Source organism: Gymnogyps californianus, chromosome 2 (assembly GCF_018139145.2).
Source record: "Gymnogyps californianus isolate 813 chromosome 2, ASM1813914v2, whole genome shotgun sequence".
Taxonomy (NCBI): Eukaryota; Metazoa; Chordata; class Aves; order Accipitriformes; family Cathartidae; genus Gymnogyps; species Gymnogyps californianus.
Genome location: NC_059472.1, coordinates 122874129 through 123992717, shown reverse-complemented (window position 1 = coordinate 123992717; position 1118589 = coordinate 122874129). Strand labels below are relative to the sequence as shown.

The window sequence follows — 1118589 nt, the reverse complement described above, 5'->3', positions numbered from 1 at the left end:
TTTTCCATGCTTAGCATATTCATTACCTTGTCTTCCTCTCAACTCTTGATTTGCATGCAAGAAATCTGTGTCAGAGAGAATGCAATCTGCAAGCCAATAAAATCCCATCCCATGGGAGGAAGGAGTCGAAGTGGTACATGTAGCTCAGACGAAGAATACGAAGTACGTACAAGAGCGTGGTCCTGCATCACATGAATAGCCCACGGTCCAAATGCAGCGTGCCAAGTAGAGAATAGCTATTGCAAGAAGCAGTGAAAGGACTCCGGCTGCAGCCACCAGGCATTGGCTTTATTGACAAAACCAGACCATGAAGCCTCCAGTTCCCTGGCGGTTGCCTGCCCACTCCTATGGCTCAGGTCTTTGCCCCCCAGGTCAGTCTGTATGAACACTTGGAAGACAGTGCTGTAAATCAAGCCTTGGGGGTAGTTCTGCTTAATAATTACTCCCCTCCCAGAAGAGCGTGTTTTTAACCCTGCTTACTTCAGTGATCAGGTTCAGCGTGCAGTCTTACCAACAGCTGCATCAGCACAATGAAGGCAACAAGCAGCGTTACAGGAACAAAACCAAAGAGCTGTGGGGTAGAAACTTCCTCCGTTGGTTTCACAGGCACCCCGTTGAACCCTCCCCGGCAGATCAGCCAGGGCAGGTTGGCCAGGTTGCTGCCTGCCGCCTGCCTGCAGCACCCAGGGCTGGGGCTCTGCGCTCAGCAGAGGTAGACCCGTGCACTGCTGGAGCACCCAGCGGTGCTCATCTGACCCAGTTTAGGCTCAGGCATGTGGTCACGTTTCTGTCAAATGGGTCCACGCGCCCGACAGAGGTTTAGCCAGCTGCAGGCGAGTAGGCAGCACCCGGTTCAGTGTAAAGGCTGCTGGTGCAGAGTGAACCTGTCACCGTGTTTTGAAGAAATCTGAGCCGGGGCGTGGGTGCACCAATCGGCAATCTGAGGCCCGCGGCCGCAGCACTTCTGATTTAGTACTAAGAATCTTAAAACCAGATTTGTTGAACTCTGGTCTGATCTGCTTGCAGCTCCTGACCCACTGTGGCATTTTAAGGCATACGGAGATAAACGATGATTCTCCTGAAAGTGCTGCACCCTCAACTCTGGCAGTTTGGCAGCTGGCCTGGCCACAGCGCAGCTCTATGTATGGCAGGGGCTGGGGCAGTAACACATCAGCCCTCCCAGCTCTAAGCAGAGCAGCAATTAGAGAGTTAAAGCAGCCAGCGCTGGTTTCTTTCTCCAGATTTGATCTGAAACACCCAGGACAGAGGCAGTTACACCTCCCTGAACCAACTCTCCGCTGCCTGCCTTCCTCTATACTCACTTGCGTAAAACCCAGAGTTACAAATCCGCCAGTTCAGAATCGTAATAGGCAGTGGCAGATCAAGCCTAGCTGCACTTTCTGTCTGTCTCACCGAAGTGTAATCTGGTGGTATCTGATATGGCTAAGAGCTAGAATAATGATTTACTATGGCTCAGTTAACATAAAGAGGCTTGGGCTGCTGCAGGTTCACAGCATTTTGCTTTGGGGCATGCCCTTTTCATCACTCCTATTCCCAGCTGTGGCCAGTTCAGCTAGGCTGGTCCAACCATTAGTGGGATCTCCGTGTCAGCCAGAAACCTAAATCAGCTCTTAAAATCCACGCTCGTAGCCCAGATCCCCACGTGGTTGTGCTAGGGGTCATACGGTGTGCTACAGGGGCCAGAACCCATGGGAGAGGAGCGAGGTGACTCCATAAATCCATATGACTGCTAAAGCACGCCTACCTGAAACCACAGACTTGTAAACTTCAGTAGCTGGACTGTGTGCCCATTATCCGAGCAAAGGCTTTGCCAGAGTTGTCTTTTAATTTGCTCCCCATTACCCATCCTCTCCTTCCAAATAAATGTTAGTCTGCCAGAGACTTCTCAGTTCTCTGCAAAGACGTGGACTCTGTACAGTGCTACTCACCTGAAATTTGCCTCAGTCTATTTATTCAGCTAGTGACAGGCCTATGTGAAAGACTTCAACTTAATGCAGCGCCTATCTTAATAAACATCAGTAGTTTTCAACTAATACATCTAACGCACCCCCAAAACTTGACTATAAAAGGTACATTCAACCACGTAGTATCTTCTGTAAAACTGCAGGAGCTCCGGTAACATTTACTTTTTTTTAAAGGAGGTTGCAGTTTCCATAGAAAATGCTTAAAGGTCCGTGAATTAGAAAATGTGCCCACCTCTGCTATAGAGAATCCGTGAAAGGCACAGGTCAACAACCTCCTAAGGAAAGAGAGGCACGTCTATTAAATCCTGATTGAATACTTGACTTGCCATAGCTTGTTGCTTTTGGAAATTCTGACTTTACAGAGCTTGCAAACAGTTATAAAAAATGAGAGATGGAAACGATGTTTGTAACAAGAAGCACTAAAAAAATTCTGAGCATAATATCATTCTAAAAAAACAAGTTAAAGAAAAAGATTATGTAAAAGTATTAGGTATAGCCAAACTGCTGTTAAGGTGGTCTGCTTTAAAGCATACACACAGGGGCATTTGAACTGTGACAGCTGGAAAAAAGTTTCACAATTACATCAACTTTGTAGGCTGAACTGTTACTACCATTCACAGGAAAACAAACCAGTGACTAAACAAAAAAAAAATTATGACATGGTTCCCCCCCATCATATTTCTCAATAGCAATGAGAACAACTCTCCCTGGTTGTGACTCACATGAAGCTGGCAGAGATTCACCGGGGCTGAAACATCTCCCATAAATTTAGCCCTCGTGTTTCCCCGCAGAGCCCCTTCCCGACGCCTCCGTCCCTCACTGGCTCAGCAGCCCCGGGGATCGTCTTCCCCCAGCACCCCAGCTACACCTTTCCCGTTTCTTATTTTTCAGCGTGGGCAAGTCTGTGGTGTAGGCATCCTTGCTATTGACTCGAGCAGCCTTGCACCAGCGCCGGTCCTTCCCAGCACCCAGGCTCAAACCCATTTCCCACCTTCCCAGGCGTGCTCTGGATCTGCGTCCTGCTGCCCCATGAGCTGCACCGTACGTGTGTCCCCACTGCACAGGGACGGCCAGGGTGGCTGCACGCTGAGACAGGCCCTAATGTCATCCCACAACTGCTGGTACCCATGAATTGCCTCATCAGCCTCTCAGCACTCCACATCCAGGGAGCTACCGGGTGCTGTTTTATCTGGCGGTGGTCCACGTCCACCTGGGTTTCCTGCAGCCAGCACCGGAGTACTCCAGGGTATACAACCAGCTTTTTACGGTCTCAACACTTTAAACTTCCACTGGAGGAAAAAGCAGAGCAGATGGTGCCTGGGCTGGGAGCAACTTACCTTTGACGTCTTCAGAAAGCGCAGCCTGGCCAAAGGCCACTAGCTGTGCTAAATAACCTGAGCACCTACGTATCTGTCCTTTCCTGCTATTACTCTGGCTCTTCTTGCACCAGCCGTATCAGGAGGGTTCTGCCACCGGTGCTGACACTCTGGAGTTGAGTATGTGTAATATTAAAAACCGATTATGTTACATCCCAGTGGACAAGTGCAGAAATAGTCCTAGGTTGAGCTTGGCTACCTTACCTGGCTTGGCTACCAAAATAATTTGTCCTTCTTATCACTGGAATAGGGACAGATCTTACTAAACACTCCATTTATAGCTAAATATGTTTTTCAGAAGTGGTACAAATGATGGCAGTTGGAATACAGCATTTTTTTTTAAAACTCGATCATGTAATTTATTTAGAAGAAAAAAAGTACAGGTTTTATTTTCCTACCTTCTCCTTAACCCCTACAGGCTGTGATATCATATGTGTAAATTCAAATTAACACTTCTCCCATCTGGATTTCTGTATATTTAAATTGGAGGCTTGGAATAACGTTTTTCTTCTTAGAATAAATGCTTTTGAGAAACTACCATGTTTGAAGAGCAATGGGTTGGGTGGCTGACCATGCTAGTGCCTGACTAGGAAAACCACAGCCAGCTCTGAAATTACTTTGTCAAATTTTTTTCACGGTTAGCCTTTATAGCCCGAGCAGAGATTGGTATCTTTGTAGGCAGGGCACATTAGCCGACAAATGTTTTTCTGCAACTTTGTGAAGTCCTTATTTTTACCATAGGCACGACCTCCTAACTCTACCTTTGCACTTTCTTCGGCCGGTCCCCTGTGCAGCCAGGTACTGCTGCCTGTTAGCAGCTTTACCTCCTACCTCTGGGGCACCCCGTCCCGTGGAGAAGCGTGGTGGCTGCTCCAGTCGCTCCTTACCGAGATCTCCTCCGTGAGGCAGGAGGGCAGGGGTGGGTACAAAGGCATGGCTGCCTCAGGGCTGAGGGGAAAAACAAAATGCCAAGAAGAAACCTCCCAGGACACCCACTGCACCCGTAACTGGGGCAGGGGAGAGCATCATCCAGGGCCCCGGGCTGCATCGCCGTGCAGATGTCCTTCTTGTGAGAGCCGGGACCTCCACCTGCCCCCTTCACCCCTGCCGATGCGGCTGAGCCTGTGTGAGAGTGTGTGATCTGCCTGCACATGCTCCAATCAGCTGCAGAAAGGCTATGGCTGTGAAGTCCTCAAAACCAAAAGCATCAGTAGGCAGCACCAGCCCGTCTCTCTCTGCCCTGCTTTTGTTTGCAGCTTCCCCCAGCTCGTCCTTCCCCCGCAGCAGGGCAGGAATCCGAGAGGAAACTCTGCTCTGCCATTTCCAAGCAGATGCCCTGCCAGAAACCCACTGACAAACAGAAACAGCTGCTCTTCGGCCTCCTCCTCACCCTCGCGGGTGCGTCGAGGAGGCTCCTCCACGCAGGCAAATGGGGAGGAAGAGTCCCCCCGGGGCTCCAGCTCCCCCATCCCCATCCCTTTCCCCCAGGTGCCGGCACAAGGGGCAGGAAGCAGCGGTCGCTCAGCAAATTTGCCTCGGCTCGCTTCGGCTGGCTCAGAGGAAGAAAAGCCTCAGAAGTCAATTGGCACAGCTTGAAAGCAAATCCTACCCCCCCACCCGCCCCAGCAGCCCTCCAGACTTGAACGCCTGTTCCCAAACCCAACAAGCCCCACGGCATTAAGCTGAGATTGCTTCTCCTCGACTTCAGCCGCTGACAGCCCCGCAGTGGACCCCTGGCCTGCCCACCCAAGGCTGAGGGGAGAGCTGGGCGTCCTGGAACTGTCCTGAAACACGGACACGAGCAGCTGGAGGAAATGCCGCTGCTTGTGCTGGGTGATCAGCGTGGGGCGCGCTGCGGTTTTAGCAAGAGGGTAGGGGGAACGTGACGGGCTGTGTTTGCTGACATGATCACAGCTTTTTAAAACAAGCTTATGCTGCAAAAGCCAAGACATCTCAGATGACGCTTTTCAGCATGCTGCTGGCTGGTGCGGCAGCTCCCAACAAGTGCAATTCAGAGCAGCTCCACAGGAAGCCATACACGCACCAGAGAGCAGCCAGAAACCCGGGGCACGATGCTGTACCCCTCTGCCCCAGAGGCGAAGCTGCGGATGATGGGGCAGGCGGCAGGATGAACCCACAGGCTTTCAAGGACTCTCCCTTCCTCCATCCCCACCTGCAGCACCCCGCACACTTCACTTCCACGCTGCAGTGTCGTTCCTTGCTCTCAGCTAACGCTTTTCCCTGACCAGAACTGGTGCCAGGTCCTCCTCGACCTGAGCCGGTGCCATTGCGCCAGTGGGAATCCTGTCTCACCTCCTCAATGCAGAATAAATCAGATCCTGCATCTATGGATGGCTGCCATTCCTCTCGCTCCCAATGCATCTGGAAAGGCTCCTTCAGCTGTTCCTCACTGGCCGGGCTATCACGCACCAATGTCACGCAGCCCACATGTCCCCATCTGCCCAGGGACAGCCACGCGCGCAGGAGGACAGCGCGGTATCCCCGTGAGCAGAGCAAACCCTCCAGCAGCTCCCGCCCCACGCTGGGTCTCAGCCGCGGCCGCACACCCGCAGAATGCAGACCTCAAGGTCTTGCCTACTTGCGTGCAATTAGGAAACAGTAATATGGACGCCACATGCAGCGGGAGAGGAGGTAGCCTTTTCATATGGGTATCACTACCTGTAGAACATATAGGTTCCAGTGTGTTTCTATATACTATGCAAGTAGCCTTTTTTCCCCCAAAACAAAGTCCCCAAAGAAGCTGAAGCTGATCAGTTTCTGCCTCTGAATGGGTGGTCCCCATGCCTCCCCCCCCCGCTTCTCCCTTTCCCTGCTTTTGGCTCGTGGCCCTCCTTCCCACCTTGAACTGTTGGTTGGTCTCAATGTTCACGTGGCCCTTCACTTTAATTCACTCAGCTGATCGAGAACCATCCACGTGATTTTCCTGTGGCCATTCACATGAAAATCATTATTTCCTCTGTATTGATATTCCACTGAGTTCAATCATAGCAGGGTTTGAGGAGCAAACTGGGCATGTGGAGAACAGGAGAGATGAGGGGAAGAGAACAGGACATCTTCCTGTTGATGGCAGGGATCAGCTCAGCTCCACCACTTCACTTCCTCTAATAAAAGAGATTTTAGAGAAGCAGCTTTGTTGCTTTTTTTTTTTTTTTTAACATTAGAAGATCAGCTTACTAGACACTTTGTCACTCTTCCTTCAGATTTGATGCTTTTCTTCAGAAAATGCTCTTGCTCAACCAGAAAGGCTGGGCTTGATGCAGGAGCGATTAAAGAAATCCTATGGCTTGTGTTGCAGAGAAGCCAGGTTAGAGGCATTAGGCAGTTATTACCAGTTTATCCAACCAAGGGCACCAGTCATGGGCATAACTCTTCTGTATGTGTTAAATACTTTGCCAAAGCCAGACCTGGGCGTCCTGCTCACGCCCCACTGCACACTCTTACTGCCAGCAGAAGCGTTTGCTGCTTTTCTTGGATTCAGATAAGTCTTTCTCTAATTAATCAAGAATATCTTGCACTTCTTGAAGGATGTGTTATTAGCAGCACTCCAGCCCTGTCAGCAGTGTATCCAGCAGGCTCCTGTCTCTGATTCAGTCTTCCATTTTTGTCAAGGGGAACTAAGACACCAAATGTTGAGCACTGAAATTATTGCTTATCAGGTGCAGTTACTGTGCTTTGTACTTGGACCAGCCTGAATCCCTGGGGTTAGAAACACTCAGAGGCACCTTTAAAAAAACCCAAAACAATCAAGCCCATCAACAATTTATCTATATGTTTGTTAATACAATGGAACTTGATCCAAAATAGGGTACAGTGAAAAGACTGTATGTCTTCAAAAGAATTTCCTTTGGACCACACACATAAGTGTCAATTTAACAGATTATTTGATTAAAGGAGTTGAGATTATGCACTTAATTTATTCCTGGCCCACTGCATGTTTCATCGCATGCAAATGTTCAATTTTTTTCTGGGGACAAAGGGAAAGGTTTTTACTGTGTTGTTCTATCCACTATCTCCTTAAGCAAGCTGAAGAATCATTTTGACTTTGCTGGGGCTTTGAATCAGGTTACACGAAACTGCTGATTTTATTGGGCAAATTGGGTGTTGCAATAATTTAAAACACCTAACAAAGTTGCTTCTTTTTGTCTTGCTACCATGGAATGCTGTTCATATGGTACATTATGGCATATGTAATGCTCGGGTGTGACCTGATGACATCGTTGCTGTAGGCACAGCATTGTTTGACTCTGGCTTTTGCTCCGGATCTGGGGAAGGCCACTGCAGTACATTCAGGAGCAGGGAACCCACGGCAGAGCTAGCTGAAAAACAAGCGGAGAGGTGGGAAGGATCAAGTTCATGACATAAGCAAATACTCTACGAATCATCAAGAGACTAACTGGATGGCCACAAAGAGATTTTTGTCAAGGGTTTTATACAGCTAAAATCAATTCATTCACTTCATCTGTTTTGAACATACTGGGGATGCAGCTAAAGATGTCACAAATGGTTAGAGTTGCCTGGAAACCTTCAAGGTGTCAATTGACCATATTTTTAGGCGCAGGAATGTTACATGGACACACCACAATTTCACCAGTGATTTCTTTAAAAAACGGATGGAGTCAGAAATCTACAAGGGAATAAAAATATCAGGAGAGTGAAGCTGAGTTGAAGCAGGGTAACTCAAAATCAATATTTTGCTTTTAAACTCTTAAGGGGAGGCCCAGGAGGGCTGCACTCATTTTGTCCTCCTTCCTTATTGTCCTCGGAGGATTGGCTGAGAAGTGACAAGGCCGCTCCATACTTACCGCAGGACATTCCTCACTAACAAGCCACTTGTTAGAGTATTCGGCTGTCGCTTCCCTGCCCAGCGCCTGGCTTTCACTGAACAGCATCAGACAATGGTCAAGCCAAACTTGAAACTAGAGATGGAAAAAGAGCTCCTTTCCTTTTGCTGTACGCACACGTTGAATGCCCCTCTGCCTGCAAGCTCAGCTCTGTACACGAAAAAAGGGTCATCAAATCTCCAGCATCCCCGGCACAACCCCCAGGGTTTGCATTCAGGGAGTAAATTCAATCTGAGGTCGCTCCAGAGACCGGGCCAGTGGTGAGGGGAAGAAGTGGCCACATAACTGTATCCTGCCCCTTTTACTTGTGGTTACTTGTCTGTGGCTTTGCCTAATACAGCTGGGGAAAAAGGAGGCAGAAACTTGTAGGTGTTTTTCTAAGCAGAGGTGGACAAAAGGCCAAGAAACTTCTGGGGTGCCATCTTCTGTAGTTCTTACAGTGTAAAAAAATATGGCCAGGAAAGGTTATAAGGTCCTTAGGTCCTTGACTCCCCAAATGGCTCCTTGGGGCCACATGCACCCAGACAAAGCACAGCCACCCTGGGGGGTGGGTTTCTCCAGGATGAGGGGTACTGACAGTTCACAGTGGTCTAAGGCAGACTTCGGTCAAGCCAAAGATGCTGCATTGAAAAATTCAGAATCCGTGCCCTCATGTGGTTGTGTTTGCTGGACTCAAGCAGCCGAGAGTGAACTACCCATCCCTGCACCAGGGTGAATGAAACAGGAGCAGATTTTTCTTTTTTCCCTTAACCAAGGAGTACTTTAGAGACCAGTGGCTGGCCAGCTGAAATTATGATGGGCCATTAAAGACTCCAGTTTACCAATATCAGCCTGTGCACTCCCCTCACCTCTGCAAGACACAAAAAGGGGCCTGTGGTCCTGCAAGCCCTGACCTTGGCATCACGAGGGGGCTGTGTCATGGCATAGCCTCTTCCCCAACCCACGAGGCAGCAAACACACCACGAGCAGCACTACTGCGGAGAATGGGGGGACAGCATGGTAACAGAGCACTTAAATCCACCAAGTGATCCAGCACCAAACTTCAAAAAACATTTTATCCAAATCCTAAGGTGATGGGAGCTCAGTGCCTCAGGACTTTCAAAGCTCTGGACCTAAATCCCCACAAAAAAGTGGGGTGAGCCCTCAGCCATCACTTTGGGCTCTTCGCAAGCCAATAAACCAGAACCAGCATAAACATAGGGTGGAAGAGTCATGGTCCTTGTCCCTGCTCTGCTTGGTCCATAGCTATGCAGGTCAGTAGAAGCTTTGCCCTGGGTTCAAGATCACCTCTTGAAGAAACATCTCCAGAAACATCTGTTGCAGGAGGTACAAACATTTGTGGACCCTGGGCCTTGAGATCAACACCAGAGCAGGGTGTGGAAGCTGGGTAGCATCTTGGGGAAGCCAAGGTTCCCATCTCCTTGCCCTGCAGGGCAAGGAAAGTTACAGATACAGCCATGGGCTTTAGTTCCTACAGACCGTCAGGCAGTGTGCGAGCTTCTTGGTACTGCCGAAGCACAGAGCTATGCAGTCTTCATCCATCCAAACCCTCCCCGGCTGTGTGTAGCTCAGTTGCCCTGCTGACAAGCGAGGCTGGGTTGCCTGACGGGAGGCCTTCAGCCAGCGCAGGCTGCAGCGCAGTGCCAGCAGTCATTTCTCACTCGCCATGTCCTGGGGATGGAGGGGTGCTGTGGGAGCTGGCTCCTGTTTGCAACAAAGAAAATTCAAATCAGAGTGAGGATTTACACTTTTTTTGAAATCAGTCCTCCTCCAGTGGTGCTGCCCACTGGAGATTTGCCAAAGGGAAAATGAAGTCCCAGTTTCCAAGGGACTGCCCAGGCAGTCCCCTCTGACCAGCGCTGCCAGCATCAGCATCTGCAGGAGGACCTCATTGCTGCCTGGTGGAAAACTTGCACCAAAACTCTGCTCCGAGCAGCACAAAGCTTTCAATTTTGCCCTGCTCTTTGTTCTTTTTCTTGCACATTTCCACTTGTTTTCTAAGTGTTGCTTCTTCCCCTGGTGGCACAGATTTGTAAAATGCCAAATCACCTCAAAGCCTATAAAGCGCTACATAAGGCTTTGGTTTGGTTTATTGCAGTTTCATGCCTCTGCCAGTGACACTAAAATGGACCATGCGTTGGACTTCAGATATCCCAGAGAGGACAGATGTGTGGGTCAGTGCCACCTCATTAAGTCGTTTGTTTAAAGCCCCCAAACAATCCACTTCCATGCAGATGGAAATCCCAGCCTCCCTCTTTTCACTTAGATGTGGATTCTCCCCCGGCAGATATGTGTTGATCTGCTCAGTTAAAAAACTTCAAACTCCTAAAATTCTGGTCTTTGACCCTACCCTAAAACTAATTTGAACTATTCTCAGCTGATCTGGAGTTGAAGGAGATGGCTTTTAACTGGAAATACCTTATCTTTAGACAAGTAATCGTTGTTAATTAAACCAGTAAAGAGACATTAGCCTCTGCTTACTTAAGTTTTAGCCTGTGGATTAAGAGGCAATCCATGGTGTCCTTTTAAATGAGGATGTTCTTCTGGAATTGGACAATCCCAGCACCAATATCCTTTTCCTGTGAGATCTGAAAAATGAACCTTGCAGCATGGACTGAGAGTAAACTCTCCTGCACAATGCACAACTCCTCCAATTCAAAAAATTATTTTAGCAGTAATAGAAAAAAATCTGTAACCAGTTGCTAATACAGAAGTTACCGTGTGGAAATAGAAGGGGTGTGTGTGTTTGTACATGGAGCCTTCCCGCACTGGCACTGCTGAAATTCATGAGTAACAGCGTGGAGGTGCTGGAATTGTAACAATGAGAGCTTGATAGAAAATGGAAAAGAAGTGGGCACAAGATTTGACAGCGCAAGAAAAAAAATATTTACAGTAAAATATTTCACATTGTCTAAAAAACTCAGCTGCCTCGCTGTTCACTTGCAGAAAGACAATGATAACTGTGATAATTGCAAAAACGGTGATAATGCATTGAGACAAATTGCTGGGGAGGTGGGAAATGGCCTGGAACAGCCCAGGTAAAATACACGCAGATGGGGCTGCCAAGCACATTCATGCAACGCAGGGAGCCCTTGAAGCACTCACTCCTTGCTTGCAGTGTGGCATGTACACCGCTGCCAAAGAGAGGATGGATGGACCGTTGGACTGATCCAGCAATGTGTACACACATGTACCTATATAAAAGTTTTTTACCCGAGGTTTGAATCCCCCAAATCATTTAGCCTTTAACTTGGGCCAGAGCCAAACACCACAAGTGAGGTGTTATGGTTACACTTACCGGTCTTCAGTGTCCACAGGCTGGATTCCCGGTGTACCGTCTTGTGTAGTGTCGTTTGCACCGGGGGAAAGTGAATGCCAGCTGCAAAATGCCAGCATTTGACACTTGTTATTTGCTATCAAAAATGTCTGTTGCATGGTGCTAGTCGATAGTGAATTGACTCCACAGAAAGTTTTCCCAGTGACTACAAACTGGAGAAAGCCCCATACAACTTAACAAATTCTGCCTGTGAAATATCATCTACAAAATCATATTTCTCTTTTTGCAAATTCATTACTCTGGTCCTAACCAATATCCCTCTGTTTTTTAGAGGTTTACTCCTTCTGTAGATTCCCCTTAAAATTAAAAAAAAAAAAAAAAAAAAAAAAATCCTTCTCTATATTTAAAATTACCATTCCTCTGCTAAATGGTTCATTTTAAAATTTTGTGAAACATGGAAAAAACATTTTGTCTGCACAGAGAATTTCTTCCTCCTCAACCACCTTTCTTTGTAATGAAGAAACATCAATGTATCATAGGCCAAGTAAAGCTGAAAATTTACTACTTTATGGAAGTTAGCAAACTTGTTGGAGCTTTTCCCATCAAGTTTTGATGGCTATGCTCTTTCCCAAAGAGTATCAGTCTTTTTTCCTCTCTCCCTCTCGCTCTCTTACATGCACACATGATTCCTGTGACTAAATCAAGTCAGCAGAGGTACAGCACATCTTCTATGCCATAACTTAGATTTAAAAAGTGGTTCTGAAATGTCACATATAGCAAAAAACCTGAATGTGATCTCCAGCTATGATGTATTCTTCAAGAATAGTCTGACTGTCATTTGAGTTACTGACAAAAGGCAAAGACGAAGAGCAGATATAAAGAGATCAAAGAAAATTTTTCCTCTGCCATTAAATTCCCTCTGTGTTTCTAGTAATGTTACTACTGACTTTGAATGTCCCATCCTAGATTTGCTAAAATAAAGCTACCAAAGGTCTTTTTTTTCCTCGTTTACCACCTTGGCTACGATGGGTGTGCATGCTTAGGGGACAGTGGGGGAGGGAAGAGCAGGGGGGAATCAAAGCTTTAAAGTGCACAGACTGGCAGCTACAGTTGAGACCTTGACCTGTCACATCACGCAGCTCCAGTCAGACGAGATGTGACAGGGAGATTGCACAGCACCCTCGCAGCGGGCACCTGCACCCAGGACCTGCCTCTCACTCTACCTAGGAGCCACTGCAGCAGCAGGGTGAGAGCTGGGGCACAATCTTAGCCCCTCAAATCCATCAAGTCCACATAGAAGAGAGAGGCATATTGGCATTTAAATGGAATCTGAAGCACGTTTGTTCATTTTGCACGTCTGGCTCAGGGAGGGCAGTAGCTGGGATGACTCTAGACAGAAAATACGGACTCTGGTGCTTGGCAGTCCCAAAGCCTTCTTCAGCAAGTGAAGTTCATAAACCTCCTGGCAGCTCCGATTATGATATCCTCACTCGTAACAAGCAATACCTTACTCCAGGGGAAATCTCTTTGATTTTTAATTTAGCCTAAAGTTGTCACATAGGTGTAAGACACCAAGACTCAAAAGTTCCTGGAGAGTTAGAGAGTACTGGCATTTGCATTGGAATCTCAGCTGCTGACTCCAAGTGTGAGGGAGGAGAGAGGGGGAACAGTCTCCTCTCTTCTTCCTACTTACACTTGCATATTTTAGTTTAGCAAGAATAAGAATTCTGCAAGAAGAACAAATGCTGGGGTAGGTCCCAATGCTTTTAAAGGCTGTCATATTAAAAACTAGCTTAAGATTTTTTAAGTTTTTTTAATTCAGGCATTTACTTCTTCAGCTGAGTGACTTCAAAGAAGTGTAGTTACAATTTGTCATGAGTTACAGAAGAGATCCCAGGTAGTTTCTGTGTCTATCAGCCAAAGCTCCTGCACAGCCATTGGTTTTTACCATTTTAGCAAGTACAACCCTCATGTTAAAGATAGGAAATGGGGGCATGTATAAAGTCTCACCACAGCCAGTAACAAAGTCAGAAATAACATCCAGAAGTCTGTCCTGACTCTGCTTCCTGCTCTACTTAACAGGCCATGCTTCTTCCTGGGATGCAGAGAGGAATTTTTGCTTTTTAAGCTTAGCACAAAACGCCAATTTTCTGTTTTAGTTCTAGCACTACATGCCTTTGCTGTTCCTTGCAGCGTGTCCTTCATTCACCCCCACTGTACCCGCGTGTCCCTGTACACACATTTTTTGTCCCCCTGTAAAACTTCCCACTGTTGAAAGGCCCGGCCAGTGACCTGGCTGCAGCGGAGCTGTACGTGGACGGGGCGTCTGTCTGGCTGCCACTGCTGCTTTGTCCCCCAGATTCACTGTGGTGGCTCTGCAGAGTTTTCTAGAGTGAATGCAAAGTGGAGAACAAGGAAATGAGTGCAGATATTGGAGACTAGTGTGATTGCATGAACGTTTAAGAGAGTGGGTTTGAATTTGGTGGCCACTTGGCCACCAAAGGAAGAGTGAGAATGAATGAACCCTGACCACACTGCATCACAGGCTGTAATAGCTGCAGATGAGAGATTGATTTATATTCCAGTTTTTCAGAGGGTAATAAGGATTCACCTGTTTGAAAAGAGATAAGCAGGCTGGACCTTCAACTCTCCCATTTGAGAGAGAAACAGCATTGCTGTTTCAAGTGAAATGTTTATTGGCCTTAATGAGGTTAATGCAAAAGGGTGTTGGGTGTTTGCATACCAATTTCTGAACCTCCAAAAGAAACAGTGGTGATGTCTGAAAGCACAGAATGACACCCAGCAGCAGGTCTCTGGTTTCGAAGTATCACTATTTAGAAAAAAAGACATATCAGATCCTTTTCTTTTTTTAAAGAAACTTTCAAAGTAATTAAGAAGCAAATAACTTAAAAACACCAAGGAGACTAGTTTTTTAGGAGTTAAAATGTTGTTCTAGCGTTCTCTGCTACAACCTACCATTACATTAAAAAAAGAATTAGACACTTAGATGGTGGCAGGCAGCTTGAGCACTTTCTTTCCTAGACAACGAGACATACCAGGACAGAAACACTTTGACATTAGAGCATAAACAAATCTGTAAATGATCAGCTAGGAAAACAAACCTAGTTGATTGTTTGAGAGTTCCTTAACCGTCCACTGCAAAGTATATGGCTATTGTCTCCTGCTGCCGGAGCAGGGTGATACAATAGCAATAATAAAGATAACAGACAGAAGACCCATTGCACTATGTGGATTGTGCACTTGGTCTTGCAAATCAATTTATGCATACCTTGTCTCATTTGCAAGTGATATCTGGAAGGTGAAGAGACAGAATAACACACATCTAAAATAAATGGAATTAATTTGGAAAATAGGCTCACTTCCATTTTTTGATCCAGTGCTTGCCTAAGAAAAAACTAGCTTCGGGTCACAATACAAATCTCAGTGTTTTACATTTGTCTATGCACAAATGCAAACAGCTTTGATTCAGTTAAGCACATGCCCAGCTTTAGACCTGCGCTTAAGTCCCGTTTATCACAATGAAACACCACTTACAGTACTTCACTGAATCAGGGGCTGGATTCAGTGTTCCCATGGATAGGCAGCCATATGCCATGCGTGCTGTGGTATACAATGCTTAATTTCCCAGGGCAAAATAAATCTTGCAGAAATTTCTCTTCATCAGGCCTTTTATTAGACACTGCTAGATGTGAGTCCCAGGAGAGCACGATTTCCTTGGCTGCAATGGCATGTGCACTCTTAGAAAATACAGAAATTGGCTGGGCACACCAGTACCAGAACTGGTACCAATTCCAACAGCCAGCTAGACCCCTGCTTGCATGTTTATTAACAAATGATCAGGAAAAATAAAAATAAAATTTAAAAAAAAGAACATAACTGCACCTGGAACAACCGTGCTGTGCCACAAGCCCACCCTTCTGGCTGCCCACCGCCCACCAGCCCCTTCCTTACCTGGCCGTGGTCGTCTCCTCATGTTGGGATGCTGCGTGGGAAGCAGCAGCTCGCTGCCCAAGCGGGGCTGGCTCCAGCGCCGCGGTGGGAACAGACCCATGCCGCCACCTTTCCCTCCCCTGCCCACCCTGACTTCTTGACACATATGCTGACCACTCACAAATGTCTCCGTGAGCCAAGGGCGACCTGGTGTGGTCCCGAGCTGGAGAAAGGGGAGTCCACACCGTACTGCTGCCAGAGCAGGTAAGCAGCAGAGCACACGAAGGGGAAATGCTCCAGGCATCGTGGGCCAGGCAGGCTCGAAAGGATGCTGCTGGGTGGCTCACCAGGTATTAGTGGAAGGAATAACAGCTTTGGCTCACCAGTGAGCCCACCGGAGGACCCCGGAGGGCAGGCTGCTGGGAAGGAAACCCGCTGCGGTTTTACGTTTCCTCCCTTGCCAGATTTGCCCCTCTCTCTCTTTCTCTCGCCTCTTCCAGTTTTAATCCACCAGATACGCTCTTAATGGCTTGGCACCTGATGGAAATCAAGGGCAAATTAACATGTTCCTTCTAATTGATGTACCAACATTTTCTAAACAACGTCCCTTTCTCTCCACCCTGGGAACACTATACTCCTGCTCAGGCATTACTATTCCTATTTTATGCAAGGAACAACAAACCCACTCTTAAAAGGACGTTGTCTCTGATCTGCTTTCCTTGAAATGCCATGCACTCCCAGGGGCACTCTCCCCTTACCACTGGTGAACAGGCGGTCGCTGCTGGTGTAGGATGATACACCGGATGGAAACTTGCAGACTGCTGAAACCTAGGTGCCTGTTCCCTCTCAACATCACCTTGCTCTTCTCTTTCATCTTCCATCATACACGTGTGGTAAGATTTTTTGAGCCAAGATTCTTCTTGTCATATTCTTGTGTAGCAGCTATGTTGGGTCATGGTGACAGATGTGCACCAGAGCCCAACGTTACCAGGGACAAAATTCAAACCAGTTTATTCCCTGATGGTTTATTTCTTACCCTGATGTTCAAAGAATGATTTGTCTTCCTGCTTTTCCACCTTCCCTTGACTTTTATCTTTTGCTCAATGCAGCAAAGTCCCTTGGGATACCCCAAGGTGAGGAAAATGAAACATGTCACAGTAGCTGTTGCTGCTTTTTCAGATACTCTGTTCCAGCATGGGACAGAAGCTGGCATTTGAAGAACATTTCTTTTACCGGCAACATTTACTTCAGCATCTCCTGTGCCACACCATCTCCCTGTTTGTGTATGGCCCCATCCATTTCTTCATCGATTTGTGGATGGAGAAACCAATTCAGCTTAAATATAACTAAGCAAAAATAAGGTAAGGATTACCCTTAAGAGTGATGGACTCCTGGGTGCCTCTCACTGCATGGCTGGCCAAAGCGCTGCTCAGTCATAACCAAGAGAGCCACTCCGGGGCAGGTACAAGCAGCCAGAGGGGAAGAAAGTGCTGCTTTAGCCCACTTTGCTGCTGGAGAGAAAAACCACCCGTGGAATCACCCCTGACTGCTTCAGTACTTTTTCAGGCTGAGACACTTCTTCCATTACCAGTTAGTTACCTTTTTAAACATAAAATAAATAAGTCCTCTCCTCTAGAGTTCCTTTAGGAGCAAATGAGGTTTGCTAGCACGAGAGCTTTCAGTGCATTTTAGCTGACCTCTGTCCATCTGGGAAGAGAGGACATCTACAGAAGAAGTAGTTGGGACCAAACACAGACTGGACTGGGGTCTGGGCAGTCTCCTGTTTACTATACACCTGGGCGTGAAGGAATTAAAGCCTGATCTGGGACATGAAACTAGTCATATATTAAGGCATCTTCAAAGGGTGAAATTTTTCTTGCATGCTCCAGGGTTAGCATAGTCAGAATCAAATCATTGATCGAATTTAGACCTAGCCCTGAAAACGGTGAACATCATCTTCTGTTGTTCCCATGCCCCGTGGGGCTGTGATTTCACGATACAAAATGTTTGGCAGCAAAACAGGCTTGCAGTACTGCTGGGGTCCCATCCATGCTCTGCCCTCCTCTTCCCTCCAACTGTGACTGCTTATCTCTGCCCCTGCACTGGGAAGAAACAACCAGGCTAGGTATAACCCAGGAATAACTTAAAGAAGGGATGCTAACAAACCCTGTATGGTAAAACCATCACCCAAGAGCACCTGTCTGCTCTTTGCTTAGTGGAAATGAGAAGGAGAATTACAAGCATAGACCAGACTGGTTTGCTTTATCATTGGGGCCAAAAATACACACAAACCAAGCTACTGAAGACACATCAAGCCACGTTAATGTGACCAGCATCTTCATGCCTAGATATTGCTTAATGCCCCAAATGATTTCTGGAGGAAGAAAGAAGTGAGGTGCATACACAAATAATATCAACACACAAAAACAACGACCCACACATTGCAAAGAAGGTCAATGTATTGGACCAAATAGCTTTCTTGCCCCATATCTCAAATGTTTCTAATCTAAGACACTATAAAAGATGAGACTGCTTCGTTTCTACCAAAACAGCTTCCTTCAAAACTGCAGAAAAAAACTGTGTAAAAAAGTAACACAAATTAAATTGTGTACAGTGCAGGAATGTATCAATCTGTATCACCAAAGGAGAAGAATAAGACAGACAAGCCATCTATGTCTAACATGCTGTAGTGAGAGAATCGTCATCGTCTTTGGGTTCTTTTATAAATAAAATAAATATAAAAAGACGAGTAATTTTCTCACCTAATTTTCCTGTAGAACTGATAATTAAGTGTTGTTGGCTGCATCACCAGCACACATTTGCGATAGTTGATATAGTGTCTCTGCATATTTAGAAGCTAAAAATCTTCTCTTTTGCTGAGTAAAAATACTTGTTTCATGGCCTTTTCTCCGCTTCAAGTAATAAGCCAGCTTTTATTTTTTAAGACTTGCCATCAATGAAAAGTCTTACATTTTTTTGAACCCTTCATGTATCTAGGACCTCACTGAAAAGCAGTTACTGTGTGTATCATAGAATGAGTCTAAATATATTAACAAAGCCATAAGGTGCTACCACATGTATTTTTAAAATGTACATTACAAAAACACTGGCTTTAACACAGGGTCAAAGTTTGGAGGGACAAACCTCTGCTTGGGGTGGAAGCCCTTACTTCAGCCGTTGGCTTTACTTCAGTGTGTGATGGTTTGCACATCCATTAATTTATCTTCTTATGTGTGAAGTGATGAAAATACAGCTAAGAATACTGGACAAGGAAAAAAATCATCACATATGAGGGAAGCATTTGTGGCTTTCTTCACAAGTGTGTACACCCTCTAAGTGCGGTTCATTCTTCACGCAGCAGCTCGGCGATATCATATTGCAGAGCCAAAGCTTCATGACTGAGAGCTGTGCAAAAGGAAGATGAACAGATTGGATACAAAAATGAGAAGATTTAATTTAAGACGCCCAAGCTGGAGATAGACAGTCAGAGTCTTTGACCAAGAGCTTTTGCATGTCCTCAGGAGTTAGGTGCAGCTAAGTGAACTCCTCTGTTCTCGGCTCTTCCTCTCTCAGTGGCTGCAGCTCTGGCTCCCGAGGACAAATCCCACGCACTGTGATGTTATGGTGTGTCTGGGACTCACCTCCAACCACAGTGATTGACAGGCTTTAATGAAAAACAACTTCTCTACGCAAATCAAGGGCCCCGATGCCCGTGCCAGGGCATCCAGTGTATTGCTTGTAGGCACACACCTTTCATTTTGTTTCACTTATTTTGGTAAAAAAAGAAAAAACAACTCCCCCAAAGAGATGACATTAAAATAAATTGTATTTAAACTGAAACCAAGTACTTGCACAGTTTTCCCCAGTATGAAACTTGTTTTAAGTTAAACCATTGAAAGTTCCCTGAGTACACGATGCTTTGAAGAGTGCGTACTTACTACCCGTGACACTGCAAATTTCGGCACTAGCCCATGGTAACTCCCACGTCATCTACACACTAGTGCAGTGTTAGCAAAATTGCTGTTGTTTACCACAGTCACCGTACCTAATCAAAGCCTGCACGCACATACAAAGGTATGGCTGATGTTTATGTCATGCCACGGGACGGTTTTTGCCACCCTGAGTTGGCAAGAGACATTAAAGGAGACATTAGAAGAGACTCCCTCAAAATGGTCATGTGAAAATAGCCACAAAGGTATAAAAATTACATCACGTGTGCAAGTTTTCTTACTAAAGTAAATAATGAGGTAGGAACAAAGTCCTAATTTAACTCTTCTAACAGGATCAATGCTGCTTCTGCAAACTGTAGTGTCTGCATACTGCACCATAAATCCTTGAGGACTTAGCTCCTGCAAGCCCCTCTGGGGTGATTTAGGAGGTTTGTTGTTGTCTGCCTTTACATGGAGGCATTAGAAGAGGTGGGAATTGTGTGCAAGCCTTCGTCACCACAATTTGCAACCTGGAAAATTAAATTGCTATTGATCCTGCCTTATGTTAATATTCCTGCCCATAGGCAATGGTATTTTGAGCAATCCAGTAATTATATATATATGGTTTTCATTTTGGCAATTAAATGTCAGGGACTGTGAATTGAAGCCCGCAGCTGCCTGCAAGGAGAGAAAGCCGTTTTGCCAGCAGTGACCAGCGCGGGCCGAGCACGGGAGCACCTTCCCGCCTGCCCAGCCTTTACCTATGTTCTTGCCTGTTTGCCACTGAGCCTGAAGTGTCGGTGCGTGCAAAGCCCTGGTAGCAACCTGATATTCATCAGTGATGCATCAAACCCCAGTATTTTCAGGGCCAACCATGCCTTCTTATAAATTCCAGATAACATTTTTAAAGGCATTTCTAATGAAAGGCTTGTTATTTTCCCAAGCAGAGATGGGCAGCCCCAGCTTTCTCCTTTCCGCGTCTTCTCCTTTTTCCTCATCGCTGTTGTGTAACAACCCACAAGAGACATGACATTTATCACAACAGTTCTCATCCCTTCACCTGACAATTAGAAATGCCCAGTGGGTGGGCTGGAGGCCTGATATTTGTGTTTGCATTTTTGGGTTTCAGCACTTCTGTAACCCTTCGTTACCATTGGTATAGCCAAAAGTCAGCGCTCACCTCACACAACAGACACATCTACATCACTAAAACACATGATCTTCTCAATAGATTGAAAAGGAGATTGAGTGTGAAGTCTTGTTTGTGTGAAGAAGCACCTCCACCAGTATTTTCTGCTCAGCTGACAAGTTACAACCAGTCGCACTTACCACCGGGAAAGGTTTGTCAACTTCTCCTTCCTCTTGGAAGAAAGACATCAGTGTGGCGCAGCGATGAAACCTGCTGTTTCTTTGCCTACGGACAGCTAAGGCCAGATCCTGCTTGCAGCAAAACCAGATTGAACTACTGTTTATGCAAACACATCCTGACTCCACTTCTAAACAAATGATAATACTCTAGCTTTTTTCATACCTGGCATAATTTTATTGATCACAACATCACCCCATTGGTAGTTGCTCATTACCATCACATATTTTGAGGTGCATTGCATGGGCACACCGGGCTCAAGTAAATCAGAATAACTAGAATTTAATTAAACAGAGTGATTTAAGGCAGAATTAAAATGAAATGACACAAATTATGATGGGCTTATGCCCAGACCTAGTGCCAACGGAGCTACTAGGATTATTACTCCTGAATCTATTTGCAGAATAAATAATTAAAAGAAAAGCAGATTCTGACTTGCTTAGACATGTCTGCAAATAACAAAACATCATTAATCGTGCAGGAAACTTGTTATATTTTGGTGTATCTGATTTTCGAATACCAGGCTTGGTTTCTTGCTTCCCATTCTCCATAGCCCTGCCATCACCACTAGTTGCAAGAGACGCATTTTCGCAGGCAGTGGCATTCCCCTGCAGAGGCTGTAAAACCACGCTGCCTGGAGGCACGGCGTGTTGATTGAAGCATGGTCTCTATGTGTCATGTGTCAAGGATGATATGTCACCAAATCATCCTTGCATCTCTACGCAAGGTGTTGAGATAACACTATCAAATCCTGGTCTCATGACTGTTTTTTAGTTTCTAATATAACAAATCATTATAAGCTCATTCCGGATTAATGTTGGTGTCATGAATGTTTACTAATGCATATCAAAGCTGGGATCAATGCAAGGAAAGGATTTCAAGTATAAGTTTACAATGAAGCAGAGACACAGAGTTGACTTCCCCCCTCCAGCACAAATTACAAGTGAGTTTACACTGCATTGTGCAAGGGCAGAGGGCAATATTTATGATACATCATTAAGAAAACAAAGCTTCCTTTCCTGCTTTCTGTGAAGGAACAACTTAATTTTGACTCTATTGGTTTGCTACTTGCAACTGTTGGATAAATCATGTTGTGAGCAAAATGTGAGCTCTGGCTTGTCAGTGGACTGGTTACACGTACTTAAAACTCACGCTGGCTGACCCGACATCATCCAATTGGACATCATCCTGTTTTTTCACTCCTTTTTTTTTCACGTTCCACAATTGGACATGTCTTCCCAGACCCTTCGAGATGGTCCATGACCGTGTCCAGCGCTAGTGCAGCAGATGTGGCAGCATGCCACCGTCCGTGCTCACAGAAACTCCCACCCTTTCCCACCAAGTTCCCCCCATGCAGCTGGTGTTTCACAGCGGCCCATGGTTCAGAAGTGAACAGCAAACAATGCAATTTGAGGGCAGCATGCTGTTACTTTCAGTTTTAATGTTTTGCCATTGCTGCTTTGAATAGCTTTGTAAGCTTGCCTTAATAGAGTGCTTTTCTTTGTTAAATGGCAATATTTATTTTAACAAAGGGGTTTGGGGCAGATAGGTTAAAGGGTGATTCCCCCACTTTTAATTCCTGTTTCCTGGAGGGACGGAGGAGATGCCTGCTTCTGTGTTGGTGCCTAACCTCTGCATGGGTCATTCCTGACCTGCTGGACATCACAACCTGCTGCACAGGGTCTTCAGGCTGCTCCTCGGCAGGCAGCAGCACTGTGGGGTGTTTCATGGGGCCAAGGCATACAAGAGAAAAAGGACAGACGCAATCCTCTTCCTCCTTCATGCACCCTCTTTGCAGCTGGGCAGTACATGCTTTTGCACTGCTGCGTGCTGGAGCTGACCCAAAGTGGCCGGGACCCCCTTGCTCAGCAGCATTTGGTGGCAGCGCCGCCGTACCACCACGCCAGCCTGCACACGGGTGAGCTGGTGCCTAAGCCTCACACGCGTCTGTAGGAAGGTGAGCATTAATGTCTCACTTCAGCCTCATCCTGGATATGTGTTTGTGCGTGTGTGTATTTTCACAGCCTTGCAAACACACAAAAAGTATGGTTCTTTCAAGCAGTGATAGTCTCACAAGAAAGTGGTAGACTTGGGACATCAACACTGCAGCTCCAGTCTGACTATCGGCCTGGCAAACCCCTACCACTTTGTATCACTATATCCAGCTGATCTCAGCAGGCACATCCCACTCTCCTCTTCACTCCTGCCAGTGGCAGCAAGGCCAGGAAGACATGTGTAAGCTGGACTGCTGGGAATTACGGACATCTGAGGCACGCTGGGGGCTGTAGGTATTACTGCCCTGCCTTTCTGCCCCCACCCCAAAAGCAGGCAGCAGGATGCTGGCTTGCACCTCACCAGCTCCCAGGTTACAGCCACCAAGGGCAGAGAAAACCAGCTTGCAGAAAGGGGCCAGACTCTGCACTGTGGCTGCAGATGCCGGTCTCGACCTAGCGCTGCTGTGGCCGAGGAGCCACCCCAAGCAGCAGAGCAGGGCAGCAGCAGCCTGTGCGACCTCACACGCGGCTGCGGGCAGCTCTCCAAGCGCCTGTCCCTCAGCCCAGTGTCAGAGCTCGGTTTGAAGCAAGCTTCAGGCAGGTTTAAAGATAGTGTAGCAAAGCCTGAAGGTCCTGGCTAGCGGTGCAACCACACACTGCTCTGAGCCATCACCCAGCCTGGCCAGGCTTCCTTGCCTGTTGCTGAATAACACGGGGTTACTCCTGCCACAGCCCCACGCCTCGGTGTCCCCATCTGCAACCCAGAGCCCACAAGACTTCCCTTCCTTCACAAGACATTGCAAAACATTTGGACCCAAAGCTCTAGCTGAGGGCCGGCATTACTGCTGTTCAGCCGATGACACTGAAGGCAAAATGGCAACAGCCCTGGACTTGGGGGAAGGAGAGAGGGAAGGAAAACCTCTTCGTGTGGACCCATGAAAGAGCACCACAGATGAATGCATAAATGAAAAAGATCTTCATTTTGGAAGGGGTGGGTGCACTAAGGCAAAGCAAAATAACCGAGCTGTGACCGATGCTCTGGCAGCCACGACTTCCCCACTCACAGCAAAGCGTCGCTCACTGAGAGGCACTGGTTGCTAAATGGCCTTGAAAGAATCCAAGAAACAACTTTTGAGCTGACGATACCCAACTGCCTTCGCTGCCAGCCAGCCAGCACCACAGGAGGAGCTGATGTCCGATGGGTGCTGGTGCTGGGTGCCTCCACACTGCAGCAAAGGGAGGGCAGTGCAGAGCCCTGCTCTGCGGGAATCTCTACGATTAGAAATGACTGCTTGTCCGAAGTATTACAATTACCACTTTAGCTGCTCCTCTCTGATATACCATGGTTTCTTTTTCCAGCACCTGAGCAAACCAAGCACAGAGAGCACCAGAGGCTGCGTGATGTTTTTATCTATTAATCTGTCTTTGCAGCACTCCTGGGTAAGTCAGAGAGAGCAACTAACCTTTTGATTTCCAACACAACCAGCAGCTTGTAATCCAAGACTGCCCAAATCAGAAGAGTACAAAACTTTAGCTTCAACCCCCCGCTTTAATTTCCTTCAGCAATTTATCACCTCTTTGCAGCTCACACATACAGAACAACCAGGAAAATTTCTTAACACCCCTTTGGCAAGCCACATGGAAGCAACTGCTGCAGTATTTTTTTATTATTTTTTTCAGGGCCTATGGCAAAGCAGACCTAAAAAAAAAAAAAGCACCCAAAACCAAACTAAACTAGGAAAAAAAATAAAAATTAAGTACCTACCTTCCACAGGCAAGAGACATGCAAAGAGCGTGAGAATCCACATGAAAGGGCAAAATAATTTTTCTTTCAAACAGAATTACCCTGGAAAACATATTGAGAACAGTGTCATCTCCAAATATATATTCACACTACCTACATACACACATGTGTTTGTATGTGCATATATTATATATTTATACAAATTATTTTAAGCACATTAGAGCAGGGTGTTGCTTGAAGTTTCACGTAGGAGCAGGAAAATGGGAAGTAAAATTCACTCTGTGCTCGAAATCCACTGGATCCATTTAATAGTTTTTCTATTCTGTTGCTCTCCTTTTCCACCAAACCCTCTAGCCTGAGCTCAGGCAGCCTGTGTAATTCCAGCACGGATGGATTTGCCCTTGTTATTTCCCATTCATACGGCAACTGAATCTCTAATGAAGTGAATACTTGGGGCTCCGTTCTTTGCTGCTCCATAGCCTGCATTCTCATTTTACAGCGGTGTGAAGTGGTGGTAAAATAATGCCTTACTAATTGGTAGTATTTTACACCCACTAACCAAACTCTTGGAAGCAGTGTTAATGATTACGCAGAGTGCAAAGCCAGAAGAATTAGACCTTAGGGATGTATGGCCAGGAGAGGTGAGAGCAAGTGCAGCTCGCCGGACTTGCAGCGCTGCAGCCTTGCCACGCAGGTGCTTGTGCAGCTCGTTTAGTGCTCTACATGACCTGCTTGTAGCCATGCAGACATGCAGCCTCCTTCGGACTAGGGCTGTAGCTATGCCTTCTCTAATTTGCAATTTCATTGACAGGTTTCGTGGCCAGGATTTTATGTCAAAGGTGATGGCTCTTACTCAAGAGTCATCTTGCCTCCCCAAGGCCAGCACAAGGGCATATTTAAGCCACATTAAATGCCAGAGACACATCCAGCCCAGATTTGAGACCACCACACGACATACATGTCACCGCCTGCCCTGGGGCTTGTAACCCTCTCGCCACTGAGATTCGTGCCCTTTGTCCCGCATGAGTGTGACCAGTTAATTAATTCCCCAGCGCTCACCCTTATCATTCTTAACTCTGTGCTTTGGCGAGATGCATTTCCACAAAGCCACAGCAAAGAGCAATAATTTCATTTCCAGCCCACACTTCTTCATTAGATGAGCAGGCAGCCAGAGCGCCGAGCAGAAACGCCCCACCGTTTCTGACTGGTTGGCGTACCTGGGTCTCTGTTCGGAGCTTCTTGTCCAGCTGTCACACTGTGAGTTCTCCAAGGCAAGGAGTGTCTTTCTGTTGGGAATCTGCCAGTCTGCTGGTATAGTGGAGTCCCGACCTGTGAGCAGGACACAGACCTATCTTTCGTGTCTCATAGAGAACATGTAGAAAAAGAGAATTCTGCCCAAACCCTTTCAACTAGTCTTCTCTGAAGTGTTTTTTTATGCTACAGGGTGAACATTTCACATGGGGCAGGTAACTGTTCCCATTACCCTTTGCTCAAGACTCTTTTTCATGCAACATGTCTACTGCAGAGGAGAAAAGCATTCGTGTAGCTGCATTTTGCTTTCACAGCCTCTCAGTAGGAGGCAAAATCTCCTCTCTTCTATCTCTGTCCTTGATGGGCTTGCAAAGCCCACTGAGAAGAGGCTGACATGCAATCCGCTAAGTGCCAGTGTCGCAGTTCCCTGCTGTGCCCTATCTCCTGCATGTGCACTAGACATTTGCCTGCTTATGGGCAGTAGTGTATCGGCACTGGGATATCAATCTGCCCTTTCAGAAATGGGAAATATAACGGTCATGTTATTTTTCTTCCTGGGACCACCTACCTATTGGTAGTCCTACAACATTGTTAATGCAGGATCCAAACACTGACAAATTTGCTTACAGAAGAGTTTTCCTCTTATGCCCTGTGTGCTTTGTACTAGATATGTATGAGCGTGTGAGTTTCTAGTGCTAATACCAGAGGCACAAGAGAGTGTACATGTGTACAGACTCATGATGCTTGTATAGTAAACCCTATGTAATCCATAATAGAATATGGTATCAGTCATCATGTCTCTTTTGATTTGCCTTTTTCTTTTCTTATACTACATATAGTGCACTTCCAGAAGGAGTTCTTCCATTGCACACAGGATTTCCTTGGAGAAGGAGGAGGATTCATCTACTTGATCTTAGGCATCTTATTGAGACTTCTAAGCTGCCTGCCCTAAGCGCTCTTCATAGCCATGGGAGAGAGGCGAGTTTTCACCCCATCACGAGAGGCATGATTTCTCTCCACTGACTGCAAAGACACTCTGAGGTATTTGGCTTTCGCTTGTCTCTAAATGTCTAAGATGCAGCTTGATGCTGCAGCTAAACTGATCCAAGAGCTGCCAAAACTCCTGCCCACATGCCCCCTCCACTCCCCATGCAGGGGACCTAGCAGTCCTGCGGCTGCTGCGGACCCCGTTCAGTGCACTCACCTAGGACTGGGTGGGGGAAAGGGGCTTTCCCTTTCAGCAGCACCCCACAGGTAGAGGTAAGGACAAACTGTGCCCCAGCACTTAGATGAAAGGAATGTTACCTTTACTTCTACTTTCCTACTCTATTTAATTATTTTTAAGTATCTCCAAGATCTGCCTTTTCTCTCTCAGTTTTCTTCTCCTGTCTCTATCATATTCCTTTATTTCCCTCTCGCCTTCCTACTCCCTTCCTGCAGTTTTTCTTCCCTCTACTTAATGTACAGTAGTGTATTAGGATGACAGACAGATAAAACATTCCTACACATGGGATAGGGCACAGCCGTTAACACAATGACACATCTCCCTGGAAACGGGCTCACAGCCGAACTCTGTAACTTTTACCTATACTGAACTCTTTAAGTCCAACTAGAATTTAAATAAATCAGAAGGCAGTTTGCTATGCTATGGCTGAAAGCAGCAAACTATCTTACTGGGATTTTTTAAAAACTGTTTAAACTTTTAAAACTGTTTCTAATTTGAACATTATAAAAGGAGACTCTAATCCAATTTTTGGACCATTTCTGAACAATCCTATACCTGTTCAAAAACAAATACCAAGGCCCTGCCTTGGGCTCAGGGATGGGGCTGAGATACAATTTGTTGAAGTTGAGGAAGTCCTCTGGGAAAGGATCAATATAGGCTTTCCCAGGTCTCATATCCTTTCCCTAGGCATCTGCTGCTGGGGAGATGGAGCTTTGGTCTGGCCCAGAATGTGTAGTATGTTATCAGCACTTCCCCGAAACACCTATACAAGCATCTCCATCAGCATCTACCATGAGTGAAAAAGTCATTCTTTGGTAAAATAAAAGAACTGAAAATTCAGCATAATGAATGTTTTGCCAGCCTTTGCAGCTAAGGCTGCATGGGCACACACTAAACGAAATGACCTAATGAAGTCAGGAATTCACACCGTTCTTTTAATTCAAATACTAATGTAGCTCAGAACTCATGTAGTAGGTCCTTCTTTATTCAATAAAGTACTCTTAACTTTGTTTACGTTTGTCTTCACTCCAGCCTGATCTCAGAATAACTATTATACCTGAGTTCAGAGTGAAAGAATCAAGCAAAGTGATTTTGCTGCAAGGCAAACTCAGAGTAACTGAACCCCCTGGGGCAGGCTTAGTGAGGGATTTGATCCTTTCCACCCAGGGAAGCGGGATACCGCCATGCAGCCGAGCGGCAGTGGCGGTGAGCTGAGGTATGGAGAGGCAGGAGGCAGTCCTCACCACCTCCCTGTGCTCAGACTATACCCATCACTGCTGTTGGCAGGGAGGGTCACTGGAATTGACACCAGTTTGGGAACAGACAACTCCTTACAACCACCCATGGAAATTCATGCAAGAATGGCTTATAATGGAAAATTCAGTAGTGCTGCAAAGAGTGGATAAATCTGTGCTGGAAGAAGAACGCCAGGCAACATTGGCTTGTGTTCCTATGCCCTCCACATGAAGAGCTGCTTCTGCCTACAGCACCAGGCTTTTGACAGTGCAGCTTACACCAATACCCCAAACTAAATAAGCTATACTGGTCAAAGCTTTTACTTTTCCCTTAGCGTAACCGCATCCACAAAGGGCTTTTGGTAGTATAGAAATGCTGTTAAAAAAAATCACACTTCTAATCAAGAGTATTTTTCTGGTAAGAGTTGCTAGAGTGTGATCTTAAAGCACTTTACACTTGTGATTCTCCTCTGTCGTGCTCATACCACACCACAGCACTGCAGGAATCAGGAGCACTCACACAACATCAGTAGGCAATCTTCCCTGATCACAGCATGTGCCCAAAGTGTATATTAAATACCCATCAATATTTGGCATGAGAAACTATTCGCCATCCCACTGTCACACAAAGACATTTCAGCCTTAAAGCTGTACCTGTACAGCTTTAAATTAAACCTGCACCTGTACAGCTTTAAATTAAACCTGCCGGGGACTGCTCCTAGCCACTGAGGCCAGCTGGCACAGTATGGCCTGCGTCTATGCTACCGGCCGCTCTTCTCTTCCAAAACCATGTGGCTGCCTCCGGTCTGGTCACTGGGAACGGCCCACGCTGGCTCCCAAGCACTGCCTGCAACCCGCTGGGAGGGCTGCTGCCTGCTTGGACCAGGTACCAGCACAGATGACCGAGTTCCCGTCCCAGGGATTTTCCCTGCCACTGTTTTTTGACTCAGATGGACGCAGACAAGACGTCTGCACACAGCACAACACACGCTGAAGATCTTCACTGAGGTTATCGTACAGAAGGATTAGGACTCTATAGGCTCAGGTCAGCAAACAGTCTTCACAAAGAACAGTTCAGCAAAGCATTTACACATATGCTTAGCTACAAATCAGCTGAAATCTGTGATAAATAAGCCCTGTTTCTGTGCTTTGCCATAGCAAAGTGGAAGACCAGTAGGAAACGCAGGTCCTCTGGATGCCTCCAGCGGCCTTGCAGCGCACGCGTGGTACATGTCATGGTGTCCACATGGCATATAACCAGAACCTGCTCCACTTTGACCATGAAGACAGTGGCCCTGCAGGTCTTTCATACCTGCCCAATGACTTGACAACTCTTCAGAGACGAGGAAATGGAGAAACCAGAGAAGAATGCAACAGCCACAGCTACTGTAAGCAAGGAAAGATCTGCAGGGACAAGTCATGATTTTTACTAGACCAATTAAGACAGCTGGCAATAACAGACTTAAAAAAATAAATTGATTTATCCAAAAGCTTATCCCTTTTTTCTGACTAGTAACAGGTATTGCCTCCCCCTTGCTATTTTCCTTAGACCAGCCCAGCTGTTACTGTTCAAATTACTCTTGCTCGCTGCAGAGATCACCTAAAAGAACCAAACCTGCTGCTTCTAAACATGACGCAACTTCTTCATACCAGTGTCAGAGCAATCTGCCTCCCTTTCCATGGCACAATCCCTGAAGCCAGAAATTGAAGACTAACCAGCACAGCTATCAAAAGACGCATGGCTAAAGCAGGGAGTAACTTCCCAAGCCATTGTGTGAGCATCATGTCTGCAGATAGCATAACAAAGTCCTACTGGTTGGACAGACATGAGATTAGATTAGATCAGATCAAATCAGATTTGATTAGATCAGAATTAATTCAAGATGGGTGCCTTATTATCTCTTGACAGGGGTTTTGCTCTCATGCTGGGATTTTAGGAAGCCCTGAAACATCTTGAATGGTTAGAAAACATAAATACATTTGTATTCTGCCCACAATTTGTGATTTTGTTATTGTTAAAGATTTAAGAGGTGACTGAGGTGTGAAACCAAATTGTAATCCTGTTCATGACAGATGTACTGTATTACCAACACTGTTGGAAGTGCTAAATGACAATGTCACATGGACAATTTTTAGCTGGGAAGGAGAGATGCACTCGCAGTTTAAGGGATAAATAAGCACTGCATGTTTAAATATTCTCACAGTAAAAAATAAATACCTTCTGAACACAATGATTCCTCTCTCAGGGTATGGTTACCTGTTTGCACCATACAAAACCAACAGCAGCATGATGTTCCCAACCCGAAATAGCTGCTACACTTCTGTTCTGAAGGTTGTTAGACATGATTTTTGCATATCCTAAAAGTCTGAATGCACCAGTGAACAACAGCTAACTTCCCCTATGTTTAGCATTGTGTGAACTAAGTGCTGAGTTCTTACTTATTCGATAACAGGATTCCTCAGCCTCCTCTTGCCCTCGTTTTTTCTGCTGAAATAAGGGCTCAAGTCCAGACACCTTAGGTTCTCAGCAGGCCTGGAGGCTCTCACTCCCCTCCATGCATGTGAGGGGAAATGCCACACTCCTGGTTTTTGCATGGGAACATTCAATGAAGAGTTGAGGGAAATGGCAAACTGATCACATTTCCTCTCATTAGGGGAAGTAGGAACACTGAGCTTTCTCAAGGAAATCTGCTTTATATACTTACACAGCTGGAAAATTTTAATTGCCATATATACACGTGTAATAGCTTCATTCTTGTGTTCTCCCTATCTCTTCATCCCTCTAAAGTTTTTCCAGAGTTAAATAGGGAATGGCTTCAAGGTTCATCCACAAACTATTGCTTGCACCAGGGGAGGTGGCCATTAGATGCATGTGCAGAAAAGTGGAATGAAGGACAGGGCTGGAAGGTCTCCCAAAGTTTCTCAGGCTCCCCACTGACTACATTGTGAGAGGGTATCACAAAATCAACTTAGGCATGACTTAAAAGGCAAAAGCAAAATAAATTCTCCAAACAACACTGATGTACAGTGGTGGAGCCATTCAATCAAGTCATCAGTGGCCTCAGGTTTATCCTGAAGGCATATCAGATCCAATCAGCTTCCTAACTACTATTGCTTTTTACAGATTTCTTACAGGAATCAGAGGAATTAGGCCATGTTGATGCTGAGACTTCTCTTCAAACAATGGAAGAGAGACACCCCCCAAAAGAAAAGTTAACTGCATGGTACAAGATGTTTCTCTGTGTTCTTGGAAACCCATGGTTACAACCACAGATTTAACTGAGTTTTAAATGCAAGGGCACATCCACATTTGTGTGCTAAGAATAATCAGTTAGACCTAATAACAGAAAAAAAATTGAGCCCAATTTAAGGTATTCTTGGGTTTCCTTCTGCTTCTGTACTTTATTTGTTTTGCTGTTTGCAGTGGTCCTTCGCCATTTATTAATATTGGAGTGCATGAGGCAGACTGCATCATCACTCAGCCACATTTGAGAGGAGAAATCACCACTGGGATGGCACACCTGAAAACATCCCTCCTTGGGCTGTCTCTTCAAATCCACCGCAGAACCACAGTTGTGGCTTTTGTGCCATTCTAAACAATTTATCCTCTCATGAAAAAGAGATGGAAGAGGGATGTGAAGGCTGACACCATTCAGGACACTACCGTACTGGGCTTGTGAGCGACATCAAGAAGCTTCCTTTGGATTCCCTCCCGATAACCTCCTGCCCTGTACAGCTTGGTTCACATCCATCAGATACAACCCGCGTACAGCTCTGTCATCCATGCCTCATTTTTACTGATGCTAGTCATACTTTTAGGAATTGGCTATTAACCACCATTTCCATGGACTTACCTTTGTCTGCAACTCTCACATTGTCTTGGATAAAAGGAGAAATATTTCTTGAGATGTATTTAACCATTTTCACATGTCCTGGCGAAATACTGCTGTCAGATGCTCCCCTCCATCTCTTCTGTGTACAGGCCCAGAGGCACTGAAGAACAGCAGCAATGACAGAAGTGCAGATACGGAGATAAAACATGGTCATCTCAAAATTTGGCATAACTATTGTCTATCAAAACCACAGAGGTTGCTTCCGGTGAGCGCGCAGAGGATTTCAGATATGACATTTAAAAAGCACAAGTGAGACGCTTTAAACTATAATGTGTTACTAACACAGCTAAAGCAGTCTGACAGCCCCTAGCAGACATGAGGCAGCCTGGGTGCTCTGTCTCAGCTGCTTTCCTTGGTCTCTGCCTGACAGCAGCAGCCCCTGAGCCTCAATAGGCACAGACACAACTTCTCCCGGGGGACGTTGTTGGGAACGGTTTTTGCTTTTATCCCTGCTTCAAGATAAACGCTTTGCCTTAAGCACCCATGGTGGCAGGAGGCAGGTTTCCCTTTATTTTGCCTCAGGTGAGGATACCAACCACCAGGTTTTGGAGGCAGCGGATCAGTGACGTGAGTCACCACAGCAGCGCTGGTTTAGGCTATTTTGTCATGACCGCGCTTTTGAACTCTCGTGGCATAGCTAAAGCACAAGAGGTGCAGCAGCCTGGCCCTAAGTAAATGAAGTGACTACGAAAGGCAAATTCATTGCCCATCAGCACTGGCAAGCTGCAATAAGACCACAGCAGAGCTAAACTCTAGACTGATGGTGCTACTTTAGGTGGTTCGCATTTAAGAAAATACATCCTGAAACTGACCCTGTGCTATGGTCTCACATAGTTTTAATAGAAGTTATTTCATGGCTGTTTGAAGCCATTTTGTTACAAGGATGCACAATCTAGGGAAAAAGAAAGCAAAACTCAATAGAAAAATGACCAGGGTCTAGAGACAGATGGTGACACATAGATCAGCAGCTGGTTCCCACACAGCTGTCCACGCAGCCAGGTCTTCTCTCAGTTCCTCTGAAGCCTGGTCTAAACCTGGAAGTAGTAACCACGCTGGAGAGGAGTCTTGTTTTTCACAGACAAATATATCAGGAAGATCTCATATGCAAATGCAGCTACAGTGATACAAACGCACCTTGCACTGTAAATGTTATTTCCCCTCCTCAACCGGAGTCACTACAAAATTTCTACCACCTTTATTCTGACCTGAGTCTTGGCAGGGAGGCGTATTACTTTTTAGCTAGACAAATTGACCTTATTATACTCAATACACTTCAGCAGCTTAAGCACCTTGTCAGCTAGATTTCTAGCAGCAGAGGGCTCTTTAATTTAGTTTGCAAAGGCACGACACCATGCTACAGCTAAGAGCTGAGGGACGGTGCTTTTGGATAATACCCACTAAACAAGAATGGACTACCAATGTCCGCTTTCACAGTATGCTTCGTTTGCTAATTTAACATAGTTTTAAGAGCCCTCTGGCCATGTGCTCCCGTCTATCCCCTGGCTAGAGTTGGGGGTGGAGGGGTCTAAATCAGATCTGCTGCCCATGGAGGAGGTTTCTATTCCAGCCCCAGCTGGTCTGGTGGAGGCAGATCCCACTGCTGCAGCAGAGGTTTCTGCTCCCTCGGTTGTGCCAAATCCTGCTTCAACCTACTGTGTGGCCACGTGCTAACCAAGGAGGTAGAAACCACTAGTGAAAGACTGGGAGAAGAAGGGACACTTAAGTCCCGTTTTGGTTTTGCTTTTTTTTTTTTTTCAGGCAATAGGCAAAATTAGTAGCTTTAATTCAGGCTAGACATATGCCCCTTGCCATAGGGAAGGTAATGAACAGAAAAACTGCTCAGTTTTTCTCCTCAAAGCTTTAAATCAAGAACATACCTGAAAAACGTGCTCTAGTTCAAACAGTTATTAGAAGCCTCCTCAAATTAATGTCCTGATGCAACATCTATTAATCTAAGGGGAACTGGCAGGTGTGGGGAAACCTTACTACTCTGGTGCTAGACCAGTTACTGCAACATTGAAAATACGTTTGTCGAAGAAGCCTTGAGAAAAGCGACAGCGAATTTGCAGGTAATGACTGAGAAGGTCCATCCTAAATCCCCGGCAGCTGATGTGAAGTGCAATGAGCCTAACGCTGCTCTAACTTGCCCCTTCAGAAGAAACTGGACAGTTGAAGTGCAACTTTCCCCACTTCAGGTCCCTCTCAGCCCCTCTGGACTAATTTCTGAACTTGACTTCTAACCCAGAGCTCAGCACAAAGCTGAAGTGTGTTTGAAGACTGGACAAAATTCCCTGCAGAGAGTTCAGAAATTGAACTACCCTGGCAATGTGTGTGGGGTGGCATGGAGGGATTTTCATACAGCAGGATTTTTCACAGGTTATGTTATTGGTTTCAGTCAAAAGGTTACGAGTGGGTGTAGAACTTAGATTTAAGAAAGTTTGTCTTTTTCCTTTTCTTTCGTTATTCGGGCTAGCAATAACCAGAAGGAATATATTGCTTTATAGAAGATTCTGAAACTTGTAAGAACTTTACATCTGTAAAAGAGTAGTAGTGGAAAAAGACCAGCAATAAAGTGGAGGCGAAACAAAAGGACAGATTTCAGCCCTCCTTTCTCTTTGAGATAACTTGCTTTGGGCTCTGCTCCAGCTCACTTCTCTGGGTAGGTCCCAGCCATTCTCCTTTGCTCCTCCTCGCCTTCCCCTCGCAACCTCTGAGCTCCCTTACAAAATAAAGCACTTTCTGACGGCATCAAGCACAGTGACGGGTTTCTACAATAGCAAGCATTTAGTTATTTCAAAAGCCATCTTTCCAGGTCCCGTGACTTCTCCTCACTGAGCTGCTTAGTAGAAGTTTCCTCAGTTATGTCTCAAAAGGTTGCTTTTGTACCAAAGTGATGTTTTCATCAAAAGAAAACATAGCTTTAATAGCATTGCAAAAGCTCTTCAGAGCTATGGATGTCTTCAATCACCAGTCCCTCCTCAAAGATACAAGGATGCTCAGAAAGCACATTCAGGCAAAATGAAACATGATGACAGACTGAAAGGATAGCAGGACTAGCATTAAACTAGAATCTGGATTCAAAAATCAGGGCTAGGAATTAGCTGTTCCTACAAGCTTTCAGACTCAAAAGGCAGTGAAACCGGTGAAGTAGTTGCCTTGGAAAACAGAAACGCAACATCAAACGATTTCAGTCAAGATGAAGCTTATATCTCCAGGAAAATTTGCAAAATTATTGGTTTGGGGTTTGGTTGTTTTTTTTTTTTTTGGTCTGCATTTAAACCAGAATCAAAACCACAGTGAAAAAAATTAGTTTGAAAGTGTTTTCAGCTCCCAGAAGCTTCAAAACATGACCCAAACAGATGTGGAAACAGAATTAAACCAGTAAAAAACCCCATTGTCAGTCTTTTTAATTTAAATTGATCCCTTGCCTAAAGGATTCTAAACCAAAGTAGATTCTTAATGTTCCTAAAGTGCTTGAAGATTTCCAAACCAGTTTGCCACTTTCTCATAGAGACAATGCTTCGAAATCCGAAGAGGTTCAGAGCACTGGTTCTCATTTTGTCTCTGTCCAGTTAAAATACAGACCATGCCAAAAGTTTGACTTTTTCCACAACAAAATTAGAAACTTAAAAGCCTCCACATATTTTTAAAGTAACTTTAAAGTGATTAGATTCTGTTGTATCTGCTAGAATATAAGATTATCAGTAATAGTATCACATATGTTTTTTTCCAAATCCATTCTGCTTTATCACCGCTTATACATCTTTTGGCTTTTTGTATGTAGAGAAAGCAAAAAAAACCCCACCACCAGAAAAAAGAAAAAAAGGCTATTGGGCTTCACATCTCTGATCCTTTCAAACTACAGGATCACTGGGAAATGAATGGAAGCAGATATACACATGAACCAAAGGGCTTAATGATTGTTTTGTGAATGAGAAATGTCATAAGAACATCATAAAGCCTGTCCTGGGTTAGACTGTATTTAGCTGATATCATGTAGACAGTTAGGAAAGTGCTTAAGAAGAGGAAAAGCATGTAGTGATATTTCCTGAGACTATTCTCCCAGCAATTTGAAGTTCAGGGAATTTGTAAGCCAGAAGATGGGGCTTTCTGTTTAACAGCCCCAATTGGGTTTATATGCTAGGAATTTGCCTATTCCCCTTTCAAACTCATGTGAAAAAGAACATCTGCCCAGGTTTGCACGCAATAAACTCTATCAGTAGTATAAACACAGGCTTACTGTGTTTGCACAATAGTCTCATCACTGAGTTACGACAACATAGCACACGATACTGTAGCGCAGGTTAACAGCTTCAAAATAATTTATGGTCAATGCAAAATACTGTGTGAAAAAAAATCTCTGAATATGGTTTGATCTGATAGTTAATATCTCACATATATTCTAATTGTTTTAAAATCATTTCATTCCATGTATTCACAACAGTTGCTATTATTCTTCTTTTACCTTTTAATTTTCTTTCTGAGTCTGTTAAAAATAAACAGAGTTAAATTACAAACCTAGTGTTAGTTGTTATCAGCTACTTCATTAACACACTCTGTGAAAGATGTAGCTTCTCTTTATCCAAAGAGTGCCTGGAGGGTTTTTAAACTTAAAAAATATATACGTAAAGGCAGGCAGTAAGGCTTCTGATTGTTTTCTGCATTCAAAATACATTTCTCTAGTCCCTGAGGCTAGAAAATTGCTAACAGGAGGCACAGGAGAAGGGAGACACCTGACTCCTGCAGACGGGACCTTAATTAGCAAGTCTACAATCTAGTATGTTTTTATTTTTAATACTTATATAGCTTTAATGCTAGATTAGCACTTTGGAGAAGGGATATCTCTCTTAGAAATGCACCAGTCTTAACACTTAAAGGTGAGAGAGATCACAGTAAAACATGCTTTTAAGTAACAACAGAGCATCCTCAGTCTTTCTACGGAGAAAAAGGCAATGGGAAAATAGGGAAAACTGCAAGTCATCTTAGTGCATCACACAGCATTGACACAGAAAGACCACGTAGCTCAGATCTTCACAGTTAATTTTTACGGGCTGGAGATTGGGGGTGGGGGTGGGGGTGGGTTTAAGAAAAAAAGAAAAGTAGTGAGATCTATGGCAGGAAAATTAAGTTCAAAAGGGATTTCCAAGTGCTGCAGATGATGGGTATCAAACCTGCTACTTCCCGATCCCTCTGAATTAGATTTGGTCTTTACGACCAAGTGATGTGAACAGGACCAGGCACGCACAGTCCCTGCATTAATAGAGTGGTACCCAAGAGCCCCTTTGACTGGCAAGGCAGCAACGCTCCTCATGCCTTTCATACAGAGTAAAAGCCACAGGGGTGGGGTGTGTGGCAGAGAGCTGTACCGTTCTGGGCCAAACAGGCAAGGCAAAAACGGGGGCGGGGAGGAAGAAAAATCATTAAGTCAAAATGCAAACCATTTATATATCAATATGTTAAAAATCCCGGCATTAAGAAGAGCAGATGGCTGATGGAAACCACATCTCTTTAAACTGGCAGCGTATCAAAATGTTTTTAAAAATAATCAGAGAGGTGCAAATCACTGAGGGGACCCTACTGCTTGCAAACGGGAAAGCAGCTCGTACTTCTCAGGACGTGACTGATTTCGACCCTCTTGCATGTCACTTCCCACACAAGCCCAAGACAGGGGCCTCTGCCAATTGATACAGCCAGGACCAGCCCCTATGGCTGCCCGATTACAACAGGATCTGCGGCGACACGCAGCAATCCAGCGTGAGCTTTCAACCACGTGGTGCCTGGCAGCCTGGCGGCTCTCCTCCTTGTCAGCGATGAGGTGATGTTCAGGGGATGGATTTTTTGAGCCCCTCACATTTCAGGCAGGGCTGGAGCGCCTCATGGGCATGCGGCGGGATCCTACGGTCCCACAGCAGGCCCAGGGCGCTGGTGCATGCCGTTTGGGCTATATGGAAGTGTTGGCTTTTCTCATGGTGCCCCTTTTCTTCCCCAAAAGTTACTCCCAGCAGGAATGTGCCCCTTCTCTGGGTATAAAGCCAGGGATGGGCAGAGCCACTGTAAAGGCTCAGCCCTGACAGGTGACCTGGAGCTGGGTCGCAGCTTCACCTCCCATAGCTGTGATTTCATGGTATGATGTGTTTGGTGGCAACACTGGGTGGTGAGCTGCAGCCTCCCTGGGCTGCTGCTCCTCTGCTGCCCTTGCAGCTCCCAGGGCAGCTCAGGCTCATCTGCACCCAGCTGGCAGGGTCCTCCCCTGCCCTTCCCCAGCGACCACCCAGCAAGGCAGTTTGGGGAGAAGAAGCCAGCCCTGTCTGCAGAGCAGCATTTTGGCAGACGGCGTGGCCAGGGCCAGCCATTGCCCCAACTCCCCTTGGTCCAGGCCCACTGCTGGGCTGCGGATGCGCTGGGCAAAGGGACCCGTGGCCGGCTTGGCCTCCCTCCGCAGGTTCCCACGCACACTAGCAAGGCCTGACGAACAACAGAGGATGCTCTGCTAGGGCTGTCAGAAACAAACAGCGCAATTACCCTCTGCAGGATTGCTTCAAGTTGCAAACAAAAGATGACAAACAAAACACACAACAGATCCCCCTCCAGGCCCCCAGGGCAATCAAGAGGAGGCTGACAATGGCAGGGCCCCTCCGGCCCTGTGCCAAGGACACTCACCCCCAAGGACAAGCATACGCTGCTGCCTCGCAGAGCCCCTGGCCGCCCGCCAGCCCTTTTGTCTAGCACGTATGGAGCCCATCCTTGCTTGCAGACCGCTCTGGCTATGCCAAAGCTGCGTCTACCACCGGCCTCCTTGCCAAGAGTTTAGTGCCTCTCCCCGCTGCAATCTCAACCCTCCAGTGCCAGCTCCTGCCCGTGCACCTCCTCCTCCTCCTTCCTGGGGAGCGGCAACGGCTGCCCAAGCTGGATGCAACACGGGGGTTAACACCCGGTACCCAGAAATGAGTCAGCAAGTCTCTTGCCCCCACAGTCACTGCCTGGTTTCCAGAAATGCTGACCGTTTCCAGATCACCACAGCGTCTGGTGAACACATCAAAAACATGACTCCGAGCCTCAAAAGCAGAAGAGCACACAGCTAAAAGTCAGCACTGTGCTCCCCAGGCCAACACCTTGGAGGGGTATGATGGAACCTGAGATCACTTTCTGTCCAACGCCAACTTGACAACCAAAGGTCTTCAGCTGGATGCTGTTACGTCTGTGCAACTGATGACACTCATTCACCGTAAACTGCTGCCATACACATACTGAAAAGTGCAATGCAAACCTCACTGTTTGCATTTGTTTCTGAGGCTTGCAGTCCCCATCCCACCTCCCTTCCCTGCTGGCACCTCTTTTTAAAAAAAGAAGCACAAGGACACTAAGTTTTTGACTTAATAGCAAAAATGTTTGCTCTTCTCTCACCTAAGACGTGATGGCCAGGGCTGATATGATTAGGAGGTTAAGGTTAGTCTGGCTGAGTGCTGGGGCACTTGGGCACTCGCCCAAAGGGCTACCCCAATCTCTCACAGCTCCTAAGCAACACATGAAGACCGAAGAAGAGAACACGATTTCTGTGAGCTGTTGCTGCGAGAGAGGCAGGAAACACCATGAGAACAGGCTTTCTCTGCATACATCAATGTTTCCACTTCCAGGCCAGGAGGAAGTCCTCCACGGAAAGGCTTTAAATTGAAATGCTCTGTCAGTGCACAAGTTCATCAACATTTTTAGGACTTCAAGGAACACAGCTAATGGCCTCTGTAGTATGGGCTTCAGACGAGGGATGCTGTGGTTTTCACTAGATTATGAAGTGTTAGAAGCAAATGTTCACATTACTATGATTTCCCAGGAATCTAAACACTGTTTTAGAGACAAATGCAAGTACTCTGATAAAGAACCTAAACGGGGAAATGAGCATTGTGGTCCATTAGGGTCTACATATCACAATCAATGCCTGCTGACTTTAAGAGTTGTCAGCCTGTACAGTTCAGCATAAGTCTCATGAATGCCTCTCCTAAAGTCCTACATCCTAAAATCATGTCGCTTGATAACAAGCTCAGGTTCTTGGCTTTTTTTTTTAGGAAGAAAAGCAAATCAAGCAGATCCACATTCACTCATGCTAATTAAACAGCCCACCCAGAATGTTTATAACACAGTGAATGTAGTGCTTGAACCTTGGCTTCTGTGACTTTTATTTTACAAAATATTATCAATAGCAAAAAGCTGAAACTGATTAGAAAAATAATTGAGATTCGGGGGGGGGAAGGAAAAGAAAAAAATCTGAAGTTGCTTTTTTTCAAAGACCTTTAACAGTCTTTCCCATTTCTCTTCATTATGTATATATTTTTAAAGTCTTTTCAAAGGAATATTGATTATTATTTACATGAAAAAAGATCGTAATATGTACAAAGAAAAGGCATGGTGCCTTTTACATGAACATAAAGGAATAATTCCTCGAAAAGCACTGTATGTTTCTATGCAAGTTCTTTACTGATTTTTTTTTAATGAACTCTTTTTGTTGTTGAATTCTTTTTTCCCCCAGTTTGTCCATTTCTCCCTGCCTACTCTCATTCCGAGAACTAGTCACCCACATTACACCTGATCGCCCGTTTAGCATAACCTGGCTTACAGCCATTCAGATTTAAATTCTGCTTATTAAAACTGATTCCAAATGATCATTTTCATTTTGGCTCATCCATTCACATAAATTTCATTTCTGCAATATTAAGTTCAAACAGTCCCTGTTTGCAGCTCGTGAGTAATTCTTAATTTACTTTTACCACCACCACAAAAAAAAAAAAAAAAAAAGCCCACCAGTTTATTCAACCAAGTCTCCATTAGTCATCATGAACCATGTAACTAACACAGTTTTCATTTCATATACTCATTGGCTGTTCAGGGTGAGGGTGGAGGTATGTGGGCTACGAGTGGGAGAAAAGAGGTTACTGAGGTTAAAAAGAGGAACATATGACTGTGTACGCCCCTGGTACCTCTGCTGCTTATTCCCTTTTTGCTTTGCATCTTATGCTGGTAGGCACACAGCCGGCACTCTTGCCCAAAGATCAGCCGCTTAGGTAGCAATTTCTTCTGCACATTTCAGCTAATGGATGTGGTTGCGCATGTGGTTTTGTTTCAGCATGTACAAGTCCAATACAACATAAAATTTGGCATATGCCTGTATTTTCCCACAATATTTATCTAACATGCTCAGCTATATAATGGATGTGTGTTACTAGAGGTTCCCCTAAATTTGTGTTGAATTCATTTATGCCTAATATACATGCACAAAGGCAAACACACCCAAACACATGCATATACCTGTATTAAAGAGATGGATCTTCCCCCCATGTTCTCCCCTGAACATTATCAGTACGGAGAGCTCTGCACAGCTGAGAAATCATGCTGACACCAGAGACTTAACACCCCAGCCTGTCTGAGCTCTGCACAGTCCGAGAACCAGCAAACAAAAGCAATGCAATTCAGGGCACGCTCAAAGTCATCCTGCCAGTTCTGTCATCTTCCTACAATAAAGTGGTCACAGTTTTCAATCTGCTGCGTGCCTCTGCCACTGTCCCAAAGCCCTGGTCTCACTTTTGTGGAAAATGTCTGGGCAAGATACTCATTGCCCTCCTGCAACCTCAGTGTCACCCACTGAAGATATTCCAGCTGTCACTAGGGACACTACAATCTGAATTCAGCGCTTTCTTCAGAGCCTTTGCATGAAGGGGCTCCATGTGATGGTGAGTGGCTCCTCTCTGCCAGGCAGATCAGACACAGCTGCATAAGCCAAGGGAGATGGCAAGTCAAGGCTGTCTCTCACAGCAGGGTCAACCAACTTGTGTAGGTTGGAGGGATGGTTTTATTCCAAGATCATCTGACATACTCACCCAGCACTATCTCTAACCAGCACTGGTAGGTGTCTCCAGGAACCGTCCCACCCCAAAACACACAGTGATGCCTACACAGGATCAGCCCAGGGACTGCTCAGCGCTCCCAGAGAAACCTGTGGGAGGCACTGAGCTGGAAGGGCTGCCCCCATGGAAATCTCCACCTCTGCTGGAAAGAAGGGGCAGTGGCTGTCTTCCTCTTCTCCCCTTCCTCATACTTTTCCTGCTCAGCTTTAGTGAATTTTGTTCATTCTCTATTTATAATTAGAAAATGGAAAGCACTTACTGCCTTCCCGGTTGTTCATACTCTAAAGCAACACTTAAAGAACGGAGAAACGGCTGAAATCTAGGCCATTTCAAAAACAAATTAAACGGCAGCCCTAGTTACTACACCTGTCCCTGAATCCCCCCTAATAATGTTTGTGGTTTTGCATCACATTTTCCTACGTTAAAAAAAAATATATTGAAATTATCTATCTCTTTTGTTGCCAGTTGAAGAACCCGCAAACAAATGGGCAAATCTGACTAACTGGTTAAGCAGAGAAAACAATGGAAATGTGTATGCACCAAAGGCTGTCAACAGTCCCACAGAAAGAATTGGAAAGACAGAAAAAAATTCTTTAAGCTCTTGTAACAACAAAATGTCAAAACCAAACAAATAACAGACAGAAGTAGGAACTAAGTGTTGACTGTGCCTCGTTAAGAGTTTAGCGAACAAAGCAGTCCCAGCCTTCCCCCAGGCTGCCCCAGTCCAGCCCTGGGACTATCCTGTGGCTTTCAGGGAGTTTGCTCCTGCAATCCACCCGCCAGCAAAGCTGCGACTGATTTCAGAAGTCTCCTGAGTAAGGTATCAGACGCTGCATGGTATTTTAGGATGGCTATTGGGAATTCTTCCTCCTGCCCCCTCCCCCCTTTAGTTGTTGTTAATACAATTTGACTAAAATTCTGTCCTGACATTCAGATACTGGTATTTGTAGTGCCTCTTTATTTTTCTTCTTCTTTTTTTTTTTTTTTTTAAATCCCCTTTTTATGTTTTTATGCTGTAACCTAGAATAGGTTATGAATATCCTGGCTTCTGTGGGTTAGGTAGGGAAGTCAGTGTTACTATTTTGATGTAGAATGCAGACATTTTTGTGGTCATACTTATCATAGCTGAGCTAAACTCGACAGGAAATGGCATTTATATTTGCCTGTTGGCTCAGTTGTGTTCTACACAACTACAGTGTAGAAATAACTGATAAACTGATGGGAAAAGGATGAAGGCCAATTTAGACAGAAGGAACTGGCAGGTGATATGCCGGTGGTCCAGGTATAAACCATACCAAGAAAATACACTGCTGCTTTGCATTCAGACATTTGTATGAAGTCAGGACCCGCTACAAATTCTTGGTTACCAAACTGGGGTTGGTTTTGTGCTCAAGGAGGGAGGGAGACGTCCACAAGGAAGCTTAGAGCTTGCCCTCTCTTTCATTTTTTTCTTCTCAAGTAACCATCACAGCTAATATTTTGTTTGTCATAGTCATTCAAAGATTTAGTTGCTGGAAATCCATGGGGAGAAGAATCCAACCTAGGGAGTCAGAAAATACCCATTTATACATTCATTTGTTTTCTGGGAAAAATCACATGTCCACATGCAGCAAGGTTTGGTACAAGACACCTGTGGGACTGCTGCAGCTCGGAAGTTGGAAAGGACAGAAGACTTCAGGTAGCACCACAGGTCTCTTCTGTGCCTCAGATCAGGAGACTGTAGCAAGGATACTAAAAAATAGCTATGGTTTGGGTGGGTATGGAGCTGGGTCTCAAGCTGCAACATTTTGAGGGGAATCTGGGGGAAATGGTGCTGCCCACCTTGCACTGAGCTCTGACCCCAGCGAGGTACTGGCCTCACCTTGCCTCCTTTAAAAGGGAATGTTTCTCTGAGTTTGTCCTCTGTGGGCTCTAGCATCATGATTAAACTCAAAGACAAATGTAATCTGACACAACATCCTGGGAGGTTTATCTCATTCTTACTCTGTTCAACCACAATTCACTTGTTCTTCCTCTGATATACTACAGTTCTGGGACCTCAGGAGCTGCCTGTCCCTCCTTGCTTGGGTAGGCAGGAGGTGCAAGGGGCATCTGGGGCTGTGGTGGAGTAATGCTCCTCGTTCGTCCCTTTCTGAGCTGAAATTCCCGTTCCTGAATTTGGAAGTCTTGTTCGGTATGAGGATCTTGGGAGGCTCCGCACAGCCCTTTTGAGGTTTTATCTGGGTTGATACCTTGTGTTGACAACGTCAAAGAACTTGCCAAGGCCGCATGCTTCCTCTGTGATCTCCACCTAAGCCGCTTGAAAAAAAGTGCCGTGAAAACGTGAAGCTCACTTTCTATCAGGCAAGTCTTTATTTATAGCAATAAAAGGCAATACTGAATATTAGCCTCAGCAGGGGTGACTGTTAGAAGCAAGGTTTCCATTTGTGCGTGCCGTGCATCTGGCAGCACTTTGTGTACCGTCAATTTCAAGTTCCCCCACCCCAGCCGCTCTGTCAGCTTTGCCCGCCATTCGTGTGGCTTCACACAGCAACAGGGAAGAGAAAAATGTATTAAAAATAGGAAAATGTGACTGTCAAACTCCCAACCTTGACAGGTGAAACTCAGAGGGTAAAAGCAATCTCTAAGACCACATATAACTCAATTTTGCAATGACTGTCTTCTAAATCTTCCTTTTCCCCATACAATCCCTCTGTTAAAGGAAACCTAGGGTATCCCAGGAGTGTTTCACGTCCTAACCAATTAGTGCGATTTGATAGCCACATCATGACCACAGTTAAAAGGACCCCCAGGGAACAGATTCCTCTCTGAGAACGATGACAGACATTGGGCAGTAAATTTAACTTGGATAGCCAGGGCTGGTTTTGTTCACAATAGTCCACTCTACACCAGTGTTTGTTGATCTCCTCAAAATACAGCCATCTGATTCACTTATGAGCTAGCTCCTGAAGCACCATTTTGGCCTATTGAAGTAGCTGCACATCAGCTTTGGTTGGCCTGAATACACTGGGTGGCACTGCTGCTAGATGAGAAAAATCAGATATTCCCGGGTAGATGCAGAAACATCCACTAGAAACACGAGGTACGTGGCTGGGAGAAGTAATTGCTTTAGGCAAAGGCTAGAAACTCAGAAATACTGCTCCATAACTCTCCTCAACCACCTGAACTAACATACTGTTTGTAAGGCAATGTGATGAACCAGACTGGGAAACTGATCCCCCAGAAAAAAATGCTGTATCGGCTGTATTGGGACCTTATCCAGGTAACTGCGTTCCTGCACACGAAGCCGTACCAGCACAATCCCAGGCACTGCACAGGAGTGGCAACGAGGTGTTGGAGGTGGGGACGGTTTCGACATCCCTGTTGCTGAAGGTGCAGGCTGCCCTTGGCAACACCGCTAGACACTGCAGCAGCTTCACTGTGATCCGTTTGCACTGCTTCAGGTCAGAAAATACAACAACATTTTAAAATCCAGAAAAAAGAGCCAGTCAGGAATTTTTTCAGAAAATGCCTCTTATCACAGGATGCCAATTTGTGGACCCTGAACTTTTCATGGAGATCTGCGGGGTTGGTGAAACTTTCTACTCTTTCATTGCTCAAAAATCTTCGGCAATTTCCATTACAAGCAGGTATATATCCATTAGCTGTAAATGAATTTAAGTTAAGCAGATTCTGCTTGCCTTATTGAAAGGATCAATCTTATTATTATTCTAACTTACCTTCTCCATTTCACCCTAGTGGTGGCCACTGTGGAAAAGTCATTAACTTTTGTGTTGGCGATTTTAAGTCTTTGATGCCATTTTGTGTCTGAAGAAAGAAATCCATCTGCTCTTTTTGATCCCGAGCTTACCTTTGTTTCTCACATTTCCTGTCTCTGTAAATCTGCTTATTAACACTTTCACTATATTGCCCTATATTCAACACTGTCTCAGTCACACTTCTGCTGAAAGTCTTATTCACACTTTTGTCTTCTCCAGGCTTGATTATTGTAATTTTCCATCTCCATGGCCTTTGCCAGGAGTTTGCTTTCTTTAGAAGGCACAAGAAGGATCATAAAATAAGAACAAATCACACTTTGTGTTGTACAGAACAGGAAGAATAAGATGATTAAGAAGTTACAAACGCAAGTCCTCAGCTTGCATTAAGGGCCCGTACCGGCAGCTCCTCAAGGCCCAGCAGTGGGCAGTGCCGCAGCCACAATAAGCAGCGTACTCTCACTTCCATTTTGAGCTACTCCCTGGAAACAGTATTTGCCCATTTCTCACTGCCCAGCTCAAACACCCGACCCTTATTCATCATTACATGCCTTTTGTGTTGATCAATATACCAATAGCAGTGGATAAGACCACGGTGCAGATGAAGCTGAAGTATTTTGATCGCTAAAATTTCTGTCTCAGAGATAGACTATAGTTCCTAATCTGCCTAAAATGATGGCAGAGGCCAGGCACTTGATACACAGTTAGCATCCTGAGCAATACAGCGCCTATGGGGATGCGGGTCCACATACAGCTGTGTACACTGTGATGCCCCAGGTTACAATGGCACGTTCCTGGCAATTCCCAGGCATCACTGTGAGCAAAATGACCAGGAATGGGTCTGTACACTGTCACAGCAAACTGTAATACACCTGCCAATCAAATAGATCAAATGTCAATTCCCACATCTACCCTAATATTCATAGGGTCTTGAAATGGTCACAGCTACACAAACAGGACCATGCTAAATCTCTGTCTTTTGCCAGCCAGAGTTGATCCAGCAGTTTAAATTTCCATGCAGTAGATGATAAGAATTTAGACTCAGTTGTGGCAGAACTGCAGAGGGGCATGGGCCAAATCCCACTCTAAAGTAAATGTACTTATGACGTCTTTTCACACGGATGTAGCCAAACTGGCTTATGCCTGTCTGCACACAGTCCTGCACTGTGCAAAAGATAGTATGAGGCTACTCGTCCAGCTGACAAGTATTTGCTATAGTTTATTTATAGATTTTAAGGCTATCGTATCACACGAACTGACTTTCTGTGTAACATTGCTCAGAGTCTCACAGTGTTACACCTAAATTGACCCCAGGAACATGCATTTGACTAAACAAACCTTCTAAAGAGACATTTGGGCTTGGTATGAAGATACCAAGAAACTGAAAGTCCACAACTGCTGCTGGTGGTTTCCACCAATCATTTGTCCTCCTCACAATTCAAACAACCAACCAACGCATCTTATTTCTAGAGTGAATGCACTTGGCTTTCCTTTTCAGTCACTGAATCTTTTTGTTTGATTGTTAGGTTAAAGACTTCTATATATACACACTATAACAAAGTAGCTCTTGATTTTTCTTTTGATAAAATATTGATTTAAAAGAGTTTCACTGGAAGGTGCTTTCTCCAGCCTCCTTTGTATTCTCCCTATGTAGGTGGCAGAATGATGTACAGTATTCTAGTGCAGGGTATGTTCATGCTGTATTTGGGGTAAAGTTGCTTCTCGTCATCTGCCACCAACCTAAAATAGCCCTTCCTTAAGGAAGGAAGCCTTTCACATCTTTTTTAACTTTGTACAGCCTTTCACATCTTTTTAACTACATCTGTTAAAATTCATATCTTGATTTAAAACAGAATAATTCCCACTGACTACAAACCTTTGATGTATGGACACATAAATAACATGTTGTTATATACCGGACATGGACATACAAAATACGGAGCCCATACTATAGTGTGGACTTAAAGCTCATCAGCTAGTCCACATTAGCTGTGTATGTCCATACCCTTACCCCATGGTAAATTCAAAAGACACCGGGGTACGTGGCATATTGATGCAAGTGCTGGCTGTGATTCCACACCGGCCACGACATGACAGACAATACCTGATCTGGCATAAAGCCTGCCAGGATGAAGTTACCTTCACCACTTTTTTGAATAAATTAAACCTTGCAGAGTGAGCACAACACGTGGATCTCATACTAGGAGCCCTGTGACTGGATTTACTGTCCTTTGGAATCAAAGTCTAATAAACACAGACTCATTAATAGGCTTTAACACAGCTCTCAAAAAAAACCCCAAAAATCCAGTTCACACTTGTCAGAGAAACCGTATCAGAAGCATACTTAGACATAACATGAACCCAGATAAATCAGCTTTACCAACAGAGGACCACAAGGAGTTGGGTTACACCATTCAGGGTCCTTGGGGACTCCAAAGGTTTTCCTCCGGGTCTTCTGTCTTTTAAATTAAGCAAAGCACTGACATGACACTCTGTTTTCAATAAATGAATCATGTGGCAATGTTTGCAGAGTAATTTTGGTTTCCCTTTTATGTTTCTCATGTCTTTAGTATAACCATTTGGATTTGCCCTTTTTGTTGCGCTATCCCGGGGGGCAGAAGATGCTTTAGGTCATTAAGGACACAATTCAGGGCTTTTGCTGGGTATTATTCACGTATTTCGGTTGCAGAACCAAACAAGTCTAGTGCTCCATTGCTGTCTCTCATGCAGCCCCATCAATGCACAGGAACCTGAGCTTAGCTGTGTTTTTGGTGTTTCCAGCTGGCGATGACACTCAAAAACTTAAAGCTTGCTTGAGTTAACAACCTGCTCACTTTGCAGTACAGCTGCCCACTGTCCCACTGGAATGCTAACAGTCCTCCAGCGTCTTCCCACGACTTTCCCCATGTGTCAACACCAGGCATGTTTTACAGCCGTTTGTTAGCAAAGTCTCCCAGAGCAGACCAGGTTCCTGCAGGGCCAAGAAGCATGGGACGAGCCCCACAGGACCAAACAGGTCCCTTGCAATACCAGGGAGGAGCAAACTGTTCGTCTGGGTTTTTTAGTGTAATTGCTCATATATAAGCAATGTTGAGCCCAGAGCCCAGATGAAGGTCACAGCTGTCCACAGTTAGCTCCATATGAAGCTACACTTGGGACAACTGGGAGATTGTTCATATATAAATGAAAAACATATTGTTTATAAACATTATCTAGAATCTGGAAAAGGGTTTTCAGTTAGTATTACCAGTAAATTACTTCCGTTAAGGATGCACTTAAAGATGCGCTGTCAAAGATGCATTCAAAGGGCTATCTCTTTTCAGCCTGTGCTGAAACAAAAATATAGGCTGCATGAAGTGCTGTTGCCTAAAGGGATTGAGAGTAGTGAAAAGTCATTGAAGCTAAGATGTTTTAGTAGTATCAATAGAGATGAGTTTGCTGTCTTATTGGCTAGTGTTCTGACTATCAGCATTTGTTAGAAAAATCTCTGTTTAATAAGAGAGAAAATTCTGTGTATTAAACATAAAATGGAATTGTGTTGGAATTGTGCTATTTTACTCACTCTTGCCTTAGCTAACACCTAAAATTACTGTCATTGGAAATATATTATACATGTAAGTATATTGAGTACTGCCCAATTTTCACTCTTCTTTTTTTTTCCCTGATTTATTTGCTTTCTGCTTTTCCTTACATTTTTTGTATAATCAGTTCACCTTTCTGAGAAACAATCTTAAAATATTTTAGGTCCCCCTCATCATGATTTTTCTCCATTTACAAGGAGCTTTCCTAATTAATGTCATTATTTCCATAGTGAGCTAATTTCTTCTTTTATTTTGCGTAGGGATCTCACACGGCAATGAAACCAGTCTGGTGGAAGATAACAATTACATCAAGGGCTACACCAAGATATAATACTGTAATATCTTTTTTTTTTTCCTTTTAATGGAGTGGCTACACACTACTGAAAGCAATCCACGTGTACCCACAGTGATTCAGAGCCATTTTTAACGCCTAGTTCAAAGTGCCACAAAGTGAAAATGAAATTTAATGCTTTTGATAGCAGATGAACTGTAGTTTAGCTAAAACCATTGTAAGAAAAAACCCAGCCAAACAAACAAGAAATGGGAATTATCGACACTAGACTACCTTGAAACCAAGAGAGCTCTACAGAACACAGTGGAGGCGAGACAGTGCATAGCATACAGCTCCATTTCTTTTTTTCCCCTTCATATTGGTAACATCAGGTCAAATCCTCTCTCTCTCACTGTTATGTTTTTCCTGTCACCCTATTTTTGTTAATGATTAATGAATTTTAAAGCAGCTTCACACAATCAACAACGTGTTTATAATTCCCAACCTGTAACAGAATATTTTAGGATGCATAGGGGGAAAAAAAGATCAAATATTTCAAGGTCTTTTCCTTCACTTGCCCAGAATCCTGAGTTCAGAATGTCTCTTGGCTGGGATTTGACAAATGACCTAAGTATAACAGTGATTTAAACTGTCAAAAAGGAAATAATACCATTGATGTCTAAGGCAAGATTGTGGCATTTAACACCACTGCTCTGTGGCAAAGAATGTTTCTGAGGAAAAAAGAATTATGCAATGAAAAACCAAATGGTATAGCAAAGTACTTACATAACTTAACTTCAAGCATCTCATGGAGGTTCTTTGTACATTCAGGCGAGAGAGACATGCTCCTCCAGTGCTGGTGATTTAGATGTTAGGGGAAATTACTCCTTCCATCATTCACAGGGAGTCCCTACTGCAACTAAGTTCCTTAGCCTTTTGTCTGAAGTTAGATGAGCTGAAGTCTACTTTTAGTGAACAAAGTAATGCACAGACTGAAGAGAGCTAGGCGCTGTTCCTGGTTTTATGCCAAGTTCCCAGGTAATTTGAGTTTGAACGTAGCCTGTGCTTCAGTTCCACCTGTTCATTAAGGGAGGATGTTGCTTTCCCTTTCTACACCTTGACAGGTGTTGTAAGGCTAAGCTGCAGCTATTACAACGATAAGGCTTGTATCGGTACCTAGAAAAAACTACTCCAGGGAGTCCAGGAGAAGCATAAATGAGCCATCCCTTGCAAAAACTGGATATATTTGCTGATTGGTTTGTAATTACACTGCCTCCTGTGTTTCCCCATCTGTTTCAGGATGGATCCCTTTCCGTGGAAGTTCTCCATTTTCATGAGAGACTGCGGGCTTGGGAGAAATGACACCATCAGGCTGTTATTAGATGATCGAAAGCAGATCTATAGCCAGAATTCTACAAAAGCACATACAAGTTTATCAAATCTCTCTAAGGATATTAGGATGTATTACTTGTAAAATAACTGTGCTTCGTGTAACAGGTACACATAGGGTGAAGAGGCAAGTCCAGGCCAGAAGAGATTTCAGTCCAAAAAAAGTGTTCCACTCTTTTGCATAAACAGGGAACTGAAGTGCAAAGATGTAAGTGACCTGCCCAAAGACAAGAAACCTCTGGGAGACCAAGAAAGTGAAGCCAGATCTTCTGAGTTGGTCCTTGTTGAGTGTTGTAACCACAAAGCTCTCCTTCCCCCCCATCTTGTTGCTCAGTCTAGTTTCTCTTTTGTTTCTTCGCAAATTTAGTCCTTCCCTCTCTTTTACAAGAAGTCATTATTTAAAAAAAGGTGAGGTGTAAAGATGTTTCTCCTCCCCTGATTGTACTCCTGCCCTCAACAAGCCATATCTACATGATTACCTACCTCTTAATTACATTTTATACCATAAAAGATGTATCTTAAATCCCTTTTCTCTGCTTTATACTTCCCTGCTCTTCCTGCTTTGTTATTAGGTTATAAACTAATGTGATAGTCTGAACGTTCCTGGAACAGCTTTTCTTCTCAGATTAGTCTAAGAAACCCGTATGTTAGTGCATGGGGAATGGCAGTTCCCCATGAGAGAAGCAATTCCTTAAAGATCACCTACACAGTGGAAACTGTTCTCGTTGCAGGACTAGCAATTGGTCATCTTTAATTCAATGAAGGTTGTGCACACAACTGAAATATAAAGAATACTAGATTCTTTCCTTAGTGTTTGGGGACCTGACTGTAACTCTTGGTCATACTGATGAATACTGAGTCACCCAAGGACCCCTTCTAGTCAAACAAGGTATTTGTTTGACTCACACAGATGCTCCCCAACATGAGTAAGGACTGGAAATTTGTACCTTAAGTGTTAACGACCAGGAACTAGTCTAAGCATGGTTTTACCATACTTCGGATCAGTCCTAAAAAACCTCATGTATGAAACTCTTATTTCAAAGCGCTTGTTCTTTTTAACTTACTTTCTTTCAAGGTCTGTGGGGGTTAAGTGAAAACATATACAGTAATAAGAAAAATCCTCCTGGGTTATTCCTCAACAACTGCTGTCATAGGTCAACTCCAACCTGTATGACAGCAGGTGGCTAATGAAACCAAGTTTCTTGGCTTGGCTGGGCCTTTTGTCCATTTGCTTTATGCTTGCAGTAAGCTGCTCTCACCGAACTGCTTTACTTCTTAAGCCCAATAGGTAAAAATATATCTTACAGTGCAGAGAAAACTGCACTGTAGATGGGGGTGAGCTTGAAAGAACATTTTCAAGTAGGAAAATAAAAGAGTTCACTTCAGCAGAGCTCATTTCAGCAGTGCAGCTACCACATTACTCAGTTCAAAGGAGAGTCACGTCAGTGGCACATGCTACAAGCTTTCACAGCCATGCCTGTGGATGCATGTGTGCTTGATTGCTTAAACTCCAGCCCATAGTCAGTCACTGTGAGCTGGAAAAATGCAAAATATGACTATAAGACCATGACAACAGCTAGCCTATTAGCAAGTTTTCTTTTGGGTTTGGTTGACATTGTCCCTATGGGAAGAGGAAGATGGGATCACCCAGTCAAGCAATCTTCTGCTGTAAGAAACCAGCTACATACAAGACCATTTGTATTTGAAGCTTGGTTTGTGTACAGTGTCAGAGGGATTAGTGGTCCCTGTACAGAATCTCGTGTATCTGCTTCATTCCTCCCCCTTCCACTTCTTTCCCCTAAAAATATTCTTGGTAACTGACACTACTTGGTTTCTCTGTTAGCAGAGTCAACAGACAAGCTGGCAATTAGATTGAATAGAATTACTTTCTGTTTACGCTAGATAAACGAGCCAGTGCTAACAACAGGTGGCTGCAGTACCTGTAGATGGGGAAAAGCTTGTGCTGGAGCACAACCCCAAGAAGCCGTGCTAAACCCCATTGTTTCAAACACGCAGCCTAGGCAGGAGCTGGCATGGTCAAATTGGCATTAGCTGAATGTGACTAACCTCAGCAGCAGCAAGACATGACTGTTCACCTGTGCTAGTCACCCTGACACAGAATGTACAAATGGTCTTACCAGCTCAGACCTAAGTCCACTGAGCCCAGTGTCCCCCCTCCACCAGTGGCAGCGGTGGTTACCTAAGGCAGCGTATAAGCATCACGAAACAGCCATCCTTTCTCCAGCAATGCGCAGTGCAGGGATCCTCTGAGCCAGAGGGCGTGTGTTTGAATTTAAGTAAAGTGCCATTTGCAGGCAGAGGTAATGCACTACATGTATTTGAATGCAAACTAAACAATTTGGGGATGCAAGCAGTGAAAAGGGCAAGCTATTGTGGTAAAAGTCTAGTATTATCATATATAGTTTCTCTCAGACAGCATCCAGATGCTAGCTTAGATGTGCTGTTTTGTAGAAATGCAGATGGACAGGCTAACTAGAAAGAGAGCACTTATGGGATAGGCAAAGTAAGTGGGGTAGAGATCTTATCTGTCCATCTGGTTATTTAAAGGCAACTAATGAATTTCAGTCTCCTAAACTGTCTACCTTGGCATTTGTAACACACTGACATTGATGGTATCTGACTACAACTCAGGGAATTCACAGGTGACAGTGCAGGTGTTATGGGCCTGGCATTTTCCTTGCTCAACACATCTTTTCCCCTCTCCACCTTAGATCCCAGTACTGCTGGGCACAGTTCAGCACTCACAAGGAGCTGCCTCAGGTTGGTCCCCAGCAAATCCACAGAGCTGGGGACTGACGAGGGCTCAGCTCCCTGACCTTGTGCTGCTTGCTATCTGTTCATGCTCAGAGTAGCATGATTCTTTTCTCCCTAACACTTTGGTGACACTTGCGTAGCTTGTCGTGCTAATAAAGCCTCATTTTAACTGAGCTGAAATCGCACTAACAAGATGCGGAGGAAGAAGTTAACAGTACCTATAGCAATGAGTCTTCGGAAGGAAAGACAGAGGAAGAAATCGACTCTTCAAAATTATACATCACACCTAATTGCATGAAAATGTTAACTACTACTTCTTGCAGGGGTACAGCTGTGATCCTAATGACAAGCGTTACGTGGGTACAAATTCAACATGAAATAAAACAAAATTAGGTCTATGGAACAAGAATTTTTAAAAAAGTAGAAAAGAGAGAAAGACTACAAGCATTGACAAAGCCAGCTGTGGACCACCCGCCTTAAGAAGCACTTGACTTGTGATTCCAGTATTTAGATAGCTTAAATTTGAAACCTGCTCCTCCATGAAGACATGCCAGGGCTTGTAGCTGTACTAATTAAATATGTTAGGTGAAGGTTTCTGATATGATAATCAACAACAAAACGGCAACTTTAGCATTTAAACCATCTTAATGAGGTGTTAGAACCGAAGCCCTTTGAGGTGAATGGGGAAAGTTTATACACACTGCTATTGTTCCAGCCCGTCTGGCTCTCCTCTCGAAACAACAGTGCATTTTACCAGTGATTACCTTAACAGCCAGGTGGATAAGAAGTTGAATTCCTGGGCTGCTTTTTTTCTTTACACGCTCTTAATTTTCAAATGCTAGGAAATGTAAAGACAATGAGAAAAATAGTCTGACATTGGAGGTACTGGAAGAGGGAAAACACTCCTTAAATCACCAATTTATGCACCTTTGGTTTTGCCTATAAGTTATTTGAAGCTTCAGTCTATTTAGACACTGGAGGAGTAAATGGATAGCGTGTTTTTAATAGCTCCTCATTACCTTTTTTTTTGTACAGAACAAAACGCTTTCTTTTCAAAACGATGGCCTGTCAGGCGCTCGTCAGTGTGATTAATCAGCTCGTATTTGCACAGGACTTTCAAGACAGAGGAGGCTGTGGAAGTGCTGCGGGTTATTACTGCCAATGTAAAACTCCCCGAATTCCACTTCCTCACTAAGCCAGTCTTGCAAACAACTGCCACCAAACAAACAATTGAAGACATAAGTACATCACTTCATTCCCCTCAAAGAAATATTAACTTCAAAGCCAAGTTAGGACCATTTAAATGCAAGTAACTCTAAAAGGAGCAGGAGGCTGAGCAGGAAGCAGTGGTATAGTCACACACGAAGGGACTGCTGTATACAAGCATCACCCAAGACACTGTGCGTAAGTTGTTTTTCCACCAGCAGCACTGCAAGCAGACTTATCTTGTCATGGAGTTCCACAGTGCTGAACACGAGGAAAGTTTCAGAGGAATAAAGATTCCCTCTTTTTTTCCATGAGATCACCTCATCCTACTCTGAAAGGCAAATGCCCAACCCTGTTTAAGGTAAAGCTGCTGCCCCTGTTCTCCAGGTGTTCTCCTGCACCACTTGTGATTGTAGCCAAAGGCCAACATCTCCACCCAAAGACTTTTAACTGTCTAGCAAATTTGGGGCCCCACCTGAAGTCCGCAGAAGATTCTGAATAACTTCATTTGCAGCCTAAGTAGAACCGATATTTGGCCTTCTTTTAGTTGTGCAATCAATTTAGTTGTGCTATTAATCTATTATTTGTTGTACAATTTGCCATCAATCAAAACACAAAGGACAATTCTGGTGTATGGCTAGCCCTCACAGAGAAACAAATGCTTTGATGTTGGACATAAATTTTGCTCAGCATTAGTAAAAAATATTTACTGGTGTCCTTTGCCCAGCCAGTGTGTAGGTGTCAGACCACGGAAAATGTTAAGGGTATCTCCCAGAATAATTGTTCCCTTTACATGTGGTGTTGTTTAGTTTTTGGGGTTGTTTTTTTGGGTTTGTTTTTTTTTTTAATGAATTGACTGACTTAAAGCAAGCAGTTGAGTACCAAAAAAGGGTTTAAGTGTTGTCCTTAGACAGGAAGAAAAGGAGCTCATACTGATTTATTTAGACCACTGAAGGCCTCAGTAAAAGACCTCTTACTTGTTTTGTGCAAGCAAGAGACCAGCCGATTCACAGGCTTACCTGTATCCTTTAGAAATTGCTCCTGGACGAAGCTTTGTTGAACCCTTTGGTCCTTATCTTATGTTTAATATTACAAAAGCAGATCTTTGTACCCATACATGGTCTAAGTGAAGTCATCAAGGCTGTACATAACCCTTTGTCAGATACAGACGACTCTGTGATCTATTTTCAGCATAAAGAATCTCCTCTCTCATCTGACCCTAATTTTAGATTTCTCTCTACAGTCACCCGTTCTGCAAGACTCAAATGAAAACAATAGTACTGGGGCTAAATCTCTCAGAAAGGCCTCCAGCAGAGTTGGAGTATTGGTTAATTCCTGAAAACAGCACAATTAATTTTCAGGCTCTGGTGAAAATACTAATACTAATAACCAGAACTGCACAATTATTTGCATAGGTTTGGTACTAATATAATTGTACTATGCCTGACTTGCTGGACAGAAAGTGGGAGAGATGAGGCTCATTATCTTTTTGTAAGCAGATATATTTAATATGACAAGTGTGAAAAAATGGAAGAAATAGGAATAACTGATATAATGTAGACAGTGAACAGTTTTACAATTGCTAACAACAATTATATATCTTTGGTTGAGGAGAGAAGGTATTTCAAAAGCATTTTCCTCTGTAATTTTCCTACCTGATAGGAATGTCAATTTGCCAGGCTGCAGCCACAGCCCTGCCAATAAACAGAGGCTGAACGCAAGAATGCCAGTCAGAGAGTGAACGCTTCAAGTCTGCCTTCCCAAAGGAAAACTTCCAGTGAGAGCAGGTGAAGGCATCTGGGTGAGTACCTCCTCAAAGAACTTGTTGCGATTGACTGGAAGGAGAGGGGAAATGGGGTGCTGTTGTCTACCCTTGCTCATGCCTCCTGGGGCAGAGATGCTGTGCCTCTGTGGCAGTTCTGCATCGCAGTTTGCTCTGCTGCCAGGCAGGACACTGGAGCTCCAGTCCCAGTTGCTGCTAACAGCAGTTGTTCCAGAAGAAGGGTTTGCTGGAGAAAGTGTGCACAGCTAAGGACATGTTACATCCCAACTGTGAGGTTTGACAGGCCCTCGGGAGGACAACATCCACCTCCTTGCACCTTTACTTCCTATCTCCTCCCTCCTTGTGGTTTTCCAGACCTCTACGGCAAAGAAAAACCTATCATGAAGTCAACTAGATAGCCATCTATCTAGCCCAGGCAATCCTAGAAGACTCCAGAAGCTGAGACTTGAGAAAATCAAAACAAAAGAAAGGAAAGGAAAGCCGTTTCCTTCAACTTTACAGATGACTTTTTTCTTTTTGGTTAAATTTGAAGAGCGTGGAAGAAAGATGAAGGATGTTTTGCTTGTTTGTTTCAATGTGACAAAATATCCCCTCATTTTTCTCCCTATTACTGGGAGAAAATGAGTGGTTAGCTCATTACACTGACACCAGAGACAATATTTTTGGTCTACTGATTTATAGCTTCCATCTTTTCTTATTTACAGGCCCTCGCTTCTAAAAAGGACTAGCTGAGGATGTAGCTATGGCCCTTTACATCACATATCTAGCTGGGGGAGTGTGAGACACAAGGCGTTCGCAGCTAGCAGGCCCAAGACCTGAAGCAAAACTGTACCTGCTCCTATTCCCACTCACCTGTACATGCGTCGGTTGAGGATGTTCAGTCAAGAGGAATATGCTTATCTAAGGAAAACATGTATTTTAACACCTTTATGGAAGCCAGTGTTGATGCTGTCAGAAGAGGCAGGAGCAGTGAGTAATTTTCAGGCTGACAAAAGCCCAAAATCGAGGCGTCAACCGCCCAGCTACTGCTGAAGGGAGCTGCCGGGGGTTGCTGGTGAGGCGAAGAGGGAGAACGTGGGAGTTTGTTCAGTTTTGACAAAGGTGGGCTTGAATTACCCTGGAAATCGTGACTCAGATGTTTTCGTGGCCCCGGCTTGCATTACTCCCAGGAAACTCTCTGATGCCGAAGTCACAGTTTAGTTACATCAGTGACTCAGAAGTGTGAAGATTCATATTTTAGCACTTGGCAATCAGAGGCAGCATTAAGCCATTTAAAAATGAATGCTGATGAAAACGAAGAACTTATGAGCGCTGCTGACCATGGGTGTGCATTAGGATCCTAAATTGAGATGAATGGTTTAATTGTTCTCTGTCACTTATTTGGGTTAATAGTTCAGGGATAAAATGAGCCTACTGCTATAAGAAAGATATTTGTTTAATCCTGTCAAGAGAACCTACATTAATTTTCACTTTGCCTTATGTGCTAGTGTATAACTGAAAGAGAAATCTTATCTGTGAACACTCCTGTACCCTGGACTGCCTTTCTTGAGCTAACAGAGAGCTCCCGGTCTTCCTTAAATGATGCCAAAGATAACATTTTCTACCTCTTTTAGGAGAATCTTTTGAAGCAGCAACAGGCCTCTTCTATATTTCTATAGCATCCAACACAAATGAGGTCTGCCCTGATTGCCTTCCAAAATGAAAATGTAAAAATTATTTGTGTTATCAGCTTTGCCAAACCTTGCAATTTTATCATAGCTCTAGTATTACTGGCTGATTTTAGAAGTTATTTGTTAAGTACCGATTTTTCAAGTCTTGTGATTGAATGGAGATTTTGGTCCTCTTTTGCTCTTTTCAATGAAATAATAACTTTTCTACCTTTTGCAAGGATAGCTTGAAAAGGTGAATGTGAAAGGCTTAAAAAAGCCCAAGGGAAACACTCCTTCTAGGTTTGTAAACATGTGTCCGTGTTTATGTGTATGGGGGGAATATGTCTGCTTATGCATTTGCAAAATGTAGTGATTTTTAACTGAATATCCTCCTTTGTTGATTATTTTTGAGCCAGTGGCTGAAAGCATTGAATAGCAATCAAAAATATTTTAACTGTTTCTTCAGTGGGTCCTTAGTGTGAACTAAGTTAAAGCAATCATCATTTATGCAGAACTATCTGTTTATCTAGTGTCTTGAAATAGATAAAGCATGATCCATAAGACTCATCTTTTTGCCTTGAGGCATTAAGATCTAACGCATTTTATTAACTGAGAGAATGTAGCACAAAGTGGCATATGGCCTTTTAGCTGGGATGATTTATGGTGACACACTCCAAAGGAGCAAAGAGAGCTTCAGGTTTCTCTGTGACTATTGTAGCTTTTCTGAATTGGGCATAGGAAGCTGAATGGAATAAACCCGTCTCTAATTTACAGTGACAGAAGCGAGATGAATTCTCAATAAAGATGGTGACACTGAACGAGAGCACCAGTTGTTCCACTGGTGGCTGTGCTGGAGTGAGAGATGAAAAAAGAACCGAAAATGCCTTTCTTTAAAATGGGAGGCATTTCCATTACCCCCTCCTAATGCTGCAGGTCCCATTAGAGATTAAAATCTCTGTACGCGCAAAACACTGGCAGCTTGTTCAGAGCCCCTCAGCATTGTGTTTTGCTTTAGTTTTGGCAAGACAAGATGCACTGAGATCAATGAGGAAGCAAGTGCAATGTGCAATGTGCAAGATGCTGCTTTACTGCCTTTATTTACCGCACTTAGCCTGCTTTCTAGTTTTCACTGTGCTATGCGGCACCACAAGTGACGAGACAAACCAGTGGTGTAAAATGAACTGCAGTCTCACTGGTAAGGATGTATATTGCCTTTTCCTTCCGGAGCTGCCTGCCTGATGCACGGGGAGGTCCGAGTGGCCCTTGCTTGGGGAGCAGGCCAGAGGGGCCATGCCCACTGCCAGGTACTTGGGTACCAGGGCAGTGAAGCCACCAAATGAGCATCCAAGTGTTGGGGAGATGAGCAAACAAAGCTCCCCTCATCTAACAGGGGCTGTGGTGGGGAGCAAGGGCTGAGGCCTCCGAGGCTATAGCATGTGTGTTTGGCCAGTGCCACTGGTGGAGCAGCCTGAACCTGCTGCTGCCTCCCTGCTCCCCTGCACTGGCTGGGGCATGTGGGGAGCCCTGTGGGGTGAGTAACTGGGGCTAGGATGACCTCTTTTCCCTACAAGTGTCCCTGCCTCTGGTGTTGCATCATACCAGAGAGATACCCTTCTGCCTACTATACAAACCTCCCTGGAGCACAGGAAGATGCTGAGCCACAAGCATCAGCGGCCAGGGCAGAGATGCTTGCCCTGGTCCCTTACTCTCCACCGGAGACAGGAGTCCCGGCTGTGGGCCCATCCGCTCCTACATGCATGAGTCTCTGTTTCAGATCCCACGCAGGTCCTCTGTTTTTCATAGTGTGAGGCTTTGCGTAGTAACTTCAGCATATGCAATGCCTGAAGCTGGGCTGCAATCCTACGAGGCAGTAGCGACCTTGCGGTGGCCATAACATGAGCGCCGTTGCTTCCAGTGGAGGTGATGCTGTGAGCCTGGCAGAAGCAGGAGCTGTACTGGGAAGGGTCTGGCAGCCTGTGGGTCCTTGAATTCACAGAAAAAGCATAGAGGAGCAATGGATCCAAGGTCCAGTTTCTCAGATTGGGTAAGATGGGCTTGCAGTTGGGGATGGCCAAGCAAGGCACCCCTATGCAGTGGTTTCCAGGGCCAGGGTTGCAAGCCCCAGAGTCAAGGAGATCACAGTGGGATTTGCAATGACAGGCTTTCCCCCGTACTGTGCAGTCTCACAAGACCCTGCCTCCCGCACAAAGCTGGTGGAAGATGATCCCACCTACATTGAACCCCACTCCTAATGATGTATCGCCACCTTCATGCCGCAGTTCACCACCTATCACACATACTTTATCACTGTTTAGGGGGCTGTGCTGCAAAATAGATCAGTAATATCATCCCGACTAAAAAAAAAAGTGTTTGGTTTGGTTTTCACTTGGATCCTAAAGGAGTGTGGCAGCACAGCAGAGGGATAACTGAAGTACAAAGATGGGAACAGGCTCTGGGAACCAGAAGGAATTGGAACTTTTAAAGCCGGTTGTGCCACCAAAAATAGCATCTTGTGAAACCACAGCCAGGATCTACACAAAGGGTCTGTATTTGCATGTTTACGAATTTCCATAACATAAGAAAGCCCTTGATGTCAGCTCTCTTATCAGCAATAACGAGTGCTCTGTGCCAGACCTGCACGTGCCACTTCAGAAATGTATGCCTAAGAAGGGAAGTTCTTAATTTGATTACTCAAGCAGGCTTGAGACTGGTTTGCAGTCTCTTGCATCAAGATCCCAAACATCTCCTGTCAGAAAAGATATCCTCGCTTATGCCCCATAGCTACTGCCAACAGGATCAGAAATGCTATTTTTAATTAAATATGTTATTTCTAAATACAGTTTGCAGTGTATATTCTTGGTGAGAAGTGCTCCTCACCTTGTGAACTTTCAGACTGCTGTACTGCTGATCAAAAGATTGCAAGTCTTTCTGTGATGTCTTGTCTACACAGGCTAAGAAAATGTGTTTGGGTTCCACTGAAAGGCTTTGCTGGTGTAGCTGTGCTGGCTCAGAGTTGAAATACCCATGCTGGCAAAAAGCTAGAAAATAAAAGGGCAGAACTCCCAACCTTTTGCCATCATAGCTTATTTAATTTAATGTGGGCAGCTACAATCACAAAGGAACTCTCTTGCAAACATTATCTACCACGACACTTCTATATTAGAAAACTGCCAGTCATACCCTGCGCTCCCAACCCCTAGTGTGCTTATAGGAGAAACCTAGTAGCACATTAATTCATGGCCTCAAATGATTTTAATCGATCAGGATGGGTCATCACTCAGGTCCCCGGACCAAACTCATTCGTACTGTTCTGTGTGTAAGACTGAACTTTTACAAAAAGGCTGTTTTGTAAAGGAACTCTTTTGCTAATATAAGCTGAGTTTCCACTGAGGGCTTTATTGTACACTTCTAGCAATTAATGCTTTCAAGGGTAGACAAGCTCAGAGTCTTGACAAAGGTCATGGCTTGGACCTAATAACAACCAGCCTGGTTTTCCCTTTCCCTGCATCTTGTAGAGTCACTTACACCTGTTACATCTGTGGGTGTGAAATGCTACCACATGACAGCAGTCCTGTCTTACACCCTCCTTCACTTAATTGTCATAGGTGTAAATAACTGTATTTGTTTCAGGACAACGGAGGTTCAGACCCAACATGCTCTGGACCAAAACACACAGATGAGGGCAGTTTGTTGTACAGCCATGTTCAAAGTACTCTTTCAAGTCCAATCAACCAAAGTTTTTCTCTATAAATTTCCCACCATTCTGCTACTTATACAGTAATCCCCCAACAGAGAAGCTGCATAAAGTGCAAAATACGGTCACCAGCATTTTTTCCCAGGTACACATCTTAGCTGCAGAATTAACTCAGGCTCGGTAATTTGGCAGGTCCCCTGCCAAGAAAGCTACTACCGTGTTACACCTGGGGTAGTTCAGTCCAGCCTCCCTGGCCTGCCTTAGGGTGCGAACTCCTGAGTGAAACCTTCAGTGAGGGGGCTCTTAACTCCCTCACTTTGCAATGATTGTGAACACAAAACCGTTCAATGTGGCCAGTAGCCCTCTGACATCTTCCGCAGCTCTCTGTAATGAGATAGGAAGGAAAGATAAATCCTTTCACAACAGACTAGGAAAGGATCACAGAGCACTTCAGTTTACCACACTCATAAATTTCAGGGGACAAGTCCTCAGAAGCCCTCACAATGCACACAGTGCCTGTGCGTGGTTTTGCACTGTGACTGCTCACCCCCTATGACAGCTTAAGCTCAGATGTTCATCCACATTAACGCTGCAGCGAATCCATTCCCATATTGACAGGCAGTAAGGCAACAGAGGCAACACTAGCTACACCATGCCTGGCTAGTCTAGCTGTCCTCTCTGGGGTCAGAGAAGAGCTGATACAACAGAGGAAAGAAAGGTTTATGTACGCAAGGCCTTAGAAAGCAAGCAAAACAAAAGCGCAACAAAGTCTTCTGATCCGTAAGAAGCTAAATCATCATAATAAAAATGGTTTCAGTGTTTGTGACTTTACTGCAACACTTGTCACATTTGGTCATTTTCTTAAAGACCACACTCAATTTTCTTCTTGAAGAAGCTGAACGAACAGCTTTCATGTAAAAAATACAAAAAAATATCCCTGTGGTTGCAGGGCAAACCGTGAGAACACAACCCACAGCAGCTAAAAAACCAGAAAGCAAATCACAACAACACATCGTTGCCTGAAAAAGCCATGCAGTATTATAATAGTCTCATGACTCTGGGAGGCAAAACTTGGTGTCTTTTGAGTGCTTGGCACTGGCACTACACTGGTTCCACTGCAATTTTGCTCAACTGTGTGAACTTGCCTGTGGTCCTTACTTCCGAGTGTGTGTGCCACCAGCAACATACAATTCCTGACATTGCCAAACACCTTTTCCCTTTTCCACAATGCTGCTTTTCTTAGCTTTTCCAGTCAGCTTGTAACTTCAAGCAGACAATAAGATGCTCACAAGCACTGTAGACCTTTCCCAAGAGCAGGCTATCAATTTGCATGAAAGCAAAAAAAGCAGAAGGACTCATCAAATTGTCATCGCATCTGTACAGAGCTTTAAAAAAAATACTAGTGGTTTTTTTTATTTTTCTTTTCCTTCTTTTTATTTTTCATGGAGGTTTTCCCTGAAGCCTCAGCTCTCAAGCACTGTTCAGCTGTTGCTGTGTTTCTGACAGAGGCCCTGTGGATTACAGGGGTCCCTTTCTTGCTGAGCCTCTCTGATACTGCTAAAAAGAGAGAAAGCTTCCAAATGTTACTGCATGCTGCATTATTTCTCTTTTTCTCATCTCTCATGTGTTTTCAGTTATGTGTGTATGTTGTTGTTTTTTTGGGACTCTTCTAAAAGCTTTTAACTTCTCAAGCTTTCAGTCAAGCGCAGAGCTGAACATTGTACAGACTCCCATTCTGACAGATCCCAAAGAAAAGGGACAGAGCCATTTGTAGCAACCGGGAGCCCACGTGCGTGGGCATGCACACAGACACACACAGGGCTATGGGAAGCTTTGCAGGAGGAAAGACTGCAGGATGGACCCACACGGGCTTAAAATTTTTGTAAATGTACAATGCCTTTCCTGCAAGTTTGGTTTCACAGTTTGTCGCTTCTAATATTAGTAAGTGACCAGAAGAAAACAGAACGGCAACCAACATGTTTGAGAAAAGAGTATTTGGATTTCTATGCACATTTCACGAGGAACTAATCCACATGAATCCCAGCCCTTTTCTATGGGAGTAGGCACTGCTGTCCATCAAATGAACTGTGGTGTATGCTTATTGTAGTATCATCGTATTTTTCTGCCAGCAGCCTGTCATTTCTTTTTCTTCCTACTTTGCAGACGGCTAGTACAGAAATCTGCAGTTCAGAGACTGTCCCAGATTCATCCATTGTGCACTGTTAAATCACACATTTGATGGAAAAAGACAGTCTAAATGTTCAGTTCGATTATGAAGACTCAAACACAAGATCCAGCTGTTTTCATGCAGCACGTTTTGAGAGATGATGCAGGCTTCAGACAAAAAATACTCCAGCTCCCAGTGCTACATTTGACTAGAAACATTTTTAAAAGCATAGCTTTTTAATTAAAGAAGTGACCCAGAATTTTAAAATATGAAACTTGCCTTGCAAGATCTGGGAAGTGTCTGCCCCTCTTCTGTAGTCCAAGGATGAACCACGTGTCCCCATCTTCTTTTGTTGCTAGCAGTAGTTTAAGATCTCATCCAAACAGCCATTTTCATGGAGCAGCTCACACTCCTCACCGTTGCAGGGAGATTGGGGCTACACTGCATATCTCAGAACTATTCTGAAATAAACACCGTGAAAATTAACAGCTCTGTAATCTTTTCTAGAGCTTATTTTCCCAAGTCGTAAATGTCTGTTTACCTTTTTCTTCTATTGCAATCAGCCACTGTTCCTCCCAAGCTACAGAAATATCGCAGGCGCAGGGAAAACAAAGTGTCCGTGCAGGCCTTGCCACTACAACTCTTGTTTCACCGGCACAAAAGATGGTACAACAAATTTCCAAATTAGAGCCTTAGTTAACCACATACATGTTTGATCTGGAATGATTCGGAAGGGGCATCCAATTAGTTTAGAAATGGCAACAAATCTTTAGTACTAAATAGCATTTTTTTTCCCCCTCTGAGTCAGTTTGGGAAGCTCCTCGAGTGAAAAGTTGCTGAAACCCTTTTACAAGCGGCATTCCCAACCTGGCAAGAAAGACCCAAACGGATGACACTGATTTGATCAATTCAGTCATTAAGGGTGTTACTGCCAGCAGGGATATTGCACCCTCACCTACCCTGACAGAATCAATAGCCAAAACAGCTCTAAGGGAGACGCCAATTAAACTCCCTCTTATCTTCCTAAGGAGTCAGAAGCTCCAGGTCCTCACTGCTGCTTTGACTCCCGGTTTCCTCTGAGTTTCTCCACTGAGTGGCTTTTAAGTTCCTATTTGCAGCACCAGCTGCAGGACCAGCCTGCTCAATAAACTGGCTGGTGCAGCAGCCTTCCAACACTGCCACGGAAGAGGTGAGCCCAAAGGAGCCTGACCCTGCCTGACAGCAAACCCCAGGAGCACTCAGTGCCATAATAAATAATGCAGGACAAGTATAGAGAAGGCATGAGATGTGGGAAATGTGATATCTCAGTTCTGAAACCCAGGTGGACCAAGTTGGCAGTCTTGGATAGAAACAGAATAAGTGTGAGAAATCACTCATCCTTAATAAATACTAGTTTCATAGGCCTTGCTGGTTGTGAGAAGCATTCAGCTTCAGCAAGTCATTGAAAACAAAATGTGCATTTTTTCACTTCAGAGGATTTAGGATTTGATTAAGTACAAAAAGAGGGAGCTCAGTGAGTAAAAGGACTAGACTCCCACTTCAGGGAATTCAGGTCAAGCCCTCTGTGAAATGAGTTCATGTCTCAGCTCGGCATCTCCAGCAGATACTAGCTCACATCACAAAACCACCGTAAAGGATTTGGCACAATATGGCATGTCTGCAGATCTCTGCTCAGAAAGGGTGGAGGGAGGGAGGAGGCTTAGCCTGCATTTAGTGCAGGACTGTATCATCCCATAGCTGCAGAAAGCAAGCCTGGGGGGGTCTGGACAGGAAGGGCTGGATCATCTTTAACCTGGACTCATATCTGCCAAGTGGAGACCATTGGAGTTTTATTTTACACTTGAAATCAAATCCTTTCCCTCCTCTCCGGAGATGGCAGCATTGAAGAGGAGGACTGAGGTGCCCTGCGCAGGGCCCTCTCAGAGCGGAGAACAGAAGGCCTACACACAAGGGAAAACAACTCAATATGGGTGAATCTGTAGCCACACTGATGTGTTGTCAGCTGTGTCCAACTAACCTCCAGCCAGTTGTGTCCAGGTCCTCCTGCTGTGATGTGGCTCAGAGACTCCTCTGCAGCTACCAGATGAGCTCCCCGGGGTTCATAAAACCTAACATACCATGGTGAACGCACAGCTACATGCAGTACTTGCAAAAGCAAAGGCAAATCAACAAAACCTGTGAAGTGAGCACACCTAAATTAAAATATATAAATGATGTAATTCTTTAGTTCTCAGGAAGAATTACAGCATAGCAAAAAAGGCCACTGTATTAGAGAGTGAGAATGTTCTCCTGACTTCCCTCAGCATCTCTATGTAGATGAATTCCAAGCGTATTCGTGGGGGACCTGGGCAAGTCTAGTTCCTCCCTTTCTCTCTCAAAGGCCATTTTCTCTCTCTCAACCCATTTGCTCCACAGTGAAAATAAGCAAACATCCATTTTTTTCATGCAATATGATTTTTCTCAAACCTTATACCTTGGTCACCTTCAGGGCTTGATATACCATCTTAAGCTTTGCTGATTAACGCATCTCAGTGTGTTCTTCTTTTCAGGACACAAAGCAGAGGGATGTGTTAAGTAAAAAAAAAATTGATACGCAGCAGGCTCTGAGCTCCAGTACCTTATAACTTTAGCTGTAAATGCTTCACTGACTTTTTTGCAGTTGTGAACAGGTTTACATTACAGTTGTGAGAATGTGTAGATGCCCTCTAGTGGTGTAGTTCTTTTAAATTTCTGCTGCTGTGCCCTAAAGATGCTCCTACATGGAAGACCATGTGCCCTCCTCTGCAGTGCTCTGCATAAGGGAGCCAAAGCACAGTGCAGCCGGAAAAGAGAGAGGATAGCATATATAACTTCAACTCTGTGTAAAGCCAGGTTGAGGCATGACATCATTGAATCAGACAGCCTTGTTCCAGACTTGCTGACCTTTCAAACCAGTAGGCCTCATGATATAAAAAGTACCTCCAACTTGACCAAATGCAACATCATCTCCAGATCTCAGAAAAGGATGCATTTTCCTGTCAATATCAGTCTTCCCTGACAAACATTCACCCTCTTCGCCCACCCATTCCCTCCCTTCCAACATTGACCTCTTTCCCCAGACAGGCTCTCCATAAGAAGCAATCATCTCCAACAATTAGCTGCCAGAGTGTGCTGACTTTGCCAAGAACTGGGAACAAGCCATTCTGCCCTGTGAAAAAGATAGGTCTCGAGAGATCTTCAGACAATGCCAACCAGCCAAAACACCATCAATGAAAAAGATGGGAGCTTGATGGAAAATTTTCAACAGGTCCTTGTTACAGGTCAGCCCCTGGGTGGGATTATTGTCTGGCCCTGTTTTCCTGTAGAGCAGCTGGAAAACGGTATAACCAAAGCTAAGTATAGGCAATGTATTTATCTGCTCCAAGCAGTAGAGAGCAGACTGTAGTTTACTGTATTTACAGTTCTAGCCACAGAAGCATATAGAGACCCATCTGATGCATTCATCCAGTGTTTAACTTGTTAACACTTCATGATAGTGGATAAAAGGCCAAAAATCCCACCGTCCTCACTTCACCTACTGCAGGCAGGTGCCACTCACCAGGGCATGTTCAGGAAGCAGCTTTTCCTCCCCTTACCGGGAAACTACTTCAGACTCTTGGAACATGTTAGTTACTAGTTTTAGCAACCACACCCAAAAACCAAGGACAAAACCACCAGTCTTTCTGTGGCTGTTTCTGATCCTGTCTTATTTACCCCAACCATAGCGAGATGTTCTCTTGCAAGTATAGCTGTAGCAGTTTAAGAAGTTACTGTGGATGGAGGCTCTTCAAATGAACCTGACTCAGCTGGCACTGCGAAACAGAAGAGGAGTGTTAATGTAGTTGCTTATTCAAATTCTGCACAGGGTTTTAAAGAAGAGATGGGGTGGTGATGTCTTATACTACATTAGGCAGCCTTGCAAGAGGACCCTTAACTATGGTCTTAGACTATAAACCTTATCAATTCTTGGAAGATACAGCTAGATTGGCAGTTTAGATTACATTTTTAGCTGAGGCTGGTTGTTCCCAATATATTTGAAAGAGCTAGACACTGCACTTTTTTCTCCCAGAACACAATAATTTCTGGAGCACTTACAGTAAATGTAAAGAGAGCCAATAACACTCGAATCCTGGAATGAGGATCAGCGGTCGGTCCAGCCTAGCATATTGTTACATTATCAGTCAATCAGCTAAGCCATTTAAACTAGGAATGTAAAATCTTTTCTAGATAAACCCTAAAGGTTTGTGCAGTGCCTAGCACAATGATTTGGGCCACTAGAGTTATCAAACTATGAATAAGAATTATAGCGGAAGGGAGCAGTCATGAGACTGTGTGTGAGGTAGTATCAATGCCCAGAGTGCGCCTCTGAGGAGCTTTGTGGGAGGGTGGGGCTGTAGGGTCAAAATAAAAAATACAAATACATTGCAAACAATGTTTCCATTGAAAACAGCATCCGAGTCCTAATGAGACCTGAAGAAATGCCGTGCTCCTGATATCCTGAAGTCTTAAATTCCATGTCCTTGGCAATTTGGTTGGAGCATACCAAAAGAAAATGGATAACATGGGGAGGGAGGGGAACCTACATGGATTTAAGAGTTGCTCTATGTCTTTCAAGGAATGAATCATTACTGATGACCAACACATGGAGGGGGGTGGCCAAGGGTCCCCAAGGTCGTCTGACACTCAAGGAACAGCGTTATGAAAGCAGACATCTTATAAATAATTATAAAAAAAATCTGTTCCATTCTTTTGCACTGACCCCAGATGGGCAAGCCAGACCCTTAAAGATGGTCTTTCTTTGCTCAGTCAAAAATGGTATGAAAATGAAGGATTTGACAAAGAATCTGTGTGCATTTGCAAAATACATTTTTCAAGCCCAACCCAAAGTAGCTGCTTGATAAAGTCTTTGTGTATCTAAGCTTCAAGCCACTTGCCAGCAATTATTATCATACAGAAAGGTCATTAGTTCTTCTTTTATATTTTGCTTTTTACAACTATTTCTGAAGTGACCAATTTTTGGGAAAGGAGCAAAAGGGAAAACCACACAGTGCTAATTACAGCAGGGCAAGAAGCTTTGCTATTAACAGACTTTTAACATTAGTTGTGACTTCTACCAAACAGGCTGTGGTGGTGTATGTCTAATGGGAAGATCCAACTTTCAGTGTTTGCGGTATAATTTCAAAAAAATGTTCAGTACATCTCTGTCTCACGGCCAAAAAGAGACATCAAGGCTATGCATTATGCAAAAGGATGAGCGTTCTCTTGGGGAAAATGGGTGTCCTGATCATCTACCTACTTGGTGTTAAAAGTACCTACTACAATGCTTTATTTTGGTATTTTGCTTAGTTTTATAAAGGTGCTTTTGCCTGTAAACCCTTTTTCTCTTCTGCATCCCTAACCAGACTTTCTCCAGCTACCTCTTGCACACCTCTTGTGCTCTTTCTGCATGTACCAGCCTCAATGAATGGAACTGAATCCAAGATAAGAAATTCTTCCCTCTTCCTGGGTCCCATGCCACTACTCATGGGGCAGTGCTGCATACCATCTAACAAATAAAAATACAGGATTTGCAACCACGGTGTGCCCTATCTTGAAGCATGAATGCAGCACTGTTTGGCTCTAGCTCCAGGGGAGCAGTCTGCAGAAAAGTGGCCTTGGGGACACAAGTCAGGGCTGGTTAATAGCAAACAGGATTTTCCCCTGCTTCAGAATAGGCTCTTGGGCTTTGAGATGAGAGAAGACACTAAACTTGCAGAAATGCAGACAAGTTATTTTAAGCAGTTCCTATTCTTTGGTCTCCCACTGGATATAGCTACAAGCAAAATGCAGGGTTATGTAGAGATAGCTGTGCTGCATTTAAACATGTTAACTCAGGCACCAGTAGCTGTGTTAAGCACAGCAGCATGCAGCTCAGTGCAGGGCTAATTTGCCCTGCTGCTTGTTTAACGCCAGCTTGTATAATTCCACAGTGATTTGCAGTAGCCATACTGAATTTCCACATCAGTTGCAGCTGGGTATAGCCTTCTCTCCTGTAATTGAGTTGCATACCCTCCTTGTGCACTTACAGCTTTAATGGCTCTGTTCTATGGTAATGGCTCAGGCTGGATGGGGAAGGGGATTAAAATTTGTGTTCTTGGGGCAGTCTAGGGACTGCCAATAAGGGAGAGATAAATCATCAATATTAATCTAATTAGCAAGTAAAACTGTTGTATGTCAGTTACCAAAGGGAAGGCCTGTGTTTAATTCTGTGTCAGTGTGTATCTATCTGCAGTATCCAGCCCTGAGACCAGAGGAGTTTAGTCCTGCACAGTGCTGTGTACCACTCCCTCACCGATCAGCAGAAGTCAGGGCACACAGCACCCACCCAGCGTTTTCTTCCTCTGGCCTTGCTAGCAATTAAAGCCTCTTCAGGAGTCAAATCCTTAAGTTTTTCTTGCCTTTCTTCCACAAAACCCCCCCCACGCCTTCAACATCCATATCCTTACTCCCGTGTGTAGTTTCTCAAAGTTCCTCAGACTTTGAAGGAGGAGCTGTAAGAATTGTGTTTTAAGTTACAAAGTGAAGGAAAAAACAAAGTAATTCTGTCTATCAGATGAGCTCAGGAACACAACACTGGGAAAGGCTGTGCCCCTCAGAAGGCTGAGTCTGCTGTTTACCGTATTGCTCTTACTGCACCCAGCTGTAGGAATAGAAAAGGCTGGGAGGGAAGGGCAATACCTCCTGAAGGGAATGGTCACTACAAAAATAATTAAGAAGTGCAAACTGACTCAGATTGAAAAGTCAAAACGAGGCAATATTCAGAAAGGCAGAGCCTCCACAGAGCCCCATCAAGCGACTAACGCAACCACATGTCAGAGCCAGAGGCAACTCCATGGTCACCAACACAACCGACCGCCTCAGGACTCATACAAGGAGCCAGATGCTCTGTCTGGGAATCACTCTTCCACAGGTCAGCATCAAGATCCCAGGACTGTCATCTTGAGAAGAGGAAGAGCAAGTACAACATGGTGACATAAAACAAAGGTTGAACTGGACTATATTTGGGGTTTTTTGTTGTTTTTTAATGCACTGAGTTATAAATAAAACACCTATTTCTGACATACTTTTGCTTTGCTGCATGACTGGCTTTGCTTATAAAAAGAAAAAGAAAAGCCTATGTCCTCTTTATGAATATTAAGAATGGGCCCCAATTACATCTTTCCCAGCACTATTGCCTCAGGGTTGGGAACCCAAGGAAACCAGTCCCACATGCTCCTTTGCAAAACAAACCCTCAGATCACAGGCTGATGAGGCAAACAAACCCCTCCCTGTCCTGCAATGGAGATAGGCCAAGAGAAGAAACATTTACCTAGCTCTCCGCCCTGCACTTCTTAGATAAGAGTCTGAGCCATTCTTGATTTCGGTAATCAAGAACTCAGCCAATAACAATTGCAAAATCAAACTCAAAGGCCATAACCATCCTTGGAGGCATATCCATCCAGGAAAAACAAACTTTGAACAACAGTCAAGTCAAAAATGCCAACTTGTTTACCACCAAACAAAAACATAACAGAATGACCAACTCCAGTTCCCTTCCCCTGATATTTTAACAGGATCACAATTGAAAGGAGAGAGCTTGAAAGTTTGACCTCACAAATGACTTATTTTCAAACAGGCATGTCCCCACAATCTTTTCTGTCTGCCATTATAAAGTGCACAACACCCGATGCACTCCCAGGGATGAAGTCTGCATCAAAAATTAGGAAATTCAGGCTACTGACAATTTAGTCTATAGATATCTAAGGTTTGATATTGGGAAGCAGCTGCAGTGTGTTGGCTTCAGCTCTTTTGGGTCATTTTTGCCTTGGTAGCTTTGTGCTGCTGCTGCTGTGGCTCAGCATTCCAGCACAGTGGGAAGAAATGCAGGATATTTTGCAAGAATGCAGGCGACATCACGTGTCTGGCATTTGGGCAACATTTATTCATGTGCCACACCTGGGTTAAAAAGAGCGCTTCCTCAATAATGGAATGACCTGGCCAACCTTCTTTGCATGAAGTAAAATGTTGCTTTCCCATAATTACACCTAGTATTTTGTTGTTTTGTGGGAACACATCTGGTGTATATAAATTATACCAGACTGTAAGTAGAAGTGCACAAAAGGGGGTTTGGGGAGATGATACCCTCCAGCAGCTTCATCCAGCAGGTGGTACAAATGGCAGCGGTCTTTGCTCCAAATCCCACAAGAGGAAAGGAGAGATCCTTGTGTCCAAAATAGAAATATTCATCCTAGAAGCAAAAAGTGCTTTTGCTTTGGTATCCCCACAAGGATCCCCTCAAGCGACTCTGTAGCAGCAGGCTGAATCAGACTAGATCAGAGCTGATGTGGCAGCAGCAACAGCGCTGCCTGCTCAGTGACTCCCGGAGCTGACTTCCCAGGGCCAGCCACGGCGGGATGGATGCTGCTGAGCTGGACTGTGTGGCTGCACATTGAAACAGGGGCTGGCATGGTTGAATGTTTTGCACAAGAGCAGACAGACAGAGGGGAAACCTCCCTGACCACCACTGAATTTATCTGGATCTGTGGGTGTGCTTGAAGGGAGTGGGGACCATCAGCTTTTCTAGACCATAACAATGACTGGACACACAGACCGGCATCTATGGGAGAGCTCATATTCCTAATAGACTGACTGGTTTTTGCTCATCTTGCTTTTTGGAAACGTTTATCATGTTGGTTTTAATTTTTTCCTCCATTTCCCTGAGACTCCTGGGGTTCCATATTCTGAAGGCCTGTGGGGTGTGTGGGGGTGCGATTCCCCCGGTGAAGAGGCTAAAAAGCTTACTGTTGAATTTCCCTGAGCCCGAGTTGGAGCGTAGCTTTACACGTAAGCTCAAGCCACTCAACACATGCCACTTCATGTCATGAGAACTTAGGGAAGGTTACATACACCCACCCACTCACACCTCTGCATGTATGTCTATCTGCGCACAGGGGATTTCTCTATGAAGGCTGTCATGTAGAAATGCCCATGACCATTTGGCCCTCTGCACAGACAAAGAAACAGAGACCTTTGCCCACATTTCTAATGACAACAATTAATTGTACAACACAGTGGTGTACTTGTCATTTTAAACATTAGACAAAACTGACAGTGTCGTTGTCCCCACTGTTATAATCTAAGTTACTGAAGACAAGGCAAATAGCATATGAACTTGGGATCAGCAAAAAGATAGGGAAGCTGCATGAAAAGAAAAATCCCAGTGAAAGTTTAGAATAGAAAATGAAGAGGGAGTTCACTGATAGACAAAATTTTTTGTTGTCATTAGAAGGTGTACAATGATATAAATACCGTGAGGTCAGGCAGGACGTGTGACTCATATTTCTTGTTATGCTGTATTATTTAGAGTAATTGCTAGTGGAGTTGTTAAGACTATTATTCTGTGTGAATGTAGCTACTTTATACTATTCAGATATAATTACAAAAGAATTCTGTTTTCTATAGATTAAAAAGTATTCATCAAATTGTTTACCTAAAGAATTAGGAAACTAAGAGACAACAGAACTGCCCTCCTGACTACAGAAAAAAGAAAATAATTTGATGTAAAATAATGAGATCTTTAAAAAGCAAACCCAAGAAAACTCAAAGCAACTACAACAGTCAAGCTGAAAAATGGTGAAAGAGAAGCAATTACTGGCAAATACTATGTGTCAATCCATCTTAACATGGAATCATTTTTATGATTATAATCACAATAAGAATGACAAAGGTAATGATTATGTTTTCTGTTGATATCCCTTGTAACGTCCTTCAAACTAATAGATCCTCCAGAACTCTTGGTATTGCAAAACCACACAATTTACCTCTCCACACAAAGACAAAGCAGGACCGTTGTGAAGTTGATCTTAACATGAACCTCTAATGAACCACCTACACAAACTCCTTCTAACATACTGTGTCCTGGTTCTTAAAAACGAAACTCCATCAGCAATTCTGGTTTAAATGTCAAATACAGCTTCAGAAACTCCAGACAGGTGCTCTGACATTTAGGGTTTTTTTCTTGTTTCACTCATCACTTTACCTACAGTAAATCTCCATGAAAACTGCATCTTTCATTGCATTCACATCCCCTTCATTTATGCGACGCCTTCAGAATATTCATACATGCTATCAAATGCATATGAAACACCATAGGACCTAGATACATGTTCTATACATACTTTTTACATGTGCATATAAAGATATTTTGAGAAGGTCTCTCTCATCCTGAGTTTAACCTACCATGTACATATGAGAATAAATGTGTGTGTATTTATTTCAAACCCATGATCCTTTCAATACTGTTTTATGCAGCACCAATAAGGTTTAAAAAGGTCATTTCAGAACAGCAAGACTGAGAAGAAATCACAGAAATAAAACATCAGTCCTGGAGTGTGGGAAGTGTCAACACACAGCCAGTAGAGGGTTGATACTAGCAAAGAAGCTGCTTTATCTGTTCTACGTTCACTATGTTAAATAGTCATATCCAATGACTCAAATCAGCTTGAACTTGTTTGTGTGGGTGTCACACACAGGACTATTTGAATACACCAATCCATAGATGCAGAGAGCTTGCCTACAACAGCATCAATTTTCCCCTGTTATGGATGTGTTGACTGATTTGTGTTTGCAGAGCGTTGGGGGAGAGAGAGTGCTCCATCTAAAGGGCAGAGGCCCAAAGGGTTTTGTTTCCATCTCCGGTGGATCAGCTACAGCAGTTATTGCACCCCATTGCCCATGTGCCTCTCCTGTCAGAAGTCACAGCCCCCCTCGCATGGGTGCCAGCAATTTGCACTGCTACTTAAGAACAGGTGCTGTAATATTTATGTAATCCCGCCTTGGTTTTGCTTTAGGTTAACGCACCAGGCTGTGAATTAGGCTGAGGAGCAAGGCCTGTTGTGCTATTCCTGCTCTGGGCCGTAATCTTCAGTGGACAGATAGGAAGGCAAAGGTAACAACACTTTCACCCACGACAACTGACTCACCTTGGGGGTGTCAATCTGGGCCTTTAGCACTATATGAGGGGCCATTTACACCACAGGAGTTTTACTGATAATGACAGTCTATTTAGGTAAGTATGTCACCTGGGGTAGCAGTTTATAAACTGCTTGTCCTGGCCTTGGTTATATTGCTGTATACAAAGATCAGCTAACCACTGGAGTTCCCCTAGCCTCAACACAGTCCAAGCAAGTGGCCACAAAGCAATACATGGGGCCCCCGGGCACCCAGTATTAACTAAGTCAGTCGGTCAGTCCTGTGTGTCCATGAATAGCATAAAGTCCACATCTTGCACTCCAGTTAATTCAACCCAAGAGTGAGAGCGCCTGAATTCAGCACTATGAGGTGATCGCTCAGCATTGATGAAGACAGAAATCCACCCTTTGCACCAAGGCTGTTAAAACATGGTTATGTATCTATGCTGGAAGTAACTGCACCACAAGCAGACACAGCTACGCTAAACAGCAGAGCATCCTGCAGCAGTGAAGCTGACAATCAGCACTGAAGCAGACACATGTCTTCTTTGAGCTTTCCTGCACAAGTGAGATTGAAGCTAGCATGATGTATACACTAATTCATTCTGCAGTCACATCTCTATTTGCTTTGTGGACATTTTGCTCAGTGAGCAAGAAGAATCTAAATCATTCCTTCAGGTTTTAAACACAAAGCTCTCCACTTTCCAGGGGTAAATGCTTCTAAGATGTCCTGGAAGTTGGGCACCTTTCATTAAGATATTTCAAGACCACAACTTGCAATTGTGAACCCTTCCTTTAACGATCAAGACTCTCAGAGTCCCCCAAATACTTTCATACTGAATCAGCCAGCAGATATATTTGAGATGTCAAGGTGGAGTTTGGTTTAAGACTCCATCATCAGAAGGAATGTGCTTAGCTGGACAGCACAGCAAATACTTACTAAAAATAAACAGAACTGGGAAAATCAAATTTGCTGTCAATTCATAAATGGTAAAAGGACTAAATTTATTACAGTAAATTATTAGGAATATTAAGCTGAGCATGATCTTCAGAAAGCCAATTCTATGAAGTACAAATCGTTCAATAATTTTAAGTTGAGCAGCATTGTCAATTCAAAGATATATTTGATTCTCCTCTTTTCTTTAAATCCCACTTTGTGTTCACTTGGTACTTTGCCAAAGTTAATTCTACTATTTTAACAGTGTTCATTTGTGCTACCTGTTATGGATTTAACACAAATCTCACTGTACCTGTGTTCTGTCTATATATCGAATTCCCAGTGTCACCTGATCATCCGAGAACCTCAGTATTCTTTTATCTGGAAAAAAAATAAAAGGAGAACATTTCCACTCTTCAACACTGTGATAAGAAAGTCTGAAACAGAAACCAAGTCTTGCCATTGCCCTAAAAAGTACTCAAGATTTACTATTACTTAAAATCTAGTGATTTGGGGACCTTCACTCATGCTTTTTGAATGCTGGAAACCATAAAAATGTACTTTACTATTTTTAACTTTTTAGATAGCCCAGAATAACTGATCCATCTCTGAGTGATGTGGATTCTCTTCTGCCTCTAGAATCATTCACAGAAGATCCATAGCTTCCTCCTTGTGTTTTCTATACAGTTATTGTGTCCCTATTCTTGTTTCCTAGGTCAAGAAGATTACCTGTCTAGGGCTCCCAGTTAACCTAATGAAGGTGATGAAGCTGGCCTTTGGAGGAAGGAGGAGTCTTTAGAGAGATTTTTTTAATACAGATGGTTAATTTTAAGAAAAAAATATTTGTTAAAGTCTTTTAGAGATATTGAAAGCTAAATTAGAACCAAAGCAGATGAAGCCATACAAGTGAAGTGGATAAAGGTCAGCTACATGCGCTTCCCCCTCCCCCCCCCGCCAAATTTATCTAAACCACTGATGCGATTTGTACCTAAAGTTATACAGGGCATGAAACCAGCCTCATTAAACTCAGTAGGAGCTTTTAGACTTCAATGGAACCAGGATTTAATCCAGAAAGTTTTACTTCTCCAACTTCACATCATTAGAGCATTCAGTTAGAACACATCCTATATGCAACAGGACATGACATAAGTCTCTCAAAATCAGGGGAGGTATCCTATAGGATTGCAGTGGGCCATGTTTAATACCCACTAGATTTGCTCTAGCCCCCAATGACTGCATTAGCTTTCATTGACTTCTCTGGATCAGAATCACACTGAAACAAGCCCAATTAATTTCTTTAAAGACTCAGCAGTCAATGAGTATGCGACATAAAACTACTAATTATTTGAGCTATTGTTCTTAATTAGCTCCCATTCCCATCCATCATTTTAAAAGGATGCTACAGCCACATCACTTAAGTATTCAACCTTGAAAACACACTTGCATTTTTCACATCTTGAATATTCTTAACTTTTAATGATGAAAGCTGGAAAATTTTCCTGTAATCACTGGGCTTAATTATGTCAATGGTGGGCTGCATCCCTGACTTGTGCCAGAATGTAACATAGCTCTCAAATCCAGGGAAAGGTATTCAATTACATGTTGGAGGTGAGCAGAAAAGAGTTTAGAAAACAAGCTGCACAGAACAGAAAATAAAATAAAGGACAAGAAGGAGACAAGTATTTTGAGCTGGAGGTGAACTGCCTGCAAACCATGGATTGGTGTTAAATCCTGAACTTTAGTGAGCAGGCGATGAGCTGGGTTCATCTAACACCAACAAACATGATATAGCTACAGGGCATTTCACCCTGGTTAAATACCAGATGAATTAAAGGCTGTTGCCAGCAGCTGTGATGAATGTCACTGGGATGCTGTCTGATTGCTCTCTGAGTTTTATGAGTGAAGTATGTCGGCTCTTTCTTTGTTAAGGTCAGCATGTATTTCTAATGGTTCATCTGCAGGGCTTTGCTGAAGGCACCAGTGAGAACACAGGTGCTGGGAAATGTCTCTTTCATGCAGCATGGACTGGAACAAGGGGGACTGAATAGTGTCAGGAGGAACTTTTGCATCAACATGTTTGCAGTGTGGAAACAAGGCTCACAGACCAGGACATAAACTGACAGGCATTTGTGGATAGGACAAACTTACTGCCAAACAACAGGCGTTTTTATTTAACTTGCATAAACAAATATTTTTCCTTGAGTTACCTGCTTCTGAAATTCAGAGAGACTTGCACAACTTTTATATAAAAGATATTTAAAAAAAATCTCAGACTGTGGAAGGACAGGTTTGCCTGTTTTCAAGGCTTGCAAGGTTTTAGCTACTGGGTTTTGAGACAGTGATTCAGAGGAGGGGTTATGAGCTTTTTAACCCTCCTCATCCATTCTGGATGATTACCTATATAAATCTCGGTGCTCCTATTCCTCTGTTCTTTTGTAGAGGATAAAGTGAAGCCTGGCTTTCACAGCAATGTGAAATTCCAGGTTACTCACTTTCCCACCCATTCTCAGCTCTTCCTCCTTCAGTCTGTGTCTACAGACTACTGGGAGAGGAATAATGCCTAAATTTTTGTTGTGGTCAACAGTTGTATAACAAAATAGGCACCCTACTGCATCTTATTGTTCCTCAACGAATAAATAGCTAGATGTTTTCCTCCCCTGGGAACTTTCATTCACTTCTTTAAAAATTATTTTTTAAAGAATATTTGATCATTATTACCAACAAGCCAAATCATCTAGCTGTCCCAATGCCAGAAAAACATGTTCCATCTAATTCGCCCAACTTGCTCACTAACTGCATCCTAAGCATCTCTTGAGGTAAGAGGATAAGACTTTGTCTATACCCAAGAGTAACTGTAATCCTGGATGTTGATAACAGGTACAGATAAATATAGTCAAACTGGAGCTTGCGTTGACTGAATGAGCTCACTCGTACCTGCCAACATCTATCATGAACAAAGTGATGGGAATCTGACCACATCCCACCAGATGACCTACTAGGCAAGCTCTGTTGATTAGCTCATTAAGACTAACACTTTTCTGGATTCACTTGGCTTTCCATGAATCAGCCTTGCTGCATGCATGCATGGACTCTGACACTCTCACACATGCTCTCCATGCTCAGATCACTCTACTCCACATGTGCTGTGAATCTCCAGTGCCTGGGACATGTTGAAAAGCCACAGATGCTTCTCTGCATGTATGCAGTGATCACTTGTCTAGCCAACTGGCAATTGATTACTGCCAGAAGTGGGCCCAACTAGCAATTGATTACTGCCAGAAGTGGGCCCTGACCTCTCTACAAGATGGTTACTGTTGCCATTTGGACATTAGAAACATCAATGTAAGTCCTTTTACCTTCCTTTCGTCTTAGCTCCAAGTCTCTCTAACATCAGGAGATCTAAGGAGGACAGAATAGATGTTTATTTGGAGCCTCTTGAGGCATAGGTAGCAAGGTTGACACAGTATCATTAACTCTCTCTTCCTGAGATGAAAGGAAAGTTGACTGACAGACACTCAGAAAAAAACCTCCCACCATTTAAAATAATTCACATATTTTCAATGATGTCTATAGGAGGACATACTCTTAGGGCTTGGTTTTACAAGTCAGGTATGACTTTGTACCAGCTATTCTGCACATCAGATCCACTCTGATGTGAGCCAGTCTAATTCACTAAAATGGAAAAAAAGATTAGGAAAAAAAACCCAGGACAGTTTTCTATTGTTTCAGTGAATTAAATTGGCTCATGGGAGAGCCCAATGACTGCTACAGCTGGAATAAGGGAAGGGGCATGGACCAAGAGAAGTAGGGAGGGAAGAGTGGGGGAGGTCTAGCTACTCTATCGTGGCAGTTGTCTGTGGCTTCAGCATCATACTGAAAAGTACCATAATGAATATGTGGCAGGAGGTGACCAGTTCAAACCAAATGAACACAGTTTGAAGTAACAATACAGAAGGTTGTTGCAAAACCTGTCTTGTCATCTTTCTACCAAACATTTATTCACTTAAAAAAAAAAAAGCTCCAATTATGAACACATTTTGTAAGCTCAAATGAGAAAAACATATAACGGAAGATATTCCACCCTGAGCAAATACATAACTAGGGAAACCTCACTTAGCATGAATACTCTCTCCCACACAATGTCTCCTGCTGCAGGTGCCCTCTTTTCCCCCTTCTCTGTTCTTCCCTCCCACCATGAAATAAAGGTGAAAGCTTCACAGCCCTGCCACTTCATCATGGTTTGCACTGCAGTAAAAACAGAATTCAAGGTAAAGATAGACAAGTCTTAACAAAAAAAATTACTGTCCTTAATTCTGCAAGATTCCCATGTGACAAATATCACCAGGGACAATCAAAGCATATTGGGATTTTTGCAGTGGTGTGAAGCTAGATATGTCCCCCAAACCAAGACTGGGCTCAAGAAGCCAGTTCCCACCTTTCCAACTCCAGTAAAACTTCCACCAAAACTCAGTGAACAGATAGTGAACCATCTGTTTCAGGAGGAGATAAAGCTCATGCCACTCAACTTGGTTTCGGGCGCTTCTCTTCCAGAACCTTTTCCGTGACAGTTTACAGTCCTGGTGAGACTCTTGCCGTGCTTCTACAGCCGTAAGGGCCAGAACCAGGGCTGACAGTCACTGCAGCAACTACCCCGCTTCCCAATCACACCAGCTTCTCCTTGCTACAAGGCTGGCAGTTACTGAATGCAATAGAAACCACCACCAAGTTGTTTCCTTACCAGTAGAGGTTGATAACACTCTAGTAGATCTGTGTGTGACTGACTCAGCTACCTTTAAAATCAAATTGTGCTGAAGCGAAAGAATAATGCTGTGTTACAGGACTTGGCCTTTCATTTAATTCTCTCTGTTAAACTGCTCATTTACACTTTGAAGAATATTGACCCTGAATGCTGAAAGAAAATTACTAAGCACACATTTTTCTTCATCTTCACAGCACAGAATTATTCTGTTTCTTTTCTGACAGATGTAGGACAGTACTGATTTAAATTACTTTCCTTCATACCTCTCACCTATCTCTCAATCTTCCCCTATTCTTTCCCATTTGCTCTCTTACCAGAAGAGGTGGGCTGGCACTCATATGCTGAAATGAGGCCCAGCAGAGCTGATGTACAAGCAAGAGCTCCTTTCTGTCACCTACAAATAGAGATACAAACTCCAGCCAAAGAGCAGAATAGGTGTTTGGGTCAATAGTGTCTTAAATCACCTTAAATAAATCCATCAGAGCCCACCTCTCAAAAGGTCTCAAGCTTTCCCCATATCCTCTCTTTTCTTAACAGCTTCACTGCCTTTAAGTTGTGCTACTTTCAATTTTTGTTTCTTAGCAAAGGCCATCACTAACAGAAAATGCAACCAATTTTTATTTTAAATGCTTGTCTGATTATGATAAGCAAATCCCTTTAGTAGTTTCTGTGACTTTGTAAACATTTGATTTCTTTTACAGTATGCAAAATGTGTTTTTCTAGTTGGCTCTGATGATAGCACACTGAAAAACATGGCATTGTCAAGGTTCACATTTTCACAAGTGATCTCTAATTTTTGATGCCTAAATTTTTGCATGCCCAGATGTGGAAATTGAGACTGGTTTCTCAAAGCTGCTCATGCACCATAGCTCTGAGAAGAACCACGAGCTACACAAATCTTGTAGTCTGGCATGTCCCACTTTCAGTCTAGACATTCACCCAAAATGAAGCCCTCAGCCTACATGTATATAACAAATATGTTATTAATACACATGCTTAAGGACAGGGCTTCTTGGATCAGCAGCAGCGTTCATTGTTTTGCAGAATCAAACTCGTGCTGTGCCAAGCTAAGCACGTGCATGCATATTTTGCAGTATAGTGTGTTCTCAAAGCAGCACTGTGAAGTGTCTGCTTTTTCTGTGCCTAAGCTGAGGGGACCCTCTAACTGTGAGTCACACAAACAAAAGGACAGCTCATGGCGCTAACTACAGGGGTACTATGAAGTACCTGAAATGATTTGGGAAGAGGGCATATGGGGTTTGTGAGCTACTAGAGATTTCTTTTAAAATGATCCAATATAAGAAACTGCAGGCTTGTCTTCCTCCTGTGAGCTCTATTTTGTACAAAAGTATTCTTGCATTAAAAGCAAACCAATGTTGCAGTGTAAAACTTGCAATCAATTTCCATCATGCTAGCTTTTCATTTATCTTTATTCCTTTGCCTTCAATGTGCAAAAAAGACGAAAAGGAATTACTGAAAGGGAAAAAAAAAGGGAAAGGAGAGAAACAATGAACTCCCGTACTATGCAAATATCTGCAAGTACCAAAGTTTTGAATTGGGTGACACCACAGTAGAATCTAAATTTAAAACATGCCAAAAACTCCTGAGAAAGCAACAGAGCTTTTTGCTTTCCCATGAGATGCCTCACTGGACTCTTTGGAATCAAATGGTGGAAGATTAAGTTCTTCCTTCTCTGAGTCAGGAACCTATACGAGTTATTTTACCATGTGTTATGCCATGCCATAGACAGAGGCTAAAGCACAAGCATGGAAGAGTAATGCAAAAACACTGGCTCTGCAAAGCAGTACAATGCTGGTGCAAGAGAGGCTGGAAAACCAAAATATATTCGAACTGGTGAAAGCAAAGAGAGGGACATTTCTTTCTGAGCTGAACACTCCCCTCACACTATAACACAACTTCACTGTCTGATAGTTGTCTCTTCCTGGAAGCAGACTGCAGAAATGGGGGTGGGAGGAGAGACACAGAAAAACAACAGTGAAAATACAAAAGATACAGCATTGGATTTTGCAGTGTACCCATTGTTGGTTTGATTTTGTCCCCCGAAGTTAATTATAAAACCTGCATTAATTCAGCAGAGCAAAGCTGTAACAGGACTGTGTACTTCTGAAAATTTGATTCTTAAAATAAATTCAACTTAGAGACTGCCAGGGCAGTAGGAGTCCCCAGTCAAACAGCAAGGAAAAACACCTTCTTTTTTTATTGCCAGTGAGGAACTTTTCTTACTTCTGAAGAGGAACTAATGCTCTGAAGTAAGTAACGGCAGCGAATCAGCACATTTGCTAGACAAGGCAAAAAAGAGGAGCTTTGCCTTTGCTGTCTGACTCTCTAAATTCTTGAGACAATTACTGCAGTTTGCTGTTTGTATAGAGAAAGTGTGGCTAGGAAGAAAAAGACTTCCTCTCCTGAGGACACCTGTTCTGAGAAGCTCTGCTAAACTGAATATGCATAGCACAGGAGAGGCACTTGCAAAGTGTTAAGTAAATCACCTAACAAGTAACACGGGAGGTGGGAAGAACGGAAGGATACAAGACAGACAGACTATAGGATAAATTAAAGCATACACAGAATGCCATAATGAATATGTACATCAATATTTAAGCTATTTGAATTTTTTTTCGCGTTAGAAGTATGTATTTCTTTCACAGTTTCCACAGCAAGTGGTGATTTTGATTAATCTTCCCACCTTTCCAACTCGATTGAAATGAGAAAATGCTCTACGTCAGCCTTAAATTTAGTTTCTATTTTAACATCAGATCACTTCATTTCAAATCCAAAATGTTTACATTTCCCACTTTTTCACATTTGTGATTTTTCAGAATTTGTTCCTTAAATTTCAGTATCTCATTCTGATTATCTTACATCCATGCAGGAGTCATTCTAAAATGGCAAGCTTTTCAGTTAAATAAAAATTCAACTTGTTGAACAACTCAAATAATATCTTTCCACTGACAGCTGCATTTGGTGCCAAAGACCTATGGAAAAGTAAGAACACCCATAATATAGCCTAGCTTTATTTTGTTATCATAAAATTTTATGCATACCTCCCTGATTTTGAGACTGATAAAATAGCATGTTGAAATAAGATTTGAGTGGAATTACATACAAGATTGCTGAAAATACGGGTGAAACTCACATCCGAGATGCTCTAATAACTTGCCATCACCCGAAAGGAGAGATCTGCTTCCCCCTTGCTCTACCAGTACCGGTACGTCCCAACCCCATATCACCTCTTCCAGCCTTACACTCCCACTCTGTGGCAGCAGCTCTGGAGCCAATTTCATTCACAAATTCAGCAATAAACTATTGAAACTTTTGCTGCATAATGTTCTGTTGGTTCAGCGAGTTCAGCCACTGCAGCATGGGATCAGAAAACACCAGAGCTGGTGCAGGGTGGAAAGGGTGCTTCACTGGTATTACATAACTTTAAAATTAGGTGCCCTTTTCAGGCTCTTGCTATATTTAATATGTGTCTTTAATATATATTTTTACTATCTTTAATTGTTAAGAGAGAACTCAGTCCTAGAGCTATTTTTCTTTTGTTCAATGTACTCAACACCTTCATCTCCCGCTAGTCTCAGTGGGAGCAGAAGGAAGTCAGCCCTGGCAAGGCTGGGCTCTCCATGATACCATACACAAAATGTCTGTCCTGACAGCTAACAGGGAAGCCACTGACAGAAGCACACTGCTCAGTGCCTTCTAAGCCCATCTACATGTTATTTGTCCCACACTTTTATACGTGTCACATTTGTTTGTTGTTTAAAAAAATAATATCCGTGCTCATCTCAAGCGTAGATATGATTTGGTTTTGTTGGTAACATGTTTGTACTTTGCTAGAGGAACCTTAGCTGAACTGAGGCTTATCGTTGACTTCTCTTAAGCACGGCAGGTAGGCCAAAATTTTCACACATAACACCTATATTTAGCACTGAATTGACATGGAGGACTACATGACAGCAGGACTGCACTAGAAACTTTTGCTGGTAAAGCAGCGTGTAGCACAGAGTTGGTTAGAGGTGTGATTTTAGTGCAGCATCGCTAATGTCAGCAAGAGGGCTAGCACAGACACAGTTAAAAAACTACTTCTTGCCTGTAAAAGCTTATTTCATTCTGGGAACTGATACAAAATGTAGCAAAAAAAAGGTGTTTCGCTGATAGACGTTTGGATGGTCATCAATAGTGATCTACAGCAAGTGGGTGCACAGCTGTGACCACATCGTATCACACAGGCATACGTCTTGGACTGGTTCATACCACAGGGGAAGGGACTGGAGGGACAAAGCATTGTTATTCCCGGTGGGAAAGCTACTCCTGGTAAAAGCGGCATCTCCCAGGGGGGAAGGCAGCAGCAGGACTACACCAGATCCAGGTTTACGCAGGAAGGTGGGCCTCAGGTTGATGTCTTGCCATCACCAGAACTCCACAGAGCTCAGGTAGTGGAGGATTTGTGAAAATTTTAGATGCTAAAATTTGAATAATTTGTGGCAAGTTTTAGGCACCCAAGCTTGACAAATATGTTCTGAATACCGAATAGCTGGAGTTCTAAGTTTGTCCAAAGAGATAGTCTGAGACACTTAAAGTATCTTCATGACATCTCAAGAAATAAATAGGATGAAGGCTGAACCCTACTCTGTGTGTGAGAGAGAGAGAGAGAGAGAGAGAGGAGAGAGAGAAAGAGATCCTTTTCCTCATAAGTGTGAAGGAAAGCTACCAACATACCACTTCACATAAACATCACGTTAAACCCTACTGCTGTCAGGGCTAATTGAAATTTACAGGATTGGTACTTGCAGTATTAACCCAGGAACTGTCAAGCTTCATTATCTCCAGTGGAGTCTGACAGTCTTGTCTTAACATTACGAAGTGTCAGTCTCTTTTCCCTTGATGACAAAGAAATAACATCTGCATTTCCCCACCCTATAAGGCTAAAAGGGTATGAAAACTATTGTTATGGTCAGTATTTCAGTGTTTTCAGGATCATGATGGTCCAGTCATGGCTTTTGTCACAAATACAAAAAAGTAACTCTGTTTACTTTATAATTGCTATCTTTCCCTGTTGAGCCGAATGAATACTACAATTTCCCCTTAGCAGAAACGGTGCTACAGTTAACACTTCTGATTAAAAGAGTATCTAGAAAAGTCCTTTCTTCCTTTGTTTACAACTGACTGAAAGGACTGAGGTTAGCAGAAGGCAGACAGAGCAAAGCAGCATTTCATCTTCAGAGATCTGTGTTCAACTAAAAACTTGGGCATGAAGCAGAGGTTGTCTGCAGTACAAGGCTTTTCTATTGTATCGGGTTCTGAAGTGTTGTCCACAGGGGTGAATTTAATGTCTTTCTTACAAAAAAAGAAAAAAAACCCCTATATTAGCATGAGCTGAAGCCTAATACAAACTTCCCCACACAGATCTTTAACCAAACTCTATTAAACCCACTACTGGTCTTTCCACCAGCATCAGTGGTACCCCTACTTTGCTGAGATGTTTCTAGGGGCACATGTTCCTTGGCAAAAAGAGGTGAAGATATATCTATATAAGCAAAAAAAGAAACAAAACAAATAGAAAACCTAGGACTACTCAAATTCAAGAACTTGCAAACTAACTTTCTGACATTTTACTCAAAATTACACTGGCAGTTAGCAGCTCCAGATGGGCTAAGCAGGGACTCTGGGGCCAGCATGGATGGACAAATCCATCTTCCCCAGAAAGAAATAATTGGAGGTAGCACTATATATTCAAACTGCCTTTATAACAGTTACCACAAAACCTTGTTACAGGAGTCGAGGAAATTTATCTAAAATTAGAGAAGTAGCAGCTGTATTTTCTCAGTTCGAATCCAAGTGCTAAGCTTTTGCTCCTAAAAGCCCATGCACAGACCTGACCCGTAGGACAGCCTTTTGAAAAAACAAAATTCCACTTCTCACCAGTGATGCATGCAACATAGAAAGCCAGAGAGTGCAGCAGTATACATAGTAACAGTGCAAACCAGTGAAGCCAAAATAAAACAAACCCTACCAAATCTGAACAAGTTGCCCTCTACAAACAGTCTGAGCCTGGCAGTTTCATCACAGATGTTTCCTTCTCTCATTTTTCTTCCTGCTGTTACTTGTCTCAGCTCCTTTTTCCCCTAATGTCAAATTACAGTTGAGTGGGTCAACCTAAAAACAGTGCAGGACTTAGATTCAGCCTAATGGAGTCAGGGTTGGTTTCAGCAAGTAATGCTTATCTGTAACTGGGCCATGACAAGGCAGTGCCAGACCCTCACAAGAGAAGAGGGGACCAAGAGACTCGGGCCTCTTGTGCTGCTTTGCACAACTGTTACAGAATGAACATGACCACCTACAGAATTATGAAACATGGAGATCTCCAATGTACCTGTCTATACATGTGTGGAAAACATTATAAACCAGTGATCAATTTACCATCATTCCATCAGATTACCTGAGATAATTGTTAGCTGCGAGCTATTCATTTTTATTGTTACTATGCTCAATGCTCCAAAGCCTAATTAAGGTATTAATTTGAATGTACATAGGCTAGCATCTATTCTCACATTCAATAGATAAGTGGCTAAAAGAATTAAAATCACTTATGTGATCATAAGTACAACAGACCTCACGTCTCTCTTCATAAACATTCAGAACTTGCATGTTTTCAAACACTCAAAACTTTCTGAACAAAAAATGGATAGAGGTTCAATGAGGACAAAAGATCATAAATAGTTCAATGAAGCTCAGAGGAAGAAAATATCTCTTGGTCCTCTCCCATCTCAGTTCTTTCAACTCAAATACAAGCACAAAAGCAAAGGTCAGTGATCACCATTCTAGCTCCTATTGACATAAACTCTCTGTAACTACAAGGCTAATTGATAAAATCCTAAGTAAAGTCTCTGATTAGAATCACAGAAACAACTATGACACACTCGCCTAATCCATTCACCCTCCTTACCTGCAGAGAGACAATATTCAGAAGTACAGGGAACTATCTATTTGACATTCAGGTCCTTGTGACTGGAGAAACCAGGAAAAGATGAAAATAAAAGTGGAAGTATATTAAAAAAATGCATGGTACAGGAAAGTTCCACTCTACAAGGAAAAGATGAACATTCATTTACATAGGAAGATATTAAAAATTCAAAAAATTCAAGGGAATTTTTTTTCCACACAAGGTCTGGCTGGACTGTAGAACTGTCGGAGGAAGCCAAGGAAGCAAGAACACAAGAAGATGCAATAGGGGATTGGACTTTATTACACAGATATCAAGAGAATCCAGATATATCATAACTAATTATAAAAATCTTGAAGGGATGGTAAACTTGGTCAACCAGAACTTAATGATTAGAGGGTAAGATACACCTTAGTGTCGTTCACTGTCAGATACTGGATGTTGTGCTCTAACTGTAGGTCTGATCTAGTAAAGCAATTTCTCTATTTCTTATTTGGCTGAAAGATTCAAGCTCATTCACACATTTTCTCATATGCGTATCCCTTTGATAATCATAAAGTAATTTACAGCATTTGAAAACCATCCATAAGTCAGGCTTTACTGGCACATACCTAATACCACGTTTGGCGTCTGTTGCAAATATTTTTCAGGATATGAATGATTAATGGTATAATCACAGATTTCATATTGGCTAATAGCTTTAATTCTGGGCAGACATTAATATTGTAGATTTAGCAGCATTTAGCAGTATTTAGCTTTGAAACAGATTGCAGTGTTATAAGTATTAGCTAATAATTTATAGCTGTTATGTTCATTGTAAACTACAGTGTTTAATAAACAAAAAAAAAAAAGAAGCAAAACCCATGATCAAACAGTATTTCCTGAATATCTTTGAGTATCTCTGTAATGCTTACCTATCATCTTTTTCTCCTATTTATATAACTTATATAAAGTTATATACCATGGTAAATGCTGATATATCAGGAGGCTATAGGAAAAAACCCCACGTTTAGGCTAGCAATTTCATTTTGTGAAAAACAAGAAGTCCAGGCAGAGGATGAAGACTATTTGCACTTGAAACAACAGAACAATTGGTTTGGAAAACAGACCTTAATGTGTGAGCTGGCAATTGTCCAAGTATCCCAGAAAGATGTTCATTTTCTTTGCTCAGATGCTTCCCAGTCTCTTCCTGAACTCCTGGTTTATTGTGACAGCTGAAAGCTGCACAATCTAACCTCTCACCAGGTTTGGTGATCCTCTGTAGGAAACAATTTTCACCTGAAGGGCCAGAAATAAAGGAATGTTGTTATGATTCCACAAAACATATTTCTTAATTGTGGGAATAAATTGGCTGTGAGATATATCTTCACGGACTGTTTCTTTGTGTACTTCCTTTCAAATGCCATTCTCCATTTTGCTTTCATCCTCTTTCTTTTTTCCCCTCATTCGAATGCCCACACTCCAATGCATCCCTGTTCTCTGACACTTGATAAGAATTTAAGCCAAACACTGTTTATAGTTTTCCTTAGCAGTGAATCTGATGGATTTCCTTCCTAATGGCTATTCCTATGATTTATACTTCATTCAATTTGTATGTTATTGACATTCTGAAATATTACTATTTGTCGTACACAAACTCATCCATTTTCTGTTCACACATCAGCCTCCAATACCACACTGATTTTTGTCCTCTTCTGAAAGCCATGCATTAAGCTGAAAAATTAACGGACATCTTCATTCTTGTGCAGCTCAACTCACAGGGAATCAGTTGCCAATAGAAGTAGAGAAAATAACTGCATAAAAGTGTTAAAGATGCTAATTGAGTTCCAGTTAACTTGGCCTGGCTGGAAGCCAATATATCTAGTATGGCACTGACAGGGAGCAAAGATCTATGTGCTGCTCATATACTGCATATGTTTTTCCTAATGACAAAAAAATGGTTTGGAAGAGGAGCAGTAGCAACGTGTGCTAAGCATTTTTTTCTCCTGTTATATCACTTTGCCTAATGCTTTATTGTCTTCTTATGATTAAATCGTTATTATCATTCAATGACCGTGATTTAAAAGGGAAGAATGAGTAGAAAAGGATGCACATAATAGGCAAGACTTTGTTGTAGCTGTGGAACTTCTTTAAGTACTATTTGCAGTCCCATACCTAAAAAAGACAGAGGAAAGTTAGAGAAAGTATGGAGAATAGCAAATAAAATGATTACGTAGAGGAGCTAGTCCTTTGTGAGAGACTGAATGGGCTGGGACTCCTCAAGTTGGACAGCAGATGGGTGAGGGCAGAAGGACGGGTTTAGAAGCTCATGATGACAATGGACAAGGTGAGTGGTTATTCAGCAAGTTCCAAACTATTTGAACTAGGGGGCACACAACAAATAGAAGACCCGCCTAAAAAGGATTTTTAAAGTACTTCTTTTGTTTTTAAACAACAGGAATGAACTTTTGGAATCTATTGCCACAGGAGGTTGCGGAGGCAGAAGGTATCAGCAGGTTCAATAAGGACTGGATAAATTCAGGGACAACAGGTCCATAAGCAGACACTAAAATAAATAGGCAGGGATGCACTCTCTAACATCCCTTACCCAGCAGCTGTGGATGGTGGGGAAATACCAGAGGAGGGGACCACAGAGAGTACCTAGAGTTGCATGCTGTTCCCAAATAGCATCTGCTGTTGTCACTGTGGGGGACAATCCATTGAATAGGAAAAGAAGATCAAAAATTGCCATGTTGGGTTAGACCATCACTAACACCATCATCGCATCCTATATGCTCCTATATGCTCATCCTATATGCTTCTATATGCTCATCCTATATCCTGATTTCTATATGCTTGTACCATTCCCAGCACAACAGGGACCTCTCTGTGCCAAAGACTCAAGGAATCAAAATAAACATTAAGAAGGTACACACAGGTCTACAGAAACTACATAACATGCTTGCTGAAGGCATGATACAGTTCCTAATTATTTGACAACATAATTTGTTCCAATTTCCTCCCCTCTTTTAAAATAAAACACCATTGCATCTAGAACTTTTAATAATGCATGTATTCTACCAATGAGGCATGTCTAGTTAGATGTGATTAGAGGTGATAATGCCCTATTAACCTCAGGTTAGACTTAAAAAGGTAAAGCAAATAGATCCCAACAGAAAACCAGTGTTCGTTTAATAACTTCCCTTTATCTTTCTCTGCTGGAAATCAATACATTGCTATGGTAATTCACCTATTTTATCCTCAAACCGTAATAACATACAGATCCAAGGAAAGAAAATTACCCTCTATATAAAAGTATAAAATTAGCAGCACATGTCCTTACTATGATAATCAGAAGTACTTAAAGTTGACCTCAAAGCAAAAGTAATTGGGTCTCCGCTCTTTTGTGTCTCTTAATTATCTCTGGAGGGGATAAAAAAAATTGTCTTTTGTTTGTTTTCTGCATTAGAAATGCAGATGTTTTCTGCCTTGGAAGACTTGAGACCTAAGACTTCACAAGAGTCAAAAACCTGGAACTGACTTGCAGAAAAGGGAAGGATTCTTATGTTTCTTTGGCCTTGAGTCTGTAAAACCAAATATACAGAGCACTAGAATAAATGGTCCTAGGAAAAAGCAGTATGCATACTTATCACTATATACAAGGTAGATATATTCACATGCTTGATATCTATAAGAAACAGATGCATTTTGGATTGTTCAACCTAGAAACGAGTGTGTTACATTTATATACATTTATCCTCAGGTAAGCCATGGACTTACCACTCACCTATGTACTCTGCAGAGTCCATAAAATTCTTCCAAATTATTTTGGTAGACCTGGCTCCTCAATTAATTCTGCTAATAATGCAAGCATCTTTATTGGCCCTTGTCACCAGATTATGGCATGTGCCACTAGAAGGCTTGCTGCTTGATGTACGTTCACGAGCATGTGTTTTTCTAGTGAACACACAGCATTCCTCAATGAAAGGAAGAAATGAAAGAAAACCATCTCACCCTTTTGAGCAGAGTTGTGCTACAGGAGCATTTCATGTTAAAAAAAAAAAAAAAAAGTGGTGTGTTTTCTGAAAGTATTGACATTTAATCCAGGAACAAATGGATGTCCCCTATCTGGTTTTTGTCTCTCTAGCATAATCTGCAGTAGATAACTACAAGCTTGTTGCATTTTTGATTGGTTGTTAGCTAGAAATTTTTATCATTTTCTGCTTTTTCCAATAGAAAAAAATGCTGTTTTCTATTATTTTCAATTATCTTGCAAATAATTGCAACATGGCCTCTAGATTCTTACACCAGGGCACCATAATACTACCTTAATGCCATTCTTTCGTCAGTGACCATTTCTTGATAAAGACCTGTGGTTTGTAACAATATCTATTGAGAAACCTACATCTAGACTTACCAAATAAAAAAATACCCAGTATTCACAAACTAGATAATTTCTGGAGATAGTTCTTCCCCAGGAATGCAAAAATCCTTTCTTCTCATCCCCAAAACAATGGAAGAATTCTATCTTTATCCAGCAAAGGATTTTCAACACAAGTTTAACCATAAGCATGAGCAGCACCTTTTAAAACAAACTCTTGAAATTTAACCGAGAACTTAGTGAGAAATGTAGGTATATTGCTATTGTACAATTCGCATTTTTAAAAAATCATGTTTCTCTCCCACCCTGCTTACGTGTCATTTTTCAGTTCTTATATTAACCTCCAACGAAATATCAGATTACACAAAGACCAGTAACACCTCTATGCCCAATCCCTTTCCAGTAGGAGATTGTTAAAACACTCCCTGAAAGATGTACTGACGTGATGTTCCCCGGCTGTCCAAACGTGACACCACGCCGGCACTGCAGCCTTGCGCTAGCGAAAGCTCCCACCAACCAACCTCAGAACAATACCTCCGTCCTATCAGGCAGGAGGCTCTGGGGTGACCGTTGAGTGCACTCTGATTTTACAAACTGTCATATGGCGAGATAGTGGTGGGTTTCAATGCCGTCACCTATTCAGTCAGCCCAGATGAACTAGAATCACCATTTCAGTTATATCGTAGCTCGGGGCGAGAACATGTCACCCTCTTTATTTCCAGCTCAGAACAAGCTGCTTAGGCAGATGCTAACTGTGGTCCTCCCTGCCATGTTCTGTAGAGTGGCCTTTGTCTGGGTTAATTGAGCCCCCACTCCATTTAATAGGCTGTTGAAGTCTTATTGAAACAGAGCTAGTGCCGCAGGTTAAATACATTGCAGTGCTCTTGTTAATCCCCTCATTAACGGAGCTGTAAAGCTTGTTGAGAGCTGTGAGTTTGCATATATTATCAGAGAGTTCTTCACTCAAGTGCTATCAATAAAATGACAAAGCCAGTTTGCAAATAGTGAAATCAACAGTGACAAAAAGCTAGATACCTTAAAAAAATAAACAAGTTAATAACTGATAAATCTAATTTTCACACTTGGAGGATAAAAAAATCCAGGTTGAAGCACCTCCTTTTTTATTGGATGAACTTAAAACATGAATTATACAAACATGATTACTTTCCTTGAGCAGAGAGAACAAGCAAGAAAAATACCACTTCTTCAACAGGGGCTTCTAGCTGAGGTTTGGCTATAGCTGTTTAGAAGTAACTTAATGAGCCATGCACAGACTAGCTGCATTTAGCAAACCCAAAGAAAACAAATGAATTCATAATGCAAAATAAGACGTGAACTTAGATATAAAATACAATGGAGCATATTGAGAAAGCCTGTATGGTCTCCAAAGGAAAGGAAAGCAGAGTAGGCCCTGGAAAAAAGAAGTGGGTGGTTGTCCTGGTTTTGGCTGGGATAGAGTTAATTCTCTTCTTAGTAGCTGGTACAGTGCTGCGTTTTGGATTTAGTGTGAAAATAATGTTGATAACATACTGATGTTTTAGTTGTTGCTAAGTAGCGCTTATCCTAAGTCAAGGACTTTTCAGTTTCCCATGCTCTGCCAGCAAGCAGGTGTGCAAGAAGCTGGGAAGGAGCATAGCCAGGACAGCTGACCCGAACTAGCCAAAGGGATATTCCATACCATAGAACGTCATGCTCAGTATATAAATTGGGCAGAGTTGGCCAGGAGGGGTGGATTGCTGCTCAGGCATCGGTCAACGGGTGGTGAGCAATTGCATTGTGCATCACTTGTCTTTTCTTGGGTTTTATTTCTCTCTATTCCTTTTCATTACAATTATTATTATTATTGTTATTATTATATTTTAGTTTAGTTTAGTTATTAAACTGTTCTTATCTCAACCCACGAGTTTTACCTTTTTTTCTGATTCTCCTCCCCATCCCACTGGGAGCAGGGAGGAGTGAGCAAGCAGCTGCGTGGTGCTTAGTTGCTGGCTGGGGTTAAACCACGACAGTGGTTAAGAGGAGCATTTAGCAAATCAGGGCTCTCTCACACCTGCCAGGAGGGGCAGCAGGAGAAAGGCCTCCCCCAACACATGCACAGTGGGATATGGCTGACTGTCAAACAGCAAAGAAATAGGAAGACAGGACTTTGTGGATGATGTTCACCAGGACACAAGAGGAGGAGTCTGAGCAGGAGAGGCAGCCACTAAAAGCAGGATGAGAGCAGAGCTGTCTGGAGGCCAAACTATCTGGTGCTGATGTCAAAGGGCATTTTGCAATGACCTGCTGGGGCCAACCAGCAGCCTCTTGAGTTTGTGTTTTTCCTAATGCTAATCTGAAGCAACAATCTTCCTTGTAATAAGGAAGACAGAACTACCTGAAAATATCTTTTTGTGCATATTCATCTTTATCTTTTATCTGCATTCTAGGCATGATCCTTGGCAGATCAGAATGCCGTAGAGAAGCCCGTAAGTAAAAATAATGACTAACACCATCAAAGGTTGTAGCTATGATGTTGATTTAGTGCTGATTGCAACTTCCCCCTCTCTATCTCTGACCAATGAATGCATTGGTTGCCCCTTATTTTCCACCTCTTGCTCTGACTTGCTGGCCTATATGAAAACATGATTTGCATTCTTAACAGCCCCACCTATATAAATAGTTATAATTCTGATCAGGGCCTTTTTTTAAACGCTGGAATAAAGCATAGGCAAAGTTTGCCCATCTGTGGTAAGAGTCTACCCTATTGCATGCACACCAGTGCCTGGACTGGACAGTAACTTTACTATAGGCAACTCTTCATGGTATAATGAGAACTGTGTCTTCTTGAGCACTTTCAAAACTTAACCCTGAATGCTTTCTTCTGAGAATGAATGCTATGCGCTTCCTGAACACTTTTTTTAGCTAAGTGAGGACTACATACTACCATTTTTTTCTACTGTGTTTTGATGTTCTTTTTTAAATTTGGAAACAACCAGAAAGTGAGTTTTTGGGTTTGGGTTTTTTTTTACTCTTTCCTTACCTGCAAGTACTGTCTCTCTAAACTGTATATAGCTTGATGTAGAAGCAAAATCTTTCTTTTCCAAATTCCCAGGATGCTACCTTTGCACAAAAAAAAGTCTGAGAAAAATTGGACATGAGCTGACAACGTGTGCTTGCAGCCCAGAAAGCCAATCGTATCCTGGGCTGCATGAAAAGGAGTGTGGCCAGCAGGTTGAGGGAGGTGATTCTCCCCCTCTACTCTGCTCTCGTGAGACCCCACCTGGAGTACTGCATCCAGCTCTGGGGTCCGCAGCACAAGAAAGACATGGACCTGTTAGAGCGGGTCCAGAGGAGGGCCACAGAAACGATCAGAGGGATGGAACACGTCTCCTGTGAAGGAAGGCTGAGAGAGTTGGGGTTGTTCTGCCTGGAAAAGAGACTGCTCTGGGGAGACCTTATTGCAGTCTTTCAATATATAAAGGGGGCTTATAAGAAAGATGGAGAGTGAATTTTACCAAGGCCTGTAGTGATAAGACAAGGGGCAACAGTTTTAAACTTAAAGAGGGTAGATTTAGATTGGACATAAGGAAGAAATGTTTAATGATGAGGGTGGTGAGACACTGGAACAGGTTGGCCAGAGAAGTTGTGGATGCCCCATCATTGGAAGTGTTCAAGGTCAGGTTGAACAGGGCTTTGAGCAACTCAATCTAGTGAAAGATGTCCCTGCCCATGGCAGGGGGCTGGACTAGATTATCTGTAAAGGTCCTTTCCAACTCAAACCATTCTATGATTCTATGATTCTAGAGAAATAATATAGAATTGGCAAAGGTTGGTCCCTTTGTTTTACCTCAGACCGTAAAAAAAAATTCATTTTCTTTGGTAATATTTTTACTTTAATCATAGTAGTAATAGAAATGGTAATTTTGTCCACCACAATTTGCTTTTTGTTAAAATTTAATTGCTGTCATCATGGGGTTTTTTGCCACATCTTAAAATTTAGACTGTAAGTTTTGTCGGACAACCTGAAGCAATTATGAGTCTTTTGAGGGCAATAATAGATAACATAAATATCTTGTTATGTGTCCCCTGTTCAGCAAGGCCTGGCAGCTGGCCAAGGTCTCATAAGCCACTTTTTAACATCAAACATATAGTGCTTATATCTTGCACTCCTTTTTTCACGAGTTAGAAGTGGTGGTGGGAGAAAAGGTAGCGGCCATGGTCAGGAAGCTCAACACAGTGCTTGAGAGTTGGCAGGTCTGCAAGTGTATCTTGCAACAAATGATGTTAGGTTTTGTGAGTCTATATGGTATTTAACATCAAGGGTGCTATATTTAACATCCAAACCACAATGACTGTTTCTTACTCGCTGAATTACTATTCACTTAACTGCAGGTAGTGCTAATCACAGCTTCAGGTTCAGCACTTCAGCTGTCTCCTTCCAAGAACATGCTGCTTGCCTTGCCATACTGGAGACTTACTGTCATTTACATGGAGACACCTTTACTAAGCTTAAGCAGCATAAAATGTATGTATGCCCATGCTCCTGCATAGACTACGGAAAAATTAGCAGAGTGCTATTGTAAACTACATTAGCCACTTATTCATTTCTGTGAGTCTGCAGACAAGAGGATCACTTCAGTACATGCACAGTATACTCACAGTAACTCACAGAATTTCTGCAGCGTTTTCCACAGCAAAAGGCATTCCTCTTCTCTACCAAGTCAGCCTGGCTGACTGTTTTTCACTAGACCTAGCAAAGTACACTTTGAAATGCTGGCATCTTTCACATACATTCTCATTATTTCTATAAATTGAAATGTTCATATACCCTCCTCTCCATTCTCTAGGTCATCTGTAAAATAAAAAAAAGGAAGTGATGACCTAAGTGGAGAAAAGGGTCCTTTGCTACCTGGCATAGTGGATGGGAGTTGCCAGTTTCCATTCCAATTTACACAACTGCTGTCAGCAGAAGGAACTCCCCTCCTTTCCATGAAAATATACAGTTTAATAGTATTTCTATTAATAATTAAAGCCTTTGGGTAGCATTAAGTGACTCCCCAGAACACTCGCCAGAACTTGCAGTTCTTGATCAAAATGGGACTGTTAGTGAATGTAAGCCAACAATTTTTAATGGAATTTCCTCTGCTTCCTCCTCTTATTTGCCTCTCATGAAAATATTCCACCAGAAACATTTTTCACTAGCTCTTTCAAATATTGAGCCTGTAGGCAGGCAGTGGCTGAATAAATATTCTACTGCTAGCAAGGGTCCAATGAATGACTGTCCATCTGTACAAAGCTTGCTTTGCTCCCCATGGATCTAAAATGGCACCTGTTAAGCAACACACAGATGGGTTTTATGTTTGCCAGTTGATCTAAATAGGGATAGTCGTCTTATTGATGGTGATCCTTGGCTGGCCATAATGCTCAAAAAAAAGGGAAAATCTTGGCGTAAGAATGCTATTAATCTAGTTTTAAAAATATTTATTTAGCTAGATTTGAGTAAAATGGCTTTTTATTTAATTTTTGCTTACTACCCGGCAAAGCAAACTGGGGTTTTATCTGAAGAGGTAAATATCTAGTATTAATCAATAACTCAGCTTGTGAGTATTTCAGAAAAATCTCTTCTACCAGTAACTTCCCTCTGAGGCTACAACAAGCAAAGAACATTGTCTGTTTGACTTTATCTAACCTACATTGTCTTTCCGGTCTACAGAAGCCCATGTGATATGATACCTCTTCAGTGTTGTGTTCTGCTGCCATACACCAATGCTTTATTGTTCAGAATCTACTCACTCACCCAGTTAACATCCAGTCTTCCATTGCACACAGTTTCCATAATCTTACAACAGGCAAACATTGTCCTCTCAATTCAGTGCTACGCTTTAGCTAGGCAACAGGGATTTGAAGGCAATGGTAACGTGATCCCTTTTCCTTTCAGTCAGTCAAAAGGAGCCTTTACTAGGAAGAATTTGACTGACAGAAGAATAAATTATTTCTTTATTTCACAGCTTTTTAGTGTAAACTTTTCTAAGTCTTTATTTAATTTCTTGTGTAGCTCCTCAATTGCTGGGAGTAAATTTTCATGGTAATAATGCAGGATATCAGTTTCATGTAGTATCCCTGCTTCACAGTACCAACCCTTATCTCTCATTATAAAAATCTTTAGGTAATACTAATGTCCTTGCTTGCTTACAACTGGAGAAGTTGCCTTTCACACTTGGACTAACCATATGCTGAAGTGTGCTAACTGGAAATAATCTTTGCAGAAGATGGGTATTTTTTGGTAAGGATTTTTTGTTTTGAGATTGCTGTAGCTAAAACTCTTTTTATTTCTACACACAGTTGAAGAAAGAGACTTGTTTAGACCACATTCAAACATATAATCCAGAGAATTAGGATTACCTTTCTGTGTAGCCTGGAGTTCCATTTGTGGATGAGCAGTTCTCCTTCATAGTTTGAGGGAGTTTTGGCCATTTTTGAAGATCACATGGTCAGAAGAGTGCTCCAAATACTTTTTGTGTGTTCTTCAGGAACACTACAAAAGCTGAGGCCATGTAATAATGAGCTTCAAACAGCTGCTTTTGCACATTAGAAAGAGAAGAATTCCCAGGTTGTACTGAACTTATATCTACCACGCATTAAAAAAAAAAAGACAGAACAGGCAAACAGCAATATTTACAGAAAATCGCCATGGAGTAATGTTCAAATGAACTAAGAAACACAGATGTTAAAATAAAGTTATTTCAGCACCTTTGTCCCTACACAGGGAAAATAACTCAGTGAACTTTTCAGAACATTGGAACACCACAGTCTCTCTGCTAAGCTCTTTCCCTCAAGGAAAAAATGTTCTGATGACATTGGCTGCATGTAGACTGCAGTTTTTAAGAAAGCCTTAAAAGTGATTTAAACAGCTACTTCCCTGTACTTGGATGTTGAATACCCTATGGGCACTTTGAAATTCCCATGCATGATGATGGATGAATTTGCCTAGACAGTCCTCAGGATTAAGTGTTTTGCTTCCAAAAGCATTTGAGTTATCTCAGATAACTCAACTGAGAAATCAACCAGTGCCTCCTGTATGATATGAAAAGAATATGTTTCTAAAAATGTGATTTTCTTTTTAAGTCTTTTCCCTCAAAAGCTTAAAGAAGGAAATCCACAAGTTAGGTTAGGAAAGCCTTTTCTGGCATAAACTCCTCAAGATCTTTCAAAAATGAAGAGGGGAAGCTCATGAGAAGAGTCATCCACTAACACACTGTACGCTTAGACCAAGGATGAGCCATCTACTAAGATACTGTGCACTCAGACCGAGAATCCCTTGCTAGTCATCTCTCCATAAAGTCAGCAAAGAGATTTCTTTGACTAAATATTTGACTGTTGAAAAAAGAACAGCTGGAAAAAACATGAAGAAAAGTGAATTAATGAAGTACCAGTTCTTCACTTTTGATATGCTAGTTGCTGGCTCTGTAATGAAATGTGTGTTGACCACTCGTACAGGAGGAGCTCACTGCAAATAATTTGTCTTGTCATATACTGTGGAAGCCATAAAATGATCCATATTAGCTGCAGCGCACAAAAATAGGGACAACAAAGTTTTAACTGTTCCTAGCCAGGTACTGCTCCAGATCTCAGGGCCCCAGCAGAGCCTTTTGCATCAGCTCAGCACAGAACATGACAAGGCCTTGACTCCTCATCTCTCCATTTCACTTGAGCAAACGTGTTAATAGATCTAATGCCATCTTATTTTCTCACTTTGGTTGGACAGAAGGTGACCAGACAACGAGTGTGAGGTCATTTTGGAAAAAGGAGGACTGCTGAGGTAAGGGTCATTGAAGAGGCAAGGTGCAAGAGTTCAGGATCTTGCCTGCTGGGAAAACTAAAGTTTGCACTCTGATTTCTACATTTTTACAAATTACTTGTCATGACTTATATCTCCACCTTATTAGCCCATTTATCTTTCTTGCTAGAGATCATCTCTCCCTAGTTTGGTGGACAGGGAGAAATGCCCAAAATTTGCAAAAGAACATGCAGTTGTGCTTAGAGAGATGTAGGTAGAACGCATCACCATTACTGCCCATAATTGTCATATATAACTGCAGTGTCTTCTTCAGAGCTAAGTTCACTTTGTTCTGTGGAATAGAGAGGCTCAAAGTTGCTGTAACCTGTGCTAACTGCTTACAGCTGCAAATCAAAGAGCTGCTGCTGCAGCTGGACAGCCATAGGGGACAATGTAAAGAGCTATGCTTCTATACAGAAGCATATTATATTACATATATAACCTTCTAGACAGAGGTTGCAATTAGAGTTGCATGGGAGATGTCACAGCAGTTGCCTCTCTGACAGGATCCTCCAGGAGGATGAATCTGCTTATTCTAGAGTCACTTTTCAACAGCAGATTTGGCTCAGTTAGTAATTTACCATCAGATCAAAACATGTAAAGCTGAACAATTCCCAGCTGTCTGCAACAAATTCTTCTTAGTTTTACTCCTTGTTTTGCTTACTGCACATTCCTGACATCTTTGCTTATTCTGAGCTCCAGTATATCTAGGCACGTGCCCCGAAGAGAAAGCTCTACAGCCTCATTTCCAGATGCAGTGGAAAAGTCAAGTTGGATTCTTTCACTGTAGTATTAACGGATACTTGTTTGATCTGAAAGGGGCAGACTAGGTCAGTGTGTGCTACCTGAGCATCCGGGACTCTCTGTTCTAAATCCAAAACAACCTTGCAGAAAAGGAAAGACTTCTGAGTGCAGCTGTCATCCTCCATGTGCAAATACTCACCATCCCAGGAGCAGCAGAGTAAGATTGGCCATTTTGTGAGAGTGCCAAAAAGACAGAAGGCCATCTGGTGCTATAGACTAATCTAACAGCACCGAAGTCAATACAGCCTGGTTGGTATACAGTACATAAGGCTCTCTTACAGACAGATTAGTCCCCATAGTCAGGACAGACTGGACATTACGTTATCTGCGCTAGAGAAGCAAACGCTGACAAGCTGTAAGAGACAAGCTGGCAATGTGGCCCTCAGAAAGAGCAGAGAGTAGGAAGCTGATCACAGATAGATTTGTTGGGATTAAGAATTCTGGAAAAGAAAGTGGCTGAATGTATTGGACTCAGCTGTGTGTAAATTCCTGCCTGGCATAACTTAAGATGTGTTATCATTTGTACAGGTAGTTTGCAAGAGTGTGAAGTTGTTATGAAGATAATACGGAAAGAAAGGGAGGAAACTGAGATTCAAATGGAAAGAGTAAAAGGTTAGTGCCAACATATGCAATCACACCAGCCAGCGTAACCCAATGTCTCAGCGGTCTGCTGTGTTCATTGCATTAAATGTGATAGTACCATGTGCTTATACAAACATACAGTACTGAAAGACAGTACACTTATACACACAATATGTCACTTTCCTGAGTGGGAGGGCAGGATCAACTACCATACTTGAGGGCTGAAGGACAGTCAGTGTTGCACATGCAGTTAGGTAAAAGTGTACGCAGTCATCCAGTGAATTGCAGACCAATACTTTATTTTCAATAGCTGGTAAATTATTTGCATTGGTGACTATAAAATACTTAGAATATAATGGGATCTATACACTATGAGTTCTGCAAAGGAGCTAATCTGTTAAAATTCTTTATGTGAGTCAGTAGTATAGTAGGTAAAAGAGAAGGCTGACATAATTTATGAAGGTCTCAAAATGCCTTTGTCCAAACCCTTCATAAAGAGCAACTAAAGAAGCTAAGTAGGCAAAGAGAAGGAGGAGGAGGAGGAGACAAAGTAGTTGCACAGATCAAAAATGGTGAAGTAATAAGAAACAAAAAGAAAGAAAATGGTTGCTACGGCATGAGGTTATCCGTGGTGTGCCACAAGGTTCCATCCTCGAGCATCTGTTGTTTATCAACTATCTGGAAAGTGTTTTGCTGACATTCCAAAATTATTTAAGTTGATCAAGACCAGAGAAACTGTGAAAAACTTTGGAGGCCTTAAGCAAGTTAAGTGAATAGAAAATATGATGGCAGACGAAACCAAATGCTGGCAAATCTCTTTAGCACACTTTAAAGGAAATCACTGGAACTGCTTACTTTCCTGGGTTCTAAACTGTCTGTATCTCAGAAAAAGACTCAACAAACACTGTACATAGACCAGAAGAGACCATTACTCATGAAGAAGTGGTGGTGGAAAAAGTAAGCAGTTACTGGGCTATGCACAAAATATAATAGTAATAGAACAGAAATATAATACTGTATGTCCATGTATTGTAATTTAGTTAACTAAATAAATCACTTGTCATCTAGAACACTGTGCACAATTTTAACTACCCGTATCAAAAAGGGGACAGAAGAATTAACTGAGATAAAAATTAGTAGAAACACACTGAAAGACTCTCCTGTGTTTGCCTTAGACAGAAGGCAAGTAAGTGGGGACACAAGAAAAGAATCACAATAATAAATAACACGCTCTCAGTACAAGAACAAGGGAGCATTCACTGAAATGGAAATTTACTGGCAATTTCAAAGGGGCAATAGGAAACTCTTTTTCACACAAAGTAAAATTATATATAATTATAATGTTAAATATTAAACAACAGATAATTATTTCAGGGACATATATCAATCAGCAATTAGAGCTTTTGGAAGCACACTCTTCTACACAGAAAACCAACTCCCTAGCAATATACTGCCAGGCTTCTTGCACTTTCTTTGACATATCTAGTGCTAGCTACTGTTCAAGGTAGGACATTATGCCCTGGATCTGATTTACTCTGGACACTTCTATGGACAATTACTAGAATAAAAATTATTAGTACTGTACAGAGTGTATATTGACATTGAAGCTATCTGTTGAATAATTTTATTTTAAAACTTCGCTGATTGATCTGTTTCCACCTATTTTTAACTGGAAATGACAAGCAAGGAAACTAGCAGCATAGAACCCTTTTCTGCCTCATTATATTTCTAATTTGTTGTAGAAGAAGTGTTGTAAATTCCCTTTTCCCTGATAGAGCTTTGAGTGGGGGAGATGCAGATCACAACGAAAATTTCTTTGACCATTAAGTTGTTATTATTGATAGCAGATAGCTATTTACGTAACACATACACTTACTCACACATGCACTCATAGTTACCAGTTGGAGTAATAGTTGGGAGACCAACTCCACTGTGTACTTGGAAGCAGAGGATCGTGCTGAAGTACCGATGGCTTCTAGGTAGTTGTTTAGAAAGTCCTTCAGGGAGTCCTTTCTTTCTTGAGGTGTGCATATAATCCTGTAGTCTTTTCATACAGCACTCACTGCCTCCCAGGATGTGGTCCAAGTTATACAACCCACTGTTGATGCCAGCGTGTGCTAGTAGCCTTGTATCAATTCAGCAGACTCAAGGTGCCCTGAGTTTATCAGTTCTTGCAAATTCAACATGGTTACTTGTCTCCAGATCTTATCCTAAGGAAACTTTCACTAAGTGCCTTCTCAGCACTTACTTTTCCCCTCCTTGGTTTGTAGATAGTTAGTATCCAGAGTTAACACAGCTTTATGAGAAGGTATTGATTCAATCAATCCTGCCTTGAATTTTGTGCCAAGGCTTATAAGTAGAGGCAGTGCAAAGACACTTCTGTTCACCAACTTCTTGTTCCTGTCCAGGGGAACTTGCTCTCCCCACATGCATTACTGAAGTGTGGATATAAGTCAGAGTAGAAAACGATCAGCTGAAATGGCAGGAGGGGATGGACCTATCATAAGCTTTTTTTCCAGAAGTGTCCAAGTTTTCTCTGGAAAGTTGTGTTCATGTCATATCTTTAAAGTCTGTGGTATTAACACTTAACAAATAGCCTGTTGTACAGCATATCCTATACCCCAGCTTCTTGTAGTCATGTCTTCAGGGCACTCTTCTGTGAAATAATGTATAAATGGATATTGGTCATACCACATACGCCCATGTAGCACATTCAACAGTTCTGGTCCTTGCTCCACAAGTGCAAAATAATAATAATAACAACAGAGATATCAAAATATACTCATACTACTAATCTTTGCCAACAGCTTGGGTTTTATGTTGTGCCCTGCTTTAAATATCACTGCATTCACTGAGACCTGCAAAGAGTGGAAAGTCTTGGTTAAATTTTACATAAAATCATGGAATAATTTAGGTTGCCTAAGGACCAACCTAAAGGTTGCCTAAAGGATCAACACTTAAATCAGACCTGACTTGTAAGTTAGACCAGGTTGCTCAGGGCTTTGACCAGTCGTGTTCTGAATATCACTAAAGATGGAGATTCCACGATCGGTCTGAGCCTCTGTTCCAGTGTTTGCCCACCCTCACTATGATCTTCTCGACAGCCTTCTACAACATATGCTTCTCTAATCATCTTTCTGACTCTTCACTGGATTTGCTCCTGCATGTCACAGAATCATAGCATGGCTGAGGTTGGAAGTGACCTCTGAAGGTCATCTGGTCCAATACTCCTGCTCAAGCAGGGGCACCTAGAGCTGATTGCCCAGGACTATGTCCAGACAGCTTTTGAATATCTCCAAGAATGGAGATACCACAACCTCTCTGGGCACCCTGTGTTAGTGGTCAGTCACCTTCACAGCAAAAAAAAGATTCCTTATGTTCAGAGGGACCCTCCTGTGTTTCCATGGGCGCCCATTGCCTCTTGTCCTGTCACCGGGTACCACTGGAAAGAGCCTGGCTCTGTTCTCTTTGCACCTTCCCTTCAGGTATTTGTATACATTGGTAAGATCCCCCATATACATTGGTAAGATGCATATCATACCAAAGCATAGACCCCCCATATGTCAATATTTTTCTAGTACCACAGCACCTCAAACTGGACATAGACTTCCAGAAGTGATCTCACAGGTACTGAACAGTGGGGAACGGTCATTTTCTTCAACCTGCTGCCCACTGTTTTACTAACGCGGTATGTGGTTAGCCTTCATCAGCACACTTGACTCATGGTTAAGGACCAGAATGTCATATGAACACTTATATATATATGACCACTTAGACACTCATAACATGGTGAGAACACCAAACACATACATCTACTGAGAAATTCCCTGGAGTTGTCAGAAAGAACTATAGCGCATATGCAAAATATGTACCCATCACACATGCCGATGAATACCAAATATAATACTTGCAGTTCTTCTCTTCTTTGGATTGCAGTGGATGACCTGCAAAAGTGACAATCATGACTCATGACAAATTCTGACAAAAGAGCCTGAAAACAGTAGTGCTTTACAATGTACTAGGATGTATTTGAGAGAAAAAAAAAAAAAATTGGCTGTGGATTAACAGACTAACCAGTGGTATCTTCTTTCAGTACTGTGTGATGTTACATGTGCTTCCGTGTGAAGTTTCCTCCTTCAGAATGAGATCCGGGCAGTATCAGTCCTTGAGTGACATGCAGGGATTTAGTGTAGAATCTGCCTTGGTCCATAAAGAAGGAAGAAGCCAGCTCTGCTGATGGTGCCCTTTAGGAAATCCTCTACAGGTAGAGTGGAGAATCAGGCCTGTAAATTTGCAAGCTGAAGAAGGATATGCTTGCTGAAGCTGCAGAAGCAGAGAGACTGAAGATAAGTCTGCAAGGAAGACAGATGGTTCCTGTGTGGTCATGCAGAAGGAGAAGGTGGCAAGACTTGTTGATGCTGCAGGAGGAGAAGATGTAAAGAGAGGAACATCTGTAAATATCCCCAATATTCGGGTTCCAGAGCAGAGACTGCCAAAAACCTGATGTTATTTCTGTGATGTACTTATTAATTGGCTTTATATGCAAATCTAGTCTACAGCAGGAAGGAGGAAAGTATAAGATGAAAATGGAGGCAAAGTCAGGATTGTGATAGGAGGGAAGGGGGAATGGTGTGACAAAAAAGAAGACACTATCAAAACAAATATATACTAAACGAATATATCCTATGCTATGTGCAAGTTTGAAGAGGTATGCAAATCAGGCAAGAAGATAAAATTTTTTTAAGGCATTCCAAGTTGTGTGTCATCTTTTGTGTAAACATGAGCCCACAGATGTACACAAAAGAATAGGACATTTCATCTCTCTGATCTTTTGCTATATTCTTTTAGCTATTAAGTCAACAGATATGTAACATCTTCTTCCAGCATGTGTTATAAACACTGGTTCCCAGTTCTTTTAATTCTTACCGGGAAACCAAAGTGCATATTTCATCATACCAGTGGTGACATTAATCAGTGGGTGCCACTGTGCACCAGACATAAGTAATAGAAACAGATAAAAAAGAACAGCAGAAAATTCAGCAACCTAGTCAAAATGCTTATCCATATTTTTAAGAGTAAAACTTTTTCTGTAACTGCTAGCAAACACAATGGTCAGCAAGATGAGATCCCCGAGTGATGATCATTTTAATTGACTTGAATCTCATTATATGTATTTTCATTTCTATTCTATATGTTTTTAATTGGATTTGCAGAAAATAAAAATACAGGCATTTGTGTGTTTTTTCCTTCACAGATTTAATACACTCCCTGTGCAGGTCACTTCAAATATGGGCAAATTCAAGGAGTGAAAAAATGTCACATTTAATTAGGACTACCGAGATAGCAGTGGTGAGGTACACTCCTCCGAAGTTGAGACAAAATTATATGCATTTGCTATTACTTAAAAAAGGCTATATTCTGAGCTGAACTGGTGTGAATCCAGAGCATTCTACTGGAGTTATGCTGGTGTAAACCTGGAGAGACTGAAATCCAGGTCTGTCCCAAAGCATGCCTTTCATTCTGTAATTTTCTGGAGAGTAGGTTCCCAAACAATATACACTGGAACAAACAAGAAAATAACTCCAACACCATCAGTAGAGTTATTTGTGATATATAACTACAGGAATGAAACCACAATCCTGTCCTCAGAATTACAAATATTCCTGCTGAGTGTTTTTTCTTGGGATGGAAACAGATGGTTGATGCATCAAGGCCAGATTTTAATCTCAGCTGCAATCATGTAAGTCTGAAGCTGTTTTGCTGAAGTCTTTGCAGGGGCTTGTTTTCACAATAGAAAGTGGTCAGTGGCTTAAGGTATTCCCAATCCCCGGCTTGTTTTCATTGGCATGCTGTCCCCTCGGGGATTTGGGTTAAAATAGAACAATTAATAAAACATGACTTTTTCAACTTGGATCAATTCCCTGATTTAATCCACAAAACTGACTCCCAACCACTTGCACCAGCACAACTTGGAGGGTGATGTCCCATGACAAACACCAGAGCAACTGGGACAGGAATACTATTTAGTCAACAAACATGAAACTGCAGCCTCAGGAGGTTACCAATGGTCAGAGAACTAACACAGTGATGTAAAGTAAGAACTCAGGCTAGGAAAGGGAGAGAACAAGTTAGAGGTTACTTTGACAAGTTAGAGGTTTCTAAATTGTATACACCTGATGAAATTTACCATGGCCTAGAGCTCATAGGGAACTGGATAAAGTAATTTAAAGCCATTAGCAATTATTTTCACAACCTCAAGGATACAAGAGGTTGTAAAAGACTGGAAATAGGTAACCACCATGCTAGTTTGCACAGGGAGAAAGAGGAGCTGATAATAATTTTCACCCAACATATGTGTACGTAGTCAATGGGCAGGGCAGTCATACTTTGTCCCACACACCTGGCCATCTGCCTAGTGTTAGCACTGGTATTTTTGCAGCTGTGCAGTAAGCCAGGTGAAGGAACTGATTTGTCTGAAAACTCTTCCCACCTCCCTCTCTACCCGTCTCTACTCCTCTCTTCCCAGCTAGGTCAGTTCTGCTGGATCAAATGTTTAATTTTACTTGGTGGGTGGCTGTGTAGACGCCAACGCCACACAAGAAAGCGGAACAAGCAAATGACATGCAAGGAGGAAAACAGCCCAGCCCAAGCTGATTTTGGTAACGTAACCACGCAATCATACCCAGCAGCTGGCCAGCCTAACTCAGCTCAACAAACAATCACATAAGATATTTATAAGTCCAGGATCTAATAAAGAGAAAAGCAACAGCTAGGATACATTTGTTAAGATTAAATCAGGTCAGGCCAACCTAATTTCTATCTATGACAAGTAACAGGCCTCTTAGCAAGGACAGAAGTAACACCAGTGCTATAATTAAACGTCACTTACATTCTGCCACTATTTTCTGTGACAATCTTGTAAGTCAGGTAGGGTAACACGGCCTGGACAACTAACTGCTAGATGGGCATGTTTAGATGTTAGTTCTCTGTGATCAAAGCTGGAACATAAAATGATGAATCTACATGTGAAATATGAACAAAGTCAAACGAAAATACCACCATCAACATAGCAGAGATAACCATTTCAATGTTATCATATGGGAGCAATATTTCAATATAGGCAGGAGCTAGAAACAACAGACTTTCTTTATACTACTTTCATTTGTGACAGAGACATAATGACTAACAAACTGACAGAGTTATACTTCCTGTGTTTGGCCAACTGGCATTTCTTTTTTCTTGGCTTATAATTCAACCATCTTAGAACCGTGCCGTTTCTGGTGTTGCTTCTCTGTGACTGGGATTGTATCAATCACATCCCAAGGGAATCCAGTAGGAAAGAACCAAAAAGAGCCAACATAGAAGTAGGACTTCTGTTTCTTCCACAATAACTTAAAGTCCATGTTTTAAGCAATAACTGAACTGACATACACACTGGAGTCTACTTCTCTTAAAAGCAGCTATATACTTGGTTATACATAAAAGTACTTACATTTTATGGTTTAAATAAGACTTTTTAACTATTTTGCTATTTTTAATTATTTCAACACATTTTGTCTTTCATACAAACAGGCAGTTTTTTTCAATTTTCATTTAAAAGAGCCATTGTGATTGCTATATTGATATGGCTGGCATGTTTCTCCACATGGAGATTTAGTTCTTATCATTACATTGCTAAAATATCTGAGGAAATTTTATATAAATGATAAATAATACCATCCACTTAAGCCTGGAGTGACTCAAAGTTTTTTCTAATCACTACATTAGAAACCTTTGTCTCTGGAAATGCAGAATATCTTCTGGACTTGACATGTATGTTCCAGATCCGTGCTATGAGTTTGATTATCTCTGCTTTTTATATTTCTCAAAGGAATGTCAAAGAACGCCTGTTCTTGTAGCACTTAATTTTCTTTCTCTCAAATAATTCTCCATAGTCTTTCTGTATCAGCATAATTAAAGCTCAGTTTATTTTTGTTTGTTTTCTTGTTAAATCATCACTTAAATTCCAATTTCTTTAACATGGGATTGGTCAATCAGTCATTTTTGTTCTGTATCTTCTGATCTATCTTGACTGTTAGGTGGCATATAGGCCATATTTGACTTCAGCACTATTTAAAGCTGTATAGCTATTTGATCTGAATAATTTGTGAGTCTGCCTACATTTAAGCATTTTGCATATTAAATACAGCTACATTTAAGGTGTTTTTTAACATAAATATCTCTACAGTAACAGTTGAATATTCTAAGTCCCACTGTACATTAAAAACCAGAGAAGATGATCTAAAACTCCCCTGAACGTCACACTTTGTTAAACCCATCAGAAGTTCAGTGTTCTAGCTACTTTCCCCCTTGGTTCCTCTGATAAATGCAGTAATCTGCAAGAGTATTACCATGACACAAAATGGTTGGGAGTAGCTATAATTACTGCTTCCACAAATGGTATAAGGATGAGCAGTTCTAATGTAAACTTACATATTAACAGCCGAATACCTGTATCCTTGTACTGTTGTGTTGGATTTGTGTTAATCTTTGAAGTGGGACAAGCTACAAGATAACAAAGGTAACTTAGCTGAAGAGATTTCCACCAGCTTTGTAAATGTGCTGCTAAGTATCTCCCAGATACATAAAAGCTTTGCAAAATAACATGTTTTTATATTGTACACATGCTATACTCAGTAGAGAGACTGTGAGTGATAGCGTATCCCATTAGTCACATGAGATGTATTCAAACTGCCTTCTCTATAAAATCAGTATGTCCCTGCCAGCTCATCATTTACCAAGCAGCCTTCTCACTGGGGTTGCTTTCTTAGGTCTGAGTCATTTGTTGTGGGTGAAGTTTTGCATACGAAAGTACCTCCAATATCAGAAAAAATGTCTCCAACATGAAACCCACAAATAAGTAATAAGTACCATTCCTTTCAAAATACCCAGTTGTTAATTTTTTACTGGTGCACACTACTCTGTGTGATATAAACCAAATTAATACAAGGCCTGGCAATTCCATAGTGATTTTGTACTGTGAAATGATACTCTCTTTCAGTTATACCAGCTATACGAAAATAGCTTTTCTTTACTATTTGATTTTGCACTGGTGTGTGTGGATGAGGAACCAAATCTTTTCTGAGTATCATTTCATATCACCTCTTTCTGCCCTGCACATACTCATGAGCTGAAACCTAAAAAAACCTTTGGAGACTAGAGCAACTACGGTAACAAAACTCCCTGTCTGTCCATGTCCACAGTGCACAGAACCTGCAACTCCTTCCTGTGGCACAGCAGTGAGTACGGTCTGCAAACCCCCTCCATCTCCATGGATCAGAATCCACACAGGAGACTCACGGGAGAGCAAGCTCTGACTTTCTCACAGCACGTGAGCTCTGTCACAGCCGCATAGCAGGGAAACTGAGAGACGACACATGGAGCTGACACAAGATGGGTGTTGATTCCAGGTAAAAAGCACAGTTCAGTGTTGATTAAATGTTCCCCAGCCAGAGCCACAACAAAGCATGATTCTCACAAAGACGCCTCAGTGCACTCACAGTGTCTACTTTTCTAAGGGCAAAAACCAGGGTGAAACCCAGCTCCTCCTGAAGTCAGCTGAGGCTTTGGCACTGACTTAACAGAATCAGCATTTCACCCTAGGACATCTTCTCTGTTGCAGGTTAGCAAGGAGGATCAGGAGCTTTAAGCCTCTGTCATCTCTCCAGACTTCATTTGGCAAGAAGTTAGACCAAGCCTCATGAACAACTGCAGCTGCAGCATGCAGCTGACACTCACGCACTGCAATTTCTCACTCTGTTCCACTGACAATCTAAGAGAGCAATTCAGTAAAACATTACTCACCAATTAAATCGGTTTCTAAGGAATTTACTTGGAAAATGCACGAACTGCACCACCACTCGGTCAAGCCACTGGCTCTTCTGCTTACAAAGCTCTCTTTTTCCCTTTACCAGTGTTGCCTCATTCTGTGTTGCATTAGTAAAAGAAAAACAATCTTCTGAACAGTTTTATAACCATGAACCTGCCTTGCATCCTTTCACTTTAACTAATGCCAGCAGAACTGGTATTTCCCACTTGCAAGGGAATATGAAGTTTACTGATAAACATTTTACCTTAAAGTATCACACAAGTCTCCCATGAAATACTGTATTTTAGCAGAGTCGTGTTTCAGAATGCCAGGATTTCTCCCCCATACTGGTTTTTTCCTGTTAACTGGCCTATACAATACAGTATTTTTTTTAATCCTGTGATTTCTGGTGTCTCCTGCAGATGAAAAGTGTGAGCACACTGCTGTTTTTATGTTGCCTGAAGCCACATCAAAATAATTAACAATTATGTTGCACTCAGCAATTATACTGCACTGTATACTTTTCAAGGGCTGTGCAACCATTAATTCAGGCTTCATGAATCTCAGTTTTTACAACTTAAATCAGGTCATGCCTGCTTAGTACTCTGAATGGAGACCTTCCCTCCTGCCTCTCCAAATCCCAGAACTTCAGAAGAGAATTATCTGAGAGATCCAATGGATGGTGCTATCCAGAAAAAGAGGAAACAGTTTCAGAATGTAAACTTTCAGAAGACTAAAACAGCTCTCATTTTCATGGAGTTATACTGAGCCTGTTTCTGTCAATGCCATTTTTAAAAGCTTCTTGAAACAGTAAGAAAATGGTGTTTTCATATGGAAAACCAACAACAAACATTAACAAACAAAATACAAACCATTTTGATTAAAATGTGTGAAAAAGAACCACCCTCCTAAAACATCAACATGGAGAGGAGGAGGGAAGGCAATTTACTTCACTGACTATTTTGTTTTTCAATCTACAGTTATTCTTGTAACAATTCATGACGGCATCACTTCCTGAGCACCACTGACAAGTTGGAGATACGCTGATACCAGCACCACCAGGTTGCCGGCCTCTTTCATGTGAAGTACAAAACCAACATCTGAACCACTATTGAGTTCCCTCAACAATTTGAATAGTGGTATCAACGGAAATAGTAATATTAATTATTAGTAGGTTTTGTTTTCCACCTGAGTTCTTCTACAATTCAAAATTATACAAACACAAGGATGGGAAAAATGCAGTGCTGTTCCTAAAAACCCACCCACAAAACCAACCCAATGGATTTAAAATAAACATATTTTTAAAGTTATCACCGGAAATTTCAGATTTTGTCTTAATTAGCAATTCAGACTGCTGGTAATTTATCTCTCCAGTTACTCATGTTTACTGCATAGAGCAACCTGTGCCAATCTCCATACACCTAATGTCATACACTTTGATCAAAAATGAAATGGTTAATAGAGTTGACAGTTAAGTTACTGTCCTTAGATCTCCAAGCTGATACTGCATTGAGATTAATGGGATATTTCTGACCTCTCAGAGATGCAACTGCAAGCTTGCAGAAGGGTAAAGGAGCTTCATTACAACACTGGCTATTTGGTTTCTGTTTGTGCCTCCAGATGACTCCATACAGCTCTAGAACTGCCCAGATTTTAAATTGATGAGGATCACATACAAACTGGAAAAGAAAAGGATGGCATTTCAGAGTTTTTCTTTGCAACTATATGATCAGGTTCTCAGTTATTCAAAGGGGTTTTAATGAGAATGAGACTGAAATCCTTACAGCTGATTTTTGCTTTAATGAAAACCTAAACTCTGGAGCACAGATGGCAGTTGAAAAAAAAAGAAGAAAAAGAAACAGCATGACAACCTACTGTAAGGCAACTCACTCCAGTCCTTGAATACAGTCATTTTAAAATGTTTTCCAATACTGCTATATATTACTAACAGTTCCATTGTACCAGGAAATGTGATGAGACTAATAAACAGCTTTTATGTGAAATGAATACTTTTCAAACTGCCCCATAGAATGAAGATTTCTGTGCAGATGCAATTTGTTATGGTTTCTGGGGTATATTGTATGGCTCATTTAATTCCATCCATATAGTTTTATATTGTCATATATTTTATTTTATTAAAAACAAAGCCGAGTTAAAACACCAGGCACATTATTTTGCCTTTTTTGAAAATCTGAAATAAAAGGTGTGAAATTCTGCCATTCTTACTCAGTTGTTACACTTTCAAACTTTCAGAATCCAGTTTTTGCTTTGCTTCAAAAGACAGACTTGTCCAAAACACTTGCAATCACAAAGTTTTCCAGACACACAGGTTGAAAAACTAAAGTGCTTTTAACAGCTGCGTCCCAAGTTCAGAATGTAGGTCTCTGCATGCTTTGTTAGCCCTGAGGAGGGAAGCAGGGACTTCAACATTTTGGCTATGTCTTCCACTGTTTGCCTTTTACTGTCACAGCGGCGGCTGCTGCTGCCGCTAAGGATGACATCTGATGTTGACATCAGACATTGGGGAGATAGAACAGACTTTCAATATCTGCGCTCAGTCACTGGGACAAAAAGCCTTGACAAGAGCCATCACAAAAGGAGATAATCTCCTCCTCCTCCTCCTCCGCCACCTTCCATCACCCTCTCCTGCAAACACTGGAAAGCTTCAGAGGAAGGCAGTCTAATGAGTCACCACTGAGCCTTACTTTTAATTCATTTATGTTCTACCTTAGGGGAATGTCTCCGCAAGCACAACTGATAATGTAAATAAATCATTTCTATTTTGCAAAAAAGTCATATTTATTGAAGTCATTCTAAATATTGTAAGCAAGCAACCACATACTGACATTTCTCATTCTTTCCGACCGAAAAGCTGCCTACATCAAAGGAAGAAAACATTAACATAAAGAGATAGTGGTAGCCCTGTAACCCACGTCAGTTTTAACAAGTTAAAGGGAGAACTACCACATGATTATCTTTACTGCCCTACACTTATTATGTGAAAATGCATTGAATACAGGACCTCCTGAGGCATAGAAGTTTTCAGAGAGCTTGATGCTGCAATCCTTATGTCTGTTACACAGAATCTACCTATGTGAGTCACCTACTTGCAATGGATCAAGTAATTTGTATCTGAGTGTTGTTCAACATAGGAGCTGCTAGAGTCTGATAAAGCTTTAATTTCTTAATTATTAAACTTAATTAAAAACTAAAAAAACAACCACTGTAAAATGGTTGAATTTGCTAATGTTAACTCTTGTTTAACCACTTCAGTGTTAATATGATACAAAGCCTATCTGAGTTGGAAGGCTTCCTAATATTTCTGTAAAATATAAAATATTAGACACTTCAGCAACATAACAATGCTTGCTCTAATAAGAATGAACTGAGTTAGGCACATGAAGGAGTAAGAAAAAGGAGTTTTTGCAGCAGTATGGTAAGCATATGCTCCATCCTCTCCAAAAAGCCATTGTGCAAGCTATTTGATGGGGCAGGCTGCTGGATTTGGTGTTGATGGCTGCAACAGATTTATTGTCTTTCAAATTTATGTCAGCTGCAGCAAAACAAAGAAGTATGTCAGTATTTTAAATTACCCATCTTTTTCCATTCTCAAAAAGTGTTTCAGCACTAGTCAAAGCTTCAAGTCCTCTGAGATTTTTTATACCTCTCAATTCATCTATCCCTCTTCAGTACTCACACATGTATTTCCAGCCAGGACAGGTACACAGTTCTGCTGCACATCATTCAGTCTAAAAATTCAACATTTGGTGATAAGCCAAAGAGACTTTTTTTTTCAGAGGGAACTCTGTAGTTTTCTTTTGAGAGAGAACAGGAATGAAAGGGGAATCCCAGAAATTCCCCTCCCATTAGCTCTGTGCTTGAAGTAATATTAACACTTTCACTTTCTCACTCTGACTCTCACCATTTGAATCTGGGTCATAACAGCATGCCTACCCTTCAGTACCCTGAGTGGGTGGTTGTTTTGGCTGGCGCTAAGGCATACTTGCTTTGTGACACAGAGTGCCCTTATGGTGACACATACCTGTCCTTTTCAGTTGCATTTTATACTTTTTTTTATCAACTCGTTTATTATAAAAGACAGACTAGAGAGTGGAATTTGTGTTATTCAGTATTCATATTGTTTTAACAATGTGTGAAAAGAAAACCCACAAAATATTTTAGTCTATTCTTTTCACAACACTGGATTATTCCCTATAGCATCTTTTCTTTTCCCTTTCCAAATACCTTTTCCTTACTAAAATACTGTAATACATGCCCTATTCTCAAATACTACAATGCATGCCTGAAGTCTTAGGTTGGGACTCTAGTACTAGAGTCTTCAAATCCCAAATGAAGAATTTGAAGAGCTAGAATTAAATTATAGTAGAAATTAAATTCATTTAGTGCTAGGCTGCCTATGTAAAGAAAGTGTCAGACCTATAAGAACTCCTGTACGAAAAGAAAAAAGGGACCAAACAAATATGTGAAAGAAGCCCGATCTTCAAATTTCCCTGTTAGCAGAACAACAAAATCAAGAGTCCAGTGCAGGAAAGGTTTAAGTGATGTGCAGCAGAATGGGAATGACACCTGTAGATTTATGTCTTTCCAAACAAGTGAAGTCTCTTATTGACTCTTTGTGTATCCAGTCGTGATGCTTCTTTCTGTCCTCTTTGAGGGGTGGAAAGAGTCTGTGAGCAAATAATTCTGGACTTTTAGAAAAGGACCAGAAAGATGAGATGCTATTTTTCCAAACTAAAACATCTACCTTTCTGAGTATGATTCTAACGAAGATAAAGAAAAGAGATTATTCTACATGGTTCTGTTCTACCTTCCCAGTTATTGTGAAATGGTCATTAACTAATTGGCAAACCTTCTAAACAGCTGCTATTTTAAAATTTCTCTAAAATCAGTACCAACAACCTGTTCAAAGTAGTTCACACCTGTTTTTTTAGCTAACATACCAAGTAGAGACAAATTATTGCTTGTGTAGTTATTATATAAAATATTAGAACATAATCCTAGAATTATATAAATACATGTATACTGTTTGCTTTCACTACTATCGTCACAAAGTAAATGCAACATTTGCAACCTGGATAATTAGCACTAGGGCTGTTCTTTCTAAATTGCAAGTGAGTATCTCTATGCCATCCTTTTTCTTTGCGTCCAATTAAGGCTAATGCATACTGCCCTACAAGAATTTGCAAGCTGTACCGAGAAATAATGCAGTGTTAGTTTTGTAATTTAGTGCACAGGGCACATTTGTGCTAAAGCTCTGTAAACTGGGCCTGTGGTCAAAAGGAGCAATTAGCACTTTGTTAGTATGCAATGATGTACTAATCTACACAGTCCCCAAAAGCAATTGTCTATTCCTTTTGCCCTCATGTACAAATTTTCTACAGTATGCACCACTCTGGCCCTAAAATAGCCCATCACAGCATAGTTGCTGTAAAACAGGTTTCCTGTGATTAGAATCTATGTATCAATTAGAATTTATTTATTGGGAAAAAATCATATTGTACCATTAATCCCTTTTTATGTGTTGAGATAGCTGCATAGTTCTCTGAAAGTGTTAAACAACTGAAACTGTTCTGTTAAAGAGTAAAAGGGGGTCAAATGTAGGTGACAGAATATTTCCATCTGAACCCCCTCTAAAGGTTGCTCCTAACTAAAAATAGACTGTTGCAAGCCGTGATCTCCAGGAAAATAAGCCTGGTGCTAAAAGTGGCCGGATGGTAAAAATCACAGAAGCTATCAATAACACTGACAACTGTCAGAAACAGTGGACTAAACCCTACTATTCAGTGAGTATTCCACATCCCCCTCTTGTGGCTGATATGTAAAGGATGTGAATCTATCACAGGTACCAGCTAAATTATCTTTTAATATAGACAGGCTTTGTGATGGTCACCAGAGATGGTCCACAGTGAGGGCTGCAAAAATCAAGGAGGAAAACAAGGCAGCATATTGCCAAGCATCTGAGAGTGACTAGTGCTTGTTGTTAAAGGCCTGATTTCAAAAGCTATTTTCCAAAAATCAGGCTCATTATAAGGTATCTCAGCTGGGGCACCCACCAGCCAAAACACCTTCAGCCACTCACCATTTTGGAAAATCTTGGCAGTGCAGTATGTACCTACCCATTAAGGGGGTACACGCTAAGCATCCTCTCCTCCCTGTATCAGTTGCCTAGAAGCAAGCTAAGACTACAGTTTCATATTTACCCAGCAAAACTTACAAGGCTGACAGCATCTACCACAGGGTTACAGTTTCCAAAAGGAGTATGGACAACTAGGGTGTTAGCTCCCTCAGAAGAAAGGTAAGGCATATTAAGGAGGCATAGCACCTCCATAATAGCAGAATGCTCCACAATTAGGATGAGTTGAACATCGCTATCCAGCTAGGTAATGTGGAGGTTCAATCCTCAAGTTAAAGGAGAAAATAAAAAAGACAGCTCTATGAACTGACAGCACAGTCAGTAACTTTAACAGAATGACCATTCATGGGGACCTCTAAATAAAAAGATATCCTTCATAGTCACTGCCCATATACCTGTCTCTGATCTTATGCAAAATTGCTCTTTGGCTCTTCACACTAGGAGAACAAGAGGCACACTCTGGGCTTTTATGGAAGAAAGGGAAGAACAATGAAAAGGAGGTTTATGTAGTTATAGGAAGCTGACAGAGCTTTTCTCCTTTCTCATTTCTTTCCTACTATATCTGTCATTGGTATGAATTCGGTTCAAAGAGCTTCTGGTTTCCATTTTCCCTTTTTGTCTTCCTTCTCTTTGTTTCCAGTGGGAAAGAAAGGGAGAAAAGATGAATATGAATGAGGAAATGATAAATCAAAAATCTCACTGCAAAAAAATGTTGTACATTTAATTTTTTGGAGGTAAAAAATTTAAAATTAACATTTTTGTGAGAAATGTCTAGTAATTCCCTCCCCCAACCCTTTGACCAGTTTAGATTGGCTATTCTCTTGATAAATATTATATTCACTTAATGGGGACACAGTCAACCATTCCATTGCTTCTGACAAGAAAACGTCACCTCCACAGAACTGGCCCCATGATATTCCTGATAAACCCGTCAATACCCACCAAGCAGCCACGGTCATCTTTAGAATGGGAGGGCAATAGGACAGTAACAGACCTGAAAGTGTGCTTGTTTCTCCAAATTTGAAGGAAACTACTGAACACAGGAACAAGGCCTGAGAGCTGTATTTTTCTCTTAATTAGGGGACCTAAATGTTAGCTTCTCAGTATTTGCCATTTTGGTATCAAAAGCAAAAGTAATTTGAAGAAGTATTATAAATATCATTACATTCACTACTTGCAACACTGTATAAACTAACATACTCCTTCTAATCTGCTCTCCCTTTAACAAATTAGGAGTCATAGTATCCCTCAGGGAGATGAAAGAAAGAAATTAGAGATGGTGGTTAAGGAGATGGAGTCTCTTGTGACTTGGGATGAGACTATTTAGATCAACTGTCAAAGTACAGAATACTCTAACATCATATAATTTATTAATGGGTCTGTTACACAGCAATATGGATCTCCTAAGGTCATATCAACTACTTGTCCTCCTCATTCACTTCCTTGTGCAAGCAGCAGTACCTGATTCATTTGATTTCCTCCATCTGTCTTTCTGTTTTCCCAGTTCATCTCTCCAGGACACCACCTTTTGCAAAGAATGCTTTAAATTTGCTCTGGAAAGAAAATATAGTTGCTTGGATGTCATCCAACGTGGCTAGGCATAGAGAAGATTTCAGAGGTTCTTTGCTTGGTTTGCATTTAAGCTGCAGAAAGGTTTATGCAGCCGTCTGAAATATTTGTAACTACTGAATTAGTTTTCAGTTAGTTCATTTAGCTTTCATTGTCAATGAGTTTTGTAACAGAGCAGTGGTAGGTGAGGAGTAGATAATACATTAACAAGAAGGCTGTTCCTGTCTCTACTTAGTGTCAGCACCTGCCATTTGGGATTCTCTCCAAAATTTGTGTTCTGTTTGTGAGAATACTGAAAAACAATGAAGAGAGTTACTGAGAATTCTAGTTCTGCTTGTCTACACTTACATTTCTGGACTTAGCAAATTAATAAAGAAAAAGAAATGAGCATACGGAACTGTAAGTTTTCAGATATGTTATGCACAGTAGACAGAAATAAGATCCTGCCAAAGATTTAGTATTTGAACAGATTGTTTAATATTCATGCAGGAAAATTTAAAAAGATTATGTTCCAAAAATATTTTTTTAAATATGACTTTGCTGAAAATTGTGAATTGCTCATCTGCTTAAGCTTTTTTTTTTTTAGAATAAAATAACATATTGTAATATATGTTGCTATCATGCTATTATAAATATCGGAAATGATTAACACTGAAAGAGTATTAAAAATTTAAACTGCTTCACCATCTGTGCTGTTTGTTTATTTTTCACATTTCATTCAACTTGGACAGTGAAAATAGATTCGTTTGTTTTTCTCTTTCACTCTTGTGCGCTAGCATAATGATTCAGTGTTTCTGCTACAAACACTGCAAGGGTACATTTATCTCCAAACTGCCATATCCAAAAATGCTGTTTTCATATAGTTAGAAAAATATATACATATATACAAAACCAAACACAAATAACTTGACTTTATTAAAATGACTACATGATTGGTCCATTGTTTCAGTTATTTATGTTGATTACTTTCCCCAACATACTACAGGCATACCTGGGCTTATATAGCTAATGTATATCTATCTGTTGTACTTGACAAAAGTCTTTTGCAAAAAGAGGTTGTTAGCTAACCAGGACAAAGGATGCCTGAAGTGTGATGGTAAGGTGCACTTGTCTTTGGTAATACACTCTGTGTTATTTTTATGTAATGAATGGAAGACAAGTGTGAATACTTTTTTATAGGCCCACCTTCATTCAGAATGTCTTGCCCACCTGACTGTCGCAATTTAAAAGCACTAGACTCTTCAGCTGCAAAATCACTGAAGATGGAAACAAGTTTCAAGATCCAGGTTTACCACAGAAAGAGAGTGGTTCCAGCTCTGCTATCCTGTTACAATTTTGCTGCTCAGTTGGTATATCTCAGGGGCATTCTTCTTCCATATAAAAATGAAGAAAAATCTGAACCAACTGAATCCTGAGTTGATGTTCCCCTTCACAAAGAGAGGTCACATCCCAAGGCCATTTAATCCCTCAGAATCTGACAGAGGAGCAACTCCCCATTGAATCACTTAAATTACAGCATGAAAACCAAAGATAAATCTGTTTGATTAGCATTAGCAGACACCTTCTTTGTTCCACGTTTGCAGGCACAATGGCTAGAGATCAGTGTCATCTCTAAGTTGGAGCAGATTCCATGCATTCCTCATAAAATATTTTCCAAATCATACCACTATCACCCCGCTTTTATTGATTCCAAGCCTGGATTCAGTGGCAAAGATGTAAGCCTGAGATCTCTGTGTTTTCTCAAAGTAAAACAAAATAAAAAGAATTTCATATAATGCAAAAACTTCACTTGAGATTGTTACCTTTCTCTACTTACCTCTTGGTTACACTTCTGGACAATTCCCAGCAACCATTCCACTGTAATCCACTCATTAGCTGCAGTGTTCTGAATTTCAAGTAAACTTTTTAAGTCTATAGTGAAAGAGGTGGATAAAACCAGAAAAGTTAAGGTTAAAACCTTTCCTAAATTAATCATGTTTTTCTTGGAAATTTGCTCTGTGTGGACCACACAGTGACCAGAGCAAAAAAAACCCCAACACCCACCCCACCCCCAATACCATCACACTGAATCAGGATAACAAGAAAGACTTAAGGAATAAAAAAAAAGAAAAAAAGAAAAATTGTGACTTAGAAGAAACATTTAAAAACCTTTACAAATGACAACTTTGTGAATGCAATATAGAAATGAAGAACAGGTATAAACAAATTGCACTTGTCTAACAAATGAACTTGACCAGATAGATAGATTTGTTTTATCCTTTCATTTGCCCTTGAATTTTGACAAGAATTCCCTTGCATGCCAATTGCCTGGGATTTGAAAGGTCTGACACACAATATTCATGGTAGTCAGCTTCACTAATAGTTCTCCACTCTCGTTTTTCAAGAAAAAAAAAATCACACTTTTTGGAGATATAATTTCTTTATTCATTTTCTCAGGGGGGATTAAAATGTTAAGTCCTTTATTCCTTACCTTTGATGAGTCTGGAATGGATTGTGAATGTGATATTGCAAAAGACTGGCAGAAAGATCTTATTTCATCTGAATTTTTGAATCAGCCTCGCTCAAAGACTCTAATCAAACCTGTCACTCTTATGAAGACTGACGTGGCCAACAAGTGTGCTGCTGAACTGCAACCTGCCAGACTTAGCAACTCCTGCCATAAACACATTTGAAAATCTGGATTTTCTATTGATCCCAACTTGGTTTTGCCATACAATGACTTCTGTATCTGGACCACATTGATATTTCTGTCAGAAAGGTTGCACTGCATGTGTTGATCATGTCCATCTTACAAAACATTGAAGTGACAATAATGAGGTTATTTGAACATTTATTGTTGAACAGTGAGAAACAATGTAGTTGCTGATGTCAAGGAAGACTCTGTATGTGCTCAGACACCAGCAAGTGCAGAAGTAATTTATCTATCCTTCCACAAGCCCTTGGGAAGGGCTTTTTCATTCTTAGCTCAAAAGAGCCTTAGGCTCAAAAATAAAGGGCAAATACTCTTTTGGAAACTGGTATTCAGAACTAAGCCATGCTTTACTACTGTGGAAATTCATACTACAAAATGAGTGATTTTTATTTCTTTCCTCTCCATAGGGATGGCTTACAAACACATATCCCCCTGTTCTCTCTCTCCTCTCTATGAACGTTGCACTTTTCCTGCTGCATTCAGCAGCATAGCTTACACTCAGGTCACAGCTGGTCATTTTAGGGCTCTGGGAAGATTCTGAATCCTCCACCCAAAACTAAAGGCAAGATTTTTAAAAGAAATAAGAGAATTAGGTAAGCAGGTGTCATTGAGTTCAGGGGGGCTTGAACAGCTAACTTGCTTCACCCCCAGTAGAAACCCAAGACTGGAATTCAGGAAATTTTCCTCAGGCAACACCCAGTAGGGAGTTTTGCCTGAATACGGATGTCAGGACTCGATCTTTACAATACCATCCTTTACCAAATCTGAATGGTATCAGACCTGTTCCAAGGGCTTGTTTGCTACATTTTATTTCCTGCATGTAAGTAAACAAGAACAAAGGAGGCTGTATAAAGTGGACAGAATAAACATGCTCAAAAAGAACAGCAAGTATCTGTGGGTATGAGGGCTATAATAATATTAAAAAGCTAAATGTTTTCAAATCAATCCAGTCAAGTGCCTATAAAAAAAAAAAAGAAAAAGCTCTCTTTTTTCCTCAGCTGTGGTGGTGCAGCACCTGCCATTAGCTGTGGTGGTTCCTATTTTCATATTGTCTGACAGTAGCAGTTGGACTGAGCCAGAGCCAGTGAGGCCGAGAGGCAGACTCCCTGCTTCCACAAAGCTGAATTTAATAAGATGAGAACAGTATGCCAAGATGGTGAACTCCCTCCCTAGCACTTATCATGACACTAGTCACTCAGCAGGGCCCTTATTGCAGCAGTAATCTGGGTGAGCCTGGCAGAGCGTCCTGCTTACAAGTTCAATATAATAGAACAGCAGGGCACTGGAGGCCTGGCAGAAAAGCTTAGCAAAGTTAAAGCCTATTACGCTATGCTTGAAAAAAATGGCTCTCAAAATATTATATGCCGAGCAAAAACCTGGACATGCCAAATGCAGTGACATACTAAGCCTCTTCCATAATGGTGCACTCATTAGTCTATAGACACAAGCAACGTGGATTTAAAAATCCATAACTTGAAGGGAAATGGATATGCAAATTCGTCCTTTTCTTCTGCTCGGTTTGAATTTAATAGGCGACACTACAGCATAATATATAGATAGCAAAAACAAAACTTGAATCTGCTCTGAGCTGCATTAAGTTGTTGAAGTTAGAAAATCTCTGCTCTGCATTTTATTTCCCTTATATTTTCATAAATAACAAAAATCAGTTGGAAGTAATAATCCATCTCACTGGCATACACTGGTATGTGAACATGAAATCTCAACCTTGACAAGACCTGTGGCAGGGAAGCTGTATCAGACACACCCTTAATATAGCAACATATGACACAAGCCCATCAGTATTTAAATTAAAGCAGAATAAAGATTTTGTTGTGAGCTGTCCACAATAATATCTTAAGTCAGACTGTTTTTCATTGGATTATTACTTATTTGGTTGAACACCTGTCCCTATTTTTAGCTTCAGTGGTGTCTATTATAGTACGGACTTGAAATTCATCAAGAATGTGCTGATCCAACCTTGAAACATGGTCCTTAGTTTGAATGGCATTTTGGAAAGAGAATTTTACTTGTTAGGAATTGCCAGAAAAGTCTTTCCATCTGATCAAAAGACCATAATGATAAACTCCCCTGAAATGAATTCTAAAATGATAAAACAGCTAAAAAGAGATGGAAAAAGAAGAGGTAGGTATATAATCCTCTGCATATACTTCACTTGTAATGGGAAAATCAATGTGTCACCTGGCCACTTTGCAAAGTCAAGCAGGCTTTCATTTGCCCAAACACAAGCCCTTAATGCCATCTGACATGCCCTTGGATTTTCCATGTAGCCTACATCCATCATTCCAGAAGAGCTAGAGTCTCTTGTGGTTTCTGCACCACGTATGTCCCACATACAATAGAATTACATATCCTTCCAGCTGGAAGGAATCTCAAGAGGTCTCCAGTTCAACACTCTGCTCAAGGGAAGACGGAAGATCAAACCGCATTCAGATGAGGTTGCTCTGGGCTTTGTCCAGTTAAGTCTTGAAAACCTCCAAGGATGAACATTCCATAATTTCTTTGGGCTCCTGTTCCAATGCTTAATTACCCTCACAGTGGAACATTTTTTTCCTTATTTCCAGCTATAACCTTCCCTGTTTCAATTTATGGCTCTTGTTCTCCCACTGTGCTCCTTAGTAAAGAAATTGGCTCTGTCTTCCTAGTAACCTCCTCTTAGGTATCAGAAAGCTGCTACTAGGCACCCCACACCTTCCCTAAACAATCTTGCTCTCTAAAGAAGCACAGTTCCCTCAGGTTCTCCTGACAGGGCATGTGCTCTAGCCTCCTGACCATCTTGGTAGCTCTGTGCTAGACTTGCTCAAGTTTACTAGCATCTTGCTTGTACTGGGGAGCCCAAAACTGAAGGCAGTATTCCAGATGCAGTCTCACAAGTGGCAAACAGAGGGGAATAATTACTCTTTGATCTACTGGCTACACTCCTGTTGATACCTCCCAGTATGCGCCAGTCTACTGACAGATCTACTGGCTACACACCTGTTGATACTTCCAGTATGCTGCCCACCAGGAACCCCAGGTCCTTTTCAGCAGAATCTCCCAGTGCGAGGGTGGTAATCCATAAGAACCAGGGTCAGTGATCTGGTGACTTCCTTGAGTTGCTTAAAGAAGACTTCATCCATTTCCTAATATTGACCACATGATCTGTAGCAGATTCCCACTACAATGTTGTTCTTACCAGCCTCTCCTCTGATCATGACCCACAAGCCCTCAGTCACCCTATCTTCTGTTCCACAAAAGAGCTCCATACATCCAGGCTGCTCCCTCACATAGATAGCACCCCCCCCTTCCTTGTCTTCCCTGCCTGTCTTTCCTAAAGAGCCTGTATGCTCTTTACAATGCAGAGCTCCTGCCACATCTCAGTTATTCTCATGATGTCTTAGTTCTGCGCCCACATACAGAGCTCTAGCTCCTCCTGTTTGCTTCCCAGACTGTGTGCATTTGTGCACAAACACTTGAGGCAAATCTTCTTTTAACCTGTCTTATCCTTCCTGAGGGCTCTCTTGCTCCTGTCACCCTGTCCCATGTATTTACTGCCCCGACTTCTGTTCCCTCACTTATCTGCAAGCTGTCATCACCATCCCCTGACGTACCTGGTTTAAAGCCTGTTGGCAAAGATCATATGTGTGGATATCTTGGATACTCTAGGGCACCTCAAATGGAAAGTACTTGCGTTTAGACAGTTAAATCCCGCCTTTAGTGTCTGAGTCCAAGACTTACAACTGCTTCTGTCTGGTCACGTCTATTTCTCATCCCATCCTTCCAGTCTGTACCATTTTATCAATCATTCAAACAGAGGACCAGACCATTATATTCCTAGGTGTTCTTTATAAATGCACAGAAGGAGTATTTTACATGCAGATTCTATGGGGTTTTTTGAGGAAAAGCCTTCCTGTGTGAAAGAAATTAACTTCTTTTAGGTATCATCCAACAGAATCTAGCTAAGAAGCACTCGAGCTACAGCACAAATGTAGCAAAACCAGCTAAAATATTCCTATCCTAGCACAAGGGTCAACAATATTTGGCAGATGTGATAAACACAGCAGGTAGAGAAATTTTAGGTAGCACATAGCACTTAGACAGGGTGCCTGAGTGCACTAATAGGCCTTAGCGGCCCTGACCTGCCTCAGCTGGGGCCTCCACCCACACCCACGGGTCCAGGAGCTCTACTTAAGCTCAGCCCTGCACATTAATTTCTTTCCTAAGCTGCTCTGGAGGAGTACTGGTTTTCAGCTCAGCTGCAGCTATGCCCCTGCCTGGCAATATGTCTGGCTGACCCTGGCCTCTGTGGACTGACTTTCCAGCTTGACCTGGGGTCTGCCTGGCAATTGCTGGACCTGACTCTGACCTGCAGACTGACTTCCTGGCTTGACCTCAGACCTGCTTCATCACCATGAACCTGCCTGGTGATTTCAACTCTTGGTTGGCCCTGGCTACTATCTCTAGGCCTGCCCTGCTCAGGTACTGTGGGGTGGCCACTGGCCGATGAGACCCCTGCCCTGCAGGCCAGGTTATTCCCCTGGGCTCTGTGCCCCTTAGGGACCCTCTGGCCCTTGCTGCTCCCTGATGAAAACTGTAAAAATGGTTAATGCATGGTGCTGAGAGCTAACTGTGTAGTTAAAGCATTACTGTGAATATAGCAGAGGCAGCGCTTTGTCCCTTTCAAATTTTTCCCTACTGTTCTAGACTGCTGACTAACCTTAATATGTACTGATCTCTCTATTACCTTTGAAAGCCTCTATTTAAGTACTAGCTTTCTTGCATCATACCCTCTCTGCAGTGCCTTGTTATATTCTGCCATGTTGTTGTGATAAGCGATAGTCCCCTAATTGAAGAATTTTAATTTTGTATTGACAGACTTGATGGTTTCCCCCTTGGAAAGGGACACCTTGTGGCTTTTGTGGAAAATGTTAATAGTTCATGTAACCCAGAGAAGAAATTTTGTATAGTAAATTACAACACATCGCTATTCCTCAGTTTTGTGGCGCTTCTGTGCTGGCAACAGAACTGAAAGTAGTTTGATTTGCTCTGCGTCCTGTCTCCCCAGTGAGCACAATGGGGAGCTGAGGACATGCATGGTGTCTTGTAACCCCTGAACACTAAAGACCAAACATGGTGCATACCCCTTCCATACCTGCAGTTCATCTGAAGGGATTCCAGGTTTAGCATAAGGTAAAAAAAAAAAAAACCCAACCAGCTTATGAAACCAACAACCTTAACTCTGCCCTGCAGTATGTTTTGGGATAACCATTAAATTAAGCTCTTTGGATATCTGTAGTTGTAAATTACATGGAATTTATTTGTAAAGGTGCTGGAGTTGGGATTTACTTTTAGATTTTTGTTTCCCACTGACATTTTGAAATATATACACTTCTGTTGTCACTAGTAAGTAAGCTTAAACTACTATGTTCTTCTGCATGTGTAAAATCCATGGGAAGTTTTTATTTGATTGATAATCCACATCAGCAGAAAAATTCCTGGCTAGCATTGAATGACTGCATGCAAATAAGCATAAGAGCCTTAGACAACAGCAGTGTCCCAGAATACTTTTCAGGGCCTGTGGGCATAACTTGCATAAACCTGAGGAGCTAAGCCTTTAATTTCAACAGAATCTCAAACAGTGAACAGGCACTGAAGGAAGCCCTTGCTTTGCTCTGTGGTAAAGCCTCTGGTGTTAGAAAGCAAGGGTCTTCCTGTGCATATCCAGAACACTGAGCAAGATGAACAGAAACAGAGCGCTGCCAAATCTTACCAAAGAAGAATTTGCTGCTATTTTAAGTCTCACTTTGGGTGATTGGTTTGTTTTATCACCTATCATCTAGTGGTGAAACATTCCCAGGCAAATGGTGTGTTCAGGACAGAGCAATATTAAATGTTCTTGGCAGATTTCAGATATCTTGTCAATATTAGGTTGTTATTCAACCATTTCAGTGTCATATGAAGGATAGATACAGCAGTAGTATCTTCAAATTATTTTGTTGCTGAAGCCAAAATTAGCAACAGTAAACTTTTTTCAAACAAACATTTAATATCATGAGACATCAGGAGTACTGCAGAAACCATTAGCAGTGCAGTTTCATGAAAAAAGAAATTCCTTTGGATATTCTAACTGATGGGACCAGTGTACTTGTCGAGAAAGGAATGAGTGAAAGGAACCCTGTAACAGAAAGTACAATGTAGGTAGTGTTATATAAAGCTGAGTGTGCCACTTGGATTGTGCTACAGCAGCTGTTACTCAAAACCACATGGGAATTTCTGAAGACAACTTTTATTCTGAACTTCCTCATCTGACTTAGCAGAGACAAATACATAGTACTGGGTATGTATACCCTTGATGAAATTCCAAGGAAAAGGTGTTCCAATATTCTGAAAGCAAAATCTTTTAATGCCTTTGCATCTTGGTAATATCTTAACTTAGATACTTAAGACAAATCAAATAAATGTTTTATTTTGTGGGACCAGATGGCTAACACCTCACAGGCTAAAATGCCAGCTGCCAATTTGTTTGTTGGTGTTTGGCTTTAAGTTACTGCACGCACTGGGAGGTAAAGAATAAACTTTTAATTTCTGTCAGGTTTATTATTTCACAATTTGAATTTTAGTTAAGTTCACATTGAGTGGAGCAACAACCTGAGGCAAATCCTTGCCCTTTTCTCTTAGGAGATATTTTCCTACATGTACTTATGCCATCATTTTGCTGTGAAAGATGGGCAGTTATGCTCAAAAGATCCAGTTCTCCTTGAGTTCCAAAGATCAATGTCAGATGAGTAGCTGATTGTGATTTGGTGATGGCTTCTGCTTTTCTTCTGTTGATACCTATTTCCAGCAACTATTCCAGTTATGCATGCAATACATTGTAACTGATCTTCAATATTCCATCAGATATGTCCGATGACATAAAAGGCCAAGACTCATTATTATTGATTTGTATTGCAATAGTCCAAAGATACTATGGTATAGCCTATGCCAACATCATGCTTGAAGAAATCTCAAAATGATTTTCTTGTCCAAGAGAAAATATATATATTCTGCTTGAACAGAATTTTGAAGTATTATGCAATGGACAGACTGGATGTGGTGCATCCTAAGCTAATAATTCCAACGGACTCCAAAATTCTTTTTTACCAGACCTTGGCATTGAAAGCTTTAAGGTATCATTGTTATCTGTATTCAAAGCTAGTTTGGATATGGGGGACTAATTCATCCTGATTTAACAAATAACTGAAGTGCTTTTTGCATGGGTTATGTAAAAATTAGCTTCTTGCTGTATATCACATGATTAAAAGCTATTCCAAAGAAATTTTCATATATTTTATAGTGTCTGATAATAATAACTACAGAACTGCTTGCACAAAAAGAATAATCTACGCTAGAATAATAGTGTATAATACAATTCAAGTAGACCACTAATAGTGAAAACAGGATAGTCAAAGTCAAATATTTTATATCCACAAAACAGATTCTGTTAATCAGGAATAAACTGATGTGCTGAACTGCACTGTTGGGTAACCAATGTGAGGAAGAAAACCAGTTGTTTGACTTGAGTGTCAAATTTAGAAAACAAACCAAAGTGTGGGTATAGGCAAAAAGGGATTTTTTTTTATTATTATTCTGTGATCATCACATATTTAAATTCCTTTTAAAACATGACAATTCAGAAAAGAAATTACTTCAAAATTGGAACATTAACAACCCCAGTTCTAAAAATGAAAAAAAAGACATTAATGGGATTTTTTTGCAGGACAAAGGGGTCTTCATTTCTTCTTGGCCAAGACTGGTTGCGAATCTGTAACTGAGGCCTTCGTAGGACAAAACCAAATTGTACAGTAGCTACACATCAGAAGTTACATATTTAATTTTTTTTAGGTTCAGTCACTGTTTTTATTCTATTTAGGAATGAAAGCTAAGTCATCAATGTTAAGTTTGCTTTTTCTCCCCATCTGGGAGACATCCATAGCTTAGTCCTGTGACTCATAAACATTACAATAATCAACAGTAGTCCTATACTGTTAGATTCCTGTAAACGAAAATATATAAATCCAGTTTTGCCAGCTGTAATGGGGCCTGGTAATATGATTCAAGGGAATTCAATTAGTACTTCTTAGGTTTTCTTTATCCCATATTATAATATTCAAACCAACACTGAGTATCATTTCTCAGTGATAGAAGCAATGCCTATTTTTCAGATTTTAGAATGTAATGAATATGTCATATGTTTTCCCTCTAGCAACGTTCTCAACAAGATATTAGACCGCTTCTAGTTCCATCTCCTGTTTTTCCTTTGGTTAGTTGGCTATTTTAAAGTCTTAATTCTGTCTTAGGAGTTAAACTGGTCCCTCCAAATATGGAAAGGCTTTTCATTGAAAGAGCTACTTAATGTTTGTTTATTCTGAAAACTAAAGGATGGCACTAAATGAAAGTGTGCATGTGTATTTATTTCCAATGTTGCACAGAGCAGATAAGTGAGACAAGTGAGCAATGTTCAAACATACACATTCTGCTGTCTGGGGGTAGTGGGATGGATCTGTATGGACTTATATAGTTAGTATAAATTACAGCTGATCTGACCTGCAGTCACTTCCATGCCTGTCTGTGCTTCGTGGTACTGAAAAGGAGCTGCTCAACTGTTGTAAGCCCTTGACCTTTCACTTGTCTAAAGTGGTAAGTGTGAAATTTGCGACCAGCTATACTTTGGTGCAATTTCAGAGCACATCAAGATCATGGCAGGAGATGGATGAATTGAACTGGATAGCGTAAGAGCCAACACTGCAGACTGAAATTCTGATATAAGATCCTTGGAGAGAGGTTCATCTTTATTTTATACAGCGTTGATATTGTTCAATGCATGCTACTATAATAAAATTATACCCATAAAGAAGATTCCACTTCCAAATGTTGCTATTTTACTCTAAAAGGAGAATTTAACAAAAAGACATTCACCAAATAAAAACAATGTACCAATTTATCCTCGCTACAACTTCCTTTGTGGTCAGGAAATTAAAATGGGTATGAACTTGTGAATGAGAGCTCAGTTTTATATATTTACAAAGATGTTAATGTCTCTGTTTATCTTCATGATTTTACATTATGAAAACAAATTGATCATAATCTCAAAGTAAGCCAATACTAAGAAAGAGTCAAATCTCCATATTAATTTTCTAGTGGGATGACACTTACTGTTTTCCACTCCTTGCTGCAGATGGATAGAAGACCACAGGTCAACAGTCTTTTGAGGATGGTATGCAAGAGTCTTTTGTTTTCTGAAAAAAAAAAAGTGTACTACTCAACAGCATTTAAAGTGTATTTTACAAGCCAATCAATAGTTGTGTATGAAAATATATTAATTCTGTACTCAGCAGCCAGAAGAGTGTGAGGCGATTATCATTGCAAGTTATTAATACCTAAGCTATTGAGGTTTGATTTAGAGGTACTGATGTTTGATCAGAAACATCTATTCCTTTACCGTATCCTGAAACTTCTCCATTCACTGTGCATCATGCCTGTCCTTTACAGATTCCAGACTCCCACAACGCATCACACCACCCTTGCTCATTACAGGCCTCCAGTGTTGCTCTCCAGCTATCTTCAACACCTTATGGTCTTCAACAGCCACTGTTGCCTGATAAATCTCCAGCTTTGCAAGTAATAGCAACAGCAAATGAGAAAGGTCAAGTATTTCTCTACCCTGATGGAGTAATGCTCAGGGTAGATGCATCAAGATAAACAGGTGAGAGGCCTGAGTAGCAAATGCAGTCTTGCTCAAGAGGAAGATATGGCTGACCAGGGGCTTAGGGGAATCTGCCTCCTGTATCTAGCTAAATTTCAGCTCATCTGAAACTGGGAGCTTCATTGTTACTTCTGTATAGGTGCACTTCAACATGTCAGGGCCCTCAGGGCACTAGTTGGACTTAATGGCCCTGACCTCCCTCAGCTGGGGCCTCCACCCTAACCCATGGCCCAGGACCTCTATTTAAGCTCAGCTTGGGGCCTTCACTCATTGCCTGAGCTTGACCTCAGACCTGCATTCTCAGCATGAACTTGTCTGGCAATCTCAACTCTTGGTTGGACCTGGCTATCATCTCTGGGTCTGCCCTGCTCCATTGCTGGGAGCAGTGGCATAGGCCTTGGCTGATGAGGCCCTTGCTTTGCTGGCCTGCGGTGCCCTGGCCACTGCTGTACCTTGACAGCTGGAACTTGGTATCATTAAAGTTTTAAAACCACAAATAAATTAATGAAAAATTAGTTAATGAGAAAACTTAATTTCTGATTCAGTGGACCAGTAGCAGGGTTTCTTAATAAATTCTAAGAGGGGGAAAGAAGTAGCCACACTAGTGTTAAAGCTTTATTGAAGACTACTTCTGTTCACATACTTTGAATTTGGAAAATGAAATTCGGCAATGAGGTAATCTGGGAGTTCACCAGGTACTTTATGCTGTACTATTAAACTTCTCTGATATACATTAAGCCTTCAAAATTCATTATGCACATCCTTGCAAAACATAGTAGAGTTGCTTATTCTAACTAGACAATGTACACGAGTTCTGAAATAAATGTAGGTGGAATTATAACCAAGTCATATCCTTGTTTAGCAGTCTTTTGCTTCAAAAATGATAATTAGCACGCTACTGACTGCTCTTAAAAGTCGCACTAGTATGATATCTGAGAGAGAATCAGAGGAAATCAGAAGGCAAATTTTCAAATTAATGCATAATACCCTCACTGAAATTAACCCCTGTGCACATAAATAAAGGTCAAGTATGACTCAAACTTAGGAATCAATATTAGTTGCCACTGTAGTGTCTTAATGTTATGATTGAGTTTTTTTACACTTCTAAATGTCTATGTTTGATTCCAGTATGAATACTGGAGTGACTGTCAGTCAACAGAATATATGAAATGTATAGATCAGACTGACCCAAACAGACAGCCAATGGCTTAGAATGATGAATGTTCATGAGTGTACTGTACTAATGCAACTGCTTGGCCTAATGTACCCATTTATTCACTCTTCTACATTATGTAAAAAGAACACTTGCATGTAAGCTCAATATAGAAAGAAAACGCTACTTAAAAATTGCCTTCCATATCGACTCAGTTTTTTATATATCAGAAGGACTGATGAGTATGAAAAGCTTAGTTTTGACAACCTGGAAAAAAACAAGGTTAAGTGCAAACCCAAATATGATTTAGCATGGAAGTTTATTACAATTGTAAAAAATATGCTTTTAAAAGGAAAAATACTGAATATTTAATACTGCAAATAAGTAGTATGTAGAATTATGCTTGAGGGCTCTTTTGCTATGTTGAGTGGATTTAATTTAATTTAGAAGGGCTGAAAAAATAGTATATAGTACACACTTTTCCAATCTACCAACTTTTTTGTTATTGTTGTAGAAAGGCAGAAAGGAAGCTGCATAACTAATCTAAAAAACACTCTAAAATCATTTAAATAGGGGCAGAGTTATACAATGTCCACCTTGTAAACAGCATAGCAGAGAAAACTGCTACGCTGGCAGTAGAAGGGAATTCACTCACAAATTTTTTTACTTACACAAGAGAGACGATATCATTATCATCAAGCTGCTCTTACTGAGGTACCTGTGAAACAAATAATATTAAAATAACTTTTCATTTAACATTGTAAGCAAATTTGAAATACTTTGCTATACTGGCAATGAACAGTCAGAATGTAGAACTGCAGACTTAAACAAAAAAACCCACCCCCCAAAATAAACAAACCCAAAACCCCTCAATGGAGAAGCTTTGTAGAAGTCGTGTTTTGGTCAAAGTTTGTCATTTCTAGTGGTCTGGTGCTTAAACTTGGTACCGGTGTTGTAATCTCCAATCTCCATGTTATCTCCATGTCAGTGGAGTATTTAAAAAAACCTCATTGGCTATAGAAAGCTGGAAACAATTTAGCAAATACCTTCTGCAAGAATCAGCACCAAAAAAACAGTGCCTTATTTACACTCTGTAGATTATTGCTTATACAGTCACATCTTCCACAAATCTAAAATGTTATGCTTATACAAACACAGAAGGCAGATCAAGTCATTTGTTGGGAATATTGAAAAAGTGCAGCTCTGAGAAGAGGTGTACCACTTTGCATTCTGACATGCATGTCCACAGCCAATCTTAATAGCTGAACTGCATCACCACTACTTATTGGTTTTACTGAAGCTTATTCTATGGAATTTATATGTTGTTAAATACATTCAACAAATAATGGCTGGTCACCCACTTAACCTGTATTTGCTTTACTCATGTAACAGAACTGGAAGGATTGGACACACCCAAAATTATATTGTGCAATAACATCTACAGCACTTTGGACATACACAAAACTATGTACATCCTTTTAATAAAGTTTGAGGGACTTCATAGAATACACAGATTTACCAGTGTATCCAGTTAATCATTTGGAATCTATATTAATAGTTATGTCTTATATTTGTTTCGCCATCATAACCAGATAAAGACGGATATTGATTATGCTCTATTTTTATCCTAGCATTCTTAGCAAGGTAATAGTAGCATTTTTCTTCAGCATGCTTTGAAAGTCAAATATTCTGACACTTCAGAAGTTCTAAAATACCTATTATTACTAAGGTATTGATTAGTTCATTGCTTCATCACATATAACTAGCTATTTGTACAATTATAGATAAACGTCTAAGTCTTGATTCATAAATAAAAGGATTATATGCATGCCAGTGAAATGCTGTATGTATCCTGCTATTGTGTAGTGTAACCCTTTGGGCATTTTCCTTTATATTCACAGTCAGATTTTGTTGTAGGTGAACTGCATATATGATTCAAATGGGCTCCAGGCAGATGCTCAGATTTTTCCTGAAAACATAGAAAGGCTTCAGGGAAACATCTTCCCTTGGCGATCATAAAAGCACCACTTGCATGTTTCCATATGGAATATCCTTAGAACCTTGTTCACAAACACAGAGAGAACTGAGAAGCAAAGCTGAGTGGTTCTGGCACCCTAAGGATTTCTGAGATCATAACCATGAGGAGAAGGGTCTTGTGTACACAGCAATGTGTTACAAATAATGGAAGATATCTTACTATTCTTAAATGCTTGGTAGTCTTCTGCTCTGAGGCTTCACTCTGGTCCATTATAAAGCCAGATATTAATTTTGGACTTGATTGACATTTCTGTAACTCAGAATCATCTGTAATTACAAGTCATAAAGGCTTTGGGCTAAAAGCATTTATTTAGAAACAAACAAAATACTGCATATTTATTCATAAAGTAGTAGTAGTAGGTGTAATGCATGGTAGCACTTCTTAATTTGAAACAGCTTGTGATCTCATAGCTGCTTTATGGAAGAAATGCTGCACTTGGTGAAATTATACTAACAAGTTAATCTTATCATCACATCATAACCACTACTAAATAAAAGCTGGTTATGTTTATCTAAATCTTCATTTAGATAATAGTGATGGTAGGCTAAGGGTGGGAGAAAGTCCTTCTTAAACCAGTATCTAAAATCATTGGTAAATGGAGCTGCACTTAAGTATCTTTTTCTATCTAGATCCAGGGTCAGTGTAACTGGAAGTGAAACATTTCTGTATTTGTATTGCTGAAGTTCAATTTTTTTTTTTTTTTGGTAACTTTGCAGGGTGTCTCTCCTATATAATTTGGTTATACTCAGTCATCTTTTTCTGTTCATCCCCCGGCTTGTTACTTCCAGGGTGGTCTGCATTTCAGATTTTGTGACAGGATGTTATTTTGGTTTCCTTCTGTTTCCTTTTTCTCCCTCACTGCTTCTGTTCTCTTCAGAGGCAGCGAATCCATCATACTTTCATGTATTCATGTCCAAGATGCTTTACCTGTCAGTAAATTCTAGTTGAGAGGCCTAATTCAGGTCTTCATTGAGCTTTCTATCATGTTGCCCCCTATGTAGCAAAGCAATTTCAATGCCTGTAAATACATTCTAGTACCTGCGTTCACCAAGTGATGCTCAGACAACCCTTCTCTTGGAATATTACTACTTTTAAAAATGGACTTTCTTTGTTAGACTTCTTGTGTGTGTCATTTAATCATGCCTTTTCTATGACTCCTAACTGTATTGCAACAGAAGTTCTGTCTTCTGATTTTCTCTCTTAACCTTTTCTGTAGGTGTGTTACATATTTCAATCCTTAATATTATTTCCCCTTGTCTACCCATCTGCTTATTTTAGCTGCTTCTTCCTCTCTGCTGGATTCTGTACAGACTTCCCATCCCCCTGTCCACTCCTTTAAACTCTCCCCCATAGCTCTGTCTATCCTCTCAGTCGGTGCATTTGTGACCCTTCTGTTCAGATGGAACCCGTCCCACCTATATAGGCTCCATCTGTTCGAAAATGTCCCACAAACCTAAAAGGGGACGGAGGAAGTTCTCCTCTACAGAATTGACGTCACTAGGTGGAATTCTCCTGGGGTTCTGGCCCCGGAGCATCAGTAGCATTTACAAACAATAAAAAGGCTTCTTGCTGAAAGGAATTCCTGCAAACAATGTTACCACAATACCTACCTATTTGCATGTATACTTCTCAGGACCTGATCCAAAGCCTAAGTCACTGGGGATTTTCCACTGATCTCAGTGGACTTTGGATCAAGCCTTCGTTTCACAAATACAAGCGTTCAAAGGACAGGTTTAAAAAATAGCAACTTCTGCCAAGACAAGGGTGTTTAATAACTCCAAAGCAATTCTCTTTACTCAAAAAAATATGGCAACTAAGAAAATAAAATATTACAGAGATACTTCTTTGGGAAACCATCATTAACAATATCTCTATGTATACTGGGACCTAGTGAAATTAAATCTTGTAGATATGATGCAACCTTTTGTCAGTGAAGTGATTTTTTTGGTCATTCTCCAAATGTTGCTCAATATCTGCAGTATGTAAAGTATTAAAATCTCCTTGTGATCTGCTTCAAGGGACAAGAAAAGCTGGAAGCAGATAAAAGCAAAAAACTCCCTAAAATGGAAACTGCTTTCAGCACTGGTAAAATCTCTAGTGATTTTTTTCTTTATAGCCTAAGGAGAAAAGTTGTATTAGTCTATTGCGTGAAGCAAATTTTTTGCTGTTCAAAATAAATAAGGACTGAAATCTGAAATTTACATTTAAACGTCCCACTGAACAAATGTAAAAACGGGGAGGAAAGGCTGAAATTAATTCTTGGCAATTATTACTCAGTTGCTGAGATGCACTTTAAAATTGCTAAAAGACAAGAACCAGAACTGCTCTATACTTTGTTTTTGAATAAGGTTCCTTGCAATGATGGTCTCTCCCGGCTTTTTGCAAGGTACAGTAGCTGCAGCTTTGTTTATCTGGCCCCTACACAATATTGTCAGGATGCATTTCCATTTTCCAAGTGACTGCTGCCACTGTGCCACAATCTGTGCTCATTTCTCGAGCAGCTAAACCCTTTGACACTGTGGTTTTTAATTAAAATTACATTAAACTTAATCAGCCAGAAAGAGGCTGCTGTAGAAGGCAGGTTTGATTGCAACCTGCAAAGGGCGCTGGGGCTGCCAACTCGCTAAAGATGTGCCGGCAGATGCCAAGCTGCTTGTGTGAGCCCCATGGTCACAAAAATGCTATGAGAGGTCAGTTCTGTCTTCACTTTTTTCTAGCACTGTCACCAAACTATAATGCGCGACAACTCTTGATAAAGCTCAAAGAAGAGAAACAAATACGTTGCTAATACAGCCGATGTACTTTTAGTCATTTCTCAAATAATTGAGAGTCACAGAAAAGACGTATTTGACAAATGCTGTTATTTGGTGAATCCTGCAAATGATAGCCCTGTAGGTCTACTTGCATGTTTAAGAATCAAAACATGTGCAAGGGGTTATGAGATTGGGCCTTGTGATATAAATAGTCCCTCATCTCCTCAAGATTTTCCCTGGAGTTTCTTTATTTTTTGCTCTTGTTTGGCTTTGAATAGATTAATGAATGAATGAGCAGGCCTAAGAGTGTTAGATTGTCAGTACCTCTTTGCAGAGCTAAGACTGATTTCACTGCACAAATTAATAGTTTTTATCTGAAGATGAAAGTAAAGGTTAAAGTAGAGTTTTGGAAAAGCATTCATAATCTTTTTAAATGTTCTTCAGTAGCGGCCCAAAGCAACTGTAGAGTTCCTCAAGCTTGGTAAGATATTGGTATCTTCTAAACACTTCCCCACATGTGTTGGTCATTGAATGGGAATTACATATATATATTATTATTTATATTATTTTAATACTTAAGAAACTTAAGCTCTCTCTGTGATACCCCTGCCATTATCTCCATTGTTTAGATCTGAACAAATTCACAATGAACTGGAAAGGTACCAGTGATAAGACTAAGATGTGTCTCTGAAACCTATTCTTGAGTTCTGGATTTTAGACTCATAATCTAGAGGGGCATGGTGGTTATAACAATCATGTTTCATGCTTGAAACTGTCCAGTCTTAAGAGATCTTACTGCTTTGAAATCCCTTTTGCATTCTGTACAGGAAGAGCAAAAAAAAGACCAGGAGCCTTTTGGCTTCTATTATATGTTATGAAACCCACTAACAAGGCTTCTGAAAGCTTCTGGGCAAGATTTTAGTGTTTAACTCCATTTTATATTTCCTTATGTGGGCTATTTCATCCTTCTACTTACAACCAGTGATTCTGGAATCACTTGATTTTTGCTGTGAGAATTTGATTTATGTGTTCAAGGGAACAGATAACTACTGTGATCTCATGACTATACAAGCTAACCAGAATATAATGCTTCACATAGTTTTCAGTTGTGTATGCCTGGAAATGTGTCTACTGAAACCTGGAAAATCAGGAACAAATTGGGCAAAGTAATGAGAGAAATGGAGAACAGCTGGATGGGAGAGGTAATGAAATCCAAGAGTCTAGTAGATTTATAATTAGCGAAGGGAGACATCTGAAAAGAAAAGAGAAAGAGCACAGTAAGAAAGGTTTCCCAGTAACTGAAGTCGTAGGATAGCAAAGTTCTCTTCTTACTACATAATCAGACATATGAATTACAGCGGATGGCAATTACTGTGTTAAGATCTATTATAAACTCTTATCAGAAAATAAATACATTAACACTCTCATAAATTAGGAATAACACTAATTAAGTCAATGGAATCAGACTGCTCTAGGAGAAACAGGAATTTTTTTTTCCTTCAGCTGTTCACTCGATGAGAAAAGAAAACAAAAGAACAAAGCACTTCATGCTTGCTAATTACATTTGGTGTAGGAAGCAATAAAGTATATCAGAAAAATTAAACTTGTCTTGTGTGACACAAAAGCATAAAATAGAAGTGATGGAAGTAAGAAATAGTTTTTAAAAGTGTGGACTTCTTTTTTATGGATACAGGAGTTTAGGAACAAGCAAAGAATTAAGCAATGACAGTTTCATCATATTATGTCTTAAGTGACTGTGAATCCTTTTCTTCCCCCTTATTCTTGCAATCTCCACTGTATTTTCCATTTTTTCCCACATTATGTATACAGTTCTTAATTTTTTTGAGTGTTTGTTTTGTGCTTTGGAAGTATTCCTCCAACTCCAGCTTTGCTAACCATTTCCTGTGACTGAGCTTTAGCCCTGAAATGAAGAGATGAAATGTGGAAAGCATTACACAGCAAAATTCCCTCTTAATTGTTTGGGTAAATTAGGCATTAGCAGTAAACATGAACCAAACAGTTTTACGCCTTACTAAATGGTGTTTTTTCACTGTATCAACTAGACCTTGTAATGCATCAAGTGTGCCCAGTGTAGAGCAAGATGCATGGCAAGAAACACTGCTATTCTGATGTGGAGCTTGGCCAGTTACTTAAAAGGATTACACAGTGGGATCTCCACGGTTAGCAGGGACTGGACCCAGTAGTCAAATATTTCCTTCTAGTACAATGTTCTTAACAAGGAAGGATAAAAAAGCAGATGAAATATTCTTTCACATTTTAGGTCATCTTTTAAGCTACTTTCTATGTAATGAAGTCTACGGTAAAGCTGGGGATAATACTCTTTACTGATCACCCACACAGCTTTATTTGGAATAGTAAGTTATGTTACTTACACAAAAAAATAACGGGTAATTCCATGAAAAGTAGAACTGATGTCTCCTGGTTTGTCTTGGGTTTGTGTTTTATCAGTAATTAAAGCTTCTGCTGTGATAGGTCTTTCTAAATAGCTTCCCCTGTGTGGATTCTCTGGGATCTAATCTTAGTTGAATTTACACTTTGTCTTGTGGATCAGGGTCTATCACACCGCTCAGATGCCTTGTTTCAGGCAACTTGATGAACTCTACAGTTTGAGACCTCTCTGTCAGATTTGATTGAAGCTGGTCAATAGGTTCAGGGAAGGGAGATAAACATATATACATGTTTCCTGGGAAATTGTTGAAGTTTTGTTTCCTCAGAAAACAAGGCTAAAAGAGAAATGTAAAAAACAGATCTGAATATTTATAGATTGTCTATTTACCCCATTTCTTGATGTACAGTTGTAAGTTTGTGTTAACAAATTTCAAAGGAGCGATGGACAAAGAGCTCTGTAGTTAGAGCAAGGTATAGTACATGCAGACAAATTCTGCTGGCCCATGGAATGGCACAAACCTCACTACCCCCAGAGAAACGAGGGAGTTCAGAATGATGTGTACTACATGATGGGATAAAGATGGCATACATGGCAAAGGGCAATTTGATACGGGGAATTTCTACCTCTTGTATAATTGGGAAACCTTAGAGGTGTGATTGAATGAAGGCAAGGGTGATGGATACAAAAATGATGGCTTCTTAAACTAATGTGTAGAGAACCCTGCCAGGAATGGTTCATGTCTAGATCTAGTTAACCAATGATCAGGCAGTAAGAGCAAATTAGAGTTGAGCCCCTGGGGGTCAAGTGACCATAATCTGATTAAATTTATTATAATGCAGAAACCAAAACCAATTAAAACAAATATAAAAAGTATGACTTCCGACTGGCCTGCTCTGATGCCTCATGGAAGAAAGGGACCTTGGTAGTGCATGTACACTGGGGAAGGCAGAATGCAGCTCTTGGGCAGCTCTGGAGTTCAGAGTATGCAAGACAAACCTAGGATTGGTTCTATTTAAAGCTTGACATTTCAAAAGGAGAAAAATTTTATTCCTCCTAGAAAATACCCACCCTACCAGTTGTACCAGTTACATTTAAAGTGGTGATTTCTTCCTAATCAGAAAAAATACAATTTAAAGACAGGATTAATATGTATATTATTAGCACTCTAAAGACAAGATGCACCTTTTTAAGATGTTACAGTTAACATGGATATCAATATTATGATATTAATTTGCATCATTAGTATGTCTCCAAGCCGACCACTGCAAACAGCTGTATGGCAGGGAACCATGTATCCCATCAACCTGCACTTGTAAAGCAGGATCTTGTAAGCAAAACAGACAGTGAAACACAAGCACAATTATTCCCTTGTAGGTGGGATACTCAGTTTTTATTTGGTACTTGCGCTGCATTTTGTAGGAGGTGGGCACACATCTACACAATGTGGCAACTGACCTGTAGCTGGTGAGTACTCACGTGTGGATTCTCAGCTGCCACACTCCTCAGCTGTGTCCAGGCAGGCTAAAACTTCTTATGAGTGTGTATATGGAGCTATAAGACAACAAAAAGATCACAAGCAGGAAACTGGGCAGTATAGCTCCTCCAGGGTTTGGGTAAGCACTCAAAGTCCAAACTTGTCAACTGTCCACACAGGAGAAAACTTCAGGTTCATGCTGCCTTTTAGTTTGGGTCCAAGCACATATAAGCCTGAAGTGTATGTAGGTGGCACATGACAGAGGGACCTCTCCTAGAATATCACCTGCCAGATTGGTAACTAGTATTTGTAGGAAGCCTCAGCTCAGGTTGCAGTCATATAGTGTGGATGCTGGAAACAACGTGGGTGTGTAGAATCAGGTTGAGAAACAGCCTGTTCCAGCCTCAGTTAATATAGTGCCGTGTGATCAAAGGAGGACTGATTGGTGCTTTGAAAGAAGGATTTTTTAAATGAAAAGTTAAAAAGCCTCCCACACTATAGAACTGCTGATGTGCACTGCTGTGTAATGCACAGCTTGGATCTCTCTCCACAATTTTCAGTGTTCCTCTTTAAAAGACAATGCCATATCCATTACTGTACCAGCTCATGCTCAAAGGCAACATGCAAAGCCTACAATGTCTCATGACTGCGTATCTCAGGAGAACTCTTGCCTTCTAGCTCTGCTCTCTGGCCTGACCTGAAGAACCAGCACTCAGCTCTTAATAGTTCCAATGGGGTGTGTTGATTTTGATTAAGCATGTGTAACACATCTCACATCCGAGAGTCAACAACATAGCTTATGAGTTACTACTTTCTAAGTTTATCAGACTTGATGCTAAACCATGAAAAAACCTGAAACAAATTATGAAATGTAATTGGCAAATGCAATTTTTCATCCATTAATGCAACAATGTGAGGTGCCTCAAGGCAACTGAGATGGTTCCTGGTGGCCAAATATACATTATTTGTAAGACACCCATCATAAACAACAGAATTAGTCATCACACTGTAAAATACAGATAAATACCTCTATGTCGGTGAAGACAAAACCTTTGTTAAATAACTACAGCTTCCACATGGATGGATCTGCCACTGATACATCTTCTGACTGGTACCATATTACATGAGTAACTCCAGTAATGTCAGTGAAATTAGACAAGAGGTAAAGTCCTGCATAATGTAAGTACAAAGAAGATTCTAGTCTTTACTAAACTGGGAGGGCAGTACTCATCTCCCAGAATGGACAATTTTGACTTTAAACATCTTCTAAGACAACAAGAGTGAAGTCTTGAATGTCTTTTTCTGCGCACACAAATTGATACAGATCTTTACATCTTTTTACCATAGGAAAAACACTGTTTTAGAAGACAACATCTTGACAACAGAAATATTCTGCCTGGAAATTAAATGAATGATGCCACAGAAAAAAAAAGTAGAGAAAATACATCTTATAGGACTCAAAATTTTTTATGAAGTCTAACTTATTATTCATAAAGTTATCCCCACTAGACATAATAGCTTCGATATTTTTCAGTGAAATTTACTCATGTCCATGATGTGAGAATAAGTACAGGAAGGAACTAAGCTGGGGATAACTCAACACATTCACTCTTCAGGAAACTATCTAGAGAAAACAGTAAAAATCCAATAAAACAAGTGAAAAAAAAAAGCATCAACTCAATTCCAAAGCAAAATTCCTTATTTTTTTTTTCACTTTACATTGTTCTAATTTCTTTCCTGACTGCTCTTCTGCTTTATATTTTTCATGCATTTTTAAGCCATTGTAGCTGTACACTTAAAATTTTGTGTTTAACCTTTTAAATGCCCAGAGACGTCTTTCCATCCAACAAAGGAACAGACCTATGACTCATCTGGACCTATGACTGTACTTTATACATCACGGCTGATTAGGAAGTGTGAGAGTCTATCATAGCAGGCATGTCCCTGGCAGCACTGGGTCATTGCACTCAAGGGGTTAACTGATGGCATTTAATATACTTATCTGGGGGTAAAGAGGTTCAAGGCTGGAAAATACTTCCCCTCGTATTACCACTTGGTCAATTAGCAACCTTTAGGCCAGAGCTATGTGTTCATATTCTCTTGTAATCCTGTCAGGACTCCTTACTCATTCATCAGTAATAGAGTCCTGTGACTAAAACCTTTTTTGGCCAGGGTAGCTGAAAGACCAGCTTCGGATTCCTCACAGAAACTCTCCTATAGGCAATAAAACAGCAGTTATATCACAACTGCTCAAATGGCAAATATGAAGTGACTGCTCGAGTATAAGATGCTGCCTGCAAAAAAGGAGATGGGGGTAGCTCATTTGACAGAGCTGTTCACACTTTTTCTGCACAGCTGAGAGACATTAGCTTGATTTCTCAAGATTGGTGTGTTTTCCAGCACAGCGAGTTAGCAAACCCAGCAGCCTCAGAGATAAGCTGGGTCTGATCATACATGTTTCAAAGCTCAGGCACCAAAAGCCACTCCAAAAAAAAAACCCCTCACAGAAAGCTGAGTATTTTTGCAAGGTCAATAGTTCAAATAAAGTAAACAGAAAAAGAAAAAAGGCTTTAGTGAACTGTCTCTAGACCATCTTTCCCACAATGGTGCCCTATCTAGCTCAGAATTCCATACTTTCTTTTGTAGATACTTGGGCAAAATTCACCTCTTTTTGTCAAAAAAGAACAAATTGTCTATGTTCACACAGACTGGAGACAACTGGTAACAACTATCCACTTCAGTGGATTTGGGAATTAAGGCAAAGCAGGACACAGTTGGTGATAAAGGAGGAAACACGAGGCCTTTTATTTTTAGTTTTGATTGATGTCTAAAGTTAAACACCTATATTTTATACTGAACTACTCAGTCTGGCAGACTCATAGTCAACACTGCTGGTTACCCAGCAGCTTCCATTTACCTTGCCCACAGTAATCATTACTTCTAAAATATCAAATAATTTTTGGATGCCTAAATATGGATTGAGATTTTTATCTTGGGTAGCCATTTTTTCAACTTGCAGAAAAAATATATTTTACCAACCTCATTCTATCACAGTCACTGATAATCAACATTCCCATAGAAAAAGATATGTAAAACATTTTTTTTTCAGTAATATCAGAACTATTTAAAAATGTGTATTGTATTACAGTGCACTTCTTCAGTGTATTATATGGAGTTACAATAGCTCAACCTCCGTCAAAGAAAGTAGAAGTAGCAGAGGCTATTTGTCTAGAAAAGATGGAAATCTGTTCATTTTGACAGTTTGAATTTGGGATGTGAAAATGTGGGACGATTTTTATTCAATATTCCTGGGAAACCTCCTCTTTTAACTCATGGTATGGACATGGTTTGTACTGAGGGTCAATGATTTATTTAGAGTTTAAAATTTTTCCAAGCTCCTATCTCTCTGAACTGAAGCTACTCATACAGTAGCAGTTCAATATGTAGTAAAGGAAATGTGATTGAAGTTGAAAAGGCTTTCCAGAAGTATTTTGAGTTGTTGGCTGTGTATCTGATTGTGGATGCTCACTTTTAGTTCTATGTAGGCAAGCAGTCCCGTGATCCAGTCTTTCTTATGATATGACACTGTCCTGATTTGGAGGTGGAGGGGTTGTGGGTTTTGTTTTGTTCTTTCCTTTAAAGACATCTTTACCACTGGCTGCTGTAGAAATATGGATATGTCAGAGACCTGAGGATATTTTGAAATGATCTGTGGGAGCCTAATTATGGTTTATTTGTTTAAAATTCTGATTTATCAAGAGAATCTCAGGAGGCATAACAGCACCTTCACCTTCCTTCTCAGATCAACTCTATGTATGGACTAGAAAGGTATTTTGAAATTCTCTGGGTAAGGAAAGGCTCTGATGATTTCATATATATATCATACTCTGAATTCAAAGTTATATGTTTCAGTGAGCTTCCCATTATTGCAACCATTTTTCTTAGGAACAACAACAATGAAAAGATGTAACCCTTTAAACATATACGCATGATCCATTAAACTATCTAATATCTGCAAGGAGATCCTTGTAGTCTTTAATTTAAATTCAGAGGGACTGTGTCTCAGCACAAGAATACTTATCATACGGATCTCCATAGACTGATTGTACAAAAAGACATGTAACCGAGACCAGAAAGCAGATTTCCAAACAGTTTCTAAATCTAAGCTAAACTTCCAGCCCCACTGAAATAAATGATAGTGGGACATGGATTTCATCATCAGAGCTTCATTATTATATGGATAAAAATAGAGCAACAATATAAATAAATATAATATTTTTACCGACCCTGGGTAGCTTTGATATTAGTATATTCCAGTTACTGGAAATTTTTTTTTTTTAGAATTAATATAAATCATCACAATTTTATTGATTACAGGGGACCTTGTAATCTCATTTACCTCAGAGCAGAAGAAGAATGGAGAAAGCAGAAATAAAAGGGAAGAGAATGAAGCAGCAGTAGTTCCCACCTAAGCAGTACCTTCTAATTGCAGACACCTCTCTTCATTTCCATTCAGACTGCAGCTGAATGGAGCTACTTTCAGTTTTGTGTTGCTTTAACAATAGTTAGTACCATCTCGGTTTTAATCTCAAAACTTCACAATAATATAAAGCTGTATTTGTTTTAAACTATTAGGCATACTTCTCATTTTAGTTATAATGACAAAACAGAAATTATACAAGAAAAAAAAGATCAAGTTAATACAAGACAGAAGTAGATCACAGCCAAACAGATTTATGCATCAGCATACTAAATAAAATTAAAGAGATTATGCAGGTATAATCTCCCTACTATAAAATAAAAGACAAAGCAACCAACAGAAAAGTTTTCTCCTAACTCCTAAAGTTGCAGAGATAGACACTATATTTTTCAGAAAAGCATCTTCCCTTTTTTCTGCTGAGATACATTTGATCCCAAATCTTCAGTATATTTGTACAATGATTCATTGCCTCCATCAAAATGCCAAGGTGGGTTCATTCTAATCCAGGATGTCTCACTGTTTTACTCACATTTGTTTCAATCTACATTAAACACAATCAATAATAATTGATCCCTGATTATTTTAATTTGGAGTTTGAAAACCTGACACTTTAGTTCAATAAAAATACATTACCCATTGTGTTCTACATTAGTTTACAAGAAAGACGTATTTTTGAGGCAGACTTACTACAGAAGTCCTCACCAATAAATCCTCCAAACTTTTTCAGAAGAAAACAGAAGCTGATTAGATGTAAAAATTGGATACCTTACTGGAATGCTCTAAAAGACAGGTATCCAAGATGTGAAACAAAAAACTACAGAGAGTCAATATGAGACCCATACTTTGATACATGTCAGGTACTTGTTTAAAATCAGTGTTTGTCATGGTGAGAAATTCTGTGGTGAATGTCGAGACAAAAATCAGAATAACAGCGGTGATCACAGCTGGAAGTAAGTTTGAAAAAGCAACAACAATGAAAAATCCACTCTCTAAATCAATACAACTGATAATGTAGACCTATACTTTTTCATATTGACTGAAAGCTTGGAGTATGCTGACCTAGGTCTGAACCCACTGCCATGCCATCTATATGTATCATGTGCTCTGAAAACTAATTGGTTGATGGACTTACGCATGGAGGCGTGAAAAACTTTGTAATGCTCAGTCACAGCAGGATAAGACCAGAAGAAGACATTAACAGGGACTGAAGAGGAAGATGACATGGTAACAAGAGTGAAGTAATGCATGTCCTTGTAGACAGAAAGGACTAGGAAGATTAAGTAAGCAAGAGCTGTTTTTCCTTTTTCACTGTCAAGAAACAATCCTCACAGATATTTTCCTAGCTTTTGTCAAAACCAGGCTCCATTTTTTAATTTATTATATGTAATAGAGAACACAGTAATAGTTCCATATGACAGAGATGAATGCAGTATAAATGCCTAAAGTGTAGTCACTTTTCCTTCCATATTTTATTCAAATTTTCTTTTGTTTTATATTGGTTAAAGATGGAACAGAGAGTTTTGCTGTTGTTTTAAAGAACCAACAGCATGTTTTACCATCATTTTCACTTTTAACAGTGGTAACTTTACTAAATTCCATTTGCTGTCAGTTAATTTCAGCATGTGCCGAAATTCTCTCAAAAAATATCCTTTTGTTAAGATTTTATAGCTATTGCACAGTTTTCTGCTCTTACTACTACTTCTTCCATTAGCACAGTTCCTCTCATTCAGCTGGGGCATTCAGTTAAGGACGAAGTGGAATACTTCTATAGTTAATCTATTTTTTAGAGAAACATTTTATAAACATTTCTATCATAAAGAAACCACTATCTGTACAACCACACAATTTATGACTTGCATTCTGCAATTGACAAGCTTGGTATGTAGTTTAGCAAGCTAACACTAACTTTTTGCATAGCAGTTCTTTGAACAATATCTTCAGTCAGCTAGGTGACTTCTCCATCCTGCTAAACCACAATCTGCTCTCCAAAATTGCATCTGTCATGTGGTTGTTAGACTGCTAGAGCGATACTGTAAACCATGCATGACACAACCAATACAAAACACTGCAGTGCGTCTTCTCAGCAACTGTATACCAGCTGCATCAAACCTATCCTCCACCCCTTGTTCTGGTTTGCCACTGAATATCAAAAGTTAGGGCATTCATTTGGTGACACAAAGAGTATCAATACGAAAGAAGGCCTCATGCACACAGATGAAGATGATCATTGACAACAATCTTCTGCTTGGCTCAGTGGAGCTTTCAACAATCAGGAAAATCTTGTCTGCACAGAAGATGCAGATTCTGGAGTGTTTGTTCATCTCACCACTTCTTGAGGAACTACAGATCATCACAAACCTCATGTCTGCCTATTCAAGTTAGAGTATATACTTCTGAGCTTCCTAATATAACCTTTTCAAAATAAAGCCACTTTACTGAACACACTGCTGCGTCTTTGGAGTCCAAGAACAAACACGACAGACATTGGTCATCTGCACGCTGCTTAACGCACTGATGGAAGGCACATGGATACAATGGTAAAAACTATGAAGAAGAGACCAGAATACTTCAGTACAGATACAATTGACTGGAAGTGCATTAGCATTGTAGAACATAAGAACAGAGAAACTTCTGTAAAGGCTGGCTGAGTGTAAAGTACTATCAGTCATTGAAATTAAAAGCATTCATAGTTCCTGTAAAGCATGTGGTCTCAGTACTGAACCATTTTAAATACCACAGTACAATATACACTACTTTTGCAAAACAAATGTGAAGTACTTCAGAAACTGTTAAAATAATTAAAATCTGCAGCAAACGCTTTTTTTAAAATTTACATTTAAAAACAAATGAGAACTAGGACCTAGAAGATGCTACAAAATCTAAAAAATAAGTCAATAAGGATGAAATTTATTCGTGTTTTCCTACAAATTTCAAAGCCTCCTATAAGAATAGTGAATATGGAAGCTCTGGCAGTACTGAATATGGACAGCACAAACCAGAGAACTCCAAACAGGGGCAGCGGTGAAAAGAAAACACTGTAAGGCATGCAGATGGACACTGACGTTCTAGCTGATAGCCACAGTTTGCACGTATTGTAGGAACTGCTATTCCCACCTTAAATTTTTGCTTGCTAAGATAAAGGCTGTTTCTTTTACATTTTGATAAACTGGAATGTTAAATCCATTGAGCATCATATGTACCTAACTGGTTTAACCTTGAGATGGGCTGCAGGACTGCAAATCCCTAACAACAACACCTATCAGCACAGATGAGGAGGTTTACACAGGGTGGATCATCTTGCACTGTGCAGCAGTGAGTCCTGAGACTTTGAGAAATTCCCATCCAAATTCCCCTACACTAAAGAAGGCAATGGAGATCGTAGCAACATAAAAGAGGAGGGGAAATATTATGTCCTTAAAATATCAGAGGTGCAAGAAGGACATCTTCAGATACTATTGGTAAAGTGGCTGTTTCAATACTCACGAAGTTCACACTTCAGGAGGAGGGAGACAGGCACCCAAGTGGGTAGGGTAGAAGGAATGTTAAAAGACTTCCCACTGGCTCAACCATTTCCAGTTTGCAAGATGGTTTTTGTTTTGGGGTTTTTTTTTTAACACCCCAGTTCTGCTGGCAGCCATTTCAACAGCTTGTCTTTGGCTGTGGGAAAGACAGCTTCTCTTTCCATGGGATCAAAAGATATAAAAAGAACAACCAAACATACTGTAAAAATACAGCTAATACAGTATGTAACAGCCAACATACTGTAAAATAGAGCATTATTAAATTAAAACAACAACTAATCCACATAAAGTTAGGGATCCTTCCTTCCCCTATGTGAGGGAAGAAATTCCTTTTGCATTTTGTAGCTAAGTGCACTACTAGAGAAAGATATTCTTCCAAAGAAGGGGAAAAACAAATCAAATATTTACACACAGCATATAAATCCTCAATAAGCTTTTTCCTTATTTTGTTGAATGAGAAGGAGGTTGCTAAGCTTTTTTTGGTTTTGAAATGCATTTCAGTAGTTCTATCATCATTTTTATTAGCTGCAGAATAGGTTAAGAGAAGATATTTTATTTATTGTTTCTCTTTGCAGTGATGCTGCAAGATGAGAATTCCATTTCTTTTCACCCAGCTACTTCAGTATTGTTATTTTTAAAGAAATGTGGTACTGCTATCTAAAACCAGTGTGCAGAGCTTTAATTTCACAATATCAAACATAGCTTTCCAAACTAGCAAATACATCTAGGCTACCAATATCTGTGTAATTTGATATGCTGACACATTTTTATTTTCTGTCTCAGTAATGTCTCATTTCACTAACTCATTGCCACAGGCCACAAACAACTCTTACTCCCTGAAATGTCATACATAGTTAATACATGGTAAAATTTAAAAGAGAAAGTTCTTCAGACCCATTGAACAGGGCATTTCTTTCATTTTCTGTCCTACAGTATTGTGTAACGTTGGTGCCAATCATTCTATTTTCAAAGCAGCCATATTTGGATGGTCAGTGAAAATCTCCTATGCCAAGATGATGATATTTTCAAACCTTTGGTTGTATAAACATAAGCACAAAAGTTCAGCTAAATATGTTGGCCTAATTTACATGGTGATTCACTGACTACAAGTGCAACTTACATAGTATATAAATGTACATATACTTTTGGCCCTATAATGTTTGTAAACTTGTGCGCTAAACAATTTAAAAAAATCTATCCTATAAATTTTGTAAATATTTTTTGTATCTGTAGACAAATACACCACTATATACTTGGAAGATACATTTTCATTATGTAGTGCTACACCTAAGATCTATGCCTCCTGGAGTCTTCAAGCCAAATGCCATTCAGAAAACAGTTTCTGTTGCCCTTGTTTCTGTTTCACTTAGTACAAATGCTGTGTAGCTATCCATGTGATACCTTTGGTCCAACAGCATGTGTACACGGATACAGTTTTTTTCCACAAATGATGTTTACTCACATAATTATTTGCAGATTTAGCAGCATAATCAGTTAAAAGAAGTAAAGCAGTCCTAGGTCTGAAAACCTCATCACAATCAACTTTTTTCAGCAGCAGAGACTCAGCCACAATGATGACTAAAACCTTGCAATACTGGTGGAAAGAGAGCTGCACAGCCTTCCTCTTTGTTTTGCTTTGCCACTCTCAGTTTTAGCTTTGTTCCTTCATTTTTGCTTTCCTATTTCTATTTTAGCCATCAATCTGAATGCAGGTAAAGCAGTATTTATTGCAGTCCTTTAACATCAACTAAAATGTGAAACTTAGGTCTAAAAATTCTGCTTACGTTAGATAAGGGTGATCATCAAACCTGCAGGTGTCTTACCAGATAGATGCTAATGATATTATATAGGCCATACAATTTATATCATTTTAGTAATAAAAACTGGAATGAAGCAGACTCATCTCTGAATACAATTTTATAACTGTAACACACAATATACTTAGATTTTCTTTATGGCTGGACACAATGAATCTGTTCCAACATACCATTGTAAATCTGTTGCACCACCAAGAAAAAGGTGGCTAGTAATCTCACATCTTTTTCGTGCATTTTATGGACATGTCTATGTGCTTTTGGTTGCCAGGTTCAAGCTCCCAAAGCCAAATGGCTAAAGCCAATTGTGTCCACATTGTCATCCCACATTCATTCACAACTGATGCCTGTTGCATTCAACTCACTTTAACAGGCTTGTTGGGCTCATCTGCTTTCTCTCTCAGCAATGAGAGGCCTTTCCAGGATTAAACATGAAGTGATTCTTGTGCATTTCACACGTCTTATGAACTCCCAGCACACTCTGAGAGAATCTCCCTGGCACGTCAGTTCTTGATTTGCTCAGTCAGGACCGAACTCCCTGCACAAGCAAACTGCATGACAAAGCTGATGAAGTCTGGATGTGAATAAGAGGCATCAGGGTGATTTGGCTCCCCTGCCTTGAAGCTGACGTCCCTGGAATTACAGGACCCAGCATTTCTCTGCTCTTTACTCTAATCTTGCTAGGTCTAGGTACAGTCCCAGCAAGGAGGACACTTCTACATTTGTCTAGATCTAGACAGACTCCTGAGACTTGCACAATAGGCCTCAGAGGGCCTACAACAGATTTACTGAACTGCCTCTTCAAGTTTTAAGTGAACCACAAAGGTCTGAGCAACTATCACATATGCTCCGCAATCCCAGTTGAAGCTTTCTTGTCTGGGAGCCAGTTGTTTTGCACAAAAGAAGAGACTGAATGTGAGCCAACAGTGGGTACTTACGGGATCTGGAATCAAATATGTGAGCTTGCAATCTGACTTACCGTGACAGTGCAAAATGCAGTACTAAGCGTAGCCTAGTTCTTACTCTCAGAGAACTTCTCTTTCATTTCCATGACTGGGTTCCATCTACTGGGTTACAGCCAAGACTCAAACCAAGCTTCCAGCAAGGCCACTTTTGTCACTCATTTATTTAACTGTATATCACCACTTTTCCTTGTGAACACATTCAAGAAATAGTTAGGCATCCTGGTTTAAACAACCGCTTCAGCAAACATTTTAATGTCATATATCCTGCACATTTTCCACAATAAGAATTGCCACTAAAAATGCATTATAGTCCATGTAATTTTTCTACAGTTCACACATGAATTGTAAAAGCCAAAACACAGCCAGTGGCTAACTGGGGGAGACGGGCAGGGGGTAGAAGGAGCAATTTAAAGTAGCAACTAAAAGAGTCTTAATTCATTTTGTCTGTCATCAAACTTGCACTTAAGAAGACTATGTTCACTCAATTAACACAAATTCATAATATTAGACCTACCACATCCTGGCATTTACTTTTTTATATGAATACTGTTTTCCCCAAATGAGTGCCCTATTAAAATACATATCTTAATGCTTTACAGTAATTCATAAATCATTTAACTGACAATACTCTAAACATCCAGTGACATGTATCATTATGCTCAATGTTTTGAGGCTCAATGTTTCGAGTCTCAGTGTTTCACTGTTGATTCTCTCTGTGTTACTTACTGAATGGAATAAGTCAAAGGGTTTCTTTTTCACATTGTTTTTGGGAGTGATATTTCAGACTCTCAGATAGCATCATCAGTTAGATGCTTAAAGCCTCCTGATAGCCCAAGCCCAGCATGTATTCTTCTCCAGGAGAAGGTTATTAACAGAATTAACATAATAAGGTTTATAAAACGGCACTGTAAAAAACTTTTTTTTCCCCCTAGGGTGAAACAGGAGATAATCGCACCATTCTACTAATGTCTGATGATACATCTGTTTCCAGAAGTGAACTATTTTGGGAAATTATTCATTTTCTGTGACCAGTTTTTTCACTGCAGACACACATCTGACAAGTTCTACTATGTTTTCAGAAGTCCACTTCCAATTACAGAACCAATCACTTGGCATTTTAAGAGAAAGCCATTTTTCTGCTTTGAACTAGAAAAACTTGCTCTGGTTTTGACCTGGATAAAGATGATAATTTATAGTCCAGCTTCCTTATATGAATGGTTAATAAAATGAAAATTTTCCCTTGCCTTATAATAAAATGTTTACTCTCTAATAATTTATCTTATCTTCCGTCTGGATTGTCTAATAACAGAAGGCCACTTTGTGCCTCATAATCTGTATATAGTAGGAAATTCCCTCTGTGGTAGGGAACATCCCCTGGTGCTTCCTGAACCAGCTGCCCCGTACTTACTCTAAGCAGAGAAAGATGTCAGAGAGGTTCCAGCAGTCCTGACGTGGGCAGGTGTCACAACAAGGCAGCACAGTAACTGGGCTCCTTTACAAGCAGGATCTTTCACAGACCTCGCTTTCCCTCCTCATAGAAACTAGAACAGAAAACTGCTTATGCTAGGTACTACCATTCTACACCAACTCCAGCTGACATTTAGATATAGGGGAGAATGGAGGTCTATATCACAAGTTTGAAATTTCCCTGTGTGACAAGCATACAAATACACTGATTGCTGCCACCATGTTCTATCTATATATTTATTATTGCATCTAGCCAAATATTTCTTTAAAGCCAATTCAATGTATCTTTTTATTAGTTTGTTTTTCTGGTCTTCACCTTTTCAGTATTAAACAATGTGGAAACAAGAGTTAACAGAAAGCTTTCCAACCATCACAGAAGTGTTTGTCTTCAGCAAGCAGTAAGATAAAGCAAAGTGCATATTATGGCAAAATAATGGATTTTGGGCACACTAAGCAGTAAAATCTGTTTTCTAAAAGTCATGTGCAATGGGTAGGATCACACTGTCACTAAGATATATTCATAATCCAACTGGAAACACAAGCAGATCATTTCACTTACAAAAAGTTCAGAGCTGAGAATAATTCATTTCATATTTGTATGTTATTTATTGAACATAATTTGTTAGTGTTTTTTTTTTTCTCAGATATTCCCTATGCACCCTTTAGCTCACTAAATTATGATATCCAGTGCATTCACTGTGCACATAGATGCCATGCAGAGTTTCCAGTTAAGTAAGTGATGTATTTTACTGAGCTGGGCCTTTATCTAGGAAAAAGTAGTCAAATGTGCATAAGCTTGACAGTATTTTCTGCTGAAATCGCTCCTACTAATCTTAGAGTCTTAAAGTCTGAGGTGGTTTGGCATTGTTTTTCCTCAACTAGAGACTGAAAGACCATTTCACCTGAGCATACAAAAAATGTGTAAATTGTGCAGGTGAAGCAAATTTCTCAGAGTGCCAAAGATTTGAAATATAATGAAATCAACACAGCCAAGTCAGGGAAGTATCAGCTTCCCAGAATACCAAAGTAAAAGTTCAGTGTTCCAACATGTATTCAAGGAAAGGTAAAGCCTAATGAAGCTGTTCAGGATTCTATATTAGTTTGCACAAAATCATACCAACAGACCCTAAAAAGAGGTATTTCACGAGGCCAAAATAAGGCACCATTATCAAACTCACAAAGGCTAATAAACAAAAGCATATGAAATGCAATCCCATCTCCTCCTACTTTCTCTTCTGTACAGAAAAACATAAATCATAATTTAAAATGTCCTTTTTTTCCTTATTTGGGTGAAATTCCAAATGAGCATATAGACGAAACCCAAGGGAGAAGTCCTTTCAAAGAAATATAGGCACTGAGTTCTAACAATTTGAACCATGGATGACACTGCTTTACTGAGGTAGGCAGGCAACTGGGGAGGGCTGCTGAGAGTAGTCTCTTAAGATACACATGGGAAGAGTTTTGCTGAGGTAAGTAGAGATGACTATAGCTATGTTTGGCACTTTTAAGAAAGGAAATATGAATATGAAGAAGCCCCACATTTTTCAAATTAGAGATTAGTAATTAATTATGTGCAATTATTCCTGCCAAAGTTTACATAAGGCCTAAAGTGAAAGAAAACTACTATTGCCATCACAGTCAGTTGGTTTTGTTTATTTTTAGACTACCAAGTGATCACGGCTAGGAAAATAAGATTAAAAAAAAAAAATTAACAGATTATTTTTTCCTTTTTAACTTACATTGGAAGCCATCAGAAAGTAAGTTGAGTAGTTTTCCATATAAACTGAATAGTTTTGAATATTAAGTAGATAATACAATTCCAGTTGCTGCCTCTCCTTTAATGACAGCAGTCATCTAAGCAAAAACGCAGTGTGTTTTTATCTATATTTGACATGTGCTGTTATCCTGATTTACACCAGGTACTAGTAATTTGTTTGCATGAAGGAAGTGAATGAAACATGATATGACGCAATACATATAAACCTGTAAGACAACATACACCACAGTGGATAGATCACAATTATCAGTAGGCGCAACTTCTCAAAAAGCCGATTTAAAGTTGACTGAGAAATGCTCAGGTAATTGACTACATGTGTATTTCAGAATGTCCTTATTGCACAACTCACAGCTCCGTTTCCACACTTCAGAGAAGTCACGTTACTAATATACTAAAATAAATTCTTATTGAGGAAAAACAATATGTACTGGCAGAAAGATAAGAATAAATTTTTTTTTTATTCCATTACCTTAGGAAGAAAGGGTCCAAAATAATAACTGACCTCAGTCCAGCCTTCTGTAATCCCTTTTGTCAAGAAATACAGCAACAAACACTGTATTTCAACCAAAGAGAAATTTAACACAATTTGCACAAAACCCCAAATTGGGCCCACACAAATTATAAAAGGAAAATAAATGAGCAACTAAATTACTTAGTTTATTATCAACACGCCTTTTTGTCCCTTTCTTAATTCAATTACATTTAATAGAGGTACAATATTTAACAGTCTCCCCATTTAATTATTCTTCAACATCAGTCAGCATTATCCACTCAATCCACATTTTTCCCTTTTGTCTCAGACAACCAGCATTCACGTAGGGCTTCTACTATCTACAACACAACATGCATATAGATCGTTGAAGTGGGATTCAATCTCACTACATAACTTCTATAACGTCTTGATGAAAAAAAGCCAAGAGAGGGGTTTTTTTCCCCCCCATGGAAAACACAAATAATTCTTCTCTCTCAGTAGATCCATTGACTAGCTTTGGTCAAACTCATGTATGTTACAAGGAATAAGAGAAATAGCTCTGCATATACAGTTTTCATATTTCAAAAGCATCTTATGTTTAAGACACTATTTGAGTCTATGAAGTCTGCGGTTTGTGGGAATTGTGGTTATTTAGCTAATTGAACTAAAAGATATGTGAGAAAAATGTGCAAAATAGCAATAAGAGAGCATTTATACATATTTTCTCTGCTACAGTCAGTAAATATTTTTCTTAAAATGTGATAAAGAAAATTCAAGTGTCCTCTGAAGAGTTACTGTGTTATTCAGAGACTGAACTCAATCTTTAATGTGTGAAACAGAAGGATTATAATTTTGCTTTAAAAGCAAGTATCAACAGAATTTAATTATGGAATTACTTCTGATGCTTCACTGATACTGAGTGTGCCACATAAAGAAAAATAAAAGACTGTCTCACTAGTAAAGAACATTATTAATCTCTCTAGCTCGAATCTAGCACAAAAATACTCTTACCATTTCTTTTGCAGTTGTTGCTGGTTTATTAATCTTTATGCAGAAGATATTATCTGTCATAATATCTGTGCTATCAAAAACTCATAAAACATCAGTTTTATGAGTGATGGTTCAGGAAAAACCTTGATACAAGGAAAAACCCTGATACAAGGAAAATCATTGATACAAAGAAAACCACCCAACATTTATATTAATTCAGCTCCACTATTCAGTAAATCAAATTGTAAAATATAATAAGTAAAGCTGAATTATTGCAGGAGATACATCAAACCATTTGGTATTATCCTGCCATATTTGTTCATCATTGATGCAGAATTTGGGAAACGCTGCAGCAAGTGACATACAAGGGCCAATGGCTATCAGCCACACAGGTAGCCTGCTGTGAAAAGGTAGTGCCAAAAGATTACTCTCCTGTGTGTGGGACACCTGTGGGTGAATCCTCTATCACACCAAAAGCTGCTAGCTGGCAATCAAATTCAAACACCTGATCACTAGATACATGTGTATTTTGCTGGTCCATCTGCGGCACAGAACATGTGCCAGAAGTTTCACTAAAAGTGAATAAGAAAGGAACAGTGTAAAGTGTACCATATGTTTAGGAAACACTTTGTTCATAAATCTGCACTAAGTATTTTATTACTTTTCTTATTCATAATCAAAATGCACCACAGGCAGTGAAAACTTCAGATTTTCAGTTATGGCCCGAGGGATTTACAAGCTATTATTATTATTACTATATTTTGGGGACTACTGTTGTTGTACTGTAATCTTTTCTCAAAGCCCTTGAAATTTCATATTAAGAAAAACTTCTGAAAAAACAAAGTTAAAGTAAATAATTCCCTGACTGATTCATAAATCTGTTAGAACATGTTCAGAAATCAGATCACTGGTACTAAATGCAAACTTCCTGGTACACATGGGTGAAAGGAGATCTAATGTATGATGGGATAAAGAACTGCCAGTCTTGTTAAAAACGGAGATTAATCTAAACCTCACCTAAGCTAATGGGAGTTTCCATTAACTTCTACAGTCTTTGGATCAGGTCCTACAGTTTATTTTTCTCTGTCCTTTTATCTTCTCTCCCTTTCAGATTTGTTTTTCTCCTTTATGTGTTACAAGAGCATTACTGAGAGCTGAAATGGACAATGCTTAGCTGGCAGTCATTCTCTGGTAATTAGACTGAGTCTCAAACACCTGACCTGCACATCTATGGATATCAAGCACGTCTGAGTGCCCAATTACCCAGGAGTATTAAGAAATAGGTTTGGAGGATGGGCAAATGATTTGATTCTTAAACCCTTCTCTAGTTGACGCTGTACATGTACTTCTTTAGCACAGCCTAGAAGACCCAAAGAGAGACTGGAGGTCAAATCCTGTCTGAACCATCATATACTGTGAACAATTTCTTCATACTATTTAGGATCTTTGACCTTTAGAAAGTCTACAGCATTCATAATTATATCTAAAGCAGCTTTGATGGTGTCTTCCTCTATAATGGATTCACAGACATGAATAATACTCCTTAATTTTCAAGTATTTCTTTTTCAAATTAATATTTCAAAGAGAAGAACCCTTATCTTGTTAAGAAGAAGAGTTTTTAGGGTTGTAGCTCTTGCATAGGATGATACAGTTTGGTGGCCTCTCTTGTTAAAAATGTTCTAGTACCCGTCTAATGCCCACTTATTTATGGATTTTAGACTAAAAGCCCTTTTTTGCCAGTTTTCTTCACAAGCACTTATCTCAACATCCTCATTAGATGGTTTTTCTCTTTTCTTTTTTTCAAGGCCTATCCATGCCCTTGGTACTTTCTTTTGTTCCATTCTGCAAAAGGAATGGCTTTAAAGGATCTCTCTCCACCAGTTTCAACTTTTTTCCTTTGTAATTAGCCTTATTTGAGGAGCAGAAAAGTAGAAGACCAGAGAAATAGTAATAATAAAAACCCCTGGTGAACAAAGGAGATGATGTTCTTTACTTCAATCATATGCTGTATAGCCTGAGTCAAAGAACTTGCACATCTTTTTTTTTTTTTTTTAAATCTGACTCATATGGTACATGTAAGCCAGCTGAGAGAAAATTTCGAAGCTAAAGAAGAGGAATGCTTTATTCAGCTGGTTATTGTTATTACCAAGAGCTTATTTAAAAGTTATAATTAAAGAAATCTTTTGCAGACAGTAATTTGGAAAGGAAAGATATGTTTGCCATCATCTGCTGAGAAGGAATATATTGATAGTATTAATACACAAGTGTGTGAATAAGAAAGAATATATTTATGATGTTATGGGCAAGTGTATGAATATGCACATTTGAAAAATAAGCAGTGAAATAATACATCTGAACTAAAATGGAACTTGAATATGAATTACTGTAGAATAAAGTCTAGAACTACTCGTATCATAGCTAAATCTGGTGTCAGTCTTTCTTAAAAAAGTCAGGGAGAAGAATTTCTTCGGTATTCTCTTTCAAACTGAAAGAAATACCCAATACATATTTGTAGTCCTGATAAATCTTAAAAATCTAGAAGGTATTTCAGCATATACAACACCTGTTGAAATACCAAAATCTGAATTTGTAGTGGTTCTGAAACTCACTTGTGAATGATTCAGAGCTACGAACAAGAAAAAAAAAGGGTGCCTTTACTTATAAAGAAAGTGAATGGATTTTTATTCTAACTTTTTTCAAACTCTTCTTTAAAAACCAAAGAACATTTGTACCTTGAATATCAGGTCTTGACTTCCTAGGTTTTGTTTGCTCTTTTTGTCTTTTTCCCTTCTTGGTATACAGTTCTTGCAAGACTAGATATCTAAATGAAGGAACATTTACCACCTGGAACAAAAAGATATTTGAAACTTTAAAAGATAGAACTCTCCTCCAACAAAACTTCCAAGCATTTCAATTAAGAGATGTACAGAACATCTTTTACTATCAGAAGTCTACAGCTGTGAAATTCTTATTCTTTTTTTACATTTGTGAATTACGTATTTTTATTATTAATATCACTCTGAATACATACATGAAATTTACTTTGACTGCCACCAAAAAGTAGATTAGCTAACTTTTATATACTTGAAGATGACTAAATTTGTGTCTTATGTTGACTGTCTTGATTTTATGTTCACTCTAAAATAAGTTCAGCTAAAGCTAGTAGTAATTTCCACAGATAAGATTATCTAATATTTACTATAAAAGAAGCAACATACATGTAAATCCTTGATTATTTAATTTTTGTTCATATGTCTAACTTTTAATAATTTTAGAGCTATCCAAGTTAAACTAATTTTGATGGGTACTCAGTTCAGTTAAACATTTATACAATTGGAATACGTCTGTGAATTTTACTCACACTACTTCTTTTTGAATCTGCAAAACTGAAAGGAAAGACACATTCCAGCAAGATGACAGGCCATTTGTTCTGCTGCTTCCATCAGAACAACCACCTTTTTTTGCTGCTTATTCTTTTTAGTTCTAGACAGAATTCTAGTGAAAATAAAACAGTATGCGTCATTTGAGAATGATCACTATATGCTTTTGAACCTTTAAAAATTATTCAAGTTTAGTTTGAACTTTGGACAAAGAGTTCAGGCATTTGTTATCTAAATAGGATCACTCTTCCTCATTTCGCATATCATGAACCCAATCAATCTACTGACATTCTATATATCAAGATGTGTAGGTTCACACTTGCAAAATGGGGGACAATTAACCAGTTTGCATACTGCTACAAACTGCAAGTCTCAAGTGGTTAAATCTCTCATTATTTTATCTCTGTACCTAGTCAGATATCTTCCTGTGGTCTCTGCTCATTTACAAAATTGTCTCAGCTAATGCAAATTCATTAGGTAACCCATGCTCATGACGGAACTATCAGATTTAGAGTTTGTGGCCTGCATTGTTTAAAGAATTACGTCTGTTTCTGTTAGTAATTTACCATCTTGCATGCTTAAGACACCTAGATGCACTATATTTTATCAAGTAAAGCACTTTCTTTTTTGTAAAGGGAAGTGTACTTCTACTTTTTATTTCATATTGTGTATGCTTCCTTTTATATTTCCAGTTACAAGTTGACATTTTCAATCGATCCTCTAGTTGAACCCAGCTATAGCCTAGATAAGCACAGGAAAGGCAGACAAGGATCACAGACTTTCCAAAATTTATAGATGTGCAAATGCCTGCAGTGCTTCACCTGCACGAAGTTTGGCACAGAAAACATCTGTGGGAAAATTAGAAACTGATTCTTGCTCAGGCTAAGGGCAAGCGAAGAGATTTGTAGAAGGGATGCATATCTCCTTCTTTCCTTAATAACCTCAACCTAATGTGCTGAGAAGAACATAGCATGAATGAAGTTATTTTAACTACATCCTGGTGGAATAAGCATAATTGGATGCAGCTAATTTTTTCAAAATCTATTCAGTTACATTGCACAATTAAATTTCTTTTAGCAGTATGTTGCATAGATTAAATATGTTGACTACAAAGTATTTTTAATTTTTTCCTTTTCATTGGTAGGTAACTTACCTACCTATTAGTGGTAACTTTGTCTGGCAGTAGGCATTTTAAGGGCAAGTGATCACTTTCACACAGGAAATGACTCCTTCCTACTTTTAAAAGTAATCAAACAGAAACAAAAAGTCTGAGAGGTGGTTTTCTCAATCTTAACTTGTACCTATGCAAGTATTATTTAAAATGCTAATGACAGACATTAGGAAAGACTTCTTTACTAGCAGGGCAGTGTAGCTCTGGAATAGGTTACTGGGAGAAGCTATGTATCTCCATCCTTGGATGTTTTCAAGACTTAGCTTGACACCACCACAGCTGACCTGCTCTAGCATTGACAATCATTCCACTTTGAGCAGGAGGCTGGACTAGGTGACCTCCATATGTTCCTTCCAAACAACATTTCTATCATCCTGTGATTAAACTGAATGAATCCATACTTTAATTAGGCACAGTCAACTTCTGACTTCATTACTCATCCACAAAAGAGAGATTAAGTTGTTACTTAAACCTCATATTTTTCATAAAATCTTTCTTCAAATACCAGAAGCAAAAGCATCTCTGATGGTTCTGAATGCCATTTAAACAGAATGACTATGTTTTTGTTGCCTGGCCAAATATTCTTAAAGAGCAGCCTACCCCCTTGATTATGGGTTTTCATATCAAGCAGAGAAAGAAACCTGCTCTGTGCTGACAGACCTGAGGACAGTAGAATTGCTCCAGTCCTGCCATGCAGTACTTGTTCCTTTGTGAAAATGTATTTATATAGCATCACAAATGTTGTGGGTCTACCATTTAGTCAGCTCAGCTGAACTGGGATCCCCAAAACAGAAGATTTGGAATAAAACAGATGAGGTAGAATCAGAACTATAATAACTGGTAACACACAGATCTCAAAAGTGTCTTCCTATGTTACTCATGACTCATGTCAGACTCCTGCTGTTGAAGACAGCTGGGCCCTCTAATCCTGTTCATGAACTGATGAAATGTCCCCTTTAAATCAACTCAGTTTGCTCTCCCCATTAAGATTTTAAAGAGGTTGTTCCAGAGTTCACTCCTCTTAAAGTTAAAAACCTTTTAATTTCCAACGGTATGCATGCCTGGATTCAATCCCATTTCTTGTGCCAACTCAGATAGCTCTTTTGCCCCGCTCTTCCTCACAGAGATCTACTTGCTCCCAAGGGCTGGACACTGGTAAGAAAATTTGCTTCTTGATATAAGATGAAAGCAAGCTTACTTTTGTTTGCAAATAAACATGAAGTGTTTTGCCACAAGTTCTGTCTGTCCCGTGAAATATCAAAAAGACAAAACCAAACTATATTCATGGCACCTCTTCAAACCGGTAGCACCACAGTAAGGCTTTGCCCAGCACCTCTTTCTCTGGACTTAGTATGTAAAACAGGATTGTTGGGAAACACAGAGCAGCAGGAAAGAAAGAAACCTACTTCTGAGTTTTGGGTGGATCAGCTTCTACAGCACTCAGCCTCAGCCATGCATACTAGCTCCCATGTCATCAACACTAATGTTACAATGGCACTCTTAATGCTCATAGTATTGCCAGTAGCCTGAAACCATACACAGTAAACCTTACGCAGTGAAGTCTGAGATGAAGGCATCCACTGCCAATCTGTTCTCACCATACTTTACAAATCTTGCAGACACGTAAAAGGGTTATCTCAAGTCCTCCTCACAGTAAATAAAATATTCTTTAAAAGGCTTTTGGGGATCTTCAGGGCATTCCAGTATTGCCAGGAAGATGCTTTACCCTACCTAGTAGAGAAATACATAACAATGTGCTTTAAAAATTAAAAATTTAAAAGAATCTGAATAATTGCTTCCTGTCAATTTTCTAGGTTGGCATCATGTAATTCAAGAGCGAACCATCTCAACAAATTCATTTGGAAATGTCTGTCTAGCCTGTGGAAAAGCTATGATGTAAAACTGTGTACAGAGCACAATACATAATGAAGTTTACACTTGCTTTGGGTTTGTCCTGAGGAACATACAGCAGTTCTGACATGCTATCTGTCAGTGTTACTAGTTACAACGTGCAGCCTAGTAGCAGAGGAGTCTATTTCCTGTTCAAAGGTAAAACCAAAAACTTAAATAAATATTTACAAGTCAATTGCCTCAAAATATTCGCATTTGATTCTCCTTAAAAATAAGTAAGTAACTGCATTATCAGAATAAATGAAAAATAAAGTTATTATGTAGATAGTCAAACTACAGGTCAGGACAAAAAATCCATAATGAAATCAGTGTTTTTCAATCTGCTTTTTTAGGTGTGCATATGCTATAGTCTCAGACCACTCCCTTTTGACCTGATCATAAGAATCAATCAAAGAAAAATTGATCAGGGTCTTGTACTCTGATTTGCTCAAATAATTGCATTTTGTTTTCTGACATCCACCAAATGGAGCTGTGTGCATAACCAGGGGTGAACATATCCCACAGGCAGAAAGACTCCAGTTTATTTCAGTGCCATTCTGGTTCTTGGAAATAGAAATGCAGGAAAAAGTAAAATGGTAAGACATATTTGTTTAAAGTATACATCCCCTAGACGCAGACACCAACTAAAATGCCATCAGTCTTGAACAGATTTGCACACAGTAAAATCTCTGAAAATTGCAAAGTCCTGTTTGAAAACATTAAGGCAACAGAATTTCTCAGCAAAGCAGCAGTTAAGCAAACAAATACACAGTGAAAACAACATATTTTTCCCTAGTTTTTTCCAGAAAACAGATGGATTTTATTTGTTTTGCTGCTTTTTAAAAAAAGTTAGCCTCAAAGCAGACTTCAACCAGGAAGAATTTCAAACTGTATGGCTTCCTATATCTGAAAGCTAAAGGCATATCAGGCCATCCTAACTGTAAGCATATTTACACTGTGACAAGGACAGTGCACACAGCACAATGGAACTTCTGCTATGACTGTAAAATAAATAACTTTTGTATTAACCTGGATAAATGTTAAAGACTAAAGAAAGAATATTGTGTCTAAATACAATGTAGAAAAGTGAAAAATTACATATTTGAGATAGGAGTACAATTAGATACTCTCAAGAGTTAGGCATTCTTGCACATCCACTGCTGCTTCCACCAGTGTTGTCAAGGTCTCTTGATTTAGATGGGTAATGAATCTATTACAAATTATACACACATTCTACTAGTTTCATGTATTTACATACATATTTTGAAGGAATCATTCTGACTGCTGTGGCTGACTTCCTGAGCAAAGAAGACCATAGTTCCTGTTTGAGCTACAGGATATGCAGCAAGAAAATAAACATTTTGATTGGAAAAGTGACTGATACTGAATCCATTACTTGGCTTGTTAAAAACAGGACCATGCTGCTCATTTTCATTTGTCTTGCTTTCATTTCTAGCCTCTGAATCTTGTAATGTATTTCTCTAATGGGTGCATAAAGCATGAATCATTATATATTTTCTCCCAATATTCTACTGCATGCTGGTGAGGACCAATCATCATCTTAGTCCTCTTTTTCTGATAAGCTAAATACATCAAGGCATTTATAACTATCACTATAAAACAGGCATTGTTAATGTCAAATATGCATATTACTTTTAAAACTCCTTTCCAATTGTTAACACTAAGAAACACTGACAACTAAAATGGACACAAACTATTTTGATTCTCCATCACACTTCCTCTTTGCTCCCTTCCTATCTTTGACCTGGTTTCCTGTTTTTTTTTAAGCAACGCCACGAGCAATACTGTGAGTAATGCCATGAACAACAATGATGCTACCCCTGTAATAACTCAGCATTTCTCTGTGTATGTACATTATCCAGCTACTAGAATGGCCAACGGTGTTGCACTGAATAGTTATACTCAAGAATTGTGGTAGATATCCAGCTAATATATTTTAAAATTATAAAATATATAGAGGATTTAACCAAATGCACTTAAAAATACTTGGCAGATCTTGGCCTTAGCTATTAATCCTATTTGCAGTAAAACCAGGGAAATACAACTCAAGAAAATCTTTCTATCCTAGAACCCTGATAATATGTTAATATATTAAATCTATTGATTTCAAACTTTTATATTATTTAAATTCTGCCTGGCAATACTTTACCAGACAATGAGCAGGAGGAGATTTCCCAGAAGTCAGCTCAAGTCTGACTAGAGGTCAAAATTTCCCCACAGATAGTCATGCACAATCTGGCTGTACAATGTATGCCTCATTCAGAAACAAAACTTTTTAGAAGATATTCTATCTCTTAATATGCTTTGACCTAAAAATTCAGAAACAACACTTGTGAATCAGTATAAATATTATGAAGAATTTAAAAATGGGTTATAAAAATTCTTAAAATTGTAAGAGTAAAAGGTTTTGAATAAGCCATATTTTTAAAGCAATATTCAAGTCTTAACTTTGGTATCTTGGATACCACTATTTACATGACACAGATCGGTTTCAGGTAAAGAAAAGTTTAAATGAGAAGAAAGAAAACAAGGAGGAAGAGAGAACTACTCTTCACTGACCAAACCACTTTCTCTTCATTTGCAGGAAGAGGGTAGTGAAAGTTCGTGAGCACTGCCTTTAGGAGGCCATAGAGGCAAAATGTTGTTTTCGTCTTTCCCCATTGCTCTCCCAGGGCATAGCGCTCCTGGCTTCAAGGCAACATCAGCAGCATTCAATCGCAAGCCTAGCAAGAACACCCGTTAGCTATACTCAAGGCAGTATTACTGAGCCCTTTTTTTAAGTTCTATGTACTACCTCAGTTTAAAATTATAGCTCTGATTATTGACGATAGAACAAAAAATTTCCACTCAACCAGTCCTGCCAGAAAGCCAAGAGATTTCCTGCACAGAAGCACAGTCCTTCCATATGGGTAGCCCATATACTGAGGCTCCCTCTTCAGTTTTGTATCCCGACAGCTATGCCCCTGGGGTGCCTTCAGATATGCCTGAAGTACTTCTCTACCATCTATCTACTCTTTATTGGCTCTTCACCCCAACACTAGACAACAACCTCACACTGATCCTCTTCAGCTTGCCACAGAGCGTTCCCCAACTGCAAGGTGCCATGAACGCATCTTGGGATAATGGTCCATCTTTACACATTTGCAGAAAATGCTTCAGAGAAATCATGAACCCTAAATTTACAATTTTCCCCTGATCTACCTGAACCCCAACTTTAGTCAAGTTTAATGACAAAAAGCCCCCAAAGAATTATTAAGTAAGTATTAAATTTAGACTTCTAGTTCAAGAATGGAAACCCTGAACTCCTACTTATATCCTAAGCCTGGTTGCTCAGCCAGTAAGACTCTAATCTTTATATATGTAACCTCTGTCTTTTTTATATTTTGCTGTTAGTTTTGGGACACAAAAGCAAATACCCTAAGTGCTCCAGTACAGTACGGATAATTGTATCAGCGGGAACTATGGTCACACTTATATAGTGAAGACCATCTCTTACAAGGGATGCTTTTTAAACTGGAGACTACATCCACCACCAGCAATGCCAGAAAGAGATGAACTGAAATAAAGTAACAAGTAAATTTATACAAAATTTGTTTTTATGGAATACAGTATGAAACATAGGCTTAAGTATCCTCTTTGAATAACCTGAGACCCGTTGCTTTAATTTATTAGACATTTGGAATTACACACAGGGGAAAAAAAAAAAAAAAAAAAGGAGGTGATACTTCTTCCTGAGCTAACATAAAGTAAAGTTGTTAACGTCTAATTTTGAACTCTACCTTTGTGCTTTAGCAGATCTGAAGACAGAGCTTGACAAACTGGAGTATTTATCCAGACAAAAATAGCCACTCAGCTGTGCTTTAGTGCCATTTTCTGTCACACCAGCATGACAGCACTAAGTGTTTAGTTCAAATAAGTGGTTCCACGTCCTCTGATAATACAACATGGTTCCAGCATTCTGTTCACTACAATTTCAGCTCCATCAGGGGTGGCACAAGACAGCTCAGTATTCCCAGAGATTTTCAAACTGTGGTGCATGTGTTCTATTATGCACTCAACCCGTCTGGTCCATTTGGACTGGATTCACCAGGGAATACAATTAGCTGGCCATTTTATTTACACAACCCAGCCTGCCAATTTGTCTGGAGCTTCAGTTATTTTTATTTTTCTCTTTCTTGCAGTTTTGAATTATTTCTGATGTGGTAACTATCTGTAGCACAGATTCTTCTTCCACTGGGCATTAGTGTGTAAGGCAACCAACTGTTGGGGACTCATCCTGATACAGTTAGGATCTTCAAATTAGAGGCAGTAGTTATTTCCTCAAGAAACCCAATACATTGTTCTTTTAAATGAACCACTAGATAAGACTTCTTCCTAACGTGCTGCCAAACAGATCATGGAGAATATGAAGGAACAGCAACAGAAGAGCAAACACACAGCAACAAATTCGTCTCCCTACTGCATGACTAATCAGTGGTCCCAAAGCAGGGCGCTATTGTTGCACTGAAGACCAGAATTTTACACAGGCTATTCAGTATTTTAGGAAAACAGACAAACATTCAAAAAATGAGACAAGAAATGATCCTACCCAAAGGGCACAGAGCTTATGTAATTTCAGCAAGCCTCACAGAACCACCATTATCACTGTATTTTGGGTATACTTTCCAAAGTTCAGATAGAACATATAACACAAATATTTCATGTAAAAAAATAAGACCAGACATAACCAGATAAATATAAAAAGTCACTCTCATTTAAATGCAAACATCTGAAATGGTAAACCTATGAAAATGTTGTGTGCTTATTCCAACTAGGAGGTTCATATATTACTGATTTTATGATGCCAAATATTATTTTCTGCCACTGTCTTCACTATTCTTTTCTTCCTCTTTCTCTGCCTTTCTCCTCCTGTACCAAAGAAAAATCTCTCAGCCTCCTACATTTTTATCTTGAGGCAACACAAACTCAAAATGTTTCATACAATTAAAAGGAAACTTAGTAAGAAGAAAAATTGTGCCACCTTTCATCAGACACTGTTTTTTCCTGTGCTGCTACTCAACACAAATAGCTTGTCTTACTTACAATTTTCCTAATTACCCTAATTATTTTTTTTCCAAAAACATGCTACCTCTGGACAAGCCCATGAAATATGTCCTAAGCTACCCTCTTGCCAAAAGCTTTTTCCACAAGCTTTGCTAATCAGCTTCATGTAACTTATTCATTTTTGTAACAATTTATAATTAAACTTTGATAGGAAGCCCAGATACTTTGGCCATTTAACTATATAGAATTCAAATTACTAAAAATTAAAGTTATAGTATACATTGCAAACACAAAATGACTGATGAGATTACATAACATCTCTCATAACTCTGAAGGTTTCCATTACTTCAAGTCTTTCAGTGAGTAATAATGAGTCAAACTGAAACTATCACCAAAATAGGGTTAAACTAGAAAAAATTATCAGTGCATTTATGCTGAGAGACAGCCACAGCCTAAACTCACTAGAGTGCATGAAATGTTCACTCTCCTTACCAATACAGCATGTTCTTATTTACATGAAGAGGCCTGAGAGCAAAACCCAGAACCTTTATCTGAGTACTTATCTCAAGTGTCCCTTATTCCTCAGACCAGTCCACTGCCGCCTGGAATGTTTTCCCAAAGCACTGCAGGTTACTAGCCCTTTTCTCAGGGAAGTAGAAAGTCCTAAAATCATTTCTCTCCATTCTGTAACTTCATATTGCATATTTGTTTGGTGGACTGACGTAGCAGTTAGAACAAATACTCCTGTTGTTCTTGATGCGTGTTGGGTTTAGAGCATCTGTGAAGCTACAAGAGGAGAGGGGGACACATTGTCAGGACAAACGGAGTGGTTGCCTGGTCATTCTGGCAGAGCACACTGAGGTGCTGAACTGTGAAGGGGAGGTCTTAAAAGCACTGACGACATGCCACAGTCAAGCAACACATCACTTAATATTAGTTTTTGCAACTTCATCAATACACTGGCCTTGGCATGTTCTAGAGTTTCGATTAATTGCTGGTAAATTTTACAAATCTAGTGAGGGATACTAGATTTTGGGTTTCACAGGGTTTTTTTGCAAAACAAACTAAACATATCATTGCTTTCACAAAATAAGACACTTCAGCAATAAACAGGAACACTTCCAGGAGACATTTAACAGCCTACGAAAACAACTGAATGCTAATGCTTGGATCAGGACAGCAATTGTCTTTGTTCTCCCCTCCAGCTGAGTAGAAGGCCTAATAAACTGCCTTGCTAGAGTGGGATGGGTGGAAAAATCTGTGCTCCCACACCAAAAACCAGAGCTGTCTGGCCACTGTAATTACTGCTGGGGTATAGGTTCCACATGATTTCTTCAAAGTGATTGGTAGTAGGCCTTTTAGTTATCTCAAGAGCTGTGTGATATCCTGGTGAACTTATAAGTCATTTATTGCTCTTCTTCATTCCTTGCTGAACATGCCTCCTCTATTCCTCTCTTTCTTGTCCTCTAGACTCACAATTTTAAGATGATTACAGAACCCATCTTCATAGGGCCATTTTTATTTCCTGCTGAAGAAGGACAACCCCTTGGCAAATATGGAACAGCTGCATCAGAAAGATGACATAAAAAAAATGTGCAGCTATTGTTAAAAGATAATATAGCATAAAAGCAAACTATGATAAATAACTGTCCGGAATGTTCTAATTCAGATTTTCAGAAAACTCTGAAATAATCATATCTGCCCTTAAGCCACTTGCCTCAGGACAGCTGCACAGATCAAGCACAGATCAAGTGAGTATTTAGTGACACTTTTCAAGGCCTGTGACTGTGAAGAGTAGACCACTGGGTACTGTAGGTCACAGGCATGAGGCAAATAAAGTCTGACCCTGCTTAAGAGGGAATGAAAGAATCTCAAGAAGACAGCCACTAAAGCTAGGCAGAGTTTACCCTGCTGTTGGACTTTTTAAAGCAAGGATGTTGTCACAACTCCTTCCCAAGCAGGCCAGAAAGGTGCCTTAACATGACAAAAGAATCAATTCAACCACATAAAGATGGCTTACAGAGAACCTTATTGGTAACTTTATCCCATTTCTACTGGAAAAAGTGAACTCTGGGCAAGGTAAACCAGTATGGCACAAGTGGAGAAAGTTTGCTCCTATAGTCCAAAACCAGCCAATTCAAAGCCAAGCTCAGTAATTCAGTAAGAATGTGCCCATTTCTCTCCTCATACCTGAATGTAATTGTTGAAGTTGTTTCTCTTCTGCCTGAACTTCAGACTGGGAATTCAACACACTGCACCTCATATGCAGACTTCAGACAAAAACCTTGTCAGCTGAATGACCAGTTCCTAGATTGCTTACAAGGATTTCTTTTTAATTTATACATACAAGTATTAGGTTTACTTTTTCCTTTTGCTATACGTTAATTTATGCTGAGAAGAAATACTAGTTGCGTGTCCCACCAAATGCATGTGCACATTTGGAAATGCTTGGGGTTGCTTAAGTTATTCTTAGTTTTGCTTATGTTTTCAAGGACAGAAGGTTAATTTAAGAACTTATTTGAAAGGCAGTTATCTGGTCACACGGTTTCTGCTGCAGTCTCCAGACAGTGGAAGTGAAGAGGGGAAAAAAAAAAAGAGTGTCATTAATAAACATACCCACTTTATCCTGTGGTTTGTATTCCTAAGTTTCATGGGAAGGTTTGAGCAGTTTTAAGGGATCTGAATCTTCTGAGATCCCCTCCTCAAAGAGACTGCTGTTGGTCTGCACTGCTGGATGTTGCAAAATATCCAGTGCTACTTGACAGGGAGAAGATAGTTTTCCCAGCCAAAATGGCATTCAGTTTTATAAGCTTTATCAATAATTTTTCCTGGTAATATTAAAATATCATCAATTTAAATATGAAAAATATAAGATCTTTCCTTTCAAATGTGGGCCAGAACTAATTTTACCATTTACAGTAAGATCTGGACAGAAATTCATACATTTCTAGCTAACAGTTTGGCAACATTCTTCAAAGTATTCTGTATTGCAGACAAGATTATACAAACCTTACATAAAACACCATTTCATTCCTACACACCTTAATAGTTTTACATATTTCCCCATGGACGGTTTTGTCATCATTCATCATCATTTTTGCAAGAAAATAACTCACCCTCTCTTAATCTCAATTTTTTTCTCTCAGATGGGTAACACTAATATTAGCATTCCAGGAATGAGTCTAGTTCTTATAAAATAGTAAAAGAAAAAAAGAAGTAAGTTCCTTGTTGAGTTTTTGCTGGAAATGCCAAAAGAAAAAAACCCAACAAACCCAAACAATTACACAAATGAACTTTCTAAATATATTTGAACAACATTGAGATTTGTTACTTGAAAACAGGAGAGCATTTCTGGTTCTCTGGTAATTTTAATGGTAAAATGACCTAGGTGTGCCCCCATACAACCCAAATACTGGATTCTTCATCACCAATACCAACACAAGAGGAGACCTAAAACTTGACATTGACACATACAATATCTAGTAGTCCAGAAATCAATAAGAGCAGTGACCTGCTTTCAAATGAAAAGCAGGAAGAATCTCTCCCAAAGGCCCAAATGTCTATATGGCCTTCCGACTAACCACCAAAATAGAATAAAAACATAGAAGCTTCATACATGACTACGGAATGGACCGAAGTCAAAAAACACTTGTTTTAAGCAAGTATCATTCATGTTTATACACACTACAAGTTGGGTTTTTTTTACTGCAGAAGTCAGAAGTGGTCTGAAGTAAATGACAGAGGAGAGAGAAACTGAACGAAAAAGTGCGAAGAAGAGTTTATGGCAAAACCACCTTGCCAGAACAGCCCAGCACTTACAGAATTACAGTAGTCTTCTGACTGATAGTGTGTGAAAAGCTAGGAGGGTATTTCTGATGTACATCAAACACAGTAAAAGCTGGAGTGAGACCACAAAGCTCTTTCTCTTTTCTGAAACAGGATATGTATTTAAGTCTGCAGAAATGGAACTGGTGTGTACATGTCTTCTGAGGAGGGTCTTGCAGACGCTTCCTAGAAAAATTGTTGTTTTACAGTAGCACAGCTTCGTATGTTAGTGCTTGCTACTCTCCCTTCACTGCAGACTCCAGCTCCTCCCTGAGTCAGATTGAATGCACCTCTTTAAAAAAACAACTATTCTGACAATATGTTCATCCTTTCTCAGGGTTTATTGCCAATTTCCAGAGCCTAATTGCTGTTGTGAACTGTGAGGAATATACCATATCCAAACTGTGCCTGGAATGAAAACCTACCTTTTTCCCCCTTCTTTTCTCTCCATATTTCAGCAGCAGATTTTCTCCCTTGTTAATGCAAGTATCAGTTGTGGAGGATTTTTCCTTCACAATAAAACTAAAAGCATCTCTTGGTTTCCAGCATGATTGTTACAAATCAACACCGATTCTGACTTCATATTTGACATTAGCATTGCTCTTTAAAGCAAATTTGATAGTTTCTCAGCAGTAGCATCACATTTCTTTAATGCTTATTGACAGGTAGGTCAGTAGCCAGTGACTTTTTTTTTAATGACTGTATTCTTTTGTTCTCTTTGCAGTACCCACAAGGACTTGAATGACAGAAAGTTCATTTTTCTCCGAATGAACATCTGATTAGAGTAGCCCATGCTTTACCCCCCTTTGGGAGACATGCTGTCAGCCAGCAAAGCCATGGTGGTCGTGGTAACTGTCACTGCATATCCAACAGCTGCTCCGTTACACATTCCCTAACCTGGCAAGAACCGCGCTGCTGAGATTCTGCCGCTTTCCCCCATCCTGGCTCTGGGCTGCCATAGCCCCGTACCTCCAGCGGGCAGGCTGGTGAGCAGCTCTTGCTGCAGCTGCTTCTCACCCTCCTAGTGTTGGTCCACCACCAGCAGGAGGTCTCCCGAAGGTGCCTTCTACGGCCTTGACCCTGGAGACTGAGTGTCACCCCTGTCAAGGAACCAGAGGCTCCTCAGCGGGAAGCCTGCAGGGGCCTAACCTGGTTGGTACTCAGAATTTGCAGATGGTGGTACACTGTGGGGTTTTTGCTATACCAATGGAATGAAATTATGAGGAAAAAAATTATGCTGAAGTGGACATTTTGAATTCTTTAGGTTCAAAGCAGAATATGGCTTGATGAATAGAAAGTCAATAAAATGGCCAACGTATGTTCCCCTGATATCAAAAGAATTATGTCTGTGCAGTTGCCACGTTCTAGATGAGTGTTAGCTCAGGCAGAACTTGGGCTACGTAAGACAGAATTCAATGCAAATTGTATTCAATAGATGGATGTCCTAATCATCATCCGGACAGTCATTTTAGTTTAATGCTAAATTGTTCAAAATGATCTTTTAATTATACAAACCTAGGTACCGTAGTATTTTCTTTGGAACAATCCTTTATATTTCTATCTTTGTTGAAGACACGATAAGAACACAAACGGAGCTTAAACTGCCACAACTGGTTACACCTTCCTAGAGGTACTTTGCTTGCACTTATGCCGGATGGTCCTAGTTAGGATTATATTCTAAGTCTCTTACAAATGAGTAGCTCTCTCTTCCACAATGAAATCTACAACTGAAATAAATGTGAGACATTCTTAAACATCATACTATTCTAGAAGCTTAAAGATACAGCAAACTCCTTCAATTTTTGTAACTAACATATATTCGTGCTTGTGTAAACCATACATGAGCTTAAAAAAAAAAAAAAATTTAAAATTTCCCCTAATTTTTTGACTAACAAGACTTAATTTCAAGTCAACTCAAAGAATGAAAGCTGAATTACAAAAGTATTTATTTACTTTCAGTTATAGTATTAATAGCTACCATCACTGTTGTAAAAGTGCAAATGCATTTCAATACTTCAAAATGGTAGCATCCATGCATATGCAGTATTTTTAATGGTAAGAAGCAAGTTAATGTGTAAATGGCTAAGCAAGAAGCAGCTGAATATGAAGGGACTGTAAAAGTGCATCTGCAGAAACTCCAGCTCAGCCACATACCTGATTTGCATTAGTACCTCTGTCAATACTGGTACAGATCAGGTGCCACTCACCAACCAAACCCTTATGTTTAAAAAAGTAAACAAAAACTTACATGGACAACAAAGGATGGCAAGAAAAACCATTAATATGACAAATTTGGAGATGAACTGTGGTAAAAACTGAATGATATTAATGAACTGGAGGATACTGGATGACAGCATAACTGGCATACCAATGGGTTTGAAATTGGAACCATAACAAGAATATGATTTGCCAGAGATGGTAGATGAAGTTTTGCAACATACTACTTCCTCTCCTGCTAAAATTGACAAAAAGCGATCCTTATGCATTACAAAGGGCCAAGCCATCACACTTGTAATAGAGAGCTAAAGAATAAGAAATGTTTTTCTATGCATGAAATAGCAATGGAAGAAAAGATGTAACATTAAGATACTATACTTACAGTATATATTTCTGGAATGAAAAATCAAGAAGCTTAAACAAGAAGGTGTAAGAAGCACTTGTTAAGAACCCAATAAAAACATACTAAAAAAAATAAAATAAAATTATGATTCTCTAAAGGTGCTATGATTTCTCCAGCTAACTTGGCTGTCTCCATTTTGCTAAGATTTCCTAGCTGAGGAAATAAATACCAAGCTATGCAAATTTCCACATCTTAAAACCTTCTTTTCTAAACAGGGAGAAAGGTCCCTCAGAACAAACAGAACTTTTATTTCTATAGACGCTAGCAACAGTATATAGCACAGCCAAGTGAAAAAGAGTTATTCTGACATTCCAAATGCAATGTTGTTTTAGAACACAGGGGTTAAAATCTTGCTGTTACTCATAATCTGCTGTTCCATATCAGATAATGATGAAATTCAAACTTCAGCTTCCCTTTCCTATGGCTTATCCCAGCATGGGAATTGATTCATCACACTCTGCAATCAACTTTTTGGTACTTAACTGAATACAAATTATGATACTGAGGGAGATTTACATGTTTGTGTCGTAGAACACAATGCTCAAGGAAAAAAATGTTGATTTATCCTCTGCAGTGGATTTAGTTACATATCCAAATTCCTATTCAAAGTAAAACACAGAAACACTGGGAAGATGGGTGTTTTAATTGTTTTCTATGCTTTTCTACTTCTCTATGCTAATTTATGTAATTGCTAATTTTTAAAACAATCATTTTCCATTTGTTTCAAGCCTTTGACTTACCAGAAATATCAAATTTGCTCTCCCATAATTTTGTTGTAGAAGTTCTGGGAAATCTCAGAGATGTTATGAACCTTACTGAAAGTTTAAAGCACTGACTATTCTTTTCTCTAAAATGTGAATTAGTCACTGAAATTAAATAAAAGGTGTTATAAAAAGTAGGGTAAAAAAACTCCAAGAAACAATGAATTCAAAATAGCCTGACCAGAAATCCCTGCTTTTCTGAGTTGATTAACACTTAGCCCTAGTTATGTAAAAACATGACAGAAAGTTAAACCTTAGTTACGCTTTCTTTTACACATCACTGTTCAATCATGTCCTCTTTGGTGCTATGCTCCTTCCTAATTCTATAGGATAGGTAGGAAAGAGAATTAAATACCTCTATATATAATACATATACTACATTTCACACATATTACGTATGTATGATAACAGATATGCAGTAGATATGTTCATACAAAATATGACATTTGTAATGTCTTCTTGCTCTCTTTGCCCTTATTCAATTCTGCCTGTTATGTCATCTCAATTGTTTATATTATGAGATTTTTGGAACAGATATGCAGATAACGCCTGAAGAAACAGACCCCAATCCCTGATACTGATGTTAATGCACAATGATCAGACTAATGCTGGAGACAGATAGGTAAATAATATAAATATTTATGTAAAATCTATAATCCCAAATTGCAGCTTGTCAGGAAAAGTCGAGAAATATAGGACACATCTTAAACATTTAATTGGAAAACAAAGAGATTAACTATGAAATCCTGAATCACAGTATCTGTATTCAACTCCCAGTTTCAGTTTGTCCTAACTTAGAATTGTTACCATTGTCACTGAAATTTCAGAACTGTTTAGCACTTCCAAGATCTTATAAGATCTGTTTTACTAACTTTGCCAAGGGTTTCCATTATCTATTTTTGTATCCAACTTCATTATATTACATATCCTCATATACTTTTCAGTTGTGAATGAAGGTTGAACATTGGTTGTAACGCAAAGGAGATGGTTAATTAAATGCTTTGCAGCAAAGAATTTGAAAGTAGAAGTCGTCAGGCTCTTATGACCTTCTAAACACAACTGGAATCAATGGGATAAATCTTTTGAGTTTTCATTTGGATTCTATGTGTTAGAACATGTCATATTAATCTGTTCAAAAAATATCTCAGGATTCTACAGACGATACTATGGTTTGCCACATCAACTAACCCTTGCTGCACCCCCACCAACCAGCCATCAGAACTGGAGTTGCACAAAACCTGTATTACTTAAGGATGTAAATATCGCAGTAAGGTAGATAATTAGAAACATACCAGAATCACATTGCTTGGAAATACTTGTCAAGAGCTGAGTTTTCAAATCAGATCTCCCTTCCCTGCATTCAGTGCTCCCTTAACACTGAAATGAATGTCAGTAGGTGAAAGTACAGCAGCTATAAAACCATACTCAGCAACATAAAAAAGATGAGAAAGGGAGATGGGGATAGAAATCACATTTGTTTGCAGCTACAATGAGAATTTATTTCTCAGCTCAAAATTATGTGACATGATAATCTCACTGCCTTCAACAATAAGACTCCTGTACTTACAAACAGGTGAATGCTTAACTGCACAACATATAGGTAAGATACTAGAAACTAAGAAGTTGATTTCCAAAGCAATGGATGAACACAAAGAAGCATGTAAAACTTTTTTCCCCTTACTGAGCTTCAGGTTATGGAGTTTTATGACTGCCAATACTACCTCTTGATAACATCCATATCTCAGTAAGTAAAACCACAGAATCAGTGCTGGTCAGTTGAGGCTCCTTAGCAGAGTAGTGTTAAATTTAAAGTCAGATTGAATTTTCCAGCCTGGTGAATATGGAGAAGCTAAGTGTTCAGCATTATTATTGTTGCATCACTCTTCTACACCTAAAAACTAAAGGGAGGGGAAAAGCTTTTATAAAAAAAAACATGTTTTGATCATATCTGTCATGGTAGGAAAAGCATCTTCCTCTACTCACATCCTGTTTATCAGTCTTTAAGTGTCAAGTTTAAATATGAAACAAGTGAAAGTGTAGTGAATATATTTCATTATTTTAAGTTTTAAGGAACATAAATCCCAGTATCTTAGATTGTTTTTTATATTTTATGGAGAAGGAGACAAACAACCACAGACTTCTCAACAACGTAAACTACGGAGGTATGCAAATATAACATCGTAGATAATTATATAACACTATCCTACTGTAAATTTGGTACAGATGGGTATGAGGATTTACTATAAGCTAAATATTGAGAGTTTGATGCATGCAAAAAGAAGCCATCTGCTGACAGAAAGATTTTTTTAGACAGTATCAGGATCACATTCAGCAATGACATTTTTTCTCATTCGTTTCTGCATCCTTCTCTACATACATTAATAAGCAGCTTTTGTTTCATCCCCTTTGTCTTCTGCCCCAATGACTCAGATCTTACCATGTCCAATGACACCAATCCAAACGCAAAAGTATGGATTGTACTTAGACCTAATTTCCTGAACTATGAGTAGTGTTACGATCTCATGTCATCTCAATGGACTATAAATTGAGGAGCTTGATCTTCAGATCTCTACTCTACCACTAGCATTCCTCCACAATGTCAGGCAAACTGCTTAAGCTCTTTGTTCTGTTGTTTCCCTATCTATAAGGCTTTTTGAGGTTTAGAGGTGAAAGAAGCAACTACTGCAGCTGAACTCCAAGGCAGACTGGTGATCCTATGTTACAGGGTGGTGTGTCCTGTAAGAAGCAAACATTTCCAGAACTAAAGAAACAGACAGTGATTCTTAAGAGAATCAACCAGCAGTTAAGAAGATTTGGGTCTCTAAGCAGGGATTTTCTACACAAAAGGAGTATGTACAAACAAGACTAGCGCTCAAACAGGACGGACTACATAGCGTGTTTCAGTTATTAAAGGCTTACTCTGTTTCTTTTTCTATACTTCTAATGACTCTTGACATCAAGGATGGAGCTGTAACACCTGTCTACGTTAAGGAATGGATTGGAAAGTACCTTAGAACTTCAGAGCTTGCCTCCATAGATACATTCTCTACTGTGGCACAAAAACCTCAAACAAATTAAAACCAGACCAGGGAGTGATTAGGAAATGTCCAGGCTAGTACTAATGGAAAGACAGCAGGAGGGCTCTAGTTCCAGCTCACACACCTAGATGACTGCACCACACAGTGGTTACTGTGGCCTAGAAGCCGCATTGAACATAGAACCATTTCCTTTTAAACATTTATGATCAGGGACTAGCCCTTCTCTGCATGACATTTAAAAAAATGGGAAAGGATAAAGCACGAGAATGGCTAAGTAGCTTTTTAAAGAAAATCATGAACAGAAAGAAAACTTGTGACTGCACGCAGAGCCGCAAGGAGGGAAAATGAAAATCCAGTGCTTCAGTAATGGCTGAAATAAGTTTCCAAATAAAACCTTCAATGCAAGTGACAGTCTCCCAATAATTGTTGTGAATGTGTTCAGACAAGAAAACATTCTGACCATAGCCTGAAAAGTAATTGTCCTTGTAAGCAGGGTAAATGAAATGATGAAAGTTTATAGACTGGTTTGTTTTGGTGGTGGACCTTCCCTTCCTTATACATTACTGAACTACTATTATTTGAAAATCTTGATGCCGGTCAAGTCATCTGCATCTGGTATATAGTTTATAACTTTGGGGTACATCTGAATCCATTGAGATAAAAGAGGAATTTTTAAGGAAACAAAAGCCAGTGAAAGGTTGTGCTGCTGTGTGTGGACTTTGGGAAGGGAAGGGAACTGAAGTGTTTTTCACTCTGCCCATCAGATCTAGTAGTGACTGGCAAATGTAATTATTATTTGATGCAATTTTTCTACTTGAGCAGATGGCCAGCTCCCTAGATACTACTTCAGTGACGTCTTGCTAGAAAGACAACAAATAAATTATGGTAGTTACCCTGATCGGATGCTTCCAACTCCCCTGAAACATGAGTGGAAAGGCTCGGCCCACGAAGGGAAAGGTATCATTCTTGGTAAGAGACAGGCCACAGGACTTGGCCTGCCACCATAGAGCGTGCCACCTAGCAACACGCCAGCTGCAGTTCTTCTAGAGCAAGAGAGAGGCCAAGGCAACACAGCGCTAGTGCTTGCACTGGGAAGATACTGCAGAAGTCTATGTGAGTCTACCGCATCAGTTATGTGAGACTTGACAGGCTGCAGGTTCAGAGGTCTGCAAACTACTAGCATCCACTCATTAGAACAAGCAGAATTATAGATTGATAAGACAGGACAGAAATAGTTCAACATGCCTAGTGCTTCCTCTTCCTACAATAGCAGATTCTGCTGTAAAGACCTCTGATCCTTAAACCTTTAGAAAACAGACATACGGATGGGTTTAATTTATATGGGGGAATAAATATAAAATGTTGCAACTTGCACAACAAAGAGACACTACAAACTCCTCCTTCATCTTTTTCCCTCTTCTGGAAGATGTGTCTCCAGTCAGTGAAAATATCAGATGGCAATTGCAAATAAGGCCCTGAACAACTTTACAGTGGCTTCAGTAAAAGTATGCTCCCTTAAGAAGAGAAGGAAAGGTTTCTTTCATTCTAAATGTTAATTCTCATTTAAAGCTCCCCCACATCTCTCACCTATGAGTGAATGTATTTCACACGGGTAAGCTTAGCAAAGAATCACAGCCTTTTACTGGAAGTTGTATTTCATGAAACAAGACCAAAAATGTCAACAGCGAACATGTTGAAGAGGTGCCATTTGACAATATTCCTTTGAACTCATTTGACCAAGGCTATTGTTTGGAGTTTAAAAAAAAAAAAATCACACCTGTGTGCAGACAGATAGGCTCTGTTTATCTGGTAAGAACAAGGTGCGGAGACTTGTGCAATAGATAATTAATCTCTATTGCTATCTATAGTTTCATTGTTAACACTGTCTCGGTTGAAGTGTGAAAATATGTTCACACTTTTGAAAATGGGCGATTAACTAATCAAATGACAATATGAATGTTAGAAACAGAAATGACTGCAATCCAACACTACTTATGACTATATTTTTATTTTTAATTTTATAAGTAAAACATTATCTCAAGCATCCTTCAAGACTATAAAGAATAATCAGTGCAGAAATTGTGACCACCATCATCAGTCTGTTTTCACTAGAGCACCCAGTATTTTACCCTCAGGGAATTAATTGCAGGGAACATTTTCCTTTTATAGACAGGTTCCAAGAGACTGTAACAGACAGATGACATAAGCAGCACTAAATAACCAGGGGCAGATACTAGTAAGCAGTAGCCACTGTCCCATTAAGGCCCTGTTAAGTAAAAGTTGTGTATATTAAGTACTACTGGTCTTACATCAACGCCCCAGGACACGTCCCAATTAAGCAAGTTTTCTAGATAAGTATGTCAGTTAAATGAAGCATACAGTACTAACTTGTATCGAAGTGCTACACAGCAAAAGCCCCACACATTTCAGCATAACTTCACAGGGCTGCAGAACTTGTGCAAGATTCATATTAAAAAAGATTTGACTAAACACAAATTACATACTCCAGATGTCATTTCAAAACTCTCTCCTGGGATAAGATGCAAGTTAGACCTCATGTTTAAGGAAGACCCACTTTGCACTTTTTTTTCTTTTTTTAATGAAACCATCCCTCTATACTCTTGGATGCTCCTACAGGATGGAGTTCACGTAACAGGCACTTCCACATTAATGAAGGAAGTAAATCTATCTTTTCTCTCTATATAGGCTGACGATCTTATTAACATCTAGACTGCATATAAAAGCATGCAGAACATGCATTTACAAAGTGTTTAGCTTTTTTATCTATGCTACTAAAATTCTTGATACAGCTTTTAACACTTCACATCTCTAACACCGTAACCTCCTCTTTTCTGGTTGTGAAAATTGTTCTGTTTACATTCATTCAAACTGCTATAAGAAAATAATTTTCTTGTGTCACTGAGTCAGCCACTGTACCACCTCCTGGGATCACTGCACTGACTCCCAAGTCAGACACAAGCTATTTAGCGTAACTTAAAGCCCTTTGTGGACAGTTTCTGTCTTACTTATGCCATTCCTGCTCCGCATAACGTCAGTCTCATTTCTTATCTGTCAAGATAACACTTTCTCTGATACTTTTTCATTTCAACACTTCCTAATAGCCCCAAATAGCATGAGAATATTATCAGACCCACATCTGCATATGCCCTCACTCAAAAACTATTTCTGCCCCTCAAATCTCCAGAACAAAGTTTTTCTATCCATTTTTTCCTTTGTATTTGTTTTTATTTCCCCAAGATGCCTCTTACTCCCTTGCAGTTCTTAGCATTCTTCATTCTTGTCTGTCAGATGTGAAAACAAGGCTTGCAGAAACATCCTGTTTCTGCTTTCCAGGCCTGTTACTGGAAGAAGAAGCAGGAGAGGACAACTTGAGTTACAAAGTTGTTGGACTTTTCTTTTTCTATTTACTGGCTTCATCAAAGAACCAAAATATTACTTCAAAGCACAGTTCTGTCTAGCCTAGTATCCTGCCCCTGAAAACGATCAAATTAACACAACAATAGACAGAGCTGACATATAAGTTCAAAGATCTTCATCTTAAATAAAAGAAATCTTCACAGTTCTGATTCTGCAGGGCATATATGAACACCAGTAGCCAAGAGTTTAAGAGCAGCAAAAATTACTAACTTCAATTATTTCTTTTTTTTTTTTTTTAATTCAACTTACTGTTGTTAAGTATACATTCTCCTTTTTGGTTCTCATGCTGAAAGCTTCTTTTTGTATCATGTGTTTTCTTGTATTTTCTCATTGCGTATGTATAATAACTCTTTGCAGATTGGCTGGTATCTTTTTTTTTTAACACTCTCTTACATTCATTGCGGAAGTGGCATAGTCCAAAACTCCTTAATAAAACAAATACAAATAAATTGATAAGTTGCATTTTCACAGCCCTGTTCAATTAAAATTCTCAAATCAGTGTATAAACATTAACTGAAGTGGTATAGTTTAAAGTTACAGAAACCAATTGGAATATCCACATTTTACTCTAAGGAATGAGATCAAACTTGTGGACTAAAAAAAAAAAAAAAGCATGAAGACACTTAATGCTCTAGATCAGTAAGGCCAAAAGCATTCATGTGGAAGACTTTGCCTACATCACGCTCTACTAATTTCTGTGAACGTATCAGCACGAAGAACTTGGCTCTTAGTGTGGCCTCAAGTTGAAACAATCCATTTTCAAATAAAGGGACTGAATTTTCATATGGGGAAAATAATGTAAATCTGGGAAAAAACTGTGGACTTGAAACTCATACGTTTAATGAAAATTCATTTCAAGAATAAATAACTTCGTAATTGTGATCAAAATCCCTCCTACTGATTTTTTCTAGACTGCTTATTGTTATCTTCCAGATGCATACAAGGTCTGTCTGGCATTTGGGGAAGGCTCCTGGACTTCCCACTTCCCTGAGAATGTAATGTTTAAAGCTCACCTTTCCACTGAACAGGAAGTAGCAATGCAGGATAACAGAGGAAATGCTGTATTTAGAAGAATTTTTGCAGCCTCGTGTAAGACGCTACTGCATGAAATGACTAATTTTCCATACCACCTGTCAGTCTAAAATGTTGAAGATAGGAAAAGAGGGTAGGCTCTTTGAAAATTCTGGATTGTATTTGTTAAAATAAGTCCTGAGTTTCAGCTATGTCTCCTTGTTTTTAATGTCTCTTAATTTCTGGAGAATCATGTTCTCAGCTTTTTAAATGTATGGTAATTTCTCTCTGTTTTTTTTTATTCCATGTTTTGTTTCCAGAAGTGGTCAGCCTTGCCTCATGTCACTAATAACTAAAGAAAGACTGGTCAAATATACTACAGTCTCATAAATAAAAGATACCACCAGAATTACTCCTTTGCCATTAAAGTATACTTCACTTATGTCTCAATGCGTACTTACACAGGCAGACCAAAAGGACATGCAGATAAATTAGTCATTGTGCTGGTTTTGGCTGGGATAGAGTTAATTTTCTTCACAGTAGCTGGTATGGGGCTATGTTTTGGATTTGTGCTGGAAACAGTGCTGATAATTCAGGGATGTTTTAGTTACTGCTGAGCAGTGCTTACACAGAGTCAAGGCCTTTCCTGCTCCTCACCCCACCCCACCAGCGAGTAGGCTGGGGGTGCACAAGAAGCTGGGAGGGGACACAGCTGGGACAGCTGACCCCAGCTGACCAAAGGGATATTCCATACTGTAGGACATCATGCTCAGCAATATAAAGCTGGGGGAAGAAGGAGGAAGGGGGGGGGGGCATTTGGAGTGATGGCGCTTTTCTTCCCAAGTAACCGTTATGCGTGATGGAGCCCTGCTTTCCTGGAGAGGGCTGAACACCTGCCTGCCGATGGGAAGTGGTGAATAAATTCCTTGTTTTGCTTTGCTTGTGCACGGGGCTTTTGCTTTACCTATTAAACTGCCTTTATCTCAGCCCATGAGTTTTCTCACTTTTACTCTTCCAATTCTTTCCCTCATCCCACCGGGGGGGAGTGAGTGAGCAGCTGTGTGGCGCCTAGTTGCTGGCTGGGGTTAAACCACGATAGTAATTTTTAACAGTGTCAGACTTTCAGTGACTCTATCCAAAAAAGCATTTTGTATTCTTTCTATAGACCTCCTAATTTGTATAAAAGTTTTTCATGAGCAACCACACTGTTATTCAAATTTTGCCTTAAAACCTGCATCTTTTTAATAACTGGGCAGCTAATAGCCCATATTCATTCCTCTATAGCATATTAAAACCATCTGTTTGACCTTTTGATTGCTAGCATTTATTACGCAATGTTTTACATGGCAAGGTCCTTTTCTTATGTACGCAATGCTTGAAAAAAATGACAGGATGTTGACAAAATGTCAGATGGAGATACTTGAAACACTTGATGCTGAACTGCACAAATACAGGTAAAAAAATGTAAGCTGTAACTGAGGTATGGAGTAACCCAACTGCTGCATTTCACTAGGCTGACCACCATGCCAACAGAAGCTTCCGTAGTAATATTTTGCCCGAGTTTCTGGTGGGACACTAAATTTCCTGATGCCTCCATCACCTGAACACCTGTTGCAGGAACGTGGTCCCAGACACATACAGAGACAGGAGAGAAGGTCTCTTGCCCATACACTGGGAAGCCCTTTTTAAAGGGCACAAACCAACTCATCGATAAAAATGGCCACCATTGTAATTCTCCTCCACTTCAAGCCCTTGCTGTGGAAGCCTCGGACACCCCAAGGGCTCCCTCGGCCGGAGGCTGCAACACCCCGGCCTGCAGTCCTGTCAGGTGCTGCACCCACACAGAAGTCTGCCTGCGGCTCCCCGGGGAAGCTGGTGTTCTCTGTATCCGGGCCTGCGGGGACCCCTCAGTGACTCCCAGAGACTGAGCCCACCCACGCTCCCTCAGCCCCGTTCACCGCACCTTGCCCCGGCGGCGGGACCACGGTGCTCAAGTACGGAATGGCGGCTGCCGCCAGCTCCGCCATGACGCCCCACCACCGCCCACCTGCCCAACCCATCACAGGGCGCATGCGCTCAGACTTCCCCACCCCCTCCCCGCGGCGCAGCTGGCGCATGCGCCTTGACCCTCCACCCCCCTCCTCCGCTTTCCAGGCCCTTCGCCTTACGCGCGCCCGCCCCCGCTCTCTGCCCGGTGCGGGGAAGAGGGGGTGGGGCTCGGCTGCGCCGCGCCTGCGCGGCAGGGGGCAGGGGCTGGCTGCGCAGTGTGCGCAGCTGCCGCCGTAGCGTGGAGCCGCAGATGGAGCCTCCCCCTGGCGCCGCAGGTAGGGGCGGCCGCCGCACGCGCGGCGGCTCGCACGTGCCGTGAGGGGGAGGGGGAGTGGAAGGGGGAGGGGGGCGGCGGCGGCGGCGGCGGCGGCGGTGGTGGCGGCGGAACGCCCCCTCTCCTCCTCCCCCTCCCTCCCCCCCCCCCCCCCCCCCCCCGCTGCCGCCTCGGCCCGCCGCCGCCGCCCGCCTCGCCAGGGCTTCCTGTGGGAAATCCCCGTCGTTTTCCGCTGCCCCTTCTCACACGCCGGCGAGGAGAGCGGGCTGGGCTGCACCGCCGGCGGGTGCTGGGAAGGGGCTCGGTCCGCTCTCCGCGAGCCTCGGCGGGCTGGGGCTGCCCCGCCGTCCGCAGCGGGCTCCCGGCGCCCTCCTCCCTCTAGCCGCGGACGTGACCTCCAACGGCAAAGGCGCGGAGCGCGGCCCTGCGGGGCGCGGTGCCCGGCCTCGCCTCAGCGGCGGCGCGGGCTACTCCGGGGCGTCGAGGTGCCCGCGAGGCCTTGCCGCCCGGCCTGCTGTAGCCTCCCTGGCTGTGTAACAAACGTGAAGGCAAAATACCAAGGTTACGTTGTCCTCGGCTTCGTGTTACCAAGATCTTGTCTAAACAGTTACAGCCACGTATCCCTAGAGGTAAATTTAAGCCCGTGTACTTACGCCTGTGTAATGGTGACTCATCCACCCTGTTCCTGAGGCAGGTGCTTTCGGCTGGGTACGTTGGTGTTAAAAAGGCCAATCCCCCAGCAGAACGAACCCAGCGAGGCGTTGGTATGCTTCAGCTAACGCAAGGTGTTGAGACACCTGTAATTGGTGGTGAACTGCAGCGGTTGTGACTGTGCACCTTGGTCCATGCAGCCTGTGGCGGCTTCTTCAAAAGCTGAAGGGTGCCGGCCACGGCCAGGCTCTCAGTTTCTGATGGAAACCTGTCCTGGGCCTGGCTCTCCAGGCCCTGCAAACAAGGCATTTGTAGAGTCATCAAGTTCTGGTTTTGTTGATTGTATCATCTAAGCATTGATCTGTTATTAAATTAAGAAAATGTTATAAAACTTACCGCTGCATTTCAAGTGGTGGTTGTTCATCTACAGTGTAATTTTGCTTCCCAGTTGTCCTTTGGAAAAAGTCTAGGTATTACACTAGCTTAATTCAAGCTATTGTGTGTTCAGGGTATAGCAGAAAGGATGACTCCAAACAATGAAGTTCCTCAGCATTCTGCTTCCCTATTTATGTCTATAATGACATTTTATGTCCCTCCTAATCCATGTTGTAGTTGTATGTTAGCTATGGTAGGACTACTGAGGATGTACTTTGGGTACATGCTATGTGACACCAATACTGAGATTCATCTGTTGAACAGTGGCATTGCTTACTGACACTTCTCTAAATCTGCTACCTTGTTATCCAGTATCTTTTGCATACCTCCCTGCCACCATCAGTCCCTGGCTGTTACGGCTATGTTGAAAACCTCAGAACATGAACTAAAAGCGGAGATGTCTAAGTGAGGTTATAGAGAAACTGGAACAATAGCTGCAAGAGGTGTGAGCTGCCCTGTTCATATCAGTAAGGTGTTAACTCAGATACCCTGGTGCAGTAGTTTTTAATGTCATCGTTGTTAACTGCTTCTTGGCTCGCATACGAGAAAAAAGAGGGAGAATCACAGTTTAGTAAATTGTTACTGTGACTGATGCTTCGTTTTATGGTCACAAAAGACACAGATATTCTCATGGCTTTGCCAGGCAGTAGGGAGTGAATATCAAGGAGTCCTCTGAAGCTCTGAATGTAGAACCTGTGAATTATGTTGTGATTTGTATGGGAGGAGTTTTTTGACAGCCACGGTTTGGGAAGGAACTGTGGCTGTGTCATTAGGTGATTGCATCCAGTAAATAAATTGGTAGATAAATCCATTGACAAAATTTTATCTTACACTATTTAGTTTTATCCTTCTTCAGAATGAATGTGCTGCAGCCCAGCACTGAAGTTGATTTTTGTATGCAGCACTTCCAAAACTCTGTAGGGTGCTGTTTGCAGTAGTAGAGGTCATGGGTTACTAGGAAGTTCATTTTCTGTTTAATGTGCATTTGGTTATAGCTGTCATTTTCAGATGGTGATGTCTGGATCCCTAGTTGAAGATTCACAAAAGTGTAAAGAGAAAAGTAGGGTCGTTGACAGTAGCTTAGATATACCGTACAGGTTTTGGTACCTATCCTAGGCATTTTTTGGGGTCTTAAAAACAGAGGGGTTGAAGACTGATTTCATAATTTTCCTAACCTACTTAAAATGTCTATTTCTTACTGTCATGTGGAAATCTAGGTTGTTAAATACAGCAGCGGTATATCAGGGGAAGGAGACACTTGGTCTTGCAGAATGGTTGTGACTTATTTCAAAGTGTCATGGGAAGTAAGACAGAGCTAGAAGAATATACTGAAAGGAATGAAATTATAGCTTCAAAAGATAGAAAGGAAAAAATAATGGGAGATAAAGCAATGTTGAATTTAAAGGGCAAAAATATATCAGTAAAAGGGAGAACAGTTTTAGCTTTTAATTAAACTTCTTTTCGATAATCTTTGTGATGAAGAGCATAAGTTGCCACCATCAAGAAGGGAGTTGAATGATAATGACCTTTTTGATATTACTAGTGCCTTTGACCTGTATTGGGAACATGAAGGGAGAAGATAATTGTGATTTCCTGAAGTTGTTTGACACCACATTTTAAAGAACTGTTCTGGGAAAAGAACTAAAAAATAAAAGATATATTGGGATGCTCCAATGAGTTTTATAATACTGAATGGTTTGAAAGGATTCTTTAGAGTTTAAAATCCAGAATAACATCTGCATTCCTTGTGTTAATGTAACCAAAAGGCTTTCAGCCGTCTTTTCGTGTCAGAACACCTCAAGCTCTACAACCTTTGAAAACACCGGTGTGTTTTGATCATATACATGATGTTAGTTTCTAAGATCTTCGTTCATTTGTATTATATGTACTGATTGTTCTTTAAATAAATAGGTACAGAAATCAAAGGTAGGCATTGTTTTTTCTTGTCTCTTAATCCTCACTTCCAGTTAAAAAAAAAAAAAAAGCAGGAAGAATGGTATTTGGTTCTGTTATTCAAAAGCCTTTGTATTGGGTCTGGCTGAGATGGGAGTTAATTTTCCCCATAGCAGCCCTCATAGTGCTGTGCTCTGTATTGGCAGCTAGAAAGGTGTTGATAACACACCAGTGTTTTGGCTACTGCTGAGCAGCACTCACACAGCATCAAGGCTGTCTCTCCAACATTTCCCCCCCTCACCAGTAGGCTGGGGGTGGGCAGGATCTTGGGAGGGGACATAGCCAGGACAGCTGACCCAAACTGACCAAAGGGATATTCCATACCATAGGATGTCTGCTCAGCAATAAAAGCTAGGAGAAAGGCGGAGGAAGAAGGGGCATTTGTTATTTACGTTTGTCTTCTGGAGCAACTGCTACGTGTACTGAAGCCCTGCTTCCCAGGAAGTGGCCGGACATCACCTGCTGATGGGAAGTAGAGGATAAAATCTTTTGTTTTCCTTTGCTTTTGCATGCGACCTTTGCTTTTGCTTTATTAAACTGTCCTTATCTTGACCCATGAGCCTCTTGTTATATTTTCTCTCCCCTGTCCCGTTGAGGAGGGGGAGTGATAGAGCGGCTTTGGTGGGCACCTGGCATCCAGCCAGGGTCAACCCACCGCAGTCCTTTTTGGTGCCCGAACAGGGACATGAAGAATTCAAGATAAGGATAGTAATTGGGAGAGGTAACAGGCAAAACATGGACTGAATACAGCTAGAGAGTGAAGAGCAGAATGATTGTGGGGAATTTATGTTGTAATTGTGGTGAAGGGACGAGGGGTGGATTATGTGTAAATTGTCCACTTTTGTTTGGTGTTGTGATGATGGCAATTTGGTTTTGGTGTGGGGAATTCTTTTTGTTGATGTGAGTGAAGCTTGTGTGATGAATGTGGATTTTAATAATAATTCTTGAATATGTGATTCACAGAGGCAGGGGGTGGAATGTATTGGGTTTGCATGGCAGTGTTTTGGTAGCAGGGGGGCTACAGGGGTGGCTTCTGTGAGAAGCTGCTAGAAGCTTCCCTGATGTCCAATAGAGCCAATGCCAGTTGGCTCCAAGATGGACCCGCCACTGGCCAAGGCCGAGCCCGTTGGTGCCGGTGGTAGTGCCTCTGATAACATATTTAAGAAGGGGAAAAAACACTGCGCAGCAGAAACTGCAGCTGAAGAGAGGAGTGAGAATATGTGAGAGAAACAACTTTGCAGACACCAAGGTCAGTGAAGAAGGAGGAGGAGGAGCTGCTCCAGGTGCCGGAGCAGAGATTCCCCTGCAGCCCATGGAGGTCCATGGTGGAGCAGATATCCACCTGCAGCCCATGGAGGACCCCGCACTGGATTAGGTGGATACCTGAAGGAGGCTGTGACCCCGTGGGAGGGCTGCGCTGGAGCAGGCTCCTGGCAGGAACTGTGGACACACGGAGAGAGGAGCCCACTACACTCCAGCTGAAAAAGAGATACTAGCAGCATATGAGGGGGCTTGAGCCGCTTCAGAAGTTGTTGGTACAGAAGCATATCTCCTCTTAGCACTGCAATTGCCCGTGCTACGCTGGATGTTCAGCGGAAACATCCCCTCTACACATCACGCAACTAGCGCTACATGGAGTAAGTGGGTAGCGTTGATCATGCAACGAGCTTGATTGGGGAAACCCAACCACCCAGGAATCCTGGAAGACATCATGGACTGGCCAGAAGGCAGAGATTTTGGAGCACTGCCTGAGGAGGTGGCTTGTGCCCAAGAGGCACCACCATACAATGAGTTATCAGAAGATGAAAGGCACTACGCTTTGTTTACTGATGAATCCTGTCGTGTGGTAGGAAACCATTGGAAATGGAAAGCTGCTGTGTAGTCCCACACGACAAGTCATTGAGGCCAGTGAAGGAGAAGGTGAGTCAAGTCACTTTGCAGAAGTGAAAGCCATCCAACTAGCCCTAGAGATTGCTGAACGAGAAAAGTGGCCAGTACTCTGTCTCTATACTGACTCCTGGATGGTGGCTAATGCCCTATGGGGGTGGCTACAGTAGTGGAAGAAGACCAGTTGGCAGCACAGGGGTAAACCCAGCTGGGCTGCTGCATTGTGGCAGGACATTGCTGCCCGGGTAGAAAACATGGCTCTAAAGGTACGTCATGTAGATGCTCACATGCCCAAAAGCCGTGCCACCGAAGAACATCGGAACAATGAACAGGTAGACAAGGCTGCCAAAATTGAAGTAGCTCAGGTGGACCTGGACTGGGAGCGTAAGGGTGAGCTATTTGTAGCTCAATGGGCCCATGAAACATCAGGACGTCTAGGGAGAGATGCAACATACAGATGGGCTCGTGATTGAGGGGAGGACCTGACTATGGAGCCCATCACACAGGTCACTCATGAATGTGAAACGTGCTGCCATAAAGTGAGCCACTCGAGTAAAATCTCTCTGGAATAGAGGGTGGTGGCTGGGTTTTTGATATGGCGAGGCCTGGCAAATTGACTGTATTGGACCACTGCCATGAACATGCGAAGGCAAGTGCTACATACTCACCATGGTGGAAGCAACTACTGGTTGGCTAGAAGCATACCCTGTAAACCATGCCACTGCCCGAAACACCATCTTAGGCCTTGAAAGCCAAATTTTGTGGTGACATGGTACCCCAGAAAGAATTGATTCAGACAATGGGGCTCATTTCTGAAATAACCTCATAAACTCCTGGGCAAAGAAACATGGCATTGAGTGGGTGTATCATGTTCCCTGTCACCCACAAGCCTCTGGAAAGATTGAGAGATACAATGGACTGTTAAAGACTATGTTGAGAGCACTGGGCAATGGAGCATGGAAACACTGGGATACAAATTTAGCAGAAGCTGCTTGGCTGGTTAACACCAGAGGATCTGCTAACCGTCCTGGTCCTCCCCAAACAAAACCCCTACATACTGTGAGAGGAGATAAGGTCCCCATAGTGCACATAGGGAACTGGCTGGCAAAGGTGGTGTGGATTGCTCCTCCCATGGGAAAACGCAAACCCATTCGTGGGATTGTCTTTGCTCAAGGACCTGGGTGCACTTGATGGGTAATGCGGAAGGATGGAGAGACCCAGTGTGTGCCTTAAGGAGGTTTAACCTTGCGGGAAAAATAATCTGTGATGTGAGTTGTATGTTGTAGGAAGTAACGTAGCAGGAATGACCTGAACTGACGACAAGTGAGTTTCGCAAGGAACCAGACAAGTGCAACGATGACCCAAACCAAGCCGGTGTTGGTGCCCAACAATCGAACATACTGCTTCTCCTGTCCTGAACACCCATCTTGACAGATGGGGCCCAAGTCATAGACTGTGAACATCTGGAGGAGTGGAAGAAGCCCATGGAATAGGAGAGTAATATCTCTCTATTAAAGGACAGGGGATAGTAGTTAATGAGAATGTATAAATCTACGTGTTGGGTATAAAGATGGTTTAAGTGTGTAGTTTAAGTTCTAAGTGTTGGTAAGAAGGGATTTCAGTAATGACAATTAAATACAATGGAATGGTTAGAAGATAAATATATATGTGTATTAAATTATGTGGGACCTGAGCATGACGCAAATGGTATGGAATAAGGGGTGGAGATGGTATTGGGTCTGGCTGAGATGGAGTTAATTTTCCCCATAGCAGCCCTCATAGTGCTGTGCTCTGTATTGGCAGCTAGAAAGGTGTTGATAACACACCAGTGTTTTGGCTACTGCTGAGCAGCGCTCACACAGCATCAAGGCTGTCTCTCCAACATTCCCCCCCCTCACCAGTAGGCTGGGGAAGATCTTGGGAGGGGACATAGCCAGGACAGCTGACCCAAACTGACCAAAGGGATATTCCATACCATAGGACGTCTGCTCAGCAATAAAAGCTAGGAGAAAGGCGGAGGAAGAAGGGGCATTTGTTATTTACGTTTGTCTTCTGGAGCAACTGCTACGTGTACTAAAGCCCTGCTTCCCAGGAAGTGGCCGGACATCACCTGCTGATGGGAAGTAGAGAATAAAATCTTTTGTTTTCCTTTGCTTTTGCATGTGACCTTTGCTTTTGCTTTATTAAGCTGTCCTTATCTTGACCCATGAGCCTCTTGTTATATTTTCTCTCCCCTGTCCCGTTGAGGAGGGGGAGTGATAGAGCGGCTTTGGTGGGCACCTGGCATCCAGCCAGGGTCAACCCACCACAGCCTTGCTCTTAATTTGTGTGTGGTGTTAGTTATTTGGAATGAAAGGTGTTAATTTTTATCTTGAAAGGAGTGGTTAAGGAGCTAAATATTCAACCCCTCAAGGAGTTTGGGCAGTTTGAAGCTTTTATTTGTGGTTTACATTGTTTTTCTTCACCCCTTATCACACAATTCTGAAAATTAGTAAAGAGGAGTAGATAGTGCTGCAGCCACTGATTAGCATTATTGGGCATGGTGGGAAATGTTAGGTGGTTAGCATCTCCTCTGGTAATACTTGAGGGGTTTCATTGGTTGTTAGATTTTTCCCGCATCCCTTCTTCATCCAGGTGCTGGGTACTTTGCTCTTTCTATGTAGCTTTTACCTGTTACTCATCTCTTGTTTTTGATGCAAATTATTGCACAGTTCTTGGGGTCACTGCTTAGCTCTATTTTACGTGGTCTGTTTGGTTTATGTACTGAGATAGTTTGTGATTTTTGCAGGACCTTTCTCTATTTCTTACTCGAGGTGGAAGTAAGCAGTAAATTCTTGGACAACACTCACTGTTAGTTAGAAAGGGCATAGAAGAAATGGGGTTTGTACTCTTGGGACCGGTTTCAGACAAGAGGCGGTCAAAAGTTTGGGCTTCGCTTAAAAAGTGTGGAACCTTTTGTGTAGGTATCCAGTCATATCTGTGCTGTTACTATATTTTTACCGTCCCAGAAAAACCCCAAAATGTGTATTTGGTTGCTGAAATATTGCTGCATGGTGTCTTTGTTTAAGTGACAGAAAGTTGTGTTGAGGATTTTACATCAGTTACCAAATGAAGCATTCAGAAGATTTACAATGGCAGAATTAAGGCTGTCTGTGCTATTTTAGTCCTTGGCCAGTCCACGGCCCTAGTTGTTACTGACTTTGTGTTTTGTGCATTTTGCTGGAATCCTCATCTACGGTTGTGCAAAGGGTTTTGGGGTGGGGTGGGGTGTTCCCCTTATAGGTCGCTCACACCCTAAGTTTTCCTAACTGGCGGGTCTGTCATACTTGAACAATAGTTCAGGCTAGATGTTAATGAACGTGCATTATTTTCAGTAGTGAATATTAAGCCCTGATTTGTAAATAATTTTCGGGCCCTATAACTGGCTTTGCTGTGTGATCAAGAGTGTAAAAAAATCTCCCTGTGTCAAAAATCACAAGCAACTTCAGGCTTGGCTTTACTTATTACTCACTGGATGTGTGAGCATTTGCAGTCCACATGTAATTAACAAATAAGTGTGCTTTGTTGGGTCTGCTTTTCCTTTTCTTTCTAGATATTACAGACTTGCTGTAATATAGCCATTATTCATTTTTAGCAAACAGGCTTGTCAGTATTCTCGTAATCCAGTACTGCCATATTGCAAGAACATGAGCCCCAAAGCAAAATGTAAGATAACAAACTCAGCCAGTGAAAAAGGTGAAAATTGACTTTGAGGTGATGATAGAATGGTGAGAAGTTAAAGCTTTGGAAATTTTCCCTGGTGTTGTCATCCCTGTACTCTCTCTTAATTTAAAATGATGTCAGTATTAGATAGAAAGATCTCAAAATCTGTGACTTTTTAAATACAAAAAAATTTATTTATATACATTTAAAGAAGAAAAAATGGTTCTGTGTAGAGAAGCTGCACTGATCAGCCTCTTTTGCTTTTAAATCAGGGTTTCAGGATATCATGTATGTTGTTTCACTTGGATTATAACACTTCTGTCACTTCATGTTGTCCTTCTATACTTTAAAACCTTAGTAGAGAGCAAAGTACTTAAGACTCTAGTTCATATGCAGACACCTACGTACAAATGAAATTACCAAACTCAGTAGCGTTTCACGTACGCATAAAGGTCTTTGGTCCTGGTCCGTCATCAGTCAGTTCACACTGGATGTTTTTGACTGATAAAATCCATTACCTTTAACTGGATCCTGAATGTTTTTTGTGGGACTGGGGTTACAAAGCAGTGTGCTGAACCTATTTGTCACTTTGGCCCCATGAACCTCTTGGTGGTAAGGGCACAGGAGCCCCCTCACAGGCTACAGGATTGGGTACTTAAAGTATTAATTACATTGATACATAAAATTACAATTGTAGGAAAAAACCTTAGATTTTAGAAACATATATTTTTTTCCTCCCATGACTTTAATGGGTCTATCTCTAAATTAATTTGTTCCAATGTGTGACTTAGTGTTTTCGAATAGAGGTTTTAAGTAGTTCATAATGTATTCAATGATACAGACTCTTTTGATAACTGTTTTTATGATGCACATGTGCGCAAATGATTTTGCATGAATTAACGTAAGATTGGTAACTTTAAAACAAAGTGGATAAGCTAGGCAGAATAAAGGAGATGAAAGTTTTGAGTTGAATGCATTCTTTTCCTGGAGGAGTAGTAAGCTATAATTATCTTTGCCTATTCAAAACACTGTTACAAGTACACTAAAATAAATCTGAAATGGTTTTTGAAAAAATTTAGCCTCCAGAGCCAATAGTCTGATTGATGAAAGGAATTTTTGCCAATAAGCATGCAATTAACACTGTGCTGCTACTTCTGTTATTAATACAAGTGTACTTTTTCAGTGTAGTTTTATAATTAGCTCATAGGCAGGTGTTTTAAAACGAAACTTTGGGATGAAACAGAGTATTTACAGCACAGAAATAATTTTTACCAAGTCATACGAAAAGCCACTGAATCCCCCAAATTAATGCACTTACAGAACTTAGCTATAAACTTGTTATTCATTCTCCAGCCCATCTTAACTGTAAGTGTTGTTTATACTATGGGTCTGCATATGGAAAAGATGAGAGAATGGCTGGTAAACTCAAGTTTAGTAGGCTCATCACAGATGAAGGCAAGACCTTCCCTTCCAGGAAAAGATCTGTGTTATACTTTTTTAGAGTGGAGATTTTCTTTAAATGGGGTGTAAGTTAAAGAATGGGAATTCTGCATGTGTCGTCTTGTTTTTCTTCCCTTCCACTGTAATAACTATTATTTCTGCTGCTGAAGTTTTCATTAATACTTTTTCAAGTTCTATTTCTTAGCTTAAAAAAGAAAGGCATCTTAGAAATCTATTCACTGACAACTGCTTATCTTTAATGGCAGCTGGTAGGGAAAAAAAATAGTAAAGTGTATTTAAAAACAAAAATGTCCCTCCACATTTCTGAACCAAGGCCCCAAAATAATGAAAGTGATTGTTTTAAAATGTTTATATTTTGAAGAGTATTATATTTTTTAACTTGGATTCTTGAACCTTGACTGAACTTTCTACAGCATTTTTGCTAGTAAGTAACATAACTGATGTCTAAAAGTTGATGTAACTGGGACTTCAAGAAAAACATGAGGTATAACAGTTGCTAGTGAAAATGTTAAAAACTTCCTAAAACTTTCGCTGTTCTTCATATATACTGTGATTCTTACTGAAATAGCTATAATATTTAAAGTACTACTTAGAGCTTTTTTTAAAAAATGTGCATAGATAAACTGAAGCAAGAAGATCCAAATTACAGGTTGTGTAATGAAAAATGCATGTTTCAAAAACTGTTACTGGAATCGCTTGACTCGCTTCCTCTTGGATGCAGAAGGTATGAGGCTTCTGTAAATATCTGGGTAGACAAGTTTTCAAGTTTTTATCAACTTTTCTGAGTAATCTGTGTCCCTGCTACCTGAAGTCGTGAGAGATGAAAGCAGAGCTGTAAACTACCAGCAGGACATAGTGACAAAAGTGACATCCCCACAAGGAGTGGTAGCATTCTAGAATGTGCTGATCTCTCTCTTTAGGAAACATTCAGTAGTTTCACAACACAGATTCTTTGGCTGTAGCCGTATTCACATTTTCAAGGAGCTAGTGACTTAGATGCTGTAACACCTGCAAGCCTGCATTGGGTTTTAATTCTGGCTTGACTTCTGTGTGTATTTTTACAAAATACTTAGTTTTTATTGTTAATTGTATTTAGTCTGCTTTTTGTAACCTTTACTCAATCAGCTTGTGTTCATCCATCTGTCCCTTGTAATTTTTGATGGTACTAGGAAATTTCAACAGAATGTAAAGTAAAAGTAGAATCTCAGAGTATTAAGTTACTCTAACAAACATGCCCGAGTTTTGGCTGGCAGGGGGAGAGGGAAAAGCTGCTGCTAACATTTGTCTGGCCCTCTGGAAGCTGAGAGGGAGCGTGTTCTTGTTGGTTCGATTTGCGGCCAAAGGCCATGATCATCTCAAACAGCCTACCCAGAAGACCAGGCAAAGTGTGTGGAGGATGTGGGTGGGAACCAAAGGTATCAGCTTTCAAATGCAGAAGGTAAACTGTAGGAAAACATATTGCTTGCTTGTCTGGGGATAATTTTATTGATGTTTTGAAGATAAAATAGTAGTAGGTCTATTGTAATGAGATTCTTCTGTAGGGACTAGTCTGCAGCAAATCTGGGATTAGGATAAGAATTACCTTTCTTAGTGCAGAATAGTGAACTTTCAAAAGGGGAAAAAAGTACTTAGTCTAGAAACTGTAATATAGTTGAAAAAAGGCAAAAGGAATTGATGGTTTCGCATCATGGTTGTCTCATGTTTTTTGATGAAGTCTTGCTTCTGAGGTGTTGTTTCTTTGAAAGTTCTTGCCATATATGTTGCTGCAGAGCTGATTAGGTTGGATTGATGATGATCTCCTTGCAAGTGCTTATATATTGATATCAGAAATGCAGTTACTTTGCACGTAAACAAGTTTTTCTAGCTGGTATCCAGTATTGTTAATATTTGTGCCTTATTTTTCTTTAGTATTTTGTATAAATGCTAGAGATACCAACTTCAATAAAGTGTTTTAAGATCCTTGAAGGAAAATCATTGTAATTGTAATGCAATAGATAGTTTAGAATCAAGGAAGAATATTAAAATACTTGAGATGTTACAATTGAAACTCATGAGTAGATACAGTACTGCCCAAACTGAACATCTGCCTTTGAGCTATTTGGAGAGACGGTTGCACCCAGATGCCTAAAACTACCTCCTAGACATCGTAAGATGATTTGAATTGCTTGTGCTTTTCATGGTTTTAAAACTGATACTTACCAACAAACTTTCCTTTTAAAACTGTAGATGAGATTATAAGTGGTCTTTGTTCCTATTTCCTTTATACCGTTGAATTACTCTTGTAGCTTTCTTTTGATTCTTTGTACTGGACACTTCCCTGTGTCCTGATGTGCCCTCTCCTTCCTGCATTTTCAGCCTCTGCAGGTTTGACAGCATGGGACTAAAAAGAGGGAGTTTGCCTGGAGCACAGCTCTGTCATGGTTCTGGTTGAGCTGGTGTTATCACCAGTACAGCTACTTCTTGCTATCAGTCTTATACCCCTTTCCTTTTGAATAATCAAACAGAAAACTGGGTGCTTAAGCTCAGATAAAACTCGAAAATCCTTTTTGACTGTTCTGGGCTAACAGGGAGGCGTTCTCTTTTGGTTTTTTGGGTTTTTTTGTTTTGTTTTTTTTTGGAGGATGCCCTTGTCCTGTTTCCCTTCTAGCCTTCAGTTGTGTTCCTATCTGCTTCTCTTTGTCAGCAGTGGGTGGCTGATCCTTGCGTTGGAGCCCTGTGCTTTGTTGTTGTGGGAACTGTGGTCGCTTCTAGCCGCCTCAGCCAGTGGGGGAAGCCCAGCCGCCCTTCCCAGGCCCTAAAGACTTCTGTGCTATCCGCTGCATTTCCATGTATGGTGATGTATAAAAGTTAAATGAAGTAACTATTAAAACTCTGATAATTAGATCTAGTTATTCCAAAGTGTAAACCAGCTGAGGAGCACTTTTTTTGTATGTATTTGAGTTAGTTTTCTGTATTGAACTGGTCGCTCACTGTGTCGTTAGGTGCGTAATAGTGCTGATGTGATAGGGTTGGGTGACGGCAATGGGGGACTGTCAAAACTTCCCTTTTGGTGGCAGCTAGCAACCCACTTGCTCACCTGTATCCACACTCATAGATTAGCTTCGTTTCTGCTTACTCTAAGCACCAGTATAACTAATTAAAAAAAAGGGGGGAGCGGAGGGGGGAACGCCAACCAAAAGCTTAGGCTATAGTTTGAGCTAATGGTGCTCATGATAGTTGCAGTCTTCCCTGTGCTTGTTCCTGGTCTCACACAGTTCCCTCTCCTGGTCCTTTTATACTGTTATATAGTGAACTGGATTGGAGAATTTGTCTGGCTGAAAAATTGCCTGACAAGAAATTTATTTACCTTTAAACCAAATTAACTTCCCCTTTCAGTTCACCACAGGGCTGCAGAGCACATCTGTGTGGGCAGAGGGGAAAGAGCATCATAGGGATCGGGAGAAGCAGGACTGCAGTAGTGCCAGCTTGCTTTGACTGAAGTTGTGTAAAGTAGAGCTGAGGCACGTAGCATGGTGGTGCTGTTTCCTGCCATGTCATTCAGCTGAACTGGTTTGTCCCGCTTTTTAAAAAACGTGCGTAAAATTTTATGACACCTCTGTGTTGTCTGTAACATAATAAATGCTCGGTACAGAAATTGTACTGATACTCTGCAGAAAGTTAAAATGAAGGATATTTAATTGTAATTATTTTATCTCAGTCATGAAAATGAGAACGTAGAAGCAAATCTAAGTCATGAGCTATTTGTTTTTGGCATTTTTGTTGTATTTACAGAAGACACTTTGTTTTTTCTTTTGCTGTAGAAATTCCAAGTAAGAAATTTTTGAGGAGAAAGATAAGTCTTTAGTTCAGATTCTGTATATTGCTCATTGTAATCCTCTGTTTCATTACCTGATTCCCCTAGTAATATCACAGATTCAATACTGTGTAACCTCATAATGTAACCTCATAGCATTAGTAAACTTTAAAACATGATGAGTTAGAAATGGCTAGAGAAATGTTAGTCTCTGTTGCCTTTTGATCTAGAAGTAACTGCAGATGCTCTGAAAAATAGAGTGTTTGAAAGCGGTATGTAACTTAAGTTCTGCTTCTTTCCTAAATTTCAACACATCACACTTTTAATTTCTTTCATTTCATCTACATTTTTTTTATAAGCAATTTTTAAATGAAATGATTGTTACTCAACAGTGTATCTGACAGTAGAGTTTTCATGATGTGAGCATCGCAGCTGATGCTATTCTGAAGTGTAATATAAACATCAGAGGGTGAATAAATAGTGTGTTTGGGGAGGAAAACGAGGTATTTGATGTTGGACTATACAATGTTCTGAACAAATATCCTTTAAAGAGTTTTTAACTCAGAAGCTAAGAAGTAAAAAGCTGTGCTTGATAAATTCTCACCCCTTTGTTTTGAAGAAAGTGGATTTGGAAATGCAGGACTTTTTTCCTAAATGGTCTGTGTTTACTCAAAATCACTAGCTGTACTCAGAGTACTGAATTCTGTTTTGAGACAACTGAAAGCAAACTGCAACTGTACTTTTAAGCGCAGAATTCAGGCAGCAGCATTTGTTCTTGTTGAGTTGAATTTCTCAATGAAAAAACTCCTAGGTCCTCTATTTAAGAGGCTTCTTAGGTTTTTTTTAAACAACTGAAGTCTTCCACGTAGCAATACGAATTTCAGGTTGTGCTCTAATATGTGCTATATTTCTCAGCTTTATGACAGTGAGTAAAAAAGCCAGTTTGTAGAGATAATGTACAAGAAAAATACTAGTATCCTGAAATAAAAGTAATTCTTAACCTTTGTGCAGTCTGTATGCAGACCTTCTATTTAGTAAGGCAGAAATTAGAATGTGCTCCCAGAATTTTCTCCATTATTTTTGGTTCATTGTGTACATTGAGCAGAACAGAAATATTCAGCATAATGCTCATATTTGTATCTGAGCAATGTTAAATCTTGGACTTTGCTGCCTTTTGATCTGTGTGGTCCTTCCATGGTACTTTATGCTGCTAGTTTGTGACAGTTTTAGTATACGAGTGTATCTTATATAAACAATGCTATGTTATTTCTGTAGGCTGACTTTCTCTGATGTATAGATAGGAAAAAAAAAAGATTTTTTTTTAATTTTTTGTTTTTTTCACTCTTGCAGAAAATTCTAAGCTGAGACATGTAGAAAAAGATGTTTTGATTCCACAAATAATGAGGGAGCGAGCCAAGGAGCTGTGTTCAGATAAAGTGCAAGGTAAGAGTCAATTATTCATTGGGAGATCAGATGTATTCACTTTTGTGCCCTGAATGTAATCCTTGTTTTTGAAGTCAAGTAGTCAGGGAATTAATGTGTATAATCTGCATCTTATCTGTTCATTGTGAAACCAGTAGTAAAGCGTATAAATCTGCCATGTTGGCTTTCGCTGCTTGGTGATGTAGACTATTTTCCAAAATGACTTGTTCTCGAGGGCTGTGGAATTTAGTATGATTAATATTAAACTTTCCACATCTCGGTCTAGACTATGTGATGACAGCAACACAAGAGCTACTATATTCCTGTATGTAATATTTGATACTTATATAAATGGAATTTCCTCATGTGAGCCTTCAGTTACGGCCTCCTTCATTATGATAAATTTATTTAAATATTCCCAACTAACTGCATCCTTTCTCTGCCCCAATATTTTAATGATACATGTACATAAACACACACGTGTTATTAGACAGACGTTGAAATAGGGTGATGCAGTCCACTTTTGCATGTTTTCATTTTCTTTTGAAGAGTACTGGACAATAAATCTATAAAGTTGGGTATCACCACTTCTTCTGACACCCAACTGTTCATACATTCCTGGAAGAAATCTGGAACTTTTTGAAGTACCAGAAAGATAGAGCAACTTATGCACAGGTTAGCTGAGAATGTTGCTGTAAGAGGGATGTAAGAATGGAAAAAAAATTTAGGCCACAGAATTATTCTATACAAGTGGCATGCTTTCAGTAGAGGGCACTTGCCTCTTGTCGTCTAGATCTGTGCTCTCTCAACTTTTTTGATCACGCACCCCATCAGTAAAAAATTTCTGAGTGCGCAATCCCAATGTATGTATATTTATTTATAAATTATATACATGTACCACTGTACTAGTATATTATGTCCATTATAAAACAAAAAAATAGAAATGAGAAAAGGATGAGGTAAAGATGAAATAAACAGTACTTTAAAATATTTTTTATGTTATTTATCAATGGTACAAAAACCTTTTTGCTTTAAAATATTACTATTAATAACTATATTGAGAGCTATATGATTGAATATGCTTCATTATTTTTTAAAATCTTTAACACTTTGTGATACAGCGATTTGAAGGTCTGGTTCTAAGTTCAGTTTATTTCAATACTTGGTTTTAATGGGTGTCATAGCTGAAAACGATACCTCACAAAGATGCGTAGATCCCAGTGGAAGAAATGCATCATTGCTTGCACTTACTAAAATCGTGATACTCATTTTTCAGTCCAATCCGCAAGTTTTGTAAAGGTTTTGCTTGAAATTGGGCTAGTAAATGACCATCTTCTCTGATGTCAATCAGTTGTTCTTCCAAACTAATCGAGAGGTGTTGCATGTTTATATTTTTAACAAATAGGTGCAAAGCCCACTGAAGCTCTTATTTGGAAGATTTTTAAATGGGTTAGAAAATTCTGTTTCCACGTTTTTAAAGTGTACAGATATGAGAGGTTTTTATAGGTGACACACTTGCATTGTGTTCAGCAACCAAACAAAACAAAAATCACATAACAAGGGGAACATATCCAAACATCTGTTTTCAAAATGCTCTCTCCATAGCATGAGTTTCTTTTGAAAAGCAGTTACTTTCTCACTCATTGTTAAAATGTCACCTTCATCTTGAAGGGACATGTTAAGTGTGTTTATTTTTTGGAAATACCTGCTAGGTAGCAAACTACTCACAGCCACCTGTCATCACCAAAAAGGTCAGCAAATTTGGAACACTTGTCTTTTTGTAAAAGAAAAATGCAAAAAGAAAGTTTGACAACTCTTCTAAACACTTTGCCACAAGATAATCAGCGAACCTCTGCATGGTCCAAGAGATTTTCACGGTCCCTCCCCATCTCATTACAAAGTCTGGTAAAGATGCTACTATTTGAAGGACTTGTTTTTATAAAGTTAACCACATCGATGTCACCCTGTAGCACTTTGTGCACTCCTGGCTCCAACTTCTTTGCTGCAATAGCTCGCCTAGGAGTGATGCAGTGAAGGAGTTCCATGTGCGGTGCTATCTCTGTAACCTTACCCTGGAATTCCTTTTTTATTCCAGTCAGAGTAGCCGCTCCATCAGTGGTTACACTTGCACAGTTTTTCCATAAAACATTGTTTTTTATTACAGAAGCCATTTGCTGTTGAGAATATATCTTCTCCGGTACATCTCTCCTTTAGTGGCTCACAAAAAAAAAAGTTCTTCATGCATTTCATTATTGAAATGCAAATACCATAAGCTGAGAGAAGTTAGAAACATCTGTACTTTCATCCAACTATAGCAAACCTCCAACGCTGTGTAACTTGTTCTAATACTTGTTTCTTCAAGTCTTCAGCAGCGTCTTCTATGCATCTTCCAACAGTATTTACTGACAAAGGAGTGCGTCTTAGTTTGTTGCCATATTGTTTTGCATGTATTATTTCAGCGATTTTTACCATAGCAGGAAAAACAATTGTTTCCCCAATGGTATATGATTTTTTGTCTTTTGCTATTACCTAAGAAACTTCAAAGGAGGCTTCTAGACATTTATCACCAGGTTTAGAGTCAAGTCTAGTTAAAGTGGACCAGCGTATTTTCAAGCAGCTGCTTTTAGGCGTTCTCCAAAAGACGTAAAAGAGTAGTGTTATAATAATTTTGAGATGAGTAAGTGGGAAAAGAGTTGGGAATATCTGCCAAAGGAAGGAGGCATCACATTACAGGTAACTTCCAGTGCTGCCAGAAGGACTTAATACACCTTTTTTTTCATTTGAATGGTAATTGAATCTTTTTTACTTTGAACTCTATACCTGTTGAGGAAAAAAAATGAAGAGGAAAAGCAATTACAGTAATGTGGGTCATTGAAAGAGGAAGTTTACTTTGAGAGCATGCTATTTGTATAATTTTGTTTGGGTGTAGACCAAAGGGGGTATGTCTGTGTGTTTTTCTCCTCTGAACGTTCTCTGTGTAAGATGAGGACTTTGGTTTCAGCATCTTAATTTTCTGTAGCAGCAACCAATATTGGAGATTCTTGAGCTGTGAGTTGTGGACCATTATGTTGCAGCTTCTCCATGTTTTTGCCTCCATAAATTTTAAAGCAAAATGCGATCTTCTTTTTTTCTTTCTGTGATGTTAGGGAAAACTATAATTTTTTTATTCTTTCTCCTGAATAGAGTTCAATTGTGTATCTTTAGGAGAATGAGGTTTGTGGATGCATCTGCCTCCCCCTCATTCCTCTGTCACCTGTAAGCCAGCTTTGATCAAATTGTGTGGAAGTTAGAGGTGGAAACAATATTTCTGATGCAATTTTTATGATCAAATAAGACAAGCAAAACCCACATTGATATCCCTATTAAAAAAAAGGTGGTAGCATAAGTTCAGCTATTTTGTTGTACATGTTTTAATCTGGACAGGGGAGGGAGAGACCAAACCACGGGAAATAAAGCTTAAGCAGTTTTGTGAACAGGAGAATTTATCATCTCCTAAATCCATTGTGAAATTATTCCTGGCATAAATTTGTCTTGTTAGTACACAGGGATAGGTGTTAATCAGAGTAAATAGGTTATGGTTTTTATGCTGTAAACAATTACAAGCTATGAGCATAAGCTGTGTAATTGAGTAATCAAAACGCCTGTGATTCAGTTTGTGTGCTACAGAGTGTACACATGTGCACGAAATTGTGCTGTTTACACTATGTGGCATAGCTACTCATTTAACTTGCTCTCAGTGTAGGATTTTTCTGTTTTATGTTAATTTTGTTTGAACAACGCCTATTAATGCACCTTTGTTTCATTTTGTCTTTAGGAAATTGAGGTAAATGCATTGGTAATACAGGAAACAAAGCTATTCTACAAGTATGGGCCTTTACAATTTACTTGATCACGCTAGGTTTATATGTGTCCCTATGGGGAGCCCCTATACATTCAATACTGCTCTGCGTGAGCACGGGGGTCCATCTGTATACAGACCGTTACCTTAGCCTGCAGCTATACCACCTAGAGCTGTGTGCTTATCAGAGCTAATAATGCAAGTAGTGACAGCCTGTCCAGCACGTGTTCAAGAGCCATCCAGGGAAAAGAAATCCCAAAGGTTAAAAAATAAATAAAAAATAAAGGTTTTGTTAACTCGAGGTGATCGTGCTACCCTAGCACGGTTAAATGGGTGACCCATTGCTGTGCTTGGTTGTTAGCGTACCAGAGTAGCTTAGGGATTAAATAACCATGAAAATGTGTCCATCTGATAATTTTTAAGAACAAGTAAGTATTGTGTCTGGTCATATTTTATTTTACTTAGATTATTTAAATTTACTTTGAACTTTTTTCAGATTGTTCCGTTATAGTTCTTGCGTGTGCTGCATGTTTCTCAAGAATTTAGTACATCTCAGTTGCAGAATAATTTCTGTGTTCTAAGATTTTCAAGCACTTTTTCAGTGAAAATGGTTATATTAGTATTTTTGTTAAGAGGGTAAACATGCTTTCTGCAAAACACTAGTCAATTTTCCATGACCAGTATGTACATATTGCTTTATGGTGTTAATATTCAGGCACTGTATGTATGTGAAATTGTGTGCTATTACAGGAGTATCAAAAGTGTCATAAAAACCAAGCAAACAAAAAAACCCATCAACATTGTTGTACAGGAACTTTTCACTGTCTTTGTACAAGCTGTAGCATGAGTTCATCTTAAATAATATTAATTCCATGTATTTCTGTATCGGTGTGTCTTGGCATATAAAAATACATGCTTTCAAACTGAAGTAGCTAAAAGGAATATTTATTTGCCATTGCCTCATCCATTACTTTTATGAAATAATTTAAGCAAGCTGTTTTTCTATAAAATTATCAAGTTTTTGGCTTTAATTTCCAGTTATAAAATCTAAGTTTGAGTAAACATCTTTAAAGCAAAATCATAGCAAATTTCAGGAACCTGAAGTTAGGATTTTTCATCAGAAAGGTTATCTTTAGCTTATCAAGACTTCTGTAGTTTCATTTAGCTGTGCTGTGCTTTCCATGACTCCCCTCTGCCCTGAAACTAGGGACACTCACTAAAAAAACCTGCAAGAGCTTTGGTTGACCTTGATCATATCTACAGAAATGTTTGTTCCATTTCTTAAGAGCACTTACTCTGCTGTTCAGAGTTACCAATTCTGAAACTTAACTTGATGGGTTTAGGTAGAGAAGAACTGTTGAGGACAGAAACAAACTTTAAGGATTGTACACTCAATTCAGTTTGATTTTGGGTTACTTGGCTTGGAAAATAAAAACAGAAACAGCTGTCTGGCTTTGACAGGTTGTGGGTTTGGACTCTGAAGAAGTTGTCTTAAGTTGAGATCCCAAAAAGAAATTACTGGATCACAGAGTCAGTCATGAGATCATAATTTTGTATTATATTTGTTGTATATGTTTTATGTATTTGTCATATTATAAAGCAATTCTGCCCACCTTCCAAAACCTCACAATCTTTTTTTGCTGGGAGAAAAACAATCTTGCTCCAGAAACAAGGGGTTTTAGTTCTAAACTTTTTTCTTCTAAATTCTGTTGTCTACTACTGATACATGGTCTGGGTTTGGGCCTTTCAAGGTCACCAAGAGTGACTTGCAGATGTCTTCTGTAATTATGACTTGTAAGGCTCAAGGATTTAAGTAGGAAACTGAGCTACACACTTTTCAGGGTGAATACAGGGATAGATAGTTCAAATCAGCCTGGTTCTGCCATTAGGAAGGCAGTGAAGAAAGAGAAACAATTTGGATGATTGAAGACCTGATCCTGCCTGTGACTCTGCAAATAAGAATGTAGCCATTTCTTATTTGAAGCTTCTTGTGGGAGATATCCATTTGGCCAAGATGACAAGTTGTTCTGTCCTTTCATTTTTATTTTTTTTTTTTTAATGAGCGGGAGACAAAAGGGGGATGTTTCCACCTGTGCTGAGTTGAGGACCTTCCCTGGAGAAGACTGTTATGTTGGTTCTGTTGTCTGTAGGAACTGTGCAATTAGGGCAACTGGATTCACATTGCTGAAAAAACTCTTGATACTTGGCAAGGCTTTAAAAAATGGTTCGGAAAGTGTGGCTGGAAAAGGACATTTCCAAGCAGCCACCCTCCTCCCATTCTCCAGTTTCCCCATTAGCCCTCTCCTCCTCAGGGCTCATGTTGATACTTAGTGAAAATGATGGGATGCAGCACTACTGCAGGCTTCTCTACAGTTGAGCATGACCAGTGTCAACCAGAGTTTTGATAATGTGCAGCTACTCAACAGTCCTGTCACTGACATTATCTCTGTCCCCGTAGGGGCCACCTGCTCTAGACCATGACCCTTACACCTGACACATCAAGACCCATAAAACCAAAGAAATTTCTGATTGAATTACATGTGATGCTGCACATTTAAATGCCCAAGCACACCTTTAGATATTCCTTATTCAAAAAAAAGTCTTGTTATATATACTTTCTTATTAGAAATGCAGATAATGAAATGTGTGAAATACTTAGCAAATTTCAGCTTGATGTTACTCGGTGGTGTTGCTCACTTTCCTTTGTATTGCAGGCCAAGTTCTGTTAATTGATGCAAACCCTTGCCGAATGCTGGGGGAGAATTAACCTGTTGGTACCTACAGTCATGGTTCTGAGGTTCACACTGGAAGATGCTAAGACTGATAGTAGTGGGAAATTACATGACAGCTCACATTTAAAAATTTTGATGAGTCTTATTTTCTTGAAGCAAATTAAAACTAAAATCACCATTTATAACTGAACTTTGCTCATCTGCTTTGCCTCATTGTGAAAATACAGTCCTTACAATTTTTTTTTTTTAAATTCACGTATTTTAGGAGTATCTGGGAATACAGTGATCTCCTAATTGACCAAAGCAAGAAGGTGAAGTAACTGATAAAAATCAATGAGTTAACATGACAGCTCCTGGTAACTTTTTTTTAATTGAGCTTCTGTGATCAGAAATTGCTTACATGTGCTTGTGTACATATTGTTCAGAGTTTGATGGAAAGCCTGAGAGGTTACATGGGAGGAATCATAGATTTTATGACTGGAATAGCGTTCTCTTATAAGGATGAAAAAAGAATGCTGCCTTATTACCTGCAACTTCATTTTCGTGAGAGGAAGGTTAGTATAATTTGAGAACATAGTTGCAATCCAATGACAAAAAACTCCAGGTGGAGAAGGGGAGAAGAATGTTATCCTCTGTTGTATTTATTATCTGAATATTAAAGTACATTATAGTCATATTGTGTGTGACCCCATGACCCTATATGAAACTATTGAGATTGCTGTTGTACATGTTGTGCAGTTGTCAGTTATTTAAAGTATTTTAGATGTTTTGATAGTGTACAGCTATATTTAGTACTGGTGATAAATGTTTTTCACTGGCTAGCGTTTCTCAAGAGTAAGATGCTGAATTTTTATATGATGTTCTTGTTTGCGCACAATTGCTTTTATTTTGCAAAAATGATTCAGCTCTATATATTTTCAATGAATGTTTACTCTCATCACATTTAACTATGTGAATTAATACAATCTCTAGAGGGATTATGGTATATTGAGCTTTGCTCCAACAAACTGGGCAGAGAGAACAGCTATATGTAAATTACAATTTGAAGAAATGAGATCCTAGATCTCATGGTCTCTTTTTTTTAATGATACTTACAGCATTAACTACCCTAAGCTAGTTTAGGGGATTTGATAGAAAAGAAATATGAGAGCATATTGTGTTGCTTGATGATGGAAATTTAAGTATTCTAACTAGTTTAGGACTTCGAAGAAAATGTTCAGCGAGGGAACTTACCCTATTTGCTTATTTTTTTTCTTCCTCCTTCCATGTCATTTCAACCCAGCTGATGACAAGAAATGGGTCAGACTGCTAGCTTTACCACTGCAACTTAGTTGTGTGGGGTTTTTTATTTTTTTTATTAGGGAATGGAACAGCTTTTACAGGGACAAAGAGAAATGAAATCACTTTCAATGAAAGAAAGAGGCCTCATTATAGCCACCAACAGCAGTTATTGACAGCTACACTTCCTGTTAACAAGGAGCATTTAAGAGTTTGGCTGTTGGATCTTTGGACTTGATCTAATTTGCTAGCATTAATTAGTTTCTTTTGAGCACAGACACTTGGTGCTCACAGCTATAGATTTGGAGGACTAATTAGGACAGAAAATTGAACAGAATGGGGTAAGGCATTAACCTTCAACCATTACCAGCTGGGGCTCTGATAAAGACCACAGAGTCCAAATGCTCCTATTCATGCAAAGAGTACTCTAATGAATATCAATTTCAGCCAGGTTGCCATATCCTACAAGCGCCGTCTTAATTTTGATTCTCTTACCTGGTAGAGATTTTTATGTGTAGATATTAAAGTGATATTGGTAGTTCAGAGCTCGTAGGTGACAACCTCAGGAGGTTACCTACGTTTTGTCCAGTCTTTCAATTTGGTTTTCTCAAGTTAGAGATTTTATTAGTTTCCGGTTAAGATCCTGCATTTCAAATTGTTTTCCCTGTCCAGCATAAATATATTAACATAGCATAGATTAATTACATGATGTTAACAAATACTGCTTTAAATAGAGGATGCCTGTGTGTTTTTGGATTATTGTAGTACATGGTAGTAATATCCATGACAAGAGCATTGACCAAGCTAACTGCTGAAGGTTGAACAATAGGATTGCTTCTTTTGCAGCTTTTATGAGGAGATACAATTATTATATTGTGGTGTTAAGTTGGTGATCCAGTTTTAGGAGGAAAACTGTTCTTTCAGACTGTGGATTGGTAGTGTTTTAACATCTGCAGAATGGGAGTGCTTTAACTGTATAGAAAGGAGAAAAACAAGTGCCTTTGTCCTTTTGTACCATTTCTTGGATTATTGGAAGTGTTGGACTTGAAATTAAGATCCAAGATCATCAGTTGTTTCTACCCTTTAGTCATATCACTACTCCCTGACAAACTCCCCATCAAATCTGGATCCTTGCTTCTCTCTTCATGTGACTTCTGTACCTCGAAATTCCTTGCCCAGTGATGAGAAAAGTGTAAGAGTCTCTTCTTTGACATCCTTTCCTCAAACTTGTTTCTTTCAGGAAAGACGCTAGCATTAATGTATATCCTGTGATCTTTGAAGAATTGAATCTGTTTGGGTTATGTCTGGTGTTTAGCTCCTTGAGGCTAAGATTGCCTTTTACGTGCTCTAATTATTTCCAGTTCTCCACTGGTAAACTCTATACTGTTAGGTTGAATATCTGGTTCCATGTCTTAGGGTCCTGGTGAGGTCGGTTTGGCGTAAGCTGTGAAAATACAGAAATTCAAACTTGCCTGTAGCTATTGATCTTGGGGTATTTCGTGGTATTTAGATCAGTCCTTAGAGAACCACTTTTGCTGACTGAGTGTGAGGTGAGTGTCCGTAGGGCAGCAGCCAGTGGATAGGGGAGACATGGTCAAGTTCTTCTCCCAACAAAAGGGGGAGGCTAGGGTGGTTACTATTGCAGCCTCTTACTAATACCAGGTTTGTATCTTTTCCTAGATGTTATATACATTATTTGCTGATTCGCATAGTTTTCTTTCCCACTTGACACGTCATGATTCTTCTGTCAGTCACTCTTACTGCCAGCAAGTGAGGGCATACTTGGGATTCTGTAGGGTTGTTTTGTATCCATGCATTGACGGTGGTGATAACCTACAGATACCGTAGCTTACATATTAGAGTATTACAATATTGTATTACTGTGGCATAGTTGCACATAGCAATGCATTGTTAATGGTGCTACATGTGACTTATGGTAACTGTTATTTTAACTGCATGTCCTTAATGATATATTAGGTAGTTGCTTTGCAGTTTTGGATTATAAACCCCTTCTAGATACTACATTCAACAGTAACACAGTTAGCACTTTGTGTAAATGAATCTAATACTTCTAAGAGGTCATGCTATATTCCCGTTGCATGTGTATAAATATTTATATTGTATATGAATTATGAATATTACCCTGGGGTTACTTTCACACAGAAAATAGGTTATTTTTCAACTGTTGAAACCAGAATGTGTTGTGTAGATACCATTAGATTCAGCAGTGGAAAATAGAACTTAGTTTGGTCAAAAAGTAGCTACTGTGTATTCAGAAATACAATAAATAGTGAGCTTTCAGATAGCCTACAAGCAGTGTATGGACCTTGTAAAGAACGTATGATATTCAGGGTAAGGTAATAGGGGAAAACTTCTGTCCACCATTCTTTAGAAAACGCATGAAGTTGGCAAGTGTATTTGCCAAAGAAAATTGCTCATCCCAATCACAAAAATTGAAGTATTAATTCCAGTTGAGCTAAATAGGAATCAGAATAGTAGTTGCAGTTTCATCTAATACGCTCTGATTTTATGAGGCAGTGCATTATGAGAGTTGTAGTTTTGATCTCCATTATTTCCTGTAAACTGGAGAACTATACCTGTTGTACACATCTTTGTGTGGAATATTATGAGTCAGCAGAGCCAGTCAAAAAAAAGGGCAGGAATCACAGGCCTTATCAGGCAATAGGGGAATGCAAGTTAAAGTTGAAATGCAGTTTGGCAAATAAACACACTTTCAACAAGATGTGGTGGTCTAAGTGTTCTTCGTGCTTATTGGTGTTCTGGAAACATCAGAGTGTGTTTAATGACATCTCAAATTTTCATCATGTTTTGGGATAAAAACACTTTAAACTTTTTCCATGTGGAACAGTAGTTCTAAAGATTGCTTAGCTTAAATTGAGTGAGTTGTCCCTCCGGCACTTATTCTTTGATATAGAAGTTAATGGATCCTGTGGTAACACCACTGACAATGCACAACTTTTTTTTAAAGTAGAAACAACGTTGTCTGTTGCTGAGTAAAACTACGTTCTTGTACATTATTGTTTAGGTCCTTTTAATAACAGCAACAAAAAATAATCTCCCTCTTTCCCACCCCCAAATTTAGTTTTATTGCTATTGTAATTGTTTTCCAATAGTCGTCTCTGTGGTGCTGCATAGAAAAAGAGTAGGGAGATCTGCGCTCTGAAGAGTGTTCTACTTAGGAGTAAAGGCTACAGTAATAAAAGGTCATAAAACACTTGTGCTCTATTGTCATCCCTCTAAATTTTATCTTTAGTGGTTTATCACCCTCAAAAATAAGAAGAAAGGAACCTTGCAGAAAAGAGCACCTGGAACGTGTGCTGCATAAGATCAGGATAGATACCTTTACATGAAGTGTAAGCATATGAGAGAAGGCGAGAAGTATTTTGCATGAGGCATCAAGAGCTGCAGAGCTGGTCAGAGGATGCAAAAGGGGATGGACAAGGAATACTAGACCTGTACAGAGCTTTGGAGGTACAGGTGAGGCTTTAAATTTATGATCAGAGAGCAAGAAAAACAATTTAGGTGCTGTATTCTAGATTTGAGACGGATACTAGTAAAGGATTTGAAAGGAATCATGTAAGGGATGGAAGGTAATCATTCTGATGGGATAATGAGTAGGAAAGGAACTTAGATTAGGAATTTTGGAGAAGACAGTGTAGAAGAGCAGTGTATGAAAATTTCCCTTGGAGTGAACAGATTCTTCTCTTGATATCCACTGTATTGGGAAGGAGTTGAAATAGTTGTAGGGAATTTTGGACTTTAATTATGGTATTAAGGGATCTACCTTCTTACCTTTTTCCTAGAATGAGTTAAAAGAAACGTTTCTTTAATTCTGAAATGCCTTTTTTCACTTCTAATAGTCAAATTCAGGATTTTCTTGTATGAATTTTATCATATACAATGTCTTGCACTTCATAGCGTTCTTTCTTCTTATCTCTGATCCAGAATCTCTCAAGGAAGTATCTAGTCATTCTTCTTTTTCCCGCTCTTCAGTATAAACTACATATGCCCTCCAAGCCTCCAGATCAACAACATATTTTAAGGTTATTTAAATAGTCCTTTTTGAAACACTAAACCATACAGTCTGCTTATGTGTGTAAATTCATCATTACACTTGCATACCAGGCTTGATACAGGTCTTGCTTTGTTTCTTGGTGACAGAAATATCCTCTATGCTTTGCTGTAATGGGATGCTCATGAAGTTGATGAAGAAGCACTGCAAAGGTGTGGCTTGAGATGTAATCTTACCTGTGACTGTAGACTGTCAATCTAACCTTTTAAAAGTCATTTTATGGAGAAACAGCTTATGTTGGCAAAAAGGACTTCTGAATGCTATTGTTTAGTATGTGGGAAATGTATAGGAAGTGTATAATGTAGAAGCACATAGGAGACAGTTGAAAGCAGGACTTCTTGGTGAGGTCTAGACTGGTCTAACTGTGTTTTAATAGCATTAGCTTCAATTCTATAAAGAGATTGTCAAACCTGAGTGCTCTAGAAAATTACCTCCACATTGGAGGGCACATTTATCAAGTGTAAGAGGAATGCAGGGCTGGAAAGGACTTTTAGAAGACACTTTGGGCCATCATCTTCTCTTGTGGCCATATCTAGTATGCCTGTGTTTGTCCTGTAATCTGATTAATGTTGCAGCTTCTATAGGCAAGCTGTTCCAATGCTTAGTTATTTTTTACTGTTCAAGGAATGTTTTTTGGTTTTCTAAGTTTTGGGGTGTTTTTAATGTCTAAACTAACTTTTCTTTGTATATCAAGCTATTTATGTTCTCAGTCATTGGGCAGATTCCTGGTAGTGGTCTGAATAAAAGCATCACTTTGAATGGAAGAAACAGGACAATCTGTTTTATGTAAAAAAGGCAAAAAGGGGGAAAAGAAAGGGGAAAATAAAAGGCTTGTTCAGTAACCATCCTGGAAAACTGTTTCTACTTCTGAGTCCCTGAGATAGCTTAGGGAAGGCGTTGGACCCTGAGATTCCGGTTTTGTTTTCAGGAGCATGGAGAATTTAAAACAAAAAACCCCAAAAACCTTAATGTCATGATGTAAAAAATGGGAGAACTAGTGCTTTCCCGTTGAAGAAAATGATATCTACTAAACGAGTGACCACAGTCTGCAACTTCAAATACTATACTTTGTTGCCTACTACTTTTTTTTCTGCCTTTGGGGTGGTAGTTTTCTACAGTGAATCTGACAGCCCAGTCAAAAGAATTCATAAGGCCAATGATGAAAAGTACTCTTTATTTTTTCTGGTGTAAATAATCTTTGTCATTCCTCATCTGTCCTGATTTCCTCCTCTTGTTTCTGTGCTTTGTGTTTTCCGAGTGGTTTTTTTAATGCTCTTTCTTAATGCATATAAACTCTCCAACTTACAGTGTGCCTTCTGTTCATTGTTTAAGAAGCATAACAAAAGTATAGTCTAAACATTGCTGAAGAAATTGAGCTTCTAAATGTGGAAAACCTGGTGTGTTACAGGTTTTGCACAAGCATTAATTTGTCCATGATACCCATCCTGGGTATGGCTATAGAATAGTACCCTGGAGAAGATGGTGCCTGTCTTGTGTGCCAGCCTATTTCCTACCCCAACAATGCAGCTTGCAGAAAGTTTGGGCGTGCAGGCAACGTCCCTTCTATTCCTTTTCAGATTGCAGAGCACCTCAGTGAGGGAGATATTTGAAAGCAAAAGTCAACACGGTTGAAGAAACATGGCATGCTGAGTGAGACCCAGTGCAGCAGGGCAAGCACATAGACTGTCAGGGATGCAAACGGGCATATTTCCTTCTGCCTGCTGGGAATTTCAGGAAAAAATTCTGCCAGGCCATAATGTTTACATTCTTACATTATTTTAAGGCACTGTTCTGCATTATTACCTTAATGTAGGCTTTGACATGTATCTAGTTAGTGAACAGAAACTTACCATTGCTTTCCATAGAATATGGAAAAGAAGAATATAAAAGAATGTATACTGTTTGGGGTTATATAACCAAAGATTTAATTACTAATTAATTAGTAATTAACTAATTAATCTTTAACAGGGTACTAACAGAGCTCAGAGCTTCTGTGGTGTCTTCAATGACTTCTATCCAATGTCCTATGTTTAAAATATTTTATATTATCTACATCTAATGATGCTTCATTACTGTTGAGTAATAGTATTAATGGTTCTTCAGCTTTCTCTTTGTAATAGAGGTGTCCTCATCTTATACTTTTAAAAACTATTCCTGATTTAACTAGTTGGAAAATAAAAACCATATATGTGTATATGTGATGGAGTTGTTTTATTTTATACATTTAAAACAGCTTGAGAAAGTTTTAAGTCCTTTGTGGGGAGTGAGAATGGTGTGGAAAAGAATCCTCTTGCTTCAGCAAGGCTATTGTGTAAGTTCATTTTGATATGCTTCATCTGTTGAGTAACTATGAAACTTCAGCAGTTTTAAAACAGAATATTGTTTGGGGAATCTGTCCTCTTCACTCTGCCATCAAATTCATGTAAATACTAGTTACTGACTGTGCATAAACTTTTGAGAAACATTTATTGTTGGGCAGAGAATACTTAGTAAATTACAACCTCAAAAAATAATTTTTGCACTTCTGTAGAAGGAAGATATTTAACAGAGTTGGCGATTTTTGCTTTAGCTACATTCTCCCAACAGACTAGTAATTCAGATGAATAGTTCTGGTCTCATCTTTTTCTCTTCTGCTCTTGCTGTTTAAATATCAATTCAGGAAAATATGGCATCTGATTAATTTTTTTTTTTTTTCCTAAGTTAAATATGCTAGTTCCATTCTCTTCTAGATAACTACTTACATATTCAAAGATGCATTTATGTACCTGAATTTAATTAGTGTCTCATTACTGCTATTGTTAATGAAAGGTAAGATTCCGTGTTGGATTTTTAAATGCAAAAATATATTATTGTCTCTGTTGAAAACTGCTGGATAGGCATGACTACAGAATGAAGTTCTCTTCTAAATGGTAACTAGTTGAGCTTAGGAAGCCGATGCAACATTTCACAGGCAGTTCTATTAGTGCAACCTAATTCTGATCTCATGGTCTTACCCAAGGCTTGTAGTTCACAAAAGTATTTTCGCTCTGAGGCATAAGCAGTGGTCTCAGTGCAGTGCTGTTTGTTCCAGACTTGACGTTACTTATCTCCATTACCCTAGTGTTTGAGTTACAATGACCTGACTTGCCTGAAAGCTAATTCAGCTGCTCTAATGAGGAGAAAAAAATCACCTCTGTGAGTGTGTTAAAAGTACTTAAAGGTAATTTAGTGTTTGCATTACCGTATTTCAGGTCCACCGAGATACATTTCACATAAAGGGTAAATTGTAACAGTGACTATAATTGCTTTATGTGAAGCAGGTGGAATTCCCTAGTTTCTAATGTAATATAGTCAATGTCTTAAGTTTGATTACAAGGTTGGTATACTAAAGTTTAGGTTCTACAATGTACTATGGGCATCCATATGAAGAGATACGGTAGTAACCAGTGTTTTGTGTGTCCAAACCCTAACTGATTGCACAATAACTTTTTACTTGGGCAGGTTTTGTACTAACAGTTCTCCAGTGCTCAAGTCTCTAAGCCTTGGCTGAACTTATGGCAAAAAGTCAGAATGATCACTTTAAGCCTGTTATATTTCAAGCAATCAGAGGGGATTAATCTGAATAAGAAACAGTGTCTAGCCCTCGTCTTCTCCCTTCTGCAGTCTTTCAAAGCTCCAGTGGGGCAGCAGTTACCTCATACTGTTCTGCAGTGTTCAGAGAGGGGACCCTTGGCTCCTTGAACTCCTCCTTTATGATTTTTTGTTAAGTCATGTAGGATGGGAGACATTTCATCCCAGTTCTAGTCATCTGAAAGTTATGTCTAGTCTAAACCAGTCACCCTGTTTAAATGTCTTAGGTGGGACCTAACTGCATTCTGGAAGTACCTTGTGCGCTCTATCTCTCTCTGTCTCTCTCTCTGTTTTGTGTCAAGGCAGCAAGGACGACAGCAAGGTGCTTCCAGAATCAGCTTTAGGCGAGACATGTAAATTTTAGGTGGCTAAAATTAGGTAAAGTGAATTCCACTGGTAGTTGTTTTTAGTCTCTGTTCACACACGTAAACGAGGATAAGACCATATATGAAGGACAACTATCATGGTCAATGCATATGTGGCATTGCATTGGTATGCATAAAGCAAGGATGGCTATGCTCTGAATTTTTGTTAGGATATTTGATCTCCTGCAAAAGCTGTGTAGAAAGCCTTGGGCTTTGTGAGCATTTGCTAAGGATTCCTTTGAGCTGTTTTTTACTCCCTATCTCAGGTTGCTTCCACATCGCTTGGGAGTCCCGTTGATTTGTTAGTGCCTCCTCTGACATTGAACATCAATGTGTCTGCAGGTTCTGTGCAGATGTGGACTGACAGTGTAGTAAGTGCCTTTCAGCTCCCACCAAGATTTGGTGGAAAGTAGGGGAAAAGGCAGTTGATGCCTGCTACGTCATTACAAACAAGGCTCAACTGGACACTGGAGTTACCAATTTTAAAATTTGGGGAGAATACTTGGAATCAATTGAAGGTTTTTTACTTGTATGGCCCCAATTACTTCCCTTTTTTTTTTCCCTTTCACCACTAGCAGCAGGCCCAGACTCTAGTTGAAGACTGAAGAATAAATGAAACTATTTTTCATAACTAATTTGACATCTTATTTCCTGTTGCATCACTTTTTTTTGTGTCCCCAAATACTTATGATATATAAGGCTGAAATCATAGTATGTAGGGGAAAACAGGCAAGTAACCCCAACAGTATAAACTTAAATTCATAAATCTGAGACTTGCAACCAGCCTGCTGTACAAGAAAACAGATGCCATGCAATAAATTAATACTAAGCTGAATAATAAACAAGATGTATTGTTAAAGGTCTTCAATGCAAAGAAAGTGATTTCAGACTTTCATATGCTTGTTTTCTGTCTTTGTTTAAATGAGGCCCTTGCATGTGTTTTCTTTATTGTTCTCTTTTGCACACATTTGAGCTTTGTTGGGTTGAGAACTCAGTCTCTGGTCGGGCAGTGGTGATTAACTTACACTAAATAGGCAGCAGTAATGTGATTTGAGAATGAAAAGGATTCATTTCTTTTAAATGAGGGGAAAAAACCCAAGGTTGAAGAAAATAGTTTACATAATCTGTAAACTAGTTAAGGAGCTGAATATTTATGCAGGTTGAAATTGAAGCTTAGTTGCCCTCTAGGGGTTTTACATTAATACAGCATATGCTAGCTTTTGGGTGTTTTTTTTTTTTTTCTTTCAGAATAAAGGGGAGAGAAGTCTTTGGAAAAACTTCCATACTGACAAATCTGTGGTGGTGGAGGCATGTGTACATCTGCATTCAATGAGTAAAGCTCATTTAGTTCAGAACCCAGAAAATGGAGGAAAGATTTTTAGCTAGATTATGTTCTTGTAGTTTCGGTGTACTGGTGGAGAAGGTACTCACAGTTATCCAGTCATAGCACTGAGAGGTCCCAACCAGGAAGGATCCTTAGGTAGAGGTCGGGATACGCCCCAAAGGTCTTTCAGTCCTAAGGAGACATGGAAGACAAAAGGTTACACGGGGATGTAATGGTGCTGCTGAGAAGGCCGCAGTAACGGCAGCATTGAGATCTTCAGTCAGTTTCTGCTTGTGTCCTAGCCACTGAATGCTGCTTTGAATTCTTAGTGTCCTCAGCTGCCACTGGCTAATGCGCAGGGGTCTTCTGTCACATCTTGCCTTCCAGCAGCTTGAGCCCTGTTTATGGATCCTGTGACTGAACTTGTTAGAAATGAACTTTGTCTCCTTCTTTAGAAAGCAGTTGACAAAAACTGAGTAGTTCCTGTTTGTTTGAGTAGCATATGATATGTCATAGGACGTATCCTCGTGCCATGGGAAGAATGACTAAAATGGCTTCTAAACTAAAGCCACATATATATTTCTCCTCATCTAAACTTTTAATGTCTCCTTTGCCAGTTGTTTTGTAGCAGATGCATGACTAATATTTATTTGAAGAATTGCTAAATAAATTCTTTAAAGAGCAGTTGTTTTTCTAAATATGGAAGCCACATTTATGTGACTCTTTTTGCTGTTTCTTTCATAACAGTGTTGAGACTGTATTACTCTCAAATCTTTTTGCATAGAAACAAGATACTTGGAGCAGGCAGAATAGATGCACTTAAACAAGCACCTCCTGCCAAACTTGAGTACGTGTGTGCGTACAGCTTGAGGAACACAGTGTAGTCGACTGTCAGAAGTTAGAGCACTGTCCCTGAGGCTTCATTATATCAAACTAAGTCTGGATTTGTGCCAGTAAAGCCTATGGTGTTATACAGACTTTTATGCCATTTGCCCATTAAGCTTTACACTGAAGAACAGTTCCTCCTTTCTGAGGGACTTTCATAGCTGACAAAGAGTTCCTGGTGCATTTTGTTTGCGGATTTGTCAAAGCCTTGTTTGTAAATCCTCTGTCTACAAGTATTTAATTTTACTGTCTTCAAAATTATAACCTTTGCTATGGAGAAATGGCCTCATCTCTTAATTTCTCTGTAGAATCAGGTCTATTATTACAACCCCTTATACATGTATAATGCTTTGGCCTGGTACTGTTTGGTTCCGACAGCCAGTAGCATCAGAGAAGCATCTGCTTGGTTGTCTCTGCTGTATGCTTGGGCATGACATCATAGCTTCAGCTTGGCGCTTCCTTGTCAAAACCAGTGACTTTATCAGCAGAGCTCTATGTCATCAGTTCTGCCTTCTGCTCTCTGATGCTTAATGTCCATGCCCAATCTTCCTGGGCAGTAAATGATTCCTGGAAGCTGTACATCAGACCAAAAGACATGGTAGGTTAGAGGGGAGGGTGGGTTGGTTGTTTTTAGGATTTTTTTTTCCTCCCTTCCGTGATCAGTTTCCCTCCATGAGTAAAAGCACCTGAGCGGATTGCTGTCTTTATGCAAGCTTTTGGTCGAGAACGCAACTGCTCTGTAGGTAAGGTTGTAATAAGCTGCCAGTCTTGCATTGTTCCGGATAGCCTTGGCCTCATCTGTTCAGTTTAATGTCTCTGAAAAGTTTGAAGAAAATGTGTATTACTAGCTTGGGGAGGGTGTGTGGCATGGGGGAATTCCTGATCAAGGGGAGCATCGTCATCATCGTGTTCCTGCGGGGCAGCGTGCAGTGCTTACAGCTCATGGCGAGTTTGCCAGGACCCGAACAAAATACTGAGTTGTAGTGCTTTGTCATTTGAAAAAGCTTTTGTGCAACAGTTTCAAAGATACAGGAAGAGTATGGTGGCTGGATTATTTGCTGTCTGGTATTCAGTCCTTTTTAGGTACCTGGTTATCACAGTAATTTATTTAAAACAATTTACAGAAGATGGAAGATAAATGTTATACAGTTCCTACCAAATGTCCAGATCTTGCTAAGCTTTGGTAGCGTGCTTTCTTGTCACATAGTTAAAATTCATCTCTTAAAAATCATGAAATGAATAGGGAAGTCTGAAATTCTGACTGCCTACATAGTCAATGATGCACTTTCTTTTGAAAAAGTAATTATACATATTTTATCCCACTGTGGCCACCATTGCAAAAGGTCAAGTTACTCTTCAGTATATAGTTCAGAATATAGACACAGCACAATTGGTTTTTTTTTTTCTGAAAAATTGCGCCTCGTGTTCTGTCATCCTTACAAATGCTGAGTAGTACCTCATTCAGCAGGAATTCTTCCCACACCTCCACACCAGCATATGCTGAAGGCTAGTAATTTTTGAAAAAAGAGAGAGACTAAACTTACACTGCAAACTAAGGTAAGTACATGGTAGCCTGTTTTGGAGATGTTGGAATGATGGTTGGGAAGGAATATAGGATGAATTGTGACCTGTAAGGGAAAGTCACTTCCTCTTTTAAAAGAGCATAAGTGTATTAATCTTTAATATTGTATCCTTGTTTGGAGTGCCCAGAAGGCCTGAAATTTTGACCCTATTCTGTACGCCCCATCCCACCCCCACCCTCCAGCTGGAACCCTGAAATCAGTTTCACTTTTGCTTAGAGGATATTTTGTTTCATTCAGAGGAGGGAGAACTAATAATAATAATAATAATAATTTTAAAAAACCCTTCGGTATTGAAACTTTGAGTTAAAATCATACTTTTGGAAATACAGTAAATTGAACTGAGGGGGGAAAAAATATCCCTGAAACAGCATGCTGTAAATTAGAGCTGGTGTCATGGTGGAATAGCTGTGTAATTGCCCCTTCAAGAGTTACATAAATTACCTGCTCTATCTCCACCGTGTGGTAGAAGGACATTAGTGCTATTTTTGCCACTCGGTGAATCTCTGTCTTTTATAAATAGATTTTTTTTTTTTTAAACTTTGGAGTTCAGCTAAGGAGTCAGTCACTATGGGACAGAGGGAGGGGGAATGTTGTTTCTTTTAATCATCTGTTATGCTAACTTCTCAGCTGTCCCTGCGTGGCTCAGCAGCTCCCAAAGGAGGTGGGAGGATAAGCAGCAGCGAGGCTACTCTGCGCAGCTCAAGTTGGATGGACTTGCTTATATAGAAGCAGGCAGTGACAGACAGTAGCCATGGGGGAACTTGCATTTGTTCCAGTTCTGCCTCTTCCAGCGCCTGGTATGGTAACGCTTGATGTCAGGGATACTTACTGCAGGGTGGGAGGAAAATTAGATCAAGTCAGTCTTAAAGGAAGCAGTTGTTTAAAAACAGTGCAGTTTAACTAGGTGGCTGTGCTCGTTGGGCGGGCTTTACCTGAAACCGTATATAGAAGGCAGTGCTTGTACTTGACAAGAACACTCTTAAAGCAAGTATCTTTAGTAGACAGATCATGATTTACCCAAGTAAACTGTTTCACGGCAATGTGTTTACTTTGCGTAAAAGGATTTTTTTTTTTTTTTTGTAATTTCAATGGGAAGAAAAGGTCTGCTTTTCTTGACAAATCTGCCTGAATAGCCCAGCAGATTGTCATCTTTGAGCACTTAAATTTGCCTTGCATGACAAAGTACAGTCACTGTAAGACTTATATGTAATAGTTATGCCCTTGCTATTTCTCCCCTGTCTTCTGAGGACATAACCCTCTTCTTTGTACTGCTGTGCTCTGGATGTTTTGCTTACTCAGAGGCAGGAGGACTTGTCTCTTAGCTCTTAAAGAGCTGGGTTGCTGGAACTTCCTTCATAAATGTGACAGTGTACTATATTTCTGTGTGTTTGGGGCAAAATACACACACACACATATGTATGTGTATGTATGTATATATGTACACACACGTATAGATACGTGTGTATACACACACATACAAAAAATGCTGACAAATCTGGAAATCTGGGATGGGAGATCAGATCAGGTCAAGCTTGTGCGCACTACACTGAAGCTAACAAGTAGATATTTCTCTGCATCGTCTGTGCCAAAGCTCCATTTGCTGTTGAAGTCCAAGTTCTGTTGAAATTCTAGTGACTAAACGCATATTACTAATAAATTATGTCTACCACAGCATTTCATCAGCATTCAGCGATAGTCAGGAAAGTACTATCTGACATTTTAAGGTGTATGTTTTTTAAAAATCATCTTTTCTGGCTCCGTGATTACTTAGGAAAACACTTTCCCTAGTCAAATTTCATGTGTGCATTCAGAATTGTTATCAAACTGAAAACTAACTTTAATCTTTCCACCCTTCATCCTGCCAAAGTAATTTTGGTCAGATCTCATGTGTGCGGGACTGATACAGAAATGTAGAATGAGGAGAGCTGACCTGTCCTTGTCCAAGCGGCAGAACTAAGAGCTGCTGAAAGTACCGTGAGATTGCATGTGTGTTTTTTTTCAGAACTCTGTTTTTTAACTCTAATTACTTTAGTCTGGCGTATTTTTGTTAACAGTTTAAAGTATTTGTCTATTTTTTGTTAGTTGTATGGAATGGGTTGGCTTGAATTACTGTGTTCGGCTGTGTTCTTCAGTCTTTTTTTTTTTTTTAATAATGAAACAATTTTTCTCTTTCTTAAACTTGCTGCTTTTCAGTTTCATTCACTGTCACATAGTGAATGTCTCACTATTTCATAATAGTGCTTATTATGAAATTAGGAAGAAAAGGTCCAGCAATCTGCTGTGGACAAGTGTGGGTTAATTGGGTCAGACAGAAGTACTTCCTTGCTGTTGCGTGGGGTTTCTGGATATACCTCTGACAAACATCCACAATTCTCAGTCCGAATGGGAACAAATTTTAGACTGTAGAGCACGTGTAGTGAGTCCGGTGAGAGAGGTTCCCCCAGTGCGAGCCTCTGCATCGTATGGGAATGGGACTGTCTTCATCGTTCATGGCTTTCTTGGATTTATTTGTCATTCCTTGATGCTAGTTTCTTAAAAGCCTCTTTTTTTCCAGAAATTCGGTCTTTAATGATTGTTGGGTTTGAAAACAACAGAAACCCTGTTAATGTTTCTGTAATAAAAAGTAGATCAGCAGCTGAGCAATGACTTCTGTTTTGAATTAAGTGATATTGGAGAATCCCTACATGTGTTACATGTGTTTTCAGAATTGGTGTGGTATTGTGGTTTCTAAAAAAACCCAACAAACAACACAAACAAAAAACCCAATAATTTTTTATAACTTTTGAAACAGAAAGTTTAAATAAGCCATTGATTTCCTATATTCATTTGAAAAACCCCTTCTAAGCCTTAATTTCAGAAAAGAAAATCTCTTGCCAGGTGTGATCAGTTGACCAGACCCAGAAACTTGTAATATCTATGCATTTAAGAGATGAAAACTTTGAAGACTGTTGCTTCTAAGTGAAGGTAGATGGCATTTACAGAGCAAGTAACTGGATTGTTCTGAAAAAAAACCCAACCATCAACCCCCAACAAAAAACGACCCCCAAACATTTTTGATCTGTGTAGAGTGCCTTTCCTCCCTACTGCTTTGGCCTATTCTGCATTCGGCTGAGGGATACTTTGAGGCCAATTAATTTTTACAGTAGGATTTTGAAAACTTGCTAATGAAAAAGGCATCCATGGTATGACACAAATAACCACAATTGCAATAGTTGGGAATTCAGCAGATAGATGTTGAAGGAATTCAGGCTAGCCTATGCCTTTTTGGTATTGGGGTGTTTTTTTCCTCTTTCTTCCTCCTCTTCTCTTGGAGGCTTGTCAGTTCAGACCCACTGTGCAAGTGATCGTAAGGGTTTTGAAAGGCTTGTGAGGACGTCATGCTTCAAGGTATAAGCCAAGCATACCGTTGATAGGGGTTAGGAAGAAACCTCACTTGAGAAAATGTTTTTCCATAAAATAGACTTTCTGGCACCTTTTTCTGAAGCAGCTATTACTGGCTTCTGAGAAGGATGGTATACAGGACAAATGGGCCCTCTGTCTGATTCAGTATGTTATTTTCTCATCTCTAACTGTAAATGTCCTTGAAAGCAAAGTCTTCAGATTTGTTTCTAGGATATTGGTAACATGTATTCTTTACCCCAAGGCAATGTGTTTAGAGAAACAGTTTCTAGTTTTTTGGGAAATATTCCTCCTCTGCAGATGACAGTTGTGCTATCTGCCTTCCTGACGATTCTGTCCTGCTGTACGTTCACCTCTCAATCATGAGACGAGTGACTTTTCAGCGTTTCATAGAGGAGTGCAAGAGATGCTGTAGTCTACTGGAGGATCCTCTGTTTGCATTGTATACTTTAAGACAAAGCTGGTTTTCCGTGCTGATTGTGCCCTGGAAAAGATTGAGCAGGAAGAGAGATCTTTAACACGGTGAATATCCCTTCCCTAAAATTCCTGGAATCATCTCTCCTCCCCAGTCCTGTGTTGTGTGCTACTACGTATTGATCAGATGCCCCAGGACAGATGCCCCCAGCAGTATGTTGAAGCTACAAAAGCTGAAATGGAGCAGCTTTTTTGGGGGGGTGGTGATGGGCAGGAAAATGGAAAGTATATGATTATGTTATAGCAAATGAATATTTGTGGAGACAAAGTATTTGATCTGATAACAGAGGTTCACTTGAAAGAATCAAGGTTATTTTATGTCAATTTTCTCTTTGCCCTATATAACTTGCATTTAATTATTTCATGCTATCTCCCTCTATTCAAATTAATCTGTCTTGTATATATTGTTGCTCAAATTAGAATAATACTTTAATCAGCTGTGTTATGCATGCTGTAGTAGACTAGAATAGGAAGGCTACTCCTGGCATACTGACGATGCATGTATTTTATTTGTTACTGTAATTTAAAAGTAAAATCAGAAATATTGATTTCTACTTGACTGGAGAGGTGATTTAGTTTGAATATCAGACTGATCTTAATCAGGTGAGAATTAATTGAGTTGGAGGTATTAGATATTCAGTGATGTTAACTGAACCATGATCAATCTACAGAGAAGCTTTCTTTTGTACTGTGTTTGAAATATCAAATAGCTCGTACTCTACAATGTAGAACAATCTTTTCATGTTCATCCTACTACTTCTTCTGGCTCATTAAATGCACCAGTAATCTATTCTGTGCATACTGAGTAATCCTCAAAGTAACAAGCTAATAAATCACAATTTAATACAAAATTTAAAAGCATAACAACTTCGCCATAAAATGTTCCTGATAATGTTTTGTATCATTTTAATGTTTTTGTACACATTTTACAAACATAGATTTAAAAATCTTGTCCTTGTTTACATTTTAAAGGGAACAGTTTCCTCCTCCTTCCACCATCGCCCCCCAAATCCCCATTGTTACTTGGGCATCTTTTCTCCACCCAGTGGTAGAGCTCAAGGAATGACCCAAACGTTGGACAAAACTATTTCCTTTTTTGTGTAAAGGAAAAAACCTACCCCAGGAATAGAACATAAGCCTGGTCTGGATCATGATACAAGCCTTTTTTTATTTTAAGAGTGTGATAGCAGTATCATAAGTGTTGAGAAAATATAAATGGTGAGATAACACCTCTGTAGGACTTTCTCTTAAGTAGTAAAATTGTAAAGTCTTTAAATAAACTAGAGCCAGACCTGAGAGGATCAATTTATCTTGATAATGGGGAATATTTCATTTATTTTGTGTACAAGAACATCTGCAAAATAGATACATAATTATGATTCATAAAACTACAGTTCTAATGTTATATGAATTGCACAACACTTTGCAATATGAGTCAATATGAAAGTGCCAAGTATTGTTATAATCTGAATCTGAAAAAGATGAACTTCCAGACATAGCCTTCATGCTACATACAGTTCATACACTGAAAATAATAATGATGATCCCTTGGCATTGTTATATCAACACAGTTTCCATGCAGCTGGATGTCTGGAGATAAGTCCCAAACACTTTTTGTTCTTTTGCTTTGCACACGGAAAGACTTTCATGTTTGCAGAAAGAAATAATTAGGTATCTAATATTTTTAAATATTTAAGGTAAAAAAAAATTACTTTTAAAAATCCCCTACAAATATAATCTGCTTGCTGGTTGCTCCCCTTTATTAAATCACCAAAAAACCCCCTTTCTGTTTATTTGTAATGCTTGGGGCAGGGCATTACAGTTTTTTTCATAAAGTCTTTCTTTACATATATGTAACTGAAGCTTTTGCAGTCCAACACACCGATTCTGCCATTTCATTTTGAATGCAGCACAGTGAAGAGTGCAGCCTACCTCTGCTTGGGGGTGGAGGGGTGTTGTAGGCTACATAAAGAACACTTGCGTCTTAAATACGGTGCTTTGTTTTTGTTGTCCGCTGTTGGTAGGTCTGCAGACACTGAGATTAAGAATGTTAAATTTAACCTTGTCTGGTTTAATGGTGTGGAAGAAAATCATTATCTTTATGCAGCAGAGCTGTGGCTCTGTGTTATGCCAGATGTTGGTTTGTCCCTTTGAGTCAAAATCCTACAAGTTTTTATTTTCATCATACAGGAGCAAATATTTCTTGAACCTATGAATGAATATGTTGTAAGAAGATGAAAATGGCCAGTACCCTGGCTTTTTACTTCCTTTTTTCTAATTAGGAAGTGTATGTACCAGGACATCTGTTGGTGGACCGCCCCCCCCCCCCCCCCCCCCCCCCCCCCCCCCCCCCCCCCCAACTTTGTTGTAACTAACTTTCTGGCAATGTATCTGATCTTTTAAAATTTGAAAATCAACACTCTAATGTGCTGATTATTGCATATGCCTCTCTCACTGCTTGGATAGACAGGGAAATCATTTGTCCAGTCTCTATTCTGAGATCAGTGAACTGTTACCCAGTTTCACTTCGGTTTCCATCTGCTTCCCGTATTATCTTGTAGTAAAGTTATAAAACAGAGTTGGGGGAAAAAGCTATTAAAAATACTAAAGAAAAACATTCTTCTTAGATACTGATTATTTTTCTGCAAAGATTTATGTGGACTGTAAAGATCTTTGTAAACAAAGTTCTTTACTGTGTCAACCTTCTAGCTAATTATCAAAGAAATCTTAATAAAAGAGTGGTCTGTAACTTAAAGCAGTTCATAATCAACCATCAAATATACTAATAGTCAGACGTTCAAAAATAATTCTCGATACCTCCAACGTTATTTGTATAATTCTGTATCTGAACAGAATTATACAAAGACTCGGAATAGGGTTTTTATAAAAAATAAAAACATGCATGTCCAGACAGCTTTCAAAATAATTTTAGGCGGCTTTTAAAAGCTCTTTCTTCCGTTGTTCTGCGACCTTACATGTGCCAGGACCTACAAAAGCAGCTGTTTTTCCCCTTGTTCTCCATGTCCTGCTTTCTTAAGTAGGTAAGTTGAGATGGGGAGACCCAGTGAAATACTGCTCTTGGATCCTGGGCAGCTGGGAGACCTGAGGTGCTGGGGACCAAACTCAGCAGCTTCCCTGCGCTGCGCAGGGCCCGAGATGCTCCCTGCTGAAGAGTCTCAGTCCATGGAAGGGCTCACTCATCACTGACCTTGGCCACAAAGCTGTCGTGTCTGTCCCTGAAAATCGTAGGAGCTAAGTGCGTCTTCCCATCATAGGCAGATCACCTATATATGCTAGCATGCCATAGTTAGCAGGTGAGAACTGGCAAAACTGAATTGCTCTGTATTCAAATATGGTTGTTCAGCTTCTGTTCGGTTGAAAGCAGACCTTCGTCTTGGCAAAGATACCATTTGGCCTTACATGTTTGGTTGATTTAGAGAAGGTACTAAATTGCAAGTTTGCTTTAGCAGTTAAAATCTCTCTATGTGGCTGTAATGGCCAAAAAGTAATGAGACTTAAAATTCTCTGAACAGTGCCCAAAACTCATTTTGGATTTGCCTTACAGCAGAATTGCAAAGCTTTCTTCGTGAGAGAGAGGAAGACGACGAAATCTGGCCTCGAATCACTGATGGACTGTTCAGTGAACTATTTCTGAGCTGTAGCCTCGAGAAGAGTTCTTTGCTCAGTGTGCCTCCCCTTAGACACAGCCTATGCCACAGAGAAGAGCCTGTGGGGCTAACCTATGTCAGATATGATGTCATGAACCATAACTGCTGCAGGTGAAAGAGGGGTCCATAGCCAGTTTCTGTGGTAACTGGTAGGGACCTGCAGCTCGTTGACGCAGTACTGGATCTGTCCTAATCTGTGCATAGAGCATTCAGTGGCAGACGTACGTAGCTGTCCTGGCAAAGCTGCATCAGGGTTCATTTTATGGAGGGCAAGCTTTTTCCCCCCTTTCTAACAAGGCATTTTCACTCCTGTTGTGTTGAGCTCCGTCCCTCATTTTATTTAGCTTGTATTTGTAAATATTTGGGATAAACAAACAATAAAAGTTGAAACATTTCTTTCTGTTGTGTTACGATCTGCAATGAATTTGCAGACTGGCCCAAATTTACATCTAGTTTTGCTGCTGCCTGAGGTTCTGTTTCGGTAGCTTGCTGCTTGCAAGGAGAAAGAAAACATTGTATCAGCCCACGAACTTGTAAAGTCATGGAAAGCCATTTGCTGAAGTGGTAAAGATTGGATGATGCACAAGATTTCTAAAAGATCAATTCTGCTCTGAAAGAGCAATTGTTCTTTGTATCACGTGCAGTATATCAGGAAGGAGGTTCGTTTGAGTGTGAGACCGGGTTCCCTAGTGTTCTGATTACCGCTCGTAGCTGCTGAAGTGTTAAACTACAATGGGTTTGTAATCAGATCCTGTGTATCCGCTCCTTCTGTGGTATCTTGCTATGTACCCTGAAGCTTTGGTCTACAATGCAGATATTGCTTGAGTGAGGAATGAGTGGTGATTGTCAAGATTACGGAGATGGAGATTAATTCTTGGTTTGAGATGATATCTGGAACTATTGTGCACTATTTGTGAGATTATTCTCCAAACCAGTAGTTTTAGCACTCTTTGTGCTGCTCAACATTGAGACGTTTTGTTTCATGAAAGAGCTGTGAGCAAGACAGAGCATAAATAAAACAACATTCTCCAGACTCCTGTAAGGTTTCTGGTAAATGTGTATAACTAAACCTTTATAGGTTTAGTGCACCACACTCCTTACGTCATGCCAAAGGGTTTTTGAAATGCTGGAAGTAAGAGGAGAGAGGGATAATCAAGTTTTGTGTGCTCATATGAGGATGCCCAATATGCTTTAACCTGCTCCTTTTTTCCCCTCTGTTGTTAAGCATCAGCAATGTTAAAGCTAGATAGCTGGAAGCAGTTTTATCACTTTGCAGCAGTGCCTGGCCATGTACCGCAAGCGGGGCCTTCTGAAGGCAGGGAATGCTTGCAGTTGCAGTTCAGGTTTTGTTCACTGGGACATCACGCCTTTAACCAATCAAGACTGGTGAGCTAACAAGTGAGAGGGACCTCCTGTTGTCTTCAGTGGTTTTTTTACTTCACAGCTTCCAGAAGGAATGATTACTACAAAAAAACCAGCACAGCACTTAAGGAAGTGCCTGTAGAGAGTAGAAATCAAACTAGCCACTAGACAAACCATAAGCTTTCAAAGGCTTCTGATGTTTTACCCAGAAAAAACAAAGGACATTTTTAGAAATGTGACAATAGGTGTGATTTTTCTGAGATGCTGATGTAAGGACGGACATTCAGTGTAAACAGTCCAGGAAAGAAGAGAAGAAACATCAGATTCACCTTTAAAAACCAAAGAAACATTTTGATAACCTAATAACACATTTCTCGTATTGTTCTGAGCTTACACTGCTTCATAAACATTAGCTATCCAGAAGTATCCTCAAAGTTGTGCATGTGTATTTGGATGATTTTAGGTCTAAAACTAAAACACATACCAAACGAGATCTTAGAAGTTGAGTATGGTTGTTAATAAATACCTTTGAGCACAGGTTACAGTGTCTTCCCAACTGGTAATTAACTGATTAATTTAACCCCTTTTTTTTGCATACTTTCATCTGATACATTTTCAGATGGTGTGTGGTGATATCACCGGTGTATAACGTTAGGTGCTGTGTTGAAGCACGTTTTAACTGTTCATCAGTAATATGTTCCAAGTAGATAAGACGTCAATTCTTTGCAAAGTTTTGCAAAGATATATGTAAGTTTGGTAGTGTAAGGACACTTAAGACTGTCATCGACACTTTCAGCAAATACTACTTTTTTTTGTAAATTATTTTATCAAAAGCCTAATTATTATAGTCATGGGCAAGCCTGTTAGCCTCACCTAGGGGTTGCTTGCAGCTGTTGGATCTTTCTCCTTAAAGTCTTGCCAGTAGTGTCCAGGATACTAGAAGGTGGATTTTGTTCCACTGAGGTCTGCGATTGCTTAATGCCCATTTCAGGGGGCATCTGCTATGAGCAAAGGACAGGATTGCTGCTTTTATAGGCACAAACCTCGTGTTTTCTTGTTTATTTAAGTTTTGATGTAATGGAAGTTACATAATCATACAGGATCAACAGTTACGTAGTAGGGAAAGCTGAAACTTCAGCTAAATGTCTTGAAAACATACAAGGACAGGTACAGGACTATGCTACAGTTGGTATGTTTAACAGTCGTGCCTATATTTTCACATGGTCAATAACTTGTAGGTGCTTGAGGTGCCTTTTTGATGCCCAGCATGACTTCAGAAGGTGTATCTATACGGTAAGCTTAAAGAAGGGAAGTGATACAAAAATTGCTGTTTCTGTAAATATTACGTATCTGATTGCTGTGTACAAAAAGTGGAAGATTCTAGTGTGAGTACATGAAGTACAAGTTTTTGGACAAAACAGAGTAAGAGCAATGCATTGAGTATATATATACATATGATACTCAATGTGCATATAGTCAATGTATGTAAACATAGTGTACATACACACCGAGTATAAATAATGTGATTTACCCTTTGTATGATGTAGCATCATTAAGTTTTGATGTTACTGGATTAGCTGTAAGTTTTGCTAAAGATGTGTGAGAATATAACAATTTCTGTATGTTCAGCAACCCTAAATTTGCTGGATATTGAGGCACTACCAGGAGAAGCTCAGAAGAGGAGAAACGGATGGAACTCTAGAAGGGGACCCAGTAGATTTGACTTTGTTCTTGGCCTGGCTACTGGTTGATCTTGGACAATTGGCTTTCTCTTTTTTTTCCACCTGCTAAATGCAGATGATTGCTAACTCAGACCCCTTATAACAAAACAGTTTGAAATCTCCTGATAGGAATAACAGCTAATTCTTATCTAGAGTTACTATTTAGTGAAACATCTGTACAGGGTGCTGGTAACAATGAGGTATACTTTTAGTTACTCCCAGATAAAAACCACACCCTGAACCGTGACTTTGCTGTTCTCTTTCAGTATGTCACTGACTTGTTTTTAAGTCTTGAGACCCTTAAGACTGACCGGGTACTTTCACTTCCTTGAGCAAACAGATTGGGAAGAGGCAGATCGTTGTCTCTTCCCCCTTTTATATTCCCTTGTTCTTAAATGCCAGAGATCATGATCCCAGAAATGTGGATGATCATCGGTATTTTTGTGGGCAATGCTCTTTACTAGCCATTTGGACTTTGAAGAAACTCCGTATTGAAGAACAGCTACAGACCACTACACAACGCAGAGAAGATACAGAGAAGATAGCAGTCCTTCTTGGAGCACTGTAGTGCCATGGAGTACAACCTGGCACTCCCAGCTGATAAACTGCTGGCTTCCTCCTTGCACTCCCAGGAGCGATTTTTGGACGTGCCAGGAAAGAACCATGACCTCAGTTTCTTATCTCCTGTCCCACGGCAACCTTCACAGGAGGTGATCGCCAGTGGCATTTCTTTGAGAGAGTAGTTGCTGTCAACATTACTGCCCTCTTAATTTGTAGATACAAACGTGCTTCAGTAATTTCAAAAGCTGTCATTGTAGAGGAAACGCTGACAATGCTGGCTTACCTAATTGTTCATGCTTCCTTTTGTTTTGCTGTGATAGCCCTGAGTAGTCAGTATGAAAAGCAGGCACAAGAATCATGGATTTGCTGCAAGAGTAACTTCGGAAATTTGTTGGTATTAGCAACAGCAGTATGTGTGTGAACGTGTTACATGATATGAGGGGAGAATCCCAATTAAAATCTTGTTGCTAAACAAGTGACACAGACCTTGCAAACAGTATGAGACTCCAGGCCAACTATAATTATATTAATAACAATAATAATAAATCAGATTGGGCTGTGAGGTTTTTTTATATGGAATAGTATACACATAGGAGGATTTTTTTTACCAATTGTAATTTTTCCAACTTTAATTTAGTTTGTCTTTTTTTTTTCTTTTTTTCCCAGCATTTACTAAATGCTGTCAAGAAACTGGTCTTCTTATGGTGGTGAAGTGTCGGCAAGAGAACACAGCACTGAAAGACTGTCTAGTTGGCTAGTAAGTCCCTCATGAGTTTTTGGGGTTTTTTTGTTGCACGGCCTGTACTAATCTAGAAATGAGTAGAAATCTTAAATCTTCTCAAAAGGGTTATGCAAGGTTAGTGACTTTGATGTATTTTCTGAAAATTGTATCTATCTTTGCTTTATTAAAAAACTTCCTGGTCAGGGCCCTACCTGACAAGATTTTATTTCTTTAATAAAGCTGTCCGATGGCTATAAAGACTCTCTTCTTGATTTAAATGGTGACGGATCTAGATTTTCAGCCCAGATGACATGTCGTCCTGTATTCACTATGTTGAATTACATATGTGGGGATGAGGGTGAGCAGTAAAAGCACCTTCATACCCTGTTAGTGAGACAGGGTAAGTTTGTTTCAATTTTGCTTCTTGAACTGTTTTTTAAGATTTAGTCTTTGTCCTGAAAGTGTCCTGCTGTTGTGAACAGCAATAGCAGCAGCAATGGGAAACTGTTTGATATTAGAGAGGTCAACTTGATGCCGTGGTGGATCGAAATGTCTCTTTTATCCCCAGTGCCATCAGGCTGAAGTGTTAGATTCTTGAATTTCCCAGGGTGAGGGCTGGGGATTTTTTGAATTTGACTGGGGGGAGAAGGGGGTTGGTTTGTTTTTTGGTGGAATGTGTGTCCTGCCCTGTTAAACCAGAGATTAAGATTAAATGCCTTTGAAGTAGTGACAGTTATTCTCAGGTATTTGGGAATTGATGAAAAAACATGTGCAGCCAGGCAAGAGTTCAGGCCTAACTGCAGTGAGAACTTGCTGGAGTTACTCAGTTTTGTCTGTACCTTTGCCTTTTTTAAAAAACCAAAACAATACCACCCAAACAAAATACTACTGAAAAAAAATATTTAGTGCTTCAATAATTATACTTATTAAAATTATGAGAAAAATGACTTGAATTTAATGATCAAAGACCTACATGTTTACTGTTCGAGACACACACTTGAACCTGTTCCCAGTAGTTGCTTGGGTGCATAAAAAATATAAGTGTACTCCAGCAGATTCCCATGCTGAGGAAGCTAACTAACAAATTATTTAGCGGAACTGAAATAGCAAATGTCTTTCCCTTTTTCTACCTTTCCTCTTCATGACTTCACTGTAAAGGCTTGAAAAGGACTATGCCTCAAGAGAGAGCAGTATCATGAGAGAATGCAGACCAACTCAGTATTTAGAGTTTACAAAGATAACTTTAACACTTATGTACATTATAAAAAAAGGTCTTTTATTATTGAAGGCAGGCAAATTTTCTTTGGGTGTGAAAGGAAGATCAGTTATGAGTGTTATTCATGCAATATCTGTTCCATATTCCAAGGTGAAAAACAGTATTGTGCATTTGTCTGTCTTGTAGCTATTCTGATCCATTATTCTATGAAGAATGCAAAACAGAATATTTGAAGCAAAGAGAAGAATACAGAGCAACTGGAATTAAGAAAAAAAGACAGAAGCTTACTTCAAATGTGTAGTTAAAATGAACTTTTCAAATTTTATATCCAACTTTGATTTGACTTGATTTAAACAGACTTAAATCATCTGTACCCCTCTGTGTGGAATTTAACTGAAATACACAAAATGAGATGAATGGAGAATAAAATAATGTCTGAACTTAAAAGAAGTCAATTTTTTAATTTTCTGTAATTAAAGATTAAAGCATGCTGTTGCAGTTTGCAAGAGAAGTTGCAAAGGTCTGTTCCTCTGGACTTGAGATTTTGTTACCAATTTACAAATGGCCTTTTGGAATTTAAAGCTTGTGTCTAGTTATGTGTGGCAGGCTACATAAAAACTTAAGGGTGAATAATTTAAGTTGTATTAATGTATACCTAATTTGTGATCAGCTAAAACTGGTCTATTTGTCATCTGAAGCTGAGGGTGTATGGAGATGCTCTTGATGCTCTTGCTAGAAGAGAAGGGTGACGAATGCAGAGGAGAAGAGTTTCTTGAACCAATTCATGAAAATGTTGAGCCATATGGGAGCCTGATTGATAGTACTTTTGCCTACACTGTGACTCATTTTTAAGTCTACGTTGTCAGAAGAGATGGATGCTCCATGCCTGTGTGTGGCCCAGACCGACCCTTTCAACTCTAGAGGAAAAAGTCATCTGATCTAGGCCTTCCCTGAGAATGGGAGAAGGCACGCTGAAGGCAAAGTCATTGAGAGCAGTATCCTCCCCTGCTTTCCTCTTTCAGAACGAAGATGATTGTGTAAGCTTCCACACTTCAGGAGTGAGCGAGTGACCACACTTGCAAAATTATTACGGGTAGAGGTGAGTAAACAACTAAACTGGGTATGTAAGATGCAGGTCACTTCTTGCAGAAACTAAGTGTAAGCAAGTCCCTATTTAAAAAGGGGCATACAAAGGATCTTTTATATACTGATACTTGAAGCTGCTTAGTTGTAGAACTCTCAAATGCATAAATGGCTTCACTAGAGATAGTCTGTAAAACTTTATATTACTATTTTGGAGTATCTTTTGAAGCATTTTGAAATAAAAAATTTCTTTGCAAGTAAGGGAAGTCTGTACTTAGAAAACTTACTCACATGGTAACTTTAATGCCCTGATTAAAAAAATGAGTAAGTAGTAGGATTTGTTGCTTTTCCATCAGAAGATGCAAAATTTGACTTGTTTATTTTAGTACCGTTTCACTGGTTTAGTACTTATTTTAGTACTGTTTCACTGTACTGTTTTAGTACTGTTTTGCGTTTTACTGGAATAATCAATAATAATGTTGTTTCTGCTATTAGACAGCAGATTGGCTAGAGGACTAGGGAATGCTTGTGAATTAAAAACTGAAAACGTGTAGCATTCTGCCTTGTTAGGCAAACTTAAGTGGCATTCAGCTCTAAAACTAACCACCTTAAAATAGCTTCTGTGGAATAAAGTTTCCCACACATGTACTTGCTCTTGGCTCCTCAGTTCAAGCATTTTGGAAAACAAAAACATTCCAAATCAGTTAGTGGAAAATTAGTTGTTTCCCTGTATGTATTTAAAAAAGAGGAAGCTTAAGGTAGATGGTGAAATGTTTTTTAAGGACAGCAACTGGTCTGTTACCCCACTATGAAAATCTGCTACATTTTCAACCTCTCAAAAGTGAGCCTGAGTGTTTGTAATTGTTGTCAAAAGCACTTCCAAAGAGGATTTGGGCTGGATGAGCATTCTCTTCAAGGCAAGTGCTGTGTGTGCTGCCAGTGGTACGTGCCCGCACCGAGGGCTCACCTGGGTCTTACTCAGGTTCACACCACAGCTGGTGAACGCAGACAGCAGCACCAGCAATGGGTTTCTCCTTTTCTGGCTTAGCAGAAAGGATGTTCAGCAGGTGAGGGGGAACCCCAGTGCATTGACCAGTACTGCTGGGAAGGAATTAATGCCTGTAGTGGAACAAAGCCCAGTTTAACCTGCAGGTATTACTCCCGCACCATTCTATACATGCTGTATGGGAAGGACTGTAACAACTCACTTCTGTGCTGATAACCAAGCGCTACTGTCAAGCCTGAAATTGCATGTACTGAATTATCCTGTATTTTAATTGCATTTACATCTTTTATTTAAAGTTTAAATGAAAGAATGACTACTATGAAGTGACAAACTCATACTAGTAAATTGCTTTTGGTTTTGTTTTTCTCAGCTGCACCCTCTCCTTCCTACTCAGGTTAACAGGAAGCACCCCTAGATTCTAATCAATGTAAGAAAACATCAATAGTATTGACAAAGCCTTCAGCTGTGCTTCAGCAGTGAACTGGAAGTTTTTTTGCTACATGTTGAGTGTTTTTTAAAAAGCGCTCCTATTTTGTCAGAAGTTACTCATGAATGACGAGAGGGTATAGCTCTGGAAGCCTGGCTGTCCTCCCCCACCCCCCAAGCCTCTCCACCTCCCAGCAAAACAAAACATGTTAACTGCCTGTACTTACTGAGAGTAGCCAGCTGTAGGTGATTAGGAAGGGAGCTAACATCAGTGCAGACATGCCGTCCTTCATCTAGCCATCTCCATCTAAACCAGGGATTGCAACTCTAATTAATATTCCCCTAGATGTTTCTTCATATGTTTTTTTCATTTTGAAATAAATTCTGAAGGATTCTTATACATTACTATTCTGCGTAGTAGACAATTGGTGGAATTAATCTAGGTGTGTCTCCAGTGTTTTCAAGTTAGCCTATTGATATAAAAAGGTTACCTAAGTGCAGAGGCAGGGACTAACTCAAGTAGGTCAGCCAGAGTCTGAAGCACAGCAATGGCGCTAGCCCATCGTAGTTAGTATTTGTAGAAGTGCCTGATGTTTTCTAACATGTGACCTTCTTAAAAATTAAGGTGGCCCTACCAAGTGTTTACAGTTCCAATTTTAACACTGCCTGTCACAACTAGGAGCTTTCACAAAGTTGCATGGCTTTCACTGTAGCTGTACAACTAGCCTGCACCCCGTGCTTACCTCCTTTAATGGGAACCATGTGCTCAGCCACTTTAAAACCATCCACTGTGTGGCACTATTGATTGACATTGATGGAATAAGGTCTTAAAACTAGAAGACTGATTTGTCACCTAGCACCCTTGCACGGTGCAGCAAGGCGTCTGTCAGAGTTTCTGCAGCAAAGGGGCCTATCTTTGCCTCTTCATAGCACTTGGGAGAACTGGGCAAGCGCCCAGGACACCGACATTTTTCACTTGAGAGTACACTCTTTCAGTGTATTAAAGCTCTCTTCAAACTCCTGAGACGAGCCCCTTACAAATGCGAGATCTAAAACACAGGAGGAAAAAGGTGTCATATACTTATTGTAAAAGCTTGCCTTCATAGAGTAAAATGAAAACTCGGAGGAAAGCTGAGTGGCAGTTTGTAATGCACAGGGTTTTCAAAGAGGGGTGGAACTACCTACCGTTGCAGTCCGAGACATCACCCAGTAATTAATCTGTAAGCCAGAAACCCATTCTGCCTCATATTTAGTACAGCCATACTCCTCCTCAATTCCTGCAAGTAATTCCTGTGTTCTCCATTTACTCTGCTGGTCCAAAAAATGGTCAAATACAGTTGAAATGTAAGTGTTCCATCTAGTTAAAAATCAGTTCAGTAACAGTAAGCACCTGGTTATTTCTTTCATGCTTCTCCCCTAGATCAAACATCCATACTCAAACACCATCATCTTACCACTTAATTACTGTATCTTGATGTCTGAACCCCTTTGTCTCTTCCATCTTAAAATATAATGAAATGAATTCTGCTGGGCACTGATCTCAGTTCACATCACATCATTTACTACAGAGAACAGATTTTTTTTTTTTTTTTTAAATGGTTCAACTGGAACTCAATTAAAATTAGGGTTTACCTTTAGTGCTGATGATAATTAAAAAAAATGAAATACTTTTGTCCACTGTCCTATGTTCATACAATTGCAAGTAGCACACCACTCCCCCTACAGAAAGGGGCAAAAGCCTGACCCCTAAAAAAAAAAAAACCAAAAAAACCAAACAAAAAACATCCCCAAAACCCCACATGCCTTTTTGCATTCAAACTACACAAAGCAACAGAGAAACACCTTACTGCTCTGCGACCACTGTTCTTCACAAGGCCTGTCTGAAGATCAGCAGACAATACAGGCAAGTCAGTCAGGTACCGGAGCTTTTCACTCTTCCTTTACCAGGCCACAGCATCATTAAAAATACAGGTGTCTGAGCGCAGGAGTCTCAAAGTCTACTGCAAGTTGGTTTTGAAATAAAATTAAATCTGCTTTACATCACCAGTATAGTTCATATTATACTTATGTGGGCCTGTGTTAAATTACCTGGAATGGGTATTGTCTTACTGTAACTCCACCATATGTCTAGTACTGCTCGCGTCTTTTTCCAGCCGTAAAAATCTGACAGTGCATCACAGCTAATTTGGGAGTTTGCTTCCTTCAATATGGCAAGTTCACATAACAGGAAAACTAATCAGTTGTAAACCCATGAAACTGGCAGGGAGACTTAAAATGATCAAATTTTAAAAATATTTAAAATGAACAAAACAGTGGAAGTTTACATATGAGTTATTAGAAGGTTAGTCCAACTTTCCAAATATCCAAATACATATTCATCAGCTGGCCATATGCTCACTTAAATGTGCAAAGCAACAACCTCCTTCTGCCCCAAAAGCTGTCTTCCATTTCTGTTAAATGGAATTAGTGCTTGCTTAAGTTAAAAATTGTCAAATCAGTGGGTTGGGTGGAGTTTTAAAATGTTCAAAGTTTGCATTCAAGTTAATTTTTTTTGTGTGTGTCATTTAACATACTTACGTGAGGACTTTGGTCCTTCCTTTATGCAATTTTACGGTTTTATATAACAAAGGCACGTGTGCACACAAAACACCAGAACCCCTTTACTACAGCTACCTCTGCATGTAATTTGCTGTCACTGTGATGAAAAGATTTCACTTCTGAAAATGGAAACAGCACTGTAAGCCACTAGTGGCGTGGATTTAAATGACTTTTCCATCTTGAGTCAAAATTTGATTGTATGCTTCGGACCAACAGATGCTTCACAAGCCAGTTAGCTCCCAAGTGACTTCAAATCTGGGGACTTCCTTTTCAAACGTTACTGCTTGGCCACAGCAATGAGTGACTGGATTGGAAATGCTGCCTACAGCAAGCTCTCCGTCATCCTGCCCTCCTCTCTCCGGTATCAGCAGTTCTTCTGAAGTCCCTCTCGGCAAACACCGCTGCTCTTCTCCAGCACGAGAAGCAGCACAGAAGATAAACCAAGAGTCAAAGGCAAAGCCCGGAAAGTCTCAGGCACTGCACAGAGAAGCTTAATTTTAAGTTTCCCTGTCACACAGGACCGGACAGGCTGACCAGGAACCTTTTGATGCAAGTAGTCAAACCACAGGAACACGCCATAGCTTAAGGTAACTAAGTCCTTTGGGTTTCAACATCCAAGAGAATACTTTTCCCAGAATACACTGAAGCAGTCTACAGCAGATGATGTTTGTTTTTTTCCCTGAATGGAGGAGGATGAACCTCAAATTTAATTGTTTGTATTTGGAATGACATTTATACACAATCAAGAAATTAAAACTGAGTAAAAGATTTTGTGCCAAATACAGGAAGGAGATTTGTAAGTGAAACCAACTTCAAACAAAAATAAATTTATTTAAAATCTTACATAGTAGAATTCCTTCATTGCACAAATCAAAGTATTACTCATGCTGATGTCTGTTGGCTAATACATTACTTAATAAAAAACCCCTCTGTAATGTTGAGGTGGGGAACCCCAAGAAGTAAGCTACGTTAGAACTAGATACCATATAGCTTATGCAGCCACATGAGAAATGTTTTCTGCTGCTTTGTTATTACACAGGTAGTTGGTTCTATCAGCTAAAGCCTAGTGACTTGGATTTGTTTTATGCATATTGGGTTTTGTTCTATTACTTTCCAAGAGATTGTACTCCCCTGAGTCAGCTGTGTTCATTGGTCAGAATAAATTCCAGCATCTGACACCATTTCCATTAATCACAGACAAGCCAGTATACGTGAGCAAGATAATAGAAAGATAAAAACAATATCTGGTGAATGGGAAACATTATTTATGTATGCTGTTCACTAATACAGTAGAAGGTATCTGGAAGGCATTTTTTCAACTTTGACAGACAAACTGAAAGAGGAGAAGAAGATGGGCGTTATATGAAGTACTTACTCCACAGGGAAGAAAGTGTCTGGAACCACATAGATCACGTAGCACCTTGGTAACACTTTTACAGCCCACCATTACTACAGCTATGCTACAGTCATAGCTTCCCCATGTATTTGCAAGCAATTTTAAGATAATTTGCTACTTTAAGATAATTTGCTACTAAACAGCTGTGAAATTAATTTTTATTACACTGATCTTAAACTGGACCTGCGAAGTTGAATACTTCACCCACCCACCCACCTGTAAATAACATACTTAAGTATTGACTTCCCAGCCATTACAAGTTAGGTATCATGGATCTAAAATACAAAGCATTTTTCTTCAACGTATTGAGCAGTCAAGGCATTTCACTTAACCCTGTTGGATTAAGCCAGATATGAAGCAGAGCAGTTAAAAAAAAAAAAGGCATAAATTGTATTTGTCTAAAAACAGTTCTTGGCCTTAAAAGAAAAAAACCCAAACAACCAACAAACAGTACTCAGACACCCATAATCTATAAAGCAGGCAGTTGCAATTCAAATAACTCTAGTTCTCAGTGGCATACTAAAGATACCACAAAAATACTTCTTATGTGTATCAACAATGCTACAACACCTAGTCCGATTAAATTAAGGCTTTGTTTCTTTAATAAAAGTTAGTAGCCTTCACCACCACACAAATAAAAAGTCAAGGTTCTGGTGCTGTGCAAAGGAGGCACAATATGGATAACTGCACTGTGAACAGGATGATGCTGTGGCAGGCACCACTGTGCGCAGAATTAAGTCAGTTTCCTACAGCATCAACTGAGGGAAACGAGCTGAACATCCAGGATTCACAGTGTTCAGCAGCATTACTTACGATCCTTTATAATACACAATAAGGCCCAAAATAGTGCAATCTAAACAGGATAGCCTAGGAGTGATTTTTCTCTTGCCACTATCTAATAGAAATCAAGATTTTGACAAAAAAATCTCGCCTTTCTTGGTTAAAAATTACAAAAAAATGCATTTCTAAACCAGAGGACTCAGAAAGTTAATTGAAAGGAGGAAGGGAGAGATAATCCAATTCTTCATTTTATGTCTTACTCTGAAAAAAAAAACACTGTCAAAAAATAAGCTCAGAGCTGGTACAATTTTTAACACAGGATACCAAGTATTTTCTTGATAACATACAAATAGCAAACAAATACAAAACTGGATTATTTTGTTTTATTCCCAAGAACTCACTTTTCAGTGTAATTTTCTGCAAATGTATGCCATTTGCAGTACAAGACTATCTAGGCCCCATGCTAGATTTCTTTATATTTACATTATACCAGCACAACTTTAACTTCAAGGAACTTGCTCCTGATTTACAGCAGAGGAAGACTAGGCTTTCTGTTTCAGAACTAGAATTAAAGAAAGAACATTTCAGGCAATTTGGTTTCCCTCTTTAAAAGTTCAAGCGTTAAGGTGCCTATTCAGAACCATTCTAAAAATGCCTCAGTTAATTCTAAAAAATTGTTTAACTCTTGTGCAGACAGTTTTGATTACACTGATCCAGGTAACCTGCTGGACAGTTTAACAAAGTTGTTCTATTTCTCATTTCCCAAAACACATTCTCATTAGGCTTTGGAGGACTTGGGAATACCCAGGAATTATCTTCCAGAGAGCTCTTTCCATAAGAATGGTGTTCCTGAAACGTTTTGCCATCAACTGGAATGGGTCTCTCATCTGTCCATGCTTGTAGAGTCACCCTTTCAGATGGGATTTTTACATCTCTCGGCAGAGGGGGAGACACAGCATTGCAGAGTACTTTATCATTTTGTGCGAGTTTTTTATAGACTACCCCAGATGTCACATTCCGCTTGGAAATGTTCAAGTCAACGCATTGTACTGGTGCAGTAGGGGCAGCTGAAGAAAGAAGATAAAGATTTTAAAATGACATTATCTAATGCATTTTTTCATATACTCCAAATGTACTACAGTGTAGCAAGGATGTTAAACCCAGTGTTTTCAAGCTACAAATTTTCAGACCGTATTTTACTTCAGTAACTACTTAAAAGTTACAAACTGAACATACTAACCTCCTCAGTCTCATTTTGGAAGATGAACCAGAGATCCTGAAATCTCAATGTCTAAAATACACCCAACACCAAGGAAACCTCCCAGCTCCCACTTGAACACAGATAAACTGACGAATCTTTTTGACAAGACTGGAATGAATGCTGAAACAGAGAGGGTTTTCATGCACTTGGAGAAATCGACCAGATTCAGAACACTGCTTACACAGAGCATGCTTCTTCCTACTCTACTGATTCTTTTAACAAGTTGTGTTCTCAGGCTGCCAGGAACCCGCATTCTCACTGTCCATGAAGCAGTAAGAGGGAAACGCACAGTGTTCACAGGTTCTCTGTGCTCCGCTATTGTCTGACTTCTGACAGTAAAGCGACAGACTGCAACGTTCAGCCATCTGAAATTCCAGGGGAGTTTTAAACCATGCTAGGAAAGGGAGGATTTTGAAACAGAACAGCATCTACCCAAGACGAAAGAGCTGCACCTTCAACACACATCTGAACAGATGACCAATAATTTACATAAACATGTAACGAGCCCTGCAGTTCAAGAAACTCACGTCTTACAGGTAGTTTTCTAGAACAGCTGGGAATCTTGAGTACGAACTGTGATTTGTAACTTTAGTTCTTAAGGGACAGAAAGAGGAGCCAGTATCTTGATCAAAGAATACAACTTCCATTTGTCACGAAAAATTAAAAGGTGGTACCCAATTTGCAAATGTCAGCCAAAAGCACTTTCCAATAGCACAGACATCATATCTGAAAAACACGCTAAGGAACTGGATTTGGCCTCTTCATGCTGACAGGTGTAAAAAGCAATTTGAGCTCTACAGACCTTTAGAAGTTCAAGAAAAATGGAATACACTGAAAATGGATTGAAAATGTAAAAAAAACCCCCATAAGCGGACACACGTTTGTTGAAAATGCCTCCATACATAAATGACAACTAAGTAGAATCCGCATGTTAACTGATACTGTTAACATCATGCACACAGCAATAAATACATTGTGTTCTGCAGATTTTACGCACCTCTTACAGCAGCAACTAGTTTGTAAATGGTAAAATAGCTAGTACTACAGGTATAGGAGGTGGAAGTTTTAAGTCAATTCTACCCGTATTTTGCATAAGCCAAGATTTTTCTATAAATATAAGCACAGATATATCTGCATTGCATTCGTAAGAGTGGCTGACAAGCAAAGTAAACAAAAAAAGATAAATACAGTTTTCATTTCTGCTGAACCTGTCCACTCTTACATACTTCTGAAAAATTACTGAAAATAGCCGACAGAGCAAAAGGCAAAAATCCATTGTTTCCCAATCAATCAATAATGTCTTTTATAGCTGTGGATGTGCAACTGCATTAGCAACCTCAGCAAATCAGACTGTTCACCAGGTAGAAGAGAAAAATCAGTACTTTTGTAGTGGCAAGACAGATCTAACTCCAAATCAAAAATAAGGACAGAAGGATACTCCATGATCACACCAAACCTTGACAGACTTAAGGATTAAAACCTCATTCACTTCCCAGTTTCTCTGCTGAAGTTATTTGACAAACGTGTCTTAGAATTGTAGGAACACAGACTCACCTGGTAACAATATGACCAAGTCTACAAAATGTGTTGATAGTGTATCAGCCAAGTACCAGAGAGTGATCATTAATCACTGCCGGCCACAGACAATCACAGGCAGGGATTGACCTGGAGGTGAATCCCATCATTACCTCACCAAGCCAATCAAAGCTGTTTAGAAACAAAATGTCTTGATCTTGTAATGGACAGGGACATCAGAGACTGTCACCAATATATTGTAACCAAGTTCACGGTCTTTCACAGGCATCTTCTGTATTCTGAACACAGTAAATGCCACAACTGAAGTGAGCAGAAAACAAAGGAAATAAACACTGCGAGAAACAGTCAGACTGATAGTCTGGTCCCACCAGAGTGAGAACGCTCTCTCGTAAAGCATTTGGCTTGAGAGAAACGTATGTATGAAATAGAAGAACCATCTGATGAACTGCTCACAGAAATTATACATACTTGATGTGGAAATTATTTTCTCCTTAATTATTTGTAACGTAGCAGCAGAAATAAGGCAGTTTTGCAGCCCCAGGATTTTGACATTCAGAAAATGTCATCTTGCATAGCATTTTGCTAGAAAAGACAACTTTTCTGAACACCAACATAAAGAAATATGCAACCATAAGGGAATTTCAGTCTATTAAAGTCTGATTTTAAAATGTTGCCAAATTAATACTTTATGTATTCTATACTGGGAAAATAAGACTGTGTTTGCAAAAAGATTTTCCCCCCCCCAATATGAAGTAGTTGTGGTAAAAGGTCAAATACGAGTAAACTTAACACCTCAGCCTTGTGCACATAAGCAACACTTGACTGAGAAAAAAGCCACAAGGGGAACAGAATACAGTACTGAAGAAAAAACACATCAGCAACACCTTTATGTGTGAAGTTGACCAGTATGAGACAGAAGCAAAAGCAGAAAATGGGTAGGCTGGAACCATAATATAGTCTAGCTTATCAACTTCAATTGATGAGATTCTGATAAGATATGATAGCTAGTTTCTTTTTAAAATGGTACAGCTTGAATCAACGGTTTGTGTTTGTAAGGTCTGTTACTGCAAACACTGACTTGCCTTTCTTGGTCGCTGTTGGGTTTGTTTTCAGTTTTCGTAGAAGCTCAGCTTGCACGTCAGTCACTAGACGCAAATTAGACATTTCTCTCTTCAGTTCCCAATATGCTTGTTGCACACTTTCAAAATAAAGATTTTTTTTAAAGTTAAATAATTGCCACCTCTAAAGCACCCTCATGCCTATTAACATGCTTATCAAGCATTAACTGTTAATAAATTGTTTTTGCCTGACATGCACTGCCAATTTTACTACAGTACCATAATTCAAAATGAATTGAGCAGTACTGATAATTATCTTAAACTGATGGACCTTTGTATATTTTATTTGACTCTTGCATATTACAATATATAGTGTATTATATATTAACATACTAGATGATACTAATAATTTCAAGTTCCCCAAATGGAAAGAAATATGAAGCATATTCTCCAATTTCATTGTTTGAAACTAACCATCTTACCATAAAATTAGTAATCTCCAAGGAATACTTTTTACAAAATATATTAAATGGACACTAGACTGCAAACAAGGTAGAGTATTAACTTTGAATGGCTTCTGATAAATGACCACACACACCATCATATGTTACGATCCTAGTAACGTTAATTGATCATAATTTAAAATATTCAATCAAAATCAGCATTTGGGTCTTTACACCATTCATTTTACTACAATGAATTTGGACTAGATATCCAAGATCCAAACTGAGCACCCACACACAGACTAAACTAAAATATAAAACATACTGTTTCATATTCAAGTCATCTAATTTATGTTAATACACTGCCTTATCAGACAGTTTAAAAAATAGTGACCCAATTCATTCTCTGATAAGACAGCATAATATGAGAAACATATTTAGCAACAGCAGCACTGTTCCAACATTGAAGTTTCAGGTTATTAGCTGGTAAGAAAATCAAGAACAAAAAAATCAGAAAAGTCAGCATCACCATACGTTTCTTGGTAAAATTTTGAGCAAAGGCTCACTGTACACCACATTTATGTTGATTAATAATTAACTTAGTGTTCAAAGACATAAGGATGCAGTTATTTCAACTTCAACATGAAATCAATGATTTAATGTTTTTTCAATGCTTAACTTTCTACCAAAACACATTTATTGAGGACAAGTATCATGGATGAGTGTTTTCAGAATATTTCTTTCTTCCTCACTATATTCACCTAAAAGACGTTTATTTGAAAATAGTTCAGTACCTCAAACTATTGTTGAGATGACTAAGAACTATTAAGCTATGTAACAACTGTATTTTCAAACATATATCTACACAGATTTCTGTCCCTCTGAAGTAGCAATTTAGGATCACCCCTGCATGAAATTTATCAGACATGAATGTGTTCAAAAGCACTCTGAGAAACAGCTATTATTCTGTTCTGCAAGTTAATGCTAAAAGAGTTCCCTTAAAACAAAGAAATTAAACTTCTATGCACAGAAATACTTCTCTAGAATACAAAAATTCAGATTCAAAAACTCTGTTAAAGAACAGAGGAAGCTGACAGTTTAATAGGCAGTCTATTAGGTATCAGCAATTCTGATAGACAGAAAGTTAAAATTTTCAGAACTGGTATTTCAAGAAGTTCAGCTAAACCTGTGGCCTTTTTACTGCAGAATTCATTTGGCTCTTTGAACTTTTACGAGATGACAATTTTAAAATTTAGTTGATGTGGCAACCACACTTCATTTATTCATGTGGTTTAGTCTCAAAAATAAGATCAAATAAACTTCAGTTATATCAAAACAGAACTGTCCAATATTTAAAAATATTTATATATAGAAGTGGTGAATATAAGAACAGTTCAGTGTCTGCCACCAACCTGGAAGGAAAGTGCTTAGATAAATTTTGTAATGTGCATTTAGCGCTTTTAAAAGCATCTTGCAAAGGGATGCAGGTACCAGAATTCCACTTAAATCATATATAAGATATTTTAACTGTTTTTGTGGATACTGACCTAGAATCCCATTGCAAAGTCTCATTTTCACGGAATTTGCAACTGAAAACCAAGGATTCCACGTGCTTGGAAGTTTATCCTATACTGCTTTCTGACATGTAACATAAACTTTGAATATGATTGCCTATCTTAATCTACAGCAAATTAGATTTGCAAACCAAGAATTTAAAGTCAGTTTTGCAGGCTGCTAACAAATGTGAAATAATTACTTTCCAAAAAGTTAACTAACTGCAAATGCCTCCATCTCCCATAAACTTGCAACAACAAATGTTTCACATAGGAGGTTTTTCCAAGTGTTTTTCCACAGATTTTTGGATAGGCTTACATATTCAGTACACATTACACATTCATTATTTATGTCATATTACAATAAACACTATACTGTACATATACTAATTCAGATGGTTGCCACCTGAATGTCACTGTGTGGAATAAATCTGCTCTGGAAGATCAAAGAGATAACTGCTTTACCTTGATGTAACACCTTTTTTCAGGCACGTAAGACTGACTATAAAGCTCCAGCAGAAACCACAAGAAAAAGTGTTAGCTAGCTAGCTATCCAGTCAAGGTGAAAGGTGAAAGTGTAATTTGTGTATAGTGTGTATAGTATTATCATCATTACACCAGAGAACATATGAAAACAAATATCTGTGCTGTTCTCTTCTTAGTGACTGATTTCCTTTCCCATCTCTTCAATAGCCAAGTAAGCAACAAGGTATCATGCTAAACAGTCTGTCATAATGCAGGATCACTCTTCCCTCTTGTGGAAAATTGTGTAAGTACACAAATAGGCATAACTAGGTTAAGAGATGCAGTTAGTATTTCATTTCTGCAAGACAGAACATTTGGGAACTTTCATGAATTCATGAATTGTTCTTTTGCATAAAGAATTAAAGGATATATGTACTTTCTAATACAGCACACATAGTCAAGACAGGATAATATAGGAGTTTAAATCCTTAGCACAATTATTATTTGAATGGCTGCAAAATGAGAACAAATGCTTTCTGATACATTAGCATTTTTCTGGAAAATTACTATTTCTTTTTGAATAGGTCACACAATGGCTCCTCAATATTAAAAAAAAAATAAAATCCTTTAAAATGTCTTCTAGTAGAAATATTATTGCACTGCGCTAAGTAAGAATGTATGTTCCAACACTAAGCAAGAGATTTGAAGCCATAACCTACGCAAATACAGGAACATATGCACAAGGAAGATAATCTATAGCTGGGATGAGACTTGGAAATTTATCTACCATCTCAAGTCAACTAATTATTAAAAGGCTGATTTTTAAATACAAGATAATTTAACTTTCATTTTCTGTAGAACAATCTGAAGATGGAAATGTTTTCTTATCATCATCCTGGACTACCAACATAACAAAAAAAAAAAAAAGAAAAAAAAGAAAATCACAATGATCTTGCTAAATCAGTATACCTAGACTTGAAATTAGATTATATAATTGGAAATAACACATTTGAACAGGCTGCAAGAATATTTACTTGTTCAAATAACTGTCCCTCAGTAAACTAAAAATAAAACATGAAAACCACTTGATTTTCATACCTCTGGATGTCTTGCCTTTGAAGGAGGTCTCCATTTAATGGATTTTCGTCTTGAGCCTGGTTCTGCATAACAGAGTGAGGGGAAGATAGAGAAGGAATGAACGTTATGATTTCAGATCTTCTATCTGAAAATACTTCAGTGAAACTACAAGTTCGCTAATACTGAAATTCAGAAGTAAAGTAGTCTTCATTTGTGTTGGCTGCAGTGGTTTTCAGAATGGATGTAAAGACTTCTACTAAGAATTTCCACTTAAAAATGCTTAAATTACCTACTTACATGAAAGCATTGCTCAGCCACCACCATACTCTCTCCTCTTTTTTTAAAACAGCTGAGCTCTTGGAATTCGTGATTCTTTGAAAAGCAAAAATTGAGAAAGCCTTTTGACTTCCATTAAAAAAAAAAAAAAAAAAAAAAGAAAAAAGTAATCCATCTTCTCTTGTTCTTTCCCTGCCCCAGTATATAAAGACCTTTAAATTAAACTGTTTCAGTATAGATTTACTTCCACAAGTTACTTTTATGATAGAACATAATTTATCCCTTGAGTCTGAAAGACTGCTTTAAATTGTGCATACAAGCAGCCTCACTGAAGTTAACAGGACTGTTTAACAAATCAAACATTGGGCTCACTTTGTTAGTCATGTTTCTATTAGACCCTCACCTGTGATGAGTTCCCATTCATATCCTTTGTTTTCATGTTCCCTTCCTATTACCATTCCCTTTAGCCAAAGCTGTTATGAATTTGATACCTGTTACTGTGGCTTCATGATGGCCTATATACATTTCAAGCAACTTGTCAATATAATGTAAACACTGCATCAACTACGATGCAAAACCCAAATAAGAATATCTAAAAATAGAAAAAAATAGAAAGTATACTTGCCTAAGGTAGAAAACATCTGAAAATGCTAACTAATGTAATTAAAAACAGTAATAATGAAAATACCACCTGCGTTTGGAACAATGCTGACTTGTCATTGCCCATTGATCACATTTCCCTGTATTTCACCTGACAATTTTTCCCCCTCCTGAAGACTTTCCCACCAACACCCATCAGAGATTCAATTTCATAGTAAAAAAAAAAATAAACCAGTTGTGCTATATTACCCCACATTTGAAAACTTGTACCTTTTTATTTCCTGTATTAAGCAGTTACCGGGATCAAGAAGAAATGATGTTTTTAAAAAAAAAAAAAAAAAAAAAAAAAAAAAAAAAAAGCTGTTTCTTATATTTATTCTTTGCAACAAAAGCTGCTGGCATAAGCATTATTTAAACAGTGTCACGTCTAGTATTCCTTACAACTGCAATTTTAGTCTGTTCTTTCTAGCAACATTCATTCTCACAATACAATCTGCAATCATCAATTGTTTATATAGCTGTTACTCTATTCTATAGAGCTACCTGAAGACACCAGAACTGCATACAAGTTATAGCATGCCTTCAGAATTTACAAGTTATTGAGAACACCTAAAAGAATTCCAGATACAAGTGAAAACAACCACCAACAGAAACGGAAGTTAACAAAACACCTCACATGCCTTCCAGGTAACGTGCTTTATCCCCACCTAGTGGAAAAAACACAGACTAAATGCGAGACAAGAGAATCGCTGCACGTAAGCCTGTGTCCGTGTAAGCTAGGAGCGTGGTATGACAGCAGCAGATCTGTAGAGCCACATTCAGTGCTGAGAACCCAACACCCCAACTATGTATGCTTTGAGGGCAGCAGGGGAGAAGGACTTTACTTCAGGCTAGCTCTAGTCTGGTCCTTGAACGCCCAGGAGAGATTGGGGTGCATCTTCTTAGTTTCGTCCAAAAGGAATCCAGTTCCCATACTCCTGACTGCTCCATAATGCAAGGCACAGTAGGCAGTGGTGATTAGGAGATTTGCTTCAAAAGTACATTTCTGTAGTAATGTAAATATGCCCATAAGAAAAAGAGCCAAAGAAACATTTCCAAATTAAACCAAATCCTGTTTGAAGGCAGGATGATAGCCACGCCAGGATTCTATCACCGAGTCTTACATACACTGAATATTGGCTCACTCAAATATTATGTGACTCAAGATTACATAATCATAATTCTTAATGACCATAAGAAACCTAAAATAGTCTGCCTCTTCAATCACATTTAAATCTTTTAAATTTATTGTGTAACTTCAATGTGACTGTAGAGTCCTAGAGACTGCCACTGTACCTTTTATCATGTAAACCAGTAAGCATGCACTAGACATAATTTTTTTTAAACTTAATGCATTTTATTACTGTTAAGCTATCTGAATTTCCTTTTTGAGATCCTAACCACATCTATGTTACACAACGAGCCCCTCACAACAGCCACTTGCCACAGACTAAAGGAGCAAGTATAGCAAGATTCTGGAAACCTTGTTACAAAAATCCACTTTCCTGACAAGCTGCATGCAACTACCCTAAAGAAAAGGGCTAGAGGTCCTTAAAGTTCGTGGTATCTTTTAACATAAGCATTCTATTGTTTTAAAAGAAAAAAAAAAAACAAACAAACAAAAAAACCCAACAAAAAACCCAAAACAAGAAACAAAACAGGTTTTGCCCAGACTTTCTAGGAAGTCCAGCCCAAGACAAATACCAGCACAGGACACTTCGATCTGATTGGCTACTCACAAGAAATCGTAAAGCTTCATTTTCTGTTGTTATACGGACAACGGCTGGGAAATCTCACCTATGGAAGTGTACTATTTCCAAGAAACAAGCCAGTCTACGAGAATATTTAAGGTTAATTTTACTGGGGTGTTAATCTTCCACTCAATTATATACTTTATATCTCTTTGTTTACCTTTTATTTTGCTTGAACAAGGGATTTAAAATAATGCTGTAACAGTCAAACCTGTCAATACAAAAATTCCTTAAAAATAAAGGTACCTTCTGCTTGGAGTTTTGCAACTCCTTTCTGAGACTGTTGCACTCTTGCTTGAGCTGTTCCAGATCCTGTTGCAGACTATGCACTTTCAGGTCACTGCTTAGCTTCTCTATTTCCCAGCTGGACTGAGTACAATTCAGATGTTTCATCACTGTAAGAAGACAAGCAAGACAATCAGATTTCAGCCTCAGTTCAAGAAATGTAACTCAATATGTAAGGTTTCACTTTAATCAGCCCACGCCCTACAAAAAATTATCCTGTACATTCTGAAGAAACTGCAGTCTATGACAACAGAGAAATAGTAACGCTGGTAAAGTTGTTGGCAGAAAAGTAGTCTTATTTTCCGAGTTTAAAGTACGGAGCCCTACTTTTCAAGAATGCACTGGAGATTTTACATAAAGAAAAAGGAAGTAACTGCATAAAAAGGCACTGGAAATACAAAAATCTGTTAATGGCAAACACGCATGATGTATACACCAACTTGCATACTTCTTACATGCTTTGAAAACATGAGCCTTTTCCTCCCTCAGATTTATATCATTACATAATTTACCCAAAGTTTTCCCAAGTTTAATATCAAGAAGTTCCAAACAGAACTACAAAAGATACAATCAAAACAAAAGGGCAAAGTCTAGAAGTTACATAAGTCGTCTTATTAGACAGAACAAATTCACATGGTGTCTATTAAGAAGCAACCCAAGACGATCCTAGCATCAAATCAGTAGTAGGAGGCTAGTTAGACAGCAAGAAAAGAAAGAACATGACAGGAAGAAAACCCCCAAGTCTTCAACTGCACGGTACACTCACTTCCAGATTTAACAATTTAAACAAGCTTAAGTTACACTGATATTTCTTAAACAAGGTACTCAGAGCCCACTTATGAGTAAAACTGATTACTAAATAAGGCCTGAAATCACCACATTTTCAGAGCTCTCTTTATAATCTCTGCACTTCTTACCTCCTTAAACCATGATGTCCTCAACAGTGATACTACTACTACATGTGGTTTGTTCTTCTAGGTCTAAAAGCTTGTGCAACTGAAGTAGTGCATTACATGCTTGAGGTCCTCTTGGAAAGTAATCCAATTCAAGCACAGCAATACTTACAAGCACCCTTCAAATGACTGCATTTGTAAAGAATCTGAAGTCCAGTCCATATCTAACTTTACATAGATGGCATTTTCTTCTTCTCTTTTCTTGTAACAGTACATTAATAAAGATTATTTTCTTCTTCCATAGTGTTTTATTTTACATACCTATTATCGACACAGCACTCTTTACAATGGCAGTAACAGAAGCTGGATTTGGGCTTTTGGAACTGCCAGGGCACACTGTTTGTTTCTCTTTCCTCTTTTCACCAGGCTTTCTACAACCAGCATCTTTCTACCTTTCCTCACCCCCCAGCCCTTTAAATAGCTGTTGTCGACTGCAGCTATTGCTATACAACATCCTCTTGTACCTGTCATATCCCAACAGTGAAACAAAACAATATACCAGATCATCTGCAGGTACCAGAGAAAGCGGTATCAACTGCATAGTGTTTGATACTTGAACAAGTATGCCCCCACCCCACTCTAAGGAAAACGTGGTGGGGTCCAGAGATGTACATCACTAGCCTATAAACTGTCAGGTTGTGCACATTTCTCAAATTATTAGATAACCTACAGTGGAAGAACATGACACCCTCAGATCTTTACCATGGAGCTCCTTGTCTATGATAATAAAACATGCCTGTCACCAGTTGCAAGAATGAACACATACACAAGCTCAAGGTACCTCACTGCAGTATACTCCTGTCTTACCTAGCCACTATATAGGGTTAAACCTCTTCACGCCCTGAGATCATAATATAACCACTAAGACTAGTCAACATACATTAAGATGAAGTAACCAAATGCATACCTTGTTGAGTTTCCACTTCAGTTCTTAGTTGTAACAGCTCTACTTCTTTAGACTGCAACTGTTCATTCAAGGTTTTCAAGGATTCTGCACTTTCTTTCATCTATTGGGGGGGGAAGGGGGGAGGGAGGAAAGCCATTTGTGAAGCTTTTTTCTATCATATCTGACAATTCAACTTTTTTTTTCAAAACCAAAACAAAACAAGCAAACTATTGTTTTGATTTTTTTTTAGCATTAGCCTAGCCCAGTAATAAAACTGAGATACTTAAAATTGTTATTCCTACATAAAGTATCATCAATGTACTTTAAAAACCTAAAGGAGTGATAAAACAAATACCACAGATCTTCAGCAAATAAAATTCATTCTACAGTAAACATTTACTAACTATGCAGTACTTATATAACATGCATTTAAGTCATTACTTAAAAAGGCATACCATTTTATCCAGTTTGCTTTTCAGATTATCTCGGTCAATGCAGGCCTCTCGATAGGCTTGGTATGCCTTATTTACTTGCTCACGTCCAACTGAACTGCATTCCTCTTCCAGTCGGGAACCAAGCAGCTAAAAGTTTAACAGACATGAGAAATAAGAAGTTTTGTATGTTATATTGAGAACTGCAAAATTTTAGAAGTGCAATAGTACAGCCTGCAACATTAAACTAACAGCATTTTTTTTTTTTAGTTTAGAAAATAAATTAACCAAACACATTGATACAGATCAAAATTTTTTACAAAAGTACAACACAGGCCGTCTACAAATTCTGCAATCTCAAGCCATACTTAATGCTTGCTAGTTTACTGCTATGAGTATTTAAAAACCATCCACAAGTCATGATTACTCACACTGACAACCCCTCAATCATACTTTTTCCAGGCTCTGAAGATGTTCAAACTGCTTTTTGGAAAAAGTTTTAAGCATATAAAGACACAACATACAGAAATTAAGAGGAAAACGAACATAATTTTTTTAATGACTCATAATTTAAACAAAGGTATTTTTCAGTGTATTTATGTGAGAAAAGCCAAAGCAGAATTATTTTACAAGTATTAACCTCTGGGTCACCACTATCTCATTGCCTGCTACAGCAAGAGACAAGCAAGAGGGAATAAGCACTACCAACTAGATTGTCAGAAAGAGGGGAGCAGAGTTAAAATATATTCAGTATTTTTAGTAAGACAGCAAGAAGAGAAGTCTTACATCAAATTACATCTGTCCATATAGAAAGTTCTTACTTTGACCAAGTATTGCATTATCCTTTTCATTCTCCTTAGCCTGCACACTTGCTTTAAATTGTTGAGGCATTAAAACACATTGTGTTGGTTTTGGCTGGGGTATAGTTAATTTTCTTCACAGTAGCTGGTATGGGGCTATGTTTTGGATTTGTGCTGAAGACAGTGTTGATAATACAAAGATGTTTTCCTTATTGCTGAGCAGTGCTTACACAGAGTCAAGGCCTTTCCTGCTCCTCACACCACCCCACCAGCGAGTAGAGGCTGGGGGTGCAAAAGAAGCTGGGAGGAGACACAGCCGGGACAGCTGACCCCCAACTGACCAAAGGGATATTCCATACCATAGGACATCATGCTCAGCGTATAAAGCTCAGGGAAGGAGGAAGGGGGGGACATTCAGAGCAATGGCATTTGTCTTCCCAAGTAACCGTTACGCGTGATGGAACCCTGCTTTCCTGGAGATGGCTGAACACCTGCCTGCCGATGGGAAGTGGTGAATGAATTCCTTGTTCTGCTTTGCTTGCGCACGGGGCTTTTGCTTTACCTATTAAACTGTCTTTATCTCAACCCACGAGTTTTCTCACTTTTCCTCTTCCAATTCTCTCCCCCATCCCACTGCAGGGGAGTAAGCGAGCGGCTGTGTGGTGCTTGGTTGCTGGCTGGGGTTAAACCACAACACACATTCCATGTAATGTAGACATTTGCAACAGATTTATATATATTTTCTTAAAAATTCAGAGCCACATACACACAAAAAAACCAAAGAGGTGATAGAATGTATCTACCTTAAATACCTCCTCTTTTAGGTGTTCGCTGGAAAGAAAGTTCAGGAAATCAAGCCATAAAAATAGGAAGCTTCTGCCCCTTGCTTTTTATATTGACCCTCAAAGTAAGTGTACTACTCATTTTAAGTTTTGTCCCTTACATTCCGCCCCCCTCCCCAAATAAAGCCATTCAGAAAGAACATAAGTCTTACCAAACTTTCTGGAAGTTTCCATACACTTTGAAATTTAAAACTCAAAAGGGGTAACACACCATGTATTTTTTATCATACAGGTATACTAGCCATTAACAAAGACTGAAAATCAGTTCTGTTACTTAACAGTCTAGGCCTTCTCAATGCCCCTCTATCATAGAAACATTTTTATGGTATTCACATACTTAAACAAAAGTTTTCTCTATGGAAAACATAGTATCATCTCCAAGACAATTAAGCTGAACCAGGCCAAACCAGAAGACAGAAGAATAAAAGGGATTGTCAAGGTCATCAAGTCCTCTTTATTGTGATTTTGAGTAACGTAAAAGATGTTACATGCAGCATGGCTCAGAGAATATTCAGTCTAGAGCTCTATTTCTATCCCCACCCTAGGACCTTATATAAAGAAAGCACTCAGAAAGTTTTGCCTTTTGACAGAAAGTCAATTCTGTCAAACTAGTCTCCAAGAATTCCTGAATAAGTGTTTTAAAATTGTATTGAGTGTGACTCAACCCCTTCATTCCAATGCCACAAAATAATACATACTTTGTAAGCTTTTAAGAGTCAGTAGCACATACTTAGGACTAAGTTCTAACAAATGTCTCAGCTCTAACTCTAGGATCTATCTTTCTATCTTATATTAGTAAGAAAGCAACCTATCAAAGTCAAGACCTTCTGCAGTACAAATACACTCACTACTGAACGATGATATACATTTAGCAATAGCATTTTTTACTTGGGGAGAAAAGCCTGCATCATGGTCAATTTTTAGCTTTAATGAACTTCACTAGACTAAGGCCATGAGAAACTGCATATAAAACAAATTCCTAGATTCCTTTACATTTGAGAATTACTGCATAAAAAAAATAGCCAACACTTCTGTGTTAAGCATTGCAACTGTGTATTTCATGTTTGAGACTGATATTAGCTAGACCTAGCCAGATATTCTTAACAATCAATTTTTCCTTATCATTGTGGTATGCTGAGCCCAAGAGATTCTTTTGATCGACAATTCCTGTATTCTGACAGTTTATAGACTTGGCACCTCACTATTCAAGAATACTAAGTAACATGTACCCAAGTTAATAAACACCATAATGAGGCAGATGAAATACAGTAACAATCCAATGCAACTACATGTCTTTCTGAATCAAAGCTAGTGTCTTTGCAGGGCACTACTGCATTGCATCACATACATGCCCAGTAAGAATCAAAAATCCCAGTATGACGTAACTAGACTACCAGAGGAACAAACTGTGTTTCACTTCAACAAATAAAACAATTTACCAAAACTTTTTAACTTGGAAATTATTTTAAGTACATATTTTAAATACTTAACCATCTGCTCCGCCATCCAGACAGGAAGAAAAAAGTAGCTGCTACCAGAAGCTGGTAAATAGACTTTTTTCTTACCTTCTCTTCCAGAATTCTCACTCTTTTTTTTAAGAAGGAGTTCTCCTTCTCTGTCTCCTTTAGCCGTTTCTTGATATCTTCATATGCAGTGACAAGTGCGAAGTGTGAAGCAACAGACTCATCTCCACTGTAAGATGAAACAGGAATCTCCCCATCTCTCTTATGAGCGTTGTCTGCTTTTTCATGGTTCAAAATACAGATGTCATCCTCTACCAACTCCTCCATGACAGCTGTTAAAAAGACAGATATGAGTGCAAAATTTTCACAAAGACAAATTCATCAAGAGTCTTAAGTCTGAAAACCTTCCAAAATAATACTGCAGGGTGTTTCTGTCTAAGTATGACAAGACTGAATAATTAGGAAATATCTTACTCTTGCAGAAAAATCTTGAAACCCATTATACATTGAAAACACACTGCTTAGAAAAGAAGCATCTTTCACTGTTACTTGATAAAAATATTTTGAGTACGCATCAGATTTATGAACCCCCAAATTCATTTTTATCAAGGCTTAACACCATCTGAGAATTTGGCTGGTACCAAATATTTGAACTCCAAAGGAATATCGTATTAGAGTTTTTGCAAGTCAGCACTGAGCAGTAAAAGAGATTATAGTTGCAAGACATTAACTAACTACTGTGGTTCTTGAGCACAAGTGCCAAATTTCCTCCATTCTTGAATGCAAATATTTATACTTTTCCCAAACTTTAAGATGGAATCTTAAGGTACGCTTGCATTAGTCCTTAAAGAGGCTGCATGAATAGCTATTCTTTATTGGGTCACAATAGAAAACATCCTGCTGAACAACAATTACAGTAATTCTTGACTGCAAATACGGTGAGAACAAAAACATACTCAATAACATGATCTGCCTCAAGGTGCATGGAGAAAACTGACAATAACCTGACCATAAGAAAAGTATCACCCTAAAATACTAGGCAAATCCACCTGAATGACAAATGCAAAGTAACCATTAGATTCATTTTTTGTTACAACACACATCATTTAGGCACAGCAAAACATTCAATAAGAAAATAGCACCTTTAAAAAACTCCATATACTTTCTTGACCTCCAGGCCTTAACAGAAAAGCCCCAACAGCATTTTCCTTAATGTTACTAGTTATCAAGAACAAGTTCAGGGGTTTGATTTAAAAACAAACAAAGAAACAAAAACTCAAAAAAACCCAAACCCACAATCAACCAACGAAAAAAAGACACAGCTCATTCTTGTTTAGTTATGAAGCTCAAGATTCCTTGCATTTATATGCAATACTAACAAATGCTATACAGTATCTGACATTTCTCCCCCCTTTAAAAAAAATACTGATGCTACTTCTACCAAAAGTAGATTCCCCCCCCCCTTGAACAAATCCTTAGGTTCCTGATAATTAGCTAATGAACCAACAGAAATGCTGGAATGAAAGAAATGAGCATAATGAAGACAGTTGGTATTGCAGGAAAAAGCTATTTCAACAGAAAACTGACCGGACCAGCAGAACATCACAGGAAAGACAGGCATCAGTGGGGGGAAAACTCACAGCCACAATGCTGCCTCTACTGTGTATTTGCTATTTAAATTCAAACTAGATTTCCATTTGTTTAGAGATACTAAGAGGTAAAGGGATCAACTGCCCTGGAGCTTATCTATGTGGTCAAATTTCTCTCACAGTGCTAGCAATGGAAAAGCTACATGGACTGCAGCATTATGAAGAGCTGTAGCACAGCTATAGCTGAACAATGGTACTGTTAACACATTTGTCTCAATTTGCTCCAAGCCAGTTAGACAACATGATAAAAAACTGTGACAGCTCGTTTATACTAAATAGACAGCAATGGAGTCGCAACAGTGAAAAAAGACAAGAAAACTACAAACCGAAACTGAAGTCCTTTTAATGGTTATCTTCAGGAGGCGAACAGATGCCTTGTATATTGTTTGATGTATTCTAACAAAATATGTAGCCTAAGCTTCCCATGCCTGTTGCTCTGCCTCATACTTAAGTAGAAAGAGCCTTGCAAAAAAGGTTTGCCTCCTTTTCACTGTAAGAATAATATCACTCCATGCACAAGGTGACCTTGACCAAAAGCACTACATCATTCAAACTGCATTAACTGACTGAAGGAATTGCTCATTTTGTCTTCTAAGATAAGCATAACATACTAGCTTTTCCTCCCCCATTCTATCAGGGACCCTACAAGTTTCTCACCCTTTTCATCAAATTCCAAGAGTTTGCCTTCTCAAGGCAACACATCTCCTTTTCTCTGAACACTAGACTCAAATATCATTAAAGAAGTGTCACAGCTTATCATTATCTCTTGAAGAAATAGCAGATTGTGTGACTTCGTACAGAAAATACATCTTTATCCTCCCACTTCCCTATAGCTCCTAAACTTGAGCATCATACATTCCCTATTTCTTGCACACATCAGTTCCACCAGGAGATGGCAATAAGGGAAAACAGGAGACCACATCAGAAGATGAGACCATATTTATCCTGTATTTTGCTAACTAAAACTTACTGCCTTTACGAGCTTCCAAAAGAGCAAGACCTTCCAAACAAGACTCAGCATACACAAATAGTATTTTATAAATTCAGCTACACACTTAACCTGCACCTATTAAAGAGGACTAGTTACACTAACATTTTTTTACTTGAAAGATCTCGTTTAGTTTACAGGATTATTCAACTCTGGTTTTCTGATGCTGCTCTCTAAGCCAGCACTGGATGCTCTTTAGAAGATAAGCATATAATTCCACATAATTCAAAGGGGCTTGTAATACACATTTTTCTAAATTTCTACACACAAGACAACTGTTTCAGAAAGATCCAATATACACATTTTTGACCAATCTTATTGCATACTTAGTGACGACTAACTGCCTACAAAACAGAAGTCTACTTCTCCTGAGAGACAGGTGCCCAAATAAGACACCATTCTCTCGGCTCATCCCTTTAAAGAACAGATCTGATGATGTAGCACTTTGGAGGGGAAGTGGCAACACACCTTACGCAGGCTTAAATGAAGTAAGTGGGATATGCAGAAGGAATTGTGTGATTTTTAAACTTTTTGCTTCAATTATTAAAAATAAATAAAATTATCATGAAACATGCTTCTCTGTACTGGAAGCTCAACAGCCTGTCAAGAAGGGAAAACCACCACAATATTCACATTGTATATACTTTATTTTTATCTTTGATTATCTCTATTAACGTCAAGTGTTAGTATTTATCCACATACCGTATTACACTGCCACAACCACAAAAAAGTGCAGTCATTTCAGCTTTACAAGAAACACAATTCAAATTACCATTGTCATCATGCCCAACAACATGGAAACAAAACCGAGACTTCAGACAGACATCACGTTTAAATAAGTGGACAAATTTACGTAAACTGAAATTTAAATGCCACTGAACACTAATTTACTCAGAATTTTAGAGCAGCACATGAAGGAAGTATAAGAATAAAATATTTACATTAAGTTTAGCACAAGATCACTTCAAAAAGCCATAGCGTAGACAGTCAGAAAAAAGCTGTTGGTATTTTGAGATTTCCCCCTACCTCTTAAAGGACATTTCTGCTTTTGGAAAGGAGCACTACTCTTGAAACCGAAAGCACCTTTGCTTCACAAAATAAACAAGCCACTATGATTTCGAAAGAGATTTCATGATACTATTGTCAGTCAATCTGAAAGGAAAAAGTCTTTACATATTTTATTCTAAATAGCTCCCCATTTTCTCCTGTCACAATTATTCTACAAAACCACACAGTTAAGTTTAAAAAAAAAAAACCTGCAAAAATTGTAACAAATTTATAGAAGAGGAAGAAAATGAAGAAAAAATGCATTTATTAAATCTCAGGTATGAGTTGATACAAAAGAATTTTAACAGTTAACTCTATTAGTAAACATCAGTCTGTTGTCCATGCTTACTAAATATTCCTTTTACTGCACATTTCAAAAAGTTTCAGATCTCACAGTCTACAGAACTGTATGATAGACATTTCCTAAGAAAAAAAGTGCTATGACTTCTGTATTGGATAGGTGCATGACGACTCAAAAGTAAGTTATAATATACACACCACTAACCGCAGTATACATTAGATGAGCATGAGGAAAAAGTCACATTAGAAAAATTAGAGCAGTATTGCTAAATATATCTAAATAAATCAACACAACCTAAAAAAGAAAACAAAAAAACCCCTAAACAGTTTATCTCTATGCTGCAAAAAACTTTTTTAAGTACTTCCAAAGAAAAAAATAAATGCAGTTACTTCTCCAGCACCTGCTAAGCCCGTATTAAAAGGCCAATAAAAGATAGAAGCTCATACAAGAATAAAACCTGGCCGTTAAACAGTGTAAGATCAGCAGTTCTATAAAGGTCATGGTGAAATGCACGGTTCACCCAGCTCTTTGTTTTGCTGTCAGGAAAAAGAAAAAAAAAGAGAAAGCACACTCACAAATACTTCTTCCTCCATAAGAAGCTCTCATGATATTAAAGCGATAGACAGAAACCCTTAGAAGACAAAACCTTACAAAATGGGCCTGTATCTGTAAGAAATCCCCGACTACAGCTGTAGCCTTTAATTTTACTCTTTAAGGACACGAATCAAAATTTAGTTTCTCCAGTATTATATTACATCATTTTAAAAATATGAACTGTAAGCAACAATGAAAGAAGTGCTTTCTGACACAATACATGCATTAGATTATTCCACAAGTTATGACTCCTCAAATCTGGCAATCCCAGAAGGGCTTGCAGGATGGCTTACTGAGTCCAACCACAGACCTCTGCCTGAGTTTTATTCTGTTCGGCTTCTCCAATTCAAAGCTACACTTGTATGCACTGCTGCAAATGCCCCAGAGCTGTCACTCTGAAGCACCTGAGTGAATTTTGATCTCTCTGAGTTGCAACTCATGAGATAATCTGTACTAGAGTAACCAGTTAAAGTGAAAGATTTCCCACTGAAATATTTAAAGTAATATACAGACAAGTTAACGTCTATGAATACAACTGATGTCCACCTCGGCCTACTTAAAGCAAGCTTTACAATCCCACTTACCACACATCCCATCCCAAGAAAGGTCTCCCTAATACTTTTGCCTGTGACAAAGAAACATGTTAGATTTATACTTTTTTTTAGAATGATCTGCACATGGAACAGCCTATTTAAAAGGACTTTAATCTTTACTTCCAAAAATAAATACATTAAATGAATACCAGTACTACTGTTTCTATTAAATAATTAATGTTTTTAAAAAAACCACAACCAACCCAAATACACTGTTGACAGGACGTAGTATTAAGTTCTAGCAGGAGTAATTATGCCTATTTTTTATAAGCATATGAGTTTGAAGAGATGGTACCACTTAAGTTTTCTTTCACATACTGTAGAAAAGAATGGTTTCCAGAAACCACTTCTGTTGTTCATGGATGCTTAATGTAGGTTATAGAACAGCTTTAGGATTTAATATACTAAATATCTTGAGAATAAGAATGTTTTCCTATTTCTTACTAATGCTTGACAGAAATATAGCTTTTCTCTTCATAGAGCTTTACAAATATTAGTCATTAATGCCATGGGAGGTAATTAAATATAAAACACATTTTACACACGAGGAACACAGGATGCAGAGGCTCTAACAGCAAACAGACCACTGCACAAACAGATTTCTGTAGCCTGAAATGCTAATCTCATTCTCAGATCAGGAGGAGAGATAGTAAAAGCAGGATAACATTAAATTTTTCCCAGTATCGAGCAGATTCCCATTTTGTCCCATCCTTTAATTTGAAAGAGAACAGAACGGTTTTCAAAATATTTCCAAATGTCAAATGCAAATAATTTCAAGATGTTATTTTCCTGATTTTTTTTCAAGGCTACTGAGAGTCTGAACCATTTCACTTTGTTTACCTTCCACATTTGAGGGGTTTGACTTCATGATGGTAGTACGAACAGTCTCCAGCTGTTAATAATAAGAGCATAATTTTTGTACTGGTTTACCTTGCCTTACATAGAAGGGTGTATATATGCATGTAGACATAAAAATAAAACATTAAATTCAAGAAATGCCTTTGATCCACAGGAATCCTGACTGAGTGTGCTGCAGCCCTCACCTTTACTTCAGAAAAGTTGTACTACTTCTTTCTTTTTTAAAAGACGCTCCAGCACAGCAACGAAAAAAACAGAATTCCTGCAGTCAGCATCAAAAACTCCACACAGTATGTGGAGTATATGACACATGATGCTAAAACAAGCAAGACTTCCAGTCTAAGCATCTATCATTTTGCATGTCTCCCTCAGAAATCTTAGGTTCTCTTTGATTCCCGTCGTGAACAGTCTGTTCTACAGAGCGCCACTGCTTTTTACAGATACTTGCTCTGTTTTTAGAACAAAAAGTCTGCATACATGCATCTCAGTAGCTGCTAGCTTTGGCCACTGCTTGTTCTTCCATATGGACAAAGTCCACAGCCCCAAAGCACTCCCTAAGAGTCCATGCGTACAAAGGCACAGCCCTGCAGCCTCAGCATACTTGGTGCTCTTTCAGAAACACGTCAGCACATCAGCTAAATCAGACCTCCAAATCGCTTTCATTTTGCTGCCTCCAGGAAATGGAAAGTTACTGTCTCTAAGCTCACAAACCAGATCACTGTAGTTCATCTATCAGGAACATCTGGGTAAGCTAGAGGAGCCAAGCAAAATCTCCTTAGGTACAACAGGCAACTTTTTCAATCTCAAGCTTTTTACAATAAATAATCTACTCTCACAAGGGCTAGAAAAGTACTAAAAAAGCCCATTTTATGACAACGGTGCTTGATAAATTTTATGTTCTCTGAACAGTTCCATACTCCAATATCTTAATCGCTAATTTGCAAACCCTATGGATCCTCAACATAATGTATTCAATCTCCCTTTCTGTGGATGCTGTCACAACAACCACTTTCCCCCAACTATCAGAAAAGGAGAGAGGGGAAAAAAAAAAAAACCAAATTTGGAGTCAACTAAATATTGTCCTCTCAGCATCATATAATCCTGTTTATTAAACTATTAAATTTAGTCTTGAAACTAATTAGAAGCAATACCGCCAAAGAAACACAAGTAGGAGCAAGACTGCTTCTGGCTCTTAAACCTTTCTAACACCAAATATACGTACATTCAAAGGTTACTGAAAAACCCATATGTTCTCATGCTAACACTGGATATTATTTTAATAGATACCTTTTTGGTGTTCATTCCTTCCCATTTCAAAATGTTTATAAAGAACAACTATTTACGAAAGCTAAGAGGGGTTTGTTGGTTTTTTTTTAAATCTTCTTTCATAAAACAAACAGTAGGTCTTACCTCCCAGTCATAAGTTTCCTCCCACTCAATTCAACCGTCAGATTAATTAACGTTCAATACGTTCACAAGTTCAGTGATAAGTATTATGAAAGCCTTCTATAATTGCATTAATTTTTAATTCAACTGGAAACATACCTCACCCATTACAGCTATTAAAAGGCAAGTTAAACTGAGTCGCACTGATGGCCCTTGGTCATCCTGCAATTCACTAACATAATGTCTGGAGGTTTTCAAGACACAACTGGACAGGGTGCTAGATAATTTCATCTAGGTTCCCTTCTCGACAAAAGGTTGGACCAGATGACTTTTCCAGGTCCTTTCCAACCTGGGCTGTTCTACGATTCCGTGATTCTATATTCAGGTTTACATCTCATTGTTTCAGACAAACCTGGTCATTTGAACACAAGTTCCTGTTAGCAGCTTGTAAGTGGATAACTTTGAATGTTCAAGTTACTTATGCTTCACTTCCCTTCTCAAACTTCATTTCTTCTCCCCAAATGCATTGTCAAATTTTAGTAGCATCTACCATTTTATACACTAAGAACTCCACATAAAAATATTATATAATCATTTCAATAATAGTTAATTAATGCAATTACAGTATAAACATATAGCAAAAACATAAGACTGATTGCAAAGTTGATTGTGGATAAATCACATATGGAGTCTCTAAAAGTCCCCCTCAGCAGAACCCACCACTGATTTCTACCAAGCTAGTTACTAGCCTGACTCTTGTATTAATCCTATCGTTGCCATTTTAACAAACTGGATCTCATTGCCACTGCAACTATTTTACTGAGACTGTCTAGACTTCCTCTGTTTAGAAAATACCTGTGAAAGAATGAAAACATGTATCAAAAGGTAAATCCACACTGCATTTTATCCCATTTACTTCTACCTTTTCGCTTATTTTCTTCAAAATCCATTCTAAAGAAGTCAGATATCAATAGCATGTGCAGTGACAGGTCTCCACTTTTTCCAGGGTAGTTTTCACTTTCCTAAGTAGACATCCCACACTTAACATTTTCCAGTCATAATGCACAATCCCCAATACAATGCATCTATTGATACCATAAGAACAAATGTTACTGGATTTGCAACTTCATGTACAGTTTTTGCAACATTGTGAGATGAAGTTATTCTATTTCTCCACTGTGAGTATACTAAATACAGTTTGTTCATGTATTTGACCTGATAATTTTCACACTTTCCCCACCTTTTAACCGTCGTATAGAAAACTGAGACATACTGAAAACCAAATCAGAACATTTGCTGAAATTTAGGTAATCTTAAAATTATCTCTAATTTATTACCCATCTTTGCCGCACAAAGATGTCACATCATCTCCTTTGCTCTTTTAAAGAACTTTTTACTATTTAATTTTCATTTTAAAACATAACCTAGCTAGTATTCTGGCAATGGCCACTTTATACTTTCCTGAACTGTAAACTGTAGCATACGACGACTGAAAAATAATACATAGTTTTAGAAAAAAATGTGGGGTTTTGGGGGGAGGAGGTGGCTAAAATCCTCATCTAATCTGATCTAGAGTTCACTCAACCACTGTTTTCTGCCTTCTGACTTCACTCAGAGTTGTTAGCTCAAAAATTATACTTCCAATTTGGGGCAATAGTCTTCTACTTATGTTATAGTGCAATCATCTGATAAACACTTCTATCACAAGTTCTTTTATAAAATACCAATTATTCAAAGAACAAAATGTAGTAGTAATCTCAGATTTCTTTTGGTTTCTACAATAAAAATTCCAGGATACATGTGCTAACTGGTATTATTAGCAGTAGTAGCATCTGATCACACACCAATATCCAGGAAACTAAATGTTTCCCATAGTCCATAATAACACTTCTCATAAAACTCTGTGTTAGAAGAGCACCTGACCTTTGGAGCCCAGAGCAGACTTGACTGTATGAAAATAATCCTCCCCTCACTCTGCTTTTTGCAGAGCTGGCTTCCAGTATGCTGATTTTACTGCATACACACGGTGTAAGACAGCAGGCAAATTAAGGGATTCCTCAAGAAATGCAAAAGCTCCTAAAACCACTGACTAGAACAGTTTACAGCCCAACCCACTCTCACTTGTAAGTTGCTGGGGACAGATTTATTTAAGGGGATCAGAGTAATTTCCCTACCAGGTGAAACACCAGGATTTAAAGCTGTAATTTCTTAAAAGCTGAAAGCATCACTAGCATATAAACCTATCTCAACGCTCATCTGTACTCCCTTCTTCTAAACCAACATGGCCCGCAACACCTGCTTTCCAGTCTGCCCCAGTATTTCATCATGTTTCTGTTTTCACATCTTCTGCCAAGGATGCTACTTTGTTCATTCCCTTTGCCAGATTCCCCTGTACTAACGCACAAATTGCCACTCTAAGAACTCACTCAGTTTCCCAGCTTAATTAGGTGCAGCTTTTTAACTGGTTTTATTGCCTACCTGAGACCCATTCCCAACTCGTCAGCAGTACCTTTAAACTACGCTCACCGCCCCTCAACGGGGATGCCCCTCTTTACCCAGCTACACTTGGCCTCTTAAAGCAAAAGCAGGCAGGGACATCACACGCGACGCTGCCAACCTGCTCCTTCTACGAGAACGACCCTACTTTAAGAAGAGAAACTAAAGGTCGGCCAGAACCGCCCGTGCCCCCAGGGGGAACCGCTCCTGTTCCACCGGGCCACAGGGCACGAAGCTCCCCAGCAGCCCCTGGGGAGGGGGGCAGGCCGCAGGGCCCGGGCCGCCCACAGGCGACGTGCCACCGGCAGCTCCCCCGCCGGCCCCCCGCGCCCGCGCGGCGGCCTCTCCCCCGCGCCGGGACCAACCTCTCCGGGCCTTCGCTCGGGCCAGGCGGGTCACTAACGGGCGGTCACCTCGGCGGAGAGGCAGCGCCGGCCGTCGCGGTCTCCGCTCGGGCCCCCTCGGGCTCCCATCGCCTCCGCCCCGCCGGCCGGGCCGCGGTATCGGCCTCCGCCACCGCGGGAAATTCCCGGGGCGCCAGCCCCGCCCCCCGCCTTTCGAGGAAGTCAACAAACGCCTCACGTGACGCAGGCCTCGGTCCCTTCCGTCCTTCTCCCCCTCCAACGGGCGCTCGCCGCTCCCGGAAGGAGAGAGGCGCCTCCGCCGCCTGACCGGGGGCGGGCGGACTACAAATCCCGGCATGCAAGCGGGCAGGCTCCGAGCGGAGCGCCTCGGGAAGCCCGGCTCCCCCGCCGGGCGGAGCCAGGCCTCGGCTCCGACGGGAGTGACTGCCGTTGGTGCTGCTGCCGCCGGCGCCGCCTCTGAGTGGCCTCCTCCTGCCTCCTACCTGGGAGGCGACACGACGGCCGGCACGGCGGCGGCGCCCGAGGCTCGGCAGGAGGCGTGAGCAGATAGGTGCGGTGCGCGGGGCCGGCGCTTCCGTCTCTTAACGCGCCTCTCTGGCTAGGGTGCGGATCGACGGCCCGTCAAGGTCTGCTCCCCGCGGACACCTGCACGGCAGGGTACCGCCGGCATGGAAGAACTTCGCCCCGTTCAGAGGTGCACCGAATTCCTCACCCTGATTCACAGTAAGACCGTAATAGAGCAGTAACGGTCGGTGCCTTTTACTGGGGGAGCTGCCGCCCGGTCAGCAAGCACGTAGGGTGGCGGGAAAGGCGCTTCCCAGCGGACGGAGCGCACAGCTCGCTCCGAGCGTTCCTGAACAGAACGGCCTTCCCTCCTCCCCCCCCCCATTTTACATTCTTTTAAACTATTTCCAGCTTCTTGAGAAGCTTTCAGCTGTGCACAGTTGAAGAGCTAGCGAGCCACAGTGTAACATTTTACATTCATACTTTTTTTTTTTTTTTTTTTTTTTTTTTTTTTTTGCAATAAGTGTAGGTGAGCGCAAAGGCAGAGGTGAAAGGCAGTAGATGGTCCGTTGCTACACCAGCGGGACAAGATCACCGTATGTAACCTCATCTGACGGAAACACAGCTTTTTTTTTCCTCAGCCAAGTTCAAAGCAAGGCAAGAATAAATCTGAAGCACAGGTCAGGACCTCTGTTTTAGGAATAAAAACAAGCTGATTCAACAAGTCTAATGTAGATCTACAGGGGAGACCAGCTGTACTGTTCAAGACTAATTTAAAACTGACAGGAGTTTCGTTTCCCGCTAAAAAAACAAGCAGTTTGCTTTGATGTTATGAGAGCTCTCTGGCCGAGTCCCAAAGGGCCTTTTGCAACTGTGCCACAAAGTCAGCTGGAGCAAGGGAAGTGTATTAGCATGCCAAATTGATCTGTATATGGAAGACTACTGCAATATTGTGTACTCCTTAAAAACCTGAAGACCAAATGGAAACGGGACCTCACAATCTGCTGTGGGTAGGGGATTGTTCTTTGGACAAGCATCTCATCTAAAAACCAAAGCCACAAGATCTCCATTAATCATGTTCATAGACTTCAAAACAACTTTTTAAAGTTTTCAGCATACTACCATTATTAAGATTTTCACCAGAAGTTTAGGTTACATATAAACTTTGCTTTTTTTATGAGCCACAGTAGTACAGTGCTCTGTTTTCATCTGCATTAGAATCCTTCTTACCAAAAGCAGTGTCCTTCTTTAACGTCTAAAAAATACCATTTCCAAGTTAACACTTCTTTGTGGTAATTAATATGGCATGGATACAAATGTGTTTGCATGTCATTAAGTTACAGAACAGATATACAGATATACAGATTATATAACTTAGCATTGATTTGACATAGTGCCATTATGAAATCCAGAAGAAAAGCATATAAGGATTTGGGCTATCAAATATGTCAACTATTTTTGTGAATAGCATTAATAGACTAATTATCACATTTATTTTTATCCGTGTATTTAATTTGTAGTCTTTTTCCCATGAAAAATTACAGTTGGGATGATATCTGCAGAGCAGTTAAAAAAAACTAGCCCCAAGCAACGGCTAATATTGTAAAACCTGGTGGTACACCTCTAAAACCAGCTTAAAGACAATAATATTAGAATTAATGTCAGAATTTATTCCTATAGTAGAGGGCCTGGTTTTTTTCTTTGAAATGTTGACTATTTAAGTGGACAACAGTTCATGGTGTCAGTTATCTTTTCTGAAAAAACATACTTTAATATCTGAAGAGAGAAAAACTAATTTATATCACCCCATTTATACAGAAAGTACTAGAACAGGGTATGGATTAAAAAGCTAATTATACAGTGTAATAACATATATAGTTCAGCCGCCCGTGGGCACACAATGTTTCTGTTGAACAACTATGGAATTAAAAACCAAGAGAATGAAATGTACCATTAGATTGACAGATTCTTCTTAAAACACCATCATGTTGCTACATAGCTCTTTGTAAGGTGTTCAGCCTAGATCTCGCAAGCTACCAAGCATTATTATCTAACTAGCAAGACATTTCTTTGTACTTCAGTTTGACATCCTAATTCCAGCATGTTAAGCACATATAGTGAAATACATTGCCAGGCACAAGCATAAGCCTGCAGAACCAGAATACTGGACTTTTAAAACAAAACAAGAAAACCCCACCAAAACCAAATCCCAAATCTTTTCAAACTCTTGCAAATAATTCAACACAACAAATGGACACAAGGTTGTGGGCCAGAACATCCACTGTCAAAAGGTGTATCTTTAACTGAGAGTAGTAACTTCACAGTACTAAATACATTCCAGTTTGATGACCCACCAGAGAGGTATGTCCCTTAAAGAAACTGATTCCACAGCTTGCTTTTCAGATTTACGGAATGACTGTGTGTTTTACTACAAAACAGAAAAGTTAAAAATTCTATCACGGAAAAAACACTGATCGGCAATTAAATATAGTTGTTTAGTATAAGCTATATTATACCAAAACACATCAGATTTTCATCTAGAAAATTGTAAGTAGAAGATAGAAGATTCAGAAAGGTTAAGGCCCCAGACAACAATTAAATAACTGATGCATTAGAAGTATGCACCTAGAACAGCTTACTCCCTGTACTCTGTTGAATTCTCTTGACTATTCCTATTATGTGTGATTTAAATAATGTATAATTAGAATGATACAAAATTTTTATTGTATATAATTAGAATAAAATGAACTTGATATAAAAATCAGCATGCTATAAAACATATTAAGTTAGATTCACTTTGGCAGATGAAAAAGCTGTTTTAAACGCTCCTATTTATTCATTCAGATTAGCTTAGCCTCCAAAATAAATGTGAGTGATCATAGGTATTACTCTCTCCTCATACAGTGCAAACCCTTGCAAATACAAAAATAAGTCATAGTTGCTCTCCTCAGATCCTTTCTTGTACTTGACATTGTACAGAAGCAGCACAAAGATCATAAAGATGTCCTGCCCAAAGGTAATGCCTTAGCAGTCTTTACACTCTCTTTGCAATCCTTCTGGACCAGTCAAGGTAGGACACAAAGCTGCATTACAGTAAAAACTTGGAAGTACTAAATACTAATATATGCAATTAAAATCCTTGCCGTGTATTTCTCTAACTGTTGATAAAGCACAAGTAACATTTAAATACAAAGGGCATTTGCTGAGTTTTAGTTATAGGTTAACCCTTCTGTATTATATGAAGCGTAAATTCTTGTAGAAGAGTCACTCATTTCTTTTTCAAGATATATCACTCAAACTGAAGTATGGAATATAATTTTCAAAGTTACAGCATACTTTCTCTTCAAACACCCATTAGATTGAAGTTATTTATACAATATTGTTTCATCAACTCATCAAGGATTGTCAGGCTACTCACAGTAGAAATTCGTAACGAACTAAAGTCTTTCAGAGAGAAACAGCATATACACAGACCTATGCAAAACAGGAAACCACTCCATTAATCCTTCAAACACTGTAAGAATGGAAGTGCAGAATTTTCCTGTCTGCAGAGTATGTCTTACGGAGAGAGAGATGGGAACATAACTTTACACCCATTAAGTGTGGTACACAGAATCAGGACTTCAACCAGTATGGGTTTGTTCAAGGTCAGTAGCTAGCTGTAGAGGTAGAAAAAAGAAAAAAAAAAAACCCAAACCCCAAACACTTTACAACATGATTTCTGCAGTCCGTTGTTTATGGATTTCTAACAAAACCAAGGGAAAAAAGTCCATGCACTAACGCCCCCTGGAAAACTCTGGGCTATGCAAAAACATAGGAACAACACACCCCTTGCCAAAATTGCTAAACTTTGTAAGATGACTAGGCTGGTATTTTTTATCTAGCTATCTTGGCAGACAGCAGAACATGCTGGAAGGTTGTCGTGGTTTAACCCCAGCCGGCAACTAAGCACCCCACAGCCACTCGCTCACTCCCCCCCGGTGGGATGGGGGAGAGAATTGGAAGAGGAAAAGTGAGAAAACTCATGGGTTGAGATAAAGACAGTTTAGTAGGTAAAGCAAAAGCCCTGCACACAAGCAAAGCAAAACAAGGAATTCATTCACCACTTCCCATTGGCAGGCAGGTGTTCAGCCATCTCCAGGAAAGCAGGGCTCCATCACACATAACAGTTACTTGGGAAGACAAACGCCATCACTCCAAACATCCCCACCTTCCTTCTTCTTCCCCCAGCTTTATATTGCTGAGCATGACGTCCTATGGTATGGAATATCCCTTTGGTCAGCTGTCCCAGCTGTGTCTCCTCCCAACTTCTTGTGCACCCCCAGCCTACTTGCTGGTGGGGTGGTGTGAGGAGCAGGAAAGGCCTTGACTCTGTGTAAGCACTGCTCAGCAATAAGGAAAACATCTTTGTATTATCAACACTGTCTTCAGCACAAATCCAAAACATAGCCCCATACCAGCTACTGTGAAGAAAATTAACTCTATCCCAGGCAAAACCAGCACAAAGGTAAATCTATGTGTTTTTGGTGACTCAGGCAGTTGGAGCTTGTTCTGTCCTGGCTATTGTTACAGTGCCTCTTTATGAAGGATATGAAAGGAAGGATTTGATAACACACACACACACAAAAAAAAAGGTAGGTCTCTCTTAGGGAAATAATTTAGGATATGTTTATACTTCATTATTTTATTAGGATTTTTGTCAATAATTAAAATGCAGAAGCATAACTGGGTAATTTTATGACTGGCAAAGAGTAAGTGAAGACTAAGAACAAAAGAAAAGCAAAGCCCACCTTTATTTTCTTATCAAAGGTGGTACATTTCCCACAGTTAATTCTGACGTATTTTCAGTCCCCTCAGAAAACCATGACTGAAAAAAACCCCATACAAGTTCAGGACTGCATGAGGGACAGATGTGGGTGACACTTTTAATGAACGAAGCTGTGAATAAAAACGAAAAAACACTTTACAGACCCTATAGCAAAGGAGAACATCTTTCTTGTGAACCTTACAGTATGTATTAGTAATTTTATTCCTATTGCACCAGCAAATAAACTGGGAGAGCAGTTTCTAAAGGTTCAGGAAAAAAGGATTTGAGAAAGAGGTACAAAACTCATTTTTACTAGGCAGGGCTTGCTGACTTGGGCGCCAGCGGGTCCTGCGGTGGAAGAGGTTATGAAGACATGTTTCTGTCTAATAACTGTCTTACCCAGGTGCCAGCGAAGAAGATGAAGCTCGAAGTTAAAAAGATGACGAGCTCTGAGACTGCCGGCCGGATCAGCAGCCGGACCGGGCGCCGCGGGCTGCCTCACACCCGGCGCTTCCCGCTGCGTTTTCTCTCACAACCCGCCGGCGCAGCCAGCCAAGGACGGGCGCTGCCTTACGGGAGCAGCGAGCCCGCTAACAGCTGAAGAAATCCCCACAAAGCCCCGGGGGAACGCTTGAGATCTCGGCCCGTGGGGCGGACGGGGCCGGCGAGCAGAGCGGCGCTGAGGAGCCCCGCTGGCGCCGGTGGGGCGGCCGCTCAGCCGAGCACGCGCCTGCCGCGGCACTTGGCGGGAAATTCCGCCAGGAGCGCGAGGCCCGGGCGGGCGGGGGACGGCGCTGCGCCCCTTTCCCTCAGCCTGGGCTGCGCGCAGCTGAGGCGCTTGTGAAGGGCGGCTCGCTGAGGAGGCGGCGGCGGGACCGACTTGTTCAAAGGCACCGCTGGCCGCCTACGGGCGGAGGAGAGTTGGCGATGCAGGTTAGTGGTACCCGGTTTGTCTGTGAGCTAGGCGTCAGCCGCCGAAAGGGAGGGTCGCAACGCCGCGACTCGCCCACCTCCCCTCGCTTCAGACGCCTGCGGCCACGTCCGCACCCCTTTGCTGCTCGGGTGCGGTTTTCCTCGAGGTGATGGGTGCTGCTGAAATACCGCAGGTACCGCGCCAGCTTCGGTTCCCCCCTGAAACTAGCGGCTCGCCCCAGTGCGGGGCAGCCCTTAGCCGGGCAGGCAGAAAGGGGCCGGATCAGCCTGTGAGGGCAGCCCCAGCGCGGGCTCCGCCGGTCGCGCACCTCCCCGGGGCCACCTCGGGCTCCCTCCCAGCCCTGAGGGGAGCGGGCGCGCTAGCAGTTCAGAAAGGCTCTGGTTTCCTCGCGAAAACCTCCCTCCTTTTCCCTCATCCAGAACCGTAACAAGTTGCAGATAGGAGCTTAGTGGTTGGGGTTTTTTTTGCCTGTGTGTTTTTTCCTTTGTGGTCGCCCCCCCCCCCCCCCCCAGAAAGCCCTTCTGGAGGTTTACTAGCCGTGATAGCAAGCTCCTCAGAGGATCTCAGAGCTGAAGAATATTTTTAATCACAGTAGATCCATGTCTCTTGCTTAGTTCTAATGCTGCTGCCTTGGAACCCGTGTTAGTTGAAATGTTGAATCCTTGCAGAGAACAGATGCTTTGGCAGATGAAAAATTAAGTGCTATTAGGAAGAAAGTACTTTAAATAGGCTAAAAATATAAAATATTGAAGTTTAAACTTTCATCATCATCTGTAGCTTAAGTAGTTGGGTTTTTTTGGTTGAAAAATCAATGGCAAACCTTCCACTGAATTCAGCTGAGCTAAATTTCTTTTGTTGTCCCCTTAATGCCTATAGATTTTGAAATGCTAAATTGTTTTGTGCGTTAAAATTGAACATTTCTTGTTTGTGCTTAGATGAATATTATTTGTAGATATTGCTACTTTGTCCCTTCTCTATTTTGAGATTTAAAACAAAAATTGGCCCCTTTTTGCATTCAGGAAACCTCACTAACTTTTCTTTCTGTGTAGCTAAAATACTTAGGTCTGTCAGGCTTGTTCTATGTATCAAAAGAAAGAACTGTCTGTTTGAAGCTTTGTACAATTTTACAAGTGTCTTGAAAAGATTTTTAGAAGTCATATTTTTACTTTTGTTTGATGTTGCCAGGAGACAAATATGCGTGCGAATGAGAAGAGAAAGGAAACGGAAAGAGGTCTGTCCAAAACTAATTTGGTGGTAAACACTGTGCTTTAGAATGGTCAGTCATTTTTATGAAGGAAACACTGTTCTGAAAGAGGATGTAGTCAACAAAATGCATAAACTTCAAGGCACTACAGCATTGCCATTCCAAATACGGCAATTTACAAGCTCTTATTACAGTTTTTAGAGAAACAGGTTTTGGATTAGAAAGGAATCAGGGATGGGGGGAGGAAGCTTAGAGCATCACCTGAGTTTTGCCACTGGCTTAGTAAGTATGGAATCAAGTTAATTAAACATTTCTTTTTTTTAATTGACATTTAGCTATTTTTACTTTTTTCTTACCTGTTTTGTGTACGCATTCAGTTTTCTTCTGCAGTACAATTAGGATAAGGCGCAAATGGGCCAGAGGAAACACAGTCAGATATTTTCAGTATGATAAAGAAACACATGTAATTACTAGTATTATGAAATTCATAAGCTGAGTAAGTAATATTTTTATTATCAAGGTAGTAGTTAGCTCTGGCTTAATTTGTCTGTCAAATGTCTCCTAAATTAAAGCCATGGTCTGTCTACTGCTACCTTCAAGGATTACAGCAGAAGAAGGTGGTTAAGAGCTAACGATACCCTCAGAAAATTCCAGTGTGCTATGACAGCTTCCCGTAGCAAATTGTTCTTGTTGTCTGCTTGACTCCACAGTCAGAATTCTTATGGCTAATTATGTTTTCTTTCCTTGTGAAATACTTTTACTCTCTTATATAACTCTTCATTTAAATTACCATATAGGTTAATGACTTACGGATAAGTAGCCTAGCATCTTCTGTCATCTTATTCATAAGCCTTATAATAAGTCTTTACGTTGTATAAGTATTATTGTTATTTCCAGTAACAAAGTGTTACTCTGTTAAAATTACAAGGTACAAGTGTTCAGAACTTGTAGCTCTCTGAAAACATTAAATTATCTGAATTCAAAACCTACCATATCCTGAGCCGTAAGCGCTGTCTTCACTTGTGGAATGCTCTGAACTAGTTGGTGTCTAATTTGTTACTCCTTAGCAGTATGTAATCAAGGTATCTGAGCCAGAAAGATCTGTTGACTGTCAGGACAATGTGTTCTGGTAGCATTTCAGCTAAGCGAAGAGAACAGAGTCTGGTCCTGAGCACGCTAACTCATTAGTTGCAACAAGTTTGAACTTCCATATGCTAATATGATAAAAGCAGTTAATATTCTGTTACCCTTTTCTGACTAAGCTTTTTAATTTTATTTCAGTGTTAATCCCAAACTGCTCATCTTTTACTTATGAGTACTTAAATTGGAAATTTAGCTACTTTTGTAGCTAAAGGTCTTCAGAACTTGCTCAAATACAGGCTTTCCCACTGTTTCGCTGTTTCTTTATTGATTTCTTGTACAAAACTTAGTGAAATACATTAAGAAAGCATAAGAGAAGGAGAATAATTTGTGGGGTTTTTAAATAAAGATATTTAAAACATTGAAGCCATTGAAAAAGAGTTCCATTGGTTAGGGAAGACTTGAGACTACAAAGCATTTACAGTGTGTATCACTGAACTGGAGAATTATTAAGCCAGTTTCTAATTAATGTAACTATCTCAGCAGAAAATGACTCATTCTTCTTATAGTACCAAATCAGCTATTTATCACAGTACCACTTAACTTCTGGGAATAAGGCGTACAAACGTTTCCTTCCTATAGTCTTCCTCCCCACAAAACACCTCTGCCTCTCCTCCCCCCCAAAAAACCCCAAACACAAATATCTTGGCTGATTCAAGAAAACTGTTACTTCTCAGCTCAGGAAAACTGAATGACTTTCTCAGGGCCTTCTGCTGATAACATAAGCATTGTCCTACTGCTAAGGGATAGATCTCTTTCATGAACCAGGAAGGTCCTTTGGCATAATTTTTCACCTCTGTTTTATACCATTAAATACTGCCGAACCACTCAAGAGCCAAGATGACAGTTTCAAAGCCATAAGTTAGTAAGCATGAAAAGAAATGTGTAGAGATGTCCCGGTCTGCTCTGTTATGGATCTGCATCATGTTCCAGAAGGCCAAGAAAGAGAATTAATTTTGTTAATTTTGGGGGAGTAATCACAGTTGAGGATAGATTGATGTACTCCCCAGAAAAGCAGCATTTTCCTGGGGACTCTTTCTTCCACCTTTTTTGAACCATGAGAAAAGAGAGGTATAGATAGGTATACTGTAGTGAAGGTAGGCTCCATGTTCTTTACACTTCTCATCTTTTTCCTCTCTTTTCTGCTGCTGGGCTCTTGTATGAGAACGCATTTTTGAATGTCTTTCCTGGTAGTCTTGAATGTATCTGACAGAAAAAGAAGAGTCTGGACTTGATATCCTGATATCAATATACATTGTTGATTTCTGCTCCCCCCCCCCCACGTGTACCGACAATGTCATATTCTGCACTTAAAACACGTAAAACAGTCCTGGTTTTAAGTTCTGCCTAACATGCGCTCTAATCACTGCACTGACCTGGTAATGTGGGCAAGGGTCTTTGCTGTCATACTTGATCTCATTTTCAAGCACCAAAGCAATTCATTTTTAAGAGGAATCCCTTCCTCCTTTTGTGCAATATTCTGATTTAACAAAATAAAAAGCAAAAAATTTGTTAGATATAGTCATGCTTCTGTGATAAAACAGAGCTGGTTTTGTAAATTACAAAATGAGTGAAAATAGAAGGTTACATTATGATTTTGTTGTTGAAATGCTATTAATATGCATATAACTAATTATGCATCTTAAATATCTGATATTCTTTCGGATGTAAGAATTATGGAGAAATGGAGATCTCAAGAGACTGTATCGACAAATATATTTTACACGATCCTACTTTTTCTCCACAACAGTTCTTTGCCTTTTTTTTTTCTTCTACCCTCTTCATTACCTGATAGAGCAGTGAGTGGCTGAAGTAATCTGTTACATATCCACTGATTGACAGTTTGTTGGTATCCTTGTTGAGTGTTAAGATAAAATGCTTTTGGTACAAGATGTTACTTTTGGATCACAAAAAGAATTAAAAAATAACTTTACTGATAAGTAAATCTTCCTTGAAAAATATCTGTTGAACTAGTTGTTATAACAGGTTTTTTTTTTCAATTTAGAATAAATACAGTTCGACGCTTTCTTTGAAGGATTAGCAAAAATTTGACTTTCCTATGGCTGAAAGAAATGAAAATTTTATCTAGATAAAGTGTGGGATCAGAGTGAAAATGGAAAATGCTTAAAACAGGCACTGTTTTCAAGTGATGATGCTATATAAGTTTATACAAATTAGCCCTGGTATTGCAATGTGACTACTCGTTCATGATTTAGTAAGTGTTTGATTTCTGACAAGTATTTTCCTGAAGAGTCCAAGTTCCATAAAGGTAGAAGTAAGTATATCTGTCCAGAGCTTCCTCTAGGAAGTAGTTCTGGTAAAAGCGTGCAGATGGCCAAGATAAGATTACAGGTGTTTTAATTTTTTTGGTTGTCTTCTTTTTTCTTGAGATATGCACATACTTACCTTATATTATGTGCAGAAATATTTTAGATGTGCTCTTTTTCTCAAGTGTGCTTTAGTATGAAAAATAAAAATTAGTTGTGAAAAAATACAAAATTATCTCTCTCTGTTGAATCTGTGCTCAGTTATTGGGGTAAGTTGATTTATATCTAATTTTCAGCACCAGTGATATTTTTTTATTAGCTTGTACTTCATGTTGTCTCCATTGATACCTATTTAACTTTACTGACTAATGCTTTGTAAGAAGTCTTTGTTAAAGATTTCCATTTTCTAGTACCAGTTGCCTTTGAGCAAAGATGACTTTTCTGATGATCTAAGACTTGTTTTTAGGTATACAGAAACAATAGAAACATGCAAGCCAATTTTATCCTTTCAACAGACCAAAATCTGACCTCCCCACCCCATCCCTGCATTTTTCAAAGCCTTCTATTCCTTGGGGCTTTCTATTCATTTTACTCTCTTAGAAACCATACCATTATCTTGCCCACAAATGAATATGTTGAACCCTTCCAAACCTTTGTCTGATGCTCTCTAACAGACAACTGTTCTTCTGTCCATTTCTCTAGAGAACCTCACACCAAGCACTACCCTCTCTTACACAGTGCCTACAGCACTGCTTTTTATAGTGCTCACAGACAGTCATATGCCCTGGCCTACAGTTTCCAAGCCTGTTTGCATTGATTCTAAACAGCTGCAGCACTTCTTGGAGCAAAGGTTAGCTCTTGCTTGTCAATTGTAGCATTGACAGAACGCATAGACCTTTGCTGTGGAACAGGAAAACTTTCTAATTCCTTTTGTGAATTTTGCTTTTATAACAATGTTAAGAATGTAGAAATTACAAAACATGCATCTTTTATGCTATTCCAGTGGAAGTTCTTTCCATTGACGTTTTACAACCATTATTTATTTTGGGATCAGATGATATTAAGATGATCCCTAATTGAGCAAAATTGGACAACTGTGATATTTGTGTCATAGTACTGTTGGATTTTAGTATCGACAGGTCTTTCAGATCCATGGTAAGAATTTCTGAATGTCTGTAAAGACAATCACAATTGGAAATTTGATCTTTGAAGGATCTTCTAAGCTTTATGTCTGTATTTTCTGTTTTTTTAACTTACAATAAGCAAATCCATAAAGTCAAAAAATGAACAGCTAGTGTGTCCTGCCACTGCAGGAATATCAATGAAATGGGGAACTAAATTTGTTAAATGTATCAGATTGGACTTGCTCTCTGTTGATACAGAGGTTTATCACAAAATTGAGATGAAGTCAATATCGATGTTATAATTGTTCATCTTTAGAGAGCTTTCAAAGTAAGATAAGTACTTTATTTCTTCCTCCTAATGCATTCCATGCAGTAGTTGATGATAACAGAGATATGGATACATCTCCCAAATAGACTACCTGTGAAGGCGTATTTTCTTTCAGTTACTTTTTAGGGTGGCCTGACATGCTTCCAATCCTGTTAACAGACAGCGTATGGTGTATGATTTAGATGGCTTTGTTTAAAGCTATCGTGTTGAATTCCTGGTTAGTCATTGTTCCAGAGCTTGGGTTGCAGCAAAACATATTACCAGTTATTCCAAACTCCTTTAAGGTTGGGAAAATAATTACATTATACAGAAATGACTAATAGAATATTTTTGGGTATGAGTTACTGTATATATTCATGCTTAAAGGTAGTTGGAAATTTATTTTGCATATTATATAGGTATTAACAGATGTAAGAACAATATGCTAATTATTTAGAGATTTTGGAGATTTTTTTACTATCCAGTCAAAAGTTGAAAAGTTAAACCGTATTTTAGAAATGGATTAAAAGATTCTATTCAAAACTAAAATTTAAATGCAAAGTAGATTTAAAAATGAAAGTTATGCATACTTTCAGATAGACCATGTGTATATCTACAACAGTTGTATGAAAAACAAGTAGTGTAACCAAAGCTGTAGGTTCCATTTGGAAAAAAGAAGGTGCAGAAATATGACTGAAGTTTCTATAATCATGAAGGCAGTGAATAAAAGGAACGTGGAAGTGTTACTTGCCAGATCTCACAGTACTAAAACTAGATGGCACTCAATTAACGTAGTAGGAGGTGAATTTAAAACAGATAAAGCAAAGTGCTGCTTTATGCAGTGGGCATGGAACTTTTGGAATTTACTGGAGATAGTAGAGTCAGGTAGTGTAAGTAGGTTCAAAAAGGAATTGTTGCCATAAACAAAATGATGACTTGGTAAGAAAAGGAGTAGGCAAGTAAGTGCTTTCTAGCATCCCTAACCCAACATTTGTAGGTGCTGTGGGAGTGTGCTGGGAGAAACTGGCTGGACGTATGTGTTCTCCCTAAATAGCATTTCTTTTTGCTACTCTGAAGTACTGTGCTAGGTGGACCTTTTGTCTGACTTGGAAGGTTTTATATGTAAGAACTGCTATTTTTCTCCCAAAAATATTCTTCTACTAGCACTTGCTGGCAACCTCATAGGAGCTTACAACTGATATGAAAAAGGAAGAGCACTTTCTTTCTAAATTACTTGTCATTTTTTTTTGTGTGTGTTCGTTTTTGCTTTTTATAGGCGTTTGGAACATCAGTATGCATTTCTTGCCAGTGTATACTAATGAAAATGTCAGATAGTTTTATTTTATGGTAAATATCTCATGACTGTTGCTTTGACTGCTTTTGAGTGCTTGCCAGAGATTAGACTGTGGGTATAATTTTCTTTTAATAACTTCATGTTGGGTAGCCCTGCACTCTAGTTTACCCAGATTTGTGCCAGAACAAATCAAATACGAAATCTATGTCTTATTTATTTTGGAATTCTGAATGTAAAATAACTTACGGATATTTTAAGAGAGTATGTTCTGTGTGCTGTCATCAACTATAATCCTCTTCCTTCAGTTATTCAGCGTATCAGCACTTGTTCCTCAGTGGCATGCATGTTTTTCTGGAAGATGTTACTACTTACATTCCACTTACAGAAATACAAAACAGACAGCTCAAAAGTGCCATTTTTTGTTTAATATTATCTGAACCATTTTTCAGACGTCCTTAATTTTCAATAAATCAATAATGCATTGCATGCTACTTGCTATGTTACCCATAGCCAGTGCTTATTTTGTACTGATAGAAATAACAGAATGCTAATACATTTACACAGGAGTCTGTAACTCTCAATATTCACTTACATGGGCCAGAAACTGTTGAAGTACTGTCATTTTTGAGTGTTCAGGCACAGCACATCTTTATATCTGTGGATATATACCTGTGCATACCAATAAATTGGAATTTTGAATGTTGAAATTAAAAAGAAATTGTTTTTAAATAAATAAAAATAGTCCTTAGAGATATAATATTTTGTGCAGAAAGGAGTCTTGGATCATTTTTTAAAAATATTCTGTAACATTACCATGAACTTCTGTTATTTGTGTGTAACTTTACCAACCTAAGTATGAATGTCCTTTTTTAATTGTTTTTATTTAGTTTTTAGACTACCATTCTAAGAGGAAAAATCTGAAAAGGTGTATTGGGTTTGCGTGGCAAGGTTTTGGTAGCAGCAGGGGCTACAGGGGTGGCTTCTGTGAGAAGCTGCTAGAAGCTTCCCCCATGTCCAATAGAGCCAATGCCAGCCGGCTCCAAGATGGATCCACCACTGGCCAAGGCTGAGCCCATCAGTGATGGTGGTAGCACCTCTGGGATAAAGTATTTAAGAAGAAGAAAAAGACAGTGCAACAGCAATTGCAGCTGAAGAGAGGAGTGAGAATATGTGAAAGAAACAGCTCTGCAGACACCAAGGTCAGTGAAGAAGGAGGGGAGGAGGTGCTCCAGGCACCAGAGCAGAGATTCCCCTGCAGCCCGTGGTGAAGCCCATGGCGAGGCAGGCTGTCCCCCTGCCGCCCCTGGAGGTTAATGGTGGAGCAGATATCCACCTGCAGCCCATGGAGGACCCCATGCCAGAGCAGGTGGATGCCCAAAGGAGGCTGTGACCCCATGGGAAGCCCATGCTGGAGCAGGCTCCTAGCAGCACCTGTGGACCCATGGAGAGAGGAGCCCACGCTGGAGCAGATTTGCTGGCAGGACTTGTGACCCTGTGGGGGACCCACGCTGGAGCAGCCTGTTCCTGAAGGACTGCACCTCGGGGAAAGGACCCATGCTGGAGCAGTTTGTGAAGAACTGCAGCCCGTGGGAAGGACTCACGTTGGAGAAGTTCATGGAGGACTGTCTCCCGTGGGACCCCAGGCTGGAGCAGGAGAAGAGTGTGAGGAGGAGTCCTCCCCCTGAGGAGGAAGGAGCAGCAGAAATAACATGTGATGAACTGACTGCAACCCCCATTCCCTCTCCCCCTGTGCTGCTCGGGGGGAGGAGGTAGAGAAAATAAGGAGTAAAGTTAAGCCTGGGAAGAAGGGAGGGGTGGGGGAAGGTGTTTTTGAGATTTGACTTTATTTCTCATTACCCTACTCTGATTTTTTTGCTGATAAATTAAGCTAATTTCCTAGAGTTGAGTCTGTTTTGCCCATGATGGTAATTGGTGAATGATCTCTCCCTGTCCTTATCTCAACCCATGAGCCTTTTGTCATATTTTTCTCCCCCCATCCAGCTGAGGAGGGGAGTGATAGAGCGGCTTTGGTGGGCACCTGGTGTCCAGCCAGGGTCAACCCACCACAAAAGGCCATCTGTCCTTTTATGTCTCTGAGAAGTGTTTGAGTGGTTTCTTTAGGAAAGATAGCATGTTGTCACTGATCTTTAGAACCTCCAACAGATTATTAAAAAGTTAAGGTGTAGAGCGTGTACAGATATGCCCTCAAGCAGAGTTGATTATTTAAATGGTTTCCAGTTTGTCTTAGATTGGCTGAAAGAATTTTTTTGTGTGTGTGGAGACAAGCTGAACCTTTGGCCTTTATGCTGGACCAAAAGTATTTGCCAGGTGCCTGATACGACTTCTGCTTAATTCACCCAAGTCATTCATGTATTTCTTAATACACCCATTTCTGTTATTTTCAGACACTTCAGTTCTTTTTCTCAATAAAGATGTGTCCATTCTTGTAAAGAAAAAAATCTTTCTTAAAGGAATTACTGTGTTCTTGCCTTTGGCTGAAGCATATCTCACAGTTAAGATTGTGAGGAAGCTTGCTATGCCACTCTGCAAGAGAAGCAAGATTGCACCTGAGATTAATAGTCCTGTTGACTTCTTTCATAGACTTTTTCCTAACACCTGTCTGAGAAGGTGATTACCTACAGCACTGATTGGCAGCAAAATTACCTCCAAATGGGTACTATACATGAGGTCTGTGGAGCATTCCTCCAAAAGTCCTCAGAACCATCTGCTAGTGAGAACTCCAAGATTATATGCTTCAGGACTTTATTTCAATTTTCACATCCATCTGTTCTGATCATTAGACACATCTGATCTCCCTGTTGGAGAGGCTGTCTCTGACCGAGAGGGGCAGGGTGGGCGATGCAGCTTTATGTAAGTGTTCCAGAACTCTGACCCCTCTCCTTCTGTCCTCCCCTCAAAACTGAGCAAGAGGTGCGTCTTTCAGCAGCTAACACAAATAAGAAAACTGTATTTTAATGAACATAAAAGAGGATTTTTTTTTTTTCATTCTGGTAGCACTTTGAGACTGGTATCTAGCTTTTCAAGTACATCTGATGCTTGCTTTGCCAAGCAGGTGCAAAACTCTACCAGCAGGACTTAACTGCAAGTTTCAAGATTTCATGAGTGTTGGTTAGATTGTGGTATTGCACTAGGCTTGCTATTCAGGAGGTGCAATGATCTACCTGTAGATAAATTATGACCTAATGGATAGGAAGTATTCTCAGTTTTTGCTGTCAAATATAAGTGGATGGAAATTTGATCATGAATGGTTTTGTGTTGGATTTATTTTTGTGAGTTTCTGTCAATTCCAGTAGTAATCAGACAGATGCACTGTGAATCGCATGGTATCATAATGGCTGCTTCTATACAGATCTGACGGTAGTGGCATAGATGTTTTCTCACCTCTCTTACCAATATCTCCTTTCCATATGGCTAATTCAGAAAAGCTTGTCTGATCCTTATCATTACGTCGTGGCTTAGTTCATACAACACTGAGTGTAACTCACGTTGTACGTAAGTCAAGATGCTATCTGGAAATATGCATACTGTACAACATTATGCTTGGGAGAAGATACTTGCTTGTAGCAGAACAATGTAGTCCCCCTCATTCTGTATCCATCTAGTCACACTGTTTATTTATTGTGTTAGATATTTCTAGTTTCTCTGGACCTGTTTTTGGGGTACTTCTGACTTCCCTCTGAACTTACCTTATGCCTTGACTAGGAGTCTTCTGAAAGCTCTTAGTAATACTTCAATCCTTGTCATAAAAGTCATTCTGTTACATGACCTCATCCTATTGCTGAGAATTAGATTTTTCCTTCTGAAATGTTCAGAATGCTCTTTGCTTATGTTGCTGAAGACAGCATTTTTATTACTTAAAAAAAAAAAAAAAGGGGGGAGACTTTAATCCTCACATTGCTGTATTCCACAAGAATATATTTCATTCTCATCTAGGAAAAGCAGACTTGCAACTTAAATGCCAAGGGAGCATTACATATGCTCATTTTATTTAGTTAATATTAAATTCTTGTCAAGATTATAAGTTGCTTAAAAAGAAAAAGTTGATTAATGTGATTTGCAACGCTACTGAGCTCTTGTCATATATAAACATTTTTTAAGCTGTTAGACCAAATACTAGTTGAGACTTTGGGAGAAGAAAATCCCCTTGAACAAGTAACAGAAAAGTTTTGTGGGACTTTCTAAAGGTGTGAACTCTTTTGTGGTTATTATAAGTGAATAAAACAGGAGAAATTCAACAAAGCCAGACAACATGGTAGCTTCAGGAGAAAGCACATCCCAAGAATGATTGTCATGAGCAAAGCTCATATAATACTGGTTGTCCCTAAAAGGCAAGCTCCTGCTCTTCTGAAAGGAGCATTCACCACTTAAAATATAGACTGTAGAGAGTGAATGAAGGTGATTGCAAAAACCCAGCTATTCTTCCACTTGCGTGTTTCACTAAATTCCTCACATCACAAATAAATTTTTAGATAAAGAAATACGCCTTTCTTCTGACATCTTTAGCCAGAGACATCTCAGATATGAGTACACATTGGGTACATTTATGTACTTATTCTTTAGACTATCAACAATAAAGTTCTGTCATTAGTTCCATTAATGTATATTTGCATTACTTATTTTAAATAAGCTATTAATCTGTAAGGAAAGACAATTAAGCAGTTTATTTTTAACTAGAAGTGTTGGAAAGGCAGAGAATGAATTAGAGCTGAGGAACAGAAACAGCTTATTTTACTGCAAAACTTTCTTGTTCTGCTGTGCTCACTACAGAAGATAGGTATCAATATGCAAATTAAATAAAAAAGGTCTGTTAGTATTTCTACATGGAAGTAGATTTATCTAAATGATTGTAAGTAGATAAAATGGTTTTTAAAAACACATCCTGTCACTTTATTAATATTTTATTCGAGAAAGATTGTTTTTCTGATTTAATATTTCTGTTAACTAAAGTGATTTTTTTTTAGATTCATTCGAAATTTGCACTTGAATAGGTGTCTCAGTGAATGTGTTATCCAATATATTTACACTTTGAAATTCAACATTAACTATATGATAATATTTACTTTTAACATGAAATATTCAATCACTTCACAAACCTAAAAGTAGGTAAATGAAAGTATCTGTAATAGTTGAAAGCTTGTACTATAGTTGTGACAAATTCTATATACCCCTTTCTTTTAAGGTTTGCAAAATAAAATGATTAGTATTGATTTCGCTGTGCTGAGCTGAATGGCTCTTAAAAGGTGTACAGAGCCAAAACAAGGGATAGGTGGAAGCTGTGTTCCAGAAGGGTTTCCAAATAAACAGATATGTTTTGTTTCCCACGCATGGGTGTTTAATATTCCACGTGTCCTTGTGTCTGCTAGAACCATACCGTATGTATGTGCTGTCACTCAAATCCAATTCCATTCACAGCTGAAGGAGCATTATGCAAGTGGTCAGGTGGTCTATGATTTTTTTATTCAGTAGTCAGGTGGTCTATGATTTTTGGGTTCAGATTAGGCTCAAAATTTAGTTTATTTTCCTCAATAATTGAAGTTGTATTTAACAGTGTTGATGAAAGCATGTCTATTTTAAGGGTAGAACAGCATTTAAGTCAACTATTTTTTTTCTTTCATATATCACTCTAAAACTTGAGATCTAACAGGCTCTCCTAATAACCCCTCTTCTTAAGTTTTAGAAAAATAACCATATATATATATAGAATATAAGTAGTGTATATACCTGATTTTAATCCCCCCCCCCCCCCCCGCCCCATCACTGATCATGACTTCAGGGTCTCTGCTTTTAATATCGAAAGCAAAACTAAAGGTGCTCTACAGCATTGTATTTTTTAATGCATTTACACTGTCTGACCACTAGATGTCACACACCTATCTGTGAATGTGTAACATAGCTTAACACCATTGATTGTTTTTTTTAATAACCTATTTCTAAAGATTTTTTTTTTCCTCTCACCTTCCCCCCCCCCCCCGAACTCTAATATTGTCTTTGGAGAAGTGTTTGTTTCTTAATGGCAAATATTTCTGTCTTCAGCTGCCTTTATCATTTGCTCTCCATTTGCTAACTTGGTAGTCAAAATACTTCTGTTTTGTGACATTCATTTGGACTTTCTTCACAGCTTTACTATTTTACTTTCTCTTTTAAGTAATAGCTTTTCCCTTTTGTTGTTGTTGTTGTAGATGTTTATTTTTGTGAGGACATAGTAAAATAGGAAATATAAATTAAAAAAACCCATAGGAATTCTGGAAGTCTCTTGATTCTCTTTTGGTTGTGGCAAACCTCTGAAAATGCTGTCACCTTACTAATATTCCTGCCAGTAAGTGAGTTCTTCAGAGGCCTTCCACTAGTCTTCAGGCCAGGATTATCTTGCTGGACACAGAATTCTATTTTTAAACCTTTACTGTTGTAAAAAAACCTGATCCACCTCCCCCAGTGGTTCTTTTCTACTGTCAGTTTATTTTGTCACCTCTTAAAAGGTACTCCAATATATTACTCTTGTGTTTTGGGGGTTTTTTTTTGTTTTTTTCTTTCCCCATCTTGCATAATATATGAACTTTTTATTTCCTTATTCCAAAATCTTCATTTTTCTTGTCTTCATATTCTTCCTCCAAATAACTTGACATGTTCTCTTTCTGAAAGGAAACTAGGCTATGTGTACAAAACTACCAGAAAGTGTGGGTTTGGGGAAGTGGTGAAAATGAACGTAGATAACACAAAATTATAACACAAGAATAGTTCTAGCAAGTCAGACTGTTGGTCCACCTAGCCCACTATCCCTTCTCTGATCAGTCAATACAGAATGTCCAGCCAAGAGTACATGAACAATGCCAACATGTAGTAGTACTCCTCTAGGATGCTCTCTCAGCCTCCAACAGTTTGTAGCTGTAGGGCCTTCCTTTACAAGCAAAGATCTTGGTGGTTTGTTCTTTTCTTTTCCAGAAATTGTTCAGTTGCTTTTGGACCCGTATAAACTTTTATGTGATGTGGCAAGGAGTTCTTTGGTGTAACTACATATTGTATGAAGTATCTTCTTTTGTTCGTTTAGAGCCTGCAGTGCACAAAAGTTGTTTGATGCCACTTAGTTCTCATGCTAAAAAAGACAGTGGAAATCATTCCCTATTCACTTTCTCTATGCCAGTCAAGCTTTAGTAGATCTCCATTTTACCATCTTGTCAGTCATTCCTTTTCTGAGCTAAGGAATTTTACCTTATGTAGTGGCACTTGAAAGTCATTCTGTACGTTGATTCCTTGTTGCCTTTCTCTCTTTTTTTGTTCTATGTTGTTCTTGCAATTGTGGAACCAAAAGCATGCAGCTTATAAGATTTGGGAGCGTTGTGGAATCACACAATGGCATGATGATGTTTTCCTCTGTTCCATCTTTAATAATTCCTAATACTTGATTTACTTTTTTGGTTGCTACTGAGCATTGAAGTAATGTTTTCATAGAGCTGTCATAACCTCAGGGTCACATTTAAGTGTCAGTTTTCAATTCGGAGCCTGTCATGTTTGTAAAGTTAAGATTTCTCTCACATATTCCATCACTTCTTGGTTGTAATTTACACTGGATTTCATCTGCAATTTTGTTGCCCAATCAGGACTAGAAAGTTGGGTAGGGTTTTTTGTTTGGTTTTTGTTTGTTTCAGTTCCTTGTCCCTATGCCTTTCATCTTTCTGGAATAAGTTAGTATCATCATCATCAGAGGATACTCAGAGATTCATCTCAGTGTTTACTCCCCTTTCCAGATAATTTATGAACATGTTGCACAGCAAAGGCCAAGCACAGACCATTTTGGGATTCCATTAGTGAAATGCCATTACTGAGAAAACAGACCAAATATCCTTTTACCCATTTTCTTTTTTTGTCATTAGCTTAGTCATTTGAGGACCCATATTCCATGGCATTCTTACTTGTTTTAAGAGCTTATGGTAAGTAACTAAGTGCCTTTCGGAAATCCAAGAAGATTGTACTAACCTGATTTCTTTGTCCAGATACTTCCAGACTTCTTCAGGGAGTTCAAGTGGGAGTAATAATCTTTCTGTCTATATTCATCCTCTACAGTAGCTGTGATTCAGTATTGCCATTAGCCGAAGGATCTTTGAAGAACAGTGTTTTTTTGAAGAACAGTGGTTCTTCAAAGCAGCAATTCAGCAGCACTGCATACATCCGTTTTCACCATACTAGCACCATACATTCCAGCACTGTATCCTAAAACTCATCTGGTACAGCCTTTGCACTATCACTGTGGATGTTTCCTCAGCCATGGCATTATCTATCCCAGTTACACAGCTTTAGTGTTAAGAAAAAGCAAGAGAACAGGAAGATTATTCTTCGGTGCAAGTTCTTTTGAAAGAAAAAATGCCACTACTTAAACTATGATGTTATGCTGTATGCTGCCACCCTGTGGTCTTAAAATTTCAGTCTTCCGCACAGCAGAAAGTCTGCAATCAGAAAATAATCTGAGGAAAAAAGGAAGTCCATTGTCTTCTAGATAGATAGTTAGGTTGGGTTTTTGTTGTTGTTGTTTTGTTGTTTTTTGGGGTTTTTTTTGGTTTGTTTTTTTTTTTTTTTAATTTTTTTTTAGGAGCCCTGTTTGATCTCTGTGCTCTTGAACTGGTTTTTCTGGGTTTTTTTGGATGAATAGTTCACCTGATGAATTCCTGAAGTCTCATTTAGCATCAACCCATGCATCCCATTTCATTCCCCCAAAGCTTTAAAAATATCAAACTTCAAAAAATACATATTAATTACTACCTACATTATTGTCTCTGAATGCAGTGCTAATAGAATTGAGGTATCAGTCTGACTATCCTTAAGATGACATGTTGAACTCTTATAGGATAACATTCTAGCCTATTTTACTGAAAAACTTGGTGGGTTATCCAAAGATTTTCTACATACTTAACTGGTGCATCTTCATTTGTGACTCTGACTGAAGTTCCTGTCTTGAATTGGAATTATTCTAGGTACTATTGCCTTAATTGCAGATGCACAAATTAAAATATGTAGAGTAGCCATAAGAGAGTTAGTGTCTCTTCTTCAGTAGTCAGTACCTTAATCTGTAATTCTGCTTAAATGTTATGCTTTGTTTTTTGCTTAATACTTTTTCCTACGTTTAACTAGAGAACTCACACCTCCTTATATTCTGTGCAGCATTTCTGACTGTTACTGTAAAAATGTACAGAGGTCCTTGAAGAAATGTAGTTTCCTTGTTAATAATGATGGTTCTCTAAGAATTATCACCATATACACAAACTTTCTACCACTGCATCTTCTGCATCGAAGTTCACTTTGCTCAAGGTAACATCACAGTTGAAGAGATATAACTCAGTATGTGGCCACTTCACTCTCAGATATTCCCAAGTCATTTTTTATGAATGCTTTCAAGAACAGTGCCACTGGAGGAGGAATTCCCATCCTTCCCTTTGACTGCTTGTCCTTGCTCTAGCATTTGATCAATGATCAAACAAAAAAAGATTGAAATTAAACGGGCAAAAAGTGAATTTCCAGTTGGTTATGCCAGCTTACAATATACTTATATTTGGAAATAGGATTTAAGACAAACACCAGTTTCAAATGCTGATTTCAGCGGCCCTGAGATTTGTTAAGGATTTTGTAAGCTTATCATCAGAGGCTGCTAATTCCACAAACAAGAATACACAGAGGTAACTCTTAACAGTAAATTTCCTTCAGCAAGATATGCTCAAGAACCTTTATTCTCCCATTGACTTAGTCTCTCCAGTTTCAAAACTCTTTTAAGGTGCTGATTTATTTCTCATAATTCACTGTGGCAGGATGTAGTTCATTCAGAGCTCCACCCTAAAGAGTGGTATGGAGCAGAAGACATAGATTTTGTTTAGGAACCTGAGGGGACAGGTTTTGGACAACAGCAAACCATCAAAGTTTAGTCTGATAATGCTACTCTCAGAAGGCTTTAATGGAACTTGCATTAGTGTCCTACAACTGTGGATCTGGTCCAGTGTGATTAAACTATGTTCCAGTCAAGGTAAACGTCATGTTGAATAGGAACTGTCAAGTTACAATGCCATCCAAAAAATTCCAAGTATAAGGGTCCATATTTTTGAAGTAGTCTTTTCACTTCATATGAGCAGTGCTTGGGCTCTTCAGATGCAAGTCCTGGTACATGGGTATAGCAACATCCAAGAGCGCTATGAATGTGTTGAAGATTATCTCTGTTTTCAGATGTGAAAGGTTGCTTAAGTTTAGAAGCCAAAAACTTACAGGCATTCACTTTCTTTTCTTGTCAAAAGGTGGAAAGCACGATCCCAAAACCCATCTGCTCTGATCCTTCATGGAAGATTTTTCGATCAAGTTACTAAGATTCAGTTCAATGCTCTTCTGTCACTACAGAGAATTTCAGATAGGCTCCTTTAAAGCTGTGAAACCAGAAAACTCAAAAGGACATGAGATTTGAACAGAAGCCATAAAGTAGATTTTGAATCTATAGGTCTTTTATTTTTGTATGTCTGTTCAAGCAGATTGCAGGTATAGATTTTATTATTGTTTTATTAAGGTAATGTGTTATATTGAAGACTTTAATAAATGATAGTATTTGGACTTGTATCAAATTTAGAAATAGTTACTAAAAGGTTAATTTTAAATTATATTCTGTTTTGCACTTAAAATTTTTCAGATTCAAAATCACCAGTTTTCATAAGTAACATCTTACTAATTCAGAAATTGTAGGAAAATAATCTGCATTTTAGCTTAGGTAATGTCATAGCATGTAAGTCACCCTACCTGCTGAAACTTTAGAGTTAGTCAGAGGCCTAATGCTCCCTGAATGATTACATTATGCAAGTTGAACAGCATTTGTAGTGGAAGATGGAGAACAACACTGGATTTCCTGCAGATGCCCAGAGAGTATTAACGTTTCAGTAGCTATATAGAAAATTACAGCAGTGTTCAATTCAAATTGTTTTGATGGTGTTTTCAAGTAATGGCTTCTAAACATGTTCAGTATTTGGGAAAGTTTCACTTCTTGATTTATACTGTCAACTTCCACACAATATCAAACAACTGTCATCTGGAGGTAGATACTATAAATAGACAGCTGGGCTCAGTGATTGCTGCTAGACTAGAATCAAGGCTGGAAACAAAGTTAAGGTGAGCCAAAGTTGAAATAGAAATTAGAAGTAGCACAGAGAATCTTAAAAAAAAAAAAAAAAAAAAAAAAAAAAAAAAAAAAAGAAAAAAGCATACTCAGGAATTAGACTTGGAATGAGAAAGCCACAGAATCAAAATATATACTAAACTGAAGGACACGGTAAGAGTTTATTTCAAGAAGCAGTAAGCTGGCAGGCAGACTAGTCAGGAGTGGGAAGCAGAATTAAGCAGGTATTAACTGGGTCTGAGAAACAAGCCACAGGAATGTAGTTGCAACTGATCACAAATAACTGAGAGCTCACTTGGATGGCATCTGAGGGTTTGACGAAGCCAACATGCAGACACACAAGCTGGTCCTTAATTGTTCAAACTGTTCAGACTTACTAGGCCTCGCTGGGAAAATTCCTTGCCCTTCACTAGAACCCCACATTAAAAGGTGCCACCAGCAACATGACCTCTTTGTTGCTGTTGTTTATTCTCCTTGTGGTTGCTTTGCTCATACTTGCCTTCTCCAACTCGTCTGCCTTTAAAGGGGGGAAAAAGAAGACAAAACTGGAAGTTTCAACCTCTTTGTAGAGCAAGATAATTCAGTTACCTCTCTGTTCTCTTCCTTTGTTCCAGCAATTCCTGGTCCTGTTATTTAAAAAAAAAAAAAATAATAAAAAATATTATATTGGGTTTACATGGCAAGGTTTTGGTAGCAGAGGGGCTACAGAGATGGCTTCTCTGAGAAGCTGCTAGAAGCTTCCCCTATGTCTGTGTCCTGGTTTTGGCTGGGGCAGAGTTAACTCTCTTCTTAGTAGCTGGTACAGTGCTGTGTTTTGGATTTAGTGTGAGAATGATGTTGATAACACTCTGATGTTTTAGTTGTTGCTAAGTAGCGCTTATCTTAAGCCAAGGACTTTTCAGTTTCCCATGCTCTGCCAGCAAGCAGGTGTGCAAGAAGCTGGGAGGGAGCAGAGCCGGGGCAGCTGACCTGAACTAGCCAAAGGGGTATTCCATACCATGGAACATCATGCCCAGTATATAAACAGGGGGGAGTTAGCTGGGAGGTGCGGATCGCTTAAGATAAGCGCTACTTAGCAACATCTAAAACATCAGCACGTTATCAACATCATTCTCACACTAAATCCAAAACACAGCACTGTACCAGCTACTAAGAAGAGAGTTAACTCTGTCCCAGCTGAAACCAGGACAGTGGTACACGAGGTACCCTGGGGGAGGAGTGGATGTTCCACAACGCCGAGGGTTTAACAGTGGTGGCCTCACTTGCTTGTTTTAAGCATATTGCAGTTTACATGTGCCTGCTTAAGTGGATTTCTAGATTATATTACCTAGTTTTAACTACATTAACCCTCACAAAATGGACAAGTGGTTTAAAATATTCCTGCAAAGGAACCATGATTGAAGATAATACTGAGCACAAGTAAACAATAAGAAAATGGCAGAGCTGGCACTTCTCCTGTTCCTAGTACGAGCTCTTTGTCAGACACGAGATCAAAAACAATGGCAATCTGATTGGATCTGACAATAAGTTGATCAAAACCATTAAAAATTATCAAGACTGTTTGAAATATCGATTGACATCCACTGTCGTTAGTGATGAACCTTGCTTTTTTTGTTGCTGAACACAATGCAAGTGTGTCACCTATAAAACCTCTCATACCTGTACACTTTACAAATGTGGAAACAGAATTTTCTAACCTATTTAAAAATCTTCCAAATAAGAGCTTCAGTGGGTTTTGAACCTATTTGTTAAAAATATAAACATGCAACACCTCCTGATTAGTTTGGAAGAACAACTGATTGACATCAGCTAAGATGGTAATTTACTAGCCCAATTTCCAGCAAAACCTTTGCATAATTGGTGGATGGGATTAAAAATGAGTATCATGATTTTAGTAAGTGCAGGCAATGATGTACTTCTTCCATTGGGATCTACGCATCTTAGTGAGGTATCGTTTTCAGCTATGACACCCATTAAAATTTGAAATAAACTGAACTTAGAACCAGACCTTCGAATTGCTGTATCACAAAGTGTTAAACACAGATTTAAAAAAAAATAATGAAGCATATTCAATCACATAGCTCTCATTAAAAATATTATTAATATGTATTAATTTATAAATATTCATATGTGCTACTGTACTAATATGTACATTATAGAACATACACAAATTTAAAAAGGATGAGATGAAGAAAAACACACACAAATATTTTTTATTTTATGTTTTTAACTGTATGTTATTTGTTATTTATTAAAAATAATATTAATAGTAACAAAGACCACTGATCTACACATCTAGAAAGGTAGTCATTTGAAAAGCAAGTTGAAATTTTTTGCTACTATTCTTTAGTGTGACATATTAAATCAATTACAACAGCTGTATTAATATTTCAACAGGTAAGGAGTACATTTATATCATGAATACCCAGTACAACAATTTATTTTGTTTGTCAGAAGTATTTGGCTTCTGCTTATATTGGTTTTGAAATGTTTTTTGGCTGTACTAGAGGATCAAGCAGGTGATAATGATGCAGTATTGCTCAAGAGAAGAGTGAGACCTCTTATAAAATTTGTTGTAAAATATAAATTTCTAATGTTCTGATTAAAACTGATGATAAGCATGGTATTAAGTTCATATTTTTTAATTGCCATATCCATGTTTTTTGCTCTCAACCACTTTTAGACTTTGAGCTCTTAAGGTACGCTGAAAAAACAACTGGAAAAAAACCCCAAACAATTCTGGTGTTCTTTATGCCAGAATAGACTTTAACTTTTTTTTTTTTTAAAGCATATCTAGAAGACTGTAATAATGTGTTTTAAGATATGATAAAAGCAATTGTATTTGTAAATATTATTTGAGTTTTGCATTTCTTTCATATTACTATTTTTTGCATATGTTTTTCAAATTTTTCACATGCTCTTTTGTGTGTATTTTCTGTATTTTAAAAGTAGATATTTCAAGTGTACCACTGCAGAACTGTGAGGCACGAAGGGGGCATCCTTTGAGGGGGAAGAAAGCAATATCAAGTCTAAAATCTGAAAACTTGGTTAGTGTTTTTTGATGTGTTAGACATAGTTCAGGCTTATATTGTCACATATGAATGTTACTTAACAAGTGGCATTTAAATATTTTGTTTGTGTGGTTATGCCCAACAGTGTAATTCAGCTAACCCTTAAACTATATGTCTCAATTTAATTAAATTTGTTAGAATTTCTTTAAAATGGTAACAAAACATTTTTCTAGTATCTACTAATCAATCTCCACCAAGTTGTTAGAAAAATAAATCCCTAAGTCACTATTTCATTGCAAAGAATGTGAAAACAAACAAACAAAGCAATGCACATTCATTGCTCCCAGTGTGGACCTCCAAAGGAGCTGCTACAGTACGACTCATTGGTATGAAAAGTAAAAGCTTACCATGTATGGTTAAATATAAACGATTTGCTGTAGGTTGGTATGCTTCAAGACTCCATAGTTTGTCAAGTTTCTGATGCCAAATAGCGAGCTCTAACTGTGTTCAAAACTTGCAGAAAAGATTTTGGAGGGTGCCTCTTTTTTTTTCTTAACATTAAACTCTCATTTAACATATATGAAAATAGATTGCCTACATTTTGGCTTTGTTTGTTTGTTTTGTGATTTTTAAAAATTTTTTATTTTTAGCTACATATATTTATTTTTGCATACCTTGCCTTTTTGGAGTCAAATCAATGGCTTTAGAACCTAAACAGGTGGACAAATTTCCAAAAAATCAAAACCCTGAGTACCAAGCTCCCTTAAAAGTCAGGTCACAAGTATTGTAATGGGTCCCAGGGCATACAAGGCATGTCTGAAAGTCTCATACCGCATATAGGGGATTAATTCTTTGAAAAAAGCTGTCTGAGTAGTTTTGGAATTTTAGAGAAATGATACTCAGTCTGAAGTTTCTTTTAACTTTACTAGTAAATACTACTATTAGTAGCGTTTCCAGATGTCATAATATAAGTATGTAAAAGTGATATAATTTTTTAATTTATTAATTTACCAGTCTGGACTTCCTGGAAAATCAGTTGTTTTTTAAATATACTACACTCTAACACAATAAAATGTGTATCTATTATCAAAAATACATAACAATTGTTAAATAGGGGATTGAAAAAGAACTTCTGAAGTACTAGTAGATAGCCAGTTGCTCTGCTGTAAGAACTGGTTATGCTTTTGTCCCTTTAACTGGAACTACAACTGTACTTTTGTGATAGTTAAAAGCCTTTTGATTTCCAGCCTGAAGTGATTTCTGATAGATTTATAACCATTTTCTTTGAGCTTGTGTTGTCCTTATGTTTAAACAGCTATGTTCCTTCTTGGTGTTGCCATTCAATGTGTATTTACTAGCAAACAGTGATGTCTACTTGCACCGTAAATTGGCATTGCTACTCTTACCTCAGCTTCAGGCCTTATTTTCTGTGTGCCAGCATAGACTTACATGCTCAGAAAATAAAACCCATCAGGAAACTGATGATTGAAAGCTTTTTTAATGACTAATTAGTTCCTTGACCCAGTTCACTGCATAGCTACATGAGCATTTGGGTTGGTAGAAAGGTGCAGGTGGTGCTGAGGCAGAAACAAACAATGATGGAATTGAGGGTAAGGCAAAAATGTAGTGTGACGTCACTTTATGCAGGCATAAGTTCTTTTACTTGGTTCTTATAAAACAGGGGATTTTCCATTCTCTGATCATCCTAGTAACATTTCTCTGCACGTGTCCCAGTTTAAATCCATTTTTCTTTAATTTAAGTTGCCAGAATTCTGCATAGCCGTATACACAGGGGCTCATTAGTACAATGTAAAATAGCATAAAGACTTCTCTTACTCTACTGAAATAATATTTTCTGATTTAAGGTCATGTTTGCCTTGTAGTGTTGCATCACATTGGTGGCTCAATTGTCCTGAGATTGACTAATATGTTATGATCTTCATTTCCCTAATAGGTTTTCTGTGTATTAGTTTCTGAGGAACTGTCACAGAACTAGATTTAGGCATAAATAGTTGTGTATGGTGACAGACTGATGTGTCTGCAAAATCATCATGGTACAGAATTGCTCCCATAGTTCATCCTCTCTTAGCAGCTCAGGGTGCTGAGATCACACAAGCATTAATTTCATGTGGCTGCTGCTATGCTGGCTGTGTGCTCAGCCCCTTCTGCCTACACCTCTTCCCCAGCCCTGTCAACTCAGCTGCTAGAGGGGATAACAAAATAGAAAGCAGTTCATTTCAGCATGGGGGAGTAGAAGATGGATTTAAGGGCTTTAAGCTGGCCCCTACTTCTAGCAGGGCTGGGTGTTTTTAGGTTTCATAGCCACATATTACTGGGACTGGGAAGTTTTACTCAGTTGTGACTTTTCTCCCCTTCTCTTCATTTCTCCAGATTGGAGACAACATAGTGTTCTAGGAGAATTTGGCCATTGACAGAGGTGAGCACAGAGCAAACTGTGGGATCTTGGCTATCTGATGCTGGAACTGGAAGTTCTTTTGACCTGGGATGTGCCTGTTTCACCTCTCTGCCTCTGCTGGCAGCGTTCGGTTGTCCTCCTCGCGCAGGGTGCACAGACCCAGCCCTGAGCCAGAAGGGCGTTTGTGCAGAAGGCAGTGGGACTGTGGCCGTCTGTTATTGGTGGTGGGGATGTTGCTTAGCTCGGCAACACACAAACTTCCCAGGGAAGATGTTCCTGTCCTGGTTCCTCTGTCATCACCATGAAATATAGTTTTGATGCCTGTTCATGCTGAGAAAATAAGTAATTTTATCCTCTCCTTGAGGGCATCAAAATCCAATTTGGTATACACTACTAAGAAGCCTTGAGCGCCGAGCCTGTGTCCCAACCTCATACTTTGTCTTATTAAATGTCATGACACTTCTATTACTCCAGTTCCCAAGTCACCCAGTTTTTCCTTTATCATAGTTCAGTTCTCTGTATTGACGCATGGTTAGGAGGCATTGACATCACGCCTACTTTTTATGCCAGGCAGTTTTAAAAATATTTAATAAGATTGTTACCAAAGATGCTCTTTGAGGAACTCCGCTACTAACCTCACTCTAGGGCAGAGGTCTAGCACACAGGAGTTGACATCTCCTCCATAGCCACTTCCTTGCTTCTTACAACTGTAGCATTAATCCCCGTTTTATGTAAAAATTCTTTGTAGTGTATTACAGAGGTCTGGATAAATCCTATCATCCTGCTTTTTCTTTGTCCATAAAATTTGCTCCTTTATCAAAGACATCCAGTCATTCTAACAGGATTACTTTGGTAGTCACGTCATTTTATCTCATTTTCCATTTACCCTCATATATTGGTTTATTTTCTTCAGAAGTTGTTTTAGATCTTGTACTTTAGATCTTTGTACTCTTAGATCAGAGTAATGTTTTTAGGTGTGTAGATCACTTTTTTCTGTACTGTTTGCTGACATAGAAATGGTATAGCAATAGAGAAGTAGGACAACATTAGCTAACGGTATAAGCTAGCCTATTCCTGTAATATTATTTTCAGTTATGGTTGTTATATTTCAAAAAGGAGAAATTACTGAAAAAGTGTTCAGAAATAGCTATAAGAATGTTTGTGGGCTTCTTGTAATGTGAGTTATAATGAGAGGCTTAGAAAGCTCAATCTGTTCAATATGTTTGAGTGAGGATTCAGATGTAATTTGATCAGAGTCCACAAATAGGTGCATGAAAATGAGATTTCTAGTATTTGATGGCCTTAAAACAGTTAAGAATATAATAAGGTCCAGAAGCTCGAAACTGAAGGTAGACAAATTCAGACCAATAAATAAGAGGCATATCTTTTAACAATGAGGATAACTAACCTTTGGAACACATGATTTAGGTTGTCATTACTTGGAATCTTTACAAAGACGTTTAGTTTTGATTTAATAGCAGGATATTCTTTGGCCCATATAGGAAGTGTGGTCATGCTAATTTAGTCATAGTCCCTTTTGGCCTTGATATTTTTCTACTTCTCTGTTAAAATTCTGAAATATAAAACAAGTCTCTCCAAAAAGCAAAAGAAAGGAAATAACATTAACCTCTATTTTCAGTTTGCCACGTACAATGTGCATATATTCATTTTCTATACTTAGGAGGAAAAGACCTTACAGAATGAAATCTGCTTGCACTCCTGCCTTGATAATCTGCAAATGATGGCATTTTATAATCATAAACTGTTGGAAACACTATCTTATTTTATAAAACAACAAAGTTTGTCATTTAGTCAAGTTTATTTGAGCTTGAATTAATTCCTAGTCAGTCTGTTTTCAAATGAGCGTAGCTTGCTTTGTGCTGTGAGAACTATAAAAATAAAACAACATTTGTAAAAATATCGGTAGCCACTTAAAAAGGCAAAATGTTGCACTTCTGTTATATGTGGGAATTCAGTTGTAGACTACACAGGGAAGTATTGGGGGTTTTGTGGAGCCAAGTTTTATGGAGATAGACAAAAATTCACTGAGAAATATGGGGAGACAGAATAGCAGTGGTGCTGATTTTATCAGCCATACAAAGTGTAGGAGTAGATGGGCCAGTGCTCGAAGTGACTCTGGCATGAGGATCTCTGCGGTTTTTTTAATAAAAAATTTACAAGTTCTATGCTTTATACTTACCATTCAATGTAAAAAAGGAAAATTATGTAACCTTCCATATCTCTCCAGACTTCATTAATTAGTGAATAATTAAGGAAGAAATTTTTATTAAACTGTTAGAGGGAATAGGAAATAAAATGAATAAGCTTAAAAGTATTGCATCTTAAAATATTTCATTCTGTGACTTTCTTCTGTTTTCCCATGTCATATCACTTGTTTATGTGTTATTTGAACAATTTAAAAGTTATCATCACTTGAGGAAAAAGAATCATGAACGGAGAGATAAACATAGTTTTTTTAAATGTAGGAACATTCTCACTTTAAAAGCACAGAACTACTGATTATTGTGGTAACATTCCTTGACATTGTGCAAAAAGTAAGAGTCAGAAGACTGAATTAACTATGACCTTTTAAGAGAAATCTTAACCTAGATGAGAGAGTTAAAAATGGATGAGCAGTCTTTGACAGATGGATTAATAGACTGTCATCTAGTACACTTTTAATACCAAAATTGTTTAATTAGTGCTCTCTTTTGAGACAAATAAATTGACAGTGCTACTAGCAGAAAGTTGAAACTGATGCAATGTCATGAATCTGATCAAAAATCTTGAGGATCTAAGGACAGGAAATCAACTGTTTCTTATAGAACTGTATGAAGAGAATACAGTATTCTTAGGTGTTCAATAACAGTTATACTTATTTTTTGCTTGACACCTGATTCAAGAACATAAAAAATATGTTATAGAATCTTACTGGAAAAGCCTGCCTTTGCCTTCTAAGTAATGAAAGCATAAGTGGGAACTATGGTACTTAATCTTTGCCTGGAATTCTGTGATTTATTTATCTGGAGTATTTTTGGTCCAGAATACTTGTGATCATTTATTTGAACATAAATGGGGTTGAGGAAACAGTTATTTTAGAAATGTGGTGAGGCTAGACATAATAGTATACCATTACATAATTTCATTCTGTAAGGACAAAATTTGAAGCAGAAAGTACAAAGTTCATCTGGATTTGTCAATTAGAGCAGATGTCCAGGATGAATACTGAATTATTTTAGTCTTTAAACAGGAGATTTAGAAAGCTTCATGTTTTGAGTTGCACTGGAAAGAGCTATAAGAAAGAAATTTATTTTAATGCTGAAGATATCTGAGTGAGCTCTTCTGTATAATTTACATTATATAACTTTATTTTAAAATTGTAATATTCTTGCTATTCCATTCACAGCAGTTTTTATGTGGCATGTTAAATCGTGCCAAATTGGTGTTTTTTACAATGATCCACTAGAGGATACAGGGATAATATCTATTCCATTTTTAAATGTTGAACTTGCTAAATAGTAGCATGTTGCTTCGGCAGGTTTTCAGTGCACCATTTTGCCCTGTAGAAAAAAGTTTAGGGGAAATCTACAGCAGCTAGGACTAAAGCATCATGTTAGTTGATCTGAAGTATATTCTCGGTAGAGATGTTTTAAAAATAATTGGCATATTGGCATCATACTTCTTAGATAAGCTTTCTTGTTAAAAAATCACAATTTATTAGAACAAACCTCAACCCAAACATGGAATTTACTGTAGCAGTTTCTGCTGCTCTTAATTAAAAATGCTTGTTCTTCGTACAGCATCATTTTATAAAAATCACTTATTAAACAGAAGTGCAGGACTTTACATACTACTGTTTAGGCAGTCAGTCCTTGTTTGCTTGAACTTACAAAGAGTTCAAATCTACTGTGAAAAAAGAGTGTTAAAAAGGCATAAAATTAGTATCACCTTAAAATAAGTTAAACTTACATGTTGAAAACATTTAAATTGCTATTTCTTCAAACTACATGTGAACACAAAAGCTGAGGTTGTTGAATACATTATTACTGGTAAGTAAGAGGTTTGCAGATAGGCTACGCAATAGAACCTAATAGAACAATATTGTAGGACTGAGAGTACGGAGAATCAGACAAATGATAATGAGATATAAAGCACACTCTTCTAACTATATAATTGTTAGTATTATAAGGAGGGAAATAATAATTATTGTTATAACCAGTAACATTGGTGTGACTGAAGACTTGCAATAAACAGACCTCGAGAACAGTAATGCATTTTCATTTGATCGCATTTCTAAGTAGAAACTTCAGGATTTCTTGGCCTTCTAGGCATTTGAAAAACAAGTATGGTCACTACTGATTTGCTCTTGTGAGTGACTACAAATGCCCAAAGACATTTTTGACAAGGTGGGTAGGATCTGAAATTCATGAGATTCGGGGAACGAGAGAGAAAGGCTTGAGGAAGGAAAAGAAACATTACTGTCTTATGTATAAGAAAAAGGGATGAGACACAGTTAAATTGTAAGTTTTCTTAAAACTGAGACTTTCTGAGAACTACATATAATATTTATGTAAATACAGGTAAAAGTCAGAGACCATAGGTTTTTATTTGTTTGCACAGAAGTATTCACAGGGCTTACGTTAAGGTCCTAGAAACAGTGACAAAGACAAATCTTAGCTGCGCAGAGTGGTTCAAGATTTGATGTGGGCAGGAACTCCTTAAGCTGGCTTCAACGCACAGGCTGACAAATCAGGAAGTAGCTTTAGATTTCCAGTGTTAGCACAAGCAGCACTTGTTTGGTTGATTTGTGCTTCTGAACTGATTGTGAACCATTAGTATTTTTTAATGATTACTTATCTACCATTTATTGGTAATATCACAATAAATTTACCTGTTTTTCCTTAGTGTATACTAATTTAGAAAATCTTAATAAATAATAGTATATTTTTATTATATGTACTAAGTGCATCAAAATGTCTACTCCATGGGACACTGTAGAAATACACTGAAAGGTAACCCCTTCCAAATATTTCAAAATGTGTATAAATAGAGCTGACAGGTAATGAGAAGGAAGATGGAAACTCAAAGAAATGAAACATGTTACCCAATTTTTCAGAACAGGTCAGTGGCAGTGTCAGAGGTGAGACCCACATCACCAGACTGTCTTAGCCAAATGGCCAGAGTTTACTTTCCTTATAATATCATGAAACTTTAATAAGCAATTCTAAGGAAAACTGGTGATGAAGAGCAATTTATGACATTAAATAGGTTTTGTTTCCTTTGGCAATAAGTCTAATCTTTTGGTCAAATGTCCATTAACGTGGTTTTCTTTACCTTCCCTTTTTGGTATTCCTAGACAAAAACCCCCACTATGTTTCAGCCAATGTATCAAGGCTAGTGTCTTAACTGTACTAGCAAATTTCTCAAATCTTGACTTTTTACACATACATGCTTTGTGTAGCATCTCATTTACTTTTTAATTGGAAAAACTTCTATACTGATAAATTTAAATGTAGATTGAAGTTCATTTTGTAGCCAACTATATTAATATATAATGGAAATAAAAAAAGTGTTACAGCTAATGGTCACTCAAATACCAGAATTTATTGTTACTCTCTTAGGGAGAACAAACTCATAAAAACAGATACGGACTTGGACAAAAGAGAAAGTTTTGGAGTAGGCTTTTAAAAATGTTTTTATGTAATCTAATAAACGGTATAAACTAATAACTCTTCATTACTTGATAACACCGTGACTAACATGAAGAATAATTTACTAAGTTATTTCTGCATTCTTCGGCTAGTCAGTATGTATCTGTGGTTCAGGTGGATACAAGTGTGCTTTTAGTGTATTTCAGTGAGGATTGAGTAAGGACAAATAGAAACCCTGTTCTGAGATATAACCACTATTTTTTAATAGTAAATTCACAATGCTGTTGAAAGGAAGAGGCTCCCTGTGGTTGCAAGATCCCCGTAACAAAGAATTTTGAAGAAGACACAGATAAGGTAATAGTTAAAAATTTTAAGGAACCCTAAAAAGTAAATATAAAATTATTTTATTCAGAAGTTAGAAACACTCTTAAGTGAGAATTCCTTTTCGCAAATTCACATCTGCTCACCTTGCTAAATAACGTATTGCTACTTCTAATGAGTTAGTTTTTCATTGTGATTTTTATCAGGCTTTAATTTTTGGTCCAAACTATGTCAATGAAAACAACAGCAGATGCAATTCTTGTTGGGTAACAGCATAGACCATTTATACCTTGAAATGTCTCATTTATCAGTAAAATTATGTACTTAAAGATCTATATAACTTAGATTAGTTTGTGAGATATTTAGGCGGTGGAGTTTTGCCTCATTGCTCATAGACAGAAAAGCTGTTTTTCAGAATGTAGAACTGTGGAATCACTGCCCTGTTAATAAATTGCAGCAGAATAAGCTAAGTACTATAATTATTGCTAAATGGTGAAAAGAAAGAGTCTTTTTTCACAGCTGATGTCCAGCCACTAGCTCTTTTATGAAATTATAAGGCTGGAGATCGTATTTCAGCTTTTTGAAATTGTGAGTCTTACGGATATTTAATGACATTTCACAAAATGATACAATCTTTTTAAAGGAAAGGTGTGCTAAGATGCTCTGTTGAAACAGTTGTTGTGGGTATGTAAGATATATAGACATCTTTTATTTATTTATGAGGGTCGTCATCAGAAATTACTTATATACAACTAGCATACATATGAAATATTTAATAATTTCTCTAGGAGGAGAAAAAAGTTTATTTCTGATATAGCAACATTTTAGCAGGCAAGTCAGAGGTATACTTCAGGCCCAGGAAGAAGGCTTGTATGCTAGTGCTTTTTTCTCCTAGCTGTATCATTTGGCCTAAGAAAAGATTTTCTTCTTATAGAAATTGTTGGGTTTTTTTAAAAATATCCTCACATGATTGCGACTGTAATGGTACTACTATTACTACAATAAGTATATATAAATAGTATAAGGAAAAAAACCAAAATCCAAGACATCTGTTATTGCCATATCACATCTTACTTCTAATAATTTCAAGATAATGTAAATTACAGAAGCAAGTAAGCCCCTAATTTCTAGCAGCCATATTCTTATTTTTTCAGTGTAAGTAACATTTTCAGTTTGGCACTGGAAGCAGTGGCAGAACACAGGATGGCTTGCTAGTCTGCTGGCCCACCTTGTTGTCTTAATAAGCGTTGTGTAATGAAAGATTACAACATTTACTTTGTCTCAGATTGTTTATTTAGTTGAGATAGTTCTGTAGGACTAGCTTCAGTTTAAAACCAGTTGAACCAACTTGACATATAACTAAATTGTGTGATCTAGATCTTCCATAGTAGAGGGCTAGGTTCTGTGGTATTCCTATGCCACAGATTGTTTTGTGCAGCATCTTAAATGATCAGTTAATTTGTTTATAAACTGTGGAGTGAAAAGACCCCACTCAGTAAGAGCTATGAAATTACAGAGTTTTAATCTAAGTCTGTTGAAAAATTGAGGTTGAAATGGCCATGCTATAGTTCTCAGCCAAACTCATCTTCATATAAGCCGAAGAGCATTTGGAAAGCATGGGAATGGAAAAGGAGGGGCAGGGTTGAGGGAAGAGAAGCTGGACTTGCTTTGCTTTTGTCTTGGCTAGAGATATAGTTCTGTATGTTCCATATGTAGAAGGTCAAATAAGTGGAACTTAGGAAACCTGAACCTCATCTATACTGTTAATTTTAAAAGCATTTTTGAAATAAACAATAATCATAGAAGTAATTTCAGTATCAGTAAGAGGTTTTCTTTCTCCCTGTTTTGACAAGAGGAAGTATTCACAAGTTGTTTTGTCATAGTGATTCCAAGTGGAGTTCCAGCTGTTTATGCGTAAACCTTTTCAATCTCTTGTATCATTTTCTTTGGCCAGTTTTGTTTTTGCTAGCTATGCCTGTGCTTTCCAGGGAAATAGTTGACAGGCAGAAACAGGAAATTAAAACAGCTGCTTGACCAAACTCCATTCTCAAATACACTAAAAATTACTTAAAACTGCTAGACTTCACAACCAGTTTTAGAGCATGTATTTTTGAGGTCAAAAACCTTTTTAGATAAACCTATGAAGTGCCTGTGAATTACAGTAAGTAAAAGTGTAAGAAAATAAGACTAAGTGAAATAACCCTGCAGTGTAATACTACCAATATACTAGAGGCTAAATGGCAACTATTTGTTTTATTTTGCTGTTTTCTTGTCTGGCATTCCAAACAGGCTAGCTGTGGTTCAGTTTGAAAAGCCCTTGAAAATACTGTATAGAATTTCATCTAAGCACATCCACAGGTGGTATTTATGAATATATGGACCGCAGTCAATCAGACAAAAAAAAAAATTAAGTCAGGTCCCCCAAAAGAAAAAAAGACAAAACATCCTAAAATAATAAAAACAGAATTCAAAAATCCTTCCCCTTTTGCTTTTCAGATTTCTTGCTGAGCACGCTCAGTAATGACATTGAAAATGATTAATAGTATGAAGTTTTAGGATATATAATTGTTGTGTACAACTGTGTTTCCTTAGCTACAGCTTTGAGGGACACAGTTCCACAAATATTCTTAATACTCTGAAACAGCCTGAGTATAGGCTGCAATAAATGCAAAAATGTGAACTTTTGACATTTCATGTATTTTTAAAATATTTCTCCCTGTTACTTGGTATGTAAGTTTTCTTCTAAAAGAGGAATTTTTATCAATAAGGAAGAAATAAATCGTACATAAAATAATGGTTTGGTATTCTGATAGCTGATTTTCACATAAACAGCAAGAAGCTGCTGTAAATTAAATGTTTCCTGCTGATCCACTTCCTTTTAAAACACAGTAGGAGGGGCATTAGTTAACATTAAGGCAAACACAATTATCTGCTGACTACATTGTATCAAAAATAGCTAACAGCAATAATTCTTTAGCTTCTTCCATCATTGCAGGTATGTTATAAAATTAGTTCATGTAAATATGTTGGACAGCAGTAAAATACTTCTTAATGATTTCCTGTATGCCAATGTGATCCTTGGCCACAGAGGTAATGTTTAGTTGTGAAGAAACGTATTAACCATGTTTAGTATGACCAGTTTAAAATTATCTTCTTTTCAGTGGGCACAATGAAAAAGTATTTGTGGTAAACATGAAATAAACTCAATTTTTTTTACATATATACCTATATATAAATAATGTATTTTCCTCTTATCTTATACCCATGTATGGAAATATGGAAGATGGCCATGTATGGTCCTTTGTCCCCAGAATCCTGTTGTCTCTAGGCAGGCCTCCCGCAGCTACCCTAATACTGTATCTGAGAGAAAGATGAGAAAAAAACAACCAAACAAAAAATCCATAGCCCTTTCCAGAGAGTTTAACCTCAGGAACTTTACTTTCTCATCTGGTGTTTTGTAATCATTCTTCCAGAGTGTTCTGCCCAAAAAGGTGAAGATGTCTGTTTTGATTTGTGTGTATAAATAAAATGTTTGTCTTAAGTATTTGCTTTTAATGATGTTTCTACTAATGTCAGTTATGCTATTTACCCAATAATTTCATATTCAGATACAATTATCTGAATATTATTCACATTTCAAATAAGTGAAAACTCTGGGATAAGTTATGTCCTAACCTAAAGCAAAGATAGTTAATCTGTGCTCACATTGGTATCAGAGAGCTGATTTTTTTTTTTTTGGTTCTATATGCTTTGACAATGTGAACCCCATTTTTTATGTTTAAAATCATCATTTTTCTTACAAATGTCCTTCTGAACCAGTATTTTAAATGATCAAGTAATAGAAATAATATTGCATAAAAGAATAATGTATATGCTAGCTAAATTTTGCTTTTTAGTTATCTCTGAGACAGCAATTATTTTAAAAGATCTGGAACTAATTCTGAGGCATGTTGCAGAGCTGTTGTTTTAAAACAGCTTGTGAGTCATATAGAGAGAGAAGGAAGAGATACGAGGAAAAAAGGTACAAAGTATACATATTTTTGCTGATAACTGATGACTAGAGGCATTTTTGCATTTTGGAAGTATATGTATTTATAATTATAAAACATAATTTTAAAATTCCTTTGCAATTAATTAAAACTATTTCTAAAAACAAGTTATGTTGCTGAGAACTTGTAGCATTACATATATGATAAATAATTGCTCCTATGAGGAACTCCATGTATTTTCATTATTAAAATTTGCATCTCTTCTTGTTGGCCTACAGAAATTCCAGGTCTGTTAAGGGGTGCAGTACTACTCATTCTGAAGTAACTTACTTGACCCATCTGTAAAAAGGAAGCCAACTCTTGGCTCAGTGTAGTTCTTTTATATGTACTATATTAGCCAGAACTACTACTCTGTCCACATGTCCAGTTAGGTAGTTGTATTTTATTGTAACTCATTTGATCAGTGAGAATTGATTGCTTTGATCTCTCTGACACGGATCAAGTCCAGAGCGTTGCAATTCAAAAGGGCTGCATCCTGTCTGTGTTCTTTTTTGAGAAAGACTTTTTTTTTTTTTTTTTGCATCCAGTGTATCAAGGAGAGTCAGATATAGAAACTCATTGCTGCTCTTCAGACAAGGCAGGATGCACAGATTGGAGTGCTAGTGTGTTTGTTTTCTGTAAGCCTTCAAGCGGGCCATCATATTCTTAATGAAGGTCTTGGGTGTACTTCTAAGCTCAGACCTTTAGAAAAAAAGTCGGAGCTACTCCCTTTTGCCTCATTGTGTGCCGAAATATTACACCCGAGATCTGCCTTTCTGAGTCTCAACTGGATTCAATACAAGCTCTGTCTTGTGAATATGAAATTAATTTAAAGAACTGCAGAGAATAATGATAACTTATATAGTCTTACTATATATGGCGGTATGTGGAAATTATGAACTATAAGAGTCAAATGAGAATGACAATCTCACAGCAAACTTTTTTGATTACACAGACCTAGTGTTTCAATGGTAGTTACAAACTTAACAATGAGTAGCACACACTGGAATTTGAACACAAATACAACATTTGAACTGGAAAAGATAATGCCCGAGTAGGTCCCCACTTGGTGTGTGTGCTTCAACCCTTTGATTGCCAAGGAAATTTGCTATTAAATGTTGGGAATCTGTAGGGATTTGGCTGCCTTTTTTATGCAATTTATTTCTAATTGATTTTGAAGAAAGAAGTTTCCATACCTCATGAAGATGTCTCAGCCTATTGCAGCATATTTTAAAATACAGCATTATAACTCAGTATTTGTTATTATTTGCTATTCCATATACTTTCTTTTATTTGAAAAAGAAATATTTTGGATAAGATTCAAATGGCAAATTAACTTTTTTCAGAAAAATGATGCTTGTAACTTGGGACACTTTTTAGACTGTTATGCTCTGTTCCTTTCACAGCCCTTGAAAGATTAGTGGTCTGCATTGTCTTTGGACATGAGAGTACATTTCTTTTGCTGTTGCCTCCTGGGAGCAGTATCCCAGGGAAGCCCAGGGTTTGTTATATCTTACGCTAGGCTGTTTGGTTCCCGTTATACTATTTATTATAGGAAGGCCTTGCAAGAGAAATGCTTGAGCTCTCTCAGCTGTCTTCTCTTTCTTGTCTTTATTTTCTCATCATGGTTCTTTAGGTCAGACACAGTAAGGCTATGTTTATATAATCTGCATGTATTAGCATTGAAATACGTCCTCATGCGCACTGCTTGTAGAGCCTCTTGGGCATATTTTAGAAGTTACTTGTTTCACCTGTGTTGTAGGGGCCGGTTTTGAGTCAAAGTATACTATAGTGTGAAAGGGATAGGCGCTTCCCGCCACCCCACCCCACCCCCGGAAAGGGGTCATGAATTCATGTGCTTTTTTTTTTCTACAGGTCTACATCTACTTAAAAGAACGGCTGGGGAGGGCTGTACAGTGTTTAAGTATTCTGCATGATCTGAAAGCTTTGTTGATTCTTTTGACAGGGTGGCTTTGTATTTATGTGCAGAGGGAGATCAGATTGAAATTAATACCATTTATAAGGCAATGGGTCATAATCTTTGCTTTAAGAGAAACATTAGACTTGTGCATTGTCTATTAGTGCAGTGTACTTTGAGGACAACCATATTGACCTAAGGCATTTCTTCAACTGAAATTTATTATAAATCTTTTCTAAAATGCACAAACCCAAAATTTCTCTTTTGAGATATCAAATAGCACGTATTTGACTAAGTTGAACGCAATAAGTATATTTTCACATAGTTGAAGTCAGTTGTCCTGAAGGCATTTGACCCAAGGCATCATCCAGCACATAGGGACGGAACTCAGAAGAGAAAATCCAGAAGTGATTGTCTTTTAGGCTTTACCTACTCATACATTAGGTACAGAGTTTATGTTAGGATTCTGAATTTGTGACAGAGGAAAACTATAACAGTGATTGAGTTGTAATAAACTAAAATGATGGTAGTGGTGTATCCTATGTTAGTAAGGAAGAAATTTTTTTGTTCCTTCATTATTTCTCAGTATAAATAAACTGTCTCCAAATGTTAAAAGCAAAATGGGATAAAATACTAACTTTGTTATTTACTACTTACATTTTCTCCTGTGAAAAAAATTGGTTTCTTCCAGTGTTTCCTGAAAGGCCTTCTAACAATTAGAAAATTTTCATCAAATTGTCTTTGTCTTTTGGATGATTTTGCTATCGTGTTACATTCTTTAGAACATAATCTCCCAATTATTTTCTCTCTCAGTTTTTTAAAACAATTCTGGCAAGAATAATTGTACTGTAATTTGTTATTCAAAGATTCATATATCAGACTTCGATCACATTTCTTGAAAGTGAGCATGTATATGCAAAGAATTAGGGATAAATTATCTAAAATTTGTTTAGAAAAATTGACCTCTTCCCACAAACCCTTTTAAAGAAAATAGGAGGAGCAGCAGTACCAGAAGGGACTGTACTCTTATACTTGGTACCCACCTGACCACAGTCCTAATATAATCTTCAAATGAAAAATGATCTATGTAATTATCAATATAGTTTAGTGACCCTCATAAAGCACAGAATGCTGTTCACTGTCATGAGTGGGCTGCATTCACAGAGTGTTACCTCTCTTATTTCTACGCAGTTTTTGATCTCCCATTCAATAATATTTTATTTCATCATCTTCTTGCTGCAGTTCTGCAGTATCAGATCTTTATAACTACAAATGCTTTGAAAGGCTTTTATGTTTCAGGACACATCTGATATGCAGGAAAATCTGGGCAAAAACTTTGTGCTTTTGTACCATTGCATTGTTTTGCCTTTCCTAGTGGCAAAATTACTCCATCACGATAGGATTATCACAGAATCACAGAATGGTTGAGGTTGCAAGGGACCTCCGGAGATTGTCTTGTCCAACCCCCCTGCTCAAGCAGGGCCACCCAGAGCCGTTTGCCCAGGACCGTTTCCAGACAGCTTTTGAATATCTCCAAGGGTGGAGACTCCACAACCTCCCTGGGCAGCCTGTGCCAGTGCTCAGTCACCCTCACAATGAAAAAGTGTTTCCTGATGTTCAGAGGGGGCCTCCAGTATTTCATTTGGTGCCCATTGCCTCCTGTCACTGGGCTCCTGTCACTGGGCACCACTGAAAAGAGCCTGGCTCCGTCCTCTTTGCACCCTCCCTTCAGGTATTTGTATACATTGGTAAAATCCCCCTGAGCCTTCTCTTTCTTCTCTAGGCTGAACAGTCCCAGCTCTCTCAGCCTTTCCTCATAGGAGACATACTCCAGTCTCTTAACCATCTTCGTGGCCCTTCATTGGACTCTCTCCAGTGTGTCCATGTTCTCTCTTGTACTGGGGAGCCCAGAACTGGACACAGTACTCCAGGTGTGGCCTCACCAGTGCTTGAGCAGAGGGGAAGGATCACTTCCCTCGACTTGCTGGCAGTGCTTTGCCTAATGCAGCCCAGAATACCATTAGCCTTCTTTGTGATGAGGGCACATTGCTGGCTCATTATCACTAATGGGAGAACATTTTGAAGATGGAGATGCACTGAATACTGTTTCCTACCACAGTTCTCTTCAGAAGTATATGGTATATAAGCAGCTGCTTTTTTACGCTGTTTTCTTGGTACCGTTTTCAGAACCATGATACCTCAACTTTGAGGAGTACATTAGAATCTGGTAATGGGAAAAATACTGTAGAGCCACCCAGTCAGGAGAGATATAAGTAGCTGCGTTTTGAGAAACAGTTATTTTGCACAGTGCAGAACACCATTGTAGCCCTTCTTGAGCTACTTTTCAGAGGATTCTTGGTAGATGTTGGGGGGTTTTTTTGCATATAATTTTTTGTATACTAAGATGGTACCGAAATAATGACAGAATATAAGAAATGTTGCTTTATTAGGTTTATTTTTTCATAGAATCGTAGAATGGTTTGGGTTGGAAGGAACCTTTAAAGATCATCTAGTCCAGCCCCCCTGCCATGGGCAGGGACATCTTTCCCTAGACCAGGTTGCTCAAAGCCAGATCCTTTGCATTTACTTTATAACGTATCTTGGGATTCAGCCATCAAAGAACCAGTTAGGCAACCTGTATCACTACATTATCACTACTCCCCTGCTGAAGTATACTCACATATTGTCCACTTTCTCACAAACTCACTGGTTCTTAATGAGGTAGAATTGTTTGAACTATTCAAAGGAGTAATTATTTTAACTGAGCATTACATGACATGATAAAATTGCTGATAAGCTTGCTGTATGTTCAAGTTTAAGGTTGAAAACTGAAGTTGTATTTATTTTTTTCACACAATATTTTTATTGAAATTTTACAAAATTTTATATAACTGAAATATGGCTGTTCAGATAACTGTTAAAATAAAAACAGACAGGCTTCTCTGATTCTACACACATCTTCAATTCTCAATGCATTCTAGCAAAATGCTGGATCTTTATATGTTTGGAACTGATTTACGCAAATCTTTCAGCAGTTAGAAACTACATTTCAACTGTATAATCTTGACTACATTGCTTTTTTCAATATTAAACAATAATGGAGTTTCATTGTCCTTTGATCCTCATATATAATCCCTTTTGGTTAACATTAGGTTTAAGTTCAGTACCGGAAAATTCAGCCTTGCAAACTCCAAGTTGTCTCTAAGAGTTTTTTCACTTCAAAAATAGTATGTTTGTCCAGAGGAGTATTAGCAGCTACACAGCTTTTAGACATGTTAGAGAACATCCAAAGTAGGCTCATTTCACTGTCCTACAACTCAAATTATACTTAAAAAAGGAAAACCTACAAATTATAATAAAGATCAAAGCACATCTCTTTCCTCCCACCCCCAGGAGTAGGGAAGAAAAAGAGAAACAGAACAAAGTGGATAAAAATGGAATTAAGAAAGAGGCAGAAAGAGACAGATAAAATATTAATATTAAATGTGAAGGCTTTCACTTTGCTATTCTACAGGATAAATGGTCATCACCCCACACGAATTTTTCAATGAAAAGCCTTTTAAAATTATTTTATGCTATTTTTGCAATAATTAAAAATAATTCTTTTTGAGACTTTTTAAAAATAAAAGTATTACTGAAGTGATGCTCAAAACATTTCTATTTCTGACAACTGTTGTTACTGAGGTTTTTTAAAGTTTCAGATAATTACATATTAATGTTAAGAAATATTTTAAGTAATACATCACCTCATTTAGGCCAGTCGTCTTATAGTAATTTTTATGGCCTCAAGCAAACATAAGTTATCTTTGAAAATACTTCTTCTTTGCTACATTTTGCTTTTGACTAAAAGACAAAAGAACTCTAAGAGCAAAGCAGTAACATAAAATGTGAAACTATAAAATCTATACATTACTTAAAGTAAAAAAATTCTGTGTTTGAAAAGTGTCTAGCACTGTTCCCATCTTTTAAAAGGATTCGAGCATGACTACAGGTATCACAGTCTGGCAAACTTCTCTTCAGTATTAAAAAAACTGATGGAGTATAATTAAGGACAAAGTAACGAAATGCTTGGATAAATATATGCTGATAAGATCAAACCAGCCTGGTTGCCACAAGAGTAAATCATGCATTCTTGACCTGCTAAATTCTTTGAGTCAACAGTACAGTGTATAAAGGGCATCTTGAGGAATTAATTTACTTTGATTTTTCAAAAGGATTTCTGATAAAATCTTTCACAAGAAACTAGTAAGAAAAATAAAGTAGCCATGAGGTAAGGCCAAAATTCTGAGACGGATTAAAAGTGAGTAAGCCAAAATAAACAAGGTTTTAATAATAGCTTCTTTACAGACTAGGGAGGAATTCTTAACAGGCAATATGAAACACTTAAGGAAAAAAATAAGGTTTTATGGTTTTACCCAATAGCTAATAGTTTACCCTGTTTTAGTAATTATGCTACCTAGATTGGTGATTTCCAGGAAATCTCGCTTGATTTTAACCACACTGTTTTATAACATCGTAGCTTCAAAGCATCAGATTGACATTGCTGCAGTCCAGTCCTTCTGACTTTGGTGCTTTGTTTTTGTCAGTGTCACTTGGTGCAGCTCAAGTATTTGTGTCGGTTTTTAGTAAATTAGATCAGAAAACCAGTCTGGGTCAAAATTAATCCCATATCCCCTCCAGCAAAGAGTTAGTGTTTTGCCAGGTTACTTTGCTGATCCAGTTCACCATGTAGCCACATAAATATATCTGATGACATAAGAGAGGGAATAGAGCAAGGGCAGGAATCGTGGCTGCAGGGGATTCCTTCTTTTGATGACATTTCCTGTTTATGCTTGCTTCACGTTATTTTTGAAGCTGTGGCTAACTCTGAATAGAATAGGTAGTGAAATCAATTACACCCAGTTCAAACTTGAACTCTAGTAATTGCTAGCACAGATGTAAATGCCAATGGTGAGAGATTTGTGATAAATGCAATGATGAGAGATGCCCTAAAATGGCCATAATAAAGTTTGATACGTCTTTGAGCTCTACATTGATTTTCACCAGGCAGCTATACTGGGATCCATTTCACTTTACCTAAGCTTAACAAACAGTCAAATTGGTGATCGTTAAAAAAAAAAAAATTAAAAACTATTCGAGCTAGCAGAGTTTTGTCAGCATTATGATTAGAAGTACTTAAAAATGTAACCAAACTTTATAGAATGCTTGAAAGTTTACAAAACAAAATACAATCATGCATGATGTACTGTATTAAACATGCATATTAATATAATATTTCACATGTATTAAAAAAATGAATCTTCAGTCTTTTTTCCAGCTGGTTAGTAGTAATAGAGACAGGCAAAGCTGATTAGTTAGGTTAAGTGCTAGTCTGAGAGTTGTCTGTCACACAGAGGTCTAACAAAGCACTAAATCACCATTCAAATAAATAAGTGAATAAATAGCTTAACTATCTTATTTAAATTTTTGCCAAAAGAAATGTAGAGGTGAGAAAGATCTAACAGGAAATTCCCTGGTTCTTTGGTGTCTTGATTACACCTGAGCGTTTTGACCAAAGATAGTTAGTAATGGATATTGGAGAGAAGTCATCTCTGAGTTGTTCACTATTCAAGTACTCGTAGCAGGTGATTGACAGCCAAAGCATTATGAGCAGTATGGGTGTAGTACCCTTTCTGGCTACCTTGCAAGAAGATACACAGCACATCATCTTGTTTCAGCTGGCCCTTGGTGTTGGACAGAAGTAGCATGTGTAGCAGTGTTTTAGCATGCATGGAAGTGGTCTAGGTTAGAGTTAATAGATTGATTGTGGCTGGATAGGGCACAGTTTCTTCAGAGCAGTGGATTTATAAAGTCTCTAGCTACATCTACAATCCGTGAATCTTCTACTTAAATTTAATAAAACTTGAGTTTGTGAACTTTCTGAGGATAAGGTAGGAGTGTTTTTTGTTGATGGAAGATCAGAGAGGTGCCAGCTCCTCAGAACACAGTACGCTTCCTAGGCAATCTGTGCTACCATTTATTCATATCGATCTTCAGGGAAACAGATTTCTTCAGACTGCATGTTGCAAATAGTCATTGAGAATGCAGAGAAGGAAGCTGCACAATCTCTTAAACATGTCTTATTTAACACTATTATTAATAATCTGAAAGAGGGGGGTGTTAAAAAGAAGATAGCAAGTTTCACAGATGATGCTAAATTAGGAGGTGTTGCAAATAATCTCTGAAAACAGAGATAATACAGAAGAGCGAAAGGAGGTTACAAATACAGGAAGGAAATAAGTAAAACAAGGAAAGTTTTCTTAGAAAATTCAAAGCTAATTATATAGAGAAAAATAATATGAAAAAAGTTCAGTATTAGAAATATGGAAAGTAGTAACACCAAAGAAGCTACAGGGACAATAATGGAATGGCAAATTCTATATGCATGTGAACTGGAACATGGAAGAAAACAAGCAACTTGATTTGGGAGGCAAACTCCCTTCTCCAGCTCTCTGATCTGCAGAGCACATAAATAAACTGTATCATCTTTCAGGATAGTGCATCTTGTTCTCAAGTTTACCTCACCAATTTTGTGAGCTAGTTGCAAGAGAGGATGTATCACCACAATGCAGCATTTTTGTCATGCGCAACGTTAATGCACAATGTGAGCTACATTGCTATAAGCAGAGAAATTATAATCCCTCACTGTATCTTTGAGGCCAGAGGTAGATGCAGTACAGCTGTTAATGGCGGAGAGGGAGGCTGCATCCCATTTTCATTGTTTTAGGTCATTCCCTGCAGACTAGGTCATACGGTGGGGCATGCTGCCAACCTAAGAGCTGCAAAGCATATTTCTCGCACTCATATTTTCAGGTGCTGCACAGCACTGCAGTTTTCTCTCCAGCACTGGAGGAGCTAGAAAGAAACTGCAGTGCTCTGCTCAAGTCAAGACTGAACAAGTGAGTTGCTGGTGCAATGGTGGAGAACGAGAGAGGAGGTAGAACACTGTAATAATAATACTGTCAGTACTTAATATCATTATTAGCTATAAGCATCTCAGAGCTTTCTTTTCTCTGCAAGGAAGAGTTGAAATGACAAAACTTTTTGATACTGGAAGTGTTGGCTTGTGGAAAAAAGTAAAAGAACTAGGCATACGTTCATGAATATGATTATGTCTACATTGCACCTTCGGGGCTGGACCACGGAGCTCACTAAAGCTGCTGTGCCCCTTGATGTGTCTCAGTGCTTTGCATGGTCAAATATAGGACACCTGTAGCATACTGTACAAGCTCAGAAAGGCTTCTGGAGCTCAACCAACCTACAAGTCCATCTGCCTTTGTATTTCACAACATTGAGACCCTCCTAGGAAGATTTACATAGCTGACTTGTCATTGGCCATGTTATGTCACTGCAAGGCAGCTGATGCTTGGCCAATGTATAATTCAGACAGAAGCATACTCCAACTTGCTAGGACTTGATCTAAGTTTTCAGTCTGCAGCAGGCCCCAAATCTATCTCACTTAAAGTTCACAATAAACATATCATTCATATCCAAACAGTGTGGGCCTGAGACAACTATGGGCCTTAAAAAGTGGGCTTTAAACATACACTCCACAAAACCAGAGATGAAGCCTACATAGCATGTCTAAGAGATAACTGAAGAGAACTTCAAGCATTCTCTAACAAAATATATACTGTACAATAAAATGGAAATTGGCATATGAAAGAGCACCTGTACAGTTTAACATGAGTAATAGTAAATGAGAAGACAATGTTAGGATGTTAGTATGTGCTGAATCTTAAGAGACCTTGGATATGTACCCTGCATGCCAAAGCATGCTGAATGTACTGGAAATCTGCATTGCTATTGTCACTAGAATATTCTACAGTTGCATGTCATTTTGTTGTGCACATATGCCCAAACATAGAAAGTTTGCACAGCTATCATCTTCCAAGGGCACTGCCGGGTTTGAACAGCTTTATTTTATGCCATGATTGCATTCATCCTTTCCAGCTGCAGGTATCTTAGGAAATGGTAGTTCAGTCTGTCTCACACAAAAAAAAAGTTCTAAAATAGTAGAAAAATGTTAACAGTTGGCCAGCTGTTAGGGAAAAACCTTATCCAAGTTCTAAACACTAAGCTGCAAAGAAGCAAGAATCTTAATGTATCTGCAGCTGGGCAGCTGAGCATGAACACGAAATCAGTGCAAGTGGAACGTTCTCTCAGGGCAGGGCCCCATTTTATTGTCTAAGCACTAACCTGAAGCAGTGTTAATACAAATGTGGCAAATGGATGTACCTATTTTTGTCAGCCTTTCTCCAGCTAGACCAAGTAAAACCTTAGACTAATTCAGTTACTGTGAGATTGATTCTGGCAGAAGTGGAAAGTACAGTGCTATTGGTCTCCGACTATTTCCATTGGCACTTCCTTAGACATTTCTTTTTGTCCTACCTAGATTAAAAGCCTTAACTTACACAGCATGGTCTCTAATGTCAAATTTTATCTTCCTATAAAGCATTAATGCCTACTAATGCTTATACTAATGCCTAACTGCCTATTAAAATCTGCTAGCATTATTGCACCCCCCCGTCTTCTTTTTTATATTTGTTCTTTGGAGTAGGAGTCATCTTTGTTCTCTTTTTTGGTACAGCTCCTAGCACAATGGGGCCCTGATCTGAGACTGATTTTCTTAAGTAAAGACGTTCTAGAGGAGATGTATTGGGAGTAAAAGTTTCAAAATAGATCTATGCCATCTGAGCTTCTGTGCTTCACTGCATGACTCCCATTTTAAAGAGAGGGTCAGATTCAGGAGTAAAATAGTTGGAAAGATAAAGGGGGGGCTACGTGAGCCTTCTGCCAAAAATAAGATCCTCCATCCATAGTCCTGCAGTCTCTGAGACTGACCTGTCATGTTGTGAAATCATGTACCTTGTGCCAGCCTTCATTTGTGTGATGAGAAAACACAAGGACAGAAGGTTACAACTGTTTCCACCAAAAAAAGTTTAATACTAAAAATATGGAAGTGTCATGTGAAGATTTGATAATCTCTTAAATAATTATTTGATTGACTGAGGTACCGTATCATGTAGTGAACAACATTTCAATCAAAAAGAGTAAATTCCAAAAAACGTGAATCTTGTATTAGTCAGTCAGATAATATAAACTGAAAGAGTGACTATGTGAGACTGAGAAAAAATTAAGAAGAAATAGAGTTTACCAGTATTAACATAATTCTAAAATTTCATTTTTCTTGATTGTAAAAGGAATTTTTAAGGAACCTCTATTAAAGAACAGGGAAGTATTATGGAGTCGCATGAAGTATTTGCTGATAAGCAATCCCTTGAATCTTTGAAAATCTCTTTTCTTTAATAATTATACCAACTGCCCCCCCAACCACAAAGCAAAGCTTAACTGGCCCAGTGACTTGAGAAATGCAGCAGTTGTCGAGCGAGGCTAAACAACATATTATTCTGCATTTATTTTAGTAGATATTTACATGCATATACAATTTGTAAATGCACATACTTTCATACATACAAGCAAAAAGAACAAAAAGACCTCAGCAAACGATACTGTTGATGATTTAAGATTCCATAATCCCCTTTATAGCTCCATAATAGGTATTGCAGCAAAAACAAAAAAGGAAATTTTCCATTTTAACCAGGCCTCTTAATCCTGAGAAGTATTTAATCTTTTGGAAATGCCTCAGTGGCACGTTGCTGATGGCATGCAGTAAAGGTAGTTGACCTGTCCCCTGTGGAGCAAACCCAAGGCAATCTGCCTAATCTTGTCCTGGGAAACACATCCAGTATCACTGCAACTGGAGAAATCACATGGGTATTTTTTCAGATGTCTTGCAAATGCATACACAAAAATTATTAAAACAAGCTTTGTTCAGTTCACAGTTTAGCCTTTTTGAAGTATCTCCCATGCCCTTGAAGAACAAAGAAGCCAACTCTAGTTAAATTCTGTTTTTAAGATTGTCTGCAAAATGACTGTCATCCCCTTGAGAGGAAATAACTCGATCCCCACAATGCCGGGTTTCAGAGGAAATACTGGTACAGTCAAAATCTAAAATAAACACATATAATTGGCAGAATAAGAAATCCCTATATTTAAGACATTGTCTTTTCCCATTATTAAGTGTCTTAAGATACAATACAATTTTGCTAAATTTTAAATACTCAAGTTGAAGTTTTCCATGGCAGGTGTCTACCTCAGGCTGAAATGCCTGTAGTTCTTTACTTGTTGTGGAAGGCTTAAGCAAGCAGAGCACATCTATGCCTCACAATAGGTTTCATAGGAAAATATTTTTGCCCCTATGAAAAATGTTTACAATTACCAAGGAAACTGTATTATCTTCATGTTCTGGAGCAGCGGCCTAAAATTTGGCATGAGCTATCCTGTGAAAATCTGCCTACATTTGGCTTGCATTTATAACCTGCTGGGGAAAAAAAAAAAAAAAGAAAAAGCTTCCACGTTTTTAGCCATTAGGATTTGGCAGCTATCTTCTCCAAAGCTTGTCTGCACTGGATCTGCTCCTTGCCTGGACTGAAGGGGCTGAGTGGGACTTTGTGCAATTCCTCCTCTCTTTGACAAGTATTGTGGTTTGGAGAACAAAGCTTGTAGCAGGAGATTATCTCTTTTTTAGTGTCAAAGAACCCCTGCTGATGCCACAGCAATAAAAGGAAAACTGCCTAAGTGGAGCATTAGGAGCTGGATCTGAGTGTTACAAGGATGGCGACAGCGATGGAGCACAGGAGAAGAGAGAGTAACTGAAATTAGTAGCCAAAAGATGTGAAGACAGAGAAAAATGGAGTTAAAATGTAAAAATAATAGAGAGGAGTGGGAACAGTCTGGATCTCGGGAATTGTTTGACTAGGAAGGCCAGCAGGGAATCTATGACTGTAATATGGATGTAATGGAGATAGCATCAGTGGAGGATTTACATTTGGAAAATGATAGATAGGTATTACCTTTGCCTGCCCCCTAGAACTAGTCTTTTGCTCCTGCCAGGCAATAATTCTGTAGGCCAGATGAAATGCATGTCTCAACTGCCTCTTGTGGCTGATTCACAGAGAGTGACAGCTTTTCACTACTCAAATACTTTTCTAGATTGCATGTCAGAGGTCTGTGCTGCACCTAAAAACTCAAACCAGTTGAGAGTACATGCATGTGATGTAACTTCTGTTTATAATTTTTGCTTTTAAAAGCTAGGAAGTTGCACTGACTTTCCAAACAGTCTTATTGTTCTTTAGGCTTTTATGCATAACATATACTTACTTCATCGAAAATTCATAATGGCAAGTTTTTCACTGAAACCTGATATGAATCGGTCATTCTCAGAATACCCTTAAGAGTCTAGATGCTTTGTGTTTTTGTCATGACGTGTCTCTGAGGAGGGAAACTTTAAATCAGAATATCTAAGGAAAGAGAGTATTTGAGAGATATTCAAGTTCATAGAGTTTAAAAGACAGGGATATATGTATAAGCTCAAAATGCAGCTGCCTGGAAAACGTTCAGTGATGAGGAATTTGCAAGGGCTAAGGACAGAAACTCGGGAAGTTTCTTTCTGGTCATTCAGCTATGTTTCCCAAATTACTAGAGCTCTGGAGACAGAAATCGACCCATTCCCACACACCGCGTGGTGCTCTGTATTTACAAACTGATTGTGTTGGTAAGCATTGAGCGGTTTCCTTTGCCTTTGTACAGTAGCACTAACTAGGCTGTTACGCAACTTTAATACTTTTTTACTATTTATTATTTTCATTTCTTGCTTGCTGTCATTCTAAAAAGCACTGATACTTACTTCTACATAAAATTACAAATGAAGTTTTGTAATGAAATAGAAAAGAGTATTTTGACTATAGTTCTGCTAAGTACGCAATGCTTTGTCATGGTAAATGCTCCCCACAGATACCACGTCTTGTGACCACTGTTGCTTAGAATTAAGAAAAAAACAAATATCCAAGTGATAGTCTGTTGCAAGATTGGTGGAACAAACTGAAACTCCACTCTAGCTAGGAGAATTGAGTCATTGCCACGACTAAGAGAAATGAGATGACTTACTCATGAATCCCTAGCAATCTTCATCTCTCTTACAGCTGATGAATAACCATTTGTTTACAAATGGGCTGTATCATCCTCTGGTAGCTGGAAGTCTGTGAAGCTAGATCATATTTACCTCTTTCTGAAGCCTTCCAATAAAGCTTCTAAAAGGTTTCCCTTTGACTATCTTATGTCTATAAAAATTGAATCCACCTTAATCCCTTTGGATATCGTATTAGGTACAACTTTTCTCAGACTGTGCGAAAATCTTGAAATATCACTGTGAGGATTTTTTTAAGATGGTTTAATTGTAAACCAGTTTAAGTGATGTAATGTAGCTGCATTTCCTTTAGCCCTTAATTGTACTTAACTGAACAGGTTTTATCTTATCTTTTGCAGTTAGGATGAATATTTTTTCCTAAAACTTAGAGCTATCAGGCAACTGAAAAGTTTTCAAGATAATAAACAATGTTGAGTGTGTCCTGGTTATTAGAGATGTTAAATGATGAGAAGTAAAACCAAAATTTGATTACCAATGAGCACCTGAACATTAAAAGGAAACTGTTCTATCCAAATGATGGATTTCAAGATAAATTTTTAACACTTCTCTCCTCTTTGAACTATTTTGTTTTGAATTCTCTATTTTTCAGTGTAGAGCAAATGTTTATTGGTACAAAATTCCTTCTGAAGAAGAATAGGGATTTCACTCATTGAACCACCACCATCAGTCGTAAAGGCTGTCGTTTTTTACTTTGTCCCTACATCACATTCCTTTCAGTTGCCTCCTGAAGACAAAATCTCTTTAGTCAAGTATTAGTGAGATAACAGGGAGTTGTATTTTAACTAGTACAGATAACTTGATTGCTGTGCCAAAAATTCAAGTTTTCATTTTTGAAAAAGAAATTACTCCAGAGAATTTTTTTCCCCACGACTCTTAAAATACACACCAGCACTAAATCAGCACTCTTTCATGGATTCACTTGAAGACCTGAGCTGTGAAATTTCAGCTCAAGAAATTAAGAATTCTTTGTACTATGACAAGTAATACATACTAAACTTGTTACCCAGAACTGGCCAAATGAGATCTTCCAATATAACGGTATCTCTTCGTCATTTTAGTGAAATCAATACCTGTGATTTTAACTTTACAGCTTTTCTGAATTTCCACTTGAGGGCATATATGGCCAATATGGTCCTACATCCTTTCAATTTATATCTCTTCTGTCTGCTACTCATGAATCATAAACTTGTTCTTCAGCCAGTCTGCTGCATCAATTTCATTTAAACTTAGTCTTGGCTCTCTGAATCAGACTGCTATTCTTTTAATACTTTTCCATAATCAGCTACACCAATTAGTGAGTTTCTGCTCAGATTAATTTCTTTTTCCAGCATTTTAGAATTGTTTCAGCAATCAAGATTTTATTCTATTTTTTCCCCTGGAGACTGCTTTCAATTCTCCTTTGTGTTTGAAGGGAATTTTCCAATTTCCATTGATCAACACTCTTTTTTTTCTCGAGAACATTACTTTTTCCCAATGCCATAGTGTTTCTTGCTTGTAAATGCTTTTCTAGTTCATCCTGAAATATGGCAAATGGGACTGAGCTAAGAAGCAGGGATGTTTTTGTTTGCCATCTACCCTCTATTCCTTTTCACATATAGGGGTGTAGGTGTGTCTGCATGATACGGACATATATGCCTTATATATGTTTGTGCTTTATATACTGATATATACCCATATGTTTAAATGCACATCTGGTCATCTGAGTGGATTTTTTAATGAAACAGAGATTAGCTTTAATATTTTCTTGTCCTCTTTGTTTTTGTGTACGCTGCAGATATACTTGAAACATATTAAGTATTTCCTAAATAGAGAATAAGAAAGTTCTCAGCTTGGCATGCTTGAAGTTAGTTTGTTGAGAAAGAATGACCAAAAGGCAATATTATCTGCTTGTACCTATTTAACCCTCCCATCCCTCTGAATCATGTCCCAGAATACAGGTTTCTTTAGTAGGAGGCAAATCTTAAGAGCTTGAATGTTCTCCTTAAATAGATTGTTATGTTGTTATGACAGGTAAAAAAGAATAAATCAGCTATTAGATGTCACAGGACTGTAGAATCACCAGATTGTTTAGAACTTCAGTCTGACTGATAGCACTGCACTGGAAGATGCAGCTGTAGAAATCAAAATGCATATCTAAACAACACTGAGTCATTAGCCATGTTGTTTGAAAAAGTAATGTCTACTGATTTGCATTTGCTTTGCTGTACCTTATTTTGGATTTTTAAAGAGCCTTATAAGATTCTTAGAGTATTAGACCTTTATATGGGCAAAGAGAACATCAACAGTTACAGGAGTTACAGTAAGAAATGTTTTTTATACTGTAGATAAAATTTGTTATTTTTGGCATAAATTAATGACAGCGTGGTGGGAATTAAGAGGAAATGTCTAGTACAGACTAGTTATTGCATACTTATTCAATACTTTTGCCTACTTATTTTCCTTTGAAGAGCATTTGTCACTGGGCACTGTCAGGGTATTGGAGCAGGTGGCCTGTTGGTCTTATCTAGGATGTCAATTCCTAATTTCCTTCTAATTTGCTTTAGAAAAGACAGAAGTGCCTAATATAGTAAACACACAAATAATTATTCCAGAGCAGTTATTGTAGGGTTAGCAAAACAGATAACTTGACATGCTTATAAAATCTGTATAAATATAGCCAAGTGTGTAAACTGTAATGTTTCTCATTAGAAAGTAATAGAAATGCAAATTGATTTAATGGAAGGCACACAAAAGAGTTTTTTTCTGCAAAATTGTTTTGTTATTGTGAGACATCAGTGTGATAATGTCATGAGAAACAGCAGGCATCTTGCTGTTGCTTAGTTCTAAGAAGATAGGGGTTTTCCCAGTACCAGACCTGCTCAGGTTAATGTACAGCTCTATTATTTCTAATAATAGCTGTTTAGCTCTTTGACTCTTTGTCCTCCAGACAAAGCTCTTGCATTAAACCAGAAAACATTCACTAGATCTACTTCACGTAGGCTCTGTCTTCACGGACATACCCTCTAGCTCTCAAACTTGAATTCCATTTTTAAGTATACTAAATTCTGCTTTGGTGGAATACCGTTTATCTCATGCTCAGCTGTGAACTGACTTTCATGAGAACACAAGGTAATTTAAGAGCTATTACAGCTCAGGGCTTGAATCCTGACTACTTTTACATGTACGCAGAATGATGTGAGGACTCGAGTTTCACATGCTGGCACAGTGTTCCCAGAGGGCCAGAGCTTAAACTCTGGAAACTGAATTTCAGTTGAGGTAGGTACAGGTAGATCAAAGGAAAGTACCTTTTGGAGGTTGAGAATAGATTAAGCAGCTGATGAAGAAGTAAAATTATAATCTCTCAGATTGCTATTGGACTCTGACTTCAACTATTTTCTGCAGCTGAGAGTTCTCCTGGTGCTCATATGAAATGAGACGAATAGCTGAACAGGTAAGCTCACAGACTATGCGTGACTGTGATTTGTTGCGTGAGGGATAACATTGTCTCTTAGAGGCAAGTGCAAGAGTTAAACTGGACAGTGAACAGCCTAGCAGTCCAGTTCTTTTCCTTGGCAGTTGAGTCTTGTGTTTCAGAATCTAAGCATTCACTCTAAATAAATTTTCTCTAGCTCTTGCTACAATACCCTGTCAAACACAAATAAATAATGAAATAATATATTTTAAAGGCAAATAGGCAGAGCCCAATGGATCCCAGTGCATTGGGGTCCATTGAGCTGGGATAGCTGGGACTGTGCTGATGCAGAATTCAGTGAAGGACCTAGCTCAATGCTGAAGATGGCATAGGGAGACGTTAGCTGACTAACTCAGCCTCACACCTGTCCTGATCCAGGAATTTTATTTCTGGTTACATGACTGGCACCGTTGTAAAGTACAGACATGCCGTGGGTCTTCATGGCAGGATCAAACAGGAGTACTGAGTTATGAATTGTGCTTACTTGTAGCAAAGGAGTAGTAACTTCTCTGAAGTTAACTGACCCCTATCGACTCTCAAAATGATGAACTACTTCACTGTCAATTAAAGGGCACAAGAAAGGAAACAGACAAATACACTCTAACATCTACATGTTGCCTGGCATCTTGTTTGTTTGATCTTAAATTGTGTTATCTTATTTTGGTGTCATTGCTGGAAATAGATTAGATTATATCTGCAGCATTGTATTGGGTTTTTTTTACTTTTGCTGAGTACTACTCAGAACCAGATTTTCAAAATATGACATCTATTTTTTCAGGTACAATTTTGAGCACTGCTTTTTCTGCAAGCAAATGATAAAATATACAGATACGCATACAAACCTCAGCTGTATGTGCTAACTGAATACAAACTAAGCACAAATGGGCTTTTACAGATGTAAATTCTATCATTTGCTTGTACAAGTGACAGTGATAAACAACCACACATACCAGTGATTTGCATGCACAAAGTTGAAGTTTAGCCCTGAGTGCTTTTTTGAGACCTTAAGCATCATACTCTGTTGACAGCATATTTGACCTGAGAACATCAGCTTTTTAATAAAAACATTTCCTTGCAACTTCAGTTTATTTTCTTTATTTCCATTACCACGTCTATTTATTTTTAATCTGTCATCAAAACATCTATCTTTGAACGGTTAGGCTGACTGTTGTCTTTTGCTGAACTATTGCTAATATGCTGGCAGGCATTGCTATTCAAGTACGTTTGCCTAATTTTGGGTCTAATCCTACTATTTTGAAATTACTGGACATCTTTCCATTGGCTTCTTGATTGTACACTCCTTGGGGCAGAGACGTGTCTTCCATTGTTTTTTGTGAGTGCAATACCAGTGATGGTGTCCAAGAAATACAAGTAGACAATAACCTATTCTTTCAAGGAACAAAAGGATGTTTTTTGATGCATTCATCTTTCATCTCTCTTGAGTTTGCCATTCAAAGTCAGAAAACTGTTAGCAGGGTTTTTCACTTTCATCAGTTTCCTAGGTTTTTGCATCTTATAGTCTTGTCATGTATCCTCATTATCTTGCTTCACACTCAGTTGTTCAAATGTCTGTTTTTAACTCTACAATTGTGGGTAGAAAAATTAAACAAAAATAAATTTCTTATGTTGCTTTTAGAAAACGTATGATATCCCACTCAGCAAATGTTTCTTTAAAATTTTTACTATTTTTTTTCCCCTATAGCATCCTGCAAAAGCAGAAATAGTGAAAATGTGGCCTTTACAATTAAGGAGACATTGTTAGCTCCAAAGTACACATATATTGAAATTATTTATGGAATTCAAAATTATTTTGGAAAGGGAAAGTTCAGGATTTTCTGTTTCTCCTTCAAAGCCCAGTCCTTCATTCCACCTTGTAGTATTGACCTCAAAAGAGGTTTATCCTAGGGAAAGACAGCAAAGTCAGACTCTTTCCTAAGGATTAATTAAAGTGGTGAAGACTATACTGTTTAAATATATACTCTCTGACTCGCTGGATTCAGCCAGTTGCAGATTAAGACCTGAATATAGTGGACAAAACTGTAAAACCCTAAACTGAAGTCCCAGCGGTTGAATAGGAGAGTAATTGATAATGTACATACTTGTTATCAATTTTTAGTTTTAAGAAGATTTAATGAATTGTGTCTGGTCTTACTTATGCTTAAACATACTTTGTTTCTTTAATTTATGCTTAACATGCCTTTTTTTTTTTTACTCTAAGAAATTTGGTGAATTTAGATGCATTTCCAATCTGCAGAAGGAACAAGGAGAGAATGGGGCATATCTCAGCAGGGCCAGAGAGTTAGCAGAAGTTGGAAGAAGCAGTCAAATTGAGCAGTATGCATTAAGTTAAAAATTAAAAGCAGAAACTTTTTAAGAAAGTGGTTTTGTGCATATTGTTTACACAGATACTACCAAATGGATTACTCATCTATTTTCATCATCAAGAAAATTCTCCAGACTTCAGTTTTGACAGTTTTAAACAAAACCCGTCACCCCAGCTCAAAACTATATTTGCATATGTGTATAAGCAGTCTGCTACAAAAAAAAGAAGATGCTATTAGCACATTGAGCCCTTATGCTTCTCTCTACTACAAGGGACAGAAGCAGTGAGAAGAGATTGGGAGAGCAAAAAAAAAAAAAAGCAAGGAAGAAAGGGATCAGTGGAGATAAACACCTAACTTCTGGGAATTCTCCTTACCCCATGGCATGTTCCATCTCTGAGGATGTTTCTCTAGGATCCTGTCCTGGTTTCAGCTGGGATAGAGTTAATTTTCTTCTTAGTAGCTGGTACAGTGCTGCGTTTTGGATGTAGTGTGAGAATGATGTTGGTAACACTCTGATGTTTTAGTTGTTGCTAAGTAGCGCTTATCCTAAGCTAAGGACTTTTCAGTCTCCCATGCTCTGCCAGCAAGCAGGTGTGCAAGAAGCTGGGAGGGAGCACAGCTGGGGCAGCTGACCTGAAGTAGCCAAAGGGATATTCCATACCATAGAACATCATGCTCGGTGTATAAATGGGGTGGAGTTGGCCAGGAGGGGCAGATCGCAGCTCTGGCATCAGTCAGCGGGTGGTGAACAATTGCATTGTGCATCACTTGTCTTTTCTTGGGTTTTATTTCTCTCTTTTATTTGTTATATTCCTTTTCATTACTATTATTACTATTATTATTATATTTTAATTATTATTAGATAGGATTATATTTTATTTTACTTTAGTTATTAAACTGCTCTTACCTCAACCCATGAGTTTTACTTTTTTTTTTCCCTGATTCTCCTCCCCATCCCATTGGGAGGGGGGAGGGGGGAGTGGCTGTGTGGTGCTTAGTTGCTGACTGGGGTTAAACCATGACAGATCCCACCGGGCATATCAGAAATAAAGGCACACAGGAACACTCCATAGCATGGAAAATCGGACAGGAGTTAGTGCTCCTAAGACCTGCACTAGCTGCTACACAGACCTCCTCTGCACTTTACACAGCAGAGCTGTGTGCTGTGTGTGGGCTTCAGGTCAGCTGGTAAAGCAGATATGCCTGAGGGCTAAACCCATGCATATTCTTGTCATCTCTGTCTCTCCCTGTTAGTGGGACTCTGAACTTCAGTGGACCAGTCCTTGCACACCGACCCTTGGCTGCCACTGGAGAAGTTGTATCCCTTGTAGAGCATTCTCATGCCTTTGTCTGCTCCTGAAAGTTTAATCTCTGGCAATGAAGATTTGGCATCCATTAAGAAATAATATAGACCAATTCTTTTTCCCTTGCTTTAATGCATCTCCCTTTTGTTTATTTGTTTCTAAAAAATTATTATTATGACAAATTACTTTTTCCCCCATTTTCTAAGTTAAGTGAACTCAATGGAGATTTTCCTTTCCAAAAAACTGAAAACTAGGTCAAATGTTTCATTTTGGCACAGATCCAGGCTTACCACAGGAACTGAGAAGACTGCAGCATCACCCAGTGAAATACAGATGTTTTCAGATTGTGTGAAACAAATGTCTGTGTGGCTGTGCTGCCCGCCCATTTGCCTCAGAGCTGTGTTTCCTTTCTTTGAGTCTGCTAGGTTAGGCCTTCTGTCCCACCCAGTGATGTCTTGACTAACTATGAGCCCAGGCCAACTCTCAGAAAAGCCAGCAGAAACAGCTGCTTCTTTTTTCTACCTCACACAGCAATTTTGAGGGCAATAAAGCCTTCCATACACCCTGCAGAACAGATACTTACATGCTCAAATCATGACACTGCTTTGCAAAGTGAGAGCAGGGTCTGCATGGCCATTGCTCTCTTTGCAGTATCTTGCAAGGAAGGATGAAACTCTGACTATGGCGAGAATAGTTTTGTTTGTCAGTTATGTAGAATATAAACTACAAGGAGCTATGTTCATGTTTAAAAGTCATGAAGCCTATCAATTCTATTTTGATGACTTTCCAGAAAAGGAGCTGTAGGAGCTCAGGAGACCTCCCAAGGGTTACAGGATTTTTTTGTTCCAAAAAAGGAATGGAGATAAGTCTTTAAAAGGCTCAAAAAATACCACTGAAGGCTTGAGTTGTGCAGCTATTCTTTGTGGTTTCAGTACTTGTAAGCAAAAATGTTAGAATGCAGGGGAGAACTGATATTATCAAAATTGTGGGTGGAAAGCTAGAAGACAAGATGCTTTTGAAGATGCAGCTTGTAATGTATCCATTTTCATGTTGCACTGTGTAGAGAATGGTGGAATTCAAATAGTATTTTCAGCTTTTACTCTCTAAGAATATCCACAGAATGTCTTTATATCCCCGTCCAACATAATTCTTTTAGGACAGCATTTATTAAGCATATACAATTATAGACTTTCTGAGACAGAAAATACCTGCCTAGATAGATCTCGAAAGTTACAGGAGCCCCCCAGGTTACTGAATGTTTGCATACTTGCAGTAAAGCACCTTGGAGAACAGAAGCAGAGATCGATGGGTGGGAAAATGACTCAATGAACATCTGTGTTAGCGACTTTGAAATGTATAGTACAGAGGGAATTATCGATAAGGTCAGAGTCTTCATGCGAAAGCAACTCTGTTTGCAACTTTCAAGCAAGAAATGAAATAGCCTAGAATGCAAGTTGACAGATACGGTGTTGAGTGAGGCCCCAAGGAGCTTGTGTTGACAACAAGAAACCTTTGATTTGAATTGTCTAAGGGTGGTAAAAGGTCAAAATTATTCAAATGTTGAATGCAGTGGGTAGGTGAATCCTGAACCAACAGATATGTGAGGCAGCAGAAAGCCAAATGCTCCATCTCTCATACAATGATAGCTGTGTTTTTATAAAGATTACATATATCCTGCTAACTTGTAATAGCCATTTTTGTACATTTGATGTGCAACATCTTCAGTTTATCCACGTTAACATAAACATAAATGTGCTTGAGAAAAACCTGAAAATATCTTTGAACAAGAATTGTTATGTAAGTAAATATCAATAAATGATTTAGTTAGTTTCTGAGCAGTTATCTTACCTATTCATAAGAAAAAGTGACAAATTGCTAAATGAAACAAATGACCGAAAGAAGAGACCATGGAAAGGGCATAAATGTTCTGTTTAATCTGCCACTGAACTACTTTATGATCTTAGGCAAATCATTTAATTTGTGTATGTCTTCCCACCATTTCTAGCCTTATTAATTAGGACTACAGAGGATTCCCCTGCCATGTGGCTTGCACAGTATGTTGTACTATCATCTGATCATAACCAAGAATAATAATGCAAAAATGACACTGGATTCTAGAAGAAGCAATCTTTGACCCTTTCCATCAAATTGTTCCGATACTTTGCTTGTAATTAAATTCATAGTGTCATCACTCCCTAATTTTAATTTTTTGAGACATGAATAATGTAGTTGGTCTTGAAAGGTTTTCCTTTTGCATTTTAGAATGTCAGTGTCTCTGGAATCTATTGAGTCACCTACACCTGTTTTACAGCACAACCCACAACCGCAAAATATGCAGGAGCATGGAGCGTGTGTTAATGAGTTGTAGTATGGATTTCACCAGCATTATTTTAATGCCATTTCTCTTAAAAAATGAACAATAGATCTGGGCTCAGAAATTCTTGATGCATGTTGTGTATGGTAATAGACAGTCCATATTTAGTAATGTACTTTATTATTCTACACAGAAGCTAAATTATATGCTGTTTTACCACAGTGAACATGAGTGAAGGATCCATGCTAATTTTTTTCGATCTGTCGGCACATCTGGAAAGCATTCAACACAATGTTGTTTTCTTATGAACACGGCCTTCCTGGTGTGGATTGACTTGCCCTCCAGTGAGACTCCCTGGTTTCTGCTTCTCAATGCGCCATCTTCCAAGACAGTTGCCATGTGATGCAGGATTCTGGCTCGCCATTCTTCCGCCTCAGCTCCAAATACTGTTCTGTGGACTTAGTTTTGAGTTCGATGTACGTACCAAGTTAGTAGAAGGTACCGAAAACTTTTCATTAGGCAATACCAATCAACTGTTCAGCTCTGTGGCTTGTTGCATTATTACGGTCTGTAGTCCCACTCTTCTCTCAGTGCTTGCCAAGACTAATGCAGGGTGAAAGCTCATGTGCTTCTGCCTGGACCTGGGGAACATGATACTTGTGAGAAGGACCACTTATGAGACTGGAAGGAGGTCGTATTTCTTATCTCCTCAGCCTGCTGATTCAGATTTCGTTTTCCTGTCCAATTTGTTAGTGCTCCTAGATTTGTAGTTACTGTTTGCATCTCAAAGTATGTTTGGCCTAAAGAGTATTATTTCCCTCACAGAAATTTGTGGTGATTATTCAGACCTTTACCCTAGCCTGACAAAATATGTTCTACTTAGTTCTTGAAATCTATTGAATAACAGCAGCGGGGCAGAAACCTGGTTTGTGCAGAGAACAACTGGGAGCACACTGTTGTGATGAATTATTTGTATTAATTTTATTTTTGCGATAGTATTGTAAATCTTTTGCAGCACTAAAAGGAAAGATGGGGAAAAGAAGAGAAAAGAAAGAAAGGCAAATTTGAAATTCAGCAGCCAAATACAAATCTTTGTACTGACTTTCATAAAGTGTAGGGCCTGCCCTTCTCTTCTTATGTATGATCATGTTCACTCAAACCATCTAAGAAGTTTCTGTTGGTTTTGGGGGTTAAACTCTCTAGGATTAGGAGCAGAGCTTTCTGAGTCAAGGGCCCCCACCTCTGGAATTAGTTTTCCTTGGTTCTCTGCCAATGTCCAGCTCCAGTAAGCTTCAGAGCACATGGTGAAATGTTTGTATTTGGGTTAGCTTTTCTCTATTTTTAGATGGTTTGGTTTTGCTTTGAATTTTACTTTACAGATCTGGAGATGGTAGATTGGGAATTGTTATTTTCTAACAGGATTATTTAGCATTACCCACCATGGGAAGGTTTTTATGTCATTTATCAGTAATTTTGTAAGTGTGCGCTGCAGCGCCTGAATGAACAATATTTTTATTTTCACTCTTATGTTGCCATTTTCCAACCTGTGATACTGGAATTACTTTGACCCAAACTGGAAAAGCTCTTGAGCGCAGAATTTTCTTCCTTGTCTGCTTTGTTGTGTGTGGAGGGAGGTGGTGACTGCGCAGGCGGACTGACAGGGGGGTGGCTTGTCATCTGCGTGGGCTCATTGCTTTGCTCTGGGCAATTCTGCAGCAAAGTCCACCTTTGTACGTGTTCCGCAGCCATCGTGGCTGTGCAAACAGATCTCCCCCAAAGTGCCTGTCTGCAGTTAGTACTGCTTTTTGCTAATGAGGCTAAAACTATATGAGTATCCAGAATGTTTAAATCCTTTCACCCCAAAATGTAGACTATATTTAAATGACTATAAATAAATGATTGTAGGTAGTCTAAAGTATTTGATTATAAACTTTAATATTCAGGGCTTGATTGTTTTATTATTTACCTCATTTTTAAACATTGATGCTGATAGTTTCAATAGAAATGCTCCTTATTTGCACGAATCTGAGAAGACAGCAGGGCCCGCAAATACTTGACATGCTTTGAGGATCCTTAGAGATGTGTGTTTTAAAAATACAGCTTTGATGTGTGACGAAGACTTTTTTTTCTCTATTGCAAGATTGACTCTTGCCCTTTGTCCAAATATATTGTTGCAGTAAGACCTGTTCAGGTTCCCACAGTAACAATCCTGTTGGGGAATAACGGAACCCAAGGCGAGGAATAAAAGGGCATCATGTAATACCTGATAGTCACCCGCTTCCCGAAATACCCTGGGACAGGTTCTCTCCTGGTGTAAAATAGACCAGCTCCTGAGGATGTGGCCCAGTATCTCTGCAGAGCGGGTAGTTGCTATTGGAGAGGTCAGTACATGCATCAGACAGATCAGGTATAGATCAGATATGTATCTTGACACTGCAGGCTCTCAGTAGATGTTTCCAGTTAACTTTCAAAGCAGCTGCTCCTCAGGACAATGTGGTGTTATATTTAGACGTGCAGACTGGTCACCTGATGGTGTCCTGATTTAAGAACGATCGGGTCTACGCTCACCATTCATCTCTTCAAAATGAAAAGGGGAATAGCTGAAAAGTTGGCTTGGCTCCGGCGCCACTAAGGAAATTCTTGTTTTGGTATAAAACACTCTTAATGAGATTGCATTTTTCCCTACTATGTCTAACTTAAGTCTGAGAAGGAAGCTAACACAAGGAATAAAATAATCGTGTGTGCACTGTGGTCACGACTGATTTAGCAGCTTACACACGATTTTTTTCCCCCTTTCTCTTCTTCCATTTGCGTTGATAAAATCGGAGAGCTGGTGGCTGGTACTGATTTAGATTTCCAGCCTGGATTTGCTCTTGTTTTTCTCCTTACTCCAGTTCTCCTTGTGCAGTGCTGCGTGGCGCTGGCAGCCTGAGAGAGAGGGAGCTCCAGTCACACACATACACTCAGACCACGGAGAGGAGATTAACATCAAGGAGCCCACATTTGCAATAGCGGGTGGTGCTGGGGGGTGGGGGGGGGAGGCGAGGGGGAAATAAAATAAAAGCAACAATCGGGTAAATGCTCGTCTCTTCTCGCCACCAGCACCTTGCACAGGTCTGAAATCGCTCGTTTTGCTTTGCTGTATTGCGCTTGCCTGGGATGTGGAGAGGGGAGGGGGAGGGGAGGAAGGGGGAGGTTTAACTTTTACTTGACATTACCGGATTATTGTCAGTTCCCCCGTGTTAAACCCCGGTGGTTTCCCCTCGCCCCCACCCCCTCCCCGGGCTCGGCTCCCTCCAGTTAACTTTGTTCAAAGGGCTGCAGCCAGAAGGGCTTGTCCGGGCCTGGGACATAGATAGCGTAAAGTAAATAACCACCACAATTAGGCTGGGGCCGGGAGTTGATCTTGGTGGCGAGAGATCTGCTTAGTTAGCGTTTGCTGTTTCGGGGCGATTGAAGGCCATCGTACCAAGGACACGCGCGCACACGCGCGCACACACACACACACACACACGCTCACTCTTGCACACACACACACACGCACACACACACACACGCTGGATACAAAAGTCTGGAGGATCTAGGGGAGAATTGCAGCCGCCGGATCGGTGCAGCAGCGGCGGCCAGAGCCATGCGTGTCACGGCCTCCTGAGGGGGGAAAAAAGGAAGGAAGGAAGGAAAAAAAAAGGAAAGAAAGAAGGAAAAAAAGAAAAGAGGGAGAAAGGAAAGCACAGGAAAGACGCGGGGTGGTGGAAAGTGTTTGCCTGCTTTTGTCTCGCAATACAGTGAACTGGAAGATGGAGATGGATGTTAAGGGAGTTTCTCCGTGCCCGGAGCCCATCCCCCCGGCGGCGGGGTCTGGCGGCTGCCCGCACCAGCGCCCGCACCACCGCGATGGGCAGCCCGCGGAGCCGGCCCCCGCCGCCGACAGCGGCCACCCGGAGCGGAGGCACGGCAGCGAGAAAGAGGACAAAAAGGTAGGTCCGCTCCGCCGCTGGCCGGCCGGCCGGCCGGCCGGCGCCGCGCCCGCCGGAGGGGCCGGCTGCCCGGGGCCGCGCTCGGCGGGGCGGGCGGCGGCGGCGGCGGGTCCGCTCCTGCTCCCGCTCCCGCCCGGCCGCGGCCGCGCCGCCGCGGGCGGCCCCGCGCCGCCCTTTGTCAGCGCGGCGGCGGGAGGCGGGGGGCCGGCGGCGGAGGTTGTCTGAGGACACGGGGGCGGCGGGGCGGGGAGGCGCGGGGCCGCCGCCGCTGCCGCCGCCGCCGCGGGGCCCGGGGCGCCGGGCATTGTTCCGCCCGCCCTGCGGGAGCGGCGCCGCGGGCGGCGGCCCAGGTGCCGCCGCCGCGAAAGTTTACCTCACTTCGAGGGGCCAGCGCCGGCAGGGCCGCCGCTCCCCTCCCCTCGCCTCGGTTTTCACCCAGCGGCGAGGGGCCAGTCACCTGGGGGGAAGGAGCCCGGGCGCCGTGTCCCTCCAGCCCTGCTGTGTCATTGTGGACCGGGGGACGGCTGCTCGCTGCCGAGTGAAAACCTGTGGGTGACAGAGTTCAACGAGAAATGGGTCAGATCGCATCCTTTAGTGCGGATATGTCGGCTGCTGGAAGAATCGGAAAGTAGGGAGGATGGGATGGAAAAAGGTTGCCATTAAGATAATGTCAGCGGAGTGCATTGATCAGTGCTTTTGTCTGTGGGCACTGTCTTCAGTTCCATTCATTTTTCTCGGCATGGGTTTACCAAACTGAAGCCGATGAATTCTGCTGCGTCTGTAGGTCTGTAATAGGCAGAGACTGATAAATGTGTAAGTTTCATCGTAATACGGTGATTGTTGCAAGGAGTGATCCGTGTGTGCTAGACCGTAAAACAGATCCGTTTGTATTTTATTGAAATCAGAGTAATTCTCTGAATGGACAGATACCCCAAAACAGATTATAGTCCTGGCGTAAATGATGAAGAGAAATGTTGCCATGTACTGCATTTGAGCCGTGTTTCTTCAACTAGTTTTACTGTAGTTTGGTTTTGTTACAAATGTGTAAGAGAACAGTAACACAATGAAGGAATGTAAACCAGCAGTGCAATAAATTAATGCAACAACTATGTCACACCACGTATTTGCATGACTAGAGTTGCAATTATCATGAGAAATACAAGGTATTTTGGAAAAAATGATATTTCTAACTGCAGACCCCGAGTTTGTAGTGTTTACCTCCTACACTTTTAGGTTTGTTACTGTTTGGTAAAATCTGTCCTATTGTTTTAAGTAAAAGAGAGGATCAAAAACTGATCATTTGAACAGGGCCTGCACAGTTTAATAAGGTGGATACAAGGGCTCTATTTTTAAAATGATAACGGGTGGTTTACACATCGTGATAGATGAACACAGAATTTCATCTCCCTTGAGTTTATGAATATTTCATCTGTCGTGACTGCATGTTACTGTACGTAGCTAAATGATTTGTGTGTGTGTGATTGTTTCTAGGATCCCTTTCCTTGCATCATGTTACTTACTGGAACTTAAAATGCTTTTATTTCAAAATAATTAAAATGTAGAGACAAGGTTGCCATTTACACATGAGTTGGTTGTGCCAGTGCCTTGAGCATTTAAAAACCCTGCCATCAGCAGAAATCCATGCTCAGTGGTTACTTTCTGATGTGCCACACAGTCTGTCTAATGTTTTACCAATCACGGACATGAGGAAGGCAAACAAGGTATGACTGAAGGTGAATGAACACTGGAGAAGGCCTGATTCTCTGGTGTGGCTAATTAATGTGTTTAGATAACTCAGTATTGCACTGTTTTATTCTGTATTTGCCAGCATTTTCTGGACATAGAAACAGAAGTAGTACCTTTTTTTGTCCTAGTTGTAGCCATGCTAAAGTACTGTGACATATTCCTTTTTTTTTAATCCACTATCAGCTTTTCCAGGCTTGCCATTGCCAAGGTGGTTGCAATGACTAGCTCGTATTTTTGGGAAGTGCTGTGATATTTCAAACCTCCCTAAATGTATGTATCTTTTCTGGATGCTGTCCCAGGACAACCAGTACTTCTTATTAGTGCAGAAGTATTTCAGATATCTGGTAAAATAGTGGCACCAGAAATGTGATGAGAAGGGGAAAACCCATTAAAGTGATAGTAAAATCCAACACTATTGTGAAAAAAATATTCCAACCACAAAACAAAACCCAAGTATTGCTGGAAATATCATCTAAGAACTTTCTAAATGGATTGAAATAACAGTACTGTTGTTTATTTGACCCTTAAACAAATGTCAGAGGCACACTGATACATCCTAGAAGTGTAAGCACTCTACGTGGAAATTGTAAAGGACATTAGAACCTGGTTTCCTGACATGTCTATGCTTATGAATAACTAAATATTGAGATTTTACATCATCTCATGATTCCACTGTCAGGACTTGCTTTTTGGGATCATGCTTCAATTATAAAAAGTCTTATATTTTATCGTTGAGCTTCATTTCCACTGGAGGTGAAGAGTTTTGCTTCTATCTAAATGGAGCTGAGTCAAATTTACGCCCTAATAAAGCTATTTTTTGTCACTGCCTCCAAAAGAAACATTGCTGAATTAACCAAAGAAAGTATTTTCCTAATTCTATGGAATTTCAGTAGCAGGTACTACCATAGTGTCAATTATATGGATATTAGAGGTTTTTTCCAGTGCTGTATGTTCATTTTTTATTGGTCTTTGAACTTCAATAAAATTGTGAAATGTGCATAACTTCAAATATATCCCACTGTCTTCAGCTGGGATGCTGACATGCGGAAGTGTATGCTTAAGTGCTTTGTTGGAGGAAGACCTAGGTTCCCTGCCGTATATCTTTCTGTGTTGAAACCATCTCTGACCAATGTATGAGAAGAGAAATTATGAAGATTGACTTTATAATTTATTAAGTATACGGTACTTGGTGCTTTAAAGCATAGTTGCCATTTAGGTGGGAGAAAATTAAGCAGAAATAGTAGAGTGTAAGATTTAGAAGATGGTTGACTCTATAAGGATACTATTTTTTCTCTTAAAGCAAAACACATCAGAAAATATTTTTCAACACTCCTACAGTGTTTTCTGTTATTTTTGTTAAAAGCATGTAGGTCTAACCCTATATACAGCAGCATTTTGACATTCTCCAGTGTGGCAAAGTGGGTGATTGGGGGAGAGAACACCATGCAATCCTGGCTGTTTATTCCCGGCTGGAGGTGCAGCTGATGCCTGTGACAGGTTGTGTGGGTGGGTCGTCACACCGTCTTGCCACTCGTGACTTGGTGCAAAGGGATGCAGGCCCATAAATTTTACCAAGGATTCTTTCCAGCTTATATTGGAGTGAGAGCATCTTTGCAAGGATCAGTGTAGGGAGCACTTTGAGAGTTGAAGGCAGCTCTGCAATTCCTTTGCAGATTGGTGGCTATGGGTGACATTTGTCACAGCTGACATTATGACCAGAATTTTCCCAGGGGTGGTACCCCGAGTTAGGACTTTTAAGCCCTTAGCTACAGCCAGTGTGTTACAGTGTTTCCATTTTCCGAAGTACTGTGTACTCCAAAAAGTTGGTCCTAGGCATGGGTTCGGTAATGTAACGTTGCATACCCAAATAAGAGCATTTTATTTTGTTTTCCACTGAGGAAAACCTCTGTATGTCTGAGGTTTGCACAAATCATTTAGCACAAATGATTTACAAGCACAGCCAGAGCTTTCACTTTATACCTACATTCCAGATACAAAAACCCCTGTGAAATAGCTCCAAGGTGAAGAACTTTCTGTGTATTTACATGAAAATGAGCACACAAAGGTTACAGCAAAAGCCAGCCTATCTGGGCTGCGTACATTGTATTCTGGTTCAAAAACAATTTGCCAGTGTTTGATATAAGCGTTCTGAAGTGTTTTGTGGGCTTATTTGTATGTCATTTCCCAGAATTCTCGCCTGTGATATTGCTGTGCGAGAGTGGTACCCAGGTGTGAGCTTCTAGAGGGGAAAAGCTGAGTGCTTTGGGGAAAGGCACTTGGTATTAACTTGGGAATTCTGTTCTGCTGTACACGTGATCTGATCTAATTGTCAGTCTCTGAAAGCCTTCCGCTAGTGTATTTACAGGACTAGTGCTATCAACAATACGGTGGTTGTTCACTCATCCTCCACAAGAGGTAGGTCAGGAAGAGTGGAAGACTCTTCAGGCGCAATTCTTTTTTAATAATTTCTCTTATGTATTTAGTTTTGTTTGGTTTGAAAAGCCATATATTACTATGTGTTTACATTTAGAGAAGAGAAGGCCCAAGAAATGCAGTTTATGCTTGAAGCAGATGGTGGAAAGTTTCTTTTGGGGGACAGATCACTCCAGTCTCATGTCAGATGTGCTTATCTTACCTTAGGCAGTTCCACTGTGCAGAGGAGAGTAGTTGTCAACCACTGTCTTTTTCCTGGAGGTTTAGGTGTTTTTTCAGATAACCTGGACCCAGCCCATTGAGCAACTTGAAGTTAAGATCCAAAAGCTGAAACTGAAATCAGTAGTGGATAAGGGGAACAAGTCCGGAGTGTGTGGGACAAAGAAAGCAGAGTTGGACAACACTACCAGTTGCTGGTGGTAGCAGCTTCTCCTGGTAATCGTATAAAATGCAACACCTTGTATTAGCTGGAGTTTCCAAGTACTGAAGGCTTTGTGCCATGTGTATCATGGGCTGTGGTCCTGCCAAGATGTAATGCAGGCATGAATAGTCAAGGTCAGGCCATTGTTTGCCTGGATGGACAAATTCTTAGCCACCTAGAGACGGCAGAAAATTTTACTTGTGGCTGTTGCTGTTCTGAGAGTTTGATGTCAGACAGAAACTCCAGTGTACCTTTAAAGTGTGGACAGAGCTGGAGAATAATGGGTCTTTCTCTAACTCATTGCTAAGAATGTTTCAGAAATCATTCCTCAGCCCAGCAACATCTACTCTGTCTTTTTCAGGTCCACTTTTAAGCACCTATTCTTCATTCTTAAGCTGTTCCTTACCATGCTGTGGGCCATCATGATATTGGTATTGATCTGCATAGTTCAGTGTCTTCCTGATGAAATGGCCTGGAAAAAAGCTTATTCTGTGCTAGCACCCTGTTCTTCCAGAGTTCCCAGAGCCTGCTGGCTGTCTGGGTGGTGAGTCTGTCCCAAAGCCACAGACCCAGGATGTGCTGAGTCCCTCATATGCAGATGTTTGTCCTGCAGGCTCCCAGGTCACAGCTCCAGGGCAGGCTCTAATTCATGGCAGCATGGGGAGGCTCCCAGATGCGTCTACCTGGAATGGCTGCCCAGAGCCACAGTACCTGGCAGGTGCCTCTGGAAGGGAGGTTTTGGTCCTTTGTATTGCTGCTGTGGGCAGCAAAGCTATTAACTGTTAACCTGCTTTGGTGAGCAAGGCCCAAGGGCCATCTGCTTTGAGGAGAATAAATAAAAAATTCAGATTAAAAAAAATCAAAAAGAGGAAATTCACTGTGAACTGAAATCCTTGCTTTGCAGGCAGGTCTACTTCTGCATTTCCGTGCATTTGATGTACTCTGCCTCTCACAATTCTCTTGCCTTCTAGTGAGAGAATGCTTAGATGAACCTAGGATTGTGCCTTTATTACAAAAATAAGTAGATGAGAAGAAGAGAGAAACTGTTAGTACCTCAACTGAAGGCAAGACTAATAAAGTCATATTTCATTAGACATCAGAGAATCCATAAGGAGAAGAGAGATTGGGAATCAGGCCTCATAATTTTCATAGCTCCAAAATTACTTTTTATCTCATTTTCTGAGAATTCCTTTTACTGGTATGGGAAAGAATCTTACCTTAAGCGGAGTAAATACAAGTTTAAAATGTATTTATTTGCAGGTGGCATATTGAGAATCTGGAATGTGGAGAATGAGATCCAGCACTGGTTTTATGTTGGAGTTAAAGCATAAAGTTGGAGAGGGAGGAACTGACTTCTGCGCTTTGCCTGTGTCTGTACTAAAACAACATACATGATAGTGCATATGAATGATTCTTTAAAATCTTACACAATAATGAGACTTCTGAAAGAAGAATACGCTCTTTAAAATAGTTCTCCCCTTAAACAAATTACATGAGAAATGTTTTTGGCAAAGAGCAAACAGCTGTTGAAATTTTTCAACCAACTGATCAATAAGTGGATGGAGCTTGAAAAGCTGATCACACTCTAACTGGTTCCTGGGGTAAACATAGCAATATTCATTGTTGTGCAGAGATTTCGTGAAAAGTAAGTCCTACTTAGAGTTATTACAAAGTGAAATTAAGTGCATATGTAGTTGATTAGGCAACAAATCCAGGGACATAAACAATGAACATCATGGGTGGGAGCTAAACAACACTCTTGAGTCATCGGAAACACAACCACAAATTTTGTATGCAGAAAACACAGAACTGGCTCTCTGGCTAAAGGCAAATTCGTCTTGGCTGCAGAAGGGTTGCGAGGATTTCTACTTGGAGGAAGATGCAGCACTGAAAAGGGCTTTGTTATCTCCTCTTGAGCAGTTGGGACAGTGCCTTGACTCAGATGTAGTGGTATGTGTTCGTGCCTCTGTGCTGAGACTGGAAAGCAGTCCTATTCAGGACTGCACATGACAGCCCAGAGCTTGGCCAATGCATGGCATATCCGTCCCACTTATGTAGAGCTTGTTCTCAAAAGCCCAGTATTCACAGGAATTCCTGTCCAAGGGTTGAATGCCAGCTTGTAACGAATCTGAGGCTTCAAACAATGGATAATCAATGAAGCTAGAAAAGAACAATACCCGTGTTGTTGCATGCTATTCCCAGTGTTTTGCTAGATGTTCACAGTGTTTTTAGACCATCTCTATCTGTGGTAAAAGCTTACTGTGTCATACTGCTCCCTTACGGCACAGTAATTCTTACTATACTGAGATTAAGGTTTACTTAATTGCTCGGAGCTAAGAGGGAAGTATAGTTACTGATGAGTGAAGTGGTTCAGTTTTTGTTTGGTTCCATATTTGGTTGTTCTCTGCCTGGCTGTAGCCATGCTGCTCACATAGTGACTGGGATTATTTCCCAGCAGCTGTGCTAGGTGGATTTCTGTGCTGACTAGCTGCCAGTAGTAATTATCCAGTAAGGGTATAAAAAGTTGCACAGTCTCAGCAGAGTTATTAGTTTCTAACAACCTATCTCAGAAAATACCCAAATAGTAAAGAAAATGGGACTGCAGCTGTAAATAGGAAAAATGACAACAGGAGCACTGATAATAATTTCCATGAAAGTAGTGCTCAGGTCAGGTTCTAATGTGATGTTTAAACATGTAGGAGAAAAAAGGACAGATCTGAAAGATATTACAGATATTAAGTATTCTACAGTAGTTTCTTTCCTTCCTCCCTCCTCATCCTTTCTCCATGGGTCTGGAATTCTCCTCTGTCTATAAGGAAAACTTCTGTTTTGTTTCGTTTCCCCACATTGCATTCTGAGCTATAAGGGGAATATGAATTGTTCCAGGAACTATAGTAACCAGTGCATCTTAACTGGGATAAAACAAGGCACAATTTGGCTCATAGTATGGACAAGGACAGTCATGTATAAAATTTGTTAGACAGCCACGATTTACTAGAAAAAGAGTAATTCTTTCATGCCTAATGGCTTCTGCCATGTGTTTAAATACAGCTGTTATTTTCATTATACATTCTATTAGGTGAAGACCAATCTTGTTATAGAAGCAGAATAGAAGTAGTTTCCTTGACTGAAAAACAACTATTGGGTGAATAAAAATTACAGACTCAAGCCCCAAAGCTTGGTTAATATATTTACCGTTCCCGGGCTTCTGAGTTCATTCCTTTGAACACCTTGGCCTATAGTTTCAGAGTTTATTCTTTTTGAAAAGGTATTCTACAGAAGTTGTTCAAAGTGATAATGTGAGCAACAACTGAAAATACTGCAGGGAGATAAAATGGGTATTTCCCCATTTAGTTCTAGACCATCTACAAAGGATTGTTATCATCAACTGGAGAATGAAAATAAAATGGCGTGGAACCTATGCCTGTTTCGTTAGCAGAGGGTCCGTGTCGACTGATTTCAACAAGTGCCTCAAGCACCACTGACACCTCTTCTTCGCTATTAACTAATGATGGTTGTCTCACTGAGGTGATTACTGAGTCTATACTCATTTCCAGGAGCTCTTTTTGGATCCAAACTAACATGCTCAAGATAAGTCTTTGTGGAAAGGGAGTGAAAGGGCAAGTATCTACCAAAGATAATTGTTGTAGCTGTTATATTTAGTAGTAATTTGGTATTAGCTATAGTATAATAAATATGCATTGTGCTTTGCTGAGAATTCAAAAAGAGTATGTTATTGCCTTGAGGTATTTACCGTGTGAATCAGACATAACACAGGAAGGATAACTACAAGTCCTCACAGAGGGGCAGGTGAGCATGTTATGTAGGGGAAGGATGTAAATAACTTCTGCTCTTAAGGTGAATTAAGAGTGAAAGGGAGTGTCACGGAGGGCAGAGAGGGAGTCCTTGCTGGAAAGCTAATTGAAAACAGCAACTTTTGAGTAGGACTGGAAGGAAGGAGTTTGTAAGGTTTGTATTTTGAGACGAAAGAACTTTATGAAGTGTGTATTGGGTCCATGTGGAGTTAAGGAAGCACGCAACAGAATCTCGCAGAGTTTGCAAAATGCCTATCTAGGCTTCACAGACATTATACAGTGCCCTGGTTAGCCTTGTTAACTTTATTGAGTGTGCTTCGAGGACATGCAGACTTTTAAAGTATGTGAAAGCCACTTTTAATAATTAATTGGCTCACTCTCTCCCACCTATTGCTTCATATCTAATAAAAGGCAACAACAAGTCCTTGCCAAAGCCAACAGATACAATAATATTTAGGTTAGTTGGGTTTGAGATATGACAGGCTAGAAAGGATATCCCTAAGGATCTTAGAAGTGAAACAATCCCCATTTTTTGTCCTGTCTTATTTCTCCCATGACTCTCATATGATGTGCTCTTAGACTAAATTTTCCCTGATCTAGTAAGTGATTTCAGGAAAATCAGTCCACTTTCAGAGAACGAGAAGTGTGTGTGTGTGCATCTGTTTGAACTGATTTATAATTGGAAGCATGTTTCAGCTTTACTGCGTCAGCGAGACATGCTGAAATTGTCAGGTGATAAACTGACTTCTGCCTTAAGTGGAGCAGCCACTATCCACACTATTGTCTACATCCATGCACACGCAGGGTGGCACAGGAAATGACACACCATTATCAGATGGCCGTTAAGATGGATGCAGGGAAATGATGAGCTTACTGGCATGACCTCAAAGACAGACGTAGAATCATAGAATGGTTTGGGTTGGAAGGGACCTTAAAGATCATCTAGTTCCAACCCCCCTGCCATGGGCAGGGACACCTTCCACTAGACCAGCTTGCTCAAAGCCCCATCCAGCCTGGCCTTGAACGCTTCCAGGGAGGGGGCATCCACAGCTTCTCTGGGCAACCTGTTCCAGTGCCTCACTACCCTCATAGTAACGAATTTCTTCCTTATATCTAATCTAAATCTACCCTCTTTCAGTTTGAAGCCATTACACCTTGTCCTTAAGTGTGTGCAGTTAAAGTGTGCCTGTTGTGCACTTGGGGAAATTTTTGTTTAAACAGAGAACACTTAAGTTGGGAGGAGGCCATGAATATGTTTCCAGAGGGAGAAGGGAGGAAACCAGCAAGCTTAATGGGAAGGAAAGCCATATAGGTTTTCAAGAGACCAAGAGGAGCAAGGCAGTAACAAAGGGTTGGACATTCATCCTGAACCTGACTTTATCTGCCTCCCACAGTAGGGAGGTGGCTAATGCGGTGGAAGCTTACTGTCACCTGCTGTCGTGGTCTTATGCAAAGCATAGCCTTGTTAGACCTTAAAATGGGGACCGAATGTGCCACGTCTTTAACTTGTCAAGAAGACACACCCTGTGCAGAAGATAAATAAGTGATTAATCAATTCTAAGAGAAGCCATGTGGACGCTAGAGAGTCAGAGGCGATCAAGGTCAATGTGGCTCAGGGAATCTTTACAAGAAGGGTCATACCACAGGACTCTCATGAGATAATCAGCCAGATCTACATCAGAACTGGAATCACCCAGTGCTGGGAAATGTTGCTCAGGGCAGGAACAAGGCTCTGGCTTCTCTGTCTGGTCTGGTCTCTGCTGTGCATGTTCTACCTGTTGGTAAGACTCACGAACTTTCTCTCTTTAGGCAGTGTTTCATAGTCATATCCTTTTGCATGCTGTTGCATGCAGAACAGTTACTAAGGTCTTTCTTGCTAACTGGTCAAGTAGTGCAGGCAAAATTATACTTAACTGCTATTGTTTTAGAGTTAGACTTCCATCCTCACAATAGGCTATCTGTTAGATCACACTATCCCATGGACTGTGGCTTTATTCCTGGTAGCTCAGAACTATCCATAACGCCCACGTTGTCTGCAAGTACAAGCAAAGCCCATGAAAAGATGTCATTCTGCAATGCCAGTCTGCATTTCACAAGTCTCTGTGAATGTTACCTGTGATCATATCATGACACCTCTTAGTCATACATCCACATCTGATGGTAATAACCGGAAGAGACCAGAGCCATTAAAAGTAGATATCCGTAGATAACAGGCGCTTATGTATTATGTACTGTATGTTATTGTTAAGAACTAGGAAGACACAGTGATACAACAGTTAACAGGTGCCTGGAGCGTTACTCTCTTATTTGCTGCTACAGGTGACTTGTTTCTCACCTGCACAAAGGAAAATTATATGTGAATCTGTCATAGGTAAGACTTTTGCCATTTTTAAGATGCAGGTCAGAGCAGTTGCACCTGTTGACACATAGTTCTGTGGTATCAATAGTCTCAGCATGCAGCGTGGTCCTTGCTTTGTCGTACATCATGGATTCCCTTCTAATGCTGTGGCAGAGACTGTCACAGCTACCCAGAAGACTGTGAGGAGGAGTACAGGACTTCAGCAGTCAGGGTCAGGACCTCTGAAAGGTGGTGTGGAGATCGCTGCAGAGAATTTAAAAGGTGAGCTACCAAATGATAAGTACAGAAATGCACTGTGCACCGAGCCACTCTGTGCACAAACAGAAGTATATGTATCGTGCAGAGTAAAGGCAGAAAATACTAAGCTCTGCTTCCAACCAAGATTTGTTGTATTATAATGGTGCATAAAATAATGGGGAAAAAGCGTATGTGCAACAGTTAGGCAAGAATAATAAAACTCACATTTAAAAGCCAAAACAATAGAAAATGCATAAGATAAATTTTAAGTGCCAAGTTAAGGAAAAGAAGAACAAGGCAGTTTATCCATTTCCTCTGTTGTTAGCAAGTGTGAGGGAATGGGACCTGCTTGTATGGGAGGACACTGCTTGATCTGAAGTATCTGGGGGCACATTCACCATAGGTAAAATACTATTCAGGTACTCTGTCTGTCCAGGTGGTACTGGATGCCAGTGCAGTACTGGCCATAGTGGGGGACAAAGGATCACCTCTGATCTGTAGTCTGTTAGTGTCCTCTTTCCTGATCTCCTTCTAAACCAGTGCCAGCGTGTGCTGGCAATGCTCCTGTGGACTCAGGAACAGAGGACAGAGACCGCACCCTTGACATGAGTATTACCGTATCTCTCTGACAGCGGCTTAGTACTTTAGCATCAGTCATAGCTAGCAACATTTTTAAAGCTGAGATCTAATTTTTGACTTCATAGGAGGCTAAGGACAAATTTTGTATCCTACTGGCAAAGGAAGTTCACCACTTTTTCACAGGCATGTTATATTTTACCTTCTTGAAATGATTTATGACTGAGTAAAACTTACGAGTAGAAACTGTGCAGGAGGGAGTGGGGAGGTACAGATTGTTAAAAATAATTCAGAGGAAGGTGGATTAGTAGGCTCAGATGAGGTAGTCAGATGTGCGTTGCCAGTGCTCTAGCAGTTTAAAGGATTCTTATATTTACACACCTAGGAGAAGGACACGCTATAGCATGAATGGGAAATTGAAACTCACTTCTGTGCATTAGGCTCTTCAAGGTTGTAAGAAAAAGAACTGTTTTGCCCAGTATAATTTTGGGAGTAATTTTCATGTTTGGAGAAAAAGGAAGGAACACAGACAGGTCGCAGTTTGAAATAAATCTGGCGGTTTAAAGTTTGTTAAAATAACAATTTTACTGAACATGCATAGTCCAAATCTTACTTTATTCCACACAAAAGACAGAAACTCCCTTGATGAGATTTTGTTTGGGATTAGGAATTATCCTGCCTTGGAGCAGGAGAATGTTGTACATCTTCCACTTCATTCTTACGCGATTCTGTGCTGCAAAATGCTTTGACGCTTGTAAAAATGAAACTACATCTACACAGAGTTTTCAGATGCACTCAAACTCCAAAAGTTATATGAATTACCTGACAATTGTATAAAATGAATGCAACTGTAAATAAAATTACTCACTGCAGTCTCACAGTCAGGTGTACACACTTGCAGGATCAGATCTTGCAATTTCGAGCTTTTGAGGGGGAAGTACCATCTCTCTCTATGTATTTAAACATTTCTGCTACAATGAAACCTGTATACTTATGTGTTCATGTAGCACTAAGTATAATATTTCAACAGCCTAAAATTGTATTTCTTACTATATCAAAAACAGTCTTAGAGCTCAGTAAAACAAGTGTGCTGGGGATGTGATATCTAACCTGAATCTATTTTTGGTGGTAGATAGTTCATATAAAGTGCTAGTGTAATAACTGAACAATGGTTTGAAGCGCCTTAAAAAGAAAATATATTTTAAAGTTGAAACCATCAGCAAACTTGCATTTTCCTAGGGTGATATGTTTAAAGAGGTATTTCATTATGATGCAATATTTCAAATTCCAAGTAGTCTCTTTTTCCCATGTAGAAGGGATGCGTAACTATGTCAAATGTTGCTATTGATACTAGAGCCTTAGCCTGCACAACGGCTTTATAAGAGCAGAATGCTTTGTCCTCTCGCTCTTGTAGGAGCATCAGTTTGAAGAGTAACACGTCTGTAATAGATTCAGGTTGCTTTTTTATCAGCAGCCGATGGTGACACTCTTAAGAAAGGGCTGAATTCTCATACCTACAAATACATTTGTCAACAAAATATGAGCATGTGAGACAACAGTTCAGTCACATTTCACTTTCATTTTTTCTCTTTTGTGCTAACTTTTGGGCGTAACTTCCAACTGTCAGCTCTTTCAGCTGAGTGTCAGCCTTCTTATAATTGCTGCAGCATGTCAACCCCTTTAAAATTACCATATGTCAGCAGTTTACCATATCGACTGAAAGCATGCGTATTGGGTTGTTCCCCTTTGCCCTACCTATGTTGCTGTTGGTGACAGCCAGGTGATTTTTTTAGCTGACAATTCAGCCACTGGCAGGAATGCCCCAGGTGTATTTGATGTGGCTGTGCTGAGTCCGGGAAAGTCCGGCAGTCGCAGAACCAGACAGCAGGAAGAATGAGGCTGGGTGGCCGATGTGCTTGGCAGGCTGGCTAGTGAGCAGGCAGACTTACGACCTAATCCCTTCCTTCCTTGCCCGAATGTTTAGACAACCAGGAGACAATTACACTGTAGGTTGTGTGATCTCCGTGGGAATTTGCTCCTGAGAAGACCTGGCTACAGAAGCAGGAGAATCTGTTTGTCCTAGCGTCTGCCTGAGTTTTTGACTAATGCCATCACTATAGGATGTTAGCACCTTGCAAATATTTAAAAATATTGCAATAACCTTGTTTTTCCCATCCTCACTGACAAAAAGATGAATGGCAAAGGGCTTACTCATGGCAAACCTTGTCTTAATGGTAATGTGCCAGTGTGTGTCTGGTTTTGGACTGTGTCCAGTGACTGGTTCCTGACTGTGAACCGGAGCTTTTGCTGGCATTTTTCTGTGTCTGACATCCAATTTGGACCTGTACTGCAGAGGGAAACAGTAGTAAGCTAGTAACGGAGTGCCAGATAGTAAGAAGATGACAAGTCTTTTCCAGTCTTGTGTGAATGCTCTTGAATGAGCAGTCAGTGTGCTAGGGGCCAGTGAGCCAACAAATATGTTCAGCGTTCCCACAAAATAGTCTTCAGAATAGTAGGAGGTGTGATTATGAAGGGGAGGCATTTGAAAGCTATAGATAGTGGAGTTAGGCAGGGGAAGTGAGCTGGCAGGAAGGTGTTTTGAAGCTAAATGGGGCTCTGCGTAAGCCTTTCCCACAGGAGCTCTGCCCATCCAGCTAGCATGTCCCGCTGGCGTGGAGTGGCCAAGGGCAGGAGGCTGCCGGCATTTTTCCCTGTGGGAAAAGAGGAATGAAGGTTATAGGGAGGTGTTGAGGGAACACACACACATGGAGTGGACACAAAGAAGTCTAAACAAGGGGCATCTCTGCCAGGACCACAGCTGTAGCAGTGACCAGGACCGGCTGTGTGTATTTCAGCTGCTTTCACCAAGTCTCTGCATACGGTGACAGTGCAGTCTCTGAGGCTGAGTTGTCTGACATTCTCTCCTTCTGTATTAGCTGTATTATTTACCAATTTTGAAAATGATTCAGTAGGGGATAACTAGTGTTCTGAGATCATGATGGGTCTAGTCAGCTTTCCAGAGAGTACAGCAATTACCGTGTGAATAGAGGTGAACGTGACGGACAGGCTGGGTGGCTGCTCTCTCTAACCTAAGCATTGGTTTTCTTGTGTTTATGTGCACACCTCTTCTCTGTGATTAGCCTCAATGGAAACACTGTTGTGAGGGTCCTGTTGGCAGCAACAACTTCATAGGCAAAATGGAGGGGGGTAGGTGTTCTTCTTTTTCATTTTTAATTAAATAAGGCATAATACACAATAAGTGAAGTCTGATTTGCATGAAAATTTGTATGCATGTATAATAGATCTTAATGTTAACGTGGGAAATTACTTTCTTTCAACTCAGTGGCCTGTATATTTGATTTTTAGAATTATTTGCTTCTTTGTAACTTTCAGTAAGTTTCTATTGCAAAATAGTGCCTCTACATTCCTTGTGAAATACTCAAGCACTTTGTAGTCTAGCAGATAAGGACGTTGCCTTCTACTGGAAAGTACTTTTTATTAAAATCCATTGGCAGCTTTTTGATAAGTTCTTCTTTTTTTCCTCTGTCAAATGTATTATTACGAGTATAACAATGAATGCTATCATTAAGAAATACCATGCATTTAATAGCCATAATTTAAAACTTTTATTCCACAAGCAAATGTGTGTGTGTGTCTATGTGTGTAAAAGCCAGTTTTCATTGGATTTTTGAATGCAGCTAAGTCTTGGAATGAACTAGCAAATATCCTTTGTTTAAACTTAACAATGCTTGTATTTGATACTTTCAGAATTAATTTTTACAGCAGATTTCATTATATCTCTGTTGTGTTCTGGGTACAATAGGGCAGCTCACTTGCAGCTGAATTAAAATCTGTGGTTTAATAGCAGTTTGACTTGCCTAGGCGATAAACTATCTCCCGTAAATGGAGGTGCTATCAAGATAAAACATGTTAAGTTAATTCTGTAACAAATCCCTGTGTTGCTGATGGAAAATATTCCAGAAGAATTCCTCCCTGCTATGCATGTGGGCTTCATGAATTTCAGGATAATGGAGATTACCATCTCTGAGGGGTCTGCTGAAGTATACCCTTTCCCAAAGCACTGTCTGAATTCTTCTTGGAAGTCCTTGTGGATCAGAAACTGGCTATGGCCTAACTACATTTTCATTTGCTCTGCTTTAACAAAAGGTGATTTTAAACTGACTTTAGGAATTTGGTGAAAAATCCTGTGTGGATACACTTAATTCAGTTAAACCTAGCTAATACAAATTTAATATGCATGGGTAATTTATAGGTATAAGCTAAGCTAACAGAGTAAGTTTTTAACTGTTTACCTAAATCAGTTTTTAAACAGACAAGGAAAAACTTTCATATAGTACAAGATTGAGAAGATTGAGACTGTTTACCTTGGAGAGGAAATGAATCAGATGAATCAGAAGTGAGATGATAAAAGGTTACAGACAATGAAGGCGTAGGCTCTACAGAGCAAGAAATGCTATTTTACCGTCAGGGAAGAACAAGGGGCATTCAGTGAAGCTTGAAAGTGGCAAAGGCAAAAGCAAGTAAAAAGAAATGCTCTGCCATGCAGTGAACTAGTTACTGACGAAACTCATTGTCGCTGGATATCTCTGAGGGCAAGAGTTTAACAGGACTCCAGAGGAACAGAGTTATGTGCAGGGTAGGCTTAGGCTTGACTTAACTGAAGGGGGAGGTTTGAGTGAAGGAGAAGGAAAGAGCTCTGCAGCTTGATGGTGCAAGAGCATGCTGATGCTTAGAAAGCTCAGCACTAATGTATACACTCACCTGTTTATGTAGATAACAAGGCTATCAAATTGCAATGGTAGGGATTAAAAAACAAAAAGAATGGTGGAAAAGGTAAATGCCTGTTTGGTTCAAGCTGCTCTGCTATTAATGAGGCCAAAAGGACTTTTTTCCCATGTCTTTCTTATATGCAATAATGCTTATATGCTTGTGCAATCTCTTGGTTGCAGGATTCTGGCTGGGTAGATCTCCAGTAACAATTTCTTGTTCCTGTACAGATCACCACGGTTGTACCCATTTCCTTCCAAAAGCTCATCATGTCTGGTTATGCCTTAAAAGCTACAGTAAACTCTGTTGCAGTCTCATTAGGAGTTTGAATCACTGCATTTCAGTGTTTCTAAGGAGCAAGTGCTGCAAATTTGTCTGTAAAGGTGACTGTCTCTCCCACGCACTTGGGTAATAGAAAGTACCTTTGTCTGGTTACCAGAGCATGAAATAGGACAGGCCTGGAAAACTTTCAGTGTTGCTTGGTCCTTGGGAAAGGAAGTGCGTCATAGGACAAAGTGGTTTGTTCGTGGTTGTAGCTGCTAATCAAATGAACTGGGGTCCCTTTGTAAATAGCCATAGAGAAGCAATGCAGACAGAGCAGGAAAACGAAGATGACCTATTCTCATCCTGCTGCCTCACCTTGGTGACTCTAGTCTCTTAGACATACAAAGACACCTCTTGGACACAGTTTCTAGAGCTTAGAGGGGACTATATTTTGCTGATCAAAGCAGGAGAACCTGGAATTAGGCTCCTGAGTTGGATTTGTGGCAGCAAAGGGAAAGACTGCAGTGCAGAGTTGACCAGCATTTCTGGGTTGGTCTCAGTTCAGCCTGGAGAGCTGTGTGCTACATGGAAGAGAGGTCCGGAAAGTGACCTTTTTTTCATGTGAGTTCTTGCCCTTTTTTTGCTTATTGCTCTGCAGCAGACACTGAGGGTGTCTGTGCTGCCTCTTGGCTCTCCTTAGTCAGCAGCTGTTGCTTTGTTATCTGTGGAAGAAGTCTAATCATCTCCCCAGGTAGGCAGCTAGGTTGTTCTGGGACCCAGCTGCTACCTGGATCTTCTGTGTTGCTGCTGCAGACTGCACGTTGTGGCAGCCCAAGAATGTGTGCAGTGCGCTATTTCTTTTGTCTTACGTGCTCAGCTAACCCTGCCAGGTTGTTTGATCCACACACAAGTTCTCTCTCTGTTTGCTGTTTATGATGGAATGAGGTCACAAGTTAAGTCTAAGGCCATTTAATCATTCACTTTGTCCCTATCATCTACCCTCACATCCCGCTGTCCTCAGTCATGCCTACAGTATCAGCAGACTAATTGTGCTACGGTGGAAAGACCTGACATGCAAATCTGCCATTGCTCATTATTGTGGCCTGGTTTGTGTGCCAAGTCTTCTGACTGTCTCTCATGAACTGGGTGCTCTACAGGGTTACAGGCTATTGACAATGACCCAGTCATATTCAAAGGCTGAGAAGTACCCTCTATGTACAGAGGATGTATTTTTCTTTTTCTTTTTTTTTTTTTGTTATTAGTCTATTGTTCTTCATTAATGTAAGTGCCAGTCAGGCATTGGACAAGAGAGAGTCAAGATTAACTTTTTTCCTACTACTTTCTTTTCCTCCCCTCCATTTCTTTTAGTCCTTCTTTGTGGATCTCTGAGGACACAGCTTCATCAGACCTGGTGAACTGAAGGTAGAGTTGATGGTTCGATGGGGGAGGAGAGCTGATCAAAAGATTTTTCTGAAATATTTCATTGGAAACCCTTCAGATTTGATCTGATTTCAGTAAATCAAAGACAGGTTCTCACAGTCGCATCTGGACTCATGGCAGGCTGAAGGGGAGCCTGTTAGTTGAAGATATTCCTTGCAGAAAAGCCTGATACCCTTGCACTTCCACACTTGGTGGTGCAGAGCCAAGACTTTGAAAACTGTGGAAGTCCCAGCAGTAAATGATGCTTACCTCTTAGGTCCTCAGCAAAAAGCCTAGATATTTCAAAAGGTCGGCTAGCTCTGGAGAGGCAGCTGGACCAAGGGTCTGGAAGCTCTGGTTTCCCAGCCCATGGCGGTGTGACTGCCGGGAGGGTGCTTGGCCCTCCTGGAGCCCTGGCTCTGGAAGGCCTGGCAGCTGCTCGGAGAAAATGACATGTTCCTCAGGCTCATGGCTACTGCTAGCACAATTACCAGTTTCCCTCAGCCCCAGAGAAGTGGTGGGGGGCCACCGCCTTCCCAAAGCAGCAGCCTGCAGACTGTCCCAGCTATATGGCGGTGGCAGCTTTTAAAATTTTATTCTATTCGTTAAAATATTGCTTCAATCTAAAGGAAAATGAAGGCAAATAGAAAGTAATTCTTGGTGAACATGAACTGCTGTCTTCTGGCTGGCTCCAAAGGGGAGCCTGAGAGCAGCTTGCCAGCTGCACTGGGGAGCAACTTCTTCTGTTAAAGAGATACGGCAATGCATTTCTCTTCCCAGCTGGCATTCACTGCAGCTCATGTTTATGGCTCTTCCCGGTGGAAGCAGAGCTCTCCAGAGGACTCCTGGCTAATAGCACAGTCTAATGGAAGGGCCCCTGTGCTGGGTGATGCTGAGGATGGAAGCATGAGCCTTACAGCTTGCATTAAAAAGTCAGGCCCTGTAACTAAAAGCTGTAATGATTCATTTCCTTCGTGAATGGACTGTAGAGAGGCATGCGTAGCAAACAGTGATGAGTGCTAGGACGCTAGTAAAACCAATATAAAACAAAACCGTGCCAGTAAAAGGAACACTAAAAAAATGTCAGCAAAGAAATAAAACAAAGGTGATACATGGCTCATTCTACAGCCAGGAAGTTTTTGTCAGTCTTTCTTATGGGAATATCAATTGTAATTCTGAGATAAGTAACATTAATACCAAAATAAGACTTTTGTGCATGTATACAAATACAAGTTTTAGAGAGGGTGGTAGTTTTAGAAAAGCCCTTTTCTGATGCTTACCTATTGCACTTTTTTGAAATATTGTTTGCGTGCTAAAATATACTGCAAGTATGAGTGTATGTCTTGTATTTAGATCTAATGTTATGATGGCTATAAAATAACCCATTTAGAATAATATGCAATTGGACTCCGTTAATTTTGTGTGTTAGCCTAAAATTTCTGCTGTAGCAAGGTTATTTTTGTGTAAATAGAGAAGTTTGGATTGTAAAGGAAATAATTTCCATTCTGTATTCAGACACTGAACTATATTTCTTTTTGACACTTTTGCAAAATGTGTTACACAGGATTAGTGAAAAAATCACTCACTAGAGCTTTTATATTTAATTTCACATGGCTGTGGTAACTGAAAGAGGCAGTACTACGTTAGAAATACAATATTTTCTTTGTTTGGAGAGGAGGATGTTACCTATGATTTGCTTACTTGTGGTTATTGGTTGTTATTGGGAACGCTAGCATTTTGGAGCTGAAATTAATAAAGTTGAGATCCATTAAACAGAAAAAAGATGTAAAAGAAAAATGTGTGTTCCTGTGAAAAATCCCTTTGTAGGTAATAGTATAGCTGTGTGTCATTTTTTACCTACTGAAATGTAAAGTAGGTAATTGGAAAATGCCTACGTTTTCCAACTCCCTAGGATACTAATAAGCATACTTCTGATACAAACACTGCATGTAATGGTTTTACCAACTCGGCCTGCTGCTGATGTGATACTGCTACCATCAAATCACAGGCCATACCAAATGTGGTTAAGTGCTGTCACAGTAAATTTAACCCTCATCTGTTAGGGAAAGAGTCCAGGTGAAAGGTCACTTCCAGCATCAAAGTGGCCATTTAATGCTTTTATTTCCTCTAATTGGAAATGATAATCAATGAGAATCATTTATAAAACTTGTCCAGAGTAGTGATTCTCTACTTAAAATGACATCTTCTGCCTAGTGCACTGTAATTGCAATCAGCTTTATGCCATATGATCATAATGGGATTCAGAACTTAATGATGTATATGGTTAACTTGTTTGCAGTACTTGGCAAATAGACCTGAGTAGGTTATTTCTCCGATAGGAACTTCATCGCGTTTGACCTTTTGTTATCCAAGGATTTGAGTAAAGTATTACCGTCTCTGGAATTAGGTGCTTGAGTAAAACATTTCATGGGCCTGCTTAACAGTTCATCTGCGCTACAATAGCAATTAATGTCTGTGTAAGTAAACTTTCTGTTTTAAAGGTCATTAATTTTCTTTACACGATACAGCTCAGAGAGCCTGCTACTAAAATAATTGGGAGCTAGAGGTATTGATTTATGAGGGAGGATTAAAAAGACTAAAAATCTAAAGATTAGCTAAGTGATGACTAGGAAAGGGTGTGATGTAAGTCTGCCTCTTGGTGGTTTTGTTCGTATTGTGTATCTGGGTGAAGTTCTTTGGCTTTTGTTTCAAGAGAGTCAAACTAGATGTTCTAGTCATCCTTTCTGGTCTTAAAGCCCATACACCGTACTTAGATATCTAATTCTTTAAAACTTGAGGAGGAACATGGTTCTTCTTTACATGGAGAAATATTTTACCCTACAGACAAGCCAATGGGGCCAGTTCTGCTGTAAGACTTGGGGGCGTAAAGGGTGTTTGGGTGGTGATGCAGCTCCAGTAACACAGTTGTGCCACTACATTGTTTTGCTGGGTCAGGGTGGAGTCTGTGTCAGGCAGCTCTTGTTCCACGCAGAGGCTGCTTTGCAATGGCGTCACACCACTGTGTTGGGAGATCGCTTTTTGCTCTGATGGAAAACGTTCTTAGTCCTGGCTCTCCATTACGCCAGTTCTGACTCAGATTAATTTGAGTCACCTCTATGGGAGTTACTTTGGTTTTACAGCTGTAATAGGGGCAGAGTGTGTTTCATTAAATTTATGAAGACTATGCTAATGTGAACAAGGGTTTGTAGGATTGAAGCATTTCTCACTGATGAGATTGATTCAACAGTAATTCCTCTTATGGATCTGTTTTGGATTTGGCTCCTTCAGTTGGCAGCACAATTAGTTCTGTAGCATCTGGAAAATGGTTGTGCATCATACATTACCATCATAAGAATCCTTATTATAGTATATTATTTATCTGTAGCAGTGCCCACTATTTATTGGGGCTTTCCAAAACATAAGAAGATCTTTACTCTGAAGTAATCACAAACTAAATAATCAGTAGCTTACCAAAATTTAGAAACTAACCATTGTTGCCAACTAGATCCGCAGAGAATATTTGATGGCATGGCTCATAGTACATCAATTAAGAATTGCTGATGAGAATCCAACACAGTAAGTAACAAAATTAACGGAAGGGCAAGCAGTGGAGCTTCTTGCAGTATTTCAGTGTTACAAAGCTCCATTTCTAAATTAGGAGAGTGCGCGTTACCAGACTTTCAACTTGTTACTGATCCAAAACTGAATGTTGCACGTTAAACACTATGGGACAGTGTCATCTTTGTGAGAAAACCACATGACGAACTGTGCAGGAGAAAGCAACGTTTTCTTTGGCAATTTAAAAATAGGCATCTGTTTGAACCTGCGCAGAAGCTGAAGTGTGAGAAAGGCAGAGGAAAACTGGTCAAAAGTAAAGGAGAATAACCAGAGCCGAGCCTCAGTGAAAAAGGGGTGAGGACTCCAACGCCTGGCTTCTATGCCTTTACTTTGGTAGTCTTGTCAGGCTGATGTGTGTGTGTAGACATACTTAATGCAGTGAGATTGAGATCCTTAATCTGGGACTCCCAAGCAGCAACGATAGTAAATTATTTTGCATCATATTTTTCTAGAAACTAATCAGTGCTCTGAATTGTAAGAAACAAATTCACAAAGAAAATGGAGCTGCAGAATTCTATTGCTTAACCAATATTTTGCAGTATACAGGCTTTCCTTTCACTTTATTTAGGCAAAGAAGAGTTTAAAGCATCATGTGAGGCACATCTTGTGTTGGATTTGTTTTAGTTTTGCGTTTATTGTTTTAGTTTATATTTCTGTGAATGAATGTGAGTTCTCTTCCCCTTAAGACTTCTGTTGACTGGCAGAAACCATCTGTTTACATGTTTTTATGCCTGCTTAATTGATAATCAAGACTGAATCCTGTTGTTTAGCAAATCTGACTTGCCTGTTAGTAAACTCTGTTCCCACATTAAACTCTGAAGTGTGGAGTACACAGAGAAACAAATTCCTGACCTGTAATAAAACTGACAACCTGTACCTTCTGCTAGTATCTGTAAGTACAGCCTCTTTAATCATGGTCTAATTGAGGCTTTGGTATTAGAAGGGAAGAGGAGACTGTTAGAGCCTGAAGGGACAGTTCTTAAAATGCCAAGAAAACTTCCAGGGTTCCCTAGCACACAGAGTAAAATGAGTTATGTTCACCTGTCAGGAAGGGAAATTCAGCAGTTCTGCTAGACTTCGCAGTTCAAATCATGAATCAGGATCCCAATGATGAGTATGGCTTAGGACTCATGAATGATTTATGAATGACTTCTGCTTTTTCGCTTCTGGAGGAATCTTCTTTTCAAGCTTTTTCTTATGCTCTGCCCACCACCTTTCTTTAAAGGAAATTTGCAAGTGTAACAGAATACCTTGATTATTAGAACTGAAGGTTTAGGGAAAAAACCTAAATACTGTAAAAGTAGGAATTTCATCATGAGAGTTAGCAGGAATGTGCCTAAGGCTTTTTTTTTTTTTTTTTTTTTTTGCTAAGTCTGCGTGTCTCTAAAGGGTGTGTATAGTGGAAAACTCTTACTGCTCTCTCACATATGCCCTCTGTTCTCGTCGCGTTCCTAGCCTGCTCCAGGTCTAACTCATGATAACTGCAGTAGTGCTTTCTACTGGAAGAAACTGCCAGTGTCCAAATCTTGTTCTTAGTATGTTGGGCAGTAATCAAATTCAGAATTGAAAGTAGGGGAAAGACAAATTTTCTTTCTGCTGTGGACATGCCCCAGGAGTTGTAGATTGTGAGGCTTCAGGAATTTGAACACACCAGTGGCTGGTCACAGCTGTCTACAGGTGTCGTGCTACTAAAGCAGTAACTTTCAATGTAGTTTGCAGACTCCCAGGTTTCTGTTGATAGCTTGTGCAGGTGGCCATTGCCTTCTCTCTACCACAAAAGGTAACTAAAACCATGTAAAAGGCTACAAAGTTATAAGGGAGCCTGCATCTACCCTGAAAAACTTGTAGGAATCTGAAAAGGTGGAAAGGATAAGGGGTAGGTGGGTGGGTGGTTGAATAAAGTTGACCCAGAAAATTGCCAAGTAATTAAAAGAGGGATCTATGTTCTAGTCCACGGTCAGTGCAATTTTCCTGGAAATGCATCTGTACATAGAAGTATGCATGAGGGAATCCTTGCAACTGTAAGCAAAATTCAAATGATTCCCTGCATTATTTGTTTGAGGTAAGGGGTTCCTTGTACCTGCATGCAAGCTCTCCCAGACTGGGAGCTGTGATAAATAATCACACAGCTTCTTCTAGTTGTTCTGCTGCAGTCACTAAGGTTTAGATTGCAGCTAAGCATTATTCTTGCAAGGCTTAATGTTGAAAGACAGGTATTTCCAACTGCTACAGGATAAGTACCAACATTCCTGTTTGAAATGGATTACGTTTGTGCATGTAAGAATTTTATTTATGGCTGTTGTCTGAAGTGTTGCATCTTATACTCTGCCTTCACAAAGATGGTGCACGTATTTCAGGGCTGAAGCGTGTATTTGCAAGGGTGAGAATCGTTTCAGTTGCCCATGAACACACTGCATGTGGCTTGGTTGTATGGAAGGAGTTTTTGTAAAACACAACTGGGATTTGAATTTAGAGTGTAGTAGCACTGTGCCAAATGGGTGATTCTGCCCCCAGGGTGCCTCTGTAGTTTAGATGAGGTGGGAAAAGGGGATCTTAGTGAGGAGTAAGAGGGCCCAGGTGAGAGTTAATGTAGAATAGCTGTAACTTGCTCCTTCCCCAAGTAGACAAACCCTAGAGAAATTTACTCTTTAGCCATCAGGCCAACAGAGACTCTCTTTCCTTGGATTCCTCCTTATATTACAAACCCTTTGTAAATATTTCCTTTGGCTTTAAATGCAACATTTCATAGTCTTAGAATTTTTTTTTTCCCATAATGTAAATGGACGCTTTCTTGTAGCTTAAATGGAACCAGTCATGATGCTGGCTTGTTTGCTTGCTTTGTATAGGGAATTTGGTATGAGACCTTTTCCTCATTATGGTATGTTACTTTGTTTCTTTAGTATCAGATTGTTGTTTTTTTTTTTTATTTTAAAGTCAGTGAGCATGGAGCAGAATATGTTCTCCTGAAACCTTGGTAGACTTGATGAGCAGTTTTTCTACTTAATCCTCAAAGCTCTAGTGCCACTTTTCCCCCGCCTTCATGATTTCAGTCCCAGTTTGGCCCAATGCATAGCAAAAAGAAGCTCAAAGGATGCTGTAAGTTATGTTGGCATGTGTGCTCCCTTGAGAGATAATGCGCTGCTTCATGCAAGTCCCAGGGTACCCTGACACCCATCTGCCAGGGAACTCCTCATCTGCCTAATGTGGGATTAGATGCTGTATGAAGCACTTGCTTTTTCTTCCTTTTTAATACATTTTCTGAATACTAAATATCCCTTTCTACACCCACATAGCTTACCTCTTTCATGTTGTTTTATAATAAGTATCCGTTATTAGCATAATAACTGCTCAAAGTGACATCTTACATTGTATTGTCAAAGATCCATGTATTAATATTTCCACAGTTCTGATGCTATGATACACTGTAGTACTGTAATTTTACCAGAGATTATTATTTTTATGTCAAAGATCTGCCTATTCCATTTACATACCATACAGTGACACCAAAGCTACTGATAGTGGGCTGTTATGAAGCTTCTGTAAAGGAACGTGTCAAAAAAAGTATGTAAAAGCATATCAAACCTCAGAGTGCTTTGATTGCTTCTTGAATTGCTTGAAAAAGGAGAATGAGGAAATTCATTCGTGCAACATTTCCCTGTTGTGTATGTATTTGTTTATCTTAAAATTGTTTAGGCCTGCCTTATATCCTGTCTTCTAAGCAATGTGAATGGGCAAAGGCCAGCACACCAGCCTTAACTCTATTTTATTATTTATCAAAAAGCCTTTGTATAAAGGTTAACTGTGTTTGCTCTCTATTTGCTATTATTTCCCCCCACTGTTCAGTAAGTACCCCAAGCAGTTTGATAAGATGATGGAAAGGTTGTCTGGTTTCATTGTTGCTCCTCTCAGAATCTCTTGTATCCTCTGGCGAAATGTTATCTTGTACTTTGTTACAGTAATAGTCCTCAGTGATTCAAAACAGGTATTCTTTTGTCTCCTACCCTAACAATGCACGTAGGGGAGACCGTTTGTTCTCTTTCACCAGCTTGCTGCTGTTAACAAAAGCAACACTGGATCAGAAGAACGGCTGTCTTTACACCCAGTATCAATAGATCGCCCTCCTCCTTCTGCATGATGATAAGCGGAGGGGGGGCCGCCAACGAGCAAAATCATCTTGACGCTTTCCTTGCTCTGTAGGCTACAGACTTCCTTTTCCCTCTCTGCTACAAGGCATGTTTCAGTGCGTGGTTAAAGAAGATAACAGTGGTACTCATGCATACGCGTGCGGTTGCGAGGTATCCTTCTTGAGGTGCCCCAGTTCTAAGCCAGAGTCTATAAAATCATTTTTAAAATGTTTGCTTGAGGCGATGATTTCCTTTGACAATAGCATACTTACACGGTTTGCATGGGTAGAACTGCTAAATCCATACTCTCTGTTTACACATAAAATTTTGAATCTAAGAAAATATTTCATCAAGCCACTCCTTCTTTACCATTCACTGCTTCTCGAAAAAGATCTGACTGCCATCACATTTTTCAGTGTATAATGAATGCTGAATCAGTGGATAATGCTGTTTTAGCCCTCTTTGCTTCTTTTGGGGTGGCAGGGAGGAGGGGTTTGGGAGAGGAGTTTGTTCCGTTTTTTTCTGGGAAACTTGGGAGAAAACATTTTACAGAAATCACTTGTGTGTAACAAACAGACTCAGCCGTAAGGAAACCCACTTCGTCTTGAGGTTTTCTAAGGAAAACCAAAGGATTGAAGTCACAGATGGGAAGGGGAGAGAAGAAAGAAGGAAATAGTGCTCATTTCACCCCACCACTGGAGATCCCAGAGACCTGGTCTGGATTGTGCTTGGCCTTGGCTCAGATCTTCACTTTGTGCAAAACCATCTCTCTCCCCATTTTGGGAATGCTCTCACTACAGAGCTATAGGTTTTCCTGGGATGCTCTGTTATCCTGAAGCTCTTCCGTCATGGAAACAATAATGCTAAGGGTCACAGAGCCAGAAAGAGAATGAGAGTGACTTGGAAGGTTTCTGATTTTGGCTTCCATGATTGTTCTCTATAAAGTGATATAAGCCCAGGTAGAAATAGTGAAGAAAAATCTACCTCAGAATAGCTTTCAGCCTAATGATTAGGTCTGTCTCCTCAGAAATGAAAGCCCTGGGTTAATGTTCCTTCCCTACCTAAGAGCAGCAACTTACAATGAGGACTCTGTCTCTCTGTTTGTCATAAATACTAGCACCCCATAAACATGTGATTGTCCCTGTAGAAATCATAACTTATAAAGACTATATTCCAAGGTCTTTCAATATTTGAGGGGTTTGGGTTGTTTTACTGAGCCATAGTTATTTGCCAAATATTACCTGAATTTCTCATGAGCAATATTAAGATCACAGTGAATCTAAAAGGCATGCAGTAAAACCAATGTCCTCATCCCCTAAGCAGACTTTGACCCAGCCCTGATTGCAGTCTCTGCTAAGAGAGAAAAAAATTTGAAATGGTATTTTGGTGCACTGCAGCACCTACACAGTGGAGTTTGCCTTTCCATCCTCTGATCTAGTCAGGGGTGGCAGGTTCTTAGTTTAAGGACTACAAGATTCATAGAAATGAAACCCTAAATAAGAGAGAGAAGAATCTGTACGTTCTGTAGTTATTGTAATGTATTTATTTGAGCTTGTTTAGTTAAATTATTTATGGCTTTAAATATTTTGGCGTGATTTCCATCTGTATGGTGTTAATCATTTCAAAGGGTCAATGAAAAGTACAATATTTTCTGTACTTATTTCCATTCTGACTAATGAGACTTCTTGTGGTATTTAGCTATGCAACAGCATACTGCAAGACAGGAAGAGAATGTGTTCGTGAAGATCTGGAGGGACCTCCCAGACAGGCAGTTTCTCTAATATGCCTATTGGTTCTCTGGTTTCTCTGATGAGATTTTTGTTGTAATGTGCATTTATGATGGAAATTATAACTTCTGTACACCTGCAGTAACTCTAGCAAACTGCCCTGTTGAGAGTGGCTTGTTCCACAGAATTAAAATGTAAATGAGCTCATTTATATCTAATAGAATAGGTGTTGTACTCCGTAATTCTCGCAGTACCTGGCTGAACTCTTTCTTACACAGACACAACTCTTATTGATTTCTGCAGAAAGTTTGCTGGAACATCATGGACTAGGACCATGCATAGAAGTGTTCTTGTACTGACTTACCTGCTGGTGAATACTGACTCACCAATTAACTTCAAAGACAAACAAACGAACACCTTCACATTTTGTTTCTCTGCTCAATAATAAATTCAAAGTGGTAGGCTGGACCAGTGGTAGGTAGGATAGGACTGTGATACTGATGCTGGTTGTATTTATTAAGACTACGTTACGGTGTAACACAGTCAATTTATGTTTTGCCTTTAACAATTCTAAAGTGGTTGGAAACAGTAGGTTACTGTGTTCTGTTGATGTAAATCTGAGTGGCTTCAGGGAAAACTGCTTCCCTCTCATCTGTGTAGGTAACTGATTTATTTATTTGGGATTCTGGACTTGGAATTGATTTTGTTTATGTGCTTTAAGCTCCTGTGAAACAGTGACAAACATGCTGATGTCTCAGTAACTCTGCAGATCTGATTATCTGAAGTCATTGCATTACGTGACCTCTCACTTTCCAAATCTTGAATATTGCTATCTGTTCTAAGAAGGTGTCTGAGAGCAGCTCCAAAAGGAAGCTGAACTGCCCCCAAAGTGAAGTTTTGTAAGAATGTGGGGAAGGGGGAAAATATTAGTTCACTTTTTCCCTAAATGTTTGTATCTCCATCTTCGTTATACTAGCTAAAATGAGAAGGAGGTAAAAAGGCTCTGCATGCTCTTCACAACGAGCTTTGGGAAACTCTGTATTTGGTGTGCTGCTTAAGACTGTAACAGAACAAGCTAAAAAGCTGTGGAGATCAGCTTGTCCCAGGTTTACTGAAAAATACAGTTTAATGAGAATTTTTGCTTTAATAATAAATAAGGCTCTTCTTCTTGAGTCACAGACTAATCAAGTGGCATTTCCAATAGTACTGCTCCATTGGGCTTCTGATTAGTAGGAGCCTCAGTTAATGTGAAAGGATACACTACATCTTCAGATGCTCGACTGCTGTGAAGTACAGAAGTAGTACGTCTGTTTTCAGGCAGTGTTAATCGCCTATGCTTTAAGGCCATTTGTGCATGGATTAATGCAGCAAGAGCCAGGGTAGAATTGGATCATGAAAATACTTAGGCCTAATTATCTGTTTATTAATTCATGCCTTTATTGACTATCAGGGGAGTTGATTACACATACGGGCAGCTAGGATCAGGACCTAAACATGCTGGGGGACTGCATTTGGTGGTAGAGGGGAGAAACCCTATATGGAGCAGTAAAAGAGGAATGGAGCTAAGTTTTCTTCTTGAGATTGTTACTTAGAAAAAGTGAGTAAAGTTGAAAGCTACCTCAAGCGAGTTACTGCTGTCTGCCCCGCTCCTGCCCCCTCTGGAAGTGCCAGAATTGTCACAGCCAGCTCCCAGCTGGCCCTGGGGTGTGTCTCTGGAAGGACACTGTTACAGAGCTTTTTGCAAATGTTTAACACATTGTTTTTTCAATAGCTTATTATATCTAATATTTAACATTTTATTAAAGTAAATTTTATTTTGAGAAAAAATACTACGGAAGACAGGCTGTAAAACCAGATCTTTTCAGCTGTTCTTCTAGAATTTTCCCTATCTCATTAGCTCCTTACGATTCTTATGCAAAATTTTAGGGGAAAAAACCCCCAACTCATTAAGTTAGCTCACTGCCTTCCCCTATGTAGTTTAGATATGTCTTTTTGTTTTTTCTTCTTTTTTTTTCTTTTCTTTTTTCAGTATTTTATTCACAGTCTGTTCGGAGTGATCATGTCTTTGCCCTGCTTTAGTTCGGGCTGAAGGAAGCCTGAGCAGGATGACTATCAACACTTTCACAAATGCTTGCTCGCACCTGAACATGCTCTTTGCTGGGAGGTGTAGGTTGAAAACTGGGAAGGACCGAGATGAAATGGGAAAGCACCGGACTCTCTCTAGTAAATTCCCGTCCCCTTCTCTGCGAAGCTGTGAGGACTAAGCCCAGCCCCGTCTAACGCTGTTTGCTTTGGAACGTGGCTGTAGCAGGTTTCACAGTCTCGGATGCTGGCTCATGGCAGTAGACAGCTCTTTACTCCAGCCATAATCCAAGCCCCTTTTTCTTTCTGTCTACTCCTTAATAGTCAGCACATCTTCCATATGTGCCCCACCTCGCAGGTGTTTTCAATTTTGCACAATCCTTTTACTTGACCTGCTCTATATTCTGAACCTTTTTCCTCCTCTGGTAAATATTAGTTATATTGAATTTGGAGCAAACCCATTGTCTCAACGCTGTCTGTATCTCAGACTGAAATCCTGAGCTTGCTGCTTTTAAAACGGAGCCTCTAAAATGGCCATCCTAAAGGTGAAGATGGTTTTCTGGTTTGGGGGTTTAAGTCGTGTCCCCCCCCCCCCGTTTTTTTTTTCCTCCATTCCTTGAGGTGTTGGTGATCTTGAGTAACTTGTAGCTGCATAAAACTGTCTTTACAACACGGATAATTTGCTGCAATAACCTCAGCTGCTGGCTAATAGATGTGAAAGGGGTGCTTTTTAAACCCAGTGGAAATCTTTGGAGTGGTTGTGGCAGCCAGCAGACACAACCCAAACACAAATTCCTGTAATCTCAACAGACAGCAGCACTGAATCACTTCCAGCAGTCTCTTGCCAGCGTAGCACTGTGTGTTTCAGAGGCGGGGGTATCTACAGCCCCACAAATCCTCATGGCACTGGGCACTGCTGAGTAGCCTGGCATCACCTAAGCAGGGCCCCCGGCCCCTCAGCCCAGAGCGAGCCAGAAGAAGGTGGTGAATCTCGGCTGCTGCTGCTCAGTGCGTCTTTAGCAGAAAGGGAAAGGAAATGGAGAGGCCTGAGACTGAAAGAAGAAATCTCGGCATCAGGGTCACGACTGACAGTTTATACAAGGAGCCTGATCTTTGTTGACCTGGACTTTTGTAATGATCCGTGAGACCAGAGTGAGCCTGTTTCATGCCCGTGCTGCTGTAAACTAGCACAGGATAAAAGGCACAGACCAGAAATTCTCTGTGTCTTTCCACTGGCAGTGTTTTTCTGTCCATTTTACAGAGGCGTACGTGACTGCAAAGCAATGGAAAAAATTGACTTTACTACACATCATTGTAAATGTCTGCTGTCTCTGCCCAGGTTGTAGAAGAGAGGAGAAGGAGAAGATTTTAAATTTGGATTTTTTTTTTTCCAAAGAGCCTAAAAGATCAATGTTTTGTACTGTTTATATTTAGCCTACGAAAACTTCTCACACTCTTATTAGTTATTTTAAAAACCTTTCTGATTTTGAGTACCAACCAGTAGAGAACTTGCAGCTATTTTTAATAGTTGCTTTATTGTAGTTTGTCCCTGTTTGGAATCTGAAAGCCATATGTTTCAAGGTGATTTCTGTATGAACTTCTGGCTAGCATAAACATGGGTTCAGTCATTAAACTATTGTTCAGTATATTAAAGAATTCAGTCTGTACCCCTTTGCATATCTCTTAATTAATATGTACCCAACATTTTCATATTCTATTACTTGTTACATGGAGATGTCAGGCAGTGAGTTTCAAGACAGGCAGACAATAATAGCTGGATTCATGTGTTTGAGACCTGATGGGGTGGAAGTCTTGGTGGTTTCTGCATAGTGATTTGGTAGTATTGAATATAATAGTAGAGAGATTTTCTTTTTGCTAGTTCTAAACTTCCATTTCAAAGGTAGGAATCAGCAAGTAGTATCTTCTAGTCCTGTCTTCAGTGGACTTTTACATGCTGAAGGTACACCCTTAGATGTTGCTGTGGTTGAGCTGGGGTTGCTGGGCACTTCTGAAAAGTAGGCTATTTCTCCTTCCTTATTTAAAAAAAATGGTAGAAGAAAAATTTGTGTACAATGGTGATTTCAGGAAAAAATATGTAATATTTCAAATAACCTCACTGCTGTTTATATTCCTCAAACCTTCGGAGAGAATTAGCAGTAGGAGGCAGGCACTCCATGGCTTTCCTTCTGCAGAGGGTCAGGTGCTGACTGGCCAAACCCCTCAGCTCTGGCTTTCCAGTAACGCTCCTGGGCATCAGTTTCATGCTCCATATGCGTCAGTACCAATCCAAGGATAACGGTTTGTCCTTGTGGCAGAAAACATTCTCAAGAGGCTCTTCACTGCATAGGCCTTCACACTTTTGTTTTGACAGTATCTCTTCTCACACTGTCATGTTCTCAAGTCCTTCTCGGCTTCAAGACTCTTATGTAAGGAGTGTGGAACTGAAATAAATGCGGAGGGCCAAACCGGTCCCGACTTGATCAGTCACAGAAACACATCCTGGTCTTGCAAGGAAGACTTGTCTAAGAATGGCCTTTTTTGCTTCCCTGGGTAACTAAATAATGCATCTTTCTCCAACGGGGATACAAGGTTGAGTATGTCCACACCCCCTTTTGTAAACATACTGTCTGGCAGTGCTGACTGGGAGCAAGAAAAGGCCCCTGGCATATCATCTCCTGCGGTGAAGTGTCCTGGATACAGAGAAGCAGGAAGAGGAATTATTTTACAAAGGTACAAGTTATTCTGACTCTCTTGGGGCTGGGTGACTTCCCACTGCACTTGCCTTGGGGCTGTGGTGAAATGCCATAGTCTAGCCCACATGCTTTTGCTTGGAAATCTGAACCTCCAGGCGTGAATAACTTACTGGAATTAATCTTCAACTGTTGTCATCCAGTATTCAAATATTAATGTGGCTGATCAGAGTGAGGCAGTGCAACCATGGTGGTCTTGCAAAATAGCGCATCGCACCAGTGACATTTCCTAACATGAATCAATGTTTGTTCTTCTGTAAAAGGTGTTCTAACGTTTTGCTTCAAACTGCCAGGCTAAATGGCTTGTACTGGCCCAACCCCTGTGCAACAAACAGCACATCTGTGCTGAACCGCAAATATCAAGAAGTGGCATCTGAAGAGGGAAGGAGGAGTAATGGAAACGCAAGAAGATCCCCTGGAGGTGATCAAACTTCTGAGATACTACAGGTTTAGCAAGAACTGTCTTTCCCTTTGTCAGCCGTGCAACCAGCGTAGCACTGGGAAGGAAACGGCATCGGGGTCTGAATGAAGCGATCCTTCCAGGAAACAAATGACCTGGTAGTTCTCAGAGTGGCAGGTGAGGCAGGGTCATGTTTGCAGATACGCCAGATTTACTTTGGGCTTTGAACTGGAAAGTTTTGTGCAAGTTCATGAGCTATGACATTGATCAAGATCTTTTTCAACCCTTTTACTGAAGGGCAAGCGTCACCATGAACTAAATAATCTTGGATCTGGGTTTTTTGTTCCCATACAGGTGGCTCGTGCTGCAGGAGATTATGTCTTCTCTTCCAACTCACCTCCCGGGTTGCATGGGGACCTGGGGCAAATACTCTTCTCTTTTGGGGCTCTGGTTTTCTCATCTGTAATGATGCTTACAGATTTTATTTAGCAAAGTTTTTTTTAAGTAACTGACGGAAAGTGCCATGCAAAACTTGAAATCACTATGTTTTAAATAAATTTGTGAATGAATCCCGGAACAATACTGTCTGTGCTCGTTCATGAGAAGGAATGCTGTCCTAAGTCAATGAGGCTGCTCAGATCAGCTTTTACCTTAGTGCACAAGTGATAATCTGCACGATATTAGGATAAAAAATCTCTTTGCGGGGAAGGAGGCTGTTCTGTTAAATATGGCCGTAACTATTTCTTAAGCATGTAAAATATCCCTTTTCTCATCTCCTCCACAGTGCAAGGACTTTATGCAAGGACAACATACACATTTCCCAGCAAGTGAAAGACAGCAGAATTTCCTAACTCTCTGAGAGTCAAGTGAAGGTAGATGAGTACAGGGTTGAGGCACCATAGAGATGGGTCCAGCGGTAGGTAACCAAATGTAATCTTTTAAAATAAACCTACATGAATGGAGCAGGGAATGAGAGAGGCACAGGGGAAGAAGTTGCTCCATGCTAACTCACTTTTTACAAAAACCAAATTAATGATATGGTGTGAAATGTGCACCTCCATGAGTCGTTGGACAGACTGCAGCTCTTCCTGTCCACCCCACCAAGCAGGGCCGCTTGGGCTAGTGGAGTAACTGGTGGCCACCAAGCATCTTCCCCACAGACTGGCATGAAAGAGCATCAATCTGCTTTACGATTCACTTCACAGATATTTGACAGAAATCTCAATTTTTGGCTCAGCCACACGAAGTCCCCTGATCACGGGTTTTCTTCTGATCTGTCTCTGCTTGGACTTTGGTATTTTCTGCCATGTTGGTTTGTTCCCACTGAACCTCAGGCCTGAGCTCCTTTCCAAAGATACTTCAGCCAATTGGTACCCCTGGGACATAGTCTTGGCATTTCTTCTGCATCAAAGATCATCAGAGCTGTGACTCTCGCCCACTTTTCCACACCATATTGACTCCTTGCCGTGGTTTTCTTTGCCAAATTTCAGTGCCAGGCTTGTGAATGATCTCAGTCTCCCTGACTCTCAGATCCCATTTCTCATCCATTCCTACTTCAGCCTCTCCAGGCCAGTCATTAGGAGCTTAGGGAGACATTTCCCCACCTACATACTTTGTCCCCCTCTGTTTCTCCCTAAACTTTGCAAGCCCAACACTTTTGTCCCTACTACGTTTGGTTCTGAAAACATTCTCTTCCATGTTACCTGGACCAAACAGGGGATGTTGGCTGGGAAAACACTGATGGGGGAAGAGGGTATCCATGCTTTTGTTTTAGAGGTCTGGATCTGGCAGCATTCAGCACACTGGAATTGCAGTTCCAAGGAAAGTCCTGCTCAGCTCCAGGCTGGAGCAGACCTGCTGGTTTGGGAGCCTTGAGGGAACGGCTGAAATTGCCTAAGCAGCTTATCGGCTAAAACAGCTAAAAAGTGAATACATCTTTATTGACAGTTTTCGAACCGGAGTTTTTCTTTTCTGTTCTGTTTGAGGACTTACACCTTGTCCAAATTCAGGTAGGTTTTTGTTTAGACGCATTCCTGACACAAAAGGCAAATTTTTGATGTGTCATATTTATTGTCAGACCCAAAGCAGGGAGGTAGTGAGGAGCCTTTCTTGGAAAAGTGCTTTCCCCCTTCACACCTTTCTGTGTAACCTCTTTCTCAAAACTGCCTACCATATTATGTCTAGAAACCTTTTCCTCCACCCCAAATCAGGCTGCAGCACATATTCAACACATTTCCACCCCAGATTCCCACTCAAGGGGGTCAAAGTTTTGCAGACTTATTGGCAACTGAAAATGAAATTTTACGTGGGGAAGTATCAAGTAACCTTGGTCACAAGCAGAGCTGTGCCCCATGGTACGCTGAGCTGACACCCCCCACCTCCTGCCCGTGCCTTTTCTTGCTGCTTTATTTAGCTCAAGATTTCTTATGATTGAGCCAGTTCCTGCTCCCAGCTGAAGTCAGTGACAAACTTCTTGCTGGCTTTGGGGCCGAAGAGTTCATTGCTTGATAAAATAGGAGCACACTCGAGGGATCACTCAGAGGGTCACAGATCCCAGCTGGCTGAGGCCACCGCAGGATGTTATGCTGCTGAAAAATACAGAACAGAGTTGGGTATGCTGTTCTGTTTTGTTTTAACTTTCATAAACAACAGTCCATTTTAAATAGTCTGCCTTTTGGTTTTTTTTTAATTTGAAAAGAAAACTATTGCTGGAGGTGTTGTAAGCAGGAAGAAGATAAGTTGTTTGATGCTGTACATGGCACAAAGCTTGGGGTAATGAAGGAATGGGTATGTTTCGGGTCAGCGTGAGTTCAGGCAGTGAGGTCTAAATAGCTGCTGGAATGGCACAATTTGTCATTGTGTGAGAGAGAAGGTTTTGGTTGCTAGACCAGTTTGTCTATGATCTATGTACCTTTTGAAATCACAGTGCTTTATTTACCTTAGCAGAATAGAGGTTTAGATATAAACTTATTTTTTTTAGCACACTAAGAGTTTGGGAGTGTCCAGATATTATGATAATATTATCTTAAAATGTGAAGGTGTGGAAACACTGTAAAACAAGGTAAAATATCTGAGACTAAAGTAATACCTTTGTGTAATTCCTACCTGTCATTGACTATTTCCTTGTGGTGTTGGAGTGGGATATAACCGTATGGCATTCTTTCCTTGAGGCAAGACTTTTTTTAAGCTAATGTGAATTATCCTGCATTTGCCAGAGGCCAAAAAAATTTACATGTGGCCGGTTGATGTGAATCAACAGATGTGCAGCAACTGATTTGTAAGTCTAAGCCCTTACTACAGTCATATGTTGTCATATCACTGGCCACTGGCAGTGGGCTAATAAGTAAGTTTTGGATTAAAACAGTTAAAGACTGTAATTCATTGAATGTACAAAAATACGGTGAGTTGGTATACTTCAGGATACAGATTAGGTGAGCTTTTTGACAGATTTAACTATATGTAACTCTACATCTGCAAAGAAAAAGGGGGGAAAGTATAGCTATTGACATTAGACTCTAGGCTTCTTTTTGATAAGGGCTTGTGCCATGTGAAGTCGTCACAAGGTAAAATTGAAGCACTTTCCCTATCACATTTAATAGCAGAGAAATTAGAGGCGAGGGGAGGGGACTCATTAACAGCAGAATAAAGGAGGATTTAAACACAAGCAGAATACTTAACAGAAGAGAATATACTTGCATGAACAGTGATGAAAGAGGAGCGGTGCAGGGCAGAAGGTAGGAGTTAGAGTTGCACGGCTGCAGAGACAGCTGATCACGAAGAAAAGCTAGAAAAGAATGCCATTGGTAGTGGTTCTGGGGTTTGGTCTTGTTTTTAAAATGAGCTTTCAAAATAAGCTTTTAGCAATGTCACAGGATTATCTTATTGCTGTCATTTGTATGCGCTATTCAGCTGCAGCTTTCCATATGTGCTGGAACTGTGTGAGCTGGGACTGGGGATGGCACACAGGAGATTCCTGCACCGTTCAAGAGGAGAGCAGACTAGAGGTTTGAATGACTACTATGGCTGAGAAGAAGGAAAATGCATCAGCACGTTTGGGAAGAATTCCAGATGGGGGATAAAACTCTTCCCTCTGTGTCAGTATCTGCCCTATATCAAAACAGATCTGACTCAAAGGCTTGAGGCTGGAAGAGGGGACGGGGTATGCTGCTATATAACTGTGGGTGCTTATCTGAGAAATTTCTGGAAAGCTTAGAGGGTATGCCAGGTTTATTTAGTAAAAAAGACATGAGTAAGGAGGGAGGAGCCCTGCAACACAGAGAATTTTTCAAAAAGTCCATAATTTTGATTACTGAATGCCTGACCTGAAATCCTAGCCGGAGCAATATTTTGTATTGGATAATGAAGTGTGTCAAAGTTTTTAGGGGAGAAAAGACATTCTTACATTACTGTAAAAGGTAAATCAGTAAAACTACACTATATAGCAGAATTTCTAAGTTAAATCAATAACCCTACACACTAAAGTAGTGCTTTGTAAGCTAAAACTGCTCTACACATCATACTAATCCTTTGAGAGTATAGAGAGTTCAGGAGATTGGTTATAACATCTGCAATATCAGTAAAATACAGTATTAGGTTACATATGCCTACTAAGGCAGGCGTCAGTAAGTAAGTATGTGATATTAAAAATTTGACACTTCTAAGTCGTTCTTTGATAGTGGAATGTGCATATTGGTATGTTGCATTTACCTTTCTGTGTATGTGATCTGAGTGAAAATCAGTCCTTTGGTAGAGCTAACAGGCCACTTTAAGCATTTACCGGTGTGTGGATGAACCTCGAAGATTAACACTGTAATAGGAACAGGAGTTGGAGGGCTGACATTAGTTTCCAGAGGTCTCTGGGGTGACTTATCTGCAGCTAGAGAGGCTGCATTTGCCATTAATTTTTAAACGGTGAATGAGCTGGGCTGAATCCACTCCCTGCTCCTTGCTGCACTGCGTCCTAGGGAAGCAATGTGTGCTGCAGGAGGTGCAGTCCTGTCCGGGCTGGCAGGGGGTTGACTGCTCTCTTCCCACAGTGTTTATGTCCTTGAAAAGGGAAGATTGGGGTTTCCACTGGGTGCCCTGGAGAAATCTAGAGGGTGTGTGTAATGAGTAAGTGCATCCTTTAACTCTGGTGTTGACCAGTCATTGCAGTTGTCTCCAGGGAAGAGAAAGTACCAGCTACTTCTGTGCTATAAGGTTGCAATGGGCAGAGCTCTGATGGAGAAGGCAGAATCAGAATCTTACCAATATCTATGTTCTTCAGGTTTTACTTTTTTGACTCTTTATTGCTTAGAAGCAATTACTTACTGCCTCTGGTGCAGTGCCTTGGTATAGGGCCATGCAAGGCCTGAGCAGACACCTTTCCAGCCACTGCACTGCACTGCGAGGACCGTCCAGCCATGTCAGGGCTGGTGTGTGCCATGGGCCTGTACTTAATATGACAGAGGTCCTGTTCCTAAAGAAGCTCCACGTTGTAGTGCAGCCATCGCCCCATGTGTTGTCCTAGCAATCTGGGAGTTGTGCTTGGCTGAGGTTGGATTGCTGTCTGAAACTTGCAATTCTTTTGTTTTTGTACTTTGCCATACCTGTGCATTTTGTTTGCTGATTCAGGGTACCCAGCTTTATCCAAATAATTTGAATTAAAATTCTCATATTGGGTTTCTGTAGTTAAAGTGCATACATGCAATAAGAATTGCCTCCTTTATTATTCTCAAAGGTACTCACTGGCTCTAGTCCCCTGAAGGGTTATTGGCATTATATTTGAGCCAATTATTTTTATTTAGAAGATTATACTTATTCATCTACTGTAATATTAAGTAACCAGGGTTGATGTTTTTCTCTTCCTCTAGCCTATGTTTGCTGAGCTAGATCTGGGAACATATGCATCACATTCCTTTTTATTTGGTGGGCCTCAGAGTCTAAATTGGGACTTTTGAGCTACTCTTGAACACTGGGAAACCATATGTGGCATTGCGTTGTTTGAATGACATTCAAAACCAGAGGGTTTGTGTAAACATGTCATCAAAAATATAGCTCAGTCAGTGAAAGAACATGCACCATTGTTCATCCTATGCATGTGTATAAGAGGGCTGAGAATGGGAGAGAAGAGCTGCAGCTTTTTAAAAATAAGAACAGGAAAAAAGTCTTTCCAGATGGACTCTACAGAAAAGATCTGCAGAGCTGGTATATCCTACTACATACTTTGGCTTAATGGTCCTGGAAGGAATGAGGCATTTGCAGCCCGTAACTGCTGGTAATCCCAAGGGACTGGAATGGGCCCTCCTGTTTAGCAGTTCACTGTGATTAAAGAAAACATGGTGAGAAAAGCCCTCTCAAAGGTGAGGGACACATTCTCCCCAGGGGGCGGGTAGCTCCTGTGGCTGGGGAGAAGTTGTTCAATGGTATAGATATGTGTGCTGTTATTTTAAGAGGAAGCTAAAAGCTTGGTATGTGAAGGGTAAGAGTTGCTTTAAAGAAGGATTGGACAGTGGCAGAGATTTTTGAGGTTCAGAATGTTTGTGCTTGTGTTATAATCAAATAAACAAATTTTCTAAGGGTTTTTTTTTTATGTATACCTCTTCAAAAACTTTTTATGAAATCAAGCTGCCATGGGATAAGGGGCAAGGTCCTTACATGGATTAATAATCATTTCAGTTTAGGAAATAAAGGTCAGGGAAAAAGTGGCCAGCTTTTAAAAAAGGAGTGCAGTGACCAGTGAGGTCTCTCTATTGAGTCTGGTGCAGTTCAGCATGGTCCTGAAAGAGATGGAGAGTGAGACAAAGAAGCCTCCTGAGGATACCAAGTCAGGCAGGATAGCTGAGGTGAGGATGTACTAGGGGACCTCAGGAAAGCCTCACAATACAGAGTGACTGAAGGGCGATCTGGCAGTTGAAATTCAATGTTGATGAATATAGAATAGTGCAGAGGAGGAGAAACAACTCTAAATTGAAATACACAGCGACGGAATCCAAACTATCCCTTGGAAGAAACCTTGGGTTATAATAATTGTATAAAAATGTCTGCTGAATGTGCAGTAGGAATAAGAAAAGAAAAAAAAAAGAACTGAATACTAGGAATTATTGGTAAAGGAATCGTGAACAAAAAGGAAGATCTTTTTATGCTACAGTATAAATGCATGGCACATTTGAATATTGCATCCTTGCTCCCTCATTTTAGAAAGGGTGCAGGAGAACGGGGGAAGATACAGGAAATGTTGACAAAAGATGTGGAATGACTCCCATATGGAAAACAACACTTGGGGATTTTCAACCTCCTGTCTGAGCAGGAAGAAAACAAAGGTCTATCAACTCTGAAGTGGCATGGAGAAAGCAAGTAGAAAATGACTACTCACTCTCCCATACCGTGGGAGCCAAGCAGCCTCAAGTGAATGGTTAGGTGACAATTTCAAAACTAGCAAAAAGGACTTCCTATAGCTGTGAAATTGCTCTGGGATATTGTAGATGCCAAAAGTTCCTATGCAGACAGGGGTGTTTGGACATACTCCTTAAAGAAAATTCTCCCGGGGGCTATTGTATGCAAAAATGCAGTTCTGGTTCAGGGAATCACCTCGCTAGAGATTGCTGGGAGCTGGGGAGGCCGAGAGCTTGGGAAGCTAGGGGGCAGGGGGGGGGCACGGTCCTGAGGCTGTTTGCACTTGTCTGAGGAGGAAAAAGTGTAAGGTGTGAGTGTGATAGGATGCTTGACTTCCTCAGTCTCTGAGCTGATCCTGTCTGGCTGCTCCGGTGCAATTAGACCCACCTTGTGCCAGGGTATTGTTTAAACACATGACAAAAGAAGCTCCTGCCCTTAAAAGTCAATCTGAGCTTTTGTGGAGGGATTTCAGTGAGTGTCCTTGCAGAAGAGAGAGGCAGAAGAATTTAAAAAAAGAAAAGGCTGAGATGAACGAAAATATGTACTGAGTGAAGTCCTAATTTGCGAAGATACTGTAAGACTTTTGCAGGGTCTTTTTGTCTCAATAGCTATACGTAGTATGTTAGTATGTCACCCACATGTGAATACCAGTGATGTTGACATCTGGCGATAATCTCCAAATTGTGAACACCTTTGTATCCAGGCGCTTGCTGTAGCTTTTCAGAAGGACTGAAATGCAGCTGACCTGAATAAAACCTGCGTACTGAAACACCTGATTTTCGTTTCTTTGAGGGTATTGTAATGTGTGCAGTGTATGTGCTAAATACGTTGCTTTCTAGTTGGCTCTCCACATAATGTTGGATTGCAACAGACTGCTCTCTGTCACACCTGATGACTAAACCTGTCTCACTCACGCCATGGGAAAGTACTGGTGCATTGAGCCTTCTTAGAATCAAGCTTTAGGTTGTCCTCAGATTTCAAATCTCCTGTGCACTTTTTTTAATATGGCCTCTAACTCAAGATATACAAGCACAAATGGATTCCAGGCAACAATTAATCAGATAAGTATTTATTTATTTAACTCAACCTATAGAATTACGCTGGCAATAGTTTTTTCAGAGTTAGACTTTCATCGAGAAAAAGACTGTCTTTTAAAGACTCTTTTCTCTTTTTCAGGCATCTGCACTGAAATATTCTGGATTTCATTGGGCATGGTAAGAAATTCCCTCTTAATTACAGAAAAAGAGTGAGTTAAGAGCTGGCTGTTTTGTTTACCTCCTGATATGTTCAAAGTGGAAATACAGCTGTGGAAACTAGATGCATTTGATTTATGTTGTACATTTTAAAACAGGAGGGGAAGACATAACTATAGCAAACATACCTTGCAACTATGTGGGACAGTGTTTACTACTGCAATACCAAGGAGTGGGTTAGAGTTGGCTGTTACCTGGGGCTGAGGTCCCATCAAAAATTGTGGAACATCTGTCTGCGTGATGGAGAGAAATTTTTTTTTAATAAACCCCTTTTAGATCATCTTAGTGAGCATATAGTTGCATACTTGATACAGTAAAGGTTGCCCAGCAGACCCATGGTTACCAGAGTATGGGCAGGAAGCAAGACAAAGCCAGGCAATTGGGGAGGATGCACTGTGCCGTGAGGGGAAAAGCTTGTAATATAAATGTTGCTGAAATATGAAGTAGTTCAATCTCATTGAGACGAAGGCTTTAGTCTTGCTGGCACAGCTGTGTCAGGAAGGGATTTATTATATTTTTGTCGTCATTGCTATGCTAGCAAAAGCCCTAGTATATATGAAGTTACACCAGGGGAAAAAGAAGGATTTTTTTTCTCGGACAACTTAATTTGCTCATGGAAATGTTGTAAAACTCTACCTGCAAAAGGATTTTTTGCTAGTCTAAATTGTCTATGCTTGTATAACTATATCAATAAACCGTTACAAGAGTCTACAAGGGCTTGCTGAAAAGAAATAATCTATCTGAAGCTAAAGACAACAAATAATCCTTAGTATAAATTGGCTAATTCATACAACTAGACATGGTATGTAAAAAGTAAATAACAAATCTAGGGATGCCACAAGTTTTTTGGGCGTTTGTTTTTGGTTGTTTGGGGTTTTTTTTAACTATCCCTCTCAACATGCGGTCACTTTTTGCCTAAAGTTCAAGCTGAGAAAAATTCAAGACAGCATCATGCAGATGTTTTTTCCTCCTTGGGCATTTACTTTCTCAGAGGGACTAGGTTGGTAGTGGTGGAGCTTGAGACGGTGAGTCCCAGAAAGCCTTGCTTCCGGACCGTGAGAAGTACCATTTTCTTGGGCAGCACTGAGGGAGTCTGTCTTTGAAGACTTCCTCCCACATCTGTATACTGGGCTTGAAGCCAAGCCTCTCTTCTGTAAAGAAACCTTGCTAAAATTTCTCATTTCATGCCCCTTTATGGGGAGAGAGAGAGAGAGAGTGCGAGGGAGACAGAGAAGGAGGTACGTGCCAAGAGTATTGAGAGAGCGTAGCAGAGTAGGCTCTTGATTTTGTGTGTTTGGGGACAAGGGGGCAGCAAGGAAGGTGAAGGCTTTATATTAATTAGCACCATATTTGCCATCCCTCCCTCCCACCTCAAAAGTGATAAATTCTCCTCCTTCTCCTCTCTGAAACACATCTATATTTTTTTTAGACAACTGTTTATGTTTGAGTCCTTTGAACTAGCAGAGGCACTTGAAATAAATGCACTTATAAATGTGCCTCCTGCCAGCCTCTGTCTAGTCTGCATATGGACACTTAAAAGAGTTGAAGAATATGTCTTACATATCTCAGAAATATGCTAAGTTCACAGTGGTGGCACCTGAAATAGCTTTATGCTTCCCTCCCCCTTAGAGTACAGTGGAATTGCTAGTGTATTATGTGATAAACAATCACCAATTAGTCGTTCCAATCCTTGCTAATTCAGCAACTGCTCTCCAGGGCCTCCAGGCAGCTTGTATGCCAGTTCATGTGCTTGCCCCAGGTAGCTCTGAACTGAAGGAGTTCCCTTAATTGTTTTTGCTGTTGTGTCTGTTTAAAAGGTTTTACTGCTCCTTTTGGTGAGCTAGGTGGTGTATTACAAATGCACGCTCACTGTCTTACCTTTCCCCAGCGTGCCGTTAACAACGTGAGTAACATAATCCCAAAACGTAACGCTGTGTCCTTTCGGTACCTCTGCACAGGTGGGTAGAAACCCCCACTTTGCGCACCAAATGGAGGGTGGCCTTGCTGGATGTGAGCGACAGGTGTGATGCTGCTTCACTTCCTCAGTCTTTTATAGGTTTGGGTACTGATGGGTGTCTTCATGGATAGCCCTGCTGCCCTGCTGTACACCTAGATCACAGATAAATCAGATCTCATTCATCTGCTGATCATAGAGCGGTGCAGGACAGGAAGACGAATCAGTCATCCTTGATAGATGTTAAAGATTCTTGCAAATTCTGTTTGCAACAAGCTGTGGATGGGAGAAGTGTCTCTCTGCTAACACTTGTTCCTTATTCTTTTGTCTTACAGGTGCCTGTCGATGGCTACAGAATCTGCTGCTGAAGCAAATTCTAGAGGAGGTGGCAGACCCACGGTTGTGGATCCTTTGCACATATAAATGTTATTGTGTGTGTCTGTTTGACCATGGTAGGATATTTAATGTATCATAGAAACAAGTTTTGTACCTGCAGACTCAGTGTCACTCTCACCATAGATCCTGTCTTCCAAACATATTTTCCCTCATTTGAGCCTTTAAAAAAAAGAAAAAAACCCTTGAAAAAAATGTAACTTTCTATGAAAAATGTACCCTGTTGTCATCTTTGGGGGAAAAGGGAACTTTACTGTATCCGTTGTTGTTGTAAGTGAAATATGGTGTACAGCATGCTAAGTAACTGCTAAGACACAAGTCAAATGTCAGTGTGAACCCAGAAATCCTCAGTAGAGGAAGAAAATAAATATTTTTATTTTCTCTAAAAGCTTCCCTGTAAAATCCTTCTAAAGATTTTCTTCATGAGACAACACAAAACAAGCAGATGGGTGCCTCTTCACTTCTCAGCCTGGTGGCAGGGCTGTTGGGACTTTTGGCCAAGCACTCTGAAAATATTCTAAGTCTCCATAAAGATGAAGCTCACGTTGTTAACCAGGGATATGCCTCATCTGTTGTGAGCAGGAGACTTGAGTATTAGATGTTTCTATTTTAAGCCACCCTTTATTAGTACCTCCAAAGAAACTGCAAAGACAACTGATGTGAACCTTCTCTGCTCACAAGGTCTGGGCAGAAAGTTGGGCAAAGCTGTTCAGCTAAAGTAATTACTTTTTTTCTTTCCTTTCCTTTCATGTGCAGTGACATCCTGCCTTTTGAAGTATATGTCATTTTTTTCACATTACACTGCCTGTGCTTCAGCATTTTCACTCTGATTTGTATAATTTTTTTTTTAATAACACTCTTAATTTTCAAACATATTTGCTTTCTTTCAATCCTTCAAATGGGTTGTTTGGCCTCCACATACGTAATCTTCTAGACTTGTATTGAAGATTGTAGAGAAAAGCTGATACCACAGCATAGTATTTGCAGTATGGTGCGTCATCTTGTAACCAGACTAAATAGCAAGGCATTATTCACAAGGAGGTGAGGTTATATTTGCTGCTGCTAAGTTCTTAGCTGTTCGGTTTTAACACTGGATGCCTGGGTTTCTTTTTATGGAGTGCCTGTTTACTCTTGTATATTTTTATAGAGTAAAAGGGTGGTGGGCAGAATGAGGGTGTTATGTGCAGTAATGTTATAAATAATGTTGGCTCTCAGGTTATTTGCATTATATCCACTTGCCTGAATGCGTAAAGTTAAACAAAAAAAGTCTTAAAAAAAAAAAAAGGCAGAACAATGGCATGGATAAGAGGTCTAAAGGAAATGCTACAGAATATATTTATTGGGGAGTATTTCCTACCTAGCTAATAAGCCAGACAGAAAATTGCTTACTTCTCCCACAGCCTCAAACAGATCAAACAGAATATTAAAGCCTTAAAGTTGCTGGTGTAAGGAAGAAGGAGGGTTACTCAGCACCCATCACACTGATATGACAGGCAAACGGGGAGCAGGCTGGGAGCAGAGCTACATTCCCAACCCAGAGACGGTGACTCTAGGGTGGTTGACACGATGAAATGCAGCTGTGATGGAGAAGGGGAAGCACACACATAGGGTTTGTTGTTGTTCTTGTCCTTTTGCTCTGCGTGCTGTATACTTTGGGGTAAATAAATGAGAAATGCTTACTTTTGAGCTGCGTTTCAATCAGTGTGGTGGTATTTGGTTCAATAATGAGACATTCAATAACAGTGCAAACTCCTGAACAAACAAGGTGCGGGACAGGGATCCAGGGGAGAGTGTCTGCAGTTCCTCCCACTGACCGCGTGTGAACACTCGCGTGGGACAAAGATGCCAAGGTCCTAGGCCTGTGGCTGCTGAAACTGGAAAGGAGGCAGACTGATTTCAGGCAAGGAAGGACTGAGCCCCAAGGAAGCAATGCTGTCATTGTGAGGGCTGTCTGATGGATTTTAGAGTATGTCTATCCCTGTGATTTTTTCAGTGCTGGAATTTAATTTCTAAAGTGTAATAACACCAGTGCATCCTTGTAATTGTATTGCATTTTTTATCATGGCTATCATTTACAATAACCCTGCGGTCATATTGGCCTCTGGTATGGTTTCAGTAGTCTCCGACTCTCCCTCCAAGATGACGGAAGTGAAGCTGGACCATTTCATACATGCTAGGTTTTCTTTCTTCCTCTCTTTCCTTCTTCCCAAATGCTGATTGAGTCAGTGGGATTCTTCTGGCTTGTTCTTGTTTTTCCTAGCGTTCATCCTCAAAGGTACACAGCATCCGGGTGACCTTTCCTCAGAGCAGAAGGATTAAATAAAACTCCTTGACGGAGCTGCCTCCTTGGTGCAGCAGAGATCATGGAAGACACTGTGTCCTGCTCATTTTTCCTGTCCTTCCTGGATTCCCAATTCCCATCCCATATCAAAATCTTGAATTCTTGCATGGCAGCTGGACCTGGCCATTGCTTTCCTTGAAGAAGGAAATTCAAATTCTGGAGGGCTTTGAGGCAAGAGGAGGCCTTGAAGGACTTCTAGATTAGCAGGGCACGTTCTGGATCCCAGAAGTAGTACAGAAACACCAGTGAATCTGCACGGGTGCACAGCAAATCTGCAAAGGAGAGCAGGGCAGTACTGGAGCTAGCAAAGCCCTGTGAGAAGAAACAGTTTGGCTAACGGCTGTGAGCACGCACTGCAGAGTGTTCCAGCAGCAAACCTCTGCTAGACCGATTGGTCCCATATGCCAGAGGACTTTGATTTGTGGCTGGTTTTAGCAGTGATCTGAGGCTTGCGTCTCTTCTATAAATTCTGCTGAAAGCAGAGCTTCGGCTGTGAATCAGTTACAGGCGTAGTTAGTTAATTCAGTGATATATTTAAGTAACACTTTACATCTGGACTTGGCAACCAACTTGAAATCCTCATTTAAAAACAATAGTAAAGTACCAGAGAGATTATGGCATGATGTAGTCCACCAGCATTTTTTTCTACAATGAGAGCTGATGTTTCAGTGATCTCCTAGCACGGAGAACATGTTGGAGAAGTCATGAGTAATTGGAAACAAAATGCTGTGAGTGACAGGTCTTCGACAAAGCTCTGGACAAAAGATTACAGAAGCTCCAATGTTGTGGAGTGAGAGACAAAATACTGTTATGGCTGAAAGCTGGGGAGGAGAGGAAAAGCAGAGGGTTAGGCTAATCTGCTGGGGTAGAAAGAGACCAAAGTTAGGCTTTGGACATCTGCAAGTTAACTAAGATTCCTGTTGTTAACCCATTTATTGCTGGCCTTGAGAGAGGACTGGAGTCATAAAGTTGCAAAATCTGTGGTGGAAATAGTTAGTCTGTTTGGGAGCAGTAAGAACTGTGAATACCTTCAGAGAATTGTAAAGTTTTCCACCCAGTGGGCAGAACAGTGCTGGATAAAGATCAGCGGTGAATAAAGAAAGTAAGACTGAGTGTGAACAGTCAGTGCCGCCGGATCCAGAAGAGCATGAGAGATCAGTGGGGACACTTGCTCAGATTACAACCACAGTCAAAAACCGACTGTGATATTAGGTTGCATATCATTCAAGACTACTAAGAGTAACTGGGAGGGTATTATACAGCCTTTTGTATAAAGCTGTGCCTGCGGTCTCAGCTAGAACACAGTGTGCAATTTTGTCCTCCCCAACTCAAAAAGGACGTGGCTGAAAGAGGGGGATTGGGAAAAGGGTGACAAGAACATTCAAGAGCCTGGGAAAACTCCTGCTAGAAAAGGGACCAAAAATTTAGGCTTAGAAGATAGAGAAGAGGAGAAAAGATACAAGTATGGAGGACACTGATTATGTTGGAGACGAGAGGTCAGGAATTTACTCTCTTCTCATCCGATAGCGTGGGCCCACAGGGGCGCGGGATGAAACTTCACAGTTGTTCAAAAAGATACTAATTATGACTAATTGGGGAGGTGATATTAACAGTTCAGGCTTCATGTCGTAAACTCAACTTTAAGATTTTAAGAGGAGGAAAGGATAGGTGACAGCCTCAGTCCTACAAAAGCCTAACTCGTGACAAATGTGCCTCTTCAGAGGGATTGTTACTTAGTTACTTCATGCTCCAGTTTTCAAACTGTTACTTGAATTTTTCCTGGTTCATCCCCCTTCTGAAATCCTGTTTACATTCTGTAAGGGGAGTTAATAATTCAGTGTACTGTGCTCATTTACCAAAAAAAAAAAAGCCTTTGATAGCGATGTCTAGTGCTTGTGCTGTTACAGTGTCATTCAGCTACTGTGTGACTTTAAAATGTCTTTTCTAATATGTAATATCTCATGATTCTAGTTTGTCTGCTTTGGAAAAAAATGGTGCATTTAATTGCTTGATTAGCTGGCCTAAAGCCACTTACTCAGGTGTACGTGAAACAAATGTGTGTGTATGGGTGTTTGTGTGTATGCACAAATGAGTTTATAGTGAAACATGATAGGGGATTGCTCAGTAGGATGCAAATAAGAATAACATAGGTTTTTTTTTCCAGTTGCTTTCATGAGCTCCTTCTTTCAGGGTTGTACACAGATGGCTCTTTCCCCAGTGGGTCCTAGTTTCCTTCACAGTGTCAGAAGGATGGCTGCTACTTTGAGAGATTGTTCCATGAAGCAGCAGCCATCATTTTTGCCTTCCTTTCCCTTTCCCAAATATTCTGCTGCTGCTCTGGGTTCACACATTCCTTGTGCCATGGCAGTGCACGAGTTAAATTTTCCTAGAGGCATGATGCAGCTCTAAAGTAACGTGTCTGTTGATGATAAACTTGCTGGAGAGCATAGAAGCTAATGCATGGCCTTAGATATTTTTGCACTTCTTGGAACACGGATATTAATCTAAACATCCATGTGCCCTTTGTATTGATTTGAAGTATATGGAGACATTGAACAGCTGATCTCAGAAAAGATCTGTCATACAGAGCTTTCCCTCTGTTTAGCTTGCTCTGAACAGCTCTCAAGAAATTAGACATTTTTTTAAAATAGGACAAACGAAAATTCTGAAGCCTGAGTCTTCCCTCTGACAGAAAGATTTTTCTTTTTTTTCTTAAAGAAACATTAATAAATTTATTAGATTTTTAAATATAAATATTGTTAAGGACTCTCTCAGGCTTGTAAAGAGAGAAGTGTTTATTTTGGAATGGTATGTTTTTCCAGATAGAGATCAATTACTAAATTATTCATTTTTCCCCTTTTTCCACTTTATTGCAGCTTTCATTTCTAGGTGGCTGGAGTGATTAATGGGATGTGCTGGGATAATGCCTTGTGTTTGGGTACTCAAATGACAGAAGCAGCTTTGTGCAAAGCTTTTAGTGTGGGTGCAAGATTGGAAGATATTTTGAAGGCAGCGGATTGGCCATGGCACTTCCACTTCCCTCAATTTAGCCATAAATCAATTGTGAATGATTTTCCCACAGTAATTTTTCATACAGTTTGAACTTGGGTAATGAACATCCCTGTCCTGGAGTGAAATTGTGATTTTTCTAGATCTTGTTGAAAACATGGTCAAGATTTATGAAGGGTGACAAAGTAAACCCATTACATTTTCCTCTCTCTCGTTTGCCTCTCCACCTCTTCTCTTCACCCCTTCCTTCCTTCCTTCCTTCCTTCCTTCCTCCCTCCCTCCCTCCCTCCCTCCCTCCTTTCCTCCCTTCCTCCCTTCCCCCACCTCCCAACCCAAGGAGCTTTAAAATGTCCACTAGAGTACGGTTGTTGCATGACAGTGGCTCTTATTGCGTGAACAGTCATTTATCAGTGACAGATAGCAGGAAACAGCAATAACCTAGGTGGATATGAGGTGGTTCAGATTAAGTAACAGTAGGATGTGAGCAACTTCCTACAGTTCTGAACATTTTTTTTCCCTCTTAATCTATTGCATTCGCTTTTAACGTTGCTTGATATCAAAGTACAGCTCTGCTTAAAAAGGAACTTTGTAGAAATGACATTGTGGAGTCTTATATTCATTTTGTCTCCTCCTCAGTTTCTGTATCAAATGCTCAGTTTGAAAGCAAAAGGATACTTGTTTGTTTTCCTGGCAGTTCCCAAATCTTCTCTGGACTCTGAAGCTCAAGGTAGAGTAATTTCTTCCCTCTCTCCGCCTCCTTCCCCATCTTTGCCATTGACTAAAGTGAAGCTGCCAGTACTGAGTAACCTCTCTGTCTGCTAATGGTGCCCTTTGTACCAGCACGGCAAACCTACTTGACAATCACATTGGAATACTGTATTTATGTATTGTGTAATATTCTGCAATATTGTATTTCTGTCTTGCTTGGCTGGTAGCTGTAATGTTGAGTTGCGATTTATTAGCCCTGGAGCAGAAAGCCTTTCCTTGAGAAGGACCAGCTAGGTCTCTCAGAGGCATTTGGCAAGTCATATGTTAATAAGTGCTTTTGTTTTTCATCCAATAATAAATACACACGCATGCAAACTCATTTGGCTGCAGTCTGCCTGAAATTAAGTTGCAGATTGTATCTGGCCCTTGGGCCAGGAATTCCTTGTTCCTGTATTAGACAGTGTCTAATAGTAGTTGAAAAAGAAAATTTTTATAAATCATTTTGCAAGTGACTCTGGAGAGACAATGAATGTAAATCCTTGCAGACTTACAAAGACTGCAGTCAGAATACTGAGTGAAACTCAAAGTGCAACATAGCGGTTCCTCCCTACATCACAGGCTTCAAAGATTTAGTATTCAAAAGAATGTGGGAAATTGGGTCATTTCTGTACAGTTTAGAAAAGATCTGAGGTTACCAACTTTCTTGCTTTAGCCATGCAGAAACTCTGAGTCTGGATTAGCAGGAAATCTGAACAGGATTTTCCTCTGTGTTTAACATGAAAATCTAATAAATTTCATTGAACTCAGTGAGTGAAATTCTGCCACCATTGAAATGGATGTCAAAATTTCCATTGGCTTTTGTAGGAATAGGGTATCACCCTATAAACATAAAAACAAAGTAGAATCTCTAGGTCTTAAATACAGTTATTTCTCTCAGGATATACTTATTGTAAGACTTTTTGAATATCTTGTTTTAAGAAAAGCAATTTAGCTTTCTTACTCAGAAGTAAATTTTCTGCCTTTTAAAAATGGCTAAAAGTTACTTTTCAGTAAGTATCACCTATAGTGACACCTTAAAAGATCTGAAGATAACAAGGAGGCGGAGTTAATTCCCATCAAATAAATACGTATTCGCTATCCTTCCTGCAAGAAGTTTGAATTTCTATTACTCTTCTCCCCCTTTATTTTTGGTAAGTAATACAAAAGGGAGTTGCTGTAACGATTTTATAGTCCCCGAATAGTTTTCAGAGTTTATGGGACAGTATTTTATAACTACATTCTGTAAGTAGTGGTGTCTTTTGGAATGGCCATGAAATGTTATAGTAGAGATTTCAAAAAGACAGGGTCTTGGCATTGGTTTCTGCAGGGAGAAAAAATGACTTTAGGCTGGTTTTGAGCAGGTCTCATGCCAGGGATGGCCCCAGAGCTGCCTGATTTTGTAGGCTGATGGGTCTGTTTCATCAGGTGGGAATTAGTAGATGTAAGAACGGCCAGAAACAGGTCAGAGTGAAAGTCCAGGTTGCCCATGCCCATCTCCAGCACTAGGAAGTAGCGGATGTCTCGGTGAGCTTATGTTGATACCTTGTTCTTATATTTTCCTAGATTCGGGAACTTCCTAAGGTACAATTATTCCCCAGAGGGTACAATAATAGAGTAGCAGTGGAAAAAAAAACCCATAAATGCAACATCTGGTTTCTCTTTCTCCATGACAAGGCTCTGAAGGAAGTCTTCCTTTATCCATTTTTTCAAAACACCTGTGTCTCAGCAATTACCCTGCTAGAAATTAGTACAACCTGACACTATTTTTACATGGAGCATGAAAGTAGTTAATATGTAAGTTACATGCAAGAAAATCTGACTGGGAGGAGGCTGAAGGAAAAACAGAGAGTTAAGGAGGGTGTAAGATAAAGAGAAGCATGGCTTTTTACTGTATTTTATTCTTAATTACTCTTTCAGATACTTTCCCCTTCCAGCATCTCAATGTGCAAGGTAAATCTATTTTACCCTGTGTGAATGCCTAAGTTTGATGTTCATTTCTTTTCTATATACACCTGTTTCTTCAAACAACCCCAGGCCAACATTTTGTGTTAGTGTAGAATTTGCCCAAAAAAATAAAGTAAGCTTTGGCAATGAAAAAAAAAATCTAATGGTGTAGTAGCAGTGTAAGTTTAAAGGCATAAATTGATGGTTCACATAAAGATTATAAGACATTTTGGTTGCAGGCTGTTAACCATGCTACCAGTACATTACAGAAGTCTAGCTTGCAGTTGTCAGCATTCCAGAGTTTCACCCACTAAGCCATTAATTTGTTCTCATGTCTAGAAGATTTAGCATGCTACTATAGCTTCTTGCATATTAATTTTTAATATGTTTAAAAAAATTGTAACTAAAATGTTTTTTGATAATAGAACCCCCAAATACCTGAGACCCCATTTCTTCTGTTGAATGTCAAAATCAATTATAGTATTATTTGTATGTTCAGCTGGCTGAAAAGTAAAAATTAGATCCAGATTTGAAAGCCTGATGAAAAATCAGATTGAAAAATATCATATATTGAAAAATACAGGCACCTTGTTTTCTTTGCATGTCTGAAACTGAACATAAAACAAAGTATTGCTGATTGTCACGTGAAAAGATGGACTCTGCTATATTATCTCATAAAACATATTTTTCCGGTTTCTAAGAAGAACAGATTAAGACATTTGAACACCTCAGCTAGACTTCTTAGAGGTTGGCTTGAAGTTACTGAACATACGGTGTTTTGGGTAAACAGAGAGCCACTAAGAAGCTATTTGAAGTCTTTTGGAATATATACGCCAATCAAATTCCCGCTGGGATCTGACACTATTGCATGGAGCTCAGATCATGTAACCGCTGCTTAACTAGATCTAAAAAAGGAAGCAACTAGACTGAGCTAATTCTCTGGGTTCCCTCTACAGTCAAGGAGTTAAGGAGGTAAATTCATTGCACTTAATTTAGAAGCCTGTGTTGGAATTAAATGAATCTTCAGCTGCCTGTGTCCTCACTGATTATAATGGGAATTAGCTGGCTAGCCTAGGATACATGCCCTAACTCGGAAATATAAAACAAGTCAGGTGAGATGAATCCTGTCCCAAACATATTACTTTCCTGCAATGTGGTCCGGGTGGAGTTGTAGTCAAACGAACCAGTATTTGTGTTGACTGACAATTGTTACCCAGTGTAAACTGCATACAAAAATGTTCAGGACAAGGGGTGTCCAAAATACAGGATGGGGAATGGATTATGATGTTTTTTCAGGGAGCCGTGGGATTGCAGCATCTGAAAACTGCTGGAGAAGTTTGCGTGGTTAGAGCTGCCAGATAGCAATTAAGCCTAGCAACACGGGCTGTTTGCTGTCGAGACTGAAGCATATGAGTTGAGTACACCCTGTTCTAGAGGGAAGTTCAGGGGCTGGCTGTTTTGCTTTTGTTGAAAAAAAGATCCCAAGATGAAGGAAATACCCAGAGTTCGAGCTTTCCTTTCTCCTTGGCGATTGTCACTAAGGCAAGGGTTCAGAGGGACTCAGATTTCACTTGAAGTGGTGTAAGGGCAGGCTGATCTTTGCTATAAGGCTATGTCGGCAGCAGTGACTGGCGCTAGTCCTATTAAAGCAGTGCTCTCATTGACTTCAGTGGCAGCAGATTTAGGCCTGTATTGAAGTTTGCTGTTGACAGAAATTGAGACTACAGTAATGGATGTTCTGTTTGTCCGGAGTGTTCAGAGAGACAGGATTTGGGGAGGAGGAGGGAACCCGAAGTATTCTGGACAAACAGAAATTAGCAGTATTTAGCATACTTTACCCTCTCCCCCCTTCAAAACTAGCTGTTTCTAACAGTGACCTACACGCAGGAGTTCTTCAGATAGAGGGATGAGTGCTTGTGGGTTTTAAAACCCTCTGTTATCAGTAGGTTTACAGTAAAACGACGTTCTCATTTAAAACAATTGCTATGCACTGCATCCGTACAGGCACAAAGGCAATGTATCAAATGAAATTATTTTTCTATGCCCCTCTCTTTCTGTCATTTTAGACCTGTTTTAAAGGTCTGCTACATCATATTGTGAGAAAAGAAATAGGACCTTGGCTCGTTGCTTTCCTTCTGGGGTATCTGCACTGAAACTGCAGAACATGTCACCGCTCAGGCGCAAGGAGCTGCTCTGAGATGGGTTAGGTACCAATGGCCTCTGGTCAATGGTTGCTGTATGCAAGTCACCTAATTTTGGCAAGTAAGACGAAGGTCTGCAGTGTGTCCATAGCATGCTTACCTATGATCATGATGCATGATGGATCATCAAAATCTCATAGTACGCCATTTTAAGGTTTTTACGTGTATCATGCTTTTCCTGTGTCTGCCACCAAACTCATCCCTTAACCTGGGAGGAAGATAAGATGATAAATTCATAAGGACTTTCTGGTCTTCAGAATTTGATGCATATCAGCTCTTTGGAGAGGATTTATGAGAGAGGAAGAACCTGGGGAAAAAATAGCTGATATGCCTCAGATTATGAAGAGTGTCTAAAAAGTCTTTCCATTACATACGTAATGATGTAAAATATTTTTTTTCTTTTTATTTATCACCTTTCCTGAAAACACAATAATCCAATCAGCACTAAAAGTTTTTTTGATGTCATTGATTTGGCAAGCTAACACGCTGCCTAATTTCTTGTTTCTTTCTGGGATGACTGAGAAAATGGCAAAGCGCCAACCTCAGAAGCAACCTATCTCGGCCAATATGTTAGACCCTCTCAATTGGACTTTAGACCAGAATACAGCAGAGATTACTTTTGTGTTGCTGATGGATGATTTCTTAGTCATAGCTCATAGACAGATTTATTTCTGGCCTGTCTAGAATATTTGACATTGTGAATAACGCATTGCAGCTGATATGCCTTGAAGATCTTGCAAAGATGTAAGCAAATGATATGGATTCAATCCAGCTTCAGTGACTGAACTGTAATGCATAACTGTAACTTCCTCCGGTATTCTTCTTTGCAAAAAAGCCTGCAAAATGCTATCCTCTCTCCTGTCGTGGTATAAGCACTATGAGAAAATTAGCTGTACCTTAGCATGTATAAGCATCTGTCCTTTGCATCCAACTCAGAAAATACAAAACTCCTGACTATTCCTGTAACTACACTGAAAAAAAATACTTTGCTGAAAAGTTTCAGGCTAAAACCAGACTGGCAAAATAAAAGGAACAGAGAGGAAAAGCTACCATTTTGAAGACTAGATAATACATAACATCATCAGTTGCCCATGAAACTATTCCAAATATCATTTACTCTTCAAATGGGGTCTTCACTTTTTTTTTCCTCCTTAGATCATGGATAATCAATTAATGATGACTCCCAAAATGTTTCCTCCCTCCTCGTTGCAGATGTTCTGTGGACAGATAATATTTTGATAGTGTTCCAACATATCTTTAGCTCAGGTTATATGCTGTTTTCAAATTGAAAATCTGGTCTCCAGGATGTCAAACTACCTGTTTAAGTTCTCCGGGTAAAAGTTGGCCATCAATATTATGCTCTGCTCACCTTCTTGGTTTCTGTTAAATATGGCATTAGGTGGTGAATCAAGCTTTATAGGGCTTATGGTGAAGAATCTATCATTCTTTTTGTTACCAAAACCTACCATGGCATCAAGCATTCATCCACTGGGAGAAACAAATTTGGAGACAAAATATTCAGATGTCCACCTCCCAGTTGTGTAATTGTCTCTTAGAGATCAGGCTTACCGTAAATCATCTTGAAACTGATTTGAATAATCCACCTATCCTTAACAATAATTCCCCTAGTAAGAGGCCAAAGTTGTCCTTAGCCAAGGAACAGAGGAAGAAAGAGACTCGTGAAGCTGCAAGTGTGGGCTGATATGCAGATTTCTGGGACAGGTGATAAATGTTACTCCTGCAAAGACACTGCACAGGCTCTGGGTGGTATCGCTTTGCTGTCCTACGTGGCCTGTAAGGCTTTTTGTCCTGTTCTCATCCTCCTCTTTCAGAACTAGCCACTTAGCTGCATGATATTTATTGTCTTCAGAAAAAATGTCGATAACAGTATCTGGATAGGTCAGAAAAAATGTAGATAACTATCTGGATAGGGTAAAATCCCCCAAACAGCAAAATTCCCATTGACTTCACCAGAACTAAGACTGCACATGAAATCACAGCTTTACCCTATGGATCACTTTTCTTCCATTCCTTCATAACATTTCAGAAGATGGTATACTCCAAGGAACTTTGATTTACCTGTTGCCTAAATGCATTTTACACAGTAAAGGTCAAAAGAGCCTGTAAAGGCATGGTTGTAGTTTATAATGATTATTTATTAATGCTATCATTCATATTATATATTTCCTTGCCATAGAGTGATGTCATCAAAGCATAACAGATTCAACTAAGCAAACATTTTAAATACATTCGGGTGATTTTAAAAGCTAACTGCATGATTATACTCTGAACCTAAGTGAGACTGAGACTGAAACCCTTGACTGAGATTGATCAAGGTGCTTACTTTGCCCCCTCACCCCCGGTTATGTGCCCTATAGTTAAGTGTTAGGTCTAGTATAAAAAGGCAAATGTTAAAGAGTATGAAAACCCAATAAACTAGATTATGTTAATTTTAGACTATAATGGAACAAAAGCATACAAGGGATGGTTCAAAATTGTGTTAATTTTGTGAATGAGCTTAACTGGAAGGTTGGGGTTTTTTTTGCCCCCTCTGGCATGAATTCACTGTAAAAAACCAAGAGATTTACTAGGGGACTAAAATAAGATATCCGTCATGTAGCAGTGTAGCAGTTATATTTCTTTTTCACTCTTGCATGATCTTTGCCCTACATTGTTCCTCTTGTTGCAACATACCTTTCCCAGGAGCAATGTGCGAAGTTTCCCTCCTCTTGTGAAAAACTAAGCATTTTTTCAATAATCTTGAGTTATTATCCAGTGATGTACAAGGAATGATTTCTATTACCACCAAATCCTAGAAGAGATCCATTGTGAAAAGCTGTTCAAAGCCCAGGGTGAGCTTTTCAAAGGTATGTGCTTTTATAGGGAGTTGGATTCGTATCATCCCATGATGTGTCTTTGAAACTCTCCCCCATGTGACTAAGACCATGTGTGCGACTGTGTGCCTAATTTGTGAGTAGTCATAATGATCATACAGTAATAGGCATGCAACTGAGTCTGCGTTTTGTTCATAACTCCAAGTGCCTTTAGCTGAATTTTCAAAGAGGCTGAATTCTCACATCTCCTGCTACTTCAGTGGAGCTGTAGGTGCTCCGGGACTGAAAATCAAGCTACTGACATACTGCAAAATTAAAGCTGAGGTATGAATGAGTCAATCACTTATCTACTGTTCATTCGTAAGTTAGACTTACGAACTAGGTCTTTCTGAGTTTAATGGAAGCTTCTGACATAGTCTTGCAGGAGATTTTCAATTTGAGAATTTCCTCATTTTGTCACCTTATCACCCAAACTTTAGCCTTATGTAATTGGTATTTTCTGTTCACAGGCCACTGCCCCCATTTCATTTATTGGTTTAGGCATCTGGTAACTACAGAGGTCGGTGGATGTTCTATTTTTTTTTTTCTTCATACTGCATGTTTACATGCAACACTTCTGATCTAGGTTTTGGATGTTCTGTTGGCTGAGCCATAGTTACATCCTCAAGGCTGATATTCACTTTTCATACATAGAAACAAAAATGAATAAAACTTTCTATCCAGCCTGAGTCAGCAAAAAGTGCTTTTTCCAGTGATATTTGTCACATATTGTGAATATTCGTACATGTTCACACTTACGGATGTGAATAACTCCATTAACTTGTTGGGCATACTGGTATGTATGGTTAAACAGGTATCTTCATGCTTGCAGGAAAAGGCATTTTCTTTGTATTTTTTTCTCCAGTTCCAACCTTTATAAATCATGTTATACTTCAAAAACATCATGATGTGGGCTGAAAAAAAATACGGGGCTTTAAAACAAAATGTGCATTCTTTTTATTTGCCTTCTGGTTTTTGATCTTTTATCTTCAGCTTAGTGATGTCTTCAAAACTCCTCTTTTCAATTACAAAGGCGAAGAGCATCTGGGTTTTTATTTTAAAGCAAAAAATGAAATCCTTACATAAACATATCATTGAAGGAGCTGGGCTTTAAGAAAAACACCAAATCAAAAGACACAAAATAAAATTATGAGCTGGAGGTAGAGGAGCCTTAGACAGAGAGCAAATGAAAAGCATAAAAGATGATAGAGTATCTTTTTAGCAGTTGAAAGCTTAGAGGCACTGAAGTAAAGACCCTTGAAACCATGTGAGTTTTTAAGACAATGTAGTTTCAGGAGTCTCTCAGCCTTGTAATGCTTAATTTAGACCCACTATCAAACAGGTCTGAACTTCACTTGAACAAGAACTTAATGTCTGGATTCTTGCAGGCACTAAAGGATTATTGATGAGTAGGTGGAGAAATTTTGTCTGGTTTGGTTATATATGTTGGCATTTTTCACTGCAATAGCTGTAGCTGTTTGCAATGCTGTCTGCAACCACCTCACTTGAGGATGAATTTTCCTGCCCTGCATTTGCCTTTGATTCTTGTAAAGCACCCATCAACTGTGAAGAAAACAGCAGTGCTTAAGTGTAGTCTATTCAAGTATATTCAAAATACATTATTTTTAGCATTATTGTTAATATGAAATGTTCTTCCAACCAGCTGGAATTATGCAAATCCTAGCACATGCGTTCCTCACTAATCTGCACTCTTGGATGTACTCTTTACATTCATTTCGTTTTATGAATGTCTTTCCAGCATACTTCCCTACAATAGGAGACTGAAAAGCCTGCAATTTTCTTCTTGCCTGATTCTCCCATTGGGTTTTGTTAGTATTAGAAAAAATAAATTGATGTCTTTTTTTCTTAGTCCAGATTGAGGAGAAAATCAACCTGCCAGCACAGATGAGTGGGGAGAAAAGCGAAGGCTCACAAACTGCAAAAGCTGAGTTCTTTAGGCGGTTCTTTGGTGACTCACTGTTTGCAGTAGAGGTAATTAGGGCAGTCTTGGAAGGAGCTCTGAAGGTCTGAGAAGTTTTTCAATAGCTTGATCTCGAGCCAAAAGCTTGTAAACTCTGTCACCTTCACTGGTATCACCAAAATATGATGTGTTTTGGGACAATTTCTAGATGAGAGGGAAAGGAAGAAGTGATGGGTCTGCGGTGTTGGCCTGTTTTACCGGAGTCTGTGTGTGAGAGAACATAGACATGGCCTTTGTCATCATCCTCGTCACACCAATGTTCTTGCTGTGGAGATAATGCACTACCTCTCTTACACATTCCTCCTTCCTCCTAGGGGCACTTGACATGTTTTAAGAGGCTTATGTGTGTGTCCTGGTTCTCATGTGGTTTTGCATCCCTGTTGATCTACAGGAGCAGGCTTTCAGTGCCTTCTGGCGTCTTCATAGGCACGGCTGTCGGAGGGGTTTCTGTGGGGCCACGGTCCACCTGCTGCTGGAACAGTTCTCAGTTTCTTGCTCTCTAGCATTGTCCCTGGGGAGCTGGAGGATTTGTCCCAGAAGTGAGCAGCCTCGTTCACCGGTTTGAATTCCCATGGTTAAATGACATTCTAAATCTTTGTTTTATCCTCACGTTGTAAGTTGTCTGTTTTAAAGCTTTCTTAGAAAACTCATTCAATTTTAAAAACTTACTTACACCTCTAGTTCACCTTGTTTCCCTATAAAGGTCTTTTCAAAGTTGGTAACTTCAATAATTTGTTGTGTCTCTTCATTTTTGCTGAACTAGTGATTTCCAAATTGAATTGGTACAAGGTTTATTTGCCGCTGCTGTTTTAGTTTTCCACAATGGAAGATAAAACGCACAGCAAGATAGGATTTTTCAGGCTTCTTCTGACTAAAATAATAAACCAGCTCCAATTGCTGCTAATCAAAAGCTGGTGATACATTTCACATTAAGCCTCCTGGGGCAGAAGTGATCCTCCCTGTTGTGTACTCATACACTGCCTAGCACCTTCAGGTCCTACACACAAAGTCTGATGGACACTGGGGTTTTTCATTGCAAGATTCTTGCTTTGCCCGAGGCCTTTCCTTAAGCAAGAAGGGACATTCAGAGTTGTTATCACTGTGCACAAGAGGTTTCTCACTTCTCTAACAAATACAAACTTGCAGATCTGGTGGCCTAGATACACGGTCTTCCGTATTGACCTAGAGCTCCAAGAAGTGATAGGGGTTTATTTCTTAATTGCTTCAGTCAGTCCTGCCTCCTAACTGTTCTAGTTTCTGCTATTTTTTTAATGCACTTAGGACCTGATTCTGATCTATGTTTACTAACACTATTTTCTTAAACAAACGGAACTTTCATAGAGCTACTGTTTGAAGACAGCAAAAAAAAAGGCAAGATCACTCTGTTACTAGTTTGAAAACTTCCCTAAAACTGACCTTTATTTTGCTAGTCTAATATTTATCAGTCTTTTGTAAACATTAGGTATCAGCAGCTCACTCTTAGCTAATTCAAATGAGATTGTTTGATTGAGACTTACTGATAAGTTGTGTCTTGACAAGAGCACATTTGAATGCTGATTTTAAGTGTTCTGGCATTGGAACTATTTCCTCTGGTGTAATGGTTAACCATAACTGTTAACCCCATATGCTAATAATATAATACCATGATTGTTTTACAACCACAACTAATTTTTTCTATTCATTCCTTCTACCAATGAGTTTGCATAGTAAAACAATCTGTCCTGCTTCATTTGATATGGTTTCTGGCTTCCTAATGTTTTGATAGAGTTGCAAAATGTTCTTGTTTAGAATTATTGCTGTCCACATGACCTCTATTTCATACCGAATATCTCTTGATATAAGTGATGTTGCTCTGAATAACTTTCAGACTTGCCTAAACCAAGAGTTTAACTAATTATCCCCTAAATTTGTGAAGGAGGGGAGCATAATTAGGTCTATCAAACTCCTTATGAGTTGTGTGAAACAAAAAGATGTATCAGATGATTTTTGGACTGTAGGAACTTAGGCATTCAGAACAGAGTAAAGTGAATGGAAGAATGACAATTTACGTTTTGAAGAATATAAATTTGGGTTTAGATAGATTTCTAAAACACTTCTTCCTCTGTTAGGTCAATCTTCTGCTTTGGATCCCTTCATCAAATTCTGTAGGAAAGAAATAATCTTTCACCTGTATCCATTTAATGGCTGATGCAGTGGAGTCCAGATCATTGATTAGAGCTTCTATGTGGTATTGCTATGCAAACGATAAATACCTCGCACAAGCCGTGGACAAGATGTATTGGGAATAGTGTAAGACTGGCAGCAGTACCTCTTTGCTGGCATTGATGCAATATTATACATCCTCTTTTCACAAAGACACCTCCTGATAGCTGTTTTAAATAATTTTAATAGGCAACTCAAAAATCTGCAAGATTAATACCTAAGCATTGACCAATCAGGGCTTTAACTTCCCACTCAACTAGCAAGGGGTTTCCACTCAACTGGTATGGGATTTCTGGTTTTGCTGGGTGTGTTCCAGTCTTAGTGATTTCCTCTGCGAGGTTTATATCTTCCTTGTGGTAAATGCTGAGGCTCCAAAAGCATATGCTTTTCAAAATGGGAATACAGGCATGTTCAGCATAAGGCAATACGTTTATTACAATCAGGTTTCTCATGTTTCTGAATTACAAACAAGGAATTACTTTTTCCTTTGTTGTCTTGCCATGAATCATGCAAAATTGACGTCAAAGGAGTCAATCAAGGATTAATTTGATTACATACATACATGCATACAGAGAGAGAGAGAGAGAGATGTTTATCCTTAAACAGCATTTTCTATCTGCATTCACTGACAATGGGTAAAACTGGATCATTCAAACAGGAGTGGAAGACTTTTCCAAAGTAATCCTCTTTTTTGAAAAACAGAAACCTCTTCTCTGTCCAAACATAAAGTCAACATATGCTCTGAAGCAGATACATTGATTATACCTAAAAAAAATTACAAACAGTAGGTTCAGCAAGATTCCTACCTGGTATAATTTCCCTATATGGAGAAAATTCCTCCATACAGGAAAATTTTACCTTTTAAGATTTTTTTCTACAAGGTATCATTTTTTTTGTTCAACAGGTGAAATAGGTGCATAGTTCTTTGAGGAAACTCCCTGAGTTTCCAAAGAGCTGAGTTGCCACAGGCTAATTATATATCATACAAAAGTGTTTCCTATTGTCTTGTTCCATCTATAAAATGTAAGCAAAGTCTTAACAAGAATCAGCAGCACATGGTGCTCTTTAGAAGTCAAAACAGTTCCAGCAAATCTGACAATAGGACTGGAGAGATGAAATAGGTTTCTAAAACATATTTTTCTGCTGGTGAGAGCGTGTCAGAAAGTGGGGAGCGGTGGGTCAGAGTAGAACGGTGAAAAGAAATATTAAAGAGAGGAGGAAAGAAGGAGACTGAGGAGGGATCCTCTTCGAAACCTCCCACATTTCACTTTGAATAGTAATGCACACATCACTTTTCCTGATCCCCTTCTCTACGTCTGGGCTCTGAAGCAGAGGAGACTCATGGCTTTACCCTTACACACTGGCTGCAGCTTATGGGAGCTAAGGGGCTGAATTACCTCTGCGCTCTTCTGTCCCACGTGCCTTCCCCCGGAGAGCTGGCACATGCTCCAGGCCCAGGTCTCCCTCTGATGGGGAGCTGGAGGGCGCTGGGGGGATGCAGGGCTCCACGCCTCCGCAGAGCACGCACACCTTTCTGAAGGACTCGCTCTCTTTACCACAGCGTTTTTGTTGCTGCTGTTGTTGTACGTAGCACAGGTATCAAAGGCTTTAGGTGCCTTTAAAATGCAATTCAAATACTCTTTAAAAGAAAGTCTGGTACAATCGTGGAGTGGAATTGAAATCCGTTTCAATGGACAAGACTCCTGCCAACTACCGATTCGGTTTCGATACGAAGCAAATGGATGCTGAGAAGAAATTTAAAGGCAGTGAAGAAAAGCAATACAGTTTTGCCCCGGGGTCAAGTAGAAATAAAACTGTTTGCCTCTGTCTTAAGAAATGTTGACAGATTTCAACACCCCGAGGGAAGGAGTGGTAGACGATGGATATAGCACAGAAAAACTTGTCTTAAGCAATAAGTTGGAGCCCACCAAAAAGTGGTTGCCTAGTGATGGCGCTTTGTGAGATTGAACAAAATTATGCCGGGAACTTGAGAAGTGGATCTCCAAAGAGAGGAGGTTTTCAGCTGCAGGCAGCATTTTACAACATATCTGTCTGTGAGCGGACTAACATTTGGAGATGGAGGGCCAACTTCAAACCATCAGATACTCATCCAACTCCACACAGCACCAGAAGATGCGAATAACTTTTTGTTTCTAAATGGGTCTACTTTTCTGTAGAAGGTTGTTTTGACACTCATGTTTTTGATGGATCCCTGGTCCCTAGCATTTGTTATCGTCCTTTACCTGTGCAAATTAGTTCTATCTTCTCACTGCCACAGCTGTGCTGGTTGGCACAGGTTTTTATTTAGAAAGTGGGAAAATGGCAGGGTCCGTGGCTCAGCCCGCTCCTTCTGTTCCTTTATTCCCCCACACGGGAGCAGAGGCAAAGTTAAATTGCAGAGCATCGGAATTGCTGAAGAGCAAAGTGCTAAGGAAAGATTATAATTGATATAGAGCAAAGTTACCGTATGGTGGAGTGATGTTATGCCAAATATTTTTGCAGCATTTCTAAAGTGGGAGCATAACTTTTCAAACAACTAGGAAGTGCTTACAAATTGTCTGATGTGAATTGCTTTTCTTCATTTAGCAATATTTAGGAGAACTGAATGGTTTTGCTCGATTATAGCAGTTAATTTGATCTAATGCAATTGATGTAAATCATGTAGTTAGCCTGATTTATGTCAATTGTGCCAGCAAGAATTTGTTTATAAACCAAGCCCGGAGTGTCTTTCTTAACACCAAAAGTATTTTTGTGACAACTGCTGCTGTGAAGTAGAATACATATTGCCAGGCAAACAACATTTCAATTGTATTTTTGATTTCTTTATGGGTTTGGGTAGGGAAAAGACTTGAATTATTAATTACAGAAATGTGACATTTTGTGGTAATTTCTTAGCAGATTTGGGAATTTCATTTTCAGAAAAAAAAAGCTATTATGTTCAAAAGACATTTGGAGAAATAGAATGGTGTTTTCTCACTAATGCATTTCCAGTAAACATGGAGATTTAATGATTTTCAGAGATCTATAATTGTATGCTGACAGTTTCTCCACTGAGGGAAGACCACTCTACTGAGGAACAATTGTCCCACATGCGGATGAGTCAGAATTCCTTTTGCAAGGGATTTTGTGGCTTCTGTGGGCATTTATTATGGCATTTTAAAATATCATGTACCAGTCTTAAGGCAGTGACGTTCGCTGGCTGGTTATTCTCTCTCAGGATTCTCTTCCATTGAATCTGTAGCAATTTCTCAGGGATCAATGAAATTACACCAGTATAAAACTGCTGTGAGAGGAAAACCAGATTAGATGTAAACCAGATTAGGTGCATGCAGGTATTTTTACCTTATGCTTCTCTATTATCATCAGTAAAGGCACGCTGTATATTTATATGTTTTAAGTATTTAAAAAGAATGGCTGGTTTTTGATCTAGACTGCTTTGAATAATACATCTAGTAATCGTTAGTTTAAGAATCTTTGAAAACCAGCATATGAACAAACAGCTTAGGTTTCCTGTTACCTACTGCATGTATATAGGTCTTTTGAGGGGCTCCAATAGCAACAACACGCAGCGTGCTCCCAGTCACACCTCTCCTTTCCGTATGCACAAAACTGCCATATGTTTCTTCAGTTTCTCTGTCAGCTTCACTGTTCTCGTTCCTGTTAAATGCAGAGCCTGGAAGGTACATGTGAATTGCCTCCAGAGCAGGGCAGAAATAGTAAATGTGACCCTCTGGGAGGGAAATTCATTATGTGCAAATGCTGCCCAGTGGCATAAATCAGCCCCTGTGGAGTTTGGGAGGAGTGTTTCACCCTCTCAAATCTCTGCCAATGCTAGTTAAGCTGAGAGTCAGTTACAACCATGTCGTATACATGCTCTTCCTAAAGAAATGTGGGGGTTTTTTTTCCAAGTTGTCTGTGTCCCTTCCCATTGAATAGACCAAATCCCGATCCGCTATATGGACAAATTGAGTAATTTGGTTTCATGCATTCTTGAGACACTGTCTTGCTGTGCTGCCTCAGCACTGTTCTCTGGGGAGCTGTCACAAACCTCCAGCTAATGCAGGTTAGGAAAGCAAAGTTGCTGGCAGGGCTAGTTCCTGGGATTGTTACTACCCCCAAAATGTGACTCCGTCCAAAATCCTGATGATGCAGTTCATCTGGCTCAGGGCAAATACACACTTTGTTATACATAACACAGACATGATTACATTTTCCATTTGGTAAAGTCATAGCGTAGCTCCAAGTCCTCTAAAAATAGAGACATGATTCAAGTTGCAAACAAGATGGAAGCATTTCAAATGGCTGCATTACACATAGAGCAAGCAAAGTGAAATTAATAGGAAAAAGCTGGTTTGGGGACTACGGCTGTACTCTCTTTTTCTAAGCTTAGCCATGAAGCTGTGTAAATCAACAGTTCCACTGTTGCAAGTAGAAAGAGTCTGGTTTACTTAAAATGCAAGCTGTTGCAGGCTTTACCCTCCTGAAATGACAGAGCAAAGAAACAATTTTTCTTAACTCACTGACCCATTTGTTTACCTGCTGAGTTGCCAGATAGGCATTTACAAAAGATATTTGCATTGGCTAGAAAATCAGTATGTATATATACAGTATCCTCCTGCACCTTTTATTAGGAGAGACTGAGGCTATTTTAATTGCTAGTTTGGCACTTTCTGTTCCCTGTTACCCACATCAGCCTCACTGACCTCTGCAAAAGCCAATTTAAAATTTAATTGCAATTATGATTGTTTAGGCTAGGAGCAGGTTAATAGGGTGTTCTTCTCAACTCCAGGTGCAAGGGTCCACTATGCCAAATAGCATTTAATGGATAAATAGGAACTGCATCTGTCAGGCCAGGATATCAAAGCCTTTTAAAAGGACGGCGACATTAGTTTTACAGGGAGAATTATTGGGGGAGAGATGCGGCAGTTTGTCCAAGACTGCAAAACAAAGCCCGAAGCAGAACCATGAGGGGAAGTCCCAGCCTCATTAAAGGAGAAGAGATGCTCCTTAAAAACACTACGGGTTTATACGTTCAGGAGTTAGGGCAGTAGTCTCTTGGGGCTCTGGACTTCCAAATCCCATTCAGGGATCTGTCCGGGCTCCTTGCATGATCTCAGGTGAGTGAGTCATTCTGGGCCTCACATCTCTAAAACGAGGGTATTAGCAATTCCCTAGTCTAGAGGTCTGAGGAGGTTAAATTCAGGCAGGAAAGAGAAAAGAGATGTTTAGGTGTTGTTATGGAGATGAAGCCAGAACACAGGCTTGGTGGGCTGTTTGCACCAGAAAAGTCCTTACTTTCTGCATAAGGGTTTGCAGGTTTTAGACTGAACTGGCCTGAGACCTGGCATTTTCTAAGGACTGAGAAGGAGAAGGTTCCCTTCTCCTCTTACGGTCTCCAGTGTGTTGGTCTGCATCACTGTTGCCATCTCCCTTTAGGAACCGCAGATCCTGTAGAGGGAAATGATGCACTTAAAGTAAAATGCACCTTATGGAAAGAGTAGTTTGTAAAATAGCATATTTATATAGAGGTAATTAATGTATCCTATAATTAACAGCAAACATTACGCTCTCTGCATAATAAATATTTTAAAATAGCAATGTATTTCTATAGTACCGAATATTTGATTTTTCAGAAAGGTAAAATCCTATGCAAAGATTTGAAGCTTACTTCAAAATAATATTCATACATGCTGCTCTACATAAGCATTCAAATATCATCAGCGTGCTTTTTGGAGGTGTTAGGTATTTTTTTAATTTCTTCACTCAGTTCACAGTGTTTTTGGTGTTAAAACAATAAGAAAAGCAAAAATGTAAATATTCAAATTAAGATATCTGTTGTTTATTTCCTTACTGATGCACATGAATAAAAACTATATGAACAGAAAAAAAATGACAGAAAAGAAGAAAAAAAGCCCCTGAAAGCATAGAACAATGTTCTGCAGCACACACAAGGTTTCTCACTGTAACTTCAACGAGGTTTATTAGGTTTCTGATTTGTGCTGAGGCTGAGGTTATGACCAAGCCTGACTCCTTGGTGTTCCTGTGGGCCAGCACTGCTCAGTCTGCCCAGGTAATTATCCAGTTTTTTCTGTCCAACTCATCCTTGTGGCAGCTCAGCTCCTGAGAGCCCCTGAGCTACCTGGAGTGCGATGCCTTGCTCTTGTGGACTCACCTGCTTGCACAGAGGATTTCCTGAGCACGGTCAACACGGCAGAGACCACCAGACATCCCAACATGCTTGTAACACAGGCAGTCAAGAGTCAAACTAATCAACGAGCTCAGAGGTTAGACCTGGGTGTTAGTGGGTGCTGAGCCCAAGGACACCAACCGGAGCATGTAAGTGTGGGGAGTCCCACCGGTTTGAAACTGGACGTATACGGATGGGTGCCAAGAGTTCGGTGGTTTGCAGGGCTGCACTTCTTCATTCTCAAAGAACCTGCAGGAAAGCACTGTCCGTCTGCTGCCGCGGAGCCTTCGCCTTACCGTGTGCTGGTTTTGGAGTTTGAATTGCTCATTGACTTATAGGGACATTGCAAATAATCCAGATTAAAAAAACCACCAAGTGATGCTCCATTTTATCTTGTCATTTCCTGTCGCTAACAGCAGATAATGATGGAATAATTTGTTACTATGTTAGAGCTCTGGAGTATTGTAAATTCTCCTAATCTAGTTTAGCCCATAGGTAGTTCATGGGAAAAGAACAAAAATTTTCCAATAACTCTCTTTTCTCTTTTGTAAAGAATGTTGAACCTGGTTCTGTGCTTGAAAGCAATTAGTTTTGAGGCCGTTAAGAATAAATTGCTGATACCCTAGAATCCTCTTAATTGCTATCCTGATCAATGACACGCCTGCTTAATTGGGATGATTGGCAGGCAAGTAATCCTGTGCAATGCATTTCAATTACTCTAAACAATATATTAATGGCCTACCTGTGTTTAAATGGCACATCTCCTGTTGTCTTCTGCCACTGCAAGCTTTTCCTAAGAGCTATAAAGAGAGAGCTGAAAGCTTGAGGAGACATGTTGTACTTACGCAGCCCCCTGCTTTCTTCCTGGTCTCCCCCTTCTACATCACTCAAGTTTATCCCAAATATTTAACACAAAATTATTGCACATACACTTAAAGACAATTCATGAACTACGGCAGAGTATTTCCCAGCCCTATGCGTTCCCCTGGTCCCCGATACCTGGAAGGATCACTTAATTGGTTGGTTTCTGTTTACATTGGGTTCTTTGTGCTAACCCGAGTGTGCCATTACATGTAGCCTATTCCTACGGTAGCTTCACACTTTGTTTTCAAATGGTATAAAAAAGTGTAATTGGACAAGCCTGTGGTCTTACTATTAGAAAAGAATACTAATGAGGTATATTAATGTTCTCTTGTTATTAGGGGAGCTCGTTTAAAAAATGTCAGTGTTTTAATGATGAAAGAGATAGTTGTCTAGAAAAAAAAGTAAAAATGCATTTCATTTTAATTAACTCTAATTAGAAGATTAATAGATTTTAAGGACAGAAGGAGTCATTGTGATCTTTAGGGCTAGCTCCACAGGACGTAGTCACATAAAAGAAAACAGATCCAGCCTCTGATGGTACATCAGTGTCCATACAGCAGATATCTACTGCTTACTGGTCATATAGACCCATTCTTCTGTCAAGAGGGAGGATGTGATTTTCCCCTCTTAAGACATCTAAAACAGTTTAAATTGACCGTGTCCTAAGCACACCTAGACTAAAAAGATCCATAGACTAAAAAGGGAATCGGGAGTGACTAGGTCAGTATGGTGGATGTCAAAATATAGATTAGAAAAGTCCCACTGTGTCTCATATATCCCAGAAAATAGTGAAATAAGGAATCCTTCAACAGCCACTGCCTTAGCTTGGAGGTGTCTGAACTTACAAAGTATTTTGTCCCTGAGACTCCCCATGCTGCAGTTGTTTCTGGTGCAGGCAGCCAGGGCTGCTCTCATCTGACCAAGCATTTCCAGACTGAGACAGTGAAAAGCCTTCAGTGAGGGAAAGCACCCTGAGTGTGCGCAGGTCCCATGCCTGGCTGCTACAGGTCCTTCGGAGGGAAGCTGAGTGAGCCAGCGATGTGGAGTACATGCTGGTAGCTCCTCTGCTTGGGTAAACAGGAACTGGGATTATAGGGAGCACCATGAAACATTCAGACCCCGCAGGTAAGACACAGCTCCTCGACTCTTAGCTTTTGCCTAAGCCGTGTGCTCCTAAACCTCTTGTTGGCCACCACCTCGTAGGTATGCTGAGTCCCCCCAACATGTGCTAGTAGGACTCAGTCCTTCATAGAATCATAGAATGGTTTGCGTTGGAAGGGACCTTTAAAGGTCATCTAGTCCAACACCCCTGCAATGAGCAGGGACATCTTCAACTAGATCTGGTTGCTCAGAGCCCCGTCCAACCTGACCTTGAATGTTTCCAGGGATGGGGCATCTACCACCTCTCTGGGCAATCTGTTGCAGTGTTTCACCACCCTCATTGTAAAAAATTTCTTCCTTAGATCTAGTTCATCAGGAGGCAGACATGGCTGTTGTCTTTTTAACTCAACAGAGAAAGAAAGGGAGCTGTTTTCCATACAAATGCATATTGATCAGGAACTCCTTCAAACTTTTTTTTTTCAGTAGGAAAACTGAAGTCAGTTGCTGTCTCAGTCTCGGTTCGTTCAAACCCCACTGTCCTGCATCCAAGAAGACTGCCCTAATCCCAAGGCTGTTGTAAAAAAGGTTGCTGTGCAACTGGTATTTGAAAATTCATCCCTGCTTTTCTCATTCACTGGTGTTACAAATCCTGAACCACACAGTAGTTGAGTTTGTGTGAGAGAGGAAAGGTGCCCTTTCTGTTTCCCCTGCCATCCATCCAGCTCAGCAGGGGAGTCTGTCTCTGGCTCTCCCAGTTCTTATGCATTCACAGGAAGGACAGCATCAGTATCGCATCCTTCTTCTTAGCGTTGCCCAGTTGCTTGCTCTAGATATACGATCAGAGTATGGATTTTTTGGACTGCCTCCTTGAAGTGTGTATTCCTTCCCACGAACAGGGATCCTGTACATAAATCTGGTGTTTGGATTCAACCTGGCAGAAGGAAGGGGCATCAGGTTTAGGATTTGCAGATCCTAATAGGGAAGTCCTCATGTCTTCCTTCTTTTTTTTTGGTTGCATCCTTAGTCTAATATTCCATCATGATTCTTGATAAACTTGTAGCTAAATTATCTGTGCCACGCTTCCAGGTTTCGCTTACCTAACTCTGTCTTTGCTGTACAGCAATGAATTTGACATAGACCATTTTGGCTCGGTTAAACTCTGCTTTTAGAAATCTCTATCCCATGTGAGTATATACTGATGTACTATGTAAGTACATAAAGCCATGATCAGGTGACAACTTAGCTTTTCTTTGATAAGTAATAGGCCACATCCCTTAGATCTTCAGCTTTATAGTAACAGATAATAGCTTTGGTATATATTGTTAATAAATACAATTTCAAAAATTTGCAAATAGAAAAAAATAGGTCGATCCTTTATTAGAGATGTTCATTTCTGTGCATTTATTTCATGCATATTTGTTTCTGTTTATCCTCTTACTGATGCATTTCTTGAGATGTGTTGTAGTGTAATTTATGATGAACAGGCAAATGAATTGTTTTCACAGCACTTACATACATGTAAAATAGGCTCTTTTATGCTATATATTAAACCTCTGGAGAATTGTAAAGATGGACTTTAAGATTTCTACCTTTGCTACACAGCTTTGCAGCCTTCAGTCTTATTATTGTCTTTATATGTATAATCACTACCCCAGGGACAATCATCCTTCCAAGTAACAGTGTGTAGTTGCTGAATCTGTATTTTTTAAGAAATCTTTCTTTTCCTGACAGTTACTCCAGAGAGCAAAGAGAAAAGTACAAGTGTTTTCTCAGATGTTGGTTTGGTGACGAGGGCAGGAGACTGAGTAGGTTGGAGTATTAATGTACGTTTTTAGAGCAACAGAGGAGAAAAGGGAATAGTGATATGTAAGAGGAGTTCAAAAATACAGAAGGAAATTGTGTAGATGTGTAGAAGGTAGGACAAAAGGAACAGGGATGAAGATGAGTTTGCAGTGACACTGCAGGGAAGTAGACGATGGGAGCCAGTGGTGGCTTGCTTGGGGGAAGCATCGGGACACAGCAAGGGCTGGGGTCCAGGAGCAGCCAGGGCTCCTCGGGGTAGCAGGGGCCGTCCCAACCCCCTGGTCAGGAGCAGGGCAGCCGGGGAGGACTGGGGGCAGCCCCAGCCCTGGGCATCAGGCTTCTCCCCAGGGACGGGGACAGGACAAGGCTGGAACAGGATGGGCCATTCCCTGGGGTATACATGCCATACCCATAGGAGAGGCAGGGGAGTAAAGCAATCCATGTGTGAAAATGAGTTTGTCTTTTCCTGTCCGTCCTGGTGAGCTCAACAGCAGGAGAGGTGCAGCATGGCCATCGGCCAAAACCAGTGCTACGCCAGGGGATGCACAGGGACTGCAGAGCAGGTTGCTCCCAAAGTGGACGCTGGCCACTGTTGGGACAGAAGGGCACTGAGGCAAACTTCCATGCGATGGAGGAATGGGGTGATCAGGCACAAAATCTTTGGATTCACCTTTTTCCCTGTGGTGTTACAGTTGCAAAAGCAGCCATTTCTTTTGCTTGAACTGCTTCTCTGTATGAATAGCATTAGGTAGTGTGGGCTGGATATGTAAAATAAGTGTAAGCCACCAGGATTGTAATTTGTGTGCAACAGAAGATGCTCCTAGTAGGAAGGACAAGTAAAGGTGTGTAGGGAGAAGGAATGGGGGCCTGTGGACTCCTTGCATGCGTGTGTGGATGTGGCATGTCTACCTAATGCACAAGGGAGGGCAATCTTCAGCTATGTCTTTCGATATTCTTCCCTCTGAGGAATGGGACGGCGCTTCAAGTAGACTTTTGATGGCTGTCCTCATGAATAATGCTAATTTCGTCATAATACAAAAAGTTTAAAACTTTAGCTTTTGTACAGTATGAAATGAATGAACAGTGCATCAGAAACATCTGTCAGGTTATAGAATAAAGGCCTAATTAGCATTTTTGTGTGGTGTGGAATAATTCATGCTGGGACATCAAAATTTGTCTTTTCAAATGTATGGGAAAAACACATTTTCTGGTCTTTCTTGTTGCTCTCAATAGACTGGTTCAGGCTGGGGGGAGGGAGAAAACAGAGTTGTACCATGTTAGCACCAATGAAAATCTGCAGGGTGCAATGCAGTAGTATAAGCATCTTCAAAGCGCCTTACAAATAGGAATTAATACATTGATGTTGCACAGGGATTCTGTGGCCAGGATAATGCTGCAGTCCTATCGAGAGTTCAAGGGTGTGATTTTCAAAAGCACATAAATGACTTTGTAGCAGAAATTCAATTCAGTGGCACTTACGATTCTGTTACCTAAACCCTATGTTGAATTGCCGTCTATGATGGCACTGAAATAAAGATAGCAGCAAAAAGGGAAGAGATGAGGAAAGGCCCCTATGAATGATCTGGGTTCTGGAAAATCTGTCTCGCTATCACATTGCAAATTCCATGTGTTTTAATTATTACGGAGTTGTATGTATGGTTATAGAGAAAGTAGCTGCCTATTCAGTCTAGCAAATGAAGTATATTGCCAAAGACAATAGTTGGAAGGAACAGCTATCAGTAGGAGGAGGATCTCAAGCAGTTCAGAAGAGAAGTTGGGGTAGGTATTTATTCTCCTAGTCTGCTTTCAGCTCTTTCAGGCATCTTGTTTAGATGCTCTGACTCAATACGCTGGAGCTGACTGCCTGCCTCTTTTTCTTGACTAGGCAGGGAACTCAAGCCCTTCGCTTAGATCTGTTGAATCATTCCTGAGCTAGATACTTAACATGGGCATGCATATATGGTGTGAAAACCTGCCAGGATGTGTATTTTTATGAGTGAGGCTATGTTACAAAATTGGAACAAATAGCTGGAAATCCCTAAATGAAGGTTGGATACTTAAAAAGAAACTCTTCCAGAAACTGTTAGCTTTATAAAGGAATCCCTGAGTGAAATCCTATGAGCTTGTGTCATGCGAGTAGTCATATTAGAAGAACAAAATGGTCCCTTTGGCCTTAAAATGAGTAAGAAAATGATTGTAAGCTGCTCTCAAGTCTCTTTTGTTCCCTGGACAGTGCATCCTGGGCTGTAGGGTTTAAAGAACAGAATGCAGCATATTCATGCTGCGTCTTGGCTCCATTGTAGCAGAGAAGTTTAAGAAAATATAAATAATCAAGAATTTATTAACCACTTGGTCTCAGTTTTATTCTCCCTCGCCTTTATATACTGTAGACACACAGAACATTTTAATTGACTCAGTTATAAGTATGATGGGATGAGTTAATAGGATTTATATGCTTTGTATATACTTCATAAATTCTGAAGCACTATAATGCATTGGAGTTATAGATAAATTATATGAAGAAGCTGGTGAATTGAATAATAGAAAGAATAATAGGAAAACAGTAATTGAAAAACCTATAAACTCCATTAATGCATGCCCTTCCTTTATTAATTTGTAATAATAATGTAGTGGATAAATCAATCAAGGATATTACAACAATAGGTGACTTAAAATGTTCTCTTCTAACGACGTTTCTTGCAATTTTATTCTAATTCCACACACTGAGTGAATTAAGGATGGAGTCAGTTAGATACCGTTCTGTGTTACGCTGGACTGATTTTGAGTGGAGCCATATTAGTGTACTTGGGAGCAGAATTTGGCCCTGAGCTCTCATTTACCATGTGAGGAAGGAGAAGGGAGAGAGAGACACTCCCCAGATTTGCCTGTAGTTTTCTAATTTGAGACTTGCGCAGAATGAAACCCTGAACCCAAGCGCCTCTGTATCAACGGCTGCATACATAATGCATAAGCTATTAAGTGTTATGAAGAGTGCTCTGCTTGTTGGGTAGCTGCAGAATAACATGGCTAACAGATGTTGTGCTTCTAAAGCAGTTGAACTCCTGAGTGTGCTTTTATCTTCTGATCTGCAGCGTACTGTGGCTCCCTCACTAGTGCATACACAAGGCAGACAGATTAGCGTTAATTAGAGAGAGGCTTTGCTCATTTTTCATTGCCAGTTTCAATTTTGGGGAGAGAAAATGTTTCTCTCCTTCACGATTTCAAATAAGGGCGTTTTAGTATATGTATAAGGGGAGGGGTTTAGGTATTAATCAGTGATGCTTATGCTTAAATTGGCTGGTGCAGGTCTGGAAGTCAAGTATCAAAGTTCCAAAGTGGACAAAGGCTGGCGGGGAGGACGCGGGTGGCAGGGCCAGGTTTGGTGCTGGCTGTAGGACAGGGGTCCTAAAAGGAAAGCCAGAGAGGAGCCAAGGAGCCATGCCATTTTGCGGCATGGGTTCGTGAGGAGAAGCATTAGCTGATTATTCCTTCTAGGGCATTACTGAGCTTTATTAAAGCATTTTGCATTGCTGCTTGTAATGAGAAAGGAAAGGGAGCTCTCTCCACCTTCTGACCCCCCTCCCTCAAGCACCAATGCAAGGAAGGATTTATTGCTTCATTAGCAGCGTGATCACGCTTCACAATGAGTATTAAAGTATTGGCTTACTGGGTTATTTAGGGAATGACTCTTCCCCCAGCTATCCCCCCCTCCCACTGCCACCGCACCCCCACTTTATTTCATATGCTTTTGCCATTTCCCTATCATGATCAAAATATCACTGTTTCTCTTTCTGTAGCGATAGGACACTGGCAACAGAACAAATATTTTTAGGTTGACAGTATGTTACAGAATTGTAATGTGGGCAGGGTAAATTGAAATCAAAGCAAAACCAAATTCCACTCATTCTTCAGATTCCCAGGCAGACTGAGACATCTTTTGCAGTTCATTGATCTTTTAACGTGGGCTTAGAGATCATTCCCAGACAACGGGAGTAAGTTCCCAGATGGTGAAGGCTATGCTCTCTGTTCCAGTTGTACTTGGTTTTTTTTCCCCACAACTCTGTATTTCCTGTTGTGAGAATATGGCAGGGCCTCTGCAGTGCCTGCGTTTACCTACCCCCCTTCTTAATTACCCTTATACAATGGTATTTTATCAAATGGTGTAGGTTCACTTTGTCTAATGTCTTCCTGAATATATCAGTGATGGAAAAGAACTTTTGCTTTTGCAAAGCAGTAATTGTGGTAGGCTTGTGAGTGTTGCTTTCTTCTATCATTAATTTCAATTATGTCCTGTTAGATTTCTGCAGCAGCTGTCCAGCGGTGAGGCTCCGTAGGCCACCATGCCTTGGCACTTCAAATTGTGGTTATGTTTAGAAAAGTGAATTCTTATTCAGCTTGTCTACTGCCTGTGTGCTTTGAGTCATATTTGCTTACTTTACTGACACAAACACTTTTTATTACTGCTACCATTACAGTGCCAATATACCTCCAAGCTGCAGGGTGACCTGTAATCTGCTCCGTCTCGTGTAGCCTCAACAACATTGTCAGCAATGCTTTAATTGTAGATGATATTTTGGCCCTGATGCTTGGAACGGACTCAGCTTGGCCTCCATCCACAAAAAAATTTGTGACACTGTATTTTTTTCTTTATATGTTAGGAGGCAATTCACTACTTGGTACTTGTTGGTTTTGTCACAAGTGAACAGTCTTTGATACTACCAGAGCAGCAGTCAGAGAAGCTAGGGTTCAAGACATTTCTTTGATGAACCTCAGGGGTGTTCAGCAGATGCATATGCTTACTCTCTGAAGTGTCTTCAGAGGCAACATCCTTGTCGGACTTGCTCCATTTGTATGGGCTGAATACTCTGAGCCGCCTACCTGTTTCCCTGGTTTTTCTCTTGGACTTGTAAGACTGCTCTGCACACAGAATTTTACTATCAAAAGGTATGATGCTTGCTTTGGCTCTGTAGTTGATACTTGTTTTGGCTCTGTAGTAATGAATGGAATTATTTTTAGCATTAAGCCAGGCTAATTTGACAGTGCTATTGCAGTTTAACAAATTAACACTTCAATTTGTCATTTCTACCATCTCTTAGGGGAGGGGTTGTTCAGAAGGGTACTACAGTTAGCAGTGGCAGCAGGCACCACCGTCATCAGCAGCAACAGTTCCTGACTCCTTGCAATTTTTGAAATGGTGCAAGCATCAGTACTGGCATGTTTTTCATGGTATGGGAACACTTGCATTATGAGCACTCATGCCAGAATGCATTCTCGCTGTGGAGGAAGGAATAAGCAGGGCACTGCAGAACTTTTCTGCTACTAATATTTGTACTGAAGATGAGTACTGTTCTCGTCTGTATTTCACCATTGGTAACACTATGACTGCCTCTCCTTTTGTTTTTTAGGACTCCCTTTAGGCACCCAGGTCTCTACACTAAGAAATAAGTTGTGTCAAAGATTCGTTGCTGGCCTTGAAGCCAAGGAGTGTGGCATGGTGTCTGTGCACACTGCTGAACTCTCTTGCCCCTCAAAACTTGGTGACCTGATTCAAACATCCTATGGGGAACATGAGGCCAGGGACTAAGGTAACACCCAGAATGACCAATGGCATGCAAGTGCTGGAGCCCATGACTTGGCCTTGTTATTTTAGCAGCAAAGATGTAGTCCTTGAGGGCAAATAACTTGCTTGTCTCTAGTATCTTGGCCTGTATCCAGCATGTATCAAGACAGCCCTTGCTCTGAACACTAAACAGAAAACTTTAGGACCAACATGGCTGTTGCAGTGGTCTTTATTGTGTTCCTTCACTGAATCTTGATGATGCCTCTCCAACGTGTGTCCCCATTTCTTGTCCATGGTATGGTGTCTCTTGGTTCAGTGCTTTTGGGAAGCTCCAAAGAGTCTTCCAACACCTGTGTACACACATAGAAAGTCCAAGAAAGAGTTTTTCCTTTTCTCTCTTCCTTTCCCACACCAAGGCTCTCTCCAAGGGGAGAGCATCCAAATCCCTCTGTATCCTCTTGGGAAATGGTGAAAGGATCTCATGGGGCATGCTGGAGAGTCCTGGCCTGGCAGTCACAGCACAGATGGTGTTGAGTCCTGTTCTATGTAGGTACACGTGTGATTGAGCTTGTAGGGGCTGTCTGCTGCTTTGTTTGCTCCAGGGGGGCAGATACAGGCAGGGCCCTGGCAAAATGGTGGTCCTCAGGCTACATTTGCCCACCTCCTCCTCACTTCTTTAACTACAAAATTATGAAAGTTGGTGGGTTTGGGGCTGGCGTGGTTGGCCATGGGTTGGCAGATGAGCTGGGCCTGGGCTAAGTGCTAGAAGGATCTGTGGGAGCCTGTAGGATGCATATAATCAAAACACACTTGATTATCATACAATCATAATTTTTGTTGTTTCTGTGGTTGAGAACACTTAGCTTTGATTTAGCTAGGCCCCAAGCACAACTTATCATTAATAATCAGGAAACTCTTTTACTCTTTGTGTTTAGTTAAAAGGAAATTTCTCCACAATTTACCACATAGCCACATCCTTTACTGTCACAGTTTTATTTTCTGGCAATCCAAAACTTTGAGAGATGAATACCTCTGAGCTCAGGCATTGGATGGGATAAATACCCCATTTTTAGTGGCAATGGTTGGCATAGATACCCGTAATTAATATTTAGTTAAAGACATACTAGATCAGGCCTCAGAATAACTTTAACATAAAGGATGCTGTTGAATTTTGGCAAACCAGAAAGTAAGTACCTGTTGCAGGAATGAAAACAAATCAATATCAGCACATTGTCAGTAACAGTGTTTATTTTGTTCCTTTTTTTCCATAACCTTGTTTCATGGATTTTCAGGTTCTGACATTTTTTCTCACAGTGTGAATGATATGTTGGGATTAAGGCATTAACTCTAAGACAAGGCTTTCCAGTTTCTAAGATACCTCACTTGATGATGACTATACATTAAGTTTCGTATTACAGCTCTTCAATTTGCAGTCTCCTAACTTGATCCTCTTACAGAAGAGGGTTTTCCAGGGGTTTACAGTTGCATCCAGCTCTGCTTTAGTTTCTGCCTTTAACAAACATTTGAAAAACTAAGGCATGAATCTTACAGGGAAAACCAGTTGTTAAAGGCAATCCAATCACGTCCTTGCAACACATCCTCCCAAATACCAGTTTATTTTGTAGTTTGCTAGTTAATTTGTCAGGTTGAAAAATATTTTTAAAATATGTTAGGACACTAATCTGTTAGCATGTGGTAGATTTTGTCTGACCTTTGATGAATTATAATTTTGGATACATAAATTTCTTTTCATTGACACTTTATAGTAAGGATCATGATTGCTTTACATCTTTGAGGCAGAGATACTTTACTTCTTACTGGCTAAAGAAGGACGCAGGGAGTGCTCACAGGGTCTTTTAATGGTTTGTCAAGTTTTACACTGTCCAGAGCTCAATGGCAAACCTCCATTTTGATGTAAGGTCAACCTCAACTGTTCCATAGCTGTTGGGATTTGTTCACACAGCCCAATGTCATTCCTCCAGTATCTTTCCTCTCTTATGCCCAGGTGAGAAGACGACGGAGTTATCAGCAATACCTCCAGGTAAGAGGCTTTTTGGGCAATATAAAGCTTTATTATTCCCAAGAGCTGTGATAGGAAGGGCAAGAAACGGGAGCTCTGTCCTCAGTGAAGGATTTTGATTTTCCTTCCTAAGCATTCAGCAAGAAGTCTAGCTCAGGATTTGCCACTCAGTTAACACCCACATTAACTCCGTTGCAGAAAACTAACCCTGATTCCCCAGAAAGAAAACTATATCATCAAATCTGTTTTTTTCATTAATGTGAAATTGCTCTCTCTTCGTAAAGTCCAGCAAACTGCAATCCAGTAATGCATTTGTATAGACAGACAAATTTATGTTTTCCTTTTTCTTTCTTCCTTTTCGGTAGCCTGAAGGGCATGGATTTTTTTTTTTTTTTAATGTAGAAACAATCCACAGTAATCAGCTGGTTCTTGTAATCTTTGTGCCCTTTCCTGAGCCATTCCCTGATTACTACAATGTAATTTCATTTGCTTTTATTAATTACTTCTTTTTGCTTGTACTGTCAGATTAGTTCTGAAATATTTCCATTGTAGGAGCTATTTTAACCTTCCTCCTTTAGATCCATACCAGATAATCAGGGCAATTTGATTAAAATGGGAGACTGACTTTTGATTCATGTTTCTTTTTCTAAGATGAGGGAAGAAAGTTCAGGTCATCTTTGAACCACACATAATACTAGTCAAAAAACAGTATGATAATCCTGGCTCCAGTGGTCTTCATCTCAGTAGGAACTTAGTTCTATTTATCTATGTGTAATTTCTATTCAAATATGAATTAAAACAGTGCAGTTAAAAGAATTACCACTGCTCACACAAAATGCAGAGACAATCATGCTTAAGAATCTGTAGAGACATAGATCTTCTGCCAGTACAGCAGAAATAAAATGTGTCCGTAGTTCTTATTAAGAAAAGAGAATGAACAGTGAGACAGCAAAATGTGCAGAGGACGTAGCGCTATTTAGATGGAGAGAATTTCAGACGGTGCTTAAAAATTCTAGTTGGGTGATCAGCACAACGGCCAAGAAATTTTTGTCCTGAAAAATGCAGATTAAGGCATGGTCAAAGGTAGATTGCTTCTTTCTAACAGTAACCACTCGGGAAGCAGAGCTAGACATCACTGCAGGGAGTTCTGCATGCAGAAATGGTCGAAAGGCAAACAAAATACTTGCTTTGGCAGCCTTCTTCCTGTCCCTGGAACCTGGACATTTTTTCAAACTGCATTGAAGCTTTTGGGTTTTACATTTTCATAAAACTGAAGTTATTTTAAAGGACAATCAGTTCCTGCAGGTAGTAACTAGACTGATTTTTTTAATCTTCATTTATTTTCTTTAGCACATTACCAAAGCAACTGATAGACGTCTGAAAATGTGACTGACTTCTGCCTCTGAATATTTGTGCATTTGTAAAATACATTTCTTTGTTATTATTTTTAATTGTGCATGGTCCTATGTAATCAAGACAAATGATAGTAATAATAAGTACCAGTCAGCTTTTCAGAATTATGTTTATATATTCATTTTAGTTATAGTACAATTCAGAAGAGAACTACTGTGATGCTGTTTCTCTTCAGTTTCTATTCAGGAAAGATCTGCTAGCTTACCAATATATGTTGAACGTCTACCTTCACAGAAAAGGGTAGAGGATTGTTTGGGTTGTCGTAGCGTAGCATCAGATGCTGTCAGAGACTGCAAAAGGGACATTTTCCTAATTGCTATCTCTTGGCACGGAGTAGTTACCCGATAAATAGTATTTCTTGTATTTCCCATTTTCAGGAGTTTTTGAGAAGCTTTCAGTGCTCTGAGAGTGATTGACCCTATGTCCCCAGAGCAGCCCGGCACGTGGCTGTGCCTGTCCGTGTTCAGCAGAGCAGTTAAGTGCATTCTTAAGTTTAAATATGTGAGTAAAGTTAAGTATGTGCTTCACTGCTTTGTAAAAAGTTATGGCTGTCTCAATCTTGACCAGTAAAGACTAGTTTGCTGACATCTGGGCAAGTTGCAAAGGCCTGTCCAGCTGGGACTTGCCATCTTTCCTTTCTGCTCCAATTCAGAGGCGTCTTCAAGAGGTCATTGTGGTTGAGGAACTGCCTCAGAGCGCTGCAGATTACAGCTTTCCCTAGCAATGCCTGCATTTTCTCCATTACACCTGGCACAAACAATCAAATAAATGCAAACCAGAGAAGCAAAATAAATCAGACAGAAGCCTCAGAGGTAAATGAAGAACCTTTGTTTTCCATTTAAACCTGCTGGATGCAGTAGTCTGTATGCCAGACCTTGGATCTCTCAAAAATGACTTATTCCCAGCATAATTTGCCACCTACATTAGACTGAATGAAAATCCATCAGCGAATGGCTTCCAGGTAGAGACTCTGCAAGATTTGGATTTAGTTCCAAATTTCAAAGGTCATTTAGAAAATCCAGGTCAGGATTCAGAGCTGAATTTCAAATGTCCTTGAAGTTCATGTTTGTTCAGACCTAAGCCTACAGATCTGAACCAACATGATAATGCAGATTTAAAACAGGAACTTCTAGGTTTATGCAGAATCATTTATTCAAACCCTTGGTTACTTTTTTCTCTGTGGTATTATTTACCAGTCACAAGGGCATGTAAAATAACTACTTAATAATTACGAACTGCTAAAGCCACTCGTTATGCATTGAAAATGTGTGAGTGCAAATTCTCTAAATGATGTAGAAGTTGGACTGTTGGGAACATTCAGATTGTACATTATCAAAGTGTAGGCTACTCTCTAGTACATTTGTCTCATATACAAGACAATTTCATCTCAACTTGGATGAGATACAGAAGCGTAGGCTCTGTGGAATATGAAGTGGGCTTGGTGGAGCAGAGGGAAATTCATGTTATGTTCAATATGCCTAGTAAATAATGAGATATTAAATTATAATGTGTTCCAGGAGTTTTCAACTGTATTTTCTCTTTAATCATTTCATTACTCGGAGTCCTTTGTTTCTGACTTGTGTCTTTCATTAGAATTTTAGGACTCGAGTATGTGTGTGTGGAGCTCTGTGAAGGTCCCTGTGGCACCTCCACTGCATTAATTTCTTCAAATAAGAAGGAGATTTGCCCACAGTAGAATCACTTTTTGTTTCCTGAGCTACAGATTTCTACGGGCATGAGCTCCTGGGCAAGTCTGTGAAGACAGGCTTCATCCGCAGCAGCCACCATGTATAGCTGGAACTCCCTTGGACCGTATCTCACTTCCATGGCAGCATACTTCAAATGAGCAGATGTGAACCTTTCTTCAGCAAGACTTGCAGTAGAAGTGACGTAGTGTGACTGCAGGGGTGGAAGCAAAGGAAAGGACTCTTGTAGCCTTATGTGAGCGAGCGTTATCCTGCTCAGTGTTCCCGTCCCTTGGCATCGCTGTGTGAGCGTTGGACCAGCAAGCAGGATTGGTGCTTTCAAACAGATGGGCCTGAGCACAGTCTAAGCCAAGGGAAACATGTATGAGAATCACTTGTGGGTGTTAAGGGCAGGATTCCCATTTGATATTCTCAGCATTGCAGCAGGTATAAGGGTCCAAACATTTGAACAGAGTAAAGCACTTGAGCCTCTTAAAAATGCATGGTAGATAGTTAACTTCCTGTCAGCGGGAAGGGGAAGGAAGCTTCTGCAGGTAGGCTCACCAAGCAGCAGAGGATTTAGGGGTGTGCAGTCTCGTTTGTTAACAGTGAGGCAAAGAAGCCCTGGCATGTGAAATGTGGGACCAGAAAGGCAAATAGGCTTCTAATGCGTGGTCTTAGTGAAACTCAAGGACAGACTTTTCAGCTATTTCCCTTTGATTACCAGGTGCTAAAGTGTCTATTACAGGAAAGCAAGGAAAGTGCTTTAATTATGTTTCCATAAACAAGATCCTGATTTCCTGGACTGAAGCCTCAGGGAGCATTATAATGTGGCAATTGGTATGGGCCGGTGTACTGGTTGTTTTGTTTTACCTTGTGCTATTCAGAGGAGCCTAAAGGTGTTTGATCCCTGGTTGCTCATGACTTTCTTATGTTTCTTTGAAAATCTCCTCTTTAATGCTCACTGTAAAATAAACCCTGTTGACATTGGCTACGTTTATGGTACCAGACTGAAAGAGCTCTCCTTTCTGTGCTTCCCAGTCTGGGCACACAAACTAGCCATGCTTTATTTCCACATGGGGTAAGACTTGGCCGTGCAAGTATGCTGTTCTCCCAGACCTAGGGTTTTAAGGAAAGGAAACATGCCTGGGTAGGAGCAAAGACATGCTCCAAGAGACATCCTGCCGGACTAGGCGAGCAGGAATACAAGTCATACATTAATGTACCCCCACTGGTAAGTCCATACATTGACACAGATGCTACTTTGTATCTCAGTACTTTTTATACACACAGAATTTATCCAAACATGGTGCTTACTTAATACCTTGCCATATTATTTGTGAAAACACTTATTTAGGTGCACAGTTATTTCACTTGCATGCACATGCCTTTTTTTTTTTTTAATGTGAGTAAATGAACTGGCATACATGTATAGTTGTCAAAGCCACAACTGGAACAATTTAACCTAGTGTAAATAAAAAGCCAGAAAATCTTTGCAGTCTTGGATACGGTCGCACTTTCAGTGTGGGTCCAGGGTTGATGCCAATTAAACTTATATAAGGGCAGTAAGAGAACATTAAGGTTGCAAAGATCGTACTCCAGAATTGGCAATTCTGGAGCATGTGTTGGCTGAATTCTTTGGTGCATAGTGGTATTGTCTTTAACAACAATACGTAGGCACACATACACTCCTATTATCAGCTGATGGCAAATGTGCCCATAGATGGCACTCAGAAAAATGTAACAGTGTTTATGGCTTTTGCAGGATCAATAAAGTTCATTGTTGTGCAGTCCAAATAGCTCCCTTTGGCGCAGCTCTCTTTACGGCGTCTTTGAACAACAAAGCCCTTGTCGGAGGATTCTGAGAAATGGTAATGTAGTTTCAAAGATAGTCGTATAATATATATATATTTTACTAAATTGAAGCATTTGATAAATAATACAAAGCCAACACCGGAAATATTAAATGCAGTTTAATTTGGCTGCTGCTATAATACAGGGTGCTCTCAAATAAATATGCAGTTTTATTTCAGAAGATCAGTGTTGCTTTGCTTTGCTGGTAAGAAAATATGCAGTGCTGATCTGAAATGGGACTTGACACTTGAAAATATAACCTAGAATTAGCAAAAGGAGTAAAAGAAAACATGCTGGCCTGCCAACCTGTTAGCTTAGCACCTGACTTACAGATGCCCTACATTCAAAACATATGGGTTTTTTAAAATGCAGACTCATGGATGTATTTATTTCATGATTATCTCCATGTCTTCCTCCGCATTCAGTTCCTTTTGTGAACAACTGCTAACTGTGCTTTTGCACAATATAAACTGGCTTGAATCTTTCATAATACGCGCTTTCAAAACCTAATTGTATGAAGTTATCTGGGAGCACCGAAACCTTCAGAGAGGCAGTGGTATCAATCTTCTAGGGGTAAAGACTCTTCTGCTTGGTGGAGTGCATTGGTTTTTAGTGCATTGGTTGCCCTACATCCACCCCAAATCTGTAAGCTGGTGTTAGACATAGTGTGCTGTGTACAACCTGTGTAGATGGACTATATTATCCAGATTCAGTGCCCTGCTTGTATGACCCTGAATCTTTTGCAGAGAACGGGGAGGGAGTTTCCCGAAGAAGTGACGTTGATGGATGGGCTGGGCAAGTGTTAGTACCTTTTCCTTGGCCCATCAAACACAGCATGCGCTGGGCCGCATGTGCTAAGAGGAGCTGTGACGGTCACCCTTGCCTGCAGTTTCAGATGGATGACAAATTCTCTCTGAACACTTCATGCTGTAATACTCCATCTTGTTTCAATATGGCAAGGAGTCAGATTTGTACATGCTTACATCTAAATGTAAATTAATATAAATAATAGGTGAATATTTTCATTTGATATTCTGTTCAGTGAAAGAATCAGTCAATTGATTAACCTATTATTCAGTCCATTATTCAGGGTTGGATCACAATGAAGTCGCAATTATTTATGAAACTTTTGATTAATTTAAAATCTGTTCTTGGCTTTAGACTATCAATTAAACTATATGAAAAGAAGCAATTAGTCGCTTTACCTTTTAAGAATTTTTTATTTAAGTTCATAGAAAGATTTATTTCTATCTTGAAAAGACTATAGCTGTATGCGACTGTGTTTGTCTCTCTTAGGTCTGTTTTTTCACCTACTGTTTTCATTTAATTCCAAAAATTTGCTGAAAGCTGTGAGTACTCAGCACCTTCCCAAGCTGGGCTACTTCGGTTTCATCGCCTAAGTATGCATTCAGGCATTAGCTTTAGGTAGAAATGTTTTGAAATGCTGGGCAGTGGTTTCTAGCAGGAATGTTAATCTTTACGAGCACCACCACTGAGATTTCAGTCTTTGAGGGCTACCCCTTGCGGTAATGAAAAAGCCTGTGTTTCAATGATCCTATCATCTCTGCTCGCTGGAGTTTTAACTCCTGCTAGGGCCACTTAAGTCTAACAGGTCAAAGAGGCCAGATGAAATGAAGTTCACTGTTTTGCCAGACTGGCAGATGATTGATAGTTCTATAACTTATACTCATTAGCAAAACAAAGTCAAGCATCAAAAATACACTAAGGTAGTCATGCAAGCAAGGTAATGGACTCGGCAATTTTTGCAAGTCTTGATGTGAGTCATTGGTAAAGCCAGGCCTCTACGACAGTCTTTTCTGAAGTTAAGTATGTAAGTAAATTTCTAGAGTGCTACAACAATAGTTGCAATAATAAAAGTTGATAGCGGTAATGAAAGAAATGGACAAACGCAAGCCCTAAATCCTTGGAGGATGCAAACATCAGTGCTGACAAAAAGCAATTTAAAAATGAGAAAATCTGTAATATATCCAAGGATGCAAGATAGTTACTATTCAGTGAGCATAATGTTAATTCAGAAACAGCATCATCACTCATAGGCTAAGAGCCAGTTATGACTGTGGAGTTCCTCATCAGCATGCTCCAACTAACAACATTGCTAGGCCAGTATCTGCAATAATGGCAATAACAAAAGTTGAGGCAGTCAAAATATATTGGAGAAAGCAATGAGCAAGCACAATCCTTGTATTTTAGATCAGCATGAGGAAAAAATGACAATCAGTGCTCAGTGTCAGAGTTCAGAGTGAGCGGAAACCATTGTTAAATGTGGCTGTCTACAAGTCGTCGGAGTCATCCAGATGGAGTCACCGGGAATTTGTTTAATTGGTTTAACTTTTCCTAAAAGGAAATTTAGGTCAGCTCTTGAAGACATGAGATGGTATAGATGAGCTGATATTAGAAGTTACCAGATTTTTTGTTTGGTAAGACTGAAGAACAAATTCATTAGAAAAACGCACCCCTTTTATGATGAAGCAGCAAAAAGACGGAGTGACACTTTGGGATGTTTTAACTTTTTTGTCAGCGGCAGGAAAAGTGCTCTGCTCCTCTTGGAACTGGTGTAGCTGCAGTTGAAATATGGTTTTGGGAGCCAGGCTTAAGAGTAGACAGACCAGATAGACCCCAGAGGAGGGTAATAGGAAAAGAGGATTAGAAAACGTGCTTATGGAAACAAGGTGAAGGAACTGATTTGTCTAATTTAGCAAAAAGAGGCCTGAGGAGAAACTTCATCTCCCCAAACATACACGAGCGATGGGAAGGAATAGTGAGCAATTGTTCCAACACTGGGACAGTCATTCAGGGCTCCCCATTAGAGGCTTTTAAAAAGTGGTTAAAGGAAACTCTGCCAGGGATAGTGTACAACTGCTTGATCCCAACTTAATGGGGGGGGGGGGGAGGTGGGCAAAACAGCCTTGGAATTCTTTTCCAACTCTTCTCTTTTACGATCCTAAAAAAAGCATAAGGAAAAGGCTTATCAAGACACAACAAAACAAATTTCCAGTTGTACCAATGAAAAGAGTCTACGTGTGTTGAGGCCCAGATCCTGTACAAGTCAGCCCTGATGTGCCATTGTCTTTTTTGAATGATCGTATTGTAGATGCTGCAACAGCTGTTATTGATTTTCAGAAAAGTGTCTCTGAAATCTGCATAACTGAGGGACAGGAGAGAAACAAGCCAAAAAAAGCCTTAACTCCTCAGAAATACCTCTGAAAAAAGAGGCAGCAAAAAGTTGTAAAAAAAAGGACAGTGCAGTACGAGGGAACATGAGTAGACATGAAGGGAACAACAAGGTTAATTTCATCAAGAAGTTGAAACAGTTGGTTAATGAAATTGTAGTAAAGTATTCTACCAGCTCAACTACTGAACTTGATTAAGACTTTGACCATTCTGAAATTGCTATTATGGCACTTGATTTACAGGTACAGTAGAAAGATACCATAAACATTCATAAACTTGAGAAGACTTCAGGTGAATCTCAAACCACCAGGGAAATGCTTGTGAGAATGAGATGGCTGATAAACTACTGAACTCTTCAGCAGAGCAAGGAACAAGGAAAATCTCACAGAATAATGGGGAATGCAGCATTATAGCCAAAATACCAAAGAACGGAGATGTAAGCAATCATAGCAGTTAGCAAACTAAGCAACTGTGAATGTTATACTTCTTCCAGTGACAGGCAAACTCTTCCACATTGTCATATAAAACAAAATGAAACAAGTGGTTGTGCTGAAGCCTGGATTTCGACCTGGAAAATTAACCTGTCAACTGATTTTTCACACGAGGGTTAATCATTCAAGAGAACATCAAATGGCTTAAAAATAACTTCATAGTTTTTCTGAAATCACGTGACAGATTTCTTTATAAATTACTCTGAAACATCTTGATGTGTCACAGTATGCCAATAAAAATAATTTTATCAAGGTGCAGCGTGCACAGCTAAATCAATGTAAACTTGAGCGAATGATTTGATAATAGATAAATGTCAAGCATGGTTGTATTATCTCACCTCTGGTATTTGACTGGCCATTATGCTGAAAAATGTAGGTGGATACAGCACAAGCACTGTATGACTCAGAAGCCGTACGCTGGAATTAGTTAGATTTTGCTGGTTGCAGAAGTCTTCCAAATGGCAAAAATCCCCCCCCGTGTAGTTCAAGACTGTTCAGCATCATAAACATGAGCTGGTTATCAGTCAGGTGTGAGTAAACAACAGATATTGCAGCAAGAACCCCCCAGGTCTCAGCTCACACATTATTTTAGGTGGCAGAGCATACAAGTGGTAATGCGCATCCTTAGCAGTAGATTATGGGTGAGTACAGATGTATAAAAGGAAATGCTGTCAAATAGCCCAAATGTGCTTCCACTTAAAAGAGACTTGATATTCAAGGGTCTACAACTGGAAGGGTAACCGACAGGTCTTCAACTCAGAAGTTACTTCTGATAGAGAAAGAAAGTGCCTTAAAAAGGCTAGGCATTAAGTGGAACTAATTTGTAACAAATACCAGAATTCACCAGAGTTTTCAGATAATTATGCTTTATCATTAAAGCTATTCAGAAAGGAAAATGGGAAATATTTGCTGGGAGCTGTGAATCAAGGCAGGGCATCAGCCACGACAGCTCTGCCATGGGGCAGTTGGAGGAGCACAAGAAAAAGGCCCACAAAAAGAATGTCTCTAATTGAACTTTATGCAGTGTGGGAAATAGTGCAATATTTAACAATTCTGGGAATATGTAGAAAGCTGTCCAAATAAAAAAAAAAAAACTGGCAAGGCCTCATTCTGGCCCTAGGCTACTTTGGATGGCAGAGGAAAGAATCATCCTGGAGTTTAAGGATCTCTTGTGTTTCTATAGTCCTTGCAGCTATAAAAGGTTTGTGTATGGAATATAACTATTTCATCACTGAGTAATATATTACAGGGGGTAACTAGCTATTACTAGTTCATTTAAGAAAATACTTTCAAAAGGCACTGTGTGCCAAAATTGCAAGACTAAATATATTGTATTGTAAAAAAAAGGCGTTAATGATTGCTTCCTGGAGATGAGCATTATAGGTTTCAATTTGTAGCTACAAAGCAATGAAATTTTCAGTACACTCAGAAAATTGTACATTGTCTATTAAGTGAATTGAAGACTTTGAAAATGGATATGGGTGTTCAATTTTTATATCCACACAGCTGTGGAAGAACTAGGGAAATACACCTGTTTTGACTTGACTCCTGAAGGAAAATGCTGATGCAAAATTGCTAATTAAAAGCAAAAAAAAAAAAAAATCACACACATACCCCCCAAATTGCTCAAATGTGTTCAGCACAGGCTTCCTATAAGCTACCTGGATCGCTCAAGTACTTGTAAAAACGAATAGAAAACTTCACTAGCTTTAAATCAGTGCAGGCTGGGCAATCACAGGCTCCCTTATCACTTCCAAAAATGACCTGCTTAGAGTAAATTGAAGCGCTTTGATAGTTCAGATAGCTGTACTATTCACATGTTCAGAGTGGTGATCACCTTCAAATTTAAGCACTTAATTTAAGAGCTTCAATAATTTTAAATTGCTGTGTGCCACCGAGTGGCAGACAGCGACTCGAGTGCTACAGTATTTTAAAAACACGTTGGTGTTCTGCTTAATATTTTTATTTCAGGGACTTCAGAGAGGGTTTCTATAGTCAAGTGTGGAAAATGGAACAGATTTCAATACTAATGTAGAAAAGTAAGAGACTTTATGTTTTTTAAAAATCAGAGCAGAGGAGGTCTTCTCTGGGGAACGTAGAGCTCCTAAGCCTGCGCTTGCGCTTGGCCTTTTCTCTGAACTGTTTGACCAACGTCCTTGTGTGGGCTGCGGCAGAAGGTAGAAAGAGAGGTAATGGCGTTTACCAGGGCATCAAGAGACTTTTCTGTCTATTTACTCTCCCGAAAGTGCCTGCCCAGGTTAGGTTTGTTTCCATGAGGCATTTCTGCTAAACACCTACTTCCGCAGAAGCAGCTGGGAATGAAAGCCTTACTGTTATTTGAACGCTTCCCCACTTGTGGGTTCAGATATTTTTACCTGGCTGCAGGTTTGTTCATTTGTTATTTTGGTTTTACTAAGCTTCAATTTGATGTCAGGATAAATCCTTCCCGTGTGCTTTTAACTAGCCCCGTACAACATTTATTGATGAAATGCTTTGCTGAAGACTGAGCTGAACTGTAAGTGGCTACCGTGGACTTGGTCTTAGCAGGTAGAAGAGGTGCAGAGCATACCACAAAGACCCTCACAGCCCCATAACTCTGTCAGGCTCCAGATGAGGGGAGCAGGATTTTTGAGCCTAATAGGAAAGTCAGACTTCAGAGACGATTATTCATGCCCACTTGGGAGGAGGTGCAAGTGTTTGGGCTGGGAAGGTGTCGCTCCAGCCTCCTGCAGCCCGGCTGACACAGGTACCGCTCTTCAGGCTGGAAGGGGAACGGAGCAGGGAGCAGCAAACTGCAGCCTCCAGAAAGCTTGCAAATGAAACGCCAAGAATTAAATCTTACCTGGAGCCCAGGAGCAATTCACTGGAGCTGATACCTTGTGACCTCTCATTTAGCGGTACGAGACCCAAATTAGGCTCCTGAGAGGTAAATGTGAATGGTGTCTTTCACTTCCAGAAAACTAGAATCTGTCTCACAGAGATTTTATTATTGAGGGTGCCACTTAAAATGCTAATCATTATTTGCAGGCTCATTACAGCTTCAGGCTGGCCTCTTCAAAGGAATGAAGGGGTATTACATGTTCATCTACCAGCGAAATTCAAACTCCTTTGAAAATCCCAGCTTGAAGGTACAAGGACACAGGCCAAATATGAGTTCAGTGATTGTTTTGCCAAGGCCTCTTTCAATATCCGTGTCTGTGAGTACAGTCCCAGCCTATACGATGATCTTGTGTTGGCATACCTAAGTTGGACCTAAGGGGGTGTTATGAAATCTGACATCAGACCAGCTTCACACAGCTGGAAGAGAAGTGGCTATTTCTCCGAGGGAGCTGCAATAAGCTGTGCTGGCCGAGCACAGAATCATTCCCCAGTACAGTGTGCCGAAACACCCGCTGGTTAAAATGGGAATTTAGAAGTCCTGATGTTAAACTTATTAATGCAGCCAGTGTATATGCATCATACTGGATACAACTTTTATGTTATAAGGAAAGCTGGCCTGCTTCAACTGCGGATTATATTTCTACTAGCCAAGTACCCTGACGCAGGACTTGGCTTAACACGCCACTGGTATTACGCAACTGAAACTCTTCTGTACACCTGGTGAAGGACTCGTTGAGGCTCCACTGGATCTCTGCCCTTGTTTGATGATTTTTTTGGTTGAACTTAAGCAGATTGTGTAGGTTGAACTGTGGCTTTTCTGGCTGCAATCTGAACAGCCAGAGTAAATTTTAAACTAACCTCTCCCTGCCCTACTCCTGACCACTTGAATGGATTTATACTGTGTTTAAGTAAAGTAAAACTGTGTTGAGCAATTTCTTCCATTTTTAATGAATATCAGCTCACTTTCCTTCTTGTTTTTTTCCAAGAGCATACATTTTTTGTGACGCATCCCAGGAAGAACTGTTTTTCCTCTGTATTTCAGCTCTTACTGCGATATTCCAGACAACTTGTAGTTTGGGTGTATGGGTGTGAGCTTTTCTCTTCCACACGCCTGACTTCTTGAAATCCAGTGCTAAGGTGTTTAGACCTACTTGTCTTACTCAAGGGTTGCATCTGCTGACTGAAGCTTACATTTAAGGTTGTGAAGAGTTTCATACTCAGCCTTCCAAAGTGTTCAGGTGTTGAAAGCGGGCTGCGAACATTTTGTGAACGGTCATGCTGATGCTTGCAGAGAGGTCAAGTGATGCGAAAATTAACTTGGCTTTTGCATGTGGGTGAGCCTGGTGGTCAGCCTAGGTTTGTTACTTGTCTTTGACATGACAAGAAGGTGTTAGAAATCACCTAGTGCACACCTAGGGAGTTTCTGCCCAGAATAATTGCAGAGACCTGGAGATATGCTCTGAAGCATCAAGTTTTATATATTTCTATTTTTGGGGGGGTAAAATCTAAAGTAATTCTGAACAGAGGTAATGAGGTTACATCAACATGTTATTTGAGAGATTTGGGTATTTAGGGAGGGGTGTTGTTCGTTTCCCACCATTTTGTGGTTAGAAGTCTGAAGGTGAGTATCTGAGCGGACTGTGAAACTTGCGGATTTTGGAATAATGGTGTTGCTATGTTCTTGATGGCTTTTGCCTAGAAAAAGGAGACAGGCAAAATCAAACTATATTTCTTTGCGTGAATTTATCAGCCACTGCTTGGGACACAGTTAGGTTGTTTTCTTGTTTTTATTAAAGGAAAAATCAGTAATCTTTGTCTCATCCCTGAATTTACACTGGCTTCCTCTAATGTTTCAATATGAATTTGTATTTTATCCCAATACAAACTTTCATTTCTTGTGTTCTTTCTCTATTAATAAATTTCCATGTGTTCGTTTACCTGTTCAAATTCTTTTTACTGAAAGTTGCTATCTGTAGAAGAGTCCTTACTGCTCAAGTTACTTACTTTATGAAGTCCTGAATGGACTCTGTAGGCTGCCATTACAAATTGTCACTAAATGAAGTAATTTGTATAAGAATATGATATTAAGTTTTGTAAGTGGTATCAGATAGTTACTTCACAGTTCACTTTTGATGCCACATTTGTAATGCTGAAGGACAGTGGACATACCTGACTAGCCTTCTCACCAGCCTGGACCTGAAAGAAGAGGAAAGACTTTCATGTAATGGGTGAAAAGACCACTATTAAAAAAAAAAAAAAAGGCTTATAATGCATTCCACAAAAACTATTTCATCTATTATTTTTCCAAGTCCATTAGCCTTGTCTTTTACAAGAAGTATGCTGCAGCTATCTTGTAGAGCAGCCTTTTAATTTTAGGATCCTTGTTTGAGTTTCTCAATAACTCGCAACAGGTGTACAGCTGTCAGGACAGAATTGTACCTCTGTACACCCACAGCTCTCTCCTCCCACGGCTGGAAGAAGTACTTGGGGTTTTCCCAGGGATGTGACTTTGTCATGGAAACTGCACTCCTTACCAGTAAAATTGTGAGCGTTTTTAATTTCCTCATGGGAAGAAGGAGAATAAAATTAATTCCAAAGCTGAAAATGTTGAATGGCATTCCCAGACTCACCAGTGGTTTATATAACAGAATCTGTCACTTCAGAAAATTCATAACCCAATCTCTCTTCATAGTACAAGCAGTCTTATAATTTAACAGCGTAAGAAAATTCAAGAATGCCAATGTGGACACCCCTGTGTTTCACTGCAGGAAAGAATTACAGCACAGTTCTCAGGAATTCTATTGTGCAAGAACTAGCAATAGCATATAAAATGCTGATATTCAACTAATATGCCTTTCTTTTACCCTATGTCTCAATTGAAAGAAGGAGAAATACCCAAACAAAACTGTACTGTATTTTGATCATTACAAAATCATGGTTATGTTTTCCATCAAAATCATTTTAGTAAGTGTATACCACAAAATAACAGAAAATACTGCTCCTATAAATAAAGATAGCAGCACGAGAGGTGGCTGAGTCAGTGTGAAGAATAACAGGGTTTTACTGGCAAAAGGGCGATATTTTGAATACTCATAATTTATTTACTCTATCTATCTCAAAATTTCAGCCCATCAATTATACATGAAACTGAATACCATAGTATAGGAGAGGACTAAAAGGCAAGTATTCATTTCCAGCTCTAACATCTCAGTCTTTAAACAAGACCTGCTCCTTAGCATACTGGTAAGACAGATGGATAAGTGTTGGTAGATATGAGATTTATAGTTTGGCGTGATTTAGCTTCTCCATAATTTGCTTGTACTAGTGCCCTTGAGACAGATTTTTTCAGAAAGTCTGATTTTTCTACATTTATTCTAGTAATGGTATATTGAGAGTTGTTAAGGAAATTAAAGTCCCATTTCAGGCCCCAGTTCAACAAAGCATTTAAGTAATGCTTGACTTAAAGTACATCTTAAACCGAATCCTATTTAACAAAGGCAAAAAAAAAAGAGAAGCCTTCAGAGGGACTTCCCCACATGGTTAAAGTTAAGAGTGTGGGGTTTTTGTTAAAGTGAACTTAGAAATGCTGCCTCTATCGTAGGCTCAAGAGACTTTCTGTGGAAAAAGATGTTTAAAGAAGATGTTACCTGTTATCCAGAAAGCCTGTGTGATGTGGTGAAGGAGACAGGAAACTCGATTCAAATTTTGGAGCAGAATATAGAATGGACTGGATTTGTCATGCTTAGGGGAAGTACTTTGAGACCAAAAAAAAAGGTGTTTTGCAATGAAGAAGAGCCATCTCTCAGCTCACAAACTTATTGGGCAGTTAGGCATGTTCCCCCGAGACATCATGACATTGGAGGCTTTGCTGAAAAGCTAGAAAAAAGACCTTGTCTAAGGATGAATGGAGAGACTTCCATCAAGCTGGCAGTTAAATCCCTTGTGTCTTTCTGTCACTAGTAATACTTCCTCTTTTAGTAGCATTGTCTCTGCTCCCTATTCTGGAACGACTTTAGGGGGCTATATTGACAGTTAATGACTGTTTTAAAAAGTTTGCCTAGTACAGTTCCAGGTCCTGTTAAAGGACTTGAAAAACTTTGATAGATAAGTATCATCAGGTTTGGTATTGTGGAACATAATCTGTATTTCTGGTTCTCTTTGGCAGATTCCATGACACACCTTTCAGTTTTCAAAGTAAAACACCACTAAAAATATTTATGTCCACCTCACCTTCCCCAATAAATTGGAAGCTGTTATTTACAGTAGTAAACCCAGACACAGTTATTTTCTTCATACAGGTCATCTTCCTTATGAAAATTCATTCACATTCACCAGGAAAGTACCTGGTGACATTGTGTTTTGCCACCTGGTGTGATGCAAGATAAAAATGCACAATTTCACCTGTGAAGACACTCAGATGACCAATAGTGAGGAAAAGAAAAGTAACTTTCTGGCTAAGTAAGCTCAGTTTCCTAGTTGTTCATGAAAGATTTAAGGAAAAAAAATTAAAAATAGCCATCAAGTATAAAACTCCAATCATGATGACAAAAACATTTTTCCACTCACTATTTTGGATTGTTAGGGAGATCAAAATATATCTAAACCCCAAGTTTTGTTAGAGAAAAGAAGCAAGTTTATCATGTTTAATGAAAATTCCTGTGTGATAGAAATTCAGCACTGCAAAATGGGTTATTTTTCCATATGACAGTATAGGGAAAGCTCAGACTCAATAGCTTGCTTAATTAATTATGTCTCTGTATTTCAGCATATGGATGAAAGTTTAAATAGCCTTATAGAAAACGTGTAAATGGATCTGTAGTGAGTCTAAACAAACACACATTAATATGTAGCTAATGACAAGAAGCACTTTTCTTTATGTAGTACCAAATTGTTATTAAGCAGAAGAAAGTTGATATTATGTTGATATTGCACTGCATAGTTCATTTCACCACATTTTTATTTTAACTTCAAGACACTTAGAACTTCTTCTGGGTACCTTTTATTAAGTTTGTCTGAAGAGGGCAGCCTTTCCTAATGCACTTGGAATTTTCTTAATTTGGCAAGGTTACTGTACACTGAACAAATTGACAAAGGACATGCTCACGATCCCAAGTTTGCCTCTCATTATTGCCTTTGTTTTCCTTGAAGTCTCTTTCCACGTATATTTATCAACCAACTCCAAAGAATATTATTATTTTAAATATTTGACCTCTCTGCTAAAATACAGTCCAATTTCACCTACTCTCTATGCTAAATGAATGGACTTGCTGTGAGATTTCTAGAAAGAAATTTAAAGAGAGGTTATTAGGAAATTTTTGAAAATATGGGTGTTGTTTATTCATTCTACAGTCTAGAAGTAAGTGTCTTAAGTGCTACGAATGCATGTGAATAAAGCAGGGAAATATCTGTCCATTTCTGTTGACAGTTCTCCTTATCTTTCATATTTTCCATCCTGAACTCCTCTCCAGGCTTCAAAAAGAAGCATTAGCCTGAAAGTAGACAGAGTGATGTTACTTTTTTCTTTTATTTTATGCTTTAATCATGAGGAAACATTAAAAAAAAAAAATCTTACAGCAAATTCATGCATTGCAATGTTACCAGGAAAGATGAATGGCTACTCCACATTTAGCAATTAGTGTGATAGATTTAAGGGCTCTTAGAAGAATTTATTGCCGTGGTGTGCCTCGATCACGGTGCAGGGAGGGGCATTTGAAGAAGCTGGAATGATATATTTTCGCAGTTATTGCTGCTCTAGCCACTATGTCACATCTCTCCTCTTGCAGTGACAGCCAAATTTGAATGCCTGTCTCACCTTCTGTGGTGTTGGGATTTAGATTGTGTGATAGGCCTGGGGGAGAAGGAGCGCAAGCTGAACGCAGGGAGCAAGCACAGGGGTTTCGAACAAGGAGGAGAAGCTAAAGGCTCGTACTGGTAGAAGAGGAAGGTAAGTGGAGACAATAGGTGTAGGATTTCACAGCCTTTAGATAAACAAGCATACTGTTTGCAAAAGAGTATTATCTGGATTACTAGAATCTCTCTATAAAACTCACGTCCAACACATTGCTTGGGCAATAACACTGGTGGTGTGGATCCTGTGCAAAACAGTCAGCTAACTGGATTCTCAGTAATTCTCTGTAGAAATGTCTGCAACAAAATGAGAGTACTTTGTGTACCCAGGAGCCCAGCAAGTTTGCTGTGGTGGTTGACAGGTGATAAACCTTGTACCGCTTCACAGTCACAGCGGCTGTCACCCATGCTAGTTATATTATGCTGGCACTGACTACAGTCAAACTGCAGTACAATGTCACCCCTTCAGTTTGTCAGCTCCTTGTCTCAACTGATGATTAGGCAGTATCAGTGCTAATCTAGTCAAATGATCCCTTTTTTTACTTTGGTGACCTTTTAGGGTTTTTTTAGGAAAATAAGAGTATAAAGACAAATTTTCCCACTGTCACTAGGGTCAACGTAGCAAATAATTGAATTTCTTCCTCCCGCAAACTTGTACTATTATTTAATGCTGCCGGGTGTTTAAGCTACCAAACTCATTGCAACCTCATGTCATTGCCTGACAGGAAGCTTGCTCGAAATCTTATCATTACACGGCTATTTACCTGGCTTTATATTCCTTGAATTTTTCTTGCTATGTTCATTGATCTGAAAAAACCCTTCTCTTCCTACCTTGTCTTTCCTACAGCAGCCACTTGCTCAGAAGTCGAGGCAGATTGCTTCAGTTCCTTCCAACCCCAGACTCTCCCAAAGACCGGACCACTCTGAAAAGCATGGGGTTTCTTCCTCTTCCCTCCTTAGCATTGGATTGCTATGAAACAGAGCAGAAATTTCATTGTCTCCCTACTTAGAAAGCACTCAACTTTCTACACATCAGACAAACTGTTGCATGCTTGTGCTAAGGTCTTCTAAGATGTCAGATCCTCTCCCTGCAGGCCAAAGACCCACTAGCATATTCTTCTTAAATCCTCTAAGAAATTACACCTTAATTGTGTTTATATCAGCATTTTCTCTTGAGACAACATCTAACTGAAATTGATTGCTTGTTTTCATTTTTTGTGACTAATCTTGGGAGGGAACATCATGCTCTTTGCCAGACACCAATACTCGCTGTCTCTTACTGTTTCCTCTGTTTAATGAGTATATGTCTGTAAAAGGTATGGAGGATGGATTTTTGAGGTTGTAATGAGACAAAATGTACAAATAATTCTTACGTTTCCAATACATCCCTATTTTGAAATTGGAAATGTGACTTTCTCTTTCCACTCCTTGGGAATGTTTTCAAAATTAGGTTGTAAAAAATTTGACTAAGCTTATTGCGTCCTGGTCTTAATAATTTAGCAGGAATTGCCAGCATTTTTCCTGAATGTCTAATTGCCTTTTGAATACTTTAAAAATTTAATTCTTCTGAGAATGACTCATTTATCTAGAAAATAGCCTTTTGTTGTTCACTTTTATCCTGTCTCACCATTAAAGAGATCATTAGAGTACCTCCTCCACCTTTCTATGATTGCATTGTTTGCAAATAAAGATTTTTATTTTTGTACTTTCCTGAACCTTCATGATTCATGTCCTTGCCTCCCAGTACTGAAATACATGTAAAATATTCTGATTAGTACTTCTACTGTATGCCATCTTTTACTTCAATTTCTGCACTATTGTCTTTTGCATTGTCTTATCAAGGCTATTCTCTGTTCTGGTTTTATTACAATCATCAATGTATACATAATTCTGAATTCTTATTATCTTTGGTGAACGTTAATAAAAGAAGAAAAGATCCCCCCACACCTTTATGAAAGCATCCATTGTTTTTATATTTGCATTTGTTCTTCTAATGATTTTTTATACTCTCTATAGTGTATCCCTGAAGGTCTCCTACTCAGTGTCAGTCTTCTGTGTGGTCACTTTGTTATCTTTTAACACCTCAGACGTGACATTACTCAAAGATTCTGGGTCACTTTTCATATTTCTTGTCTGCTTTTTTCATGGGACAGATATCTTTCTCGGAATAGCTGCTGGAAGAGAACAGCTCTCACTGCAATGAAATTCTTTTATGTTCCTGGTGTTATTCCTTTGTCTCAAATCAACATATACCTGTTAATTCCATTTTTGCAGACCTATGCAAACTTCTGAAGAAAGCCACATCTTTCAGTCCCACAAAACTAATCCCATTCCAGTGTCTGCCATAACCAAGACCGTCTTTTTTATAGCTAGTTCCCTACACCTCCTTGTGCCCCAGCATTTCATTTACTCAGGAAAATGGTGAGAGTCCAAAGGACATAAAAGATGTCATATGTTCCAAGTTCTTCTGATAATGCATCTTATATTTCATTGTGCATTCTTTCAATAGGAGTAGATGTCCTGGTAATATCAGTACTGTTGTGTTCCCTGACTGATTAAAGTTACTGATTGTTGATAATATAACATCGCTCAACATAATACCATACTTACTTCCTACCTCGTAGTCTTTTCTCCACAAAAGCAGCTGCTAACTTTTAAAAATCCACTTTCTGACTATATTATCTCTCATGTGGCTGTCATGTGCTCCCCTACCTTCTCTGTAGTGCTTGGGAGAGTTCTTGACCTCAAAGCATCAAATGTTTCCATAATTCTCATTTCTTTTTTTCACTGAAGCTGAGATGATTTCTCCTCCTTATCTTATTGCATGTTTCCAAGTCTTGTGACTTTCTTACAATTTCTTAATTGTACGTTTTACGGGATGAGGATGCCAACTTTATGCCAACTCCATGTGGAAGACTTGAAGGTTGTTCCTTGATCTCTTTGCAGCTTATCTTCAAACTCTCTGGCTTTGGGAGAAAGTGCTGACTGCACAGCAAATTATGGTGTATGTAGCATCTGCACAGAGATGAGAAGTTCTTTCACCATATTAAAATTCCTGAGAAAGAAGTTGTTGCTTGTCACCAACAGTAACAGTTGTTCAGCTTGTTTGTGATTCAAGTATGCTGCACTTTTGTTGGCCAGTACAAATGGGAATGGAGAAGGAATTAATGGCTATGGTATTGTTGGCTAAAGCTTGACCAGCTAGTTCTGCTAAGGTAGATGTGGTTTGAGACAGGTAGCGCAATCTCTAATAGCAGTTCTTATTCGGTTTGTGAGATATAAAAGGCTTGTGGACTTCATCCCCATTTAAAGATATACTTTGACATTTCAGATACATTCATTAGGAGTTTTAACAATCAAGTAGGATATGGGAGGTCATGAAGTGAAGGGGTTTTTCTTTAACACAAAACTCCTGTTTGGTAAGCGTAAAGAGAGTTTCTGAAGAGAGAATATTTTCATCCCTGGCTTTGTCCAGAATTTTTTTTGCCTTCCAGGGTGCGAAAATATCTATAATAAATTGGTGAACAGGAGTGGACAAAGAGAAAAAAGAGGGGGAATCAGTGTCATGACAAGCCCTGCACCATGGTTCAGAGCCCATATCAAATTGCTAAACTTTCTTGAATCCACTGTTGGGGTGAGTAATAGATGAATTATACTACTTTGGCAATTTCACCTCAAAAATTATGAGTCACTATGTTGATGACCAAGAGTAGACAGTGGATATAAAATGCAAGTGAGTACTTTGAGTGAGTGCCTGAGTTCCTATAAAAATGTCTACTAAATGCATTTGCTTCATCAAAGTCCAAACCCACAGGTTCAGAGAGATGTACTCCTATGGTTGACAGCTCAGTTAATATCTCTCCTGCTCTGTCTCTTCCTGTCATAACATTGATTTGTGTAAGCTAGAGGAAGCAATCCCTGATGACATTGTGCAACAATCTTAAGGAAAGTTTGTTTTCCCACTGCGCACTTTTTAATGCACAACTTATAAATATATTTCATTTACAACTTTACAAACTTTACCTCTCATAATTCTGTTACAGTTTATGTCCTGACCACTGTCTCCAGATCAGCTGCTTTTTTAATGCTTTCTTCTTGATTTTACACTTTCATGGGACAACGTACTTGATGATTCTACTGTGTCATCTCATCACTGCAAAACAATGATGTCACTCTGACATATGCTATTCACTCAGCTGCCAAGCTAGCTGAAGAATGCATCATGTGCCCTTTGCGTGGAAGAGAAGACCATACTGTCATGCCACATACCGTCGTTCCACTGCTGTCAACACCACTACACTTCATTTTGTGTCCTAACCCCATAATCAGCAATGTTCGCCATCGAGTGTAAAAACTGCTGCATAGCTGTAATGAAATGATGTTCCTGTTATTAATCTAATTATCAACCTTTTCTGTCTTCATTTTTCTGACCAAAAAAAAAAAAAAAATGCATCTTTCTGGAATTTCATAGTGCTAGTCTCCCTAGAAAGCAGGTCATTTTCCAGGCAGTTCTGAAGGCTTTTTAACTGTGAGGAATGAGAACCTGAAAATTAATTTTACTTGTTTGGTATTGAAGAAACCATGGATCTTTAAAGTATTTGCAATTTGTTTTGTCTTATGTCCAGAGCGGCACTAGCTATGAATTTCCAGCATTGTATTGGTATTGTTGAAAAATGGGATGAGGTTTCAAAGGGAGCAAGGAATCGTGTATATTTATAGTGCAGGAGTGAAAATGGCTTCATGGGTGAGCGGCACATCTGTAATGAACAGGCTTCAGTGGGGTTTGTCTCCCCAAGGAGCCAGGTGTGATACCAGATTGGAAGCACAGAGAGACCCTTTCCACTGAGCTGACTCCTCTGATCCGTTGAGATGACGTTTGTGAGGAAGAGGCTGTGAAGGATTTAGTATCATTAAGTGTGCGAGGTCTTACCCCACACAGAGAATCAACAAGGCTTAAGAGTGTCTGGAGCCAGACCAGAGGCAGGGATGTAGGCATGAAGTCTATGTTGTTTCAAGAGATATTACTGGTTCAAATTTCAGACTCTGTAATTCCTCTAAGCACTATTTTTGATCAGATAGAATCAGATAGGCTGTCACCTTTTCTATTTAACTCGTATATAGAAATTAATAACTTGTCATTTTCTATACTGCATTGTTGTGGAATAAGCTCAATAAGTAAAAAGAAATAAAACTCAATACTTCAGAAATCAGCGCACCCAGCCCCCCACCAGTCTGCTACGGTTAATGGCAAAAGGACTTCACCCACTATTTGTTTCTGGAAAGTCATAAAGGACGTTATAGCCCTTTATAGTATAAGAGGTTAAAACTTTATTTTTCACTCGTGTTTCTCTTCATAAACTCCTGCTGTGAAATAGAATAAAATAAACAAGTGAACCCAAAAGCCTGTATCTGTCGATAAGCAGCCATTGGTTATTGTTCCTTTTTAACATAACGTTACTGGTTCCTCTTTGCAAAAGTCACAGATATACAAAACTCCATGAAAAAAAGAAAGCAAACTTCAAAGAAAGAACTTCAGTGCCGTAACTTCTTACAGTGTTGTCAGATGTCACTATTACTTTGTTCAGCAAATGAATTTTTGAATTTAAGGAAAAATCAGGGGAATTCCATAGCAAATAATAGGAAAAAAGTAATCTAGATATTGGACAGTGCAAAATATATGCTGAGTTTGATGTCAGCTTTCGCATAAAAGCTGGACTCTATATTCTTTAAACAAGCAACACCTCCAGTAAAACTGATGAGCAAGATACCTGCTGAATGCCAGCAAGATTTTAGGCCACGAAATTGAAGAGGCCAGGAATTGGTAGTATGTCATGTATATCATCTAACTATAGCTGTATTCTAAAAGAACTACAGCTATAAGTCTAAGTAGTTTTTTCTCTGAAAAAAATGGTTTTGGTATGATTAAATGTTTAGTATTATCTTCCATTTACTTTCATATTGTATTTTCTCTATTTGTAAGTAAAAATCTTTTCTCCCCTTCTTGCCCAGCAGAAAAATTCTGACTAAGTCCTGAAAGTCAAGACAATACTTCACGTCTTTACCAGCGAGCTGCATTTGAAAGATTAACACAGTTTGCAGGAGTTCACAAGGCAGTTCAAAAGTACCCCAATTACATAGCAAATTTGCTACCATAATAACCCTTTAAACCCTAGAAGAGGACAAATTGCCTAGGTCCCTTGGTAGGAAGGAGAACAGGGAGTGTGGGTAGATTTAATTTCACCTAACATTAGCCTTCCAAAGTTAGATGTCTCAACTAAACTGGCTGCTTAGCCTCTCTCTCCAGTGAGCGGATGGAAAGAGACAGGTACTTCCAGACAGTAATTCATCCCATCTTAAGATACTTTTCCAAGCTAATGGGATGAATTGCCATGCCCATCAGAAGGCTTTATAAGTTTATTTGGCTGTAGAACAAGTTATAAACTTTGGCTTTGTTATCAGAATATATACTCTTTTTTGCTTTTAGAAATATTGTCAGAGTAACGACACTTATAACTCTTTATGCTCTGCTTTTCTTTCCTAATTTGAAGTGTGGCCTTACATTGAAGCTCTCCTTGACTGAATGAGAAATTATTTATGGACTGTATATGATCTTGGCTTGTATTTTATACAGTCACTAATAGCCTTAGCCCAAGAATGAAATAGTAACATATCTTTTCATGAGCTCTCCTGTTGAGCCACACTCAGATTTCTATGTATTCTCCTAAAAGTTTTTTTCTGGCTTCTTGCTATGTTCTCTACTGTGTTCAGTAGCAGGAATTTTCTGAGAAAACAGTTTTCCTGTGAACTGCATATAAAACAGCAGCTTTGCACATACACTGCATCATTTGCTCTTCTTTTATCTGTGCCACTTTATTGCTATGAAAAGTACTTTTTTCCTGCTCTCACTGGGATTTGGAGGCAGTCTGATGTTTCATCAGCATTCCTCACGTTCACGCTTGGGTCCGGCCATGTGCTTGAAGCACGCGTTGCACCTGAATCTACATTTTCTCCTCGCATACTGACTGTCATCTGGGCAGCAGTGTGCAGACCACCAGCTCTCCTCTCTCTCTCTCCCCTGCCCCCCCCCCCAACTTCCATCTCAGCTACCAAAACCCACATGTCCAGTTGGCAGTTTTATTGCCTTCAGAAGTACAGTCTGCTGGGAAAATTGTTACACCTCTCTAAAGTTTTCAGCAGAAGTTCCTTGGTCTTTTAAAGTGACTGGTGGTCACCTGCAGCTGTGTGAGTTTAACCTCTCTTCACAGGGTGGGGGAATGAGGAGGAGGGGCAAGGACATAAGGAACAGCTTGGACAAGCAGGTGATTAGAGCAGTCAGTCCTAATTAGTTTTTAATAGTTGGGGAGGGTTTTTTTGTACCTACATATGGCTGAGAGACAGCTTGCGGGGAGCAGCAATGAGCTGGGAAGGTAGAAGGGCTAGGATATAAAATTAGCTAAGAGTGGGGGCTTGCTGGATGCTCTGGGAGAGTTGAGAGCTGCTTGGTTTAGATGTTTCAAATGATGCTGTCAGGGAGCTCTACAAGACCAGAGAGGGAGTTTATGTCCAGGGCTTGTGCTAAAGTGTTAGTTGTGCTAGAAGGAGAGTCCTTAAATGTTCTGTGTATGTGCTCCTTCTTTCTCAAAAGGAAGAGTGATGAGGAATGTGATTTTAATTGAAGAAAGGGATGTGGCTTAAGGGGCTAAATGCAGCCCATGTTCTCTCTGGTAAAATACCTAGTGAAAATGCAACACCTTGAGGTCTCCTTTGTGGTGCAAGCTGCATGCAAAAGCTATTCATCCAGCAGAGAGTGTGGTCTAGCTTGTGATCTTGGCTGCTAGATGTGAAGGGTCATACTCCTAGAGGTAGCTGGTTGTCTAATTTCTACCGATGCAGTGAAAAAGGAGTGAGAGTGTGCATCTATGTGTGTATGTTTGAAGCTTGTTCATGCGTGTTTTTTTAAGTCACCTGCCTCAAATATTTTAACTGCTGAGACAAGCAGGGGATGTGGTCTAGCCTTCAGGTTTTTTTATTGTTGCCCCTTAGAACTTGGAGAGAAGCTCAGATGGAAGTATGTTCTGGATCTTTCAGAATCTACTCCAAATGATCTGATATAGAAGCTCCTGTGTGTGAGCAGTGTAAGCCTTTGCTCTATAACGCAATATTTTGGTTGCCTTGGAACATGCAAGTCATCATACTCATTGATCTATGAATGGAGGAGAAAAAAAAGCTTGTAAAATAGTAGGATAAAAGGTCAAGATAGCATTTATTTCCGCTATTTTTACAAATTTTTTTTTTAAGTGCCTACCTCTTAAATGACTTGGAAGATGGAGGTCAATTTCTAAATACTTCTGAGGCTCTGGTCCTTTCTTGTTTGTAAAGTTAGATAAAAAATGATCTTCTGCGCTTGTCTTTGGAGGTATTTGTTTGCTGGCTGCCTGGCCTCTGTAATATTGCGGTACTGTTTCTCTGTGGGATGTCTTTCTTTGGGATGTCCTTGAAACTGAGGTGGAAGAGTTCAAAAGAGTGATTGCTGTAGAGGAAATGTACCTACTAGAGGTAACAGGTGTCGGAGTAAGTAATGAAACTAAAGACTGCTATTTATGTGTTTAGACAGGAGGAATATGCAGTTCTTATTGGACAATACTAAAGGCAGACATACATTATATATATATTAATTACAAGAGGTGTGTGGTGCTTGTGGAAAGGCATCTTGCTGGAAAACAACTTCCAGATGCTTCCAGAAAAACTCCAGCTATCTCGTTACTCAACTTGTTATTCGTAGATTGACCAGTCTTTCTTCTGAAGCAGATGGAGATAGTTTTCATAAGTTTTTTACAAAGCTGAAATCAGCATTGTGTGCAGTTTGTCTTTTCTGAGCTTTCTATCAAAAGAAAGTGTTATTCTGTTGCGTGGCATATCTGTTTATTAAAAAATGCCTATCCTTCTAAGGGTGTTTGGTAGAAGCTAAATACACTATACAGTAATGCTAATAATTAAATTTGTACAATAACTGCTTTTTGATAGACTAACACAAAAGCACAATTACAGCAGTGGCTGTTTCTCATTAGTGAGAATGACATACCAGCTTTAGAATATGTAATGATGTGTAAGCCCTAGTGGTTATAATTGGTATAGAAATGTACTATATCCTTGGGTGTTAAAAGCCATAAGCTATTTATTTTCATACTTACAAAGAACATACTACATTGTGGTATAAATCTCACATGGTTTGTCTTACTTGTATTTTTTAGCATAATTTACGTCCATATGGTTTAAATATGAATCTGTCCCCCTATTAGCATCCTGCTGGTGACATAATGTACTGACAAATTAGGATCTCATGTCTGGAAAGCCTGTTTGAATTCAGATCTCATGACTAGGTAACTCTAATCTACCTGATCTTCATGATACAGATAGCCTTGTTGTTATAACATTTCTGTAATACCCAAGCTTACACAATATAGTAGTGATATACTTGCAAGATATTTGGCTACTGACTGTGGTGTGTGGTGTTTTGGTTTTTTTTTTTTTTAGAAGCACCAAATTCACATAAGTGAAGAGTGGATTTGGAGGAGCTCAGTGTTACACTAGGCTCTAGCCTAAACTAGGGGTAAATAGCGTAGAAGTTCATGGTATAAAGTAATTTTGAAACTAGGGATAATGTGTATTAAAATAATTGGGGTGTTCTACTAGACATCACATTGCATTGATTCTTCTGCACTATCAAAGGCAGTTTGATTATAAGGTCTGTAAGTGACACACATGATATGGAAATATGATATGGTTATGAAAGTCCATGGTATGGTCTTTTTTCTTAGTGCTTCAGAAAACAAATGTAGGGAAGTGGGTGAAAGAAGTATAGGGATAAATCATAGACACTGTGTTTTTTTGTTCAAAAAGAAGTTGGTAAATAACTAATCTCTTTTATTACCTATTCCAAAAATATCCAAGTTTCATTTTTGAGTCAGGTGAAGGGATTATGAAAGAACAATTTTGCTTTATTTTCTATGAGTGAAGAACAGCTTCTATAAAACTAGTATGAAGTATGGAATGAAACATCACTATGAGTTAGGGAAAAATATAGATACAACTTCTCAGAACAGGCAGACAAACCCCTTTAATGATGCCTTTCTGGAATAAATGTGAATTTAGAGCATGTTTGCTTAATCTGAGTAAATTACCTGGCTGAAGGGTAGTGCTTTGCATCCCCAGTTTAGGTTAGGGCTCAGCATTTAAATTTGCAATCTAGATGACGTGCAGAAGTTGAGGTGAAAATTGAGGTTCTGTGGTCCAAAGCTGAACAGAGCATTGGTAGCAAATTCAGCAAACTTTCATCTCTGTGATTTTAATGCTACTGTATCGTATTTACGGTTTCTTGAGGTTTTTGTTTAGGGTTTTTTTACTATGGGAGTTTACATGGTTGAGATTGGTGAAGCTGACTGTGTGTATGACGGAGATGTTGGTGAATATTTGACATGTCTGTCTTTTATTTTGCAGAGAACTACAGCCAACAAGACTTCTGGTGCTCCTTCCTACAGCAGATGGTCCAGTTCACAGCCCCATCAGGTAATACGCCCTTGTCAAAAAGGATATGAAGCTCAGGTTGACACATGCTTCCTTTTAAAATGAATCTGTGAGGGGATCCGAGAGTGTTATCTACCTGCATTAGCCCAGCTAGGTCATGCTGATCTCTGAGGTTGTCGCAGGATATCCTGTGGCAAACTGCTAGATGCAGTTGCTGTTCATGGAGGGGCTTGTACAGCTGCGACTCCTCTAATGCAGTGGTGCCTCTCTGTGGGTTGTCAGGGATGGTTATTATGGCTGGATCCCCCTATCCTTTGCATCTTGTCACTTAAGCTAGAAGTGTGTTTGATTGGTGTTCTTTGGCAACGTATGAAGTCATGTTCTCCTATGCGAGCCCCACCCCCCCCACCCCCCCAGTATTTTTTTGCATTACTTAAAACAACTGAGTTGTGAAGTGGTTACGATGGCCAAAACTTTCAGGAAAACTTGTTATAAACCCAGACTGAAGCTGGAAAGCTGTTCAGTGATAGCCAGGAAGCAATATTATTGTTAATTATTTTTTTAATAAGAATTTGAATGGTATTCAGGGTTTCTGTTACTTTATCAAAACCAAAAGACTTTTTTGGCTATAGACAAGGACATGGCTTGCTTTGTTATCAAGAACAATGTATTTAAACTAAAGCAACTTCCTCTTTAAAAACTCTCCAAGTGTTTGTTCAGTATTGATTGTATTGACATTGCTTTCCCTCAGCCTCTACTTTTACTTCTTTCTGACCTCTTTCTACCTTCACTTCCTCTTAAAACAAACAAACAACAAAACCCCAAAACAACAAACCTCCCCCCACCTTGACACTATGAAAAATTTAAGTTATCCTGGTGAGCAAATCCTTGGTCTGATGTGCTGGATTTTTGTTTTTTCATGAAGGACATGTATATACTAAGAGAGGAAACTTCCACTAAGTTGAGATTTGGCCTCAAAAACTAAAGCCAAAGAAACTATCAATTTCATTTGTATTCAAATTAGGATGGGAAAGAAGGTAGCTAAATGCTTCATGGGCTGTTAGCTATCTATTTCACCATCCTTCCAGTCTTAATAGCTCTGGTTTCACAAAGTATTGTAAGAGTCTTGTGCCTCCTCTCCATATAAAAGTGTGTTCTTTTTGCTTGCTAAGATTTCCATGTTTTCTTTTTCTTTCATTTTTTGAACATTGAGTTTTCACTGTTGGGGGGTAAAAATGAAGAATATGTAGGCAGAAGGTTAATTCTTTTTAGTGGTTATTGCTTGCCCCATCCTAGGGGATCAGAGAGTGAGCAAGAAAAAGTTCATGGAGTATCACTAATATGTACAAGGCTGAAACAGCAATGACTGTTCCCCTCTTTCTGTGTATCTGCAGTTGCTCATTAATGTTAATGGCAGATGCATTCCTAAGTCAGGAGGAGATCATCCTAACAAATCATATGAAATGCACTTTACACTCTACACACTTGATTTCCTTTTTGAGGAGGGAGGGGAAGATAAGTACATAATAAAGATTGTTCGTAGTGTTACAACCCTGTCAAATCACTAGCAGAGTTGAGGGATTAACTACCAGGAATGTTGTTTGAAAGTATGTCTAGACCATCCAGCATCTGCAGGAAAAAAATTGTCTTACTGTATTAAAGCATGCCTGTGGTAATTTTCCTCCACCTATGTTGTATCCCACACACTTTAATCTCATCTTCCTTTGTCATTTACACTCTAATCTTTTCTTTTTCATCCTTGTTTATTGTAAGCTTTTGTCTTCTGTGTTTTGGGTTTAATAAGCTTATAAACTTGCCTCGCAGATATTACAAATACCGGTACCAACTGTGAGGATGTATACCATGCCGTGGTTCAGTTCGGGAGACCTGAATACTGCTGTGCACTCTCATGAGCTGAGTGGCAAAATATTTGTATTGGATCAGAGATTTGTATTCAGCCTTGCAACTTGCCAGCCTCTATATATAGTTTATTTAAACATTTTTTTTGAAGATGGCTTTCCAGGAAAGAAAAAGATTAAAGTTCAAATTCATATTGTCTGCATTTTCTTCAGTCTCGTGCAGTGAACCCAGTGAAGGCTTTTCCACATACATCTTACAAGAATCCACACAGAAACCTAATAGAACTACATGGCTGAGATCTTTGATGCATCTAAGAAATGTTAAAAGTTAAATTGATTTCCTCCTTCCCTCCCCCAAGTTTTCTTTTTTCATTTCCTCTATCGGTGTGAAGTTTGAAGGTCTATTGGGTGAGAGATTTGAAAGGGGGTCTGCAGGTGGGGTCAATGAGTCACTGAAAATAACACATTTTTCACTGACTTATTTTGCTTTGTGCTACCCAGCCATGCTTATATTTTGGATAAGCTGAAGCATGTTTATCTATCTCAAATACGCTATCTGGGGAAGGTTTTTAATAAGTTCCTATTAACTCATCGCTCTCATGGACATGTGGAATTTGTGTGTTCAGGTTTTTTTGATGTGAAGCTGTTCAGAGATTTTTTTTTTTTTTTTTTTCCTGCCCCTTGAGCCTGGGAAAGTGTCTTGTTGCAGGGGAGGCATCTTTAAAACTTGATTAAGAGGTTCCTTCTGACTGCCCTGGGAAAGAGGCATTACTACCTACTTCAAGCTAGCTTTTTTCAAGCACTCCACTTTCTCAATGTCAGAGTAAGAAGCCAATAGTCCAAAAGGTTGATCTTCTTTGGAGCCAAGGAATTAATCTATTTAATTAAAGGATTGGGGGGTGGGCAGGGAAGCTAAACCAAATCTCAGCTTCTGAACTGGCATCCACAGAGCTGTGTTGGACCTTACTGCCTTCAGATGCACTAAACTGGCTTGAGGGATGGAATCAAGGAGAAGATACAAACTGATGTTAATGAGCTGAAATTGCCTACACTGCTGTTCTTGGCTAGTGGCATCACTTGATGTGTGAAGAAGTCTGCAGCAATTTTGTGAGAAGCTCTGAAGTGAACTTAGTCCTTCTGTGGTTCTCTGAAGACTGTGTGTGCTTCCTGAAGTGCAACTGGCTCTTACTGCTGATCAAAATGAAGGAGGAGGTGGCACTTATCAGGCACGATGATATAGCTGATTTCTAACATGATGCTGCTTTTGCTGAGTGGGATGGCAGCCAAGGCAGTGTCTTATAGTGCTGGCATATCCATGTGTGGGACAGTCTGTCTCTCATTAGGAATCATAGGTACACAGGCAGGGTGGGACACAAGACACTCAGTATTGCAGCTCGGCTGTCCCTAGAAGCAGTTTTAACATTAACAATTCACTTATTACTAGTAATGACTTGAGAGCTAAGTTCTAGGAACTATTGGGGTGGTATAGCCAAAGTAGATGTAAAAATAAATGTCGTGGTTTAACCCCAGTCAGCAACTCAGCACCACGCAGCCGTTTCCCCCTCCCAGTGGGGTGAGGAGGAGGAAAGCAAAGGGAAAAAAAGTAAAACTCGTGGGTTGAGATAAGAACAGTTTAATAACTAAAGTAAAATATAATACTAACAATAGTAATAATGAAATATAATAATAATAGTAATGAAAAGGAATGCAACAAAAAGAAGGGGGGAAGGGAAAAAAAAAAAAAAACAGTGATGCACAATGCAATTGCTCACCACCCGCTGACCGATGCTCAGTTAGTTCCTGAGCCGCGATCCGCACCTCCTGGCCAGCTCCCCCCTGTTTATATACTGGGCATGACGTTCCATGGTATGGAATACCTCTTTGGCTAGTTCAGGTCAGCTGCCCCGGCTATGCTCCCTCCCAGCTCCTTGCACACCTGCTTGCTGGCAGAGCAGGGGAAACTGAAAAGTCCTTGGCTTAAGATAAGCGCTACTTAGCAACAGCTAAAACATCAGAGTGTTATCAACATCATTCTCACACTAAATCCAAAACACAGCACTGTACCAGCTACTAAAAAGAAAGTTAACTCTGTCCCAGCCGAAACCAGGACAATAAAGAAAAAAAAATTGATTTGTTCCTTAGAAAAACAGAAGAAATGCAGTATTTCAGATGCCAGCTGAAGGTTGAGTTATTGAAAGAAACCATAGGTAAGTGTCCTAAAAGAAAGAAGAATGGGACAACAGTCCTCTTAACTTGCTTATGTCCCTACTGTTGATGAGAGGCAAAAAGTGAGTAGCCACTCACTTTATATGCAAGCAGAAGACAGTGATACCTTCCCTCTGAATGACTGAGACAGATAAGCTGTCTTGTCTTGCTTGTGGGCACGCTAGGGAGCTGGTCAAGTCCAACAATTCATTTGATCCCCACTGTTGGCTGGCACCTTCATGACAATATTCCAGGTGTCTTGCACAAGGGTTGTTAGCAGGTGTATCTTTAGAGATGCTTAGATTATATTACTTTCTAGAAATATATGAATGCAGCTTTAGTATTAGGTGCTAAATGAGCCTGCAGAATAATTGGTGTGTCTTAAATGCCATTAAAAATAATATAGAACATTTCAGCATCTTTCCCCTCCCCATATCTATTAGCAAGACATTAGCTTATGAGCTAATGAAGTAAAAATGCAGAAAGTGAAATGGTGTCCAATGGGCCGCGGGACAGGAGGACTCAGCTAAACTTCCGTAATGTTCCTCTGTCTGGCTCCACTGCTGCTTTGTTACAGAATTATTGCTCTGGCTCTCTGGGGTTGGCAACACAAGCTTCTTGCTTTCTTGCAGATAGTCAAAGCTTTGTCCATTGCTGAACTTGGCATCAGTGCCTTAATTAAGGTCAGAATGTGTTATTTCTTCAATCTTCTGCTCTTTAAACATAGAGATAAGTACTATATTTTAGTACCCAGTGGTTAGCAGTTTTCTTAGAGGAATTAGAACAGACAGTGGATGTTGATAACTATTCAGTGTAGGATCTGAATTTTAAATAGGCCAACTCTTCTACCACTCCATGTGATAGTCTCTAATACAGCTCCTTCATGATTGAAATAATGGAAATACCAGTCAAGAAGATGGAAGCTAGGAAGGGTGATATTCCATCTTTACTGTGGCAGCTGTTCAATTGAATTCCAGATCAGAGATTTTCAGTAACTTAGCTCTCTTGCTTCCTCCCTGTTATGTGTGTGTCCCTGCTTTCCCCTTGCCTTGTTTTTGCTCTTGTATTCTTCCTGTATATGTGTTGGAGCAGTAATGTGCTGATAAGCAGATAAGTATATATAGTTGTCAGTTCAGTAGTCTCTTTCACAGTGCATGAGGTCAAAATGAACCTTGTGATCAGTCATTCAGTATGAGAGTAGAGCATTTATTTAGTTTTAAGAAGCCATTCCAGGTATGGCTGCTGGTAGTAGTTGGGATGATTCAACCAGTAGTAGCTGGGATTGTTGCAGCCTGCGTATATTCAAAATAACAGGGACCTGCAGGTGGAATTCATCACTTGTTAGAGCAGGGAGATGGGTAATGGTGAGTTTCCTTTATGGGATCTGGCATGTTACCTGAACACAAAGGTTATTGGAGCCCTTGTTAGAAATGGCTCAGAAGATCCATTCCTGTGAAGTGACTTTTCTTTTAAACTGGTGGAAGATACCTAGTTCTAAATACTATGAAGATTCCTGTATTTGGCTGTTTTGAATCTTCTTTGGGTTTTTTCCCTTCAGTGCCTCAAGTCTGACTTGGAAAAAGTCAGTATTGAGAAAGTCACTGTCTCCCTGATGACTCAGCCGTTTGTCTTTCCGCTGAGCACTGCAAACTGTGGCAGTAAACTTTAGGTTAAGTGCCTGTCCACTAGAAAATGTACTGAGAACACCAACAATTTTCCCAGAAGCCACTGAACAGCTGTCAAATGGCAACAACATTCCTTCACTGTTGACCTGGGTTTGAGCTGCACCAGCCTGCTCATCTAAATGAGAGTGACTTAGTCCAACTACTGGGGTTAAACCTTATTATAAAGGTCAAATGAGATCTGGCAACTTTCCAAAAGCAGACCAGACAACCCAAGCCACAGAAATATGTTACTGCCTCCTGGCACTTGGCGTATAACCAAAAAACTGTAGCAAAATTCAGTGGGCTTAATCGGAGTTAATGAGGGAAATTTGTCAGTTTTGCAATAAATTGAGTATAAAATCCCTAAATACCTCCTTTCCATAAAACATCTTTTCAGAACTATACATACCTCTACACCATAAATCATCATAGTTTTACAACATTTGAACTTGGTTCTTATTGCACTTTGATCCTAGTTACATTTGTTTTTAAATCATCTTTGGATAAGCACATGGAATAAAATCAAATATGGAATGAAAAAACCTGGATTCTTAAAGTTTTTTTTTTTGACATGTTGTGAAATGGACTCACTGAATTTCAACAAGCCTCTGTTAGGCTGACTTCAGATAATTCATTAAACTTGAATCTGAGGTGAGGCAGTGGCTTGCAGAAGCAAGTTTAGCTAGTTAAATACTCGTTGCAAGGCATGATGTATAAAAGAATTATTATGCTTCTAAGTTCACTGAAGGATTGGAAAAATCAAATATCTGCTGTCAGTACTCCAAGTTTGCTGCTCTTATTACATCCATAGTATATGCCATGTTATGCACATTATAGCTTTGTGGGATTTTGTCTACTATTAATAAAGACTGACCCACATAGTAGGTAGCCAAGTCAAGTACAACCCTGACTAACAGACACTGTTTTTCTTGTGTGTCTCGACTCTCGTAGCACTTGCTCCGTTCTTCTGCTAGAGGTTGCTGGTTTCTTCCAGTCAACTGGAAACCCAGTGTTAAAGGCTCTGCTTGACTCCAAAGTTTGATGCTTCCTCAGTAAAATCTGTGGGCCACTGCTTCTAGCATGATGCTTTTGGTAAGCCATCATAAGAGAAGATTGAACCTGGCATCTGTTTTAAAGCAATGGAAATCTGCAGCCTGCACTGACAAACCCGACTTCACCAAGGTCATTGGTAAGGGCAGAACAGACCTGTTAATCTCTGTGACTGCTATCCAAGTAACAAGAGAGCGTGGCACACTGGGTTGGCTACTCAGTTAAATGCATAGGTACAGCAAGATGTGTAAGCTATTTTTATTATACGAAGATAACTCAGCCAAATGAGACTCGGGAGCTGTTGTATCTGTTGCCAAGCAAAGTATAACATAAACTTAGCTTTGAAAACCTAAGGTGTTTTTAAGCAAAATAAAAAGGGAACTAAAAAAGGAAACTGATTCTTCTGGTCAGTGGCAGAATATGAGTAAATGTACATAGTGTTATTCAAAGGTTGCTCATCCAAGTATGCTACCTGTTGTGTTGGCAAAATTACCAAGCAGCCTACTGAACTGAATGCAAAGCTGTTTTGTAAGCTGCAAGCAGGATGAGACCCTGTACCTGGAGAGAAGCAATAGCAGTAGATAAGGTTTAACCCCATTCTTTCTCTTACTGCTTGTAGAGAAACACTTTGTGTCTGATAGCATCAGTAGTCTTCTGTTAGCAGTTGTGTATCTTTAGAAAGAAACTAAAACTTATATTTAAAAGCAGGGCCTATGCCCATGGGTTGGTGTAAATGACAAAATGCAGGTTAACTGTCCTCTGCAATCTATGTAACTGGTCCCTCTAGACCACTCTGCGGGTTTGAAATATACATCCCTCACCAAACGTGGGATTTGGGTATTAGTTCCCATTACACAACTACGTGAGTCTAGTATTACAATACTTGAAAGTCTGGAGAGTGCATGCTTTGCAGAAGTTATGATGACCTAAGTCTTGGTAAACAAATTATGTTAAATTTCTCCTGCTTATAGTATATAAACCTGAAACTTCAGGTGTAATGGTTATGGAAACATAAGAGGAGTCTTCTAAGACGCAGTATTGTGTTTTCTCTTCTACAAGTGTGAGAGGAAGATATAATGGGTTTCCTTTCTCATTACTCAAAGTCAGAGATACCGTTGGTATTTTGTTGCACTTTCAAGTTGAGGTTCAGAAGATTCCATCTATAGCCCAGCTAGTCTTAAAATCAGCATGCAGGGAAAAAAGCTTTTGTTCAAAATCATGTTTCTAAACAGCTGCCATAATAGGATTTTTTCTAGACCAGCTAACTTTTTTATTCTGTTCACTTTTTACATAATTACTTTTGATGACAAATACCAAATGAGTGTATTATGCTAAGTGTCTGCTCAGTGTGCTCAGGTTTGCCTAGAGAAGTGTGTGTGCTGGGGATGAAGGAAAGTAACAGCATTTGTGATGACTTCCATAGACATGAAACATTTCCAAAAAGTATCGGTCAGCTGCACTTATTTTGTCACTCAGAACTATTTTTTTCTAGAAGGAGAATTCTATAAGATTGAAAAAGACTGAAACCAATAGGGTTCTACTGATTTTGAACGAATAAAGTCAAAATTTTCCCTGTGTCACATCTTGTATTGTCACTGAAAGCTGCCCTACCTCTTTCAGAAGCCTTACTTCGAAACTGTGGAAAGTCAATTTGAGAACTTCCTGGAATGTTCCTCCCGTAACTCTTTTGCCTGTTTTTCTTAGTGAATGAAGCTTATTGATATTCTATCTGTGAATGCTGACTGCTCCCTATAACTTGTCCTATTTTGACCAAATACGGTGAAGAAAGGGAAGGGTGCAAGTTTCTTGGACCTTCCAGATGTGTGAAGTTTCTATGTGAATTGTAAGAGCACAGCAGAGGACAGAGGCTGGTAATGCCACACCAAAGCAAAGCAAGCATGAGATCACCCTTCACTAGCCATCGGACAGTTCATGGGGGAGAATGATGTTATGGATTTCCTAACAATGGGGCAAAAGACTTGGTTGTTGGTGTCTGTGTTTTTTCAAGAACGAGGCTAAACTTTCTCTCCTGTGCAGATTTTCTGGTTAAGGGATGAGCTCACCCCAGAGCTTAAGGAATAATTCAATTAAAGTCAATCAGCTGCAAGACACGTGTACATTCACTATCAGGCTTAATTAGTTTTGTTGTTCACACAGCTACACAGTTGAATTCTAACAAAATTCTATATTGGATTGATTGAATTCAGAACTCTTTAAATCTGTGAGTCTTTTAAGGAAACTATCTCCTTGCTGCATCTAGCAGCATTATTCCTGACTCTTCTCAAGGTTCAGATCTTGTCAGATAAACTTCAGATAATATTGTTTGAAGCAGCACATAATCTTACAGTAGGGTCTTTCCATTACACCGTCTGTAGTATCCCTGATGTGTGCATGTTGACTAATAGCAAAGATTGACAAAGGATTTTTACACACGAACATCTTGCCTCATGTTCTATTAAATGTGTCATTTGATATCTTCTATTGTAGACTTCTTGGTTTTGACTTTGCAATGACATCTTCTTAAAAGAAAAAGAAGCTGTCAGCAGATGATGTTTTAACACTTGTCAGCAATTCGTCATGATTCTTCTTACTTTAGATTTAATTGTTCTTGGAATGAACAGTTCATAGAGATTTTTTAAAAATTCTGCTTTCTGGTTAATGTAATCAATTTGATGCAAAAGATAATTAGTATGACAAGTTGCAGCCTACATGCGTACTACTGTGTCCCCCCCCACTTTCTTCAGTATTCCAGTGTTTTTAAAGATTGGAAGATAGGTGAGAGCAGAAGAGTTTAAGTTATTTTTAGAAGACTTTTGCCCCTCTGTCCTATTATTTAAAAGTAACAGATGGACTCTGCTCTTTGTGCCTCTCATCTTTCATACTCCTGAAGCCTTAAACCTGGAAAGGAAATGCAACCAAGAGACCATGGCTAGATCCACCATCAGCTGCACTAACAAAGGGGTTGATGATTTTCCAGAGCAAACATTAGCTGAGGGGTAGGGCTAACCTTCAGAGGAGAAACAGCTGGCATTGAGCTGTGTGCAGGGGAAGGTCTGGGGTTGGGTTGGGGACATGTCTAGGGAAGATGGTCAGATCAGGGCTGGTGGGATAGAACTGTTTCTCTGCCTTTCTAAATAAGGTCTTGACAAAAAGTTCTCTAAAACCTTTCACCTTTCCTATCTTTCATATGAAAGAGAACAAAGCTGGCTGATGGATTGTTTTAATAATCTAAATGATGATCATTCTGTTTGATAATTAACCATGTAAATCTGAAAGAAACAATTGGTGGATCAACAAAAATAGATCTGCAGGCTATGTTTGGGGGAATAGCTGAAAAAGCTAATTTGGTTATAAAGATAGGTTATGCTTTGTAATGAGAAACGACAAGGCATTTTGCTGCAACTGTCATGGCAACTTTAGAGCTTCTTTATATAGTCTAATTTAAAATGTATTTACCCCGTAGCAATGAAATTGCAGTCTATGTATGAATCATAAAAGCTGGAGATGGAAAATACCTCTTGAACATATGGACCAGTTCCTCAACAGATACAATTCCGTTTAACTCAAACTCAGAGAACAGATACTCTCTGTCTTCAAAGTCAGTCTATTTGTCCTGGGTTGTTTTTTGAATGTGGACTCTTTCTAGAGTCTATTTGTCTAATCTTGGAGCTGGTCTTGGCTAAGAATCTTTCATTAATTAGATATCTCAGTATTTCAGTTTTACTTCAGCAGTTTGTGAGCTCTGCTGTCTACTACATGGCTCTATATAAGCTTGAATAGTCATTGAACACTGGTAAAATTCAGTTATATCAGGATGCTTACTAGTCCTCATGTTTCAGGGTACAGATTAGTTGCCTACTGAGTTAAGATCTTGATTGTGTGAGTGCTCCTTTTTTTGTTCAGTCAAGCTATGTGATATTTGAAATCAAACTGTGCTTCTGTAGTGGGTTGACCCTGGCTAGATGCCAGGTGCCCACCAAAGCCGCTCTATCACTCCCCCTCCTCAACTGGACAGGGGGAGAGGAAATAAAACGAAAGGCTCGTGGGTCGAGATAAGGACAGGGAGAGCACTCAGCAGTTACCGTCACGGGCAAAACAGACTCGACTTGGGGAAAAATTAGTTTAATTTATTGCTAGTCAAATTAGAGCAGGATAATGAGAAATAAAACCAAATCTTAAAACACTTCCCCCCACCCTTCCCTTCTTCCCAGGCTTAACTTTACTCCTTATTTTCTCTACCTCCTCCCGCGAGCGGCGCAGGGGGACAGGGAGTGGGGGTTATGGTCAGTTCATCACACGTTGTTTCTGCTGCTCCCTCCTCCTCAGGGGGAGGACTCCTCACACTCTTCCCCTGCTCCAGCGTGGCGTCCCTCCCACGGGAGACAGTCCTTCACGAACTTCTCCAACGTGAGCCCTTCCCATGGGCTACAGTTCTTCACAAACTGCTCCAGCATGGGTCCCATCCACGGGGTGCAGTCCTTCAGGAACAGACTGCTCCAGCGTGGGTCCCCCGCGGGGTCACAAGCCCTGCCAGCAAACCTGCTTCAGTGTGGGCTCCTCTCTCCATGGGTCCACAGGTCCTGCCAGGAGCCTGCTCCAGCATGGGCTTCCCATGGGGTCACAGCCTCCTTCAGGCATCCACGTGCTCTGGTGTGGGGTCCTCCACGGGCTGCAGGTGGATATCTGCTCCACCGTGGACCTCCATGGGCTGCAGGGGGACAGCCTGCCTCACCATGGGCTTCACCACGGGCTGCAGGGGAATCTCTCTCTGCTCCGGCACCTGGAGCACCTCCTCCCCCTCCTTCTTCCCTGACCTTGGTGTCTGCGGAGTTGTTCCTCTCACATATTCTCACTCCTCTCTCTCACTGCAACTGCAACTCCCCTGTAACTTCTTTTCCGCTTCTTAACTATGTTATCCCAGAGGCGCTACCACTGTTACTGATTGGCTCGGCCTTGGCCAGCGGCGGGTCCGTCTTGGAACCCGCTGGCATTAACTTTATCGGACATAGGGGAAGCTTCTAGCAGCTTCTCACAGAAGCCACCCCTGTAGCCCCCCCGCCACCAAAACCTCGCCACGCAAACCCAATACAGGTTCTCAGGAAATGACAGCTTTTTTTTGCCATTCTTTATGAACAGTGAATCAGTTACTGGTTAATGCTAAGCATTGGTGGAAGTTATCTGAAACACATGAATGTTGTGCTAGAAAGAAAATGAGACTTTTAGATCGGCAATTGAATTCAATGTGAGGTTCAGGGTGATGGTTCTTTCAGCATCTCTAGAGATCCTGTGTCATCCTGATGACCAGCTTTTAGACTTAGAGGGAAATTCGAGGGAAATTCTTTGAGAATTTCTTGATGTGTTCCTAGCAGAAACTAGTTAGCTTCCCCAAATTCACCAAAGATTGCATTACTCTATCTTATCCATAGTTTGGTATCCTACTGACGAGTTCTGTTTCCAAGGTCCATGATGATTATCTTTAGTAGCCTGTGGTTCTGCCAGTGTCTGAGAACATTCTGTAGAGTGACCATCACCCTATATATGAGATGGGCTATCAGCTTTGACTGGGATTATTGTAGTAAGCACCAATGTTTCACGCATTTGGGGGATGGGATTGTTAAAAAAGCCAAGGGCCTACCAATAACTTACAGTAATACCTCAAAGTTCACTGATGTTGGAGGCCAGGACCCTAATTCCAGTCTAAATGAAATACTCAGCTCGTCTAAGAAAGAAGCTGAAATAGGGATAATGTAGGTAAAGAACTGGATAATGCAATTCTGTATAAGCTTGGCTTAAATTTTATTGTAAATCCACTGTATTTCTTGTTTCAGCTGTAGTGGATGTGAAAGATAATTATTAATGTGGCAGGGGAAAATTTGCACAGGAGTACAAACTTGAATTAAACCTTCAAAAATGAAGGAAAAGCCACTAGCAAGCTATTGAAAAGGCTGAAGTAATGAAAACAGAAATCCTATAAGCTTCAATGGAAACATAAAGTTGTGATCAACAATGTAAGAAGAACTTCACTAACAAAATGAGCAGTTTTGTTGGTTTCTTTTGCTGTTAGGTGTGAATGGTGCTCAAATGGGGAAAGCATCTGAACTGCAATGAATGAGTGACAGTGCCTCAATGGCTGAGATTGATTTGAATCCCTCTTCATGCACAGGTTAAAATGCAGATGTTAATTGGATAGTTGCAAAATTAAGAAGGGAAAACTAGAATACTGTGTGCAGGTTGGTAACCCATCCAAAACTTGTGGAGGAAGTTATAATTATAACTGGCAGAGAATGATAATCTGTCTTAGACTTAAGGCACACAAGCTTTCTTTTCATGGTTTACATTTGTGGCCAGTGAAAGTAGTAAGCAAAATCATGCTGTGTGCCTCCATAAGCATGGCTGACTGTAAGGAGTGGGGGAGGAAAAATGTTGTTAATCCTGCCAGTGACTTTTAGATGGGTCTCCAAAGACTAGACAAAACTCTAAGCCACTTAGAACAACTGAGCTCTATTGTCTCCTGCAGTACAGTGCTTGCTTATCCTGCTAAAGATCAAGCTCTGCTTGTATCCATCTAATAGGAATATATTGAATCTCGCATGGAGTGCAAGCAGGACTTTGATCAATATTGCACGCACTTTATTTGAGGACCTACAGCAGAGGCTCTACACTTAGAAAAACAATTGAAGTAGGTCTTGGGAACACTTGACAGAATACATAAACAGATGATGTTATGGTCTCAGTGGAAATCTAGCTGTATTGAACTGAAAATAGACCATACAAGGAAAAAATTGAAGAATACTTAGTCCTTGTAGTAGGACACCCTATGCAGCAGGCCAGCAAGCTCTGTTTGGATTCCTTTGGAAAATAAAACTACAACAAAACTATCTCCCTCGAAGAATGTAGTACACCTCCCCATACTACCTGTGAACTCCTGAAGGAGGAGTTTCTCTGTTTTACTGAGTGAAGCATACTATGGGTATCTGATAGTAAAAATTAAAAGCATGAATTGGCCAGAAGACATTGCAGGAGTTGCTCATGAGATCTTGCACTTCTTTAGGGGGAAGCGTGAATCCTAGGGTTAGTTTACAGTTTGGCAAAATAAACGTATTACCCCCAAGCTTCAATCACTTGTGTTCCCTGTTCTGCTGTGCAATAGGACAATGCTCATATCAAATTACTACATATTGACAAACTGTGGGTTGTGAAGCATTATCTGAGCTGGATGTCATCTAATGTTTGTTTGTGTAACTTTCGGCATGTTGATTTTTATCTAGGAATGTTGTGCCAAAACACTTATTTTGGAAAAGTAACTATGGAAAATTAAGTGAAAATAGCATTAAGTTCTGATTTAGGCCAACATAAACAGCCAGTTCAGAATGAAAGGCTTTCCAGGCCCTTTGGCTACTTGTTTTCAGTTCTAGTAACCAGGCCCAAGTCTTTTATCACAGTACAATAATCTGGCATCCTTTGATTTCAGTCTGTAATTCAAATAACTAAATTGCATTCTGAAGCAGATACTTATTTTATCTTAAGCTTTTCTCCTTTTAAAATCCAGAGTCTTCTCCTAACTTCTTCTTAGTCTTGTTTCTTCTATGATGTTATTTCCCAAATGTAGGATCTAAGAAGTTTTATAGTAACTAAGCAATAGTGGCTGTACCAGCCTTTGCAGCACAAGTATTAATATGAAATCCTGCCTATAGTAATGGTTGTAAAACTGTTGATATAGCTGCATTAAGAAGTATGAGAAATAAATCATAAAAGGCCATGTGTTTTGACTGGTATGGGAAGTGTCCATGAACTGGAGTGTTCTCATGTCACAGTTAAGTGGTTACTCTTGTGCCAGAACTGTTTCAGAGTTCCTCATGTTTAAGGTTGCAGTGATTATTTTTTGTCTTCAGTGAGAAAGTACAGCCTGTGAGTCCCTAAATAAAAGCTATTTTTTAAATTCCTTATGTACTTTGCCCCATTACAGTATAGAAGCATCTGCAGAATGAATTTTGAGTCTCTCAATCTTTCTCCCATATTGCCCTTAATATGATCTTTCTCAGGAAGCACTCCATTTTGGTCCCTGAATACAATAAAACTATCACTATTGGTTGGGCTTGCTTAAAAGCCACAGGTAAACTAAACTGAAACCACCAAACTTCCAACTCCGGCTTATAGTTTGTTACTTGTCTTGGAGATGTTGAATATGATGCCAGTCTCCCAAAGAGATGCTGGGGTCATATATATCAAACTTGCAACCAGCAAGGATACTGATTAAAAACTGTTCTGTAATTTAGAAGTGACATGAGGGCATCTTCTGAGGGAAGGTGAGCATCTGCCTGAACTCTGTCAAGGAACTGACAGACTCCTAGGTAAAAGCGCTATGGAACCTGCAATGTACTTGGGTTCCAACATTAAAACAGTCTGGCTGGAATCCTTCACTGAAGGTGCCTAAAACAAACTAAAAAACTCACTAAATCCTCGTAAGATGAGGAAAGGTCATTCTGTGGATTAATAAGATGTTGAAAGGGTAGGAAAAAATTATCTTTTTCCACAGTAGGGAAAAGTTGCCACTGTGGTGCAATTTGGATTGGTTCTTGTGCCCATGATCAGTACATTCCTAAATGATCTGAAAAAGTGGAATAATAGTGAGATGGTACAGTTCTAGCAAATAAAAAGTGCTTGGGCAGAGTAGGCTGAAAGCTCAACTGCACTGAGAAAAGTTTTAAGGGGAATATAGAATAACAGTTACGTGGAAAAAACTAATAGAGAATCCATCTTCTCTTCTCTATGACTTCTCAGGAGCCTGCAAGGCAGCAATCAGGCAATCTGTTCCAGAAGAAAAGGAATATTGTTCTCATGGAAGGAATAAATAATACAGGGGGCTCAGTGCTGTGCAGTATTGTGGATCCAGAAAGTATGGATAGGTTCAACATGATTAAACAAGACCTGACGAAAAAGTCTACTGAGGTGTATTCAGCATAATGATGCATGTCTAACTCTTGGCTCTGAAAGCTGTCGATTTAGTAGGAGTCAGAAGACAGGATTACCTGCTCTGGAGCAGTACCACTCCAGGCTTGCACTGTTTCTTGTACCTTTTCCTGAAGCAGTTGCTACTCTCAGAACTGGAGGAGTATAGGACCCGCTTGGACCTTTACTCTGAATTGCTACAGCTGTTCTGTTATTACTTAAATGCGTATTGTGTGATGTATCCCAAAAGTGAAGGCTATATTACGTTATAGAGAATAATTTTCACACGTAGGGCAGGCCAGCTCTTCCAGGTTCTGCTGCAGTGTGACAATAATCCATCACCACGGCATATTGCATTTGTGTCAATATAGCAAAAAGAGAAGTAAGCATCGCACAGACCAAGTCTCAAGCAACTTAAGGCTTTCTACCTCAAAGGCACCAATTCCCACACAATATTTATGAAGGATAAGCGAGGTAAAGTCAGCATTCAGAGAGTGCTGGAGAACTTTGGGCTCAGCTTGCTAAGGCCTCCAGATGAGTACTGGGACGCTGCTTAGCTTTGCTTTCCCTCAAGCTGGTGCCTGCAGAGATTTGCTGAACAGCCACAAACTCAGGAAGAGAGGGGGAACACCACAAACTTTCCAGTGAGTTTTTTCTTGCTTCTTTTTGTCCTGCAACTTCTTGTGGTTTCTCACTCAGTTAAAAAATTAACTGTAAGCTGCTTTCCGATGATTTTTCTAGGAGAGCCAACGCTCCTGTGTTTTCCAGAGCTGACAGAAGCATTTGCAGCTGAACTAGCTCTTCAGGGAGGCTCATTCCAGTGTCTGCCACAAGGAGGCAGAAGCATTAAATCGTAAAATACTTTTAAATCAGGTCCTTGATATGTATCTCAGTTTATTAAAACCATGCTTTGGAGTATCTATAGCTGCTTCTGATGTAGACAGATGATTGAGGAGAGGGAAATTTTGCAGGGGAGAATCCAAAGCATCAAACAAGCTTGTGCGTAGTGGGGTTTTACTTGGTGTTTTGACAAGGTGTAAAAAATTGTTATAAAAACATATCAGCAACAATTAAAACAAAGACACACACCCACACCCACACCCCCAGCAACGGTCATGTGACAGTTTCCCACCCGTTGCATTTCATAGTTATCACTTTTGGTCGCTTTTCCTTTGTAAAGGCAACTCTGAAGTCCAGATCAGTGACAGTGACACATTAACATTGCAGTAATTGTATTTTCAAACACGCCTGGCTTCCTGTTCAGCTAATATGTTGCTTACTCAGCTGCTTGCGGTAATTTAGAAACGCAGCATGGCATATTCTTGTTTCTGGACTACCTTCTTGGTGAGGATGTGGTCTGATTGCACTGTGATAATTCTCTTAGAGGAAAGCTATAGAGAATTCTAAAAAGCGTAAGTGGTTTAATTGAGTCTGATCCCTGCACGGCACTACTGAATGCGAATGAAATCCCACTTGCATCCTGGTGAACAGAGTATTGAAAGCTTGATGGTGGATTATTGTATATGTTTTTTTATGCTTGGTAATGCAGGTGAAAGAAATGGAGAAGGGGAGGCAAAATTCAAAGTGAAGGCTGGTATTTTGTCCTTAATTTGGCCTGCTTTGCTTAAGTATCAAAGCACATATGGCAGAAAGGTCACTCAGTTATCTGAAACAACTGCAGCTCAATACATACCTGGGCATAATGGAATTTGTTTAAGGACATGGTATCGTCCATAATGTCAGATGTCCTAGCTGTTACCATCTGTGTCAGAATTCTAGTTGACTGTAAATACAGATCCTCTGCTGCATGCTTTAGACTGCTAATCTCTGTTAATATAAGTTAGTTCATGTGTTGAAATCCACTTAAAAGAGAAATTTCTTCCTGACTAAAAATGTGCGTGTAAGGAAAACCTCTCCTGCCTGTAAAGGGATGTTGCAGTCTATTGTATAAAGATGTATTACAGGTTTAAATTACAGATTATGACACTTCAAAGGTGCTTTCTGATACTCTTGTAGCAATCAGACATACAGTCACGATGTTCCTGTGGCTTAGTGGCTTACAACTAAAAAGGAAGGAAAAAGGCATTTGATAGCAGATCTGCATTTCTGTAAAACAGCATATTGTTTTGCTGTCATCCTATATGCAACCACAAATGCGTATTGCTGAGAGCAGGCTTGCGCTCCCCCACTTGTGCACGAGCAGAGTAGTGGAGATCGTGGAATGCAGTGTGCTGTGCTACGTGGGGCTTGTAACCTTCATATGCTACAAGCACTGTCTTTATGATTCAGCAGCATATTGAGGGCATGTCTTTACACAGCCCAAGGCTTGAATTTGGGATCACATCATCTAGCTTCTGCTCTAATTAGTTATTAAGTACACTGGACATTTTCATGTGTTAATTAATATCCAGTGAGACTGTATACAAGGTGGTGAGTAAATAAAGCATCAATATGTTTACATTCTTTTTTAGGTTCTCTGTATATCAAGGGGTGGTTATACCTACTTTTAAGTGGGGAGATTTTTGATTTTGTTTCAAGCTTTATGGAAGCTTTGGATTGAAAATAATCACACATTTCTAGTAAAATAGCTTCAATAAAGTCCAGTTTTTGACGTAAAATTATTTTCCTCCTCTTACCTTTTCAGATTAAATGCAGCTCTTTTTTTTTTTTTGTTATTTTCATTTTATTCATTGTTAAATGTTAAAAGGGAGGTAGCCAAAACTGTTTAACATCCAGGCTCTCTCCTTTGCTTTGCACTTTCTCATGCTTTTATCAAGTGCTTCCAGAAAAAAAAAAATCTGTGCTATGTGTTGTTCTGCTATAGGCCTTACATATTGGTAAACTTGTCTCCTATGAGAGATCTCTGTCAAAAACACTATGAGGAGCATAAGATAAATGCTTTATATACATAAGCTGTTTAACGTCCTGTTAATAAGATCTACGTTGTCCTATTCATGCAAGTAATCACTTAACCTTTTTGGCAACTGACCTTTCTTCTGCTGTATTTAAGAGGGTTGTTCTTGCGCATCTCAACACTGCGCAAACTGTCGTGCATGTTTGGCAGATGGCAGAGTACACGTCTTACTGTCACGGAGGAGCTGCCTTACACTCGCTTCGTCTGGTGTTGCAGTATTTTATCAGCTTCTTCAGTTAAGAACAGCCTGCCACACGTTTTCTTTCTCATCTTGAATAGCCATAACAATTTTAACTGCTATTCACTTTTGCCATTTGACTGACTTCGGTGTTATGGAAATGATGTGCGATATGCCTGACTTCCCGTTTCCAGGTAAATCACACAAAGACAAGGGAGCCCAGTTTACTGTAATGATACTTCACATTTTCAGATATCATGGCTGAGCAAATGGTCCATTGCCTTGATTACAGTGGTCACTGAGGTAATGTCTGACAGGGTTTTTTTTTAGTTCCCAGGTGTCTAGATAACAGTCTGTGATAATGATGTTATTGTGTGCTTTTTGTAGTGAAATAGGTGATTCCTACTATGCTTGAAAATCTGCTGCGTGTTTCGGCACGGCTGTAGCCTGTTGCTTAGTCTGGATATCCCAATGCGCATCAGAGCTCTGCATCAGGTCTTGAACATTTGTGGCCCTGCTGGGGAACGCACTGTATCTTTAGAGCCTCCAGAGAAATGTTTCTATTTCGGATTGACTCCCACATACTTCTGAGAAACTTTTTTAAAGTACTTTACGGTATACAGCCAAAGTGTTTTGTCTCGCTTTGTGTAACACTGAAGTATTTTTCAAATCACCTTGAGAGTTAAAAATGTTCTTGAGTGTCAAGTTTTTTTCTGCAGTGTCTGACTATGCAAGTGGAATTGATATAAATTTTGCCTTGTATATTTCTTTTTTAATTTTTTATTTTCTAGCTGTTATCTTGAAGTGGTCTGAAACTGGTTTGGCTTAACAGTTCATGTTCTCGTTCAGATGCTATGCTTTTCAGCAATATATCCCTTGATCATTTTTTTTTCCTTGTAGTTGTGCTAGCAGTGACCTTACTTTAAAGTCTTCTCTGTCGGTGATACTTCCTATGCACAACTTCCCACTCTTGAAAATTATTTCAATGGTATGGTGCGAGTTTAACTGTTTGTCAGATTATTATTTTTTCTCCCCGTTTGGGCGATCGTTTGTTCCCTCAGCAGAAGTGACCCTGGCATGAAAGCTCTGGACACTGGGAGCTGCAGGAATGTGCACTGAAAGGTCCCTTTTTCCTCACTGAAGAATTTCAGGACTGGGATGGTTTTTTAGCACAGTTTCAGCAAGACCCAACTCTTTCTGACTACTAGATGCTGCTACTCTGCAGCACAGTTTGCAGAGTTGAAAACTTCAGAAGATGTTTTTACAGCTTATGAAGCTAAATAACCTTTGGATTTACTTAATCTTTTTAGGGAAAGATGTGTGTTGTAATGCTCATACCTCTTCAGGTAACAGTGTAATCTTTGGGTGGACAACAAGCATATGGTCCTGTATGTAGTTCTACTCTCAATCAGAGATTCGTATTGTTTTTCTTTTATCTTGTGTTTTACTTCCCTGGCTGTTTCTAGCAAAGAGGTGAAGATGTAATTCTGATCTCCCTTGCTGTCTCTGGAGCCATTTACTTGTGTTATCTATTTTGTGCCCGCTACACACAAACATGTCCTTGGTGTTTATACTAGTCTGTGATTTAAAACTGCTCTCATTCTTTTTAGTTTTGTCATATGCGTAAAATATTTCATCTTTTGGGACTGCCTGCTCTCCTGCTGCTGTGTGCTTTCCCTTGGTTTGCAACAATAGGTATAATTTTCTTGTCATAGTTATTAGCTTTGATTCCATACACAGTCTTTCCTATGAACTTTGTCGTGGCTTTTCTCTACTGTACTTACTTGTTGCCTTTCTGTTTAACTTTTTTACCTTGTATCTTGTGCAAAATTCATATTTTTCCTTCTTTTTACACTTTTCCTGTTCTACCCAGTGAATTATTTGTACGCCTGCTTCCCCAGCTTCCTGGAGTTTAGTGTGAACTTGTTTGCTGACACTTCCCATGTCTATAATTCTTGGTGGAGTGACTGTATTCTCTTCTGAGTTCTGTCTTTGCAACTATGTATCGCTTGTCCTTATTGTCAGTCAGAAATTATTTTTCCTGAAGCGTTTGTTATGATATGTTTTTACTGTGCTGTAGCTTTGCAGGAGCCCTGAAAGCCAGAAGATGCTCCTCGTAGACACTATGTATACAACCCCCTCCTACACATACTATAGGCAGTGCCTTTCTCTCTTCAGTTCCTCTCAGCCTGTGGCATAAGTCATTCAGCTGTGCTTCCTTTTCTTTGACTCTGGGTGCAGCTCTATGTCTTCTAGTAACCTCCTATATTTGGATGTCTAGGAGGTTCCCTCTTCAGAGTCCCCTCCTACCGCTCCCGGAAACAAAGCTCAATGTGTTTGTGTTTTAACTAGGCCATCATTGTATGGCTTTGGTATTCCTGGCAGACTTCTAACCTGGTGTTATGTGTCGCAGTTGCTTCTCAAATTCACATGGACGCTCTCATTGGCTCTGTTGCTTGGGAGGAGAGTGCAATTCCTGGTAGGCATTTTAATCTTGCACTAAATAAGGTTGGTAGCATTGCTTCCAGGACTGTTTCAGGAAGACCTCTAAAACCTCTTTTAAAGGCTGTCGTCCTTGGAAGGGTGATCCTTCTTCTACTTCCTACTCACCATTTGGAGGTCACCTGTCCCATCGTGACTTCAAGCAAGAGATGAGACCAGTGTGATGCCAGTTTTGGTGCTAGTGGTAGCTCTGCTGCTTGACCAAGGTGACCAGCGAGCAAGCGAAATCATATTCTAACGCTTTGTGGAAATTCCTGATTCTTGCACTCTTCACGGAAGGAAGGGAGTTCTTTAATGAAGGCACTATAATTTTTTTTTTAGACCTGCTCCTTGTGGTGACTAGAACAGAACTAAGTTTAAAATAGAGGCCAAGAGATTAGGAATTTTTTTGAGACCATGCATTGGCTCTTCTCCTGCCAGTCCTTCATTTCCTCCTTTAGACATGCTGAAATGAAGCCTCAAATTCTGACATTCAGCAACCCACCTACTCAGTCTAAACCACAGGATAAGATGAGGCTTTCTAAGCAAAGGGAACACCAGTCTTCTCTTTCTGGAGACTTTTTCTGACAGGTCCACTATATCCAAGTGGAATTATAGAAAAATTTGCAAACTGTTCCTCCACAACAGTTTGCCACTGGGGCCTCCTGGTAATCCAAAAGGCTCACAAGAGGAAGCTTGAATGGGCTGGAGTCTTAACAGTCTAATTTCTTCCCCCTGCCGCCCCCGCCTTTTCCCGCACTCCACTAGCAGTAGACATGAAAGCTCCTGCCTGCCTTGCTGTCCTCACTGGGAATTACCCATTGATAATTCTTCAGCATGCGCAAAGTTTTTATGCTTATAAAAGCTCGTGTTTCTTCCTCATAGCTCAGTTCCCTGTTAGGCACCTGCTACTGCTGACCTTGCAGAAGGGCCTGAGAACTCTTCCCCTCTCCCTCTTTCATCTTTGCCCACTACCAGTAAATCCTGCTCATGGTATGAGCTGAGCCTGAAACATGCCAGGAATAAACTGTACAAAATCCTCTCTGACCCGAACAGAGGCTGAGTCTTCAGTGGAGAAATAACGGAGCTGGTATCTGTGCTCAGATGTACTTTCTTCTGCCTCAACTTCATTAAGGCATTGCTGCTAAGCTGTGTTCCTGCCATTTGGTGGAATCTGGCTGCAGCAGCTCATCTGTGAGGAGCAATCAAGAAACGTGAGATTCTTTGAGGTGATACTATTTTTCCTTTGATCTCTTGGGCCTTTATGGTCTAATGGTAGTTTGAACTGTTGAGTGGAGGAATCAGCCAAAAAAGTGCTTTTGCTAGGGAACTGTGAGCATATGGATACCCTCTGATGAGAAATTCAACACTCTTCTGATCATATAACTTCATATCTCAAGTTGTGTGACCTTAAGTAGCGTTGGTCCCACAATATACCTACCCACTTCTCTTTTGAGGAGAGAAGGGGTCTTCCAGTTCCACTGCGATAAGTATTGTTGGCAGATACCAACTGACACTTGTGTTTCAGGCTTTCTTGTGTGATAACGTATGATGTTTGTAGACAAATACTGTTATAGTCCTTCACCTTCCCCAGGAAGTTCTAGTCCAAAATAAAAGATATTCTTTTGAGAAGAAAAATCTTCAGCATAGGTACTTGCAAGTGCTTGCACAAGTGCTCACAAAGTGCTTGCAAGGAATACCTGGGCAGAGCTTGTTCTAGTTGCAAGTGAAGATGTACCTCAAGAGGAAAAGCAGCTCTTGGCTCTGTTGCTCTCCAGGCAAGGATTGTGTTTCAGTTGGATTTGGGGAGATGAGTTTTTTTGGGGCTAATATTTGTATATGATTCCGCCATCATATGCACTTTGGAAACACGATTCCTCTGAATATCTGAGAAGGCATATATGTTGAGTGACGTACTTGCATAGGGTTTCTAGGAATTACTGGTCCTCCTCTCTACTGTTAAAATGTGCAGACGGTTCTGACAAGTTTTGACAAGCTCCTGTTATGACTAAGTGTAGGGCTACTCTTATTGTCCCTTTTATCCATCCCTTTAGCAATTTAAAAGATTTGAAGGATTTTTTTTCCTTTTCTGATCAAAAGATATTCTACTTATGAACGTATCTTCATATACATCAATCTGCTCTAACACAGACCTTGTGTGACATCAGTTGTTGTCTTGTGTTGAATGTTTGCAGCTTTTTCAGAACTCTTACTTTCTAACTTCTAGCATGCCTGTAGGAGCTGCCTTGGCTTTCCCTCCCATTTTATGTTTAACATGTGTTAGAGGCAAGACAGTGAAATGTTCTGTTTTATCTCTTCCCGTATGTGTTTTGTGGTCCCTTTTCAAATACCTTCTGAAAGTACAGTTCCTGGAAAACTGCAGTTTCCCCTGTTAAAAATCTGTTTTATCTTAATTCATGTGTTTCTGGTGATTGTAAATATAGGTCTTGGTTTTATTCTTTTTTTCTTGTTTTATTGCTTTTTTGGTCCTCTAAATACGAGGTAGTGGGCTGCATGCATGAAAGAGTGGATGTGTCTGTCTTCTGGTCTATTTCTGACGCACAAATTGTTTTGGCTTTTTTTAATATGTGAGATGTCAGCGTAGCACCCCAGCAATATGTGAATATGTGCTATATTGACCTCTCTGTGGCTGAGCTACGAAGGTCTGATCTTGCAAGTATTTAGATATATACTTAACCTTAGGGTCCTGAGCAAACTTACAGGCTTGATTGACATTACTGGCAAACATTAAAGTCAGGGCTCTTCCCTGCATATATTTCTGTTGAACACATTCTCCCACACCCCACCCTCCTCCCGCCACTGACTCAATTGCTATTTCCAAGATAGGATACATGCTAAGATACAGACCACTCACTAGTTAAACAGTCTAGCTTTTTAAAGTAGACCAATTTAACTTGAGGACCGAAATCATGGCTCTTCCATATGATTTAATTAGAAGAGTTTGCTGACTTGGAAGACAATATTTACCACACAATTTGTTATTTGTCATATAGTAACCTTGAAGTTAGTGGGGTTATGTTGATAGCTGTAGCAACAAGCAGTAAGCAGTCACAGTACCCTACACTGTTCTTTTGATATGATAGCAAGCTGCATTAGTCATAAATGCTGATACTTACAAATTAGTATTTATTCACAAGCCTCTCAGTTGCTCTTAAGTATTTACTTTTTGGGTATTATTGGCTTCAAGGAGCATTAACAAAATGATGATTATCTGTTGGTTTAAAGGCTATGAATGTTTAGTACTTCAAGCAGAAAGACTTTGATTTATACTTGAAATCACTGGTAGTAAATGGGAACATGACACTTAAAGATATGCTCTTACTGATGTTTCCCTTGGTAGCTCAGTTGGAGGCAGAATTTTTCTATGGTTGTGCATTTCTAGGGGTCTCGAGTGTAAACTACTTGCAAGGCTCCACCCAAGCTTCATGTGCACACATCAGATAGATATAATGTTTTACCAGGTTTTGTTCTTTATTGAAGATAGGTGATAATATGAAATGGCACATGTGTTTTGAATTTGGACTACTATGCAAAGAACAGAGCAGTGTGAATACCTTAAATACTGCCTTACTTCTGTTCTTCGCAGCTGCTGGCCTAGTCCATTGGACTACCATTATGAGTGTTGAATTGATACAATACAAGGAAAAAAAACCCAAAGAACTACATGTTTCTAGATCTGTTTTACAGCTGAATGACACATTTCTGGGCAGATGAAAGAAAAAAAGGGTGACTGGGGAAACAGTCAGCATGGATTTACCAAGAGTAAAGCATGCGTGACCAAGCTTTTGTGGTAAAATGACTAGGTCTGTGGATGAGGGAGGAGCAGTGGGTGTCATTTACCTTGACTTTAGCAAGACTTTTGATGTGGTCTTCTGCAATATTCTTGTGTCCAAGTTAGGGATGGGTGGTTAACTAGATGCATAAAAAAGAATATCTGTTTGGATGATCCAGCCTAGGAGCTAGGTCCCGGTAGGGCTCTACTCTGCCTAAGCTGACTCTGAGTGGAGTAGTACAGGGGTCTGTACTGGGACCGGTCCTGTTTAACATATTTATCAGTGACTTGGAGGACATGATGGAGGACACTCTCGTGTTTGCAGATGACACCAAATTGGGGAGAATGGGTCAATATGCTTGAGAGCAGGACTGCCGTCTAGAAGGACCTAGATGGGCTGGAGGAATGGCCTGGGAGGAACCTTATGAAAGTCAACAAGGGCAAATGCAAAGTCCTGCACCTGGGAAGGAAGGAGCCTTGCAATGACACTGGCTAGGGCTGCCTGGCTGGGAAGCGGCTCTGGGAAAAAGGTGCTGGTGGACATGGCAGCAGTCAGGCAGCAGAGCAGGTTGCCCAGAGAGGTTGTAGTCAGTGTCCACCCATGCATCCATGGATATTTTCAAGACCCAACTGGATAAAGCCCTGTGCAACCTGGTCTGAGCTCACAGCTGGCCCGTCTTTGAGCAGGAGTTGGACTAAAAACCTCCTGTGGTCATTCTGACCTGAATTTTCCTACAATTCCTATGACTTTTTGCAGTGAACTAAAGGTCCACATGAAATATTATTTACTTTCCTGTAGAATATTTTGGAAAATGCTCTTGTTTATTTAGGAGCCTGCTATATTTTGATTTAAGATTCAGAAAGAGTTATCTAATCTCTCCAGAGTAGTTACAGATATAAATTTCAAATGCAGTAAGCTTGAACTTTAGTATATTGATGAGTACAATAAACAGAAAAGTGAATTTAATAACCTGATAGTAATCTGGCCAGTAACACAGTAAGATGTGCGTTATAATTCATTCAGGTTCTTCCACAGTACTTGTCATCACACTGCAGACTTTACTTAAAGTGTGCACGCGAGCTCAAAGCGTCCAAGGTTACCTACTTTCTTATGAGCTTAGAAGTTGACAATCGCTTTTGCGACTTCCACTACATCTGCCAGTTATCATGTTTTGCAAAGTGGTCACTGCTGTTAGGGTTAGGTTGCTGATGGGGTGTCTTAACTGGTAACCAAGAGCATGCGTTGTCTTGGTTAATGCATTTACCTTGTCATAGATCTAGGCTTTCATGTTTTAGATCAATCCTCTTGCACATTTCACTTAAACTAGTGAAAATTAGAGACATCTCAATGAATTTGATGTGAAATAAATCAGAAATTTGCCATTTTTTAGTAGAAAGCTCCTAATATGCCATGGTAGGCGATGAAATGCAAGAGCCTCATTCTTGAAAAATGTATGGCGACCTGCTTTTCAAAGTGCAAGTTTACTGACAGTACAGTGACAAAAGCTTTAACCCCAGTATCCTCTTACAGCTTCCCTCAGAAGTGTTAACACTTGCTATCTTAGCAGTAGACCTGCTGCTAGTTATATCAGCCTTCCAGTGGACTGGTCTATTAGCCTAGCTAAGGTTCTGATGGCTAAGTCCGAGATTACTCTCAACGATGAGCATATTTTCAGGACATTACCTCATGCTGGATAATGACCAATTGGGTCTTAAGGGCATGACAGCAGTGAAGATGATATTATCAGAAGGGCATAATTCAGTTGCTCATAGCTGCTTTCCGTCTCTATGGGTGATCATACTAGTCTTATATGGCAACTTTATATAGGAAATTTTCTGTAAGCCTTAATCCTGATCCGAATATATTTACAAGGGGGTTCTGCCTCCAGCATTTCTGCCTGTCTGTCCTGGGTTAGAAATTCTACATCTCCCATGGGAAGATGCTTGCTTCTTACCCATAAACAATGTCGACCTTTTTGGTTGCCCATGCACCCCAGAAGGTACTGTACAGTATAGGAATGACAACTTACTACAGCATCAGCCTGAGTTATTAGGGGAAATAGCATTAAAATATCTTAATGTTGGAAGAGAGTTGATTATCTCCCTTAGCCACTTCGATACGTTTGTGCAAAAAATTGACAGGCTGTAGCACTAACTCATAAATTTAGAAGCAGGGATTTTTTGTTTTGGTTTGCTCACTGCATAAATCAAACGGAGCCTTTAAGGAACAAGTATAACAAATAATGACGCTCCCACTGTTATAAATTTTCTGCTGCTGAATAAAAGGAGAGAAACTCAATATGAAACCTATGAAAATACAAAATGATAAAAGCAGGTATTTGGCTCTAGAAATTGTTCCCAGTTATTCCCAGCACTGGGGATTTATTCCTAGGTTATATTTCACCCTTAAGTGTGTGGCTGCTGTTTTTCTTGAAACTGAGATCTGCCCACTGTCATCTGAGGGCTGATTCTGTCCCTCTTGGATTTTAGTAAGTGTATGATGCTCTTGTAGCTGAATTTTACATGGCTTCCTGTGATGAGCATTACAGGCTCCTGTGAGAAGAGATATCGTGAATGAGACTTGAGCCGCTGAAGTTTGGCAAGCCCCGATGGATTCTGTTAGAGATCAGAGGAGTAACCCACAAGCAAGGACATGGAGTAAACAGTGATACATCTGTCAGCAGACAGCCGATGAAATCCGTGCTCTCGGTATGGTTGGGGATGAAAGAAAATATTCGCAATGCTTTTTCACCTACCTTGCACCTCATAGCCTCTAGTAAAAGAATGGCCACACTGTTGTATATAGGCTGCTCCGTTAATGAGAGATCATGCTATGAGTGAATGTATGGTATGGATATTAGCACATTGGGTTGCTGTGTGTCTGCTTTGGCAGTCTCTGGAAGAAATGGGACTAATGCTGTCTTCATTCAATTAGGTTTTCTGTACTAGAATAAAGCCAAAGTCAAGAAATAGAATTGTTCAATGAAGAGTGCAGTAAAAGAGCTCAGTTTTCACTATTAAGGTGTTGAAACTTTTGTTTTAAAAACAAAAAGTATATAAATTGTTCTGAGAGGGTGGAAAAACACCTGATTAACATCTGTTTTCCTAACTAGTCTCACTTATTCTTTTTTATTTAAAAAATTGGCATTATGTCTGCTTTTTTAATTCTGAGCAGTGAAAATAGGAAGAGACCTGAGAGGCTTTATACATATATAATTCTTTATTTTTTTTTACAATAATATTTAGTCAAGGACCATACAGTAAATTAACAAAACTTAAGAACTGGCATTTCATTCTAGGCATTGCTTTATGTGTGAATGTAATATCTTTTTATGACAATTTCTTTAGACTAGTCTAACTCTAAGTGCTCCAAAGAGAACAGAACTGAACATGGAAAACAAGTAACTGGTCCTGCTGGTCCTCCTGCCAGCTGGAGGAAGGGAGCAGAGATCCTGGCACACAGATGCCCCTTGGTAGGCTGTACTGCTGAAAGAGGGGAGGATGCTGCTCAGTTACACTCCTACAGCCAGGGGTGCTTCTTTTCTGCTGAGCTGAGCAGACATCAAGTGCGTGCTAATTTGGTGCTTGATCCACAGGTTAATTGTTTCAGGGCTAGTTTTAACCTTCTTTGTAAATGGGGAAACTCATAAGACTGGGCCTAGAAGCATTTCTGGTGGAAACTACTTTTCCTTCTGACATTAGTCTTAAGTCTGAACTGCTTGGAAAAAGATTTCTTCCAACCACAGTTGAATGCAGAGCGTATCCCAGATTGCACCTATGTTAGCATTTTTGTTCAGAGTGGTAGTGCAGCTCTGAAGCAAGTCCGCTAAACCTCCCTGCTCACAAGGCACTGGCTTGTTTCACAGTGTGACTCTGGAGCACATGGATTAGATCCTCTTGAGGGCAAAATAAGCTTGGATGTCCACATTATGTGTTCAAGCACGCTTGCTAAAAATGTGGTGCCGCAGTTCAGCCATCGAGAACTGGAGGTGCAAATTAGTTCTGCACATAGGTATAGGGGAGTGCTTAAACCTGAGGCCTGGCTAATCTGTTTATGGAGAGCAGAAGTCATCAGATTTGCAGTTTAGTGTGACTCTTCATTCACATCTTGCTGGATCTTCAGAACATGTTGAATTTAGCTTAGTTACTCTCACCAGTGTAATGTGGTTGAGTTAGGAAAACATTTAAAAAAAGAAATAAAATAATTGAAACCTCAATCTGTGTGTGATAAGCTTTCAAACATAACTAAGAAATGTGTTGTAGTTAGAGCTGTAAACAAGATTCTATTGTTTTTACTCTGAAATATTAATGTCTGAAAAATTTCTAGAGACTAATGTTCTGCAGATATTATACATGAGATACATGGAGAAACCAAATACAATGAAGAAATTACTGAATTCTTCTGTAATGGGAAACAAGGCTATAAAGATGTTATCTTTAAGTTGATTTACATTTGCACAGCTTCTACCTTTAAATGGAGACATAGCTTGTGCAAGTGTGTAGTCTTGTAGGTAATGTGTAGACACGTGACTTCAGTCCTAGCTGCTTATGCACTGGCAAATACAATACTTACAGTAACCTTTTTTTTTTCTACATAAAAACACATTTTGAATTTTTGGTTTTGGCCTTAATTGTCCATGACTGAGATCTTCCACTTGAGGTTTTGATCTTCTCTGCTGACTGCTTTTCTCAGTTTAATCAGGAGCAACACCTGGTATGCATTACTTCACTGAGATGCCATGAAATCCAGAGTATGATGTGGACAAGGAAACCTACATTTCTTGAACGATGCTTTTCTGCAATCTAAATTCAAAAGACCTGACCGTGCACTTCACTGTCTCATACATTTGATGACATCAAAGCATGAAGGGTGGAGCCTGAGAGAAATGTTAATGAGGCTTGCACCCAGCAGTAGCCTGCTGGAGTCCAGCTCCACACAGTCATGACCAGCACATCCAGCCTTCCACCAGCCAACTGAGCAACGGGTGCACTGTGTGGGTGGGCTCTGAACATGAAGCTGGTGGTGTCAGTCGAGGCACTTTCAAAATGGATGTCTGCCTCCTAGGAAAGAAGATAAACACAGCTGGCATTAACTGAGCTTCCATTTTGGAAGTTTAATTGGAGAAAGTGCCAAATCAGCCCAGACACTGAAAAAGCTCCAAGAGATGAAACACTGGTGGGTCAGTGTGATGCAGTTAGTGGCACTGCTGTCTGTGGGGTTATGCTTCACTCTCCAGGAGTGTGAATAGAGGTTGCTGAGTTTTTAAAGGAATTCTGCAAGCATTTAGTGACGAGGAAGGTTGTTGCTGATAATGCTGATATGGGTAAGGAGTTGGCTGGTCAGGTGGCCATCTGACACTAAAAGGCAACTGCCTCTCTTTAAGAGTCCCTACGTGCCTGTAAGATAGCTGCAAAGAAGGACTGAAGATTTTGCTTTTTATAAGCCCACCTGAAACCACCTGAGAATGTCAGTGTGATGAAATTACTGATTATGTTATTTGGATACAAAGGAACTTTTTTTTTAATTAATAAAAGAAACTATGAAAAACTATCTTCTAGCACACACATAGTAATTAGTTTGCAAAGCTGGTGCAATAAGTGCAGAAAGCTGCCAGACTATGTCTGTTCAGTTAAAGAATCTTAGTATTTTGATGCAAGCTCAGTGTGTCCAAACATGGATCAGACCAGCAGGCAGAGTGAGGCTAGAGATGAATTCCCTTGCCATGAGTGTTCCCTGTCCAGAGGGCTTTTAGGAAAAAGACAGTCTTTAAGTAGCAAGGATTTCAAATTACATGGGATTTATGAGCTAAAAGTTATGCTTTGAGTTACGCTTGAAAACGAACTGATAGCCAGTGCATTTTAAGACCATGCTTTCCTCTCTGCAAAGGGCCGTGCAATGCTGACATAGCACATCCTGAAACAATTAGCTATAGCTGTACTAACTGCATTCCCGTACTGTGGGGGAACACAATACAGGAATGGAATCCCGTAAATTGTGCCCCACAATTTAAAAAGGATGTTGAGGTATTTGAACACCTCCAGAGGAGGGCAACAAAGCTGGTGAAGGGGCTGGAATGCATGTCATCTGAGGAGCGGCTGAGGACACTGGGTTTGTCTAGTTTGGAGAGAAGGAGGCTGAGGGGTGACCTCATTGCTCTCCACAGCTTTCTGAGGAGGGGAAGTGGAGAGGTACATGCTGATCTCTTCTCCCTGGGATCCAGTGCCAGGATGCATGGGAATGGCTCAAAGCAGCATCCGTCAGGGGAGGTTCAGACTTGACATGAGGAAACATTTCTTTACTGAGAGGGTGTCAAATCCCGGAACAGGCTTCGTGGAGAGGTGGTTGATGCCCCATGCCTGTCAGTGTTTAAGAGGCATTTAGACAATGCCCTTAATACCATGCTTTAACTTGTGGTCAGCCCTGAAGTGGTCAGGCAGTTGGACTAGATGATCACTGTAGGTTCCTTCCAGCTGAATTGTTCTATTCTGTTCTTATTCCTACTTCCTTCTTTCCCTAGCAGTACATGCTGAGGAAATCTCTGATGACAATTCTTCCCAGCCCTGCACTAGCAGAAGGCATTGAATGCGTATTCATGTCCCAGCCTAGGAGCTGGCTCTGTCACTTTGTGGGAAGGAGGCATACCTTCTCATGGAGGTGAGAGCCGTGGATTGTCTTTAGGTAATTTGACCATCTGCACAAATTTGCAAAAAGCATGTATGAAGTGCAGTTTTTGAAAGTCTTCTATGTTCATCCAGTTTAGCCGGGTTTCCACAGGATGGCAAAAATCCCACATCTCTGACACTAGCAAGGCTCAACGATCAAGCCCTCAGTCTGAAGCAAGAAGTGCTCCTAAACTAAATGGTTGCAAGTCTTTTTGATGTGAGCAATACCTGTTCATTTCCCCATTGACTTTTTTTTCTCCTTGTACTCATTTTTAGAAATGCCTGAGCTGTTTCCCTTGGAAAAACATAATAAAACCAAAGAGTCTGAGACCAACAGTACTCCATCAGAGCGAAGGTCCATCTTGCCCAATACTCTGTCTCCAAAATGGCCAACCATAAATGTCTAAAGGAGAGCATGTGAGCAGTGCAGATCTACTTCTGTGAGGGTCCTGTAGGCGCTTATAGGCCTCAATGGCTGGGACCAGCCTCCCCTGGGACCCCCACCTGCACCATCTCCTGCCAAGGGCCCAGGAGACATGTCTCAGCTCAGCCTGGGGCTTTCAGTCCCTGCATGAGCGATGTTTTAGGTGTGCCGGTCTCTGCCCCTGTCTCCTGGATGGGCCTGGGACTTGCACTGCAGATAGCTGCTCTCCTGGATGGACCCCTCAGGCCTAGGTTGTCACACATAACTCTAGGCATAACATAGCCATAACTATAATATTCTATTCCATTCCCTGTGTTCCCCATGAATCAAGTAACGATGACACTGTTATTTGCCTGAAATGCCAGGGATTTTTCAGCTCCGAAAACACTTTCAAGGACACATATCACAAAGGTTAAAAGTGGAAACAGGATTTAATTTTATTTTATTTTTCTGAATCTGTTTCAGAGCCGATGCTCACAAGCATTAACACAATGCGCATGTGTAGCCAGGAGCAGGCTGATGCATTCTTCAGTTTAGCTTGAAAAAACATTCTTTACAGTCTGGCAAAGGCAAGTGACAGAGCTACAGAAAGTAGCAGCAGGAACACAGGCCAAGCAATCCCTGTTTCCTGAAGAGAACGTGAAGAATGAGGATCAGGACTGACCACACACAAAAGAAGAAGAGGAGGTGTGTGGTACCATGGGGTATTTTCAAAAGTATGACCCATATCGATGACAAGCATACTTTTTGCCTTCAAAAACTTGCTCCACTGTGCTTCTTGGCCAGTGATGCATGAAAAGCACTCTCGTGCCTGGCCTACACTTGTATTGCATGCAGGGAAAGCTGAAAAGTGGCAGCTCCTGATGATGCAGCAAGCCTGAAGCCCTTCCAGGCACAGGCTGTTTTGCACAAGCAAGAACACCTGGCGAAATGGAGCCAAGGGAAGAGCAGAGCTCGCTCCGACTACAAACTTGCAATTGGAAAGAGAGCCAGGGCATGAGTGGCACCTTGAAGGTGCAAGAGCAGCAGGCAAGAATCTGGCCAAAATGGACCAGAGGAGCCCTGACATGGGGCTGTGCTCAATGCTACAGAGGAAAAGAAGCAACCCCTGGGGGCAGAGGAAGCTTCCTCCCCCCAGATGTGGGGCACAAGGGCCACCTTTGTGGAGCATGAGCAGCTGGCACCTAGCCAAAATGGCCCAAAGGAGCCCTGGCAAAGGGCTGTGCTCAGTGCTGCAGAGGAAGGCAAAAAACGTCCAGGGACCAGTGCCAATCTGCCCCAGGGGAAAAAAAGCCTTCCTCCCCTTAGCTGCAGGGCACAAGAGACCACCTTCGTCATCTTCATGATGCATGAGCATCAGGCAGTAACCTAGCCAAAATGGACCAGAGGAGCCCTGACAAGTGGTCATGCTCAATGCTGCAGAGGAAGGCAAAAAACCCCCGGGGACCAGTGCCAATCTGCCCCGGGGGAAAATTCCTTCCTGACCCCACAGCTGGCAATCGGCTATTCCCTGAGCATGTGAGCAAGACCTGCCTCCTCATCCCACAGGCTGGTCATGCCTTCCAGAAGATGCCCAAGCCCTATTCTTCCTCAACCTGGAGCCACCTCAGGGCTTCCGAGAGTGGCCACGTGCCCCTGGCCTGATCGACCTTGGGGGCAAGAATCTTTCCCGTGCCTGCCAGGACACCAGTGGGTGCTCCAAAGCACTGGGACCCCTTGCAACATCTCTGCATCCCATTTCTTATGGCTGCTGCCCCTGGCTCTGCAGGGCATGAGGACAGAGAGCTCCGCAGTGCTCCTCAAGTGCTCCCCAAGAAGACGTTCCCTTGGTCTTGCCACTGGGTTTGGTGGTTCTTCTCATCTGAGGAGCTGGTGTCTGTTCCCCAAAGGCTGAAAAAGGATTTCCATCCATCAGATGGGCTTTCAACATGGCCCCACCGAGAGCAGGCCTTGCAGCGGAGAACCTCCAGCAGCCTCGTCCAGCCTCCAGTCTTCCTCCCTCCAAGTAATTCCACTGGCTCCTCAAGGACTTCCTCTCGGATGTCTCTGGGCTGCCTGCCAGGCAGACTGGCTGTGGGACACAGGAGGATGCCCCCTTTCTCCTGTCCCGGGACATTGTGACTTCTGTGTTGCCGGGTGGTGGCACTGTGACATAGGGGTGACGGGGCCCCCCACAGTCCCACCCGCCACCCCTCCGTGGAAGAAAGTGCATGCTGTTTTCTGCCAGCACCGACCAGGACAGACCAGGCTCTAGCTGTGTGGGAGACAGAGCTGTATCTCCACAGCCTTTCCCGTCCACATTAGGGTCCTTGATCCCCAAAAAAGTAGTTAGAGAGGACTGTCTACCTTTTGAGCCTCCTCTTTTCTTTCTAGTGAGCTCTTTCAGCAACTGTGCAAGACTTAAATCACCCCATAACCCACCATAATCTTTCCTGTTTCCTTTGAAAAATGAACAGCAGGTGCCCAGCTGTGGTTTCGGATTATGGCTCCCATGATCGTGCATGCACACACCCGCACCTTCTAGCACCGGGAGAGGTTATGAAAACATCGGAGCTGATGGGAGCTGGATTTTTCCATTTCATATGAAGTTTTGGGACAAAAAAAAAATCCTCTTCCAAGCGGACTAAGAACAAAACTACAAAATCTCATATGAAAGATCTACTTCTTTTTCTCCCCCCTTCAGAAAAAAGTAAACCATTTGGTTTTGAATGTCTATTTTTTTGCTTCATATAAGACAACACAAAAGCTACAAATCCCTTTCTGAAAAGGTCAAAGTTGTTCAGCTTTACGGGCATGTTTTGTTTTGTTTTTTCCTGAATGAAATCATGTTTTCATAAGTGCCGTTTTTAACAAAGAAGAGCTTTCTCATGGAAATGTTATTTTGGAAAATGCTGCATTTATCAACAACTCATATAACTGTTACTCCCTGCCTTAAATAGTGGCCTTTTTCCCCAAATTATGTTACAAGAGTCCTTTATAATCTAGAAGTTTTACTCATTAGCAGGCTTTGCCAGCCAAAAATTAAATGCAAATCACAGGAGAAAACTAATCCATTATCTTTATTTTGGCTAAAAATATCCTTTCAACTAAGTCTAACAGGTTGTTTTGTTGTTGTGCTCTTGGGAATGATCTTCTGCTGTTGTTTGTTTTATGCTGTGGGTTTAGATAATATCAGGATAATGTACCATGTAAGTCAAGGAAATAATCTTAATCTTCTGTCTGGAATATGACAAGTGTTTCTAATTGTAATTAATAACTCATATATTAAACAGTCAAATTAGCTTTGATTGTTTAAGCTAGCAACTGGTTTCATATCAATGACATGAAATTGTTAGGCAGTCTTTCTGAGGATCGGATCATCAGATCTGCCATTAGGCTCTCATTTCTTTGGTTAGATTATTTTCACAAAATTTCTCCCTGTATGCATGATTAAATCCCACTGAATTTCTTGTCATCTTGAATTTGGTTTCTTAGGTGACATTAGAATTTTAGCAAGGTTTTAACATCGAGCTAAAATGTTTTTAAGTAGTGTTTTAATCCATTATTTCATAATACTTTCTATTGTATAGCATCAACTACATGCATTGCAGTTTCAAATATATGTGTCTGGCCTAGAACCTTGAAAGCCCTTGGTTTGCAAGTGTCTGCACTTCATCAGCTAGCACAGACTTACATCTTTGCATGCAAGTTCTCTGGTTTAAGAACAAGCAAACCCTCTGCCTTGCCTCCTGCTCCTCCCTGGGGCCGCATTGTGCAGCCGCGGTGCAGGCTGTGTCTGCAGGTAGTGCGAGTTAAATGGAGCTCAGCAGCGCCTCACCTTTTTTTTTTGGGTGGTTTAGCACAAGGCTTGCTCTTGAGCAGAAGTCTGTTCTTTTCTAAAAGGTTTAACTGATGTCTGCATCGTTTATGTGAAAATACAGTTACTGACTGGCACCCACTGTATTGAGTTTGCGTGGCGAGGTTTTGGTAGCACGGGGGCTACAGGGGTGGCTTCTGTGAGAAGCTGCTAGAAGCTTCCCCCATGTCCGATAGAGCCAACGCCAGCTGGCTCCAACACAGACCCGCCGTTGGCCAAGGCCAAGCCCATCAGCGACGGTGGTAGCACCTCTGAGATAACGTATTTAAGAAGGGGAAAAAGTTACTGCACGGCAGCAATTGCAGCTAGAGAAAGGAGTGAGAATATGTGAGAGAAAGAACTCTGCAGACACCAAGGACAGTGAAGAAGGAGGGGGAGGAGGTGCTCTAGGCGCCGGAGCAGAGATTCCGCTGCAGCCCGTGGTGAAGCCCATGGTGAGGCAGGCTGTCCCCCTGCAGCCCGTGGAGGTTAATGGTGGAGCAGATATCCACCTGCAGCCCGTGGAGGACCCCATGCCAGAGCAGGTGGATGCCTGAAGGAGTCTGTGACCCCGTGGGAAGCCCATGCTGGAGCAGGCTCCTGGCAGGACCTGTGGACCCATGGAGAGAGGAGCCCATGCAGGAGCAGTTTGTTGGCAGGACTTGTGACCCCGCGGGGAACCCACGCTGGAGCAGCCTGTTCCTGAAGGACTGCACCCCATGGAAGGGACCCACGCTGGAGCAGTTTGTGAAGAACTGCAGCCCACCCATGGGAAGGACTCATGTTGGAGAAGTTCATGGAGGACTGTCTCCTGTGGGAGGGACCCCACGCTGGAGCAGGGGAAGAGTGTGAGGAGTCCCTTCCCCCTGAGGAGGAAGGAGCAGCAGAAACAAAGTGTGATGAACTGACCCAAACCCCCATTCCCTGTCCCCCTGTGCTGCTCGGGGGGAGGAGGTAGAGAACTCGGGGGTAAAGTTAAGCCTGGGAAGAAGGGAAGGGTGGAGGGAAGGTGTTTTTAAGATTTGGTTTTATTTCTCATTATCTTACCTGATTTGACTAGTAATAAAATTAATTTTTTTTTCCCCAAGTCGAGTCTGTTTTGCCCGTGACGGTAATTGCTGAGTGATCTCCCTGTCCTTATCTCAACCCCTGAGCCTTTCATTATATTTTCTCTCCCCTGTCCAGCTAAGGAGGGGAGTGACAGAGCGGCTTTGGTGGGCACCTAGCATCCAGCCAGGGTCGACCCACCACACCCACCCTTCCAGAGAGGTGCTGTAAAGATTAAATTATGGAGCAGACTGGCAGCCCCATCTATTTTTCATTTCCTTTGTTTTGGTATGGGTGTTAGCAGCTCTTCTTGTGGAAATATTTCCTTTTCTTTCTCCGATTGCAAAATCTTGATTTATTTTAATTTTTTTTTTTTTTCAAAATATATTTATAAGTCTTTTTCTCTTCTGACCAGCTGTAGGGATGTTACTGGGAAATTTCTGAGCAGCAGCTTAGTGTTTTTCCAGTTGTATTCCACATAATGAAAGCTCCTCTACCCCCACTAAATGGCAGTGATGCTGCTGGGTCAGAATCTTCTGTGGTTGGCTGTGGATGGGCTTGTTGGATTGCACCAGAACTAGATTCATAAATGGAGATGCTCCTCTATATGCTATGGTAGACTCTGCTAATGAAGGGCTTGGGTGAGGTGTCTTCTCCTCCGTGGCTTAAGGCAACTGCTGTATGAGAAGGGGAAGCAGGAGAAAATGAGGAAAAACTTGCTGCAACTAATGTTTTGCTGTGAGCATGTTTGCAGTATTAAAGCAAATTCATTTTTATAGCCTTGTTAGTTTTAACTTTATCGCCTCCAATTCAATTCATAAACTTAGAATGTCTTATGTAAATGCAAAACTAAAAATGCCAGTAGTGAAGAATTGGCAAAATAGAGTTATCCGTATAATTTATTGAAAGAAAGTAAACAAAGATGAATGAATAGACAGACTGCTCTCATGGGGACAAGGGGAAAGCAATGTCAAAAAATGTACACTGCGTGAAGCCATGAAAAGTTAATACAGCATAATGCAACAAGGTCTGCAGAATATTGGGTGAAGCCAATTACTGCTTTTAGCCCAATGTGTTTAATAGATTCAGTCTTCTGCCCCTGTCCTCTCAACTAATTCACTTGGGACAACACAGATGGAGTCTTAAAGTAGCTACAAGATGTGACTTTCCTCAAACAATTTCTCCATGCTATTATCAGTTAAAATGTTTGCATTAAGATCCGTGAAACTTGGAACTAATGTTTAAAAAATTTCACAGAACAGATTTACTAGAGGTTGTAACTAGAGCAGAGAGAGCCTGATGCTTCAGTCGATGCCTTGGCCAAGTTTGTGTGTTTCACTTACACTTGTTTGATCCTTAGAAGTTGTGTCCACAAAAGCTATGGGGTGGAGGGATGGGGGGGATTTTTTCAGCAATTATTAATCTAATACCTGGCACTTTCCCAGCTTGCTTTGAACATGTTACTTCCCCTTGACTTACACAGAGCTGAAGCAGCACTACAATTACTTTTCTGTATCTCATCTCCTATGCTGTTAGTCCTAACACGACTGTAGTTCACGATGGAAACCCATGCTCAGAACTGAACAGGTATAGGGTCAATGCTGGTGTTTAAAAAGCACGAGTCCATGCGGTTGTAAGTGGACGAGGCTGAGCTTGTCAGGTCCCTCGCTAGCCACAGGTAAGCCAGTTGTGGGGTGGAAGTAGTTTAGCTGCACAAATGTGGTGCTATGCTATAAAATCTGCCTCTTGCTTCTGTGAGGGTTCTGCCAAGTGATCCTGCTCTCTTCAGCTTTGTGTGGTGGGCATGGGGTACGAATAGCAGGAAGAGATAGAAGACTAAGGCTTTTATGCAAGTCTTTCAATGCCAAGCTCTTCATTAAATACATTTCACACATTCTTTAATCCATCTCATGTATTTTGACTGTAATTTTCATGGCTACCTAGATAAGGTAGCATGATGATAGCATGGTAGGAAGGAATAGCTACTCTTTTCCCAGGAAAATCATTAGAAGTTGGAGGAGATGAACTCTGTCCCATAAGTTAGGGAAAAAATATAGCCAGTCTGCAGCTTTGGTTTCAGCTTACAGGCTTTATGCACTGGACTGATATAAAGACCATGTCCTTACCCCCCTTTGGTTCCCTTTGTCTGTAACATTGGTATAGGGTGTAACCATACAGCCTTCTCCTGAACTGATTTGAAAATGAACTTGGAAATAGTCTACATAGGGCTAGATACATGCTTCAGGTTGTGTGGGTTTAAAGTGTTTTGCTGGAATGACTCAAACGCTTAGTGGTTTGTAATGCTGGGGGCATTTATGGCTAAGTGCAGGACATCTCCAATATTCATGAGAGGACAGCAGCCCCATCATGGGACAGTGTAGCAATAAAATGGTTTTATTGCAGCTTTATAGCTCTCTTGAGATAAAGACCTGGTTACAGAATTTGTGACCGTTCCCTCAAGCGTGTGCACGAGGACATTTTGTTTCTGCTGTTTAATTTCAAGCACCCCTGTGAATCTTCAGTTTAGAGTATGTAAAGGTTTTCACAGACATCAGTAAATAGACAAACGCCTCTGTGTTCAGTAAAATGGGCAGCAAGTCCTACTCTTTTAACACAGACGTGTTAGAGCTTTTATGACTGCTGTAACTTTGGTAGGAAGCCTGAGGACAAAATTCCCACCAACTTCAGCATAAACTGGTTCCATAGATGCTTTCCCTAAGAGAAAGTCCACTCTGAAAGGGGATCTTTTACTACTAGATCCACAGACGCAGCGAGGTGTATAGAAACAGGATGTGTTGCAGCCAGGTGGAGGAAAACCTGTATCTGCATTTTAATGTTTTCAGCGTATGCATTGTATATAGCTCGGAATTTATACTTAGGTCACCATAAAGCTATAACTTTGTAAAGGTTAAACCTCACCGTTTAAAATGTGGAACTTATCTTTAATGACACCCAAATGAGCAATACAGCACAAGAGCCTTTGCCATAACACAATAAAACTTTTAGCAAAAATAGAAAAATAAAAAGTCAACTCAACCTCTTAGCCAATTTTGTTAAAGGATATCTTTAAAACAATGCAGATTAAAAAAAGAAAAAATTGGTGATGGGGGGAGAAGGAACTTGAATTTCAGAAGCAGCAAAGGAATATTTTTAAGTGGCAGTGGAATCCTGCCAAGGATACACACTATACATCCTGGTTGATGTAGAAATTGCCTACTAGCAAAATTTTAGGAGATAGAAGCAGAAAAATGGACAAGAAGGACATGCAACTAAATGCTCATACATGCGTAGTGTTACCTCCTGCTTCTCTAAAAACCAAAGAAAAATACTGGAGCCACTGGACTTGATATGCTTATGCAGTTTTAGATTTTTAATATGCACAGATGCAGTGGTGGGATTCTTGCAAGATAGTGTGTTCTGTATTATTCCCAGCAGTTGCTTAGCATGGAAATTAAGAGCATCTACTTAGTCAGCAAAACTGCCACAGTGGTGCAGAATGGAAATCTTGATCCTTGTGTTTCTCTTGGATGGAGAAATAACTCATTCAGTAGCCTGAATGAGTGCTGCTTGTACTGTCACTGTAATGTGGATGAACATGTGAGGACGTTGTGTTCTGTGTAGCATGTTGCCATGATCATATAGAAAGGATAATGTGGTAAGTAGCAGATGACTGATGACTTAGCAATAAAAAACAATAAATAAATAAAAAGAAGATGCTGTATAGTTTATTGCAATTTTCTCAAACAAGAGAAGATATTGAATTTCTTTCAAGAAGGATCTCAAGAGCCTTCCTTAATGCACAACCAAGGCCAAGCTCTTGAAAGCCCCGTGTATTGTATAATATGGCTAACAAAGGAAAAACTGTGCAACAAAGCAGGGGAGGGGCTCGTATTGACTGAATGTGGACAGACTGTGATTGATAGTGTTGCCTTTTTTCCCCTTTGTGTGCTGTGCACAATAATTACTGTAGGCAGAACCTCATGTTTCAATATATTGTACAATAGCCTCTCTTTTGATTGAAATTCATGTTCATTTGATCTTGACAGCAATGCAAAGTTAGTTTTTTCCGGTAACATTTTTAATAATTAAACAAGCTATTTAAAGCTTGGCATTTTCATTATATTTGCACCAGTGCTATCCATTATTCTGATGATCCAGTGATTCTTTATTAAAACAAAAAATATTACATTCAAATATTAAATGTCAGGCATAATTCATAAACGTAATGAAAGTCATATCTGGCTTGGAGATGCGCTCCCCTCATGCACCTCAGTGGCCAGAGATTGCAGCATCCTTTTATGCTGGGCCACCTGGGTGACAACGGATGCACTCCTAAACCTGGTGTCTGTTAACCCTGGCGTCCTCCTTCTGGAAAAGATTCTCTGTCGCTTTTGAAAGTATTATTTCTGTGGATGGAAACTAATCTGCAATGCTGCATCACAGTATTGTTGAAGTTGAAATATCTCAGTTGTGATAGTCTGGGCCTGTTATCCTGGAGGGGCAAAAATGAAAACTGAAGAACCTATTTAATTACACTGTGATTTAGGTGAGACTGTGATATACCTTCTGTAAAATGCCATCATTCCAAGGGTTACATGATGTAGAAATATTACAGTTTAAGTTCAGAGCTTAGACTTAGCTTAACTTTACCCACTTCATATCCTTACCCTTGGAAAACACCTAAAAACGTTTTCTATAACAAAGGTAAGGAGTCAGAGAATATTCATTTCTTATTGAGCAAGGAATATTGGTAAAATAGGCTATTCTGGCTGCTTCTCTTCTGAGCAGTAAGTGCTTTTTGTAGAAAATCTCCTGGACTGGACTCCGGCTGTAGTTCAGGAAACGTTACACCGTCCTGTGCATCTGTCTCTATGCGGCACAGTCTCTCTGACTGACATCCTGACAGCTAGTGAATTAGCAATACGGATGAGCCATGAGCCTCTTCATTGTCCTGATGTGTTCATGTGGCTGTAAAGGGTTTTGTCCAGCTGATTCACTTCAGCGCCACAATCCCAGTTTGGTATGTTTGTGACTGTTTGCCATCTTTATCCCCTGTCATTAAGGGGATGGCATACTCATTACAGCTGATCAGGGTGATGTCGCTACTCCAGCCGAATCTCCTCCTGTGCTCTCCGATTGCTTGCCCAGAGATGGGATCTGGTTGAGGAAAATATAGCATTTTCCCCTCGTTTACTTTTCACAAACACACTGCTTTTGCCTGAGTCGGACCAGTCAAAAAGAAAATGCCAAACCTTGACTTCGCTGTGAAGAAAGCCATGCTAGATGGAAGCTCACCTGGGAGGGGGGAAGGGATGACCTCGTGGGAAGGTAATACATGCTTTGCCAGCAGTGGAGGTGTCATTGCTCCTTTCCTGCTTTGTTTCTTTGCCAAGAGGAAGGAAGGGTTGGAATTGATGTGGTTTCAACCTATATGGAGTCCCAAAAGACTGGAATCGGAGCGGCGGCATCATCTGGCATTATTTACAAAGGGCAGCAGCTCTTGGGCCATTTCCTCACCTCCCCAAATTATTTAATCTCTTCTGGTCTACAGAAATGACATGAAATGGCAGCTGTCCAAAATTCCAGAGCGTAACTTAAAAGAGAGATTAGGTACTAATAGATTCTATAGGCCAACTGTACGTGTAGATTATTTAAATGATCTTTGAGAACTTAGAGCTTTTGTTCAGCAGCAATTTGTGGACCTCCTTTCCAGCCGGTTTTTCTGCAGATGGCCGGATATATCTGGAGAGAAATCTGGGGAGAATTGTGTCTAAATGCTCCGTCCGAGACACAGTGCTTCCTGGGATTCCCCAGCTCTGGTCTGGTTTTACACTCAACTGTTTGCTCAAAGCACTGCCCACAGTGGCATCCTCCCCTTTAGTATCTGGCGTGTCGGCTTGGACGCTGTGTGTGGATGTCCGTGCCGGCGGATCGGACTGCGTGCACTTCTTCAGAGTCGCAGGAAAGCTGAAACTCAGGAGTATTTCCAGAGTGGGTTTAAAAAGGGGACAAGGTTTTCTTTAGTACATGATTCTTTTTGTTGCTTTTTATTATCGTTCCGTTATTTCATTTAAAAGGACCCCCAAAGTTTTGTTATGTTTTTGTTTAATAAGGGTAAAGCCATTAAGACAGTATTCTGGGATATTATTTCAGTATCAATGTTGTTGAAGCGCATTTTTCAATTTAGTCTGACTTTGAAGCCATGGGAGCAACTTTGCATTTGAATCCAATCAAGGAACTCTTGATGTAATAAATGAAACACCAGGGAAAAATCAAGGGTAACAATTGTATTTTCCCCTTTTGACTTTGGATTTTTAATGGGAAGAATCATTTCTGAACATTTTGAGAAATATTAAGTCTTTCCAGGCGAGCGTGCTTTTGCCTATTTGTTTTTTATGTATTCTTGCCACATAACAGTGGGAGATTTTTAACATACAGCTGAGACTGAAATATAAGCTCCCCTAATGAGTAAGATATATTGTCAGTGTCAAGTCAAATACAATAAAAAATGAGTGAATAATATGTGTACAAAAATGTACCATATGCCATTTCATGATGATTTTTATTATCATATTTATTCTTAAACTGATGCCACAGGCAGGCAAGCACTTTGTACCTTGTGAGGTTTTTCTCTGAAATCTGTGTGTGTATTTTTATTTAGCTGATGCTAATCTGCTTCTAGTTGAATAACGTTTATATGTCTGTGGATGTCTATAATGGTATGTACATACATACGTGCGTGTGTTGTGAAATCCATATGACAGTATAATATCGCTTAGTGACAGTGAGTGTCTCTGTCTCTGTCTTTTTTTTCTTTTTTTTTCCTTCCAACCCATGTACTCAGGTTGAAATGCAGTCTGTAACCCAGGCACAGGCCAAAGGCTCAGTATCTTAGTGGGTGGCTATGCCAGGCTCCAAGCTCGCTAACTCACTACAGACATTTCATGCCCCTGTACTAGGAACTGAGAATTAGCGAAAGCAGCGTCTGAGCCCTTACTTGGTTTTACTGGCAAAGCTCTTATTGTCATTGATGGGAGCTGCATTATGTGTTTGAAAAAGAAATAAATTCTGATTTTGGCCTAGTTTTGTAACTTCATTAAACTTTCTGATGCTCAGAATCTCATTTCAATCATATGCAGCTTTTAGCCTGGCTTTTTCTTCAGCTAAAATCTACTGATCTTTGCTGGTTGAGTAGGGCTGTGATTTATTATCCATTTTTCCCACCTCACCTACTTCTTCCCTCTGCTCTTCTACCCTATACCACATATGCTTCTTCTCTTCAGGTCTTTATTTTTTTTCCCCGATTTGTTTATTTTCTTTCCAGGATGCTTACACGCTTTATTGACTGTTTTAGACCTTTAGAAATTTAACTGAGGGACCTTATTTGAGTGCTAAATGTAAGATGCTTTCAGAAGTTTCAGTTTTGGGAAGATATCTTGATCTTTGGAAAGGACCTCTGGAAAGACATTGTAAACAGGGTACCCCAAACTTCTAGTCACTTTAACGCCACTTTTTCAATTTAGTCACTTTTGAATTAAGTACATTAAGATACCATGACCAAAATAATTTCAAGTGATTTTTACTTATGTTGAGTTCAAAATATTGAAGAACCTCGCTCTAATACTTCCTATATTTACAACTACTGTGTGAGGTTCAGATGGAAAAAACTTCCACCCGATGAGAACTTTAAGGTTCAATAATGTATGAAAATCTGAATGGCGTGGGGGAGTTAAGCAGATATTTCTGAAATGCTTTAAAATTACTATTGGGTGGAGTGAGACTATTGCTTTTTTTTAAAATTTTAAAACCTAGGTCTGTGTTCTGCGTACATACAAAACTTAAATCAATTTCTCTTCTTTGAGTAGTGGTTTTTCAAAAGCAGGACACCTACAAAATGAGTCCTGAGTTGAAATAATGGTTAGAGCATAGTGGGTCTGGTTCCCTGTCCTGGGGTCAAATCATAATCAAATCATATTTTGTTCTCAACTTGTTCAAGGTTGTGTGATCAGCCATGGGTTTCTTTTTAAATGAAGGGATGCCTCTGTTCTAATGAGACTGGATCCAAATGAAACTCCATTTTCTACCTCAGTTATCCAAGTGACATGCTTAGGGTAGCATTCAGTGTATGTAACTAAACATAAACCTCAGGAGATATCAGAAAATTCTGTAATATGGACTTGAATAAAGCAGTAAAAAGTCATATGATGTGCATCCTCCTTCTACATATAAATAGATAATGGGTTCTGTTACCAGGCTGTGAGGCTTCATTGTGCCACAGTTATGGACTTTTTCCTGGCCGGGGGAGAATAAAAAGGATGCAGCTATAGAAAAAAAATGATGGGAACATGTGTGAATTATGTATGGAGGTTTCTAAGAGTTCTGCACTGTCCTGGGTTAGTGTAGCTGTTCCTTCCCTTCTTGTGGAAATGATGATTCATGCAGGGGCTGCAAGTTGAGAAACTAAGTCATTTTAAGTATGTTAATGGAATATTTGTAACAGTTGTGAAATACGGGAGGAAGAGTGCAAGAATGAAACAACTAACAAAATTATTAAATAAAAGTGTAAAAATATGTAATGATCTGCCACATCTACAGCATTCCCAGGGATTCTGCTCGAGTCGCTTGCTATGAGAGATCAACTGTTATGACCGTAGGGCCTGATTCTGTAAGTGTTATATTGCTGGCATAATCCCACTGACTGCACTGGCATCACTTTGTGGAAATTTTTCCAACACCTGGTGCTTAGTATCCCAATTCTGAGATGTTAAAGTAATATTAAAAAATGACTGTAAATGCTATTTAGAGTGTGTTCATGTGCATATGCGTATATATATGAGACAGAACAAGCAAGAACTATTTTGAATCCCAGGTGAGCAAGTATTTGCTCCACCAGCTTCCTCCATTGCTCTTTGCATTCATCACAAAAATCTTGTGCTGTGCATCTGCAGTTGTATAAAAATATTTATATGGTGCAAAACTTGTAAGTGATATGGCACACTGTCTGCTCGTTTCCTCATTTCCTTGCTTAGCATTTTGCTTATATTCACATTCAAGAAAACTGTTCCAGCTCCCAAGAGATGAGATTGAATCAAAACTCCTAGAAACTGTAAAGCATCAAATTTTCTGTTCTTCTTTCTTACCATATGGATTTCAAACCTTTAGGTTCATGATTTTACATGGTTCTTTGCAACCTTGAGGGCTAGAAACTTAAACCTGCTTATATGGTGTTTATGTCAAATGCTGTGAGACTTGCTGGACTTAAAAAACCGAACCAACCAACCAAAACAAAACCCCAACCCACCATAGATTCACAAGTTCATAATATTAGAAAAGAACCGGTTCAAACACAGAATGCCCTTTCTGTAGAAATGTTAAAACACCTGAACTATTTCATTCCAAACTGGAAACATCCTGGGCTTTTGGGTTGCCAACTGCTGCACTGCAGTTTTGTTTCAGTATTTAATACAGTGTCTGCTCAATCTTTTTCTTAACGAAATTTTGGAGAATGAGAGCGTTTCTGCAGGAAATCTTGATCTTTTTATTTCTGGAAAATAGCATTTCTCAAGAGGAGAAAAGTTCAGTAAGATTATGTAGAAATGAAATTAATCAGCTCTAGTACTAGGACTTTGAGGGGGTTTGGTCAGCCAGCTGGTTGACACCTCTCAAGGAGGTGAAGCTTTGTGAATTTATTTTAGCAAATAAAGATTCACTAGCCTTCAAAAAACCAACCGTCTAACTGGGAGAGGCTGAAAATGTCTGCTTAAAAGAATAACATAGCTGTAGTGGGATTTTTAATGATAAAGTCTGCATTAGAATGCAACCTGCTGTTATAATATGTTACATATTATATCATCAACACTGAAAATTTCACTATATGCTTCCTGTGATATAGAGGATAAACTGTCCTTTATATCACATACGAGGTTTGTGCATACCTCTGACCTTTTAAGACTTGCTAATCAATTCTCATCCATCAGAGTATCCACAAATTGCTTTATGACTTGCTAGAGAGGGGGAATTCTCCTCTCATTATACACAGTACAAAAGGTTTGTCTCCCCCTGAAGCATGAAGGTACTGCTGGAGGCAGGTTACTGAACCAGATGTACAAGTGGACTTGATCTGTTTTGGCATGTCCTGTAACGCCAGCGTGAAGACACCGAGAGAGTCATTGTTGGGTTCCAGCATCGCATTAGGCCACAACGAGTGGTGCCTCATTTGACAATTCTGCAACTATTGCTGTCAGAGCGGTTCTGTGCTAGGGAAATTTGTGGAAGTCAGGGGAGCTATACCAGTAAAAAGCTAGAAAAAGCCAACGGTGAATTATATCCATTTTAGAGTATTTTATTTGGCAGGGGATGAATGCCTGTCTCTAAGTGCAGGATACCTCTTGGCACCCATGGGAATGGTGGAAGTCCAGGAACTGCAATAATCCGGCTGTGGGAATCTGACCCTGCAAAGTGCTGTATGTCCCTGTAGGGTGAAGGGCACCTACATAATAGTAATGGGATGTGATGTTCGGAGAAACTCAGGATCTTACAGGAGTCTGCTTTTAATATGATGTCCATTGCGTGATACTCAGAGCTTTGACTTCAATGGCCTGTGCTGCCCTTGCGTGACATGCTTCATTTGGGAGGAAAAAAGCCTCATCCCTAAAACAAAATAACCCCCTAATCCTACAAGTTCCTAGTGCATAATCATCTGAATCCAAGTAAAAAGCAGCTTTTTTCCCCAACAAGAATTCCTAGATCTGTTCGTTCACAGTTTTTGCAGATGTTTATTTGAGTGCAAGCAACACAGTGTAATGAAACAAATGAGTTGGAAGTGTCAGAATGCCCAATTATACAACTCACTGCCTGTCTATGAGGCTGAACAATGGAAACTACTAGGCATGCTTTACTCATTTAACTTCGTTTAAACTATTCTTGGCATCCAAGTCGCATTAATGCAATAACTTCTGTGTGGCAATTAACAAACTGTAGCAATCGGAGACATTCATGCGGCCTGCTGGGGGAGGGTTGCAGGGTGGGCAGTTAGCTGTTTGGCTAATTTCCTGGTGGACCTGAAAGGAGGGAGGAAACGATTCAATTCTGATTTTCTTCTCTCAAATCTGAAAAGGAAAAAAGAAAAAATCCTCATAAAATCTGAATAGGAGTTGCTGTTGCTCCTCCCAAAAGGACCTAAATTCTTCTCTTTGCCAGTTAATTCCTTTAGCCACCATCGTAATTTTCTCTCCTTACTTGCTCTCAAGTCTTGTGTCACAAAAAAGATGGACAAGGGGAGGAGGATGCCATTGTCAGGAAAGAGGTTGGAAGTGAATGGGGGGCAGGTGAGAATCGACTAGAAAAAGGCAGAAAGACTCATTATATTTAGGAAAAGGACAGCTGGAGTAGTAACTGCAGCTGGACCATCAGGGGAATGGAGAACCTGAAGATGAAAGAGCCAGTCCTGAGCTGCACACTAAGGAATTTTTGAAAGAATAAACTTGATCTTATGCTCTGGCAGCCAGGCAGGGCCTATTTTCACAGACATTGTTCTCATTGACTTATATTTAAGTTTTCTTTGAACAGAGACCACAGATTTGAACCCATCTTGTTCAAATAGATGTATCTTTTATATATGCAAAATGTCACTTGACTGTAAATTATTTCAGTCTACGCTTTCTCCGCTGTCTAAGTGGTAGAATATAAAGTGGACTGAGACACACATTATGCAGAATTCTGTATGATTGTTAATAATAGCTGCCCGGCCACTCTCCTACAATTTTATGGCTTAAAAATAACACTCAGCTGTTCTGGAACAAGAGGCCATTGGAAAGGGGTGAGGGCAGAATCTTTCATAACCTCCGAGTGGGAACAGTAGCCACTGATCTGTTGGCACAGGAATTACCCAAGCCTATTATTATTCTATAAAAAGTAAATTGTTATTACCATATGTACAGACCTCCATTTGGCGGCGCAGAATCAGAACGGCTATTTCCTGACAGCCCGTGCTTGTTGTAGCTGTGTTGCATGTGTCATACAAATGGAGCTTCTTGGGGATGGAGGATAACAGAAACCACTCATGAAAGGATGACCACCTACCTTGCATAACTACAAGGGCTCTTCCAGGGGGTATGACCTCCAAAATTCCTATCGGCAGTAAAACAATACAGCACCTTTCTTACTTTTTTGTAGTGGAGAGCAATACATAACCATGCTGGTGGAAGCACGCTTTTAGTGGTCAAGCCCACAATCCTCACTCCTGTTTAGTAACCTGTATTCACGTAGGAAGCAAGAGCAAATGAAGAAGTACAGAGCTGAGCTCTCTCTAGACAGTTGGGGCATTTGACCTTCCTAGCTTCAGGAGAATGTCAAATGTCTTTTTCATAATAAAGCTTCGTAAGTGTGTGGTTTTGGTTAACTCGAGGCTGAAAACCCAAACCCAGGTCTGTGCTAAAGCAACAGCAGTTGTCTTCATGTAGGCTAATAGTATGACTTGGCAATTTCTGTGTCAGATCACTGAATGCTTTTTTTTGGTCAAACTGACTTCCAGAGAACAGTTTGTAGGAGTAATTACTAGTAACAAGTAAGGCTTACAAAATTGGATCTTAAGTCACCTGACAAATTCGGACTGTTTCCTCTTTGTAAACTGTGCTCAAATTTTCTAGAGGTATTTCTGGAAGCTGTGAAGTGTAATACCTGCATGGCAACTCAAAGGTAAAAGCATGCAGTGCCTGCAGTCTGCTTTTGAATAGCGTTGCAGGAATACTGGTTTGTGCAGGGGTGTCACAGCTTTCCTGCAGAATTTGTATGTCGCACTAGATCATGGATGCATAAGAGTAATTGCCTAATTCTGCAACTTGTCCTTATACTGGCATGGGGTGGGTTCGCTCCACTGGGTTCTCAAATCAAATATATTTTAAGTGTGAGGAAATGGCTCTTTATGTTCACATACTGTATGAAGTGCTTAATCATTCATAGCTGAAAATTAGCTGAGTGTGATTATTCATCAAGGTACATTAACAGCAGCTGGTCTTTTACTGCACTCCCACAAGAGACCAAAATACTGGTCCAAAATGTATGCAGAGTTTTTATAGTCTGGGTAAATACCTAGTGGAAAATGGACCAAGTCTTCCTGCTTGCACATTTACTGACAGATAACGTCTTGTTTTCAAAGCTACCGTGCTAAACTGAAGGATGAAAATGTTTCTTGGGCAGTGTGGCACAGAGGCCAGCTCCCACCCCTTCTGTGGTCTCCCTGCCTCTGGTTCTGGGCTGTGGGCTGGGATGGTGGAGGGCGAACACTGTATACCTGCTCCTTGGGGAGGGAGAGAGATTGAACTTGTCACAGTCTCCTCTTTATTCCAGAATAGAAGCTAATTATTGTTGCAAACTGTACTTGGGTCTGCCTGTGAGTTCTGCTGCACTCCTCTCTGCTGCCTTGGTCTGTGTACCAAAGCTCAGAGGTGATGCTGTGAAGACACCAAGCGCTAGTCTAGTCAGCGCTCGTAGATTTTCAAAGAGAGAGCTGGTCTGCCGGAAACTCAAACATGTTAATATTCCAATCACACTTATTTTTCATAGTTACAGTGAAAGTTGAAAGAAAAGAAAGCTGTAAAGGAGAGGTCATTCAGTCCATCCACCTGCCCCAAGACAGTACAGATACAACCGATATATTTCAGACAAATGTCTATATAGCTGTTCTTAAAAGGCTTAAATAATGACGATCACAGGATCTCTGCAGGCCAACTCTTCCAGGGCTTAACTATCCTTACCATTAGAAAGCGCTTCCTAAAGTCTAACCTCAATCTCCTTTGCTGCCGTTTCAGCCTATTTCTACACATCCTACCCTTAGCAAACATGGAAAAGGGCTTATTTCCTTTCTCTTTCTAGCAGTCTTTTTCTATATTTGAAGATTGTTATCGCGTCTCCCTTCAGACATCTTTATTTTTAGACTAAACAACTCTGCTTCTCCCCGACTTTGCTCCGAGGATAGGTTTCGAGACTTCTGGTGGTAATTCTTTTCATCTGAACTCCTTCCAGTTGGCCTGTGTTGTTCTTGCATTAGATACTGCGCCCAAACCCGGCTGCAGTACTCCAGCTGCGGGAGCCTTACCACTTCTTAGCAAAGCAGAAGGTTTACTTCAGCTGTCTTATGAGCAGCACTCCTGTTTATATATCCCCCTTTGATATTTGCTTTCTCTCAAAAGCAAAGTATTCTTGACTTGCATTCAGTTTGTGATCCATTATGATTCTCAAATCATCATCTTTTCTGAAAACTCACTGCCTCTCCAGTTGTTTCCCATCTTATGTCTTTTGTCAGCTGCACAGATGTATATATGTATATGCGGTTGGCACATTTCATAGTCTGCTACTTCATACTTGTTGAAGTGCATCCTCATTTTCTCAGGCACTTTTTCCTCTTTCTCAAGATTGCTTTGAGCCCTAAATCTCTCCTCTAAAGGATCTGTTGTACTTTCCCAGCTCGATACTCTCTTCAGACCTGGTGTTTTATCTTTCACCATACCAAATTATTAATGAAAATATTGAAAAGTCCCAGAATGAAAACAGGTTCCTGCACTTAAGTTTTCCTATTTGGCAGTGAAGCACTGCTTGTGTGATTTTTCAAATAGTCATGAACCAAACTGAGCAGTTTCACCTAAACCTTAGTTGATTGTCTTGTTTGTGATAAATTTGTGAACGAGTACCAAAATCCTTACGAAAGTCAAGACCTAGTACAGCCGCTGCTTTTTCATTCTCCATAAGACCCATCCTGTCATGGAATAAAATTGGTTTGTTGGATATGTTATGCGTGTGAGCCATTTATGTTTGTTTATAACTTTCCTACTGCTTGCAAATAATTTAATTTTGTTCGATATCTTTCTGGGATTTGAAGTTACTTTGATTAATCTGTAAGTCTACTCAAGGTATTTGAAAAAGTGAAACACATTTTATGAAGGCTTCCTTCATATGGTTATCTGGATACATATATGCATTTGTCTACCCATCTGTTTGCATTTTGTTGTGGATATGCTTGTCAGCAGCAGGATCTGTGCTTAACATGTACTTGATTTCCAGTCCCAAATTTCAAGGTACTTGTCAGCTAGCTACAAAATTTGTACTGGCTGGCTGGCCTCCATCTCTGGCCGCCTCTTGAAGCTGGTTCATTCAGGCCACAGGGAATGATTTCATTTTTCAGTCCTTTGGGATAATAGGCTTCTCCTCCTCAATTAGGCAAGAGAACTTCTGTTCAGGCTAACTAGGATAAGAAATGGTACATAGTTACAGCAAGCAGGTTTATGCTTAGGCTTGTGAATCTGTGATACATGTTCTGCCTTATTTTTGCACTTTATAAATGTATGGGAGCGACTGAATGACTGAAGCTTTTAAATCTACCTCTTGGTTTTTTCAAGGTCCCTAATGTGTCAGGATCTAGCTATGGCAGAGATTTGTTCCTGCAGCTTTGTTCTCATGGCAATATAGCTGTCACTTTGACAACACATTGACTTCTAGAATTTTTTTCACCATCTTCCTCCGGTGTCCTTAGTTGTACTAAGTGATTACATTCTGCCTTTAGTGATGAGCAGAGTTTAGATGTAATTCCTATTAAAACCCAGCCTCTGTCTCTCTGCCCTTCGCACCGCTTCAAAATCACAAGAGCAAAACAACAACACTGTAGCAAACTCGGCTTCCCAGTTCTGGTCAGGAGCAGTGCCTGTGCAAGATCAGCAGCTCTTAGTTTTAATAGATTCATTCAGAAGCTTTTCCTTTCTTTGTTGGATTTGTATATTTTTTCCAGATTAACTGATTTATCTTCTATGTTTTATAGGAGGAGTCACTAGCAGTGCCTACTTTTAAGCTGCTTAAAGCTTTCCATTGCAAAAGATGCTTGCAGCCTTTCTTTTGAGAAGTTCCTGTCTTCCTCCTGTTTGCAGTGAGTCATTGATGTGCAGTATGAAGGATGTCTTTTGGCTAAGGAAATGTCCCTTTTTGTTGTTATTTTTTCTCCTATTCCATAGAATGACATCCAGCTTGTCCTGAGATATCCAATATTAAAAATTGCCACCTCACTTTGTTGCCTTGTGTGCTCCAAGAAGTGCTGGCAGCCCACCAAAATCACAATGCAGTTTAAAGCCAGGCTCTCACTTGTGCCACAAATGCAAAGGTGGAGAAAGGACTATGTCCCAGAAAGGCAATGGATTAGTTATAGCTAAGTGGTTAAAAACAACTTCTTGCTTTCCAGGGAGCAGAGAGAAACTGTCTCTTCCTCATGCAGGTTTCAAGCAGCCTGTTGCTCATCCTCCTCCAATGTACCACTTGAGGGCCAGAGCTTCTTGAGATGTTGGTGAGAGGACCTGGCTCCTCCAACCATTCCTCATCTTTGGGAAAAACCGTACCAAGCAGGAATGTCCAAAACTTCATCACACATTCAGCCCATGCACTCTGAAAGAGAAGGTCCTGTGATGTAGTAGGCGATGGTCTGTATTGTCACAGAGGTGGCCGAATGCAAGCTGCACCGGGCCATTGTAAAGCCAGGCGCTGGAGATGTTGGACAGGCCACCTTTACAAGCTGAGTAAAAATTTCCTGAACGCAGCAGAGTAAGGAGCCTGGGTGGTTAGATGTTTTGAACCTGATCCGTGTCACTGAAGCAAATGGATCCTTGCTGCTCTCCCCAACAGGTGCTGGCTCTCTGCAACTGCTTAAAATGACCTTTTGAGTCATCTGGTGCCTCATGCGCCCCCAGAAGCCAGCCTGACCCTTCTGTGCATCACCTGCTAAGCCTAGTCTGGTGCTCCTACCTGAGCAAAAGCTGCTGCTGATTTTAACAGAGGCCCTAACTAAAACCAATTGCTGTATGATATTGCAGAGGCAGGGTTTTCTGGTGATTACTCTTGCCCTTTGATACTATCCTGTGTGCAAGGCAATAGGCACTTCACTTCCAGTACGTGTTCACATACGTAAACCTTGTGCAAGTGAGTCTCCAAGTAGTTCAACCAAAGTTCAACTCTGAATCCAACCAAGTAGTTCAACTCTGAAGATAATGGTTGCAGAATCAACTTCTTTATCATCAGGCCGTCCATTGTGTCAGGTGCAGCAAAAAAGTGTTTCTGTTTAACTTTTCCTTCCATCTGGGATGGGAAAAAACAACCCACAGTGAATTTGGTCTCCTTCCTCTCTCTCTCCATTCCCCAGGTATGTTTCCTTTTATTGTTGGAGGGAAGGAAAAAAAGCCCCAACATGTTGAAATTGCCACACTGCAAGGCAGTGTGTTTTGAGAAACTTCTGGAACCAGAGGAGCTACCACCAGTCTCCAAGCCCTGTCTCACTGCACAGCTGGAGAGGACCATCAGGGCTTAAGGAGCTGCCACCTGAGCAATTTCAGGGCAAAACAGGGCTTAAAAAATGTTAATGACATTCTTTTAAATGTCTTTACTATGGAAAACTTCAGAGCATCTGTCATTTGTAAATTTTAACAGTGGGAATATCCTGCAGAAGAAAAATCTGAGTCTTAACCTGATGTATTGGTTAAATATGGATTCTCTGGCACAAGCGACTGTTTTTCAATGTTTGCACTGCCCTGCTATGGGTTAAGAAATACAACAGCAATTAACATAGATGCACTCTGATAACTTGCTTGTGCATCAGTGCTATTAATATCCATCTATCTTTCTGGCTAGTTTCAAACAGGAGACCAAAATAATCCCCCACAAAATGCTGAGGCAATACTTTGCATCGTAAACTGCTGTAACTGTAATGAAATCAGACTTACACCACTTTATTTTATGAAATCTGTTTCGTCAAGCTCTTGACAATGGCCCTCTGTTATCGGCGGGGTACCGTGTGTCTTACAGTGTAACACAGCCGTTGCCATTTGTGTCTCAACTTGTCCAGCACTCCCATGTCTTTGAATTTCCTGGCACTTTAACTTACACGATAAATGGATCTTTCTTTTCTTCTTGAATCAGATGCAGCTATTTCCCAATGACGATAAACCTGAAGAAACATCCTAAAAGCTAGATATATACGTGTCTCTCTCACATTTATTGGGGATGTAAAATACTCTGCAAAGAATATAAGCTGCTGCCAGGCTTGTAGCCACAAGATGGGTGTTTTTCTCACATATGTATCCATTTCTTTTAATAATGAATAATGGACTTTATATTTAAAAGTGACGTTTCTATGAATGTGCTAGATTGTGCTATATTTCTTTCACATGAGTATATTCCCATCATGGCAAACTTCTCACAGAGCTTGCCTTGGGGGGTTTTGTTTAAAGTAATGTACTTTAATGAAAAAGAGCTGCTGAAATTTGTCAGCTTGTTCCAGCATGATTGCGCTTTGGTGGTAGTTTAAAAAAATCTTTACGTACTTTATGATCTTCACTCTTATTGTGAAATCCCTCTTCATTTTTAAAAGTAAAAAGATATATGTACGCACATATTACCGAAAGCCCTAAAACTGCCTTGGACCTTTTGCATGAATAGTCTCATTGAAGTCAATGAGTAACAGAGGTAGACTTTAGCTGTGTGCAATTTTCAAGCTCAGGCTGTAGGGCAGATTTCAAATATTACAAAAAATTTGCAGATACACACTTTGCGTGGAGTTTCTAAAGCCAGCAATACCTTTTAAGGACTTAATATCTAATGAGAAATGGATGCCTTTTTGACACAGTGTTGCCAGTAAATGGTTTTGGAAATTATCAGCCTTGACAATGAAGTACAGACATCTTTGTATGAATAAAGGCGAATGAATGAAGTACCCTTGTACTTGTAAGAGTAATGGCAAGTGAGTGTGCAAGTTCTTGTAGGTTTTTTGTTTCTTGTGTTTTCCTTAGGAGAAGTTAAAGTCCTCTGGCACTGGGCAGATGGGCATGGCAAACCGTATGGCCACAGTGGTCTGTGACACGCAGGTTCTTGTTTATTTGTTTTCTCTTCTCCAGGGGGCTGTAGAGGAGACTAACTCAAAAATAAAATTGATTCCTGTAAGGTCAGCTGTCCTTTACTAGAGGCAGTAAGGGGCTGGGTGGCTGCAGTGCTGAAAAGTGAGGGAATATTTAAAGAGGGCAGCTCAGGGCTGGCGTGGCTGCTGCCAAGGCAGACATAGTAAGCCCTGCTGGAGGTAAGGTGGCCTCTGGGGTGCTGCTAAGGTGTGTTGGAACTGGTCTGGGGGAGATGTACCAAACTGTGGGGCAGCAGCTGCGCTCCTGCAGCCCAGGCTGCAGAAGTGCGCTCGTACGAAGCGTTGACGAAAGGAACGGTCTGCTTGGGCAGGAGCCTGGCTCTGTGCCGAGCCAGCACCGGTGGCAAAGATGGCCTGTGGCACAGGGATGTGGGAACAGCTGGTACATAACTTACAGGTGACAAGTGCAGAGTGTGCCACACTTTGTCCTGGAAAAAGCTTCCTAGCTGCAGGCAATGTGCTGGATTTACAGACAATTGGTTTCTGCGGTTTGGAGGAGCTAGTGGACACTACCAAGTATTCAGGTCATTATCAAATCAGACTGGCTGTTCCTGTCTTCTAAGTATCTTGATGGATCCTGACAGATATAAGGTCAATAAGGTCATCAGGAATGATAATTTTTGAAAGTGTATGTTCATTTATGAACGCTGATGGAAATCTGAAAGTAGAAAGATATACACACACCCACACCTGAGAAATAGAAATGTGAAGTGAAAATATTCCCTCAGAGACTTACTGACTTACTAAGCGAAACGTTTCAGGCTGTATCAGATTGGCCCCTGCGAGAGGGTTGCTGTGTGAGCCTCGCCAGGAAGGACCTGCAGATCAAATGATCCTTCCTGGCTCAGAAGCTACAAAAATGAAGATACCAATCCTCAGCACGGCCTGACCATCTGAGCACTCACTTTTCCATACCAAAGATCAGCATCTGTTTTCGAATGGCAGGCTTTGGGTTATTGCTCAACAACTGTCTCGGTTATTTGGCAACATCATAATGTGTCCCTAATAGTTGGCTGCAAAACTGACATTTGGCCTCCCTTTCTTACCCCATACTGTTCCAGACAAGCAAGTATTTCCTCCGGAGCCTGGACTCGTTTCTCTGTAGAGATGTCCAAAATTTCAACAAGCAGCCCTATACGGTCTCAATCAAATGGTTCAGCAAGGAAACACATTTTAGAGGTTATTGGGTAAAGACGAAACCTGTAGGAACTCTGTAATCTGTGTAAATTCCTCTTCAGTAGGAGGAAAATTCTTTCAATGTAAGAGGATTTCTCCAAATCAATACTCCCCTTTTCCCTAATAAATCTTTAAGAACTTAAAAAAAAAATTAAAATCTCAAAACAAAATTTCAGCCTTTATCAGAACATGCCCTAAAAGGGTAAATGAAGTTAGAAAGGGCCAACATTTTTGTTATTGATTTGTATCAGATATTACAGTGATGGATAGCAGTAAATTAAATGGTGCATGGTTCTTCAGTGGCATCTGTGCCTCTTTCTAGTTGCTTTATGTTATTTGAGTTTGCTATTAGCTCTTCAGAAACATTCTCATCTTGTTGGGAAGATACTTTGTCATGGAGTGATTTCTTTTTTTCCTCCTGCAGTGTGATGTCTGTGCCAGCTTATTCCCCTACCAATTTTAGAGTGTTTTAAGGTGGCCAAAATTGCTGCTGTTACTCCATATGAGGACCAGTCTGGCAGATACTTGCCACACAAAACCATTTCTAGACTAGCTGGTTTTGTAACTTACATATAAATGTCTAGTAGAGCTCTCTGGAAATTTCTGAATTGCAAGTAATATACAAACTGAGTTATTTGGTAGTTGAAGTGTGACTAATAGTTGTTTTACATAGTTCAAGTTGATGGTTACAAACTTTGAAGCTTGGATGAATAGAATTTAGTACCTAATACTCTGCAGAGCTTGTTTTCATTTTACATTTAATCAATTGATTTTTCTTTTAATGGATTCTCTTTGAAATTTTATGTTTGTACCAATGCGTAGACTTCACTATTGCTATGTTGCATTACCAAGGGCAATATGAGTTTAAATCACCTTATGATAAAACTTTGCATAATCTGCTCATACAAACTAATTAAATGTCAGGTCATTGTAATACAGAGCTCATATTATCACCATGGGTCACTAGAAACAGCAATTAGCAATTCATGTGTAATCCAGTTAAATTCAAATTAAGAAAAAGAATGTCAAGTCAGAGTTTTGTTCCTAATTCCTAGGTTTTATAATTTTGTACAGGTTTATGGGGGCACCACTTAAAAACACAGCTTCAGAATTGGTTTTTAATTTAATTTAATTTGATTTATACTGCTCAAGCATGGCTCTTAGGTTGTTTTAACCAATGATCATATGAGTGACTTGTACTTAGAAATTAATTAACTTTAAGAACATGTACATATTTTGAATATGTTAATCCTTCACTAACTACATTGTTATTTTACTGATGGTTATTTAATGGTATGAAGGACCTCTGTATTCAGCTTTCACAAGCAGAAGCAAAAGAAGTGGCTGGTTTTTAGGTGAACTGTGCAATTCATACTGTAGTAAACCATAAAAAATGAAAGAATACAACAGTAGAAAGACATGGAGGTTGGTGCACCCTGCCTTGTGCTAGGTAAAGGCAAGTGAGAAGACAGGAGAGTGTTTTCTTCCACAGTTAGTTCTGCCCTGGTGGGGCAAGGGCTCTGCTGGGGAAGCACCAGCTGGTGCTTTGTCATGCGGGATGTCCAGCTCAATCCCCTGGTTTGTATCGCCTGGCGCCCGAGGGAAAATGTACCGCAGGATGTGTTGTCTTACCCTGCCATGTGTGATCCTGTTTCTGCAGCCAAGGACTTATCAGCTGCGGTCAGTGTGCCCTTACTGTAGTACTCGATCTTGCTGTAAATGTACTGCAGCCAGAGCAAAATCTCTACTGCTACAGTCCTCCTGCTATTGCATTTTCTGTTAGAGCTCCAGATAAGAAGGATGTGCTCAACATTAGGTACCATCAGCTTGCTCTCTATATAGTCTTTATAGGCTTTTTCCTTTAATTTTCCTAGATATATTTGGATTCAGGCTTCTTAGCATTTGCCTTTCTTTGGTTAAAACCTCATTAGGTTCCTATCATATTTCAAACTAAATAGAATATCCTGACTAAAATGTCAGTGACATTCTTATAATGGCTATGTCTGAAAAGCTAAAATACTGGTTGTAATTTATTTATATAGCATGCAAAGGTCATAGGTGATTTAGAGAGAAGTCTAAAGACAAACAGTCATTCTGATCATATCGTGGTATATCTCAGATTATCTCAGCTTCATCAGAAGACTTTTAGTTGGTGCGAGCAGTGTCAGAGCTGGATTAAAAGTCACAGTGTGAAGATACACACTATTCTCAGCCCTGCTCTTCAGTACTCATCAGATCTGCACAAAAATGGTCACTGGTTTCACTGGATGTCATATGAGACCTGTTGTGCATTGCTTTCTCAGTAAGGGAGTCTATTGAAATCACTTTCAAATCCATTAAAGATGAAAGGAGCAGCATATTCCAGGGCACTTTTATTTTGATGAGACTCAAATTTAAGTATCTAACTTCAGTTGCCAGGATTAAAAGAGTTGGCCTTCTTTTTTCCCTTAACAAAGTGAACATTTGAATTCTAAATCACAATCAGCCAAGCCCATCACTGCCAAATTAGGGATGACAAGTATACCCCACTGTGCGTAGTTTTGAGAGATGTTTTCAGATATGAATTTAGCTTTCAACAAAGGCATGATTTCTTTGTAACTTTCCTGTCACATTCACTTTGTAATACAGTAATCACCGAGCATTCACAAATAAGTGGTTACCCCAAAATATTGCTTGCGCTTAGTTTATTAGTCTGTGCAATACAGCTGTGTGTTGGTAACCTGTAATATTGCAAAATATTGAAAACTTGAACTGCAGAATCAAATAAACATGGAGATTAATCAAGTGCTGTGCTAATCAATTTTTCATATTTAATTAAAGAAAGTGTTTTGCTTTGGAAAGTTGCCGTGAGAGCTGCAGATTTCCATTCCCATCCCAGCAGACTGACACTGAACCCAAGAAACCTCACCCCACGTGGTATGTGGGGCTGCTGGGCATCAGAGGGAGCTGGGCAGCTGGAACAACTGAGTGTGGAACATAGAGAAGGCTGTGATATGCTTACATCTCTTCTTTTCTGAACTTAGTAAATATCACGAGGCTGCATCATTTTACATCAGCTGATATCCTGGCCTTGTATTCTGGAGAAAAAAAGGAGTGTTTTGAAAAGAGGGAGAGACAGACTTATGAAGGACCTGGAGATGGGAAGCTGGCACGCTACCAGAGCAGGCTTTGCTTAAGTGGAGCTGTATTTAAGTACTGCTGTGCTCTTTGCCATTGTTTCACAAAGGCAATTATGCTGAGTTCATTAAGACGGCATCAAAGGCAGAGAGCTCCCACCATCTATTGTACCACCACTGCAGCAAGTATGCAAGTGTGCTGTTCATATACATAGAGAAATGGTAGTGGGTATTTTGTTTTCCCACCTTACAGTCTAAATTCAACATCATTTATAAACGATGAAGTCAACGAAAAATTTGAAGTGTCTCTGAAAGTAAGCCTGCTTTAGAGTAATTATCTCTCAGTGTCGTTAAAGGTTAATTTGGACAATACAGAGTTTACAGAATCCCAAACGGAAGACTTTACTGTCTTTATGTACATTACAGATCATGGCATCAATTTCCTTCCCACTGATGTTGGCGGAAAACTCTATCTGGTTTTCAATGCTCTGGGTTTGGTTTCTAAATACAGTCTTAGATCATGCCTGCCCTGCAGCAACAGCAGGAGTTCCCATTTACCTCACCTTGTCAGCCTAGGTACTGTAGCAGTGAAGCTGCAGCCACGTGCGACTCGGCCCAGGCAGTGAAAACGGAGGTTGCCCTTCTGAGGAAAGCCCGCCACAGCAATCGGAAATCACGTGTGTCGTGGTTTAACCCCAGCCAGCAACTAAGCACCACACAGCCGCTCGCTCACTCCCACACCAGTGGGATGGGGGAGAGAATCGGAAGAGCAAAGGTGAGAAAACTCGTGGGTTGAGATAAAGACAGTTTAATAGGTAAAGCAAAAGCCCCACGCGCAAGCAAAGCAAAACAAGGAATTCATTCACCACTTCCCATCGGCAGGCAGGTGTTCAGCCATCTCCAGGAACGCAGGGCTCCATCACGCATAACGGTTACTTGGGAAGACAAACACCATCACTCCGAATGTCCCTCCTTTCCTCCTTCTTCCCCCAGCTTTATATTGCTGAGCATGATGTCCTATGGTATGGAATATCCCTTTGGTCAGTTGGGGTCAGCTGTCCCAGCTGTGTCCCCTCCCAACTTCTTGTGCACCCCCAGCCTACTCGCTGGTGGGGTGGTGTGAGAAGCAGGAAAGGCCTTGACTCTGTGTAAGCACTGCTCAGCAATAACTAAAACATCCCTGAATTATCAGCACTGTCTTCAGCACAAATCCAAAACATAGCCCCATACCAGCTACTGTGAAGAAAATTAACTCTATCCCAGCCAAAACCAGCACAATGTGGTTGTCCCCCTCCCCTCAAAATCCCACAGAGCTGTTTAATTTTAAGATAGATATATTTTATATTTGCTAGTGACTTTGAGTCATTTGGTTTTCTACTCATATGGGCTTAAATTTTAGCTTTTACTAAAAAAAAAGAGTTTTTTTTCATGCGATTGCATGATGCTGGAGTATGACGGTTCTTTAAGAAAAGACATCAAATGGTAAAAGAAGTAGGTAGAAGTTACCACTATCTAAAGTGGGCATCATCTGAAAGAAGGCATATTTTCTCATGAGCATTTAAATGTTTGGAGATCTCTACTTATGAAAGAAGTCCTGTTAAAGGATGTGTATTGAAGTGACTTGGTCTACATGAGAATGTGAATGAGGATATATTTAAAATTGAATTAGCTGTGAAACTAGGATGCTTTCATCACTGGTAATGGATGAGTCAAAATAAAGCACAAATATACTTAAGATCTGATAGGTTAAGTTTGGCTCAACCTGTAAGTGTAACAGTGCAGAAGCAGCCTTGTCGCACTTGTGTTGCACGAGCTGATGGAAATGCGAGGATTAATTGCCTGTGCACCCATATGATGACATGAAGCTGTTCATATGCACTTAGCAGACAAAAGCGACGCAGATGTTTCTTCTACAAAAGCAGTACGTATCATTGTACCATCTTACACAGCGAGAAGAACAAGGCCACTGATCTTGGTTTCTGGAGATGTTACAACAGCCACATCACCAGTGAACTCCCTCAATGTCCTCCCCAACGTGATATTTGCAAAAGCTGTATGCCATATGTTGTGGTCTATGTGGGTGCATTTAGAAAGCAAGTACTCACAACCATGCAAAAATAAAGCACAAATTGGTCTTTTCTGAGCATGTGTCTATATGAATTTACCACTCCTGACAGAATTAGCATACTGCCTTTTCAAATGTTTTTGGGGGGGAAGGTCTGTAGCTATAGATGGAGACACTAGTGAATACTAGTGTAATAACACTGATTGATAGAAATATCCATTGCCTTTTGTGGACAGCCAGAGGAGTTGCCTTTGTGCAGACCAGTACTACCTCTGTGCCCATGGAAACAGCAGCCATTGAAAAGCAAAACTGCAAAATTCTTGTGTGCATTAGCAGGAATATAGAGGGAATGAGATCGTGGTTGAAATAAATCCCTTACCTTTTTACATTCCTCCCATTCACTTCGGTAACTGCAGAACTGAGAACTCTGCATTCAACTTAATTCTACATCTGTTCCCTTCTTTCTGCCCCTGTAGCTCTGAGGCATTGGGCTCAAATGTTTCCCAGAGCTCCTGCTACAGTACTGCATTTCCAAATATGCTTTATGCAAGCTTTCTTTATAGTCACAAAATTCTGCATGTCAGCTGGTGGACTCTGGGAATGTAGACTGCCCCAGCACTGGAAACTTCAGGTTGCTCAGGTCTGAGAGGCGAAGCCATGTCATGTGCAAAAAAGATACTGAATATGCTTCCTTTCATGGCAAGCAGTGTCACTGCTTGTGTTTGCTCCTAGAAAAGCAGTTCATTTAGACTGCCCTGCTTTGTTTTCATAAATGTAATCTACAGAAGTAATGATAAGCCAAGCAAGCTCTAAGGGTCCTGGCACCGTCAGGCTCTTTAGAATTCATTGTAGCAGGGGAGAACATCTGCGGTCTGAAACCTCAGGAGTTTGGAACGAAAGACTATTCTGTGTGTTTAACCGGCAGTGAACTATTTTTAAGTGCCTCTCTTATTTGTTAACACTGAATAATGACAATAAAAAGGAAAACGTGGTCTCATATAGCTTCAGAAGAGACTAGGCCATTTCTCCAAAATTCTTGTTTCTTCAGCTATGGCTTCTTCCTTCATCCCTGAGTGAGTCTTGTTGATGACTATGACATTTCCAGTGGTCTGGATATATTCTTACACTGAGGTCCAAAGTCCTGAATGTGTGCTGAATTTGTTTGAGATTGAGATAAGCTCATCATCGTGCTGTCTGCCTTAAGTATGTGGCGGTGCGCAACCTTTCATTATATGTTCCACCAGCGAAAAATCACGCATCCCCACCCAGTGACTGACAAGAGGCAGTGAAATCTCATCGCTTTCTGCTCTCCATCACCCTGCCTCAGCCCATCAGCTAACTGACAGATGGTACACGGTCCTGATGTATATGTACTGGGAGATTAAAGAACAACTCTACAACAAAATAAACCCACAGGACACAAGTAGTTTTTAAAATGACCTCAGGAGAAGTGTCATTCAGTGCACAGTATGGGATTTTCTCAGGTAGGAATTGCATTTATGGATTGTGTGTGTTGTTTAAACTATAAAATGCCCTACTGCCAACCATTTGCCCAGCTGTTTCTTCCTGAGATGAAGGAGGGAGCTGGATCTAGGGCTCCCTGTATCCATAAACAGATTATAGATCTATGTCTACAGCTATCTATCTATCTACCTGTCTATGCCAAATGTCTCTTTTTAAAATGACACTGGCTAAGTTTTGTGTAAAGCGGAGCAGAATTCTCCTGTGATGTTGATTACAACACACACTGTGCACATTTCTTATTTCCAGGGGACAATGACTTAAAAAGTTGTTGAAGCAGAGAGAAGCACATGGGCCTTGGTATAGTTTAATGGCAAATCACATTTGTCAAAAGCGCAGATAAGGGAGCCTTGCTCCAAGCAATTTCTATAACAAAAAATGGAACAAAACTTGACCCTGGACTCTGCACATGCTGAACTCATTGTGGGAGTTTTGCTTGCAGGAGAGTGGTGGGATCAGTCCTTTAATATTAAAGGCTTTGCCACGGTCTGCCTTTCATGCCCTTCCCCCCTACCCAAGGGGGGGAATTATAGCCTAGGAGGTTTTTTTTTTTTCCTTCTGTGGAGATGAGCAGTTTGGGTTTTGTGAGCTTTTAAAAACCTGAAGCAGAAGCCCTCAGTAGCTTAGTAGTGAATTGTGCCGTGGTGAGGCACCGAACTGGTGTCTATGCAGCTTGCTGGTGTGCAGGAAACCAGCAAAGTGTTTCATGTGGACAGCCTCCTTAACTGGCATTAAATTAAGTACCTTTTCTCTTAATTTGAGGATGGCTGATTTGTTGTACCACTCAATTATATAGATATTTCAGGGGAACAAGTCTTTCACGGGACGGTTGTTTCTTTGTTCCTTACATGCAAAATTATTTGTGAGATCATGGCTCTGTGTAAGATACAGGCCTCAAGCAAGAGATGTTTGACTACATCCAATGCAGGCGAGGAGGGAGAAAAGAGTTGAAATCAATGTGTTCACAGGTGAAATCTCAGGTGTTCACAGGATATTGCACCAAGCTTATCTGTGTGCTTGGCTTAAAACCAAATAAGCACTTTGATTGCTCTGGAGTGATTTATTTTCCAGAAGAAAACCTGACTAGTTTTTCGACTATCAAAGGTAGTAAAGACTCCTTTAGAATTTCCCATTTTAAATTTGGATTTTTTTTGGTCTATTTAATTACCTGTATACTTGTAGACTGTGTAGCACAAACCAGTTGTGAATGGTGAAAGAGGAAAAGAGCTTTTGCAGCGGCTGAAGCCACTGAAGAAGTGGAGACAGACGTCTCTTTAGTTACAGCAAGAAAAGCTGGAGAAGCTCTGCTGAGAAAATTAAAAACTGGCCAAGCCCAGTGTTTCGGTCTTGATCCTTCAGTCAAAGCAGCCAGTCTTCTGGTGTCAGATCTATAAAGACCCACTGAAGCACCTCCAGGGGAACCCCACCTTCTCTGAGAGCGATGGGAGACAACCGGTTGCATCTCAGGTCACTTCATGAGAGGGGCAGTGCCTTGGCTGAGCAATGCTCGCTTGCAGCCTCCAGGCCCTTCTTGCCAAGGTGTGGCTGCCCTGGACTGTGGAGGAGAAAAGGTGTTGGGACCGGGACACCCTTATGCTGCAGTCTGGTTACGGTCTGCCTCTCCTGTGTAGGAACCAAGGCCTTGACTTTGGTCTAAGCAACACTGGCAAATTTATAAGCAACTGAAAGCACTCTGGAAAGGAAATATATGTGATTTCATCTACCATGACATGCTGTAGAGAGTTGAATTATTAAAATGCATGAGAGTTTCTCTTTTGAGCCAAATCAGGAGCTGCAACTCTTCTCTGATCTGAGGTCTGGCAGTAGGTCAGATTTTTGCTTTCAGTGTACAGTAAGTACAAGATGTTGCTCCACTTGCTTTCCCTTGGTTTTCTGAGATGAAGACTTGCCAGGTGCCTCCTCTTTGTGGCTGCCTCTAAGTGCTGTGGTCGTGCAGGCTGCAGCCTGACACAACTCTGCATGGCTCCGCAGGAGTGGTGCCCAGGGGCTGCTCTTGCTGGAAAAGTGGTTGGAAAGTAAGCTCAGGCAATTTTCATTGCAGTTCTTAGGCACGGGAAAACAGACTGAAACGTCTCCTCTTTCCCAGACTGTGCTGGCTACTAGTGAAGAGCAAATACTGCAGAAGATGACCGGTGAAGCTGCCGTGATTCCTACCACAGAGTAGAAGGTACCTTTATGGTACCCTTCAGGCTTCACCATTGTGTAAAAACATAGTTATGTCTTAAGCTAAATCAAGACCAGATCTCATCTTTTAGGAAAAGACTTGAAGAAGCTGCTCAGTGATGAAGCTGTATTTCCTGGGGTTTTCATCAGGTTCCTCTTACTAAGCAAGTGCTCTCTTGCTGAACGGGCGGGTGTTGGGTTCCAATAGAGCCATGAGGAAATGAACAAAAACCATAAGAGGGCCAAGACCACTGGCATGAAGGGCTTGTGCTCCCGGCAGGCTCAGAGATGTTTTTCCCTTATGTAAACACTCTGCTCCCCCCCAGTACTCCTCATCCCAATTTCCTGGCAGTAAAAGGCCCATAAAATCGTGCTGGTAAACAAGGCATCCTCAAGTACTGCCTTGGTGGCCATGTGTGACCATGACAGACTTCATGTGTGGTCACCACGTGAAAACATATCATTTCAAACAACTGCAAGTATAATACTTTCACTGTAGCTGGAGGTTTGACAATTTACTGGAGAGCCTCACACTTGGCTCCTGCGAGCTTGTTTGAGAAATGCCACCCCAGGCACCTCTCATTCGGCTCTTAATTTCCTCCTTGGGAGACAAGGTGCGTGTGTGTATGTGTGAGAGAAGATGTCAGGACGGCCTATTTAAAACTTCAGCGTAATCGTGAGCTGGGTGAAGCTGTCAGCAGGTTCCTGCAGAGCACATGTGGGGAAGGAGCATGAAGCGCACATAGGCGCACACGTACCCTCGGTGGGCAGAGCAGCCTCTGAGACCTGAAGGACCAGCAGAGCTTCTGGAGGCAGGAGGAGCCTGCCCAGCCCTCGGTGCTGCAGTGTGAAGCCTGCCTAGGTGGTTCTGAGAAGCTGATGCAGGTCGTGACTCCGTGCATAACTTACGCTGCATATGGAAAAGCCCCTCCCTCCAAAATTAGATGTGTGCTCTCAGGCAGCGTGGGGTGTCAGCAGGGCTTCTGTCTTCACGTTTTATTTCTGAGACATAGAAAAATAATTGGAAAGAGGGAGTTTTAAAAATCTTTAATGGCGCTTTTTTTGCCATTTTGTATTGAGGATTTTGGAACAAAACTGAAGCCTTTCCTGTCACATTGTTGTGTTCCCAGAAGTGGTGAATAGCAACCAAGATAAGTAGCTAAGGCTTTTCTGCAGAGATAGTGTTCTTGGATGCAAGGCACAGTGATTCCCATGGCAGCGCTGCCTGCTCAGTCCCTGCTGCCCAGTGCTGGAGCTGAGACACCATTTTCATTGCATCCTTCCCAGCAAATCAGAAATAGGAAGCTGGATGTTTTTATTTTGTAACTTGTATATAAGAAGTAACTTCTTCCTTCTAGCATTAAGGTATTTGCCTTTATTCAGCATAAAGCACGTCAGTGGGTTGCTGACTTACTATTAGCTCCCACTGGAGAGTACATGAAGTATATTCCTTGTGAAGCAAAGTGGTAACACGCTGTAAGCTCCAAAGCACTGATGCAATATTTATGTTGTTCCACGTTCTACTGGCAGATTTAAGCATAATATTGTAGACTGGCAGGAGGCTGTTATGATCTAAACTCCTCGGTTATGTCAGTGTTTAATTTTAAGTTCTGTTGCACACAGCAATGTATCCAGTTACATTTTTGTGTATGATTCTCCTTCTAGGAAGCAGAGCTATCAGTGGTAGTGACCTAGGCTGAAAGGCATAGAGTTTTCTTCTCACTCAGAGTAAACCATGCATGGTTTGGGCTCTATGATCTCAGTCATTTATCCAAAAGACATGTTTTTCAGTGCAACGGCAGGTGGCATATCTCTCACTGATGCTGTGTTATCTGTAAGTCCCACACTGAGGTCCCATTATCCCGTTTAATATGGAAGCATGTGCAAGTACTGTAAGGAGGATGCAAATGTAAAAGACCTTTCCTGACGATGCCTTCAGTTTTATGCCAGACTCATTTTTGATTTGCATTACGCTGGCAGAACAGAGTAGCAGCTTCCCCCCAGTTCCCTTGTCTTCCCCTTGAGAAAGGTCCATCAGAGCTAACATGCACTGCCTGTGTCAGTCCTCTCTCCTAATAATTAATTTGTTCATTTTTGTGTTTGATGCAGGGTGATCTCCACTTGGCTTCCTCAGCCCACAGTCTTAAGAGAGTACTCTAAGCTTTATGGGTGATCGGCACCTATGAAACCATTAATTTTTGTGAAGCACTCAGCTCCCACTTAAGCAAGAAAACATCTTTGATTTGAAAAGTTGTGTACCCACCATGCTTAGCAATTAGAAGGAGTTTCATGGGTAGTTTTGGTTTTACAACTGAGTTTCTTGAAAACTGTGAGGCTTACTGATCTGAGTCTTTAGGTACTACCGAAATCTGGATGTGAGCACTTGCCTGTTCCTGTTGATGGTAGCTGTGAGACTGATGGTTGTTTTGCATGCCTGAAGGTTATTTGTCTGGTATCTAAAAGTAGGTTGTCCCAAATGGTTGGCCTCATCCTATAAACTGATGGATTCCTGTAGAAGACGTTGTATCTTGGTTCCATCAGTAGAGATTGCATGTAAGAGAAGTTGGGTTGTACGTCTTTTTCCATTGTGCGTGATGCTCATGTGAGTAGCGCAGCCACAGCTTCAGTCAGAAAGTGCACTTAAGTTCTTAACTTTAAGGACAAGTAAAAATTTTTGCTTCAATTCTTAATGCTAAGAACATCCTTGAAAACTTAATTGCATTTGTGATAATGTAAGCCCACTCCATAGAAGGCATTTTATCATTTTAGTTCACTATAAACACAGATTTGTTCTTGGCAGTTAAATATTGAGGCTGAAATTTATCCCAGCGAACTGAGGAACCGTAGCTTCCCTGTGTGGCCAAGGAGGAGGAGTCTACCTAATCATGCCTTAAGTGGGCTGTAGCACCTCCACTGATTGCATCAGCTACTCTTCTAACTTAAGTGCTTCAGTCCTTAAAGTTAAGGATGAATGTAGGCCTGAGGAAGGCTCCATTTTTTGTTGATGAACAGAGGTAAAATGCTTACAGTCCAACTAAATACTTTTCATTCCTTTATTTGTTGCTGTGGCTGTCTGTGAATGTCTCTCTTCCTTTCTATTAATGAATACAGATGTGCAACTGCCTGCACCCATCTGGCTTTGTTCAATAAATGTGCAGGCACAGACGTTTAAATCAAATATTGATAAATACAGCCTTTAATATGTAAATTTATCTTGTGAACAAACCTATGTCTGCCTGGTTTTTTTCATGGAGAGGCATTTCTGCCGTGGTGATACTTTATTTGATTGCCCCTGTATTCTGTCTACAGTGGCACATGTATTGATGCTTGAGAGTCAGAGGGGTAGGAACAGTTCCTGAAATATATTTGGGGAGAGGAATAAAAAAGGTAGAAGGAATTCTTTGTCATAATAATTCTCCTTCTGTTTCAATAGCAACTTCTTCCTCTTCCAAATGTCTTGTCAGTAATCAGAGACTTAATGTGCAAGGTGCACTAGGGAAGTCCTAAATGGTCCCAAATAACATCTGCGGCAGTGCCAGACAGGAGAGTGTTAAAAGGTGCATCTATGTGTATACACGCAAAAAAAGGTGAGTAATAATAACCCGTAGCTTTCAAAATTTGTAACACTGAAAGTAGTGAACTAAGGCCCTGCTAATACGTTTGACAGGTGCTTAATGGGGTTATAAAAGACCTTAAGGTGAGTCGCAGTAGAGGAGAGCCTAGCCAAAGGTTGTGAGCAGTCATTTCTCTCTCAGGGTAGTTCGTGATCAATTATCACACTTGCTGTTAATTCTAAGATCTTCAGGACCTGTGATTTCAAGGGATTTTTTTCTTTTTTCCCCCCATTTTTTGACAAGAAGTTGTTAGTCAGAAGAAGTCTACTGGAAAAGCAGGAAGGAGTCAGCTTTGATATTTTCACAGGAGAAAGTTGCAACTAAGTATGGCTTTAAAGGAAACTACACTGTTGTATGGGTGTTCAAGGAGCTTGTGGTGAACTAACTGCATGGCCGTGCATGCCTTTCTCCCCTTCTGACTGCTCCAAACATATTTTATTTTGGCCTTTTTGGAAAATCAGGTATAAAATGCATCTTACTGTAGAGAAGTGTGCTAGTAAAAGCATATAATTTTTTTCACAAGTTCATAAACGTAATTGCATTTTTTGGTTTTCTTCAGTTTGCAAAAGTTTGTCCTGATTTGGACTGCTCAGGATGGAAAGAACTCTTTGTTATCTTGAAGTACAGGATATTTACCGTCCCCCTCCCCCGTTTCTTTGGAGTTTTTTTGCTCTGGAAGCCGGATGACAGGAATTATCAGGTCTGCAACTTGCTTCCAGATTATTTGATGTCCTTTGCTACATAGGAAAGACTTGTCCATCTAGTCTTGTTTACTGGACAATCAATTGAAATTGCAGCTTTTGTGGTACATCAAGCTGAAGATTTTAGGCACGGGAAGAGAACAAGAAGCGAGGCATTTTTTTAACTTGTGGTATAGTCTCAGCATACTCTATTTGGGGGCAAAAGGAGCAGAAGTAGCTCCTGCGTGCTCCAGCACCTCCCACCCCGTGACTTGCTGCCTGCTTTGCTGTACAGGTACTGTCGTCTGTGAAGTTGCCCTCTAAAAAGGAAGAGGCACGTCCCCGGGAACCATGACTGATGGGCTTCTGTCAGGGCCTCAGGACCAGCCCTGCCACTGTAGACATATAGCATTTATTATGCTGCTAAGGAAAGTTTTAAGAGGAATTAAAGTAGGGATGTGAAACTGTAGGGTACGTATGGTTACTCAGTGTCATAAAATGCAAACTTAAGCTATTCAGTCTGTTAAAATACTTTGGTTTCCTCATCTGACCTCAGGACTTTCTATGGAGAATACTTGCATGTCACTTATGGCTTTTTTAGTATCTCCAGAAATGTCAGAAATTCTATTAGTTTTTCCAGAGACACATATGCAGAAATAGATGGCATTATTTCAGTGGTTTATAGAAAGATTACTGGATTAAACTACCTTTTTGTCTAGACAGACTCCAGCAGTTGCACTGTGGTACAAAAGTAAAATTGGAAATGTATTAAAAATCAACATTTTATTTAATGCTGTAAATTGTACTTCAAAACAATTTAAATGACATTGCCATTATGTACGCGTATGCAAGGAGCAATGTCAGTAAGTTGGAAGCTCTGTGGGTTGTATTTTATGCTTTGTACTGCGGTAAAGGAATGTATCAAAGAAACCTCTCAAATATACACATATGTTGTAAAAAGTAACACTATAAAACATCAGGATTTGAAATGCTTGCAGTAAGTGCTCTGTGGGATTATGCTGCCTTCATAAAAAGGTTGTCAGCACAAAGAGACTAATTCCAGCCTTAAATTAACCAGCTCAGAGGAGCATGTTTTGGTACCGAGTGGCAAGGCTTGTGAATCACTCCTGGAACATTTGCCCTGTGGATGGAGGAAGAACATGGCCCATAAAGTTCACAATGGGTCTGAAAAGCAGAAATGTGTGTTGGAATCCTATTGCGCTTGTTGGCTAAACTCAGCGGTGGGGAGCCTGCGGTTCATCAGCTCTGCCTTCATTTAGAAAAAAAAGAAAAGGGAAAAGCATACAGAAAAAAACCCCCCACACATGGGGGAAGTTCCTCTCATCCTGAGCCCTTTTTTCTTCTATTTTCTCACAGGTTTTATTGTTGTCCTGGGCAGAGTCTTAAGCTTTGAATTTTACATAAATGTTTTCTAAAGAGCGGTGCCCAGATAGGACGGGATGGGGAGCGCATTTCAGTCCTCAGGTTCAATGTATTCCAGATGCCAGAGCCGGCAGCCAGTGCTCTGCAGACTCTCAGTACCTCTGGGTGGGAATGGCATCTCCTCCTTTCCTCCTCCTCCCCACCCCACACATATTATGGCTTGGTTAAACTATTCCTGAGTCCTTCAGGTCCTTCCCTCAGAAAGCACAGCTCTTGTGAAGACCTGCCGCTCCCACCAGCGCTTCCGAAAGTGCACCGTAACAACCAGAAATGTGAAACTTCCTCCCATAATACATCAGAGCTTTTTCCTAATTCCCTTAAAAAGTTAGATCACTCATGTAGGGAGTCGGAGAACAGTATCTGAGCAATGTTATTTTGTTTAAAAAAAAAAAAAAAGAAGACAAGAGACTCTCTTGGAAAGCCGTTTGCATTCTACACTTTGTCCTGGGAAATAAACACCTACCTTTACTGTGTAGTTTTAACGCTGCTTTTAACAACTTTTGCACACACATATACATATTAAGCAATACGATGCCTGTTAACTAGGTGTTCATGAGCTGTGATAGATTACTTTTAATGGCTGGCGTTTACCTACTCCATCAAACCTTCTTTGATAGGCTGCTGCTACGGGAGAGACGGAACTGAACTTTGCGGGTGTGGAAAGCCCACCGCCCGGCCTGAGGAGTTAGAGATCTTGGCCAGATTATTAAGAGCGCCGGACTCCGTGCCTCCCGTGCTTTCCGTCTCTATCTGGTTGGCCTATTGCGATTTTCGTGCCAGTCTCCATGGTAACTTCTTTCGGGATAAAAGAACAGAAATGTGAGTTAGCTGCCTGCCCACAGGAAAGCTGCCACGGTCCCGGTGCCAGAGCCCCGGCGAGACGCAGCCCCGGCGCACGCATTCCGGCGGGGTTAGGCAGGTTACAACAGCTGCTTCCAGTTAAAGGTGAAATCTCGCCTTCCCCGCTAGCCTTGCCGGGGAACGTCTCCTCAGCCCTTCTCTCTCATGTTTGGAAACATCCCCGCGTAATTCTTCCGCGGATTACTCTTCCCCTCCTGTTTGCAGGTTTGCGTGATTCATTTTACATTTTAAATGACTTTGTCAATAAAAGCTTCAGTTTTCAAATGAAACATTAGCTGGTAACTGGGGAAATGCTACAGGAAAATGTTTACTAACAGTTGTTAGTAAATTAATGAGTTTGCTGTGCCACAGTGTACATAGGAAATGGCAATATAAAAAATGATTTAGAGTGCTAGGCAGTTTATTAGGAATAAAGCACCTGAGTTCTGTCCTTCCCTTGGCTGTTTGAGTTGTTGTGTGACCTTGTGCAAAGTCACTGTCAAGTCCTGTGCCTCTCCTTTCCTAAATGTGAAAAAAGCAAATGGTTATCCACACTCTTAAATGATTCTGAAGATTGTGGGTTAACTGCTGTCTAAGTGGGGGCCACGGTGGCACCACTTGGGGTCCTCAGAAACAGATGTTCATTTTTTTGGTGCTACATTAGGAAGTGACCCGTGTTTGAGTCCCCACATACTCAGTTGTAGTGGGAAGCAGTAGAAGTAGATACTCTAGATTTTTAAAACTCTTTTTTTTTTCTACAACGTCTTGTAGATTTCTTGCAAGTGTATTGCTTGCATTACCCTTTCTTCACAAGAAGTGCCAGTAGAAATCACAACTCTGTTGTTCCAAGCTCCCTACCCAAATCTCAGGAGAGACTTCCATGAACCACTCAGTCTAATTAAATGAGACACAGGCATGTTAGGAAATGTTATTATCCCATTCTGGAATGGCCTGTATGTCACACATGAAATGTGATAGACCTGGAAGGTGAGTGTTAGGGTCCTGAGACCCTTCAACTGAAAAATAACCCCCTCTTTTGGGGTTGTTGGGAGTTGGGAGGCTGCTGGGGACAGCAAAGGTTGTCATCTTGTTTTGTTTCATATGAAATTTATGTCTTTAAAATGCCTGTTTTCTTCTTTGCATTTAGGGCTGGAATTTTCAAACAGCTACCCCTACCTCCGCCCCCAATATAAACTGAAGTTACACAGATCCTCCAGCAAAGTCAATGAATTAGGTAGCTGGTTTGAAAATGTTACTGTGTCAAGAACCTTTTGTTGTGGTATATGGAAACAATTCACAAGTGGAGGGATCTAGGCACCTTTTGTCCTACTTTCTTCAAGTGTCATATGGAAAAGAAGGCAGCGCTTGAAGTTTGCACATCCTTGGCCAGGTACCATAACCCTTGCACAGCCTGGGTGTGCAGCCTCGGCAGGCCCTGCGTCTGGCGTTGGACAAAAGGGCGTATAACAGGTTATCGTAATTCCAATCCTCATCCCCGTGCCCTTCGTAGCAGCTACTACTGAAATGAGGAAAAGAGGCAGTGAAGTGGTCCTTCATGGTCCCTCTCATATGCCTTCTTTCCCACAAGGTAGGAATCAAAACCTTTGAAGTGAGCCTGACAAATGGGAGCGTGCATAAACTCCTGTAGGGAACTTAAGGAGCCCTTCTTCCAACCGCTGTCCTCTTTTTTCTTGGGTTGCCTTCTGCTAAATCTCATCAGAACTGGAAAGTATTTCCAATAGGGATGGTATAATAAGTCTGGTGGTTTAGCAGATGCTGGCCTTACACACTCTTCCCCCTTGTGCTGAGTGGTGAGCATTTATTTAAAACATTGGTGAGGCGTATGGTATTATTTCATCTCAGTGGAATAATACATGGTATCATTAATTGTGGGTTGTTGACAAGATTTTTGTGGAAGCAGTGGAGAGCTACATTCTGCTGCGTGGAAAAATTTAATGTATAAATAGAAAACAGAGCAAGTGGAGGCTTTCATTTTGGCATTCATGCAAACAGGTGAAAACAGATTTTGAATGCAAATGTGTATAAAAATAAGGTGTTCTGAATGATAATTTAGCTTCCTGTGGGAGTGTATGAAATTGATCATTTGCTCAGCATCCTCAGTTTGGAAACTGAAGCTATGTGTTGTATCAGCCTGACAACAACATTGCATGCTCCTCTTACATTGGCGTTAAGAGGCAATTGTCGGTCAGAGATCATTAATATTCACATGTGCAGACCAAAATATAGCATTTGCTTTTTGAATTGGCTTCTTCATGGTAACTCTGGCCAGATTATCTCTGCTCGGGGTGAACCACGCAGAATGGAGTTATGGCAGGGGGAATCTCTCCATTCTCCATGTTGCCCATTAGGGAAGTCAGGTTCATTCGATAGCAAAAAGCTGGACCCACTCCCAAAGCTGCTGCTCGCCCAGAAGGGCCATCTCCCTGCCGTCACTCTGGTCCCCTGCTGTGATAGCTTAATTTTTCTTCTAAGAGGGCCCTTCCTCTTGAGCTGTACCCTGGAAATGCAGTGTGGCTCTATTCTGTCAGGTCCCTACAGAGCCCAGGCAGATGAATAACGTCTCTGGGCTTGGCCTTTCATGGCATAGTTCTCGCCGTAGCATGTCTGGACCACCAGACCACTGAGTCTTGAAGAGATCTGTTAGTTACTGACAGAAAAGTACTGATGACGTTGTAAACACAGCTGTCTCTCCACGCTCCGGGTAGGGAGTCCCTTTCTTGCAGATTTCTGAAACAGGGTGATTATTTGTTAATTTAAAAATATAAACTAAACTGATACTGCTATCAACAACGGTGATAAGAAAATAAATAAAAAACCCTGCAAAAGCTAAAAACCGTGCTATTGTCCTTCATATTAAAGACCGTTGGCCTCTTACAAACACAAAGCAGAGGTTTTTTTGTTCATTTTCTTGTTTCCTACAGAAATACACAGACATTTTTTACATCTGTGCTGAAAGTAGTAAAGCCCTCTGTTTCTCAGGGTATTTGCTTTTGATCAAGTGTACATGTTAGGCAGACAAATTTATTAATGAGCTAAGTGTTTCAGGCAGTATTAAGGTTCCTGTCTGAGCATTTTGTATCTCCCTCCTGTGCATCCTCTTTTTGCTGGAGAGAAGTGTTCCGGTGCCATCGTGTTCTGCTTCTCCAAGTATCTTCCTTGGAGGTACACTCTTGTTTCGCCTTGCCCATAATTAATGGCACGCAGTACTGTTTGCAAAATAAAAGAACTCTGAGTTCACCTTAGCAGTTATTCACTGTCACCCAGTTTCTTTACTTCATTATCCATTTTGCCAAGTAATGTCTGTGGGTGTGATCATGTGGAAAAACCTACTTGTCACCTTTTTAAGGTTGGTGTGTGAATCCCTGTGCATAATGGTCACTTGTCCTTGTTCTGCAGCTTATAAATATGCCACTGGACACAGGAGAAAAATGGGTACACCCTGTTAGGATGTCATCCCTGAGAGAAGAGCCAGTTGGTGACTGCTGCTGAAACTTTCTGCTGAATACTGCTAATCCAACTTCCATTTCTGCTTTCCTGCTGCTGATGCTTCTGCTACTATGGGAGATGTTGCTACTTTCTGCTTCTTTATACTTCAGGGCCTGCCTTACTGCCTTGGGACTATTCAAGGATACTCAGCAGCCCCCCTGCAGGCAAATAAGTAAATAAAAGGAAGAAAACCGATTCCCTTCTTCTGTGACATAGAACTGTCTGGTTAAAATAGTAGCATGTGACACCATTCTCCTCCATCATCTCCAGAGTGACTGAGGGAACTGCTGAGAAGATATTGGTGTAGAGCAGGACCTCCATTAACTTGTTTGGCTACTGTAAGTGAGAGATGAGGAGATTCAACAAAGGTCTCCGAAGACCTAAGAGGCAAATGGTAACACCACTGCATCCTATATGTAAGTGGCCAAAGGTTGCCTGGTTTATGTGTTTGTCTTCGTGCCAACTGCATAGCCTAAAGAGTAAGGCACTGGGAAGCACTGTAGTCTGAGCTTAGGTTTAGGGCCTTGGGGGTTGAGGACTAGGTCCTGTTCTCCCTCAGGGTCACACAGCTCCATAACAAGTTGCTCAAACTTGCTCTGCCCCCATTTCCCCACTGTAAAATGAGAATGGTCGGGCAAAATATAGCTCATGCTCATCAGATTTTCTGAAACTACAAAGTATCTTTGCTGAAGGTAAGCATTTCCCTTTGTATTCACATTATGGATTTTCTTAATGCATATTCAATACTTACTTAATCTTTTGAAAATAATTTCAAATAGATAGGAGCTCTACATGAAAAAGGATTTGCACACAACTCTCAAATGAAATCGCTATTGCAAATGATAGAATATGGGATTTTAGAAATGAGAGGTAGTGGAGATTTTATACCTGATTCAGTACAATAGCCTGACAGTGAGGAATATTTGTCTGCAAAACAAGTTTGCAGGGGGTGATGTGTTTTGCCTAGACTGTGGTCATTCAGTTTGCCAGTATTGTTTAATTCTTCTGCACAACCTTGATTTTGATTTTAACCCAGGTGCCTTTGGTTGAGAAGAGTCTGCATGGCACTATTTACATCCAACAGAACTTGAATAGTTTTGTAAGATTTCACAATGGCATTTGACAAATGCAGCACTAAAATTCAAATCTGTTGTGTCTGCCGAGTTCCCGTCATCACATTTTGGAGGCGGAGGGAAGAAGATCTGTCGAATATGAGAGTGATTGTTATGATTTCTTCCTCAGTGATACAGCTGCCTGGAGTTGTCAGTTATTTCCTTCATAATTTTAGGGTGGTTTTCTTCCCCTTTTCTGACTATTCTCTGCATTGTTTTATAAAGAAATTACTTTAGACTTGAAAGTGTGTGCTTCATAAATATCATCTGATTAATTATCATTTGCTTTACTTTGTTCCTTTGGCATATCCTCATGACTTTATAACCTGAGTAATCTTTGATGCATGCTCAAAACTCATTCGCTTCAGTTGACTTAAATCTAAGTAGATGCTTTAAAGGCTTTGCTGCAGCAAGATCTCAGTCACCAACAGCTTGAGAGATTCATTAGTTAAGTTCTTGAAATACCATAAAATGCATGTCAGAAAGCCTATCTGTAATCTGTGGTTTGGCTAGGAGAAGGTTTTTGCTTTCAGTTTGAGGGGATTTTTAAAATTTTCCTTTCTCCTCTTTACTTCTTTGAAAATGCTTGGTATTTCTAAATGGAGCACAGTCCTAAAAATTCTGCTGTCCTTGAAAGGAATTTTCTGAATTCCCCTGTGTTTCCATAGCATAGACGCCCCCTTTATTGCCGGTTAGGTGGCACTTCAAAGCTTTGGTTTGTGAAAATGCTGGTTGGAAGTCACACAAGAATTTTTGTTTTAAGTTAATGGGAATCAGAATCAGATTTGGTTTTTGTCAGATTTTAAAATTAAAAAACCCCACACCAGCAAGACCACAAGCACTGGTTTCATGCCAGCCTGTTTTATGATGAAGTTTCATCTTTTAGTTAGGAGTAGGAATATGATCTGCCACCCTATAAGCAGCTACGTGGTAAAATCCAAGAAACCATTATTTCCTCTCTTCAGTGCTTTGCTCTTACATCCCTAATCCCAGCACTAACTTCAACAGGAGTTTTAATGGGACAAAAGATTCGTGATTTGATTTGCTGGCTTCTTTTAGTAATATTGTTTGAAAGAGAAGTGTTGAATTCTCTCACAGCTAGGATTGTCCTGTACTTTTTATGATGAAGAATAAACTTTTTTGAACCATCTGCATAAAATTCATGTTGTGGTAGTTTTACTCATCTTAAGCAGATCTACCTTCCTCCAAAGAAAACCGTGCATTTGAATGGCTTTGTGGTCAACGGCATTAGAAAAACAGGTTGTCTTGGAAAAATACATTTGCCAGTGTTATGCACTGGAAAGTGATTTTTCCATCCTACCACTCATATTCCAGTACTGATGAAAATTACAGCTATTAAGTTAGTCTGCTTTGTCTCAGCCCAACTAGCATTCTACTGCTAGTTTGTCACTGGATCAGGATGAATACTTCTGCTCATCTTTTTTTCAAGGAAAAATACAAGTAGAATCTATTAACATTTTGCTGTAACAAGAAGCAAGGATGCTCTTCCTTTAAAAGTGATCTTTGCATGTTGCTATGCAGTCAACCATAATTTCCTCAAAAATGAACATATTTTGGAAGCCAAATATGGGTTTCCTTCTACCTCCTTGCATTGTCTGGAGAAATCACCGTTGTTGCGAGTGGGATAGAGAAACCACTGTAGCCAGGAAACCGAATCGGTCTTTATTTGGGGGGGAGGGTGTTAAGAAATGCTAGATTTCCCAGGTTTGCATAATATAACCGAGACAAAGCATGTGAAAGCAAAAGAACTGTAAGAATGTTAATATGGCTCCAATTGCTGAAACATATGGAGCCAATCATTGGCACTGCCTCAACACAACTGGGAATGGAAATTAGCATTTTTCTCTGAAAAATATGGGATATTTTTTCCTACAGTTTGTCTAATTTTGTGGCATTTTTCTTGCATAAAAGCAGGGGTATTTTCAAGAGCGAGGCAAGGTATTTTGCCTTCAATATTGATTTCTGGTCTTGTTTTTAATGCCTTAAAAATAGGATAATTATGTGCAAAGAAAGAAAAATATGAAGAGGACTTGGTATGCGGTTGAGCATGTTCTCTATCATTGACACGTTCTTGCTGATCCTACCATGGTGCACACTGAGGGAGGAACTGCTAACAGTTTTGCAAAAAAACATGCTGATATCTGTAAGGTGGTACCCGGACAAACGGCAAGCTTAAATTATATTTGGGTTGCGATGCATCTTCTTTGCTCTTTAACACAGATCTGTATTTCAGTTCAGTGAGGTGATAGGTCACTTCTAAATATAAGACTTTTTAAAAATAAGATTTAAAAGCTTTTAAAATCTTAGATTTTGACCTTAAGGATCCTTTAGTATTAACAAAACAATATGGTAACTTCAAATATAACTGTGCTCCAAAGAAGTGATTGCTTGATTTGTGCTCTGAGGTGAACTTTCCTCATTCTACCTCCTTCATTCCTTCTCTTCTGACTTTAGAAGTGTTCCAAGTGGAGAGAGGAGGGCTTTTTTCCCCTGCAGCATCTGTAATTTTTAAAGGAGACCTTTTGCTGTTTTCTTTCCCCTTTGTAAAGGACTTTTTCTAAAACTTTGTTTTTATTGCTATTATTATTATTATTCCCTAATGGATCAAACAAGTACATATTCAAGTTTATGCATAGTGACTTATACATAGAGCTTTTTGCGGGAATGGGTGTGTAAGCACCCATAGTTTAAGGACCTTTTTTTTTTTGTAAATATAGTTAGTATTTCTTGAACCCTTTGGCTTCAGTTGGCAAACTCTCTCTGTTTCTAATATAGCAGGTCATCCTTGTCGTGGCTGACAACAGCAGTGGAAATAGTACTTAAACTACTTTGTGTAAAACGATGAAAGAGAATTCATATGTGGTATATTTTCTTTCTTTTGTTGTGTTTGTTTTGCCATTGTGTCAGAGGGGAAAAGTAAGGCAAGGAAAGAGGACGACTTCAATTTTTTAGTAATTTGGATTCAATTTCTTTTAAAAATCTATTTAAATAAAGGCTGCATATTCCTTCTCATTATTTAAAATTATCAACTCAAAATGAAATGTGTTTTGGTAAACAGCAGACATAATTCAGTGCTCACCCTATACGCATCTCCTGTACACACAGCGACTCCGTGGGTGGCTTCTTTTATGAACTCTGCAGTATCTTCATTGGTTTGACTGGAACATTTCCACGTTTGAACCAGCTCAGAAGAAAATTGCCACTGGGTTCAGTTACATGGAGTGTAAGAACTGGTTGGATTTTCTTATTTATTTATTTTCCCTAGGTGGAAAGAGCCAGTTTTGTCAAAACCGAAGCGTTTATGGGAACATAACCTTTTTTGATGAAATTTAGCTGGGAAAGAGCCAGGTAGAATTTCTCATGGAAATAGAGTGCTATTACATGTACAAACTTGAACGTGTATTGAATATGAAAAGCACTAATCAAGAGCAGTCCTGCTGTGCTGCTTACTTCCCCGGTTCCTGGCAATAACAACTCTGAGATCAAGGTTGCATTCGGGCTGTTAGCCTTTGCAGTGACCACTGGATCTGTCCTCCATGATCTATTTTGAAGCTGTTTATACTTCTGGCTACCAAAGCATCTGGTGGCTGAGAGCTGCACAGCTTAACTGGGCATTTCCTGAAAAAGCTCTTTCTTCTGTTGGCTTTAAGTCTGACAAGAAGCTTCTTTGGGCAACCCCTCATCCTTGTATTCCTTGCCACTTCTCCACATCACTCATGTTTTCTTTATTAGACCTTTATTGCCCTGTTCTCCAGGTGTTGTCTCTTTCCCAAGGTGGAAGCTGTTTCACACCTCTGATCGCTTTTGTTGCCTGCTCCTGTAACTTCTCTAGTTCGCGTATGTGGTTATCATGAGATGAGGTGCCCAGACAGCGAAGCACTATTTCAGGTGCCGTTGCAGCAGAGCTTAACAGGGCCCTTTCTGTTTGTTTAATATCCTTTCTTAAATAATTTGTAAAGTTCTGTCACTCTGGAGGCCATCTCTCTTTCTAGCCCAGGGCTCAGCCCCTCCACCCTGGGGACCCCTGTGCCACTGAGCTCTGAAAGGACAGTCCCAAGGCACCGCTATTTGCCAGTGACAGAATTCTGGTTTGGCGTGAAATAGCCACCCACTTTCCCGTAGTGTCGCTTGTTAAAAACTGTAGATTTGCAATCTCACGTTCCTCACTTTTCTATGTATCCCTTACTCTAATAACCCTGATGGTAATCTGAGCCCTTCTGAAGAGTGACGTGTTGCTGATACTGATTTCTTTACTTCTGCTCCAAAACCAGACACTTCTCAACAGCACCTGGCTTTTAATGATATATAAGAAGGGAAACAATTCCCATTTAATGCCACATAAAAATGTCAGATTTTGAATAGAAAAATAGGTTTTGGTTTGGGTTTTTTTTTTTCCATTTTGTTTTGTTTAAACATGGATGATTCTGACTACTGAGGTGTGAGGAGAGTGGCTGTGTCCTGCCTCCACTTCTACGCTGTTCCTCGTACCAACAAAGTATCTGATTTTCCTGTGGGGAGATAACAGCTCCACTTATCCAAATCATTGTATCAGTCAGAGTGAAAATAAGAGAGTCAAACTTGTTGGGTTCTTCAGCATGTCTTTGCATTTTATAGCACATTAACATAAATTAAGGCAATGGTTTTGTTACCCAAAGAGTCCTCTCATGGTTCTATGAGGTTTAGATTTGACTAATTATCATTTCAGTCTATTTTTCTGCCTTTAATGAAAGTTTTTCCTCCAATCTGGTTCTATTGTTGCATTTGGTCTCTTGACAAAGTACAATGCTGAAGAAGTGTTTTCATTTTATAAAATGATTACTAAATGTGAAACATTTCTTTCCCCAAAAAATTGGCAATAAGTATAGGCAATTTTACTGAAGGAAACCCCAGAAATTAATTTGAAAATACAACCCTTTAATATTGGTAGGTTGTTCCACAAATAATGGCAGGGAAATAAGTAGAGGTAACAAAAATGAAGAAAACGAACCTCTAAATTACTGTTTAAATTCAAATTCTCAGCTTGAGTAAATCACAACTGCTGCACAGATCTATTTTCACTTAAAACTATTCATCTAAATCAGCGGAAATGGGCTATTTGCACAAGCTGGCTACCAGGGTATTACGGACATTGTCCTAAGAAAAACAGCTACCTTTTTGATTCAACAATGGGGCTTAAATACTTGAAAAATAAAATTAGTCAAATAGTAGTTGATGTTATAGTTGCCCAATTTATTCCCGCTTGCAGTGAAGAATGACAAATTGGAGAAGGACTGGCAAAATCTGGATCCAGACTTCTCCTACATTCCAGTATTTTGGCTCCAGACCTCTGGGTTGGAATGATCAGTAGTTTTCTTTCTGTTGAAAGCATGTTGAAGCTATTTCCTGCAAAAGGAGGAGAAGGATGATGGAACCCTCTGAAGTTCTCTTGCAAGTGGCATCTGACCTTCACATGGGAACTTCAGTGGGTCGGTTGTCAGTTCAAATGAAGAGGAGCTTTCCAATCTGCTGTAAATAAACAACAAAACATCAAAGGACTCGAGCTATGGCAATACAAACTGCGTGCCCTATACCTCTTGTATTGATTACATCATTCTCTAAACCTGTGGACATTTGACACCTCAATCAGCTTTCCCAAGTTGTACATCTTTTTTTTTTTTTTTTGTCATAACAACTCGACTTCCAGGATAGATGCAGTACAAATATAGAAAGATGCTTCAGCAAAAATACTAGAAAGGCTTATACAATTTACTTTGGGGGCAAGGGTCACTAACTCCTTTGATATTTTCTTTTCCTCTTTCTGCATGGTTCATTAAATTCCCTGAAAGGACGTTGTATGTTGTGCACATAAATGAAATAGCGATAACAAGGTCCCATCACTTAGGTCTAGTAACTAGTTTGAAAAAAAACAACAAACCCCAAACCCTTCCACTATTGAATGGGGCTATTTCCACACAAGTAGTGTCACAAGTGCTTTTAAGTCTTTGTAAGTCAAACCTGTAAGAATATATTGCACTAGTGAGTTGCAAAGACCTTTGTTAGATAATTAGTGTATTTATTATTAATTAATTTAATAATAATTGATAGGTAATGTAGGTCACATTGTTAGGTATTGATACATCTAGTGTTTAGTCTTGTCATTGTGTTCATGGTACAAAGTGAGCTGCAAGCAAGGAGTTTTTCTGCTCTTAAGGGACAGTTACTGCAGCTGGCAAGAAGAGGTGTTGAGGAGTAGCCTTGTGAATTCAGCATCTGTGACCCACAGTTTTTACCAAGACTACTAGTTACTATACAGTTTATAGGACATAAATTGTAAATTCACATTATCTGTGTCCACATCTCCATTCACATTATTTAATGCAAATTAATGTAAAAATACCATATTGCCAAACATTACAATAATTTCTGTTTTATAGTTTGCAACCTGCTTTTTTTTCCCGTTTTGCAGAATTTTTCATGTTTTTCACTCCAAGGACTCTCTTGATAACATTACTGTTACTATTACTAAAAATATTGAAAAGATAAATATCATTATAAATACTTAATAAAGAAGTGATCTTCTTTTCTTTTCCTGCAAAAATCCATTTTTAGAAAGAAGGCTGCTTTGTAAATAATTTTTTTCATGAAAATTTGTCACATTGAACTAATATTGATGTCATTAATAGTATACAGTTGTTTTTACACCAGCTCTCAACTAAAATGTTATGCTTTTTCAAAGTCATATTGCATTTGCCTAAAATGAGCCTTTGCTGTCTCTCCTTTCCTTGCTTCTCAGGCCTTGATGGAAGTAGGACTACCCCAGAAAGATTAGCAAGGTCACTAAATCTGAGCTTGGGAAGGATCAGAGCCAGTGCAGTCTGTGTTTATTCCTTCCCTTTAGGATTACAGATGCTCCTTTCGCAGCTAGAGTTCATAGGACAGGGGAACTGATAAAGATGGGAAAGACGGAACAATTGAGCAATCTTTGCTGCAGTAGCATAATCCCCAGTAAAATCCTTAATGATATCAATGTGCTTTAAAAACAACTTGTTTTCTCGCTGTCTGATGAGGTCCTTACGTAATATTATCATATTGAGCTCCAGCCGCTCGCTGCCTAGAAATCACAGGATGAGTCAGTGCGAGCATCAGGAAAAGTCATCGAGTCTTGTTCTCCTCTCTAGTCTTACGTGGTGATCTCTAAAATATGATCTTGGAATATATCTGAGTGTAAATAAAAGAAACTGGACTAATAATGCAAGTAATGCAAGTCCATTTTAGTTCAATTTTCCACAGTAAAAAAAGACTTTGAGGTCTGCTGCCTTGAAAAACACTTCAAGGTGAAGTAGATTATCTAGTGAAAATGCTTGACTCAAGGAAATAGCAAGAAAGGCGAGGAACTACCTAATTCAGAAGTGAAAACATTTTTTCTTGTTTTCCATTCCTGCAGTCCAAACTTATATTAATTCTGTTCCTCTTGCTGTTTCTTCCAACTAAATTTCTTCTTTCTCTTTTTAATTTTTATAAATTAAAATAAAATCTCCCTTCATTATACTCATTGTGTTTTCTTTATTGGATAACTGATAGCTAAAACAAGAGACGAGTTCAGCTGGACGAGGAATAAAAAAATAAGTGTGTGTAAGAGGGTTGAAGGAGGAAAGGCCTTCAAGCAATTTTACTAATAAATATTCATTTTTATTTGTATTGCATTCAGGGTAAAGAAAAAGGAGAACTAAAGAATTCTGCATTTGGTGTTTGCCAAGAAAAAAAAGTGTGTTCTGAGGCATCGCTTGGTATTAATGAGTGCTTAGTTTTGTCTGTCTCCTTGCATATTGATAATATTTATTAAAACAATAACATTTTCCTCATTGTCCCTCCCACTCCAAATAGTATTTTGGCCAGATGGTTAGTGTCAGTGTCGATCTGGTAGCTTTAGAAATCAGAGAAGTTATCTGCTAGTTTATTTATTGTGATATTTATATATGAATCCCTTAGTTCACACAGGTTTTATTTTGATAATGATAAATGAGTCTGGTTTTCAGCTGTTTCACTGGCTGCATAGTTCTCTGGTTGTCTTTGGTGGAGTCTGTAGGTTTGAGGTAAGCTCTCTGCGCATAGCGGATGTCTTCTGCACCCTGACGTGAACCCACAGCAGGGAGTTGCTCTCACAAGTAACTTCCCTCGAGTGCGTTTCCCTTAAATGACCGTCTGCTTGGAATCTAATGAAATGTAGAATTGATAGCCAGAATTGTTCTATATAATGCTGGCTCTGTAATCCAAGCATAATCTAATGAGCTGATTAATTAGAACTTTTTGAGCATCTCTACTGTTGAGGTGAATTGAATGAAATGGGTAAGCTCTCTGAAATGTTTGCCTTCGGAGTCCAGAGAGGTACCTGCCTTGCTCCCATGAACTTTTCTTCAGAGCAATTTTCAGATTTGAATTTCAGGCGATGTAGAACTTATGATCACTCACAAGCATCTGTACCTGAAAGAGACGGACACAGAGATACGAGCTTATTTGTTTTACTCCATTAAATGTTTCCATTACCTATTTCTTCCTGAATCACGGAGCTTCTTGCTCAGTAGCCATATGTGGCAGGTTGTTTCTGACAAACCCGGTGGCAGCCATTGAAGACTGGAAGTAGTAACATCCAAACATGCAGCCCTACGATTTGACAGAGCGAAGTCAGCAGAAGGATACCGAGGCGAGAGGTTTTAGCCACTCTGGTAAACCTTGATTCAGGGAAACCCCATTTCAGCAGAGTTAGCTGGGATATCAGGCTGCGATCACGAATAATCAAAGTACAGGTTTTCATTTGCTGCCTTGGCTACTAGTTCCTTGTTATGGTTAGTTTTCAGTCTCCGGACTTGAGCAAGCAAACAAGATCTTTTCCTGTTATAACTGTGCATGAATTCTGCTACAGATCAAGCAGGTAAGAAGACTTGTAATTATATGTTGGAGAGGAGTCATACAGAGAAGGTCCTTTCAATTTTTATTGTGTCAGCCAGTCTTAATAGAAGAGATTAAGCAGCAGGGATAGGCTAGTTATGTTGTTTAGGCTCTTGGATAGGAAATGCAGCATGGAAAATTACCAAATCTGGCTGCTTATGAACATGGACTCTGACTGGTCACATTTACCTGAAAACCAGGTACAACGGACTCTGGGGTTTTTTAAGGCACTGAGTAGAGGCTTGCACTTGATTATAAGAAGGATGTTAATAGGAAAGGATTTTTCTTTTCTTTATATAAGCATGGATAGCGATGCTCTGAAACCCATGAGACGCAAAGATACTTAATGAAGAGAGCTGAATGTGTAGAATGAACAGATGAAGTAACCAAAGATGTGCTTGCTTTATATCCATACCCTTGCTTTTTTAGGGTAGGATCTCCAATCAAGAGCTGTTTCAATTGAGGAAGGCATAATAAGAATTGTAGACTTCCTTGACAGAGATTGTATGACTCACTGAAATTGCATTTCTCCTGTGTTAAAAATAAAAAAACTATAGAGGAATACTTATGGGCTATTTTCTCTACATCTAATATCAAATAAAGGTTATATTAATAATTTTTAAGTGAAGAATAATGTGTAGTGCTCACCAAATATTTGGAATTGCGTCTGCCTGTGGAATGAAGCCAGGTTAGCCCAAGCAGTCTGGTGGTAGTGGTAAGAGTACAGTCAGTTTGCCAATACTTCTGCCAATATTCGATTATCTAGAATAATATTAGTCTGTATGATTGACAGACTTTTGAAATTTTTTTCTTTCTCAGAAGTATATTTGTATTGTTTTTCAAAAGGAATTAGGCAATTTTCCCTATTTCAAGAACTAATGGAGTGTATGAATTGTTCAAGACCCTGGCAGCCTTCAGAAGACAATCTTTTGCTAAAACTGTCCAATACAGAGCATGTGCCATTTGCATGTTACTAACAGCATTCTGATCCTTTCATTTTGAATTGCAACTTTTTTAGTAATCTATAGAATATCTAGAAAGTCTAAAACAAGTGGATTTATTGTAGTAGGAGCCACTAAGATGTGTCTTTTTTTACAAGACCTTAACATTTAGGTGCTTATGTGTACAGTTGCACATCTTACATGATGCGAGATGCATCCAAAATAATCTTCTGGTCTTACTTGAAGATGATCTTGATCTTTTTTTTCCAGGGTCCCCAAAGCTTGTTTCCTTTCTGCTCAGTCTTCAGATTTTTTTTTTTTTCTTTGCACCTCCAGTACCCTCCATTAATCTGTTTGGGTCGGGAGGCTTTACAGGTCTTTTCTGCTCAGAAAACTCAACTTTAACAATGGTTTCTGGTACTTCCTCCTTGTTTGTTCTCTGCAAATTACCTGGTGGAGAAATGAGAATCTTTTACAGTTGACCTCTTTAGTGTATTCATTATTCTGATTAGTTGGAATCATTCTATGTTAATTGTTCTTGAGATTATCGTATAAGTGCTTCCAAAAAGCGTGCATGATACATGAAATGGTCCATGTCAGCAAATGGTTGTTCAGTGCGTGGTGGGAAACAGTGGAACATTTCAATGACTTCATTCTCTACATTGCCCAGGGCAAGCCTATGTCTATTCATTGGCTCTGGTGGGAACACAGTCTCAGTAGATTAAACTCTGCTTTTGTAAATACCCCCTCAGCAGTACAGACCACTTTCATTAAATCAATCAGAATCAGTCAGTTGTGTATTGACAAGTTTCTTAAACATTTGCAAGTCAGCTTTCTCCTGTGTCTCTTAGGGGAGTCTTTATGCTCCTATTTCAAGAGGAACCGTTTCGCCATCTCCTGTGAAGTCATTGTGTAGTTTTGGCACCTTGCAGCAGTGCATGAAGCTCACTTGTTAGGAGGCTTTTTGGGGACGGAGCGGGAAATATCTCTAGTGAGGGCTTCGGAGTTCACGACATGAACCCACCCTTGCTGTTAGATATGCAGGCAGAATCCTGGTGCCTGGGAGCTGGGGTTTGGGGAAAATATCTGAAAATCCTGGTGCCTGGCCCAGCTATGGCACTTTTAATTGCTGCTTTTTCTAAATTTTTTTTTAATCAGCAGTTCTCTTATTAGAATCAGTCGGCAGCAGTTTTTCTCCTCCTCCCCCTGCTTCCCACTGCTCTGTGAAGAAATGTGTGGCTCTTAGGGATTGCAGGGAACAGCTAACAGAGCAGTCAAGAAAATTCTTTGTATTATTAAGAAATGGGATGATGGCTTTTTTGCCTGAAGGTAAAACTAAATTTGAGCAGCAGGGAGCATGGAGAGTGTTTGTGAGCATAACTGCGGGCTGAAAAGCTAATGTCTTCTCTCTTCTGCACCTTGTTTGGGAGGGCCAGAGGGGAGTTCGAAAGTCAGCTGCAAGTGTGCTGGATTGCTCTTTTCTGAATCTCCCAACTCTTGGGGGTCTGATTTTTCAATGAGAAGTGGGCAGTGCTAGGATGAAATACCCATTTGCTACCTTTTTGTGAGTCACAATGTCATGTGCTTTAAAAGAATGATTCCTATAATTATACCTCTATCCAGATGTTATTCAGACCCTTTAGCTTAGTGGCCTAGAGCTCTGCATGCAGCTCAGCCTGTGGTCTTGGGGGAAGCCAGTGCCCTTAGGAGGAGGACTCGCACCTTCTCTTACCCTCCTGCTCTCCTCTCCAGCATCCTTTTGTACTCCTAATATTTTTTTAATTGCTGTTGCTCCAGAGGCTTCTAGAAAGAATTTTAGCCCAAGAGGCTTCTGGCAGATTATTTCCTCCTTTGTCCCCCCTCCAAAGGATGGGATCCCTTAATCTCCTGACTCATCTGGAGCCAGCCTCCTTGCTGCTGAGGGAGGGATGTGAAGCTTTTCTGCCACCATCCCTTTCAGATACACTGCTGAAAGTGCCACTAATCATGAGGAAGAATTTCCCCTTCCTGCTGGCTGTTGCTCGATGCTCCTTGGTTTGCCCTGAGTTGTGCTTCTGGCTGGTATCACTGGGGCCTTTGATTTGGAGCTGTGCCTTCATTTCCTTGTGTCTAGAGGCAGTTTTGGAAATAACCCTGTTCTGCCCTGCCTCTGTTATGTTGGCAAGGCATGTGGCACAGCCTGCAGTCTGTCACCAATCTGTCTGCATCCAGAGCTCCTGGGTCTTCGTTTCTACAAACACCTGAACCACACGTTGCAAAATAGGGGACCACTGGAAGGCCCTGTACCTTCCTCTGCTTCACTGTTGGACCCTGATGTAGCTTCATCATCTGTGGGTTGCTGAAGATGTGAATCCCCGGCCCCAGGACAGTATTTTATGTATTTCTTCTCACTTCCTTTTTCTAGCCAGGATCTGAGTTCCTGAGTTTGCTCTCTAGCTATAGGAAAGCAGCAAAGCATGGTTGTGTTGTAGACATGCAACTTCAGTCACAAATATGCTGCGTGTCCCTTCGGGCTTGTGTCATGAACACAAGAGGAGAAATAACTCGGGCTTTCTCATAGAGGGCTAATACTCTGCAACCAGGTCTCTGAGGCACAGTCACGGCTCATTCTAACCCACTTGCGCCTTCGTCCTTGGAAGAAGCAGCACCTCCTGTCCTGACATCAGGCCCCAGGAAGCCCAGCTTGGGACTGTAAGCATTTTTCTTTAAGTTCAATGTGACGAGCACAACAAAGTGCTCAAATCAGTTTTGGGATATTTTTTTAGCACAAATTAATCAGTTATGTGCTTGAAATGCTGGTCTGCTGACTCCATGCACTACCCTGTAACGTCATGCAGGCATGAACGGTGGTCTGGGGAGCTGGCAGAGATGTGACTCCTCACCCTTTCTCCATTGGGCCCGGTCACCTAGGAGGAGAAACTCCATTAAAGCAGCTGGCCAGTGTGTGGTTTTTCACCCAGAATGCTCCTAGGTGTTATTACAAATATGTGCTGCGCAACTTCAGAATGGCTGCAGTGGTAAAACCAATTTTTGTCTAAGTCAGTCCTTCTGTGTGTAGTGTTGCATGTGAATGATATTAGGTAAGCAGCTACTTTAAAGTAAGTAAAGTTCAAATTTAGCAGTCTTCGTGAACATACCACGTGCAGTATTCTGGTGAGGTGGAATGAGAAGATTGGGTATTTAAATTGCACAGCAACGTCACAGCTGTTTACAGTCCCAGAGGACCAATATTCCCAGTATGATAATGAATTTTCAGTTATTCCTTGTTGCTTAGAAGTGGTGAAACAAAACAGTAATCCAAGGCTTTTCTTCTTTCCTCTATATTTTATTTCAAGGAATAGGATCATTTCAATTGCTGTGGAATTTGCTTACTCTAAGTAGTATTGAATGCAGCTAACAATTACATCATGTACTCCATGCTGTACAAAACTTTTGACACGGTTTTGTTACTGCCTTATAATCAGTAAGATTTGCTACTTACTTGAGTGTGGGAACCACAGTTTCCTTCTATTTGGCAGACTTTATTAAAATCTCTGGACTATCAGGACTATAATAAATTAAGGGTGTATACAGGGAATTTGTACAAAGATACATAACCCTACATGTTATTAACTACTAATATAACTTAATTAGTTACTTAATTAACTACTAATACAACTTTTGGATCTCCAAACTGTGATTTGTCAGTGCTGGTCAGTTTGCACAGAGCTTCAGGGTTCAGCTATAGCGAGGACTTTCAATGAGGAGTGTGAAGATATGGCACACTATGGAAAGCCCTGAAGTTACTTTGCCTCTTCGGAGCTGACCAGAGGTTTCATGGCAGCCTTCAGTGAAGCACAGGTTATTTATTACACACCCTTGCTGAGAAGTGGAATTCGGGATTTCACATCTGCTTATAGCATTGTATGGACGTACTGACATTTCAGTTAAATGTTTGGTGTAATTTTATGGTGGTCAGTGATCAGTGGTGAAGACTGTCAGTGGACCATTGGCCCAAAAGTTTGGGACTTAGTGATCTGAAAGCCATTGTGCAAAACACAGCCTTGTTCTGAATGAATGTCAGAAAAGCAGATTGCGGTGAAGGAACAGAAGATGTTGCCTAGAAGCCAATTAAATATCATGTAACTCTTCAGAATTTTTTTTTACATATTTATCCCATGAATGTACACTTCAATTCCTGTCCACTGTTGAGAATAAAAAATTGCTTGAGGCAACTCTTGAGTGAAATTTTATTTCTCAGCTTTGGAATTTCTGGAGCCTGTATGTTTAAATAAGAAACTGTGTTTCATAAAGGTATATGGTTACAATACATAGGCAAATTATGTATGATTTCCTGTCCTATGCTTGGCTTAATTTTTGTGTGTTATACCTGCAGATCTTCCTATTTTAGGATCCATTCAGAAAGAAAACTCTTTGAATTGAGAATTTCCAGTCTTTCAGGGGGGACCCAAGAGACTTACGTAAAATTGGTGTCTTTGTTGATGACGTTGTTTTTCAGGATTTACAGACAGAAGTCTGTTGTTTAACCTTACTCAAATTTAAACAAGTGCTTCCCGGCAGATTTCTAGCAGGAACTGTTGGACCACTATATCACAACAGCTGTCAGATGCTCTGTAAAGATAATTACCCCCACATACTTGGTTGACCCTGTAAATTAAATTTGTATACACCTTTGAAATATAATTGGCCACACTATAGTTAACTTTTTCTCTGGTAAAATGTCATGTTTTTGCCAGGTGCGGGGCAGGGGAGGAAGCAATAAGGGGGGTAATGGGGAGAATGGAATTGATTATAACGGGTATAAATTTCAGATGATGTAAAGCATCAGCTCTTTGCACAGGGAAACCAGTGATTAAAGACCTGGATAGTTCTACACAATTGACTTATACTCTAGAGTGGTGTTCTCCAAATTACAGAACCAATCAACCACCCTAATTGCCTTCATTCAAAACCAGTCACCAATTTGATTCTTTTACCAGCCAAATAAGACAGCATAAATCAGGCAGTATGAGTGTCGGGGAATGCACGTTTGGGACCCAGCCAGATCTTATGTAAACCTAACAATAACGTATTAAATCCATGGCCAGGAGAGACTTGCAATTCTCATTTCGGTACAGCATCTCCTTTCGGCTTTCTGTGACACAGTGAGCACAGGACTGAAATGCTCCAGGTCTGAATGCAGACTCCAGCTACGATGGTGTGACTTTACAATGGCTATGGTGTAAGGGAGGGCTGAACGGGGCCTTTACTTTGTAGTGTCTGCTTTTATTAGGATTTTTCTATAAAAGGCTCTAATGGGATTTACTTTGCTCCCATTGAATCAAACTGTTACTGACATTAGTGAGAGCAAGTTCAGGCCCTAGTCAGCTTTTCACTGTTGTTGTAAAAGCATTTGTTGGTTTCTTTTAGTGGAGTGAAGCTAATTCATTTTCGTTTTCAGCATGCATTCTCTTCGTCTTCTTTTGTGTGCATGTTCTATTTTTTGGGAAAAAAAAATCATTTCCTTATTTTAAAATCTGACCTTTTTTCAGCATGCCTGTCACCCACTAGTATAAATAGGAAATGGAGTTGTATGGCAGCTTCTGGATCTTGGACACATTGAATGACTATGGAAACAATTAAAGATTGCATTGTGCCTGAGGAGTCTTTCCTTGGAAGGAGGACTGAACTGCTCTCTAGCTATCAGTAGGACTGAATGCCCATTAAAAATTCTCCAAGCTCAATTTGACTGTCAGTTTAGGTGGTACAGTCACAGACAGGCTGTAAAAGATCTTGCTGGGCAAACAGCAGTAGTTAAAAGCAAATAGATTAACTAGATGCTTGAAGTAGAAGAATAGAGAATATGTCTGCCACTGATGGGGCCCTGTAAGAAGTCTTGTAACAAATTTTGACCACTATACACATCAATCTAAGGTGAAGAGTCTAATTGTCTAATATGAAAAAAGAGGGAAACTGAATTGTCTAATATGAAAAAAGGGGGAAAATTTCAAGAATTTAGAGAACTTGCATTTCTTTCAAATGTGAACAAGAGGACAGTATAGATGACTGACAAAATGACAGAATAAACCTGGAAAGGAGGTACAGAACATTTCACTGATACATCAAAAAATATGAAAGCCATGCTGAAGACTTGCCCTGTTCCTGTTTTTAATTCTGCCAGTAAGAAAAGAACATGGACATCTGATTTCCAATAAAATATACAGCCATTCCATAAGAATAAAGTAATACTTTATGCAGAAAATATTGAACCTGTGATACTTCTACAGGAGAATACTAGCTGTGGCCACATTATGGTTATTATGACCAGTACCTTCTGCCTTTACAAAGATTTGAATATAAAAATAATTCATTCTTAGGTTTCAAGATATAAATGTATCTGAAAAAGAATCCTCTGCTGATGAATAGCATTGCCGAGCTTTCCAGGTGTTTACTACTGATTGTTTTCCAAGTTCTCTAATAGATTACCTCTAAACTGGTGAATAGGGTGCCAGATTATAAAACAATGGCAAACATTCACCATAACTGTCTGAAAAAATACATTTCCTGTTGCTGAATGTTTTCTGAAATAGCTGGAAGATACTCTCTTTGACTTCCTTTGGCTGTTAAGTGGAGGTAAAATGCACCATTCTAAAATAGTGAAGAACTGAAGACACAAGGACACTTGCAACCAGTTTCAAGTAAGGGGACATTGTCATAACCTATTGTCGTGGTTTAACCCCAGCCGGCAGCTAAGCACCACGCAGCCGCTCGCCCACTGCCCCCCCACCCCTGGGATGGGGGAGAGAATCAGGAAAAAAAAACTCGTGAGTTGAGATAAAGACAGTTTAATAGGACAGAAAGGAATGAAAAACAATGATAATGATAATAATAATAATATGACAATAGCAATACTAAAAGAATTAAACTATACAAAGCAAGTGGTGCACAATGCAATTGCTCACCACTCGTTGACCGATGCCCAGTTAGTTCCCGAGCCGCGATCCCCCCTCCCAGTTAACTCCCCCCAGTTTATATACTGGGCATGATGTCATATGGTATGGAATAGCTCTTTGGCCAATTTGGGTCAGCTGTCCTGATGGTGTCCCCTCCCAGCTTCTTGTGCCCCTCCAGCCTTCTTGCTGGCTGGGCACGAGAAGCTGAAAAATCCTTGACTTAGTCTAAACACTACTTAGCAACAACTAAAAACATCAGTGTGTTATCAACATTCTTCTCCTACTAAATCCAAAACACAGCACTATACCAGCTACTAGGAAGAAAATTAACTCTGTCCTAGCCGAAACCAGGACACCTATGAATTCTGTTTAATTTTATGAAATTGCTGTATCATTCACAGCTTCATATCTAGAGGTATGCCATTCCTCAGCTTGGACAGGGGAGAGAAACAGAGAGGCATGCTTGTGTTGGACACGATTGCATGTGCAGGACCTGATCCAGGAGGAAGGAAGCTGGCAACAAAGCAGAGGTTATGCATGATTTGGTGGAGAAGTCAAAGGAAGGGCAATAAGGACTTTTTTAGGAAGGTCTGACCTAAGCGTAGACAACACTTGACACTGTTTAGAAAACTAAAAAAATTTCTTGGCTGTCTGTACAGTCCTTTCTCAAGCTTGTGGGCCTGCCTGCCGGCCACCAAGGAGATGAACTGCGAACAGGATAACTAAAACTTTGAGGAGGAGATATCCTCATGCTATTAGAGGATGAGCAGGAGGGAAGTTGGCCCACTGGAAGCGGGTGATGATTAGAGAATGTAGAGAGAGTGAGGTGCTACTTCTGTAAAGAAACGTAGAGCTGCTGGGCTGAAAGTGAGCTGAGGAAGCCAGGGAAGGAAACTGGAGCCTCTTCTCCCAAGGGTATCGTGAGTGCCTGCACAGAAAGCCCCTAGGGCTGGGGTCAGCTCTGCTCGAGTACAAGTATCCCATTCACGCCTGCAAGTTTCTCATCCGAAACCCAAAATGCAGTGATCTAATGGAAGAACCTGGAAAAGAGCAGTGGAGCCTGACGGGGATGAAGCAGCCCTTCCCCCACCCGCCCTCCTCCTTTGTACGCTGAGGGGAGTGTGGAGAATTTCTTCTGAAAAGTGGTATTGTAAGCTGTACAGAGGAAGGAATTGAGCGCTTCCCCACATGAAATCTAATTGCATAGTAAATACTTTTTCCTTCTCTTTTCACTTGTCCCCTTTCTGTTATTTTCCCGTCCCATCTCCTGATTTTCACTCCTTTGTAGTCTCTCACTTCTCTTCCATTCTGATTTCATCTGTCATTTCATCGTCCTGTCTTCTTTCGCTCTGATTTTGGAAACATATCAAAATCATTTTGCTAAATATACCAGTGCTCTAGTCTCTGTGCCTTTCTCCTCTAAATGACCATAGTCTGGAGCCTGTGTTCCGCCACCTGGCCCGTGTACCCCATCTAGCTGTGCAGAGGTGACTCCTTCACTCCTCACACCCCCAGAAGTGGAGAGCACTGAAGTCTGATATGTGGGGTTTAAAGAAAAAAGCCGTAGGTGCATATATTCATCTCCTTCCTGCAGCAGGCAACCGATTCTGTGGAAGCAATGTTAACATAAATAAGATCGTGGCCTGCCAAACCTTGAGACGATCTCAGCTAACTTCTCTTTTTAGAGGGAGGAACATATGCAGCGTATTGATCTTCCCTACCCCTCAGAAAAATCCCTGCATTTTTACGGTGACTGGTCTGAAAGATCTGGTTTTGCAGGATGCAAACAAAGAATCCCAGATTTCAGTCTGCAGGCAGATGGACCTTTAAACAAAACTCCCTGCACAGTAGGGACATCTGTTACAATTTGTGATCCACAAACTTTAAGGATACTCAAAATTCAGCTATGGGGCTCAATCCTTAGCTAGACCCAGCAGGAGAAGTAAAAGGCAAAGTCTGTGTGCTGTGAGATTTACTAAGAGCTGAAATAGTTCCTGCAGCAAACTGGAACTATGTGAATTTAACCTCATGTTAGCCAGGGCATGGCTTGGACATCTTTTCTTCCACTTCTTTATCCTAGAAGTCCTGACTAAGGAGGCGGGGACAGTGACAAGCAGCTTGATGGAGCCATTAGAGGGGTACTGTGCATTAGGATGGTATTTTTTAAAATAAATCATTCCTGAACCTGTGCTAATGGCAATTTTTTATTCACCCCGTGGAAGCAGGAGCCAGACCAGTTGTTTGCATTTACATTTAATACCTTCTGCATCTTCTGTTGGGAGTTAAAGGGTACCAAATAATTTTTGTCACTGGAGTCCAGTCTTGGAGACTGTAGAACTGTTTCTGCCCTACTTTAAAACAGGCTCATTAGCTGGTGAATGATATGTATTTAGGACAAACGTAATTTTCTATTAAGTACCAGGAACTCATTTATTCAATACATCTTTTCTTTAACGGTTTTCAAGGTTTTCTGGAAAAATTACATGACACTTTTCATTGCAGTGGTCACTTCTGATGGTGCTGCTAGCATTTGTGCAGACATTACATGACGTTTTAAAATGTTAATTATTAGTTTGGATTTTTGTCCATGAATGGTTAGTACTAATATGGGATAAGGGTCATTTAAGACAGGACTGAAGTACTTTGCCTTATTTGTCACTCATTAAACGTGTATGCTTTCCTTTCATCAACTTAATTCTTTTGGCAAATACTTCTTCATCTGCATTCCTTGCAAACATTAAGCGAGGGATTCAAGGAGCTTTGGTTAGATGCTCACAATGTGTTTTGCTTGGACAGATAGGACAAACATAAAATTCGTAGGACTGTGTTGCTGGCACACCACATGCTATATTTTAAAAGAATTCTATCTTTAGCTTCCCTGTTCCTGATACTTTTAGACATGAATTAGTATTATGTTTATAGAAGTTCTGAATTAATGTCTGTGAATATTTTCCCAAAAAATCCAGAAGGTGCAAACTTAAAGGCAAGCAGAGCCAAAGCAATTTCTATTTCTTCTTTCAGCAAATATTTAGGAGAAATATCTAGATATTTTAAGTTCTGCTTGACAAGTTTCCCTTAATATCTCAGACTCTGCTATCCCTAATTGCTGGTGTCACAGCTTTTCCGCAGTAGTGCTCATGCCAGCAAAGGCTTGGAAAAGCCGTCTGTAATTTAAAACTTTATTTTGAAATTCGTTTCACAGGGTATACCTGGCAAGAAGTCAAAGTGCTTCATTGTGTGATCTTTCCACTCTCTGCACTACACAACATGGCTATAGCTCTCCTAGCTCTCCTTTCAGTGGTTGCCTTCCCCCTCCAGCTCTGTCTCCACATGATCTGACCTTTTTCATTCTGGGGTAGAAATGTGGAACTACAGTGTGAATATTAATTTAGCAATTGAACTGTGTTCTCCAGTGACAACCTTCTCTCTCAGATACAACAGGCAAAAAGAATTGGTTTAGCATCTGCTCACATCAGACTGATACTTCATTGCACCCCCTCGGAAGAAAAAGTAAAAAAGTAGATCTTCTACTTAGCGCCTCCTGTTTCTCCCTAGTTTGGGGAAACATTAAAAGGAAGAAATTTGTGTATTGTTGATAACACACCCAGAGTGACTTGGCCATTTTATGACCTTTAGGGAACATTCAATAGAAGAAACTTACTGGTTTTCACGGTGACCTATAGTGGTTTTTATCTATTGAATAGTTAATGTTAGGTGGAGTGTCCCATGATTGTATAGCTCTCAGTATTGCTTAATGTTATTTGTAGATATCATTAAGCAAGAATAGTGTTTCTCTCTTTATAATCTTTGTATAACAAAGTCCCTGTGGAAGTGTTCCCAGCTGTCTTCCTGTCATTTTCAAAATTTCACCCAAGTTTAGTCATCTGTGGATTTTTTTCAGATTATCACCTCTTTCTTCACTGATACTTGAAAAACTGGTGACAAGCACATGTTGCTCTTCGTAGACTTCAAATTGTACTGGTAAGAAGGAAAACCCTAGATTGTGCATTCATCAGGAAAGTTGTCAATTATTAGGTGGAAGAAGGGCTACCCCTGGGTGTTTCTATTTGCCAAACTGCAGTAAGAAAGAGGTCTTTTTCTAAGGAAATACTAAACTCTTACAAGATGCTAATAGAGCGTGCTTACAAGAACATGTTTGAGAGTAACTAGCAGCACGTCTGGGTTTTGTAGTGACAATGAAGCATGTAATGGTGCATTGCAGATGGCTTTCTCTTTGAAACCCTTTTCACAGTGCTGCTGCTCAATTTGGGACATTAGTATGAATTCTTGTTCCCCAGTTAACTTCCCCCATCCTTCCAACCAGGACAATCTTGTGACTGTTTTGCTTTCTTTTTTAATAATAATAATAATAATAATAATAATAATAATAATAATAATAATAGGTGGTGGTGGTAGTAGTAGTGGTAGTAGTAGTAAAATGCAAAGTGAACCTTAGGGAAACTACTCTGCAACCTATACATTCAAGTTTTAGTACTAAAAAAAAAAAAAAAAAGTCCATAATCTCTCAAGAATGTTATAATTTTATGGATATCTATCTCTGTATAACTCAGTCAACCCTGAAGAGTAAAAAAAAAAGAAAAAAAAAAGAAAAACAAGAAAAGTTTATATCTTAGAATCAGTGGAGATGTCTGTGCTCCTTATTGGAGGCAATTAATAAAAGTAGATTCCTTCATGTCAGGCATTTGGGTACTGAAACTTTGTTGACCATTATAAACCTCAAACTCTTTTATTACCCATTTAATCTTGTACTTTAAATTGTTGTTTGTTTCCTGAGAGTCAGATTATAAGGGTACAAATTTTCAGGTGGGGATTCTTCATATATTGACCTAACTTTAAACTGTTAACAATATCTAAATAAAGAGAAGTGAAAAAAGTTTCACAAGAAGTGTGTGCAAATAAATGAAGAGAGGAATGGAAGAGACATGGGTACACTGAAATAGATACCCAAGATTTTAAGGAATAGCCTGAAGCTGGTCATAATTTCAAATCTAGATGCAAGTTGCCTACTTACACCTACTTTGTCTGCAAATTCTTTAATTTTTAAAGGCAAATGTAAGTGTTCAAGTACAAATTACACAACCATTTCTTTTCTGTTCGGTCACCCTTTTTCATGCAAATATGTGGATTTTTTTAAAGGTACAGTGGATGACTCATCTTTTGAACAATTTAGCCCTAATAGAAAGTAAGTAGAAGTAAAAAGAATGCTTGTGTAGAAGAATATTGAAGGAAAAAGCAAGAGAGTGAAATATTTCAATTGTTTGTTCCTGTTGTTGAGTCTTCTGTCTGTAGACCTCAGCTGCACCAATATTTCCTCCAGGAAGTAGGAGACGTAATGAATGTGTGTGTTTTTTCCAAAAATGAGTTTATTAAAAGAAAAAGGTCAATAGGTCTCCTCACAATTTACAACCCCGATACGCACAGAGGCAGTATTCTGCCAAGCACTTACAAACACTATTGACTTCCCCTAAGTTCAGAAATTTTGCATGATGGCTGTATTGATTGATTTATTTATTTTTAAGTAAGGAAATACACAAGAGAAAGAAATGAATAATCTGATGATATGTTTTAGCGATTAGCATAGTGGAATTCTCTTGTAAAGATCAAATAGGGCCGTACGCACCCTCTGGTTTTGATTGCTGTATCACAGTGATCGATGCAGCAAGGCCATATCAGACCATTAAACATCTCTTGTTCCATGAGCTATTGCTAAATGCTTCAGAACAAGGTGCAAGATATCCTGTAGATAATAAGAGTGGAATATGCTGCCCAGAGAGTATTAATCTTCCTAGCTTTCTTTTATGGCCTGCATCATGAAGATTTATATGCTTTTAAAACAAACAACAAAATCCCCCTTTCCTATCTAAGTCTCCATCTTTTTGTTCTTGCAAAGAAATAAAATTTTTGTCTTCAGCACAGGATCAATTCCATTAGATATTTAAGCCTTTCAAATGAAAATCTGTGTATGAATCTAGTACCATAACGAATCCTCTGGGCTTCAGTAGACTTCCTCCTGTGCTTACAGCTATGCATATGCGTAAGGATCGTGATGCACTGGGACATTAGCATCTAGAACAAAATTGACATCCAGCACCTGAATGGCATTTCCTAAAGTTATCAAATTTTTGCAGATGAATGGTTAGCAGAATCTTGTCAAACTGTATGATTCTGATGTTAAAGAAACAAATAAACAGTATATCTGCTGCTTCATCTAACAAGTTTGCTATCCTTTGATCAGCTAGATGTGATCCATGAAATCAAATGATTACTTAAAATTTGTCTTACCATAACTGAATTCTACTGTATTTATAGCAACTATATTTGTGTGTATTTTTTCTTAAATTTGAGGATACAATAAAATATTTATTTTTTAGAGTAAAATGTTCTGCTTTAAAAATAAGTTTTTAAAATAAAAATAGTTTTGCGTAAACTAATTAAATTGTTTTGCATTAACTAATGATTTCTCTAGAGAGTTTGTTATGAATTAAAATGTTTCTGACTCAAATCAGAATTTTAGGCAATGGCAAAAAAAATCTATGCATGTTCTATCAGTTTGATCTATCTATCTATCTAAGTTAACAATTCTTATTAGGAAAGCCTACTTAGGAAATACGCATTTTTCTGTATCATGGCCAAAAGAAAAGAGAGAGCTGTAAAAACAGTTCGTAACCTCAAATCTTGGTGTTACTAGCATCTATTCAGTGTCCATTTAATAATTTTTATTTTGTTAATAGGTTGACAATGCCATCCAATATTTCAACAGTTTATCTCTGACTATTCCATTGTGCAGCAGCATCTGCAAACAATTTGGGTATAATGACAGTCTACAACAGATATTTCTAAAATTAGAGGAGTTAGGGGCATAAATGTATTTAGTTTTTAGAATACGAGATAAATTTTTTCTTCCATATTTAAGCTGTAGAACATTATCTTTTTTCCTGTGCCTTTCTTCATCCATGTTACATAGAATCTGAGCAGCAGTCAGTTAAAAAAAAAATAAAAAAATTACCTTTTCCTCTGAAATAAATGTTTCTAGATATTTCTTTTAAAATATAAAATTTAAAAAGAATATTCAAAAACTTGTGAGAAAGTCTGTTTTTAATCTCTATGAATTACAGAATAGCTTCACAACATTTCCCCCCCACGTAATATATACATAGATGTATAAATGTAAATATACATACATAAATGAGATGGAACAAAGATCTATTGTTATGATTCAGCTCCTCAAATCTACTTTCCCCCATCTTTGCTTTTGTATGTGCTTTAGCTTTCTTAAATCCACCTAATTCATGGTTCTGCTATTAGCTTCCTTAAAAAATTACTCTGCCCGTAGTTTTAAACATCATTGGAAATATCCTCTGTATTCTGCCTATGTTCTTCTTTATTTCACTTCATTATGCTTACATATATGTATATGAATTACTGGAAGCCTCTCTGTGTCTTTTGTTGTGTTTATTCCCAACTATAGTAGCTTTCATACTCATTATATAACTGGAAATCAACCAAAAAATTGATTTGGTGATTGATTTGGTGATTTGGGACACTGCCGTTCTATATGCATGGACAAAAGATGTCATGCCATCTCCCAAAGGGTGCAAAAAAGGAAGCAGTAAAATCTCTGTTATAGAGACCAGGAAAGAGTTGTGGAAAGTTTGAGTCACATAAGAATCCTGATTCAGAGCTAATGGTGATTTTTGATCTTCCAAATAATAGTTTTCCTCTTTAGGTGAAAGACCATCCTTGTTTTCCAAGTATAGTAGGTGAGATTCTTTTCTTTTACATCTATACCCATTAACTTTTGTTCTTAGTATCTATGTAACAGTTCACTAGATACTACAGGCTGCACTTAATAATAATGAAGCTACATACAGGTGACTGGAGTTTTTAAAATATATTTTAAACTGAACAAATAATGTATGTCTAAAAATATCTTTTAGGCATCTTCAAAGATATTCCCACCAGTCATTCTGAACTGTTTTGGTAGATAATAGGGTAACTAATGTTGTGAGCTTCTGTACAAATCTTGTTAATATTACTGTTTTTTCCTGTTTCTGCTGTAAGGTTATGACACCCACACGTGTCAGGAAATACAATGTACGACTGAATATGCTATATGGCAAATTTTCCTGAAATGTATATTCTAAGCACAGAGCTGCAGAGACTATCTACTGACATAGAAATATGAAATTCAAAATATACCTTTTATAGGAATTTCTATGGTAACCATATTAGTTTAATTTGCTGTTAATCCTCTAGCATTTTTAGACCAGTGTCCTTATAGAGCAGTAAGAAATTCTATCCATCCTCAGGCTTTGGAAATGCAGTCATCAACTCTAGAAAGGATTTGACTTGAGAAGTGGAGGTTTTAAACCAAATGGGAACAATGTGACAGAAATCTCCATCTGCATTCGTTCCATGTCTTTTGAGAAGTAGGCTCAAAAACACAAAACAGAAAACATAGATGAGACAGGGTAGCATCTGTTTATCCTCGGAGCCTCCTGCTGTGGTTTCTGGTCATCTCCTCTCTTGTCCTCAGTCTCTCTTCCTCATCTCTCATCTGGTTCTTGCAGCCTGGACATGACTGCTGTACTTACATTTTAAAATCTAGATTTTAACGTTTTAACAAACATTTGGGGATAGGAAAGGGGGCTCTGGTTACAGCAGGGAGAAACACAAAAGCAGAGCTTTCCTTCATTTTTTCCCCTCTTGCCTGTCAAGTTTATGATGTTGAAGTTCAATAGGAAGGATCTGAATCTTCTTCATACCATTGGGCACTGGGGCAGAAAAATCCCTTAGGCTGAGCTGCACTGAATTATTCCCCTAGCTGTCAGTATTTCCTAAGCAAAGAAGTGCAGCTCCACATGTCAGGCTCTGAGGAGCCTCAGCTGGATTTCCTCTCTCAAGGGTCGATGACTTCTCTTATTTGAGCACCCTCCAACAGGATTCAAAAGATCTCTGCTTTCCACTTTGAGCCCCTCAATGTGTAATGTGTTGGGGTTATTTTTTCTCAGCAGTGTAATTTCATGAAAGCTGAAGCTATTTTCAGACCTGCGTGAGTTTTCCTTACTGCAGTGACCTTACTAAAATGTAAGTTATTGGCGTTTTGTTGTTGTTGTTATTTTGGTTTGTTTACCAATTCATAGAGTATAAAATGCCAATCTGAAACACTTGTGGCACGGCCAAAATGCAAGTCAGCCCATAAAACTCTTGATTGTTAGCCGATAAGAATAAGGAGTGGTTTATATTTTGAAGGAAAGGTACTAAGAGGGGAAGGTTGCTTGTTTGCATTCACATTGATACTTGAAAGTAAAAGTGGTTTTATATATTTAGAAACGTTTGATTGACATTATCTAGAGGGAAGTTTTCTTTTATGATCTGGCCGCATGATAGCACTTTATGTGCAGTAGACAATTATGCAGGAGAGAACCATGTTTAACTCAAGGAGTAGTTTCTACAAAGCTTTGTCAGGGATCTGTTTGCTTATACTCATGGTTTACTTTAAGGTCATGAGTAGCCCCATTATTTTAAATGCTGTGCTGACCAAGGCCAGAGAAGCTTTGCATGGTCAAACCTTCAGCACGTCTTACCTCATGCTGCTTTATTCCTTCATTTAAGATATTCACTGAGTTTTTCATTGACTTAATAGTATTTTTGTTTGTTGATGCCCATATCTCCTTCCCACTAGTTTAGACTACAGGATTGCTAACAATCTGCAGAATTATTTGGATTTTAATAGCCTTTCATTGCCTTTTTTTTCCCCAGGGGAATAAAACCAAAACAAAGCAAAATCCCATAAGCTCTTGTGCTTAACACACTATCTTAGGTATTTCTGTTGTCTTTCATATTGGAAATTTTAATGTCATCTTTCATTGAGATTTACTTATTTTTTAAGGAAATCTGTGATCTTGTATTGATGTATGCTGGAAAACCAGTCCTTTCTACACTGAATTCAAATAGCTTATAGTCAACTTCCTAGTCATAATTTGCTCATCCCTTTTAATAAATGAATGATCTCTCTCTCTTCTCCAGCATGAGTGCTCAAAGCTTAAGGGAAGAAAAAGCAGCTTTTCTAGGCAACTCTGTAACCCCGTGTGCATGTTCCTCTGTTCTGTATTTGATACTCAGCAGATATCTGGGGCAGTTGAAATTGATTTTGAGTACCCTGAGAGCTGGTCTTGGATACGTCTTACTTCTTATTTTCTTCTTCTCTTTGTAGTTCATTCTTTTTTCTCTTTTATTTTTCATACGTCCTACTGAAGTCACGGAATGGTTAGACTGACTATTACATTTCTAATGGATTAGTTGAGTACTGGAAAAGCCAGAGGATATTAGCCTTTTCACATTCAAATGTGTCATGTACAATATATGTGGTTCTATGAATATTTAATTTGAGTGAAAGGCCTGTCTGAGTATGATTTCACTGCGTAAGAAATCGCTTTTCATTTCTGGATTTCCTGGATATCCAGTTTGCTTCCTTGCTTTTTAAAATGTTCATTGAACATTTGCAGCCAAACTGAAACCTTTGGCGAATCCTGATCCCAGTAACAAAATTCATGTTGAGTTTTTGTTTTCATTTTAAAAGAGAATTTTGTCCGTTCAATTTATTTGACGTTTGCTTCCTCGTCCTGTGTTCCCTCAGTTGGATCTTTAGGGGCTGTGTTGTCTGTAATGTCCCTCAAGCGATCAAACATGTTGGCACTTAACAGATAATGAGAGTTCAGGTGTGATATTGGAAAAAAGTAAGCTATAATTTTCCCTATATTACTTAATTCCATAAGAAATGGTGTTGAGCTTCAGATTGTTATGCTGGAAATTATAACTCTGTGGTCAGAGAAAGCAAGCTGTTTTATTGTCAAGGGAGCAGGAGTCTGTTCCCCAATCAGCAGTAAAACAATTTATGGGAGGAGTATTTATTTCTCCAGCACAAAATAAAACCTGTTTGCAGGGTATTGTAGCTAATGACAGGATGGATAAATCATGCACCTGCAGAACTCCTGGTATACAATAGATATAACATTGCAGGAAAGAAATCATAGGTTTGATAAATGTCCTAATCCCACAGTGAGGTTTACAAAAGCATGCAGGCCCATCCACAGGAGTTAGCTGTAGAGTGGTACATTGGGTAGCTTTGCAGGATTTATAGAATTCTTCCCAGTGGCCAAATGCATTTCATAACCGCATTGCATTCAGTCAAGTAAGTCTTTTGTGGACATGAAGACTTGTAATATGCATGTGATGCTGGAATCAACATTTTGCCTACTGCAGCTGAGGAAAGAAATCTGACTTCTTCTCATTTGGTAGAATTGTAGAAGTGATGTTGTGCCACGGACATTTTTTGGTTGCTCATAAGCATGCCTCTTCCCTGGTATGTGAGTCTGGATTGCACTCACTGGTTAGTTGGAGACTCGCTTACATTGTCAGCCAGCTGTTACTCTTGGGATTGTCTAAAAAAAAGTTGTATATTGCAGATCTAGTGTGAGGAAAATCATTTTGTATCTAAGACAGTGGTTGATTTATTGTTCAGGGAGTAATTCAATATACATGTAGTAAACAGATACATCAGAAAAAACATTAAGATACTGCAGAACATAGTGAAACATACCTTTGGGTACTGTAAAAGGGGAAGGAATTCAAGTGTTAATGAAATAATTATTTTTCTCCCCGAACTATCAAAAAATAATGAGTTTCACAAAAGATCTTGGCTGTCTGTAAAAAGTTCCAATTTAGCAGAAAGGTAAATGCTAAAATCAGTCATTAATCAGTAAAGCTCCTGAACTTGTGTTTCAGTCAGCGGTACATAGGTCCACATAAAAAAATAAGATGTAGGTAAAAGTGGTTTGTTGACTTACAGCAAAACTAGTACAAGAGCCCTCTGTACCTGGGAATGTGATCCTAGGAAATGCACTTATCATGTTAAAATTTTCTTCAATTTTTGCAGCATCCCTTTGTGTCCTCTATTTTACCAAGGGAATGCTGCAAGTCCCAAATACTGGTGTGTAGTTTGCAGAAAAGACTTCAAGAGTGGCGACTGTCATATATGAGAAAGGAATTCTTAGGCCTTGTAAAAATACTACTCTGGAGATCTGCCAAGATCAGACTCAATATGATATGTTTTGTATGTAATCAACAACTTTCCTTAAGATTAGTGTTCACCATTAGACTTTCTTATCTGGCACAAATCCTCCCCTTCAAGTTCATTGCCTCTGTCAGTTGTGTGCTCAACAGCTCCTGGTGGAAGAAGATCCTTTTCTCCAGTCACTCCGTACAGATGAGCTGTATGTGCATTCATAGGACTATTGGACTGAGTGATTATTTCATATGGGTGACTTCTTTAGAAATCAGAACTATGCAGGTCATCTGTGGCAGGGTCTTAACCAGTGCTATCTTGCCAGAATTTACTGGGAACACTCAGATCATGCTCATCTTGGGTTAACATAATGCTTCACTACTTTAAACTGTAACCTGGGTGTTGTAAAAAAGGCTGGAGTAAATTTAACAGATGCCAGTGTGTTTTATTTTCAGAAAATAATTACTTAATGACCTACCATTACAAGGTCATATTCAATGTCCTTCTGAGGTTGTTATGACTTAAATTTCTCACAATAGATTGACTAAATAATATTCTGAACAGAAGAAACTTTGACATGCCCTTACTCCTTTCAAAGTGAAGCAGGTGGAGGAGGAGGGAAGAGGAGGGGAGTCAAGATATTCACTGTGTTCAAACCTAAATTAACAGTTTAAACTAGACCAATAAGAATCCCATCTAACAACATACCTTTTAATCCCAGTGTACTTTTAACAAATAACCTAACAAAGATAAACAAACAAAAAAATATCCTTTGGAAAGTCTCCTTTCACTTTCCCTTCTGTGGAAGGAAGACATACAAATGAGCAGTCCAGGAGCATGAGTGTCCCCATTCCCTATGGCTGGGTACAACACGGGTAACAAAACCAATACAAGTTTCTCTTATGCATGCAAAGTTCCTTTTCTTATTCTGGAGAAATCAGTTTGAAGCACAGGAGCATTTCTTGTGACTTTTACTTGGTCTTTGCACTGAGCTTGCCTGCTGAGATACTGGTGGTGGTAATGCTTTTCGGGAGGTGCATATGTGCAGAAATCGACTGAAACCCAGCGGTCTCTTGCCTAGAGAACCATCGGGTAACAGTAACTTTTGATTACACACAGGTCTTCTACACAGGTCGTCAAGAGACTGTCACTGGCCTGTCTCTTGTTACTAATTCTCTGCCCCTTGGCACTGACGTGGAAGATAAGATGGCAGAAAACCAGGCTCTTCATGGCCTCTTCCTCAAACTGTGAAGGCCTTCATTTTTTCAGCTCCTGTGCTCGCTCTCTGTAACTACAAGAGCGATGTTTCATACTTTGCCCAGGAAAAAAATGCTCTTAAGATTCAAGTAACAGTTAAAAGTACAACATGAATTACAGTGTTGAGTCACTGGAAACGACAGCAATTCTAACCAGAAAAGTGTGAAAAACATATATATTTTGTTTTCAAGCCATAACTCTGGGGAAAAATAACAATGAGTGGCAGACTCCTTTTCTAGAATACATTCCTCAAGAGTTATTTAGATAATTCGGGACCTATCCTAAAAAGTCTCTCAGTTTAGCATTCCTATTGGGCACCAGCTCTAAGTAATTCAGCTGCGCAGGTTGTGTCCTGCAGGCCTGGTTCCCTTCACCCTGTTCGCGGGGGGCCTGCTGAGCAAAGCTAGCCCACAGAGAGCATTCCTCTCCCACCTACCGGGACGGGGCAGATGGACTGCACACCCTGGGTTTTGGCATGATGTGGGCTAGCGCTCAGCACGCTTGGATCCACTGGATGAGCTATAGCCTTACATGTATGCCGAGATATGAAATATAGCCTCCTCATTTCTCTGCGGTTTCAGTGGAATGCTATTTCTCTCAGTTGATCCTGTTTTTCCAGGTACAGCGTATTGAGTTTCAATCCCGTGTCTGGAAAAACAATGTTTCTCTTAAATTTGGTCATGTCTCTGAAGTTTTTTCATAAAGTTGTGAGACAAACTTGATAAACTTGAAATCTGCAGTGGCCAAATATTAAGAGCTCACTTCTTACTGGAACAGATGGAATCTGGTTCTAGACTGTAAAAGATTTGCAAGCTATAGTGAAAGATTATGTTGGGAACAGTAGCAGCACAAAATTCCTCTTTCCTGCTATTAAAAAAACCCTGCAATATCTTCCATGTTTAGTTTTCATAACAACCCAAAAAGAAAAAAACACCCTCACTCTTCAATTTCATAATTACCACAATCTTTAAGGTCTCTCAGGTGGATTTTGTGATGAATTAATTTCAGATTTGGTTTGCCAGTTTCATATTTTCTCTGAGCAAGAAAACAAATGCATCATTTTAACTCATGCAATAATGTTCCAGGGCAGCTATTTTCATTTCTGACTTTTCCAGGTTATAGGAAAACTTTGATTTCTATGGGAACAGTAGTATTTTGTAAACCATCCAAACTTTTAAGAGCATAGGGCTGTGCTTTGCATCATGGTCTGATCCAAATACAGGCATATAGAGTTCCTGCAAGCAGTATCTCCAGAATGGCAGTTTCTTTACTTGGCCTTTCCCAGCTCCTGTAATCATTTTGACATCGAAAATAAGGGATGTCAAATCCCTTGAAGGGATAGGGGGAAGAGGGTGGACACCCTTTCAAACACAATTCCTTTCACAAAAAAACCAGAAGATGCAGCTGAAGACAGAACCACTGTAATCAAAATCCAAGGGACTGGAGACAGCTCAAATTGTGTGGGCTAAGAAAATGACATCATAGCTCTGGGAAGTTGCTTTTAAAAGATGAGGTAGTGGGAGGCTGAATTCAGATGTTATTTACACCTCTTTAATCCCACTTGCTTTTTTTTTTTTTTAAAAGTCAATGCAAGTATAGAGGTAACATAGAGCAGAATATTTGAGCCTCTCTCTTCTTTTGGAGTGCCAAAGCCAATAATAATCACAACATTTTGGAATAGTTGGCAGAAGGGTGTCTGATAGATGTAGTCAGTCTTGCATTTGACATGATGTAGAATTTCAGAATTAGCACATATCTTTCCTGGTAGTTTACTGCATGATGATGCTGTATTGCGAAAGAGTGGAAAGCACGGGTGTGATGACATGAAGACTAAGTCTATGTCAGAACTATTTATGTTGCTTAATGTCCTAGTCAAATGGTGTGCTTTATTCACATACAAATATGAAGGAGTGGCTGCTAGTTCTTACATCTACTATAAACTGCTTTAAAAGTTGGAAATGTTGCACCAGTCAAAAATTTTGCCACCATTTAACATTTGCACAGTGCTTTGAAGATAAAAAGTGCTCCATAAATACTATGTTCTATTTTTTCCACTGTTAGACTTCACACATCAGCTATTAAAAGAACTAAGAACTGAAAGCCGTTAAGCTCAAGAAATAGTAATAATACTAATAATACTTTGCACTTCACTCATGCTTGTGTCCAAAAATGTTCAAAACTTTTACAAGCATGAGGAAAAGGTTAGCCTAGAAGTTTTAAAGTAAGCCAGAGAAATTAAGGCACAGGAAAAAAAGGGTCCTATTTTAAAATATGCTTAGACATTCAAATTTTACTGATCTCAATTTTAGATTGCATCAGACCTTTAGGGTATGAAGGTACTGGAGTGACTTATTCAAGGAAAAGAAAATTCTCCCCTAACTTTGTAATACTTGTTGTTTCTGGCAAAACATAGCAAGGAGGGCAACACTTCTTTTTTGTTGTAATCTGATAATTTTCTGCAGAAGTTTTCTGAGGAAAGCTGATTAGGTTGTCCCAGGAGTGGCAGCAGTAGTGTACCATTGACAACCTAAGAGATATAAATAAGACAGGGTTATGGGGAGAGGTAATACCTTTTATTGGAGGAATCAATAGAGTTGGGGGAAATAGGTGCACTTTCAGATCCTGAATTAAAAGCCTGTGTGCCACAAGACCTGCTAGTTTGTGGGGGGTTTACCTTTGCTGGCTGCCAGACACCCACCCAGCTGCTCTTTCACTCCCCCTCCTCAAGAAAATGGGGGCAGAAAATAAGATGGGAAAGCTCATGGGTCAAGATAAAGACAGGGAGATCACGTAGCAATTACTGTCACAGACAAAAACAGACTCAACTTGGGGAAATTTAATTTATTGCCAGTTAAAATAAGTTTGGATAGTGAGAAGCAAGGACAAATTAAGAAAACACCTCCCCCCTGCCCCTTTTTCCCAGGCTCAGCTTTACTCCTCCATTCCTGACCCTGTGCCCGCTCCCCAGCCCTACTGGCACAGGGGGATGGGGAATAACAGCTCCTCTCTCCATGCTTTTCCTCTGCTCCAGTGTGGGCCATAGTTCCTTCAGGACATATCCACCTCCTCCAGCATGGGATCCTCCACGGATCCTGTCCCGTACCTGCTCCAGGTGGTCTGTCCAGGGGCTGCAGGGGAGCCTCCTCACCCTCCTCCTGCTCTCCCCCGGGTGCTCGCAGGGATGTTTCTCACTTTTTTCCTCACTCCCAGGCAGCATTTTGTCCTTTCTTAAATATGTTTTCCCAGAGGCACCACCATCTTGGCTGAGGGGCTCAGCTGTGCCCTGCAGTGGGTTGGTGGGAGCCAGCTGGAACTGGCTGTGTCTGGCACGGGGCAGCCCTGGACTCTCTTCACAGAGGCCACCCTGAACCCTGCACTGCCAGCACCTGGGCACCTGCCCCCAGTGCACCATTTTTCCCTCCCAGCTCTGGCAGTTGGCCCAGCTTCTTTCCCACAGGCGCCTCTGCACTGAGGTGGGAAGGCTGCAGAGATGTGCAGCATTTTGTTGTTCAGAGGACACCTTGAATTCAACATGCTGACTTTTGGGGTCCCTGATCTCACATCTTAGCTCCCCAACCACCCTAGATTAGAGCCGTGAGGTGACCAGGCTGTCCCAGGACTTCGTGACTGGCAGTGCAGATGTCTCTCTTCTCTGGATGACAATCTGGATAGCTTCAAGACTTCAAAGGCAATTATCCTGAGAGTGTCTTTGTATATTGACTTTTGTTTTGTTTTGTTTTGTTTTTTTTACTGGAGGTAAGCCAGCAGAAAGAGAGAAGCTTTTATCAGGTCAGAAATAGTAGCCCCCCTACAAAGCCATTCAGAGCAGAGGGCTCTCCTCGCAGGGACCTCCCTCCCACAGCCGCCCAGCCGCCCCGAGGGGCAGCGGGGTACATGGGGTCTTGCTTCCTGCCTCTGCATCCCAAGTGACCTGCACGGGTAGGACCTATGTCTCCCCTGAGGTGGGAGCTGCATGGAGGAGGAGAAAGGGGGCTAGCACGTCTCTCCTTACTGTAGCGGAGTTTGCTGCCATAGTGAAAATAATCAGTTAACAGTTATCACAGCTGACAATGCATCTTCACATCCCATCAGCCACAGATATTTTCCACTAGTCCATACAATGCAGACCCATCAGAAATAATAGGAAGGAGCGAAATTATTGTTAGGATACAGCAGCTCAATATTCACAGAATATTCGGCCAGTGATGAACTCCTCAAGAGGAGTTCATAAGCAGCCACAGTTGAATACCTGATGTTTATAAAGGGAAGAAATATACACGAAGTACATTATGGCTAAAAACCTACTTGATCTGTCCGAAACAAAACCTAGCCTTCATCTCTCATGTAGAAGCAAGTCTACTAGCGCCCAGAAAGAGAGATTTGTCTTTGAGGAGCGATCTGCAAGATAAGTAAAACGTCAAAGAAAAGAAAATTCTGTTTCTGCTCCTTGGGGAAAGAGGGTAAAAGGGGAAGGAAAAAAAAAAGAAAAAAAGAAAAAAAAATTAAACCCCTTCAGTTTTTTTCTAGCTGTAGCCATAGCCTCTTTCCTTTGATTTGTCGTGATTTAAATTCATACAAAAAGATTTATTTCAAATAAGCCCCTTTAACTGTAGGGGCAGATTTTTTTTTCCCTAAAGCCTTTTGTAAGAACAAAGTAACCACTTGTCACACACAGTGACTAATGAGAGTTTAGTGTGGGTTTTAGTGTTCATTCATACGCTTTGTGTTCAGCTAGTCGTAAGTTAAATCTTTAGAAATCACACCACAGGAATCCTTCGCTTAGGGGTGGGGGCGGGAGGCGAATCTGTCGAGATATTGAGAACTGGTGAGCGGAAACTGCTCTTTTCAGGCTTCCTAATCGGTGGCGCAGGAAATAAACACATGCAGGAAGTCGTTTGGCCTTTTCTTGAACTTAAAGTTTATACAGCAATTGATAACCGAGGCAAACTTTGTGTACTTAAACTTTTGAAAATTAAATGAAATAAAGAGGGCATGTTCAGCCGATGCCAGTGTGGCCTGTAGTTTCTACAGCCAGCTCATCTAAATACAGTATTAAAAATTGGAAAGATTATACAGGGTATATATTTTTATAGCTAGAATGTGTCCTTGAAACCTTTTTGTATGTCTTCTCTCCGTCCCCTTTTCCTTCCATTTCACTAATCCTCTCCCAATGAAACAGAGCTGAAGCATTGAAATGAAACTGAAAGTCATGTTTATGAAGCTGTTTTCTCTGCTTCTGCATCAGACTCTGCTCTTTCATCCTTTCCCTGACCTTCTCATTTATCTTGTAAGCACTTTGGGGTAAGGACCATGTGAAACACCTTGTTCGATGGTGGCCCATATTGATATTTGGTTAATACTACATATATCGTGTATAAAAGTTGTCTTTGAAAGGAGGGTAAAAATAAATGAAGCGTCATTCTTGAATATAGCTTTTGAAATTGATAGCATCAATTTACTAACAAGGACATTTATAAGCATTTCTAAGAAATATTATTTGTGTTCATATTTCTCAAGCTTTCACTGTATTACTAAGGTCACTGTGAATTTAATGCTTTAAAGAGAACAGTTTCAGGTTGACAATAATTACAATTAGTTGGTGTAAATTTGCATGGGATATTGAGAACACCTTTGCCAATAAAAAGCAAGCAAGCAGAACTCAAATGCAGAACAGAATATGGAGGAAAAAGTACATTTGCATGTCTTTGAAGATCAACCTAAATACCTGCTAAAAATGCATCCACTTCTAACGCATCTTCTACTCTTTTTGAAAATTGATTTTTTTTCCCTGCTCTAATAAACCACCCCTATCAGCGCAAGCATTTATTAGGAACATTTTTTATGAAACGAGGACTAGAAGCAGAAAACTGCAGTTAAAATAAAATGAGACAAAGCCAGAAAGAATGAAAGTGAATTACATATCCATAGTCTGGGTTGCTTTCAGATGAACTTATTGAATTAACTTTAAAAAAAAAAATAATTTAAGATTTTTTTTTTCCTTCTGCATTGTATGTAATTAAAAAATGCCATGAAGTTTCATAGTCTGTTTAGAAGGTTACATATTTTAAATGTAGGGGTAGCTTTGTGAAGGCTTGGCCTTACCTAGCCACTAGATGGGATTTCAAGACTTCAAGAAATATATCTAAACATTGGCTCCAAACTGCCATTTACTGTAAAATGGACATAGCTGATCAGGAGCTCAATAAATGTCAATATTTAGTTCATTATAATAAATAAATAAATATGGAAGTTTCAACTATTAATCTTGCAGGATTGCACCCTCTACACATTTTCAGAACATCCCCTTATCGCTATCACTGATCCATTGCTCATTTGATTTACATCCCAGTCTGAAGTCTAACAGTCATCAGTCTTTCTTTTGGGCATTACAGCGACATAGCTGTTTCACTGATATCTTTGGAGGAATTGATTTTTTGCTTTTCCCAGTTCCTTACAGGAAACATTCAAGTTTGCTCCAGACTGTGTGGCAGTATGTATATGCACAATGATGATATGTAGCTGCGTTGTTTGTGTTCTACCCTAAAAGCTATTTTTACGTTGCATTTCTTTCTTTTTTGATAGTCCAGCTCCACAGTGAGAACGTACCAAAACAGTAAATCGAGAGTGACCATGAGCCCTGGCTTTAGCTCCCAGTGGAATAGCAGCCAACCTGCTTGGAATACATACACCTTTCCAAGAGCAAGCTTGCACTACCAGTCTCATGCTAGCTACACCTACTGTGCTGGACATCCTGCTGTAAGTAACTATAACCTTTTCTGCAGTTACCTGAATGAGCTGTATGATTCCCCGGGAGGTGGAGGCGCTCAGGGACTGAGAGTTCAGCACATTTCGCCAGTGCTCTTTGTGTCCCACAACAGTCAGGACAGCTCATGTGTGCTAAGTCTAACTCTAGAAAATATTAGAATGAGTCTAAGACATAAGCAAATGTGAAAGTTTCATGGCTCAGTAGAAATACATATATTTTTGTACGTTCAGGAATCCTTCTCCTTGCATGAAATGAATGTTGTGTGCCTGGGTTTCAGTGTCAGGGATGTGGGCTGGAAAGCAGTATTATTGATGGCTTCTTTTCTGTTTCTAGTGAGTCTGTTAGATGAATGAATTATTCTTTCTATTTCAGAGATTTTAAATTGTATGGATGAGTCAGTGAAGGAGGGCATCTCCTCATTAGATTTGTTAATATTCACTACTTTATCATTAATGTGATCAGTAGTGAACATGCAATCTTGTTGCTAAGCAAAAACTACTGGTCTTCTGTAATTTGCATGAACTGGTGGCCAAAAAGAATGGGGAGGGGTGCTCACTGTTGTTGTGTGTTTTAATTTGACAACCATGAAAGGGTCACAACTGAAGGCTGATGGTGGTTTTTGTCGTATTGGTGTAGCAGACTGCTTATAGCAGAGCCCTTTCATTCTTTTAGTTTCTGATTCTGAAAGACTCTGAGAGAGTTAACTGGGGAAGACCTCGTTAGTGCAAGCAATCTTCCTTTTTTCCCACTCTACGCTTTGTTGTTTTAATGTTTGGATTTGAACTTAGCTTTGGATATTGTTAGAACTTCTTAAAGGACGTACTATCTTAACATCCTGTCATGTGTATGTAATGAAGTTTTGCCATCCTATAGTGAATTCCAGTAGGAAAATAGGGGAAAGTGCAGCTTTTACTCTGAGGGGAAATTGTGGTATGCAATCTTATTGCAAGATCTTTGTGATTTGATTTAGATCTGCTATCTTACCTGCCAACAGACTTTTGGCCAGAAGTTTGGGTTAGGAATTGTCTCAAGCATTAACATGGTAATTGAAATAAAGGAGGGGAATAAATTTGTAAAATCTTATCTCTTTTCTGAGGTGGTGAGATCTCAGAATGAATTAAACATCTCTATGGATTCTGCTGTTAGCTCAATTCCATTACGGTGTCATTGAAAATGATAAAAGCTGTTGTGAAGGAAAAAATGGTATTTGGCATCGGAAGAGCACAGATATTTTCCTCGTTTAGAATGATGGCTCAAAAAGAGTCCCTGTACAGCTTAATTTAACTTAAACTGTGGATATTCAAGTCATTAACTGCTCCTTAACTTTGATCATTTAGAATAAACACTACCCTCTCTGTGAGTCAAGCTTTGACTCTACTAAGCAAAAGAGCATACAAGAAGAATGCTATTTTTCCTGTAAGATGGTTTAAAAATGGAGGCGTCTTTGTATCCATATGAATTAAAATGTCAGTCAAGGCACGGGAGTCTTTTTTAGGCTAATCCCACACTTCCTCTTTCCTTTGTTTAGACTAAAGCTGATGGTACCTCAACTAGAATTGCTTTACCTGTACAATATTTGTTTTCGTTGAGCACCTTAATATGTAGTTGTTGGAAACGATACTTCAATCTGGAAGTCGATTTAGCTGATTGCTGGTAAGTTGAGATTTCAGAATAGCCAGAGTTGCATAAACCTTTGTGCAAATGAGAAATGCCAAAACCAAGTAGATAAGTACAAGATAAATAACTAAATTGTTCAGTTAGTCCTGCCCTCAGTGTCCCTGGGTTCAACTGTTTAGAAAACTTGGCACATTTCTTGGCTCCTGCTCATCTGAGGAGCTCTGCTGAAGTGCCACTCAGCAGATAACTGGACTGATTTCCTAGGCTGGTGGTAAGAAGCTCTAACAGGTTAGCTGCCATTGCAGTGCCTACCACTGTGATTGCATACTTCTTCCATACCTTCCCTACTTCTGCACGCTCTGAGGGTGAGGCCATAAGCGGGGCCCGGGCAAGGCACTCCAGCAAACTCAGCTCCTCCCTCCTGCAGCATCAGATGAGGGTCAAGTTTTCCAAGAGAAAACAATGCCTTAATATTTGCTTGAATATCTGTTGCAGAGTATATGATAAAGTTGGAATTAGTCTGGTTCCTGTTTCTAACTTAGATTTGTTTAATCTGGGCCCAAACCAACAAACACTTCTATGGCAAATGACAACAATAAAAGCTGGAAACAGAGGAGCTCCTTTATTCGTGAATCTTCCCAGTGTAACATGTTCAACTGGATATTTACTATACTTTAGAGGATTTCATTTGCCCTTATCTGACATAGGTTCACCAGAACAAGCTGTAGGTTTTATTGCTGTATGAAGCTGTTTCTGCAAAACTTCCCACATGGAATACGTCTAAAGATTGTTGTAGTTTCTTGACGCTTTGGAGGCTAACAAACTTACAAGCGCTTTGCAAGTTCACGGCAGACAAATGTCAGGGAGTTGGATCTGGCCTTGAAGTACTTAAAGATATTAGTCTCTGGAGAGAGAGCCAAGAGAAAAGCTTTGGATTTCTCTACTGTTTGGAGAAAAGCTGAAGGAGACAAAAAAGTTTCATGTTAATTGGGCCAAATGTAACTCAAAAAATCCTCTAATTCATTTTTTTTCTAAATGAAAGAAAATATATCATACAAAGTGCAATGTTAAGAGACCCTTATGACTCTGGCTGGTCCTGAGAAATATGTCTGAGCCAAAGGTGGGGTTTTTATTTCATTTTATCTGAGAGCACACTCTGCATTTCTCTTCCATAGTGCCACAATCGTTGATTAAAAGCAGTCTTTCCACCCTAGGAAAGAAAAGAACAGGAAGTTTGTTTAAACAGAGTAATTTTTCAGCTCTTGGAGTTATCTACGGGAAAAAAAGGCTGTATATCATCCCAGTCAACAGTGCAATACAGTTTTTGAACAAACAAGACAATGCTAACTTCTCCTAGCTATATGGGGAGGCAGGATACCCTGTAGGATCTGTGTATACTAATATGAGTGATAACGTAATAGATGGCCCTTACAAAGTATATGACAACTTGTTTTTGATAGTAAGGGCTAGAAATTCCCCTGGCATTCACATGCAGAGGCTTGCAGCCAGAAAAATACAGCATGTAGTGCTCAGAATAGGAGGAGACACCTAGCCATCTAACATGCTTTTCTCTTGAACTTTCTTCACACGAGGAAGATAAAAAGGAAGATAAAAAAATAGTCAAAGTAATTCTGATTATCCCCACTGGGCAGGATAGGCACAGTCCTTTGAGCACTTTCACATCTGTGTAGGTTTCCTACCCATGCTTTTTCCAGTGTCTCAAAGACTCACTTAATTTCCCTTTCTCCACATTTTGCTGGAAGGACGATAGAATTTCAGCAGATCTTAGGAAATCTTGTCCAGTGAATGAACTCTGACAAATGACTACTTAGATTGTGCTGTAATTTAAAGAAGTACATGTGTAAAGTGGGCAAACAAAACACAGATCTCATCTGCTTTTGACTATTTCAGTTGAAATTGTAAGGGAGTCTCTTATGTCTTTCTTGAATATTCATGTAGCAGTCACAGATATCTGCCACGCTCACTTATGTAGATGTCAGTCCTTACTTATGAAGGAATTTGGCAATGTGATACTCTTTGATGAAACACAGTACTGTTGCAGACTGAGTTGCCCTGCAGGGTTTGAAACCGTTGCTGTAGGCCCATGGGACAATGAATTTAGTTGCATGTATTAATTTCTTCATGTGCATACATCTCTGTAGCATATGTGATGTCTTTGCATTCCTTATCTAGATATGCAACTCAGCATATGTAAGACTTTCTGCTAGAATCTATTCTGCACTCTAACAGGATTTGGTCATGCTCCACTAGATCAGTGACAGCTTTCAAAGCATGATTGGTTAAATCTGTAAAGTTATTATTTGGAGCTCTACAGATAATGTTTACAAGCTGTTACATCTGAGATGTCATATGTGGATCAGACAATCAGTTTGCTTAGCAGTACTTCTGTGCCCATTCCAACAGTCTGTCCCCAGACTTCTTTCTGCTAACTTCTTTAAATGCGTGATTGCTTCTGAAACTATGCTGTTAGTGGGAATGTGCAAAGCAGAATTCAAAAAAAAGTGACACAAAGCTCTATGAGACGCTACTGGCCTTCTTTCACTCACTCCTCTGAGCCCTAGTAGGATCTGAAATCTTTAATCTTAGGAATCTTAAGACCCAGTAGAAGGAGCTATAACTCCTTTTACACTTTCCCGCTGACAATCCTTGGACAGAAAAGCAGAAAGGGAGCAAGGCTGTCACTGTGGACAACACTAATGGAAGTTCCCACTCACTGTCAGCATGACTATGCAGAGTCCATCGGAAAACTTTCCAGGGGCAGGTAGGTAACCCTCATTGCTGATGACAGAACTGCAGGACTGCAATATTGCACAGCTGTAATGCTTTATGTAAACTGACTATTTTGATCATTACCACACAAATTGGATTAACATCTGTACTGAGCTCTCAGTGATTGACTTTTTTAACAACTTATTTTGTATATATTTATAAAATCAGAAAACCTGCCATTTTTATGTGATTAGATAATACAATGTTTAGGGACCACCTGGGAATGTGAGACGCAATTATGAAATTGTATGTATACATATATATCTAATGGCTAAATTATTAGTTTGTGTACATATATTTATGTACACAGATCAAGTTTTTGGCTAAAATCCTTGCAGAATGACATAGAAAGGTTCTCAATGCAGGGCTGGTCTTGCATGTCAATCTCTAGTCTTCTGATGTGATCCTGTCATCTGAAATGTAAACCTAGTTAGGGAACACATTGTTGTAAGTGTGATATCCTACTCAAAATCGGTTCTATAGCACAGAAATAAGACTGACAGAAGCAATATACCGATACATGCCAAATTCTTAAGATAGACCATGAATGATGTGACCATACACTATAATGCAAAGATAATGTTTTAAGAAGCAACTTTCCTTAAATCCAGGGAGGGTTCAATATTTATAGCATGGCTGTCGTATTCAAAACAAGCCTTTATTTCTCTAGAAATATAAGTAGAACAGATCAGCACTCCAATTTATTATTTTTTTTATACCAAGATCTTTCCAGTGAATAATTCTGTTGCACCTCTTTTTAGAGAATGAGACAGTGCTAAGAGTTAAATTCTTATGCAGTATAATACTGTCCTCTATCATCACTGATTTCCAAGATATCTGTTTAAACAGAAGCTGTCACTTTCTGTTCTGGCTTGAGCCTCCTGCCTGATTCATTTTGTAATGTCACGAACAGTGGATTGTGGATTCATGGAATAGAGCTGGTCTGATTAGAGATGAAGAAACTTCCTTTTACACATGCACATCCTTATAATCAGCAATGATGGGAAAGGAAATAAATAGTACAGTAGGCATGAATTGGAAATGTCTCTCTAAGAACCTCTCAATTTCACTTGAAGTTCTGAAATCTCAGTTTTCTCTGTCCTTAACGTTAACCCATTCTTACCTTCAAGGGCCTTTCATGTGAGATTGCTCTCTACCATTCTGCAGCCAGTATTTCTTTGGTGCTACTGGCTGTTGTCATTATAATAGCCACAGGTAAAAAAAATGGAAATGGGTCCAAAGAATCATACACTGTTGAAGGACCATTGAGCAAAATGTCTGCTACATGACACTTTGGTCACAGTCTTTCAGTATATAAAGTGTAAGGGATGTATTTTGATCCTCTAAAGATGGTGATCACTTTACAGAGCACTGTCATAGCCCCAGCTTCAGAAACCCATTAGTTAATCTGGGGAAAGCTCAAGTGTGGGCTGGAGAGAGGCAGGCAAGAGAGTTCCCAACCAGGAGAAAAAAAAAAGGTTTATCACCAGAAGCTATTTTTTGTAATTGCTGATATGTTCCTTATGAAATACTGCAAGAAGAAGTGAGGGAGCAAATGAAAGAGGCAGTCATTAAAGCGAGAATGAAAAGGATGACATCTCCGTTGCTGGGTGTCACTTGTGGTATAAGAGAAAAGCTGCACCGGGTAGGAGGAAAGTAAATGAAGAATTGTGGAGAAAGGAATATTTTTAATTGACAAGATGTTGTAGCTATCAGGTGCTATGAGTAGCTTAGTGATCAAGTGCAAATCCATATGCTAACTGCTGACATAAATTATTTATTCTGTTTATCTATTACCTCCATCTACAGGAACAGAGCCTCAAAAACATGAACTTATTAGGCCGCAAACGTAAAACACATTTTCACTGTGGCTTGGCTTCTTTGGAGAAGAGAGGGTGGAAATTTCAAACCCCCAAACAAATATGTCTCTTAATTAGCTTTTCTCACCATCTGTGCTTACTTATAGCTGAGGCAAGCGGTACCAGTGACTTGTGAGATTGCTTTCAGTGCTGCCTCTTTAGGCCAGCTTTTCAAAGCAGCAATCACATGCAGTTAATTCCGATCAGATCAGCTTATCAGCTCAGTTCATTGTAGCGCTTTCATAATCATTCGCGTGTGACAGCCCATTAAAACTTGGCCAGGCCTTTAAAAAAAAAATAAATAAAAATCACAAAATCTACGAATGTGTTTTACATTCAGCCTTTGAGGTATCCAGCATATTTGTTTTGTGCATTAAGCTTTGAAATTGAACTTCTGTGAAGGGTTGTAGGGAAAAGTCGCCAGTAATATAAGACTTTAGCCAAAGTAGTTTACTGTATTTTACCTCAAAGAGTAGTTTTATTTATAAATATATATATCTGATGCTATGATAATTGTGTTAAATGCTGTCTATGGCTCTGCTTGGCTCCTGCAAAGGTACAATGCTGTGGATGCAGCCCGCCAGACCCAGGAGGGCTAATGTGGTGTGTGTGAAAGGCCACTGCCCATGCGTGGTTCAGGTTGACCAAGTGAGATTTTCCTTTCTGGAGGACTCTTGGTGGATGGCAATTACAGTTTGAAGTTGATTGCCCTGGTCAGAAATGGCAGGGCCTCTCAGAGTGGAGAGTACTGATAAGACAAAATGTTTCAACTGACTTGCAACAAATATTTTTAAAAAAGTCTGGGGAAATGGAGAAGTTCCACCTAAATTTGAGTTTGGAAGTGTTTGGTTTCAGAATTCTGATTTTTTTGTGTGAATGTTGTTTTAATGTTATTTTTTCCTGTATCCACTACTCATTCACACATCACATATATTATGTCTTGTTATTCTTTCTCAACAGATTAATTCAAGAATGTTGTGGATTGATATTTGTTGATGTCTTTTATAGATTTGTCTCTAGCTTGTCTTTTAAGAGAAAAAATTCAAATTTTCCACAAAAACCACAGGACAAAATATTTTTTTCTGAACCACTAATATTAACAAGATTGGAAAAAAATCCTCTGTATGTAACTCTTGTGCATTTATTTTCAATAAGAAAGATTTCTTTGTGGAAAATGTAATTGAAATCTTTGAAATGACAAAAAATACATATAGATATATATCCACAGTATTGGTAAAATATGTAGTGCTGAAAAGTTTCTCACCACCTCCTAGTGCTAATAAGGTCAACCGTTTTGGAGATGGGAACTTTTTGTTTACAAACAAACTCTATAGGAATTTTCTTGCTGATTCTACGTTTTTATTCTTGCGTACTGAAGTGGCAGATACATGCAGAAAGAAGGTGTTTTTGAATAGACTTGAAAAATACAAACCAGATGCTGCCTTTTTTCTTTTCTTTTTTTTTTGAAAGAAGGGAGGAAAATTCCCTAAATTTAGACTGTAAAATAGACTTGTAGGAGGCAGTAAATACAGATCTCAGTAAATGTCTATAATTTACAGCTACAGATATATATCTACCTATACATATCTCTACATGTATTTGTGTCTGCATTCATATATGTGTGTGTGTCTATATATAGATGTATATACGTGCTTCTAATGTTTATTTTCGTTTTGGTTTTCTGCTTTAATTTAGCAAATAGGAGGTCCATGGTTCTAATTTAGCTTCTCCATTACATTTTCAGTGAGCCAGACAGGTTGTCTTTGGGATTTGTTAGTAAAGGTGAGGAGTTCCTCAAGGCTCCAGAGAAAATCCTGGTATTAGGGCTTGAGAGTAGATGCTACAAACTGCCAACCTGTCACATGTTTTGGAGACACCTGACACTTTTTGAAAGACTGATTATTTCAAAAGGCCAGCAACTGTGTTGCTTTCATTTTAAATAATTAACACGCTCAGGAGACTTCCTTGTTGTATTGCAGCCCCCAAGGGTGAAGAGTTTTGGACTAGTCTGAACAAATACTGCTTCAAACAATTTTGCTGATGTAGTCTTTCTCTTCTCTCTTAATTTGAATTGGGGGTATTGATTTAATATAAACCCACCCAATTTAGGGAAGGCATAGGGGATGAAAATTTTCCTTTTGCACTTAGACCTATCTCCTTGCCTTGAGACTTTATTTACACCAGTCTTGCAAATGGGATGATATTCAACAGCACTGTCAACAGCGACTTCTGTTTACAAAGGGAGCTGGAAGAAATGCATGTCTGTGGGAAATACTGATTTGTCAAAATTGAAATGTTCTTTTGATGAAATTTCAGATTTTTTAGCCTTAACAAATTTCAAATGTTGCTTTACTGGAAACCGAAATGCTGACCAAAGATCATTGGTCCCTTGCTGTTTTCTAGCATATGTTTCACCAGCGATTTAGACACTTTGTTGAGAGCACATGATCTGAAAAAGACCAAAATCCTAGAGTTCCTTGCATGGCCACAATTAATCTGCTAAGCAATCTGAATTTTGATCTTTGTCACCTTTGTTGAAATGTTTGCTGTTGCTTTTATTAGCTGGGTTTCCTTTAAAAGAAACACCTTGGGAGATAATGTGATCTGTGTGTCTGTCTTGGGCCTGTTTTCCAGTCATTTCTCTACTTTTGGCGAGTGCCAAGATGAAAGTTACTGTGGGAGAACTTACACTACGTTGGGGAGACTGGAAGCATTGTGGAAGGTGTTCCCACAGGACACATGAAGGAGGGAGCTGTAGTTTTTGAGAGGGAAAACAGAAATCCACAAGAAACCAGGCTTTATTTTTTTCTGCTACTCAGGGAACAACTCATCACAGTGCTCTCTTGACCTTTTTCTGGATAAGGACTTTACTGACCTCAGAATTGTACCAACATACTGTAAAAGAAGGCCGCTGTCCCAAAGCACGTAACTAGATGGGACAGAAAGTAGGAAGGGAAGCAGGGGCACTGAGAGAAGGGATCCTACCCAAGGTCATGCAGCTGTTGAAGGAAGAGAATGGCAGTAGGCTTTGGTTTTCTCTAATTCCAAGTTGGTGCCTTATCTGTCAAACCAGGCTCTTTTTCTGTATTTTTCCAAGTATATAACTAGAGAGTGTTTAATTTTGTTCTAAAACCTGTAACTATAAGGCGATGGAGGTGTTTCCTGAAGACCAAAACTTCTAGCTGAAAGCAGGTATGGTTAGTTACGTTCTTTGCTTTTAACCAGTGTCTCTTCTGTGCTGTATCAGGTTCTCATTAAGGATGTTAAATACAGACATTTGTGCTTTTGGGAAAAAGAGATATGCTTCCTGCAAGGGCACCTCCCCCCAAGGCATCACTCCTTGTTTCTTTGCTGTTATTTTATTTTGGGGGCTGTCAATATTTTAGTATAGTTTTCCATGGTGTTCCTCTTTATAGCTGCAAGATGGACTGCTGGGATTTTGTGAAATAGACTACCTTTAGGTTCCACAAGGAGCAGAATATTTTCCATTTGGTCCATTCATGTGCAAATGCCTATCTTCCTTGGGTATACAGGCAGCTTCCATGCAAGAGGAAAAAATTTGAAAGGGCCTGGAAATATCACAAAGATCTTTGCGGAGATTCTCTACAGCATTTTCACTTTTCGTGCATTTTTCTCAGCTTTTTAAGCATTAGCCCTTTGGCATGGTCAGGTGCTAGGAATCTCCTGGCACCAAAGGCAAATGCTCTGTCCTTCTGCCCTGGTGACCCTTCCTTGGATGTCTGCCAGCATGGCTCTGATGAAACCAGAGCCAGTGTGGACCTCTCTGCCAAGTACTTGCAGTCAGTAAGAGCAAAATTCAGCCTTTATATTCAGCATGGTCATAAATTCTCTACGGTTGGACTCGATGATCTTAAAGGTCTTTTCCTTTAGGAACCTAAACGATTCTATGATTCTATGAAACAATGTGAAAGTTGTCAGGAGATCCAGGTTGTGGTCTGTTCCAGCATATTCACTTCTGCTCTATGCTCGGTTCTACTAGTGCATCTCTGTGTGGTCTTGGAAAAGCCGTGCGGCTTTATGTGTCCCCCCATCTTACTTTATTTCTTCATTTGTATCATGTTAATGAGAAAGTTTGCCCACAAACACTTAGATGTGCAGCTGATTTTTTTTGTATTGTCAATGATTTATTTAAAAAGTAGGCTCTTTTAAACTTCTAGAAAGCACCTCAATTTTTGCTTTGTTATCAGGGTAGTCTTTCTTTGATTGAAAACTTCCCCTTCTTCAGAAGCTGCACTAGTAGAAATCCTCATATTGTATACAGCTGGATGAAAGGTTGCATTGAGTTGTTTTCCTACCAAACTATAAAGTGATTTTCTTTTTAAATCTTCTTTTCCATTTGGCCGCTACTTAATGTCTTTCGTCTGCTTAAGGAGGACAGGTGCAATTATTCACCTTTGAGTCCTGGGAAAGAAATTGTAATGCAGCATGGTCTCATAGAAAGGAATGTAATTCACTGCCCCACATACAGTACGTTATGCAGGTCAAACAGAATTGTGAAAGCTGTAGCATCGTCAAGGAGAGCATAGGATGAACAATGTTTGGTACTAAATCAGGCTGTTTATCTTAATACTTTATTTGGGAGTAGAAAAGTAAAAGAATTAATTATAGATTGAAACTTGATAGAATTGTCTTCTCAGTCTTTTAAGGACAAAATCTCTTGGCACTGCTACGTGAGGAAAAGGATGTGTGAAGGTTCTCCAACTAGTTCATTGGGATGTAGATTATAAAGCAGTGGTAGTAGGTCCGTCATTAGTTAGATATTTAATCTTTTTTTTTTTTTTTTACCATGATGAAAATGGGGGCCAAGACTTCAAAAATGGAGCACAGAATTTGTTTCTGAAGAGAGGAAGTTCTCACCCTTTCCTTAAAGAGCAACCCTGCCCACCACTGAGTTAAGATACTCTGTCTGACTACATAGAGGTTTCAGCCCAGAGTGAATATATTCAACAGTTATTTAATAGATTAATGATGGAAGAGATCTATTTACAGAACAAAAATCTGCACTGGGTAAACTAACAGAGTATCTAGCGGTGGTCACTTACAACTGCAGAGCAGCTGTGTCCCAGCATACTTGTTGGTTGAGAATTACACAAAATGAACAGATTTAATTTAAAGATATTTAGTTCAAGTTTCAAGACCTTTTTTCTCACCTGTGGGGAAAATAAGTCAGGTTACTGTTTGTGTGTATCGTGGCTAAATCTTTTCATTGCAGTCCCTATTTTTACTTGCTGATAAGTTTATGACACTTGCACCTTTCTGGGAGAAACCTATCAGGTCTGGTCTAATCCTAAACGCAAGTTGCCACAGAATTTTGAATAGAGTCCTTTTTGCTGGTTCATATTCAAAGAAGTCAGATGCACATTTCCCACCTTTGTTGAAATAAGTAATTTAATTGTCAAATCTTTTCCTCCCCCTAAATGCAAGACAATGATTTATAGAATAGATACCAGTCTTTTCAGGCAGTTAGACATTCTTGCTTTTTTTTTTTCCTTCCCCTCCTACACATGATCAGTTAATTCAGGAGCAGAGAGATAAACTTGATGCTTTCCAGTAGAGGGTGTCTGAAGCAGATGTTTGGTCATTTTGATTTTTCTGAAATGCAAAATGGAGTAATTTTGTGATTCTCTGCCATGGCTTTTTTGTCCTCTTTTCTTGCACCAGAGGAGTTAATTTGAGGTAAAAAGGGCAACAGAAAGAGGACAAAGCATTCAATTTGTTGTTCTTACAGCCAAGTATCGTACAATAGGCAAACTGAGTATGGAAACTATATCTGCTTATGGTAAGATGTATAATTCCCTTCAGAGAAAATACAGACTGCTGTGTAGATCTAAAAAATGCTCAGAGTCTGGGAATAAACAGCTGTGCTGCTGTTCCAGGACTGAGTGTACCACATGACAATCACTTTGTTTCTCTTGAAACGTTAGTGAAGTAGAAAAAAAAAAATCACGTAACATTAATAAAAGAAAGCCAAGCATGTTAGCGCTTTTGTGAAGGCTAAGTTGCATGGCTTCATGAATAACTGCTTTTTAAAGGGCAACCAGCATTGAAATCTTGTTAACTGACTAAAAAGAAATTAATTGAAGGACTACATCTAATTTTAGTATTTTATTCTAAGATGTTCCGTGTGAACAAACCCTTTTTTCTAGTCTTGTTAACATCATTCAGGGTGTTTGTGTTGGTGGTGGTCTCTCTGGATAGAGTAACTTGCATGATTAAAAATATTTTTCCTTTTTTAAGGAAAAAAAAGAGGGGGGGAGAAAAGATTTTTTCCTCTGAAAAAGCAATGGTAAACCCACACAGAAGGAAAAGTGCTGATTAAATTATGTTTTTGGGGAAATAGCTAAACTGTCTATAAACAATATGTCAAATATAAAGAAGGAGGGAAAAAAACCCAAATATAATCTCTTTCAGCAAAAGTGAACTTAGATTGTTACCTGTAACATTCTTAAGGAATTTTGTTTTCACCATATTTAAGTTAGCCCTAAAAAACCCAATACCCTACCCCCCACCCCCCAGAAAAACCCAACAAAAAACCAGACCCAACAGAGATGTCATTCCCACTCAAGGAATGCTTTTTAAACTGACCTTATACATTTTTAAAAGTCATATGTCGAGGAATAAAAACATCTAATTTCCTGCACCCAAAGTGAAAATACTTCATTCTGATTTAAACTAAAGTGAATCAAATGTAATTCAAAAGCAGACATAAATAAGGCTAGCAATCACAAAGGGATGAGTTGCTGGTCCAAACAGGGAACTGGAGGAGAAACTTGAGTCATTCTGTGCAAATTACATAGTTGGAAGGAGAAGCCTTTTTCTTGCTTTGCACAATACTTCACTTTTGTGAGGAAGGGAAGGTTTCTTCAACAAAGTGTTTACTACAATGATGTCTAGTCATGGCTGTGGTATCAGCAGATCCGCAGCTGCATATGAGACTCCTTGCTGATATATTGGACATTTATAATGCAGCTTCCAGTCTGAAGAGGTGATGGTCTGTATCGCTGCGCGGAATGTCTCCCGCAGATATTTCCCTTTTGCTTTTCCCTCAAAAAAACCCCGAAGTATACACTTGCTCTTTCTGTGTAGAGAATACAATCAGCCGAGCTCTCAGATGACCAGAGGTGATGAAGTCCATTGGCCTCAACCAAGACATTCCTGTTTGTGTTCACTGATGGTCTGATGAGCAAAAGTAGCCGAAGGGTGTGTTTGACTCCGACAAGGACTTCTTTGTCATGTACTTAAGTTTTTATTATCTATTGTATCGATACACTGAAACAAGCCTGGTTCCTGTGGTTCTAAAAAGAGGCAAACTGGCTCTCTGAGTTTTGCCCTGACCATGTTGCTTTAATCACATATATATGCTGTTTTGTTCTATCCCCTTCTGGCTTTTCTTGAGATCATGGCAGAAAGGAAAATACGTTTTTCACATGAGGCAAAGAGTTTTTTTGGTTTTTTCCACTGTTTTCTTTCCTATGTTTTGTTCTTTCACAAGTGAAGTGAATCCCCCACCTACGTGTGGGGATTTTAAGAAAATAATCTTTTAATGTGGAAGTGTTTATGTTCTCATTAAGGGGTGAACATAACATTGATTTTCTCTACCCTCACCCAAAATGTAATTGCAAACTGTAGTGGCTGGAGATAAGTCTGCTCACCAGGTTTAATGGTGTTTTACTAGTTTAATTAGGCTTTGGGTTTAAGGTGTTTCATGAGAAGAAAAGAGCTTCTCAATAGTTGGGTTAAAAAGGCAGGGAGAAACAACAGCCATAAGGTTACTTTCCCATGTACTTGAGCATGATTAAATGTAGCAGGGGGTTCTTCCTTCACTGAGTAAATTACCTTTGTCCCATGTGTATATTGATATAAACTTTAAACATTTGGCTTTGCTATATATCTCAGGCTGCTTCTCTCGCTGCTCAGGGTCAAGAAAGAAATTCATGAATGCTGACAGGAAATCTCTTTCTAAGTATAAGGAATAGGTGTCCAGTTTCTCAGATAAACAGAAGATTAAAATTGTCAAATTCTTTGTGTGTTTGCTTTTAAACAACGCACACGGCAAATGAAGGAACCTTTTCACCAGATGTATATTAGTGATTCAGATGCCACATAATTTCTCTAGTGTCATACATACAAAATCCCTTGAAAAATCTGCCTCCCTGTACAGATTGTTTCAGCCTGGTACGGTGGTTCAGAAAAATGTTGGTTTGGGTTATTTGTTACTATTTTAGAAGCCAAAAATCTGAGCCTTCAAGAAAGTGTACCTGACATTGCCAGATGCTACTGAAGTGATAGTCGCATCAGGGTGCCACAGGGTTTTAATAGGAAGAGTGTGCATTTCTTTTACAGTGTAGGAAATGGAGAGCAGTTTATAAATGTTTTCATTTTCTCTCCTACTCTCCCATCTCTATCTATCTTAAAATATTTTTCTTCTCTGTAGCATTATGACAGATTTAAGACCAAAGCTGAAACATAAGGCATAAATAAATGAATACATGATCTTTTTAATCCAAATGTAATTTGTTAAAATCTGTTCAAAATCTTGTCAAATAGGCTAACCTATATTTTAAAATTCTTCAAATCTTATCCCTTGTATCTGGAATTACTTTAAGCCATTTGGGACTGCTAAATGTTGGATATTTATTAAATAGTGTATCAATGTATGTATATTTTTACATTTTAATTTACTAATATTGAACCAAATACAAATTTTCCTTAAAGTTTAATATTAAGATGGCAAAAACTTGTGATGTGCTTTTCAGTCAAGCTGAAGACATTTTCTTGGATCCTGTTTTTATAACAACATGACTAACAGTTAAAAAGAAAATAAAATGATTCAAACCAGGGTGTGTAAATTTTTAGGTACTAAAATCAGACCAAAACAACTCTAGCAAAACACTTCTGGATGTATTCACTCAGTCTATGCCTTAGTTACTGTGCTTCCCGTGGACTTACTCCTTCTGAATTTGTGGTACACAGCCTTCTCGATGGAGGCAAGAGCAAGGTGGGATTTAGGCCCATGAGGTTGTGCCACCTAGTGACAATTCACCCCACGGAAGTCACCGACTACCAGGGACTCTTGCCATGGCTCTCATGCCACCACCAGTCTACATTGGCTCCCGAAATATCTTCAATGATATTTGCTCAACAGCAAGCTTTTTATCTCAGTTTCTGACTGAGAAGTACTTCAGTGAATATCCTTGTTCATTAACTACGTACTAGTTTTAAACATTTGTTCCATTTTAGCCACTCTTTAAGCATGTTATTTCTAGCTCTTGCTCTGAATGCACTATTTAATAATGATGATGGGCAGAATAACTTTAGTCATATCACTAATAATCATCTTAACCAATCTATTGTGCAGCTGAACAGATCAAGTTAATGCAGAAAGCGGAGGGGTTTGGAAGCAGTTTCCCTATCGTAAAAATATAAGACCATTCACTTGTACATCGATTCAGATTTGAAAAAAGCAAATTGCTGATCTGAACAGAAATATATGCCAGTCAGAATAAATATTGGCCTCAATGAGAGTTATTTTTTTTGGAGAAAGGGATCTGATATTCAGGAGACTCTTTAGCTGTGGTAATTGTTGAGTATTGCTTATGCAGGCAGTAGAATTGTTGGGCTGAAGCAGGGAAAGTTTATTAGCCCTGCCTTGGGCATCAAACTATTAGATTTCATGTAATTTCAGCAGGTTCATAGGAAATATTTTACACCTTCATGAGTAAATGTGAAATTTTGGGCATTGGGAAACTATATGAGCATTGTATACTTTTTATACCATTTTCCAAATAGTGCTTGGTTCATTGTTTTTATTACGATAAGCATTATTTGTCCCTCTGTACTGTTGGTGCTCATTTTCTTTTTTAAGGAGAATATAAGAACGAGTGCTGATATAAGGTACTGCATAACTTTGTTTAAAAAAAAAGGGGGGGGGGGGGGGGGATGGCGGAGAGCTGCCTCAGACAGATGAAAAATGCCCAGTATGTCAAGGAAAATATATTCCCCAGTGTCATTTCATGCTCCGCAGGGGTCTGTTTTCTTGAGTCCCGTGCAAATGCATACTCTCAAGAAAGCCATTTTCTGCTTAATGTGGAAAAGAAGAATAAAGCAATTTTTTATTCCACTTTTATACAATCTTGTCAGGAAAGAGAGGTGGATGAAGAATTACAATCTTCAGAGATGCCATCAAAACTCCCTAAACACAAACCTTATCAACCCCGGTCTGTAATCATGTCAAATTTCACAAATTAAGCAAGACTGGATTCTGCTTTGGATGCCTCCAAGGAAAACCCATGATACAATAGGAACTATCATGCACAATTCCTTAAGCAGATCTCTTTTTCCTCTGAGTGAACAGTGATGAGATGAATATGGAGAAAGTATGGAAGCCCCCCCTTCCGTTCCCTGGAAGAGGTTCTCCACCACCCCTCTCATCCCCAAAAATTTAAAGCTTGCTCTGACCTATTTTCGTATTTCATATTCCCTGCACTGCATGCCGGAGAGCAGGCACAGAGCAGCACTCAGAGGTCATGCACCTGCCTGGAAAGAGAAGGAATACAATGCAAGAACAAGCTAAGACAGGGGAATTGATCTCTTCAATATCCCGGTGGCAAACATGTAGTGTTTAGTTCCTAAATGAGTCTAAACGAAAGTTTCCTGTGCCATTTGAAATGTTGTGGGGGTTATCCTTCCTTGCCTACAGCTCCGGCTCTGGAGCACCACAGGTCTCCTGTAGGTTTTGTGTGATACCTGCCAGGCCTCTGTGGTTGCGGGGGGTACTCTAAGGCATCTCAAATGGCACTAGGCAGCTATAATTAGGCAACTTAATCAAGCCCTTAGTTCCTAGGACTGCTTTGCCAACTATCTAATTTTAGCTGTCAATGATGCAATGAGTGGACATTTCAGATGCTGCAGAAAATGAGAATTGTCACCATATGACCCACCAGATCTGCCAACCCGAATGAAGTGCTCAGCAAACTGTGAAAAATTCAAAGACCAGCACCTGTAAATGGGAGTGTACACCCAAAAATGAACTTATTTTTGGCTAGTCACTTTGCTTCCATTGGATTTTATGCATCAGAGGGGAGAGTGCTGTGCAGTAGTAACAGCAAATGAACCCAAGGAGAAAAAAAAAAAAAAAAAGCCTTCCTGAGATTAAGTAGTGTAGACATTAACACCATTGAATATTTTGATGAATCCTTAAAAGACTCCAAATCTCATAAAATGAAATCCTACAAAGGATTTGCTTAAATTATAGGTCAATTTAAACCTAAAAGTTTGGAGAAAAACGTTCTTTATCTTGGTAGTATTTTATTAAATAAAGTCTATAAATAAAATTGTAACATAGCGATAATTTTCCTGGAGTACTGCATGACAATAAACTAACTTTCTAGGGTGGGTGGGGAGAGAGGTAGTAACACTATTCATTTTAACAAGCTGCCTTGATAATACTCTGCTGCATCACTTCCAGAATGCATAAGTAGTAATGTTTGGAATATTTCTGAATGCGATTAGGAAATTCACCTTTCATTTCTGTATCTGCTCTTAAATAATATGAATATAAAAATAACAGTATTCCTGCAATTGGTAAAGGAGACAAATGCATAGTCTCTAGGGAATGGCGTCTATGAGAATGCTCCCACAGAAAATCCTCACGCTCTTCCTATTGATGCAACAGTTAAAATATTTTCATGTTATATTCCATCCCCATATGGTTTTCTTCAGTGCTGTTTTCTCAGTTGATGGAGGGAAATTCCCTAGACACATTTTACATAATTGCTTGTATGGTTGCTGTTGCTTACATTTGTTCTGTCAATTGTGGATAGTTCTTATTTCCAACTATTTTGTTAGAAGTGCTCAGAATGCTTAAAAATGCTGGAATAAAGTATATTTAACACAACCACCCACTTGCAGAGCTCTACAAAGCTGGAATTCATCCCTCAACTCTTCTTCTCTCAGCACCCAGCCCTGTTTCATGGAAATACCTTTGCTGTTTTCTTTTGCTTACTTTTACACTTTTTTGAATTTATTTTTATTAATTTTTAGAAATTATTTTGGTAGTTGTGGAAGATAGGTACATTTTCACCACTGTTTTTATTTGCAAATTGCTTTTGCCCCCTTTGAGGCAATGCGGGCTGTTGAAAGAAGCCCAGGCTCTAGAGCCAGGAATTGTGAGGTTCCCCCACACTTTGATTGACGATGATTTTCAGATTAATTAATAAAAGGATTCTGTAGCATCCTACAAGTATTGGCAGTTATCCTCAGTATTCTCCCTGCAGCATTTGGGATATTTTTTCCCCAACATGTTTGATCTCTCACTTTGAAAGTCGAAGTACAAAGTCAAATGAAATCTGACCTGGTCAAGTAAAGTATTTTTTCAATAGACTTGCAGAAGCCTCCACAAATTGGACCTATGATTTAGAGAAGTTACATAGGTTTTTGGTTTTGTTTGTTTGTTTGTTTTTTTGTTTTTTAATTCCAAAAGAGTGTGCTGTTGGACATATTAGAGGTGACATGAGGGTGAACGCTTCTGAAACATATGCTCTGCAAAGACCTATTCAATACATTAATCTTTAAAACCCAAGTATCCTGTCTTGTAATAAAATAAGATGACAAATCTCATAAGGCAAGTTGCTGTATTTGGGCTTTCTTCATTTACTGAAAAATGACTCGGGAAAAACTACCTGAAAGTCAAAGCAAAAGCAATAGATTGTGCCTGTAAGAAATCATGACGTTCATTATGTACACAACGATGTGGCAAAGGAGGAGAGCTGAATTTTTAGTAGCACTGGATTAATATTAAAATAATCCTGGGTAAGTAATATGTTACAAAGTGATAGTTCGGTATGTTTGAAACTCATTTGAATTCAGCGCTGATGATAAGTGAGATCTTAACAGAGTACTTTAGAGTGGCTTTTCAAGTCTGTAATCTGTAGGACAGAAAGATTTTTATTTGATACCTGCATAAAACAAACAAAAAAAGTTTTTGGCTTTCTTTTTATAGGATGAATTTAGAATACTTGTCCAGTTTTATATGTTCCCATAATAACCCTTCACTGGGGAAATAGTCTGTCAATTATTCCTGTTTTTCATTTCAGATTTTTACATTCTGCTTTTAACACAAAGAAGGTGAGAAGTAAAACTAATTTCCCAAGTGATTTTGTTTTTCTTCATAATGAGAAATGTAATTTGTAATGTTTCAGATGATGTAGAAATCAGCTACAGATTTAAATAGCAAATTTCCACTTTCCATTAATATGACAGTTCATTCCAGCTGAAGAGCCACCTTTCCCTGTATATGTGAACATCCTGCCATCAGTCATATAAGCAGGAGGTGCTGTACTTCGGAGGGTTGTGGGTTTTTTTGGTTTGGTTTTGTTTTTTAAAGTACTTAAAATGAGCCATAGTCATCTATCAGGATTAATTTTAGGGTACAGAAGGAGAAGCACTTTCCATTTGAGCTCTATTTGCTGTAAATAAATAGCAAGCTGAGAGTGCTACATAAGCCAGCCACCAGCACAACTGTAGTTTCAAATCTAAATAAGCATATAAAGGGAATAACCCTGAGAATTTGATGATGAGTCCTGATCTGATGCCACAGGAAGTTTAGGGTATTTCTAAATGTTTCTGACAATAGTTTACCGTCTTAAAAAAGCAAGTTATCTGCCTGAATATCTATTAGACACAGGACACTTTGAAAAAATGAAGAATATTTATTTGGTGAAGGAGAGTTCAGCAAAGTAACCTTAGTTTTGCCTGCCGTTCACTAGTAATGTCATGACAGAGTAACAATTTTAACCAGTTTGTTAAATATTGTTCTCTAATATAACTCCCCAAATATGTACATTAGCATTTTTTCTAGCCTTCATTTTCATATAAGTAGTATGGATCTGCCAGTTTACGCTTCAGACTTCTTTCCGTTTTGAGGCATTTTCCCATGATGTTCTTCAAAGGACAGAGCTAAGGGCATGCGGATTTGGATTGGAAGTTTCTGCCAGCAAAGTGGCAGGAACAACTTGTTTGCCGATGAGGTGGCTTTACTTGTTATTCCCCGTGCTTGGACTCCCCAGTTCTCTTGACAAGTTTGAGGGTTGCAAAGATGACTGTGGCTGTATCTCAAAATATTACCTCAAAGATAGCCTGATTATCTGATGAGAAATTACCCTGTAGCTGCTTCTGTGTTTTGTTTTCATAAATTCAGAGCCTGGGGCCCCAGTGCATACAGCAAGCCCCTGCCAGGCTGCCTCTGAACTGGAAAAGAGCAGAAAAGGCCATGCTTGCCACAAACAAGTTATGGGCCGGCATGAGAGACAGCAAGCAGATAGAAAAAGATGGAGCAGTGCAAAGAAGCCATGCAATGGCGTTGGTCGAGGTTACAGGCAACTGGTGGCGTGGGAATGTAAGATGAGCAAAACAAAGGTCTGTCTAATTCAGTTACCTCTTTTCACCAGTGGCAACACAGATGACTAAGACATGGTATGGGAGCAGGGCAAACTCGCAGTGCCGGACACTGCTGCTCTCCCAGCCTCTGAGATCTTGCAGCTGAGGCGCTTTCTGAGCCAGAAGTGTTGGGTTTTTTTAACTGCCAACATTTTTGGAGGCATCACAGCAATTCTAACGAAAGATGGGAAGAACAATTGTTCTCAAAGATTTTTATGGAGAACTCCTCCCTTAGGCAGTTCCTGTGAGGGACAGCCTGAGGGAAACACGTAATTTTGACAATTTAATACATGTTTCGTGGGGACCAAGATTAAAATTTGAAGCAAGAGATGACTTACTGGTACAAAATGAGAAGAATACATAATTGTTGCATGTGAGAGTGAGAGTCTCCTTAGAAAGACAGATTGCTGTTGTTTCTGGTGGAAATGAAGTTACTCATTTGCCTGTATTGAAAGAGATGCCTCTCTTTCCTGTAGTGTTTGAAGCAGACGGGACACTGCCCCAAGCAGTAAGGGCTGTGATAGCCCATTACTTATACGGAAACTGAAGTCAAGCTACCATGGGCTGAAGGGTTAGGAATTGAATAGCTAAGATGGTAGAAGGACTTGAGTGCCTTCTGAGGTTTTACTTAAGCTGCTGCCAACTGACTCGATACCTCTCATCTGAACAAACACTTGAACTGAAAATATTTCTGTCTTTTCCCAGTGAAGTGTTTCATTAGTGGTCAATAACTCTTGGGTGTATGTACAACCACCTTCATGAACAAATATCCTGAAATCTGAGGAGAATTTTTTTTTTAAAAATACTGTAGAATTTAATAGTTTTCTTAAAAAACCTGCTATTCCCATGATATTTTTCTGAATAAAATTGAAATACAGCAAAGTCTTTGTTTTTAGGACAAAAAGTTAGGTTCAATTTTAATTATGTCATCAGAACCCCTGGACTGTGTTGTCAAAGTATGAAGACTATCAATACGTATGGAGCACTGTCACATTAAGTAAACATTTCCCAGTACATCTGTTATTTTCGTCCTCTTTCTTTTTGGAGTAATATAATATTCAGTGAGGCAGACAACTGTCCATGCTGGTAGGTATGCGAAGGAAAAGAATTCATTTTTTAATTTAAATATGAGGGAAAATAATTAAATAAAATGCACAATTAAAATTAGATCGAAAATAAATAATATACAAAGCGTATCTTATTATAGACTATAGTTACTCTGTATGGGCCAGATTTTGGCTAAATCACTTTGCAAAACTATCCCTATATTATGAGCTGAATTTTGGTCCTTGGCAGATAATAATCCTTCCTTCCTAGCAGGTCACCGACAGATTCCGTATTTCCATCAATTCCAAAATGTTTACTGTTTACTGCTCTATCAGTTAGCTCTCTTCTCAATTTGAAATGCGTATACCCAGACATCCTAGGGCTTCAGGAGAGAGCAAGGTCAATTCAACCATAATGTCCTGATCCAGGTGCCTTAGAGAGCGGTGGAGAGAAGTTCTTGGCCATGCCTGCGGATATGCAGGAGCACCCAGACAGGCTCAGTCCAGCCCAGAGGTCAAAGAACAGGCTGTTAATAGGACCTATGTAGTGATCTTTCCACTAATACAGTTTTCAACCTTTGGCAGTATATGACTTCCTTATCCCAGTTACATGTAAATCATAGTATTCTGTAACTGCTGACAGCCTTAAGATTTTTCAACCTTTCCATGCTTTTGGTCTATTCGCTATCTTCTAGCAATGAGTTCCATGGGTTTTTTATGCTTGCTGGGAAGAAACATTTAATTAATATTTTGGTGGGTTTAAACCTGTTGCCTGAATTGGAAATTATATATTTTGGATATCTTGCAGTGGTCTGACTGCCATTAAAATGGGAAGAGTATATGTTATCACATAGCAGAGATAACTATTTTGTCCTTTTCCACAACCAAAACTTAGGATTTCTTGTGGTAACTATGTAGTCGTGAGCTGTATCTACTCCCTCTCTAACCAGCTTTACTGGCTGGGGGTGAATCCCAGGGCCTTGGATCAGACTTTAGAAGATTTAAAAAAATATTTCATTAGAATAATAGCAGGATCATTTATTTTTAGCACAGAGTGTAGCTAGTGCATTTTATTTTGAGATGCTATTTATAGACTGTTTATTTTTTTTCTGTGAGACCCAGCTTGAATTTACACTCTTTAGCAATAATTAAAATTTGTTTTGTATAATCTTAGCTATATAATCAGCTAAAAGAAGCAATGAATTTCTATAGCTTCTGAAGTTTGCAAATGATTTCTTTTGGCTAGTGGCTGTCTGCTATTAAATCACTTCAAAGCTTTGGTATGATCCTTAGGTATGGCAAATACAGGCTATTTTTAAAAGCTGTTTGGAGAGTAGTAAGAATGTTAACTTTACAGAAATATAGCTTGGGTGAAATTTGTGCTAAAATAAAATCAATTACCCTCTTCCTCTTGAGGAAAGATGAAAACTGCATTACTCTTGGTGGTCAATTTAAATGACCATTTCTAAGGAACCTATTCTTTATTAAATTTCTTAGGGACAAGAGCAACAGGAGTAGTTGAGGAATGTGAAATGAGACCCTCTAAGAAAAATTGGTTACTTAACTAGCTAACTAGGAAGAAAGATGGAAACTATGTGTTCATTTGGTCCAATACAATTTCTGAATAACTTCTGAAGTTGATCAAGTTTCTGTGAATTTATTGGTTTAGACTGCAGAATGAGGAGATGGGGATTTACCTCAAGGAGCTTCCCCAAAATGGAAGGTAAAGTTTTTTAATCCAAATCAAAAGGACAGACGAGTTCTCAATTCTGCCATATTAATCTGAGTGTTAAGAGAATCCTTTTTTCAAGGAAATTTTTCTACAATATATCTTGCTTTACATTTGAGCAATGTCTTATCTATGCGGCAGGAGCCAGTCACTGTCAATCAGCTGGTTTGCACTTTCTTGCTGCTGTGCAAGGCAGCCGGCAGGAATTCAGCAAGATCTGGCTGCTCAGCATCCGACTTGCCCTTGCATGAGGCAGGCTTGTAGGATTTCAGTGCAGGCTCCAGCTCCTGCTGTCTCACTCAGCACTTAAAAGTGGGTTGGGAGGGAGAGGGTTTGGAAAGCAATGATCATGAGTTGGGAAATCAGGCAGGGATCTGATGGGAGAATGGACGAGGATGTACGAAGGCTTGAGTTTCTCTTTTACAGGATATAAGCATGTTGAGGTGTCCTTGAATTCAAGGTCATACTTGCCCTCTTAAAAAAGATGTGTACACATGCAAATAAATAAAAATCATGGTGTCCTTATATTTAGGTAAAAATAGTAATTTTACTTTTATATAATAATTTGAAGCAGCTCTTCTGCTTTCGATGGAGTAGCTCTATATTAACACATCTGAGTTTAGAATTTGACCCTAGCAGTAAAACGAAATGATCTTCCTGTTGAAGCACGGCAAACATCACCACCTGGAGATTCCTGACTTTCAGTGAGAAGGAAATTGGGCTAGCACTGTGCCTGCAGTGAGAGGGATGCTGGTCTGATTGACCCAAAACTGATTCAGTCTCTTCAACTTTGGCTTCTATGGTACCTTGAAATCTTTGCAGAGTTTTCAGCCTTTGTTTCCTGTTAGTAATCCTTAGGACAGCTGTTGTTATGTGCCAACTTAAGGGATAAGAAACCAAATCTAACTTCCAGGGTCTTATCTTTGCCTGCGTTCCACAAAAACTGCAGTCGTCATCCTGCAGAAAGGCATGCATGCAGAGTCATTATTTCCTCACTTGAAAGATGAACTACATATTACTGCCTGATGGAGCTTTTTTTTTTTTCTTCTTACTCTTCAGTTTACATGCACAACTTCGGTTTTGATCAGTTTGACAAGTTGAAACTCATCCTTCATGGTGGTGTTTATTGCAGATTTGACTAGAACAGAGTGCTTACGACTGGCAATATTCTCATATTACATACATATTCAAACTTTTTACCTGACTCAGGTGCTTATTGCTTTTATAGCCTTTCTGGCCAGCCATCGCAAGCGCCTGGTAATTTCATATATTCCTTTTCTACATAATTCAGGTAATCCTCCATTGCTGCACAAATGTCAGCACTTATTGATGAAGGAGACTTGGGGAAAAGTAACTTAAAATGCAATCAGAAAGGGGCTTTCTGTGGAAACAGTCGTGGTTGTAGCATTATACCTACCCCGTGATCCAATTACCTTGTCAATGAGTGAAATACACTCTGAAAAAAGAAGTGGAGATTAATATACACAGCCAACGTCTGAAGATCAATATAGTCTTGGACCCATCTCAGATTTATTAAAAGTGTGGATAGCCCTGTGGACGTAAAAGGAATTTTATAGACAGATGTATCCATATTTTCAAAACTGATAAGCAAATTTGATCCTCAGTGCTTAACAAGAGGCAATCAAAATGGGTTGATTTTCTAAAAGTGCCGAGATACCAAACATTAGAGATTTAGTCTCTTTTGGGGATTTCTACTTGAACATTTCTCCATAACAGAGGAAGAACCAAAACAAGTCAATTTTTATGTCCTAGTAAAGTTTTTGGTCTCAGGAGCTTTCACATTATATATACTATGATGTCAAGAAATAAATGAGAACTATCAGCTGAGAGTAAAGTAAAACAGACCACAAAATTGCACAATAGGGCTGTGTATTTTTGCTGGACATGTATTGGTGGTATGGAAAAGAGTCATCTAATAACAGTTGCTACCCTGACTCAGGTATCCTATCTGTATCCTGAGATAAATGAATATGAAAATATTTCAGGTGCTGACGTTGATAATACAATAGTACTACACTCTGCCTTTCACACCGTCCCTTGGTTTTTATATAGTTCAGCATAATGAAAACACCAGCAAAACAATATGTGTTGGCTGTCCAGTGCGAAAACACAGCTGACACCTTAGTCAGACACCTCACAAAGGAAAACTGGCCCCCAAGGTTTAGCAAGAATCTCAGAAGATGTCGCTGCTAATTTACACAAGGCAAAACAGCAAGAAAATGTCTTCCTCAGGGAAGATGTCCCAGTGTTGTCCCAAGACAACAGTGGAGAATCTGTTGTCTTTGAAAAACAGATGTTATGCAGGGAAGATGAAAGACAAATGGGAAAGCTGACCAGACTGAAAGATTATGCAACCATACATTGCTGCAAGATGGAAGTCAAATGCATTTGCTTTTTCTTGCTAATGGAAAAAGCTTTACAGTAAACAGGAAAGTCACAGAAAGGGGTAAGAAGCACAGGTTTCTTCTTAGTAATTCTGTGCGTTAGGCAGAGCAGACTATTCCACTGCTTGCACTGGGAAAAAGAAGGACAGCAAGGGCAGTCTAGTCACAGAAGATTGCTGATTTGTGCAGCGTTGCAAAAATAATGGCAAGTCTGAAACTGAGCTGGAATTTGTGTGGCTTGAATTCATCTCTAGTTTCAGTCAACAGGGACTGTGCCCTTCTCAGCATCATTCAGTGGCTAAGCCTGCAGTGATTCCAAATCAGTGTTATTTTCCTCTCCCTGTCATTTTAGGATTTTGCAACCATAGTTCTGTTTTGTGCTAATGTTCATTAGCCCCCCTCTTGGATAATATGAGTTCTCAAAAGGTGAAGCTTGTTATACATTTAGACGCATCCTAACTATTGATTAACACACTTGTGTACTCTAGGAAGTCTGTCTTGCATTGCAAACGTACTGCAGGCTGTATAATCTACTTTCTGACTGAGTGAGAGAAGTAATGGCTCTCTCCCCCACCCCTCTATCGTCTGCCTTTCTTATTTACCAGACATCTTAAATTTCTCTTAAGTTAAGACTGATGACTGCCCTTAGACCTGGAAGAGTGCAGGATCCTGCAAAAAGGCTAGCATGAAGAAACAGTCAGGAAAATTTGGTACATTTTCACTCTCGAGCACTTTGGGTTTTCAGTTCAACATAGACTAAAATTGAGTCAAAACCACTGCAGATCTGTCTCTTTCCAAAACAGCTCCTTGCCAACATCTCCATTTGAACCATTAAGCATTGGCTCTGTATTTCTTCCTGATCACTATCATGTTAGCTAGGGGAATTAAACACCCTTCTCCACTCAATTCGACAAACTGCTTCTTCAAAACTGCCCCTGGAAATTTTTGCCTAAGACTGTGCTTCCTCTCTTGCCTTAATAGGAAAGTAGCTGTCTTATGTTTTTATCCTTCAACATGCAACCTCTGCAATTTCTCTACAAAACTAGAATTCTTCCCCATAGTTTATTTGTGGAATTGTATCACAAAGTATAAGTTCTTCATAGTATGCTAACAAAACCAAGATAAAGTATGAAAACCTGGCATGTTTGGAAATGTTCAGTTTCTCTGAAATATTACAGAATATTGTTAATTTTTTTTTCAGCAAGTCCTAGCAGGAAGTGTCCAGTGTATTAGCTACTCCATGTTGCTGTTGGATAGGGAATGGATGCATTTCAAATCCACCTAAATGCTTGAGGTGGTTGTCATCCCCTCCCCGCCCCCAGTATGATAATTTTCACACTAAAAGCAGCAAGGTACTATATTGTTTCTAACTTCACATATTTCTGTCCTAAAGTCTGCCAACCCCTGTGTGTAATGTTACCTGGTGCTATGTAAAGCTGCTATATAATGAATAAAAGTGATGCCTCCTTGTAATTCTCTCTGAAATACTATATTTTGTATCCTGCTTATTGCAGCAATGATAGAAAGTCTGGCTGATTTAACCTCTCACTGAGAAGAAAGAAAACTGCACCCAAGTTTGAGGGCTGCTTCTACTGTTGCCTGCAGCAGCTGTAGCTCCAGCAGAGTTTACCTCTGTGGGTATCTAGGAAATACTTTGCACTGTGCCTGTGCTCTTTCAAAGAAAGCATTGAAAGAGTTTCATTGATCTCCAAACGGTTGTGCAATACTTTTTGCCATTACTATACTCATTAGAAATGTGTTGGGAAGTCAGGTAGGCTTTGGCATATAAGCGTGAAAGGGGTTAAATCAGCCAAATTAGATGCCAGAGATTAAAAAGACGTGCAGTTGCCCAAAATCTACACAGATGTACCCTGGAGTGGGTGTCCAGATGCTTTTTGAAAATCCTACTGAACCATCATGTATCTGTTTAGGAAACTGAAGACCCTTATGATTCTGGCACCAAATATACACAAATTCTCTTAGCTGGCTTAAAGTGAAGTTAGTTTACAGATGAACTAACATCTTTCCATTCAGGTGAACTATAAAAATTTTGGTAGGTTTACCAAAGCTAAGTTACCAAAGTAACCAAGTATAGTTACCAGTTTTGATAACTGTAGTCCCTCAAATTTCTTGATTTCAAGGCTGCTTTGGTTACCTGGTCTTGATTTTGTATATGATGGAGACTATGAGCACTCCTTGCAGGGGATCCTATTTAATGCAAAACCAAAGGAGTACTGTAGCTGTAACTGCGTGTGGATGAAGCCTTGCCCAATACAAGATGAATGGCACCATGATTTGTGCTGATGTTGACTGTTGTGGTATGTGTTCCAGCAGTGAGATCACAGCTGACCTCACTGAAATGTTAAGCTCAGCTTTCTCTCATTTATGCACAAGGAAATCACCTAAACCAAAAGCAAATTTAAGTCAGTTCTGTCTGGTCAGCGTCCAGAACTGTGACAAGCACAAAGAACATGCATCGCTCGTTCTTTGAGACAGGCAGGATTTCTGGAGCTCTTTGCTAGTCAGCCTAGCTATCTTTCCGGTATAATGTGGCCTCAAAATGCAAGGCAAAAAGTGGGCCTTGGGCTTCTGATGTCTGAATACAAGTGTTTCTCCTTAATATCATACAATACATGAAAGGAAGCATCAGGAAGAAAACATACCCTGTAGCATCATTCTCAAGGGAAGGTATACTTCCACAAAATGAAAATAAATGAGTTGGTATTATGATAGTCTAATACTGTGATGTTATGTACAACAGATGCATTTTTCTGCTAAGGGTTTAATCCCTTCAGGCCCATTAAGCAAGGGGAAAAGTTTAGAAGGGATGCTGTTAAAAGAAGACATTAATGCACCTTTAAAAGAAAGTAGTTGGAGCACAAATCACAGGAGGAATACAGTACAAAATAGTGAATGAAATATTTATACTTTCCACTGAAGCTGAGTTTATGCAGTTGAGGGAGAAGCCCTGTTGAGATGGGTCTTCCCCTTTGTTCTGTATCTATTTTTCCAATTGCTCAGACACAGCTGTTGGATTCACAGTCACTCTGAGGTTGATTAGATTAGAAATCACAGGCCTGCCTGCTCAGCATGGCCGATGACACACAGAAAGTTCTAAGCATGTAGTTGGGGTAAAGGAGATTTCTTTTTGTGTGCTTCAAGACATATATTGGTTCTTCAAAATTTAGTGGGACTGGATCAACTTTTCTGTCTTATTCTAAGCAGAGCAAGTTAATATGCGATATAATGCTTGTATATGTTCATGTGAAATCTCACTTAAGGGCCAAATATGTAGCTAGAAAAACTTGGCTAGGTTCACTGACCTATCAAAGGCCCATGACTCTCACATTTATATACCGTTACTTTTAATTATATTTGTTCAACATGAAGCAAACCTGCATAATAAAAAAAGCTATGAAAGCTTTTTGGGGAAGACTTTCCAAAGCAGATGGAGGAGGAAGGTGCGTGGTTTGAGAGCAAATTGGACTTTGTGCCTTTTAGAACCCTCTCTTTCTCTTTGGACTTTGACACTGAGATTGCTTATACAGGACCGTTCTCCTTTTAAAACAATTATTTATGGTTACTAGAAGAACATTATTCATTTTCAAATAGCTTCTAAAAGAAGAGCAAAATTCGAAAGCAATTTTGTGTGCCTTGTATTCTGCAGAAGGGTTCTTATGTTTTCTCTACATGGCTCATTTCTTCCTAGTGGGTATTTTCTGAACGCCGCCCTCCTATTCAGTCTCATTTATACTAGCTCCTGGCATTCAGCTACCTACATCCCTCGCCACAACTACAGCAGTTGCCTAAATGGAAAAAGTGAAGAAAAGGTGTTGTTTGGGGTTTTTTTTGGTTGGTTGGGTTTTTTTTTTAACCTTAATTTACTGCAATTTGTAAATTTGATATTTGATATAAAAGGCAAAATTATCTCGGCAAGGTGTCCCTCTTGTGTTTCAGTTTCCTGAACTGTTTTTAAGCTCACAGTTTTATGATCTGATATAACGCCTTCACCTGCCTTTTTCATAGCTTTTCATTAAAACACACAGATCTCTTGGGCATTCATATTAGCTCTTTCATACAGAACATTTAATATCTTGGTATTTTGCTTAGGAGTGGCCTTTGTTTTTCAAGTTTTTTAGATTTATTTTAATAAATAGATTTAGATTTTTTAAATTTTTAGATAAATCTGAATGTGCAGAAGTGCAAGGCATATTTCACAATCCCCGCAATGAGTAAGCATCTAAACTAATTGTCCTCAAATAAGTTTACAAGGAGTAGCAGTAACATACTTGTGCATGCCTATTTCTTAAGTATATATAAGTATATAAGACTAAGCTGGACTGGACATTAAAGAAGATAATTTGCACAGAAAGTCTTAAAATTGTAGCCCTCAGGAATGATTTGGGAACATGATCAGGGGTCCACTGAATAATGTTTTTATTTGTAGTGTCAAATCAAGAGCATATGTAACAGTGAAAACCATTCCTTGAGAACTGTCAAATCTAATCTTTCTTTGTTTTGCTGCATTAATGAGTAATCGATATATAAAGAAAGGAAATGTAGTAATTCCCCCTTGAAAAGATCTTCTGCTCACTATTTCAATAATATCGAATGCTTATAGAGCCTTTTTCTTCCTCAAAATGTGTTAAAGATGTGAACTTATTTAATCCATCCATGTTAATTTATTTAATGCATCCAACACTTCACTGAGACTGGTAGTTACATACTACTATTTCTGTCCGAGAGGGAAGAGAGGGCGGGTGACTTAGGTTGCTTCATTAACTTTTTTGTGGACAGGAAAAAGGGGCACAGTTGGATCCCATTTTAGAACTAGATTTCCTGATTTTCAGTCTTCTGTTTACACAACTGCATTGGGCTGCTCTGACTTGAACTAAGTATTCCCTGGCTTAGGGGACCGAGTTGTTGTAGATGTAATCAAGATGTCCAAGTTTGTGTATCTCCAGTAGGCACACCGGTACTTTGTTAGCTGTTACACGAAGCTTCCTGAAAATCATTTGGTGTTGTCCAAATGGATCTCATAGTCATGGATCCATTGCCTACTGGTTAATTTAGGACATTGTATTTTCTCCATAATTTTAAATCAAATTGCTGTAAGATACTGAGCTTCGGTATTTCTTTTACTGTATTGAACTGAAAGGTGTTTTAAGACATTTGCAAGCAACGCATTGTAAGGACAAAGTAGCATTTTTCTTGTTTACTTCTTTTTAGAACTTTTTCTTTTCTGATATTAAGGATGCTTTTTCAGGGTGGAACACAGGGAATTTATTGTGTAACACCTGTTAACAAAAGAGGGACTTGATTAATTTCCCACTCATGGTGCTGAGAATGTTCCCCTTTGTTGTCATTTTCTCAGGGTTATTACTCATTACCCTTATTCATTCTGCTTTGATAGAGGTAAATAGCTTTTAATTCCCCCTGCCCCCAAACCTTCTTAAAGTTTCCTTTGACAGCTTGTTGTAATTATGCCCCTCATTGAAGACACAGTCATTATTCTCTGTTGCCCTGAACAAGATTATTTAAGGCTCATTTTGGATTTACTCTGTACATGTATGTGAAATGTATTTCCCTGAAAAATAGAAAATAGCAATATAGGGGCAGTGTGAGACAGTGGTAAATGTGATACTGATCACAGCTTGTACGTAGTTGGAGGTATTTCAGTGAACATGAGCAATGCCCTTGTCATTACACTACAAAAAAAAAAAAAAAAAAAAAAAGAATGCCAAAAGGATACAAGCAAGAAACTATCCAAGCTTGCTGTAAAACCTGTTATTGAGTAATTGTTACATACAGTTTACTGTTGAGCTGTCACTGTATCCTCAGCTTTAATAAAATATGAGCCAATATTTTTTTTTTTGCTATATCAGTAGTCTTCTTTTGGAAGGTATCCGACGGCATTATGAATGTTACTCATAATGTTATAATATTGCAATGCGACATTATTACATCCTCATTTTCTCCACTTCAGCTCCCCAGACATAACTTACTTGCCAAAATTAACAAGTTCTTGGGAGTGTCAAGATTCTTGCTTTGCCATAGGCCTTATTGTTACTGAGACATCCCAGTGCCGAGGCATTTAATGAATAGTTCAGACCATTCCTGAGAGGCAAGGAAAGAGGGCACTGGTTCTTCATTTCATGTCTTCTCTCCTTTCCCTTACAAAAGGGTGCTGCTTGGTAAGGCTCTGTTCCTAATTGCTAAGGCTGTTAATTCTCCAACAGACCAGACAGCAGGGGTAGTTCCAGAAACATACCTTTGCCCTTAAATGAACTTGAATTCACTTGAGTAACTATAATACACTAGGGCTCCTGTCCAGAAAAAAAAAAGAAAACCCAACACAGTAGTTATGTGCTTGCTTTTTTTATATATATAAGTGATCACATTTGAATTATCAGCTCTTGTAGAAGCTGCAGTCACAGGTTTTCTAGCTGCATTGCATCTCATCTAAACAGATGCTTTTCATTTGGAGATAGCAGGTATCTTTTGCTTATGTCCTTAATTTTATGTTCTTGCCTGCTCTCTTTTATGTTAGGAATTGATATTTTTTTGGTATTCTAACAATCTTAGGCTATTTTGTAGTAGTCTGATTCATTAAGGTATTGGCATTTCTAGTTATTTGAAAACAGTAACATGATGCAAGGAATGCTATAGAGATTTAAGGGAAACGGTTGTTACTTTACAAATGAATAAAGAACACTAGTTCCTAGCTTATCATCAAGAGTATCTTCAGCTACACTTTCATAGTATGAAACTCTTTGCTTTATGGCAAATGTATTCCTGATGGGGTGAGTTTTCAAACACAGACGCCGTTTTGCCTGCAAATAATGCATACAGAAATGACTGCATGTGCATAGCTTTTTAACTGGATATATTAAGTTAAAAAAAAAAAAAAAAAGAAGTTTCTATAACGACATATCCCAAGTAAGGCATGTCTACCTTGGAAAGCAGGTAGCCGTATTTTCACAAAATCTGTGTTAGACATAGGTGGTAGGTGCAGACAATAGATATAGACTTACAAAATGTACTTGTATAATTTACTTATTCCTATTACTTTTTGCTTTATCTAAGCCACAGAGGGTCAACAACTGTGTAAAGATACATGCTGGGGGAGATCATTCTTGCTGAAAAGGAAGAGGCTGAATAAGGATCGAGAAACAAAACTGGGAGTACTATGGTGGTCTAACCTTGACGCAGTTTGTGTTTGCTGGCTAGTCCCAGGGTCCGTGGTGTATTGCACTTGCTGCCCACCTGATGTAGACCTGCTGTCAGCAGCAGTTGTTTACCTGGGATTTCTGGATGTCTGTAGCAGAGGCTGCCAGAGCACCAACAAACCCCCTGAAGCAGCAAAGGAGTAGCTTGCACCACAAATGGTGAAATACCACCCTAGCTAGCAGACTTGGCAGATCTGCATTTGCTCTAGGACCACCCTTGCTGTAGAAGTTTACTTGTGAACTGTATAGCTACACGCATTGTGTGTGTTGAGATGTGTAACTTCCAGATGTACATATGAGTCTGTAATTTACAGTAGACTCTGTGTGAATAATTACAACTGTTGTGCATGCACACAGCTTTTTACAGGATGTTTCCAAGAATTTTGAACAAAAAGGACACAGAGCCAGTGCATATTTCAAAGATATCATCATCTATATGTGTGTTTCTCCTTGCTTCCTACAGTCTGAGTTCCTATAATTGGGAACAATCCCAGTCTGAGAAAGAAAATAAGAAATAGTGCAAATAATGCAGACTCTTTTTTATCGTAATGGTCTGCACATGCCAAATTTAAATGTGCACACAGATGCCACTGAAATTGAGATAGATCCAAACTCATCTCATGCCTTTAGCCTAGCAAACACTTTCTCATTTCCCAAGAGAACATGAAATCCCTCACTGAATATGAAAGATTGTACCTTAAAAATTATTTCAAGTGATTATATTTATAGGCTGTTTATGAGGCTCATTACTATGTACATGAGCACATAAATGAAATTAGCCTCACAAGAGGCGTTTATCCAAGGACACACAGAGTGTCTGCAGCAGAGCCAGGAACCAGAAGATATCTTCCAAGTTTAGTCCAATATCTTAACCACAATGCTATTTTTGCTTACTTGAGTCCCACTGTATCCATTAGCGATCAGAAATCTTCAAGCAGAGAACTCCGCTCGATCTTTCTGAACAAGATCACGTGTGGCTTGTGTGTTCCTCCTCGTTATATTAAGACATCTCAACAAGAATATCCGCCTGTGTCATCAGTCAAGACCACTGCTTCTAAATGACTGTACCAAATAGCAAAAGAAAACAAAAGGCATATATAAAGTAAGATATTACAGATCTCTGTAAAAAGAGTATCTCATGCTTCTGCTATAAAGAAATACCCTATTCAGAGAAATCCATTACCCAATTTAGTATGGAGGGGATAATCTACTGTGGATGTTAATCCTTTGGAGTCTGTTTTAGCTCTCTATTTTGTAAAATTATTGCTTCATTCTCTGATAATTTTACAATTCAGTATCATTAATTTTATATATAGAAAAAGATGGATGGAACTGCTTATTGTTAAGGTTTCCCATCCTTTCCCATTAAAACTCTTTCTCTTCAGTTGCTGTAAGAGTAGGATTAAGTTTACTGAGCAAGCAAATTGAGATTAGCATGCAGGTCTGAGGCTTGGAGCAGTACCCGCCTGCCAAGGCTCAGCAGGTCTCTCTGCTGCCAGGATATCCATGGGGCTCGCTGCTGCAGTTTGGTGGGCTGACCCCACAGGGGAGGACAGGAAAGTCTTGTTACTACTGGTCACTCTGATAGCTTTGTGGCCGAGGCCTGTTTGAGAAGGATCTGCAGGCTTTAATGTTGTGGAGAAGCCGTGGCAGGGATGGCTTACCTGAAGCCCCCAGTTTACATACGAGTTGGGACCAATAAGTGTATGTCTCCTGGCGGAAGCCTGGGCTTTGAGCAGGACTGTGCTATATGATGCATAGTATTCTGAAAACGTAGGCCCTTCCTTAAAATATGCTTGGTGCAGTCACCCAGTGCTGACTTTTTAGTTAATTTTGTATGTGCCTCAGTTGCCTACCTGTTAACTGGAGATGAACATAGTTCTCTGCCTCCTCAGGTGTTAGGAAGATAAATCTACGTGTTATAAAGCACGCTGTCACTGTAGTGAAAAACACCTGCTCGAAAGTCTATGCAAACATTAATAATTCTGTCTTCAGAGCAGAGTTTGAATGCTGTACAGTAAATATGGTATGGCATTAAAAAGTGGTGAGAAAATAAAATATAAAATATTTTGTCATTCGGTTAGCAATGCCCATCCAACACTGAGAACAAGGCAAGGGGCCCTCACATTAGAATTAGATGTAATTCTGCAGATTTGATTCTAATGAAGAGGCTCAGGGGGGTAGTTAAGGTGGAATAAGCAGTCTTAATTCTGGTACTCCAGAAATTTTGGCTGTTTACTTTGCAACTTGTCTTTTAATATACCTTCTGTTGTGTTATATAAAGCAACTAAGGTGGAAATTTAGAAGTTCCATCAGGCTAATGCAGAAATCCTAGTATCATATTCCAGAAATCCCAGGCTTGGTATGACACGTCTTCCCCAGCCAAAAGGCACTGGTATTCATGCTGGCAGACGTGCAACAACCGCCAGCTCTAAGGAGGAGGCCAGAGCTGGGGACTGAGCGCTGAAGGTATACTGGAGCCACACACTGAGCAGAGCCGCAGGCGTTGTGGCTCCTAGGGGAGCTGGAGCAAGTGGCAGGGTGTGCAGCTTGCAAAGTCCGCTGCTGGAAGTTGTTTTTAATAGCTGGTTCAGGAAACAGTTGCGATGTTTAAGAGAGAGTTCTGCTGAACCGGGTCAAACTGCTTCCAGGCAGTCTTGTGGGACTGAAGTGTGCAATGGCACACTGTCATCTACCGGCCTATTTGGATCATGGGTTATGTGTGTGTAAGTGTTTGTATATAGAAAGCCGTCCATCATTTCAGTTCAGAGATGGTCCTTTTCAAAGCAGCACGTTGGAATTTAGAGTCTCTGTTTTCGTTCATCTTTATAGGAGTTATACAATTAAGTATCCATACATCACCTGATTTCTTTTTTTGCCTTGCTGGTTAATGCTGTTACAAGGCTAGCTCTTGAATTAGGTGTTATTGTGTTTCCTTCATGCAAGGAGGCAGCAACTAAATTATTGCATAAAATTAGAGATATAAATACTGTGAAGTTCATATACTACCCTTTGTAATGTTGAAGAACAAGTTAATGACTTGCTGTGACAGTGAGAGCATGGGATTTCTGTCACCTTTCTCTTATAGCCAAGAACTTAATAATAGGAAAGACCAATTCAGAGGCATGCAAAGAGAGTCTTCATTTGCCCTATTGTTCTTCACTACTGTTGCCTCCTACTTGATCTCTCACTTTACACCTAAGACATGTTTCTCTTGCTGTTTGAAGAGTGCTGAGTAGAGCTGGCTCTTATCTAATATTATTTAGTGTTAACTCCCCTTTTCCACTCAGACTGCAATGACTGCTTCAGGGTCATGTGGCTGGAAATGAGAACATGTGCTCCACAGGTAGTCGAGTCACTGAGCTGGTCCCCCAAAGTGTCTGCTCTTTACTGCAAACAGTTTTTTTCTTTTATTGCAAATAGAAATCTCAGCTGCCAAGAGAACCACCTGCATATAAGCATGCCGTTAGTGTAGTGATGGATGCTACACGGTACACATTAGGATTCCAGTCTGAATGATGCAGATGTTTAGGGACTTGCAGTGGCTTAAAGGTGACCCAGAGTTGCTAGAGTGACAAAGAGTTGGGACAGTCCTATGGGGCATTTATTAATATTATGATACTTTGGAAACAAGAGCTAAGAACTTGCTAAGAGCTGACATTTGCAGCTAAAATATGTAATGCCTGAAGAAATGCAAAAGCAACCCTTATTAATATTGGCTTTTCCTAGCAGTAAGCTTGAAATATCATGATAGTCTGTAAGAATGCAATGCTTCTTTCCAATTAAAAAAATGTGCCTAGTACCATGTCTAAGCAGGGGTCCAGCAGTGAAGGACAGCACATACAACTAAAGTAATCGGCACAGTGTCAGATGAAAAGGAATCAAGAAAATGGTTGATGCCATGCTCTTGGCCACAACCCTAACTGAACCATTAAATATTTAATTGTGTCCTGAAGCCTCATTAACTTGGGTTCAGTTGTTAGACCAATGGGCGAAGCAAACTGTAGAATCAAGAAATTTTGACAGAACTGTCATAAATGCAGAGGCTTTAAAGCAGACAAACCAAGCCCAAGAGCTTGTAGTGTGGTCCCAGCTGTTGAGATAGGAATTATGAATGTGCGGAGACGAAACAACCAAATGCATCCCTCACCATCTCCTGGCTGTTGCTCAGTGAGGTAATCACTTGCCTCTTCTCATACTCAGTATTAAAATTTGTTTGAAAGAGATCAAGGAAATATGAAGACTGCAGATAGTGTCTGGAGATTGTTATATATCATTACACAGGCAAAAACAATGTTAAAAAAGCATTAAGGTTGCAAAGTCAAGTGTTCAAAAGGTATAAAATTACAGAGTAATGGTTGTCTACGCAGTTGTAATGGGCTTGTCTGTGAACACTCATTATCTTTTTATTATTCATTATAATTATCCCATTACTCATTAACCTTAAATGTGGGTTCACATGGAATTTTCCCCCTTGTTCTTTTAATTTAATTTATGTGTGAAAAAGGTTTTAGCTTTTAAAAAAAAGAACCTGAAAATGCCATCCCATGCATATTGACAAATGGATTGTCAGCAAGGTTGAAATCTTTCAATTTATCACAGAGACATGGAGAGTCTGGCAGCATTAGATTTTAATCGTCTATGTGGACCAGTGCTAGAAGGGGCTGGATCACTTTGCAGCTGGGCGTAGATGATTTTTGTTGACAACAGAGGAGTGGCCAACATCAGGAATTTGGGGTTTATGGCCAGGATGCAGAGGGAAAGGGCTGTCCTCTTCTTTCCTCATACACGTCTCTGCCCCCTTCCATTCTCACCCATTTTTGGCTCCTCTCTTGTCCTATCTAGCCCCCCAAATCAATTCGGCTCTTCTTAACTACCTGGTTGCCATCGCTGCTGCTTTTTCATTCTTAATTTTAGTCGATTCTTAATCTCACATCCCATTTTGCACAGGTATTTCCAGCTCCCCATTTGATTCTTCTCCGCTCTAGACTGTAACACTCACTCACCCTGGGCTCCTTTTACAACACCAGTGCCTTGATGTATTGTCCTCATCTCCCCCTCTAACCTAGGCATATCCCTCTCTTACTCCTCAGTCTCCTTTTGTGCTCCCTCCTCCACAGCTCCTCATCTCAGTGAGCGATGGGCAATACTCCAACAGCACAGCAGTATCATAATTGCAAAAATAATGCAATACCCCACAGTACTACTAGAGTTAGGTGCCAGCATCTCCTATCGTATCTGCGATCCTTGCCTCTTGCTGTGCTGCTCAGGTGAGACCAGCGCTGCTCTGTGCAGCTCCTGTTTCTGTGCGCACACTTCCCCACAGCTAAGAGGGAGGTAGGTGCCGTTCCCTGTCTGTCTGCAGAGGTCTATGGGAGCTGGGAGGGAAGCAGGTATAGAAACTCCAGGGAGATATTTGCTGAGCATGCAGGGACTATGCGATTTCAAATGTTTCTCATGTGGCCAATCTGGAAAGTTTTCACAAGAAAGGCAAAAGGCACATCCCCAGCAGAAGGAGTCACCCATATGGCCAAATTTCAGGTCCCTCTTCCACATGCAGTAAGAAACCTTGCCTTCCTTTGGGCTCCTCTCAGCCACTATCCAAGAAGAAGCAGCTGGATGAGCCTGGACATTTTTGCCTACAGTTGGCACGACTTTATTCCAACACAGGAAAAAAACCTCATATCGTTCTTGGGAAACAAGAAGAGGACAAACGGTCTGACTGAAATTTCTCACTATGAATTCAAAGGGAGGATGTGTTCTACAGGATGGAAATACTCAGCTGAAATGGTAGAGATCTGACAAACCAGTAGTTCACTCAAATGGAGGTCTGATATCATGGGAAACGTCAAACCCCCATAGTGACAGAACGCTACTGGCCTTCTGATAAAACATTCAAATAAGATGACTGCACAAAGAAACATCTATTGCTAAAATACAACTCTCAAATTAAATAATTTTTTTTTTTCCTCCTACAACCTCTTCACAGTACAGAAACATCTACCATTGCTTGGTGGGAATGTACCAAATGGCCAAACCGCAAATTATCTGCAAGCTGAATTTGTGTCAGTATTTCAGCTGCAAAACTGTATCAAAAGATTATTATTTCACTCCTACTCGCTTTTAGTGTTTTCTCCTTGTCATTCTTACCCTGTTGTATTGCGAGGTGAGAAATCTTTGGCAAAGACTGTTTTTATGTATTTAAGCTGATACATTTACATTTTGCTGCCGTAGGATCCTGAAAAGACAAGCGTGTTGATGTCAGGGGTGTGCAACTCACAATCCTGAGGAGAAGGGAAGCTGTGTACATCTATACCTAGCAGAAACATCTTTAAATCCCTTTATTGAAAAGAAGTCAGTAAGAGGTGAGATTGATTGGATCCTCACTTTATGAGATTCAATTCTTCCTCTATTAATGAACTTAATATCCTCACCTTCTATTATGTTTTAAACTCCCTAACTCTGTCCACAACCCTGCTGAGGCACCTCGGCTGACATGAATTTAGATGTTTATGGCATGAAGTGCTTTCTCCTCCCATCTAGCAGGATGGATTTCCAAGTTAAAAAGAATAGCTCAGTGGTATCTTTTTTCCTCCCATGAATATTTTGGTTCTACATTCAAAGAACTGCGACATAAGTAAGAAAATATCAGTGGAGCCTAAAGCATCTGTGACTGAGGAATCAGGGCAACAAAAAAAAAAAAAAAGAGAAAAGGTTAAGAAAAGGAAAGTACTTGTGCTGGCAAGACAGGGGTTAGGTGGGGACAGGAATGAAGAGGAGACAAAACGGATGAAGGATTACAGAGTAGAAATGATTTGGGAATAGGATGTTGGGAGAGGTGAATAGGGTAGAACAATAGGGAAGAGCATTTGCTGAATGTGAATAGAAACTATTATAAAGTTTCCACCATCTCCTAATAAAAACACAGTAGCCTTGAGTCCCTGTGCTTTATTAAAAACTCCAGCTGGAATATATAAAAGGCAGCAGGCAAATTATTCTCAAAACAGATAACTTTTAGATGAAGGAGAATGTAGAGATCTGATGAGATTTTTTTGAAGGCAAAAGATATTTGACAAACAAGACTGAAGAAAAGATGCACCAGGGAGGGGAGGAAAGAAAAGAAAAAAAATGGTAGAGGAAAAAAAGAGGGAAGATTTGAGCCATAATTAGCATTTGTCTGTTTGCAGGAAATAAATGATCTCTTACACAAAGAATTTCTCTGGTACAGGAAAGTGGCAGTCCTAATTCTGTTTTTGTTAGATGTCAGGTATCACCCTCCCTTTTGTTCTGGAAAGTTGACAAGTATAGGATTGGGAGGTTAAACATTTCTACAGTGTGCTCTGTTCAGAATGGGCTTGGTACTGTTTAATGGACAATGAGCTGTATTGCAGCTGACAAAATACAGATTTCCTGAACCAAATATATTCAGTTCAATACATTTTCTTTGGTTATGATGGACAGTAATCTGGCGTGACATAGGGTTTGATTTTGCACGGCAGGTTGCATTGGTTCTGTGGTAAATGGAAGCTATCCATTACAAAAAATGCCATTATTCCTATAAAAGAGAGAACTGATTTGAAAAATGGAGAATTGGTTCGAGTCTCCAGCTTACCTGCACGTGGAACTTTTTACCCAACTCCCAGTACTGTACTTCTCCATTTGCTATGCATTTTCTCCCTATCTGGGTGAGACAGAATTTGAGAGCCGGAAATTCCCCCTCTGTTGGGAATTGTTACTTACAATCTTTTGATTCCATATTTAGTGGACACTTATAATTTTTCTTGTAATGTCACGGGGAAGCTTTACATGTTGATAACAAGGCACTAGAGGTCCTAGTAAGTGTTTTTATGTGCTTTCCACTTCACTTCCCGATTGTGTTTAGGTGAGAAGGAGAAGAATAGCATTTTGTTATGGCCAAAGATTACAGTTTCTCATAACCTGTGTTTTTTCTTTATTTATAAAATACTTTCGACTGAACAGACTCTGAATTACTGTAGGGCTTACTGGGGCAAGCTAAAGTGCAGATTGCTTTTCCCAGTCATGAATTTCAATTAAAAACAAACAACTGATGAACACATTTCCCTAGAGACTGATTTAAATAGTGGTATTTCATCTGTATAATTCCTAAACAATATTTTCCTACACGTGTAGAGAAAAAAGAGAAATTTTGCTTAAGATATTTTTGAAAACATATTAGAGACTTTTTTTTAGACTTTGATTTTTCCTTTTTCAGGCGACCAAGTAGGGAAATTTTTATTGCAGTTGGGTCAAGGCAGAATTTGCATGAAAAAATTGAAATAAAAAATCAAAATTTGAACTGAAAAAAAAGGTCATATTTTGAGATTTCATCAAAACCATAAAATTTGCAATAGTTGTAATGAAAAATTATTTTTACAAACACTTTTGAATGAAGTTTTGGGCTAAATTGCAAGGGTAGTGTCGTAATTGTGCTGCATTTTAGAAGGGGGTCTATTAGCAGATGAAATAGAAATTATTAGCAAAGGCTCCTTCAGGCCTTATTTACAGCCAGCATTAGATGAAGAGTTATTTAGTGGGCAAATAAGCCTGCCAGATATGAAAGAGACAAGAAGAAATGTGTCTTGGCATGCTGGGGAGGATAAGTATGGAGAAAGCAGAAAGTATTATATTTGATAGTGATGGAATGTAGCCTGAGATGACCCTCTGTTCTTGCCTATTGTTAACTTTTTCGCATGCAAAAAAATGCCACAGCCTGTGAGTTCTCTAACAGCAGCTGTCTGGATGGTGGAAGATCAAGCTGTTTACACACATGATTACAGATTTCTGATGATGTGTTGTTTTGGTGCCCTACCAAAATCGAGGTTCCCCTGTGGTACTGTAAAAACACAGAGATTGTTCTTGCCACAAAGAGCTTCCAGTCAAAGCTCGTGAGACAGAGCCAGAAGGGAGGGAGAAGGAGAAGTGGTTTGTCCAAGGTCATGGCGCAGGTCAGGGGCAGCACCAGCACGAAAACAGGACCCAGACCTCTAGTCTTTCTGGGCTTACGTAAATAGGGGCATTTACCAGCGTAATCACTCCCGGGTAAGAATGTCCACATGAGGCGTTACGCGGGTATAACTCGAGCTGTCGAGGATGCTGGTGCAATTACGTTAGTAAAATTTCCCAGGCAGATGAGCCCTGGAAAGCCTAGGAGCCCTGCTCCTGGGCTTTAACTGCGACAGCCCCGTTGCAAGGAGACCTTCTGCCAAGGAGTGTTGTTGGAAATTTAGCAAGAGGAAGGAAAGAAAAAACAAAACAAAACAGCCCTCACTTCAATTAGAGGAAAAGATAATTCCTTTCAAGTTGAGAGGCTCAACTCCTGCTGGCCTTTGTTCTTAAGCTTACCCTCACTGTAATTTCATAGAGCAACTTGAATAATGCCAGTTTGTTCTGTGATTACCCTCAGCTGGAGCACAAAATTAATATCTCACTAAGTAATTCAGTACATGATGGGTGAACATTTAGTTAAACATGCCCTAAAAAGCTAGGATTTTCCATGTTCGCTGCAACTCTTTCAGTGACAATTAATTGCCTGTGTTCTTACGTGTTTATGAGCCTCAGTAAACAGGCGGCATATTTACGTCTCCCCATTACCTTCAGAAATAAACTTCCTCAAGAAAAAAATCTCATGTTCCCTGATTACAATCTGATTTTAAGTAAATAGAGGGTGGGGAAAGTGACTAGTAAGCAGGACTTTAGAGCAAGGAAGGTGGGAAGTAGAGAATTTTCTCCCTCTGAAATCGTACCACATCTAATGCTGGTAGTATTAAGTTAATATGTTGCAAGAGTGAAATGGCCTTGGTTAGTCCTCTTACTGTTTGGGGTTTGTTTGCCCTTTTTATCCTAAGAGTTTAGACTCAAGAACAAACGCAATATTTACTAACTTGTGATGTGGAGCTGCTATAGAAAATATCACCTTTGAAAGGTATGTCTTCTAACCTGTGCAAAATCCTGGTGTTTTCTGAAAGCCCTGAACTATTGATGTGGGATCGATCCTATTTAAAGGTACAGCAGTGGTATGCTACAGCCAATGCTCCTCTCCCGTTTCTTCACATCATTGCATTTCTCTGCCATTGCACTGCCTTCTCTCCTCATGAACCTCCACCAGAACTGAAAGGAAGTACCAGTCCTTCTCCCCATCAGTTGTATTTGTTTCGGCCTTTACTATGCAGTGAGGGTTTGTGAGGAGAGAGGAATCCACCATTCTTTGCGACAACTGGGGCATCGCCGCTGACTGGTCATGTTACTTAATTCTCCTCCACATCACAGAATGAATTAACACTTGCAAAGCGTTCTGAGATGCATAGGAAATAGACTCTAGACAAAAGAGTAAGATAACATTATTTACTTTGGTTGTATCCATTAACATCTCCAGAAAGGACTCTAATGCCTAACTTTGGGCTGTCTGTACAACTGGCTGCTAGTTTCATTTGCTCGTGCAGGTAAGAGATTACATCAGATGGAAAACACAAACAATTTGGTATCAGTGAATGGCCACTGTTGTTCACTTTTTCCCAAAATTTTTCACTCTACTGCTGTCTGTAGATTTCCTTTAGGATTGGGCCTTTATGTAAAAGTAGACCAATGGAAATACCTGAGCCATAGTATTAAGATAGACGATGATAAAGTAAAAAATAATGAAATCTAATGATAGATAGGTGGCAAGCCTCTGCTGTTGTCCAAAATCTCATACATTAACTCTTTCAGATTTACTCTAGGCCATCTGCAGCTCTGCCTAATTCTAGACTTCATGGTGCTGTGATGGTTAGTGCTGAAGAGTGGAAAGCAAACCTGGCTGATTTTTCACGCAGGTGGGGGAGGTGCGCGTGTGTGGGGAAAGCCACCCTCAGTGGTGTTCGGTCTCTTGTGAGAGGAGGACATCTGAAAATGGTGGTGTCCCCCACCTCAGCGAGATTTTGTTGATCCCAGACACTTAATGCTGTCGTTGTTAAGCTAAGTGTTTTGTTCCTCTGTGTCTTTTTTCCCCCACCTCCTCCACGGTTATCATGTGCTTTACTGATGGTTCCACCAGGATATAGCGCTTGTTAGAAATTCAGTTAGCTATCCTTAGGCAAATCAGCTTGATAAATGAACTATTAAATAGCAAGATTCTGTGTTCATCAATATAGTTTTAAGGTACCTGGACTGAAGGAGCTGACAGGTCTAGAAATAAAATCAGTATTCTTCTTGTAACCCATTGTAAACAAGCTGTCAAGCATCACTATGGTCTGCTTTGAAATAGCTTTAATGAGTAAATACAGAGAATAAAAGCGGAGAGACAGTGTCGAAAATGTAAGCCCAAGATAATTGTTGTTCTTTTTTTTCCTTTAACCTATTATATTGCTTTAGGTGGTGGTAGCTGTATTTCTGCTGCTCAACAAGCAAATTTTCTCTAGTCCTGACTTAGACAATTTTGACATAATTTTGTCAAAAGTTAATACTTCTAGAATACGTATTGCTGCTTTTCAAGAGCAAGGAGCTAGAAAATGTTTGAATTGCTCCCTGATTCTGATACCCGTGACTTCAGACGGTTTTCATAGGATAGGTAAAAAGCTTATTTAAAAAAAAGAAAAGAAGTGTAAGTAGAATGGTATTTTAGCAAATAAGAGTCCCTGAATTACATTCTTCTACTAGGTGTCTGCTTTTTTCTCTTTTTGTGAATGAAGAAATCTGCATTTTGTGAAAGGTAAAAATACACCCAAACATATGTAATTTCTGTACTTCAGGCTGCCAGGAGAAGCATTCTCTTTTCCTGTCAGTTAACTCCGCGTTTCTTATCCACGGCTTTGGTTGTTGCCGAGTTAATATCCTTTGGCGCCTGCCTTCGAATGTATTTGGCTGTCTGGTTTACAGTCGATTTGTTCCCATTTGTTTTATTTCATTTCTAAATTTCCCGTTGAAGACATCCTTATTGTTTGCCTGTCTTGTGACTCTGCCCCCAGGTCGGCGACACCAGTGGTGGCAGCACCTTTGCAGGTGCGCTGGGACTTGGCTCGCTTGCTGGATTCCCGCGAGTGGGCCTGGCTTGGGCTTGATAATGAGCCTCCAATAGGAGGAAAAAAAGTTGTGAAGTTTGCTCGCTGTTCCTCACTGGGATCGAACAGCTTGTCTTTTCTTTTGAGGAACATTTATACTTAACACTCGGTAGGCAAACTGCTATTTCAGTTTGCAAGTGGATTCAGTTATTCAAATGCACAGGCCAGAAAATGAAGGGGATTCTATTTAAACAGTGTGCTCCCAAGTCACAGATGATCTTTTTGATGTCTGTATTTTGCAAATGGAAATTTTCCATTTTCCAGCGCTAGCATTTGTTCAGAGGCTGTGTGCTATCTAAATCTGCTTTTGTGGCTGTTCATTTGCATTTTTGCTACGCTATAGTGCCTCCCGTCTTCTCCCCTTGGCCCCCCACTCTTTTATATTGAATTCCTATTTTTGCTGCCTCTATCTTGCATCTCTGAAGGCTCAATCATGCAAGGTGCTGAGCACTCGGAACAAACAGCAGAGACTGCTCAGCACCTCGTCAGGATTACAGGTGAAAAGGGAAATCCAAGCCATCTGCATATTTAAGACTTTTGCTGGGAGAGAGCAGGAGGAAGGTGGAGCTGTTACCTGCTCAGGTAACAGTCCGGCTTCTCCTGCAGCTCCCAACCTTTTCCTAGTTGTGAGAACTGCTGGTGCTACTGGCCAGTGCATCTGATGGGAGGTGTGTGGAAATCTTGTGTTGAAATTTTATGGCATGATGTGAAATACTCACAGTAGTCAGGTGAGGTAGCCAAAATGGTCCTTCCTGGACTTAAAATAATGGCCACAGCAAACCTTGCATGTTCAGATAGATCTCTTGGTCAGAATGCGTGGTTTTCTACTTCCTTAGTATTTCCTTTTTTATTTCACCCAGTACACAGAGGTTCTTTCTTCCCCCAAATCTGGTTACATCCACTTCTACAAGCAAACCGCTTAGCAAGAAAAACTGCGTTAATATCCTGAGGGAAAAATGAGAAGGTGGGCAGAGAAGCACAACAACTTAATTCTGGCAGTTGAAAGAACAATCTGAAAGTTGTCAGGCTCAAAGTATCACGTACCATCAAGTAATCACTAGTCACTTCTGCAGATACCAACCCTCAAACAGTCTATTTCACCCTCGGGGAAAGCAGGGGGGGAGAAAAAAGAGCGTAAGCAAGAGTATCACTGGAGTATCACGCAATACCATGAGAGGCAGCGTATTTAAAGCTGAGCAGCAATATAAACCATAGGGCTGGGAGCTGGGAATTGCAGGCTTCTCCTCCCATTCCTCTCTTTCTTCTCCATTCACCTCAGCTCTGAGCTTCTGAGGGACCACATGGTCCTGGCCAGCTTGGACTTCAGTAGGAATTGAAAATACTCAACAGTTTACCCAACCTGGCCTTTCTTCTGAATCTGTTTCAGCAGGTTTGGAAGCTGGGGTGGTAGTAGCGCTCCACAGTGCTCCTCTGGATGGGCGAGAGCACCTGGTTAATGCCTGTACAGTGCTCGGGGAACAGAGCACTCGTTTTGAAAAAGTTTTTCTCCTGAAACGGGGCAAATACCTGTGTAAACATGGCATGTCGTTCCCACTGTATGGCACAGGACTGGTACCTAAATACCAGTTATTATTAATGCCTGGTGATGAAAGTACAGTGTATACTACACAGATACATAGGCAGTATTTCGAGCACGTGTATGGCTTCCTGCACTGCCCATTTCCTTCAGCTGCTTTCTTTTGCCTGTGAACTAACTGGCTATGGGGCAGTTATAGGAATCCATAACAAAACCCTCTGCTTACGAGAACAGCAAACTGCCAGAGTAAAGCGTGATATTTCCATGTTCCTGTCATGTGCAAGCACGTGCCCACAAACCAAAACACAGCTGGCAAGTCTAATTTTAGCTCTACCAGCCTTGAGAAGTGTCCCTTTAAAGAAATTCTTTTTATAATTCTTTTTTTTCTGAAGCAATTTGGTTGATAATACAGCAGCTGACAATCTTGCTGCAATACTACCGATGATTTAAATAAAAACAAAAAGAAACTGCTGCCCCACATGTTTCCCCCCCCCCCGCTGAATTTATAAATAGGCAAAGCCACTGTAGAAAGCCCAGGAATTTGATGACGTGTTAAAGGAATAAGTGATTAAAAAAAAGGAGAAACGCTGGGATTTGTGTACAAGAGGAAACATTTTGTTATTCACGCGCTTTCTCACTGGTGATTTATACTCCTGTTGCAAGACGTGCTCTTCCTTCGAGTCTTTCGGAGGATAAATATATGGGACCGCTGTGCTGACACAGGTCCAGCACGCCCGGGATTCGCGGCAAGTGCGCGGCTCCCCGCCGGGTGCGGGTGCCGCACCTGGCCCTCACCTGGGCCTGGGGTAGAGGCCGTGGGGCGTGCTGCTGCTGCGGCCGGGGGAGCCCGGACGTTTTGGGGGGAAACGGAGCCGCGGGTAACTTTTGTGGCACTGTGGTGTTTTCAGACGTTGGCTGAAGGCGCCCATAAGTCAGGCCGGGCGAGTTTCCTCTTTACCCTCTTCCTCCATTTTGTTCCAACTTTAAATAAACCAAGTCTTATATAAGCGGTCTAACAAAGTATGTATTTAATATGTCTGGCCCCGGGTCGCCTCTCCGCGAAGTGCCGGATGACGGCACGGAGTAGTTTTCTGAGGGGGGCTGGGGAGGAGAGGACGACGACTTCCCTGCTCGGCGACCAGGCTCCGTGACCTTCCCCTGCCTGTTTCTTAAAAAAAAAATAAAAAAAAAAATAAAAAAAATAAAAAATGCGTGGTGGGGCTTCTCTCCCCCCCACACGCCCCGCCCCACCGGCGTTAGGATTTCCCGAGTCCCACGGCAGCTTTTCGGCGCTCCCTGCTCCGGCGGGGCCGCGGACAGCGGGGCGCGGGCGGCCGCAAGGCCGGCAGGGCAGGGCGGAGCGGGCCGGCGGCGGCGAGGCGCGGGGAACCGCGGGCGCGGCGGAGGGGGCGGGCGGGGGCGCGGAGGCGGCCGCGCGGCCTGCGCCGGCCTCCCGGGGGAGCGGCGCGCCGAGGTCCCTCCCACCGGCGGCGCGGCGCGGAGGGGGTTTGAATGAAAGACAGGACGAGCCCTGAACACCATGTCACTCCGTGAGGGAGGCAGCGGCAACTAGGCTGGGGAAGGCTCTTCCCTCCCCCCCCTTTTTTTTCTTTTCTTTTTTTTTCTTTATTTTTCCTTTTTTTTTTTTTTTTTTTTTTTTTTTTTTTTTTTTGTTGGAAGGGGGGTGGGTGGGGAGCGAGAGGGGAGGGCTCGAGAGTGGGGCGAGCCGAGCCGAGGAGAGGACGAGGAGAGCGAGCGAGCGAGCGAGCGGCTCTGCGGAGGTTTGGAGTTGCACTGTCTTCCCGGCTCCTCTCGCAGGACGTTTCCCTCCCGAGCCGGGCAGCGGGCACCGCCGGAGGCACGCTGCTGCCAGCGGGGGAGGCGGGCTGCTCCGCCGCGGGCAGCCGGGCAGGGGGCTTCCACCCACCCAGCCCCGCGCACACACACCCCGCACCCCCCCCCCCCCCCCACCTCCACTCACCCCCCTTCCTCCTCCTCCTCACACACACACATATATGTGCGTGCGGGCGCGTTTTTGGCTGCGCTGGAAGTAGCGCGCGGTAGACGGCGAGGAAGTCTCGGCAGCCTCCTCCGTCGCCCGCGCTGTCAGGAATAGCGGCGTGAGAGGAAGAAAGGCCCTGGGGCACTGCACCCTGCCAACGAGTTCCCTGCACCAGCCAGAAGGACTCCAGCTACATGGGCAAACGCCTGGACCAGCAGCCAATGTACCCCCAGTACACCTACTACTACCCCCACTATCTCCAAACCAAGGTAGGGTACGGCGGGGCCGGGCGCTTGGCGGGTGATGGAGAGCGGAGTGGCGCAAATTGCGGGCTCGCCTCTTCTGTTTGGCGATTTTTCCGTCGCTTCCTGGGGTTTGGTGTCACGCAGAGCCGAGCTGGTAGGCAGAAATCAGGCGTGAGAGAGGCAGGAAGGTTACTGTCTGCCCTCCCCTTCATTTCTTTATTTTTATTTTTTTTTCCCCAAGGGCTGCTGGCGTCGGCTAATTCCTTTTATTGTTTGGGGAGACCGGTGCGGTTAATGCTATCATAAGACCGGGCAGGTAGTGTGTTTATTATGGCATAGGATAAAGATTGCTCTGGACAGCATCAGGCATGAAACAATGTTTTGGTGGCTCTTCCAGTGATCTCTGCAGTTTATTCGGAGCTTAAAAGCATTTTGCTGTTAGAAAAGCTGTCTGTGGCAACTCAAACTTTTAATCAGCTGAGGAGGAGATGCTGTGGAGCTCGGAGGAGAGTGAGGAGCTAACCGACTCTAAATCTGGGGGAGTTTGTTTCAGTGCATTGCACTGCTTTTAATATTTCATTAAATATTGAGGATGATAAGACTGTACTCTGTTGCATTTAGAAGGTCTAGAAATAGAGGGTAGCTACTTTTGGAGAGCGTATCCAAGCGCGGACTCGTCCTTTTTCTGTCGTCTTAATGATTTTTAAAACGCCAGCAGGCTGGAAAGCAGGCCTGCATCTCCTAAAGAGGCTGAGTGAAGTCGATGCTACCTGGCCATGAGTTAGTTAATTAAAGCTTTATTTTTCTAATGCCATTGTATAATAGTCTGCTCTCTGAAAAGATTTCCTGTGTGACCAAGGGACAGTAACAAAAGAAAGCCCTAAACCGAAAGTTTGCAAACCCTGTTAAGACACTGTATTTAAAAAAAAAAAAAAAAAAAAAAAAAGGAAAAAAAAGAAGGGAAAAAACCCAAACTGTTCTGAAGTGTGACCTCACAGCCACAGATTAACAGTTTCAGTCAATAAACGAACATCCTTTAGGGGGGGGGAAGAAATAGGCAGGGCACACACACGTGCGTATGGCACTGCATACACATACACACATCGCGCTTCTGTGGCAAATTTAACACAGGGGACATTTGACGTGTGCGTCTGTGTGTGGTGAAGTGCCACGGGGGAGGCTGACTTCTCCAGACTTTTGGTTTGAAGCACATTGATCTGGCTGCAGTTCTGAAAGGATAAGTTATATTTCCTTGTTAATAAAATTACTTTCCCGTTAACGTTTATAGCCTGACTACTGCATTATATAAATTCACTAATTGTCAAAACTGCGATTCAGGCTGGTTGGAGTTGCGATGACACCAGAACCACTCAATATGATTACAGCCTTGTAATTCATGGCAGGGTTACCTCTCGCTTCTTTGCTCTGTTGTTTCTTTCACTGTATCGTGCAGATTTTTCTTGTATAAAATTTAGCCTTTTTTAATTTTGTATTTTGGAGTGATTTTTATTGGTGGTAGTTTTTTTTTCTTCCTTTCAAGGTCGATCCAAATTGCATTTTACCTTTGTGACCATTTAGTGTGTATTGTTGCTGTTGCAGCAGCAGCCCGTCACTAGCTTGACTGCAATATTGCCTATAGCTTTAACTGTTTGGGGGATTGGGGGACGCAGACTGATGCTATTCCTCAAAACCTGGCAAGCCAAGGACATGAAACAATTGATGGTGTTTTTTTGAAAGAACAATAGCCTCGAGTATTGGAGGAGAAATATTGGACATTCCATGCCTTTTACTCACGTAGCTTACATTTTGCCAGTCGTTTTTTTTTTCCTTTCCCCTTTTTTGTTCAATTTTTTTAACTTTGTAAAATAAGCTTTTTGAGGAAATTAACTGTGTATTTGAGCTTAAAATAGTAACAATAGCTTTTCCGTACTGTGGCTTTTTTTAACCCAATGCTTTAAAAAAATAAACACACTTTTATAGCTGGTATATAAAATTATCAACCCTGTGAAAAGTCATGTGCGTCTGTCTTTGCACACATGCACTGTTACTATAAGGACAGGTAAAATTTCACATCGGTGATACATTTTATATGGCATTAATTTTTCTTATTTTCCTTGCTCGACAGTTAAGTGCATACATAAAGCCTAAATAATAAACACATATACACATGCATATATATACATATGCGTACAAGTATTTCTCTTCTATAGACCTTAAGAGTTCAGAGTAGTGCAGACAGGCAGCATCTGGATTTTGTTACCTTAAAGCTAGCCATCAGCTTCTGGGACATTTTAAAGCAGTTAGATCCATTGTATGTCTAAAGCTAATAGTCGGGTAATCAAATAACGTTGTGGTGGAGAGCTGTATCTTTTATCATGCCTATTGGAACAAGACATATTAATAAACCCCTGTATGATTCCAGCTGTCCTGTGAACTCCAGCTTTTTATTTTCCAAAACCTGCTCTTTGTACCGAGCATGGTAGGATTCAGCTCTACAGAAAGAATGTGTTTTTATGCTGATAGTCATGCACGCTGGGGGTGGGGGTGCATTCATTTGTAATTAAGAAAGAAATTCTAGGCTTTCTTATGGCTTTTGTGTACAGCTTGTGAAACACAGAGTGGCAGCATGTTCAACGGGCAAAGTTTGGAAATTCGCGTTCCCCAGCGTATTTGGGTGAGGCGCTGCTTTTGCTTGGCTTGTTTGGTGAAGTTGTCTTGGTTCTTCTTTGAGAGGTACCGCGTTACTGTACATCACGTCCTTCTCATGGGGGAGCACGGAGCTGCGCAAGATCTCAGTCTGCAGTCTGTGTTTGTGTCTTCTAACATAGCTAGCACATTGTTGTGCAGAACTGGTGTAAATGAATAGCTATATGGGTAATGGGATTATAAATAGAAAAAATGGATTCCATATGTTTGTCTGATTGCTTTAAGTTTTTAGTGTTTCGTGGCCTTTTGTGGAACATGAAGCACGCACTCTTATTATTCAATTTACTTGTGCTCCTTCATTATCAGATGCCACCACTGAAGCTAAAACTTTAATTGCAGGTTTAGACAAACCTGTTGTCATCCAAAAATGAAAAGGGGCGGGGGGAGAAGGTAACAATTGCAAGGAATTTAATATGTCTCTTAAGGACAAGCACCGAGTTTGAGGAAAGACATAACCTTATTTTTCTCGTTTTGGCATGACGCTATCTGACAACCGCAGTTTGAAAGTACAGTGTTGGAACTTTTTCAGGCAGATCCTGAGAGCGGAGCCCAGTTGTCCTAGGAGTTTATTTCAGAGTAAACATTTTTGGTTACTGTTGTAAGTGAAAGATAGTCTTGTGTTCTTGCTGCAAAGAATATTGCACAGAGGTGGTTCAGCTCATGTATATCTGATGAGAATCTATAGTAGTTTTTTATTTTATTTTGAGACATTAAGTGAATTTCCTTAGTTGCATCCTTGCTGATGGCACAACTACTCCAACAACTGGTTTACAGGAGTATGTTGTAAATTGTCACATATGAAATGATAATGATGCCAAATCTTGCATTGTGGTCTGAATTTCTTTCTTTAGTTTCTTGCTTGCCAAAGCAAATTATTTTCTCTGCTGTTTTGCACAGAGCAAAACAAAACTAAGCACCATGAAATATCATGTAATGATATGAAAAAGCAGGAAAAAAATATTAACTGAACTATTTGAATATATTTGAAAGAGTCTCTTTAATTTAGTAGATGCTGTGTTTTATCTTTGTTCTCTGCAGCTTATGATGAGACCTAGCACTGGGGTAAGCTTTCTCTGCAAACAGCCTACTGAAAAAACCTGAGTCACTTGGGTAGAAAGGAGGAGGTGCCACGGTTACCTGCTGACAGGAATTGTGTGGTTTACGATCGCTGTACCTGCATTTGGGGTAGAAATACGCCAGTTTAGCAGCTATTTCCGTGCAGTTTGCTTTCATGCATTCTCCAGATATTTCCTACCTATTAGTCATGGTTTGGATTTGGTAGTTTAACTCTCATGGTGTTGACTCTGCTACCCAGTCAGAAGGCTGAAATATGCCAAACGGAGAGGCGATGTTTACTGTACCCACAATACCTCTTCATCTCTGTGTGCCTGATGCACATGTGAACACATGCAAAAGGAAGAAGTGTGATTTCCCAACACCTACGTGAATAAAATCGTGTCTGTGTGGATGTGAAGAGTGTGCAGACTGGCCCGCAGGCAAGAGTGGCTTAATGAGCATGTCTGTGAAGTGACAGATATGTGCCCTAGCTGAGGAAAAAACAATTGGGAAATTCAAACAGGTGTACTCAGAAGAGTTTAAGCTTGATAAAGTAATTTTACAGGTACACGTTGGTGTGTGTATGTGTTTTGTTATGTTTCCTTTTTGCCGTTTTTAGGGCATCCTTTGGCACGAAGGAATTGGGGACCTCTTTCAGTTGCGCGCCACAAGCGTGCCTCCCTCCTTGCTCAATCAGCCTCTTTTAGAAAGCGTATTTTTGGAATTGCCGCAAAGCTCTTGCTTCTCTTCACCTTGTACCTACCAATCCCATGCTCTTTTGTCACTCACGTTTCTGTTTAGCGAGTTTACCGCATTCCCCACTTTTGGCCATCTGGCCATACAGAAGGCCTTGAAGAAAGTGTTCCAGATATGGAGATGCCTGACAGGGCTTCTCTGGCTGGTAGTGTTCAGATTGTGTTTGGTGCCTGGTGTGAAGCAGGGGTCAGGTGTAAGGAGTAATTCATCAACCACACACTGATTTCAGGCTGCATTTCCAACCATCTGCAGCTTGGATTGCTGCCAGAGCTCAAAAGTCTAGCTGGAGCCCATGTGATTGTGCCAAAGTAAAGGCAAACACTTGCAAATAGAGAAATGCATTTCTAGGAATGAAGTTCGTTCGAACTTAGTCCCTGTTTGATTTGGTACATCGCAGCGTTTTTTAAATGCCTCTGAGAGCTGCCCGAAAGAAATATGAATTTGTTTAAACGCTATTTAAAAATATTTAAGCCTGGCTGTAATTTTGACAGTAATATTAATTTCTAACTCTAGTATTTTGCCAGTTGCCTTAAACAATAAGGAGATAAGTTATGTTCCTCTGAAAAATGCAGAAATATATGAACTTGTTTGTTTTTCATTACTGTTTGCCATCTATCCTTACATGCCTGGATAAAAATACTTTTGTTGCTGTAAGGGACACCATGATATATATTAAAATGGTGTTGAATCTCTTGGTTGATCTTGCTTTCATGTGTTGGCTCAATGCAAGTCCGTTTAAAAAAAAAAAACCAAACAACTAAAAACCAAAACTGTGGGAAAAGAAAGTTCCAATTTTTACTCTTTCGAACATTTGTGTATTACTGTATTCTACGGAGATTTATTTTGCAAGCAGATATTTTACTTCCGTAACAAAAGATGGAAGTTATAAGCATTTGCCAGATTAGGCTACACAGATCTTGCTGTGGCAAATGCTGTGTGTTGATAGTTATAATTTAGAATGCCTTATACAAGGTGCCCCTTCAAAATAACGTACAATGCTTCAGAACTGGACTGGTTTAGTTTTTAATGCACGGGGGCCTTTCAAAGTACTCATGATGGTATATTCACACTTTAATTCAAGTACCTTGGTAAAAATCATCAGACTGTCAGGTTTTAAATTTCTATGAATTAAAAACCAGGTAAGAAAAGATGCATTCCAACTAGGATGCCTGAGTTCATTTCAGGTCTTGCTGTAAGTAGCCTGGAGAGTGTTCCCTTTGCATATAATTGCAAGCAGGGTTTTTAATTATTTTTTTTTTTTTTAGTGTGGGGGAAGTGGGTTTGTCACTGTCTATACTCCAGGCAGGGACTTTGAGTTCACTTGCAAACAAGCCCATTCTGGAGTGTCCAGGAAGAGAAGCAGATTTTAAAAAATGAGTGGGCTGTTTTTATTATTTTTTGTTTTGTTTTGTTTTGTTTTTCTTGAAGAAAAGTCTTTTAATGTTAGAAATTTTATGTAGAGGAAAATGGTTAATGTGTCTCCAGAACTTGCTTCCACTGCTGCATTAAAATTGTGTTTTGTAACAGTCTCATCAGCTACAGCTGTATGTGATTAAATAGTGTAATATCAAAAGCATGTGTAAATAAGAGCTTTTATGATATAGTTGTTCCATACCAAAGACTGCAGATGGGCAGAGAAGGGAGACGGAGAACAGTGATTTACTCGGATATTGTCACAGCCTATATTGTGAGTGTTTGTGTAGTGATGTTTCGCAATTGCTTTCCCACTCGTATGGGCAAGATTGAGTGATGGAGGGAAGTTCAGAAGCAAACACTTTTACACAGAGAGCTACTTTAAATGTGCAGGGTATCAGCCTGAGAATGATGTCTACTGATGCAGAATGACATACCAATATTTTAAGTAGCTGATTAACAATAATATTATTGAATAGAAGTTATAACGAGAGGGATCTGTTCTGCTTCCTTTGAAAAATCAATGAAAGAGCTTCAGTTGTCTTCAGGAAGGCAGAATCAGGCCCACAAAGCACATACTGTTCTCCATGGCAAAATCAGGACAGCTGAACAATATACAGGTTTAAAAAAAAAAAAAAAAATACGAATTACAAAAGAAACAAGAACTGTCTATCAAAATGATTCTACATTGTACAAGTGGGTGAGGACATACCTCATCCGATATTTAACAGCATTTTGGTTTTTCTATGGCTATAATTTCGATTTAACATTACTTATTCTGATTTATAATTTTAGAGAATGAGCAGCGAAAACCAGATGCTCTGTCTTTCTGTCTGTTTCTCTCTGCCACAGTTGAGATACAATTTATACATAGTGGAAGTCTAATTGCCATAAGAGATGTCTTGCATGGAGCCCAGTGCCTATAATGAAGATTAGCAATTTCTGTGAGAGAGTAAGTGTGGTTAATCCACAAAAAGTAAAGGATAGAGCGGAGAGCTGCTTTTGCTTTTATTTATATAATTCTTAAGATAAAAATACTGTGTAGCCTCTTTGACATTTGAAAGAAGTCAGTTTTCTGTGTAGGTCTTTTCTGAGGATACAATATTTCTAAATGGAGAAGTGAAGCAAAGGTTGCTTGTCCTATCTGTAGTTGCAGATTGGAGGCTCCTGTTGAATTCCTCAGCCATCCTGTCTTTTTGATTTTGTTGGTTTACAGCAAAGTCTAATCTCTTCTCCTAGAAGTTTGTATTAGCTGAAGGACTTTTCAGGCCTGACACTGTCAAATAAGAGAAAAAGATTATTTTTCCTACTTTTGGATGCAAAGAAATTTTTTCCTTTCTTTCTTTCTTCTTGTCTTCCTTGTTTGTTTCTGTGCTTGCTTGCTTGCAACTATGGTGAGAATAAATTCCCTCTCTGCTTATTTGTTGTAAAGTCAACTTCAGTATCAAATGTGGTTGTTTATTTTAAAAGTAAATATTTACATTTTAAGTGTTTCATTTGTGGTAAATTTATGCAGATGAAATTGTTTGGACAGATTTTCTATAAGGGTTCCTCTGTTAATTGTATTGACTTCATTCAGATGCAAATGAATGAAATAAACCACCTGACTTACATAGATCATAGTAGAAGCCGGAAGATGCATAAGATTGCATGTTTACAATGTAAAGCTCTCTGATATTTTGTTCATTGTTGGTGTCTCCATGACGCATGTTTCATGGTTGGTACCATGTGGTTGATGATGATGATTTATGGGCTGTCATGTAGTGGAAGTGATGTCACTCCTGTGTGATTCAAATTTATTCAAGAAGAACAGTTGTTGAACAGTTTTGTATCCCCATCTTCCCCCCCCCCCGTATAAATCAAGCAGCAGTTTGTTCTTATTCTGTGAGTTTGCATTAATAGACTGAATCCTAAAGCTGCACTTAAATACTCCGCTGCAGAGCGTGGCAGAGAAGAGCGGGAGAGTCTTACGGGTGGACCAACATGATGTTGTTTTATTTAACGGATTGCTCATTTGGCTTCTGTCCCGCTCTCTTCCCCACCCCCTTTCACAGCCCTTCCTCTGCCCAGCTATATTTAGAGACCAGCCAGGCTGAGCCATTCAAAGTTCAGTATCGACGCTGTGCGGGAGCCTGACCTTTCCGCATGCGGCCTCGCGCCGACGGGAGGCGGCAGGGCTGGATCCACCATTGAGTCCCGTTTGACTTGCCTCCGAGAAACACTCTGGTTATTTGAAACAACCCGCGATGCAATCTAGTTGCCTTCCTGGGTGAGAAGCTGGCAACCTTCGCCCCAGGGTTACCAGAGGGTGAGAGGCAGCTTGAAGATGCAGTAGATAGGGCAGAGGGCTGTTTTGCACGCGTGGTGCCAGAGCTGGCAAAACCTTGAGGTGGTGCATCGGTGACCTGTGAGATAAAGGGAGATTAGGGGACTTCAGATGGAGTCATTTCGCCAGAGGAGGAGATAAGGGAGCCTGGTGTACAGCTACATCACAAAAGGTTTTTAAAGCTAGGTATCCATAGTTACAGCAGGAGAGTTAATATCTGGATTTCAGGGACTCACCTGGTGTAATGTCCTCCTTGCCTTTAAAAAAGAAAGTATTTGGCAGTTCTTAAAGCTGGAATGATGTGCCTGTGTGAATTCCCTGGTGCTCGAAGAACTGCCTGTTTAAAGTTTGCTCTATTTTTCCCTCTTGTTCTAATTTTTCCGGCTGTGGAAGAGAAATGGCATTGCAATTCTTAGCCATATAAGGGACTTGTTAGTTTCTTTATGTGGTTGGGAATTGTTTCTCCTTTTGGTCTTCAAAGGCTGTTGCTGCTGAGTTTGCTTTAAAGGGAAGGAACTACTTCTTGCTTAGACAAAGCCTGCAATCCGTATTTCTTCTCTTTCTCACATCTCTCTGACCTTTTACTGAGGGACATGCATATAAATAAATTCTGCTTGTTGGTATCGTGCAAGTTGATGGATGCTCTTCCGAAGAGAGAAGCATAATGGGAAATGCAGTCTTCATTTCTGTTCTCTCATTTTATAGTGATGAATTTGGTTTGGTGCCAGTTAGTAAGTACATGACCTTTTCCCTACATCTTTTGATTCGTGACAGGGGGTGTCAGAGCTGCGTTAGTGATCTCTCATTTCAGCTTTTAACAAACTATGAAATATTAAAAATGAATTAGGTCACTTGGAGTTTGGCTAATATGTCTGTGATGCAGGATGGTGATTTCATATTAATGAAGCATAACACACAGCTTAAAATACAAAATTCAGATTTTTGTGAACACACAAACAGCAGGGACGTATCACTCGTAAGTCAGAATATTTTATCTTGAAAATGAAATATTTTATCTTTTTAAGACAAACCAAACAAGATATTTTGCAAAGATGGTGTTATCAGCAGCATTTGTTTCGTGTTCATTCCAGAAAATCGTATCTGCCTTTCAGCCTAATTAGAGCTAAGTTTTTCAGTGTATTTACTTTAAGATCAAAACTGCCGACAAGGCTTCTTTTAGTATCAGCTGAGATGTGTCTACACAGCTGTCGATGTTCTGCTTAGCTGATACACACAAACCGATAATCTACCATATGTAACTGAACGGTATAATATATACTCGTTTCGTGTGCAAATGACACTTCTGAAATTGTTCAGCGGACAGGAGACTGGTGATGAAAAGAGCTGTGAATGGTACAATAAATAAGGTAAAGAATAGGACCGATAGCTCTTACACAAGTCCCTGCCTGGTTTTGCATTCACGAAAACTACCTTTAATACCGCTCTATACCTGAAAGACATCAGAAAGAAGTCAGAGGCACTGTAGTCCTTCAGATATTTGACAAAGTGTGCAGTAGGACTTGGTAAGCTGAATGCTTTACCTAGGCTGTATTAAGACAACGTTTACTGTGTCAAGGTAGAGCTGCACTAAGTACTGTTAAACAATCCTTCGTGAAAACAAGTGTAAAGCAGACATATTGCTGTGGCCTTTAGCAAAGCAGCTGGGAGCTTTCTGCCTGGGAGAGCATTGCACTTGCTGGATTTCGTGTTTGTGCTCTTTGTATCTCTTTGGAGCTTTTGCATCATAAAGAAACACAGGGGTTGATCCAAATATTCCCAGTAAAAGTGTCCTTTTTGGTGGTGCTCTTACTATGGGTGCTGGCTGGTGGTGCAAGATGGGATAATAATAAATCTGGCTAATGTATTGTGACTCCAGGATAGCGGTAGTAGTACACGCTGATCCCACCTGTCTGTCGTTGCCTCGCAGATACAGGTGTGCAATGCACTGAGTTGTCTTGCATTTTGAGATTACGGCTGTAATTCCTGTCTCTAGAAACAGCCATGAGAAAGCTGTGGACTGCTGGCCTGCCAGGACTACTTGTTATCTGTGTGATTTAGAAGCCTCGCTGGCCACTCAGTTTCTGCTTTACATCTCTGCCATTTTACAAAATCACTGTAATTGTATACAGTTGTCCCTGCGCAACGTGCAATTTCCTGTAGTTTGAAAAGCTTTCAGCATAAGATTGTCTAAACTTAATAGCATAAACATTAATTTACTGTGTTAGATGGGTTATTGGGTATTTTTATTATGCATAAGTCTGGCAATAATTGTGCTGGACAGAAGAAATAAGTTTTGTTTCCTTCACTTTCTGCCCTGCTTTTACTTAAATGGATCCCTGGTGATGGTAATACTTAGCATGTAGCAGTCATTTCAATTTTCAGCGGGCTGTATAAACATTAACTAATCTTCAGAGCCCATTCTGAGAGGTGCCTTAAACACCTTATTTGCTCATGTAATGGTTGCATGCAAATAATGGCCTCAGTCTCCAGAAGCCTATACCGGATTATCGAGAGTTTGGGGATAGACTTGTGTAGCATCCACACCTTCTCTTTTCAGGCAGAACCTGGAGGTGGGGAATGTTGTTGCTGCTTTATGAGCAAATGCAGTGCGTGAGTAGTATAAGAGTGGAGGCAAAGCTGGGAAAATAAAGGGAAAACATTTGCAGAAGGTGGCATGTTAATCTCTGGTTATCCAGAAATGCTGAGTACCCACAACTCCAACAGATGGAGGTCTCAAAAACATTTGAAGCCAGATCCAATACGACTCCCAGATGGGGCATCCAGAATTACAGAGCACTTCGAAAAAATCACTTACCTGAAGTGAGTGCCTGAACCGGCCTAGCTGCTTCAATGTTACACCTTCCAGCCCTTGAACCTTTCTGCTGGGGAAGAGGAGAAATGCAGCAGGGTAAAAGGACGCACTTTCTGGAGGAGAAGAATTCCCCATTGTTTCAGTGTTGGGGAAGGTGGTTGTCTGCAGCCCTACTAAGGCACCCAGGTGAAAAGGACATTCGTGGTGTATGACCAGTGAGGTGAGGGGCAGATCAGGGCCCAGCTTGCACTGTTGCAGAGATTCAAACAGTGCTTGGCCCAAATTTTTACAGAAGACATTAAAAACTTAGTGGACACCTGGATAAGGATGCAAAGGACTACTTCATCCTTCCAAGTAACAGAGGGGAAAAACTCTTTCAAACAGTGCCCGCGCACAGCCCCCAGCCTCACAGGCCCTTGCGAAGCCTCCTGTTGGGCGCTGATGGGAAGGGTATTCGAAGTGATTGTCACTATTTGATCAACATCCTGTAAGGACTAGTCTGTGTTCAAGTCCTTCAGGATAATTTTTCCAATCTACAGCACCCTGTTAATCAGCAAGGAAATAGCAAAGAAGTTATTTATGGGTAGGTGTTAGCTAAATAGTAGTTGATAGATACAGATTCATCAGAGCCAACTGGCTTTGGTTTTCTAATGCCCGACGTTGCGTGTCTTGCCAGGACTTATTTTAGTTTTTTTGTTGTCATTACTTTTTTTATTCCTCTCATCTTGGCTTGTAACATTATCGTATGTGCTTCCCTTACTGTTGTGTTGGAAGTAGTCGCGTTTTTAAAAATTACAGCTTGTTTGACTCCAAAGGTACATTGTGGATGGGAGAGAAATGGATGATATTCCTGATGCTGATAACTTCTTGTGTCCCAAGAGTTACGTTTTAAATATATGAAAACACTATAAACAAGGGTGGATATTTGGTGTTTTTAAAGCAGAACAAGGAACTGTGCCAATGGCTACAAAGATGTAGATTGTGATTTTACAATGTGTGTTGAGGAATGAAGTATGACTGCCATGCTCCAACAACAGCCGATGAAGTAGACTGCATTTGTGCTTCATCTCTCCTGGTCTTTTAGCAAGGGAGTAAATTATTAGTTGTTTATTATTTCTTAACCTTCAGTGGGTGACTTCCTTTCTGTGGTAGTCAGCTATTCTAGGGTAGAGATATGTGAATTTTATTTCCTTCCTCCTCTTTCCCACATTCTCATTTGCTCTCAGGAGGGACTGTTGGATAAGTTCGTGCCGCCTTTTTAACCAGCCTGAGTGGCAAAGAGGCGATCCGACACTTAGGTGACAAGGACAGACCTTGAAAAGGCTGAGGCACGAGGTGTGGGCACCATTAGCATGAAATGAATGGAAGGAAAGCCAGAAGCCTTATTTTTATTCTATGATTTGTCCATCTTTTGTGATTTAGCAAATCTGCCTCTCTACCATTTTCTCTCAGTTTTGGGTTTTTTCCCCTTGTTTTGTTTTTTCTCATCCTTTTAAGAGCTCTTCTGGTTCTCATTTTTCTTTCACCTAATGCTTATATGTATGTCATGGTGCTTGTTCTGCCATTTGACCATCACAACTTTTTTATTTTTATATAGATATTGCAATTGTATTTCCTAAGCCAGTCATACTCTTTTTTTTTTTTTTTTTTTGATGGTGTTTTACTGTTTGCAGACCGCCTCTGACTGTGCAGTTCTGTTGTGCTGAGCTGCATACAAAACCAGGGTAAGAGAGAGTCCCTGCCTGCAAGAGTTTATGAGCAATGTAAATAAGGCAGGCTTACGAAGGTGGGTAGGAACAGAAGCAGAGAGAAGTGAAGTGCCTGGTGGGAGGTTGCATTGCAGAGCAGTGCCAGGACCTGGATGGTAGATGGTAACTAGTGTCTATTGTTTACCCATATACTGTGTGCTACTCCATCACCTTGGGAATGAGTCACTCTACCTTCCCAGTTCATGCATTGCTAATTTTTTTCATTTTCTTTCCTAATGTTTAGGGTTGCAGTTGCACGTATTCAGTTCACAACTACCTTTATGCTTCCCTGGGCTTTGTCTGAGCTTTGATTTCTCCATCTTTGCTGTCTGGTGGCCATTGTCCCATACGTTGCTGTCTGGCAGATTTCGGGTGTTGGCAGCAAAGTGAAGGAAGCTGCGGTGTGGTTCTCTGGAGGTGCCTGTGTCGGTATGCTGGCACTCCAAAAATAAAGTCTTAGCTGATGTTGCTTGCTGGCTGGCTTCACCGGGTATGAAATGGAACTGGACAAAAGAGCAAAGCAGCTGAGGTCAGTGTGAGACAGCAAGTCTGTTCCCAGCAGATGAGAGCTCTAGAAATATCATGGTGTGCAATGGCTGGGGGCTCGTGCTCGGTGAGGATTAGAGTTGGTATTTTTTCACACTTGCTTCCCATTTCGCTAGGGCTGTAATGTTGCAGGAGAGCCATGTTTCCCACAACTGTTCAGTGCTTTTAAAAAGTAAATACTGTGGGGGAAAGGGATGCATATGTCTTGCACTTCAGCAAGTTGGCTGCTGATAAGTGTTAGGCTGAAATTTCAAAGGGACAGTGCTTTGTACAGTAGCTTGGGGCCTCAGAGTCAGAAGTGCTGGTCACCTGCAGCTCCTATTAACTTCAACTAGAACCGTATGTACTTCGCACTTTTGAAGACCAGGAGCTCCTTAGGGCTTAAATGTTACCTTTTTTTTTTTTTAATAGCAGTTACAAGCTGACAGGGAAATCTTCTCTCACTTTTACTGTATTTTTCTTAGGGGGAAAAAAAGGGAGTTGGGAGACCAAGGGAAGAACTTTTTTTTTATACAGCAGTGATTGAATATATTTCCAAAAGCAAATACCTCTGTATCTCTAAACAGGTAACACTTCATATTGTTAGCAGCATGGTGTTAATGATTTAAATAACTTCATTGTTCGTTTGCCTTTGGCAGCTTAGATGGGATAATGAGGATGCCTATAATTTCTTCCCTTATATTTTTTTAATTTTTAAAAATCTTGTAGTGTTTGGGATGCAAGGGCTGTCAGGAAATGATTATTTGCTTAGATGAGGAAAAATGACAGAAGCTTCTCTAGCAGTTATGTGGAGTTTATTTTTATGAAATGTGCATTTTGAAAAATACTCACTGCTTTGGTCTGTTACAAGCTCTCATAGTTATATTAAGTGGCAGGAATTTATTATTCCTAAAGGTACTTTAGTTCAAAAGCATCTAAATTTTCAATATGTGTGTTTGTATATGTACCAATTTTTATCTCCCTCTAGATTGCAGGGAGAAGCTTGAGTGTCTAACCCAGATATACCTAAAAGGCTCAAAAGTCACACAAAAAAAAGCAGAATGCAGTCTTCTAAAAAGCTTGGGATGTAACAGCCAGCCTCACCAGGGCTCCCTAGGTTTAAGTGTGGGTTGCAGTCCTGAGTATTTCTTGAGTTTATAGACTGAGGTTTTGGGGTTAACACTCAGCTGATGATCATTGACTTTTTTTAATTAGACATGTATTTTGAAATTCTGGGTTTGTGTTTCACATTGCTGCTGAGTGCTGCTGTATCTGTTGCTTACTCAGCATTAATAGCGGGAATATCCAAAGCAGACATCTAGAGGAAAAAAAACTGTGCCTGATTTGTTTAGTTGTATTAATTTTCTTCCCATTGTTGTTGGTAGAAGTGATTTATTGGGACAGATGAGGTGCCTGTGTTGGGAGACTGATAACTTGTGAGGTGCTCTCCCTTTGGGCCCCATCCTGTGGTCTGGGTGTGCTCGCAGCTGAGCATCACCTTGTTAGCAACTCTGCTGAAACCGCAGCACAGCATACGTGATGAGGAATTATTCAGCGGGAAGAAGACTGGCAGAATTTGGCCTTTAGGAAAGAAATTGCATTTTGTGAGCATATTACAAACAATAGAGAGTTAAGAGATGAAAAACTGCCACTACATAGAAAAATAATACTGTTTCAATTTAAGCCTTGGTTTAGTAAGTTTTCGTGGAAAGAAACTTGTTCCTGAGGGCATTTTATCTATTTTTCTCTCTCTCTTAGGCTTTTATACTGCTGCCTATCACTGCAGTATCTGAATGCTTTCTATATAGAGATTGATAGCAATTTTGAAGTCCCCAGTGAACTCTGCAATCTTTGGCACATCTTTAGGGGGTGAGAAAATATGTTGGGTGGGATTTTTCAAATAAAATATTAGTCTTATTTAATTTTACATTATGTAAAGTAGTTTTTTTATATTACCGCTATGGGAGATGTTATTAAGTGTTTTTCGTTTTTCTTTCTTTTCCTTTTTATGATTTTTACCGAGGTTCTGGGGTACAAGAAGCGCCAGTGTCAAAGTCAGAATACATTACTGACTTTTAAAAATGTGTTTTCCTAAATGTCACATCAAGCAGATAAGGAACAAGTTATCAAATATCTAATGTTACAGAGATTTTCTTTTTTGTTCAATGTTATCTAGATTGTTTGAAAAACATTCAAATAATATTTACATTTTTACAGGTGATGTATACCAGCTCTGTATCAGCTCATGAGTAGTTAGATGCAGTCTTTTATCTTTTAAAATGATTCAAGTAAAAGTAAATGTTTAAATTAGTAGATAGGAATAAATTCTTAAAACTAGCAAGATTACATTGAGAGGATTTACTAACTGGTTTGGATATTCAGTTCTGAACCATTTCAATATTAGTCTTGTGTGGCTAATCTATCTATCCAGCTATGTAGTCTGTTTAAACAAGGTACTTAGCTCTTCCCAAATAATTTCAAAGAGAAATAAAAATAACATCATTGTTTTCTCTGTCTGTCTTTCCAGTCTGTCAGAGAAATACCTTGATTAGTTTATACTTAGTTTGTATGCGTGGGTGTCTTCCTTGGATGTGGACAGTAAGAAATGTTTGAAGAAACTCAAGTTGTAGCAATGAGTCCTGTGGTTAATTCAGAAGAGGACTGGTCCTGTCGTCATTTCTTTGTTGTTGTTTTTCTTTTTTAATCACATGTGATTGTGAGCTCCAGATATTAGAGCATGCTCGTAGACCTGTCCTGCTGCCAACATTTATGAGTGCCTCCAGTAGTGTCCTAGTGAAGATGGATGTCTCTGGTAACTTTTGACTGAGACATGGTGCTGGTGGTAGCTAGAGAGAGTTGAAGGTAAACCACTCAATATTAAGGCATGGATTTGAACTAGGCTCTGCGTTTAGTGGGCAGTTTGTGGAGAAGGAGGAATTCTGGTCGAGTTCAGAAGAAATGGGGAGAGCAGGGAGGATAATCTTGCGGTGAGAAGTTTCTTTTTATTTCCTCGATGGACTGATAATATTTTGTTAGAAGGGATACAGTATTAGAAGAGACCTCAAGAAGTCATCCAGACCATCCTCCCTTCCTTAGAGGTGAAATCAAGTTGGATTTACAGTATCTCTACCAGACATTTCTCAGTGGCTTGTGTTATAATGAGACACAAGGAATTCCTACCTCGTGGTGAGAGGCGTATCTGAGGAAGCTGCTGAAGCCCTCACCCACTGGTTAAAGAGGTTCTGCTACCTGCCCAGCTACCTCATCCAGTGTGCTAATAATTTTACAGTGAGGGGAGGGGGAAAGGCAAATTTGTCTGGTTCTTTCATTTTTGTCCTTCAAGGAGGGCCTGTTGTCCCTTCTCCGTAAAGACACTTCATTCTGAATAGAATATTCAGGTGGAGGTGAAGGAGCACGGTCAACTCAGGAGTGACAGCTCCATTTGAAATGTCTTTAACTATTATTTTTTACAATACCTTTTTTTTTTTTCCTGCAGCCACATACTCTTCAAAGGTGTTAAACATGTATTATCACATGCATAAGACACAGCTTTTACCAGTGGGTTCAAGAAGTCTGTATATTCTTGTTTCAAAAGCTAACTGTGTAGCCTTATCTTATTTTTCACTATTGAGTGCCCATTAGGTTTGGTGGGAGCTACTGGGTGCATAATATTTTTGGAAATCAGGCCATTGAAGTATACTTTGGTTATAAATAACTGTGAGCTAATTAGGTTTTAAAACGATAAAGATTCACAAATGAAGTGCATCTTTCTTGCCTTTCACTAGGAAAGAGACCAGGTCAACTTGGATGAATTCCTTGCTGGCGTGGATGGCGTACTCGCGTCTCAGTATGTTCTTTGAGCAAGTTTCTTTTTTGAGGACTGTGAGTCAGCAGGGTTTTGAAGTGGATGAGTCATAGACAGACTAGCTGAATGATGGTTACCAAGTGGGTGGGGGAAGCAAGGATTTTATTCTGGGAAGGTGTAAATGCAGACAGAGGCCAAGTCTGGAGGTGAAGGAGGCCATGGGATGAAAGGCATTAACTGATAGGAAGCACTGAACTGGTGTTGGACGCCGGCTCCTCTTCGTGGTTTGCTGCAGTGATGCGCTTCCTTATGGCTCTGTTTGATGCTCCTGGGAGAAGGCTGTGCCTCTCTTGGGGAGCAGATGTCCCAGATGAACAGCAGCTAATCCTGACAGATAATAGAGAAACATTAACTTTGCTGAGAGCCAGCTAGTTGCTATCCAGGAGTTAGATTTCTGACCAAAAGAGAAATCACCTAGTCTAATGCTTCAGCCCTATCATTCATACAGCGTATAAACCTTTAACATCTCTCTGGCTGGGACAGGCAGCATCAAGCTCTCCTGTGCAGAATGGGTTAGTGTGCCAACCTCTGAAATCAGAAACAACAGTGACGTATTGTCCGATGAATCTTCTTGTAGGGCTTAGAAACAAGAACCCAAACCACATGAAAACTTCCTGTTCTGGATAATCCCATTTACTGGCTGGTAGAAGACCAGAACGCCACTCCAGAACATCCCTTTGTGTGTTTCTCACGCATTTCTGCAACTCCTCAAGTTGTAATGGAATTTGAAATGAGATTTCCCTTGAGGTGGGAGGATTTTTTTATTACACAGTATTTTGTAGTTCAACAGGAAACCAGAAAATATGACTGTATATCATTGCCACCAGAGTTACTGCTGACCACATACCTCTGTATGTTAGCAGATGGTGACAAAATCTGAATTTTGGGGATACACGTAACACTTTTGTGTGTGATGGAGTGTTCGCTTAGAGTGGAATAGCAGAATAGCTGTCAGTCAGAGATCTTTGGAAGGGACTGAAGAGCGGTGGCTTAACAATGAAGCTGCTTGCAACCCTGGCTCTCTTTCACTTCCTCCGAGTATGTTCAGATAGCCCAGCAGAGAGAGTAAAGTAAACACTTCCAACTGATAGTATCGTGGAGTGTTCAGAAACTGAAGAAGGAAGCTGTGGTCACCAGATTCCAGCTGTCCTGTTTCCTCTTCCAAATGAAAAGGCTTTTATCAGGATAGCATATATAAATATTTTTCAGTGCAAGCTCAACTCACTCTAAAACTATTTTGATTACAATGTTTGTATTCTCTTGATTTCGGATCTAGAAAATGTGGGACACTGAACTGAAGGCTGAGAGGGAATCTGGTATACTGTCTCTAAGAAATACAGAAAGAAATTTATCCAGCCTGGTAGAACAAAGAAAGACCCAATGGCTGAAAGTTGAAGCCAGTAAAAGTCAAGAGATGACGCGGTGCATATTTTGAAAGGTAATGATAATTTAACGGTGGAACAGATTGTTGAGGGATGCAGCAGATTCCCCTATCACTTGAAGTCTTTAAATCAACATTGGGTGTCTTTCTCATTCATCCTCAACTTTCTGTGTTCAATCCAGGGGTTACTGGGTGATATTTGATGGCTTCTGTTGTGCAGAAGGTCAAACTGGATCATCATAATGTTCCTCCTGGCCCTAAAATGAGGGTCTGTGGGCTGTGACTGCTTGTATCGTTTGAGTAACAAATTCAATTGCTAGTGGTAATGGAGGACATGCAGAGCCAAATCTCAAATTGAATCTAAGTGGTGGGGAGAGTAGATGTGCATGTGAGAGACACCTGGCTTCCCTAGCTTCTGTGTTACATCAACTTAGATTTCCTTAGAGTCATGCTCACTTACCTACACCTTGCCTCTCACTTGACCCATTGCATCTCAGGGATTCTCGATGGCATAAATCACAGGGTGAAATGGTAAAATGAGGGAGGATTCAGGACAGATTAACGAAGAGGACAATATGTAGGAAAGCATGAGTTTAAGTGCTCTCGACTTTGGGGCCTTATAGCATTTCTGACTCTTTGGCATATAAATTACATCAATTTAGAGTCCCTCATGCATCAATAGATTGGGTAGAACAAGTTCTAAGGGAATCTGAGTGAGCGTAAGTGGGTGTAAATTACATTACCTTACAGATTGCCTCTGAATTTGGCCCAGATTCTTTCCTTTATTTTCATTATGTCAACTTTGTGCATTGGCATTATGGTCTTTTCAACAACTGGCCTGACAGCTAATGAGTTCTTTCTACCAACAGTAAATCAACCAAGTCAGACAATGCTGCTCCATGTAAATACTTCTCTTTATGTTCAGAGTATTCAGAATCCCATTAAATTTAGAACAGTGTGCTAGTAGAAATGCATGTAGAAAAGTACTGTAAAAAGTGATAATTATTCATAAGCCACCTGGTTTCTTTGGTCCCCAGCTAACCATGTTCTGAATCTTGGGGAGATTAGAAGGGGGCTAGACAACATGATAATGCTGAAATATAAACTGCTGTGTTGAAAACAATTAAGTCCAAATGGCTTTAGGAAGTTTTTTCAATTTATGCTTGTTTGTACTCCCCCAAATTCCTGCAACAAATAAGGTTAAAAGAAAAAGTCAAGAAACAAACTAGTAACACTTCAGTTCTCCAAGAATAGAAACAAAGGAAACTTAAACTGTAGTTAATTAGGAAATAGAATAGAGTTTTCCTTTTATTATTGAATGGAAGAAAAATTGTATTTGTATGTTAATTAAGTTACAGTAGAACTTGCTTTAGGAATAAATTACATACATGCTATGCAACTTATTTCATCTCTCAGTTCACAGTATATTGTGAAAAGGCTAAACTCTGTCCCAGATTGCAATGTTGATAAATATTTGTGTGCCACTTCATTATGTTTTAGAGAACTTTTTCTTTTTCTGATGTTGGCACTTCAGCATTTAAGAAGCCATGGGGTAGGTAGAACAAGGAATTCCTGACTGGTTTCTTCTGCCTTTTACCCTGCTGTATGAACTGAAGCAAAAGTTGCTATTTTGTGTCTTCCTTTTCTGATCTGAGATCAGTAAGAAGCCTATAGAATCTTACGAAAGATGTTCAGAGATACTGTTGATGTCTTTTTTTTTTTTTAATATTCTCAGGTGGTAGGAGCTATATAAATGCAAACTACCCATATTATTTCCTATAATATAAGATTTTCTATCGTGCTTCTCCTCCAGAATCCCTGTGTTCTCTTGAATGATGAAATTGCAAATGTTCCATGAATGTCAGTGCAATTTATTATCATCTTTCATTCAGAGCATTACAAAATGATTTGCAGATGCAGGTGTTGCTAATGATTTTCAGCCACCCTCCTTAAAGATTGGAGAACATAATTGTCCCTGTTTCTATAACAAGGACGAAACTCGTTAACTAAAATGAAAAGACCAGTTTTGAAGGTGAGTCTGAGTTGCTACTACATCTTCTTGTGGCTCTTTTTATACTTTCTTCTATTTTTTCAGTTATTTTTGCTTAGTGGAATCCATTGGCTGCAAAGGAGGTGGAAAATTATTTTATGCACAGAAGGATGCTTTAGATGAAAAGGAAGGGGTAAAGGAGGAAAAAAAAAAATGCTGCTTGGCAGCCCTAAAAGAGTATGTTGCAGTATTTAACTGTGGATGTTGCAGCTTTTTCTTTGTCATCTAAAGACTCTTAAACCTCTGCTTACTCCTAAAATCTACTTCAACAGCTTCACTTGCAGTATCTTACAGATTGCCTCTGATTTTGGTTCTTAAAAGTCCTTAGTTAATAGGAGGCATTATATGTGACTCTTACCATGGAAGGTTTGAAGGGGATGTGTGGGGAAACATTCCTGGCCGTATCTCAGACACTCCTTTGTTAAGCTTCCTGGTGAGGAAGTAGCCTGAGAAATCAAAGCTGTAAATGGAGGCATACTAGAGGCACTACATGTTTGAGAATATACGAATCTATAGACTTGACCCCTCAGTGAGGACACTGGATCAAAGATCCTGGTGACAGGAATGACTATATCAGTAGAAAAAGGACAAGATTCTTTCTCTCTGCAGGACTGAGCGGGTGTAGTTGGTCCTGGTTGCGTTTAGCGTTGTTTTCCCTGCAGCCTCTAATGGAGAAAGTACTGTAGAACACTAGCTGCAAATTAAAGCTTTCTTCCATTGGGAAAAACCCTTGGGGGAAGATTGGTGCAGTCATATCAGCTCTCTCTTGGGGCAGATCCTCTTAGGTGTTACTGTATGAGGGATGCAATTTGCAGCCATGTGCCAGTGGGAATAAGTCAAGTGGGATGGCTAGCGTGGCCAATGTCAAATGTATTTTAGTACAGATGTGGTTATGAGATTGTTGTTGTCTTTTAAAGTGAAGCTGTACATATTTTGCTTGTGGCAGCTCTCTGAAGGTTCACTGGCTCACTTTTTATTTTATTTTGATTAAAATCGACATTTCTGCCAGCCTTAGTGATCGTGTGAGTGAGATATCTGAGTTTGATTCCTGGATTTGATCTTTTACTGTGTTGTATGGTGCGGGGAATCCCTGCCTCCCTCTAGGAGGAAGGCAGAGTTTCAGATCTCTGTGCAGCAGCCCTGTTAGGGGTGGGGTGGCTTTGACGGGCTCCGCAGGAGGTGCCTTTTACCACTAATTGGCGGCAGATATGCACCAGGTAGGCATTCCCAGCAACCTAAGCTTCCCAAACACAGAACAGGCATGGTCAGTGCAAGTCTCCCATCCCTCCCTGATAATCCTATTTAATGTTCATATGGAAAGATCAGGTCTTGTGGAGAATAGGGTACTCTGTGTCCTAGGTGCACACAGACCTTTGTGTTTCTCCAGGGGCTGAGAGCAAGGGGTGCCAGGTAGTCCTTTTTTCCACCCAGCAGAGATGAATATAGCAGGTTGTGAAGTTGTTGTGAAATTAGGCTGGGATCTGAACAGCACATCGTTACTAAAGTATGTTCTCTATTAAGAAAGCTGAGGCAGGCTTAATGGCTTAGATAAACTATCCAAAGGTTGGGGAAGTAATTAGTAAATGTGCACTGTCAGACCAACTAATTTGTTTAATCTTGAACAGGCAATGTTTATAGATATTTAAATCATCTTAAGAAGTGGCTGTCCAGAGTCATGGCAGGATTGTGATCTATGCAGTGCTGCAGACAAACAGACCTGTTCACTTCCTTCACTGCAACACCACTGAGCTCTCTGAGCTCTGTAGAAAGCAAGCGCAGTCCTACCACGCTGCCGTCTCATGGTTATTTAATTCAGTCCTAGTGCTAGAGGTAATTCTGTCCTTGCTGCATTTGCTTTTGTGTGGCTACCAGGTGAATCAGGCTAGGGAGCAGATCTGGCTGAAAGCTAAGGCATTCTGTTTTGGTTTTTTTTGTTGTTGTTGTTTTGGGGTTTTTTTTTGGGGGGTGGTTTTTTTGTTTGTTTTGGTTTTTGGGTTGGCTTTTTTGGGTGGTGTTTTTTTTTTTTTTTTTTTTTGTCCTTGGGTTCCCAGAGCCAGCTCAGCACATGGCCAAACAAGCACTAGTGCTGGCACCCGAGAGGCAGTGGGAACACCCAGCCAAGGGAGGTGGCGAGGGCAGAGACAACTTGCACTTTGGGCAGCTTAAATTGGTTAACAAAACTACAACTTGAGTTTACATGCCTGTTTGTGTAAATTGAATAGTTTACTGATTTCTGGCAGGAGTTGTGTTTGGGTTCTCCGGGGTCCAGGGACAAAAATGTCAGAAGCTTCACTATAGTGACTGAGTCTTTCAGCTTCCTGTGCGGTTCTTTGCCAAATTAAATAGAGCCAGAAATCTCAGCACCAGCAGCTGTAGGGAGTTAATCCCACCCAGATCCAGATTAGCCATGGCACATTCTTGTAACCATAGGCACGACAGCTTAGTGTAGACAGCTGTTCTGATAAACTGATCTGGGAATCCTGCCCTCGTAGGAATGTTTGATGTGTATTGGTCTCAGAAGTTGTTTGCAAAGTTATGGTGAGACAAACTTGTAGCTTTGATAGCAGTTGCATGTTATAGTCACTGTTGTGATGGCAATACCACACGGTTACCAAAAATGACATGAACGGTTCCACTTTAGAAGTGGAATGAATTTGTATCTCTACCCGAGTTGTACAGATACAATGCTATTACTCATCTCCGTGTGTTGTGAGGGCGATGCCTATTTGCTCATACACTAGAGGCTTGACACAGAGAGACAACAGGTGTAGAGATGGACAGCTTGCTTCCTACCCCAAGCAATGTTCTTTTTGCAAAGAGGATTTTCTTCCCTGCTAGTTTTGCTCTTGTGGCCTATGTTGGCATCATTCTTGATGGTTCTGGTTGAATATTTGGTGGAATGGGAGGACAGGGATAATTGAAAATTAGGGGAATGTGGTGATTGTAGACAAGGACAACTTTAGTCTGGGTGAATGGGGGTAAAACCTTAAGATTGTTTGGAGCCGTAAAGATGGGTCAGCTTGGGTAGCTGCGTGGCTTGAGCACCAGACTTTGAATCTTAAGAGTTGGGAATTTGAGCACCATTTAAGGAAAAAAGCATGGTTAGCATCCCAATACCCTGTGGCAAAAAGCTCACCTGGGTTCAAAATGAGAATGGATAATTTCATTGCATAGAAATCCACTGAGGATGCTAAATGCTTAGGAATTGCCTCCAAAAGACTGTCCATGAAGTACCAAACCCTCAAGTTGTTGAAGGCTGGGAGTGTGCTCAAGGGTAGTATCTGTATGTTTCCTCTGTTTCTGTTCTCTTCTTTTGGCATCTGTTTCTGGTTATTGTTGAAGACAGGACTTGGGGCTAGATGGACTTCTGCTCTTGACGCAGCATAGCCATTTTTGTGACTTGAAGGGAGAATATTGTTAGAAGTAGCAGAGTCCAGTAAGTATTGTAACTGTAGGCACGACAGCTTAGTGTAGACAACTGTTCTGATAAACTGATCTGGGAATCCAGCCCTTGTAGGAGTGTTTGATGCGTATTGGTCACAGAAGTTGTTTGCAAAGTTATGGTGAGACAAACTTGTAGCTTTGATAGCCACCTTGATAGAGTAGGTAGTCTGGAAGGAAATCCTTTATTTTCTGGGCTCTGCCATTACTGTGCTGTTCAACTTGTCCCAAGTTGATTTCATCTGTTTGACTTGACTCTCCCATTCTCCTGGCATGCACCCTTTATCCGTGTTGCCATTTCAGGTGTCAGCTCTGTCAGTTGAGGACTTTCTTAGGCCATGTTTGCACAGTCGCAAGCAAGGCCGCGCATTTCAAGGACTTCCAGCAGTGCAGAGGTAAGTTCTGCCTCTCAGCTGAAATTTGGTAGCTGACTGTGAATGCTTTAATTTCATTGTGGATGTAAATTAAAGCAGGTTAAATTAAACTATCCTGAAGCATTGCCACGAAAATGGTTTACACTAACTTTGAAATTGTAATTGGCCAGGAGCACACATGTATTAGCTAAGATGGGGTAGCACCCCAGAGTGTACTAACTCACCGGCTTCCCATTGTACCAGTGTGTCCCCTGTGTTCTGCACAGTGCTTTGCTCAAAGGAGCTCTCAGTCCATTTTATGTCAATACTCACTATTCTAGTAATAATAATGATAAATCTGAATAGCAAAATGATTCTGCTCAGATGTTCAACCTCTGCTGCTCCTTTGATTAATGAAAGATTTAATGCTTTAATTTGAGACATGTTTTGTTAAAGAATAGAGGGCTTTGATTCGCATGTTTATAAAGGGGTGCACTTCCTGAGCAGAATGGAAAACATTCTTTGCTGGTGAAGGATGTTGAAAGTACAGGCACTCCCTGCAGCTGATGGATTTGTTCTGGACTCGTATTTATCAGTACATGTTAACAGAAAAGACAAATGTTGAGGTATTGTTCCACAAACAAGGTAAATTATATTTCTTCCCACCCTTTTGCTGAGATGGGTGCAAAACCTGCAACTCCATCTGAGTCATTTCTTGATGTTAGGACACCTTAGTGCCAGGATTTCTTTCTTGGGTTTTTTTTTTTTCTTGATGTTCATTCCTTCATATTTTTGTCAAGTGACTGTATCTAACTTCAGCAAGTGTTTTAGAATGGTATTTGTATGGCAAATAATACGCATCTTAAATGAAATGAAATTTTACTGTATTAGAAGATAATTTGAATTGCAAATATAAACCTTCCAAAACAAACACCAACAGACTCCCCTGATGATTTGACTTCCTGGTCTTTTTTTAAAAACTGGTGACTGATTCTGATAGCAAAGACAAAGAGATTTTTCTCCATTTTTTTTTTTTTTCTGAGGGAATAAAAGTTAAGTGCCTATTGTATAGTAGAGAAGAACATTTATTACGTAAACTGTTGGTCTTCTAGCTACAGTTTGGCATTATGATTTTATCAGCACTGTAGAGTGTCACTAATATGACCCAGAGCTTAAACTTGCTACTGTCACTGTAACATGTGTTTCTTCTAAAACTATTATTGTCAGCCAGCTACTGCAAGTCCAATTCCACATTCTAGCATCCTCTCTGAGAACAGCTAGGCTTAGCTTATCATCCTCTTGGCACAGAAAGGGATGTGGTTTTGAGCTCTGTAGGGTGCAATCAGAGCTGAGGAGCGCCGTTCTCCAGCAGCAGCACATAATAAGTACTGAGTTTCAATCTGCTTTCTCTTCAAAACCAACATGAGCATCCCTGGCTTGGCCAAAACTCCAAGATAAGAATTTTCAGAGTTCTTAAAAGTAGGAGTGAGATTGCTACAGTTTGAAAGATCTGGAGACCATTATGGCTTGAGCGAAAGAAAAGCTTTCAGTTGTCCTGTAAAAGACTGGCCATTATTGCCCCTTTTGAGAAGGTGCAGCATGCCTGTCCTTGTCCCTTGTGCAAGGCAAGTTGATTGCTACAGGAGTAACAAGCCATAACCCTCCTCAAGTGCTTTTCAGAGTCTAGCACTGGCCTACACTCCATAAATTGGAAGGCTGTGAATCCTGGCTGGCCCTGCAGAAAATATATTGTGCATTCTAGGCTCTTTGTGATCTTTTCCCCTTTGCACACCTTCACAGAGCCAGACACAATCCAGCCCATTATCTGTATGTGAGAGTTTTCACTATTATAGACTTGTAAAAGTTTCTATTAGCAATTCTGATTTGGAAAGGACAATTGGAGGCTGAAAGAATGGCAAATGCAACCCGGATATAACTTTTTGATCCCAGAACCCAATTAAATTTGTGGTTTTAAAGTGTGTGTGACTCCTGAGTTCAGCTCTAATACTAGATTTATATTATTTCCTGGAATGAAAGTCACTGCAGACAATTTCCAGAGAGCATAATAATGATCCAGTGAAAAATGAATCCAGCTTTCGATTTTTATTTTTTTCCCCAACAGAAATAAGATAGAGAACCAATTTAGTTTTATATTGGCTATTCTTTTAATGCTCAGTAACTTTCCTACCATCAGTGACTACTTTTTTTTTTTTTTCCCCAGATATCTTCTTCATTAGTGCTGCTGTTGCTACACAGTGTTAGCATGCATTTGTCTTGACATGGTTAATGCTATAGCACTACTACATATTTGAGGAGAAGAAAAAACCCAGAATATTGGTTGAAGGGAAACCTTTCTTATCAAATATCCTATTCATAAGCTGCCTTTTCATGAATAATTAGTATTCTGTGAGCCACGTGTTTCTTTTTTCATCATGTCAAGGTCCTCTGCCTAAAATGATGCTTCAGCCTGATCAGTTAAGGTAAGGGGGAACTTTAGACAGCAGTAACCGTGAATGCTCTGTGCTGAGCTGCTGTCTGGCCCAAAACAGCCTTTGTGCTTCTGAATTATTATTAGAGACACCTAAGTTTTGGACTAGCAGTACTGTATCTGTGTCTCATTCCTAGTTATATCACAGGACAACTTTTGTCTCACAAGGAGACTGTTATCTTCATTCTGCTGCTTCTTAGAGTTTGTGGCACCTTTTGCTTTTCCAGACCTCTAGGAAAAAGAGCTGAAATATGCCAAAGATGAAAGCAAGGGTCCTTGCCCTCTTCTTCACTCCCCTTACTGAGCTCTTTGCTGTGGAGCTTGGCAGGTTCTGTGGGTAGTATGAGGTTTCTGGTCTGTAAAGTGATATACTTGAGAGCTTTGGGGAAAACTGTAAGTTATTCTTAGGGAGAAAGTGGCTACAAATTCTGTTTTCCATGGAAAGAAATAAAGGTGATATGAGAAGTCTTGCTTCTATGGAATTGAGCTCTTTTTTTCCTACCTTTGCTGCCTGGCTGTTAATTTTGGGGGCACTGGCTACCTGTAACATTTATTATAATGAAATTTTTGTCCAGCAAGTCTGTGTTCTGAAAATGAGCAAGAATCAGAAGTGCAAATGTGCTCCCTTGCTGTTACTGGTGGACTTGCATGGACATGAATGAACCTGGTTTTTTCAGCTACCTGAGGTTGGAGCAGTGCAAGCCATTTGGCATCCTCTTTCTAACCCCACGTGACTGGGGAACAAGCTGAGTAAAGCTCTGTCTGGCATGTATCTAGGTAAGTTCCAAAAATAGGTGCATCTTCATATTCTGTCTTTAGTTTGAATATGAATTGCAGCTTTGTTTTCAGCCTTTGGTTGCTACCTTTTGAATGTTTTCCCAGATAAAGCTAATGTAGTTGTGAAGTAGAAGCATATTCGCTTCTTTCTGGACTTCCCCCCGCCCCGATCTGAGCTCTGTCCAGAGACAGAGTTGAGGGAAACATACATGGTAATGTAGTTCGTGGATTATCCTGGATTTGCAATAACCACGGACACAGGGGAATGAATACTGTCAAGAACAAGTTTCAGCTCAGATGAACGTTAACTGAAGATGGAAATAGCTATGAAGAAAAAGAACTGTTGCCGCAAAATCAAAACAACACATCCTTTTTGAAGCCTTTGGGAAAGCCCTTTTTGCACAAAAAATCTTCTGTGAATCAAAAAGATATCCATTAATTCCTGTTATCCCTTCCCCATTTCACATTAGAAGATACCTTGGCTATGATGATCATCATCTTTATTCTTTCTCTGCTGTCTTGACTGATACACAGTATGACTCTGATGTGGTCAGTTTGATCCTCATTTCAGATGCTGAGAGAAGAGGTGCTCATTTATGTCCAAAATCAAAAAACAAATGGTGATTCACTGAGATCTCAGAGCAATGCTTTTTCTGCGAGCAGCTAACTTACTCAAACTGATGCTGATTTACTGAGTAAACCTGTCCTGGATGATACAAAGCTTATTGTATCTCTCGGCATTGCCTAATACAGGGAAGACTCAGCAGAATGAAGACTTGACCCCTAAATCTATCTTCTTTTTCTTTTTTCTTTTTTCTTTTTTTATTTTTTTTTTTTTTTTTTTTTTTTTTTTTTCTTTTTTCCTTCTTTTCACTCTAAGCCAGTTTGGTAGCTGACCACTTTGCACCTTGGAAGACCAGTAATGTACCTTGTGGCCTCTCAATTCAGAGTGAAGCATGAATTGCAAAACTGGGCTGTATCTCTTCGTCTACTTTTTTCAGACTCTGTGGAGAACAGCGTTAAGCTATTGGTGCTGCTTTGGAGCTGAAGTTCCTATCTGGATAACGTATCCCTGGATATGGTATGTTGAGCTTGCAGAGCTGGCCTGCTGCAATGAAATCCGGGACCAGATGAGTTGAAATGGATACTTGAATGAAATCATTATTACTCTCACAGACACAGAAAAGTAGACATACAGTAATGGCTTAGACAAAATGTATTGTTTAAAGACCATGTTAAATGAATTCCTCCAGGACGGCTTGCGTTTTTATGGAGAATGCTGTCCAAGCAAGAAAGATCTGTTCTTCCTTAGTCCTACAGAGTAATTGAATATGAATTTGAAACTTCAATCTGCTTCATGTGTTACTCTCCAGGTCAAATACCTGCAAAAATAAATATAATACTACTTTTTCCATCAAGATAGACATGTTTAGAGGCCCTGTTTCTAATCAGATAGTTTTTGAAGCCTAATATTATACTCTGAAATCAGAGTAGTAGTCTTCTCAACTGATTCACAATTTTTTCCAAAATGAGAGATGTTCTTTCTTCTGTTAAACTTCAAAATGTAGTCCCGCAGAACTTTGAGGCTCTCAAGGCGGAGCAGTCGCTTTGCCTGCAGTGACATAGGCCAAATGGCCTCCAGGTTAGTGATACTGAACTTCACCCTTTATGCTTCTTTGTCATCAGTCTGCTACCAGTTCTGTAACTGTGTGTCTAAAAGTCTTCTCTGTGCATTTGGTGCTTGTTGAGAGAAAATCATATACAACTTGTCTCATTCTGGATATTTATATTCCAAGGAATACATCTCGGAGGAAGAGGTGGAAATTCTCTTTACCAAGGATCTTTGATCCCTAGGATCATGACTGATAGGAAAAAATGTGCCTGTATTTACTTTTAAATCCTCTTTCTTTGAACAAGAAGATCCACAGGCACGACTTTGCTAGAGATAAACAGATCAGGGAGGAGAGAGTCAGAAACTGACTTGGTCGCTGTTACTGGGAACGCATCCTGTGCATTTCATATATTCAGAACGTATGTTATAATAATTTAAAAAGTTGCTTATGAGTTTTTCCCCAGCTTGTACTTGGAAATTGGTGTGTATTTCTGTGTGTAGGAAATGACCAAGAAATAGAGTATCCAGTCTAAATGTTTTGTAAGCAAATAATTAACATCCTTTAATTCTGGTTTCATACAAGACGCTGAATGTTTTTCTCATTTGCACGTGCACAGACAGGCACGCATGTATTGCTTGTCAGGTTATCCATTTGTAGAGATGAAAGCTGTCTTTACAGTTTATGATGTGCCTTTAACCTCTTTATTACCAAGATGTAGTTATAAATAAGGTATCAAATTTCCTGTTTGCCGTTTTATTTTCTCGATATGTGAGCAAGTCTATATATTAGTTCTGATTTGTAGGCTTTCTTACATGTAGAAGTGATTTTTTGCAAGACTGTGTTTCTCTCCAGGGTTCTAATAATATAATAGTACATTATTTTGCATTACGCAGAAATGTTTATTTTTAATCTCTGGTTTTGCTGCTCAGAAAGTGATAGGTATTTGGTGAACTGTTTGTGCGTGAGAAGGGTATGCTCAACACACTATTTAAAGGCTTAGTTACATTTTGAGGGGTTGCAGTCTGAACAGTGGCTATGTTGCATGATACTGAAGATGTGCCTGATGTAAACCTTACTTTTCCTCTGAGAGTTGGATGCTGTTGGGTAAGTAGTGTAGCACATTAGCACAACTGCCTCTTGCCATGCTAGAGTAGTATTCCAATTTTAGCTTAGCCTTAACTGATCTTAAATCTTTACCCTGTCTTCAGTGCAAAGGTACTATATAAATAGGCACAGCTGAATGGCGTGAGGAAGGTTATGAGTTGCAGTCCCCAGCATGGTTGAATCTCACTACGATGGTTAAGAATCGTCACGTGAGTAAAAACTTGAGGTTCAAAAGGTAATATGTTTGTAGGCCTGATAAAAAATGATGCGTCATCACTGACCTGACATCTTGTTTACTAATGTCTCATTGTGCTGGAGAGGAAAGCCTTCATATCCCATTAGCCATCTCCTAAACATTGTTTTCTTCCTTCCCCTCACCCATTGCCAGTGATCGTTATGAAAAGATACAAGACTAGGTTGTGGGGGTTGGGTTTTTTTGGTGGTTTTTTTTTTTTTTTTTTCCCTCCCCATGGGATCCTAAAAGAGTATGGTATCCAACTCCTATTTAAGCCTCAGTGGAAATTGGCTGTCTGATTTCCATTCCAACATAATACATCATGAATATTAAAACTCCTAAAATATGCAGCTGTGTGTGCATTTCTGCAAGTACTACAACTCTTACAAAAGCAAAGCAGAAATTTGCTGAGCTCTAACAAAATACCTTCTTCCTTAGGAGATGTTTCAGAGCACAGGCATCGTGAACAGGTGGGGGCAAGGGTTCACCAGCTTGATATTGCCGTTGGTGATGCTGGCACTGGGAGCGGCATTCAGACATGCAGAAGAGGAGATGTTTAGGCAGCAGTTGCATACTACTCTGCAGAACCAATGCAACAGTTTGGAAAAATCTTGATTCCTTTTTGAGTAAAGATGCAGTGGTTACAAATACCCAACCGTTTGCTAAGGGCCTCTCTGCTCGTTTTGGGTGGTAAGTCGCGTTTGAGCCAAACATAGAAACCCAGCAGTTTCTGTAGAACTGCCTGTGGAGTGGGATGCCACACAAGTAGCCCCGGCAAAATCTGGCCTTCATTGCTAAGAATGGAACCAGGAACAAATGCTGAATTTTTAGTTTTCTACATGCATCTGCATCTATTAGTAAACAAAAATATAGCCGTGGAAATTTGTATGTCTTCCTTGTGAAATCTCTGCTTTTATAACTGTTTCTTCATATTGTAGAGCAAAGCTAACAAAAAAGTGGTTTTATGAGGCAAATAGTGTTTTTCCTATTTAGCTTCCTGAAAGCAAACCTGAAATAAATAGTTGTGCAGCCAGAGTATGATTTGCAAGCAGTATTAGAATAAAGATAATAAAGAAGAATGACATTTCACTATAAAAACTCAGTTTAGTTGCATCAATCTTAATGCAGTGTTACCTTTTCTGCATTTATAGAAGTAAAGGAATAAAGTGATAGTGGCCTTAAAACCTAGATATTGCAATGTAGACAGCTGCCAGCAGAATCCAGTCTTCATTAAGAAAACAACTTTTAGTATTGCAATAAATTATTTTTTAATTAAGACTTTTCTGTATCTTTATCTTTCTTGGTCCTAAGGAATTGCTAAGATAGTGGTTCTGAAATGCAGGGCATATGAATAATGCAGCTTTACAAATAAGAAATGTGTGCAAGAAGAATCATTAGATTCCAGTATCAGGCTGTTACTGAATGTTGATTTAAACGAGTGGAGGCTGTTTCATCCATTTGTTTTGAATTCCTATTGTTTTAGTTTGTAAACTTTTTGGAGCAGAGGCGTCTTATTCTGAGCTTGTGCAGGGAGCAGGGTTTTGGCTCGGACTTGTCAGTACTGCTAGAAAAAAAAAAAAAAAACAAAAATATGTTTTTGAAGGGAGGAGGAATCACCAAAAGTGTGAGAAGTAATGCAGATTAGAAGCAGAACTTGAACATACCACATTTCAAATTCTGTTTGGATTTTGGTCCATCCAGCTGAAATGGTAGGTGGAAACTATAGTGAAAAACAGCTAAGAAGAAATTTTATGAACTTTTTCCTAAACACATTATAAAGATACAAATACAATGAATATAGTAAACTAAGAGAGCATGATTTTAGAGTATATTTGTAACAAGTAATCAAATGGGATTACTCAATGGCTGGTGTTAAACAACCATTAGTATCATTCTTAACCACCTACCAGTATAATTTGATCAAGAGTTTTTTACTGTATGTGCTCATTTGATTTAATTAAAGTTGTGATATAATATCAAAATACTTGTAATTTAGGCAGGGGATTGTTCTTTTTATTGAAAAAAGATAAAATCCTATTGATTTGCTAAAGTAAACTTGGATGTTATTTTCAATCAATACCTTTTAAAGAAACTTTTAATCAATTCTTGTGGAATCTAAAAGTTCAGTAATATATATTGTTTCTCATGTTTTAGAGCCAAATTTTCCTTTCCTGACACTTCCTTGTAGAAGAAAAATAGTTAACAGAGGATGACACCTCTCCTGTGTGTTTCTGCAGCAGGAACAGAATTCCTGCCTTACCCTGGTGCGGTCTTTCCACTGCCTTCAAAGGGCTTTGGATCAGACCCATAAATCTCTGCTCACTTCCGTAGACTGTTTGAAGGCATTGCTATACAATCCAATTTCTTCCATTCCTATTCAATTCGTAGGATTCGCGGTATTTGACTGAAGAAAATATTCAGCGATACCTTCTGGCAAACTCACTCATCAGGGGGTCGTTGTCTACTTCTCATTATTAGAGAGGGCAGGGGAGGAAGAGTCGTGAGCATCAGCAGTGGTACCCAGAGCGAAGCTGTTTACACCTTTTCTGCGACTGTGGAAGGCGGTGTCGATTCCAGATGCCCTGCCCCAAGCCAGGAGCCCGTGTGCCTGTAAAAGGCAGGAATGTTTCTCTCCATCACTGCCGCATCCTTGAAACGTTGTCTCTGCCAGAGCTCCCAGCTCCATGTTAGGCATGACTAAGCTCATTGGGTCAAAGGGCAGGATTACCAAACACTTCAGTACTGAGGTCCATTTTCCAACTTTTGGAAGTTCTTTCTTTATCAGTGCCTCGTTTTTTCTTCGTGTGTTCCCTCGGTAATAGAGGACTCGTGGTCTGAAAGTGAAGGAATCTGACCCTATTCATACCAGGTTGTTTCTTCTGTCTTTTTGCTAATGGCAAAAGAGACAGGCAAGTGAGAGAGAAAAATGACTTTGCCATTGTGTGCATGGTTTTAAAATGGTTCAATAAAATTCTTTCTTAATTCTAAAAATATATTGCTGGCTCTTTACGTAATACACTGTCTTTAACCAGGATTGTTATCTGGGCCTCAAAATGTGAAGAGCTAGAGTTTCAAAATCGGAGGTGCCAGTCTGTGGCGTTCCTCACACTGGCCAGTACCTGACCACAAGTAATACCTTGTGCAACAGGTGTGTTAGATGCAGCTGCCCAGAGATACCATGGAGGTCGGAGGTGTATATGTTTAGGATTTAAGAAATGCATTAGTGCGTGGCCCAGTTGTCAGCATCTGGCTTTAATTCTCCTGTAGGAACTGTTCTGCTGTCCTAATAAAGGGGAACTAAAGGGAGAATGGAGCTAATATTTAAAAGCTGACTTTAGGTTGGCTGCTGAGTGGAAGAAATATCCATGTGTTTTTAATAAAATTTAAGGGAAACATTATCGAAGCTTTTTAAGATGACTGTACATCTTCCTCCCCTCTAACCCCATCAAACAATAATTAGGAAAGATTCTGTTTGGAGTGAATGGGGGTTACTCCACGAGAATCGGGGGGTGGAGGGGTACTTTTGCCTCCTGTAACTCTTCTCCTCTTATCACCTTCAATTATTCTTTTTGTATCTATAAAACAGTGGGAAGGGATTTTCTGTACATTAAAGTCGGGCTCTTTCTTTAACTCTTCACTCCCACTGATACTTCATCCTGTGAGGTTTTGTTTCTAACCATCAGTGGTGATGTCATGCAGTTCTTTGAGAGCATTTTGTGAGGGCTGCCTTAAAACACAGGTTGGTGCTGATAGGAAATGTTGTGGACACATGTGGTTTCGGTTATATATCACATAACTGAAGTTATAACGAGGTTTGACCATGGATAAATGAAGACTTCTGTGGTCTCTTGTAACTTGTGAATTGTCTGATCGGTGTTGCAAACATCTTACTCGTGATGGGTCTACAGCGCCGTTTAGTTAAATATTAATAGCCCTAGAAAAGAAAAATTTCATAATTTCTTCTTCCAAATATCAAACAATTTGTAAGTCTTCTGATTGGGGTATTTTTTTCTAATTTGTTTTGTGTTTTTTAAACCATGAGACTACAGAGGTGCAAGAAACTCTATTTCTATAGCTTCATTGTAAAAGCAGTTTTATTGGAAAAGAACATTACGTTCTCTAGTCAGTTTGGGGGAAAGTTTCAAGGTAGTGTGTGGGTGATAAGTGTGCAAATCACATTATTTGTTTACAGGATTATAAAAGCTGAATGAGAAATTAATTCAGTATGGCATGTTGCTTTTTCATTTGTGACTCTTGAAGCGTTGGTCTGTAACATCAGACAGCATAAAATCAGCATTCTTAAACTAATTCTAAAAGAAATGATAGAAAATGTACATGTAGTGACTCACTGGAAGAGGTAGGAGCCTTTGCCCTCCAAATTTGAATTTAATTTTCACAGTTGTGGATAATATGTAAGCTGGAGAGACCTAAAGCCTTTTCTTTTTTTTTTCTTTAACACCTTTTGATTTGAGAATGTGAAGTGCCACAATACCTGTTACCTTCCTATAATTGCTCCTTTTACACATCTAACAAATATGTCCCATCAGATTTGATTTTTTGTTTACATAGTGTGTCCTCTCTTGTGAAATTCCTTTGAGTTTAGGTATGTTACTGGGACTGCACCAGGGTAAAGGGGAAGAGAACAAAGCCCAAAGTCTCCCTGACTGATAGGTCTGACTTGAAATCTCTTTGCTTGTGGTGATTTCTGTCTTTCCTGGCAAACTGTTCTGTTCTTTGAGCTGCTGCTATTCGTATTAGAATTCCTTGATGATGAATATACTGGATGCTGAACGGAAGCTCAGTTTCCCTTGGTGATGTTTTCCTTCTTGGATGGTCTGTTACTAAAGACTTAAGCAAAGTGTATCTGTGCAGGTTGCTTGTCTCACAGCATCAAGTGGTGTCTGGATGTGAGCTGTCGGCATGTGAATAACGATGCTGTTCAGCCAGTACCACACAAATAATCAGCGACTGACTTTGTCCCCACATCCAGCCCAGCCAGAAGTTCTCCTCGCCTTGCTCGGGTCTCGGCCAGGAGGATGAGCGCTTTCTAACCCTTATTGAGTCAGAGCATGTCACACCCCAAAGCAAACAGGGTGGAGGTAGGTGATAGCTTTGCATTGCTTCATCTCAGGCCTCAGACTAATTGCAAAGGGGTTACTAAAATGCCATGCTGGGTACGATTAGCTAGGCACTCGCCACATGCGAGTGTGAGAGTGCAGCTTGAAATTCTACAGTAATACAGGGATGTCCTTAAATAGCACTGCGGAGCCTTATAAATTAAGGATTTGTTTAGTCTTTCATTGTTCTAAGGAATCTACAATTATAGCATTGGTTTGTGCATGAATGTATATTATTAAACCAGTTTTAAAAAATGCATAATGCTTGGAGAGCAGTGTTTTGCAAAGTTGAAACTTGGCATTATAAATTCATTCTTTAGCATTTGAGTGAAACATGAGGAAAGAGTGCAAGTCTGTCAGAAATTAACTCCTCGTGGTCCTTCTTTCAGCTAAGTAACTGGGTGCCCTCCTTTCCTTCTGTGATAACTTGAAGTATTTTCTTGCTTTAAAGATTTTATTAAAATTCTCAGGACACCCCTTCCAACCAATCAGTCCATCCTCAATTCCCTGCACAGCATCAAGTACAAACTCCTAACAGATCCACTTTGTGCTGAAGTGTGCAGGCACCTCATAAATGCTCAGCCTTCAGCCAGAGCCAATATGAAGTCCTCCACCTCTTGGGATTAATGAGCGCTCTTCAAGAGGGGGGGAAAAAAAGAAAGAGAAAGAAAAATGAAGCCCAGGCTACTCTTTGTTCAAGCTTGCCTCGTACACCTTTGCCTTTTGAACAGTTATTATAAGCAAATTCTTCATTTAAATTCAAGGTAAATTTTCTAGTTAGTCACGTTGTTTTTAGAAAAAAATATCCTAATCTTAGTGGAAAGGAATCTGATCCCCTAAAATGATGATAAGTAAAGTACACATTGGGTTCTTTCATTTTGCTTTGAATTTTTGAGACAGCAAGGTACATTTGGTTCCCGGTCCCAGGCTTTTATGTACAATGTGAGGGCTGGAAGTATGCTTTAGGAAGCGAAAGCTGACATTCTCAGATGATCATTTGTTTGGAGGAGCTGGGGTTTTAAATAAAACATCAAATATGAGCAAATCAGAAGAACTGTCAATATTGTCATTACCTGAATGCAGTTCAGATCAGCAGTGTTGAAAACTTGTCATCTGATGGTTAAAAGATGGCCTGTGACACAGAGCAGTTTTCTCAGACAGGTGTGTATTAGGTTGATGTAACGAAATTGGTACCTGCAGAAAGATAGGCAGGGCTGTACTTTCATTCCTCGTATTAACTTCACCTGCGATACGAGGCTAGGAGACCATGCTAATTGTGAGGGTAAGAAATACTGAGCTATTACTCTGGGGAGGAAAGAGTCTGCATGTACTGAGAACAAACCAAGCTAATAATTGCCCTGGATTTTAGCATTGTTATAAACTAAAAACACATACAAGTGTGGTTTTGCTAGAGCCTCCTTCAGAGGCTTCATTCCCCTTTCAGCCCATTACATCAGTTCCATCAGAGAATGTAACCCCAGCTTTTTTTTTAATTTATTTTTTTATTTTGCCTGTGTGCATTGGTTGGAAAAAACAAATTTGACCTGCCAGTGTGAGTCAGAAGAAGTTTTAGTGTATGCTTAGGCAGAAGGATGTCTAGCACTTGGCTGAGGCTGACTTGACAGAAGAGCTTTTAATTCCTGTGCAAGTACATGGAGACCTGGCACCCGCTTCTGAGGGCAGCTGGGGTCAGTGTTACCACACACATGCTCACAGATTGTTCCTCTCCTGTAGCACAGGAGTACTTGCAATCTGTTCAAAACTTACTGATTTCTGCTTTTAATTGGAGAATGCGCCCAGGGATGTGTATGCTCCTAAACCCCATTACTGTTGTAGGTGAGTGCCTCATAAAAGCGTAGGGAGTACAGCTAATCCTCGTTGGAAGTGACAGGTAGAGTGGGTGAAGCATCTCAAATCCCACAGTCAGCCTAGCAGAATCCTGAATTTGACCTCAAAACTCATGAGATTCAGTCCGGAGCTTCAGTCAAAGAACTGTTCTTTTCGTCTCTTGGAGTCCTTCGTTTTCAAAGATGTTCTTGTTTGAATGTGTCTTGACCATGTACAGGTGACCTGCGAGGAGCAGGAAATAATCAGAAAGCCTTGAGATGCTCTGTTATGCTTTATTTCAAAGCCCTGACCTGTGCAGGATGCCTTCTGAATGTCTCTGACTGTCTCCTCTCATTTTGGAGCCCTCTTTGGCAGATCTTTTGTCATGGGTTTCCATAAGTGAGAGCAGAGAGGCTGTTGGCAAACCTTATGCCCTTTTAATATCTGCTTGAACACATCTAAAGCAAATCAGGGAAATAATATTTATGTAGCATGGTCATGAAATCATTAGCAAGCTGGCTGGCAAATTAGAATTTTTAAAAAAGGGAAATTTAATTAAGTAATGACATAGTTGTAGTGTGGTTTCATATCCTCCTCCTAGACAAGCATTCATTATGAGCTTGAGTAAATATTAGATATTTATCGCATAGGATGTTAAATATTTAAATTTTCCTGTAACAGATATATATTCCTATCTGGTAGGCTGCTGCTCAATATTGAATTAGAAGGACAAGTTTCTTTTAAGTTGTTTTCTTGCTTGGCTGTCAACTTGCAATGTACAAGCATTGAACTCATTGAAAGTAAGATTTTTGCTATTGTAATTTCATAGTTAAGTGGCTACTCCAGGCATTTAAGGCTTTTATTTCAAAAGAATCTCCTAGCAACCTGGTCCTGAAGAGTCTGGTCAGTGGCAACCAGCACCTGCAGCTGGTACTGTAGGGTAAAGGCACGGAAATTGTTCTGTTGGCTTTCATGGGACATCTCCCATATTGGCATTTGGCATAAGGGCTTTTCTGGAGCGGGATGTTAATCAAGCATGCTGTGAGCTCTCTTTGGCTAAACCAGCCATGGTCTTTCTCATGAGTATCTGTACATCCCAGCTGCCACAGCATTACATGGCAAGCTTATGCAATGAGTACTTGGGTGACAGATGCAGGTCCAGCTCCGGTCCGGGAGTAAATTTTGCTTGCGTAAATTTTCTAAGGCTCCAAATGTGTTGTCTTTCCCTCTGTTTATGTTACATTATCCCTCTCATCATTTTCTAGTCTCTAGGGAAGAAGCTGCAGGTGGTTCCTACAGTTCTTAGCCATGAAACCGTTGCTCCAGGGGAGCTGGAGTCATCGCATTGCTCCTTGATTAGCAGATCTTGGTAGAAACTTAGGTCTAGATCTAGAGTCTTGTGACTACAAGTGTGCTTGGGACAGCAAAAGACTGTGGGGCCAGAAGAAAATTTATTATTAGACCTTGTTTCTGATTTGTAACTACCACCAGCTGGAAGGGAGTTTGAGGTATGCAGCATAAGAAATGGCTTTTGCTGAAACTAGACTGGCAAAGTAGAATTAAATGTGTTACATGTGATGTCTTCAGCAAAGGTATTCTCATGTTGTCTCCCTGTTATCTTCATTTTTTTTTTTTAATTTCAGAAGACATACACCAGTTACTTGTAATTTTGAATGCATTAGGAAGCAGTCAAAACAGTAACAGCTAGGTCAGAAAAACAGATGCGTTCCTCCATCATAATTGTGTATGATAATCCTCTCCATTGTTGTTATTTTAAAGGAAATTATACTTATTTTAAATTAGTCTTTGATTTGTCTTCTGTGTGAGAACCACAGCCAAGTTATCTTTGCCTTAGAATTGACAAAACTGCGCTGTTTGTCATTCAGTCATTTAGTGGCAACCCAGCAAATGCAATGCTGTTCTGCAACATAACTGTATAAATCAAAAACTAATATTTGCTACCACCTTTTAAAAAAGTTGCTGACATATTAGAGAGATGCTAAATGAGCCTTATTGATGTTTCATTCTAATTAAATACAAGGTAAATGCTTGGTAATTGCACCTTTCATTAAAATGTGAATGTGTGATTTGTAAGCTTCCTAGTGCTGCCCTTTAAAAATAATCTGAAAATATTTTGGTCTAGTGGCATTAAGTCACTATAGCTTAGCAATGTATTGGTAACTTAATAAGCTGCTGGCATTTGTTTTGGAGAAATTGTCCTTCGTATGCAAAGCTGTCAGACTGCTTGACTATATAATTCTTCATGTGAAATAATACGATAAAGTTCTCGGTATTGAATTGAATGCTTTACCGTGACCTGTGCTTGAGATCTTTGTGCGTGGACTGGAATTGCTTCACAGCAGAAGTATCGTTTGGTGACAAACACGCTGATTTCTTTACATCCATCTCTCTCATTTACAAGGTAGACCACCTACTTTCTGCTGTGCACTTAGGTCTGAGCAGTTGTATGTTGCGAAATGGAGCCAGCACCCCAGTTATTTTTGATGTTGTTGAAATGAATAAATGTTGAACTTGCGCTATCAATACTGCAGGTGTGTTTATGCCTCCTGTGAAAGCCCGACACGTGCCATTTTGTGAGAGGAGAAGATAGGGAAAATTTACATTCTTGCCTGCTTTAAATTAGGATCTGTATTAACGATTTAGACTATTGTGTTATGAGAGCATCGATTTCATCTGTTCCAATGATTCCTTTTAATGAAATTGTTCAAGGCTCAGCTCACCACAGAGGAGAGGCTGCTCTCTGCATTATTGGAGCCAAGTTAAGGTCACAGATCTTGGCTCCTCCATCATGAGAATCGTTCAATAGAAAACATGGACAGGCCAGAGAACAATTTTCAGCTAATTCCATGATTGCTTTGAAAGCAGTGGTGAAAAGCACAGGAGTTAATGAGTCTCTCCATTACTTACCCATTCCACTTAACTCAGCAAGCCAAATAAAAAACCCCCTGATTTTCAACTGAAGGTATTTTTTTAACTGTCCCCAAAATAGACCTGTTTCAGCTGAGGAGGAGGCCTGCCTCCAGTGAGAGGAAAGATCAAATGGTTGAAAGACTGACTCTCCTGCTTTCTGTTCTGTCTGTCAGTGGCCTTGAGGAAGTCACTTTATCTTTATTTCTGTCTTCTCATTTGAAGAGATAATATTTTCCCACTTTGTGAGGATTCTGACTTTGCAGTGTTTGAGCTGTGTGAGAAAACACAAGTACAATTAACTACAAAGTATTCCTGTTGGCTAGCACAATTAAAATACAGTGTTTCTTGTTCCTTAATGTACTTGTTATATGTTTAAAAAAAACAAAACACCACCGCCAAAACCCACCAAAAAACCAACGAACAAAAAAAAGCCAGTCCAGATCTTCTCTGTTTCTTCATATGATGTGTCTGGCATAGAGTCCTTTAAAAAGAAAGCTAGGCAGTCAGAGAAGAGCTACACAAGTACATGAGTTATATTGATAAACCAGTATCTAGAATGTTAAGGAAATAATTTTCATCCCATTATGCATATGTGTGTATTGAATTGGAAATGTGTTGCTATATACAATATAATAATTATATATGTAACATGTTTTGCTATATGTATGGATATATTTATTTAACGTAACATAATCAGTATCTATAACAACTATAAAAAAGATGTAAGCGTGTGTGCTTGTGTACTAATATATAGATAAAATTTAGTAAATAGAATAATAATTGGATAGGTACAATAATACATTTCATGTTCAGGATGCCCTTGAGCAATACTTCCCACTTCAAAGGCATTTTCATAGGTTACTGCCCCATAAGTATCTTCATGGTGGCAAACTCAGAAAGCCTGTCTGCTAGGGCGTCCTTTGTGCGTTCCCTAGATAGCATTGATAGAAAGCTAATTTCCTTGTTTTCATGTAAACAAGGAAAGCTGCAATTCAGAGTGTTTTGTCTGGCATAGAAGAGACAAATGATGGTAATAATACTTACCTCTTATATAGCACATCTCAAACCATTTGGTCTAACTATGAGTCAGGCACTATCAGGGAATACCAATTCCTTATGTGTTATCATGGCGTGAGTCCTGAATGCTCCCCAAGTCTTGGAGGACTGCTACATTGTGTTCAAGGGTGAAAACAGAGGCACCCAAAATTTGGGGCTTTCATAAGGTGGAAAAGACAAGAAAATAATCCAGGATTATATGCTTTGAGAAACATGCTTTCAGCAGATGCAACTCATTCCTGAACACACTTGTGTTCTCACTTTATTATGCTACAGACATGGGTAGAGTTTAAAGATCCCTTTCCGCATAGCACAGCTGGGCTGCAATCCTGACTCACGTCTCCAGTCACAGCCCTGGCAGGAAAACAGGCAGCGGTAGCTGTTGTGGCTCGGTGGTTGTAGCTGGGGCACCGGAGCTCAGCTGAGCTCATCCGACAGTCCTGTCTTAGCTTCTCCAAGTGTTTCTGCAGCAGCTTACTGCTTCCTTATCGTTTGATGATCTATTCTGATGAGAAGAGGGTCTCTACAAAAATTCCTCTGTGAAATATACTGAAATGTTGGGAAAGCCCAAAACAAGAAATCTGCATTTTTAAACTGTGGCTTGTGCTCAACTCTGAGGATTTGAAGTGATCATCTTACCCTTGCACACACTTCACTTTCAGGAACGTGCAGTTTTAACAGTTGCGTGGGAATGACTGGAGGGAAAAAAATGCCAGGAAGGAGGGAGAGAACTCCTGGACCAGAGTTTATATCTTAACTGCAGCGTCACTGATGTGAATGTGATTTCTAGTCTCCTCGTCTGGTCTTTGTAAGTGATGTATGACTTCTGCTTATGCTGCTCTGCATTTTTTCCCTTGATGCTTCCAGACTCTGAGATGCAAAGAGGTCAGCTCTGCAAGGAGGAGCTGACATGATGAGATGCAAGTCCTGAAAGTCCTTTTTAGTGATAGTGGACAGGAAAAAAACATTTAATCAGGGCCAAGGTGTAAGACTAGGACTAGAGTATATGGGGGTTCTGAGGGGGATTACTGAGTGTTCCTTAGCAAAGACTCAAGTGCAGTGTGGGGAAAATAAAGCTTTGCCAGTCTGGATTGCCATTCACCTCCCTACCTTAAACATGGCTTGTTGAAGTAGGGCAAAGAGACTACTTAAACTTTGTGGATGATCATACATTGCCTGGCTATGTAGTCCCATGTTTGAGTCAGCCTAAAATGTTAGCGAATGAGCCAGGCAAATATACAAAAGAACATATTTTGCAGAATTTGCAGGTAACGAAGTCTTCAGTTCTTGATGCATGGCCATACAGAGGAGCTGAATGCTGTATACTTGTCTTAATCAGACCTGCCGAACTGCAAGAAGTGATTTACTGCTCTTTAGTTTTTGAAGAAAGTTACCCTACATAATAACAGTTGTTTTCGTTATACCACGGTTTGTTAACCAACACTATGGACACATCAAAACATTCTCTAGATAACAGTGGAGATAACAGTAAAGGTGAGTGTCTGCATATGAATTTCTGTATTAAATACATACGGAACATTTTGCTTAGGATTGCTGAAAACTAAGATAAATATGACCACAGGATTCATACTTACCCTCACTGTTGGTAATTGACCGTTTAATAGTGGTAACGAGACCTATGCTAATTTACACCCTGATTCTTCAAAGTGACTCTTCCCAGTGATGCTGAACAACTGTAGCTCCCCCTAATTTAGAGAGTATCTAGAAATAATCAGTTTGGCTAACCTGGGTTCCAGGTGCACTGTGGACTTACTCTTGGTATATTGTAAATAAGTTGACTCTGAATAACCTAGATATCTACTTCAGAGATTGCCTTTTTTTTTTTTTTTTTTTTTAAAATTTGTGACTTGTATGGCATCAATCTGGCAAGTTTCATAATGCTAAATTCTCCGAGCAGAAAAATAATTACAGGACAAAGAAAGTGACCAGTGATATTGGAAATGGGGGGGGAGGGCGACCCCAAACAATGGAGTTTAAGGAGCAAGTAAAGTGTGCCTGATAATTGAGAAGTAATCTATCTCAGTAGAATTTTGCACTGTGGAAATGCATCAAGAGTTGCTTTGTTAAAAGCTAATAACTGTAACTCATTCAATTAAGCTATTACGTATACGCTTGTGTATGCACATGTGTGGATGTGATGAGAAACACAAAATGCAGTAGTCTACAGCGTGAATCTGCACACGTTTGGGACAGGACAACCATGGCTGGGCAGAAACCAATTTCTGAAAGTTTTTTCCGGTGAAGTATTTGTTTGGATCTGATTTCTCAGGTCCTATTCTTACTTAAAAGCTACTTCCAGGTGCTAGTACATGGCCACTTGGTTTTTGTACATATTTTTTTTTTTTCCTATTTATGTAAAGATTGTGGCATGCGGAGAGACTTGGAGAAAGATTTCTGAGGTGGAAATGCATTTCTAATGAAATTGGCTCTATTTTCATTTCTTTGCTTGGAAATACGAAGCTGTTCAACTTGCCCTCTGTATCTGGTACTTCTCAAGTGGGAAGGGAAACGCCTTTATATAAGTGTATAGATCTTTATTAGCTTACATTGCCTTGCTGAGACCCCAATTTTAACTAGAAATATATGAGAATTACTACAGCTTTGTAAAATAGTCAACTATTTTAGTTTTCTCTTAGTAGGCAAATATTTAATTTTTTCTAAATACATGAAAAGGTGATGTATGGGGAATGAAATCATATGAACATGAGTTACATGATCATCAAAGACAAACTTTTTTTGTTAAAATCCTGATTTATTGAAACTATCTTGCATTGAATAAACTGTTTAATGATGCATACATTTAATTCCCTTTTTCAATCTTGTATTTATTGGTTTTGCTGTGCTAGTCTGTGTTATGCTCTCAGCAATGCTGCTTGCTCATTGTACTTTTTTGGTGCTCTTCCACCAGCTCTAAAAATCATATAGTTCATCCAAAACGGTAATTAGGAAAGAAAAGGCTGTGATCAGCATTACTTGAACATGAGATGTTAAAATTAGAAACGGCACAAAAGTCTTCTGATTCATCATATCAGGTGGCTTTTTTTTTCTCCTGTTGTTGAGAGGGAGAGAGAAGTATACCCTCTTTATTTCAGTGCCCAGCCTGGCTAACTCCAGCATTTGCATGTGAAGAACATTTCAAGAAGAAACCAATCCTGGCAATTACTACAGGGGAAAAGAAAAAGGGAATAGAGGCCAATGAAACTTTGCAATAAAGGGAGGCAAAATGGAAATGGAAGGGCTATGTAGGCTGTTGCTGGAGTTTATGTTCCATAAAAGAAAGATGCAATGGCAATCCATGGTGGGAAAAGTGGTTTGATGACATAAAAAGCAAGAGTTGTTTTCTTTGAGGGGATCGTCAGCTGAGTGAAATAGATTTACCCAGAACTGCCTGATTTAAACCAGGACAGGACCTGTCCTTTGAACTTGTATCTCTAATCTTAAGGGAAAAATTATTTTCCATTACTGAAAAAAACAAACCAGAAATGTAACTATATTATGGGGAAAGTCAAAAGACTTTAATATTTTGCTGGCAAACATTTTAGCAATGTTTGTAAACTATATATAGATTCTTGAGTCATATTTCTTAAATAATTGCTAGGCACAATTTCAGTCTACAAGAACTTATAAAAGATATAAAATTGGAGTAGGGATGAATTCCTTACAGATGAAGTTGCCAAAATAATGCTTAGACCATTTTACTGTATGCATTTAAATTAAAATTCTACCTTAGAATCTTGCCGTAAAGTACAACGTAGCATCATTCATAAGATAATGTTGTTTGATGATAAGCTTTTAATAATACATCTTATAAATCTGTTGGATTACACCAGTAATGTTTATGTAGAAAATATGTTCCAATACAGCCCAGACTTTTAGGAGACAGAATTTGTCTGCATGTTACTTTGCATGGGTAGTGCTTTGACTTCATTATTAGCTGGCTGATGATACTGATGTTCTCAAACTGCTAAATAGATTTAGTGCATTATAAAATGCCTTCCTGTGGGATATTTAAAGGACTTAGATCCAGCCTTGATTATTATTTTCACTGCTTACTCTATGAATGAAAATAGGCATTGCAGATCTGTGTAAAAGTTGTAGAAATCCCTAGAGTTTGACCTTACGTGTAATTGTTTTCTCCCTTTTAGTTGCCCGGTGCCGTTCAGGTGCTAGCTGATTTTACATACCGGCATTGTCAAGCATCAGGTATTACTGTTAAATAAGTCATCAGAAATTTGGTGACAAAAATGAGCTACCTCTTGCTTTACAAACCCCAAATGCTTGATATTTTAACAAGAGAACTGCTTTCTGTACAGCAGGCTGTCCTTTCCTGCGTGTGTTATTTTTCATTCTTAAGCAGCTGTAATACGGAGCAAAAGACTGTACAATAGCAACTGGAAGCTGTTTTTTAAGCTGAGATGGGGTGGAGCTTCTTGTGTGGTTGCAAATGCCATGTTCGGTATAGAGGGCTTTCCCAGTGCCCTGGGAACCTCCAGCTTCGCCTGCCCCATGGCAGCCTAGGCAGGCAAGGGCAAATCTGCACCTAGCTCCATCAGGAATGCTAGTGTGCTGTACTCGTTGTTATTGATAGCCGATCAGCAGGAATTACCTTGAGGAATGCTCTGCCAGGGGAGTATTGCATATGGAGACCAGGAGAATAGTTAAGGCATTTAGGAAGCAGCATTTTTACAACACAACTTTCTTATGATCCAGTAGAGAGTCTAACCAATAGGGCTATAGCCCTCTTTTATATCTTCCTGTAGGATGGATACATATATTGCATTTCCAAACAGGTAATTCATGATGGTTCTACTTGCTTTCCTTTCCTTGCTTCCTGGCACCTGCCACCCTCCCAGATAAAAAGCTTCCAAGGGAGTATTTCAATAAATAAGACAACACCACCCAACTCTAATATAATAGCCTTTCCTGTAGTGAACTGCCAGTTGTTCTGGCTTTATACTTGATGACCAAAAAACTGATCTTGGTGTAAATGCTGGAGGTTGGCATGTTGGTAAGATCTAGTACTGTGCCTTGGCCCATGTGTGTGGAAACCAAGTAACCCACAGTGAGTCTCAGGGCATCTCACTGAGTAATGGTTTGTTCTGGGTGGTACTGATGAAGCACATCATTTGAGTAACATCAGCATTGCAACGGAGCAGTGATAATGACAGCATCAAATATAGGAGGGAGTGTCGTGCCTTCTCCTTCTGCTCTCTGTTGATCTTTCTGCTTCATTTTTCTCAACGTCAGCGGCAGTCGTCTTGCTTGTGCTTTGAGTGATGTGTGTGTGATACACTGCTCTGCTTCTTGCCTACCCTGTTTTGTTCTCAGGCTGAAGGACAGATGGACTAACCCCATACCAGAGACAGAGTAAAGTATATTCACTTCCACACTTCTAGTAGATGATGCTTGTTGCAGGGAAGGGCTTTGAAGGTTTGACATGTTTCTAGCAGCTTACTGTGTTGCTCCCAGCCACTTCTCCATAAGGAAGCCAAAATACCCTCCTGGGTTAGGCCAGGGGCCCCACGAGCTCAATACGCCACCTCTGATGGTGGCATGAGCATGAGCCTGGCCCGTTCCTCCTGTATTTCCCCAGCATCCACAGCTGTTGGATTCGGCATGAGAGAGGGGACATCTCTGCCCATTGCTTTTTAGTGTCTGCTTACAGATTTGTTGTCCCATAGTTTCTTATCCCTTTTACAACCTGCTCATGCTGCCTGCCACCCCAGCCTCTGGGGGCAGAGGATTCCAGGAGCTTGCCAGTGTAGTGTGAAGTTCTGTCTTACATGTTTTAAACTGATTATTTGCTAGTTTCAACTATTGTCTGCTGGTTTGTAGCATGATGGGATTTGGGGAGTAGCAGTTCTGCATTCACCTCTTCCATTGCCTGCACAGTTTTTGTAAACCTCGTTGTTATTACTGCCCACCCTCTCGCCAGCCATCCCCTCTCCAGATTCAAATGTCTCGGCCTTTTTAGCCTCTCATCATAAGGGCCAAGCTGCTTGGCCAAACTTTAGGCAAGAAGTCTGACTTAAGGCTGTTTTGTTTTAAAATGGCTGTGTAAAATGAGGCATCCCAAGCTCTGGTCCTAAGGGACTCAAATAAGTGGCCTGTTTTTCAAACTCCTAACACCCCAGTAGTTCCTGTGCAATGATTAGAAACTGCTGAATCTTCAGCAATTTTGAAAATTAGGCCAAGGATTTAGTTGCCCGAGGGTGGTTATTTTCAAAAGAGTATGGGTTAGGCCAACACAAAGTGCTTGTAAGCACCTTGCTTCAGTGGCAGATTTAAGCGTGTGACTTTACAAAAGCTAATACTTTTCTTAAAAGCATAGTTATTTAGTCACGTAGAGGGGTGGATGGCATTCACGGAAGCTGAAATAGGAAAGAAAATGCGAGGTATGCATACTTTCAGGTGCTGCATTGTTAGAAATGTTAGCTTTTGAGAAATACTTCTGAAGACGTGGAGAGTGGCCAGTCTGGGGAGTTTAATAACATGGTTTTGATCTGTAAATGTTGTTATGCCATGGTTAAAAGGTAACTATATTTTTCTTGTCCAGTAATCACTACTGGCTTAACTGCAGTGTATTTCCTTTCAGGACTGTGGTTGGTTATAGCAGAAATGAGCTATTGACTGGAATCTTATCATTTATCTAGACTTCTTTTGGTTATTTGAAATGTGCCTGAGAGGTAATAGGTGGCAATTTGCATTCTTTTGTTCTGTGAATTTTACCTGACAGTCTTGTCTACAGTCTCTTTTGTAAGGTTTAAAGGAACACGAGGGATGGGAGGAAAAAAGCTGAGCAAAATCCTGACCTTACCAGTACATATTTTTGTTATGTCAAAATTCTGCCAATTTAGAAAGGTTTCACTGAAGCAAATGTAGAAACAGGAGGGAGCACAGCTCATCACAAAGAGGAAAAAGGAAAGGAGTAAATTCTCACAGTGAGGTTTTCTGGTTGTCTTCCTTCTCTGCTATACTTCCATTTAAACCGATTTTTCCCCTGTTACTTTTATGAGAATTCGAATGAATTCTTCCTGAGACAGGACTTCCAGGAGTTTGGGGTTTTCTTTCATGTGCATATGAAAATTCAGAGTGTGTTCTTTAACTTAATTGAAGTGACTGTCTATACGAAGACCTGCCTATAATGGAATCTCCTAACATGTAGTTTAGCTGTTTAAAAGGGTATTGGGTAAAAAATGTATGGCAACAGGATCTCATTAACAGAACAGATTTGATTTGAAGCCCCGATGCAGCTGTTGACAGCATAATTAAAATGATTAATTTGGAGTAGAAGAAGTACTTTGAACTAATTTGAAAAAATGGCTATGATCTTGACCATACATCTGACCAGTGTTAGGCAGGTACATAGAAATACTAAAAGGAAAAAAAACCTGAATAAGTGTTGGAGCTGAAGAAGAGAAGGCTTTGTCTCAGATTCCTGTTTTTTCAGACATCAAATATTTTCTAACAAAAAATGAAGAAGGTAAAAAAAAAAAAAGAAACAAACCCCGACCTAATCATATGAACAAAAGCAATTACGTATGATTTCTTTCCTAAACCTCTAGGGTTTTCTGCATGTGCCATTTTGTCACAAAGAATCATATTTAAAATCATAATTAAGGCACTAAATATTCTTTGCATTTAATTCCGTCTATTTTCCTCATCTGGGATGCAATTGACTACAAGTTGTGTGATGAATATATATGTATTTTTTTATATATACACACACACATATATAAAAATTTTAAAAAAATCTGTTTGTTTTTCTTTTTCTCCCTGTCTGGATCATGGTGGGAATTTCAGTTAATGCCTGGGGCAAAGTGCCCTGCAAGGATGTTTGGAATTCCTTTGCTCCCCATAAAGGAGATCTTTGGAATCTGTAAGAGGGTTAGAAAATACGTGGTTGTTCTATAACAATTGGCTTAACTTCTATTAGTTTCTTTTATTTTCCTGTTATAAGAATTAAATATATTTGATATGCTTTGATTATATCCTAAAATAAGAGCTGGGCTGCATTTTCTAGTTCTTCAACAGGCTGAATTAGTCTGTCCCCCTGTTAATGTCAGCTATGGCACATGCTGTATTCTCACGGATGCTGTTATATATGTGCATTTAAGCTTATATATGTAAGCGTTCCTTTTGATTGGAGGTTTTATATCTCAGCATTTAATTGCTGAAAACTTTAACATGGGTAATATTAATTGTTCACACAATCTGGGTTTCGCTGTTTATGTGGTATTAACCTAGTCAAGCATTTATTTTTATACTGCTTCACACCTTTGTGTAGTCAGGGTTTATAGGGCTGTAAGGTGCAGACAGAAAATTAAAACTGGTCAGAAGTTTAGCTAGAGAGAGTGTTCAATTCCATAGTGTCTTAGTGTTTGTATATTAAAAATGCATGTATGTTTAGAGTAGATGTTTAATGTTAGAATGACAGTTTTGTTTGAAATTTGGAGCTTGAGGACTAGCTTGTCATTTTTGTTTCTCTCCTCTGGGCTTCTAGCTTCATAATTGCTTTTCCTTACTTCTTATTATGGTAAAGATAAAACGTTTTTACGGTAGGGGAACCAAATGTTTTGCTTTGTAAACACAAAATCACGCACACACTCTTCCTGCAAAAGTATTCTCGTCACCGGCGCTCGTCCCATCTGCATGGGTGTCAAGGCACGACTGGTCCATATGCGTAACATCCTTTTCTTTTAAAATGTGCGAAGAAGTTGCCAAAGTGAGTGTGTGATGCTGTGTTGCATGCTCCCGGTTTTCCTAGTCCTCCTGCCTGAAATTGACGCCCGATGTGCTATGTATGCAAGCAGTTTTCTTTGCTAAAGAATCTGCATCCTAGATCTATTGTGTGATACCGCCTTAGCAATGCTAACTCATGTATTTTCTGACAGGCTAAATGCCTGCTTAAAACATGTTAGTTTTTCTTTACGCATTTAAGAAAAAAAAAAAAGGCAAAAAGCAAAACCCCACCGACAACCAAAAAACCCAACCCCAAACCACCCAGATTTCTTGAACAAATGGTCTGCTTTTTTTAATCTTGGACTGACTTTTGGAGTTAGGCCTCTCTGTGGTGTATAAATAAGTGGTGACCAATTACTCTTGGGAAGAAGGAAGTTTGATGAATCACAGGAAATAGTAAATTATGTGGATTCCACATGATTCCCAAGGTTGAAACAACTTTTTTTTCTCTTCCCCGTCTTGCACAGGGGCCCTAAAATGTCACCGATTTGATGGGATGGTAGGCTCCGGTTACTTCTGGAGGGCATGATGGGGGGAGTGAGGAAGGGAAAGCAGAAGATTTCACAGTTTTTATCGCACTGTGTAGGTTAAATTTGCTCTCTTTGTTTCCTCCCTGGAGGGTGGAGAAAAACAATCGTGGTGTACTAAAATTGTTCAAAAGCATACCAGCTATTTGGGGACGGCAAGTGATGAAAGTGGGGCCTGTGAAGAAAAAAAAGTGTGCGAGGCATGGCTGCAGTGCTGATAACCTATTAAGTTTTAATCCGCTGGTCTCCCATGATTTAAAGTTTCAACATATCCATGAAGTGGTAGTAATATAAATAGTTAGGGTGGGGAAGGCTGCAAATACTAATAGCAAATACACTCCAGGATGTGAGAGCAAATGTGGAAACGGAGCCTTTCCTGGTCTACTCTGTCTCTGTCTCTTCGCTGCTATTCTCTCGGCTTCCTTGTCAATTAAACTAATTGGTGCTGAAGATATTTCCCTAAAGGAGATCTCATACTAGGGCATTTCAGGCAAAATCATTTGCAAGACTTTTAATCTAGTCAGGATATATTAATAGTATGCAGGTTTTTTTATGCGTGAAGGGAATGCTCTGAAATTGCTACATTGTTCATGGTCCATATAGCTAGACAAAACACTCGGCACTTACTGTCTCCAGAAAATGAAAGTTAATTTATACAGCGTAGCAACATGCTTTGTTGTGGAGCCACATTAATATAATATAGTTTGAGTCGCAGGAATTTTTACTATTTGATTTGGTCTTTTTCATAACAAAAGTAACTTTTTAGTGTAAAAGAAAGAATTTGTTTTCCATTTCCTTTCCCTCCTTTTTTCGGTTTGCTGTTTGTACATTTTACATCAGGAGGTCTGCAACCTTTATTTTACTTGAATGTGTGATATCTGCTTTGTGCCACTAAAGGTTTTCATTCCACATTTGCTCTACAGTAGAATTTATTTGTGGTGTATGGTAATAAAGTGTGTTGGACAGAGGGTGCAAGAATGGCACTAAAAGTGGTGTATCTAGCTGGAATTTAGCATACCTCTGGGAGAGTTCATTTAAAAAAGAAACAACAGACCTCTAAATTAAATTACAAGCAGTTAATTTTTTAGGTGAACCTTTGTGAAGTCTGATTTGGCACAGAATTTCATTGTTTGTGTATCCTCAAAGACATAAATGGCTGTTTTCTAATAATAGCATTAGGTTACAAATATGACTGTGCTTGCCAGAGGTGAACTCTGCTCGGAAGGGCCTCTGTGCCTAAGAGAGTGCCTCGCTGTGATCAAAGACAACTGTAGGACAAATACCATTTCTTAATTTTAAATGTTTCTTGCTATTGGTGTGTATTCCTTAGTCCCAAGGACGTATGTGAGGCTTTATAAAACAGCGAGATGGAGTCCATGTTCCGCAGAGTGTACTGTGGCTACGCTCGTGCAAAGCTGTCACGCGTTTACTGTCAGGCTTACCTATGTGAAGAGCTCCAGTAAAGGCTTTTAGCATTGACCGCGTGGTTGGAAGCTGGGTAAGTGGGTTTTAGTCACTGCGTGAGTGGTGTTGTGAGAGCATTGCAGCTTTCCACAGGGTAAATGCCTGGAACAAATGTGGTACTTGCAGTAGCCTTAAAACTGTTTTCAGTTCAGGCATCGTTGGGGCACCTTCCACAGGTCAGCTGCAAGGCTTTCATGCTACCACGTCTCTGGGATGCGGCAGAAAGGAGGTGATGTGGAGACTGGTGTCTTGGTCTAAAATGTGAAAAACACCACAGCCTTAACTCGCTCGCAGGACCTGGATTTCAGACCGTTTGAAAGTGGATCTCAGGGGAAGACTGCAATTCCCACCTGGGTGACTTCCCAGACCACTGGAGTGCTGACCTGACAACACAGCACTCTTCCTTTTAGATGAGGTACTTGGGTTAGGTGCCTCCTGGTTGAGGCAAACTGAAACTGCTCTGTCCCGGGCACTCACCCGTTGCAAGTTACCTGTCAGAAACTTGAGCAGTTGAAGTCCAGGAAACAACAGCGACGTAGGATTGCCATAATTACCCACTGGCTTTTCAGAAGCTCATTTGTACTTGAGTGCTACTACCACTTGGGGACATCCACCCCAAGCCATGTAGAAAGTGACCCAGAGGAGAGCTGGAGGACTGGGCCAAGGAGTGAGTTGCGTAACCTGCAGAGCTGGATGTATACAGGGCTTTCAAATCTGTCAATGAATTGAAAAAATTGGCTGAAAAATTGATTGGAATTGAACCAAATAAATCTAAAGCTTTCTATGTTAGTTAATTATTCTTTGTCCTTTAATGTAAGGGTGCTTAGATCAAAAAAAACCCCACCTTTTCTGCTTGGAACATCCTGTGTGTTGCTCACCTCTGGGTTTGTTTGGGTTTTTAATACTTAAATGATGTCAATTTCAAGTGAACTGTTGAAAAGTTCAGTGAAAAATGTGGAGAAAAACCTTACCATTTTATACATTAAATATTTCAGTTAATATAGCAGCTGAAACCTTCCTTTCACTGAAACTATTACCTGAGTTTAAACCATGGATAGCTTCTGTTTGTATTTCAAAATACAAAATACATTTTCCAGTGTATTTAGTATTGATTTCCTCCCCCTTCCCCAATCTAGCTGAAAGTGTTATGTGCTTATTTTTTTTTTATTTGGACTTGCAGGTACATGATCAGCTTTCTACAAACCATGACTCAACTTAATCTAAGGTCAGTTCAGTGTTCAGGCTTGCTGGGGCTCTCAGCGTACATTTAAACCAATTTTCACTGTGACTGACCACTTGGAGAGAGTTGCAGGCAAAGCTGGGCAGGAAGTTACAAAATACCTCTTCTTCCAAACTTAAGCTTTTCCCAGTCAAGTACCTACCAATTTCAACAAAACTCTTTATGTAAACATTTCTGAGGTGCATGGTGAGTTTTCAGTTGAGAGAGAGGAAGACTGTCCTCAGTGTAGTCACTAACGCCTTTTTTGGGGTAGTGACCTGCAGAGATCACAGTGCAGTTTCCAGGTGCTTTCCAAGTTGGCTGTTGGCCCTGGTTTCTGAGTTTCCCACACCCAAAACAACGTGTTTTCCATCTCTTAGATTGGTTCCGTTTTGTAGAATTAAATATAAATTCGTTCAAGAGGGACTGGCTCTCTGACGGCATGGATCAGGCACTTACTGTGGCACACACAGCAGAACGACCTCCTTTGAATCCTTCCATTCGTTTGAGGAGTCTGGAAAAGAGCTTTATTCCAGGGTGGAATGTCTGGTCGGTGACTGAAAGGGAAAAGATCTGGTGGAGGAAGGGCATGAGTTACGTTTTCATGCTAACCCCCCCCCCATACAGCCATGTATTAGCAATACCTCTTTTTTTAATGTGAATAGAAAGGATATCTATGAAATGTGAGGGAGAGAGAGACAAGAGCTGGAGGCAGAGTGGCAGGCAGCTCAGCACAGATGCCTCCCAGCCACTGCCGTGCGATGGGGCAGTCACCAGGGTACAGACCTGGCAGTGCACGCAGAGAGCTCTGAGCCGGACTTTGCTCCACTTCTGAATACTGTTGGGTACCAGCAGCTCACAAATGCTCTCCGTATGGCCATCTTCTGTTCCTCATGAAGATCTGTTGTGCTGGCCATGTGTGAGCAGCACTCATTGGTAATATTGATGAACTCTCTCTCAGGCCAGGCAGCATGTTTCTACTGAAGAGTGTTCTTGATAGCCTATTTTCTTTAAAATATAAGATTTTACCCTGCACAGGAACAAGATCAATTGTAGGAGGGAAAGTGCATGTATATACAAGTAAGGAAACTTTTCTTTTTGTTCCCCAGAAAAATATTTGCTGCAAATACTTTCCCCTGTTTCTTCATCTCTAGAGGCTGTTGTCTCATGAAACTTGAGGTTTCAGAAACCTCTCAGTAGAATGAGAGTTGGAAAAGAAATTCCTTTTATTGCATCTCCTTGTTGTAATGGGAAAATGTGTGGTTGCCAGCAGATAATTTCTTGGTGTCATCTATTCTAATCAAAATGTTCTATCATTGGGCTGCTTTCACAAGGAGTCTCATTTGGCTCCCTTTCTCCTCTTGGAGTAATGACAGCATCCTTTTATTCCCAAATGACACCCAGAAGTCCCCTGCTATTGAGAGTCAGACAGCGGTGTGATGCCTCTGACTTTCACACAATCTGATAAGTATTCATAAGTCTCAGGTTGTTTCTGCTTAGCTGGCATGTACGGAAAGTGGCCACTTATAGCGGTGAACTGACAAAATGTCTTTGTAACTAGAATCTCGCAGCCAGTTTCGATGGGGGGAAAAAATAGTGAATGTTGTTGTCAAATGGTTTAACATGATCTCTACTTCTGGGCATGCCTTGCAAAACAGAAGTCATGCGGTGAAGGGGAACAGAGCACTTCTGGCGTATGTATTATCTAGTCTTCTGCCATGGTGTGAAAAACGCTTTAGCCAGCTTGTCTGTTTACCCAGCTAAAAAGCAAATCAAGGTTACCCATAATTAGAGATGGTTGAAGAAGAAGGTGTTCAGATCTGAGTCTGGATTACAGGCAAGCTGCAGTTCATGTTTGAGGCTGAATGATCTTGTCTGGCTTCAAGGGCACTGAAACTGGAGATGTGCAGTTCTCGGGAGTATTTTGGCTTCAAATGGCAGAAACTTGTGGTGTGTTGTTTATAACTTCCTCGTGAGGAGAAGAGAAATTTTTGACTCTGAGTTAGCCCCTGGTAGCCGATCTAGAGAATTTCACACTCCTGCCCTCTCTGTGAAGCCTTTATTTAATATTCATTGCCATGATATGTGAACTCCGAGGAGGCGATGAAGTGCCCTTTATGAAAAGGAGCGGAGGGCTGTTGCACCAACCCTGATCTTTTGTTATCTATGGGGAGATCCTGTGGAAAAAAAATTACGTGGCTTAATTGGAACTCTGTTTTCTGCCACTGGCTCTCCTCATTCTCTGCTACTGGATGATTTATGTGGATCGTGGGAACATTTCTTCTCCGTTCTTGCCTCCCCAAAGAACTAGGATTTCATCAGTAAGGAGAGCAAATATAAACATCCATTTACTAGGTAAGTGTATCAGATCTCTTTACTAGATTTCCAAAAATCTAATGCTGGAATCATTAATTATGTTTGTGAGTTACCAACATCGCAGTAATGGGACAGAAGATTTGTCATGAACGTGCTGTTTAGGTCTTGAGAGTAAAGGAGAAGAGCATGAAGACTTCCTGCCTCTCCCTACCCCCTGCCCCCCAGCTATTTGAATGATTACATCTTCACATCTAAATATGTGAGCATGGTCTTGGAATGCTAAAAGTGGATTCTTTTCAGGTTTATAGATTAATCTAACAAAGAGGGGTTAACAGTCAAATAGATTTGATGGTATCTATCTAAATGCCTTTTTACATAATTTATACTTTGCTAGCTATAAAAAGATGCTTTGGAAATGATTCAGAAAGTCCTTCAGGAATAGTCCCAATCTCTGCAGCCTTATTAAATGCATACAGGCATGTCTCCCAGTGAGAATCTCAAGCTGTGAAAGTCATTAGAATAATAAATTAAACTTCTATGTATACAGGCATTTTAAACTTCAGGTGAAAATTCCTTATATGCCATGTTCTAATTTTCAACTCAAGGGCTAAAGAAACGGGACTTTGGAACTGATCGGTGATCTTCTGCAAAGTTTTACATGCATAATGAGTCACTGGGCTGCGCTGGCTCCTGAAGCATGTTGCAGAGCTTGAGATGTTAACGCTTTGAAAGGTTCTTTTCCTTTCCTGATGCCTAGCGCTGCAACAGCTAAAATCTAATTAAGGGGAATAGACTAGTTAATGGTGGAAACTACACAGCTAATAACAAAGTGCATGTTGCTATTTTGGATTGGTTCCTGTCATTGCTTTCTATTAATATTTTAGTCAATATTACATTGTAAAATGGACTCTTTGCATACATTGTGTAATCAGGATGACAAATGGAAATCATCAGGTTTTGCAACTGGAGAAACATCGCTTAGAAGAATAACTCCAAGAATCCGAAAGTCAAGGAGCCAATGGAAACAATTCTTTCACGGAAAAATCTCTGAGACTAGTGCCTGCATGAATCTGCAGTTGACACTGGATGAAAGACTAACTCTGCCTTTTAGTATCGATTTCCCAAAAACATCTTGCTCACGTTAAATTGCCTCACTTGATGAGTGTATTTGCTTAGATGTTTCAAGGTACTTATCGGCCAGTTTACGAAGTGGGAAGAACCAAAGAATATACTTCACGTTCTGTCAAAAACTGATGTCTCTAGAACCGCTAGAATTAGCTACCTGACCTGAAAAAAATTATCTTTAGCCATTCTGAATTATTTAATGCATGTGAGAGTACTCACCAATGCCGTGCATGTGAGGGAAGGGGAGGAGCACAATATGCATGAGAGAAGACAAATACGTGAGGAAAATAATAGAAGAGTTGGAGAGAGGTTTGCAAGGGGGCTATAATCTTTATCTTCCAGTTAAGAATTTGGTATATACCTTGACTAATTGGTGTGGAGTGCTTCCTCATAAATTTCACTAAAGTTACTTTGACTTCACTAGAGAGAAAAAGGTATTTGTATTTAAACAAAAGTCACAATTTCTTCCATTTCCAAAATTCTGATTTTTGTCGGAATGGGAGAATTCAATTCACAAAATTGATCATTGTGAGTTGAAGGATGCTGCCTAAAAGCTAGGGAGTGGAAAAATTAGAATTTCTTGCTTGATTGTGTGGTTTTTTAAATGTCTGGAGGTTATGATTATGGAGGATGCTGGATCCTCTGATTAGAAATTTCTTTCTTAGTTGGTACCTTAGGCTATGATTGCCAAATAAAGTAGTTTAGTCAGAAAGTCTGGCAAATGAAAATTAGGAAGGGATACAACTTTAACTGGAATCAAATGTGTCTTACTGGCTTCAACCACAGCCAGAATGATATCTTCACAATGTGAATGTGGCCTCTCGCTATGCTTGGGTTGAGAAACTTAATCAAGAACATTTTGATTCTCTCTCATAGAAACTGCAGAAACTGTTGGAAAAAAAAAATCTATATGCAGGAGAGTTGGGGGGGAATATTTAAATACTTTCCAAATAATAACATTGAATTCAACTCCTGCTCATGCTGCCGCAAAGTAGTCTGTGGCAACAGCTGCTGCTCAAACAGCTAAAAACACTGAAGCATCTATTTCAACACAAATAAAAATAGACCTAAAAATGCTTAGTCTGAACCTAATTCAGAAACTAATCCAAAACAAGTGTATTCTGGGAATTGGCTGTATTCAACAACTGGTCATTTTTAGCATTTCATCAGGCTATAGCATGAAAGAAGTATCTATCTACTATAAAACTACTGAAGAACCTAGTCAATCACAGAGCAAAGGTGCATAGAACAAATGGTAACAAGTGGTAGTGTTTCCATCAATTTTGGTGGACTCTCAACTTATTGTATGGTGACTATTTGCCCAGATTCCTGGACTTCTTTTGGCCTGGGTGAGCAATAGCAATAATGACCTTAACCTGCATTTGTTTTCCTGACGTAGCTCTTTCAGGATTTATATATGTAGCCTTTTTCACACCTTCCTCCAGTCTGGATCATAACCAGCATCAGTGGAACTCTATTCTTCTTCCCCAAAGTCCTTGGGCAGCATCCCTCTTTTAGGATACCTTCCAAGAACAATAGGGGCCACTTGCACATTGACTAATTGCACGATCAGCAATTGAACAAAAAGGCATACCTTGCTTTCAGCAGATTTCTGAGTTCCAAATGTGTACAAATCCAGTTCCTCAGTGTCGTGGTTTAACCCCAGCCAGCAACTAAGCACCACACAGCCACTTGCTCACTCCCCCCCGGTAGGATGTGGAAGAGAATCGGAAGAGTAAAAGTGAGAAAACTCATGGGCTGAGATAAAGACAGTTTAATAGGTAAAGCAAAAGCCCCACGTGCAAGTAAAGGAAAACAAGGAGCTCATTCACCACTTCGCATTGGCAGGCAGGTGTTCAGCCATCTCCAGGAACGCAGGGCTCCATCACGCATAATGGTCACTTGGGAAGACAAACGCCATCACTCTGAATGTCCCCCCCTTCCTTCTTCTTCCCTCAGCTTTACATGCTGAGCATGACGTCCTATGGTCTGGAATATCCCTTTGGTCAGCTGGGGTCAGCTGTCCCAGCTGTGTCTCCTCCCAGCTTCTTGTGCACCCCCAGCCTACTCGCTGGTGGGGTGGGGTGAGGAGCAGAAAAGGCCTTGACTCTGTGTAAGCACTGCTCAGCAATAAGGAAAACATCTTTGTATTATCAACACTGTCTTCAGCACAAATCCAAAACATAGCCCCATACCAGCTGCTGTGAAGAAAATTAACTCTATCCCAGCCAAAACCAGCACACTCAGGCTTTTCAAGGTGTAAGGGAAAACTTCTCCTTTTTTCCTCCTCCTCCTTTTTTCCTCCTGGGAAGAGGACTCGACATATTTCTCGAAGTATGCTTATTGAGTCTCCAATTAAGAATATACACAAAAGTTTCCCATAATGGAAGTGAATGCCTGTAATTGTAATGGCAGAAGAAAAACAGCATCCTATCTCACACTGCTCTTCTGATTGTATTGTGGTCTTCTGACATGAAGAGGCAGGGAGAACATTTTTCCCAGACATGCATTTCTTGAAAGATCTGCCTTGGTTATCCTCATCTGAGCCTGCAGAACTACATAGATTGCTAGCCATGAGACTACCCATCCAGTCTGAAATTCAGAGTCTAAAGGACAATTGCAAAGTCAAGGGGTGGTGCCCACGCCTTCAAACTCCATCAGCCTGGGCAAAGTTGCAGAAGGAATGAATACTGCATATTGTTTGTATTGCTTATTTTCATAGTATTTGTGTCTTGCTTGCATGTGGTTCCCTTGTTTTTTGGATGTCACGTGGCTTCAAAACGCCATTCCACAACTAATTAGAAAAGCCGCAGGGTGGCCCGTGTTGATGCTTGGTCCAAACCTGTGGGCAGTAGTTTACAGGGGGAAGGTGTCAGAAACGCTACAGTGGCTTTGAGGGCTGCGCTCAGATGCTATACTAAGCCCCACTCCTCTTCAGGTGAAAGCCTTCTCTCCCTGCCCGTCAGCTGCTCTATTTGTGAAAAAGACAGGGAAGGGAAGGAGATTTTTGTAAAGCTGTTTAACAGCATGAAATAATGTTTTCCCAAAATGACTGGAACCACTTCTTAAGTAAGAGAGAACCTGCAGGCGGAGGAAGAGCCCCTGCATTCTTTCTGTATTTCAACAAGAGGACAGAGACAGGCTTTTGACGGGTAGTAAGCAAAGTTTGATTAATTGACTTATCTATGGGCGACAGAAAGAACTGTAGCAGTCAGCAGTCTGCTGGCTTATACCTCCCTAATATAGTTCTTTGCAGAACAGAGCAGTCAAATGATGACCACATCCCCCCCCCCCCCCCGCACACACACACTTTCTAATGAGTTTTTGCTGATCCTGTAGATCTACTGGGGACATACTCCTGGTTTGATAATTGATACGCAGAGTCTAACCTTCCCTGGGATGGATTTGCAAAAAAAATGGTTTACAAGGAGGCTTAGTGTTTTCATCATATGTAGCATCCCTTTTGAATTGTGGACTCTTTATTGCTACTATTATGGTTGAGAGCTCTTCCCAGATTTCTGTCCTTTGGTTGCCTTTAGTGCACAATACGTGAATTTTAGAATCCAAGTTTAACATGTGAGTGGCCTGAAAACTTAACTGCTGCTTAATCGTGAGATAAATCTAGCTCTTCCTCTGGTATGACTAACAGATGGATGCATCCACTATGTCATGTTAAAGGAATAATTAAAAGCTTCATTCACATGCAATACGAAATGACCAGAAATGACTGCACCCTGCTTCGAGATGTGCTGTAATTTGTACTGTTACTTTGGATTGTTTTGGTTTTCTAAAAATAATAAATGACCCTCCAAATAGTGGTTGGCCAGAGGCATACAAGAAGCAATCCATAGTATATGGATTTGTTCAATGGCATTTAAAGGACCTTGATTAAAATTCAGTCCAGGCTGGAGTGATGAGAAGACTGTTTACTGAGGGCTGTTTGAAGTCGTACGTTGCACTGCAGACAGACCAGAGGGATGCACAGATTGAAACGTTTTACCTTGCTTGTCTGAATCCGGCTGTCAGGAGGTGATGGCACTCTGCGAGAGAGGTATCAACATTCTTGAGCGGTTTGACTGCTGCTGCTTACTAGTTTTAATTTTCATTGTTTTCAAGTCGGCGTCTGCATGAGCTCAGCATCAGAGATCATGGCAATAACACCAGTCTTGTTAGCTGGATCTGCGTTTTTTGTCAACTACTACAGATGCTACGTTTAGATACTGCATTTTAAAGTAGTATGCATTTGAAAGTTTGTGCTGTAAAACAGACATCACTTTTATTCCTCTTTTCCCTTAGCCCCATTCAAGCACATCTCCATGCATCTCTGAAGAAAGATGAAAGTATTAGTCTCTTGTACTTCTCTATCTCCCTCTCTGACTAGAGTACGTAAGTACTATAGACAAAAACCCCCACAAAAAAACCCCACCAGGCAAGCACTGTGTCTAGCTTCCCTATTGTTTTATATTGTGGGGTTTTTTTGGTTGTTTTGTTCGTTTTTTTCAAACGGAGAACTTGATTTTTTTTTTTTAAACCTAAAAATCTGAGTTGAACATATGATTTAAAAAAATAGATTCTTTCATTTTATTTTTTCTTGGTTCTGGCTTTTGACTAGGTTTCAGGGTAACAACTGTAAAAGGACTTTTCTTGTTCTATTTCTATATGTATGCTTTGCCACAAGCTGCGTAACCTTGGGAGAGAGAGATGCAGGTCGTACAAAAGGATTAAAAAAAAAAAAAAAAGTTGAAAAAGTTTGAAGAGTAAGGTTTCCCGTCCAGAATGAATCCTAAATAAAAGGAATGTCCACAGGGTACATCCTTCACTGTTAACACAGGCAAAATTTGCACTATCTTCAAAATACTCTCTGCAGTACTTACCCACTACATTCTTTATGAGTCCATGGAAGTGTCTGTTTGGTATATAGATGGCACTGGTTAATGGAAATGATGAGAGTCAAACCGTCATTAATAAATGAATAAAGTAGAATGCAAAGTGCTATGCTGTTCAGGGTAAAAGGAAAGAGGAAAAAAAGTATTCTAGATAATAAAGGAAATATTTTTAAATGGTGTTGATGAAGACTTTGAAACACCTTACTTTGTATTTTATCAATCAAGGTAATTCTGTTGCCCTGCGGTGCCGAGAGCCCTGCTGTTTCTGCTCCCACTCGCTGCAGCGTAAACTGACAGTTTCACTGTTGTGATCAGCTCGGAAGCCTCTGCTAGAAGTTTTCTGGAAGTTTTCCCTTTTGCAGGTTGTCAGACATTTGGATGTTTTGTCAACATCTAGAGTGTGTTATCAGGCTCTGGTTTGGCTAATCAGTTTCTGAGTGTGCTGGGACAAGTCATGTTTGATTTGGGGTATTTTTGCTGTTGTTGTTTCCTGTCTTGAATGGGTTTGTGCAGCTAACAGATGAGTGTAGGAGCAGGGAAGCCACACCAGTGTGGTCATGTGGATGTGCAACAGACAATAAATGAATTGATTAATACATGATAAATCATTATGTGATACTGATTTCTTCCAGTATCTGCTGGAATTATGTTTGGCAGACTAAGCTCAGTTATTGAAAAGGGGCAGGAGTTGCTTTTAGAAAATATGGGGCTCTGAGAGCTTATTCATCCTGGTTTGTGCGTTGCACTTAAATATAAGCAGGTATTCTGAACTAACATGGTCTCATCCATCATTAATCACCACTCCTGGGTCTAGGCTATGGAGAAAAATTTATCTGATGTATCGATATTCCTCTCTCAGCTTCAGGTGGGATCCTTGTTACAGCCTAGGCATTTTCAGTAAACTTGTAGTTGTGTGTATGTTGTGAATAATAGTGATTTACTAAAGTAAATTATGTGGGAAATGGAACACACTGAGATAATTATCTATGAAGTTGAAAAAAATAAGTAAAGCTTGGTCCCGGTTTTGAGAGAAGTCATTGGTATCAGTTTAAAACTCTTAATTGCTGCTTGTAAATGGTTATCGGTAGTTATTACCCATTTAGAAAGAGTAGGACTGCTAACATCTGAAATGGAGCAAAAAGTGGCAAGTAATTGAGCCTTGAGGGACTCCTTGTCACTTAAGGAAGCATAGTTGATGTTCATATTGCAGTTTATGGGTGCCTGCCTGTAGTGAATGCACTTATGGTTAATTATTTTTTTGTCTAACATTTGCTGAGCTATAATCAAAACTCATCCAGAAGTATAAATGATCATGAAATGCGAGGGGCTGATGAGCTAAAACGGTTCATGATGCTGCTCAACTAGTGGTGAGCATCTGAGTTGCAGTCTTGTGAGTGCTGGTCCCTACATGAGAAACCAGGTTGAGGTATTCCTTTACTGTGTAATGCAGAAAGCTTCTAGATGGAGGCTTATTTTTCAGCGACCTACTGGTGCAGCTAGCTAGTTTGATAACTTTAGTCCAAGAACTTGGCACAAGTGCAAGCAGAACTGGCTTAATGCTTTTTAAGGAAGTTGAAGCATCAGTCTCAAACAATAGTTTAGAAATTAGTGAAGCAACCAAAAAAGATAGAGGTATTCACCTGATGTCTGGAGGGGGGGGGCAGGTAGCAACACAGTTTAAAGTATTTTTGCTTTTTTTCCCCAAGGATGCAAAATTTAATGTCTTGTATTCTGTGCATCTGGTAGTTTCTTAGATGTCCTGCTTAAAATTTGAAGTATGTGCTGATAAAAATTTTTTGCTGTGTTGCTGGCGAGCTTTAAAATTTTAGTGAATTCAGTGGAACGTCAAGTGACTGCAAAGCAACGGCAGAGAACTGTTGGACAAACAGTTGAACAAATGCATTGTGCAATGTAGATTAAGAGTTCAAAAATCAACATTATTTGCACTTGGGGTGGGGGGACGGACTGACAGGGAGTGAGATGAGGAGGAAATTGAGGTAGCTGGCAAACAAGAGCAGAGTGAGCAGTTCTGGTGAAAACCAAAGCAGCTTCATCCAGTGGTGGTAGCTGTGCGGTTAGCTTTCTATGGGTTATGTGACCTAATGTACCGAGGAGCCATTTCCCAAAATGCTGTTGCAGACAATAAGGAGCACTGTGTCACTTGACAGCTAATTAGGAAGCAGAAAAATCTCCTCCTCCCTCTGATGCTCTATCTATTAAGTTCTCAGCTGTACAGTAGAAACACTTCTGAATGGTACAGATTCATGATACTTTGGCACTGCAGCATTCATGATAGTGTCAGCTGCTTGATGCTAATAAGATAAACATGGATACAATGTCTTCAGACTCTTGTAAAATGGGAATTAGCTTTCTCTAAGGTCTTCGTTAGTTCTCAGGCAAGCGTGATTTGTAAGGCCTTTGCTCATACGCTATGTCATAGAAACCTTGTAAAGAAATTTGTGCTTCATTTTTAAACATTGTACTGTTTAAACTTTTTTTTTCTACACAAAAAGAGTGAAACCAAAAGGCGTTTCCAAAAACTTGCATGTCAGATTAGTACCTTTTGCATTCCTAATCTTCAGTGCCTCAAGTGCGAAGGCCAGCAGAGATTTACTCATTCTTCCTTGTCCAGTTTCCCTCATGCTCCAGATCCCTCTGACACAATTTTTTTCGTGGCACCTCTTTCCCCTTGCATTCCCTTGACTCCCAGTTTCGTTACAAGGTCCCCATCCCCATCTCTTCCATGAGAATCAATGGCGATGTGTCTCTCTAGGTGGTTAAGGCAGCAGTACCTTTGGGCAGGTGTCTTTATTCCTTGTTGTTATGATTAATCCTTGTGAAGTTGAAGGCCATGATGTGGTCTGACTGATCATATGAGTGCATGTTAGGTGCACGTCAATGCATAGCTCCCAACAAAGCTCCAGAGCGGTAACTTGCAGGATAGTTCCTGCTCCCTGTGAGCTGGTACTGCCTTTCCTTGCTGTGAATCAGTCTACCCATTAAGTCATGTCAATGGGAGTCAAACTGCACCTACAATCTATTTGAAATGCAGCATAACTCTGTTTCACAAGGTAAAAAAAATGGATTTTTCAGGGGCAATCTGAGTAGAGGACATATACGAGTATGCTCATTGCATTCCTCTAGAAGGCTGGTAGTTAATAATGCACGCAACATCTGGCCTGCTAGGACACAATCTGCATGTTGGATGTGGCCTGTAATTTCACTTCGTAGGGTCTAATGCAACATGACTTGTATCTCCACGTGGGTACCACTAAGGTCTAGCTTAGTGTGTGGCTTCCAGTGGTATATGGAAGTCATGTTTGGCCTGAAGCAAGCAAAAATTTTCATATCCCTTTGCTAGAAAATGTATGCTAATCCTGTAAAAATTATCCTGTACTGGAGCAAGTAATTCATCTGGGGACAATATAAGAATTGTCTTATGGTGTATGATTTTGGGCAAAGGAATACATTATCTTCTGCTCTAGTTTCCATACCTGTATAGATGTTAACTTGTGTCTCTGAGATCTTGTAAAGTTTATAGAGAATGTTGAAGTAGTTGTGTAATGAGTGATTTAGTATTGAAGTTGTGCTTGCTGAGTATGTGGTCTGTGATTCAAGAGAGCTGTTGGATGAAGCTGATCAGTGCTGTGTTTGCCCTGAGTACAGATGAACACCATCTACAGTATGGCTGTCCCTCAACAAAGATAAATTTATTTTTTTTAAACTAGTGTTGTGTAAGAAATAGAAGTAGTAAATGATAAACCTTTGAGCGTGCTCCTCTTCTGTGTGTGATTTTGAAATGTAGTTTTTGAGTCTCAGATCACCCTAACCAGGGTCTCGTACGTTTGCAACAACAAAGCTGATTTCACCAGGAGAGCTGGATCAGGTCCTACAGGGTAACAGCACGGCAGAAGGTTGTTCCTGTATGTGTGACCTTACTGCCATGACGGTCTTGTAAATTGATCTGTAGAGGAGGATTCCTCTTTCTCTACAGGCAGATTTTGAAAATCAATGCAGGTTATGACTTAAATGCTCTCTGGTTCAGCACTTAAAATAAGATGTAGAGTGTGGAGACAGAGACTAACAGAGGCAGGAATGGATAACAGCTTTTAGAAAATGTGATATGGTCCTCAGTGAACCTACTGCCAAATGTAAGCTGGATGGAAAGTATGGGGGGAGGAAAAAAGCAGCTCTGCCAACGCTTCGTAAAAAGTAACAGCTTTTCACACTGGTGAGATTTACCAAAGGGAGAGTTTGTTCAGGTGCGGTTTGATCTGGCAGGATTTGGGGCAAGTGGTAAACCCCACACCCTTCAGTTGTACTCTCATCTTGCCCAGAATTATTCACCTGACAGCCAGTGTCGGTTTTTATTACGGAGTAGCCACATCCCATTGCAAGGTATGATAGTATCACTGCAGTGAGCGGCTGTATCGGTGCTGCGAGTAGGATTTTGGCTCTGTACCGGTGGCTGGAAGGAGGACGTGTGAAGGGCTGCTCCTGTCCCAGCCACTCCGAGCTCTGAAAACAATATCAAGCACTTCTTGCTGCTCCCAAGGCCACTTGGAGTGAAGCTTGTGCTCACACGTGTTGTCAGGAGTCTTCAGCACTGTTAGCAGAAAAAAAATAAAAAAAAAAAAAGGAAAGAATGGCTTTCTAGTTAGCTCAAATTACCTTGTTCTGAGTAAATGAAGATTTAAAAAAAAAAAAAAAAAGAGGGGTGGGGGGAGGAAGAAAGAAAAAAGGCTGTGTCTTCCTTGTTATGACAGGTCTGGCTGTCAAAGCCCGTTCTGTTGCAGTGCTGCCCTGCAAGGCAGCTGCAAAGTCACCCGGGTTGTTTGGCTGCTTTGCTAACAAAATAAGTATTGTGAGAGCCTTGCAGTGCTTGCTCAGGTAAGTAATGTTTCAAACAGGCCACCAGTGAGAGCAAGGACAGCAGCCCCAAATACTATACTAAAAGAGCACTCCTTTTAATATATTTTCCAGCTGTAGTACCGGAGAGGTGCGGGTAAGGGGAAGGGAGTATAGCTCTCTGGACTCCAGACAACAGCATATATAACGCTCTATAATGCATAGTTGCACTTGCTTTTAAGTCTCGGGGTGTTAGGAGGGCGAAGGCAGAGCAGGGCTTCCCAGGTGAGGCCCCGATCGTTTTGGCCATGAGAGCTGTGTTAGCGTTTCCGTGATGGGCGGTGAGGGCTGAGGGATGGTGTGTGCTTGCGGAAAGGGAGTGGGTCGGTAAGTGGAAGCACATGGTGCTGGCTGGCATTGCTGCTCCCTGTGTTTGTAGTAGGATAGAGTTTCTAAAGCATTAGATAACACGCCTGAGCTCCATGGTGTGCAGTTTTTAAACTGTGTTTACAGTTCAGGAGGTACTGTGAGTAGAGATGATTATGTCCTTTAAGTGCTGTTTTTGTTGCAGCTTCTGTGATAAAAGGAGGCTCTGGTGAAGACATTTTCGCTGGCAGATATATATTCTCTGAGCAGTGGCTGTGCAAACTTTTGGGGGATGGGAGCGACCTACAGAGATACCTCAGCACTTCCCTTTAATAAAGGCACATCATTAAGCCATTTCCTGCACATCTGAGAGGCTGTTGGAAGAGCAAGATGGTATTGAAATGAAATTAAAGAACTGCTTGATTTTTTTAAAGTATTATTTAATTTAATCTTTTTGGCGTATTACTGTTTCTGGGGAAAAATAATGTAATGAAGACAGCAGAATAACATTGGCTCTATGGTCTGAGTAACTAGAGGGAGAAATTCTAGTCTCTTCTTTGCTTTCCCATTCTGAAAATATAAAATATGGAAGGCAGTACAAATTGCAAAATTGTTTTACCATGTCAGCTATTGATATGACTGATACAATCCCTGTTTGTAATATGAAGAGGCCTTTTGCTGATGTGTGTGTTCTCTACCATGTGTGTCTATATATGTTGTATACATTATGTAGGCAGAAATATACATGTCTGTATCTATATAATGTATACATTATATTCTTACATAGTGTGCTGTAACATAGCGTAATGGAAATAAAACAGAGGAGAGGGAAACCAAGAAGCCCATTCAGGCCAAGTAAACTTCATTGGGTCCCAGACTAGTGATGGGTGCTGGGTACTGGGCAGCAGCATGTGAATGGGGCAGGCGCTGGGTGGCTGTCAGGACTGGCCTGATGGGCAGGTCGGGTGTCCCAGGGGTGTCCCAGCATGCTGCTTTCTGTATGGCCGGCTACCACCAACGACTGCGGTGGGGACGGGTGGGTAGGGGCATCTCTGATAATCAGCATGCTCCCTGGAGAAGAGCTGTCAGCAGTATCCCCTTATCTCTCCTTGTGGCAAGAACGACACCTCTGTCTCTCCACTGTGTAGCAGGGATGGTGGAGAGCTCTTCTGGCTATTTTGAGCAGAACAGCTAATATGGTTTTGATGGTAAAGATGAAACAAATAATTTAGATTTTTGGCAATGCTTGGAATTGGAAGATCTTATTCGCCACCACGGCATTTCTGTCGGTATGTGAAGAACCCAAAACTCGTGGTGGAAAGATGTGTAAAAAATAAACTCAGAAGATGCAGGCTTAGCCATACGGCTTCGAGTATTCAACTGAGTCCTTGCATGACCTTTATTCAGCAAGGAGGTGGTCTTGCAGCACTTTACTGCAATAGCTCTTTGCAGCATATTGCTCAATATCATAATGGCTGCAGAAGAGCCAAAACATCATGCTCTTTCTGTCATCTTCAATATTTTTTCCAAAGTTCTGAGCCAGCTGCATCTAGCTGGCTCTTTCTTTTTTATAAAGGAGCTGACAATCCCACTGACTTCCGTAACAATGAGTTATCCTCAGTTCGTTTGTATATGAAAACTACACAGCAAAGGCAAGTCATGTCTTTGTAAGTCAATACTGAGACATGGATGAAATGATTATTTGGCATCCTAAGGATATGAGAGGGTTTTTTTTATTGCTGGTCTTTGAATTGAAATGTTGAAAATATCTTTTTATATGTGAATGTGGACATGGTATGTGCCGGATTTTTATCTGTCACACTGCATTTTACTGCTTTCCTCAGAGAAGATGAACCTTTAAAAATGTTTCAGCTAAGAAAAGGTATTATTATTTTCTCACATAAAAGCCTTACAGTTTGAATAAATATTAATGCTTCATGTTCAAAAGTCTGTGTTAGTATATGCTGCGCTCTGTTTACAATTTATATATGTTTAACCTTCAAAATGTGAGTATTTTTTAGTCTAATTGGTAAATGCATGGCTAAGGCAAATTGCTGGAAGTATAAAATCAGAAAAAATGAGTCTGGGCTCAGTGCTCCAGTTCTTTGTCTCCCACGTACTTGTTTGGATTACAGATCAGAGCAAAGGGCTTTTTAAGTTATTGATCCCCAAGTGGCTCTGTGCTTTTGTTGGTGTTGAGCTGAAAGGATGGGTCAGAATTAGCTTGACATCATGACAGCTTTCCATCAGAGGACTGGTTTGGTTCCAGGTGCCAGATGGAGCAGACTAAAAGTTGCTGCAATTTATACCTCACTGGTGTTATCCTGCTGCTGATGCTCAGGGTTTGCTATGAGGCACCTATGTTGTCTGGCTGTGGGGAATCATAACCAAGGGGATGGTAATGTGTCTTAGCAATAAATGCTGCTTGGGAAAAGTGAGAGTGAAAGAATTCTCAAAAATAAGAAGAACCACCAGAAGACATACAGTAGTGAGAGGATTTGTCTTAACTTCATATCTTAAATTACTGACATCTCAATGTAGTCTGAAACCGTAGCTCTTGCATGAGGAAAAATGTCCCAATGCATAATCACGTTAATTTAAGTGTGTCTGCACCTTTAGAGGGAAGACCGTCATCACAGCACCACATCCCATACAAAATGTAAAGAACTCGGCAAAACCAAATCCATGTTCTTTACTGGTATATTGAATCATCTGAATTAATCTGTAGAATCGAAAGAAGTATATGTTTTAAGGGAGAACAAGTTCCTTGGCAAACACCAACTTGCTGGTAGGAATCTTCTAAAGGAGGTTTTCAGAAGTCAATGTGTTTTCCCATAGCGTAATGATTTAGTGTGTCAGGACAACTATTAAGTAAAAGGATGAAGTACATTTTGAGAAGTTTCCTGTATCTGTAATCTTTCTGGGTCAAAGAAAGCTTTACTTCTGTTTCTCTCCAATTTAAAAAATGACAGCCAGATTTGACAAGTGGTACTGGTAAAAGTCTATGCAGAAAACCAAACATAAAAGTTATCATGGGAATCTTGTTTATAGTTGTCCAATGCTTTGTAATTATTGCTGATTTTTTTAAAAAATAGATTTATTGATGGGCTGTCTTATAAATTCACCATGAAAAGTTAAGGCAAACTCTTTTTCTAGCTTGCCTTCAGTCATATAAGTAATATTCCTATTGATGATACACATGGTGAAAAAAGCCTTGCTGCTTTTCTGGTTTCAGGAATGGAAGAAAACAGTGTTTTCTAACTTGGAGTGAAACATAAGTGACTCCACAAATGCAAAATGAACAGACAACTGATGAAGCAGGTGCCATTTTTACCTATTCCCTTTTTCTTTTGGCCAAAAGAAGAGTATGTATAATGGGACCTGTATAATTGTGGTTAAAATGTTTTATAAGTGGTTCTAATATCTGAAATTAAAAAATAACTGCTGAAAAGCATACCTGCCTGTACATACAAGATTGCACATACGAAGGATGACTTGGGAGGGGAATCTCAATAAGCAAAAGCAGTTAAATAAAACCAGCAAAAGTGCCGGTTATTGGGGGCTGATCTGAAGATGCCTATTTCTGTGTTTTAGTGAAATGCGTATTATACTTTTCCCATGTTTTGTGTATTTTATCCTTTATTTGCCATATCTAAAATAGATATAATGGAATATATTTTTATAATGACACTTAGCACTTATTATTTTGGATCCCCTACTATATGACCCCTTTTTAGTTTTTAAACATAGTTTTTTCTAATGGAGCTAGATATAAAAATGCAAAAAAAAAAAAGTGAAGGTATACTCTGTGGTTCAGAAACTTCATAAGAAAGGACTGATCCTGCTCCCCCTGTTAGCTGCCATGCTGTTGATGAGTGCTGATAAAACAAAAGTGATGGGACCAAAAATGGAAACATGTGAATCTTCAATTTTAATGAAACATAAGGATTCAGATCTGTTTTAATTTGATTTCAAGTCTTTTTATAAGTAGTGAGTGTTTATTGCCTCTGCCTCAAAGAAAACCCCGGCACCTGAACTTCAGCTCCCTTCCCTCCTTGCTAAAAGTACGTTCTCTTTTCCTTTGCCCCCTTCTCCTGTTCTTTGCTTAAGGCTATGGTTACAGTAGTTAATTTTTAAAACAGGAAAATAAAGAATTAAATAGAATTAGAGAAAGACGCCTTTGTACTAGGTACTGTACAGTATAGTGTTTAAAAAGTCAGAAAACATGTTAGCAGAAAATGCCTAGACTGTAATTTAGATAACAACCCAGACAATGAGCTAGCTTGTTAATTGTAAAGGCTGGTGGAGAGCTGCCAGTTAGAGAACTCGTCTTTTTATATCCCACTGCTCCTCGTGGCTCTCCTAGCTGGCGAATGACAGGACATGAACTTTTTCAGTTTCGGCTGGGCTTTTTTTAGCATTATTCTTTTTCTTGCCTTTATTTCTACCAAAAACAATAGTCCATGTATCAGAACAGTTGTTAGCTGAACTTTTATAAGAGTAAGAAATAATCAATACTGTGAGGAAGCAGGCAGGATGGGTGGTCTGGAAAGCAGGGTAGAGAGTCCTACGGCCTGAACGTTGGTGCTGTAGACATCACTGTAAGTGCTCTTTAGACCAAGTATGCAGTTTGCAAACAGTGAATCTCGCCAAATTACTCATCTGAAAAGTGTTCCTGAAATAGCGGCCGTGAGGCATGCAAAGTTATAGGCTAACAGCCATCAGATCCTTTTTTTTTTTCAGCCGCCTTAGAGTAACTGCAGTGATGGAGAGGCAAAATAGGTGTGCCTCTTCGGTCAGGCTGCTCAACGGGTTTGTGTGTTGTCTCTGGTAGCTCCTGGTGTGAGTTTGCTTGGCGGAGATGAGCCCTGCAGCACTCCAGCCCTCCCCATCGTACTTCTCAGCAGGCACTGGATGGGAAGATGACCTGGTAGGCTGGTCCCCAACCCATTGATCCTCAGCCTGCCTCGGTGCTTTTAGATGACAGATTTTGAGGAGCAGAGGTATTAAACGTGGTGCAGAGGTATACAAAACAGTAATTTCTGAGGTCCTAGCAAAGAATTTAAGCATAACTTATCCATAAACACCCGAGTAACCCTACTGCTCCTCTGCAAAATATTAAGTATATGGTTAAAGTATTCTGTTTAATGAGGGGCAGTAAGAAAGGCGCAATAGCTCTGGTAGCGATGTGAGCTGCTCAGTTCATCTCTGAAGGGTTTTGGAGTGATTGCTTCCTGCTCATAGTTTAGGCTAGGATTTCCTAAGGAATTTGAGGGAATTAAGCACAGCACTATCGCTGCATTTTAATGGGGTTTGGGTGTCTGATGCTGCAAGGGCTAAGTTTACGCAGAATGATACTAGTCTGACTAATGGTGTGATTTCAAACTGATGTAGTTAAACTGATGCAAAAGACTGTATGCATAAGCCTAAGTCAACATTTTCTTGGCTTTATAGCAGTTTGGTTTAAATTAATTAGGACAAAGGTTTAAACTAAGGTAAAGTAAGTCACTCTTAAACTGAACTGTGAGTATATTTGATAAAATTTAGTGCAGGTGGATATACTGTAGATGCATAGATATGAGTTTGCATTTCCTGGTCAGACCAGCTTAAATTGCCTGGGTTTTCTTTGCCAGAACAGCATTAGTTCCACAGAAAACCCTCTATTTGGACGTTTCCACAAGCTGTTTAATTTATTTTGTAGTTTCCTTTAAAGATTGATAGAAGTAAATTTTGTCTTTCATTTACTGTTCAACTTAAGGAGTCCAACCATGGGGCCTAAACACACTGTAAGATAATAGACAGGACAGCCACTTTTGTCTTTAGAGAAAACTGAATTGTCGGAAGGGCTGGACCTCTGTGGTTATATTTTATTCTCTTCTTGACTCTTTGTATTAACTCATCTTAAAGTTTGGTAACACTTTCTAAAATTTACACTTACAGTTTTGGAAGGTAAGTGGAAAAGTCAAGATTTGTATGCCCCCACTGTAGTGCAGATACTCGTACAGAGTCTGTGTGTGTGTGTGCGCGCGCACGTGCTAGTGCCAGGCTGGCTACTTGTGGAATGAATTTATTTGGAAAGGGATCTCTTCAGCAGCTGGTGGTTTCCTCTTTTGACCTATGCCGCTTCCAAAGAGGACTCGAGATGGTTTAGTAGTGATGAATTGGCAGACTTGTCACTAAGCTGTAAATCTTGAACCTGCCTTGCTGTGTTGAGGTGTGAACCCAAGATCTAAAGGAGGTCAGCATTTTAGACTGCTGCTGTGTATATAAAACTCTTAAACCTTCTTTAGTGAAGGAACTACTGTTAATAATAATACTAATTTTTCCACTTTTACAGTCCCTTTGCTATTCCAAAATTACTGATTGACATCCATATTATCAAGTAAATGCAATTGAGTTAAACCATAAACAAACCACCCAAACAAAAAAAAACCAAACCAAAACCAAAAAATACTGAAGTCAAACCCTGAATAATTTTGTTCTGATATGACTTTAATTTCTGCTACTTCCAGGACAGATATAGAAGAAACAGGAAATCTCCCTTGTTTAAATGTCACTTATAAAATAATGCTAACACTGTTGAGTGTTATTCTGATGTTTCCATTAGGAAGATAGGTTTCTGCACAGACTCCAGATTTTTAGACATTTGATATTGTTGGGCTGCATATTCTTGCTACATATAAAATACCTTTTTTTTTATACTCTGTATACTTTTTCAAATTGTCCAAGGACCTCTCTACCTGGCATAATGCAATCTTAAATTAAATTACTTCAACTCACTTGAATGAGCTGCTGGGTCTGTGCTCGCTACTGCAGAGCAAGCAACTCAGGTGCAAAAAGCAGTTTAACTCTACTATTAGGCTTAGCCTTATTATGACTAAGCCTTAGCCTTACTACTTCTGGCTGTGCTATACTGGCCTTTTTGCTGCTGGTCATCCAGTCTGTGCCTAGAAAAGATGAAACGAGGAAGGGCTGAAATGCTATACTGTATTGGTTAACACGTTTTAAAAAAAGTTGTTCAACTTATTTATTATAAGGTGACCACATCATTTTCACCTAATTCGTAGAAATTAAATGATTTACACCTTCAGTAGATAATATATTTCTAATATCCTTGAAAGTCTTAAAATCAAGCAATGTGAAAAAGTATTTAAAAACCCCTGTCATTAGCTACTGAGTAGATACACGCATACTCCTATGTAATTGAACTGAATGAGGAATTTTAAATTGAAACGCTTATTCGTCACACTGAGTGTGAATCCTCTTTTCACGATAAAAGTCCAGCAGATTAACATCAGCTGGGAGAAAGGGTGGCTCTCAGCAAGTGAGAAGATTTGACAGAGTATCAGCAGAATTTCACCACAGAAGGCTTTGCTCACATGCAGTCCTGTTATTTCAATTACAATCTACTCCAGCTAAAATTAGCATATAAAATTGAATAGTGCCAAAGGCTGAAAAAATTTACACTTAAGCTCATAACATTTTTTGTAACACTAAACAAACAGAGGTATACACATAACCCAAGCAAAAACAACCTCTGGGCTTTATCCCTCTCCACCCCCTCTAATTAAACAGACTTCAGAACTGGGCCTGAGATATTATGATGACTGAAGATGCTCATCTGCAAATCCTGCAGCTTTTTAACACTTGAAGTGTTGACCTCTCTCTTTGGCCTAGATTTGCAGATAGCTGTTAGATAGCTCTTTTGTGCGCTACTCTTGGGTCTGATTTTGAATAACCGTGTAAGTGGTAGAACAGTATCAGTGACAATAATAACGTTCATTTATAGAGCTTTTCTATCCAAAGGTCTCAGAAGTGCCTAAAACCAAGTTATTGCTCTCATTTTGCTTAGAAGAAATGGAAGTACCTAGTGACAGCTTAGTCAAAATCACCCAACCAACTAATGACAAAATGAGAAATAGCACTGAGATAGCTGCTCTCCAAACCAGGACCTACCTTCTTGGTCCTCCATATGTTCTCATGATAGATATTTACTCAACATGAGCAAGGGGGTCATAAACAGATCACAGATCTGCACACCCTTCTTTGCCAAGGATCTCTAGTGTCTAGCTACATCACATATGAGTGTATTCATTCAGTATTGAAGTAGTATGGCTCAACTGGGTTAAATTCTGAGCCTTTTTGGCATGGTTTTTGTTGTTGTCAAAGATATTGTTCGGCACTTTCCAGTGTACATTTTATACTGCTGCGTGCAGAGTTTGGTTGCTAGAGCTGAAGCTTTCCTCAGGGAAGCCTCTGTTTGCATGCTTAATTTTTAATCTGACCTCTAGTAAACGTTAAAAAATGAGTTTAAACAACGGCAGACCCTCCAATGTGCATTACAGGCAAGCTGAAAGGAACAAGTCTGGAGAAGGCAGCACGGCAACAAAATTTCAAGTGATTTGAAGGGGCTGTTTTTTGTACAAGTCGCAGTTTAGCCCCAATTTTCAATCACACCTTATTGCCTGGTAGCTGAGTTATTCTAACGTGACTGAGAGCAGAATCTAGCCAGGAGGTTGTGGTGATTGCCAGGCAAATATGAAGTACGCGTGCTTTTCCCTGGAGTGAGTGAGAGCTGCAACAACTCAGGAGGTAATTCAGCCACCCTCAGGGCTTGACCTTATATTTCACATTAGGCTCTAAATTTTTGTTGCAAGTCCAATTTGAATTTTTTTTTCTTCTTGTTAATTTGTTAAGACGCAGCCATGTGTGACATGGTAGGAGATATGAAAGAAAATCTAGACTCAGGCCTGAGAAAGCTTAGCCCTTAGGCTGAGCTCTTGTACGGAGCGGCAGCAACTGGGCTCTTGTACCTGCGTGGGGCTCTAGTGGTGTTATTTTGGACTCCGTTCAGGCACAGGAATCGGCTCCACATGCTTCTGTTTGTGGGGTTGGGACCAAAATAGATCACTAATATAGGCAGCCTTTGGGAGACTCCAACAATGTTTTGCTTTAAAAAAAGAAAAGAAACTAGCTAATTATCTGGGCAGTGTTTTTGTTCTTCCATTTTGCAAGAAAACTGTCTTGTTGCTTCAGCCCATTCCCAGGAGCAGGAACTTGCTGCCTCAGAACCAGCTTCCAGCAAGGCTGCTTGTTTCTTTTTCTCTTCTTCTCTTCTTCCCCCTCACCCCCAGGGGGAAAAAAATAGCGAGCAGTAAGAAGTGATATTGTATACAAGGCTATTACACTTTTGTCTTGGCCTGCTTAATGTCCTTGACACATACCCATTTCACCCAGCAGCAGCCAGTATGCAAATTGGCTAAAAGCTCCATTAGGTTGTTCAAGGCTGGGGAAACCCATCTGTCAGTGTCTGTGACACAGCCGGGCTGGAGTCTCACATGGGAATCTGTCCTTGAGATACCCAGGCAGCTGAGTTTCCTCTAGCCTCTAGTGTTCCCAGAATCAAAGGAGATTGTTGTACACTCTTCTTCTTGCTGCAGTTTGTATTTTTATCGTTCCTTTTCTCCCTTGATCCCTTCTCAGAAAAGCACAGGCATAGACTGAGAATTAACAGGGAAAAATGTGTTTTACTTTTTTTTTTAGTTGCTTTTCCAGAAGTGAACAATTATGCACATTACTTGTGGAAAAAAAGAACAGTAGCTATTTGTTGTCCTAAAAGAACAACAGCTTTATAACCCTTTTCCATATTTTCCTGTGTGATCTGCTGATGACAGGCATGAGGTGGGTATTTAAAAAAGACTTGCTGAGGATCAGCTGTGGTTGATATGTTCTCTGTGAGTGGACCAGAAGTGCATGATAACCTAACAAAATACCAAAAAATGCACTGGTAAAAGGCTTTCATTGAGAGGATTTCAGTGTGGGGCCTGGGACTGAGAGTTGCCCCTGCAGAGGCAGAGAAGCACAGCTCCTGCACATAGGTGTGGGAGCAGGCTTGAGTCTTCTCAGCTTGGCTGAGAGTTCCCTGAGCTTGTTCCCTGAGAGTACAGGGGAAAGTCCATGACAGTGACAGCACTTACTGTACATCCATTGAGGGAAGTCACTTACTTGCTTTTTCTGCTGGATGGAGGTAAGGCTGCATAGTGGTAACTTTGCTGTTTTCTGCTTTCTTTCTGATATCTCCAAGACCCCCATTAAAAAGCTTAACCAGCGAAGCACACCAGGATGAATGGTACTGAAGTAGTTGTTGTCCTGTGAGTGCTACGGCTGGCAGTGTTACAGTGTTTTGTAATACCAGACAGTGACAGCAAAATAGTTCAGATTTTCATCACATTAGAGCAAGAAGACTAGGCATACGCCATTGAAAGTAGAGCCTTTCAAAGCGTGTAAGGTCTGTATTGACAGGCCTCACAAACTCTTGATTATTTTCTGCTGGTGTCAAGTAAGAGCCCTGAATAGAGAGTATCTGGCAAAATAGCTAGTGTAACTTCAATGCCCAGCGGTGTTCAGATGCATGGGATAATTATAGCCTCCTCCATAGCAGATGCTCTGTTCTCCAGTTTGGCACTTTCTTCTTCAGCGTGCAAATAATTTTCTCTACCTAAGCTGATGGCCATTTTGATGATACAGATATAATTTTTTTTCACCAAAAAGTCAGCAATTTGGTTTTTATGGGAATGCTTATATAGCTAAGAGAGTAGGATATCCCTTTATCATCCTGTTGAGGAAGAAGAAAAGTCCTTTTGATACTACTGTGTGGAGACTGATAACATTAAGAGTTAATGTGTTGGTATAGCCAGGATCAGAATAAACTTTGTTTTTCCAGAAATAGAAGTCAGCAATTCAGCAGTTATCCTTCATATTGCTAAGTGCAACATAGTCAAATCATGATATATTCTGCTTTTTGTGTTCCGAACCCAGTCACATAATAAGGAGGCTTTTAGATCAGCATATTAGTTTAAATTTCAGATGTACCATTTTAGTTCTCTGTCTTATGCTCCCAATACTTCTTTTTTCTCTCTTTGTCTCTTGAGGTAACATAGACCTTGCTGTAGCATTTAACTCCAACTAAAAAAATTAAAAATCAGGGTGAGAGATGGTATATGTATTTTTCTAGAAGTTAGTTGTGGCTGGATTTACGCAACCTTTGCTCTCACAGTTGAGTATATTTTTACACCGCCCCAGTTATTTCAGTGCCTGTGTGAGTAGCTCAGATTTGCCAAGGGGAGCAGAGGGCTTGCAATCTTGCTCGAAGCCATTTCTGCATTTATGTTTTCTGGCTGTCTGGTCGGACTGCCACATCCTAATGGGAGACAAAACATAATTAAGCGTTGGTGAGTTGAACAGCTTGCTTTGAAAAGGGGTGGACTCTGCTTCATGTGACAGTGAATCAGCCCTTTTAAAAAACCTAAAAATGATAGGACATAAATATTTGGCCTTGCCTGTGCGAGGGCTTCCTGTGCAGAGGCAAAGCAGAAGATGAACCAGGGTTTTCACGTGCGTTTAAGGAAATTGGATGCCCAAAGTCGTTGGGAACAAAGAACCTGCTTTGTACTTACAAAAATTTTGGGTTTAATATTAAAGTCTGGTTTGAGGAATGAATAGTCCTCAGGGCAAACTCTTCCTGAGACTGGCCCTATATGTAAGAGGGCTGAGGACACGCCACAAGGAATATCTTCTTTGGCAGAGGAGGAGGGAAATGCAGAGCTTTTCTCACAGCAGGTCCAAGGCACCAGGGCCACTGCAAAGCATAGGCTGTAACATTTTCTAAACAGATGGAGAAAATGATGGGACCATAAAAAACACCTCTGAGACTTGCTAAGTTTTTGTGGCCTATTTACGAATGCCTGAGAAATGGATTTTAATTTTAGTGAATACTCACAAGCCCGTCAGTGGAGCAGCACAGGGGGACACCGTTCTAAAATAGCTCTAGCAGATGCCACAATAATACGAGTTTTCCCTGCATCTCTCATTTATTTCTTGCTGTGTGCAGTTTCTTACTAAATCTGTTCCCTTGATAAATGCAAGGATGTTGTTGCCATTGGATAGAATAGCTAAGTGCAATTGTCACAAACACTAACTAGCTTAACCTTCTCGTTGCATAGCTACTGCTGCTGTTAAATATTTCCTGGGCTAACAGACATCTTAGAAATGAGTTTTAAAGGGTTTTCTTTTTATATACACAGACCATGGCTGTTAAACAATGGCAGCTTGAATGGAAGCTATTTTAATGATAACAACAATAGTGTCAGTTATTTGGATAAACTGTCAGCTTAGAGAGCGAGACCAGCCATCTGTGGATCACTGCAAGGGAGCGTAGAAAATAGAGAAAATTAACCTACTAGCATAAGCAATGCCACCAGATCTTCAGAAAGGATAATTATCCTGCTATCTTGCTTCACGTGCGAGTGTTAACACTGGTACTGATGTCAAGAGACCTTCTATCCTGCCAACTTTACCTTCCCTGAAGAAAGGTTCTCCTTTCATATCCTTAATTGCTTTAAATTCAAAATATGGTGAGTTGATACTGATTTATGAGGCATCCTGGTAGTCACTTATCAGCCTTGTCACATGACTGGTATTATTTATTGTCAAATTTATTAATTGATACAAAGTGCCAACTCCACCGTCCACATTCATTTCTGAGAGTCTCTGCTCCAGTGCAGAGTGAAGGATATGAAGAAGGGATCAGGTGCTGCTGCAAGGCACTGGGCGTCAGCTGAGCGATGCTGTGCTGAGATCCTGGTGGTCTGCATCCCTTTCTTGATGGGGCACTTCTGTGCATCTCTGTCTAGCATCTCACCTCTGCTTACCAGCCTCGCCTGCCCTGGGCGAGTGTGTCGGTCCTTGTGTGTTAGCGCTGTCCCTCCTTCGTGACGACGAAAGCATGACTGAGCCCTCGGACCATAACCTCGTGGGAGGGATGTCTGTCTCTTAGGGTGCATGGGATGGGGAACGGAGCTGGTCTTGTGTGTACCTCCTAACTGATGCCACCCTGTAGCTAAGAAATACAGCTAAGGCACTTTTAAGCCCTTGGCTGCTGAAGGCGAATATTGTGGGCTTAGGTTGGAGAAAGTGTTGAGAATTTTTTGATGGTGGTGGATTTTTGTTTTGTAGGGGTTTTTTTGCTTTTGTTTTTCAAGGAAGCTGAGCTCATTTTAAAAATCTGTAAATAGGAATGATAGGCTAGGATCACAGGCAGGAAAAGTAAGCTAATGTGGATGTTTGTTTGTTTGAGATCAGGTACTGCTTACGAAGATGAAAGTGGTTTGTCCTGTCCTGATTTCATTAATGAATGTTGTATATATTTAAAAAAGCTCTGATAAATAATGAAATATTTCAAGAACCACTTGAAATTCGAAGTCATGAAATTAATCGGAAACAGCCACATAATTTTGTTAGTACTTTTGTTAGTAATTTTTCAGTGCAGCGAAGAAAACCCTGGTGCCTGGATTGTTGACAAAAAAATAAATAAAAAAAACTTCAACCCATCTATTGTCTGTGAGCATTTCTTCCTTAATTTTCAACTTCCTTTTTCTTTATTGTTCTGTTTGTAAAAAAGCTGGGCCTTATTTTTGTTGCCAGTGTTTTGTTGAATGGCTTGAAAGGAATTGATGGCGATGGCCTTGTTTGCTCCTTAGCTGTTGTGGCAGGGGAGGGGGTTTTGTGTGTGTTTGTTTTTAGTTCCCTTTTGTTGGCATAAATGGTTCTTATTAAACATCAAGGTCAGTTCACAAACTTGGGATGTTGGGCAAGAACTGCTAATCCAGAGGCCTTTTTTTTTTTTTTTTTTTAAGATGTCTTTAAATTAGGACTCAAGTTTAAACTGTCAGAAATGTTATTGTGAACAAGTGAGTAGCTGATAAACAGTATTTTAGCAAGTAGGCTGCTGGCCTGTGGAGCTGCCCGCTGCCAGGGTGTCTTCAAGTGAAATGCTGTGGCTAATTTTAAAAAAGCTCAGAACATTTTAGGACCAAAAATAGCGACGTTTGTAATTAGGGATACTAAAATAGCAGTCAGATCCCTGGGGATTTGCAGAAAAATCTCTGCCTCTCCCTGCCTCAGGTCTGCTGAAATCACTGTGGCTTCAGCACATCCAGGGTGCTGCCTTGGGAATTCGTGGCCAAGCCAGAGCCTTGCTTCAGGGAGAAGTTATCCCTTTTCCTCAGCCACAGGCACGCTGCTGCAGCAAGAAGAGTAGATGAGATAGTCGAGCTGAGCTAGAACTGAGCCAGCGAGGTGATGATAAGCTTAGAAGCAGGTTGTCAGGGCATTGTGTAAGTTGAATCATATTAGCTAGATGTGCTCCTGTTGTATGCTACGTAGTGTTATGCAACGCTGTGACATATGTCTGGGTTTTGGTGTATGTGCAAAGGACTATTCTTGCTTCCCTTATGCAGGAGAAATAAAGGTCCTAAATGAGTTGATAATTTGGCTACGCTTTCTTTTTGTGTGTGGACTGTGATGCAACTTCAGCAGATTTAATTCTACCCTTTGTTGTGTTTGAATTAGCAAATTGACTTAAATACGCCTGATTTTATGTGTGTCGTCTGGACAAGGTTTTGAAAAAGAAGGGCCATGGCTGCTTTGCACGGCTGTTAAGGACTGCACAGCACTTTTTGGGGGGGGGGGGGGGGGGGCGGGGAATAACACTGGTGTTTTATCTTCCAAGTCCTGCCATCCAGCCTGCAACCGGCTCCACCTCAGTAGTGCAGGAGGGAGGGATGTGGCCTGCGAAGGAGTTTGTGATACTCCTGGGTGAAATGTAGAATAACAGTTATCAATGAGATGGATCCACTGAAAGGTTTGTGTTACCTATGCAGAAGGGTGCTAGAATAAATAGGCATCTGGTAACAGTGGTGCCTAATAAAACAATTTGTCTGTAGCATAGACATGAAGTAATTTGATTCAGGCCAGAGTGGGTTGTGAAGGAGCATATTAGAGGTGGTCGTCTTTTTTAACTATGCAGAAAGCAAATTATAATGCTAGTAACAGATGACCTATCACGAGAAGCTGCTTGTGTAAGTGTCCTTTAATTCTAAACTGTTATGGAGGTGAAAGTATTCAGACTCCACCTTTAGGAACATATTGTATTTCCCTATTTATGTTTGTTTCCTATCATGTGATGAGGTGCAAGGGAAGGTGTTGCTTGCTAATTTTAGCCTTGCAGACTGTCACTGCAGAAATCTAGCAGTTAACACTTCTGGAGGGTAGTGCTTTAAGGAAAACCAGGCTATACTGTGTGTCATCATACTTGATGGCATGGGGGGGGGGGGCGGAATATTTCAAAGTCTTGTTTTCCTGGCTTGTGTTAATGTACTAGTTAGCTTCCTGCAGAAGAATTACCGAAGACTGTAAAAAGCATTAATGAGAAAAGAAAAACTGTTTCTTTGCTGAATAAATGTATGATATGGAGACTGAGAAATGCAATGAATGCATATGTGTAACTTCATAGCCGTTGCCATATTTTTTTAGAACTATGGTACAAATTGCAGGAGTCACTGTGCATATTGACCCTCACCTGTACTTGCCTGTTTCACCATCAGAGCCTGAACAACTCCTGTCCTTCCAGATGCTCTGAGGCATCTTTATGCAGCTGCTGATGCTTAGAAGGGGGGAGGGAGAGAAAGGGAGGATGCCAGGAGGCCACTTGTGGCTCAGAAACCCTCAGTCTACAGCCCACAAAGGAACTTTTAAATTGTGGTCATCCTTGCCAGACCAGTGGATTGTCCAAAGTCTTCTGGCTACAGAGGCTCTTCCAGATGTGTTGGGAGTGGGGTGAGGTCTTGAGTGTGGGGAGCCAGAGACAGGGGCAGGGAGAGCTGGGCTCTGTATGGCAGCAGAAAGCTATGGCAGGGTCCCTCCCAGGGATGCCATGTTGCTGCATATATTTCCTCCTTTGCAGTGGAGTTTTGTCTGTTGGGGGTGGCAGGATGAGGGAATTGTAATGATAAATGGACCTCAGTGAAATATATAATAGCCTGATAACAGGTTATTTCCTTCATGGAAAGACTTTTTGCCCTGCAAGAACTACATTAGCCCAGGGTTCAGGAAAGGAAATTTAGTGGCAAGCCATTGCAAACAAAATATTAGGCATATGAGGGATAACGCAGATATTTAACACCAGTAGAGTTAAAAGAGTATGTATATATTTTTTTAGTCTAGGATTCCCTTTTTCTCTTTTTCCTTTTAAGAGGAATCCCTAAGGAGAAACATTTTTTAATATAGACATTTGTTTTTCAAGGTGTCTTAAAAACATCTGGTACTTTTAATAATCTTACTCTGTATTTTGGCACATGCATCACCATGTCAACGATGTTTCTATTTACTTGCAAAAAGATGTGATAACAATCCCTCTGACTGGGTGACTGCCACCTCCTCATGTTTTTGAGGCTTATCCATGTAAGATATGGGATACGGTGTGACAGAGTTTCACATAAAATGTTCTGAATGGTAGGAAGAAGGTGGAAAAAAAACCACTGCAAAATTTTCCTTGTAAAACAAGAATGGGGGGAAGCAGCACCAATTACATTTTTTTTGGCAGCGGATTTAAAATAAATGGATTTTTAAATTTTTTCTTTAATATAAAATTAAATTTGAAAACTGATTCCCACAAAGAGGTTTTTAGAGGACTAAAGTCTAAATGGGTCAGATCATGGAAGAGGTAGGACCTTCGGTATGTGTTAAGTTGATGGTTCACGTACAGCCTCTGGTTGGGAAGTCCCAAAATGAAAGGTGCATTAGGAATAATTACTCTCTGCTTGCATTTCTTATGCAACTCCCAAATGTAAAGCTCTCTGCTAGGTGGGCTTTTTGTTTTCCCAAATGTGGTGTTTCTTACAGAAAGTAACTGTCAGCTTCTGTTGCCAGACTCTGTTAATGATGTGAAAGGAAGTTAAGGTTATACAGTCAAGGAGTCTGAAGTGAGGAAATGTTGGACTTCTTCATGAGCCTGTGCAGTCTGAATTTGGATCCTGTGTCAGTAGTCATTACCATGTGGTCATTTAAACACTTGATTAGATACGTTCTTCTTTCCACAAGACCCCAGCCTTTGCAGAGGTATTTAGTGATACTTCAGTTCCTTGTGTTGTAAGTAGGATTCAGTCCCGCAGCTGTACTCAGACACACCTTGGAGACCTGCAGTATTTGTGCTGATGTCTTTCAGTGTACTGTTGTGGTTTTAAGATCACTGAAGAAGTTATTTTTCAAGTTTTCTTGGGCCAAATTCCCAAAAATTGAGGCTTAAGTTGCAGTTACCACTTTAGATCTATTGTGTGTGACATTTTGTCTGAGATTGAGCCTAGATACTCTGAGTAGCTGGTCTGAGTACACTGCCCGTTGGGAGCTATGCCTTGATATGATTGGGGGATTCAGATTGCCTTCCCCATTTTAAGAAGAAGGTAAAAAAATCTATTTGTTATAACTAGGGGTGCATTTAATTTAAAATCTTACCAAAATTGAACTTTGATTATCTGATGGCAGCTGGCAGTGGCATTAATTGTGTAACTTTTAGTCTGAGAGATTTCTAAAGATTTGCCAGTTTATTTCATTTCAAATGATTGAGAACCAGACTGCTTCTAAAATGGTACTGCTTTTTCTTAGACAGTGTTTCCTTAGACTACACTGTAGATCTTCACAGAAGCTGAGGAATAGGATTTTCAGCATTTCTAATTCCTTTAACCCAAGGATATTGCATTAATGTAAATACTACCGCTGCTGAAATCTGTGTGGAACACTGTTGTTTAATAATGACTTTAGCAAATGAACTAAACTTGAGGTCAAAGCATAGCAAAGGAATAAAGTTCAGATGTCTCAGTTTTAGTAAATCCTTTGTGTGCAGTTGAATTTGATCATAGGATGTATCTGCACCTGCAGAAATCACTTAGTAGATATTTGTTCTGTAAGTAAACTTGGAGGGTTTTTAACATACATAATGCGTGAGGTGAAGGAGTTTTGTGTTGGGTAGTTCTTTCTTATAGCATTGGATGTACTGAAATCAATATTTTGAGACAGCGCTTTTCTCTAGTCAGTCAGCCGCTCCCCCCCAACTTGGTGGGGGGATCTGCAATCTTGGTGAGGGTGCACTCCCTCCTGTCGTCCAGCTTGTTGGTGATGGTACCATGTTGCAAGCCTTGCTAAAGTCAAGGTAAACAACATCCACTCCTCTCCCCCGATCTGTAGAGCTGGTTGTCTCAACACAGAAGGCAAGCAAGTTGGCCAAGTGTTATTTGCCCTTGCTCATCCATGCTGGCTGCTCTGTCAGCTTGTCCCTCATGTGCTTAGACACAGCTCCCATGAGGCTTTCCTCTTTAGTTTTGCCAGGCTGTGGCCAGCCTGCTGTCCCCCAGATCCTCCCTCTTTTGAAGACAAGTGTAATGTTTGCCTTTTTTCCAGTTGTCAGGAACATCCTGATGGCCTCTAGTTGCCACAGCCTTTCAGAGATGAGCACGAGCAGCCTCTTGGTGACATTGGCCAGCTCCCTTGCGGTTGTTGTTGAGTAACCTGTAACTGGCTTCCTGGAGTAGTTTCTAACTTAATGCTCCTGTTCCAGGGCAGTACCTCTCACCCCAGGCCCTACTACTAGGCAGAGAGACCTGAGAGGCCTGGCAGCAGACCTTGCCAGTGGAGACTGAGGCAAAGAAAGCACCAAGTGCCTCCATCTGTTCCGTGTCCTTTGTCACTAGTCCCCTGTCCTATTCAGCAGTGGGCAAATGTTTTCCTTAGTCTTCCTTTTGCTGCCAATGTGCCCATAGACAACCTTATTGCCCTGATATTCCTAACCAATTTCTGCTCCAGCTGGTAACACTGTGTGTTACTGTTACAACCTGATTATTGTTTTGTTAAAGATATTGTAGTTGTCACTCTTCCCCATTCTGTTTTTTACATAAATTATTTTTCATTTTAGACTTGAATTCCTTTTTTTGCTCAACATTTATGCACAAGTCTGATAGTGGTATTAAATGGTATTAAGACTTTTAGAATATTTATACATCTCCGATTTGAAATATAAACCTTATTATTACATGCTAACGTTCTTCAAGCTTCTATTCTAAAGCTTGGTACAACATTTATTAAGGAAATGTATTAAGGAGACTTTCTTTCTTATTTTACTTATCCTGATTTAACATTTAAAATTACTTCAAATACATATTCTTTCCAGAGGAAAAAAATGCAGACTTAAAAAATAAATCGTGCGTGAATGAAGAATATTAAAAGGTCAAAAAGCCAGAAAGCTAACAGAAGAGATTGGAGGCAATGTTGCAGTGCAGAAGGAAATTTAAGCTCTTGTTTATCAAGAAATATATCATTAGGATGAAAAACATAGTAAATACAGATGAATGTGTTAGAATCTTTTTTTTTTTTAAACTTTCTGGTTTGTTTCAGGAATTTTAACATGTATCCTGTTACTCTGAATTCCTGTTGCTTGCAACAGGAGTACCTGATTATCCCAATTAGTGTTCTGTTGGATTTTACACAGATGCATAATGAAGCAGCTGAGTCCCCACTTCGCAAGGCTCTTCACCTCTGAGCTCTGAGCACGCAAGTTCAGGTTCTTTGTATTGTTACACACAGTATGGAAAAAGTGCACGGCACAAAGCCCAAAATGGTTTAGGCAAAATGTCTTCAGCTGAATCTGTGTATGTTAGCAAGATACTTGGCTCATCATCCCACAATATTTAGCAGAAAATAATGATGATTTTAGGGAACTGAGAAAAGAAAGTTGTCACGGTGAAATTAAATTTCTGCACTGATTATGAGCCATTCTAAGCATATCAGAAAAAAGAGGGTAGGTTACTTTTACCAAACTGCAGGTTAGTTTTGTATGGATATTTTAATTGAGTCAACATTTCTGAGCACATAAGTCACATGACATTTGAAACTTCGGACAAGCACAGAAGCAGAATCTGTTGTTGAAGAAATGGGAAGAGACTGAGAACTTATACCATAGTAAATTTAGATCTTGCCCCCCCACCCCTGCCGCCCCGATCTGAGAAGTGCTAAAAACCAGAGATGGTGGAAACGTTGAAGGAAGAAGTAGGAATTAGAAGGGAAAGGACTTACTGAATAATACTGGATTACAGTGTAAGAAATGATGGGTCTTTTGTATATCTAACCAGCAGGGCAGGTTTATGCATATTCAGATTCACTGATTTTGAAGCAAAATGGACATTCCGAAGTTATTTTTACTTTTCAAAAAAAGTTCATGATTTTTATTTACCTTCTAGCAAAAACAGATGTCAAAATCTCACTAGCTGCTAAGAAATAGTTGTCATCTTCCAGTGACTTTAAGTATTACAAAATTTAGGAGGAGACTTTCATCATTCAGTAGTCCTGTGGGCATTCCCAGGACCTCCAGTCTTAATAACAAAGTGTGTGCTGGGCAGTAACTGCTGTGGCATGTAGTTACCTGGGTGGTCAAATACCCCTGCGGATGGGCTGATCAGTTTGGACCTTTGCCTCAGTCTGCATTTGGTGTGAATATAGGATATATCTTGAGGGTTTAGTGCTCAGGCTTCAATTCAGCCTAAGGTACATACGATTTCCTAATAGAGTATGAATGGAAACAAAAATACGGAAATATTTTATTTCACAGATTCAAAAAGACATCAGTGTAGGGGTTTTTTACACACTCACAGCATGCTTAAGTAAATTCATCCTCAAAACCAATGTCACTTATAGAAAGTTGAATTTTAAGGAAAAAGATAGAAATGCATGTAAATAAATAGAGTGTAATTCTGAAAATTCCAAAAACAGAATAAAGAGGTTCTCTATTTTTGCATTATTTAGTTTATTTAGTAAATTTTGCCTCAGGTGGATTTGATTCATGTCTGGAAGAAAATGTAAATGTAAATTATAGTAGATGCTTGTTAAATCAAAGAAAATTAAATAGCATTTCCCATACTACCTCCCATGTCTGCCAAATGAAATCTAGAGAAAATGGAGATTTTATAAGACACCAGAGCCTACAGTAACAAAGTGGAGAGTGTTTATCTGTGTTCAACTTCATTAGCATATGAGTTTAAGCACTTAGTGACACTAGCTGAAAATGGAAGTGCTTCAATCCCAAAATGTGTCATGGCAAATCTTGCTGACCCTCCCAGGTACCTAATGTTTTGTGTGCTCCTGGGATGTTGGTAGTGTGATGCTCAAAGCTGCCTTTGACCTGATGAAGGTCTGGAATTCATCTCATTACCAAGTTCCTTTAAGGCTTGCAGAGACCTATTCCTTCACCTCAGTCTTTACGTGGGACCAAACAGTTTCCTAGCTCGTGTGTAATGGTGACTTCATTATAAAGCTCACTCTCTTACCCAGACAACTTGTTTTAAGAATGTAGAGAAGTACCTAGCATGGGACAGAGAGGTCCTTAACGTGGGGTGTCAGACCCTGCTGCCTGTGGTGAGCCCTATGCATGGCCACCTCAGCTTCCCTGCCTCCCTTAGCCTTTCATGGTACAGGCGTGGTACCGCCTTGGCCGACTATCTCCATAGGCTGACGCCTAAATCCTAACTGCTACCGTTAGATTCTTATCCCCACTGTATCAGCTTACTGTTGGAAGGCTTTCTAGCTGTCCTGTAAATGACGTTACATACATCAGTCTCATGAGGTTGGTTCTCTCCTCTTCTTCCCAAGCGAGGAATTAGGTATGAACTATAATGACTTGTATGGGCAGTTTTTTTAAAAGCTTTTTGCTATCATGAACTCGTTAGAGGAGTTTGCACTGGAAGCAAAAATGTGTTGAGGTTTGTGATGGCTCATATCTTCTGTGGGCATCCTCTGGACCCCAGTCTGGGAGCAGTGCGTTGCTGTAGCCCAAGGGGTCCCAAAGAAAACATGAACTCTGGCTAGTGTGGAATGCCCCAAATTCTGTTGTGATGGTGTCATGCTGTTATCTTTGGGACAAACCTTTCCCAAACTCTGTGTTCTGTGGATTCCTTTGGCCACAGGAGGGGAGGCACAACTCATCTTTATATAGCAGTGGGTGGAGGGGGCAGAGGTTCCCTGTACACATCTACAAAAGATTGTTGTGGTACCATGGGGAGATGATGGGGGCTGTTCCTGGGGAGCTCTGCCACCCCTGATTCCTCCATCCCACCAATGCTCAGTGGCAGATTTCCTGCTTAATTCTTCCATGAGAAAGACAAACTGAGGAAACTTGGGTTGGACTTTGATAAACCTTTTTGGTTGGGCTTTCTTTCTGCAAAACGAAAACACAACTGCTTCTGATCTCTGCTCACCAAATTCTCAAGTGGAGAGGAAAGAGATGATATTGATGTTTTGATTTTGTTCTGTGCTTTAAGTTCAGTTTTATGTGATGGGCTTTTATTATACTCAGGTTCTTGCACCAGTGTTGATGCTGTGGTATATGTGGACTGTGTGCAGAAAAGCAATGCAATAAAGCACGTGCCTCCTACATCTCATTTCCAAGATGCTTTTAGTCTGCCACATGTAAACAAATACCCAGAGAGTAAATTTAGTTTCTCAGAACCAAAAACGTGTTTGTTTTTGCAAACATTTGGAAAGTTAAGTATCAGTCTTTCGATCTGCATTTTTATTCTTAACCTTCAAATAGACCAACAACTCATCATTGTAACCCAAAAATTGGCTACATGGAAATGTAAACACAAACAATAATTTCTGCTTATATTTGTTATTTTTCACTCCATTTTTTTACCACAAAGTTGTTGTATCACAGGCAGTAATTGCTGTCATATTTTGATCTGTGCTCTAAAATATTCTTATTAGGGGAATTGCAATGTTTTATCATCCAGATTGCCCCGATTTAGTATTTTTAAGATCTAGATTCTGTTCACATTTAGTCTCAGTACATCAATAAAATATGAATGGATTGGATAATGAAGCAATAACACTAATTTATGTCAAAGAATATAGGTTATTGTTTATGAGTTTGCCAAAGTGCCAAAATACTTTATCTATAGAAAGAATTCTTCTGCCTTGCTGAGAAATAAATAATGTCACAGGAATGGTCTGCCACGGGAGCCTCTTGGCATGAAATAAATGGGAGGAGACAAGGCTGTGAAGGTTATTTTCCGCTCTGGAAAATATTTATTTGGTGACACAGCTCTTACTCCTAGTCTTTGCCTTTTTATTGCTAAGGACTAAATTGTACCCTCCTGTCCGAATGCGAGAAGCCCTAAATTCAGGGAAGCTACCATAGTTTAGTCCAGAGCGACAAGCAGATCTGTGTTTATCCACAGATAAACAGAAGATCGCTTATGAGGGATGAGTAGTTTTATCTTTGGTATAGCAACATATAGGGAGGAGAGGGCGAAGGGCTGAACTTGGCAGCTCAGCAGCTTACATGTATTTAGTGACCAAAACCCAGGGGGGCAGTGATGGCCAGGGCGTTCTCAGTCTGCAAACAGTGCTCTTCATCTCTGTGCCGTTCCCTTGTCTTGGACTGGTTTTTGCTGGGGCCTGTTCATCCTCAGGCGAGATGACCATCAGTCTCTCCTAATGATATGTACTCTAATCCACTTTATTATTTAAACTTCATCGTACTTCAAAATAAGCCACTTTCCACCTGACCAATTTGCTTTTGAGTTTCCCATTAGTAATGATGGCAAATGGAGTGATGTATGGATTGACGTGTTTCAGTCTATCTTAGAGGAAATAGAAGATATTGTGATCAGTGAGAAAATTTTCAGGCTTCTAGTGTATGTTACTCTGGCTAATGATTGCTAAACTCTCAGTGCTCTTAAAGATAGCCAAGAAGAGTGAATTGCTGTTGTTTTTTGTTTGTTTGTTTTGTTTGTTTGTTTTTAATGCAGAAAAATGTATAAAATGAGACCTACTTTGCAGGTACTGTCCAATAAAGGACTTCCTCCTCTTCCTGTGGATGCCTTGCTTCCGATGTGTTGTCTGCCTGTAAGTGCTTATAAAATGCTAAAAGCTGGGCAGTCGTGATTTGGAAGAGAAGTATTTTAGAACAGAGAAAATTGAGCCAAATTATGCCTGAGTTTATGCTTTATGGACCTCTAGTGCTTTGTGCTGTGTTCAAGGGAATTGTAAGCCCCAGGAGTATTTAGCCTACTAATTTCAACAGCTTTGTGTGTGAAACAAAGATCTCAAAGTATCTTACTGACCCATCAAATCCCAATTTTAATCTGACTGTTGAATGACTACTGTGCCTATTGGAGGACTAGGGTTGGGTTGGTTTTTTTTTTTCATAATTGTCATTTTTCAGAAGTGATTTTTTTTGCTGTGTGAAAAAAAAGGGTAAGTAAAACATAATGACACCTTTTTCCTATGGACTAAAGATATCATTTGGAATAGAATGAAAAAAAAGGTTCAATGTATACAAGAAGCATGAGCAAGATAGCACTGTGATTGAATAATTCTAAGTTTGTTCTTAAATAAAATAAAAATAATTATTTTTAATGAGAAAGCTAATTGGATTGGCATTTTATTTAAGCTTTAAAATTATTTCATTCATTCAGTTTAGATACAGGGTAGCAAAATCATTGTATGCAGAAATAATTTTTATCTGCAAAAGAATTAGGGATAGCTTTAGTTGTTAAGTTAAATTTTAAAAATATTTTCCCCATCTTTAAGTAATATTGCAGTCCTCAATAGTGTCTTTCATCCAGTAATCAGAGCATTGTATAAGCCTTGAAAAGGTAAGGAAGAACCATTACAGATTGGTAAACTGAGACATAAGGAATGTAAATGACTTGCTTGGGGTAGCACAGTGATATAGTGGCAGTACAGAGAGCATAACCCAGCAGCTCTGACTCACCGTACTTCTTGTATCCAGCAAATCACTTTTAAAGGCCTTGGAAGGAATTCAGAGAAATCAAAATCCTCTTGAGGTGTGTTCTGGTTTCTTGATTGAAAGAACTGTGATGGAACAGACTTTGAAGCTTATTGTCTGTCTTCATCTTCTGAGTTTACTTACATTTTCACATGTCATTCCTTTACAAATGGAAAAAGTTGCCAAGCGGTGGGTTGTTGCTTCTACAGAAACAGTCCAGGAAGCTTTGTCACTGTGCAGAGAGGTTAGAAAATATGTGCACTATTACATCTGTTTGTTTTCTGTTAGATGTCTAGGGGAAGACCTGACTATGTAGGGAAGCGTCCAAGAGGAGCTCTGTCTTCCTGGCCTTCGTTGGCCGGATGGGAGCTAGACAATAGTCATGGCTGGGTTCTGCAAGACCAGTGAATGCCCTACAAACTCAGGAAGAAAATTATGACTCAACCTCCCTTGACTGCAGCCTTTCTAAAGTACACGAGGTTTCTGTGTTGCCAGTTTCAATGTTCATCTGTTATTTACTTTTCTCTTCCACCTGGCTGTGGATGAGAAATACAGCTTACCTTTTGGTGCTGCTCACCGAGGAAGCCAACCGAAGGCAGAAGAGTTGCTGTGGCTTTTATCTAGTTCTTTTTATTATATTTGCCCTACCTCTGTTTTCTCTTCAACTGTGATGATTGTCTTTTGCTTAATATGAGATTTGCCATTCAGTCAGCTCCAAAATCCCATCAACAGGCCGATAAGTTGGTGGCATCCTCTCATCATTACTATAATTGGCCAGTAAGAACCCTCCAGCTCTCAAAAATTACTCCTTTGTACAGTAGAGTGTAAAGAGAACAGTGTTTTGCTAGTGTGAGCTGTAAACTGATATTTGCACAATTTATTTGTATTTACTTTGCCTTATTTTATTCTCTCAATCGGGAGCCAAGGGAATTGCGTAGCAATTGGGCTCTAAGCGAGATGAATCTAGCAGCTGGAAAACACTCTGTTCAGAGCGAAATGGATAGTGTATGTTCACAATTGCTTACATAACGCATGTTTTAATGCAGGACTGTGTGTCATACTCATTTTTTTAATATAAAATACGCACTACGATAGGAAAAGTCAACATATCGGTGTTAATGGGGAATCTTTCCAAGACCCTACTTTCAAGTGGATAAAAGAGTACAAATCTGGGATAGCCAAAGGTGAATACAAACAAATTGGCTAGTCCATTAGCATAGCTGTCCAGCTGCATCCTAGGCTCTGAGGCCACTCCAAAACCACAAGCCCGACCGCCTCAGAAGCCTGCCAAGGAGCCAGCTGCTGCTAATAAAGCAGACTCTACAACTTGGCATCTGGGGCCTGTGATTCCCATCCAAAAGGAATTGTATGTGAAAAATATTTGAAATTTGTCTTTTTAAGTAGTGTTTTGCTTTGGAAGAAAAATGCTTTAGACTAAATTTGCAACAAGTGAAAAACTACATAAGAGTACTGTGGTTGCCATGGGAAGATAAATACCATTCTTGTGTAAGGAGGTTGGATGTTGGAAGGAGGAGTGTTGTTCATTTAGTAACCAAGAGGCTTCTGGTTCAGCATTTCTGGATTATTGAGTAAGAAAGACCAAGGTATCTCATTATTCATGCTTAGCTGTGTGCACTTGCATGGGCACTTTGTTTCAGAGAGCTCAACGGTAGGGTTTAGGCACAAGGGTGTGTTCCTGAGACTGGGTAAGAATTAAGCACATTAATTTCTCACTTTTAAATAATGAAAAAGGAGAAATTTCATTCATTTTTCAAAGATGAAAACAAATCCTATTAGCCAGCCATGCTAAATTAATAAGCTGCTTGGAATGATCTACAAACCAGTTCATTCCCCCCACACTCCCCATTGAATAATGAAGCATGAGAATTGAAAAATGAGTCGGTTGCATTGGTTATTTGAAAAATTAACGGCAAAGCCAGCTCTGAATTCCAGCTCCCTTTTGAAGTAAAACATGTAGGTTTTGCCTAATGCTTTTTTCTAGTGCTGCAGGTCCTGTGCTTGGCTGTGTTGGCAAAACGTCTTTCCCAGATTTCTACAGCTGGTGTCAGGGTGTTTTGAGCCAGTCTGGAAAGCAGTGCTCCTCACGGCTCTCGTGGCAGAGAAGTTAAGTGCTTTGCCCCCAGCCACAGAGGGGGCCAACATCAGAACAAGGCACAAATTCCCTGCCATTGGGTGTGCAGGCCGCTCCCCAGGCAATGCCCCCCTTCGGCATTGTCCGCGATCCTGTAGCAAGTGGTCCATATCTGGGATCATCATCAGGGTGCCATTCATTTCTTTCACTCCAGTTATTACGTGGAGATTAACGAACCAGACCCTTTGCTCATTTGGAGGCAAAACGCATACTTCTGCCATCAGTCATACACTCATCGGCTCAGGAAACAAGAATTCAAAGCTTGCTTCTGACCTGAAGCTTTTAGTCTGGCAACCGGCCAGATGATGTCATCAGCCCTGGTACAGGCAATTTTGTAATCTTTCTGTGGATGGTATTCTGGGGTATTGGATATGCGTGGAAATTACTGTGGGCTGCAATGGCTGAGCTTTATTAGTGAAGAGGGTTTGGAGTACAGCAGTGCTTGCTGGTCTGAGAAGATCAGCATCCTCCAAAGTGGAGTGCGGCTGTCTCTCTGCCTACCCTTCAAGCATCTCCCAGGATGCTGCTGTGAACCTGGGCATCAATGCGTGCCTATTGTCTGAGCAGCTCTTGCTTGAGAGACCACCTATCCCATGGCCTAATTCTCTGAATATACCGAGGACTTTTTTTTTTTTTTATAGCTGTGGCCTTAAAATCAGTGTAAATGTAACTCATCTTCACTTCTACGTCCCCTTTCAGCTGGCCGAGAGGGATAAAATATCTTAAGCTTAAATTAGAATTAGGCCTCCAGTGCTTTCCTCTGTGTGAGGATAAAGATCTTATAATAGAATGAAAATTGCTCTTTATATTTCAAAGGTATATTTCCACTTGGTTTTTTTCTTGCTTATTAGGTTGGTGTGAGAATAGGCCATTTACTTATTATCCCCTGCTAAGACATATATAATAATAACAGTTAATAATTAAAGTACATAGGACTTCATTGGCTTACAGAAAATTCTGTCCTTGCTTTACGTCATTTACATGCATTCAGTGTGTATGGTAAACTTGGAGGTGTGTGGTAAAGCACTAAGAATTGTTACCTTGACCTTTTCTTAATTTTTTTTTTTTTTTTTTTAAGTTTACCAATGCTCAAAATGTGCAAGATTACCATGGGATATTTCCTGAGCTCTTGGTATACTAAAGCCAAACGTGCTTATACGCAGTCACATCTACCTCTACCATGGCCCTGGAGTGCCCAGAGATGTAAATATACTCTCAGCCAGGATGTTTTAAGATGCACATGTTTATGTATTTGTTGGAGGTTACTGTTGCCTGCAGTTTTACCCAGCCACACCATGGCTGTGGTGTGGAGCTGTTTTCCAGGACGTGCCCACGGCACTGGGGCTCAGTTGAGGCGATTCCCCGTGCCGGTACTCAGGGCTGCTGCCTCAGCTCTCTGTTTCTGGGAATGACATTGAAGCTTGGGTGGGTGGGGATTACCCAGTGATAAAATGTGTGCAGAGAAATATGATCCGTATGCATTAAGTGCTTTTGATTGTCAGCAAAAGTATCTATGCAGATACTTGGGGAAGGAAGCTCATTGCCCTTTCTCTTTTACTGTAGATGAGAGTAAATGTCGTTAGTTGCTAGCATGGCGATTGCACTATCTATTAAACTGATTTTTCCTTTTAATGGGTCCTACTTGAGTCCCGCTACAACCAGGCTAGATTGCAGAGGAATTCTGATGTCCTGACACTTGATGGTGTGTTCCCACTCTCCTGGTTTAAATGGGAGAAACTAGGAAGGAGAAGGCAGCAGAAAAGGCATCGCTGCAAGTGTGGTGCTTTGTGTATTTCATCAAAGCCTCTGAGCTTCACCTATCACTGATGGTCCCTTTATGTTCTCTAACTTTTTTTGATTCTTCTAAGTAAAGGGACTTGGTTGAAAGAGTTTAGAGCTACTAATTTAAAAATATTCATCTACTGAGGCTCTGATTTAGTGTGTGCATAATTATAAGCACTAAAGTAGGGACGCTGAAATAAAAGGGGCAGTTGATTAGCGTGATCAGAATTACTCACAGACAAATATTTTCTCTGTTCAAGGCCTAAATGCAGAACGAGCATATTAGAAGTCACTAAAGTGTCATTGCTACTATAATGAAAATTGCAGATGTTTTGCTTTTATTAGTCCATTAGCACATCATGGTTAACTTAGCATTGGCCCAACATTTACCTGCTGTTGTAACCACACATACTGCTAGTAGAATATGCTGATCAGCTTGTGGAAACGGGATTTCCCCCCTCTCAGCAGGCAGTTACATTCCTGGAGCTCTGACTCCAGTTCCCTCGGCTGCCCAGCTGGAGCCTTGGCCCGCAGCATCCCCCAGATCCCCCAACTTCTCCTCTAAATCTCAGCTTTTCTGCATAGGTCACAGCGGTGACAGGACATGGCCTCCTCCTTCCAAGCACTCCTCTGTTCTTCTGACAAGCACTCTGTGCTGCGAGTAAATATGCTGATGGTCAGAGAGCCAGGGATGGTTGCAGCAGCTTAAATTCCCTGTTGTTGCCCCAGATCAGAGGTGCTTAGGTAATTTTTATAGCGTGTGTGTCTTCTTTCATAGCATGTATTTACCAGAGAGTTAGGGGGAGAGTGTTGTTTTCCCTGTGACAATGCCTCCCTTTTTAAGTGATATTTCTCAGTTGTTGTGTGTGGTTTGTGGTTGTTCAGAAGTGGGTAAGATTTTGAGAGCAGGAGGTCTTAGCCTGATTATCTTTTCCAAACCCTGTTTCTCTATGGTGAAAGATGTCCGTAATGAGAGTCTTTTCAGGCTGCTTTGGATTTTTTTTCCCCTCTCAGGCTAGCCAACTCTCTGCCACCTGACTGTGCACGTACTGAATGCTCCTCATGTTTAGAAAAGACTAACTAGGCTTCTGGCGTCAGCTTCCATACCTTTGGCTAGATATTCTTATTTGTGTCTTAGAGTATTCTTAAAGCAGATTGTGTTTAACTTCTTTAATACCAGTTACTCCTGAGTATCTGTCATTTCAGAGCTTTATTTTGTGATCTTGATAAAACAGGCTCATAATCTAGCTACTCTAATTCCAAATTTAGAAAAGAAAGTAAAATAATGCACTTCATAGCCATGGCTAAACCCAAAATCTTGGCCACATTTTGCTTTTTGAAAGGCATTCCTGACTCGGGGTGGGTGCACGCGCTCTAGGAGCGGGCAGCTGGAGGCGGTCAGGGAGGGCAGGAGAAGCATGCCCTTAGTGGATAGCTCTGGAGTTACCTGGGTAAAGCACATGAGTCTGCCATGCTTTTGTTTTCCAGTAACAGCCTTTTTGTTTTGTTTTGTTTCCAGCAGTCCTATGCACCAGCTCCCCACCCCATGGCTCCTCCCAGCCCCAGCACAAACAGCAGCAACAACAGCAGCAACAACAGCAGCGGAGAGCAGTTGAGTAAAACCAACCTGTACATTCGAGGCCTTCCACCCGGCACCACTGACCAGGACCTTATCAAGCTGTGCCAGCCGTAAGTGTACTTAAAATACTTGGTGTCTTTGGGTAGGAAAATGTCAAAGCTGGTCTTTCAGTTTACACTTAGGTATGTCCACAAAAAGACATCAGAAACCTCCAGCACTTGAAGGTTAACCCGTATTCCTTTAGTTTGAACAGCTAATTAATGCCTGTTGAAAACATTCTGGTAATGAGTTTTGGGTGATAGAGAGGTGAGGGCCTTCACATTGACTTCTGTTTATTTTAATCTGGTTTCTTTCTTATGTTAAAAGGAGAATTTGTGTAGCAAGAAAACCTCCCTAATGACAGATTTTATAGTTACAATGATCTGTGAATCACAACCCGGTGCACAACAAAACATGGGTGTTCCCACCTCAGTCATTTATCCTGTCTTTTGATTGCTGTGTCACACATTGCTGGGCTCAAAGATTGAGAAGTGTGAAACCCACTGAAGGTGGCATTGTAGCCATTTAATTAACATCTAATTAACTGCAGTGCCACTGAAAAATGATGATGTAGAGAGTAGCACCTTCTACCTCCCTGTTTGTCTTGAGACTCATATTTGCAGATTGTACTGATAAATATCAGTTTTATTGTGTTTTATTCCTGTTGAAACTGGAGAGGCAGGAGAAAGGAGCTCTTTGCTCCTCATGCATCATCGAAAGAACTGTTTCCTAGAATGTTGCACCCTGTTACCCCTCCTCACTCGACTGAATGTAGTGGTTAATATGAGTAGAAATGAGAACCTGATTGGATTTCCAAAGTCTTGATTATTATTGATGACATGTGGGAGGGCAATAATCCAGTTTGAGATTCCAACCAGAGATCGCCTGGGTGGAATTTAGGAAAACACATTTTTTGTGTTGAAATAAGAACATGGAGAGATTTGAAAAATAAAACTCCACCCTTGTTATGATGCAGAACTGCAGTGCTTTTGCCATAGAATAGTCTGTTCCAAAAGGCAACAGTGTCTCTGATATTTTTCATCACAAATCAGCCTTTCAAATGGGGATCAATAAATGAAGTTTGGTGAAGTAAGGAACAGTCTGGGGCTGACCTACTGCCTTGAATCCAAGTGGCTGTTGTTTTGAAGCTTGCAATAGGAGTAACGATTTAATGGGATGTTACAATTTTATGTCATTTTGCCTTTCCTAATTTTGACCAAAAATGCTGAAAGACTTCCCTAAGTATGCTTTATGTGGACATGGCTGGCCAGGACTGGAACTAGCAGTCTTACTGAAGTGATATCTGAACTTTAGCAAAATTATGTGAGCTTGAAACTCTTCCCTGTGACTTTCTCCTACTAAAGCTGCTACAGGTAGAACTGACTCACTCTTCACAGGAGTATAGCGTGCTGGTGATTTTTCATATTTCATGCAAGCTGAATTGCGAGTGTACCTGTCTGACATTTGTACAAACTACATTCATTGACACTTCCCGCTTGTGACAGTCACAGATAATCCCAGTTCAAGGGCCAGATCCTCAGTAGGTATAAATTGACTGTAGTCTGCTGATGTTCAAAAAGCTATTTTGCTATACATCTTCTTGCAGTCTGACCCTTTCCAAGTTCAGACAAATGCTTTCAGCTGATCAGGAATGAACTAACTATTCCTAGAAGAGCCTCACGGCTTTGGCACTTAGTGCTGCAGTCATGGTGTGAGGCCGTGGTAGGAGCAGCACTACTTGAATCATGAAGTTCAGAGAGCATGTCCCTACCCCTTGTCTGCGTATGGGAAGTGCACATCAAGTATCTGAGAGCTTCCTTTCGGCATTGTGGCAAAATTTTTAATGCGCTCCACTAAACTTAATCTGGTCTATGATTAGAGGGCTTTGTCTTGCTGTCATGGAGTTCCTGTGTGAACAGATGCTCTTTAAGAAAAATGCTGACATTCATTTTGCTGATTTTTCTATCCTTTGGCTGAATGGAAGTGAGGAGAAACCAGATAGTTGTTCTGTCTTTTTTCAGAATATTAAAAGTATTTATCAAAGCAAAAGGGAAAGATGATATAGGGAAACTGAAGCATCTGAAAAGACAAGAATTTGTCATGGCAGCATGTAGATTGTTAGAGTAATATATTGCAAGACATTTTCTTTACCTTTGCAGATGGTTACGTGGTAGAGGTGGATAAAGGTCCAAATCCCTTCTCTCTTTTCCTCCCCGCCCGGCCAAAATGCAGTATGTATAGCAGCGATCTGCTGCTATATGAGGAAGACATAAATTTGTCTCTTCAGAAACGGTTGTCTTCTGTAGAGCTCTCTCTTAGCTTACATGGCTGGGGTCTCACCATGCATTAAAGACTTCATGTGAACAGGTATTCACAAAACAGCAGAAGATGCTGGCTCTTAGGCTTCCTGCATAGAAGTATTAGCATAATTTGCTACAAGATGTGAGGTGAAAACCTGAATTCCAATCCATAAACCATATTATTATTTTGCAGTACAAGATTTTTGGGGAGCTGCATTTAAGGGAGATATTCACCAAAGCTAGCTTATGTCCAGTGTCATGGTTTAACCCCAGCTGGCAACTAAGCACCACACAGCCACTCGCTGACTCCCTCCCGGTGGGATGGGGGAGAGAATCAAAAGAGTAAAAGTGAGAAAACTCGTGGGCTGAAATAAAGACAGTTTAATAGGTAAAGCAAAAGCCCTGCGCACAAGCAAAGCAAAACAAGGAATTCATTCACCACTTCCCATCGGCAGGCAGGTGTTCAGCCATCGCCAGGAAAGCAGGGCTCCATCACGCATAACGGTTACTTGGGAAGACAAACGCCATCACTCCGAACGTCCCCCCCTTCCTTCTTCCCCCAGCTTTATATTGCTGAGCATGATGTCCTATGGTATGGAATATCCCTTTGGTCAGCTGGGGTCAGCTGTCCCAGCTGTGTCTCCTCCCAGCTTCTTGTGCACCCCCAGCCTACTCGCTGGTGGGGTGCTGTGAGGAGCAGAAAAGGCCTTGACTCTGTGTAAGCACTGCTCAGCAATAAGGAAAACATCTTTGTATTATCAACACTGTCTTCATCACAAATCCAAAACGTAGCCCCATACCAGCTACTGTGAAGAAAGTTAACTCTTTCTCAGCCAAAACCAGCACAGCCCAGGACACTGGTTCCCCTAGGCTAACTGCCAGTACCTAAAATGAGCCCTTCTGAACCCATTTCCTCTGCTCTAGCAGAGGCTGGCAGCCTTGTCACTTGTAATGTCTGACATTTGGCAGGTCTGAGGAATAATGTTCTAAAACCACAATATTTCTCTCTCAGAAGTACAGGGAATGCTGGAAATGCTTATGGTTATGTACATTTATCATAGCCCATCCCATTTCCAGGTTTATTCCAGCAAGGAGGCCGCCCTCTAAACGATGTGTAACATTTTTTATTTAATTGCATTTTGCCAGGTGGGTTATGGAAGAGAAACCCTTTAATCGGAATTGTTTGATAAAGTGCAGGACAGTTTTGGTGGATCCTGCCTGCTTTTCTGTATGTCTACTGTGTGTTTTTGGGTGGTGTGTATTGCACACTAAACAGAAAACAGCAGACTGGAGTACCATTGATGCTTGAAGTGCAGAGTCCATTACACGTGATGTCAGACGTTTCTGACAAATGTTCTGACACTATCAAACCTTTTATCAATTTAAGAGTAACCTTGTCACAGTAATCTGTCAAACTGTTCATATAACTAAAGGAAAACAAGTCATCATAGGCTCTACAGTAGCTGAGTAAATAAAAAAAAAAAATTGCTACTGGAAGATTTTCTTTTTGTGTGGTTCCGATCCTCAGTATTTGGTTTAACGTGTGTCCAGCAAAGTTGCATCAAATTCTCTTTTACAGCAGGGAGCTGTTAGGTTGCACTGTATCTTTTCGGACTTTATATAATGACTCTGTCAAAGGTTACATTGAAAAAGAGTGAATAGGAATGTTCAGCAAGCAAGAATCTGTTGTTCTTTTATGTATGTATCTTCTTCTGGATTTTCATGAACACTGAGTAAAGGAACTTCCAAAAATGGACCTTGGCCTCTTTTAACCTTTCTTGAGGTTTTTAGAAAAGAGGCTTTATGCCGATCTGTGATCATATTGATCATCAGAATTTATTAGTCTAAAATTTTGATTTTTATATATTTCATGAAAATAATAGTAAATATCACATCATTAGCATTTATTTCTCTGAGGTACACGGTCTCTGCTGGTGCAGTGGTACACACCATTATACATGTATCTTCCCAGTCAAAATATGCTTTTCATCAAAAGGAAAGATAATCAACCTTAAGATGTAAAATTACAGATTATAGACAGAAAAATGTGCATGGTATGTCACTGTACAAGCAAAATATAAATTATTATCTTTGAAATATTCATAACCTGTCACTCTAATTTTCATGTGTGGTGTTATATTTCATCCAGAAGAATTTCAAAATTCTCTTAAAAACATACACAGATGGCTTAGTCCCCTGTTGGTATACTGGACACATCCCATTCTTACTAACTACATCCCGGTGGAGATAGATTGAAGGAAATCTCACACACAAATTAAACATTTGAGCTTTATTACTTTGAAGCATTTTTCATTTCAAAAACTCACAGTGTGTCTCTCAAGATTTTGGTCTTTCTGTCTTTTCTTACATGTTTGCACTGAAGAAGACTTAGACCCAGATTTTTTTAAAAGATAAAGTTGTGGAGCAGAGAAAGGGAATTGGGAAAAGAGATATAAAATATCTCTTCTCCCCCCCCCAATAATTTTGAAAAGAAAAGTTGGCGTAAAAACCCCAACATTTGACTCAAAAAAAAGCCTTGTGCATTGCACAATTAAGATATTGGCATGTATTCAAAAGATAATCCCTGTCCATCTTGATTCAGTCATGAATTTTTCATGCCCAGTCTGTAGTCTGAAAGAAAGCTACTTCAAACTTCTAGTGTTTGATAGTTTAAACTTACGTTTTTGTCCTGACTTAGTCCTCTCCCTTTGCGTCTATAATGTACCTTCAGAAATCTGTTTCCATCTGCTCTGTTCTTATTTGGATTAGTTATCTCATCACCCTTCAAGTTTTGACTTCTTTGTGGTCCAGGGTAAAATTAAAGGACTTAATTAAAACAACAACAGTAAAAATATCTAAACTCAAAGAGCAGCAAGTCTGTATGCTGCTCAGGCTGACTCTTGAGGAAGATGAGACAGAATCTCCCAGATAAATGGTTTTCCAGGTATGGGAAATCCCTACTGAATCATGATTGTCGTGAATATTGCTGTCTTGAAATAGCTTCTCTAGATCCATATTTTGTGCAGGTTACTCAAGGGTTTGTTTTGGGGTTTTGGGGGTGGTTTTTTTTGCTGGGTTTTTTGTTTGGTTTTGTTTTTTTCTTTTTTTTTCCTGAAGGTATCCTGATTGTCTCCTTGACAAGTCATCAAGTGTGAGATTTTAGCCTCTCATTTCATTCTGAACATCCTTGGTTTTGTCCCGTGGAACATCTGAATAAATATTCAGGCTGCCTCTGTCTGGATTCTACTAAAGGGCTAGCCCCAAGGATAATGTAACTGAGGTTATTAATTGAAAATACACACATTACTTAAATCCTAGACTATTTTTGAAATGAACTGTGTGCATTCCTTTGCCCCTATGGAAAACTGCTGAGTTCATGGAGGTTTTAGAGGGGTTCAAGGTGCCTTTCAGGACAAGGGCTGTTGTTAATAGCTGCAACAAGTACAACATTTTCAATTAGACCGAGCTTTATAGCAAGTTCATGATGACCATTTCTGTCACGTATTAAGGCAGCAAGAGTTTGACGTTGCTGGCTATTTTTATTTTCCTTTTCTTTTCTGAAAATAACAAGAAGTCTGTATTATATGAGAACTGATGAAATGAAGGTGTGGGGAAAGTAAGTTCCCTTCCTTTCCTTTTTTCCTGCATGAAAATGTTAATTAAAAATAATTACTGTAAACTATAAATAAAATAAAGGTTAACCAAAATAAAATCCCCATAGTGAGCTCAAAACAAAAAGACCACATGAATCCCTGGAGTAAATCCTTTGTTCTGCAATGAAGTCAGACCAAATTTGTACGTGGTGTAAACTGATGTTCTTATCCTGGCCCTGGTGAAGACAAAACCCAAACTATCTGAGACTTACGTAGCAGTAGAGTGTTAGCCTGTATCTGCTCCTGTATTTTTAAGAAGTAATCTTTGGAGAGGCAAAGGAATTTACTGCGTTCTGTAACCTTGTGTATGTTAAAGCAAGGTGTGCTGTGGCTTCAATATTAATTCAAACAGAACCACATAATCTACATCTCTCCTGTAATTAATATCAGCTGACACTGTTGCTCTATGATATAGCAGAGACTGAAAGGACATGAAGCTGAGAGCGCTTATTCAGTGCGATTAGCTCATATAGGAACTATGTGGCATCATATAGAGTAGTTCCTGCTTAAATCTTAGTGGATGTTTTGGTTCAGTATATCCTGGTAATATAAAAACTGTGAATGGCTCTGAAATCTGCTGAAGAGATCAGTCTTAGTGGGAACCAAAGAAATGCCTACACTTGAGGGGAAAGAAAAAACTTCCAAAAACTCCCATATTTTCTTTGTTATTTCAAGTAAAATCAGGAAAGCAAAGTCCCAAGAAGGGAGTACTGTTGGGCCAAGCACAGCAAAGGTGTGCTGCTGGACTAAATATGCTGATTCAAAGCAATGAGAGAACTACATGAATTTGTTCCTCTCACTTGTTAATGTGTGTGTTCAGACCAGAGGAAAACACATTGATAGGTTGGCTTGGAGAAATCTGTATTCTTCTCAAGTTCTTTGTATCACGGACTTTTCCTAAAAGTTTATTAAGAGGGGCAGGAAAGGGAAAAGAAATTAATTTCAGGCTAATACTTTTAAGTCAAAATGCCTTTGATCAGGAACCAAATGGTGAACATTAGTGATGCGTAAAGTAGACATAAAAGCAGAGGACCCTAATGCCATGGACATGATTTGTTAATTCTTGCATTGAAGACATCTTCATAGTGATGGTGCTTATTAATGCTGTTAGAAACATTGTGGGGTTGCTTTCTGGGTCCGAAATGGTACAAGGCAGTGAACTTGTATTTCATCTGAGCGACATCTTGGTTTCTGAAATCAGTTGATTTGCAGTTTTGCACTCACTTATACAAATATTACATCTTTGCAGTGTGTAAATATGGGCATGGATGTACACAGGTTTTTTCTTCTTTACCTGATATCGTTAAAAAATTATTTGTATATTCATTCCCCATTAAAATAATCTCCAAATGTCTTCCATTGTTAAAAACAAACATTAAAGTTGCCCCAGTAGGCAATGAACCAATCATTTTCTCACCTAGCCTCTTTCATCAGGGAAAACAAAACTCTAGGTCAGAAAATGCCCACAGCACTACAGAGAGCTCCATCTGGGATGTGAACGTTCCCATTGTCAGGAAGAAAGGCAGAAAATAATCTGCGTAAAGTAATAAATGAGCACCTGCACTCTTCTCTGTTTTGAATGTGCCCGTCTTTTCACTGGAGTGTGACAGAGTGTCAGTGAGAGTTTCTCATCTCCTTTCAAGTTGGATGAACCTGATTTAATGGAAGATAGGGGAGGAGGCAGTGTTCTCAGACACTGCTGCTGAAAACATTTCTTCTGATGAATTTTAATTAAAGTCCTTGGGAAAAAAAAACCCACAACAAAACAGGGAGCTCATAACAGAAATATTGAGTCTTCTGTGTAGCGGTGTGAAGGGCATGACCATAACAGCCACTTATTTTGCTTGTTGTGCAGGAGGGGTGTTAAGATAGAAAGAGGGCATACACACTTAATGAGCTGCTTCTGACCTGTTCTGAGATGTGTGTTTTTCCAGTATTTCCTTGTCCTCTTTCTTTCTCCACTTCTCCAGCATATTTTGTGTGCAGCCAGTCAACCATGGCATCACCATCCATCCATGAGGCTATCATCCCCTTATTCATGTAAGCATTTAAGAGTCTGAAAATGCTCATGGCCAAAAACTGTCCAAAGGACAGACAGGCTCTGCACTGTGCATGTCTGTCAGACAAATGCCTGGTTTTGTAATGTGGGTGTTGCTCTGTGGAAGGGCCTTCATGACCACGGGACTCCTGACAGTCTGAATTGTACGAAGTTCAACAAGGCTAAGTGCCAGGTCCTGCACTTGGGTCACGACAACCCCATGCAATGCTACAGGCTTGGGGAAGAGTGGCTGGAAGGCTGCCCAGAGGAAAAGGACCTGGGGGTGTTGGTTGACAGCCAGCTGAATGTGAGCCAGCAGTGTGCCCAGGTGGCCAAGAAGGCCAATAGCATCCTGGCTTGTGTCAGAAATAGTGTGGCCAGCAGGACTAGGGAAGTGATCGTTGCCCTGTACTCGGCACTGGTGAGGCCGCACCTCAAATACTGTGTTCATTTCTGGGCCCCTCACTGCAAGAAAGACACTGAGGTGCTGGAGTGTGCCCAAAGAAGAGCAATGAAGCTGGTGAAGGGTCTAGAGAGCAAGACTTAAGAGGGGCGGCTGAGGGAACTGGCGTTGTTTAGCCTGGAGAAAAGGAGGCTGAGGGGAGACCTTATCGCTCTCTACAACTACCTGAAAGGAGGTTGTAGCAAGGTGGGTGTCGGGCTCTTCTCCCAAGTAAAAAGCAATAGGAAAGAGGGGAAATGGCCTCAAGTTGTGCCAGGGGAGGTTTAGGTTGGATATCAGGAAAAATTTTTTCACCGAAAGGGTTGTCAAGCATTGGAACAGGCTGCCCAGGGAAGCAGTAGAGTCACCATCCCTGGAGGTATTTAAAAGACGTGTAGATGTGGTGCTTAGGGACATGGTTTAGTGGTGGACTTGGCAGTGCTAGGTTAATGGTTGGACTCAGATGATCTTAAAAGGTCTTTTCCAACCTAAACCATTCTATGGTTCTGTAAAACTCTGATGCCCAGTTTCTGCTTTCCACTGAGGAGGCTGATTGATGCACTGGTAGTTTGACAAAGGTTCCTTCGCTGTTGTCCTTTGAGTCATCATGGGTTTTTTGTTTTTAATGGGAATAGCGGCAATGAAAGTTCTGGTTATGTTTGGTTCTTCTGTTTTGAAGCTCATCCACGTCTTTTAGATTTGTCTGCATTTTTGGTATTTGTTCTCCTGAATTCTGTGGTGCCAAGTTCAGTGGGTCTTTCTGATTTGTTGTCCTTTGAGAATTGATGGCAGCAGTGGGAGAGCAGAACCGATGGCTGTATTACATGCACAGAGCGGAGAAGGAAGTAGGAAGTTCTCTGACTGGGATGTGGTTTATACTCCTTAGGAGTCACCGACTTTTGGGAGAGGATGGAGATACACTGTTCATGTTCTGACATTTGTGTAGCAGAAATGTTTCTGTAACTTTTCTCTAGACGGTATGACGCAATAATGTTTTGATCTGTTTGAGAAATACATTGTCCTAAAGCTTTGCTGGAAGGGAACAATATCAGCTATGCTTAATAACTGCCCCCACCCCCCCCAAACAGGAATAACGTGGGCACTGCTTCCAGCTAAGGGCAAGAACCTTAGAGCATGCCTGTAATTTCTATACAGGGGGAAGTGGCAGGCCAACTTTGGTGGCAAAGCTATTGAATATTATCAGCACGAAAACAAAAATGTCATTGTATTCAGCTGGTAGACTTTCCCATACCGTTCCAAACAAGCATCGACAAGAGCTCTGTGCTATGCAGAATGCAATGTCCTTCATTCCAAGTATTTGGTAACTTCCCGGAATTATATGTGTGACAAGCGCTGCTGCTAGATTTGTGTTAAAAACTGAAAAGTCTTTAGTTTTTTAAAAAGATGTTCACTAGAGAAGGAATTTCTTAGAATTTTTGCAACTACGTCAGAGGTTTTATGTCTGCCTCGTTATAAAACAGAGACAGGAAAGATGGAAAGTTTTCAGCCTAATTTTTAAAAGATGTTGATCTGACAGAGATCTGAAAAGGTCTTCTCTTTCTTTGGGCATGTATTTTCTGTGTCCTCATCACGAGCTCTAGGGAAAGTGAAGACCTCTGGATTCTGGTTCTGTTGGAAAGTACCTAGCCACAGCTCTGGGGATAACCCCAAATAAAATAATGAACGTAACAGCAATGTGGAAATATAGGTCCTATTCTGAAATAAGCTCTCTGCCAACAGACACCCAGCCTCATATAAGCTTCGTGGAAGCACAGCAGTCTGTTCAAATAGCAGTTGTTGCAGGATCACAGCCATGTTATTGTTTCAGTGTAATACAGGTAATAAGTGCAGCCTTTATGGCTATTACTGCCTGGTGATCACATAAAAAAAAGAAAACAGGCATGCTTTCCTTACTTCAGCTTCCCAGTTCAGCATTTCCATATACTCCTGGGGTTATAATCCAATTATGAAACTTCAATTATTTTCTGTAATTCACTGATTCAAGAAGAACATTAACTTTTTAGCTTCTTTATAGTAGGGAACTAGTAATTAAAAGAGATAAAATAATTCACAGATTCATAGAATTTAAGATCCAGAAGAGACCAAAGGATGATCTACCATTATTTTCTGGTTGATTCAGGTCCTTAAATTTCCCTTATTTGCTCCTGGACTGAATATAGCAATTTATTTTGATGTAAAGAGTATGTTTCAGAAAAGCACCCACTCTGGATCTGAAGATACAAAAGCAACAGCAAACCTACTGCTGTTGCTAACAGTTTGTTCCTGTTAACTGGGTTCCCTGGTCAGAATTTCTGACCCACTTCCAAATCAACTTTCTTATGTTGATTTTTACCTGTTGGTTCTTGGTGTAATCAGATTAAAGCCTTTCAGATTCTCTCCCTCCGTCCTCCTCCCAGATGTACGTACACACTATAATCAAGTCATTTTTCAGACTTTTTTCTTTAATAATTAAAATAGATGGAGCTGTTTAAGTCTGTGGTTATAAGACAATTTTCTCTAGCCTTTGGATAATTTCATCATGGATTGCAGGGGTCATTTAAATGTTTTTAAAACTAATTATTTGAGGTTAGAAATAATTTCCTTTTCATGTTTATGGAGATTTGTTATTATGTATAGTTTATGTCACCATATCTGTATGTGTCCTTAAGTGGATTAAATGTATCACTGGAACATTTATGTTCCTAAGTAGGAGAAATGATGCTCAAAAGCTGCTGCGGTGTCCTAGCAGGAGTGTAAGGAGGTGCAACATGCGCTCTGTAGAGATCACAGTACAGTGGTACTGGCACTATGTCAGAAGCAGAAGCTCATCTCTCCAACTCTGAGGTTTTGATTACCTTTAATTGTAAATCAGGTGTCTGTCCATCCTCAGCTTTGAGTAACAAAAACCCATAGAATGAGAAAACTGCAGCACCCTTGAAGCTTTATTTTAAAAAGTAAGGAATTTGGATCTAAGCCATACCTAACTTAATTTGTAGAACTTAATTTCTCTACTCATCTTTAATGTTTCTTGTCCCCTCTGCTTTACTTAAATCAACACCAAATTTAGGATTGTCAATTAAATGGAGTATGGCTATGAAGTTTTTTAATTACACTACAATAATTTAGCACAAGTATTTCAATATAAAGTTTATTAAGTGCCTTATGAACTGCATAACAAAAGTGCCTTATGAACTGCATAACAAATGAATTCCTATCACATATACAAACATACAGCTAGTTCAAGGAGCTGAAGGATTCATATAGGGCAATCTCTTGACTCTCAGAATAAAATGAACTCAAAGGAATTGCTTCTAAATAGAAAAGAAAACTGGTGGCTACGGTGGAACAAAATGGAATATGACCGAGTCATTGGTGGGGTTTAAATCAAAGCAGGGCAGTATACTCATGCCATGATTTTGCTCATTGCCTAACGTAAGAATTGGACTAAAGACGTGATTGATTGCAGGTCTTACAGACATGGGAAACAGGCTATAATGATACAGCTATTAAATACTATCAGCGCTTTTAGGACTTCTAGTTGTTTCATCTCTATTTTCAGCGAGCGGTAAGAAAAAACTGGCTTTGTTTCAACATGGATTTGCAATTGTTAGTTCTTGTTATGTTCCTGCATTTGTTTGTTGGTTCTTACTACACTTAGATATAGAGAAACAAGAATTTCTCTTAATCACAAGACCACATCGCTTTTCCCTGCTGTGTGCCTGCCATGCTGTTCCCATGGCACATTGGGGACCTGGGGCTGCTGTTAGGCGAGCACTAGCAGCTGAATCTCCCACTGGTGCTGGGTAAGTATAGCTCTACCAGCCAGCATACGAGGCGTTTCGTGGTGAGGAAGAGGTGGGTCAGAATGGCAAGAAGAGTGACTAGAATACATTGCAACTCCTTGGATGACGATGTCTGTCAGTACAGTTTAGTGTGTACTGAGCCAACTACGTGGAACAGACTTAAATTCCTTGTCCTCCCTCGTTCTTTTTTCTGTTGCCCCTCCCACTTTCTTTCCTAATGTAATCCTCCTCTAAAGAGGGATATTTCTGCACAGTAGTCAGGCTCATCATTTGCTTAGTAGGTGCCGGTTAGCAGTGCAAGGGTATTGATGAGAAAGCTTGTGTTAAATTTCCCTTCAGAGGCTGCCCTAGAATTGTTACAACTCATGTACATGTGGCATTTTAATCTCTCCGCAAAGACTTCTGAAAGGGATTTTTAAAGGACTGCACCACTAGTTAGTAGCTGTCACCAGTGTGTGAGGCACGCTCTCAGTGGAGAATTTAGCAGCCCTCTGTTGCACCTGGAGTCGAAATGTCGCCAAGTAAATACATCTCTATCTTTTCAGACTGCCAAGTCACGGCAGCACCGTGTAGGACTCGGGATGTTGAACCTGCGAGAGGGATCTCGGCACTCTCAGCAGATTCCCAGGGCTGGGCGCTTTTTTCGGCCAGGGACCTGCTATGGCAGGCTGTCTGGTGGGAACGTCGAGGCGAGTTTGACATGCTGAGGGCTCGCAGGATTCAGGCCGTGTGCCAGCAGTAAAGTGCTCGTTGCCTCCTAATGAGGTAGCCCTCCAGTCCTGCTATCAGGAGGTCTGCAGCTGGTCTGCTTAATGGTATTTAGTAACAGTATGTGCAGTAAAGCATGTTCTCCTATTACACAGAAATCCACTAATGCTGGCATCAAGAGCGGCGGGTAATTCAATCACACCCACAAAAATGATATTAACATAACATTAAAGAGCTGTGTAGACTAGCAAAAGACAGGAAATTATGGAGTTCAGGCTTGAAACTTTATCCTTAACTCACCCATATTGTGCTGAGGTATTTGGAAATTTCCATAGAGCGTGTGATTTTATGGAACCTACAGTGGGGTGGATTGTCCTGTTTGTCTGCAGAGGATTTCCTCGGCTAAAATCAGCCAGCATTAGTGAGAATTATATAAAGAAGTCCTGGCACAATTTACAGAGCATAGCTGGACAATGTGAGCTTTAAATATTAATTTCTTGGCTTGGGCAGTTTACCCACCCCAGCATTTCTGAAGTGCCGCATCAGGCATTAGCTGTGTTGACTTTTTTCAGACCAAGTTGCAGGTCAGTAGCTAAGCCCCTCTCCCAATTTCAGAACTAATTTTTAGGGTTGTTTTTTTTCTGTTCAACAGTCACTAAAAAGATTCTGTTTTGCTTTAAATTTACTTTTTGATTTAGAGACACTGCTCCTATTTATTTGAGATATATTCACTGGAACTAAGCTGAATTATACTAAAAAAAAAAAAAGCTCTATACCTATCTTCGGGCCTTATTCATATTTTTCCTCATTTTTGGTCCTGCTGAAACTAGTAATGCAATTCAGTAAGCAAGATTAACTTCATCACATAAAAATCCTTGGTTGGAAATGGAAGAAAAGGTGTTGACTACCCCATCCTCTTCCTCGTGGCTTCCAGTCCTCCATTGTACCTCCCTGTACCAGCAGGAACAAGGGGAAGTTCTTGCAAGGACCCCATGGGTCAAGGAGGAGGCAGGGAGTCAATTTACAGTCTGTCCACAAGATGTTTATAGAGAAGGCTTAAGCCATTTTCTGAGTACAATTGTTTTATTTTTACCCATTGGCATCAGAGTCACCAAGAACTAAGGGCAGAATTGTCTGTTGCTCCAAGGATGGGACTTCACTACAATCAAACATGAGATTGCAGATCTCCCAGAGATGGTGAAGCCAGCAGATACACTGCTTGTAAAGCAGCTAAAACAGCAAAAGGTGCAGCACACGGATATTTTCTCTACAACTTCAAGGCAGGTTTTGCAGGCTGTGCTGAAATGCATTCTGCCCTTGGATGCCCTGATACCAGTGCCCAAGTAAAAGCAACATGAGCTCAAGTCACATCTGATTTAGAGGTCATTTCCACATGGCTCTGGGAGAGAGGGAACTACATGATGGTCGTTATTTGAGGGAGATTTAAAAATTTTAATCTAGTGCGGTGGAAGTAGAGAGTGACAGAAACCAGCAAGAATGATTTTACTCTTATAATAGCATGTTTGGAGATTTTTGTATGCTATTTTCTGGAGATGATGAACTGTTGGTATGGTTAAGCTCTGAGGTTGTTCTGATTTTCCCTCTGTGTGCTTTCTGTGCTAAGGAGCTGGGGAGGAGTGCCACCGTGTCTGTCTCTGTGGTGAACAGGATGGTCATTAATGACCATGCATAGAACAGTAGGATGGCTGTATCCTAGGGGAAATCAATTTTCTGCAGAGAGACGGGCTTGTAAAGAGTAGAAAATTTCCACTGAAGGGGACGGGAGGAGACAAAATTGGCAGAGCAGGGATTAAAAAATACAAAAGCTTCAAAAGTTGAGGGAAGACTCAAAAGGCTTTCTGTTCAAGGTGGATTCCCCCCCCCCCCCCCCGTCAAAACTGAGCAGGTCTTGAACATGCTAATCTTAGAGATGGGAAAGAGAATGGCCTTCTGGAGAAGCTCTGGGATGGGGGGACATGGGGAGGTTGGGGAGAAGACTGTCTGGGGTTTAGACAAATGGTGATTCTTTTTTAAAGTGTGTTTTTCCTTTAGATGGAGAAAAAACATGCAGAACTGAACCAGTACTGTGCATTTAACTTCCTGAAGGAGCATCTATATTGTGGATGCTTCTGGGTTTTGGAGCCATACAGAGAAACCTGGGACTAGATTAAAGCTAGCTGAGGTAGCTCCATGCTCTCCTGCAGAACCGACGTGACTGTGACATGGATGGATCCTTGTGTTCCTCACTGTGTGCAGGTGTAGTTGGGAAATCAGACTAGAGTAATTTTCTTCTGCCATTCTCCACTCTTACACATTTGTGTCTCTTCTCTGAATCACAGTTTCACTGCAGCACTGAGTGTCTCTCTCAACTTTGGGTGGCCCAGTGGCTATGAAAGTGCTCCCCCACACTGTAATGGTTTGCTTCCCTCTCTTCTTTTCTGCTGATTTCCTGCTGCTTAAACCTTGCTGCTCCAACCTGCTGCTGCCTTGCAGACAGGCTGGAGAAAGCTTGTTTTCCCTAGGATGCTGTCATGTTACTCTCATAACAGATTTTGAAAAAACTATTTCACAGGGGAGATAAGGGAACTAAACTGTAACTGGTGTTAAATATCATGATTCAGATAACAGCTCTAATAAGAGTAAATTTGCTTAGACTTTGTAAGTATGTTTGTATGTTTATGTATCTTAAAAATGTAAGCAGACATAAATCTTTACATCTCAAACAAGAGGATGATTCTTTTCTGACTCTGCTCAATATTAAAGGCTAAACCGGAGATAAGATAACATTCCCATAAACATGGACGCTTTAACAAAGGAGCTGTTGTCCTGAGAATGTGGGAATCAAAAAGAAACTGAAGTCTGAACTTAGGAAATTGTCTTACAAGATGGAATGTTGCGTATAGAGTAGCATTTAATGGCTCTCAGAAATTGCAGAACAGGGCAAATCCATAGGTCTTTCTCTTGATCTCAGTGGTCTCTGGAGCAAGCCCAAAGAAAACGAAGGGCAGAGGCATATGGGAAATGAATAGCTAGAGCGGACCTTTTCTTTTGCTTTGGCTTCTTATTCAAGATGTTGGTCTTTTGAGAACTTCCTTTCTTGAACAGCAGAAAGGGAAAGGGTCGGAAACTCCCATGGTCTGAGTAAGTGGGAGGAAAAGAGTGCAAATGCTGTTGATGAGTAAGATGTTTCAGGAATGCGTAAATACGTGGCCTGATACTGCAAGTGCTTGGTTTATGAGACTTGGCCATTGGGTGCATTCAGGACTGTCCAGAGTATGAATTCAGTTGTTCATAGTTGTACATATTTGCAGACTGTAGGTCTGTTTCTTGTAGAAGGTGTCTTTGACTCCATGAAGATTGACTGTCCTTTTTACATTGGTTTTGTGCTTTCACTGCTTCTGATGGGATGTTCAAAAAGCAGTCAGCTTGCTGCTAGAGGTGATCATTGTAAATTTTGTGTTATTAATTTTTAAACCCAGCACATTTGGCAGATTATATTTTGGCTGCTGGAATATAGTTTATCCGTATAGGATATACTTGCTATTTATGTGTGTGATAGCAGTAGTAGAGCGAGGGGTGTCAGTACTGGGGTTTTCATAAATCTTTAAATCCAGCTCTTTTTATAAAGCAGGCGATAGAACACAGGGTGGATTTGTTCATTGTTATTATTTCTTTTTTTTTTTTTTTTCTTCGCAAGGTTGTTTTCTGGGACCCAAAACATGCAACTGCCAAGCAGTGTTTTTTCCCTAGCTGAGGTTGTTCACTAATATTTGATGAAGATGTTACCCTTGGTGTTGCCAACCCTCAGAAGTTTATTGCGAGGTTCACAATATTTGTTTCTTAAACCCTTAGATCCTGAGGCATGTGATAAGATGGGAATCTCAGCTTTCAATTTTAAAAAATGTAGGTTTCTCTCCTTCATGGCTGTAAAGAGGCATGATAATACAACCTGAGTCTATCACAAAGGCTCGAAATACATAACCAAAATAAAACAATATCTCAAATGTATTTATTTCTTAGTTATTTTTTAATACCAAAAGCTAATTGCATAACTTTTTTGGTGTATTAGAGAGCAATAGGAATTGTCACTACTCCTTGGCCGGTTACAGGAAGAATTGTGGATTTATCCCAGTGAATCGCAGCTCCCTCTCTCTCAAAGTATGCGCAATACTCAGAATGAGGTCTCAGTTTTTCCATGTGTGTCTTTATATGGTTTGAGGATTGTATCTTATTTAATTAGTTTATTTGAAGGCACCTAAAGCCAATAATATACAAAAGTCTTTTCTTGAGGGCTCCCAAGGAGCTGAAGCTAATTTGCTTCTAAATCCAGTGTTACTGATCAGATTTCAAGATGTGCTCACCGTGTTTTTCAGCGAGTCTTTTGTTCCTGGGGTAAAATTTCTCAGCAGAAACATACAATACTTAAATCCTTGCTCTTTCCTGCAAATCTGCCCAGGTATATTTCAGAAAGGACGGGCTACATAGCACATCTTTTCGTGTAGCTCTCCATCCAGGGTTCTGCCTGGCAGGGCCAACCAAGTGTCCTTTTAAGGACAGAAGACATTAAGTATATAAAGAGTGTATTTATTTAGTGAATCTCACGGCTTATCTAACCCCTTCCTTGTCCATGCTGGCTGTTTCTGGGCACAAGCTGAACCACAGCAGAGCACAGCAATTGCCAATGTTGGCTTTTCTTCTCTAGGAGACTCACGGCCAAGGTGTCCAGTGAGCGCAGCTGGCACAAAGCCTGAGTGAGGAGTTTTTGGTTGACTAAGATTTTGTTTGTCTTTGGCTCAGAAGTGCTGACTGATGAGCAGAGAGCTACAAGATGTGCTAATTATGCCCTATTCCCTGCCCCTTGATGTTATCTTAAACTGTCACTTCAACGCTCAAAGACAGAAAATAATGAGGGAGTTGCTCCGTTGGTGTAAATTGGGGCAGCCCATTGGACCCAGAAGGAGGGCATCATGTTTCTGGAAACCAAGAGCCTGATCCAAAGTGCAGTTTTTAATAAGCTCTCCCTCTCCAAAGATATTTACCAGGCTGACACAGTGAGGCTAATACGTTCAATTATGTCCATCTTTCTTTGGACAATACAGAATGAAGGATTATTTATATGATAGACAACGGCTCTAAACTAAACATCTTTTTAAACCTGTAAATGTGGTTTTTGTAACAGGTGACTTAATTTAATGCTGTATTTACTTGCAGGTTTTTAAAGCATTTTGAAAACATAAAAAAATTAACACAAGATTCTTAAAGTATGTATCTATATTGCATGCTGGGCAGCTTCACCTAGTTTGAATTTTATTGTTGACAAAGCTATCACTTAAGAGAAGGTTTTGGAGAATACCTGCTTTGGGACCCTGGCCTGGGAGTTGTAGTGAGTTACCAGCAAGAACAGGTTTGTCCTCTTAAAACTAATTACTGTAGTAGTTATAGCCCTTGAACTGAGGAAAGCAAAGCACTCACTGACTGGAAACATGCACTTGCATGTCCTGTCTGTTTACTGTATTGGAGCTGTAGGGAGGACTTTCCACACCAAACAAGCACATTAATTTATGAGCCTAGAAACATACTTTAACCTTGAGAAACGTGGATCATCCTGTTTAAGTTCAACTGGGCTTCTTACATACCTGAAGTTGTGCATGTGCATGAGTATTTAAAAATATTGTGGACAAACAGCTTATCGAATCCATTTTCACACCCTCTCCTGAGACTGTCTTTATGTTACAGAGTTGCCCAAATGAATGGACTGAAAAGTCTTTGCTTTTAAAAATATACTTGGTGGAGTCAAATAAAATTCAAAGAAACTCAAAACCAGAGGTATTCTGTGCCAGTCCTGGGCAAGCAGTGTGAACTTTTGTCCATGTAATTATAAAAATCCAAATCCATGCTCTTGTTGTTTCTCCTTGAAAATTTCAGGCAGAGAAAAATGTGCTTCTCTGCACCACTTTTGTCGAAGTTCGGCGTTTGGAAAATAAATACAACTGTGACATTCCAGCCCTGGAAATAAAAGGATTAAAATAAATATATTGAAGAAAAAGAAGCAATTCTGTGATGTAGTTCCTGAAATACGTATTTCGCAACGTAAAAATCCTAAGAAATGGTTCCTCTCAAAACTACGTTGTTTCCAAAGACATCCCAAGTACCTGGATTTTTCTAATTTGTAAATAACGAAATGGGAGCTCTGTGAACTCAAGAAGTCTCACTCACACATTTGATTCAAATGGCCTCTATGTGAACTCTATAAAAGGCTTTAGCTTTAAATTATCAGTTTGAGTTCACGGTCCCTGGTGGTAGCTGGAGTTCTTACTTTTTTCTTCAATTCCTTTTCTTTTTAATTCCTTTTCTTTTCTTGGCTATTATTAGAGGGGAACCGTCTGATTGAGACGTGTATATATATGTGTGTATATATATTTTACAATATGTTGCAGTCATTGAATTCTTTTAAGAGTAAATTGTTCTAGTGAAATGTCAGAAAATCTGCACAAACTGAACGCTCAGAGTTCCCTTGAATAATGAGGCTATTGTTAAATGATTGAATACTTTAGAGATTAATATCATGGTATGCTGGCATGCTGGTTCATACCAACTGTAATTTAACAATGAATCCTCCGTAAGTAAGCAAGACTGTGAATGAGAAATCGGATACAAGACAGCACAGCATGCAAGAACATTCAAAGTAAATAAATTCTACACACAGGAATGATATGTTGGTGGGTTTTATTTCCACAATATCTGAAATAATTGAATTGTTGAATAGAGGAGATTCTTCAAGTTTGAAGATCTGCTTAATTTTTTCTTCCAATGCTGATGAGCAATGTCTTTATAGTAGAAAAGATAGGGTTTGGATTTTTTTAATTCCCCCCCTCCCCTTGTTCTTTGAAAATTAGGGTACGCCTGGCATTATCATTTGTGACAGACTACAGTAAACCACATCTCATTCCGTGAAAGGTTTCAGATCCCTAAGCTGTCTTCTCAATAATGCATCCTATCATTAGACAGAAAATTTAGCGGCACTGCTAAGTGTCTGCAAACAAAAGTTGCATTTTATTTTTTTAAGACATCTGAATTCTTGCAAATATGGAATAATTAGTAGTTGAAGATTTAATGATGGCCCAGAAGAAGGACTGAAGTGTTCTGCATGAAATCATAGTTATTAATTTGTGCATGAATTTCTTTTTCCATTCTTAATTTAGCAACTGTAGAATATTTTGCTAATTAATTATTAACACTGGTTATTTGTCATGGCAGAACTGTGAGGGAAAAACATAGCTTTCTAGCAAAGCAAAAATATAAATGTTAGAATTTTAATTTAAATATGATATACAATAATGTAATCATGTTTTAAATAGTCTTAAATAGCTTCAATATTCAAACATACAGATATAATATGAACATAATATGTAGTACTAATTCAGAATAAACAGCATTTAGAATAAAAACTGCAGCTAAAAGCCAAGTGTCTTACTTGCAAAAAACTGGGGAAAGACACTGTAAAATGTCAGGCTTTTATGGGGAGTGCCACTTTAGTAAATGGCATTTTATTCTGTCTCGGGTATCAAGAGTGTGACAAGTCTGTAGCCTTATTATAAGCACTGTGAATAGGATTTGAGCTTGTACCTACTGAAGGCAATGAAAAAACTGCCTTTGATTTCTACAAGTGTTGGATCAAACCACTTAATTTCATTTACATGCAGACAAAAAAATCTTTTTTTTTTTTTTTTATTTTGGCAAGGAAAGGAGCAAGGCTACAGGAAAAGTTACCTTTGAACTACTGAAGTGATATACTTCTTACCGGTCTGAAACTTCAAGTTCTTTCTATTTCCAGAAATTTAGTATCTGTTTAGATTTCATTTACTTTAACTTCTGTTTTACCTGGCTTAATTTCCCAAGTACTGAAAACAATTACAGTAAGTCTCCAGAACCTGTACACTTTCATATAGGACAATTTTTCCAGAGGTGAATGTGCATATAATGTTTAAGTATATGAATGCAGATTACTTTGAACAGGAAATGAGACTCTCTCTTTCTTGGTAAATATCTGCGTTGTCTTGTAAATATATTTCTAACTTGAATGTGAGACACCTCCATCGTTTTAGTGAAGATGAAGGCGAGATGCATTCCTATGCTTTAACAGCAGTAGATTTTAGGGAAACTGGAAAGGAAAGCTAACATTTTTAACAGCAGAGGGATTTTTTGGTTGTAGGTGTTTCTACACACATTGTAAGAGGTTTATTTACAGTATTCTCTGCCCTAGGTTCTTGAAATTTTACAAGAAGTGAACTTCACTAAAACTACCAAGTTTTCCATATTCTTCAATAAAAGAGCACCAAAGGACCTAACACAGCTGCTCCAGGGCTTTATTAGAGCCCCGCGATTGGAGCTAAATGGTGCTTGCATCTTGTCCTGAAAAGCAGGATTTCTGAATATGATCTGTAAATGCAGTGTAAAGTAAATTATATGATCCATAATCTGAAATAGCCTTTTAGGTTCTTTCCTCCTAACATGGAGCTGTTATTCAAGAGAATGGTATGTTCTTGGGTTTTATTTGTCTAAAGCAATAATAGTGTTAATAGACATAGTTGTTTTATGGTTTTGTAGCTTTTTTCTCTCATACTTCTGCAAAATATATTTTCAGTGGTCATGGGGTGATGGTGAATAGTAGGCCCATGTGTAAGTCAAATCACTACACCCTTAGTAGTAAATATCTGTACCAGAAGATATTACTGAATATGAATACGTTCTTCCAGTTGTTTATCAGCTTGCATTCTCTTGAAAATTCACTTCTCATAGATGCTACAATATTCATTACTGTCTGCTTGTAACTGGGCTCCTAACTGTGTGGTTAGGAACAGAAAAACATAGTCTGAGTTTCAAAATTGCTGAGCAACACCTGCCCTTACAGAACTCAGTACTAATGACTCAGGAGCCCTTCTGAAAGTCCGGGGCCATTTTAGATGTACAACCAAAGGATTTAAGAGCCCCCCCCCCCCCCCCTCCCTTTTTCTGTGGTGTTTTTGAAACTCTTGGACAAGTTGTTACTCTAAATTGCTGTACTAACTTGTATTATATTTAGTGAAGGAATGATTTTTGTAAACTTGACAGCTAGACTGAAGTAAGTAGAGAAGACAGAGCAGCCGAATGTTAAACTCTTAGAGAAGTACGGCCTTGTTAATCCAATACACCGTAGGTTCCCTGCAACTACCTCCTTCTGTTTGTTCCCCAAGCCATGTGCTGGTCTGTGAAAATAAAAGATGCTCTGAATGGCATGAATTTTGTTGTTGTATTTCTGTGTGAATAAAAGAGTTTAGTGTTAACTTTTCCTTTTTTTAATTAAAAAGATATACAGAGAAACAACAACAAAGTGGCTCAATCTTTGTTAATAGATAGAATAGTAACGTGTTGTATTTTTGCAAAAAAATAGAAGCATTGAAAATGTCATGCAATAGATGAAATGCTCAGAAATGATCATGCAAATCAGAATTTTCTTTCTGAGTGAATTTCCCTTTTGTGTGTATTTGGATGTCTTAAGTTCATGTGGCAGTGTATTATAGGAATAATGTCTCTCCGAGAAACCCAGCAGCAGTTCCTTCTGTACTTTAGACGTTCATAATGTGGGCTTTTTTTTTTTCCTGAAATCCATGATTTTCCTAATAGAGTCTGCTTTAAACAAAATAAACCCAGTTATGCTATTTATATATTAATTCACAAGAATGAAAGAGCCTCAGAGTTGCTTATCTAAATCCAATTACTGCTGGTCAAATTCATCCCAGTACAAAAGTTCCCAAGATAAAAGCATATATTACCTAAATGCCCAGAAATGCAGACTGTTTTCAGTTGGGTGAATTGTGCTCTGAGCAATGCGTGAGGCCTTGAGTGAACCCTAACGCTGGGGATATAATTATTAAGCTCTGAATTTGGAAATTATGTGGCAACGCCATTGGTTTAACTAAGCAAGGAAGAATCCTGTACACCGGTTACTTGGGTTTAAATCCCAAGTTTAACATTTATTTAAAACATACAAGCAGTAACCAGAATTGGGCAAAAGCTATGTTTTGTACCTGCCTGTGCACCTACTGCCTTGTAGATGAGGATGGCAGTGTGTGTGTGTAGCACCGAGTCGGGCAAGTGGTGAGAGACTCGGCCTTGTCCAGTCTGATGGCCATTTTGCGTTACCGGACTAGCCGCGGCCAGCCCGAAGGCTGGCTTGAAGGACAGACTAAGACTTACCTATCCCAGAGGCTTTTGTTTTCCATAACGACTTGGAAAAGCTGAAAAGTTTGAGTGGCCCCGACCAGTCTGGCCTTCCAGGAAATCGCTTCTTTGACCCAGCAACTCTCGGTGGCGTCTGTCCCTCTGCAGGCTTCCCACCTTGACGTATTGCCTGCCAGCAGTGGGGTGGGTGGCACCTGGTTCCTCTGCTTAGAGCTAGTCCCCAACTGAATCTCACTTGCTTCCTAATCCTGGTCGCCCACTTGCCTTCTCTGTACCCCTAGCTTCCCACAGGCAGAAGCAGAAATGGCTTGAATCCTTTGTGTGCCGTGAGACAGCAAATTCCTGTCAGTTTGGGATTGGCGTGGGCGGTGGGTAAGGTTCCCGCATCTTGCAAGTGGTATCACTTGCAGCTGAAGTGCTTTCTTCAGGAACTATCTCCATTTTAACAGCAGTTATTTGATAACTTCCCGGGAGCGACCGGGTAGAGCTTTGTCTGCAGTGTAAGTGCTGATCGACCGCCTGCCTGCAAGCTCTTGAAATGATCTATTGATACTGCAACTTTGATGTACGTGAAGGGCTTATTCTGCATTGCTTGCATCTTTCCTGAGTCTGCTGAGTAGTCAGAAAATGTGGGGTGCAGTGGGATGGGGCTCTTGAGAGTGGTTTTTGACATAGCTCTGTAGCCGGGACTGAGAAGGGAGATTGTTTCTCTGTGCATAGCACTGTGGGGTCTTCCCTTAGTCCTACCCTCCATGTGACACGGTGTGTGTTACTGCCGTTTGTAAGTGAAGTGTTTTTAAGTGACCTTTGCAATTTTAATAGTGGATATCAGATGACTTGAACAGTTTCACCCCAAACAGATATATACAAGAGAAGGTAAAAATGTTTATGTTTGTAAGAAGGTATTTCCACCCCCAAATTAATGTTCTCTTGGAATGTAAGAATGGCTGGGCTGGATCAGACAGGAATTTGTTTCAGCAGCTGTGGAGGTGCCAGATGTTAAAACAGGGACAATATGTAATGATGCTACTCTGGTATCCTCTCCCAGTTTCTCGCAGTATGTGACTTCCATGGCCACGAATATGCCTTTGCTTTTAATTTTGTGACAGATTTTCCATCCTAGAAGCCATCTGATAGCTTTTTGTATAGATGCACTCTGTGGAGCATTAGCATGGGCTGTGGCAAAGAGTTCCACAAGTAACTCTCCGTTCTGGAGAAGTACCACCTTCTGCAGTTTTTAAAGCTTATAATTTTCTTGACAGTCCTTATGTATTATGAGAAACAATGAAGACAACTAGTCACCATCTCACTGCCCAGGTCCTTCTTTAATGAGATGAAGTCCTAGTCTGTGTAGTTGCTCCTAATATAGAAGCTCTTTCAAATATCTGATGACCTGGTTTTAAATGCAAATTATTACGTAGAAAAACATTAAAAGCATAATTGAATATAAGGATTTAAAAGGATTTTTGAAAAAGCATGTAAACAATTTTATTTGTGCTTACTATGCATTTAGATAACACTTCGGGAAGAATGTAGTGAAAAACAACACATGTTCTATGTCTGGAAATCTTTTGAATAGCGATTTCAGTTCAGATGTTCAGTAAACACATTCTTGAGGTAGCCGTCTCACAGATTCATTATGTCTATTCCCTTGGATGCTGTGATGCAGTAGGTTATCCTTAATGATACAGTCATTACGTTGAAGGGTTGGTAATAAGGCATTGAGATGAACTCAATTCCACAATTATCTTTTTCTGACCAGAATTTTTGATTCAAAATCTTTGAAAGAGTACCTCCATGCACCGTAACTGAGGAGGAAATTAAACAGTGCTCATGTTTTCTCATGAAAAGCAAACCACACCTGGTATTTTTTACATTAATGGTATCAGTAGTTGTAGAATGGAGGTGTGCAGGCTGTTGAATTTTACAGTAGTTTCCATTTAAATATAAAAAAACAAGAGGTCAGCTCTTGTGATGCACTTTATCCTTGTTTGTGTGGGCGTTCCCATTGAAGAATACATTTTTGGTTCTTCTGGGTGAATCAAATCACAATTAAAGGTTACACAAACAGAAAGCCAAACAACTTTGGAGAGGAGACATAACTTAATACCACTCTCCACACATGCAAGAAAGAAATATGACTACATTTGTAGGAACAAAATACCTTCCTGATTTCACGCAGCACACAAACTAACATTCTTCATCAGAACTGATGTTCTGATTACTGTAAAATAATTACTTGAAATATTTAGGAAAACAGTGTCCAAATTAATTCCAATTACTTTCTTGTGGTAGCGCTCAAGGTTTATAGCGGTAGATTAAATCGCCTGCATATGGCTAATTGCCTATAACAGTGTTTGTTATTGTGGTGCCTCTTACCACTCTGATGTCTGTTTTTGCAAATGTGAAGGTGTGCACATAACTTTATATGTGGGAGGAAACCTCTTCTGAACTGAACAGAATTACTTTTGTGAGTAAAATCTCTAGTGTAACTAAGTGTTTGCAGGATCACAGTATGTAGCAAATAACTCTGGGAAATCTGTAATAAAAGCAGGGGAACCACAAATGCCTGTCTCTGCTGGCAAGAAATGTTAACTTTTAGCTCTCACGTGACTTGGATGAAACAACATATCAATTTATTAGGAGTGGCTGGACTGAAATGGAGGCTGGGTGTTAGTTTTTGTTGGCGGAAGTTTAGGTAGGAGTTGTGTTTTATTTGAGGTTGTTGTGGGTTAGCCGCTGATTTTTGTTGGATTCTTTTTCCATATATCTGTCAGAGGCCCTTTACTGTACAAGATAGGCATGTTTTTGCATGTTTTTCATGTATTTGATTTTAAATCTAAATAAATCAAATAAATGAAGATGCACTGCATGGGCCAAATTTCCTGCTGGGTAAGTTGGCCCACCGAACAACCATAAATCAAACTGGCAGAGAATTTGGCTCTGCCTTCTTAAGGCAACAAAATCCAGCAAAACTCAATGTGAAGTGCATTCACCATTTCTAGACCATGAGTCATGCTCTTGCTCGCTTTTCTCTCCATCCACTGGCGACTGGGCTGTTTGGTGTTGGGCTGGTGCCTGTTCCGCTTAGAGACCCCAGCGAGTGAAGTCAAATAAATGTAACCCACTCAAAAAGACAGCGCTTATTACGAGTGGTTGCTACAACCAGAGAGTGTGGAGTGTTGAGGCCTGAAGCCATCGAATCGTTATAAAAAGCAGACAGGCTTTCTTCTACAAGAACTTTCAATGACTCAGTTTTGCTATTTTTTGTACTTGGGTGCACATACTGAAACTAATGTCTTCGAGGCCAAAGTCAACTTCAGGTATTACCATGAAGAATTATAAAATTAAGTGGAACGTAAGTGAGTATGAAGGCCTCAATTCTGGAAACACCTGAGGTTAGAAAAGCATGTGATCTCATGGTTAACATTAATTCTGTTATGTATGTGTTTGGAGTGGAGCCAGCTATGGCAAAATAGACCCAAAACTACCTGCCCACGTACCCGTCATGGTGGAGTGTACAATGGATTACGCCTGCCTTCAGAGCACAAAATCCTGCCTGTCTACAGAGCCAGCAAAAAGAAGGGGTGCGTGTGGAGGGGAGGAAGGCTTGTACAATTTTTTTGGTTCCTAAAAGATGGCTGAATTGGGGCTCGACTTAGATTGCACAAACTGTTAATGCCTTTAGGTCAGTTTGCCCTCCTCCTGACTGGTTTCAGTCTGAAATAAAACAAAGCAAAGTATGTTTTTCCTCCCCAAAATGAAAGTCAAATGGAAACAAATGCTTTTGCGGGTTCTTAGGGAAAGGAAAAACAGTGAAATGGAAAGTCTCACTTTGCATCAGTTGCGAAAACAGAGTAGAGAGGGATGGAGAGACAGTGGCCTTTATCTAAGCTGAGTGGTTACATGTTACTCACAGTGTGGAAACTTCAGCTGAGAACTTTCTGTCAGGCACAAAATTGCCTCAAATCTTCTTTGCTGGTACCAAAGAGTATGTTTAGGCGGGCTGTTCCCAGTCTTTCCTGTTGGTGCTGCTCCCCCTTCATGAGATATTTAAGTGTTTGCTGGGTCCCAGACTGAAACCCAAAGGTCCCTTTTCCCCATGAGTGATGGTACCATTCCCTCTTTGGCTCCCTGTCTTTTTTGGTTCCTTCCCCCCCCCCCCCCCCCTTTTTTTTTTCCCTGGTGTACTGGATATGTTTACAGACTGGTAGGACAGAGAAGAGTGGGGCCTTGAGTATGTAGTACAGCACTATAGCTGCCCTTAGAGTCCTTTTCTGTATAGTAGGAGACTTTGGTTTCCTCCTGAGGCAGAGAAGGGAATTGCAGCAAGGTCTTCCACATCCTGGTTTCTGGACTTCAACTAGAAGTCGCTAACACTAAATTTATATTGCTGTTAATAAAGATTAACCAAATAAAAATTGGTCTGCCATACATTTCAGTGGTTTATAATTGATGAACTGTTGGTTATTTTCCATGGGTGTTGCTTTGCCATTAGAAGATACAATTTTTTTGTAATCTTTTATAGTAATACGTCCTTCATTGATGGTGAAAGTTGCATTCAATGGGAGAGTCTTCCAAATGAAAGCCCAATCTATCAGAGTACCAGTAATGTTTTTTTAAAAAATCTAGGAAAGGACATTTTAGAGGAAGTTCTCTTCAGTGAAGCAGAGACCAAGACATATCGGTGACTTGAGAAATAAAATTATTTTCCTTATTCTCCTGAAGTCTTATATTTAGCCATAAATGCCGTCTTCTGTGATCTTTTACCAGGGTTTTGTGATACTTACTATTAAGTCTGCATTTTTAGTCTTAACATCTGTGAGGTAAAGACAGATACCTATTTTATGGTCTAGTTGCTTAATGCAACAAGTTGTAGCTGCCCGAATTCCCTCTTCATCATGCTAAGTCTATCAAATTGCAGTGCAGTGCCATGCTATCTATGGGAGGCGATATAAATTCATATAAGTATTAACATTCAGCTTGGAAAGAGCTAGGAGATGCACATAAACCTCAAAGCTTTTGTTTATCCAAACCAGAAGTTTAGAGTGTATATGCGCAGGCATGGATGAACACGATCACAGTTGTGCATGAATGTAAAAAAATGACCATAATTTCTGCATTTTTGTTAATCCTGGAGGAATCTGGTCCATCTGTATTAAAACAAACCTTGTTTGGCAGCTAAAAATAAAAAAATATTTTTAAGCAAACCTAATTAATTTAACCAAAGAAACGTCTTTACCAGTGCTGATGTCTTAAAATCCCTGCTATAATTGGTATTTATGCTGGCAGTGCAGGACAGTAACCAGGGATGGACAGGGTGTGGCAAATGACCAGTGCTTTTCAGGTGAACTCTAAAGGTGTTTGTTGAACTGCAGTGGCAGAAGGAACCTCTCCAGGAGTATCAGGGAAACATTTTTCAAGAGCACTAGATCTCTTCCTAGTATAAGTGTTATATGTGTGCAAAAATAACTATGTATTATTAAAATATAGTAACATGTATTTCTGTTTTTTCTTTTCTCCATAGGTATGGGAAAATTGTATCCACAAAGGCAATTCTTGACAAAAACACAAATCAGTGCAAAGGTACGTGCAAAACATCTACCCTGTGAGTTCATTGTCTGTTTGAATGATTGACTGGTGGCTTGACTGCCAAGGCTTTGGCTCCAACTGTGCAATCAACATAATGTACGGTATATTACAAACATATTTAATAATGCCAAAGCTTTGAGTTGTGTTTCCAGTAACATTGCTCATTAATTTTTTTCATTAACAAACAAAATGAAAATCACAAATCAGAACAAGTATCAAATTGCTTCGGTAGAAAAGTAAATTACCTTCTAACCACATAGTGCTGTCTGATTTGAATTATATCATCAGTGATGCAAATTGATTTCCTATATAAAAATGAGAAACCTTTGGGAAAAGTTTCCCAAGCAAAACCTGGATTAATTTTTCTATTTTTGTGAAGTCTTGGCCTACGCTATTGGAAGAAGAAAATATTCTTTATGACACAAATAGATCCACAACTTGCAATACCAAGATATAAAAATGATTCCTCTTCCAGTTTTATGTTCTTAATTTTTCTGCTAATGTATGAAAACATTTTTTAGTGAAATATAGCATGTTTCGTGTGTGTGTGTAGCTATATTTGCCTAGATAAATATTGACTAACATGTCTAGTAGTATCTCAGGACTAGAATTGTTATTCATTTACCAGTCTGAAGAGCCATCAAGTCTATGGGGGAGAAGCTCTGCTTTAAAATTACTCTAACGTTACACTAGTGATATACAGAATCCTCTTGCAGTAATAAGATCTACTAAAGTGGGTTCTTCTGATAAGAAGCCCATTCTGGACAGCATTTCTATATGAGTTATTAAAAAGAAAAAGCTTTGCAGTACAGGAATATGTCACGAGTGGCCAGATAGGATGTGATGAGAAGAAGCAGAGGAAGACATTTGGGGAAATTATGAGACGGGGCAAAATCCTGCTAGCTGTACCAGTGATGTTCTTGCATTTTGTAGAAGTGTGTGCCTTTATTGCCTGCCACAACAGCATTCATTAGCCACTCAAGAAAAGTAGGCTGGAAGACTGCAGTTCTAGTCTTAGAAAACTCCACTACCCCAATTGGTCACGGGCCATCCTCGGAAGTGGCACTGCCGTGCATTTGCTTTTGCCTGGATGTGCTTTTCCTTTCCCTGGAGAGTTCAGCAGACTTCTGATAACATCGCTCTGTCTGTGTTTCTTTGAATATTATGCTAGGAACAAGACCTGGTTTGGTGTTTTCTTTTGTTTTGGGGTTTTTTGTTTGTTTTGATTGTATTATGAAGGAATACCCTTGTGGGAAGACGGGCTGCGCCAAGTGCAGAAAGCCCTGGCAGGGTGGCCAGGAGGGGCATGGAGGTGAGTGCTGCAGTTTCAAAGCTGGGAGGAGATGGACATGCCTGCTGCTGGCTGCTGCGTGGCCAGGAGATTTGAGTTTTGGAGGCAAGCTGCAGCGTGGGAAGCTGTAGGGAGAGGGGGACTTGAAGCATGATGGGGCTATAAAGGGGCTGAGTAGATCGAATGGGCTCTGAGCTGGCTTAACAAGGAGGAAGAGTGCTGTGGTGGAATAGAGAAGGCTTTGGGGTAGGAGCACTTGGGGATAGGGCAGGAAGGAGTTGGGGCTTAGGCCTAGGAGAGCTGGAGGGGCCTGAGCTGCTGATGTGAGGGATGAGAAATAGGAAGTCTGTGATCAGATAGGTTGGGGTTACCCTGGGGCCACTCTTCACTGTCTTACATTCCAACTAAGACCTTCCTTTGGGGACAGGGACATGTAGGTCCTTGTCCCCCTTCCCACTACCATACAAGACTGAGGTGTTCTCTGTTCTCTCATGTGTCAACTCCATCCTTTTTTCATCTTTTTTTCTGAAATTTGTTCATCTGAAATGGCAACACAAATCAAGCAGATAGAATTGGATTTGAACTGGGCTATATGTTGAATAATGAGATGAAGTCCACGGGAGAGAGAAAGGTATTTGCCTCCGCTGATCTTGGTTGTCTGAGACCCCTGTGTTGTCAGTGTAGATGCTTCAGCTGGGTGCCTAAAGGTTGGTGGAGAGAATCTGGGGGAAGCGTGCTTGATGATTGCTCTTAACTTTTTGTTTTGTTTTTAAATGCATGTTTGACTGGTAATCACTCCACAAACATGGTGCCGTGTGATCAGAACATCCTTCTGTTCTCATTGCCAGTGGTAAACAAGGAAAGGAATGGATCTGTTTGCGAAACACAAATTGTGAAGTGAAAAGATTGTAAAGAATATGAATGGTAGAATTTCGAGAAAGAAAAACATCTGGGTTTGGTGTTCTTGATGTTGTAGTTAGCTTTGAGATTATTGTAGTAGGGGCCATATAACAGTGAGTTGAATTTTGTAAAAGTTTGCTTTCATGCTGTTGTATTGCACTGTAGAGCAGAGATATTTATTTGTATTTTCAAAGATGGATCTTTATGACATAAGTGGTGCCATTAAAAGATCGTAAACATAATTGGATTTATTAACAGTATGCTTTGTGGCATAAAAAGAATAGATGTTTTGCTGCTTTAAATGCTGGGTACAATTTCCTTCCTCTTCAGTAAGGCTGCCAAAAAAAAAAAAAAAGCTTCCCAGGAGTCCGAAGTGGAAGGGACCTGAAGAGGTCAGGATGTGCCTTGGGGCAGGATCAGCTCTAACCCACAGCTGAGGGATGTTTCTGTAGCCTTCACTCAAAGGCCTCCAGTGGTGGAGATTCCTTGAGCTCCTCAGGCAATCTGTGATAGCGCTCTCTCTTCTCACTATAATGAAGCGTTTCCTAATGTCTAACCCAAATCTCCCTTGATGCAATTTAAGCCTATTGCTTCTTATCCCCAGTGGACATGCAGAACAGTTTATTCCTTTCCTCTTTGCAGCAAACATACGTATTTGAAGACTGCTATGCGTCTGCCATATCTTTTCCTTAGACTAAACACTGGTCCTTTCACTTTTTCCTTAAAGGCAATTTGTTTTACATTTCTGATTATATTGTACTTCGCTGGTCTCTCTCTAATTAGCTCACTTCTTACTTGAAGACCTTGGAGCCGGGCACAGGATATCAGACGGCCTAAATCTTACCATTTTAAATACTGCATTTTAAATAGTGTGGAGAGGTTATTTCATTTGTCTTCTCTGTGATCACATGACTCTCCTCTTTGTTGATATATCCATGTAAATAACTGTGTGTATTTAAAATACATTTCTGAGACACAGGGTGTTGCACGAGAGCAACAGTGCTGATATATGCTAAGAGATTTTTTGCAGCCCCCGGTTCTGTTATTCTTTTCTCCAGCGCTGCTGCCAGCCAGGCATTTCTTATTGTGTGCTTTGCTCTGTGCTGTTGATTATTCCCTCCTAAGGCTAGTAGTTTTCATTTGTCTGTACTGAATTTTATCCTGTTTTTTTCCTGGCTACTCCTTAATTTGCTAAGATTATTCTCAAATCTTAAGTCTCCAGAGTGCTTGCAGCACTTACCTCTTTAGTATCCTCTTCACAGTTAATAGATGATTTCTCTAATCTACTGGACAAGATAATTTGGAAAAGACTGAATAATAACAGACCTGGGGAAGACTTTCGAGGAAACCCTCTCAGTACACCAGGTAGTGCAACACTGAGCCATTGAGAACTTTTTTTAAATTGGATCTGCTAATCAGTTTGGCACCTACATCACAGCAGTTTTAGCTAGATCATATTTCTCCCATCTGCTCAAGTTATGAGACAACCGAGGTTTAACTAAAATATATGGTACTTACCTATCCATAAGACTAGTCACCTACTTCTAGACGGAAGTATGATGTGACATTATTTATTCTTGCTAAATCCATGCTGCATGGTACTAATCACCTGTTACCTTTGAGGGTCTGTGAATGGATTTATATGACTATTTGCTCTAAGATTTTTCCAGAAGTTGCAAGGCTCTCTAATACACTGGGGCCTACATCCAAACAACAACAAAAAGCAAAAAAACAGGCCATTTGTTTGCTCCTTTCCAGTCTTCTGGATCTCACTCACCTTCTGCAAATTAGGAGATATCTTGTTAAATGAACACATCATCCTGTGATGTGTATCCAATGCAGTAGGGTGGATTAAATTCAAGGAGATGACAGAAGAAGTTATCACATGATTGAAGATCTCAGAATCTATTTCAGTGTCATTTGTGTGTTGACCAAGGTATAGATTAGAGCTGAAAGTGGAAAATAGTTAATATAGCAAAGAAATTATTTTAAATACCCCATGTAACAGCAGATCTGTTAAAATAGGTCACTACTTAGCAAGAAGTGTTAGGTTTCCTCTTGGAAAAACGAGAAAAACACTCTGCAATGGACTTTAAAAATCTGAGGAATACTGGAGAATGACTTAGAAAGATACCCACTACATTCCTGTCGTGCTAAGGAATATTTTTATCTGAGGATTTCTTCTCCCTGGTATGAATTAAGCAGTCGGGTCTAAAGTAATCATATATGCTGCAAGGGAGTTCACTAGGGAAACCTTTTGACGTAACCTCTCATTTTCAGATTGCTCTTTGTTGGTGGCATAACTGCTAAGTGAGGCAGAGGAGAAGCAACAATCACCCTGTAATAGAACAATATATAAAACAAAATAAGCACAGTCATGACAAAATGGCCAGAAATCACTGAACAAAGCAGGGAACACTCACATATGGAGAATAATGAAAAACAGACACATGATTCATTCAGATGTTCAAACACAAAAACCCTAATGAACAAGTCGGAGAGTTTTGGCTGCTTTTGCTTTTTCCCTTTCCCTCCCCTGTCCCTCTCGCCCTTGCGCATTTCCCTTCTGGGTCTACTGTATTTGCTAATTTAAAAAGTAGGGGAAATGAACTAAAAGAAACCATTGAAGAGAAGCGTTAATCTGAAACGTGTAGACTCTTCTCTTTCCAGCCCTCGCCCCCCGCCCTCTCCAGACTGGCTTGCCTTTGATAGACCTACGTGCTTAGAGCCGAGGGAATGAGTAATGGTTGTTTCACAGTACAGTTTCCATACCTCATAGCAATGGAATACAGAACAGTTAATCTGCCAAATACACAAGCGCATTTCTTAGAGTATGAATTACTGTCATCTGCATCTGCCCTTGCAGACACTTTAATTGCATGCATGCAGATTTACTTCCTGGTTTAATCAGGAGCTCATATGATTTTGAGCATTTTGCTAGGACCTTAGAAGATGAGCACAGGAGAATGACTAAAAGTCCAAAATCCCACCTGTGGGGATTTTTTTTTTAATAAATAAAACCTATGAATCACAGTAGTATGTAGGAGACAAACACTTCAACTGCATATTCTTCATTTGATGTGTATTTTTCAAACCATGCGTGACTTGCTTTGTTGAATAGCAGTGTTTGTCTTAAGAGAGAAATGTGCCTAACATGATGAGGGGAACTATAGAGACTCTATTTATAATTTTAATATTTCATTATGACATTTTTCTTGTTGAGAAATGTTAGCAATGATCTACTTATTTTTAAAATACGAAAACTGGGGATGCAGATATATAGTCATTAGGATCACGGTGGGATTATGGTAAAAAAAATGCCATGAGGTCATCTGTGTTAACCCACCATATATCACATACAATTTTATTTCTCCAATTGCCTTGCTGTTTTTAGACCAGGACTTAAAATTTACCATGACCTATTTTATAAATTGAGAGTTTATTTGTGTAACAAAAATGGGATAACTGGAGGCTTACTGTAAGTGTTGGAGATAATTGGAATGGCATGATAAAGTGGTGCTTCATATCTCCCAAAAGGAGTCTTCCTGCCTTGTGTCAGTGGTGCTACTCATCTGCTTAAGTTCACCAGCACCCCTAAGTACCCTAACGCATTGGAGCTTAATGAGCTGGAGGCTTCTGCTCTGGTGTTCTGATAAACAAAGCGTATAAGCATATAGTAGATATACCTTGGTGTGTATGTTAGACAAAATACTTTCATAACTTTAAATTTTAGAAAGTAATTTTTTTGCACATATTCTATGAAGACTAAAGATTATTTGTGATGATATGAAATTATGCATTTTCACTTTATATTTATCAATTCCTATTCCTGTTGTACTTGAGATGGCACAATTTGGTTGTGACTAGCAACACGAAGCAAGTTTATGTAAAATAATAAGCTAGTGAAGAAAGAGCTAAGCTGCATAGAAAGCTATTTAGTTAATAAATTTTATTTATTGTGAATAAGCTCAAATTGCAATAACTGTGCTGTGTTATTTATGATTCTCAGAATTGCCATTTTGAAAGAGAAAAAAAAAAATCCAGTCAAGTAGGTCTGTGCCTGATCACAGACTGTAAACTGTTCACACTAGGAGGGCATGCACAGCGTGCTTCAAGGGGAAATGGATCTTGTAGAAAGTAAATAATTTGTAAAACAGACTTATTTACTTTTGAAACTCTAGACTTGTGTAACAAATAAATCAATCCTATTTTCGATGCCAGGGTAGACAATAGATGTGGTGATTTTTTTGCTCATCATTTTTGTTTGTTTGCCGCCTTTTTTTTTTTGTCTTTTTTTTTGATCTACTCCAAAGGTTTATGTAATCAGTGGTATAATAGTTTGCAGGTTATTAAAAGTGTAGCAATATGGAATACTTTAATTCAGCAGGTTTTCTGACAGTGAGGTGTTTGTGAAGGCTGGATAGATGCTGAGTGTGGGCAGGCGCTCAGCAAGTTTTATCTGTGACTGCTGATCAGTCTCACTACTGACCTGTAGCAGCCCCAACTCATCTGGTCCTTCTGGTCCTGGGTCTCTTGAACAGAGAGCACAAACTATGCTGAGTTGTGCCAATTTTGGTTAGCAAGCCAGCTGATAAGCCCACATCTCCCGAGTTAGAAGGACAAAGTCTTCAGCAGTGTCACCAAGTCCTCATTTCAAAACAGTAAAAAAAAAAAAAAAAAAAAAAAAAAAAAAAAAAAGGCAAACTTGCCATGCTAAGTTTTTTGATAACAAGGGATACATTTAAACATCATGAGGTTAGTTGTTTAAAATTTGTAAATGTTTGGAGTTTTTTTAAATTTGTTTTCTGTTTTTTGAAACTTTAGCTTCACTCCTGTGGTTTTTATAAGTAAAGATTGAGATTTTCTTTTTTTCCCCTGTTTAAATTAAAAAGTGATATTACTATGTAACCACATGAGACTAGGAGCCAAGTCTTTAGGAAAAATACCTAAAGGAGACATCTAAACACCCTAAAGGCAGGCGTACATCAAAATAAAATGAAAAGAATTGCCAGTAAGAAACCATGAGGTTGTTCACTCTCCAATGAAGTGTTGTAAGTTCACACCCGACCTTATCAAATGAAAGCTTGTTTGATCTGCAGGCTCATGAACTATGATGCTCTGTAAATCTGACCATTTTAAGAAGTTACCAGAAACTAGATGGGGGAAAAAAAAGTGCATGTGTATATTCAAAAATATATATGTAGCTATCCCCTTGAACTTACAGATGATGTGTTTATGGATGTTTAGGTAACATAAAGAAGCAATGGCACTCAGTGGGAGCCTGTGATGCCGTTGGGTGAACTATTTTCCTGGCACCTGTTGGGTTGGCCAGCAGGCATTATATGTGTCTTGGCAAATGTGTGAGTGTTTTGCAAAATCTCACTTTAGCTTGGAGGTAGAGATTCTCCTGTTTGTATATTTTTGAATGCTTTCCACATCTGCTGAAGTGAAATAGGAAAGGGTTTGATGAGCTGTGCCGAGCAAGTCATCATAGCTGGAGCGTGCCAGCACTGGCTGCTGCTCTGCCGTGGTGAGAACTCAGACATATCCGTCTCCATGTCTGCAAAATGTTGCTGCACCTCAGCAAACATTCTTGACTGCATCTAAACAGTGCTCTGTCTCAAGCAAGTCCTCTAAAAATTGCTTATTGAGTTTAAAGCCAGGTCCTCTACAGAGGAAACTCCTTTCTAATTAGTTCCCCAGACACTTTCTTAAATGGCTTCTTTGCAATTAAGGAAAATATTTCCTGGGTCATTATCTTTTCATAAATGAACTCATGGCCTAGCAAATATTTTCTGTAAGGGGACCCAAGATGCTCAAGTATTCTGTGACATATCTAATCTGTGATTATTCTTAATTTACTGCTTCCAAAATTTTCAGGCCCATATTGCTGGCAAATAATTGGTTTAATTTTGTTTCCTTCCAGAGAAATAAAAAAGTAAAATTTCCATTTATACGCAGTGATTAATGTTTTGATTCATTGGTCTGTATAAAACTTTTCCAATAGCTTGGCATGCGTTTGAAGTGCATTTTGGGACTGGGTAATGTTAGTAGGCTCTTAGTGGTCTCAGCAGACTTGGAAATATCTATTTCATATCACAGAAGTGAGCAGAAGAGAAATTTTTTTATCTTTGAACAGCGGCTCAAAATCAGCTTTGTTGAAAGCTTCCTTGCAATGCATTGGCTTTTTCAACTGTCTTGCAGAATCACTTTGCTTACACTTTTTTTCTTTGATGCCATGATATAGCATCTCATATATCAGTAAACCTGTTTGGCCTCTGGTTGCTTGGAGGCAGGTCATCTCTTCTAAAAGCGGTGGTACTCTGCTGAGAAGTTGGTGTCTCAAAAGTCTCAAGACCTTCAGTGCAGCAGCTGACCTGTGGAAACCCCCAGGCAGAGGCAGAAGAGGACAGTGCCCAGTTCCTTAGTTTTGCTAGAGCTGACTACGTTGCGCGCTCTCAGAGTATACAGCATATGCAAAACAAATGCTTACTTGATATAGTGACAATTTGATAATAAATGCAATCGACAGACTCTTATTGAACATGGGTACTCAACAGGAACCATTCTGAATCAGATCTGTTAATTATAGCGTGACTTCACTTCTGCGGTATGCCAGCAATCAGAGAAGTCACCGTTCGCATTTTCCCCTATTAGTGCACGTCCCTGGCTTTTGTTTAGAAGAGTAGAACTCTCTTACCCAAGTGAATTAAGTAAATGTTCTCTTTCTTGGTAGATAATATGCTGTGAAAGTAAAACACTAATAGACCGTGCCATCATTTTTATTAAATCTCTCTTCCTGGGTATTTGAGGGCTGCCTGTCTGGAGATGGTGTAGGATTGCTAAAGTAGGAATATGTGTGCAACACACGAGAAAAATCATAACCTCTGGCAATAAAGATGTAACTCCCTCAACGCTGAACAAAAACCCCACCCACACCAGTTCTGTGGAAGGAACTGGTGGGCATTATTAATATTACTCCATCTATTTAGGTTATGGTAGCCATATAGCATTAAAGCTCTAGGTGCTAATCGACAATACGGAAAACAATTGTACTCTATAAAAGTTAATTAAAAGACAACATTGTCCTATGGACTTTGCAGCCCAGGGCTTTGAAAAAGAGCAGGGTCCACAACTAATGTAGGTACTGTGAGTAATCTTATGACTTTGAATGGAGTTAAATAATATTTCTTTGAAATACTGAATTCTCCAAAAAAGAAAACCCCAAACCAGTCTTTCAGCTCTCCTGAGAATAATCACACATTTGGATAACATTTAGTGAGTTTTTTCAACCCAGAATGTTTTGAGGAGAGCTAAATTTATATATGAGAAAAGGAGGAGGCCATGTTAGGGGTGGTAGAAATGACTCTCCTGCTTGGTGAAATAGTTTTTGTCTGACTGGGTCTTCCTCAGGACCAATGATCGGCTGATGTTTTCTTCCATTAGATGGCAGTGGTGTGATATGTGGTTTCCCTGGACCCCCAAATTACAAGTTTGATTAAAAAAATACAAATACTTCAATTTTTCTTTTATTTTAAGAAAAACATCTCTTAGTTTGGTTTATAATTTCAGAGTCTTGAAGCTTTCAATTTTTTTATTCACACAGAATTTTACAACTTATTGGCCAGTTTCAAGGAAATGTGCCCAAAGACTGGGACTTTCAAATACAACCGAGTTGTTAAATATTTTCAGAAAACGGGCAGCTATACAGAGTGGAGACTCAGTGCTCCCACAGAAGGAAACGCAGGGTGGGTTTAGTTTTACTGCACCTAAAGTAACCACAGTAAATCACTACTTGCTTATCTATGGTGGAGCCAGAGCTTGTGCTGGTTTTACCCAAAACGGAATTTGGGAGGGAGATATGGGTATTGGAGGGGAGAGAGTGGAAGCAGCAAGGAATGCTTGGGGTGGGGGATTCAAGTTACTGCAGCAAGTTGTAGTGTCACACTTGGGCTAGGACGTGAGCAGAGACAAGAAAGATGGGGCTCAAATATATAAGACAATAGGCTTTGTTCGCTTCATTGCTTGTAGACTATCCTGTTTTATTCTAAACAAAGGAGAAAACCAAATTTTATTTTTTTTTTTTAATATATGAACTCTATAAAGATCTATCAGCCACATGCCCTTGTTGCTTGCGGTATTAGTCGTGGTGTTGTTGTTTATTAACTTATTAAATATGGAGCAGTAAACACCATTTATTTTTAAATGAATTAAAATGGACTTGTTGCCCTTCATGGCTTTTTATTAATTGAATATTTTTGCTAAGCTGTCTGCTTTCAGAGCAAAGGTTGCAGCCAGGAGATGGGGGTCAATGGGACCTCCATTTAAATGCATGCTATCTCTATGTTAATTGCCTCCAACCAAGCATGTCATTCTGCAGAAAGTAAAGGTTTTTGTGGTCAACCTTTAATCATGAAACAGCAAGAAAAAGTCTGAGTGACCCAGTTTGCCTGAGGTATCTTGGTTGCTCTTGTCAGTCACTTCAGCTCACATAAATTGTGGGGTAAATTCCACATAATTGATGGAACATATCTTTAAAAAAAGCCCTAAAACTGAGGAAAAATCAATGTTCAAAATTTTAGTGTTTAGGTTTTGTTTATTTGTTGAACATTATCTTAGTAGTTGTTTCTTTTTTAATAAAACCAGATTTTATTGCTAGTACAGATAGTTATTAGAGGAGAAAATCACAGAACAGACATTAAATATGCCTTGAGTTTTGGAGACAGATACATATTCATCAGGTTGGGTGAACATGAGTTCTTACATCAGAAAGAATTGCATAGCTGCTACTGGCCATGCTCTATTTTCTTGGGCTGTTACTGTAGAAGTGTTAAAATAGTTACACTTAAAGGGGAGGGGTGTATGCCATGCAACAAATCCTTCTGAGGTTGCTGGGATTAATAAGCCTCTGTTTTGTGACTGCTGTATTTTCTCTAGTGTCTAGCAATGAGATTGAGTTTTTGGAACTTAAAGTATTTGAGATTGCTACCTCTGTCAAATTTGTTTGAATAGGGTCAGTCAGTTCAAAAGTTATGGGGAAAGAGGGGCTGACGGGGAAATATACGTAGATATTTCTGCAGTATATTCTTTGTCTTGCTTTTTACTGCTTTTGTAACAATTCCTAGAATTCAGTTTGCTGTTTTGAGCAAATATGGAGCTGACATTTCTAGGGACGGTTCAAAGGGCATCATTTTACAATGTGAAACTGGAATTTTCTCCCATGTGCATCACTACATTTATTTACATTTAATTTCTTCTGCTGGTTTATTACTCAGTTGCTGAGTTCAATAAGGTCCTTCTGCAGTTCTTCACAGATACCCCCTCTGTTTTCTCTCCTGAATAATCTTGTCACCTCACTGCTTAGCCTCTTCTTGTCATTTAGGAACAAGTTGTGCAGTGTGAGTCCTGGCAAAGCTCCACGTGGAAGTCCATTGGTGCCGTTCCCCTCTTGTAAGAAAGACCATGCCCTCTACCCTCTGTTTTTATCTTTTAACCAATTGTTTATCCAAGAACTTTCCCTCTTAAGCCATGGCTGCTTAGTTTCCTAAGAAATCTTTTGTGGGGGCCTTGTCAAATGCCTTTCAGAGATCCAAGCAGACTATATTATCCAGATCACCCTTATCCACAGGCTTGTTGACCTTTTCAAAGAACTCCAATAGGTCTGTGAGACAAACCTACAAAAGCCAGGTTAACTCTTTCCACATATTGTATTTCCATTGATTTTACTCTGTTTCTGTAATTTCTGGTAATTTGACACCAGGTTTACAGACCTGTAGGTACCTGGATCTCACCTGGGATCTTTTGAGAACACTGCCACCACATGTGCCAACTCCCGTTCCTCAGGTATGAAGTCGGTTTTAGAAAAGAAGCTGCACACCACTTATTAGTGTGCGTAGTCAGCTGCTGCATCCCGGAGCTCTTTTCAAACGGGGAGGGTGAATACCATCTGTTGTTGCAATTTGTTAGTGTTCACTTTTGTCAATTTGTCCCATAACCTCCTCTGTGGTCATTTCAAATTAAGAGTTGCATCTGTTCTTTTGGGCTTCCTAAGCAGCTGCTCTCTGAAACAGCACCTAAAAATGTGATCTTTGCATTATATCCCATTTTGCCCAATCTGTGTAGGGATAATTCAAGTCCCCTATGAGCACTCCACTTGCTTTCTGCCCTTACTGCTTTTCTGCCTCCTCTTCTGCACGTTGCAGTTGGTGTTGCCGTCCTGGCGGGGCAGTCAGGAGTACAGAGGTAGCTCTCCAGTAATGCAGAACTACCGTTCTTCATGTTTAGGACTGGGATTTCAGTTCTTGCAGGTTCTGTGTTACTTCCTGCCATGTTTAGCCTGACCATTTCTCCACCACCAGCATGGCCTACTCTGTCTGTGCCATGCATGTTATGTCTTAGTGTTACAGCGGTCCGTCCGCTCATTGCCTCACTTTCACAGTCTTTCTAATACATGAGCGTTTTCTTACTGCAGTATGTGTTCCAGTTCACATATCTTACTTCTTAGGCTTAAAACATTTAGGGAGCTACTAGTGTTTCAGTTGTGTTGTCGGCACCGTATTTGAGTGACTCTATGGTTACTTTCCATCCCAGTATGTCCACTTACATTCTCTGGCCTGTTGTTTTGTTTGCAAGAGGGATAGATCTAGTGATCACCCTCTGATTTGCTCCAAGGTTACCAACTCCTCCATCTGTTTGCCTGATGAGAGAGACTGCCATCACTCCAACCTGCTCCTTCCTTCTGGTTAGCTCCAAGTTCTAGAGGGACACTTTCAATGCCAGAAGATGCAAAGTCAGCAGCTCTCAGTGGGGAAGATCCAGCACTGGCTCATGTCCTGCTTCACCACCTGAATGCCGCCTTGAGCTGGCGGCTGCCCTAATGGACTTGGGCCTGCTGTATGACACTGCTGAAATATCCTCTGTGAACCTCTCCCTCCTCTCCCTTAGCAGGATTTGGCTCGATTGCTTGGAAATGATGTCCCTGAAGATGCAGCTGCTGAATTTCTCTGTCTCATCCAGTCCCTCTCATTTTACTGTCCTGCTCTCAGGAGCCAGAATCTCCTGCTGAAGACCATAAGTTGTCTACACAGCATACTCATGTGTGCAGCTCTCCCATGGGAAAGACATAGAAATGATAGTTGGCGTAGTAAATTGGGTAATTCCCACCTTAATTTCTTCTCCCTGAGTATTTGATAGGGTTGTTTCTTCAACTTCTTTCTATCCAGGTAACCTGTTTGACCTCCCCTCCTGTTGCTGCCCTAAGGACAAAAGCTGGAGTTTTCTCCTCCGTCCATGCAGTCAAGCTCATGCTCCTATGGTCTCAGCTTATTTCTTGGAAACGTTGGGGCTCTTCTTACTCAAAAGAGTGTAGAGAAGGATTGGTGAGGAATGGAAAACATAGCATTTAAGAGAACATTTACAAAACCAAACAGGAAAGGCACTGTCTGTGAAGAAATCAGTGTCTGGTATTAGGCAAGGGGGGAAAAAAAAAGCGTGCACAGTGCTGGCAGAAAGAATAAGTAAGGGTAAACGGGCCGTGATTAAATTACAGGTGAAATATGGGTGAGAGTTTCTGATCACCAGAGCAGCAAAGTTTTGGTACAGGAGGTGGAGCAAGCTCAGTTTTTATGACAGGAGTTGTGGCAGGAGGCTACTTGAGAGTGGGGTGAGGGTTCAATGACCAACTTCTTGTCCAAACGCATGCACTTCTTTCATGGAGTTCCCCCAAGATTCTGAGTTTGGAGTCAGGCAAATATTGTAAGATGTAGCTTTGTAGTGCATCGTTTCATTCAACTGCTACAATAATCTAAATAGCTACACCTCCGCAAGGAGCACTGGGGAGGGAGCTGGGAGATGTACTCTCTTTAGGACTACTCTCTTTGGGGCCATTGCAGCCGATGTGGGAGCTGGGCTCCGGTGGACGCTGGCTGAGGGCTCTTGGGGCTGTGGCACTCTCCCATGCTCTCTGCTGCCCTTTTAAACAAACCTGTCCCTGGAGGATGCCTTCTGGGGCAGCTCTTTCAAGAGCAGAGCCCGGCTCTTGGGCTAAAGCGAGGGGCAGCAGTCTCGCTCGCCCTTAGCCAGGCTGACTGGCTGCATTGGGGTGCATGGGAGTGGAGGGGGGGCAGCTGCAATGGTTTGCTGAAATGCTGGGGAGCAGGAGCTGGAGGAGTGAAGTGTGGCTCCGTTATGGTTCATCTCCTTGCAAATTACTTGCGTGTTTGCCAGTGTGAGGCCTAGGAAATGTCTGTAGGTTTGTACATTAAAGAAAATAAAATAATTCCAAAATGGGTTTTGTCAAATTAACCTTCAAAAGCCCAGCAAGGTGAGCTCGCTGTGTTTTGGGAGTGAGGATAGGGCAGAGGAATGGCTATGAAATGCTCCTTTATTATTTTAACTGGAAGTTGAGACTATCACTCAGTCGTTTCATATTAATAAGGCTCATAAGAAAATGGGATTTTCAGATTATGATTTTAAAGCCCCATGTTCCCACTGTGTTTTAGGGAAGAGTGGAAGCACATGTTGCCCACAGGACTAAGTGATACCAGAAATTTCATTTCAGTTTAGACAGTCGTTACTGACACTCTGCTCCTGGGTTTGGCATTCCTGGAAGGGAGAAGTGGAATGTAAAAGGGGAGAAACTTTCCAGTCAACATTTGGTTTGAATTTACATATAACTTTAAAAAAGAAAGGGAAAAAGAAAAAAGGAAAAAAAGTACCATTATAATTTCAGTGTAGGTCCACTTTAACCTCAGAAACACTAGCTGTTCTGTAAACCTCCCATACGCCTTTCATTCTATATGCTGCATCAGTGTCTCTGCACTGTTATTTTATGCTGGTAAATAAGGATTTAAATGGAGAAAACTTTGCAATACAGAAATGTTTGGATTGGCATATAGAAAAGTATGCTTCTTTATTTATTTTACTTACTTATTTTATAAATTAGATAGCTCCCCATATTCCTTCAGAAAACAGAAATAAGATCTAATATTATAGCTTATCTCCTCTCTAGCAGAGGTCCACACTGTAGATTGCAGGTCTAGTCTGTGCTATTCAAGGCATTGTAAGAAAATCTCTGAGTTAGGGTAAAGAAGGCCTTCAGTTTTAAGACCTGAGTTGCCCTGTGCAGAGCAGTGTTATCAAGGAGCTTGTGAGATAGATAGATATAGATATTAAAAAAAAAAAAAAAATCTATGTGTGTGTGCTGAACTACTTTCTTAGAAGTTTATATATCAGTCCATCTCATATAATACTTTACAGCATTATAATGCAAGAATTGACAACTGTGAGCATTTAGACGTTAGTTATACAAGTTGCAATACATAAATAATAACTAAAAATATGATTTTGGTCTAGTGATAAACTTTCCTAGAAAGAGTAATTTAATTATCAATCACAAGATCGGCATTGACGTTTGAAGTTGACAGTAGGGTTCAACTCATTAACGTTTCCATTTTGCATGTATCCTTTACTCCGCCTTCTGAATTTTCTGACTATAAAAAGGGCCACCTTAGGATGTGTGTACTTAGCATTAGATGCGTGCTGAAGCACAGTACTGAAGAAGGCCTTGAGTTTCACTAAAATAAATCTTCTTGATAAAACATGTGTCAGCTCTGATGCATCCTGGTGCTTCAAAGTTCATTTTAGGACAAAGGATGTGTAAGCTCGCTATTATAGGACCGACAAATGCTACCATTTATACTGAGCCCTACACTTCAGTATTTTGTTTTATAGTACTGTTAGAAATATCACAGGCCTGAGGATATATTTGAAAAGCTTCCTCTCTCTTTTGTGATGATGTAAAGGCAGTGTTCCCAGGTCTGACGCGCTTGGAATGAATTTGGTCATTATGGCTAGACTGAGTGTCAAAAATGTTATCTCAATTATTTCAGTGAAACCCTGACTACATGCTTAAGATGGTAGCCTCAAGGAGTACATATAGCACTCACGTGGAGAGGACATTACGCTCCTGATATTTATGTTGACTGGCCTGCATGCTTGTTTTAAACATATCCTATTTGGATCTTTTGGATCACTTTTCAGATTTGGGGCTGAATCTTCAAATATCTGTCAACTGCTCTCAAAAGTGAGACACAGAGGCGTGGAATGTATTATGCTTACATGCCCCAAAACCTATGGTACTTTTGGGAAAACGGTACATTGCTCTTCTTGATAAATCCTTACTTGTTCTGCTTGCACTACTGCACCTGAAGCTGCACATGGATCACTCCCTGTGATTCGAGTACTTTTAGTGGATTATTTTGATGCACAGTTCTGCAAACTCTTACTTCTATGCATATGAGCATGAATACCTCCTTTAATTATTAAATGGGACTGCAAGATGAGTAAGAACTTCTGGAAAGCTCAGAGTTAACGTAGAAGAGAAGAGGACCTTTTGCTTTGCAAGCTTCTGGGAGGAAAGAAGGTATTTTACACCAACTGGCAAAGAGCTTACAGGGCACACTTCCAAACCTTCAGAAAAAAGTTTCCCACAAAGAATTTTTTTTTTTTTTTTTAAAGTCATGCTGCAGGAATTAAGTTGGAGATATCACTGACCGAAAGGACATTTTTTCTGAATGAGCCGAGAACCAAAGGAAATGACTCCGGGGTTTGAAATCCTTTTATTTCCTCTGTGGAAGATATCTGTGCAGCTGAAACGAACCATTCTGGCTGGCTCCAAGCCAAACTTTATGGGAACTGAGATTAGGAAGTTCTATGGTCAAAATAGCCATTGAACAAATTGCTTCCAGTTTAAAGCCTCAAATTTCCTGATAAAGCTACAGCGTTTAACCCTTCCTTTTTTTTCACTTGGGTGAACGACCTACCCGTTATTAGGCACAAACTGTTTATCCAGTTGTGGTCCCTGCAGTGCTTTCAGAATTGCCTGCAAAGCATTTGCTGATTTTTACTTTTATGTGAGATAGGCAGAGCAAAACCCAGAAAAATGTTAGAACAGGTTTGGGTGATGTTTCCCACTTAAAATAGCAGGAAAACTGTTATAAACAAAGAATCAGATTGCCATCTGCACTGTGGCATTTTCGTCTTGCAGCCCTTTTTGAAGGGATGCTTTGTTTTGTTTTATGGTGGGGTTAGCTGGCTTGCTTGGCCTTCGTGAAGTAAATGAAGAGGCAGCAGCATAGCAGTCGTGCCTCTGAACTGCCGTATTTACTCCAGAAAGTGCTAAAAACCAGCGTGCTGTGACTAGAGCACCAAGCCTGGCCTCTGAATGCTGTGGCATGGGCTAGCTAATCTCCAAAGTAACACCATACTTGAATTAGAACAATGAGATTCTACATTTTTGTTTATGGATTTCTTTCTCTGTTACCTTCAAACTGTTTTGCCTATGGTAGGTAAGGGCGTGCTAAAGAAGGCCTGCAAGGGTGGCAAATAGAGTTGGTGCTGGAATCGGGAACAAAGTCCAGGTGTGCTGATGCGTCCTTACCCGCACCGTGCTTGGGACTACGTTGAGCCAGCCGCTTGTGCCACCTACCTGTGGGCGTAGGCTGTGTTTTGGGCAGCTCTTGAAGAGGATGTTGGTAATTGTACCGCAGTCGTAGAGATGTGACAGGATGTGGCCGCATCCGCTCTTTCTGTCCCCACCAGCACTGTTTTATTCCCCAAAGTGTATATGCCTTTGTGCATACTTTGTGTATCATGCATTAATGCCTTTGTGCAACCTAAATTTAAAAGTCCTAAATCTTAGACAGGTGTTTCCATCATTTCACCTGAGAGACTAATTCCCGAAATAATAAAACTCATTATTAGTACGGTTTTTTTCTTTTTACTCAGCCTAAATTTTGCTTTTCCTAATTTAATCCCACTACTCTTCATTATCCTTCCTCCCCTACCTCTGGGTACCACACTAATTAATTCATCTCCCTCTTTGGTTTTTGCTTTTTACCCTTCAATATTATAGTTCAATGTTAAAATGCATTCTTCTTTTCTTGTATTTACTCAGCCCAACAGATATATTTTAGCTCCAGCAATCTTTCCTTGTAAAACTGTTCCTGCTGACCTCTATTCAATGTTATTGTTCATCAGTGAACAAACCCTCTGGTTTGTTTACAAATTGCTGGTATGAAAGTGATCAGAACAAGATGCATTACCCCAGGTAAGTATGTGAGTGACATTATAAACTGGGAATTTATATATCAGTGCCCTTAAACCATTTTTGTTTGCTTTCTCTTGGGCTTTTTTAAGAGGGAGATTGATCGTAATTTTTATGATCAGATTTGAAATCAAACCAGAGTCTGACACTTCTTAAATGTACTTAGGAAGTCCTATTTAATAAATATTTAGGACATAGGTGATTTTAATAATTTGATGATTTTTGAAATGTGTTATGTATGTGGGTGACCTGGCATGACTCAGTTTGCATGTCTCTCCTTTTCAATCAGCACTATTTCTGGAATGATTTCTAAACATTGTGAAGGCCCTTCTTTCCTATTCTACCCTTTGCTGGTAATACAAATAATCAGCCTCTCTGTTCTTTAATGACATTCTCTCATGTATTTGTCGACAGCTATCACATCTGCCCTACCTCTCTTTTTTTTCCTTTTATTATCATCTGTGTCCTAGACATAATATGCCAGCGCAGGTAAACTTAAGCAAGTCACTAATTAAACAAATGCTTAGTCTGTCATTAGTGATCTGAATCTTGACAAAACCATCGTTTCTTCTCTTCCTTCTTCCAAAGAGGGCCCCTAGGATAATTTTTCCATTGAAAAGTCTGCCTTCCAGTTACAAATGGAGCACAGGACCATCATGTATTACCAATCATCTTAAAAATAAACAAAAACACCCAAGCCCAAGTCCCAGATGGTGAGCAAATAAAGGCTGGAAAGAGCACGTCCTTATCATATGGCAAATATGGTATATACCACCACAAGAAGTAGGAATGATGTGAGCTTTGCCTGGAAAAAACAAATCACTTTCTAGAGACTCTGTCTGTTAGGATACGTTGGCCAACTCCTTCTGCAAAAAGTCCTGTAAATTATCATTTGAAAGTTCCACAGGGCTTTATTTTTCTGTCAGTCATTCTATCACAGTATTATCTGTGGTTTTCTGCCACCTGACAAAGACAAAATCCTCTCTGGACCATGTTCCCATGGAAGATTGATTAGGAGGAAAGGCCAAGCTTTGTGAAAGCAGTGATTATACTACTTGGCCTGAGGAAAATTGTTGTAGGCCAATAATAAATGCTAAGCAGGAAAATTAAGAATAAGGAGTACTCCGAAAGGATACTCTGAAGTCATGCATTTTTAGTCCTTACCTTAGAGATGATGAAAGACTCGTAATTCATGCAACAGGAGCAACTAGTAAGCTCAAACTGGAGAACTGTCACGAATAATGGACTACTGTTAGCTTGAGAGGTTGTAGTTAATAGGCATGTGAAGCAATTTTGCAGTGTCTGTATTTAAATGGATCAGCAATAGGACTAAATTATTAATAGTCAGAACTTTTATTCCTTAAAATAGTTTAATGTATGTAAGATCTCCTCACAGGAGGTCTGTTGGTCTATTTTGAGATCCTTTCATGGAAACTGAAGCTACAGGAGGAGGGAGGCAGAGGTGGTCTTTTATCCACAGTCACAGAGGGAATTGTTGGCAGAGCTAGGATTAAACCTTCTGAGTTTTCTTTGCTGTCCCACGTGCATCTCACAAAACTCTTTACAAGTGTCTCCAGGAGGTAAAGAATTCATAAAAACCATTTCAACCAGAAAAAGACTGCATTAGTTTGTGTAATTAAGAAAACCAAACCACGGAGTCCTGGCAAGTGAAATATAATTGCTGAATGATAAATATATAGTCTGCATTTTAAAATTCTGTGCAGTAAAGCTGAGTTTAAAAATGGAGATGGCCCCTTTAATTCCATGTTTTTCGTATTGCACAGTTGTAGGAAATGTACTGATTTCTGGCCATGCAAGCTACTAAAACTACTATGAAATTGCCAAATTTATCTACTAAAAATATGCAGCAGTATGCCTGATGCAGATAATAGCTACAGTGGCTCAGGTAAATAAAAATGTAGTAGTGGTAATGCTGGGTAAACACTCGAAATGTTCCCACGCATATGCTTTTGAATTGATAATGAGTTTATTGTGGCCATACATCTTTGTGGTCATTCTCCATTAATATTTGTACGCAGTGAGTTTCACTGCTCTCAGTGTTCATGGCAAATACCATTTAGATTGGTGTGAGACACATTTTAGTCTTGGGGGGAGCAGAGTATTCAATCAACATTTGCCATCAGAAAGCAGGAGGCTGGTCACGGTACTTTGCTGTTTTAAATTTAAACTCGATGAGCTCAGCACTTTGTTTTTTCTAGAGAGAATCAGATGAACTGCTGAATGTAATGTTACACAATGACAGGTTTTTGATAGTTAAAAAACATTCGGACAACTGTATTTCCTTTTAAATGATTGACTGGAATGCCTATGTTGTTCCTGGAAAAGCTTAAATATGTATGTATATGTGATGTAAGAAAGTACATAAAACTTGATATTTAAGTAGGCTGCTTTCTTGCCTAATCATATAATTGAGTTCTGAAATAGTGTTGTCATAACAAATTGCTATAAATTATTTATTCATATTATAAATATATTATTTTTACAGCTCCCCTCATTTTTTAAAAAATGTGTTGTTTTGAACTGGACATTTCTGGAGGGCTGAGCTTGGAGAAATTTGTAATAAAAGTTCTGGTGAAGTATTGGTGCTTATTCATTTATGGATACGGCAATACATTTTTCTGATTTGTAAACACTTTTGAAAAATCTTGAGTTTTCATTTGAACATTCGATAGTAAAAACAATCATTCTGTAAAGTGTTGATTTCCTAGGTGGTTTAAATCACCACATGTGGCTGTTTTGCACATGGGAAATACTGTAGCTGTGTAACTGTTGTGACTGAATGTGGGAGGTATAAACTCTCTTAACCTACGAGTATCTTCTTATCAGACCTATCTTTTCAAAAGTGCAGAGTTTGCAGCAGTTCCCATCAGTCTAACTTTAGTTTCTTCCTCCTTCTCCCTCCTCCTTTTTTTTTTTTTTTTTGTAACTCTTGATCTCATTTCCTAATCTATTGTGGCAAGCAAAGCTAACACACACAAATCCCACGGGCATCTCTGTCCCCACATTTACGGCTTCTAAATTGCTATTCCTTGACTGATAACTCTTTTCTTGAAACCACCCAGGCAGAGGTATTGCCAGTGGAAATCAAGAGTCATTCTTCCAATGTCATTAGTTACTACATTGCCATGAAACTTGTTTGGGAGCAGCGAGCCCCTCGGTGCTCGGAGGTGTAAGATCCTGCAGAAAGATCGAGGCAGAGCTGGTGCTGCCACCTTTCACAGTAAAGGATTAGAAGTGACAGCCAGCTCTTCCCTTGACTGACTTAAACAATCGCTATCAAAATGAGTATAGTCGTGCTGCATTCAGTCATTTTGTGCGGTAATATATGCTAACACCAGTGACGGGATAGAGGAGATGGTGTTTTATATTCATTGGGCTATGTAGTTGGGAATCTGCTAGTCACTTGTCTCCAATGCTGTTATTTCCAGTAATATTCTTCATGTCGAAGCTTGTTCCAAATGTCTGAAGTACTGGGGAGAGGGGGATGAAATTCTCTTTGCGGCAGTCTCCACATATTTTTTTTGAGTGACAGGTTGCTTAACTTCTCTTTGCTTCAGTGTTTCCCCATCTGGTATAAATGAGGATTATCTATCTATCTTGGATTTCTCCACGGCTTGCATCACTGAAGTACCAGAGTGCCTCACAGTCTTGGATGCATTTGATCTCCCAACACCCCAGGATGTGGGAGAAGTACCATTAATCCCATTTTACAGAATTTTAAAGAAAGTGTGTGGTAGAGCAGATTTTCCAAGTCAGTGTTTGCTATGAGACGTTTTTCCCTCTGGTTGACCATATATAATACCTAGAGAAGGTGGAGGATCTTGAAAGTAACATTTGCTTTTTATTATCCTCCTGGGTGAACGTGTCAGTTGGGTAGTTGAGCTGGCTAACTCTGAACCTATTGCCTATCTTAGCCAAGGTAGGCCCTGCTTACATTACAATCAGGAAGTCTTTCAGGAAGTAGGCCGTGACACTGACCACACCACTGGTATTTCTCAGTGAGCTGTAGGTATTCCTAATCTGATTAGAGCTGGGTGGCCGAAGGTGCTGTTCGCACAATAGCCTAGCTACTGCATTTCCTGGACTAAGGAACAGCAAGACCAGAGAATGAACATAACCTTCCTTTTTATCTGGGGGAAGGTGCCCACTGTAAGGATGGGAATATGACCAGGTTTTGGTAATGTTTAAAATATACTCAATCTTGTGTTTAACGTGAATTTAATAATTAATAATGTAAACCATGTGTGGGATAAAGTAAGTGTCTTGAATTTGGCATGTAACACTGACGTGTTCTACGGCACCAGCAGGGCTCACGTGTTGGTATTACAAACTTACAGGAAAGATTGCTGTCTTTGCGGTTGGAGCTGACGCCTTTCTTTCCCAAACAAATTATCTTGAGGGATGTGTACACGGGAATGAACTTGCCCTGATTCTTGTAGCAAGCTGTGAAGGAGCTGGGGGGAAGGAGCCCCAAGGAACACGAGGACTGTCCTGAGAAGTGTTGGAGATGCTCCCAGTTCTGTGGGAAAACAGGATCCGGACTCGAGCTCAGCCTTGCAGCCCTCTTTTTTCCTTTAACCAGCAGATTGCCAGGGTAAATGTATTTGCTTCTGGGACACTGCAAGACAGGATGAAGTCCCAATGCAAGTTGTGATCAGATGGTTTCCCAGCCTTTCTGTACAAAACTGTCATTAGGAAGCACAGGTCCTCATTCAGTATCACCAGCATCTTTTATTTCCTAATATGTGGGGATGGTTCAGGACAATAGCACTCCACACTTGTTCCTCTTTTCTCCCCTCTGTCAGCTCTCTCAGCAGGCAACAGGTACTATGACTTGCTCCAAGTCTGTCTTTTCAAGACCTTCGTGACTTACGGGACATGTGTGTCTTTTGAAGATTGGCACTCTTCAGATTTGCCCACAAAATTGAAATTAGAGAAATCTGTTTGGCTGCTTAGTGTATGCTTGCATTTGCAGGGGCTATTTGCTCTGTGTTAGTGCAGAATATTCTGGTATATGCATTGGTATAGACAGATTTATTTTGTTTTTTATAAAGCCTCGGAGAGATTTTGGAATTGCCCAGGATGTAGTACTGGGGCTTATGCCTGTTACTGTTGCATTGCCCAAAGTGCATCCAAAAGAAGGTGCTCTCGGTTCAGGGATCGCTATTTTTGTCCTTGCTCAGGGTGATGCACACACACATCTGCGTCTCCTGTGGTGTCGGCACAGGGTGATCCCAGGGCATGGAAGGATGAGTGTTTTCAAGGCCCCAATTTACTCCTAAGGCTTTTCAGCCTGTGTGGTGGGGGCTGGTGCTCAGCCTTCATTTCCTCCCTCCTGATAGAGCCAAGGACAAACTCCTATCTCTCAATATATTAAACCTGTCAATGTTTGACATAAGCAACCAAAAGATTGATGAATGGAATGTGAAGCAGCTGGTTTTGGGGGTGCGTTATTTTGTTATTGATAGGCCACCATTTTTTTAACAACAAAACCTGTTTCAAAGGTGTCTTTTCAGTGATTATTTAAGGTATTTTAGAAGAGAAAAACAAGTTCTGTCATGAACACCCATAGTGACTTGTCCTGCAGGTCACCATTTCTGTGCGAACCTATAGATCTCCATCATTAATGACTTCTAATGAAGGTGCTAGAAGGGGTTTTGATACACGCATTTCCAGTAGTTCTATAAAAAATTTATTTTAGGCAGTGGTAGAGCATTTGGAGGTCAGGGATCCTGTGTTCTACTCTGAAGCATGAGAGGACACCTGTCAGTGTTTCCCTAGGATTATAGCCAGAGCTCTGGGCCTGGAAGGATCATTCTGAGATGCAGTAGGGTTTGTCTGTTGATCCGGATGCTACTCCTTGCTCTGCAGAACTGAATAGTTCTCCACCTTCTAGGGTGCAGGGTATGCAACTGATTCCCTTCTCACTAACTCACTCCCTCACTGTCCCTTCCTCTCTACTCCGGTAAACGCTGCCTGCTTTTATAGAGAAGGCAACCCACTTCAGCTGAAATTCTGCAAAATCTCCTTTCCTCCAGAAAGGCCTTCTTAAATCACAGCCTAGTATTTTATACCTGGAATGGTCTTTTCAGCCATCTGCCTTTGTATAAGCCTTATATTTTCTAATGATTTTATGTTATATTTTTATGAGAAATGGTGTGAAGGACTGGAATTGTGGGACTACTGATGAACATATCAGAGTAGGCTGTTCTTGACTATCAAATCTGTTTAAATATCCTCTCTTACTAGTGGCAATAATTAATAATTAGGAAGGAGAAAATCTATTTTCTAATTATTTATTTGGCAGGAAGCTTTTTCTAGGAAGATAAGTAAATACCAGAGGAACAGTGGGTTGAAAAATATTGTGCAAAGTTTATGTAAACAAATTATGCGAAGATAAACAAAAAATCCAGAGTGTGGGCTTTTGGCTCTTGATTAATGAGCCTTTCCGGTGTTTTGCTGGACAGGATCACTTGGTTACACCATGCTGTGTACAAAACCTTTCTAAGGCTTTGTGCATCTGTTTCTGGAACTCTCTCACCCAAGATATGTTTTTATTTAAAAATCCTGATTTGTATCAGTAAGTGCAGTGGACAAGTAGGTCTTGGTGTAACTTTGAGGTCATTGGAATTATACAAGAGGAGACTTTGGTCCCAGCATCTCTTCTCTTGCAGATGGCCACCCAAGTGCAGTAGCAGTGTATTCATAAGCATGGATGTTTGTTTTCATCTGTTTTTTAGATGAAAACTTCTATCTGTTTTTTAGGGTATGCTTAACACTTGTTGAACACTTAAAACTTGTTGAACTCCTATTGCTGCCCCAGTGACAGACTGGGGCAAACGCTCCTTATTCAAAGGCAATGTAGGCAATAAAGAGTGATCGCATCCCTGTTCATAACATAGGGCAAACCAATTCCTGTTCTCTTTAACGCTTCAAGAGAAAAGGAATTTTTTTTTTTTTTTTTTAAAGCTCCAGGACTATCATCTGAAACTTACACATTGTTGTGCCCCTTAGGATCATTGGACACGCAGTTCAGTTGGAAGGATTTCTATTTAGCTTTTGTTTTAAACCACAGACTTTTATTTTGTCTCTAGATTCTAGAGTGCAATGAGAACCCACATCATGTCACAAATAAGCAGGATTAAACCTAAGGGAAAGAAGAGACTCCAGTGACTAAATCAGGATGTTATAATTGCCTAAGGGAAATACATATGTTTAGTAGTTTTTGGTTCTGGAATCCAGAATCTGGTGGTAAGGACAACGTAGTGGTTATTTATCAGTGCTAGCCCCAAATGCTCTGTTACACTTACATCCCACATCAAAGTAACTTGTGGATTTGCATTTTCGTCGTGTTTTGCGTGTTTGTTTCAGTTCTTTAACAGTGCAGTGATTCAGCTATCCTGAAATAACACATGGATAACAGCTGTAGGAAATCATGCAAAAATTTTATTAAGCACTAGACTCTGAAATTGCCTTTTTCCACTACAAATGCACTGACATCTGGGTCATATCTTCTGGTTAATTCCAATGTGCCCGACAGTGTAACACACGAACAAATAAGAGGGAAAACAGCACAAAACGCACAAAAGAAGGAAATAGAAAATCAGTGTTCCTTGTGTTTCAGACACTGTACTCCAGAATATCTTTCAGATTTTCCTAATAAATCCATCTGAAGGTCTGACTTCTAGAGGCGACAACTACGGAAAGTCAGTATGACAGAGCTGGCTACTGCTATTGTGAAGTTTTGAGGTTTATTATTTTCCACCAGTCAAATGAAAATTGCAGAAAGTTATGTCCAGAAGGTAGAAGCAGGTGTCCTCCACGGGTCTTGTTATGGGACATTGAAAATAAAAGGGATCAGAAACCATTCTCAGGTTTTCTGAAAGCTTTTGCAGTGAGAGATGAACGTAATTTCAAACAGACTGTAACAGACAAAGCAACAGAAGTGCCAGCTGGGTAACGATTGACTGTCTGAATAGCCTGAAATTTATATCTATGCAATTTTTTTTGATAAAATTGAGATTTGTATGTCCACTTCATACATAAGCTTTCGAATGCTAATCTGTCTTTTAATCTACAGAGGTTAACATGAGAAAAATGTGGGTGTCCTTATAAGTGAAAAAATACTGCAATGAAATATGCAGTCTTTCTTCAGCTGGTAGTTAGCTTAATACGTATAATGTTTCATTAGTTACAAAACATATTTATTACAGGCTTCAAATTATCAATGACAGCTAGGTAGTATAAACCTGTTGTTGTGAGAGATATTCAGATAAATTCTGCAGTTTCAAGTCAGATTAAAATGGGGCTCTATAAAAATAATACTTAAAGAAGATAGGGCTGGTAAGAATTTATGTAGTCTAGCCACTTGATCTTAAAGCAGGCTTAACAATATCTGATTTGTTTCCTACAGTTATTCCTACATCCTATCCCCAAAAGGTTCCATGATTGGGATTCCTGAACATTCCCAGGCAATTTTTTTTCTGACATCTAATCTATTTTCCCTGCTGTGTTTTAGGCTACTGTTCCCAATGAACATGGAAAAATAGTTTTACCTTTACACATTGCAGCAACCGTTAATTTGCCAGAAGACTGTTATCCTGTCTCTCCTCTGCCTTCTCCAATAACTGACCCCGATTATCTCAGTCTTTCCTCTTAGCTCATACTATCTAGGCTTGTAATTATTTTTCTGTTCTACTCTGGACTTAACCAGTTGGTCATGAAATGCAGCGTTCATAAATGGGCACAAACCTCCAAACTGAATAGTGGAAAGATTATTTTAGTTGGTTTTTGCACCACTTTCCTGTTCACCCATTGCAGTAAGATCTGCTCTTTGGTGCTCCTATGGCATTGTTCAGTTTGCTAGCACTATGAACTCCAGTATGTGTTTTTCAAAGCTGTTGCCAGGCGGTCATTCCCCTTCTTAGTTAAAAGTATGTCCCCAGTATGACCTAAGCATCATATTAGATTACTTTTGTTGCAAAATCTCTTCTTACTACTTTTTATTCTTGCTATTTGTATGACAAAGTCAACAAAGGAAGGAGGGAGGGAGTGAAGGCTCATATGAGCAAGTTACCATAAGGTGGCAAGTTCTTGCATGCTCCTCAGTGACTGTTCAGGTCCACGCACCACTCAGTATGTTGGGGCAAATACAAGTTATTTACGAGAGAGATTACCTTTAGCAAAGGAGCAGCAAGCTGCTTTGCATTTTTCACGGAGTGAGAACTTGCAAAGGGGGTAGCCAAACAGATGATGGATGGTAATTTGTTCCTGTATCACTACTTCAGTTTCATCCTGAACTATAAGAAAAACTAGTTAACCATGTTTTAAATACAAAGGCCTTTATAAGCGTACCATATAATGTAGTGGAAAAGGTTTCTCATTAAAATTAAAAATTGTCATGAGGAATTTTAAATTGTGAAATATTTTTATTCTTTCTATTTATTAGTGATACTTCTAGAGCCAACTGACTTCAGGGCGCTCAGAAATTTTCTGGCAGTAAGGAAAAAGAATCTTTCTATTTTTAATAATTCAGTCGAAATTTTTAGTCATCCAGTTAAAATTACTTGGAGAGGAATCCACAGTTCTGTTTTAGAGAGTCATATTTGAGCTCTAAGTCTCATTTTAAGGATATTTTTTCCTTATGTGCAAAAGAAATTCAGAAGCTTGGGGGGGGGAGACACACACACACACATCTGATTGAATCCCCCAAAGCTGCATACAGTAAAGCTGTAGGGATGGCTACAGACAGATCTTCCCACGCAAGAGACGTTTACGTGCTCTCTGTACGTACAAAAGGCTATTGCAAGTGAGGTAAGTGATTTGGTTTTGTGGTTAAGCAGCTAGTTTTGAATACCTGTTGTGATATCTAAAGAGCCTTCATATGTCTGCCTGAAGTCCCACTTTGGAGATTTTTCAGTGAACAAACATCTTTTGGCACTGGCGATCCCACTTGGTTCAGCTGCCTGGAAGCTTCTGCTTCTCACAACAGTTAACTCAGAAGTGCTTTGAAACTAGTTGGGTCTACACGTACTTAGTATTTAGTGTCAGTGCACACACAGACGTTCTGGAAATGCAATTATTTTCTATCCATGTGTGGGTTTAATGGGATTTCCGAATAGTTCAAGAGCTCATTTGTTCCGAGATGCTGAGAGAAACATGAACTCGTTCACACAGTGGCTCTGGATTGCTTTACCTAAGCCTTTTGCATTGGTTCACCATCTATTGATGTGTAGTATGAAGCAGTGGACAGTATCTAAGGAGAGAATAAGAATATCCTTTAATCGAGTAAAAAGTCAATAAAACACATTTTTAAAATGAGCCTGAAGGCATGAGCTATTTTTCATAAGCTCGGCTCTTTCTTTTTTGGTCCTCTTTTCTCTCCAGTCAGGTTTTGTTATTAAGCACTGTGGCTTTTTAATCAAAGCCCACAGTTACCCGGAGTACATTTTTATGCTGGCTCTGACCCAGGCGCAGGCTGCCGAGGCTGCACATCGACAGAGAGCCCAGAGAAGCATTCCTCAACTTGGACCTTTTGTCCCAGCTTACTTCCTGTTGACCGACGAGTGGCCCTTTGCCTGGCTTCTTGTCAGGTTGTTCACACAGAAGAGAGTTCAGTGTTTCCAAGGGCAGCGAAATCTTGAAGCAGAGTACAAGTAGTATGTGATGCTCTTGGAGCAAGAATGCCAGCTTTTTTTTTTTTTTTTTCCTTTGTGGATTTTCTAAAGGACAAAGGTCGCAAGGACGAGGTAGGGCGGTTTGGTGTGCTGGGGTGTAATTACACTCCTGCTAGGGAAGAACGGCACAAGATATTTACTGGCTGACTGTTCTCTTTAATGGCAGGGCTGAATCCCTGACCATGTGTAAAGCCTTGTGAAAATGTACTCATACTTGTCAGAATACAATTTTAATACAGTTGCTACAGTTCTGTTGCAATATGTCCAGCTCAAGCACTGCGTTTAGTAGCTGGAGGAAAGAACTCTGTTTGGACATGTCCTTTAATGCAAAGCCTGTGGTACGATGTGTTCATCATATTATCTGTAAAATCTCATTGTCTGGCACTTTTCCTCTGCTACATTCACTTGTGATGCATTGTATCTATATATGCATGTTTACATATATGCACATATGCATATGCATAATAATTTTAGTGTTTATCAGAGGAGCAGAAATACAGTTGTAGCTGCAGCAGTGCAATGATGATACAGGGAGCCCTGAAAAAGTAATTTGTGCCCCAAAGCTTTTCTCTTCTCTTCCAGCTATGTGAGCTGGACTAGAGAAAGTCACTGCTACTCCCTACAAACATTATAGGCTTTGCCTTGCTTTTTTTTTTGTGCTTATGGCAGAGAGGAAAAATATTGTAGTGAAAACCTCTCCGCTCAGTTAATCCTGTGTGCACTGTTCTTCTGGCACACAGGTGTTTTACTGCTGTCCTGAGCTACTAGGGATTGATACGAATAGGAGATTCCTTAACTACCCAGCCTGGAAGATGATTCAGGAGAGTAAGATGAGGGCTTACAGGACTAAATGAAGAGAAGGAAGATGAGGCTGAACATCCAAACCCCACTTCCTGAGAGCAGGCTTGTGGCACAGCCTGCCAGGGGCAGTGGCAGGGGCCCTGCTGTTTGATTCACCTCACTGAACGCAGCAGGGCATGGGACACAACTGCCTGTTTATACAGGCAGGGGCGGGAGGAATTAACCCAGCATTTTCCACACCAAGAGCTCAGCCGGCTGAATAAAGATGGATGTAGGTCCAAAAACTGTTGAAGGGCTTTTGTGTGTGTGTGTGTGTATGATTTCAGTGATGGAAAGCTTAGATTTTTCAAGAATTTCCTAGGATGCATCCAGGTAAAAATCAGTAGGCAGGAGCATGCTTGTGTGAGGTTTTAATAGGAAGCCCGTTCACAGCAATACAGAAGTAGGTTATGAGTCCTAGTGCATCTCTCTCATTCCTCATTTCTCTGTCTGCGTTCCTGAGGGACTCCTTCATATCACGAAGCCCATTTGACTTATGACCTAAGACAGATTTTTTTTTTTTTTTTTTTTTTCCCAGCTCAGCAGAGGTGAAAGGCTAGGGCAGTATCCCACAACCAACCTAGCTTCCACATTTTTTCCCAGTCTTAAACACTTCAGTACTTGCGGATAATTTTCCACTGTCAAGATACCTGCTTCCAATGGCTGGAGGATACGGGGAAATTATGGGGTTAATTAAACATTTTCAAAAAGTCTGCACAGGAAATCATAAATAGTTCTTAATACTAAACATTTTTTAAAAATTAAGGGGAAAAAATGCTGGTCACTTTTCTAATTGGAGAATGCCATTAGTTGTTCCTATTGTTTATCAATATAATATAATTTATTGCTGGCATTTTTTCCCCTCTATACATTTCTGGTATCATTGTATTTTTAATATCATGGCTATCAAATTATCGTAAAAGGAGAGAACTAATGCTTTATGCTTATGGGAACAAACATTATTAAATATGGAAAATTAAGATGTCTTTGATTTTTTCCTTTTTGTTGAATCTGGATTTTTTAGTTGGTATTTGTTCCGCACTACTTTTCCCTTTGTAAAATAATTTTATATTAATAAATAGCTGAGCTGCTTATACATGGAAAATGATCGCTCCCCCAGATGTTAGGACTCAGGAACCATCTTTTTTGGAGCCAGACCGCCTATCCACGCAGTTATTTCTCTGATTTTCATGTCATCTTTATGGTTCTGGCGTGGGCAGCCAGACAAATTAGCCCACATTGGTCCATTTTTTCCCTCAGCTTCCGAGGTTTTAGGTGCCTGAGAATCACTGTGAAACCTAAATCTTGGTCTGTAAAGTCATGCAGCTAGTAGATCACATATAGTACCAAGGAAAAGGCCAAATTGCTCTAGAAATACCCAGAGGTAAAAAAAAAAAAAAAGAGGGGATTGGATTGTGAAAAGGAAGGCGAGAGAAGGCAATATACATGTTTGCTGGAAATGTTTTTTTTTGGTCTTTGGGCAAGACTAGTGGGCGCCAGTGGTGACTGCAAGCTGAGAACCCAGTGGGTCTTTTCAAAGTTTGAGTATTAGAGGGCTTCTTCAAATTTTGTCCATTTTGAAGGACTACAAAGGAAACACAATGATACCAGAAGTGAATGCAGTTAAGAGGAAGCCTTCAGTCCAGCCCCGGTAGTCACAGTACTGAAAGGTCGGTATGAAACGGGTGAGGAAAGCGTGTGCATGCCAGTGGCACGAGGGACACCAAGAGCACAAAGCTACTGGCTCCCAAATGGCTGAAAGGATAAATGCTCAATTTGCACACACAAAGAAAATGTTTCTTTGACAAGGCGTCTTGAATTACACCCAGGGAAAATTCCACATGCCCTTAAAAAAAAAAAAAATCAATATACTGTTTTACAAATATATTTTTATTCTCTGGTTTCAGTGACTTCTGTAAGCTGCGTGTCTGATGCCTGGCTTCCAGGTCCAAGCAGCAATAATACATTAAATAGCTGTGTTTTTTGAAAAACAATCTGTTTTCTTTTTGACATAAGTGAAATATTGAAGTATCTACTGGCAAGCTTGTTAAATTAGTTGCTTTTTATTGGATATCATTGGTGAAAGAAGAAATATGCAGTACAGATGTGTGCTTGAATGCTCAGGGAGACAACTTTAAGGTAGTAGGATGTTGATCACATTGCTTGGCCTTTTGGGCCAGTTCAAAACATCTGTGCAGCTCAGCTGAGTTGTGTTTTTACTGGTTGGATAGCAAAGCCGATGTGTCAATACAGAGTGTGAACTAACGGAAGGACTATTTTCTTGGCTATCGTTAAAAAGCTGGGAATGCAGACCATTCCCAAACGTAAATGTTCTTGTCTATAAATATTTCAATTATAAGTAGGTGTAGTTACAGATATCCAACTTAAACAGAAGACCCTCAAACTCAAACCCCAAAAATCTCTGCACAATTTTTTGGGGTCCAAATTGTCTCTCTTTTACCAGTTATTTTATTTTTGGAAGATGCATATGAGCAAGCAGTGTCAGCTGGAACAACACTTCCGTGAATTATTTTAAGTTAGAAATAAGCTTTTGCCTGGTACTTTCCTATGTCCGTTTGGAGTACTGTTTCAGTAGGTTTTTTCCCTTTGAGGTCCAACTTGTCTCTCAGCTGCAGTCAGCAGTGAATTAATACTCTTGGATGAAACAGGGCAAAAAATGGGTTTCCCATCTGTTAAGTCTTTTTGAGGATTTCTTCACCTAGTCTGTATTGGGGTGAACCCAAGATTTTTTGAAATGGAGGCAGGGGACAAGAAAGAGGGGGGAAAAAAACCAGTGTGCTGCTTTTTCAAATCTAAAGAAAAGCTTGTGTGTGAAAAAGTATCTTTTCCAACCATCTGTTGGTCTAATAAGAGGTGTTTTCTCTGTACCTGCTTCTCTCCTGTCCTTAGCTTGGCACTGTTAACAGTGTCGTAACCACTAGAAAGAAACAGCCTATCCAGACAGTTGGCTGCGAGGTGAAAAACTCAGGTTGGAGCTCTGGGTCTGAATCAGTGCCCAGCCTGACCTCTTCCACCCCCACCAAGGGTATCCTGACCCTCAGGCTGCTCTGCTGCACTTAGCCCTGTTGCACCTTCGAGTAGAAATTGCAATGTGGAGGTGAAAGGTCTGTGGAAACCACTATATTGTTTTGTGTTAATTTAAATGGATTGGGGTATTTTTTGGAGGAAAACTATTTGTCTGGCAACTTCCCAGTCCATTCTGCTGTTGAGCCTGCAATATTTGTGTCTGCCTTAGGAACAAGTTGCAGCAAAATGATGAATGCCTTGGAGAGTCGAAGCATTGGATTATATAGCCCAGGAGAGCGAATGTGCCTCGGTCCAGGGCTGCTTACAGGCTGCACTCAGTCTCAGGAAAGCCCGAAGCAGGCCGGCGTAGTCTGCACCTGCAGTAAGAGTATGAGACTAGAAGGAATTAGAGCAAACCAGTAAGAAGTTCACTAGTCTTGCCTAGAAGTTTAATTTAATGAGAAGAAGTAAACATCCAACTTCTAGACGTGAATTGACTACCAGCACACAGCAAGTTGTGACCCTGACCACTTGAAATTGTGGGGCATTAAAAGATAGATATTGACTCCACTGGGAAGTAGGAGAAGTCAAAACCTTGCGGGCAGGAGCATCTAGCAAGAAGTCATAGTAAGATGTGGGAAAGCCTTTGATTTAGAAATTAAATAGCTACAGTAACTAGTATAAACACTGTAAGACATAAGGTTTGTGACTGATAAGAGGATTAAAACGTTGCTCTGCCATTAGACCTTGTGCACCTCCCATCCTCCTCCCTCAGATTAAAGTCCCTCTTTAAGCTGAGGCATTTTGGTAGTTACCAGTTGAACATTAGGAGGAACATACTGTCAAATGTTAACTCTAAATTAAGATGTTTGTTATATTAAGTGATTATCTCTTTAGGCGTATGCCCCCAAATGGATATCTATAGAGAATCTTTTATAAGTAGTTCTTTCAGAAAATGATAATGATAAAGTGACTTGTTAAGGAAAAGAGGACAAGGACTCATTCCCTGTGGTGATGCCTTGTTTATTCTGAAGCATATAAACAAATGGTGCAATAATTCCTTCTCTAGAATACAAAGGCTACCTTCAACATACAGATTTGACCAGGTTTTTCTTTCTTTCTGTTTTCGCTGCACCTATATAAGAAGTGTGCTAATACTTCCCTTTTATCTAGAGAAATCATCACAATATCATAGTTAAAGCTGTATACAAACTGATCATTAACTGGGGATTCCAGAGACTTGATTTTTTTCATTTTATTCTAAGTTGTCTTTCCTTTCACATCCTTCTGTGCAAAGTGGAAGGCTGTGCTGTGATTGATCTGTCTCTATAAACTAGTGCATCTTGTATAATACATCTGCTTTCTTTGGATCTAAGTCATTAGGCTTTCTGAGAATACCTTGGGTGAAATGTTGAAGGGAAACCATACACTTAGCCACACACGGCCTATATAAACGCAACATATTTTCTTGGGACGAACGTATGGTAGGGTAGCAGTTGTTATCTATTCCACCAGTCCTCTCAAAATTGATCCAGTACTGCAATACCTCATGCCAATGCTGTCAGAGACACCTCCTTTCTGATACAGAAGAGCTATCAAAGGTCTCCTATGTGATTTCTAGCCTGACGTATTATGGCCACGAGACTGTGTGATGTGCCGTTGTTCCATTTTGTTTTCTTTAAATAAGTAGGAAGATAAAGATCTCCTTAAGACTGAGATCAAGCTAGTTTTTCTAACAATGTCTCAGATGTGCTTTACTGAAAACCCTGATTTTCTAGAACTGAAGACACAAAACCTCAGAACCCAATTTTAGCTATGTCACTGTAAATTAGAATAATCTCTCATATCCTCAGTGTTCTCCAGGTATACATTAAGATCAGAGTCTGGTCAGTAGATTTCAATTTCAAATCTTCAGTGTGGTGACAAATTAATTACAAGTAGATAAGCTCTGATTACCCATCAAGCTTCAAGTGTAGCTCCACAGTTTTCATCACTTAGGCTGACATACCTGCTGACACAACATTGTTGTCTATACTCAGTGAACAGTTATAACACGAATAACATGTTAATTAATGTTAGAAAAAAAAGAAGGGGGGACAAGTTTGCTGCCTCAAATGAAAATAATTTAAAGAGAGTAAGAGGGCGAAACTATCATCAAACCCAAATGAAAATGCAACCACAACAGTTGTGTGTTTTGATAACCATAGTTAACAGAAACTGCAAAGCTAAACTTGGCAGGTGAACGCAGTCTATTTAAATGGTAGACTAACGTAGTATTTTAAATGTACAGTTGATGCTTATGTATGATTTTTGGCAATTTCCAAAATGCTTTTTATGATGAGAAAATGTGTTTTGCCTGTCTTACTAGTTGCACAAGATGACTTTAAAGTGCTTCTAGTCTGGTGCAATAACATTAGTCCTTTGTGTAGCACAGTGTCCTACAGTGTGTGTAATGACAGTGTAGTTATCATAGCTGTTAACAAATGGGGCTTAATGGTTGCTTCAGTCTTTATGACTCAGGCGAGACCCTTTAAAAATTGTACTGTAAACTCATTAGATGTAATTTGAATTGGAAGTTCTAGAAATAGATGCTAGCTGATAGACTTTGTTGATGGCCATAGAGCAAAACAATTAATCCCTAGTTTATTTATCCTGGTGGGTTGGTTTTGTGTTTGTTGATACCTCACGTGTTCTTGTTTCTTTCTCTGAAGACCTGTTAGGGCTTTTTTTCTTTTTTTTTTAAGGGAGGCAGAAAGAAAATTATTTTGTTTGCGTGAATTCAGGTTTGAGGAGCTTAAAACACCTGGTTTTCAGTTCTGCTCGCTGCCAGCCCTCAACTGTCCTGGTAAGCTGTGCTTTTTCATGGATGTGAGGCAGACTGGTATAAACAGCTGTCCCCCTAGTAAAAAACTGAAGCATTAGAGCAGTGTTGATGTCTTTTTTTTTTTTTTCCCTTCCTTTTTTTCCTTGCATGCTAGTAAATAGTGGCTGAAGTTCATGTGAACAAGGATGTTTAGAACAATATGTTTTGGCTGCCTGACTCTCAACATGAGGCAATGTGTAATTCGCATGAACCTTCTGCAGAAGTTTCTGGATCACGTACCAATTGCAGTGCTGGCCTTGTAGCACAGAGACCCTGATTGAAGTCCAGCTTGCCGTTCCACACAGACTCATTTTTTCCAGGTTAGAGCTTTTTCCAAGAGCACAGAGCACAAATGAGTAGTTAGATGATGTTTGGCACATCAGCTGTTCAGTCTTATGATAGAGAAATAGTTCCCTTCCAGCATTCGCCGTTCTTCTGAATGGAGGCGCTCGGCAGAGTCACCCAGCTTTGGTAACAACCAAAAGCATCCCCTGGCCAAAGCCATTAAAATGTTCTTTGCGAAGTATGCAGAGTAACGCCTAGATGAGCCGGGCGTAGGCACGTGAGCCAAGGGGTGGGCGTGACCACTAATTAGGCAAAACAAAATCAAACTCGGATTTGGAGCACTGTATGGGTCAGAGCCAGCAATGTCTCCTGCTCCAGCAGTGATTTGTGACACTTCCTCAAATACGAAACATCTGGGAAAAGAGATCGGTAAAGTCCCTTTGAGAAAGTGCACGCAACAGGATGGCAGAGGAAGGCAACACACATGAAAACTGCCAAAATCTTGTATAAGTCTTTGTAGCGTTAAAAAAGCAAACAAATAAATAAATGTTGCTTCCTCTCTCCTTAGCCAAACATAGTGTAATGTTCCTGATGGATAAGGTCATTATTGTATTTTTCCCAGATAATGAGGTCTCATTTGGGTTAATCCTATGGCAAAGCAACCCGCCAAATTAGAGCCCCAGCTCTTGCCTGATCTGTTATGTCATTATTTCTGCACACCCATTGTTTTACCACATAGTACATTTTATTTGGTGTAGTGAGCCTTTCTGTTATGATACTTGCTGATATGGAACATATGATATTGTGACTAGTCCACGTTTTCTGTCATATTTCGCTAGCATAACCTTGCAAGTGGTATGAAAGGCTTTTACACCTGTCAGAAAGGCTTACTTAACTCATATGTTAGAGCTACTGCAAAACCGGCTTGCTGAAATGAGCTGCAAATTCAAAGCAGCATATTGAATTTTGTAATTTATTTGTTCACAGCACAGGTCAATTAATTTATTTCACAGTGATGTAATATTTAATATTTGAAAAAATAGATACAGCATGGCTGAGAAGCTGTTCTCTGTTCAGCTGAGCAAAACAGCAAATGTTTCTCCTGTTTGCAGGAAATACAATACATGTCATATGAATAATACTATCCAGTGAATAATAGGCATGCTTGCTGAAATGGTTTGGACTGTGTTGTTTTTCCTGTCAACAGAAGATTCCTTAACATTCCTTATTAAAAGGCACAGTACAATTAAACAAACAAATAACTCTTTCCCAGACAGGAAATATAAATAACCTTTCTGGGCCTCCCAAGCTTAAATTGTCATGCATATTTTATCCATAGTTCTTTGAGACATGAAACCTATCTCACTTTTTGGTTTCTATGAGGCTTTGCAATGTGGGGCCCAAACTTAGCGTAAGCCTTTCTTCTACACTATAACGCAAATAATCAATGATTATTGCAGCATCCTATTTTTTTAATCATCTTTTAAAATAGCACTCAAAGAGGTAGCATTATGTGCTTAGTCAGGTTTGTTTATTCCAGTTCCTCAAGCTTCATCTTTTGCCAAACCCAAACATTAAAAAAACCCCCAAACAACAAATCACAAACGATTAGGAAAACAAACTCTTGAGTTTGCCTTTTAGATGTCACCAATACCAAGAAATCTGAGATGAAAGAGCTGCCAGCAGTAGAAACCCAGTATTTTTTTTATAGCAAGAAAAAAAACCCTAGAAATGCTTGTAGGTCCAGTGGTGCATCCTGCAGAGTATAGACAATAATAGAATAAGGACAATAAATGTATATAAATGATGTATTATAACTGGAATACAACCTGTAATCTCAAATAGTAGCTCGCTCTTATACACATGTTGACACCCCTGGCCTGGTCTTGGTGCATTCTCTCTATCAGGTCCCATATATTATCCCTTCCTGAAGAAAGGCCAATGGAGAGATTTCCTTACATATTCCCCAGCTGCCTGGTGGTGCTCCTGCCCAGATAGATGGTAAGGCTTTGTTCTTAGCAAATGAACTAGGTATTTTCATCCTATTTTTAAGATGAATTACAGAGATGAAATACAAATAATACATCTTTCAAGGGTATTTGTGTATACTAATTTGTTAAGGTGAAGAGTACTTGTATTGCAGTCTTTGATGGCCAGATTTTGTTTTTGTTTGAATGAGTAAATGCCTCACAGTTTGCCGATAGGTCTTTATGAATATCCCTCCTAACATTCACGCCAGTGCCAACATATATGAATTCTGTCATGTTTTTTGCTTCTTTACTTTCCAAATTCATTTGTGATTTGTGATTTTTGTTAACTTATTAACAGTATCTTGTTTGTGTTATCATTACTGTGTGTGAAGTTTTGAGGCACGCCTGTGTGATAGTTCAACTGTGGCTTTGCTATTTTGGCATTGAATGCCAAACCTTAGTCTCCTGCTAGAGGGCTAAGCTGATGTTTAGATAGTATCCATTTATCCATTCTTCATATCCAAATTCGTGGCAGTGTCCTGCAGAAGACAAACAACATATTTTGCTCCTATGCCTTTATTTCATTGCTTCACTTTGACAGCTCGTATTAAGGCTTGTCATTATTTTTAATAGGAACCTATGGCATATAAAAGTGTAGAGTTGCTACAAGTGGGCAAAGTGAACAGCAGCCTGGACCAAAATGGCAGTGGCCTGGCTGTGTATGTTGCCATGGCAGAGGCGTGGGAGCCCACATTTTTTGGTGCTGTGGCCAACAAGGTGTTGGGATGAGTAAGAGGGTGGTTACTACAGGGATAGGGGAAAGTGTAACAGGGCTCTTTCCACATTGTCTTTCAAGACAGTAAAAACAACAAACAGTTTACACTCTTCTCCCCTGTGACAAGAACAACCCAGCCATGGCCCCTCGTGTCTGCGACAGCAAAGGTCTGTTTTGCACCTGATCAACCTTCAGATGCCTCTGTTAGTGTTTAAGTGAGCAGTGATGGAGGCTGTCAGATGCTATCAAAAACTGATAAAGTTAATGAGCTTGTTTTGCCACTTGATGTGCTTCTCAGTAGCTGTTCTGAAGGTGAAAATCTGGTAGGCACATGATCTTCTGGACTCTGAAATCCAGTCTGCTCTTCCCATAGATATGCTAATATGGTTCATCTGTTTTGCCTGTCACCAATAATCAGAGTCATTTAGATCACCTTTGATTTACACACAGTTTTCCTGCCTTTTTCTTCTGGGATGTATTTTTGAGGCATTAACATTTGGTTTGACTTGTTCTCTTTCTTGTGCTGGTATCCTCGCTTATCCAGGCTTTCAGATGAGCCTCCCTGGAAACTATTTGCAGCTGTAGCTGCTGCATTGCCTTTCATTCATCATATAGACAAAATTGTGGTGTGTCAATAGTGACTTCCTGAGATCTGAACTACGCCTAAGAACACTGAAGCCTGCTCTTCAGTTTGGCTTAGATTTCTCTAGTGATATCAAATCTTCTGTTGGATCCTCCAGCCTTCTGCTATTGCTTTTCCTAACACTGTGAGAGCATTAGGTCTTCCTGAGCTTCATTTATAGTTTTACTAATCAGAAATTAGATTCCTTTGATATCCTGGGGAAGTGGTCTAATACATAGATACATTTCAAGTCATATGGTGGGTACAGATGTGGGGAAACAGTGCTCTGCTGATCAGCTTGGTCTTCTACTGAGTAGGCAGTGGTTACCAGTGTCTGACTTGCCTGTTGTTTTCTCTTCTTGGTTGTCAACATCCCCAACACTACGCTGAAGTTTCCCATTCTAATTTATGGGAAATTGCCAATAAAAAAATTATAGAATTAGTCTTTGATCTCATCATCATAGTTATCTTCTAGTTAGTAACATTATATAATTGTCATTTTCACGTGTTTTGAAACCTACCTTGGAGCAATCAGTTGCTAATAAGTTCCTACAAGATGAGAAATCTTCTTTTAGAAGTCCTAATTAACGATGCTTCCTGTGAGCGGTAACCATCTTGTCTCTTCGAGTAAATTGTGTTTTTATTTTCGCTTTTCAGTGGCTTTCTGTCTGCTTCTCATTATTAACTATTGCTTATTCCAGGAAGAGTAATTACTCCAGGATGAGATTCTGTTTGTTGACTCCATTCATAACCTTTTTTTGTTTTCACTGATGAAGCCATGGTCCAAATGTTCCAAAAACCTCTTTCAGAAGTTTTTGTACATCCTCAGAGATTTTGTTCCTTTTCAGCTTTCAACAAGAGTCCATGCTTGCCAGTATAGAGTCTGTTACTTCGGTACGTTCTGTGCAACACATCCATCTTTCTGCGTCACTGGCTAGCGTAACTTTTCTTAGACAGCCAGAAAGGTCCTTTTTAATTGGAATCTACTCCTTAGCCGTGTGTAATTCAGATGTCATGAATAGGACTGAAAGCCTGGTAGAGTCTTACAATCTTTCTGCAACATCAAGGCACAAGCCCCAAGCAAGAGATTTATTTAAATGAAATATATATGACATGTATGTTTCCATGTATATATATGCATATACTTAGCTGAAACAAACTCTAGGCGAATGTGGGGTTTAGAGATGAGTTAAATCAAGAGGATTTTTGGCCATGAATAACATATCTGTATTTTTGGGAGGGAAAAACCTTTTCATTTTCTTATGTTGAGGAGGTTTTTATATTGTGAGTCTGTTTAACCAAAGCACCTAAACACTGGTTTTACTCTAAGCATGTGCTTAAGGACTTCTGCTTTTGGGAATCCTGGCTCCATGGAAAAAAGCTGATCAGACATTATTTTGAGCCACAAGGAGCTTTCTGTGAAATAAGCTGACAACAGCTCTTTAACCAGTTGAAGACTGGAAGCACAAGCCTGCATAATTAGCAATGGTCCTGCTTTTATTACAATGAAAATGCTGCCAATAAGTAAGACTGGCTAGTCAGTCTGCCAGCTGGCATCTTCCCTTCCCCTCTGAATTTTGATTATTTTTACAACAATAACAATAAAACTTTGTGTTACTGTAATGCTTTGCATCTGAGGAGCTTACAGTGCTTTACAAATGCACAATAACTGGTTAATTGGATTAGTTAGTCTAATTGCCAAAAGGCAAATATAAATGTATTATTCCCATTTTACAGAAGAAGAAATTGAGGCAGCAAGAGGTTAAGTTACAGGAAGGTCTGCAGACTGTTTAGCATTGGTGTAGTGAAGGGAATAAAATGGGTAAGCTCAGCTGATAAATAGAAAGGGAAATAAAATAAGGTAACATGCACTCTTTGGTAATCTAGGACAATCACTGAGAACTGTATCTTTCATTTCACCCTTTGGTTTGTAGCCCTGTGACCTGGACAAACTAGTCCTTCCTTTCTGAGAGGAAAGAGTAACTCCCCCAAAGGGGAAGCGGAGATAGAAATACTTTAGAGATTTGTTAGCATTAATATTTTTGCTAGGAAGATGGATGTAGCTGGTAGAGTTATGATATGAGTGGAGCCAAAAGAACTAAAAAAAGTCCTACTTAGGCTGTGCGAGGAGTGAAAATATTTGTGAGGCACTTGCTGTGTTAACCTGTGCCTGCCCTGACCAATTTCCCTGGGCCCTGCAGCTATATTGCTGCCAGCACCCAGGCTGGCTTGTTCAGAGCCCTTTCAGGGATCTCTGCACATTTCTACCCTGTGACATGTATATACACCGTCGGGCTCGGTTGTACTGAGGGCACTAGTGACCTCCAGCAGCAAAACAGAAACCTGGTGCCGGTTTCCCTATGACCGTAATGCAGTCAGCTGTTATTGATCCCCTGCTAGGAAACAGGCTTTCCACATATGAAGTTACTGTTGTCGTCCTTTTCTCAGTTTACTGCCCTTGGCTGGCATGGAGAGATTTGGAAATTTATGTGTGTTGTGTATGAAGCAGGTTGTTGTATTTTGGATTAAAAACAGTGGTACTGTCCTTGAAAGGGTACAGCCTGGGGAAGCAACAATGAAAATGGGCTTAAATTATTTTAGTTAAGAAGAGATTAAGGAAAATGCTTTGATCTCCCATGGTAATGATGAACTTCAGCAGATGTACCTGAAGTCTGTAATTCTGTCTTCCACTTTCTCTCAGTTAAGTAAAAGACCACCAAAAGCTACAACACTTGGTTTCTGCATTTTTATTTCAAAGAGAATCTCATTGAGGGTGAGTGAAATGCTCATTAAATTGAGCCAACTTGGTAGATACAGAGTTGTTTCCACTAGCTAGCTGATCTGTTGGGCATCAGCCATAATCAGAGAATGATTACATCTGCATCTATGCAGTGAGTTGTTTGTTCCTTGATATATCTGTATCAATCCACATTTGGATTTGAGTGATGGTACATAAGTATTATGCAAATTTAAGAGGGCACTTCAGGATTTAGTAGGGTGCTGCATGCTGGGGGGGGTATGTTGTCAATATGGTAAATTACACCAACTGAAAACTTGACCTGCTATTTTTAGTTAAAAGTTATTATGCATGCATATAATAATGTGCATGCTTGTATACTCCACTTTGTAAGGAAAAAAAAGCTAAAGAAGAAAGGATTAATTTGTTTTAATTTATTCAGCTTCTTAAAATATACATAGTAGCACATTGCTTTAAAAAGATGTGAGGGAGCAGAAAAAATTGAGGGAAAAAAGTTCCCGCTTTCCAGCTAATACTCGCTTTTCATTGTATCGGCTTGCTGTGGTTTGCCTGCATGACCCAGCTGCAATGAATGGAATCGAGCAAGAGCTGTTTGCCTGAGTCTTTCCTATGTGCTAACAGGAAGAAGTAGTGGTGACAGTCGTACCCTTCATCATCACTGTGAGAGAACACAGAGGGGAGGGAAAGAAAGACCAAGAGCAAATGAGAACAATATTTGGCCCAAATTAGTTTTCCTGACCAAACACTTGGTATTTTTGTTCCAAAGGCCCCTGGCTCACAATGAAAATGAGCTAATCCCTATTAGGAAGTCTTTCTGGATTTTGACTGGGAAGCGTTTGGTGTTGAATGAACGAGCTTTGAGAGAAGCTTTTGTCCATGTTGTGTTCTCATTAGCAGTGTTCTCATTAGCGGAGCCTTGTGATAAAAATGGGTGCATTGCCCTAGTTTTTATTTATTAGAACTAAAATCCAATGTGCAAGTATCCCTGATTTTTTTTCTCTTTCCTTATCCACCTATGCTGTGCCTTGCATGAGTGCCTCACTGCCCTGTCCTTTCCTCTGTGTACAATCCCAGCGTGAGTGTCTCGCCCTCCTTTCCTTTCTTTTCTTCTCCCTTTGGCACATGCCATGAGCTGGCTCTTGCCTCACACTGTAAGCTTGATAAAGGCTGAACAGTGACACTTGCAGAGGGAAATATTCACCCTGTCCAGTTTTAGAAACAAACACAAAACTCAGTTTAAAAGCTAGTTTCTCTACACTCTGTATATAACCTGCAGAGAGAAGCTCCTTCAGAAGGTGGTTCAGAAAATGAATCTAGCTTTGGTGCTCTGAAATGTCCTATGGAGGAGCTGCTCTCCATTTCCACTGACACATCAGGCACCTGGGGTTCCCATCCTCCTAAATTAGTCAACATTACCTGAAGCTGGGCAGAACTGAAGTTCGGAAGCTGGGCTATCTTCAGCTGTGCTCTGGTGAACAAGTTTTCTCCTGTAGCAACCATACTTAGAGAAGCAAAATAATAATCTTCTCATACATGTTCCTTGGATAAAAATTAGTTATTTTAAGTGTGTTCAAAAACTTTCCAAGGCTCCAACTCCATCTTGAATGTTTTCTAGCTGCGTTTATGGTACAGAAGCAAGTGCCTGTGAAGCGAGTTGCAGCAGGGAACCATTGCAGCAGGCAATGAAAGGCTGTGACACCAGCAGAGTATTGGCTTTCTCACACTGCCTTAGAAATGTGCTGCAACCCTAAACTGCAGCATCCATCAAGATAAAGTTTCAGTTTCTTTGTTCTGTGCCCTTGGCCCTTCAGCTAGGACCAAGCTGTCCTTTGTGTTGGGGGGTGTTGATAGCCAAGCCCCTCCTGAGGCACCTAGACTGAATCTTACAAAGTTGGTTAGCGTGTTGGAGTGAAAAAAGGTAAATACAGCACTTCAGAGGCCTGGTCTTGTTTGGGATACGGGGCTGGACTCTTTCATGAAAGAAATTTTCCATTTAAGTACCTAGTACTTTCTGTTTCTGATTTATCTAGAAATTCTGGCATTTTCTCTGTCTAAAAGTCTCATTAGTAGGAAGACTCTCATGATATTTTGGCAAGTCTGCTCCCAATTTTGGATAAAATCAGTAAGTACAGAAACATATTGGACAAGAAAAATAATGGATGTAGTATACTAACTTTTTTTTTTTAACTGAAAAAAGCTTCAATTCCAAGCAAAGATTTGGGTTAGTTTTCACTTTATTTCTTCCCTCATTGGTTCCTTTGTTGCACTATCATTTCAAAACAGACCTTTCTACTTACTTTTCACCTTTTTTCAAAGCCCGCAGATTCTGTACCGGACTCCGAAGACATCTGTTGCCTCTCTAGTTTTCCTGTTTCAACTTTAGAAGCTGGGTTGTTGGTTTTTTGATTTTTTTTTTATTTATTTTTTTTTTTTTTTAGAACTACTGTTTCCATCTTAATAGCTGAAATTAGCAGAAAAGGGAAATTGGAGGCTGGAGAGGCTAGAAAAACAGGCTAGGAAAGAGGAGATGATGGAAGAAAACAACAGAAATACATAAAATGCAGTAAAGGAAAGATCTGTTTGAAACATAGCAGGAAGTATGGGAAAAACAGAAAGTATGGGGAGAAAAAGCAAACCAACAGAAAAGGAAAAGAATTGCATTGCCAGAGCATGAGGTCTTCACTCTGTCCTTCCCTCCATTGGTATGATTATGTATTTGCTGGAAGCATGCAGGGCTTTATGGAAACATCTTCCCTGTTGTCATCCCTGGATAGAATGATTCCTTTGAAATGACTTATAGGAGTGGAAAAGTCATTAATCAAGCCATCTTCCTAGCCTATGCATGAGTCTGTCTCTTTTTAAGTCACCTTAGAGGAGCAGGGAGAGGAGGAGCTGGAAAGTGAAGAATAGGAGTGATCATCGCAGGGCTGGAAAGAAAATGGTCAAGGCTGTCTGGAAAAAAGAAACAAAAAGAACAGTCTACCACACAGCTTCCTGATACCAATATATCTCTAAAAAAAGGGAGAATATGGTTGTGTGTGATTTTTCTAGTGGAAGTAGAAGAAAGTCAATTAAAAAAAAAAGGCTAGCAACTTTTAAAATTATTATTTTCTACTTTATATATATATATAAAAAAATGAAGTGAAAACTTAGATGAAACACTCAATTTTATTTGTGCTTGTTTGGATGGTACGATGGCCAGGAATTGTTTGTTTCAAGGGGGTCTGCTTCACCTCTTTGTTCCACTATGGGAATAAGTTTCTCATACTGTTTGTGTCTCAAGAGCCATGCCAGAAGTCTGCAGTTCTTGTCTTCCTGCACAGAACCGTTTTGCTTGGCCGTGATCATAAAAGCTCTAGGGAGGCACTGTCTATTAAGGCTAATTCTGTTTCAGCCTTATCCAATGCTTTTTGTCTTTTGTGTGGCTCTCTTTGCACTGTGTAGTTTGGCTGTAGTTATAATCCATGTGCCTCTGGCTTATGAAATGTTGTGCTGGTTCAGTTGCTTTCCAGTGGCCAAGTTCCATACACTCCTTCTCAGCAGTTCGCAGCGTTTAAATGTATGCACTGATCTAATCTGACCTCCTGCACAGAACCAGTTACAGAATTTTGTGCAGCAATCCCAGTAAATCCAGGTTGCATCCAAGCATGACCCATGCTGACTGTGAAGTATAGCAGATGGGGACCGTGGAGATCTCAAAGCAGGTTGTGCAGTAACTGGGGTTTTCAGAAGCTCCTGAGCATCTAGGAACACACAGCACAGTGCTGTACTGAGTAGACCTCTCCAAACTAGCACTGAGACTGGTGGCACAGTGGTGCTCTGCTAGATCTTTTTATACTTGATGAGAAACAAGCCTAAATATCCTGGAAGAACCTTACTGTTAATGCACTGCTCTGTGCCATGTAGGCATACTACCCTGTTCAATGCTTGTGGGAAGGTCTCTAATGCATGCTGGTGTGATGTGCTGTGGATGTGCCTGCTGCATTTCAGGAGCAGAAAATCCCATTGACTTCCAGTGGCACTTTTAGAAGTGCTGCTGATTTATTGGAGTGTTTCTGATAATCCCCCTCTAATTGGCTTCTTTTGTGGTCCGCGCGGGTTGTTGCTTTTGCCACTGCTGCAGAGTGGTGATTTGTATTATGGAAAGTCCTGGAAATCCCGAAGAAAACCGAAGCACTGTGGTTCTGCATGCGTTCCACACGTGTAGTAAAAAACAGGCCTTGCCCCAAGATCTTACTGCAACAGGCACTTTTTTGTGATGTTCTGCAGAGAAACAGCATATATTGGGGGAACGATTTTATTCAAATTCTTAAGAGGATACAGTGATGAGCTTCAGTGCTACACGCAGTATCTGGGATGATATCCAAAAAGTCCAGATGTTTAGTCTTCAGTGGCTTCATTTTAAGCTATTAAATGTGGAGTTTATTTTTTGGTTGGAAGCTGACTTTTTCTCAATTTTCCTAGCATACACTGAAATGTTGACTTTCCTGAGGGAAGCTTGATTCTGTTGGTTAGCCCGTTAAACAAGTGCAATGCACTTGTGCCACATGTATGCATTAGCATTGGAATCGCGTGATTTGCTCGGCTTTTTTTTTTTTAAAGGATTTTCATTTTCATTATCTGGGACAAAAATGCCTTGATGCAATAAATGCAGATTTCCTCAGTGACAGAATGCCTGATAGGAAGCTGAAGTGGGCATGCCAAGTTAGATGTAGTTGCAATGTAGACTAAGGGAGGGAAAGGCTGCCTAATACTGTAGCCTGTCTCCCATCATGTCACACCATCGTGTTTTGCATGAGGGCCTTCATCTGCCCCGTCTGCTTGTTTCTAGATAAAGGCAAAGAAAGGGTAGTTCTTTTTTGTGTGCAGTGTTTGTCCCAGCCATCCAGGGAGGAAAAAGAAAAAAACAAATAAAATGAGAGAACAGGATGATATGATTTCTAGAAGGCTAGAAGGTTTCCTCTTTCCAAATGTCTTCTGTGTCTGTTGCTGGAACCTCATATTGTCTTCCAGTGCAGGAGAGCGTGCTAGGTAGGGTGAGGCTGTTGCGTCCCTTGACTAGATATGAGAGTGGCAATCCCCATTTCCTTCAAAGGCTCCAAGCCCAGTGTATGAGGGAATCTGCACCTCTGGGGAATGATTACTTGAATTAGACACCTGCCACCCAGAGGGGTAAGAACACGAGGATGGTTTTTTCTTTCCCAGCCAGATATAGTGAGCAGGTCCATGTCCCCCTCACCCCCGCCCTTTAGCAGTGAAAAATATACCTGCTCTCAGGGTCATATAATGCAATATCATCTCTATGTAACAGAAATACCAAGTGCAGGATCTTCTGATGGCATTATATACAGAAATACATGGCTATGCCATCTCCTGATTCATGCACCACCTACCTGTGTCACTTGATGCAAGCTCTGGAAAAAAGAGTCCGAGGTCTGGCCCAGAAATACAAAATAGTGACTAGGAAAATGTAATGGTAGAGTGGCAAGCTGCTGCCAAGGCTGACATCTCTGCGTAATGGAAATGAGATGGGTTGCCTTTTGTGGACACCCTTTTGGTCACAGGCCCCCAGTAACTCTGTGTATTTCCCTTAATTTTTTCAGCCAGCAAGTACCTCATCATCTTCCTCCCCACATGCCTCACTGCTTCCAGGATCTAGTGGGGGTATGGGAAGTTGCTTTCCTTTGCGTTTGGTCACAAAAACGACTTTGAGAGCAACAGGCCAGTGATAAAACACGCAGCCTGCAAATTTTGTAGTACAATATTTGTACTCTAAGAAAGCACAACCATGCATGCCGGATATTCGTCTGGCTAATTCTTGCTGTTGACAGGAAGCAGACATTCAGTCTCAAAACATTTACACATCTCCGCATTGACAACACCAACATGTATTTGGCGTCTGCGTTAAGAGATGCACTGCAGTCCCTTTGACTATTAGCTGTCTTGCCTGCTATAATGAACATAGGCCAAGTGACTGACCAAGAACCTACATACACAAGTATGTGAGATTCAGCACCATTTCTTGAAAGACTAAAAATAATTTTAGATTGCTGGTTCTTTATTTCTTTGATACGGTGTATGAGGATGCTGCTGGGCATTTAAAATGTCTTTTTCTCTTTATAGGCATTTTGGCTTCCTAGACAAAATTTGTTTGCTGGGTTTGTGCATCCTGGCAAAGCAGGCGTCCCTGCTTTCTCTTTCATTTTGGTTTATTTGATGTACTAAGCTGATACAGAAGCACTCTCTGCAAACAAACTCAGATCCTACTACAGACTTGGGCATCTCTCAGTCATCTTCTGTATAATTTCATAAAAATTCCTGGATTTTTAAAAATAAAATATCCCTTGTAAATGAAAGAATATTATTATATCTGAATTGTCCTCACTTTCATTTTTAAAAACAATATTTTAGCACACAAATTCCCCCTCCCTCCCATTTATCTTCTATTATTAAGCATTGAAATGTATACCTTTCTCTAAACTGGCTTCAAGGGGTGAAAGTTTTTCTCTATTGTATGTTTGGCCTTTCACTGGCAATATGTATCAATGAGTTTGCTCTTTAGTTAAACCCTGAAGGTTCTCCAGAGACCCTAAACAAAATGTTTTTACGTTCAGAAGGTGCCTGAACATATAGGAAGAGCTGCTGAGGATAGGCACTACTGATGTAGCTCCTTGCTGATATTGTTATGATCGGGATGCAGGCTTGGACATGTCAGTCAGCACCATTAGCAACACCCACCTACCTCTGTCTTTCTAAGGCATATACCAGATTCCCCATCTCATCTTTAATGATATTGCTACCAAAACTCCCGTGATACCTGCTCATTACACAAAGTTGGGAAGCTTTAGGCAATTACACAGAAAAGTAATTAGATGATCCTGAAGACTGGATTGTGAGAAACAAGGAACAAATCCAATAGTAAAATCATCTACTTAGGAAGTAATAGGAAAAACTCTGCATGGGAAGTTGGAAGCTTATCTATAAGGAATAAAGGAAAAGGATGACAGAAGTATTAGATGATCTTGTAAGTGCCCAAGCCAAATGAGATCCTTCCGGCAGGTAAAGGGTAATATTAGAGAAATTATGTGAGTCACTGGTGTGACCCCATGTGGTCATCTAGTGTAGGGTTATAGTCATCCACTTTCCAGAAAGCCCCAGGATGCCTCTGCCAGTCCCATATTTGTGCCTTCTCTCTCTACAAGCTCTGTGAAGGTTTGTTGTGGACATGAATTTCAGTGTGCAAGAAGCTTCCTACACGTTGGCTTTTGTGCACAGGGGATTGTCCTTCTGCTGGTTTGACCTCCTGATGCCTCACAGTCATCATCCAGGCAGCTTCAGTACGGTCTTCAGATAGCATCCTTCATCATACCTTTGTGGTGTGTGACTGCCGTGTACTGTACCAGCAGGTGATTTTAAATGCAAGCTGACAGTCAAAATAACACTAAATAGCTACCTTAAATCACAGAAGAAAAGGTGTTCGCTTAAGGTTAAAACATTATATTATTCACTTGATTCTTTTTCATATATTTGAGATATGTGATTTGTAATGAAAGGAAAACTTCTACAGATTCAGAAATTCAGATTAGATTAAAAGCCAGCATTTCAACCACTTTATCTGCATCTTCCACTTATCTAGATTGTAGAACTATCTGGAATCTGAAAAATGGTTTGGAGATCTTGAAAAGAGATTTTCTGATGTGATTTCTTCTCTATTCTTTTTTTTTTTTCTTTCTCAACCTGGGAAACTAATAGCCATTTCTGGCTACCATAGTAGTAGCATTTTTGAACGTCAGGCTACAGATAAATGTGGTGGATATATGATGAGAGCCTCAGAAGGTGCAGTTGGTATTTAACCACAAAAGGATCTATTGCAAAAGAAAAAGAACACCCTATAAACAGTGATGGGCAATATAGCTATAACACTATAGGGATACTTAAATTCTGATTGTCTGAAATACCGTGTAAGACCAACATCACTGGGCACTGAATCTACATGGTATATTTAACATGGGTTTTGTTCTGACCTGTGTGTTGTGGCTTATCCTGCTCTGTGCTGCCCATCCCTGCTGTGCTTCCCATCCATAGCACAGGTGTAACATTGGTTGTGACCACCAGCTATTTCTAGAAAGCACACTGCCCTCTTGCTCAAAAGGTCATTGGTATTTTAGCATTATGGTGATGGTGGTATCAGGATCCTTTTCTTAGTATCAGAATCATGAAATATTCAGAAGGTATTGCTCATCTCTGCCTAAAGCTCCAAGACATCATGAGTGTTGATGGGTTGGAATAGGAGCTCTTTGCATGCTATCCAAAACGTTTATCATAGCAAAGGTTGATGTGCCAGAATTGGCGAACTGGCATGAAAAAAACATTTCACTTTCTTGGGAAAGTGCTATCACTTTGCTGCCTTTTAGAAACTATAGTTGTTTTCTGAATTACAAGTGGTTTGCATAAAGAACATAAATTGCTGTGCTCTTTATCACTGCTTACTGTATGACAAATATACAGTCCAATTTTTCAAGTGTGGTGTCTTGAAAATGAATGTGTATTTGAAATGAAAACCATTTCAGTACTTGAGCATCCTCCCTCTGGAACAGGCTGGTTAATAACATGTTCATCACCTTGGGTTATTTTAATATTTCCTGAAGCCTGCAGAAGATGCTTTCTATTTTCTTGTCAAAACATACTGAAATGAAAATTATTTTTAATAAAGTACAGTAATCACAGTGTGATCACCAAGTGCATCTTCTCTTGTCAGATTGTTTCTTCCTACTTGTGAGTATTTGTGGTTACTTAATGTTATGATTGCTGAGCAATCCAGTGTTGGGAGGAAAAGAATGGAATATTTCATTTCTGACAAAGAGCACTGGGTGATACAGAACATCCTCCTTTGCCTCCTAAAATAGTATCATTGTTTAAACCTAATGCTGGAAGAATTGACTGCTGAAGGACTTCATTTTTTTTTTTTTCCCCCAGTGTTTCATTGCTGTCTTCATAGGTACTGTACACTGGAAGTAGAGCTCCCACTGATACTCTGTTTTGTCTGTGTCTGTCCATAAATGCCTGCTGGAGTGCCATGCCAGATACCAAGCCTGAAAGGTGCATGACAATATTAACATTCTTTTTGAACTAGTCCATGGGAGCGCTGGAGTTAGTCTCATAGCTTCTTAGGTTATACACTCTTCTGGTGAACAGCTGGTGGATAACTTGCTTAGCTTCGGGTAAACTGAGGTCCAGTATTTAGAAGAGAAAATTGCTTGTCTACACAGGCGCTGGGAGCTTTCAGAGAGATAATGGCTGAATGATTTTTTTCTAAAATGTTTCTGTACACCAGGTTTTTTACTCAAGTCGCTCAGCTCTAAAATAAGTGATGGACAAATCTCAGGAGATTTGGTTTCATATCTTACCCAAACATTATCCAAGCTAAGTAAAGCTCTGGAGTCTGCATAACTGAGCATGAAACCTCAGAAGAACAGACTTTCTCATGAGAGTGTCAGTGTTTCCTGCCGGCTGGAAATACCAAGAAAATAGTCTTTCTTGTGGTATTTTGGAACTTCAGCATCTGGACGTCGCTGTAATCAGAGAGGAAAGTGAATATGAAAAATAATTGTTTAAAAAGCGAACACTTTTTCAATTTTGGGTGTGAGGTTCCTTTCAAGTTTTTCAGTGAAGTACTTACACAATAAACAAATAAATATATGTATATGTATGTGTATTTTTCTGGAAGTTATGATATAATTGATATCATAACTCTATCTGAAAGTAGGAGATCTTAATCTGAAACTGCAAGTTCTGGTTATTTTGTTCTGGGTATTGCAAAATATTATCACTTGTGAGTCACCGAGTATTTCTTCAGTCAAGGGAAGAAACTGCTATTGTATCCTTCCCTCCCTTTTATGTAAATATGTAACTGAGCACTGCTTTTGGAGTACTTGTTTTTTGGGAGAACATTCTGCTTTCTTCAATCACTGCTTCAAGTGTGAAGTTTAGCTCAGCTGCAGAGCCACAATGAATGTCTCATGCTAAACAAGTCTAGTAAAAATAATGTTAATGATTACATTATATAACTAATGCACCGATAAGAAATGTTATGGTACTAAATAACTGTAATATGAAATCATATGTTGGTTTATATGGAAATTCTAGACGTGAGCTATCCCTGTATTTAAAAATAGTTCATCTTCATTTTGGATTTTGACAGTGAATCAATGGGACTTGCAGAGAGAGTAACTCCAAAAGTTAAAGATGGAAAAGTGTGTTTATCTCTTGTCCTTCTGCCACTGCAAGATTTACAATATGTTCTCTTCTTTATTCAGTCCATATTTAGTAACTCAAGCAATGAGTTTTCCATCATTGGCTTTGTATGATTAATCCAAGTTCATGCTGTTAGCAGAATACCAGGAAATATTTCTCAACTTCCCTCTCGGTTTATTTTCACCAACATTTTCGGTCTTTGACAGGTCCTCACAAAGCCTTACGTCTCACTGTTTGTGCTGGTCATGTGCTGCAATTTGGTTGCCCATAGGTACTGACTCACATCTAGGTTCACTTTTAAGGCCCCAAACACTTGGCGTATTGTTAGGGATAATCAAATAGAGTTCTGCCATTTGCAAAATCTGGATTTTTATGGCTACATTTGTGCTCTTTCCAGAATTTTCTTCAGTTTGCCAGTCTTTGTGGTTCTGAATTGCCAAGAATGCAGTGTAAATGTTGAGAGAGGGTAGTCGAGTGCAATATCATTTTCTTGATAGGTATATTTGCTGAATTTGTACTGCTCACCCTTCTCCCCCTTGCCATTGTTATTGCAGCCATATTTCACAGAGAGCTTTTGTCAGTTTTGAGGTCTGCCTCTATTCTTTCAGAGAGTATGTTTTTGGAAGGATTACCTTCCAGAAAAATACACATACATATACATATAGTTATTTGTTTATTGTGTAAGTACTTCTTTCCCACATACAAAAATTTTATAGGTTTCTTTGTACTGTTACCTTTACTTATTGGAGATTGCAAAAAATGTTTCAATTTAGTAACATTTTAAAATATAAGATAAGATCATCACGAGTTCCATACTTTGGTTTTGCATGTAAATATTATCATTAATTAGTTGTGCAATTAATAATAACCTGCATTCATATACACTCTGTTTAAATCAAAGTAATTGAATGTTCAAATTAAGAATGTGTTTGCAAACAGATGTCTAAAAATTGTTTGTTAGTTACCTACAGTGCTGTTTTTCTCTGGTTCTGTTGTTATAAAGGGGATTCAAATAACGCAAGAGGCAAAAGAAATCACGGCAGGAACATAATCAAAGTGACAGTTTTGTGCCGTATTTCCATATCAAGCTAAAGCAAACAAAAAAATTCAGCTGTATATGCATACTTAACAATGTAGGTGTGTCTCTGGGGAGTGATCTGAAATGAAGGGACTATCTTTTCTTTCTCTCACTTAAGACTCTCCATTTCCAATTATTTTTCCAACTATATATTAGCTGTTTTAATTAAAAGGTGATGATTCACCACTTTCTAGCCACCGAGAACATTTTTATAAAGTAGAGGTTTAAAAATAATAATAATGTAGACTATTTTACTATTACTCTGAGCATTTGGAGCTGCAGGAATATTTTAGCACAATTTGAACAATGAAAGAAAAAGCAGTTTTCAGTAATTTTGTGTTCAAGGGTGATTCAACCTCTTTGCTTGCTAACTCTAATTTTCCAAGGCTTATAAGACTTTAATTTGATTCTTTATCTGAACATAAAACAATGTCTGAAAATTGCATAGTAAATTACTGGATAATCACTTTTTTGTGAACTACCTGATTGTCAGAATGAATACTGCCTTTTAAGAGACACTCTAAATAAGTGCTGGGCAAAAGTGAACTTTACAACTCAAATTGACTTAGGTTCTCATGAAATCCAAGTGCTTTCACCTAAGCATGAAGGAGAAACATCTCACTGATTATTATATATTTGCTTAATTATGCAAATATGTCAGCATTTGTGTAAAAACTTTGTGCTGGTGTCTTCAAATGTAGGCATATATGTGTACAGATATGTATGGAGGTGACATCATAAAGTTGAAAAAAAAAAGATATTTGTGATAAATATATTTTATTTCATGGTTTCTCAGTTCAAGAAGTAATTTTGACTGCTGCCTCTTCCCTAGGCTGGCATTCCTCTCCCTCATCACAGCCCCTTTTGGGATTGATTTTCAATTTCCAATCTCTAAGCAACATTTACAAAAACATTAATGAAAAAAAGCAAGCACTCTCCTAAAATGGCTCTATCTTCCTTTTTGTCCAAACAGCCCTTACACCTCTTGAAGACCCAACATGTATGATATGCTCAGTCTCGTCTGTTCTACATTTCAGATCTGATATATTGAATTGTAGATGGCCAGAAACAAGGACTGGGAACTTCCTTATATTAAAAAGACATTGTATCCTGGTAGGAAGCAGAGTTCCAAGTGGTCTGGTACATCAGACCTAGAAAAACAGGTTTAGGTATAACAGAATTGTTGTAATTACACATAAGCAAATTTAGATTTATCTTTAAAAAGAAAATTCTCCACTATCATGTGATTTTATGCAAAATTTACACAAATTTTATGTTGCCAAAAAAAGTCATTGTGCCAAAGTCAACTCGTCAAGGTGAGAAAATGGCAGAGCTGGAGTCCCTCCTTTGCTGTAGCTTCCCTCAAACTCCCATGTCAGCCACTAGTACAGGGGGACCTGCAGGAGTGAAGGTTGCCTGGGACAGCCGTCAGTCAGCATTTCATGTCTCTCAGGTTGAATGCGTTCTCCTATCGATGCAAAGATGTTAGTAGAGAAACAAAGCATTAAAACTTCTGATGAAGTGAGTTTGTTGACATCAGTGGAACCAGAAGAGTCCTCAGTATGTATGAGCTCCCCATCAGTATATTTAGGTACTTTTTTTTTTTTCCCGAATAACCAGATTAGTTACCTGGGCACATTAGTTGAATTAATACAGACTCTATGCCAGTCTCCTGGCTGGGTGCATCAGCTGTCCTGTCTCCTGTCTCGGGGCGGGGGGGGGAGTTGGAAAATGCAGAGTACTAGTTGACTTGAATTCAAGTGATTTAAAGCAGCACCTGGTCAGAGGTCAGATGTGATATTTGGCCTCGTGGCAGGGTGAAGCTGAGAGCTCACCAGCCCCAGCTTATCCTCCCTCATTCATCATGGCTTCTCCTTTCTCAGCCCCCCACCAGAGTTTACTGCCTATGCAGAGCTCCAGCTCAGCAGCATGCCAAGGCGTTCTGCTCCTCGCTTCTGGGAAAGCACGCTTCTGCTCTTTTTCTTTTTTCTTTTCTTTTCTTTCCCTTTTCTTTCCCTCTCCCTCTCCCTTTCCCTCTCCCTCTCCTCTCTGGTCGTCAGGACAGAGCTGGGATGGGTGCAGAGCTGTGCCTGGCTGCATGGGCTTTCACACCCCTCGGTGGTCGTGGGGCTGTGGGCGAGCTGGTTCGGGGGGCAGCGCCAGCAGGAAGGAGGGAGCTGCTGTGAGGACCTGGGGGCACGCAGTCAGGGCAGGAAGGAGGGCTGAGCCAGGCCGGTGCGGGTGCGGATTAGTTCAGCAGCCGTGACAGCTCCCTTTCCGATGGCGTCAGCAATGACGTCTGCCGACGGAGAGTCTTCCATGCGAAAAAGCGCTGTGGTATGCTAGCTGTAAGTACTAATTGGGGGACTGAACTTCCAGGATACCCTGAAACCTCTGTTCCCCTTCTCTTCCAGTAACTAATGCCGCTTTCAGCAGCGGCAGAGGAGCTGCCTCAATTCTCCAAAAAGGCAGCCGGGCCCTCGCTCCCGTCGCTATGCAAGTGGAGCTCCCCAGAGGCGGACTGTGAAGCCCACGCGCGCCAGTGGGAGCTCGCCTTTGCTGTGTGCCGCTGCTCCAGCACTTTGTGATAATTGTGAGAACTGCAAGTGGCAGGCAGTCCCTTAAATTATTTGGCATTACCCTTAAGTACTCGATCAGTCAGGGCAATTCAGAGTTTGATGTCTAAGAGCTCTACACACCTGCAATTACTTAAATCCACAAAATTGCACCCATAGGTATTTGCAGGCACAAAAATGTTGGCATAAAATTAGAGGCCATTTCCTAAAACCTGTGCCTAAATTTTGATGATATACTATATGAGCGCTTGTTATTTTGAAATGGATTTGCGGAAAGCAATTGAAAATCTCCAGGCATCCCATCTGTGTTTAAAGTAACAACAATAACAAAACTTTAAATTAGCATAGGAGATTTAAGGCATTTCAGGAAAACATTGATTAAATCTGCCAATGAAATGAACGTGTTTGGCGAGTGACCTAATTAGTGTATACTTGGTTCTTTTTCACTGCACGGCTTACCACTAATTGCTGTTCTGCTGGTCTTCTCCTGACAAGTAAGAAAAAACAAGGATGAGGGATTTGTTGAGGAAATAGTGACATTCAGTTTTAATTCATTTGAACCTGCTGCCAAGCTTAATTATGGAACTGGGAAACTGAGACCGGGAGGCCCCCAGCCGTTTAGGTTATAGGAGACGGAGATGTTTAGTGTCTGCCAGTGTATTTGGGTAGCACTTATTGCAGCTAGCTATAAACTTGTGCTTGCTGATGCTTAGCTGTTTTCTTTCCCCCACAGGTACAAAACCACTGATTTTATTCCTTAAATTTAATTATTTAGTTCTAATGGCGTCAGGCCAAAACAAAATTACAGGCATTTTATTTCTTAGAGGAAAGGTTTAACAATTAATCTAGATAGTCTTGTCTTGGTTTTTTTTGCATGTGTGTTTGCATGTACAAACTAGTAATATGTCATTCTACAAAAAAACCTCAGGATCCCGGAATACTTGTTGTAGCATTGGAGTGCTGAAGTCACCCTCAGTGTAAGTACACTTAAGCTGAGGGGCTCACGTTAGTGATAAATTCAATTCCCGTTTCTCAAAGCAGCAGGGGATAACGCAGCTTTCCCTATTTGCGTTTGGAGCTCTTAAAGGAAAAGGGCAGGATGCTTCATGAAAAAAGGGGAAATAGTTTTGGTTTTGGTTTCCTGTGGTGGTGATGGATTCTTGTGAGCAGAGTCTGAAGGTCCTGGTTTAGAATCTGAGTGCGTTTTTCATGATGTTCTGCACAAAAACCGGGGGAAAAAAGTATAATCCATTGACCAGAATGTTTACGAGGCAGTGCACACACAAAAAAAAAGAAGGAAAAAAAAAAAAGCTGTGGAATTTGAGGCTAGCAGAGGGTGGGGCTGGTGGGGCTTGCACTTATTTTTAAAAGAGGGAAAAGAAGTGCAGACCTTTTTTTAGAGCCGCAGCATCCGATTGGCAGACCCTGGTCTGAATCCCTCCCGGGGGATGCTTCCAGCCAGCCTGCTGCCTTTTCCCAGGAGGAGCTGGGGAACAGTTATCTGAGCAGGGAGGAGTGCCTGAGCAGCCAAACCCGCCCGTGCTGCACCTGCCAGGGGCAGCCACAGCAGCCCGGGTCTGCCGGCGGGGCCAGAGGGGAGCACAGCCTCTGCCTGCTCCAGCCACAGCCTGGGCAGGAGGGAAGGACTCTTGGCACAGGGAGTTTGGGGATTCATTTATGTTATGGGGAGAGCTGGAGGGGATGCTCCAAGACCCAGCTTTAGCTTCTGTGGGGACTAAACTTGATCTACCCTGAAAAGTATATAAAAGCAACCAAACAAAAACGCCCCAAACCCAAACAAAAAAGTCAGTGCTACTTTGTTAGTGCCCAAGACCCAAAAAATGAAGTGAGATTATAAACAAATGAAGTATGTTAGTGTAGGTCACCAACATAGGCTATAAACATCTACATGGAAGAACGTAAACTGTACAAAAAGGCAGCATGCCTGGTGTTCTGTTATATAGCATTGCAGGGTTCTTGTAAGGATACTTGAATGCTGAAACAGCCTGGGAACTTGGCTTCCCTTGTGGCAGATTGATGTTCTTTGGACGGGTTTTCAGCCATGGATTGATTTTGTCCTGATGTTCTGTGTGTGGTGGAGAGATGTGTCGGGAGGGGGGAGGGCCAGAAAAAGATCTTTGGAATGAAAATGAACTTGAGGGAAGGAAAAAGAGCAGCTTTGCAGCGAGGCTCGGAGTAGTAATACTAGAATGCATAATGGACAGCTAAAGATGCAAGTTTCTTTTGTCTCGGGACTCTCACTGGATCTCTGATATGGTTATATAGCCCCTTGTGCCCATTGAATAAAAGTTTAGAAGATATTCATGATTTTAGATATTATAGACTGATGTTAATCTTCAATATTTCACTATGTTAGATATACCTGATCTCTATAATACAACACCGGAATATTCTTACACATTCCGGTTTATATTTACAAGCAATACTAACTTAGATGCGAATACTTACCGTGCTGCCTAGAAAGTCATATTAAAAATCATTTCCCTTCTATTACTGCATATATGAATCCTGCACTGTACACTGCTGATAAATATAAAAATCTAACACTATTATCTGTTTTTAATGCCAATATTAAAATTTATTTTTGCACTTTCATCTCCTAGTTTTTAGGCATGAACATGGTAAGAAATAAAAAGAAATTTAGTCTCCTGAGAAAAGCACCTGGCTATCCTAAAAAATAATTTGCTCTGTGTTTGATCCAAGCCATCCCATAACTTCCCAAGCCATTTCAGGTTTCCCACTTGGCAGCTCTGGCTTCTTGTCAGGATCTCTCGTCTAGCAAGATGGAAGCTGCATCTAACTGTGTCTCCTCCTTCCTCCCAGAAGCTGCTCTCCCAAAGGGCAAAGGCATTGGAGAAATCTAGGGAGGACTCTTGCTCTTCTGCAGCATGTGTTTTGGTTCAAAGCAGCATCAGCGTCACTGCCGCTCTGCAGTGAAGAGAGAGCCTGAATAACACCGCAAAGCAAAATGCGATGTAGAACAAGCTGATTTTAAAATGGCATGCTCAGTGGCAATAAAAAGGGAAAATCAAATGGGGGAATCGAAGCAGCTAAAGCACCCCCCACCTCCCCAAGTTGACCAAACTCCAGTGCACTTCTTCACAGTGGTGTTCATCACATCTGCTGTCCCAGTGTGCAGTTGTTCTAGGCTTTCCCTCAATTTGTAGTAATGCCCTACCAAAAAATTCACCCAAAACAAAAAAAACCCAGAAAACTGAGGGAAGAAAAGAACAGAAAGGTTCAGATCTTGACTTTGTTATCAAAATAGTGCTTTTCATACTCTTTAAGTCAGCAGTTTCTTTAACAATTTTGGCTGTTTCTTTTTTCTTATTTCTTTTTCATTTTCTTAACACTTTGCAAATGAGATTTAAGCCAATAAAACAAAAAAGTCCATGTGCACAAAATTATTTCATCATTGGACTAGCCTCTGCATCGAGTAATGTATACATACCAAAATAATAATAAAGAGATGTTTATAACTTGGGGGGCAAGGTGATCACAAGCACGCACTCTTATACCTAGACTTGGTGCAGAGAGGACGGCAATAAGGCCTCCCAGGAGCAGGAAGAAAGGCTGGCAAAAGAAATAAAAATGGATACGGCAGGAAAGCATATCTGTGGTTGCCTCCTGTATGACGTGTATTGACCTAGTAAATGGAGATGTCTGCAAAGGAGCTGCTATGCTATAAATATGCTTGTGCTAATATTATTAAAGCTTTCAGGCAGTTCAGTTTTGTCCGTATGGCTTCCCAGGGAGATGCCAAAGAGGTGGCCCCTGGCCACAGCTTGTCCGAGCAGCACGTGCCTACCTGCGCTGTAATTGCTTAATAAGACGTAGGCTGGGGTTTTCCCTGGATGGGTTGTGAAATATATGCAGCTGCCTAAATAGGTGCTTGGCGAGATTTTTAAATCTTCCTAACTGTTGAAATCTTTATGAGCAAGACATTTGAATGCTGTTGAAGATCAGAGATAGCTCAGTGCTTAGAAGTTCTGAAAAGTCCATTCCTTGTCCTCTTTGCCCTCCTTTGTATCTTTTAAGAAAATAAAAATACTTCCAGAGTTGTTGATATCCAGTAGGGGCTTAACAGCACTGGTCTTGTTTGAACATACCAGTCCTGCAGAGGGAAGAAGAGAAGATAGGAAGTGACTGGCTGATTAATAAACTAAACTAATGCAAATACTGGGAGTAGGAAAGCCACTTAAAAGCAGATGATTATCCCTTGGCAATCCCTAAGATCTAACCTCACTAAGCTGCTGTTCAGATGATACCCTGAAGCAGTTCCTGGTAGGGACCTGGCCCTTGTTCCAGCAGAGAGGGCGGCGAGATGAAAGGGATGTGGTTTAGCCAGGCTGTGACTCTATTATCTTACCATCTTCAGCTATCTGGCAGTCACTTGTAGAGCGCAGGTTGCGATCTCTCCCTTAATTGCTCCCACCTGCTGGAAGACTGCACTCCCTGCCCCTGCACAGATGGCCCCAGCCTGCCACAAACACCCGCTACCCTCCTCTTCTGAAGCTTAATCCTCGTATGGGTTCAAGGGACAGGGAAAGGGTGTTGTTTTCTCACAAAACCAGCCATTGCAAGCTGTAGCTTTGTATCCCAGGGAGGGCCATACTGCTGCCTCCTCTTATGGAAGAGATGGGGCAGGACTCCAGAGCCCCACAAGCGTGTGCCCTCTTGCTGCTAGGGACCTTTTCTCTGTTAGGACAGGCGAAGAGCTGCCTTCTCTCCCCCTCTGCTGCATACCTTCCTGCACTTTGAAGCTTCAGGTCATTGCGTTTCCTTAAACCCCACTAGGTTCAGGACAAAAGGTGTGATAAATAGAGGTGTGATGGCTGGTCGTGGTGGCAGTGCTACTGGAAGACTATGCGACAATGTGAGAGAATGGAAAGGGTTTCCTTCTTTATAAAAATATAATATTTATCTGTGCATATACGCATGGATAATAATGAAAATGTCTATTTATCTGTTTATTTTTCAGGTTACGGTTTTGTAGATTTTGACAGTCCAGCAGCAGCACAGAAAGCAGTAGCATCTCTCAAAGCAAATGGCGTGCAGGCGCAGATGGCAAAGGTAAGAGCAACCATGTTATTACAGGTTTATCTGAGCTGTTGGGTTAAATTTTGAAGAGTTTGTTTTGCTCCTGTTTTACTTCAAGTTTTGGATTGCTTGTTCCAATGTTTCTTTCGTCCTTTTAGCTCCAGCGCCTTATTCATCCTATGGTTTGTCTGTGTTCTTAGAGCTGTGTCTCATGCGATGGGTTCTGCTCTGATACTCTCTCTGCCCCTCTCTCTGGAGAGGGTTCTAAGATGGAGAGCGCTGGAGTGGCAGAGTGGTTGGAAATGCCTTTGTGCTGACTGCAGTGTGAAAGAGTTGCCTTTTCTTCATCTCGGAGTTGTCTTCATTTGGTTCCTTTGCCTTGGAATAGTTATTCTTTTCTGACGTGCCTGGTGGGCTTCTCTGAAGCAGTGATTGACTGAACATAAGGAAAGTTTGTTTAATCTGCCTCGGTTTGTCTTCTCCTGTCTTTTTATTCTGAGGACATAAATGGAAGTGTAGCAGGTTGCTGAAAGAATAGTTGCTGGAGGTTGTCTGGAGGTGACTGGCATCTGTTGTTCAGAGAGGCTGCAGGAGCCATGCTGTACATCTTGTAGAAAGCACAGTGAGCTCAGATACTCTGGTCCTGGAATTGTCCCTTGTCCCCAGGCAAAGGGGCTGATGGGGAGACGGGGGCTGTAGTAAATGACCGTCATGTGCTCCAGCTGTTGCCTTTCTGAAGGCATAATCATGTGTCTTTGGGCTCTAGACTGTCGGCCAGCAAAAATAGCTGCTGCTTTATGCTTTAAAAATGCCTTGCCCTGGAATCACAAAAAGCCCTTAATATTGCCTGATTTAGTCTCTGCAGAAATGGTGCCAGCCTAGAATCTCAAACAGTAAAAACAAACAGGTAATTACAAAAACAGAGGCAAATCAACTAATAAACAATTACCACATTTGAAGATTCCCATTTAAAGGAATGCTGGTGATTTAAACCTTTGTTTTTCAACAATATCATATGAAAAACGTTTTTTTTGGTTTTTGTTTTTTTTTTACGGAAAAAAATCCTTAGTGGTAAATGAGGTTCTTTTGCCTTCTACTGAATTACACTCACTGTGCCTTAAAGTAACTGGGTGTCATCCATGTATTTCTGTTTAACAGTGCCCCACAATGCAAGCTATGCTGTTTTATTGGCTCTTAGTTTTTATTGACATGCGGCGATAAAAAATATTTGCTTCAAATGGGTAAAAGATGGCAAGCTGAAGAATGTGAACACCTACTAAAGACTGCACTATTTTATTTCTCAGATATACTGCATCTCCTTGTTAAAATATAGGCAATTTGACGCATTAGTCAAGCTGTGAAAAATAAACCAAAGACAGGAGATATGTTTTGTTCTACTGGTTGATATCAAATAGCCATTTCTGGGTAGAAGTAAATCTCTAACTACATAAATCTGTAAAGTTGTAGATTTAAAATTAGAGATTTAAAGATAGGATTGAAAGATAAACCTGTATTTGGTATCCTCATAATTTAGAACAATGAACAATTTCAGCACTTACATGCATGGAATTACCAAAACAGAAGGTGACTTAAAATACTGTGTTTTGGATTGTCCAATATTTTGGGGGCTAAAAGCAAAGTCTGATGCTTTCAGAGTGGGAAGGGCTGTACCAACCACTGAAGTTTGTTTTCTGGGGGATCAGTGATGGGAGTAGTTTTTTGCCCTGCATGATTTTGAGGCGGCTGGTGTGTACATATTTGTTTGTATAAGGCTGACTGTATTTTTATTATTTAGCCATGGTGACTGGAATCCCAGATAGGTTCTTTTTAGTGTGTTTGATAGTTCAAGATAAATATACAACTGACTTTTCCTATCTCTGAAAAAAATCAAAGTATTTAGAAAAACGAGGATTCAACGGAAATTGAGACGACTCTACACAAAGTACTTCACACTGCTGAGAAGGCAGGAGCCTGGGAAAGCAAATCTGTCTGGAGAAACATGTTAGTTCTTGCACATGTTGGAAGCCAAGTTGCATAACAGGACTGAAAGACAACGTTACCTGCTAGTGTCTGAATTAACAGTGAGGGCTCAGAAGAGGTTTGAAGAAAGAGGCAGAAGAAGAATTTAGCCTCCACTTCTGGAAGATTATTCAGAGCAGTTTTGTTTCAATCACTGCTTTAATTAGTGGTGAATGGTGGCTATCAAATGAAATCAAAGAAAAAAGAGTAAGTGTGAAGAAATTACCTAACCCTTTTGCATGCCATACCTTTAAAAAATACAGTCAGTGTCCTGTATCTTTTGTTCTGCCTTGCAAAGCAGTGCAACTGCCCCGTGTAGAGGCCCAGGAGAAGACTGTAACCTGTGTTCAGAAAATGTCAAAAATCTCAGTCCACTTGTGGATGCTTTTGAATAAAGGTGAAAGAGGCGTCGGCCAGCTTTTGCTGTGCGCTGGCCTTCTCCAGTAGCGAGAGAAAGTATGCTAAAGTGTCGGTATAGTCTGTGATGTTTTCCTGGAGAGAAATCTTGCTCGGAAAGAGAGGTTCTTTCTCATTTTTAACACAATATAATTTTTCTCATAGAAATCCAGGAATCTTCTTTGAAAAACAAAAAGCAGAAATGAACCCCCACCCATGTTGGCTAGCAGAAGTATCTTGTGGATACTTGAGTAAAATATACTCATTTTATCGATGCTTAAATACAGCCACCTCCCTCATTTTTATAGCATTTGGACACCTTTTTGGCTGATTTTGTTTCAGAGTGCTGCCTCTGGAAGAAGGTTAAACTCTGGTGGATTGATGCTCCAAGTCCCATCACTGTTGGAAAACTTGTTCTGTCGAGGCTAATACACCCTGTAACCCTGCGCAGGGAAAAACATCATTAAACATGTTTGAATCTCCCTTTTTGTTCTTTCGGATGCTGTTCAGCCTGGTGTAAAGTAGTCAGGAGAGGGTTCGGCTGAGGGAGAGGAACAGCAGTATTATGCCTGCAGAGGTAGTGGTGGCAGCTGGGAGGTGAGATCTCATGGGCCCATGGACGACTGCCCACTTGGTGGGACAAGGACCCTCACAGACTCCCACCCACGTGAGGTCTGCATCACGCTCTTGTACATACGTGTGTTTTCACCTTGCCTCTTTGGTATGTCCCTCATGTAGGGACCCGAAGCAGTAGTTTTGACTGCTACAACTGTCCTATGTCCAATGAAGTTCATCTAAGTTGTCCGTCATTTTCAAAAGTGCTTATTAACAATTTCATTTATTGAGAATTATTAATGCTGTGGAGCTGCTGAGTGATGGTTTCTCAGCTGGCCTGGCTTATTTTAGTATGTGCTTCCTGCTTGCCTTTGGAAATAACTCAGATGTGCAGATTTGTTTGTATGTATGTAGTGCCTGCTTGTGCAGGCTCGTAGAGTCCAGGTGGTTTTTTGTTTTTGTTTTCTTACTAAAAACTACACAACTGATATGCCACTGGATAATCTCACAGGAATTATTGATTTATTTGTCTCTTTGTGCTAGGGACTACACAAACACGACACAGAAAAGACAATGCTTATGTGCATGGTTTATATATCAGTTTGGGTTTTTCCATCTGCTCCTTTCCTGCATTTTCTAGAAAAATGTTGTAGACAGAACATGGAAAATTAATAAGGAGAATCTTAGTAATATGGGAGTTGGCTCAGACAAGTAGGCAAGGAAGCTAGTACACATGAAAAACATATCAATATTCTAATAAAATATGTAGCCACATCTATTCTTGGGATTTGCAATAGTCCTTCACCCAGAATTATATATTCATGAGGACACTTCTTAATCTGCTTTATATGTAAGCTTTTAATGATGCTGAGGAGTCTAAATCACCTGAAGAATCAATAGAAGTCTGTTGTCTAAATAAATCTGAGTGCCTGAACTTGTGTCATCCTGAAGTTGGTGGACTGTGCAATCAGTTTATACTTTCACAAACATTTTGGGGTCCTCTCTACCATCTTTTATTTCCACTTCTAGTCTGCTGTAAGATTGCCTAAAGTGGAAGTTCAGGCAAAGGTAGGTTCTTGCAGAGAGTATGTTATAGCTTCTTCAATATCTAGCAGCCCATCAAGAGTGTTGAAACAAACACATTCACCAAGGAGGGATTTTCAATCCTGCTGTTATTCCAAGTGCATTTATAAGGATTAAAAAATGTATTTGATGATGCGTGTCTTTTCTGGGTTTTCCTTTTGTATGTATAAGGCATTTAGACATCCTCAGCACCTGTGTGAGAAATGTGGCCATTGAAAAAATATTTAATTAGTGTTGGCAGTTGTTTAAGTCCAAGGAACATTTCTCGACTACTCTGCTGCAGTCATTGCCATCCAGAGGGTACACTGAAGGAGCTGGTTCTGAAAAAGGACTGTGCCAATAGGCTGATGTGTTTTGCTTGAGAAGGGAATTACAGAATGTGATTTTGCTTCTTGTGTGATATTTGTCTCATCTCTCCATCATGCAGAAGCTTAAATACAGGGAGTAATCACCATCTAGGTGAAACATAAAAGGGAGCTGTTTCCCACAGAAGAGAGCCAAGCATAAGAGCTTCTGAAGAGGAACAGAAAGCTGGTTGCTCTATAGTTAAATAGACAGTTTTTTTCCAAGGACCAAGGAAAAGGAAATCCCACAGAAGAATCTTATTTATTTTCCAGGCTTTTGCGTAGGTTTCAGGAATTGCTCTGGTATGCATCAGCTGACCAAACAAGTCCATTCTGCCTGCTCATTTTTCAGCTTCATTTTCTCTTCTTTTTAAATTATTTCCCTTTTTTCTCTGTCATATACTGATACTCTAAAGGGCTGTTCCTTAAAATGGAAACTGCAGAAAATGGAAAGACTCTCCAGTGAAAGCCCTTCTTCCTAATACTTTTTTAATCTCGATTTTTAATGGAAAATTTTAATTCTCTGTATTTTTCAGTTTAAAAATTCATGAAAATATTTAATAAAAATGCTATCCTTACAAAATATGAAATATGGCCTATACACTGAACATCCGATACACTGAACCCCACAAATGGTTTCTTAATTCATGATTGAAATGTCTGCAAATTTTAGCTAACCGAACTTCAGGATACTGGTTGTTTGCGATTTTGGACAATATTTGTGGGTAACAGCCTTATTGACTGAGTTAACTTTCCTTTTGATACCAAAGCAGGATGGCAGGATTTTTAGAGTTGAATATTGAAATTGTCAGGCTTCGTTTTAATCCCATTCTTTAATTATCTGATCCCCTCCCCCCCCCGCCCCCAGCAAACTGTTCTATGAAGTCAAATATTTGTATTGGCTCTATAAAAGATTTTCTTCGTTTGCTGCAGAGCAATGGTGACTCTGGAAACCCTGGCGTGCTCAGCAATGTAGGAGAAGCTGAGAACTGTGCTGTGCTGATGCTGGCCACCTTCCACGTCGTTTCTGAACGAATTGCACAGCCAGGCGTGGGCTGCTGCTTCACCAGTTGTCAGAGATGTTTGGCACAACTGAGTGTATGTGTGTGGAGCACTCTGCAGTGAACGCTCCTCTTACCTTCCTAAAATGTTAACTATCTCTCCCTGTGTTTATGCACAGTACGTAACTGACTGACCAATACTGACCTGAATCGATAACAATCCTGGGTTAAATGACAATGAAAAATTATAGCTGGGAGGAAGGGAAAGGTGGTTCGGTTTAGATTTGGAAATTACAGGTGCCAGTGTCTCTCTCCTTTGATTTCTTTTACCAAGTCAACCATACCAAAGGAGTCCTGGAGAAGCAATAACCACAAGCCCCAAGTTTCGTATAGTGCCACTTATCAAAGCCATGCCCTCCTCATCCTCTGTCACTTGCTTACCTGTGTTGTTGTTTTGCATAAACTGTCTTTCACTCTTGTAATGAGGAATCATAGTTTCCCAGCTGGAGTTGGCCCTTAAGTGCAGGTTTTGTAAATATAGGATATTTTTCCATTCCTTAAAGAATAATGATTGATGAAGTAAAAGCATTGAAGAGATGCTAAATTATTTGTTTGTATCAGATTTTATCACAAAATTTCTTAGGAAGATGTGCCTTTCCAAACCTGGAAGTTTTTTTCCAGATGAAACACCTTCTAAATTCAGGATTCAAATCACAGATGTGCTATGGCAAAGTGTTAACTTTAAATTTCAGAAAATCTGCAGTAGCAGGTGACTCCGTCTTATGAGATTCCTAGACAATCAAGACTAAAGCAGCAAGCAGCTTTGTAAAAACAGTGACGGATTGGGGTGACAGCGAAGATACATGACATTAATGGAAGGACTTCATAGTCTCATCTAGCCTCGAAAATTTCATGCTTCTACCTGAGAACTATATGGTAGCCAATGTGAAATGAGCTTATGATCCTGTTCCTGCTTTTAGGTGCACATTCACAAGCCAACATAGAATGCATTAGCTGGAGCCATTCTTGACAGAAGAACATCAAGTAATCCTGGGGGTATTAAAATCCGACTGTCCTTTCACACTTGCATGTATTGCTCCTAAAAACATGTAGGTCAGTATGAAAGGGGGTGTGCATCGGCAGTGCTTGTACCACACCTGCCAAATTTATACACAAAAATTTCTTTGGGGGTGTTCAGAAGTGGTTCACTTAGCCTAATTCTACTCTCTAGAAAAGAATGGGACTTTACTGTTGGTTAATGGAGAGGAATTAGATCAGTGCTATGTTCCTTTGTTCCCAAAAATCTTAGCTCGGCACTTTTCTTAACCAGTAAGTTAGCTTAGAAGATGTTACAGCACATACAATGATGTTTATTCTCTAGCTATCACCTCAAATAGACCTTGCCATGGTATTTTACTTCCCTTTTCAAGCACTGCTTTAGTTTCTAGATTGACTTGATTTTTTTCATACTGTAACTTCATCTAAGATTAAAACATTCCTCTGCCTTTGAAAATTGCAATGTAAATAATCAGTAAATATATCCACCTCCATGCTACTAATGCCCTGCACCACAGAACAGATGCTGATAGGTGAAAGATGTAGCCAACTTTTAGGCTGGAGAATAGTGGAATTACTGGGTTCTTTTCGGGTTATGAACTTCAGCCAAACAAGAATTGGCCTTTTTTCATAAATACACATTGTTCTTGACTTTCCTCTGACTTGGAACACATTTGAATTGGTAATAATACAGCTGAAATCCACAGAGCTTTGGCAATTTAAACTGGAGAGAAGAATGGGGCTCCCTATCTTTAGCACTCGCATAGCTATACATCTTGGAAGCTCTTACGCACTCTTTGCAAACCCTTTATGTTTGCAGAACAGGAAATCTGAGTCCTGCAAATGAGTTAAACACTGGAGTCAGATTAATTCTTTTTTCCCTCCATACTCAGGAAACTCCAAACGCCCCACGGAGGAGTTATCCGACCACAACTATGCAGCTTGGGAATCTGCAGCTCAGACTGAGAAAAACTATGTTCTAAATTCAGTAAGCACATCTTTACTCACCAGGAAAAACCCAGTGCACTCTGAAATGATCTAAAAACTGTGGTTTTAGAGAATATTACTGTGGTAGAAAATGGACGTAGCCTTTCTTTCAGTGACATATCGTTTAATCATGTTCTTCTGTAGCTCAGCATGAGGACGATGCTTTTGTAAGGTGAGAAACAAAAAATCATTGTATCTAGCATGCTTCCTCGGGAGGAGGAGGAGATGATTCACATGACCACCAGCGGGAAGATATGTGCATGCTTTTTAGGGTACCACTTAGTCTGGACTGAGATGCAGATTCAACAAAGCAATGTGATTTGTGTGAAAATTTGTGTGAAAACTTTCAGATTATTTTGTTTGATTTGGAAAGCAGGTGTGCAAACTTCAGTAGCATTTCTTCTGAGTTGATGTGAGTGCCTGTGTAACAGCTCATCAGCCTGGAAATACACAGGTGCATATTCTGTCAGTAAACACAAATCTACTAGTAATATGCATCGATATTCCCTGTGCACATACTCATCCTCCTCTGAATATCTAAATGTTACTGTATTAGTGAATACTTTGCTTGTTATTTCCTTATTAATGAATGTCTCCCATTCAACTGACATGTCTGAGTGGTTTGGCTGTAATCTAAATAAATTTAGGTTTAGATGCAATTTTGTTCACTAATGAATGATAATTTTTGTTGCTGGAAAAAACCTCTATCTTTCCATTGTATAAAATTATCAGATTAGGCTCTCCTCGTGATATATGCAACAAACTGGCTGATGGCAGCTCATTGAATTTTTTAGTCCTTGGACTTTCCCTTTATGTATTTGTGCTCAGAAAGGGAGGTTATGGTGATACGAAGGGTTCAATTCTATTTGCAGTCATGTTAGACTAACTTTGATGTGATCAAAATAAATGTAAGTGATATTAGAATGTAAAACTGGCCGTATCGGGCCAGAACAAAGGTCCCCGTGACATCAGATTCTCTTTCTGATAGTGCGCTATAGCACTTGCCAACAGACAAGTACAAAAACCAGGCAAGCATCTGAGGATACAGAGTATTCCCAGAGTACTCTCCTAGCCTCCAGCAATTTGCAATTTGGGGTTTCCTGAGCTTGTGTTAAATAGCCTTCTGTAGAACTGCCTCCCCACCGCCAAATAAAGAATTTGTCCTGCCATTTTTGCATTTAAAATTTCGGCAGCACAACATCCAGCCATAAGATGATGTACTATAAACATATAGTGTATCTATAGTAAACGTATAGTTTAACTGTATGTTCTTCGAAGAACCATCTCCTTTGCTTGCTCTAGACTTGCAATGTTGATTTCATTGATTGCTTACTAATTCTTGTACTGGAAGAGAAAGAAGGCTCTTGTTCCTTATGAATCTTTTTCATGCCACTTAGGATTTTATAAAATGCAATCATAACTTCCCTTAATCCCTGTTCTTTTTCCACTTTTAAGAAAGATGTGCCAGGATGTGCGTGCGTAAATAAGGATGTGGTTCTTAGAAGCAAGGAGCAGTTGCTAAGTAATGAACACGAAGCATGGTGAAGTGTTTTTGTAATATGAGAGCACAGCGATAGGAAGCTTAGAGGGTCATTTTATATCAAAATGCTGGACAAGAGGTGAGTATTGCTAATGCTGTGTAGTGCTGCAGCCTGGGAAACGGGAAAATGGACACACAGAGGAAGGGTACATTTGGCTGGTATCAGCTATTTTGTAAGATGTTCCTCATTTTGTACAAGGATAAATGCACATATCTGATTAAACCTGGGAAGATCAATTATTTAAATAAGAACTGTCAGCTTTAGAAAAATGTACCCCAGAAATAATTGAAACGTTAAAAAAAAGTAACATAACTATTCCTTTAAAACAGCAAGTGAAGAAAGTACAACCCCAAGTATGAGGACATATTTTCAATGTTGTGTCAAAAGGAAATATACCCCCCAAAAACCCCACATCTGTGTATAAATAAGCATTATAAATGCCTGCCTTAAATTCTAGGATTGTTTGATCTCAGCTTTCCTTAAATCTTAGATCAAATCAGTGTTTGTCATATTGCTGAACAATACCTGAAACTAATGCCACCAGTGGATCAATGTCTGGCCAATTCTGTCAGCAGGCTTGAGGACATTACCTTTGCCAGGGGCTACTGAAGTACCCCTGTGCATTTTATCTTGCACTCACTGCTTGGGCATGATGTTACCAGCAACGCTGCAGCACGTGCCTTCATATCTAAAAGGCGGAAAGGACTGCAGCAGATCTCATGCTGTGCAAATGAATCCTTATTTAGGAAGGATGTATATTAGTGCTGTTTTGCTTTCCCTAGTGCTCACGGAGGAAAATGACCCTTTTATGAGCCATGGTGCAAAATGGTGGACACATGGGAGAACCTAGGGACCCTAAATTCCCCGTTTCTCTAGCTGTGTAGGCAGAAGGAGTCTTTGTTTGATTCCCAAAAAACCTATACAAAGGTATGTCCTGGTGACCTCTGGGAGGTTTACGTCTACGAAAGACACCCCTTACACTGCAGTAATGGAGGTACAACAATTATTTCCTGTACTACGCCTCATAACTTTGCGGTCTCAAAAACCATGGAGAACAGTGAAAACTTTGATGATAGCAGCTGTAAATGCATTTTTGTAGTTGGAAAAGTTGGACCTCCCCCAGGTGAATACAGAAGTAAAATGGATATAATATTTGATAGGAGGTATATTTTTCCCATGTTAGAATGGATATAACTTTGCTTATCTGGGTGCCAGTAACAAAGTGGGGTGTGGTCAATAATTACCACTCGTCAGTCATCTGCAATCTTGATATTTTTATCAAGATTCAAAAAGGAAAAGAAATAGTGAAGAAAGGGAGTATGAGATGTTTCATTTCTGAAGTCAGAAGATTTTGGAGTTGGGGTAGTTAAGGCTTGGTGCTGGAAAGTTGACTTTGAATTCCTCAGAACAAGTGGACGTATCTTTCTGAGAGTTGTCACTGAAGTCTGTGCCTCAGATGTAATTTCTTCATGCAGTTAAATCATTCTTGGTTCTTAAATGCAGGTGATAGGTAAAGAAAGAGAAGATGCCTTGAAGAAAGGCTTCCCCATCTTCAAAGGTATCTTTGCCACTTTACTATCCCACTTAGTTAATACACAATGCTGTTTCAGTGCAGTATCCCAGTTCTGTCTCTCCGTATATGGACATACGGGGTTTTAGTATGTGCATGCATAGTTAATAAGTATTCAAGTAACTATATTTATATAAATGTATGCACACGTTTATAGATGATCATTTAGAAATATTCTTGACAAAGTTTTATAATATAATGCAATTTTCATGAGTAGCAAAAAGTATTATAGTGGTATTTCTATAGTATGTACTGTTGGAGTGTGACTATTTACTAGTAATTCTTCTAAGCTCTGGGAATAAAATGCTGTGTGTTTTTTAGGAATATGCTGTAGAAATAGGAAGGAAATTCGAGGTCAATTAAATCTTGGTCACATTCAGCTGGTATTTTTCCATCTGTCAGCAAAAACTGGCAAAAACCAACACAACAACAAAATTGTAAAGTCTGAGATGAGATTTAGTGATTTACTGTCTACTTTAACTATGCCTATGGCTTGAAGTAGAGGTACACAGCCTCAGGGTTTCCCAGATATTTCCATAACTTATTTGTCCATTTTGCATAAAAGGTTATGATCCCACCATTTATCTAAACATTTTCCTAGTCACCTACTCCAATTATAGCTTGTTATGGAAAACCAGGACTATCATTTATATGGCTGTGTTGCTTTATTATAGTGATGCAGCATAAAGCAGCATGTGGAGTCAGTGAAGGGAGGGTCTTTGCAGCATCTTATCTTCCAAAAAATCTTTTCCCTTGCTTAAAAACTGTTCATCAGTGAAAGGTCACCACTGCTAATAGCATGACCTAATTCACGTCAGACCGCCTTCTTACTGTACAGCACATTTCACATGGATAAAATCATGGGTTTAGTAAAGGAGCTAGAACCAATCCAAACCAGGTGGAAATCTGGCTGTAATGGGGTTGCAGGGGTCTCACTGCCTTGCCCTCTCTACTGGGGCTGCTGGGCCTATGGTAATGGAAACGTTTCCCTTTCAGAATAAAAATTTCATTAGCTGAAATATGTAATGGCTCTCTTTTGTATGATCAGTCTTCTCATTCTTCTTGAACTCAGGCTTTCTGTGTTAAAAAGTCATGTTGGATGCAGACTCTGCTTTGCTCTGCTTGAAGTTCAAATAAATAGTTTCATCTTGCATGATTGCACTGTTGCATGCTATTCACTTCTCTTGAGTATATAAGTAATTTCCAGATTGGCTTATGGGAGTACGTTGAAGAGGCTGGACATTTTATGTCAGTCAGCAATTAGATCAGTTACCAGAGCACCACTCTGCACTCCTGTGACTATTGTACTGGCTCTCTTTGATTGCAAGATATCTGGGAAGCCTGGTGCGGGCTTATCTAAAGGACATGGTCTGACAAAGTAGCAACTTAGACACTTTTCTCCTGGGAGCATCATCTAGTACCTTATCCTTTATACTGGATTTTACTAAAGGTTTCTCTGTTTCCTTGGTGAGAGGTCTTTTGAATTTGTACTAGCTGAGACCTGAAACACTTTATACTGTGATGAAAACCTCTCACAAAACACAGCCTTCTCAAGTCACCTGGTCTTAACGGTCCATAGATCAGATCAGGCATTGAATGATACCTGTAAATACTATCTATTGCCTGTTTGCTGGTATTTCTTTGATAACCCCTTATGTGTTAGTCTTTCACTTAATATTTTGGAAATTTTTCAGTGATCTTTGCCTTCACAAACGTCTTCCCTTCTGTAACGTCCCCCTTTGTTCCCATGTGAGCGCAGTCCTTTCACTTTAGTCTTTTCCACCTCTGTTGATCCACATGAAGCATTTGTAAAGCAGAATGATATCCCATTTGCATCCTTCCTTTTGCTATTGTAAATATACCACATTCTTTTTAGGGTGTTCCTGCACACTAACCACCATCCTGTTGCAGTTACGTGAATTTTGGATCTGAGCTGGCTGGATGTTGCACAAGGCAGGCAAAGTCTCTCTTCTAGGAGAGACCAATTCTTCTCATGATATTCCACTGATCAATAGCCCTTTTCTATACCTTTTCTACTTACAATCCGTCTTTCTTGAATGCGGTTGAGCAGAGCTGTATGCTAGTTTTCAGAGAAGGTCTTTCCAGTGCTGTAGTACCATCTCTCAGTTGGGCAGCACCTTGCCTAATATGTATATTTTACTACCTTTTAGTCAACTGATGAGCACCCTAGAGTTTGCAGCAGGAACTCTTATTTTTAGCAAGTGTATAAATGCATTATTTTGCATGTTGAACTGTTAAATTTCATTTGGTCTCTTAAAGTTAAATCTCTGAATGCTTTACCAGGTTGAGAGTCACATGCAGATGTTGTATTTTATAAGTGCAAGTTTTAAAATGACCCTCCAAGTGTTTGCAAACGTTCAGAGCTAAAGTTCTGTTCTTCGGCTTGTCTTTAGTGATTATATCAACTGGTTGGCTGTTGTTTAACACCATAAATGTGACGGCTCATTATCTTGAGTTGTGCTAGGGAAGTCTTGCCTGGTGTCGTAGAGCTTAATTTCTAGCTGTGTATAATTCCAAAAATATAGTAAGCTAAACAGGAGATATAGAAAGTAAGTTAAATTTATGCATTTCTAAACTTTAAATGCTTTCTAAAATGCTGCATTTCACAAAGAAAAGTGGAAATGAGAAAATGCCAGTAGAGGGTAGATGAGTTTCTAACATATTAAATCTTGGTATTTTTGCTCTAAGGAACATTTACTTCAATCATGATAAAATCTCACATGCTTTAAGAAATGAGGATTATGTTCCATGGAGTTGACAGGTTTTTATTACCTTTAAGATTATAAAAAAAAAAAAAACAAACCAAACACCAACAACTTTGTATTATTTATGCAGATATTTCACTGCTAAAAAGTTTTAACATGAATATAGAATGGTGAGAAATACAGACCTGAGTTATAGATCTGTAAGAAGCAAATGGGTATTTTACTACTTCTCCTTTCATGTTTTTGGTTGGTTGTGGGGGTTTTTTTGTTAGAATTACTGTTTACATAAATATTATGTAGAGAAAAACCTTGAGACATGCAAAACATATTTGCTAAGAGAATGATCTACCCTGTTCAAATTGGCACTCTTGAGAGATGCACTCTTGAGATATATTTGTGTCTATTAGTTGTTTTAGACAGCTATGAAATCTTGCTGTCCCAATATAAATATCCAGATGACAGATACATGTACAAATATTTTTTCAGGGAATCAAGTTTAGTTGTTTTAAGACAGAACTCGATTTTTATGAGCAGGAGCTCAAATCTGGAAGTTTGGATGATTTAGATGACCCTCAGCCTTGTTGGTACTTCCACTTCTAATCATGTTTAGAAATAAAATTGCTCAGAGTTACATAGCAGTGATTTATGGTTCTGAAGTTTGCCGGTTTAGAATACAGACCTATATTTTGGACCCAAAGTTAACAGATGCATGCAGTGTGCAATACTGGAATATAAAGTCTTCTGTTAGGAAGGTGTGCTGGATTGTTTTAAGATTTTGGCATCCTGCTTCTCTAGCTGATATTCCACCTATGTAAAATACTTTGCTGCCTCATCTGTGCTTATTGTCTTCTTTTGCAGCAGAAATGGAATATATTGGGGTTTTTTGATCAACAAATGATCTCTGTTGATCTTTTCATTTTAATTCCATTATCACTTATCCTTAATTTTTGGTTAAAAAAAAATAATCCAAGACAGTATGTATTTGGCCAAAAAATTCAAATCTTTGATATTGCTCTGCTTAGTCATCAATGATGTAACCACACCCACTTAACATATTGGTTAAAAAAAAAAAACCCAACAATTTTTTTTTTTTTTTCATTAAAAACAAACAACAAACATTGATTTTGTATAGACCTTGCTTTTATTTTTCACTCTTAGCAGTGCAGTGCAAGATTTTATTCTGGAAGAATTTAGGAATGAGGGTTCAGATTTGCCTTTAAAACTCAAGTCCCAGCTAGAGGAAAATATCCTTATTAAATCATTCCACAAAATTCTTGTGTCTGTCACTGGGAGCCCTGCATGCCTGCTGTGGATAGTTTGAAACCCAAAGGCAAAGCTGAGATAACAGAATCGTGCCCAGAGGTCAGCTTGGCACATCAAGCTGGAACCAAAATCTGAGAGTCTCGCCTTCTAGACAGCTCTCAAATTATCAGCCACAGTCAGTGATGTGTGCTCTGGCGTGCTGAAACCATGAACCGTCTCCTCCCTCACAGATCTGAAGAGTTGAAAGGAGGTGCAACTGAGGCATGTTGGGACCTAAATCATAGGTAAGGTTCCAGCAGTTTCTTCAAGAACCACTTTTGAAAGAGGATCGCATCTCATTTGTATAAGCAGTGTACATTAAGGCAAATATTTCATCTGTTTTAAGCCAGCTTAGAGTTTCCAAAACCAGTCTTCACAAAGTAGAAACCCCCAATTAATCTGCTTGCTTCAAATTAGAGGTTGATAGCTTCTTACAGACTGCAGAGTTTAAAAAAGAAGCCTTGTTAACCAAAGCTGGCCATCCAGCACCCTGTCAGACCATTACAGTTTGCTAAGTCCTGTGTTTTTCAAGCTGGAACAGTAGCATCAAGAGCGTTACTAACTTCTACTGCTCACTTTAAGTGTAAAGGTTTTATTTCTAGATGGTGAATGACAGATCAGATCAGGGACCAACTGTGAAAAACTGTAAAGGTTCTGACACATCAACAAATTATTTCAAAGTAATAAATTGGTGGTTTATCCTTCCTTTACTGAACGATAAACTACCTCAAATTGCTGCATGTATTTTCAGAGAAAAATATGCATGTAGATGGTTTCTGAAAAGTGGCTGATGTGCAATAACCTGTGCTTGGGCCAAAGTCCTGCAATATACACAGGTTTAATTTTAGTGGTCTGTGACGAGTAGGCCACGTCCTGGCTGAATACTGTGAATTAGTAAATAAGTAATTTAGTAAACAAGTGATTTAGATTAAAAGGTATTGCATTTATTTAACAAACGTATTTTCTGTTCTCCTTCATTACTTGAGCACCAACTCTGTGCATAGCTCTGTAGATGGTACAAATTAAAATCCAGTGCTTGCAGTGAATAAAATAGTTACCATAGGAGAAAATACTGGGATGCCTTGGCCAGAAGTCGATTTCAGACATTATGTTATCCTTTCTGCTCGTGTGTATGTGCATGCCTGCCTGCCTCACACACATGCATTCAGGGAGAGAGAGAGAGATGAAAAGGTCAGATGCCTGCTATGGATATGATCTTTGTTCATCTTGCTGTGCTGATGAAGTTTTGTTGATTGAATGTGAATATGCCTAAACTCTTCCACAGCATGTACATCAAAGAGAACATTATTATAGAGAAGACAGGCATTTGTTGATACAATGGAAGTAATACTGGATGTGCAATACTGTTTAGAGGTGGTGCAGAGTGGTGTCTGGATATATTTGCATGTAAATGAGCTGAGCATTTCTTTTCATACGGCTTTGATTTACCTCGATTGCTACAGGTTTTTATTCCTCCTGGGATCTGGGGAACCGTATTCCCATTATGCACTCATCTTCCCTTCACATACTGTCTGCCACCTTCAGTCAGTGCCGCCAGATAAGTATATATAATAAAGATCTTTTACATCAGAGCTGGCTACTATGCTGTCAAGCCAGTTACTGTGTTGTGGGCCTCAGGAGGAGCAATGAGTGATGAGTACAGCATTTATTTAAGTACTACTTCTTTTTTATGTTAAGTATTGACTGTATCTGAACCTGCTTCAGCATTATTAATGTTTATGAAAATGATTGAATGATAATGCATAGTTCCAAATTTTTTATTTTAGAAGGGTTTTGAGAGCATTGATTTTCCTTTTATCTTTTTGCCTTCAAAGAGCCTCAGTAGCCCATTAACCAGCTTCCTAAAGATCTGTGTCAGACTCCCTCACTCAGTGAGTTTGTAGATTGCTGTTGGATGTTTCACATACGTCAAGATGCTCCATTGGCTACATGTGTCACTTAGTGTGGGTCATCTTAGCAAAAACATTTCTTGGCCCAGCTCTTCTCTTGGTTGCACCAAGTTGCACTTTCAGTTGAAGTCACAGTAAATCAATTTAAATCTCAGTATAGTGCTGATGTATCTTAAAGGGTAGTCAGAGCTTTGGCACTTTAGGAAAACAATGTAGAAAAACATTTGGGAAGCAAAATTTGTAAATCAAAATATGAAGGCATGGGTGAGCCTCTTGTGCTGCACATTATAAACTTTTGCTTTGAATTAGTGCAAGATCGTTTTCAGATCCTCCTTTGCAGCACATAATCATTCACTGAAGTTTTCTTTCCTATATTCTGCAAACTATACAAAACTTTCTGAACTATTTCAGCATTGGAAAAGAGGAAGCTATCATTTGTTGGTCGTTATTTAGATTGCAGTACCTTCCAAGGAGCGCTAGACACTTACCAAAGACGAAGTAACGTCCATCCCATCCCCTAAGGACTGTATGATTTAAAAAGGCAAAGGCAAATACACGACAAGGTAGTAACAGAGTTGTGTGTGTGCTCTTCTAATGAGAAGCAGAATTATCCCCGCTGTCTTCGCTTTTTCATTCCCTTTTCTCATTTCAGTGAGGGATTTCCTGTTTCAATTCTTACCTATTTACCCAGATTTTGTATGTTTGAGTCTTATGATGTTAAGTACGTTTCCCTTCAGTGGAGCATCTCCAATATTTCCCTTTTCCTTCCCTCACCAATTCACTGGGACAATCTTGTCCTTCTGACATACCTAATGGGATTTGTCAAGTCCTTGGTGTAACCGTGTTTTATTTCCATGAGTAATGAGATACTGTGGTAGGGCATCTTGTCCTGCCCTAAACGAGACATGCCAAGCCAAACATGAAATGGAATGCCAAACGTTATGTCCTATATGTTTGTCAAGTGTGTGATCTATTTTTTAGAGACCCAACTCAGTACACTGAAATATTTTACTACTTGTGAACTTTAGCTTCTGTTAATATGATTGAAGCAAGTGGAAATGGAAATTGTCAGGGCAATTTAACAAAGAGAGCCTGTAAAACTCATTACATCCCAGGTAGTAAAATCACTTTAGAAGGCACATTCTTCAAACTTGAGCTTTATTCAGTAAACTGCATTGGTGCCTGACCTTTTAAGAGCTTTCCCTTCCTTGGGAGGGAGGAGGGGGAAAGGCCCTGGTGTTCAGAGCCACCTATCTTAAATTATAAACAGCAGCCAGACTTGACTCTGTGCTTTAGATCACACGGGATGACGGAGTGTGCAACTGCTCCAAGCAGACAGTTAAATGGCCAGCTATTTAGATGAGTTTGATGTGTATTTCATGTAATTGTATACTCCATAAAGCAGTAAAAAGCCAATGTTGTGTGCTGGCTGTATTTTAGCACAAAGTAAATCAAAGTACCAATTGCAAGTTTGTAATTCAACTTAATCTTTTCAAGACCTGATGCTTTTAGGAAGCGTTAGATTGATACTACGTAGTGGATGTGTGAGGGTTAAAGTTACTTTTGGGAAAATAATTCCTGTTAGGTCTATATCTAATTTGCTTAGCAAGTTAAATTAGCTTGTGGAGAACTCTCCAGGACCATGGCTGGGTTTCTCCTGCGCTGCAGTGTAATCATGCCCCTAAGTGTGCCTCCTCTGCACTGTCTCCACGCTGGTGTAAATGACTGGCTTTTCCTGCTAAGGTTGTGAAAGAGCTGTCAATCCATTCCAGATAGCAACTTGAAGCACAATTTTTTCTAGTTGTACATCTTTTATTCTTCCAATCATGTGTCACAAATTTTGATTAGTGGAATACATGAAAAGCAAATGTGTTGTGGGCTGTGTCTCGACCAGTTCATTATTTCTGTGGTTTTCCATTTTCCAGCATCTAAACAATTATGAGCTGTAGGGATTGCTTTTTCTTGTAGCTATCCTCTGCCTGGCTCATGGGCACAAGTCAGGTTGCTCATTAGTGAGCCCACACACTCAGGGTTTAGTCCAGCAACCTTTGAAGTAAATTGAAAGCCTCCCACATATTTATTGGGTGTCAGATTGGACATTTAGGGCACATTGTGGCATTACAAGATTTTGTCTAATTACATGATACGGCTTTTGCCTTATCTACGCAGTTTGTGAGATAGTATTACTTATGGGAAGTATGTTAGAGCTGATTGTGGGAAACTTTGAAAAGAGAAAGCGTTCGTCTGCTCTGCAATTTTCATGTTGTTTCATGTATTTTTTTGCCTTTAGTGCTACACATTTTTTATTTCTCCTGGATCTGTCACCATCTTATCTAGAGGTTTCCTGAACATGTTTAATGGAAAGTTGATAAAAGACATAAGTGAAAATAAAAGAAGGTTAAGAAAGGATTGAGAGTGAGGAATAGAAACTTAAGAAAAGGAAACTTTTGAAAAGAAGAACTGATATAAAAAAGAAATAAATACTTTTACTTTTTGGTTTACTATAGGCAGAAGAATTTTCAAATGCATAAATGGTACTGAGTGCTTCATGCAGAGAGAATAGTCAGGTCCTTAGGTGACAGATAAAAAGCTATGTAAATTCACAGCACTCCTGGTAAGATTCTTCCTTGTGTACGTAATCCACAAAAAGTTTGCCAGCATAAAGAAATGATGGGAGATGGTTATACATATAGGTAATTGAACTCTGCAGTAGGGTTTTTTTTCCACAGAGAAGTACTGATCTTTGTGTATAAATTGTTTCACATCAAGTGGAAGCTGGTAATAGCCCAGATGTAGAGCCTAAGATGAATCCTCTTTGAAAATTTGGCCTTTTCTCATCCAGAAAAGAAATGCTACTTGCTTTCCAACAGGTGAAATTTATCCCATTATTCCTGTACATCGGTAGCATTTCCTCTTCCCTGTTTAAATTCCCTTTTCCAGTGTGTGGCAGCACCTTAGATTTGTAGCATAGAAAAGAGAGCAATTATAGAAGAAACATTAATCTTTCTGAAGATGCTAGGATGTAAATGATCCACTGTCCTGTGGAACAGGAATGCAGATGAACCTTTGATTATAGATATACGTGGCATGTGTTACGGTTTTCTTTCATAAATACTCTCTTTCTTTTGCAGAAAACAGAAATAGGAAGAGTTGAGAATATGCTCTGTTCCACTAATCAACTTGCAAACTGTCTGCTGTAACAATACTGTCTTAATATCTTTCTTTAGTGCCTGGGTGTTATGCCCAGCATTTAAAAAACTACTTAAAATATAACACAGTATGTTTACTATCCGTAGCCAGGTAACCTATAGCTATTATTGAGGTAGGAAGTACCTCAAGGTTTGAAAGTTTACATTTCTTTAAGGAAGATTGATGTTCAGTCAAGGGATTTTATTTGATGATGAAAGACAGTATTTATTTAAATAGACAGCTTGCCTTCATTTATTAGAATTGTTTATTTCATATAAAGCAGAGTTTTCCAAAAGTCTTACTCTAGAACCAGCTACAAACTACCTGTGGTTTCTGCAAACTCCACTCTGGGGCTCATAAAAATAATCATGAATTGTTTTACTTTAGTCAAACATTTTTAACCAGCAGTATTTTTTGCTGTCATTTCTGAAATGTCAGATTTTAAGGCTAATTATTTCATCTTTGAAAATAACAGTTAATGCTGTGTAAATACTCATTTCAGCAATCACTCCCTCCCTACATGCTCCTCTACTTGAAATGCAGGTCAAATGTTAAAGAGAAGAAGGGGAAAAAAGAAGAAGAAAAGGTTGCATTTTGGAAACAGCACTGTGATTGAATATTAAATGTCATTATTTATATACTTTTTCACTATTTTCTCAGCTTTTGCAATGCTATGGTTGCATTTTAATTTCTGGTGATTTTTTGTCCATTTGCATTATTTTACATGTGCTGTCTTCAGTATCACTTTCTGCTTAAATGCTTTATTGTTGGTAGCAACTGTATTATGAGTCATTTACAAGACATGTCTGAATGGGCTTAGCCAGAAAAGCCTTCCATCTTTTTAACAGGTTCTATGAGAAATTGAAACTCAAGCCCTAGTTCAGCAAAATATTTTAAAATGTGCTGCAATTATAGTATTGTAACTGATCATATTTTTGTTCAGGAGAAGTTGAGCTTCACTATGTTTAAAATGAAGCATATGAACTGCTCAGCAAGCTTTTCTGTCTCTAGCTCAACTCTCTTCTAACTGCAGCTCTCTGCCTTGCAGTTCACTTGGAGCATGGACAGAATGAGTTCCTGGGGAAATCCCTACAAAATTACCCCATAAACACAGCCCCCTTGCTAACGAAAAGGACTGAGGCTGCCCTTGGAGCGCGGAGTCTTATGCAGTGAGCTTGGTCAGTGCACTGGATATGAGGTTTCCAATAAACTGTGTTAGCTTGAGTTGCAGTTTTGGATGGTGACTTCTAGGTCATTACATGTAAGCAAGAGCTGGTCACAGCCTTGCCTGTGTGTTTAGACTGACTGTGGCTCCTCCACAGCTTGGGTGAGGGAAAATGGATTAGACTGTATTTGGTTTAACTACCTGGAGTAACAGGAAAAGATATACTTTAGAAAGAGGGTGAGGAAATCACATTTGCCTAAGGCATCTAGTACCCAGCATAAAGTAAAATGGCACAAATTGCAATGCTTGGAAAATTTTTCCCAGGTAGCTGGTAGGAGTGTTTAAAGGCATAAGACTCAGACCTGTTTGTCTTCAAATGGCATGACTGTGTGTATTGGAAAGCAAACGCAGGTGTTTGATATATACACTATTTTGCTGGTAATGTGAATCTATCAGTAGCAAACTGCAATTATGCATAGATTTATTGTGGAAATGATAAGTAGTCACAAGGAGAATACCTACAGTGACTCCCTGACGTGATTTCCCCTCATAGATTTCACCAAAAAAAAGATGTTGGCAGGAAGCATGATCCCTTGTTAAAGCTATTTGGTTTTATTAGCAAATCACTCATGTTTTTATGTTAGTCACTGGGTGTATTTCTTTCGTCCTAGTGCTTATTCTTCCAAGTCACGGAATAATTCCAGGATATGATTAATTGCCAGAAATTCTCACCAATTTTAGTGGGATTTGAAAGCTTTCACTTCTTTGCAAGATACTGCGTAGAGTGAAAATATCTATCCTCTGTATATGTATGTGTATATGGGAGGCTAGAGCTGTATTTGATAGAAGTAAACATTGTTGAGCACATTATGTATAATTCTGTTGAATATAAATCTGTTTTCTGCACCACACTTCCTATTTTGAATAACTCTTCTTTCTTTCTCAGTATTGCTCATATTTTTTTTCTGAAGTTAGGTAAAAACCCGAGCAGCAAGAAAGACACATTGAGAAAATATAACAACGAGGTGCATTTTTGTAGGCCGCTCTCTTGTTTTCATGCAGTGGTATGTAAAGGATTTGTTTAAATTTTAAGCTACACAAAGATGAAGAATTCAACACAGAGAAAGGACATTCAGGAAGCCTCACAGCGAACACAGTGACACCTAGAAAGCATGCTGGTGCTTTCTAGGGACTTGGAGAAAAGAAAATGTATTTTGCCTCATTGCAATAGCAAGCAGGGACACTCTTCTCATTTCCTACAAAAATTGCTAAATTTCCCAAAAAATATTCTCAGTGACAGAGAGAAGGTACTTAATAAAAAAATCTTTGCTTGATTTTACAATTAATTGATCCCATAACTATTTCTGGAGTAGCAGTACTTTGAGTAAAATGTTGATCAGCATTAAGGCAGCTTAACTGGCTACATCGTGTATTTGCATCATGCTCACTAGTTTCTGATGGAGGTTTCCCGCTCTAAAACAATGCAGTGTTAGGGTTTGAGTAAGCTGGAGGAGTTTCTGCCTGGTAGGCTATACTTGATACAAACAGACACTGTGCAAAGCAGGGCTTACCATAGTGCTGGCTTAAAATGTTCAGCCTGTAGTTTTCTGGGGAAAATTTCCAAACTGGTAACTGCGTCATATTTTCTCTCAAAACACTATTTGTTTTCTGTAAACAAAGAGCAGCTTTTGTATAGGTAGTTGAAAGTACAAAGGAGTCTCTTGGCAAATCATTAATTTTGCTTCTAATTGCTAGTCAGCATTGTAGTTCTTTTCCATAAATTAGAAGAAGAGGAAAGTGAGCCAAACATCTCGTGTTTCCTGCGGCAGGGAGCAAGAAGAGCACCGATTGTCGGGGGCAAGGACCCCATTTGATACTTGTATTAATGTGTAATACCTTATGCATTACTCAGTAGTGGGGAAGGGAAGGGCAGAGACAGATGGGGAGGAAAAGAAGAAGAATTAACTTGGTTTGTTTACTTCATTAGAAAGGTGGAAGACAGGCTTAAGTCCTCCCCAGCTTCTGTAGGATAAATGGTTATGGCTTTCCTTCTGCTCATCAGTAATGATACGAATGCCCATGTTTCCCTCATGCTTTGTTTCTTGTGAGTGTGTGTACATACACACGTGTCAGTCAGAAAGTGAGTGGCCCTGGTCTCATGCCACAGAGTGGGCATTCACACCGGGGGCTGGTAGGGCAAGGATCACAAGGAGCAAAACTCTGGCCCGATCCAGAAGAGATCTATGAATGTCACCACTGAAAAAGGCGGTTGATCTCTCTCCTCCTCCTTGAGGATGTTCATCTAATTGTTATTTTCTCAGGGGCACAACTGTGTCACCAAGGTGCAGCTCATGGTATGGGGTGGAAGCTGAGGGACCTTCCGAGAGAGGACTCTTTTCACATTCCTCCCTGTGTCTGGATGCAGAGCTGTTATTTTATTCATTCAGAGGGAATGTCTGAGTTTTCCCGGTGTGACACTACAGACAGGGAAGGAGAAGACTGCCACTCTCCTTGCCCCGCTTATTCAGGGGCAAGCTGCTTGTTCGTGGGCTCAGAGCAGGTACGGAGTGACCGCTGGGCTCCCCACACCCTTATGCCCTATAAGGATCATGCAGGTGGAGGGCTGGACTTTCATGTCCCTCTGTCCTCCCTTGTTGTACCTCTGTAGTTTGTTTCTAACTTTTCATAACAGAAAGCTCTTAATTGGACGACTTCTAAGGGCTCTGACTCTGACTCTGCTACTTATGAAGAGCTCTTTAGGTAAGTCAAGTGTGGGGTGTTCTTCTGTTCTGCGTTATAACACAGCTTGTCAGCTCAGGGATTTCACATACTGGTATGGCAAATACTTTTCTTTGTATGTATCCCAGGACTATTACTCTTACAAAGTGCTTTAAATGTATTTTAAAAAAACACAAAGCAAAATGCTTGTCCAGAAGAGCTTGCACAGTGCTGGTGCTTGTGGATTAAATATGTACAGCATGCAGCTATACTGCGCTAGCAGCTTTTAATACTGAAGCATTCAGCATTCTCCTGTGATAAAGGCTGGCGTATTGCCTGCTTCCTTATATGTTTCTGGATAGGGCATAATGATATTGAGGATGTAACCAAGAAAGCATGCAGCTCCAAACAATCACACTGTTATTTTGCATGCCAGACAATAAGGTGTTCTTGACATGAGGTTTTTCCCTTTCCCAACCTTTATCTGCCTTGTCTAGATTGAAACCTGTTCTGGGAGTTTCCTTATGTTTTATTTTTAAACTGTCTGTCAAAGTCCAATGCTTAACTACCATAATAGAAAAAATAAACAACAGCAATTACTCTCAAAAATTAATGGACTTTATACTGAAAGTTGCATATGCAAATTTCCAGTGTTACTCAGACCTTTTAATACACTATACAAAATTCCTCGTTAGCAAAAAAGCAAAAAGTATTTCTCATGCCACCTGCCTTCTGGACAGTAGCACTATGACATTCCTGTACACTAACATTTCCCAGACTCTTCTCTGGTTTTGGTACTGCAAAACAGTACCCCAAAATTCCTGAAAGCATGGGAGGCCACATTTTATGTAGGAGCAGAAGTGCTAGTCATCTTGTCCCCTTGATAATCTGCTCAAGGGCCACTAAAGTGGCAGTCCTCCATCCCCAGTTTGAAAACTGCCACTCTCCAGGCTAGGGATTAGCTCCAGCTTCCTGGTATACAAAGTACAGGTACTATTCATCTTTAGTTCCTATGTAGTATAGAAACCTGAGCACATGAAGACAAGTATAAAGCCAGTGTTCGTTGACAGAGGAGTTAATATTCTAAATGAGTTAATATTCTAAAAGAAACATAGAAGGCAGAAAAACATGAACATGGGATGGAAGGGAAGTCAGAGCTTGGAAAATACTATTTGCATACAGCTCAGATCACTGGTGGTTTTTCTGCTCATGTAGTTCTTGAATTCTCTTTCCCATTTTATTCTGTTTAGTTCTTTGGTTAGTTTTCTGCTTAGGTTTCAAGATGAAATATGTGAAGAAGGACCAGATGGTTATAGAATCAGGATCGGTGGCAGAGAGTGAACGAATGATTTTGACGTGAACAAACTTCAGGTTCTAGCTGTTTGATCTCAGTAATTTTTTCCTAGATTGGAAAGCCCTCTAAGTAAATTTCTGTTTCCCATATGGGTACTCATAGGCTGAGATCAAGTCACCTCTAAACCATCTCTTTGATGAATTAAATAAATTGATCATCTTGCATCTCACACTGTGAAGCAAATACTTTGATCCTTTCATCATTATTCTTGCTTTTTTCCCTGCAACCGCTCTAGTTTTTCCAAGTCCTCCTTAGTGTGGAAGCGAGAACTTGGACCTCACAGTTCCTGTATTGCAAGCACTAGAGCCAAAGGCAGAGACAGCATTGTACTTACCCATCCTGTATCTCCCCTTCATCACATTAGCCTCTTGGAGCAGCGCTACACTAGGAATTCATGTTCATCTTGTCATTTAGCGTGACCTCTAGACTTTGTCAGAGGCACAGCTCAGGGTTGAGCTCACCACTTAGAAAAATGCTCTTTATTCCTTATTCCTAGATGAAAGCCTGTATGCTTTTTAAATAGCACATTGTTTCATTATGTTGATGCACGAGAGAGCACACTGATGTCAACTTTTAAATCAGTTTGATCTGGAGCTCTAGTGAGAATAAATAGTTTTTCTATTTCCACTGAAAGCAAGGAGTGACAGTATATCTGGGAAAAAAAAAAGACTTTGAGATGCAGATTAAATAGGAAAAGGAGCATGCATAGGATTGATTTGGTTTCGTGTGGTTTTTTTTTTTTTTTTTTTAAACCAATCCATTAATTCTAATAGCCTAACTTGGAATATTAGTTTCAAAAGTCAGAGTTTTGGCATTATTTAAGATGGTTGTTTTGTGTTCCCATGTTTATATAACAGACCTCATGTAACTGAGTATAGAGGGAGGGAAAGAAAATCCTTTGATCCTTCAGCAAAATGTTTTTATGTAAGTAGCCTTCTCATGGTGAGCTCTGGAAGTCTGGACAGATCATTGTCCATCTGTTTTTACAACTTTCTGTGATCACCATCCAGCAAATGCTGTTTAATCTACAGAGAATAAACACTTCCAGAGTTGACAATGTGCTTCCCAGGTGCCGAGGGGGAGGGTCACGCAGCCAGGCCGTTTGCTGAAATGTAGGAAAACAGTCATCCAGAGAAAACAAATATCCACAGAGACTTTAGGGAAGAATCCCATCTCTTTCATTTTCCTTTCTTTTTAGAAACCAGAGACTCTTTTGGAAGGAAATACAAAGGTATTGGTAACTTGTCTTGTGCTGGATGGGCTAGTGCAGAAAGAGGGAGAGACGCCAACGACCTTTAGAATCGATAGCTCCTTTTTTTAAGATTAAAGGAGTGCGAAGGAAACATGTAAATGTTTGTGCAGAAGGCTAATGAAACAAATTCCCATAACTGTGTTTCCATTTGAAGCACTGTTGATTGCTGGAAGAGGGATCGGAAGGCCAGCGCTGCAGCGTGGAAATGAGCCGCTCGTGTCTGGATCACGTCACGGCAAGGAGGCTTAGTAGCTCTGAGGTGCTGCCCTCATTCGTGCTGTAACCTAACATCCCCTCCAAAAAGTCATGCAGCTAGCAGATAACTAGCCCTCTTTACTGTTCATCCCAAGTACTGTGCCTGTCTAGGGTACATTCAGATTAAAAATTCTGTACTGGTTTTCTCACTCCAGGATAAGCTCGAAGGGCTTAGGCTCCCTGGTGCAGGTTGTAAGGCATATGCCACTGTTGCTGGTGCTGCCCTAACTACAGCATTGCTAGCTTCTTTACATCTTGCTCTCAGTTGTATGTTTTGTGCACCTTTGTGAGTGTTTGTATTTCTATTCACAGGATTTTCCTTCATGGAAATCCAAAGGGCATTATAGAACCGACGCACCAAACTTCCTGTGGTGTAATACCCTGCTTCAAATACTCTGCGCTTCTGAAATACCCAGAATATCTAGGATTCTTTCCTTATCTTTCTTAACAGTTCTTCATTCTGAAGTATACAGGACCCTTTATTCCTGGAGAGTTTATTCCCAAAAATGTTCAGGAGACCTCAGCTCCAGGCCTTTTCTGTGAATTTTTTTGGGGTCTCTCTCTAAGTGATTAGTAAGATAGATAACACGTGTATGATCCTACCTTTGGGCCCAAACTAACTTCACTGACATCCTTCCATCAAGCACATCACCTGTGTGCGGCAGGGTTTCTGAAGGGGGAACAGGAGAGGGAATGAAGCGATTTGACTTCTCGACTGCTTCTTCACGAGCTTTTTGGAAGGAGTGTGACAAGGCTCTACTCTTGATCGGTCCCCAAGTACATAAGAATAAATCTTGTCCAAACACATGCTTTTCTCTGGCTGCGGCAGTTTCAAAAGCAAGTTGCCCTCCGAGCTGGGATTCCTTCTGTGTTTTCTCATCCCATATTTAAAGGCTTGGCGGTTTTAAAATGTAAGTAAACGTTTCCCATCTTTGCCTCTAATCCATAAATATCACGTATCATCTAAGCTGCTGAAATTAATCAGTGTAGTGAAGAAACCACATGCACACCCCAACTGGCCTTCTTTTATGGCTGGACTAGGCCAACACCACTGCCTGCCAGCGGTATCCATCGCTGCCAAATGTGAGTCTACTGGATGAGCAGCAGTAGGTTCGTGAAGTATTTTGCCACTACAGGTCAAGCAACTGAATATGAATATTGGCAGGATCACATTGCAAGGGCGTTATTTGATGAGAGCTGCTCCTTCTTAGAAAATTACTTTTAAAATGGACCGTGGAGCTAGCTCAGGGCTGAAGGGTCTTGTATATCTGACTGAAAGGCTGTATAGACTAATGACAGCCAACATGAGATGTAAAAACTGGGAAAACTCCATCCCTTGAGTCAAGTTCAGGGTCAGCACACTTCTATTCTGGACAAGAAAAGTCGTACCCATTCCTTGCCACCTGGGAACACCAAACAACTGAGATTACTGGGGGTTGTTTTGGTTTGCTAATCCAAGTGGGAGATATAACTACTTTTTTGTTTATCGTGCCTTAGGCTACTTAGAACTGCATCAACTGTTTCCATCTTGCTAATTATCTGTAGTAAGGAAGGATAATGAAAATTTAAAAATAATTCTTGCTGTCATTTTGTTACCCGTATGTATTTTTCTAGCCTGTCATGACTTTCTGTTAATCTAGAGGATATTCTCTGTTCACCACTGTGAAGTTTAAAAACAGTAATCAACAAAGATAATTTGTGAATTACATCACTTCAGAACAGACCTTTGAGGTTTAACTGCGAGGCCAAAGTCACAAGGCACTGGTTTTGACACAAGGTGCTTTATCATCTGCAGAGCTTAAGTTCTATTTCTTCTTTGAAAGCCGGGAGATGCCTGCTGAGAACTGGTTTATGTCAGGTTGACCTTACCAGCAAGAGACACTGTGAGCAAAGGTCTTTAAAAGGGGTGCTGATGAAAAACTTATTTATTTACCTCTCTGTTACTGATAGTACTTTGAGACATAACCTCCTTGCAGAACCTCATTAGGTTCATATAAGGGTAAAGGAAAGAGTAGGGGAAAACTACTTTGTCTTGTCATTGCATATTATTTAGATTTAATATCTAAATACATACATATATATGTATACACAGAGCTCGAGAAAGAGAGAGAACTATTTAACAATTTTTTTACTAAATAATTTAAAATGGTAAAATGCTTGCCAGGATTCAGGGCTCTGGCATAGGATACGTTGCCTCAAAAATACTCTGAAGCATGGCACGTAGTATTGATTATGGAAACAATATCTACGTCTGCTACTTCAGATTTTGGTCCTTCTCCCTGGGCTGCCGGGGCATGGATGACACAATGGATAGTACCGACCCCCAAGTTTAAGAGGTGACATAGCTTACTGGACTCAAATCTAGATAGCATGGATGCTGTTCCATGCTCTGTTGCTGGTCTGCTGTGTGACACTGGTCAACTAATTTCTTCTTGCCATCTTTGTTACTCCCTGTAGCTTTTTTCAGTTTGGTACTTCTTGCTTTCGGACACTTTCTTACTTTCTGTCTGTGCAGAACATAGCACAGAGCAGCGCTGTTCTTGGCTTCAGTTACTGTAGCATAAATATTAGTGAAGAGAAAGAGAGAAGCACTTCTTTCTGGTTGTTACTCAGTGCTGTTTCCATTGCACTCTAGAGGATGCTGCGGCCAGGTTGACATGAAATTTGGAAATGGATAGAAGGAAAAAGAAAAAGGGCTTTTCTCAAAGTGATCCCCCTGCTCACTTAGCATCGTGTGGATCCTGCTGTTGGGAGGCTGGATGTTAGCTTCCTGTGTGTGATGGAGCTGGTGGCTCTGCTGGTAATAATACACCTGCTTAAGTGCTTTTTGCTGGATCGCAACCCGAACAAATTGTGAATTCCTTATCCTCTCGTATCTACATTACTGCATGCTTCAGAGCTGTAGCAAGGCATTTTAGTGTCTGGGATAACACCTTGTACTTGGCAGCTCTCCTGCTCCCCCCGCGTGGTCTCCAGAGTGTCAGCACCTGGGATGGGGGAGGCTCAGGAAGCAAGTGCCAGCCACAAGGCAAGCTGCTGCAGCCCACCTGCGCAGCTGCCTGGCTCCCGGCCCCGCTGCCATCGCCGCTGCGCTGTCCTCCCCTCTGTCTTTCTTTGGAGATAAACACAAATGGTCAGGGAAGTCACTGCTTTTGCTGTTTGAAAGGGACTGCTCTCACTCCCTATGTGAAAAGGTTTGGGCAGCGGCCAAAGGCAGGCTGCCGGGATACTCCCACAGCCCAGTTTGGATGCTCCTTCTGTCCCTGGCCCTGTCTTCCCCCTGGAGGTTTCCCTGCCCTGCCCCAAGCCATGCTTCTGTCAGCGTCAAAAACTTGCAATCTGCTTGTATGCAGTCCCTACTTCTGAAGAGGAAGTTTTATGTGGCATGATCTTATTTATTTAGACTGGTCCCAAATCCACCATTACAGTTGATCCATTTATACAGCAGCCCCGTAACTCCTATAGTTTTGACAGTACGCCCCTGTAGGTATGTCTACCTCCAGGAAAGCCTTTGAGATGATTGAAATGTAATTAAAAAGTGGAGACCAGACATTTCTTCCCAGATTATGTTTTCAAGATCACAACAGTCCTTTCAAAAGGGAGGAGAGGGAACAGAAACAAGAGAAAACCTCTACTGCTCTGCTTTAACAAGGGAATTTCCTAAAGAATATACAAGAAAAATCTGGATTTTGTTCTTTTTTTTTTTTTCCTTCCACACTGATGTTTGTAAGCGGCTTGAAATGGTAATAAAACAAAGTGGACTTTCCGTTCCATTGTGCAAAGCCAGCAGATGTGTTTTTCCCCAGTGCACCTGCTTTGTTGCTCAGCCTTTCCAGAGAGAGGAAAAGAAAGGAAAAAAAAAAAAAAGCTGATTTTTTTGCTGGAACAGTGCTTTACTATTATTTTTTTTTTCTGTAATTTACCACTCTGAAAATGTTTTCTTGGATATACTTTTGAAAATCCTTCATTCCATTCTATGAAGGCAAATAGGGATGTGGAGGAGTTGGGGGAGAGAACCCACATAGATCAAAAGCAAAAGAGAATGTTTGAATAGGTGCAAATCCTTTATAGTAAAACTGCCAGGAAACACACAACATTAATGTAATTATGGCATGGAACTGGCAAATTAGACAAGATATGCTCCTGCCATCTTTAAACAAGCCACTTCCTATACAGACACAAGGATGACTTGATAGGTTGAGGTTTCTTCTAAGTATTTAATTTTATTCTGTGGTCTGTCTTTTATGTTATCCTTGTACAGTCTTTGACAAGAAAAAGCCCTGTCAAAAGGAGGCTTTTTTCCAGGAGGGTATGATGGTGCTTTGTGTCTTGTAGACAGCAAATATGTGGGCAAACTTTACAGATATTTTGCTTACTATCTTTATGAAAGGTTAGGTACAGATGTGTTATTTATGTTACCAATTTAAGCTGACTTTTAAAATTCCAGTGCTACTAAACGTCCTACAAACCAGATCAGGGCATACTAAGTCTGCTTTATGTCCAACGAATATGGTTTTCATTACTCTAGGCAGCACACACATTTGCCATGACCATGAAGGAAGGAGATCTTCCTGGTCAAATGGTCACTAGGACCACATTGCTATAAGTTCTGTTTCAAAGTGGGACCTACAATAATGGGTTTTTTTCATGGTTTTGAAACTTTTCAGGACATGTTCATTGTGAAAACTATTATGTCCTCATTAATAAAACCAGATTTGGTCATTCAGTTTTTTGTTTTTTTTTTTTTTAAAAAAAGGAAATTATTAACCAATCCAATTTCACCCTACCAGAAGAGTATAAATACTTGAGTAAGTTTTCTCTGGAAGTAGCACTAGTACTCCCACAGAAATCATGAACGAATTTTTAGCAACCAGATCAGTGTGGTGTTTTCTTAAACTGATGCTCCAAAGCATTCAACATTTCTGTCCAGACCTGGGGGCAGTAGTGAGCAGTCAACCTTTCTATCCTTAAGTAGACTCAGTTGTATGTTGTATGTTACCTTCTTGGACATTGCTGCTAAGAATGATGCTGGAGTGAGGCAAGGGGACCAAAATTATTTCTGATCCTGAACTCCTCATTCACTTGCTTCATCTTTAGATCAGCATAATCCTGTTAAATTTACTAACAGAGAGAAAAATGGATCTGTTGTTTTCAGTTGGGCAATGTTTGCTGAGCTGAGCTGAGAACTGTAGGGCTTTGCCCAAGTCCAGCATTCAGGTTGTGTCTACAGTAAGAAGCAGTATGGACTAATGGGAGCAGATCTGGGGAGAGAAATAGTGCTGCAGAGCTGACACCCGCATTGTGCATTTCAGCGGGGTTTTATTTCACACTAGTTCTTGTCAGGTCCTGTAAGACTGCATGCTCGGTAGTGATGGAAATACATCAAGTGTAGTCCTGACCTGAACTTCTGGGTAAATTTAATATGAAAAGACCTGAGTTGTGTGCTCCACAACCACTCTGTGATATGAACCAGCACACGGCAAGTGGGAATAATTAGGAAATCTGCGTCAAAGGCACATTCCTGATTCACACTGAAATGCAAATGTAGATGCAGCCTCAGTGAGCTTCATGCCTGTTTATACTTGGGCTACTTTGCACCTCTTGGAAAATGTGAAGGAAACAAGTGAGAGTAGATTAGGCTATGGGAATAATTGCATACTGGGTAAGTGAGAATCAAGGCTAGTAATTGCCTTAATTTATGTTGTAAATAACTTCATACAGACATTATAGAAAAAGAGCTTAATAGAGTAAGTAGATTGCTTTATAAGGTTAAAAGGAAATACTGGATTGTCTTTTGCCTGTATCGTTATCTGTTCATTACAGTGCAGACTGTTTTTTAGTTACGTGAGCCCTTGATGCATGATGGCTCTTTGGAACAAAACTCCTCAATATATCCTTAGAATATTGTGGCATGTACTGTCTAGAATAATAGTTGTCTAAAAGCATGGAGAAGAAAAAATGTGTAGTGCTTGCCCTGGTGTCTCTTTGAATAGGGTCTGGGCTGAGGACCCACAGAGTTCAAAGCATGGCGTGGTACAGCCTGAGCTAAGGTGCTAAGTTGAGTAGGGTTGCAGGCTTGTTGACTCAGGCACGCAGAGGGATTTACTATATGTTTACTAGAGGATTGCTGTAATGGTTTTGTACCTTATGTTTTAAGGATTTGGGGAGTTTTGTGAAGATGGGTATGTCCAGGTACTCAAAGGCTACATCATGAAATGTAGTTAAGTGTCCTGTATAGTGCCAGAGCTGGCCAGTGGCAGAGAAGTAAGCGGAGTTAAGACACCTTTTTCTTCTGGCCTCCTTTCTTAAGTAGACTAAAATTCTTTTGCAAATTGTAGCTATTTATAAGAGATTCTCATCTGGGCTGTCTCTCCTTAGATTTGCTATCATGGCCGTCCCCTGGCTCCCAAAAACTGTGCTCTAATCAACCTCATTGACACCTCTATAATTAAATGGGGAGACAGGAGGCTGAAGAAGTAGAAAAGTTGATAAAGTAACAAGGAGGCCTTCAAAACACAGCTCAGAAGTCTCTGGAGCCACTCCTTACAGAAGAAGATAGGCAATTCCTGAGTTCTCAGGATTTAAAAAAAAATTGGGAAAAAAAATTATCAGATATTTGCTTGTTTTATAATGGTTGGCTGCTACATGTGTTCTTCCCCCAGTATTTTATATCAGTGCTGTAGATTACCATGGTGGAGAGTATCGCCGTAGACCTCTGTGTCATCTGGAGCTTCACAGTCCTATCTTAGAATGTAAAATATTTTGAAATGTGCAGAACCAGTCTGAACCTCCTCCTCCTCCCTCTCAACTCCAGTTGTTTCTGCTCTACCTCCTTATCTCTCTCAGCTTGTTCCTTCCTCCGCAGCCTCTTTGAGTCCCAGACGCTAAAATACCTGCTGAACAAATTTTGATTATGGTTTAGAAAAGAAGTGTTTTGCAAAGAGTTGCGGGAAAGGAGAAGGGGTGCCCTTTGTTAAATTTCTGGCTGGTTTGAGAAATAACCAGTCCCAGATGCTTAATGGAAAAAACCTGAGAGCCTCCAAACCTCCTCAGAGCCACCGGTTTCACTGTACATGACAGTGCCGGTGTGTGTGTGCATTTTCAGCTTACTAGATGTGTTAACCCTGCAGCAAGAAACCTAAAATAAATCAGAGTTGTAAGAAGATCACTATCTGCCTTAGTATTAATACCTTATTTATTTGTAGTAGATCGCTCAGAGGGAGGCTCTCAGTTCCTCTTTGTACAGAACATGTTGGGTGGTAGAGGACAAAGGGCGTCGTGGGAGGGCCGGTGGATGCTAGTCCTCCTCCGGCGGTGCTGATGGAGCCTATGTTGGGCGTATGTTGCCATGGCTTCTTGTCTCTTGCTTCCCCCGGGGCTGCAGTGCTCTGCAGGAGCTGGGACTGCCGCACCTCCCTTTCCCGTGCCACTGCACGGAAGGAGACGTGCCTTCAGTGGGGCTGCCCCTAGGACAGCAGCTCTGCTTCGTGGCAGTGTATTGTGGCTTCGAAATCCTTCGCTGGTACCATATGGAAAAACAGGATTGTGCCTGACTGTCTGGCCTGTTTTGTTTCTTTTCCCTTTTTTTTTTTTTTTTTTTTTAAGGCTTTTGCCGCAAATTGGAGAAGCCCTCGGCAGCTCTCGTATGAGCATGCTGCCCAGAGAAGGGCGCGGGGGCATGCATATGGAGGATGCTGCCGGGAGCGCCTGGCTTTCCCGTTCTGCTCCTGAGGGGGTTTTAGGTGCAACTCCAGCTATTTCTATTGGTGTAACCCTGTAGCCTGTCCTCCTGGGCCAGGGATGCTGACTTCAGCTGCCCGGGCTGGTCCATATTTATCCCTCTCACCCAAAGTCTGCTGAAACTTTGTTTGCATGGATATAAGGGCACTATCTTCCTGTCCTTACATGAAAGTTTATATAGGTATTGAGGACAAGAGGATTTGTTCTCTAATTTTAAAATCAGAATTTTTATCATCTCTGCCACAGGTTGACATCTGTCGCTTCCTGATTTTCCTGGTATCCTTTCCAGCCTTCAGCCTCCTGGTTACTGCCTGTCTTGGGACAGGGTTGTGCAATTTTTCCATATTTGGATTGGAATACCCTGAGCAGGAACAAGTGTTGGTGATTATCTCAGCAGGTCCAGTTTGGACTCAGCACCTGCAGCTCTCTGCCCTCTGGGAGCACCATAAACGGTGACCATCATAAATGGCAAAAACCTTGCTTAAACCCAAGTAGTATTCTCTGAGTACCAAAACACTGAAGAAAGCACAGATCTAAATAAAAAGTGCATGCACATACCTTCTCCTTTAAGTTTTAGGAGAAGGCCAAATTCCTTCAGACTTTCTGTGGTCTCTGCCATGTGTAGTCTTGAACAGCACCTGAAAATGGCTTCCTGCTTTCTCTCCCCTTCCTACCAAATTTTTTTAACTGCTGTTCTCCCTCTCGTTCTCTAAACTTTCAGTACTTGCTCGTGTGAACTTGTGCTTGCACTGGAGATGAGATACAGGCCCCTCAACGCTGGTCACGCTCCCCCGTGTATCTCGAGATGGCTGGTTGGAACCCTGGCTTGTGTTAAGCTTAATCAAGGCAGTCAGGAGGTACCTTTGAATCATTTACTGTGATTTTACGGTCGTCACTGCCCATGGTACGTGTGCTGTTCACAGCATTATTCCCCAGCGTCTCTGTGCCCACTGTGGACCCAAGACTTTGCCTCCCAGAGCTGCGTGCTAATTAGCAGGTTTTTTTCTGATGAGACTCACGTAGCATCGATCCAGGCTCGGCCAGTGACGAGGTTAGTGATTGCCAGCCTGAGAGCTGCCAAAGGAGGACTGTAAAATGAGCATGGCCTAATGAATGTACAGCTCTTCTGCAGCCCGTGGTAGCATTTTCAGTGTGCTGAAACACAGAAGATATGTTATTTATCTTCATGTGCTATGTTCATTACCTGTATAAGATTGCTCACGAAGCACTTTTAAGAGCTTTCAGAGAAGTAAATTTTGCCAGAACAATGACTCAAAGCTTTAGTCTGCTAAGAAACTTTAATAAGTGTATATTTGTTCACTGTGTCAAATTATTATTCGGTAATGGAAGAAAATAGGAAATGACTCAGACTGCAATAAAAAGTTTTTTTTTTTTTCCAATCGCAGCAAATGCATTGCATAGCAGTTTGTGGTTTATAAGTAAATAAATAATGAAAGATGCTATTCCAAATAAACCTGCTTTGTTTCTTGTTGTTTTCAAAATGTCAGTGCAGGATATGTATTGATAGGTAGAAGTAAAGGGAGAGACCTTAAGAGGTGAAACACAGGCAAGCTTTGATGATCTTAAAATTTTTTTCTGTTTTTTTTATTTTCTTCCTATGCTTTGCAGTTTGCCCCTTTCAGAGCTCTTATCCATTCTCCTTGTTTATGAGGGGATTTTTTTTGTTTGATTCTCCTGTGTTTGCCGCAAAACATTACCGGTAAGCAGAAACTAATTGTCTGCACTGTACAGCTCTCTTGGGACTTCGAGCTCCTCGAGGTTCACTTGCTTATATTGCTAGTTTTCTTTCCATTTTCAGAAAATTTGTGATTGCAAAGGATTTGTGTAGTAGCCATAATGCATTTTATATGACAACCAGAATATTAAGATCCCAAAGCAATGGAAATGACTAAATGCTTGCAAAGGACAATGAGTGACTACTCTCTGAGATGAAAGATATGAGTATTATGATAAATAACATATGGCGATGTATTAGCAATTATCTCTGACTTCAGTGTAACAGAAGATAGTCAGCCTGCTTGATTTATTTTGCAGTGTGTTGTGTGAACAAATTATCTTTATCCTGATCGTATATATTAATCTACAGTATCACCTGACTAGTTGCTGTATTCTTTGTTGAAATATGTTAGGTGAATTTATTTTTCATGAAGAAATTCTATTTATCAAGACCCTAAACATTCTAATACTTCAATTCACTGCTGAAGTCCTTCCAAGTGCAATTTTCTGAATGCGGAGTCAATGAAACTTCAATTTATGTAGGCTGTTTATCAGTTTTCAATATTTCTACCTTCTTGCTCCTGGACTTTAAAAACTTGTTTTACATCTCACTTATTTCTGTGTAGGACTCTTCATCATGGATGTCACTGAACCACCTAAACTCGCTTTGCTTTGCCACTTAGAACGGTAGATAAATATGGTGGTGAAAATGGTGAGGTTTTCTTGACCTTACCAAAAAAAAAAAACCCAAACTGTAGAAATGTATTGAGACAAAAAAACCTAGAGCTTCCAAAATAAATTTTAATAGTGAAAGAATCTCTTTTCTTCAGAACAGTTAATAATTCAGAGCTTAAAGAACTCATTTAGGTTTTGGTGGCTTGGCTTCAGTCCTGTGTCAGTCTAATTTGAAGCAGGGGCTCTAAGGAGGGTCTCTTACATGCCAGGTGATTGCCCCCCCATCAAATTATTGGCTGTCTTGAAAGAAACCTTTCTCATTCTCTCTCACCCAGACCTTTCCCACCTTATATGAATAATTGAATAATGGTTAGGGCAGTACAAGAGACTAAAGCTATAGCCTGCTAGGTATCGGGGATGTAGAGCCTTGAACCCAGAGCTCCTGCATCCTGCTGGAGAAGCCCGGAGTCCCTGTGGGACCTCGTGCTGTCAGATTGTGCCCTATGCTTTAATGTTCTTTTCTGGTTTGGGCAAAGGCAGGATAATCCGCCAGCTATTCTTACTGACCTGCATTCTCATCACTCCTTCAAAGAGACAATACAATGGCCTGCATAGCCATCTCTGTATAGGTTTCCTTACTAATATTCTGTGTGCTGTAAGACATACGACTTAATCCATGGAGATACCCTATTGCACTCCTAGCTCTCAGGTTTTCTTCTTTTGTACAAAGCAAAAAATAGTTTATTCCCATCGTAAACAATGCCTGTTGTTTATCGGTAGCTTTGATTGTCTGAGACTGTGCAAAAACCTACCATCAAGCCCATTTTGTTTATAATTAAACCTAAGCTCATTTGGTGGTCAGGGAGTCTGAGTTTTTGTTTTTTTTTCCTTTTTCTGTACCAACTCAGTGATAATGATAATAATGGTAATAATGAGAATTAATCTGTGCCTTCTTCACTGAAATTCACTTAACCAGTGTAGAGCGCAGATACGGAGGTTTCAGTAGATAAAAAGCAGAAATGCTAGAGAGGGGAAATCTGTGTTCCCATAATGAGAGGCAGGTGTCAGAGACCCAGCGCAGACTTCTTGCTATTCAGTTTGCAATATGAGCTGTGGACCTGCTGGGTTAAGCGGTAGCTTCACTGAAGGTAATGGCAAAACTCCCATGCATTTTGCTCCTGTTTTCAGAAAAACTGGCTCTGCGCCATCTTGTGTCATTTGATCCTGACCTTAACATGGACACCATGGAGACTTTATTATTTGTGTCGAGTAGGATCGGGCCCATGACTCCACTAGGTCCTGTACAAATCAAAAGAAAAGTGCAACCCTTGCCCCAAACAGTTGAAGAGATTAAGGTGGGAGACAGCAGGTGATGACAGAGGCCGGATCATACTCGTCATGCACTAGAAGTTGGCCTTGTACCTGCATCTTGTGGCATCTTCACTGCTGTCTGTGTATGCAGAAAGAGAGGGTTGCACAAGCCTGAGGCCGTGCAAGGTTTAGGCAGGATTTTTCCCGCCGCTTGAGGAAATGTTTTGCCTGGAGGTGATTGCATTCTAAGAAATGAAGCTACTAGAATAGTTTAGTAGGAAGAAAAAATCCTGGATTTTTAGGCTTTGTTAACTAATGTTTTCACATGACTGTGGCAAATTACTCAGCAAGAAGTGAAAATGTCAGTAGTTTGATGCTTGTTTACACAGCACGTTCCTGCCAACTCTATTTCTTCCTATACATCCATTAATAAATGCTTCTCAGAGCTGAGGACATAGCAGAGATCAAGCTTGTAAGACAAAACCTGCCGATCTCAGCCCCTTTTGATTCCAGTCTGCCAGCTTTGTCCCGTAGCTGGCAAGTGCACAGTTACAATGCACAGGACAAAATGTAAAATGAGAAAGGAGGCTGTAAAAGAGGTACTGTCAGATCATACCTACTGCGGCACTCCAGCTTGGACATATGCCTAAGTTCATTGTACATCGAGACGCAGATTCAACTTGCAGGTGGAGTTGCAGTGGAGGCGGGTCTGCGTGCGGCTGGGTCAGGCTGCCTTATGCCATTTCCCTGAGCCCAGCCTAGCCTGGTTCTCCTGTTTTCACATCAGGACAGCCTCACTATACTCATTTGTTCTTGCATTACGGAAAGGGCTATTTATTACCATCAGCTCAGGAAATGACCTAATGTGGCCTTGTAAGGCAGAATTAATTTGCAATGACTCCAGCTGAAAGTTGACTGTCTTTTAACTTAATAACTGAAGAACTGTCAGCTTCCTTTGAAGTTAATAGCAGTTGTGATGTTGAAATAGAAATTTTCATAGAGGAAAGCAAACTTGACTTGATTTGGGTTTGCAGTATGTAGCGTTTTTCTCAGTGGAATAAAGAGCAAGGGAGAGGGGTGTTTAGCTGTAAAACAAAAAGCATTCCTTTTGTGTTTAAAGAGAACTTTTACTATGCTGTGCCTTTTGAATACAAACTTAGCAATGATGTTTTGCAGTGAACATTCAAGCTGGAAATATTTAAAATGTGAGTGACTCTTGTAAGTTGTGTGTTTTTTCACAGCAGGGACCACACACTGCAAATAAATGCGAGCCTACTTTGGCTCTACCACATCTCACCCTGGGATGCAATTTTCTGCAAAGGTGTATGAAGCCCTGTTTTAATTAGTTTTTCCTTAATGATCAGAGGAACGGCTCAGCTGTAGGATGAATAAAGGATTTATTGCTCTAGATGCAGAGGTTGTTTATTATTATTTTTCCTCTTTAAGTTATGTAAACTTTAACAAATTGGTCATTTTGGGTTATCAGCGAACAGATCGTGTGTATGTGTGTGTGAATGTGCAAAATGTAGCTGTTTCTAATTTAAACTAGAGTTTATTACTGCCACTGGATCTGCTTCATTGCTGCTAATGAGGTTTTAGGGATCCTCATAATGTAAGAGCATGAATAACCTTTTGTTAAAATAAGGCCACCCAAAGTACGTGAAGTGGTGGATACTATTCACATTATTGGTTTAGTGCGTTTAGTTCTCATGAAGGGACTGGATGATAGCCTTTCAAATTGAAGAGCGCTCACTCCCTAGTGCACGTAAGAACAGGATACTGGCTACTCCTACGATACTGGCTTTAATTATTTGTGTATTTTGGGAACTAGTAGTTCAACTTTCCATTCTGGTCAGATAACAGAGTTCATGGCAAGCTCTGTTGAGCTCTTCAAGGAGAGAACAGAGGAACCCAATACCATAAATCTACCAGTTACTGTTTTAACAACACGTGGTGCAGTACCAGTTATGTGAATTCAGGAATATGAAAAGCTTTCACTTCCCACATTAAGCAAATGTGGAAGATCCAAACATACCTGCCAGCTCCTTTCTTGGACTGAACAGACCCCCAGAAAGAGCATGCAAATGAGAGACTTGTTTCTCTGTGAGCACAACTTTGAAATGTTCCTCTTTACCCCCTTTAAAGCGTAATTCGATTTTGCCCTTCCATTAAGTAATCGGCCAGATGAGTATTCAAAGCCTTGTGATTCCCATTTATCAAGTCAAATTAAATGTTTCTGACCAGGTTTATGATCTAGGTATGTTTTAATCAAATTTAATGACATTTTCAATGAAATAGTAAGTGCACTGGGCATTTTTCTTATTGGTCCAGCGGAGGTAGAAGAGGCATTTACATCCTTTGAACATGAAAAGCACTTGGTGTCAGTCCCTGTTTGTTATTGTGGAACATGACAGTTATCTGAAGAAAACCAGCAGGATTTAATCTGACAGCCCAGTAAGGGAAGAGTGCCACCAATCTAATTATCCAGTAATCTAGTCAGAATGGGAGTAATTCTAGGCCTTTCTCAGTCCGTTAATCACATTTCCCATGCATTAGCAACTGCACATGTAGAGCTTTTAGGGGTGAGCTCTTAGCCCAGTGTAGCCCATGGTAGACACGAGAGGCACATCATTGGCTTTGTTTGTTGTCAGGTTGTTTTTTCTAAATTATGATAAAGTGTTTCTGTTCGGATTTGTTTTCACTCTTTGAGATAACCCTCTGTTGATAATTTCTCAGTTCACCATCAGTCATTAACTACAAAAGACACTTTTTCATTTTGGATGTCCCAAGATGGAGGAAAAGGAGTATCATCCTCTGCCATTGATAATATTGTCAAAAATTGTCCTTCCTCCATCCTTTTCTTCTTCTCCCTAATGCCCTATGGTAAACTAAGGGGCATAATGAATGAAAAAAACCAAAAAAACTTAGTGTTTAGCCAAAGATTGTCAAGTTATCTTCAGGCCAGGTGTCAAAGAACATGACATATCTATGGTATAGAAGGTGGGTTGGGGGGATTATTCAGGGAGAGAAATTCATTTAGTTTGTGACAAAAGTTCAGAGGTTTGAGTTTTCTGCTTTTGTTGTTTTTTATTTAACAGTGCTTAAGGCTTGATTCTACTATTTGCTAGTTGTGTGACAGGCACATTTATCCTGCCTGTCATTTCTGCCCCCCCACATTTTATTGTCAAGCCGGGGGAGAAATTATTTCATAACTCTGTCCTCAGAGGTATAACTTGCCAGCCTGAAATATCTACTTTGGACTGTAAGTAGTTGGGGCGAAAAATGCTGATCCCTGAATGTTTCATCATTTTTTGCTAGGGCAGCAGACCTTGTTCTGTCATATATTTATTTATTTCTGCGGTCCAACCCACTGTTCTTGTAAGTGGGCAAGATACGTCTTACTCTTATTTCAGTGGAAGAAGAAAGATATATTCTAAGTGTGTGCCTTTCCCACGCTTGGCATTTGAAAGAGGATTCTTGGGGGCTGCCAGAAGACATTTAAGTGCTTGCTTCTCAGCTTTCCCTGTGACAGCAGAGGGTTTGAACTGCCTGAAAGCTTAGATATCACCGAGCACCTTGTGGCTTGGTTAAGTCCCTGTGGGACTGCAACGGTTTGCCTCTGGACAGCATCATGGTACATGAACAAGATACCCGTACATAAAGGAGAAATAAATTTCAGTTAGAAGAAGAAAAAAAGAAAGAAAAGAAAAATGCGCAGTCAGATCCCTTCCCTAAACCTTGCTTACTTGGAAGAGCGCTAATGCACCTGACTTGCCTGAAAGACTGCTCATTCTCGAGCCAGGCCAGAAGGTCAACTCTGACTGGAAAGCTAGGAATGGGGTTTCCTCCTATCTCTAGAAAAGACCTGATTAGTAAAATATTTGAAGTTCGGTGGTCTTCCAATTCAGTGGGCTTTAAATTGGGTCTCGGCTCTGTCCTGAAACTCCCTGTCTCTCCTTCCAGCAGTGACATAAGAAGAACGCTTTGGATCCAGATGTTGCAGTTCAATTTGATTTCTGCTTTATCTGAATTCCTTTCGTCTTTCTCACCTTGTTCAGATTAAAGAGGTTGAACTGAGTGAAGACAGTTTCTGCAGCAGCAGTCCGTACAGACTGGTCATGCATTTTTTCAGCTTTCTTGTTACTTGTGTAACTCTGGGCGTTGTCACTGACAGCAGGAGCTGATTTAAATGGAAGAGCTGGTTTTTTTCCATTCCAGTTTGACAGGGAGGTGGTGGAGGTCAGAAACGGAAGAGCTGGCATCAGTGATGTGGATTTTTCAGAAGGGCAAATGGCTCCAATTAAAAATAACAATAATTCCTTAAGAAGAGATACCAATGTCTCCTTGGAAACACTAGTGACTAAATAGAAGTCAACAAGGAGGCATTACGCGCCAAAAGGGAGAATGGGAAGAAATGACCCTGCGAGATGAATTGAGCTAAAATTCGTGCCAAGTTTGGCATTTCACTTGCAAATGAGTACCAGATCTGAGCTGATCTTCAAAAACGCATTTACAAAGTTTGAAAACAAAGTATGTAAGAGCCTGCTTTGCAAAAGCATTGGTCCTTTTTTAATTTTAACTTAGTGGAAACAGCAGTTACACAGCACTTGTAAGAACTGAAGGTGCTACCATTACATACCGGGATCTTGTAGAGTCCTGTAAGCAATTGTGAATATGCCCAAAGTAGATATATTTTTATAACAAGTAGCAATAAACAGCAATGTATTTAATATGCAAATATGGTTCTTGTAAACACTGTTTTATATTCAGGAGCCTCAGATCCTCCCTTTCTAGTTTATTTTTTTCCAGGTCAGAAGTCATCTGTAACCTTTGGAAATATTAGGGAGATTCTCCTTCTGAAGTTCTTCAGGAATCCCCTTTCATTGTTATTCTTTAACAAAGTACAAATAAATTAAATTTCTACTCTTGGATATGCTACCTATGTGCACAATTTACTTATGTGATTGACTTTTGAGACCATGAAACCAGCGTATTGAAAGAAGCAGGACTTGTTACTGCTTCTAGAGATTTGTGCTTTATTTTGAGTATTCCCTATGTGGATAAATAAGATACACATGCTTTGCTCGGCTTTTTTCTTAAAAGAACTTCTGTAAGTAAAATTACCTCAATCTGCAGATAGGGGCCTGTGGAACTAATCTCATTAAATAGAAAAGAGCATCTTCAAACTTCAGCTCCAAAAGAGATAGAAGTGAAAGGCTTCCTTGTCTTTTGAGGTCCATTTTAATTGGTTATTTAAATTGTGATTAATGAGTGAGATGTTGAGACTCACAGCATCAGTTTTAAAACTCCTGCTTAACAGTGCAGCAACAATGCATAGGTATGTACAACTCTGAAGGTCCTTTCACTGCTTTATACCTTGGGTCTTACATTTCTCCAGTGATGTTGAGCTGTTTGTCAGCAGACACTTTGATTTCAGTGTTCAAATTAATATCTGCTGAATGAGCAGTGCTTTGCAGAAGTCGAGCTTTGTGTCTTGTTCATTCTTAACAAGAGGGCCTGCTGCTGTCTAAGGAATTTCCCAGTGACAAGAAGGGCTTTGTGGAAAGACTAAAGGGAAAAAAAGACCTTAACTGACATAAGGGAATTATCAGTCTGCCTTGCTGTACAATGAAATAACTGTGGACTTTGAACTCTGGAAAATGATGATGGGGTTGTTATTTCAAATCTTGATGTAATATATAGGGCCTTCCATTTTTATCCAATTTTTAGCTTGTTTGTTTCACTTTGCTTTTTCATATTAATAATCTGTGGTTACATTCCTGACTGATTTTTATCCACGTAGTCACTATAGTCTTTCAATCTGTTTTCCCCCATCGAGTGGAAATACTTTGGGTTGGAACTACGACATTTCTATTTAACCAGACCATGAATTCCAGCCTCATTTATTAGTTTAGTTTTTGTCAGACTTGCTCGATCCTACTGCCAGACCATAAATACCGATGCTACCAATAGTATTGCTCTGTGTGAAAACGTTCACTTTCCCTTCTTCTTCAAGATCAGCAGTGGACCACTATTTGGCTGTCTGTGTGTACCTAAAGTGGTATAGCGTGAGCAGGCAATGTTGAGAGACAAAAGGGTTTGTGGTCTGTATAGTATTTATAAGACCATAGGAGGAGAAAGAGGCCCAAAGAACTTAAATCACTTGGTTGAGGCCGTTATGTCAGGGCTTGGCATTATAACCTGTCGTTTGGCTCCCAGCGTAATACTCAGGTGCCACACCAGTCACAGGCTTACACCTTTGCTACATGAACCCTTAAGCTTTTAGTGTCCTAAGAGAGGCTGCATGTAAAAGTGTTTATTCCCAGCAGCTTTTCAACACAACACTGAAGCTACCCCAATAAGCCTTGGAGGTTAGCTCTGAGGAGGAGGTCTTACGCCCATATCCAGAGCCAAAGCTAGAAATGTTCTGAAGGGTTATTTTTCTTGGATTTTCTTTTTGTTCTGTGTGTGGGTTTATTTTTACTAGAGCTCTACCTAACAGGACATTAAATCATTGATTCAAAATGTTTAAAGAAAAATATTGAAGTAAAAGAAAATACTACAGTAGACAAACCTAAAAGGTCAGCACATACCACAGAAAATGCTGTGAGTATTGGAAATATGTGGCAAAGTCAAACTTATGCAATGGATGGAAAGAATGACCTTTTAAGGGTGCCCTTCCTCTGTGCTCCATGTTCTCCATTTTGACATCTGCAGCCTCGTCTTCAGGTTGTTCCCTGCCTATGGTTTCCTCTGATATTTATATTACTTTTCATTCTTTTAAAAGGACTTAAATTTCTTTCCTTCCTGTTTCATAATATGTTTTTGTTAACCATTACTCCATTTATTTTTGTTTTTTTCTCCCTTCTTCCTTTCCAATTTTTAACAAATAGCTTTATCCCTGGTGTTTCTAAGTTTTCCATATCTGTGATCAACTTGTTTCCTTCTGTTCATTTCACTCTACTTCTACCACTTATAAGCATGCTTTTTTCTTTTGTTATTGTCCTATCTTAACCCATTCTGAATCTAGAATGAAGGTCGTGCTCGTATTAAAATGCAAATAATGAAAATTTATGAAGTTGAGAGATTGAGAAAATGAATTGGCAACTAAACCTTCCAAAGGTGAATGAATAAAGAGCTAAGAATTTAGATATTCAGTACTTGTAGGCTGGTAGAAAATGACTTTGCTAAATGTACCTGTCTATGCAGTCCTCTTTTATAAGCCTATATATATTAGTCTGTCAGTTTTCCATTGGTTGTCTACTTTGCATTATTTTAAATGTGTAAAATATGTGGAGTGCAAAGCTGTCATGTTGTGTTTGTGAGGCAAAATATTTTATCATGGTCAAAAACTCTGTAAAAGAAGTTGGGAAGTCAGTTTAAAGCACCTGAATTTCTCTGAGATGTGTAATCCTTGACTTCAAAACTTGACAAATGAACAAGCCTCAGTAAAAATGTAATGATGCTGAAATGCATATCTATTGGTCTTCTGTGAGTGATAGACAGAATAACAGATTTGGAAGGGAGAATAAATATTTTTTTCCTTAAATGTAGTATATTCTTTATTCTCCTAATGTGAATCATTCAAATATGCTAAACATTTAAATAGTACGAACAGAATTATTAATACTAGTGATTATCACCCCAGGTTAGCTATATTACGTAAATACCATTTTTAATACAAATTGAGGTGAAGTAACAATATCGGACAGTCTGTATTTTGGGGGAAATGCTGTTGATGTTACCCAAGCCTTTCTGGCAACTCCCTGTGAACTAGCAACCAAAGTTCATGTCACACCCTTTCAGCAGACACACTTAAGGCGGGGAAGAGTTCAGGCCCTTGCTGGAAAGCACCCTGGCTATCCCTCCTGCTCGCTTTCCTCTCAGGGAGCTCCTTCACCAGATAGCAGGAAACTGATGTGATAAGCTGAAGCCTGATTTTCCCATGGGACAGTAATAATAATGTAGCTTGGGAAGAAGAAAGATGGAAATCGTGTTGACCCTTGAGACTGTGCTGAATACCTCTGTGGTCAAAATAAATGGAGCATTTCCTATTAAGGATTAAGTGTTGTAAATGTGATGGAAGACTAGACGTGGGTCATAAAGGCAAGCAATGACTCTGGTCTGACTTAATCATCCTTATTTCACAAGACAGTCAGTCGCCCGTGCTGCTCTCTGAGCTCCCAGGGCGTATGAAACTCCTGGCGTTACCTGGTGAATCCAGGCAAGAGGGGAGGGTGTAGATTGTTACTGTGGCTCTTCAGCCATTTACTCATCTGGCAGTCCCCAGCAGGTCGCTGAAATGTCAGAGATCTTTGGGCATCTGTGAATTTAAAAAAAAAAAAAAAAAAGAAGAAAGGAAGAAAGAAAGGTCCAGGATTCGGAAGTCTATAAGACACCTTTCTGCTCATTTGACATCTTGCACGTGGCAGCCTCAGGGATCTGCTTTGATCCCTTATTGCTCATCACAAGAGAGCTGGTGCACTGCGACCCTAAATGGATTCATGGGAGCAAGCGGTTCCCTTCATGTCTGATCAGACGGCCTGCGAAATGGGTAGAGATCCAGTTTGCATAATAATGCTCCCTCAAACCATCTCCTTAACCTTGGTTTCTCCTCTAACTCATCTGTGTTGCTCATCCAGCACTTGAAATCCATCTTCTGCCCTGTAAAGGACAGTGAATAACTGTGCTTCAGCCTTGTGCCGGGTTGGTAGGTGGGGGACCTCTTGAAGACATTTCTGTGTCTCCAGTAGCCTTCCTGCCACCGTTTTCACATGCAGGTTCATTACTGGGCATCTCTGTGCTAGCTACAGGGTACGGAGGTAAAAGGTGCCCTTCCACAGCATTCTTTAATTATAGCACTTGACAAAAAATACAAATATTTATTACTGAGCTGTTTTTAATTGAATATATGTCTGGAATATTGAATTGAATATACTGGACCTCTCAGGATCCTTGTTTAAAACAGAAAGGAGGAATCTTGATTTCTGTTTGAAAATTTTTATTACTGCATCAAAGAAAGTGTTATCAATCTGTCAAATGCATTCAGTAACAACTTCCTTGGATCAGGTACAAATGTTTCTTTTGCCACGGATTTATTTCCAAAGTAAGACTAGGCAAAGAGTGAGACTTTTTTTTTTGCTGCTGTCATTAGCACAGCCTCCTTCAGGACAAATTGATTTAATATGTGGACCACTAGGGTTGTACTCGTTTTGGAGATATTTAACTGCCTTCAGAGAGCGCAGGGCTATCTGAAAACAGACATGATGGAGCAGTACGTACAAACACATCATCTGCTCCCACTGCACTGCAAAGCATGCCTTCCACAGACAAATTTTTTGGTTGCTTGCATGGATGCCGGCTTTTCCCAGGGAGCTGTCTCTTGGAACACATTAGTGGAACGTGTTAGACTACACCATAAATAAAGTTAGCACACAGTTGCATCCAAATGATAGTTTTCTTAGAACTGAAGAGAGAGATCTGTATTTGCAGGCACAGCACATGAAAATATTTTTGTTCCAAGCTTTGTCAACTCTCCCATCTAATTAAAAAGCATATCTCTCTAGGTATAGAAATTTAAATGCTTTCAGTTCTTTTTTTTTTTTTTTTTTTAAATGCCATCAGCATTCAAATAGTAATTTACAGCCCAGTTCTTCCAGCAGATGTCTTGTTCCTGCAGATCTCATTTAAGAAGGTGTTCTTCTGGAGGAGATCTAATGGGACCCAGTTCTAATACAAGGATTTAATTGCTCTTGCTTTCAAAGTGATGAGTTGGCTGATTAAGTTATGGAGGCTAGATGGGAGAAAATGGGACACTGTTGGCCAGAATTTTAAATTTCTTCTAGATATCTAAAGATGCAAATAGGCTTGCAGGGAGATTTTAAAAAGCAGACAGGTACCTAACTCCTAAGCATGGAAATTCCATAAAAAACTGACCCAGAGTGTTTTTTTGGAAAGTCTTGGGCTAATGGTATGTTCTGAATTTCTCTCTCAGACAATTCAGCCTCTTGTGGGAGGAAAAGGTATCCGAAACTGCAAGTTTTAGTTGTCTTTCTTGGCTCTGTTCACTACAGCTGTGGGGGTTTTGTTAGGTTCTTAACACCCTTAAGAGCAATATCTAATCTTGCGTGAGATTTATAAGGTGCATATGTATGCTTTCAGAGCCTGTCCAGGCTATCTTTACTGTTGTGGCTTTGTAGAGGAATTACTAGCCCTTAATCCAGCCCTGAACTATTGAAAACTGTTTTTTTTTATCTAAGCCTACTGTTATCTGCACCTGTGTTTAAAATAATTTTCCCAAGAGGAGTCTAAAAGCAAAATTGAAATCCACAGGAGGTATTTTTATACTAAGAGTTTAATACTAATTTTTACGTGTGTTTCGAACACTTTGTCTCAAGGTAGTTGTTTAGTTAAGAGGTAAACAGGTTAATTTCAAAAATAGTTTTAATTCATTTTAATTCATTTTTTAATTAAAAAAAGTTAAAAGAATGGGTTAATTTTTTCAAAGCTTAATCTGCAAGAAGGCTCATAAACATGGTGGCAGAGCAGTGTTTCTGAGTTTTGTTCTCTTTGGGGCATTTGGGTGTTGGTTTTTTCATCAGTAGTACCTCAGTAGCACTCTAGCTGTGAGTTTTGGTAGAGGAATATCAGGCTAACAGTTTGCAAAGCCTTCTTAACATCTCTGGGGGCATCCCAGAATGTAAGTGCTGGCAAAGATGAGCCTCAGGCTGTAAGATGCTTGGGCAAAAACCCCATCTCATTGATTTAATAGCAATGCCTAGTGATTCGGAGGAAGAAGGGTAACCTGTGATTTACAATTTTATTTTAATTTAATTTTTATTTTATTTTTTATTTAGCCCTGAGCAAGGGAAGCTAGAGCTGCTTCAGCCATGCAGAAAGAAGATTCTTTGGCTCTGAAGGCAGCACTTGGAATTGGTCTGGGATGTTCAGCCTCGGAGTAGCGCTGTGGAGTGAGAAACTAAAGGCTTATTGTTTGCTTTTCCTCCCTTTCAACCCCAACGGGCTACTACACTCTTGGCACAATCTAAGCATTGCATGATTTTTCCTGACATGAAGGCACATTGCTCAGCCTCTTTGCCTTTGGTCCGATATCAGCAACACAAAATGATGTCTTTGTGTAGCAGTTTTGTGAGGAGGAGTAGCTCTGGTCAGTATTTCATAGATTCATTTTATTAGTCAGGATCTAAAATCTTCCCTTTTTTCCTCCCTGTATGAGGGAGGGACACTGGTTCCACAAAAGACTGGTTCTCGCAAGACAGTGGGACATTCATTTAAACCCAAATTTGAATCTTTGAGAACTTTTCTTCCTTCCTTGTTTTGTCTGGGACTGAAAACAAAAGGAGCGAAATCCCCCCCAGAAACAAGTACAGAGACTTTGTAGTGATGGCCATACCTCTCTCGAAAGCTTTCCATTTCAAACCGCATCTTAGATTTTCCTTACATCCATGGAAACCTTGCTGTCTTTCCATGGCTGCGAATTAATGCCGTTCAGAAAGAATGGGCTCAGTGCTGATGGTACAGCGCCCTTGCACTGGCGCAGTGACTTCTTCAGCATTTTTACTTTTTGGTGAGGTTGTTTCACACGCTCTGTATGATCTTCCTATCTGCAACGCGTCAGAATTACATCTGGGCAGGCTGCTGACACACTCTCTCCAAACTAGAGTATCAGAAAACTTTTGTGAAGTAGTCTCTTCTCAGCATTTCTCCAATTCTCTTCCAAAAAGATCGGGAGAAGTTTTACAAAGATTTGGGCAGGTATTAAAATTTTGGATGCTTCTCTCACACACTGCTTTTTACAATACCCAGCAGTAAGAGGGGATTTATCAAACAGGGCACCCAGAAGCTGTTCCAAGATCTGGACTGAAACGTTGTCTGGGGTTGACACATGCATCAACTTGATTCACTGGACTCTATAGTAATTCAGGCTTTTAAACAATGAACCTGGTTATATTATCAGTTCTGCTACCTGCCACGTGCGGTTTACGAGCTCTGAAGTTAAAAGCCTGCTCTCTTCTTCTGCCTTGGTTGAGTTGTCTGTCACACACAGTGGACTGGAAGACAGAGGGGATGATAATGCCTAGTGAAGAACAGGATACTGTAGAGATGTGCGTAGAAAAAATGGAAAGGAGAATACAAGCAGAAAGTAAAGAGAAAGGAGGAAATGAATGAGGCCCAGACAGGCTCAAAATGTCCAGGTGAGGAGGTTGTGGAGGAAGTTGGAGCCTGGAAAAAGAACCATTTGGTATCAGCTGCTTCTGGATATCGATTGTTTTGAGTCTGGACAAAGACAGGGATTAGCCAGAATGCAGAGGATGAAAATAAGGTCTCTGGCAATGAATTTGAGCAATTACTCTTCTGAATACCATTTAAGATACCAAGAAGTATGTAAATTGTGAATGTGGAACTAACAGTGTGTCATTGTTGTTGTTGGATTTTAAATTCTCTTTCCAGACCTGTGTATCTAAATAAATTCCCACCCAGGCAGAATGGGTTGAAAACATTTGACTAAACCAGATGTGACTGCAGTAGATAGCATTAGAATAGTTATTTGTAGCTAAAAGATGTCACTAATGCTGCATAAACATTTGCTGGTCTCTCTTATAATTTGGAGAGGATAGCAGTTGGTCTACAACAGGCCTTTCTCTGCAGTTTTGTTTTCATATTCCAAGTTAAAATCAATGTATTTTCTGTGCTGGTCATGGTACATAGTAGATTTGTAGGAATTCTGCAAGTTTTGGCCCAAATCCATTTATGAGCTTTCAGAGGAACAGTACTGGGTAAACCTGGGGCTTTCTGAATGAAACTTAGAGGATGAATTTCTGCCTCCACTGAAGCCAAGGGAAGTTTTGCCAAAGGGGCTTGACATTTCCTCAAAATGGGCAAATTTGTTCTATATCAGGGAGCTAAGCGGCTTCAGACTTTCTACCCTGTAATATTGCCGTAGCTGATAGATGCAAAGGTGCTCAAGTATAAAAGAAATCGCTTGCTATTAGGTGTTCTTTGTAAGAGCTGATTTCTTCTGCCTGTCTCCTACTCTGCTTCTCAGTCCTCCAAAGCAGGCCTTTAGGAGTCGTCTTTAGGAGATATTTAGGAGTATTGCAGAAGAAACAACTGTTATATACAAAATGGGCACAGGCAAGGCAGAGACTTAACTTTAATTTTTTTACTCATTTGCTGATTTTTTTACTCATACAATTGCATGTAGACAAAAGCTGCTGCACATTCAGAGATGCTGGCTTTGGTGGGTTTTGTAAGTAATTTTCAGAGAAACCCAGGACTTTAGGCAAGGTCCTCCTGTCACTTTACAAATTTTTACCTAATGGAATGAAAAATTAGCACTGAAATGGTAAAATACAAAGGAAGATTTTTCCAAGTTTTTAATTCAGAGTTGGTCATCAGCCAGAAGACATGATGTGCCAGCCCTAACACCGAGTGGGCTGTCTGCATTGCTTGGTGAGAGGCTCCCCAGCTCTGGTCTGGGCTCTCCCCACGAGAGGATGCCAACCATCTTTGCACTTGCACAGCATCTTTCATCCATGAGCGTGAGTTTATAAATATCAAGGTCTTGGGCCACTGGTCTTCATGGATTCAGGTACTGGGATCTATTCTGCTAGCACAGTCTTTGGAGAGCAAATGACCTAACTTAGAATAGATAATGGAGAAGAGTTGAAAGGTGTTGACAACTATCAGCAATGAAATGACACTAGGAAGAAAGCTGGGGGTTTTTCTGGCTTTTGGAACTTATATGCAGCATACCTAGAAGTCCATCTGCAAAAGTGGCTGAGAGAATTTTTGCCTGTCTTTGCTCTGGCTGCCAACCTCTGTAACACCGTGGGGCTCCAAAGTAGATCCACATGGTAGCAAGCTTTCTGCGTAAGCTGTCTTGTACCAGTGAAATCACAGTCCTGCTGAGGTTTTTACAAGATTAACCATTGATTTCAAGTAATTCCTGACTTTATGATGTTGCCAACATTTGGACCCTTTAGAGCCATAGTGGGATTAATCACCAGCTGATCTGACTTCATTTATGTTTGTTTTAAGGGGAGATGAGGGCTCCTGAGGGAGATGCTGATCAACTTGTGGATTTGGTGAAGGAAGGTGTGTTGAGAAACTAAAACTGTAAAGGCTGATTAAGTGAGAGAAAAGGGTCAATAATACGGTAAAGCTCTGAAAGTATACTACAAGCTTCCTCTAATGCTTCAGGACCTCATCACTCTGTGCACAGTTTTACATGAATCTCTGCCTTGGTGACATGCATCCATCTTTGTACAGGTACACCACAAGGTTTTCAAGGCATGGCAGTACCACTCAGTGCTTTAGGCAGGTGGAAAACAGTACTCAAACGTAAGGTGTCCAGGGATCCAAACTATGAAAACTGGAATTTAGCCATGAGATCAACTTAGATGCCTGCTTCTCAGAAAATTATCTTTGGAACATCAGTGGCACGGTGTGAACTTGGCTCTCCGAGTCTCAGCATTGCACTTGCATCTTCCAACTCTGCTTAGATGGAAAGATAAGATCACAAGCTGGGGGGTTCAAATCTATGATTTTTTAAGTTTGTTTTTGGTTTTTTTTTCCCAAGGCAGACAAGGAACTCAGCCACCCAGGCAACAACAGGGTAGTGATTATAGAAAAAACCAGAAAGAGTAAGGCACTGTAAAGTGCGAGCAGAAAAGAGGAGCAGCTCTGAGAGCCGAGTAGTGCATCTGCTGCGGTGTCCCGGCAGCAGCCTTGCTGTACTGAGGGAGTGCTTAAAGGCGGGCTGCCTTCCTGGTGGGGAAGGTGCGCAGGGACAGTGGGAGCCATGGTTAAGTATGACAAAGATGGAAATGAGGAGGAAATTCCTTTTTAGCACATTTAGCATGCTCAGCCACCTTGCAAGGTAGGACTGCTGGATACAGTAGCTGGATATTAATAGGTGACATTAAATAATTGCCAAATGTAAATGCAACTGAATGCCTCTCTGCAGCTATCTAAGTGTTCATTATGCCATAAAAAGTAGTTGTGTTTCCCCCCTGTGTGGGTAGAAAGGGCTCACAGTAGCAAAATTCAATTTACATGAAAGATAAGAAAAGATGAAATAATCTTTAAGTCATTTTTATTCTGTGTAATTTTATTGTGAACAGATAAACTGTGTATATCATATTGGTTTTGTCCAAGTTTACACTAGATGTTAGATTATTTCAGAAGATGAAAGAGTCAAGGGTAATAATGCAAGTCCCTGTTTATAAATCTGTTTTGCTGAAGTCTCTGACATAAATACATGAAAGTGAAAAATCAGAAAATGAAGAAAACAGCGCAGACATTCTCATAATAATTGTGGTTCACATAAAAATTAATCACTGAAGCATCTAGCTTGGTCACTGACTGCATTCAAAGTTAAGTACAGCCTGTAGCTTGTCTGTAAAAATCAAATACTCTTTTTCAAAGTGTTAATGGAAATCTGTTACCCATGGCTGAGGGTGCACAAGTGATGCTTGTAAATAAGCTTCGGCTTTTCTTCTTAGAGTTGTTTGGGATTTTGAGAAAGCAAAGCACTCATTCCTGTTTGATAATATTCTGGTTCGGTGAGAGGCATCCTTGGGGCCTCAGCAGCAAATTTATTCTGAAAAGTGAAGTTAGTGCATAAATTAGTCTGTTTAAATATCTAAAAAAGGTTTTGATTTTCTGACTCCCGTATGAGATGTGGTTTCTGCCTTTACCCAATTCTCTCTCCGCGGCAGATTTTTTTCCCCCAGCAGCCTGTGTCATTAGCTCATCAAAAAACCTAGGGGAAGGTTAGGGGTATTAACAAAGAATAATGGATAGCCTTTGAGGTAACTTTTTGTTTCTCTGACATAGTTCGGTATGTCCATTCTTAGAGTAATGTTGACTGCTTCTGGGTTTCCAGTGGCATAATTAATCTGGGTTGCTGCTTTAGCAGCATTTTGCTTCTCCTCTGTCTTAATGCCTGGAAATTTCTGGAGTCTTTGACACATATTGTTTCATGTATACTGTGATATTACTTAGAACAATCTCATTTGTACTTGAAATCAGATTTCAAGGTTGTAATCCATCCTGAGCTTAAATATTCACCCTCGTTTAAAGTGAATTTAATTTATGTCCTATCTGAAACAGAAGAAGTGGTTTCAGATGTTTTTGTTGAGAGAATGATGTATGGAGAAAGATTCAGTGTAAATGGCTGGGTTTGCTGGTTTTCCAATAACGTGATAGCTCAGCTCTGACTACTTTCGGTTTGGTGCAAATTATATTAGGGCTCCATTCATTCTTGCTTCTTTTTTAATGTATTAAACTGAGTAAAAGTCTTGGACAAATTCAGTCGGTTTGTCTGGGTGTGATAGGGAAAACCGAGAGAAAGCTGGACAAAATGAAAGGAAGTACTCAGAGTTAATCATCTCTGATCAGCAATTTAAAGAGACCAGCTGCATTTGAAAGTAGAATTGACTGAGAACAAGCAAAATATCTCTACTGTTTGGTACATTTCTTATGTGCACCTCCATTTGCTAGCATAAATTGTCTTATTCTGTCTGCTAGTGTGGAGCTGAAGAAGACCATTAGGAGGAAACCAGCAGTAAATGCAGCAGTGGAGGAGGTGGGGTTGGCGTCCCAGGGGACGTAACCTGCTGAGAGCAGGGGCGAGCCATGCCTCCCCACGGGGCTCAGCAGCCCACCTTGCCTGCGCCAGAGCCTCCACGCAGAATATGACTAAACTGTTAAAAGACCCTTTTTTTGGCAGGGAAGGAGAAGCAGGCGGTGGTCACACAGAGACACAGAGGCCGCATGAGAGAGGCCGAGGGCTGCAGGCATCGTCCCACCACCCCAGCAGGCAAAGCTGGGGCTTACTGCTGGGCTTTACAGCCTGTGGGTGACTTTGGGTTAACAGCTGTGTGTTTGATGGGAGCCGCTCTCTGTGGAGCATTGCTTTACTCAGATGCCGTTCAAACTGTCTTACAGACACGGGGCCTGTAGGAGGGTAAGAGGGCTAGGAACTGCAGGTTTGTTCCCCTGCTTGGATCTGGGCTACACTTAGGAACTGCAAAATTTCCCCAGAGAACAATTAGTATAGCCAAGCTGGAGAGTCCAACAATACAGAGTTTACTTTTAACAAATGTTTAGTTTGTTGGGTCAGACGATTATCATGAAAACTTCCATAAATGTATTTAAATTATTTAAATTATTTAATATCTTAACGTCTGAAAGAAAGTTTCTCAAGGTTTCTCAGAAATTGCTGTGTGGTTCTTCAGGCACTGATATCTTACTGTATTGCTACCATTTTGGCCTAGTTTTAGAGATGGTAAAGGGCACACAGCAACGAAGTGGCCTATACATTTCCATCGCATTTGTAGCATTCTTCTTGACAAGTGGAGTCCAAAAATAAAAGATCAGGGTAAGTCTGATCCTTTCCAGAAAGGCATTTTTCAAAGTCAAGCTTGAAGGGCAGTTTAAAACCTATGGGTGATTTTGATCTGTTGCTACCTGTATTATAGATGTTCTGCAATGAGATTAGCTTTGATCTGGAAGCCGCTACCTGAGCTGGTAGCCCTTATATGTCACCTACCTCCATAGGTGTCCACCAGTGGTGACTGACGGGCCAAGTCTACTGGAGGAGATTTGCTGCCCCTTCTCTGCTATCCACTGAAGTTTTGTGCTTCCTTGGAAAAAGGCGTGAGCTTGATCAGCAGGTTAAACTTGAAACTCTTGATGGAGGCAACATAAGAGATATCACAGCAGGTCTGGTCTGTAAACCGGGATGTTAGGACCAGCGTATCTTCATAGAGAGACAGCTTATGTACATTGAAATTACAGGCAGGGAATCCTGACTAAATCCTCTGCCCAACAGCCTCACAACATGGTTCTGGGTCAAAAATACAAACCATTGGCTTCACATGCTCTTGAGCTTCGTGAAGTCCATTATCTCTGCAAGATCCTGGGAGGAGCTCCCCATCCTTCTCTTAGTCTCCGAGGCAGGTGAGGAGGAGGAGGAGGAGGAGGAGGAGGGCTGTTGCACTCCCTCCTTACAGCCCGGCAGAAGGAGGCGGCGCAGCCGCAGGCACACAGTGTGCCTTATAACGCCAGCGAGGAGCCCTTGCCGGGCCCTGCCGTCCCCTCTGCCCCACGCAGCTGGGGACAGTGCCTGCAGGGCGCCCGCTGCAGAGGCTCCTCTGCTGCCCTGTGCTTCCTGCACCTCTGCACCCTCAGCGCTGGCACACAGCAGTCAGGCTTTCCTCTGCCTGCCTTTTCTACCATCTTTCCTTTTATTATCCAGCTTTCTCTTATTTATGTCCCTTGTTAAAAGCCAATTTATTCATTTTAGAGTCACTGTCTTTTCTTTGTCCCAGCCTTCATTTATTAGCAAACCTCTTCCATCTTTTTTCTGTCTGACATGAAGTATTTGTAAAAGCCTTTCTTACTCCCCTTAATCCCTTTGGCTAGCGTGAACTCCCCTTGCTTTTCTGTTAGTCTTACTTTCCCTGGAAGTCTTAACTGCTTCTCTGTAGTTTTGTGTGGATCCTCTCTATTTCCAGTATACCCGCTTTTTTTTAAACCCTCAGAGTAGTCCCTTGTGAAGCCCCACTGGCTGTTCCTTCTTTTTCTTTGAATTTTTCTGTATCACAGGGACTAAAACAGACTGCATTTTCATTAGAGTGCCTGTCAGGATTTTTCTGCCGCCTTCTGCACTCACGGCTGCTCAGAAAGGGGGTTGGATTTTAAGCACCCCTTTGGGAGCAACAAGCTACATCCCTCCTGCCCACAGCGCTCTCTTTCAATTTGCAAATGAAAATTAGTAATAAGGGACAGATTAAACAGCATCATGCTTGGGTGCACTGATGCAAGAGGCTTTTGATGTGCTTGTGTCTTTCTTCTGAGGTACGTAAGGGATCTTTTTTCCATACTTACCACTTTGTGAATGCACACATCTAAAATGTCCTGTGGCAGTGAGTTCCATAGTTCAAATAATTCTGTGTAATTGTTTTAGACCTGTTGCCTGGTAGTTTCATATGATGTTCTCTACTTCTTTAGAGAGAAACAGGGCATTACCCTTCTGTAGTCACCTTCTCTATGCTGTTTAAGATTGAATTGGATTTTATATGCTAGCAGGTCATTCAGTCTGACTATTCTAAATAAATACTTAGTATCTTAAAAAAACCCAGTGTGGGGTAGTTTGGTGTACACACGTTTTACCTTTAAGCATTTTATAAGGTAGGCTAGCAACATTCCTGTCTTTGATTGATTGATTTCAGATGTTAGAGGTGTGTGGCGTATAGGGAAAGATACATAGAGATATATTTTCCTTCTGATAGCAACAGATATTTCAGAAAAAAGAAGGGCATCTCCTGTCTAATGCTGCAAGTGAAAAACATATTCAGCATTAACTTGGCTTGTGTCCACAGCAACATCTACTGCAAATGAAGTAATGGGCGAATATTTCAGTGACCCATGGTGATGAGTAATTCAGTATCCACCCAGTAATGTAGCAATATAAAGGTATGTGAATGAGGCATGAGGCTATGTCCAGCGCTAGAGTGTCTGTAAGCCCTAGAGCAATGCAGAACAACAGTTGGGAAACCAGAAACACCTTCCAAAAAGAACATGTGTCAGGCCCAGGGTCCCGGCCCCAGAGAAGGATTCCAGATGACTTTCAAAAATAAGGTTATTGCATAACTGCATAAAATGAGATGCCTGCAAATGCATGTGGTCACCAGAGCCTTGCGACCGGTTGTTTTGTATCTGTCCACTGCTAGAGGCAGAGCGCCTTCTAAAAGCCTTTTACCTCGCTGTAATTTTAAGTGGCAAGTAGTCAGAGTCAAGTCACGCTCTGGATTCCAGTAATAAGCAAGCGAAGCATCACAACCTGTGTTCCCTTTTTATTCCCTCTTGTTCGAAACTCCCATGAGTTTATTAGCAGTGTGGCTCAGAAGGGAAAGTGAACACCGGGATCAAAACTGCCTTGTCATGTCCTTGGACGTGGTGGGAGCTGAGCTCTGCCGAGGGCTTGACAGCGAGAGCTGCTGAACTGCAGTGGTGCCTGTTAGGCTGCAAGTGTGTTAAGATATTGGTAGCATCAAGTGGCTTGTTGAAATTCATCCTTTCCTCCACATGAGGTACTCGCTTTGCACATGAGGGAATAATTCATGCGCAAGACTTTCTGGCATAGATATTACTGTCATGGTATTAGGTAAGAGAGAATATGTAAGTGGAAGCACTGGGGTAATAAAAGAGTTTTATAAAAAAAGGAGGAGGAACAGGAATCCTTGCGTGGATGTAATTTGTTAAAAGCCCAGAAATACTGTACGCAAGATAGCAATATTAGTGGCATGCAGGGGAGCTGGCTCAAGCGCAAGCAGTGCAGCTACAGTCCTGGTACTATCTGGAAAGGAAAGAAAGCACTTTTGGCTGCAAACAGAGTTGAAAATGCTTAGTGGGTAAAAATTCTAAGCATAAATAAAAATAGGCTTACGTTCAGACTTTTAGTAATAATTATATTAAAATGACACAATTCATTAAATAATGCAATACATTCACATCTCTAAATACACAGCAGCTGTTCACTTCTGTCAAACACGATTCCTTTAGGGACTGAATAGGGAAGAGTAACATGCTGGCTTGCATGGTAATGTCCTGACGAGCGCTGGTCTGCAGCCTGCCTGCAACGTTTATTAACAAAGGGTGTCTCTCTGCCAGCACCGGATCCTGAAGGTGCCCCTCCGGCTGGGCAGGAGGTGCCAGCTGGGCAGGGTAGGGTAGGGAAGGAGTGGGTACTACACAGGCCTAGGAATTGTCCTTCTCAGGCTTTGTAGAAACTGAGTTTTAAAAGAAGTTTCAGCCTAAGGCTATAAGCAGATGAATTTGGCAGGCTGTGCTGTGCTGGAGTTGAAGCTCATAGGAAGATTTTATTTTAAAATAACAAAAAAAAATCAGAGCTGTGAAAAAAGGTTGCCAGGTGATGGCTAATTGAGAGAGGGAATTGTCTGAATATAGTGTCATCTTTTTCCGGCCTTTGGTTATGGAAGTCATACATCCCTCCTGCTGCCAAGCTTGTAATACATAATAATTGATGCGAAAAATTTATTGTTGCACCAGTTAACCAGCCAGTAGTTGTATTTCCCATTGCTTTCTAAACAGGGGACCTTTTCCTTCACACCAAACCTGAGCTAATGTTCAGACAATGTAGAAAGTAGAAGTGTCTTACCAGCAAATGATAGGCATCTGTGAAGAGCCCAGCTGCGAGTAGACTTTGAGTTATTGCCGTTGTTGTCATCATCTGGTTACTTATAGAAGATGGTGAGCTGCATGTCTCCCTTACACTACCACGCTTCATTTAGAGACACCCCTGTGCATCAGGAAGTATAATTTGGGCCTTAGTTTCTAATCATGGTGAGAAAGTCTGCATCTTCTGCCAGTCTTCATTAAAGTGATTCTACAGAAATAAAATCTATTTGCAATAGAATACCGATCTTGAAGGTATTATCTTTGACTTCTGCGTCTTACCCTTTCAGTCATCTAAACTTACATATGAAGCCCAACATCTGGCACACCAGCATTTATACATGACATTTTACTTTTACTTGTGCCAAACTTAATTTTCAGATTATACTGAATCCAGTATCGGAAGGCTCATAGTCCCTCATTTATGCAGGAAGAGAATTCAGGGTTAAAGTTGGCTCTTGAAGCCTGTCTATGCCAACATCTTTAGATAAAATGGCAATAATATACAAAATTAGAAGCCCAGGGCTTGTAATTTCCTTGTGAATTATTCTTTCCTTGTTCCTTTTCTATCACTATACTTGTATAAATAGATCACGGTAGCTTATTTTTCTTTGCTGGCGATGGATCTGGAGTGTTTGTCACCTGTGCTCTAATATGATTTGTTGTGATATACTGAAGGTTTTTATCTTGGTAAGGATTTTTCTCTCTTGTGCTTCGTTTGGGATTTTTTTCCCCTCTTCATTGTGGTATTATTCAGGCACTAGCTTTTCATTCAGAATCATAACATGGGTTTGATAAGAACACTCTAGAGAATGAAATTCTGACATGAGAAGAGGCTTTAAAAAGAAAACCACAATTTTATTAACTTGTGGACTAAATTGTGTGGCCCAACATTTGAATTTTGAAATGGCTCTGTGTATTGGTGAAATGGAGCATAGGCACAGGTGTATGGCATTGACAGACTTCTCATTTGGGTAATATATCATTGTCCGCTGCTGCTTTATACCAAACAGGTGAGCTTACCCACTCTTTATATCCCCTGCATGCTAACTAACCAGTATTCAGAACCTTCACCTTTCAACTTACATCCCCAAGACTCAGTCCCCTTGTCTTTGGAGACAAGGAGAGGCAGATACAACATTACTACAGGTTGCTGAGAGTTAGCGTCTCCCCTCTTTTAATTCTTAATATAATCTATGGATTCTTTTCTCAGTCTTTTATTTATCTGGCTGCTTTGTGCCTGTACCTCACACTAAGCTCACAATGTAAGGTTTAGCTGAAACTGCACTTAAGTGCACCTAAATAAATGCACAGCTTTTAAATTCTTCTCCTTTCCAAACTACATAAAGTCAGGCCTTTGGAATGCAGTGGGAAAAAGAAGCAAATGCATCTACAGGTGTCTTCTGGCTTAAAGGGAAGGGGAAAAAAACAGGGCATCTGCAATCCCTTTGTTTATCCTCTCAGGATCACAGAGGTTGTCTTTTCTCTTTTGGTGAGATTAAGCATTTCCAGAGGTTACAGGAGTAGGGATGCTGCAGGTTATATATTAGCATATTTCATGTCCAACAGAGAGCTGGCCTTGCAGTAAGACTTTAACTCTTTCTTTTCTAGAGCCACTGATAAACATTGTTTGAATTTTTAAGTCTCTATATTTATCAATATTTTCTACACATTATACCAGCATTAAACTGGTAGCACAATAATTAAAAATAAATGGTTAACATTTAATTAGTTCCACTCAGTTTTGTTTGTCCTGAAGGATTTATTTTAATTTCTATTCTCTCCTGCCTCTTTCTGCTCATCCAGTTGCCACTGCTTTTCCCCACATCCTTTTTGCACAGAAAATGGTACAGTGCTGCTTTCCACGCTCAGAGGGCTCTGGACCTTTCTCTCTGACTAAGGAGGTACTTTACTGCCTGCAATCTCATGTCTGTCTTCACAGATGGAAAAAAAACCCCAAACCTCCAGAGAATAGCTCAAGTTGTGGGATACTTTTTCAATAGGTAATACAATGCTGTGCAGTAAAGGCTGAGTAGCAAAATTCAAGCACCTTTGCTGAAAATGTCCATCTAGCATCTTTCCTGCTAGAAGAGTGACAGCCCTTCACATTTCCCTCTTAATTTGTACCCTTTGGTTGACTATAGTATTGATTTGTGCATTAAGAATGATTTAATCTTTCTTCCACCCTCTTATTAAGAGGGTTTGAAACCCTACCTGGAGTCTTTATTAGCTTTTGACATCACAAAGGGAAATGTCAACACATAATGAGATAAATTTCAACATCACAGAAGACTGGAATACAACTTTCACGAAAGATGGATATAGGCAACACTTACCAAAATAAAAAAAACAAAAGACAGAACCCTTCCTTTTCAGCATCCATCCATCTTTCTGTTTGTCTGTTGCTGCATTATAGTATTTATTAGAGTTTGTCTTGCTATACAATGGATTGCCAGAATCATGATTAAGAAGCTTATTCAAACGAATTAAAAATGTTTAAATGAAAAAGACCCGGAGAAGTAATTGCCAAAATTTAATCAAGGATTTAATTTGTAGCACAGACCAGCCAAATGGATTTTGCCGTTTTCACTGCACTGTTTGTACAAGGAAATTAAAAAGTATAAAGAGTCAAAGACTCAGCAGTGTAACCCTTTAAGAATATTGCAGTGTGCTCACTTATTCTCATTAGCCGTATTATATCAAACTTGCTCCTCAGGGCTTGCAGTTTGCAAAGCCAGACCACAGACGGTGGGAAAAAAAGATGATAGCGTTTTTTCGAATGTCATAAATTACTGCCAGCACACATTAGATGATTTCTCCACGCATTGCTGTAAGCATTTCAATGGTAGGTTAAATATCCCGCTTCTTAATGCCACTTAGTAATAAATGCCCTCATTCTAGCATGTCATCTTTAGCTGAACTGAAATAACTGAGACTAAGGAGCTGTCGGGGTTTGAAACAGAAACATCTCACTTGCATTTACTGCCGAGAAATACATACATGGCACCATTATGCTGTCTCTGTTTCATTGATGCTAATAAGGTATCATCAAGCCTGGCATATCTGTTTGAACGTGTTTTGCAGAAGTCTAATCATTAAGTAATATGTATCCCATTTCATCCATCATTTCCACACAAAGAGCCATACAATGCAATTGACAGAACAATACTTTATGAACCATGAATAGCTGGAGCAATGATAACTTCCAAGTAGTGTGTAACAGACCCAGAATTGTACTCTAAATTACAGCGCTGAAGGGGTAGGAGGAGAGATGAGAAGTCCCTGCTTGTGAGGAGGAGGCTGAGATCAAGTGCACATTTCTTTCTGATTAGTTGTAGTTGAATTAAACATTCAGCAGAGTGCCAAATGCTCAGCCTCTTTTACAGGCAGAGCGCGAAGATGCTACTGCAGCGGCACGCTGTTTGCAGAGCCCACAGCAGCAGTCAGGGTGGCCCTCAACTAGGGGTGAAAGGGTACCGGGTAGTTCAGTAGCTGTGAACTCCCTTTCTTCTGAAACTGCTGACAAGGATGTCAAAAGAGGCAAAATGAAGAAAACACATGAACCACAAATTGCTAAATTGTGAATGGCTTCTAGCTAGCCCAGAAGAGTTACAGGTTCTCCCCTAAGCCAAAAATAACATTAGTGATTTAAAAAATGGGAAGAAAGCAAAAAGCTTCACGTTTAGTACAAACCTGAGGTCAATCATACGAACTGTAATAGCACAAAATGGCAGATAAGTGTGTAACACTGGGGACAGGGTGCGGTGCTGCAAGACTGTTCCCTTACTGCAGGGGAAAGGATTTGGTGTTCGTTTACAAGTCAAGTTTAAAGGAAATTGTGTGAAGTCAGTGATTCTCACCCCTGTGTCCTTCAGAGGGACAAAGGTGATGTTTACTATTTCTTTTTTCTTACTCCTGTAGCACCTAGTGAGTATTAGTTTTATAGCAGAGAGGTGGGCTCAGTCTCTCCCCACAAGAGGATTAGTGTCTGACGCGGTAAGACATTTTCTAAAAGGAAGGAGCCTTTCTATGAGCAGAAGCAAGAACCAGCTGTGGCTTCAACTGTTTCTCTGCCCCTGCTGTCCTTGGGAAGTCCTGCTCCCTTCATGTCTTGTGGCCTGTACGTTGGAAAAGTAGGGGGGGTAGAGCTTTTGGAGAATGAAAACTTCCTCCTCTTGAGATCCTTGAGCTCATGAGCTTGCTTAGCTTGCTTCTGATCCTAGTAATTTTTGGTTTGTATGTTGCTTTTACACAGTTGTTCTCTTCACAGAGCGCTTTTAATTTAAGGCATCTCTTGCTTGCTCAGTTACGTGGTTATAATTTTATTTGCACAACAGAAGAGTTGCTGATAAACAAAGTTAAGACTTTGGAAAAGGAAGGAGTCCAAAATCCAGTGGTTGAGTTCCAAATATTTGAATTTTGTTCCTTATCCAAGCTTCTGAGCCTTTTAGAAATTGTGGCAGTGTAAATTATGCAGCCGCTTTTCTATTTTTTTTTAAGTGGAACTTAAAAAGGTCATTTTGTTACATGAAATTTGAGTTAAATTCATGCCTGTTTTTACTTCTTGTCTCCCTTTTAGAGACCTACATTTTTATAAACTGTGGTTACTATGCAATGTAAAGTTCTTGCATATAAAAGAACAAATAAATTCTTTTGAACAAATAAGAGCAAAAACATTATAGTATGAGATATCAGTGGATATTATCATTCCACGTACGCAACATTATTTTCACAATTTATTCTAAAACCAGTTTTATTTGCCATTGCATTTCACCCACACAGATCCTAACATTTATATTGTAGAATTGGCTGTATGTTGATACTGTTTCCAGGTGATGGAGCCCAACTCAGTTTAGCTGCTTTCCTTGGTCATAAAGAAAAGCGACTTAGGTCACTTTTAGATTGTACCTAAACTACAGCCACATTTTCCTTTAATCTTTTTACTGCTTGTTTGAGTTGTAAAACTAGCAGATGATACAGGGTTTTTTATTCCTGGTGGCCTTTTGGAAATCTCTGCTTTACTAGGATGTTTCAGGAATGCAGTTATTTGTCCAGGATTATTCTGAATGCCTGGTTTTGAAAATGAGAATGAATAAATTTGTCCCATACTTCTTTACAGGATTTCCTGAGCAGAAATATCTGAGCATGAGCCATTCGGCCCATGTGTTGTGGGTTTGAGACATCGAGGAAAATCTTGGACAAATGGCCTTTCTTTTTTTTTTTTTTTTTCCTCCCTCGACAAAATTTCCACCAGAAAAAAAAGGCAAGTCCAAGAAACAGAATCCATGGTAGTCCTGGTCATTCTACTCTTAGCATGAGAGTCATGCAAGAAGAGAATGTGGTGACTTCTGTGTGAATTGTGTATCCCCCAAATACCTTTATTTTCGTTGGTTATTACAGAGGTGAATAAAAAGATACAGGCTTTGAAAAAAAGGGTTTTTTTTCTGGTGACTCGTCAAGATGCTGTTGGTTTCCCATCCTTGCCAGTTCCCCAGCAGGAAATAAAACAGGGAGTTGCTGCCTTGATCCAAATAGACTCGCACAGCATTTCATCAGGGAAACAGAGCTGAAGAGGAATGTTTAGACTGATAAGCTTTTAGAAAATATTTCTGGGAGTGCACTTTTTGAACTGGTGAGCAGAGACAGTCTGTCTGTATGGGGCACTTCTCCTCCTCCTTATCATGGAATTTACTATTAAAAAAACCCCACCACCACCTCCTTGAGCGCGGAGGGAACCTTTCACAAGGCAGTTTCTCAGCAGCTGACACTCTGGAGTCATGCTGGAGGTAGTAAATGAATAACGCCTTTTTAAAAAAAAGTGAATAAAGCTATAGCATCTCAACTATGTTAGAGCATCAATCATAGGCTTGAGCTCATTTGTTCCACTAGAGTGTAGTCTTATAAGAGAACTGCTTGTTCCAGAAAAAAGTGTGAATAATGTGATAAACCAAAATGAACTGCAGAATATATTCTAGCCAGCAGCCAAGAAATTATTCACACTGACAGATATTACAGGTACAGTACATTTTCTGTCTAGAATACCACCTTCTAGTTTCTCTTAGCATATGCATTATGGTTGCTGTTTTCCTACTTTCAGTATAGAAACGCACCCAGCTGTATATATGTGTATGATACACTTCCTTTTTTTGTATATCACACATGGTAGTCAAAACAATCATTCTTTAGTTAGAGCAATTGCCCTTGCTTATACAATTATTCAAAAATATTTGGCTTTCAAAACTTCAAATATTTAGGATTGAAATAGGAGCATTGTTTCTCTTCTGCTTTTACTTTGAGCTGATGCACGTACATGCACATTTATGTTTATAGAAAGATGAATAGACACTCACGACAAAAGAGTAGACTTGCTATAGTCTGAAGCGATAATTGTATGGGCTGCAGTTTTGCTTTAGCTGTGTTAAGGAACTCATGGTTTTCTGCCCCATTACTTGGGGCAGTTTCTACTGTATCCCTGTATATAGCACACAGCATAATATGGATCTAGATAAATAAATCCCTGTATTTAATCCTCATCTTGCATTTCTTTAATTTGTCATCAGAGTTATATAAAGTAGTTGTGCTGATGTCTACTTAGCTTTGTTGGGTATTGTAGCCTTTACTATCAACTCATGAGTATTGATATGTGCAAGACTTGCCTAAATTAAGTAGGTTGCATCAATTATTAGCAGTACAGCCCGCAACAATAGACCAAAAAAATTACCTGGGAGGAGGGGGGGACAAGGAGGAGTTTGAAATGAAGAAAAAAATAGCCTGAAAATGGTCATACCTAGGGGAAGAAGTTAAAGGCAGGGGAAGGAAGATAATTAGTGATACACACATGTAACTGTACTCTCCTGCTTATGGGTGCTGTGTTTGAAAAATGTCACGTTCCTTCTACTTCCTTCTCTTATTGTATTTACAACCTGGAGCTTCATTCATATGATTATTTGATATGTGGTAGACGTTTTGCTCTTGACACAAGGACCTTCTGGTTTTCTTCTATTGAGATTTTTTGTGCATCCTATGGATTATATGTATTACATGTAAACAGCTGCTAATCTTTTATGAGAATACATTTGAAGCCATACATGAAAAACTAGGGAGTTTGTCTAAACCTATAAGAGTTGAACTGGTTGTATGAGTCTGTTAGAGAAACATTGCAAAGCACATATTTTTTATTTTAAGTCATGGACATGATTAGTACCAGCACCCCCAACCAGTGATCAGGTTTGAATGAATATACGTTTATAAGTCAATTCTTTGCTTTTACCTCAAGTGTACTGTGATGGCAAAATCTTTCAGGATGCTGGGAAAATGGATTTATTCCTTTACTAAGTGGGCAGAAACATTGTTACATCGATTACACATTTGCAATTTGCCTTTCACTCTTGGCAGTGAACTAGCAGACACTGGTTTCATGTTTCACTCCACAAAATGTTTTGTTTGGGTCTGTTTCCCTTTGAGAGCCTGACTGGGGAAGAATGAGGTCATGCATTTTGAAAGTACATCACTGTGTGAGGATTTTCTTTATGCATAGCTTCTTTCTGAGTCAGAAGCTTATTCTGGCGTGAGTAGCTGCTTATGCCATGTCCTATAAACTGTGTCAACTGAGGACATACCTTGAGTAGTGGAAAGCAGAGAGAGCGTAGTAACAAAGGACCACAGCGGGTTTAGCTTAACGTAAGCCTCCATTTAATCTCTGAAGCCTACAAAAAGCAAACTGGTGCCTTAACTCATTGATATTCTATGTATGTTAAAATCAGGTTCTTCAAAGTTACCGATAGACAGCCAATACATGTTGTGCCATTGACTTTATACCGGCAGAGACAGGCGAACGCCTTCAGCAGTGTTATCCGCAGGGCTCTCGCTTCAGCCCAGTCCTCCTGATCAGACCCAAGCTGCATGGGAGTTTGCTTCTAAATGGCAGGGTAGTTGACATATTGTGTCTCAATTTAAGCCCCATTACCATTCATTAGACATGCTCCTAGTTAATTATTTTAAAAAATAAATATAAATAACAAGTGTTAATTATACCCTTGAGGCCACTGATGTGTACCATGTTGGCATTTCATGTTAGAAAGACTGCCTGAAATTAGAATAAAGAGCAGTATAATGCAAGGAGGAGGTTTCAGGAAATATTATTGCTAACATAATATTTTATAATAGCAATTTCATCACTTATAAGTCTCAATATTTAAATAATATTCTATTGAGAATCTGTTATGAAAAGCATTTAGGTGATTTGTTGGCTGTTATATTTCCCTCTGCATTTGAAAGGCTTATTTTGTTAAAAATGGTTTTCAACCAGTTATAACATCACACAGTGTTTCTGGGGCAATCTCTGTACATGTTCACTTGTGGGTTTGTGTCCTGTCGCTTTTGAACATTGACAACTTTCTAGAGAAAGGTTATAACTGTCTGCAGCTCCCTGGTGTTGTTCCTTCTTGTTGCCTGCTCTGTGACTTCACTGGTTTCCCCAAGAAGTTTGTTTAAACTCATAGCCAAAAATTCCTTCTTACCTCACTGTGTAGTCAGATAAAGTGCGTTTTGTATGGCCAATCAGTTTGGATTCTTATATTATCATCATTTTCTGGCATGGGATATCTGAACCAAAAAAGAAACCAAAGAGAAGCTACATAAGCTGTGCGTTTCGGGTCCATTTGTCTCTCTTAAGGCCATGTACTATGTGATGTGCATTGGATTTAATTCCTTTTCCTTAGAAAAATTATCTTCTCCGTAGGACCTGTGGGGATAATCAGATGTACACTTTCAGATTCTCCTCAAGAATAATTTTCTGTGAAATTACATTTAGGGCCTGTTGTGAGGGAGAGCCACGGCACACTTTTCTTGGATGCAAAACTTTGTAACATGGAAGGATAAAACGCCGCACCTAGATCTGACTCAAGATCAAAGGAGCGGTCTGGGGTTTGCTCCAAACTTCTCCTGGTGATAACTGCTGGATCCAAGCCCCCGACCTGTTGCTCCTTCCCAGGATTCCTCGGCCATGCTGCCAGTTGGGCTGTCAAGTCGTGTTGTCTGTGGGTGATACATGTCTGTCTTAACACCAAGAAAGGCTTCAGCCACGCAGTCTTCTGCTCTAGGGAGTCTCCAGCCAGTTTGCACGGTGGCAACGTTTTTACAAAGTCAAGAGACAGTTAGGTATTCACAACTGACTTCTTCACACAGGGAATCCCTCACAGTACTGGGCAGTAGCACTGTCTGTACGCAGGAGTCACTGGCATCGGGACTTTCTGTTTGTGGAAACTTCTGCTCCTGCCTACAAGCAAAGGGTAGAAGAAAGTGAAAATTAATGTCTGTTCCTAGAGGACACAGTGATGAAAGAAAGAGGGAGAGGGAGAGAGAGGGAGAAAGAAAGAAAGAGGAGGAGAGAAGGGAAGGAGGAAGGAAAGAAAGAAGGAAAAGCTTTTTCGTGTGCTTGAGGCGGCTGTGCATAGCAGCTTTTCTTGCAGCTTCTGCATCCTCTCCTGATGGCACACACAGTTCTGCAGCAATATATTGCTGCCTTCTCATGATGTCCCTGCCTCACCAGAAGGCTTCAATACTGGCCTGTCTACCTTCTAGCTCACGCTAACCCAAAAGCTGGGCAGACTGCAGCTCAAATCAGAGTGCACTTTGTGGATCTGTGTAGCTTGCACTGAATGTCGTCCCTGATGCTTCCAAGCTCTTGTGGATAAATATGAGGTGTCACATCCCCTGCAGATCCTGCTAGCAGCAGCTTTTCTTACCCCAGTGCCTGCCAGGCTCCCTGCACAACCTGCCGCCTCCCTCCGCCTCTTCCTCAGCCTTGCTTTTACATTCAGGAGTTGCAAGTCTGTCCTCTGCAACTCAGCAGGGGTCTAGCATCTTTTGATTCTTGGGGTGAACGCGAGGACACCCTTCTCCCAGTGACTGCAGATAATGAATCCTTTATCTTCTGAAGCTATCCACATCATATCACAGGCTGTCTTGGCTTGCTTGAGAGGGGAAAAATAAAAAAAAAAAAAAAAAAAAAATTCCCCTTCAAATCACATTGTGGCTTTCCATCGCTTATTCTGTGCATAGGGCTGCAGTGATGCCGATCGATACCTCCGTGAGATATGCAGAGTATAAGTCTGCGGGGCCAAGTCTGGGTGCAGTCGATAATGCTTTGCTCTCTCTGGGTATGTGGAGAGCCGGTCGGCGTGCCAGAGCATGGCGTTACGCCGTATCTTCTACAAGAAAGTAGATGTGAACTTTTCCTCTTGGATTTTGTGACCAGGGTAATGACATGACAAATTGTATGCTGAGGGGTATGTGTGTAAACTATGTGGAAACCCATTTTTCTAACCGGCTGGTCAGATTTTATATTGTCCTGTGATCTTTCCATGAAAAATAATCACAGGTCACCTTGTCTGACTCCTGACAGTGTTATTGTTTGTCCTATATTCAGTAATAATATAAGGAAATTCCAAGTAATTTTATCTTGTGTTTCTAAGGAAGGGAATGTGGGGGCTGCTCTAGAAATTTGAAGCGTTATATAAACTGCTTCAGGCATTTAAATACATTCCTTTTGCTGCCTGGGGCATTCTTTAGCCCTGAAATACCCTAAATTTAACGATTTGAGAAGGGGATTATTAAGATTTGCCCCCATCACTACCTTTGCTGGTTATCTCTGCATTAAGGTTGAGATTGAAATTATTTAGTTTTTAAATCTATTTTAAAACATGCACAAATGAACTTATGAGAAAATGTTGCCCTAAGCATAATTTTATGACCCATACATTTTGAATATTTAAAGCAGTACTAATAAAAATAAAGCAGTGAATATTCTCAGGGGTTTAATTTTGCTGGTGTGTGTTGATCTGATGGTTTGTGAGTTTTACTACATTTCATTAGGGAAATTTTACCAGAGAAATGGAGTTGAATATACAAAATAGTTTATCCTAAATTGGCAGCATGAATCCTCAGTAGAGCTTGTTTACAAGTACTGATTCACTTGAATACTTACTTTATGAAGAAACATTGTGGAAATAATTTTATTGCCTGTAGTACTTAAGCAAGAAAGATAGAAAAAGACTTACTGAAACAATCTTCTTTTGCATGGGAGTCTTTCAGATCCTTACAAATGCTCTGTACATTTATTTCTGTGTTGGACATTACTTTCCTATCCATCAATATAGCTCAAGATAAGTTCAATAAGCCCATTTTCAGATATCTCCACTGAATTTTTATTAATATCGAAGTTTGAAATAAAATAAATTCTGTGAAGTCAACAGCACTGAAATTTTACCAGATCTCAGCCTCAAAGGGGAAGACTCTCCCAAGATTAAAAACATTGAAGGCAAGCACCCTCTTTCCTGCAAAACTTGAAAGTTTGACTTGCCACACCTCTCTGAAACTAAACCCCCTTAGTATCACTTAACTTTCTGTTCATAATGGCACAAGCTAGTAATCTAGCTAGAGAAAAAGCCCACACATACACTTGCAAAATGCTCAGAGACAAATAATAGATACAGTGTTTTTAAGAGAGAATTGTCCTAATGCTGAAAACAGTAAGGAGAAAAGTGTCTTTTCTTTCAAAACCAATTTGCCTTATCACTGGATTTGTAATTTATGCACTTTTTTTTTTTTTTTCCCCATTTTATGTGGGGCTGGTTTTGGTGTTTACTGAATGCTCTCTCCCCCAACCCACACTTTAAAATTCAGCAGCAAGTTAGATTACTGTTTACTCTCCCTTGGAGAATACTTGCTTCATATTTCCTTTTTAAGATAATGGAGGAACTCTTTGAAGTGAAGCATTTCATTGGAATTAAGTATTCTGTGGGGTGACAGAGTGATTTCAGCCAGTGAGAGGTGAAAAGGAAAAAAATATGGTTCTTTTTATTCAAACAATATATTTTTTTCCTTGATATTCTTGGTCTTTTTTCTTGGTATTTGAAGCCTGACTGCAAACAGGTATTGGAGAAAAACATTTCTATGTTCACACAAGACTTCTCTTCTTGATTCCAAGTCCAAAGAGATTTGGATAGACGTTTAAACAACTCCAGACATTTCAGGGCTGAGTTAGCTTTAATACTTCTGTCACATTTCTCTACCTCTTCTATTGTGTTGACCGGTGTTTAAACTGTGTTATTAGAGGGTGTTATGCACTGCATTCTAGCAGTCATGTTTTACAAGTTTAACGAAGACCAGGCAGGAGAAATTTCTAACATGGCCTATTGGATTGAATGGAAGCTTCAATTTCTCCCTAAGTCCCAACATGAGATGGCTTTACAATGTGCTGAAACTAAGCACTGCTTGCCGACGTTGAACCTGCTCCTCACAACACCCAAGTGAGCTACAAAGCAATGCCAGTTTGTCATCTTTTACTCTTTGTTCCTTTTCTTTTATTAGAGTTTAGTCGCATTGCGTTTATAATATTATGGGGCTAGTGAAGAGAGCCATTTCCAGTTTCTTATTTGATAAAAGGATTTGATAAGTAAGAATAAAATACAATTTAGGTAAAAATTTGGATTAATATAAAGAGGAAAAGAACAGCAACCAGAATTAGTTAAACAAGTATAATTTATACGAGTATACTTTAGAATATAATGCCAACTACCAGTGAAGGGAATATTGTGTCTATACATGTCTCTCTATATGTCTGAATGCAGAATAAGACAGCTACTTCTGAAGTTGCATTTATATGTAAGGGAAAATAAATGTAAAAAAATAAAGTATTGAGTATACTAGCTTCTGTACAAGATGAATTTTGGACATTTTGACCTGCATATTCCTGTAGTTAGTCTTTCCTGGGATTTGCTTTTCATATTTGAAACTTCTGAACAGCATAATCCACACATCACTTCCGTGACCTGAAAAGGAGAGGGTGCTCTCTCTGTTGTGATCTCATTTTCACTTTAAAAAGGATGGAAATTTTGAGTCTTGCAGCAGGGCCTGGACTGTTGCCCACTAAAAGGTAAGAGCAGTTGCAGTGAACCTGGCCAAATGCAGTAGCTCATCAGAGTGGCTCTTAGCAGATGCTTAAGGAAGAGGCGTAAGCACTGTGAAAGTATAGTAGGATATTTCTCTAACAGTATAATAATATGCTTTTTGGTAGCCAGCAGCGGAATTTTATTTCAGTAAAAAGAGAAGAGAAACACCCAACATCTCAATGATCTAAGATTTGGTTTTATCCCTGAATGACTTTAGACTTTTAAATCGTAATATTATTTCTGAGGAAAAACAGTTTTCTGTAAAACTTTAAAAACCCTGTAATTGTTCTTGTTCTCTGCTCTCCTTTTGGTGGACACTTTTTAACAAGGAAAGCTTATCCACACAGGAAACCAGTGAGTAATAACAGAACAGATAATATGTTTGTTGGAAACACTAACACATTCCTAAAAGAACCACCCCCTGGTTATGATGCTGAAGTCTACATCCTCGCATATGCTCTAGATGTGAGGGGAGCACTAAATGAGAAGGAGCCTATTAATAAATACAAAGGCTACGTGGAAAAATGTCTATGTTTGTGAGCAGCTACCTCTCTTCACGTATCTTTCTAAAAGTAATGAGCATCCATAGTGTTCATAGATATTGGCGCAAGAGATGGCTTTTTGCACAAAACCGGCCTTAGAACCTCACCTAATCAGTCTGCATTAACCCCGAAATGTCTGACTGCGTTTCACTTATCCATGGCAAGTGATGTAGTAAGGGAGAGAGTGTATCACCGATGTCCAAAGAAGGGCTGCTAATACTAGCAAATACAGTCTGCAGCCCAGCAGTCTGTTTCAGAATGTGCATAGAGTAAAATCATGGTTAGCATTTGAGTGTAATTATCTTGAGGACACGTTTGTTTTCCCCGAAGTTGAACTCGAAATTATGACCATTAATGGTAGCGCCTACAGTGCATCAGGCACTTTCAGATACAGTGCCCTGAAGTCATCACGTGTGCACCACTGTTATGCAGTCTAGCGTTATCAACATTGCAGTTGTCTTAAACAGTGCTTCTTCATAACCAATAGCGATGGGAATTGAAGTGAAGCGATAATGTTTCATTAGACTTTGAGCCATGGAAACAGTGACTATCAATATTGTTTGTAGTGTTTCTCCCCTGCTAACAACAGTGGAAGCTGGGTAAAGACAGTGCATTGGACACTACAGGTCTCAGCACTCTTAAAATCACACCTTCCTCAGCTATGATGTTGCTCATTTTTCAACTTCATATTTGCATCTGGAGGAGTCTTACAAATCAGTTGTTCAGCTAGTCTGCTGTTGGGGGGATGATCGGTTTGTGCCCACTTACAAATGGGCAAATTTAAAGCAGGTGCATTTTTTTGGAAGTACATTAAAAGCAACGATGTTGTTTAAGCTCTGAAAGCAAGAAGTTCTCATGGCTTCTCAGAAGACGATGGGGGCAGCGTGGTGCCACTCTCACTCAGCTACTGGCTTTGTGGAAGGATTAGGGCTTTATTCTACTTTAAGGGAGACAGTGCTCTTTTCTTTAGAAAAATGTACCATGTCTACTTGCATTATTCTGTCTTTAATCTTAGAGGAGAAAATCCTCCTATAGAACATTGTTATAGAGGAGATGACTAAATAGCACTTAGCTTTTTTAACATTGTAGCCGATGACTGAAAAAGTAGTACAACACTGGTGGACAGTCTTCTATTCCTCCCCAAAAGATGGATAAAGATGACCATAGTACTTGAGATAAAAAGAATATAGCTAAAAGAATAAACATTAATTTTTAGATGGCTGGTTGTATTTATTTTGCGGAGTTTTGGTCTGTCCTTGTTATATCTGGATAATACCAGAGACCGTTTAAGGTAAGAATTGCTCGCTCTTGTTTTCATCAGCTAAAATAATATTGTGTTTCATTATGCTATATCCTTTTTATATGAAGTAGGGCTTCATTGCCCATTTCAGATAATATTAGAAATGTTCTGAACCCTCATTCATTCTTTTGGAACCCAACCAGCCACAGACACACTAGAAATTTGGCTGGTAACCATTCAAATTACAACTCCAATTTTGTACTTTGCTTTATTTTCTTGGGCAACAGCAGGGCCCTCTCTTCCTTTCTGAGCAATTCTGGGTTTTTTGTCTGCTGTCCCATCAGGAGATTTGGAGGAGGCAGCTGTAAGCACCAGTAATAATACAGGGGAGTCGGGAACACAGTTGTGATGATGCTCAAGAATGTCTACAATCTTGAAAAGATTTTTGGAGACAGGGAGTTGCTAGATGAAGACACATCAGAGCTGGGGGATGGATCAAATTGTCATAGACAGACCTCAGCTGCAGTGGCCCAGTTGTTGTTGGTGGTGAATTAGATAAATATTAGTTTAATAGGCCAGACAGATATAATTCATATATCCGTATCACATTATTTCTGATATGTGCCTGTCATACTTTCCATGCGCTAAGTGCCGTAACCAGAGTTGGAGTGAGGAGGTGGCGTGGTATGTGCTTTTATTGGAAGATCATGAATAAGAGTAAACAATTTCTAAAGCGAGTGGTAGACCTTAGTGATCTGTAGGAGACAGAGAAGAAAACAGCGCATACTCTGTTTAGTGAAAGCAATCAACCAGAATAGTTTAATTTGTAATGAAATTGATTTACTTGAATGTCATCTTCCATCTGAGAACCAGGGTATTTGACTGTATCAAAAAAGGGAGTATAAATCTAGTGAACAAAGGCTGCAGGACTGTGAATCAAATGAGACAGATCTATTCTAAAATATTCAGAGGTTTATGTAAACATTTTATGTATTCTACATGTAAAGCATATTTTATGGCCAAAAGCACTGAGCAAGATGGATCTTTTTTTTCCTAAGTCAACATGGAGCACCGGGTCAATTTAGAGAACAAAAACGTTGCACTCTGCAGCAAATACAATGATGTTGTCTGTGATGTTATTTCTTAAATACATCATTCCGGCTACTAGACATGAATAATTTCTATTTTCTTGTTTAGATGAACACTCTCAATTCTAATTTTACTAGTCTATCTTTATTTGCACTTCCAATTAGTGTGGCCATTGTGAGAAAAGAGGCCCAAAAAAGGGCATTTATTTTATTTTTCTGTTTTATAATGAGTTTATAGGTTGGTATAATGTATAAGTTTGTATACAAGAGTATAGCCTTCCTCTGTTCCTGTCTTTCTCTCAAATAAAATGTAACGCATGGCTGAGTTTGTTTTAAACACACTGGAGAAAAGAAGAGGGACCTGAAAGAGGTTTTGGTGGAGCACTCAACAGCAACCGTTGCAAGAGTATCCGATGAAACATTTCCTGTTGACCACTACGATGCTTTGAAATCTAATAGAAATTCCTTGTCATTATAACTAGCTGGCCTCCTGAATTCACAGCATTATATTGGGAAGCTTAAATGCCACAATTCCACATGCGTGGTTTGGTTCCTCCGCCACTGCCTTTTATTAGTGTTCATTGAGTACTACACTTTAAAGATTGCCTTTCTTGCTGGGAGGGGGAAAAAATTAGGTCTCTCAGCCTCTAGGAGAGGCCTCCCTTTCCCTTTCCCTTTCCCTTTCCCTTTCCCTTTCCCTTTCCCTTTCCCTTTCCCTTTCCCTTTCCCTTTCCCTTTCCCTTTCCCTTTCCCTTTCCTTTCCTTTGCGACACTAGTAAACACAATAGAGGAACCTCTCAAAGAAGTTGTTGCTGCCATTTAGCACCTAATTTTTCAGAAGTGTATAGAGATGGTGTGAGCCTCTGGGGTCCTGGGTTTGTCCGTATGTGATGGTGGTGCGAGGAGGCAGAGGGAGAGCTCAGCAGCCATGGCTGTAGTCTCCCCACAAAACAGCTACAACTTGTGATGCAGGAGTTGGGACTCTCCCCTACCTCTTGTCTTAAACTCCAGCCTCACAAAATTGCCCCCACATTGGTGCATGGGGAGGTGGGGTGGGTTTTTTTTTTCCTTCTTTAGCCTATCCTTTAAGGCTGCCCTAAAAAAGAAGCTGATTGCAATGGCGGCCTTCCTGATGAAATCTTCATTAGGGAATGGGTTGAGGCCATCCATCATTTCGCAGGAATAACTGAAATGGTGTCTGGCAGCAACAGCGCTGGCTCTCTGGAGCTGGACTGAAACTACAGCCTCAGGGAAAAATGTACTTTCATCCTTTTTACGCAACAGCTCCCCCAACCCCCCAATTTCCATGTAGCTCTATCAAGCAGCCGATTCACACACTGAGGGGAGTGGGTGTTTTATATGTAGTTGAACAGCAACTCTCCCAGGGCTCTTAAGCATTTAACTCGTTTTTTCTTTGGGAAGAAAGAAAAGAAAAGCTCCAGATGTTTTGAGTTTACTTTTCTGGAATTGGCGCATTGCAGACAGCTCTTGTGCCTCCCTGGGAAACAGGTAACCACCCAAGCAGTCCTCCTGCTCATGCAGTGGTCAACCCTTGATAACTGAGGTATGGAGGGGAGTTTCATAAAAGGAGCATTACCCACTTATTCCCATTAATGTCTTTCTTTTCCAAAAAGAATTGTCTGGGGGGATTTTCAAGGCTTTTTGTTTGGGCAGCATATGAGACCTTTGTTAAACTCATCTCCACTTTCACTGCCAACTGTCTTAGGATCCCTGGGGCAACTCTGTGCACTGTAGCCATGTCCGCAGTGAGCAGATGTTGTGCGGTGTGGTTGGAGTCACTGCTCATGCGTGCTACTCTGTGTCGCAATGCACAGTAAATCCAAAGCATTGAGCCATGAATGTGTCACCCAGATGATTTGTGCAAAACAATAAATCCAGCGTTTATTGTGTTGGGATTTACATGTGGACATGTCAACTGTTTGTAAAGAACATATAGAGTATGATGTTCCTAAACTGAGTTTACCAAATATGTGCAATAGTTACGGGCATAGATTTCTCTCCAAAAAATTCCTGGATAAAAATTGTTGGAGTCCACACAGGAGGATAAGTTCGTAAGGTGTGGGTAGAAGAAGTAGTGTTGATGTCATTGATGTCATGCACTGGGTCTCTTTTTTTGCTTGTAATTTTCTTTAGATTTAATTTGTATTATTAATTTTTGCATCAACAACTCAAAAAATAGTTGTCTTTCAAGACTGAATACTTGCTACAGTGCCAAAAATTTTCTTTGGGTAAAAATACTGCTTCATGGGAAGCATATTCATTTGGAGTAGACTATTTTTTTTTTCTTGAAAGAAGTGACTTGCTGTAGTGCATATTTATACATTGTCTATAATTGTTTTCAGTTGCAGATAGCACATTTTCCACAGCATAACATATTTGATCATACTAGCGGAAAACATTTGACGTGTTTTCCTCAAAATTAATAACTAATAAAAATGACAAAAGAAAAATCCCATGCCATTAAAGTTTGTTCATGTAGCCTTCATGAAGGAAAGATGCATTCTGGCTTTGCCTGAATTCCTGTGAAATTAAAGCTCTTTCATTGGACATAGCAATTACTCTAATTATAGCACTGGGGATTTGGATAGAAGCTGGTCTGCAGGTCTCTGCCTCACACCCAGCGTTATCTATGTGTGCTAACTTCAGCTGAGGATACTCACATCCAGAGAGAAACTCTGCATCTCTAAAGAGACCTTCCTTGTGATAAATGCTTGTTCTCTGGGAGATAAGAATTGGGTGGAAGAAGGAGGGAAGGCAAGACTGGGAAATGTTACTCCCTGTCTAGCCTAGACGTAGGGAGGAGGATTGTGCCTGGTGCTGAGCCTTTTCCGTGCTCGGTGGCCAGGCAGCTGTCCTTTGCTTCTCTTCCAGCTCGCTTTGCTGCATGCTAGCAAGGTGGCAAGGGGAGCTGCAGCTACAGGAATAAAAGAGTGCCTATGCAAAATGGCAGTGGTGCCACTGGCGTTCCATTCAAATACCCCCTATTTCGCCATGGTAGACATCTCATTCCTGTTCATTTTGGCAGGGAAAGGAGGAAAATGAACTCTTCCAGGAAAATGACTGGTGCCTACGTTGAATGGACACTGTCCATGTCCGTCACTCATCCCTACCTTGCTCAGGCATGGAAACAGAAAGTGAGGGTGTCAGTACTGGTAAACCAGGAGTCCAAACAGTCCAAACTGGATACCACAAAGTCATGCGAAATGTTTATGACTGGTATTCAAAATGAAGTTTTAAATTAAATTGACTTTTCCTTTCTTTTTTTTTTTTAAATTGTAGAAAATGGAGACACATGTCTAAAAGCTATGTTTTGTCCCTGAGTTCAAACCTAAAATGGGGATGTCTTTTTTTTTTTTAATTATTATTTTTTCCTGGTAATAAGGTACGCACATTCACTGCTAGTGCACACATTTCTGATCTATGAGTGACAGCAGCTCCGCTTGTCTCCAAAGACAGGGTCCTAATTTCTTAGAGACATAAGCTTCAGCCATCCTTCAGAAATACAGAGCAGATGCGCCCGTGAGAGCTGCACAGTTGCGTTGTCACCTGGTGAATCCCATGTTGCCCCACCACACTGAGCCCCTCCTTGCAGTGCAGGGAGGGGAAGAGAGAGTGCTTGTCCCTACAGCAAATTCAGAGTGGGTAATGCCAGCAGTAGGAAACGAGGCTGGCAGTCTGGCGTGATGGGCTGCGCTTGAAATCTCTGGAATGTAATGTGCCGGTGTTCCTGTGTTATAAGGAATCCAGAAAATGGGACATTTGGAGGGTGAATTGCTGGTGTTACTGCTGTTGGCTTCCTGAAGTAGCAGCAGGTGTGTTAGTGAGGGCTCTGCCTTGTTCCCCATCGTCTGGTGTCATTTTTATCCGGCTGGACAGTAGAACTGAGCTATGGATGTGCCCAGGACCTGGCGACACGGGCGCCAGACTGCCAGGTTGTTGTGACAGCACAATTATGAGCATGTGCAACTGTGGCAAGTGGCATCAACTCTGTGGTTTCTGCCACTGGATGTCAGGAACAGAAAATTGCATGAAAACCGTAGTATGATTGAAATTGCCAGGAACATTTAAATTACAGAATCACTGTGCTCCGAGGCTGTAAAATTAAATGTTACTGCTCACTGGAGTAATTGAGTTGAAATGGCTTGCAAGAAGGAACTCAAGTAATTGTCATTTGGAGAAAGTATTGTCTGCTTTCAAGTTTCCATATTCACTTTCCGGACGGGGAAGCCGGTATAGTGCTTCTGGGATGTCCATCAGGAGTGACGCATCAGCCAAGCCAGAGTGCCGAGCCCAACCTCACCTAAGACATGCCGCAGTTGATGGGAGAGAGGGATGCAAGGATGAACAATTTCACGCGCAGAAGCCCTGTGTGTAAATGAAGTTCAGCATTTTGCGGCATCGGTGCAGATCAATGGGGATGCAAATACAGAGGTAACTCGGGCAACCTGAATGTTCCTGTAACCCAGCCACCCATGGTGCAGGCGTATCAGAGAGCGGAGCCAAGAAAGGATGCTGCACAGTTAGCTGCAACGCTATTGTTAACACATCATTCCCTGAGCACCAGAACTAACAAAGCTTAGTTTCCTGCAGATTTCTGTTGGAAAGTTGATTGATGGGGGTGTTTCAGAAGCTCACAAGATCTGAGTGAAACTTTTTCATGAAGAAGGCATTTATAAGGCATCTCTCCTACGTGGATACTCTGCTAACAAAATGTGAACGTACACTACTTTCTTTTCTTACAGCTGGGGGAACATGCTTGGTCTCTCATCTCACTTTACGGCAAAAGACATGTAGAACTATAGTTTATCTTTGAAAACCTTAACTTTCTGTTGGCTTTGGCAGTAAGCTGCCATTATGTTAAGAAATGATGAACACAGACAAACAGCATGTTTGCCTCATTTACCTGGGAACTAGGATAAAACAGCCACTGTTTACTGACAGGAGATGGGAATGAAGTCTAGTTTTGTTTTTCTAGTCGTCTTCCAAATATGGCAGGGTAAAAGAAGACAACTGAAAGTGAATAAGCGTGTGTGTGTGTGTGTGCAAATGTGGAGTGGAGCCCACGTTGATGAGGGAGGCCATTCCCATGGAACTATTCCCCCGTTCTCCCTGGCATTCAGGTAGAAGAAAATGCTCGCTGTGAGCTGCAGGGTGTCTTCCACTAGGAAAAAAAACCCTGGGAAATTAGTAGTTGTGGTTCCTAAGAGCTTAGCTGAACAGGAGCAATTGCTCCATCCAATTGAGAAATGAAGCAATAATTATGTGAAAAAAGAACTACGTAGGGCATAGTTAATTGCTCAGCTAATCGTGCTGCAGTGCAATGCATGAACAGGGGGAGCCCTTGAACGGACATGAGACTGAAAGCAAGTGAAAGAAGCATTGCAGTCACCTTGTGGAAGATACCACACTTCCACTTACATTGCATTAGCTAAGCAGAAGGGTTTTGAGAGCAGTATTTTTCTTCCTATTTCATATCTGCCCAAAGTGCTTATCTGTCTTTATCTCTGTGTATTGATTCTCTGTGCTCCAAGCCCTAAGTAGCAGTGAATCTGCCCTTCTAACTTGTGTTGAAGCTTTGTATTGGGAACTGTCTAAAAAGAGGTTTGAAAATGAGGCATAGTAGTTTAAACAGTTTTCTCCCATCAGTGACATTGATGAGACTGAAATGTTCTTGCTAGCCAAAGGAGAGTAAAGTGAGCAAATTCTACCTCAAAATTGTTTGCAGAGATTTTTTCTGGTGTCTTTTATTCCTTTTAACTAGATGGCTCTGCTGTCTCAGTTAAGCAGCAGTCACTGATGGAGAAGAAAAACTTTTTTCTTTTTTGGTAAAGAAAAGTGCCTTGAAAGAGTATGGGTTAAGTTCAAATGCTTGCTGCTTTATGCTGCTCCAGTGATGTAAAGCAGCTGCTAACTCACTGTAACCACTCGACAGAACTGGATTTACAATGCTTTGCATTGCTGTGATGATGCAAGGCAGCTGGAAAAAACCAGTGAATCTGTTCCTTTAAATGAAATAAAATACTTCGATAATTAAAAGTACAATGCTACTTTTATCTCTGACATTTATTTTTTCCTCAACTCCCTGTTTATAAAGACCAGATTGTGCCCATGATTGCCATGATCTGAAATTAAAGGGAATCTTTATGGAAAAGAGCACTCCTCAAACTGAGGAAGGGCAACAGAATTCAGCCATGGGATACATGTGAGGAATAGCAACCTTAAAGTGACAAACCTGTTTGAATTAGGATGAAAAACTATTTAACTCTTGTCACAGGCCAAGTACACCCCTATTAAACAGGTATTCTGTTCATACTGTCTCTTGGCCAGCAGTTCATCCCATTTGCTATCATTACAATCCTTTTTTTTTTCACCAAATCTGTGCAACTCTATCGGTAGCCAGCATTGTAATTAAAGGCCTAATCCTGCCGTATTTACTTGGAGCGCGTTGCATCTCCTCCTGCACAGCTACAGAGCATTGCGGTTGCTTTCCTCTGGAGCCGCCTTGTAGGATCCATCCCCGCAGGACAGCAGGGCCCGTCTGGCTTGAACCGTGGCTTTCTAAGTCAGCATACATAGCTGTTATACCAAAATAACCGTCACATCTTTCGGTGAGAAAGTTCATCTCTTTTTTGATTTTTTTTTTTCCCTTTTCTTTTAACTGTACATTCTTCTTAGCGAGACAAATGTCCCGCATTTTGGGAGGTTTTGCAGTTGAGGAAGAGGTAAATAAATTTCTCTCCCTTTACTTACGCAACCTGTTTAGTTACTGTAAAAAAGCAGCAAACAAGTTAAGGCAGGCCAACGTAATATTTCGTATGGCTACGAATGAGTGAAAACATAAACATTTTTTCCCTTTTAAAAAAAACCCCAATAATCCTGTTTGCTAGTGCAGAATGGTGATGGTGGAACGCCCAGTGAGGACGTATCAGGAAAGACAGGCCGAAGCAAGCTGCCGTTTACTAGAAAAGCCTAAAAAAAATGCCAAAAGGGGAAGCACTCATGTTGTGTAGCTGCACAAAGGGGTTTGTGTTGTGTTGTTTTGTTTTCCTGCTGGCATGTTTTTGCCCGTTGGTTTGTCTGAAAGGCGAGCTGGAATGCGCCATGATGAGCTGCCCTCCGTGCGGGCAGCGCGGCGCAAGAGGGCCTAGCAGCAGGTCTGGCGTACGGTGATTGATCCCTCCATTTAGGCGGCATAATGCCTTCTGAAGCAAAGAGCAGATCAAAGAGTTTAATGATTGACAGCAATTTATACCGCTTTTGTTTTTAATTCCTTGACTCCTGACACTTTAAGTCGGGACTTTATAAAAGAAGGATGCCGTATCCTAGGGTTACGCCTCCTTTCATAACAGGGAAAGCTGAAGGAGCTGTGGAGACTGATACCCAGATTTCAGACATATTAGTTTTTATTTAAATCTGAGGTTCAGAGTTTTGCGGGCATGCTGTTTCTGTTATTAAATCATTATGCACCTACCTGGGGGGAAAAAAAGCCAACAATCTTACCAGGAGTGCCTCTATAAACATTTCTTACTCTCCGTAGTGTAAGGCTGGTATATTAAAAATTCTTTGAATAGCTGACCTCGACAGGTGTTTTATTTGAGCAAACAAAACAATAAATAGTAATATAATCCCTGTGGAGCTGGCATTAGGCTTTGTGGGAAATGCATAATTTCCTTTACTAAATGTAGGAAGCTGCAGAAATTTAATTTCTTCATTTTTGTCATTAATACCAAACCATCCTGGAGCTCTTTGCTTCTCGAGGCTGAGGTCCGAAGCCTGTTGCATACAGTTACATGGAGGGTTTTTCTGTGGTTTGTGTGATGTTTTTCTCTCCTTCGTTGGTGCAGATGCTCTCGAGAGTGTCTGCCAGCCAGGGCGCAGCATGGAGAGCAGCCTGGCAGTCCTTTTGCCCTGGGAGCGGGTGTTACGCCATCATGCTCGCAGGAAAACGGAGAGCAATCTCTTTTCTGAGTGGTGCTGGATATGCTGCAGCGCTGCGCTCACGGTCGGCTCCGCTGTCAGTCCCTGCAGTACGGTATAAAGCAATTATTGTACTTTTGGCTCCTTGGTTCTGGAAGGCCTCATAATTTAAGGGCTGGTTGGTTTGTTTGTTTGTTTGTTAGTTTTAATCTGAACCATATGTAGGTTGCAGTTTTAGTGGCTGTATTTGACATGTTCTGGAAGGATGATGTCAACTTAAAAGACGCACTTTGCTGAAAACATTTTGCCATTCCTTCTTGCGGCAGAAGCCGTGTTGTTGTCCTGGGGTCTCCAAAGAGGGGGACGGTGGATTTCCTAAATCATTACCGCTGACATGCCAGGCGAGACAGGGGCCAGGCAGGACCCAGTGTCACGACGTATGTATGGCCTTGGAAATTCCTAACCCAGCCTTCCATTTTAATGGCAAACAAAGAGCAGTCCCGAAGAAACTTTAGGTCTGAAATGTAAGTTAATTTAGGGTATTTTCTATGTACTACATAAAGCAGTGATTACTCTTACATTTTCATTTTTCCTTATATATGAGTAAACTCCACTGTTATGTTAGTAAAAGCTGCTGTTGCTCTTGCATTGCGATGACAAAACTGATACTAAAGGGATGCGATCTCCAGGTTAGGTGGACCAGCAACCTCACCCAGGATGGCAAATGCTGCCTTTTTATGCTTACTATAAAGCCTGAGGTCCTACCCATTAAGAGGTGATGGCTGAACTGTGGAAGCCATTAGAAAAGCCCATCACTATATTTTATTGTTCTCATAAAGTTCATGAATTAAGATCCGTATTTTAAGCATCATTTACTGTTAACTCCTCTATTAACTATTTATGTATCTTCAGAAAGAAAGTGGTCTTGTAGCGGTTCTCAGGGGGTTGGAACTATGCTTAAATTCTAACTTGCGAATTCTGTTCAGCTTGCTAGGAACAGAAATCTTTCCTAGCTTTAAACATGTTTTCATAAGAGGATTTCAACTAAGTTCCATCCTCTTTGTGTTGGCAAACTAAAGAATTTGGTTAAAACCATGTGAACATGGGAGTCCAGTAGCCCTAGTATAGCCAGAAGTTTGACAGTGTTAAAAAATGGGGGGGGGGGGGGGGGGGGGGGGGGGGGGGGGGGGGGGGGGGGGGGGGGGGGGGGGGGGGGGGATAAAAAAATTAACATTTCTTTATAATAGAGTGGGCACAAACATAAAAGAGCCAAAACCCAAACCCAAAACCAGAGGGCTGTATTTTCAAAAGTAATTTGAAACAGCATTTGGTACATGCTTTCCCGATGTTGGTTAAGAATGTTCCTTACTTTTAGGTATTCTTTAGGAGCTTATGAGATTAGTGATATGCACTCTTTTATTGTTTCTATAGCCTTTCATCCTGGGATTTACGAACAAGTATTGTGCTTTAGCTTGTACATAACCCATCCCATTCAGCATAATTTGGTGTTGAACCTGCTTGGCCAAGTTAATGTTTACTCTTTGTTTGGTATTTATTGTCAATTCAAGCTTGGGTAATTGACGAACTGCTTCAATGAAGTTGGACCAAAGCTTAGCTACTTTATATCAAAAATGTAACAAGTCTTTCATTTCCAGATTTACTTATGCATACAGTATTTAGAGCAAAAGATTGGGAAAGGTACTCCTTTACAGCTTAATTTTGGTCCTGTTGGTGGTAGAGGTTTTCAAATAGCTAGTGTAAGTTATATCAGCAAAATGGTCAGCTGATTAAGACATCATTCATTTATATACTTGAAACAACTGAAGTGGAAATCCATTTATACATTCACATTTTCTTTTTCTTTGCTGGGTTCTTTTGTTGTTTTTTTTTTTCTGCTTACTGTCTGGTTTAGAAATACGAGTTCTGGTGTTGCATATACTTTTCAGGCCGTATCTGCACATTAGGGATTGCTCATGAAAATGAGCTGTTCATCTGCCCCACTCTGAGACTTGCACTCGTCCCGTTAACGTCATCTGGCAAGGAAAGGCCAGATGCTCAAAACCACAGGGGATTGCAGGGGATAGTATTGAGACCTGTATGAGGATGAGGTCTGAAGGGATGGTACCACTTTCAGCTGCTGCAAGCGGCTTCTAGGATCAAACTGGAACTCACTTAGGAGTGAAAGCAAACATAACCCAAACTCTTAGCCAAAAATTCTTGGGCTGACTTTAGATAGCAAAGTTAAATTTAGTCTAGTCATTTAGAATGACTTCTTCCTCTCATTTCCATCTCTAAAAGGTTAAGCATAGGCAGCGCAAAGAAAGAGCTTTCAAGATCAGACACAGTCCTCAGGCTGGGGTCTGCAATCCATGCAGTCCTTTTTGCCTGTTCACATGGACTTCAGCACCAGATGCAGGTTCTAAAGCCGAGCAGTTTTGGATTAGTATAATTGAGGTCCTTTACAACAATAGCTTAACCTAAAACATCTCTTAAATGTCTCTCACATACATTGGAGGGAAACTATATGTGATGAGGTACCTACTCCCAACTCTCCTGCTTTCTGCCACTGTGTTCCAGTGCAACCAGGGAAGGTGAAAGGGCTGTTGTCATCTGCATGGCCCGAAGGGGTTGCTCTTCTACACTAGTATTTAGTTTAGCCAGATACTCCAAATAATGCACAGAATTATTAATATTTCTGTTGTGAGCCTTAAACTTTAGTAAATGCTTTTCTTTCCACAGTGTGCAGTCTGGACAACGCCTGGAAAATATTCAGGTTTTCTTTTTTCTTTTTGGAAAGCACAGCCCACATTAATAGCCGAAGCATAATCTAATGAACAAAGTGAATAATTCAAACTGTTCTTAAAAGTCAGTTTGAAAAATAGAAAATATTTTATGCTTGAAGGCACTGTGTTTAAAATCAGGGAAGTCTTCTTCCCTTTACGTGAAGAGACAGACTTCTGATATACAAAGCCAGGTGCATAGTGCACATCTGAACCTCCATGGTGCGCGCATGCAGACATTTGAGCACATACCTCTGCCTTTGTGTGCAGTTCAGTCTTACTTAAAGCAAGTAGCTTTAAGTGGAACCATGTGCCTTCAGCTCCAAATGCCCAGTATTATTCAACTGCAGTGATACAATTTTTAATGCAATGATTTGGGGTGCAAAATAGAAAGTTTTAATTTGTATTTTTTAAAGAATCCTGGGAAAATCTCTGCAAGCCAAATCTCCTCTCCAGAAGGGTACTTATTATGTAAAAATACTGACGCGTTCTCTAGAATAAATAAGATTACCATACCTGTGAAGGTGTACTTGATCACACTGCAGAAGGAGAGATGCTTAGTTGTACTGCTTACACGTAAGCATGGTTGTGTTATTTTCCAAGAGAACAAAAGCTTAGCCTAAATAAATTGTTTTTAAGATTGTGATAGAAGGTTACCATTCTGTTTTAAAGTGTCTGCAAAATACAAGATGGCAAAAGTTCAATCACTCTAAATTATAGGATGAGGAAAGCCCCAAGTTGTCTGTAAAAGACAGCTTTTGCAGCATGACTTGAAGGTGGAAGGTGTTGAGCTCTGTTGGACTCAGCAAGGGGGATGCATTCCACAGTGATCCCTTCCCTGAAAACCTCTTGTCGCATCCCCTCTTATTTATATCTTAAAACCGCCAACTTGCACACCCCAGTTTGTCGTAAAGAAATGATCCAATAGAAGGAGTAAGATGGTTTCAGGAGGGAAATCCAAAATACTTAAAGGAAGAAATGCCGTTGAAAATGTTTCTTTTTCTTCTGGGTACTGTTTTCCTGATCAGATGGCAAAATCTGCTAACAAAGTTACGTGTTGAAAAGCTTAGCAGGCTCCCTTCCTTCTTCTTTTTATTGTTTCCATGCGAGTATCAATCAGTTCCAACCCCCAAACAACAGGCCAGCTGAAACTGGTACAGCCCTTTTCTTACTGGGCCTGTTTTCAGGGAAAAAGTTGGGATTTGCCAGTGCTGTATCGCTTGCAGTGTTTGACACGGAGGCAGACACCTCCTTTGCCCACCCTGCTGATGGCCACGCACCGACAGTGGCTGGTCCCAAGCCTCTGTGGCTGGGAAGCGGTTGAAAAATGTGATCGGGGTGAGGGGGTGCACGTGTGTGCGCTCCTGTGTCGGTCAGCAGGCAGGTTTTCCTGCTCTCCTCACTCAGCATGGTTTGGGTATTCCCAACTGAACATATGGAGTCAGAATCGTGTGCCAAAATAGTTGGATTTCAAGAGCAATCATATTGTGTTTTGTCAAGAACCATAGGGCTTGAGTAGTACTCTTCAGCTAAGCTTTGGAAGCTACTTTTTTTGTTGCCCTTAACAAAACCACCTCAGTTTGTACGCTATCAGAGCATCTTTTGCTTTAACCACATGCCTTGTTTTTGTCATACTCTAATCTTCCCTCATAATATTGCTTTCTTTGAGTTTCTTTGATGTAGACAGGAACACCCGCGCAGAACCCCACCCCCTTTTTTTCTGTAATTAATTCTATAATCTTTAATGTGAATATCTCTTGTTGAATCTTTCAAACCCACTTCTGAAATACATAATCTTCTTCACCAGTTTGGCATTGCACTTTCCTCCATTCCTTTCAAAAATGTTTAGAGGAGGAAAGGGAACAATTTCCCCCTCTCAGGGAGACAATCCACTCGTTGCTTTGGGGAATAGTTTGGAATAAACAGATAGAGTTTGCACATAGAATTTAACAAGCTAAATAATAGTCCCAAGACTGTTTCTTTCAGTTTTGTCCAGCACCAAGCTTATGATGGATCTTGTGAAATCTCTCGAGTAGTCGCTATTCCCATGGTTCTTACTCACACTTAATTTTTGGTTGGTTACTGGCTTTTTTTCCTTCTGTTTTTCAAATACCAAAGGAAGCATGGTAGGTGGCCCAATGGAAATTTACTTAGAAGCAAGTCTTTCAGCTGGAGAAATCAGGCTGATGCACACTAGCGTTGATAAGACTTGGGCTTCTTTGCCCTGGGGTTGGTGAGACCTGTAGATATTAGAGGCACAGCTGTGACCCTCCTGACTGAGGAGGAGGCAGGACATGCTGTTACCAGATCAAAGAGAAGGATTGTTTTTAAGTGCTGTTTGCAATCGCTCGGTATGCAAAGTGGCTGGCTTCTACCTGAGAAGGGTTGAGCACTGGTTATCCTGATGCAGTTGGAGAAAGATGTAATTTTGCTGAATCTTGGAAAGGTGCTGTCTTCTGACCATCAAGACCAGCACCGTGCGTCTGCTGGAGAATGTGTAGGAAACATATATGGGGCATCCACAGGTCTGCTGAGAACTCAGGCTGTTTGTTCTGGTGCCACTTTGCAGGCACAAAATCCAGCCCCTCAGTGAACAGGGCAGGAGGACATTTTTGGCATGCAGAGTGACCGTATGCAACTAGCATTAGTGAAAACACCCACCAAAATGCTGAGACCTGTGCTTTTGGTCCAGAAAAATGACACCCAAGGAAAAGTCTGCTTGGGCATAGTTTAGTGGGTGGCTTGGGAGAAAAACGTTGGATTGTCTCCCACCTCTGAAGGTGTTTTGTTTGGGGTTGATGGAGAAAATTGAATTATATTCTAACGAAGTAGCAGCGATAGCTGAGGTTTTTGTGTTGGGGGAGGGTTAGTACAGTATGCTCGTACATTTTGCTTTTCTGTTCAGAATATTAGCCTTGTCGTGGCTTTTTGTTTCTCCCTTTCAATGGAGGAGGTTGGCGGAGAGGTTAGATACCAGTCCTGCCTCAGTGATTCATTAAAGCAGAGCTGGAGGAACGGAAGTCACCCTGTTCAAAGGTGTGGGGAGTGTTTTATTGTTCTGCACGGTGCTGTGAATGCCAACGATTTTGCAGCTGTGAAAAGGGCTCTTAATGAGTTTCAGCATTTTAATGTACTTCAAGTTCCCAATTGTACAAATTTAAGAAGCTTAGCAATTCAGTATCTCCTGAATAATAGCATTTATTTTATACTCTAAATACTCTCGGGGAAGTCTCAACAATATTGCAGGAAGTCTTGGTAATATTGTGGCTTCTTCCTGATGTAATAGCTTTAGAGGACCTAGTTGACTTGAACAGTGGAATTGGTCCTTTAAAAAACATGCACACACAATTTTTGATTAATGAGCCCCATAATAAATCATTAATCTTTTTTGGCTCAAAAAATTATCTGAATAGTTTTCAAAGTAGAAGAAGTTGTGTATGTTTTCCTAACCTGCCTTCGTGATACAGTGCTTGCATTTCAAATCTATCATCTTAAATTTACAGAAAAAATAGCCTAACCTAATTTAATTTTTAGAAAAACAAGTCCAAACTCTGAACTACTTGGTTACTAAGAGGCATGTGAAGAAACATCTAGATAGGAGCACTTCCTCTTAGAATAATAAAAGCACTGTAAAATGACCGTGTAGTAAGTGTCCTCTTCCTGAAGGATCCCAAAGTGCTTTTACACATTTTCTATAGTCAATGTGGGTCATTCACCCATCACTTGAATGAAACCAGTCTTTACTGGCTCCACTAAACAACGCTTTTTATAGGAAGGAAATCACAAATAACTCTTGCATTTGAAACTCTGGGGAGAATTTGAGGTAGGCAGATTGTAATTGCCCAACTTGAAACTGGGCCAGAAGACTGTGATTAATATACCCAGGCTGCGCTTTAATTGTCCCAAAGTAGTCAGGGCCTTGGTTTCAAGTGTGCTTTGTCTCTGAATAGTATTTCTTTTTCTTCATGTTAATTTTGGAGCTTACAGAATGGGTGGCAGGTTTGGCAGAATTGAAAAGCGGGAAATTTTTTACTTACATGGGGATCAGCAACATTGGGACAGTGTAATGCAATTTTCTACGTGTATCTCAAGTGATAGAAGCTGGTTGTATATTTTGTTTTTTCTTCCTATTTCACTGCATGACCTTCTGATTTGGTTGGCTCCCTCGAAATATTTTCCCCACACTTCACTATTTTGAACTCTTTAAATATTATTATTTCGGTCGTAAAATCAATAGCAGAGTATATGCAAATGGCTCTACTCCTTAACTTTTCACTTTCTCTGGGAATTGCTTGATCTTTTGGAACAGTGTAATATCTCAAAAACCTGTGAAAGGCAGCCTAGCAGGTTAAGTTGATTGATCTATAAAAATAGGGTCATGTAACTTGAAACTATTTCCCTTAAAAAGCAGACAAGCTGCAGAGGCTGTTGATGCTGTTCTCAGCACAGCCAGCCTCATCCCCTTCCTGGCAGGGTAAGGCTGGGAAGCCTCTGAATGTCAAATCCCATCCTGAGGCTGCTGGATGTGCGTCCGTCTGTGACAGTCACTGATCTGCAGATCCACAACTGAGTCAACATCAGGCTGAGACATTACTCAGTGGGATCCAGTGGATATTTATTTTTCTCTTGGGGAACCTGAGAGTTTTAAAGGGATTTTGTGTAGATATGACTAACTTCCATATTTAGAACATAGGGCTGTTTTTTGGTGGTTTGGGGTGTTTTTTTTTTGCCAGTGGCCCACAGAATACACGTAACATTAGCTTGGTCTGTTGACAAAGTTGAGCTGAGCACAAATTTCTCAGGACTGCAAACCATCAAGTTTGGTCCCTTAGGTTTAAAGTGTTTACATGGCTTGTAAAAAACACACACACGTCCACAGCTGTATGTGTTTTACCATGAGCCACCAGGAATTGCTACAGTCATGATGGGAACTTCACAAGCAAACCCTGGAATTTCGTAGGCATCAACCTAAAGGCATTCTACATGGTACATTTCAGTCCTACCTCCTTTAGAAACAACTGCATTTTACCTCCTCAAAAAATGGTTGAAGTTGTTTCCCGAGTATTGCGTGATTTTCTGCTTATGTCATCAACTGCTCATATCAGTATCAGCAAGGGTAAGCACTGGCATAAGGAGTGTGCCTCTGATAAAACACTCCTAATTTACATGATAAAGTGGCTCACTCTCTCATTCTAGTTCTTTGCCCTAGTGGTGCAAAATTAGATAGCTGAGAGTTTAAGATGTTCGGCTTGTAAGCCTTCAGCTTTTCTTTTCACTAAAACTGGTTTGAAAACAAGTTGCAAATACAGCACCTGGGAGAGGTAATCCAGAAGCCTAAAGTGTTCAGTAGTTCAAGTTCCTTTCTTTAACACTGTCTTTTTAGTTATAAAAGAGACTCTAAAGCTGGAGCAAAATGACTCAGATCATTTAAGGACCAACACAATGGCCAGGTCCAGCTTTCAGCATCCTAGGAGGAGTCCCAGAGCACTTCCTCTACACCCTGCTGCAGATTCTCCTTTGCCTTTAATTCTCAGCCATCCACTACATCCAAAATGCCTTCTTTGTAATTCCTTTCCAGTCTGGGACTCAAGGAATGCCTATGTATCTTGTCTCACAGTTTTATTACTGCAGTAAGTTCTTAGAGTTGCTTATGATTTATAAGTGAGAAAGAGGATAATAACATACTTAATTTGCTGGATTGATACAGCCATCACTTTTTATATGAATGGTTTACATATATATACAAATAAATGTAAAATATGATTACATGCAGGTATATTTAATCACACACAAGCATACCACCACTAAGCACATTAAGTGGCTATGTATGGGGATATGTCCTTTGTATACACAGTCACTCACACATACGTATGCATAATTGCAAATGTGCCTCCTTTTTTGGAAGTCTGGGTGTGGTCTTATATATCTTTACACATAGACATCTGTTTACCCAGATCTTCAAAACTGAAAGCATGCTTAAACTGGAATGCACTGTTATGTGTATAATATATTTTGTTGTTACATACGTAATATAGAACTGTACTTATGTACTTAAACACTTCATTCCCATGCATATACACACACACGGGCATACACATATACATATATACATTAGCCACCGCTGAAATACTGTATAGACGTAAGAAGAACAGATGAGCACGAGTCACAAAGAGCTTAATATTGGAATGCTAGTGCATTTTCTCACAGGCCAGCTTAGTACAACACAGCAAATCGTTGACACGCGAGCAGTCACAGCCAGTTGTGTGCTAGGCAGGGTGGCCAAGTCCAGATTTCTGGAAACAGAAGGAAAGAGTTACAGGGCTTGAGCATTTCTTTCTTCCTTCTCATAGGGACTGGTCACGTGTACTCGGGTTCAAGCATTGTGCTCTGTCTTGAATTTCAACTTGTAGTATCTTTCAGTCTCTGCTGTACTGTTCTCTTATATCATCTTGTGCCATTCCTGTACAGTTTGTGTCCTGGTCTCTTGGTTACAAAGGAGCTGAACTGCATGAGCTTTTGCTGGTAGGCACCCTTCATGCAGCAAAGCCTCTGAGCTTGTCCTCGCTGCCCTCTGAATAGCCCTGTGCTGCAGAGCTCCTGTCCAGCTACGCCAGTTCTGCTGCATCTCACCAGTTGACTGCAGACAACTGCGTCCATTATTTCATTTCAAATGCCAGACATCTTTGCTTAACGGCCTTCTCGAAGCTCTTCATTTCTGCCACAAGAACAGCACATGCACCCTTTCACATCAGTTTCTTGAGCGGAGGGAAATTCTTTTTTCTCTCCACAGTAGGACCAGGTTATGGCTCCTCATGGCTCAACAAAATTTGCTTTATAGCTCTGTCTTGATCCTTAGTAGGTGGATAGAACTGGCCACGTTGTCCACCTTGCTATACCTATTCTAATTTCAGAGTGGTTTTCTGCTTCCTTCTGCAGAAAGTTGTTGACTTTGTCTTTTCTATGTGAATATGCAACTGGAAGCATTCATTGGCTTGGAAAACTTGAGTCAGCATTCACTGCTCAGAAAACTGCACTCTTCTAGCTGATATGAAAGGCGGAAGGAACTAATGAAAGGTTTATAGGAAAACTCTCATGAAGAACTCATGCTTTCCTTGGTTTTGGGAAGTAAGAGAGTTCATAGACTCGTTTCTGGTTCGCTGCCCCATATCTTGTGCAGAAGCTATGCTCTTTGTAGATGGAAAAGCACAATAAAATTCCCTCTCCTCTCTGCTTTCATCAACTGGCAAGAGAAGAACCATGTGTCTCTTACTGTTCTCTCTATCCTTGATTTTTTTCCCCAATATTGTAGAGTTGTAGGAGTGTCTACTGCTCTCCCCTAGCTTTCCCCAAACCTCTAGCTGATGCATTGTGCCACTCAGATGCCTATTTTCTGCCTACACAAAGCATAATATATCCTTAAATAATGCTTTATTCCCCAGTGGTGCTGGGTTTTTTGTGTCAGGGAAGGGAAGCCTTGATGCTTTGCTCATGTCCCAAGCAGACTATGAGGAATGACAGATGCCTGGCCCCTCTTCCCTATGTTGTCCATCTGGAGACTGATGTGGTATCTCATCTTCTGCTGCTTGTCCAGTGCCCACCATGGGTTATTGATTTGCTCATGTCATTGCTGTGTTTTTCTTGTTCATTAGTTGTAGCCTCTGCTGCTCCCCTGGAGCTGGTCACAGCCCCAGGTTAGCTGAGGCCAGAGCAGGGAGGGAGGTGGTCCCACACCTCCCAGTCGCCCCTTCAGGCTGCTTGCTGTCTAGGCTCTGCTTTTTGACATTGACTGCAGCTGTGGGGCAGTGGACTTCTCTGGCAGCAAAGACATGGTGGGACAGTGCCAGCACTGCTGAGACTGCAGCCTGGACAGCATGGGACCATGCCTGCTTGATTTGGCAAAGAGGCAGGATTTTAGCCCCATCATTAACCCTTTTTCGTTGCTTTCCTGACGTTGGCCCCTGGTCTCAACTTCATTTACCGGGGCAATCTCATCACATGGGGCAAGAGTTGCTCTGACAGGCGCTGAGGAGAGCACAGACAGCTCAGCTGCTTCTGTGCAAGGGGATTGAGCAATGATAATCACAGCAATTCAACCCTGCCTTATTGTTCTATTTTAATATCTTATTTTTTAAATAAAGCAAGGTTTCCGTTTCTTCACTTACTATTTCCTCGTTTTCATCTGTGAGGGTGGAAATTGAGTATTTCAAGGCCTTTTTGCTAACCCTCTGCTGGGACTTGCTGACTCAGCACAGGGAATTCCACACACAGGGAAAATGTGGTATTGCTGTGTCTGTCATGCTTCTGAGCAGTAACCATCCCTTGTCACATTTGAAACATTACTTGGTTGCCTTTTTATATCTGATGCATTTAGGAAAAGTATTTCTGCAGTGTATGTTTTCTGAGTTGTGCCTGATCTTAACTGGGAACGGTATTTTTGTCTGTGTTAAATACAGATTTCTCAAAATAAAACTGTCAAGGCTGTGTTTTATGGTGGATTTTGTTTTCCTTAAGCAGTATCTATGTAGATTTTTTCTTAAGTTTCTGTAGTAGTTAAAAGAATCCAGACTCCCTGAAAATTGATGCATCCTCAAGGACTAGTAGGTTTCCATTTCTGGCATGTGCATCAAGATGAATAACTGTTCTCTAGCAGTTTGTATGGACTCAGGCTAAGTAGACCTCAACCTTTATCCCAACAGGAATTCCCAGACAAGAAAATTCTGACTTCATTTATGGTTTATAGGAAGTAACGTAAAACATGACAAAAGAAAGCATTCCGTTTTCTTCACAAGCAATCACATGGGATCTGTGTGCTGCTTGAATTCGCCTTTGGGTCAATAGGTCAAATATTAAAAAGCATTATACTGTCCCAAAAAGTCCTCTTAAAGCTTCTAATGCTTTCCCAGTGCTGATAATTTACTACCGTTAATAGCTACAGTCTTTTTCCAGTGCAAGTGTAGACAGTTAAATGCTAAGGCTTTGAATTTTACATGAAGATATCTCAGTTTCCTGACTTAGCCCCGACCTAGAGAAGCTTCTGAAGAGAAACACATAAATTCCTATTGATCTACAGATAGATGCAATATTGATAATAATTTAACCCCATGTGCATATGTAGCATTTCAAATCTATATTGTCTTCATTTTGCTGACAGCTTTGAAAGGAAATACTAAAGGCAAACAATAAATGCATGATAATCATCAGAAGAGATACATCCACTTGTTTTTTTGTATCTTCATTAGTCTGAATATAGTTCTGAAAATATTTTCCAAGCACAGATCCTGATACTGCCAGGTGAGACCAATGAAAATTTTGCTGTAGAATTCAGTTAGAGAAGGATCAGACCATGACAGAGCAAATACTCTGTCCTTAGGGAGAACAGCAGCTAGAAATAGTGGACAGAAAGTCCTAAAGCCACCCTGGCCAAGTACAGGTTACACGTGCATGAAAACATCTGTAACTTGTGCCTCTGGTGCTTCATTATGACATCCTATGGCCACTGGAAGATCAGACAGCAAAGCCCTCCCCTTTGCCACACTCTTGTCATTTAGAAAGTCCCATCACTTCCTTTTCTGAGCTTGAGGAGCAACGTGCAACCTCTGCTCTAACACCTGGCACAGTCTCCACAAAGTACGTAGGAGAGGCTAATCCTTAGGTTGATCTAAATGCTTTAAATCTACAGTTTGAGGAACCCAAGTTTGTCCTCCACAATGCCAGATTCTGTCTACACTAAGCTAGTGGTATTATTGTATCCTGAGATAGATTAGGGAGAAAACCATTTATTTCCACTACCATTTATAATCCTTTTGGTCCAGTGTTACTGTCATGAGAACACAGACATTCTGCTTGAAACTGAGGTAAGAAAGTAGCACAGCCCAGTCAGCTCCAGGAGTCACCAGACCGTGGCTTGAGAGTTGCCACTTTGACAAATGTAGACTAAAAAAGCGAGATCTAGAAATTCTGTAATAATTTTAACCATTTAGTCTAGAATCTCCATTGCTTTATACACAAATCCAGCTTTTCAGGATCTGTTGTCATAACTTTCCAGATTTCAGCTTATGCAAAGGAGAACTGTAGAATTCTTGAAAGAGTTTTATATTGTCTGAGTTCCATCTTGAAACTTTTTGTTTATGTCAGGTGTTTGGGAGTATTATGATTTTAAGTAGAGCAAAAATAATTGTAATTTTCTTTTTTAGATGTTATTACAGTTGGACATTTTTGCACTGAACATTTTACATATTAAAAAAATTGCATTTGAACTGATTAGTGTCACTGGCACTGCAGATTTTTTTTAAAGAACTGAAGTAAGCAGTGCTACTAAATACTTACTATTTGTGTGTATCACGTTTTTCAAAATGCCAAATAATCACAAGAATCCATGATAACGGGATTTTTTTGTGCATATTTCTAAGATCTTTTTTTAAGAGCACTTTAAGTTAAGCTGTTAATTTAATTTTGTTGATTTAGTGCATACAGCATTTTAGCTCGAATTAGTTTTCTTTCCTCCATTATTGATAATGGAAAGTTTGTACTGTAGCCTGATTTCATGCTGTGTCCTCTGTAAAGCAAATAATCTCTTTTGTGAGCTCTTCTTTCTCTGTTTGTGTAAGTATATACAGTATATATATAAGTATGCACACGTACAAATGCACCCTTTCTGTGGGACAGTATCATGTAAAACACAATTCAGTGAGGATGCGAATAGTAGGAGTTAAATTGTAAGATTCGTTGACTCTGTGCAGGGGCAAAGGACTTGACTCCTGTCTAAATATCAGTAAGAAAATCCTGGAAAATGTACATCAATCAGCATGTCATTAACCCAGTGTAGCATAAAGCAAATAAACATACTCGATGCAATATTGTCTAACGTGCAATAGGACACTGTGTCTTAAGTTCACTAGGACACAGTTGATGACAAATCAAAATAAATAGGTAAGGTGTTCAACTTAGATTTGCAGCTCATCTGGCAGATCAGCCTTTTGCTTCCAGAGGTCATCAGTGAGTTTCTAATTTAGGGTTCACGGCTAGGAGATTATGTAGCATTTTCAGAAATTGTTATAGACAGCCTTCAGATAATCTAAGGTAATTAATTGATTCTTACTTAACAGCAATATAAATAGCAAAGCGGTCGTTAAAACAGTGTGAAAGAGAATATGGAGGCAACTGAACTTCAAAGCTAGAGTGACACAATGATTTTTGCAGAGGTTGAGCTGCCTTTTTGGCTGCAGTGCGCTGTGCAAGTTGGAAACTGTGGAAATTTGTTTCTAGGAAAACTAAGAAGTAAGGAGTTCTAAAAATCTCACCTCGTAATGGCAGAAGTATGAAAAATAGGTTTTTATATCAGTCTGTGATAGTTCTGGTTATGATTGTATTTTGTGGAAATAAAAGGAGGTACCATGTATCTCATACAGTGCTCTGAAGGCAGCGACCGTAGCGACTCAAGTCCATATTTGTCACACAAGACGAAGGGCAAATCAAATCACCATTGGCAGATGAAATGCATGATGGAAGGTTCTGCAGCAGCTCTGTGCTGGACAGACCAATAACAATTTGGTTCCAGCAATATTTAGCTTTAGCAAATGCTGTGCTGTCCATGAACAAACTTAATTAAAAGAAAGCTGAGTCCAGCTTACACAGCACAGCACAGCACTCTGATAGTTTGCACAGTGAGAAGAAATCCTGGGCATATATAAACTGTGAACTCTTTTTAAAGTTCATGGTTTTAATTAAAACAGTACTTATAAATAATACTCCACTGTGGAGCTGATACAGGTATTTGTGACAAATAGTTTCCTACAATACTTTTGTTCTTTTTTCTCTGCACAGGTCATGGTTTTTAGGAATTTGCTTGTTTGCAATTTTTTGACAAAATTTGGTAGAGCAAATTTTAGCCTATGCCTTGTTTAAGAAGTAACTGCAAAGAGTGTTTCAGTGATGGCACAGTAAGGCTGGGTGCCTGAGTCACGTTTCTCTTTTCTGATTAGATGATCCCAGGCAAAGGATTTCTAGTGGCAGGAGTTCTTTTCTTGGGTCATTACAAAACTCAGAAGTGCTTAAATTTACTTATGCAAATAACAATAAAATACTTTTGAAAATCATTGGGAAAATGCTTTTCTTCAGAATAGCACTTACGAGTGTTTTCTGTGTTCATGTGCAGAGCCACTGTGTCTTTTCAGAAAGTGTCCTTGTTAATGGGCTTTTGACATGACTTGTTGACAATCAAGCTTATACAGAAAATGCATGCTGCAGGTTTAGTTTTAGCTATATTTATAATGTTTGATGGATTGGGCTTAATTGTTGCTGTACAATAGTTGCATAATTATGCTGAGGCCAAATCTCCTGCAGCTCTATGTTAAAACCACATTGCTAATATATTTTGAACCATCATAGTGTAAAAGTCGGGTAGGGTTGGGTACGGAAGAAAGATAATTTATGAAACATGTAGTCAGCACTCAGTCTAAAAAGGCACAGTGACTACTGTGAAGTAGATGTATCAGGGTGAAAGAGAGATTTAACGTCTCAAGATGTTAAATCTTTATGTATTGGAGCCTTTGGAAGGCCATTAAACAACACACAGATTCTTTTGAAGGTACCTAAGACAAAATAAACTTCTTTGAATACCCCAATGTCCTCTGCTCTTCAGTACTTTCCCTGCGAAACCTTCAGTGTTTAGACACAGTCTTGGTTGAGGAGATAGCTAATGCTTCCAGCAGTGCCTGCTGCAAAGAGCTTTGGAAGGACTCTTGACAAGGTGGCCAGCATCGCTTTTACCAGTTTCCTTCTACTGTATATGTTGGATTATTGGTACTTAGTGCACTAATAAAATCCATGTAAAGTTTAGGCTTTCTGTACAGTCTTGTAAGCCTTTTGGTGTGCTGCTCAACAAGAGAGTGAAACCAGCCAGGGATCAATAGTTAACTGGCCATTGATTTAGCTGTCTACGCTGTTAAAAATGTGCCCACACAAAGGGAAGCAAATAAGCCAGTAAAAAGTCAAAGGGAACCCTGGCAGCTGCACTTGATTCATTCTGTTCACCTCGTGTTACTGCAATGATGGCTCAAAATACGTCATTAACAATTCTGAAAGGCTATATGGTCTGGACCATTGCTATAGCAAGTGTTTTATGTGGGTTTGTTTGTTTGTTCCTTCTTTTTATAAAAGAAACCGTAATGTGAAAAATCTTTGAAACCAGGGCTACTATCACTTAATTCAAATCAGTGTATCTTCAATTGATTCGAAAGGCACCACACGGATGTATGCGGGCAAGATCCCAGTCCCCAGCCACTGCACAGAACCCCTCCCTCCCACCCCCGCTGAGAAGGAGGAAAGGGTTACCTGCCGTCACTTCTCTGATACCGGGAGGTGGTGGAGTTTGGGGTGACTTTCTTTTAACTTTCACAGCACAAGCCCATATTCATCCTATCTAACTGTGATAACTAAGGTAGGAGCATCCTGCCATGCTGGGATAGGTCAGTGAAGAGAGAACCTCTCCAAATGTTACTCATAGACATTAGGTATTAGATCTGAAGTTAAACACCTGAATTATAAATTCAGTAGGTTACTCTGTCTGAAAATGAGGCATCTTTTACATACGTACAAAAATATGCCACATTAATGTGAAAAAGCAGCAGGAATAAATGGAGAAACAATAGAAAACTGGGGAAAAAAATCTTTTAATTCAGATTTTTGGTGTGTGAATCCAATCAAATGCATATCAAATCAGCTTTCAAATGAATGTCTATTTCAGATGTCCTGGAAAGTTCTCATGATCTGCACTACTAAAAAAGTAAATATTAAATAATAAAACAACAAGAAGAGATATTGAATGTGAATCTACTGAGAGAAAGTATTACATGCTTCCTCTAAATTTCATTTAGGCTCAGTGGCTTGTATAGAATCCAGTTTAGAAATAATCTAATAAACTGAAGATGAGACTGATGCTACTGTACAGCTACGGTTTTCTAAATACTGAGCAAACACTGGAAAATTTATGAAATGGCATATAAATGTTTCCATATAAATGATCTGGTTTCATATAAATGGTTCCACATAAATGGCTTTTTCCATAAAAAATATAACTATTTTTATGTTGAGGGGAGACAGAAGTTCAACACAGATCTTTAAAGGAGAGAAGAAGTTACATACATAGCCTGAAGATCTGGGCAGTGGCCATTAGGCAGAGATGAGCTAGTTAGGGGAAAATACTAATTGAGGGTGATTTGAACCTGGGTCTAGAAAGTTCAGAAAGACAGGAGCATGCTTCTAAAGGTGAGCTGTAATATTGACCTGTGTCAATGCTAATATGATGAAGTCTCAATTTATTAAAGACAAGAAAAGCATATGATCTATTAATACAAATATTGATTATGTCTTTAAAAAGAGGAGTTCAGAATCTCATATTGATCCACATACAAAGTTATATTCCCAGAACAACTTTGGAAGATGGAAAAAGGAATCGTTTGAACTAACAATCAGTGCTTAGCTTCCTAGAGTAAGCTGCTCTAAGGAGAAATAATTTAGGTTGAATAAAAAGAATTGGTGCATTGGGTTCCCAGATGAACCAAACACACTCGGTTTCCAGCCCTACTGAGATTACAGGAGGTTTGAGTTCCTTTTGGGAAAAAATAGCATAGCCAAAAACTGCCCGCCCCTCCCTACACATGTGTCTTTAAAGAATGCATTACTAAATGTACTACGTAAAAGGCTCAGCCTCTTCTCACACCAGCAGGAATTGTTCTTTCAGCTTTTCATGTGTTGCTTCCAAAGATTATCTCAAGATGGGAGGGAAAATCCCATCTGAGCATTGTCCTTTCTTTCAAAAGTGGCTGGGAGGGTCCAGCAAAGCAAACAGCAAACTTTGAGTTGCAGCACGCCCTCCTCTGGGTTTTATCCATTTCAAATGCTGTTGGTGTAGTGTGTTTCAAATGCTCTGCATTATAAATTTCTTTTGCCTCCTTGGCACAGGCCTTGGGAGCTGAATGACTGGCCCAGTTCTTGCTAAAAGGCAGTGACAAAATTTCTGGCTGTTTCCCAGGTACAACTGCTCCTGACTGCTGCTGAACTCCAGAGCCTTGCAGCAGGACGCCTGCTGCTGAATGCTGGAAATGCTCTGAGCTAATCAAAAACTTGGTTTTGACCTACTGTTAGTTTGCAATATTCACAATTTTAAACCTTCCTAGCTGTGGTTTTGATCATTTGGGGAGTGTCTATCATGTACACCCCCCAGCCAGAAAGGCCTACGTACAACGTATGCCTGCAGCTAATGCCCCTGGAGCCCACAGGCCAAAGCTACTGAGGTATTTGGGCTACAATGATGGTGAAACAGGCTGGGGTGGGAGCAAAGGGAGTTGCAAAAAGCCCTGCACTTGTCTGGAGAGGAGCTTCAATTGACTTAATTTCTTTTTTTTTGTTATTGGCCCATTCTGTGGCACTCCATGTACCCATGCAGACTGGCACACACTAGGACCCCAGAATGAGCTCAGTCTAGGGTGTGATGCTGTGTCAGGATTTCAGAGGGTTGGGGCTGACTGGATGAGTTCACCCCTGTTTCTCTGGGGCTGCGGTGCAAGTGCAAGCTGTACTTGGAAAATGTGACCCTCCTTGGGCTGTCAAATGGGAGATCTTGGGTAAAATGAACTTCAGTGAGGATGGCCAGGAGCAGGCTTTCGACGGTGCCTTGAGGCTGCACTTGCAAGTTTACATGCCTTGAGCATGATGCTTTTGCAGCTGGCACACACAGCAGGCTCCACAGCTGCCTTCCCGCTCCCTTCGAGAAGCAGCAACTTGGCCTGGTCTTGTACCCATTCATTAGCTGTGTTTGGCACACGGGGTCTGGGAAAGGCAGAGGAGCCGTGCCACCGCACTGCGGCGAGCCCTCCGCCGCTTCCGGCAGCCCTCTCCTCCTCTGAGCCCCCCGGGGTGGCAGCCAGCTGCAGTGGCTGGCCCTGGTTCCCCTGGGGGGGGCCCGTCTCACACGTGAGGGATTAAACATGTAGAGACCGCTGTGCTTTGGGAAGACTGTGTCAAGAGGTGTATCATTCCCCTGCGGTGCGGGACGAGCCTGGTGTCTCTGGTGTGGTCTGGAGAGGGAAAGCGGGACAGGCACCGCAAAGCCCAGGCGGCGGTGGGGGCTCTGCCTGACTGGTGGCCCCGCTGAGGTGGCTCTAAGTTGGCAGCTGCGGGGCATCCGAGGCACGGTGCTGTTGGAGGTGTTTGCGGGGAGCGTGTGGCTTTCTGCCGCTCCACCCCTTCTGTTCCTGTCCAAAACACTGGAGGCATAACAGGAAAACACAGTTCTGAAGTGACCATGAGTATCACACAAATGACTTTCAGCTCTCTCACTGATGACTGGTCAGTCAGTCCAATTTGGGACCGGACACAATAATAAATGGGATTTTAACATCCCAAGGTGGAAAGTAGCATTTTTTAACGCCTAGTGAAAAGCCATAGAAAGAATTAAATGAACCAGAGGGAGCCTGGGCCACACTATGTGGATCCAGATGCCACCATCGCTACCAGTCTTGCAACCTTGGGATGTGATCCTTCACTGAAGGCATAAACCTGACTGTCAACTAGTTAGGATTATGAAAGACTAGTAGTTTGCGGGGTGCTTGGACTTATGGTTCTGGTTAGGCTCATCTTGTCAACAAATAGGCACATTTTGAACAGTAGGACGCCTGCCTTTCACACTGAAAAGCTCAGCAGTTACACTGGGCCGGGGAAGCGAGTATGTCACGCAGGAGCTTGGGGAATCTGGGATGAAAAGGCTTGGGCAAAACAAGGAGCATGTGTCAGCACCTCCGTGCTGCAGAGGGGATCTCTGCACAACTGAAAAAGATCACGAGGAGCCCCGGTGCCAGAGGCTGGGAGCGGGGGCCGAGCCTGAGAAACAGGGGCTTGTGAGGGTAGGTGGCCACGGGATCTGGCTGCGTGGTGGCAGGGCAGCTGGGCTCTGCACCGCTCCTGTAAAGCCTGCTTGGCTCCAGGCTTTGCCTCTGGGAAGGCATTTCATCTTGTTTCAGTTTGTGGTGTGAGGTATGGCTTCTGTGGGGTGATACGTCTCTGTAAGGGAAAGGGGTATTTCTCTAAATGTTATATTTGTATAGTAAGGAAAAATAACGTGGAATTTTTTTCCTTTCTTAGAAAACACTGTTGCGTTGTGGAGGTAGCATGAGTGGCCTCATCTGTCTCTCTGCGTGCAGCTCTTGTTTATCATGTTGATAAAAGATAGGCTTGGTAAATCCTTGTGAGAGAGTGACTATGGCCTGCTAGTCTTTCATTCATCCTCAGAGTGTAGCTAAACTTTCCATGGATATTTAAAACAACGGCATTTAATCTCTAACACAGTTAAAAGGCTTATGTGTTCCTACTCCAGAAGTGAGACACATTGGCGGCAGTTCTTATTTATTTTGTTTGTTTGCCCCAGCTTAAAAACCGAGTAGTCAAAAGAAAAGTTCTCATTTTCATATTCGGCAGGACTGAATTGCTTCAGTGAAAGCAAAGGCTGTTGTGCAGTTACTGATGCATAACTCTGCTTTTGTCACATTAGTCTGTGCTTTGGCTATGGGGATCTCATCTGCATATTTTTTCTAAATATTGACAAGGGATGTCAGTCCCTGAGCACTGATTGGTTGATTAATCAAAGTCCTTAACCAATCAATGGGTAGAGGTTTGCATAACAACGTGATTATTTCTGAAAAACTGTGCCCATTGGAATTGCAAACCTTTCTACTTTGATTTGCTTCTATAATGCCTCTGCTTTAACTGCCTCCATTGCTCACATTTTCAAAGTACTTAGTAACAATGAAGATGCTTCCTAACTCCTATATCTTTCCTTTTTTTCTGTGGCCTATGTGGGGGGAAAAAAAGTAACAAGCAATAAAACTTAAATAGTTTGCACGCAGAAAAGGGGAAAAATGTGGAAAAAAATAAAGGAGAAAGAAAATGTTTTGAGGTTTTGTTTGTTTGTTTTTCCCAAAGCTAAAAGTGTGATCTGAAGCTCATATTCCTTTCTTTTCTTGCCTACCTTCCCTCTAGGACTGTTTGCATGATTTTCCTCGCATTGTCGATACTGTGCCGGTTCTGACCCCTCACTAATATCTTTTGGTTATTGGAGAGGAACTAGCTTTCGGATCTGTATGAATGTAAATTGAAATGAGAGAAAGGAAGATGACTGCAGGGAAAGATGACTGGAAAGGGAAAGAATGTTTTTCTAGACTTGGGGTTTGTAACTTCACTTGAATTTGCAGTAAGTTTGCTGTTCGTGTGTGTGTGTTTTTCCTCTCCTCTGCCCCTTTCTCTAAGGTGTGGTAATAACTCACTATATTTTTATGGACAGTAGCTTGAAAATCTGCCTACTTTGTTCTTTTATTTCTGTTTTGTAAAATAGTGGGTAATTCAACCTGCATGGTAATGTGTTGTTTCATGGAGTAATGGGTCTGGAGATGCAAAACTAGAATGCAATGGGCATTAAGCAGTATGTCCAAAGGCAAGTGTTCACAGCTCTTAGGTCAGAATCCAAATTATGCAGTAAAACAGTATTACACACCTCCTGATTTTGGACCCTTTGGGGTATCCATTTGCAGCTTTTCTCATCCAAAAGGGCTAAAATTTCCCTTGAGCGTGGGGTAAGGGAGGCTGAAAACTTTCTTTGGCTTCTGATTCTGGTATTTAGCTACGCTAGACTTTGCTTAGTCATTCTTGTCCCTGCAAAGATGAGGTGTATGTATCATGGCTTGAAACGATTTCTGCTTCCATTTTCGAGGCCTTGAATGTGCAAGGCAGTGATGGAGCAGACATCTTGGTTCTGTCCTGTCTTCATACATCTTCTAGAAAAATGTGATTCTTTGTGCTTGACAAGACACATCTGCACTGATTTTAATGGAGTGTAATTTGAAACTATTTTAGTTAAACCAGGGCAGATGGCTGCAGGACTGTGTGTAATTTCTTCAGTATAGGGTTGTGGTGCTGCTGCAAGATTATTAATCTGATTTTAGGACACCTCATAGCAAAAAAAGGTAATACTGTTGTCATATAAATCTCAGTGTTGAACAAGTACAAATTAATTCTGCCCATTAAAATGGGTAATGAAAAAGAATCCAAAAATCTGTCTCAGAAGACTTTGTCAGGTAAGGTATTGTCTGGCTTACTGCACAGCATAAAGATTGTATCTTATATTTTTGGTTATTAAGCATTAGCTAAAATTATGTAGTCATGCCTGATCCCAGTCAGGCTTGTACTGACAGGTGATCAGATATTATGTAAAGCTCATATCAATGAAAATGGAACCAGAGCCATGAAAATTTGCAAGGGCTTAACTAAGTTGATTTAATGTAATCAAGACCTGGTTGTCTGTAGACAAGGTTTTTATTTACTGCTTTAATACACTTATTTTACATACGGCATCTATGCCTCTTTCATAGTAGCTCAGCAAGCAAGAATAGAAGTTGGAATGGTTGCCAAAATGGAAAGTTTAGTCTAAAAATCCGAGATAGAAAGAGGAAGCTGTCTTCGAATTTGTTTTCTCAATTACTTGTACTACAGGCTTTATTTTATAAGATATTTTAATTCAGTCTGAGAATAAACACGTGACCTATCTCACCAGGACCTTAGATTGAACTGCAGAAATCCCCCCTGCCCAGTTAGGTCTTGTTGCACATTATCAACCAAGACATTTTGGATGGGGAAAAAAAGGAAAAGATACTATGGAAAGTGTTCTGTGTTTTCAACCAACCTTGCTCATGATGAACAGGTTGAATGGGAAGTCTGCAGGCTGGAAAGCACATCTGCTTAAAACATGTGTTGAGCTTTCTTTCTTTATGTTAACAGTGAGCACATTTGTGGAAATCATGTTTTCTTCACAATCTGTTTGCTAAATTAGGACACAAACCCAAGAACGCTTGTGCATGAGAGTAATTTTCTATAAATGATTAGTGTCACTGAGTTCGGTAAGAGCAGTCATGCACAGAATTAAGCACATGCATGAGAGTTTGCAGAAATTTGGCAAATACGTTGTCGTCATGAACAGATTGCCCAGCTTTGCTTCTAATGCAGCTGTAAATTCTTGGCTTGGTCCTATTTTGATTAGCCCTTGTTGTATGAGCCATAAGCTATTCTATTGTGCTAAGCCTAACTGAGGATATTTCTCTTATTTTGTCATAGCAACAAGAGCAAGATCCCACAAATCTATACATCTCAAATTTACCCGTTTCCATGGATGAGCAGGAACTGGAGAATATGCTGAAACCCTTTGGACATGTCATTTCCACCAGAATATTAAGAGATGCTAATGGAGTCAGCAGAGGAGTCGGCTTTGCCAGGTGAAACCTTTACTCTTTTTTGATTCATGCACATTTTTTTGCTTTGGTCTTTGGCAAATGCCGTCTGTTCCGTAACTCTGAAGCCTCATAGCTATGGAAAAAGCAGAGCGGCACGTTTAACAGTTTGTGTGTCTCTTCTTTCCACCGAGCTGAAGAATACCAATGCAGAAGGATGTTCATTTCATTGCTTTAAAAAATAGTTCATTGTATATATATATATGTAAATACAAATCACTAGGATTAGTGAGCTATCCGTGCAGTATCAGGCTTGGATAATAATAAATGTCCTACAGCCAAAAGCACACACTTGGTCAAGAAACTGTTTAAATGTTTAGCCAAGATTTTGCAACAGGAAAAAGTAAATTTAGCAGTTGGAAGAGCAAAGGGGAGGAACTATAACTGAAGAAACATGGCTTCCTTGAAAGCTGCAGGGAACTCAAGCCTGTGAGAAGAGCTTAAGAAGAAATATTTGCATATAACAAGCCCTGTCGGAGTAGTCAGGTATTTTAGTCAGAATGGGCAACCTATTATTACCATGTACTTCATTGTCAGTATAGATAGACAAGTTTCCATGTTTATTTTCAGGGAATATTTACATAGATTCTCTTTAGCTTGAAACATTCTTAAATCAAATAGTTTTCTTTTGAAAAGCCAAGAGAGCTATATATAGAAAGGTATTGAAAAAGCAAATAAGAAGAGAAATTTGCAATTGTGCTGTAAATCAGTCTTCTGCTTCAAAAGAAAAGGAAAAAAAATCCCAAATCTGTGTTTCTACAGAATATTCATAGCATTGTGCTTTGTAGAGGAGGCAAAATGACTTAGTCATCTTGCGAATTTCTTTGAAATACACCGTATCTTGTTATATCATGGCACTCCTGTTAGTGGCATAACACCACTGAGTGAAATGGGGTACTGTATGATAAAAAGGTAGCTTGCAAGATGAGTGACATTGTAGTGTTACCTTTGTCCTTAACGTGAAAGATCATCATGCACGAAGAATGTTAAGATAATATTGTCTGAATTCAAATGGAAAAAGGCAAAACATTTATGCTGAAAGATGACACACTGTTCCTTACACATTCTTGCAGATGATAACATGAATTTTTCTAGCTCACTAAATATAGATTACTGTAACTCATGGATAAAGTTGCATTTTAAAAAATTGACTTTGTTTGTGGAAATGTATTTAATTATGTAACATACTTCAAGAAACCTTTAGTGATCTAACATGAAGGTTGTGTAATTCACCATGCAAACGACAGAGGGGTAAAACCTTTGCTCCATCAAAATATACAGCAGATCTCCCATTGACTTGAATGAGGCCAGAGTTAATCCAGGAATTTAGAACCGTAGTTGAATGCTGACTCTTGTCTTTGCAGAATTATCAATACAAGATTTAATTACATGACCACCTGACCTTCTTTTTGTAATAAAGTGCTATTTGGTATCTTTTTCCTGCATGTCAATCCAAATAGATTAATTTGTTTAGCTTTGCTTGTAGTCATGAAAGTTTTGTTCTAGTGTACCTACAGTGTAAGCACACGCTGAGTGGGTATAAATGCAGTACAGGCAGGGGATGGCAGCTGCATTTCAGTGCAGATAAGATTTCAGAAGTTCAGATTAGCAACCCATGTGGTGATCCTGGCTATTATACCTTCTGACCTGGGGCCTTTTATCACAGTATATCGTGCCTGCTTGTGGAATGTGCCATGCTGCTTAGTATAGCTCTTAACTGAGCCACAGAAGCACAGGAGAAGTTAATTTTGCATATGCTAAAATGATGCAGCATCCAGCAATTTTGAAATTTGATGTTTCAAAGTTATTAATTAAGTGCTATGATGATTAAAAATCACTTTTTGATTCTGCCCAATTATGTGAATAGTCAATCTCAAAATAAGTATATTCAAAAAGCAATCGGAAGTAAAGACTTACGGTAGCAGCTATTGTCAGATTTTTCCTCCTAAATGGGTATGATTAGCAGTTTTATAGTACTGCAGGTGGCTACTTAATCATTTATAACCTGGGTAACTTCAAATGTTCTTGGATCAAAATTATCTGAGTAATGTCTGGCCACATTAGAGTTCAGCCTCCTTTGAAGTATGCGTGTACAAAGCTAGCTCTCTTTTTTAAGCTGTGAAAGTATTTCCTCTCTTTTGCGTCCCTCAAAAGCAACTGAACAGATTTTCCCAAAACTTTCCAGAGCATTTCACTGTGGCTTGAACCCAACTGTGCCTAGGTACGCCCCAGGGGAGATTTTGGGGAGGAGAGTTATGAGCTAGGGGCCAGAGAAGGGAAGCTTTAGACTCCGACTGTGGCTCCACAGAATTCCATCCAGTTGAAAGGGAATTGCCATAACCTCTGGACACCCGCCTCTGCCTCACCCCTGGCCCTGGCTTTGTACTTCAAAGCCATGCTACCTGGCTCCAGGCTCTCTGTGGGAGCTGGCATTCTGCGAAGCTCATGTTGCTGTTGTCGTTTGGCAGCGTGGGTTTCTGCTGACACTGGCAAGCAGAAGCTGGGACTAAACACAGCCTATCGTATAGCAGAGAGAGAAATTAGGAAGAGGAGGAGGGGGAAGAAATACTTACTAGAACTAAAGAATTGGAAAAAGGAGGCAGTGCGGATGAGAAGCTTTGAGTTCAGTGTGTCGTAAGATTGCATGTCGAAAGAGGGAATGATGCAGTGTTGCCCTCACACAGGATTTCATCACAAGACTTAAAATTGTAGGTGTTTCTCTTAAATCTCTGTTGCTGGGAGTCATCTAATGACTTCAGCATCTGATCTTTCATTTAAAAAGTGTAAGTGGATTCCTCAGAGCTTAGAACAAAAGCATAGTCCTTCATCCTCAAAAAAAAAGCAAAGGAAAAAAGCCACTGAAACTGGATTTGAAGACTTTTCAAGATATAATTTTAAAGCTGATCTCTTATGATTTGAGTTTTGCAAACTGGGCATTAGCAATGTTGGTGGTGGTGTGAGTAAAAAGCAGATCAGAGGTAGTAAGTGAGAAGGTCTTTGAGGGAGACTGGAATTACTGGATAGGAGAAGGTACTGAGAGCATGGAGAGAAATATTTAACTTCATCCTGAAGATGTGTTGTCACTTATAAAGAGGTGACTGTACATGCTGGAAGACCTGGCTTTCCACAGGCCCATAAACGGTGAGTTCCACATGTTAAGGTGGGAGAAGATAAAGAAATAACACAATCATAGTGGAGCCAAAGCAGCAGTGCTGTTTTGCTAAATGAAGGGAGGACTATTCAGAGGGAGATTTCTGAGGATCAGTGATGATGCTACTTTGGAGGCAGGGAAGTGTCAGCAGCACCAGGGGATAAAGAACATCCAGGCAGTTTAAGGATGCATTTGTGAAGAGGGGAAGTGCTTTGTTCTTCCTTATTCAAGGGTTTAATTGAAGGCAGTTGAAAAGGTGCTATAAATTTAGCTTGAACAAATCCATCATCTGGGACGGTAGTGCAGGCTTAGATATTATGAGGATCATTCCTACTTTCAGTCAGAAGAATGATCTGTCACATCCTACATCTTACCCAGGAAATTGCTTTATAATTGGATATCTCAGATGAAACTGGAAATCCCAAACATGCCCCAAAGACTTTGTGTGATATCTGTAAAGTATTCCAATGCCTGTGGTGATAAATTTCCATTGAAAGGCCGCCCTGGAAGGGGCTCACAGCATCACTGCAAGGTGCTGGGGAGGTCTATGGGAGAATGTATCTCCGAGACCCTCACATTTCCATCTGACATTGCAACCTGGACCAAATTTTGGTAGACTCAGTACATCCCTAAGAAAATTGCCAGGCATGGAGCTGCACTTTCAGGGAGAAGCAAACTCCAGAGCGGGACAGGTGGGGCAGGATCCCGGGACAAGTATCAGTGGGACTCCATAATATGAAAATGGATATGAAGCCCTTAAAGGTGAAGAGGGAGTGTCGTGGTTTAACCCCAGTCAGCAACTCAGCACCCCGCAGCCGCTTCCCCCTTCCCCCTCCCAGTGGGGTGAGGAGAAGGAAAGGAAAAAAAAACAACAAAACTCGTGGGGTGAGAAAAGAACAGTTTAATAACTAAAGTAAAATATAATACTAACAATAGTAATAATGAAATATAATAATAATAATAGTAATGAAAAGGAATATAACAAAAAAGGAAGGGGGAGGGGAAAGAAAAAAACCCGTGATGCACAATGCAATTGCTCACCACCTGCTGACCGATGCCCAGTTAGTTCCCGAGCCGCGATCCGTGCCTCCCGGCCAACTCCCCCCAGTTTATATACTGGGCATGATGTTCCATGGTATGGAATACCCCTTTGGCTAGTTCGGGTCAGCTGCCCCGGCTATGCTCCCTCCCAGCTTCTTGCACACCTGCTTGCTGGCAGAGCATGGGAGACTGAAAAGTCCTTGGCTTAAGATAAGCGCTACTTAGCAACAACTAAAACCTCAGAGTGTTATCAACATTATTCTCACACTAAATCCAAAACACAGCACTGTACCAGCTACTAAGAAGAGAGTTAACTCTGTCCCATCCGAAACCAGGACAGGGAGGAACAAAGAAAGTTAGGAGCCATCAGATAATTTGGCTGAGCAACTTTCATAATCCAAGCCCAAGGTACTGTGAGTTTAATTGAAGAACTCCTTGGGACGTGGAAAAGGGGGCAAGGAGGCATTGGGATATGCCTTGGAGAGGGACTTACTGATACCATTGAATCAATGAAATAAAAATTGTATTTTATAACCCCCCAGTAAAATACCATTCAAGTATTATTTAAGTGTCCTCACTATAGAGATAGTAATATTAATAATCCCATACATACATGTACCACACTCAGCTGAACAGCAGAGCAAGCATTTTATAGGTCCTTTTACATGATAAAGTGCAAAGAAAGAGTTAGAAACCACAAACTTTTTTATTTTGTTTACTGTCTTGTAACTTAAAACGACCTTGCAAGATTCACCCCCCAAGCGACATTTTACAACGAAGTCATAAGCCTCTGAAAACAGAAATTTATGATGGAAATGCTGACAGTCAGACAGTCAAGTATTGCACTGCTGGCGGGCACCAGTGTAATACTTAACCTGAGACTGTGTAGACAGTAGCATAAATCAGCCTGGGTCTAGGTGGAAATGACTGTGTGTTCATACTATTCTTTTCCAGTAACATGAGAAAATTTGTCCAACACAAACTGTCATAAAAGAATGTTATGATGCTGTTCCCAGCAAACGACCAAAGTCAAGAGACTCTCAATTAGCTGTCTCTATCATCTCAGAGCAAAAGGAAATATCAAGGAGATGCTTCTGTCCCTTTGTGACGGAGCTGGGGGGTCTATAGTGAGGCATTTATCCACTGTGTTGTTGGGAGTTTGGGCTTCATCCATGTCTTTTCCCTGCCTTGTTCTTCTGGAAGAGCTTCCAATGGGATGCTTTTCTCTGCCTGCATATGTTTTTTATTAAACTTATCTCCTGCTTGTCCGCATTTTACATGTCTTAAATTTAGTCTTTGGAAACAGTATTCAACTCAGCAACTGAAAGGGAGCAACAGAAAACGGGAAACAAGATTCTGAGCCCCCACAGGATCATTATTCTATTTATAGAAGTTTTGCATGGATTTCAGTAGAAATGGATGTGCTCCAGTTTCCACTGAAGCAAAACAAGAGAGCCATGCCTGTAATTTGTGTGTTCTTTCCTCAAAGGAAGCTGTGCATCTTTCAGAGTTTTTCAGGATAACATAGGTGTCATTTAGTTATATTGGATTTCTTCTGAAACAAAGAGGTTTCTCTATGGACAGCATTGTAGCTCTGTGCAGAGATACTCACTCAGGCAGCTCAAAACGGTCACCTTGGCATAATGGGTCATGCTGCAAAGTATAATACGGACCATATCCCCAGAGAAGAGGAGCCTATCCTGTCCTCACTGGAGTGGTTTCTGCAGATTTTGTATATTCATCTGAGATAGCAAACAACCTCCTGTTGTTCATGCAAACAGGACTGAACATGAAGAATATACAGGCAAGACATGTTGGGAAAAGATGTAATTTATGAGCGATGAGGAGAACTTGTCAAAATTAATATCTCTTCCTAGGCTGTAAATGACAAAAGGAACAGTTTTTCCAGCATAAAATGGATTCAAACCAAAAAGCACAAACATCTTGAAGCAATCTCTTACCAGCTGGAAAGTTGGGGACATAAGATACCTAAGTCAGTTACAGGAGAGAAGAAAATCAGAGATTGCAGCCACATCAGGGTCTTAGAATGCCTGGAATTAAATTAGAGAAATAAATTAAAGAAATTAGTGAATGTGTTGCCGTAGAAGGATGAATAGTAGAACACAAGGAGGTGCTAAGAAGCCTCATACTAATCAAACCTATCTTGTAGCTTTAGAGTATTTGAGACCTGAAGTACTCCCAGTTACCTAATATTGAGATAATACTTGTCTTTTACTAAAATACAACTTTCAGAAGTTATTTAAAGACATCAACCAGAAAAAAAAAGCCACCTCTTTTCAATCTAATGTGTGCCAGTGGATCATCTTCCTTGCAGTTAAATGTTTCTGCCTAATTTCTCTTTCAAATTTATCTGGTTCTTGTCACAACTTTCTCAGCAAGATTAAAGAACTACTTAGTACCTAGTTTATTCTCCCCGCAAAGGTACTTATGCACTGCTATCAGACTGCCCCTCTAGTCATCTTTTTGATATGCTAAAGCAATTGAGTTCTCCAGTGCGTATTCTAACTGTGGCCTCAGTTCTTTGGACTCCTCCACTGTATTATATTGCTACTACCTACCTACTTCCATCTTTGCAAAATGCCTTAAATAGTAAAGAAACATTACCTCCCAAGATTTATAATTCCTGCTCTTATAAATATAAGAAAACAACAAGATTCATATGGTGATCATAACATAAATGTGGTAGTAACAATTTAATCTTTAAATATTTACTCTGGATATAAAAAAATATAGTCCTGATTCTCATTTACATTATTATTATTAAGCAAAGTGACTACAGGGTATATGTAAACCAAACCCACATTTTACCACTACCTGGTAATTACATGGTACTAAATATTTCTCATGTAATAATTATGTAATCATCATGTTATTCCTTGTATATAAATTTTATTAAGTTGTTTCTTGACATTGCATCAATCTTTATAATAAGCATGTGTAAGAGCTTTAGTTTTAAAATAAATTCCTTTTCCTTTTTTTTTTTTCATGGTAAAGGTTCCCTATTACTTATAACAACACATAATGACTACTTTGGAGCCACTATGGTCTGTAGAGAGAGTAATATACATTTTTTAAATGATCTAAAATAAATATTTAACAGCAAGATGTGAACAGCAAATTATTTGGTTGTGATACTTGCTTAAGCACTCCCAAATTTTGTTCTTTTACTAATCATATTGAAATATCTTAAATTTGCAAACCGTGGCTAGAAAAAAAAAATAAAAATAGTCTTCCTTTTCACGTTTTTTTAAATTCACTTCCTTTCCAATTGGATAGAATATAGACAGTCTAGTTACTCATATTGTATTTGGGAACTTTACAACTTAGTTTCCAGAACCTGGAGATATATAGACACAGGTGAAAATAAATTTCATAGTTTTGTTAATTTCTTTGTTTTAGATTATTACCTGTACCTTTAAAAATACCATAAGAATCTGGCCTATGGCTTTGATAATTTTTTTTCTGCAGTGCATTTCCTTATTCAAAATAATACTCAGATGCATTATAGTTATCTCCAAATTGCATTTAAACGTGAATTACTATCTAAGATCCTCTTAGGATCAGCACCAAAAACATACTGTTGAAAGGAATTTGAAAATGATACTTTGTGAATGATCTGATCAGCAGCAAATTTCTGTCACCATGTGAAGCTTATGTCCTCCCCTTTCCAGCAGGAGAGTTCAATATCTGTATCTTTCAACAGAAGGTTTTGAAACATCTAAGATCTTTGTATTTTCTGCAGAATATTATCATTTGCCACATATTTGTTCTATCAGTTATGAAAAAAACCCCAACACTAAAAAAATGGATTTAAGAGTGCTCTTCCCCCAAGTTTACCTGTGCTCCGATTACATTCTTTTGTAGAAAACTTGTCCCCTGGAGGCTAACTTTTAACATGTAACATTCCTGTTAATGATATTTTTATTAAATACCAGTCTCATCCAATGTTTTGAAACATTTCTGTCTCAGACAAGAAGAATAAATTCGTGACAAAAAGCATATTTTGTCCATCTCCCCTGAGTTTCCAAACACATTCTACAATAGAGGAGTGCCACAGCTTTTTGAAGAAAAAGTAGGTAGAATTTATTAGTGTGGACCTAAGAAAAGTGTATTTTTATTGGGCCTCTTCCCAGCTATGGCTAGTCTTTATCACTAAAACAAGTAAGAAGAGAAAGAGGAATGTCTGAATTGATGTGTGCAGATAGGTTCAGCTAATGGGTAGGTGCCTGCTGTAGACATTGCCACCTAAGTGGTTGATGTTGATCAGAGTTTTAACTAAACTAAAACCAGGGTCTTGTGATGGCAAGTATCAGACAATTTTAGTAATATGTCTGGTTACTCTATACCCTTCGTTCTTCCCAGTCAGTCAGTGAGCTAATCATCCTGAAGAACACAATGTGAAAGGGTTATTTCTAAAAAACAGGTATTGTGGACAAGTGTAAATTACAATTCATACTTAGGTGGCCCTGGGATAGATGCCATCCTGATTAGTTAGGGGCTGCCTGGCCAGCCTCGGCGCGGCCGGGAGGAAGGTCTACCCCACAGGCACACGTTGCAGAATGCATGCGGGGACTCAGGTAGGGGAGACGAGGGATGGATGCAGTTGTTACTCAGCAACATATCTGAAGGGAACGTGTATAGACGGCTTTGTCTATTGTGCTGCCTTTTCAAACTGAGTCGATAATGCCAGTGTCGGTTTCAAGCGAAGCGTGTGCCAGATTACAGATAGCTAGCAATGGCATTTGAGAGCCGTTAATTGTGAAACTTGAGAAGAAAATGTGCACATTCATTTTCAGAGTGCTATTCGAATGATGGCCTTTTTATCCCAGAACACTATGGGTTTCACTTTTATTCTCTTCCCACATGAAATGCATGAAGTGCACTGAGTCTCTTTCACTTGGCAGCTTATATATTGCATTCTTTGCAGGGACTGCTTTGGCTTGTTAAAATGTACCCCATGTATTAAAATAAAATTGTCACTGCTGTGTGATGCAACATAACATGGTTTGACACCAAGCGCCTGCAGCTACAGAAAACAGACTTTTATTGCATTTATTCTTTCAGAGACAAGAGCCTCTAAAGGCTCAGTGCAGACATTCGCTTAGTTAAATCTGAATGAAGCCAAAGTGAACAATCTAAGTTGCTGTCTTTGTGCTTGTAGAAATGGCCCAGCCCACGTGATATGCAGTGATACAACCTGAAAGGGACAATTTTTAATGATTCCACGGGAAACATACTGACAAAAGACTTTGACTTGCTCGGAGAATTAATCAGGCAATCAGGATTTACTTTTTTTTTTTTTCTTTTCCTGGTGGTGGTGGGGCGGTCCTTTGAACTCTGGCAAACTTGTACGCTGGGAGACAAACTGCTGCTCTATGTGAGCCACTCTTTCCCAAAACCATGTGACAGGAAGGGTGGTGGATAAATTAATTTTAAAAAGATCTAGACTGGTGAGAAGTAAGCAATATTTATGTCAGTGGAGTTATTTTGCAGAGAGTACCTGGAGGTAAGCATTGGTGTATTGAAGGAGCATTGAACATGGTTTTTAAACACAATTTTTCTACGAAAAACAAAAGCAGTATGATTTTTCTTTTTGCTTGCTTATTAGCTTTCCATTTCTCTCTTTCGTCGCTTCAAAGCTTCTATACTCACTCTGTAGCAAAGTCAACTGTTCTCTGGACTAGTGCGCACTCAATTTACAAGACCTGAAAGAACGGTGAATTCCCAGATGTCGTATAACCATGGTTTGGGATTTGACTAGTAGCTTTGTATTCTTTACAGTTCCTTCAATAATACGTGTACCAGTTCACTGTTAATGCTTTAATGTCTCAATGCTGAAAGTTATCTTGAGGTCACATGAGATGAAGAGTAAGGCATTTCACCTGCCAGTATTACGTGTAAATTACGGTCTTCACTCAAAAATTGGCTTTATGTTGTAATAGGCATATATGCATTGTCTTTGGTTTTGCTATGCAGTCTGTCTTTGCAGGTTATTTTTTTAACATTGTAATCCTTAATAATTGTTGCTTAATCCTCTGGTTTCTTCTCCAAATCCTGTATTTTTTTTTCATGCCATTGGAAGTTATTTTGGGTGCACGAGGAATCTAGAAACACGTCCTTTGCCTTTCCAAGTGGCACGTGAGAGCATAAAGAATGTCCTTGTTCAGGGTGATCCCCTGAAGCCAAAAGGGGACTGTTCATTGACACTGCTGAGGCTCACACACAGCCGGGAGCGCAGCTGCAGGCTTTGAGGGTGGCAGGTCCTCCTCGCAAGCCACACCGTACCGTAATGAGCTCAACCAGTTTCTCCGCAGAAATCAGCAAGAACAGCTTTGAAGATTTCTCTCAGCATCTGTGCTTGTCCTTTTTTTCTCCCTTTCCTTTTTGTTTTTGCTGACTGAGCACTTTCATAACAGTCTAGTAACATGTATTGCCTCTACCCCCATCCCACTCTCTTCTCTTTTCCAGAATGGAGTCTACAGAAAAATGTGAAGTAGTAATTCAACATTTTAATGGCAAATATCTGAAAACCCCACCCGGTCTACCAGGTAAGTCTAGCCATCATTATGAAATTTAAAATTCACTGAAGAGTTTAGAATACAGAAATGCTGGAATTTATGTTGAGAGTGGCTTATATTACTGGCCCTGCTAAGAGGGCGTATGACTTCCCTGGCTGAAGCCAATCCTTTGTGACCCGTAGCAACTTCTTCCTTGCCCAAGTTTGTATTACTCAAGCATTTATGACTGACGGTAGTAAATTTAAGTACATATAAAAATCATGTTGTCTTACTGCATTTTTTCCTTTTAAATGCGTATATTGTGTGTGATCTTTTTCCAGTTAGAGCAAAGGCCACATAAGTAAATGCCGGTGCTTTTCTAACAAGCTAGGAATATAACTAGATCAGCAACTGCGTTATAGGTTATAAAATAGCCAGGATTTCAGGTTGTAGTAACTTTGTATTCTTTACAGTTACTAGTTAGTGTTACTATTTACTGTTACTAGTATTAACAGCAACAGCTGTTAATACTAACTGAGGATATTTCAAATATTAAGTGATTTTATACCGTTTGTACGTGCCATAACTTAATGAAATCCTGCCATTTTCTGACAATACCCGTAGAATACATTCATTTGTGTGTCTGTGCCACATCGAAAGCCAAGTTCCAGCCAGTATCTTGCTTTTGAAATCTTCAGCTGTTGTCTGTGTGGCCATCAGCTATGCAAAGTTTAGTGATCAATTGCCTGATTCTTAGTGCTTGACAAGACCTCCCTGAGGCCACAAATCTGCAAAGATTTCTCCCTCAGATTGTCTGAAGAGCTATATTCAATGAGCAGGAAATCCTTGCAAGAATTGCATCCTAAGTTATTCTCTTTTTTTTTTTTTTCCTCCTTTTTAACTTCCATTAAACTATTTCCTTTTTTGGTTACTTTCATTAAATTCCTCCTTATTCATTGCCTGGTTCTTTATGCAGAAGATGCACTAAATACTCTAATTAAAAGAGAGCCATCTGCACAGCTACTGTGTACAGTAATTGAATGCTGCAATGTACACATAAATTTTAGTCAGATCACCTTCATGAAAGAGTATAAAACTTTTAGTACAAGCTGCAAGACTCCATTTTATGGATTTCTTTTCCAAAAGTAGTCACTGACAATTTTTCTCAACACCAGCTAATGAAGTACACCAGCAACTTTGTGAAGTACAACAGACTTGGCCTGCATAGAACAATGGGCAAAGCAACGTAGGCAGAGACCTTAAACCTTTGGCATGCCTTTCTGTACGCATATGTTGTGTCCCAGTAGTAATCTGTTTAATATCATAGCAACACCCAATGGAAAGACTGTGAATAGCAAGGAATCAGTAAGTGCAGCTTCGTCATTATAACCCTCCCTGCATGCTCCATGGTCACATTCCCATTTGTCTCAGAGAGGACACACATCATTTGAGCCAGAAATAAAGCAGAATATTCTTACAGTGCCTTCTTGAGACAAAAAGGCTACATGGTAAAGAATGAAAGGTAGAAGTTGAAAATAATTTTCTTTTCTTTTTTTTTTCATTTTTTAATTAGGAATATACTGGGTATTCAACATGAACAATGTGGGACATCAAAATAGGAGTCTTGATGAGATAGCATGATTACTTACTTTTGTTCCAAGAGATACACTGAAATTGGATTTTAGTGCTTATAACTTTTGCTGCTTTCTCAATTAAAGGATGTGAATCAGCTCTTAGTTTCCTGAAGAAGGTGTCCATGTGGGAAAATTGTCTACTATGTTTCTCTCATGATTGTTGTGATCAGATGGCATTTAGTTGCAAGGATGAGCTGGGAAGTGACTATTTTAAGAGTTTTTGTTTACCTGAGTACCATTCAGATGCAGAAAAAGCATAATGCAGCTTGGGGCAAAGCCACTGAACCAGTAACTGAACTCACTGTACTATGCACTAGATATCTGTAAGATCCCATTTTGTCCTCCATTTTTGGAGGACAGATTTTGTAGCTCCAAACACAGATAATTAGAAATTATCATAGGGTATTTGATCCACATAAAGGAGAATATTTGTGCCTGCATATTAAAGTAGGGCACTCTTCAAATCCATATTTAAAAGATTTTTTGTATTCATTCCTCTTCTTAAGAAGCCGGAGGACAGACATGATCACTTAAGCAGTTGGGTCGATTCAAGTGATACTGGCCACTCACACTCATTTATCTTTGATCAAGTGCAAAAACCCACTCAGTCCTAGTTTCTTCTTCTTGAAGTAGATTCCTTTTAGAGCTTCTACTCAGTTTATACATCTGTGCTATGAACCTGTATTTAAGCCTCTCAGCAAAGATAGAAGCGTCTTGCTTTGTCCCCCTCCTGGCAGTTGCTTATCTTCCTGCATGGAGAAGGAAGGAAAATCGAGTCTCCTCGTGTACTTGGAAAATCACAATCAGAGTCTGAAAATTATCCTCCCAGCATCTCAGTAATTGGCATAGAAAGAAAATAATCTCTAGTTATTGCTGTGACCTCTTTATGGATTTCAGTTAAAAAATGAGGAACCGCAGAACATTAGCGGAAGTATGTAACACTATCTGTTATTAACCTCTACTGCTCAAAGACATGATCTTACTGCGAGAGAAAATTAATCAATCCTTTTAGGGTTAAATTAAATTGATTTAAGATTTTCAGCTGGATTTCTTTCAGGCATAGCAGTGAACTGGGAGGGTTTTACATTTTTGTCCACATCTCGTCTCACCCAAGCTCTGATGTTCTGGTTCAGGCTTGCCAGCTAAAAGAAGGTTGCATGAGGCCCATTGAGAAAGATATCAGCCTGGCTGCAGGCCATTTTGTACTACCGTGGTTCCTGAGGCAGTGGGATTACGGACCAGACAAACCGTTTTGGCAGCTAGTTTCCATCCATGCTGTCTTCCCCAGTTGCGTTCCCCGAGGTGTGATCCTGGTGACACAGTGGGATGTATGTGTGTGGGAATACCATGTCTGTAGGATAAAATGTTCACGTGTTGTGGGGGCAGTTGTGCCTGGTTACCAAGTCATGATGGAAGAAGGAGTGGAGTAGGTAGCTTTTACGTGATGCTGAACAGCCCATCAGAAAGACTGGGCACCATGGCTCTGGCTTTCACGATGAATAAACCATGGACCATGACTTAGTTATATCCTCCCAAAGAGTTATCTCAAATATTCATTTTGAATAGAGCTCTTTCCCAACTAGTGTTTCCTCGGCAAATGAGATGTAAATTTAATTGGGTGTATTTTTTTTGTTGGAAATAAGATAGAAATTACAGGAGAGTCACAGCTGTGTACCTGGACATTTGAGCCCAGCCAGGAGTCACACATCTAAGCTGACCCAGGCCAACAATACAGCAGGAAAGGGCAAAGCAGTGTTGCGTCTGCAAGGAAAGGACGGCACACAGGGCGCTCTGGAGGCTCTGTATTCTGTATGTTCCCAAGGCAAAAATATATCATTCCTTGTTTGACTTTCTAACTTCAACTACTGTCTGTTGTCTCTTAAAAACTGTAGAGCTGAGCTCTTGCAGCTCCAGACCACTCTGCTTCAACCCAGTGACGATGTAAAGGTTATTTTCTGGCACTTGAAACATTTTGCTGGTCAGATGTGTAATGCCTAGGTAAATTGAGCAGTATTGTGTCTGTGTTAGTGAATTATTCTCGTTAAGGGTGTCTTCTCTGTCCAACTCCTTGGCTTCGTTCCATTCCAAAGGGAATTGCTCCACTGTCCTGCTTGCTCAACTAATAAGCATTTCATGATGTTCAGTCTTAGATAGACAGTACAAAATAATTGGTTGTCCCATAAATAATTAGTTAATATCTTTGCATTTCTTCCAGACTGAGAAAGTACAGTTGTCTCCAGAAATCTGCAAACTCTCAGTGCTTGGCAGATTCCAAGTGAACTTCATAAATATTCTGAGTAGCTTTGAGTGATTATTTTTTTAATGGTTTTTTGTGTTTGTTTTTGTTTTCCCTTTATTAGCACTGCTTTTCTGAGATAAATAGACCAGGGCCTACTGGGTATATTTTCTTCCTATAGAGTGCAGCCCCACGTGAAACTAATTGTATAGGCCTCATATTGCCACTCTGAAAGAGAAATCAGCAAATGAATGCATCAGACTATAGCGCAGTACGTCTCCATCAAGATGTGAAGGGTACTACTAATGATGAAGATAGCTTGCCCTCAGTCTTTCAGTGCTGCATCTCTTTTTGTTGGTGAATAGGAGACTTTATATGAAATCCTGCTAATCTACCACATTTTGCAATCACTGAATTCGAGTAAAAATTCCTAGCTTTTCTGTCAGTAACAAATTGATTTCTCTTTGGATGGGCAAGCTTAGGGTACAGTCTTTGCACAGAGTTTTTGTTCATCTCCCAGTATCCTTGAAAGTCTTTAAAAACTTCATTTTCTCTTTTTGAATAAATGCAAAGACTTAATGAGTTCTTACTTTTCTCTCTGGAATTTCACAGGAACATGCCTTAATTGCGGTAATTATCCTCTGCTGATATGTCCATTATGCTCCCTCACAGCATTTTCTAGTCATTATAGTACTTCCTAAATTTCATTTGCTTTGTAAATACTATTGGTTGTCAGAGGACATGGGGCCAATTCCTATCTCAGGGAAAATTTCAAAAAAGTGAGACACATGAATGCTACAATGCACGGTCAAGAATCTTCCTCTTTCGTAGTAGCTCTGTGTGGCTTTTATTGCTAATTTTAATGCCAGGTCACAAATATCTGACAAAAAGAAAGAAAAGGGAAGTACTATTCTTGTGTAGGTTAAGAACCCCACAAGTAACAAGTGACTGTGGCATTTTGGGACTGACTTTTACTAGAGTAGAAACTCTTAAATAGAAAGAAATTATCTGCAACAATACAGATGTGTTTGCAAATACCTCATATCTTGCTTTAATCATTATTGGCCATACATTTTTCTCTTGAAAAGGTCCCAAGCACTGCATTTTTATGGACTCATTTCACCAGAAAGAATGGATATTTTCTGCCTCTCTCTTTAGTTTAAATATTTCTCTTAGGTCATTTCTTAGGTTCTCTAACCACAGAGAGTAAATTCAAATACTTAATCTTTGCTTCAGAGAAGTAGACTTAGAACATGGAATAATGTGTTTAGAGCAACATGTTTTCTAGGAGACTGTGGCTAAAATGGTCATGAGAAAACAGTATTCCAGTTGAGGGTTAACTGTGCAATGGATAGTAGCAACATTTTCTTTTTCTCTTAGTGGATGAAAAAATAATATCTTGTCATTAGTGATGCTGTAAATTGTTTTTCTGAATGTATGAACTTAAAATGTTTTGTTTGATAACTTTTTAGCCCCTTTCTCTTAGTTTGGTGGTTTATCTTTTTATTTAATTGTCTCTTCATTTATCTGCATAAAACACTGAAAAACTCTTCCAAAACTGTATTCTTGGGTAGTTTACCTCACTTTATCAAGGTAAGTAATACATTACTATAAATATCCATGTCTTTCTATCTCACTTTCTGTATATATGTATATGTATTTGACATTTTAAACAAGACAAAACAGCAGCCAAAGGTAGAAACTGGATATTGGTTTGTAGTTAGCTTAAAACATTTGTTGAGCGCTACAGAGAACTTAAACAGAATAAAGGGCATTCTGCTAGGTTTGGTACTGGTAATACTCAGTGGAGCTAGTTTAAAAAGGGGTTTATCTTTTACATATTGTTATCCTCAAGAATTATCTTTATTCAAAAAAACCAAATTCCCTCACTTGTATCCTCAGTTCCTTTAATGTATATGGTGTTAATGTTATCTGAATCTTTTATATTGTCTACCTTCTAAGAATTCAGTTTTGTAAATATCGTCATTGTTATCTGCTGACTGCAGTACATAAATCCTTCCCTACTGTATCAGAAAATATGATCCATGTAAAGACCTTTGCAAAAAATAACTGTTTAACAAATTTTCTATTTCTTTATCCTGTTTCCAATTCCTGGCTGTCATTTTTTATGGAATCGCTGTTATCTTTCACTTTCTGTGCTCCATGAATGCACGTGCTCAGCTCATTGTTAGCAGAAATTTCTTTTACATCTTGAACCCTCTAAACATCCTTTTAACTTACGTCGGTTCCCAGTCTTTGTCTTTGACAGACAGTTAAAATCTTTAATTCCTTCTTTTATTGTCCTGCCTGAGTCCTGGTGATGACCATGAGGCCACTGTAACTCCTCCTGCTTTGGACTCCAGGTGCTTCCCACGTCCTCAGCAACATGCAGGCGGCAGTCCCCGTCTCAGGTCTCTCTGACAAACTGCTCAGTGCGGAGTGGGTTCTGTGGACCTGTTGCCTGGGTCATGTTGGACGTTAAGAGGTGCCTTGGTGGTATACACAGCTGTCAGAAGAGAGTGTCCCTAGGGAAACAGAGTTTTATTTTTCGGACATCACATAATGGTTGAGATAACATAGACTTTGCCAGAGACGGTCATAAAGATGGACTTTCTAACCAAGAAACTACAGAATGGGTACTGAATTAGTAGAAAATACAAAACTTTTTGCTTAGAAAGCAGTTCCCTGGTTAGGTCTCTGTGGCTTTGTTTTGTGGCTCATGCAGGCTTCTGTGGTGTGGCCAACCTCATCAGTGCTGCATGTTCTGCTCTCCCTTTTAGAGCCATGGCTGTCACACACTACCAGCGGAGGCTCCTGGCTTTGCCCTCCTTCTGGTACTCAGCCAAATACTGCTTGTAGTTAATCCAGCCTGTACCAACTCTTCAGCGATAGATCTCCAATAGGTTGTGACTTTAACTGAAATCAAGTGTTTCTTGGACTGTCTCCCTCCTTTCAAAGACAGCCTTTAAAAGTCAGATGATATTTGTTTTGCTCCATGGCATTCTTGAGAATTTCAAATGTAAAGTGTGTCATTTTGTATCACTGAACAAGACAGGTTTCTCTGTCTTTAGCTCCTTTTTTTATTTCTCCAGAATTATGTTTATGTAACCTTCAGTTGTCCTTGCTGTGCTGACATTTGTGTAGATCTTCTGGTTTCATAGCACATATTTCCATGTCTTGCTGCAAAGATTCATTCCAAATTTCCTAGATTTCTTGGATTTTATATTCTTTAAAGGCAAGGGATACTTTCTAGAAAAAAAAATTCTCCTATCTACTCAAGACTTGATCTCATTTCCATTTAGCTCAAACAAAGACTCCCTTTGGCTAGGAGGATACAGAATTAGATGTTTACCCAGTAAACCCCAATAACTCGTGTGCACTTATTTCTTGGAAGAACGTGAGTTGAGCTAATTTGTTTTTCAGATATTAGGAGGTGTGTATCAGTGCTAAGTCACGTAGTTTGGACTCATCAGGGAATTTGTGTGCGAGAAGACAGAGTGCTGACATTGTCTAAGGCCTGCTTTTCCAGAAATATATAAAAATATTGATGATGGGGACAGTCTCAAAGATCTGATGTGCTACATATTTATGTCTTGTTTTATTTGAGCTTGTACTGGTCTGTAAGTTCTTAGGAAAAGAACCATCTCTTTTTGTATTTTGAATAACCATATTATGAAATACCAACTTTTGTCATCTGGCTGTATAATTAATGAGAAATTTGTTCACAGTTTTTTTCATTATTTTGTAACTAGAAGTAATAAAAAAACACATAAGATCAGTTTGTTTGTGGTATTGCAGTAATTCAGGTCTTGATGTATAAAACAGCATTACTGCAGTGTGGATTAAGATCTTTCACTTGGTTTATAAGATTGAAGTTAGAGAACAATATGGCATATAAATGAGAAAAGATCATTCCTTGTTTCTTTCTGTCGCAGTATCACCTGTCATATCTTTCCTAAGATTTCCGGAAGTCTGCAGCGTAAATGGAGAATTGCATTCCTTTCTCATTTGTAGTATCTAGTGGTAATGAACTGTGTCACAGTTTATCTAAACTAATTTTAATATATGCATTTTTTCTTTTAACTCAAAGTGCATTTTTGCTATGAAGAGTGACTGTGTAAATCTTCTAATTCAGCAAATCCATTCCCTTTATATGCAATGGCAGATATATTTGCTTATGAACAAAAAAGTCTCTTCTGTATGTTATTGCTGCATAACCAGCACAGCTGAGAGCGTGTGCAATGAATTCTGTCGTGCCTCATACATCAGCAGGAGAAGTGTCGACAAGTTTCTGGTCCAGGGACAGTGCTGTTCCTTGGATGCACTTGTAAAATCCAAGACAAGACAGACGAGTTGCGCAGGTGTTATGGCAGGCAAAATTTATGAGCCAGAAAGATTCACAGCTTGAATTTCAGATTGTTTAGGTCTAAAGGGCTGGCAATTTAAAACAAAGCAAAACAAACAAATAAAAACATGCAAATCAGAGCATGAAACAATGTGGAACATTGTAAACTCATTTGTACATGATTCAGATTTCAGGGAGGAATTCTGCTTTTGCATCAACTGTGGCCAGCAGTGGCACAACTCCTCCTGTTTCTTTCTCTCCTGCATTATGTTATTAGTCCCTTCAGGACACTTTAAATGATGGAGTACATCTGCTTTGCAGGCCCTACTGCTGCAGTATACTGTTGTCACACCTGAGCCAGCTAGTTTAAAACTCATTTAAAAAGCTAACTTGAGCAAGGGTATCAATCTAGCTGAGCACAGACTAACCACTTGAGCTCATAGTGTGTTATGCTCAATAATATCCAGCAAGTGGTTTACATGATCTTTTTTTTTTTTTTAACCAAGGAAAATTATTTCCCTTTCAGCCCTTTCATAGAAAAATTCTTCCTTTCCTCCTCCTTCTTCCCTCCCTCACACTTTTCCACTTGCTTTCACATTAAACATTTTTAAATTCGGAGTATAGAGAAGTTTAAGTCAAAAGTTTCAGTCTGAACCTTTGCCCTGTAAATTTCAGCTAACCTGAACAAAAAAGTTGTATTGAAGCTTAACAATGTACAAATAGGTATTTTTTGACACACTGCTTTGGGCATCCATATTTCAACCAGAAGTGGAAGCCTCTGGGATTGGACTTTTGAGATGTCCCAATAAAATTGGAGCATTGATTTTTCGCACGTTTTGGAACACTGCTGTAAATCAGTAAGCATCCAGGTGATGTGCGCCTGGTCTGTGCTGCCTGCAGGGCTCAACGGGGACACGGCATCTGCTGCCTTTGAGCACACTTGGGCAGCAGACAGCCTCACGGAGGCCCTCGGGTGGGTTTGCTCCATCAGGGCTGGTGTGGAGGGTTTTCTCCAAATACATTTTTACTGGCAGAGCTTGCGAAGAATTAGGTGGCTTGAAAGAGAGGATATGTATCTGAACTTCTGAGTGCTTTTGTGAACGGAAGTCAGCCTGCAGGTGCTTGGTGCTTAACACTTAAGCATTTTGGGAGAAATTTGGTGCTGATGCCTTTAGGAGGGACTATGTAGCAAGAAAGGGAGTGTAACGAGAGAGGGAAGGCACATATAACGAGAAAGGAGTATACAGGGTCTGTCCCCGCTTCCTGGTCTTGCCTTTCTGCCACTTTCCCTCCCTCCCTCCCTCCCTCCCTCCAAAAGTAAAACTTTCCTTGCCACCAGAGGAGCATTGAGGACTCTTCTGCGGGGCTTCCCCCCCTCCCCCCCCCCCCCCCCCCCCCCCCCCCCCGAGAGCGTGAAGTGGCGTGAAGTGTCTGAAGTAGCATGTGAAGATCTTTCCCTTTGTGATTCGTCCAGGCAAAGTAAGATGAGTGGTATCACAACAGCAGTTTCCATATGTTTTGAATACCAGGAGCCTCTTGTGTATTTGAAGTCTCTCTCTCCCCCTTCTCCTCCTCAAATGGTACTGCACAACACAGAAAAGCAATTCAGCCTGAAAGCACTGGGAAAGCAGGAGGCTGACACTTTATTTGATTTTTTTTTTTTTGTCACAACAATGTCATTATGCTGGTCAGCAGTCCTTAGCAGCTGTAAAAGCCTCGTTTCTTGGCCATTTCTGTTAGTCTTTCTTGTTTGAATGGCAGCATTTGATCACAAGATCATAGAAAGGTCTTTCCCAGGTTCAATCACAGGAACTTGAAAGAGGGGCAAAACAGCCTACACTTTACTAGGACTGCCTTAGTGTCTATGATGTGTCTGCAATTTACCTTCTACAATGTAAGAGACATCAATAGGGAGGGGAAGGGTGCTGGATGTCTGATTCTACATTTATCCTTTTTGTTAAAGCTCATTAAAACAGCATTTTATATGTAGCTTTTCCTCCACCACCCTGTATATAATCCTCGAGTATATAGTATTTCCAGAATTGCTGCTGTTCAGCAAAGAAAAAGAAACCGAAAAATGAGAGAGGAGGGGGAAAGGAGTAATTTAACTTTTTGATTGCACGGATATGGTATGAGAAAATACTTTTCAAAAGCCAAGTTTTACAAGCCTTAATTCACGTAAGACTTTCCATTTCAAAAAGTGCAAATTTTAACCACAAAAAAAACCTAACAGAAAATGTCCCAATTGTCATGGGTGGCTCTTCAGTTACAGTATTACATTACTGAATACAATCAGCATCTTCCTCAATTAGATTACTGATTATACTGTGAATTCACTGATTCTGAGCCTTTTTTTCCTCTGGCTTTTTCCTTCCCTTTCCCTTTCCCTTTCCTTTTCCCTTTCCCTTTCCCTTTCCTTTTCTTCCTTTTCGATTTTCATTTCCTTTCTTCCTTTCTTCCTTTCTTCCTTTCCCCTCTTCCCTTCTTCCTACTTCCCCTCCCCTTCCCTTTCCCCTCCTTCTCTCTCCCCCGCCCCTTTCAGTAAATACCATAACTTTGTTGTCAAGTGTAAAGTTTTATAGTTCAGAGCCGACCCTATAAAGTTTTGAAGTTGGTATTCAAATTAAGGCTGACCCAGCAGCCTACTAACTGTATTCTTGTCTGGATTTCCCCCTCTGAGCTCATCCACTATAACAGCACCATGAGTGAGCACCTGCCCTCCAAAGCGCTCTCCTTCAAGAAATTCTCCATCAGCTGAGTTTTACATTGCAGTGTAATGAAAGCCTTAGCATTTGGGACTTTCAAAAGAAGCCTGGTAGCATAGGAGTAAATATATTGTGAGAGTCTGTCTTTCACTGATGGAGGAGTTGATGTGATTGGTTATTTTAATCTCTAATTTATCTTATTTCAGACTAGCCCCAAGGGTAGCTCTAATAGAAACCAGGGAAAAGTGAGCTGGATTCTCTAAAAGCAGAGTATTCTCCCTGTGTGTGAGCGGCAGCACCAAGAAACTTGCCTTTGCCTTAGAAGGCTGTGATTCCAACAGGCATGGTGTGTGGTGAATGCAAGTTTAGGTAGAGCAGTTTTTCCTCTTCCATATGAGTTATCTGTGTTTCAGCATACTGCATGTAATGTAAGAAAGAATAGTCATTAAAAATCCTAAACGCAATTTTTTGTGATTGAGGTGTCGGTAGGCAGTTTTTCATTTATGTAAGTATATGTTTTGCCTGCCTTTGTTTTTTCAACCAAATACAGTCCTTTTGTGCATCTCATGACCAAGGTTGCTGGTTTTAGCATTGTGTACTAGGCATTTCATCCAAAGTGGGATTTAATTTCAGTGCTAAGAAGATAAAAGATGTAGATGGGACAATAATAGTTCAAGAGGGAAAATACTGGTGATATTGGAGCATGTCTGAATTTTAATTTTAAAGCTTTTTTCCCAAGACGTTGCTTGTTTGCTGGCTTTGGAAAAGTAAACATGTTCAGCACCCCTAAAAATGTACACAATGAGAGGACTGACTCAGGATTCTTCTGTTCTGATAATTTTGTGTGATCTTTGATTCCAGAAGTTTTTTCTGGATGTCAGAGTAGTGATGTACAGGAGGCTTATTTTGTAAGTGGGCTCCATACTACTCCTCTGGTATCTGTTCCTAATTTAACATTGTTGGCAATTTTTTAAGTAGTTTTAAGTGAGAGGTACGTCAGTCCCGTTAAATTGCATGGATACTTAGGTATTGAAGTCTTCTAGGCTTAATTGAAACTATCGACCATTAATCAACGTTAATGTAACCAAGTATATGAAAATTAATAGATGGAGCCAGACAGTCGGACCTGGGAAATGAAACTGTTTCTTTATCCAACAAAAACAACTTGGAAGCTGAAAGCTTCTATTTGTCACACAAGAAAGATCAACTCAGGATCAGGAAAAAGATCCACCCTTCCTTTAAGCTGAGAGTTTCAAAAAGATGCTAATTATATTGATTTTGATAGTGGTTTTTGTTCAGCAGATGTTTTTCTCCTAGGAAATACATGAGGACCACCAACATACTTCAAACAGACCCCCAAAAAAGAGCACTCACCACATAATGGTTTTCAGTCACCACTGGCGGGTCTGAATCAATGGCTAATTTGTTATCTCATTACCATTTCTCATGCATCAGATCCTTTACCTAGCGGTGAACATGAAAACCTTTCCGCCTGATTGCTGCACGTCTTCTAATAACAAACACAAACTTAATTCTATTTATTTTCATGTTTCTAACCTTCTGCAGGGGAAGAGCAATACAGGCAGAGACTAGTGGTAACTGCTGTGCAAAATTGCCATTGTAATTAGCCCTTTTTCCAGGAACACAATGAATCCCAAGCAGTCCAGTCTCAATCTGAGACCTGTAATAGAGCCCTAAGGAGGCATCATGAAAGGCTTTAGCCAGCACAAGTGCATTTAGTAAAATTGAATGTGGCTGTCAGAACTTACAAACACTAGTTAAGAAATCAGAATAACTCAGTTATCTAACACAGCTGACGGATTCCAGCTATAGGTCTATTGACGGTTTATGTACACCATCTAAGGGGGTTGTGGCAGGGAAAGATCAGTCAGGGGAAGAGACACCGCCATGTTAGTTAGAATGTCAATCCTTCCACCAGACCTATGAGCAGAGAGCTCTTTGTTAGGTACCACAGTGGAAACTCCACAGTGCATGCTTTCTGTGAGAGAGCTGCAGCTGTTAGAAATACTGTAGGTTAGCTCTTTGGTTTAATCCTCGTTTTGTTACTTTTCTAGAGTTTCTTAACCTGCTACTTTCTTGGTAAGAACAAGCTTAACCTGCACAAGCAACTACTTGAAGAACAGCTGACTGCATCTCACTTTCCTTGCTGCTTAGCACCTTGGAGAGAGTATCTTGATTAATAAAATGGTTGTCCATCACTCTTTCCTGTTCCCAGCAGGCTTAGTGCAGTGTGTCTTCCCTGCAGCTAGTGTTGCCTTGCTGTCACCGTCTCTTTTATGCCAGCATTTCAAAAATTTCCTCCATGGGTTTTGAGCAGCCTCAGCTGCACTGAACTTCTTGTAAATACAATCCTGCATCTACATGTCCTGTGCCTGCAGCACTAGATCAGACGCCGTCTGCATCTTGTCACTTATCCGCTCCTGAAGGAAGGGTTTTGCCGCCTGATGACACAGCACAGATTCCTCCACTCTTGGTAGGCAGACTGGGTGCCAATGGCTTGGACCTAGAGCCTATCCGTTGCTGTCCTTTTCTCAGTGCAGAGTCAGAATTGCTTAATGTTTTACGCTGTGACAGATTAGACAGGAGAAACCTTCTGTTGTCTGATAACTTCTTTTGATAACAAGTTTGTATCATTGGAGCTAAATCTGTATGACAGCTACTCGTCTTGCTTTGTCTGTTTTGCTTGGGCTTTTTGAGCTCTGATACGTGTGAAAGATGTTGACTTGAACATGCCTTGCATTGTTGATTTTTGTAGATGAAAATACAGCCTAACAATCTGGGAAAATTTGAGTTGTGGTCCCACCTGTCATGCCAGAATTGTTGGCAAGCCCATTTTTCATCAAAGCTGATTCTCATAGGACTCTGTGTGTGTGTGTGTGTATAAATATATATATGTTTGGGGTTTTTTTCCCCCTGAAATGTCATTGATGACCTTGATTGAGAAAGGTTTCTTAGCACATACTTAAATAACCCTTGCTCAAATTTTAAGAACATGCTTGATTTTTGTCCTGAACATCAGTGGTCTCCCAAGTCTGAACCTTCTATTTAAAGAGTAAAAGAGCAGCTGGGTGAGAGAGCAAAGTTCATTTTCTAACATCTGCCGAGGTTTTGAAGGATGGTTTTTAATCTTTTTCTTAAAGACAAATGAAAGTTAATCATTTTGGATAGATCAAAATCAATTTATCTGAATTGTTTGAACAAGCTAAGAACTCCTCTGAATCACCAAATTTATAGAGGCGTATTGACATCCAGTTACATTAAAAAACAGTTCTGTTCTTTTTATACTTTGAATGCTTCGGACATTTTTGTTTGTTCAATATGCATATCTATTTCCATTCCATTCAATGTCCCTAATACTTGGGAATCTTACAAATGAATTAACTCACAGAATAATACACCGAGTAATCTTTAGCCATTCTTTATGACAGGGAAGGTGAGACCAAAGAAGGGAAGATTTGCATGTAGGAGGTTTGGAGTGCTAAGAATAATAAAAATAATTAATGCGTAGCTTTTCCATATACTTTTTCACTAGCAGATCTCAAAGAAATCTAGTTTTTAATCCTACATCTTAGTTCAAGCTCATTAACTCTTCTTAAAGTCAGATTGTATTTGTTTTGATGGTTTTGATGGGTTTTATTTTGGTTTTAGAGATTATAAATCTGTTTTCCTAGGTAATCCTTTTTAAGGAATTAAGTTTCCTGATATTTTACTACTGTGTGCCGATTTTTGAGACCATTGCTGCCTGCATCTTCCATCTGGATACTGCTTTTAATTTGTTGGCATGTGCTTTTGTGCTGAAATACCTGTCTCTTGGAATTAGATCTCAGCTGAGCTGGCTGGGGAATTGAGCCATGGATGTTAACATTCACATGCATCAGTTCGTTTTTAAGGGCTCCTGCAGTTGAGCTTAGCTTTTAGAAAAGGACTTGTGTTCCTTTCAAAGAGGATATCCTTTTGCTCTTGTGGCACTTTAAAGGTCTGTCCCTAATATCTGCCAAAACCAAAATAACAATTCCTTAGGTATTTCCTGTTTTCTCTTGTTAAGAACTCTAAAGCATCTATCAACTTAAAACAGTTCCTCCTCTTCTGTGCTAGCTTTTAAAAGTTGTGTCAGTCTTAACAACAGCCAGTTCTCAGCACATTCCCTTGCATTCAACATCCTGATAGATTTTTCTTCTGCTATTTTGTCTTCAATTTCATTCTTTTTTCTGTGTGTTGAAATTCTTTTACTGCTTGTTGCCTGTTTGGAAATCTCAAAGCTCTATTCCAGACAAAAAGACAGTCTTTAAGATGCTGAGTCTCCTCCTTTGCCAAAATTAGAAACATGCTTAAAGCTTTTGTTAGATCCTGGTTTTAATTTCCTGGTTAAAAGACTTCCCCTCCTTTTTTTCCTAATGCCTCCCCCCTCTCCCCCCTTATTTGCCTTAAAATTGGTTGCTCATTTCCACGCACAGTAAGATGACAGTTCTGAGAATGTCTTCAGGCTTGTGAGCTCACAGGAAGAGGATGCTGGGGAACAGGCACTTAACGGCGTCATCACTGCTTTCCCATGGCTGTTACTGCTTGGTTGAGAGAGAAGATTCTAATCTACTCTATTTATATTCTTTGTTATGATTATTGGTTTTTTCATTGTATAAAAATAAAAAGGGGCAAGTTTGGAGTCTCTAAGCACTAGATTGTAAGTAGTATTATTTTAACAGCCCACAGAAAACATTTTTCCTCCTGAGACTCTCTGATTGTCAAGAGTCCAATTCTCTCTGTCCAGGTTCCTTCAGATATTTCAGACGAGAAGAGTTCAGTGTTTTAATACTAGATTTACTTATTTAAAGTTATTTGACATTATGTGGGATTGTGGTTTAGAAGAGCAATACAACAATATGCTGAAACTACAACACAAGCATGATATAGCAATTGTTATATACAGTGGAAACACAATAGAAACGTGATTCCTTGGGCTGGTCTCTATATGCTTCACCATCATGATGCTGAGCATTCCCAGTCGCTGGAAAGGAATACGTGGCTTGAAGCCAGCTCAAACCTATTGCTTTTTTCCAAGTTTGTTGTATTAGTTGTCCATATTTTATACTTTATGTGGGCCTGAGACTTGTAGCCGCTTCCTCCATGCTGGTCTGGCTGGCTCAGGAGGACATTCACACCTTTTGGATTAACTCAGGGAAGTCCATTTACACAAACAGGTGATGCACTCAACTGATAGTGCCATTTATCTCAAACAAAGGCCACTTTACAGTGCCCTTTGTGTTGAGCTCAGTTCAGCTTTCTTTACAAGGCTGTGGTCACCCCCTATATTCTTCCCTGAGCTTCACGAGCACATACCTCACCTGTGCCCATCTCCTCTGAGCCTTTTTCCAAGCAGGAGGAGGAAGTGCTGGCCGATGATTTTCTGCCCCCATCTCAGACCAGCACTAGCGATCACTGGTGTTGCACAGTGAGCTTAATACATTCATCACATGAATGACCAGCCCTCTTGCCTGGGCACAGTGAGGGTGAGAACATATGCCTATAGGGAATGCCAGTGGGCCCACCTCCATGGGTTCAACTCTGTTGCTTTGCTCCGTGGGGTCCACCCCATTATCATTTACACAAGCACTGGTGATGACTCATGTGCCAGAGGTGTCATCCCAGATGTCCCTCTTCTTAATCTGTTGCCTTTCCTTGCCAAGCCGAATGATCCAGTCCATGGCTCAGTGAAGTGCCTCTTCGGCACACCACCCAAAGGACAGCAGCCTCTGCTTGTCTGGATCCTGCTTGCTCTAGGTCTCCTTGGAGACGTGGAGCATCAGGAGACTGCTCTGATGGCCATTGTGATGGTAGCCCATGCATGTGGCCATCAAAGCGGCCTCTTGATGTCATGAGCCACCTCACCGCCTTACTTCCTGAGTTCCGTAGAAACATAGACCCCTGCTGCTGGCCCATAACTCACCGACCTGCTCGTCCCTGTAGCGCCAAGGAGACTTGGCAGCTGCCAGTCCTGACCTACAGGCTGTGATCTGTCCAACAGGTCTGAGGCAGCAGGAGGGTTTAGTGTTTTAATACCAAATTTAGGTATTTGAAGATATTTGATGTTACATGGGATTTTGATTTAGAGGAGTGATATAGCAGTATGTGGAAATCACAACACAAGCATGATACAGCAACTGTAATACATGATCAGAATACTGAATCACAATACAAACCTGATTCCAAATACCGGTGTCTATATGCTCCACCATCACGAAGAGGGAGGTTTTGTCCTAGTTAGAGAAGTCCCAAACACAGATTGAATAAAAAGCAGCCTGGAAATCTTTAGATGGCCTGCACAGTGAGGCATTCTTACTATTTGTTTCCTAATAGTTTGCATTCTGCTGCTTAATTTGTAAGAATGAATATTGTATTTTTTTTCCATGTTAAGTCATGGCTCTCATTTTAGCCAATACTTATGAAGGACAAATCTTGTACTTCACTAAAATCAAGTCCTGAAAGTTGTTGGGGGAAGAGGAGAGCCTGCATAATGCCAGGAGTTATTTGGAGATTCAGAGTCAAGGACTCTAGGGTAATTGTGCGTGACATTTCAGATCTGAGATCTGTCTGCTTTGGGAAGGGGGACAGCTCACTTGAAACATATCCCAGGATCAAGGCTTTTTCTGGCTCTATCAGGAGTTTCAGGTTTAAATTCAATCAGATGTGTCTTGTGCCATCAGCATGTGGATGCCAGCTGAGCCGTGCAGGGACAGGGCAGCTTCATGTGCACTGGTGGGAAGTTACACCAGGGTGTAAGGCTGCATGTGGTTAATATAGTATAAAATACCATCACTGATCATTTTTTAGGTATTATGACAGAAGTGAGGTGAAAGCAAAGCCACTACAGTTAATTTTAGATTTTCCATGCTAAAAAAAAGAGGGAGGGAGCAGCCTAGATAAGATGTGGATAATGCAAACCATATATACATGAAGCTATCCTAACGTTTGATATACTTGTAGACAGTTTCTGTAGAGAGCAGGGGCAGCTTTTAAGAAGCAGCAGCCAAAATGTGGAGAGCAGTGGGCATTGTGCGTCCCATTTTTTGTGCCATGGTGCTGGAGCCAGGGGTGTCTGATGAAATCTCGTAATGAAACATTTGAATGCTTTGAGCAGTTGAACACAGTTCAGCAAAGCAGAGCTGAACTAATGTGGACTGCCTGTTTGCCAGTAAACAGATAATTGTACTCTGTTGTTTAATTGAATTTTCATGAAACTAAAATGTACTTTGGTAAAGTCCACCATGAAAATGTGTTCTGCTTGTGGATCCTGTATATAGAGGATTAAGATATTGGGGGGAGGGAGGGTGTCTATCAGATACACAGAGAAGGCTTGAGGTTAAATTCTTATAAAAATAATACAGTTTCCACATATTATGCAATTTAGATGTTTTTACCCAGAAGGTTTTTCATTGCTGCTGCTGTTATCAGTAGTGATCTGTTCATAGATGGATTAGAGTCAGGGAACGTTATTAGGCCACAAAAAGTTCTTTTGTTTTTGCAGAACAACCTTGCAGCTGTATCATTCATACGTGGTTAGTTTGCATTTCTTGGCTACCAGCCATTCTAAATGGTAAAGAGCATAGTACTGGACAATGTGAGGGTTTTGTGTTGTCTTTGGTTTTGTTTTTGTTTTTTCCAAAAAGGAAAAATCAAAGAATCCTTCTGATTGATGTTCTTTCGCACGAGGCTATCATTTCAAAGGCTCGGCATGCACGTTATGTCATCATAACCTCCTCTGTTCTTCTTTACTTGCTTCATGAACAATTTTCTCATGGAGGAGAGGCTGGATATTCTCAAGAACATTCTTACTATTTGAAAATAATAAAAATCTTCTGATTCCCTGAGGCGCTGTGGGCAAGGTTAATCATTCCTGTTTGTTGCTTCGTTCACGATGGCTTTCCATTGGGCATTACAACCTCACTCTTATTTACAATTCTGGGATTTGACCTTGGGCTGGGGAATCGGAGGCTTAGTACTTGCTTTTTCTCTATATGCTGTACAGGCTGCAGTGGGGAATCAAGCATACATATGTGACTCCCTCATAGCTCTTGCCAATGAAAGCTGAAGAGCCTAGGCAGAGAATCTCTTGTTTGGCTTTCCGATGTCCTTTTGATTTAGATGCCTAAATTTAAATAACTGAAGGTAGTTTTCAAAGGTAAAGACCACCCAAAGTTCCGCTGCTTAGAAGAAACCTCAGAAAATCATGCTCTAGATAAGAAAACAGACACTTTTAAGAACAGAAATACGAGATGGAGGGATTCTCATAATTTTCTAATTCCTTCATTTGGTTAAGTATCTGTAAGGAAGATGATTAAATGTTAATGGTGTTTCTAGAATTATTACTGTCTCTATTTGGTATAGGTAAAAGCAGTGGTCCAGAATTTCTTTGGACCAAAGGACAGCCGTGGTCTTCTGACGGCTGACAGAAGTTTTTGAAGATTATCATATCACCACCTTTTTAATTAGAAACACCGTCCTGTGAGTTTGCTGTGATGACTTTGTTCTCTGGCCTCATGGTCCGTAAGAGGTGTTATACCATGGTTTGGAAACGCACTGTCTGTAAGACATTCCTAAAATGTCTAGAATAGTATAATGGTTGTTCATAGAGTCCTGATTCAGATGCCAGCAGCATATTTTCTTTAATAAAACCCTGTCTTTGTAAGGAAGTAATCCATCCCCAAGTCAATTTTAGAGTTTCTTGTTCACTTTAAATATTTCATTACATTAATTTTTCAAAACAACAAAACAAACATTCATCAAGTGAAACTAAGCATGTCACCCTTGAATCTGTACATCTGTTGCTCTCCTGCTGCTTTCCTGCATAATTCATTTTAATACATTTAAAGTGTACATCTCATTAAAATTCCTTACACACATTTATGTATACAGTTTGCATTAAAAAGGAGAAAAGGTGGGAAAGGGTTTTATGGCAAGGAGATTCATTAACATGACTGTTTCTCTTTTTTTCCTTAGTTTTGTATGTATTGAATGTATACCTGTGGTCTGCCTTTAACCACCTACCTCAGCATACACTGTCATCTGTCTCTCTGAGTCTCTCTGAGTCATCTCTTTAGTGCCATTAGAAATTTCCTCCAGGATGTTTTCTCTTACTCTTGATGTCTTTGTTCCTCTTTAAGTGCATACATCCTCTTCTTTTCATACTCTTCTCACTTCTCATAATTTATATACACAATGTGTTTTGCGCATCAGTCCTGTTATTGGTCAAGAGAATATGCATCATTTGGTCAGATGCCCTAAAGAGTTCTTGTGGGCTGGCTGCAGTGCTGAAAGGGTTTTGATTTTCAAATTTTATTCAGTTTGTGGTTTCTTTTCCTCTATCAGTACTTTCAAAAATTGCAGTGTTTGCTTTGTTTTCAATTATTTTAGCACTGTGGAGTTGTTTGTATTTCTTAAACCAGCTGTAGAAAACAAGTCAGTCTGGTAGCTTGACGTGGCAACCTTTTAAAGTCGGTGACTTCTTATTTCAGTGACTGCTGAAATTTGTTCTCTGAAATCCCTCATAGGTGTTTAGGATTATGTGTGATTGTAAAAAGCAATCATAAAGTGTTATCGTAACTCTTGACGAATCATAAGAAAAGCTTATAACTGCAGAAGAAAACTCAAAATGCTTTGAGAGGAAAAGGAGATCCATATTTGAAAAGAAAAAATATAAAATGGTAATTTAAGGAATTATCTTCAGGAATCATTCTTGAGGAATAAATGACATTTTATGTAAGGTGGTATATGGTTGTGTCTACCTGGTTTCTTTGGACTTTCACATTTAGCTTTTGACATGTATCGCTTAGAAACCTCATGGGAGGTATATGACAAATGAAATTAAGAAGTGAAATACGTAGCGATTGTCTACTTGGCTAACCTTTTTCCTTCTTAGAAATAGGAGTTGAAATACATGGGAAGCTCCTCTGCTTCCTGGATATGATACAACGTCAGTCAGCAAGGAAGAGATTGAAAGACATATATGAGGCCTTTAAAAAGATTAGGTCAGGTGCGTTCAGTCACTTTGGCTTCCTTGAAATTGAGTAACAGAAAATGCAGCTGTGAAGGGAAAATGGAGAGAGTTCCCTTCTGAGCAAAAGTTATTTCATTTTATTCAGAGTACCTAGTTCCAGATAAGCAGCATATGTTTGGATTCAGCAGTGTGCAGCACTGTTGAATATAGGTTATGAACTATGGGCAACGAGCTCAGCCCTGGGAGGTTGTGGGTCTGGAGGCAGCTGAGCTGGCGTGCATTGGAAGTCCTCCCCTCGCACTTCAGTGGGAGTTTGGTCTCTTCTGTAGCAGGCAAGCACAATTTTCAGGTGCAGACTGTCGTGGGATTAATGCATCCATGTTCAACACTGAGAGAAAAAGAGATTCACATGGACTCTAAATCTGTTGTCTGTGTTGCCCCTGTACAGATATATGTTGCTGGGCTTTAGGGTAATGCACTTGTATTATTATGGGGTTTTATCTGGTGTATTATCTAGTCCAAGCTTTTATGTAAATACAACAAACTTTGCACACTACAACAACAGAAAAGGTGGAGATTGGGAGCAGACTTTGAGGACAGTGGACTGCAACAATTTATCTTCAAAAGGTCTTAGCGGTAGGAATGACCGGTGTGAAATTCCTTGTTTGTGCTTTTCCTTTGCAGTCAAATGTGCAGCAGGGTTTTGCATGAAAGGTGGAAACCATACCATTTGTTTCAAGGCATTTCAGCTACTGGGGGCATGTGAAATTTAAAAGAGCAGAGTTAGGTTCACAGGTTGATTTTTCCCAAGTAGTGCTAGGTAATTTCATATGTATTCCAGTGCTCACTCCAGAATGAGTGAGAATCCTGCAATATATCTTAAGAGACTCAGAATGACAAGGCAAATAATGTTTTCTTACAGGCCGTTTATTTCACAGATGTCTACAGTTTGCTTTCTTGAACTTTCTTTTTATGTATCGGATACAGAGCATTGTCTGGGGCAGACTGGGCATGGGTCAGATCGGGTGGTTTCGGGTTTGCTGCAACAAGCTCTAACTTCTGTCTGGCTGCCGTGTTCCCCTTTACTGTTCCTTTTCAGCTTGCATGGCACTGCATAAAATGAAATTGGGACAAAAGCTACCAAAACTCTTTCTTATTATTTTTATAACCTAGAAAAACAAAACAAAAATGTTTCTTACTCAGAACTACTAATTGAACACCTAATTAGTCTATGAACCTAAGTGATTTTGTGCTTTTTACCCTCTCAGTACTCATACTTCCATTTGTTCTGTTGCACCACCTTTATTTAATTTCATCTTAAATTACCTAATACTTTAATCTCTTAATGTCAGAGACTGGATTTGTCAATGGTTTGGAAAGCTCCCAGAAAAATGAGGCTGGGAACCATCAAGTGCTACTGCAGTGCAAGAAATGGTTGATTAGGCTACGGTCAGGTCAGTGGCTTACTCCTGATCAAGAGAGAATTTCGTGTCCCCTTGTATTAAACTTCAAGGATGTGTAGCATACTTTAGTCAATAAACAGCATTTTGCTCTTCATGCCCGTTGGAAATAATACATGATGCTGCAAGTATTGATCAAAGAGCTCTACTCTGTTAATCCCTCTGCTTGTAGCAATGTTAAATATGTACGGATTCTGCCTTAGTATCCTGAAGAGTGTTTTAGCCCTGCAGAGGATGCTCAGCCTTTCTGCTTTATACATGTTTTACAAGTATTTTCTTCTTTTTTCCTCTTTTTTTCAAGCACACATACATGACATAAAGCATTATACTATGCTTGCACCAGTTTTAAAGCTTTATTGCATTAGCATGTTGTGAATGTATACATTGATTGAGATGATGTAGTAATTCAAAATTAAAAGAGGAGAATGCCTCAGAGATAAAATCCATCAGTGCCTCATCTCCAAGTGGCTGACTTACAATAAGGACAAGGAGAGGCTAACACTGTGCAGCATGTTGCTGCATTGTGAGATGGCAGATAACAGAAGACATTCATATCAAGTTTATTTATCAAAATATTAATGAAATTATCTGAAAATTATCAGAGTACTAAAAAATGAGTTATTTCCCTGCTAACTGCTTATTTATGATATCTGTATTCTCATCAAGAAGTCTCAGAGGTTTGTAGCAGAAGATACAATGAATCGTGTAGGCTTTCTGTCTCCTGTACTTGTTCATTGACCTCATGTAAATGTAATCACTTATCCTCAATTTTTTATACTAATGTATCGAAGGCAGACTTGATATTGTCAGACATGCAATGGAATACGCTCCAGGAAACCTTCCTTCCAGTGGTGAGGTGACAAATGAAAAAGAAAATAAAAATGGATTTTGCAATTTAAAACATAGTGTGCTCAGGGAAGAATGCATAGCCAGCTATAATGTGATATGATTCATTTCTATATATGCAGGGAAGAATTTTACACAAAAGCTTTATGGGAGATGTACAGGATATTTAAAGTAACATGAAGACTATTCTACATAATGGTGCTTGCTTTATCTATCACAAGCTAGAAGAAAGGTTTAAATACTTGTGTTTGCCCTCTTATCTTTCAGTAAGATGTCACATTATGCCTCATTCCATTACCTATTTAATCATCCTTTAGACCTGGTTATGTGTTTAGTGGGGAAGGTTGGCAGAGAGAGTAAAACAAAATGCACACATGCTTCTCTCACTAAATCCCTGAAGATCTTGTTCATACTATGTAAAGAAATCATGTTTTAGATATCTACAAAGCTGGTGCAAAAGAAGTCAGCGCTTTAAGGTGAAAATTTTACATGACTTTGAAGGATTTCTTCTTTTTCTAGGTGATCAATGGCAAGTGGATTTTAACGACTTGAGCTCCTGTGATGCTCACTAAAGATTTGGGGCATGTTTTGTTCAGAGTTCAGGTTTCATCTGAGCACAAACATAAATATCCAACATTTCAGATCCTTAAAGTGTACAGTCTTAAATGTCAACACGGGTGTTAGAAGGGACAGAGCACTTTCAAAAACCTAAACTTCATCTAGGTGATTTTGTGAGGTGGAACTCTATGAAAATCTGGCCATTACTGGGAGCAGGGCTTGGGAGAGTTCAGTGGCTGATGGTGCCAGAGTGGCAAACAGCGACTGCAGCTGCCCCTTTCTTTCCTCGGGCCTGAGGATACATGTTTAGGACCAGCACAGGGATGCTATCTTCTTTTCTCTGTCAGATCTGCTTAACAGATTAAGAAATCTGGTTTCTGTCAGCAATATTCAAGGTAATGTTTTCCAAATACCGATTCTTTTAGAGATTGAGGCATAGATGCAGTGAGGTGATGGGTAGGAGTGCTTGATACCTTTTGTACTCAGCATCCTGCTCAGATGAGTTGACTTGGCCTTCCAAAGACTCCTGCTCTCTCTGTGAAATGCATGGGGAACTGAAGCCCCTAAATTTTGCCCACTGAATTGCAGAGACAGTTGCTGTGTAGTCAGTGTGAAAACCTCCCAACATGACTCTCTGAGGCCTAGACAGAAACAGAACCCAGATCTCCAGGTTTCTAAACCTGGGCCTTAATTTTGAGACCAGAACAAATGTTTGTGATCCTCCTAATCTCTACTGACTGGCCCTCAAAATAGAGTATAGCACTTGGGATTAGTGAGAACTGATTTTAGTTTAAGTGATTGGGTCCTATGCTTTTTGGAGCGTTTCTGTTTAAAATGTATTTCACTGATTTTTATTGGGGTGTTTTTATTCGTGGCAGACAGCTATATCTGGATATATGATTTATTGTTTTGTATTACATTTTCGAGCTGATTTTTCATCATCTATATGTAAATAAATTGCACTGCCAAAGTTGGGAATTGAACTCCCAAGGTTTGCCTAGCAGTCATGACCAGATGTATCCTCAGGTGGGTTGACTGAATCATGAAGACTAATGACTCCGCACTCTCCATGCAGGATGGGAAGTTCACGCTTATGGGAGATACAGCCACCTCTTGTATCCTCCATAACTGCTCATGGACATACATCGGCCAAGGTCGGCATCCATGAGTGAGGAAAGCTGTCTCTGCTCTGCGTACAATGATGCGTTTTGCTATGCAAATGACTGACAAAGGAGTTGAAGCTTGAAGTTTTTCCTGAAATATTTCCAAATACTCCCGACTGTGACACGAGGAAGTGGCCTCTGCCATCCCCTCCTGGGGGTTCCGAGTTTCCATGTTTCATGCGTTATATGCTCAAACGACAAAGTGCTGGTTGCTGCACTGGTAACCTGGACAGGGTAGAATTATAGCACAAGCCTTACACTCAGCTAAACGTGTTCTTGAAAGTACCTCTATAAATGCATTTATTTGCATTGTTTGGTTGATATATTTTCTATGTTTCAGCAGTTTGGCAGTAACATGCAATTACTCTTAGGATTTAGTGGACTGCTGAAACAGCTGCAAACTGGTGCCCTGTGGTGAAACTGAACTGGTAACGGAGAAGGCCCTGTAGTGGATGGCAGCTGGCATACTTCATCAGGAACAAAACAGGTGGTGATTCCTCATTCTGGAGGGAGATGATTACTTAAAAAAAAAAAAAAAATATTAACTTAAAAATATGAGGGGTGCACTAAATCATAAAATTAAGAAAAAAATAGAGCTGAGTGCATGTACACTCCAGTGGAATGGACTAACAATATGTGGAAGCATGCTGCAGAGCATAAAATACAAGGGCATATTATTTTTTAGTTTGGGAATACTTATATGATCAGAGCTGTGTGATGAAGAGCTTTAACTTCTGTAGGTGGATGTTTAGCAGAGTGTATTTGCTGGAATATCTGTCCTTCACAGCAAAAAGCTCTTTTGTACCTTGTAAGCCCATGTGGCCCGACAGAGGTAGTTTTGTGTCAATGCTGAGTGATTGCGTGCTTTCTGGGTCATTCATGTTAACATTTTGATTATAGTGGTGAGTTACAGGGGATGAGCTGCAGAGACTGTGATCTTACACTGGAATGTACTAACTCAGATGAAGAAAGGAAGCATTTATCTAACTGCAAAGCTTTGAGACAAAGTGAATCACATAAACAGATAATCTTTAAAGCAAATTTTCTACTCTGTGTTCTGGTGGTGTTGTCAGCCGATGGCCTAATCTTGGTGTCCTTCAGAGCTTGCTGTGTTTTATAGCAGCTGTGATCCAGGGAAGTCTGTATGAAATACTAGGATGGGCTTAGTGATGATAAGGTATGAACCCTTATGAGAGCTCAGTTTCTCTGATAATTCTGTCATGTATTGGGAAAATATACTTGATCCTGGAGAGCACACAAATGGAAATCGTGAGGAAGAGAGAGGGGCGTAATCCTGCATGGATGAAAGCACTTTGCATTATAACCAGCTCTGTTCTGCCACTTAACCACCACCAGGAGACAAAAGACAAGAGTAAGTACTCTGCTGTTAAGCCTAAGTGTTATGTCTTGATTCTTTTCTGCCAAAAGCACTTCAGACTAAGTGCACAGCTATACATAAGGCTCGAGACTCCCACTCGATTTGGAATTTTTACACCTCAGTGCATCTATATGCTGACTCTGTATCTCTGCTGGATGACAATAGTTGCTGCTCTTTGTTGGCCAGTGTACAGAGCTGCATGATCTGCCTCTAAATACAATTAATTCAGTGTTCCTTTAAAAAGCAACGACAACAAGTAAAACCCCAGACCTATCTTTGGCTTTCAGTGAATTGTATAAAGCCTGAAATAAATCTTCTACCAGTCATACAGGGCAAACTCGCCTTCCTTGAACTTGATTTTTAAGACTTATCTACCTCGGGGATCTCTGTTGCTCATTCTCTGCCCCTTCTGTGCATAGAAGTTTCATTGATCTCAACAGGATTTCTGTGCACTAGGCACCATCAGGATATACAGCAGAGACCTGTGGTGCAGATAAGAGATGCAGATGGAAAGAAAATATGCGTCAGAAGATTGCCCACCAAGAACATGTAGTTGGCTTTTTACATGGAGAGTGGCACTGAGCTGAATTTATGTAGTGTAATTTATGTTTCATACCATTTTCAAGGTTCATTCATCTATACCTCTGTGAATGGTCCCCCTCTGCTGCCTTCAGGTGTAGGCTCCCTGTTTAACGTTCGCTGAGATAGGTATCTGTGGCTATGAAACATACATGTATATAGTACAGTGTATAAAATTCTATGTGGAAGAGGAAAGGGGCATTCTGTATGTGTTTTAATAGTTATGAGAAGTATTTCTTTTGGGGGGGGGGGACTATATTCTGAAGGTAGTATCAGGTGCTGGATTGCCCTGCATCTACTGTGTACTCTTTCATTGTCCCAATAGTGCTGCGTGGAAGCTTGGAGGATTAGCTTTGCAGCAGTGCAGGTAGGGAGACATTATTATAAGCATAAAGAAATAAGAATAGGGCTGTCTAGCTTGTAAACTGGAGAAGGATAAACGGCTCTCTGGTATTATTTCAGCCAAATAGTTCCTCTCATACTCTGCAATGCCTGAAGTGTTTTGACCTGATTATTTTACCTTGGGGGGTCGAATTTAGGGGAGAAGCCATTCTCCTTCCATTGTCCTTGTCCATGTACACAAAATGTTAATAAAGCAAGGTCAGAGGAGCTGTTAGGGATCTCTTCCTTGTTTTGGTGGTAGTCTCCCACTCTTCTCTCATATAGACTTTAGCTCTCATTAGGCTCTTTTTTTAATTTAAATTGTTTTTATCTCATGTTGCCAACAAATCAATCAGAGGAGCCATCCTTATGAATACAGAACATCCATGGAGGCCAACATTGATTTCTCCTCAGCTGCTTCTTATTATAAAGTTCCCTGGTGTGAGGAAGACGCTAAATAGAAGCTAATAGACATTACATCTCACATGCATTTTCACATTCTGACAAATAGAATTTGGGGATTTCTTTTTTTTTTTTCATTAAGAATTTAGCTGTTCTTTCTTGAAAAAGGTTAAAAATACATTTCTCCTATTCTCTTTTCCAGTGCTGGAGAGTAGAAACTTGCACAGGTATTGGGAGTCATTATTCACCCTGGTCAACAGAGTGTGGTTGCCTTGCAATGATTACTTGCATGGTAGAAATATTTATATTGCCTGCTGTGTTAATTGGTGTTACTGGTAAAGGCTGGAAGACAGGTATTTCTCAGCTACCAAGAAGTCACTTGCTAGCCAGTCTGATTAGTAAAGAGAGTGAAAGCCAGCAAAATTATTTTAATAGGATTTTTAGCTTTTCCAGCAAAAAAAAAAAAAGATTGCAGAAACAAAAGTAGACCACTTAGAAACCTGCCACTTTTTCCTATTAACACTTTGCTGTCTGTTGTGCATAAATTTGTGAACTACCGTGAGATCAATGGCCAGTGTTGTGAAAGACAGCTGCATGAAGATAAGGAAACCCAGGATAAAGTAAGTAGACTTGAGGTTCCCTTGTTGACAGCGAAGGTGGACTACTCTTTTGTCATTGTAAAAAGGCGTCCCAAGTCAAACTTCAAAAAAGCCAGCTTACCCCTTTCCCCGAGGAGAGCTCCTTGGTTGTGTGTTCTGCATACGGTGATTGTTACTAGTGGTTGTAGTGGTTAAGCATCTGCTTCCACTCCCACAGTTACACTTTTCCCTCGCCTCTTCTGACAGCTGGATGCCAGAGATCCCCATCATGGCAGAAGAGTCCCAATGGGCACTGCTGTCTCTCCTAGTTCAAATTTCGTGGAAATAGGAAAAAAAACCCCTGTCCTCCATGGAGGAGAAGCTGTTGGCTCACAACCTTTGCCCACTGCAGCTGAAATTCTTGCTGCAACTTCCTCTCCAGCATCTCCTTTAATTCAAAGAAGGGTCAGAGTAGGCTTGTGAATGCATCAGGAGCGTGTCAAGACAGCTTTCAAACAGGTCTCTTCACTTTTGTTCCTCTCTCAGCTCTTATGCTGAAGGTAATTGGCTGCATTGGTTAGACACCACGATCAGGCCTGCTGGGTCTAAAAATCTGTTTGGAATTTTTAAGTTTTTTTGTTTTCTTTTTTTATCCCACCTTAATGCTATCAAGTGGCTGCTTCTCTGAACGGACTGTATGTAGGCTGTTGGCTTCTTTTAATCCCTGTATATGTTGGTTTGCCATGATTAAGTCAACCTAACCGTTCTTCAGATGCCTATAGCTTTGGAATTTAACCGTAAATTGCTTCTAGGAGAAACAAATCAAACTTGCATTGCAGACCTACCAAAAGTACATTAATATATATTAACCTGAAAGTTCTTGGTGGAATAAATTGAGAGCTTCAGCAGTGCTTCTTTCAGCAGTGCCATATCCAGAGACATTTAAATTCATTTTGGTTTTAAATTGAGGTTTTTTTCCAAATTCCAGACCAGCAGTCATCTCTGTTTCTCAGCATTTTTAATGAAACCATCTGCTGTGCTGGACTGATGTGATATAAGAGTAAGTGAATGGCTAAGAGAAGTAAGGGAATGACTGTTCTGAAGAAGATAAGAACTGGGCCCGGGATGTGGACCAAATATGAATGTCTTCTGTAGGTAGAGAAAATTGGGCGATGGTGATTTCTGTCATTACTTTTGTCTTTCGCCCATCCATATGGTGAGGACAGTTTCCACAGACAAGTCAAAAACAGAGAGGCACTGGAGTCTTAATCACACTCTTTGTAATTAGATTCCCTTTTTTCTTTTGCACAACAAAAAAGGCTGAAAGGAATCCTTCACCATGAACTCTCATTCACATTTGTTCATCACCATGTCAGAAATAACACCTGTTAAGCTAAAGGATAAATTAATCTAACAGTAACATAACCCAAACAAAGAAGAGAATGTCCTTGTGCATAAGCAGCTTCACTTGATATTAAAGAGAGCTGATACACATACGTACACACTCTCTCACCAACACACAGATGCACACAAGCACACACAAACACATACATTTAATGTATAAGATCAAGGTGCATTTTCCTTTTGGCTTTGGAAAATTATTTCTCTTTACAGTAGGGCCACTTGACATAATACTGGCAGCATAAGGTGCCCTGTGCATTGATATAAATCAATGACATTAATTCCTGCCATGTCATCAGCAAGCAGCCAACAAACGCAGATTTTCTTAATCAGAATCACTAACTTCCATATCTAAAGTGCTATTGCCTACTTTCTTAGCTGATTTTATGATTTAACTGTCCTTTTTTTCTTTTCTACCTATTTTTAACATGATCAGTTTATTATATTAAGTATATTACTGTCTTTATAGTGTTGACAGCCAGAAAGATTAGAAAAGATCAAATCTCACTCCATTTCGGTAAGCACCTCTATGAGTAGCAATTCAAATCTTCAGGCTCAAGAGACTGAATTTAGTCACCAGAAGCTGAATGTAGAAGCTTACATCCTGCTACATCACCTGGTCTCCTCTCACAGTTAACAGAAAGAAGCAGGCATTTTCAATTCATGTTTTGTCTTGTCCTAAAGTTGGTTATATATCCCGAGTCACAAGTCTGCTCTTTTATCTCTTAATTGATTATAGCGGAATCTCAGGAGGACCAGCTCACATGTAGAGGTTATAATGCCCATATCTGTTTTAAGGTGAAACAAATCCTCCACAAAAGTAGAAGTTCAGTACCATAAGGGGATCTTGCTTAGTAACCATATTGCTGATGTCAAAGGGCATCTTCATTCTTGGTGTGGTTCCACCATTTGCTCTGTGTATGCTTAGTTCCTTCTGCTGCATTTTCCCTGCCTCTGGAGAGAGGACTCCTACCCTAAGCAGGGTTTTCACCCAGCGAGTGTGTATATAAGTTTTATGGGAAACATGATATTACTAGGTGCAAAATATAACATTTGTGCCTAGTGAAACCTGCTTAGTTTGTTTTATTTAGGCAGACTCTGGCAGAAGCAGGTAGCCATCATCTCTGTAGCATTAGGTGTTGCTTGGAGAAATCATCCGGAGAAGCCTCCCTCATGCACTGTACTTCATAGAAAACGAACTTTTTGGTTGTACTTACAGTAAGTATTGGGCTGGTGGTCTAAGCCTGTTTCTCTTCAACAAAAATTCGGTTCTGATTGCACAGAGCAAGGGGAACAGCAGCATTGGTTTTGCCAGGTCTCTTAAAAAGTGGTTTGGAAAGGTACTAACCTGTCAGTGAGACAGAAAAGTAACTTGTTCAATGTTAAGGCTAACTACTGAATGCAGTAGAATATGAGAAATTACTTGAACTGCAGATAGCACGGCACAATCTTTTATTATGGACTTAGCTGTAATGACTCTCTCTATAAGACTCCCCCGTCTCCTCCCTCAGAAAGCCAGTGTGCAGATCAGCACGCTGAGCATAGCCTAGTATCACAAGTTATAATAAAATATGCGATAACACAGCATGCTTGGCTTGAGGTTGGTAGTTTTTCAGCAATAAACATTATTTACTTTGTGCAGTGAACACAAAAACCTTGGCCTGAGTCGTAATGTACCACTATGGTAATAGTGATTGATTCACCAGATGTTGTACTGTAGGTGGTGCCTGTTACCAGTATCAAATCAGTAAGTACTGGGTTAGAACACTTGCAGAAGGTGGAGTAAACAGTAAGGAATATCCAGGGTTATTATTACATATGCAAATTTTCTTCATTTAAGTAGAAAACCAAAAAAGTATTTAGCAGCTTAGCTTAAAATGCAAAAGACAGAGCAGCTATCGGCCTCATTTTTAAAGAAACTGATTTTTGAACTACTAACAGATAAAACAATACATTAAAGGTATGGGCTTCAGAGAAACCTGGATCTAGCCCAGCCTCATCGTTCTCTCACAGTTCCCAAATGCATGCTACAAGCAGAAATGAATACCTAGGTAGAATTTCTTGGTGTTAATATCTTTGCAAATTTAGCAGTCATGCTGCAGTGTGGTAAGATGTGTCAATTTAGAGGAGTTAACAAAAAAAGAGCAAGAAATGTTTATATGGAATATGTGTTATTTTCAATTCATTTATGTGCAAATGTGCTATTCAAAGGCTGTATGCATTTCTCATTATATCGTCTCCCTAATTTAGATTGTGTACTCTTTGTGGCATAGATACTGTCTTGGTGTTTTCCAAGGCAATACGCATGCACTGCTACCACCATTTCTACTTCTAGTAATAACTGAATAATCACCTACTGAGTCTTTTCTTATTTCTGTGATTCTTGCTATACAGATGTGACACAAGTAGTAGTTGACTGTTGAATCATTCTGAATGTTGGTGACGTTAGGATAGATGGACGTGGGATTTAAGTCCTTGAACGTGTGTGCAATACTTAGCTTTTGTTGTTTCCAGAGAAACATGGGGAATAGCAGATAGTTCTTTGTTCAAGTTTAGTGTTAGAGTTAGTTCCAAAGTGCCAAAAAATGGAAAAACCATTCTATGAAATGTTTCATAATTTCAAATATTTTGTTTCATACAGTGGGTTAAAACACAATTTCAGTGTTTTCATATCCAAGAAACTCTAAAGCACAATATATGTCAGATACGTAAACGTGAAATGTTTTAATGAAAACACTGAGAATAACTAAAAGAAATATCTTAGGTGAAAATGGTGAGAAAAACGACTCGCAAAGAAAGTGTCAACAACAGCAATGCTGAACTTCAGCTTCTTTGATCTAATTTTCAGTTTGTCACTCGAAGCAGGAGAAGTTGGAGTCAAAGTTAGATGTCTCTAGACAAGGACACACGTTACAGAACTCAGAAAGAAAGGGTTGACAACCTCTAAAAGAAGTGCTGATTTTTTTCCCATTTAAAATTGAGAAGGAAACTTTTAAGTTGAAATAACAAAGAAAACTGAGAACAAGGACAGAAAATTTGAAAACAAACGGAAAACTTGGAAGCAGACAAAAGTGCAGTGTTTTATTTTATTCCCAAGTATTTATTTTTCTGTCCAAAGTGATGTGATTTCATAGCATTTCTCTCCTGAATGAAAATCGCAAAAAGTTCCTGCATTATGACCAAGCAGTGAAACCTCAGATATTTCAGTGGTCCTGAACGTGAGTTTGAACTAACTTTCCTTTGGGCTGTAACACCTTTTTCTTGGTCCATCTCTACTGTAAAATGTGCAGTCTTTTTATTTTTCTGTGTTGAATGTATCTGGAATGCAGAAGCATCTGTAAGTCCCCATCACAGTTCTCCTGGTCCATCTTTAAAACTCTATTTGTGATGACACTACCAGAAAATTGACATGAGTTATATTATTTGTGCATAAAGAACAGTGCCAGATCTTGTCTTATGTTTCTGTTGTTTCTTGTTTTGTACTTCAGTAGTAAATGCTTTGTTCATTGCTTGTAGGGAACCTAATACAATAGTCTCCCTTGCGTTCCAGTAATTCAAACCCATAATAATGGTGAGGGTGATGATAGGATGTTCAGCACATATGCCAGAGTATTATAGGAATAAAATGGTCCATTTATGCCTTCAGAGGTTTTGTTTGTTTGTTTTTTCTTTGCGTTATTCTGTAAGTGGAATCATAGGGTTATTGAAACATGAAACTATTTTTAGTGAAGATTTTTACTTTTGATTTATTGAGTGCTGTTAGACTCAAGTCAACCAATTAGGTAGTCAAGAAATAAGTAATGGAAAATAAGATGTCACTAAATATGGAGTCATTCAGTGCAGTAGGGAAAAGTGGATTGGTAGGAAATTGGATCAGAAGGAGATTACCAAGTGAGAGCTAATATGAAATGTGCTAGAGCACAGGGTTGTAAGGATAAAGGACCATTTTGTTAACTTGCTATGTGATAAAGTACTGAACAGTGCAGAATCTTCAAATACTCCACTCAGGAGAACTGGAGGAAGGAGCCAGCAGAGAGTAATGAGCTGAATATTTTAATTTTTGGTTTTATCCTTTGAGTTTTGTAAAACATATGCATTTTCATGGTACTCCAAAAATGAGAACTTTCATTGTATCTAGCTCTGCATATATGTTCTGGCTATATCTAAAATGAAGTATGCACATTTCAGAGAGCATGTGCTTTGGAAATGAGACCAGTGCTGGCAAATATCCTAAACTATGTTCTTGATTCCTTGCTTATTCTCAGTCCTGCATTTGCATCCTTACTAAACAAGGAGGAAAAAATTGAAATGGCAACTATTTGAGATGAGGAATAGTGAAACTGTTGTACAAGTTACCTTACACACACTTTATTTTTAAAATACAAATTGTAAAAGGAGTAGCAGATGCCATTATGTAAATTCATTCTTCTAACAGTGATTTCAACCAAGTAAAGAAAATACAGTCAGAATTGTGCTTGGTGGATTTACATAATTGCACATCTGAAAGACTTAAGTGGTAATAACTGTTGTTAAATTACTTTGTAATATGATTTTTTTAAATTCAAACTAAAGTTTCAACAATTACTAATTGAAGGGAATTAACTAGGCATGACTGTTAAAAACAAACATAACCCATTTTCAATCTGATCTTCAAACTGAAATCATATGATTTTCCTTGTTTAGCTTTGCTGGCTTCTTGCTTGTCAACCTTGGCTTATTTAGTTCCTGAGGCCAATGTTCACACTTTTATATTGATCTCCAGAAAAGCCACATAAACTCTGATACAAAGATCTGATGAGATCCAGCTTTCAGAAAATAATTTTGGCCACGTGTTGTGATGGGGTTGGAAATGAAGATTGCGTTGTAGTGATTTTACAGCACGGTTGCTATTAGCAAACTGAATAAACCCATGGGACTCTCTCGTATAGACTGAGTGGGAACACTGCATCATGTGATAGTCTTGTACCTCTGAACATATATTTTATTCAGTGTGCCTCCTTAATTTTGAAGTGACTGGGAAGACTGCAGAAAAACAGAAGGTAGGTTTAGAGGAAGGAGCCATGCATGGTGTCACCGTGCCTGAATCATCTGTCAGATGCCTGGCACAGTAAATTGGAACACCCTCCCCTGGGGTGGACCCTATGTCATTTTACTCTTTTTGTTTATTACAATAATGCAAGAGAGGCAAATACTGAGAATGTTTCTACTGGTGGGTCATTGAGATCCTTGTCATGAAAGTCCATTCATATAAATGAATGTAGTCCACTGCGAATGATAGTGTTCAAATAGGTCAGAAACCATAGCAATTGCATTATGTACAGAGAGGCCTTACGGAAAAATAAATCTCCTGAACGTCATATGCTAACAAAGGTAGCAGATGTTGGATTTGGAAAAGAGAGGACCAAGAGGCAGAAGATTAATAATGGAAAAAAACAGCTGGATAAATTTTAAGCTACTTGAAAAGCACATTTGCAGCAGGATTTTCTTTTCTTTCTCAAAAGTTTTTCATGCAAAATCTTCAGTTTTCTTTCTGGCAGGAGTTTTCATGGTCCACACAGACAGTAGAGAAGGAGAACTGTAGCCATCCCAGCATGTGGCTAAAATTTGCTTTTTGAGAGCTGGATTCCTTCAGAACCTTAAATCGCAAAAGCGGGAACTGTGTGAGTGCATGTGAGTGCATGCAAAATGGGGGAAATCATTCCATATCCTCTTACCAGCATTTATTATTTTTAAAAGGTGAATGGCTAAAGGTAAAGCAGAAGGTGGCAAAAGTTATAGAACAAAAAGTGCCACGTTGAGATGGGCACTCTGCATGGTTCTAAGTAATTATTCCGATCACGTAGCGTAGGTTGTGTATTTATGAAATATCCCAGGCAGACATGCCAATTGAGTTAAACCCATTAATGATGAATCTTGCAAGAATCCTCACAGCTTTCCATCGTTCAATATCAGGCATTAAGATTGAATATAGGCATCAACATAGAAGATTACAGTCTCTGTAGAACCGACACCAGAGAACGGAGACAGGCAAGTCATCATCAGGCACAGAATTCTTCTGCTCAGAATAATTGCCTATTTGTTCTGCATTCGAGCTCTGTTCCTTGGGCTTAGATCTCCTGCACATCTAGTTAGAACTTGCAGAATTAATATCAGGTTTCCTGTCACCTCACTCATTACTTTTGTCAGTGGAATTCAAGGAGGAAAGTCAAAAACATGTTTTTTAGAGGCTATTTCTTAAGGACTTCTCTTTTTTCTTTTTGTTTAAATAGAAACCTGTCTGTTAGCATGTCAGGTTATTTCTTTAGGCTACACTGGAAAGGACATCAGAATAAATTGTGATTTTACAATACGGGTATTGTTGCTTGAAGATCATTATTGCATTATCCTTTCTACCCACAGCCACACCTTCAAAAAAAAGAGACTTTAGAATGGAAAAAATAGGTTGAATAGCAGATTGGATGTGTTCTCTTTAGACTTCTCTTTCAGAAGACTTCTTCTGTTCTGAGTCTTAGAGCATGGGAGCAATGCTTTGAATAATGTAGCAATACAAAAATGTGCTTAATTTGTTTAATGTAGTGCTAGGAAGTCTTGGTGGGTCTTTGTGTAAAGAATGATGATATACAGATGGCATATTGAGAATCTTCACTGGAAAAAAAATCATATCTCACTGCTAGTCGTGTAGGATTCTGTCAAAGGAAAAAAAAAAGGGCAATCATCCTTTAAACTTTTAAGTAGCTTTCTGTAGAAAGCTGACCTGCATTTATGAATGGAGTGGTGGATGGACACAGAGTACCATAAGACCAATAATCATGTGGTCCTACTGACTTCAACAGATTTATACTGGCTGAGGAAGACCAAAAAAAGCAGTTTAATTCTTCATGCAGAGGAAATTTGAGTAAATTAATACAATCCCAAAGATACACTCAGAACAATTGCTGCTACAACCTGCTGTGTTCCAAAGAGTGTAAACGCTGTTATGGAAAGTAAATTACTGGACTTTGTTAGTCACTGCCACTGAAATTAATGAGTGTACTGGAATACTTACTCACTACTTCTCTTCCCTTAACACTGAGATTTTTTTGGTTGTTTTATGCACACTTATATATGTCCCTCAAGTTCTAGCCATTATTTCCTCTCTCTGTGTTACAAAAATGTAAAGGATGTCATTTTCATTTCTTAATTATCTCCTCCATAATCTGCCTAATCATTGATTAGCTAATAAATCCTTGCAATAAAGTAACAATGCCAGCCGGTATTTGACAGAAAAATATACGTACTCTTATGCTGAACTGTCTTGTTTTGTCCTCACTCAGTTGTTTTCGTGTGGGAAATTTTTTTAAAGGTTCACATACACAAAATAATTATTAGTTTCCAACATAATTTTGGAACCATCTTGGAGAGAGTGTGTGTGAGCAGTTCAACATGAAAGAGAAAAGTTAAAAATATGGGTTGATTTAGCTTCTCTGCTATCATTGATCTTGGCTTTGTTGTTGTTTTAAAATATCATTCTGTACATTATTAAAGTGAGGGAGCTTCAGATCACGCAAAAATTTTCTGGAAAATAGATTTTATATCAGAATTGGAAATGAAATGAAAAGTAATGAGAAAAGAAATTAGGTTAAAAGGCCGGAAAACCCATTAGAAACTGTATGTTTATGTATTATCTAGCAAATCAAATGTCAGGGGAAGACATTTGTGAAATAATTATCAATCATTTAAAACAAAAAGGAAGCAAACAACAGAAGCCTACATTTTTATATTTCAGGGACTAAATCCGGGCTGCTAAATCCATCAATAAAGCAATTACACGGCATTATTCTGATTTTAAAAGATGTTGAACAGTTACAGCTTCCCTTGCGGTCGCACTGTCAGCAGCTTTGCTGGAAAACTTCACTCCCCAAACATCATTTTCTGTTCAGAGGTAGCACATTGTTGTTGAAGTGAGGGGTTTCACTTCACATGCGGAGGAGAGGAGACCATTGAAATCGCGTTCACCAGAGTTGTCAGAACTGTAATATGCAAGCTGAACAATGTTGAGAGTAAATGTGGAGTGAGACCTGGGGATGCACATGGGCCTTGCCAACAGGAAACTTGGCTTTACGAAAAAGAATGTTAAATTGCGAAGCGGCAAGGCGATAAATGCAGGGAAGAAAATGACCGTTCTGTTTTCCCTTAAAGTTTCTCTTGTGCAGGCATTCAGATTTGTGCATGCTATTCTCTAAGGCCTCAGTGTCTTGAACTGTCTCTTTAATTGTGCCTAAGACTGTTTGACATAGGGACGTGGTAGGAAAATCCCAGAGGTTTGCGAAGGTAGGTAAATTTTGGATAATCAACTGTACTTTGCTGTTCTTGAAATCAGGCTGCAAAACTTCTTGAAAGTAAACAGGGACAAGTCTATATTTAGCTAAACTAAATTTTATGAAGTACAGACTTTTTTCTGTCTATCTTCACAATAGCATCATCTTTGGCTTTATATGAAGATGACAGGGACATGAGCACAACCTATTAGGTGACATTGCCCTCTAGGGATATAGGAGTGTGAGCTTGGACTAGCTAAATATTACAGTAAATAATACAGGTTTGAAGCTTTAGATAACTGCACTTTGACTGTTCTGATGTCCTGTATTTGATAACTTTCCAGAGATACCTGGTAACATGCACATATATAGATATGTATATGTATATGTATATGTTATGCATAGAGACACAAACACGCACAGAGAAATGTATATATGTACGCCTATAATGGCATCCAGTCCTTATTATCATTACCAGCTCAATTTTCGTGAGCACTGTAGATCGAGCTGTCTTCTGATGAAGCATTTTAGTGAGTTGATGGTGGCATTGCAAACTTGAGTCGGTGAAAGAGATCTTCCCTGAAATAGAGTGAAGTGGGAAATGAGGCTGAGAAAATAGGGCACCTAGGCAGAGCTCTTTGAGAAGAGTTATCTTGTGAATAAATACTGCACAAGAACTCAGGAGATCTGTACTCGGTGACTGTGTGACGCTGGACAACTTGCATTATCCCTGTGCTGCGGCTCATTTCTTTGTGAAACAAAAGAAAATACTTCACTACCTACTAGGAGAATGAATTCATTAGTGCTTCTGAGGTGTTTGCAAACAAAATCTGTGATAAGCACTATTAAAGAAAAAACTTATTAGGTATACAGAAAGTGGCAGCAGAAGTTACCTTGAAGGAGCATGGCATGACACAGCTTGAGAACTACATAAGCGTGCTCGTACCCTAATCCTGCAACACTAGTACATGTTGCATAATGTAAATATGAATAGTTCAGTTAGTATGAGAAGACTCTCCTACAATGGAATTATAAAGCGGGAATAAGAGATACAAGATTAAACCTGGAATAACTCTGTGTTCATTTTATATGCTATGTAAACACAGTAAAAACTGATAACGAGAGCAAGCCGGTTTGGTCCAAGCTGACCATTTCGAATAACTATATTTTTCTTCTAGTATTGTAAAGCAAGTCTTCCTGGAGCAAACGCACAATATTATTCTGGCTTGGCACAGAGGCACCCTAAAAGCAAGAGCTTTTGCCCAAGTGCACTTTCATCTTTGCTTATCCAGGGGCAAAAGCAGTCTGGTGCAAACAGGCTGGGCTGAGCCCTGGATCACTGTGATTGCATCCAATGTCACATGTGCTTGTGTTTCTGTTCAGGAAGTACATTCCGTCCAGGCTAGTTAAAAACCTCATGCACATACCATGTAGCCGACCAGTAAGTTTCCAGGCAATCTCGTATGACTCTGTCCCATTGAATGCACAATTTGATAGATGCACATTAATTGTATGGCGCATGTCCAAGTAGTCCCATTCTCTGGGCACCTCAGAACAGGGGTGGAGACAAAGAAATCTTACATTTTTCATCTCCTGCTCCACCAGCAAGTCTGTGCTGGCCTATTCAATAAAGCTTCCTCCACCCTTGGCATGGAATCTTAGTATCACTGGTTATCTTATCTCCAGTATTAGAAGTTTGTCCTTCTCAATTCAGAGCTGAGTTTTAGAGCCTGAGGGTCTGTCGTCCCCACTGGTGACAGCCCAAGAAGCAGAACTGTACTGCATAGGAATAACCCATGTGGCTTAATGGCAGTATTTTTAACCATTTGTTGTGGCTCCTTTTAGGATCAACAATCAGCTAGAATCCTGAAAGCTGGATAAAATCTAGGTTTCCATTATTCTTCTCCTCAACACTACTATCAAAGGTATAAATAAACCACTTTCTACCATGTTTTAGAATTACAATCAAGTCTCATAAGGCAGTACAGTAGTCTACTGTTGTGTTAATCCTGTAGCATTAATACTGACATCAGTGTGTTGTGGGTCATTATCAAGAGATTTTATTTGTGTGCAGATCCTAGCTGAAGTATTTGGAGAACATTTAAAAATTTGGGTAGTATTCATGCTTTTGTTACTCAGGCTTTGCCTTACCCTTCATTTAAACTTCATTGTTCATCTTCTGACCATCCTCAGGACTGTGGGATTTTTTTTCCATCTCTGGATCTGTACCAGAAAACATTCTAGAAGAGGTTTTCTCCCTCTCACTTCAGTCTGTTTGTCTGTCACCAGGTTGCAAAGTTCAGTACTAAGCTGGCCTGCTTATGGCAGGAGAAAGCCAGGAGGTCTCTGCTAGGCCTGCCACATTCCTCAAAGTAGAAAAGTTGTTGCCCTTTAATTCTTACTCTACTGTGTTGTCTTCAAGTTTTATTAGCAACGTGGAGTAGACTTTGTTCTCTGTCTCCAGGGAAATACTACATCGTAAGCAATAAAGCTGGCAAAAAGAAAAAAAAGAAGAAAGGAAACTGAGAGCCAGATTAGCATCTCTGTTAACAGCAGAGTGAAAAATATGATCACGTTTGCAATGGACTCTTATTAAGCTGGTGGAAATTGCAACCCAGAGGTCATACACTTAGTCAGTGGCAGCAGAATGTTGTCACTCCCTGCTGGCTGATTCATGAAATCATTTGCTCTGAAGAAAATTGCTGCTTCATATCAGCTGGAGATGGCTTTTGTCAGGCCAGACTCTGATACTGCTGTTTGGTTGTAATCATGCTTTGAATAGAGTTGCACACAGACTTATCATGCCAGCGTGGCTGTGCCCACGTGCCTGTAAACCAAGGAAGGATCCCACCCAAATGGGGACAAAACCTTAAAGAATGATTGGATTTTGGTGTCAGAGCCTGTTATTGTTTCTCATAATGTAATTTATCTGGAGGACAGGTCCTTGCTTTTTCATCTTACATGTAGTCATCTCTAATTTTATCTCCTGTGACACATAAGTGTTGGATCATCTATGGAGTTTTGAGATAAGCTTTTAAATCGACTTTGATAACAGAACCTTGGTATTTTTGTGTAGAGGAGACTCTACAGTCTCCTCAGTTTCATTCATGTTTTGATGCCATACAATTACTCCGAGACCATCCACAGTTTTAGTGGGTTGCTGTCCTGGTTTCGGCTGGGACAGAGTTAACTCTCTTCTTAGTAGCTGGTACAGTGCTGTGTTTTGGATTTAGTGTGAGAATGATGTTGATAACACTCTGATGTTTTAGTTGTTGCTAAGTAGCGCTTATCTTAAGCCAAGGACTTTTCAGTTTCCCATGCTCTGCCAGCAAGCAGGTGTGCAAGAAGCTGGGAGGGAGCATAGCCGGGGCAGCTGACCTGAACTAGCCAAAGGGGTATTCCATACCATGGAACGTCATGCTCAGTATATAAACAGGGGGGAGTTGGCCGGGAGGCACGGATCGCGGCTCAGGAACTAACTGGGCATTGGTCAGCGGGTGGTGAGCAATTGCATTGTGCGTCACTGGTTTTTTTTCTTCCCCCCCCCCCCTTCCTTTTTTTTGTTATATTCCTTTTCATTACTATTATTATTATTATATTTCATTATTACTACTGTTAGTATTATATTTTACTTTAGTTATTAAACTGTTCTTATCTCAACCCATGAGTTTTTACTTTTTTTTCCTTTGCTTTCCTCCTCCTCACCCCACTGGGAGGGGGAAGGGGGAAGCGGCTGCGTGGTGCTGAGTTGCTGACTGGGGTTAAACCACAACAGTTCCTCATAGTGCAACAGAACAGGTCTTCAGTCTCTGTTTTCAGATAAAAACACAATTTTTATAAACTTGTGTCATTCTGTTTGCTATAGGCAGTGACATTTAGCCCATCCATTTGCTTTTTCAGTTACGATGTTTTCTTGCTGTAGTCTTTGTGCTTGTGAAGGCCCCTGTTGTCATCCAGAAATGGAGAAGGACATGAGTTGCATTTGCTCTTGTGTGAAGCTAGAATATTTTCAAGGGCAATTCAGAAGCATTCTTCTCTCTTCTCTTCCTGTTTTTCCCTTCATCTTAAGGTGTTTTTCTTTGCCTATTTCTATACCTTTTTTTTCTTTTTCACCTATTCTTCCTTGTTGTGCTTGGCTCGCTCCTGTTCTTATTATTCCAGTATTTTTAACTGAAAAGTAGAAGACTGATTTTTACTTTTCCAGTCTTAGCATTGAAGTCATATTCCTTTTGTAATTTTTGGACCCATGGCAAAGCAGGATCTAGCATGACCTTCATACAACCTCTGAGACATGTTAAAAGAAGATTAGGCTATCACTCAGCCTCTAATATGTAAGTTTGCTTCCTTGTCTACCCTCAGCTGAGAGCTCTGCAATTGAAAATTTCAGAAGGGTTTAGTGTTATCTATTTAATATTCTAGGATATTGTCTCAGATGGTAATAAAGGATTTTTAAGCTGCAAGGGTTAGAATTTTCCTTTTGTCATAGCACATTAGATTTAGTGTTGGTATCATCAACACATTTTGAAAAGAGCTAAGAAGTATGAGTAAGATCTTCCATTGTCTTGGGAAAAGATTATAATTTCACTTTTTTGTCTTTCCCTTGAATAAAGTATCGTCATAAATAGGTGACTTACTGGAAAATTCCCTGTGAAACCACTGTGCAGTTTTCTGTCATGGAAATCAGAGGTACATTTGTGCCTTGAAGGCAGAGACTTACTTTAAGCTGGTGCAAAGCCTCCACGTCCTGGCAGGAGCTCCAGGTGGTGGTATGCTTCAGGGGCTTGCTGCCTTCTTGCCCTTCAAGGAAATGGGAGCCACTGAGCAATTGTTTTTTTCCAAGGCCCTTTCTTCCTTTCCTGGCACATACATGCCAGTGCCACATTTGCTCCCTACCTGCAGGCGCTTGGTGAGGGGAGCAGTGGTGTTCAGTTCAGTAGCACCCAGAAAAGCCTGTCTTGCAGACTCAGGGCTTGGAAGTTGCCGTGAGGAGCAGCCGATGCACCGAACTGGAGCTGCAAGGGGTTTTGGTGTGTCCCGTGGGTGCTGCGTAGTCAGCAGTCCATGTTCTGAGCTGCTGCTCGCCCCTTCTCCTGGGGAGAAAAAGGGAAGGGGTATCAGTGTCCTTACTTATATGTTGTTTCCGAAGTATTCCCTCCCTCCCTTTGGGCCTGTTTACAGGAGAAGATGGTAGAGCACAGAGTGAGGTTTTGTGGTACACAGTAATTATCCTGTCCAAGGTGTTTAGCGTGATTTGGATATTCTCTACCACAGCGAAATGAACTCCTGCCTTTAAGAATCAGTCAGTCACCGTCTCGTAAATGCTTTCTGCTGTGTAACCTATACCTGGTCACGGTTCTGACACAGTCAGGGTCAAATCCACTTTTTAAAGGTGTTCCTGCATTTAAGTGAGGAAGCTGGCAATGCTGTGTGTTAGCTTCTAGCAAACTCGCTCATTTTAGGGCATACACATTATGTCTTTCAGTGAATGCAGAAGAATAAAATGAAAGAAGGGCAATAACAATAAAAAGAATTTTCCCTTCAGCTTTTCCTTCTTTCTCACAGTAGTGGCAAAATTATATTGCTCAGCTATGTTTTAGATTATAAGTGGTTGGAGTTTTTGCTGCTGCACCCAGTAGTCGTCGTTGGAATGTGTGTTAATTAGAACTGATTTAAATAAAAGGATTTTGATTAGGCAGTCTGAGAAAAAAAAAAATCTGAATATTTCTGAATATTTTTAAACTGTTGAACAGATTGATAGCTGGTTAAAAATTGGGTTTATTTTTTCATTTACACAGGAATATTTCATGCATCCACAGGGATCAGTGCTTTTAGGGATATGCTGTTTCAGCTCTGATATCAAGAAGGTCATTTACTGCTTTGACCATGCACAGGACATCTTTACCCAAACCAAATATTTTTTCCCATTGTAAGAATTTTCTACTGCTACTCTTTAACAGGCTATGAGTAGAGCTGCAAATAATGTTAGCATTATATATGTGGCCACTTTTTTATTGCAGTGACCATTCACAAAGACACAACAGATGTGTCTTTCGCCACAATCAGTAAACAAAATGTAGTATTTAAACATGTATGTCTGAATTAAATAAGCTAATGGTCATAACTGAAGCATTTTTTCCTCATGCAGTTTAACACTGGATTGCATAAGCTCTTCTGGACATTAATGGTATACATATGTTGGAGTGTGAGCAGCGAATGCCAAGACTCAACCTTAATTAGTCAAAAATAAATGTCTGTGTACAGCAATTATCATTATGCTGGTGGAAAGAAATCATTGTATTGACATAAGACATTTGGCCAGGTTTCCTTGTTTATATTGAAAACATATGTTTGAAAAGAATTTTCTTTTCCCTAGTGTTAGTTCTAGCAGTGTCACACAGACAAGGAATGATGTGATGGTAATGTTCTGGTTTATCTAAATGTAATAAGTAATAAAATTAAATTTAAAATAAATAAATTCCATACTAAATAATAAAGAAATACTTAAACAGCTACAGGAAATAACCTTGTATTAGCAGAGCCAGAATTAATTCTTTGTACTGCATAAATTCCAATCATTCTGTCTCTGGGCTATCAGTGCAAGTAAGTTTTTCTTAGCGGGATGATAGCAAAGTCTCTGTGATCAATAATATTAGTTTATGAGAATAGTAAAAATAGATTTTATAGCAGAAGCGCAGAGCTATTGTTTTGAGAAGCAGCTTTGGATAAAAGCTTTGCATTTGCTCTTTTCTCCTGAGATTACTAAAGAGAACACTAAAAAGTAAAATGGGTGACCACAGAAGCAAGTAGGGTTACCCATTACCAGGGATTCATTTTATTTCCATTAGAGGGGAACTAGAAAGCATCTCACACTATTTGTACCTGATTTTCCATTATAAATTACGGTACATGAGATCATTTAAAAATCGCTGAGCCTTTCAGATGAAGCTGACTCTGTTGCTGTTCCTTAATAATTGAACAGTAAGAAATACAAGATTTCCATTTTCATCCAAACAAAATAACTTCTAAGATTATGGGAGAGGGCAAAAAGGTGTATGAAGTACAATCTTCCTAAAAGCTCATACGACAGTCTCAGAGGGGGATTTAAAGAGTGGGTTTGGGTTCACATTTAGAGGGTGAGGTTTTTTCAGTCGACTTCTGCCTGCAGATTGGAGTCCTGGAACCACCCACTCAGCTGGTGTACGTTGGTACAGGAGCTTTCAAGTGGTACACCAGTATGAAGTGAATGCACTAAAATCAGGACGCTACTTGTTTAAAAACATGATACAACTCAGACCTCTCCTCTAGTTCACTGCTCCAACAGAGGAACTTCCAGCTTTAATGCTTATCTGGGATGAGGGAAAACACCGTAAGACAGCAGAACCTCACTGTATATTTTTTTGCTGAAAATTAGTTCCTGATGACAGGCTAGCAGTTGTCTTGACTTTCTTTACATGTTGTTACTAATATGAAGGGATTGCAGCTTTAAGTTTAAAGACCCAATAAAACACGAGCACCTTTCATTTTTGAGTGGTGGCACTGAAAAAAAAATGCTGGGAGAGAAAACAAAGTTCGTAAGAGAGACTCCAGTGTAACTGCTGTCGTATTTACTTCCAGTTCAAGTCATAGGCTAGGAGCCTGTGCCACAACCCATTGAAGATATTGAAAGTGTTCTCATCAACTTCACTGGATCTTGGGATCTTGGGTTGGATATTATTCACCTGACCCCTCCTAGTTCCTTGTCACACATGGCAGAAGCGTGTGCCTGTGTGGCAAGTTGTGGTCTAGGAATTCAGTGAAAAACAGTAAAATGTTTTAAAGTGCTTTCAGGAATATTTTTTAAATTTGGCATTTTTTTCATTTCACTTGGAGGAATCAACTCCTGCCCAAACATGTGTAGTCTAATGAGCCTCTGAAGTAGTAAGCCAATAGCATAAAAATGGCAAAAGCAACCCTTATTTTTTCTTTTTTTTTTTAATCATTCTGACTTCTAAGTCAGAATCCCAGACAGTAATTAGCATTTGCAAAATCTATACAAAACCATAAAAAATATATTTTTTGTTGTTCTTTGAAAACTGTTCACACTTGTCAGCTATTGTCAATGGGAAGAAACTGTTGATAGGGGACCATTGCATTATCATATCTTTATTCTACCAATTACTTGCATAGTTTCCAGAAGAGCTGTGTAGGCTCTTCTTTCTTCAGTGTCTTGCTTAGTTACTCTGGCATGAGAGAAATACAGGGAAGCTGTGGCACATAAGTTCCATGCAAAAATTCTTCAAACATGGAAAGGTGGGTTGGTTTCTTTAAGCATTCACTTTTTAACAGTGCTGATTGAGCAAGTATGAGGCTTTGCTTATTTAACAAAAAAGATGCCATTTTGTATCTACTTGTTTCAATATTTATTTATTATCTATCTCACAGATAATATGTGAAGTGCTTTCAATGAAAGTCACCAATACTCCTCTTCAAAATGTGATATTGTCTCAGTTTTTTGGTACATGACTTTTCCAGTGAGGCAGGAATCCAAGGGAGTCTATCAGAGTGGTTTTTGGAGAAGGTATTAACCCAGCCAAATTCTATGTTTTGTAATTAGAATTGACACGTTAAAACAATGTGCCTCAAGTTTCAGTTGGTTATGGGTCCTGTCCGAAAGTCATGGAAAACACAGGTCTAAGCATAGGTGCGTGAAATGATTTCTGCAAACTGTTGCATATACTTAGTTGGTTTGGTTGCACAGTCATTCAATAAATGGACCTCTTCTTTTGCTGTAGAGTCTCTTGGAGAAATTTTAAAACTGCAAAACAAATCACTCCTCAAAGACCCCACTTCCTTTTCATCCAGTAGCTAAAGGTTGTGAAGAGCTGTCATAGCACTGGGCACAAAGAATGAACTACAGCTGATATTTTTCAGCGTTACGCTGGGGACCTCCAATAGGGCAGAACTTTGCTGTATCATCGAGTTTGAGGAAGCTGCTTTCTCTGGCAAAACTCACAGGCCTGACTGTTCTTGCTTGCAGTTACCTCAGATTTAAATTTGGCTTCAGTAGAGTGGCTTTGGATTCACCAAGAATCTCTCTCTAACTTCTGTGAGCTCTGATTCAGGCCTTTTGTTTAAAATAAAGGCAGAATCCAACATTAAAGTGCAGTATATTATTTAATTAGTTATTTGTTAATAAAGTTAATTAATGAACTCCTTAATTCTGTTCTGGATTTGCTCCTCATCCATTCATGCTCTCCAACAGAGACCAGCACTAGAGTTGGTTGAGAAACGGAGTTTGTTAAAATAAAAATATACCATCGTATTACAACATTTTAGCACTGTCTTAATACTGCATTTCAGCTTTGCTATTTTGATTGATTTTATTTAAGTTTCAGTACCATATTGAAGCATCTGTTTCTATACGTTAGCTCCATAAAATAATGTATCGAGTTATAACAGTTTCTCCTTATCAGCAACATTGGAATGGAGCATTTTAATAGGCCTGAATCAGGCACTCTCAATCTGCTCTTCTGTTGAAAATTTAAAAATTAAAATAGCTTTTTAAACAAAAACAAACCGTAAAATGAATGTTGCAGTTTCGCATAGAAGGGAGACTCTAGTTTCTGATCTGCTCTAACAAATCTTTATGGGGGCTTCTGCAACAATATGATTAAGTATAACTCTTCTGTGTAGTAGCTGGAGTGTTTGCATCGATTGCAACAAGATCTGGACCACACTTCACAGTTAGCATGCTGTTTCTCCAACATATGCATACGGTTAGCTGTTCTACCTGCTCCAAGTAATTTCTGTTTCACAGAATAGAAACGCTAACTTTATACTTGACACACTATTTCTCCTCTGGGATTTATTTTCCTTTTCTAATATATTCTTGCTCTTTAGAAATAATTACTATACAAAAAGATGAAAGGATTGCTTCCCATTTCGTAAGACGAAGAGGTGAACTAGAGATAATTACTTAAGCTATAATACAGTTTATCAAAAGTAAATCACTTTTTTTTTTCTTGCTAACCAAACAGATGTTTGCTTTTTAATTGTTGCTTTGGGGTACTTTTCTGTTACGTAAAGCTGTTTCCCCAATTTCTATAATTATATTGTGAAAGTGGTACACTGTAGAAACTAAAATGCAATGTTAACTCATTGTTTTGTTTTCGTAATCAGCTGTACAAGTCCACTGAATATCATGTAGTTAAATTTAACTGTAAACCTACTGGACAAATATGCTGTATGTTGCTTGACCTGTGTAAAAGCACTGGCTCTTGCAAAATCTCTGGGCAGCAAGGAATCATTTGAACATGTAATAGTGCGCTTTCATTATACTTCTATGTATGTATGTTAGGGTCTGTCCTGTGACATCACATCCAGTACTGTGGGCTTCTGGGACAAAATCTATTATTCTGTCCTTCAGCAAGTCGAGCACTCCATGTGGGATAGGATGATGTGTTTATTTGCTTCATTACTTACGGTTTCCTTACTCAGCTAATGCTTTGTCCTTACATGTCCTTTTGTTCTTTTGTGTCACGTACCATCTTTTGTAATTCTTCATCTTCGTTTTCCAAGAGCAGAATAGCTATGGTTGTGTTTTCTAATCTTCCTTGAAGTTCAGTTTTGTTTATTTATGATTTTGGAATGAATAAGTACTGCATGACAGAACTTTCCTAGAAGCCAGTGGACTCACTAGAGCAGAGAGTCGCTCTGTTGATGGGGTCCTGAAACTTTTACAATTTTAAAGCTTACAACAGCAAAATCCATTTTGTAAATAAACTCTGCGGATTCTGTGAAGACCGCAGTCCTGCTGGGTACATCCATCTGAGCCCAGGTATAGAATCAGAACTTTAACTTACTCTGTCTTGCCTTGCTTCTAGATCTTTTGTCTCTCATGTCTCCCTCTGAAATAATGTATGAGTAAACAGGTCTGCTTACAAAGTGGCTTTGATGTTACTGTAGGATGAAGTTTTTCTTAAAGACTAAAAATGATTGATCTGTGGCAAAGGGGTTGGTTCTTGCATGGATGTTTCAATCAGATATTCTGTCTGATTTGTACATGAAAATATTATCAAAATACTTAAAATTTGGAAGGGAGTTAAGAAGAAAAAGAGTTATCAAAGCTTGATCAGTTTGAATGCTTGGCGTAATTGTGAACTCAGTTATTGCTCTGCTCCATTTTTTATTGTGGAGGAGGATTTGCCAAGGCTGAAAAATAAATTAATCCAACTTTCTCATAAAAACATACTTTGAAAAAGGTCATTGACTGTGCACTGACCGTTCATTGATATACCAATGACTTTCTCATCTTTTTTCTTCACGTTAACAAAATGAAGGTGTTTAAAGACCCACATGAATGTTCACAATGCACTTGTTGCTAGGCTCTCTACTGAAAATGTTACTTTCATTTTTGCACAAGATGAGAAGAAGAGATTAAACTCTTCCTGACATGCTGAAAAATATTCTGTCTTCAAAAATATTCATAGTGAAAGCAGTTAAAATACATAGATATGTTCTTGTTATTACTTTTTTATATATGTAATTCTTGCCATTGCTGGACAGATGATGCTATACAACTGAATCGAAAGTTGTGGAGGACAAGCTTTTCTCAGTAACTCTTAAGATAGAAAAAGTTTCAGAGCACCTGAAATAATGAAAAAGATTCACTGAATGCAAATGACAGCTTTCATCTTCCTTTATGAAGCACATGCTCATGAATATATACATTTTTGCATATGTAGAAGCTCAAGTGTATCTGCCTTCCGATGAATGAAAGAATAAGGAAATTATGTATTCAGAACTAGTTAGAAGTTTGCTTTTTTTGTTGAATTCTCCAATTTAATTGAAGTTGCTTTCCTGAGATGGAACATTTCTAAGAGGCTGCCAGATTCGAGAAGGGGGCACTGTTATCCCCATCTCCTTCCATCTGAAGGTTTTGTCCTATTTTAAATACCAGTGTTGCTTTTGGTGATATTAGCAGCCTTTGGCAGTTCAGTGCTGTCTGTCTGCACAGTCTGTCCATCTAAAGTAGCGGAGCATGAGAAGCTGATCTCCTGAGGGAACTCCAACAATATCGACAGGCTTGATTGACATAAAACCAGTCTCTCTCTTTCACCTCCACTGAACTCTTAGAGTAAATTCAGGGCCTGATTGAAGAGAGATAGGGCTTTAGCCATTGACTTCCATGGGAACAGAATTTGAACACTAGCAACTACTGCCCTCTCCTAAAGCAGCCCTGAATATCTTGGCAAATGCTGTTTAGAAGCACTATCAATTTGATCCCGCTTCCTTCTCAGGACTGAAAGCCAAGTTCAGGGCTATTTATGTCTTATTAACTAGAGCAGGCTTTGGATGGGAACTACAGCAAGCATTTAAATCTTCTTGAAAAATGGGTTATGGCTTAATGAACCTTGTTCAGGTTAAAGCTGTTATTTATTCTTGATATTTGTATTTGTTACTGTCAGGTAGAAGTCAAAGAAAAAGCAGTGCCTTCTATCTTGAAGAGTTTATCAGGACGGAATAGCCTGAAATTTGTCTCAAGTGAATCAATTCTCACTTTTCTGACAGGAAAATACCAACAGTAGATTTTCCAGATATGCTTCAAAATACCACACATGCTCAAAACTTTGAGGATATCAAGAACCATACAAAAAGATGTGCCTATCAGTTCAAAATATGAACATCTACAGATATCCAAATTACATTTTCTATTAAGTCAGCAGTACAAAAGGTGAGAGAAGAGGCAGGGACACAGGCATTTGTTTTCAGTCAGTGTGTTCATACAGAGGAAAAGGAGAAAACTAAAAATTCAGTCCATAAATTGAAGAGTGTCTGTCTGGAATGGAAGCGAGCAAAAGCAGAAAAAGTTTAAAAGATTCCCCTTTTTCCTTCCTCCCTTTCTGAAGTATTTGGGGGTAAAATATCCCACTTCTGCTGCAATCCTTTGATATTATTCACGTAATGTTGATACTGTTTGAATAGTTCCTAAATATTTTCTTTTTGAATCGATAACCATAGTACCTAATTGTGATTTTTCTTCTTCTCTGAAGTAAATTTATTATTTTTAAAGCACTTCTGACATTTCATGAAACCATTAAAAAAGAATTCTACTTAGAAATAGTTTTGCTGATATAGTGGAATAGGATATGCTCTTTCTGGTGTCTTCTGTTGTTATGTATTTGATTAGTAAGAATGATGGTACTAATGTCAAATATTCATGTGCATCTGATCTTGCAAAGCCTAGAGAACCTTTCTTATAAGGGATTTCAAGAGGGCTGAAGTAAAACAGAGATTTAAGTTCTTCTGTGTACTTAGAGCAACATATTTGAACTCCTAAGACTCTGTTACACTCTACCTTATGTCCTGAAAGAAGAGAGATTATTAATTTGATTTCTTTATATTTTGAGGTTGGTTACCATAGTTGTTTCCAGGTGTAAACCATTAAGACCTACACCACTTCAGAGCTAATAAGATAATTATCTGTCTTGCTGGATGTAATATGCTACGTGCCTGTGTTTTTCAAAAAAAACCCAACAACCCCAAACCATCTTATCTGGACTCTGTCTTCCTGTCAGAACATTTGCTTTTGATCTTTTTGCTTACGTTAATGTTGACCGACACAGATTGACTTTTCCCCTCAGTTTGCTGTAGAGGAATATAACCTCCCGTGCAGAAATTTGCCTGTGAAGAGCATGGTACCATTGTCCTTTTCCATCTTCTTCCCTACTTCCTGAAAAATCTGTACAATGTTTTTCATGTTTGTTCTAGATGGGGAGGGGTGTAAAGTCGTTTGGCAGTTCTGTTCAATCTCAGTCAACTTTAGGAAGCCCCAAGTTAACAAATAAGAGGTTGTCAGATGGTAACGCTGGATATTGGGAACTCCAGAAATGACAACAACTTCCTATTTGTGGTTGGCTAATATATAGAGAGGATATGTAGTAAACCATATGATTTCCTAGCTTGCTCAACCACATCATAGTATATGGGCTAATACCACATGTGTACATTAGCAGATGATCACGGCATGTGTAAATATCCAATGTGCAGATTGTTTTTACATGCTCTTCCTAATGGTATCGTATGTTGCTTGATAGTTGTTCAGTGCTTAAAACAAAAAGCTTTTGAAGCTTCAGATGTGATGTTTAATAGGTCTTTCTCTAATGCTGGCTTAGCACCTGCTCCTCCCTCACAGTCACATCAAAGTGAATTGTAAGTAACCACTCTGAAATCATGCAGCATTGCATTGTGGAGTAAAACTGGTGAAAGTGCAGGGCAATCAGCCCTGTAAAATCTCTCCATCTGCAGAAAGAATCTCCATAGCCACCTGGATGCTTTTAAACATTCATTATTTTAAATTTAAAATGGTTGGCTGAGCATTGCTTCTACCAAAATCTGATACAATAATCGAAGTCAGAGGTGGGGAAGGACCTCTGGGGTCACACAGTCGAGCTTTCTGCCAATAATGGATTGTTCCCTGCAGTTCAGTTTCTAGTGACCTTGGAAATTACTAGCCTGGTAAAATGGTAATGAAAAAACAAAGCTGTTAAAGCTTCAGAAGTAGCCAAAGTGATGCTGTCCCAATGAGAAATTGTGGTTTTGATGTGAGATTCTCTATGTGTATTGGTTGCAGTTTTCAAGTGATCACAGTTTTAATCTACATTTCTGACCCATTTTGAGCTGACTGTAACTAAGAGGTTGGGGGAGGTGAGCTTGTTTTAATACTATATGAACTTATCCTTTAACCAAATCATGATTTTTATTACCAGTAAATAAGTCAGCAACTTGACTAACTCCCCTACTGCAACATTTCCTTCATGTCCCTGCACTTTTATTCTTTCAACATTTCTAGCCTTCCAGAAACAGGAAACAAGGAAGAAAAAATAGTTTTCTTGCTTTTTTCCATCAAAACCCCTGGTTAATTAATTAGAGCCTCTACTTGTCATGCCTGGGAACCCAAAAATTCCTGAAAAGATTCAGATGTGACACATTTTTAGATTTCTTTCAACCAAGCCAATATTGGTTTACTTCTCTGTTGATGTAGGCAATAAAGGACAATCCTGACATACACCTAATGAAGTGGGTAGAATTTGGCCCCTCTTTTAAGAAGGAGGCAGCAAAGGCAAGCTCCCACCGGCAAGCTAATTACAGTTTTGGCTGAAAAATATTTTAGGAGGCTGTTAAAAGCTGGGTAGCTGGGAAAAGATCCCAAGACACAAAGTTCCCTTCCTGTTGTACCCATTTGATGTGTGGTAATTTCTTCACTAGGGGGCCCTATTGTGAGCTGCCTTTTGGGGTGTACAGCTCTGTGAATATCCTTTCTTCCCAGGGCTCCGGCCCCCCTGACTATTGTATTCACACACACCAGATCTCAGTTGGAGAGGAAGGGGGTTTTCTCAGCTGCCAACTTGCTTAAAAGAGGAGTTAAGAGGAAAAGAAAGCTAATTGGACTGTGCTTGGCAGAAGTCTCTGTTTTATTCTGTTTATTCAGATTTTTAAAGGATTGGGTGCCGAGAAACACAGAAATAGTGAGAACACTTATTCCTTAAACAGATTCTTGCAAAGTTTTTACAATAAAAACAGAAAGCTGCTTTAGTAAAGCAGTGTTTATCCTTGCACTAATGCTGGTCATGAATACGTGTCTAACTTAGCTGGAACTAATGCCTGACTCTACTATTCCACTACAGCAACTTAACATTCTGCGTAGGCTGATTATTTTTTCAACAATATTTGCTAAATTCTTTTAAGGGCTGCCAGTATATATTTTTTGAAGCTTAGTTAATAAGAACAGCTGCCAGTAGAGTCAAGGCTAAAAGAGGCAAAAAATATCTGCAGAAGGCAAGATTTTACTTCAAAAGATCAGTATGACAAAGCACTACTGTTGCTGGTATAATCACTTTCTTTGGGGGGGATGCTAATATAGACTGGGTTTCTTGTCTTCACAGCCCCCACTGAGCCTTTGCTGTGCAAATTTGCTGATGGAGGGCAAAAGAAGCGCCAGAATCAAAGCAAATACACACAGAATGGAAGGCCGTGGCCCAGAGAAGGAGAGGTAAGTGCCACACGGCAATTATTTTCTTGGGGTATGGCAGAAGTCAGCTGCAGACCTGGAGGTCTACCTTTCAGGGCTACGAAGAAATCAGATTGCACACAAAATACAGTAGTTTTGCACAGAAAAAGGTATATAAGCAGGGGGGAGAGGGAGGCTTATAATAATGTGCAGAGTGTAAAGTTACAGGAAAAGAGAATTTCAGAGCTTGGCGTGGAACTCTGCGCAGCCTTGTCCCACGCCAAGCACTCTGTCTGCAGCCGGACCTGAGCCCAGTATTCTCTTACTGGTGTTCCGTTAGCACCCATGGTGTACCTTTTATAAGCCCTAAATCAATTTACACTTAAGCAACTCAACAATGTTATTTCCTCCATGTAGTTCCTGGTGATAAAACATCATCGGGGAATAGGTGGGTTGTTACAAAAGGGAGAGATGCACTTGCACATCCAAGTGTATGGTCCGTGTAAAAGTTTTCCAAAAGCTTATCTGAGCTGGGCTCTTCTTTCTCTCCAAGACAAAACAGTTTACAGTAGCCTCAGCTCCATCGTGTACAAAGTTAAAAAAAAATATATCTAACGGTTGCTTTCTGCTCTGCTGCAAATAGTCTGTTACTGGAGTTTCCTTTCTGTGTACTTGTACATGAACTGACTCCAAATGTGGGTGAAATAAGAAAGGAATTTATTTGACTCTTCAAGAATTTGTTTACTCTTCTTGAATGTTATTATAGGATAAAGACACTTGAATAAATGAGATAGATCTGGTCATAGTACCTTCTTATGAATGATTATAGCTACGAAGGCTGAAGGACTTACAAGTATTTCTATCCTGAACACCTATTCTTTGTGTTTATGATTTAGACTTCAAGGAAAAAAAAGTATGTTGCTCAATTGTGACCCACTAGAGTACAAGTTGGTGGGATTTTTTTTTTGGTGGGGGGTTTTTTTGATGGGTTTTGCTATATTTACTTCCATTTTACAAAGCAAATAAACAAGAAAATTATTTGGTATTTCTAATTTATGTGTTTCTAGAGGGTTTGTGCTTTTTTGTAACTACTTGATTTTGCTAGCTGATACTTTTCAGACCATTAGCTTATGACATACATACTCTAGCACGATTGGTGAGCTCCTAAAACAAACAGAAAGGCCTCTTGAAAGTATAGAAATTTCTCACTCCAGCAGGGTGGTTATTGTACACTGTTCCAACAGCAATGCTCCAAAATATTTTTAGCTTTGTGGGCTGAAAGTGCCAGTGTGGCAGCCACATTTGCTACAGGAGATTGCAGAAGTCTCCAAAGGTTCATTGCAGTCTCTTATGTCGTATGTCTCAAAAAATGGAGACATCTTCTTAGGAGCCATTATGGTTTGTCATATTAAGGTTCTACTGAGGAACAAGTGCCCAAGAAGTACTTCAAGTGGTAGACTCAGGTCATCATATACAGAGCTTGAAAAACAAAGGTCTATATATAGGAGACAATAATAAACCCTCAATAAAGTCAACAATCCATATTTTAAAGACCTCTAAATCCCTGTTTAAATAGTAAATGCCATCGTAGCTATTATCTCCACTGTTCTATACTTCCTTCAGTTCAAATCAATAAACAAGAGAATATAAAATTAAAGTCAACAAGCCACCATTATGCCTATGGCCTCAGGGCATCAGCTTATTACATCGTACGTAGTTCATTTGCTGCTAGTGGAGTGGCTCATGTTAAGCATAGTGATATCCCTGTGACCTAGAGGCAGGGTGTGGTTGGTGTGTTTATAGTATCAACATTTAAAAACTAGTTTTCAGTGCTGGGAGACATCATTCCTTATTGTTGTTTGCAGTCAACTACAGAGCTGTTGTCACGGTATAATCTACAAATGTGGAAAGATTGTAAAGACACAAACTCAGAAATATTTCAGGCTAGGAATGTGCTCTGTTTTCTTAGATTTTCTTAGATTTTCTCTGTTTACTAACATCTGGTTAATACCTTGCTGCACATTGGATATTTACTACTCAAAGCATCAAAGACAAGAATGCATGTTCTCTTTTAGGGTCACTCATTTATTGGATTTCTTCCCCACCGTTGTTAATTTTCTTCTTTCCAATGTAAAATCCTTCTGTGTAATTACTCTTATATTTTATATGCAGTAGAGTTTTTCTAACTCTTTTTCCTTTAATGATCTTACTCTAAGCATGATGTACCATTCAGTTGTTCTCTGTGTAGCAGCACTTGGGTAACCTTCCTACAATTACTCCTGTCAACTTTAATTTCTCTAAAAAAGAACAGGCAGTGAGTAGTGAGAAATAATTGATATATGACAAGTGTCATAGTTCTGATTACAAATGGGATCTGGAAATATTCCTCACATCTCTGCTTTTTCTTGGTTTCTTCCCCAAAGAAAAGCATTAAAGTAGTGTCCAAGAGATTATTCCCTCAGCATTTCCACCCTGGACACATCCTGTGGTACCTAGACCAAGATGTATTTGGCTATTGTTCAGATAAGCCTTTACATTCTTGAATACTTATGTGAAGGGCATTTCTAAAACTTCTGAGGTTTAACCAGCATTAACACTGAGCGAGCATGAGGATTATTGCTCAGAAGGGCAGACCCCAGAGAAATGGCACTAACAGTTCTGTCACTGGCCTCAAATTTGAGCATGCAAAGTAGAGACAGACAGCTATGCCCAATACTCTGCTGTAGGGAGGAAACGGCAGGAGATTTAGCGGGGAGGAGCAAGTTTGCTGCAGTGTTACCTCTCTGGGCAAGCTGTTCTCAGAGGTTTTGCTCTCTTTTATGGAGAGCTTCTGTGAAATTTTGTAAGTGAGGATTACTTTTTTTTGGTAAATTTTTCAGGCCATACTGCAGAAGGTAATAGAAAATCTTATTCCTATCATACATTTTTGTAGATTGCTTCATAACCATATAGAAATACTTTAGTTAGCTGTTAAATTGGCTTACCTTTTAAGTCGATTGTTTAGGAATACACTGAATTTCTCTAGGGCTTTTCAGGGTTTTTTTTTAGTTCTTGGTTACTTGGCCAGTTGTAACCAGGGAAGAATGCCTGACCTTGAATAGCACTTTCTAGTCCTTACCCTTCCACTCTTGTTTGAAGCCTCAGGAAATACTCAGCAGACTTACTGAGGCATTTGACTGAGGATTTGTGATGGCTGACCAATTCTGGACTAAGAAGCTGAGAGCTTAGATTACTGATGGCTTTGTAAAAGGCTGTCAAATTAGGCATCTAACATAAAGGTGCAATAAATGTACAGTGAAACCTGCAAATGTTGGAAATATTTGCAGTGAAGTTCTGACCTAATAACTGACACAATTTCTGCACAAAGTTCAATTATTTTTTTTCAGACTAGTATTTCCTGAGTCACACTGGTTTAGTTCAGCACTCTGTTTTGAAACTTTCCCTGACAAGATCATGTTGACACGGTGATAGAGGGTAATCGTATTCAAATTCTGTCTGTAAAATATTTCATTTAATTTATCTCTAAATTGCAATTGACAAGTCTAGAGGTGGGTGACATATCTCAAAAAAAATGTTCATTAGCTGAAAATGCATCTGGGGAATCAAGAGCAGTTACAAATTGAGATCAGATTGGATTAAAAACTGCAACTTAAATTTTACAACAATCTTTTATTGCAGATTTACTGAAACTTTGTTTTGGTTATTCAGAAATAAAATCTTTTGATATGTGTATTTAAGAGATTTTATTTGAAATTTATCTGGTAGAAAGGGAGAAATCTCACATAAACTGAAAACAAATTAAATGCTTTGCATCAGCCCAAAGTTTATTATTGTTTACATTCTTCTAGAAAGAACAGTTCTAGAAATTGTAGCCTTTCTATATCTGGCCAGGCCAAAGTGATTAAGGTTTTTTTTACAGTCACAGTATTTTGAAACCCTTGATACTTCATTTGCAAGTTTCTTTAAAATTTAGACCATTTAAATATTTGCATTGTCTTTCTTGCAAGAGAATACCACCATTACAGTATTGGTGCATATGTCACAACAGCGACGTTCACCATTCCATGTGACTCCCTTGTCATTGAATTTGGTCTGATGTCTATAATGATATTTAATAATTGCCACCAATAATTCTTCTATTGATTGCTTTCTTGCTTCTGTAATCTGGATTACATTTTTGTTTCTAAATAGCCAAGAGGTTAACCTCCATTTCCTCCCCTTCCCTCTCTTCCTCCTTTCCCCCTTTCTCCTTTGTTTTCTTTCAACATCAATTGGTGAAATGTATAAAGAATTAAACATGGTTTTAATTCTTTCTTAAAAAAATAAGATGACCTAGTAGTTTGGGAATGTTGCTTTTGTTAACAGTTTCTCTTTTTATCTGCTACTCATTACAAATTTGTCTAATGCAAACAGTAATTTAGAGAGAAAAACATACAATAGGTAGTCTGAGAGACTTCCCAATTTTTTTGTAAAGTCAGTACCAGTGAAGGGCTGAAGCAGTGGACCCTGGTGCCAGTCGTCTCTTCTTTACCAGCAGCAGGCATTTAGAAATGATTAGTAGATCTGTGCCAGGCCCATTTATAACTCAGACATAGATTTCTTTTTATGCTTCCAAGGAGGTAGGTACTACTTAGTTGTGTTCCATAATCCTCATTGTCTAGGGCTGATGTATTTTATACCTAGACAAATAATTTTTTCTTTTCTGTGGGATACAATTTCCAGGCCTGTCCAGATATGCAGTAGTACCCTTATATGCAAACCACACACAAAGGCATTTACTATGTATTTAGCGTGTGTGTAAGTTAGACATTAGTCAGTATTTTGCATGCTTATTTTCAGCAAAAGCTTAGTTTAGCAACAAAAGGAATTGAACCTGAAGAGAAGCCTTCACAGAGGGAGAAAGTAGTAGGGCAAAAGGTAACTGGCAAATAAGTGAAAAGATACAGAGCAATGAGTTAAAAATTTTTCATGACACAAGACACTGTCATTGTGGGCAACGTTTTGAAAAGGTGCCTAAATGGCACAAATACCAAAGACCAGTTTAAGTGGTTGGATAAAGCACATAGAAATATTTTAAAATAATGACCCATATGAAATCACTGTTCCTGAAATCAGAATTTTAAAAGGGACCATTTTTACTCATAATAAGGGCCGTGGTTTAGTTAAAGTAAAATCAGGACTGTACCTGCTCTGTGAGACCAGTTTTCTTAGTTTTCGTTTTGGCTTTGGATTTCCTTCTGCGGTGGAAAATGTCTTGCCATTTGCCCCAGAGATTTTCTTGCAGTTGGGTTTTCCTCCAAATTGTGCTGCTACAACAGTATTTTCATATGCAAAATAAACAGATGTTGGAGACAGGGGAAAAGGACATATCTTTTTCTGCACTCTGCTGTATCCCCGACAGATATTTGGTGGGCTGTCATTTTCAGTAGTGCTGCAAGCCATCCCTGGAAGTCTTCCCAACTCACTGTAACACACACATCTCGTGTGCAGATGTGACTGTAATCCACAGCTGATTTAACACTGGATCAGACTGATGGCAAAACGGGTGTGCCAGATCCCCAAAAGCAGATGGTTCGTAGACCTGAAGATGACAAGGTTAAATATATGAGTTAGCTGTGGAAACAGAACAATTATATTGTATTACATATATCTCTGTGAGGAGGATATTATGCTCTTTTTTTTCTTTTTAACTTTTGTAAACTTCAGCACTTATCTTTTAACTCATCAGATAAATTCAAGTGGGAACAAAGTGACTCAACCCCAGGAACAGAAGCTGCGTAGATCAGACTTCCAGTCCAGTTCTGTAGGACAAAAAGGGTTTCTTGTCATTCATTTGGGTATCTGTACTTGTCATTGTGTTTATCAGCTCAACCTCTGACCTTCTGAGGTTCATGAATCGCTTCCCAAGTTTGACCTCAATATTATGTATTTTTCTCTCACAACCACTTTTTTCTCAGAACTTGCAGCTGCTTAAGGAACACACGTCACTGGGAAATGCTCCATTTCTTTCATATGCATCTATATATTTAAGAGGTGTCACATTTACATTCTGGATTTCTTCTTCTCTAGAAAGGAAAGGAGTTTTTAATTCAGAATTAAATTCAGAAATATTTCTAATAAAGTGGAATATTTCTGAGAGAACTGTTTAATTAATCAAAGGAAGGAACTTCACCAGGTTAACTTTACTGGTGACTGAGCTTATTTTATTAAATCAGTATTTTAAACGAATCTCATTTGGTTTGTTGTTTTCTTCCCCCTCCTCTCTCTTGCTTCTTCAAAGTGTTTCAGTCAGAGTATCTGCTGTCAGGGCGCATGAGATCCTTGTGCTGTGATGTCTGGCAGATACTAGCGGTGGTAACAAAACAAGTACAGGAATTTCAGTGTTGAAATTTCAATTGATTCCACTGTAGTAGCCAAGAGCACACCCGTTCCCCTGGGACGGCAGTCCTCCAGCCTGGAAGGATGAGGGGATGAGTCAGAGGAGATGAGGAAGAGAGACTTAGCTTCTGGTCTAACTCCCACATCGGTTTACCACAGAAATCCCTTGAGTCCTAGGGTACAACGTTATTTTTCCAAATCTCACCTTAAGGAGGAGAAACCCAGGGAGCCTCCTGCTTGGAAAACCCACCACATCAGTGGATTTCACCCCTTTTTAATTTGTAGGCCTCTCCAATTTTTTCCAATGGGATTGTGGCCTCCTGCACAATAAGAAATCCTGCGGTGACAGTAGCCTTGCTTTGCACAGGTGCTCCAGCACTAGGCATAGGCTGGCCAGAGCAGGCTCAAGGAGATAATGTGGAAGATTCACCTCTGAGGAAGAGGCGTAGGACATCTCTGCAGTAGGTCGGTATTATGGTGAATTTTTGCACACAGTGAGGGAAAGATGTGTACACTGAGAGTAGGTGGTGATATGTTGGTGAAGTTGTTCATGAAAGCTGCTTCCCAGCAACACAGAAGATATCATGCAACCTAAAATTTGGTCATTTATAGGTATTTGTGTTTGCTGGAAGACACATACTGGGCTGATAAAGGTTGTTCTTGTGAGAGTTCACAGAGATTTGGAAGAGAAATAATAAACCCACCTTATTTCATATGATATTGAAGATGTGATCATTTTTTTAATAATCACTCCACAACTTAATCATTTCTTTGAGAGATTTACAAATCCAATTTACATAAGCAAGGCAAATGTGATGGTCTGAGAGTCTTTTTAATGAGGCAAATGTGCTCATTTGTGTTCAAATCATAACAAAGAGAGGGAAAAAAACAGAAGCAGAACACCTTGTCTTTGCCCATGGAAAATTTTTCACAGCAAAGTGTTGAACAAAGGCCTTCAAACTTCCTGGGAAAACCCTTGCCTTCCAGAGGCTTTCTGATGTTTCCTGCACTTTATTGAAGGGAAGAGCTTAAATTTAAAGAAAGGTGCAGACTGGATCTCTTGTTATTAGAATCTCTTTGTTCACCGATGTCAATCATTAGAAAACTGCAGCAACAAAATAGCAAAAATCTTCATTCCTTTGTCTTAAGTTCAGACACTTTGGTAAAAATAAGCTATAAGTAAACACATACGGTTTAAATAGTCCTTTTAAAACATCAGTATTTTAAACGAGCTGGTTTTATTTCTGTGTCACATGACATTCTGAACAGACCAGTCGAGTAATCATTGAGAATGGTCTTTATTTATTATTATGTGTGGGACTGATAGCAGATATCCCTTTTTTTTTATTACTTTAAGGGATTGCACGTTGAAATGTTGAGGTGCAGGATTTTCATTCAGCAGCTGAGTGTATGTCCATTATCTGGCTGAGCGGCATAAAAATTCTGTGGTTCAGTTGTTCCTTCATAGAAGATTTATCTGACAAATATTTTCCTAAAGTGGTGTTCCATCATCAGTGCCACTCTCTCAGGTAGCATTTAATCAGGAAGTGTCGCTATTAGAAGAAGGAATAAGACCCTGTCCTTCCACTGAAACATGAGCAAAACAGTGGAGGAAGACCTGGAAGAAAATACTCTTCAGCACAACAGAGGACTGCTATAGAGGCATCAGCCAGTGCCTCGGTATAGTTAATACCGTGTTAAGCACAGTGACAGCTATATTCAGTCCTGTTTTTGACAGAATAAGCTGGACCTCTATCACGTGGAAGTCTGAGGCCAACCCTAATATTCTGTATTTGGTATTTTTGGAATTCCTGTTTGTGTGCTATGGAGGAAAGTGCAGACAATTTTCCAGTAAGTTATTATTGCTCATCAGTTTTTATTCCTGATGAATGAGGATGCTTCAGACCGTAAATCTTTCACTGGTCCAGGCTAACTGTTGCCTCTCCTGGGCTTCCAGCCAGCATAATTTTGTAGGGAGGAATTACACAACTTGATGAGAAAGAAGTAAATAGTCCTCTGTTAGCAGCTATTTGAAATAGCAGCTGTTTAAGGCTATTCAGCAATAGGGGATATTAGCAATATTACTGGGCAAACTGTAGGTGGTGTACCATATGCACGTATTGCCACACGCTGTGTCGTATTTGTCTAATGTGAAACTTCCATTTACTGGCAAATGTGATGGTGATATTTATAGTGGTCACTGCTGAAGTACTTGAACAGATTCTGGTAATCTGTCACCGTGCAGTATGGATATCGAGCATGGATAAGGAGATGAGTGTCTAGCCTTTCATATTTTGTACTCGTCAGGCCCACAACGGTGTCCCTTATTCCTAGTACCGATAATATGTAATGGACATCATGCTAATATATAGAGAACGGAGTATGTGCAGTTTGTCTGCGTGCACCCACACGCAGGTCTGGGGCATGATGGGGTTGGAGGGCAAGCTGAGGGTCTGTGCACGACCGCGTGCTCAAAGATCCATGAGACAGGTAACTGAAAGCAGTGTAAACGTGTTCGCAGGTCTCACGCAGACACTGAGTGTTGTTAGGGCTCCAGTGAAAGAGCTGCTGCAATTTATCCTTTCTGCACCCTCATTCTTATTTACGTCAAAGAAACCAAAATAAGAGCAATTGTTCATTTTCCCCTTTCCTCCCAGTTCCTCCCTCCCTTGTTGCCACTTTGTCCCCAGGTCACACTAATATGAGCTGTGGGATATAGTGAGCTCTAATCCAGGCAATTCTAAAGACTGTTAGATCAAGAAACTCCCTTATTTAGAAAGCTTGGATCTCTCCTTTCTCAAGGAATTATAAGGGGTTTTTTCTTAGTCTTAAGTAGATGTGTCATGAGATGTTAAAATGTCAACACCTTGATTTATAGAGAATATCTTAAGTTATTTTTAAGTTTCTTTAAAAATTGTTAGAACTAATTTTTCTGTCCCTCTAGGGCTTGTACATACCATTTAAGTTGTCTTTACCAGCGCAGGAATATAAACAGAGAGCAATAACAAATTTTACAAGTGTTGAAAAGCGAAAGGAAAATAAGAGAGCATTTTTTCTCTAAAATGTATTGCAGACAAAAATGTTTATGATATTCAAGTTTTATTGGCTCTCTTTTGGGATTAACTGTATACATTTCCATTAGTAATTAATGCAGCCTTACCAAACAATATAATATGCTGAGAATGTGTAAGACATAAAAATATAAAAAAAAGTTAAGTAGATCATCCTTTATGATTTTCTAAGCTAATTTATTTTTTACATCAAAACTAGCAGTGGTTGGGGTCACCCTAAAGTTGATTCTTTGACATTTTTAGCTTGCAGAAATAACCATTTTTATTTTTCTTTGTATGAAATGAATGCATTTTTAAAAAAATAGCCATGTGTTCTTGGCTTTAGTCTCCTGGATTATCCTTTGCTTGGGAGATAGTACATGTTTTATTAAAACGATGGCATTTTCAATAAGCAAAGCATTTGCCCTAGCATCTGCTTAAAAGAATAATGAGAAAAATACGCAAATTTAATAAGGATATGAACGTTTTTTTGGGCTACATAAGGTAGTGTGAAGCCTACCCTTTCAGATCAGAAATTATTTTTGGCCTCTGGACACTTGGACCATCTCCTCTTAGACCAGTGTGCAGCTGCCGGGATAACCTGGCTCTTCCAGGAGTGCTGCCTGCTCTCTGCCTGCTCGTCACCAGAGCATTTACCCTCGCTGCTCACCTGCCTGCATGGGAGCCGGCCAAGCCCAAATGCTTTCCTGACCTGTCTGAGCAGCCATCTGGAAGGGGGCAGATGCCATTATTCAAAAGTACTTTGGTAGATGGGTCCAGGGGCATTAAAAGCTCCCACCAGGAGCGCAGACCCTGCCGCGTGGTTGGTAAAGCACCTGTCCTTGAAGCAAATGCTGCTGTCTCCTGTCTCAGGCAACGAGCATATGGTCTGTTTGACAAGTGGTGAGAAATACAGTGCCTTGGGGTGGGATGGTGCCATGGCCATTTTTCAGCAGCTCCCAAAGGGAGAGCAGCATCTTGAGTAATAGGGGTCCTCTCCTCTCTGCTTCTAGCCCTGCACAAAGGGAGGTGTCTTCCCATCTACTGGTAGTGTCTTACACAAAAGAGGGGGAAAAAAAATAAATATGGAAGACAAAAAGTCAAAGCAAATGCAGTATGTAGGAGTAGAGATTGTCAGTCCCACGTCTTAAAGTAAATGCTGGGGAAAAAGCTGGTCCTTCCCGCACGGCCCCGACTGCCGTCTTGGAGCATAAGGTGGAGCAGGAAATTCAGTCTCCAGCCTTGCTCTCTCCCTGCCTTTCCTGCAGTACCTGTGGATATGTCTGCTAATGGTGGCGGTGGTGACGGTTGTTAACTGGATGCTGTTTTGACACTGCCAAATCCTTTCGCACAGGTCACCATTTGCGTGGTGGTGAACGGCAGCTGAAAGGCGCTGTGTAGCCCATTAACAAATTCTTTTGCTGTCCAGACCTCTGAAGTATTTTAAAAGCCTTGTTTAAAAGCTCAAGCACTATTTTTTTTTTTTTTTGGTTAGTCTTTTCTGCTTCACAGCCCACTTTTTGTTTCTTGTCTCATGGTGGTGAATTAACTGTAAGTACGAGTGACAGCCTGGGGAAATGGTAGACTGGGGTCATGCAGGGTGTGGCCTTTGTAGGAAAGATGAGACTCCTTCCTGAGAAGCTCTTGTGAAGCTGGCTTTAGAATATTTACCAACTACCTGTCTCACAGGCAACAGCAGGATTTGGCCCTGTCTTCTTGTAGTGAGCAATCGGATGTAAATGCCTTGATCTCAGTGGAGTTATTAACTGATACTGGTGCAACAAAAACACCATTTGCCCTAAATGTTATGGAGAGATGACAACCAACATACTGAACAGATCTGTTTCTCAGGGATCTCTCAGGCAGGGGAGGTAGCCAATCTGTCTGTGCTGCTTTGGGCCATCTGAGCTTTCCTGGAGAATTTAGATTTCCATCTAAGTTGCATTCAGTTTTTATTCATATTGGCTTAGAATATGTTTAATGTCTTTTTTTTTTTTTTTCTCCCCTGCAGTAATAGTAAAAATCTGTTTTTCTTCCCTAACTATGTGCAGGCTGGCATGGCTTTGACTTACGATCCAACAGCTGCTATACAGAATGGGTAAGGAATGCATGTTTTCTTATGCCTTTTTAAAAATTATTTTGAATGCCATCTTCTGTTTTCTCTTTCTGTGGTGAAACTTATTCAGAAGCAAATTCATTCAGTCGTATTTTGTCTGAAGCATGTAATGCTATATTGTCAAGTTCTTCTTTTAGTTTCCCTTTTGTTTTTATGCCCTCTTGTTTGTAATATCCATTTGAATGGGAAGTTGTTTTTCCTAATAGTTTCCATCTCTATTTGGCAAATGCTAGTGGATGTTTTTTTAATCTCTCTCTGTCATGAAGTGGAAACCAGTAAAGTTTCCCTTTACTGACTTTGCTTTTGTTAAAATAATCATTGAAGATTCCAGCATATTTTGGATAAAAGAGCTGTTATTTCATCTGGGGTTCTCTCTGCAGGCTGGCTGGCTTCCATGGCATTGTCTGAATAGAAATGCCAAATCGGGAGAAAGCCTTAAATTAGTGTGTAAGCAGATGGGATTTAGGGGTAAAATTCTGAGCAACACTCTTCATTTCTCAACTACCATTTGCCGACACAAAGAATTGTAACTTTTTTCAGATTTAGCAGAGAAGTTACATCATTGTATTATTTACCTGTATGATTACATTTCCAATTATTTCATGAGCTAGAAAAACAGAGTCTTGAAATCTAGCTATTCTTTCAGATAGGTTAACAACAATTTGAAGAGAAGCAGGAGGTTCGGCTCTGAACTCTTTGACAATCACTCTTTGATCAGAGGGATGTTTGATATGATTATCAAATTCCATGCATACTCCTGTCTGTGTTCTCCAGCTGAACGGGAGATGTATTGATATAGATGAGAATGGGTTTATTTGTTAAATATTTGTTAGGGCACTGCTAGTTGAAGCGCTTAGGAAAAAACTGACATTGCCAGTAGTTTTTAAAAAAAAATCAGTGATAATAGTTAGTATATTTTGCTTAATTGCCCTTTACAAGCAGTAGCTTTGTAGGACTCGTGATATCCCCATGTTGTGGAGGAAGTGGCCAAACCAGAGCAACTCAGAAAAAAGAGGGGTTTTGCAGAACTGTGATTTCAGAATCCTCTGGTTCTGTTCCCTGTTCTGACCTCCCAAACAAATCTTTCTTCTCTATCGTCATACTTTTCAGCTGGTAACACATAGGCTACAAATAAAACTGTCACTAGTTCATAATCCACCAGTGTTTCGTCTGGACAACTGGCTTTTATTTCAGATGAATTCCTGCATGTCAGTTGCATGAATGTTTTGGAAACTGTAATTTGAATGATCCTTTGAGATTAATATAATTTTACTTCAAGAATAATTTTCTTTGAAATTATGAAAGTTATCTCAGAATCAGACATGATTTGTATCAAAGAGTACCCATACTTGCTCAGGTGTTCAGGCTGCTCAGACGATTTGGTCACTCAATTGTTTGAACATGCTGTTACTGATCATTGGGAAAAGAAATAGTACCCAATGGAGAATTTCAGCTCTGCAGTTTTTTAAATGTTCTTTTATTTGTAAAGCATGAAATAAACTACAGCACTGGATATCTCTCTAAAAGTGACAATTAATTGCCGCTTTGACATATCTCTTCTTTCTAGAGTGTCAAAATGTTTTCAGTTTCATCAGGACAAAACCATCTCATTCAAAATGCTCTTATGGTGAGATCTTGATTGTATGCAGTATCACGAGGAGAAGCTCTTACTATGCGGAAAAATTGATTTGTCCGCCAAAAGTTACACAACTGTTGTTCCATCCTTGGGCTGCATCTTTAAAATGTTGTCACCTGAGGATCACCTGGACTCTTTGGTTACACAGTTTCTTTTTAGCTCCCCAGGCATTCACTTAATAGTCTTTAGGTATCCTGTAGTTACAAATTTTTACTTTGTTTCATGAGCCTCTTTACTTGCAAGTACAATAAAAATCTAGCTCATGGGTTTTATTTTAGCTAAGTCCGGGAGCACCTTGATGCTTTGCTTGTAAAATGTGCAAAAGTGATTTGTTGCTCACTGACACAAGACACGGGTATCATAGCAGGTGTGTGGCCATGGTGAAAGGGAGTTAAAGGCTCTTAAGCACTATAAAGTAAAACAGGATAACTTAATCGCCAGTGAAGGGGCGTTAGGCAAACACATTGCTCTTCCTCCCAGTGAGGACGGTCTGGAAGTAAGCACAAAGCTGCTGCTTGCAGCCCCCTTGTGTTGATGGTGTGCCCATACCAACCCTGTAGGTAAAAGGCTGCATAATACTTCGGCAGTAAGGTGGACCAAGCCGTTAAGGTTTGCATGGAGCAATGTTACCAAAGGTCTGTAAAACAAAGACCGCTTCCTTGTAACAGGCCTGTTGGGTGCAGCAGTCAGGTTAAGTGAATGTTGACCCTGCATACAGCTCAGGACTTGTTGATGAGGTGTGATAAGCATGAGTTGCTCAGCCCTTTGGGTGCCCGCTGGCGTGGAGCTTCGTGAACTGAGGCTGGAGATGGGAAATGTAAAGATACCCAAGCCAAGGTGAAGATTCAGGTGAGGTATTACCAATAAAACTTAAAAAGAAAGAATGACTGCACATGCTGACGTCTATTAGAGTCCTTTATAGGGTTGATAGATGCGTTTTGATGCATGTAAGTTGCTAGGTCTGTGCAGGATTATATGGAGGATGGAAGCCTACTAGAGAGACATGTCTCTGTGGGTGTCACGGGGTGGTATTTAAAATTCGCAATTCCTTAAGAGGCATGGATTATATTAAGTTTTGGGTTGGGGCATAGCCAAACCTCAGGGAAGAAGCTGGTCTCTTGTATGTTGTCCAGATGAAAAGGTGGGTTCTCATTGCTCATGGTGTAGTACTATCACTTTTATTACTGTATAACTGCGTATTTGCATTGAAAATCTATGGCAGGAATAAAACAGAGTGAGAGAGAGGCTTTCACTAAAAATAGGTAAGATTTTTTTCCCACAAAGGAATAGATAATTTTCTTCTGAGTCTATTACATTGTAAAGCTTGATTCTCCATTTCATTATATTGTTTTTATGCCCATGTAACTCTGTTTAAGCATCCAGTGGAGTTACATCAATGTGAAACTGGTATAATGGAGTGGAGAATCTGGCCCGTAGTGTACCATAGCATTGCAGTATGAGTTACTGAAGACGTGATAACCACACACTCCAGTAGATAAGCTCTTTTCCCCTGCCAATCTCTCTGTGCCTTTTTTGTTTTATAATCAGCCTTTTCTGAATTGCATTTGCAAATGCACTCAGGTTTTATTTTGGGGAGTAGTGTGCCTGTTGTAATATGCTATTGATTTTTCAATTTGTGGTATTAATATTGTTTTAGTGGTTTAATGCACTCATACAAAGAACAAAATAGAGCTCTTGTACTTGCACTGTAAGGATGCTCGTTTAAAATGTTCCTGAGTCCTCCTGGCCATTTGACTAAGATTGCGATGTACTGTATCAGTTTAATGTCTGATATCTGGGGGACTATACTGTGCATTTGCTGGCCAATGGGCTCAATATTCAGATAGGTCTTTTTCGTCTCAAACATCTGACTGTGTGGCTTATTGCAACAGAAAATTGCTGCCTTGATAACGCTTGGTAATACTCTTACATTATTTGAGCCCCAGGATACTCTTTATGAATCTAACTTCTTCAGTACTGCCCACAGGCACGAGGCATGAGCAAATGGTGTTTATTGCAGTGCAAATAGGATCTTGCTCTTGTGCAGATTCTGTGTGGAAGCTTGCACATTCCCCCATAGGATGGGAACCATATGGATTTTTTTTTTTCTATTTTTTGGCAGGGAAATAGCGACCAGACGCTACAGATAATGCAGTCCCCAAATGCGGAGGGAGGGTTGATGTAGAAGGGGAGTATGTGCTTTGTCTGTTAAGCAACAGAAACTGTTTGTAAAGCATTGCCTGTGTGTGCCTGATGATGTACTGGGAACATGGTTCTTTTTAACATCTCTTAAAAACATTTTCTTCTGAGCCCTTTATAAACCCCTCTTCAGGAGCATCCAGGAACATCTTTTTGCCTCCTAGTGACAAGTTTTCCCTGTGCTTATGGAATCTGGGCATGCTGAAAAGGTCTATTTTTAAACAAGGGCAATGTCCGTTTTGCCTCGCCCCTGCCACCTGCCTTTCTACACTTTTGCTTCTAGCGTTGCAATTGCAGCTGAGGAGCAGGGACACTGGCTCGCACCTGCAAAAAACTGCACGGGCAAATACAAGGATGCAAACTGCATTTGCGGAAAATGCAGCTGAGCCTTTTGGAGAGCTCTCCATAGAGCCCACAGGTCAACTACCACAAAGTCTACAACTCTCAAAGCACCATACCAAATACTGTACATTTGAATGCCGGGAAACTTGGGGGCATAACTGAATGTATCTAAAATGAGTCAAAGCCAGTATAATTCATATCTCTTTCCACTCCTCTTTCTGATGTACATATTCTGATGACTGAGAATCCTGTATTCCCTTGGACTTACTTACAACATGCATCTTCCACCTCATTTCACCTCTCCCTGAGCCTAAAGAAAAAAAAAAAGGGAATGCCTAAGATCAAATATGGCAAGGTCAGCAGCTGCACATCTTGTTGGGATGCTGTAGGGTTTACACCAGAACAGGCCACTCTTGCGTTTTTCCTCCTCCTGTCTTTTATTAGGTCCCCAGCATGTCACTTATGCCAATTGCATTTTAGGACATTAGCCTATTTGTATGTAAAGGGAATTTGGGGAGATGCCTCTGTGTGCCATGGGTGAGAGCAAGTTGAGCCCTCTTTGTGAGTGGGCCCCACCAGGGCAATGCATGGCTCCAGCACTGTGGCAGATTGAGCATCCCACGCCTGGGGGGGGCTCCGCTTGAGTCTGTCCCCAGCAAGGACACCCCCACCACTGTACTTCACGCGTGGCAGATATCCACATCCTTTTTTTAGATTCCTTTGGGCACAAGTGACGCTGTGGCAGGAAGACAAGCCTTTGTCTCTACGTGTAAGGGATTCCTGATTGCAAAATGTTTGACCTACAGCCTGTCAGTGACTCAGATTGTTAAACTTGATTTATTATTATTAAAATTGAAATATATGAACTGGATTTTCTCGCATTGTCATTAGCTGCGTCAGATTTCCTTCCTTTCTCTTCTCTGACACTCTGGTGCATGAATTTTCACAATATAGCTGAGTGTCCTGATAGTATGTTTTATTTGATGCTTATTTGAGAGCATTCCAAACTGCGACAGATAAATGGTATTGGCAGGGGTGTTGGAAGGGTTGTATTTTTCACATTACCAGAGTGTATATTCTACAGGCTTATGTACTATTCAGATAACTGCATCTCTAAGCTGAAACTGAAATGGTTAGCTGTCTGTCAAGTTCTTGGCTTAGCACACGTTTTCTGTAAATTTGGTAGCATTTGCTGGGATTTATTGGAGAGTTTATTCCAAAGAGTCAGCACTACTTCCAAATGGAAAGTTGTTTCTCCCCTGCACCCGTCTTTGTCTGAGCAGTTCATACACGGTATGAGTATGAGCGCAGCATCAGTGCCAGGGTGATGGACAGAATGAGAACAGAATGAACAAAAATATGTTGTTTTCTCAAAAGAGTTGTTTTTATACTGCCCTTCAGTTTAAGAGGTTTGTATGTATTTCTATACATTTGTCCTGGTTTCAGCTAGGACAGAGTTAATTTTCTTCCTAGTAGCTGGTATAGTGCAGTGTTTTGGATTTAGTAGGAAAATAATGTTGATGATAACACACTGATGTTTTTAGTTGTTGCTAAGTAGTGTTTATGCTAAGTCAAGGATTTTTCAGCTTCTCATGCCCAGCCAGCAAGAAGGCTGGAGGGGCACAAGAAGTTGGGAGGGGACACAGCCAGGACAGCTGACCCAAACTGGCCAAAGAGTTATTCCATACCATATGAGGTCATGCCCAGTATATAAACTGGGGGAGTTGGCCAGGAGGGGCGGATCGCTGCTCAGGAACTAACTGGGCATTGGTTGGCGAGTGGTGAGCAATCGCTTTGTGCATCACTTGCTTTGTATAGTCTAATTCTTTTAGTATCACTATTGTCATATTATTATTATTATCATTATCATTACTTTTCATTCTTTTCTGTCCTATTAAACTGTCTTTATCTCAACCCACGAGGTTTTTTTTTCCAATTCTCTCCCCCATCCCACTGGGTGGGGGGCAGTGAGGAGCGGCTGAGTGGTGCTTAGTTGCCAGCTGGGATTAAACCACGACAACATTATACATTTTACCCATAGAGTAAGTTCTGTCAGTCTGCCATTGACTGTTTTCATTTGCTGCACACACCATTTCTTAGTTCATCCACTTAGCAACAGTACAGCCAAAGTGATTTCTGGTTAACCTTGATCTGGGAGAAGACCACTGTAACAGGACTTAGATAACATATGCATCATGCTGATGCCATAGATGAACCTGGCTAGTGCTATACAAATCCTTTCCCCCCCAATGTTGTATGAACTTAATGTTTGATACAAGCAGTGGGGTACAAATGCCTCTAAGATCTCATAATAGGATATATATAAAATTGGGCAAAGGCACAGATTTAAAATAGTCTCTGTGCGAGCATTGTAAGGGCAGATAAATGTTCCTAAAATAGCAATATATTTCTATTAAACAAAAAATCACTCAGACGCCACCTGCTGCTTTTGGCTTTTAAAATCTTATTTGGAATAGAGAGAACAAATGATTGCTTCTCTGTCTCCCTCTCCCCTCCTAACTTCGACTGTTTCCACCCAACCTTCAAAGACGGCAGCCTGTTTTTCCGAGGCTATTGGTTGGATGAAGTTGGTGGTTATTTGAGCCTGCATCCAGAAGGAATGCATCCAGTCTGAACTAGACTGATTAGTACTAAATCCGGGATGCCAGGGCGATCAGGAAATAGCGCACTTGTTTAAACACCAGTAATGATTTTTTTGTTGCATGGCTCTCATGGAAAGCTACTGTTGATTGCCTCAGCATGGGGACAAAAAAACCATAAAAAGACAGGGAGTGTAATCCACTTCACTGTTACAGAGTGAGCATATGTGCAACATCTTCTGTTACTCGTAAGATTGGTACACGCTATATGAGAAGGATCTGCATGGGGTTTAAATCAGACAAGAGAACACTGCACAGGAGTGTTTCTCTTGGAGCCCAAAATATCAGCATTTTGACAGCTGTAAGACCACAAACATTCTTTTTTTAAGCAATTTTATTTTTCTGGCTTACAGTTAAAACTGTAAAAAGGGCAAATGCAAAACTCTTTAGAAGCACACACATATTACGTACTTACACAATCCACCAGTAGCGGTATTTTCCAAGTGATAATTTTATCAATAATCATTAACCCACAGAGAAGGAGAAGGAATATAACATTTATTACCATCAAGCAAGAGATAGTGCAACTTTGGTTCATAGCATGCAACAGTGGAAATAAAAACAACTAAATCTGAGATTTTCAGTGCTGCCTGGGGCATTTAGACTCATAATTCCTGATACGTTTCACCAGAAGGTGGGTTTTTTGCTCTCTGCCTAGATGAATATGAAAATTTCAGCCAGAGTTTTTGTAGCCATCCCTTAATAAAGTAATTCAGGCATGTATACGGAATGCATTATTCTCAGCACTGAAGCATTAAGATTTGAAAACAGTACCACATATAAAAATAAAATCAGTAATATTGTCTTCGATATCGCATAAAAAATTTCCTTTCACTAGCTAGCACTCTGGAAAATCAGCTGTCTTTGCATTTCAGATAATTACTTCTTGTATCGTGAAGTTCTATATTTGTGCTAGTTGAAGTGAAAAAAATACGCTTTGTGTAAATATTCCTCCTCCTTTCCATTTTCAGGATCTGTTCAGTGAAGCCATCACATCTTCTTTATTGTGGTTTTGGAAATAGATGGACATAATTACCTGTGTAGACTCTTTTTGTCTTTGCCCAGGAGGCAGTGAATTAGTTAGTCAGAGCCTAGCAGTTGAAAGGTTCAAAAAATCTCGCTTTTGTTCTTTGTTTGCAGATTTTATTCCTCACCGTACAGTATTCCAACAAACCGCATGATTCCACAGACATCAATCACGCCATTCATTGCTGCTTCCCCTGTCTCTACATATCAGGTACGTCAGATTTGCGCTTGTCTACTATGTTTCCCAGTTAATTATGTCTTGGATGTGGATGAAGGCAGAGTGTATACCACAGAAAATTGTGTGAGTGCTTGCGCTCAAGTCACACTTTAAACAAAAGGCTTTCTAGTAGTATTCAGGTATCATTTGGTGTAGGGTTTTAAGTGTTCCCTGCATTCTTTACACCAGCAATGAAAGCCACCATAATTTTTTATTTCAATCAGCTTCTCTAGTAAACAGCATTTTGCTTCATTTCCAGTTGACAACAGCAGAAGCTTATCATTCTTACTGAAATGTTTTGTCATTTTGGCTCCCCTTCATTAGCCAGAAGTTTTTTAAATGCGTTTTTTTATAATTTATGTTGACTGCGTCATATTTTGACCTTTTGACCTCAGCTGTATTTGCTCCAGTAACAGCATCCTTTAAAAGCGCTCATTTTTATCCAATAATCCCTGACAAAGCAAGTTACTTGAGGATAACTGTCCTCATATCCTTCTTTAGTCTCCCACACATTTTGTTGTTCAGAATTTCTCTTTTCAGCATATCCCTCACAGATCTCCACTGGGAAATTATTGCCATGCTCTGGCTTTCTGAGATGGAAGTCAAAACCAGGTTGTATAGTTTTATTATTAGCTGTTCTCTGGGAACATATCACTTCACTCTGAAGCTGGTCATTGGCTACACATTTTCCCATTTCAGTTATTTCTGTCCTATAGCATCAGTGCTCTACCAATCCTGAGTCCTATCTGAGATAAGCTACCCAAACTTGCGAAGCTGCATGGTGGGTTGTTCTTAATGTTAGGCTTGGTTTGTTGGGGGGTGGTTTTGAGATGGTATGCTGCTGCTTACAGGTAATTCTGGGAGGTTGTGCTTGCACTTACTGTCTTTTAAACTTGATCTTCAAAGATAAATGATTCTTGTAATTTTCTTTGGCTTTTGTATTATTTAATTTTAGATGGCTATGTAACACTTGCGAAACAAAAGTTGTTTTGGTGAGATAAATTCAGTAAATTTCAGTAAACAGCAGCACCAAAGAAATGTCAGTGCCAGAGACATAAGAGTGCAGCTCACATGCACTTTTCTCAGTAGCAAAGCGGGCTTAAGAGTCATACCTCCTCCCTCTTATTCAGGCCACTGAATTCAGGCTCACTCAGCCACTTATTCCTATCACTGCTCCACAGTTCACAGTTGCTCCCTTCTCCCATCCTGACTTGAACCATTGCATCGGTTCATGGTTTGATGCATTTGCATGGTTTGATGCATTTGCACCAAAAACATTGATTTTTATTTTTTTTAACCCGTATCATTCTCCGTAGATAGTTTGCAGTGTAAGCCCAAAGGCATTTGCCCTGGCACAGAGGAAGAACTGCAAGGGTGCAAGAGTGGGAGGAATGAACAGCAGCAAGCTATGGCAGCTCTACTGTATTTTAAGTAGTGGGGATTCACAACAGAAAATTTTGTAGTAGAGGTGTGTTTGCATGTGTGTGCGCTGGTTTTGGTTCTAAAGATGTTTCACTGAACTTGCTTTTCAACAAAAAAATCTGCTTTGATAAACTTCAACAAGTGCTGAAGCACACAATTATACAATTTATTCTTACCACTTGCTTCATGAACAAAATCACAGGGCATATGGAGAATCAGGACCTTGTAGGTTTCTCCTAGTCATCCCTGCTTATGCTCAGTCTGAGATGCCACATGCCCATCTCTGTGAGCCTGGGGATAGCTAGTGAGGTGCCCACTGATGGCTGTAGCACAGCTATATTTTTTGTGTACTTCCTGTGTGTTGTGGTGCCCAGACTGAAAGGCAACTGCCCAGCAAAAGGAAACTAGGATACACAATTCTTGGGGTTGAGTCTGAGTTATGATAGCATGTGGGCCATTCACACTTAGCACAAGAGGGAGTTGTGGCTCAGAGATGCCACCACAAATGCGCAAGCACTCTGTAATGCATTTAGTTGTTAGTAAAATTGGTATATCCATGGAATCTGTTACATGTCAGTTATAAGGCAGAACAACAAAGAAAGACTTTGGTGAGGCATATAGAGTTCTGGTGGGAATGGACCCCAGGATGCCCAAGGTAAGAGCTGATCCTGGGGGGCAGGGACATCTTAAGCCAGCTTTGCCATGGAAGCTTTCAATTAGAATAAGCTTCAAAAACTCTTAATTAGATCTGCAGTTCTTACTGAAAACGGAATAGATCATTCTGGGATCTCTGAAAATGTTTTACCTTTGAAAGTTCATACAGGTACTTTTGAAAATAAACTTTGAACATTTTATGTCTCCTGCACTGTCGGTTGGATGACATGTTCATGATTATATTGATGGATGAAAGCAAACAATACAAATGAAAAAATAGGACAACGTGGAATATTGAAGACTGCTTTATGAGATAAAATGGTGTGGATCATAGAAGTGGTGCAATCACTCAGACTTCTGACTTTGGTAGAAAACATTATCAAATGAAATTTGAAAGCTTCTTCCTGTGTCAATAACTTTATGAAGCATAAATGAATTTTGCATTGAGTTACATGACTTAAGTCTTTTGCAAAAATTAGCTCTGTAGTTGTAATAGAAAGAATATTTTCAAGTAAAGATTTGAGTTCTGTTTTAAACTTTTCTGTGCTAATTAAAAGTATTTGATGTGCAGGTCCAGAGTACTTCATGGATGCCTCATCCGCCATATGTTATGCAACCAACAGTAAGTGGATACTTGCTTATATCCAGCTAAAAGTGCTTACACTGTAGCCTTGCCCTGCTTGTCAGCCACATTAAAGTCCTAGGTCATGTAAGAGCAGCCAGCTGCTCTCATTGACAAGAGCCCTCTGCTGTAAAGATTCTGCTTCTTTAAGGAGCACCATTTGGTTTAGTGAAAAGAGGAGGATGGGTGATGTTATCTAATTGCATTGATTATAAGAGAATAACAAGCTCTAAAGTATTGCTTCTGAAGCTTTGCTTCAGGGACTGCAAGATAACTGCATTCCTGTATACTTTGAATTGCCAGGATCAACACATGTTACCCCTCCCTTATATGCTTATCCATCAAAAAAGTCCTTTGTAGTTGTATATACTTTAAAGGATCCTCAATGCCTCAGTAATGCATTTCAAGTACTGGAAAAGGGTAAAGCACAGCTGTTTTACAGAGTCTCTGCCAAATCTGAATCTGCTTTATGATTTGACCAGTCAACTCTTTTTTTTCTCCCTGAGTAAATTGTCATCTTTCATCAATTTATAACTACTACTTAAAGCTGCATTACACTTCTACCAGCATTCATTAGAAGCAGTGCAGGTGATTTTTTGTTTACCTCACAGAAGAGTTTTGATGCACTTTGCCTAAATATTAGCAATATACCAGAAGGAAACAACATACTGAATCCCACTATGTACAGATTGCTTTAGTTTTGTTTCCTACCTTTGATCAGATTCTCAGGTGTGGATCCACTTAACAGTGTCATTAATCAAAATTCAAATATGTACTCCACATAAGCATCAATACACTGATTTATATGAGGAGGGTAAAATTAAAATGAAGGTGTATAGTTCAGGATTGTTTGTTACTCACATTTGTGTTCAAATATTTTTACTTCATAATAGAGTAACTTCTGGTGGGAGTTAGCTATACGGCAACGTGGATATAATTACACTACATACCCGTTTAGTAGCACAGGACTCTCGTCCCAATTTGAAGCCCCCTTCCACATCTCTCAACTTTTTGGAGACAAGTTCTTCAGTTTTCTCTCACCAGACCATAGTGTGGGACTGACTGTCTCCTGGAAGCCCAATTCCTACTGCTGCGGTGCTGTGCTCCTCTCCAGACCCTGGTGGAAGTTTCCATCTCAATGGAGTAAAGCTGCTGCTGTGTTCCTTGTAGGGAGATGAGATGTATCGAACAAACTCACAGTTAAAATCAGTCCTGTATTCTAATATTTGGATTTAATTGCAGCCACAAGAAATCTTAGATGTGTGTGTATGATGCGTTATCAGACTTGTGGAAGCCAGAGGATCTCTGATCCTTGCAGAAAGACTCCCTTTCTGAAAGGGAAACTGAAGCACTTTACCAATCCCAGGTTTTGTGTATATGTATGTTTGAGTTTTATTTGACAATGTTCAGCAAAGCATTTTTCTGCAGTACTAGAAGAGGTATTTTGGTGTGGTAATTGGATGTATTTACCCCTTGGTAAAGGGCTGTGAAGAGAAAAATAACTTTTATAGTGAGTGGCACCCTCAATATGCCAAGTTAAATTTGTATTCATTGCCAGCCAGCGAGTTGTGTCAATGAAAGGATGTGTGCTTGTAGGTGGAAAAGCAGAGGGACAGTGGATAAACGGTATAACGTTTCAGTTCCAGCGTCATTGCCATTGTGGGTTAGCTCCATGTGTTGTCTGTAGCAATACCAGTCTCTTCACTGAAAGATTTTTCCCATGTGTTTCCCAGGATTATGTTCTTAAATAAATGGACATGAGGTATTTAGTACTGAAGAAGTATAAAAGCAAAAAGGCAGAACTACCATTCCCCAGGTTTCATTCAGAGATGAATTCTTCATTAGAAATGTCTGAAAAGTTGTCAGAGAATTACTACACAGAGGACTCAAGAGGCATCAGAATTAATGGCCTGTTTTGAAAGAAAATAAAGAATCTGTGTCTATTGTAAGTTTGCTGTAGTTTCGTGCCTAACTATAGACTCTATTCTAGGCACCTCCATAGCTTAAAAAAAAATGAAGAAAAGATTACGATAAAGTTGGCAGAATTTAAGACGTGAGTTTTGGTAACCCTGTGAGCTGATGAAACTGGGAACTGTCTAATTTGGTTAGCTTTTTATTTCTTCTTGTAACTTAGTTTGCCATGTTATTATCTAAATTGCCACTGCTTTACTTCATAATAGTTTATGAGATGATCAATTGTGGCATGTGATGTCCCACTGGAAACCAGTGCAGATAAATATTACATTCCCCTTGCCCCAGGAAGGAGAACATTTTGTTAAGCCTCTATTATTCTTTGTGAGTAGAGATGAACTCATACAGAAAGCACAGTTTGAATTGCTCAAATGCCGGTCGTTAATTCTTTGGTTTAAGTATTCACGAAATCATGTTACTGGATGATCAGCTTTTCATTTCCGACAGAAAGTCGTACTTGATATTTATGTATAATTTAACACTGTGTAGTGTCCCTCATGACAGAAAAATAGGCAGGACTATGCTGTAGAGGAGACAAAGGAGGTTTTTCATTCAGCGTGCTGCGTACAGACAGGACAGTTTTGTCCCAGGTTGGCAAGCTTGCCAACAGGAGGGAAGAGCTGTGCCGCACGGCGCTACCACCTGGTGTCTGCCTGCCCCTTCTCTGCCTGCCCATCTCGTCTCCTTTGCCACCTGCCTGCCCACTCATTTAAATACCACGCTCTTTCTTCAGTCATATCCCCTGCAGTAGGCTGGCCTGCCAGACATGTTGCTCATTTATTTCCCTTTATATATCGATTTTAGCCACATTTTCCTGATGTGTGCATGTGTGCATTCTGTATCCGTTTACTTGGTGGATTAAAAAAAAACCACTATAGTGAAAGGTTGTATCTCCAGTTCCTTCTGTAGCTTTTTAACTACAACCAGATAAACCTCTGACCCCAACAAATAAAAATAACATACATATTAACTGGAAAGTATTTGCGTATATTGCTTTCCATTCCCCAACCTTGTTTGTTGTCTTGTGATCTCCTTAAAAGCAGATAACAACCAAATGGCGTTCTATGAGAAAAAAACAGTCAGAAAATTTTTTTCCTAATGGGAGAAGGTCAGATGGGCAGTGAAGGACTCTGCAGGTATATCATAATTTACTCATGATTTTCCCTGTAACTTTTAACCTTGATATCATAGGTTGATGCCAATGAGCAACTGCAAATACAATTTTAAAAGGGTTTTTAATTTTTGTTATCAGTGATTTTTGCTAGCCTTATACTAAGAGCCATGGAAAATTAATATCGAATAGGTTGAGGTAGCATTGCTATTTCAGAATAAATAGCATTAAAAATATTCCTCTGCTGGCGTAGTAGGGTCACATGTGAAAACCTCTCACATCTTTGTGCTTGCACAACCTTCAGGGTTTTGGAAAACAGGATTCCTGAATCACGTGAACATGATGAAAAATTTACCTTGAGGCTCATGTGTGACTCAGACACTTTTGAAAAATGTACCCTTTGTAAATGGAGCCTTCACCACTTTTTGGCCATATTGACTGCACTGTGTCCGAATAACAATGCCTCAGATTTGCCAGTTTTGTTGCTTTACCACGTGCCCTGGTCCCTCTCACTAGCTGTAATGGAAGACAAGCTTCAGAAGAGTTATGGCAGCGTGGGTTTGGATTTATATTGGCATAACATTTAATGCACTGATGGCAGTCTGGGCTCCGTTTAGTTAACTATAGCTTTCAAAGTACAATGCTCACTCATCCCTACTTGAAACAAGTCTTGTATTTCATTACTGCCTCAGGATAAGGATAGATGGATAGCAATGACAGAATCAAAACATAAATGGGATAAGAGTTATTCTGGGGATTTATAACATTTGCCATATTAGTGTGTTTTTCCTGTAGTCCCTGAAGGCTGTCTGATGGTTCAGGGAAAACTTTGAAAAACATGTTGTTTAAAGTCAATTCACATATAGATAATCTTCATTTTTATTAGCGATGGCATTTGTGTAAGACTTTTTTGATTCAGATCTTTGTTACAAATAATACATGTACTCTTCCTCTCTAAAGGCAAATTTTTTTTTAGTGAACCAACAGAAATGTTCTACTCTAATAATGTATGTGCACGCTGGTTTTACACTTACCCTCTTTTATTTGCAAGTAAAACTGTGTGACCATGCGTAATCACTGGGTATGCACAGATAGATGTTCTTGTCAGTCTGGAATAGTTTCTGCATAATAGCTGCAGAAGGAATATGGCAGCGGCAGCATGAAGGGTGCAAGCAGAGCAGCATATGGAAAAACCTACTATTGATAACGGTAAAGTGCATTGGGGAGAACTTCTCTTCTGGACATTTCTCAAGCCCTTAGAGCCCTTTTAGAAAGGTCAATGTCTTAACAAATGCCCTTATTATTTTTTTCTGTCTTCCTTCCTCTGGCCCATGGCTGAATGTAATCTGTCTGTCTTTAAAAGCAAAAACAAAAAAGTTTCTTATTTTATAAGCAGTGTAAAACCCCTATTTTGGTGAGAAGCGAGGACTCTAGATTCTTGCCTTTTGATTGTTGTGCATGAATGTAGCATAAAAAGTACAAACTGTCCAACTGAAATATATCAGTTTTCATTTTCTCACTAGCGACTCTGTTGTTTTGGATAATACCCAAAATACCACAGTAGTTTCAGTGTTTTGATTCCTGCACTCTCAAACAAAGAAGTTTCTTGTGCTCCGATCAGTGTCCCTCTCCCAAGACGGCTTTCTCTACCTCCTGTTTGTTGCTCTACCTTTTTAGCAAATAGAACCGGGAGTCCATCTTGCATTTGCCTGGTTGAGTGTAAGGGAACAAAGTATGTCCTCTGCAGACAGTTGAGTCCTGCCTCCAAGATGAAATGTGAGAGTTCGGCTAGCTGGTATGAAAAGTAAACAGGAAATAATCCTTAGAAATTGGAATCTCCAGCTAGTCTTTTAACTTTTAGCTGTGTATTTTTAAGAGATCCTTTGAACGTGAACTTACTTGAACTTTTAAGGCTAAAGAGTTTAGAGGTTGAAATAACTAACCAAATACCAGTGCCAAAGTTCTGCTGAACAATTTTAATTCCAGTGTTTCCCGAGGCAGAAAATCAAGGACTGCCAATTCTATAACTCTGATAATCAAGACAGTAATTGGCAATGTTCCTTTGGGACAGGCAGGCTCACATAAGGTCATTTCTGCCTGCCTCTCACCCAGCACCCCCTGTATATAGATGTTGTTTCAGTGCTGCTAAATGGGTAATTTCAGACTCAGCTGAGTGAGGCACTCTTTAGTGCCAGGTGCTGTTGTGTTGAGGAGAGTACCCAGGACAGAAAGCAGTGCCCAAGCTCAACCAACTCACGCCTCTAAAAGGAAATACGTGTAAATGATTCACCCAAGTTCCATCTCGTACTCAAGTTGTAGGGTTTGTACGTTTGATTATACAGCTCTTCTGGAATCGTATCAAAGTATTGCTGCAGTCATTTGTTCTGCTGTTGTAGAAATTAATAAGAATTAATCTGAATGGCAGAAATATATCCAAGTTAGATTTCTAACCCCTTTTGACACTCTGCTAGAGCCCCCTAGTGAAACTGGACATTTTTTGTGATGGCAGCAAGACACCACATATGGATTCACTTAGAAAACATGGACGGGAGAACCACAAGCGTTTCCAGTAGACAAGCCCTTGCATTTGAGGAACTTGTGCTTTGCTGTTTTATCCTAAAAAGGCTTAAGAGTTCTAGTAAAATTTTCTCTTCTTTCAAATATTCTACAGATAGTGTGAATACTAAATGGATAAACCATCAGTCTAAGATTTTTTTTAAAGACATTTATATTAGTGGAAAAAACATATATGTCATACAAATCTATAAATGTAAAAGGAAAAGATATTTGGAAAAGAAGAAGGCTGACACTAAATTTGAAAGGTACCCCAGAGATTTTGAAGCCAGGAAATTTTAGTTGAAGTTATGGAATATTGATTTCTTTTTAACAGAAAAGATGCAACCTTAACCGTCAACCTTCATTGTCAAAAAAAATCTTAACAGAACAGCTGTTTAAAAGCACTAAGTTTTATCAAAGGGAGCTATTTTTTTAAAAGATAGTTATTAATCAATAGACATTAGAGTACCTTCTGTGGAAGAATGTAGTGCATTTTAAAAAAAATCAATCTCTAATTTTGTACAAAGCCTGCAGTCTGTTTTAACTTTTCCAACTTCATGTACATCAACTAGGACTGAAAATCACTAATACTTTATTTATTTCATATAATATATGTAACGGCTCTGGTTGCATGTAGATTTGCATTTACATCAAGTTTTAAATTTACGCCAAGTCAAAAACCTGAACACGAACTGTAAGGTTCATATGTCATGTTTGCCATTTTGAGCAAAAATTCCTCATTTGTTGAGCACTGGTCAAGTTAGTTATTGTCCAGGTGGTAGATTAATAAGTAGGCAGAATGTGATAGGATCAGGAGAGAGCGGATGGACTGCATAAGCACATGGTATTAATTACAGGCCAAGAGTTAGATTAATGAATGTGCAGAAAGTAATGGGCTCAGCAGAGTGGTGAATTAGGTAAGCATGTGATATAAATTTGTCAGATGATTTCTCAGTTTAGCTCACCATCAAATATTTTGCCATGTGTATTGCATTATGGTTACGCATGCATATGTGTGCTGTGAACTAGAGAAGCATGTGATACATGTATATTACAGCCCTCTCAAATTTGTCCTCCATCATGGACCATCTCTTATTTTTGCCTGGTAATGTCCATTGTCTTGCAGTTGATGCTAATATTATCCAGCCTCTGCAGTGAGAGCTCTGCTGTGCTGGCTTAAGCAAATCACACAATAAGCATGTAGTAAGCTGGACACAAGCCCGCTTGCAACGCAGATGGTCGTATAGTGCAATTGCCGAACGTGCAAGTTCTGTGAGGGTGGAAGGGAAAGGCAACGATTTTCATCTGCCACAGGCAGCAAAAAGCTTTGAATAAGCTCTGTGCTCTGGGAGCACAGAGGTTTCACACTAGTTGGTGAGAAGGCTGGGAGTGATCTACTGTGGGTGCCTGCTGCACACAGTGGTGGGTCCCTTTCCCATGATGGAGAAGTGGTTCTCGTTTCCATAGTGCAGTTAAGGACAGAGGATGTTGCTGCAGGACAGTTCTCCAGCAGAAAGGGACTTGGATCTCCTTTCGGCTTCCCAAACCCCATCCCTGCACTGCAGAAAATCAGCGTTTCCATTACAGATGAGGCACTGGGCAGCTTTGGAGAAGGGAACAGCCCTGTGAACCCAGAAGAGCGTTATTGAGGAACAGCTGTGTTGTACGACTAGAGTAATGCCAGGGCAGCACTGTAACTATCATGACTCCAAAATAAGAACTATAAAGACTGGCACAACCTGTCAAAGTTGTAAATGTGAATTCCTGCTAGTGAACGATCAAGTCAAGTTTTAGGCTATTGACAAGATGTACTTTTATATACAACTGAGTAGGAAGGGGGTTATGTAAAAATCAAGGTGTAAACTGTGAAGTTAATTATTGTATTATTGTTTTTTAAAATACGGTATTCATATGGGGTTTTGTCCCAGAGGATTCAACTGTTATTGGAAGCAAATTCCAAATGGAAATCATGTATACTTGTGCAGCTATAAATGTAATGTATAGCTATATTCATCCTTGCTGGAGCTCCTTTTTGACCTGAGCCTGCCTTTCCTCACACTGGTTTCAAAGGATGCACACAGGCTTAGAGCACTTAGTGACAGATGCATTTTCTTCTGCCACTGATCTGCTGTGTGACCTTGGAGAAAACATCTTTCTTCTCAGCCTCAGTTTCTCATTTGTCTTTTTTTTAATCCCATCTATTTAGATTATAAAACTGTCATACCACTAAGTAGCTTTTACTAGATGTTCATGAAAAGTCTGGTGGAACAAGGGCCTATCTTGACTGATGCCTCTAAACACAGCCTCACAATGATACTATTAACATTTAGAGTTTTCCTGTTAAATATTAAAATAAGCCTGTCCTAGCTACAAAGGGAAATATTGGATCTGATTTTTACCAGTATAAATCAAGAGTTAACTTCGCTTAAGAAAATTGAATTGCATAGGCGTGAAAGGGTGAGAATGAGAAGAGAATCATGCCTGCAGCAATAAGTTGATGAAGGAGACTCTGGCACCTTCCTAATCCTTAGAACAAAAGCACTTCCATAAATTACCATTATGTTATGCAAGTGTATTCAAGGACCAATTTACATAAGTAGGGGAAACTAGCTAATCTATATATTACTTATGATTACATCATGATTTATCTAGTGCAGGAGTTGTGCAAAAATTATAATAATGTACTCTAAGGACTTAGTGACCAGTTTATAAGACTCAGGATTCCTGCTGTATCCAGGAACTGTGCTATATAATCCCTTCCAAAACCTGATTAAATAGTTTGATTTTTTGCTTCTTGATAAGCCTATCGGGAGGCTTGTTTCAGAACACCTTTGCTCTGAGGCTTAGCACTGCATTTTTAATTTCCAACCTAAAGGTACTCCTATTCCTTTTACATCCATCTGTTCTTGGTCAAACATTCTGCCCTACCTTCAGTAACGCTTCTCCCTTCTGGATGTTCACCACATTAATTTATAGACAAAAATCTTACCTGCATCTTGATTTTCTAGGCTAACCATGTCAACATCACTATGCATTTGCAGTAACTTAGGGATTTTGTACCTCTGGCTGTGACAATGACCCTTCTTTGGATCTGTTCCACTTTGAATTCATTTTTCTGGGACAGCCAATGCTCACAGTATTCCACCCTTCTGTACAATAGCATTAATACTTCCTTCTCTTCGCTGGGAGTACTTTGCTGCATTGTAAAATAACATCTTTTTTTCCCTTGTGTACATGACCTTGGTAATGCAGTCATCCTGTAATTCATTGATATACCTAGGTTTTCTCCTTCTTCCAGGTTTCCAGCAAATGCTCCTATGTTATAAAGGAAACCACATATTAGCCTAATTGTCTTCATGAATTTGTGCCATGCTCTGTTTAAGCCAGTCCTTCCTGTATGGTAGTTCAATCTGCCACTTTACTGAATGTGCTTCACAACTTCGTAATTTCCCCAAATCTTATTATTCAAGGGCATTATTAAAAATATTGGATGAGAACAATCCTTATGGAGCTTTTGGTGACCCTCCCACTGAAGCAGTGTATCTTGTCTTTTAGCACAACCTGTTGTCATTTCCTCTTTAGTTAATTCTTTATCATCCCCAAAGGTTAGTAATTTCTGGTGTAGCACTGCCTGAAATACTTTGTTGACCTTCAGAGAGTTTAGACCTGCTGCATGTCCTTTGTCTAGAGAATAGGTCATTTTATTTTAAAAAATGAGGTTAGCTAGCTCTGTCTTTGGTTTATCTGTGTTCTATCTTCATTAATATCCTTTAGTCCTGGCCACTGGACCTGTGCTTACATGTACCAGCTCTTCCATTGCTCTGCAGTAGAGATGATCCAGTCCTGGTTCCTCATTTCACTTGCACCCACACCTTCAGTTCAGTGACTTCTCTGGATTTTTTATCTCCTTTGACTGTATTCATTCCTCTGCCCAAACTCTTATTCTCAGAAACCTGCCTCTGCTGTCTGATGGCTCATGTGGGAAATCAAGGCAGTGTCCTTATCCTGTTGGGGCTACTTCTGAAGTACCTTTAATGTGTACCCCATCCTCACTGCATGGGGAGCCCAGTTCTGGGTTCTGTCCTTGGTTTTCACTTATCTATGTGAGAAACCTTTTGTTAGGTGTGTGAATATCATTTGCAATCTCAGATAGACTTTTAGCAAATCTGTCTTCTGGCCTCTCGATGTAGCTTTTTTTGTCTTTTTTTTCCCTTCTGTGTTCATTCCTGATATACTTATTGAGGTGTCTGAGTAAGTGGCTGACTAATTAACACCTCCTCGACTGTAACTGGTGAGGCATATTAATAACATAATTATTTTTAAATTATTTTTGCAGAGACAGTGCTAACAGTTTTTTTATATCAATGTATAAATGTACACTGTGATTTGACATCCTGGAAGTTAGAAATGTCCAAGATGTCATAAGTAATAGCTTATTATTGAATGTAGTCAGATTTAACAGTATTTGCCATTCATTTTTTACTCTATTAGATAAAATGCTTTCTTTTCAGTTCAAATGTCTTTATAAAGAATGTAATATTGACCTAAGCTTTGCAGTACAGAGGCAAATCTAGATCAAATCATGTGTATCTTTCCTAAACTGATTTCAGTCCCACTGAAGTGGAGTGATTGCTTAATTACAGTTTTCAGGTTGTAACCTTGTGGCCTTGTTTTCCTCTCAAACTGGTGTAAATTAGGAATAAATTCATTCTAAATCCATGCATTCAACATGTGTGCCAAAAAGCTTCTTGTTATGAATCAGCAGTGTCTGCAACATTGTTGAGAGCGTGGTTTCAACCTCTTTCTTACATGATTGCAAAAACAAATAGTGAAATATAATAGTATAAACACTGAACATTCTTTGACTGTTTCATAGCGGATTGATGAAGAATGAGTTGTGTAACACAGTGAGAGATCAACACAGTCTGAAGAATTTTGAAGGAGTGCCGAGTTGTTATTTAGTGAAACCACTGAATGGTTATTTTTTGGACTACCTGCCAAAGAGAGATGCACTTCCAGCAGGGTAGGTTTTCTTATCAAATGGCCTGTTGTTAAAAGGAAGGTGGAAATTAGGGGTTGAAATTGCACTACTTCTAACTGTGGTTTAAATGCAATTTGTTATTTCTTATTACTGACTACAGCCTTGAGCATACCTAGTTAAAGGATGTCTGCTGAACAGCCTTCCCACTCCATGCCTTTTAAATAAGTTACCTGGGAGGTTTTGTAACGTCACTGCAGGCCTTGTTGCCCAGGAGAGCCCCTGTCTCTAACATCCATCCCAAATGCCAGGTGTAGCCCTTCACCGCTGTGCTTTTCAGAGCGAGCAATCGAGTGGAAGTTACCTTTTTTCTACATGCCACAAACCACACGCACATTCCAAAGCAGGAAGTCAGTTGGGTTCCTCATTCTCAGATGTCTACTTCTGCCTCCTAAAAAGCTGCATAACTCACAGAGAAAAAACATGTGCAGAGTCCTCATCCAGGGCTTGGTCCAGGATAACTTGGATGATTTCTTCAGCTCCAAGCTGAGGGTCACGGGGTTGACACCCTGCTACTGATCTCCGTGCTGGGACAAGAGGGTTGCGTATGATTCACACAGCAAACAGCCTGCTTTCAAACAGCCTTTGTACTTTTCCAGTACAGCAATCTGTAAATCGTTATGCACCCCCTCTTTACCCAATCCACACAGGATGTGAGTCTGTGTCAGCTCCCAGCTTGATAGCCTTCCTCTTCAGCGCGATCAATAAAAAACTCCTGCTTGCAGCTTTGGAAATTACTAGTCTATCGCCTGCCTCTAGCCAAGAGGGTGGGCGTCACATTCACAGATGTCCCACATCTGACAGAGTTGAGGCTAGAGGCATATTTTCCATTGGCAGGTAGGGGGAAAGACCTGCCATTGTAAAGCTCATCCATCCACACTGCTGCAACTGCTCCTGGCTAACCGCAGGTTCCAGTGGGCCAGGAGCACCAGCAGTGTTTCGGGAAAAGCATGGTTGTACACACTGCACCACTGACATTTCTTCCTGCTGGCAGGCCGTGTCATTTTTGTGGAAAGGAGAGGATTGCTCTAGGTGTACTTATTTTAAATGGGGATGAAGTGTTTGATGCAATGAGTGTTTCCTGATGCTTGTCACAGGTCTTACTTCAGGGAGAGGAGGGGGTGGACATTAGTCAAGAGCAGTTTGAGTGTTTCTGATAGACGGCAGATGCAGCACCCTTTCTCCCTGATTCGTGTCTGTGGAAGTAGCAAAGCTGTATTAGCTCCCTCACTAACTCCCGCTCCAAGTTCAGCAAGCAAAGCCACTCATCATGACAGCTAAAGCTGTGACAAGCCACGTCTTCCCCCAGGAACAGCACAGAAATAACAAGAATTTGAAGGGAAAGACCTGTGCAATTCCCCTGGTTTCATGCTGCCTTCTGCAGACAGTAACACCCAGTTCACGTCTTCAACCTCCACTTGATATCTAATTTTATAACATGTCAGCCTAAATCTTCACAGGTGTTTGACACCTTGGGCACGTTGGTTTTAACAGGAGGTGACTACACAGCCAATTTTAGGCAGTTGCTTAGGGCAGGGTGATGGGGGAAAATGGTCTTCGAAAGGTAGCCTTGGTACTGTTGCTGCTGCCAAGAGAGTTTGGGCACAGTGCTCAGATGTGGACTCATAACAGCAAACCTACCTTCAATCCATGTCAGTGTTCGTGGTACAGGCAGGTGTGACTTTCCTGGAGTAGCTCCCAGGACCTCCATACTAGTTTTGCCCTTTCCTTTGTTTTGCCTCCACTTTGCAAGGTAGCAGAGCCAGACCATTTATCCTTGGGTGATAAAGTTCAGTTTTGGCTATAACACTGAGAAAACCTTTTGCTGGGACTGCACAGGTGATGTGCACATCTTTGAGATTCTGAGCTTTGTACTTCAGTGGATAGTAACCACAGATATTTCCACAGGGATAATATAAATAGATCAATGTATCTAACTGCCATCCATTCAGAAAAAAAATATTGGAGGTGTTTATGCTATAAGCCAGGTGAGCTCATTGTAAAGATTTTGGAATAGAGCTTGAGGAGTTTCGAGTACCATAATTTAAGAGAACTTCCTCACAGGGGGACTGGATGTTCAGCTGTGTTCATTTGTCATTCTTCCTGGAGTTTTACATGCCATTCGAATCTGTCTTCCACATAAAAATCAGTGATACAGGTCATGGCTTTGAGAGTGTGGGCTATGGTGATTAGCCATGATCTGTTTGTGATGATATCTGCTTGCCTCCCCAATATGCAATGTATTCAAATCCTTTCTGAGCCTCTTTTCATCGTTTTGTTCAACAGACAAGTAAAGAAGTAAGTAGGAGCATGCCGTGAGTGCTGTTGTGTCAAGTGAAGTGTGAGACTGTGCCTTGCTCTTTCCTTTCATCTTCTTGGCCAAGCTGGGACAATAAGTAACTGGTATTATGCCATATTTATTCTTCTTCTCACAGAAGAAAAGGCTATGTTAACTCTTTTGTGCTGGTAAAATTCTTGTGGATAAATACAAGTGACAGAACTCTTTGAAGTTAATAATTCCAATATCCAGTATAAGTCATAGGCGTGTCACAGGCATTGCTTTTGTATGTTGTATGTGCTAAAGGACAATAGTTTTGCTCAAATGTGGTGGTTTCCCTCTGAGAAGTATTTTCTCTATTTCAGAGAATGCTATCTATCATTATGACATGCTCCAAAGTGGAAGTCCAAGCCAAGCAAGCCAAGCAACAGCAGAATCAGCAGAAGGTTAGAATGTGTGGCAGGCAAAGACTTAAAATCCCAAAAGAGTCTTCTGTCAAGCACCCATTTTTACCCTAGATATCATCGATTAATTAGTTGCTGTGAATTCAGTGCACACTAATGTGAAACTGTTTAGCTTCGCTGTGAGTGAGTCCATTTTGCTGACCTCCGACTTAGGAACTACAGTAAATGTCATGAGCTCCAGTGAGCTGTTCAGGCCTTCTGGAGTGATCTGCTTAGACCTTGAAGCAGCTGACCTGTAGGTATACCCAAATAGCAAGTTTATAGCAAATACGCCTGATCAGAAGTGAAAAGATGAATCATCATCTCTGAAATATAGGACAGTTGCCAGCAAGTTTTAAAATTTTCTCTGCAGAGTTCAGGGACTTGGAATGCAACTTCCTAAAAGTGATGAATCAGTTCTGATGATTGATATAAGGCTCTAATTTTCCTGCAGGTTTTCAAAGGCTCCTGAAATGTTTCTGAAATATTCCAATAATTGGTGTTGTACAATATTAAAAATCCTGCCAGGCTGTCTAATTAAATACAGCCATAGTTGCTTCTCAAAACCGAAATTAACTACTTGGTTTGACATATTGTGAGCCCTCTTACACAGGTGGATAATTCAAGCTCCACAAGGAGTTTTGGTCACCTAGTTTCTCAGTTCAGTGGATCTGCAATTGAATCATTTCCTCTTAATGGGTGACTTGACTAAGTGGTTTGAAAGTAATTAGCAAACCCAGTGGATCTGATATTGAAGTGTATGATCAGCATCTTATCAGGAACTACTTATTTCCTGTGGGAAACTGCGGTCGACTTCTCAACAAATTCAGAAGGCAACTTGTTGCTCTTTCTTCTAAGGAAGCTAATCAAGGAATGGTTGCACCACCCCAGGCATGTTTTGACTTGTGATGAAGTGATCCCAGCTGATTTTAAAGGCATTTTCAGAAAGTCTATTCTTTATTAGTATTGGATGTTTTATTTGGTCACTTTTAAGAAAGCAGTAATTGACTTCTTACAGACGCAGACTATTTTTTATCCACTAATACATTTTAATCTTGGTGCACAGCTATTAATGGGATATGCTTCCACTCCAGAGCAATTCAGATTGATTTTGTTTCTACTTCAGAAATATATTACAGTAGACCCGCAGTATATAAAAGTGCTCAGTGTGTTGAGATGAACTAGCCTCATGGTATTTGCAGCTTCTAATGGGAGCTCAGTACATTTAGAGAAGAAGTGGTGATTGATTGCCTGGTACTCGGGCTAATTGATATGGCACTGAGTTAGTCAGAAGCTCTCAGCTCCATCAAAATCACACATGACATTGCTCCAGTGCCTCTTAATATTGACTAGGTAGTTCATATGATAAAAGCAGCATGTTTTGGAGGAGACTTCCAGAGCTGAGTGAATCTTCCTTCAGCATCAGTTACATTCTTTCCAGAAAGGCTTCCTGCCTGGAGTAGCATTACTCCTCCGCTGGAAATTTTTTAAAAGGATGTTCTCAGGTCTGTTTATTTTTTATGGGCTTGGATGCGGTCACTGAGATCCTGTGAGATCAGAAGAATGGAATGAAAGTGGCCACAGATGACACTTGAGCTATTTCCACAGCTGGATGCACACCAGCCAGAGTAGGCGGTCCTCTGCACATGAATTAGTTCGTTGAAGTACATGATACAAAACATCTGTTACAATGAGAACAAACAAAAACAATGTGCCTTTGAAGACTGCGATTTGTTGGGAGCTGCTTGCAAGGGTGCTGAATGAGGCAGTTGTCAGCAAGGAAACATTTTCAGGCTTGCCCTTGTGTGAACTAAAGCAAAACTACAGAGTAAAAATATCTAAATTCAATCAAGCAAAAGACCTGCTTTTCCCGAATTTTGTTACTCTCATTCCTGATACGGCAATGGGGAGGGAGAGAACCCTTCTGTACCAAATATTTTTTATACCCTAAACCACTTTTAATACAATGGTATAATTCCAGCTGAGTGGCTGTAAAAACTTAGAAGCTACACTGGTACAGTAACTGTTATTCTGTCAGTCGTTCGCTGCACTGCTTTATGACCAGCTGTCTTGAAGGGCGATAGATGTTTTTCATTGTCACTGCCACCTGATGACAAATAAAACCTTCAAAATGGTTTTGCTCTGAGGAGTAGCTCACAGCTCCTAGCCAGAAGTAGACCTTTCACGTCACCTTAATGAGCAGAAGCGATCCAAACGTTCCCACCCCATTTTACGAGGCAGTTACTTTTGGCTGCCTTTGATTTTTTCCTCGCAGTTGAGCTGGTGAGGAAGTAGGAATACTAGATATTTCTGGAGTAAACAAACATGCTGTGTGTATAAAGGCTGAAGACAGATCAATCAAAGCCAGGTGTTCATCAGTTATTACAGGGCAGTATTGTTCTTGTAGACAGTTAAAAGAAAACACAATACTCCTAACACAGTATTTTAGCCACGGTAAGGACGAGTTAGATGCAGGTATATACCAAAGCACCAGTCCCTCTCTTTTTTTTTCCTAAAGTGAGCATACTAACTAGCACACAGATTTGATAGATGAGAACCGTATCCTATAGGCATAATAGGAAAAGGCTGCACTACCAAAGCATGCTCCCAAAGAGGGTTGGTGCCCAGTCTGTGTGTGCACATAAGGTAGACAATAGTAGTAAAAGAAATAAATAGAAGTTAAATAATAAATTAAGAAGTTAAATAAATAAATCCTTTAGATCAAGTAAGTAGTAGGCACATGTGATTTTGGACCTGGAGATCCTTTAGTTCTTTCCTTGCTCATGGCCCACTGTGTCTGCACAAGGCAGCTACATTTTTTTTTAAAGGCTCAACAACTGAAACGGGAGCTCCCGTGGGTCTCAGGATGTCAGATGAGCCATTGGGAGAGGGCATCTTTCCTGGCTTTGCATCTGTGATCCAGTGGTGGGTGTCAGGACAGGTGAGAAGCTGCTGAGGAAGCAAAGTTAAACAAGATTCTTGTTTAGTTCAATTGATTCTAGTTTATGCTTTCCTCATGAGCAAGGTGTCTGATTGTATATGTAGTCATAGTTTATTACAGCTGTACAAGACAATTATGTTAATCTTACTTTTATTTCCTAATATTCTTTGATCTCATACACATCAAAGATGTAAAATTTTAGTCTTGTTGGTAATTAGCTAGAAAGCAAATATGTTATCTGTCAGTACAGAGGATACAAAGCAGAAGAAATTGTCCTGGGGGAGTCTAGATTCTAGTCTAATTTTTTTTCTCCTCATCAGATTTTTATTTCCCTTTCATCAGTTACCTCAGCTATTAAATAAATGTACTGGAAGTAAACTTTGCCATTGTGAAATTCATTCAGCTTTTTAAACCACCTCGTCACTCACTATGGATCCTCAATTGAGGAAAAGCAGTTTGGTACATCAAACAAAAATGTACATCAATGTTTCCCAAACTTGCAACAACCCCTTGCGATCTGTATTGACAAAGGTTTCACGCTTGCTTGCTGTTAGTTTTAAGCAGACCAGGGCTAATGCTGTGCACAGTTCTGATTTGATTCACCCATTATAGCCCAAAGGCTTTGATTCCTAACTTGTGATTAGTTCTCTGGTCAAGAACAGCAAATGAGTATATGCTAAATTATTTGGCTCTGCAGTTGCTCTTCAAAGCTGTCTTTCTGGAAGGAGGAAGTGCACAGGGATTATTTTACAATTTCTGCAGCGAATCTCTGCATCAGTACTTTATGCCTACAGCTGGTGGATTTATACAGTGCAATTTATTCTGGGGATTGATCCCTCCTCCCACTTTTCTTCATGACATACAAAGAGATCATTATCTTCATAAATTTGTTTACTGTCCAAAACTTTTGTATGAATAATTTATGGCAACATTTCAGCCTAAGGATTGTTCTCAGTGCGCATAACAAGTATTTATTAGATGGTTTCATACTGGAAGTTGTTACTAGGCTTGTCGCCTTCCTGTTCCTAGGTTGGTTGTCCTTATCTTTATTAATTACTTCAGCTTCTAGACAAGATGACTGTCTTGCCATAAAATAAGATTTTGTTTCTTGATTAAACAAGTCTGCAGGCAGCCATGGGCTGCCTGTATGGCAAGTACTGCAGAAAATAAAAATAACACAAAATTTAAAATTGAGTTGTTGGGAAAAAAAAATCACTGAATTACAGTCTGGATCTGAAAACAAGAGCAAAATCATCTCTGCTTGCAATTATTAATTAATGATAATCTGTCTGTGGTATAAAAATCTTTTGGATACCTGCATAGTAATGTACAGCTTGGCTTCTGTCTCTGAGTATTAAAACAATGTGAAATCCTGGTAGCATTCAAGTCGGTGAGAAAACTCTAATTGATTTCAGTGGGGCCAGGATTTCAGGCCAAATTTTTCAAATTCACTAAACTAAGATCTGTATGTTACTGTGATTGTTGGATTATGGAGGTTTTAACCACTGAAATTGCAAACTGCTTCTGCTAAAAATTTGTCCTCATCTAGTTCCGATTTTATGCTTCAAGCTTGTGCATTTCTGTATTACTTCCTGTGCATCACTTGCAGTGACACAGGGCTGAAACACCACAAAACAGGGTCTTTCATGATACTGCAGTTCCTCGATAGTAGAAATAGTACCAGAAAATACCACAAGAAATACTACCAGAAAACCATTTTGTGTACTTTTCAGTCCCACAAATGGATTTTCTGTGCGCCTGGAAAAGCCACTGCAGAACAGAAATATGGCTGCCAAGATGTTGATCTCTACTGGAGTTTATCGGAACATCTGCTGTTAGTTATGTTGTGTCTTTTGATGTCAAAGACAAAACAAGGGTTTGTTTGGTTTTTGGAGGAGAGGGGTTCACATGGAATGAAGATTCACAAGCATGCAGTGCACAGAGTCCGGCCCTCGAGTCCCCATCACTCTGGAATTAATTAGAGCACTCTTTTTTCTATCCACACAGCTCTCAAGAAAAGATGGGAGTAACCCATTTGCCTATCATCTCGTCCCTATTTATCTTCCTTTGGATGTTTCTTGTTTCCTTTTCCTCTGAGGCTACCCTTTGCCTCTGGCTAGGACTGACAAGACTATTACATATATAGTACGCTGTGAATAATAAAATTTGGCTTTGTGGGCAGAATCAAATAATAACTCTAAAACTTGCCTTGAAGTGAAAATGTGCAGAGGGAGAGGGTAGTGACATGGAAAAAGTTGTGAAAATGTTGTTTTGACTTCACTCCAGGAGAGAACTTAGGGAGTGGGGAGAGGGTGAGAAGAAGAACAAAGGCAAAATATCTGTAATCTTTCTGTTTTCATTTCTGGGTTATTGAACTAATTTTAAGCTTTTTTTTCCTTCAAATTTAGATAAATTCTGAAATGACATGTCATTTTGAAATATGGTGGAAACATTGCATTTTGACAGCTCCAATTTTTTCATTCTTTTGGTCACAATTATGTGCCAAGTATGACCTGAATTCACAGGACGTTTTATTCTCCCTCAAAGTGTTTTTTCCAAATAATTTACTGTTCATCTCAGCAATATGTGTATACCGTCCAGCTGGCCTTTTTTTCTCTAGCTTATACTATGATTTATTCCTCCAAAGCATAGAGATCTTCTTACCTTCATGTAAAAGATGTCTCCCTGATCTCAGGGCAGACTCAGCTGCCCCGTCTGTGCTTCCCAGAAGGCTGATCAGCCGTTTTGAGTCAAAGACTCACTGTGGTACACTTACCACAGTAGTGGTGCCACCAGCTTATTCTTCTCTGGCTGCAGAGCAAGGTGCTCTACGTTGTCTGAGACATTTTCACAGCAGTATTTGGTAGTAGGCAGTTCCTTGTCAGCTGCCTTGTAGCCTGAAGAACTGACTTCTGTAAGTGTAAATGTAGGGTTTAGAAAACGACCTTGGCAATTCTTGAACTGGTCTTTCTTGGCTCGTCCTTAGGACCTCTGAAATTAGTGTTGACCGCCGTGGTAGTTTGATTTCTAGATGCCGGAGAAAATAAAACAAACATAAAGATTTTTTCCAGAGAAAACTGAGCACCTCTACAATATTCAAATAGCTGAGAGATGATTCAGGAAAGCAGCCCAGAGAAACATCTTTGACTTCAACCTAAAATTCTGCAAATCAGACTGTGTGTGGAGGACACAAAGCCATAAAGGAGTAAAGAACGTCTTCGTCATATGTCAGGATCTGACTGCTGTGCATTCACATGGGATTGTACACAGTGACTGGTAGGAAATGGTGGTGCACTAAAAAGCTATAATAAATCAAAGCTTTTTATAGAGATTACTGCAGCGTGTATGGATAAATGTGAACCAGAGAGACTTACCTAATTTACTCCAATAAATCCCTTCACATTAGAAGACTGAAGGAGCAAACTTGGACTTCATTTGCCCATGTTGCTTTGGCTACTTTTTTGGCTACTTTGGTTTATGACAAAAGGCTGCACTCGAGCAGGCGGGCTGATTCTGAGAAATGCAGAACTCTCTGCATTCATCTGCTTATGCAAAAATTGACTACTGTGTTGGGGTAGGTTGAAATGGATTATAATTTGATGCAAATAGCAAGAAATTGCCATCTATCAATGTAAAGAGAGGTAATAATAAAGTATTTGGTCATTCTAGGCATTACTCCAACTGGGGAGCTGAAAAAGTACTTTGTCATCTGCTTTCTGCCTTCATTTAACCAGTATCACCAGAATTCCTCTGAAACAGGTAGCATGATGGGATGGATGTGGTCCATTCACTAATGTGGAAAATTGACTCTTTCGGGATCCGTCTTTGGTGGTTAACAACTTTCTGATAAAATAGAGGCTCTTTCAGAGCTGTGAAAAGACACAGTAGCGATAAGCTGGTGATGAACACCCTCTGTAGACCAGGCAGCGTGCGGGGCAGTGACCATGGAAGCCTCTTCCCTCTGTGCCATCAGTGCTCTTCATCTTGGGGATATCCCGTGGGATGCAGTTGTGGGGATGCATCCCCCCACCTTTCGCAATCCTTGGGAAGGTTGTTGGACATCACCACTTGCGGTAATGTATTTTTGTGATGAGAGTTTCTCTGTGGGTAGCTGATGCCTGGACATAAGTGAACAGCTGTAGCTTGATAATGACTTTCAGTCCCAGCAACGACCGAACCTGGTGACCCAGCATTGATACTCCCTGTTCTATTACCAGTCCTCTGAGCCACTCTGTTCCCCCCATGTACTTTGAACATATTTAACATGTTACAGCTGTGCTCACTGCTATACAATAGTTAAGAGGGCTGCCAGCATTTCCAGTATGAACTCATATTTTAAGGATAATAACTCAGCTGTAAAAATGTGCTCCAGGGTGAAACTTTATAAGGAAGATCTCAGCCCAGGAGTGACTTTATCCAGACAAAAAAAGGGAAAATATATCAATTTAGTCATTCTTAATCAGTACAGATATATTAAAAAGAAAGTAAGTAATCCTTGCTGGATCAGTTATTTACTTTTTCTTGTTTTTAGCTTAATAATAGCCAAAATCTACACCTTTTTGAACTTTTCACGTCTGCTTTTTAGACTAGCTGGACCACTTGCACAATGAAGTTTTACTCACAATGGTCAGTTTTAAAGTGCTTTTCCTCAATATTTTCATCTTCTTTTAAAAGACAATAAAGTGTGGAGCAAAGTAGACTTAAGCTAGCCATTTTCTATTATTTATTTCAAATCTGCTCAGCATGAATCAAGAGGTAAAATGTTTCCTTTTCTTGATTAATTTGGACTGGAGTGTGTGATCGAAGCCACCTGTTCTCTTCGGGCCTGCAATGGTGATGACCCAGGCTGTACCCCGAGTATGAACGCTCATGGACTTGGGAAAGTTCAGATGTAGATCCAGACCCATCCCAGAACCCTGATAACAGACCAGCTCCTGAGTCCTCTATATATCACACAGTTCGTAAAGCACTTAGAGGTCTTTGGTAGAAGGGAGACTTATAAATGTCAAGCATTTATTGTAATACACAGGCTGGTTTCACTGGAAGTACCTTAAAGTAAACGAGAACTTAAAATATCACATTTTTAGTTATAAAATGTGTTCACTCTCTATAGACTCCTATTTTCTGACTATTGACACAAAACTGAGGGCTTGAATTTGATTTCATTTATATCAGTTGTACCTTCACTAATTTAAATGTGGTTACCTCTGAAGTACATGCTCTGTGTGCTTACTGCCGTCGGCTTTACTGGCTTCTTGTGGTCTTGTGCATCAGGGACAGAATTTTTAGGTAAGGACATTTTTGCAGCCGCAGTTTCTCCAGATTATGCCTATATTATCAGTTGTTCGAAACAATGGAAAATTGCACAGGTGTCACTGAGGGCATCATCCAAGGATGGTGGAGTTGTCCAGGTGCAGCAAAAGCCACGTTTTGGTGGCAGTTGGCTTGTACAGAGTCAAGTCCAAGCAGCAATTGATCTGGTTAGAGTCAGAAAAACCATAGTTAAAATTTGTAAAGGCACGAGTGAGGCATAGGCTCACGTTACTTTTAATGACGGAATATAAGGTAAGAAGGCACTATTGAAAATCTGTGCCTCAGTCTTGGTTTTGAGGTCTGTCACCAAGCTGGCACTGCCGAGTAGCCAGCTTTAACCAGTCAAAGGACAAATCCGAATACAGAACAGAGTGGATTTCACCCATAGCCTCTTCTGAGGGGTTACGAGTCCAGAAAATGAAATGCAATTTGGGATCTGGGGCAGAGCATTTAGGCTGTGAAAACTTGTGGTTTTAAATAAGAGGAAAGGCAGGGCTGGAATAATTTTCTTTCCGTTACTGTGTGAGAAAAGGCTTTGTTTAACATAACAGATTACAAATCTAACAGAACATGACAGAGACAGATTTCTGTTTTTGTCCTCTCTGATAAGGAGACATTTCTAGATTTCAAGATCAGAGTGAACCACTGTGATCTAGAACTGAATTGATACATAACATGAACTGTGGCTTAGTACAGGATTTCCCCCGTCATATCAACTTCAAGTCTAAAATCTATTATTGAACGCAAGCACATCTTTAGAAAAACAACCTTACCGGCTCAGGGTTTCATTTCTAGCATCTTCTGCTATCTGTCTTTCCTAATAGGTAGGATAAGAAGGACTGCTGAGAAGATTATGTGGATATCACTGCCCCTCATCAGCCTTCCAGAACTTTTAAATTTGGAAAATGGGATGGGGAGGGAAAGGACATAATTTTCTCATCCTCCATACCTTTAATCTTCCTTTGTGCACGAGCTGCACGAAAAAGAGTTTAGACATAGGCAGCAGATGCCAGTGCTCCACAGTGTGCTCTCATGGAGGATGGATATTGGGTTTGTAGCTGAATTCGAGAGTGATGCAGCAACATCAACCTCAGCGTTTCAAGGTGGCTCTCTCCCCGCCCCATGCAGCTGGATACCTGGGTTATGTGGCAGCCCCTGCATCAGCATGGCTCTGAGGGTGCAGCTCAGATTTGGGCCTAGCCTAGGAGGTAGCTCTGATGCTCAAGAGTTACCTTTGGCTCAACATTGCAAGGGCCACCATGCAGTCCATGAGCAACTGTTTGAAGCGTTCTCACTTGTATTGACCATCACTAATAAATTCTGGCTTGCAAGAGCCTATCTGATCTTGGAGTTGCAGGGAGACATCCTGATATCTACCCATCCCTTGACCATTCTTCCCATTGTCCTCTCAAGGATTAGGGATCTCACAGAGGCGCACTTTGCTGTCTGCCACCCTGGCACCTCAATATGTCTCCTTGGTGCTTCATTCAGTGATACCACCTCACTTTTCTGAAAGCTGAAGATATTTCGGATATTTCCATCTAAGTCTGGTTGTGGTTAGGTCATTCTAGTGTTGTGGAGTTAACACCATCACAGCCATACCATTTTCCTCTGGCTGCAGTTGTATGGGATGTCATTCTGTCATCTTACCTATGGTGGATACCTGGAGTTATATTACCCGCCTGCTATTCTGTTTTTTTTTCTCTTGTTGGTAGCCAGTTCCTCGGCATTTCTGATGTCTCCCAGTGTCAGTGTTTGTCCTTCTAATGAGCGAATCTTTGCTTCCAGCACAGCCGCTAGATTGCAGCTCACACAGCGTGAGTCCCTCCCGGTTTCGGGCAGGAAATGAAACACAGCACATCTGTTACAGATCACAGCTGCTGTCCTGTCACTGGCCGTTGTAGTGTCGAAGCTAGAAGTGCACATAGAAGAAATGTCACAGACATTTCCTCTCCAAACCCAGTTAGCCACTCTCTGTGCCTGGCAAATGACCTATGTACTAAATCTCACCAGAAGAGCGGAGATCAACAGCGCAGTGTCTCAGACATTTGGTCTGATCAAATGTCTGTTGTCATGACTTCATGGAGACACACAGACAGGCAGGGCTTCTTCACCTTGCCCGGAAGGCTTGAGACCCAGGGAGAACCAAGGTCGTACCACATTAAACGCGCTATACATGCTCTCATGCCACCAACCTGCTCTGCTCCATTACATCCAAGCACAAGCTCTGGAGGCAAATCTTGCTGTTAGGCATTTTTCTTGTATTTTGAGCATATTTCCCTGAGTAAAATAAAATAAGTGTTTTCAGCCAATAACAGAAGCTCTTACTCATCATTTATTAAATGTTGCTCATAAATAAGAAGTTTAAAAACCTGTCACTGTTGCTTTTAGTTACTTTTGTCGTAATAAATTCTGGACTGAGAGTTTCAAATATCAAAAAAATTATCAACGTGTTGAAAAAACAATGTGGCCTGAGTGGGTGTAATAGAAATGGCAATATCATTTGTCTTCTCATATGCGATTACAAGTGTGTATATATGTGTATATATATGTAACATCAGACTATTGAGGATGCAAATATGACAGCCTTTTTGAGAGTTTCATTTGAACTCATTAAGGCAGGGAAGTGAAAATTTAGGCTAAACACTGGTGCTGACTCATATTTTAATTGTGCTGTTTAATAATTTCCATTTTGCACCTTGTTAGAACTAGGATGTGACGTCAAGTCAATTTTCATGCCTGGTTATAGGCATGAAGGGTGGGAACACAGCAGAACTGTTTGGAGAGGAAATATTATTTGGATTTAGCTTTAATAGATGAAAGTCCATTCTAATGCTAAGAAAAACTAGTCCACAGGAAAGAGACTCCTGATTCCCCTTTATTAGGATGGCACATCAGCCACTGGGAGACAGTGGATGAAGGAATTAGTCCACATCAGAAAATATGTGTAAGAACATAAACAGAATGGAATTGCCAAGCACAACACTTGAGCATGCGTCACATTCTGATTAGGTATAGATCAGGAATTCTGTGCAGGAAATAAAGATTTGTTTTCACTAATAGTGTCGAGGTTTTGAAATCTGTGCATATTTTGACATGGAATGAAAAGACCTTTGGATATTTTTTGTGAAATCTGATAGTGGGAAAGGCAGGAGAAGATTTGTTCTGTGTATTCCAGTGGTTATGTCCCGGGCAAATCACAACCTCTGTGTTTCCTCTTTGTCTTCTGGGGATGCTAAGCCTCATGTGAGCATTGTGAGGATGCTTTTGTTAGTGATAGCTGTTCTTGACAGAGCAAAAGCACTGTTACATGGATTGGATATATAAAGCCAGCATACAGCCAAGTGCACTTATAAACTGAAGGGTAGGAAGAAAACAAAAGAAATGTGATTTCTTGTTCCCCTCTAGAATATGTCAGAAGAGGAAGCAAGAGGTGTCTGTGGCCTCTCTGCCTGCTCCAGCACTTGCTGGAATGAATGCCCCACTGCAGCAGGTCATTTCCTAACTGCTGTGGGCTCCTTCCTGTTAGCAGGCCCCAGCAAAACTACTCCCATTTATTCAGGCACATAATACCAGTAATTTTACTTTATTCCTGGGGCAAGTTGGAGAAGCGTACGAAAACTACTGTTTCTCTCACAGTCTAGAGAGAGCACGTGGGCTTGTGGTCCAGCCTGCATGTGTAGACAATAAGGGCAAAGATATAGCACAGGGCTCTCAAACTCTGCTTCAAAGTCCCTATAGCAATTCAGGTATATTTTCCCTTCATAAATATTGTCCTTTTGTTCAATGGCCTTTCTCTTGAGATCTTATTTTGGATGGAGAGCTTTAAGTCAGCATGCAAAAGTCACTTTAGGCACTGAGTGACACGGGCAACTTTTTGTTTGCAACAGAAATGCTATCTCTTTCTTTTTTTTAAGTCCTTTTAGATTAACAGACAGTGGTATGCTATGAAACTTACTGTTTTTTCAACTCTGGTAGGAGCAGAAGCTACTGACATAATATCACAGTGGTACTCCCTGATGCAATACATTTATTAACCAGTACCAATATAGTTGCAGGTATTGCTTTATTTGTGCACACAGTTACTGATATAAAACCTTTCTATTGCATCAACTGCGTTTTCTTTATCTCTTGATGTTCCCATTTTTATATCCTTTTAATCTGCATTTATACTTGTAGGCTAGTACCTGTATATTATCAAAAGCTGTATTTCAAACTAGGAGACAGGACAAATACTTAAAGGCAAGAAGGACTTTGGGAAAGAGCCCATCAAAAACCTTGGCTGTTGTTGTAGGAAAGGTGGTGCATATACAAGGGTCACCTTTGTTCTTTATTTACCACACTATATTTGGATTCTTTATCCTTTAAGACCAGTTATTTCTGGGTAGTAACTCTTTTGCACCTATGACATATAGTTTCATCTGAGGAAAGAAGTTCACAAACATAGAGGGAAAAAAATGAGAAAGGGAAAGCAAATGTGTCCATTGCTCCAAGGAGATTCAACTAAGGTATGAAGGTGATGTCAGATAAGAATTTGAATTTATGCCCAAGATTAGAAATATTACAATACAAAGTTGTGGTTTAGTACTTGCCACAGAAACAGGACTCAGAGTTGGTGAAGGTCTGTATCAGGGTTTGCCCATTCCAAAGTTAAAGCTGCTTTAATTTAGTGCAGGGTTTGGGCTTACTGCTCACTTTACCCCGTTTTTAGCAAGCGTTTAAATTCAACAATGTAATGAAATGAAACCAAACCCTAAGATTTGCAGAATATACATTATTAGGTGATGTTTGCTGATCTTCTTCACCATACTCAAATCATGACTTAATCTCTGATCAGCTAGTAAATGCCAAAGCAATTGGTAAATTTTCATTGAGAAAGGGAAAATAGGTTTTCTTTGATTTTGAAATATAATTGGTTTTTATGGAATATCAACAAGTATTCCCAGCAGAGTTGATGACAGAGGGCAGAGAATTTCACAGCTACCTTTAATCTTCCTACTATAGTCATGAAAGTTTGGCCACTTAACAGCCAGTTCAGAGTACTTCACCAGGCTCACTGCTCTGACAAGAGGACCATATTTTTTCTGCTGCCTGCAAGAGGCAGCCCAAGGAGATGAGACTAGTCAATCTAGACAGAACAGTAAATCAATACAAATATAGGCTTCATTTATTCAGTATGCAGAGAGAGTACATTTATCTGCAAAAAAGTATGCATGTTGGGTTTTTTCATATTAATTCTTGATAGACACGTCTGTCTGATAAGTATAAGGAAAGTCATCCTTTCAGTCAGTTTAATAAAACCTCAAGAAACAACATGTTCTCGATAACATAAAGACGTTCACTTGGTAGCATGCTAATAGCTTTTCAGATGGAATGACGTGGTGCTTATATGACTGCACAGTGTGTCTGTAAACAAATTTGAAAAGTAAGTTTACTGCTGTAATGTTTATTGGCTTTACATTGGCCAGTATTTACAAAGTAGAATTTGTAAGTATGCTTAACTTGTTAAAACTTCCTAAATAAAGAAAAAGTAAACTGTAAAATAAGCAGATGCTTACTGTAAGCTTTAAAAACTATTTATTCAGCTGGTACTTGTGCCTTAAGTCTGATATCAGTATTAGAACACTGGAATAAAACAGAAGCCTTTAATACAGTTCATTATTCTAGAAAGCTGGGACTAACTAATCCTTCCTCCCACTGGCCCCCAAGTGCATCTCTCAACTAGTGAACTCTCTGTTCCTAAAGCCCTCTAATACACTTTTTATTTCTGATGTCACTTTCCCACCCTTCAAGGCACATAAGGTGGCATGTGTCATTGCACCTGCATGAACTTTATTTCTGCTGATGCCTTTTGGTATTGGCAAGTACTTAAAGATCGTTTACTTAATATAGTGAACAGGCTGTATTTAGTGTCCTTCCTGTGATTTCAGTTTGTTGCCATACAGAGAGTGTACAGTGTTTGTAGTTGATAAAGTCAGGCTTCTTTCTTTGCAAGTGATAGACTAGAAAATATTCTGAAATAAATATATTCACTTTCTTATACGAAAGGTATGTCCATAGAGCTTAGAGCATTTTAAAACAGCAAGGTCTTTCAAATAAAGTGAAGAGGAATTAAAGTTTATATGTCAATGAACTTATCTTGGGATTATCACAGTGTTGCAAAAATCATGCATTTTCTTCTGTATCATTGATTCCTTACCATTTGCCCTGTTAATCTTAATTTCTTTTAAAGCCACTATAGCATCGACAGAATTGTATCACAAGTCATATGCCAAGAATATCTTGCCAAATTTAAAAGTCATTATAGTAACCAGTTTCTTGCAGGAATTATAAAAAAATTAATCGTACTGAGGCAACGGGGCAGAACTAAATAATTGGCAGGCCAACTACTTGTTTTGGCAAAGACAGTGGCAAAAACCTCATCATAATTTCTTCTACAGGTTTTTTCAACTAAGCTGGGCCTTCAGTAGTATTATGCCATGCTAAGATGTCTCTCTATACAGTTTACAAACTCAGTAAAATCAGATATCCAAAGAGATGAAAATGAAAAATATGCTTGCTGTAGCCTTTGCCAGTTGCCAAGTGGATGTTTATCAGGAAATACCTATTATAGGCTGAAAAGAATCAAATCACTTCTAATATGATAGCAACATCTGATGCAAGACGTTGTCTTCTGCAGCTAAATAAGTTGAATATGAATGGACTCGACAGCATGTATTATGAAGCGCATTATGGTCTGGAGACTTGGTGTCGCCCTAACAACCAGACGATATTTCCTTAATTAAGTATAATTTTTTCCCTACGTGATCACAAGAGGATTCTGCAAACTCTGGTGAATTAATGGTCTGGCAAATGCATGTAATTCTCTGCTCTAGGTAACTGTCAGCTTCAAACATGTTAAGCTATCTTAGGAAAGCTGCAAATACTTGATTTGTTTTCCCAACTTCTTTTCCTAACATATTAAACGGTATATGTTTAGGGACTAGAATATGTGTATTTTCTATTTAAAAATAACGTTTACTGTCTCTGAGAAATTTTTTTGTCCTTGATATATTTTTTCTCCAGTCCATATTTTTTTAAATAGTTTATTTGCAAAACCTGTCTTGCTTACTTATTTACTGAAAGACATTTGCTATCAGATTTTTCCACTTTCTGTCTGGCACTTGTGTTTGCTACACTAAATCATAAGACTTCCTTCACCACTGCCCCTTCTTCATTTCCAGGTTCCTGAATTTATACACAGGAATAGCTATCAGTCTGTCACATCTGTAACGACAGCAAGTTCCTCCAACCATACCTTTGCAATAAACATCTTTGCAAAGAAAGCTTGGTATTTGAAGGCTTTGGGACATCCTAAATTAATTGCAGCCACTGCTGCTGGCAGTGTGGGGCTGCATGAAGCTGTGGTGTGGGTGTGACTTTCTGCTTACCCCATCACATATCACAAGTGGGAGCTTACCTTGTCTGTCACGGAAAGCCCTGAGGCAATTCTCCATCTCTAAGCCAAAGGAGAGGGCTGCTCGTAGAGGGAACTGAGAACTGTTTATCAGCTGACAAATTTGGTCTGAGCATTTACAATTTGGTACAGTAAAAATGCTGGTTTGTGGTGTGGATCATTCTGAGCATAAAGTTTACGATTTCTTACCATAACTGAAAAGTGCAGGTGGATGTCCAAACCCCAAGACCTCGCCTGGCTGCGTGGTATCCCAGGCCACTGATTTTGAACATACAGCAAGAACATGATTTTGCTTGGGCATGGTGCTGCTTCAGACTCTTGCACTGAATCTACTATACAAGGACTGCCGAATGGGCTGAATGAGTGTATGCCCCACAGATTTGCTTTCAGACTCTTTCAGCAAAAGGATAGATTTTTTTTCAGCAAAAAGAGAGGAGCAGCATGAAAGAGAAGAATATCACGTAAGGAAGAAAGAAGGGCTTTTTGAATAAAGTATTAACTCTACTATGCTGAAAGAAATTTGAAAGAAATTTTGTGGTGAAAGTTTGTGACTATCTTGATTTCTAAGGACCCGTGCCAACAAGGAGAAGGTTACCACTGTGGTCGTTCATTAGAATGAGTTAATCAATGGGTTAATCTGTGTAAATCAGTGCAAATTAATATAGCCAAGAAAGAGGCAAAAGTGTTCGCAAGCATTGCAGGTTTGATACTTGCACACTGATCAGCTTGTTTTATAAGCATTTATTTGGAATCATGACAGATATTCTGTGGAGGCTAGTTTCTGTAATTTGCCAAATTTCTCTAGGGACTCTTGTCAGTGCAAGAAGCATAATCCACTATGTGACATAAAACAAGCTGAGGGTATTACAAAAAGGACTGACCAAGCTGAGCCTACCTCCGTTTTACCATTGCATGCAAGTTATGAGTTCGCAGAGACTGCAGAATCTACGCTTCTCAGATAGGATGTGCATAGACAAAATATTGCTGGAAGGTGAGAAAAAATTGAATTGGTACTTCCCTGGCATTTTTTATTTTTGTTTATTTTTTATTTGCGGCTGAAAATTTGAAATCTTTTGCTTCTAATCAGATCCTTGGCAATGCAGTCACATAGCTCTACATAAATGTGAGACAAACACTTAAGAACAGGTGTGCTGTGGTTTTTGGAACTAGTTTATTTTAAATTCCTGTTTATAGGTGGATTTTGTCAGTAATCTTGATGGAAAAAATGTCAGTTTTCCTTTTTTTTAAACAAATACATTCATCCACATTTTCCACGCTTTGTAGCAGATGTAATGTTGTGATTGTTTGTGCAAATTTATAATGTGTGCACACAAACATACATATGCACAAAGTAGAGCTATTATTTCATATGAAGAAATAGCTGGAAATACCTCCTTATTTCACTATCTGCAAAAAAAAGAGCAGACCACTCTGTTTCTGACTGACTTTCTCTAACCAACACAGGAAATAGCATTTTACACCATAGAACTGAAGAGAATCAACACTTCACTAAGGCATCAGGTTGCCAACATGGGACCTTGGGGAGTGGGAGAGCAAAAACCAAGGAATATGAATGGCAAAGAAGCTTTCTCCAAAGCTCCTCTGGCATGTCTTTTGTTTCATTTTTGTTCAAAGTCTTGTCCTTGCTTTAGTTCATATGCTGTTTATTATTAATGTCTTTGTTTTTCATGCGGAGAAGAAAAATGCTTTTTAAACGCTGTGTATGTGTTTTAATGGGTGTCACTACCAAACTCACTGTCAGTAGCTAGTCTTACTTAATCAGCTATAAAATGTCATGAGTAAGGGTTCTTAATTGAGACTGGAAAAAGCCAAGATAATTACCATAATAGGTTGAAGATCTCAGAGACTGAAGGGTTTAGAAGTCAGAGAAAATTGGGGACATATGTGTTCTGTCTGTAAGATTATTCTATATAGGATATGGAAAAATAGAAATGACAGGCATTTTGCAATGTACAGTAGCATTCATCATAGAAAGAACATATGCATTTGTTTGTCAGAAGCAATGAAGTAAAAAATGACGCTTAATTGGAACTGACATAAAATGGCCTCATTAGTAGTACAAATAATATATGTGGGTAGCTTGGTTGTCAATAGGAACAAAACATATTTCCTCTGACAGATATATCAGTCTCTTTTAAGATTCATGTCAAGTTTTCAGCCAGGTTCACTCATTTAGAGAATGCTGCTTTTTTTTTTTAAAGTGAAATGTTGAAGTGTAAATGATGTGTGTTTGCAGGGTGCTGTGATAACACCAACAATGGACCACACTATGTCAATGCAGCCAGCAAGCATGATGGGCCCTCTGACCCAACAGATGAACCACCTTTCCTTGGGCACAACAGGAACGGTAAGATCATAGATTATACAATTTACTTTCTATATTGCAAAACATTTATTGCTTACTGAGTTTCTCAAGGTAATATATTACTCTTGGGTTTTCAGTGCTTCACCTTTTTGCAGTTTAATATTGCCGTGTTTACTTTGTTTTTTCTCCGTGTCCAGAGATGTATGGTCCTGTCTGGGCAAACATATCAAAGTGCCTTTCATCATGACCCAAACACGATGTACTACACAAACAATATCCTCATAGCGCTATGTCACGCAAACATGTATCTGCAGATATGTTTCTAAAACCATCATACAGTCAGCATTAGGTATTATAGAACAGTAATGACAAAGTAGTATAAGTAGTAAAACAGTAGGTCAACAAAACTTGCTCTGTACTTAGCAGGAATTATCTGTACTGATTCTCATGTAAATATGGAAGTACTCCTCTATCAATTTGGTTTTTAATCAGAAATTGTTTGCTTGTCAATCTAGAATGTTTTATACCACCAGGAAATGGGAGTTCTGGCTTCATGGTAGGATCCACTACTCACTTCTAAAGCATAGCAGCCAGCCATACGTAGTTTGCTCCAGGCTCAGAACTGTGATTTTGGGTCAAGGTCAGCTGTATTTCCAGTATATTATATTTAAAAATGCATATTTCAACAATTATTTTCTCTTTAAGCTGTAAGTCAGACTCAATTAACTCCCCCAGGGTCAGAGAAAGGCAAAAAATACTCTTAATAAAAATTATTAAAACTCTCTGAAAAGTTCCTAAACTACGACAGCCTACACACAATATATGGTGGTTTGATATGTGAATGTATGAACACTGCATGTCCATGTATTTTTTTACAAAAATGCAGGCATAAACATTGCACTTTTATGTCTTTAGCACACATGCTCTTTATATAATAATTATGTGAAAGATCTATTATGGACTTAGAAAATGTTTTTCTATTTCACCACTGTACTACTTGATACTAGTCTATAGGAACACAGTTTCCAACTTTGGTTTGGTTTTTTTTTTTTAAATTGAATAAGGTACTGGATAAAGTTACATCTGTACAGAGTTATTTAACCCACTGTATTGGGTCTTCTCTTCCTCTTCCTGATCCTCTTCTCTTCCTCTCCTTTTTTCTTATCTGTTGAATTTAATTCTAACTCCAGTGTCTTTTCCCTCTTCTTTAAAAAAACTGTTAAGATCCTGAGACTTCTGTATTTATTTCTGATGAAACTTAAATATGATGGTTTATTGTTTATTCCTGTTATTTTAAATGTTTCATTCAACAATCAAAAGAAGTAGAAATTATATCTCAAAGTTAATATCAGCATTTTTCCCCTCTGAAGACGTGAAATTGAAGGAAATACTAGGACTAGTGAGAATTTCTGCATATGTAATTTCTGTGATTCAAAAGTGTGTTTAAAAAGTAAGAAAAGAAATGGAAAATAAATTCTAGTTGTGCTGCTGGGCAACTCCTGTGGATTTTTCCTTCTGTCTGTCATTTTCATTTCCATGACTCTTACAGACATTGTCTTCTGCGCTTGTTTTCTTGCAATCTTAATGCAAGCTAGAAAATTCCCAGCTAATGTTCTCTTCCGACTTGAGACCACTATTACAATGCTCATAGTAACAAATCCATAGTTACAAATCCATTTGGGGAGGCAGGGGAAGGACTCTGAAAGGCAGTGGGTGATCTAGTGGGTGATAATAAGATCCTGAATTTATTTTACTGCAACTGAAAGAAAATCTTTCCTTCCTTTTCCTAGCTCTTTACACAGTCTTATCTTTCAAGGTCACAGCATTCCGTGATAACTTCTTGAAATACATTCAGAGGTATACCATATAGGTTTATGTTTACTATCTTTAAAACTCCTAACTCATTTACAGAGAACTTAAAGAGCCAGAAAGAGTAAATGATTGATGGGTGTTACAATATCCATAGGCTTTTCTCAAATCTCAAATGACACCCTGTTTTGTCACATACAGGATTTCTCCTTGGTAAAAACACCATCAGCAGCATATTCAGTTAAAGTCCTCATGCAAGCAGGATAATCATGGAGGTCATTGGGAATTCCTCCTGTCAGGAATTAAAGGGCAACTTCACGATTTGGGCTGCCAGTAGCAGTTTTGTTCAATGTATCCATCCTGACTTGAAATTGAATCTTCCTAACATGTTCTGTTACAGAAAAAAAATGTGGGGAAAATGGACAACCTATTTAGAGATATGATTTATTTAGAGATATTTTTACTTCATTTATTCTGAAGTCTGAATTTCAGTCCAGAGAGAGGAGCATTGAGAGCATAAAGCCATGACGAATTGAGCCAAGTACAAACCATGCTACTGTGAGTACCTCAGCAGGACTAAGTGTTATGTGAGATATAAGACACAAACTACACATTTCTGTTATGAATATATTTTTTAATTTTATCCTTAAAACTGTGCAACAGGGTGCCATAAAGAGCCACCAGCTATCTTTCAAGAAACCAGCCAGATTTTTTTAAGCAAACAAGCCAAAAAGTCACAAACAGTTCTGCTCAGTGTTGGCTGTACTCTGTCCCAATTTGATTTAAAAACTTGCGATATGCAAAGCAGTTTTTATTAAAAGGCTTTCATACATTCACTTCCTTAGACAAACCATTTTGGTAATTAACATAACATATTTTTCAGCCAAAACAGACCTCTGTGGTCACTTAAGTGAGAGTTGACTTCCAACCCACTTCCAAACTTGCCTGATTCAGGATGAATGCTGGGTTTCTAAAATATTGCTTCAACAGAAAATCTATTCTCTAGCAAGTAAGCTAAAGAAATAGCATATGGGCCTATGCATGCCTCATGTCTTGTGGGAATTACTCTGCCTTTTGATGCTTTCTAAAAGATTAAAATACTCTGTCCAGGCTGGAGCCGTTCCAGAGGGGAGACCCTTCACGGAGGAACACTCTTTAGCCCTTTGCTGAGGTGCATTACCTGAGTAAGAGCGGCCTCTGCCAATTCCTGCCTCAACACCAAAAATTGGATTTGAGTTTTGATCTCTCAGCCCTGAAGCACACTTTAAAACCCCATGGGAATTCGAGGGGCAGCTGCCTCCATCCCTGCCTGCACTTGATTAGTCACCAGGCCAAGGGGGGCATTTCTGGCTAAATGCTGGCAGGGCTGCTCACTTCCAGCAGGGAGCATCCAATTCAGCAGCCAAAACAGAGCTGTTTTCCTACAGCCCCACTCACAGCCAGCTGCCTTCCCCTTGTGCTATGGGAAGCCTTCAGTTACTGGCCCCAAAAAGCACAAAGAATTTTGTTTAGGAAACCATTTGCCATGAATAGGAACAAGAAGTTTCCTTTCTCTCCAAAACCCCCAAAGAATGCACATTTAATTTTATTTTATTATCTTTTTAACATATTTATTTCTTATCTATTATTGAATTGTCTGCATAAAATCAGACATCCCTGCTATACTAAGCACTCCTCTAATCAGGAGGATGCACTAACGCTATCAAGGTGCCAGGCCAAGTGAAAAGCTGCAAATCCATCTTTACTTGATCTCACTGCCCACCTCACAAAAACATACAGCTGCAGCAAATATTCCAGCCCAAAGGATGGTATAGGGCACCGGGGGAAGAGAGGAGGTAATGGTCTGCAGTTTGTGGCATCTCAACCCCATGTTCATGTGCTGTGAGAGAATTTCATACAGCATTTGCATCTCCCTGTTACTCTGCTTTGTGCTTCATCCACCAAGAACATAATTCTTTCTGCCTTTATGAAAATCAAATTGATTTCTGCCAGTGAAAATACAGTTTACGTTACTGATGAATTGAGAGGCAAGTGTGCGGCTCTGATCACCTCCCTAAATCTGCCTGAAATCTGGAGTTCAGGAGAGAATCTGCCAGAGAGGCGATTTCTGCCACATTTATATGTATTTTTCTTACATACCTCTTCACTCAAAAAGAGCAGAAAGCATTTACATTGGTGCACTGACTGTGGGCAAAAATGTAAAGAAAACCTAAGCTTAAATTATGTCAAGATTACAGCAAAAACGCGATAACTCTGAATATTCTGATTAAGGCTGACAACCCAGCCTCAGCTCCTACAATTGTATTAAAATGAAATTTTAATGCCAGGAGGCATGATGTGAAGACAGACAACCGGTTTTAACCTTGAAATTTTTCTTTTGTTTACTAGTTTATTATTAGTTATTACAGTAAGTCTTGTTTTTCCTATGTAATATTCATGTACAATTAGGTCTGCTATTAAAAAAGGTACCATAGAGGGAGAATAGAGTGAGTGAGTCTGTAAGAGTGGCATTGAAAGAGCAGCATTAGTATGTGTTTAATAATGTATGGAGGCTGGAATTGTTCCATCATCAGCCTGTCATTCAAAATGTTTCCGATACAGCCATTGATCTGACATCTGTTTCGTGGTTTAATAAAGTTGTGATTGATGCCTGAGTGGATATAATACAAAACCTTTAGAAATATAAAAACTGAGCAGTCTGATCACTGCTTTCAGTCCCTGTTGCTCAGCTCCCTTTTACTGCGGCACTTCCACGTTTGGCCGTCAGCAGCAATAATCTGCCTCTTCAGTGGGAAGAAGATTTGCTCTATTCTTTCTCCTCTGCTGGTCTTTCCTGAAGGTAGTTTTCTGTTCTGCACTTTCTTGGTCTGGGTTTCTCTCCCCTCCCTGCTGTTAACATCCATTTCAGATATGGCTTGAGTTCCAGTTTCATCCAACAGATTGAGGCAGCCTTTGTTAGTCCTTGTTGGCAGAGGGGTAATTCCAGCTTTTTTTCCCTCTCTTTTGGAACTGCCTTACCGTAGGCTTGTTTCATCTTAAACCTTTGAGGCCCACACCAATAGGAGAATGAGTAGAAGCCAGGGTTTTTACTAAAACTGCTAGCTCAACTCTGCCGCTTAACTGTTCTTCATGCTTGCAGACAATTCACTCAGCTTTCAGTTTCGAATTTAGAAATGTAATAGGCAACTTACAAAATAAGCTCTGCATTGCACTTTTTAAACAAACAAACAAAATAACCTAAAAAAATTTGTTTAATTGTTCCGGATACCTCTGTATTAAAATTGCAGTCAGGCGGAAGAACTGCATTGACGTAATGTGGGATTCTGTTGAAACTGCAAACCACCCTAACTCAGCTTTCCTGGTTTATAGTATCACCAGAAATCTCTCAATGGAATAACAGGCTTGTTATGCGGGTACATCAGTCTTATCTTTCACTTTGTTAGTTCTTTTTGTTGCCAGCGGAGCTTGATGATATCTCCAGAACCCTTCAATGGAACAACAAGCTTGTTATAAGTTTTTTATCTTTTATTTCCTTTGGATACTCCATGGTCACCGGTGGTTTAAAATGTCACCTAAAGGCCTCAGCAGAATAACTGCTTTGTTAGATAGGGTTGGTTTTTTCTTGTTTAATCTGCAATTCTATTTGCACATACTACAGCTACATGGAGCTGAAACATCATCGCATTCCCCTGATGTTCAGATCCTCATTCAAAAAGCACTCTCTGTTATTCTAATTGTATGTCGCGAGGTCCCTGGAGAGTTACAGGAACAAAGTTTCTTTGCAGTCTTGTGCCTTGCACATTATCAGGTGTTAATCTTAAAGCTCTTTTATTTTATTTATTGACTGACTCTTTCAGTTACTGTTTGTGTGGAAAATATAGGACTGAACCCATTGAAAATTAAATTAGCTTAGTTCAGACTGAAACTAAGATCATCCTTGTCCATTTACTCAGCCAAGGTCCAGGGCAAATGCAAGTGATTAACAACATGGAGCTGTCTGGGGCAGGAGATCCATTTAAGGAGAAATTATTCTGGTTGGAAAGGAAAAGAACAGCATAAGCTCTCTTCAGATTTACAAAAAACAAATAACTCCTCCCGCACCTTCCTTCCCAAACAGCCTCTTGAAAGGCAGCTCCAATTTGCCCGATACATAATTTGAGATAAAAAAGAGGCACTCAGTGCAACTGAAAAGCACCAGATTCCAAGCAGTCAACAAGGAACAAACAACTTTTTGATGAAGCATTTCATCAATTTGCAGAATTTGCTGCCACTAAATATTATTGAGACAAATAGGTTAGCAATCTTAAAAAAAAAAAATAGATTCAACATTTCTATAAGGAAACATTTGCAGGTGCAACGCAGGGTGGAAAAATTCTTAATTTGATAGTATAGGCCAAACACCTGGTAGGGTGAACAAGGAAAGATGTGATCTTTTCCCTTTTTGGACCATCTTGAAGTCCCACAGACTCTTGTAAGAATTGGGCTGATCAGCCCTTGTGTAGAGGAGGCTCTTCCTAATCAGCTGTCTCAGCATGGGTTTCACAGTCTATGTTTGACCATAGCTGTGGTTAGATGGTATTTTTTAATTAACAGAGTTTATAAAATCCCATTTCTGTAGTGTTCCCCCTTCTCTTCTGAACTCAGCTTTACTTTCCTACCATTTGTTGGTAGTGGCTTACTGTTTGCCTTTATGTGCAAGTGTGCCTACCTTCAAAGCCACTGCCTGCTATAGGCAGAGAAGGGGAATGTAAAAGGAGAATAAACACAGATGGAGGGAATTCCATTTTTGGTTCAAGCAGCCCTTCATATGAGCCCAGCGTGTCAGTAGCTTTTATTTTGTGTTAAATTTTACCTTCACACGACACTTCCACAAATGAACAAGTGCTTTTGTTGAGGACTCCTTGCCTCTCTTTGAGATATCAGCTACTGACTCAAAGAGACAGTAGCCCAGATTCCCTTTCAGAGAAGGACTCAACTCCCTGATTGTGGCGATAAAAAGTTAAATCAACACAAAGCAACAGTGATGGATCGGCAAAGCAAAAAGTATCAGCCAGAAGACCCATAATTAATATAACTTCATTTTCATCATCAGACAAATGTCATTCATATAATTAATTTGCAGCTGACCACATATCTGTGAACTAGAATATTTACGGGCTTGTTTCTCATATATTGTCTTACATATGACTGCTGCAGTTCTATTTTGTGATTTCTAGAAGTGCTACCTGGTGATACTTTGAAGGACAAGGGGAATGTAGTTCAAAGCCACATCTTTCGAATCATGTTTGTTATTTAGTGATAGTCGTGCACTGCATATAAAATGAACTATTTTATTTTGCAACAGTGAATAGAAACCGAAAGCCATAAAACTTATAGTATCTGGCATAATAGTTAGTGGTCTTCAGCATATCCTCCCCCAAAAGGCTCGCCTTTAGTCATACTCCCATATGACTTATTTGTTCATATTTCCCGTATTTCCCATATTTGGTCATATGTCTGCTAGAGATGAACCAAGATTGTGAACTCATTTTGCTAGCTACTAGTAGATCGTTCCACTAGAAACTTTGAATGTTAAGAGGAAAAAAGTATATGTTCACGCACGTTCACGTGAAATTGTGATGCCACAAACAACAGGGCAAGTTTTGGGGAGTGAAGGTTGGTTTAGTTTGATTTGGTTTGGCTTTAGTGATTTGTATAAGATTTAGCTGAAAGAGGCTCTTTATTTAACAGACAGGGAAGTAGAAAAGAGGAACAAATAATGGGTTAAAAAGAGCTGAAAATAATTCTAGGTTTGAAACATCCTGCCACACCTACAACTGACAAACATCAATAAAAGGTGGAAAACAAAAGTACTCTAAATGTCAGGTCTGTCATCTGTATTTTCTTGATGTGTTTCCCTTTTGTAAATGTGTTTTCCATTTTGTAATCAAGAACATAACTCTTTGCCTTATTAGAATGAAACTTATTTTTATTGTCCTGCCTGTGTTTAAAGTAGACTCAGGTGATTCTGACATATACGATGAATATGGCTTTCCAGAGAAGTAATGAATCCAGATCATCAGTGGTGCAGACAAACTCTGTGGGGCGTCTGTAATCCAAGAAAAGTTTGAGGATCTTAGAGAGGTGAGGTGTTTTTTGCCAAACTGTGATCATGTGAAAAGCAAGAAGTGTCTCCCAGAGGTGGTGCTTCCACAGCTCTTCTCTGCCAAGAGCTGGGAAACAGTCCTGTGGTCATGTCTCCACATGCTACAAGTGTGTGTAAGCACAGCAAGAAGTCCTGAAATCCTTGAAGGGGCTGTATCCTCAATGAAAAAGAACAACATGATAAATTATGTGGAAGAACGACTAGTTTCTGCTAAGCACTGTTGCAGTCCTTCACACAATATCAGTTCTGTCTAAGGTGAAGTACTTGAATTCTATCAACTTCAATCACAGATGTCGTAAACTTTAGCTGAAAGAAAAGGGCATGAAGGTGATAGACAACAGTAGCTTATAACACAATGTATGCATGTGAAGGGCATCCATGGAAAGGAGAAGATGATTTTAATGATGCTAACAATATAAATAAGGATCTGAAAGTAAAATAAGGAAAGCATAACTTGAATATCTTGCAGAAATTGGTAATATATTAAGAGCTAGACTAGTGTTTGAAAAGGATCACGGAAAGGTCATTGTTTGGGACATCTAGAACTCAACTGGGCCAAACACCTTAAAATCCGCAGGAGGGACTTTCAAGTGTTGACAGAAAAACAGAGCAATGGTCTAACAGCCTTTTTTCATCTCCAACCTCTGTTTTTCATTGCAAAGAAACATTGTTATTTCAGTTCAAAACAAGTAATAATAATTTAATTTTTATTTTCTATTCAAGTACTGAGAATTCAGGAAATAATAAAAACTTTTTAAAATGTTTGCTGAGCATGATGTACCAAGACTCAGAAGAGAACTGTACATCAAAATAACATTTTATTTACAATGTCTGAAGTTTACACAGTCAAAGAGTAAACATATGCAAGTGACCATTCACAGTATGCACTTAGAAAAAAACATTTGGGACCAAGAGTTAAGACTGACTCATTTCAACATGTGTTGTGTAGATGAGTAAGTATACTGCTTGCTTTGGGCTTTTTTTTTTTCAATGAGATGGGTACATTTTGTTAAGCAAAATGTTTCAACTCTGAGCAGCAACCTTTGAATTACGTTCCCAGTGTTTTCTCATAGGGAAAACTTCACTTTCTCAGGGGCACTGGGACTTCGCAGAAACACTAGATTATAGGTGCTGCAGTATTTCTGAAGGTATCACATTGCCACATTATTGAAAACACATACGATGGAGTTGAAAGTGAATTTAATTTGAAGGATGTTCAGTATTTTTCATACTTTAATCACAGTGACAGAAATAACATAACGTGTGTGTTGGGCAAAGGCCTGGACCTGCAGATGCTCACAAAAATAATATTCCATTGAATTCCACTGCCTTTTCCCATAGCGTATCCCACTGAACTTCAGTGCACAGTGCATTTCAGAGTTAATCCACACGGCGTATCAGATGGTTGGCAAGCTGGTAGCCCAAAGGTTTAAACTTCCTCTAAGACAAATTGCCAATGCTTTTGAGGTATCTTTCTTATTTTCATCCGGAAAGAACAGCCTGTTCAGGGTTCACTCATTTGTGAAGCAAGGTTAAATGAAGGAGCTAAAGGTACAGTCTTCATACACTGTGTAAGACACTGGGCTCCTGTATATACAGTGATTTCAGCCTGAAGTTCTCAAAAAAGGGTAAGCTTTGTTCAAATGATTTACAATTCCATAGGGAGCTGCTGCTGGCAATAACCTCTGTGCCCTCAGATGGTATTTTGTTATTCGTGAGTTATGGGCGATTCTGTGTCATTGCTACAGCGCTGTAGAATCCTCTTGCTCCTAAAAGACTCAATTTGGGAGGAGAGTTCTGCTATAACTAATATTTACTATGAAACAGCTCAGTCAGCACATTTCATTAAACTGTAACAAGGGGTTTGAGAGCAGCTGCATCGAGTGAATTTGGGAGTTTGCTGAATTGAGTTGTTTTTCTAGCAAGGTAAATGAACTGTTGAACACGGCAGATTTCTACTGTGTGGCAGATGAGAGCTGCACCATGTCGGGATGGGTCCAGGGAGCAATCGTATCTCAAAGAGGCACATCCTTTTCCAGTCCCATGGAGGACTGCTCTATCCTTTGGGATTCGTTATGGCTTTCGAATGTGATAGGCACACTTGTATGCTTCTAATTTTGCCTTTTTGATTTTAGTAGTTGTAATATAGCAACAGCCAGTTTCTTAAGAGTTTAGTATCTAAACGTCTAAATTATTGCACGTTCGCCAGCCTCAATGCCCTGTTTTCCTGTGCTGAGTGTGTTTCTCTTGTGGGGGTTTCCCTCAAATCAGTATAATATTTCTATGACGCAAACTGATTTCACTGATGCAAAAACATCATGCTGTTTGTGTTCTCTGGCCTGCCAACCACTGTTGTACACAGGGTTTGCAGCATAGACCAAAGATGTTATCATTTCCAAACTGACTTTTTTTTCCAGCCACTAAGGCACCTGACTGTTCCCTTCTTCCCATACTGTTTACCCTGATTCTGCTCTGCTGCCAACCGTTCCCACCTAAAACACCTGCACTGGGCTAAAAAATGGGTTCTATCTGTTCTTTTTTCAATGACCACTTTTGACAGTGCTAATCGGGAGTGACAAAAATATAATAACAAGGTAAAGTGAGTATTTGGCTATGAAGGTATTCCCACAGATGATCTTGCATAGTCTATCCACAGAATCCAAACTGGTGCTCAAAATTTTAGTAGCCAAAGGTAATTTTCTAGCAAAAACTATTTTGCTGCCTTTCTTTTAATGTGCAGGTGCTCCTAACTAGCTATTAGTAGGGCTGATTTCCTGCAAAGATAACGGACTTTTCTCAGAAACTTTAGTTTTCTGGTAATAAATGGCTGATTCATCAAAGTGGCCATAATTTGATTCATTATATTTTATTTTAATTGAGGCTTTCTACTTTGATGTAAGAAAAAGGATATCTTTTTTCATTTACACTTTCTAGAAGATTAATCGTATTACACAAAGTTTATTAGTAAGTAGAAAATAGTACAAGTAGCAACAACTTCAGATTTCCTTGATGTGTTATGGGACATAGGGAGATAATAGAAACAAGTTCCATTTGGTGTATGGACACTGGTTGAATAAGGATTTTTGCGTATTATATTTGTAGAGTTTGTGCCTGAACTATTGAGAGCAGAAGACCACTGACCTTCCTGAAATTTCTGTCCTATATAACAGAGTTGGAAATCAGAAAATTATTGATGGAAAAATTTAAAGTAATTAACTTGCAACAGAAGGCAAAGAAAGGAATGATACATTTCAAGGCTTATAAATCCACTTTTCCTTTTCATTAATTTTCGTACAAATGTCATGAGCAGCATTATATTTTCTTGTGTTTCAAAAAGGAGAAATATGGCTTAAGCATCATGGCACCATCTTGAGTTTATTTTTAATATTAGGATTTTTAATTTATTGCATACACTATTGGATATGTGTTCCAAGGAATGGTAATATATGATTGCAATTACAAGTCTGGCACAGAAGTGTAAAGGATTAGTGTCTCTGGCCTGTAATTATTCCACAGAGATCTTTGCAGGCAGAGTTAGGCCTGTTGCAAACTAAGAAATTGCAGCACTTACTGTTAGTTTGAAGCACTTCGTTTTTTAGGCAGTTCATTTTATGTAGCTGTGGAGTTTCTGTGGAAATATTTTAACTCCATCTGTACATATCATACAGATTTCTGCCAAACGTTTCAATTTTTTTTTTCCAAAGTACAAGTGATACAGGAGGGAATCTATAGCATTTGCTATTCCTCCCAAACATAACCAGACTCCAGTCTTTTGAGAGACATCCTGAGGTAGGAAACAACTGACAACAGCAGCAGCACCTGTAGTACATCTTATATTCTCAAAGTGCTTTAAAAACATGAATTAAACCTTATAGCATCACTTAAATAAATAAGCAAATTAATGCAAGACCTTCGATTTCCTTTGAGGAAAATGAACTCCGTACAGTGTAGTCTTTCTTATAGCGTGGACAGCAGCTCCTATTCCAAACCCAGGCATGGCTCAGCTGTACTGCTAATGCAAGCAGGACATTTGAGGTAAAGCCCAGATTCTCGGTGCGATGGACTGCCGTAAGCTGTTCCAGTCATGGCAGCTGAACTAATTGGCCCCTTCTTCCCAGTAAGAAAAGAGTAGATTTTACCAGTTCTGGTTAGATTTGGCTTTACTCCTTATCTCTTCAGTGTGCCTAGCATTGAAACTTATTTGCTTCTCACTGAATAATCTGGAATAATCTGTCCTCTACAATAATAACAAAAAGAATTGTAAACTAGAAGTTTGCAGTCAGCTCAATGTTCTAAATTCCCATGCCAAAATACATCGTGAATGTCAGATACATTTTGGCATTTGTATTTCCTTGAGTTCACTAACAGTATGGACAGCTGTGTCTTGGTGGTTGTATTTAATGGTTTTAATCTCACTCTGTTTTCATCTTCACGCTCTGTGTAGTCTTTCTCATGATCCTTCACAACAAGCAAAAAGTTCCAGTCCTGAGGCTAGGATGACAGTTAAGCAGATGCTGTTTCAGTTCACAATTACAATTCCTTCAAGGCTATTAGGGGATATTACGGCTGGACAGGCTGGCAGACTGCCCCCCCCCCCCCCCCTTCCTAAGATTAAATTCATTGTTCCTGACATCAACCACTAAGTGAGAAGAATCTGCAAATGCCCTTATTCAGCTTCAGGAATAGCCAGTTTTACACTTTCTAAATGTTAACTCTGCTAATTTGTATTTTAGGAGTGAGGCTTGGGAGTTCAGTATAACACTCGTATGTCAGCAGCGATCCTTCTTTGTAAGGTGAATCATGCAAAGTCCTATGGTTTTAAAGGCATTGATATAAATTTGTTTGATGGAAAAATGGCCACTTTGTCATCTCTGTCATATTCTTGGACAAGAAAATCTGTCGTGCAGTTAGGATTTTCTCCATTGCAAATATTTGCACAGCACTTAATCTTTTTTTTTTTGAGTGTAAAAGGAAAGCAGAAAGGGGACATTTTGCTGATCCATGAGTGCCAATGCAAAATGAAGATATCTGAGCTTTCCAGGCAGTCCATGTGCCAAAGCCAGAAGTGCATCAAAGAACCAGAAAGGACAACCTAGCCTAGAAATAGATACTCTGCAAGATCCTCCTGAGAAGAATAATTCTGTGACTCAGCTGCGGCGTTTAGAAGAGGCCAGGCTATTTTGCCCCATCCTGCTTACTTGCCTGTACAGGCTGAGGTGCATTTGTGCAGCATTTGTTCCTTTCCGCATGAGTGGAGCAGAGGGATCAGAAAAGTTCACTGAAAACTCCTGTTAGGGCCTGTGTAGCATTTTTTTAAATATACGCCTTTAAGGAAAGCTAAAGATGATTGAATTTCAGTTTGATAGCTGTAGGTGGGCTTTCTCAGCTGTGATTCTTACTTTTTTCCAACACTGTATGTGGCATCCATGCCTTGTCACCAATGACATTTAAGAGAATACGTCTCTCGGCATTGCCTCCTGATGAAAGGAAGGGTCGAAGATGTTTTCCAGATTCACAGTCCCAGTGTTTCTTGTGACTATTCTTTTAAAGCAGACGGGGGGAAGTGTTACAGCCTTTTCTTCTGTTCCCAGGTGGATCTATTTGAAGCATTCCCAAGTACCTGTAAAGAAGCAGTGGTGTCCCATAGAGGAAAGCTAGATGCCCTAATACCGATTTCAGAGAGTGCATGAGACTGTCTCTCCTGCTGGCCCTATCACTTATTGTAGTTTTGCCGTCATTGACAGTAATATTTCTTTAATCTGTCACATGGAATTCCATTTGAGAGGATGTAGTATGTTAGAATTTTTGTTAGTTTTAAAGCTCAGCAGTGATTTATAATATTCTGTGAAATTAATATATTATTAAAAATACGTCTACAGCTTTGACTATGCGTTATGACCCATTTGAAGGATCTTGTCCTCTTTTAGAACATCCATCTCCAAGCTCTATTCATTTCATTTGCCATTTGGAGCATGTATCTTGTAGCATTTGCAAGCTGTAACTATGCAGCCATTGAAAAAGGAATGAAAAAATGTCTCTAAACTTTGTATTTCAATCAGGTCTAATTTTGAAAAAGTTCTATGCCATCAGAATTAAACATGTAGAAATTGCATATTGAAACATCTTAGCAGATATGCCAGAGTATCCTTCTGCAAATTGAGCAGTGGGTCTCTTGGTACATTTTTTTGTTTGATCTCCTTTACGATGAATAGCTCACTGGTCTACAACATTTCCTTTCTTTTGGTTGAAATGGTTTTTAAATGTGCACCACTGCAAAACTTTCCTTAAAGCCAGTCATGACTGGGACTTTTCTCTTTTCCATTTTCCCTTTTCCCAGCCTTGCCTTTCCTTATCTGGAATTTGCCTTTGGACCAAGACTTACTCACGTTTTTGAGCTGTATGCAAAGTTTCACAACCCCTTGGTCTGCTCCCACCCCAGGGAAGCATAGCTCAATCTGGTGGTATGGTAATAGTGGTGAGGGACACAGTAATACATTGCCTGGATGAGAGCTGACAGTGCTCTGAGAAATATGACAGTACCTCTGCCCTTGATCAGGCTTCCCATTTGAAAGTTTTCATTTTGGTAATTACATCCTTCCCAGATAGTAGCCGTAGTCATTGATCATACTAATATCATTATAACTGATTCCCGTAAGTCACCTTTTAAAGACATTTTCTATGGTTTCTTTCCCCCCTATATCTTCTTCCTCTGCAGTCACAGGATAAGACTTTTTCTGTCTACCCTTCATCTGATTGATTAGAAATGCCACATACTTCCTTTACGTATGGCCTGGTAATATACACATCACATTTCTTCCCTCGGGATCTTAATCAGAACAAGTAATGGCCTTTAGCTTTTCTCATTAGCAAAATGGAAAAGCACCATACCCAATCCATTAGAAATACAGCATTGTAATATGAGCTTATAGAAAAACGGCTGTGTGCCAGCAGACATGGAGTGAGTTTACCTTAAAGGATTTTCAGTAAAAAAAAAAAAAAAAGAAAAGAAAAGTCACCCTTTCTGTCTGGCAAGCAAACGTTTTGAGCCATAACTTATCACGCCTGTCTGTCAAGCATTTTGCTGTTGCTCCTTAAGTGCTATTTGGACAGCTCTGTCATATAAAGGGCATTCATAAGGAGGAAATACGGGTGTTTGTACATGTATTAATGTCTTCCCCAATGCTGATTCCCTTCATGGATTATCCTCCTCATATTCCATCTCCTATCAGAATTAGAGGGGAGGGGAGGGAAGATTTTGTTATGTTTTGCTTTGCTTTTAATTTTTCACAGAATGTGCTAACCTGAAAAAATGTAACAAGAACAACCATTATGGCATACTCGTCTATCAAGCGTTTACCTGAGACTGCTGCTATGCTTTTTTTAGCCCTGTCTAAAACTGTTTACAATCAGTACACTGAGAGTGAGGACAAGACTGATTAAGCAGGCTTTTTCCCCACTGAAGTGAATTGCTTTTCACTTGGCCTGGATTTTATTAGCCCTAAAAATTATTAAAATTCATACACCAGTATTTGTGCTTATACTGTCCAGAACTGGAAGAGCGTGTTAAAGCACAAATCTGTACCAATTGGTAATTGTATATAATTTGAATGTATATGAGCTGACTCTGTCTCCTTTGAAAGCTAGCACTGAAGGAATACAAAGAACAGCCTTGGAATGCTGCTATTCCGCCAGCACTAAAACACATCTGTTTTACTGGCCCCTTCAAGCATTGCTAATGTGATTCCTGGGAAAATAAGTACTAAGCACACCCATAAAGCTATATTAAATAATGTCTTATGGTGAATGGGTGCTTGCACTCTTTTTTTTTTTTTAAATACACCTCAGGTTTCCAAGGTCTTAAGTTGCTCACCCGTACAAAGTGAGATTCAGAGCTGAAGCATCAAGCTAGCATTCTTGGCTGCTTCACTTATGGTTCATCAGCTGTGCTGATCACACTTCCCCAACAAAATAGAGCGTCCCAGTACAAGGTAAAGAAAATAGTACAGTGAAATAGTGTGAAAGACCTGCAGTAGTCAAAAATGGGAGACATTTTAAAGGGACCTCTTTAGAACGGTTTAGGAGGGGAATTAGTGATTAGATGACAAAACAGGAAGGCATTAAGGCAAGGAGGGATGACTGTTTTTGAAGTAGTGGGCATTTTTTTTTTATCCTTCTTTCATTTTCTATTTTGTTCTTCTGCTTTTTTTTACTTTTTGGTATCTTTCCTCCTCCCCTCCCTCCCCCCCCCCCTTGTCATTTGGATGAAACAATGACAGATTGGGAGACATTCTGTGTAATTTTTACCACGAAGTAAGTTTAGGAGTTCAACACTGTAAGCAGACCATTACATGGTAGACAAGCTCATGACATGGCAATATAGTTCAGTCCACTTAGCCAGCACCCTGCTAAAAGGCAAGGTTTCTCCTTTGGTTATGTAGCCCTGGAGCTGATGTGGTCTGATGTGTCTCAGAGATCCTCCCACAGCTGATAATTAACATACTTAGGGGCAGACTCTGTAATATTCTTACTCAGTCATACTTATCAGTAGGGCATTGACATGAATTTAAGGGGACCTTTCTCCCATAAGAATGTCAAGAGTTTGTGGAAAGTGGGAAAAAGGAAGCCCGCACAAAAATGCTCTACTATTGCCACCTTCCACAGCCCTGCCATGTAAGCAAAGCTAATGATCATGTAAATATATTTAAAGATTTTAACAGACCAATTCGTATGCTAATGAGAAGTAATATTTTGCACTGCATTATTTTAAAACATAGTACTGTAAATGTATTGAAGTTGCCACCAGCCATTAAAGGTTAGTATTCTCTATTATTCCAACCCTTTATGAACATGGCTGATCCTTTTGCCCAAGTTAGAGATAGAAGAAGAGGTGGCTGAGCCACATCAATGGTTTCCAGTTTGTGGGAAATTCATCCTATGAAATTTGGTTTCATTCTGATTCATCTTCTAAAAACTCAAAACAAAACAGAAAGATTCTCCCATGAGCCAGAAATTCCAAACAAAATTAATTTTCGGAAACAATGGCTCATGGTGTTTCCAATACAAAATATACTCCGTAAGATCTTGACAGCTGCCAACTGGTTTAAACATCCCTCTCGGTTGCTGTCCTGCTCCATGACAGCTTTCAGGCAGCAGCTGCAAAGCGCTCCCAGGATTTCATGTTCCAAAGCAGCCTCACCATGTCCGATGCTTTGGGCAGGCTTCCAGATCTCCTAATGAGTCGGCTTACAGGTCTGCTTACTGAGGACCAAATTAGTCCTGGGAGCCAAGTCAGAAAAGCCCAGGAATGTTGCTTTGGTCAGGCAACTTGGTGGGATTGTCCTGGAAGAAAAGCAGGGCATCGGCTCGAAGACTGAACAGGGACTGCTGGTTCCTGGGTGTGCAGGAAGATGCAAGAAAGTCCCAGAGCTTCACCCGAGACCCAGATGGAAGTGGGGCTCTCGGGGCTTGCAAACTCCCAATTCAACCACCCCAACTCTGTGTTGAGCAGCCTGGAAGCGCCGAGTGTGTGTTTTGCGGGACATTGGGCCACACACGCCTGACAGCAGGCTGATTTTCCTTGCATCCTTAGGCATAAAGGCTCAGCATTTCCCAGAGGGAATGTGTTTCCCCCTGCCAAAGCCTGGACTTGCATGTTCACCGTCAATACAGGAAGGCCAGCTTTTATGGCATCCCTAGTGCCACTGTTACCTTCCAGTGTAAGCCCCAACAGGAACCACAGGCAATGTCTGCAAGGTATTTTGTGCTCACTGAATTGGCAAGTTCTCCTCCATCTCTAAATGCAGTGTACTTGTGGACAGCTGATTTTTATGAAGTTTTGAGATGGTTTCTTTTCTTTTGTTCTTTCTTTTTTTTTTTTTTTTTTAAGCCAGTGATATCCTTCATTACAGTTTACCAAGTATTTTGGATTCTAGGGATCTTTTAGAGACAAAGGACTGAGCAATACTGTGCTTCATCTGCTCTTAAGAATGTCCAAGGTGTACTTTGGTGGCGTAATGCTGTTATCTTACTACCTTACATCTGTCAGGCATGACTGCATTTTCATGCAGGTGATGATGAAATTCCTCCTGTTTCTAGCATAATTGGAAATACTAATATTCAGGTGCTTTTTTGTGTGTTTCTACTGTGCTTTTTTTTTTTCTAAGCTTGTAAGTGTCCGTGCTTTCATCTGCTTCATTCTTGGACAGTTGGCCCATGAGCTGTCCACTCTTATGTCTGGTCTGAAAGAGCATATGAAAGGTGTGTGTGATTGATGAGCAACTGTTATTTAACAAGTCTAAGCGGTTCTCCTGTTGTTTTAACAACAACTTCATCCATACAGTATGGACATTTGCACACAGTAGTCTGCTTCTCTTTACACTCTTCAAATTCATGGAGATTTAATAGCCTCTAGAAGACGTTTACCTCTAGAAAGCAATTATTTGTTCATATAAATGGATATGTTATTAATAATACCTTAATGTGCTCATGTGTTGAGAGTTTCACTGACACATTTATTTATTTACTTACGTTGAAAATATTAAAATGTACAGATCAGTCTTCCTTCATATTACTAGCAGCCATTCATCAGGGACTAATTGAAAGAATTGTATTCAGATGGAAATTCTGAAGAATTTCCAACCGAGGGGGTGCGTAGGGAGTTTTTATGTCAGAAGAAGCAGTTATAATTCTGCTGCATCATCCCTTTATTCTTCAGGATACAGGATCTGAAAGAAGAATATAAATGTGACAGAATCTCAGTGATTACCAACCCTGGCTGGCCAAGACTGATGCAGTATACTCTTTTGTTATGATATAGTCACTATACCCTGGTTTTATATAGGGTGCTGCGGATAGGACAGTCTGTAATAAATCATGCACTAACCCATGCTCAAAAACGTGCCCCAGACATCTCATAATGTACATTCACAGAACAGGTACACACAGTGTATTACAAAAAATAAAAAATGCCCCTTTTGTAGAGAAATGGATAAAAACTGAAGAATTAAGAATTGAAAGTACAACAAAACACCAGAGTCTTCGTCTTTGTTTTAAGCATAGGAGTAGTCTTGCTCTCTGGCAAATGTATCCATCAGACCCATGGCATTATTAGAATTATGCAAAAAAGCAGTTTTCACATCTTGAGGCTATTCGTATATGCAGTCATACATGGAGAATCAATCTACATTTCTGTACAGCCTCCATGGATCCCTGCCTACAGTGGAGGCTTTGTCACAAGGAAGACAAGAGTGAAAATATCATGGGCCTAGGTACACTGACATGGACTACAAGGATCATTGGCACCCTGAGGTCAAGTTCCATAGCCATGTGTAAATTGATAAACATAGTATGAACAACTTGTTATAAAGAAGTATTCCTATAAGAAATTTCACTTGCCTTTAATGAAAGCTACAATCAAAATGGGAACTTAATTTTCACATCCTGATGAGTTTTCCTCCATTTTCTGCCTTTTCAGACATTGGTGAGATATCTGAAAGCGATTTGAGACTTTCACCAAGTTCCTTTGTAATGCCAGCCTTTAGACTCTAAAAAGTGGTTAAAACAAATGAGCCAGTTTTTTATTTATCTGTTTCTATAGACATTCCTGGAGTGCTGTTTGCATTTACTACAGTGTTTACAAACACGGGATTTTGTATGCTAGTGAGAGCGTGGTGCACAACTGTATGTGGTGATCTGACTGTTCTCACATTTGTTTACTCTAAATAGTCTTTATCTGATTAGTCCTGATCGCTCTGCTTTAGTACGAGGCCTGAATTTCAGAAATAAAGGAAAGACCTGTTAGCTGTGGGGGGTTTAGCTCATCTGCACTGTTTCTTCTATACCTTTGTATTACTCTGATTTCCAAAGGTAGGGATTTGTGAAGGATGCTTAGAACTCCTGAAGAGAAAAGGAGATTAGTTTGTAAATATAGTTCTTGAAGTTATTATTCTCTCTACCTTCATTTAACTTGCTCAGAGAATTAGGTAACATCTCATTAAGAAGGTTGAAAGGGAGGTGATAGCCGGTGTTCCTACATACATTTGTATTACTGAGCAGCAGGGAAGGAAGGTTAAATCTTGTAAAGATTTCTATTCTCTGCCTGAACAATGAGTGCAGTGGCCCAGTGATGGGATTCTGTTGAATGACAGCGTTATTCGTGATAGGGCTATGGTAATTGTGTGGTAAAATAGCATTATATTATTGGGCCAGGCTGATAATTATTAGCAAAAATACTGTAATATATGCAAAAACTCCCTATCTTTTATTCTCACATTCTTTAATTGGAAAAACTAAGATTAATAACAGCCATTGAATGATTACAGGATTGAGCTAGAAAATGAGAATGCTTCTGGGTAGCAAAAGGTATTTGAAGTTTAAAGTAAAAACTATGGTGGCTGGATATTGTATTTCATTGAACTGCCACTGGCGCTGATGAACTAGATGGTCCTTTTCTCTTCCTGAGTTCCTACGTCTCCATGCCAGACTATGGGATAAGAGGACACAGCAAGACAACGTTCTTTTCTATTGGAGAACAGGGTATTTTCAAATGAGAAGGTGGAACCAGGGACAAAAAAGCAGCAGTTTTATTCTACATTTCATTAAAGTTATAACCACTTCACAATGGTCAAAGAGAGATGCAATTTTTGTTCTTTGCAGGGAAAGAGACTTGAAAGTGGGAGGGCAGGTTTCCTTCATGGAAAAAAAAAAAAAGATGATAAAAATAAATCCAGCCAACGGTCTCATTTTCTTCAGTTTTCCAGCAATGCAAATGTTTTCACATAATTCTGTTGGTGATGCAGTGTCTAGACTTCTCAGATGGTTTAAAAAAAAAACACAAACAAACCCTGGCATTAATTCTGAGAATCCTAAAAAGCTAAGTCATTATCACTGTGCTATAGCTCATGCAGTGATATGAAACCACAAATAGTCACTGAAGACCAGACTCTGGAATCCTTGCTCATTTAAGACACATGGGTTAGCATTTACTCACATGACATCCCATTTAATCGCCCTTCAGCAGGCTGCTGTGGTGTAAATGCTTACCAGCATATGCTGGTACAAGACTTCTGCAGTTCGGCTCTCACCTAGGCTCTGTGCCTTCTCAGGAGCATGGAGGTTAATAAAATAAGGAAAGTGATCTTTGATTCTTGCAACAGATACATTTATCTAAAAACAAAGCGAAACACCAGAAAGCAGCATTTGCACGTTGATTTTATAAAAGGCCTCTTCTTTGACATATATTCCTTGCTCATTGCCCCTTGTCCTTAGTAAGCCTGCTAATTCTGAGTAAGTGTTGTTCAAGGTTTCCAAATCTACTGCAAACTTATACGTTAATGTCTCATTTTGTAAATTCTTTCTGATTTTCTTTATAGCAGGAAACTTAGTCAACGTTGATCAGGTTATCAACTGGTGTCACTCTGTAAAATCTCACAGTACTAATAGTGGCCAAGAGAGTTAACGTATATCCAGTAGCCGCCTTCTAATCACAGCTGTGTTATTTTATAGGCAACTAGGCCTATAAATAGAACTGTACTTTATGGTGGTTTCTTCTACTTTCTGTTAATGATGACCTTCAGAATTTAAACAAAGTGTGTGTCCAAAGTCTTCTGGCAGTGTGAATGAAATTGTTTGGTCTTGCAAGAGGCACTCACTCTTTCAAGCACTGTCTCAGTTGAAATTCAGTAACTAATAGGTGGTGTAAGAGGTGTTTGCTGTGTATCTCGGCGGTTAGGCACTCGCCTGACTCTGCATTAACCTGAGCCCAAGAAAGGCGGGCCAGAGGCTTACTGGGGCAAATGAATAAATGGACATTACCTGTGCCATAGTCTTGATGTAAAAGCTCCTGCAAATTCCCTGCAGGTCACTCAGCTCCACCTTTGACGGGTGAAATGTATTATCCTACTGCAACATGCTCCCTCACTCTGCCTGGTGCAGGCAGCTGTCTTCCTCCTGTTTTTTTCTTCCCAATGCCTGCCACCTTTATGGGTTTAGTGTTTGCTGCAGGCTTAGCAGGAATCTTGCTGGAGCCAGGCTGGGTTACCCCACTGTTCGCAGATCTGTAAGAACTGATGTTGCTCTCTGAATTAAACATGATCCTTCTCACAGTTTCATTTTGTCCCCTCAGCTGACCTCCTCATTGATTTGTTACCTCCGTTCATTTAACTCTTTGTAGTCACGGAGGGTAATATCTGAAAGGAAAGCAGAGGTGTAAGTGTATATTACTACTCTCTCATTTTCTAGCTATATATTTTTTCACATACTTAAGCAGTTTCAAAAAGGTAAAACCAAAAATCCCATTGGACAAGGTGTGAGTAGAATTGTTAATGTAGCATATAGGCTAAATTGGTGCCCTGGTAAGTGCAGTCTGAATTAAGCAGTCAGGCATTGTAAAGCATGCATTATATTTTAGTACTGCACATCCTCAGTGCTGAGAACATGCATTCTGTATACTGTATGAAGAAAATAATAGTTTACAAACAAATTAAAAGCATGGTGCCACCAGCAATATCTCTTTCTTCTTTCTGTAGTAGAAATTATCAGCTTTTAAAGGATCAGAGTGCCAAAAAAGCTTCCTTATACCCTCCAGATCCATCATCTGTTCCTGTAGAGTCACTATTCATTTTATTGCGAGACATAAGCAGCTTCTACTTTTAGACCCACAAAGCCTGTACAGTTGTGGAAGAATGAACAGTGTTTTCTTCTGCCTTGGACATACTTTGTTGAATGACCGATCACATTACAGCTCAAGAATCTTTAATCCTGATGGAAACATATGAAAAAGAAAGAATGGATTTGGATTTTTCAGATTCTCTCATTTCAGTGCTTACAATACTAATATTTAGTGGAATTAGCTGGGTACTGCTAAGCTGAGCATGTCAGTCATGCTGTTTCTCTTTCACACGTACATGTGGATAAAGAACTGTAGTGAGTGTGGTTCATGGAGAAAATAAATCTCAGTGACAGTCTTCTGACATAGATGTCTTCTTTGTTTACCATCTGCCTACTTCCAAGTTGTGTTAGTTTCCTTAGGTAGATGGGAAGCCATATGCAGACTATGTACATCTACAGGACCTGTGGTCCCCATGGAGCTGCATCACTACAGAGTCCCTCAGCTAAGGGATGTCCTCAGAGTAGAATCTTCATCCTGGGTGGTCCTGACCAGGGTAGTTATAAAATGTTTAACTTTTCTTCTGAATCTCACAATTCTTTCTGAAGCTCTTTTCCACCTCCCAGCGTGGGCAGCACTCACTCTGACACATCCAGAGCACACTGTTTTACAGAATAGCTAGGTGAAGTGTCTGGGGGACCCAGGGAGAGACACAGACTCCAGTGGGCTTAGTGTGTGCTGGGTATGGAAGCTACTGAAAAGCAGTGTTTAGGAAGCTTTCTGCTAACAACCAACTGTGAATATTCATGGCAAGAAATTCAACTCTTGCATTATCCAATGCCATTGATGTAAGTATTGACACTGACATTGCGCCTTAGCACTATGTAATCTTTAATGTATTTATTCTGTGAGATCAGAGAAGTAGGATTATGTAGTTCATGAAAGAAAGAAATACATGCAAACTTGATTGAGCTAATGTCAGTTATAACAAAAATTAATCTGTCCTCCTTTTTCATTATACTGTTAGTAAACAAACTAAAGCAGCTTCTCAGCGCTAGGCTTCCCATGGTGAAAACAGATCCAGCAGGGCAGACACTCCTGAATTCATGTGGTCTCAGCTGGGACTCCCTGTGCATGTGAGGGAACTTTAGACACTTAAGACCAATTGTGTATCTCTGAGAACTAAGCCGTAGTTGTCCTTTATAGTTCTGTAAAGTTTTTTACAGAAGCCTCAATGGATCCTTAAGTAAGAGTCTGGAGACTGAGAATCAGTTCCAAGCCCCAATAACATGTTTAATTGTCGACTTGGTTACTCTTTTCTGAAATGATGAGGTATCTTTACATTCATAAAAATAACTACATTAAATATGTTTGGATATTCATGAGAGCATAATGTGTACCTGTAATACAGACCAGTCTGCTGCTGCATGGTCAAGGGCCAGTTGTTAAGCAGCAGTACTCTGTAGGATTGAGCCTTGGCTAACTTCTACTAGGACCAAATTCTTTTCCACAAAAACTGTGACTTCATTTATGCCATTGGTGGAACTAATATTTGGCCCACATAATTTGTTTTAATTGTAGAGTTCTAAATGATTTAACCAAAAGATTGAACTACCATTACAGCGGACATTTAGACAAGCAGAATATGTTATATACAAGTGAGAAGTCACATTCCTACAGTTCTTCAGGGAGTCTGGCAAGTAACTAGACAGCTTTGGTCTCCAGCACTGTAAATCACCTGCTGTTTGTCTGAATTCAGTTAAAATTCATGCAAAAAAATTAAACTGGGAGAGTATAGGGAGGTGTGAGTGTCTGGAAAGACCAGGGCAAGCAAGGGTTGGCCAGGGCCACCAGTCACACTCAAGTCAACAGAACAGTTTCCCCTAGAGATTGTGTAGCAGTGAAGGAAGCAACGTGAAGTAGACTGGCAAGTAAGATCAGAATCTGCCTCAAGAGGAAAACAATAACAATAGAGGTAAGAAACTGCACGACTACCGAGAGCAGTGCTTGCAGAGTCAGCAAAGACACCAGTTAATTCCTGGACAGTTTCAATTGTTGTGCTACAGAACTCAATGCCAAAGAATTTTGCAAAAAGTGGAGTGGTCTGAATTGAAAGGCAGTTGAATAATTTGATATTTGTGTATTAAAACTCATGTGTGTTTGTGTGTAAGGCAAGAGAATGGCAGACAACTGCATCTTATAAGAGTCTGAGCGTTGATCTTCTGCTGGGTTCAAGGAAGAACTCAGAGGAAGTCCAAGTTGAATGAGGCCACTTTATTCTTTAAATTAACACTTTTAATTAAAATCTATATATATTTGTCCGAGTGAAGCTAGCCTGCGTAGGTGTTTAAAACCCTTGTGGGTCTTTGCAGAACTATAATAATGAGCGCTTCAGGTTGATGTTAAATATTGACACATTTAGAACAATGCTACACAGCAGATGTCGTCCCAACATGTGACGGCAACATTACAAAGCAGAATGAATGAAGCGGAAGCAGCTCTGGAACACCCTGCTGTAACATTCTCATTAGCTCCTAATCCGTAAGGCAGGAGAATAGCCCAACTGTACTGAGTACAATAGGGATAGTTGGCCTAATGTCTTTGGTGGGTTAGCATTCATAAAACAACTATTGAATTCAATTCTGTTTCTGAAGCACAAGGAAAAGGAGCTGCAGAAAAACATGGCCTGATGCACACAGACACTGGGGACACTCCCGTCTCTTTGCTCAAGTTAAGGAAAATGCTGTGAATTTTAGCAATAATATTGTAATGGTTTTCAACACAATATGCTACTCATATTGCAAGTATACATTCTATGTCACTTATGTTTCTCACTGATTTTTTTTTTCTATAGAAAACAATTTCATTTAAGTAGTTTTTTTTCTTTTACTTGAATGAAGACTTCAGAATTTAGCTGTGGGATTCTTAAATATGCCGTTCTCATTCCCTAAGGCCTTTCTCCAGCATTGCTGCAGAGTCTGCACCCCACTAGGCAATTTCATAATGCGTGTTTGTGACAGGCATATCAAGCCATCCAGTTAGTTTAGAATTGAGGTGAGAGAGTGCTTTAAATGTAAATTTTACTATAAACAGCAGAATAAAATCTTGCAAGCACTTCCTAGCTCTGCCAGGAAGCAAAGCTATATTTAACTCATTTTAAAATTCATCAAATACATTCTGGGCTGATTCAGATCTTCGGTGTGTCTTTGAAGATAACATGTAGTGGAAGTGTCATACAGTCAGTTGTGGGATCGGGCACATTCTGAGATTCTTGTCAGTGAAGACATGCAGTTAGGACTGGATTGTAGAAAGAAAAGCACATATAGATCTGACGACTTAATATTGATACTTTATTTGAAGATTTGAACAATATCTGTTGCATTCAGTTCAAGAGCTTTTTAAGAAGTGCTCTATATAAAGAGATTAGTGCCATACCAATGGCAAAATTCACGTGCACTCATGAATTTTAAAAAAGATTGTCTTGTAGTGCTTGGGAGAGACAGTATTTTAGAGAAGCTAATACACAGTGTTGCTATAATAATAATTTGCAGAAGTTTCAAAATGCATAGAAAAGATGCCTGGATATTAAGAATAAGCCGTAAGAATTTAGCTAGGGATTCTGTGTACAAAAGGAGAAACTCCCAGCTATATCTTCCTCTTCCTTTATTTTTCCTGTCTCCAATTGTACCTCCCTACAGCTTTGTATCCCTGTAAACCCAACTGCTGTTATTGATAGGGTTAAATATAGGCTGGAATAAACCTGTCAGATTTCATGCTTCATTTTTTGTAGGTGTCATTAGATAAGATCAATAAGACTCCAAAAGATTGTTTAGACTGTTTTTGTATCTGTAACCACTATATATACGCTGCTATCGTGTCTCTACTGGGTTTTTTGTAAGTACAAATAGGAGTCTTTCAATTTTATAAGCCATGTGAACAGTCTGAATCTATCAGCAAGATGTTTGCTATTGCCTATATTCAGATATGACCTGACTTTGAAGTTCAAGATTATGATTTTTAATAGCTAGGTAATTCCTACCATTGCCTGAAGTCCTTAATTAAAAGAAATAATAGGCTATACACTAACCAAAAAACTCTGATCAGGAAATTGAAACAGTGTCATGCTTCTAATACGGTTTTATGCGTCTTGATTGTGGTTTTCTAATGTTCATTTGCCTTTGATTTGTTCTAGTACATGACTGCTGCTGCACCTATGCAAGGGACCTACATTCCCCAGTACACTCCTGTGCCTCCAACAGCTGTCCCTATTGAAGTAAGTTTACCTCCATCCATGAAAGTAGAGTGAAGGGGTAGCAGAACTCTTATCTATTATGCCTCCTCGCACCTGTTGTTTGAAAGGGGCCTAAAGTTACTTTAGGGAATGGTGGCTGGAAGCTTCCAGCTTTCAAAATTAGGACTGCACATTGCTTTCTCTTTTTCTTTTCTTTCTTTCGTTTTCCTTCTTTTTTCTTTTCCCTCCCCCCCCTTTTTTTTATTATTTGCAAGGGCTCTTGTTTTGCATTTGTTTTGTTGTACAGCAGGACATGGAATAAAACATCAGTGATTATGACTATTTTTTCCCCATGTACTTGGGAGGGAGATGGGAAGAGACAGGAAAACAAACCCAGCAGGCAGACCACGAACCCAAAAGAGATTCCAAGAAGAGAAGATTGCAAGAGGGTTTGATGCGGTCCTTAGCAATATAGGTAATTGCTGAAACATTTAGCCACCAGAAAAAGTAATTGAGCAATGGAAACCTTCCTCTTGTATATACAGACGTGGAGGATGCTGCACTGACTGAGTGCTTTTCATCCTTGAGGAAGGATTCGCTCCCTCCCTCCTTGGGGCTGAGTCATGCTGATGACAGTCTAATGAGTAAGTATTTACTCAACCCTGTAGACCACAAGCTGCCGGGAGAGCGTCAGCTTGGCCTCCACTTCTGTGAAGCTTCATAAGGGCCGCTGAGCACAGCGAGAGGAGGGAGCCTTGGCATCCTCTTCCCTGTGTGCTTCTCTTTGGTGCTACCCTCTTTTATTAATAACTTCTCCCCTAGTCTGGGGTAATGCGAGGAGTGCCAGGATCTCTGTACTTCTGTCTTCAGCTGTGTGGACTTTGGAGTTTGTGCTATTACTACTCTGTGCTTTGAGGATGATGAGTTCGTGGTACTGTTGGCATGGCTCCACCAGCAGTCAAGTGGACTCATCCTGTTTTCTGCTGGTTCTTTGCAATTACTGAGATTCCCAAATGAGGTTCCACAGGAAAGGCTGCTGCTGTTCTGTCATACTGAGCGGGTCATGTTTTAGTCTTTTTTGCCTCGGGATAATTTTGCCCTAAACCTTGTTTGTTTACAAACGGGCCATGGGTGCCTTTTATCAATTGCCATTCTTAGGTATTAAACTGAGCAGATACAAATCCGAATTAAAAGGAGATGGTGGGATGGAGAGTGGCTCATACAGCAGTACTGGCTGTGTACTGTGCTGTCCAGTGCGAATGAGAAATTAATGCTTCCTGAGCCCTCCTACCCATCACCCACTGCTATATTCATGCCTGCTAAAGCAACATGATGTCATAATTATCTACTATGATAATCAAAATATTGCCTGAATATATAGCCTGTCTTGCTCTGATCCAGTGATGATGATTATTGTTAATGTTTATCTGTATTCATGTAGCATCATGAACCAGGACCCTACTATGCTGGATGCTCCACAAGCAGAGACCAAAAAATACAGTCTCTGCCCCAGAGAGCTTACAATCTCAAGATGAGATGGACAAAAGCAGAAGGATAAAGACAAGGAAGTAGACAAAAAAAGATAATACTGACAGTCTGTTAAGCAATAGATATGAAGAATTTCTGAAAAATGAAACTGACATTTTTAACAGATAATTTAAAATAAACTACCTGTTGTTTACACAGGCTTCAAATAAAAACAAAGCAAGTGCTTTGTGCTCCCTCTTCTGGCTCTGTTGTGTGCAATACAGTAATAAAGCATGTTCCCTGAAGAGACCTGCTAGTGTTATTCATGTGACCAACACACCAAGCATGAGAGCAAAGGAAAGAAAATATAGCTTACTTTGAAAGCATACAAAAATACTTAAAAATAATATTATTCAGACTATCTAAATAGGATAAGAAATAGTACATAATGTTAAATTCATACATATCATCTTTTGTGTGTTTACTTATCTATTTTTTTGCAAATGTATAAATAAAACAAAACTTCATTGGAGCTTTGACTTAACAGATAAAAGTTTTTAGTGTGAAGTAAATTTATTTTTGAAGGGAACATGCATAAAAGCAGTGTGTAGAAGAGTGCAGTATTTTTCTAGGGAGACTAAAATTCTGTTGGATATGTAGTAAAGCAGACAGCGGTGGGCCTAGATTCTGCCTTTATCGCATTGCAAATCAAACAAAATAAATGTGAACTCACTGTGAAGTTGGGGTAGGTAAGTGAAAATCAGAAGAGCCATACCTATGTTGTAAAAAAGACAAGAGGTAAAATCCAGACTCCACTGAAGTCAGAAGTTTTGCCTCTGGCTTTGAATGGGCAGGGAACTGCCCTCAAACGTGGACATGTTTTCCACTGCAGCCTGTGAGAGCAAAGTACTACAGGGGCTGGTATGCTAAGGAAGCTTCTTGTTGCTGGATTAGCTCTCTAAAACTGATGGAGTTTGTTGTGTTAGCATGTGGTTCTGCTATCTCAAACTCTCTCAACCTCTAGAGAAATACAGGAATGGTGAGCTGGTGCTGAGCTCTTTTATGTAAATCACTGCATTAAGTAAAATTAGTAAGTTTTTCATGTTCTCATTTGATTCCCTAGGGTGTTGTTGCTGATACTTCTCCACAGACAGTAGCATCTTCATCACAGGAAGCCAGTGGTCAACAGCAACAGATGACAGTGGAAACATCCAGTGAACATGCACCTGCATATTCTTACCAACAGTCTAAGTAAGTAGGCATACGCTTTGTAACCAGAAGGTTTTGTTTCTTGATTATAGCGGGCCAAATTCAGCTCCCCATTTCAGCAATATGAATTCTGAGTAGCTTTGTTAAGTTCAGATGAATTCTGGATATAGAGCAGTGTAATTAGCAAAAGGTTTTGGCTGATGGCCTCACCTTGGCAAAATGTCTTTGAGTTCCTGCCTGCAATTATATGCTCTCTAACTGTCTGCTGCTTTTCTGGACTCAGAAGGATCTCAACAACTGCGTTAGCAATCATCACACTGGGCTAAAGCAGCATCTGGCATCAGAGGTTAAAAAGAGGGCTTAAATTTTGCAGTGGTGAAAATATTGGCACAGTACACATGTAAAGGTTTCTTTCTGAAAGTGTAGCTAATGAAGCAGTATAAATTGCCCCAAGTTGGTATTTGTGATTGTGCAAAACTGGTGCCATACAGACACCGAGAGGGCAGCAACTGGAAATGGAAGAAGAAGTGATAAGAAAGGCATGGGGAGAAGCACTGCTCTGTCTTTCTCCTTGTCCTCTGCTCCCTTTGTTTGCTTCCCATGGAATACCTTGGAAAATTCCAAATTTATACACTGACAGCTGGATCTAGAACTCCTAAAGAGTCCCTTCATCTTCAGAATAATCCTCAAACACTTGTTCTCTTTGCCACAATAAAACTGGTCCTCATGAAAGGAAGGTTACTTAGCGACAGGGTACTCACCAGGACTGATCAGCGTTGGACAGATTCTAGGAAGGAGCCCAAACCAAGTCCTTTCTTAATACATGTATATTGAACACCAGCATCACTATGAAAAGAGAATTACACATTTTTTTTCTTGGGGAAGGAAGTAGACAAATAGCCAGACAAGAAATATGTTAGATGTATCAGTCAATGGATCATGACATAGTACTTATAGAGGCATAAGATATGAGCTGGTATAGGAAAGACTAGATTTATACCAATCTGTCAATTGCTTTACTTCATTTTTGACCTCTGGAAGTGGAAGATGCATTTATTTGTCTAACATGTGAGTAACAAATGGTTTCAGATCACACAATGTCCCTTTTTGACCGCCATAAAACATAAGACCTCACTATTTCTTATGTCATGCCCATATTTGTCTATATGTACATATTACAAAAGCAATTGATCACAAGCTTTTTGTTGATGCACCCAACTGGAGACACAGTCTATGCATGTGTATCTCTTCTAGCCATCAGTCTCTCTAGCACCTGTAAATAAATGATAATAAAATACTTACAGAATATAATGGGCAAAGAGAGAAATATATGTGACCGTACCGTCCTCTTGGCTTGTTTTGATGACTGTGTTCTGTAGGGGTTTGAATCTGACCATGCCTGTGTTCCAGTTCCCTTTCGCTTAAGTCTCAAAGCAGAAGAACTTAGGTTCAGAAGGCCTCATAAGGTAGCTGTGAGCGGCAGATTGTGGCATTTTTCCCACATAGGAGGAAACTACATTGCAATTCTTTATTGAAATGGGTGCTGTATTTCTTGCCAGTGTGGTGAATTCCCACCTTCTCTGAGAATGAGATCCCTCATCTTTCCTTGTCAGCTACTGCCTTTTTGCAATGATGGATACACTTCTAATGGCACTGGCATTTATATTCAGAGGAATTTCTTTCTTTTTTAGTCACACAGGCAGATCCACTACAGATTTTTTATTATGATTATTTCAGTATTTTTTTCTGAAATGTGCCCTCTGTTTATATCTGCCAGTTGCAGGCAGAAATGTGAAGTGTGGGAAGCTGTAGAACAAATCAAAATATATACCATCTCTGTCTTAAAAAAACAACTTCTGCCAGAATATTTCTGTAACCTTTAATATAAAACCAAGTGAAGTTATTTTGTAATTAAAATATAATTTTATTAATCTGCTCTTCGAAGGGCATGTTTATTAATAGCAAGCATCATGCCCAATATACAACAGCTGTTTTCAAAGCAAGATGAGAGGAAGTAATTAACATGACCGGACAATGATTTTGTCAGATATAGGCAAAGGAAAAGGCAGACACTATAAAATTATTTCATAGGAGCTGATCAGTCAGGAGAAAAGTTATAACAGTGTATTTCATTATATTTATTTTCTTTGCAACAATCATGAAATCGCAGGCAACGAACGAGAGGCAATGTACTCAGAATGAACTGGGTGGTATAAGGACTCTGTACTCTCTTTGTAAGTAAAAATAAACCACGAGACTTAAAATTTAAGTTCCACTTTTTTAATCAGCATACACATTCTTTTATTTAATATGCTGGCTGCTGTACTTGAGGATCCCACCCATAGATGTTCAGAAATGATAACTTCATGTCAAAAACCTGGCTACCTGTTGTGTAGCAATATAGGAGAAACAGCCCTTGGTTTCTGAGCAGAGGACTCTACTTTATGAGGAAATCACCTTAATTATTTTAGACCCATACTCCCTTTTTTCCTTGTAAATCTTTAATTTTGCACATAAAAGTGTGAAATCTATGAAGTGGAGATAAATGGAGATCCTTCCCCCTGAAAAGTGTACTCTCTTTCCTCTAAGCAAAACTCTGCTGGACGACATACTCTGATTTTAAATGTGGAAAGAATTACATTTTTCTGGAGCCTTTTGTAGGCAAACTCAATGCCAGGTTAGATTAGAGAGTGTGTGCTGTGACCCTTCGGTGGAATTGGTCTTTCACACATACGGTGGCCACTCGACCCAGAGGGGCAGTAAAACCTCAGGAGGTGAGCATCCAACCTGAGCACTCCTACCGGAAGTTATGCATAGAAAACCCTAAGAAAATAATTAATTCTTGCTTTCCACATAAATCTGTTGCTACATTCAAAATATTAATGTTCAGGCTTCACGCAATGAAAAAGTCCTTTGGTAAATTTAATATTTAAAATTGAAGTTAGTTTTACGTTTACCATCCCAGAGAAATGGTTCTGCGGCAAATGTTATGTCATCAACATTCTTCACAATTTAACTCCTAATATTAAAATTAATTTAAAACTAAGCAAGGCAAATGTGTTACTGCTTGCAAAAGGAAAGGTGCTGGATTTTCTTGTGTTGAACTTTGGTTGGAAAAGGATTTTTTCCATGCAAGTTTTGAGGACTGTAGGAAAAGCAATAGCTAACCCTTACTGATAGCCCTAGACATGAAACAGCATTTATACGTAGATTCTACGTCCCCCCAAAGATCTCATATAGTCATGCTAACATAGGTTTGATGTGACATATCTTTAAATGACATGAAACCTCAAAAACACAAAATGAGAGTTATCTTCTGTAAGAAAAAGGTTCATAGTTTAGCTTATTGTCTGTGCTAAATTTAGAAAGATTTTACAGTCTATGATCAAAAATTATATTTTTCTAATTAATATTATCTTGAATGTTTCTACTAAGTTCACCATAACTGGCTCATTAAGCAGACTGCTCCACAGGCTAACTGTTCTTGCCATGAGAAAATGTGTTCTTTTTAGCAAATTGGATGTATCCTTTTACTGTAATTTTATCCTTCGTTTTATTAGTAGTATCCAAAATAAATAGTGCCACTTATTATTATGAAAATATTCGCTCTCTTATTGTATTACTCTTGAAATACTTACACAGTGTTAAGCCACGTATTCATCTCATTTCAGTGTAGTTAAACTGCCCATTAAGCATAGCATTAACAAGAGTAAATTCATCTGCTTAGGATGTGTTAACGTACCCAAAGCAGGAGTTCCCTCTTTCTGCCTGACTATTTTCAGCTTAGTGGTGGTATCATATTTAAACAGCTGCAAAGTTAGTTTAGCTTGGATAACTTTTAAAGGGAATTGGGTGGAAAAAAAGGAGAGGAGCCTATTTCAAAGTTGTTTTGACTTAATGACCACTTTAATTCAATTGTTTTTACAGACAATAAACAGGACTGAAGAATGTCGGTCTGAAATCTTTGCCTTGAATGGAGAAACTTCACTGAACAAGAAGTTGGCTTCCAGTTTGCACAGGCGTCAAATGAATGCTTTTTTTTTCTACCTTTCCCAACGAAAACAAAACAGTGTTTTTATGTGCTGTGCAAATGGTTCCGTCATGTAGTCTGACAATTTTATTTTTGCTATAATTTTTTTTTTTTTTAACTAAAGGAAAAACCCAGAGGAAAAACGCTGGGTTGACATTTCATCTGGACGAACATTTGAATTCAGAATTTACCTGGAGGTGTAGCTAGATTTTTTTTTTTTAACAGAAAAACTGACGATGTCAAGAGGGAGCAAGTTGCGATGAAAACCAATTGTCTTCCTCAAAAATTAAGCTACTCTTTTTCTCGCATTTTATTTTTCTTCTTGTTTTAAATCTAGAGTGTTTTTTGGTTTTTCGTTTTTTGTTTTTTTAAAGAAATGTTTAGGTAAGGTTTATCTTGAATCTTAATTGCCTTAATTTTAAGGACGTCAAAGGCTCTCAAGGCAAGCTGTCAACGTCTTGTTAGAAAACCCGAGAATGAATTGAAACTGCTCACACCGGTGCTGGTGCAGAAGTTTAATAGACTGAGTTTTTGGGGTGAACAAAAAATAAACTGTACAGTTTAAAAGAAAATGATTTTCTTCTTTTGAAGAAAAGTTGATGATAAAGGAACTATGGCAACTGAAAGGATTGGAAAAATGCTGGGACTTTTATGAACTTTGTCTTAAGTGTTGACAGAAAAAAATTCTAGAAGGCTAAAGCATTTTACAGTAAAGTTATTGAATTGAGAAAAAAACTTGCTGCATTATAGAGAATGCAGGGTTTTTTTCTTGCAGAATGCAGATTTTTTTATTTACAAAGCGTGATCGCTAGCAAAAGCATTAGTGCTTTTTATCTGCAGTCTTTTTTATGAGCTTTAAGAAGTTTTTAGTCTGCTTTGCTTGTCACATTGCAAAAACCTAGCTTAAGAGCATTAAAAAAAAACTTAAGTAGATAGGAGCTTATGGTCAAAAAAGTGCAAAAAAAGCAATAGATAGAAGAAATTGTTGACAATTTCTGTAGTCTTTCCTAGTTGTGAACAAATGCAGCCTATGGATGGCCTATTTTATACCAAAGATGAAGTGACACCCTAACGCAGTCCAGAAGATAGAGGTTTTTTTCTTTTTTTATCTTTATTTGACCTACATGGCCGGACCAGTTCTTACTTTGTTGTTTGTTTAAACTATCTTCCACTGGTGTTTTACATACTGCATATGTTTATAGTGGAAATTTTGGAATAGTTGGTATTACAAGCTCGTTGATGGTGTGCTTTGGAGAACATCCCAAAGCAAGAGGGAGTGGGTTACCAACTAATCTGTCCACATGGGCTTTAATTTTGATGAGTTTTTCTGTTAAATTGCCTGATCTTTGGTATTTCTACTGAAACAACAGTCTTCCTTCTGAATTCCGACATACTACAGATTCATTTCTTCACCTCAGTCTTTGTCATCGTCCAGCATGCATAGCCACCTTAATTCTGCGTTTGTTTTTCAGTGATGCGTTTGAATTGCCAGATAGATGCAAGAGAAAGCAAACTTGATCTTTGTTCTCATTTTAGCTCTCCCATACAAGCAGAAATGTTGAAAATGACTTAGTATTGTCATGCAGGCAGGAAGTTAAAAATTATTCTTCTCTGCTATGATTTCTGTTGTCTTAAAATGTGGGCTGACAATCACTAATTAGTATGATTAGGCAAAAAAAGACACTAACTAAATTGAATCCACTGAAACCTGTTTTAGGAATGACAGTTATTTTCCATAGAGAAATCTCGATAATGGCCCTTACTTTTTCCAGACAAACGAAAAAGGTGAAAAGCAAGTCAAAAGATGATTTTTTTCCTTAAGGAGGCAGAAGAGAAGCAGCATTTAAATATATACATACATACACATATATCTATATGTAAAAATTAAACCAAACATTTTTAAACTTTCCTCCATCCAGAAGAGAGGGGAAGCTTCATCACATTTATTGTGGTGCATTAGAGACAGGGTATCCATTAAAAATAATGAAATTAAAACATATATATTGGATCAGTCTGATTCAGCTGCCCAATTCTAAAAAGAGATCTGTGTTTCCCTAACCTGACTTTTTTGGGGAAAAGAACACAATTATTTTTTTAAATTGATAAAACAAGATCGTATTTTTTAACATAGTAGGGGGGGGAGGGGGTTTCCCAAGTAAATGGCTGCTAGATATGCAACGTAGAAAAGAGAGAAATGGGAGTTCACGTGGTTCTTCACCATAGGAAGAGGGCCTGATTTTCAGAAGTGGTGAAACTTCTGCTTTCTCCAGAGTAGTTGTTGATATTCAACACTTCTGAAAACCAGATGATGCCAAAGTAAAAGAACAACAACATCCACAACATGTTTTCAATTCAGAAAAAAAAAAAAAAAAATCTCTTTCTGTTTCACATGCTGTCTCATTACTTGTTGCTTTTTGAGAGTGGCACTTGAATTTTGTCCTTGGATAAAGGTTCCCTCTTTCTTTGGAGGGCATATGAGGGGAAAAAATTGATCTAGCCTTATTTTCTTCCTTTCTACACGTACTCTCTTTCTGTCTCTCTCTGAATTCTTTGTACAAATAGAGATAACCCCAGGCGCAAGTCAGTTAAATATGAAATAAACACATTTGTTTCTGTGTTCGTTCTAATGTGACACACAAAAAGTCTCATTTACTATCAACAATGAGGCTACAAGGTAGCTACCATGTGGCTGATGAATATGCTGAGGTACCTTCTTGTTTCTATTGAGAACTCTGCTGCTTTATTTATACATTCAGAAACATTTTTCTTATTTTTTTCAGCAAACAAAGTTAAACAATCTCAGTGTTTTTTATTAAGCCAGACAGGCAACACAATATCACGATGCCTGTCACTTTAAAGTGCTTCGAGTGCATTCTGTATTAGTATTGTTCCCTTTTTTTCCCATGCTATAATGTTCAATAGTGTTTGAAATCAAAAGAAACAAAGCAAAGAAATAGAGGAAGAAGAAGAGGAAAGAAAATGGACCCCTTAAATACAATTGATCATCTTACTGATCCCCAAAAAACAGTGAACTGGTACTTCAAAGTCTATGAGTTATAAACAATGTGAGCCTTGAGTATAAACAGTCATAGATCATAAGGTAAGAAAAAAACTTATTTGGAATATACAAAATGCTCAGAAAGTGGTAACTTATTTGTAAAAGTTAAAGATGAGATAAAAGAGAACAGTGGAAGAGCAACATACTTGCTGCATGGGTGTTGTCATAGGACAGGAATACTTGGTGGCCTCTGAAATCTAAAACTGGTTTTCTTTATGTTCTGGCTAATAAGATTTTTTGAAAGGTTTATTATTATTATCTGTTTGAGTTTCTGTTTTCCTTTTTTTTTCTTTTTTTGAAGACCTGAATTTGTAAAGTCAATATCTATGCCTGTCTTATCAATTTAGCTTTAAATATCAGGAGAGTTCCTGAAAGGTTGCAGAAACAACTCTAGAAGTCTAAGGCAATGGTGCCTGGCCCAGAGGTCTAGAAGTAACATCGAATCCATAAGCTGAACTGTGTATGTACTTTCCATCACACCTGGATTCTTGTAAATAGTCAAATCTGGATGTTCAGGTTTGGTATTTTTGTTTTTACCTTAAAAGATAAATACAGAAGGGGTGTCAGAAAAATATGAATTATGGCTGGAAAATTCTGAATACCTGGGCTCGTCACTTAACATTGAGGAAAAAAATGATACAGTGGAACTGAAGAGAGTATTATATTTGCAGGTGCTGACCCGAGTGTAGATCAGGGCACTGAAAAGTCTCGCTGTTCCCAGTGAGATTGCTGAGGGACTCTTCTTCCTATCTGGCTCTACTGCTGGTTTTGTAAGCACTTTTCACCTGTGACAGTCAGGCCTCAAATTGTGAATGTCCTCTTATTGCCTTCCAGTGAAACAGACTCTTGAAACGTCCTTAGCTTGTGCTTACTTGTACAGTTCTGTTTACCAAGAGACTGCCTTGGTTGTGTTGGTCAAGAAATCCACTGTAATGCAGAATGAGGCATATTTGAGAGCAATTGCATCACATTGTATCATCTTCTGCTATGGATGCCTGCCCAACTGTGGAAGATAAAGGCTGGTGATTAGAGAAGTGAGGGCTTAAACTTTCAATGGGCAATGGGCTGAAGCATTCGAATGGATTTTTACTCAAGTAAAAATCAAATGAAGGGTATTATTTATGTATGTATGTGTACCAAAATTCAGCAAATTTGAGGAAGCCTGCATTGTAATAAAGTTTATTTTTAATATGTCATAGTATTTGGATCTATATTATGTTGTTTATGGTACTGAAGGATGAGACTGATACTAAGTGTTTAACAAATTGCCATGCTTCATGATTTTAAGGTTGATGGTGCTTCTCATGCCACTTCATTTTAATGCTGAGGTTGACATGAGCAAAACAGATTTAGGCAGACTCGCTGAACTCCACCTATAGCAAGAGTCATGCTAAAGAGTGATAATGTGCTTAAAGTAATGAATCAATCCATTTTTAGTGATGAAACCAAATGTGGTAGTTGAAGATAGTAATGTTTGATACACGCATGGTCAACATTTCCTTTCAAAACTTTATTTAACATGAAATTGGTCCGGATATAAAAGAAGTGCCCTAGGGTAAGGGATTTTCCTGGTCTTTCTCGGTAGCCCACATGAACTAAGAAAACAGTCACGGTGTGATGGAAATGCGAAACAGAAAACAACAAAAATGCTGACATTTGGTGTATTAGTCTTTTCTGTTTAATGACAATTGACTCTAGTGACGAAGATTCCTTTCATTTCTGATACACATACACACAATCATGCACGCACACTTTCTCAGAAGGGGGGCTGAGTGAGCAGCAGACTTCTCCTCTCCCTCAGTGGAGCAGATTTCTGGAATCTCAGCAAGCAGCGAAGATGCAGTGTAAGGAGAGTTATTTCCCCCTCAGAAAGAGCACCAACTTTTTCTATGTTGCTCCTGTCGCCCAAATAGGCTAGAGCGCTGTATGTACCCCAGAGGTTTATTCACCTTTGTGCCTCAAAGCAGGCAGAAGAGACCCTTTCTTCTCCCCTTTATTAACATGCTCTTTGTTAAAATTAAACAGAAAATTATGAGAGAAATGCTGTAAAAACAAAAAAATCCCAGTGTTGGTTTAGCTTTCCATGATGAGAAAAATTCTTGTGTTTATTTCAGTTGTTCAGTTCAGTTGTTAATTCCCCAACAGTGACAGCTGAGTTCTTTCACCTTAATGAAAATGTGTAATGAAGTGAAAAATATCAGCCTTTGACAGGTTCACAAATCCATTTTTCCTTGTAGGGCCAAAGCCTGCAAGGTGTAAGCACCTTCCAAGATCTGGATCTGTTGTCCTTAAGAAAGTATCTGCCCAACTTTAATTTTCTGCCTTTAAGTGTCTTTCTCTTGGATAATAATTTTATGAATTTGGTGAAATTTACAGTCAGTTATATTTTTAAAAGCCCAAAAATACAGCCTAGAGAAGAGGACATGATGTTTATGTAACTAAAGTATTATTAAATATGCTGTATTCCAGAGTGGAAGAAAATTCTACTATCTTTTGGAGGCAAAACAATTTTATGTAAAACCAGGAAGCGTACAGAATTCATATAGGAATTTTTAATTGTTTTCCTTTTTAAAGGAGAATGAACAGATTCTGTCTATAAGAAAAATCAAAGCAGCTTTGAAAGCAGATGAACTTCCTATCAAGAAAACATGCATCACACAAATGGGACAGAGGTTCTTTAAAGCCCTTACAGACCTCACTGTAGCCAAAATGTACAATACAGAACCTCTGTGATACATTAAATTATGAATCTTATTTATATGGGCATCTGTGTGCTGATGTCTCAGAATGTCTTTGAAAGATCTGTACTGCTATGATTTTTTTTTTTTTTTTTTTGATGTTTTCCATTTGTACCACAATCCTAAATAGCTGCCATTTTCCCACTCCTGGGGCTTTCTGTAGATCAGTGGATGTTAGGTTTAAACTTCTGTTTTCTTTGATGAAGCTTTCAATAAAAAAATAAAGAAAGAAAAGAGCTGGGTGACTCTGTGTTCTTGTGGCACCTTTCTGCAGAGGCTTCCCGAGGCCGTGGCTCTTGTGCTGAGCACAGAGGGAGCAGAAAGGCTTTGCAGCAAAGTCTGCCTCCTCCGCGTCTTCACCAAATGGAAGGAAAGAATTGGAGAGACAGGACAGCTCTGTTGCCCTGTCAGCAGCACAACCACCCACGTGTCAGGAGGTGAAATAAATACAGGAGAAAGTTTTTCTCACACCAAGACTGAGTGTTTAATACTAACAGGTATCTGCTGTCCAGGCGCTCAGCTGTGCACCTGCCAGAAGAACATTGCCTCTGATTCTGAGGCTTACTTTAAAGAGTGACTTCAGGGCAAAAGTTGCCACATGGAAGACAGGAACTCTTTATTTACAGAATAAGTGCAGCCTAAGCAGTGGTAGTGCAAGCCATACTTCATCTCGGAAGGGAACTGGAAAGTAAATTGCGTCCTCGGCCACATCTCGTGGGGAACGAGAAAGCTGTTTGGCGTGCTTCCCCATGGCTGCTTCAGTCAGCGGCTCTCGTGTTGCCATGTGCATTTCTTCCCACGAGGGCTGTTTCTGTGACGGAGGCGAGAGTGGGCTGGAAGTGTCCCGTAACTCTCCTCCCCAGCCAAGGAGCTTTATTCACAGGTTGGAAATCACTGAGTGCTCCTTTTTACCTACCAAGAACGTGGCTGTCTCCTTCAGCACTAAACATGTTTTGTGGGATTGCCTGCACAGCTTCCTTTTCAGTCTTTCTGCCCCATGAAATATCCATGGGTGAGCTTCTCGATCCTTTCAGCCTAATCAGGAAAGCCCAAAGAAATCTTTGGAAGATGGAGGAGTGGGAGGTGGAAGCACGTGAGAGGGTTTATTTCAACTGTACCTATGCTGAAACGTCCATTGCTGCTGTCCGTGATGATGGAGAGAGGAGGAAGGCAGGAGGCTGAAGCTACTGCCTGCCTGGCACTCCGAGTGGTAGCCGAGGAGCCTGGGAAGAGCAGCAGAAAGTGGGACGCTTCGTCCCACCAACACAAGTGGTGCCAAGGTGGTTTATAGCTGATGCTCTGGCATCAGATTCAGCTTCATCACTTCTAGGATTGCTCCATTTCCAAGATCATTGCACTTTGAATGCTACTAACGAGGACATCACTAACAACTGTGGCCTTAGTGGTTTTGGTTTTGTTGTCTGTCAATTGGCTGTCTGCGTGCATATGGAACCAGGCTAAGGGGGGTTTGCATCATCTTCCACAAAAGTGCAGGTAAGAAGGCTTTCTCCTCTCATCCTCTTGGTCCCACCATCAGTGTCAAAAAAAAAGTTAATTGGTAAATGATACAACTGTATTTAACACTAAGTCCCCTATCTATACTATAGAATTAAAATAATAAGGACAAATGGGCCTTTGTAATGTGTGATGTATGTTGCTTCCAGAGGCAGACAGTTGTGTTTATCAGTAGTCTGCATCTGGAATCGAAGTGCATGACTTCCATGTGGAGAAAGCCATGTGCTGTGATTGTCACTCCCCGAGATTTCAGGCAAAGCAAGAGGAAAAAGCCAAAACAACAGCTGGTGTAGAATAAACTGAGGATAATTCCACACTTAGCAGGTTTAAAGACATTTGTATTATTTTGGGTGACCAGAGATTGCAAATGAAGAGCAAGGTCTCAATGTGCCGCTAATGATCAGCAAACACAGAAGCAGAGGTTCAGGAGCAGACAGGACTGCAGCAGAAGTTACTGAAAGTGGCAAACACACCAAGACACAAATCTAAGTGTCTGCCTGACTGTTGGTAAACTTGCTGTAGCCTTTCTCTGTGCCTCAGCTCCTTGCCCCATTCTTGTCAGTCTGGTCTTCAGGAGAAGACTGTATGCTATGCAGAACTCTCCATTTGACTTAGCAGAGCACAAGCCACAGTGATAATTAATGGCTAGCAGAAGTGGTCCCGAGGCTGCACACAACGGGATGATTTTGCCAGGCAAATAGCAAGCCTGCCTGGCGGGGAGCGTGCTGCCCAGCACATCCAGACAGGCAGGCTGCAACAGCCCACTGCTGCACGCAAGGCAGTCGTGTTGATGGGAAGCAGGCAGGAGACATGCAGCTCTCCACTTCAGCCCTCCCAGAGCCTGTCAGTTCAGAGAAACACAGATATGGTCAGCAAGGTTTGTTTACCAATGTTACAACGTTCCTGAAAAAAATCCACTTTGGGGGAAAGATGCTGTGACCAAACCACTTCCTTCCTTTAAAAATTTGTACGTATAAACCTCTGCCAAAGGCATGCTCACTTTGTCAGCTTGCTTTGCACTGGTACATCACTGAACTTATTTGGAGGCACATAAATGATAACTAAATAATCTACTGGATATGTGCACTACTTTAAATGGAGGAATTGAAAGTTGATCTAGTTAAAATGATGTAGCTGTTTTTTAAAGTTGAACAGGCTTGCGTTTATAGTGTGGCTAGCTGAGGCCCTAAGCTCTGCTGCATGGAAATACTGCTGAAAAATAGAAGTGTCTGAGAAAAAGATAGAAAGCATGATTTACACCTATTATTTGACTTCTTTCACCATTTGTTACTGATCAATATATTCTCTATCTTGTGTGGAATTCAGCCGTTGCTACGCGGCCAACTGAAGATTGTGTAAGCTCCTTGAACATCATTCCTGTGGGATCTAATCCCACGTTTTTCACTCAGAAATCATTTCCTCCTTATTAACAGTTGTGCTACACCACACAGCAGCCCACTAGGATGCTCTCTTCCTCAGGTAGAGCAACTTCTACCCAGTGCCAATCTCATATGAAATACTCTGTAGTGGAACTGAGGCTCCTCTGAGCTTTCCACACATGATCTGATTATTTTCTAGTTAATCTTGGTGACAGACGAAGGAGGTGCTTGGCCACCATTGAATCCCTTTTTAGCACAGAGAGGGAGGCAGGAGCAGAGGAGTAGCAGATCTCATCCACTGATACCAAGACAGCAATCATTAGCTGGCGAATAGAAAGGAAGAAGTTGTTTGTTTGAAGAAGGTAAAGCAATAGGGAAATCAGAGTTCTTTAAAACTTCCCGCACTCTCTCTTTCTCTTGCTTGGGAGGCATGCACAGCCAGCCAACAGAATTAAAATTGTGTATGTGCGTTCTCAGGTGTGGTATGCGGCCACTGGCATAGCTAAACGTATGCGTGTCTTCCTGTTCATAGCCACTTGAACGCTCACCTGAGCCTTAACATCCACTGCACAGTGAACAGAACTGAGTAAGCCATCAGGAGAAGTGGAGATCTGATCCAATGCTTCCTTGCTGCGTTTGTGCTGCAAGTTCCAGCAGTGAACAGTTGCCTTCATAAGAAGCACCCCGACAGTCTGGCTTTCTTGCTGTAGAGGTGAGTCTTCCAGAGGCCCAGAAAGTTACCACTTTTAAAAAATAATTGTTTCATTTTTGCAGTGTCTCTTCCCTGTTTCTCAACTGTGTCTCTTCAGTATTATGTCCCGTGCATGCTTCCAAATGAGCAAATAAATATTTGTTAGAGTAACACACAGAGGCCCCAGTCTCCACTGGGTACCGTGCAAACACAGAAAAAAGACATGTTCTGCTAGGCTTATGAGGTGAAGGAAAAATGATCCGCTTAATCCACTAAGTGATTCATATTTCTGCTAGACCTTCAGACACAGCTCAGTACAGTGGGCTTCAGTGTTACTGGTTACTTTTCACAGCAATAGCTGGCTATAGCACGGAGTTTGAGGACTGCTTTCCAAAATCCATTTCCCTTTTCACATATTGATTGTACTATGAGGGCTTTGGGATGTAAACAGCTGTTTGCAGATGACAGTTTTTGGAGAATATCCAATTCTTTTTCTTCCAGAAGAAAACAGGCTCAGAAGAAACATCTACTGCTGTTTAGAAAAATACAGTTACCCAGTAGTTTCAGTCAGTGAAAGTGCTGCCACCAAAATCATCTTGAGGTACATGATTCACCCCTGTGCAGACCCGTATGGCTTGGATAAGATATTTCTTCAATCCAAAAAAACTTATGTTGGAGGCCTGACTGAACTTTAAATGGTGCTAAAGCTTTGAGCTTGCTCTGACTAGTGATGAATGTTGTCTACAGCAATGACTGAGATAGCATGCTCACGGCAGGGTTGTTTCTACTATGCAAGACAACTGAATTGTCTTTGTAGAAGAGGGCCTCACCTAAACATAACCTTGATGGGAACCTTTTTTCTTTAAGGACTTGTGCAGTGAGCTAGCCATAAAACTGTCCCTTCTTTTGTCTTACTTTTGCATTGGGGGCAGGGGTTGCATGGGAGGTGTTTTCTGCAAATGACATTTTCTCCTCGCTTTCCCTTTGAACATGACCGTTTCGGTGTTCACTGCATACTGGCAACAGTGTCTGTGCTCCTAATGAGGAATCTGCCCCCGCACAGAGGCGCGAGAGGTCCCTGGACAAAGAAGGATTCCTTCCACATCAAGGACTTCCCTGGGCTGCAGCAATAGTCCTTCCATTTGCAAGCCCTGGCTGCGTGAAATATGTTTATTACTGTAATATGTTTCAGCTCTTGTAGCCAGCTCCTCTTGACAGAAAGTACGAGAGAACAAGTCCTCCCTGTCCCCTCTCCACCAAAAAAAAAAAAGGTGTCAGAAACTTTCTCGAGCTGTGGTGACCCAGGATGAGGGAACTGCAAAAGCAAAAACCTCTGCTCTTCAGCTAAATTCTAGTTTATTATTATAACTTCCTTCTCCTCCCAATCCACTTCCAGCTCATTTATCTGTCCCATCCACATGTCTCATCCTGTCTGGCATGCAGAGTGTGAGCTTTCTGAGGTGATTTCCATTACTTGCCTACACAGCACGTAGGAGAAACCTTCAAAAAGTACCCAAGGCATGAGCGCCAAGCTATAACCACACTGGATTCTCTGCTGGGACTTCTTTGGTTATTTCTTCCCAAAGCATATTATTTTTTATTAGGCTTGGAAAGAATTCTCATTAAAAAATAGAATAGGGATCTGAGCATCAAAGCTCACTGTGGTAATGTCGACTGTTTACCTGAGAGCAGCAGTTCATCTGCTGAGTAGGAGTATTAAAGGCTGTAGCTAATTGGACAAAAAGGGGTGAAAACAGAGAAACTTCCCAAAAAGAAGAGGCAGGAAATGACCTTCCCTAACTCAGAAGAGACTTTGCAGGCTAGTGAGGCTCTGCCCCATTTTGCCTCTCCTTGGAGGAAGCTACAGTTTAGGAAGGTTGAGACAGACCGAGCATGAGCTGCCCTGGGGAATGAATTAGCAAATAATTTTGATTAAGTCTATGCACAGATAAAAGGGAAAGAACTGAAGCAGGATGGATGGCTGAGGTGCATGCAGGCTGTGAGGGAACAAGGGAACTTGAATGTCAGCAGGACATCAACACCTGGCCCAGAAAATTGTCTCTTCCTCACTGTGGCACAGACAAGCATTCACTGTACCAGTAACAAGGGCTTAGAAACATGGGATGAAAAATTTTACAGCAGGATTACTTTTCCCAGGAGTGATATCTACAGTGACCCAAAAGAAATGATTTACAAAATAAAGCCCCAGTCCCTTTCCTCCCTCAGCTACTCATTGCCTGCCCCTCACCCCTGGCAGACACAGCCAGACATTTCATCAGCACAGCAACACCGGACTGTAGACATTAGTAGAAATGCAGTGAGAGAGACTGCTGTGGCCCTGACTATTTCAAACTTGTTTCTCTTGACTTCCTTGGTATCATTCATATTTTAGGTTGTTGATTTTCTTTTCCAAGAAAGACAACATAGAGGTAACTGAATTTAAAATAAAGCTTAAAAAAAGAGCAAAACAAAACCATAAATTGAATTACTGTAGGGGGTAAGGTAGAACTGCACCCTGAAATGACTTACTTCCTAAATTAAAAAAGAAGAACTAAAAAAGAATTATACACTTTAAGATTCACATTTGTGTGATAAGTTTGTTTGCAGACTAAGGTTCTGAGCAGAGGCAAGAAAGATGGCTGCTTTTGGTCCTCTGCAAAGTTCTGCTTGCCTCTGCCCATTTATAAAATGCCATTTAAGAATGGCACTGTGCTGTGGATATCAATGTATGTACACATATATAAACAGACCCATGATAATTTTATGCGATAGGGTCTTTATGGAGCATTATCTTCAATCCTCTTTAAACCATAACCCATCCTCAGAACTCGAATGAAAAAGCAAACTGCACAGCCGACAACCTGTTTCTTTCTTCCTACAACACTTTCAGTAATAAAAACTGCTTGGTAGCAAGGCGTATGTGTACAACGTGCCTGTACATTTGATCTGCCTCACCGCATGCCAATGCGAACTGGGGCTTTTGTCGCTCTCATTTTTGATGGCTGCAGGTGCCATTTGGTGCAACAGACATAGCAGAGAGATGTGGTCTACGGAGAATAAAAAGTATGCAAGTTCAAGTCTCTAGACAAGAAAAATTATCTCTGTGCAGAGGTCAGAGAAGGACCTAAGTAGGGCTATCTTTTCACTGTAATGAGCAACAAAAAAAGTCTCGGTCCTCTCCCATAGCTTTACGTAAGAAGCCTCCGATCCACCTTTCCTTGCAATTGATTTCATTACTCCTTTTTGTCTGCACAGTAGCCCCCGCAGCACTGTCTCCACTTCCCACCAAATGCAGATCTGTTCAAAATACTTGGTGTTCCTATAGGGATTGAGCACTCAAAACGCGGAACGCCAGTAACAGCTGAGTGTGTGCTAGCAGAGCTTGGTCCAACAAGGCACGGTTCCACTCATGGCAGCTGGCTGCTCTAGTAAAACTCTCCTGGGGTCATGAAATAACTGACATGAAAGTGATGTTTGGAGCAAGAAACGGAACTCATTTTTCAAATGACATTAAAGAGGAAATCATTTTAGTGTCAGTTGATACTGCCCAGGCACATTTTCAGTAATTAAGGCTCAGAAAAAGCAATGGAAATACCTATGAAGTGTGTTAAGAATGAAGCCAGAAGCAACGTGTGAGAGGTGCCAGCCGAAGGAGTCCCTGCGCTGAAGGCTACACGTAAAGGGAAACCTTACGGAATTCAACCACAGAGGGAACAAGAGCAGCCCAGAAGAATCAAGCATGGAGGAGCCTAGATTATGCCTTTGAGTACGGTGCGAGGACACAGGAAAGATAGAGGTGATTTCAGAAGGAGAAGTGTGATGCATGTGGTCGTGTAAGGTATTCTTGTGATTTTGAGGTACTGAGGAAAAAATGCTACTGCATATCCCCTCTTGCCTCAGCTTTGAAACACTTCTGATCCCATTCCTTCCCTCCCTGTTAGCTAATACAGCATCCATATGTGACTTGGTTTGGGTTTGTTTTCTTATTTTGTACTCTTTCATGATATTAGATTTCACTTCTACATCCAGTTACAGGGTTTGGAGGTTTTCTCGAGAGTTTTGGTCTTACTTTTTCCATGTTATATTTTGCAACGTTATAATCACTTCAGAGAAACATTCCATTATGCACAAAATCAGATGACATTCCTACATTTTTACGACCAAAAACCACTGAAAGAGGAGTCAGCTTGACCTGTAGGATACGCGTATTTTTTAATATGGAATCCTCAAATCCCTGAAGGATTTTTCTGCTGTATCTCCCTGACTGTTCTTGAGGCCCCAGGTGAAATTACAGTGGTTCCCTTTTGTTAGCCCTAGGCAGAGGTGGTTATCTAAACTTGCCAGGCACATACTACCAAATCCCAAGGTGTATATTCTTTGCCGTTGATTGCCTAAATACTTTCCAGATTACCAGAGGCTACCAGCCCCTGCTTTCCACACTGCAAGTTTGTGCCACTACCTATGAGCAGAGTTTATTGTTGAGTGAGGATGTGCAGCAACACCCCAGAGTAAAGAGCACACTGCAACCACAGGTGATAATGTTCCTTTGTGAACCTGCAAAGGAATCACTGAGGCTAAAAAGCCACCCCCTTCCCTGCTCTCCAAAATTGTGACACCTTCCCATTTACTGTCAGCTTCTTCAGTCAGATGTCAGTTCAGATGAGTGTTCATAAACAAATTGTCTTCAAATGACTTTTTCAAAGTTTTATGAGGAAACGAATCAGCGCCCTTGTTAAATTCCAATTCTGTTTTATGTTCTGGTTTTCTTATGTCCACTAAGAGCCTAGTCCCCCTCCTATCATAGAGAAAAGACAACATTCCCAAGAACTACAAAGGGGACAGGAGCATGTTCACAGTTTTGTAATGTGTTTGTTTATCTGTTAAGATTTGCTTTTTATAAATCTTTGCTATTTTCCTACTGTAACTCTTCATAGCAGAACACACGGCTCTCTTATTTATTCTTGACACATCCTGTATAAATTTATGGTTCTGCATCAATAATAAGAGTCATTAATCATAGTAACAATGCACATCACAGGGTCTTCCAGGCATTCACCACTGAACTTGCTGAACTGTCCTACAAATGAACACCCCCTGCCCCCAGTAATTATTTCTGGGCTTACACAGAAGACAAGGAGCTTGGTTAGAAAAACTGGGAGAGAAAAGACAATTTTCTCCCAATGGATTTGGTGGGTGATGGGAGTGGGGAAGAATCCCAGTTACAGGAAGGCAGAAAGGGGGAACTATAGTTATTGGGAAACGGTTTCATTTCTGTAGTAAATGTAAGCTTGTTTTTGAACAACTCCTAGTCAGTCAAAACTATGGACAAAGATTTTGTTAAAAATGTACAAAAATTGTTCCCCAAAATAGCCACTGCTTTTGTTTAGCTTCCATTCTTCCAACAAGTACATTAGCCAATAAGCACAACTTCCCTATAGTCATTATTTACATAAAGGAAAGAAATAGCAGGAGGAAAGTAATCTAACAGATTAGAGCAATGGACAGTAAATCCAATTCTATACCCAGTAAAGTCAATAAGAATTATTCTGCTGAGTTCACTGGATACAAGAAGCAGCCTGTGATTCAGACATCATAATATAAGCAATGAAAAACAAAGGAATACAAGAGCAGAAAGCAAGAATTGCAGAAATAAGTCAATGGCAGAAACAGAAGTCATATGTTTCAACTCCTTTTTTTGGTTTTTTTTTTTGAGTGAGCTTTGAGAACACATTTTGATAATGCTGAGTTTTGGAGGGCAAGCAATACAATTAAGTTGCTGGCTATAAAGATGGTTTAACCACAATTCAAGTCCTAAAATCTTATCCAAGATTTTTCCCCCTCTTTATCAAGAAAAACTGCCATTGGATTAGGATGTTATCTCAGCAGGGATGGGATTATTATTTAGTCATATCACCTTTCTTCCCCACTGCCTTTCCATCTGCTTTATTGAGAGGGTTTGATGGCTGTCAGGGAGGTGGATGGAGCCTTGCAAGAGCCTGAGAAGGAAGTGGGGAAGTGATAGACAACCACTGAATGGGCAAAGGGTAAAGGGAGCCTGGGGAAAGAAAAGGAAGGAACGAAGAAGGGTACGAGGCACATTTGCCTCAGCTGCAGAAGCTAATTATCAGCTGGTCCATGGACATGTATTTGTGCTTGTTCACCTATGTACTTACAGTCTCTGCTTTCCAGAGTATTTTCTTTGTGAGACACAGAACCTTTGACAAACTTTCCAGCCTTTTTTGAAACATCCCCGATCATTGTTTAATTAACTGACTCATTTCAGGATCTTAACCTGAAAATAAGAAAGCTGAAATAGGTCAAGCTACCTTTAAAAGAATATGAACAAGATACAATGTCGCAACTCTTACTGTTGAATGTTTCAACTTTGTTTTTGTTTCTCTACAACACTCTGGTTTTGCTGCCTTTATTTCTGCCATGGAAGCCTTAACAATGTTATGCCTGATCCTTAGTCCTCAGTGTAACTGTAAATACACAGTTACAAGTACATAATAACTCTGTATAAAAGAATATTCCCAAATGACCGAATTTTGCATAACCTAGTGAAGAACTAGACCTTACTCTTATTGGGCAGACTCCCTCAGGCCTTGGTCTGTTCTGATGTGAGTGCTGTCCTTGAAGATAAAAGCTTTCTTTTAGAAAGTAACTAGTCCATTTATACTTTTTTTTCTTCAAAAACTAAAGGGAATTTTGAGAAAGCCAGACCAAATTCTTCAAATAAAACATGAAGACTGCCTTCCTCTGCCTATACGGCAAACATCACTCCCAAGTAATCTTTAAAATAAGTGATTGCTTATTATTGTCTAGAAGCCCATTTCTATCCCAAGAACTGCATCTGCTGAGAGAAATGGAGACAACTCATGCAAGATGAAGTTGACGGGGCATCAGAAAAAAATAATTGAGCTCGCATTCACGTAAATATTTGCTCACTGTAAAAAGGTTCACTATGAGATGCAGCCGTTGAAGACATTGAAGATGTTTGCTGTTCCGGTAAATCTGCAAGACTCCAAACCATCTACCTCAGACAGAATCAGGGATGGAGACAGTTAGAAATGTCAAGGAGTCTTTAAATTTTTCCAGAACTCTTTTAAGCTTTTTGTGGTTTTTAAAGCTCATCAATGACTGCTGATCCATATCAATGAGTGTGACAGTCTGGGGCAGTCAAGGTAAGAAGCTTCAGGTTTTGAGACAGACTGGAACTGATTGTTTTTTAATGAACACTGCGGCTTCTATAAGGATTAGACCTTCCTTCTTTGGGGGTTTTATTCATTCCTTCCTTATTTTAGGGGTACCTGCACTTGTATTTTTTAACATACCAGTAGAGCTGCTGCTGACTTCTTTCCACCAGATGGCACCACAGACTGTAATCCATAGCCACTATCTATATGTGTGTATGTATATATATTTGTATAAATGTATGTGCATATGAACATGGGCATAGGCATGCATTTGTTGGTGCAAACGTATGAGTGCTAGACACCTACAAACCTCACCAACTTTACTTGTCTCTTATCCTAGCACAGAAGGAGGAGAAAGACCAACCGACAACCTTGCATTGAGGCCACGCTAGAAACAGTGCTTCTATATTTGACACATTCATGGTACTGGCACTCTGTACTATTTAAAATAAAGATGATTAAAGAGACAATGCATATTATGAACTTCTACTTTCTAGCACAATTTATGGTAGCCATTTTCTTCTAAATTGCAATACCTGCTACGTAGTCCTTCTTAAATTCAGTTCAGTCATTGAAGGATTATTCCTTGGAATCCAAATTTGAAATCTTTTCAGTCCGACCATTCTACATTGCAATATGGGCTGTCTACCCAATGCTTTAGTTGGAAATGGAAAGGGAATGCTTTTTCTATCCTAACTGGTTACCTTCCTTATCTTAATTTGACTCTTTGATAGTTTGATCAAACGCCTTCATTGTAAGAATACTATAGAGATCTGAAAGATGAGCAGAAATGAATAATGCACACAGAAAAATCGTTTTAAACGAAACTGGCAAATAACACTCATAAAACGTTCATTATATCGTGGGTTATATATTTAAAACACACTTGACAAATTTGACTGTTACTTAGTGTTCCCATTTTTTTTCTTAATTAATTCTCAGTTGTTTCAGTTTGCTTTAGAAACAAAACCTTTCCTTGATCTGAAGAGTCTTCAGTGGGATTTGTCAGCTGACTGCTTAATGTCTGAGGTCTTGCCTTCATAGACATGTGAAATAATATTAATGTTTTTGAGGACAACCATATTTAATTGTTACTGTAAAGTCCTTGCTGGAAAGGTGCTGTTTCATGCTGCAATGTAGATTAAAGTTATATGACTATCCTTTGCAAACAGTTCATCAGATCCATAAAGTCTTTTTTGGTCTGTGATTCATTTCCATGCTATTTTAATTTCTGACTTTTTCATAATTCCTAATGTTTTTCCCTCCATGCTTTGAAGAGCTATCTTAGCTTGTGTTATTATCACTACTTTGTGGCAATTCCTGTAATCTGTCACAACAATAAGAGGCACAACAGAAATGATACAGTCTTAGGTAGTGTATATAGAAGAAAAAAATAGTGTTTGTTGCATTTTTTCTTCATCTGTCCATTTCCAGCTGTTCCTGCCCTCCCTCCTGATTAGGTGTCACAACGGTGAAACTGCCCTCTTCTCACCTTACACCTTTAAAGCATTAATTTCCAACCCTTTCCGAAATGGGCAGGCACCTGCTGCCTCCAGTTCCTGCTGAAGATGTCTTCAGCCTGTCTTAGCCTCCAGTCTTTGCTGGGAGCCTAAGCAATCCTGAGTGTATTGAAAACTTGCATGGGAGCCGCCAGGAAAAAAAATGCATTGCTGATTTATGATGGGTGTCCAGGAACCAGCAGCAAGGGAAAGGAATAGTGATTGAGTTACTGGCAAACTCGTAATGCCAAAAAGCAGGCCGAGAGTCTCCGTTTAGGTACCCTCAATGGTAGCCTAGAGAGAGGGAGAAGAAACATAATTCCTAGGATCATTAAACCTGGACAAGGCTTTTATGTGACAGGAAAGCCGCTCTGCATTCAGAAGGCTGCAATTTTGGCTCATAACATACCAGTGTCTCTGCTCCACACGATATCCCGCAAAACAGGCTCTGGGTGTGAGATCCTGAGCTTGGTATCCACGTTGCAGTTGTTAAGCTCCAGGTTGAGCCTGCCTCACATGACAGGCATGCTATATAAGCTGCAGCATTTGTGGGAGACCATAAATCATGCTCTTTGGAAATACTGCAATAATCAATGACCGGGAAAGATAGATAGTTGACCAGGGAGAGGTGTGGAAATAAGTCTTAGCTTGGTACAAGGGATGGACTGAGATGCTTGTTAATTGTTTTCTTCAGTCATGAATGTCATTTCTTAAAAGCATACTGTAGAGTACATTTTAATGCCTCATCCTTTAATTCTCTTCTGTTTCCCCTTCTTCACTCCCTGTAAATGCATTGGCTTGTGGGCTTGATGGTACTTAATTTGTACATTTTCGCTTAATTTGATGAGCTGTAAGTGCTCTTTTAGCCTACTGTGAGCGTTCAATAATCCAAAGTGGCTGTGAAGTATATAAGTCCTGTTGCTGCTTTATAGTGCCTGATTAAAACAGAAATAATGTATTATGAAATCCCACTCAAATGTCTTTATTGGATCACAGCTATCCATCATAATTCAGAGGTAAAAACTGTCTTGGCTTGCCGGTCTATTTTATTCCCTCACTATCAGTCTACATTAGTAAGTGTGATGAAGTTAAAGCAGTAAGCTCCTCATGGTTCTCTGGGTGTTTTCTATTAACATGCAATTTTAGATTTCAGTTTAGTGGAAATGTCCCCATCCCTTCACCTGTGCCTGGTCAGTCCAGAGCTCTGTCTCAAACTAACTTTTGGGAAAGGTTCCTCAGTCTCTCCATGTAGAAAAAAGGGGATAAGAGTCTTTTCTCAGCATCTGTTTGAAAGCATAATTGATCACGTTTGCAAAGTATTTTGGACCTTCAGAAACTTCTTTTTTTAAATAAAAAAAAAAACAACTTTTTTTTTTTTTTTTTAAGCATGCAACACAGATTATTTTCTCGATTTGTCTGTAGGGCTTGTAAGTGACAATGTTTTTCCTACCCTCTCCCCCTAAGTCTCCCCCCGTGCCCCGCCCGGATGCAGAAGCACGGCTAGGGGTCTGGCTGCTCAGACCTGCCACTCTCTGACAAAAAAATGCACACTTGCAAACTGCTGAGCAGAGCATGACAATACCATCCTATACACTATACATCAGGAAGGATTTCTATGTGCATTACCTGCAAGCATATGTTTCCTAGATGAGGACTCCCAGCTCCTCCTCCTCCTTCCCTCCTCTATGCATTTCTTTCCTTTTTTTTTTTTTTTCCCCTTTCACATGGTCCTTAATATCAGGATGCTCTAACCTACTTTTATTAAGAGGTTAAATGAAGCCAGAATGCTCCAGAACAGTGTTCTGTCTCATCGACCTCCCCTCCAGGCTGTGTTCTGTAATTTCTCCCGCTGTGCTGAATTGATGCTCCTCTCCGTGTGCGAAATAAGCAGTCGCTTCCTGAGAGGAGACACACTGCCTTCTGAAGTGCCCATTCAGCACCACAGAGGACAAACTGTCTGGCGACAGGGGTGTGATTCAAGGGCTGCAATATATGGAAAAGAACAAAAGGAGGGAGGTGCAAGGGAAAGAGGCTGGAAAACAGAATGAGGAGATAAACAGAAGAAATGGGGGAGAGATTTAGGTTAGGGAACAGAGGCTAGCGAGCTATGAATATTAAAATTGTTGGTATAGTGATGGAGCACCCAAAACCTAGCAGGTTCTTTCAGACAAATAAAACATGCCAGGCGGGCTTACTCATGCCAGGTAGCACTCTGCTGTGAAAATAAGTCCCCTGAAAGCAGTACTACATTGCACTGGCACATATCTTTTATTTTAAGTGAAGATTGATTCTATTGAAAGATAGAATACCTGAAAAAAAACCTCAGGAAGGTGGCCTTCCCTCCCCCCCCCCCAATGTATAGTAGATCTGAAGCTTTTCCCCCAAAGAATTGTTTTGATTCATTTCCATTTTATATAATATTACAACATATTAAATATAATATTACAACATATTAAGCCATACTCCTCATACTCCTATTTTAAAATATAAATTCCAGGTTTTCCTGGCCATTAAGAGTAATGGCTAATACCCCTTTGCCAACCTATCTTTCTCACTCCACTAAGTCCCATCAGGAAAGTATTTTGGAGAGTCAGATTGTATCAATCATGCAGCTGGGATATGTATAAGGGGACTGTACTTAGAGAGCCCATTGGAGTGCTGCATAGAAGTTGGAACAAGAAGTCTGGAGAGACAGGAAAAGTTTGGTGTTATTACAAGTCATCATTTTCACATCAGAGTGACTGAAGAGCACGTGTCTGAGCACAAGAGGCAGCACAGGCAGTCCATGCCACCCATGATCTGCGTGCACATGTCCAGTTAACTGCTGCAGTCATGAGTAGCGCCATTTCGTACTGCATGCCCCTTGTTGGCCAGGGGGGCCTACATCTCTTTTCCATCACAGTTTCAGTAGCCTTGCCCTTTCCCAACATAATTACCATTGCCTTCTCTCCTCGCCAAGGTTAGTGTGCTTGGGCAGGAGCAGCTCTGGTCCTTGCTGCTTCTACATCAGTCTGCAGCAGCTCCCCTGTCTCAGCCCACTGATTTCTGATCCCAAGGTAGATCCTATGCTGAGAGAATCAGTTTCAAGTGGAGAACCGCTTTAAAAAGGGAGATTTTATGAACCAATTTGGGACTTCTGTTTTTAATTTAGGAGTGAAAAAAACCCAAAGCCCAGGGCTTGTGTCTCCTCTATGCATCTTTTGAAATTGTGTCACTTGCAATAATTTATGGAAAGGAAAGCTGGGTTGTTAGGAAGCAAGATTAACCTCTGAAAAAGCCACCTATAAATTATGAAAAACGCCCACTGCGGTATCAGCAGCACAATAACATTTCCCTGACTTTGGGATTCACTACCAAAACTAACACCTGGATGCCCTGCAAGCTATGCCACGCTGTAGGTAACAGCCGGCCTCGCTGGCTGCTCACGGACTCCCATTATCACCTTTCCCGGGCAGCGGGTGTCACCCGAGCAGCCCCACGAACTCAGCTTGAAAAAAAGTGATGCCCAGCGTGTGAGACCTCCTCTGGCAGCGCGACCGGCGGGCACGGCACCATGCGTGCTCAGCAGCACTGAGCATGCTCAGCGGTGGCCCTGCCCCTTCTAGAAGCTTCTAGGCAATCCCCAGCCCAGCAGCTGCCTCCATTTCTGTCTTTCAGTGAAATGCTTGGTGTACATAGTAAATCGCAGACAAGCAGGTGGCACCCATGTGCTGTCTGTCATAGTGAGTTCGTGCTGTGCATGAACACCACAGTGGGCAGGGAGGTGGGAAAGGGCATGCAGCTCCACCCTTCAGGGCTGTGCAGAAATGGGTGGCCCATCTCTTGCTGTCAGGGCAGCTTCTGATGGCCTCTCGTCTTGCTGGAAGAAGATAATCACCAGAGCTGGGCTGAATTTCACCCAGGTTTTGGGGATTAGTGCATATGGCAGGAAAAGCTGAGCCAATCCTAGCTGCATCTGCCTTTTCCAGAGGGCTAATTAGAAGTGCTTGCAGCTGATGAGGAGAGCCGCCAGGCATGCGAGGTTATATGTGATTCCCTTTGCCTGGCCCTGGATGCTGCCCCAGGAGAGCCTGGCTGTGTGGTGCTCCATCCTAGGGTCATCATTCAAGTCCAAGGAGTGCAGCAAGGTAGCTGAGAAAGGAAACTGTAAGTAACAACTGCTGCTTCGGGGGCTAACATGTGATCTGACTCATTTGGCAAGGTGGAATTAGGTTGTAATTCTTCAAAGGTAGTTCATTATCATAGTCAGCAGTTTCTTTAGTACTCTTGATGTGTGGTCTTGTGTTTGCTGTTGCTGCAACTTTACCAGTGGTTTTAGGCTCTGCATGTGCCCTTTACTTCGTTATGAAATTCCTTCTTTTAGCTCCTTTTATTTTAAACTTTGTTAGCATGGAGCTCTTGGGTTGCAAGGTGCAATTGTGCTGTGACTGCAGCCCATAGACATACACAGTTGATAGTGTGTGATATTTTCCCTTTATCTCCCAGGAGTCGTAGAGTAGCTTTGCTGTTCTTCTGGCCCTTCTTCATTGCTCCTGAGCTCTGGAGTGCGTCTCTGTAAGGAGCACATTTACTGATGATGTGTGCGGATTTCAGTGCAAACTAAAGTCGTGGAGAAAATGATCAAGAGACATCTGGGAAATCACTGCCCATCATCTTTGCATGCTAGGCTGCTTTGTGAATGCTAATACCTATAAGCATTATATGTACTTTACCATGTAAGCCCAATAACTAGGTAATTTCTGTTAATCTCCATTAAAATTCAGGATTCTTCTGTGCAAGGGTAGGAAACTTAGAACAGGAAGGACATGTTCTGTCTGTGTTGTTAACTCTTTGAGGGACTTCTTGTTATGTTTCTGTGCTTTTCTGTGACTTAGATTTCCCATTTCTAAAGTGATTGTATCTGTTGGTCTCCCCAAAATGTATGGTATTGGGTGCATTCAATAAAAAAAAGCTTTGACTTTACATATATATTAAGAGCTTCCTTAGCAGACCTGCAAGCCGGCTGATGTATGCAATTTGCACTGTATGTTTCCTTGGTGTGATTGCAGCCCTGGCCTTTTGTATGCAACTACTCACACTGTGTAAGTACTCGCTAGACACAAGATGTTCGGAGCTTCTGCACAACCCCTTTGAAAATGTAGCCCACTGTGTTTTCCTTGAACGCTTCAATGCTCTTTCATTGTTGTTTCCTAAATGATGTGATGCTGCTTGGCCATTTGAAGTGGCAAAGTGCTTTCAAGCACAAAAGAATTTATGTTGATTTTTCTTTTGTTTTAACTAAATTCTTTAAGAAGAACAGGAAGGAGGCAGCGTTGTGAGGTGAGTAAATGATAGCTAGCCCAGTTGTCGGTGTGAGGAAATAAGGCTGTATGCACAAACACATGCAGGGTAATAGTCTACTTCAACAGTAGGTTCCCTTGCTAATTTGGAAAGCCATTCCAGCTCTGTTGATTCCATTTCAACCTCAAGCTGTGAATAAGGAGGGCTTTTAAGTTGTCATTTTGTTAAAGCCAGCTTTTAAAACACAAGAGGAAGAGACATCAATTACCAAAGCAAACAAACCTATGGAAATAAAACTCTCGTCCTTGATATGTAATTCAACACTCACAGCAAGTGCTACAAGATTTTACTTTCTTTTTTTGTTTGTTTGTTTGGATTTTTGTTTGGGAGGTTTTTTGTGTTGTTCACTGCAGTTTTGGGGGAGGGCTTAATGATTGTAAAGCTTGTTTTGGCAGGTGAATGTGTTAAAACATGAGTATTCAGCAGGTGATTTGATTTCAGGTAAAATCAAAATGGAGGTAGTGAGTTAACTAACTCTAAAATGTAGTATTACTGGATTTGTATTTACATTTTTCAGTACCTGAGGGAACCATTTCTGGGGCTAAAATAAGGTGTCATTTTGTCTTTTTTTTTTTCCCTGGTATTTTCTCCAATCAGGAAATGAAATCATATTCAAACAATGTATTTCAACCTGATGTGTGACTCCCTGATGTATTACAGAAGCCTGGCAGAAAAGCCAACCCCATTTTTAACCAAAAACTTAAAATCAGATGAGAAACTTCTGAGTTGTGAACCGATTCTTTAGAATTTTCTCTTAAGATCTAAAAGACACAACTTGGAATGTAACTTTCTCAGAAATAACTGACAATGAATTACCCCATAAGTGTAGAGGGCAAGGCCAATAATTACTCCATGATAACAGAAACCATACCTTCAACTGGTATAAACTACCATCATTTCATTAACAATAGCGGGAGTATGCCAGATCATCAGTTGAGATTCTTGGCCTATAATTAGCTAAACTAGTAGTTGCATGGTTATACTTTAGTATTTCTTAATGAACGAACTGACCACTAAACATATATAGTAAAAGTATAACTTAGCCTTTCCTTTCCGTTTCAGACAGAGCAGTGTTATTTTCTATCTGCTTTCCTGCTTGTAGACTTTTAATGCTTCATTTGAACTTGCACTGAAAACGGGCCTGCCCTTGTGTAGTCACTGAAGTGAGTGGAAGCTGTACACCCATGTCTGAGGATAAATAATTCCCCACATTTACTTAATATATGTGTATTACATTGCAGTGTCAACCTATTCAATAGGATATGCTTCCTAGAAATAAAACATATGGTGAAACATGGTCAGTATGCATTCTGAGATGAAATTATGATATATGACTGCCTTTGAATCCCAAGGATGCTGCAATATTTTTATAGGACTGTCATTTTAATATAAAATCAATTTTTATACAAAATAAATGGTGCACAATTGCCTGCCTACTTGAGAGCTATTAAGGAAGAGGAACATATTAACAAATTCATCCACTTAACCAGTATCTAGCACATCTCCCACTAAGATTAATTTTCAGCCATCTTTTTTTTCTTATGGGTGCAACCATACAAGACTGTGTTGCATCAGAATTTGAAAGCATATATAGACATCTCATTTTCACAGACCACTGTGAAGTAATAAGCATTAGCTCTCTGCCCATCCCTTCTTCATAGTATGTGTTTCTGAGGGTACTGTATGGGATAAGATGGAAATGGGATGTTAGGTTTGTGTGTGTGCGATTTGTGAAAAGTTTAATTTGTTGGTGTTGTACTTTTAGTGGAGCCTTTCCCATACAAATAATGAGCAAACCAGGAAGAATAAATGAAGCTGTCTTTTTTGTAATTCTGAACAGGAATACTGAGGACAATAAATCGGTTGCAGCTGAGGTAATGAAGCCCGAGTTCCTACGGATTTGGATCTTGCATCCTCCTCACTTCCCTACCTCCCCATCAGTCTCCTGTTGCAATACTTACATGTCTTCATGTTCCCCCAATTGCGCTCTTACTATCCCCTTGTAAAACGTCTCTAATGTATCCCCACTCAAGCCCTTCAGATCTGGAAGTCCATCATCCTATGGCTGGGTCAAAGCTACATGTGGTCTGACTGGCTGCCTGGTAGATGGGTGCCAAATGGCAAGCCTGTCTAGGCTAACTAGCCTTTCAGTGCTTCATCTGTGGTGTCCATCTTCCTGTCTGAACTTCCCTTCTGCCCGTTTAATGGGGGGGGGGGGGGGATGATTGTATTAAAAAGAATATGCTGTTACTTTGAAACCTCTGTCTTGCTCTCAAATTTGGTAAAGTTAACCAACAGGTTCAGAAATTATTAGCTGTGGTCTGTTAAACAACAGAAATACCTTGTTTCCCTAAAAAATCCAAACAGGCAGAAAACAATAGAAAAATGTAAAAATCCCCTTAGTTAAAACAACAACAAAAAACCCTACCCAGACTATTTATTTTCAATCACTCTTCTTGTGGTTTGGGGGAGTGGGGTGGGTTTGGTGGTTGTTGTGTGGGTTTGGGTGCTTGTTTTCTTTCATGTTTTGGGGTTTTTTTTGGTTGGGGGGGTATTTCCATGTTTGTTTGGTTTTTTTCTTTTTACAAACTGAGAATGTTTGCTTACACCAGAGCGTAAGAAAGCAGCTCCTGCAAGTGCATGGTGTACTCCTAGATGTATTTGTCTTAGCAGGAAAGTGAGATTTTTTTCAAGAGGGTGGTACAATGAAGCCGTTGAGGGGAGAGGGGACAAGGTATGACTCTGAAGCAAAGGTGCTCGAATTGTGCACACTGGTACTGTTACTGCAGGAGGAGGGTAGGAAGATGGGGCATCAGGGAACTTGCTGCAGCACTGCTCTCGGGTCGAGGGAGGAGGCAGGTCTCTGCATCTTTGAAATTTTAACTTAAAGCTACTGTGCTTGTTTCAGCAACCCAGTTAATACCAGAGAAGCAGTGTGGAATACCTGTCACGAATCTGGCACGTCCTTTTAATTTTGGGTAACTGAGACTATGTTTATAGTGTAAGACACAGGAGCATGTCCTGGACATTCCTGAGTGCGTGGTTTGAACAGGAGTGTAATAGATGCTCCTCTGCTCCCTCAACCACTTCGCTGGTGAGCAGGACTGTTGAGCACCCATGATATACTTTGGCTGCCACTTAGGCATAACCTGTGCACACTTGAACTTTAGGTATTGGGTAACTACTGGGGGAGGAAAGAGATGAGGAGGGAACTCGTGGAATTTGAAGTAACCTTGGAGTGCATCAGGGGCCATGAAAGCAGATCTTGAGAGATGCTTCAGTGCTATACCTGAAATATAAAATGTGAACACTGAAACAGGCTGAAAAAGCATCAGCATGTCAGACTGAAGTGTGAGGAGTGAGTGATACTCATCAAAAAAGCATGGTGTTGATTACAACACTAGTCAATTGCAGCTAGCCTAACTCTGTGGGGCATATGATTTAAAAACAAACAAAAAACCTACCCACAAACAACAAGGCCCTCCATCAGATCAGTGCCTATTATGACTCTAAGCAACCCTTAGGAGCAGTTTGTAGATGAGAGCTAGGCATGTATCACAGGATGTGTAGCTGCAGGCTTCTTTCTTTCTTTCAGCTATCAGTCTGTCTCCTGAGATTTATCTGGAAATTACAACTGGCATCATGCTAGGCAGGAGTTGAAGGATAAATAGTTTCTACAGGTAAAAAGGTACTGGTTCAAACTACCCCAGTTGCCACAAAAAAGGTGATGTGGTGGAGATGATCTCTCTGGACTGCATTAAGACAGTGCATCAATGCACTTACAATGTGTCTAACTTTAAGTCATATGTATAGTGAAACAATCTGAAATGGACTTGTAAGATCATACCTAAACCGAAGTATGGTTTCAGTCTTAAGTACCAGTCTAAATCAGAATCTCTTGGAGGTCCAGAAAGCTGAAATACATATTTTTGGGATAAAAACAGGTTTGGATAAACCGATTCTTTTCTGTCTCGAGGTCCTGCTCTTACAAACTCTTACTTGCAGCAGCTCTGCTTTGAAGTGGATCTTTCATCTTCTGGATTTCCTTCGAGCAGGTGGTGGAATATAAGCTTAATGTGGTACTATGTTTTAATTGTCTGCTCAAGCAGCCAATTGAAGTAAAACATTGTACGATGAAATTGCACTGCAGCAGAAATAGGAGGTGTGTGGTGATGGGGAATCAGCCTCTGAAAGTCTCAGTCACTTCAATGTGAAATTACTTCAGCAGAGTGAAATATCTTGGGACAGTGTGGGAAGGAGCAGATCCAGTAAGCCTGTGGTGGTGAGCCTGTTCTCCCCTTTCCTCTCCCCGCACCCAAGTAATTCACTGATTATAGCCAGGGCTTTTTCTTATTTCTCATTTCTGCTTGTATTTTTACCTGCAATTACCTTCTAAAAAGATGGTGCCAACAGCTTCATTATTTCAGTCCCCTAAGCACTGCAGAAGAGCACAGAAAAAAGTCTTCTGGTGCATACTGACTATTAATAACCTTTGCCAGGTCTGAAGACTAAGCAGTGCAAATAGCTGTCATTTATACCACCAACATATTGTCTTTCCTGGTGGAAATGTGGGATACGAATGCATGATTGCCTTTGACTGCTGGCTGTAGCATATATACACATATAACTTGCGTATCTAAGTAGGATATTAAGCAATCCTTGCAAAAAAGCAAAATGAAACAAAAATGCCTCTTCTCCTTTAAGTAACTCAGAGAATATTAATAACATCTTCAAAAAATAAAGGCAAAAACCTCTCATGTTTGCAACACTAACATTCATTATTACTGAATCGGTGATGAGTTGTACCGCCCTTCCATCTCACCTTTAGGATAGCAGTAGATCTTGCTTGGCTAGTGAGCCAATATCATCTAAAAATAGCCTGTGTCTGAGTGGGAAACGCATACAGCTCTGTTCTTGCAGCCTGCCTGTGAGACTTCCGTCAACCTGTATTAGATTCCAAATATTTGGGTAATTTCTTAGATGAAAATGTGAATGCCCTCGCTTATATTTGGGGTGTCTTTTTGTGGGGGCAGAAATGGCCCAAGATTTAATAAAGTAGACTTGGCCCAAAGCACAAGTGTTCTGAGTGATAGGACAAAGAATCCATTTTGTGCTGAGATGATGCCATTAAGACAATTCACAAAGCAGACATAGTGCACAGGTATTTCTAGATCCTGCTTGAAATGTAATTGCAAATTCTTCCTGCAATGCTATGAATTTCTTGAAAGAGTCATCCTGCTCTGTCTCTCTGTACTATTGATCTGTCTTTCTATCCCTTTGGTCTTAAATTGGAGATTGCTAGTAAGGGATTTAAAAAAAGAGCTGCTTCAGGATTTCCACTGTGGGTCTTGAGAGCATAGAAAAGGAGATTTAACCTAGCAATGTCAGCTATTATACATCATTGGGTTGGTGTTATCCTTCACTGAAGAGGCAGATGGTAAGCTAGATTTTAGAGAGAAAGGCAGTGTGACTAGCAATTTTATCATGTTTAGCAGGTTACAGTAATCTTACCCACACTGTAGAAAAGTATTGTCAGTAATGCAGTACTTGAACTTTTGAGTTAGCTTTTAAATATACTAGGTCAATAGAGACTTCTGGCTTTTTTGTAGCAAAGATTCTGAGGTACTTTGATTCTGAGATACTTTGGTGACTTCTGTACAGCAGCTGTTTATCTGTACCATGTTCCTTTACTACATTGCAGCAGTATTTGTTTATCAGCTTCGTTAAAAGAAAAGGTGGATTAACCTAGGTATAGTACTGCACAAACACAGCCAGATTATTCCTGTTATCTCTGCATCAAACATCAGCAAGCTGATGGATTTGCATGGTAGTATGCTGTGCCATGTAAGTCCACTGGGTCTCTTCTAGTTCTGGGATCTATGGCTCGGTGCTGCATTGCTCAGCACGTATGACTCAGGTAAGACCTGAAGTAATAACTTAAGCTGTTTCGGCTGAAGAGGATGTTGTGACCCTGTACTGGTTTGTGGAAACACACGGGATATGTTGTTCTTGCTTCGATTTGGCATGAAATCAAATACTGAAATCTGAAACAAAAGATGGTGAATGAAGTATCATGCAGTGGCTAGCTCTAAGGATTAAGCTTGTTCAGAGATGGAAAGTGCAAGATGTAGAGGCAGAAGTCCTGGGCTTTTTTGAACATATCAGAGGCAGGTTAAAGTACTTGTTTTCTCAGCCATGTTGTCTCTGAGTGCAGAAGGCATATTACTAATGTGTACTACTATATATCATACACTACTATCATGATAGATGTTACTAATTAGCATTACTAATTAGAAACACAGAAAAGTCTGTTAATTCTAAGCTAGGTGCTAAGCCATTGGGTGGTGGTGCTTCCTAAGTTGCATTAAACTGTTGCAGTGTTTCATAACAGTGCAAGTATCTGTTCAATACTTTTCACTGCTTGAAGTGAAGAGTGGAAGTAGGTCAGTAATATTTCTTCTTACAGTATATTGTTAAGGAAGTGCCTTCCTCTGACATTGGGAGACTTGGTATTGTAACTCTGAAAGGACATTGCCAGTTAACAAACAACCTATTTCAGATTTATCTTAGATAATATAAATTATAATATTTTCCTAAGTATGGTATAGTTCAGCTTTTCATGCTTTAAGATGCAGGTGACCCATTGATGAAGATAGCGGTATGTAAACTGGATGTCCTCAGTGTAAATGTTACAAAAAAACCCACCCCACCTTTTTTCCACCACCCCCAATAGCTTTAGAAACCATGAAAATAATGCCTATTTTCCCCATATGTTGTGTTGTGGGGGTGGGTTTTGGTGTTTTTGTTTTTTTTTTTACAATTTGTTCTGTAACTTTCCTATAATGTTGAAAATCCTGAAATCAAAATGGTTCTCTTAGGTCCTGTTTATGACTGTCATTGATGTACAGATTATCCAGACCTGCAGAACATTTAAGTACAGGTTTAAATCAATCTCTATTCAGGGAAGCACTTAACCATATGCTTAATTGTAAGGGCAAACATAAATTCCATTTAACTCAAACCAACCTTACACATTCTCCACAACCAAAACCATGCTTTTAATAATTGCAACTATTTTGCAAAGTTCATTCTACGTGGAGAATTTGAGACTCTCCTCTGGTTCTCTTCTTTGTAAACATAAGCACATTGAATTCCCTGGGTTTTTAGAATAAGGGCAAACACATACATTTGGATGGGACTGGGTTTATTGGGTATTAAGAACGAAGGAAATTTTTTCTGTCATTTCTTGTTACCAGAGAGATGATAGAGATGCTTTTTCTAGAGCCATGCCCCTTAGACACAGTGGGCCAGGGGTTTGTGATCTCCAACCAAATCTGCATGTGTCAGTTAGTAGTGGGTAGCCGCTGAACCAGACTACTTCTACGATACCTCAGAATTCATTGGACTGGGCCGTTAGAAAGTGGAAAAACTTATCTCAGCATTTCCTCAGTCTCTTGCCTGTCTCAATTTTGTGGAACTTAGAGCTGATTAGATTAGATGATTAGCTGATGGAGGGGGGAATATGAATAGAAAATCTTCCTCTCCCTCCCTGTCTCCCCCTCCTTTTCTGAAATAGTAAAAAATATGCTGACTGGACTTTTGATCTTGAAAATAAAACACTCACTATGAGCCTTACTCTGAGAAGCTAGTGGCTCTTTAGGTTAAAAAGTAAAGCACATAGCATTTAAAAATTCCAGTCCTAGTATGCTAGGATACAAATCATATGCTCTAGCACCCCACATAAGAGATGATTTGATTCTGAGCTAGTCTTCCTAGGTCTCTTCTAGGGAGATGGACCCTGCAGAAGGCAGTGTAGCTCATCCTGAACTACCAGATAACTCACTCTCTGGAGGCACCTGTTTATCTCCTTTGATTACAAAGAGAGCCTTGGGAGACTACACTGCATTTGGAAGTCCAGCTTGAGGTACCCAGATTTAGGTGAGATCCTACCTTAAGGTAATCGGAAGAGGGACTGTTTCCCTTTTGTGTCTCGAAGGAAATGACAGATTGTGGAACTACAAATGGATTTGTACTCCATCTGTATTTTAACTTCCAGAATTTGTTTTCTGTAAGCTGTCTGCAGCAGGTGATACTGGTATTTATTGCTACTTGGAGTTGGGGAACGAAGGGCAGGCTAGTAAGAAAAAATTTGCAGGGCAGCGACTTGGTTACTTTTCCTGATTGCTTTACGTTCTGGATAGGGATCCATCAGCATTCTCATTTCCTTATATTGATTTCATTTGGCCTTGGAAAATAATTGCATGCACAGTAAACTTGGTCTACAATCATGAAACAACCAGTTTGGATCCTGTGGACCAGATCAAGCATATAATGTTCCTACAAAGCCAATATAAGAGGGAGGGTCACCCAGATGAAGGGCAATCCTGGTGAAGGTATTGACTGAGTGCAGCTGTAGAGCTTGCTCCTATTGCTGTAAATCTACATGACATAAGCGAGAAACGATGTGGCTGCAGCCTTCCTATGACTTCATAACTGCCAGCCTGCTCTTCTGGGCCAAGGGAACTCTTGCCAAGCTGATTGTGAGCTTTGGGCTGCTCTGCATTATGGCAGTCAGGAAAACTTACCCACAGTGAGCTTAAAAGCACAAATGTAAGAGAAATAGTACCTTTGCATTTCTTCCTCTCATGTTGTTCAGCATGTATCTAGGCAGATCTCAGTGTTATAACAGCAAGCTGATTTGTTTGCACTGTGCCTCTTCCATGAGAAAACAGATGATTTGAACCTCCAGGGGTCTTAGCCTAGCAGCTTTCATTGAAGGCAAAATCCATGTCCCTTGATTTGCCTGAAAAGGCAAAATTTCTTTTCTTGAGGGTGAGGAGAGAGGAAAACCTTGTCAGTTTTTCAGATAAAATGAAGGCCCCAAAGTATTAGGGAATCAGGGGATTTATCTTTTATCTTTTTTTTTTTTGCTTTTTTTCCTTAGGGCACTTGTATAGTACAGAATATTAGCTTTGTATTTTAGCCACTAGGTGGAGAAAGCAAGCCTTCTGTAATTTAATAGCGTTTGTAGTATAATGCTATTCTGACCTAAATTCCGTAGATATTTTGGAGCAGAAAAGTTCCTTCTTTCCTGCAGTACTTCAGAAGGTAGAATACCAATGAAGAGTGGCTAGCTGAAACCTTGCTGGAATTAATTTTAAGAAAATATGGTAGAAGATCAGTCTTAAATATAAAAGCAAGTATACCACAGCCAGCCTCAGGTACTCTTCTGAACTGGAATTCTGATCATCATTGCTTCTGATGCCTACATTACTAGGAGCAAGGAGTTGGGCTGCCACTGCAAAAAGATTGTACCCAGGGGGCGGGCATCTTCTCTTAGAGATAGATCACTCATCACATCTTCATCGGGATAGAAAGAAAAAGAGCGGATATCTACAGATAGTTTGTGATGGCACCCTCCTGTTTGAGGGCAAGATAGGAGTCATTGTTTTAACACATGTCTGAGCACATACATGAAGTTTAACAGTCTCAGCTAGGAAGGTTTGAAGACATTCATTTTGGCACGGTTCAGTCAGCAGAGGTCTCTGAGTGAGGCCCTACCCCAAGCTGGCATGGGTGGAAGTTGACCCTGATTATCTTGTCTTTCAAAGCAGTGTCTCGACTATGAATACATGCATTAGAAGGGAGATAATGGCACTACATCCTATTGCAAATGAGGTCTGAAGAAATCAAATGGTTTTGTTTTGTATTTGTCAAAAGGGATCACTGCAGCATTCTTTCTTCTATGTATATATTTGTGTATGTGCTGAATTTTATCCAAACAAGCTTATAATTCCCCCAACCTGCCCTGCCACACAATCTACTAAAACTGTTTTGTCTGCATTATGGAGACTTCCATTGGTCTAATTATGAAAGGATTTCAAGTGTCTGTGGGACAGCATGTACACCTTTTTAGTCAGCATAAATTCCCATTAAAGAAAGAGTTTTTATCACAGAACTTTCTGAAATCCCCCTCTGGGCAGCAGTGTGTTTCTGTGCTTGAGGATTGACAGAATTCTTCTCCAATCAAAGCCAATGTGAAAACATGATAAATCCGTGCCTTCGCTGTCCGTCCTGATCATATCCCGGTCAAGCTGCCCAGTTTGGGGAATGAGTTGACTGCCTACAGCACCATCTACTCCAGAGGAAGGGATGTTTTAGATGTTTTATATGCTTACAACCCATTCTTTTTATGTCTATTTTGTCATAACGAGCTAGTATTCTGGTTTGTGTTGCCTTCTGCAGGTAATAACTGTGGCCAACTGGCTTCCTAAACTGTAGTCATGGCAGCAGCACCTTGCGCCTTGAATCATGAAGATATATTTAAGTTTTATACTGGACTAGACTCAACATTGGCTAGAATCAGTTTCTAATGAGTAGCCCTGTCCCATGTAGTAAAATGCTGCCTAGAAGTGGTCCAAAAGAGAATGCATAAATGATGCATCTTGACCAGCGAAGTAAGTCAGAACTATTTTTCCAAGTCATTTACAGTCTTTCCATCTATTTTGATCTTGCACTCCAGTTGAAATGAGATAATTTTCCTGTCTAAGATGCAGTTTGGGGAACTCATTTTGCAGCATGCAGTGTGTGATGAATTCCTGCAGGTGAAAGACAACATTAAGATAATGAAATATATATAGAGAGTAAAATAAATTAACTGGTGCTGTGTTATAAACACCTTTCCAGCTAAGAAAAGGTCCTCTTTAGATGCTGTCAGCTTCATTGATCATTGCAGTTATTTGCTGGTTTCCATCCCAATTAAATCCTTCCACTACAGAGTTGGATAAAAACATTTAAAACCATAAGGATCTTAGAATAAGATGTTCATTCATGTAGCTCATCAAATGATGTCTGCAAACTGTTTAGCTTCAGTTTTCATTCATGGTCACTATCAAATGACTCTCATTAAGTTTGATATTTGAGGGTTTCATGTTACTCTTTTTTTTTTTTTAATTGGCCTTTGTACAGTTAAAGGGGTGAGTTTGATTTTTATGTATATGATCAAGGTTAAAGCTGAGTTCCACTTTTCTTTTTTTAGATATCCTGCCCATGTCTGATCTTTGGTGGTCTTTCTGGCTTTCACGTATTTTCTTGCGAAGCAGGGGGAAAAAAAAATCACAAACCACTGGTATTTCAATCAGTTCAAACTCTTTAAATCAAGTCAAGTTAGCTTTTTCTTAAATTATATTTCACTTTCAACCATAGGAAATACTGTACTGCTAGATGTTAAGCCTCATCGATAGATTACAATTGTAATAAGTAATTTTCTTGACTTCATGATTCAGAAAACACATGGATTCTGTAAACTGGGTTTTCCATCAACTAAAGAGTTTGTATATGTACTGCTGGAGCAACTGCTAACCAGATCCCCAAGGAAACTTGATTTGTGGGTTGGTGACTTGCTCTGAGCCTCACTGATAGAGGAACTCCAGTACTCATGAAACACTATGCAGAAAGAAAAGGAACGTTGAAGTGTGACATAAAGAGCAAAGCCAGTATGTGTCTAAGCCAAGGTTACTGCTTTGTCCTCATAGGTTATCTTGGCTCTAAAGGGAATTACAGAAAGTGTGTGATCCTTTTTTAGAGAAGAACCTTGAGTTTTCCATATCTTTCAGAATACGTGTAGTAAGCAAGCTGAACACACGTGCTGCCATGAATGGGATCTGATACGGCCCCTGTTGAAGGCAATGTGAAGTCCTACAAACTTTAAAACAAGACAAATGAGGATCTAAATGCCTGTCAGATTTATGTGGATTCACGTCAAGTTTCCCACAGCAGCTACTATGTTATACAGGCAAATGTGTGTTGCAAAGGGATATGGAGAAATCGGCAGTCTTGAGATAGTGATTGGACACATAGGAAAAATGATCTAGGAAGATTAAGGCTGTTTGTTTGATCAGAAGAGTGGGAGGATACAATATAGCAGCCTTCAGATATATAAAAACGCGCTGTAGGAAGGAAGGAAGGAGTTGCTTTGCTTTCCATCTCAGTGATAGATGAGACAAGAAGTGATGGGCTTAGATTTCTGTGAGAGTGATTTCTTTTCCAACAGGGGAGAATGCTAACTTTACTGGGACAGGCTAGGGGGAACGTTTCTGAGTACAGGTTAAAGAAGTATTTTGTGGGAATGATTTAGACTAAATATTAGGTGTTCTGTCAATTTACTAGTCTGTGGTCTCTGCAATTGCAGACATTTGAAATACATATCTAAAGAAGAATACTTAGACCTATTAAATGTAATTCAGTTGATAATAACACGCTAAACCTTGTATCTCTCAGAAGACTTCTGCAAAACCACAATTCAGGCACATTCCACTCACGACTATCCAGATTCAGATTCTGGAGGACAAGTAATATACATGTGTAGATATATTTATACACATACATATGGACAGAGGGGAGCACGGGGAGCGGGGAAGATTCAAAGGGCCCACATTTTTTGAGTACTCCTTCCAAAAGAGATGAAGAATAATTGAGCACTTCACTCCTACACCACCATGCCTCCCAGCAACACGGTAAGAATCTTAGGTACAAGATCTCATTCTTCAAAAATATAAATCATTAGAGAATATGATGGCAATCATTAAAGTTGCAGATGAAGATTGAATCTTAAGTATAATCAATAACTGATGTATATTGCTTTCAGAGATGTGTTCTTGATCACACCTATAATAAAATGGCAAACTAGCTTTTCCAGGAAAATGTTTTTGCCAGGCTTATGTGCTACACTGATAATGACTATATAAATACCAACAGTGAGGTTAGCTGAGAAGAACTGGAGTGGTTGAAAATGATAAATATTAAATATATTATTGACTTTAGTAAGCTTAGTCCTATTTATTTAGTAACTAACAAATTAAACCCAGTGGCCAGTAGAAGACTATTGGAGATTGTTCTAGTGTGTTAGATTAGTGTGCTCTCTTATGATTTATATCACTGTAGTGCCTGAGAGTTTTTGTCATGGAATAAAATATCATACTTCCAGATGCTAAAAGCTGGTTTCTGCACCAATTTGTTCAGTGTTGCATCTTAGATAACGAATACCAAATGCATGTGAAGGCAAGGATGACAGATATGGACAGTGAGGTAAAAGTCAACATTTCCACTGTGAGTAACAGGTAAGTTGAAGTTAGGCTGTGATGCATGTAAAAAGTGAAGAGAAGCAGCTTGGATTGGATTCAGGGGAGTAAGAAAACCAAGGAAGGAATTAGAGAAATGGAACATAAGATGAACAGAAAGATGAGCTAAGAAAATGATCTTTGAATGGATAAGGGTAGGGCAAGGTTGTATTTATCTAGGTTGGAGGAAGACCTGTTGCAAAGAGTGTGGTGGAAGATAAGAGAAACTTGGTTAGCATTTTAAGTAGGTGATCCGAATAGGGACTACTGCATCTTAGGTTCTCCAGAGAAAGTAATTATTGGTCGTCCTCTTCAAAATGAGGTTCAAATGGATGTACTTTGAATATTAATAGGCACGTGCCCAATTTTAAATGTCTGCATTTTCAGTTTAGTCTTTTGGTACTTGTCCATTTAAAAGGAGAAAAGGAAAACAAAATCCAGGCTGTTGGCTAATAGTGTTAAAGGTTTCTACCTCAGTTGTGTTTGCAGTGGAGAGCATTCCAGCTAAATCCATATCATTGTGTGGGAAATAGCAGCCAATTCGCGTGTCTAGATTACAAGTGTAGCTTTGTATTCCCACACGATTGCAGGCTACCCTGGACAATCAGGCAGTGTTTCAGACTGGCTGGCAGTAGGCAGTCAGAATTCAGATTTTGAAGCCTGCTTTCTTTCTTTATCCAGACTGGTTACTTTTTCAAGCCCTTTCGGGGGCTCTTTCCCAACAGGGCGATGTTATGCAAGATTGCACAGAAATAAACTTCGACACTGGCAATGCTGTCATCACCTGGATTCAGCAGAATCTCAGGGGAATGGCCTGGTAATGGAAGTCTGTGCTCCGAAATCTGTTTCAGTTAAAAAAAACCAGAGGCATACTTCTCATTTATTCAGAGACATGGCATAGCATCCAAGTTTATCAAGAGAGCCTTACACAGGCCAGATAGATTAAATTACCCTTGCAAGCATTTCCTATTCTGCATGCATCATCAGGGTGAACTAGGGTAGAGGGCTGTATATTCTGTACTACTACAGTAACTGGGGCAGTGCCAGTGCAGAGCTGGCCACACTTTGTTCCTGACAGGTAGGTGTAAATTTCTAGCTGTGGTGAATTTGTTTCAGATTTTGCCTCTATCTTCACTGGGAGTAAGGTTTACCTTTAAGGAGAGATTAATTTCTTAGATGAAATATCTTCTCCTCACAACAAACAGCTGCCACAGGGCTTGCCATGCAGTAGTTGACAGTAGTTTGTTGTTCTGTTCACAAGACCCTTCATTCTGAGGGCTGCTTTTTTTAAGTACTTATCTACTTTGGGCCCCATAAAGTATTTTACCACAATATCGAAGCTGGCACTAGTGATAGAATTGTTTAATTTAAGGAGGAGGTGTAAATTAATTAAAAACCCTATGCCAGAAGATTTTATGTCCCACTTTTCCCTTCTGGTGCCTTTCCTTTCTATAATTAGCTGAACTTAGCGGGCCACGGGAAGAGGATATTTCTCATTCCTTCAATTAACTAGTCAAAATACTGCCGTTCCTGACTGGGTGACAGAGATTAAGTCAGTGCAGACCATGCAGATTTGGTTTAGCACTATGTGAAAAGGGGATTTGGAACTGAGCTTTAGAAAAGATAGAAATTGGAGGTTGTTTTCTAGGAGATCATGTTTGTGGTATGCAGTTCATACCTATGCACCAAAGAATGACTTAGTGTCCATGAAGTTCAAGACAAGCTGAAAGCGTGTTGCAAATACCATTTTCACTTCTCCCTTTGGCTACCTTTTTATTTCAGTATTCAGTGGGAGATTTCCTAGATTTAGAGCAAGTAGTGAGTTGACCAGTCACATGTCAGTGGTCCAGACTGGTTTATGCATATGTCTTGTGACACATGGATATATTAGTAGTAGGTTTTTTAGGAGTAACTCTAATGTACAGGAATTGGGCAATCTATCTTTTAAAAAAAAAAAGTAGAAGTAGTCATTAAAAAATGAGGCATTGCTTCCTTAATGTATTTTATTAAACCAGGTTTTGACCTTTGGTGTTTGCTCTGGAGTGTCAAAGCACTTGCTAGTGCACTGAACTCCCACCACCAGACAAAAGTGTAATGCTGTACCTTATATGCTGTTACCAAGACAAGCAAAATAGAAGTGCAAACCAGAAACACAATTTTTATAAACACCATAGTTAGATCAAGATTCATGCCTTCTGGTAAACATATAATTTGAAGCATAGAAGTGTTTGTCTGCCTAAACTCCTGTGGAGTCCTAGCACAAACATCTAAAAGGCACTGAAGAGAGTCAGTGTAGGGCTGTTCAGCTTTGAGCATATTTATATAAGAGGACTGTACCAAAACTTTCTTTGTCAATGTAAAAATAATTCTTGGTGTAAGTGTAGGAGTATAAGGCAAGGAGGAACTTCAGAGAGTGTGTATGAGAAATTCCTCTGCCCTGATGCAGGACGAGTATGCCTAGCAGCCCTTCTTGGAGCAATCTAAAAAAAATTGTAATGGAAGAGATTTCTTAATCATTCCCTTTCCCTAAATAATATGTTGCAATTCTTGATTACACTCAGAATCTCAGAATTTTCCTTTGGCTACCCACAGTAACATTTTATTTTTCTCCCTTTTGTATACTGGAAGACTGTTGTAATGTGTATCTTCAACTATACATCCTCTTACTCTCTTCTTCCCAGAGAAGACTTGTTCACCAAATCAATCTGCTTTTCTTCATTGGTTAGCTTTGTAGCACTCATGCCATTCTTGTTGATATTTTCTGCCCTTCTCCAATTTGTTATGCCCAAAAACTGAATGGAGTGCACCAGAGAAATTTCACCAGCACTACATAGAGTGCACCAGAAGAACTGATGCCATGTTCTGGCTTAAAAATATATTTATTACCTACTATAATTCCCCAGCTTCTCTTTTGCTGTAGAATAGCTTATGTATTTTATCCCATGTCTTATACTTGATCTGTCCTTCCAGCAGGTAGTACTTTACATTTGTTTTTTATTTACTTACGTTATTTCAACCGTATTCAGTTTTCAACACTATGAAGAATCCTACCCTTTGCAGTCCCAGTTATTATCATTCCTGAATATATAAACATATTCTCTCATACCTCATCCAGGTCATCAAGAAAGCATTGAGTGGAATCAGGCCTAGAATAGATCCCTTTAATAACCAATTTGGAAGCCAAAGCAATCACTTTTTCACCCACTGTATGATAATTTAATCTATACTTTATTTCATAGATTGCTGATGGAAATGCTATGTCAAAATCAAGATGTATTGCATCTACTGTTTTTTAACCCTCACTCCCCACCCCAGCCCCAAGGCTGTTACTGTAGCATAGGAGAAAATTTGGGTGATAGGACATATTTTAACTGGACAAGTCTAGGTCCTTTAAATAGCTCTATGTCATTTAAGAGTATTTTTTCTATAATAAAGATAATTCTACGATCTCAAGAACAAATCATTGCTACTTTTTCATGATGACTTGCTGTGATTCAGTGAGTTTTTTTTAATTACATTTCTTTCATAAGGATGTTTCACTGGACTTCTAACTTCAGGAGCCTGTAACCAGTGGTTGAGAAAACCCATGAGGTTTCCACCCTAGTTCATAATATTTTGTTTTCTGGGACCCAGATTTAGCAAAGTGTTACAACGCAAATGCCTTATTTTAAGGGCTTGAGAGTGATAAGTTAGAGGTGCAGGCTGCCAATAGTCTAACTGTGTTAATCTCTAAGTCCTTTAATGGTAGGTACTTGGCTGCACCATTGGGTCTGTTGCAGATTCGAGTTCCAGGAACACTTCAAAGTGCTTTTCCAGAATGAATTTATATTTAGTTAAGTTGTCTTAAGCAGTTGGTACTGAAAACCCAAAATAACACCAGAGGAGGTGTTAGAATACAAAAGATTCATACTGTTTTTTATGAACTGGCATAATCCACAAGCTGTTGTTTACAGCGTGGCTCCATAGAGTCACATTGAGTAGGACAAGTGACACATTGCTTTGGGTAATGGAGCAAACCATTGGTGACGAAACAGTTTCAGCCATTACCAGTACCCTCTGCTCCCCCCCAAGTACTAGACATGTCTACCCTACCTTTTTGCTGCAGCTATTTCTACCACTAATTTTAGTATTTCATTACGACTTAAGAATATGCTCCATCAAATGCAGCACAAGATGGGGCTCAAATTTCTTAGAACGTGTCAATGTAGCTAGTTCTGCCCTCATCTGGGAATCAAAGGGGGCTAGCTGAGTTTATTGTAATTTTATTCCTACTACCCATGCATTCCTTCTGTAGTTGTGTTCCTAATGATATTTCAACTACCCATGCATTCCTTCTATAGTTGTGTTCCTCTGAAATGAAAGTCCATGAATGCAGAGGAGAATGCCACTGACCTTCACTGATGTCAGGCAGGATGTTGTAAGTTAGTGCTGCATTTTGATTTCTACCTTGCTATCCAGGCATGCAGAATGCTTTTGCATTTCCTTTACCTTTGTTATCTTTATTAGCATAGTTTCTTTTTGCTGCAAATAATAAAGTCACAAGCCAGTAATGGAATTTTTCAAACTCATTGCACAATCTTTGATAATAATTAGGAGGAAGCAAAGGTGACTTCTCTCATTTTCAGTTGTTGTACTGTACAAACTCATTGTGTGTGTCAAACAAATACAATGGAATCTGTCACAGTACAATGGTGGATATATTTCCTTTTTCCAGCAAAGTTCACATGCATGTTTTGACTGGTTTTTTTCTCTCAGGTTATTTTCCTCACTGCCAAATGTTGTGTTTTGTTTTAATAATTGGGGGAGGGGGCAGGGAGAAAGAAATATTCATAGTCTCTTCCTAGCATAGTTCTCTTAGCACTAAGCACACTCCTAGGATGAGAAATGAAATCAACTTTAGCAAGCTTTTCAATGAAAGTCTATTGTGTTTACACGGCAAAGAAATATGTACTGAGTAGGCAGTATGCACAAGTTCTGTCCATCATCACTCCCAGAATACAAAAATACCTTCTAAATATAAATATCTCTCTTTGCAACCAGTTGAGTTTGGGAACATTTTCCTGGTTTCGGCTGGGACAGAGTTAACTCTCTTTTTAGTAGCTGGTACAGTGCTGTGTTTTGGATTTAGTGTGAGAATGATGTTGATAACACTCTGAGGTTTTAGTTGTTGCTAAGTAGCGCTTATCTTAAGCCAAGGACTTTTCAGTCTCCCATGCTCTGCCAGCAAGCAGGTGTGCAAGAAGCTGGGAGGGAGTATAGCTGGGGCAGCTGACCCGAACTAGCCAAAGGGGTATTCCATACCATGGAACGTCATGCCCAGTATATAAACAGGGGGGAGCTGGCCGGGAGGCGTGGATCGTGGCTTGGGAACTAACTGGGCATTGGTCAGCGGGTGGTGAGCAATTGCATTGTGCATCACTGTTGGTTTTTTTTTCTTTCCCCCCCTTCCTTTTTTTGTTATATTCCTTTTCATTACTACTATTATTATTATTATTATTATATTTCATTATTACTATTGTTAGTATTATATTTTACTTTAGTTATTAAACTGTTCTTATCTCAACCCACGAGTTTTACTTTTTTTTTCCTTTCCTCCTCCTCACCCCACTGGGAGGGGGAAGGGGGAAGCGGCTGCGTGGTGCTGAGTTGCTGACTGGGGTTAAACCATGACAAACATCAAGGTGCATGTACACTGTTCAACAAAAGGGGACCAGACAATGCTCAAGCACTGGATCCTGGGTTGTCATTGTTAGCACCTTCCCTGCACCCCATTCCCATCCCAGCTCTGTTCTGGGCCACACAACTTGGTTCTCTAAGCCACTGCATGGGTGCAACTCTGTGAGAGAGCACACTCAAGGGACTGCCCCCAGAAAGCTCGGTGAATAAGGCTGCCATAGGTCTGGTTGTGTTTTCTCCATACGGTCTGTCAACATGATCCCAGCAGGCTTTATCCCTTCAAGCATCCTCATAATGTGCTCATGCAACACACAGCTTCAGCTTCATGCTACGAACTCTGATAGCTTACAGCACAGTCAGTAATCACATTGGTCAGTCTGAAGAGTCTGAAATAAAACCACTAACTGGTAATTATGTCTTTGAGCCATGGAGGCACTAGAGGGGACTTGGGAAGAAATGCTATGTAGTTTGCACATAAGCAGTTTGCCACAGGGGGACTACCTATAAGCAGGGTGGCTGTGCTCCACTTATCAGGTGTAAAGAATGGTCCCTGGCTCCTTTTATTTTATTTCTAATTTTAATTTTTTTTGTTGTGTACTTATTTTTTATTTAACAACCTAGGCACGGTCATAGATGTCTTCTGTTAATTATTATTTTATCATGCACTAACAAATCTGGGTTGAGAAGCAACCTTTTATTTACTGGCATGCTACTGAATATATACCCCTTTTTGGTAAGGGGAAAGAGTCTTGTACACTGTTTCTTGTAGGCACAGGGTTGAGATGCAGGAGGCATAGATACAGCCCTTGGCTCTACCACATGTTTTCTGTGTGATTCTGAACTTATGTGCAATCAACACTCAGTTAGCTGTGGGTGCTTTAACCAGTTTGAGGTTTAATCATACCGTGGAAGCAGATACTTGAGCTTTCCTCTTACCAAGCCAGCATTGGGCTGCCCAGGCTTACTAGTTTAGGCCCAATGCCAGAAAGAGACAGCTGTACTGCCTTCCCAGCCAGCTTGGGTCTGTGAGCAGTTTAGCCACACTGTGCCTGCAGAACACAAACTAATAGCCCTAAAGACTCAAGCTCATTTTGTGGAGTCATCAGGAAGGCTTCAGTACTGTCCCACAAGGACTGGGACTGCACAGAGGCAGTTCAAAGCCAGCCAGGCTTATTAAGTGCCACCTGAACATCTCCATACCATGCAGGAGGTTCCAAGAAGATTTATTAGCTCAGGTTCAATGCCAGTCTAATAAATTCACTCGTCGTCTTGTCAGCACGTCTGCTTGTATTGTGGCTAGAGCAAGCACCTTATTCAGCAAGAACTTTTTGAACTCAGCATGAAGTTTCTGGTGAAAAAGGTATCACAGTTTACCCTATGGTGTGTCTGTGCTTCAGATCCCAGCTTTCTGTTTTCTTATGCTGAGTGTATGCACTGCAACGGGACACAGTAGGCTTTTAAATGGGATTTATCCTGCCAAGTTACTTGTAGGGATTGAGAAATCACCCAAGTGGTATGGTGAAATAGAGCAAGTTACCAAGAGGCTGCATTCCTCTTGTTTGTTTGGTCCGAGCTCAGGGAATTTACACAGCATTAGCTAACCTGTGACAACTGCTTTAGAGGATACTTCAACCCTCTGAGATAGCTTGCTGCTATTATGTTAAAGGACAAGCCACCACAGATTGCCTCCTGTTTACTGTAGATCATACAGAGGGGCACTTACCATGGAGGGGGCTCATAAGCTGTGAACTCATATCCTGGGTTCTTAGGTTATGGCTAAAAACCCAAGTATCAACTTCTTTTCTGTGAAATGAGGGGCAAGTGGCACTTTTTTCTATGATTGTTGACAGAACATCTTAGGAATTTCATAAGGAAAGGATCATTACAGCTATCTAAATTTTTTGAACGCTTAGTGAGAAGAGAAACAACATAGTCACTTCTCTCAAATGTTTGTCTGTTTTCCTAATGCTTCCTAATTGTATTTAGATCGATGATATTCTGCAAAGAATATCTCAGAAAAAGTTAAGGGAAAAGTCTACAATGGAGGTTAATGAAATTATATTAAAGGATTCCCAGACATGACACAAGAACATCAAAGTAGTATTCCATTTGCGTTTTCGGGAATTAGTTGAAATAAGCAGACATTCTGCCCTAACCCAAAACCTTTGTATGTTTATATTTGTAGGAAGAAAGAGAACATGCTATTCAACTAAGAATAAATGTCAGTTACAACCTATGCAGCTGATCCAAAACCTAGTAGAAAGCTGTGAAACTCAGGAATTTTGGCTCAGGCTCTTGAAGCCTGAAAGCTTCACTCGTTGACTCCGGGGGAAAAAAGCAAGTAGAACTTTGTACATTATCACACTGTATAGATTGTCATGCCTCGTTCAGCCAGATATAAATACATAACAATAAACAAACATACTTAACATAGCATGAGCAAATGATGAAGAGAAAGTAACTCATTCAGATCTATGGGCAGGTCAGATTTATTTGTAGAAGATATTTGATTTACTTCCAGGGGGGGTCTATAGGAAGAATTATAGCTCCATGATGAAACACATGTCCTGAAAGCATTATAAACACACTGGTACAGCTCTGAATCCACAGTAATTATCTTTCAGCAAGCTGCACTGGTGTCATGACACTGCTCCCAATTCCTGAGTTAGCTGATTAGCTCTATGGCAGTGTGTTTAGCAATGTAGACTTGTCCTAAGAGGACCATCTGCTGTGTTCCTCCATGGTGCTTGTTTGGGGTCTGCAGTAGGCACTACAGCCAAAATAGTCATAACCTGAAGCCTACACTAACATTTCAAAATCAATTTTTTGGTTTTACTTATGTTTCTAAATATAGTTTGAGGGTTTGGAATGGGATCTGTGCTCTTAGCTGAGGCAGGTCTTTTTGAAAATCCATTCCTAGAAAACTAATTGTATGCCTTGAAATGTTGGATGCTTAGTAAAGCGGGGCCTGTTAAGCAAGACAGTGTCTGTTTTCCCAGGGAAAAAAAAGAGAAATTTGTCTATCCCTTTGACTTGTCGGATTTAATCTAGGAAGAAATATTTGGTTGAGTTCAACACAGAGAAACCTGAAGTGATCAGTCTTGTTATCACTCGCTCATCCAACAAATGAATACAAATTAGAACTATGCAGATTGTTACAGGAATTAATATTTTTCTGGTTTACCCAGGCTGAACAACTTTGATTTCATTTGTCTGTGTTTAATAAACCACAAACAATGGGTCCAAATATCAGCTGCGAAGTGCTGGGAAGGAAAAAAAAAAGGGGGGGGGGGAGCATGGGTTGAGGCCAAAAGAGAGAAGGAGAACAGAAAGGAAATACAGAGAAGAGATCTCCGAGATATTCTGTAGGTGAAAGTGTGGAGGGAATGGAGGGTTGTGGAGTGTTGAGCCAGTCCCTCCTGTCATCTATGGAAGTCTTTCCATTGGCTTAAATAGATACTGAACAAGGCCCTACCAGAATGAGTTTTTGCCTCTGTACAAATGTCTGAAGCCAAAACAAAAATAATTACAGTACTGAATGGATTGCATTGGCTGACTTCTTTAGTGTCTAATGTTCTTTGGCAATGCTTCATCCTGATTATTCCATCTGGAGATAATTGTGTGGTATCATCCATAAAATTAAAACATAAATCAATCCAACTAGTGATCAGCCCCATGAGCTGCTGTTTAAAAACACACATGGAAATCTAGCGCTCCCTGCCTTTTTAGTAGGATGTGCAAAAAACCAATGAAGTGTCAGGACAAAATAAAATCTTGAGCTAGTAGACGAAACCTACAAATCTTTCATGAGCTGTAACAGTGCTGTCAACACAATACATGGAAAATAATAGAGGAACTCTTTATTTTTCCTTATACTTTAAATAAACTTTTAACAATAGGTAATATTTGAACTTAAAAAACTTCCCGTATTTGTTGGAATAATGGCTTCAACTTTGTATGGCTGCAGTGCAGCAGTAAACTGCTGACTTAAAGTAATTAATTAATAGCAGCTGAGAAAAGACATTCCTAATGGAAGCATAATTTTCTTCTGTAGGGCTGGTAAAGTGATGCCCTTTTACCAATAAAATCCTTATGCCCCCTTTCTGCCAGGAAGGCCATTATATCTCTTTATGTGATATTAACTTCTACTAGGTAGTCTTTGAACCATGAAGAAATAATTCAACTTTTATCTTGCATTGTCTTGAAAAAAGATTATTAGCAACAAAGATTAACACCTATTCATTTTGGCTGTTAGCAATTGACTTTTGTTAGGAGAGATTCAAGGGGTTAACCTAGGTCATATTGGAAAAGGCCATTTAGGAGATTAATTTATGCTTTATTTCTCTTGTCTCATTTTGAAAGTTTTAGGAAACGTTACAAATGGAATCACTCCAACAGTCTTCCCATCTCTAAAATAACTGTAGTATTTTAAATATGATATGACTTGATGCAAATTTTAGTATCTTTTCTTTATATTATGCACACAAATGCTTATGGAAAGCACACTTGGTTCTCTTTTGGGGAATATTTTACCTGCTTTCCCTATGGTAACAACTCTCAATCATATGAGACTTTGCAGAAAGCAAACAGAAAAACATTATGAATGGAGTAGTTATCCTCAAATGTTCAAGTGAATCTTCATAGCAAGTTGTACATGCAGTGCTCAGATATGTTTACTGCAAGCCAGATGCTAACACCTTGATTCATTCTGAATAGAAACCTATTGTGAGAGCAAAAAAATTTACTCAAAGGTTCTTTGAAGGTAGATAAGGGGTAAGATATTACTAAGCTTGAATAAGAATTGTACAGTTTTACATCTTATCCATAACAACAATGTATTATAAATAAAACAGAAAATACACAACATAAATATTAAAATCCGCTATATGTTATTCTGAGTTCACTTTGTAATACTCTACACTTTGTTTTATCTAGATATTAGTCTGAGTCAAACTCACACTAATGCTTTGTCAGTAGATACCAGTGTACAGAGCTTCTAGGAAAGCTAGAATGAAATGGGTTATAGTGTTTCCTCAGAAAATATGTTTGCCATATCTGGAATGTGCTGTTCTTGGCTTCTTCCTTAAAAAGAAATTGAATTGGGAATCACATTTAATACATTTAATATTACACGTATTTGATATACATATCTATTTTTGTTGATACATATCTCTTTATATGCATATGTATTCTGTGTATTTATATATTGCCTTTATACTTTATATATATATATGCACTGTATTTGATTAATAATTTGATAGGATACTTATCTAAAGAGAAATTGCACATTTCATCTGGAAAAGAGAAGAAAGAATAGAACTTGATTCTTAAGTGATCCTGAAAGTCCTACAAGACATCCTGTTTAATGTGGTAGAGGAAAAAATAGAAGAAAGGTCTTACTGCTCCTAAGGAAAGGTTTAGATGCTGCTTTACCAATCTTCTCTGACTACCTTATGATTGGAATTGAAAGATTGATCTTTCCTTTGAAAGAAAGTGAAAAGATGGGAGGGAGATTGAGTCTGTCAATCCCATAATAGATTTCCATAAAAACAGATAAGAAGCAAGGAGAATTGGTAGCTGGAGAAACAGTGCCATCAGCTCAAATGTGCTTGAAATTCATTTGATGTTTGCAGTTTTGATTAGAAAGTATCTAATTGTCAATATTTCAACCATGTCCATCACTCTGGCAGCATATTGTCTGCATTGGGAGTTTGTTAATACAGAATTGAGAATATGCACAGCATTCAGCTCAACGGGTAACTGCAGAAGAAAAACTTGTGTTCTCTTAATACTCAAACAGTGACTCAAGATTAGAAGGTGTCGCAGTTTCTTTGAAATTAGAACTGGCAAAATCCATTATTACAGTAAGAGAGAAAGACAAGTATTTGACATAAGATGACATCTGCTTTTAGAATTATTAGACCATACCCTGAGGAAAGAAAACAAAATAGGAGGGACAATATCTCATCATTTTGCCATGTGTCTTCATCACATTGCTCATTTTTCATTTCAGACTTGGCTCAGGTAGATCCTGAAATACGGAGGCAAATCCAATTGCTACATGCAATAATGCAGTTAAAATCTCTAGAGGCTGTAATGCCACCTGTGTAACTAACTAGCTGTACTGCAGATTTATTGAGCTATACCTTTGAGACTTGGGAGAAGGTAGCTGATATATATGACTTCACTTCATTACATGTCTGGGCTGATGAGTCATTTAGAAACATAGGAAAATGAAGAAGGAAAAGCAGCTCTGTGCCATCCACTTCATCCTCCTATGAATGCCAGCTTCCCCTTGTAGAACATTACTTCTTGGAGTTTTGACCAGTTTCAATGCCCTGGCTAGTAAACACACCATAGTTTCCTACAGGGAACTTCTCCACAGTTGTTCTCTTTAAAAACGTTGTCTCATACTCAGCCAGAACATCACTTTTGTTCAGCTTCATTCCTAGTTGTTTCCTAGCTATAACCCTCTTTTGCTACTTAAGTAGTTCTTTTTCTGATGCTTCTAGTTGCCAAATATTTATAGACTATCATTCAGTCAATCATCTCTCAGCCTACCCTGGCAGGTAGGTAGTAAGGTAGGACAGGGCTCAGCATATGGTTAATGCTCCTGCCGGATTCATTCAGCCCTGTATTTTGGCAATGGTTTCACTGTAGTTATAAAGTACTTGATCCTAACCTATTAGGATAAGTTGATTTCTATGGGCATTGAATGAGACTCATACCAAGGAACTTTTACCACCTTATTTTGTGCTTTCTGCAACTCATATTGTTATGGTCTTCGTTGATGTTGTTGCTCACTTGAATGAGAGTGAAGTGGTCAAAAAACACAGCTTTGTGCTCTCCTCCTGTAACATGCAATTGTACTCTGCTAGTTGGCCACAGGTTTATGCTTTTATATTTAGCTATCTGTGACTTGCGTTAGAGTAGCTGAAAGCACCACATTAAAAGTGGGAGGCATTCTCTCTGGGGCTGTATGAGCATCTCAGAAGGGATCATGCTTACCTTAAACAATCTCTGACATAAAAGAATAGATGGAAAAGGAGTGGGGAGAGAAGAGGGAAATGAAAGCCAATGAGGAAACAAGACCTGCATGATGTGCATGGGATTTTTAGTTATATTTAGTTAAAATATATTTTGCCAAGTGTGTATATGCCTTTTACTGAAGTCATGCATGTAATTTTTATGGATGTAGAAAATTAGTTTTGTAGTAAAAGCAAAAAAAAACAAACCAGGAAGGATATTAAGTTCCTAGTGAATTTAACTGTGCTATGTAATTGGATGAACTCTATCCGTTCCTCTCATGGATAAACCCTGTTGTGGGGTGAGCAGAGCCTATTTCTCCTCAATGTTTTCTCTGCCAAATTCTTGAAACTGAGCCTCCTTTGGGGGAATGGAGACAGCAGAAGTGCTGACACAACAGCTTCCTCCTTGCATTCTCTACGTTCAGATGGAAATAACATTCTGTACACTTAATAGCCCCATTTCTTACTATGCAGTGTAACAAAGTAAGCTGAGCAATTTGTTTACTGAATTTCAGTGTGTACGTTTGTAAAAGTTTGAATAATCAGCGGGATCCTAGCCTAAAAACATTTGATTTTCTCAGTGGTTCAATACTGCCTGTCCTTTCGTTGTTTTACAAATATACTTTAATTGAAACAGGCCACACCAGGGTGTGCATTAATGGGCTGCTGTTGTACTGCTTGGGTGGTAGAAGGTAATTGGTCTCTGGTCCAGTGCTTCACAATGCTCCAAAGGCATGTGCCAATGGTCTGTTAATGCACACCCTGTTGTGACACTGCTTAATTAAAATCTTAGGATATCAAGAGCAGAAAGGTCTAATAAAGAAAGTTTCTTTCAAGCTGGTAAATACAACTGTATGACATATTAACCAGTATAATGTATGCTGGCTGGTTGTGGCCTGCAGAATGCTTAGTCACATCAATGAATAGAAAAGGAGTGCATACTGGTGGATGTATCCACCATTACTGAAGTGTGCAGTGCAATAACCAGACTTGTGCAGTCAGGTCCAAATTATTTTGTGCTTTTTCTGTGGATCTGTTTCTTGCCTGATGAATTTGAGCTTTATGCTATCAAATCATAATCAACAGCGTTATGAGGTATTTTCTAATATTTTGCAGTAGATGGATTTTAAATCAAAAGACGAATTCAAATTTGGTTATGTAAAGATATCCTTTTCCCCCTCATTTTCATTAGGTAAAGCAAGATAAAGTACTTTATAAATCAATTATTTTTCCAGATTTTCACCAGGGATGTTGGTTTGAGCACACTGTTCTTGCCACTGTGCGTGTTACACTTTCAGTAGTCTGATTGTCAGCTTATGATCACAGCCATGCCATCTACAAAATGAAATTAAAATGGGGGACCTTTTCACTATGCATTTTCAAAAGGAGACATAGAGGTTTTGTGGTTTTTTGTTTCGTTTTTGAAACGAGACAAGTGCAACCTGCTGAAGGTGTTGCTGTAAATATAAGAAGTGTGTTTTTATGAGCTGGTCTGCCAGATGTGGGTGTATTTCCACTAGGTATCAAAGGTGTGGAAGAAACTAATAATCTGCTTCTGATAGCACGACAGAAGATATACAGAAGGCTTTTGGAACCACCGGTCTGCCTATTCTAAAGTGACCCTCAAGGATGCCCACCTATTTGTTGCACTGATCCAGTCTGTGGAGTCCATGAACATTACAGCTAGCTAGGTGTGTGTGGTAATGCTGTGCGTACAGTCCTCCAGCTGCCTGTAACCCAGAACATATATGCTGCACTCAACCATATCAATAAAAGAATTAGTCTTGTTAATTCCTCTGTTTCCTCGGGAAGTCTATATCTTTTAGAATCACTCTCAAGGTACAGATTCCTGTCCATCTTCTCCTTTGTACATTCAATTACACAGTCTAGCTGTCTGAAGTCCAAGGCAATGTTAAACCCTGCAGGGACAGCCTTCAGAAATGGAAGCTGAAATACAACGTACAGAAGAACTCTGGAGCCCCAGACGTAGCCTTTAAACTGTCTTGAATATTAACTTCATATAAATTTCCTGGTGAGGTATGTGCAATTCTTTATTCCCTTCCCTCAGGCAGCCAAAGAGCTACAGTGTCTTCTCAAAATTGTTCCAGGAAAACTAGTTTTGAACATTTGGCAGTTACAGGCCTGCATGGATGCTCCGCTGTAGGGTAAGCCAGCTTGTGCTGAGCTTTATGCTGATGTGGTTAAATTGTGTCTGGTATTGAGTAAGTCAGTTTAAATCCAGGAGAAATCTCTTTAGCTTACAGTGTTCTTCAGCACAGATCTAGCTTAAGTAGCTCTTCAGGAAAAAAAAAAAATCTTTTTCAGATGGTTGTTTATAATATTTGTAAACAGATAACCATGTCATTTCTGGAAGGGTTATTAGCTCTTATGTTTTTTTAATAAGGAACTATTAAAATAGGGAACCTGAACAAAAATACCTGAGCAGATCCAGAGGAGAATGAAATGGAGGCTTCCTTTAATCAGAGAAAAGAGACTCACAGAATTTGTTGTCTACTTTATTACTTGGGAGCATTATCTCTACCCTCTGCTGATATCTGCTTTCTTTCCTATGTAATTCAGTAACATGTAATGTGGCTTTAATCTCCTGTTCCCTCCTGTCTGTGTGCTGTGAGACAAGAGAGACAGATGAGCTCGGAAGTCAGGGGGCAGTGGAGCTGCAGCACACAGCTGCGTACCTGTCAAGTCTCCTCAGTCATCCATTTGATCATGCTGCTTTCAAGGCCTGTAGAGATCAAAAAAAAAAACAAAACCCCAAACCTGTACACACTGCAGGTCCCCAGGGAGACAGCAATTGAACCTAGTCAGAGAGATGTGCAAAGGAAGAGAGGAGGTCTTCAGAGAAAAACAATTTTAGGCCTTCTGCTGGTGCAATAAGGTCTTGTCTAATTTGAAGGGGTTTGCTGGTACAGTTACGCTGGTAGAACTGCAACAGCAAATACTGCTATGGGCATTATGGCTTATACTAGAAAGAATCATAAAGCAGTTCTTAAACGGGGAGTGATCTGTCCTTTTGTGTTCCTATAACTGTATTTATTCAAAAGAATTTGCTGAGCCATATAGGTGTTCTGGCACATAAATTTAGATGTGGCATAAGCCTAAATAAGTAGGGAAATGGATGTGCTATGAATGTATTATCTGTAAATGCAGAATTTTCCAGGCAGAGTGCTTCTTCCTGCTGCCTTCTGTAGGCCCAGGCAGCATGGAGACATTGGACAGATATACAGACTCAGGAAGGAAAGGGAAATTTCAGACCTTTGTACCCTGGCCAGCTGAAGTGTAAGGATTGCCCTTTCCAGTCATGGTCTTACCCTGCAGCTAGATTGTTACCTAATCGTACATTTTTCCCATCCTGTTTTTCTCCACAGCAGCAAAGTAAAGGCATGTTTTATGCCTTTAGGAAAAGGTGTACTCCCTCTCTGTCCATGGGAGCTCTGCAGGATGCTGTGTAAAGTGTGTGCCAGATCTCTTTCTGGTGCCATTTGAAATTTGCTGACATGGAGAAGTACCACATCACAGCTCAGCCTGGGCCTTTCATTCCTCTCCTTTTCTTTCAGAGGAATTTTGTTCTTTAAAGTCACATTATACGTGTGCTTTGGAGACATGGTGTCCTCCTTTCCTACTTTTAGTGTTGTGAGGTGGTTTCTGTTAAGTTGTACTGTGTTGGTTTTGATTGTCTAACTTTTCTTCTGTTTCTCTTCATGCTGTCCTGACCTTCCCTGAGCCCTTATCTTCATTTTTAAACCATATCCCAGTGAAAGATCTCTGAGACAAAATCCAACTTTTATAAATTCAGGGCTTGTGCATGCTTGCATGTATACATACATACAGGCTAAGATATAAAACTAAAATAACTCTCTCTTCATTCTTTATGGCATGTCTTTCAAAACTGTCTCACAGAGCTGCAGCTCGCACATATGGTCTTCCGAAGTTTCATGTTAGTCTTCACAAGCTGACAAGGAGTATGATCCTTTAACTGGAGAATCCTTACAACAATGTAGAGTCCTTCTCCTCTGGTGATTCTGTAAGCTCCTCATCCAGCTAAGAGCAACTAGTCCTTCTAAGTATCACTGGTTGTAGCATGCCATACTAAACTATTCTCACCCACTCCCAAAGGAGTAGTCTGAATTAGTACTTGAACAGAGGATGTTTAAAGATGATGTTGCAATCAGCCACCTAAAGTAGCACAGAATCAATAAGTAATTCTTTTAGAGAGCCCACTATTTCTTAACCTGTTCCTGGCGAGGAAATTAATATAGATAATATAGCTACTAATGGCAACCAAAGACCCACAGGATACTTCATGTCAAACAGTCATCTGCCCAGACTCTTGACTATATTCTGATTACTTACAGTTCTTCTGCAATTTCAGTTAGATTCAGCAGATTCAGTTGGATTTCTTCAGACTATTTTGTGTATTCCAGATGTGACTGTGTTTCAGGGATAGCATATGGAATGTCATCTCTACCTCACTGAGCTGATGCAAAGCAAAGGCATGCTTGTACAGTATTTGAGGCCTCCCAGTAGGAAAGGCTGTTGAACAACAGTTCCTCAAAATATGTGCATTGTCTGATTTGTCATGTTGCTTTTGTTACTTAGACATCTGCTTTGCTAAGTTTAGTGATAACTTCAATTGCATCCACATTGTGTAGTTGCAATAGGATAAATTTTCTGGTGGTCATCAAGCCGTCAGAAGCATACCCAGAACATACCTGGGGCATCATCAGCTTTACTGTATTAATGGAAAAAACTTTGGGAACAGTTACAACGCTCTGTTTTCCTTTAAGTAGTAGATTGTCCTTTGTAGCTGTATTTTGGAAAGATAAAGTTAGATCAGTCTTGTTTAAGGCCCAGTGCTTTTGACACAGAGACTTAGTTTGGAGGAAGAGAGGCATCTTTGGGGGGCTGTAGCCAGAGAAGCTTCTCTTAAAGCTGCCTTGTCTTGCATAAAGTGTTCGCATCTGGATGGCACTAACGTAACGTATTGCTGTTGTTTCAGTCTGGCTACAGGGCCTGTTCCTTGCACGCTGCTCTTTAAACAAGAAGGGCAAAGTTATTTTGTTCTGAGTAATGGTAACATTATTTCACTCTTGCTAGGACTAGTTGTGTGGTACTTGGTGAAATAAATATTGTCTGTTTTGGCATTGTTTTTTGTTGGTTTTTTTAATTCACTTCACTGGGGTACAGCTATCACTCCCTTGTGTTTCCTCTTCCCATGGTGCTTACCAGTCCTTCCCACAAATATGAAACCAAGAAGGAACCTGTTATCGTTGCTTCCTTATGCTTCTCTTTCCACCTGTTTCATGTTTCTTGGTGAACTCTTATAATACCAGATCAGGCTTCTTGGCTGCCTCGAGGAATAGTTCCTTCAGGCCTCAGATCCCATACCAGAGAAAGGATTGCAGGAAACCACAGAATATGTCAGTGTCTCCAAGGCTGAGAGTCTTGGAGCTGGGGAAAGGAGTTGCTCATTCAGGTGCCTGCATGGCCAAACCTCTGGGGTTGAGCACTTGCTGTTTTGCCCTGTGGCACTGGCAAGTTCAGGCAGAGACAGGCATGGAAGAAGAGTGGAGAAGGCTTATAGTCCGAAGGTCTAGGTGGAACCACTGGCCAAGGTTCCTTCTCCCCTGGCCTCTTGCCCCATTCCAGTTGCTGTGGGATGCTGGGGCTGGGCAAATTGGTACAGAACTGGTAGGAGGGGTCCAGTGTGTGTGCATGAGCTAAATAAATCATGGGCAAAAGGAAAGCTAAAGGCATTGCCAGGGTGTTCAAGACCCAAAGACAGTCTCCAGTGCTCTGGAGAAGCCTGAAAACCCTGTTGAGTAGGTGTAGACAGGATGTTTTTGCCTAGGGCACCCTCTCTAGAGCAGTTTTCAAGAGCGATCTAGTAAAACAATACAAGATTAGAATTCTAACTGGGAATCTGAGGGATAATATGCAAAACTTGGCAAGAAGAATAAAAACATGGATTTTGGAGTAGAGCAAGTGCACTACACTTCCCTGGCTTGTTTTGTGGTATTAAATAGCTTCTCTACTTGCATGTAAAAAATAATCTTTTAGTAGTTTTGTTGTATTATCAGAAATTTTGACCAGTACATTCTTCTCCCAGCCTCCCCTGTTCTGCTTCATGTTCCCTTCCCCCATCATCTGAATGTCACTGTCACTTGAACACTGGGTTTTCTTTTGATAATATTTTTCTCTTGTTGCTGAAGCACACAATAGCCATCTAGACAGCGAAGGAACATAATGGGGTACACTTTCAGCATGGGCAATTAGATGTGCAATTCTCATTAACAATAACGGGACTTGCACTGAAAATTTTCCTCTATAAATCTACCAGCACAAAGCCTTTCCCCTTATGAGCAACAGATGGGTTTTCCATAATGGCTCATTACCTCCTTGCTTTGTCATGCTGCCAGAAATGAAATATAAAGTTATTTATGGTTAGAGAAAGATGCACAAGTCACTGTAGATCATTCCTTGCCATCTTTTATAGTTTATCTAGTTAGTACTTTAAATCTCTCAGGACTAGGAAGTTTCAGAAGATGACAGAGCGCTGCCTGAGAATTAAGATGAGTGTCCTTCTGTCTGGTTATTTATCCTGATGGTCTTGCATCTCCAGGGTGATGCTATGGTCTCCACTGGGACTGGTAATTTGGGTGTTTCAGTAGAAAAGAGGCCATTTCTCAAAAGAAATTTTGTCAGCTGTGATAACCCATTTCTGTGAAATTTGACTACTAGGGGCAGAAGGCAGCACTGTTTTACCATGCATCATAAATTTGAAAAGGTAAACAAGTTACTTGATAATATTCCTTATTTGAAATTGGGAGGGAGGAGGGGGTCATTGCTTGGCATGTCAGTGAGAGATGTCATTCCTCTGACAACTGATGGTGGAGGCCAGGAAAGAAAGTCATTCTGATGTGGACAGTGCTTTTATTTATACATATTTCACATTATTAAACTCTTTATATTGGAGTTTATACCCTAGGTGTACCCATAGATTCACTATTATCTCCACAAATCCTTGCTGAAGACCTGCTCCTACTACAAATGTGTTCATCTGTCACGTTTCATAAGTAATATATTTACAGTGACTAATATGGCATCAGTGTTATTACTTAAGACAGAAGAGAAGCTGATGGCAAAATATAAGATGATGTTTTAACACTACTTACATTAAGAGTTTTTCCCAGAAGGATCATCAAGTGAGTTGATCCCAGCACATCTGAGAGTCCTCTCTGAAGTGTGTACGTCTCCCAGCAGGTTGAGGTATATGCTTACTTGGAGTTCCTCTTACTTCCATTCAGGAGGGCATTTTAAATGTATTTAAATCTAGTTGAGATCAGTCTGACTTCGGTACATGCTTAAGTATTTTCCTGAATATGGGTAGTCCTAACCACATGTTCTTGGACTAGAGCCTTAGACTATACGCCAAAGATTTTATTTATCTTTGAGCTCAGGTTTTGCTCCTTGTTAAGGAACTATACAACCTGAGGAAGTTCAGTGAAGTAATCCCAGAGGCAGGAGAAGGAAAACAGGACCTTTTGTGCTAAAGAGGTAATAAAAGTATATTGGAGTGTGATGATGTACGTGTGGCCTAGCAAGCCTATGGTGGATCCCAAATGTTTAAATTTTCTAAAATAGAGCTTGCCTGTTTCACAGATGGACAAATTCAGTAGCCTATTTATAGATTCAGTAAGAGACCTTTCTCCGATTGTAATCAAACGTGCTTTCTGCACATGTTACTTTGAAATGCTGTAGTACTGCTGGGTCCCAATCTGTGGGAAATGCCTTGTGCGGCTCATGTAACGTGTAATACATAGATGATCACAGGACAGTCTTTATGTCTTCTCTCAGTGCTGATTAGCAAGCAACATAAAAAATGGATGGACAGTTGGTAATGGAAATGGGCTGTAGCTGAATACACTGAAATAGTCTCTCTTCCTATTATTTATACAAATGATCTCTTGAGGTTCACACTATGCCAAAGGATCTGGCCTATGGACAAAGAGAGGGCTGTAAAACTAGATGCCATCTAAAGAGAGTGCTGTCTCTTCTCAAATGACCCATCGAGAGCTGATCCATGCCAACCTGTTTAGCAGCTAATATTAGTGACAATGCAAGGTACTGCTAAAATAAGAAGTATGAAAGAAAGGAAAAAGTGATGTTTGTAAAAACAAATTATCTTATTCCTTTATTGAAAATATGTAATCAGAGATATTTCTGGAATCAAAATTTGTATCAGTTTTCAATGTCTGTTACTGTCTTACTGTCAGTATGTTCTTCTCTTTTCTTTATTACCTTTTTATTTATTTTACTATTCCCTTAATCAATGTACTTTTTAGTTAAAGATTTTTTTTCCCCTCAAGTTTATGGCTGCTGAGAAACATGAACAAAAGGTTAGTGCAAGATTTCATGTTTTGTTCTGGAAAAATTTTCCATATAAAATTTTTTTGAGCATCAAAATTTAAACATCTGGGATCCACCATTATCATGCCAAGCTATCAAGGCTCCCTTGTCTAAGCTTTTTATATGCCCAAGATAGATGACCCGTCTGAAAAAACCATTTTCTTATTGTTGAAATATGTATTTTGTTCACTCCAGAGCACATTTTCTTATCTTTACTCCTATTCCACAGTTTTACAGTTTTTGGAACGCGTTCTTGTGGCAGCTTCTGCTGTGTTTAGCAAAGAAAAAAAAAAGGCAGCATACCTTTTTTTCCCAACTTCTCCCAGTGTATTGGCTGCAACATTATTCAGCATCACAGTTACCTCATGTTACCGCAGCTTGGGAAGCACATTGAAGCATGATCAAAGCCCTCTTTGGCCTTTGGATTATACTTGCAATTCATTATATAAGACCATTTCACTGTGAGATTTAAACGCTGTTCCACACAGAAGGGAGACTACTTCTACATTAATATTTTCCCCCTCCTTCACTGTGGAATTATACTGACTTAGAAAATGCCAAATTTATGTCTGTTTAACATTCAAAGCACATGTCAAACTGTTTAAAAAAAAAAAAAAATGTGCGTGCCTGCTCTGGTGCATATTTAAAGTTTTTGAAACTATCCCAAGAAAAGACCAGTGATTTTTTTTTTTTTTTCCCTTAGTTTTATTTCACAAAGCCTGTTTATTAGCCACCTGGTGAGCATTACTGCACCTACAGCTTTTCTTAATAAATCATTGACCATTTGGTGCTGCTGAGGCTACTCGACCTCAGGTTTGCAAGGCCTGCTTGCCTGAGCAAAATAAATGAAGGAAATGGCCAGGGGAGGCAGTTAATAATTGTGCATGGTATTTTAAAATCCAGATGCAGTAAAGTGGAAGTTTGTAATGCTGCCCCCATCCTTACTGCTGCAGTTACTATAGCAGCAGCAGATGCTGACTTTGGATGACTTTAAAGTATTGAGTATAAGGCAAAAAAAATCAATGCCTAGGGAGGATTTTCTTGTAGGGAGTGGCATGATGCCTCAGTTTAGGGCAAGAACAGTATTGGTAGACCTGGTAAAATGACAAGTTTTTCTAGGCTCTCAGAGGTATCGTGATCACCTTGGGGAAACTGCTTGATCCTGACTCTCAGAACTGAACTCAAGATTTTATCACACAGGCAAGAGTGGGCTCAAATAAAAGGCCTGTCTATTAAGTAAAGAACAAGGATATCAAGAAGATGAGATTCAGTATGACAGTGTGAATGGACATGAATGCTGTTAAGAGTTGACTGTAAGACTGTACCCACCAGATGCTCCTGTTTCAGCATGGGTGGTGGCAAGGGGTTCAGTGAAGCCTTCTCCTGCACCAAGATCTCTGCAGAAGACAGGCAAGTCATCATAGAGCTCATCACATCTTTTACCCATCAGTCTCCTGCTTGATGATCTTGTCTGGAGGAATCAAGATAGTTTACTTACAGAACATGGGCAACAGTTTTATGGAAGCTGAAGCCACTGCCCTGCCTTCATCCTTCCCCCTACTCTTTTATTTGAGTAGTGAAGTCAGCTAGAACTCCATTAGATTACTGGGAGGGAGGTGGGAAGCAAGGCTGGATTAGTCTGGGAACAATTCCCTTAGGATAAAACCCCAGGGGGATTGAGCTTGAGAGTGAAATGGCTGGCCACAGATCATCTGCTTTCACATAGGTAAACTCACATGAATAAGACAGACTAGTATGAAGCTATGTTTTCTAATACTGACAGCAGATGTTTTGGGGGGGGGGGGGGGGGGGAGGGTGAGTGAGGAAGGGTTGGTTTCAGAGGAAACCTCTGATACTACAGTTGGATACTGCAAGGGGTCTTTCTGACCAGGCAGATCCAGTTGTAAGGCTGAGGTTTAAATCTGGCAATATTTCATCTTTGGATTTGGTGTGGCTAATATCAAGTATCTGTTTTATGCATCATCATGTTTCTTTTGTATAGACTGAGACAACACATCTTGGTTACAAAAAAAACTCTTTCACTTTGTGGCATCTAGTGCCAACTGCAGTAGCTGTGTAGATACATACTCCTTGGGAGTTGTAACAAAGCAGGCACTAAGCAGGGTTCATAGAAGAAAAAGGGCTGTTACAGCTGTCCATGCAGATCCACCATGCTCTACATTTCCCTGCACACTGCTCTAATGTCACTGTTTCAGCCTCATTTGACCTAGCCCTGCTTAACCCTGCAAGTCCCATACTCCTTACAAATGGAGCCAAGTCCCAAGAGATGACTTCAGCATGAGGTGCAGGTAGTCAGCACTTAAAATTTGGCAGTTGGGTAACTCATGCTATGCCTCAGGTCATAATACAGTTGCCTGTTAGATGACTCTCTTCTCCCTTACTTCTACTAGGCACCATGCTGCCAAACTGCGATACATTCGTAATGACACTGTCATAGCTATTGATCATTCCTCTAAGGATCTCAGAGGGCTTTATAAATTACTAATGAGTCTCCTGACCCTGTGAAGCCATGCATTTAAAGATCCAGGATGCTGAAGATGCTTGGGCTCGTGTAACTGGTACAAAACTATGTGGATTTATCATCTTTCCAGCCCAATGGAAAATGGTATTGGTGTGTAACGACTTGTTGGCCAAGATCAGAAGAGCCACAGGCTGAACAGCCTCAGCCCTCATAATGTAGCCATGTTTACTCCTGACATTACTGTTCAGCTGTGAAACCAATTCAGCGGCATTAATTTAAAGCACAGGGTGAATTGAATAGTTTGTTGGGGATAAGATGGCCGAACAGCTGGAGCAAAACAGAAGGATAAAAGATGTAAACTCAGTTTCACTAGCTACTGGGGGAAGGAAATGGAGAGTTCAGCTTTTACATTCAACCAATTGCCTCTGTCTGGTCTTACCTTCAGTATGAGGGTATGGTTGGTAGTATGGACCTATTTCAGTCATATATCTCTGTATCCAAAAAGGAGGAAGTCTGTGCTACTTTATGAGAAGGGCTGGTTGTAATGGTGAAGCTGGAACAAGAAAATAGAGCAAGAATGGGCTGGTTCTCGTTCTCTTTTTTTTTTTTTCTTTTTTATCTTTTTTATACACTGTTATTTGCCATGGACTTCATGCCACACCCAGCAATGGTAACTAGGAAAGTGGAAGCAGAGGCTACAGTCCCCTTTATTTCTCTGGAAAATTGGCACGTGTCTGTGAAAGAACATATTCCAGGCCCTATTTAATGCAGTGTATTTTAGCTTTTGAAATATTTGAATTATATGTTTATGGTTCACAAAGAAATTCAAGGGTCATTATTTATCTTGTTTACAAAGCACAAAATAACCCTTCAGTCTGTGCTGTACATGGATAAAAGTATAAAACTCTCTGAGCTCTTCCAAATACACAAATGTGCCAGGAACTTATATATAAATATATACCCTTATAAATTGCTTGCACACGTGGCTTAAATCCAAAGGTAATTTTTCTGCATTGTGTGAAGTAGATATCATAGTTATCCTTTCATGTGTCATAGTATCTTTTTTAACCCATTAAGAGAGCAACATTCTTAAACACTTTGACGAAGAGTAAATTCCCTGAAATTGTTTGCCTGGGGGTTGGTTGGTTAGTTGCAGTGTAGGTGCCTTGCAATCCAAGAGTAAAACTCCTGCATTATCATGCAAACCTCAGGCTAGTATCTGATATTTTACATTAATAATGCATAGCATGTAAAGTTACTTTAATCTGTAGGTCTCAGTATTATAAAAGTGGTTAAATTATTTCAGTCACAGAGGTTAAGTGGAATGCTAAGGTAGCATGGTTAGGAAATTGTGCTATTTGGGATAGAATCCGTATCCCTGACCCTAGTGTTCATCTGCAGGATTTTAGTGGCTCCTCGTTTGGGTCAGCAGACCTCTCTTTGCTGTTGGTTCCATTATTTTTTTTTTTGCCGACTTGTCTTGTTTGCTTTAAAATGCCTGAGTTAGTACCCGCTTAACATTCTACGTTTGAAGGAAATGAAAAACTGACTGTCTCAGGAAGTAGACCAAGAAGTTGAAAGGGGATGGGCACTGAGCTGTCTTTCCATAACTGTGGATGGTCTACCCAGGTGAGGGTTGATTTGCTCAAAATCGGGGGGGGGGGGGGGGGGGGGGGGGGGGGGGGGGGGGGGGGGGGGGGAGGAAGGAGGGAAGGAAGGAAGCAAACTCTGCTTTTCCTTGCTTTCAAACTATTCTCTAGCAAAAGGAGGTCAGCTTCTAGGACAGACTGCTTGACTCTTTGCAGGTGTGCTAAATTTGCTTAAATAAAAGTTAAAGGGAAAAAAATGCACTTTTTTAAATGTTGCCTTTAAAGAGTGTGGACTGTATTTAATTTCCTCAGTTCTCTCAGTTCCCCAGTTGCAGTCAAAGACTATACACCACCACTCAACTCCAGAGGTCTCAAAGCAGAGTTAATAATTTTTCTAACACTTCTTTGTCTTCTGTTTGGAAAAAGCAACTTCGTCAAATCAGAACCTTCTGTCAAAGCTTTCAATGACACTTCATTTTGGAAAATATCTACCTAGCACTTTCAATGGTGTTGACATTGCTGGGAAAGAAATAATTTAATATTTCATTTCAAATCAGTATTTCAGTTTTTAATATAAATATTTCAAAATTCATTCCAGAATGAAACTTTAAATAGGAAAGCAATGTTAGATCAGCACCTCATTTTTCCAAGAAAATTCTGTCCTGTTAGGAAAAATCTTCTGGTTTTTGTGTTGGTTTTTTCCAAATGAAAATATAAGCAAATATTTGCTTAATAAAATTGTTTCCATAATAGAAGTTCTAGGATTTTTTACAGCTCTAGCACAAAGTTGGATGTTAATCACATCGGTATGTACTGACCATTGAGTCTGTTGTGCATTGGGGTAATACTCCATTACTTCAACACAATGCTGTTATGCCAGCCACAGCAAGTAGGGGCACTCTTTAAGTCTCCCAATGGTTGTGACAGCAGGTGTGCACTGCGCATATCCTCCAGTTATGTGGTTTTCTTATGTCCTGGTTTCGGCTGGGGCAGAGTTAACTCTCTTCTTAGCAGCTGGTACAGTGCTGTGTTTTGGATTTAGTGTAAGAATAATGTTGATAACACTCTGATGTTTTAGTTGTTGCTAAGTAGCGCTTATCTTAAGCCAAGGATTTTTCAGTTTCCCATGCTCTGCCAGCAAGCAGGTGTGCAAGAAGCTGGGAGGGAGCAGAGCCAGGGCAGCTGACCTGAACTAGCCAAAGGGGTATTCCATACCATGGAACGTCATGCCCAGTATATAAACAGGCGTGGATCGCGGCTCTGGCGTCAGTCAGCAGGTGGTGAGAAATTGCATTGTGCATCGCTTGTCTTTTCTTATTTCTTTTTTTTTGTTGTATTCTTTTTCATTACAATTATTATTAGTTAGTAGTGTATTTTTATTTTTACTTTAGTTATTAAACTGTTCTTATCTCAACCCACGAGTTTTACTTTTTTTTTCTTTCCTTTCCTCCTCCCCACCCCACTGGGAGGGGGGAGCGGTTGCATGGTACTTAGTTGCTGGCTGGGGTTAAACCATGACATCTTATGACAATATAAACAGTTTTCCAAGATGGGAAGTGAGCAGTGCATCCATTTGCACGTCCTGAGGCAGTTTAGCCCAATGCTTTCCACCATCCCAAACCTTCTGGTGGAGCTGGAGCACATAACTTAAATAAATTTGAGAGGTGGTTTAAAGATGTCAGACAATGGAGAATTCACCTCATTGTTAAATAAGGATTGGTTAGTTACTGCACACATTTTAGTACTGAAATATTTCCAACACAAACTGTCTGGTTTCAATTTTCACGCTTTGGATTTTGTGCATCTTCATCATGAGATATTTTTTGCCCATGCAGTATAAACCACGGACAAATAAATCCCTTTGTTCTGAAAAGCTGAATTTCATTCTTTCATTGTATGGTTTATTTTCCATTCTGTGTGGCTGTTTTCTGGACCGTTTCCAATTTGCTAAGAGACACTAGAAAGCAGCGGGCAAAATTTGGTACTCAACATATGTTTACTTATTGCTATAGCACCCCATTACAGTAACATCAGGAGGTCAGTGGATCTCTCTTGATTGCAGCTGAGCTATAATGTCCTGCACCATGTAAAGGATTTGGCCCTTTCCCTCTCTTCCCTACTTTTGCACCTAGCTCCATTCCCTGTGAGATAAGTGTTCCTATGCATTTTGGCCAGACAGAAAGATGCGTTTCAGAAAGACTGAACAGCTGTGCTGAATCGAAGTCCTTAGCTAACTAGGTGCTGAGCAGAAAAGTTCTTCCTCGTGCTATTACATAGAAAATGTCATGTAATAATAATCTACTTCCTCCATAACCAACCAAGTGCCTGAGTCAGAGAAACTAAGACTTGCCTTAACTCTGAGTAGCTCTCAGAGCTACTTCTGCAAGCCCTTTCATAGCCAGCTGTGAGTTGTTTGGGCAGGAATTGGACAGGAACAGCTGCTGAAACACCTGCTACAAGGCCTTTGATCTCTCCTACTACAACAATAACTTTTGAGGCTTTGAAAGTTTGCGCATCTGGAGGAGAAGCTACAGTTGAAACTTCACTGCTGTCAGGGCTGCTGCAAGGTGAACGTGTTGGAGTGGTGGCGCAGTTTCCAGATGATTCTTTTATATAGATGCATAAATTAAGTTTCAAACTGTTTAGAGTTATGTGCAAGTAAATATCCCTGGATGTTTTCCTGCAGTGAAATGCAGAGCAGTATGTAGTTGCTATATTCTGGGCATTATACACTCTTCCAGCCTGGCCAGTACCACGCTTCCAGTCTGCTTTGCTTTAAGAACACAGTTGGATAGTTGTTTTGCTCCTCCCCACAGTGAAATTTTGCTTATCACAGGGCCAGAGATTTGGAGGCACAGAGGGCTGTTGCTCTCCATGTTCTGCTGCTCAGGACTGGCTGGGTTGTTGATTCTGCTTTAGACAATGTTTGGTGCTGTTTAAGTGATGCTGATTGGTAAGAGCTCTTAGTGTCTGTGTGCCATCTGAGCTTGCATTTGTTCTCTCTTAAACAACCACTTCCATGGAAGTATGAGAAGGATGGTTATGATCCTTAGCAGGGAAGTTTAACAGCTGCTTTAACTCTCCTGAGCCTTATGAGGTGAAGAGCTGCTCCCATTAGTCTGATACAAACTGAGGAGTTGTAGTGGGACACTAGATCCTGTGTGCAATTAATATTTCTATCATGTATTGGAGTCATCTCCTGCTTGATTTCTCCTAGTCTGGAACTAATGAAATATTGATGAGAGCATTTGCCATATGCACTACAAAACCTTATGCCATTCTTTGTATATACATTTCTGCAACACTGATGCCTTGAATCCTGAAACTTGCATTATTATGATGCAAGGGCTAGAATTTTAGTTTTTGTTGTAATTGTAGTTCTGAAGGTAGAAAAAGACGTTTTTAAAAGGGGAAGAATACTTATAGATCAACAAGCAAAAACTGGAACCAGCAGAACTTTTTGTGTTTTTATCTGTTCCTGAATAGCTTGGTATCTGAGATGGCAAAACCAAGATAAGAATGACCATGTAGTTTCTAAAACTGAAATCCCCTATGGCTTTGCCCCTCTCTACTTATAAATAAATATATTATTGGCTGGTAATAAATCCTATTATTCTAAGAGTAAATAACCTTTTAACAAAACAGTTAATTGTTATGAATAATTGAGATTACAATTATGTGAGTCACAAATTGGTTTTATAACGTGCAGCTGGGAGAAAGCAGTTTTGGGGATGCTAATAAAATTTCTCTATTATAAACTTCAGAATTCCAAGAATGCTGGAGGTTTTGCTGCACCATCCTTAGTCATTCAGTGAAATGCAGGTCTACCTTGGACTAGAACCCTGTCCATGGAGAAACATATTAATCTTTGAAACCCACATGATAAAGTTCAGCAACATCTTCAGCATTCAAAACTATACAGCTTGCTTAGATAAATACTTCTAATTATTTACATAATTTTAATTTTATGGGATGGGATTCAGTAACTTAGTTGCTTGTGAAGAGTGGTGTTATTACAGCTTGTCTTTTAAGTTTATTTGAAACTGATAGAAAAATGAGATTGGCTAATATGATTTACCATGACAATGTTTCTCCTTTACTCCCAAAGCAGATCTTTCTCAGAGCCTCTCAGCATTATAGGCAAAATTGAATTTTGTTGCCCTAAAGATGAAGGGCAAAGTCCTTTCAGTCATAGCCAGGGACAGAGGATAAGATGAACTTGAGATATAGATAGGAAAAAATAGGTTTACTGTTCCAGCTGTTGTTAGGGAAATGGAGTAAGAGGACTCACAAGTGACAGCTGCTGCTGTTGGGGTGGGATATCGTCTCCCTGCAGTAACTCCTATCCCACTTATCCTAAAATCCTTTGGCAAAAGCAACAGCCTTATTTCTGCTTTTTGTGATCCTATCTAGGCAAGGCAGAGGACAAGGCTTTTTCATGGTGCTGCTTCTGTACCTAAGCAATCCTTTCAACCCTTTTCTAGCCTCACTGTGTAGCACGCTACCTGCCTATTGCTTAGATAGTTATTTATTTTGTCTGTGCCTGGAACTATCTTTGCCAGGAACAGGCAAAGTAGGGTTTTCACCAAGGGGAAAAAAAAAGTAGTCCTAACAAGTAGTCTTTACAACTTGGTTAAGGCAGTAAGCCCTCTATCAAAAGTTGGTTGTCACAGAAAAGTATGGTCTTGTGCCATCTTATCACACTGACATTTTCCATTAGTGTCATTCACCAGAAGGAAGTCTGTTACTAGCAACAACAAATAAAATCCGTTTGGCCTAGTTAATTTTATAAATTGTGCTAAAACAATGCATGACCTCTTCTGGCAGCTATTGAGTGGCTCTAGGACCTTCTAGACTGTGCAAGGTTTGAGTATAGATTCAGAAGACATCTGACATGAATTCTCAGGCTTTCTCAGCATTTCTGAGGCTAATTTTTAAGGTCAAGGTCTGGCAAAGCTAAAGAGTTCTGCTGGTAGCTATGTCTGTAGAGCTGGAGACATTTGAAGACTGGAAGGGAATCACTAGGGACCCTGGAGAACTGCCATCCATTGACAGCTCTTAGGAGCAGGGTAGGAAACACTTCTCAGGCCTAGGTAAGCACACTTGATCTAGCCTTTGGGATATGGTAAGATGCCTCTGAGAAGCCTTCCAGTTCTAGCTGGAATCTGAGCTCTTGGCTCAGTGTCCGTACAAAACTTTTCTAATAATTTTGGCAATGTTTTTCCTGTCTAATGCTTTTATTGTAAACTGAACAATGTCTGCATAGCACTGTCACAGTACTTTCTGGTAATCACAGGAAGGTTTTCTTCTGTGCTGCAACATTTACTCCCACTCTTGTCAAGCCAACCTCCCCCAGCACTGTTTTTACTAAACCTTTAGTTGAGGCATCCATTAGCTTAATTTCAAAACTAAGAGTCATTTTGACCAAGGAAATAAACTGTTTCCTTTTGAAAATGTCAAAACAAGATGATAATTTTGCAACTGCGTAACACACGTCAAACTTGATCTTCCATTACAAAATTGACTTTCCCATGACCTGTTTAGTTTTTGTAATATTTCCTAATAAATTTAAAAAAATCACAGAAAATTCCCAACTAGCTCTAACAGTGGTATAAATTCCTAGAAGAGTGTGTGCTAGTATCTGGCAATGCCTAACACTAAGGAAAAAGAATGTAAAGGAAGATGAAAATGCAGTTGCATAGGGGGAGAAGAGGATGAAATAGTTGTGTCAGATTGGTCTATGGCAAAAGAACATATGAGAGTTTCTTAAATCAGTGTTCAGCGTATCTGTGTTAGGTCAGAATAGTGCGAATGCCAGGAACTCTGTGTGGTATTGGTATCTTGCATTGGCAGCTTCTTGAGGCACTCGGGGGGGGAAAAAAGGAGGAACCTTTTCTTGTAAATCAGCCAATTTATTTTCAGCCTATGTTGCCATGGAATTTGATGCCCCATTATGCTGAGCTCTGTACCTTTACACACACCAGCCTGGACATAGTAACAAAACTTTCCTTGCCAGACTCATTTTCTTCAACATTGATTCACATTAGCTGAACATCTGGCACTTCATATTTTTCACTAAACTGAGTTGTCTTTTCCCAAATGCTCAAAGTATTGGTACCTATAAGGAAATATTAATCAGTGATAACCAGAAGCAGGCAAACCTTCTTAACAAAATGCAATGTAAGCAAGTTTATGACCATAGCAAGCAATGTAAGCAAGTTTATGTATAGCATAAAGGCTATGCAAATCTTTTACTATACCTGTAATCCAGATACTCCCAAATGAGTTGATTTGAGTAGATAGTAATCTAGACTTTTGTTAAAACTCATTATTGCCTTATGAACAGACATTTTGGAGGACACCACCTTTAAAAGTCTTGTTGCTTGGTGCTACTTAGCCACTTCTATTATGTGATAAGGTAAACTAGGTATGTCCATCATTGTGTAACTTACTATGATACTGTCAGAGAAGGTAAGCTTTCTATTGTTCTTCTTACCCACAGAGTTTAAAAATATTAATGTCATTCTTTATTCATATACAGTAGCATCTACAGGTCTCCAATAGGTTTTGAAGTCAAAATGGCTCTTTGTTTTGAAAGTAATAGGTCAAATAGATTCTGGACAAATATTTGTGCCTTAGAATTATCTGTGATTAACCATATCATGTTAACTAACACCTTTGAAGGCTAGTTTGCTCAAGGATGTTGTAAACAACAGCTGTCATAAAATGCCCATGAGACAAGGAATCTATTTTGGTGTTATAAACGGAAAACAGTAACTGAGACTGCATATGTATTTTTACTTAGTTGGTTCTCTTTGCAGTAGAGAAAACAGCTTTTCCTAAAGTTGATGGAGCAATTCTATGGTTCAGCCAGGAATGGCCAGGTGGTCTTCCTGCTAGCTCTATAATCTCTTGGCCATGCATCCCTACAAAAGACCTAACTTTTACACTACCTTGCCAACTTTCCTTATTAAAGCTTTGTTATAAAGCTCACTTAACTACAAGGCAACCATGCTGGAAGTCCTTTTTTTTTCTCTAGGCTTTAAGATCTGCTTTTGAATAATCTAAAGACTTAAAGGAAGCTTTGTGTATCATGTATACTGTATGCAGACTCAAATGCTATTAAGGTAAACTTCTCCACAAAAACAACAAAACTTCCCCAGCTTACTGAAAGGATAAATTGCGAACTTTACTTCTTTTTTTCTCCAATACTTTTTTTAAAACAGGCACACACAAATGAACTAATAAAATTTTTAATCTCATCTGACTCCCACTTCACTTAGCAAGTGCAAGATACTTGATATGCCTCACTTGTTGCATAGTAACCAACCCACATTGAGAAATGCAACTATGCAAGCTGAGAATTAGGACTCATTATGCCTTTGCTGAGGGCTCATTAGGATTGCATGCTGAGGGTGCCATCTTAATTAGGGATGAACCTGACCACCTGAAAGTAATTCACACTGGCAGCCAACTGTAGTATTTTCCAATTTCTGATTTGTCTGGCTTCCATCTGCCAGCTTTATCTTAGCAGTGACTCTTTCTGTTGACATCAACAGTGATGTTCATAATATCATGAATTGCATCCTGTCTCTTGGGTGCAATCAAGTTCGACAGTTCCCTTCACAGTATGACTCTGTGATGAGGGGGGCTGCTAGCTATGGGAGAGTCATGATCAAGATGATGAAATGCGAGACATCAAGTATATGACAAGACATGCTGTAAATGACCTTGAAATATAAAAATCCAAAACAAAATCTCCTGCTTCTTCTAAAAAAATTTAAATGAACAAAGCATGCCCTTACACTTTCTGCCATCATTGCGAGTACACTGAACTGATGCATGAATGGCACACAATGTTATACTTCACTATCCTTCCTAGGATCTATTGA

General features: G+C 40.0%; 3 protein-coding genes across 7 annotated transcripts; 2 read left to right on the top strand and 1 right to left on the bottom strand.

The window, feature by feature from the left end:
* The first annotated feature begins 185258 nt into the window (after window positions 1-185258).
* CMC1 (C-X9-C motif containing 1) lies at window positions 185259-235872 on the top strand. Of its 2 annotated transcripts, none has more exons than XM_050892665.1 (4): window positions 185259-185316; window positions 200548-200640; window positions 232178-232268; window positions 233635-235872. In XM_050892665.1, exons 1-4 carry the CDS (start codon window positions 185292-185294, stop codon window positions 233747-233749), a joined length of 324 nt encoding a protein of 107 aa, XP_050748622.1. In that variant the 5' UTR covers window positions 185259-185291; the 3' UTR covers window positions 233750-235872. The 2 variants fall into 2 exon arrangements, with proteins under 2 accessions (XP_050748622.1, XP_050748623.1); XM_050892666.1 differs by lacking the exon at window positions 185259-185316 and adding an exon at window positions 198147-198232.
* A 3467-nt stretch (window positions 235873-239339) lies between these two features.
* Window positions 239340-266807, bottom strand: AZI2 (5-azacytidine induced 2). The gene is made up of 8 exons (XM_050890817.1): window positions 266734-266807; window positions 256559-256788; window positions 253376-253501; window positions 252942-253041; window positions 251043-251191; window positions 248152-248213; window positions 244617-244732; window positions 239340-241804 (listed from the first exon to the last, which is right to left on the bottom strand). Exons 2-8 carry the CDS (start codon window positions 256781-256783, stop codon window positions 241416-241418), a joined length of 1167 nt encoding a protein of 388 aa, XP_050746774.1. The 5' UTR covers window positions 256784-256788; window positions 266734-266807; the 3' UTR covers window positions 239340-241415.
* A 67070-nt stretch (window positions 266808-333877) lies between these two features.
* On the top strand, window positions 333878-1044977 carry RBMS3 (RNA binding motif single stranded interacting protein 3). Of its 4 annotated transcripts, XM_050891487.1 has the most exons (15): window positions 333878-334269; window positions 440695-440763; window positions 554728-554901; window positions 701098-701267; window positions 729889-729947; window positions 790997-791088; window positions 896868-897025; window positions 907722-907801; window positions 961646-961752; window positions 973190-973236; window positions 981232-981328; window positions 983982-984032; window positions 1015397-1015507; window positions 1042217-1042297; window positions 1044846-1044977. In XM_050891487.1, the coding sequence occupies exons 1-15, from the start codon at window positions 334090-334092 to the stop codon at window positions 1044975-1044977; spliced, it is 1608 nt and encodes a 535-aa protein (XP_050747444.1). In that variant the 5' UTR covers window positions 333878-334089. The 4 variants fall into 4 exon arrangements, with proteins under 4 accessions (XP_050747444.1, XP_050747446.1, XP_050747445.1 ...); XM_050891489.1 differs by lacking the exons at window positions 333878-334269; window positions 440695-440763; window positions 554728-554901 and adding an exon at window positions 603749-603904 and having other exon boundaries at window positions 701101-701267; XM_050891488.1 differs by lacking the exons at window positions 333878-334269; window positions 440695-440763; window positions 554728-554901 and adding an exon at window positions 603749-603904.
* The last annotated feature ends 73612 nt before the right edge of the window (window positions 1044978-1118589 follow it).

What these genes read in the sequence shown, in the direction of transcription:
- CMC1 (XM_050892665.1), top strand. Translation starts at nt 185,292, where the DNA reads ATGGAGCCTCCCCCTGGCGCCGCAG. An exon ending in GCCTCCCCCTGGCGCCGCAG is followed by an intron (nt 185,317 to 200,547) that starts GTAGGGGCGGCC and finishes TCACTCTTGCAG; the next exon opens with AAAATTCTAAGCTGAGACAT. An exon ending in AAAGACTGTCTAGTTGGCTA is followed by an intron (nt 232,269 to 233,634) that starts GTAAGTCCCTCA and finishes TCTGTCTTGTAG; the next exon opens with CTATTCTGATCCATTATTCT.
- AZI2 (XM_050890817.1), bottom strand. Translation starts at nt 256,783, where the DNA reads ATGGAGGAGTTGGTAGAGGATGACATCTGTATTTTGAACCATGAAAAA. An exon ending in AAAGCAAACTGGATAAAATG is followed by an intron (nt 253,042 to 253,375) that starts GTATGCCTTTTT and finishes CCCCCCCAATAG; the next exon opens with ATGAAAGAAAGTGCAGAATC. An exon ending in TGAAGTGGAAACTCAACAAG is followed by an intron (nt 251,192 to 252,941) that starts GTATGCATTTGG and finishes GTCTTCTTACAG; the next exon opens with TGATGAAACATCTGAATTGT.
- RBMS3 (XM_050891487.1), top strand. Translation starts at nt 334,090, where the DNA reads ATGGAGATGGATGTTAAGGGAGTTTCTCCGTGCCCGGAGCCCATCCCC. An exon ending in GCGAGAAAGAGGACAAAAAG is followed by an intron (nt 334,270 to 440,694) that starts GTAGGTCCGCTC and finishes TTTATTTTGCAG; the next exon opens with AGAACTACAGCCAACAAGAC. An exon ending in ACTGTGCTGGACATCCTGCT is followed by an intron (nt 554,902 to 701,097) that starts GTAAGTAACTAT and finishes TTTTGTTTCCAG; the next exon opens with CAGTCCTATGCACCAGCTCC.